At 39.5% G+C, this 1,153,433-nt stretch overlaps 1 non-coding gene and 1 pseudogene across 1 annotated transcript; one reads left to right on the plus strand and one right to left on the minus strand.

Annotated features, from left to right (window-relative positions):
* Nucleotides 1-115,587: 115,587 nt before the first annotated feature.
* Nucleotides 115,588-115,660, minus strand: TRNAG-GCC (transfer RNA glycine (anticodon GCC)). Its single transcript has one exon. It is a non-coding gene; the product is annotated as a tRNA-Gly (tRNA).
* An 869,242-nt stretch (nt 115,661-984,902) lies between these two features.
* On the plus strand, nt 984,903-985,071 carry LOC131749946 (small ribosomal subunit protein uS14-like; annotated as a pseudogene).
* The last annotated feature ends 168,362 nt before the right edge of the window (nt 985,072-1,153,433 follow it).

A 1,153,433-nucleotide genomic window follows, 5' to 3' on the forward strand; every position in this document is an offset into this window, starting at 1 on the left:
TTACTATTAGTTTCAAGCTACCAGTTACATCTGTTTTAATCTGGAGGATGCTTTGGTAATGAAGTGAGTGTGTGAATCTCAATAATGCAAAGTTAATGTTGTTAGTATTTGTGGCCATGCTTAACTTCACTTTTGTCCAACAGGGAGCTTTTATTTTTTAATCCTTCTTCAGAGCTGTAACAGGATGGAGATATTCTTGTTCGCTGTTATTTTTGAGAACTGTAAGTGATTGTTGGCCCTTTTGCCCCTTAAATCCATAGCAACAAACCTATTCCTTTTAAAACCTAATTTCAAAACGGTGGCTAGACCTAGAAATCTATCCTTTTAAGCTCATATGTGGCATGGCACAGGTTATATCTTCACTCCTGTAATTTCCTCTGGGGAACGACTAGACCTTCACTAACAAAGTATTGGTTAAATTTCACCCACTGGGGAAAAAAAAAACTGACAAAAATATGTCACATTGCCTGGGTGCAGGGCTGCAGATTATTTTTTTCCCCAGTAGCTGGTAAAGATATGAAGATGTTACTTGATCCTTTGCCTTTCCCAGAGTAAAGGGGTGGTTAATGTATTTATCTGGATAATTAGGCGAATGTGAGAAATAAAGGCAAAAACAAACAGAAAACATTTTGTCTGAGCTCTCTGAGGCTTTTCTTGACATAAGATGAAGGGGGAAAGGTGAGATGGAATTATTCAGATAATTGCCTCAATTCTCTAGTTTATTTGTACAGGGGAATGGTCTCAACCCCAGAGGTCCAGCCTTTCTTTGGGGTTGGCTCTTTTCATGCTATCATCAGAATAAGCCTTTTGAGAATATTGCCTATAAAACCATGTAGTTGTCTTCCAAAGTACGCCATGGAGAGTCCATTTGATGAATAAGTCCTTGTAAATACATTATAGGAATAATCTTGCATCTTAGGGGCTACTGGCTGACTTGATACTTGGTAGTTTTTTTTTTAATATCCTTGCATCTGATTCTGCCAGAAGAAATATTCTTTTGAAAAATATGTTGATTATTAAACATTCCATTAAATATTTTATGGCTGAATGACTTTTTTTTAACCAGTTAGCATCGGATGGCATCAGATGTCCTATATCAAGAGAAATTTTTGGAAAAATTTACCATCATTTCTATATTTCAACCTTGAGTAAGGTGAGGAGCATCTCACAAACGTTAGTTTTCAGATGCTTATCTTACTTTTTTTGTCTATACTTTACGATGAGAGTCTACCTACGGATATGGGTGTGTGTGTGTGTGTGTGTGTGTGTGTGTGTGTGTGCACATGTGTGCGTAGAAATAGAGAGGATGTGTCCAGATTACCTGTGCTCAGCAAACCCTGATGGTCAGAGAGAGGTAAAGATTCCTGTCCCCTCTGCCCTCGCATATCTGGTGTGTCCTTGGGGCTGATGTGCAGAGCTGCTGCCGTTGCCAGCTCTCAGGCTCAGGGGCTGCCCAAGTGCCTTCTTCAGTAGGCATTCCTCCCTTGCCCCAGCATCACCTAGTGGCTGAAAGTCAGATTGGCAGTGGGGAGTGGGGAAGGCATTAGCAGGGAGGCAGCAACCATGGGGTGGTTGATGGGGATCTCTTCCAAGGGAGATGATGGATACCACTGTACTGAGTAGATAAGCATGTGTCATATAAATGGGCCAAAGATGACCTCTGGATATTGGCCCCTAGGTTGTTTATTTCTTTACTGCAGGCCGAGACCACTTAGCTCAAAAGCCTACCTGTGCCAAACTCAAATTTCTGTATACCCAATTATTTTAAAAATAGCCCAAACAAGCCTAATTTTAGTCACTTAGGGCCTGCCTGCATTGTGTACCATGAGAAACGTCCCACCACATCTGCTGGCCATTGATAGAGCCTGAGGGTTATAGGACCCCAAGCTGTGAGGGCCTTCTGGAGTTCTCTGACTTAGAGACTCCCTGACATCCTGCTACACCTAGACATCACTGAGACATACCAGCCACCTCTCCAGTTCACTGTCTCCCAGAAATTCCCTGATTCCCTTCCCCTTCTGAGCAGCAGCCTCCTGTGGACAGTCTCATGCTGTGAGGGATGTCCCTTCTCATGCAGCCTTTTCCAGGTTCTTCCCAATGAAGCTTGCATGTCACTGCCTTTCAGGATTATATCTTTTTCCTTGATCGGCCTCATTCCTCAAACCCTCTACGGTGTGTTACAATCCAGGCCCTGTAGCTCTCGGCTGTCAGTCGTACTCTTATCTCTGAAGCGAAAGGCTGCCCACAGAGAGCATATGTTTGACCGCACTGTTTAATTTTTTCACCTCTTCTCTAATTGGAAGAATGCCCAATTTTGCAGAGTTTGTCCATTCTGAAACATGCACAGAAATAAATGATCTCACCTACTAGGAGGCAACCATTGACTGGGAATGTTTGTATTGCTTAAGTAGAATGGAAAGTAGGTAGATGTTTATGTTATTATTGTTCTGTAAACTGAAGTTATTTTTCAACCTTTTTTATGATGTATGTAATAACAAAAAATAAAAAAAGAGTCAAGTTTATTTTTATTTTTTTTGTAACAGAAGAGACAAGGGAAAGTGTCAGGCTTGTGGTGGAGAAAAAAATGAGAAGTAGAAATAAAATTCGCATCTGATTGTTTCATGTCTTTTGCCAATTTTCTCTCTATAACTAGATTACAGACATTCTGAGAGCATGAATGAATGTCTTATTCCTTTACCATTTGTGTCCTAGTACCATGCTGGATCATTATTTGTTCTTAATGAATATTGCTGATGAATGAAAAGGTAGAGAAGAGGAAGATGACTGGGGGACAAGAGATAGAGGAAGTAAGAGGTCAAGGGCTTAGACAGGAAGAGAGAAAACTATAGAAGGAAGCTTAGCCATGTGACCTCAAGCCAGTCTTTGAGCTTTAAGTTCCTAACTTGCAGAATGGGAATAAGATGGCAGCTATGACTAGATATGGAAAGTCCTGTGGAAATGGAAGGGCTTTTATTGGAGCAGAGGTACATTTATGTATTTTATCTTCTCCTCTGCCAAAAAACCATGAAGGGAGCCCTCAGGAAAGCAGAGGTGGTACATGGGCCACCTGGAATCACTTAGAAAGTCTCAGAGAGTTAGGAGGAAGGTCTCTGGAGCCCAGTTTAGGAGATAGAAGAGCAGCCTCTTTGCTTGGGGGAGATGTGGTCTAGTTAGGTTCTTTATATTTTTACGGTTCAGAAGGCCAAGCCCAGACCTCCGGGCATGGATCCTAGGGGAGGAGAGGGGCCCTGGGACTCTGCTCTCTGGGCCCAAGTGTTAGCAGGATGTGGCCACGTTAATGAAGCAAAGCACCGAGAGCTAAACCTTGTATGCCAACACGGATGCTCCCTCAGAGGAGCTGAGCCCTGAGGAACTGGGTGACGCTCCTGGGAAGAGCTGTGTTCACCTGCATGGTGTCGCCATCTTGGAGGAATGTTCTCAGCCAGTTTGGAGTCTCAAAAGAGAGACTCCCTGCTAATAAGGCATGTGGGGAATTGAGGGATTGATCAGAAAAACAACAGATAATTGCACTTGATACTTGTAGAGCAGTTCCTATCATTTATATTATGATTAAACTTGCTGCATGCCTCCCATGGATGATGAACCGAATACATTCATCCAGGGCAAGACAAGAACAACTATAAAAAAGATTTAGGAGGTTGCCAAGGTTATTGATTGGAAACATCTCTTGTTCTGAGTTATGTGGCATTGCCTGGGTTTGTTCCCTGATGAAGTCATATTACAGACTATCACTTTCATACTGATTTCTACAGCATGTGGGCAAAACCAGAGGGTTTAAAAAGTCTTCATAGTTGCAAATCAGGGATGGAACCCCATGCAACTGGTTTCAAAAAGTCAGAAAAAAAAAGAGAACTTGAGAACTTCTCACAACTGTTTTAGATTTCAGTGCTCCTAGGATTAATAGCTCACCTTTGGCTGCACATGGGAAGAACTAGAAGTTTCTGGAAGGTTGTGAGGACTCTTCCAAGGTAATTATGTCACCTTGGCCTGAATGGGGTGTGGGGGTCAGGGTTACATCTACCTCTGGAGACCTTCCTCTTCAGCAGTATTTATTCAGATAAAAACTTTATCCCAGGAATCAACATATATTGTATAATTTTCTAAGTCCCTTTTCTTTTAAAAAAAAGAAAAAAAAAATCTCTTCTAATATTGGTACAAGAAACCTGGACAAACTATTTTTCAATTTTTTTAAACAAAGTCTCCCCCCTGACCTTTTTTCAATTAGAAAATTGAAAAAAGTGGTGAAGAGTAGAAGGAATAAAAAAGTCTCCCATAATTCTACCATTCTGAGACAGTCAGGCTACATTTTGGTATATATACATACATACATAATACATACATATGTGTATATGCATGTATAACATATATATTTGTTAAATTGTTTACATAATTGGGGTCATACGGAACTGAACATGTGAATACTTTTTTGCTTTTTGGCTTATTAGTATTTGACATAAGCAGTTACCCATATTACCAAAAACTCTTTATAAACATTTAAAATAAGTGAACAACGTTTTGGTTTGAACGCACTATAATTTACTTATCCAGTCTCCCATTCTGAGGCATTTCAGTTGTTTCCATCCTCTTTGTTATTATAAATAGTACTGAATTCAGCTTCTCTGTGCATGATTCTTTTTTTCTTGTTTTTAGGCTGGATGGCTTGACTGATAGGAATATTTTTCAAGCTCTTCATACACATTGCCAAAACACTTATCAAAAAGATTATACCACTTACAATCCACCCAGCAGTCAGTTTCCTTTTCATTCTACCTCATCAGCACTGGGTAATCCTATTTTTAAGAAAATGACTAATTTTAGAGCTAAAAAGCTGCAGCTTATTACTTGAATCGTTGCCTATTTTTCCTTGTTGGCTTGCCATTCTATTTTTGCTTGTAACTTTTCCAAGTACTTTTTCTATTTATCTCTTTATCTATTCACCAGTACCCTGCATATCTATATCTATATATCTGTCTCATAATTTCTGCATGGTATTTACTGTACATATCTTTTGTCCTATTTATTTTTAAATTCATAAACTGTAAATTTATTGACTGTTTCCTTTTATTTTTTTCATTCCTTTTAGACATTTAGAGATTAGATACTGTTCACTTTTATGTTCTTATAGTTTTGCTTTAATCATTTAACTTCTTATTTTTAACTTTTTAATTTATCTAGAATTTACTTTGAAATATTTCTTTTAAAAAATATTTATTTATTGGGCTGCACTGGGTCTTAGTTGCAGCACGTGGGATCTTCGTTGCAGCATGCAGAATCTTTAGTTGCGGCATGTGGGATCTCGTTCCCTGACCAGGGATCAAACCCCGGCCCACCTCATTGGGAGCACAGAGTCTTAGCCACTGGACCACCAGGGACGTCCCATGAAATATTTCTGAGATAATGTTTTTAAATGAACTTTCTTCCCTAAATGGGGAGATTGTCACAGCTTTATTGACCTAATGGATCTTCATTTCTCTACTGATTTGTGATGACTCTTTAATAGGTACTGAAAATTTACATATATTAATGTTTGGCTCAAGGCTAAATATGTGTGTTGTTTTATTGATTGTTTTAAAACATGGTAGAGCTAGTATCCTCTCATGACTTTCTTTTTTAAAAAATGTTCTTGATTATTCTCAGATGTTCATCCTTAAAGATGAACTTTAGAATTATTTTGCCAAGGTAAAAAAAAAAGTTTTGTTGGAATTTGTTTGATATTATTGTGGAAATAAAAAGACCAACCAAATGAGAACAAACAAAAGCTATTTATTCAGAGTTTTTTATAGCATGTGAATCAGCCATCATCACTTACATTTTGTCAGACACTCAAAGACAGGGAGAGGAGTATGAAAGCTTCATAGTGGAAAAAGAGAGAGGCTTCAGGTGTGCCCTGATGGGAGGCTGTTGGCATGGAGAAGCCAGAGGTGGATGAGCTAGAAATGGGGCATCCTGTGTGATTGGTTAGGGGTACATATTTAGCTTTCTGTGGTTGGTCCTAAGTTGTAAGTGGGGACAACCATCAGGGAAGCTGTCAGTTATTAATCAAGTCCTGGCCATTTTGGGCTGATTGTTACAGAAGTTATTATTTAACTTCTTGGATTATTACTGGAGGTAATAGTCTGATTTCCTACAAGTCTAACGTATAGCAGGCTGGCTTCCTGGGCTGTTTTTGTAGATAGGGGTATGGGTTTCCTAGGCAGGTTTGCTGTAGGTTGAGTCAGAGTTTGCTTTTACACAGGGTCTGGCCATTGTCTATTTTGTATATTCAGTCTCTCATTACATTAAAACTATAAATTAACTCAAGAATTGGTAGCTTAATACTTATTCAGTATTCTCATCCAAGAAATGCCTCAAGTTTTTCATATACTCAAGAGAATTTTGAATTCTTATGGATCACTCATGTTGCTTTTAAAAGTTATTTCTAGATATTGTGTAGTTTTTGTGGCTTTTGTGCATGGTCTATTTCATTGTTCTGTATTTTTAATTACTGACAGATGGTGCAAAGCAAAGCTAATTACTTCTTAAAATATTTTTCTGAAATTCAGATAATTTACCAAACTTGAATTTTCTAAGCACGTAAGTTTCTCCTCCTTTTAAAAATATGAATACTTCTTATTTTTATTTCAGATTTTATTGCATCACGAAGAGTTTCTAGACAGTGTTAATTATAGTGGTTTTGTGGGAATTCTTATTTCAGTCTCAATTTTAAATGAGGATGGCTTTAGGAACTATATTTTACTGTTTTGTATTTTGATGGTGATGTTTGAGGATATTCTTCATTATATTCAGGATAAAGGAAACTCTCAATAAAATATCTTCTTATTTTTAGTTTAAACTATTTTTTTGGATTTAATGTTAAATTTTATTGAAAGTCTTTTCTGATAACATCATATGTTTGAAAACTTAACTGCATTGATATGAGCTACTATATTACTAGATTCTTTTCTTTCTATTACTAGATTTTTAATACTCATTTTACTAAACTAAAACTTGGCTTTGGAAAATTATTATTTTAACATTCAGTAGTACCTTCGTTAGAATTGTTAACGCCTGCACAGAAGGGCTATTGCCTGTTGCGTTGACCGTCCTCCGGTTTGTTGATTGGTGAGGAGGACTCCTAAGACTCTGCATGTGTCTAGTCACACTCATGCTATGATTTATTACAGTGAAAGAATACAGAGTAAAATCAGCAAAGGGAAAAGCATATGGGGCGAAGTCCGGGAAAAAACAGGCACAAGCTTCAGGAGTCATCTCCCGATGGAGTCACATGGGATGTACTTAGTTACTCCAGCAGTGAGTGTCCCAATGCATGTGAAATGATGTCCAACAAGGAAACTCATTAGATTCAGCGTCTAGGGTTTTCACTGGAGGCTGATCATGAAGGCAGTCTCTGCCAGGCACGTACCAAAATTCCAGACTGCCAGAGGGAAAGCTGGTGTTCAGCGTAAAACGTATTATTTGCATAAACAGTTTAGGCACGGTCAGCCACTTTTATCAATCAGCGGGGTGGGAACCTCCAGAACTCCAAGTTTTCGGAGGTCAGCGAAGGACCAGTTTTGTAAGTAGACCTTTCTAAAAGCAGCCTTCGGCCTGCTGTGTTAGTGTTTCTCTGCACACCTGTATTTGTGTGTATATGTATGTGGGTTCATGTACTGTTTCGTCAGTTTGGTACCCCAGTTAGGATAACTTTATGAAATAAGTTGGGCAATTCCTTTTTTCCTTGTTTTGTGTAATGGAACGGCTTATACGGTATGGAATTTTCTGCTCTTTGAAGATTTATAAGAGCTTACTATAAAATTACATGGCTCCAGAATTTTTATGGGGGATAATTAAAAATTAACTTACTTCTTGAGTCGGTTTGTTATCCCTCACCCATTCCTGCCCCAGCCAGAGCTGTACACTTCATTGAGATTTGCTAATTTATTTACATATCTGGTAAATTTTTCACTTATAATTTAAAAATCTTTTCCGTATCTATCTCTCTATCATCTTTCATTACTAAATGTATTTATTTTTGATTTTACTTTTTTATTGATTAGCTTATCCAGAGGTTTGTTTGTTTTATTGAATTTTCAAAGAACCAGTTCTTGGTATCATCTATCAATTTTGCTTTTCTATTTTTAAATTCATTTGTATATTTATTTATCTTCATTATTGTCTTTCCTTGCTTGAGTTACATTTTGTCATTTTTTTCCTTAGTTTCTTGAGTTGAAAAAACGTTATTATCTTACTTTCTTTTGAAATAGTACCATATATTTGAGGCTGCATATTACAAAAAAGTACAGCTTTAGCCATATCCTGTAAATGTATGTGTACATAATTATTTGCTGTTGTACTTTTTATTTCTACCTTGACCTTATCATTATTGAGGAAAGACAGTTTTCTTCTTAATTCCCAAGGGTTTAGAAATGTTTCTCTTTGGTTGTATTTATTTGAACATTTGTTATTAACTTCTGTTTTTATTGTACTGTATTAAGAGAATGTGGCCTAAATAATTTTTAGTTTTTAGAATGTATTAAGGACTTTTCAGTAAAATGCTTAAAAAGAAGGCATGTTCTCTGTAAGGAATATATATAAATATTTTAATATATGCCAATTTAACCTTGTAAATTCAAAAACAATTCTTATGTTTTTTGATTACTTGATCTGTCATAGATCGATAATGGTGTGATAAAGTCTTACACTGTAAGTATGTGTGAAAGGCAGCATGATGTATTAAGAATTTGGAGTCAGAAAGACCTGTTTTCAAATCTCAGATCCATAACTCTTTGGCAATGTAACTGTCTTAGATTGAGTTTTCCAGAAACAGAGCCTGAGACAAGGATTTGAATATAAGTAGAATATTTGGGAGGTGTCAGAAATACTGGTAAGGGAGTAAAGAAATGAATCAGAGGAGGGAAGACAGAAATAGTTTAGTAAAAATAGATTCCTGTAGTACTTGCTATCTATCATCTATCTATCTACCTACTTACTTCCTCTCTTTTAAACTGAAGTATTATGCATAATGAAAACTATAGATCTTAAATATACAGTTTGATAAATTTTTATAAATGTGTACATCCATGTAACTTGCATCCCAATTAAAGCATAAAACATTTCCATCACCCCAGAAAATCCCTTCCCAATCAAACCCATCCTTGTCCATAGGCAATCATTGTTCTGACTACTATCCCCATTGATTAGCCTCACCCAGTCTACAACTTTATATAAATCAAATCATATATACATGGAAAAGTATAAAGGATGTACTCTTTTGTATCCAGCTTCTTTCACTCAGCATAATGTCAGTGAGATTCATCCATTATTTTACATATATCAGTAGTTCCTTTTGATTTCACAGTAGTGTTCTTTTGTATGAATATACTACAATTTGCTTATCCGTTATTCCATGGATGGCCATTTGAGTTGGTTCCTGGAGAATATGAATAAAGCTACTGTGAACCTTCTTGGACATGTGTCTTTATTTGCCTTGAGGAAATAGCTAGAGGTGGCATTGCTGGAACATAGGGCAGATGTATGTTTCACCTTATGAGAAACTACCAAACGGCTTTTCAAAATGGCTGTGCTATGTTCCACTCCTACCAGCAACAGGTGAAAGTTCCAGTTGTTCCACATCCTTGCCAACATTCAGTGGTGTTAGTGTTTTTAATTCCAGCTGTCTGAGAGGATGTGAAATGATATCTCACTGTCGTTTTTCATTTGCATTTCTCTGAGGATTAATGAAATTGAGCACTGTTCATGTGCTAATTGGCCATCTTTATATCTTTCTTTATAGAATGTTTATTTGAGACTCAGGTTATATACCTTTTTATTATTAAGTTGTAGGAGTTCCTTTCTTTTTTTAAACATCTTTATTGGAGTATAATTGCTTTACATTGTTGTGTTAGTTTCTGCTGTATAATAAAGTGAATCAGCTATACATATACATATATCCCCATATCCCCTCCTTCTTGCATCTCCCTCCCAACCCTCCCTATCCCAACCCTCTAGGTGGACACAAAGCACCGAGCCAGTCTCCCTGTGCTATGCAGCTGCTTCCCACTAGCTATCTGTTTTACATTTGGTAGTGTATATATGTCCATGCCACTCTCTCACTTCGTCCCAGCTTATCCTTCTCCCTCCCTGTGTCCTCAAGTGCATTCTCTACCTCTGTGTCTTTATTCCTGTCCTGCCCCTAGGTTCTTCAGAACCATTTAAAAATTTTAGATTCCATATATATGTGTTAGCCTACGGTATTTGTTTTTCTCTTTCTGACTGACTTCACTCTGTATGACAGACTCGAGGTCCATCCACCTCACTACAAATAACTCAATTTCGTTTCTTTTTATGGCTGAGTAATATTCCATTGTATGTATGTGCCACATCTTCTTTATCCATTCACCTGTCAATGGACACTTAGGTTGCTTCCATGTCCTGGCTATTGCAAATAGTGCTGCAATGAACATTGTGGTACATGACTCTTTTTGAATTATGGTTTTCTCAGTGTATATGCTGGGTCATATGGTAGTTCTATTTTTATTTTTTTAAGGAACCTCCATACTGTTCTCCATAGTGGCTGTATCAGTTTACATTCCCACCTGTACGAGTTCTTTACACACTCTTCATACTAAGTAGCTTTGGGATTACTAGCAATATTTGTTAAAATGTATATTCCTGAGCCAAACGTCAGACCTCCTGTAAAGATTCTTGGTCAGGGTGGGCCCTGGGAATTGGTATTTTATGCCAGCACTCCTGATGATTTTGACACACAGTCAGGTTTAGAAACTACTGTAGTAGAAGCAGCACTGGATTGGGCATTGAATGACCCAGTGATGACCCCAGTCCATTCACTAACTCAGCTCCTCCCTCTGGGGCTGTGTCGCCATCTTTCTAATGAGGGAGTCTACTAGTTGGCAGTGAAGCCCTGTCTGTGTTCGAGCACTGAGAGCAGAAAGTGCAGCTCCAGCCTGGGAGCAGTCTCCGAAGGACCTGATGGAACAGCAGTTGGCTGGGAGTTGTCGAGTAGCAGCTGGCTGGGTCTATGAGCTTCTTGCAGCTGTTTGTGATATGTCAAATGAATTTTTGTTTTTATGTGTTCATGTACTCTGAGATATTTTACAGTGTGTTTGACATTTTACAGTATATTAAAGTGTGTACATGCCTAATTAAAACAGATGTTCATTTGATAAAATAATTACTGGATACATTGAAGAAAAATGGCTAATTATATGTACAGCATAAACACCTAAACATATGCTATAAATATGTACTTGAAAAGGACTGGAAAGTAGGTATAATTGGCTGGATTCTCTTTTTATGCCCAGACTTAGAGTCATTCCTTAGGCTTTCCTGGTTTTGGGATCCACTGACATCAGAATTTTCTGCCTAATTTTTTATCCTCCTCGCCCCATCTTACCCTTCTTTCCTTTTCTGGAATGAGGTGAGGAGAAATTCTCTCTCCACTGAACAGAGGTGGAGTGAATTCAACAAAAACATGAAGAATGATAATTGCATTACTATGTGCTAGGCACTGTGTTAGACACAATGTATTATCTCCTTTAATTGTCACACTGGTTCTCTGAGGCAGCTGCTTATTCTCTATTTATTTATTCATTTTTTTGCTTTTTATACCACGTTATTCCAACCTGAGCACCTCAGTATAAAACTAAACACTGGTGAATTGTTTTCCTTACTAATTCTGAATTACTGTAAATGTACAAGTTCTGCTAGCAGTTCAACACTTAATAGATTAAATCATCTCCGACTCATGGTAGATTTCGTATAATGAAAACACCTAAAACAATTAGTGCAATATATTGAACTGATCAAAATAAAATGAACTTCGGAAAACAAGTCTGCGAGATTATTACTGACATATCCAGTACTTTCCCTTTTACAGATGGGGAAACTGAAGCTCACTGAGGTTGATTAACAACTTGCCCAGGACCTCTAAGCTTGGAAAAGGTTTAAGCTGAGGTCTGACTGTAGAGCCCGCTCTCTTTAACCACTGCCCTAGACGGACTGCCTCTGTAAGAATGTCTTTGTGGCCAGCCACTTCCGGGCTCCCAGACGGGGAATATGGCTGGCGTGGGGAACTCAGCTCAGACATCTCTGCTGCCACGTTATACATTTCAGAGCATCCCAGACCAGACTCCTTCCACAGGAAGTCTGTACGCCCTCTTTCTCTAGGTGCGTGGGCTGGGCTTGATGTGCAAGTGAGTGGAAGGTCTGCTCCGGATCCCCCACGGACCCCGGGGGGCTGCTGGTGCCCGGGGCACCGGCTGTGGGATGCTGTTAGCTGGGTCACTGTGTCGATGTTAGGCTTTCAAAGGCAGAGTTGGTTGCTCTCGCCCGCTGGAGGTGTTAGGGTAAAAAGCGTTTTGCAGGCAATGTAAATACACGCAGAAAATAGTGAAAAGTCCTTTAAATACCAAACAAGGGGTTTGTTTTCTCAAGGTTATGTCATGTGGACTTGGCTTTTCGGTAGACAATCCAGCTTGCTTGGAGCTTGGAGGACTGCAACACTTAGTCTATCAGACCCTACTCACGGGAAGACAGCTGCAATCTGTTTTTTTTTTCACATTTTGGGGAAATGGGTTATTCTGGCTCTCCATAACCACATACGATCTGCAGGGATCCTAAAAGTAATTTATATAGTGATGATTCAGGATGTGCCTAGGGTCATGACAGGAGTATCCAGTGTCAGTGTTTGTAGAATGTAGAATGTATGGCCAAAGGCATGGGCTCTTCCATCCACTTGCTGTGTGACCTCCAGCCGGTGGCTTAGACGTGCTGCAGTTTCTTCATCTCTATCCTGGGAATAATGAGTACGCACCTCATAGGATTGTTGTGAGGTTTAAGTAAATCATCAATGAAAGGCAGTCAGCACTGTGTCTGGCAACAGTAAGCATACAACAAATATTACATTATTATTATTATTAGTAGTAGTATTGGTTTGGTAACGTATAGCTATTTATTTTGGGAGATAAAAGAAGGAAGTTGCACTAAATCCATTTCAGGCCACCAGATTCATCTTGAGGGTGAGCCACACCTCCTCTTTCTTGGCCATAGTGTTTTCATCTGTAAAATAAAATGGTCGGCTTAGAGGACCTTTTAGGTCACTCTGGCACTTAGAGTCTGAGACTTGGTGTTACACATTTCCTGGCTTCCGTCTGCTTTCTGACTTTATTTCTAAGCTTGTGGGAACCGTGAGTGCTTAGAAGGAGCCCAGGTGGAGGGAAGGACTCTCGTGTATGGTCAACGAGTGCTGAGGGGAGCCGCCGTGGAGCAGTCTTATTGGAAGTGTCATGTTCTGAGCTGTTTTCCTCTCTCTCCTTTAAATGATTTCTACCTGATATTTGCACTTGGCAGTCAGGGAGAGTGGAGGTGGGACATCCCAGACATCTATGTCCCTGGGCTCCGTGACAAGCAAAGCCTAGCTAAGCAGGAGAAGGCCTGAGCTTTGTGAGCCTCCAGGATTTGGAGGGCTTGCTGTACAGTCAATGGGCGCATCAGCAAGTGCTTACTGGCAGCACCTTGATGTAAGAGCTGTCCCAGAGTGGCCTGGACACAGCCCTGCTCTATTGGTTGGGGGAGGTGGTGAGGGGGAGGGCAGCTGTTGGTGCATGTGGGCTGAAGAATTCCAAGGCTCTGGCCCACCCTTGGAGTGCCCCAGGCTGTGGCCCTCTGTGCATGGAGATGGGGTGAAGGGGAGTTCTTCCCACCTCCCCGCGTTGTATACCCACAGGTGGACTTACTGCTAAGGGGAATAACCATGCTGTGGACCTATTTAAAAAATGATGTTGTGAAAACATTACTAATGACACGGCTTAAATAATTACCATGTGTAGTAGATTTTTTTTTTTACAAAAGGCAAAATCAGTACTTCTGCTTGTTAAGATGGTCCTGTGAGATGCAGGGGTGCTGTTTGCAGATTTCCTCATTCTCTCTGCTGTTCATCACGTTGTGAACTTGCCTATGAGCAGACCAAGGCTTTGAGTCACAGCGGGATCCACCTGCAGAAACGGATTGGCCTAGGTTTTTCTTCCTCCTCTGACTGCAGAGATTAAGGGAGTAAAGGTTGGCATAGGACTGGGGTCTTGGAATATATTGGGGGTAGCAGTGAGGGCAGCTATTTGGGATAAAAGATCTTGGGGCTGGATATAGAGACGGATTACGGCATAGGACTTCCATGAGAAAATAGAGCAGCCGTAATTGTGTTTATAAATCTTTCTGAATTTTGCAACTGATTAGATGACTTAGATTTCCACGAAAGGACTAAGTGATTGGTGTCAAGCAAAATGCTTTGGGGAATCAATCCTAGTTGGAGTAATTAACACCTAAGTGTGTGAAATACCATGATGTTCTCATTTGATACCCAATCTGTTTCTTGGCCAAATCTCAGGCACTTAAATTTATATTTGGATTTAATGTGGCACATCTTACACTAGAAAATATGCTTGTTAAAGAAATAAGTCAAATATTAAATATCTATGGAAATGGAATATTCTCCTTATCCTAAAGATGGAAACTAAAATCTAGTGTTTTGCAGATGTAATTGCCATCACCCATGGTTTACAGAAGAGGATGGATCCTTCCAGTGTCCCTGAAAGAAAGACTGTTTCATTTCATCCATGGTCATACTTATATACCTGCAGAGTCAAAATGTAGGCTGGCCAACTAAATTCCTACTGTCCAACCTGATACGTGTACAGATTAAGGTTACAGAAGAATGATGCAAATGAATGGATCTCAGCTATAAATAGATTTTTGCCTCATTTCTTTTTTTTCTTTTGCTCTTCTGATGAAAAAAAGTAGATTATTGTAAAAGTTACTTTCAGAGAGACTTTCGGCTTTTGAAAAGAAGATCCAATTTATTGAGCTTGATTCTCCAACTTAAAGGCTGGAGAGCAGATGTCTGAGTATACAGTTGGAACAAAGATGGAAAATTGGGAGGAGACACTCTCAGGCTTTATGCCAGTTTCTAGTAGAGGATTTGGAAGTGTTATAGAGATAAGTTTTCTAAGACTTTTTAAATTTCAGAACTGTTAGTGGTGGAGAGGATAATTGTGTAGACTGATTTTATTCTTTTCCTAAGTAAAGGGGTGACATTTTTTGATGTCCTGAATATGAGTAATTTACTGTACTTTAAGTAGATGGAAAGCTACATCTCATCTGAAAAAAAAAAAAAAAACAACCTTGACAAATGATTAGGAGTTGAACACATTTTCTACCAAAACAACGTTCTTGCTCATAAAAAAATATATCCCTGGTGGGTGTTTTGAATCCTACCTAAAAATAATAAGATGAAGAGAAAATTGAATGCTGTAAGAGACTAACGACATGTGTGGCGTAGCTTAACATTTGGTTATTTTTGAGAAGCAAATTGAATGTTCTGAAGCCTTCAGATCTCAGATGGCCATCTGACAGCTAGTGATATACCATGTGGGGGTGGCTGATGGAGAAGGAGCTGCTGTATCATTTCCAGATCTTTCCATTTGTGAGATGAGTGTTTTTCTCCCCCCCCCCCCCCTTCCCAAGGAAGAAAAGGCAGATAATTAATCTGGCCGTTAACTCTTCAACTTTAGTTTTGAAAGATTTTTCTATCAAGGGTGGATTTTTTTGAGGTGTGTATCTTTTCTAGGTGTGGACTTACCTTGAGACAGTCATTCCAGAATCTGCCTAGCTTTGGATTTACAAGTGGCTATGTCCAGGGAGAAAACGTTTGATCCTTCTGATTCTATTATTAGGAATATACCACACGAAACCTAGGTAATCAGAATTGATCTGTCAAGCACATGAAGAGGTGTTCAATGACATGAGTCACTAGAGAAATACAAATGAAAACTGCAAAGTGAGATCCCACTCTGCACCCACCAGAGCATCTAAAGTTAAAAAGACTAACCCTACCGTGTATTGATGAGGATGTAGAACACCTGGAATTCTCATATGCTGCTGGTGGGAATGCAAAATATTACAGCCTCTTTGGAAAAAAGTTTGGCAACTTATTATAAAGTCAAATATACACTTATACCATATGACCTAGCAACTCCACTCCTAAGAATTTACCCGAGAGAACAGAAAACATATGTCCATGCAAAGACTTGTGCTTGTGTATCCGTAGCTATTTTATTTATACTGTTCAAAACTGAAAATAATCCAAATACCCATCAATTGTGGTACATCCACACAATGGAATACTACTAAAAAATAAATGAACAGTTGATAAACACTTCGACTGAAAAAAGGCACAACCTAAAAGTTGAGAGTTATGTTTTATTTGGAGGACAAAACTGAGGACTTATGCCTGGGACCAGACAGCATCTCAGATAATTCTGAGAAACTGTTTCAAAGATGCAAGGGGTGGGGGGGGAGGATATATAGGACTTTTTGCAACAAAAGACCAGGTATTAGGCACATCAAAAGATTACTGTCAAAAAACGAAAGCCAGATATCTCAAATTAAGGAATTTAGTGCTTTTCTACGCATGGGAAGATGTGAGAGTCTGGGCTCACTGAAATAACTCCTTTGATGTGCACCTCAGCTATCTGGGGCTAGTATCCTGTGTTTTCTCATCCTGAGTTCCCTCAGGGCTTACCATCCAGGCTGCGGTAAAGTGATGGCTTGATGGCTGGATGGCTGCAACATCCTTTGTTTACTGATATGGCAGGCAATATTTTAGTTCTCATACACAACAACATGAATAAATCTTAAATACATTATGATGAGGGAAAGATGCCTGACACAAAAGACTACCTACTGTATGATTCAACTTACATGAAATTCTAGAAAAGGTAAAATAATAGTGATAGACAGTGGTTTCCTGGGACCAGGGAGTAGGGAGATAAAGTTGACAGCAAAGGAACAGGAAAAAACTTTTTGGATAATGGCAGTTTTCTGTATCTTGATTGTAACAATGATTGTAAATATTTGTTAAAATCATCTAATTGTACTCTTAAAATTAGTGAATTTTGTTTTACGTAAATTACAGCTCTGTAAAGCTGATTTAATAAAAAATGGCTCAATGTGACACTTTTGTTAGGTGCTGTGGAATGAAGATTGGGTCCTTGTTAGAAAAGGAGAAACTTGTCATCTTATTGAGGGAAAAAGGCTTTCCCCTCATGTTCCATTAGAGAATGAGACCATATGTTAAAACATACTTTACACATTCATAAATTCATTTATCTAAAACATGTATTAAGACACTACTCAGGCTTACCTCTAACCGAAAGATAAAGTGATGGCTGAAAATATAATCGGTGCTCAAAAAATATTGAATTGAAAATGTGGATGTTTCTTGAGAATATATGCAAGTTTCTGTAAAGTATGTAGATCCTTCTTGAATTCAGTGGCAATGTTGGGTTAAAACCAGTGGGTTTTGGCTGTCTGTGTAATGAGAAAACACTGGCACTGACTGAACTCTTGATTCAAGTTCAAGTCTGGAGCCAGAGAAATGGAATTCTCCCCTGATTGCATTTCTCTCTGGGCTTTGAAGATGGTGGGCCCTCCCTGTAGGAGAGCCATTCTGATTAGCAAGAGGATGAGTGGAGGTATTTGCACTCTGTGGATATTCTTAGAACTTTATGGTTGGTTTTCAATGTGGCTGTATAATCTCCATGCAAATGCCATCTGCCATGTTTGGCACTTATGATAAAATATTTGAGACATTTTATTCATTTTGCTTGAAAAACAGATTTTGAGAAATCAGATCGCTCCCTTCCTGAGAACACAGCTCTGGAGAGCCTGTGTATGATTTCTTCCATGCATGACTCTGATTTCTATTTTCGTCCATGGCTTGGGCTATAAACTTGGTTTAAAAGTTAAGTTTTTGTTTGCCATTTTGAAACCATAAATTTAAAAATCAACTTTAAGCTTTGCCTGCTTTTTGTTTTCTCTTTGGTATGCATTTTTTACTGTTCTTTTCCAAGGCAGTTTGCACTTTTAGAATGATGCAGTGAAGGCTAACTTCCAGATATGGGTAATCAAAATCTCCAAAAAACAAGACCCAAACCTATTATTATCTGGATAAAGAAGAGCCTGGTTTTCTCTAACACAGTCAGTCCCTGATTCATAAGCACTCAATTAAAAAACAACCAATATATGTAAATTATTGATCCAAGCATTCAAACAGTTGCTGCCTATCCCTACCCCCATTCTACATTCTTCTTTCCATTCCTGGATTCTTCAGGAGAAAAATCAATAAACAATAACAGAATTTGAATATTCTGGAGAAGCCATGGGTTCACAAGTAGAGGAAGAAATAAACAAGTTTAACCTGTTGAGGAACGGGATCCAGGAGAGCTACTAGTCCAGGCTGACTTTTCTGTGTGGTGGGTTCTTTAAATAAAAACATTGCTTTTTTCTACATTTTCCAGAAAATTTTACTTCCCTTTCCCCCCCTACTTCTTGTAATTTTACCAATCAGGACAATTATGAATTCTAATGACTAATCAGGGTTCTACTTAAAACTTTTAAGTAACTTTGGGAGAATTGGGAGGTTGTTAGCCAATCAGATATTAGTGTTAAAAGCTCAGTTCACCTTTTACCTAATTCCTACCCTTGGCCAACGGGAGGTGTTTTATTTTTAACTTCAACATATTGTCATGAACATTTCCAAATATACAGAAAAGTTGGAAGAATTGTGAATAGCCATGTATCTATGTATGAGTTTCCTATTGCTGCTATAACAAATGACAAACTTAGTGGCTTAAAAGAACACAAATGTATCATATTATTAGTTCTGGTGATCAGAGGTCTGAAGTGAGTCTTATAAGACTAAAATCAAGGTGCCAGCAGGGTTGTGTTCCTTCTGGAAGTTCTAGGGCAGGATCTATTCCTTGCTTTTTCCAACTTCTAGAGGATGCACTGATTAGTTGGTTTGTGGCCACACTGCCCTGACCTCTGCCTCTGTGGTCACATCACCTTTTCTGCCTCTGGCCTTCCTGACTCCCTCTTCAAGGACTCTGTGATTACATTGGGCCCACTTGGATAGTCCAGGCTAATCTTTTCATGTCAAGATTCTTAATGACACCTGCAAAGTTCCTTTGGCCACATAACATAATGTATTCTCAAGTTCCGTGGAAATAGGATGTGGACTTTTTTTTGGAGGGGGAGCATTATTCACCCTGCCGCAAACTACCACCTGTATTCTAAAATTAGCATTTTGTTTTATCATGCATCTGTCCATCTGTTCATTTTTTTAAACCATGCATCAGTTCATCTCTCTCTCTCTCTCTCTCTCTCTTTTTTTTTTTGCATGCATTTTGAAATAAGTTGAAGGCACCAGTACACTTTCTGCTATATACCTCAACATGGATCACTCTAGTCACTAACTAGAACCAAATATTTGTTTATGTTACAATATATTATTTGTTTATGGTAAATTTTTATATAGTGAAATGCACAAATCCTAAGCATGCCATCAATGACTTATGACAAATGCATACACCTGTGTAGTACAAACTCCTATTAAGATACATAACATTACCATCTCTGAAGGAAGTTCATTTATTCCCTTCCTCAGTCAAACCTTGTCCAGTCTCAGTTTTTCCTTTTATTTTTACTAGAGGTAAATTTAGTCTCTTCTAGAATTTCACTCAGATAATGTTTCTGAGGTTCATCCACATTGCACGTATCAGAAGTTCTTTCCAAGAACTACTACTTGGTAGTATCGTATGTATCCATTGTCTGAATAGACCACAGGTTGCTCAGCCATTGTCTGAATAGACCACAGGTTGCTCAGCCATTGCTCTGTTAATGTACACCTGGGCTATTTCCAATTTTTGGCTGTTATGAATAAAACTGCTGTGAACATTTTTATAGTATTCTCTCTGTGAAATTATGCTCTTATTTTACTTTTTTGAATAGGTATGAATACCAACTTCTACTTTTTTGTGTGTGTGTGTGTGTGTGGCTCTTCTAGGGATTTATAATATATATCCTCAACTTTTCACAGCCTATTTATATGGCATTAAAATAGTACTATTTTGCAAAAAAATATAAGCATCTTGCAGATTTTTGGTCTATTTACCCATACCCTCCATTCTTTATGCTATAGTTGTCATATGTATTACATCTTCATGTTATAAACCCCACAATAAATAGGATACCATAATTTTTGCTTTAGTTAAATGTATTTTAAATAAATTAAGAAGGAAATATAATTTTTACCCATATATTTATCAGTTATGGCATTACTAATTCCTTCCTGAAGATGTAAGTTTCATTTTGGTGTCATCCTTTCAGTCTGAGTAATTTCCTTTAACATTCTTGTAGTGCAGACGTGATGACAATGAATTCTCTGTTTTCATGTATCTGAAAAGTGTCTTTATTTTCTCTTCATTTTTGCCGGATATTTTTGTTATATAGATTCTGAGTAAACATATCTTTCTCTTTCTGAACTTTAAAGAAGTTGTTTCACTGTCTTGTCATCTTTTGTCATCCTTTTTTTTTTTTTCTGATTGGAAGTAACAGTAATTCATATTATTGTTCCCCTGTATGTTATGTGTTGTTTTTCCCTGGCTACACTCAAGATTTTTTTCTTTACCTTTGGTTTCAGCAGTTTGACTATAATGTGCCTAGCTGTGTTTTTCTTGAGTTCACTGAGCTTCTTGAATCTGCAAATTTATATCTTTCCCTAAATTTGTGAAATTTTGGTCATTATGGTTTCAAATATTTTTTTCCTACCCCATTTCTCCTTTCCTTCTGGAACTCTAATGACATGTATGTTAGACCTTTTGATATTGGCCATTATTTCCAATCATTTTTTTCCCTCTGATTTTCATATTGGATTATTTCTATTGATATATCTTCAAGTTCACTGGCTCTTTATCCTACAGTCTGTAGTCTTTTGTTAAACCCATCTAGTCAATTTTTAAATTTCAGATGTTATGTTTTTCAGTACTAGAGTAGTAGTTTCTATTTCTCTACTGAAGTTACCTATTTGTTCCTTCATTATAAACCATTTTCCTTTTTATCTATGAGCATAGTTATAGAAACTGCTTTAGCATCCTTGTTTACTAATTCTAGCATCTGGGTCATCTTAGGGTCAGTCTCTCTTGATTGCCATTTCTTTTGAGTATAGGTTATATTTTCCTATATCATGACATGACTAGTAATTTCAGATTGTGTTCTGAACACATTTTATAGGTAATATGTTATAGAGGCTCTGAATTCTGTTATGTTCTTCTGAAGAGTATCCATTTTTTTGTGTTAGTAGCATTAGCTGGACTCAGACTCCAAACTCTCTCTCCCTTGAAGTTGGCAGGAGCGGAAACTTCTGTAGTTCTTTTAGCCTTAGCCGGGCTCCCAGGAGCCTGCCCTGTATACATGCAATTCAGTGGTGAGCAGAGATTTGGACAGAGTGTGAAAAATTCGGGGCTCTTTCTTTGGCTCCCTCCTTCCCAGGATTTCCCCTGCCTCTATCCAGCTGCTGTGGTCCCTCAAGCTCTGTCTACTTATTCTTCAGGCGAGTAGACTGCCGATTTTCTCTCCCAGTTTTAGCTGGGAGAGAAAGTCCTGGTCCCACTCTGACTGGGTCCTGAGGCAGAAAGCTATCAGCACTCAGGACTCTTCTAAGTGAGACTCCCCCCACTATCCTTCCTTTTCTTACAGCTCTCGTTGCTCTCCAGTGCCTTATGGTTAATTTTTATATTTTGTCAAGTGTTTATAGTTCTTAACTATGGGAGGGTTAGTCTGATAGGATATTTTCCCCTGGTCCCAGTGGAGCTCTGATTTAAGCAGGTACGGGTGAGTTTTTAGCCCTTGGTGGGGAGGGGTTAGGCCTGAGTGTTAACTTGGGCAAGTATTGGGAGTGTATTAGTTCAGAAAACGACATAGAGGAATGTCCAACGTAAATGCTTACTTTTTCAGAATTTTGCTTCAGGCCAACATCTCTCTCTCTCCCTCTCCCTCCTCTTCCTCCCTCTGCCTTCTTCTCTTCCTCCTTTCCCTGTTGTTATATCACATGCCCCCTCCCTCATCCCAGGACGCAGACTTGAGCAGAGCTAGTACCTGTGCTTCTCTTCAAGGGCATTTAGGATTAAATAAATGCTTGTAGGCTGTCTAGGGAACGTAACCACCACCTGTGAAATTGTGAGTTTTGAACATTTAGGAGTCTGCCTCTGAGTGAAGACTGCCCATACTTCCATACTTTTTTTTTTTTTTTTTTTTTTGTGGTATGCGGGCCTCTCACTGTTGTGGCCTCTCCCGTTGTGGAGCACAGGCTCCGGACGCGCAGGCTCAGCGGCCATGGCTCATGGGCCCAGCCGCTCCGCGGCATGTGGGATCTTCCCGGACCGGGGCACGAACCCGTATCCCTGCATCGGCAGGCGGATTCTCAACCACTGCGCCACCAGGGAAGCCCAGCCCATACTTTAAAATGCATCTTCTCCTGAGTTTTAGCCTCATGGCTGGAGTTGATTTTGTATTCCATCCCCTCGTTTTACCAGTTGTTCCTGAGAGGTTACCTCTGTTAGGCCCTGAGGCCATAACAGCTGTAGCTGGCTGCTAACTTGTAGAATAAATTACTTTTTATTTATTTATTTATTTTTAAAAGTAAATCCATTTATTTATTTATTTATATTTGGCTGTGTCGAGTCTTTGTTGCTGTGCACGGGCTTTCTCTATTTACGGCGAGTGGGGGCTACTCTTCATTGTGGTGCTCAGACTTTGCATTGCGGTAGCTTGTCTTGTTGCAGAGCATGGGCTCTAGGCACGCGGGCTTCAGTAGCTGTGGCACGTGGGCTCAGTAGTTGTGGCTCGCGGGCTGTAGAGCGCAGGCTCAATAGTTGTGGTGCACGGGCTTAGTTGCTCCGCGGCCTGTGGGATCTTCCCGGACCAGGGCTGGAACTCGTGTCCCCTGCATTGGCAGGCGGATTCTTAACCACTGTGCCACCAGGGAAGCTCTTAATTATCTTTCTGAAGGAACATTCTGTTCTAAAGTTCTGTGCCTCTGTCTATTTTTCCATCTACAGTACAACCAACTAGAGCATTTTCAGCTCATTTAGGTTTTTCTTGTGTTACTAACCATGGAGCTCAGAACAATCAGTTGAGTTCGGGATGGTTCATGCTGTTATTTTAGCCAACCAGATCACTTCAGCCTCTCAGCAGACAGCCAGCCTATCTGCCACAATGATGGAAAATTGATTATAAAAAGACCATTTAGGTAGGATGGAGAGATGTGGTCTTAAATTCTGTTAGATTCAGACTTTCCTTTCAGAGGAAGAAATGACTCAGAGTTTACAACTGGAAAATTGGGAGAAGAAAAAACTTAAAACTTCTTTATCATTATTATTATTATGTCAGAAGGCAGACCCTGGAAGCTTATGACTTCTATTCAGAACACTTATTTTCTTAAATCTTCTCGGACATACACACTCTTTGGGATATGCATTGGAAACAGATTCAGTGTACTGTAAGAAGACCAGCTCTGCAATTGCCACGCCTAACTCACAAAACAGCTATATTAAGAGCTTAGTGTTCACAGTGCTAAAGGGTTATTTGTTTTACAAAAAGGTTCTCTGAAGTGTTCCCTAAAAATACCAAGTTCCTGAGTGCCTTTAAAATGAGAATCACATTACAAAAATCCTATTTAACAGAGCATTTTGGGAACATACAAGGTTTGATTGTAAAAGATTACGGCTGATTTTACGAAAAACTCCAGAACTTACAAATAATTCAGAGGAGTGGCATTCCCTTCAAAGTCATCACCGTGGCTGGATCTCAGGCTCCCGGTTCGCAGGCCGGTGCTGCTGCTCACAGCAACTGCTGCTGTGGGACCGAAGACGAGCCAGCGGTCAGGCCGTCCAGCACCTTCCTGATGTTGAATTTCCTCATGATCTTGGCGTGGTCCTGCTCAGCCTGGGAGGGGAGCCGTGTGGATTAAAGGCTCTTGGTGCTCCAGCCAGGCATCAGAGCTGTGTCTGAGGTGGGAGAACAAACTTCAGGACACTGGTCCACAAGAGACCTCCCAGCCCCATGTAATATCAAATGGCGAAAATCTCCCAGAGATCTCCATCTCAACACCAAGACCCAGTGTCACTCAATGACCAGCAAGCTACAGTGCTGGACACCCTATGCACAACAACTAGCAAGACAGGACTATAGCCCCATCCATTAGCAGAGAGGCTGCCTAAAATCATCATAAGGCTACAGACACCACAAAACACACCACCAGACATGGACCTGCCCACCAGAAAGACAAGATCCAGCCTCATCCACCAGAACACAGGCACTAGTGCCCCCAACCAGGAAACCTACTCAACCCACTGAACAAACCTTAGCCACTGGGGGCAGACACCAAAAACAACGGGAACTATGAACCTGCAGCCTGCAAAAAGGAGACCCCATACACAGTAAGATAAGCAAAATGAGAAGACAGAAAAACACACAGCAGATGAAGGAGCAAGGTAAAAACCCACCAGACCTAACAAATGAAGAGGAAACAGGCAGTCTACCTGAAAAAGAATTCATAATAATGATAGTAAAGATGATCCAAAATCTTGGAAATAGAATAGACAAAATGCAAGAAACATTTAACAAGGACCAAGAAGAAATAAAGAGGAAGCAAGCAGCGATGAGCAACACAATAAATGAAATGAAAAATACTCTAGATGGGATCAATAGCAGAATAACTGAGGCAGAAGAATGGATAAGTGACCTGGAAGATAAAATAGTGGAAATAGCTACTGCAGAGCAGAATAAAGAAAAAAGAATGAAAAGAACTGAGGATAGTCTCAGAGACCTCTGGGACAACATTAAATGCACCAACATTCAAATTATAGGGGTCCCAGAAGAAGAAGAGAAAAAGAAAGGAACTGAGAAAATATTTGAAGAGATTATAGTTGAAAACTTCCCTAATATGGGAAATGAAATAGCTAATCAAGTCCAGGAAGCACAGAGAGTCCCATACAGGATAAATCCAAGGAGAAACACTCCAAGACACATATTAATCAAACTATCAAAAATTAAATACAAAGGAAACATATTAAAAGCAACAAGGGAAAAACAACAAATAAGACACAAGGGAACCCCCATAAGGTTAACATCTGATCTTTCAGCAGAAACTCTGCAAGCCAGAAGGGAGTGGCAGGACATATTTAAAGTGATGAAGGGGAAAAACCTACAACCAAGATTACTCTACCCAGTAAGGATCTCATTCAGATTCGATGGAGAAATTGAAACCTTCACAGACAAGCAAAAGCTGAGAGTACAGCACCATCAAACCAGCTTTACAACAAATGCTAAAGGAACTTCTCTAGGCAAGAAACACAAGAGAAGGAAAAGACCTACAAGAACAAACTTGAAACAATTAAGCAAATGGTAATAGGAACATACATATCGATAATTACCTTAAATGTAAATGGATTAAATGCTCCCACCAAAAGACACAGACTGGCTGAATGGATACAAAAACAAGACCCATATATATGCTGCCTACAAGAGACCCACTTCAGACCTAGGGACACATTCAGACTGAAAGTGAGGGGATGGAAAAAGATATTCCATGCAAATGGAAATCAGAAGAAAGCTGGAGTAGCAATTCTCATATCAGACAAAATAGACTTTAAAATGAAGACTGTTACAAGAGACAAAGAAGGACACCCAACATAGGAGCACCTCAATACATGAGGCAAATACTAACAGCCATAAAAGGGGAAATCGACAGTAATACAATCATAGTAGGGGACTTTAACACCCCACTTTCACTAATGGACAGATCATCCAAAATGAAAATAAATAAGGAAACACAAGTTTTAAATGATACATTAAACAAGATGGACTTATTTGATATTTATAGGACATTCCATCCAAAAACAACAGAATACACATTTTTCTCAAGTGCTCCTGGAACATTCTCCAGGATAAATCATATCTTGGGTCACAAATCTAGCCTTGGTAAATTTAAGAAAATTGAAATCGTATCAAGTGTCTTTTCTGACCACCACGCTATGAGACTAGATGTCAATTACAGGAAAAGATCTGTAAAAAATACAAACACATGGAGGCTAAACAATACACTACTTAATAACGAAGTGATCACTGAAGAAATCAAAAAATACTTAGAAACAAATGACAATGGAGACACGCCGACCCAAAACCTATGGGGTGCAGCAAAAGCAGTTCTAAGAGGGAAGTTTATAGCAATACAATCCTACCTTAAGAAACAGGAAACATCTCAAATAAACAACCTAACTCTGTACCTAAAGCAATTAGAGAAAGAAGAACAAAACCCCCCAAATTTAGCAGAAGGAAAGAAATCATAAAGATCAGATCAGAAATAAATGAAAAATAAATGAAGGAAACAATAGCAAAGATCAATAAAACTAAAAGCTGGTTCTTTGAGAAGATAAACAAAATTGACAAACCATTAGCCAGACTCATCAAGAAGAAAATGGAGAAGACACAAATCAATAGAATTAGAAATGAAAAAGGAGAAGTAACAACGGACACTGCAGAAATACAAAAGATTATTAGAGATTACTACAAGCAACTGTATGCCAATAAAATGGACAACCTGGAAAAAATGGACAAATTCTTAGAAATGCACAACCTGCCGAGACTGAACCAGGAAGAAATGGAAAATATAAACAGACCAATCACAAGCACTGAAATTGAAACTGCGATTAAAAATCTTGCAACAAACAAAAGCCCAGGACCAGATGGCTTCACAGTCGAATTCTGTCAAACATTTAGAGAAGAGCTAACACCTATCCTTCTCAAACTCTTCCAAAAGATAGCAGAGGGAGGAACACACCCAAACTCATTCTATGAGGCCACCATAACCCTGATACAAAAACCAGACAAAAACGTCACAAAGAAAGAAAACTACAGGCCAATATCACTGATGAACATAGATGCAAAAATCCTCAACAAAATACTATCAAACAGAATCCAACAGCACATTAAAAGGATCTTACACCTTGATCAAGTGGGGTGTATTCCAGGAATGCAAGGATTCTTCAATATATGCAAATCAATCAACGTGATACACCATATCAACAAACTGAAGGAGAAAAACCATATGATCATCTCAATAGATGCAGAGAAAGCTTTTGACAAAATTCAACACCCATGTATGATCAAAACCCTGCAGAAAGTACGCATAGAGGGAACTTTCCTCAACATAATATATGCCAACATATATTTGCCATATATGACAAACCCACAGCCAATCGTTCTCAATGGTGAAAAACAAACCATTTCCACTAAGTTCAGGAACAAGACAAGGTTGTCCACTCTCACCACTCTTATTCAACATAGTTTTGGAAGTTCTAACCACAGCAATCAGAGAAGAAAAAGAAATAAAAGGAATCCAAATTGGAAAAGACGAAGTAAAGCTGTCACTGTTTGCAGATGACATGATACTATACACAGAGAATCCTAAGGATGCTACCAGAAAACTACTAGGGCTAATCAATGAATTTGGTAAAGTAACAGGATACAAAATTAATGCACAGAAATCTCTGGCATTCCTATACACTAATGATGAAAAATCTGAGAGTGAATTTAAGAAAACACTCCCATTTACCATTGCAACAAAAAGAATAAAATATCTAGGAATAAACCTACCTAAGGAGACAAAAGACCTGTACACAGAAAATTATAAGACACTGATGAAAGAAATTAAAGATGATACAAATAGATGGAGAGATATACCATGTTCTTGGATTGGAAGAATCAACGTTGTGAAAATGACTCTACTACCCGAAGCAATCTACAGATTCAGTGCAACCCCTATCAAACTACCACTGGCATTTTTTACAGAACTAGAACAAAAAATTTCACAATTTGTATGGAAAAACAAAAGACCCTGAATAGCCAAAGCAATCTTGAGAACGAAAAATGGAGCTGGAGGAATCAGGCTCCCTGACTTCAGACTATACTACAAAGCTACAGTAATTAAGATGATATGGTACTGGCACAAAAACAGAAACATAGATCAATGGAACAAGATAGAAAGCCCAGAGATAAACCCACACACATATGGTCACCTCATCTTTGATAAAGGAGGCAAGAATATACAGTGGAGAAAAGATAGCCTCTTCAATAAGTGGTGCTGGGAAAACTGGACTGGTACATGTAAAAGTATGAAATTAGAACATTCTCTAACACCATACACAAAAATAAACTCAAAATGGGTTAAAGACCTAAATGTAAGGCCAGACACTATCAAACTCTTAGAGGAAAACATAGGCAGAACACTCTATGACATAAATCACAGCAAGATCCTTTTTGACCCATCTCCTAGAGAAATGGAAATAAAAACAAAAATAAACAAATGGGACCTAATGAAACGTAAAAGCTTTTGCACAGCAAAGGATACCATAAAGAAGACCAAAAGACAACCCTCAGAATGGGAGAAAATAGTTGCAAATGAAGCAAATGACAAAGGATTAATCTCCAAAATTTATAAGCAACTCATGCAGCTCAATAACAAAAAAACAGCCCAATCCAAAAATGGGCAGAAGACCTAAATAGACATTTCTCCAAAGAAGATATACAGATTGCCAACAAACACATGAAAGAATGCTCAGCATCATTAATCATTAGAGAAATGCAAATCAAAACTACAATGAGATATCATCTCACACTGGTTAGAATGGCTATCATCAAAAAATCTACAAAAAATAAATACTGGAGAGGGTGTGGAGAAAAGGGGACCCTCTTGCACTGCTCGTGGGAATGTAAATTGATAAAACCACTATGGAGAACAGTATGGAGGTTCCTTAAAAAACTACAAATAGAACTACCATACGACCTAGCAATCCCACTACTGGGCATATACCCTGAGAAAACCATGATTCAAAAAGAGTCATGTACCACAATGTTCATTGCAGCTCTATTTACAATAGCCAGGACATGGAAGCAACCTAAGTGTCCATTGACAGATGAATGGATAAAGAAGATGTGGCACATACATACAATGGAATATTACTCAGCCATAGAAAGAAACGAAATTGAGTTACTTGTAGTGAGGTTGGATGGATGTGGAGTCTGTCATACAGAGTGAAGTAAGTCAGAAGGAGAAAAACAAATACTGTATGCTAACACATATATATGGAATCTAAGAAAAAAAATGTCATGAAGAGACTAGGGGTAGGACAGGAATAAAACACAGAGCTACTAGAGCATGGACTTGAGGATATGGGGAGGGGGAAGGGTAAGCTCTGACTAAGTGAGAGAGTGGCATGGATGTATATACACTACCAAACGTAGGGTGGATAGCTAGTGGGAAGCAGCCGCATGGCACAGGGAGATCAGCTAGGTGGCTTGTGACCACCTAGAGGGGTGGGATAGGGAGGGTGGGAGGGAGGGAGACGCAAAAGGGAAGAGATATGGGGACATATGTGTATGTATAACTGATTCACTTTGTTGTAGAGCAGAAACTAACACACCATTGTAAAGCAGTTATACTCCAATAAAGATGTTAAATTAAAAAAAAGTCATTACCATGTAGGTCTTTACACTTAACACATCTGGAATGGAGATGACAGTGTCTTCCTCACAGTGTTGCTGGGAGGGTTAAATGAGATAACTAAGAAAAGTACGTGGGTGCAGTATGTGCTCAAAAAATAGTTTTTGTCTTCAATTCCAAAGAGGCCACAATTACTCAAATATTTATTGCTAAACTTAAGCATGAATGCTTTTCTCTAAGCCTCAGTGATGGTTTTTGTTTGGTTTGTGGGGTGAATTTGGAGTTAATTGTGGAGTAAGATGGCTGATGGCGTTGTGTGTGTGTGTGTGTGCGCGTGTTTGGGTGCTTGTGGGTACTGTGATTTGTTTACTTATATTTATTAGCCCCTTAAATTACTAATCTCACAGAACTCATATATATGTGTATGTGTGTCTCTATATATGTATGTATACACATACATATAATATAGATAACATGATAATAATGTATGTACTATTTATGTACTTATTTTGGCACGGTGGAGGGACAAAGATAAACAAGTGCTGTATTTCTGTAGCTGGGGATGTAAACTCAAATGCCTACAGCAGTGATTCTTAATCTTTGCTCGATACTTAGTCACCCAGTGAACTTTAAAATAGCATGATAGTCAGCCACAGCCCATACCAATTCAGTCAGAACCTACAGGAAAGACATTAGCAGTTTTTAAAGCCCCTCCCTCCCCAGGTGGTATCGATGTGCAGCCGAGCCTGAGAACTGCACCTCTGGGCTGGTGGACCTCGGTTCTGGGTGAGAGTCACCTGGGAGCTCTCAGAGATTCTGACTCAGTTATCTGGGGAGGAGCCTGGGTACGGGGTGTTTTTGAGAGCTCTGCCATTGGTTTCAAAGTGCAGCCCAGTTTGGAAATCAGCTACCTCGGACCCCAGCTGGTCAGGTAGGTGGGTCGAGTGTGGGAGGAGGTGCCCACACAAAGCTGGAGAGTGTCTGCCCTGTCGGAAGGGGCCAGCTGCTCTGTGGATCCCTGTGGGAATGTGGGCCCAGTGGTACCAGATCTTCTGTTTTCCAGAAGACACTGGAAGGCTGGATATTTATGTGCACACTTCTAATTTTTTCACTGTGGTGAAATGTACATAACAAAATTTATCATTTTAACCACTTTTCAGTGTGTGGTTCGGTGGCATTAAGTGCATTCATGTCACCGTGCAGCCAGCACTGCTGTCCAGCCACAGAGCTTTTTGCATCTTCCCAAATGGAAACTCTGTACCCATTAAACAGTAACTCCCCATTTCCCTGTCTCCCCAGCCCTGGGTAGCCACCATTCAACTTTCTGTCTCTGTGAATTTGACTACTCTAGGGACCTCATGTAAGTGGAGTCATACGATATTGGTCCTCTTCTGACTGGCTTATTTCACTTAGCATAACGTCTTCAAGTTTTGTCCATGTTGTAGCATGTGTCAGAATTTCCTTTCTTTTTACGGCTGAAGAGTATACCATTGAATGTATATAGCACATTTTGTTTGTCCATTCAATCTGCTGAGGGACACTTGGGTTGCTTCTACCTTTTGGCTACTGTGAGTAATGGTCCTATGAAATTGGGTGTACAAATATCTGTTGGGCTTGTTTTTAGTTCTTTTGGGTATCCTCTAGGGGAAGTGCACTACTGCTTTCCTTTATTCTCACACTGTAACCACACACACAATACTTCACTTTTGACGTAAGTCGTGTGGGTCCCCCCCTGCACAACAAGCAATTCTTTGTGACACCAGCTAGGTTCCTATGATTCAGTTCACTCTGACACTAACTGGAGTTAGTGCAGGCCCCACAGGTTAAATGCTCAGCCCCGTAAGACTGTCCCCTGCACCTCAGACACAGTCACAAGCCCCCACATTGTCACCTGTACTTTTGATTAACCAGGTATAAGTCAGAGGTTTGTAGGAACCCCTCCTTGGGTTTGATTATTTGCTTCAAGAGCTCACAGAACTTAGGGAAACACTTACTTAGATTGACTGTTTTTTTTTTTAAATGATTATTTTATTTATTTTTGGCTGCATTGGGTCTTTGTTGCTGCATGTGGGCTTTCTCTAGTTGTGGTGAGCGGGGGCTACTCTTAGTTGCGGTGCGTGGGCTTCTCATTGTGGTGACTTCTCTTGTTGTGGAGCATGGGCTCTAGGTGTGTGGGCTTCAGTAGTTGTAGCACATGGACTCAGAAGTTGCGACACGCGGGCTCGGTAGTTGTGGCACACGGACTCAGTAGTTGTGGCTCACGGGCTCTAGAGTGCAGGCTCAGTAGTTGTGGTGCATGGGCTTAGTTGCTCCATGGCATGTGGCATCTTCCTGGGCCAGGGCTTGAACCCGTGTCCCCTGCATTGGCTGGAGGATTCTTAACCACTGCACCACCTGTGAAGTCCCTGACTGGTTTTTTTATATGAAAAAGGATGCAGATGAACAGGCAGATGAAGAGGCATAGGGCAAGGTCCAGAAGGGTCCCCAGCACAGGAGTTTCTGTCCCCATGGAGTTGGGGGCACCACCCTCCCGGTATGTGCATCTGTTCACCAACTCAAAACCCCACACTTTGGGGATTTTTGGAGGCTTTCATGAACAATCATTATTTCAGTTCTTCCCAGAGGATAGGGAGTGAAGTGGAAAGTTCCAAGTTTCTAATCATGACTTGGTCTTTCTGGTGACCAGCCCCTGCCCTGAAGCTATGGCAAAGTCCACTAAGAGTCGCCTCATTAGTAAGAAGACACTCCTAATCATCCAGGAAGTTCCAAGGGATTTAGGAGCTCTGTGTCAGGAACTGGGACCAGAGACCAAATATTAGAAAAATGTGCCTAGTGCTCTTATCACCTAGGAAATTACAAGGGTTTTAGGAGCTCTGAGCCAGGAGCCAGGGACAGACACCAATATATATATGTTCTGTTTCACAGGTATATGCCCAGAAGTGGAATTGCTGGGCCATACGGTAATTCTGTGTTTAGGAACTGCCATCCCGAACCTCCTAATTTTAAAATGTTTGCAGCCAATTCCTATTTAAAACAACAACAACAACAAACACAGAACTCCTGCTGGATTGGCACCTTGTGGGCTCAAGACCCTGGTGTAATGCAGCCCCTTTTCTTGCTTGGTTCATAAGGCCACAAGTCACTTCTCTCTAGGCCTCGGTGTCCTCATGTCCAAAATGAGGACATTGGGTTGAACCATCCCTGGTTCTGTTTTGCTCGAACAGTCTGTGATGTTGGGAGTCAGTATGATTCCAATATGATCATGGTTCCTTTTCTTGCTTGTAGATCTTGAACACTCCAAGACCAGTGTTCTGCACCAGTGTTCCTGGCACTCAAAGCACAACAGCCCACGTGAGCTGGCGGTCTAGATAAGATAGGAGGAATCAGAGCAGGCACTTGTTTGGGTCCAGTCGAACACAAGTAGAGTCTACATTAGCCAAGATAAAACCTGTGTGCTCTAGCCACAAAGCAGTCGGTTTGCCCTTTTAAGGAAAGAATAATCTATTTTCCAGTCCCAGCAAATTCCAACCACATTTGAATAGAAAAGATCACATTTCCAAGCTGTAGGTAAAAGACTCCTGTGGTAGTAACATGAGTCTTTGTATGTTTGTGACAATCTCTTAGCAGAAGCTCCTTGTTGGCTTTTTAGAGGAAGATGTAGGTCCAGTGTTTTGAAAGTTTGTTTACTTATTTTTATGAGCCTCTGAAATGACTAATCTCACAGGACTAAGGCACAGAGCAGACAGCTGTTCCCAGAATCCTTTGGGTCCTGCCAACTCATGGACAGCGTTTGCCTCTCCCTCTTTGTTTGTGTCCCTAAAGGACTTCAGCTTGTGCCTTAATACTATTTAAACAGGTATACAGCATCTCTAGACTCCCGTTTTTCTCTCCTTTCCTACTTTTCACTCGAATCTGATTTTTTTCATAAAATTCTCACTGAAAGGAAACAGATTTTCAAAAAAATGCATCAACAACTTATTAGTCATATCAGGATCTTATGCTTTCAAGATTCATGCTGGCAAATGTACTGGTTTCTGTTGATTGGGGGGAGGCGATTCTGGGGGGCTGGAAGCGTGACATGTGTGGCCAGGCTGATCTAGGTCCACCGGCCAGCTCTGCTATTTCCTTGCTCTCTGATTGTGGACAAATGGGGCCTTTGATTTGGCATTTAAAAAATGGAGACTATTTATCTTCTAGGGTGGTATCGAAGACTAAGTTAACAATGTATGCATAGTATTAGGCCAGGGGACATGGCACAGGACAAGTCCTCAATCAATGGAAATCATTATTAATCATCTTTAACTCCTTCCGGGGCATTGAGACAGAAACGCAGGGCGCTGGGAACTGGGAGAGTTGAATTGATTCTGTTACTAATTAGCTGTGTGATCTTGGGCAAGTGACAAACTCCCTGGGTGTCAAATTCTACATCATTTATTTAACAAACACATATTCGTTGCCTACCAGTTGGCAGGTTCTATCCTAGGAGGTGAGAATAGAAAGTTGAGTGGGACCTGCCCAGCTCTTAGGAGCTCACCAGCTAGTTGAAGAGGACAGATACCCCAAGATTGCGGTATATGAATTTACAAGGGCTCCATGAGGGACTTCCCTGGTGGCGCAGTGGATAAGACTCCACACTCCTAATGCAGGGGGCCCGGGTTCAATCCTCGGTTGGGGAACTAGTACCACATTCATGCTGCAACTAAGAGTTTGCATGCTGCAACTAAGGAGCCCACGTGCTGCAATTAAGGAGCTGGCGAGCTGCAACTAAGGAATCCGCCTGCTGCAACTAAGACCCAGCACAACCAAAAAAAAAAAAAAAAGAAGGGCTCCATGAACATTTAGGTGGGAGCATCCAGGGACCAGCAATGGGAACTTGCGTTAACATTTGCCTCGAGTTACAGCAGTTTTAGGCAGAGGCAGTTATGGGCTCTGACGTGCTTTCAGGGCTTTGGTTACCTTTTTCTAATTGGCATCACCTTCTGTGTGTAGGCAGTGCTCTCCTAACCCCTCTTTTTAGGCAGAGGTCCCCGCTCCCTGGGCATCAAGGTAGAAAATACGGTTTTGTACAAACTGTTATATATGAACTTCTCGTTGGCTGGCACCCATAGGAACACCAGAGTCAGCCCCCAATGCTCTGTTATTCGCCTTGTAGCAATTTTGCCACCAAGAGTGACTGGCAGGGTGTCTGTGTTTCATTTCTACTCCTCCTTGAAAGAAAGTCATTCTTCATTAGTCGTTGTATTGTATTTAAATTGTGCAACATTCCGTTTGAGGAAGAGTTTCAAGGCAGAAATGGCCTTGAGGTCTTGTTCTCTTGTTTTTTAATTTGGAATGAAGGAAACTACCCCCCCCCCCCCAATTCCCTGAGAGCCTGCAGGCATTGGCATTCTAAACGGCCTGCACACAAGAAAACAGATCATATTTAAAAAGGGTCTTCTTTCTTTCACTCCATTTACCTCTGTACCATTCAGGGGAATGTGAAAAAAAAAAAAAGGGACTCTTCTATTTTTAAAAAAATGCCTTAACAAAAAACATCGAAACATCAGTCTTTGCCATTTCCCATTGCCTGGGGAATTGGCACGTGTCTTCAGTGCTAAAAGAATGTTCTCTTCGTGTTGCTTTGCATTGCAAATGAGCTTCATTCTTGGAAGACTTAGCAGAGCAGGGTGGCACCTTCACCATTTTGGTTTCCTGCTACCCAAAGGGATATGGCCATTCACGGAGTCCAGAATGGCGGCTTGATAGGATGCTTGGCCTAGAAAGTGATGGCGCTGGTCTGTCCTGCCCCCCTGAAGACCACGTTGCTCACCACACTTACAGGAAACGAGGATCCGGGACTAGTGTAGGGACAGGGACCACCCCCTCTAGGTGTAAGCATGGAAATGAAAAGGCTGGCAAGTTTCCACCAGAGAGAGAGACAAAACAATTTGAAATCATCGATAGCAATGGAAATACCCAAGAAATACATTTGTTTCTTGCAGCATTTTAAAGTTATTTAGTTCCCAAATGCCACTGCACTGAGCCTTTTCTGACTTCCGGCTGCCGCTCTCCCACTCTCTTGGAAGAACTTTCACGTTCCAAGTCCTGGAACACTGGCTCTTCCTTTGCGGTTCTGACCCCCACCTTGAGAGGAGTAGCCAGGCCCTAGGGTCCCGGTGGGGAGCTGGGCTGGGGTACAGGATGCCCTGCCGTTGGGTTGGTGAACCCGATGGGCGGCCTGTAGCCTTTCAGTGTCTTTGTACACATCTCCAGGTCTTGCTTTCCCATTCCTCCCTTTACACCGTTTCCCCCCTTGAGAGTCCTAGCAACTGTCATGTCTACATATTAACGTCGGAAGAATGTTGAAAAGGCATCATCACTCTTGGAGGCAGCGCTTCAGCTCCCCTGCTTCTGCTTCCTCTGACTTACGTTGCAGCGATTAGTTGCTCGTCCAATTCCCCACCCTCTGGCTCAGCTGCCTCTCAGCATGCCCCCAACCCCATCCCTCCCCACCATGTGTTCTGTGGTCCTGTCTGGCTACCCCATTAGATTTTTGGCATCTTGAGCAAAGTGGCCGTGCCTTTTAGCTACGTGGTCTTGGCACCTGCAGACACAGTGAAGTGTACCTAGTAGGCATTCAGTCAGCGCTTGTTGCGGGGGGTTGCACATATGGTTCACATTTTCCAGGAATGTCTGTTTATTCTGATTATCTGCCAGCCAAGTGTACTCTTGGGTGGAGAAAGGGAAATGGACTAAAAGATACGGTTCAAGGAGTAGTCAATAGCCTGCTCATAATTACTAGTGGGAATGGAATAAGCGTAAACTTCCTTGCATAGCTAATCAATATCTTAATATATCTCCATTAGTGAGGGTGTATTTTATGTTATTGATATTAAATATCTATCTATTGTGTCAAAAAGGTTTCAGGGTAATTGTTATTGATGGTTAAAATCTTGTCGGCTGCTGAACGTAGACTTCTTTTTAAATGGATGATGATTGGCCGAGATTTATTCTTCTTGTATTGCTATAAGCCAGATTCTCCATTAAGCTATAAAATATTATGGTACACTTGAAGCAATGTAATGTGACCCAAACACACAGTTATAACTCATCTCATTATTAGTCACATGTGCCCAGACATTAGCGTAACAGTTAACCAGTCCTGGGATACATGTGGTGCTTAGGAATATTTTTTAACAACCCAATTGCATCAGTGCCAGTTATAGTTTAATTATCTAGTGGTTATAATCACACGCTGAATGATAATTGGGCAGTGGAATGCCTCGCTGACATGGATTTTTGAGGCAGAACCTCTGTTTTAGTCCTAAATTTAAAAATCCAGTCTACAGAACAGTGTGAGATCTGCCATCATTTGGTAGATTTCAGTTGTTAGATGAGGCTCCAGGCTCTGTGGTTAGTAGTACCTGAGTTGTAGCCATCTAGAGATGGATTTCTCAGCAGTCCAAATACTCTGTGCTCTTCTCATATTTCCCTGAACTACCTCAGAGGTATGAAACCACAGGAGCCAGGCTGCCACATGTCGTTCAGAGATCCTTTTGCTTTAGGCACTTACCGCTTCCTCCATGGAATGCTGCTGTGGTACATTGCATGAATGGCCCCAATTCTTCACCCTCCCAATGGCCACATCCTTTACAACCTGACTTGGCAGTTCCTGCCACTACAGAGGAGTGATATTTCCCTGCCTTTGACTTTGGGTGTGGCCATGTGACTTGCTTTGGTCACTGAGATGTTTGAAGGTCAGGTGGCTGACTGCCCTTCCCTTCCCTGAGTTCCAGCTGTGCTGAAGTCTCTGAGTTCCCAGAATGCATCGTGCACTCTTGCATTAAATAGTCCTTAGTTCTAAAATATTCTCTCTTGCATACACACCCCACCATAGCTCTAGGAGTCCTTCTCTTTCTGGGCAAGACTGACTCATTCTTCAGTCAACAGTCAAGAATCATCCTCTCCAGGGAGTTCCCTGCACTCCCACCTCCCATGTTCCCTACCAACCTTCAGGGCAACCCTCTCTTGCTGCACTTGTTGCCTTGTCTTCTAATTGTTGGCTTCTTTTCCCTATGAGTCCCTGGAGGACAGGGACATATTTCTCTCTTTGTATTCCCAGCGCCCAGCACACTTCTTGTCTCATAAGAGGCAAACGAGCCAGTTTCATCCTTTTTCCCTTTGGTCGTCACCTGTTTCATTCCCAAACAGGGTTTGAGTCATACTAAAGAAATTGAAAATGCAGGATAAAGATTTAGTAGATGAAGAAATTGGGAGGGAAAGGAAATCAGGGAAAGAACAGAAGACAAAACGAAGATTTAGGTTGGAGTCCTCAAAGGCCAGGAGGTCCTGTATAGTTGTTATATTTCACCCTCTAAGCTAAGTTGTTATACTGAACTCTAAGCATCTAAGTAGTCAAAGCTAATAGGAAGATAGGAAGAGTTATTAATGTTCACAGTTTTAGATATTTCACAAAAGAAAATGTATGAATGGCTGATAAGCACGCTGAAAGATGCTGGACATCATTAGTCATCAGGGAAATGCAAATCCAAACCACAGTAAGATATCACATCCTACCCACTAGATGGATTTATTTTTTTAATTGAAGCATAGTTGATTTACAATATTATGTTAGTTTCTGGTGTATGGTGAAGTGATATATACATATATGTGTGTGTGCATATATACATATATATATAAAATTTTCATATTCTTTTCCATTATAGTTTATTACAAGATATTGTATATAGTTCCCTGTGCTCTACAGTAGGACCTTGCTGTTTATTTTTTAATGTAGTAGTTTGTATCTGCTCACCCAAAACTCCTAATTTATCCCTCCCCACCCCACCCCCTGCCACTAGATTGATTTAAAATAAAAAGACTGACAATATCAAGTGCTAGTGAGGATGTAAGGAAGCTGGAACTCTCATATATCACTGTCAGAAATTCTGGCAGTTTCTTAACAAAGTTAAGTGTTCACTACCGTATGACCTAGCAGTCCCACTAAGTATTTGGCTGAGAGACTTGTACCTGACTTGTACATAAAAGACTCGTACATGAATGATAGCAGCAACCTTTTTCATAATGGCTAAGAATTGGAAGCAACTTAATTGTTTGTCAGTGGGTGAATGGATAAACAAATTGTGGTATATTCATACAGTGAAATACTATTCAGCAATAAACGTGAACAAATTGCTGATGTCTGCCACAATCGGGGTATGTTTCAGGGACATTATATTGAGAGATAGAAGCCAGATAAAAAGGATATATGTCTCTCTCTCTGTCCTTTGGGACATATGTGTGTGTGTGTGTGTGTATCATATTGAATATATAATCATATATATGAAGGATATCACATATATAAAATATGATTTCATTTATATGAAGTTCTAGAACAGGTAAATTTAATCTATGATGATAGAAATCAGATCAGTGGGTCCCTGGAATGGGTTTAGAGTGTGGAGAATTTACTTTTGCAATGGGACATGAGAAAATTTCTGGTGTGATGGCAATGTGCTAAGCCAGAGATCAGCAAACTTTTTCTAAGAGTCAGCTAGTAAATATTTTAGGCTTTTCCCATCATATGGTCTGGGTTACAGCTACTCAGCTTGGTCATTGTAGCACAAAAGCAGCCATAGATAATATGTAAATGAATGAGCATGGCTGTGTTCCAGTAAAATTTTATTTGTGGACATTGAAATCTGAATTTCATATGTATTTCGCATGTCAAGAAATACTATTCTTAAAAAAATTTTTTTTCAACCATGTGAAAATATAAAAACCATTGTTAGCTTGTAGCTCTGCAAAAACAGGCAGCAGGCCAGATTTGGCCCGCTGGTCATAGTTTTCCAAATCCGGTTCTAAATCGCAATTGGTGTAGTGGTTACATGGGTATATCCCTATGTGAAACTCATCACACTACCGTTTAAATCTTTGCCTTTATTTTATACTTAATTTTCAGTATAATGTAAATTACATTTAAGAAAAGCTTCACAGTTTCCGTAAGATAAAAAGACGTATCTCTCCGTCAGTTGAAACTCAGCTTTTCAGGATAGAAATTTCTCCTCTGGGTTCTAAATAAGGCGACAGGTAGATGGTTGTTACTATGTGGCCTCTGGTGGGCTGGATCTTGCCTGCAGATAGGTTTTGCTTGGCTTACAGAGTGTTAAAAACACGTACTTGACTTTTGACTAGCCCTTGCCAGGCAACACTCTCCAGTTCCACAGACCCCACGATTCCCTGAGGTCTTCACTGGGCCCCTTTGCCTCCCTTTACTTTCAACTTCTTATTACTCTTATATTTAAATTGTTTCCCCTATAAGCAGTATACATTTGGATCTCTTACCCATTTTTATTCCTTTGTATTGTTACTTATGTTTCAGCACCTTTAAATCATTTGTAGAATAACACATGAGGACGGGGATCTTGTCTGTTTTGCTCACCACTGTTTCCCCAGAGCCTGGCATGGTGTCTGCATAGTAGGACCTGAGTGAATGAGTAAGTCCATAGATAAATAAATGTCCTTCAGACAACCCTCCTGATGCTCATCCTTTCAAGGAAGATGTGATAAGAATTGAGAAGCAATGAGTCTGAGATTCTATTTTCTGGCAGGAAATTAGCATGATAAAATAATTAGTCATGGACTTCCCTGGTGGCGCAGTGGTTAAGAATCCGCCTGCCGATGCAGGGGACACGGGTTCGAGCCCTGGTCCGGGAAGATCCCACATGCCACAGAGCAACCAAGCCCGTGTGCCACAACTACTGATCCCGCGCTCTAAAGCCCGCAAACCGCAACTCCTGAGCCCTCATGCCACAACTGCTGAAGCCCGCACGCCTGGAGCCAGTGCTCCGCAACAAGAGAAGCCACTGCAATGAGAAGCCTGCTCACCGCAACGAAGAGTAGCCCCTGCTCACTGCAACTAGAGAAAAGCCCGCACGCAGCAACAAAGGCCCAACGCAGCCAAAAAAAAAAAAAAAAATAGCTATACTCTTCCTGGGTGTAGATGATGGAAAGCATAGACAGTAGCACGTGAGGTTCCCATGTGACTACTTAAGTTTAAATTAACTCAAAACAAAATTTACAAATTGAGTTCCTCAGTTTCACCAGCCACATTTCAAGTGCTCAGCACCACATGTGGCTAGTGGCTCCTCTATGAGATGGCACAGAGAAGGTTTACATCATCACAGAAACTTCTACTGGACAGTAGTTGTCCAGAATCTAGACATGTGTCTATGTGTCCATGACCTAGACACATGCCATTTTTCTGAAAAACTACAGAGAACAACAACAACAAAATAAACAAATAATTTTTATAACTTCAATACCGGATATTAGTGTATGATAAGGATTGGAAAACTATGGCCCCAAATCCAGCCTGTTTTTGTAAATAAAGTTTTATTGGGACACAACCATGCTCATTTGTTTACATATTATCTGGCTGCTTTTGAAATGCAGTATCAGAATTGAGTTGTGACAGAGACAATATAACCCACAAAGCCTAGCATATTTACTAGTTGGTCCTTTACAGAAAAAAATTGCTGGCTTCTGATATATAGCATGAGATGGATTTATATTTATGGTGTTTATATTTGTTTTAAGTGTCTTTTGGCATAAACTCTACCTGTATAGTGAAAAGCAAGTGGAAGAAAATAAAATTCTTATTTTCAACTCAGAGATATTCACTGTTAACCTGATGGTGTATAACCTTCTGGTCTTTTTTTTTTTTTTTCCCCTACGCTTATATTTTTTAATGCTGTAAAATATGTAGTGTGTAAAATGTTATGTTTTTCAAAATTGGGGTTACAGGACACAAACTTTTTGAAATTTCTCCTCTACTTCCAATACTTTGCATTTTCTTTCTCAAGATGAAATGTTCTATGATGTGATTTTTTAAATGGCTTTATTTTATTCTCTTATATGGTTCTATAATAATAATTTATTTAATCCATATCCTGTGGATAGGTATTTGGATTGCTGACAGTAATTTCTGAATGCTAAGTTTTCATTGTTTTATCTTTTCCAGGTATGTATCCTCTTTCACATTCTATAAGTGAGTAATTTTAAGTTCCTAAAAAACATTCTTTAAACCGTGTTTCTTTAATTGTAAAAATCCAGCCAAACCAGTATCTTTGAATCACTCTTAAATAAGATTCGAAATTCAGCACAGTTTTACTTTCTCCTCCCTTTCTTCTCCAAATTTGCTTATGTTACCTGAGTTTTAAATCCCGATAATTGTAATCCACTGTTTTTACATTATATAGTTTTGCATTCAAGGATAAAATTTGATGTTCGTATTTGGCTTATGAGGAGATTTACAGTTACTTAGATTTATCTCTATGGTTAACTTATTTCAGTGTGCATCGTTAGTTCTTTTATATCTTGGCTTCTTCATTCTTAAAATCTTAATTTTGTTTAATCACTCGGTTAATTACATGAAGTAACTTTCTTTAGAGGAAAGATAGGTGAGTAATAAATATATATATAGATCCTTTGTGTATGAGAATAATTTTGTGTTATATTTACACAAAAAAGGTAAATGGGCTTTTCCCTTTAGAACTTTATATATCCGATTTAATTATTTTTCAGTTAGAGTTACAGAAGGGAAGTCTGAGGAGACTCAATTATTTTTTCTTTTATAGGCAACCTATTATTTCCTATTTGAATGTTTGAAGGATGTTTTCTTCACTCATATACTTTTTAAAAATTGCAAAAATTAATGTAAGTGAAAGATCCCTTTTCATTGATTTTTTTTTTCTAGTTCATGATGAATCCTTTCAGATGGAGGATAGCATATCTATATTTCTTCAGCCTAAGGTAGTTTCCTTTATCTTTTATTATTGCTTTTGTGTTACTTATTCTAGTATTTCCTTCAGAAACACTACCTCTATTTTTTACTTTTCATTCTTTATTTTTCCTGTTCCATTTTTTCTTTTATATTAACTCTCATTGTTTTCCCCTCTGTTCCACTGCATTCTGACAAAGCATTTCAAGTTAATCCTGCTATTATTCGTTGACTTTAAATTTTATTATTTCTGCTCTTTATCACTATCATTGTGAGCGTATTATTGATTTTGTTTTCCTGCAGTTTTTCCTTATCTTACCATCTTTCTCTTCATATCATTCTGCTGTCTTCTTTGCATGTTGTCTTTCTAACAGAGGCGTTATCTTGTATCCTTTTGAGTTTCATCTGTTTTTTTCTTCTCTGTCCCTAGACAAAATATTTTCAGAAGTACACTCCATCTTTTAGTCTTCAAGATGTTTTCCCCTTTTTCTTGTTTGGCTGCATTTGCCCATAGACCTTACGATATGTATTGTCCTTCCTCTTTGAATGAGGCAAGATCTATATAGACTCAGAGTTTGCCAAGTGACGGTCTTACCACTTTACCTGCCCTTGGCCCTTTTCTCTGTCCACTTGGTAGATGGTTAATCCTCCTCATTTCTTCAGAGAGGGGCATACTGAAGGGTACAACTCTAGCGCAAATCCCCTTATCTAGTAGGCATCTCAGCTCCGGAGATTCTGAGTTCATTGTTCAGCTCATTGGTACTTTTTAACAGTGGAATGCACAGAGAAAACTACAATTCCCAGAATGCCCCATGAGGGTTCCTCTTGTCTCTGTCTTCTCCCACAAAGCACTGATTCCCTGTGGAAACAACACTTCCCAGGATGCAGTGCTCCACAGGTACCTCTTCTGTATTATTTTTTGGGAAGGGAAAACGATAGAAAGTCACTTTTTTTGAAGAGGATATAGAAAGTCAGTGTTTCTGAAGGGAATATAGAAAGTTGTGGGAAGGCTGCACTGTGGCTCCATGAAGGAGCAGCATCTATACAGTTTTCTCGTTGATATGTACCCTTGATTTCCAGATTTGAGGTCAGGGGAGAAGTAAAAAGTATAGTCCTATACCTTTTTTGGTCAATCCCTCCCTTCTAATTCTCTGAAGTCTCTTGTTTCGTAGAGGTGGGTCCTGCGGATGGCGCAAAGTGAAATTTGGGTATCGAGTCTCATATAATACATAGTGGAGCTTCTTTCTGGATTCTGGAATTAGATCGACTTTCATGTTGGTTTTTGCTTTTGAGAATGTTGATGTTTCCCAGTGCCATTATAGTCTTTTAGTTGGAAGTTAGGAGAGGCTGCACTGGGTGGGTGATTACTAGCTCAATAGTATTTTCAGCTGAATGCTTGACTTATTTCTTCTAAATCAGGATTTCTCAGGCGGCTACTTGTTTATCACTTGATCACTCCTCCTTCCAATACCAGCAATGCTATTGCTGAGATGCTCCATGATTTCAGCTTTCCTTTTAATGGGGTACTGCCGACGCTTGCCACTCAAGGGGCCATCCCTTTCTCTTCTCTCTGCACAGTTCAAACCACATTTGAAAAGAACATTCAAAAACAGGGTTATATAGTGATTTTGTCAAATCTACAGTTCTTGGTGAGAAAGCATGAAAGAAACCTCTGATAGCAAGTAAAAAAGTGAATCCTTTTCCTTGTATGCTTCGGCTTGACAAAGGGATTACAAAGCTATTGTTGGACCACAGGCAGCTCAAAACTAAGAATTTCCTGTTTGTCCTGCTGAAGTTTTGAAGGGCTTTCTGAATCAAAAAGGTCAGTTTTGCATTGAGGCCTTGCTATAATTACACAGTGTGGTGACATCTTGACTCAAGAGACCTGGGTGGGTATAACCAGTTTTGACCAAAGTGGGAGATCAGCAAAGGAGAAAAAAAAATGATGTGAAGGCTGAATTTAAGCTACAGCCTCTACTTCATCACTGTGGAGCACTTACTAGGAAATAATTTCTTATTGAGAATTAATGTTGACATACAAATGCCAAGAGAGGGGTGCCAGTGAGGCTTGGTAGTTATGGAAACATATATCATTAATGAGAAGCGTAAAGTTATTCATAGATACGTACACACAGCACTGCTTACTAAAAAGCTTGAATGGTGCCATGATACTTTACTTCAAAGTTGGCAAGGTAGGTCTAATCAGTGGATCTCTCTCTGTTTTTACTTTACCCACGGGTTTTTATTTTGTAGTTGTGACAGAAACAGCGAGGGATTAAATTTGAGTTTCACTCCAGCTCACATCATCTCTCTGAGCCTTTTCTCCTCATCTGTAGAGAAAGGAGACCTCGATGGCTCCTTCAGCTGACATTGTCTGATTCTCTGTAAAATGCACTTTGGACACACAAGGTGGCTTTTTCACGAGGTGGAAAGGCTTGCTGTTGTGTGGTCCACCATGTTAAATAGCCCACGAGCAGCGGGGATCTAGAGTTATTTGCTGTGCTTGTTCTCTGGGGCATGCTAATGAGCTCTGGCACACTGGAGCTGTTGAATCTTTCAGGCAAGTCCTGTTCCCCCTGTAATATGTTCTGAGATAGCACATTACAGAAATGAAGATGTATTTTCATGGACTTTATGCTATAAAATATTTATGCCCCGGCTTTGGTTATAGAAAGTATTTTGCAGTGTAGGTCATCTTCTCAGAAAAATGTTCCACTATGAGAACAGCTTCTAGAGCCCCTGTGGATCCTTAGGGCAGGTGCCTCAGATGGCCCTACAGAACCAGACAGTGTCAGGGCAAATGCCTGAATATAAATGGATCATGCATGACTTAACCCTAAAAGAAGGTTTGGCGTGAATAGAATTTCCAAGATGTATAATTAACTCTTTCATATTAATGAGAAATATAACCTCCAACGATGTTAGCCGTCTCAGGGTAGTCTACTAAAATTTAACTCTTTCCTTCCTCCACATGGAGCACTGTTCCACTGTTCGAATCTGTCAAGGTGCACAGGGGAAGGAATGATCAGACCTGCTGCTCCCTCTGTCTTGTTCCTCTCCCTTCTCTGTGTGCTCTTCTGGGACAGTTGATGTCATAACTATTATTGGGTCTCTACACTCACATTCCGGCCATGCTGCAGGAAGTCTGCAAAAATGTATAACCTGATTTCTGCCCACAGAAGACTGATCATTCAGTCGGAGAGTTAAGACATGTCTTAAAGAAAGAAACAAAGCAGCATACAATGAGACGTGTTGTGTACAATATGATTGGATACTAATGTATATGATGTTGATAACGAGTATGATTGTGATGACAAAGAGTAAGAATTAAGGCCAGGCTGGGGAAGTTAAGGAAAGATTTTTGGGCAGGTGGGATTTTAGCTGGCGTGTGAAAGATGGCAAGGTTTGGGGCAAGTAGGAAAAGGGAAGAACTTATGTGACTAACTGGGTGAGATTTACCAGCTGCTAGAAGTAGAAGAAAGGCTCTTGACAGCCATGCTAGCCAGGATAGACTAGGTAATGCTGCAGTAACAAACATGCCCAATTCTTAGTGGCAAATCACACATGTGTGTTCAAGGGGGAAGTACATTTCTCCTGTGCATCTGGAAGGAGGAGAATAGGCAGTGTCAGTGAGCAGCCTCTGAGAACACCAGCTGCATGCTGAGGACGGGAGAGGCCGTGGAGAGCGGTGAATAGCACAGGGACATTGCAGACATGTGCCGAGATTCGAAAGTTCTATCACTGACCAGCTGGGTGACCTTTGGCAAGAGACTGTGTCTACAGAATGAGATGAATTATTCTGGTCTAGCCAGGTTGTTGTGAGGACTACACGTGCGGGTTAAATACTGATTTATCTAGTTATTACCTCCCCCTCTTGACAGCTTTCTATTTTCTGTTCTAATTCCACATGATGTCTACTGTACCTCTTGCTCTTGAGTCCCAAGAAATAAACCCGTAACCTTGCAATAAATTTCCATTCTTTGCTTAAGCTAGCCCAAGTGGATTTCAGCCAAGGCCTCTGCTGGTCCACGGGGTGCCTTTGCAAAGTAGAAAAAGATATCTCCTCTTCAGTGGGGCTGCATGGGTTCATGGGCATTCAGTCACATTATGTGAATTAAGACAAGATCTCCAGTCCTTTTGATAGCCCTATGCCACGATGTATGATTTGGTAGCAGAACATGGGCCAGATTTCAGCCCCACTTCTCTTTGGTGGGTGCCTTTGTACAGTGAACACCTTGTACAACCATATGTGGTAGCCTTGGCTTTAGCTCCTTTTAACAGATTCCTGAGAAAGACAAGTAGTCCATTTATGGTCCATCTTCCCTTCACAAGAGAAGAGAGAACTTTTAACCAGTGTGTCATCCATTCTTGGGAAGGTACACTGCATATAGATTCCCAGTATATGAATTCCCAAGAAAATGACTAAGAAGCATTAGGCTCTGACGATCTTAGAATATCCTCACTTATCTGCTATGTTTGGAATCAGTAGTATAGTTATTTATAAGCAATTCCCACTGATCTTAATGAGTTTAATGAATAAAGAATGAGCGTAATAAGTGAGCTTAACTTCACCAAGAAATAATTTCTTATACAAAAGAAGTTTGATAATAAACTACCACCAAATATAATATAATTAAATCACATTAATTCTCTTAGGGATAACGCAGTTGCCTGTGCGGTGCATAGATAAGAAGCCGAAAGCAAATTTCTGGTATGCCTTTGAGTAGAATCTGTGTAACTTTAAAAATAACTTGGGAAAACAAGGCCAATATTGAGAGGATTTTCTAAGGTATAGGAGTTATTTTCATTTGCATTACTTCCTAGAGCAGTGTCTGATTTACTGGTCACGATGCATAGGATAAGGTTAGAGAGGTGAAGTTGGGAAAATATTGGCCTCCGCTTTCTCCTTGGTCTGTGGAGGGAGGAGAGGAAGGAGAGTGACACTTTTCGTGTGGACACAGGTCCATATGCCAAGTGGTGGCATCTTCTCTTTGGATGCACTGACCCTGTGAAAGCCTGGGAGTGTGGTAGGCTGAATAAGAGACCCCCAACATGTCTACATCCTAATCCCAAGAACCTGTGGATATGTTGCTTTACAGGGCAAAAGGCACTTTGCAGATGGGATTAAGTCATGGCTTTTGAGATGGAGAGATTATCTTGGATTATGCAGTGGGGCCCAATGTAGTCATAAAGGTCATAAGAGGCAGGAGGGTCAGAGTCAGAGAAGGAGATGTGACAACGGGAGAGAAGTTGGAGTGATGTGGCCACAGATGCCGCAGCCTCTGGAAGTCAGAAGAAACGAGGAGAGGATTTTCCCCTGGACCCTTCAGAGGGAACCATACCTACTGACACGTTGATTTTAGCCCCGTGAGAATCGTGTTCCACTTCTGACGCCCGGAACTATAAGAGGATACAGTTGTGTTGTGTTAAACCACTGCATTTCTGGTGATTTGTTACAGCAGCGTAGGAGGCTGTTACCGGGAGCAAGGATGGGGCTTTTTGAGGAATGAGCTGTAGGGAGGGTGGGTGTGCAGACACAGTGTTCTTGGATCAGTTCAGTAGCCCAGGAGTCAGAAAAAACTATGGCCTGTGGGTGAAGTCCAGCCTGCACCTTGTTTTTGTACAGCCCTGAGCTAAGAATTGTTTATAAATTTTTCAACTGTTGAAAAAAATTAAAGAAAAATCATATTTTTGTGACGTGAAAACGGCATTAAATTCAAAGTTCAGTGTCTATAAACGAAGTCTTACTGGAACACAGCCGTGCTCATTCACGTACGTATTGTCTGTGGCTGCTTTCCGCTCTGCAGGGGCAGAGTTGAGTAATTGTGACAGAGACAGGATGGCCCGTAAAGCTTAAAATATTTATTATCTGGATTTTTTCAGAAAAGGTTTGCTGATCTCTGTACTAGAGTCAGGACATCAGCTTCGAGCTTGGGGTCTTACTGTTTTTCTGTGTCTTTCATGAGACTGAGTTCCTCCTCGCCCCTCACTGCCCACCCGTTTGCTTGGGCAAGCCCTACCCTTTACTTGATGCTTCTCTGACTCAAAGTCTACCTCCTTTATGGGGCCTGCTTGCCATGTGGAGAGCTTACTGTGTTCCATACACTGCGATACATGTTGGACATGTAAAGGGCACTAAGATACGATTTGTTCCCTCAAAGACTATACACCCACACACCACAACCAACAAGAAACTCTATTGTATATCAAATGCATTCAACCACGGTTAACACTCCTAATAATTATTTGAGGTGAATATTACTGGATCAGCTTTCCAGAGGACAAAGTGAGGCTCAGAGATGCTAAATAACTACCCATAGTTAGTTAAGCAATTCTGTTTAATGCCTAAAGCCAATCTCTTTCTACAATATCAACGGTGTTCCCAGAATCTCCTGGTCCTGTCCCCATTCCTGCCACCTGCTCCCATCAGCTGAAAGCTATTGTGACCTCTTCTCTCCATAGCTCAAAATCTATACCTGTTTATGGGATTCACAGTTTCCAGGCATTTGGTAGAGTTTGGGAAGACCCCTCAGAGTTTTGTTATCAAAAAGTCCCAAGAGCCAACAAATTGGGAGGTTGAGAGCAAATATTAGATTAAAACTTAAAACTGTAGGCATGGTGGCCCCCAGTGTTACTGGGTGAGTCGCTGGGCAATGGAGCAGATACGTTTTTGCTCATGTGCTGTGAGTCCTGCACGGCAGAGATGTGCCTACTATTTTGACTTTCTTAGATCTCCTTTGGTGTTAGACCCTTGAGTGACCATCTGTGTATCTAGTGCAGAGAGGGCAGGGAACTATATATTGGTTGTTTTGGTTCCTCTCTAAGCCTAGGTGGTAACATCAAATACTGGCCACCTTCTTATGCCCAAGTATGGAGGCAGAAAGGACAAAGGACTAAGGGTTAGTTCAGGTACCATGAAAGAAAATCAGTTTTTTGACTTATTTTTGACCCAAGTGCTTCGCCTACCCTTTCTCATAGGGTTGTGGTGATCAATTAATGAAAGTGTGCATGTGAACTATTTTTATGTCAGAAAATGTTTTACCAATAAGATTATACCAAACAGCAGGGCGTATTCTTATTTTCAACAAAATTTATTTTGTACTTTGTGTTCTTAGCTCTGTTCCATGGATTCCTAGAGGGCTATTAAGAGGCATTGGCAGGTACTACAAATTCTCTTTCTTTGTTTTCCTTGTGTGGCAGAAAAATTATATTTTATGTCTCTTTGACCCAACTTCACTGCTGTCCACTGTGGTTCATACATTTATGAAATGTAATCTAGTAAAGGGAAAAAGCAGACATTTTTCTTCCTGGAAAGTCCCTTAGGTTTGTCACATTGCTCTGAGCAACAGTGGTAGAATTTCCAAATTCCTATCAGTGAGGGCCAACTTATTCTTGGTGGGAGGAGAGAGACTAGAGGGAGGAAACCTTGGTTTATATATGAAAATATACAAGAAAAGAGACAAAACATAGAATACTAATTCTGGAGGTCTTTCTTTACAGCCCTGCTAATTTGTGCTTGTGAGTGGAGTAGTAGAAGGATTGTGTGTAGGGAGATTGCTTTAGTAACCCAGGTTCAAATCCCAACAAATAAGGTCATCCACCCAAAGCAGTGGTGTTGGGCTTGGCCCAGGAACTGAGGCATATAAAAATAGTTATGGGGAAGTTTTAAAGAAGAAAACAGATGGAGTTTTGAAATTGGGATGGGATCTATTTTGCCAGTGACTGTTTATATGGGTGTAGTCAAATCAGACATGCTTGAAAGGTTTGCTTTTTATAATTCACCACAACGTTTTACAAATGGGCAGGGTTGCACCAGTATGGGCGTGGCTTGCTTTAAGAAAATCCAATATTTATAACAGCACAAATTTATAAACAGATGAACTAGGGGATGGGTATTTCCATTGTAAAAGGATTCACTTATGGGGTTCTCTTCCAGGATATTTAAAATATGACTTGATTTACAAATATGGTTTGCCCATGTGTTTTCAGAAATGCATCTGAGAAAAGTATGAACACACACACATGCTCTCTGCTGGGTGTAGAGTCTTCATTAAAGTAGGTAGATGGCACATTATGTCTCAAGATAACTATATCTGCTACAGGCTTGTTCTTACTGCAAATAGCTCACTTGACGGTCAAGAACTAGTTATCTTCGGGAAAGACAATCTGCCATGGGCTCTGAATGTCCCTGTACTTTGGCGGGATATGCAAATCTCTGACTGTTCTTCACCTGGACCTTTTCTCAGGGTGGTATTTACTGTGAGCACAGTTAAGGGACATGGTAATGTCTCTCTTTGGGATAAAGAACAACTTTGCTTACCTCTTACCAGCGAGCAGCATGGTCCCTAAGCTCAGTGTTCCTCACCTATGTTGCAAATCCACTGTGTACACAGCATCCATCTGGGCGCCCAGCTTTACTCCAAAGGGACTTGAGGGCGAGGGGAACTGACACACATGCTGATGCTTAAGCTCGTTGCTGGGTCATGCATAATAAAGCCTTTTGTCTGTAACCCAGAAGTCCCACGTCTTCTGCCAGCACCCATGAAACAGTAACCAGCTAACTTATTAGCTTGTATGTAAGGTAAAATAAAACCCCAGACTTGACAGTTATTTCAGTTTGATTTGATCTATTTTGATCAATTTGATCCAATTGATCAAATTTCAGTTTGATCTATACCTGTGGATTTTAGATTATCTGGGCACTTTGTTGACTTGATATAAAAGGCATCTCTTATTTTATCTTCCCATCCTTTATTTACTTAGGACTGCATGCTAAAATAATAGTTATTTTATTGTCATAGGTCTCAGACATAGCAGCTGGTGTTTGGCTTAGATTTTTATTGTTGTTTTCTTGTATACTTAGAAAGGGAAATTTTTTGGTGCTATTGAATTGACATCATATTCTCCAAGTGAAACTCTCAATTATACACGGAAGGGAGAAACTCACAATTATTAAGGAAACTGCACATTGGACTGAGCGTGTATGTGGGATTTATGAACTGATTGCATATGTAGGAAGTGTATTTAAAAGGTATCTTTAAAATGCTCCATATGTGGTTACCTGTGCTGTGTGTGCGCTACTAGGATGTACATATCTACCTGGACCACATGACAGATGGTGCTTTGGGCTCTGAGAATTAGAATTCAGCCTCCAGGGATAGGTTTCTCTTTTATTCCCTGAGTTGGGGTCAAGTGCCTCATTGCTTAGATGGATTTCTACCAGAATATTTGGTAGAAGTAAAAGACACTACTTTGGGGTTAGAATACATGTATGGGTGAATTTGTAGATCTGACTTGTTGCACATATTTGTGAACGGACACGGCAGTGAGCTGAATTTGTTTTAAGAGAACTCTAGAAATGATCCAAGTGAATGTCGTCCCCTTCAAATTAGCTCCTTGGGAATCTGTGTGTTATTCCCAAATTATTGCCGATATTATGACTCAAACTTTCCTGTAACTTTTTATGGGGGTGTGTTTAGAGTCTGAGGTTCAGTAGTGATCAACCTTTGTGCTTTCCTTTCCCATCCTCTTACATTTAGCTTCATGACTGAACCATCCTGGCATGTCAATACTGACAGGACTCCGTGTGGGATGTTGCCAACTGCACACTTGATTAGAATTGGTCCCAACCAGCTGATCTTTATTATTTAATTCATTGCTGCAAGCTCTGTGAAAAGCCAGGTCTTTTAATACAGGTGAGGCTGTTTTAATGACTGATGACGTGTTGGTAGAATTCTGCCGTGTTTCTGGAGACGTGTCCTTTTTTTTTTTTTTTTTTTAAACAAGTTCATGATTTTAGAGCAGGTGCAGGGAACTTGGACATCATTTGGTGCAGTGTTTCCCAAATTTTGGTCATTATGTGTCATGATTTTGCAATATATATGAGCAACTGTGTTATTATTTACTTATTTTCTTAAAAATTTTAACTCACTTGGAAAAATTATAAATTTATTTAAAAAGGAGACTCTGTATTACTGCTAGAAACTATAATCCATTTGACATGAATACAAGATAGCCATAAATAAATATGCTAAAAGTAAAATAATGTTATTAAATTCTAACTATATACCGATTCTTTGAACCTGAGCTCTAGTTTTTGTTTGCTAACAAGGAGATTAGCAAGTGCTGGCTAGATGTTAAAGTCATATTAAGCCTGTGATGGATTATTGCATCTGAACTCCTTTATGCCTCCCTGTATCTACACCCTTGGGTAGGCCCCTCCCACAGTGACTCTGGTTTTGGCCATGTGGTTCGCTTTGGCCGTTGGACAATAGCAAATGTTATGCTAGCAGTGACTTGAAAAGTGCTTACACATTGGCGTTTTCCCTCTGTTGCCGTTCTTGGAACTTTGACCAGCACATGAACAAGCCCAGGCTAGCCTTCTGGATGATGAGAGTCACATGTCCCAGTCACCCCATCGCCCAGCCAACAGCTGATCAGTGACAGGCTAATGCTACTCAGTCTGCTGGCACTAAATGCAAAGTGAGCTCAGTCAAGATCAGCCGAGCCTGGCTCAGGTCAGCAGAACCAGTAGACCCATAGATGTGAGAGCACTAATAAATGATTGTTGTGCCACCAAAACATGTCAGGGTGGTTTTTTATTCAGCGAAAGTTGACTTAGACCCCAGACTGTGGTGCAGCAGAGCAAGTCGCTCAGGCAGGATCTTTCCCACAGTTCATAAGATATGTAGAAGTTCAGTCTTTGTGGGTAGTTAACATTCACCAAAGTATTCTCTGTAAGTTCATTTTATTGGGGGTGTGATGCATGTCTCTATCTTCTGTCAGTGAAACCATCTTCTAGGAATGCAGAGAGATACATCCAGAGTTGAGATTCCCTCCCTTCTTCCTCCTCATTGTACTATGATCCTAATGCTGGTTTTCCTCTGCAGGGGTGAGTGACACTGGCGCTCAGTGAATTACGGCCTTCTGCCCTTTCAGCAGTCAGAGCAGCACTTCCTTTTCTTGGTTGTGTTAGTCATTATCCATTCACAGTCATTTGCATTTTGAAATCCTTATCCTTTTGCTGCATCAGAGTATTAATGGGGGATGCAGGGAAGCTCCACCAAGGAAATTTGTGTGGCTTCTGGAAACCTCCTCCAGATAATCCCCCCAGATCTGTCACTGTGGGGACCCCAATTTGTCTGATTACCTTTTTCCAACAGGTGATAGAGTCACATCCTTAGACTTCTATTTTTGTTGCTTTCCTTTGGTTAATTCTATTAGTGGCTTACTCCGGACATGAAAGTCGTTTGCTGCTAAAAACAAATGTCATCTCAAAAGAAAAATCCCAAGGCTGCCTTTCCTTCTGGTCTCTGCAGCAGCAGCAGCCGTCTGGATGTTCAAATCAAAAGTGCTGCTTTGCATTAATTGTCTTCTGCCAACCTGAAACTCTTTGGGAAGTAATGCCTCAGACTGAAGAAGAAAAAGAGATCGTGATCAACTTTGGGGATTGGATGAATTTGAAGCTGTCCCTTGGACTGTATCTGGATGGCACAACCAAACATGATGCCAACTCTGAAAATCTGGTTGGTGAGTGACTCCCAGCTGCCTTGGAATAACATTTCACTCTTTCTTCCTCAAGTGCTAATTTGTTGAAGCCACCAACGTGCTCATCTACGAAACCACATTTCCCAGTATCCCTGGAGCTAGGTGGCCATGTGGCACAGTTCTGGCCAATGATATGTGAGTAGCAATCTCCTGGGGATTTCTAGGAAAATTTTTGCTTTCTCAATATAGGCATTGTTTTTCCCTTCCTCTAGCCCCATTTTTTTCCCCCCTCCTGCCTGGAATGCCTGTGAAATGTCTGCAGCTGGAGCAGCCATCTTGTGACCATAAGGGAAAGAGCAAGAGAATTGCAGAAACTTTTCTCTGATGCACTTTGCCACCAAACCAATGCCAGGAACCTTCTACCTCTGGACTTCTTTCATGAGGAAAAATAATCTCCCATTTATACACAGTACTGTTAAGTGGGCTTTTTATGTGCAGCTAACTTGATCTCTGGGTGATACAGTGTGCTGCCGTGTCTTGGGCTAAAGAGTTATCTGGAGCTGGATGGCACTGTGAGCCAGGGCAGGGGAGGGAAGAGAGCAGAGAAGAGAGCAGGCACGGCAGAGAGCCCTGTCATTCCTGTGCTTGTGTCGGACTGGGCCTCTTCTCATATTCTCCCATGACTTAGCGATTTACTGGTGTTCTGGATAACATGTCAGAGGGATTCCCTGGGTTTCTGTGCCCTTTTGGGGAATTGCATTTAATGAACATCTGCTTTATTCATTTCCTAGTTTTCCATTTCTTGAGAGAAAAAGGAGGCTCTGAATAAGATAATGATATCCTAGTGCCTATTAGGAGAGAACTATGTAAGTTGGGGAGGGGGAAGGATACATTTTTTGTGAGTTGAATATGTCATTTTGTACACAAGGAGTCATTCCGAGTGAGGACAGATACACTCCAAAACCTAGAAATGTGGCTGGATGGAAGGATCTCTTTTCCTGATGTACTTAAAAAAAAATTTGTTTCAGAATGTTCAAGTTACTACTTCCCACTGCACTCTGGAGCTTGAGACAGTCTACTGTGGTCTCTTGAAATAGTCCTGTCTAGATATGGGTGTCAGAGCGTCAGTGGGGGGGTACTTGTACTACAGCATGGTGGGGAGCTCCTGGCTTTGGGGAGGCCCTTTGTGGAATCCCCTCATGTCCTTGGGTCCAGATTTAGAGAAAGACAGCTGGTGTGGGCAGGACCCCAGGGGATGCAGAGGGACCAGCCTCCTCATGAGGAGAGCAGAGGACCCCTCTCTGGATTCGTTCTAGCATCTCTCAGGCTAGACCCAGAGATTTCTTGTTTACTCGCAATGGCTTTGGCTCTTCTGTTCACACAGCTTGACACAAAATGCACCTCCTTAGACAGTGAATAGGAAGCAGGATAGTATAACAATAGAGAACCTAGTTTTTTGATTTCTCTGGAAGATCTGGGTTTTGCCCTATTTCTGCCATTTATATGCTGGCTAACCTCAGGTAAGTTACTTAGCCTTGGTTTCCAAGAGGAACTTTGGTTTCCCCATCTATACAATTAATTATTCATAGTATCTGCTGTTGCTGCATAATAAACACAATCTCAGGGGCAGTCAACAGTAAGCATTTAATTCTTCCTCACATATGGCTGGTCAGCCGGGGCAGGGCTTCAGATTGCTAAGGAGTGATCCTCGGACCCAGGTTGTGGGACTGCTCCATGTGAATTTTTCTGGGGCCCAGGCTGGGGGACAGGGGCTACCAGAAGCGTGTTCTTCCCATGGTGGAGTTCCGAAGCTTCCAGAGTGATGATCAGGAGCCTGTGATCCTCCTTAGGCTTACAACTCAGGCGCTGTCCCTTCTCCCATCATTCCATGGGCCGAAGTCAGTTACGTGGCCGAGCCTCACGTCTCTGGAGTGGGAAATATGTTTCTGCTGTAAAGGGAGGTGGAAATGAATATTGACGGAATAATACCCTAGTTACCACTCCCAGCTGAAACAGATGTTTAGAGACTTAGTGAGCTGACGGTTAGAGGCATTTGGCATGGAGCCGTGCACATAGTAGGTACTCATTAAATGCTACTGCTGTTGTTACCATGATGTCTGTTACTGCTGCACTCCTGTCCTCAGCATGGAGAGATGGGGACTCTTGAGAGGAATGCATCGAATAGGCTGTGTGCTGTTCAAGACCTTGCTGGCACGAGAATCAAAGCATCATTTCCTTCTTTCCAGCATGCGGCGTTTTCCGCTTTGACCTCAGATGGGCCCATGGAAGCTTCTGAAAACTTCAGGGGGTTGTGATATGTGGTTACTTTTGTGCGTCGTGTTCCACGTAAAGCGTGTTCCTGCCCATTCTCGCTTGACCCTCTCAGTTATCCTGTGGAGTAAACTGAGAAGCCATTGCCACTGTCATCTTATGGAGAAGGGTACAGGTTGGGTTGAACCCAAGTCCCTTTGGCCTTTAAACTAGTGATTGGATACAAAGTGTCATTTCCACGACAAGAGCATTAGTCAAGGTGTATAGGAATCAACCGTAAAGATTTGGAACTTCAGCTTTTCTTTCTTTATTCATTCACTCACTCATTTAACAAGTGGACATTTATGGAGCCCCCCCCCCATCGTGTGCTCTATAAGCTTTGTGGTGAGTGCCTTAGATACATCCTGTAAGGAGTGGAGGGTAGCTCCAGGCCCATTTGGGGTTCAGAGACTGGCAGGGAGTTGGGGGTGAGGGCCAGAGTCAGGAAGCCCGAGCTTGCTCGTCAGTCCTGTGTCACTCATCACTGTGTGTCCCTCGTGCACCATATGCAGTCTCCTCCCGCATCTCCTTAGAGTGCACACTAGGTCCAACTAAACCACTCCTTCAGGAGGTGTTGGCGCAGTTCAGGGTCCCCAGAGGGGTCCCCGACATCTCCTGTTCCCCAGGACCACACAGTGACCTGCTTGGAGATGCACATAGCCTGTCACTCTAATAAGCACCAGAGATGATGGGTACCAAGGTCTGCGGCCCAGAGTTGGGGGTCAGGGGTCTGGGTTGCTACACTGACCCTGGGGCCAGCTGGCAGCTTGGGAGGCTGTCTGGCCACACCCCTCCCCACTTCCTTTCCATTTTACTGTCTCTGAGATGGGATTTGTGATACACTGGGTGGAGAGGTGCTTGATTAATTAATTCCTTACTCTCAAACCTTAGCTACAGCTCACAACAGTTTTAGCCTCAGGGGTTTCTAGGGACTATTTATCCCATTTTACAGGGGAAGAAATAGGCTCAGGGTAAGTGGGTAAGTGGCTGGTCCACTGTTCTGCTAGAATCCCCGCTGACCCCACAGATCCTTTCTAGTCTTCAGATTCTGTGATGGGTTTCAGTTCACAGACACTCACTACGTGTTTTTCCTTGCAGCGCCCCGAGCTTGTCAGTAGTTTTGGGAAGAGACCTGGCGTGGAGGGGCAGACAAGGAGTGGGAGTCTTCCCTTCTTTCTCCCAGAGAATCCTGATCATTTATCATGACTTCTTGGGCTCTTTACCACTCCCACCACCCTGGATTTTGTGGGGGAAGGAAGGTCCAATTTAGGACATGAGCTCATTGGAAGCAGTCATGACCTGGGTTGAGCTGGAATCAACAGGCATGGCCGCTCTGCTCCGGGTGGCCACCCTTACATCTTCACCCGTCCTGGCCCTTTGGTCTTTGGTCATCTGGCCTTGGCCTGCTATGGACCTGAGATCTCCTGCTGGCTTTGTCAGTCTCTCTCCTACCCTCTTGTTGAAGGTCTTGACTTCAGAACTTCAGGACTTTTTGCAAATAATAAAGGTATCTGGGCTCTCTGGAATGTGTCCTCTATGCCAGCACTTTACTAAATGCTTTACAGGTGCTGTTTGCTCTAAGTGAATTTAATCGCCCCTCCTGAGATAGAGGTTGTGTTCTCTTCATTTTACAGGCAAGGAAACTGTGAAGCTCAGAAACTGTGAAGCTCAGGTTATTGGTCTTTCTTAGGATTACACAGCTGGTAAACAAAGCTTCCTCTTTCCATCATGTAATTCTAGTCTTGTCCGTAATAGCTGCTGATATGGGTCAGGCATTTCTGATATGTTATTTGCAACCCTCGTAACAACTTGCCTTCTTATCCCCTTTGTTTGCCAGGTGATAGAATTGAGGCACAGAGAGGTTAAGTAACTTGCTGTAGTTCACACAGTGAGTAAGTTACAGTTATAAGGTTCAAGCCTGAGGCTCCCTGACTCCCACACTCCTTTTTATTTTCTTTCTTGCCGAGAAAGCTCTCTTGGACTTCCCCATGATCTTGCTGAGCTCTTCTCAAACACCCATGTGTGGTAGAAACTAATTAAAATGTCGTCAAGAAAGAGGTGATGGGGGAAACAGGTCTCATTTAAAGGGGGTGCATGTGTGTGTGGTATGTGGAGGGAAATAGATGGTGGGAAGAGAAAGCTCATCCCCTGTTGTGGTGATTGGTGGACTGATTGGAAGACCCTCACGCCTTCTTCTTGAGCATCTCCTGTTGGCACCGCCTCCTTTTCTAGCCTTTGACTTCCTGAGTCTCTGGTCAGCAGCCGTCACTCTGAGGACTGGCTCTCCTCTGGCTGAGCCCCTCTGACCTATGCCCCCAACCCCAAACCATTTGGGGTCTGCCTTAGCAAGGTAAACCTGGCATACACAATAAAAGAATAACAACAGCACACATGGCTTCTAGCACCAGGAAGTGATTCAGAGTCTTGCCTGGACCCCAGCCCAAGCCCCGAATGTGCAGCAAAAGGAGATCATGGGAAAGGGTATTAACTCATGGCAACCTTTAGCAGCACTGCTGTTGTTTTCCTCCTGCCTTGGGAAAAACTGCCTGATTTTTCTGACTCCTCCGTATCTCTCCCGCATAAACCCAGATGCTCAGGGCCAAAATCTGTCGGGGCAGAACACACCCAGCTCGCCCTGTGCTGTGAGAACCACTAGACTCTGTGCTTCTGCTAATCTGATTACATTTCCAGTCCAACCCATCTCCATTTCTCACCTCCTAATTGATTTCCCTGCTTCCACTCCTACAATTTATTCTTTACTCAGCAGCTGCCCAGATCCTTCTAAATTGTGAGTCTGGTCATGTCATTCCTCTGCCCCAAGCTCCCTAATGGCTTCTCGTGTTCCTCCGAGAAAAGCCAAGTCCTCGATCACAGTGGCCTCTGTGACTGAGGGCGAGCGCCAGCACGCTTTTTCTGGAAAGGGCCAGATAGTAAATACTTTTGGCTTTTGTGGGTCACCGTCGCTGTGGCAACTACTCAACTCTGCTGTGGCAGGAAAGCAACACGGACAATATGTAAATGAATGGGCAGGGTTGTGTCCCAACAAAACTTTATTTAAAACGGACAGTGTGCTGGATATGGCCTGTGGGCTCCAGCGCACTTAGCTGTGCTCCAGCTGATTGGGCTTCTGGTATGTCTTGGTCCTCATTACTTTCTGTTCTTGCCCTCTGATTCAGCTCCAGTGAGCTCTACAAACGCTCCAAGCCTCTGCTCGGGCCCTTGCAGCGGCTGTTCTACTGAGAACATTCTTCCTCAATATGTACAAACGGCTCCATTTATCACTTTCTTCAGGTTTCAGCTTAAATGTCATTCCCAGGGAACCCTCCCTGACAACTCGATCTGAAATAGCAACGCTTCTCATTTTCTGAGCCACTCCCCCCGCCCCCCCCTCGCCGATCCCCTTTACTCTGCTTTATTTTCTTTGCTAGACCTTGCCGCCAGCTGGCATATTTATTTATTTATTGAATGATTTAATGATTTCTTCAGCAGTTATTACCAAGTGCCTCCTTAATGTGCCAGGCAGGTGCCAGAATTCCATCAAGAACAAAACAAAGGCCTTCACTATCACTGGACTTGAAGTCTAGCTGGGAAAGACAGACAATAGGAGTAGTGAAAATAAATATAAATGTGGCAGGTGGAGATAAGTGCTACGGAGGAAATTAGGCTGGACCAGGGGACAGGTAGTGGGGCTTGCCTCTGGTCTTCTCTGTCAGAATTTGCGACCTGGCATCATCACTAGGGTTTCCCAAGTTACAGCTTCAGTGACATTAACTCCCTTTGCTCTGCTTAGAGCCTGTTGCCAAGCTGGAGCGTCTGCTGGAGCCAATAGGGGGCGCCACAGACTGTGCAGAACTGGCTGTGCAACGAGGTATGATGGGGACGGGGCAGCCAAGCTTCTGCACAGGAGGGAAAGGGAGGTGAAGATGCAGCGGAGGGATGGGGAAGTTGGAAGCTGTGGGATGTAACAGGATCTGAACACAACCTCTTGCACCGCGAGTGTTTTTCATGGAGCACTGCCTACACTCTGAGGCATTACGGAACAATGCACTTCTAAGTCGGCATGCTTAATAAATCAGCCAGGCGTGCGTTATTATGCCGCAGCGGAGCCCTTGTTGTGTCTTAATGCTCAATTATACAGCACAGAAGCTGGGTCGGGCTTTCTATCATCTTGGACGTGTGGCAGCGATGGCCTGGCTCTAATTGCTCTACGTGGGGGTGGGTTCGTTTGTGTCTTGGCAGAGTGACTCTCTCTGACTGACGTTTAGATGGAAGGGGTCTTTCCCTGGAATCACGGGCTCAGAGAACTCTAGACCTTGAAAGAGACCTTAGAGGTGATCCTAGTCCAGTCTGCTCGTGCTACAGATGGGAAAATTGAGACTCACAGAGAAGAAGTTACTTGCCCAAGGTCATAAGGTAAATAGCAGTTGAGGCTTCAAGTCAGGCTACTGATACTGAGTCAGATACACACTTTACCACCCCAGACAGAGTGTCAGGACAGCCACTGCCTCCCTCCCCATCTTTGTCTATGTTTGCAGCAAATGCCATGGACTGACATCCCCCTGCCATCTGATTCTGAAGCCAAACACCAACCAGAAGAAGCGGCGCCTCATTTACTTGAATAAAAATGGACAACCAGTTTAAAAACCACAGACTTCCGTATTTTATGGATCCCTAGGGACTCAGTGAACTCATGCTCCCAGATTAAAGGAAGGAGGAAAACCGTACCCTTCTTGCTGAACTCTGCTGCCTGCTGGTTCCCCAGTGCCCCAGCAGTCTCCGAGATGGAGATAGTCAAATATGACAGCTGGAGAGCATTATCACTTGAAGGTTTTCATTGTGGCTTTTATATTTGATTTACATTGATCTGCATACAGTATGCTCTGGGCATTGTTTTCTGTTTCATTCCATTTTCACAGCCACCCTTCTTCAAGCTCAGTTGCTATTTTGGCTTCCTCAGCTCTGCTGGGTGAGATGAGTGCTTGGCCAGAGTTTGATCTGGAGAAACATCTGAAAGTTCCATCTCACGGGAGGGGCTCTGGGGCAGAGAGTGTCTGCTGAGTCAGCGATGTGTTATTTGGCCATCAGTTCCCTTAAGGTTCCACTGTAAAAATCTGTTTATTGCAGTCCTCATTTGTCTCTCATACCTAGGGCCATCTGTATGTGTAAATGCCCAGAGGGTAGCCTGTGTAATCAGAGAGACTCTCTGTGTCAGGGGCAAAGTGGCACCTTCCAGATGCCCTGGAGAGATGACCACCTTTTGGGCACTTAGATCAGCCCTAGATGGGAAATAGTGTTGTACAGTAAAGTACACAAAAGCACAACCACTTGTAGAGGATGCATGCGTGTGTCAATGTACACCAGACACGTGAACTAACTTACGTGATTGGACATGGGAACTCAACGTTTGCATCTTTGAAAGTTTGCAACTTGAAGGTTCATATGTAGGGGACTCACTGTAGTCATAGGTGAGAAATGCAAATTAAAACCACAATGAGATATTACTACCCACCCACTAGGATGGCTAAAATTAAAAGGACTGATAATACCAAGAGCTGACAAGGATGTGGGTCAAGTAGAACTCTCATGCAGAGCTACTAGGAGTGTAAACTGGTACAATCACATCAAAACATCACTTGACAAACCTTCTAGAGGTAAACATTTGCCTGTCCTGTGACCAAGCCATTCCATTCCCAGATCTTTCACCAAGAGAAATGAGTGCACATGTCTACCAAACACACGTACAGAAATGCTCTAGCAGCTTCATTCATAACAGCAAAATATTGCAAACTACCCAGATGGATAAAAGTAAGTTGGATATGCTCATACTGTGGAATAGTGCATGGCAGCCAGAAAGAATAAAGTACTTATACGCAACAACACTGATGAGTCTCACCCATATAATATGCAGCCAAAGAAAACAGACATAGGAGTCTATGCTGTAGGATTCCATTTACACGAAGTTCAAGAACAGCAAAGCTAGCTGATGGTGATAGAAGTCAGAATTATGGCTACTTTTGGGGAAGGGAGGTAGACAAGGAAAGGGCCTGGGGAAGCCTTCTGGGGTGTTGGGAATGTTACCTATGTGAAAATTAATTCACTCCCTTAACTTTTGTGCACTCTACAGTGTGTCTATTATACCTCAATGAAACTGAAGGAGGGGAAAAACGGTCTCAGGAGAGAAGGTCTCCAGGGCCATTCGAGTAATGTCACAGGCCTCTTCCTTCCAGGACTTGGCCTATTTCTAGAATATTGATTCCGCTTTGCTTTGTGGATTATGCTCTTCAGCATTTCCTGATACCAGCTTTGCCACCTGCCTAAAGGCTTGATGTTCAAACATGCCCCAAGCCTGCCACCAGCCTCTGTGTTTGCACAGTATACACACACTTTCAGGTTTGCCCAACTTCAAGTTGAGCAGAGGGTATCAGAGTTTGCCTGCAGCAAAATTGCTCTTCTGTGGCCTGCTTTCCCCACGCCCCAGCCCCCTAACCCCACACTTACTAGTCAGGGTGAGATGGGAACTCCCCACACCAGGTCCTCCATAAACGTACCCACAGCTGCCGCAGTTTCTAAGGGGCATCTGAAGAGGGAACACTCCAGGTCATGTGTACTGTCTCAGGAGCTGAGTAATAAACCGTGGGTAGTCCCAGTGAGCTGGACCGAGTAGACCTATCCAGACTCCTTTGGGCTAAGCTAGTGGCCCGCTAAAGGCCTAGGATAAAAACCGATTCTCCTCTCCTTGGGCCCTCTCCTCTGGGCCAGGGATGGCAAATCCTTCATGTGTGGGCCAATCCATCCTCCCCTGGCTCCTTCCTACCCCGCGGCAGAAGTTAATAATCAATTACGGCACTTTTCTAATAAGCCTGGACGGAAAAGCACTCCTAGGAGACACAAGAGACAAAGTGCATGCTCAAGTTTCTGGAGAGGAGCTGCCTACTTGAGTCCTAGCCAGGGCAGCATCTCCTCTCAAGCAAAAGGCCACCCTAGGCCTCTCTTCCCACACCAGCTGCAGACAAGAGAGATGCAAGTTCTAGGTTCTTAGAAGTAGAAGCTGAAAGAAGGATTTGCCTGTGAGAGACTTATGAAGGAAGTGCTCCTGGGTTACCGAAGGGGATGAAGGCAAGTAAGGGTGCAGTCTTAGGCACAAGGTCCCCGGAGGTGGCTTCACTGTGATTGGCAGGGGCATTCTGGAGTGTACGTTACTCTGGGAATTGTCCAAGGGAGCTGGGCTCGCACATCTTCTCACCCGCTGTCAGTCAAGGGCCTCTGGGAGAGAGAGGTTCCCAGGTACTCCTGGCCGTCTGTGTGCAGGCTGTCCTCTGAAGATGAACCTTGGGGTGGGTGTGGGATGCAGCCAAACTGGGGCACGCAGGAACAGCAGAACACAAACACTCCCTGCTACCGAAGACAAGTCAAAAAGACAGAACAAATGAGAAAGGCCTCGTGCCGAGCAGCATGGTCTCTAATCTTTCCCGACGCTGGGCAAGAGTCCTGACCCCCACCGCAGTTGTCCCTAATGGATGAACAAGGTTGGAAGGGGCAGGGACACTGCTTCTGGATCCCCCCATTACAAAGACACGAAGGGATCTCCTGGGGAGAGGCTTCTGGCTCCTAACCCTCGTGCAAAATCCACGTGAATCGTGATCACTCCTGTTTTCACAGCAACATGCAGTTTCAGTGCTTTCATGCTCAGGACTGTATGTTCATACTCTGCGAGTTGGCAGGGGCTTTTATTTCCATCAGTCAAGTAATATAAAGGATCGGTGCTCTTTCCAGTCTACTTCTATGCGCTTCTTCTCCAATTAGTTTGTATTTTTGTCTAGAGCTGACCCTGGCCTTACATATCCACAGCTGAACTGGGGGGCAGGGCTGGTGTCATTTCCCCACCTTTAAATAGTCCTTTCTCTACTCTAAGTAATAGAATGATGTTTTTTTTCTTTTGTGCAAAAAAGACGGGGACTCTGGACATCTGGTCCTAGTGTCGGCTCAGCCCACCTGATGGCTGTTAAAATTCTTTAACCTCTCTGGGCCTCAGTTTCCTCATTTGTAGTGTAAAGAGGTTGGCCTAGATTACAACTCCAGTCCTGTTCTGAAATTGTGTGCGCACATGGCTCCTGGTTATGGGAATTGTGTCTCTTTGTTCATTAGGAACAAAGAGCGAGACTCAGACTGTAAAGGTTGCTACCATTTTTTGGTTTCGATACCTTAATTTTTAGGTAACATTTTTCTTTAAGAGGAGGGAGCTGACGATTGTAAGGGAACCTGTTTTTTCTTTTCTTTTTTCTTTTAGACATTAAAGCCCCTGTCTTCAGGGAAGAAGAGGCTGTTGGATGTGTTCTGAATGTTTCAAATCAAAGCCTGCCAAGGGATAGAGAGCTATAGGTTTCAATAAGCACCTTCTTTCAGTAATTTTAAGAATTTCACTTATGAGGATAATGAAAACTTCAGAAACCCTAGGAGACATACCAGAAAAAAATATGGTTCATCAGTGGAATTTTCCTAAATATTCTCTCTCCCTACTCCGTTTGTCCATCAGGAGGGTCTCCTCTGCAGATTCTGATGTTTTCTACACGTTATTTGGATCTTTGGAAGCTTGAGACCTTGAGAGCTTGAGTCCCCTCCCCCGCTTGCAGCTCCCCGCCTCCCCCGCCCCCTCCCCGCAGTATCCAGGCCCACTGTTGACCACCCTGGCTCCTGGGACCCGAGTTGCCCTCTGCTTGCGGCAAATGTTTCCACCAGAAGCCCAGGCCTTCCATAGCAAATGTTTGTTGCTTTGCCTCCTGCTTCTCTCAGTGTTGCTTTAATAAAAACAAAGGTGCGAATGCAGTCTTTCTGTGACCAGGTGTGCGGATTTCTTTTAGCTGTAGAATCTGCACCCACTCTGGGGTTTGTGGGCCTCAGTTAGGCGATAAGTGCCCTGAGGGCGGTCTGTACATGCAGGCCCTGCCATACAGAGTGTGCCCTGCTCGTCGTTGGGAGAGAAATGGGTATAGAGCTGACTTCTTCCCTTTGATAGGTTTTCTTGAGCTTTTGCCAAAATTCATTCCTAGCTATTTAAAGATTAAGAAAAGAAGTACATTTTTGAGAACTTAATTTGATGTAATTTCAGGCAAAAAAAAATGCATACATTTAGAAAAGGCAATGTGAAATCCTTAAAGACCCAGTTGAAAGGATGAGTTGATGTTTAATTAAAAGCAGTGGGCATGGATGGATTCTGTACATTTTTCAAGGATCAAGTTACCTGGAAAGAAAGAAAAATTGTGGGATGGGTATAATGTAAACAAAAAGGAGAGTTCAAATTAGGACTTTAAGACATTAAAATCAAAAGAAACTCTTCAAAAAGAGTGTCCGTCTTGGGTATTAACCTCCAACATTGAAATGAAAACAATTTTGAAAAGCTTTAAAACAAAAGGCAACCCACATTTGGGCATCCTTCAGATCTCTTGGCCTCCAGCTTTCTGTGGGAAGCTATGGTTTCCCATCATTTGCTTGCTGGGTCTAACATGTATTCTCTGCCATGTGCACCTAGAATTTCTTACCGAAGCCATGCTGATTTGAAAGAGGGTATTTTATGGCTCTTGTACAGTGTGTGTGTGAATCCAGTGTAATGGCTGGAAAACACAGAGCAGAAGCCAGGAAACTTAGTTTCTTGGTCCTCTTTCTGTTTCTCACTGAGTGAATTGGGGGAAATTACTTTCTTCCTCTGAGACTCAGTTCTCTCGCTATAAAACGAGACCCTTTTCAGCGCCGTCCAACAGGACTTTCTGTGACAAGGGAAGTGTTCTATAGAACATCCAGTAGAGTAGCTGCAAGACACATGTGCTATGGAGCCCTAGAAACGGTGCTAGTGTGTGTGTCTGAGGAATACACATTTTAATTTTATTTAACTTCAGCTAATTTAAATTGCCACACGTAGCTGGAGGCTAACATATTGGATGGAGCAGTTTTAGATGGTCGCTGAAATCCCCTCCGGTTGTAAAATTCTGCAATTCCATCCTTGGTGTTCATTGCTAATCAATCAAACAATCCTCAAACCATAATTTGGGGCCTTGCCTGATCCAGGTGCAATTTTAATTCCTAGGGAAACAAAGATGATAAGGCAGCGTCCTTGTTCCTTAAGAGCTCACAGTCTTGTGGGAAAGAATCATAAACTTCTAGAAACCCTAGGCCGTTAAGGCTTGGGACTCCTGGGAAAACAGAGTAAGTAGGGCCAGCCTTTTGTCGATATTCATTACATATAGGTCTTTCACGTTGGCTGAGCAGGGATGCAGTTAGGCAGTTGGTGCCATCTAGGTCTGGCTTACTTTTCCTCCCTAACTTTAGATGCTAAAAGTAAACCTGGATATTCGCCAGCTGCTGAGTCAAAACTTGGTTATTTTTAGTGTCCAGAGCCTTGAAACCTAGTTAGGGTAAACGACCTAAAAGGATGGACCGAGAGATTCATTCTTTCATTCAGCGAATAAGTACTGTGCACATTTTGAGTGTCGGGTGATGGGCTAGACATGGGGATACGGCCACACAGGAGACAGAAACGTGCCTTCCTCTTGCGGAGCAGTCCTGGCTTTCTAGGGGAGGCGGCAGACCTCGCACCAGCAAAGAGAGATGATGATTTTAGATGGCGTTAAGAAGAGGTTGGCAACTAATAAAAATCATAATTAAAAAAAATCATTTATGTGCTTCCCTGGTGGCGCAGTGGTTGAGAGTCCGCCTGCCGATGCAGGGGGCGCGGGTTCGTGCCCCGGTCCGGGAAGATCCCACATGCGGCGGAGCGGCTGGGCCCGTGAGCCATGGCCGCTGAGCCTGTGCGTCCGGAGCCTGAGCTCCGCAACGGGAGAGGCCACAACAGTGAGAGGCCCGCGTAACGCAAAAGAAAATTATTTAGGACAACCCAACTAAATCTGCTGGCCTCTAGCTTATGGTCTCTGGGTAGATGTTGGTGTAGGGATTTTGGTCTTAGAGTAAAAAAAAAAAAAAAAAAAGGAGTTCCAGGCCTGGTGTGCTGCTCACTTTGATGGAAATTTGGGGAAGTACAAGCTTGTTCTGGGGATGGAATAATACACTGTGTGTGAAAGGGCTTCATAACCAGTTAAGCACTCCACAATGGGAAGGGTCCATTATTACTGCGTAGGTTCTAAAATCTTCCTGTAGATAGTAATGACTAGTTGAGGATCTCTGGCTCAGCACACAGGAAGGGGAGACCCGGGAGAGGGACAGAGAACATCTTGAGGAACATCTAAGGGATGCTGCAGGTCAGGGGTCTTCAAACAGTGATCTCCAGAGCCCTTGGCTTCTATGGAAGGGCTTCTGCTTCTGTACAGCGTACAGGCTGAGAGGCCAGCCCAGTGGGTCTGACCCTACTCTAGCTAGAACTACCCAATCTTAACTATCCTATATGCAGGATGTATGTGTCAAGTCTTAGTTAAAGTATCTTTTGGCAAGAACATTTGTTTGGAACTGGTTGGGTGTCTGCCGAGAGTGGGAGGGGTCACCAAAGACTGGAGCACTGGAGGAGCTCAGGCCAACTTCCCTCCACGGGGAACAAAATGGGTGTGACCAGTAGGAGACTGGGAGGACCCTTGGGACAGAACGAGAAAGGAGCAGATGACTTCTCCAGCCATTGAGCCTTATTTACAGAGCAACTGCGAGTTGCACTATTTGTCCACGTTGTGCAATTCACGTTGTGTCCAAAACAAATAACTGGAAACACGAAGTAAGCGGTTAATATATATTGAACGTGTGCTCGGGGCGCTGTGCCTCGCTGCCTCATCCATCTCTTCCGTTTGCCTCTGCAGATTCGCTCTCCACTCTTCTCTGCCCTGCTCCGTGCCCCACGTGGAATGTCTTAAGGGGCTCCGCTGCCCTCTGGTTTCTTTTGGTTTCAGCCAGTGGGAGGAATGGAGGGAGGAGAGTGAGGTCAGTGCATTTATTCGCGTGGCTCTTTCCCTGTGGGGCTGCTACCAGCTGGCTGCCTCCCTGCCTTGAGGTCATAACTCATATCAGGTGCCCTCTTCACAGAGATCTCACTTGCTTTGGGTATAGCTACCCAAGTTTGTCCTGGTGCCCCTTCACACCTAGGCGTGATAATGGCACCCACTGTTGTTATCCTGGGGACACTGCACCCCTCTTGCGGTTTTGCTACATTTTTTCACACTCTTGTGTAAATTGGTCTTTTATTAAACCTTCCTTGGATTATCCCGATTTGAGGGCACTGTTTCCTCCTGGGGCTCTGACGGATGCATAGCCCAGCAGCCCTGTGAAGTATGGACAGTTATTACCCCATCTTGCAGATGAGGAAATGGAGAAACAGAAAGGTTAGGATATGCGTCCAAGCTCACACAGCTACTCAGTGAGCCCAGAGGATAAAAAACCCAGGCAGTGTGCCTTGAGCAATGCATTATAGCACCTCTTCAAGCAGGGGAGGTGGGTGGGTAGATGCGGGCAAGGCCTAGAGCTTGACTTCCATCACAGGGAGCTTCCTGCTTGCTGCCCCAAATTCCTTTGAGATCCGGCCTTTCTCATTAGCCCCTCTTGACTGTCAGCCCAGCCGGGGCCATTAAGTGCTCACAGGCGGGCAGCCTGTAAGAGGTGGCAGTGAGGTGAGGTCCGGGGAAGAGTAGACGACAGTCTGTTTCTGTGATTGCAAAAAACACCACCACCCAAACCAAGACAGCCCCTAATGAGATAAACAAGCAGAAAATAGCCTTCCAGATGTGGCAGGGGCTGACAGCTTCCCCTCCATGATTTCATTTGGTGGTGAAGGTTTTGTCAATACAACATGCTGCCCGGAACCACACACAGTGTCTGATTCTGTCTGAGAACATTTTTTTTTTTTTCCCTTCTGACTTGCACAGGCTCTGGCTGGGAGTGACAGAAGCCAGCCTCTAAGTTCTCTGACCTACTTCCCGGCTGCTTCTCCAGCCAGCAGCCTACGCAGCATCCATTTTAACCAGCTTTTCCAGGTCGGGACCGTTCAAGCAGAGGCTGGCTTTTGCTTGACACAAAGCCAGGTACCATCAATTTTCCTGTTTGCTAAATTTTCAGTGTTCCCTTTCTTTAGCTGAAAAAGTATGGATTGGGCTCCTGTTTAGGACAGATAACAAATGCAGTTGCTTTGAGCCAAAATTGGCCACTTGCTCTATACTTCAGGTGCTTTAAAAGGCAGTTTTTCCACTATTGTGGAGAACCTGGGCCAGACCAAATGCAAACAGTGAGGATTTAGGCTGTCCCAATAGACAGTCATCTTCCTCTTTTTCTTGTGACGCAGACAAACGTATGCTCCACATAAACACAATGTCTTATTTTTCACTTTTATGAAAGGATCACATGAAACCAGCTCTTCACAGATAAAAAGCAAGTGCTTTGTGTATCTATTACTGTACCTTTCATCTCCCAAGGCTTTGTGAGAAACTTCCAGCTGGAGCTACATTCTTTTCTGGTTTGATAAAGATAAATTGTATTCAGTGGGAGAGAAAGGGGAAACCTTTTCTTGATTATCCTCTAAATAAAAAGTCAGGGGAAATGTGCCTTTTTTTCCCAGTCCTCAAAGAAGTTATTCCCCTTCAAAATGACCCCAAATTTTCTGTGCTGCTCAGCATACTAAAACTGTTTGATCTTTAAGAGAAGCTTGTTATATATTGGGTCCTGGGAACTCATTAGAGAATAAAGAGGACAGATTGCTTTCTTGACTAATATCTGTTAATGGTCAACACTCAGGTTCAGGCCGTATGGTGTAGTGGTTTATGGCATAGGCTCTGGAGTTAAAATCTTGGCTTTTCCCCTTGCTGATTTGGTAATTTGCCTGTGCCTCAGTTTCCTCATCTGGGGTGTTAGATATAATATTAGGTCTCTCATAAGATGTTGTGAGAGGTAAATGGAGTAAACCATGGAAGGTGTTCTAAATAGTGCTTGGCACATACATTCTAATAAATGTTCACAATCATTATCTACCACAGGAGAGATAGAAAGGCGGGAAGAAACCCAGTCCAGTGTGTGTATGTGTGCATGTGTGCGCATGTGCGTGTGCATAAGCAAGTGTGGAATTTAGTTGCTGGGAGAAGGGAGCTCAAAGAAACAGGGAGCAAAGCAAGAGGAGGGTAGTGGGGATTCTAGAAAGGGCTAAGTGGGATCCAGGTGTCCTCAAAGCTGATTCTCTTTCTTTGTTAGTTTTCAACACAAGAAGGAAGACGAGAAACAGCCAACTGCCTATCAGGTTGCTGTCCTTGCCTGAGCAGGACTATCAGGAGCTCTGAGCTTTGCTTTTAGTGGAGCTACAAGTGTTGGGGCTTGCAGTCTCCTGAGGTGGTGGGAAAGCGGCACAGGGGGGTTGACTCGGTACCTGGTATGCTGCAATGACCTTGTGACCTCCAAGAAGTCTTCTTTCCCCAGGCCTGGGGCCACTCACAGACCAGGAAACGGCTGGAATGGACACAGCAGGTGCCTGTGACCTCATGGTTTTGGGGTCCAGCATATTTTGACCTTGCCATTTTATTCCCAGGGCATTGTGAATATGACTTTTAATAGAATTGTACCAATATTAACTGTTTTTTGCTGGAAACGTATTTTTCTAAGGAACCCCATTAATTCAGTTTAATTTCTTGATTAATATTCTAGCCAGAACAGTAAATACCTTTGGATATTTTCTATTTTTAATGAAATTATTTTCATTTGGATCCAATTCAGAGAGAAACAGAGAAAAGAGAGAAAGGAAAACGGGATCGAGAAAGGGAGACAGAGAGGAAGGCAGAGAGAGCGGGAGCCGAGAAACAGAGAGGAATGTCTACACAAGCACATTTACACAAAGATGCAAAGAAAAATACAGAGACAAAGATGCAGAGTTAGAGAAACTGGGGGATTTACAGAGGCAGTCGTACAAAGAGAGCAGGAGACAGTGAAACACAGAAACAAAAACACCACACACAGACAAGGAGAGAGAGAGCAACATGTAACAAATGTTCAGGTATGCACACGCCTTTACACACACCACACATGCACAGTCACAAAGCAAGAGAGTCAGAGGGAAGATACACACACATACCCAACACAAACACACACCACAACCAAGGAGACGACAGCTGTTCTGGTGGATTGATTGCCAAATTTTTGGATATAGCAGGATCAGAATATGGTTAGGATCAAACAGTGAGATTGAATTTATCTTCATGATCAAAATGGCAGAATTCAGATCAGGTATATAAAGTTCTTCACAGAATGCTTGATAAATAGAAGTTATTAATTTTTTAAGAATACATTTATTCTATTATTTATTTATTTTGGCTGCGTTGGGTCCTTTGTTGCTGCACATGGGCTTTCTCTAGTTGTGGTGAGCGGGGGCCACTCTTCGTTGCAGTGCACGGGCCTCTCATTGCGGTGGCTTCTCTTGTTGTGGAGCACGGGCTCTAGGCACGCGGGCCTCACTAGTTGTGGCACATGGGCTCCAGAGCACAGGCTCAGTAGTTGTGGCGGCGCACGGGCTTAGTTGCTCCGCAGCGTGTGGGATCTTCCTGGACCAGGGCTCGAACCCATGTCCCCTGCATTGGCAGGCGGATTCTTAACCACTGCACCACCAGGGAAGCCCAGAAGTTATTAATTTTAATAGAATCTTAGCCTGATACTTGCAGCAGAAACCCCTTTCCTGGTTGGAAGACCACTTTCAGGTGACCTCACAGATTTTTTTCTTCCAGGGGTGGGAGCATCCTGGTCTGGATCCTACTCCTCATCCATTGACACATTCCCCACTCCCCTCTATTGTGCTCCTGACATGCGTGGCAGGCAGACAGAATATAGCTATTACTTGATTCTCTTTAGGAAGGTGGCAAAACTTGCAAGGACTGGCGGGATGGGGGCTGGTGGGCAGTGAAATTTGGTAGGAGAACCAAAAAATAAAATGAAATAAAATGTCTGTGACTGGGGGCACCAAATACCGTGAGATTCATTCTAAGCAGTGTTTTTTTATGGCTGTTTCAAGATCTCAAAATCCTTATGGTTTCTTAAATCCCAAGGAAATGGGCCCGAAGACACAGAGAATGTAAACTAGATCTGTGAAATTCCCTCCGGTTATTCTCTGGAAACTTATTTCTGCAGAAGTGCCTTCTGATTGACAAAAGCTCACTTTTATATTCACAATCTCACCCTGTGAAGGTCTAGTCTAAAATCACTCTCAGAGAGTATGGTGTAGTAACTTCTAAAAAGCCCCAGTCCTCTCAATTTATGCATTTAATTTGTTGTTTTTCTCTTTCAGAGCTTTCTTTTGTATATAACCAAATCTCAATTCGGAGTGCCTGTCTCACACCCCTAAGCCATGATGTTGGAAGGTATTTTTAAAATTTAGAGCTTGAAATTCCCTTCATTTACTTTCAAGTCCCTGGTCCTTTGGAAATTTATATAAGATTTCCCATCCCTCCCAATCTCCTACTTTATGCTCCCTTTGGAAGCAGTTAATTAATTTCATTTCTCAAAGATGCTTTGTTTCCTTAAGTAGTTCAGTCTGGCTAGCCTTCCATTGGGTATCACTTTTCGCCAGCACTTTACACAGATTCATTCCGAAATGGCTTATTGTGGGCCAGTTGTCTGGGTTTGTTGGGACAATTGCCTATGAGGTCAGGGTCTGTATGCATCACTCAGTCATTCAACAGTCATTCTTGAGTCCCTGATATGGGCCATGCACTGAGGATAAAAAAAACCTGACCTTTGTGAATCCCTGTCCCCAGCTCATAAAGGCCCCAGTGACTGACCTGGGTGGGGTCCTCACAGGCCCTTAGGGGGATTTTATACTGAAAGTAGAAGACATGAGAGCTGGTGAGTGAGGCCACACCAGTGCCTTTGACAGGGAGTTGAGAGACCAGGAGAATACATGCATCTTTCAAGCCAACAGGACTATAAATGGGAGGTAGAACCAAGAGTCAGTAACCAGACAAACAGCAGATTAGAAGGGCGTTACGGTGAGTTGGTTCCAGGATGACCGCCATGAGCTCTGTTTGGGGTGTTGACAGCTCAGACTGATGGTGCTGAACGTACACAGCACGTGGGTGTTTCTGGCTCTGGATTAAAGGTACAGGCTCTGGAGGGGCTCTGTCCACCATCCACCATCCCTCAGGCCTTCCGTGCAGTGCGGTTTGGAAGAGGGCAGCCCCCATTTCCCTCAGTGAGAGAACAGAGGGATATTCTGAGATGTTCACACCAAAGGCCTGATTACTTTAACTTCTCCTCTGGGTCATCTCCTTCGCGTGGTTCTAGGTACTGGAGCTGGAAAAGGTGATAATCTTGTGTTTCTTTAATTGCCTTCTTGGGCTTCCTGTCTTGAGCTAGAGGCCAGGATGAGGAAGTGTGGGGAAAGCACGGGTGTAGACAGGTCAGGTTAGCAGGGGGCAATGGTAAATAAGGTGAGTGCACAGAGATGGTGTAGCCTGGGGCAAAGGTCAACATGGTCACTTGCATGACTTAAGATGAGTCTAAGAAGTGCCTGTGAGTTTGGGGGAGGGGCAGATGGTAAAGACAGAGACATAGAGGATGAGTGGACAGAGGTCCAGTGTAGGAGTTGATCATTTTGGTGAGTGTTCTTATTACTGTCAGAATTACGTTGTGGCCTTAGAAGGGTGGCAGCTCCATTATAAATATAAAATTATGGTTTTTCAAGGAGTTTTCAGGACTGAGAGTGGTGGAGCTTACCCTTAGGGGGTGTTATATTGGGGAGAATTGTGCTGGATTCCACATTGTGCATGGAAGCAGAGAACTCTCTGCTTCTACTCACTCTTCCTGCCCCTTGCCAATCCCAAGCCCTGGGGTAAAAGTCAACATGGCCACTTGTTTGACTTAGGGTAAGTCTAGGCTTCCCCCATGGTATTTGAATCAAGATGTTTAGGTTTTTGGGTAGAAGAGACCCACTTACACTCAGTTTATTTAAGACATTCCCAGAATGTCTCAAGCCATGCCAGACATGACTGGGCATAAGCAACCTCTGCCCTTCACACTAAATTACCTTAATTAATTCCACCAGTGGCTGGACTGAGGCACCAATTTCTGGGCACAGAAGTTCTTGGAGCAGGATGTTTTATAGTATACAATAGCCTTGTATTGATGGATTGATAAATCTGCTTAGCAGTTTGAATGTGAAGCATTAAAAATAATTTCATCTCATCTGAAGGTCCAGAAGTAGGAAGGCTGACATTCTGACACAGGCCAACATGGGGCACAAATTACATGGTCATAGATGACGGATGAGGAATGAGGTGCCTTGCCAGTAGAATGGGACAGAAATGACAGAGCTGGGCCTAAGCTTTAAAAAGGCGAGTTCATTTCCCCTTGTGCTTTGGGGAGTCCTGAGTTGCCATGTAATAGGAGAGGCACGGCAGCTGGGATTTAGACTTTTGTGGATTCCAGCTGAGTCCAGCTTTCTGGTCAACCCTGCCAAGGTGCCAGACAGATGATTGAGCCATCTTGAACGTTCCAGCCAGTTGATACCCCAGATGCCTGCAGATGCAGCCATTATCACATGGAGCAGAAGAATCACCCATCTGAACCCAATCGATGGACAGAATCTTTGGAGATAATAAAATAATTGCTGTTCTAAGCCACTGAGATTTGGGGTGGTATGCTGTGCAGCCATAGGTAACCAAAACAGGAGACATATCCTTCATAGTTTTATTTATTAGTGAAGTTAGATATTATGACTCAGAGACCAAATCTGGCCCACTATCTATTTTTATAAGTATATTTTTATTGGAACATAGCTCTGTCTATTTGTCTAAGTATTGCCTATGACTGCTTTCATAGAGTTGAGTAGTTGCAGCAGAGAACTTATAGCCTGAAAAGCTAAAAAAGATTTACTTTCAGATCCTTTATAGACAGTGTTTGGTTTGCTTGCCCATGATATGTTACATTAATCTAGAAAAAAGGTGAAAGAAAAGCAGAAATGATCTCTTTTAAAACAGTATGCAAAACCCTGTTGTTCAGAAACCAGTGGTATATGGGAAATTCCTTGTCTTTCATGGTCAGAGGTTTTAAATGCACTTGTGTGGTTTGGCTCCACTTCTTTAGTCCATGCTGTCTGCCATGAGAAAAACATGCTCCTCATAGCTGTAGCTGATTTTGCTTGGGTCTCAGAATGAGTGACACATAGAGCAGAACTAAACCCGACCTGCTGTCTTGATGGTAAGCTGGTCCAAATCCAGCTGAGTCCAGCAGAGCCCAGCAAACCCTGCAGACCTGTGAAACATAAATAAATGTTTCTTTTTCCCCCCTTTTTCTCTGTAATTGAAAATAACAGTCCTGCTGTTGTTAGTCATGCAAGTTTTGGAATTGTTTGTTACATAGTATCTTTGCAGCTATGCCTATCTAATACAAAGCTCAAGAAGCATAGAAAGAAAGGGGATTTTCTTTACGTTGAGCTGCTACTAGTCCATACAGCACCACTGTGAAAATTAGAAAAAGGTGGTTCTCTGTCAAGATACTTTATTTCCCATCTGCCAGAAAGTTGCCATGTTATGACTCTGCTGTAACAAGACACTTGATTGCTAACATCAGATGTATTATACTGGATAAGTGAAGCTATGAGATCCATGATGTGAAGGTCACCCAATCAGATGTGTCACCTGTGTGCGGTGTACACGTACAAACCCAAAAGTTATGACTCTATATTGAGAGAACTCAATGAGTTGGGTCTTCCTGCATTAACCTGTGCTGTGTTAGAGGCAGATGCAAGGGTATTGTTGAAGACATTAGCTTGCTGCATAATGTTATGTTGCAGTGGCAGAAGCTATAAATTATTTTGCATGTGTCTTTGCATCCTTTCATGGACAAATTCTATTCTCTCTCCTTGTGGATGCTGGCAAAGGTAGATCAGGGCAAAGGTAGTGTACCAAGAGAGAGAAAGAATAAAAGCCCATTAAAAATGTTAAAATATTACCACGATTACACATGCTGGTTCCATCTTGGCAAATGCAAGAAAAAAGCCTCTCCTTTGTCCTCTTTCTCCTTTATGCCTCTGTAGGGTGGAGAGGGATAGGTTGACCCTAGTTTACTGGCAAGTCAGGACTGAACTGGGTGTGATTGGATTAGTTTTTCTGTGTGACTTATCTAAATTAGTTCAGGTTGAGGTGTGTAACTTTGCAAACTGCTTCTGTTATCTAACTTAAGTTCGTGTATCCAAAGCCCTGGTAGCCACACCATATACGGTAATGGAGAAAACCGAAGTTGTATAGGAAAAAAAAAAGATGTGCTTTGAATTTGGGCCCCTCAATTTATTAGTGACCTGAGTTTCAGTTTTCTCATTTATAAAATGGTGAAACCAATTGCTGCGTCAAAGGGTTGTTATGAGGATTAAATGAGATATTGCATAAGAATAATCTAGAAGAGTGTGCTACAGAGTCAGTATTTGCTGTTGGTATCCATTCCATTTCTCTTCAGGCCGAAAGGGAATAAAAGCAAAGTGGAAAGCATGTGTCTTTGGTGTCTCCATATCTCTCTTCTTCTTATGTTTGGTGTCCTTTTCTCTGTCATTTCTCTATCTCTGACTTTCCTGCTCCCATTTTGTGAGCATCCAGGTTTACATTTTTGTTTATGTAAAGTTGCAGAAGCAAGTACATGATTGTAGCATGTGCGGTCTTGCTCAGTTAGATCCAGGCAAGCCTCAGGCATGTCTGAATCTGTTACCGAACTCAGGTTTGGCTGCTCGCTGCTTGAAAGCCAGTACTCGAGAGACAAGTGCTGATACGTTGCTTTATTCAGGAAGCTGGCAACCTGGGGAGGAGGCGGACTCGTGTCCAAAAGCCAACTGTGAAGATTCTGCTTGACCATGAAAGTTTTTAAAGGGAGAATCATTTGGGGAGGGGGTCAGAGTCTTTATTATCTTCCAGTGTGTGCAGACTTTCTTCTGATTGGTTGAAGTAACAGGGTGGTGTTCCAGGTATCTTGTGTTCAGCCTGAAGTCACCATCCTTCACCTGGAAGGTGACTTTAGTTCCTGCAGAAAAACTCAAAGGTATTGTCTGTATTCCTTGAGGAGGAGCCAGGATCCTGCTTTAATCACCGTACTATTGGTTCTTGACTGCTCCTCCTTTGTTTCTGCATTCCCTCTATTCCTTGGTAAGTAACTGTTTGAATCTGCCCTTTGGAACTCAGGGAAGGTCAGGGAGGCTGAATGAAGCCTATTTCCTACAAACAAGAAACGGGAGACACAGAAAGGATTTGTACCTGGGAGGGCCCCATAGGGTCCTGCTCCGTTCCACATCTCTTACTAGATTGTAAACTCTCTGAAGACAGGGGTTTGTGAATCTTATTCACATGGTATGCACAGGGCCCTGCCAGCATCAAGCACACTGTGAGCTAAGCAGTGATGCTTATTGAATTAAAATTGTATTGTATAATAAGTGAAAGTGCTCTATGTCACATTGTGAAAATTCTTTCATCTATTCGTTTAATATTTATCACTTGTTCACTGTCTGTGTGTCTGAATTTTATGGCTGTGGGTATAAATGATGATATTGTTGGAGATTTAACTTTGAAAGGAAATGCTTCCTAGTGCTTCTTTTTGAGCTTCTGGGTCAGTTTAAGACATCCTTGGAAAAAACATGAAGAAATATAAATTGTACACCAATACTGGAATAAGACCGCAACTACGCTCTAAAAACTTCTTACTTTAATATTTTGTTACTTAAAAGAAACTTTCAGAAACCTTATTGATTGAATTTCCAATAAGTAAGTGTTATATAAATTTGAATTTATAAAAATCAGTACTAACAGCATTTGGCTTTTTATCTGTTTTGTATGTAGGTTGGGGATCCTGATAAGATTTGATTTGAGAAAACAGCACAACTGCTGAGAAAGCTGCTCTGGAGTGGAGGTTGGCAAACTTTTTTGGCAAAGGGCCAGATATTGCATGTTTTCCGCTTTGCAGACTCCATGCAAAGTCTCTGTTGCAATTACTCAGCTAGGCTGTTGCAGCTTGAAAGCAGCCACAGAGATAAATAAAGGAATGGGTGCGGCTGTGTTCCAATGATACTTTATTTACATAAGCAGGCAGTGGGTGAGGTGTGGCCCTGTAGTTTTCCAACCCCTGCTCTTGAGGAGAGAGGATGATGGGCTTTATAAGTCATAGACTTGTTCTGGGGGTCACTTATTCTCTCTCATCATCAGCACATCTGTAAAAAAGGGCAAATGAAACCTACCATACTGAGTGCTGAAAAGGTTAAACAAGATAGGATATAAAAACACCCAGCATAGCCGTCATTTTCTTTCTTGATTTTCTTTCCTCCCTCTCTTCTTGCCCCGATCAGAACAATTGCATTTCTTTGGTGCAACTACTTGAGCTAGTCATTGCTGGGATTTGATACTCACAAAAAAGACAGCTAAGGCTTAACACTCCCAAGGGAATTTGTGTTAGAAACAAGAACTTAACCAGCTGAACTGGCACTCTAGAGAGAAGATTCTGGAGCCAGGGCCCTCTCTCCATTCTCCCTTCATATCCTTATTTTGGATGTGAGTTATTTCTTCACCTTTGATCACTACCTCCACACCTCCGCCACAATTCATTCGTCCTCCAAATAGTAAAACGTAGACTCAGATTTGCTTTGTGCCTGGCCGAGTCTAACAGTAGTCACACACTCTTGTCTACAGAGCAGGGAGTTTTGCACACAGGGCCTCAGCGGGCATACTTTTGGGGCTCAGTTGAAAAAGAGCTTGGATTGGCACAGCTAGGCAGTTTTGGAGGTAGACAGACCTGGGATTGAATTGACTCCTGTCCTAATAAGTGATGTGATCTTGAGCAAAAGAATTAACTTCTCTGAGCTTTCATTCCTTTATAGTAATTAAAGTGATAATCATACCTACCTCACAGGGTTTTTGAAGTGAACTATATGAAATGTGTAGAAAAAAAAATCTTGGACTGGCAGGTGGAGAAAGCTAGGATTATTTCTGATACATAAATACTGTTGAAAATCAATATCATCACTATGATTTTTATCATGACACATATGGTAACTGAGATATTAATCTCTGTCCTCACCACCATTTACTATTGTCTTCAGTCTCTCCCTTTTATATTAACAGCATCGCTAGAAACAAGGTATACATCATTGAAAACAATGCATTGCCATTAAAAAAAAATTTTTTTTTATACAGCAGGTTCTTATTAGTCATCCATTTTATACACATCAGTGTATACATGTCAATCCCAATCTCCCAGTTCATCACCGCCCCCCCCCCACTGCTTTCCCCCCTTGGTGTCTGTACGTTTGTTCTCTACATCTGTGTCTCAATTTCTGCCCTGCAAACCGGTTCATCACCATTTTTCTAGGTTCCACATATATGTGTTAATATACATTTGTTTTTCTCTTTCTGACTTACTTCACTCTGTATGACAGTCTCTAGATCCATCCATGTCTCTACAAATGACCCAATCACGTTCCTTTTTATGGCTTAGTAATACTCCATTGTATATATGTACCACATCTTCTTTATCCATTCATCTGTCGATGGGCACTGAGGTTGCTTCTATGACCTGGCTGTTGTAAATAGAGCTGCAGTGAACACTATGGTACATGACTCTTTTTGAATTATGGTTTTCTCTGGGTATATGCCCAGGAGTGGGATTGCTGGGTCATATGGTAGTTCTATTTGTAGTTTTTTAAGGAACCTCCATACTGTTCTCCATAGTGGCTGTATCAATTTACATTCCCACCAACAGTGCAAGAGGGTTCCCTTTTGTCCACACCCTCTCCAGCATTTGTTGTTTGTAGATTTTCTGATGATGCCCATTCTAACTGGTGTGAGGTGATACCTCATTGTAGTTTTGATTTTCATTTCTCTAATAATTAGTGATGTTGAACAGCTTTTCATGTGCTTCTTGGCCATCTGTATGACTTCTTTGGAGAAAAGTCTGCTTAGGTCTTCTGCCCATTTTTGCATTGGGCTGTTCATTTTTTTAATATTGAGCTGCATAAGCTGTTTATGTATTTTGGAGGTTAATCCTTTGTACATTGATTCGTTTGTAAATATTTTCTCCCATTCTGAGGGTTGTCTTTTCGTCTTGTTTGTAGTTTCCTTGGCTGTGCAAAAGCCTTTAAGTTTCATTAGGTCCCACTGGTTTATTTTTGTTTTTATTTCCATTTCTCTAGGAGGTGGGTCAAAAAAGATCTTGCTGTGATTTATGTCAAAGAGTGTTCTTCCTGTGTTTTCCTCTAAGAGTTTTATGGTGCCTGGGCTTACATTTAGGTCTCTAATCCATTTTGAGTTTATTTTTGTGTATGGTATTAGGGAGTGTTCTAATTTCATTCTTTTACATGTAGCTGTCCAGTTTTCCCAGCACCACTTATGGAAGAGACTGTCTTTTCTGCATTGTATATCCTTGCCTCCTTCGTCATAGATTAGTTGACCATAGGTGCGTTGGTTTATCTCTGGGCTTTCTATCCTGTTCCATTGATTTATATTTCTGTTTTTGTGCCAGTACCATATTGTCTTGATTACTATACCTTTGTAGTATAATACGAAGTCAGGGAGTCTGATTCCTCCAGCTCCGTTTTTTTCCCTCAAGACTGCTTTGGCTATTCGGGGTCTTTTGTGTATCCATACAGATTTTAAGATTTTTTGTTCTAGGTCTGTGAAAAATGGCATTGGTAATTTGATAGGTATTGCATTGAATCTGTAGATTGCTTTGGGTAGTATAGTCATTTTCACAATATTGATTCTACCAATGCAAGAACATGGTATACCTCTCCATCTGCTGGTATTATCTTTAATTTCTTTCATCAGTGTCTTATAGTTTTCTGCATACAGGTCTTTTGTCTCCCTAGGTAGATTTAGTCCTAGGTATTTTATTCTTTTTGTTGCAGTGGTAAATGGGAGTGTTTCCTTAATTTCTCTTTCAGATTTTTCATCCTTAGTATATAGGAATGCAAGAGATTTCTATGCATTAATTTTGTATCCTGCAACACTACCAAATTCATTGATTAGCTCTAGTAGTTGTCTGGTGGCATCTTTAGGATTCTCTATGTATAGTACCATGTCATCTGCAGACAGTGACAGTTTTACTTCTTCCTTTCCAATTTGTATTCCTTTTATTTCTTTTTCTTCTCTGATTGCTGTGGCTAGGACTTCCAAAACTATGTTGAATAATAGTGGAAAGAGTGGACATCCTTGTCTTTTTCCTGATCTTAGAGGAAATGCTTTCAGTTTTTTACCATTGAGAATGATGTTTGCCGTGGGTTTGTCATATATGGCCTTTATTATGTTGATGTAGGCTTCCTCTATGCCCACTTTCTGGAGAACTTTTATCATAAATGGGTGTTGAATTTTGTCAAAAGCTTTTTCTGCATCTATTAAGATGATCGTATGGTTTCTATTCTTTAGTTTGTTAATATGATATATCACATTGATTGATTTGCATATACTGAAGAATCCTTGCATCTCTGGGATAAATCCCACTTGATCACAGTGTATGATCCTTTTTACGTGCTGTTGAATTCTGTTTGCTAGTATTTTGTTGAGGATTTTTGCATCTGTATTCATCAGTGATATTGGTCTGTAATTTTCTTTTTTTGTAGTATCTTTGTCTGGTTTTGGTATCAGGGTGATGGTGGCCTCATAGAATGAATTTGGGAGTGTTCCTTCTTCTGCAGTTTTTTGGAAGAGTTTGAGAAGGATGGGTGTTAGCTCTTCTCTGAATGTTTGATATAATTCACCTGTGAAGCCATCTGGTCCTGGACTTTTGTTTGTTGGAAGATTTTTGATCACAGTTTCAATTTCATTACTTGTCATTGGTCTGTTCCTATTTTCTACTTCTTCCTGGTTCAGTCTTGGAAGGTTATACCTTTCTAAGAATTTGTCCATTTCTTCCAGGTTGTCCATTTTATTGGTATAGAGTTGCTTGTAGTATTCTCTTACGATGCTTTGTATTTCTGCAGTGTCTGTTGTAACTTCTCCTTTTTCATTTCTAATTTTATTGATTTGAGTCCTCTCCTTCTTTTTCTTGATGAGTCTGGCTAATGGTTTATCAATTTTGTTTATCTTCTCAATGAACCAGCTTTTAGTTTTATTGATCTTTGCTATTGTTTTCTTTGTTTCTATTTCATCTATTTCTGCTCTGGTCTTTATGACTTCTTTCCTTCTGCCAACTTTGGGTTTTGTTTGTTCTTCTTTCTCTAGTTCCTTTAGGTGTAAGGTTAGATTGTTTATTTGAGATTTTTCTTGTTTCTTGAGGTAGGCTTGTATAGCTGTAAACTTCTCTCTTAGAACTGCTTTTACTGCATTCCATAAGTTTTGGATCGTCATGTTTTCATTGTCATTTGTCTCTAGGTATTTTTTGATTTCCTCTTTGATTTCTTTAGTGATCTCTTGGTTATTTAGTAATGTATTGTTTAGCTTCCATGGGTTTGTGTTTTTTACGTTTTCTTCCCTGTAATTCATTTCTAATCTCATAGCGTTGTGGTAAGAAAAGTTGCTTGATATGATTTCAATTTTCTTAAATTTACTGAGGCTTGATTTGTGACCCAAGATGTGATCTATCCTGGAGAATATTCCATGCACACTTGAGAAGAAAGTGTAATCTGCTGTTTTTGGATGGAATATCCTATAAATGTCAATTAAATCTGTCTGGTCTATTGTGTTATTTAAAGCTTGTGTTTCCTTATTAATTTTCTGTTTGGATGATCTGTCCATTGGTGTAAGTGAGGTGTTAAAGTCCCCCACTATTATTGTGTTACTGTCTATTTCCTCTTTTAGAGCTGTTAGCAGTTGCCTTATGTTTTGAGGTACTCCTATGTTGGATGCATATATATTTATAATTGTTATATCTTTTTCTTGGATTGATCCCTTGATCATTATGTAGTGTCCTTCCTTGTCTCTTGTAACATTCTGTATTTTAAAGTCTATTTTATCTGATATGAGTATCGCTACTCCAGCTTTCTTTTGTTTTCCATTTGCATGGAATATCTTTTTCCATCCCCTCACTTTCAGTCTGAATGTGTCCCTAGGTCTGAAGTGGGTCTCTTGTAGACAGCATATATATGGGTCTTGTTTTTGTATCCATTCAGCAAGCCTGTGTCTTTTGGTTGGAGCATTTAATCCATTCACGTTAAGGTAATTATCGATATGTATGTTCCTATGACCATTTTCTTAATTGTTTTGGGTTTGTTTTTGTAGGTCTTTTCCTTCTCTTGTGTTTCTTGCCTAGAGAAGTTCCTTTGGCATTTGTTGTAAAGCTGGTTTGTTGGTGCTGAATTCTCTTAGCTTTTGCTTGTCTGTAAAGCTTTTGATTTCTCCATCGAATCTGAATGAGATCCTTGCCAGGTAGAGTAATCTTGGTTGTAGGTTCTTCCCTTTCATCACTTTAAGTATATCATGCCACTCCCTTCTGGCTTGTAGAGTTTCTACTGAGAAATCAGCTGTTAATCTTATGGGTGTTTCTTTGTATGTTATTTGTCATTTTTCCCTTGCTGCTTTCAACAATTTTTCGTTGTCTTTAATTTTTGCCCATTTGATTACTATGTGTCTCCGCGTGTTTTTTCTTGGGTTTATTCTGTATGGGACTCTCTGTGCTTCCTGGTCTTGGGTGGCTCTTTCCTTTCCCATATTAGGGAAGTTTTCGAGTATAATATCTTCAAATATCCTCTTGGGTCCTTTCTCCCTCTCTTCTCCTTCTGGGACCCCTATAATGCGAATGTTGTTGTGTTTAACGTTGTCCTCTTAGGCTGTCTTCATTTCTTTTCATTCTTTTTCTTTATTCTGTTCTGCAACAGTGAATTCCACCGTTCTGTCTTCTGGGTCACTTATCCGTTCTTCTGCCTCAGTTATTCTGCTATTGATTCCTTCTAGTGTATTTTTCATTTCAGTTATTGTATTGTTCATCTCTGTTTGTTTGTTCTTTAATTCTTCTTGATCTTTATTAAACATTTCTTGCATCTTGTCGATCTTTGCCTGCATTCTTTTTCCAAGGTCCTGGATCATCTTCACTATCATTATTCTGAATTCTTTTTCTGGAAGGTTGCCTATCTCCACTTCATTTAGTTGTTTTTCTGGGGATTTATCTTGTTCCTTCATCTGGTACATAGCCCTCTGCCTTTTCATCTCATATATCTTTCTGTGAATGTGGTTTTTGTTCCACAGGCTGCAGGATTGTAGTTCTTCTTGATTCTGCTGTCTGCCCTCTAGTGGATGAGCCTATCTAAGAGACTTGTGCAAGTTTCCTGATGGGAGGGACTCGTGAGGGTAGAGCTGGGTGTTGCTCTGGTGGGCAGAGTTCAGTAAAACTTTAATCAGCTTGTCTGCTGATGTGTGGGACTGGGTTCCCTCCCTGTTGGTTGTTTGGCCTGAGGTGACCCAACACTGGAGCCTACCCAGGCTCTTTGCTGGGGATAATGGCAGACTCTGGGAGGGCTCACACCAAGGAGTACTTCCCAGAACTTCTGCTGCCAATGTCCTTGTCCTCACAGTGAGACAGAGCCACACCCCACCTCTGCAGGAGACCCTCCAACCCTAGCAGGTAGGTCTGATTCAGTCTCCTATGGGGTCACTGCTCCTTCCCCTGCATCCCAATGTGCACACTACTTTGTGGGTGTCCTCCAAGAGTGGACTGTCTGTTTCCCCCAGTCCCTTTGAAGTCCTGCAATCAAATCTAGCTAGCCTTCAAAGTCTGATTCTCTGGGAATTCCTCCTCCCATTGCTGGACCCCCAGGTTGAGAAGCCTGATGTTGGGGCTCAGAACCTTCACTCCAGTGGGTGGACTTCTGTGGTATGAGTGTTCTCCAGTTTGTGAGTCACCCACCCAGCAGTTATGGGATTTGATTTTATTGTGATTGCACCCCTCCTACCGTCTCACTGCAGCTTCTCCTTTGTCTTTGGATGTGAGGTATCTTTTTTGGTGAGTTCCAGTGTCTTCCTGTTGATGATTGTTCAGCAGTTAGTTGTGATTCTGGTGTTCTTGCAAGAGGGAGTGAGAGCATGTCCTTCTACTCTGCCATCTTGACCAATCTCTGCATTGCCATTTTGAATCCCAGTTACAAATCTTGGGATAGTCAGACTGTGTGAAGCTGAGGTATTTGGGAGTCACTGAGCCCTGAGCTTAAATGCCTCTTCCTTTCTTTAGCTGCCAGTGTGTAAACTCTTATAGACCAAATGAAATGGGGTTAATAAATAAATAAATAGTGGCTTAATAAAAATAAGTAGTCAACCCCTTCTCAATCTCCTCTAGGCAAAATATAGAAACTAGGCTAAGTATCTTTGGTGGCCCCAGAAACACTCTCTCATCTTACGAACTATGTCTCCTTGAATTCCTCAGAGTGTAACTCCCATTGTTCATCCACACCAGGTGTGAAGGGCTGTTGACAACTTCAAGTGTGTTCACTCTGGGATGGGGTGGATGGGGCAGTGGTGGTAATTGTAACATGTGTTTAGGCCATTATTGCAAACTCATATGGCTACAGAGACCACACAGGAAACTCAAACTAGTGATGCAGGCTGGATGCTCACTTCCAGTTTCTTAAAACACGTCATCCTCTGAGGTCATCTTTTATTTTTCTGATTTTGACTTGGAAATGAACGTGGAGAAATATTTCATACTATAGTGGTTCTCAGATGTGAGCAGTGGACCTCTGGGAGTCCCTGAGATAATTTCAGGAGGTTCATGAGGTCTAAACTATTTTTATAAAGTACAAGACATTACTTGCCTTTTCCACTGTATTGATATTTGTTCTGATGATACAAAAGCAATAGTGATTCAACAGGAATCAAGTCATTGGCACCGGACTTTTCTAGTAGTTATTGTATTCTCCACTGCCATGCACTCACATTTTTAAAAAAATGACAATTTCACTTGTCCTTGGTGAAATAGTAAAAATTATTAATTTTTATTACATCTCAACCCTTGTTGAGTACACATCTTTTTTCATATTATGTGACAGTATTGGAAGTATACATAAAGCATTTCTGCACAATGAAGTATGGTGGCTGTCTCACTTATGCAATTGCTTGAGTTGCAAGCTGAACTAGCCACTTTTTTTTTTCATGGAACACCATTTTTCAAACTATGGTTATTCAAACTTGGGCATCTGGCATTCATTCAAAAATGAATGAAGTTAGCTTGTCATTTCAAGGGAAACATCCATCAGAATTTGTTGCCAGTGGTGAAGTTGGAGCTTTCAAACAACAATATTTGGGAAAACTTGTGTCCACAACTATGAGCTTGATAGCATGCTAATACTTTCAAAACTTTTTCCAAGATAACATTAAAAACAAATGTGATATTTTTGATGTTATACAATGGAATGTGTCAACATTTGGAAGATCTGCATAACTTATTGAACCAGTATTTTCCAAATGACCAATGCATGACATTATAAAATCTTGCATGTGTAGAAGATACAATGTAAGACCAATGGATTTTAATGTAACAGTATGAGCTTCTTGGAAAGGTTGCAGATTCCACATTGCAACTAACCTTTAAGAAGTTACCACTTGTTGAGTTTTAATATAGTATCGAAGAATCATATTCACAATTATATGAAAAGGCTATGAAAACATGTGTCCATTTTCCAACTTCTTAACACAATTGTGCGAGGCCGGTTTTCTTCATTTGCTTTAACCAAAACAACATATCACAATTGATTAAATACATAAACAGATATGAGAATCCAGCTGATTCTATTAAGACAGATGTTCAAGAGATTTTCAAAAATATAAAAACAATGCCATTCTTCTCGTAATCTTTTTTGTTTTGGAAAAATAATTTTTCATAAAAATATGTTATTGGTGTTAATAGGAAATATCTTTATATTTTAACACTTTCTCAGTTTTAATTTTTAATATAGTAAATATTTATAGATCTAACATACAAAACAGAAACTCTTTGAGTGCTTAATGATTTTGAAGAGTATAGAAGTGTCCCAAGACCAAATATTCGAGAGTCCCTACTCTACTACAAGAAGTGCAAGAGCTTAAGAATGGTGGTAAGTGGCAGCAAAAGCTTGGCTTTGCTGTTGGGGAGGATGGAGCCTGCGGCAGCCTGTAAATGCTTGCTCTGTCTAGTGGGGCAGCTTATTTCTCAGTGCCTGCTGATTGTTGTTGTGAGGGGAAAGTAGGTCCAGAATTGCCAGATGTTCTGCTTTTTAAAGAAAAGGCAGAATTCCACACCTCAATGTGAGATCTCTCTCACTTTTAATATTGGCAGTACATTCAAGAAAAGTTTAACACCCTGTGTGGGCGGCAGAAAATCTACCTGGATACAGGACGCTGCCTCTGGGACAGCCTGTGGCCCAGGCTTGTATGTCGACAAAGCTCTGTACCGGGTTGGGTGGGTGGGTGGGGGTAATATATGACTGTGATGATAATGTAGTCAAGATTGAATAATAGTAAGGATTTAAAGAATTAGGAAGGATTTTAGAATTCTGTGTGTATGATAAAAAATTCTTTTAAAAATCACAAAAAGCACAAATTCCTAGAAACTTACCAGATGATTGTGTTCTACATGGTAGACATTGTGTTCAATCCATTGGGGAGCCTAGGAGAAGAAATGAGGGCTTTTCCTTTCTTCCTTTTAATTCCTTTTCTGAAAATGAGTGCTTTTTGTCTCTACCCATCATGGTAAAGAAAACCAACTTCAGACAACATAATAGCTCTTTGTTTTATTATAGTGTGGCTAGGTACTTCTGTTCTCAACTGTTTGCCTCCTTATAAATTGGCAAAAAAAAAGGTAGCGATGCTGGATTCCTTAAAGGTCAGCAGCTTGTAACTCCATTTGTAAGAAAAATGAACAACAACTCAAAAGCAGCACAATCGGAAAATTTGTCAGGATTGGCTGAATGAAAATGCTTTAAATTTAACGTAACAGACTAATTTCAAGAGCAAACCAATTCATGTAAAATGTGCTTTTATGTTTCTAAATCAGATAATTCTAGATTTGTAAAGGGTATGACATAACACGAATTGCATATATTTAAATTTACTTCAACAATTTTGACTTTACTTAAACATATAAACAAACCCATCAATTATTATTTTACTCATGGCAGCCTTTTATTTTAAAGCACTGAAATAACGCATCTTTTTCATTTGTGAGAACAAAATCAATTTTTGAGGTTCGTGGTATAAGGAAAAGAAGTAGAATGGGGTCAGATATTCATGGATTTGAATTTTCCCTCTATCATTCATACTAGCTGTGCGATAAGATTTTGAGCAAATTTTGAAGCTCTGTTAAACCTATTTTGTCCTTTTGCAACATGAGAGTGATGAGGCTGGTTATGCGAACTCAATGAGGCGCTAGCAATCAACACAGCTTGGCAGGTGGGCATAACCACTACAAGAATATAATAAGAGCTAACTTTTACAGAGAGTTTATCACCACGTGCTAGGTATTGATCTAAACGTTCCATATGAATTAACTCACTTAATACAGTGGCTTCATGAGAGAGGTGTTATAATTATTCCCAGAGGTTAAGTAATTTACCCAAGGTGACACAGCTAGAAAATTGAGGGGCCAGGATTTGAACCCTGGCAGTAGCAGCTTACTAAGTTCTCCCTTCTTTCTTTTCTTGTGCTTCTCTGCTTTAAACAGTCCCACGGTAAGACTGCTGGGTCTGTGCTGCTTATGAGTAACAAAAATAGAACAGAGAGCTGGGGGGATGGAGTGTGTCTGTGACCAGGCAGCACCGTGTGGCCCTGTCAAGAGCACCGAGGGTCGGTTGGTACCGAGAGCCCCACTCACTAAATCAGACTCAAACGCCATGATGATTATCGCTCTGCGTTTCATAAACCTTTTAGAAATCAATTTTCAGGGTCTCGCTATAAGAAAGAGAATACAAATTTTGCTCAAAGCTGAAGAGTTATTTAAAATGAGAGAAGAAGTCAGCTGATAAATATCACAAACGCTACAAACTGCAGAAAAAAATCATGTATGTCTTCATATATCAATGATTTTATAAGATCATTTTCCATAATAAGAATGTAAAGATCATTCAGTTTGTTGGCAGTTAAAAAATATGTAAATAGTTTAGAAGAGTTCCTTTGAACTTCGTGATTTGTTCTTGGTAATGTCATTTACATTCAGGTTGACTGTCAGATATGAGAAAACCTCTAGTGAGTTTCATTTGTAATTGAGCTGTTACAGATGAGGTACTCAGTTTGTGGTACTGCTCTGGGTTTTCCCCAATAGATCCAGAGATTCTGATAAATTTATTTCACATGTTTCCCATCAAAAAGAAAAAAAAAAATCAATGGTACATTTATAATTGTAAAATGCTGCATTATTGAGTATACTTCCTCAATAAGAAAGAACTTCTGTTCTTATTAGGCATTAATGAGAACCAAATCTTCTGCTTACAGTTTTAAACCTCTGATGATTGGAAGAATTTTCCACAGGCTGGCTTCTGGTTCCACACATTTCAAATTATATTTCTCATCCATACCCACATACTTGCATGCTGGGTACCATAGAACCTGTGAGTATTTCCATATGACCTCTGGCCCTGGTCCTGGTGCCAGATGAATTGGCACAGTGGGCTGTAAGAGTGTTCCTAAGAGCTGTTCCTGTCCCAGGACAGCTAACAATGACTTCACTATGCACAGAAGTGACTGTGAGCCACTGAAATATCTCCCACTGAATTCAAACTAAATGCACCCGAGCTCAACCTGCCCTCAGCCAGATCTCTTGAATGCCTATGACCCCTCCAAACCACCTCCAAAACATCAAGGGGAAAGCTTGATGAAGAATAAGTTAGAACGAAGAGGCATGGTGATCTTAACACACTGCAGTTAAAATATCTTACTTTTGTACATTTTCCAAAAATGGTTGACCATATGAAATATTGCTTGGACTCCTCAACTCAGCTTTGTGGTAAACCCACCAGGTAATTGGAGAAAGATAAGGTCACTGCATGGCAGAGAACAGTTTGAGAAAGACATTATCTTGACATGACCTTGATTAATGCTAGATAATCACCTAACTCAACCGGTAAAATTTAAAAAGGAGGCAAAATATTGAATACAATTTAGTAATTAATCCTGAGTTTTTGGCCTCATAATTACAAGTGTTGGATGCCACTTTAAGCCAGCCTTTTAAAGACTATCTGAAAAAGCAATAGGTTGTTCAGGCTTGCCATAGGTAATGTACATGGGGAGGATCTTGAGTCCCTATTCACTTGAAGAGTGGGTCAAATCCTTTGATGATTCATGTCGGTTTTGGAAGCCTTTGAGAGACTACTAACCATTTTAAAAAGAAGGCAACACATCTTTGGAATGGTTATTTCTCATTTTGAAATGCCATACTTATAAGAAATTGTTAATTGGTTCATGAGTTGGTCATTAGGTTCATGTAGTATTTTGGGGGGTTTTCTGTGGTAAAATATACATAACATAAAATTTTTATGGGTACAAAAAAAAAAAGCAATAGACATTACATTATAGGAATTGACATGAATGACAAATACTAAAACAAAAACCCAAACCTGTTGTACTGTTATGAGTCTGGGTACTTGTGTATTGGGATGAAATTTTTGGTATAAAATTGGACAATCAATTCCTCACACAACTTAGATGTAAATGAAGATGCGGTGCTCTGGAGAACTGTACAACATTAAGAAGCTGCTGTCCAGTTTATCTGTGAACATTTAATACGATGGTTTCGGGAAGTGTGAGAATGGAGAAAGCAATGTGTTCATGTATTATTTTATATAAGTCTCTTAAGTATATGTTCATAACTAAATTAATAAATGAAATATTATAACTAGAGTGGATGATTTCAACCATCTGCCCATATAACAAGAAGCCATAAAATCTCAGTGGGTTAAACAACGAGCATGTACTTACCACCCCAGCATGTGCAGGCTGCCTGGGATTGAGCTGAGCTAATCCCAGCTCTCTAGGCTGAGTTCCAGGCTGCAGGCTGTGTTCAAGTTGGTGCCTGGGGCTCATTCTTTTGAGACCAGCAGGCTGCCCAGGGCATGTTCTCCCATGGCAATGACAGAAGCACAGGAGGACAAGCCCAACCTTGCAAGCTCATCTCAAGCCTCTGCTTGCATTGTATCCACTAACATGCCATTGGCCAAAGCAAGTCACATGATTGAGCCCAACGTCAAGGGACAGAACAGTACTTTCCATTCACCTAGCGTTGCCAGGCAGTCTCTTGGCCAAGCCCTGCATCGATAGGCAGCAACATGTTCCCTTCTCATTGAAGTGAAGGGGAGGAAATGAATAGATGCTGAATTAGCATGGCTGCTGTCATAAATGACTGGCTGCTGTCATAAATGACTACAAACTTGGTGGCTTAGAACAACAGAAATTTATACTCTCACAGTTATGGAGGTCAGAAGTTCAAAATCAGTATCACTGATAGGTGCTGATGGGGCTGTGCTCTCTCCAGAGGCTCTAAAGGAGAATCCGTTCTTGACTCTTCCAGGTTCTGGTGGCTGCTGGCATTCCGTGGCTTGTGGCCACATCATCATCGCAATCTTCAAGGCCAGCATCTTCAAATCTCTCTCTGCTCCTTCATCACATTGCCTTCTTTGCATATATGTCAAATGCCCATCTGCTTCTCTCTTATATGAACACTTGGGAGGGCATTTAAGGACCACCTAGATAATACAAATAATCATCCCCATGTCAAGATCCTTAACTTAATCATATCTGCAAAATCTTCACCATGTAATGTAATATTTATAGTTTTAAGGGATTAGGATCTGGCATCTTTGGTAGCCATTGTCTTCTTACTACCACTGCAATTCCTACAAATGTATATACTCATGTTGACTAAGAAATTTTTTTTTTTTTTTTTTTTTTTTTTTTTTTTTTTTTCAGTACGCGGGCTTCTCACTGTTGTGGCCTCTCCCCGTTGCAGAGCACAGGCTCCGGACGCCCAGGCTCAGCGGTCATGGCTCACGGGCCCAGCCGCTCCGCGGCATGTTGGGTCTTCCCGGACCGGGGCACGAACCCGTGTCCCCTGCATCGGCAGGTGGACTCTCAACCACTGTGCCACCAGGGAAGCCCTTGACTAAGAATTTTTTTTAAATCTTTTTTTTTGGAAAAATAGTGGATTGCTGTATATTTGGAGTGACTTCATATTTGGTAATTTAGTTGGATATTTCGGACTAGAAGGATTGGGAATTAGGGCTAATACTTGCATTTAGGTGTTCAAGTCTGAAATTCACATCCTTTAACAGCTCACCTGCTATCTTAGGCAACTCAGGCTGCTATAGAAAAATACCATAGACTGGGTAGCTTAAATGACAGAAATTAATTTCTCACAGTTCTGGAGGCTGGAAAGACCAAGATCAGATGCCAGATGATTTGGTTCTTGGTGAGTGCCCTCTTGCTGGTTTGCAGATGGCCACCTTTTTTGTGTGTGTCCTTACATGGTGGGAGGGGAGAGAGAGAGAGGGAGCTCTGGTCTCTTCCTCTTCTCATAAGGGCACTAATCCCATCATGGGGGCTCCTCCCTCATGACCTCATCTAAACCTCATTACCTCCCAAAGGCCCCACCTCCTAAAACCATCACATTGGGGATTAGAACTTCAATGTGAAAGTTTTGGGGACACATATTCAGTCCATACAACCTGCACAGGTCAATACCCCCCCCCTCCCACCCCCAGCTACCTTTAAATCCCTGCCTCCTTGAACTTTGACATTTCCTTTCTGAAAAGATAGAGAAAAAGGGACAATGAGAGATTAATTTCAGGATAGCTACTTGGGGCAACCAGATAGACAAAGAGACAATAAAAAATATATTTTATTGGTATCAGGCTAGAATCCTGCTTGGTTAGCTCAGCCTCTGGGGAGGAGGCCAGGTGACACATTGGGAATGATAAATACACTGTGGCTTTCTAAGAGGAGCCCCTAGTGCTACAGAATCCAGCTACCACTCTTCTGGCCTTAATGCTGTCTGAATGAAGAAGGCATTGGAATGTCCCCAAAGGTGAGAGGCTCTTGTGACTGATTTGATAATAATTTTTGGAGGCCTCCTTTGGAGGAGGGGAGCTGTGTAACTTAAGAGTTTTCAAGCACATGGCAGCTGAAGGAGGTGCCGCCTAAGAGGATGACCTGTGTTTTTTATTAAATATAAAGGAATCTTAAGGATGGAAGGAATAGGGTAAGTGTAATCTATTTGCTTAATCTTATAAATGAAGAAACTGAAGCCCCAATTGATTAAGCTTTGCCAAGTTCATATAATTAGCTCCAGAGCAGGGACTAGAACCAAGTCTTCTGAGACACCAGGCTCAGGGTTTTCCCACTGCAGCAACATAATAGACACTTTTTGGTTGGGCTTCCAGGCTTACAAGAATTTCTCTTTCTCCGGGGCCTGTTTGGGATATATGAGTATTGTCCTTATGGGTCATGGTTGTGTCGCATGGCCCTGTCTGTGACCAGGAGAGTGGGCGGGAGAGTCTCTCATGAACGTGGAATCTGAAACAGTGACACATGGAGAATGGCAGTTGATGGTGCTGGGTCACCTGGTGGCCATGCTCTAGAAAGAAGACAGCATGTAGGAGTATCGTGGAGTCTTGACTGTGCTACTTATTAGCATTGGGACTTTGGGCAAGTTATTTGACTTCTCTTTCCCTAGCTTCCTTACCTTTAAAATGGAGATAGTGGTACCTACCTCATGACATTGTTTTGAGGACTAAGTGAGAAAACACCTTTAAAATACATAGAACAGTTCCAGACACACAGTAAGTGTTCAACATATATCAGTTACTTATCTCTTGCTGAGGGCCAGGAGATGCCCTGGGCTCCTTTGCTTTCTGAGTCTGGTTATTCGGTTCTCCTTTTGATTCTAGGTGATAACCTGGGATCCTTTCAATAAATGTCTTTCTCCCCTCCTTTATTTAAGCAAATCAATCAGCTTCTGTTTCTTGAAACAGAAATAACTGAAACAATATTGATGTTCATGCATTACGGCTCCTACATTATTAGGAAAGTTACATATAGTGTGATGACTCTCAGCTAGGGTGTGTGTGTGTGTGTGTGTGTGTGTGTGTGTGTGTGTGTGTGTATGTGTACCCTGACAGTACAAAATGAGAGCACACATTCTGTTTGACAAAAAAATTAAAAATCAATATTTGAGGGAAGTAGTACTAAAAAGTAATTTGTACTGATGGTACTTTATATCTGTGCATGGAAGTGGAGCCAGTTAGATCTATATAAAGAGGGGATAGACAAATTGATCCAGATCATGATGTGTAGTGAAATGGATCATCATTAATATATTCAAGAGGTGGTTAGTAAGGCTTAAATTACCAAAATATTGACTTAAGCAACTTTATCTGACGATGCTAGTTGAGAAAATTGTTGCATTCCACCATATTTATTGGACTACATAGATCTTAATACATATAATATGCAACCATAAATAAAATTCAGCTGTTACATTTAGGAGAGAAAGATAATTTGATATCCTATATTCCATAACATTAAAGGGAGTGATTCCTAATATGCACCAAATACACTTTTGTTTAACAGCTTGCTGTCTTTGTACTTTACATAAATTAGATATATAGCAGCAGGTTCAATTAACTGTACAGAATAAAAATAGTAATTTCTAAAAGCAACTTCAGGACATTGCTGTGTATAATTCCACAAGATGCCTTCATGCCATTCAATGAATGTAATAAAGATGCTGGTAAAAATAGCGTTTGCATTGAATGTGGAGTAGAAAATAGAATCAGTGGGGATATTAATAAATACTAATCTACAAATGAATCTTCAAGTCTATTAAGAGTTTTAATGCTGCATTTGAAGCTCATAACTCCAGGCAATTCCCTGTCTAACTTAGCTTTGGCAAATGTTTATTTTGAGAAATGCTCAGTCATCTGTTTTACAAGCTGATTCTCTTTACACCTGAAACTTTCCATAAGAAAGTCGGCATAAAAATTGACTCCATTTTTAGGAAGGGTTGAGCCCATCTGCTTTAGGGTTAGGAACATACGCACAAAGAATATTGACTATTTGAACTGGAAGGAACCTGAGAGGCAATGGTACCTAGTCGTTCATTTATAGATTGTATTATAAATTGAGGCCCAGGGGCTTCCCTGGTGGCACAGTGGTTAAGAATCCGCCTGCCAATGCAGGGGACACAGGTTCGAGCCCTGGTCCAGGAGGATCCCATATGCCGTGGAGCAACTAAGCCCGTGTGCCACAACTACTGAGCCTGCGCTCTAGAGCCCGTGAGCCACAACTACTGAGCCCATGTGCCACAACTACTGAAGCCCACATGCCTAGAGCCCATGCTCTGCAACAAGAGAAGCCACCACAATGAGAAGCCCGTGTGCCACAATGAAGAGTAACCCCCGCTCACTGCATCTAGAGAAAGTCTGTGCACGGCAACGAAGACCCAACACAGCCAAAAATAAAAATAAATAAATTTATTTAAAAAAATAAATTGAGTCCCAGAGTGGTGGAGTACTTGTGTAAGATCACACAGGACTTTGGCAGAGCCGAGGTCATGTCTAGTCCCAGTCTAAGACTCTTTCTGCTACATCCATGTTAATTATCATTTTACCCATGAAGAGGTTGGACCTTGCAGAGGTTAAGTGACTTACCAAGAAGGTCAAATGGCTAGTTAATGGATGATGGTGACCAGCAGGCCTCCTGATGCTTTTCTGCTGGTTTTGATCAAAGTCTCTAACGATTTGATCCAGTGGGCCCTGAAAAACGTTCTGTGATTGAGAGATTATTTCTGTTATGTCCATCCAGGTATTTGAAATTTTATCTTAATGAAGAAGAAACTCCTTTTGCGCATAATTAGACATTAGGCTGAAAATAAAAATATCCTTGGGAAAAGGATTGGCTCAGATTTGTGCCAGAGTACCCTGGATTAGCCCAGGGCTCACCAGCCAGTGGGTACAAATAAAATCCCAGTAACATTAGGATCTCTGTGTTTTGGGCTCGTGGTTCCCCCTGGCATAGACAGAAGCAGGCTGGGACTCTTAGTTTAGGCTCTAAAATACCTGGCCACATAGGGGTGTAAATGATGACTAGGAATAGGAAGCAAAGGCACTAGAATCAAACTCTGCCTGTCATACCATGTTCCCTTTAGACAGTCCAGCTTACACCCAGGGGAGTTTCAACAACCTGGCAATTGCTTGATTTAATTCTGTTGCTCATTAGTATTAATGACTAATTTTTCTTTGTCTATGGAACTTGTCATTTCTCTCCTCCAGTTCATTCATTCAACAAATTTTTACTGGCCTCTGACCTACTGTGTTCCAGGAATTGGAGAAACGACAATGAACAGACAGATGTGGTTCCTGGCCTCATGGAGCTTGTGTTCTGGAGGGAGACACAGGCGATAAATACATACACAAACAAACATACCAAAGGTTTACAGATTATAATAAGTGCTAGGTAGGCAGTGCAAGGTGCTATATAAAGAATAATGGTGGGTGTGAGAGCAAGCATATTTTATGTGGGGTGCTCAGGAAGGTGTCTGGGGATAATGACTTTTTAACTGAGACCTGACAGATGGGGAGGGGCCAGTAGGACTGGCTGATGTGGGGATTCAAAAGCTGGGGTCCTTGACTCAATTTGGGACAACTTTCAAAGACCATTTCTGCTCCCTGTAGGATTAGCTGAGGTTTCTGTCCCACCCCACATTTCTTGCTCTTTTTACAGGCTTATCTCCTGTAGCCACAACCCAATCAACCTTCAGCATGCAACTCTCAAGCTTAGAGATTATTTTTAGGTAACTGAACCTAATATAGTTAGTACTGGGTGTGGTTCCAGAAAGCTGACTCTTAAATGGGATTTTAGATATGAATTACCGCGTACAGCTGGCAACATCCAGCACAAGTGGAAGATCCTCTAGCAGCCTGAGGCAGTGTAGTTGTGAAAACTTTCATTAGTGAGGAAAATGGTGACTTTCGGAACTGTGGAGTTGGGTGGCTCTTGCGAGTGCCATTAATTCCTTGAAAGAGCAACAGTGAGAGGCTTAGGTGATTAATCACCATTTCAAGGCAAAATGTGAAAGCCAGAGGGCCTCCTTGACAGTATTTAAGGAAACTCTAATCTCCTACAGTTGGAGAGCAGACCAAGTGGAGAACTTACTCTTAAGAGTAGCAGAGCTTCAGAGGGGGTTGAATTCTCCCCCTTGGTTGGTCTCCTGATCCAAGGCTGAGGACCTAACAGGGAAGGAGAGGGACCTGTCATTGAAATTGGGATATCTGGGTGGATGCATTTTAGAACTTTGAACCCCCATATTCTTCCAAACCTGCTTGATCTGCAGAAGTGGCCCACCCACCCTGTTAGAAAATAACAAGTTACATACCGACTCGTCGGTCCCCTTCTCTTAGTAGGAGAGCATGCAGAGGACTCAAATCAGGCAGGTGACTTACAAGACAGTGCTTGCTCTCTCTCAGATCTATGCCTCCCTCCCCTTTTTACCATTCTATCAATAACTAGGGTCAAGTTACATTATTAGCAGGCTGGGAAGAGCTAGACCTGCTAAGGGAAGTGAGAAACTAATACCCCAAAGGAGCTGCAGGATCTAGTCAGCATGGGGGTACATGAGAGCTGGGAGAGGGTACACGGGACTGGATCCTGAGGGATGTGGGGAACATGAGTTTTCCAATATGGAATTCTGTGATACATAATTCAACATATTAGCGGGAATTCTAGGGAATGGGACTAATATACAGCTCAGCTCTCAGGAGCTTGGCCAAAGTGAAGGCCTGCCTATACTAAGTGAAGTAGATGATGTGATAGACGCTGGAAAAAGGAATCAGAAGGGGCAGAGAAGCGGGCATGTTATAATGGATATACTATATAAGACTCGCCTGCTAAGTTCCATAGGAAACCCCAGAGGAGCTACAGCATTTATAAGAATCCCAGTGGAGACTTCTGGGATTCTTATAAATGCTGTAGCCAGGAATGTTGGTAGGAAATGCTTTCATAGAACAGGGCTCCCTGATAGCAGTTGGGGTGTTAGGATACTGAAAGGATAGAGGCCAGGTGCCTGAATCAAGGTGGCTAAAATGATAACAATGAGTAGTTGAAGCCCTAAAAGCAGCCGGGGTTGCAGGGGCAGCCTGTAGAGAAATGAGGAGTTTGTTAGCAGAACATGGAACACAATAGTCCTAGATGCAAGTTGGAAGGGAAACCAACAAGGGTATTGCTTACTTACACAAATCAAAAGAAATCACAAATGAATAATTAAGAGGCTTAGGGTCATCATCCCAATAATCATTTGTGATCTCTTGTCTGGTTTCTAGGCATTATTTTTCAGACCCAGAATCCACTGACCAACATAGCAGCAAGTATATTCAGTAGTAATTCCCCCAGTTCTTCCCCCAAAGGACCTATTTCCTCAACTGTGCGTTGGGGAAAGGGAAATACCAGGCCCTTTTGAGTAATGGTTAGACACAAAGTCTGTATTGATAGTGATAGCAGGGACCCAAAGGACAACTGTAGTCCCACTTTTAAAGTGAAGGTGTGCAGGGGGCCAGGTAATAAGGAAAGCCTGGCACAGGCCTAGATCACAGTGGGACCTCCGGATCCAGACCCACCTGATAATCATTTCCCTAGTCCCCAGGTGTGTAATTGGAACAAGCTTACCTGGGACTTCTCAGAACCCTCCTCACCTGAAGGGTAAGAGCTATCATTGTGGGGAAAGCCAAGTAGAAGTCTCTGGCACTGCCCCTCCCCCTTTCCCCCAAGAGAGTGAATCAAAACCAATACTGTCTGCCAGACATCAAAGACTTAAAGAAGGCAGGGATGGCAGTCCCTATCATATCCCCATTTCATTCTCCAGTATAACCTCTAAAAATCAGATGGATCATGGCAGATGACAGTGGATGACTACAGACTTTACCAACTACCTACCCCAGTGGTAGCTATGAGCCAGAGGTGAGTCTCTTTGCTGGAGCAAATGAACACAGCCTCGGGCTGTGCTATATGGTCATTAATCTTGCAAATAAGTTATTTTCCATCTTTATTAGAAAGGATTGTCAGAAACAATTTGCATTCAATGTAACAGACAAAAGTAACCATTTTTTTACTTTGTTCCACAGCCATACTAACTCTGTCCCTGCCCTGTATCATATTCTAGTCCAAAGGGACAAGAGCCATCTGGACATTCCTTAGAACATTACGATAGTCTGCTATATCGATGATGCTGTGTAAATCAGGTTAGATTACAAGAAATGGCAGGTATGTTGGAGGTTTTGGTAAAGCACACACACTCCAGATGGCAGGAAATAAACCCAGTGAAGATTGAGGGGCCTGTCACGTTAATGAAGTTTTTTAGAGTCCAGCGGCCTGGACCATGTTGGGAGATCTATAAGTAAAGGAAAACTCATTGCAACTTTCATCTCCCATTACCAAGAAAGAAGCACAATGCTTCAGATTCTGGAGACAACGTATTTTGTATTTTGGAGTGCTGTTCCTACCCATTAACAGGGCGTCATGGAAGGCTGTTTGCTTTGAGACAGGCCCAAAGAAGGAAAGGCCCAGGCTGTGATGGAAGCAGCTCTGCTGTCTGGGTCACATGGCTTGGCACCCCCTGTGGCACTAAAGGCATTGGTGGTAGAAAAAAAGCACTGTGTGATATTTATGGGAAGCACTGATAGGAAAATCTCAACATGGACTTCTAGGATTCCAGAGCTAGGCCATTCCATCTGTGGCAGAGAATTATACGTCATTCAAAAAAAAGTATCTGGCACATCTTTGGACCCTGGAAAAGACTGAGCAACTGACCATGGTACATCAAGGGGCCATGCACCCAGACCTGCCCATCATGAGCAGGCTGGGTCAGATCCTCTGAGTCACTGGCATGGTGGACCCACCAGCGCTCCATTGTAAAATGGCAGTGGAACACTCAAGATCAGGCTCCCACAGGACCAGAGGGTACAAATAAGCTGTAGGAGCAGATACTGCAGACTCCATAACACCCACCATTGTTGTACCAGCCTTTCTCCTACACTCATGTCTATGTCCAATCAGCAGTCCTTCATAACCAACCAGCTGACAGAGAAGGAAAATGCCTGAGTTAGGATTGGTCAGCTTGGTATATGGCTACAAGCCAAAGACAGAGAGTAGCTGCCCTCTAGATTCACTTGGCTATCTCTGAAAGGAAGGGGAAAGTACTCCAGTGGGAAGAGTTCCAGGTAGTGCACTGGGCCATCCAATTTGTGTGGAAAGTGAAGGGGTCCTATGCAGGAATGTATATAGACTCATGGCCTTGATGCTTGGTTAGAGGCTTGGGAGGAGAAAGACTGGAAGATCAGAGATAAGAAGGTCTAGATGGATCTATGGAAATGGGCATGAATTTTGTATTTCGTGTAAATGATCACAGGAGTTTATCTATCACAAAAGAGGTACAAAACAGCAAAGGTGTAAAATGACTCAGCCAGGTGACCTCAGCCCATCTGGCTTGGACCATCTCAGTGCTGGCACAATGAGTAAAAGAAAAGGATAGCCATGGTGTCGGGATCAGGGCAATTCATCAAGGTGGATCTAACTACATCCACTGCCTACTGTCCAACTGGCCAGCCACAGAGACCAATGCCGAGCCTTTTATATGGCACCATCTATTGAGGAGACCAACCAGCCACTTGGTAGCAAGTTGACTACATTGGATACCTTCTACCTTGAAACACGCAGCAATTCATCTTGACGAGTTGACACATACTCTGATTCTGAGTTTGCCTTATTGCTTGCAGGCCCTCAGCAAGCATTCATAACCTGCAGAGCATTTAATCTAGTTTCATGAGACCCTATATAGCATTGCTTTAGACCAAGGGACCCACTTTACAGCAAAAGGACATGTGACAATGGGCACATGGCCATGGGATCCGTTGGTCTTATCATTTACTGCACTACCCAGAAGCCACAAGAATGATAGAGTGGTGGAATGATCTTTTAAAGAATTTGCTTAAATGCCAGCTTGAAGATGATATACTGCAAAGATGGGACATCATCCTCCATTTAGGGTATGTGCCTTAAAGACCATTCTGTGGTATTCTCTAATAGGTGGAATACAGGAGTCTGGAAATCAAGGAAGTAAGAGGTAGGAGTGACGCCTTACCCAATCACTCACTTGGGGAATTGCTACTTCCCTTTCCCATAACTCTGAGTTCTGGGAATCTAAAGATCCTGGTCCCAGAGGAAAAATGCTTACTGTGTCCTTGGGGACACAGTAAGTGTCCCATTGAACTGTGGCTGCCACTTGGCTCATTTTGTGTTTCTTGTCTCAGACCAGCAGTCAAGGAAAGGAATTACATACTGTTATGAGTAATTCACCCTCATTATTAGGAAGACGTAGGGCTACTGCTACACAAAGAGAGCAGGAAGATGTTTGACTTCCAGGTGATGCACTGGGACACCTTTCCCAGTTTTAACAGAAAATAGGAAAGTACAACCGCTCTTGCCTGAAACTGACATGGGAACCAGGAGCTCCGAGATGAAAGTCTGGGTCATCCTACCTGATATGCCTACTGTTAGCAGGCAGCTTTCCATCTCAGAGTCTGTTTCCAAAGATCTCAATTTAAGACACTATCCAACTGGAAACATAAACCAGTTCTTTGATGCTTGAGCTGTTTGCATCTGGAGCACAGGCCTCTGTTGGGGGTTTAAATTCGTGAGCAATCATAATTATATGCCTAAGGGAAAATGTGTTGGTTTGGGGAACAAGGGAGGTCAGAGCTGGGGAATGTACAGAGAACTTGAACTGAGCCTTGTTGTGAGGGGGAATATGTGCAGTTTGTAACGTGGTGCCATGGTGTAAGGAACTCAGAGCAAAAGAGAGGGAGAGAGAGGAAGAGGGGTTCCCTGTCAAAGACATCCTGTCCTGCCTTTATTTTTGGCTTCATCTTTAACAAAGGGTTTTACCCTATATATTCAGGTAGCTGAATAGTTGTTGGAGAAGTACATCTGGGGCAAGGACCCCTTCCTGAGTATCATAAATCACACTCTCCTTTCCTTCTGAGCTATAAGGTGTGGCGACTCCGCTTTCTATCAGCTCTGATGGGAGGGTAACCTTTCTCACCTCATTCACCAGACTCTCCTGACTGTGGTCAAGTTGGATAAACAAAGGCCTCTGGGGGTGGGCAGTATTGGGGAGTATTCAGGGCACCCTTAGTAAACTCACTTGTGAGCTCTTGGTGGGGGAAGGAGGCTTGTGTGCGAGGAGGAGCCTTGGTGTTGGTGCCGCTTCTAGAGAGGTTATGCGTGGTCAGATGCCATCATCCGGGGCTGGAACTGCAGCCAGGTCCTCTCGTGAGCTTCATTCCAGCCCTCCTGGGTGGTACTCTGCCCCTAAGACCATGAGGACCACTCCAGGTTGTGCAAAAGTGGGTTCCCTGCTCAAGTCTGTAGATGGATTTCCAGGCAGAAAAATGTGGTCTGCAGCAGGGTCTGCCAGCTGCAGCTTGTGGGCTGGGGGAGTCGGGTGGAGAGAGGCCTGCTGGGTAGGCAGGGATTGTCATTTTTAGACCATGACTAAAAAGGAATCTGGATTTTCTCAGTTGTAAAAACTCTTCCCACTCTTCCCTTTCCCTCTCTGCAAGGTAACTGCAAAAGAATAAAATAACTCTGGAGTTATTTTATGTTCTCTTTTGATGGCCTAAAGTGAATTAGAAGCTGGAAACATTGTACATGGGAAACACTATATGTGTATTGTGTATTATATCTTAAGCTAAATGTTATATGAGAACAAATGGTTTAAGGGAATTTGAGCACATAAAAGAGGTTGACAATCATTTTAAGCCCAACATTTGGCCCAAATTAGCAATTTTCAAATATTCATGTTTATATTTAAATACAAAGATTTCTTATTTCAAACCAATTGCTGCTGATCAGTAGCATAACTTCAAATTTGTTACAGCCTACAGGAATGGGGAGGAGGGGAGGGCCAGAGGAAAATGGAAATTTTGAACTTGAAGTTAGAAGACCTTTGGTCTCAGCTTTTCCATGTACTAGCTGTATGACCTTGGGCAACTCACTTCTCTGTTTACTTGTCGATAAAATTAGAGTAATAATTTTTACCGTATAGGGATATGGGGAGGATCAAGAGAGATTATGAACGTGAAAGTGTTTAGAGAACCATAAGTTCTACACAGATGCTAATTCTTATTAGTGGGAATGTGTATGGAGGTGGTGCATGAGCTTTAGTAGGATTCAGGTGGCTTTGGGGAAAGCATCAGATATGAGTCACAAACAGGAATATGTATAATTCTGGAAAACATGGCTGTCATTGAATCCAGTTCCTAGTTCCACTGACTATTTTTCCATGAGTCCTATATCTCAACAAAAGCACATCTTTTTTCCCCACATTCTATGATTGTTATGTAGTTATTCACCTCTAACCTGCTGGCATTGAACAAGAAAGACTTCTGTTCCATCGTCTACTTCCCTTCCCTTGGAGATCATTACTGTCCCTTCTAGATTTATCCCTTAGGACTTTTTCAGCCTCTGGGACTCAAGCCAGGCCAATATTTTGCTGAAGAAACCCCAAGAAGATTCACCCCTAATTCTACAACACACTGGTTTCACAGAATACTCCACTGAAGCCATCAAATGTTGAGTATACAGGCATACCTTGTTTTATTGTACTTTGCATTTTTTACACATTGAAGGTTTGTGGCAGCTCTGCATCGAGCAAGTCTAATCAGTGCCACTTTTTCAAAAGATTTGCTTACTTTGTGTCTCTGTCTCACATTTTGGTAATCTGCACAACATTTCAAACTTTTTCATCATTATTACATTTGTTATGGTGATCAGTGATCTTTGATGTTACTATTGTAATTGTTTGAGGGTGCCGTGAACTGTGCCCATGTAAGACAGCGAGCTTAATCAATAAATTGAGTGTGCTCTGACTGCTTCACCGACAGGCCGTTCCCCCACCTTTCTTTGTCTTTTGGGCCTCTATTTCTCAAGACACAACAATATTGAAATTAGGCCAATTAATAACCCTACGATGGTCTCTAAGTGTTCAAGTGAAAGGAAGAGTCATACATCTCTCACTTTGAATCAAGAGCTAGAAATGATGAACCTTAGTGAGGGAGGCATGTTGAAAACCAAGTCAGGCTGAAAGCTAGGCCTCTCATGTGAAGCAGTTAGCCAAGCTGTGAATGCAAAGGACGAATTCTTGAAGGAAATTAAAAGTCCTATCCCAGTGAACAAATAAATGATAAGAAAGCAAAACAGCCTTATTGCTGATATGGAGAATGTTTTAGTGGTCTGGATAGAAGATCAAACCAGCCACAACATTCCCTTAAGCCAAACCTAATCCAGAGCAAGGATTCAATGCTGTGAAGGCTAAGAGAGGTGAAGAAGCTGCTGAAGAGGAATCTGAAGCCGGTAGAGGTTGGTTCATGAGGTTTAAGGAAAGAAGCCGTCTCCATAACAAAAAAGTGCAGGGTGAAACAGCAAGTGTTGATGTAGAAGCTGTGGCAAGTTATCCCAAAGATCTAGCTATGATAATTAATGAAGGGGACTACACTAAACAACAGAGTTTCAATGTAGATGAGATAACTTTTTGTTGGAAGAAGATGCCATGTAGTTCTTTCATAGCTGGAGAGGAGAAGTCAGTGCCTGGCTTCAAAGCTTCCAAGCACAGGTTGACTCTCTTGTTAGGGGCTAATGTAGCTGGTGACTTTAAGTTGAATGCAATGCTCATTTACCATTCCAAAAATCCTAGGGCCCTTAAGAATTATGCTAAATCTACTCTGCCTGTGCTCCTTCAATGGAAAAACAAAGCCTGAACGACAGTACATGTGTTTACAACATGGTTTACCAAATATTTTAAGCCCCCTGTTGAGAGCTACTGCTAAGAGAAAAAGATTCCTTTCAAAATATTACTGTTCATTGACAATGCACCTGGTCACCCAAGAGCTTTGATGGAGATGTACAATGAGATTCATGTTGTTTGCATGCCTGCTAACACAACATTCATTCTGTAGCCCATGGATCAAGGAGTAATTTTGACTTTCAAGTCTTAACATCTAAGAAATACGTTTTGTAATGCTACCTATAGTGTGATTCGTCTAATGTATCTGGGCAAAGACAATTGAAAACCTTCTGGAAAGGATTCACCATTCTAGATGCCATTAAAGATGTTTGTGATCCATTGGAAAAGGTAAAAATATCAACATTATCAGGAGTTTGGAAGAAGTTGATTCCTACCCTCATGGATGACTTTGAGAGATTCAAGACTTCAGTGGAGGAAGTAAATGCAGGTATTGTGGAAATAGCAAGAGAAGTAGAAAGCTTGATGGAGACTTATGACATAACTTTCTTGTTTCCTTTTCACTTAACTATACAGAAGAAAAGTAGAGCGGTGAGAAAACATGGCTGAAAGTTGTGAGAAGTTATATCAAAATTAAATTGTAAAGGAGGAAAATCACAATTTCCTAAGCTGAAACAACCACAGCTGGCAGTTGGGAAAAGCAATATAGGTTTTTGATTCTAAGTTGGCTTACAGTCCAAATCAATCGCAAGGAGGCTTTGGCTTGCAATGATTGTATATCTGGGTGATTTGGGAAAGAATGCTAAACAAATTCCAAGAGTAAGCCTACATTTTAAAAAAGTTATGATTGGTAAAATAAATGTTATTTACTCTTTTTATGTGTACTTAAATGTGGCTTATATAAAAGCTTGATCCATAAAAATCGCTGACCTTATTGGTTTCTATTGTTTAGGGGGAGAATAATGTTATACTTTTATTTTTTTAAAAAAATTTATTTATTTATTTATTTATTTTGGTGGTACGCGGGCCTCTCACTGTTGTGGCCTCTCCCGTTGCGGAGCACAGGCTCCGGATGCGCAGGCTCAGCGGCCATGGCTCACGGGCCCAGCCGCTCTGCGGCATGTGGGATCTTCCCGGACCGGGGCACGAGTGTCCCCTGCATTGGCAGGCAGATTCTCAACCACTGTGCCACCAGGGAAGCCCCAATACTTTTAAAAAACAATTTGGTAGAAGGATCCCAAATGTAATAGCATCTGAGAGGTAAAGACCCTTCCGTCTGGTACTGGTACAGCAATTCTACAACTGGGAAGTGAGGCAGGCATCCTAGGGGTGGGGTGATACCGCAGGCTTCTCCATTTCTTTTGGTGTTTTTGTCTCTTGATTTGGGTCTCTGATGCTTTTGCAGCACAGGTGATCTGCTTCTAGTTAAGAAGGGTCACCTCCCCACCAATACTCCCTGCCCTGGCTCGATCTCTGTGTGCTTATGGCTAATCTGCTTTGCCGAAGATGATGTCCATTAAACGGTAAACCATTTATTTTCACCTCCCATCACAGTTACTCCATAAATTGTCCATTTATTAACTTATTGGGAAAGGCCCTGGGATCTCTCTACCCAACACATGTCATTCTAGGCAAGGTTGTTTTCCCACTTAACCTCATTTCGTTTCTGTCTCTAAGACACATCTCTTTCCAGGACCTGTTGTTTTGAGCTACTCTTATCACACCTTGTCATGAGGCCCTGCTGATGAAACTCCTCAAGAAAACACATGGGACAGTCAGATTCAGCCATGGGCTAGCAGAGGAGGTGGCCATTTCTATGGCATATTTTGAGGGTCCCCAAAGGACTTGGTGCCGCCAGAACTATCAGGTGGTTCTCAGATTTTAATGTTGCAGATAAACTCTAGCAGTCCCTAAGCAGGGTCCCAGTGAAATTTTTCAAATGCATGCTTGTATTCTAAGACACAGAGTCCTATTCCTAACCAGTTATTGACTAAATAAAGTGTCCCGCCAGTGCTACAAGCTATGGGGTGGAGAGTGCTGGGGAAATGGTCATAGATCAGGACAAGATTGTGGGGATCCATGGCCAGCCTTGGGCCAGCCAGTTGAAGATGCCACATGCAAGGGAGGGGAGCAGCCACATGAGTGTTAGTAAGGTGACACTAAAGAGGAATGTGGCTGAATTTAAGTTTTGCTAGTAATGGCCTGCAGGGCTGTGTCTTGTTGTGGGTATTTAGACACAGGCTCTATAGGTCTTTAGAGAGGCATACTGATGGAGGCTGAACATTTTTTGTCTGTCTCCTAATGATGGTATAGGGATTTGTACCTTAGTTCACTTTCTTATTCTCAGTGATTTCTCTGTTGGGCAGATTTCACATCAGTTTAATGTGAGGTTTTCTCATGGAGGTTGTTTGTACCACAACCCAGCTCTTCCATACGTTCTAAATATCAGTACTCTCTTTGGTGGGTCTTTTACTTTTGATAATGATAGTAATAGTATCATTTATTGATTTTCTTCTGTTTTGTGTGGAGTGTACTTTCTATGTCCGTGTATACCTACATCTTTTTAACCAGCACAAAAACCCTACAAGATATTATTATTCCCATTTTATGAGTGAGGGAGTTGAGGCTTAGAGACTTGAGTAAGATCACACAGTGAATGGTGGAGGCGGAAGTGAACCCAGATCTCTGATTCTCCAAAGCCCCCATCTACCCCATGCACCATGCCATCCCTCCTAAACCATGAGCAAAAAGAGCCTTTGATTCTTTGCAGCCCCCCTCCAAGGTGACTTAAAGGATAGTGGCTGATGATTATGTAAATTGGTCCTTCACATTTTAAGGATTCCCACGTAACCTCATAAATGGCTCATAAATTTGATTTATTTTCATGGAAGACTCTTCTGATTCTATCACTTTAAGACACCGACATTTCTGTTTGAGAAATATTATTTCCCTCAGCCTTATGGCTGAGAGGCAGTCAAATCAACATATCCTAAATTCTGTTTTAAAGTAGTGATTAGATCCGACCCTGTATAGAACAAAAGGAAGTGAATTTAGAGTTGGAATTGATGGGTACCATATGGCCTGAAAAGAAAAAAAAAAAAAAAAAAAACTTTCAGCAGGAGAAAGTTAAGCTTGAGTGTCATCTAAAGTTGTACAAACTAAAATTTCAGTGTTGACCACTGCTCTGCTGCAGTTTTCTCTCTTCCTCCTACCCTGTAATTAATTAGGGTTTGGGCTAAGACAATGAGGAGGGAGGTATCAATGGAGTAGAACAGATGAAGGGTTGGGTAGAAGCCTTGTTGAGGTTTGAGTGAAAATTTGGCTCGAAGTTTCTTTACATTGTTTGTGTTTTGTTTCAGACTTCATGGTACTGGAATTAAAAAATCTGTCTGTGTGTGGTGTTAATGTATTTAACAGCATGATTGATTTAACAGAGACTCAATGAGGCTGACCAGAGGACCACTCAATAGCAGAATGTCACACTCGAGGAGCGCGTTCCATTTTCTAGTAGCCAGTGTGTGTGGGTAAAACAACGGCTTCCTGGCCTTGCTCCTGTCCCCGCGCCCCTCCCCATTTGCTGATGAGCTGTGTCTGATGCCTGGCAACGGCGCCATCACGAGAGGGGGGTGGCCGGAGAACCGGCAGCACCGTTACACCTATTACTCTAAATTGAAATATTGGAAATATAAATAAAAGATTGTCATGGCTTTCTTGGTTTGAGAAGAAAAAACTTTTCAACAGCAGTGTTATTCAATTCAGCTCCTGCTTTCTTTGGCAGCAGCTCGTGGAGGAGAATGGGATGTGAAAGGGGGTGGAGTGATAGTGGTGCCTCCAGTGTGGGCTCCTTAGTCAGCAGCTGGAATCATCTGGGGTCAATCTGTGGCCTCCCCCCACCATGTCTCCACTGCAGCAGGAATACTCGAGGCCCCCAAATGCATATTGAACCCTCAGATATATCCAGAGGAATGACTTGAAGAGCCAGTTTCCAACGCACAGAAAAAGTCTTTTCACTCCCTTGGTGCAAAGGTGATGTTTCTTTGGTTCAGGAGGACCCATGGGTATAGCTCCCCACCTTGGAAGTGAGACCATTAGACTCATTCCGCTAACTCTCCTGAAATCTAAAATATATTTCTTTATGCATTGGCAGGGAGGAACAATCCTCAGTCCTATAGTGCACTCACCCTCCACTTGGCTTTGCTCCACACCCGTCTGGAGTGTCCTGGCCGGTGTGGTCGGAAGCTGGGCTGGGACCGAGTGTTTGGCATCGGGCTGGATGTCGTAGGAAGAGCTGATAGCGTGCAGTGGTCCGAGCCAGTCTCTGCCTTACCAGCTGGCAGGGAGACTGAAGTCGTCATCCGCGCTATTGGCAGAGCTGGGCCCACCAGTAAATCTTGGGAAGGGAAAGCTAGAAAGGACTTTGGAGTCATTTGAGTTCATTCTTTTCATTTTATAGTCAGGGAAGCAGGCCAGGGAGGATGAGTGACCAGTCTAAGACCGCAGAGCCCTTGGTGCAGACCTGGGGACTGGCGTCTGCTCTCCTGGTCTCGGTTCCTTGGCCTGGCTCACCGCACCACTTCTCCTGGAGGCCTGACTGGGCCGGCTCCTTGGGATTTGCTGAATCCTGGTTGTGCCATAGCAGGGACTGGCTGAGGGCGGGGAGTCCTCAGGAAGCAGCTGCCTTGGAGGGACTCCCCATCCCCTGCCCCACCACTTTGAACCGCGGACATGCCTGTTTAGCACCTTCTAGGAGGTAAAAGAGAATGAAGCCAATTATGCATCCGGAATACTGGAACCTTCTTTTCCACACACGATTCTCTGGTCTCCCATGGTGTATGAGTTGCTTGTTGAATTAATGTTTGCCTGTCTGGAGTGCCAGAGGAATAGACATTATAGGCCAATTAGAGAGAAAAATCAAACCAACCAGAGTTGTCCTTTTAAAAATTAAGAGTCCTTTTTATGTGCTGTGGAGGTGTCGGCATTATCATAAAGACTAATTAGGACATTTTACAACATCCTGGTAACGGAGGAAACAATCTTGTTGGTAACTTTAAAGATTATTAAGCATCTTGAGCACTCGAGGTCAGATATTTAAGACGCTTTCTGTGCTCACCTGCTGTTGCTGCAGGAAGTATTTTATTGTCCCATAAGAAGAAAGGAACATTTTGAAGGCATAAATGCCTAGTTGTAATGGACGGTCCTGCACTTTGCAAAGCCCTAAAACAGGGTCTCTAGGAAAAGCTGGCTGTGACTTGAGATGAGATTTGTCACATTGTGTTCCATCGGTCTGCACTGAAGTCAGTTTCCATCTTGTCCTCCTGGAGAAAAGAAAGCTCCTCGAAGGCAGACATTATGAGGAGGGTGTGTTCTGGCGTTGGCAGCAGAAACAAGGAAAGCAGACAGTGCATCTTCCTATTAAAAATGCTGTTTTTCACTTATGGGCAGATGCTTCTCCTATACTCCAGCAAACACGTCCAAAAGCACCGAAGGAAGTAAGGGTGGAGAGGACACGGGGGTCCACGGAGAGTTTATGGGGAGAGCATGTGTATGATTTGCCCATTCCTCCTAGAAATCACATTGTTCCTAGAAATGAATTGGAACACACTTTTGGAACTTGATTGAAGACAAAAGGTGCGTGGCGGATGCAGGTTGGATGCTTCAGTTGCGTGCCATTGTCATTTAAAAAACTGCGTATTGTCTTGAAATTCAAATGTCCTTTAACAAACAGGGAATTGGTATCAAGGTCAGACAAAGCAGAAGGGTAATTTTAAATGTCACAGATGTATCTAATGCTCGTAAGATCTCCGTGCAGAGATTTCCAGAAAACTAAAGGAAATCTTAAAGAATTCCTGATCGAAGGCTGTGTGTTTAAAGTGTCATTTATCTGTGAGTCTGTTGGAAAGCCTTTCACATTTTCAGCAACTTTAATTGAGACTAAAACCACACAATTAGGCTCTGCTTAGTTATCAGTGAGAACACTAGCTATTTACTTTGTAGTCTTAATGATATAACAAGTGTCAAGAAAACACAGGGCAGAGTTAAGACTTAAGTCTCGGCATTGTGCTCTGGGATTTTGCCACGTGAACTATTCACATTTATTGGGGTTTTTATAGTAAAATTTCAGAATATGGTTCTGAAACTACCATTTCCTGCTGACCAGTCTGCCACACTGCAGCTTTCAAACAACAGTTTCTCTTTTTAAAAGGTTATTTCTCACTGTAAATATAATGCAGTCTTATTAAACAGAATCTGAAAAAAAATCACCAACATACACCACACACACAAACATTGTTCCTGTCTTTGTGGATTTCTTTTAACCTTTTCCCTGTTATTAATCAGTTTATTTACGATTTGTGTCATTGTAACTACAGTATTTATGCAATTTTATATCCTGCCTTTTTCACCGAATATAGTGTAACCTTTATCCATGTTATTTTATGGTATTTGTAAACATAATGTTTAATGGCCTCATAATCCCTTTATTAAGTGAATATATTATAGTTTGCTGAATCAGTCCTCTTTAAGACCCATTTGTTGCTTCCAGTTTTTTTGGAGAGGTTACGCAGCTGCCAGAGGAGGAACCCTTCTCTCAATTCTGGCTTGAAACCCTTCTCTAAATTTGTGTTTTTCTGCCATTCCAGACTGCAGATATGCAGTGTATGAGTGTGTTTTATACACTCCAGCCACCAGGAGTCTTGCTTCCTATTTGAAAAGCCTCGACTAATTTGATAGATCACAAATGGGATTTTAGATTAACTTGCATTTCTTTTGATTACTACTCAGACTCTTTTTTCCTTTTCATATTTTGTCAACTAGTTGTACTTGCTTAATTATGCAAATTTATTTCTCAGTTTACGTCTTTATTTCAGTTATTTTACCTTATTATATACAGAAGCTTAAAATTTGTATGTAGTTTAATCTATGCAGTTTCTCTTTTTGGCTTTTTCTAAGCTTTTAAGCTTAGGAATTTCTTTTCACTCTAGGAGTTTGACAGATATTCAGTTTGGTTGCCTTTTAGTTTCCTTCTATGGCTTAATCCTTTTATATTTTACTCTTTAGTGCATCTGGCATGTGTTTTGGTGTATGGTGTGAGAAACGGATATGAATTGTTCTTGTTCCCAAATTGTGAATCTATTTTGTTTATTGAATCCCTCTTCTTTTCTGAATTGTGATGTCTTCTTTATTATATATCAAAATTTTTAAATTGCATGTTTTCATAAGAAATATACCGAAAGCTATTGGGATTACTTTTATTTATGTATTTTTTTTGGTATTGTGGCAGGTTATTTCAACTAGACAGTTATGTGACTTGCTTTGTAGTAAAAGAAATTGGATAATTGTAGACAACAGCCTGAAGTATGTAGGGAGCCCCAGGAATGTCTAGAGAGTGCAAAATCTGGAGCACCCTGTCTAAATTAGGGGTGCTTATCAGAATCATCTATGGAACTTAAAAAAATATATAATCTTGGATTCTGCCCCCAGAACTTTTCATTCTGTAGGTTTTAGGAGATGTCTGAGCATCCCTGTTTTTTTTGTTTGTTTGTTTGTTTTGTGGTATGCAGGCCTCTCACTGCCGTGGCCTCTCCCGTTGCGGAGCACAGGCTCCAGATGCCCAGGCTCAGCGGCCATGGCTCACGGGCCCAGCCGCTCCGCTGCATGTGGGATCCTCCCGGACTAGGGCACGAACCCGTGTCCCCTGCAACGGCAGGCGGATTCTCAACCACTGCGCCACCAGGGAAGCCCATCCCTGTTTTTAAAAAGCTGCACAGATGGTTCTGATGTGTATCTCAATTGAGAACTATGGTCTAGAACAGGGGTTAGTAGACTATGGACCACATACCAAATCCAGCCTGCCGTATGTTTTTATACGGCCCATGAACCAACCATTTACATTTTTAAATGGTTGAAAAAATTTTTTAAAGACTATTTCATGGCATATGAAATTCAAACTCCAGTGTCCAAAAATGAAGTTTTTTGGAATCCACCCATGCTCATGAGTTTATGTATTATCTGTAACTGTTTTCCCACTACAGTGGCAAAGTTGAGCAATTATAACAGACTTTAGGGCCCACAAAGCCAAAAATATTTACCATCTGGCATGTTACAGGAAAAGTTTGTGACCCCTGGCCTAGAGTAGTGAAATGAGACTCAGAATTCCTTGGTTCTAAGGTATTACTGAAGTGCTGTCCCAGAATGATTTGCTTTCCATTTCAGAAGCAAAATTACTATAGTTATATCAAGGTTCTAAAGAGAAGAAACAGAGCTGAAAGAGATTATAAACTGTAGATCTTCCATTTATGGCAATAAGGTGAATTCTATATCCTGAAATCCTGCTACAATATAGCCCAAATTGCTGTGTGGAATAGAAATAAACCACTCTTTAAATGCATGGCTGAACTGGAAAGAAAGTAAGGGTAAATTTCAGATGCATCAAACAAAGAAGAAAAGCAAACTATATATATGTATAACTGAGTCACTTTGCTGTACAGAAGAAATTAACACAACATTGTAGATCAACTATACTTCAATAAAATTTTTAAAAAAATTTAAAAAGAAGGAGAAGGAGAAGAAAACAAACCCAGCTAGTCGAGAGTGCTCTGAAGCTGGCAGCTGCCTTAAGGGAATCTTCGGATCTCTGGCAACTACTGGGCGGGGGTGGGGGTGGGAGATAGGACACAAAGCCTTGGGCCAAGGCAAAGTAGAGAGTTGAATTGTACTGTCCCCCATACCCCTTACCTCCCATGACACTGGGACTCTTGAGGATAACATCGTTACTGACCTAGAAAAACAAGGCACGCAAAGGAAGACAACAAAGAAACATGCTGTCTCAGTCTTTGGTTCAGGGTAAGGAAAAAAATTCTCCACTGCAGATTCATAACGCAAATCCAGCTCCCATGCAGATTTGGGGCCTGGATTCACACAATGTGCAAGGTATGAAGATTCCAAGAGTTTATTTTCAAGTTGGTCGTGCCCCAGGGACCTGGCAGCAGCAAATCTCTATCTTCTCTGGAAGAAGAAACGCTCACCACGTGCCTCCTATAACTACCACATATAAAGTTCCAAAAGACATGAACTCACACAACAATAGATATACAAATACCAAAACACATGAGGGACTAAGGCACCATGAGTGAGAGTCAGAACAAACAACAAATAGCAGAAGGGGTCCCCGAAAGACTTCGGATAAAGGAACTACTGGATACAGAATGTAAAGTAGCCATGTTTGATCAGTTTAAAGAATTAAAAGAGTAAGTCACAAGTCTGAGTAAGGAGCAAGAGATCATTCAAAATGACCAACAGACTGGGAGAAGAATGAGGTAGAACTTCTAGAAATAAAAAACCATAATACTTAAAATAGTATACCATGTCAATTTAATCCACTGTCCCACCTTTCAGGAGAACAGTCAACTACGACTACCCGACATGGGTGGTGTAGGTAGAGATAAGATAGAGCTGGAATGAACTATAGAGTGCTCTGAAAGACAGGCTGAAGAGTTCGGAACTTATTCTGTGTGCCGTGAAGAACCACTGACATTTTTTGGGCAGGAATGGTGGCGGTGGTCATGGGGGGATTCAGGGTCCCATCCTATTTAACCCCAAGCCTACCATCTTTCAGAACACACAAATATGACCCTTCTTAAGAGACTCAGGGACCTTAAATATTGCAGCTAAATTTCAGGGTGAAAATAGGTGGCCATGTGGGGCAAGTGGCAGGTCTAGCCTATCACCAAAGTGACAAAATAGAAATTAATGGATGTAAGCATGGCCATGAAGAGGCAGGAAAAGGAAGAGCAGAAACCCAAGGGAAAGACACAATGGGCTAAGAGAGTAGAGAAGTTTTGTAGGCAGAGGTGGATTGTGGCAAGGTGAATAGGGAGGTCAGTTAATAATGGTTGAAGGTGAAAGTGGGAAAATAGTAGAGTGAATATGTAGGTAAGTGGTTGCTGACTGAACTTAAGGACATGTAGTATCAGCACCAGGGACTTACCAGTAAAGCAATGTTTTGTGGCTCTGGGAACTTAAGTGGCTGGGAGGGGAGAGAGTTTCTCATTCGTTCTCTTCATTCTGAAGATCAAAGCCTTGATTTTATGATCATTCTAAACTTTGTTAGTATCATTTCTCTAACATTTCTTATTTTTTTTTTTTTTTTTTTTTTTGCGGTATGCGGGCCTCTCACTGCTGTGGCCTCTCCCGTTGCGGAGCACAGGCTCCGGACGCGCAGGCCCAGCGGCCATGGCTCACAGGCCCAGCCACTCCGTGGCATGTGGGATCTTCCCGGACCAGGGCACGAACCCGTGTCTCCTGCATCGGCAGGCGGATTCTCAACCACTGCGCCACCAGGGAAGCCCCAACATTTCTTATTTTTGAAAGTCCCTCATGAACCTCTTTTTTGTACATTCATTGCTCTAATTGATGTTGTTACAATTATGACGCTACAGCTCCCCTGCCCCTACGTTTCTGCCCCCACCTTCTGAAGGCTAATTTTTAAAAAATTTGCCCAGGCAGCTCCAGAGAGGTTCTCTGATTCTTCTTACATCCTGTGTTTTCTGCCTGATCTTTGTAGGTTAATTTCACTGTGAGATCGCATGCAATTAATGAGACCTATTATGTTAATGAGCACAGAAGTTATTTAGTAATTATGTTAGCAATGAAAACAGTTATGGGTTGTTACATTTACTATTAAAATAACAAGCTGAGGGTTGAATTTATGTCTATAGTTCAATTAAAAAGAAATTTAAACATAGAATTGTGAGCAAGTGACTGGTATGTAGAAGACAAAAAATGTGTTTATACGTGTAAAAGTTAACAGGTATCAACCTCACCAGTAAATGTGGTACAAAAAAGATTTTGACCCAAAGAGACTTTGTACAGGGTGATCTTAGGTATTTTTTTTTTTTTTTTAATTATTTATTTATTTGGCTGTGGCAGGTCTTAGTTGCAGCACATGGGATAATAAATTGCGGCGTGTGGGATCTAGTTCCCCGACCAGGGACTGAACCTGGGCCCCCTGCATTGGCAGTGCAGAGTCCCAGCCACTGGACCACCAGGGAAATCCCTTAGGTATTTTTTAAGAAAAGCAAAACTGTGAAAAAAACACTCCAGTTTGGAAGGACACCAGTGGATAAGATATTGGGACCTTATGATAGACTCTTAACGTCAAGGTCAAGAAAATATCAAATATCAACATAGAACAAAAGCCATAACCAGATCAGGTGACTTGCCTTCTTGGTCACTGGATAGCCATTGACTTTTTTCTTTTTTTGCCGTATGCGGGCCTCTCACTGTTGTGGCCTCTCCCGTTGTGGAGCACAGGCTCCAGACGCGCAGGCTCAGCGGCCATGGCTCACGGGCCCAGCCGCTCCGCGGCACGTGGGATCTTCCCAGACCGGGGCACGAACCCGTGTCCCCTGCAACGGCAGGTGGACTCGCAGCCACTGCGCCACCAGGGAAGCCCAGCCACTGACTTTTGACAGTTCGTTTTACCCTCTTAGTATCTCAGTTTCCTAATCTATCAAAAGAGGCTTTAAGGTCTATGGAAATGAATATTTGTAGAGGCCTTGACAACCACACACCAAAGCAACCAAGGCTATTCTCTAGAGTTGGTCTAAGTATCAATGAAGTGTGTGTGTGTGTGTGTATATGTGTATGCATGCTTGCTCATAGACGCATGCAGACATGAGACTAGGCAAAATTCTATAATTAGTCTTGTTTGCAATGAGAAATCTTTGTCTGTAAATGATTTGTCTTAAAATCTCCTTCTGAAGACATTTGCATTGTGCCTTGCAAAAACTATCTGTTGTTAATGGCAGAGCAGGCTATGAGGGCATGTCTGAGTTCTGGGAAAGAGCGTCATGATCAATAAGCCATGTCTGCCGTGGCCAGCCCTTTACAATCACTTCTGATTTCTTGCATTTTCTTTATTATTATTATTTTAAAATTTGGTCTAAAAACTTTTTTGGACACATATCCATTTTACATCAGTTTTCTTCTCTTTGTTTTGCTTGGACTCACCGACTTTTGACCTGGGAGGGACCCTAGAGCTCATCTAATCCAACTGTATCATTTTACAGATGACAAAGCTGAGGACCAGAGAGGGGAATGTATTTGTCCAAACTTACAGGGGCGATTTGTAGCAGATTTGGAACTAGAATTCCAGTCTTTGACTCCTCGTAAAATGGTTTCTCTGCCCTAAGCTTTCCAGGACTCATCGTAAGGTATGTCATAATAGTGTATCGTTTTATCCTGGTAAAGCATTTTACAACGTTTGAAGCACTTTCATATATATCATTTCACTGGACCCTTATAACATCCAATAAGATACACTCAGGCAGTTTTTTCTATATGTTAGCTAGGTGAGAATCCTGAAATTCCCTTGTTCGAGGTCACATGATGAGTAAAAGTTAGCAGTGCTATTAGAAGCCAGTCTTTCCAGTTCTGGCTTACTGCTCTTGCATTGCTCCATGATATAGGACAAATGGGATGAGATGATTGGGATTTATTTCAAAAACTCAAAAGCTGCTTTAAATTTACCCTGTAAGTATTTTTTCAAAATACCAATTCATCACATCTAAGAATTTCCCTTCGGCATATTTTGCACGGACCCTACACAATCTCTGCAGTAGCAGGAAGAAGCAGACTAACACTTGGGCTGTAAACAGCCCCACTCTATAAGAACTGTTTCGTGCACTGTTCATGGATCAGAAATCTCAGCCTTGTGATACTGAGCAATGCCACGAATGAAGCCTTAAGATCTGTAGAGGTCGTAAAAGGCCTGTAGAGGTATTAAAATAAAGGTAAGAATTAGGGAGAATAAAAATGGAGCAAGTGACCCAGGACGCAGAGGTAAAAACAGAGGACCCCAAGGTACAGATGTTTGTGCCACCAGCCAGTGCCTCACGGGCTCATGGAGTGTGGGGCTGGGAGGTAACTGGTGTCAGAGGCTCAGAGTTGACATGTAGAATTACTCTTTTTCCCAGGTCTTTATTGACTGATTTCCTGCTCTGTTTGATATGGCCGAGGGTAGTAGCCAAAATGAATGAACCACTAAAACAGCTAACAGGTACTAAGATTAGCTTATAATGACAAAGCTAACATTTATTGAGCTAATAGTTATTAAAATTGCTTTTATATAATGATAAGTAGCAGGTATTGAACGTTTATTAAGTGCCAGACATGTTCTAAATACTCTGGGGGTATTAACACAATGGAATTCTCACAATTCTATGAGTAGTTCCCTTTGACAGTTGAGAAAATTGATGTGCAAAGAGGTGACCTATCTTGCTCAAGGTCATACAGCTAGTAAGTGGTACAGTTAGGATTCAAAGCACAGTCCTTGGGATTAATTACCAGGCTGCACAAGTAAATGTCAAGTAAATAGTGATACCAGAAAGGATTGATTACTTGGGCCCTCTAATGCCATCCTTGCTTGGTAGGCATGCAGTTGCTTGAGGTGCAAACGGTGTGCCCAAGTGCAAAGTCAGCCACCAAGGGTGACTGTGCAGACTGGCCATTCCACACCCAATATGTCAGTTTCCTGTACAACTGTGAGAACCACTTAGCTGAGAGGTGTCCCAATCACAGCCTCACCAGTGAGTGGTTCTCTGAGAGAATTGGAATATACCAGTCTCAACAGAAGTGTGCAGAAAAGTGTGGGTGTGGCATTTTCAAGCCCTCCTTCACTGCTAGCTTCCACCTTTATACATTATCATGCCCTTTCAAAGGGAGAGGGAGAATTAGTCATGATAGGTGTTAGAATCAGGTCATGGTTATTGGCAGCTTGCTGTGAGGGAGGAAAAAGGGATTAGGAACTAGGGTAATTCTCTGTCTTCATTGATTTCAGAGACTGTTTACTTGCAAGTGTTTTCTACAACTTTCCTTCTCCTTTTCGACAAATTCATAGTGCAGGGAAGAGATTTGCTCAATGGTGGCTCTCAGAGAGTCCTGCAGAGCTTAGAGCTGCCAAGGTCAGGAAATGAAACACATGCTTTTTGCCAAGGCAGTTTTTTTTTCTCATCAGATTAGTGGTCATGCAGGGAAAAGGGCGATTGATAGGTCCAGAGGCAAGTATAGTGGGGAAGAAATAGCCACAAGCCTGTGTTATAGCTTAGGATGAGAGCAGCTTAAAATTGTCTATTTAGATAAAACAGGGGCCTACCTTGGAGTGTTGGCTTCTGAGTGCCTGGCTTGAGGAAGGTCAGGTAGAATCTATGCCATTGCTTCTGTTGCACCTTTTGGAAGCCATCAGAGGAATCATGAATTCAGTTAAAGCAGAGCCATAGGATTCAAAATAAGCAGAAATGATCTGCTTTCAGGGTGAGGACATGCAAGATTTCCTTTGTTCTCCCAAGATAATTTGCTATTTTATAGATTACAGATCTGTGATGAGGCTGAGTATTGTTTGAACCTGTCTAGCTGCCCGACTCTTTTAGGAGACAGCTGAGGAGGAAATACTCTTTTATTCATCCCTGTGAACCATTTCCTAATTAAAAACCAAACAAGCAAACAAACAACCCAATAAACCTACATTTAAAGAATCTGAACCTCTGTATGAGCAAAATCCCAATATGTAGGAGCATGAGTTTGGAAATACAGTTGTCCCTCAGTATCTTCGGGGGGTTGGTTCCAGGATCTCCCCCTGCACCGGGTGGATACGAATATCTACAGATGCTAAGTCCCTTATATAAAATAGCTTAGCATTTGCATGTAAACTATGCACATCCTCCCATGTACTTTAAAATCTCTAGATTACTTATAATACTGAAGACAATGTAAATGCTATGTAAATAGCTGTAAATATTATGTAAATATTTGCCAGCAAATTCAAGTTTTGTTTTTTGGAACTTTCTGGAATTTTTTTTCCCGACTATATCTGATCCCAGGTTGGTTGAATCTGAGGGTGTGGAACCCATGGACAGAGGGCCGGCTGTACTTGTTTTTCAAATCCAAAGAGAGTAGAAGGTGTGAATATTATCTGGCAAATCCAGGGCATTGTTATTAGCTGTAAATATGAAAAACATTTAATAAGTTAACTTTCCCCTTTGAGTACAGCTAGGCATAAAGGGGCAGAGCAGCTGCCCCCAGGGTGCTGTTTATGAGTAACTTCAGCAAAGGAGGGGCTCCTTGCTGCTATAGCCTAATGGGGTGCTGGGGAGAGGGTTTGCTCTGCTGCTTTCAAGTCAGCGCGACATAAGGACATAACGCAGCTGGATGGCAGCTCACGTGTGTGGTTGGGTCTCCACTCAGTCATAGCCCCTGGCTCTTCCTTTGAAGTGTCTCCTTTGGGAAGTGCTAATAAGAGCTGTTACAACCACTGTGGTGCAGAGGAGCATGTGACAATCTAAGTATCTATGTGGTAGCTCAGTGCTTAAAAAGAATTGGAAACATAACTGACCCTGGACAAGGACCAGTAATCCTTGCTGACTTTTGGGACTCCAGAGTGAGATGTGTTTCTGTTTGAATAAAGTGCTCTGCTGCAGCCTAAAGGTAGCTATCTCTCTCCACTAGAGGAAGAGGAGGAGTCTGCAGGGTACACTGCTTGTGATAGAGCCAGTGCAAGGGGAGTTTCTCCAGGTGGTTTGTGGAACAGAATGTCTTGAAGTTATTGCTATTTGGAGAGTGTCTCCATGGAGACGTTGGCTTTCTGTAACATTGGATGCTTGAGTCTTGTTCAGGGACAGCTGGGCACCAGAATGGCTTTTGTCTGCTCTGACAAGGATAAGGCATAAAGCCTTGGCTGACACTGCATATGGTTTAAGATCTGGGAGGACTTGAGTCTCCTAGGCATTCTCCAAGTGGAAACTCACAGATTGGTAGTGTCATGCTGATGTAAGCCTGAGCATAAATGGGTAGGAATTTGTGTTCTCTCCCAACTCTGGTGGAGGGAGAAGCTGGGGCAGAGTCTCTGCACCTGCTCCTGGGCCAGGAAGCCTTCTTGCTGCCTCCTCTGCATCCTTGGTTACATAGTATGGAAAACTATAGCTGTGCATGGATGTGGCCTCTTATCGCCATTTGTAGTGCTGCAAATAATTTCTCCATTTTACTCTGTTTAAAGTGTGTGTGTGTGTGTGTGTGTGTGTGTGTGTGTGTGTGTGTGTATGTGGTGGGTGGGGGAGGAGGCTTAAATTAAACCAAATATAGAAATTAAGAGTACTAAATTTTCCAAAATTTGAGTTTGACTGAAGTGTTACATAATGACTAAACTGAAAATGAACCACATTAAAAAAATCTGATGAATTAATTTGAATCAAAATGAAAGTAGTACTGTTTTTAACTTTTTATTTTTTTACGTTATTTCAGACTTATAGCAAAATTGCAAGACTAGTACCAAGGCTTTGCAGATACCTTTCATCTAGATTCCCCCAACATTAACATTTTACCATTTGTGTTTCATCTGTCTCTCTCACTTTTTGACTATTTAAGAAAAAAGTTGCGGACATGATGCCTCTTTGCCTATAAATTCTTCAGAGTGTGTTTTCTAAAAATAAGGAAACTCCCTTACATAACCAGAGTATAGTTTCCAAAATCAGAAAGTTAATATTAACACAATACCATTATTTGATCTATAAACCTCACTCAGATTTCGGCAGTTGTCCTAATAATGTCCTTTACAGCAGAATAAACCCCCAAATCATGAGTTGCATTCAGTTGTCATGTCTTCTTAGTGCCCTTAATTTTGGAACTGATTCCTAGTCTTTCTTCAAAGCAATATATATTTTAAAGTATCTAGACTAGATTAAAGGAGGGAATCAAAATATTGTGGAGCCTGCCAATTTTCCTTTAATCTTTGTAATGGAATTACAGTCATAGAATTTTTTAGTTGGATACATGATCACCCACTTAAAGACTACATTTCCCAGATGATGTCTAGTTGTGACCCTGTGACTAAAATCTTGGGCAAAAGGAAGTGAGTAGTAGTAATGTGTACAACTTCTAGATCAAGCCCTTTATTAAAGGGGAAAATGTGTCTTATTTATTTATTATTTTTGCAAAGTGGGATAAAGATGTGATGGTGATAGTAGGACGGCTCTCTTGGACCATGAGGCTCATCAACAAGCTGATAATTATGAAGCAGCCATACCAGCTGTCTAGGTGATTACCCCCACCCTGCCATTCCTCCAAAAAATTTGAAGACTTAGAAAATACCCCGCCATTCTATTTTGTATGAGTCATTATTATTTTGGGTCTCTTTCTTATAGTATTTGTACCAGTATGCAATTGTCTAAACCACTATTTATGGAATTGTTCAAACCTCTGGAATATTTCTGCCAAAGGAGGGAAAAAAACCCGCAAAATTTTACACTGTAACAGTGTAAAATGAGGTGAACTTGTGTAGAAAATTTTTTATTGGTAATTTTATCAAGACTAGAAAATGATGCCCCTTATGCTTTTATTAATTCTTTTAGTAATTACATTTTCTCATTTGCATTGGCGTCAGTCAAAACTGTATTCTCGGGCTTCCCTGGTGGCGCAGTGATTGAGAGTCTGCCTGCCAATGCAGGGGATATGGGTTCGTGCCCCGGTCCAGGAGGATCCCACGTGCCGCGGAGCGGCTGGGCCCGTGAGCTGTGGCTGCTGAGCCTGCGTGTCCGGAGCCTGTGCTCCTCAACGGGAGAGGCCACAACAGTGAGAGACCCGTGTAATGCAAAAACAAACAAACAAACAAACTGTATTCTCTGTGAACTTACAAAACTCTTTGTTATGCAAATTTAAAGTCTTACACTTAGAGGAATCTTGGGTTGAATGATCTGCCCCTGCAATTTCCGTACGTTGGCATCAGGTGGCAGTAGAGTTACATTTGTTCTGAGCAGCTTAGTGTAACAGGACTTTCACTGATGATGTCAGCATGAGTTCCTGAGCTAAAACATTGGATAAAGTACGATCTATTGATTTTAAAAAATGCAATACAAACTGAAGAAAGTTATTTCATAGAAAATACAAACAAATCTCACATACATTTTTCATGTGTTCTTTAGCATAACCAAGCTAAAACATGGTCTTGATAGTAAACCTGCAAAAGGCCTTATTTCCCATTTTCTATTTCTCATAGAACCACTATTATGAACACCCCTTTCTCTTAATTGCTCTTTCAAGGAAGGTAGTTCTATCTCATAATCTAGACAGAAGGGTAGCCTTTCTGATCAACTAAAAGGGTCTACAATTAAACTTTTCTCTTTAGCTTCTTGCTAAAACCTTCTCTTATTCCTACAAATTTAGGAAGAGGGAGGAAATTGTAAATGGTAGCTCTTTAAGCCTATTAAAATCTTGTGTTCATCATGGGTTAAACTACATATGGTATTTAAAAAAATTTTATTTATTTTTGGCTACATTGGGCCTTCATTGCTGCGTGTGAGCTTTCTCTAGTTGCAGCGAGTGGGGGCTACTCTTCGTTGCGGTGCACGGGCTACTCATTGTGGTGGCTTCTCTTGTTGTGGAGCACAGGCTCTAGGCACGTGGGCTTCAGTAGTTGTGGCGTGAGAGCTCAGCAGTTGTGGCTCGTGGGCTCTAGAGAACAGGCTCAGTAGTTGTGGCACACGGGCTTAGTTGCTCCGCAGTATGTGGGATCTTCCTGTACCAGGGCTCGAAAACCATGTCCCCTGCATTGGAAGGCAGATTCTTAACCACTTAGCCACCAGGGAAGCCCCTACATATGGTATTTTGCCATTTAGAATTCTTTCCAAAATTTTCCCTGCCAAGTTAACATACCTTGGAAACCTACTTGACCTAAAATGCATACAATGGTTTCTTTGTTTTTAAACTTAATTAACAGCCTTGTGTGGTACTTGGGTTACCAAGGTAACACTCAGAAGATAAAAGGAGAGTTGAACCAAAGTGAACAATATTTGGACTATTTTAATCTCAGGTGTGGGCTTCCCTGGTGGTGTAGTGGTTGAGAGTCCACCTGCTGATGCAGGGGACATGGGTTCGTGCCCCGGTCCCGGAAGATCCCACATGCTGCGGAACAGCTGGGCCCATGAGCCATGGCTGCTGAGCCTGCGCTTCCAGAGCCTGTGCTCCGCAACGGGAGAAGCCACAACAGTGAGAGGCCCGTGTACCACAAAAATAATAATAATAATAATAATAATCTCAGGTGATTTCCTCTTTCCCACCAACAGGGGCTATAGGAGAGAACGGGAAAGGATTTTTCTGTGTCTCCAAGCAAAGATGTGAAGAAGCCAGAAGTAGTCTTGGTCATAAGGGAGGGTAAGTCTCGTTTAATGATGTCACTTGATCTCTGTCCTGTGGCTGTTACGTCATTGTAGATGGGTTTGGGGCATCTGCTCCCGGATGCATTTTATTTGGAATTATCAGTGTCAATTGGACTAGAAATATTATAAATGTTAGGTGCACAATTCATAAGTTTGGGTTCTGAAATCATTGCAGGAAATTAGAAAATAAAATATGCAGCTCTTTGTCCTACCCAGGGGCAAAAACATCCCTGAAAAGTTGCTTCCTTTTGTAGATGGATTTGGCCTACAGCTCTGTCCAGTCTCAATTATGATGCTTTTTATTTAAAACATCTTTATTGGAGTATAATTGTTTTACAATGGTGTGTTAGTTTCTTCTGTATAACAAAGTGAATCAGCTATACATATACATATATCGCCATATCCCCTCCCTCTTGCGTCTCCCTCCCACCCTCCCTATCCCAACCCTCTAGGTGGTCACCGAGCTGATCTCCCTGTCCTATAAGGCTGCTTCCCACTAGCTATCTATTTTACATTTGGTAGTGTATAAATGTCCATGCTACTCTCTCACTTAATCACAGCTTACCCTTTTCCCTCCCCATGTCCATTCTCTACATCTGTGTCTTCAGAACCATTTTTTTTTTGGATTCCATATGTATGTGTTAGCATACGGTATTTGTTTTTCTCTTTCTGACTTACTTCACTCTGTATGACACTCTCTAGGTCCATCCACCTCACTACAAATAACTCAATTTTGTTTCATTTTATGGCTGTATAATAGTCCATTGTATATATGTGCCACATCTTCTTTATCCATTCACCTGTCAATGGACACTTAGGTTGCTTCCATGTCCTGGCTATTGTAAATAGAGCTGCAATGAACATTGTGGTACATGTCTCTTTTTGAATTATAGTTTTCTCAGGGTATATGCCCAGTAGTGGGATTGCTGGGTCATATGGTAGTTCTATTTGTAGTTTTTTAAGGAACCTCCATACTGTTCTCCATAGTGGCTGTATCAATTTACATTCCCACCAACAATGCAAGAGGGTTCCCTTTTGTCCACACCCTCTCCAGCATTTATTGTTTGTAGATTTTTTGATGATGGCCATTCTGACTGGTGTGAGCTGATACCTCATTGTAATTTTGATTTGCATTTCTCTAATGATTAGTGATGTTGAGCATCCTTTCATGTGTTTGTTGGCAATCTATATATCTTCTTTGGAGAAATGTCTGTTTAGGTCTTCTGCCCACTTTTGCATTGGGTTGTTTGTTTTTTTGATATTGAGCTGCATGAGCTGCTTGTATATTTTAGAGATTAATCCTTTGGCAGTTCCTTCATTTGCAAGTATTTTCTCCCATTCTGAGGGTTGTCTTTTCATCTTGTTTATGGTTTCCTTTGCTGTGCAAAGCTTTTAAGTTTCATTAGGTCCCATTTGTTTATTTTTGTTTTTATTTCCATTTCTCTAGGAGGTGGGTCAAAAAGCATCTTGCTGTGATTTATGTCGTAGAGTGTTCTGCCTGTGTTTTCCTCTAAGAGTTTTATACTGTCTGGACTTACATGTAGGTCTTTAATTCATTCTGAGTTTATTTTTGTGTATGGTGTTAGGGAGTGTTCTAACTTTATTCTTTTACATGTAGCTGCACATTTTTCCCAGCACCACTTATTGAAGAGACTATCTTTTCTCCATTGTATATTCTTGCCTCCTTTATCAAAGATAAGGTGACCGTATGTGCATGGATTTATATCTGGACTTTCTATCCTGTTCCAGTGATCTATATTTTTGTTTTTGTGCCAGTGCCATACTGCGTTGATTACTGTAGCTTTGTAGTATAGTCTGAAGTCAGGGAGCCTGATTCCTCCAGCTCCGTTTTTCTTTATCAAGATTGCTTTGGCTATTCAGGGTCTTTTGTGTTTCCATACAAATTGTGAAATTTTTTATTATAGTTCTGTGAAAAATGCCATTGGTAATTTGATAGGGATTGCATTGAATCTGTAGATTGCTTTGGGTAGTATAGTCATTTTCACAATGTTGATTCTTCCAATCCAAGAACATGGTATATCTCTCCATTTGTTTGTATCATCTTTAATTTCTTTCATCAGTGTCTTATAGTTTTCTACATACAGGTCTTTTGTCTCCTTAGGTAGATTTATTCCTGTGTATTTTATTCTTTTTTTTTTAAGAAGATGTTAGGGGTAGGAGTTTATTAGTTAATTTTTATTTATTTTTGCTGTGTTGCGTCTTCATTTCTGTGTGAGGGCTTTCTCTAGTTGTGGCGAGCGGGGGCCACTCTTCATCGTGGTGCGTGGGCCTCTCACTATCATGGCCTCTCTTGTTGTGGAACACAGGCTCCAGACATGCAGGCTCAGTAGTTGTGGCTCACGGGCCTAGTTGCTCTGTGGCATGTGGGATCCTCCCAGACCAGGGCTCAAACCCGTGTCCCCTGCATTAGCAGGCAGATTCTCAACCACTGCGCCACCAGGGAAGCCCTGTTTTATTCTTTTTGTTGCAAAAATGGTAAATGGGAGTGTTTCCTTAATTCCTCTTTCAGATTTTTCATCATTAGTGTGTAGGAATGCAAGGGATTTCTGTGCATTAATTTTGTATCCTGCTACTTTATATGGTCCCTTTTGAGTCTTTTTCTTTCTTTCTTTATAGACTTCTATAAAATGGAAAAGAATTAACACACACACACACACGTGTGTATATATGCATCAGTGTAATTCATAGCCTCATTTATATCAAGGAACTCTATTAAAAATATGAGCCAAAATAAAATGAGCTATTCATTCATGAAACATTTATGGAACACCTACTATGTGTCTGACACTATATTAGGTGATGTGACATCAAAGATAAAAAAGATACGGTTTTTACTTCCACAGCGTCCTCCATGCAATACTTCAAAAAAAATGTAGAAAGTAATCTAATGAGAGACTCAAAATATTATTGATGTGTCAGTTTTCCTTTAATTCGTATTTTTTAAAGATATGAATCACTGAGCTATATAGCAACTGCTTAGTCTTTGTTAGAGTTTCCCTTTAATACAAAAATGTTAAGGGAAAAACTTTTAAAGCATGGGACTGAGCTACCATGTGGCTCAGACCCCAAAGTGGGCAACATTCTGGAAGTGGTAAATCCACTATAATAGGAAGCAGTTTTGCTGGGACATTTTTGCCACTGGGGAGGACAAATTTGGCAGAATTTCCCCACTGTCTGTTTTTCTAAATTCTTTTCTTTATATTGAATACATTTAGAACTCACAACAAAGCTAGGAAGTATTATTTCTGTCCTCATTTTATAAATGAGAAAACTGGTGCATAGCATGGATTAGTAACTTGTCCCAAGGTTATATAGTTAGAGTGTGTCAGCCAGGATCCAAACACAGACAGCCAGGCTCTAGGATCTGCACTTTTAACAACTTCTCTATACATTTTATGATCTTAAGTGAGGGGGGAAGGGAGTCCATAACAAGAAATACATCCCCCATTTTGGAATTTTGTTTCCATTCAACTGTCAAGAAATCAACATAACCAGTCAGTGGCTTAGGCAGCAGGGACCCAGAATTCTCAAGAACTTACTATGAAGCAGGGGAGATGGGCATATCTGCAGATAGGTACGGCGAAAGGCAGAAAGCAACCAGTGCTGTAAGAGGCTGAGAGAATACTCGGTCAGCACAAAGGAGGAAGCAACAGAGGAAGCAACCTGTCCTGATTTCAGTGCTTGGAAAATCTCACCTGGAGATAATTGTTTGTTCTGTGTTAAGTAGAACTTTGTTGCCTCTCTTATTTGGAATGGGCAATTCTTGGTTCTTTGCTTGTTGGATAGATTTTCTTTTTTGCCTCATTTTTGGGGCTAATGTCTATCAACAATCAGCAAATTCATAGACATGTGCACAGGTTGATGTTTCTGTCCTCAACCTAAAGGCCACCACCTTAGTCAACTGTCTTCATTCAACTCACAGTCTCAGGGCACTCATCTCATTGTTGGGTAACTGTGAACTGGTTTATTTGGCTTAACCACTGAGCTTGAGCTCTTTTGGGGTAGAGGGAGAGCGTTTAGGCCAGTGACCTTAAACCTAGCCTGGAGCCAGGCACTCACATACTGAAAAACAAATGTATATGAAATGAATGAAATGCAAACAATTGATCCTGGGAAAGAGGGAAAAAACCCCACCACCTATTTATCACATTGCCCCATCCAATACACTTTTGACCCTCTTACTGAGGATAGAAGCTATTCATTAAATAAATTAACAAGTAAGTTGAGAACACGAGTGTCAGTATAGACACAGGCTGTTAATTTGTTGGTCACTGATGCATCCAGTGCTCAGAGGACCTCAGCCACTGCACGTCCTTTAAACAGCAGGTGACTGAAACATGGCTGAAAGGGACAAGGCCAACACAGAGCTCACACAATTTGATAGAATTATCCGAAATGAGATCCTCTTTCCCTTTGAAAAATGGATGCTCCTTGGCATCAAACTTTGAAACTATCTAAGTGATTAGGCCTATCCGTTCCCTTTTAACTGTTTTATTTCCATTTTAAAATAGATGGTACCATTTCTTACTTGTAATTTGGCCTAATGTTGCCTTGAAATAAGAGGGTGATAAAGAAAGGGAGAAGAGATCTTTGATCATTCGTCATACTGTGGAAGATCTGACAGTGGCTTCAATTAACAGATGGGACCCCAGAGAATATCTCAGGCTGATCATCCCCCAACACTCTGTCTAATTGAGTAGAGGAAAACAGCCTTGGCAGGGACCTGGAGAGCTGCCCAATGAAGCCATTGCCATTTCAGGGAGGCTAAAATCTCTGTCATACTCTGGGCTTTTTAAAAATTTTGCATGCTGATCTGGCAGGCTGCTGAAGCATAGTGGTCAAAGGATGATGGCGTTAGTGAGATGCGGTGGAAAAAGGACTGGAATGGAACCTGGGAGACTCAACCAGCCTTGAGATCTTAGAGGGGCTCCTTCCCCTGTCTGGCCTCAGTTTCCACGTTTGTAGCATGCATTGGTTGGAGTAGATGATCTCCGGGGTCTTCCTCTATTCTGACATTTAGTAAGTCCTTCTTGCCTTTTCTCCAAAAGGAGCTTAAGAGGATAGGTTTGGAAAATCCTTGCTTGGGGCACACACAACTCTTATCCTATAAATGGAATTTTTATAAGTGTGTTTGGCAAATATGAAGGCAGGGTGAGACCAGTGGGGAGGATGGAATATGAAGATGTCTTTGCAAATGCAGTTGGAAAACTCCTCATCTTCCTTCCCCTTCCCATGCCTATCCATCCCCCACACAACTGCTGAAGGGATCTACCTAAAACACTAAGTCATTAATGCAGTTGTTTTTCTTCTGAATCATACATGCAACAAGGGCAGGCACCATGTTTGTCCTATACAGTGATGTGTCCCTAGCTCTATCCTAGCACAATGCCTTGCCCAGGATAGATACTCCATTAATGTTTGTTGAATGAATAGAATTGCATACATGTTTAAAACTTTTCAATGATTAACCATAGATTTTAGTTTCCAGGTTAAAACTTAATACTTTAATTCACGAATTCCTTCCTTATCTATCCCTCTTTTATACAGCCCTCCTGGATATATTCTTCCCTCCAAGTATACTGTAATCTCTGCAGTTCTCCCAGGATATCACAACGTTTAACATTTCTGTGCCTTGATATGTTACGTTTGCCATGGATGCTTTTCTGCTAGTGTTCTGAAAATTAACTAATTCATCAAAACTCACATCACATCCCAATTACTCTGGAAAGCCTTTTCTGATCTCCCTCCTCCATTATGATTTATGATATCTCTTCCTAGGTTCCCATGGCATCCAATGCATGCCTGTATCTGACTATTTATTATGCTATTCTGTAGTTACTATCATCCTTAGCACAGTGTCTGGAATATGGTAAATGCTCATTTAATGTTTTTTAAGTGAATAATTCAGTGAGTTAAGCTCTCAGCCCCCATTTCAGGCTCATATCACATCCGTGTTTTCTCCTTTTCTGTTATTCTTGAGGTCTCAGAGCATCAGCCTGCTTCCTTGTCTTGGGGTTCTTCCACCCCTCAAAACTTGGCTAAGGCAGAGAAGTCCATTTTCTCAACTTTTTGTTGTCTCAGGTAAAAGTCCACAGACCCTTTTTGTTTCATGGTTGATCACTTCATGGAAGTACATGGTAAAATAACAAGCTGATTCTAGAAGCTTACGAAGTTCTTACAGTCGCTTTCTCCCACTGCTCTCTCCATCCTTCTCTGTGATGATAACTAGAATCTCAGCTAGACTTTTGCCCTCTGATTTATGCCCAGAGTTGGAGATCCCCAGTCCTTTTAGCTCCTTTGACCTCATCTTCAGATACCTTACGGACCCTATATTTTATGATTGAACCCTCTTGGGTCTGAGGATATGGTTAAGGCAGCTGAAAATAACGAACATCTATTATCTCACACACTTTCTGAGGGTTATGAATCCAGAAGTGGCTTGGTTATGTGGTTTTGGTTCAGAGTATCTCATGGCTGTCAAGCCTTGGCTGGGCTGTAGTCTCAGGGGCTTGAAGGCTTGACCGAAGGAGGGTCCTCTTCGAGCTCATTCACATGGTTCTTGGAAAGCCTCAGTTCTTTGCAGACTCCTATGCTGAGGTTCTCGTTTCCTCGCTGGCTGTTGGCTGGAGGCCTCCCTCAGTCCCCTGCCATGTGGGCCTCTCCATAGGGCAGCTTATAACATGGCAGCTAGCTTCCTCAGAAGCGACAAATCATCACTTCTGCCGTATGCTATTGGCCATGCAGACCCAGTCCTGGTAGAACGTGGGAGGGGGGACTACATAAGGGTATGAATACCAGGAGATGGGGGAGTCATTGGGAGCCATCTTGGAGGCTGGCTGCCACAGGCAGAATTGGGGCTTTTTGTCTGTAATGGAAAATAGCAGTTTTGAGAACTTCCAAGCTGGCTGGGGCTCAGTCCAGATGGCCTCTGGTGTATTTGGGAATGATTTTCTCACTGCATTTCTTTATTGATGTTTTGGAATTTTGATCCAAACACTTTTTACAGTTTTAGATACATCATTTCAGCTGATGTAGCTTTTGACTATTTTGAAGAAAGATGAGCATCCCATAGAATTAGGAGTGTAGAATGCAATCTTGGCCTTAAGCCATCATATTTCCCAGGCTCCAAGTGGCGAATTAGAATAAAAGTTTCTAATTTTTGCTTTATAAGCATGGCATTATTTTCAGCACATTGAAGGTGGGTGTCAGGAGGGCAGAGAAGTGCCTAAGGCATGCTGAAATGATTCATTTTTTTTTTTTAATCACCTACTTTGTGGTTATTTCTGCTGCTTATAAATTATACTTATGTATTATTCATATAAGTGAGTTTCTAATTAGTTAGAAGTCATCAAGCAAAGATGGTCAATGCTGTTGTTCTCAGAACTTAGTAGATAAATTGACATGACAGAAACATTTCCAAGGGACTATATTTTGGGGTCAAAGGGTCAGATTACGTTGTCATGCGGTGAGCATACAAACATGCAAGGTCTCCTGGTCCACTCAGTCCTGCACTTTCCACAGCTCAGCTACTGGACAGTGGTTGGGGGTGAGTAGGGGGAGATGGTGATGGTTAAAGCTGGCGCTGCACAGGGAAGTTTCCAACCCCTCCTTTCTTCCCTTTCTGCAAGCAGAGTAGCTCTGTAATTTTTTTTTTTTTAAACATTGGATTCCACATAACTACAATTTCATTTTGAGAAAAGATTTAGCAGCTTCAAAAAGAAAGGAAGCTGCAAACCTGCAGCCTGGAAGACAGTAATTGAAACATCCCGGGAGTCATCTCTGAGCAGGAGCGACTTTTTTGGTGACCAAGAGAGTGAGCAGAGAACAAATGGGTGGCTCCTCTTTAAAATTCTCCTTTGGGGAAACTGAATCTTTTTCTTATGATGTTGCTTCTATTCAAACTGCTGGAACAGCAAAGGAAACCATAAACAAAACTAAAAGACAACCTACAGAATGGGGGAAGATATTTGCAAACGATGTGACCGACAAGGGCTTAATTTCCAAAGTATACAAACAGCTCATACAACTCAACAACAGCAAAACAAACCACCCAACTGAAAAATGGGCAAAAGACCTAAACAGACATTTCTCCAAAGAAGACATGCAGATGGCCAATAGGCACATGAAAAGATGCTCAACATCACTAATTATTAGAGAAATGCAAATCAAAACTGCAATGAGGTATCACCTCACACCAGTCAGAATGGGCATCATTAAAAAGTTTACAAATAACAGGGCTTCCCTGGTGGCGCAGTGGTTGAGAATCCGCCTGCCGATGCAGGAGACACGGGTTCGTGCCCTGGTCCGGGAAGATCCCACATGCCGCGGAGCGACTAAGCCCGTGAGCCATGGCCGCTAGGCCTGCGCGTCCGGAGCCTGTGCTCCGCAACGGGAGAGGCCACAACAGTGAGAGGCCCGCATACCGCAAAAAAAAAAAAAAAAAAAAAAAAAAAAAGTTTACAAATAACAAATGCTGGAGAGGGTGTGGAGAAAAAGGGAACCCTCCTACACTGCTGGTGGGAATGTAAGTTGGTGAAGCCACTATGAAAAACAGTGTGGAGGTTCCTCAAAAACCTAAAAATAGAACTACTATATGCTCCAGCATTCCCACTCCTGGACATATATCCAGACAGAACTGGATATATGTCCAGTTCAAATAGATACATGCGCCCCTAGGTTCACAGCAGTACTATTCATGATAGCAAAGACATGGAAACAACCTATAAGTCCGTTGACAGATGAATAGATAAAGATGTGGTACATATATACAATGGAATACTACTCAGCCATAAAAAGGAACGAAATAGTGCCATTTGCAGCAACTAGATGCAACTAGAGAGTATCATACTACGTGAAGTAAGTCAGAAAGAGAAAGATAAATACCATATGATATCGCTTATATGTGGAATCTAAAATACGACATAAATGAACCTATCTACAAAACAGAAACAGACCCACAGAGTTAGAGAACAGACTTATGGTTGCCAAGGGGGAGAGGAGGTGGGGGAGGGACAGACTGGGAGTCTGAGGTTAGTAGATGCAAACTATTACATATAGAATGGATGGACAACAAGGTCCTACTGTATAGCACAGGGAACTGTGTTCAATGTTTTGGGATAAACCATAATAGAAATGTAAAAAAGAATGTGTACATGTATATGTGTATATATATATGTGTGTGTATGTGTATATATATATATATATATATATATACATATATATATATATATATATACATATATATATATATATATATATACATAACTCAGTCACTTTGCTGTACAACAGAAATTAACACAACATTGTAAATCAGCTATACTTCAGTTAAAAAATGTTCTGTTAACAGTTAAATTTGCTATCAAAAGGCTCAGGAGGGCTTCCCTGGTGGCGCAGTTGTTGAGAATCCGCCTGCCGATGCAGGGGACACGGGTTCTTGCCCCGGTCTGGGAAGATCCCACATGCCGCGGAGCGGCTGGGCCCGTGAGCCATGGCCGCTGAGCCTGCGTGTCCGGAGCCTGTGCTCCGCAACGGAAGAGGCCACAACAGTGAGGCCCGCGTACCACAAAAAAAATAAAAATAAAAAATAAAAAATAAAAAAATAAAAGGCTCAGGATATTCTTCCGGATGACACCTCAGTCTTCCGAGGGAGCCTTTGGCATCCTGAAGTCACTCAGGGCTTTAGTCAGTGCAGGGTTTCTCGATGGAGGCACTGTTGACATTTTTGGCTGCATAATTCTTTGCTGGGGGGGCCGCCCTGTGCATTGTAGAGTGTTTAGCAGCATTGCTGGCCTCTACCCACAGGATCCCAATAGCACCTTCCTTTCCCCAGTTATACAATCAAATATGTCTCCAGACATTGGCTAATGTCCCCAGGGAAGGGGGGCAATATCACCCCCAGTTGAGAACCACTGATCTGGTGAGTACTATGAATGATCAAGGTGACCCTGCCAGTTTTGGTCCCCAATTGAGGTTGAGTGTGAAGCACTGTCACTGCTTTTCATGTGGTTGGTTCAGAAATGGACTCCGAAGGCATTCTCCCAAGAGAAGTGCCAAGGTATTTGGAATCAAGTTCTGGTAACACTGGAAGAAGTCTTTCATCTCCTAACGTAATTTCTTGGAAGGTAGCAGACTCATTCAGTTCTACCAGTTCTGGTATGTTTGTTATAAACCTGGCCTGGTTCATTACAGGTTTGTCTTGTTCTCAATCCAGGTGGATCTCTCACCCAGAAAGAAACCGCAATGGAAAAAAAAAAAGTGTAGTGCTATCTGCCTAGTAGTTCTTTTAGTAAAAGTTGATAGGAAAAGTGGGGGAGGAACTCGGTTTTGAAGTCAGGCATTGGAGATCCTATCACATGTTTGTGATGCAGCAGATTCCTCCCTCAAGCTTCCTCCTGGACGTTCCAAGGATGTCTCTTCTAGATATCAGTGCACTCTCTTACTGTCAGTTAATCATCAAATATATTTTATTTGATTACCTGACAGTTAAAAAAATTTGCATTTCTCCCTGCCTGTCTCTAGGTACGGTAAGAGCAACAAAAACAATAACAAAACAAAAGCTTTCTTTGAAAAGAATTTATCCCTAATCTATTGCAGCTGTAACAGCCAACGCCCCCAGTGAAAAAGCCTGGCCTTTGGCTCTGCCCACAGGAAGCAGCCACGTGTTGACCTATGATCAGTCACCTTGGGGGCACTGAGCGGGTCGAGGGGCATCTGTTTGAAATTTCCTGTCACAACAGTGCCATTTGCAGAAACGGCCAGGGAGCAAACAAGGATGGCGTGGGCTTTCTTCATCAGATACCTCCTCTGATCGTTTTTGCAGAGGGCTTGTAGGAAAGGAGGTGATTGCAGGCATCCAGATGGCATGTGCTTCTGGGGCTGGGCTGTCCTTGGAGGGGAGGCCTGTGTTTCCTCCGTGGGGACCAAAGGCAAGAGCAGAAACTCCAACAGAAAAATGCAGGTTAAGACACCTACTGGAGCCCCCAGTTGTACTGGGGTGACAAATAAATAGAAAAGTAGAATTTGTATTAGTTGGATGCTGCCAGTGGAAAGGGCTGTATAAATGTCTAGAAGAATAAACTGAAATTTATTTTCAGGCAACCTTTGTTATGGGTTAATGTCTTCAAATACTAGGGTTGGTAATTATGGAAACTGTATGCCTGATAGGAAACAGAACGAGGCAACATATGCAAGTAACCAGAGTTTGGCACCCGATAAATGGTGGATAAAATGATAAAAATAATGATCATCATTATCATTAATTGCACGGGGACTGTTACATACCCCTATACAGATCCAAAGTAAAGGAGAGAACCAAGGTAAAGATGGAGATAATTTAGGCTTTCAAGCTAATTGTGGCCTCAGTTCCTATTACCAAAGGCAAGCTTTTGATTATCTGGGTAATTCTCTGCCCTTGTATCAGTTTCTTTTGGCTGCTGTAACAGAGCACCACAAACTGAGTGGCTTAGAACAACAGAAATTTATTTTCTCAATTCTGGAGGCCAGAAGTCAAAAATCAAGGTGTCAGCAAGGGCCATGCTCCCTCCCATTTGCCCCCAGAGCAAATCCTGTTGCAACAGCCTGTGTCCTCTAGGGCAGAAGAGAGGGCTGGTGGAGGTAGGGAAGCCTGGGGCTAGGGTGGTGATACTGGGAGAGATGTCCTAACGACAGCATTGCCTTGTAGTTGGTGAGACTTAAAAAAAATCCTTCCCCGTGGAAGAGAAGGGGTGAATTGAGAGGCTCTGAGTGGGGACGATGGGGCTTGGTCACAGATCATATACAGGGGTTGAAGGCCAGAGAAGGGCTGGTGATGACTGATTTCTCGCTTGAGAGACCTGTGGTGTGACTGACAGACGTGAGGAGGTTGGGAAGGTAACCCATGCTGGGAAGGCAGCTGTTGAGTTAGCTTTTTGTTTTGCAGTATGCGGGCCTCTCACTGTTGTGGCCTCTCCTGTTGCGGAGCACAGGCTCCGGACACGTGGGCTCAGCAGCCAGGGCTCATGGGCCCAGCCGCTCCGCGGCATGTGGGATCTTCCCGGACCAGGGCACAAACCTGTGTCCCTTGCATCGGCAGGCGGACTCTCAACCACTGCGCCACCAGGGAAGCCCTGAGTTTGCTTTTAAAGAGTAGATTCTGGCCTCATTCAAGTGCAGAAAGCTCCTCCCTCATCTATAGAGTCACCATGACTTACCACTATCAAGGCCAATTTTACATGTGGCTTTACTATGACATTGTGTGTGTGTGTGTGTGTGTGTGTGTGTGTGTGTGTGTGTGTGTGTGTGTAGGTGGGTGATGTGTCAGAGTTTCATGTCTCTAGGATGTCAGTAGTTAGAAAAGCTCCTTGTAGGCTGTTTTTGATGGGTCTGCAGAGCAGTTTGTACCAACCATTTAGAGTGATGTGTGGAGCTTCGAATGATTTATTATTTTCAAAGCTAGGAAAATATACAACTTCTTACGCTTAGTCAATAATTAGTGAATAATCAACTCCACCAGATAACTTCTGTAATTTTTCAAGTACCAAATGTTTTACTTCTCAAATATCTGTTTTTCTCAGTCACTGACTGCTGTTCAACCATTTAACTGGTTAATATGAGCACCCAAGATAAATAAATGAAGACCTTTTAACCCATAGACTTCGAGTGACAGCTTGGACTAAACCATCAGTCTTCCACCCAAAGAAAACACAAAAACGACCCTTAACGAAGTTAGACACAGACATGTTTTAAAGGTCAGGTAATTTATTTTTTTGAGGGAGAGGAAGGGTAAAGAATTAAATTTTATTAATTATGTGTATACTTTCAGTCCCTTTTAGTTTTGTGATACTGAAGAATTGCGTAGAATGACTCAAATTATTATAAATTATAGAAGAGGTCTGGATATTGTGAGTTTTCTAAATTCAAGTTGTTTCTATGTCCTGGGTCTTTAAGTTCTGTCACGAAAATGCTTTCCTCTACAATGATTTTGTACAATTTCACTATTTCTGATCACATGTAAACACCTAAAAAATGTATATAGCTTTTTCCTTCTCTTAGCATAATTTGGAAACCCTGTCATGTGAATTCATGGTTTTCACAGTCCAGGAAAATGAAATATTGGAATAGCCTCGTGGAAGTTCAGTTTTACAGACTATAAACTCTCTCTCCTGCACACATGTGTACGCACACACACACGGGTACATCCATGATATCTGAGAGAGAAAATTCCAGCTGGAAGGTGGAAGAGTAGAAGTGGAATCAAAACGACAGGAGAGGGCTTCCCTGGTGGCGCAGTGGTTGAGAGTCCGCCTGCCGATGCAGGGGACACGGGTTCGTGCCCCGGTCTGGGAAGATCCCACATGCCGCGGAGCGGCTGGGCCCGTGAGCCATGGCCGCTGGGCCTGCGCGTCCGGAGCCTGTGCTCCGCAACGGGAGAGGCCACAGCAGTGAGAGGCCCGCGTACCGCAAAAAGAAGAAAAAAAAAAAACAAAAAAAAAACGACAGGAGAGCTGAAGAAAGCTCCCAGGGGCAGGTTGCCTCATCAGTGAGATGCTTTCTTGTCATTTCCTCCGTTCAGTATTGAATTGCTCCACTGTTCTCATGAAATTGATTGAATAGATACTTTGGTTGGAAATATTTCTCCCCCCGCCCCAGTTGTGATGTTTTGCTTTCTCTCTGTGTCACCATTCCTCCCTTTCCCAAAGTGAGTCATGAGAAATGTTGGGTACGAGTCCACCCTTGGTTGTGTGGAAGTCAGTCATGAAGGGACGTGAAGGGCTCTTCGTCCTGAGAGGAGATGCATTTCTGGGTGGGAAAGAGGACAGATGGGTTAAAATAAGGAGGTGTGCCTGGTTTGCATTTGCCCCCTGACGTCACCTCAAAATAGGATATCACAGGGAAGAGCCCAATGAAGGGACAGGCCCGCTGGGTGATTTATGCTCAGAGTGTTTAAGACATCACCAGAAAAATTGGAAACTGCGGCCCAGTTAACTCAGGCCATCGTGAGGAACCAGAGGAGCAGACTGTGTCCCCAAATGGAACTTGGAGAATAAAACACCTCCTTCCAATGCTTCCTCTACCCCACTAAATAGATACTATACTCAATATCAGTCTGAAGTGATTCCAGACTGTTGGGCTGCCTGGTATGCTTACATGTCTGGGTACCACTCTGGCCACGGCCACTCCGTGTGTTCACCTGCTTCTCTGACCACTGCCCGTCACAGGCCATAGCAGCCCAAGTGTTTCTAGAGCAGGAGGTGTGGCAGGGAAGCACTTCTTGCTTATGCCCCAAATGAACCCTTAGCCCTGGCCCCCATCTCCCAGAAATGTCAATCCAGTCTATTTAAAATTATTTTCCCATTAACTAGCAATGACTGATACCATTATTTTCTTCAAATCTGTTTCATTGTTTCTGCCTGGAATAACTGACCATCATTTCCTGCTTTCCATAGTCATGTTCCGTGTTCGTGATCCTGGCCTCGCCCCCAGCTTCCCTCTCAACATCTCTCTTAACTCCATCCTTCCATCCTCCCACCCGGCCCTCCCACCTCTCCATCCTCCAGACATCCTCACTGCACTGCATCACCAGCTTCCACCTATGCCCCAGACGTGCAGAGGATGAGCTCAGCTGTGGAGTGGAGCTTGGCTGGCAGGCTTTAATCAGGGTTGCATTTTAAAAGGACTATATCCAGACCTTGATAAGAAGCTGCTAGAGAAAAAGTGTGAGTTGTAAATTTTTATCTCTTTGGCTGTTGAGCTCTATGGAATTTTATATAAACTATGAACAGATATTTTCATTATAAAAGAAACTTAGAAATAGTCTCAAATTGGTCACAGTAAGAAAAACGAGATGCATTATGCGTGATTATAGAACCCTTGCTAAATTCCAGGTAAGTTTGACCTGCTTTAGAAAACTTGAAAGGGCCTGCCATCCACTGAGTGAGGTCTCTGTCCCAGATCTCTGCCTCTCTCAGCTTCAAGTTAGGTTTCAAAGCCAGCGTCACATCCTAGATCAGAGTGATTTAAAGATGCAAATGGTCAGAACCCTCCCCAAAATATTACGTGATAATAATAAGCTTAAGGGTTAGCCCCAGTCTGTACATTTGAATATTTCTGGAAAACTCTTGCAGGTGTGTAGCAGACCCATGAATGGAAAGGAATTAACCATTATTGAGCTATTATGACTCAGGAGTTTTTACATGTATTACAAATATCGTATATGAACGCATATATGTGGAATTTAGCAAAATGGTACAGATGAACCTATTTGCAAAGCAGAAATAGAGACACAGACATAGAGAACAAACATATGGACACCAAGGGGGAATGGGGGCTGGGATGGACTGGGAAATTGGGACTAACATATGTACACTACTGTGTATGAAGTAGATGGCTGGTGAGGGCCTGCTGTATAGCACAGGGAAAGAAAAAAAGGAGATACAGTCTGTTTGCAGGACATATATTAAGTTAACCTTGAAAATGCATTCCAATGCACATTAGGTGCAAATATTGTTTGATTCCACTTATACAAGGTACCTAGAATAGTCAAATTCATAGAGTCAGAAAGTACGTTGGTGGATGCCGGGGGGCCAGGGTGGGTGAGGTGGGGAGGGGGAGGGAGAGTCAGGGTTTAATGGGGACAGAGTTTCCATTTAGCAAGGTGAGAAATTCGGGAGATGGATGATAGTGAGTTGCACAACAATGTGAATGTATTTAGTGCCACTGAACTGGACAGTTAAATAGGGTTAAAATAGTATGTTTGATATTATGTGACTTTACCACAATAAAGAAATGTTAAAAAAAAAAAAGCGGTTAAAAAACAAAGCCTATGTACATGGGCAAGTATCAGTATCAGTGTTAAACTGCTGTAGCAAATAAACCCCCAAATGTAAGTGACTTAACACGACAGATTATCTTTCCTTTACAAGAACGGTCCAGTTTGGCTCCAGGACAATGGTATCAAGGATGAGGGTGAGTGAAGGGGGTGGGGCTTCTGCTCCACGCAGAGACTAGGGAACCCAGGCTGATGGAAGCTCTGCCTTCTACGACGTGGGGCTTCTAAGTTTTCCTTTAATGTCAACCTTCAGAGGGAGGGAGTGAACAGAGTATGAAGAGTGTGTGTGTGTGGGGGGGGTTATGATTTTGGCTTAGAAGTCACACATGATCATTCCTGTACCCATTTCATTGACTAAGACTGAGTCTCAGGGACATCCTTGACTTCAAGGTTAGCTGGCAAATGTAGCCTAGCTGAGCACCCAGGAAGAATGCTCCAGGGAGCATTTGATGACTAGCTGGTGATCTTTGTCACATGCACTAAATGGTAGAAATGGTTATCCCGATTTTACAGGTGAGGAAGCTTTAACTTATCCCAGATAATTCAGCTAGTAAGTGACTGAGAAAGGATTTGGGGGTTCGGGGTATTCTGGCACCTCCAAAAATTCCTGATTAAAGCACTGCAGTAATTATAGTTGCCACCTATTGAGACTTTCCCTTCACCATGATACTAAGATAGAGATTTTATTACCCCATAATAAGTGACAGGCCAGGTAGCTGAGGCTCAGAGCTGTTCTGTAACATGTTCAACTAGAGCAAGGTAGAACTGAGATGCAGACTCCTTTCTTTCAGACTCCATATCCTATCTCTGGCCATACCCTTATAATACTTCCTACCTTGACCCCTTAGAGAATCGGCCCTGGATTCATAATGGCCACCTGATGGAGGCTGGGTCAACTAAGTTAGCTATAAACTTTCCTTGAGTACATTTTGCCTTCTACTAAGCACGACTTTGCTCTACTCCTGCTGTTTTCACAATCAATTTTTCCATTTATTCACGCATATTTGCTTGGGAATCGAAATGGCGAAACAGGACTTTACATTGAGTACAATTTACAGTACTACTTCCCCCCACATATTCACAGATATTTTTCTGCAGAAAAAGGAGGGATGGGGATTATCGTCATAAACAAATGTTTATTGAGTACATTATTACAGGGGAACTCGTGATGCTGGGAAATGGGGAAATATACTATGGGGTCCCTGTCCTCCCTGGGCTTACAGAAGAGTTGGGGAGATGGTAAATGGCTATATAAAAAGATAAATGACAACATACAGTGGAGTTTGCTGGGAGCCACAGGACCAGTGCCAATAATAAGTGCTACAGGATGGCTGGGAGATGGTTTTTGAGCAGTGGCTAAGGTGCTGGCCCCAGTCCTGGGTGATTTCATATGTTATCGCATTAATTCTACAGGAATTCAATGGTAGGAGTAATCACTGAGGACTAGGATGGTCAGAAAGTCTTGAGAGAGGAGGTAAGACTTGAGCTGGGTTGAATTATATGGTGATATTTCTCAACAGTAATGAAAGCTGGCTGAGCTGAAACCTAGAGCATACTTTCTCACTGGCTGGCTGCTCTAGATAGTAATAGCTTCAGTGCCCTTCACAGTGGAATTTTTCTGAGCCTATGAAGATGTGTGAGGTGTGCCCGGCAGGTAACCATTCTTCCATTTACCTTCCACCCATTGCTTTAATAAATATGCTGTTCTTCTCTTGGTTAGCTCTTCAGAGCCTCCAAAAGTTCTGGAACGTCGCTGTAGCAGCTGAAATGGAAATTATGCAGAGAGGGGAAAAATGTCTCCCCCTACCCTCAGTTTTATTGAGAAATAATGAACATACCTCACTGTATAAGTTAAAGGTGGACAGCATGATGGTTTGAAATGATATATTTTGAAATGATGACCGCAGTAGGTTCAGCTAACATCCATCTCCTCATATAGATACAATAAAAACAGAAAGGAAAAACAAAAATATTTTTTCCTTGTGATTAGGACTTTTAGGATTCACTCTCTTAACAACTTTCTTATATATCATACGGCAGTGGTAGCTGTAGTCATCGTCTTGTACGTTACGTCCCTACTACTTATTTATCTCGTAACTGGAAGTTTGTACCTTTTTATCACCTTGCTCCAACTCCCCTTCTTCCTCCCTCTGCCTCTGCTAACCACAAGTCTGATCTCTTTTTCTATGAGTTTGGTTTTTTTGTTTGTTTTAGATTCCACGTGTAAGTGAGATCATACAGTATTTGGCTTTCTCTGTCTGACTTACCTCACTTAGCATACTGCCTTCAAAGTCCATCCATACTATTGCAAATGGTGAGATTTCCTTGTTTTTTTATGGCTGAATAGTATTCCTTTATATGTATATATACACGACAATTTCTTTATCCATTCAACCATCTATGGACACTTAGGTTGCTTCCATGTCTTGGCTATTGTAAACAATACTGCTATGAACGTGGAGGTGCCGATATACTTAAAGTTATAAGATATATATAAAGTTATATATGTAAAGTTAGTGCTTTCCTTTCCTTTGGATATATTCCCAGAAGTAGAATTTCTGGGTTGTATGGTAGTTCTATTTTTAATTTTTTGAGGATCATCCATAAATTTTTCCTTAGTGGCTTTACCAGTTTACAAGAGCTCCCTCTTCTCCACATCCACACCAGCATTTGTTACCTCTTGTCTTTTTGATGATGGCCATTCTAACAGGCATGAGATGATATTTCATTCAGGTGGGTTTATGGCAGGAGGCACCCAGATTTACGCTATTCCTCTAGGAGTTAAGAAACATAGTCAACATTTATTGAGAGCTTACTGTAAGTTTAAACCCTCCGTATGGATTATTCTACTTAATCCTTACAATAATGCAGGTCCATTTTACAGATGAGGAAACTGAGGCTTAGAGAGGTTAAACAAGTTGCTCAAGACTATAGAGCTAGTAAGAGGTATATAGAGAGATTGGAACCCTTGATCTTTTTAAACTTTTTAAAAAGTAACAGCTTTATTGAGATATAGTTCACATACCTTATAATTTACCCATTTAAAGTGTACAATTCAGTGGTTTTTACTTTATTCAGATGTGCAACCATCACTACTATTGATTTTAGAACATTTTCACTTCTTGACAAATAAACCCTATACCCTTTAGCAGTCACTCCCCATTTCTTCCCAAGCCCTTTCTCCCCCAAGCCCTCGGCAACTACTAATCTACTTTCTGTCTCTGTAGATTTGCCTGTTTCATATGAATGGGATCATGTACCATGTAGTCTTTTGTGACTGTCTTCTTTCACTTAGCATAATGTTTTCAAGGGTCATCCATGTTGCAGCATCTGTCAGGGCTTCATTCCTTTTCATGGCTGAATAATGTTCTGTTGTGTGGATATACCATATTTTATTTATTGATTCATCAATTGATAGACATTTGGGTTATTTCCACTTTTCAGCTATTGTGAATGCTGCTGCTATGAATACTTATGTACAAGTTTCTGTGTTGGCATATGATATACCTAGGAGGGGAATTGCTGGATCACGTGGTAACTCTATGGTTGACCTTTTGAAGAACTGCTAGACTATTTTCCAAAGTGATGCACCATTTTACATTTCTACCAGCATGAAGTCCTCAGTCCTCAGTTAACTACTAACAAGATAATTTATACCTTGGTCACTTATTTGCACAAAAAGTATCCATACAACTTAGTAAAGCTCTAACGAACCAATTAGAAACCAGAGAATTTTCTTAATGAGAAATCTTAAAGCCAAACTCCAGGTTTGGAAGCTTTGGTGCTTTTTGATTGGAAGACATCAATTAAGCCAACTGCTGAAGAGGTAAATGATGAGAACTGCCATATTTGTATTCTCCTTTATTCCCTGAGGCATTACGGGGATTTTTCTCCTTGTTTCTAAGACTGAGTGGTTTCTAGCAATACATGTGCAGGTGCTGCAATAGCCCGGGATTGTCTATTGTTTTGAAAAGCCACTGACATTTACTGAAAGACAGCACACAAAAGAAGACATGCTTAATATCTACACATATGTCATGCTGGTCTCTTGAGAAGCTGGGTGCTCTGGGCATCCAGTTCACTGCCACTTGATTGTGAGTGACATAAACCTCAAGGCTATTTTAAAAAAAAAGTAGAAAAAAAGAGAAATACAGAAAGCAATTCTCTTTTTTTTCCTTCTGCTTGCAACAGATTTTTGAAAGGGGCCCCAAAGGTGATTTTCAACAAGGTCTATACTTGAATGAGTCTTGAGGCTTGCTATCTGGGAATGGAAGAGCCTTTGTCGAGTGCTTATTCTGAGTGAACTGGGTGGATATGAGAAGAGCATAAGCCATAGTCTCTGCCCTCTGGGAGTTTCTATCCTGTGTTATTACAGAATAACTCAAGGCTAAACTGTGACCATAAGTGCTATGGGGTGGAAAGGAAGGAGAGGTGGCCTGTGCTGGAGCGGAGGCTGAGAGAGCTTATGCAGGACGTGGAAACAGCCCCGAGGGAAGCCAAGCCAGGACTTAGTTAAACTGGAAAAAAAAGGCATGGCTATTCTGGCTGGGGGCAGTGGCATCAACATGAGACAGATGAATTTAGGGGTCAGTGGGCAGATGGGCCCGGTTGGAGGACAAGGTGTACATGAAAGCTGGCGGGGAGAAAAGGTTAGACAGTAGCAGAGCATCATGGGAGGAACCTTGAACATGGATTCTGCTTCCCCTTCTGCCACTAACTAGCTTTTGTCACTGGTTCTATGATTTAGCAAGTCGGGGCTTCTGTTTCATAATCTCTAGACTATGGAAGTTGGACTGGTTCTGGTTCTCAAACTTGGTTTCACATTACAAGGTCCCGTGTATCTATTTAAAATACAGATTCCAGGACCCTACCCCCTGGAGATTGTGTTTCCATAGGGATGAGGTGTAGCCCAGGAGGAGTGGTTCTCTTAGTTGCGTGTTGGAATTGTCTGAGTTTTTAAAACTGGTGATCCCTTGGTCCACCTACAGAGTTTCTGATTCAGTGGGTCTTGGGTGCAGCCAGGCTTTGGGAGTTTTCAGAGTCCCCCAGGCAATTCTAATGGGCAGCTAGGCTGAGAACCACGATCTCTGGTCGATTCTGAAGTACTGGAGGGCTGGCTAGAGACTCCACTGGAATAGAAGGACTCTAAATCCTTCCTAACTCTCAAGGACTTTGTTCCTGTGAAAAGTATGTTGGGATCAGGTCGTAGAGGGCCTTAAATGCTGGATGGAGGGATTTGTGCTTTGTTTTATAGGTGGCAGGAGACATGTTAGATGTTCTAGCAGAGGAATAATTTAAGACCTCTGACCTGTGCACATTTCATTGCTTTGGAGCATGGTATCCACCATCGGGAAAAGAAAGGAAAAGAGCAAACTGCCTCTTCATTCATGCTTTTAGCTGGAAAGGGGTGACCATTACCAAGTCTCCTGTGACAGGGTCTAGTGTCTTTGGGTAGCACAAACAGAAACAGCCAAAAAGGAGAAGTGGCAAGAGTGAGAACATGGCCTGGGGCAGCAGAGCAGTGGAGCATGGCCTTAACCAAAGTGTAGGCATCCTTGGCCAAAGAACGAGCCCAGCCGGTGGACCAGAGACAGTGACAGGTAGGGTGGATTTTCAATTATCTTTTATATTACCACCCCTCCCTACTTCCAGCTCTCCTTTTAATCCTCAGTTGAATTAGGTTGCCTCTCAGTCGAACAGCAGTACAGCTGTAACAGTCTTCTGACCCTTGCCAATCTCTCCTTTTGACAAAGAGAGAGCAGGCTCCAGGCTTAGAGTCCTAGGCAGGTGATGTTTCTAGCTAGACTTTAGAAGAGCGTCCCTCCTTATCTAAATCCACCCTGTCCCTCAGTTTCAGTGAGTTCAGACAAGGAGGGTTGGGATCTTCCATTTACAGTACCAAGTCGAAGTTTCCTTCTTGAGTAAATTTCAGTAAAAACAGGAGCTGATTAAAAGAGAAATGTTAATAACAGCATGGACGGCAAGGTGAGGCAGAAAGGAGATAAAATTCTGAAGGATTATACAAGTCACTGACCTTCAGGAAACACTGGTGGGTTCTTTCCAGAACCTGGACTGGGAAGAGGAAGCCCTAGTCTGGGTTCTTAGTGCTGGCTGGTTCCTCCTGTCTCTAGTCTGTAACTGTTGAGGACTCCACTGGATAATCTTTGAAGTTCTTTCCAGGTCCGGAACGCTATGTTTCCATGACAGTATTTCTAAGTACAGCCCCTTGCCCAGGAAACGGATCCTGCCTGGCGATTCGCCAGTGGTCGTGGCACCATTCCGTGTCCTCTTGGGTTCTGAGAGCTTGTGGGCAGCTCCCTGGCATGAGACATCATTCCCGTGGGACCACCAGCTCCAGATTGCCTTGGAAATTGCAGGGCAAGAACATTTTAAGGAATGTGGGTGCTACAAATGAAAACATCAAAATCTCTCAAGAGGAGAATAATCAAATCAAAACAAACAACGAATGAAAACAAATCAAGTAACCTTATAGTGAACAACTGAATTTCCCTCCACTTTCAATGTTTTGGGGGATGGGTGTGTTTCTTTTCTTTTCCTAAAAATGTCTTGTCAGGGAACAGACGATGAATCCTTTTTCTTTCTCTTTTTTAAAAAATTAATTAATTACTTAATTTTTGGTTGTGTTGGGTCTTCGTTGCTGCGCGCGGGCTTTCTCTAGTTGCGCTGAGCAGGGGCTACTCTTCGTTGTGGTGCGTGGGCTTCTCATTGCAGTGGCTTCTCTTGCTGCGGAGCATGGCGCTTTAGGCGCGTGGGCTTCAGTAGTTGTGGCTCGCGGGCTCTAGAGCGCGGGCTCTAGAGCGCAGGCTCAGTAGTTGTGGCGCACGGGCTTAGTTGCTCCACGGCATGTGGGGTCTTCCGGGACCAGGGCTCGAACCCATGTCCCCTGCATTGGCAGGTGGATTTCTGACCACTGTGCCACCAGGGAAGTCCCGTGAATCCTTTTTCGAATGTGCTTTTTGCCACTACATCTATGCTTCATTGGACCAACATGGAAGAATATCCCTCCAATTCCCCCTCCACCCCCCCAAATTCAGTGCCAACAGATTATTGTTTCATAGATCATTTGAGAGCAGTTTTGTGGTTCTTAAATATTAGTGTATGTAAGAATCACCTGGGGAGCTTACCGAACCTGCAGGTTTTTGGGCCCCAGCCTCAGCCATCTGACTAAGCAGATGTGGGCTAGGGCCCCAGCGCAAGGATCTTTAACAAGCTTCCCAGATGATTTTGACACTGATGGTCTGCAGAGCACCCGGCCAGAAGTCTGGTGTTAAGGAAAGGTAACAGTGTATGCAGCGATCTTAGCATTGTGGTGTGAACCTACACTTCTCTCAGCCCTCCTCCTTTTTTACACAGCCTTTAAGTGAATATCAAGGGCAACCGTGATGTGATCAATATCTCAACAACAGGGGAAGGATAATGTAATGGTATAAGGGCGTAAGTTCAGGCGTTTCAAAATCTGCCTTCAAATCCTTACTTTCTAGCTTTGTGATCTTGGGCAGGTTGCTAACCCTCCAGTCTCAATTTCTTCCTTATTAAAATGGGGATCACAACAAGGTTAATTGAGTTAACCCATATAAAGCCCCTGGCACGAGGTAAGCATTCAGTGAAGGTTAGCTGTTATTAGTATGGTAGGAGCTGGGAGAAAACAAAAGGAAAGGGGCCAGAAGGGTAGGATATGGGAGGTGTGAAAGTGGACCTTGGATCCCCAGGATTGACCAGGACCAGGGAGAAAGGTAGAGTTCCTTCTAGTGAGGGCTGTGCATGTGTAGCATCTCATCCCGTCCCAGGCCAGCCTCTGTGTCTCCCTGGTGCCCCAGGTGGCAGCGACAACCAAGTGTGACGTGAAGACGGAGTCCAGAGCGTGGAGCCTGGAGCTGGAGGGAGCTCGAGCTGTCTCCAGGATGACACACGGTGGTGGCTCTCTGCTTGGCATTCACACCACAGAGAGGACTCCATGGCAAGTTTCTGGGCATTAGAGGGTACTCGGTGGCATCATGGAGCTCACAGCCAAGTGCCCCATCAAGCCCAAGTCTCCCATGACTGTGTCCTGGGCTGTTCTCCATGCACCATCTCCTGGGCAGCCTCCAGTACTCTGGGCGTGTTGGCCAGTGCCTCCTAGAAATGGCTTTATAGGAATGACTCAGCAAATAAGAGGTTATTTGCCCCCAGAAAGCTGGCAGAGCACTTGCTCAGGGTGCCGACACACACCCCCTCTGGTTTATTTTTCAGGTGCCTACCAAAAGTTTGTGCACAAATAGTGCAGGTGTGAGGGTGTGAAACAAATTCCCCTTATCCGTTTCTGGTATGCCAAAGTACGGTACCTTTGGCAGAGAATGCAAACTTTGCTCCCGGAGCCTGGATTGAGCCTGTTTGAGCGCTTACAATGTTTTGTTTGAGTGGTAACTCTGCTGACAAGGAAATATGGATACATTTAAAGGGTAAAATGAGGGGAATTTCATACACAGAGGATAGAAGATTCAAGGTAGCCAGTCCAGCTGCTGACGCCTCTTGGTTTTGGTGACAGCAAGGAGGGAAAAAGCTGGCTCTCTAAACCTGCCTACCCTCCCTTTCTCTGCACCTTTTTTTTCCTTTTTTCTTTTCTCCAACCACTCAGTTCCAGGAAAGGATAAGGAGGAAGAGGGCAAACACAAGAGCAGAGCAAGGAGTTGCCATTGTGGTGTAAACCTCTGATTTTTATCACGTTTGGAATTTCTAAATCACCTTCCAGTCTTGGAATCCAACTTTAGGAATATCTCCTGAATAGTAAGGAATCAATTAATCTGACTTTCAAAGTGGGATGTTAATTTACATACCAGGAATAATGAGTTTTGCTGATGGTACAATTTTTTAAAAAATTTATTCAAGGTACAAGTTGTTAATACATGCAGATAAACCAGAAGGTACCACCTTCAGAAGTCCTGAGCCACGGCCCCCCTCCCTTTGCCGCTTTCCTGTCTGGCCACCAGGATCCACTCTTTCCCTGCCTGCAGCAGCTCCAGAGGTTTTCCTCCCACTGTCAGCCCAATATGAATCCAATCAGGGGCCTCCCTCTGTGTCGCCAAACAAACCCCAAACTCCTGATGCGGGGGAAAGATGCAGAGCCCTGACCCCAGCCAATGATAACAATGTTATAACATGTTCTAGATTTGCCTCTTAGGCGCTCAGCTTGCTTTTCCCACCTGCCTTTAATTTTTGCCCTTACCACAAGCCGATAGAGATATGCATCAAAGACTTATCAGATGCGTGTGCTCCACAGAACTGAAATGCTCAGTCCGTCTAATCTGGCAAATTCTAAATAGCTACCTTCAACAAAGTTCAAAGAACATAGCAAGGTATGAAAATAATAAAGGAAAATACAAGAAAATTGGAAGTTAACAGAACATTTTCAAGCGGTAATTTAAGTTTGCTCAAAGGCTCAGGGTTGGTCTGTATTCTGATGTCACTGAAATATCCCCAATTTAAACATGAGTACTTTAATAACTAGTTAGGGAAAGAAAAATTTTCTTTCCCAGGCAAGTGGCAAGAGAAACCTTTCTGTTAGATTCCTTTGATTACAATAGTCCTTTGTTAACAGATTGTAACTTTGCCCAAGGACTGGTGATAAGCTCCTAAAATCCAGAAGACCTGTCTGTCTTTCCTGTGAAGGGACGGGTTCACCTTGAAGATGGATTGAAAAGAAAATAAACGTCTAGCGTTTAAACTTTATACTTATTTGTCTTCACGAGTCTCTTTGCCTGAGAAGTCTGACAAAGTCAACATTAGTGTGGAAATAATGTAAAGCCAAAGCCCACGGACCGGAGAAGATTATTCACACTTGTTGCTTGGAAACCCTTCTCAAATTAGAAAGTATCGTCATCTTTAGGTATGTCCCTGCTGCTCGAAGCAGAAGTTAGGCAATTATTGGATTTGTTTTATAAGTAGGCTATCAAGAGAAAAAAATATCCACTTTGGAAGGTCTAGATTATCTCTGTTGATTTTACAATGGTTAGTCAGTAAACAATAACCAGATCAGTAATTAGATGGAGGAGGGTAGCCAAGAGTCTGTGGGTCTCACCTAAGAGAGAGCCACTTCATCAGAGAGTGGACCAATTATTTTGTAATATTATTATTATTATTTTATAATACTAATTATTTGGTAATACTGTTTCCAGCTGCAGAAACTCGAGGGTTCAAAAATGAGAAGGAGGGCTTCCCTGGTGTCGCAGTGGTTGAGAGTCCGCCTGCCGATGCAGGGGACACGGGTTCGTGCCCCGGTCCGGGAGGATCCCACGTGCCGCGGAGCGGCTGGGCCCGTGAGCCGTGGCCGCTGGCCCTGCGTGTCCGGAGCCTGTGCTCCGCAACGGGAGAGGCCACAACAGTGAGAGGCCTGCGTACCGAAAAAAAAAAAAAGAGAGAGAGAGAAGGAACTTGAAAGATGGTTCTGTTGTCTCCCATTTTATAGTCAAAGAAATAGAGGCTCAAGGTCACACGCCTGCTTGGTCAGGATTAGAATCCAGAGCTACTCATTCCTAGGCCAGTGGATTTTCTGTCCCCTCCTACTGCCCTGTGATTTGATTAGCAGAGTCTTTCACTGGAGGAGCAAAGGAACGAGATGCCACATAACCTGATCTTGTGCATTTTATTCTCACTCCTCTGGGTTCCTTTCTATGTATGTCTCCTTCCAGTCCATTAATTATGGTGGTCAGAGGAAGAAGAGCATAGAGGAAGGAAGACAGGCAGACAGAGAAGGATTAAGAAAGGCTGGGCCAAAAAGCTAGGGAAGGACCCCAGGGCAATGGCCAAGTCAGATGGGCTGGGTTCCACTTCACCCAAAACAAGGGAGGAGGGTCTCGGCTCCCCTTCCTCTTTTTCCACACCAGCGTTGCTTGCTGCGCGTTTCTTCCACACTTCATCTCCATTTCCCCCTACAGTGGATGAGTGTTTTCATTCCTGTTATGCCTGAGTAAGTTCCAAAAATACACAGAGAAAGTCTGGTTATATGGTATTTAGAGTTGGCCCCAGAACAGAAACTGGTACTTTGAGAAGGAGCTTGTGTGTAGTGTCTGTTTGTTTGCCAGGATCCAGCCTCATTGTGTAGGCTCGGAGTTTGAAATAAGCACTTGCATATTTGTGTTTCGTTCCAGAAAATCTCAAGCTTTTGAGTTTTTCTCATTGCCTAGGCCTGTTTTAATAACACTGCAATTAAGAGTCCAGGACGTTTCAAACAGGAGTTGAGTCCTGGCTGGACGCGTATTTAACCCTGGGCAAATTTCGTAATCACTGTGTAGGCCCTGGTCTTCTCACCGGCTATGGGAATAATAATAATATATACCTCTGGGTTAATGAGCAGTAAATAAGAGAATGTTAATGCGGAACTGCCGCAGCGTGTGGAGTGGAGTCAAAGCCCAGGAAGTGGTGAATGGCATCATCATTGTCACCAGTTGTAGCCTTGCACCAGGGCTTGACATGTATCTGTGTTTAATAAAATGTTAACCTGAATCAGAGGCTTTCATAGGATAATCTAGAATATTCTCTCTGTTTTGTTGAGGGTATAGCTATAAGTATCAGGTGAAGTTTAATTTCCCTTAGATGCATATTTTTGAAGGATTTGGGCAGAAACAGGGTCTGGGGGCATGCCGGAACTGTCCCTGCTGGGAATGAACAAGCTTCAGGTTTGATCCATCATCTGAGAGGCAGGGTAGTAGGTGTGGGAAGAGGGGTGGGTCAGTCACTGGGTTCACACAGAGGTTCTGAGATCTGTTCTGGGCAAAGACAGAACCCGGAGGTCTGTGGAGCCTGGTGGCGATTGGAAAAGGAGGTCCTCATCCCCTGTGACAGGGACCACTCCAAGTGCAAAACTGCTTCTGTATGGTGAATCGTTAAAATCTTGCCTCCTGACACCCATGCTTTGCATAACTATAAAGTTCATGAGTCTTTCTTACTGCTCATAACTCTCAACTCTAGTATGATGTATGCAGAGAATGTAACTTCCCAAGTGTTGTCATAACGGAGTTCGGGGAATGTTTACTTCACCACGCCTGTGATAAAACCTGGATTATACCCTGTTTGGGGTTCACATCCTGGTGCTACAACGAACTAACTGTGGACGTTGGCAGGGTACTTCATCTCCTTGGGTTCCGAGGAGAATGCTTTAGTGGGAGTTGATTTATTAGGATATTTGACCATCTGCGGGCTGGCTGAAGAGGTGGGTGGGAGGGCGTAATCAGATGCTCTTGATAGGTATTGACGGTGTTGGGTTGACATTGGGTAGGCAAGGGACCCAAAGGCAGGAGAAGGGCACAGTCAGGAGAGCTGCTCAGGATCTCTAGTGTTGCAAGAAAGCCAGAGCCAGGCAGGTCTTCTAGTAGCTCTTCAAAAGAGTCACAGGTGGGACCCAAATGCAGGCTGGGCTACATATCTGGGTCTGTGAGTCATTAGGACATGGAACAAATTCTCTGATCCTCAGTTTTCTTGTGCATAAAAGGGGGCCGATGACTCCTTCTCTGCTTGCCTTGCAGCATGTGTGAGACTCAAGGTCACTGAGTGAAAGTGCTTTGTAAAGCTGATAGGCAACTGAAACACATCCATGATTTTCTCTGACTGAGTAATGATATCTCACTTCCTTCTACCCCCCTTTTTAATACCCCTCCTTTTATTTTCTTGATCTCCGCTTGCTTGAGCAGGAGGCATTGTGATCCTCCGTGCAGTGTAAGAAAATGAGTTGAAATGGTCCGATCTTTAGAGGACGCATCAGCATGCAAGGAAAAAAACGGTTCTTATCTTAATTATATTAGACAAAGGTAAATAAATGGTTGAGTTTTGACATTTGCGGTCTGAAGAGGGTTTTACTCTTTCCTAATAACCTTGATACAAAAAGACTTGGAAAAAAATTACCCGATTTCATAAGTTATAGGACAGATTTGGGGGTTAGGGAGTGGGGTGATGATGGAGAGTTGGAACTGGAAAAATCATCTAGAGAAATCCAAGTCTGGAAAATGCCTAGAGAACCTATTCAGTTCTGCAAAGGAAATTTCCATATCAGAAATGCTCACCTGACCACATGCCTTATAGCTCCGCCTGCCCCTGGTTTTAACTTTTATTAGGTTATTCCATCTGGCTCCTGATCACCCTCAGAAAGTGTTATATGTGAGGAATCTCGGCAGCGTGAGGTTTTAGTTCACGGAGAATTTTGATACTTGCACTTATCTTTATTGGGCGGCTTGTAAAGAGATTGAAGCTCTTTACCCAAACACTGTCTCTGAAGTCCATAGGGAGAGAGGATGATGGGAAAGTGATTAAGTTGTTACAATGGAGAAGATGCAGGATCCATTAATGGTCAGCGGGGTGACATTGGGTCGGGTGGCACACTGAGCTATTTGGCTGCTTGTTGGGGCTACTTAATGAGTGTGGGGTGTGTGCGCGCGCGCGCGTGTGTGTGTGCGCGTGTGCGCGTGCACAACCGTGTACCGTATCCACCTTGGGTAAAATTGTGATGGAGGCTAAGATAGTTCTTGTCATTCCTCCCTCTTCTTTTCTTTGTGTTTGTTCTCACTCTTTCTCCCTACTGGCCCTTAATAATAATAATGCCTTATTATTGTCTCCTTCTCTGCTTTAACCTTTCTCTGCAAAGTCTGCGGTAGGGGCTCTGCTCTCCTATATCCCAAGGGTAATTGATCATTAACAGCTTAGAGTGGTATTAAAGGGGTGTGGGAGACATTTGCTTTTTCAAGTTTGTGCTTCAAAGAAACTCTTGGGCTGGAAAAGGGTGGAAATGTTGACCAGGATATCAGGGGCAGGGGTCTAGTGCTTAGAAAAATCACTTCACCCAAGGACCTGGTGATATTTTACCTGGAGGAGATTTGAGAAGGAACAGTGAGAGCTGTTCTGGAAAACAGTAGCAGGACCGGGGTGGGGGGGAGACTTTGGTCCTGGTTCATTGCAGCACGTAGGACTGGGGGCGGTGGCTGCATCTCTAAGGAGGGCGATTTCATCTCAGCTCTTGGGGTGGGGTCCATTGATGGGAGAGAGTGAGCTCCCGGCCCCTGGAGGGCTGGAGGGCATTCTTGCAGTGACCGGGAGGCAGGGAGGTGACACGCTAAGGCCCCTCCAACTCTAAGTACTATGATTCTGCTGTGACCTTTGACTGGTTCTGAGGGGAGGTCAGCCCCATGGTTAATGTCAACCTGTAGTTTCACTGGGAAATGCAATTTTCATTCTTCTCTTTTGTATTAGGAAAGCAATAGCAGGCTTTTAAGAGAGTGTGGCCTGTGTCCCCTTTTCTAGCCAAATGTTAGTCTTTGCTTCTTCCTCAGTGTTTAGTTCTGTATTTTTCAAGGGTGCTAGGGTAGCTCAAGTTTGCTAATTTAGACTTTCACAATTTCCTGGAGGCTGAATACATTCCTGCCTTGTGGTTCTCAAGTACAAGGTCGCTCAGATGACATGAGATACAGCGGAAAATGGCATTATTCTCGTTTTCAATAAATATCTCTGATTAGTATTCATTTGAGATATTAACAGCCCTGAGAGTAAACACCAGGGTTTTATCCCCTCATCTAAGTGGGCATTAACTCAAGGTATGTCCCTTCTGTTTTGTCATGATTCGTATATCACCCGCCTGTAAAAATCAAAGGCTGAGAATATTTGGTTACCTGTGGCCATGATGGACTTTCTATCAATGACATTTGCTTTCCTGCCCTGGGTTCTTCTTAAGTACCGGAGCCTTTCTCCCTCCACCTTTGACCTGGACTTCCTGTCCCAGCATAAACATCTCCTCTCTTTTATTCTGACAGATGCCTATAGAAGCGCAGTGAAACGTTACGCGACTTGGGTTTGTTTGTGTTTATTTGGTTCCTCCGCAAAGTGGTCTGGCTGGATGTAATCAATGTGGTCCCTCTGCTTTGTTCAGTGGACTTCAGTAATGATGTGCAGATGCCAAATGTGATGTGTTTGGGCACAAGGTAGTTTAACTCTAGTCTTATTTGCACATGATGACTTGATGTCACTGGAGGCTTTGTCTTCAAGAAGCCAGCTCCGATATTGAAGCGGCCGCTGAAAATGTGAACACATACTATAAAAAGGCTGCAGTGCTCACTTTGCTACAGGTTCCGAGGAGGAGCATTTAAGAACTGAGCTAAACCACTGTGGCCTTTCTTTCCTTTATTTTTTGTTTCTTTTCTTAAATGACAGTTATGAGTCTGTCCCTCAATCACACCATTTGATGTCGGGAGTTTAGAAGGCTGGGTCATTTAAGAAGTCCATTTCAAAGGATCTTGAGGTTGGGAGCTTGGCCTGAAGCTCGGCCTGTAAATACCTTGTTAAAATTCCTGTGATGGAGTCTGATGAGTGGGAGGTCGATATGTTCCTCCCTTGGTGACTTCCTGACATTAACTGCCATTCCTACAAACAAAAGTCTTCAGATGTTCCACACTGGAAATGAATCCTGATGGAATTATTCGTATCAATCAATTTTTAAAAATTGTGGCAAAATATACATAACATAAAATTTACATTTTAACCATTTTTAAGTATGCAGTTCTGTGGCATTAAGTACATTCTCATTGTTCTGCAGCCATTACCACCATCCATCTCTAGAACTTCTTCATCCCCCCAGGCAGAAACTTTGTACCCATTAAACATTAACTCCCCATCCCCTCTTCCCTGCAGCCCTTGGTAAGCACTGTCTACTTTCTGACCCTATGAAGTTGACTCTTCTAGGGACCTCTTAGAAGGAGACCATGAACTTGACCATGACTCTTCTAGGAGACCATGAACACTTGCCTCTCACCCCCGTGTAATCACCACTTATCTCCCTAGAGATGTCCTCTGCCAGTAGTGTGACGCTTTCTTCTGTTTCCTTTCTCTGTATTTACATGCTTACACACTTCCACATACACCTTTCTTTAAAAATATCATTGGGTATACAGTATTCGAACTGTTCTGCAACTTGCTCTTTTCATGTAACAACACGTCTTGGAAATCATTAGGGTTTAATTCTTTGTTTTACTGGCTTCATAGTATTCCAGAATATGAATCTATGGCAACTTAATTTACATTGCTTCCTAACTGATGAACATTTGTTTCCAGTTTTTCACTATCATCCATGATAAATAGCTATACACAACGTTTAACATCCTCCTTTTGTGCATACGAGCAAGTATTTTTTAAAGCATGATTCCTGGAAGTGGAATTGCTCAGTCCAAAGGCATGTGTGCTTACAACGTTTATAGGTGCTGCCAAATTGTTTTTCAGAAAGGCATTTCTAAGTTACACACTCCCTAACTGGACGATGGCATTGCGTTTCCTGGCATCCCCCTCCAGCACTTTATAGTATTAGTTTTTCAGAAAGGCATCCCTAAGTTACAGACTCCGTAACTGAACGATGGCATTGCGTTTCCTGGCATCCCCCTCCAGCATTTTATAGTATTAGTTTTTTTTTTTTTTTTTTTTTTTTTTTGCGCGGTACGCGGGCCTCTCACTGCTGTGGCCTCTCCCGTTGCGGAGCACAGGCTCCGGACGCGCAGGCTCAGCGGCTGTGGCTCACGGGCCCAGCCGCTCCGCGGCATGTGGAATCTTCCCGGACCGGGGCACGAACCCGTGTCCCCTGCATCAGCAGGCGGACTCTCAACCACTGCGCCACCAGGGAAGCCCTACAGTATTAGTTTTTTAAACTTCTGCCAATCTGACCAAAAAAAAAGAAATCTTAAAATTTGCTCTTTGCATTGATCTACTATGATAAGAGAATCTGCTCTTTGCATTGATCTACTATGATAAGAGAATCTGCTCTTTGCATTGATCTACTATGATAAGAGAATCTGCTCTTTGCATCGATCTACTATGATAAGAGAATCTGCTCTTTGCATCGATCTACTATGATAAGAGAAGGACCTAAAGAAGGAATAAGGAAGAGCAGAGGGTCAGGTAAGAGAAGGGAAGGGAAGGTGAGAGGATTTGTCCCGGAGGTGCTGGTGCTCTTTTTAGGGATGCGCAGGGGCTGGATTAAGGCCATGAAGAACAGATGTTCCCCAAGACATTTGGCAGACTCTCTTCTGCTGCATCCGCAAGCCACGTGGCCTCTTGCTGTGGCCGGAAGGGGCTGGTGACCCAAGACTGTCGGCCCCCTGTGAGTTGGCCACAGTTGCCTCTGTCCTTGGCGGAGGCCAACACTCGCGTGGTCTCCGAAGCAGCAAAGCTGTAGCTGTCCCGAGACTCATCTTGATTCCGCCTCCCCCGCGGGGCTCCCTCTGCCTGGAGCGCTCTCTCCCCAGCTCCTCTGGCCAACCTGCTCATCTTTAAGTCAATTTGACCATCACTTCCTCAGAAAGATCTTCCTGAGGTCCCTCCAGTCCAGTACTTTCCCTTCAAAGCCCTTGTAACAATTGTAGTGAAATGTTTCTGTGGTGGTTGTCACTGACTGTGGATGATTGTTGATAAAGCCTATGTCTCCCCCTAAAGTATAAGCTCAGTGAGGGTCGGAAGTGGGTACTTTATAGTCACCATTGTATCCTGTCACCGAGTAGGCGCTCAATAAAGATTTGTGGATGAATCAAGGAAAGCCAGGCACCTGCAGTGTAGAGCACTGTTACTTTTCATTCACAAATGAGAACACTGAGGTCTGCAGAGGTTCAAGCACTTACACACATAGAACCATCCTTGTGTGCCTGGCAGGTTTTCAGCACTCTGATTAGTGCTCAGAATAGTATCTGGTGCTTGCTTGAATCATTTCACCTCAAAGGCACCCTAGGAGATGGTTTTTATCTTTATCCCCATTTTACAGATGGGAACATCAAGACCTGGAGCTCTTCCTGGGAGGGAAATGAGGCTGATTTACTTCACTGTAGCTGTAGGGCTGGCCTTTGACAACTTTGTAAAAGAAGCGGGAGAAGGCCAGTTCCTCTTCTGCTCCCTGCTCTGGGAAGGTGTTCCCCACTCTGAACTTGCTTGTCTTGGTTTACTTCCTTTAAGGCTGGGAGGTGATTGCCTCACTGCGCATGAGTAAACCAAATAAGCCAAGGTGTTAATGCTCTAATTAATACCTACTAGGGTCCTATGCATTTTAAAAGAGGATTCCTGCAGGAAACAGCTTGACTATAAGGAATGGCTCTCGTCTGGTGGAGATTGCAGGCTGGGGAAAGATCTGCAATGTTTCCTCACCCTTCCTGACAGCACATCAAAGAGGGCTCCGTCCCAGCTCTCCTGGGTGAAAACGTCTGGCCTTGCGCGTGGCTGTATTTGTGTCACTCCCTGTCTAAGCTAAAAATGCTCTTACAGGGGAAATTCGATTGCTTCATGGAGCTGGATGAAAGGCCTTAGGACTTTTCTTTTCTCTCTCCTGAGCTCCAGAAGACATTTAGGAATCATATTCCCAGTCTCAAAATGGAGACCCAAACCTACTTTGATTCATTTAATTTACTTATTTATACCTCAGATTTTCCACAAAGGGAGTCAGCCAAAACTATTCTTGACAGCTTTGAGGCAGCATGGGAGGATGCAAAGGGCATGCACTCTGAGATCAGACTGGCTGGAGTTTGAGCCCCAGCTTTGCTGCTTATTAATTGTGTTTTTAAGTTTCCTGATCTGAAATGTTCCTTTCTGGGAAATGGGAGTGATGATGTCTACTCTGTGTGATGATTGGGAGAGTTTGTCAAGCACCTAACAGAGAGCAGATCTTGGGCAAACATCATTTTATAGCTATAATTTTCAGATTTAAAGGAATTTACAAAGTCAAGTTTTCGGGCCAGTAGAATCTCCTAGATCCTGCCCTAATTAAATTTATTAGGTTTTTCAGGACTTTTAGAAGCATTGGTATGTGTATGCTATTCGTGCTTTCTTTCTACGTCCTCTTAATTCAGTTTATATTAAGATGTTATGAAAAAATGTGTGATCCGTCTCTTAGTCGTACTAGTCCTAGGGAATGATTTTTAAAATTAGTATGTATCTGTCAATTATTTATATATCTTAAAATCCTTACCTGAAATTTCTCTCTTTAGCTACCCATAAAACCATAAAGAATTTATTGAGTTATTTCCCTGGGACCCTAAGCAGGATATATCTCTGAAAGCATGACATTCTCCTTTTAAACTTTTAATGATGTAGAATGATTTTTATTCCTAACATTACGATTTTCAAATAATGTGTGTGTGTAAACAGCGATGCTACATAAGTATCACACAGTTGGAAAAAATCTCAGTGGCTGTTCATACTCGGGCCAAAGTAGATTGAAGATTGAATACGATAGGAACAGGGAATATGGTTCAGTTAGAGAACTCTGCCTGCAGAGGGGTTGGCTTGACACTTGCCTATCTTATTATTCTCTGTGTTCTCAGGATCTAGCACACAGTAGTTGCTGAATAAGTGTTTATCGTGTGAACACATGAGTAGGTAGGAATCATTTCCATATCTGCAAGTCACATTGACCTGTGTGGTTACCATAAATCTGAGGGCCTTTGCTAAACTTTTGATTCATTCTGCAAAATTATTGAATGTCTACTTACTTTATGCCAAGCACTGAGCAGAACCAGGCACAATTCTCCCCTGCTCTCTTGGAGCTGACATCCTTAGGAGGGCAAGACATCACCTAGCTAAAAATAAAATCACAACTGCTGAGAGATGGGTGCAGTCTAATAATGGAGGAAACCAAAGTGGCTGGAGGGTAGAGGTAAGTTAGTGACCTGTGAAGCTTCTGGAGAGGTGAGCAGAGAACAGGCCAAGCAAGGCCATTGTTCCCCCCAAATTTATATTGGAAACCCTAACCCCCAATGTGACAATATTTGGAAATAGTGCCTTTAGGGAGATAACTAAGATTAAATGAGGTCATAAAGGTGGGGCCCTGGTCCAATACAACTGGTGTCCTTATAAAAAGAGAGACACTAGGGATGCACTTTCACAGAGGAAAGGCCATGTGAGGACACATGGAGAGATCAGTTGTCTGCAAGCCAAGGTGAAAATGACCTTGTTGTCACCTTGATCTTAGACATCCAGCCTCCAGAACTGTGAGAAAATAAATTTCTTTTGTTTATGCCACCCAGTCTGTAGTATTTTCTTATGGCATCCCAAGCAGACTCATATAGCCATAAAGCTGTATTAGGGAATCTGGTTGTTACTCCAAAAGTAATGAAAAGCAGTGGAAGGTTTTAAAACAGGGGTCAGCTTTGTGTTTTGGAAAGATTATTCTGACTGCAATGAGAAAACAGAATGGGGGGAAATACAAGTAGATGTGGATTCCTTTGGGAAAAAAAATCTCAGCAGCCATGGCTTAGAGTATAATTCTCTTTCCATGATGCTTTTCAGAGTTGGTCTCAAACAGCTTTCCATCCAGGGAGGATACTGGAAAGAATATCATAAAGCTCCATAGTTAGGTCACCAATAACGGCTGTTACAGTTGATAGAAAGCTCTTCTTTGACTGTCTGAAACCAGCTGAGCAGAAAGTGTCCTGCAGGAAGACAGGGGACGAGGGTGGGAACCTGATTCATGTGCCGTGCTCTTCTTCAGTCTGGTTCCTTTCTCTCTGCTGCTAAGGTTATTTTTGGTTGAATACACAGGCTGATGAAAGAAGGGGAGGAAAGTCAATGAACTTCAAACTGGAATGCTGCAAATTACCTTTCCTGTCCAGCCCTCCTACCCTCTTCCAGATTGCCTCAGTGTTTGTTTCAGCCCGGAACCAACTAAGAGCAACTCTGATGAAAATAAAAAACAGAAAACTTGGGAAACTATTGTAATCACCAGTCAAGATAAATAGAAATTTGATGAGAACGTTTAAGTGGTAGTTTTAAACAGCAACCATTTCTTTTTCTAGCTCACAATTCTGCATGTTTGCCATCTGGGCTGGGCTCAGCTGGATGGTTCTGTTGATCTAGGCATGGGGATTGGCCAGCCTGGTCTGGGGCTCAAGTCATGTGCCTGCCATCAGCAGCTGGTCAGCTTAGGGGCTGGCTGACCATGAGCTGGTTGTCTTGTTCTACTTCGTGGGGTGTCTCATCTTTTAGCAGGGTGGCCCGGACAAGAGGGCGAGCCCCCGTGAGCATGCACTTTTGAAGCTTCTGCTTATGGCATACTGGCTAATATTGCATTGGCCAAAGCAAAACCCAAGGCCAGCCAGATCCAAGGGGTAGAGAAACAGACTCTACCTCTTGATGGGACGCACTCTATAGGGATGTGGCAAGAGGGAGGGAAAGAATTTGGGGCCAGTTTTATAAGCAACCTCCCTTCTGATTTCAGTCATTCGCTGTACAGTGCTTACAACTTTGCAATGTTCACCTACCATTCTTGTTAACTTTCTTTAACTCAACTTAAACAAAATACTTATTTTAGCCTCCTCCTAAGCAGTCTTATCTTTGAAATCGCAGACTTAATGTGTTGGTTCTTGTTATGGGTTGAATTGTGTCTCTCCAGAATTTACACGTTAAAGTCCTAACCCCTAGTCCCTCAGAATGTGGCCTTATTTAGAAATAGGGTCACTGTAGATGTAATTAGTTAAGATGAAGTGATACTGGTGTGGGGTGGGTCACTAATCCAGTATGGCTTTGTCCTTATAAGAAGATGGCCATGTGAAGATGGGGACACTAGGAAGCACCATGCGATGTCAAGGAATGCGGAAGATCGCCAGCAAAGGCCAGAAGCTAGGAAGAAAGGAAGGCTTCCCCTAGGGTTTCAGGGGGTTCATGGCCCTGCTGATGCAATTTCGAATTTCTAGAGTCCAGAACTGTGAGACAATATGTTTTTGTTACTTTAAGCCAGCCAGTTTGTGGTATTTTGCTGTGACAGCCCAAGGAAACTAATACAGTTATTAAAAAAAAAAAATAATAAGATAATAGCTTAAACCATATGAAATTGCCACCTTTGTATTTTTCAGATACAAAATGGCAGAATAACAGCAATTTCACATTAAATAAATATCTGGCTATTGAGAAAAGTTTGTGGGCTACCTAAAATTATTGGTATGTAATCTTTGGTACATTGCTGCACTTTTGAAGACATCAATTTAAAAATGGTCTATTAAAAAATAAGGCATTTAAATTTCAGTGGGAAGGTCAGGCTCAGTTAGTGTTTCTCCCTTGCAATATTATCTTTCCTGCTTCTACATCCTTGCAGAGGCATTAGAATGAAAAGCTGCCTAATTAATTTGCAAATTCTCTAAAAAGTTTTTTAGTACTGAACTTGACTTTTTAATCCATAGTCTCTGACCTTGGGATAGTAAAAAAATCAAGGAATGGATTTTCTAGACCAGACAAAATGTGCCTTTTGGCTTCTAAATAAGAAATGTGGATTGAATCAAGTTTCCTTCATCGAGACAGTACAAATTAATTTGTAACTCTTTCAGTAGAATTAAATTTCAGTTACTTTTGCATGGAAATAATAATAATAATAAAGTAATGAAATCTAAAATTTCTGAATGTTGCAAATACTAGCTAATTAAGAGACTATCTGTCATGATTATTTTGAGCAACTGATTATTTCCATCAATCAACCAACGAACCCTGATAAGCCAATCATTTTTTAATCGATGTTGAGCCGCTGAAAAGTTACCATAGATACCAAATTCTACAGCCATCACAACAGAAAGTCAGGTTAGAATTGGAAGTGACAGGTGTATTCATCACATAGTTAACCAGTCTTTGAAGGGAAAGAGAGAGTTTGTCAGAGTCCTTAGGCTAGGTATAAAAGGTTGCAGAGAACACTGAAACAATTCCCAAAGAGCACTTCAAAAGCAAGGGAAAGGATCCGTTTTTCATTAGAAATGCAGGAAGATGTTTGCTTGAAATTCAAGCTCTAAGTAACAAGTTCCTTGAAGTTTTGCTTGGCTGTCATTTACCAGGGGTCACCAGTAAGTTATCTTAAGAAGAGAGTTTCCTTTTTTTTTTTTTCTTTTTCTTTTTTTCTTCCTCAGAAGTAATAAGGAATGGTTGAGAACATGGGGCCATGATTACTGTAAAAAGCAGTCCTGATTGCACTGTTTATACATGTGGAAATGTGAATGTATATGCCTTTATATATACATGTATATATATTTACCTGTGGTCAAAGCTGTCAGAATAAAAGTGTAGAACCAAGAAATACATTTTGAGAGCCATTGGACATAAGCCAGTGTCTATTACTCCTAAGAATATTGAAGGCTCAGAACTTTAGACAGTAGGTGAAAAAAAAAAGAAACAAAACCAGAAGGTTTGGGGTGAAATCAATGAATACATTTCAAAGGTATAGCACACACCTTCCAGTTTTTGGGGGCAGCTGAGGCAAACCCAGTTCCACGTCCCGATGCCGATGAGCTGGTCCTCCTCATTCATGCACATCAGCCGTTGGACTGGGTGAGGACGTAATGCCCAGTGCAGGCCCTGGAACGAGCACTGGGAAGGGAGTCAGGAGAGTGCGGTCCTACGCGGCTCTGTCATTTACTTGGTGTGAACACGGGGCTCTCCAGGACTGTAGGGCCTGGGAGGGAGCAGGGTCTGCCTCAATTGCTAAAATTTCATCAGGTGCTAACATTCTTTGAGTGTTGGGGGTTATTTGTGTCTACAGCCAGCGGTGGCTTCTAGGGACTTGTCCACCCTGCCTAATCGTCAGCTCTCCTCTGCCCCCTCATGTGTATCACGTGGAGCCCGGTGGCACCCTTTCGATTTCATGCTCGCTTTGGGAATCATATAAGCACACTGGTTGAAAGAGTTTGATAAGTAAAGGAAAGGGGGTGTGAGGAAGTTCCTGAGGCTCAGAGGCAAGGGTGGGAGCTCGAGTCTGTGTGTCACCACCCAGGGAGGACTCTGCTCATCTTGAAGGAGAGCAGCTTCCCTGGGCACCAGAATCTTGACTTCAGTGCCCAGCTGGTCCAAGCACTTTGTATCTCTCTCCTTTACAGTACTCTAAGGGGGAGCTTTATCACGACAACCAAAAAGGTCAGTGGAGAAGATCTGAATCCACATCAGAGAATACACAATTTACTAGACAGTAGTAATATGATCTGTTGCATCTACATTTATATCTGTCAGTGAAAAATAATAACCCAATGTGGGTCTGATATTAGGTACCTCTAACTTCCCCTCTTTTTTTTCCCCCCTATATCTTAGTTCATGTCTGTGATTATGATTGGTCCACGGTGGCTTCTTTCTTGTTTGCTTGTGTGTATGAATGTAGTTCCTTTTATTCCAGCATCTAAATCCCTTGCCTTCCTCAACATAGTCAATGATTTTAATGCTGTGCAAAAGGCATGAATGCCTTCTATGTCTATATTTCTCATCTATGTAAATGGAATTTTGTTATAGATCTCATTCTGTTTCTTTTACTTTTTTTCAAGAAACATTATACTTTTTAGATCCATCCCTATTACTCTGTCCTCATCTCTTTAATTTGGTATTCATTCAGCAAAATATTCACTGAGAGCAAATTATGTGCCAGGAACTGTTGTTGGCTGGAAGATACAGTGACGAAGTCTGCAAACATGACCTTTGCTCTCTTGGAACCTACATTTTACTGGGAAACAATAGACTATAAATAAGTAAGCACATAAATAAACAAGATAACTTGGGGACGCGATCAGCACTGTAAAAAGAATAAAATGGGGAGAAGTGGTGGTGCCTGGAGGTCAACTGTACATAGAGGGCTGGTCAAAGTCGTTCTAAGTGGTGAGATTTGAGTTGTGACCTTGGGGGAGATCATTCCAGGCAGCGGGGACAGCAAGGTAATGCCTGTAAAAGACTTACCTGTTCCGAAGCAGAACTATGTAACCCATCGAGTGACGGGTGAATCATTTAGGCAGACCTGAGTAAGGACGCTTGGATGCACTTTCAGCTTCTTCAGTCCTTTGTCTCCCTTCCTGTGCCTCATTCTCCTCCCTGATCCAGGGCAGGGTGGTGAGTGGACAGAAGTAATCTGCCATGGGACACAGTCACTGAGTTCCCACATGCTCTTTCTTGACAACGGTGAACTCTTCCTTCCTCCTTCCTTCCCTCCCTCCCAGGAAATATTTATTGCGTAACTACAATGTGCTAAGCACTAGAGGGGACACTGGTAAGCAGGATCTTTACACTCACAGAGCTTATACTCTGAGCATTTTTCCTTTTGTGTTGCATCTGAGGATGTCCTTCTTCCTCCCTGATCTCTCCAAAAAGTGTAATGCTAGTCGGAGAAATGGCTGACTCCCTTCTTCTGTTTCCCATCAGGGCAACTTCCCCATCGCTACCTTCTCCTCTCCTGGTCACTTCTCATTTTGCAATCTGTCAAAGGTGATTAGGAAGGATTTTATTTAGTTTTTTTTTTTTTTTACTAGAGCAGTCAGAAATAAATCAATTAATACAATTATATTTGCTAAAAACAAAGTTGAAAATCCAGCTGTGTTTCGTGACATTAAGATGTGCCAGTCATGATGCCAATAAACAAAAGTGTTTGTTGGAAGAAATATGTGTTTTGTTGGCATAGAGGATGTATGCAAACAGTACCTTCTCTGAGAATGGGCTGCTGCAAAACACTGGTTAACCCATGATATACTTGATAAGTTGTCCAAGTCATCTAGGTGTGCTATAAAATCTAACCAGCCCTTAACACCGTCAAAGGCATTCACCCCTCTGTGTTCTGACAGCCATTGTTCTGGTTCAGTCTCTCGTCTCTCTGTGAATCATCCCAATCACTTCTTCCTTGGTCGGCTTTCTCTGTGCCCGTGTTTGTCATCCATATTGCAAGGATAAGATTTCTAAAATGCAAATCCGCTTGTAGCCCTCCCCTGTGAGCCAGCAGTGGTTCCACTGCCTGCAGAATAGAGACCGGACTCCTAATCGGAAGGCCAAGGCTCACATGGCCTCCCTCTCCCTTACCTTTGAGCTCACCTCTCAGTGGCTCCCTCCTGGAGCTCCCCAAATGCACCTTGCTGCCTCAGGTCTTCGTCTTTTTGCTCATTGGCTCCTCTGCTTGGATGTCTTCCCTCTCCTTGTCTACTTGGGAAATTCCTCCTTCTTTTTCAGGATTTAGAGCAGGAGTTCTCTCTTCCCTGATCATTCTCTTCTCAGCCTTGGGAATCATCTACCCCTCTTCTATAACATAATATCACACGGTTTTGTAATTATTGGTTTACATGTTTCTCCCATTGGATGCTGAAAAGGTGGTCGACAGGTATTTAGGTAAACGAGTGTTTAGAGCCTCAAGGCTGGGACAGGATGTAAGGGCTATAGGAACAGGGCTCTTCACACCCATCTCAGGGACGAAGACCTGAGGCGGGCTGTGAGGCGAGGGACATGGTGCTGACTTAGGATGGGCTGGGTTCCAAGTGGTCAGTCATATGTGTGTGTATGTTAGCTCTTGTCAGCTGAACCATAGGGTTCGTGTAGGGCAGTGAAGGGAAATAAGCGTGGAAAGTCAGGTTAAGACCTTGAATGCCAAATGAAGGCATTTTTATTGCTTTCTCTGCAATAGGAAATGCCAAGTTTATTTGAACTTGGAAATGACATAATCCAAAAGGTGCTTTGGAACACTCATTAGCCTGTTGTGGCTGGGCTGATTTGGGAGAGAGTGTAGCTGGAGAGACCAGTTTGAGGATGACTGGGATAAATGGGGTGTGAGCAGATAGGAATCAGCAGAAATGTCAGTAGGAATGGAAGACGAGATCCGAAAAAGTTTGTCCTGGTTATCAGACTATATTTAATATTGACTCTGTAAGACATTTGACACCGTGAAATATTTTACTAGTGACCCATCTCCTTGGCCTGCTTTAGAGCTCTTCTGGGGTGAGTCTGTGACTGCTGGCTCTCCAAAGCCAAGAAGAGTCACATGTGAGGAGGATGGAGCTGAAGTTTGTACCAGAACATGCCATTATCCACCTGAGGATGGTGGGCTTGACTTACAGACTTCCTTTGCTCACGTGTGTATGGTATGTCACATGTGAGACTCTGATGTCATCTCCTGCCCTTGATTGGGTGGTTCTTGGGGCTCACCTCTCAACCCGATGACCCCAGAATCTTGATGATATGTTGACATCAGATTTACACCCAAAGGTGGAATAGGGGCAACCTGATATTGGGGACTCTGAGAGGCCTCCATTACCTGCTAAATATGGGGATGGCCAAAAAGTTCGTTCGGGTTCTTCCATAAAATGTTACGGAAGAACCCGAACGAACTTTTTGGCCAGCCCAGTACATTCAAGACCTGATTGCTGATGGATATTTTGACCTCAATAATCAAGAAAAAAGGCAAAAGTGTTTGGGAGAAGTAACATGTTGGCTTACATTTCCACTGAGATGTGCAAAACGGTATTGGGCCCCTCTCCTGCCCCTGGCTCTCATCCTCTCTTCCTACCTTGTGTTTCTGTGGCACGAGCTTCATGCAGGTGTGCCCCACAGGATCTTGCCCAGGTATACTGTGTATTCCTCACTTGCTTCTTTGAAAATGTGGGATGCCAAAGGAGCCCGGCCGGCATGCAGGAACATGTTGCCTGGAACTGCAGCAAGTTATTGTCTGCTGTGGTCTGAATGCTTGTGTTCCTCCCAAATTCATACGTTGAAATCCTAATGCCCTAGGTGATAGTATTAGGAGGTGGGGACTTTGGTAGGTGATGAGGTCATGAGGTGGAGCCCTCCTGAATGGGATTAGTGCCCTTATAAAGGAGGCCCCAGAGAAATCCCTTGCCTCTTTGGCCATAGGAGGACACAACAAAAAGTTGTCTATGAACCAGGAAGTTGGCCCTCAACAGACACTGAGTTTGCTGGAGCCTTGATCTTGTACTTTCCAGCCTCCAGAACTGCGAGAAATAAATTTCTGTTGTTTATAAGCTACCCTGTCAGCATTCTGCTATGGCAGCCTGAACAGACTAAAGCAGGGTCCAATGGGGGAGGTCCTTGCCAGTGGGGGACAGGAGCTGGTGGGTTAACCCTATCCTCTTCTGTCCCTTGGGTAGACAACTCCTTAGAGTTCTACACAGTGACCCCCAGTTTCCGCAGTGGTGCCCAACTCAAGAATATGCCCTTGTATTGTCTCTTCTCCCTCCCCCCCCCGCTTCCTTCCTTCCTTCCTTCCTTCCTTCCTGGTTTCACTCTTCAATCCCTTTCTCCTATTCTCTGGGGATCCCTTCTAAAAATAAACTACTAGTATGAGATCTTGTATCTCAGGTTCTTGTTTGTAAGGGGTGGGGAACCAGGTTGACACCAGGACTAAGGGGGTTATCCTTCCTATAAATGGGTTTACTAGAGGTGAAAGGTAGAAAAGCAACATCAGGACTGAGTGTGTCTCACCTACATGTCGTGTCCTAGGCTCAGCCGTGTCTGTGAATGTGTCTTCATGATGTGTTCAGAGGAACTGAGCAAGAAACTGTGCTTTCCATGTCTTTGTGCACAAAGCCTTTCAATCAAGCTGAAATATCACTCCCCCTACAGCCCTTACTGGACAGTAATCATGTCAGTGTGCTTGACTTACAACCAGAGTCAGTGATGAGGGTGGGACATGGAGAGGCTGTTGGGCTTTGGCCTTTAGCTCAGGTGGGCTATTTAAAATCTAATTGATGGTTTTGATGCCTGTTGTCACTGTACAATTGTCATATTATGCTATAGTAGATTTTCCCTCAATAAGTGCATCTGAATATAAAAAAAATTGGGTTTTCTGGTACATATTTTATTTTTGTAATTTTCCTTCTCTTCTCCCATTCCTCCTCCTTTTGTTTTTCCTCATCTTCTTCCTTCTCCTTCCTCTGGCTAGGAGCTTAGTGCCTTGGGTATCTCTGACCCTCAGACAGAGTTAGTGCCTGACCTCATATCATGGAGTTGTGATACCTGGTACATCCCCTACCACCTTCCACCACCTTCACTTTATACTCTGTCATTCCCTCTGGCTTCTTTGTCCTGAGTGTCCTCAACCCCCTACCACTTCCAATCTCTAGTGGTAGCAGTAAGACAGATATAAAAATCCTCGTGCTCTCTACTACCATGAAAAATTTGTTTACCTTTCACCTTCCCATTCTGGGTTCCTGGCTTCCAGCTGAGTATATCTTCCTTAAGAGGAAATTTCTCAAACAGTTCAAAGAAGAAAGTAAAAAGGGATATGAATCCACCTATGCAAGAGTTAAGAACAATCTTTCTGAAGAAGTCTCAGGAGAAGTCCAACTCCTATCTATACCAGACTGCATCTTTAACACCTTTCTCTGGGTCCCCAACTGGAGGATCAGCACCCAGGACCGGTTCCCTTCATTAGCTCAGAAGAGGACTCTAATTCTGGCCTCCTATCTTCCTCTCCAAACCCCAGGTCCATCCTGCCAACTTGTACCTGGAATCCTCTTCCCAGTCGAGCTCTTTTGGATGGTGAATCACTCAATGAATGTGACACTCTTACCGGCAGAGATACACCCTCTCAGAGAACACTTCTGTGCTGGTGGCTGCTGTCTTCCCTGGGCCTGGCTGCCAAGTGGATGAAGAAGCACGTGGAGATGGGGAGTGGGAAGAAGAATTGAACTATCAGCTTTGCAGCTCTTACCACTGTCTCCAGGGATACTCTTGAGGTGCCTGTTGAAGCCAGAGGCTTTCCCCAGGTACCACTGAACTTGCTCTGACCTAGGTGGACATTGGACCCTGGCTCAGATGGGGCAGATGTTCAGTCTACTCTAGGAGAAAGAATCACACAGATGGGGTGAACTGGACCTCAAGTGATTAGGAAGAGGACCTAGCTCCAATGGCTGGACTATTTTTAGTTACCAGTGCAGAGGTTAACCTCACTGTGGAAGAAGACAGGGCTAGTAATCTCTAGTGGTGGAGACAAGACAGATATATAAATCATTTATGGTCAAGCAGGTGAAGATTTCACAAGTAAGAGGTCCCAGGCCTCCACCGAACCAAAGCCTCCTCATCTACTGCCCAAGGGCCATGCCTCCAGCATCAGGATTTTTTCCCATGCCATCTTCTAACTCAAAGGCCATTACTTTTGAACACGAGAATTCTAGAATCCATCCTGTTCATTGGCTCAGGTTGAAGACCTTCAGTACTGACACTGGTAGTGGCAAGGACAGGTGGAGATATTGATTCCCTTTGTCCTTCTTTTATTAACTCCTTAAGGAGTATCCAATGTGTTTTTGGATTGTTACTGTTGTCTTTCTTTCTAATTATGCCCCTGGTTGGGACATAGGTTGGCTAGACCGTTTCTCAGGTGTCTTTGACTTAGTTTCCAGAGGCTGAGTGGGCCCACCGGGGTTAAGTCTTCTGACTCTACAACCTAATCATTTCCCATTTTACCTGTTTATAGCATTGTGCAGTGTTCATCGAGCATGATGTTCTCTGGAGGTGAAGCTCTTTCCTTTGGCTCACCCAAAAATGGGGAAGGCAGTCAACAGAGCCCAACCCAGAGAGTCTCTGCTGGTCCCTAGACACACCTGGGTCTTGAATCCTGAAAGTTCCCCATAGCAATAGGTCTGACTTGGCCAGAGTTGAGTTGATCTTCTTCTGGGAGAAGATCAAGGGTAGAGAAGAAGATGAATTGTGTGAAAAGTGCTCACATTATCATGAACCAAACAGACAGAATGGTTCAAGTGTGGGCCCCGGGCCATGAGCGTGAGCATCACCTAGGAATGTATTAGAAATGGAGCTTGGGGCCTCACCCCATAGCTACTTAGTTAGAAACTCTGGGGGTGAGATCCAGCAGTCGTGTTGTTCCAAGTCCTCCAGGTGGTTCTGATACATGGTCAAGTTTAAGAACCACTGCATTAGAGGGACTAGAGCAGTGATTCTCAAAGTCAGCTGCTCCGTTGAAATATCTTGAGAGGGGTTGGTTTTTAGGACTCCCAATGCCCAGGTGACACTCCATAACAGTTGGACCAAAATCTCCAAGGGTGGGATCCAGGTATCAGTATTTTTTTAAAGCTCCCAGTGTGATTCCACTGTGCAGCCCAAGTTGAGCATCACTGGGCTAAGCCCCAGGCAAAAGGAGATTAATGAACTAAAGTGTCTGTCCCTGACCACATTCTTTCCCCTTCCTCATCTTCCTCCATCTCTCCAAACTCAGGGATTGCTGAAAAGAACTTTAAAAATGCCCCCACTGTTGAGTCATGTATTTCCTGTATATCTGTTTTGTCACAGTCTAAATATGCGTACGTTAAAACTTGTTATAACTTCTTTTCTGGAAGTGTATGTTTCTGGCTACTAGGCATAGGCTGGCTGGGGCATTTCTCAACTAACGCTAGTCTGGCTCTTAGAAGCTGATCAGGTACTGGAGGGGCTTTTGGATTTAAGTGCCTCCATCCTGTAAACTAAGGAATTCCCCACCCACATCCTTTGCCAGGGCGCTTGGAAGTTCTCTGAAAATATCTTTGGACTTAATCCAAGATGGTCCTGGGAGTTACTTTATAAAATTGGGTTCTGCCCAGGAGAGTATCACTATATGATGTGGCCCTCATTTGAACCCTTCTCAATCGTGTAACTGGGTATATAGACAAAGAAACGGGGAGAATTTAAAACTGTTTTTGTTTTTAAATTTGAAAATCACTAGGTCATGAGCACATGTTCTAGAAGGGTCTCCCCCTGAGGAAACTATCAAAATCAGCCTGTTGGTGCATACAGGGGCCTTGAGAGCATCCTTTCAAATGCCTTCATTTCAGAGATCTGGCAACCCAGGCCCAAGGCGAGTTAATACTGGCCCCAAATCACATGGCAAATTAGCGGCAGAATTAATACTAGAAACCAGATCACTTCACTCCCACTTGGTTGTCCCCACCCTGCTATATCATGCTGACTCTTATATTTAAAATTTTTTCGGCCAACATGGGCTTCCTTCCATTCCACCCTCACCTCAAGGATTTTTATTAAGGAAATATCTGTTTTATTTTTAAGTGGCTGATAGAACTCATCAATTAGATCATTGAGATGGTTTTGAGGATGCATTAAGTCATTTTTATATGTGCTGGACAATGAGTCTGTGAAAGTATAATGCAGGGAAATGAGATGTCAAAAGTCATGGAAATAAGAGGATCTGAGTATAATTGCAAAGACTCTGAAATAGGCTTTGGAATTTTCCAGGGTTTCTGGAGCCCTTTCATTGTTTATGTTTTATTGGTTATATAGTAGTTGACATGAAAAACCCAAATAGTCTCATTTTTCCACTTGGGCCCATGACTCAGAACACCGAAGATCTTTTTCAAGCATTTTAACCATTTACCACACCTTTAATAGGGAAATAAATGTTCAGAAATTCCTTTATTTACTTTTTCACATGCTTTATATTTTCTGGATTTCTTAGTGGCAGCTGTAAAAAGGGCTTTTCATGTGATCATTTCATTCAGTAATTTGTCTAAACTGAGGCCTTTTCCCTCTTTTCTAATGCCTGCCCAGCTGTCACTGTTGCCTGCTAAAGTGATTTTTCTCTATTATGTTGTCACTTTACACTCCCACAGGGTCCAATCCTGCAGGCCTTACATGCATGGAACTCACTTTAAAGTCATTGGAAGTTTTAACGTGTAAGAATGTGGGTTTGGGGCCCAGAGAAAGAGCCTATTTTGAAACCTCAGGCTCTGGAGTATGGATCCACATTGCACTTAAAATTTGAGGACTCTGCCTTATCTCTGATCTCGCTGGATTGTTGATACACAACTGACTGATACGGTCAATTGTTGGAGGCATTTGGGGGCAGAAATTCATCTATCCACAGATTAGGCTTTTGAGAGTTTTATATTCCAAAGCATCTTGTCTCCACGTCGACTCTACCATTCAAAGATGGTACAAAAGCAGGGAAATATCACGGGGGGATGTTTCACAAGGACGATGAGAATATCTTACATCAGATTTAGTGTCTTCTTTGGTGCTTTCCTAGAGGAGAGGTCTTGCCTAGGGAGAAAATAGAATCAACAAATATGAGGAGAAACTGAACTGTACTTAGAGAAGGAAAATACCCTGGGCGAGGTGGAAGAAAGCTGGTCAGAATGTTAAGCATCCAACTCAAATCAAGAGAATTAGAAATGAAAGAGAAGTAACAACTAACACTGCAGAAATACAAAGGCTCATGAGAGATTAATACAAGCAACTATATGCCAATAAAATGGACAACCTAGAAGAAATGGACAAATTCTTAGAAAAGCACAACCTTCCAAGACTGAAGTTGAAACTGTGATTAAAAATATTCCAACAGACAAAAGCCCAGGACCAGATGGCTTCACAGGCAAATTCTATCAAACATTTAGAGAGGAGCTAACACCCATCCTTCTCAAACTCTTCCAAAATATAGCAGAGGGAGGAGCACTCCCAAACTCATTCTATGAGGCCACCATCACCCTGATACCAAAACCAGACAAAGATGTCACAACGAAAGAAAACTACAGGCCAATATCACTGATGAACATAGATGCAAAAGTCCTCAACAAAATGCTAGCAAACAGAATCCAACAGCACATTAAAAGGATCATACACCATGATCAAATGGGGTTTATCCCAGGAATGCAAGGATTCTTCAATATACACAAAGCGATCAATGTGGTACACCATATTAACCAATTGAAGGAGAAAAACCATCTGATCATCTCAATAGATGCAGAAAAAGCTTTCGACAAAATTCAACACCCATTTATGATAAAAACCGTCCAGAAAGTAGGCATAGAGGGAACTTACCTCAACATAATAAAGGCCATATATGACAAACCCACAGCCAACATCATCCTCAATGGTGGAAAACTGAAACCATTTCCACTAAGATCAGGAACAAGACAAGGTTACCTGCTCTCACCACTGTTATTCAATGTTGTTTTGGAAGTTTTAGCCACAGCAATCAGAGAAGAAAAAGAAATAAAAGGAATCCAAATCAGAAAAGAAGAAGTAAAGCTGTCACTGTTTGCAGATGACATGATACTATACATAGAGAATCCTAAAGATGCTACCAGAAAACTACTAGAGCTAATCAATGAGTTTGGTAAAGTAGCAGGATACAAAATTAATGCACAGAAATCTCTTGCATTCCTATACACTAATGATGAAAAATCTGAAAGTGAAATTAAGGAAACACTCCCATTTACCATTGCAACAAAAAGAATAAAATACCTAGGAATAAACCTACCTAAGGAGACAAAAGATCTGTATGCAGAAAACTATAAGACATTGATGAAAGAAATTAAAGATGATACAAATAGATGGAGAGATATACCATGTTCTTGGATTGGAAGAATCAACATTGTAAAAATGACTGTATTACCCAAAGCAATCTACAGATTCAGTCCAATCCCTATCAAACTACCACTGGCATTTTTCACAGAACTAGAACAAAAAATCTTAAAATTTGTATGGAGACACAAAAGACCCTGAATAGCCAAAGCAAACTTGAGAAAGAAAAATGGAGCTGGAGGAATCAGGCTCCCTGACTTCAGACTATATTACAAAGCTACAGTAATCAAGACAGTATGGTACTGGCACAAAAACAGAAATATAGATTAATGGAACAGGATAAAAGGCCCAGAGGTAAACCCACGCACATATGGTTACCTTATTTTGGGCAAAGGAGGCAAGAATATGCAATGGAGAAAAGACAGCCTCTTCAATAAGCGGTGCTGGGAAAACTGGACAACTACATGTAAAAGAATGAAATTAGAACACTCCCTAGCACCATGCACAAAAATAAACTCAAAATGGATTAAAGACCTACATGTAAGTCCAGACAGTATAAAACTCTTAGAGGAAAACACAGGCAGAACACTCTATGACATAAATCACAGCAAGATGCTTTTTGACCCATCTCCGAGAGAAATGGAAATAAAAACAAAAATAAACAAATGGGACCTAATGAAACCTAAAAGCTTTGCACAGCAAAGGAAACCATAAACAAGATGAAAAGACAACCCTCAGAATGGGAGAAAATACTTGCAAACGAAGGAACTGCCAAAGGATTAATCTCCAAAATATACAAGCAGCTCATGCAGCTCAATATCAAAAAAACAACCCAGTCCAAAACTGGGCAGAAGACCTAAACAGACATTTCTCCAAAGAAGATATACAGATTGCCAACAAACACGTTAAAGGATGCTCAACATCACTAATCATTTGAGAAATGCAAATCAAAATTACAATGAGGTATCAGCTCACACCAGTCAGAATGACCATCATCAAAAAAATCTCAACCAATAAATGCTGGAGAGGGTGTGGACAAAAGGGAACCCTCTTGCACTGTTGGTGGGAATGTAAAATGATACCGTCACTATGGAGAACAGTATGGAGGTTCCTTAAAAAACTAAAAATAGAACTACCATACGACCTAGCAATCCCACTACTGGGCCTATACCCTGAGAAAACCGTAATTCAAAAAGACACATGTACCACAATGTTCATTGCATCTCTATTTACAGTAGCCAGGATATGGAAGCAACCTAACTGTCCATCGACAGGTGAATGGATAAAGAAGATGTGGCACATATATACAATGGAATATTACTCAGCCATAAAAAGAAATGAAACTGAGTTATTTGTAGTGAGGTGGATGGACCTAGAGAGTGTTATACAGAGTGAAGTAAGTCAGAAAGAGAAAAACAAATACCGTATGCTAACACATATACGTGGAATCTAAAAAAAATAAACAAAGGTCATGAAGACCCTAGGGGCAGAATGGGAATAAAGATGCAGACCTACTAGAGAATGGACTTGAGGACACTGGGAGGGGGAAGGGTAAGCTGGGACAAAGTGAGAGAGTGGCATGGACATACATACACTACCGAATATAAAACCGATAGCTAGTGGGAAGCAGCTGCATAGCACAGGGAGATCAGCTCAGTGCTTTGTGACCACCTAGATGGGTGGGATAGGGAGGGTGGGAGGGAGGGAGACGCAAGAGGGAAGAGATATGGGAGTATATGTACATGTATAGCTGATTCACTTTGTTATAAAGCAGAAACTAACACACCATTGTAAAGCAATTATACTCCAATGAAGATGTTAAAAAAAAAAAGAAAAAAAAAGAATGTTAAGGGTCCAATAGTTAAGTTTTGTTTTGTTTTTTCTTCTGAATTGTATGGGAGATGGCTTTAGGGTATGGGTGTCATTTATCTCCTGTGATCAGGTTCAAGCGATTCTTGGGCCTGAGATGTTCTATTTTATCTTTTCATGTGAGTCTTACTTCTTTAGGAATCAAAGGTGCTACCTCCTAACAAATGCACACTGCTATACATAAAAAAGAGAAACAGGGACCTACTGTAGAGCAAAGGGAACTGTATTCAATAGCTTATAATCACCTATAATGGAAGAATCTGAAACTGAATCACTTTGCTGTACAACTGAAACATTTTAAGTCAACTATACTTCAATTAAAAACAGCAGTAGTACCTCCTCCAGGAAGCCCTCCAGGAATCTTGCAGACCTCCCTATCTTGGCTTTCTTCCACTTTTCGGAGCATGTATGATGAGAAGGGGTGGCTTCACCTGACCCACTTCTGGTTGTAGATCTGGTGGCTCAGCGATGCTTGCGAGTGTCCACTGACATGTGTTATCGTTGGGATAGTGGTGGGGGGGACGTTGGGCTGAAAGGGGAGGGAGGAATTTTCTCATCGATAGGGAATTCTCTGAGAGGTGAGAGGACTGACTATCTCTCTACCTAGCCTGAATTTTGGGTGGGAAAGCTGGATTCCTGAAGACTTTATGAGACCCTGGGCACACACAGGGTCAATTTAGGACCCGGGTGACAGAGACACAGCACTGGGGAACACGGCTCCTTTCTCCCAGCCCCTCTCAGGTCTCCATGAGGCTTGATACTGAGGGTCCCCGAGTGGACACCACGTAGGCCCCTGGGGAGGTGGCTGAGCCCAGCAGGACTTCACTGAGGGTCCTGGACCACAGCGGGAAGCCTGAACCCTGCCTAGGGGCTGGAGGACAGGAGACTCCACAGACTTATGTAGGAGCATGGCGGACACTCACGGGCTCCCTGAAGTCACCAAGGGAGGTTTTGAGGGGAGGCTGCAGTGCTGTGAGAACAGATGTGGGCTCAGAGCTCCACTCATTAGACCTTAATACGAACAGGGACGACATTTGCACCATACTCCCTTTAGAGAGAGGGCCAGAGGAACATGGTTTTCCTAGAATGAAGGGAGGGAAGACCTAGGAAGGATGAGGAGCCCAAAAGGAAGACCCCCCCCCCCGACCCACGCACACACACCTACTCTCACCCTGCAATCAGATTGTTTCGCAAGGTCCCTCCTGGGATGGACCCTATCCCTACACCCTCCTGCACGCTTCTAATGGATGCTAATTAAGCACTTTCCCACAGGGAAGATTTCTCTGTTATTTTAAATATTTATCCGTGTTTCCAGAGCTAGTGACCATGAACTTCCTGCTCCCGGGGAATCTATACCAGTGTGAGGTTTGTTTGCATGCAGTTTTGTTTAGACATTTTGTTGTGGGCTGTCCAAAGACAGCATGGAACTAGGCTACCCGTGTAGTTAGGTACCATGCCTCATTTAGACGAGCCACAGGATAAGTTTTTGAGTATGTCTTGAGTTAGTACCTGAAACATGGAGAATCATGGAGAAAAGAGTCATTGGTCATGAAGTCAGAAAACCAAGTTTAATGGCCCTGCCATTTCTAGCTATATGTCTTGGGCAAGTCACTTAGACTGAATCTCAGTTTCATCCATCTGCCTCCCAGAGTTTATGTGAAGGTCAAGTATTTTATATACATATATAGTATTATATACATATACATATTATATACATTATATACATTATTTATATACATATATAGTATATATACATATAGTATTATATACATATATATGTAGTATATACATATTTAGTATATATAGTATATAGTATACGTGTATATTATATAGTATATCACATAATATGTATATATACTTATATACATGTATATATGTTAAAATCTTATATATATCAATTTTGGAAAAGCACTGAATTACACGTGTACTTGGGATTCTTATTTTTGAAATAATGCGGTTCTCATACCTCCTGTTATGTTTAGTTCTGCTGGAGCAGGTTTCCAGTGACGTTTAAATTTTAAACAAGAAGCACTGTGATATAATAGCTCAGTTGTTTTAAATGGACTGTCCCTTCTCCTCTTGGGGAAAATGAAAGCAACATCAGAAAATCATCTAGTATGCTCCTCTTGTTTCCAACTGCAATTTACTACGGAGGCAAGGCGCAAAGAGAAGGGTAAGGCGATCAGCTGTGAAGGGAACGGTGACCTTCATTCATTTTTACTCTCTTTTTCTGTGTGACTGAGGGACAATAATAATAAATTCTCTTCCCTTGCCTATTTCAAGACAGATTTTAGGGGTGTTTTATGACTTCAGCTTGTCTCAAGCCAATCCGCTCCACTAGTGGTGAAGAAATAGCCCTTGACGCCCATTAGCATAAGTGAATGTTACTTTGTTAAGTCTGATGGGGTCCTAATCCACGCTGATTCTCCCGTTGGCATAGCCTTCGGGAGGGTGCAGCCAGGTGCTCTCCCAGATGTGAAAGGGAGAGAGCCCTGCCTGCCTCCCTACCCTCCACCACCACCCCAGAACCTTCAGCTGCATACTAGTTCACGCCTGACTGAAAACCACTCAAGTGTTTCTTGAGCCATGCTCCCTGCTGCATCTAATAAACCCTCTCCCTCCCCCAGCCCAGCTCTAGGAAAACAGACACGACTCGGAGTTGGGAGAACAGAAGAGGCTGGCGATCATGTCCCCTGGCATCTCTGCCGAGAGAGCAGGTCCTGCAGCCAGGGGTCCGTCACCATCGACAAAGCTCAGTGGTTCCATCCTCTTCTCCTCTCCCTACAGAGGGGGTCCTTGTGCCGTGTAGCTTGGCCCTCTCCCTGCAGGGTGTGGGCTACTGATTGAATATGTTTGCCAGTGTGTCTGAGGATGTTGGGTGGGGACAGGAGGAAAGAGACATAAAGACTCGAGATGCCAAGCCACGGAGAGAGAAGAACCACCATGCGTCCGCGCTTAGTTCTCCAGGGGACCACGTGGGGTGGAAAAGCAGCGTCTAGGAGTTAGAAGACCTGAGGTGCAACTCAACCGGAGTGTCCCCTGGGCATTCCTTAGCCTTAGCCTTTCTTGTCTCAGAGTCTTGATCTGTAGAAAGGAAAATGATGCTTGTCCTCCATCCCTTCCAGGATTCTTGGAAGCTTTCAGTGGCAGCTTGCCTTTGTATGGAATTGCTTCATAATTTAAAAAAGGCATTTAGTGGTAACAAGTGAGCTGTAGTGGCTTTCAAAGCATAGGCCACCAATCCCCTGAGTCAGAATTCCCCACAAGGCTCCTCTAACAGACCCTGAGCTTGGGCATGTGACTCAAGGTAAGGCAACAAGACTCCCTGTCCTGGAGTTTCCACTGGTCCATGAGCCATGTGAGGGCAGATTGCAGTGAGACCCTGGGTGTCCCCATGGATCTGCCCCATAGAGACCGTCCTTGAGCTCCCCTTCTCCCCATAGCCTGGGGCTCCGCTCCCTTCAGTTCTGAAAATCTCTCCGTATTCTTCTAATAAATGCCCTGTTTGGCTTGAGTTAGTCCCCAATTCCAAATGATAGAACTTCCAAGCGTGCTCAGCTAGAATAACTCTCTACTCTGAGGGCCTTGTGATTTGGCCTGAGTGGGGGAAACTTTCCCTGTGACCCTGGATTTGGTCTCACTTTGGGCTTGAGACGAGTGATGCCTCCCAGTCTGGGCAAAAGAGAGGAGACACAGCGGCAGTATCTGGGGGGAGTCCTTAGTATCAGGGTGTAACATTTCTGGGACGTCACTTAGAAGAGTCAAATAACGATGCAGCTGCCATCTTTCAGCTTCTTGACCAACAGGACAAAGAAGCGGTTGAGATTTTGGGTTCTGGAACCCATTTACTTGGCTTCACATGCTGACTCTGTTGCTTGCTAGCTGTGGGACCTCTGAGGCCACTGTGTCTCAGTTTCTCTGTCCGTAAAATGGGGACACTTGTAGTGCTACCACATAAGCTGTTACAAAGATGAAGTGAGTAAAGACACATAACATGCTCAGAAGGGTGCTTGGCACAAGGTAATTGTTAGTAGTATTATTATTTTCCTGAGACTGTTTACTCTTCAGTTATTACCAAGGAAGCAAACCCACAGGAGAAAACCTAAAGCTGGGTTTACAGAAAAATAAAAGCCTTTTTTAAAAAACCAAAGAATGAAAAGAAGGAACTGCTACTTGCTGGTGCCTAGAGAGATGAAAGGACTTCTTCATAATATTGACTCCAATCTGGACTCTTCCATCCAACGGAGGAGAAGTTTCTAGCCAAGCTTTCCTTCAGCTGTTAGGGAAGCAGCTACGATGGAGCTAATATGGCCGGACGCAGAGATCGCAACATGGGATTTTGCAGAACAGGCTTTGAGCACATGGGACTCTCCTTTTTTGGGAGAGAAGTGGGCTAACTAACTCTGTGGGCTTCAGGACACCCTGGAGGGCTTGGGGATTGATGACAAACGGCGTGCGTGCACCACAGCATCTGTGTAAAACATGTCTGCTTTTGCCCAGCAATGACAAACTGCTCACCTTGGCAAAACAGGCATGATATTCATTTGGAAGGTTGCTTCTAAGAAAGATAAATCCCGCTGTCTTTGCACAAAGAGATAAGAAAGACTGGATGACAGTTTTTCATTGATAAAAGATTCTGTCTGTATTTGAAAAGAATTTACTTTTTTCCCCTCTACTGATACCCACATGAGTTAAGGCAGAGATACGCTATCTTTCATGTTTTTGTCAGAATGTGTTATTACTGCGGGTGGCAGTGACTCAATTGCTTCATTTAGTGATCGGACACCAGTGGAATGTTGCCTGTGCAGGAGCTGCAGGACCCAAACGAAGTACAACCCCCAGAATTAAGAAGCAAGCTCGGAAGCATTCCTGGTTAGAAGGGAAATTTATAAGAGTTAACCTAACATGGGAGAGGTTAACTGTGTGTGAAAATCTTCCCTAAGAGAAGTTTAAAAAATTTGCTGCTGACTAAGGTATTTCTGAGAACCTCATTGGGGAGACACTGTTGCACAGTAATTAATATAAGATAAGTAGTAATCTAATTAATTGCCACATGAGATGATGTTGCAACGACATGGTTGAAAGAAAAGAAGGGAAGGAGAGAGTATCCATTTGTCAATGTCCTGGATGGGGCAACGATGAAAGTCTTGTTTCTCTTGGTTGGTCTAAATCTGTGTGAGTAGGCATGGTGCTTACAGGTAAGCCTAAGCAAGGAAACTTCTGATCTTACTTTGGTTTCCCAGGTAGACTTTTCTATTGGGAAGAGAATGTACTGAGCAGTTGCCATGAATATTCCAGTCTGCTTATCACTTTTACTTATAAACCACAGGCAATGCTCATAACAACCTAAAGACATAGGAGCTTCTGTAAACCCCATTTTATTTTTAAATTTATTTTTCTTGAAGTATAGTTGATTTACAATGTTCTGTTAGTTTCAGGTGTACAGCGAAGTGACTCATTTATGTATATATATATATATATATATATATATGTATATGTTCTTTTTCAAATTCCTTTCCCTTGTAGGTTATTACAAAATATTGAGTATAGTTCCCTGTTCTTACAGTAGGTCCTTGTTAGTTATCTATTTTATATTTAATAGTGTGTATATATTAATCCCCAACTCCTAATTTATTCCTCTCCCTGCCCCACTTTCCCCTTTGGTAACGTAAGTTTGTTTTCTGTCTGTGAGTCTATTTCTGTTTTGTATATAAGTTCATTTGTATCTTTTTTTTTTTAAGATTCCGCATATAAACCCCATTTTAAAGATTAGGAAACTAAGGCACCCAACTCAGGCTTATCTTTATAGCCTGCTAGAGTAAAAGATTTCATTGTCTCTATCTGACAGATGAAAGCACTGCATCTCAGCACACAGGGGATAAGAACTGGGCTCTGGAGTGAAAGTCTGGAATCCAAAGCTCCGTCTCTGACAGCCTAGTGACCTTAGGAAGGTATGTGGCAGATTGCATTGTCTGATAATAGCCACGACGATATTTCTGGTCTCATGTGCTCTTCTAGGATCTTGTCATTGCCTATGAAGGGGTGGAATCTATTTTCCCCCTCTTGAGCCTGGGTAAGACTTTAGGACTGCCTCTGTGACTCCAGTGTGGTGGGAGTGATACTTCCTGGCTTCTGATGGTGGGCTGTAAAGAGGACTCAGCTTGCACCTGCCCCCCTTCCCTGGGGACCCTTCCCCTGAGAACCCGGCCACCGTGCTGTAAGGAAGTTCTCAGGGGGAGACCTCACGGAGAAGCCCCCGTGGAGGGGAACCAATGCTCCCGGTTGACAGCCAGCATCAGACCATTCCAGCCCCCAGCCTCCGAGTCTTCCAGCGGAGGCACCAGACCCTGTGGGGCAGAGACAAACAGTCCTTGCTGTGTTCTGTCTGAATCTCTGAGCAACAGAATCCGCAGGCTAAAAAATGGCTTCTTTACATCGCGCGGCTGGAGTAATTTTCTACGAAGCCACAGTAACCAGAGCAGCGCTTTAACCCTCCAAATGTTAATTTCCTCATCTGCAAAATGCGAGTCATAGCAGTACCTATTTCGTGGGTGATTGTGAGGACTTATCAGGTGTGAATTGCTCAGCGTACTTTCTGGAACAAAATAATAGCTAATGCTTACATGACACTGTGGGGCTAGACACTGTTCTAGGCTAACTTTACCTGTATCAACATTAAATCCTTATTACAACCTCATGACGCAGGTACTACTTCAAAAGAAAATTTATTTTATTGAGGTAGGATAGACATAGCATAAAATTGATCATCTTAAAGTGAACAATTTAATGGCATTGAGCGTATTCACAATGCTGTACAACCTCTTTCTAGTTCCAAAACATTTTCCTCACCCCAAAAGGAAACGTGGGCACTACCTTTAAATCCATTTTACAGGTGAGGAAACTCAGGCAGAGAGCGGTCACGTAACTTACCTGTGTTCAGACGGATAGTAATGGCAGATCTGGGTTTAGGACACACCTGACGTCCAGGGTACGTGGTCTTTGCTGCCACTCCACACTGCCTAGAACTCATGAATGTGAACCGCTCCAATGAAGTGACGAAGTGTCCTGCCCGAAGTGACACAACTATCGGGTGGCTTAGCCCCAACTGCTGTGCTTGTCAAGCTTGTGATTTTTTTCTGCTGAGATAAAACGTACATTGAGCTTGTCAGTCAAGTTCCACAAATAGTCTCCATATGGACACATGGAGTCAACATTCAGAGCCTGATCACCCTATAAACTCATCGTGCTGAGGGGTCAGACCCCGGCCTTCCTACGTGACCCCCTCGCCCCCACAAGATGTAGACGTCCTTGAAGCAGGCCTATCTGCTCAACATCTTAATTGCAGCATTGATCTATCTGAAGTGGAAAGTATGTGCTACCACCCTGCAGGAAAACGCCTGTTTGGCAGAGAAAAGAATCTCCTGTCCCAAACTCATAATTCTTTTACTCTGCGGCGTACCAAAATATTTGGGTAATCGCTTGGGCTAGGGCCATCCAACTGAGGCGTCCCAAGTCTCTGTGGTTTTTCTGTAGCTGCACTCACCCTGCATGCATAGAGAGAGATTTATGATTCTTGGCCCTGGAAGCTGAGAAGTGTGCTGTCCTAATAAGAACAGAGTTATATGCTCTGCAGGCTCGGTGTCGATCTGATGCCTCTCCTTTCTTTCACCGTGTCTGCACTCTAGAACAGCCCAGAATTCTGTACGCAGCTGCCGCAGGAGTAGGGGCTCGGGTGTTGGGAGCTGTGAAACGCTATGGGTGCAGTAGACGGACCCAGTGAGGAGACAGAAGGCATACCAGTTATAGAACAGATATGAGAGTCAATTCTGCCTGGTATGGGCAGGGTGGGTGGAGGCTGTTTACACAGACCTGGGAACCCACTAAAGCCCTCCAAGAAATGAAGGGGCCATTGCAACTGGGGACTGACGTTAAGTGTCAGCTAATGGAAGACAATGGATTTTCCCAACATTGGGGCCTGATGGGATAGCGGAGTGGAAGCTGTGCCTCTTTGTAACCTTGGGCCTTGAACCTGGACTGTCTATACCCCACGTGACAGGGAGAAGGACGTCTGGGGCCCTAAGGGCAGGCACTCTGTGTGCTAAGAATAACCATGATGTATGATCTGCAGGGAGACGCCACTGTTCATCAATCACCCGCAAAGCATGTGCTCTGAGTGGCTTTGCTTTTGCCGGCAGTTGTGGATTACACTGTGCCAGTCAACACTCGCTCGACTCAGAGGAAGGAACAGAGATTTGGGATTCATTCAGCTCCTGGTTTGAGTCCTGGCCGTGTCGCTTATTAGTTGTGTTACTAGGTCACAGTCTTCCTGAGTCTGGTCTCGATTTCCTCATACTGTATCCCGGGGCTCGTGACACCGAGCATGACTGTTTTGGAAACTGACGCATTAAATGCCTGTGAAGTGCACGGCCTGTAGTAGGTGCTCAGCATGTGTCAGCATGGCCTGCACGTGCTGGGAAGCGGAGACTCCTTGACCATGAGCTGAGCAAATTGATTAGGTCACACACTGAACGTTACTCTTGGCCTTTACAGCACTTTGCTGTAACCATCTAAGCGAGGCATAGGCCTACCGGGGATGCCACGGTGCTGGGTTGATACACACTTTTGGTTCAGAGATGTGAGTCGACATCAGTGTTCTATTTTGGTGGCAGTTTGGAATTTTGTAGTCACTTTGTAGATCCCGTTTGCATTTGCCATTTGGAGACGGGGCTGGCGTCACCAGGCTTTATTCCTGCCGGTAACCCTTGCAGTCACCCAGTGGAGCAGCAATTTAGTAATGGAAAAGTGTTTCACTTTAACTATGAAATTTAACACAAAGAATACAGCTGCTCAGCCTGGCAGTGACAGTGTATGTTAATTTGATTTATATATGTGCGATGTACCATGCCTAATGGTGAACGCTGGAAGACTCCAGCGAGGCTGGCACCAGCATCGTAAATGAGGGACGTCCACGATGGGCTGCCTTCGCGTGTGTCCGCAAATAAAGCTGTGGGAGCCGGTCTGTGCAAGAGAAGCAGGAGGGAGTGTCCTCCTGCAGGGCATGGGGGAGGGCCCAGCTTTCCCAACCAAAGGGTGTGGCTTTTCTGGAGGCATCCATCAGGATTCTCCCCATGCGTGTGATCCATTGGCAGGTGCAGGGTGTTGCTCTCAAGGAAACCAAGAGCCTGTGGAGTGGGGACCGGTTTCAGGCTCCCATACGGCTCATGGGGTGCTCTGCTGGGTAAGCACACTTCAGTTTCCCGTGAGGGCGAGGGAGAGAGCTTCCCCGGTTCCCCGGCTCACTGGAACCCCGAGAGCAAACGCTTTCCAAGACTGACACACAGTGAAATGCACGTGGAGATAAAAGCATATGAGCTTGCCTTTGTGTGTGGTGTGTGATATGTGGTGTGTCAGTGTGGGTTGTGTGTGTGTGCTGTATGTGTGTGTGTTGCGTGCATAGTATGTATGCGTTCTGTGTTCATGGTGTGTGTTCATGGTGTGCGTATGGTGTATATGGTATGTGTGGGGGGGCTGTGTGTAGGGTGTATGTGGTATGTATGTGTGTTGTGTGCATAGTATGTGTGTGTTATGTGCGTATGATGTGTGTTGTGTGTGCATTGTGTGTGTGATGTATACGGTATGCATGTGTGTTGAGTGTGTGTGTGTGTGTGTGGGGGGGTCCGGTTCTCACACTCACTTTGGACACTGTGTCGTCACCCAGGTTCATCCCAGGCATCTCAGGTCACAGCCAGACCGCTTTCCTTCCTCACCTTTCTGCATCATGAAGAAACCAGTCTATCGACCAATAGGAAATGTAGAAAGCAGAGGGGGAGTCACCCATAATCCCACAACCCCCTAACGCTGCTATTTTGAGATCTTCTCTTCTAGTGTTTATCCACCTGAATAAAGGGCACATTGGTGATCAGCACTGATGTTGCATAATATGATCACTTTCCATGTTGCTAGTTAGTCTTCGCAACAATCATGATTAATGGATGTATGATACTCCGTCCTGTGCTGGACCGCTACTTAGATACACATGGCTTTCAAGCTTTCGGTATAACAAACAGCACCATCCTGCATGTTCTCCATTCCATCGGGCCTGGCCCCCGTCACCACCTTTAACTCTGACCTTAGCTGTGGCTGGAGCGGCTCATCTCTCAGCGCCGACCGGCTCTGCAGGGATAAGAGGACGTTCAGCACACCCAGCACATCTTCACCAGGCCTCTGCTGGGGCCGGGGGAGGACAGCAACAGGATGGGTCCCCAGCCACCTTCGTGGCCTCCCGAAAAGTGCGCAGCCGTGCCCACCCCGCCCCACAGCCCACTGGCACTCCTGCTGGGTCCTTCCAGGCAAGCATGCTCTGTTGCTGTGTTTACCTTTTGTTTCCTTCTTTTCCCATCATCACAGATTCCCAGAGGCATGTTTCCTTTTTATCCGGAGATGGGCAGGACTTCCCAGAGCTGTGAGAGCCAGCTGAAATGATGTGTTTTTCAGGCCGAGCAGCGAGGGTGGACTTCTAAAGGGTTGTCTCACAATCTGTGTTTGGGGCCTGGGCCCCCTGTGGACCCCTGGTTCTCAGGAGTGTGTGCAGGCTTCTGTACCGCTGGAACCTTGCTGCCGCAGCCTTCTGCTGGGTCTGCACGTGTGTGCTGCATTTTCCCTGAGACTTCCGACTGCATCCTTTGTACCTCCCAGGAAGCCTCGCTTCCACGTTACTTTTCTAGGGCTAGTCTCTCTGACAATCCTGCAACCTGCCCTGACCCCGACTTTGCACCTCATCACCCACGTCCCCTGTGTTCCTTCTCTGCATCCTTATTCCAAGGTCATTGGTCTCCAAAATCATCTGATTGTGGGGCTATTAAACTACTTTACAGGGTGGGCTCCTGTACACTGGAGCAAGAGAAAACTTTAGGACGAGGGAGATTGTGAAACTGACACCTTCCTACCACTTCCAGTGTCTTGCCAGGCTCTCAACAGCACGATCAGGAGGAGTTGCCTGGACTGGGAAGGCTGACCTTCCTCTCCCTCTGGTCTTCTTCCCCATTCCTCTTTGGGCTCATATAGCTCTGGCTCCTTTTCATTGGCTCAGGAAGTACATGACTCTTGGATTTACTCTCTCATCATCTTCTTTCTCGACCTTCTCTCCTCTCTAACTGGTCTCTTCCAACACCCAGTGCCTGTTCCTCTAGGCAAAGCCGCCCTCAGGAATGAGTAGAGCAGTAGTCCGTACCCTACTTAAAGGGTTAAGGGGGTGCTGCCCTGGTGGCGCAGTGGTTGAGAGTCCGCCTGCCGATGCAGGGGACACGGGTTCGTGCCCCGGTCCGGGAAGATCCCACATGCCGCGGAGTGGCTGGACCCGTGAGCCATGGCCGCTGAGCCTATGCATCCAGAGCCTGTGCTCCACAACGGGAGAGGCCACAACAGTGAGAGGCCCGCGTACTGCAAAAAAAAAAAAAAAAAAAAAAAAAAAAAATGGTTAAGGGGTGTTGTTGTTACCCTTCCTTGTGCAGGCAGCGGTTGTCTGGTCACCTAGAGCTGAGTTCAAATCCTTACTCTGCAGTGCACTTGTTGTCTGGCTTTACTTTTCTGAACCTTACTTTTCTCATCTGTAACATGGGAATAATACATACCTCCAATGACATAAGGCATGTAAATATTTAGCAAAGTTCTTTACATCTAACTACTATTTATTGATATGGATTATTTTATTTGTACCTTAGCACTATTGGGGGGAAGAAAATATTTAAAGGGATTTTAAGCTTCAGCAGCAGAATCTGAAGTGTGTGTGTGTATGTACGTGTTTGCACATGGATGCATGCATGGGTAGTACTTTAGGGGAGGCTGGAGAATCTCTGAAATCATACAAAGGAAGGAGTCTCCTTCTCTTAGTATGAATCTCGTTCTACCCATTTCATGTGGCTGCCTGTTCCGATTGTGTCTTCTTTTTGTCTTTAGCCAGCTAGTTGTATATTTCTTCTAAGCAGGATCCTCTCCATGACCTGACATCTTGCTTTCCCCATGTCCGTGTCCCTGCTTCAAAATGCCCCCCGCCCTCCAGGCAGAGCACATTAGGCTGTGCATCTCCAGGGAACCCGGGGTACAGAGTCCTGCTTAGCAAACAAGTACAAAGCTGCTGTCAGGGCAAGAACACTTTAGAGAAAGAAGCCTTTTGGAAGACAATTTGGTCATAACTACAGAAATTAAAAATATATTCACCTGATTCTTCCAGCTCTAGGAATCTGCCCTAAAGAAGACTTGCATACTTTGCATAAAGAAGGATACCTAAAAATGCCACCGCAGCACTTTTGTCAGGGTAGAAAACTAGATATAACTTAGATGTTCGCCAGTATGGAAGTGGTTAAATAAATCTCACGTGTGATGGAATTCTATGTACCATGAAAAAGAAGGAGGTTGGTTTATATGTGTTGCCACAGACTTCTCACTGAGATGATCATGTTTAGGGAAAAAGGAGGAAAAAAGTAGAGATGTGCGTGGGTATGTATCTTTGTATAGAGAAAGGACAGAAGCATAGCACACTGTTGACAGCTGTGTCAGCCAGTTAATCAGGGAAGCAGAAAGAGGAAGAAGCTGGGAATAAGGAATTTATTATAGGAATGAGTCCTGACACAGCTGTGGGAGAAGCTGAGTAAGAAAGGGTCTGTAAAGGGGAGGTGAAGGATCTGGAAGCCAGCATATCCAGCTGCTGGAGCGGGGTTGCAAAAGGGGCTCGTGGCAGGTTGTGGAGTGTGCGTGCCTCCATCTCTGAGTTTGCAGTGAAGCGGCTGGAGGTTACCTGGAGTCACTGCTGCTCAGCAGGCTGGTGGTTGGAAGGTGAGCTGGAGATGGAGAAGGAAAGAACAGTGACAAACTGGACCCGGCCAGCGCCTCTGCCTGGTCACCTCTCATCACCTTTGACCAACACGACCTTCAGAGCACGATGGCTGCTGCTTCACTTTTGCCTCCCAAATCTCATACAACTTTGCTTTTGGCGAACCCTAACCCAGAACCATACAGGGAAGGAGGATTCTGGGATTTAGCATCCCTAGAATAACCCAGCTGACAATAGAATAACCCAGCACACTCGTGTTTCCCTGGGAGGAAGGGAGCAGAAGCTAGGAGATCAGAGGTTATGTGTCTCTTACGCTCTGTATATAACATACTGTCCTGAATCTTTCACACCAAAAATGTGCACGGAGTGCTTGTGTATGAAAACAAAGCGAGGGGCTTCCTGAGAGTCCGCCTGCCGATGCAGGGGACACGGGTTCGTGCCCCGGTCCGCGAAGATCCCACATGCCGCGGCGCGGCTGGGCCCGTGAGCCATGGCCGCTGAGCCTGCGCGTCCGGAGCCTGTGCTCCGCAACGGGAGAGGCCACAGCAGTGAGAGGCCCGCGTACCGCAAAAAAAAAAAAAAAAAAAAAAAAAAAAAAGAGAGAAACGAACAACAAAAAAATGGAAAGGAAACCAGAGGCTCTTAATTTTGTTGGAAACCCTAAGGGGCTGTCCTTTCATACAGTTCCTTTCTGCTGCCCTCATTGTTAATTTCCCTCTGCCATGAGACTGCCAATGATTTCACTTGTTAAAAAGAGAAACCAAGAAGGTGCATGTCTGTGCAAAATGTTTGTGTGTGCAAGTGTGTGAGTGTGCCTGGGTGTGCAGATGTATCTGAGCAGTGTGTGTGCGTGTGTGTGCCTGTGTGTGTTGGGTGTGTGTGAACCCCCGTCTGACTTAACTCCTGCTCCCTTTCCCTGTAACGATGGGCCCCAGATTATGCCAAAGACACTCAGGGGATGGGAGAGTCCAGAAGGAGGACTTGGGAAGAGAACTTGGAGACAAAAGCTCCCCGGGAGAGGAAGCTCTTGCAGCGCACAGGGGGCTTTTGTTCCATTAATTTTTATTGGGAGAGGCACATCCCCCGCTGCTTTAGACTCTGCCTCTCCCATGGGCACAAAGCCAACCGTGTGTGCTCCTGCAGCCGCCTCTTTTGCAAATAACTTGGCAAAGAAAGAGGCAAGGTTGATATGGCTGCATCCGGTATGCAAGTGAGAGCCCAAGACCCCGGGCTTGCTCCTGGGGGTCTAGGAGAGTGGGGAGTAATGAGGGGCCCAGGGTCTGAGCCTCTGGAACCCCATTAATGAGAAGCACAGGCCCTTCAGATCCTGGCTGGGGGTGTGTAGGAGCGCGTGGACTGGAGTCGTGAAGGTAAGCTTGGTGTGATGGCCTCTCGTTCTTCTTGAGCCTGACCCTTCGGCATTCGTGTTTTAGAAGGCTGAGCATCACCAAAGAACGGGGGAGGACTGAGGTGAACGTCCTCTTTTCTTACTGGGTTGCCGGGGGCGTCCCGTGTGCAGGAGGACTCACCATGTTCTGGTGGTGGTGGGGAAGGGGGCATCGGCACAAGACTCTGATGCCTGGCCAATCTCTGTGTGAAAGAAGAACTCAGTCACAGACTGCTGCCCTCCTCATTCCTTCTGAGCTAGTCTTAATGCGGCCAAGGATTTGGTCAAGCTCTCTCAGAGCCCCCTTGCCCCTTCTTCTTGCAGCACTGTCCCCTGGAAGGTGAGCAGCTCCTGGCGGCAAGGACCGAGTTTCTGGCTGTGGCTCCTCAGTGCCTGGCACAATGCCTGGCATGGAAGAGAGCCCCCTCCAAGTTTTTCAAGTGCCCCAGTCCACCCTCCAACCCTCGGACCGCACTTCCTATTTTCTACTCCTTTTCCGTTGCTCACCCTGCTGCAGCCACCATGTTCTCCTGCTTGTGGGTGTTTGAACCCGTGGGCCAGCCCGAGGGCCTTTGCAGTGGCCATTTCCTAGGCTCGGAATGCTCTTCCCCCGCAGCTGTACGGCTGACCGCTCACCTCTGCCCACGTCTCACTTCTCAACCAGGCTGCCCCCTTGAAACAGCAGATTGACCCCCACCCTGCACTCACACCGACACCATGTCCTTTACTTGCCTTTTCTTCCACAGCATTTATTAGCTTCTAGCATTCTGTGCAGCTTATTTTTTTATTAGGTTTTCTGTTTGTTTATAGTTTATACCACCACCACCCCGCCACCATTTTAAAGACAGGCCTTTTGAGAGCAGGGATCCTGGTCTGTTTTGTTCACTGATGCATCCCAGAGGTACATAGAAGGTTCAGAGAAGCATTTATTGCCATTTGTTGGAACTGATGGATAGTCTTTTGCAAAGAAATCACTTGGAAGATATCTCACATTTTTGGTGAAATTAAGCAGAGAGAACTTCTGGTCAAGTTAGCATTGAAATGAAAGTAGGCTGGTCTTTGAGCATTTCCTGAGACTCCTGCGGTGGGTGTGTTAACACAGAGATGGGGCACCGTGGTAACAACAGTCCTCATAGATCACAGTAAGCCTTTGGTGCCTGACCATTGTACAGTGCCCTACAGATGTCACAGGGCTTGTATTTGAGCTTCACAATGATGCATTGAGAAAGGCAAGGCAAAGAGTGTTACTCTCATTTTGCACTTGAGTAAACAGCCTCAGAAAACTTAAGTGATGTGCTCTAGGTCACACAGCTAGTGAACGACGTAGGTGGAGCTCCAAGCTGGGTATTCTGATCGCTAGCCTCTTCTTTGTTTTTTTTTTTTTTTCCTCTTTTACAAGGACTGACTTCCACATACAGCCTGTTCTTGGGAGCCACTTGGGAGGTTCCAGCCAGAGTGGCTGGAGCAAGGAGTAGAGGCTGGGAACATAAGATTGACCTTGTAGCATGGGTTCACCCAAGGCCAGGCTATCAGCTGGAGCTTTCAATATCTAGATGCAGGATTTCAGAATGCAGCATTGTGGAGTTGCCTGTAGAGGTTCTGTTAGTTTTTAAATTGCTTAAACAGCATAATTCATGCTGGGAGTGTTGACTGAAGCATCAGTGTGGAGGGCGGGCAATGTTCCCTTCAGCCGGCCTGGTTTTTCTGGGACCTTTTGTGAGCAGACTATTCTTTGAGTGATTTGAAGTGGGGGACATTTGGGGGACATTTGGGAATGTATGGAAGCATTTTTGATTGTCACACCTATGCAGGGGGTGTCACTGGCATCTTGTGGGTAGAGGTCAGGGTTGCTGTTAAACATCCCACAATGCACAGGGCAGCCCCACAACAGAGAATTATCCAGCCATCAATATCAACGGTGCCAAGGTTGAGAAATTCTGCTTTAGAGTGAGGTGGGAATGACTGTCCCTGGTCCCCATGTTGCTCTTGTTTTCCTGACTCTCTAAACCTTTTCCCCCAGAAGGAGTGAGGTGCGGTCTGGAAATCTTTCTTCAGAATGACTCCTCCTTGACTACGTGAAGTAAGTCAGAGAGACAAATACCATGTGATATCACTTATACGTGGAATTTAAAAAATGACACAAATGAACTTATTTACACAACAGAAACAAACTCATAGACCAAGGAAACCAACTTATGGTTCCCAAAGGGGAAAGGTGGTGGGGGAGAGATAAATTAGGAGTTTGGGATGAGCAGATACAAACTACTAGATATAAAATAGATAAGCAACAAGGTCCTGCTGTAGAGCACAGGGAATTATCTTCAATGTCCTGTAATAAACTCTAGTGGAAAAGAATATGAAAAAGAACATATTTATGTAAAACGGAATCACTTTGCTGTACAGCAGAAATTAACACAACATTGTAAATCAACTACAATTAAAAGAAAGATTCCTCCTTGGCAATTACTTGGCAGAGGGAACAAGGAGTTACAACCTCCCACGGCCTCCGGCTCGCCATCTGCTGTGGCATCCATCCCGTTCTGCCTACGCCATGCTGGAAGGCGAGGAGCTATCATGTTGGACCGTTGGTGTGCGTCTGTAGTCTTCACTCGCACTCCGGGAACCAGGATGAGCCAATGAAAAACTGGGTGGGAGGGTAAGTGCTCTGTGTTGTCAGTTGTCTAGAAGCTCAGGGCATTGCGTAACCCAGATGAACTCGCAGGCTTGATCTGGGGCTCTGACAGTTTTCTGGTATTGCTAGAATGCCTGGGGATATTTGTTGGTATTGAAATACTTTCCAACTGAAGGATAACGCTGTCAGCTGCTACTCTGGAAATTAGCAAGAGCCAACCAATGTTTACTTCCCTTACCAATAAAGTCAAGTTACCATCTCTCTCCTTTACACAGTGCTTTCCATTTCTTGGAGAACAAGCTTGGGTAACGGATTGTTACATACACGCACATATTCACATATATAATTTTTAATAGAACATTATGGCTGATAAAGAAAAAACAACTTTAAAAATTACTTATTCCAACACTATTACTTAACAGAGATCCAGATGACAAAACAGAGATCCTTCCAATGTAAATTATTTTCTGAGACTCCTGAATTAATTAGTAGCAGACCAGGACTGGAACCATGTTCTGGCAAATTCCGAGCTGTGCACTATCTCTGCTAGTTGTTGAAGATTAAATAGACTACTAGAGTTACTAGAAAAGATGTACCCCTTGTTTGGATGAAGCTCGTTTTGCAGACTCGGTTTACAGATCTGAGCCAGCCGAGCACCATTCATGTCACAGAGACATGAGGCTCGGCCACTCCTCTTGCTCGAGGGTGCCATGTCTTTGACTTAAGGACTCGAGACTCTCTGCTTTCCTCTTAGATTTAGGGAACCTGCTCTTTAGTTTCCTTTGCAGGCTCTTCTCCCTTTGGCAGTCCTTAAGTCCTGGAGTTCCTTGGGTTAGTTTGTATGTCCTCCCCTTTGCAGTTTACATGTTCTCTATAGATGATGTCAGCCCCTCCTTGCCATCAGTTGCTGCCCAGTCCATGTCTCTTTGATGATGTGTGATCATTCTATCTCCAGCCCAAGGTGTGTGTGTGGGGGGGTGAGTCCAAGCTCTGTTGGGAAAGGCAAGAATGTTAGGAGAGGCAGGGATGGGGCTCTCTGGGTTGGATGTCTCATTGGGTGAGGGTCTGATCTCCCTCACCAGACCCTGAGCTCCACCAGACTCTTCATTTCCCCAGAGTCTAGCACAGTGCCAACTACTTTATACATACTTAATAAATGAATGAGTGAATGCAGAAGAATTCAGAGTTGCTGAGTGATGGGAAGAACTTTCAGTACTAGTAGACTAGAAATGTGCTTACCTCTTCTAATTATTTACCACCCAGTGAAGGAGCTCTCAGTCTTGGTTACATATCAGAAAACTCTAGAGGAATTTTTTTTTGCAGCTGAAGATACTATCTTAGTCTGTTTGGGCTGCTGTAACAAAAATACCATAGACTGAGTGGCTTATAAAGAATGGAAATTTATTTCTCACAGTACTGAAGGCTGGGAAATCCAAGATCAAGGTGCTGGCAGACTCAATGTCTGGTGAGGGCCCACCTCCCTATTCACAGATGGCCATGTTTTCACTGTATCCTCACATGGTGGAAGGGATGAGGAAGTTCTCTGGAGTCGCTTTTATAAGGGCACTAATACCATTCATGAAGGTTCCATCTTCATGACCTAATAACCTCCCAAAGGCCCTGTCTCCAGATACCATCACATTGGGGGTTAGGTTTCAACATAAGAATTTTCAAGGAACACAAACATTCAGTCTATAGAAGACACCAAGGCCTCACTTCAGACCTCCTGAATCAGAATCTTGGGATGTGGAGTCGGGACATTTGTGGTTGTAGGAAGGTCTGCTGATGATTTTGTTGTCTGTTTGGGTCAAGAACCAACAACTCACACATTATGTACTGGGAGGAAAATAGGAGGCTCTTTGTGGTCATTATTCCTGCAACACATCTGTGGTAGGATCTGCTTTATGACCAAGTGTAATCATCCTTTACCCAAGTGATATAAACTCTTGCTACCCTTGTAAGTATGTGTCTGAGTGTTGCATTTTTGCTGATCCACTCATGTATGGGAGTCTTGGATATACAACTTATTCATTATTAAAGGTAGAAGATTAATTTATTTCACATATGTTAAATATCTCTGCCCTCACAGAAATTACATTCCTTGAGGGAGACAGTCAATAAACAGGATAATAAAATAAGGCATATAAAATATGGTTAGATGGTGATAAGGGCTGTATTAGCCATCTATTGCTGTGTAACAAATTACCCCAATACCTAGAGGCTTAAAACAACAAAACTTATTTTCTCAAAGTTTTTGTGGGTCAGGAACTTGGGAGCAGCTTTGCTGGGTGTTTCTGGCCAAAGGTTTTTCATGAGATTACAGTCAAGATGTTGGCCAGCGCTGTAGTAAGTTGAAGGCTTGACTGAGGCTGAAGGATCCACTTCCATGATGGTTCAGTCCTCAGGCTGTTGGCAGGAGGTCTTAGTTTCTCTCCATGTGGGCCTCTCCACAGAGGTGCTTGAGTGTCCTGTCAACATGGCAGCTGACTTCCAAACCCAGGGCAAGTGAACTGAGAGTGCGGGAGAGGGTGTGTAGGGAGAAAGCCACAAACCTGGTCTTAGAAACAGCATCCTGTCACTTCCTCCACATTCTATTTGTCAAAAGTGTCATTAAGCAAAGCCCAGACTCAAGAATTAGCCTCCACCTTTTGAAGGGATGAATATCAAAGAATTTGTGGATATATCTTAAAATTCCCACAAAGTCTAAGGGAAAAAAATAAAGTAGAGAAGGAAGATGTGGAGTGCTGGTGTAGGGAGTTGTCATTTTAGGTGGGATGACTAGGGAAGGGCTCACTGAGAAGGGGAGACTTGAGTCAATGTCTGGAGGAGGCCGAGGGGTTGGAGCAGAGTGTGCAGGAGAGGGAATCGCAGGAGCCAAAGCCAGGGAGGTAATGGGGTGTGGTGGGGCAGATGGGGGAGGGCTTTTAGACAAAGTGAAGGCCTTGGCTTTCACTTTGAGTGAAATGAGGAGTTAATGGAAGCTTTTGAGGGTGATGATTTTTCTGTTCTATGGAGGATATGGTGTAGCTGCTCTTGCAGTGATCCGGATGAGAGAGGATGCTGGCTTGGCCTGGAAGGGGCTTGTGTGTGAGGAGGACTTAGCAGAAGATGTGATGAGGAGTGGCTGCATTCTGGATATATTCTGCAGGTAGTGCCTCAAGATTTGCTGATAGATTGGCTGTGGGGTGTGAGTGAAATAAACAACAAAATTAAGACTCACTGCAAGGGTTTTGGCTGATGTAACTGAAAGAATGGAGTTGGCTGATGTGAAGATGTTAAGGAATTAACATGTGTCTTGACAAGCTTGATGCACAAAACTGATTCAAACTTCTGTAAGGAATATGGACATTCTTCCTTTAGCATTTTAAAACCAGCACAAAGACTGCAAAACAAACAATGGTTATTGGATCCTCTGGTATCTATTTTTCAAATTAATATCCAAAGAGTTTAGAAAAGAATATAGACTTGGTTTTTATTAACCTTCATTATTGGTAATCCAAAAGAATAGAGAAGATGGTTATTAACAGTGTCTACAAATGCTCAAAGTCCCTGACGTTGGTAAGTGTAACTTCAGTGATGGACTAAAAGAAAAAGTCATCAGGGTAGATGAGAGAAAGAAGCTAACACAAGAGACTGCTCCATATGCAGCACCAACCAGAAAACTCTTACTCATTCAGTTAAACATTCTCACTTTAACTATTTGAAAATTCATTTATTCATTTACCCATCCTATGAACGAATATTTGTGGATTGTCTAGGATGCATTAGGTGCTGTTCAAGGTTCCGACCTAAGGCAGAAAGAAGTATTAGGTTGAACCATTGGAAGCTGCCGATATTTGACCGTTTTTGCTCTACCAAAATAACAATTTCATATTGTTCCAGATGATGTTTTCTGAAAAAATTTTGATCTACAGGCTGATTGCTGGAAGAATCAACATGTCACTCTGCCATGTATCTGTATGTTGACATTCACTATTGTAATGTCCATTTCTTTTGCACTCTCCTTATACCACCTAATAATGTTTCCCTTTGTTAATAACTTAGTTGTCCTCGTTTCTGTCTTTTTACACCTGTCACACCTGCCTGTTGTAATTTAAACTTCACTCCCTCTTTTCCTGTCCTCTCTGTAAATGGGGCACAGCTGTTTCCTGTCACCTGTGTGTCCAGTGTCCTTTCATGTACTTGAACCTATCTGTAAGGCCATATCATGAGCTATTATCAGGCCTGAGGATGTACTTTAGAACTAAGCACATCACATCTCAACCATTTTTAGCATCTGTTTAGAGTGTTAAAGACCGGTCTCAGCCAGTTATAGCCTGACTCTGAGCCCCAGCTGTGTGGATCTTGCACGGTGATGCTGTCTTGGATGTGACATTTGTGACAGGGTTAAGCTGCTGGTAATAGTGTCCCAGCCTTGAGGGTGGGTTAAGCCATGGCTGGTTAATGCTGATGATCATCCATTGATAATATTCATTTCTTATTTCAGAGCTGAATGTCTGTGAACCATACCAGAACTGTCACTAGGTACACAGGCAGCTTTAGTTAAGATTACAATAAGAAGTGGTTGTGCTCTTCAGTTCCCTTGGGTTCACCTGCGTTTTTTATTCCAATACAACATATGCTCAGCTCTGCACATTGCAGAAGTCCATCTTATCACTCTATTGGGAAGGTCCTCTTTTCCGATTATGTGGCTTTGCTGGTGCTTTCTAAAACTTCATTTTGCATTGCCTCTTACTAGAAAACAGCATTCTCTCTGCGTTAAGTAATACAATTACATTGGAATAGCTGCAGGATGTGTCCAGACTGGGACGGGATGATTGTACTATGTGAAACGGGGAGGCCATTATTTTTGCCTGTCTTCCTTAATTATTATTACACACAGCACGACTTGAGTCCTATCCATACCCAGTTTATTGGAGAGTAACACCATGAGGTGGAAAGAATGTCTGTAGATATTGAGAAAAGGAATTTTTTTTGTGGTCCATAAACTGCTGGATGAATGGAGAGAGCATTACCCAGCACCTGCATTCTCAGAGACTCATTTGATTTCCCTGAAACTCATTATACTGTTTTTCTCCCCCTTTTTTTAAAATCACATTTGGCTACAAGCACAGTGGCTGTCATTACTACGTCTGTTGTTTGATTGCATCCGTAGCCTTTAAAAATCCAGGTCTGAGAGCCCAGCTTTGACTTCAGATGGAATTGGTGCAGAGGGATGGAGAGTGGAGACAAGCAGAGCCTTGCCAGGCACGGAATAATGACTCCATTCCAATCACATTTCCCTTTAATGAGGGTCCTGATGCGGCTCTCTTCCCTCCGCGAGTGCCATGCTGCATCCGGTGTAATGGCTGCACTTGATGGATAATTTATGCTAACAAAACACAAACAAGAAGTCATTAAGCCACCCAACGAGGGTCCTTGACTTTGCAAAACCAAACAGTTATTCTGATCCTGATGAGTTTAATTTTACTTTTGGTTGAGTACTGATGAATACATTATATTTAAAATAAATATTATATTATCAGTATTCATGATCAAACTGAATGTCATCTGGTGTTTCATATTCTTTTTTTAAATAGTGATATACAGAGCTTGATTTTCATCAAGTCACAAAGTGTTCCTTTAATCCTATCTTAAGTCTGTTTTTAATGGACTCCAACAGAGCTAGAGGTAAAAAGGAGGGGAATCTATTATTTGGGTATTTGTAAACTCTTTTACTTCTCATTTAAATAGTTCTTGTTTTGTATTTGCAGCTCTGGAATGTATGTAAATGTGAATTCGAGAATTTGACACAAAGAAATGGTAAACCACTGGACAACATAAAGGAAATTGGTATTGAATATGATTTGGCTACCTAGTGATTAAAATCCACTTATAAGGAAATTAAAATAAAAAAATAAGGCTTTAGCATGCATCATGCCTTTGTTGTAACTCAAGGGCCACGTAGGTGTACAATATTTGAATGTCAGTTTACATAATGTATTGTGTTCTCGGTGCTTTCCAGATGCCCAGCGGTTTATTTTAGTAATTTTAATTTTATTAGAGCAGTGTCCTGTGACTTGGTTGCTGCGTGTTGTTTCTGGGAGCGCTCACATGAAGATCATTAAAGCTTAAATGGTCCTGGCAGGTAATCTCACTGTCTTTTCATCTTTCATCTCTAGGACGGTGGCCCCTGTAGATTGTGTAAAGGAAAAGAAGTACTGTTACACCAGGCACAAGTAACAATGCTGCACCAGATCCCTCCCCTATGGAGGGGAAGAAAGGGAGGCTGTAAATCTTGGAGTGGAATCCTGCAGGCTTTATTAACTGTGGGGGAACCTGGGAGAATATTCACCTCCCAGGAGCAGATACAACATGTCACCCACCCTCGGGGCCCTTCAGCCACAGTTAACCCCAAAGGGGACAGAGCCCCCAGCACCTGTGATGGGCAGGGCTCCCAGACCTACAGCTGGGGCTGCTGTCTATGACAGCCACTTGCTCTGCCATCTCAGAGTAACATGGGAAACAAGAGGATCTGGCAGCTTGGGGGCCCCCAGCTTCAGGGAAGGGGTTCTCCAGGGGAGTTCAGTGTGAGGCCAAAATGAGAGAGAATTGGGGAGAATTGCAGTGGAGAAGGGAAACAAGCTTTTCCCCAGGGAAGGGGAAAAGAATACTAGAAATACATAATCCAGAGATGGAACAGATCCCAAGGAATCCAAGTTCTAGGCAGTGGAGAGGCCCTCTTGTGGATGGTCAGACGGAGCAAAACACCCTTGGCAGCTATTATAGATGACATGTGTCATTAAAAACTATCACTAGCCCACCTGGGAAGGAGTACTGATTGACACATCTTGAATTTCTTGTTGACGTCAAAGATTTCCTTGTCCAGGAACTCTTAATTTTCAAATATCTTGGAGACTCTACCCAAAATGCAATGTTCAAGTTCTATCTCTATCTCTCCTTCTATGGGTCTAGTGTAGGGTCTTGAGTTTAGATCCTTAACAAGAGTCTTAGAGTGGTTCTGATGTAGATAGCCAGGACCATGGTTTGGGAGTCATTGTCTTAGACTCTGAGGTCAGGGATCCTGAAGCTACAGAACTATCTCCAATCTATAACTTTGAAGTCCTCTTCACTTAACTTACAGGCCTCTGAGGAGAACTAACTTTCCTGGGCCTCCCTCCTTGGTAATTTGTTTTTCCTCTCAAGGTCTTAAACCTTCACGTAAGAGTTGGTGTGATCTGGATAGGAGATTGCTTTTATCTTGGCTTCAGTGCAAACTTCCATCGAGACTTCTATATACTAATCTCTGCCCCTTGTCCATGAGTCTAAAGTAAAGAGACTCAGATATGAAAAAAGATCTTTTCCCACTCCGTTTGGGAGAGGAGAGATATTTTTGTATATTAATAGGAGTAAGTTAATGGATTAAGTAGAAAAAATTAGGCATATCCTTAGGATATGGATGTAGCCTTTTAGTTTTACCTTATGTCCTGAAATCATATCTATGTGTATCTCTTATGTATCTACATATTATTTTGTCTGTGCTTGTCATTGTTTACAATTCTGCAACTAGGTTTCTCAGGCTGTCTTGCTGACTGGATTCCGAGTAGGTTTGGTCAATGGAGACACTTGCAGAGGACTAGAGGTGGGGGGATGGGAAGCCAGGGTATTTCTCCCTCTCTGTGCCTTCATGCTTCATCACTGGTTGCATTTCTTCCATGGTTGTAGCTCCCCACAGTTTCCTCCATAGTCCTTTACAGCTCTTGCCAGGTAGCCTCAGAAATGGTTCTGGGGACATTACCTCCTCCCTGTGTTCTTTCAGTTCAAGGATGATAGCAACTTTCTGTTGTTACTAATCCCTGGGTTGCTTCATCTGTTTTGCTTCTTAGCTGTTTAGTTATCTGTGTAACTAATTCCCTGATTAAATTTAAAATACCTAGAGAAGGGAGGTTCCTGCCTCCTGGCTGGATCCTGAATGATTCATTGACCAAAGATAGACATCCCCTTGCGTAGAGCTTGCTAGAATTTAAGGAAGATGGTGTGGTGTAGTCTAATGGATCTAGACTCAGAATACTGGGGTTCAGGTTTTGACCATAGGCAAATAATTTCATCTATTTGAACCTTTGTTTCTTTGGCTGTGAAATCCCCATGGGTGGACTCCAAACGTCTCTTTTGTCTTTACAGTGACTCTCCCACAGAGGGAATAGGATTTAGACTTTAATAGGCTTATTGAGAGCCATAGAAATATCATGTATGATCTGCCTCATGTTATAACTTATTATAATTACTCATTATAAATGCTCACTATACATAAATACTCATTATAAATAAGTATAAGCGCTCTTTTATGCTGAGCCCAGGCATAGCTTTGCCGATGCTTTTCAACATAATCATCCTGGAAAAGGATACGATTTGGCAAGCAAGTTGAAACCCATTTTCCACCCATGATTCCAAGTCTTTAATTTTTATTTAGAGTCAGAGACTGAGGTGAAGAGAGGCTAAATGCATGTCAGATGCAAGGGAAAGTGCATTTTTACTTTAAAATTATCTTGACATGTTAGCATAGCTTATATATATATATATACACACACATGTATTTAGGTATAGACACAAATGTATTTTAAATATACAGTGTATATGTATGTGTATATGTGTATTTAACATCATAGAATTTGTTTGAATGGGGAAGGCAGGTGGGAGACCACCTAATCCATCACATATTTTATGGATGAGGAAAATGAAACTCACTCTCTGGAAGCAGAGACATGTATATAAGTTCTTTGGGGAAACTGAAGGAAAACAGTTCAAATGGGAGGTATTTGTTTTTCATTTTCAGCAGTCAGTAGATCCTTTTCTGGTTGGTGAGTGGCCCCTCCACTGTTAGATGTGCTACAATTTTCGTACCTTTATTTTGATGATTAACACACATAGCAACTTTGTTATTTTTCACTTTCAGAATTTAGGGAATGGAAGAGTTCATCTACCAATTATCACAGAAAATAGAGGGAATGAGAAACTCACAAATGGCTTTCAATTTCTCATAAATTTGCCATATCTCAAGTCTGGTGAAGTCAGCTTGTGTTAAGTTCCATCAGAGTTCTACCCTGGGGCTTCCCTGGTGGCGCAGTGGTTGCGAGTCCGCGTGCCGATGCAGGGGACGCGGGTTCGTGCCCCGGTCCGGGAGGATCCCACATGCCGCGGAGCGGCTGGGCCCGTGAGCCATGGCCGCGGAGCCTGCGCGTCCGGAGCCTGTGCTCCGCGACGGGAGAGGCCACAGCAGTGAGAAGCCCGTTTACCGGGAAAAAAAAAAAAAAAAAAAAGTTCCATCCTTGTTGTCCAACAGAGGGGTTAAAAAACAAAAGGTGGCAGACAAAAATATAAAACTTCTGGGATTTATTTTAGCAGCTCATTTTTGGCAGAGATGAGATTGCAGAATATACGAGCCTCTGTTTTATTTTCTATAATCTACTTGCTGATTTTTTTAATCGTAAATGGTATAATAGTGATTGCCGGAGATTCCCCATTCATTGTAAAAATGAAAGTGCTTGAAATAAGGAGCAGAGCAGTTGATTTGTGTGGTTGCGTCTCGTAGGGACAGTCCATTCCTGGTGTATGTGCTGCAGATGTCGGTGGGCAATAAGGTAGAGCTCTCCAGAATCCCGAGGTCAAGATTTTTCCTTGGAGTTTTGTCCAGTTCATTATTTGTGTGCCATATGTTCTCTCGAATTCACCCTTCTCCTATATCGATTGAAACCTTTTACATTTTACTGTTATTGTGATTGTTTTTATCTCGAAGCATTTTCATTTGAATGTTTATCGTTCACGGTGAACAGCTCCTGAGCCATACCCACCGGAGGGAGGTCGGAGAAACAGGACATCAATCTTACCAGCTGGGTTTACAGCTTCATTGTCGGGTCTGATTTTATGAGAAGAAAGCACACGGGGGTGGAAAAGAGAAATTGCTGTGGGGTAAACGTGTCCTTTGAAATGCCACTCTTGGCTTCCTGGCAAAGTAGAAAGAAGAAAACCTATGGTGGATTTGTTAAAATACAGTGATGAAGAAGAAGCCAGGGCAGACTTTCTGGCAGGGAGCTGAATTTTCCCTTCTCACAGAGAGGTCAACTTTCACAGAGGACGCATCTAACACAGGAGAGGCAAGGAGCATCACTGAGTATCTGCTCAGCCAAATAGAGAGTTTGGTAATCAGTGGTGCCACCTCAAAGAGGATTAGCCAGACCGCAGGGGAAGCTGGAGAAGCTCAGGGGCTTCTGTAGGGTCTCATGGGCCAAGTGGCTTGATTCATTATCAGCTCTGCATCCTGAATATTAGGCCAAATTCAAGTGCCCAGCTGGCCCTCTGTTTATTGAGAATGGTGTCAACCACCAGCCAGCTCTGTACTCACTTGCTTAAGGAGGAAGGGTCCGTACCGTGTGGTTAAGGAAGATGCACTCTGGATTCAGGGTGCCTGTGTTCGAATGTTCCCTCTGTCGTCGACCAGCTCTATGAATTGAGCAGCTTTCTTCATTTCTTTAAACCTAGTTTTCCCATCTGTGAAGTGGAGACAAAAATGGCACTTCAAGAAGCTCATTTATCTACAGAGATTTGCACAGTGTTCGACCCATATCGAATACTCAGTAAATGTTGGCTTTTATTATTTTAAGAGAGATTTTGCCATGCATTAACAGCATTAGCAATGCACCAAAGACGTGACCAGGCAACTCAGACCATCCCTCAACTTCCCGGCCTGAGGGAGGTTATACCGTGAAGACGGAGGGGAAATCTCTGGTGGGATGCCAGAGGTTTGCTGTTTCTTGATGTCCTGACTCTCTTCTGAAACAGGAAGTGTGCGTCCCCTATTCACAATGGTGAAAGGGGGTCTGGGGTCTTCTGCTTGAGAGACACCTTCGGCTCTGGAAGGCTAAGCAAGCCCAGGTATAAGGAGACACAGAGAAGTGCTTAGGGCTGGTTTTGACTGCGTCTGAGGGGTGAAGGGGATGAACGGGACCCTGAGGTTTCTGTACCACCCGGTCTGTCTCAGCTGGGCATTGCAGGCAGGCAGTGAAGTAGGAGCCCAGTCAGTGGGAATAGCACGTGTTCGTTCATTCATTCATGCATTTAATACATATTTACTGCACAAGTGACGTGCGTTGTGAAGTGCCACAGGCAGTGGGGTATGCAGCTGTAAGCCTGACTTTGACCTCCCAGCCTAATAATCTCCTCACAGGCCAGCTCTGTGTGATGGCTTGTCTGCAAGATAACTGCATCAGTGCCTTCCCTCCCTTTCCTCGGGTGTCAATGCTTTCTCCAGTAGAATATGTGTTTTCAGGCAAGCCCAAGTCTTTTCTGCAGTTGGGACTAGGTGTGTGAAGTTTTTTCTCTAGAACTCTTCTCTCTTCTCCAAGACCCACTTGCTTCCAAAGAGTATCTGAAGTCTCCCTCCTCCATCCCGTGTCACCTGACGGAAGCCCCCTTCTCCAGCCCATCCAGGGGAAGCCCTTTCCTTGGCTGAGCTCGCAAAGCACTTGGTTGCTCTCTCTGGCGGTGGTCTCTGGGCTGTGCGTTGCAGATATCTGAGCACAGTCCTGGACCGACCTGCTAGCAGACGAACCTCCCCAAGCATTGGGGGCTCTGTGCACAAGGAGAGCTGTGTCAGCATCCCGGAGGTTGAACCACTTGAGTTCAGTTGAAGCTCAGACAATCTGTTGGTCAAGATGGGTCAAATCTCTCCTAACAGATCTTTTCTCTTCTGCCATCTTCCATCTCCTCTCTCTATGTCCCCAGGAGCCCAGCCCTCCATGCATACCTTGGGTTGCATACACTTCTCTGCCTGCCTTCTAAGGCAGTGAACCTGGCTCCTAAGCCTTCCCTTCTCCTTTGCTTCCCCCAAACTTACCTGTCCTGGGAGCTTCCCCCTCATGGTCTTACTCCATATAGGAGCTAATCTTATAAACTAGTGTGAGTGGAGGTGAACATCAATAGAAACAGAACCATAAGGGATTTACCATTTGTTGGAGGGATGACTGACTGGTAATGGGTTTAGGGATTTTGTTTTTTCCCCCTGGCCTATCCCAGTTCAGGCTCTCACCGTGCTCTCCCATCTATGTCACTATCCCCAGGTCCCAGTGGGTTGTCTCCTTTTGCTGACTCTCTTGGCCCTGTAGTCCGGTCTTTTTTTGCTCATCTGGAACCTGTATGACCCTCCACTGGCTATAGGTTGCATTTCAAACTTTTCCATCTATTTCAAGTCTTTCATATTCAGACTCCCAGCTACCCTTGCTTCCTCTGTCTCATGATATGTTGTGCCTCTTGTGTAACCCCTTGGCTTTGGTCAGACTCACCCCCACAATCATGGGCTCCACCCCTGCGTCACCCCCAAATATGCTCAGAGGTTTCCTGGTTCCATGATTTGGGTCATGCTCCATTCTCCTCCGGGCGTGCCCCTCTGCTCCTCCCTGCTTGTCAAAAGCCATCCCGTCCTTGGTGCAGAGCCCCGTGTCTGCTTGAAGCAGTCCTGGATCCTTCCCCCCAACAGCCATCTCTCTGGCCTTTGGATGGCTCTGATCTTTCTCTGCATCGCTATTTGGCAATTAATCACACATTGGCTTGTGGCATTTCTTATACAGCATTGAGCTGTTATTTATCTCTTACATATTCTGTCACTTTCCTCTCATTTGTGTCTTATCTCTTCAAGTTCCCTGAGAGCACAGAGCATTATCGTTGGCATTCTTTTTTATCCTCCTCAGTGCCTTGCTTGCTTGTCATAGCTGCTCTGTAAATATTTCTGGAATATCAAGGTTTAACCTTCTTTAGGTGAGTCCTACCTTTCTTTTCTAACAGTGATCTCTGAGACCTTAAGCCAGATAGTAACTATTGTGAGACTTTCTCTGACTAGTGGGGAGGTCATAGGGGATATTTTTTTGGCACCTGGGGACCTTTGGATGCCTTTTAAGTCATCCTGTAATAAGAATGACTGACTCATCCTGAGGGCCACCCATGCCAGGCTCTGTGCTAAGCCTCTAATACATTATTTTATTTAATCCTTACAGTAGTCCTATGGGTGTAATTATTATTATGATTCCAGTTTCACATATTAAGAAATTGAGGTGCAGAGAAATAACTTTCCCAACTTTCAAAGGTTGTGTGTGTGCTGTGCCAAGATTTCAAGCCCTGTGGTCTGACTTCGGAGTGTGCAATTTAGCCACTGGTCATAGCACACTCTGGCTACATATGCAAAAACAAATAAACAACCCCCCCACCAACCCCCCCCCCAAAACAGCCCTTATATTTGTACATGTTACCCCATTTACAAACTATCGATATTTTCATACATAGAGTCTTATCTAATTGGCTCAATAGCCCTATGAAGAAATTGGGGCACTCCTATTTTATCCCATTTTTATTATTTATGTTTTGTATCTCATCTTTGTAATCTCAGGCATTTTATGCTGCTGATAATTCCTCTTATCTCTTGTAAAATCAACTTCTCTAGCTTGACTCTGGTTAGTACATCATAGGCAGTTGTGTTGATTAGGAATGCTGTTTCGCTGTTAGTAACAAAAACTCACCTCACAGTGGCTTAAACTGATAGGGTTTATATTTCTCAATAAACAAGAATTTTGAAGGTAGGCAGCTGCTGCATTGGTTAGTAACTCAACAACATCTGACCTGGCCTCTCATACTTGACACCTCATGTTGGCAAGATGGCTGCTGTGGTTCCAGCCAGCCTATCCCTTTAAGACAGGGAGAGGAAGTATCACCTCCTCTCTCCCCTCCACAGCACTTCCACTTGTGTCTCATTGGCCAGAATGTATCCCCTATTGGCCATTTGGAGCTGCAAAAATGTGGCAAAAGCAGATGTTCAGCTTGGAACGTGGTGTCTCTGAAAATCAGGTTCACATGTACAAGGAGGAAGCAGGGATGGATAGTGCAGAAGCAACTAACTTTCTGTCACAGCACTTGTTGAATCTTAGGGGAATAATTAAATCAACAAATGAATGAATCAACTTACGCTTATTTTTAAGTTATGTAAGTAATATGTAAATGCATTCTTATTGCTAAAAAATAATAATCTAGAGTGCCAAAGAGCACAAGATAAAGAGAAAATTCCCCTCTTTAGTCCATCACAACCATACTCCCCTCCCTGGAGATAAATACTGTTATCAGTACGATGGGCATCCCTTTAGACAAATCTCTAAGCAGGGAGAGGTATGTATATATACCAACACACACACATTCATGTATTTGCATTTATTTATTTATTTAGCCACACTGCACGGCTTGTGGGATCTTAGTTCCCTGACCAGGGATGACCAGGGATCGAACCTGGGCCTTTGGCAGTGAGAGTGTGGAGCCCTAACCACTGGACCGCCAGGGAATTCCCTATTTGCATATATTTAGACATAAACTTGTGATGAGTTTATAGTTTACTTTTCTACATGGAATAAGATGCTTTTTCTATAAAATGGGAATATCTTGCAGGTTTTGGTTCTGTGATTTGCTCTTTTTCTTTTTACAGTGTGTCTGTGTGTCTTGGAAACCTTTCTACATCAGCACCAATAGTCTCTCTCTCATTCTTTATCCTGAAACCAGAGTATTTCCTATATTGGATATGCCATGGCTCACTTAATTTTTCCCCTGCTTTTGAAAGTTTGGGTTGTCTGATGTGGACTAATAACCCCATTTTTGGATGAGAAGAGTGCAGCTCGATAGAGATTCAGTGACTTTCATTGGTCACACACCCGCTCAGGTGGAGCAGATCAGAGCCAGGTGTCGGGATTCTCCCACTGTGTCCATTTCTCCACGGCTGCCACGTGGCTGAGAAGGGCTGTGGCTGGAGCCGCTCTGCGGGGCTCCACGAGGAACCCGAAGTTGGCAGAAATGATCCCTCTGGAGATACTGATTGGTGTTAAGATCACACATCAAAAGGCTTCTAACCAAATAGCTGCCAGGGACATAAATGTAGTTTTATCCAAAAAAACTACTTCAGAAGTTTTTTTCTTCCTGAAATGATGTATTACAAGAATCCATGATTTCTCAGAAGGAAGTGATTCCGATTCTGTTCTGGCATCTGTTTCCTAGGTAAAAGGGTGACAACAAAGCTGAATTTCTTGAGCTTTCCGTCCTTCTGAAGATCATAGTGCAGATGACCATGCCATATTAGGGCAGTTCTGGAGAATCGTCAAAGTCTTTCTTCCCTCTTGTCTTGGGGAGTGGGGGTAGATTTGCAGAAGTGCTCATATTTGAAAGTGTAACACATATGTTAACACGTGTAAGAGGCAATGCAATCACAGAAGGCTTCTGGAAGTCTTCTAGATCATTTAAGCTTCCGGAAGAGCAAATAAAAGCTCGTCCTGTCTGTATTTTCTGGGGGTTGGCAGGGAAAGAGCCAGTTTGTGGAAGTTTCCACTATGTATCTGCTTAGAATGAATGCAGAAGTCTTGATGCCTTGCACAGAAAGGCTCTCTGAGTGCCTTTAGGAATGAAGTCAGACTTGGATGGCAGAAGCATGGTTTGTCAGCTGTTCCAGATATTAATCAAGGTCAAGGGAGGTGAGTGTTGGAAGGCAGGAGAAGATTTTCTCCTGACCTCAGCTGATGCGGACAAACCAGAAGGAGGAAGCTCCATTGCAGGAAAGGCAAAACATCATTTTCCCTTCTGTTTCTTTCAAAGGCAATGCTTATTTACATAGACTGAAATGTTAATTTTCTCAGAAATCAAAGCCACTGGCAAGACTATTAAGTAAGATTCACGTGTGTATCATTAATATTGAATGCCCTCTTGCTCTAGTAGAACCTTATTGTTTTCAACAAACATACGGAATTCATTCATGCTTGTATTACAAGTACCTGTGTGTTCATATAGCTGTTCGACTCTGTGTTCAGTGAAATGTCATAATTTCTTTTACAACAGATTCAGAAGAGAAGATACCGCTTAGAGAAGAACCTTATAAATGGGAAAGGAAATAAAAGTGTGTGTGAGTGTGTGATCCTGTGTATCAAAGAAGCAATTTTTGTGTGGGATAGAAAATTTCGATAAAAACTGGAAGGCAAGGAGCAAATTTTAGAAATGGGATTTGACCATTGATTATGTGACGTTCTCTGGATTTGGTCTGCCATTTGAAGTCCTGTCGATGAATGTTTGCTTTCATATCAGCATTTAATAAGGGAGTTTCATGTGTGCTTGGGAGCTACTGTCCTTGTTAATTCACTGGCTTGCAGACGTAATCACAGTGAGTTTGTTTTGGGGAGTCACAAAGAACAGTTCCGCCATTGCTCCCAGCAGAAAAAAAAAAAATAGAGCCCTCTTAAGGATGATTCTCAATGGATAATTTTAGGAAATGACATAAAGAGTACCAGAATTTTCAGAGATTTAATTATTTTCATGATACATGCCCTTATATTGAAAATAAATAAAATCATACCTACTCTTAGGGAATTCTGTGGTTATACAGAGTGTGTGATTATGTGATTCAGGCAATGAAGCTTTCTTATTACCTCAGTAAAAACATCTGATATTGGAGTAATTCAGTGACCACTGGTAGTGAACTTCCCTGGTAGTTCAGACAGTTACAGCTGTACTGCGTCTGGGCTTTGCCGGGCAGTGCTGCGCAGATGGGCAACTGGGGCCGTGAGAACAGGCAGTGTTCTGAGAAGTGAGAGCAGGCTTCCTCTTCCTCCTGGTCTTCATGTTGCTAAAATCAACGCCCACCAGTGGTTCTCGCTTTTCTCGTCACTCCTTCTCTATCTCTTTCGTTGATTCCTTCCCAGGTTTCTGACCTCTGAATATTGGAGGGCCCCATGCATCGTTCCTGGACCATTTCTCTTTTCCACTCACATCCACTGCCTAGAGGATCTTCTCCAGTCACATGGCTTTAATTCCATCTGTCTGCTGATGGCTTCCAAATATATCCTCCAGCTTGGACCTCTCCCTTGCACTACACACTCACATGGCCAACTGCCTACTTGATAACTCCAGTTGGTCCACTGAACGTCTCAAACTTGACATTTCTGTACCTGAGCTTCTAATAATGTCCTGTAACCAGCTCTACCGGAAACTTCCTCATCTTGGTTAGTGCAACCTCATTCTTCTAAAATCTTGGCAGTATCCTCGACTCTCTTTTTCTTGCACACCTTTCATCCAGATCATCAGCACATCCCGAAGGCTCCTTCCCCTCACCTGCCACCACATTTATCCCAACCATCACCATCTTTTGCCTCCTAACTGGCCTTCTCCTCTACAGTCCGTTCTCACCCCGGCAGCCTGGATGATCCTGTTGAAACATGTCACTTGGTTTTCCACCTTATTCAGAGTAAAAGCCAAAGTCCGTATTGGACTATAGCTCAATGTGATCTTGCTGCGTGTCACCTCTCAAACTTCATCTCCTACCACTCTCCTTCTTGCCATTCTCTTCACTCCGGCCACACTGACCTCCTTGGATTTCTAGAACATACCAGGCACGCTTTTGTTCCAGGGAATTTGTACTTACTGTACCCTCTTCCCAGAGTGCTCTGCCCTAAATAACCACGTGGCTTGGCTTGAGGTCTTCTAGTCCCTTATCTAGAATTTTACCCCTCCTCTTATCAGACTGTCAGTTTGAATCTTTGCCCCTCCAGTTACTAGCTGTATGACCTTTAGCAATCAAGTAAGACGCCTTGATTTCCCCCTCTCTTAAAAGGTAATAACAATAGCAGTGCAACCTAATGGTTGAACCATGAGATTTCCATGACTGTAGGTCAAAATGGTAGCGTATTGGTAAATTTCTTATGGTTCAACCTCATACCTACAGTTACTAGCTGTATGACCTTTAGCAATCAAGTAAGACGCCTTGATTTCCCCCTCTCTTAAAAGGTGATAACAATAGCAGTGCAACCTAATGGTTGAACCATGAGATTTCCATGACTGTAGGTCAAAATGGTAGCGTATTGGTAAATTTCTTATGGTTCAACCTCATACCTACCTCATGAGGATCTGATAAGGGTCAGGTAAAGTAATGCATGTGAAGTGCATTGTGCAGGGCCTGGCCTGTTGTAAACCTTAAAAACTGTAGGCTATTAATATTGCTAAATAAAGTCCCCAGTGGGCCACAGAAGGCCTTCCAAAATCTGGCCCCTGCAGCTTGTTTGCCCTCACATTCTTTTGTGCTTCATACCTCACATATCATACTTTGACTGTGGAGAACTTATTAATACTTCGATTTCGTAAATCCAGCTGACTCTTTCGTGTCCTTTTGGCTTTGACTGTACAGCCTCTCTTTCTGGGGTCTCTGTGTCCTCCCTTCTGGTCCTTAGGATCTAGCACATTCACCCCCTTCACCTCTGTGCAGATGTCTCTGTTCCTTCCAGTTTTACCTTGCTCCTTGCTATTTCTGAGCTTTGAACAAGCTCATTGCATGCATTACAATGATTGATTTACAGGTCTGTCTCCTCTACTTGACCCTGACTTCCTCAAATACAAGGATGGCATCTTATTTGTGTCTTCAGCGTCTTACACAGTCTGATACCCAATAGTTCTCAATAAATGTTTGGTGAATGAATGAATGAATGGACAAGCTGAGAACATGGAGACCATGTTTTAAGACGGCTCTCACATACCAGAGGTCAAGGATAAGCTAACAGTTAAGAAGACATGTAAACGTGAAGGCATGATGAAACAAACACATTTCAAAAATCAAGGTAAATAGGACTGAGGAATATAACAGGGCAGGGAGAGAGCGCAGAGTTGGGAAGCAGAGACACTGAAATGAAATTGATCTGAGAGGATGGATGCTTGCCTTTTGGCCCCTTTATGGTTCCTGGTGGTGTGGCTGGCTTTTGTCCCATGGATGCCTGTAGGAAGCAATTTCCTGCCAGAGGGTGAGCTGGAGGCCTGCGGGGCTGTACCCTCATTCTGAATAATGTGCCACAGAAGCCCTAGCATGGCAAGCAGGTTCTTACAGCTGTCCTTTTAGAGGCCCCAGGCTACACTGGCTTAGGAACAGAACCTCAGATGATTTTTAATTCAATGAAACGTTGGAGGAAAATTCCCCAGCACAACAGAACATTCTGGCCTGGCATCAATGCCCTCAGATCTCCACACACACCTGGCTTTTCAGACAAATAGAGGCTGGTGGCTTCGGGCTGAAGGTAAGCAGAAGGGCCTACTAGGGCTTGTTGGAATGATACAACCTGAGTCCTTTATTTGTGGGCCACTGACCTTCTATTTGGATATGAAAAGCGCTAGTTTGGAGATAAACCAGCTTGCATGATAGCTGCATTTTCCTCCAGGGCCTAGGAAAGAAGTGAAGTGATAATTATAGGGAACATAAAGTTAAATGATACTCATATCCTGCTCAGTTAGATTCTTTACCCTGCTAGGATGTTTCATCACCATAGTGCATAGGTTTAGATTAGACTGTGTTGTACAGTGCGTACCCTACATACAAACCTTCAAGTTGTGAACTTTCAAAGATACGAACGTGCGTTCACACGTCCCGTCACGTAAATTAGCTCACTGTCTGGAGTACTTTTCAAGTACTGTACTGTGAGATTAAAAATGTTTTCTTTACTTTTTGTGTTTGTTTTTCATGTATTATTTTTGTGAAAAGTATTATAAACCTATTACAGTACAGTACTATATAGCCGACTGTGTTAGTTGGATACCTAGGCTAACACTCTTGGACTTAGGAACAAATTGGATTTATGAACACGCTCTCAGAATGGAACTCATTTGTATGTAGGGGACTAACTGTACATCTATATTTCTTCTGGTGCCCAGGAGAGCACCTTGCAAATGGATAGTATGCACTGAATTATGCTACTAAAGCTGGGTCTTTCCAACTACAGAACTGGCCAAGAGTGAGGAATTCAGCTGGTCCTATTTGCTGGGATTCATCTAGGATAACAAGACTGAAAGGGCAGGATCCCTTATAATTTTGTTTTATAGCTTGTCTGTGGAAGATGGGACCACCCAAGATTTTCCAGTCTGGTCTGATTTGGTGGCTCTTAAAATATGTGTTGTCACTAGCAAGGGGATTAGAGTGACTTTGCAGCAAATTGGCAGTTAAGGGAAATGGTTAAGTGCATGGATTTTTGGAGTCAGATTCCTTGCCTTCAAATCTTGTCTCTGATACATGGTGGGCAAATAATATGGAGTTCTCTTTTGAGCCTCTGTTCTTTGTTTGTTACGTGCGAATAGTAGTGGTACCTGTTTTTCAAGAAAAAGGTTATTCTGATTCTTGTTCACATGGTAACGTTTATTCAAGACTATCGCAAGAAGGGTCTGGCAGTAGGGGAGAGAGATGGGGCTCAACTCTGAATATAAATCCCCAACAAAGATAACTGGGGATTTATAGCCAAAGAGCAGAGTGAGGGGGTCAGTGGATAGAATATTACTAAGGGGACACTTGGAAGGTAGGGGGATCCTTGCTAAGCCAACTTAATAGGTTTCTTGTTGAAGGCAAGCCAGGGTGATCAGATATCAAGGATGGGAGATGAGGCATTTGATCAGGTATCAAGGGTGATCAGATACCAAGGGTGGGGAATCCTCTCTAACCTGACTTAGGAGGAGTCTTGCTAAAACTGGACTCTGCAAAGCTGGACATGGGAGCTCAAGGGGTGGATACATGGTCGAGAAGAAGGCTGAGAGGAGCCTGACTAACGTTTGGTCAAGGGGAGAGTATTTGTCAATACGTCTTTGGATTAAATAGTTAACCTATGTGAAGTGCTTGGCACAGTACAGGGCGATGAATGAATGTTAACTAATAAAACTGGGCTTGCTTTCTGTGGAACATAAAACGTGCACTGTTAGCATGAGACCCCTTTTGTCTAGGCACCTCCGAGGCCTCCAGTGGGTCAAGCTCTAAGAAGAAAATCCGAGTGTGGCTCCTGATTGGGAGCAACGAGCCAGGAATCAGTGGTCTTTTGTCTGAGTCCGACCTCTAAGATGGCACGTGTTGAGCAGTTTGCTGTTGGGGAGTGGGGAGGGGACGGGGGGTGGTGGTGGCAGGACTTTTCCTTCTCTAGAGAGTCTGCTGGTCTTCGGGGGGATGTGCTTGACCTTTTTTGAGTACCCGTGACAAAGATGTCCTTATATATACAGGACCCTACAACTTTCAAACAACCCTGTGTGATGAGCTTCCCAAAGTGGCATTTGGCTCCCCCTTGCCCAGGGAGGAAGGGGACCTTCACCCCAAAAGAAAAGGGAAGGAAGTGAGTGCTCTAGGAACCTGGGAGACACGGGGGGTGGGAATCCCCTTGAGGTTTAAGTCTGGGGTCCAGCCTTGCCGTGGAATCCCTAAACCCTGATTACCACAGGGGCTGTCCACTGAAAGGTCTGCCCATGCATCGTGTCTGCAGCCAAAGTCATTTCCCAGGGAAAAACAATGAAAAAAGTCTACAGGGAGAAAAAAGTTGAGGTCCCCCATATCAGTGTTGATGTTCAACCCTTGGCTTCTGTTGTAACAGATTCCTGGGACTTCAGCTTCGTGTTTCTGAATCCAGCTACTCCTTTGGATGGGTTTTTCCATCGGGGCCCCAGGTATGCCTGGAGAATAGAGATGGGAAGAGGGGAGTTCATCCAGGCCCACCCTGTCACAGTCTAAAAGGGGTGGGAGTGAGGAGAAAGAGGACAATGTGCGGGGGCCTGAGCTGGCGTCTAGGGGAGGAGCTGCAGGTGGCGGAAGCCCATCACGAGTGACTGGGAGAGGTCTCGCCACTAACTTTCAATCCCACGAAAAAGAATCGAGGGTATCAGTAAGGCTCACAAAATATTATTATTTATTGGAGTGACCTTTGTTTCTAAGTAACAGCATGATTTTCAGACTGTATTAAAAATTATAATTGGCATGAGCTTAAAATAATGCGCAACAGCATTGGAGACATTAAGCCACATGGCGGGGATGTAAATTAGCCAGAAAGGTTCACGGGGGGTGGGGATCAGTGCAGTTGTCAGGTAACGCTGAACCAAGTCAAATTAATTTCTAATAATTTGTAGAAGGTAGGCAGCCGAGAACCACCAAGCCCTTGGGATCTGTAGGAACCGCAAAGGTTGAGTGTCAGGCTAGAAATATGGGGCCTCACCCCTGCCAAAAAGCATTAAAACCAGTAGTTGGGATTCAAGGAATGACATTTTCTAAATTCAGACTTAATCTCATTACAACTCCTATTTTCTGGACTTTGCTGAGCAGAAAATTCAGTAATAACGAAGGGCCAGTGAGCGTCTCGTACCCCCAGGCTGCCGGCCTAAAGGCTGTCCCTGAATTTTAACCAGAGTTAGAACACATTCAAGTGTCAGCAACAGGTTAAGTGCTGAGCAGATCATTAAGGTAGACGCAATTCCTTCTCAGCAGGCTGAAAATCTAAATAAGTGAGGTAGGCAGAACACCAGGTAAATTAAGATACATCTTATCCTTTCTCCCCACTGTGAAATGGAATCTTAAAGGACAGAGGCCCTCATGGGGAGAGAAGGAAACTCTGGCTGTGGAGCCGGAGCTGGGGGGCGCTCATGGGAAGCAGGAACGGGAGCTGGGTTGGGTGGACGTGGCTGTTGCTCAGGATGCAGACACTGTGAAGTTATCACTGGGATGCCTACTGGTTAATCCTTGTGAACTCTTGAAACTAGGAGAGGCAAAACAGAGAGAATTTTGTGACTGGGGCCTCTTTGAGATGTTTTAATGTCTTGTTTTGTAATATGTGGCCCATGGCAACCGGAGACTAGCATCTCCATGGGGTTAGTTTGTAACGGTGCTGGGGACAGAATAGGGGAGGTAAGCAGAGGCTAAACGGGTCCATCGCTGGACCATTCTACTTGCTTCTTCTGCCACCAAGGGATGAGCTCCGGGACTGAGGACTCAGAGGAAGAGCCACCTTTCTGTCTGTGGCACAAATGGCTAAGGCTCACGGATATCCGTCCTTTTCTTGGGCACATAGGCAGACCACATTTTCTAGCATCAGGAAGCAGCATCTCACACCGCTGAAGGGAGCTACACCATAGGCTGATGTTCTTGTGGTAGGATTTTGAGCAGCATTAAAGCCCAAGGGGAGAAATTATTATTAGAGACTGATAAGTACTGCTGATTTATGATTCTGTGACTTTCTCATATAAGCCTGGCCTATCTCGCATCTAATTCATAAGCTCCAAGAGACTGGGTTTTTGGTTAGACACATCTGTGTTCACACTGCAGTCTGCCACTTAGTCAGCTATTTCATCTTGGGCAAGTTACTTCAATTCTCTGGGCTTCAATGTCTTCCTGTATAAGATAAAGGTAGTCATAGACTTGTCCCAGAGTTTGTTGTGAGATAAGATGAGTATACAAGCCAGCTGCTCAGCGCTGGGCATGGAGCTAGTGCTCAATGAATCTTTTTCTGTATACTCGTTATTATTCATAATGGGCATCCTTTGAGCGGACGCTGAGATCAGCAACCGCCTCGTTCTACAGATGAGGATTTGATGACCAAACACCAGCCCAGGACTTGTTCTTTTGTGCTCTCTGGGAATTCTCAGTCTTTACTGTTAGCTCAGGACGTCCAAGGGATGCTTGAGAAGTGTCTGCAGGAGTACAGTTCTTTAGAGTCATGATGATCAAGAAGAGACTGGTCTGAAGGACAGGGCTCCTGGGAGTGCAGCAGCCCCTACTAGGGACATGACCCAGCTCCTTGGAATAGCACTGACTTTGGAATCAGACAATCTGGTTCAAATCTTGGCTCTGTCACTTAGCAGCAGTGTGACCTTGTGAGCCAAAGTCTATATCTCTCTATAGAAGGATGTGAAGACTCTTTGTCACAGGATTATTATGGAGATACATTATAAGACAAACAAACCTGACTTTGAGCAATCCTGAGAATATCCAACATCTAATCTGATATCAATACAGGAATGGATGATTTTTTTCTTCTTATTTTTTCTTATATCGAGTGTTAGCTAGAGTCAAGGATTTCTAACATTTTGTTCTTCAGAATTTCTAAGGATTTAAGAAAATCTGCTTTAAGTCAATATACATATTTTCCAGGTTTATAATGATAACGTGTTCTTTATAGAACATTTGGAAAACAGAGAAACAGACAAGGAAGAAAATGGAAACAACAACAAACTAATTCTCCAACCCAGAAATAATACCTAGAGATGCTGACATTTCTGTGTCTTTCCTTCCAGCTTTTCTTTGTTTCAAGCATGTTTAGAATCATACTGTCTGTGTAGTTCTTCTTTTCTTTTTAAAAATTTTGCTGTGCATTTTTATGATATGAGCATACTCTCTGTTGTCAGTATTCTTTGAGAACAAAAATGATTTTTAATGCTGTACAAATATTCTTTTGTTTGTAGGAACCATATATATTTAACTATTCTCCAAATGTTGAGCAGGTAGATTGGTTTTTAATTACACATATCACTTGGAAGATATTTTTCATTTGACCCTTTCCTTACCTTTCCCAACCTGCTTTCTGCTCTGGGAGGCTCAGATTTATGGTTAATCCAACTGTCCTTTTGTGTTCTGACTTCTGCTTGGTTTGGGCCAATATGGGACCCAGGTAATTGGATTATCTACTTCCCTAACTCACTCCCTGCTTGGATGGAAGGTCACAGCACCTCTCAAGCTGGGTTCTCTCCAGGTTTTGCCTCTTCTCCAAGCCCCTTCACCCTAGGAATGTAACAACCCCCCTGTTAACTAGTTCCCTTTTGAGTTTGCTGTCTAATTCCTGATAGACCCCTGATTGATGTGACATTTTTAAGTGTTGTAAACACAGTTGTATCTTGTAGCAATCGTTGTATATGTCTGATCTTTCTTTCTAGCAAATTTCTACAAGCCAGCTTAAAATTTCTGATCCTTAGTTTCCTAACCTGTAAAGTGTGATTAATAATAATAATACTCAAACTCACAAAGTTGGTGAGAGGATAAATGTGATAATGTATGAAAATTCTTTACAACCTATAAATTGCTTTAAACATATAAGACACAGGTTATTATCACCACCTACTTAACCCTGAGGGAGCCCTGAAGGGCTTTGGTCTGGTTCCAGGCTTAGGTTTAGCAATATTCATCTCTGAAATGTTTCAAAAACCCAAAAGGAGCTGTGGCTAACAGGTTCCTTTGCTTTGCCACCATAAACTTCTCATCCTTGGCTTCTCTACTCCAAGCAGTGACCTTAGGAATTTTGTCCACACACTTGGCAGCCCATTATTTCTGTGTGGAGTTTAACAAGGAGTTGTAGGCGATGGACTCCTTTGGGTGGCATATCCAAGGTGTGGTTTGAAGTACAGCTGACCCAGGAGAATTCACTCACCTCCTCAAAATGAGCAGTCTCTTTTGAGCTCCTGAGCTGATCTAGTTCACTGCATTCACCACGGATCTGTTTTTTAAAAAATCCATTCAAACACGTAAGGTAAAAATTGCCTTATTGGCTTTTTGTCTGAAATTTTGGCAGGGTATAAACAGATTTCAGCGTTTATTGCCCTTTGAGTGATTTCCAGCTTTGTTCCAGGAAAAATACAATTAATCTTGTAGCAGCCGCTATATCAATCCATATGAGGGGTGAGTTGTTTCAGCTATCACGTGGAGTCTCTCACTTCTTTGGTTGTGCTCATCTTTTCTGGCTGCAGGTGTGTGTAACGCACACCAGGGGAAGCCTCTTGCTTCCATATGGGTACTTGTCTGCAAAGTCCCAAGGCTTGTAACTGGTGGGGCCTGTGAGCATCCAGCCGTGCTCCCTCAGCCTGGCTAACACATCTGGGGAAGCAGTGCAAGGGCCCCCATGAGTGCATAAGGAGGGTATGTGTTCTGAGAGAATGGGAGCCAGGTCCAGTTGACTTGCATTTGTCCTGGACATGTTGCTTTTTGGCTCTTGGCTGGAGGGAAGGAGGAGAGCTGGAGTCCTAATATCTTGAGACAGTGCCATTGGCTCCCTTCTTTGTGTGATCTTTGTTCTCCTAGTGGTGTGCTCTAGCACGAAGCTTTATCAGGTCCAGGCTAGCCTAGTGCCTGTGGGCCACTGAACGCATTTCCTTTCCTTCCAACAGCTTTGCAGAACCTGGTATTGGCTTGACTGTGAACCTGGCCGCAGCTGGTGTAATTTCCTCACTTTGATTATCACCCATAGTGACCCAGGGGCAGAGAATATGCCAGCTCTGTCCCTGTCATTGAACTAATATGTGACCTTCAACAAGCCGCTTAACATCTCTGGGTCAGGGCTTCCTCATCTGTATAAGAAGCTGGCTAGATCACAATTTCTCCAACTTTTTACTGCAAAGACACCTCTGATTATTTCTCCCACCCATCGCCCTGCTCTCCTGCCAAACTGAATACAGTATTCCCCCTTATCCGTGGTTTCACTTTCTGCGGTTTCAGTTACTTGCGGTCGATTGTGGTCCGAAAATACTAAATGGAAAATTCCAGAAATAAACAATTCATGTTTAAATTGTGCACCATTCTGAGTAGCTTGATGAAATCCCATGCCTGCCCTCTCTGTCCTGCTTGGGATGTGAATCATCCTTTTTTCCAGCACATTCTACCGCTCAGTCACTTAGTAGCGGTCTCAGTTATCAGATCGACTGTCTCGGTACCACAGTGCTGTGTTCAAGTCACCCTTAATTTACTTACTAATGTCTCCAAGCACAAGGGTAGTGATGCTGGCAATTTGGAGCTGCCAAAGAGAAGCCACAGTGTTTCCTTTTAGTGGAAAGATGACAGTTTTTGACTTAATAAAGAAAGAAAAAAAATCATAGGCTAAGGTTGCTAAGATCTATGGTAAGAATGAATCTTCTCTCCGTGAAATTGTGAAGAAGGAAAAAGAAATTCGTGCTAGTTTTGCTGTTGCACCTCAACTGTAAAAGTAATGACCGCAGCGCATGTTAAGTGCTTAGTTAAGACGGAAAAGGCATTAAGCTGGTACAATACAATATTTTGAGAGAGAGAGAGAGATCAAATTCACATAACTTCTCTTATACTACATGGCTATAATTGTTCTATTTCATTATTCATTATTGTTGTTAATCTCTTCCTGTGCCTGATTTGTAAATTAAACTTTATCATTGGCACATATGTGTAGGAAAAACATATTAGGGTTCAGTACTGTCTGAGGTTTCAGACATCCCCTGGGGGTCTTGGACTGTATCACCCGCAGCATATAAGTGATTATGATTTTTTTGTTTCCCAATAAAAATCTAATTCATCCCTTGTTAATTTTATCCACTGAAATGTCCATTTCTCCCTACCTCCTCGGCCACCGCCATGGCCAAGCTACATGAGCTCCCTCAATAGCCTCCTACTTATCTCCTGGTCTCTACTTGCTCCCACCCTGCAGATGGAGTGCTCTTGTCAACTCCCCTCTCTGCTTGGCTTACGACCCTTTAACGCCTGTCCGTTGCTTATGTGATAAAGTCCAAAACGTAAAATGGAGGACCCACAGGCATTGATCTGCCTCTTCAGTGTCACATCATGCCCCCCCAATCTTCCCTCATTCTCTGGGATGGCCACCTTGGCCTTAGTCTAGTAGGACCTCCATACAAGCTGTTTCCTCTGCCTCGTCTTTGTATCTCATGGGTCAGTTTTCCAGATGGGTTCAGATTCCTGTGCTATAGGCTCTATAGCTGAGTTCACTTGCTTCATAGCATCATTTCAGGAGGTCATCATGTTGGATCTTCCCACAGACCACGAGCTGCCCCTTGGCATAGCATCCCTTGTATTTAGCACCTGACCTGGCACACAGTAGGTAACACCTAGACAAACAGTAAAGGAAGAAAGGGAAGAAAGGAGAGAGAGAGGGATGCCCAAGAGCTTGGTTATTCTGAATAAAGGTCGAGTTTCCATTTGGACCTTTGAAATAGTGAACATAACACAAAATGCCCCATTTCCAGGGTATTTGTAGTCAGGTTGGAACCAGCATTGGCCACTCTGTGGGTGTGGGCAGAGGAGGAGAGACATCTTCAGCTGCTTCCTCTGGTACCTTCCCTTTTATCCCTGCTGTGGGTGGAGGGAAGTGATGCTGGTGCCAGTGGCGGCCTATAATCTATCCCTCTGATTGACGGGCACTGGTAGGGGTCGGGCAGAGCAACATACAGAGTAGAAATCGACACAGGAAGCATTAGTTCCGGCAGCAGACGTTAACGAAGAGGATAACGGGTTTTCTTTGTTCCCTGCTGCAGAGGAGCTTAGACATCACCCGTCCCAGCGCTTCCCCAGTCTCCCCATCTGTCCGCCTCTCTTGGGAAGTGTGCTAAAATACATATTCCCAGGTCCAGTGCACAAATTCTCATTCTGTTGGTGTATGGCAATTCTGATTCAGTAGGTCTACACGGTGAGGGTTTAGAGCCCTGTTTTATTAACTAGGGATCCTCAGGGGTTCAGATGCTCAGCCAGCTTTGGGAAGCACTGACTTAGAGTCCAATCCCTGTATTTTGTTGCATCTTCATTACAACAGCTTTGAACCCTATCAACAGGGAACTACAAGTTTTTGTTTTGTTTTGTTTTCTCTCACTAAGGAAGGTTACCTCTTTTATTTTCATACCACATTTAGATTTTCAAAGTGTTCTCACTGCTCTTATCTCCTTTGATTCTCATAAAAGCCCTTTAAAGCCGGTGACACTGGCACCACTGGCTACACCCTCTGTAGCCGGCATGGATACCAAGGGTCCAGGCTGCCGGAAGTGGCACCACTGGTTCTACAGTCTTGACCCTTTCATTCCTCTCTGCGAGATGCCCACGTGTAATTCTAGAATGCCACACACCTTATGTCCTATTTTGTGATATTTAATTTCTGTATTAAACCTTTGCAGTTCACCTTAAAAGAAATGATTGATGGCCTTTCCTCATTTTTAAAAAGGGTGCTTTCCAAATGCATAAAGGTAAGACAACTGTTAGGGGAGGTTTTATGGCAGGTGTTCTTGGCAGCAAACCCTTTCCTTTTTACGGCAGTCTGGAAATTTTCCTGGGTAATAACTTTCTTTTCTTTTAACAGGCATAAAGTAAAGAGGTTCTAGATAGTTGGATCATTATCAAGTGATTTTCCAAAGACAAAATCAAGTGATTTTCCAACACTTGTCAACACCGTTTAGGCAAAAACAAGAGTTGTCCACATCTGGAAATCGAATGCATAAATGTTTGAGCTTTCCCTTTTTATTGGGAATGATATTTGGCTCCTCAGACTGTGATTCCTTAAGTGGCAATTAGACTGGGGAGCTGGGCGAAAGAAGTTTGAGGAAAGGTATTCATGGGACTTCCGCAAATGGTAATATTTCTCTTGTGAACAGAGAAATGTACATTTGTTCTTCCTCTCCCTGAAGATTGAGAACAAAGCAGCCTTCAGTATGGGCTGAAGAGGCAGAACATTTTAGCTGTGAAAATTAACACTGGGAGAAGTGGAAGGGCTGAAAACAAAGCAAGCTACTCGTGTTCATTAATTCACTCAAGCAATATTTTGAACCTCAGTTATGTGATTATATGCTTGGCTTTCTTCGTGCGAGGCACTGGAAATTCAGATGGTCAAGAAGAAATTGGGCTTCCCTGGTGGCGCAGTGGTTAAGAATCCGCCTGCCAATGCAGGGGACACGGGCTCGATCCCTGGTCCGGGAAGATCCCACGTGCCGCGGAGCAACTAAGCCCGTGCGCCGCCACAACTACCGAGTCTGCGCTCCAGAGCTCATGAGCCACAACTACTGAAGCCCGCGAGCCTAGAGGCCCTGCTCCGCCGCAAGAGAAGACACCGCAATGAGAAGCCCGCGCACCACAACGAAGAGTAGCCCCCGCTCACCGCAACTAGAGAAAGCCCAGGCGCAGCAACAAAGACCCAACGCAGCCAAAAATAAATAAATTTATTAAAAAATAAAAATAAAAAATAAATTAGCAATGATGATTTTCATAATGATTTTTTTTTACATCGTACAATACCAGGTGTCTATCTAATATCATTCTCCTATTAGGCTGTAATTCACAATTTCTTCTTTTTAAAAAAAAAAAATTATTTATTTAATTTATTTATTTTTGGCTGCGTTGGGTCTTTGTTGCTGTGCCTGGGCCTTCTCTAGTTATGGTGAGCGGGGGCTACTCTTCGTTGTGGTGCGCGGGCTTCTCATTGCGGTGGCTTCTCTTGTGGCGGAGCACAGACTCTATCTAGGCTGGCGGGCTTCAGTAGTTGTGGCTCGAGGGCTCTGGAGCGCAGGCTCGGTGTTTGTGGCTCACGGGCTTAGTTGCTCTGCAGCATGAGCGATCTTCCAGGACCAGGGATCGAGCCCGTGTCCCCTGCATTGGCAGGTGGATTCTTAACCACTGTGCCACCAGGGAAGCCCATCGTTGCTAATTTATTGAGTGCTTACTTTATGCCAGGCACTGCGCTTTATCAACATTAACTCACCCCTTACAACAGCCCTGAGTTGTAGACACAGTTATTGATTTCATTTGATCACTGAGGCAAGTGAGACAGAGGGAGGCTAAGTGACTTTCTCAAGGTCACACAGACAGTCAGCAGTAGCATTGGGACTTACATCCATCAGTCCAACTCCTAAACCCCTGCTTTCATCAAGGTAGACCCTCCCTCAAGAAACACTTACTGCCTGAGTGAATGAGTGCATGAATGAAATAATTGCAAGTATGATGAGACTTGTCAAAGGGGAAGCACAATATAGCAGAGGAGTTTAAAGTAGTCCATGTCTGGGGGTCTGAGAGTGGCATTTCAGCTGAGTCCTAGGATAGATCAAGTGGATGGACAGTGGGCGGAAGCGGTAGGATGTGAAGGTCAGCAAGTCCGTGGAGATCTTGACACAGAAGAAACCTTAACGACCATCAGGCACAGTCCTCTAATTTTGTAGATGAGAATATGGAGGTACAGGTTGGGAGTGTAGAGAGCTGGGATGACTAATCAGATTTCTCTGGCTTCAGGAAACATCCAGAAGTGGTTCACGCTAGTAAAAGTAGAGTTTTTCTTAAAGACCACTTGCTCTGTTACACCATTAGGCTGTAGCAGGGCTTCCTAACCTTTTTCCCATCATGACATGCATAGAAAATAATATTTGGATGGTAAAAGTAGGTTAAATGGAGGCAGCTTCCAGAACTTTGGGTGCTTCAGGCCCCACCTGGACTGGTGAGTACATCTGTGACCATCCAGCACTTAGCTTTTGGGAGAAGACCTGGCTCCAAGACCCACCATGGAGGTGTGTGAATGGCTCCCCCTGGAACTACCCATTCCATGCTGCCCTCTCAGACTGTGTTGTCCCCTCCCCTCCCAGTCCCATCCCTTGTCCCTTCAGTGTATAGGTCTACACAGGTTCAACTTCACAGATGCCTCAAAGTCTGGAGTCCATACTTGGAAGTCCCCTCTCCCCCCTGCCCCCAGCATTGGCCAGAACTCCAAACTGACCCTTTTCACCAACCCAACCAAATGACCAGTCTTTCACCATAAACATTTTCTGTTGGACAGAAGTAATCTAATTAAACTCATATTTAGTTGTGAATGACTACTATGCTGTCTATTCTCCTAAGAGGACAGAGGATTTACCTTGAAAAAGGAGAGTTAATTAACTAAAAGAAGTGAATTCTATAGATCCAAGAGCAACAGGGACATTGCCTGGGAAGGAGCCAGCCTCCCTCCACCAGTGACATGAGAATACCGGGAGAACAGAGCCCCTTTCTCCAGCAATGTCAGCAACACATTGCCTCTCCTTTCAGCTCCAATGTGGATGCATTTCCATCAACCCAGACTAGGTAAACATCCCAGGATTATGGCTTGTGTTTTCTATCTGGGAATCTGGGTGCTGTTAGTGGCAACTAGGTTCTCTTAGTTGTTGGATTGTTGCATAGGGAATGCTTGATGTGACAAGGGGAAAAGATGTTGACAATGTGAAACTGATATGGTACCCAAGGTCTAGTTGCATACGGATGAGTGTCTGATTGCAGGCGTAGCAGTTGCAGACGGAGCAGAATGTTAGAGAGGTACCTTCATATCCTGGGCCGGGCACCCTTTGCCACACCTACCTCAAACTTCTCATCTCTCCCAATTCACTACCTTGCTGTCTTGGTGCCAGTTTCTGATTGATAAAGTCACGTCTGACCTTGTCTCTGTCTGTGCTTGATTTGTCAGATGGGGCACACACAACTCTTCCTGATGGAGCTTTCTCTAGGCAATTAAATGTTCAGGTGACAGCCACTTAGCAGAAGTACGATTTCTCTTAGTAGGGTGGACCTGGCCAACAGTTATCTCATCAGCAGTTTGGGTGGTAAGGCCTTAGGTGGAGGGCAGGGCAGGTTAGTAATTAGTCAGCGATCCAGCCTGACTGCACTTGCATAATGTAAAGTGTGAGAAGTCCCAGGTGTGCCTATCACACCTGAGCAAGGAAGGCACCGCAGCGGAGGCCTCCGTAATTCGCTGGGCTGCATTCTGAGGCTGTTACTCACATTTTGGGAGAGGAATCCTATGGGAGGTTTCTCAGCTATTGTTCCTTTAAGCAGACTTCCATGAGAGCCCGGAAGGAACGAATAAATTGGGCTTCATTTAGCATATGTCACTGTTTTAGTTTCTAGGGTACCACTTTGTGGGGACATTCCGATACTTCTTTAGTCGATATCTTCTCAGGCAAATTAATTGTTTGGATTATTTAAAATATGTCATCTCCATCAATTTTAACAAATGCCTCAGTTATCTGCCTGGATATGTATATTTAGTCACTGCTTTAACATGCATCCTTTTAAGTCATACAATGACCTGTAGAAGGAGGGTTTTCTCTCTCTTCTTTCTCTGTCCCCTCCTTCCCTCCCTCCCTCCCTCCCTCCCTCCCTTCCTTCCTCCCTTCCTTCCTTCCTTCCTTTGTCTTTCTATTTCTTTCATCTTTCAATGTATCATACCATAATTCTTTGTGTTCAGCTGTGTGAGTTTCCTAGAATAAGAAACTTATGGGCATTTGATTCTTGTAGTGCCTGGAAGACTGCAACAGCTAGTACTAGTCCTCATTTACAAATGTGAGAAGTAAAGCAGTGATAGGGAAATGTCTTCCTTATCACTCAAAATATGTTAGTATGAAACCTCTTGCTTGTTGAATTTCGGAGCAAATCTAGTATATCTTCTGGCTATTGCTGTGTAATAAGCCATCCTAAAACTCGGGATAAAACAAAAAGCTATATAAGAATAGCATAATAGTTCTTATTATAGCTATAATATATGAGAGTTATTATTACTATAGTATTATTATTATTCAAAGCCTTATGGATTAGCTAGTGGGTCAGTTCCTCTTGGCTGGGCTTCACTGGGTGGCTCTGCTGATATTGGCTGGCTTGCTTGGTTGATCTGAGATGGGCTTGACCAGACTTGTTTTGCCGTATGTAACCCTCATCCTCCTCTTGGATGAGCAGTCTTCACGGGGTGGCAGCAGAAGTGCAAGAGGGCAAGCAGAAACTTATAAGACGTCTCAAGGTTTAGGCTTGGAACTGGCACACTTTCATGTCTACTTCATTCTACTGGGCAACTGGTCACATGGCTGAACATAAATCAAGGATTCAAGGAGGTGGGAAGAATTGGGTTAATAATGCGACTCACCAGGTCTAGTGGACAACAAATTCACAAACTGAAGTTCATTTTCTTCTTGGTAAGATGGTAAGGAATAAATATGGGGGGTGCAGGGCAGGGACATAAGCAAAAGAGATGTGATTCCAAGGCCTGAATTGCACCTCCTTTTGTGTACAACACACACACACACACACACACACACACACACACACGCACAGTGTTAAATAAAAAGGAGATACAAACATTTAAAAAAGCAAATAAATAAGTCTTTCTACGCTTTTACTGGACACCCCTATCCTCCATTCTCCCACATATTGTCTTTACTTTTTATGCTTTCATTCTTACCCTCACTTATTTACTCAATTAAAAAAGAGCTTCAACCATGGAAAACTCTATCACTCATCATTTGATAAGACTTGCTCTGGGAAGGGGTGCATATAATTTGGCAGGCTCATTAACCATTTGTTTTTTAAAATTGCGTACCCTCGATACCCTTGGTTTATGTAAATGTTTCTCTGTTGTTAATGGTGACCTTGTTTGTCACCTCCTAGGCTAAAAGAAACTACTGCTTATGAAAAAATGAGAAGACAGGTCACCTCTGCCTCAAGAGGTTTTCAGAAAGGTTTGTCACTAGATGAACTAGAAAGGTATGATTCAATACCAACTGGTCTTTTTAGGTTGTGGAAGGAACGTTTATTTAAATAAGTGTTTGCAGGGATAGACCTTTACTCTAAATGCAACGATGTAAGTATTAACTTACAGGCAAATTTGAAAAAAAAACAAGTCTACTGAGGGGAGAATTAAGTGAAATTCCTTAAACAGATTTTTAAGACTGCTGTGAACTCCTTTTGTCTGTCTTGAGTAAGTGTGTTACTCTTTAATGAGATTATTTTGATGTTTTCACCAGGTTTGAGTGCAATGTCTAACAAAGCTTTCTTTCTATTCCTCTTCCCCCCAAGGAAATGTAGTTCTGTTGGGCTAACAGTTGATAGCCAGATTATTATACCCAGTTGTTCTGATTTATATTTTCCAGGTCTGCCCATAGGATTTTATATTCTGACTGCCTCTGGGCTATGTCGACACTAGGTAACCAGATCGACCACCTTTTTTCTTTTCCATCTCTAGCAAGTCAGTTGTGTTAACTCTGCTGTGACTTGACATCTTTCCTTGACACGTGCGCCACTCTTGTCACTGAGATGTAGTAAAAATGCCCATTGGGCTCCAGAGAAAGTGTTCCTAGTTCTGGCTCCCCAAGGAATAGCCTATGATCTTGGGAGGAGGAATTTCACTCCCATAGTCCCAGTTTTCTTACTGCAAAACAAGAGTTAGGTGAGATCATCTGTTTTCCAGCTCCAGCACCCTTGGATTGTGAGTCTCTGCTCTGACCCAGTGATGCCAGTTGAGTGTTTCAGGAAAGTGTGGAGACTTGCCAAGTATCCAAAGCTGGTTGGAAGCAATGTAGGGGTGCTCTCTGCACCTCTACAGTCTGGAGCCCCTCCACCCTCTCACCCTGCCTCCAGTCCAGGGCCCCCCTCCTCCACAAACCCTTCCCTCTGCTAGATCCCCAGTTAACGAGATGTCTGTCCCACGCACTACAGCACACTTCTCCTTTCTTAACTTCAGACATCATTTCCTGAAGTGCATGCGAGTTCCTTGCAGGTGGGAGGATGGCTTCCCTTCTTATTTTCACCCAACAGTAATTTATTCAACACTGAGGGCCGACCATGTGCCAGGCACTGTGCTGTGTACTGGGGACCCAACGGTGATCGGGAAAGACCCAGAACTGTGTCGCAGCATAAGCTGGAAGAACGTTTGATTTCGAGAATAGGCAAAAGCTTTGCCTTCGACCTGGTTTAATGTTACTTTTGCTTTGATTTCCTTTTGAACAGACACATTCGAATAGAAGATATAAATGAGACAAAGATAGAGGTTGGTGATGACACTCCCCATGTCTCTCATGTTATGATATGGACAAGTGTCTGAGCATTGGTGGTCTTGGCAATCTATGTGAAGGGAGTGCTCTTTGTGTTTTATAACTTCAGCTACTTTAACATCCACAAACTAGTTATCTATATCTGTGTCTATATCTATATGTATGAATATATGTATACACGTATACAGCGGACCCTTGAACTATGTGGCTGGCGGTTAGGGGTGCCGACCCTCCATTCAGTAAAAAATCCACATATAACTTATATCCGGCTCTCCATATTGTATCCTCAGTTCCTCTGTGTCCACGGTTCTGCATCTGCAGATTCAACCAACTGTGGATGGTGTAGTATGGTAGTATTTACTATTAAAAAAAAAAATCCATGTATATGTGGACCTTTGCAGTTCAATCCCATGTTGTTTAAGGGTCAACTCTACGTATATACATCCATGTCTATGTACATGTATATATATATATATATATATATATATCAATAATTTTGACACTCAATGAAGCCTGCCATCCAGGCCTAATACATAAAGCCCAGATTCTAAGCCTGGAAAAATCTTGCTGAGGCAGCACTAAGACAGTCTCTCCAATCTCAGACTGATGTCAAGGTCAAAGTTGTTTTCATTTATATCCTCAAAGAATGTTTCCATAGTTCCTGCCCTCAGGGAGCTCCCATTTTCAGTGATCCGTGAGCCCTTGGTGGACTGATTCACGATGACTACAAGAAAACCCCAAGATTCCCAATTAATCATTTGTTGCTGTTTCTCTCTAAATGACTATTTTAACATCCTCTGGATAATTTACTGATATTACTTAGTCTTATTCTCTCTGTTTTTTTCTACAATTTGGCCAAATTCTAGCTGAAAGCCAGCATTCTTTGCCATGTCGTCAACATCCTACTACACACAGGTGGGTTTTCTCACTACAGGCGGTCCTTGACTTTGCTCCTATTTGAGATCATTTTCTCTGTGTTGTTTCTACTTCCTGTGTGGATTTATGGAAGGCTGTAGGGTTTGCTTTCTTTTGTTTGTAGTTGAGGATTTTATAGTTAATTAGATAATGTAACTGTTATTTTTTAATCTCTAAAATAAATATTAACAGTCCCAGTGGCATAGGACTCTCACAAACATTTAGTGAAATGATGCCTTGAAGGAATTTAGCTCTACACAAGAGACATAATGGATGCCTTATCTGATGTCATGTCAAATGTTTGTCACATCTGATTTAATTATAAAGACATTAAAAGATTTCCCATACAAAGATGGAAAAATCTAATAGTCCCATTCCCTCATATGACTCACATTTTCACAGTAATGGCTTTAGTACCAAAGACTTGGAGGTCAAAATACCTGAGCTCTGTCACTTACTAATTGGACAGTTTATTTTAGCTCTTTGTGGCTTGGTTTCCTCATCCGTAAAATGGAGCTCATAATACTCCTTATCTCCTAAGATGGTTGTGAGCATGCTTTAATTTGTATAAAACACTCAGAACAGTACTGGAGTGCAGTGAGCATGCAGTGTTAGCTGTTCTTACTCCTTTTAAGTTTTTGTCCACTTCCAGATGCATGTTTGTTTCACTGTAATCTTAATGTCTGTACAGTCTTGTCTCCTGAGACTTTAATTTAAACAAATTTGCATAGAAGTTAATTTTAATTAGTTTTAATGATTTTATAAGTGTCAGTCAAACTGATACACTGTCTTCTGCTATTGGACATTTAGGTTGCCCCCACCTTTTTTAAAAAAAACAATATATATATACTTACAATGTACAAGTCAGTACATTTGATTTTCTTTTTTCTCTATTGAATGATAGTCTTACAATAAATTCTCAGAAGTGGATTACTACCTTAAGGGATATAAGTGTCCTATGGATCATTATCTATTGCTATATTGCTTTCCAAATGGATGGTACCAGTAGATATGGATGTTTAAAGGTTTGCCAGTGTAGAGAAGGGTTTTGGCAATTCAGCTACCAGTTCTGGTCTTTTAAGCAATCACCTTGAGAAAGTAGGAAATTACAGTGTGGTCTGCTTCATCCCTTTCTTTACTGGCTGCTCACCCACCCACTACCACACTGCAGAAGACAGAGGTGAGACAGGTGTTGGTGGGTGACTGCCCCAGACTCAGGTATTGGCCAGCTTTCTTCCCACTGGTCGTTCTGTAGCTCCCTCTGACTTGCTCACTCTCCGGTTGTTCTTCATTATCTGCCCAGGCTGTTCCCGTGCCTTGAAGACCTGTTTCTGGATTTTGTGTCCTGGTTTCCTGATCTGACTCTTTTCACCCCACCCCTCCCATTCTTTTTCTCTGATCAAACCCTCACTTGTCTCCAGGAGGCTCCTGAAGCCCAGGATAGACTATACTTTCAGCTCTGAGGACTCCTACCAGCTTTTCAGTGGAGTGCATGGTCTTTTGACTTGATGCTGGCTTTGTGCACCTGCCCAGCAGGTAATAAAAACGGTCTCCCCTGAGCACAAAGGGCAAATGCAGAGAAGGGAGCTTTTCTAGGTCCAAGAATCAGTTTCTTAGACCCCACAGAATCTGGCCTCCACAAATGAACTGCTGTTTCTCTAGAGTAGCAACGTCTTTAAAAACACACGCAGAAGACAAAAACCATTTAGAAATATCTATTAAAGTTGAATATATGCATATGCTATGACCTAGCACTTCCACTCCTAGGTATAAATTCAGTGGAGAAGAGTGTATACGTGAAGCAAAAGACATGTGCTAGGATGTTTACAGCAACGTTATTCATATTACTGCAAACGAAAGAGATGTTCAGGTAGGGAGAATGGATAAATAAAGTGTAAAATATTCATCCAAAGCAGTACTCTTCAGAAATGAGAATGAACAAATTGAAATGACATGCAACCACACTGATGAATCTCACAGCTTCAATGATGAGTGAAAGAAGCCAATCAAGAGTGTCTATCGGATAAATCCATACAGGGTTCACCACCAGGTTAGTGGTTCCCAGTGATGGAGAGTGGTTGAGAAGGAGCAGGGGAGGGCTGCTGGTGTTTTGACAATGTTCTATTTCTTGATCTGGGTGCTGGATGTGAAAATTCATTGACCTCTACTCTTAATGATTGTTGTAGTACTCTGCAGTACTCTGCAAATGTCATTGCCAAAGAGCATTCTTTTTTTTTTTTTTTAACATCTTTATTGGGGTATAATTGCTTTATAATGGTGTGTGAGTTTCTGCTTTATAACAAAGTGAATCAGCTATATGTATACATATATCCCCATATCTCCTCCCTTTTGCATCTCCCTCCCACCCTCCCTATCCCACCCCTCTAGGTGGTCACAAAGCACCGAGCTGATCTCCCTGTGCTATGTGGTTGCTTCCCACTAGCTAGCTATTTTACATTTGTTAGTGTATATGTGTCCTTGCCACTCTCTCACTTCGTCCCAGCTTACCCTTCCCCCTCCCCATGTCCTCAAGTCCATTCTCTACGTCTGTGTCTTTATTCCTGTCCTGCCCCTAGGTTCTTCAGAACCTTTTTTTTTTTTTTTTTTTTTTTTAGATTCCATATGTATGTGTTAGCATATGGTATTTATTTTACTCTTTCTGACTTACTTCACTCTGTATGACAGTCTCTAGATCCATCCACGTCTCTACAAATGACTCAATTTCGTTCCTTTTTATGGCTGAGTAATATTCCATTGTATATATGTGCCACATCTTTATCCATTCATCTGTCAATGGGCATTTAGGTTGCTTCCATGTCCTGACTATTGTAAATAGTGCTGCGATGAACACTGGGGTGCATGTGTCTTTTTGAATTCTGGTTTTCTCTGGGTATATGTCCAGGAGTGGGATTGCTGGGTCATAGGGTAATTCTATTTTTAGTTTTTTAAGGAACCTCCATACTGTTCTCCATAGTGGCTGCATCAATTTACATTCCCACCAACAGTGCAGGAGGGTTCCCTTTTCTCCACACCCTCTCCAGCATTTACTGTTTGTAGATTTTTTGATGACGGCCATTCTGACTGGTGGGAGGTGATACCTCATTGTGGTTTTGATGTGTGTTTCTCTAATGGTTAGTGATGTTGAGCGTCCTTTCATGTGTTTGTTGGCCATCTGTATATCTTCTTGCCAAGGAGCATTCTAAAACCCAACGTAAGTGGTACCTTTATTACCTATTATTTAGAATTGTTTTAAGGCACTGGTGTCACCATTGCTTGCTGGTTAAAATGGAAGGCGGTGAGGAGCAGTGGCATCTCTGTGACTCCTCTGGCTTTGGCGTCACCTCTTCGTAGGAAGAACATTGTGTCTTATGCATCTCTACCTCCAGTGCTTAGCATGTAGACATTGATAGATGTGTTTAGACAAACTATTTGCTGAAGAGGTCAAAAAGCCTTCCCTAGATTTAAGTAACTAAGGATTTATTCAAATAACTATTAGCAAAGTTATTAGCAAAAAAAATCAGAAATTGCTTCGCAATCTGGTGAGTATTGAGCAGCCCTGGGAGAGTTGGTTCTCTGGAAGCAGAGCAACTGTTTTCACAACAGTTGTCATGAGGATGAGTAAATCTGAAGGGCCAAGCCCCTTGGTCATGCCTGTCAGGCTGCGAGGGTGTGAGCCTGAGCCTGGGAAGTTGCAAGGAAGGGAACTTGGAACTTGGTTGTTTGAAGGGGCTGAGCTTGGCCATGGGGATTCAGTGCTGGCAGGGCGGCCACAGCCAGCGGTGAAGAGTCTGGATATCACTTGCCGGGGCCACTGCACAGCACGGGAATTGGAAGATTGAAACATGGCATCAGTGAAGACTTGGAGGTGAATATAAGTAGGGGTTTGAAATCCAGAGAGTCAAAGAGCTCCAATGTGACATTAATATGTAAAATTCTGAAACGTCTGATTATCAGGGGTGATTTATTAAATATTTTACTATGCCAGGCACTGTGCTAAGTAATGTTAAATACCTAATCTCATTTAATCCCCATAATAACCTAATGAGGTAAATATTATTGTACCCATTTTAAGGGCAAAGTACAATTTATTCAAGATCACACAGGAAGTGAAAGAATCTGCGTTTAACTTGGCCTCTTCTGACTCAGAAGGGTTGGTTCTTAACCACCAAGTTTTGCTTCCCAGATTCAAGTGCAGAATTCCAGTTTTTAGGTGGAAATAAGGAGGGAGGTCAGGCCTGCGTGGCAGGGCCCTAGTTTGGTAGGGATTAGAATATTTGGACAGGTTTTTAGGGCAGCAGTGGCAACACCGGCAAAGAAGACAGGATCCTGTGCTGAAAGTGCATCAACCGGAGGCAGTTCCTAAGCACCTCTGCAGCAGGTCCTGTGCCAGGCACCAGGGATGCCGAGAGGATGGATGCTTGGTCCCTGAGACTCAGGTCTTCAGCACCAATGCATAGCCTGGTTATGAGTCAGGTACAAGGGCTGAATGGGACTCGAGGCAAGGCTGAATTAGTACTGATTTTCTGAGCTGTTGGACTGGGCCTCTTTCAAAGCATAGGGCAAAGTTAGCCTTCAGGTGGGTTATTAAGTGGCTTTAGCCATGGAAAAAGTACACTTTGGAATATGGGAGGAATAAAGGCTAGGGCAGGGCTATTCTGCTTGCCCAGAGTCCACTCTCTGTTCTAGAAATAGCACCTGGGTTTGGGAAAACTGCGTTTCCTCTGTTGGAGACAATCTTGGTGAGTCTGTCACTCAGTGTATCCCACCCTTACCTGGTAAGGGAGTGGGTATGTGATACAATATAAGCTAATTAAAATCCAAAGTGATGTGACAAAGACTGAAAACAGAGAACATTCACTTAGAATGCAGGAACCTGAAAGCTTGCTATATTTTTTCTTACAATCTAGAAGCTCGTGAAGGATTGGGCTCCTGTCCTTTCTGAGGCTTGTTTTTTTGCCCTGTTCCTAGATTAGGTGAGCTGCCCCTCAGCTGTCCTAAGATTTCCCTATTTGTAAGCAAGCTAAAGAAGGTTTCTATTGCTTACAACTCAAAAACCCTGACTGATACAAAGGTAATACCTATGAAATTAGAGAAGTTTCTTTACTAGATTGTGAGTCCCTTGCAAGAAGGAACATTTTCTTCTTCATCTTTGAATTCAGAGGTCTTAGGTCAATGCTTTGCATATGGTAAGGGCTCACTAAATGTTGGTTGACTGAATGAATGAATGCAAAGATCATCTTACATCATTCAGCCCACCAAGGTCATGTAGACATGGCTTAGAACTGGTGACAAATCAGTTGGTGGGGCAGCATTTGCAAGCCTTCATGCCAATCATTTTAATCCAGCCAAGAATCCTTCCTGTTATGAAAGTAAAACAAAGGACATCTTCATTTTAGCAGCAGCCACCACTTCTCTTGAGAGAAATGGGGTTATTGCAATTCCAGCTTAGTTGAAATATGTAAGGCTTACTCATCCTGTGCATAAAATTGATAACTTGTACATCTGGGACCGACTCTTTCTTTCCCATTATTCCATTTTAGACTTTCATAAGTCCACTGAGCCTTCAGCCTTTGAAAAGTCATTTTGGAAAATTATTTTGCATAAGTACTAGTAAATACTGGCACGTGTACTTGGCAGATGATGGAAATGTTTCACTTAGTCTCTGGTGGCCCCTTGAGTAGAAAGAGTGGCTGCAGAGTTGGCTGGGTTGGATGGCAGCAAAATGTGCTGGTTAGTTCTACTTTCTGAGTTTCTTTCCACCCAAATGAGGATGATTTATTTTAAAACTTCACAGAAGAGGACCAGGCAGACTAAAGAAATGCACGCATACATCAATAACCAGAATAACTAGTATGGGGAAGGTTGTTGATTTTCTTCTTTGGGTTCCTGTATGTGGCCAATTGGGAGATTCAAATGATGTCATTAAGTTTGTGTTTGTGGACCATAAGCATGGCTAAGCTGGTAATGTTTTTATAAACCGTAAGCAACAGGATTTTTACAGTTAGAAGATGACATAGCTCTTGGCAGCTTCAGTGAGTGATTGTATCATTGACTATCTCTCTGTGTTGAAGGAATGGAAATTGTGGCTCTTTAGAAAGTGTCTGGCTTTTACAGACTCGAGAGATACTCAAATCTTTCGAAACTTAGCAGGCACTACTGTTTAGAAAGAGGGTGGTGAGCTAATAGATTAGCTGTGTTTGCTTCTGTATGTGGATCTGGTTTTAGACCAGGTTTATACCAACATGGTAAATGGAGGATTAATACAGTTAATCCAATAAATAAAGTTTAAAAAATTGCCTTCAGATATTCTGTGGCTAAGACTTATATTAGATACAAAATTTTTAAACTTGCTACAGCTTCTGTTTATGTTTTTGTTAATATAAACCTGAACTAATTTATTTGATCTTTGAAGAAATTCCATAATTTTTTCTCATAATTGGCTTCTCATCCAGTCTAAATTATTTTATTTACTGCCCTGCTATAATTTTTGCTACTTCTCAAAATGAGTTTGAGAAACCATGATAAATATATATGGTTGCCTAAAGCCGTATGAGAATTGCATGAGGCAGGGGTTACCATTTTTAACATCATGAACATAATCCTAATTTGAAATGTATAAAAAAGCGAACTAGAAAATTTTGCTTTCTGAAAAGGAATGCTCTAGTAGTTGGATTGTGCCAGGCCCGGCAGGTGGTAGAATCCAGTTTTGGATCTGGTAAAGGGAAATCTAAGGAGACCTCCAGAGGTGGTGAAGCAGGCAGGGGCTGGACCTGGGGGTGGGCTTAGGCACGGTGGCTATCACAGAGCTAGGAGGGACCTGGTGCTGGGAGCAGGTCTGGGTTATTCTGTGAAACCACAAGTCTTAGCCTCAAAGTCTGGGTAGTCAGACAAATGCTACAAGATCAATACGTTTTTCAAGTGGAGCACAGTAAATAGAAGTCAGATTTGTCAGCCAAGAACAGCAACACAGAAGGGAGAGACTGGTAACAGAGCATTACAGTCTTGGGGAAGGGGTTTGGAACCAGCAAGCCAAAATCAAGGCAAGGAGGCTGTGCCCTCGATGAAGAAAGGGTTTGAGGTTAAAGTCTTGTCATGTGCTAAATTGTGTCCCCCAAAATATATGTTGAAGTCTTAACCCCCAGAACTTGTGTGACCTTATTTGGAAATGGAGTGTTTGCTGATGTAATCAGGTTAGGATGAGGTCATTCGGGTGCATCCTAATCCTGTATGACTGATGTCCTTACAAGAAGAGGAAAATGCTTTGTGAAGACGGAGACACATGGAGAAGTCCAGGTGACCACAGAGGTAGATGTTGGAACGAGGCCAATGCAAGTCAAAGGATGCCAGGGGTGGACGGCCACCACTGGAAGCTAGGAGGAGGAATGGAAGGGTCTACCCAGAGTCTCAGAGGGAGCATGCCCCCCCACCCGCCAGCCCTAAAATCTTGACTTCGGATTTCTAGCTTCCAGAACTGTGAGAGAATGAATTCCTGTTGTTTTAAGCCAAACAACTTATGGTACTTCATTATGGCAGCCCAAGGAAACTCATGCAAATCTTCTTGTATATTTCCTATTGTACTGGTCTTAAACCATGGATAGCTCTTGTTCCCCAGATGGCGGCAAGTTGGGGCCCCTGACAGAAGTGAGAAACGGGGAGACGGGTGAAGAGCAAGGCAGTTCTTGTCCACATTAAGTGACCCAAACCTCAGGATTGATGCATTTTTCCTCTGCCGTGTAGTGACTCTCGGGTGAGCACAGCACTCCTCTTCTCAGAGCTTGAATAGGAGCGGCACAGTGTGATAGCTGATGTGCAAATCAGCTCTGTCTTCCCCACGTTAAGTGCTTGCCCTTATCACGTTATGTTATCCATATGGCAAAGGAGAGAGTCAGAGAGCTCAGAATTTGAGCTGAGAAACACAATGGGATGTTCCTAGAACTCAATGCCAAGACCAGTGGGAGTCCACATGGCCCCAGAGAAATCCACAGACTCCAACCTTGATTGTCTGGTTGAGGAAGCAAAAAAAATAGGGATTGAAGCTGACTGGGCACAGGGTTAGAAGGATTGGGGGCAGTGGTAAATTGGAAAGTATTCAAGTAGGATCTTTCTCTTTAAATACGACTTCATCCTCCCATTTTTCCTCCCTCCTTTCTCTCTCTCTCTCTCTCTCTCTGTCCCCGTCTCTCTGTCTCTCTGTCTCTCTGTCCCCATCTCTCTGTCTCTCTGTCTCTCTGTCTCTCTCTCTCTCACACGCACACTCCTGCTGGCTAAATTCTGTGAGACCATCACTGTCCTGATGCAGATATTCTGGGAGGACTCTGGACCAAGGTCATCTCTTGGTTCCTAAATGTTCATCCATTGCAGCACTGGGGGAAGCCCTAGTGTTCCTATTCCTCTCAGAGGACCCCATGACTATGCTGAGCTGTCCCCAGACTGGAAGCACCAGAGCTGTCCCCAGACTGACAGGGGCCGGGCAGAGGTGTCTGTCAGGTCACCCCAAGGGGCCTCACCTTCAGTCCTGGCCACGTCCTCCTGGGTACGTTCTTCCTCCTCAAGAATCTGGAGGCCTCCTGCTTGCTTCTCTTCTCCACAGCTGCCAACTTGTACTTGTCCTTCTGGGCTCTCGTTTTTCCAGACCAGCTGCAGAAAGGAATGGGCACACTGGGTTCCCTCCTTCCTTGCTGCTTCACGAGCTCTTACCTCCATTCCACATTCAGGAAGTTTCTTTTTCTCTCCATTTTTCCATCACTGGGGAAGGACAAGGCTACAAAGGTAAAACTCATAAACAAAGTTCTAAAAACTCACGAAAAACGGTGGGACTAAGAATTCTTATTCCTTTTGGTCCCTTCCCACAGTGACAGTGACTGCAGTTCCTGACTTTCTAGGTGGTTCTGTAAGATGACTTGGGCCAGTTGCTAACCTTCCATCCTTAAGAGTGGAGTTTATTAATCCTTCCTCCCATATTTTCTTTAATGATGGAAAGGCCAAATAGTATCATCTTGGTAATTTGATAAAATGTTGCAGATTCATTAGCACTGTTACTACTGAATGTAGAAACCAGGTGTTGAGAAACATAGCCTTTTGAAAGTGTCACCTGTGGGTCATGCTGCAGGACTATAACGTCATTGCGGACACTGGCGAATGTCCCTCATTTAGAAGGAAAGTCAAGTGTACCAAGAATGTGGGATGACATAAGGACGAATACTGTATGATTTCACTTATATGAGGCACTTGAGCAGTCAAAAAAATTTTTTTAGTAGTTAAATTTATAGAGACAAAAAGTAGAACAGTGATTACCAGGGACTGGGGGGAGAAGTTATGGGGAGTTATTTTTTAATGGGTACAGAGTTTCAGTTTGGGATGACGAAAAAGTTCTGGAGATGGATAGTGGTGATGGATGCATAGCAATGTGAATGTACTTAATGCCAATGAACTGTGCACCTAAAAATGCTTTAAATGGTAAATTGTATGTTATATATATTTACACACACACAGAATGTGAACCGCATCCCCTAAAGTAAAAGTGAAAGGCAGAGAGGACGGTCCTGCAAGGTCCTGCAAGCTCCTGGACCTGGTATTGGCAGCCATCCTCTCTCACTGAAGTCATCTGAAAAACAGACGACTCCAGGATAGTGTGTCTTGGTGAAAGTGATATTCCACAGACCACTTAACGAGTGTCCTGCAGCTGCGAATCTGCACTGTGAAGCCTGTGGGTTTCTCATATTAAAAGAAAAAAAAAAAATGGTAACACAATACCACTCACCAAATAATGCAAAACGAACATTCTTGTTTTAGCTGGCTTCTCAGAGCCAGCCCAAAGGTTCTTTATTTGTAATGCAAATACAAGAAAACAGAGAGTATTCTTGAGTCCCATTTGAAATTTTCTTTTGAAACTAACATTTTCCTGGAGAGATTTATTAAATTCTGAGAAACTGCTAAGCAGCTACTTCTTGTATAATAGAATTTTGCCTCAATGAAGGTTCTTAAATACTTTGGCTTTCAAGAATTATCTGTGAAAAAAATATGAATATACTTTCTCCCATTAACAGTGAGGTCCATGTCACATGAAAGTACTTTCTGAGAATATTAACATTATAATATCATCCTGAAGTTTTTCATTAAGAAAAAGTCATTCTTCATATACCTACAGCAATTAATTGTTCAACACTACAATAAGCTATTCCAATATTATTCAAATAAGCTCTGAAAACACCAACCTAATGTTAACTTATTCTGGAAAGAGTTCCCTGGGATTTCAGAGAATGTGTAGCTTCTTTAAGAATCATGTTTAGAAAGTTAGACATGGTTAGCACTGGACAGAATTGGTTTACAATCTGGTCCTGTGACTTAGCTTATATAACCTTGGCCAAATGACCCTGAACTTAATTTTCCTGAGCCTCAGTTTTCAAATTTATAAAATGGGACAGATGATAATTCACATATAACAGCATTGGTAAAATAGTTAAATAAGATATGAAACTCTGAAGAGGAGGAAGTGGCTGGGTGCCTACCACTGTTTCTTTTTGCTTTTTGTTTATGATTTGTTGTCTGGGTCATATATAGTGTTTCCTGTTAGGTTTTGCCTGAACAAAAAATGAGAATTTTGAACATCACTGGGATAATGTATGAAAAGTTCTAAGTATAGTGCTTGGCATATATAAGAGTACCTGCTGTGGTATATTCATTCATTCATAGCCAATTCATCCATCCATCCATTCATTTATTCATTCATTAAAACAAACATTTATTGAAAACCTTCTCTATGTCAGGAGCCCTTCTAGTGGCTATGAATGAGATAGACAAAGGTTTTGCCGCCATGGAGCTCCCATCCTAGTCAAGGGAGATAGATAGTAAAGAGGGAAACCGAAAATTCAGTGAGTTATCAGTGCTAGGAAGAAAATAATCATGGCAATGGATAGGGGATAATGGAGGGAGAAGTGAGGCTTATTCTTCAGTGGTTCTTCAGAGTGGGTGGAGGATTCCTCTCTGAGGACTTGACATTTGAGTGGAGACCAGAGCAGTGCAAAGTCAGGCATGTAAAGCTGTGGGAGAATAGTGTTCCAGGTCCTTAAAAATCCAACCAAAATTAATTTGGAAATCCAGAATTTTAGGGAGAACTTTATGATTTAAAGCTGTGGCGAATTCTGCCCACCTAGTTTTTTAGGCTCTAGGGCCCCAGGCCTGACTCAAAGGCTGCAGGTGCTGGGTGGGGGCTGTGTGCTCATGAGCCCACCATCCCTTAAGTATCTACCAAGTTGCTTGCTCCTGGCTCAGCTCTTGTACCCACAGAAGGCTCTATGGTAGCATCCGTTTTGGTGGCAGCTGGAATTCATCCTTGAGTTTTAGGAGGTATGTAGATATGGCTCTTGAAATAAAAACACAAATGATACTGTGGTTGATGTCAGCAGAGAGAGCCCTGCTTTTTCTATATCTCCTTCCAGCCACATAGGATGCTGAGGCTTTGGTACACCAGAAACAACAATAAGGGTAGGGGCCAAAATCAATGAATGAGTAGACTGTTTTGGCAAAGCCAAGGCAGAATGGCAGGATTTGTGCAGCAGATCAGAACAGGAAAAGTAGGTAACAACTGGGGTTCAAAGCTGCGATGGGGGGAGGTTAAGGGGCTGGATGAATTCTCTGAGCCACAATGACATTACCATACATCTTCTAAATAGGGCGTCTGTGGCCTTGGTCTTGGTCTTGGATGGGGAAGCTGCTGGTTCAGTCGCTGAATGGAGCTGCTTGTATGGGAAGTCTTGGGTCTCTACCAAGCTAGATGCTGAATCATCACAGGGAAGAAAGAGGATGGGGTGAAAGTGTTTACTTGTTGGGTGTGTGAAAGCTCTTGGGAATAGTCCAAGTAATTCAGAGAGTATTAAGTGAATGTGTATTACTTGCTCCAGATTACAGTAGACATTATGTGGGACACATTTTAGGGTCCTCTATAGAAATAATGGAATCTCCTAATTTCAGGCATCTAGAAGGGCTTGTGATCTAACCAGTTCTTAGAATCCCTCTCTACAAGGTTTCTAGGCTAGGTTCTACCACTTGCTTGTAATGGAAACAATGAGGCTATTACTCGACTCCTTAGAAATGATTTCTTCCTCTGAAAATTAGGAATAATCCCTGCCCTGTGTGGTAATGTGTGTGTAAGTACCTTATAAACCATCAAAGACTCTACAAATGCAAGGCTTTGTTTCTTGTGGTTAAGAGAGGAGCAAAAGACACCATGGGAGTAATGGGCAGGGGTGGATGGTACAGCATGAATGTGGCCATGAGAGCAATGTCTTCACAGATAACAGGACCTTGATGAGGTTGAATCCTCACTCATATTTGGAAATTTGGAATCCTCAGATTTGGGGGTCTTCAGATTGAGTTCAGAATGATCAGGCCCTGGAAGATTGACCCATGGTACTCAAATTCTAAAGAGCCTGGTGTAACCGCACCACCAATGGTTTATTCAAATGCCACCCCTCCCCCACTCCCCAGCATTAACATGCTAAGATCCTTTGATCCTGTGATAATCTTCACCCTGTGATCTAATGTATTTTACCTATAGCCTAGTTTTGGATTAAAACATGTGACTCATCTTTTGCACTTTCTGAGCTTGGGAACTTAAGCTCAATCCCTCTTTTTGGTGAAGGAGAAAAGAGATAAACAACAGGTTAAACGACTCCTCGTAGGTTGTATAAGTTTTCAGGGATGTGGAGGAGAGAGCAGGGTGAGACCTCCCATGTGCTCAAGTTTTACCACTTCTTGGGGAGGCCTGGTATAAGAAACTAATTTTAGAACTCTTTTACTAGTCATTGTTCTCCCATTAAGTGGCTTCAAAAAAATACCCTTACATAGGCTTGATTCAGACATTTATAAGGTGTTAGTACATTTTTTTAAGAATACAATTGGAGGAATAAATTTGGCTTGCCTGTTAATACTAATATGAGACTCTTGGCATACTAATTTTTATAAACTCCGTCACGTATCTGCATTGCCATTTGGATGCCTCCCTGCCCGCCACACTCACATTTCTCTATCGATCAAGAGGGAAAAATAAAATCCTAAAAATTTACCAATTACCACTTTACTGTAGAAAATGTGTATTGGAATCCCCAGAGAAAAAGAAATGAATGACTAAAGTGTTATAAACGTGAAGCTAGATTTTCCTTCATTTGCCCCAGGAAACACAAGGGACTCCTTCATGTGCTAATTTAATAATATGCCAGGGGTCTGCATCTCTATGCATAGCCAAAAAGACTCATTGCATTTTCAGAGGGTGTCTCCAGCTAAACTGGTTTTTTGATAAGACATTTTAAGGGACTATTGGGGATCAGAAGAATGACCTTTACAGATCTCTTCAAACCAGGAATACCATCCCCAGCGGGGTTTGAAGGATCAGGTTGCGAATGTGAGTCCCCCTAAAGCTGCTTTGCTGACCACCCAACACTGCACTCTTTTACACCATAATTAATCATTAATAATAACAACTATGTTGTATGGCACTAATTGTCTATAATAGTCTACAAAACACCCGCACATTTTAAAAGAATCGTATTGAATTCCTTGAAGACTCTGGAAAGTAGAAATGATCATCACCGTCCCTTCATTAGTGAGAAAACAGGTCCAGAGAGGTTCAGCAAGGTTTCTAAGGTTACCTGGCAGGTCAGAAAAAGAGCTGGACTAAGACCCAGTTCTTGTGATCATGGACCTTCCTTTTTTGATTACATCTCATCTGTTGGGGGAGGTAAAAGCACACTTTTTTTTTTTTTTTTTTTTTGCCATACACGGGCCTCTCACTGTTGTGGCCCCTCCCGTTGCGGAGCACAGGCTCCGGACGCGCAGGCGCAGCGGCCATGGCTCACGGGCCCAGGTGCTCCGCGGCACGTGGGATCTTCCCGGACCGGAGCACGAACCCGTATCCCCTGCATCGGCAGGCGGACCCTCAACCACTGCGCCACCCGGGAAGCCCCACACTTCTTAATGTAACATGCTGAAAGAAAACCTAATCCAAATTCACAGATAATTCACTTTATAAAAAGATGCACAACAGAGTTCTTTGAATTATCAAGTTCTCCAATGTACTTAAAATCTGATCTAATTTACAAGCCACTGTTCATATTACTTTAGGAGAAACAACTCCAGCATGAATATCTGTTCATACAAGGGGGATGAGGATGGGAAGGGAAGCCATTTTTGTTTTCTTTAATGGTGGAAAAACTGGCAGATCTCTAAATAACCTTTGGGTGGTGCCATTTGACCAATCCCCTTCTTGTGAGAGTGTGGTCTATGTTCAAGACAAAATATTTCATTGCTCAGAGGCTGAGAACTTCAATACTCCAAGAGTTGTTTATCTTGTTTTAGGAATGATGCAAAAATTCAGTAAAAATTTGAGTCTTTTATTGCTGCTGTTACTAATGCTACCTTTTGAATGCTGATGAAAGAAGGCATTTCAATTGCTCAAGTTGGACTGGATCAGAGAAGACATTTAAAAAATCAGACAAAATAATTCTGTTAACAAGATTAGTCCAGAGGCTGATGACTAAAGAAAACAGAGCAAACCTTAAAAAAAAAGACCAAAAGAACCTTCATTAGAGTAAAGCCCATCTTATTAAAAACTCAACCTTGTGGTCTTACTTATACAGTCACGTCAGTGAAATTGGCTGCTTGCAGGGTGTGATTAAATCTATGTCTATACAATAGCAAAATGCCAAGTTGAAAAGTGAAGGATTCAATAAATAAACTGTTTTGTTTTTTCCCCTCAAAGATGCTGAACAACTGGTTTTGTAGCATTTTCCTCATTAAACTGACAGAAGCAACCAGTGGGTCTGGTATCACAGGGATAGGTCCATGAAATCTTTTAAGGTTTCTTCCATTTGCAGACTTCTTTTTTCTTCCTGGCCTTTTCCTGGGGTTCTACAGCAATCCCTGTGACTTAGGAGAACATTATCTCAAAGTTTTTCATGGATTTCAGGGCAGCTGAATTAAACATATCCCAAGTGTCCTGAAAGAAATAACTTTATTCAGTGATTATCACAATTTCTTCATTTCCCAATTTTTGCTTAAACTGATCCCATCTGTGTTTGAGGATCAGTTTAGGTGGGAAATGCAATTCCATCAATATTTTATTTTCAGAAAAATAGCAGCCAGGAGGGTCCACGGAGACCCATTACATTTTTCGGAGTTCAGTACAATTGAATGCTGTTAAATAAACCATTGGCATACAATCAACTGCCACTTATTTTAGTTCAGAATGATCTGTTACAGTGGATAGAAACCATTCAATGCCATCGACAACGAGATAGTTCTTAGCCTTAAATTAGTTAGCCTATTTTTGTAATGAATAGAGACTTAATTCGAGTTTCCTCATCCTGGGAACATGAAACAAAATTATATCATACAGTGAGTAACGGTTTGAAAAAAATTTAATTTAGTTTGGCAACGCGCGTTCTTCTAATTACTGCTGACTCTTCACACAGCAGAGACAGTGACCCCGAGCCCAGGAGCAAAACAGCTGCTTCTCACCTGCAGACTCATTATCGAACTAATTATTCTTCAAATAGTTTTGTAATATTCATGCTGAACCTCATTCTGAACCTATAAATACAGGCTGAAGTCATTTACGGTGTGCTGCCCTGCTCATTCCCGCGCCCCTCCCCCACCGCGCCATGTTGGAGACTGCGCATGCCCCAACCTCCTGGGAGGGGAATGTTTTCGGTTTTGAAGAAAGGTTGTCTTGGTTTGAAGTAGCTTTGTGAATTCATGTTTCCAAACCCAGTGTGGCCAGTTTTCGCTTCTGGGCCAAAGAGTATTTATTAAAACCTTCAGTTAGTTGTCAACATTTGGAAATTGGAGATTTAACGTAAGAATCAGCATTCCTGACTTTTCCTAGAGCTTGGACACTCTGGCAGAGCTGAACTCCCTTTTCCGAGAGACTCCGATTAGCTAGGGCTAAGTCACAAGTTCCCCTTTCGGAAAGGGCATGTGCTTGCTACAGCTCTAGAGCCAATGTGGGGACCAGGCATCAGTTACTGATCATCATTCTATACCTGTCTCCATTCATTTTATTTCCTAGCTGGTTCTAAGGATTTTAATTTCATGGGTTCTAAGCATTCTTACTTTTAGAGGTCCCATTTCACATCATGTTAAATATATTTAATCCACGTTCTACGTTAAATAGAGATTTTGGGGGGGGATGGAGGCAAAAAGGATTTGTTAAGGATTTTATAGTTTTTCTTTTGAAAAGAATTTCAGTTTTTCCATTTTCATATTTTGGAGTATGTATCTATATTTAGATATAGCTATAAAATATATAATACACATATGTATGTATACATGTATTATGTACACATATGTATAATATGTGTATTTAATAAATATATAATACAAATAATACAATTAAATATACAATAATATAACCCCCCCCAAATTTTCAGACACTATCATAGGCCCTTTAAAAGTACATCAGCCTGAGACACTTCCTGAATTGCTTCAGAAATCAAAGGATCCTACAGATGCCCATAGGAATTTGAGATTGTGACCTCTGGCTAGGCACAAATTGGCATTTTAGAGAGATTAGAGGAGCCTGGACAGTGTCCCAATGGATGAGGGAGGCAGAGTCCACTGACACTGAGGTGGGAGGAAGAGTGTGGCTTTCCAGATCTTGTTGAGGTTTTGAGTTTGGAGGTTTCATTCAAAGACAGTCCTGGCCCTCGCTTGCACACTGCTTCCTGGCTTGCAGTGGGATAGTGCTGGCATGGGGGTTGGTTCTGGCTACCAGAGACATTTTAAGACCTTCTTATCCTTGAGCACGTTCACTTTGGAGGTATCATTACATTCAATCTAATTCATTTATTTTAACTTACAGTTGCATTTTACATTTGTAGACTTTTAATTGAACTATGCATTAATTTTAGATTTTGTAGCTTTCTTTTTGTGGCTTGGAGCCAATGTGTTTATTTTCTTCAGCACCCCAACTCTTTAATTTGTCCTTGACATTCTCTTAGGCCTGAAGCATGTGCCTTTGTTGACTTATGATGATGGCACATCCTCGGTGCCATATATTTCATTTTAGGTATTTAAAAACATTCTTCTGAGAAGGTGTCCATAGACTGCCAAAGGGTTCGATGTCACAAACAAAGTGCCCAAGGCTGGACTGGAGCTGAGACCTGGCTGATAAGCAGATCCAGCCTTCAGTGATCAGGAGGAAGAAGATTCCAGGCTGAGGGAGGAGCTGGAGCAAGAGCCCTTGGGTGGGAAAAGACCCGGGGATTTTAAGATAAGAAAGAAGCCAGGGAGGTTAGAAGCAGGGGGTATGGCAAAAGTGGAAGTAGATGGGGTTGGTGAAGTAAAGTGGGTCAGGACAGGAGTGTGGATTTTACTCTGTGTTATTGAAAGCAGTTGGAGGGTTTTGGAATGGAATGATATGATTAGGCTGCGGAGTAGAAAGGTTTTTGTGAGGAAAGGTGTTTTTAAGTGAAAAAACATCCCACAAATTTTAGGCATCAGTGGAATTGCAAAAGATAAAAATATTAGAATACAGTTATCAGAATATATCTTAAAACTGTTATATAAAATACATGTGTTTTATTAACACATTAAATAACAAGATCCAGGGTAGATGTAACAATTAACAATGGTGTAGCAAGAATAGAAACAGAAAGTAGGAGAAGAAAGTTAGAAGATTCACACTTTCTAACTTCAAAAGTTACCACAAGGCTACCGTAGTGAAGACAGTGTGGTTCTGGAACAAGGGTAGACGTATAGATTAGTGAACAGAATTTACAGTCCAGAAATAAACTCTTATGTTTTTGTCAACTGTTTTTCAACAAGGGTGCCAAAAATAATTTAATGGGGAAAGAACATCCATTTTAACAAATGATGCAGAGACAATGGCGTATCTATATGTTAAAAAAAAAAGAAAGAAAAAGAAGGTGGATCCCTTCCTCATACCATACACAAAAATTAACTGGAGATGGATCATAGACCTAAACAGAGGAGCTAAAACTATAAAAGCTATTAGAAGGAAGTGTAGTGACTTTTAATTAGGCAATGATTTCTTAAATATGATACCCAAAGCACGTGACAAAAGAAAATAATAGATACCTTAGATTTCATCAAAATTAAAAACTTTTATGCTACAAAAGACGCCGTCAAGAACGTGAAAGGCAACCTACAGAATGGAGGAAGATATCTGCAAATCATATATCTGATAAGGGGTGAGCATCCATATATAGAAAGAACTCTTACAACTCAATATCAAAACAACAAACAATGCAATTAAAAAATAGGCAAAGGATTTGAATAGCTATTTCTCCAAAGAAGGTATACAAATGACCAATAAGCACATGAAAAGATGCTCAACCTCACTAGCCATAAGGAAAATGCACATCAAAATCACAATAAGAAAAAAAAAAAATCACAATAAGATACCACATCACACTAGGATGGCTGTAATCAAAATGACAGAGAATAACACGTGTCAGTGAGAATGTGGAGAAACGGGAATCCCCCATACGGTGCTGATTGGGAATGCAAAATGGCGTGGCCACTTGGGGAAAAGTGTGGCAGTTTCTCAAAATGTTAAACAGAGTTGCCATAAGAGCTAGCAATTCGACTTCCAGGTATCTAATTAAGATACATGAAAGCATATGTCTATACAAAATGTTGTATTCCGCTGTTCATAGCAGCATTATTCATAACGGCCCCAAAGTGGAAACAACCCAAATGTCCATCACCTTCTGAATTGCAAAAGAAAATGTGGCACATCCATATCATTGAATGCCACTGGACAGTAAAAAGGAATGAAATACTGATGCAAACTACAACTTGAATGAACCTCAAAAACAGTATGCTGTGTTTAAGAATCCAGTCATGAAATAGCACATATTGTATGATTCCACAAGTAGGCGAAGGCAGAACATAGACTAGGGGTTACCTGGGGCTGGGAAGGTAGGATTAAAATGGGGAAGTGACTGCTAATGAGTATAGGGGTTCCTATAAGGTAATGAAAATTTTCTAAAATTAGACTGTGGTGATGGTTGCAGAACTCTGTGAATATACTAAATACTACTGAGTTTTACACTTTAAATGGGTGAATTTTATGGAATGTAAACTAAATCTCGATAAAGCTGTTAAAAAGAGAAAGAATAGAACCAGAGAAACCATAGTTAGAAGTTTCTATAATAGTCCAGGAGAGAGGTGGCAATGGCTTGGATTGGAGGGCAGTTATGGAGATGGAGAGAAGTGAATAGATTTGGGACCTCTATGTTTTGGTAGTAGAACTGTTAAGACTTGCTGGTGGAGTGGACAGGGATAGTAGGAGAAAGAGAAATCTTAGAGGTGGAGCAGGTGTGCATCTCCTTGCGTGGTCCTGTCCCGTTCTATACGTCTGTCATTCTACAGCTGAGTGGTCTATGAGCATATCCAACTGGGTTATTTGGGGTCTTGCTGGCTGGCTCATGGGGAACTTATGAGACCAAACTACAGTTATATGCCTGATGATTGATGACGTAGTATTTATTTGTTAGAAAACAGAGGGAAGTGTCCAGGATTCAGTGAGAATGTCTGAATTTTCTCTTCAATTCTGGAAAAACTGGCTATTTGCAGGGCTCTTGAAGAGTAATAACCATTTTAGCCCAAAATGTTCCTATATAGGTCAAAATCATCTTTCTTCCTCATAAGCATTTCCTCTGAGTGTTGAGGGTCTGCTTTCAAGTTTAAAGCAGCTTTTTAGTGGTATCATCTCTTTTAAAACTGGATCAGAAGGTGAATGTTCTGGAGAGACTAAAATCACCTGGGTAACCATTATAAAAGAGACATGCACATTTAAAGTCCACAGCGCTACTGAGATATGAAAGTTTCGGTGTAAATTCAGCCTAAGCTGAGAACATTTATTTCCCTCCCCCGCTGCTTTTCCTCATGAGAAATAAGAACAGATACTTGAATGGGGGGGGTGGATTTCATATCCAGAGTGATTTTTTTCATCAGAATCCAGCTTGAACATTATCCCCAAGAGACTTATGAAATGCATGGCCACCTGAAAGAAGAAGTGACAAATCGCCACCCAGCATCCTTGTTTTATTTCTGAAAACGTATGAGCGCTGTGTGTAGTCAGGGGACCTGGAGATGGAATGAACTGCAGGTTCATGCACTAGAAAGTGAAGCTGCCTGGGCTACTGGGACCTTTTTACTCCCAAGATAGAGAACCACTGGCAAAGCATGAGAGTAAAATTCCTTTGTAGATGGACTGTTACCTGGATGGAATGCAGTATTTGACTCATGTGAGGTAGGCTAGAAGGGAGAAAGAAAAGCACAGTCTCCCCTTATAGACCTGGATGCCCAGAAGGCAATGTAGGGTCATGGTCATGAGCACTAGCTCTTTGACCAGACTGCCTGGATTTAAATATCAAATCCTTTGTTTGTGATCTGCATGTCAGTAGGCAAATTACATAACTGTCCTGTGCTATCAATTATGTATCTTATAATGCAGACAGTACTACCTAACTTATAGTGTTGCTTTGAGGATTAAATGAGTTTGTGCCTGGGAAATGCTTAGAACCGTGCCTTGGCACACAGTACATGTTTAATAAATATTAGCTATTATCATTTATTGGGTGTCTCTTATGTGCCAGCAAATGTACTAGACTCTGGGGATGCAGTAGTAGACAGGATAGAAAAGATCCTTGTACTTAACAGAGCTTATAGATGATCGCTGTATTATTTGCACAAACATCCTCATGGCATATTTGGTCCAGAGGCAAGAGATACTGTTCAGAACTGCCCAGCTACCACTTCTTCTGTGATGATAGGGAGTTTATTTATGACGAGGATGTGGAGCCTGGATGCACGCACATAAAAGTCAAAAAGTGATTCTCAAAAGTGGGCAGAATCCTGGCTGCTTGAATGAATCACTGTTACTGATGGGAGTCATTAGGGGTGGAAATAAGTCTGTAAATCACTGGCTCCGACCTCAGGAGGTGCTGAGTGTGCGAAGATCTTTGTTCCTGGTTTGGGAGTGGCTGTCTGAGGAAAGGGAAGGAGTGAGTTGAGAGGCAGGTTTTCCAAAGGGAATCATAGTTGTGGCAGTTGGGGGTTTTCTCTTTCCTTTCAGTCCCATTGTTTCTTTTTTGTTTAACCCCTACTGGGAATGGAGAGCTAGCGTCACGATGCATTATTGGTATCTGTCATGAGAGGGGATCAGTATTATCAACGAGAGGGAAGTTTAACGATTGGGAAAACCAGGACGACCTAAGTCTTCTCCTTGGAAGGGCAGAGTTACTACCAGTGATGACGAATCCATCATCACCCTCCCAGGATGGAGCCTGGACTGAGTTTCCATGATCCTGACCAATAAATAGCCCTCTGGTAGAGGGACTGAAAGATCATTCAATAGAAAAAGTCATTATTTTCTGTCATCCTCTAGACTCTGTGTGTATTCGTCATCAACTACCTGTAGGATTACTTTCTTTAGGATAATATTCTCTATCTTCTCACCCTGTTATGTTGGGGGAAGGATAGAAAGGTGAATTCAAGTCTTACTTGAAATGCTGCTGGCGACATCCTATTGTCTTCTGCGAGTCCCAATCCAGAGAGGCTGAGTCAACTACCTATGATTATTCTCAATTCCCTAAGGAAATAGAATCTGCCGTGTGATGAGTAATTAAAAAAACCAACAACAAGCCCATGTCTGGTATAAGTTATGCATTAATTATGAAATACTCCAATGTATGTGTATATGGGAGTCCCTGCATTGTTTCTCTAGCTAGTGAAAACTCAACTCTCTGATAAATCAATTTATCCTATCACATAATGGGGACTAGAAGATCATTAAGTTCAGCAGTCAGGAAACATAGTCTATTGCCTTCTAAGTCTCAGTTTCCTCATCTGAAAAATGGGAATTCTAATACCTAACTCATGGAATTTTTGTGAGAATCATCAGATGTGTTTAAAATTACTTAGGAAACTTGGAAGGGCCACACAAATGTAAGGGATCGTTAATAATGTGCCCTCACAGTTTTTTTTTTTTTTTTTTTTTTTTTGCGGTACTTGGGCCTCTCACCGCTGTGGCCTCTCCCGCTGCGGAGCGCAGGCTCCGGACGCGCAGGCTCAGCGGCCACGGCTCACGGGCCCAGCAGCTCCGCGGCACGTGGGATCTTCCCGGACCGGGGCACGAACCCGCGTCCCCTGCATCGGCAGGCGGACTCTCAACAACTGCGCCACCAGGGAAGCCCTGCCCTCACAGTTTTGCATCCCTCTTATGTGGTTGCCACCCAGAGACTTGATGCTGCTAGGTTGAATTGAATTGCTAGAATGATCTGGCTCAAGTCATGTTTTCTGTTTCTTTCCTCTGTCTTATCTTTTTGTAGAGCCACCACTGACTGCAACAGTGTGGCCTAAGTGATCCATCTGAATTATAAGTTGTAAATGTGACCATGCTGTTCCATTCTTTAAAAATCATCAATTACTCCTAACTGTACATTGAAGGGAATTCAACCCCTTAGCTGCCTTCTGTCTCTGACTGCCTTTCCTAACCTTTGGCCTCACACCTAAGGTCTGGTGATACCCTCTTCCAGTCCATTCCTACCCCTCTTTCCCCACCCTGACACCAACCCCAGAAACACAGGGCATTTGATTTAATGCTTTGGTGTGGTTACTCGTGCTCTTCCCTCTGTCTGAAAGCTCTTTCCGGCATCTTTCACCCGGCTAACTCCCATCCCTCAATGTTCAGCTCAGCCATCGTCTCCTCTAGGAAGGCTTCCCCAAGCCCCAGATCCAGCTAAGTAAGGAGCCAGACCCAGTGTTTCCAGAGCCCCAGGGCCTCAGCCCTGTTACAATGCTTGCCATGTAATCTTGATCTAGTCACTATAATCAGACCTCCTCGGAGGCAGACATGATGTCTTCTGCATCATAGTCTCCCTGGCGTGTAGCGCGGTGCTTGGGACAGGAGGTGCTCAATGTAAACCGAACTGAATTCTCCTTGCAAACTCCCCGAATCAATTAGTGTTCAACCAAAAGCAGCAGACACTACTCTCATTACTGAAAAAGAGGCGTTCTAGTATAGCAAATTCTTTGCAGAGAGGATGGCAGGGCTGACACGCTGAACCGGGAACAATGAGGCAAATCAGAGAGTAGCAACAGCAGGAGTTGCTACCGCCCTAGGGGGAGGTGGGGCTGCCAGGGCCACAGGGTTGGGGCCTCTAGGTAGAAGCTGGAGCCGAGGAGGAGGAGGGTCACCTAGAGAGAGCCGTAACCTCTACTGCCGGAGATGACACCCAAAGCAGAGATGGGGAGAGAAACGCCATGGTTCCTCCCCACCCTCTGGCCTAGGCTCTGCTGCCATTTGCTCTCATTGGCTGCATCCAGATGGCGGTCAGCCTAGTGGTGTGATCCTTGGTGGGCAGCCTCACTGTGATACAGAGAAGAGCAGGGAAGGGTGACGATAGAACCTGAGGGTGAACAGGCCTATGGGACCGGCTCACTCTGGGAAGAAGTGAGAGGTAGAAGGAAAAACTACCTGAAGTACCATGTATGTAATCCTTCCTTCCTTTGATCAGGATTTACTTGGTGTAGCTGCTCATGACTGTTTCTCAGCTGTGCCACACGCATAAGATGACGGTGACTTGCTGATCACGTCCCCATGAATGTCCTGGGCGTGCCCATTGCCAGTGCCTACCTTCTTCTGTGTACCTCTTCTCCTTCCCCTTCTGTCCTTCTCCCATGACTCAAGAAGGACACTAGTATCACAGGAGTGAGAGTGGCATTGTTATGGGAGACAGAAAAGAGTAAGTCTCTACAGGTAAATTACCTATGACAGAGATGCATTGCATAACTAACCCAATAGTCCCAGTTTCCCACCACAAAGGGACTGAGAACCACAAGCCATTGTTAGAACATTCTTACTTCCTGTATAAGCGAAGCAAGCTGATGTCTAATATTAGAGTGGAAAACTGAAGGAGGATTCCAGAGAATTCATGTGAGAAGGACTTTTGCCTCACCTATTTATGTGTTTCTGCTCAAAGGATTATTTTTTATGGGCAATTACCTTAAATATGAACTTCAACATATCTGTATAGACATCATCTATATTGTATTACAGACATAAAACATTTCAAGAGAACAAAATGTGTGCACACTGTATGTTCCATGAATGGTTCAACCTACATGGATATAGTGTGTTATTCCTGTGATTCTGATGTGTCCTCGCACTAATTTTTTTCACATTACAACTAAACTAGTTTTTAAAAATACATAGAATGGGGCTTCCCTGGTGGCGCAGTGGTTAAGAATCCACCTGCCAATGCAGGGGACACGGGTTCGATCCCTGGTCCCGGAAGATCCCACATGCCGTGGAGCAACTAAGCCCGTGTGCCACAACTACTGAGCCTGCACTCTAGAGCCCACGAGCCACAACTACTGAGCCCATGTGCCACAACTACTGAAGCCCACGCGCATAAAGCCCATGTGCCGCAACAAGAGAAGCCACCACAACGAGAAGCCCACGCACTGCAACGAAGAGCAGCCCCTGCTCACCGCAACTAGAGAAAGCCCGTGTGCAGCACCAAAGACCCAAAGCAGCCAGAAATAAATTTTTAAAAATATGTATGTATATATAGAATGATCCCTGTTTTTTTTTTTTTTTCTTTTCTTTTTAGCATCAGTAAATCCATTTGTTTTGTTTTGTTTTTTTGGTTACTCTGGGCTATTGTGGAATGCCACAATCATTATTTTAAAGGAGTTAAATCTTTTAAATGATCAAATTATGATCAAAACCCATCCCTCTTCAGAATTGGTATTGTATTTTTTTAAATTAGGGGAAATGAAATAATAACAGTATAAAAGTACAGAGTGAAGTAAGTCAGAAAGAGAAAAACAAATACCGTATGCTAACACGTATATGGAATCTAAAAAAGAAAAAATGGTTCTGAAGAACCTAGGGGCAGGACAGGAATAAAAACGCAGACGTAGAGAATGAACTTGAAGACACGGGGAGGGGGAAGGCTAAGCTGGGACGAAGTGAGAGAGTGGCATGGACATATATACACTACCAAACGTAAAATAGCTAGCTAGTGGGAAGCAGCCGCATAGTACAGGGAGATCAGCTCGGTGCCTTGTGACCACCTAGAGGGGTGGGATAGGGAGGGTGGGAGGGAGATGCAAGAGGGGGGGTATATGGGGATGTATGTATATGTATAGCCGATTCACTTTGTTATACAGCAGAAACTCACACACCATTGTAAAGCGATTATACTCCAATAAAGATGTTAAAAAAAATAAGTAAACAGAATCTTGATTATGTTGGTGATTCTTTAATCACATGGATGCTGAATACATAAAATATCTCCCATTGTTAAAATCTCTGTTTGCCACTTAAAAATACATAGATTCAAGAGCGCTCTATTTTGTCTTCCGCATGCTACGCGTCTGAACTTATAAAAGGATTTATTTATTTGCTTACACGTTTGTTGTCCTTGTTGTCATTCTCCACCCCCAGCAGTGGGGGTCCTTTTGTCTCATTCTTTGCTCTGTACTTGTGCCTGGCGCACAGAAGTGGCTCAATAGATACGTATTGGTGACGCATCACCACATTCCTTTTGCATGAATGAAATATGAGAAAGGTGAAGAGATTGACCTTATTGGCAAACACTTTCCTGGGAAAGTGTTTTCTAGACCTTGCTCCACTCCACTGGTCCTAACCTTGAACAACCACTTGTGTGTGCAGGCCCTCCAAGAAGAGGGAGCCTGTTAATTGCAAGCTGTTTCCCAGTGTTGCTGAAAGGTCACCACTATCAGTTATGACATATATTTGAAGAAAAGGAAGTCCTGTCTATACGGCAATATATTCCATGTTGTCTAATTTGTTTGCTGTAATAAGGCCAGGCTCAGTTATTTATGGATCAGTCATCTGTGTCTTGTATGCTGAGGACACCACCTAAGTCCCTCTCTCAAGATAATGGTATTGCATACGGAGGTTGGTGCTGGGCTGTATATTATTAAACTCCATAAACATGTTGAACATTAATTGCTACTGCTATGTAAGAAAACATTTTTCTTTTCCTTTTTGTGGTGGAGAGTTAAGTAATTTATACAGGATGACTCAAGCCGTGTCTCTAGGCAGTCAGTGAAATGCTGCTAAATCAATCCATATGGACTTGTCTGCGAGAGAATCAATTGTATGACCTGCATGGGTGAATGATACAGGGCGTCTGAGCCGTGCTGAGTCCTTTCTTGCTGTAAATGGACGAGCCCTGCAGGTTATGTCTCTACATATCTCATGGGGAAAAAAGTAGAAACAATTACAAGGTCAATTTAAACAAAAAATAAATGCTCATCTCAATTAATTCACATGAAGAGAACTTTTCCTAGATTTTCTTTTTTGTGTGTGTTCTTCCTCCCTGTATCAGATAATGGTCTTAATGCTCCATTCCACTTTTCTGGCACCAAATTAGGCTCGGTTCAGAGGAAATAAACAGCTTCTTAGAAAGACAGGGAGTGAGGCCTGAGGCCAGGCCTGGAACAGGGGATCTGAGCTGTGAGTTCCCTGGAGAACCAGTATACCAAGTCGATGATGTCGTTTGATTATTTTCTGTGTCTTAGGGTCTTGCTTTAACTCTTTGATGTTATTTTTATTATAGTCTTACAACTCATTCATTACCTTTAAAATTGTTTCAAAGAGCAGCCTGTGAAGAATGTGATCAAGGAAAGCAACTGCTTTCACACTTTCTGTCTTCCCAAACCTGGGCGTTACTTCCAGCTTGGTTCATTTGTACTGCATTGGGGAATGAGAGCACTTGCTTAATTATAAGGGCTCACTTACATTTTCTAAACAAAAAGACGCCTGATAAATGGTAGATTCAGAGTTTTGCTTTCCCTAAGTAGAGTGGTAGACTAAAGAATAATCTTATTTACATCGATTTATCAAAATTTGGTAACTCTTAGTTCTCAACAGAAGCCTAATTGGACAATATCTTGGATTTTCTTTAATGGGTGGTGAAGAAAATGGATTCATACAAAATGCAGTACAAGCTCAAACCACAGGAATTTATTTTTAAATTATTAAAAAATTTTTTTTAACATCTTTATTGGAGTATAACTGTTTTACAATGGTGTGTTAGTTTCTGCTTTACAACAAAGTGAATCAGTTATACATATACTCATGTTCCCATATCTCTTCCCTCTTGCGTCTCCCTCCCTCCCACCCTCCCTATCCCACCCCTCTAGGTGGTCACAAAGCACTGAGCTGATCTCCCTGTGCTATACACGGCTGCTTCCCACTAGCTACCTGTTTTACATTTGGTAGTGTATATATGTCCATGCCACTCTCTCACTTCATCACACCTTACCCTTTCCCCTCCCCGAGTCCTCAAGTCCATGCTCTAGTAGGTCTGAGTTTTATTCCCATCCTACCCCTAGTCTCTTCATGACATTTTTTTTTTCTTAGATTCCATATATATGTGTTAGCATACAGTATTTGTTTTTCTCCTTCTGACTTACTTCACTCTGTATGACAGATTCCAGGTCTATCCACCTCATTACAAATGACTCAGTTTCATTTCTTTTTATGGCTGAGTAATATTCCATTTTATATATGTGCCACAAAATGCAGTGCAAGCTCAAACCACAGGAATTTTTTTTTTTTTTTTTTTTTTTTTTTTGTGATACGCGGGCCTCTCACTGCTGTGGCCTCTCCCGTTTGCGGAGCACAGGCTCCGGACGCGCAGGCTCAGCGGCCATGGCCCACAGACCCAGCCGCTCGGCGGCATGTGGGATCTTCCCGGACCGGGGCACGAACCCGTGTCCCCTGCATCGGCAGGCGGATTCTCAACCACTGCGCCACCAGGGAAGCCCCACAGGAATTTTTTGATCCTTGATTTTCCATTGGCAAGCGTGAATTGGAAAATCTGGGAGACCCATGTTCTAGCTGTGTTTTGGAGAGGATACTTGTTTTCCTCTGAATTCCTTCATCCAACCCTAATTTAGTGGGAGGGCAGGGGGAGTTTCCCTTACACCATTTTATTTGATTCTGGTTGGGAAGACCACTGCACTAACCACAGAGGCATAGAAGTGGCATAGAGGTGGTCATGTGACCTAGATCTGATTAATCATAGTACCCCATCCTCTTGGTTAGGGTTAGGGTTAGGGTTAAGGTTATGGTGATCGGCCCAGGGATGGGTTTGAGACTCAAACCAAGTCAACGAGAATCTTTGCATGGAGTTTTCTACATGGACACGCTCTTTATATCCTCTTAGGTTGCTAGTTGAGATGGTATAAGCCTGGAGTTGTCTAATTGCCTTCCCCAGCACTCCGTTGGCCCATCCTCACTCAGGGAGAAAATGTACTGTTAAGGAGGGAATGATGGCAACACATAATGAGAAGAAGAGGTGGGATGGGAGCGAGAGACAGAGAGGGAGGGAGAGAGAGAGAAACAGCGAAAGGGACAGACAGAGAGTGCAAGCGTGAAAGTGAGCTCATGAACGTGTGTAAGTGCCCATGTTCCATCATTCCCTGAAGCCAGCTTCTCTTCTGGACTCCCCTTGTTATGTGTGCCCATTCATGTTTCATCTGGCTTTAAGTCAGTTTTCTGTCCCTTTTAGCCAGAAAGGTTCAGACTAACAGATAACAGCCGATATTAAGCACCAATCACTGCTTTATTTTCCTATGGATTGCCATAAAGTCCTGGATTCTTAGGAGAGCCAGGACTCAGAGAAAATAGAATGACTCTGGGGTTTAGCCTGCCTGTGAACAATTCCAGGCAGCTCTGAAGCAGACAGTGAAGAGAAGGTGGCAGGAAGTTGCATTTACACCTCAACCCTAGATACAAGTAACTCCTCATCTCAGCTGACACCCTGATATTCTTCTGTTATCCCCTCAATCTTTTAGGATATGACTTTTCTTTCCCTCAATTCCTTTATATTTCTCTTTTTTCATATACAACTGTCAATAGTTGCTTCTTTATTTTCTTGCTCATGTCTCTTATTTCTGTGTCCTATATTTTGAGAGATATATGCACGAATGGTAATTATTATCAAGCCATGGAGACTATTAGTTTTGAGATACTGGGTAAAGAGCAGGGAAAAATATATTTTCCCCTGACTCTCTAGGAATGAGGGAAGCTACTCAGCTGTGATCATTTGATAATTTAGTGATCAGAATATTTGTTTTTGCCCCTGATCTCTGACTTCTCCAGATTTATGACTATGCTTTGGGAAGATGAGCTGCCTTCTCTGCAGAAGGCTCCAGGTCTGACCTTAGGCTTGTGATGTGGCCTTGGAAATGTGAGTCATGGCTGGGAGGACTCAAGAGGTGAGGAGGTGGGTAGTGTCCCTCTGTTCACTTCCTCAAACTCTATCATCATCTTTCAGATGGTTCAAGGTCCTGCCGTGTTGTGTGCTGGCTCATTTCTTGGTTATGGAGCCATTTTTGATAGCTAGCGAGGAGGAATGCAGAGGAGAGAGCCCTTCAAGGTGATTTGAAACCTGAGTTCTCCTACCTATGACCCTTGTTGCCAGAAGCACAGTTTCATCATAACATTTACTTAGGAGGGGAGTGGGGGGTGGTGGTGGAAGGAGAGCTGGACTCCAAGTCAGAGAGACTGGGATGGAACACCAGCTTTGCTCTAATTAACTCTGAGGCCCTGGGCATGTTCCTTATGTTTTCCTTAAACTCGTGGATTAAGCTTTTTTGTAATGAAGGAGATGGCAGTACCTGTTTCGTGGGGTCATTGTGTGAATTGAAATAAAGATGAGGTAATAAATATGAAAGTAGTCTGTGGGTGGAAGCGAGTGGTTCAAACACAAGGCCCTGTTCTTATTAAGATGCCGTACTTTAGAAATAGCACTTTCTAGGAGTGCGACACAAAACCAAAATCGACTCTGCTCGGTGGAAGACGTTTATTTCGAAAAAACATTTTACGAGGAAACTAGGAGGTAGGAAATGCTGCCTTCAACACCTTTGCATAGTTTTAAAACGAAAAACTACGTCTATACAAGTGGGACAGGTGAAAACTGTAGACTGAGCTAACTTGCACATTCACTGTAAGAAGTAATTTCTCTACTAAAAATTTATCGACGTGCATCCACTAGTTTTGTTCATTCTGAATTGTTGAGTCAGATTACATAATTTCAGAAAACTCAGTGTTGACATGTAGACACTTGCAGTTCTGTTGGTCAGTGTGGCCACTGATAAGTTTTCTCTAGGGAGAAATTGGGATATCAGGGTTTTTTGCAACATGTGGACCTTTATACCACACATAAGTGCTCACATAACACACATGCACACACACATGCACACAGTTGACAAAGGACTGGAGTATTGACGTTTCTGTGATATAAGTTAGGGTCATTATGAATCATCTCATAATCTGCATACATACCCTGGAGATTGACATTTCCTGGACTGTGAAAATTGCCACTGCCCTTGGCCATTAGGTCAGATGATGTTGCCTGTCGAGGGTGTTATAAGTAGACATATCCAAACCCCCAGGGATGATGAGGTGAGGAAAGTATTGTAATGTTTAGGTTCAAAACCTCACGTGACAAAGGCGTGTTGTCTCTCACAGTCCTACGGGCCTATCACAGAACTGCTCAGATGTCATGGACACGTGATGAAATGACCACTGTGATGTACTACTATTCTCTGCTTTTTTTTTCATGAATGATTTTGAAAAACAGCCCAGAGCAGTTAATTAAAAATAAAAAATTCATGCCAGAAGAGTTCTGGAAGCGAAAATAATGTCCTTTTTACTCAGTTTCCTTTCCAGGTAAGCCAAAAACCAAGAGATAACTATCCGACAGCAGATGATACGGGGCAGTCAGAAGATATTTTAGAAACAGAGTTCACCAATCTTTTCACATGTGTAAACAGTACTTCTGTCAATACAGGAAGGCCCGGATATTTACTAATGCAGAAGAATTTTAACTAACCAATTCCTGAGAATTCTGTGGAATTATTTGGCAGAAATAAGCAGATGGATACAGGGCAGACAACAACAAATAATTAAATGTGCACAACATCAGGTGATCCTTTAAGAACTTCTCCAAGAAAGGAAAACAGCAAAAGGAACGTACCATCCACTAGCTGAATCTGGTTAAGAAGCAATACACAAGGGAATTCCATGGAAGGCCAACGTTCCTGTTGCAAATGATTTTGTTTTCTAAGCGTTTAATGTCACCTGGGCTCAAAACACTGGCTTGGAGGAGAAAAGGGAAGGAGGAAGGGGCAACAGGAAGAAGGCCTAGAGAAAATGCAGTAGAAGGAGAGGAAGAAAGAAGAAAAGGGGAAAAGGTGAAGGGGATACTGAGGAGATGGGAGAGGGGGTGCTGGAAGCTGCAGGAGCCTAACTGAGGAGGATGGGGCCGCGCAGGGGGCCCCAAGGGAACCTGTGTTTCACCCCAGATAAAATGCAAAACCCTCTCTTTGGGGGCTGGGATTGTTGGGAATTTGATGTCCCAATGGGCTTAGCATGTTTCCTCTCAGAGTATCCATCTCCCTCTTAAGATTCCAAGAGAAGCCCAGGTCTCAGGTGGGAATGCGTAGACTTCCCTCTCATAGCTGCCTTGCACCCATCAGGATGTTTTTGCTCAGGGAGAATCCCCCCTTTCTGATGTTGAAGATGGGGAGACTCTGAAGGGCAGAGTCTGTCTGGTATGAATCACTTTGGAACTTGTTCTGTGAGCAAGAAAATCCGGAGCTCCAGATTACAGGTCTGAGCCCAGTAGAAATCTAGAGTAGATGCAGAAATACAATTTTTATCATGAAGATCTTGCTGTAAAGCACACTGGAGATGTGTCATACTAGAAGACGCATATGTAGATGTCTAGACTCTCCATGCAATTCCATTAATTGTTGACCATCTGTCTTAGTCAAGAATGATTAGCCTGTGTTGGGGAAACAAACCAACCCTAAGGTCTTGGTAGCTGAATACAGCAAAAGTTTATTTCCTCCTTATGCAACTGGTTGGAGCAACTCTCCAGAGAAGCTGTCCTGTTTTCTTTTTGTGGTTCTGCCATCTCAACATGAAGCCTCCACGGTCAACAAAGCAGAGATGAGAAAGACAAGACCTTTTCATTGTCTCAGCCTATTAGTGACCCATGTCAACTTTGTTCATTTTATTGGCAGGACCTACTCACATGGCCCTGCCTACCTGCAAAGGGCTAAGTGACCTGCCCAAGCCCAGTCTTTGCACAGGTCTCTTGACTCTCTGCCAAGTGCTTCCTCGGCGACACCATCGTCTGTTCCACAGTGATGTTCAGGTGCCTAAGACTCGGCACTTTGCGATGCTCACCCACCACGCCCCCCATACTCCATCTCTGCTCTGTCTTGGTGTTCGGTATGGGTCTCAGATGGGTTGCCCATTTGGAACCCCTTAGTGTTCTCTGAGAGGACATACTGTGAACAGCAGGTTCCTAAGGGATTTGGGAAAATGAGTTGAGCCAACTTCTACATGAACCCAAAGAGTTAAGGTCTAGCTGCAAGGCAGGTGTTGAGGTCACTGGTGGTGTCCACAGGCAGGTGGCTGCAGAGGGGAGCTCTAGATAGCCCAGAGGGACCACAGAGCTGGGGGGCTAGTTCTGTGCCTGTGGGAGTGGGATGGTTCCTAAAAGTCATATAACTTTACTAGCAATCTGGAGGAATGTTCCACGCAGAGACGGAAAACTTGGAAAGGAGCCTAATCAAAGGCTTGAAATTAAGCCTGGAGGAACCTGGAGCAGCTGCAGCTGTCTTGAACTCCCACGGTATTCAAACTTCCAGGCAGAGGGTGGACGAGAGCTTTTGAGCCTTCATCTGCAGGGTCCCCAACATGCACAAAGCTTCTGGAGCTGCTCAGTGACCACAGGCAGCAACACCGTGGCTGCCAGCCAGTCAAAGAGCCATGATTCCTCCTCAGCCTGGCCTGGCCAGTGTTCTCTTTTGTTTGAGAGGTAGCTTTTCAGCTAGAACCATGATTTTAGTTGAGCAAGGAAGAACACGCCTTACCCGTCTCATTTAAAAGGTCCTGGGAAATCAGAGATAGAGAAAGAAGTTACTTTATGGAAACCATCATAATATTTCCTTGGAAGATTACATAGGGAGACTAGAATTGTCATCTTTTGGATATCACCCTAGGTCACTCACTGTCACTAGCATGGGAGCAGGGGTCTGTCTTAGTCTCCTGCAGCATCTTACGTGCTGTGTTCTCCTTCCCTCTCTCCTGTCGGGCTCTGCAGAGGAACAGATACTTGCTTCCAGTCATCTCAGTTTCACTGAGGACACTGGTCTATGGCCTCAGGACCACAGGTTGGCCCTTTACCAGCATTCTACTTGAGTGCTTCCACCTTAGTTATTGAGTCTGAGTTCCTCCCTCCTCAACACATGCTCATTCTTAGAGATAACATTTTTCACTGGCCATTGGCTAGCACTTCTGCCATTCCCTTTATTCTTAGCTTTTTTCTTGAAGAAAATATTAAAGTTAGCTATTGTCCCCAGAAACAGAGTCCTCCTGCTTCTTTGGGGATTTTCTCATTCCAGGATGTGTTAATATCCAGCTGAAGGTCCAGAACATGAGAGGGGTACTTCCTAACAATTCCCATTAACTACCCATGAACAGACTGGGATGGGAAGTCTAGGACTCAGGGTCTCCTGTTTACAGTCTCAGCCTGTTTACATGTAGACTGTTACCTTTCATTCTGAGTGGGTAGTTTGCCTGGAACTATGCCTTGGGGGTTTCTTCTCCTCACCTCCTTCTCCTCTCTTCTTCAATAACCCTTCATAAGGCCCTTCCTTGTGTATGTCTCTTGATGAAATAAGAACAGTTCTCTGAAACCTGAAGTTGGCTCCTGAGGTGTCCCAGACACATTCCATGAGTCAATTCTATTTCAAGTTTACTGTTCTTCACAGACTGGGGTGTTTGAGGACAAGAAAAGTCAGGAAGAGTGGGGTCTGTTTAATTAGTAGGTTAAACAGAGGCCACTGCAGGTATTTTAAACAGGAGGGCATTCAATAGAGGGAATAATGTGCTTATAAAGTCCCCTGAGCAGGTACTACTAGGCTGGATTCTTAGGGTTGACTCCCAGAAAAATATGGAATTGACCCAGCAGAGAGGCCTCATTTCTGTAGCTACCACTCTTGGTGTATTCAAGAGCACATCCCCAATTTATGATCCAGGAATCGGGAAGCTGGAATCAAGAAGCTGCCATCACTCCTGCCACTTTGTAACTGCCTCCTGATGATGCCCAGGAAGCTGGACTCTGGATGCCGCTGTTGCAGGAAAGCCTCACGTACCCTGGACCATGCTTGCAAGGAGGAAAGCAGCCAAAAGGAGCAGGCAGGTGGTCACCACCTCCCTCCTGCCTTTGAGACCTTATAAGAATGCATCTACGCTTCTTGCAGATCCCTCACTGCAGGAGAGTCAGGGAAAATAGCTTTCAGTTTTCATCCTCTCTCACTTCTAAGATGGTGCGTAGAGGTCTAGGGAACAAATTCATAGCATACACCTCGACTGTTGATGGGCTACAGAGACATATATTACAGAAAGAGACTTTGACAAGGGTATATGTAACCATCTCATTTGACAGGTGGACAAACTGAGGTGCAGAGAAGTAAAGTGACTCCTCTGAAAGCTACATAGCTCATTTCTGGCAGAGTCAGGGCAATAATGCCAGATTCTTTGTTCTAGGTTGTCTCCAATTCATTGCTTTGCACATGAGAATCCATGGGCCTGCAGAGAGCACACCAGGTTATGCTAGGACTACAATAAATTATGACAATATGATGGTAACTTAGTGTTAATTTTACTCGGAGATTATGGAAGGAAGGGGATTATTTGTACTAAAACAAAGAGCTATGCTATATGCACACATTTTTGCTATAAACATGGGATTCACTGCAAGGGTGAGATGGAGGCAGGCAGCTTCAGGATTTTCTTCCAGTGCCTCCTGATTCTCTCTGCTGTTGGCAACCATTCTGGGAAAGAGTTTGGGGGAGCTCTACAGCACCCCATGCTGCCTTTCTTCTTTCAGATATCACCCTAATATACTTTTGTTGAGTAACATGTAAAAATCAGCTTCACTTTCAATCAAATACTACTTCTTCCGTTAAATCTTCTCTTAAAACCCCTGTTGTAATTAATTGCTCCTTTATCTGCACTCTCAAAGCCTCGTATTTATTGCTGGATTAGAGCAGGAATCACAGTGTGCTTTGCTTTATGGTAAACGATCATTCCTGTCTCCTCTATCAGTTTGTGAGCCTTTCATGGGCAGGGACTGGGTCTAGTGTATCCTTGAATCCCAGCACCCAGCATAGTGCCTTTGCATATGGGATGATACGGCAGTGCTCCTTCTGGTTTCTCTTCCTCCTTGGGTAGCTTAAGATGAGATTTCTCTGCCCCTTACAGGTAGGCAGGGTCATGTGACTGGGTCTTGCTGATGAAATGAACAGAAGTGACCCAGATCTTGAAAAGGTCTTATCTTTTTCTTTTCTGCTTTGTTGATTCTGGAGGCTTCATGTTGAGATGGCAGAGACACAAGAAGAAAACAGGACCGCTGCCCTCTCTGAAGAGTTGCTCCAACCAGTTGCATAAAGAAATAAACTTTTGCTGTATTCAGCCACCGAGACTTAAGGGATTGTTTGTTTTCCCAAGACAGGCTGATCATTCTTTTTTTTTTTTTTTTAATTGGGGTATCATTGCTTTACAACGTTGTGTTAGTTTCTGCTGTACAGGCTGATCATTCTTGACTAAGCCAGAAGGTCAGTAATTCATAGAATTGCATGGAGAGTCTAAATATCTACAGATGCATCTTCTAGTATGATACAAGTTATTTGTACCTTCCATTTTCTTTCTTGATATAACCTCACATAGACCTTGAGAATTCTGAAGGAGAAAGTGTAACAAGTTGTTTAAGCTCTATAGGGAACGTGGAAACAATTGGGCGGAAGTTATCACCCGACTCAATATTTCTGTTACCTAGCCTAGAAAGGACTAAGGCCATCTGGAAAGTAATGAATATCCCTAACAGATTGGAAGGTACCATATCTCACCCAGAGTTGCTGTCCTTTTGATACCTTAGGGAAATTTACAACCCCAGTGGCTCACCTTCTCCACCTTGGCACTTGCTAATTTTACTTAATCAGGCTCTATAGGCTCTAAGGAGTACAGGCATACCTTAGAGACACTGAAGGTTTGGTTCCAGATCACTGCAATAAAGTGAATATCATAATAAAGTGAGTCACATGAAGTTTTTGGTTTCCCAGTGCATATAAAAGTTACGTTTACACTGTACTGTAGTCTATTAGGTATGCAATAGCATTATGTCTAAAAAGCAATGTACATACCTTACTTAAAAAATACTGATTGCTACAAAAAATGCTAACCATCTTCTGAGTCATCAGTGAGTTGTAATTTTTTTGCACTAGTCACATCAAAAATCACGGATCACAGATCACAATAACAAATATAATAATAACGAGAAAGTTTGAAATGTTGCGAGAATTACCAAATGTGACACAGTTACATAAAGTGAAAAAATATGTTGGGAAAATGACGTTGATAGACTTGCTGGGAGCAGGGTTGCCACAAACCTGCAATTTGTAAAAAATCACACTATCTGGGAATATTATAAATAATATTATAAATATTATAATAAAATAGATAACTATCAGAACCAAAAAAACAAAGTATGCCTGTACAGGAGACGCTAGTTTACTTACTAACTTTTCACTCCCTATGCACCCGTTTTACTTTGTTTATGTGTGATTAGCAGCCTGATGCATTTAAAAAATTTATCTTATTGAAGTATAGTTGATTTACAATTGTGTGGTGATTTCTGTTGTATAGAAAAGTGGTTCGGTTATACATATATATATTCTTTTTCCTTCTCTTTTCCATTATGGTTTATTACAGGATCCTGAATATAGTTCCCGTGCTATGCAGTAGAACCTTGTTGTTCATCCATTCTCTATATAATGGTTTGCATCTGCTAATCCCAAACTCCCAATCCATCGGCAACCACAGTCTGTTCTCTATGTCTGTGAGTCTGTTTCTGTTTCATAGACGAAGTTCATTTGTGTCATATTTTAGATTTCACATATAAGTGATATCATATGGTATTTGTCTTTCTCTTTCTGGCTTACTTCACTTAGTATGATAATCTCTAAGTCCATCCGTGTTGCTGCAAGTGGCATTATTCCGTTCTTTTTTTATGGCTGAGTAGTATTCCAGTGTGTGTGTGTGTGTGTGTGTGTGTGTGTGTGTGTGTGTGTGTGTACACACCACATCTTCATTATCCATTCATCTGTCAATGAACATTTAAGTTATCTCCATGTACTGGCTATTGTGAATAGTGGGCAGCTTAATGTATTTATTAAAGACATGCATTTATTTTGTACATACACGTTATGATCACATATATGCAACATTTGCAGATTATTTCCAGGAACTTTAAAATCAAGTGGAAGACAATAGGTATTTCTAACCGAATTTATCTTTTGCTGGTTTAATCTCTGAGAATATTTTGCCATCACTAACAGGGACTTTCACTCCAGCTAAATGTCAGGCAAGATATTTCTTCTCTCTGCACATCCACTTTTTTCTCTGGAAAGTGGGGATAATATTTACTCTTCAGGTTGTGTGGGGATTGGAGAAAATGTTTGTAGATGATCTAACTCATGGATTGGAAATTTGTAGGTATTTAATAAACAATAATTGATAAAAAATATGTACTACACTCACATAGAACTTTACTGTTTAAAAATATTTTATATTTAAAAATTTTAATTCACCCCACAATGGTTTTTTGGAGTAAGTTTTATTATCTCCACTTTGTAGCAGAAGAAAGTAAGACTCAGAGAGGGCACTGTGACTTGTGCAAGGTCACAGACTAGAAAGTGGCAGAGCTAGGACTGAAAACTAGGTTCCTGACTCTCGTCCTGGTGCTGTAACTTGGGGTGGGGTTCCCTTGAAACAGTGGTAAAGAGGAGAGGTGGGAGAAAAAGTCTGGGGCCAATAGCGCAGTTCTTGGCAGAAAGTAGGAGTTCAGCATGTGGCCACTATTGTTGTATTATAGGCACCAATGACCAGTAATTATGTCTCCAAGTTTATCTATTTCAAAGTGAGCCATCAGAGACCCTTAGCCACATCCAAGTGACTTCTGTAAATAAGGCTGTTACGTTGTTTGGATTACATTATGTAAACCGCTATGGATAATCAAAGTATTGGAGCAAGAGAACAAATTACTGAAAATTATCCTGTTGTATATGCTTTATTTGTGTATAGTCATCCACTGGACCAGAAGGCCATTCTTTTTATACTAAAATGTTAGAAGTAAAATACGGGCTTTCTCTGGGGTGTAATAAGAGAACTAGAGTTTTGTTCCTTGAAATTAAGATGCATCACATCTCATAAGCCTCTGTTCCTCTAACATGCCAGAGAGCCAAGATGCTGGCTTAGTTCAGGATGGAGAATAATTGTGCATGTCAATATTTATCCTGTCCCAAGACTCAGATTTGTTCCTCTAATAATCAAGCTGAAAAACACACCCTCCTTGTAGCCCGCTCTCCTGCATACAGCATTCTTCTGATATAGTTATTCATTTCAATTAATGCAAAAGCAGAGGGGTTTGAGCTGCCCATCCATTTGGCAAGGGATTTGGGAATAGGATCAAAGTTGGTTTTATTTCAATAGGGTCCCTAGTGAGCTGTTAATTACTTGGGTTTCAAATCAGATGGCATTTGAAATAGGATATTGAATTACACCTGTGTTTGGGGGTCAGTTTATCTTCTGATATGAAGGTAGATTTGTGGCAGGAAGGAGCAGGAGGAAATGAAGTTAGTTTTCTTCCTGTGTTTGATGGGGAAGGGCCTTTGTTGCTGAAATATTCCTCAGGGCTTTGCATAGTAGGTTAAACCAATAGGGAAAATTATACTTCTGGAACCCAAGCAAGAGCAGACCTCCAATTATTCCTCAAGCAGATTTAAAAATGTCATCTTAGACTTGTTAATATGAAATATGACTTGCATATATATATATATATATATATATATATATATATATATATTTGTTTTTGAGTACTTAAGGTGAATTGAAAACCAGTTTGGTGGAAAACTAAGTAGTGGAATTAATGTTTCTGACCTCAGTATTCTGATATTTATCTCAAACACTTAGATTTTAATTGCATTTGAAATAAATATTTTGTGTTAACTTATGACTATCAATAGATGATTTTCAAAATCCAAGACATAAATTTATAATAATAATTACAGGTATTTTAAAGTAAGATAAAAATATACAATTGTTATACATTAATTTTGATAAATCCGACATGAATATAATAGACTATCATTGCCCTGATTAGGTTATGATATATGGCTTCAAAAGAGATCATCCAGGTGGGCCCAAGCTAACAATAAATTTTAAAAATCTGCATGAAGGAGTCAGAGGAATTCTGAGATTCAATGTATTATGAAGAGTCACTGTATCATTTTTAGCTTAAAAATGGAGAGGGCCACATGGCGAATAATTCAGGTGGCCTCTAGGAACTGACAGCCAAGAAGGGAATAGGAATCTCTGTCGTACACTCACAAAAGAGGGCTTCTGTCAACAAGACTGAAGATGGAAGTAGGATTTTCTCAAAAGTCTTTAGATGAGAATTCAGCTCAGCCAATACCTTGATTCTAGACTTGTGATACTTTGAGTAGAGAATCCAGCCATATTGTATCTTCAACTTAATAAATGAGTGTTGTTTTAAGCTGCTAAAAAACAACAAAACCAACATTTTGTTTGTTAACCAATTTATACTCGTCAGAGGACGATATTTTATTTTGGAATATTTCACTTGCTCACTAATCTTCAAAGACGCCCACCTGCTTCCTGTTCCTCAAGCCTCCACGCCCTTCCCTGCCACAGGATGCTTGCTCTCTCTACAGCATCTGTCTGTGGTGCTCCTTCCCAGCTCTGTGTGTCTTATTACCCTTCAGGTTTCAACTCCAATTTTACTTCCTCTCAGAGGCTTTCCCTCCCATTGACTCTGTCACCCTCACTATCCCTTCAAAGCATTCATCACAGTTGGCATGTATTTTATTGATTTGTTTGTCACACATATATGGTCTTCTTGCCCATGAGAACCCAGGCAGGGACTGGGGTCATCCCACATACCTCCGTGTCTTCAGTATTTAGCGCTGTCGCTGGCATATCATGGGCTGAGCATCTCATTTATTTAGTGAATGAATGAATGAACAAATAGATGATTGAACAAAATGTGGCCAAACCTTTCCTTTACACAGAGCACTGATCAAACCCTTAAGAGAGTATGATATTCATGTTCAGTCCTTATAATTCAAAATATAATTTTTTTTTTTTTTTTTTTTTTGCGGTACGCGGGCCTCTCACTGTTGTGGCCTCTCCCGTTGCGGAGCACAGGCTCCGGACGCGCAGGCTCAGCGGCCATGGCTCACGGGCCCAGCGGCTCCGAGGCACGTGGGATCCTCCTGGACCGGGGCATGAACCCGTGTCCCCTGCATCGGCAGGCGGATTCTCAACTACTGCGCCACCAGGGAAGCCCCAAAATATAATTTTATGAAACTGGTCAGGAACTGAAAAACTAACAAAGCTGTGTGTATAGATTCCACCACTCTGGATGAAAAACATTTTGACAACACCGTGCATTTGGGAGATGAGATGTTAATGCAATAAAAGTGTTGTAGCTTCTCTCTTGGTTTCACTCACTGTGGATCTTTGTTTCTACCTCCTTGGGAATCTCTCCTCTTATCTTCTGTTTCCCTCTTTTTTGTATCCTGCTTTTTGCTTTTATTTTTGTCTCACAAAAGCTGCTGACAATTTTCTCGTGGGTTAGCTAAGAAATAAATACACTCTATCTTTCTTTTATCAAATTCATAATGGCTATCACTAGTAAAACTGATGGCAACAAAATAGATCTGACAGCAGCAAAAACAGCTCATGGTTGAATTTGTTCTTGGCTAAAAAATTGATAGCAAAATTAAACCTTCCTGACAAAATTTAGATGTGCAAAATTTGATCTGGGAAAATTGAACTTCGTGGAAATAGAGAAAACTCAAAATGGCAGAAGCCATAACTGTTAAAATTGGATATGGTTTAAAAAAACTGATTTAAAACTATTTTTATAAAATTTCTAAGGAAAAAGATCGATGCTGACCCAATATCAGTGAAATAAAAACAACAAGACAAAAGCATTTACATTATTTAATCTAGGGAAGATATGGCTGGGAAACTCAATAAATCTTAAAGTACAGGAAAGGTGATTTATTGTACCGAAGAATGGACAGCTGTTCTCTTTTTCCACTGGTATAAAAGAAAGGTTTGAGAATGCAGCAGGGAGTTTGGAAAGAACTTCCTGTCCAAAATGGACTTGGAGTTCCTGGAATGCATTACCAGGAGGCAGGGTGCTGAGGGAGAGGGGGTTGGGAGGGTAGAGTGTAGGGGTGCGTGTGTGTATGTGTGTGTGTGTGTGTGTGTGTGTGTGTGTGTGTGTGTGTGTGTGTGTTGGGGGGGCTGCTCAGGAGCCCTCTCAAGTTTCTGGAAGAAGAAGGTGTAGTAGAGAGCTATAATTCTGAGGTGGTTTAAGTACACTCCTTTCTGACCGAAGATATGAAGATGAATTAGGAGATTTTGCTCTCTGGAATATTCCTTTAGGTGCATATTTCTATGATTCTATGACTTTCAAAAATTCTATTTTTCTCTTTGGTGAGAAAGTGAAACTATGCTATTTAGGAAATGGAACAATAAGGCCTTGTTGAGAAGTCACTTTTTATATCTCAGTTTTCAAACTTTTAGTTTTGTTTAAATGTTTTTAAAATTGTCATGTTCTCGGACTTCCCTGGTGGTGCAGTGGGTGGGACTCCATGCTTCCAGTGCGGGGGGCATGGGTTCAATCCCTGGTTGAGGAAGTTCCTCATGCAGTGAGGTGTGGCCAAAAAAAAAAAAAAAAAATTGTCACATTCTTCTGACCTAGGTTTTGTAGCTCTACTATCTTTCAGCAATTAGTTTTATGTATGTGGAATTCTGTGAATAAATGGTCACTGTAATGACTATTAAGGATCGTTGAATCCTTATTAAATTTGGAATAATAGAAGTTTTACTCCTAAGGAGAAAGAATCTAAGGATTAAGGAAGTAAAAACGATATGTGATGGCAAAAATGTAACTCTTGGTTTTATGAGAGAAAACATACAGGCTATGCAGGTGAAGAATTTTGATGAGAGCCTTATACATAGTGAAAGAAAGATGGAAATTATATGACTTGCTGTCACACTGATTGCTAGCGCTACAAGTCTGTAATAAAGAGTTGTACCATAAAGGTAGGGTGGGAGACTGGGCGGTAACGAAGTTCCCTTGGAGCACTGTAGAGGACGAGAAGTGGCTCTCATCGGGACAGGAAAAGTCTTTAGTGTGAATGGAGACAAGATGGCAGCTGTCAACAATAGGCCAAGATTGCCTACCCTTGCTGAGTGGGAGAAGTACTCCAACGACTTCTCTGCTCCGAGTGTGTGTGCACTGTGTGAGACGCAGTAACTGTAAGGGAGGGACCGTGGCATCCAAGAAGAAAGAAGCAAAGAGATCTAGTAAGTGGAAGGAAGCTGTAGATTAAAGAGGACTTGAAAGGGAATTCTAGGTTGTTCCCAAGTCATTGAGTTAATTGAAATGCTGGGAAATGCTGAGAGAGTGAATATAGCACTGAGTGCACCCTAAGCAAACCTCTCAGAAAGGTAATAATAGGCCATCTTGGCTGTGGGTGATATTAATGGCTTTTTCACACCGAAGTACCAAAAATTCTAATGTTAGGTACAGATGATATATTTCTTCACTATAACTTTGTGGTAAGAGTATTTGTCTTATATTTCAAATCCAAGGAATGCAACAGAATGGAATATATGCCACCTGTTGATATTCTGTGAAACAGACTACTTGGGGAAATCATGGACCTTTGCACATGTTGTGGTACCATACCAGTAAGGTAATGAATATTCTTCTCTTTGCGTAACTTAGAAAATATTCACATATCTTACTTTAAAAATACCAACTATTGTGATGACGATGCTGGAGACAAGGAAATTTACCAGGATTGGATTAAGCTATTAGTTCTATTTGTTGAGAATTAGGAATTACTAAAAATGCCATAAGAATGTGTGTGTGTATGTATATATAATTTTTTTTGTTTCCACATGATTCTATTGAGTTTCGTATAATAATTAGCAATGAAATGAGTATTTTTCTGTTTTTAAAAATAAAGGATGGTGATAGTGATTTTATTTTTAAAGACAAAATTGAATAGAGTAGACTTTTTATTTGCTAAAAGTGCTATTTAGACCTCAAGGTCATAACCATGACCTTATCTATCTGGCGCTGATACCTTTATTTCAGGCAAAGTGCCAGCATTGCAAATCCAAATTTCTAATTTGACAGTTTATGCTATGGCATCTCTTTTCTTCAGTAATCTTTGCTAATTAGAGTTTGATCTGGTGGAAAAAATAGAGAATTGACCTTAAACAAGGTGATTTAGTACGATATATTCTTGTAATTACGCATCTAGCAGAGGCCTGGCACATTAATCTAGTTTTGCACGTTTGGAAGATGGGCTGCTGAAAGGTTAGTTTATTATGGACACCTAAACTAGAGGTGAACTTCCAAGGTATTTAGATTGGTCAGATTAAATTGCCTTATCTGTGCTTCTTGCTGAATAGACTTTTTTCTTATTGTCATCTGTAAATAGTTTGAAGATAGGGGGTTTTTGCATATGAAAAACAACGTTGAAAGTCAGTCTAATAGGATTATGGCCTCTGAATATTTTTGACAACTAAGTAGCCTTATATGGATTTCCTGTTGTCTCCTGAAACACTACTCTTGGGATATTTCAGCACGAAGGCAAGTTTTACCACCAATTTTGCTCCTGAAACATAAGAAAAGATGAACAGACGTCTGCTGCATTAAAAAAGGACATAGGCATGCATTAAGTCCCTTATGTCTTACTTTTTAATGATGCAATTGTGAATTATGTTCTTGTTGCATTTGTAATTAGAGGCTGCAGCAGATGGTGAAGACTTATTTTAAAGTGATGTGCCTATTAAAATAAGCCACACTGCCGAATGATTGTTCACTGTAACAGCATCTTTACGCCCCTAAAACACTCCGATTCTTTGTTGATGTGCAGTTGATTACCACAGCTGATTACATATGTGCACATATTTGTTTGGAAATGTATCAGGGATATTTTATATGTGCAATACTTTATTTGAAAGTGTGTGTTATCACAATTATAAATAAGGAAGCTTTCAATGAATTATTCAGTCACCATCTACAAAGGGAATGTATTGATTTCCTTTTTCAATAAAATTAGGCATGAATCTTTCTAAACTGTTGAGGCTAATTCTCTCTACACAGCGGGAGAAGCCTTGAATGGGGAGTTTCTGAGTATTGAAAGATTCTCTATGAGCATTCGTATAAAAAGCAGTTTTATTTAGGGTGAACTCAGTCCATGGATAGTGGTGGTATCTCAGGCTAGGAGTGGGAATGGAGAGAGATAAGTACAGGGTGAGAGCCAGGTGGAAATGGAATAGAGTAGGTAATAAGTTGGATGGTATGTATTAGAGTAGGTTAGGCTGTGATAACAAGCAAACCTAAATCTAACTGGCTGACAATAACAAAGATTCATTTCTCTTTCTGGCTATGTGTCTATCATGGATCATAAAAGGGACTGTACTTATCAGAGTCCATAAGGACCAGGCTGATGGAGGCTACATCTCAACACAGGCTTCCACAATCACCTCACTAAGGGAAAAGGATGTGGTGGCTCACACACTAGCTTTTAAAACTTCTTTCTGGAAGAGTCGCATGATACTTCCACTCATATTTAATTGTCCAGAGCAAGTCATAAGTCTAAACCTAACATTAAGAGAACAGATAAGTGAAATCCTACTATGTGCCTGAAATATTTGTTCAACAACAGTCATGACCACCTTCTGGTGTAAGTTTCTGTATGGCTGTGTGCCCCTGAGATAGCTCCTCTACCCGGCTACTGTGACTACTCCATTCTTCATTGTGGTCCAGAAATATCATCAGTTTGACTCTTTTATGTTCAATAATGTGCATAAAGACTTTTAGAAAAGGGTGTGTGTTACCTGGAGGGGCAGAGAAGCCCTCCAGTTTAATATTTCTAACCTGTGTTCTCTTGTGAGATGTTAATGCAGAAATAAGCATTCCGTGGTCAATTGAGTCAGGAAATTTTGAGGTAAGTTATATAGATTTCTTTACTTCTCAGAGCCTTTCATATGTTAATGTGAATATCTGTGAGGCCAATACAGGGTACAGTATTTCTCAGTTCTACAGAATCTCTTTTTTATGGAGCTTCCCATGGGATGGTATTTTGTGGGAACACATCTTGGGTGATGTTGCTCAGGTATCTCCCATTGGTACTGGGTATTATGTTTGGTCATCATTTTAGCTTCTGGGTTGGTGAACACATCAAGGTGTTGGGAGGGTGGAGCACCTAGAAAGGGCGTGGAAGGTCCACATCACCCCCACTCCCATACCTTGCTCTACTCAATTCTTCCATTTGACTATCTGTAACTTGTACCCTTTATAATATGCCGGCAAACATAAGTAAGGTATTTTCCTCAGTTTTCTAAGCTGTTACAGCAGATTATCAAATCCGAGGAGGGGGTTGTGGGAACCCTCAATTTATAGCAATTGGTCCAAAGTATGGGTGGTCCAGGACTTGTGACTGGCACCTGAAGTGGGGGCAGTCCTGTGGAAGTGAGCTCCTTTAACCCATGGGCTCTGATGTTAACTCTAGGAAGATAGTGTCAGAATTGATTAAATTGTAGGACGCCTGGTTGATGTCTGGAGAATCAGAGAATTAGTTGCTGGTGTTGGAAAACACTGCAGAATTGTTGGTGGTTATCACCGAGAAGGTACAGAGAGCTGCAATAGTCACACCGCCTCCCCTAGTCCTTACCCTCTTCTTAGCCTGGAAAGAAAGGAATGTGATTTTGATGGACCTAGGGCAGAGGGGAAATTTTGTGATAGGAGAATACATGTCTCACATGAGAACATGAATCAGCATGAGAGGACTGAGCTAAGACTGGCAGTTCTAGGGTAAGGAGACCTCTGTGCCATGATTCCATACCCAAGAGACAATTATCATCTTTTTCTGCCATTAAGTTTTATATATATATTACATTTATTTTATATATATATATATATATATATATAAACTGAAATACATATATACATATATATTGTGGTACATATACTATCTAGAACAAGGTGCATAGTTTGTTTTTATTATTATTAAGCTATTACAATAATAACAATGATTAAAATAGCCAACAGTTTTGAATACTTTATAAGTATTTCTAAGTACTGCATTAGGTTTATGGCATGGATCTTTCTCATTTTGTTTTTAAAAAACCCTATGCGAAGTGGTTACTATAATTATTCCCATTTTATAGGTGAAGGTAATCAGATTCAGATAGAGTAACATATTTGTCCAAAGGCATACAGCTAATAAGAAGCAAAGCTAGGACTAGGTTAACCCATGTTAAGCAGTTTGACCATGTTCTCAACCATTCAGCCACTATAACAATTATTCCTTACATTTGTTAGTGTTTTATGGTATTTAAAGCCCTTTTGTGTAGACTATACCATTTGTCTTCTACACCAACATTGTTAGTCAGATGCCATATCCTCCATTTTTAGAGATAAGGAAATTGAGTCTCAAAGAGTTAGTTGAATCTTGTATTAGAAACAGGACCAATTCTGGTCTATACTTTTCCTATTATATGTCTTGTTTCTTCCCCCTTTTATTTTCTCTAGCTCTATTCCTTTTGCTCAGATTTTCTTCTCCCTTCTCCCTTTACCCTACAATATGGATTTGCAGCATGTGAACAACCAGGAAATAATTTCTGGGGATAGTCATAAAAAAGTCCAGAGAAGTATTAATATAAACTGGAAATGATGTATCTGGTCACCTTAGCCCAAAGTAAATGAATGCAAATCCCACTGCATTCCATTAAGTTTAATAAACCTTCACCCAATACATTGTGTCATGTCTTTGAGGCAGTCAAAGAATGTCCAACACACACACACACACACACACACACACACACACACCCCACACACACACACCAATATATTTGAAAAATCCAGGTGACACAAGCCCTGTCCAGTGAGCATTACTGGGGGCTTGAACAGCCATGCTCACTGTACCCGTGTAGCCTCTGTTGTCCTTCATAACTTCCCATTCATCACTCCTTTTTCAAGAAATAAAAACAGAGAGGCAGATGGGGCTACGGGGAAATGGGACTGGGAGAAGGAAACCATGGAAAAGTGTGAAAAGAATGGGTTGTTGACATGCAGGACCACGGTTCATGGAGTGGAAGTTTAGCTCGCTCTCACCAATGCAGGCCAAATGCTATTGCACGCTTGGAGGGAACCGCATAGAGCCAAGGATAATGGGTGTCTTGAGTGTAACAGTGAGCAGCTGTCTTTTTGCTCAAATAACGACATGAAAGGGAGAGCTGTGGAATTTCAGCATTTACCACCAACGTTTAATGTAGGGTTAAGTGGCAGCTGTTCCTTGTCCAGCCTCAGGAAATGTGTGTGAGGGGCAGGGCAGCACCGGTGAGCACCGAAAAGCTGGAACATTCAAGAAACTGAAGAGCCTGAATGCCTTACAGCTATGGTTCTTCAGAGTTCCAACTTTTTACTTAAGTAATGAAGTTGTCCTTTTATAATAAACTGAATTACCTAAAGGTTGAAAAATTATCTTCGAAATGCTGTACCCAGGGTCATAAACCATCAGGTAATTGTGAAGATGTGTTTTGTCTGAGTTGATCAATATTTGTAAAAAATTGATTTTGAATGCCTAATTTAGTATGCATGCATCCTCTAGGTAGTTTCTTTGTCCTGGAGACACTTGGGGTAAGCTGATGGCTCTCTAGAAGTTTGTGAGGGTTTTCTCGGTGGTGGGGGGAGCTCCACAGGTGGGTTCTTTCATAATATTAGTATTTAGAAAAATAATTAATCTGCTTATGTTTGTGGCAGAAATGAATAACTTCACATATTAAAGACACCTGTACCTTCACGAATAGAAACTGTCAAACTGCTAATCTAACTGGGAATATTGAGGTTGGTGGGATTTTTATAAGACTGAGGTAGCCGTCCGCCAGCCTATGTTCTTCAAGACAATAGCCACTGTATTTTCCCTAGAGATGATTTGCCAGGATGGCTTGTCAGCTAATAGGAAGAAGGTAACCGGATATAGCTGAATATATATGTTGAGTCTGGAGATCTTTATTTTAATTTTGGCTTTGCCAATAACACTATGTCACCTTGTGAAAATTGCTGATGATCTCTGATTTTGGTTCCTCATCTGGAAAATGTGGAAGTTGGTAAGATGATCTCCAATGCCCTATCTAGCTTTAAAATTCTCTGATGTCAGCAATACGGTTTGCCCATCAGTGAAAAGTCTCTGACCTTGGAAACTGCTTTATGCCAATCTCTTTCCTCCCTTTCGTGGAAAATGATCAGAAAAATGGTTTCGTATTGTAAATCATGAATATGTCTCCTTGGAACCTCTCCTCTACTACCTCATAAAAACCAGATGGTCTAAATCCACTGTGTCTGAGACAAGTGTTAAAAAACAAATACTTCCATAAAGTTAACTCTTGAGATGGAGGTTGCTGTGTAAGTAACCTGTTTGGTAACTTATTTCCAAGAGGCTGACGAGCATGGAGAAGAGGTGGGTTTGAGAACCTTTTTCACTTTTGTGATGGTTTTCAAAGCAGTCCTATTGGGGAGTCACATTGATCAGCACAAAAAAGGATCCACTTTGGCTCTTCTTGTATTGTAAAGCCCCCAGTGGTATTCTGGCATCTGTGAGGCTGAGAGCCTCTAGTGGGGCCCAACCTCTGTCTCAGTTATCCGTAATGTCTTTTTGCCCCCATCTCCAACACCTCCCCTCATCCCCTTTGCTTATTTCTCATTCACTGAAGCTCTGAACTTGTTTCTTGGTTGTCCCCTTAGCTGGCTCTGGTCCACTATCAGACAGTCAGACAGTCTCAAGCCTCCTTGGTGTTCTGGTTAGTTTTGATGGTGTGCCAGGAATTCGTTCCAAAAGACTCATGCACTTTCGTGTTTTTCTTCTGTGGCAAAGGGGTTGGGTCAGCGACTCAGAATAAACAAATCTATGAGTGCCTCATTTGCTAATCCCAGAATCCTATTTCCCACTCACTGGGCATATTTTCTAGATGACCATAACACTGAAAGGATTACTGGAATTAGAGAGGATTTCTTTGCTTTACCTGTGGTGATCACATGCTTTTGATTTTCCTATATTCTCAAATTAATACACTTTTTATTCTCGCCTGGAAAGATGATCGGTGATTTGCTTAATGTAAAAATAAAGAGGACTTCATTTGATGTCATTGGGATACTTCTAGTGTCAAATAGGAAAAATTCCCCTGTTAGGCTATGCCACTGCATTCTGGTTTGAGAGACTGGGGGTTCCTATGATTACAGGCCTATATCTTGACAGCACAGAGAGAAGATTCAAGTGGAGTTTTAAAAGAATCAGGAAGTGGTGTGGTAGGACGACGCGGTCTATCGCTCTCCATGGGAGCCAAACCAAGCACCACAGCAAAAACTCGTCCGTTGGGTTCTCTCCATACGTGTGGATTCGTGGCTGAAATTAGATGATGAGCTTGATTGTGTTGAGCTTGTTATTAATCGGATTAGCTTGTCTCTGGGTGTCCCTGATAGACCCACTTAGCCCCAGACAGACCAGCCAGTACTATATAGGTTTATAGCCTCACAGTAAAGAGCCCTCAGTGGGGTGTGTGGGGGGGGGACAGCCCGTGATGCGGCACATGATACTCACTCATAAAGACACAGTGAAACAACCCAACCCGACCCAGAGTCAGATGAATGGGCGGCCGCTCAGGGGAGCTGGTTAAAGTTACTGTAGTAGAGTCAGGTAGAAATTTCTGGAAAGGCTTCTCTGTAGAGGTGAACCCGAGACAGACTTTGGAAGACAAAGGCTGTCTGGCAGAGCCGTGGGAGTGGTTTCAGGCAAAGAACAGGGAAGCCCAGGCAGGACCAACTGGCTTGGAGTAGCTAAGTGGAGAATGGGAACTTGAATTCTGAAGGAGGTGAGGGCATTCAGGCTTGGAAGGGCAGAGGAGGGGGACGAAATCCTGTGAGGGAGACGTCCTTGAGGAGTCGAAGTTTAAGATCAAGTTAAGGACTAACTAAATTACTTGGCTGAAGAGATGGAGGAAGAGAGGGGAGGATGGGTGAAATATCTCCTACCCCAGAGGAAAGTCAGGCACACCTGATAAAATTGGATGCACATTAGTACTTTACCTTGGCTTGCTTCTAGGGATGCTTTTTTTAGCATCCAGTCATACTGTCCTATACCAAAATCCTAACTCTTCTTTTCTTTCCTCACTTCCTTTACTAAACCCTGCTTAGGGATTAGAACCTGCAGCCAGAGGTCAGTCCTCACAATGTGGAATTAGCGGCAGGTCAGGAGTTGTGGTGCTGAGTTCTCCCTGGCCCTTTCATCTTGGTGTGAGGACTCTCAGGCTTTGGCACACAGATTAGCCCGAAGCCAACTGCCTGTTCCCAGGGGCACGCACATCTGCCTGCAGGGACGTGCTCCAGAAGACTCCTCTGGAGTCAACACACCAGTTCCATACCTGAACCCAGTCACCTGACCCTGCCCAAGAGGGCGTGTTTCCCTTGTACTGATACAGAGAATGTGATTCTTGTCCTTCTGAGTAAACAGCTCTGCACAGTAGAGGGTGGGGACAGATTAAAACCGAAAGCCTGGGATTAGGTTGTTTGTCTAACACCTGCCTCCTCACAGCTCTTAATGACACCCTTTCAGCCCAGTCTGGCCCACCTTCTTCGGAACCCTGGTAATGCCTGACATCCTCTCTGCTCTGTTGCAGCTTGGAATTCACCTTTTTTCATGCCAGTTAGAATCAGATGGAATCTCTTTAAGATCCCCAGATAAAACGTGTAAATCTGTCAGTCATTTTCATTTCTAATTAGACCTGTTTGTTGGAGGACAGATAAAACCAACTCCTTAATTCTGTGGGAGCTAGTGGCAAGGTAGACTCTATTTTCTACTTTATAGTTACTTTTAACATTCAAACTATAAATGTGAATTACTTTTCTGCCTGACTCCTCTGGTGTAGGTTATTGTTATGTTAATTCAGGTGTGTGTCTTCCCAGACCTTATAAGTATATAAATCTTGTGTTCTTTTGAACAAATTGCGTGGTTAATCCTTTAATCAGTTATTGAGAGATTGCTACAAGCACAGAGCAAAGGCCAGAGCTCTAAGCTCAGCAGTTTGAAGGTCATCATTGTTATGCATTTGGTGTTTCTCCTTTGTTTTTCCTTTTTTCTTCTATTAAATAGGAAAGTTAGCCTAATCCTACAGCAAGCACTTTCCTTTAAAGTCGAAAGATGGAACCAGGGGAGGAGGAGGAGATTCCAATGATTCAAACAATAGGTAATGCTGCTGATGGGAACAGTCTCTCATCCTCCCTTTTTCAGCTCCCAGCCTCGCATCCCTTTTCTCTTAGGTATTTTCTGCGAATGGGTATCTATCTCAGCAGGCTGGCTGTATTTGTCATCTAGCTTTTCCGTTTTCTTAGCAAAGTATTTATATGTATTCTGTGGATAAACTTTTGTTAGCATAAGCAAGACGTTTTTCCTTGATCTGTCTCTGAAAATTAGTTGAGACTCCATTAATTGCTGAGAAATAATAGTTTAAATTCAAACACATCATCCATTGACAGCTGTTTTTGACTGCAACGGGGGAAGGAGTAAATCTGTGTGAATAATTAATGTTGGCAATAGAAGCATAAGGAGATGATTTACCATCAGATTTTTTGTGTGTGGAGGTCCTGGCTTGAACCCTGGGTTACTTGGATTGATATGGACCTATGGCCAGTCATGCCCCGGACACTTGTCCTATCTCCTTTCCATAGGATGCATTCTGAATTAATTTATATTTATAAGGACTCAGTCCACCTTTTTGCTCCTTCAGTTGGCCAAGGTGATGCTGAAGGTGACCTTGACAGTTGTTAGGATGGTCCCTGTTCCATTCTCCACTCCCACCTTGGAGTTCCTCTGCTGGGATGGTGGACCAGGTGTGACTGGGGCTCAGCCTTTCCAGGCAAGGGTCCCAGGTGATCTGGCCTCTAAAGGAATTCTCCAAACCCTGCTGTCTTGAAAGAGGCTGGCATGGAGAAAACCTCAGAGCATCCGATTGAGCCAGGGGACCTCTGTGGGGCCATCCCCAAGTCAGCCCCTCATTGGGCACCCAGTTTGATGCTGAAACTTGGCCTCTGTGTACCACTGCTGAATTGAATCTTGGAGACAGAGTTTTAGGTGAAGTAGAAAAGAACAGCTTTATTGCTTTGCCAGGTAGAGGGGAACACAGTGGGCTCATGCCCTCAAAACTGTGTGCCCCAACCTGGAGGGATTTGGTGAGGAGTTTTATAGCAATGGTTCAAGGGTGGGGTTGCTGATAAGGATCAGGGTGCATGCAGGGCCTGCATTCCTTTAATCTGGCCTCAGGTGTTCACCTGATGAGCTTCTATGGTTCTCAAGGTTATCAAACTGTGACCTTCTCTCTGGAAAGAAGAATGCTTCATCAAGTAGTTAACATTTTCCATTTGTTGGGGGTTTTAGTTCTGCAGAAGACTTAAAAGATATTGTAATATGTATCCCTTGAAGTGGAACCAGGACCCTGCCCCAAGGCTGCACTATTGTTTCTTGACTGCTCCTCCCTTGTCTCTGCATCCCCTCCCTTCCCTGATTAACAGCTGTTTGAACCTGCCCTTTGGAACTCAGGGAAGGTCATGGAGGCTGAAGCCTATTCCCTAGAAACGAGAAACGAGGGACACAGAAAGGCTTCCATGCCCAGGAGTCCCACAGGGTCCTGCTAGGTTTCAAAGGCACATCATTTTATAGCCTCTCCTCTACCCAAGCCTCATTCAGTAGGGCCCAGGGAGGGCCTTTTGGGGGATGCTCATCCATTGAAAGCCCCATGTGGAAATGGGTGTGGGCTGACCAGGTTCCACCCAGACAAATGAAAGCAAGATGGAAGGAGTGATAGAGGTGGAAGGAGTAATAGAAATCCAGATCCTGGCCTCAAAGCAGAAAAAATTCTTTGCAAACCTTCTTCCTTGGAGTAGGGTCAGGATTCAAATCAGAATTGGAAGCATGTATAGAATTACACACAAATTATGTTTTAAATCTTTCTGGTCCTGAGGGTTTCAAATTTTTCTTATTTTTAAAACGTCATTATCTAAAAATCTGTCTGAAATCTAACCTGCCTTGCTTGGTGTCTTCCAGTGGCTCTTGTTACACACTGGGCCAACTGGTGTGATAGTAGCTCTTCCTTTTGAGGATGGATGTACCTTGAACAGATACAGGTGTTTATAGGGTTGGGCTTCACATATGTATAACCGAGGAAGACTGTTTAGAAAACACAAATAGAAGTTCCTCATGTTGAAAAATGAAGTCAGTTCCATTTGGAATACAGATCCATAATGGTGATGATAACCAAAATTACCCATTAGTGAGCGTTCACTGACCATACTAGTACAAACTGGGCATTACTATCTGCTGCGTTACGGACAACACCGAGACTCACCTCAGTAAAGCAAGCTAGTAACAGTGGAGTGGGGATTTAAGTCTAGGTTTGTTGCCCATAGTGATTGATTCAGAGGTGGTCACATGACCCAAGTCAGGCCAATGGAAAGTTTTAAAAATAATTTCAGAATCCTGAAAAGTTAACTTTAAGCCTTAACGTTCTGTGATAAACCCCTAAAGGGAACTTGCCTAAGAATGAAGCTAAATCAGAGGGAAGCACAAGAAATGGAGAAAATTGGATCTCTGAGGACAGGATTTCAGCTCCTGCAGATAGCTATACCTGAGGCCAACTACCCCTGGATTGTTTAGTTACAAGAAACAATAGATTCCTTTTTTTGGTTTAAGCCTCTTTCTTGGGGAAGGTCATCTCAAGCACTCAAGTAGGCAGTCTTTTGACCTCCACTTGACTATATAAGAATGGGCTGTGAGCTCGGAACATTTCCTTGCCAAGAGAGAGAGGGTCCTCACAGCCTGTGCCGGGCTTATCCCTTGTGTGGGAATATCTTTCCCTGTTTCAGATTCCACGTGTGCTCCTTTGTTCAGCTTAAGCATGTGTGTGGCGGCACCAGGCCAAGCCTACTATGATATCCTTCCTCTTAGGGGAGGGGACTGAGTCCTTTTACTGCAGCACAAGGAGGATACATGCAGGACAATTGCCCTGCATCTGCTGCTGAGAGGGACCTGCTAGCCATGAGGGACCGATGCCTACCCTTGGAGCTGATCTTGCTCTTTCCCGTCTGTGTGAGTGAAGTGTTGTCCCATCCAGTGCCTGACTGAGTTGTGTTTTTCTGGTGATTTTGATCCAAGATGCAGTGGACAGAAGTGTTTGAACTTCTGCTCCTGATGACATGCAACAGATGTCGCTTGCTTGTCACTCTTTGAAATAGTTTCCTGCCTTGAAACTGAAAACTGGAAGGCTCTTGACTATTCTATCTCCGTTGCCAAACTTTCTCTGAATTTCCTAGTTAAACCCAGTAATTTTTTCTATCCTTCCCTCACACCTGTATCTGCCACCATTATTGTTCCATCACAGTGGATGATGGTTGCTTTTTTTACATATCGGTCTTTCAGTAGATTGTAAAATCTTGCAGGGCAGAGACAATGCCTGTGTGTGTGTGCGTGTGTGTGTATATTTAATTCACACACATTTAATTCTTGCCTCTAGGCCCAAACTGCCTCTCCAAATGCAAAGCGATCTTTAAGTTTTCATCAGAAAATTCTTCAGGTAACCTTAAATAATAAGATGCAGATTCTCCAACTCCTCCCCAAGATAATAACCCTTCCCATGATTCTCAAACTTTAACATGCAAACAAATCATGTGAGGGTCTTGTCAAAATGTAGATTCTATTTCAGAAGGTCTGGGATGAGACCAGAGAGTCTCATTCTTAATAAGCCCTTTGGTACTTTGAGAAGCAAAATATTGGGTATGTGTCATTAGTTCTCTCCAGGAGGATGTCAGGTCAGAACATGTAGGAAAATTCTGATAAATCTCTAACTTGAGCTAAATAAATTCCAACTTTATTCCAACAGAGATTAACTTAATAAAAAAAAAACTTGAGGCACAGAGAACCATTATTTTCTTAGGTAACCAAAAAGTACTTTTTTAGCACTGATTTAAGTCTAGCTCTCAGCTAAATATAATGACATACAAAAGGAATATGAGACTAGTTCAGTGGATCCCATTTTAGTCTTGGAGAGGAATGAGAGCTGCTGATTTTAGGGGTGTTACCAAAGTCTGTCTTACCCCCAACTACCTTTACTTTCCCCATTGCTTTGACAATTTTTTACTTGACATTATAGAACCAGAACAAGAAAAGATTCTGGAACTCATCATCCATTCACACCTTGACATGAATTAGTTTACTCTGCGTTCCTTTCTCTTACCCCAAAGAGATCCACCAAATAAGGGAATGGGGGTTTTGTTCTGGTGGCCAAGCCAATCCTAGAGCAAAGGGATAATTCTAGAGGAGGGCAATGGGGATTCCTGTAGGGTGGCGTTCTCATTGCTAGAGTTTCCTAAAAGGCTGCTGCGTATGACCCAAACCCAACTGTATTGCTCAGGAGAAATGGCACCAGAGATAAGATGAAGTCTACTTATTCTGAAATTTTATATCTGGACCATAAGAATCACTGAACATTTGTGACTTCAGCGAACTGAGTGATTGCTTGGTCCAATCTTATCACTTCATAAAGCAGGAAACCATCATCCCTAGTGGAGTTTGGCTTGCCCAGACACACTTCTAGTGCAGTGTGGGGCCCATTCCTCCCAGTTGGAGTTCTTTTTATAGCATGAGGGGCAGTGAGCAGGGGAAGCTCAGAGCCCAGGCTCTTCTCTGTAGTCAGGCTGTTGGGGTTTAACTCCTACTTCTTCAGTTACTAGTGGACTTGGAGTGAGTTTTTTAGTCTGTGTCTCAGTTTCCTCATTTATAAGATGGTGATAATGATAGTAACTACCTCAATAGGCTGTTGTGAAGATTAAGTGAGTTGATACAGGTAAAGTGATAAGAACAGTGTGTGTCCATAGCAAGTGTCCAGTAAGTACAAGCGACTATTATTATCCTCATCACTACTTTGTCTTCCATGGTGTGCTTTCAAGCCTACCAATAAGGAACCCTCTTCTACAGGGCTCTCCAACCCCCAGGCCACAGACTGGAACCGGTCCATGGCCTGTTAGGAACTGGGCCGCACAGCAGGAGGTGAGTGGCAGGTGAGTGAGCTAAGCTTCATCTGTATTTACAGCCGCTCCCCATCACTCGCATTATCTCCTGAGCTCCGCCTCCTGTCAGATCAGTGGCAGCATTAGACTCTCATAGGAGCGCAAACCCTTCTGTGAACTGTGCGTGCGGGAGATCTAGGTTGCACGCTCCTTATGAGAATCTAATGCCTGATGGTCTGAGGTGGAGCTGAGGCAGTGATGCTAATGCTGGGAGTGGCTGCAAATACAGATGATCATTAGCAGAGAGGTGTGACTGCACAGAGACCATAATAAGTCAATTGCTTGCAGACTCACATCAAAACCCTATCAGTGAGTGGCAGGTGAAAACAAGCTCAGGGCTCGCACTGATTCCGCATTATGGTGAGTTGTGTAATTAGTTCATTATATATTACAAGGTAATAATAATAGAAATAAAGTGTGCAATAAATGTAATGCACATTTATTGCATGAATCATCCCCAAACCATCCCCCCACCAACCCGGTCTGTGGAAAAATTGTCCTCCACAAAACGGGTCCCTGGTGCCACAAAACCAGTCCCTGGTGCCAAAAAGGTTGGAGATCGCCACTCTGCTACATTCTAGCCCTAAACCCTAGACCTTCCCCTACCTACTTGCCATGGCCTCATACTTTATTATATAAATATTATATTATACTTATATTACTTATAATGTAATATTTCCCCCCCCTGCCCCCCAAAAAAGGACTCACATTGCACAGTTGACCGTGTGACTTAAAATGCCAATATCCCTGAGAGAGGAACAATGATAATTTACTTCCATCCTACATCTGGAAGAACCAACATTCAATCATTTCCAGGAACAGGTTTGCAAGGAAGAAAGACCATGAGGCTTTGGGACCCTGGAGTGTCAGGATGGGCGGGAATAGGTGGAGGGGGATTGAGGCTACAGAAGGCGGTTTGTCCAAAGCCAAGCTTCTTAGCATCTCTGGTATTTGTGACATATTCTCCATCTTGTCCTCCCTAATTCTTTCTCTGTTACCCCTCACAGGGGGATAACTGAGCATCTGGTCTTTGATGCCATTAGCCCATACAACTCTGAAAGGCTGTTGAAAATATTTCCCCGTTGCGAAGGGGGAAATGTAGCTGAGGATTGCCGGGCCCAGAGCATCCCAGGGAATGACTGGCGTAGGTCAGAGTTTCTCAACTTTGGTGCCGTTGACATTTGGGGCTGGATAATTATTATTGCACTGTCCTGTGGGATGTTTAGCAGCATCCTTGGCCTCTACTCACTAGAGGCCAGTAATATTCTTCCCCAGCAGGTTGTGACGATGCAAGAATGTCTCCAAACATTGCCAAATGTTTCCTGGGAGCAAAATTGGTCCCAGCTGAGAATGCATGGTTTAGGTCTTCCTAAGGCCTGCTGATTTCATTCTTTCTTGATCAGGGCCAGCCTGGACCCCAGTCCCTGGGATCAAGGACTTATTGACTTCCACTCTCCACATGGAGATTCTCTTTTACTGCCCCCACCTTGTTCTGGACAAAATCCACTTGGGCCTCAGTTTACCTGCTGTAGTTACCCCCTTGTAATAGGAGAAGGGCGTTTTCTCCCGGGTAGAGGTGACTGGCTGAGGTCCCAGCAGGCTATCCAAAGTTGGAGGACAGGCTGACCTTTTAAGTCCACTACCCTAGCTGTCAGCTAGAGGCACTCAGATTTTGACAACCAGATAGGATCCCCTCAAACTCCTACTTTGCCAGACAGGGGAAGTCCTCTTCCCACAAATGTCTGCTCCCCACGCCACCCTGTATTTCTGCAACTCCTCAGACGCTTCATCTTTGCTCTGGGGTCCAATGTCCAAGAAGGCTTTCCCCAGGCTGCACAGACCAGGTCACAAAAGTTAGCATCTTTTTTGATTTCCTGCTAAAGAATTCACTTGTATGACAGCATTAGTTTCTGAAGCTTTCTCAAGGAAGATAGAGGAGTGGTTTATATAACAAATCCCCCCCCCCAAAAAAAAACACCTTAAAAATGTCAATCAGGTATATGCCTTCTCCAAACTCCCTCAGCTTTTCTACCACTTGCTGGGGGGGAGGGTGGGAGTGGGTGGGTATGTTTTCACTTAGGACCTTCCCCCAGATTCTGTGAGTCTTGACTGTCCCAGATTTCTCTCTCAAATAGATTGTTTTTCTTTTGTTGCTTTAAAGTAACAATTCTCAAAGTGTGGTCTTAGAGACACCCTAGTGCCTAAGATCCCTTCATGGGGTCTGTGAGGTCAGACCTTAATAATACTAAGTGACTACTTTCTTTTTTCGCTCCCTTTCTCTCACAAGCGTACGGTGGAGTATCCCAGGAGTTATGACGTGTGATGACATTCTGTAATGAAATGTGTCAACATTCATTTGAACCAATATTTTCCAAGTGACCAATGCATGATGTTACAAAATCATGCCTAAATGAAAGAACCATTCAGGGTGCAAAAGAGACTTCAAGAAGTAAGTTTATTTATATAGTTTTAAATTCTTCATTGCAACAGACCTCTAAAATACTACCACTTGTAGAGCTTTGGTGCTGCATTAAAGAAGACTATCCACAATTATATGAAAAGGCTAATAATGCTTCCCTCCCTTTCCAGCTACACATCTCTGTGAGGCTGGATTTTCTTCACATACGTTAATGAAAATGACGTAACACAACTGATCAAATGAGAAGCAGATATGAGAATCCAGCTGATTCTTTAAAGGGAGATAATAAAGAAGTTTGTAAAAAATGTAAAACAATGTCACTTTCTCACTAAATTTGGAAAGTATAGTTATTTTTCATAAAAATGTTATGCAAACATATACTGAGTGTATTATTATTTTTAAGTGTTTAGAAATATTTCAGAGTGTTTCTCAGTTTTAATTTCTACTGTGGCAAATGTTGACAGATACAATTTACATAAGCAAAGGCTCTTTGGGGCTCTTAATCAAGGGGTCCTGGAACCCAAACTTTTGAGAACTGTTGTTTTTGAGCAACTCATCTCTTTGATTCCTATCTCCGATCTGCTGCACAAATACATGAAGTTGCTGAGCTACTGGCCAAATTCCAGGCACTTTGTTAAGTAATTTACATGGAGCTTAATTATTGTTAACCCTGTGAGGTAGGTATAGTTATTATTAACATTTACAGTCAAGGAAACTGAGGTTTAGAGAGGATTAGAAAATTTCCCAGCATCACACAGCTAAAAAGTAGTAGAGGAAAAATTTTAATTTTTTTTTTTTTTTTTTGCGGTATGCGGGCCTCTCACTGTTGCGGCCTCTCCCTTTGCAGAGCACAGGCTCCGGACGCGCAGGCTCAGCAGCCATGGCTCACGGGCCCAGCTGCTCCGCGGCACGTGGGATCCTCCTGGACCGGGGCACGAACCCGTGTCCCCTGCCTCCGCAGGCGTACTCCCAACCACTGCGCCACCAGGGAAGCCCAAAAATTTAAATTTAAGTGTCTGACTCCAGAAGTCTCCAACTTAACAACTTTACAACCTAACTCAGCTGAAAAAAAAAAAAAATAGAATTCCTTTTCATGAACAAGCTCCACTTTGCTTAGAGAGCAGTGGGTGTTACAGGTTCTTTTGACAAACGTTGTTGTTTTGGTTACACTCTTTTCTGCACTCACTCCGTCCACCTCTGGGAGCTGAAGTTGACCCCAGCCACCGGAGCTGTCATTTGGGAAATGAAGACCCCAAGTGAGCCTTAGTCCTCAATCTACGGCACGGATCGGCTTTCTTCCTAATTGTCTGGCAGCCTCTCTCTTGGCTCCTGTTAAAGTACAGTCTCCAAGTGTCTCCCAAATGTGGATTTCTCCGTTCTCCAGGGGATGCTCACCTATCACTCAATGGCTGAGCCTGAATAAGCACCTGGTGTGCGGGGGTTTGCTCGAGTGCACATTTAAAGTCAAAGTCAGGTTCCCAGTGGGCTCGTGACACGGTACCGCTCACAGCCCAGAAACTTAGACAGGAGGCCGTCTATCTGGGCCTCTCCAGACCCCACAGTCATGCTCACATGAGCACCTGGAACAGGAGTCCCTAGCGTCACGTGATAATCAGTGATCACCTCATCACAACTGTTTTAGGTCGCAAAAATGAAGTCTGAGATGACTTCACTGGGGGGGTCTCAGTTGGTGTGAAGGCAATCAGCGTTTCAAGATGCACCATCTGGAAAAGTCTCTCATAATATGAATATTGTAAATATTTATTTAAGCTTCCTCCATCCTCCACTGGCATTTCAGAAGCAAGAAAATTGTTCAGACTTTGACACATAGTATTCATAAAATATACTACGGGCAGTGAGAGTGTAAACGCCTCTGCCCTGCCATTAAAGTCTCTGCAGAAACTTCTTTGTGACTGATGGCATTTCAGATTGGAAACGGAGAGTTACGGTATTTAACTAATTTGCCCAAAGGCACGCAGTTAGTAAATGACTTGGGAATCAGATGGAACGGAACTTGGTTTAAACCTCAACCCTGATAGTCATGCAATTTCAGCATGTTGTTTAATGTCTCTAAGCCTTGATTTATCTATCTGTAGCATGAGGACAGGGTACTGAGATGATTAAATAAGCAGTTCCAAGTTCTGAGCAGAGTGTCTGGCATGGGTTCAATAAATTCAGCTCTGATGGTAATTATACTGTTACTTAGATAGTTGTTTTACAACTCTTATCTGTTTTCACAACCACTCCTTCACTTCCTGGCGCCAATGGACAGTAGCTGTGTATGTCCACTCAGTACCTAGCACAATACTTGATATTTGTTGTATTGGATAAGTGTTTGAATGAATGAATGAATGAATGAATGACAAATGAAAAAAATGATGAGATCATGACACAGGAGATTTTTATTGATTAGTGAATTTCTAAATTGAAATGCTGGGAAAGCTCATTGAAAAAAAATCAGAGTCTCAGAAGTGACCACTGAGAGTAAACAGTGATGAACTAGGTAGAAGAAGGTCCTTGGGCAGGAGGGCAGCCGGAGAGCAGAGTCTCTAACTGACCTATGTGGGCACCCATACACAAGTGACTGAAGGAGAGCAAGCTCTTGCTGGAGGTCTATCGAAATGGTTCTGTATGTAGGTAACTTCTAAATAGGTGATTTGCAGGGAATTGGAAAGTCTCTTCCACCCTCCAAAATCTGTCATTAAGGAATGATTCCTTTGGATTAAGTAGTGTTTAGGGTAGTATGATTACAGTTAAAAATTAAAAAGAGAGAGAGACCCAAATATGTATTTAACCACATTGGGAGGGCATGTATGTGCACATGGGGTGGCCCTATTCCATGAGGTCATTCAGGAACCCAGGTTAGTGGAGGTTTGTCAGATCACGCTGGAGATTGTCTCCCTCGCAGTCAGCTGAATGAGGAAAAGTTCGTGGAGAAGAGCTGTCTGGGAGGTGTTCATGGGCCAGACTTCAGGTAGCACTTATCATTTCTGTCTCTATTTCATTGGCCAGAACTCATGCACATGGCCACACCTGACCAAGGTGTGTCTGGGAGTCTGGGAAACAGAGTGCCTGGCTGGCCAACAACTTTCCAGAAACAACTGTGCAGTAAGAGGAACAAACATTTGGTGAACTGTGGACCGTCTTTGCCATACCTTGTAAGGAGCCAATATCTCTGGGAAGGGCAGTTTCGTGTAAATAAAGTTGTCCCCACCAGAGGAGTGTCTCCACCTCAATAGGAAGGCTTTACCCCAGAAAAGGTGAGGGAGAAAGGTTCAGAGCTATAAAGCTGAGTGGTGCAGGCTGTGGGAAAGATACCTGGGACCAATCTGCGGTCCTAGTGTCTTAGGCTCTGGGTGTGAGAAGTGGGGCTTTAGGAGAGGATGGGAGAAGTGTAAGATAGAGACAACGAGGTGCTGAAGTCACAGATTTGTGGAGGCTAAAACATGACTGCCCTACAGAGAGGCAACATGGTACTTGTGGGCGGTCTTTACAGTAAAGCATTTACGAGCCATTTGGAGGCTTCTCTCAGGTGCCCCAAGCTGTGAAGGGAGAATAAGGATCTACTTCCCCCCTCACAGCTTTTCCTCCTCCAAGAAGGCGAGTCAGGCTCCTTATGTCTCTAGGTGGATTTTATAGTTCTGGGTTTGAGACTAAAAGTTGCGTGTGGCTTTCAAATACTTATTTTATCACACTCCACGATTACTTCCATTATGTGTGGCTAACATTTGAGTCTTTTCAGATTTAGGAGGGATATGAAAGGTTTAAATAAATCCAATATCAGATGTGTCTGGGATTCCATTTCTTGCATGCACACTGTAAATAAATGCTGATGAAAAATATTTTAGTTCCAAATTCTGCCATCCCAAATCCTACAAATATGCACATTAAAGTCCCATAATCCCATAAAAGCCTTTTTACTTGTAAATAACACTATCTTGTTTTCCATCTCAAATTTCTTCTCCTGTAATTACACAATATTTGGTTTCCCCTTTTTAGTCAATTCAAATGAAAACTTATTTCATTTCGTAATTACAAACATTCATTTTGAGTAAAGACTAATCTGATGGGAATTTGGTTCCAGTGATATTGTAACCCAGACTTGCAATAGCAAGGCAATCCATCTCCTGACTAATGTCTTGGAATCTCCAGATAAACATTTGCATTTGGAAAGTTTTATCCTTTTCCCTTAAATAATAATGCTTCATTAAGAGCACTGTGTGATTTTATTTTTTTTTTTAAATAATGATTTAAATCAAAGACCTCAAGGTATAAAGAATTTAAAGGGTGAGGCATTTCACCCTCTTACTTTTGGGTGATTTTATAACTCCCATGAGTTCTGGAGTAGAGCGTTGCTTGGAAAATGTTCATTATTAAGTTCGTTTTTAACCATTTCCTGAAAAAGGAGAAAGAAAATATTCTTTGTCTGGGTATCATGATAGGTGGTAATTTTGAAATATTAGATAAAGTATATGTTATTACTATTCCCAGTATGGATAGAGGGAAAAAAAAGAGCATGCTGACTGCACATTTAGGAATGGTTAGGTAATATCTAAGGAAACACAGTGATTATTAACTAAAAAACACATTGAGGAAAAGCCAGTTGGAGTGCGTGCGTGACCACTGTTTATGCATTGCAGTGTGAAAACCAGTCCAAAATGTATTGATTTACAATGGTGACTTATCATGGTCTCGCACGGTTCTGCGGGTTGATGGGTCCAGACCGGCAGTTTTTGCTTGTTGGGGTCTTTCATGTGAGTGCAGTCGGAGGCGGAGGCTGGGGGCGTCTGAAGGCCTCATGGCCCACAGGTCCGGCCCTGAGGCTGGACCACCTGAGGGCGGGTTGGGCATCTCTCTCTCCAGCAGCTTCAACACGTGGCTTCTACACAGTGTGATGGTCTCAGCGTAGTCAGACTTCTTATCTGGCAGCTGATTCCCCCCCACAGCGAGTGCTCCAATAGACCCAAGCAGAGTTTGCAAAGGCTTTTTCTTTTTTTTTTTTTTGTGGTATGCGGGCCTCTCACTGTTGTGGCCTCTCCCGTTGCGGGGCACAGGCTCCGGACGCGCAGGCCCAGCGGCCACGGCTCACGGGCCCAGCCGCTCCGCGGCATGCGGGATCCCCCCGGACCGGGGCACGAACCCGTATCCCCTGCATCGGCAGGCGGACTCCCAACCACTGCGCCACCAGGGAAGCCCTGCAAAGGCTTTTTCTAATTTGACTTTCAAAGTCCTTTGGGGTCAGTTCTGGCTCATTCTGTGGGTTGTGAGTGAGTCACCGGACAGCCAAGTTCAATGGGAGGTGATTACCTAAGTTTGTGAAGAGAAGAGGGTGTGGTTGACTACGGGTCATCTTTGTGGAGCTCCTACCACCATCACCAAGCTGTTGATGAGCTTGCCTGCTCAGCTCTTTTAATTGGTGAAATCATGAGTATTTGTATTCGGAAAGGGTTGAGTTGGTAAGAGGTAGGAGGGAAGGGGGCAGATGGAGGCTCTTAGTTAGGACCACCTCACACTGTTTGAATGGCGCGCGCGCGCGCGTGTGTGTGTGTGTGTGTGTGTGTGTGTGTGTTTGGCTGGTATTTTGGATTACTCTTATTACCCCTGCAGTTTGATTTAGGCTGGGGTCAGGACGAGAGCGATATTAAGTGCCCACTCTGTGCCAGGTTCTGTACTACACACTTTAAACATTTAATATCATTGTTATGAGGCTATTAATGGAAAGGTCATATTCAAATCCTTGGTGGCTTTGCCACTTGCAGGCCACAGGACTTGGAACAGGGTAAGTTTCTTAACTTCCCTGGACATCAGTTTTCTCATGTGTGGTATATTTGAGGGACTTTTGTTCATGGAGGGAAACAGTTCTTTTTACACTTTTGTAGTGCTCAATTTATTAACCTTATGAATTTATTAATCAATGAGTATTTAAAAATATATAAAAGCTTAAACATTTCTCTCTTTTATGTACTATTTGTACAACGAATACATACAAATTCATGAATTTAACAAGTGATGTTTTTGAAAACATGTAAACAGTGATTACTGATTAAATCTAAGATTTCTAAATATTTAATTAAAATTGTAAGTCTAATTTATCATATTCTTGTAAATGTTTTAAACATTTAGAAGACAAGACAATACTCATACAATATTAACATGTTTGCAGTACTTATCAGGACCCTCACACCAAAACCTGGTATAAAAATGGTAATATACCTGTTTGTTTCTTCATTATCTCTAGTCTTATTCTGTTTATTTTTTTCTGTGGCAGAGTGCCGTTCCCCAAGCTGTTGAGGTTGCAGATAGAGGTTGACATTTTTTTGCTCCCCGCCCCCTCCCCGCTCAGAGCTCCTAATTCCCTACCCCTGCTTTAATTTTCTGCATAGCACTTTTCATTAACTGATATGCCTATTGTACTTATTTGTTTATATGCATTTGTACTTATTTGTTTGTCTCTACATCCATGCATATATTTTTTGCCTGCTTTGTTCACTGCTGTAATCTCCGTGTCCAGAACGGTACCTGGCACATAGGAGTTGCTCACAAAGATTTCTTAAATGAACAGATGATGGATTCTGGATCAGGATGTCAATTAGCTTATGAGATGCGGGTGTCTCTTCCATAGAGATTTGGATTGACTGCTCCGTTGCGCAGGCTATGATCTAAGTCAGATACCATCCATTTTATGGTGAACTGTTCAAATTATGGGTTTTGACCAGGGTGATAGTTTCTCTTCTTCTCGAACCAGCCTTTCTCCTGAATCACATGGATCTGTATCTTATAATTAAGGAATCTTATTTTAGAGTTGCTTGCTCTGAACGGGAACTAGTTTATGTCAGTCACGTCTAAAACTTTGGGTCAGTTTGGTGCCCTGAAATGGCAAGTGTCTTTCTCATTGAACATTATGACCTATAATATTAAAACCTACATCACAGGGTTGAAAGGATTAAATGGGACAATCGACATAAGGTGAATAGAACCATGCCTGGCACGTGTTAAACTCTCAGTGTTATTATTTTTATTAATAAGGCTATTTTCAGTTATTCTTGCTAAAAAGAGCCATTTTTTTTTCTTATAGGTGTTTATGAGGAATTCCTTTGTCCCAGTTTGAATGACAGGGTAGGTGCATTGTATATTTGCACCTATAGAACCAAGCCCCATGCCTCTCACAACTGATGCTAAGCAACTATAAGAAAATGACAGGTGAATGAATCCTAGAGCAATAAGGAGGTGTCTGTTCCCAGCTTTCCCTTCCCCTCTGCACAGCTCCTTGACCTACAGATTACAGGAGCACAAATGCAGAAAGGACTAACATTTGTTGGTACATAGCATGTGCCATGAATTTTGCTGGGTGATATAGAATCGTTACTTATTTATTCCAACCAACAGTCAACTGAGATCTGAGGGATTTAAAATAAAATCAGTTTTTTACATGCATTTTATGGTTATGAAACTGAGGCTTAGAAAGGTAAAGTCACATAGCTGGCAAGTATCAGAACAAGAATTAGAATCACATATGACAGACTCCAGACTGATTTTTTTTTTCCCATTATACTTTTTTGAAAGGAGAGGACAACATGAAGAACATGATAATAGCTTCTTATGGTTCTTATGGTTTTGTCAGTTGAATTATCTTTTTAATCCCATTCCATAAGAGTTTATTACTGAGCCTCTACTCAATTCTTATTGGGTAAATTTTCCAAATGAAAACTTGCATCCAGTATGGCCAGTTACCTAATGTCAATCAAATACATGGGTGCTAATGACATTTACTTGTGGAATTGACAGTAAAGTTATTTAAATATAATAATAGTCTCTTATGCTAACACATAATTTTATTAGTATTTCAAGAAGATAAAGTCCTAGAAATGGAAGTCATAAGTACACATTTTAAATTTAAATGGATATTGTAAAATTACCCTCAAAAATGATTTGAATAATTTACACCTCAAAGTGATTTGCTTATATAGATGTCCCCAGCTTTTAATGTTCCTACCAATATTTTCGGCAAATACTGCTTTAATGTGCATTAATTTGTTAATGAGGTTGGGTCCTATTTTTATTTGTTTAGTAGCTGTACAATTTCATGTGTTCCATGAATTCTTGTTCATATTTTTTTTGCCCGTTTTTATATTGAGTTTTTTAATTAATTATTTGTAGTTTTTTTGTATAGAGATATTAACCCTGATCATTATCTGTGTTACAAATATTTTTTGCATATTCTGTCATTTGCCTCTCAACTTTGACCACAGAATCCATTTTCCTAGCAAAATTATTTTGTAAATGTCATCTCAAAAGAGAATGTAACACTACCAAATGTAAAATAGATAGCTAGTGGGAAGTAGCCACATAGCACAGGGAGATCAGCTCGGTGCTTTGTGACCTCCTAGAGGTGTGGTATAGGGAGGGTGGGAGGGAGACGCAAGAGGGAGGAGATATGGGGATATATGTATATGTATAGCTGATTCACTTTGTTATAAAGCAGAAACTAACACATTATTGTAAAGCAATTACACTCCAAAAAAGATGTTAAAAAAAAGAGAGAATGTAATCTGTTATGAATGTTCATTGGATAATAACAGTATTAAATAAATATGTTTAATGTGTAAAGTAATAGTCACAGAACTAAATTATCTTCTGGAACAAATACCTAATTCAGTATATTAGGAGTGCTCAACGTGGAAGACATAACAATGTAATTTTTCATCTGCCAAAAATATAGCACTATATTATAAACAGCAAAATAATTTGTGGAGAAATACACCTCAAAATAGAATGAAGACAGAACTACTTTAGATGGTAATAAAATATGCTTAGCTTCTAGAATTGATATATAAGGGGAAAAATAGAGTACAAAGGAAAATCCTCCCTTAGTGGCCCAAAAAAACCCATTCCAAGAAAATCTTCCCTGCTGCCAAACAAACCTATAGGACAATCTCCTTTTACGTGGGCATGAGTCCTTCCACCCTGTCTTTTGTCATCATGGGCCCAAGGAGGATAATTACTAAGCAATGTGATTGAGGTGGCAGTAGTGGGATAACAGGAATAGTCTTGGCTCTATCATTTATTATCTGTATAGACTTTAACAGTTAACTCCTCAGCCTCAGTTTTCCTCCCTGTAAAATGGGAATAAGAATGCCTACTCACAGGGTGATTGTGAAGATTAACATGGGATAAGATATATAAAAGTGTTTTAAAACTCAGACATTGCTATAAATCATAAGTTATTTGATCTGATAATTCATTTTTAATATCATTTTCCAATAATGAATCAATCAATCAATTCAGGTACCTTTTACTGAGGAAACGAGATATGGGAAGAAAAGAAGACATGAGTTCTGCTTTAATCAGCCTTCAAATCTAATAATTATACTTTACATTTATATAACACCTCAGAGTTTACAAAGTGCTTTCACTCACTGTATTATTTATCTATTCATCCATTCAATCATAGAACTGGAGGATGGAGTCCTTGACCTCATGGTTAGAGAAAAAAACGAATACACAGAAGAGTGAACGAAATGTGTACAAGTTATAATACTTGCTGTGGAGGAACTGAGCATAGGGCAGGATGGAGAATGACAGGTATGGTGTGGGCATGACATATATCTTAGGAGGGTGGATGGAGAACGTCTCTCTGAGGCAGTTGCAGGCAAGGCATGCTAAGGTCCTGGAGCAGGAAAGAGTTTAGCACTTTCCAAGAGCAGAACAAACCGGGGAGGTGTGTCCCAGAGACAGAAAGTGCCTTGAGCTTTAGGACAGAGAGACAGCATGTATAATAGCTGGATCCTGGAGGGCTCTCTAGGCTACCCTGAGAGGTTTGGACTTTATTCTGAGTGCAGTGCAAAACCACTGGAGGCTTGTAAACCGAGAACTTCCAAATGTTGAGAAGATCACTTTACTGAGAGTGGATTGGAGCGGGTAAGAATGGAGGTGGGGAAACCACTAAGGAGGCTGTTGGATTAATCAGGGGAGAAGGAATCTACACTTAATTATGACCAATGGAATTTATTAGACTAGAGCAGACACATAAACTCTTCACCAGCCTAACTTCATCTTGTCTGTTCAGAGGAGGAGATGTGATTTCACCCAATTCCAGGACAATGGTGCTCTTTTTTTCAGTGGCTTTGAGAGTTGAATGTAAATGACCATGGCAGGCCAAGTGATTGTATTGCAGATTTATTTCAACTGAACTGCCTTAGATTTATCCGTATCGAACATCTACAGTTTTGGATTCTGTATTAATTTGCTGGGGTTACCATAGCCAAGTACCATAGACTGGGTGGCTTAAACAACAGAGATTCACTTACTTACAACTCTGGAAGCTGGAAGTCTGAGATCAAAATATTAGCAGGAACACATATATATGGACTCTAAGGGAAAAAAATGTCATGAAGAGGTTAGTGGTAGGACGGGAATAAAACACAGACTTACTCGAGCATGGACTTGAGGATATGGGGAGGGGGAGGGGTGGGCTGTGACGAAGTGGGGGAGTGGCAGGGACATATATACACTATCAAATGTAAATTAGATAGCTGGTGGGAAGCTGCTGCATAGCACAGGGAGATCACCTCTGTGCTTTGTGACCGCCTGGGGGGGTGGGATAGGGAGGGTGGGAGAGAGGGTGATGCAAGAGGGAGGAGATGTGGGAGCATGTGTGTATGTATAACTGATTTAGTTTGTTGTAGAGGGAAAACTAACACACTATTGTAAAACAATTATACTCCAATAAAGATGTTAAAAAAAATAAATAAATAAATAAAGAAGAGCACAACCAAAAAAAAAAAAAAAACAAAATATTAGCAGGTAGCTGTCATCTGAGGCCTCTCTCCTTGGCTTTTATTTTTTATTTATTTATTTATTTATTTTTGTGGTACGCGGGCCTCTCACTGCTGTGGCTTCTCCCGTTGCGGGGCACAGGCTCCGGACGCGCAGGCCCAGCGGCCATGGCTCACGGGCCCAGCCGCTCCGCGGCACGTGGGATCCTCCCCGGGGCACGAACCCATATCCCCCGCACCGGCAGGCGGACTCTCAACCACTGCGCCACCAGGGAAGCCCTCTCCTTGGCTTTTAGATGGCCATCTCCTCCCTGCATCTTCGCATGGTCTCCCCTCTACCTGCGCCTGTGTCCTGATATCCTCTTTTTATAAGGAGACCAGTCATAAGGGATTACGTCCACCCTAATGACCTCATTTTTATGTATTTACCTCTTTAAAGACCCTATCTCCAAGTACAGTCACATTCTGAGGTACTGGGGGTTGGGACTTCAACATATACATTTTGGAGGGGGCATAATTGAGCCCATAACAGATTCTAAGATGACATCTGTGTTGGGGGAATCAGTCATGGTAATGAAAATCAGGATCTAGTTAACTTTTTTCTGGCATGTGCTGAAATGGTTGCATTTCTCCGAAGTCTTAAAGAAAAAGACGCGGTTTCCTTTTATAATTAGTGCCAACTGTGATGACTTAAATACCTCCTCAAAGGATTGTTTAGCACATTCACTAAGTCTTAGTTAGACCACCAGGTTACCTCTTGTTAATATTCATGTGATCTGTGCTCTTTCTTTAAGAATAATATTTTAACTTCTCTTCACCTAGGTAAATTTTCAGGAAAAATGCAATGAAAACAAACATGAGCTATTGTTGATACTCTGAATTTGACAGTTGCATGCTTTCCCCACTCTCTCTGCGATGTCTAATTGTGAGAGTCAATTTCCACGCACACTTGTAGCTACGGCGCTCGGAGGCACCACTTCCTTGGCTGAAGCAACCAGAGGCCAAGCTGCAAGTTGTTCAGACGGGATGAGCACTGCTGTCCCTGGACACAGCTTAAGCTCATGAAAAGATGAAACGGTGGGGAAGAGGTGGTCAGTGTGAGAAGTGGCTCTGGTTGGTGAAGGATAGGGAAAGCTCCGTAGTCTTCCTGCGGAAGACTTCCTGCGGGTACTGTCTGGCCCCATGGCTACACGCTCATTCATCGGCAGCAGTTTGAGCTTTTCTTACCCTTGCTTAAGGAGAGAGGTTTATTGCTGTATGGAGTTCAGTTGATACTTTGATATTAAAGCGTCTCATGCAAATTGTTCATGAGCTTGTTACAAAGCTTTGAGACTAACAAGGTACGTGAATGTTTTCCATTCTATGATATTGAATCCCAACCCATGAAAAAGCTCTCTGTCTCTCATGTGAATTACCATGATCAGAACCAGGAATGGCTATTGGCAACTTCAGGAATCAAATTCTGAAGCCAGAGGGTTCTTTTCAAGTTTTGGTGTCGGACCAAGACCTGTGGTGTTGGAAAGATGCATAGATGAAATGGTCTTACCTTTTCATCAGAGAATTTCATCTGTTTACTTATGAAGTCCTTGGGGACTTTGGCTAAGCAGAAAGAAAACTAGCTTTGGACTCAGTCATGGGCTGGATCACTATTAATTGTGTGACCTCTCTGAGCCTCATTTTCATACTTGAAAATAGGAATAATAACTCTTCTATGGCTTGGGTCATAGAAGAGCTTAATAAATACTTGTGGGCAGAATGACTGTTTTCTTTCTTACTGCAGATCAGCCTACCTCTATCCCTTTATCATTTTGTCTTTATGAAAAGCACTTCTGCTTTCATAACCTCCAAACTGTTGAGCTTAACAGGTTGTCCTTGACACATTCCATATCATACCTACCGGTCTTCCTGTCCCTGTGGTCTACACTGTCACTTAACTTTTGGACATAGCTTGGTCATTGTATTTAGACAAGAACTCTATTCACATGCTGGCTCTGCTATTACAAGCTGTGTGAACTTGGACAAGTTCCTAAACTTCTCTGAGCCTCAGGTTTCTCATCTGTAAAATAAAAATAATCAGTAAATGACAACATTGCAGAAGTATTGGATGAAGTAAAAAGAATATGTTTAGAGCACTTAACACTTAGAGTTCTGGGCATATATTAGTGCTCAATTAATGCTAGTTATTATTATTGTTGTTATTAATATTGATTCTAATGTAGTGTAAATAAAAGCCCCTAAGATAATAGCTAGCGTAGAGTAATGCTCAGTAAGTGGTAGTAATGGCTGTTATTTTTATTATTTTTGTTGGTACAGGAACCCTTCAAAACTTAACCTAAATCTTCCACCTATGCTGCCTATACCTTTAAAGGAGCCTGACTTAACCCAGCCTGAGTAGCTGACACCCAATAAAAATGAGCCTTTAACCCACAGCTCCAATGTCAGCAGTTGCCATGTACTCAGTTTCATCTTCCACTTTGCTCCTGCATATCTGCTCTGGACCTTGTCTTCTGGATTCTGGTTTCTTGGTTTGGCCTTGCTCACCCAGCTCTGTACTCATCCCTAAGACCTGGTGGCCTACCGATCCTGCTGTCTTAACTTGGGGACTCTCTGAACACGGCTCACCTCATCTTGTGCCAGCCCCCGATTTCTGCTTTTCCCTGGCTTCTGCTGGGCTCTGGGATTCCCATGGGGGCCTTGGACAAAATCTACCATGATCTAGGTTTGGTCATTAGGAAGTCCTTGATCAAATTGCCTTCTTATTATCTCAAAATGTCTATTTGGCATGAAATTCCATCTTGGATCCTAAAATCTGCTCCATAGGTAATGGCCCTTCTTTTGGCTTGTGAGACGATTCTAAGATTAATTCACCTTTTTCCCCAGGGTGAGAAATCTTCCAGCAGCCTCCTGTTCTCATAATATTGGCAATATTTTGTCCATTCTGACCCTGTCACTCTCTGGCCCCTATTTTTAGGAAGGTCGCTTTGCAGGGCCTGGCCTAACGATTAGGAGGATCATTAGTCCACTGGGTAGGGCACACTGAAACATGTTTGGTAGAGCTGCTCTGGGTCTGTGCCAAAATGTCTAGGAGGAGAGACCACGGTTCTTGCCAAAACCCCGAGTTCCACTGCTGGCCCATGAATTCCCCTAGTTAAAGGGTTTAGCCAGCCCTAATTTTAATTAGAAAGTTTGATCATACAGTTGCTTGTTGCCTAAGCTATGTCTTACCAGAATTCAACAGACTTCCAAAACCTACTGCTAAGGCCTATTTAATATACACACTTCAGCCAGTTCTTATCAAAATATGCTCAATAACTAAACAGGCAGCTTTAGCTTTCTAAACTGTGACCTTCCTCTCCTACAGAGGCTTCCTGAAAACAATTAGTAAACTGTGGTCATGCTGTTTGTGCCTCATGGGATCTGATTTTTATTCCGTACAGAGAAGTGGACACGTAGAAAGCTTAAAAAGAAAGCACACACACATTTCAGTAAAAACAACCCATCATTTATTTCAGGGTTGTTTCACCAGGTAAAAAGGCTGCCTTTTAGCTGCTTCGATGCTTTCTGAAACCTTTCAAGATATAAGGAGAGTGATTCTGGTTTGTGTGGCTAAAACGCGAGAGAGGATGATTGATTTCATTAGCCGGGGAGGAGTGCTAATACGCTGCAATACTTCTCCAGTTATTGGGCACTTTATATTAATAACTGATGATGGCTGGAGTGTTTAGGTGTATATTTCAAACTCAGTGTAAAATACAATGCCATTAAGAATTTAAACACATTCTAACTTAATTATGACCAAGAGCTGGTTCCAAGTGATCCCATGGTTTTGTTGGCTAATTTCAACGTTGCAAGTTTCAAATATGGAAAGAGTTATGTTTTTTTACTCTTTGCTCCTTTTATTCTGGATTGTTAAAAAACCGTAGTCATTCTACAGAGCACACATTTGGAAAATGAAGTGCAATTGAAGTTATGGAAAATTCTAGTTTTCTTCAGTAGTATTTTGTTTTCCATTTTGAAATGTGCCAATTTTTTTCTTGCCCATGACATATTGATTACTCATAAGTTCTTTTTACCTCCTTTTTGTCCTTAAATGACTTTTCCATTTCTCAAATACCTAAAACCTTGTCATATAATTTTTCTATCATGGCCTAAAATGGAGACATCCAAGTCAACTTGGAATATGACAAATAGAGATGACTTCTTGAGTCCTGTTTTTTTGGGGCGTCCCTGTGCAGTGATTTAGCCAGGCAACTACAAGGGAGGGGGAAGGAGTTAGCACAGGACAACTGGTAATGAATAGTATTTGGGCTCATGGGATAAACTCAATCACATAAGACTATTTCTACCCTGTCCTACAGCTCCAGTGTTCTTCCACATATTCGTTAAGCTAATGCCTTTGGGTGGCCTTTGTTAATCAATTTAAGTAGACCTAGATAAGCTACTATTTTAAAAAATAAGGTGGCAGCACTACTTACAATAGCCAAGACATGGAAACAACCTAAATGTCCATTGACAGATGAATGGTTAAAGAAGAGGTGGTATATATATATATATATATATACAATAGAATATTATTCAGCCATAAAAAAGAATGGAATAATGCCACTTGTGGCAACATGGATGGACCCAGAGATTATCATACTGAGGGAAGTAAGTCAGAAAGAGAAAGACAAGTACCATATGATATCACTTATATGTGGAATCTAAATATGACACAAATGAGCTTATCTATGAAACAGAAACAGACTCACAGACATAGAGAACAGACTTGTGGTTGCCTAGGGGGAGGTTGCCAAGGTGTTGGGGGGGATGGATTGGGAGTTTGGGACTAGAAGGTGCAAACTATTATACATAGAATGGATAAACAACAAGGTCTTATTGTATAGCACAGGGAACTATATTCAGCATCTTGTAATAAACCATAATGGAAAAGAATAAATAAAAATAAGGTGGAGGAGATGAGGCTCCTCACTGAGTGATTTTCCTGGAATCTGAATGCTCTGAATCTGTTGGCCACGACTCTTCAACTTTTAGGAATGAGCTTAATTATCAGTGACCTCTGGGGAGCTGGTGGAATGTTTGAATCTAACGCCTGTGCCCAGCTTATAGACTTGACAGCTCCCTTTAGAGCCAATTGTCATTGGATCCCCTGCCATCTCCAGCCATGGGGACCTTGAAATCTCCCGATATGGTAGACTGTAGTCTCCCTAATTTTAAATCTGGGGTCTCTGAGTCCTCTAAAACTTTCAATTGGTAGACAACAACAGATTCATAGACTCCTTTCCCCCAGGGTGTGTCCTAATGATTTTCTGTTATAAAATTTAATTTAGAAAAATATTTACTATTTAATTTGGAAAAGGAACAAGTGCACCAATCCATTTTTCTTATATAAATTACAAAATGAAAAACAAAATTGGTTGGGATAAGATGATGAAAGAATCCAAAGGATTCAGATATCGTTTTAGGGGGACAGTAGAATTAGCTTTTTGGATTTATAATTTTAAAAAAATATATATGTCAAAAGATGCAGGGTTTGGGGGAATCTTTCTTGCTTTGATGGTTTTGAGTGGCAAGGAATCATTTTCAGGAAGTATTTAACCAAAAGGACTGTCCGTTAGGAAAGGAGGATTCCTGTCTTTAGTCCTTTGCTGCCCTCTCATTTCAGATGTTCCCCTCTGTCTTGCCTGCCCTAGGGGATGAGGGCTGGACACTGCACACGTGGCAGGCCGCCTAGGACTGCTGAAAAGGCCTGTAATATTTTTGCCAAATTATTTTTCCAAAATCCACAAATAATAAGATAAAAATACTAAGTTTATATTTAAGACTTACTTATTGGTATGTCTCCCTACCCCATTAGGCTGTGAGAGCCCTTCAAAGACAGAGGTTATGAGCTAGTGCCTGACTTGCAGCAAGCTCACAGTCAATATTGAATAATTGAATTAATAAATGACTTGGATTTAAATGAGAGATACTTGAACCATATGAAACTGCCCACACATGAAGTTACAATGCTGGTGGAGAGGTCAGTACCTGTGAGTCATGCAAGGTAGAACTAGACCAGGTGTATTTCTATAGGATGCTACCCATTACTCGTCTGTATTTTAGCTATTTGTGTTGTTAATGTATATGATATTTTATCTTCTGACTTTTTCCTGGTTAACCACTTATTATAAATATTTTTATAATAAGTGGTTATGGCTTCAAAGCCCTCATGTTTTATTTTTAATAGATGAGTACTATTCCATTGGCTTGTTATAGGATTCTTTTCTTAAACTTTATGTCCTATTGAATTACTGGTGTGAGATTATTGACTAAAGGGAAATGGACATTGTGGTGACTTTTGCTATTAATTGTCTTATTGTGATAAAAACAAAAAAGCTAGCACAAATTTACATGGCCATCAGTGTAGAGAAGTGAATGAATTTCCAATGTGAGTCTACCGGCAACCTCTCCCAGACCCACTTTGAAAATACAACCTCCCACATTGTACACTCCCCTCACCACAAACACCCACAGCCATTTCCTGAGGCTTGCCTCTATAGGACACCAAAAAATTCAGGGGGAAGGAAAAATGCTCCAAATGGTTCCCACATGTCTGAATGTGTGGCATAATTGGGCATTGAAACGATTGAGTTTTCATTTTCCAATGAGATATTTTGGTAACAAGCAAACCCAATCTTAATACAGTAAGTTTCTCCCTGCCACCCCCAATAGACTTAAATTCATAAAGTATTTAATGAACACATACTACATGCCAGGTACACTAGTGGGGATTCTGGAGCCGATATGAAGAAGTATAGGCTTTGATGAAGGGTAGAATAAGGATGCATTTTTCCGTTTGGGCAAAGGTCTTATAGCAGTTACTTATGCTTTCAATGGAGGAGATTGTATTTCTCACACAACTCTTTAATTTTCAAATTTAGTATAATAATTACACTCTGGACAATATGTCACTTGTCTACCAAGATGGTTTTCACAAGTCAGAGGAGAGAAAATGGAGACACAGACGGGTACACCTAAGCGCCTCAGGAGAGGGTGAGACAGGATGTGCTGCCCTTTCCCAGGACCCCATCCTTCATCCTTTGGACTGAGAGAATAGAGAGACTCTTGTCCTGCTGGTGTGGACTCAGGTGGAAGAGATACAGATGAAAACCATACCCACAGAATCGCCCAGTTGGTGTGGTCCTTAAGAAGTGTGATTGTTTCAATCACATAATCTCAGTGGTAGGGGCAGACCTAGGATGAGTTAATCAATTAATTTTCAGTGCTACTCTGAAAGAGGCATGGTTGCAGGTGCTAGGGGATACACGTGTCTGTACCTCCCACACAATGCTTTAGGTAGGTGACTGCTTGGAAAGGTCCGCAGGGAAGGATCTGATTTGAATATAGGACCTCCAAGTGATAAGATGCTTTAAGATTAAGTAGTCTATTATACTTCTTTTCAGGATGAAAAGTCAGTGAGTGACTCAAAGGAGGAAAGTGATATGCTCAAAGTGACACAGTTCGTTGATGTCAGGAAAACAAGGAAAACACAGTCCTTCCTGCTTTTGGTCTCCTAGGCTCCTGTTTTCTTCTCCACGATCCAATATTCCATGTTCATTTCCTAGGGAGGCAAAGGCAGTGAATATAGAAAAAGACGTGTATGATTATCTGGAGCTCATTCATGACTGAGTAACCACTCTTTCCCAGATTCCACTCCTGTAGTAGGCTGTAGAAATGGCCACACCTCCTCATCCCTTCCTGTATCCATACTATTTACTATGCAACTTCACAGCTCCTCTTAGTAAGAGGTGGGGTCCATTTCCACACTCCTTGAATTTGGGCTGGTCCCATGACTGGCTTTGGCTAATAGAGGCGGGCTGAGTCTCAAAGTGCCAGTACTGAACTTAAGCCTCAAAGGTTTATGTGCTTCTCTTCTTTCTTGGAAACATCTTGAAAATTGGCCTGGGCTAGCTGTGGAAGATGGAAACTGCATGGCCCAGTCACCCCCATCATCCCTGGTGACAACTAGACAACTCTCAGCCCTGTGACCAATGCTATCCTAGACTAGTGCCCCTCTCCCACCCCCAATACACACACACCCGCCACCTGGCCGCAGACATATGAACAAGCCCAGAAGAAGTCAGCCACCACATCTGCCCCAGGTCAGCTAAATTGCCCAGCTGGGCAAAGATAAATGCTCAGATTTATGCCAACGAGTTTGGGGTGGTTTGTTACTCAACGATAATAATGATACAACTGTAATGGTATCTAGTCATGTGATCCTGCCTTTGCTCTGGAATTCTAAGCTGTGTGTTGTTTCCCAAGTCTCTGCCGCCCGAGTTCCAGGAAGTGTCTGGAACACTTTCATCCTGGCTCAGCCAGTCTAGATTTACGCTGAGCCCAGAGCAAGCTCTCAAATGCACAAAACCTGTGGCACCAACAGGGGTATTGCCCTGGTGAGGCCCCCTCAGAGGGAGCTTGTAGGAGGATGAGGTTAGTGGCGCTGGAGACTAGGAGGGAGCCAGGGGGTGTGGAGTCTCTGGTGCTGTGATTCACCGAACCCTTGCCTGGGGCATCCCCCGTGGACACCAAAGGTCTGGCTTACTTAATGCTAGAGACGAAGCTTGCTATGGACTGAATTGTGTCCCCTCAAAATTCATCCGTTGAAGGCCTAATCCCCTGTATGATGGTATTTGGAGCTGGGGTCTTTGGAAGGTAATCAGGTTTAGATGAGGTCATGAGGGTAGGGTCCTCATAGTAGGATCAGTGCTCCTATAAGAGACAACAGACAGCCGCATCTCGCTAGCTCTCTCTGTTTTCCTCCCTCCCTGCAACGTGAAGATACAGCGAGAAGGCTGCCATCTGCAAGTCGGGAAGAGAGCTCTCATCAGAACCCAGCCCTGCTGGCGCCCTGATCTAGGATTTCCAGCCTCTAGAACTATGAGATAATACACTTCTGTTGTTTAAGCCACCCAGTCTAGGGTATTTGGGATGGCAGCCCCAAAGTAATACACAGCTGTTGCTAGTTAGACAGATGTTTGGCATTGCTTCAGGGGAAAATAATCGGAATGATTAAATGAATTTTTCATTCCAGATGTTTTGGCAATGTGAAGATGTGGCCAATGTGTGCTTGTGGGATGACCCCGTGGCCATCCTGGGGAGTAGCTTCATGGACCAAGTGGGAAGTTCTGGGAGGGGCCAGGGGAAGCTGCCTTCTCTTCCGTATCAGGGAAGCACATGTTCGTTTTCGGAAAGAGAGCACCAGAACTCCATATGCGAGCTTTTTGTCCGTGGAGCTTTATGAAATATATCCAGCCCCCTCCCTTTAGCTACAAACAGACTACATTAAACAAGGCTGCCTGCTGATTTGCCATCGTCCTCCTCTTCTGTTCACTTCGTTGGTAGCCACTACTGAATTTGTGGCTGAAAATTGTTAAGAAGCAAATTCTGGGCAAGGTCAAATAAGTGAGCAAAAGAATGTCAAAAGGTGAAAGTAGGTGACTAGTGCTTGTACTGAAAAGGACCCCCAGTACCGATTGTACAATGATAAAAGGCATGTCTTAATGAATAAATGTTAAATAAATGCATAAATGTAAATTGAGCTCCCCAAACCAAAAATTCTGTTAATAACGATTCTAACGTTCTCACCTGTGACTCAGAGAATCAGGTTTGCTGACCACTTAGTGGGGAATTCTCTAGTGCAGGTGGGCAGACTTTCTATAAACACTAGATAGTACGTATTTCTGGTTTTGCCAGCCACAAGTGCTGCAACTACTGAACGTTGCTGTTGTCCCATGAAAGCAGCCATAGACAACACTTAAAAGAATGTGTTTATTTATCCAAAGAGGTGACTGACCAGATTTGGCTCACGGACCATGGTTTGCCAATGTTTACTCTTCTGGGTTCAATGAATCAATGTTTCTAAGGTGCTTTAAGCAGTGCCTGGAATATGATAATGACTTTGAAATTGGCAGCAGGAGCTAAGCACTGAGAGGAAATGGGTTCGTGTATAGAGAATATGAGAGTCAGTCAAATGAAAATAAGGATGGAGGTCAGTTGAGGGGATGTACACACAGCCCCAGCACGTGGCAGAGAATTGCCTTGGAGAGTGTGTGTCTTACCCAGTTCAGGCTGCTATGACAAAGTACCATAGACTGGGTGGCTTATGAACAGTAGAATTTTTTTTTTCTCACAGTTCGGGAGGCTGAAAGTCTGAGACTGGGGTGCCAGCAAGATCAGGGAGGGAACCTCTTCCAGGTTGCAGATGGCCAAATTCTCTCTTTGTCCTTACATGGCAGAAAGAGGGCTAGCGAACTGTCTGGGATCCCTTTTATAAGAGCACTAATCCCACTTATGAGGTCTCTACCCTCATAACCAAAGGCTTCACCTCTTAATACCATTCCATTAAGAGTTAGGATTTCAGCATCTGAATTTCAGGGGGATGCAAACACTCAGTCCATTGTTGTGATTTTCTTGCTGTGCCAGGAAATTAACATGCCATGTTCCATCATGGAGTAGGCCCTGCTACCTTTCCCTTCTACATCAACTTTATGAACCAACAGTCTATAGATATTCTGCCTGCGTAAGCTACCTTGATATCCTGTACCCCACAGTATCCAGCAGAATATGAGGTTATCGCTGTGACAAGACAAAGCAAACGATACTCTGAACCCCAAGGCAATGTGTCATCTTGCATGATCCAGACTAAGTGCCCATGCTAAGAACATTCCTACATGACTTACAGATCTTTTCACTCAATGCTGGTTGCATTGGCTTTTCCATTGCTGTATTAGCTTAGTGCAGGTGTGTGGAAAGATTTGAGCATGATGAATCGTTTCTCTAAGAGCCAAAAAGGTAAATGATGAAAGTATTGGATAGAAAACATGTTAACAAGGTATTTTATATTAGCTCCAAGGAGCTAGATCAATTACTATGATGTGTTACATGTTCAGAAGTCAGGAAATTCTAAATTATGGTTCCCAGTATGAACGTAACTCAGACCCTTTGCACATGCAATATTTTATATGACTGTATATGGTGTTAACTTTAATGCTTTAACATTTATGCTTAATGTGGCAACTATAAATTTGAATTTCTTGACTTCAGAGGTTATAACATTTAACCATACAGCTGCATTGACGTACTTATTGCATTCAAATATTTTTTGGTATAATATTATGACAGATCAACCCCCCATATGGATGGGTCTGGTCTTTTTTGTTATCATGCAAAAAAAAAAAAGAGTGTTGCCTGCCACTGTTTAGCTCTGTGGCCTCTCTAGGTTATTTGAACTAAGTGGAATGTGACTGAACAATTTTTACCTTCTGGTGGTTTCTACACCGAATCACATCTTGAGGAAGGATTTTCTGAACATTGTTGTGCCATTTATTTCAAGAGGTTTGGTTACCCTAGAGATGGTGTGGGAAATGTAAGAAAAGCTCAGAGTTTACTTCCAGGCTGTAATTCACATTGTAATAACTGTACACGGAATCCCCTTGAGTTTAAAATCTAACGTGAGAGTCTGATAGGAGATTTATAAATGAAAAATTCCGCATTCCTGGGAGTGACCAATTTTGCCTGTTAAGAAACTGGTGTCAGAACCACTTGCTCCTTCTAGATATTTCTTTGCTCCTGCATGCACATCGTTTCAGGCAAGCGGGTTGCATCTGTCTCCCCTCCCCCCATCCCCATACCACTCAGGGCTACAACTTTCTCAGGTTTTAGCAAATAGGCTGTGAAGCAGCTGTCCTGTCCGTTGCCAGGAGGGAGTCTGTGCTCTTAACCACTTTGCTATTATAATTAGTCCCAAGTTCCTTGTTCTTGGGCTAGGCACTCACCCTCCACACACACCTGCATGTAGGTACAGTGAGTATGGGTCTTATTTCATAAGCTCAGGTGTGCAGGAAATGTACCTCTTTAAACATTTTCTTTAAATTGACTTAATTTTAACTCCTGGCACCCATCCTACCGGGCTGTATTATATGCTGTTTGTAAGAGTCGTACTTAACATAGTATAAGGACACTGAGAGGTTGAAAGTAAAATATTGGAAGAAAACATACTATACGAGTACTAACCAAAAGTAAGCTGATATATCTCTACGAATAACAGGCAAAATAGATGTTAAGGTAAGAAGTATTACTAGAGATAAATGGGAACATTTAATAATGTTTAAGGGAATAATTCAACAGACATAATAATAACCTAATCACATAAACTTTAAAAATATAAGGCAAAATATTGCTGAAGTGAAAGTAGATGTTGACAAATCTACAATTAATTTGAGTTGGTGTAATAAGCAGCCAGCTCGGTTAGAATACGCAGTTATTCTAATGCAGTTCACTCCAACACAACTGTGAGAATCTGCAGACAAAAATAATGTTGGCCAACATTATCTACCAATTTGACCTAACTGAAATTTATAAAACTCTACACTCAACAACTGCGTAACAAAAATTCCTTTCAACTATACATGGAACATTTGTTTATTAATATTGACCCATAAGCCAGATCATAAAGCAAGTCTCAAAAATTTCAAAAGACTGAAACCATGTGCAGTATATTCTCCAACCACAGTGAAATTGAGCTAGAGATAAATGCAAAAAGATAACTAGAAAACCCTCAAATGTTTGGAAATTAAGCAATACATTTCGAAATAACCCATAGGTCAAAGAAGAAATAGCAATAAAAATTTAAAACATTTTTTCATTGAATGCTGCTGAAAATACAACATAATAAAACTTGTGAGATAAAACTAAAGAAGTGCTTTGAGGAAAATATATGGCCTTACTTGAACATGTCTGAAAAGAGGAAAGGCTGATAATCAAAAGTCTTATCTTACTTCTCAGGAAGCTAAAAAAAGATGAGCAAATTAAAAGGAAAGACAGAAGGAAGGAAATAAAGATAAGATCAGAAATGAATGCAATACAAAACAAACACACAAGAGAATCAACAAACCCCAAGTTGGTTCTTTGAATATACTAATGAAATTGAAAAACTCCTAAAAGGGTGTTTTTTTCCTCTGGATATGCTGTGTGTTAATATCTGAATTAGCTAGAGAAAGCAGCTGATTCTTCATGTGAAGAGACAAAGTATACAGTGACTGCTATGATCCCTTATGGAACCCCAAACTCTTACCAAGGGATCTCAACTTGGAGTGAATCTTCCTGGATGAGGTTTATTATACGGTCACCACTGTTAGTTCATTGGGATCATGTAATGTGCAAAAGCAAATAACAATAAAACCTGTGTACTCCAACAGGCAAATGTGTGACCCCAATGACGAGTCTCAGGGAATTTGAGAGATGTTCACTGTGGGTTGGAGAAGACTTCATAAAAGAGAGGGACCTTGGCCAGGGACCTAAAGCAAAGGCATCTTAGTTCATTAGTGGTAATGTCAGCTCTTTCTAGCATGCACCTCAAGACTGTTGCAGCCTGTACCCATTACTCAGTTCCAAAACCAATTCCACATTTCCAGGTATTTGTTACAACAGCACCCCAGTTCTCTGAAGCAATTTCTGTCTTAGTCAGTTTGAACTACTAAAACAAAAATACCACAGACTGGGTGGCTTATAAACAACAGAAATTTGTGTCTCACAGTTCTGGAGGCTGGGAAGTCCAAGATCAAGGTGCCAGCCGATTTACTGTCTGGTGAGTTCCTACTTCCTGGTCCATACATGGCCAGCTTCACCCTGTGTCCTTACATGATGGAAGGGGAAAACTCAGGTTTCTCCAGCCCCTTATAAGGCACTCATTCCGTTCATGAGGGCTCCACCCTTATGACCTAATCGCCTCCCAAAGGGCCCATTTCCACACACCATGACACTGCGGATTATATTCAACATATGAATTTTGGAGGAACATACATTCAGTCTGTAGGAAAAGGTAAGCCTTAGTTAAGAGGAGAGAGGGGAGGGCATGACCATTAGAGGTAGCATCAGGGAGAAAGAGGCAGGGGAGAGGAGTATGGAGGACCCAAGTTTGCTATTAGGTGCCGCCAGCCGCGGCGGGTCCTCAAAGTGCAGCAACAATCGACGAGAGGGGGTAGGGAACTGAACGCACCAAGGTATGGGATCAGAAGGGCACAAGTTGCAAGGCAAGTTTAATAATAAAGCATAGCCGTATATATACCCCTAAAGCAGGGAATTTGCTTAGTCATTCCTTATCGGCATCAGCTGGTTAATTGGCTTCTCAGCTTAGTCACGCCTTATTGGCATCAGCTGGTTGATTGGCTTCTCGGCTTCTCCCTCAAAGGCACCAATTTCCCCTCCAGGGTTGCTTTTCCTAGCTTTAGGGAACAACCAGGGACTCCCAGTAACTGAGCAGGTCCCTGGAGCGATTTGGCCAAAGGCCATCTCCTTTTTTACGTTCATACCATAAAGTCCAGGATGCAGACCAAGGAGAGTACAATCGGGCCCTGAGGCTTATGAGGGTCTGAATGGCGCCTTCCTCAGAGGGCAATGCTCGCCACATTTCCCCCTCTTTTATTTTTTAAAGCTTGATAATGCAATTTCAACCCATACACCTCCTGACGAAGAGCAGCGAGACGGCCAACAATAAAGCGTAATAAACAAGGTAAGGCAATTAACATCAACAATACACATGACCCCACGGTAATCAGTCCTGTGAGTCCATTTTGAAACCAATGCATTGGGTTTAACCATTGAAGCTGATCCAAGAGTCCTTGAATTAATTGTTGGGGCCCGTCTTCTTGTAGATGAGCTTCTTGAATTGCTTGTATTTCCGCATTAAGTTTTTGTATGTCCAAACTAATGTGTCCATCAGTCCATACACTTAAAAAGTGCGTTTTTACTTTGTTCCAATCCCAGTCAGTTTCATTATAAGCGTGTTGAGTCACACAAATCCAAGTATATTTAGAATGGCAAACGCATTTTCAATTTTAAAGCCATAATTTGGTCTCCTAAACCTATGAGAGCATTTTTTTTAAACTCATCAACCTCAGTTTTTAGTTGAGTATCAATGACTTTGTAATGCTAATGCAATACTGGTATTTTTAGACAATTGATTAACATAACGTGCTTGTTGTACAGTTTTACTTAATGCTAAACCGGCGGTAGCGGCTGTGGCTGTTAAAGCGGCTAAGGCTAATATGCTACATATTAATATTCCAAGGAATCGTTTAGGTCTTTTTAAAACTTCAGATAATTCTAGCCAAGCTTGCATGCTAGTACTATGATACCATGGTTCAGAAATATTTACAGGCAGCATTACATAGGAAGGTTGTTTTAACATCATAACAGAAAAAGTTCCTTTCATAGGCAGAATGCAAGTACTAAAAATACAATTCTGACAAGTTATATTATATCCTAAGGAACCAGAAGTTAGCTCAATCTGTAAATCTCCTATTAGCAAGGCATATGAGGGTGTAACACAAGTAATAACCGGTTGATAAGAATAAGACAATGCAAACTTCCCAAAATCCCAATGCTTATAAAAAAACCAAACTATTATTAGTAACAGAAACTGAAGAAATTAAAATGGTACCATTATTATAATTTAAGGTGCACCAGATTTGAGAATTCAAAATCAGATTGGGGAAAATCAAAAGGAAAAGAGGAGGGAAACGTCAAACTTGTAACAGCTTTAACTACCTTTAAACTATGGCCGGCCAGTAAAGTCCCTTGTCCTCCTACATATACTTCAACACAAAAATAGTATCTTTGACTTTGCAGCCTCTATTAGAGCTCCACTTTCAGCTTTATGATTAGACCCATCTTTGTTGCTGTAATTACCAGTCTCATTCTTTCCATTTTTGTTATTGTTGCCCTGTGAAATCATTTTTTCTAGAACAGCAAGAAGATGTAAAGCTTTCTCAGCTTGGCAGGTTAATATATACAGGTCTACGAACAAAAAACACACTGCTTGGGCAAATTTTTCTTCAAAAGGTTCTATGAACTGATAAAGTTTTTCACCAATGGATATGGCTTCTGTATACTGTCGGACATGATACAGGATGACTGCTTGATTGTAATACAACATACTGTTTTCAAGATCATGTAGTCCATCCATTTCTTCAACAGCCGAGTGCACCTGATTCTTCAACTGGTTAAGTGTCTGTCTTAAACTATCTTGTTATCTGGTTACTTTTGAAAAACTCAGCTACTGCCGTATTCAAAATTATTTTATAATCGTCTTTGTTTACATCTTGTAGGCAGGCAAGATGTTGCAGACAGACATCATAATTTCCAGCTGTGAAAGCCTGGAAAGCACTGGTGGACAACTCCTTCTCTAGATCAGTGATCTCAGGTCGCTTCTTGGATACTTTTTGTCCCATATTTTTTTTACTTCTGACTATTGCCCCGAGTTACTATCAACTTTACTATGTGGCCACACTTTCACTCTTCACTCCGGGGATTCACCTACCGAGATTCAGATGTCCTTCTTGTCAAGTCCCTGTTCGGGCGCCACTTGCCGCCAGCTGCGGCGGGTCCTCAAAGTGCAGCAACAATCGACGAGAGCGGGTAGGGAACTGAACGCACCAAGGTATGGGATCAGAAGGGCACAAGCAACTGATGGTTGCAAGGCAAGTTTAATAATAAAGCATAGCCGTATATATACCCCTAAAGCAGGGAATTTGCTTAGTCACCATCTTATCGGCATAGCTGGTTGATTGGCTTCTCGGCTTCTCCCTCAAAGGCACCGATTTCCCCTCCAGGGTTGCTTTTCCTAGCTTTAGGGAACAACCAGGGACTCCCAGTAACTGAGCAGGTCCCTGGAGCGATTTGGCCAAAGGCCATCTCCTTTTTTACGTTCATACCATAAAGTCCAGGATGCATACCAAGGAGAGTCCAATCGGGCCCTGAGGCTTATGAGGGTCTTAATGGCGCCTTCCTCAGAGGGCAATGCTCGCCACAATTAGGCACCTCTTGAGGTGCCTGTTCAGTTGCCCCAATTCTGTCTTCTTTTCAAATTGCCTTTGGAACACAGGAGTGGGTCCCCAATAATGATGTCTGTAGTACATGGCCCTGACCCTCTGTCCAGGGCTGATTAACCCACTCTGGGTCTTAAAGAGTTAGAGTGGAAAACTGAGAATCACATAAATGGGAAATGCAGAGCTGGGTCTCCATACTGATAGATGTATTAATGCTAGAGCAATGTTTCTCCACCTTTTAAGGAGCTTTTTTAGACATTTCCCCCAATGACTCCCACCGCCATGAAATTTTAATACCACAGATAAAATGTATATATCTGAGGGTATTATATATATAACTGTGCTTTATACATAAAAGAGTAAGATTTTTTGCTCCTTCCTCCAGGAATCAAATTTCACCCCCTTGAGGGCAATATCACCCACACTGAGAATAACTTTTTTAGAGAGAAAACTTCCTGAACTTTTCTGTATGGTCCCTATAATATTGATGTTTCCTGACTTTTCTTAGTCTTGTTTGTTCAACTCTTCCGTGAAATTCTTGAGACATTGTTTCATCTTTTAAGAGCATTCACTTTCTGTTACTTGCAACCGAGATGACCTAAAAAGAAAAGCAAAAAAATCCAATAATAAATACTTTATGGAAAGGCTATAAGGTTTAAAACATCCAGAGGGCTACCTCAGGGACTTTTTGCCATGACACTCCTTATCAGATATGTTTTCATATCGGTACCTCTTTTTTGTATGGAAAAAAAGGCAGGTACTAGTTTTTAATTCAAATTGAAGACAACTCTGAATATCACATTTAAATCTACATGTTATAGAAAAGGCAACAGGAAATTGCTTTGAATAATGGAAAATACATGTGTCTGAATAATGTAAAGATACTGAACCTATTTTCATTTGCATTTTACACATGTATACCGGCCATCCCACAAAAAGCTGAACAAGTAGGAGAATTGATAGCTGAATTTAATTTTGCACAGGAATTTAAAAGTTGGTAGAAATAGAGGATTAGAAGAAGGATCTCATCTCATCTCATGCACTATTACACCATCAAATCAAATCTGAAATTAGTGTGTGATTTGTTGTTTCTTTCAAGAAACTTATTTTAAAGGTATATATTTTTTCTCAAAAATTTATTTTAAGTTCTCCTCGATAGGACTTAAGTTACAATGTTTATATTAAATTTTTATTTCTGACATTTGGTGGGTATTTTTTGTTTTCCTAATAGTGAAAATTAAAGACTATTTTTTATCATCTTTATACTTTGCTAATCTGGTTCTTATTTATTTATTTATTTATGGTGCGTTGGGTTTTCATTGCTGTGCGTGGGCTTTCTCTAGTTGCAGTGAGCGGGGGCTACTCTTCGTTGTGGTGCACGGGCTTCTTATTGCGGTGGCTTCTCTTGTTGCCGAGCATGGGCTCTAGGCTCGTGGGCTTCAGTAGTTGTGGCTCGTGGGCTCTAGAGTGCAGGGTCAGTAGTTGTGGCGCACGGGCTTAGTTGCTCCGTGGCACGTGGGATCTTCCCGGACGAGGGCTCGAACCTGTGTCCCCTGCATTGGCAGGTGGATTCTTAATCACTGCGCCACCAGGGAAGTCCAACTAATCTGGTTCTTGATGGTTTAAATCTTGTTCTCTTTATGTTGTGATTCTCCTAGATTTGATGAATCTTTATTGCACTTTTGAATTCCTTTACCTTATGCATAAAAATGGGCATGTATATTTTTCATTACTTCCATATTTTCAATGATATCCTCTTGAAATTTTTTTTTTTTTTTTTTTTTTTCTTGCGGTACGCGGGCCTCTCACTGTTGTGGCCTCTCCCATTGCGGAGCACAGGCTCCGGACGCACAGGCTCAGCAGCCATGGCTCACGGGCCCAGCCGCTCCGCGGCACGTGGGATCTTCCTGGACCGGGGCACGAACCCGCGTCCCCTGCATCAGCAGGCGGATTCTCAACCACTGCGCCACCAGGGAAGCCCTGAAATTTTTTTTTATAGGTTTTAAAATTTGTTTTATTTTTGGCTGCATCGGGTCTTTGTTGCTGCACGTGGGCTTTCTCCAGTTGCGATGAGCAGGGGCTACTCTCGTTGTGGTGTGCGGGCTTCTCACTACGGTGGTTCTCTTATTGCAGAGCACAGGCTCTAGGCTCGCAGGCTTCAGTAGTTGTGGCTCGTGGGCTCTAGAGCACAGGCTCAGTAGTTGTGGCACACGGGCTTAGCTGCTCCATGACATGTGAGATCTTCTGGGACCAGGGATCAAGCCCATGTGCCCTGCATTGGCAGGCAGATTCTTAACCCCTGCACCAACAGGGAAGTCCATCCTCTAGAAATCTTTAAATTATTTCCCCATTATTCTTGCTTTTAAGGATTTTTTTTCCCTCAGTGTCAAGTGCTTCTTTATGTTACATTGTATTGTTTTCTCTAATATGTAATTGTTAACAATCATAAAATAGAAAGTAGAATCAAACATTTTTCCTGGGCATGCCTTGTGTTACATAGCTTCTATTGAAACTTCACAAGTATTCTGCCTTCAGTGAAACAGGTGAATACTAATACTTTATTAACATATACATTTAAAGAAAATATGGCTGATTCTTCCTTTCTGGGCATGGGAATCTAATTTAAAAAATAATGTTTAGTAATGTAATAGATTAAACTCAAAGCCTCTATAGATTGAGTACTTCCCTGGGTATGAAGCACTGTGTAGGCTTTTTACAAAAGATCTGGTTAATCTCAGGAGAATGCGAAGATGTAAAGTTATAATTCTGCCACCTCACAGGACTGCTTAAAGAAACTGAACCTTACAGAGGATGGCAGAGAATAAATGTCATAGGACTGGAGAATGGTTGGAAAAAAACCCCCCAACACTCAAACTGAAATAAAATATAAGCCTATATAATCCCAAGGCATAAGCTGTTTCCATCCCGGTAAACATTTTTGGAAAGTTTAAAAATATTAACTTAAAGGATTATGGATTCATGCAGATTTATTAAAGAACTTGGGGTGTTTAGTGGATAGACATGTGCCTGGAGCATTCTAGTTACTCGCTCCTTGTTTGTTTTTGAATGATTGATGAATTAATTAATGAATCAATGATTTTGAAGATAAACTGTTTCTTCCAAGAAACCAGGTAACTGGTTCTGTTTTGAACCAGGTAACTAGTCAGGTGGCTTCTTTTTCTGATGCACTTTGCCATACAACTGTTACTAGAGAGGTGTTTCGGTTGAGTGAGGCAATTCATGGTTTGTGCAGACGACCGTAACTTGACTGAAGACCCGTTTTGCCCCCTCTTTCCATGTGTCTGGCTTTGGCTCCCGTTCCAAGAGTGCTAATGACCAGGGCATCTGCAGTCTGCAGGCTCAGCAATTGCTTTGGGGGCTTCCAGCAGCTGTCAGCTGAGGGTCCAGGGGGTTTCTCTCCACTGGTGATCAGCTGGTCTCATCACAAGGAGGGTATTGAGACTCTGTCTACTTCCTGGACAAAAAGAAAAGCTCTCTTCTGGTTAGGATGTAATCAGGCACCCTCTTCTAATCAGATTGTTCACGGGTTTTTCCAGTTACTGAGCTGATGTCTCTGCATCCATCAGCACATTCACTGGCTGTAGGCCCAAAGGGAAGGGGCCTGCGTTTCCCATCGAAGAGAGAGGAATTGGCTTCTATGAGGCATAGAGACAGTTTGCATTTTTATTCCACAGACCAAACTACAAGATTCTGCAGCAACGGGGAGGGCTGGCTGGAGAAGTCAGGAGGGAGGCCTGCACATATGTAGGTATTTGAGCAAGTATTGTGGGTCAGAGAGGCAAGTTCTTGTTTATGGAGATTAGCACGGTGCCAGCCAGGTTTATAGTAAGGGCTCGATACATTCTAGCTGTTTTTCATGTTAATGGCTAGAGTGTCAGTTAGGGTTGATTTTATTTGGAGGTGAAATCGATGGATTAAGGGAAAATCTGGAATCTACTCCCAGCTCTGCCACTAGTAAGATGTGTTGTTTGGGGCAAGTCAGTTCTCTTCTCTGGATCTCCAATTCTCATTTACAGAAGAAGGTAGTTGGAGAAGATGGTCTCTGAGACTGCATCCAGCTTCTTCAGTTTGGGGTGGAGTTGCAAAATCACATGCTAACAGGGGCCAGCAGGTAATAGTAACAAGCCAAGTAAGCTAAGTGGATTTGATCTGACCTTAAGACTCTGGAGACAAAGGAGAAGGGTGGAGACAGTAAACTGAGTGCTTCTGCAGCCTTGAGGAATATGCCTAGTGGTACTATCCTGAATTTTTCAGAGAAGCCAGGACTCCACATTTTCTATGAATTCTCATAATTTTTGAAAACTGGCAACTGATTCAATTTTTTTGTTGATTTATTTTAGACGTTGTTTGGTCCACTGCTTCATGAAGCAAACCAAGTATATTTGTGAGCCACTGGTTTGCTGCTTCTGGGTCTAGGAAGATAAGAAGAAACCAAGATCTGAAAAATGAGAGTCTTCAGGGCATTTTAGCAAAAGCAGAATCACTGCTGACCCTGGGATATACTGGCTTGCCCTCTGCAATGCTTATAAAATTTCTAGGGATGCCCACGAACCCAGAACATGACCTGCATGTAGTCAGAGGACTGAAACAGAATCCTGTTCCTAATTGGGTCAGAAATCCTGAGATCCTCCCTTTAATATTTCCAGCTGCATTCAAAATGGTTTTAGTTGCTTAAGAGTGTTGAGCATGGTTTAGGACTCCTCAGAAGGAACTGAAGCTAAGACGTATCCAGGTGACTGTTTTCAGTTAAAGTCAACTGTAAATGGGGGATTCTCAATCTGGGAAGGGGGATGACCTCTCAGAATTTCAATCTTGGCAGAAGGTGTAGCATGAAGATGTCTCTACCTGCTGAGGTTTTGATATGCCTTTTGCAGGATGGAAGCAGGAGCCCTGCGATTTCCCCTCATTGCTGAGAGTCACAGTTGTGGGTTTGAGGTCTTGGGAGAGACAGAAAATATCACTGACTCCATCAGTCCAGACTGGGTCAATCAAGGATTGCTGGTCCAGTAAGAATATCCTTCTGGAAGAGTGGTGGTCAATTTCTACAGATGGAGAACTCATGTTGATTCAACTGACTGGCTTCACGTAGGCCTCAGTGAGAGTCTAACTGAGCATGATGTGGTCTTTTGATCATCCAGCAGCTGACCAAATCAATTGATTTTTTGTAACTGCAGCTTTTCATTTAACATTATAAAGACACAACCTAAATAAAGCATTAGCCTCTAGAATGTGTTTAAATTGAATTTCTGGATACTTTGGCATGTGTCCAGTTTTAAATACATTCTGATTTAACTGTATCTAATCTCTAATCAAAGGATCCTAGTATATGGAACATTCCCATTAATAATGATACCTTAGACATCCATTAAGTCTGGACGTTAATTTTATGGAAATTCTCCAATACGTCTCCATTAGAATTTTTTCTGGGAAAAATTAGTAATAAAAGCTTTTAATAAACTTCATAAATATCTATATGCAATCAGACTATTACCCAAATTAAAGCCAGACCAAAACAGAAAATTGTTACTTCTGCTAAAAGTCATGACCTTCAGAAGACATTTTGAAGAAAGAAATTATGTACTCTGTTATTACTTAAAATGTATTTGCTATAAAGAATAATTAGCTAGTGGGAGCAAATTAGCAGCTATTTGACTACTGTGTGGATTCCCTAGTTTTACACAATTAGTGGCTCCTGCAATAAACTGTAAGATCTATCCACATTGTGAGAACAGGTTTTGCAGCTAAGAATGTCAAGGTAGGAGTCCTGTACCCTTTTATGACTAGTTCAGAGATCCTGAGCAAGTTAGTTACATTTCTTGAGTCTTGCTTTCATCATCTTTGAAATGGGTTAATCATACCTAGTAGGCTTGGTGAGAATCAAATGAAATGTTTTGTATGGAGAGCATTTAGTACCACGCTTGACCCATAGGGGGCGCTAAAGAAATGCAAGCCATTATTATAAATATGGTGGTGGTGGGGTAGGTGTACCGAGGGTGGAAAAGAAGGGTAGTAAGGATGAGTGCTGGCTTTTATTTTCATCAATATATCTAAGCAAATAAAGACCCTTTCCTGCCCATCTTTGGCACTTTCTTCCCAGTACTCTTGGTAATTAACTAAATGAGAAGTGATAGTGGGATGGAAATATGTATGTGCTCCAGTCCTTTTCTCTTTCAAGTTTTGGGGGTATACTTACAATCTAGTATTTGCCCCATTTGACCTGGTCTATATAACCACAATAAAGCAAATCCAGCACTTAAGAAACATGGGTAGTAGGAGTTTACCTGGAAAAGTGGATAGACAGGCTGTAGAACCAGATTCACTGGCTTCCTAGCTTCTGAATGGGTACTTACTTGCTTTTGTCCTGTGTTATGTGGCCAACACCTTTGTCCTCAAGCTTCAGGCATCTGGTCCCTAAGTCTTTTGTTTCTGAATTTTGGCTACCACCTGAGGTCCTTCTAGGTAGATGGTTATAGTTGGGCAATGAGTTAGAAGTCATCTAGTCAAGGGATTTTCAAATTGTTTTATAAAGACAGTGGAACCCTTTCTTTAAATGAAATCTTATGATTAAATGTAAATGAATAAAAGAGATAAAACTTATAATCACTCCAGAAGGGGTGAGGATTTTTCCATTTATCCCTTGCTTTATCCCCCTGTTTTTGCCAAGAATAATAGTTAGAAAAGCATTAATTCTAGTTAGATCTTCTCCGAAAATAAATTCTGAGAGTTTAATTGATCTGCTCAAGGTCACATAGTTAATTAATGGAATAGCAAGTCTAGGGCACAGGTGTAGTTACTTGAGGTGCTGCATGAAGGTCATATTATTGGCAGGGCTTTTGTTGGACTATAACATCAGACAAATCTTTCCCCTTTATCCTTTGTGGCCCTGTTTACCATGTCCCTGACAGAATCTCAGGTCAATGCTTTTGATGCAACAGAAGGTACGGTTTACATGTGTAAATGCAGAAGTGGAGAATGAATGCTAATATCAAAAATGACATGACATAGAATAAATAGGCTTTTATTGAGAGACCCCTTTATTTTAGATGCCTCTATCTAACTACTCAATTTCTATCTGCACTCAACTCAGGATTAAAAAAAATTATTTTAGCCTTTTTGATTATCCAGATCCTCTCCAGCCTTTCTCTGGCTACTGCTTGCTTATGTCTGGCTTAAATGTAGCTCATGGACCCCTGAGAACAAGGAAAGCTCTACCTCTTACCTGACTGTTCAGGTTCAACAACCAACTGGCTCATCTGTGGGCAGGCCAGGCAGAGTCCTAACTGAACCTGTTCATTCCATGTTGCAATGTAAAACCAACAAACTCTACAGACAAACAAATGAGACTGGAGTTGGCCAATTACAAAGTAGAAAATGGTGGAAAATTTAGAATATAAAGGTAAGCAAATGGAAAAAAGTAAAAATTACTCATAATTTACTATTACTCAAAACTTTTAACATTTTGGTATGTTCCTTCTCTCTTTTCTTTTTCTTCCTTTAAAAAAAACCCCAATATAGGTTTGATTTATTAAAAGAGATTCCTACTGTAAAACAATTAGATTTTCACACTTTTTGTCCTGTTATAAACAATGCTGTTACAAGCACCCAAGTAGCTGAGTCTTGGCCCATATCCTTTGGAGGTACTCCTGGGTGTTTGCTATCGGGGTCTTGGAAATATGCAGTTTTAAGGCTTTTGAGATCTATTGTCTATGGCATAGTTTGATCTTTCTCTTGAAAGGTATGGTTCATTCAATCTATTCTATTAGAGACTCTTTTTAACCTATTGCAAATGCTCTAAGTAATCCTTCTGTCTTATAAACTCCTGTTCTGATCATAGCTTTAAAAAGTCAAGTGACAGGGCTTCCCTGGTGGCGCAGTGGTTGAGAATCCGCCTGCCGATGCAGGAGACACGGGTTCGTGCCCTGGTCCGGGAAGATCCCACATGCCGCGGAGCAACTAAGCCCGTGAGCCATGGCCGCTAGGCCTGCGCGTCCGGAGCCTGTGCTCCGCAATGGGAGAGGCCACAACAGTGAGAGGCCCGCATACCGCAAAAAAAAAAAAAAAAGTCAAGTGACATATTGTTTCAATATGATCATAAAGATGTCTTTCAAGCATAGGCAATGGAAAAGTTAAAACAATTTGAATTTTAAAACTCTCAGGCTGCTTGCATCATTCTTGCTGTTGTTGTTTTGTTTTTGTTCTTAGTGTTATTATGGGTTGCAGTTATGGAACACTTGCTCTGTAAGTGGGCCCTTGACTGAATACTCCACAGTCATTATTTGATTTAATCCTCGACATAACTAAAAATTCCCTTTTGATGGATAAAGAAACTGAGGTCCACCAAGATTGCACCTTGCCAAATGTCATATAACTAATGTGGCTGGCAGGATAGTGACCCCCAAAGATGCCCAGGTCCTGATCTCTATGAATATATGTCAAAGGGAATTTAGCAGATATGATTAGATTACGAATCTTGAGGTGGGGCGATTGTTTTGGATTATCTGGGTGGGCCTAATGTAATCACAAAGGTGTTTATAAGTAAAAGAGGGGTGCGGGCAAGAGGATCAGGGTAAGAGAAGGAGATAAGATGACAGTAGCAGAGGTCAGAGTGATATGATTACATAAGCCAAGGAATACAGGTGGCCTCTAGAAGCTGGAAAAAGCAAGGAAACAGATTCTCCTTTGCAACCTCCGGGAGGAGAAGTCAAGTTAACTTTCCCAGGATCACATAACTAGTGCAACTGTCACCCAGATGGCCCCAAAGCCTGTGTCCTTTTTATTTTTAACATGCTGCCTTCCTAGACATTTTCAACTATTTATGGAGAACCAAGAATGATTTTAGCCAACGCTGCTGCCTAAAACAAAGTTCTCAACTCTGGGTTGGGTGAAACTGGTTTGGAGCGAAAAACTTTGCTACCCACACCTGTCGAGGTTGATCTGTTCCCTAGAAATGTGTTTAATTGTCAACGAGAGCGGGTGCACAACTGTCAAGCTCACTTGCTGAAGTGACAAGTGGGTAAGATTGGCATTCTGTGCCTTCCTGGCTGATTTTAATTGTTCTTTTGGTTGGAGTGAGCACAACTTTAGTTCTAAAGTTGATAACGAGAGCCTGCCATTCATTGCCCCTTTCATTTCCATGAGAGATATATCTACATTTTTTAGTCTATTACATATACATTTGTGGTTACTCTCTTATTTTTCTAAATGTAATTATCCAGCTAGGCTAAATTATGGAAAAGAAATTATAAAAATCTTTTCCTGGCAACAGTCTTAATCTGGCCAGCACATTCTTGGTGGTTTGAATGTTGGGTATAGTTTCTCTCCATTCTTTCTTCTCCCGGGCCCCTGCCCCCAGAACCCTTTTAAACTCCAACATGCTTTTGAGTGGAACTGACATTTCTTTTTTTTTTTTTTCGGTATGCGGGCCTCACACTGTTGTGGCCTCTCCCGTTGCGGAGCGCAGGCTCCGGACGCGCAGGCTCAGCGGCCATGGCTCACGGGCCCAGCCGCTCCGCGGCATGTGGGATCCTCCCGGACCGGGGCACGAACCCGTGTCCCCTGCATTGTCAGGCGGACTCTCAACCACTGCGCCACCAAGGAAACCCGGAACTGACATTTCTTAAGGTGGTCCCTTGAGCAGGGCGCTACTGCCAAATGGTGTGTTTGTCTATACTTTGTAGGGATAGGTCTATTTTAACTTTTGTATTCATTTTGAGTTATTGTTATATAGAAAACAAAAATACACATGGTAGCTTTTATACAGTATGAGTTATACACAGAATGAAGTCATGTGGAAAATCATAACTGGGATTTGGAATGTGGTATTAACTAGCCGATGTAATACCTAATCAATCTATTTTTAGTAAGAATAAAAATAATTGCAACATTTCTCAAGAAAGTTGGCTTAAGCTAAAAGAGAATCAGGTAGGACCATGGCAATTAAAGAATAAGAGACTCTAAGTTATTTTTAGTTATTCATTTTTGCTTGGTCACTGAGCCTGTACAGCACTGTTCATACTCAGGCACCATTGTTAGGAGCGTAAACTGGTCTAGCGTTCCTGCAGAGTAAACTGTCAATGATTAGTAAACTTAACTGTATGATTACCTTACACCTCGGAAGTTTCACTCCTGATTGGACCCCCCCCAGAAACTCTTGCAAAACTTCACAGGAGGTAGGCACAAGGATTCTTCCTGTTTGCTATCTGCGGTAGCAAGAGCTAGAAGTAATCTGCATCTCCATCACTGGAGGAATGGCTTTGGAAACTATTTTATGCTTATATCATGCAAACGGGAAGGGGAGAGCCTCAAAACACTGAAGAGTAGATATGGACCCTGTTAACCAGACTCTATTAACTAGGGTCATTTGGTATAAGATTCTACAGACTTTGGGTTTGTCACTAACTAGCAAGGTATTAAAGCAACTTTGTTAGCAACTTTCCTTTGATTATGGGGATAAGTTTAATGCTGAGCGGAATACCCAACTACAAATTGACTTTTACCAGCTGGCTGGAACGCATGGTGAAACATTTCTTTGGATGTCAGAGAAAATAGCAGCCGCCCATTTCTGCATCCTGGCTGCGTCCACGCCCCTGGTTCTCTGAAGTCAAAGCTTGTTTGTCACCGGGACTTGGCTCCCAGGTGTCTGGTACCCAAGGAAAGCACGTAAACCGTGTGAGCAAAGGTGGGTGAATGCTTGGGAGGGCCCAGAAAAACTGAAAAAACAGTTTCGTAATCTTGGACTCTGTCTCTTATACCCCAGAGGAGGTTTTGCGGGTCTTGATCAGTTGTAGTCCGAGATTGAAATTATTTCTACTCGGGTGCAGAGAGACTTAGCGGGATCCCCCCAGCCCTACATTTTCTCTCAGAGTGTTCTCTTTTTTTAGGTTTGGTGAGAAAGAGTCACTCAACCCTGCTCCACCCGCATGACTGACTATGGCATCCTGCACAAACACATTTTAGCAGCAAATGGGCCTCTTCTCAAGCTGCAGAGGGTCCTTTTATCTTCTCCTTAGTTCTTGGGAGTGGCTGGCTCTGCAAAGTCATTGGGGATTGGTTTGGCTCCATTCTGACCAAGTCTTAGTAATGAAATGTTTACTGACCTTAGTTTTTTAATTTGTTTTTTTTTTTTTTTTTTTTCCTTTAGTGGTTCTCAGGCTTGAATTATCTGGGGAGCTTTTAAAGGTATTGATGTCAGGGTCCACTAGCAGAGATTTTGGTTTAAAGGCTTTGGTGCAGGGCCTGCCATCAGGATCATTAACAGCCTTCTGGTGGTTCTAACATGCAGCAAAGTGTGAGAACCACTGCCTGAAACAGTGACCTGTGTGAGCTTCTCAGTGGAGGTGACCATGGTCATGGTGTCACATCCCAATTTAAAAAGGAATGCAACCTTGGATACAGGTCATGCAGTATAAGCAAGCATCCTCCAAGAGCCCCACATTAACCCTCTGAGCTCCTTCAAACTTTGGCAATTTTCACAAAGTTCAATATTCCCATCACCGGGGAGACAGGATGAAATCTTGGGGTTCCTTTTGAGGTACAAATAAAAGTGGAACCTGAATCCTAAGAAAATCTAGCTGGTCCATAATTGCATGATTTGTTCTTTCCACTAAGACTGTTCAGAAAAGGTCTTATGGACGTTTTTTCTGAGAAGAGAAAATATTCTTTCTTTTGTTGTTGTTAACAGATAAATATTACAATGGGTATAAGATTATAAACACACACACACACACACACACACACACACACACACACACACACACACACACACACACACACACACACACACACACACACACACACACACACACACACACACCCCCTAAAGCAGAGACCAGGAACAAAGACCTGAAGGCTGAAATGGGTGGGGGCCGAGTTCATTTCTATTTACTCTGTCTGGTACCTATTTTCAAGAAGCAAGGCTTTTTGGTTCTTGTTTGTTTGTTTGTTTTTGTTTTATAAAAGAGGGCATTACAGGATCTTTTGGAGTTGTGGAGGTTGATAAAAAACCTCCTGTGTGATCCACATAGATTCTGATGAACTGTTGCAGGAAGTTCAGTTCATGTAGATTTCATTTAGCAAATTGCATTTCTTTTATTGTTTTTATTTTCCTGGTTTGGTATATTCAAATACTGCTTCATCTGCCAAAGGTCATGGATCCACCCAGGAATCAGCAAGACTTCCCCTAGAGGAACCAAGTTATTGATGTCCTCTGTAGGGGATGCCCTGCCTCTGACACTGCAAAGTCAATTACTGGCACTAACACCAGAATCACTATTTTATCATCCTGCAGCCCATGAATACTGCAGTAACTTCCAGAAATTGGTTTGGGGCCTTCTCAGATCCTGGTAGCCCTGTCTGTGATATAATACCCATCCTGTTCTGAGTGTGCACCCCAGGAAATCCCGAGATGTAGCGTCCTGTGCGCCTCACATGTGCTGTTTAAACACTTCACTACTATCCAAAATCCTGTCGCACAGATGCTTACCAGAATGTGTAACCAATTAACCATTATGGACTGTAGATTTTAGCATCACTAAATAGATCTGCATTGGCAAGATAAGGTTTTTGATATAGGGACATTTAAAAAACAAAAACAAAAACATGAGTACATGCTCTAGTATGAGCCGATACACCATCTGAGAAATGGGACTTACTCTCCGAAACCAGAAAGGTTCCATACAATCTGGAATGCATGTTCTTCCCACATGTATAAGCCTATTTCCTGCTAAATATTATTCTATACTTTTGATCTTTCAAAGAGTAAATGGTAGTTCCTCTGATCCATGCATAGATGATAGAGAAATTGAAGAAAGCACATCATCTAGTGGCTTAATTCCATTTTTAATAAAATTAACAATAAAATGGACCAACAGTTATTTTAAACACAAATCAGTTTTGTGTTTAAGATAAAATACCATTTGGAACAAGGTTTCATAAAATTATAGAGCTGGGAAATACTTGAGATATTACTATGCCTGGCCTAGCTTAGTTTCTTTAAAAATCTGCCCTAGCAATGAACTCTGAAGGCCTGTGCATAAAAAGGAGTAGCCCTGTGGAAGCTGTGCATTCTAGGAGTTAGTTCCAGGACTATCTTGTGTCACCTGCTCGTTAAGTCTTTGTCTTTTTTTTTTCCCAGGTCAATACCTTTTACTTGTTTTCTGGCTCCTTTTCCTAGAATTTTGCCTTATGGATTGACTCTGCCTTTCAATAGCTGCCAACCTGGGGCCTCCTTTTCTTGCTTCTGAGCTAATCACTTATCCCTGGAGTTAATTATTTTCTTCATGGTGAGAAGGAAAAGTGTAGCCCCTGACTGCTGTCAGCTTGAAGCTGTCTGGCTCTAACAGCTAGACCATGGAGTTCTGTTGGACATAAACAATTTCACAGAATGTCAATATCAGACAATACCACTCTCTGATCATGGATGGAGCAAGACAAAAACAAAACCACTGTGTAAACTTGTCTGCACACAGTCATAAACAAGAGCCGTATCCAAGCCAAAATGGCCAACCTTCCCCTTTCTGGGCTGACATGAGTGCCTGCGGCTGCTTTACCAATTATAGCTTTAGTCTCACTCCATTCCTCCTGTCTACTAGAGAAAAATTATTAACATACTACCCAATGATAGAATTGCTTCTGCTTTGTGACAGTACCCAATTCAAAACAAAACCATGTTTCCTTGAGCCATCCTTAACATTACCTATAAGTTCAAATCTTAATACAAGCTCATCATAAAACCTTTTCATCAGATGCTTGTCCCATGGTTCTCTTTAGGGTGGTGTCTCCCTCACTGCAATGAGCCAATAAACCTAACTCTGTTGAATATAGGTGTATTCCGGTGGTTTTGGGCTGGAGGGCGTGGGCAATGGACCGTGAAAAATTCATTCTCCATGAAACATTCACTGGATGATAACAACCCTTTTTTTTTTTTTTTTTTTTCGGTACGCGGGCCTCTCACCGTCGTGGCCTCTCCCGCTGCGGAGCACAGGCTCCGGACGCGCAGGCTCAGTGGCCACGGCTCACGGGCCCAGCCGCTCCGTGGCACGTGGGATCTTCCCGGACCGGGGCACGAACCCGTGTCCCCTGCATCGGCAGGCGGATTCTCAACCACTGTGCCACCAGGGAAGCCCGATAACAATCCTTTTTGGCATGATCTACAACCCCAGGATGGCTCTGGCCTATAAGCAGACCTGGGCAATCTAACCTAATTCCATCAATTTTCGGGTAAAAAAAATTAAAAAACAAAAACAAGGACAAGCAAACTTGTGATTTTTCCTCTCTAAAGCCATCAGGTAGTTAGTAGCAGAGCCATGATTAGCACCCAGTTTTCTCATACCTGTTTAGTGTCTTTCCTGCTCTACCATGCTGACTTTTTAAAGAAATACAACTCCAAGTATAATGTACCTTTGAACGCTAAATTCAATTTGCTATCCACCTCTACTTAATTGAGTTTGGTTTCCATTCTCTCCCTAGAAACACTTTAACCTTCAAATGCTGGGCACTGTCCAATGCATGGCTACCCACAAGTCACTTTTAGGTTTAAGTTTGAAAGCTCCTGTGGGTACTTTTGGTGTGGGCATTAATTTCTTAGGTGTGAGAAGCTTGTCAAAGCTGCTGTTTTCTTTTCTGCTAATATTTGGCAGTTAGCTCCATAGAATAACAAGCCAAAGAGAGTTTTTGGCTTTTTGGGTTTTTTGTTTGTTTATTTGCTTGTTTTTTGTTTTGTTTTGTTTTGTCTCTCACTTCATAGTTTAAAAAGAGAAATTTTCAGAAAGGAAAAACTGAAACAAAATTTGACAATTCTCTCACCTGGATTCCCCATGTTACTCTACTCTTTGCTGAAGAAATGGTTATTGGTGAGACGGATTTCTCCCAGAAGCTATTCCTCACCGTAGCCTTTTAATTTCCTTTTATTTTTTAATCTCTAAATTGTCTGCATGGAAGAGAATTCTTTAAATACATTGTAATTTTACCATCTGGATTTATATCAGAGCCACACTGACTCTTGAAAAGACTTTCTTAAAACATACACATTTGAAGAGACAGAATAGCTTGTTTGTTTGTTACAATCACAAAAATAAAATCAAGGAGTTTTAAGGAAGAAAAAATGGAGCCCCACTATCAGAATAAAACTAGTTTTATTATTTTCGTATTGCAAGCATTTTCAACATATTTGTGACAGCGGGTGGGTACTAAAAATTCTTATCTTATTTTTCCATTTAACATTGCACGGTGAACATAGCCCCGTGTTTTCAGATGGTTTGCATTGTATGTAATTTCAAAGAAGCAGAATATTATACTATGTTAATGGATCATAAACCTATTTTGGACATGTAGCTGTTTCCAGTTTTTGAGTTTTTTTGTTGTTTGGTTTGATGGAATAGACAAGACTTCAGTAAATATCTTTGTGCACATAGCTATTTGCTTTTCCTGAATTCCCTTTTTAGGTTAATTATCAGAACTTGGATGGTAGTGTTGCTGTTCAGAGACTGGGGACATCTCTATGGCTCTGGTTATGTATCACCATATTGCTTACCGAAATGCTGTAGGCCAGCAGCAGAGAGTATACTAGCATCACTGAAACCTCATTAGAATTGCATATTATCATCAAAGATATTTACCCCTTGTTTTTGGAACTGTAAAGTAACACCTCTGTTTTACTTTATTTTGTATATTTTCCATTATAAGGGGAAATTATCTTTTGTCATGTGTTTGCTATTTTTTTACAATATTAATTTTGAATTTTCATGCTGACCTAAGGTAAATAGGTTATTTATTTTTTTCTCTATGTCCAGAGTTGAGTACTATAGTAAAATTAGTAGACTTATTCCCAGGCTGGAAAGAAGGCAGACTTCTCTGAAATTTGGGAAAAATTTGAGGGGTGTGAAGCAGAGATGGTGTAGTATTTGCCTAGAAAAGGAAAGGGGCCCTCTAATATACTTCTTTGTGTCCGAAATAGTAATTTTACGACCTATTCTGTTCTCCTTGCTTTTACAGACATTTTAATTTTTGATCCTAATAGTAATTTTCTCCCTTTCTAGTTTTATTTGGCTGTGATATTCATATTGGGCGCTTGCCTTCCCTTCTTAAGTTGGGAATATTGTATATGTAGTGAAGCAGATTTTCTTTTTATTTGAAAGGGGGCCAAAAGAAAAACTGTCCTTCTCCAAAGCAAGTAGGAGTAACATTTTTTTTGGAAAAGAAGTTTCACTTACTGAGAGAAGCCTACATTATATTTTCTACATATTTAGCAATGTTTCCTTCTAGTTGAGAAGAACATGATGATTATTTTCTTTAAAAAATTAACCATTTCTGAAGTGGTGATGTTCTCTGGATAATACTCTTCATTTTCCAAATGACAATCAAGATTACGTGGACAATGGAAGGCTATTTGTCATTAATACTTGCTGCCTCAGAAAATCTAGATACACTGTCGCTGTAACTCTGGGCTATCTACATGTAGTGTTTCAACTAGATATATGAAAAAATGTAACTTTATTTTCCATAGTTAGTCTCATTCTCCATTTCATTGATGGTGGAATGGGGAATCTTAATCTCATCAGTTAAAGATGACTCAATTTATGGCGTTTCTAATTGTTTCTTTCAAATAGCTATCTGAACGTTCAAACGCCCAATCAGAGGCATTTATCTTCCCTGTAAGATATCTCCTGTTCCCCTCCTTCTTCCCAGGGGCACAGAGTGCTGCTGGGTCCTTGCTTGACTCCTCTGAGAGGTCCTTTATTCCCTCTGATCACTGGCATCCTGTTCTAGTGCCTCCAGGGTGTGACTTGACTTACCTGGTTTTGAGGTATCACATTGGCTCCTGTTGATGAAGATAACAGTCCATGCCATGGCTCGTGGACGCTCTCAGTAATCTCATGCTGGCCCAACAGCCCCCTCGCAGGCCTCCCCACCGGACTTGCTGAGATCTCTGGGCTCCCAGATGCCACACCCAGTCATAGACAACTACGTGGATACCCACCTCGTCTGTATGGCTTCATGCACATATCTTATCTTCTCCAAGAAGCTAGTCTTTTTATAGAGTGTTTGAAAAACAGGGAGCAGGCCCCCTCCCCTGTGAGGATCCCCAGATCCAGTCTAGGAGCTTCCAGCACTTCTAGCCACCGAAGGTGTGGGGAGGAGCAAACCCTTTACCTGAGTCTGACCTCTTCCTTCTCCCTTCCTCCCTCTCCTATCAGGGTTCTTCTCCTCAGCGTTGAAAGAGCTTTATATTTTCCCTTCTCATCTGACAAGAGCTGCCCCTATATCATAGCCTCCACTTTTGCTGGGGGTTTACACCCTCCTCTTTCTTTAGGCAATAACAATGAAATAGTTGTAAGGAGGGGGGAATCAGATTATGGAAAAGGCAAATATATCAGAAGACATGCTCAAAATATCATCCCTACTTTAGAATTTTAGAATAAGAGGGGAACATAGAAGACCTAGGTAAAGATTAGAATGAAGGGGGGAAATGAAGAGATGAATTGCATGGTGCACATTTTGGAGAAAACTGAAAACTGCCTACAGTATTTAAAAAGACACTTGAAGGCTGCTTTTATAGTTGTCTATAGGCCCAGTTTGTTTGTTACTTATTTATTAAACTGATGGATAATTGACATATAAGGTTATATTTGTTTCATGTGTATAACATAATGATGCAATATTTGTATACATTGCAAAATGGTAACCACAATAAGTCCAGTTAACATCTGTCACCTTACATAGTTACAGTCTTTTTGAACTTTTAAGATCTACTCTTTTAGCAACTTTCAAATATGCAATACAGTATTGTTAACTATGGTCACCATGCTGTACAGTACATCCCCATAACTTATTTATTTCATAACTAGAAGTTTGTACGTTTTGATCCTCTGAACCCATTTTGCCCCCTCCTTATCCCCATGCCTCTGGCAACCACCAGTCTGCTGTCTGTATCTGTGAGGTTGGTTTTTTGTTTTTGTTTTAAATTCCACATATACGTAAGATCACATGGTATTTGTCTTGGTCTGACTTATCTCACTTAGCATAATGCCCTCATGGTCCATCCATGTTATTGCAAATGGAAAGATTTCATTCTTTTTTTTGTGGCTGAGTAATACCTCATTGTATTTACATACCACATTTTCTTTATCCATTTATCCATTGATGAGCACTTAGGTTGTTTCCATATCTAGGCTGTTGTAAATAATGCTGCAACAAACATGGTAAATATATCTTTTCAAATTAGTGTGTTCATTTTCTTCTGATAACCTCCCAGAAGTGGGATTACTGGATCAGATGGTAGCTCTCTTTTTAACTTTCTGAGGAAACTCCATGCCTTTTTCCCATTGTGCCTACACTGGTTTACATTCCCACCAACGGTGCGCAAGGGTTCCCTTTTCTTCACATTCTCGCCAAGATTTCTTTTTGATAATGGCCATTCTGACAGGTGTGAGGTGATATCTCATGTGGTTTTGATGTGCACTTCCCTGATGATGAGTGATGTTGAGCATCTTTTTATGTGTCTGTTTGGCTATCTGTATGTCGTCTTTGGAAAAATGTCTATTCAGATCTTCTGCTCATTTTAAAATTGATTTTTTTTACAATTGAGTTGTATGAGTTATTTATATATTTTTTGAATATTAACGCCTTCTTAGGTATATGATTTGCAAATATGTTGTCCCATTCAGTTGATTGCCTTTTCATTTTGCTGATGATTTCCTTTGCTGTGCAGAAGTTTTTAGTTTGATATAGTCTCATTTGCTTTTTATTCTTTGTTTTTGTTTTAGCTTTTGTTGCCTTTGCTTTTGGTGTCAAATCCAAAAAATCATATCTGAGACTGATGTCAAGGATCTTAGTGCCTATGTTTTTTCCTAGGAGTTTTATGATTTTCGGTCTTACATTAAGTCATTTTTTTAAACATCTTTATTGGAGTAGAATTGCTTTAAAATGGTGTGTTAGTTTCTGTTGTATAACAAAGTGAATCAGCTATACATATACATATATCCCCATATCTCCTCCCTCTTGCATCTCCCTCCCACCCTCCCTATCCCACCCCTCTAGGTGGTCACAATGCACTGAGCTGATCTCCCTGTGCTATGCGGCTGCTTCCCACTAGCTAGCTATTTTACATTTGGTAGTGTATATATGTCCATGCCACTCTCTCACTTTGTCCCAGCTTACCCTTCCCACTCTCCTTGTCCTCAAGTCCATTCTCTACATCTGCATCTTTATTCCTGTCCTGCCCCTAGGTTCTTCAGAACCTTTTTTTTTTTTTTTAGATTCTATATATATGTGTTAGCATGCAGTATTTGCTTTTCTTTTTCTGACTTACTTTACTCTGCAGGACAGACTCTAGGTCCATCCATCTCACTACAAATAACTCAATTTCATTTCTTTTTATGACTGAGTAATATTCCACTGTATATATTACATTAAGTCTTTAATTCACTTTGAGTTACTTTTTATGTATGGTGTAAGATAATGATCTAGTTTCACTTTTTTGCATGTGGCTATCCAGTTTTCCCAACACCATTTACTGAAGAGACTGTCCTTTCCCCGTTGTACATTCTTGGCTTCTTTGTTGTATATTAATTGATCATATATTTATGGGTTTATTTCTGGGCTGTCTATTCTATTCCATTGATCTATGTGCCTGTTTTTGTGCCAGTACCATACTGGTTTGATTACTATAGCTGATAGTTTGAAATCAGGGAGTGAGATGTTTCTAGCTCTGTTTTTCTTTCTCAGGATTGCTTTGGCTATTTGGGGTCTTTTTTGGTTTCATACAAATTTTAGGATTGTTTGTTCTGTTTCTGTGAAAATTGCCATTGGGATTTTGATAGGATTGCATTGAATCTGTAGATTGCTTTGGGTGGTATGGACATTTTAACAACATTAATTCTTCCAATCCATGAGCAGGAAATATTTTTCCATTTATTTCTGTCTTCTTCAATTTCTTTCATCAGTATCTTATAGTTTTCAATGCACAGGTCTTTCACCTCTTTGATTAAATTTATTTCTACGTATTTTATTCTTTTTTATTCAATTGTTTTCTTAATTTCTATTTCTGATAGTTCATTATTAGTATATAGAAACACAACAGATTTTTGTATATTGATTTTGTATCTTGCAACTTTACTGAATTTCTTTTTTCTTTTTTTTTTTTTTTTTTTGCCGTATGCGGGCCTCTCACTGTTGTGGCCTCTCCCGTTGCAGAGCGCAGGTTCCAGATGCACAGGCTCAGCGGCCATGGCTCACAAGCCTAGCCGCTCCGCGGTATGTGGGATCTTCCCGGACTGGGGCACGAACCTGTGTCCCCTGCATCGGCAGGCGGACTCTCAACCACTGCGCCACCAGGGAAGCCCCTTACTGAGAGTTTTTATCATAAATCGATGCTGATTTTTGTCAAATACTTTTCCTGTAACTACTGAGATGATCATATGATTTTTATCCTTCATTTTGTTAATGTGGCAAATCACATTTATTGAGGCTAAACCATCCTGGAATAAATTCCACTTGATCATGGTGTGTGATCATTTTAATGTATTGCTGAATTTGGTTTTCTAATAATTTGAAAGGATTTTTGCATCTGTGTTCATCAGGGATATTGGTATAGGCCTAACTGTACCATAGTTGGCACTCACACACACACGCACAAACATATACACACATGGCATATACCATTCTATAAAACTAGAAGGGCATGGCGGCATTGTTTTTATAACCAGGGAGATGAGCATCATTCTAAGTTTTTAAAAATTGGTAATTACATACTTTCTCCGTGTTTCAAGTTATCATTTAACTGATTTTCCCATTCTCTCCTGGCTTGTTAGTAATTTGAAAAGCAATTTTATGACATATTTGGGTAGACTACTGATATTACCACTACCATTATTACTTACATGATGCTTCCGATGTAGCAGGCAGTTCTAAACCCTGTAATTTATTGCCCCATGTATCTTCCCAATAACCTTATGGGGTAGAGCTATGGTCCGAATACTTGTGTTCTCTAGCAAATTCACATATTGAAATCCTAATTCCCAGAGGTAATGGTATTAGTAGGTGTGGTCTTTGGGGTGATTAGGTCATGAGGGTTGAGCCCTCATGAATGGGATTAGTGCCCTTATAAAAGAGACAACACAGAGCTCTCTCACCCCTTCCACCTTGTGAGGACACAGCTAGAAGGCCCTGGCTATGTACCAAGAAGAGAGACTTCACCAGAACAAAATCATGTTTGCACCTTGATCTTGGACTTCCCAGCCTCCAGAACTCTGAGGAATAAATGTCTATTGTTTATTAGCTACCTAGACAGTGGCATTTTGTTAGAGCAGAATGAACTAAGACAGGTACATAATCGTCAGTGGCCAGAGATGATTTGAGTGGTAGTTTTTTAGTTCTTCAGAAACGCTGTGAGTCTGGCACAGGCTAAGAACATAGAGCAGTCTACAGGAAGGGGAGCCATAGACCTTTACATCAGCTACCATGAGGACATCGGCTCTGAGCTCCCTTTTGCCTGCCCCAGAACACATACAGGAGGTGCAAGGCAGGGCTGACACCTCTTCATATTGGGTCTCATCTCACCGTTGCAGACTCTTCCTGCTATAATGAGTGTTCCTTTTGATGAATAATACAGGGATTCTTGTTTAAGTGACAGATATTTAGGATTGCTACTTTTGTTTATGGCAAATCCTTGAGTTTGGAAAAGAACCGTATGTGGTTTGAGAGGGATAATGGGAATGTAGACTAACTCCTTAGTCCTCCATCACTATGATACCAAGTTAGATCCATTCTGCAACCATGTGTTATCCTTTAGACGCCAAGTCTCAGGATGACCAAAATGTTTTTTCTTGGTTCTCACTCAGATGGCCTTCTTCCCCAACTTAAAATGTAAACTATTCCTAAGAATGGACTATGGCATATTAAGGGGTGATTTCTTCACAGTGCTCAGCACTGGGCAGCACTCAAAATATCTGTTGAATAAAAGAATTAAAAAATCCTTTCCCCTAATGCTAGAATGCATTGCTCTGAGCTTTCATACTGATTCCTTTTGTACTGTTTTCCACCATGATTTCTAAGAGTTTAGGTTATGTGTCTGAATTTTCTGAATAATTGAGTTTCTTGAGGACAGGGACCTGTGTCTTATTAATTTCTGTCCTTATTCACTCAAGTCCAGCACTTCGTCTAGTGCCAAGCACAGAGCAGAGCCACCCAATGTAAGTCTTTGAAATGAGATAAAACAAAGGCATACCTATTGGATACTTTGGCTGGCTTTCAGAGAAATCATCCAGTGTAGGAAGAGAAAAAATAAATAAAGGGTGCAAGGGTTACACTCCCTAAAAGCGATAAACTGAGAAGTAAACTCTAAGTCTGAATTACATTTCAAAGCAAATTGGCAAGACATATGGGCCACAAGCACATTCTCAAGGTCTGTGTTGTTCCTGGGTGAAATTTTCAGAGGCTGCCCTAACCTAGAGTGGTCCCTTCCTTCCCTGAATGCCTATTCTCATATTAACTTATTTTGTTTCATATTGGTTTCCTGTCCTATGCTATTAAATGTATCTTCAAATGTTTATGTTTTACCCTTCCAACTTAATCAGGAACTCTTTGAGGGGGATTATTTCTTAGGCTTTCTTTGTCTTCCTTTCATGCAGAACTGGGAGCTAGCTTAGCCAGTTTACTTAACATCTCTCTCTCATTCTGGGGTGAGGCTGTAGGTGCTTTACAGCAAGCCCCAGGGAGACTCCTCATCCTCCAGCTCTCCTTCCCCATCATTTTGTTTAGGGCCTCTGGCTTCTATATTGTTACTCTCTGGTTTCTTCCTGTCTTTTCTGCTTTTCTCAGGCTGAAAATTTGGTGTCATAGCCTGTTTACTCCTAGTCTCCAGCCTTGCCCTGGAGTCCTTTGGATTCCTTTCTTCTAAAACTCTTGTCACAGACCAGTCCTGCTCCTTCCCTGTTTCTCCATCCAGTCCAACTCTGATGGCTTTGTCTAGCTCCTCGGGGCCTGGCTTGTCCTGGAGGAGAATTTGCACAAAGCGAAGTACTGAGTAAATATTTGTTAACTGATGAAATATCCTCTCCATGGCTCTTTTTTCTATTAAAAGAGCTGTTACTATTATTATTATTATTTTGATCACAGAAATGTCATAATTATCCTTAAAAATATTTGGAGAATATGGGTTACTAATGTTTATACATGGGTGCCATATTTTGTTGCCTCTTTATTGAACATGACTTGGAAAAATAAATGTATGAAGTCAGCTGGATGATGCTGACTGTTATCTTGGACAAGTCATTTATCTCTCTGAGCTTAATTCCTTTCTGTAAGATGAGAATAGAAACAGAGGTTGTAGGTATGGCATAGAAGTTTTGAGAGGCTCAATTGATTTAACAGTTGTGAAAAAATAAGCAAAGTATTATGCAAGTATAAATTATAGCATTATTATATAACATGTGACTTCAACTGTAGCCAAGTGCTCTAGAAGGAAAATTCACTACTTGTTTAAAAGATATCAAAATTGAATGCAGTGCTTTTTTACAACTACCTAAAACTGTTAAAAAACCATCAACCTGAATAATTTCCTTATGCTAGTCCTTCCTGAACCTATCCGAAAACTCTTTACCCATGAAAAGTAGGTCCTGTTTGAACAATCGTGTAAATGGCACAGATATATGGACTCATTCAACACTGCCCAGAGAGCGAGTTTAACATAACCACTATTAACATCTTTGCTAGAATTTAAAACCACCTGACTTTTAACCTCTCTGCTAATTTGGTACATTTCTTCACTGGTGTATGTTCTCTTGCCTTTAATTAAATAGGCTTGTGTTTTAAAATATATATATATATTTTTATTATTATTTTTTAATTTCAGTGGACTTTAATTCTTTGACAGTAATATTTACCCTTTCCTGTCCTCACCTCTTTAGTTAGCATTAGTTGTGGGTTTCATCTTGATTTTACATGCTCACCATCTAATTAAGTGCTTCTAGACCAATCTCAAGTCCCATTTTTTCCCATGATTCTAAGGTGATTCATGTCCAGGGATTTCCCCCTCTGTTGAATTCCTTTCACAGAAATTGTTGGTAAAGCTCATTTGCCATCCTCTGATGGCCCTTCCTTCCTCCTGACAGCACCTCAGTGCCATTTTGGGAGATTGCTTATTGGGTAGGGTCACAGAAGAATGATAAAGGGATCTGCCCTCCTACATGAGAGGCTGAGAGGTCCTTAGGGGCTTCTTACACTTTTATCCTTCCTATTATTACTTCAGTACAGCCAAGGGGACAGTATTATACTATGCTCAGCCAACTGGGCTCTCTCTACTGGGACTTTGAACCTTGAACAGAATTACAGAAAGAAAGAAATGGTTGGCAATTGTTCATTCATTCCAGCAATGGTGGCTGGGCTAAGCTTCAAAGAAGCTCCTTTCACTAAGGCACTTTGGGGCTTGCTGCTTCTGCAACCTTCTTTCCTATTCTCAGGCTCTCCCTGTCCTTGCATTATATATCTTTTCCGCTTCAGTCACTCTTGCGGACAATCAAAGAACCTTAAATGATACATCATTTCTCCCACTCAGTTACACCTGCCATTTAATGCAATGTGTTGGGGTTTAAGTGTTTCCTGGGTGTTTGTCTTGTCTTATGTCCTCAACTAGATTCTTCCACAAGGACAGAGACCATATCTTATTTTCTTTTGCACACCTTTCACTGTCAAGTCATAGATGGTGCTCAAACTCTGTGAACTTTTATTGCTTGGTGGATTGTAGAGAGTTGGTGATTCTCAATGCCAGACTTGCTCATCTAAACCCTTTGAGCCATATGTTCTCAAGAGCCGTGGAGAGGAAACTGGATCCACTGCTGCTGCACCTTTGTGTGCCTCTGGGCAAATCATTAGATGTTTTCCTTTAATTTGCCTTTGCTTCCTCCAAGGGGAAAATGAGGTGAATAAATGGTCTCCCTCAACCACACAGGGGTAGTTTGGTGCAAAAATTAATGTGCTAACTTTGGTGTTGCTTTGAGCTTCTTAGAGGTGTGTGCCCTATAATACTGTATGAGAGTAACCAGGAACATTTCTTATTAATCTTATGGGGATTTATTTTAGAAGGAAATATACCTTTATCCCCTTCATAAACCTTCATCAAAGCATATACTTACTAATCTTCCCTGAGGATATGTTTCAATGAGAAGAGTGAAGCTGTAGTTTGTTACAGCCCCTATTTCCTCTCTCTCTCTTTCACGTGCCGCATTTGTCCTCACCACATACAGACACGTTATCTAATAAAGTCTATTTATCCACCCAGCATCTCTTTACTGAGTATCTACTCTGTGTGAGGGACTGTACCAGACCCTGAGAACACAGTGAATAAAAATTGTGTCCCTGGTCCCTAGGGGAGACACACATGCATTCATTCATTAATTCAACAAATATGTGTAAAGTTGATTAAGTACTGGGCACTCTTCTAGATTCTGGGATCTAGTGGTGAATAAATAATATAAACAAGTATTTTTATTCCTGGGGACTGATGCTGCCATACAAGCATGTGCAGGTTTCAGTGAGAATGATTTCCCACGGGAGCAGTGCTGGGACTGAGTCTCAAAGGGCATACATGACAGGAAATAATAGAAGTGGAGGAGAACACAGACAAACTTGGGTGGGTCATGGGGACGGGGGTTCCATATAATTCCAAAAGAGCAGAGAGATGTGAAAAGGAACAGATTAAAGACCAGGAGTCTGCTAGCAGGATGGATTGATTATTTTATGAATATGAAACACATCCCTGATAATCTGAAAAAAAACAAACAAACCCCAAAACAGTTATCTGGTTGAACCTTTGTACTCAGAGATTCAACCCACTGTTGGGTGTAAGAAAATTTTACCTGCTTGGTTTGTTAGAGGCTTTGGATGTTTCTTATCCAGTGTTTCTGTGTGAGCAACCATTACAGGATTGGAAACTCTTCGCATTAAAAGCAGCAGCTGTATGGCGTGGTATGCCTGCCTTTCTCTCATAGGCAGAGGGCGTTTTATTACTTCAAGATGCACGCCAAGTAGAATCAGAAGGCACAGGAACTGGGGAGTTACCAAAACTTCAGATGAGTCAGAAGCAAGCTGTTATAGACTGTGACATTTTGATTTAACACTCCCCTGGCTAAGAAACAAACATAGGAATTTTAAAAAACTGTGCCCATGACTGTGTCAGGGTTACTTTTAAGCCATTTGTGTGTAATTTAGGATTTACTGAATTTTTTGGAACATTCACATGTAATTCCAGGCTTAACAGTTGCTCTATAAATAATCAAATATTTATATTGTTTTTTTCAAATGTATTTATTATTTACTGTACAGTCTATGAAATATTTACACTGATTTTTAAGAAAAGATATACATTATTTACAGTTCCTTGAGTTCCTCTTGATGCAGGTAAAGTGACAACACAGAAGGCTGAACGATTCTCGGGTTTGTCAGTAATCACATGGAGGCTCTGTCTCTCAGGAAAACACCTGGAAATAGAATTATGTAATTAAACCCTATGCTGGGAACCACCCAGATTTCCTTGGATCCCCAACTTCCTTGACAGGAGGAAAAGTTGGAACGGTTCCTACCAAAGTGTCCCTTCATTCTCCCAGGGTTCCAGGTGCCTTTCTCTGTAGGATGGGCAGCACCTTGATTTTCACTTTGGGACCCAGAACATCCCCAGCTGCAGAAGGAATGATTCTTTTCTAGGAAAACTGAGTAGAGTTGAGGTCCTCAGATCCAACGAATCCTCAAGTTCAACTTGGCAATGTTGTTAATAATGCTCATTCTCAGCCTCCACCTTATTCCGGGAGATTCTGCATAAGTAAGTCTGAGATGCTGCCTGGTAATCTGTATTCTTAAAAATGTCCTTGTTGATTCAGATTATCAGCAAAATGTGGGAACCTTTAGAGGTTCAAATGATAAGGCCTTATCATTGGAAACTTGGATGCTCCTCAGTCATCTGGCTGTCTACCCTCGCTTACCTTGTTTGCAAATATCTGATATCCACGTACTAAGTCTGGGTATATGACTTCTCATCCCCATTCAAGATTGGCTTTTGATAAGTTTGGACATTTCCAAGCTAACTGTTAGCACATAATTCAGCAGAACAAAGTGGATTTTTCTCTGGGTTATATAAAATGCTCTACTTTCTCTATAAATAGTCATGCCATTTTTTTTTTTTTTTTCCCAGGAGAGCCATGATCTCTTTGGGCCAAATGAAATTATTTTGTAGGAATCTGAATGGCAACAGAAATATCATCAGAAGAACAAGCAAATAGTCATTTTCATGGGCAGATGTCCTCATGACTAACTGATTTCATGAAATTATGTCTTAATCTTATCCTTAAAACCACTCCTAACTCTTCTTTTCTGATAATAAGATCTTAAGACTATGCTTCTCTGAGTCACATGACCTACAATCAGCCTTATTTACAGCTGCTAAACCTGGTTTCTGAGATGTTTTCATCTGCTGCTCTTAGGGTCTACCGTGAAAGAAATCTGATTATTGGCTTTAGGGTCCTACTCGAGTATGTTGTTGGTTTTTTTTTTTTTTTGGATGACTAGTTTAACACATTTCCACTGTAATGACTAGAAATTAATGTCAGGGAGCGTTCTCCATTTGGATCTCAGCTGTAATATTGAAACTATTAGCTTGGCCCAAGTTAAGTAGAAGATGCTTACTGAGTTCTGTGACTGGTGCAGAGAAGGGTAAGACCTTGCTCCCTCTCCTTAAAGAGTTTACATTCTAGTCAAGATGATAAAACTGTCATATATCTATATGTCTATATCTGTATCTATATCAGAATAGCTGCAGTAGCAAATAACCTCCCTTCCCAGACTCAGAAACTTAAAACAAGATTTCTCATTAAACTACAGACACAGCATAGATGTCAGGGGATTCTACTCAGTGTAGTCACTCAGTGAGGCCTTATTTCAACAGATGCTTCCAGGACCAATGACTAGGGCTGAAGCAAAGAGCTCTAGAGGGTCTCTCACCAGCAATTAAATGCCCTAGCCTGAAAGTGATATGTTGCTTCCACTCACAACTCATTGGCCAGAACTACTCACGTGGGTTCCCCCCATCCAGGACAGCAAGGGGGTGGGAATGTGTAATCCTCCTCTGTGCCTGGAAGGAGTACTGAGTATTGGCATGTACTATAGTATGAAGAGTGCTAAATATCCTAATTTATACTTGTTTCTTCATATTATTTTATTTTATATTATATATCATTATATTTTATTATTTATATATTTATCACATATTATATATTTTATTTATTTTATAATTTTTAATATTTATGTTATAATCTATATAATGCATGTGGTACATGCATATATATATATATGTTATGTAGTATATGTAATCATGTGTTATATATATTATATATCATCATGAACCATAGTATGAAGAGTGCTTACCATAGTAGAAACATATGAAGAATGAAACCCACACAAGAGAGAGAACAGTGAATGGAGACACTATCTGGGAGAGATATAGGGTGAACTGGGCATTTAATGATGGGTAGGATAGGCCCTGACAACAGCAACATCTATTTGTCATGAAGTATGTGCCCTGTAATGCCCGAAATTGGGCTAAAATTAAATCATTGTCTAATTTATTATAACAACTCTGTGAGATGGATACAATTTTTATCCCCATTTTATAGATGAGGAAATTGAGGTTCAGGGAAAGTGAAGTAAATTTCCCAAGGTTTCCGAGCTAATGAGCAGCAGAGCTAGGATTTGAACTAAGAGAGTAGTAGGTTGTTATAGAGGAAGGAGAAAGTGTGAGTCAAAGCAAGAAGATGGAAATGAGCCCGGCATATTTGTGGCGACTGCCCTGCCTCACGCACCAGGGTGGTCTGTAATTAGTTGAGTGCTAAAGTTAACTTTATTTCCAGTTCTACTTACAATCCAAGCAAATCTCCAAGACCTTTAGGGAAATCAGCATGTTTGTGGTCTTAAAAGAAATAAAATAAGATTTCTGCCCTTGGAAAATAACGTTTGACTTTTGGAGATTTGACCTTTAGTTTTTAACATGCTTTAAGGCATTGCTGACCTATGGGGTCATGTAGAATTTACTTCCGTCACCAAATTATAAACCTCCCCTTCCCTTGCTGAACCTTGATGCGAGTGAGAACAACTAAAACTGATGTATTTTGAAGTTTAGATTCATGGTTCCTTTCTTTCAAGAAGAACATCATGAAACTTATTTGTGAATGGAAACAGATTTGAGTGACAGACACATACGGTAATTTGAAATAGTGAAAATAGCCACGTCCATCAATTTTTGAAATATTTACAGAGGATGATGTCTGCTGATGTGGTTCTAAATTGGAGTCCCTGCTGACTCAACATGTGCGTGAGTCACCCAGCCCTGAATTACTGGGCACCTGAATTACTGGTTATTTCTTTTCACACAGAGAGGAGAAAAATTGAGGAAAGGATCAGCATAATTCAGATAAAAGAGTAACACGACACAACGTGATCCTCAAAAGGAGGCCAAAAAAAAAATTCCCCACCAAGAACAAACACCAAATAATTCTGAAGATTTAACTCATGACAAATGTACGTGTTAGAAGTCAAAGGATGGATTTCCTTTTAATTATTTAATTAATAATAATACCTAACATTCATTTAATTCTTATTACATGTTAGGAACTTGGCTAAGACACTTTCTAGGCATTTCCTTATTTAATTGTCACACATTATGCCCATTGTGAAGGTGAGGAAATTAGGACTTTGATGGAAAAGTCACTTGCTCAAGGTAACAAAGCAAAGAAATAATTAGGCTAATTTTATATGTTTCAGTTTTTCCCTTTCAAGGTCAACCTTTCAAGATCATTCACTTATTCAACCCATGTTTATTAAGCTCTTAGTATGTGCCAGTGTCTTTGCAGGGCTTCAGGATAGGTAGATGAATAAGACACAGTCTCATACTTCAAGGGCCTCACAGTGCTTCAGGGAAACACATGAATAAATAGGAGGAGATAATAAATTAACCCAACTAGAAAGAGACCCAGATGCAAAGCATTATGGGAGCAAAGAGAAGGAGAGGAAGTCTTTTGGAAGGGCAAGAATTACAGGATTAGATGCTAGCCAGGGGGAAGGTGGGGAAGGGAGGGAAGGGAGTTCTAGGCAGATGGGCGAACCTAAGCAAAGGTCCAGGAGCGAAAACCACTTGGAGTGTGTGGGGTCCTCGAAGAGCTTACTTCCGCTTTAGTGAACAAAGAGTCAAGGAGTGACAAGAAACACAGGGCTGAGCCTGGGGCACAGATGACTTCCTGTGCCATGTGAAGGCCCTTTGCATTTATCCTGGGGGTGAGGGAGCTTTGAGGGACTTCAAACAGGGCTAACATGAGGATGACCTCAGTATTCAAGGGCTACAGAGTTTGGGTTGATGAGAGACAATATTTGGAATTTCCTGATTGGTGTCTTCAACAATCTGTCCTTATTCATGTTCTCTGATGTTTGAACAATATCAACATTGACACTCCCTCCCTTCCTTACTCAAAAACAGGGTGTGTGTCATCTTCCCTTTGTGCTTTCTTGCCACAGCCCATGAGAAGATGACTGTGGGAAAACACTGCATTTGCTTATAATGCAACGTTCTGATCCAGGCGGGTAAGCTGAGCAGCTAAGGGGCAGGGTGAGGAAGGAGGAAGCTTGGTTGTGGTGATGTCATCCTAACTAGCAATCCCCTCCTTTTCCTCATAGCAAGGTGTGCATTGTCTATGGCACAATGACATTCAACAAAGGATTAACAACAGGATGGATGAGAAGGGGCCATTTCTCAAGCAAAATACATTCTGCAAAGTCACACATATATGTCATGATGAAAAATAAGTGTAGTAACACTTTTATCAGGATTCAAAGGCCATAGTGGACCACATGTCCAAGAAAGAGGACATGTTGATATGTTTAATAGCATTATCTGAAGTAGGACCTCATATCTTTTCCAGGAGAGGACATAGTTTTTAATCCCTAAATGAACTCTTTTTTTTTTGGTACAAGTATAATAAAAGGTTTAATGAGTTTGCAAAGAAAAATCATTGTCCTACACTTGCTTCCACAAGGTCACACAAACCATCTCTGGAAATTGGTCCTGAATGAACTTAGGATAATCAACTGCAAATTTGCTAGAATGTAGACCAGCCTCACATAATAAAAATATACAGCAAAGCTGTCCAGAAGGAGTAAATTCAACAAACCAGAAAGAGATGTCAGACCCACAGTCATGAGATTTGTGGGCACTTCAGATTTTACCTGGCACAAAATTCCAGTGTAAATACTGTGATGCTGAGGTGAAATTCTATTTTTCAAGCTCACACATTTGCAACTGCAGAAAGTCATCATTTAGTCAAGCATTGGATACAAGGTCTTGTAAATGATCATAAAATGAATAATTTCCTGTTTAGTGCATGGAAAGCATGCGCTTGCACGCGCGCGCACACACACACACACACACACACATCCTCTTCTTCCTTTCTCTTCATACAAAGTCAGTTGTTCTAGTAATCATGCTGTGTGCTATTTACAGAGCAAACGCCTGTCCTATTGTCCTTGCGTGCTGAGTTGGTCCACGTTCTCCTGAGTGCAGTGGTCGTGTGAAGGGAAACAGAGGCTGTGTGCTGAAAAGCTGGACTCTGAATACAGGAGAGAGACTGCCTGGCTGACCCACCAGTTTGCATTTTAAGGCCATGAATCTACTACTCTAAATTAGGAGTCACAAAATTGTTGATAGCAATCACCACCCCGGCCACATATTCTTGAGGAGGCTTAAAAATTGTGCTGCTATGGCACTGGTGCCATATGTTTCTTCCTGCTCTGCTGCCTTGGAGTATGGAGAGAGTTCAAGGGCAATCATTTAATTTAATCAAACCGCAGCAGTAATGACTTAACAGAGGCAAAATGAAACCAACAAAGATGAACACACACACACACACACACACACACACACATTTTAAGTGAAAATATATCATAGAAAGTAAAAAATTGTAAATTAGTTTATCTATGCTGCAAAAGCATTCATTTGTGTGACATGTAGAGCTAGCTTGTGTCTGTGGAACATATATATGTTTCTCAGAAATTGTGCTCTTTACAAATGTTGTTACCTTGTTGCATGAAGTTTGCGGTTAGAGAGGATTTAATTCATACCTTAGCCTTTTACCGAATATGTGAGTCTGGATAAATTGCATAATCTCTTGAAGCCCCTCAGTTTTCCCATTTGCAAAATGGGAGAAATAATAATAGCAATGTCCTGGAGTTGTGAGGACTAAATGAGATAATGCATGTCTAGGGCCTAGCACATAGCATAGACTGAGGGATGCATTGATACTGTCTGTATATCCACTGATATTATAAAATATATCCCAATTGTTAATGAGTAACAGCTGGTTTGAAAATGCTTTAAATGCTTATAAAAAAAAGTAACCAGTTGTGGTTCCTTTTATAAAGATCAGTCAATTTTTTTTTTAATTGGAGTATAGTTGCTTTACAATGTTGTGTTAGTTTCTGCTGTACAACGAAGTGAATCAGCTATATGTATACACATATCCCCTCCCTCTTGGACCTCCCTCCCCCACCCCCATCCCACCCATCTAGGTCACTACAGAGCACCAAGCTGAGCTCCCTGTGCTATACAGCAGGTTCCCACTAGCTATCTATTTTACACGTGGTAGTGTATTTATGTCGAACCTAATCTCCCAATTCGTCCCACCCTCCCCTTCCCTACCTGTGTCCATGTGTCCATTCTCTATGTCTACGTCTCTATTCCTGTCTTATGAATAGGTTCATCTGTACCATTTTTCTAGATTCTACATATATGCTTTAATATACAATATTTGTTTTTCTCTTTCTGGCTTACTTCAATCTGTATGACAGACTCTAGGTCCATCCACGTCTCTACAAATGACCCAATTTCGTTCCTTTTTGTGGCTGAGTAATATTCCATTGTGTATATGTACCACACCTTCTTTATCCATTCATCTATCATTGGACATTTAGGTTGTTTCCATGTCCTGGCTATTGTAAATAGTGCTGCAATGAATATTGGGGTACATGTGTCCTTTTGAGTTCTGGTTTTCTCAGGGTATATGCCCAGTAGTGGGATTGCTGTGTCATATGGTAGTTCTATTTTTAGTTTTTAAAGGAACCTCCATACTGTTCTCCATAGTGGCTGTATCAATTTACATTCCCACCAGCAGTGCAAGAGGATTCCCTTTTCTCCACACCCTCTCCAGCATTTATTGTTTGTAGATTTTTTGATGATGGCCATTCTAACTGGTGGGAGGTAATACCTCATTGTAGCTTTGATTTTCATTGCTCTAATGATTAGTGATGTTGAGCATCTTTTCACGTGCCTCTTGGCTATCTGTATATCTTCTTTCGTGAAATAGCTATTTAGGTCTTCCACCCATTTTGACCAACTAATTATAAGGTAAGAATCCACCTATTTCTAGTATGTTCTTCCCTCACTAGACTATAAAGTCCATGACAGCTCTTAGCTCACCTCTAAATTCCCAAAGTTGGTACTCAATAAAAATATATAGATTTATCTATTTTTATTATATTGACCATTTTTCTCTGAGATAAATGTTTCCCCATAAGTTTATAAAGGCTTTTAAAGTATTAAACATATGAACCCCTTTGACTGTCATATTGTTACAGATGCTTCTTCACTTTTTTATTGTCTTTTTTTTTTTTTTTTTTTTTTTTTTGCGGTATGCGGGCCTCTCACTGTTGTGGCCTCTCCCGTTGCGGAGCACAGGCTCCGGACACGCAGGCCTAGCGGCCATGGCTCACGGGCTTAGTTGCTCCGCGGCATGTGGGATCTTCCCGGACCAGGGCACGAACCCGTGTCTCCTGCATCGGCAGGCGGATTCTCAACCACTGCGCCACCAGGGAAGCCCCCTGTCTTTTATAATATTTAGAAAATCCTTCACCAACTGAATATCAATTGAATATTTCTTTACAGTTTTTTTCTAGTTTTGTTTTAATTTTTATATTTATATTTTATCCTTCTGGAATTTATTTTTTATATGAGGTGAGATATCTAACTTGGTGTTTTTTCTTAATGGCAAAATTTATTGGCTAATTCATTGTTCATTCCTTTGGTTTGTGATGCTTCCTTAATTATACACACGTGTCTATTAAACTCTTAAGAAATGTGTATTTATATAATTATATGTATACATATGCATATATATGTGAATATACATATGCATTTTCTTGAACTAGTTTTATTTTATTTTTGTCAAAGTCCTAATGAATTGTACAAAAAGAAGTAAAAAATTATACCTCTTCAACTCTATAACCCCAGGCTTTAACCCAAAAAGAAATATCTCTATTAATACTTTCTTCTGCAAAATTGCAAATGTTTCCCTACCTAAACAAGTATTTATGTTTGCATTGAGAGAATGTGTGCGTTTACTGAACATCTTTTTTATTTACATAAGTGGAAAAACCTTGTGTACTCTATTTGACACCTCGCTGTTTTTCCTTGACTACATACCTTGGAGGTTGTTTCCCCAAAAGCTCTATCTCATTCTTTAAATAATTGTACACTATTCAATTATGTGGCTATTTTTTAAAGTTTCACCAATTCCCTTTTGATAGTCATCTATTTTTTGTCTTTTGCTATTACAAACTACATTTCTGATATTTTTATTTTTAATTCTCATTTGTTTATTTCTTTTACATCCCTTATTGCTTGGCCTGTACTGTTTTTATTTCATTTTTAATGTTGATTTTCTTAAGTTGTTGACCTAAGAATATTCTATAACTTTAAAAAATTATTTATCACCTTTAAATATTATTTATTTTCTATAACTGAGAAAAATTTAATATTAATAATTCTTCCCATCTTTCTTCCTTCCTTTCCACCACCCAATTTGCATTGTTTATATGATTATTCTTAGTTTCTCTAGAGGTTATTTTGTGCTTTAACATATTACACTTAAACCTGTATTTAATCTGCCTTGAATTGCATCTTCTGACTCCCTAACTCTGAAAGAAGAGGAGATCAGCATGTTTACACTATTTTCCTGCCTCCTCCTTTCTTTATCTCTCAATTATTTTTAGGCATAATATCTCTACACTGCTGTAGTTTATAACATTTATACACTCTGCTCAAAGTTATTTAGCCTTGATTCTATATTTAAACTTATTCAATGATCAGAATCTGTCTTTTTACTGTGGTTTCTTCATTCATGTCTTAATTGGCTGAGACTCACTTTTAAGTCATTATTGTCCCCAAGCAGTGTCCATGGTTCCTATATTACCCAAACTTTGGAATATATGAGGATGTATACCTTTGATCTTCCTAGTTTCATGATACCTTGGCCAAGTATAAAATTACTGAATCGCACTTCCTTTCTCTCAGAACTTTGTAGGCAGTTTACCACTGTCTTCTAGCACTGAGTGTGGCTGTAGGAAAACCAGAGGTCAACCTGATAATTTTTTATGCTCATAGTTGATTTGATGTTCTTGACCTAATGCCCACAAGAGTCTGATAACTTAATTGGGACTTGTCTGCATTGTTAATTTAGTATCATCCCTCCTTGAGCATCATGTAGTATTTTAATCTATAGATTTTGGTCCGGTTTTATTTCAGGAATATTTTCTTCTCTTAGACCATTGAAAAACATTATTTCAGTTTCAGATTTTCTAATCTCTTCAAACACCAATTATATATATGCTGGATCTTTGACTGTCTTCCAAATTCATCATTTTCTGTCTAATTCCAGTTTAATAATCCCCATTTTTTTCCATTTCATTTTTGCTCCATTTTTCTTATTTCCTCATTGATTGTCCTCCATGTTCTTACTCTTTTTAGCAGGATTCCTTGAAAGCTTGAAGGAATTTGCTTGAAAACTATTTTGCCTTGAATAGTCACTGTAGTTTGGTGTCTACTGAGTACCATGTGAATCTATTAAAGTGGGGAGAAAACACTGAAATGCTTGGCTCTGCTATTTACTCCATTTAGAGTTTATTCTTTTACAAATACCTCTGCTTTCCATGTAGCATCTGTTAAATTTCTGCAAAAATCTTAAATCTTCATGAAAATGGTCAGTAATTCCTTTCTCTGTACCCTAGGATATAGAAAATTTCTTTTCATTTAATATTAATGAAAGGAGATATACATTCTGTCTATTCTAAATGATTAAACATTGATTTAAAATGACCAATTTAACAGTGCAGGTTCTCATTTACTCTTCAATAGATAACATGAGGGGAGGTAGGTCCTCCTGACATTGCTTTTGTATGTCATTTACTAGAACTAACAAAGACTCAGTCCCTATGAAAGCTGTCATTTTTAGTTATATTTAGCATTTCTTGTCCTTGTGTATACTATCAACTGAAAGAAAACCCACAAATTTTTCTTAGAAATGATTGGTTATTTCTTTTTTAAAAAAATTCTTAAAAATAAACATTCTCAAGAATGCTTAAGTTGATCTAGGTGGCAGATTTCACATATAGCTTTTGATTTAAGAAGTGGTATTTAGAGTATCAGCATAATTTTTTTTCACTATTAGTGTAGCTAAGCCAATCAACAAATGATCACTGAATGACCACTGTAGAATATTCTGTATCATGCAGAATAACTGAAACTTGTTTTCCAGGAGGTATCATCTCTATCCCTGAAAGGGGTCATCAGCTTATTTTCAAACAATTGTGTGTGCTTGACCTGATTTAGTCAATAAGACAACAGAAAAGTCAAGCAATGACAACTGAATGAATCAGACATACAAAGGCTCAGACAATCTCCCCCAGACTCTAGCTAAGTTTTGCTATTTCTTGGATTGCTTTCTTTTTGTTTGGATTAATTTTAGAACTAGGCTTCTAGCCTTACTTCTTCCATCTCTCCCTTCCTTTCTTCCTTCCTTGCTTTTATCTGGTATGCATATAATTCTAGGTTGTGTGTTATGATGTTTTTGCATTAGTAAAATACATAAATAAATACTATAGTTCAATAAGATGAATGAGTTAATTTTGCTAACTGGAAAAATATTAATGTAGGTGTGCTTTTTATTTAATGGGATTATGATCTTTATCTGGCCTTTCTCTGCTGAACTTCACACCTGTCAAGTATATTTTATCAAGTTATTTTCAATGGGGAGCTGGGAGTCAGGTGACCATATAACTATTGAAAATATTGTTGAATATATTGGACTTTTGAATATATTGAATATATTCTGGACTAGTAAATATATTCTGCCTTGAGTTTGAATTCTGTGGGTGTGGTTTGATACTGCCAAATTCTGAAGACATTGGTGTCAGATATAGCATTCTGGTCAGTTTTAAGGTCTTTCTTGAGACTTAGGTTTTGGCCTAATGTTCCCAGGGTTATACCAAGGCCACTGGTGGAGTCAAACCCTCAGGATCACTCTATGAGTGGCTCAGTTGTATTTAACCAGGAATGTCTTGGAATATGGAGAAAACTCTAAGAATGGCTACTGCTGATAGTAACACTCCTCCTGGGATCCAAGATGGAACCTCTCTTAATAAAACCAAATTTTTGGATGTGACCAAATCACGTACATAGGCTACATTAAGCTTCCCCAAACTGAGTCTGCCTTTGCATTCCTTCTGGATCATATCGAAGAAGGTACTTATTACACAGATACAAATTAAATATGAACCATAAATAGACATAGAGATGAGATTGAAACCAAGCAATGATATAAGGCAATAGAAGCTGGTCTTTTATTCATCTCTCTTACCTTTGCTGTATTCTTTATTTATCCTTTTGTTCTCCTTCTCCCTTTCATGAAATACTCTTTGTTAGTCAAGTCTATTTTCAATAAATTGATAAAAAGGTAAAAGTTATTTATAAGACTATGAATGCAAACTGGTGTATTATTGCTCTCCTTTTACACTATAAAATAAATTTTGACATTAGCAAGTAACATTTACTTGTTTTATAAGAAAAGTTTCTCTTCTCCTTCGTATCTCCAGAAATCACTCAATTTTGGCAGGTCTGCCTCTAACCACATTCTGCAGATAATATATCCTCTCAAATCTCTAGATGCGTAATACACATCATATCAGCAAGTATTTCTTGCATGTTAACTCTATAGGAGGTACTGTAACAAGTGTTTTGTGTTTATTATTTCATTTAATCTTAGCAACTGTGAGATACAGGTACTATTATTATCCCTATGTAATAGATGAAGAAACCAAGATGCAGAGAGCTTAGGTAACTTGACCAAGGTCACACAGCTAGTAAGTGGTAGAGGTTAAATTGAACGTGAGCCATTTAATAGGAGATCTGTACTCTTAACTACCACTATTCCTCTCTCATTGCAAACCCACTACATATTAACAATGGCCCCTAACCACTTCCTAGGAAAGAGGACGTACATTTGAGAAGAATGATAGAGTCTGAAGGTCAGAGTGGAAAAGACCTCAGTGATTATCTAGTCCATTCCCTTTATATTATTCGAGAAGCAAAAGAGGATCAGGAATGCTCATTTATCTGTTCAAGTCCACCCAGGCTTCATGGGTGACTAGACCCTGTTCCTGCAAGTCTCTCTCTACTATAAGAGTTATAGGGATGAAGGCTCATTAAAGATTCATGTTCTATAGATAAATTTCCCTGCAGTCCTTTATTTAATTTGGCCTAGTGCATCTAGGGAATTGACTAATGTCACTGTAAACATTAGAAATCTTAGGACTCTAATTACGGGAAAGAAGGAAAGCATTACTTATGAGAAGTTGGAAAAACTGAGCCCCGAATTGCATAGTGACACCCCAATGTCTCCAACTTCTATATTTCAGCTGAATTTGTGATATTCTTTCAAAGCAAAGGCATTCTGGATGAAGGTGCAGATTTCCTGAGTTGAGTTATAGGAGCAGTTAATATCCTAGATGCCAGAATACAGCTACCTATGTGAATACTGCAGTTCACTTGAGCCCCAGAGGCCTGCCTCTTCTCTGAGATCTCTTGTGTTACAGAGACGTGGGCTTGCTTTTTTCCTTTCCTCCCCAAAGGCTCTTATGATGGGCATTTTTAATTAGGACACTTCTGATGAACAAACGGGATCTACCCCTGACAGCTTCCTTCTCAACACATGTTTTCCCTCTCATTCATCCATCTTACTTGTCAGCCTCCTTTTCCCTCTGTGACTATGTTTGAAATGCTGTCCCACACATCCTTCCATTACAGAAAGGAAATTTGACACCAGGGGAGGCAATATTTCCTCTTACTCTCTAACTGTGCAGAAGGCATGCTGGCTATTTCTCAAAATAGCACAGTCAGCAGTATCGAGAACATTAGTGCTTTGTAGAGGAAACCAAGGAATTCTTTTCTTTCTGATGAGATGCAAATTGTACATTCTATATCTCCCATCAGTGAGAACATCATTTTGCCTTGAATAGTTACGCAAGCACCTTCGAATCAATTAAGGGGCTGTGATGATACTGCTTTGAAATCCCATTAGCCCTTGCCTTTAGTTATGTGTCTATTAACAGCAGAAATAAAAGTGATTTTGCCAGTCAGAGGTAGAATTTCAAATATCCTGGTGTTCCAAGTCAGATAAAGAAGCATGAATTTAGCTGCTCTGTTTGCTCCACAGATGTTTGTCTTAACAGCTAATATTGGGTTAAATGTTGAGTTCTGTGAGGGCAGGAAGCATATCTTAGTCATTACTGTGACACCATGGTGCCTAGCGCAACATCCTGTTCATGGTAGAATCAGAGATTAAATACTGTTCAATTGTTTATTCGTGTGGACACCAAATATATAATGAGTGGTTGTGACACATGGGCCCTGTGCTCTTCTAACTGAGGAGGACTTTGGGGTTTATCTACCGTAACTCTTCACCATGGAACTATTTGTTCAGCAAAAATTCATGGAGCACTTACTATTTTCTGTGCACTGCTGTGGGCAGAGATCAAAAAGACATGGTTTCTGGTTTCAAGGGGCTTCTAGTCTAGTAGAAGAAACTGAGTTCCAGAAGTGTCCAGTGTCATGTCTAAAGTTACATCATTTGGGTCTCCTCACTCAAATACTTAGTGCTCATTTGAAACTTAGCATTATAGAGACATGGGGCTACAGGCTCATCGCGCTCATCTGGGATTCAAACTCTTCAACAATTGATGTAATACTTATTTGTCAAATTGAATATTCATGGTGTATTGGACAAGGGCTAGAGTGGTTCAGTTTATGCCTATAAACATTTATCAGATAAATTGCTCTTAATTTTCTGCTTACTAAAGAGAATCGGACCTATTTTAGTGTGGTTTAAGTATAGGAGAGCTTTTAAGTAATGGCAAAATCAGATGGTTTATGTGGTGTGATTTGAGAGCTATGGAAAGGTCCTCTGAGTCTGAAAAAAAAATCTCCATAGTACTATACCAGTGTGCCTAAAACTCTACCATTAATGTACTGCTTTGGTTGTCAGCTTGAGGAGGACAGGGCTGAACATAAGTCTTAATGTAGGGGAATAGGTAGGGAAAAGACAGTAGAGAAAGGGTAAACACTGCTCACATTTAGAACATAGTAGGCACTCAATGATTGATGTCCAAGTGATTGAGTATTTTAAGTGTAAGTCAAGGTACAATCAAAGAACTACAGAAGCACGAAAGAGTAAGGACTTCTTACTGGAGATGAAGAGAGGTCATTAAAAAGTGACACTTTGAATAGTGACGGATGGATTGAGTTTTAATAAGAAGAAATTAAGGGGGGTAGGGGAGAGCACTCTAAAGAGAAGAAATGTCACAAGCTTAGGGTGAATAGGTATAAAAGCAAGATGAAATTTACTTAAAGCAGTGGTTCTCAAAGTGTGGTCCCAGGACCCTGGGGTTCCCACAATCTTTTCATGATAATGTTAAAGTGATATTTGCCCGTTTCACTTTCATTCTCTCATGAACATGCAATGGAGTTTTCTGGAAGCTATATGTAATGTGATATTTCAAGAGATTAGATGTGAATGCACATATGAGAATCTACCTGTCCTCTATTCAACTATTAGAGAGATTTGTAAAAATGTGAAACAATACCACGCTTTTCACTAGTATATTTTTATTTCAGAAAATATAGGATTTTAAATAATGTTATTTATATTAGTACATTTATTTTTATGTAAAAATTAATGTTATAATATTTTAAAATTCTCCATTTAATTTTTTTTCTTATTAGTCATCCATTTTATACACATCAGTGTATACGTGTCAATCCCAATCTCCCAATTCATCACACCCACACCAAAGCCCCACCCGCCACTGCTTTTCCCCCTTGGCGTCCATAGGTTTGTTCTCTACTTTTGTGTCTCAATTTCTGCTCTGCAAACCAGTTCATGTGTACCATTTTCTAGGTTCCACATATATGTGTTAATAAACGATATTTGTTTTTCTCTTTCTGACTTACTTCACTCTGTATGACAGTCTCTAGATGCATCCGTGTCTCTACAGATGACCCAATTTCATTACTTTTTATAGCTGAGTAATATTCCATTGTATATATGTACCACATCTTCTTTATCCATTCACCTGTCGATGGGCATTTAGGTTGCTTCTATGGCCTGGCTATTGTAAATAGTGCTGCAGTGAACATTGGGGTGCATGTGTCTTTTTGAATTATGGTTTTCTCTGGGTATATGCCCAGTAGTGGGATTGCTGGGTCATATGGTAGTTCTATTTTTAGTTCTTTAAGGAACCTTCATACTGTTCTCCATAGTGGCGTAATCAATTTACATTCCCACCAACAGTGCAAGAGGGTTCCCTTTTCTCCACACCCTCTCTAGCATTTGTTGTTTGTAGATTTTCTGATGATGTCCATTCTAACTGGTTTGAGGTGATACCTCATTGTAATTTCAATCTGCATTTCTCTAATAATTAGTGATGTTGAGCAGCTTTTCATGTGCTTCTTGGCCATCTGTATGTCTTCTATGGAGAAATGTCTATTTAGGTCTTCTGCCCATTTTTGGATTGGTTTGTTTGTTTTTTTAATATTGAGCTGCATGAGCTGTTTATATATTTTGGAGATTAATCCTTTGTCCGATGATTCGTTTGTAAATATTTTCTCCCATTCTGAGTGTTGTCTTTTTGTCTTGTTTATCGTTTCCTTTGCTGTGCAAAAGCTTTGAAGTTTCATTAGGGCCCATTTGTTTATTTTGTTTTAATTTCCATTACTCTAGGAGGTGGATCAAAAAAGATCTTGCTGTGATTTATGTCAAAGAGTGTTCTTCCTATGTTTTCCTCTAAGAGTTTTATAGTGCCCAGTCTTACATTTAGGTCTCTAATCCATTTTGAGTTTATTTTTGTGTATGGTGTTAGGGAGTGTTCTAATTTCATTCTTTTGCATGTAGCTGTCCAGTGTTCCCAGCATCACTTATTGAAGAGACTGTCTTCTCTCCATTGTATATCCTTGCCTCCTTTGTCACGGATTAGTTGACCATAAGTGTGTGGGTTTATCTCTGGGCTTTCTATCCTGTTCCATTGATGTATGTTTCTGTTTTTGTGCCAGGACCATATTGTCTTGATGACTGTAGCTTTGTAGTATAATCTGAAGTCAGGGAGTCTGATTCCTCCAGCTCCATGTTTTTCCCTGAAGACTGCTTTGGCTATTCAGAGTCTTTTGTGTCTCCATACAAATTTTAAGATTTTTTGTTCTAGGTCTGTAAAAAATACCATTGGTAATTTGATAGGGATTGCATTGAATCTGTAGATTGCTTTGGGCAGTATAGTCATCTTCACAATATTGATTCTTCCAGTTCAAGAACATGGTATATCTCTCCAGCTGTTGGTATCTCCTTTAATTTCTTTCATCAGTGTCTTATAGTTTTCTGCATACAGGTCTTTTGTCTCCCTAGGTAAGTTTATTCCTAGGTATTTTATTCTTTTTGTTGCAATGGTAAATGGGAGTGTTTCCTCAATTTCTCTTTCAGATTTTTCATCCTTAGTGAGAGATTTCTGTGCATTAATTTTGTATCCTGAAACTTTACCAAATTCATTTAGCTCTAGTAGTTTTCTGGTGGCATCTTTAGGATTCTCTGTGTATAGTATCATGTCATCTGCAAACAGTGACAGTTATACTTCTTCTTTTCCAGTTTGTATTCCTTTTATTTCTTTTTCTTTTCTGATTGCTGTGGCTAGGACTTCCAAAACTATGTTGAATAACCATGGTGAGAGTGCATATCCTTGTCTTGTTCCTGATCTTAGAGGAAATGCTTTCAGTTTTTCACCATTGAGAATGATGTTTGCTGTGGGTTTGTTGTATATGGCCTTTATTATGTTGAGGTAGGTTCCCTCTATGCCCACTTTCTGGAGAGTTTTTTTTTTATCATAAATTGGTGTTGAATTTTGTCAAAAGCTTTTTCTGCGTCTATTGAGATGATCATATGGTTTTGATTCTTCAATTTCTTAATATGGTGTATCACATTGATTGATTTGTGTATATTGCAGAACCCTTGCATCTCTGGGATAAATCTCATTTGATCATGGTGTATGATACTTTTAATGTGTTGTTGGGTTCTGTTTGCTAGTATTTTGTTGAGGATTTCTGCATCTATATTCATGAGGGATATTGGTCTGTAATTTTCTTTTTGGTAGTATCTTTGTCTGGTTTTGGTATCGGGGTGATGGTGGCCTCATAGAATGAGTTTGGGAGTTTTCCTTCCTCTGCAATTTTTTGAAAGAGTTTGAGAAAGATGGGTGTAAGCTGTTCTCTAAATGTTTGATAGAATTCACCTGTGAAGCCATCTGGTCCTGGACTTTTGTTTGTTGGAAGAATTTTAATCACAGTTTCAATTTCATTACCTGTGATTAGTCTATTTATATTTTCTATTTCTTCCTGGTTCAGTCCTGGAAGGTTATACCTTTCTAATAATTTGTCCATTTCTTCCAGGTTGTCCATTTTATTGGCATAGAGTTGCTTGTAATAGTCTCTTAGGACGCTTTGTATTTCTGTGGTGTCTGTTGTAACTTCTCCTTTTCCATTTCTAATTTTATTGATTTGAGTCCTCTCCCTCTTTTTCTTGATGAGTCTGGCTAATGGTTTATCAATTTTGTTTATCTCCTCAAAGAACCAACTTTTAGTTTTATTGATCTTTGCTATTGTTTTCTTTGTTTCTATTTCATTTATTTCTGCTCTGATCTTTATGATTTCTTGTGTTCTGCTAACTTTGGGTTTTGTTTGTTCTTCTTTCTCTAGTTCCTTTAGGTTTAAGGTTACATTGTTTATTTGTGATTTTTCTTGTTTCTTGAGGTAGGCTTGTACAGCTATAAACTTCCCTCTTAGAACTGCCTTTGCTGCATCCCATAGGTTTTGGATCGTCATGTTTTCATTGTCATTTGTCTCTAGGTATTTTTTGATTTCCTCTTTGATTTCCATAATGATCTCTTGGTTATTTAGTAACGTATTGTTTAGCCTCCATGTGTTTGTGTTTTTTACGTTTCTTTTTCCCTGTAATTGATTTCTAATCTCATAGCATTGTGGTAAGAAAAGTTGCTTGGCATGATTGCAATTTTCTTAAATTTACTGTGGCTTGATTTGTGACCCAAGATGTGATCTATCCTGGAGAATGTTCCGTGTACACTTGAGAAGAAAGTGTAATCTGCTGGTTTTGGATGGAATGTCCTATAAATATTAAATCTATCTGGTCTATTGTATCATTTAAAGCTTCTGTTTCCTTATTTATTTTCATTTTGTCTGATCCGTCCATTGGTGTAAGTGAGATGTTAAAGTCCCCCACTATTATTGTGTTACTGTCAATTTCCTCTTTTATAGCTGTTAGCAGTTGCCTTATGTATTGAGGTGCTCCTATGTTGGGTGCATATATATTTATAATTGTTATATCTTCCTCTTGGATTGATCCCTTGATCATTATGTAGTGTCCTTCCTTGTCTCTTGTAACATTCTTTATTTTAAAGTCTATTTTATCTGATATGAGTATTGCTACTCCAGCTTTCTTTTGATTTCCATTTGCTTGTGATATCTTTTTCCATCCCCTCACTTTCAGTCCGTATGTGTCCCTAGGTCTGAAGTGGGTGTCTTGTAGACAGCATATATATGGGTCTTATTTTTTATCCATTCAGCAAGCCTGTGTCTTTTGGTTGGAGCATTTAATCCATTCATGTTTAAGGTAATTATTGATATGTATGTTCCTATGACCATTTTCTTAATTGTTTTGGATTTGTTTTTGTAAGTCCTTTTCTTCTCTTGTGTTTCACACTTACAGAAGTTCCTTTAGCATTTGTTGTAGAGCTGGTTTGGTGGTGCTGAATTCTCTTAGCTTTTGCTTGTCTATAAAGCTTTTGATTTCTCCATTGAATCTGAATGAGATCCCTGCCAGGAAGAGTAATCTTTGTTGTAGGTCCTTCCCTTTCATCACTGTAAGTATATCATGCCACTCCCTTCTGGCTTGTAGTGTTTCTGCTGAGAAATCAGCTGTTAACCTAATGGGAGTTCCCTTGTATGTTATTTGTCATTTTTCCCTTGCTGCTTTCAATAATTTTTCTTTGTCTTTAATTTTTGCCAATTTGATTCCTATGTGTCTCTGTGTGTTTCTCCTTGGGTTTATCCTGTATGGGACTCTCTGTGCTTCCTGGACTTGGGTGGCTATTTCCTTTCTCATGTTAGGGAAGTTTTTGATTATAATATCTTCAAATATTTTCTCAGGTCCTTTCTCTCTCTCTTCTCCTTCTGGGACCCCTGTAATGCGAATGTTGTTGCACTTAATGTTTTCCCAGAGGTCTCTTAGGCTGTGTTCATTTCTTTTCATTCTTTTTTCTTTACTCTGTTCTGCAACAGTGAATTCCACCATTCTGTCTTGCAGGTCACTTACCCGTTCTTCTGCCTCAGTTATTCTGCTATTGATTCCTTCTAGTGTAGTTTTCATTTCAGTTATTGTATTGTTCATCTCTGTTTTTTTGTTCTTTAATTCTTCTAGATCTTTGTTAAACATTTCTTGCATCTCTTGATATTTGCCTCCATTCTTTTTCCGAGGTTCTGGATTATCTTCACTATCATTATTCTGAATTCTTTTTCTGGAGGCTTGCCTATCTCCATTTCATTTAGTTGTTTTTCTGGGGTTTTATCTTGTTCCTTCATCTGGTACATAGTCCTCTGCCTTTTCATTTTGTCTATCTTTCTGTGAATGTGGTTTTTGTTCCACAGGCTGCAGGATTGTACTTCTTCTTGCTTCTGCTCAGAACTTTGTTTCTGATGCTCTTTAGAGAAATGGCTGATTCCTCACAAAGCTTCTTTTACTGCTACCGTTTAAAGGTTAGTTCTGATCCAGGAGCCTGTCAATTTGAACATCAATTGCATCCTTCTAGTGTTGGAGGGTCTCCTGCAGAGGCCAGGGGTGGCTCTGTCTCACTGTGAGGACAAGGACACTGGCAACAGAAGTTCTGGGAAGTACTCCTTGGCATGAGCCCTCCCAGAGTCCGCCATTAGCCCCACCAAACCTGTTTAATTTTTAATGTGGTAAATACTGATAGATATAATCCACTCTATTACTCACTCTGGGGAGGGTATGCTGGCTATTTCTCAAAATGGCACTGTCAACATTATTGACAACAGTGTGCTTTGTAAAGGAAAGCAAGAATTTGGGGGTCTTCAATAGTTTTTATATGTCTAAAAGGGGGCCTGAGACAAAAATGTTTGAGAATCAGTTATCTATTCTGAGTGTAGGGTATGGTGTGTAGTGTGAGAGGTAGGTTGGGGTCTTGAATGCCATTAACAAAGTGTTTATTTTTTAAGCAAAGAGGATCTGTAGAAGGTTTTTGTGTGGAAGAGTTTGGCATGATCAGAGTTGTGCTTTGGAGGACAATTCTGGCAAGAGTATGAAGAATGGATTGGAGGAGGGAAGGAAATGAAAACAAAAAGTACCCAACAAGAAGCTATGGCAGTGTCCAGATAAAGACCTGACCTGGGGCAGGAGCAGTGGGGATGTAAAGAAGGTAAAAGAACTATCCAAGGCATTAGGGAATGTGGTGATTACTTGAATATAAGGCTGGATGAGGGACCAAAGATGACTCCAGATTTTCTTGCTATATCAACAAAATTATCAAACCCATTATTTGAGGTCTTAAGGACAAAACACTGGGCTAGGTGCTGTTTTTAAACTGCCAGCCTGCCTGATGTAAAACCCCAGCTCCAGTAGTCCCCAGCTGTGTTGGGCAAGTCACCTCTCTTCACCTGTAACATGGTGATGATATTAGTACCTACGTTATAAGGTTGATGTGAAGAGCATCGTCACTAATCAAGTGCTTGGAAAGGTGCCTGGACACCTTGTAAAAGACAGTAATTCTTTTATAAATATCTGTGAAGGAAAAGATGAGGTGTAGGAGAAAGGAAGATACAGAACTGAGCATGAGAGGAGTCCTGCCTGGATGTGGGAGCACAGGAAGGTAAGTGATGTTTACCAAGTTGTATCATTAAGCATGGGTGGGGCCCCATACACCAATCTCCAGCTCCCCTACTTAGTTTATCTGACAGAGGGTGGGGCTGGAGAGAGTGGCTGTTGGAAATCTTAGTTAAATCTTCCAGAAGAAGTTTGTTTTTGTTGATTTACGTTTTTGCTGGCAGTTTAGCCAGGTGCTTTGATTGACCTAAAATTTCAAAGAGCAGAGGAGTGTGCTCATTCGTGGCCTTGGGAGCACGTGGGAGGCCGTGGGGAGTGGTAGGAAGTATAGAGGGTACTGAATGGTGGCTTACTTAAAGTGGTCTTATGTTCTATCTTCAAATTTATATGAATTTTGCATTTTATTCTGTAATATAATACGAGTTTATTTTGGTATGTATCGAGGTTTTAAATGACAGATCATTAAGGAAAAAGATGCTTCAGAAGGAGGCTGCATGTTTATTGAGTGCCCCCAGCACACTGCCACATACCCTCAGCAGTACACTGATTTGAGCAGCACTGATTTAACCCAATTATGCAGCCCAGTAGGGAAAAAAAAAAAAAAATTCAACTCTGTGTATGTTTTAGTTCTTTGCAGGAGAAACAATGAATCATAAAGATTAATCGTGTCTTTTCTTGTGAGTTTAATAAATAATATCAGTTTACAGGAAGGATGAAAAGTTGATAATTAATGCTGAGTGAAAAATGCTACAGTCAAAGATTTGTACAAAATGCTGTCTTTTAAAATATATGGAGGGGGTGCTTTTATTTTAAAATTCATGAAGACTTGAATTTAAGCTAAGCAACAGTTTCTGCAAAGGTAACTGAAGACACCTCTGCCCTCAATGCAGTCACCTTCCCTCCATAGGGAAAGGAATAAAGAAGTTCTACAAATAAACTAGCTTTTTGAATACTGTACAGTCCCAGGGAAAGGAATTTAAGTTGGATTTCAATTATAAATACATTTTCAAAAATTTGCTTGAATGAGTTCCTGCTCATACAAAGGGGAAAATGCACCAATGTATAACAGACAGATCAGGTGGTGACAATCTTGACCTTGTGGTTGATTGTGGCACTCCAAATGGTGGAGGTACTGACACATGTGCCTCCTGATAGGATGCAATCAGAAAACATATTTCACCTTAATCTAACCAAATTTTTAAGCCTAACTTCTAGTTTCCAGGATATACGGGAACTGGAAGAACAAGTTAAATGATACTATAAGGAAACAAGCACTCAAATCCAGAATATAGAACATTCTACAAAACAATTGAATTGGTTCTTCAAGACCTTAACTGTGTGTGTGTGTGTGTGTGTGTCTGTGTGTGTTGGGAAATGTTTCCAGAATCTTGATTAGATACTGGTTAATAAAAATAAAAGAGCTTTAAATATCAGATGGGGAAACTTGAAGATGGTCTAGATATTGAAAGAGAGTAGGGAATTATTGTTTGTTGTATCAGGCTGGCTAATGGTATTGAGGTTATATATGACATATACCTTATTTTTAGGAGATGTGTGCTGAAATATTTAAGCAATAAGGTATCATGACATTAACCACTTACTTTCAAATGATTTAGCAATAGAACTAGAGAGACAAATGAAAGAGTGAGAGAGAGAGAGAGAGATCTTGCAAAAAATGGCAAAAATATTAACAATTGAACTTAAGTAATGTGGGTTGTATATGGTACAATTTTTAATTCTTTTATATGTTTGGGTTTGCACATCAATTATGTGTTAATCACTGTGTCAAATGTTGGGGAGATAATGGTGACAAGAACAAATAGGACCTCCTTGTTCTTGTGGAATTTCAAATTGGGTGAGAACACTTCGATAGTGAGACATGCAAGCAAATGAAGTCATGTGTTGCAATATGTCGCAAAGGAAAAAAAAAAGAGTAAAATGTAGAGAGAGAGAGCCAGAGACAGAGAGAGGGACAGAGGGAGAGAGAGTGATAGGGGACATAATTTGGATGAGGTTGGGGTAAATGACTGGACAGTCCTTTCTAGAGAAGGAGGTTCTTTCAGAGAGGCTCCTTGGGACCCTTTGGACCTTAACAACCTCTCTGATCCACACGCAACTCTGTTTCAACACTGTTCCTTCAGCACTTCCTGGGGAAGCCTGGTAGCGTGTCACTTCCCTTGCATTAATCTTGTCATGTCACTTAGATGGTAAACAATCTGAGGGCAGGCCTTTGATTTATTCATCTCCGCATTCCTCAAAGCCTCACATGACACAGAAGTTCAATGTTTATTTAAAAAACAAACAAAATAATATTTGGGCAGCTCTCCATATCTTTGAAATTTCTTTCCTATGTGTGAATTCATTTGATGTGAACTTTAAAGTAGTTCTGTGATGGTTAAATTTTATGTGTCAACTTGGCTAAGTTATGGTACCCAGTTGTTTAGTCAATCACTGTCTAGATGTTGCTGTGAAGGTACTTGTGGATAGAATTAATTTATAATCAGTTGACTTTAAGTAAAGCAGATTACTTTCCATAATCTGGGTGGGCCTCATCCAATCAGCTGAAGGTCTTAAGAGCACATTTGCCAGAGGTTTTCCCAAAAAGTAATTCTCCCTTAAGACCACAACATAGACATTCATCCTAAGTTTCCAGCTTGTTGCAGTGTGGAATTTGGACCCCAAACTGAAACATCAACTCTCACCTGAATTTCTAGACTTGCCCTACACATTTCGGACTTGCCAATCCCCACAACTGTGTGAGCCAATTCCTTAATCTCTCTCTCTGTAGGTAGGTGATAGATAGATAGATAGATAGATAGATAGATAGATAGATAGATAGATCTCCTTATCCTACTAGTTTTATTTTTCCAAGAACCCTGGCAAACATAAACCTTGAGAGATAAAGACAGCCACTATTCCCACTTTACAGACAGTTAAAGAGAGGCACAGAGGTTATGCCATTAGTCCTAGGCCTCATAGTGAGTGTGTAAGACTAGAAGAAAGCCAAGTCCCTGGCCTTCTAACTCAGGGCCTTTAAAATGGAAGCAGTTTCCTGGTAAACGTTCATTCAGTAGTCAAGAGCTCAAACGTCTGGGAGTGATAGTTTAACAACATTTCCTCTCTCTGGCGCTGTATTGGATCTGGACGCTAAGCCGGGTGACACTGAAAGGCTTCAGAGATCCACACAAGCACTGTTATATATTTAACAAGCACTGTTTTGATGGGCTTGCTTTAGAGGAGATATAAGCCTTCATCTGAACAAAGGAGTCACCTCACTGTAAATGTGTACGGGGACACCAAGCCATCAGCAAACGGAGAGATTTTTATCCTTTGCAATCAGTAGTGAAAGCCTGGAAAGGGTTTCTCTTGAGATGTTCCGTTTTTGATGGATTTTCTTTGTTTACAATGAACCTGGGACTTAAATTTTGCAGCCTATCCTTCCTCACTGAAATAACTGAGCCACAATATCTGGAACAATAACTTGGGTGTTATTTGAAGTATGTTGGTCAGAACCTTGACTCTGTTCACATGAGGTGGAAAATTAAAGAAGAAACAATTACAGCCTCGTGACTCCCTTTATGGGGGGCGGTTTGAAATCTCACAGGAACTGGTGGGATTTTGCTCCACCAAGCCCTTGGGTGGGAAAGCCCACTCACTGTAGGTGGTTTGGAGAAAGACTTGGTCTTCTCCTGTTTCTCTCTGATGCCCGGGCTGAGCTGTCCCCTCCTGCCAAGTGTAGAGTTAGGCCCCACAACACGGGAGTAAGTTTAGGTGTAACTGCATCATTTTTCTGCTCATTTATCAAAAAATCATGGGAGTTTGAAATTCCCTAGAGAAGCTGCTACCTACAAGGGAGATAGACAGCATATGAATAGCAAAGTTGATGTGGTCTTGTACAAGCTACTTTACAGTCTATGCCTCATTTTGCTCATCTGCGAAATGGGAATAACACTCTCTTCCCAGGATTGTTAAGAGGATTAAAGGACACAATACTATTCATTGACATTTACTGAATTCGAAACTTGAGTCAGCACCGGGTCCACCATTTGACATTCCTTATCTAACTAAAATGTCACAACAGTTCCACTCAGGGAGGTGCAGTTTTGGGTCCTGTTTTAAAGATGAGGACTTTGGTTTTCAGCTCAGCTGGTTAAGCACCTTTCCTTTCTCACTTAGTCAGATGTCATCAGACAGTACCCTACGCTCAATCACTGACTCAGGAGAAGCTTGCCAGCCACTGGGTGCTCAGGACAAGCTGGTTTTCTCCTCCTTGCCTTTGGTCCCCACCCTTTTCCTTTTTTTGCTCTGCTTAGGGTCTTTTACGTGAAATTCCAAACGGAAGTAGCAGAAGGGGTGCAGTGTTTTTGCTCCAGCTAATGGGCCCTTCCTGAGGTTGGCTTGAAAGCAGCTGAGGACACTTCCATGCCAGATATGGGGGGAAGATATGTCTAATGCAAAGTGAAATACAATCTTGGAGGTCTGCAAGTGCCACCCTTGTTCTGTGTTCCTAAGAAATTATATATTCCTAAGCAATTATGTATCTGCTAGAGGTAACGAAGCAGGTCTGTTAGCTTGCGGGAGACTCTGGGTATTTATGTTAAACAAATAATTTTTGATGAGGAAGTTGCCATTTCCTCTGACAATAATCTGCTCTGTTCATTGCTTGTCTCATTGTCCAACTCAGCTTGTAGGGCTTTGTCAGTTCTCATGAAAAGCTGTCTTTCCAGGCAGTGAGCAAGTTTAAGGTCAGAAGAAGGACACAGTGCTGAGAATGTAAAAGCTCACGGGATTCGTTGAGTGATGAGACCCTCTCTAGCAGTTAGAAAAATAAAAAGCTCTTTCTTGCCTTCAAACTTAGAATTTATGGAGATGAGTGGAAAACAAACACGGGAAAAATTATTCTGAAAGCATTATGCTTTCAGACTTCCCATTCCTTTGAAAAAAACATTCTCCATCAGTAAGGGGCAGAAAATGAATTCTGTAGTGAATGGGATAGGAAAGAAGGAACCACCTGGCATAGGTAGGAGAGGATTGAATCAGAATGTTAACTGAAGGCACTAGGTATTGCTGTTGTCCTTGTTAAACCCACTGTGCTGAAGAGGTGGCGCTAAAGCTTTCAGCCAATGAATAGCGAGTGTCTACATAACGAACAGCCACCACTACTCGGTATCTAGACATCACATATGTGTAGTAACAGCTTCCCAAGGGCATGGCTGGCTAATTGTCTGGAGCCTGGATGAAGAGAGAGGATTATATTACATGCTCCGGCATATTACATTAAGCTGAGTCCTGATTCAGGGCCAATATTTTTGTTCAGTGATGCTTGTTGCCTTAGATCTCTCCCTGGTGGACTTTATCTCCCTGAGGAAACATGGTGATAGCTCTAAAGAGCAGCCCATAGACTATTAATCAAAACACTGGAGGACTTTTCTGCCTCAGGATAGAGATGTCTTCTAGGAAAAGGAGCATTGGACTGAGTCATTTATGCTGTACTATAGACCTGGCACTGCCATTGGACAGGTGTTTGATTGAGGGTAAATCACTTGTACTCACAGATTACCACTGTGAGTTGTACTCACAGAATGGCCACTTTCTAATCCATAAACTGAGAGACAGTGAAGGCTTTCTTCAAATTATAACCAAGCAGAAAACCTCATATGTACAACAGATAAATTCAGAGCAGCTGAGGGACCAAGGACCCGTCACTTACCTTATCCTCTGCCCCTTCCCACTTCCTCTTCAAGTGGCTTCACCAAATCTTTAAGCATCCATAGTTCCCAAAATAGCCTCTCATGCTAAGCCTCCTAGAGATCACATAGCAGAAATGTCAGGCTTTTATTACTGTGGTTTTAGACCTGTGTGTGTTCTAAAATTTCAGTAGGAGAATGACCCTGAGGTGATTTTACAAAGAAGATAGAAACATAGAAGAGGATGTCTGTGTTCTGCAATGCTCAAGTTTAAAAAATAAATTCAGTCCTTCTCTATTGTGTGGAAATCTGTATTGATTTTTTTTCCAATTAAACTACTTTGGGGGCTTTCCTGGTGGTGCAGTGGGTAGGACTCCACGATCCCAATGCACGGGGTCCGGGTTCTATCCCTGGTAGGGGAGCTGGATCCCACATGCATGCCGCAACTGGGAGTTCGCATGCCGTGACTAAGGAGCCCACGTGCCACAACTAAGACTTGGTGCAACTAAATAATATTAAACAAAAAATGTCAAACTACATTGGTACTATGCTATTATGTGGGTTATGGTTGTATATTGTCGTTGGTTAAAAAAAAAAAATCCCCATGTTGGTCAGTCTTAAAAAGGACAGCGTATGATGACAAAGGCTTATCTGGTAGATGTTTTGTCCTGACTAGGAGAAGGACAGGGGCAGTAGGAAAAGAATTAAAAAGCAGAGGTTTATGGAAGGAGTTGTGTAATCTCTGGTTCTTGAGTTAAGGCTCTCACTAGACCAAACTGTCAGGTGTAAAAAATAGGAAGCAGAGAGACAGGCACATTTGAACTGCTGGTTTTTTGGTTTAAAGAATGTGTCTTAAGTTAGGAAGAGATTTTATAGAATCATAACGTATTGAAATTTTAAAGCTGGAAGAGATCAGAATGACTTTATCCCAAAAGAGGCTTTAGTTTTTGAGAGGAGCTTTTCTTTCTCTTTAAATGAATGTTCATATATAAGCAAAGGATTTTGGTCTTTTGCATAGCCACTTAGGGAATGTTCTTCTTTGCAATATACATTAGGTTTTGGAATGACTGGCAAAGCCTTTCTGGGAAAGAAAATGTAATAGTACGTTGGGTAAATTGAGAAACTGAAATAATTACCGTAAGTTTATCAAGATAATTTCATTAATACTAGTATTATCAAAAATTGTTGAGATCACTAAAACAGTCCTCTGTTGAACTGGAATCAGTTAGTTATGTGCTTTAGTGATGGTATTTTTATTACCTTTTTATTTAAAAAACAATGCAATCAATTAAGTCACGTGTCTGGGAGAAAAAGGTCACGTTTTAGCAATTATTTTAACATAAAGAAGTGCTACATATAGAGTCATTGTCAATTACTAGAAATAATTACATATTTTCTTGGGTAATTTCTTGGTAATTAAAGTGTCACTGAAGCATAAGATGCTTTGCTAATGAAAAGATTAAAAAACCCCACAAGAGTTTATCATATTTTGTTGAAATGTGGTTCAATGTTTATTATCATAATTTCTGATTGTTATTGCATAACCTTGAATGGTATTAATGCACAAATCATGAGTGTAATCCAAATAATAGCTCACGAAGTAAAAAGTACATCACATGAGGTGGTTCAATAGCAATCAAAATTATGATAATAAACATTAAACCGTGTTTCAACAAAGGAAGAAGAAAAACACTCTTAAAATATTTTTTCTCTTGATTTTGAAAGAATCCACGACATTAATTACAAAAAAATTACTGGAGAGGAAAAAAATCAAATATTGCACTATTTGTTTCCAAACATTCTATACTGAATAGCATAAACATGCAAAACTATAAACAGAATTTTTATGAATAAAAGGATTTCCAAAATGTCCAAAAAGACTTTTTGAGTGAATTTTTCACGTGATGTACTATAGAAAAGACAACACACTGTTTTCTGTTTTGAACCTAATAATGTTAACCGAACCCTTAGCTAGGCAAGGGTTTTTACTTGTTACTTTAGAAGAGATGGATTTAAATGGATTCGCTCTTTTATTTTCCATCCTTCTTGTGACCAGTAAAAATGTGAAATGAGAGGGTAAATAGATCAGTGTGCCCTTCTTGTTTCCAGATGTTTCCCGGGAGGAGCAGGAGAAACTCAGGAAATCTCACAGGAACACAGGCAAGTTGATTGGGATGCTCCAGGAGTCTGAACCTAAGAAGATAAAGCATAAAATGGATACATTTCAGAGATGGAAAAATTAGGAGCTGGTGCAATGGCGTGCTAGAACTGGCTCTTAGAGTAGACTTTGCAAGAGTAGATTTTGTGCATATCTTTTCAACTCTCCTTTCGGTGACTTTACTTTTGGAAGCTTAAAATCAGCCATGGTAGGAGTATTTACACCATGGAAATTGGCAAATGCTACCAATCAGAGCATTTGTTTTTTTTTTTCAGAGAGCCAGTTTTTCAGCATGCTGTTGATGGGAAGAGAGATGGACTGTGCATTTGAAAGTCACATCAATCAAAATAGTGACCACTATAGAAGTCAATTAGATCATGTCATGTAGAGACAAAGAGTTACATTTATTCACCTTGTTAAAAATGACCCCTAGTCTGATCTATAAGCCTGAATAAATTTGGAAAATCTGGTCCAGTGCTTCTGATCTCTTTACCATTCACATAAAGCTTCCAATAATCATATGACGTTAGTTCCCCTCTCCCTCAACAGACTCCCATTAATCTTTTCTTCAAAGAGCCAAATGAAATGGAGGCTCTACTAAGGGACTTTTGTAGGACAGGACCTGTGTTTATTGCAATCTGACAGTCCTGTGATTTTCCAAGGAGTCCTCACCACTTAGTGAAAGCTCAAGCACTTGGTGACATATCAGACACCCCACAGTCTGGACCTCCAGGTTCTCTTTGCATTCCTACTCTCAAGTCTCCTCCCACTCCTTTCTCACTCTCTTGTGCAAGTGGATTGTGTGCATATCTAAGTGCCTTTGCCAAGAGTGCTCTTTCTCTTGTTCACCATCTGTCTAATCCTCCAACTCAACTAGCATCACAGAAAACCCTTTTCCTGCAATAGCTCCTCTTATCCACAATATTCATTGCATATTGTATGGCCAAGCACAGGGGCCCTTTATTTTGTGGTCATTCAGTAAATATTTTGGAACAGTTTGGAAAGTGCAGTTCCAAGTGCACCCCACAGCCTGTAGGCAAGGGTTCCCATGAACCTTGGGACAAGTCTGGGGAGTTACTGTTTTCATAAGTGAAGGGGTGAGGGGGAAAGTGAAGAGGAAAGGGCATCTATTCAGGATCAGGTTGTACTTGAAGTTCTTGGAACTCATAACTTTGGGATTAATATTTGTGCCTAGATTAGTTGACCCTAGAGCTTTCTGCTGTAGAGATACAGGTCTAAGATCATTCACACATTTTATGGTTTTTAGCCAAGAATTGGAGCTTGGAGAGCCAGATTTACTTTTTGTCTAATTGTCAAGGGATGGAAGGCTAACAGGACCAGCTGGGGGCATGTGTCAAGAGCATGTAATATATTTGCAATCCTAGTTCTTTATTTTCAAGCCTTCCTGTTTTTCATCTTCCTGTGACTACATTATGATTTATTAATAAACATTTACATTTTCCAAGTGCAGATATTTATTATTTATTTATTTTTAACATCTTTATTGGAGTATAATTGCTTTACAATTGTGTGTTAGTTTCTGCTTTACAACAAAGTGGATCAGATATACATATACATATGTTCCCATATCTCTTCCCTCTTGCGTCTCCCTCCCTCCCACCCTCCGTATCCCACCCCTCTAGGTGGTCACAAAGCACCGAGCTGATCTCCCTGTGCTGTGCAGCTGCTTCCCGCTAGCTATCAGTTTTACATGTAGTAGTGTATATATGTCCATAATTGCTTTACGGTGGTGTGTTAGTTTCTGCTGTATAACAAAGTGAATCAGCTATACAGATACATATGTCCCCAAGTGGGGATATTTAAATAAAACTTTCACTGAGATATCATTTTTATAAAATTGTCTGTTTTGTTAAATTTTTTTTCTTGAGAAGTTAACTGATTTTGTTGTTGTTGTTGTTACTGTTACTTCAACTTTTAAAATAAAATTATCTCATTCTGGACAGGGTTTTAGAGAGATTTACATCAGGTTCTGAAGTTGCTAGGGCCACATCTGAACATCGAATCACTTCCCTCTCATCTCCTTGTGTTGTCAAACTTTTCCAAAAGCCTATTTGTATCCCTGGATAAAGTCTTGTTTTCATTTTGCTGGGGGCTGGGGGTGGGAGAAGCATGGTTTTAAACATTTCTGTCTCCTCATTTTGCTCAAATGTGTTTCTCCTGGCAGGAATCCTAACTTGGCTGGATTCACTTTGGTGTGGGTGTGACCCCAGTTTTCCTCCAGCCAATATTTTGCATGGCCATGCCAGTCTGGAGAGCCAAACCCTCTCTCCTGACCGAAGATCATAAAAAGCCAAAGACAAGTGCTCAAGGTGCTTTCCTGAGATGATGATTTAAATTATCATGCTCTCCTGGGGTCCTTGAGAAATAGGCCACTCTCTGATCATTTTTGAGCACTTGCCAGCATGCCTGAAATATGAGGAGAGGGAAAAGATGTGTCTGCTTTTCTAATTAGTTTTTTCCTCCACTAAGTCATATCCCTTTCCTTTTAAGTGACGGAAAACATTACAGTTCTTAAGAGATGTCTATTTTCCACTGGGATTTACATCATCGTTTTATCTAATTATTTCCCAATTATGAATAATAATTAAACCAAATGGTGATGCAAACTGGCACAGTAACAATCTATCTTTTTAGAAGAGCTCCCCAAAGGAGTTATAGAACACCAGGGTTGAACATTCTTTGTTCAGTCTCAAAATTCAGTCTTGACGAATGCAGAAGTTACAAGTCTTGGTTTTTAAACTAGGTCTGATGCCCCTTGTCCCTGACCTGGGACAGAAGACCGACGAATTCAGTCTTCAACTGTTCTTGACACCTCAAAAGTGTTTCCATAGTTGCAATAAACACAAGCATGCTACAGAAGGAGAATTTGTTAAGTGAGTCATTATTAATGGAAAATATCCAAGGATGATTCTTAACCTGGAGTCTGGAGACTTGAATCTAGAGTGATTATGTGTCTGAGTTTGCCAGAAACAACCCTGGTGGATGCCTCTTGTCTTGAAATTATAGTGGCTGGTGACCCCTTCCACTGTCAGAGGTGTCGTACTTCAAATTCTTTTACAACTTGCTAGGTGGACAAACAAAATGAGATTCGACTTAGCCATTCTTTATTGATATCTAATAGCAAGATTCTAAAATCAAGTTGTGCAGGTGCTATTACTCAACCTCTAACACCTTGTTTACGATCATATAAGAAGCTCATAGATGAAATTATACACTTTTCATGATAGCCCGTTGTGTGCAAGCTAAATTTGTAAAGCTTCTAGAAGAAAGAAGAGAATATCTTTAAGATCTTGTATAGGCAAAGATTTTTAAAATGAGACTTCATACAAATTAAAAAACTTTCTGCTCTTCAAAGACACTATTAAAAAACTGAAAAGCCACAGACAGGGAGAAAATATTCACAATACATATAGCTTAAGAAGGGACTCTTATTCGGAATATATAAAGAACTCTTAGAAACCAATGACAAAAATACAAATCACCCAATTAAAAAAATGGGCAAAAACTTGAACACTCCAAAAAAAAAGATATTAGATTGGCAAATATGTATATGAAAAGGTGTTTAACGTCAAAGAAGTGTAGATTAAAACCAGAAGATATTTTGAACCCATTAAAATTGTTAAAATTTAAAATACTGACACCACTAAATGCTGATGAATGACTGAAACTCTCATACTTAGCTGGTGGAACTATAAAAGCGTACATTGATTGACAGTGTATTGTAAAGTTATATATGCACTTACACTTTAACCTAGCAATTCCACTGAAAGTATTTATCCAAGAGAAAAGAAAACAGATGACCACAAAGGGTCTTGAACACAAATATTGACAGCAGCTTTACTCATAGGAGCTCCAAGCTGGAAACAGCTCCATAGATTGTCAACAGGTGAATGGATAAACAAATTGTGACCTACTCACAATGGAAACCTATGCAGCAATGAAAAAATTAACTTCAATTATATGTAACAACATGGATGAATCTCATAGATAATGTGTTGAGAGGAAGAATCTGGACACAAAAGAGTACATACTAGAGTACATACATTTATATGAAGCTCTAGAATAGGTGAAAATGGTCAATGGTGATAGAAATCAGATCAGTGGTTACTGGGGTGGGTTTGTGTGTGTGAAAGGGGGGCTACTGAGTGGAGAGTGGACTGAAGGAAATTTCTGGGTGAAGGAAATGTTTGCTCTCTTTATCTGAGTGGTATATGCATGGGTGTATGCATATATCAAAATCACTGAGTGTACACCTGAGGTGTGTTCATGTCCTTTATGCAAATTATACCTCAATACAATACTGTAAAGATAAGTTACACTACTTCTCAGTTTATCAAGCACATTCTTACACCATAGTGTTTTTCAAATATTTCTAAGCATCACAATTATTTCTTCAAACAAACTTTTACATGGAATTCCAACATACAAAATAGCAAAAACAGAATTTCTGGGGTTGAAACGAGGAGGGGGTTCTGAAGTCCTATATGCCTGCTGTTTACTGCCCACCTTTTTACCCTGGCTCTGCACCCCATTCTTTTAACAACTCTATGATATAATAAAAAAAAAAATCAACTATACAGATGAAGAGAGTGAGGTTCAGAGAAGTTATGACTTTCCTAATTTTACATGGTTAATAATAATACAACAAGGACTTGAAAGTCATGACTTCTGAACCATGACCTGTGCATTGCGTCCCACTGAATGCCTGTGAAGTTTAAAGCAGTGTCTCAAACACTGTGAGGGATATAAAGTAATCAGAAGTGTTCCCAGTTGCCAATGAGTTTACAGTCCATTGGGAGAGGTGAGATGTATATGCACACCTCTAGTGAACAGAGATGCATGGGGTCAGGCACTCAGCATCCTGTTCCAATCTCATCTAGCTGGAGGCATCATGTCTGATCAATGGGAAATAACTATAGGTGAGAAACCACCACTCGTCGGCACACAGGTGACATTTCTGGTCATTTCATTAACTCCAACAACCAGATTGGTGCTGTCTTTTGTTCTGCTGATGGTTGATTTTTGTGGATTCGTAGTAGGAGATGGAAATGGGTGAGAGGTGGTCGAGATTATCCTACATTTCTTTTTGCTGTCTGTTTTGGTAAATCATCTACACAAAGTTTTAAGTTTTCATTTTGATGTGGCCATCACTCACTATTACTGAAAAACCCCTTATTTCCCCGTTTAAGGAGGGCTACATCGAACACACTGGCTTGGATGTTTTCAGATCAGTTAATGCTGTGGTTTCCTTTCTCATAAACGTCCTACTCATACATCTTTGCATTTCCCATCCTATAGCAGCTGGTTTGATTCATTTATTTATTTTCAAGTTCAGTTTGTGATACAGTTAGAAGAGACTGTCAGCAAGGGAGAGTCAAATGGAAAGTTTATTTTTTTTCCCCAGCGGGTAAGTGGTGGACAAGAAGCGGGAATCCTGGCAGGGGGCTTATTGGATTTATTTGGTTTACTTTTTTCTAAAAGTCCTTCCCTCTGAGAGGACAAAGTTCTTCTTTTCTCTTTAAGTGCAAAGCCCAAAGTGGGAAAATTTGAAATTTGATTTAAATTTTTTTGATGTGGAACAGACTAAAGAAAACAGTGATGCTGTGAATTTTCTTTAATTTAAATAGAAAAGAGATTGGAATTCTCATGAGGGGGCTGATTGTTGAGATTCATATTTTTTTTTCTTATTAATCTATCACTGGGGAAATGCTGATTTTGATGGAGAAAACTCAGGATGAGGAGCTCGAAAAACATGTGTGGTACAGGGCCGTGAAAGGAGGAGACGCTGAAGCCAGTGATAGTTCCACCAACAGAGTGAGGATGGCTCGTGAGGCCACGTGCAAATCCCCTGCCTCGCCCTTACTGGGCCTCTGTTGGGCTTTATATTTTCTCCATTAGAAATATGTCCTGATTTGGATATGAGTTATGCAAAAACAAAAAGAAACAATAAAACCCTGAACCAAAAAGCAATTAAGGAAAACTCCTGTGGTTGAAAAAGCTTGGGAAAACTGGAATAAACAAAGGAAACTGATGTCTTTATTGTAGGATTTCCCTGGACCTGTACTATTCTCGTGTACATTATGAATCTCCAAGAAGAGCTATAGAATTAGCCACATAAGGAGGCCTAACTTTAGATGAGAGGAAAATTTTACCCATTTACCCCCACCAACATCTTAGGAGGCTGACCTCGAAATAATAAAGCTTTGATGAAAGCATTGAAAAATGCTGGTTAAAACGCAAATCAGAACAGGGACGTGATAATATTTGAAACCGTTATTAACCAGCCTAACTCCTCAGTTTAAATTAGTTTATCAAATTAACTGCAAGCGCCTTGTAAAACTCCTGTGGGAAGGAGATTGGACTGAAATAAAACATGACAGGGGCCAGAGAGTATCAGTGATCTAACCAGGAGGCCTGGAAGAGATGGCAGATTGATAAAAGAGACAACATTTCTGGTTTTGTTTTAGTTTTTTTTGGTCATGCCACGTGGTGCAGCTTATGGGATTTTATTTCCCTGACCAGGGGTGGAACTGGGGCCCCGGCAGTGAGATCACTGAGTCCTAACCACTTGACCACCAGGGAATTCCCAAATATTTAGTAAACTTTTTTGGGGGGATGTGCCACGCGGCTTGCGCGATCGCAGTTTCCCGACCAGGGACTGAACCCAGGCCACAGCAGTGAAAGACTGGAGCCCTAGCCACTGGGCCACCAGGGAGCTCAGATTTACATTTCTGAATTTTAAATATTTACTCCACCAGCTTTACTCCATGTAGCATGTATCAGCCTAGAACCAAATAAGAGAAAAGAGATGTTCAATTTACTTAAACACAAGAAGAATCATACAAATCAGATTCTAACATTTCTATATTAACTGAAAGCATCAAATCAAATAAATGATTGCCAGCAACAAGTGGAGATGTTTAAAGTTTTCTCAGCACGCAAATGTGTTTTTTGGTGTATGGAGAACTGACATTGAAACTCAAGGTTTAGCTGGTTTATGTTGACACTACCAGGGGCACCAAACTTATTTCCTTTCATTTCTTTACACACAGTTAAGTGAGATTTCCCTGTCTCTCCTCTGGCTAAGTGAATCCACCTGATTGACTTCTGGCCAGTGCAACAAGGGCAGAAGTGATAAACTCTGCCTCCATCCTGGTGTGTATACAGCAAGTTCTGCATGGTCCTCATTTTCTCTACCCTCCCATCTGCCAGGTTTATGCCACCAGGGCAACAAGAAGGCAGAGCCATGTGATTGAAGCAACCTGGGTTCCTGTGTCACTGTCTGGAGGATAGTCACACACGCGTTCATACTAGACTTTGTATAGGTTAGAAATATTTTTATTTTATTAAGTCACTGATATTTTGATTTTGTTTTTGTCATCACATTTCATGTTAATTGCCCTGGCCAACACAAATTCAGAGAATAAAGGCATGTTTAATTGTGGAAGCTGAATCTAGAGTAAGTTACTGGTCATAACTCATTCTTTTCATGTTGACTGTAACAGGATGCACCTTGTGTTACTCCCGCCTTATCCCATGGAAACTGCTTTAAAATCGGATTATGTAAGATTAGCTTTAAAGTGTTCCAACTTTCTAATATCTCCCACTGGTATCCGGTTCTTCTCTCCCATCTGCCGCATTGAAAGGGACCACCCTAAACTCAAGTACTCCAGTTCCACTGTGGTGTGTTTTGGGTCATATATAGAATATGTGGCTCTGGGTGTCAGTTTCCCCAGCCATGAAGTGTGGAACCACCCCTCAGAGGATGCAGCCCAAGCAGAACCCAGCCAGGATCTGCTGACCTGGTAACCTTTGTATTTACACACATTGGCCTTTAGCCTAGCCCTTCACAGCTGGCCGAAACAGTCCTCAATACTTCAGGAACTCCTCCCAAGAGAATTTCATGAAAGTAGGAGCTGGTCAGAGAAAGATGAAATTAATGTAAACCTTGCTTAGGAATTAAGTGAATTTTCTGGAAGAGGAACTTCAACAATCATGATAGGATTCAATCTCTTAACAGTCAGAATGAAGAGGTTAGGGAATATTTGTGTACAGGTTTACATCTGGTGAAAGTCTCATTTGATAAGAATATATGTATTTATTTGAGTCTAAGTGTGCATGGCTCCTTTGGGGAAGTAAATACTGTAGTTACTACCCAGAGGAACTCATAAATCCACGTCCCTTTTTATAGCCAAAGACGAATTTCAATCAAGTGAGCTATTTTGAAGTCTGGAAGATGTGACCCTATAAACAGGGATAGATCTAGGTTTTGTGAGCCTGGAATGTTATACAATTTTTAAGACCTTCTTTAAAAAGTGAATACAAAATTAGGTATGAAAGTAAATATTTCTTTAGATTGAGAAATGAAATCACAGTGAGTTGCAAATTTTTAAAGTTGACTGCCATAGAAGTCACAAAATCCAGGAACACTGTAGATCTATTCGTAGACTTGCTAACATACTTCTATAGTACTTTTTTAGTTGCATACTCTGGTCATCTTGTTATATGATAATGAATTTGTAATATTTTCTGTATAGAAAATAAAATGGTAACTCAGTCTCTTTTTTAGCAAGTTTAGTGTTAATGGTTTAGAAGTTTCTTTGGTCTCGCACATTTTTATAGGTAATTTTATGTGAATTATTAAGATCACTAAATTGGGAAAAATTTCTCTATCCATATTCCTTTCATACATGAGCTGTTATGATTGTAATTTTTTTCCATAGACTAACTTCTGGCTCCCTACTTTTGAACCTTGCTTCTTGCCACTACCGGCTATCCACATTCTCCTAGTGCAAGTGTCACATCATGGTATGACCTCTGGCCCTGCACCTTTGTATCAGCGTGCTGGGTGAGTTAGCATAGTGGGTAGTATTCCTGGAAGCCATTTTTGCATTGAGATGGCTAGCAATAATTTGATTACCTATGGAAATAATGGCAAACCAAATAAATATATTTCAACAAACCCTAACTAAATGTATCCTGTAAGTCAACATCCCTTAAAATACATATTGAAAACTCTGTGGCTAGTATTACCCTTGAACCCAGTGAGCCAGGCTGCCACACTGGATGCTGTGCCTCAGGAGGCCATGCATTTTGGAGTGCCTTCCTTAAAATTATCCAATTTCTTTGAGATTGGCTGGGACAGGCAGTGCCATCTGGATGGGGCACCTTAACCCTGGACCTGGGCCTGTATGGATGCTGGTCCTCCTCTCAACTATTGGGATGCTCTCTGACCTTCTACCTCATGTATGGGGTTGACCAGATGCCCCAATGATCTATGGGACTCAGATTTAGTGTCTTGGTGAGTGAATTACACTCATTAGCCAATGCAGCATTTCTTTCATGGCATCTTGTGATACTTGGCCACCAGAATAGTGCTAACAGGCTGATTTAGGGTGATTTCCACTCACATCTGACACAGGATGAGTTTGGAGCTCTGAGCTAATGATGGTCCACTGTTAACCCTTAGGCTTAAGCGAGGGTGTGGTGGGGGGTGTAGATCTATGTATTGGCTCTCATTAGGCCTTGTTCTAACTGTTCTAAGCATATCTCACATAGACCCTTGACTTTTCTAATATATTTTTAATAAAATTGTTTATATAAATGGAGGCCCAACAAAAATATTTTGCTGGGGGCCCTGCATATCCTATAGGTAGCCCTGCCTATGGCCACTTCTGCACAACCTAACAAAGGAAAAATGTGAAAGAGGGGAACTTTGATGGAAAGAGATGACAGTCTAAGCCGATTGAGGGAAACAATTTTTTTTGTCCGTTTTACAAAAACATGTAGCCATCGAATACCATGTTGAGTCCCCTCCCAGTGCTTTGGGTGGGGCTCATGCAAGTGAGGGGCCCTGCAGGTTCACTGTAAATCTGCTTCTGCTAATGGACTTGATTTTGCAAAATGGTGGTATTCTCCTAAATTATTAATGATGCCTCATAGTGACAATGGGCTTAGGGTTTATTTAAAAATGAAACCATTTAAAGAACTTTTGTTTTTGCTTAATCTTCTCTGCTGCATCCTACTCTAAACCCTGCAGAGAGTGGCTTTTTTCCCACACAATTGACCCTAATAGCAAATACAGCGGAATTTGATTAATTCCGCTTCATCTTATATGTCCATAATTAATGTAAAAGGAACAACAATCTCTCAAATCTCTTCACAGAAAATATCTAATAATGAAGTTCAAGTGCAGTTTAATATGACCTAATTTTAAGAAATATAATAGCTGGAGAATTTCTTTGAAAAGTTAGAAGTGCTATGCAAATATAAAGTATCCTCATTATTATTGCTATTATTAATCAAGTATGTATAAGCTAACGTTCAGTTATTTGCTGCATTACAAAATTAAAAAGTAAAATAGTCTCTTGACATCTGTCTCTCTGGGCTCCTTGAAAGATCATATTGGTCTTGTTAACTGTAGTGTCTCTTGCGCCTCACCCTGTTCTAGTACTTGGCACTCATAAGTATTTATTGAATGAATAAATAAATAATTTCTAATTGTATGTTTAGGTTATTTTGTTTTTTCCTAATTTTATGCTATAAATAAGCAGTTCTTCGAATACTAAATTTTACTTGAAGTATTTTTAAGGATAAACTTCCAGAGGTTAAATTTCTAGGCCATCAGCTTTACACATTTTTAAAGCTTTTGATACACATTGCCAAACTGCCTTCTAGAAATGTTTTTTTCATTCAACAAGTATTTATTAAGTGCTGATTAAGGGCCAGGAACCGTTCTAAGTATTGGGGATACAGTAATAGGTAAGACATCCAGTCCTCATGGAGCTTATATTATAGCTTAATCAAGAAGATAGAAGATAAAAGGTAACCAAATAAATATATGATGTAATTTCAGGTAATGATGAGGGTGATGAAGAAAAATAAAGAAGACAAGAGAGTTTGGTAAGCTTGTGTTATTGTTTTCAAACACTCACTTAACTCTTCCATTTACCAAAGTGACTTATGGGAAAGGAGGTGGAAAGAGGGAAATACTCATAAAATAGGGGATTGATAGATACTGTCTCTAAATTGATGCTAACTCCTGGGGGACCCAAAACCATTCTATAGTCAGCCAGTCAATTGGGAGCTTGTGGTCTCAAGCAATAAATGAAATTTTGGCCCAAGTCTTTTCCACAATTGGGCCCACTGGGTCAATGATACCTCCTATGATTATTTCTCCAGTTACCTAAAATATAATTGGAATAGAGAAACTCAGTCACATGGGCCCAGTCACCTGTGAAGTAAGCTCCATGATGGTAGGAAGGGAGATTGCCGATATTAGCAACACCATCAAAGACATCACATACTCTACCACTCAGAAGCAACTGACCTGCTAGAATGTTATAATGACCAACTGAAAACTGAGTTAATTTTTCAGTGAGGAGACAACACCTTGGGGTTCTATCTCAGGGGGTAAAAATCAGTGATGAGTTTATGGTGCTGTTTCTACCCAAGCCAAAATACATGGGTCCTAGAATCAAGGATAGAAGCAGGAATGGTTCTTCTATTATTTTTGATAAACTTCTTGCAGAAATTTCACTTTCAGTCCCCAGGCTCTTGAGGTCTGCAGTCCTGATGGCCTTGGTTCTCAAGGGAGGCATGCTTCCACAGGGGGATGCAGCGTTGGTTTCATTGAATTGGAAGTTGAGACTGGCCATTTGGGGGTATCCTATTGGCGGGGGAAATTGATCCCAATTACCAAGGGAAACTGGGTTGCTGCTATATGATGGAGGCAGGGAACAACAGACTGGAACCCAAAGGATTCCTCTGGGCACCTTTTGGTCTTTCCACGTCCTCTAGTAAAATTGTAAGGAAAACTAGAGCAGCCAATACAAAGGTGGAACCACGGAAAGACAGGCCCTTTAAGAATGAGGGTTTGGGTCACGCCACCAAGGAAAGAACCCAACCACCTGTGGTGCTGGCCGAGGGCAAAGGAACAGGGAAGGGATAATAAAAGAAGGAAATAATAAATACCAACTCTAAGCCTGTGACCAATTTCAGAAATGAAGACTGTAGCACATCTTCCAGATTCTTGGGGTGCACGCATCAGCTGGGCAGAACCCTCTCTTTTCTGAGGTAGCCTCTCCTCTTCCAAGCTTCTAATTTCTTTTAATTAACTTCTTCCCTTTGTTCTCCAACCTAGGGATGGTAGATGCTTATTGCAGCTACTATTTCTTGTTACCTCAGCGTTCTCTTTCCGGTTTTTTAGTCTTCAAGAATTATTTTAACATCACAATTCATTATATTGACTTGTCTCTTCTGAAAAACCGAATGTGGTTTCTGTTTTCCACATGGGATCCTGACTGTTACATAAAGTATACATCCTCATCCATAGCCATGTGGTTTGCTGGGCCTCCTTGTGGGCAGACGTATTTCGTTGCCTGTTCATATGATTCACAATGGTCAATGGAATGTGATTAGATGTGATTTGTGCCACATCTGATAAGGCAGGTACTTTAAAAAAACTACACTTTTATTTTTCAGATGAGTGTAGGTTCATATGCAGTTGCGAGAAATAATACAGAGTGATCCCATGGCCCTTTTATCCAGCTTCCCCCAATGGTAACATCTTGCAAAAAAAATATCATCTAATATACAACCAGGACACTGACACTGATAAAATCCAGCACTCTTGCTCAGATTTCCCTAGTTTGGGACAGAAACTTTTACAATGATCACGAGGTTTAGCTAAGACTCTTGTTCTTCTCCTCTGTCATGTGAGCAAGGCCTGTGGGCCAGAACCACAGACCTGAGCAGAGGCATAGCAGCCTGCAGCCAACCAGGAGCCTACACACCATATGAGCAAGAGAAATCCTTAGTTGTTGGAAACACTGAGAATTTGAGGCTTGGGTTACCTCAGCATGACTGATTAATAGAGAGAGAGGTGAAGGAGGGGGATTATTATAGCTAGAAGGGTCAGTGACGCCCTCAGAAGAAGGGACATTTGAGCAGGGACCTGCTTGGAGTGAGGATGCCACTCAGGGAAATGGCTAGGGATGGTCATTCACACTGAGGTGGCAGCAGGTGTGAAACCCCTCGGTGGGGTGAGCTTGGTACACATGTCAGAGAAAGAGCAGAGCTAGAATGATGGGAGGAGGATGCAGTGAACAAGGAAGAGGATGGGCAGAGATGCAGAAGCTTGGTATCACCTAGGCCATGGTCAAAGAATGGATTTGATTCTCAATGCAGTTTTGATACTAATTTTCAGAACTGCATATTTAATACCATGGATAGTTCTCTTAAGGACTTCCTCCTTAAATGAAGTCGAAATCTGCCTCTTGGACACATCTCCCTTTTTATACTATTTCTGTCTTCCGTTTTCTGTAGACAGTTAGTCCCTTCTCCTGTGACCAGGCTCACATGTTTGAGAATGGCAGTGATGCCTTCCCAAGTCTCTTTACTTTGCGCTAAATGGTTCCATTATTTAAATTAGTTAGATAGCTTTGCGTTTCACATAGTTTTTTAAGAGAACATTTTAGACTTAATTCTGGTAATTGGTTATTCATATAATAGTTATATCAGTGGTTCATAAGGTGAGAATATCTAGAATAGTAAAGGTACCACATGTACTTATGGGAGTATGTCATTTGTGTATGTCTGTCTCATTCACCACATTATTCTGAAGATATGGCTCCAAGGATAGGTAATTGTAAGTGGGTGTTTGACTGACCCAACATGAATTTCCTATTTAATGAAGAAATGGAAGGGAGTAAATTGTTGTTAAGCCAAAGAAGGAAATCCTTTAAAGCAGTGATAGTTACCCAGACTTTAATGTGTATAGGAAACACTTGGGGATCTTGTTAAAATTCATATTCTTAGTCAGTAGATCTGGGGCAGGACCCACAAGACTAGATTTCAGTGGATGCTGCTAGTATGTGGAACATTGTTTTGAGTAGCAAGGTTCTAAAGAACTCAACTCAGTAGAGAATTACTGTGACTGCCAAGGCAGATGTAGTCTGTCTCATCAATCCATTGGAAGTTTAATATAAGTGGAGCTCTTCAATCATTTCAGGCTGTTCCCATATGCCAGCAGAACCATAAGGACACCTCAGAAAAATTGCTTTTCAGCCATTTCTAGACTGAGACTTTAAAGACAGAGACTTTAAAGAAAGTGATTGACTCTCAAACCGCTCTTGTTCAATTTCCTGTGTAACTGCATGAGTGTCTCCATGGGAGAGTGTTGTGATTGATGGTAAGAGGCCAGTAGACACAGTTATAGAATATAATGTTTCTTTAATAGCAAAGGATATGGAAACTGAAGATCGTTACAAAAGCAGAAGACAATAAGCTGTGCTCCCAGATGAAGGCGTCCCAGGTCTCTAGGTCTCTGTAGGAATGTATAGCAGCTGCTGATACTACCTACATGGAGTTAGACTTCTTGCGTTGGTGATAACGACCCCTGTTCCATTATTGGGGTGCAGTTGTATTTTCATGTACTTTCCTGATGGTATGGAGACAGCCTACTTGTGTGCCAGCTCAGGGTACAAACACAAGCTGGGAACCTTCCTGAGTGTTCTCTGTAAGACCAACTGAATCAAAGATCAGTTTCTCACGTGTAGCATCTCTTAGCAGGTCCACACATCCGGTCTGCCTAAGGTTCATTCCTGCACTTCACATGAGGACAAACATGGGTAGATCATAGTGTAAGATGAAAAATATCTTCTCCTAAGATAGCAAAGACAGCAAAGTCAGTACCTTATGTTTACCCTTTATTCCATCACATTTTCCCTTCTAAGTTATGGATAAGGCAACTGCTGCAAATTAATTATGCTTTATTAGAAAAATTCAGGTATATGAAAATATTTCCTTAGGAACATTCTTCCACTGAGAAATGTTAATAAAATTGAATGAATTCATAAGATCATAGATTTCCAGAACTGGAGGTTAACTTACAGATGTTCTAATTCATCAAGTTTATGATGAAATCATTATGGCTTATGATTATTCTGAAGACAGAATATAAAGATTGGTCTCTGTAGGCTTTACCTATAGCCATTTCTAAGCCAAAATACTGTGGTGGACGAACTGGTTAACTCTTGAAATATTGTTCCATCCCAGATGACTCTCAGTTTATGTCATTATTTGGTGGTGGCTGTTTTTGGTCTAGAGTTGGGTCTGAGTCCTAAGTTGGTCCAGTTAGCCTGGATGGAGGTTTATATTATAATGAATGTTGAGAGCCAAGTTTTCTCTCTCTTCTCTTTTTCCAAATACAAACAAGGACAACTTGTATCCACAGATGAACCTGTCTTAGGGCGAAACCAACAATGCATATGGCAGAACAGATAGATCAAAAGAACTTGGGTCCTTTTGAATTAAAAATATTGATCACTGATTATACCACCCTTGGGTCTTAGTCTACCTCTGGACTTCCAATGTTTTTCTTTATTGTTTAAGGCAACTGGAGTTAAGTTTTCAGAGAATATAGTGGTTATAGCGTGGACTCTGGAACCAGACTCTGCCTGGGTCCAAATCCTGACTCTGCAACCATAGTCATGTCGTCTTGGGCAACTTACGTAAAAACTTTGTGTCTCAGTTTTCTTATCTGTAAAATGGAGGTGAAAACATTACCCAATGTCCTAGGGTCACTTTAAGATTAAATGAGTTAATACACATAAAGTGCTTGGAACAGTGCCTGGCTAATACATGCACTAAAAAAGTGTTGGTTATTAATACTATTACTGCTACTACTACTAATATTTGCTGATAACCATCTAAAACTTTTCATCCATTTTACTCATTCATTAGTTATATATTGAGTGACCACAGTATACATGGTTGTTGGATTGAGTTGAGATTTGGATACATGTTTATGCCCACCATTTAAGCATTTAAATTCCCTTCCTTCCTTCCTTCCTTCCTCCTCCTCTTCTTCCTCCTTGTTCTTCTTCCTCCTCCCCTCCCTCTACTCCTTCTTCCTCCCCCATCCTCCTCCCCCATCCTCCTCCCCCTTCCTTTTTCTTCTTCCTCCTCCTCTGCCTCCTCCCCTCCCCCTTCTTCTTCTTCTTCTCTCTCTGTTTCTCTCTCATTCTCTGTCTCTCTCACATTCTCTGTTTCTTTACTTTGGGATTATGATGTAGAAATAATTTTTTTGGCAATCAATATATGAAAACATTGTAGGAACTTTATGACTGAGTTTAGCTTTTGTTTTTTTTATTTTCCAGAAGCATGTTTTTCTGGGCCAAATAGTTTTTTTCTAGTCTGGATTAATAAGGACCTAGATAATGTAATTCACTCCCAAACTGGTCATATGAAAATGCATTCTTTACCATGTAGAGCAGTTTGGATATGAAATTATTAGGTAAAGCTTCAAGAATGAAAAAGCAGACTGTCTGGGTCTAGAGAACCTTAAAATGAACAGCACAGGGAATTTTGGTTAATGAAACACCTTTTGTGCTGATGTAGTATGTTATAAATGAAGATAAGTTTACTGTCTTTTCTTTTTCTTCTGTTGGTAGGTGTTCTTACTCCAAAATGTACTTCCCAGTAGAGAATCCCACAAAGCATGGTGGTTCTGTGGATCTGTTGCATCATCAAAATATTTACTCTTTGGTGGTCTGGTGATTGACTCTCAGAAGAAGCAGAGAAACTCCACAAAGTGGGGTCCCAAGAATCATTAACATGAAACTTGTCCCTCCAGGAAATTAAAGCATTTTAACGTACGTGGTGCTAGATAGCTTACCTTCAATCCCTATCAGATCACATGCCAAATTTCCCTGGATTTAGAGAAATAATATGAGTTTTGTGAAGAAACTTCCTCTGGATTCCCATAGGAAATGTGGAAAGCCATTCTTGGACTGAGATATTTTGACTGTAGGTGTGTTTCTTTTTTATGGCTGTGGTAAAGCCATATGAGTCCAGCATACATGGCTTACACACCCACTGCCTTTGTGAACAAGCCATTTGAATTAGATTTTCTAATGCTGTAGCAGTAAGAAAATGTTACTTTGACGGTGGGAAAGTACTGAGTTAGGAAATCTTGATCTCCTAAGCTCTGAATTCAGCATTTTCCATTATTCCTAGATGTCTGCTCAGAGGCACTAAAGTAGATCTGGCAAAGGTTGGAGCTGTAGTGTTTGAATTTCTCCTTTATTTCTCATGGTGCTGAAGCCATGGGAACTCTATTGAGTGTCTAAATGAGATACCGTATGGCACAGTGGCTAGTACTGTGCAATGGGGACTCAATAATAAGAACCAACAAATCCTCACTTTTTAATTTCTACTTATCTAGGAATTTCTTATCTTGGAATATAAAAATCTCAGATGTAATTTTTTCATATTATAATAGACATGTCAGACATGTCTATTATAATTATTTCTATGGACATTCCTTTTTCCTTGGGGACACACACATACACACACACACACACACACACACACACACACACATATTCCATTTCCCACCTTCCATAAAAATGGTTGAAATTGACCTCTAGGAAAACATGTAACTGTTGTGGTCCTTTACTCCCTGATATTCCTTGGAAGCACAGAGAATGTTTAGTACTAATCATAATTTTTGTTGGTGGTGTTTCTTTGCCTGTGTGTAACATGAAAGCCTTAAAAATGGCTTGGAGGAATCAGGGAATAATGCTGTAACTCATTAAATAATTCAGTTGATAGGAGACCAAGTTTAGTATCTTCTATTTACATCCTGGAGACCAAAAAAACCATAAAATAATATTTTTATGTGACTATTTAATTCTTCCCATTTTTCCTTCACTGTACTAACCTTCTAATATATAATATTTGATTCATGCCTCAAATGACTATATGAGTTTTACTATTATTAACTCTTATTACTACCATTATTATTAACATGTTAGAGATGAGGGAACTGAGATCTTGTGAGACTGCACAGCTCAGCCGACTCTCACAGCTAATAAATGCAGGAGCCAGAATTTCCAAAGCCTGTGATGTTCTTAAGCAGTATGACACACTGCTTCCCAATTATGCAGACATAATTGGTAATTTCTCTACCCAAAGTAAAAATCACTAAGGAAATGAACATATATAGCACTTTTCCATTAGTTGGTTGGTTTCTTCATTACACTATTTGAAGCTTGTTCTTTTTTTGAGTGACTTAAGAAAAGGGAATCGTTAGCACGTCTCCAAATGGGAATGTGACAAATTAATAACTTTTACATTATTAGGTCTATCTGCTTTGAAAATTTCAATCTGCCCAATGAATGTTTTGGAGATAAGCTTAGTCTCATTCTTTTAAAAGTAACTCTGAGTCAGTCAGGTAGGGTTTCAATCATACAATCAGCACATTTTATCTGCAGCTAAAGCAGATGTTTAAAGTATAGCAGAGAATAGTTGAAATGGAGGTGAGGAGAGTGGTTGTAGCTTTGAATTTGTTACAGGAGTGCGCGGGGGTGTAAGAAAGCATTAAGTAATGGTGGAAGAGAAAAAAATCAGACTGGCTTCAAATCATGACCTCAACTTTCTCACAGTATGTGGGCATGTCTCCTGGACTCTGTAAATCTTCATGTCTTTATCTAGAAAGGCAATAATGGTAATTACTCGATAGGATTATTGTGAGTACTAAATGAGATGTCATGTGGCACAGTGGCTAGGACTGAGCAATTGGGGCTGAATAAATAAAATTGAAATCTGCACTCTGGCACTTTTATAACGTTGTGGAAATGTAAATGATAACTCTTCTTCTTGAAAGACCATTTGTAGTTATTGCATTAACTTTGCTTATTTTTGTACTGAGATAGAGATGAAACATGAAGTAGGTAAAAGATGGTCTTGGTAGTTGCTTGTATTAAATTCACATTCCAGAAAATAATTCTTGGTTGGACAGAATGCTTAACAACAACAATAGCAACAACAATAATAATAGGGCCTAGAGGGACAAGTTTTGGCAGCCTGATAGTCTGTTCTTATGATTTGTGGCAGAACACAGTTTTCTCAGAGTAACAAACTGCATGTATCAGACACCAGCAGAATCCTCTGAAAAATCTGTAGTCAAAGGGAGCTAATTTTGCATGAGTTAAGAAGATGAGGAGGACAGGGCACTGTGTCTGTGGAATTCTCTTTGCATAATTCTCCATTCCATTAGATGCCTAGTGGATGCTTGGTGATGATGGTAGACAAGTTGTCCCTTTGCATGTGAGACATCAATGGAGAGAGAGGAGCCCTACCTGCCACTTTCAAAGTTCACCGTGTGTCATGGCTGATCAGGGCTGGTCTGTTTTCTTTACAGAAGAGGGAGATACTGTTTTTTTCTCTTTTTTGGGGGTGGGTGGGTGGGTACGCGGGTCTCACTGTTGTGGCCTCTCCCGTTTGCGGAGCACAGGCTCTGGACGCACAGGCTCAGCGGCCATGGCTCACGGGCCCAGCCGCTCCGCGGCATGTGGGATCTTCCCGGACCGGGGCATGAACCCGTGTCCCCTGCATCAGCAGGCGGACTCTCAACCACTGCGCCACCAGGGAAGGCCGATACTGTTTTTTTAAAAAACTTTTTTCCCTTGAAAATTGGACTGGAAGGTTACACCTCAGGAAATTGAATTTGATTCATTCCAGAATAAAAAAAAATTAAAAAACAAATCCTGTTGGGCTAAAAATATTTCATTAATTCAACAAAAGCTGAATTCCCTTAACTCAGGGCTTAAGTCTGTATTCCAGCATTGAGAGACCAGTTCGTTGTCAGCATGCTCGTATATCCTTCACTCACAACCCAGTGGATTACTTTGGAGTCCACAAATTGAAACTTCCAATTTCCTTAATTAAATGAGATGCATATAAAAGCACTCAGCATGGGCTTGGGATAGAGCAGAGCAAATGAACTGTTAGTCTCCTTTTTTTTCATTTTTCCCTCCATTCTTCTTTGCCTTTCACCATAATGTAAAACTTCTATGTTAATATGCAACTAGTTTCTAAGATGATGTTTTAAAACAATTTGAACAAACATGGAAGCAAAAACAATAGTTTCTTTCACTCTGTGAGCCATTTTTGTAAACCCACAAGATGCCTTGGGTCAATTATGGCTTCCTGGTGAGTTCTTCTTAATTGGATTTCAATGAGGTTCCCTTTTGTTCAATCAACACCTTAGAGAGAAAATTATTTGTATCAATTTGTGGCTTATTTTTGCTGTTTGTTTTGATAATCATAAGCTATTTGCAATTTAAAAATGTATCATTGATTGATGGAGAACATTCATAAAAAGCTAAAATTTAATTATACAACACAACAAAATATTCTGGCAGAATATTTTAGAATGATATAATAGAAAGTGCTACCTGAAAATTGATTCAAATTTCTCTCTTTCCTTCCCTCCTTCCCTTCCTTCATTTGTGCCTTCCTTCCTTCCCTCCACCTGGCTTACTGTGAACCTGGTATAAAAAAGTTAAAAAAAAAATAAATAAATAAATAAAAAAATCCATATTAACTACTCTTAATATATTGGCAAAGACAAGGCAAGTTCCCAATATATCAATGATTAAAGAATGAATGTGTTAAAGGCCATAATGAAGGAACAGCAGGACTAATTGTTAAAGATTTAGTGAGTGCTGCTGTGTTCCAGACAAATTATCTTGGGCATTAAATACATAAAAAAATTGTAATTTAATCCTTCCAACAACCTTATGGTGTAAACCTCTTTCCCTACATTTTGTAGATAAGAAAACTGAGGTACAAAAATGTTATAACCAAAACAAAAACCAAAAACATGTTCATATCACATTTTTAGTCAGTGGCAGACCTGGGAGGTAAATTCAGGTATATTTACGTCAGATATGCTCTTTCTACCACAGTATGATGCCTCTTGTATTTGTTTCTTATTGCTGCTATACATACACTTAATGTCATAGGACAACACAAATTTATTATCTTTTTAAGTGAAATACAGTTGATTTATAATATGTAAGTTTCAGGTGTACAACACAGTGATTCACAGTTTTTAAAGGTTATACTCTATTTATAGTTATTATAAAATATTGGCTATATTCCCCATGCTGTGCAATATATCTTTGTAGCTTATGCATTTTATACATAATAGTTTGTATCTCTTAATCCCCTACAAATTTATTATCTTATAATTCTGAAGGTCAGAAGTCCAAAATGGGTGTCACTGGGCTAAAATCAAGGTGTCAGCAAAGCTGTGTTCCTTTGCAGAGGCTCAAGGGAGAATCTGTTTTCTTGTTTTTTCCATCTTCCAGACGCTGCCTGCAGTCCTTGGCTAGTGGCCCCCTTCCAGCTTCAAAGCCAGCAATGACTGATCAGGTTTTTCTCATATTGCATTGCTCTGACACTGACTTTCCTTCCTCCCTCTTCCACATCTAAAGACTCTTGTGATTACACTGGGCCCAACAAATAACCCACGATAATCTCCTTATCTTAAGGTCAGCTGGTTAGCAACCTATAATTTCATCTGCAACCTTAATTCCCCCTTGCCATATAACATAACATATTCCCAGGTTCTGGGGATTAGAATGTGAGTGTCTTTGTAGGGGGAGCATTATTCCACCTACTGCACCTCCCTAAACAAATGAGGGAATATGAGAATTTAGAGGAAAGAGATGTTTAGGGCTAGGAGCCAGGGAAGGGTTCATGGAGAAAATGACATTGAGCTCAATCTTGAAACAACAGATAGAGGAAGGAGGATTCCCAAGGGATCATATAGGTAAAGGAAGCCATAGAAACAAATATATGCAGGTGGATACTGCAGAGCCTGGTGGGAGCAAGGTTTCCTAAAGGAGCAGAGAGACCAGGGTCCTAGGAAGGCAGAATATGGACAGACTTAATGACGTTGAATGCCTGACTAGGCGGTCCGGGCTTTATTCCACAGTGAGTGTGGACCGTCTGGAGGATTTTTAGGGCACACCAGTATGATCAGAGTAATATAGCAGCAAGGTGGAAGAAGCTGCAAAGGAGAGAGATGGGACATAAAGGGGTTTGCTGGGTCGGTATCGAAACGGTATTAGCCAGAGACAAGAGAAGCCCTCCATTAGGTTGTTGACAGTGGATGTGGAAGGAAAAGGAGGACCCAAAGATATTCTGGAGGAAAAGTCACAGTTTCATACAGAAGATGGGAGAGTATCAAGAGTAAATGACCAGGTGAATTTTAAGCATATACTGCTGAAGCTGTTGTTGGCTCTGAGAGACAGGAAGTCAGAAGGAGTTAATCTCAGTTTTGTGAAGCTTGAGTTTGAAATACCAGCCAGGTGAATATTAATAAGCAGAGGAATAACTGAATTTTTCATCATCATCCTGAGGTTTAAGTGAAGGCTTTGGGGAGTGAAAGGAGTGGGCCCAAAACCTATACACTGGTGGTGGGGCTGTAAGATGGTCCAGATCTTCTGGAGGGCAGCTCAGCAATGCATCTTAAGAGCTTTGGACTTTTGCCAGCTCCATGATACTCTAATTCCACATGACTATTTATAAAAACTTGTCATAAGTGCGAATGATGGAATATTATGCACACATTTAAAAGTTATGTTTTAGGGCTTCCCTGGTGGCGCAGTGGTTGAGAATCTGCCTGCCGATGCAGGGGACACAGGTTCGTGCCCCGATCCGGGAAGATCCCACATGCCACGGAGCGGCTGGGCCCGTGAGCCATGGCCGCTGAGCCTGTGCGTCCGGAGCCTGTGCTCCGCAACGGGAGAGGCCACAACAGTGAGAGGCCCGCATACCGAAAAAAAAAAAAAAAAAGTTATGTTTTAGAATAGCATTTATTAATATGGATAGATGATCACTATATGTAACATCCAAAAAGGGAGGCTACCTACAGAGCAGTGGCTCTCACTTGGAGAATAATAATAATAGAAAAAAAATCCCACAATATTCACTGAGTCTCTTCTGTGTGGCAGGCCTTGTACTGGACATGTTTTATGAATATTCATTTAATTCTCACAGTAAGCTCACCAGATAGACAATCTTATTAGCTATTCTAATGATGAGGAAACAGACTTAGATATTAACTGTCTTGGTCAAGATCACACCAATGTAACAGGGTTAGATTTGAACTCAGGAAGTCTAACCTGGACCCTCAGCCACTAGGCCACATTTCCACATTTTACATTGTTGTCCTGCTTCAAATTTGAGGAATGGATGTAATTACTTGGGAGTTGTGAATAAACTAAGGGCTATTTTTTGCATGTTGCAGCTCAGTTGTCCAAATCTGCATAAGCCCATAGGAATATCTTACATGTGAAAGTGTGTGTCACAGAGGGAAATGATAAATGTCAAAATCATGGGCCAAATGAAATAAAAATGTGAAGAGTGGGTATCTTTAAGTGATAGGGTTTGGGGTACTTTTTATTCTATTTTTTTACTTACCTGAATTTTCTAAATTCTCTAAATAAATTTTCTTAAACCCTTAGTAAATACATGTTACCTTTTAAATAAGAGAATAGTTACTAGAAATAAACACTAGCAAAGGTTAAGAAGAGCATCTACGGAATGGAGTTGTGTCTATATGATGAGAAATGTCCACTAACTCTAAAATGTCATCCTTGTGATAGGTACTTCAGTTGAGGGCCCATCATCTCCTATATCAATTAGAGTTTTAAGACCATGTAGACAGTGGCTGAAATAAATTGTAATTCAATAAGGAGATAAATGCCTAAGAGTTGAGAACAAGTCCAAAAAATGTTTACTCTTGTCCAGGTGATGGGCTAATTTCCAATTTGGGAATCTGAAAAGCATTGCTGAAGTAGAGCTCTTATAGACAGAATCAATTAGAAGGGATATGGGAGGTCATGAACCATATCCTCTGCTTAACAGGGGCCCCAGCCAAAAGGGATTATTGAGTTTTCAGAGTTTTACAGAGCAGATTCCCGTATTATCCGCTCAAATCCTATTTTAACTTTGACTGTCCCAAGCATGGTCCTTACTTACACCGTTGTGCAGTGTATAGACCCATTTAAAAGAATTTCCACTCTAAATAAATGGAAAATAGCTGGCTACCTCCAGCTGAAGGTAGCTGAAACACCCCAGTTTACTTCATTTATTCAATTGAGGTCTTACCTTTTAACCCTGTTTGTTCTGTGCCTCTCCCTCAGCGGTCTTCTAAAATCTTCATGCTTCCTCCAAAACTGAGAAAAAATTTAATGAATTTTAGCCTCTAGTAAAATATATTTTATGATCAAAAATGATCTGGGGCTTCCCTGGTGGCGCAGTGGTTGGGAGTCCGCCTGCCGATGCAGGGGACACGGGTTCGTGCCCCGGTCCGGGAAGATCCCGCGTGCCGCGGAGCGGCTGGGCCCGTGAGCCATGGGTGCTGAGCCTGTGCTCCGCAACGGGAGAGGCCACAACAGTGAGAGGTCCGTGTACCACAAAAACCAAAAAAAAAAAAAAAAAAAAAAGAAAAAATGATCTGGTGGAAAGACAGGATAATGATGCCTATATTTACATATCTCAGCATCACAGGGTCTGGCCCTGAGTAGGTGCTTGATTATGGAATCAATAAATGAGTGGTTTCTTTTAAAATTGAAGCACAGTTATTGGACCATGGTCATCATATCTTCAAATCTGATTCTTATAGCACCTTTTAGGTGCTGTGCTATTTTAAGACAGGGAGGTCCTCGATCCTTTGTGTTTTTTCAGTCGGTTGCTCACATTGTTTCTCTCCAGTGACACTCTCCTTCATTTATCCTTTTCATGTTCAATTCTCTTTATTTCTAAACACTCTTCAAATATATAAGGGCATTTAATCTTCCAATGCAAAATGCCAGCCACTCTAGATTTGTGTCACCTGCAAAGCTTAACGTTGTACTAACTATTCCATCATGCAGATCACTGGCAGAAACATGGAATACCAATACTGTCAAGTCCAAGTCAAGAAGAAATCCACTAGTGATGGTCCCCCTCTCCTCCTCAGGCTGACACCAATCTATTGATTATCCTTCTGAGTGCAGCCTCTGTAATAACACAGTGGATGACTCCTGCTATCTATCAAGATTTGTGGTCTCCCAAGGAGCCACAGATGATGTATTAAAATAGTTTATTGGCATAGAACATCTTTGGTCTCAGAAGAACAAGACATTTTACACAATAAGTGGGAAGTAAATCACATTTTTGAAAATGGAATTATTTTTAAATGCTCTTAGGTACTATTTAGAAGAGACCTATAATAAAACCCATTGTCAAAAGAAAAATCCCTAAGAAAAGTTAATAATTATCCCCTAATGTATTTCTTCAAGATTGGCTGTTTTACAGCAGATTTTCTCAGAGGAGATCGCCTGTACTCATTTTCCGCTCATAAGCTTTATAAAATCTGTAAGGCCTAATAGCTCTTGGAGCTGTATGTGACTTATTTGAGGATTAATGACTCAACCTCAGTGCTCCTTTGCCGGTGTCCTGGGCTCCCCTCTTAGACTTCACAGCCTCAAATGCCTTGAAGAAAAATGGCTCATCTACCCAAATCATCCATTACCAAGGCTGGAGCTTTCCTGTTGGCTTACCTTTCTCATGTTGAGACTTTGTTTAAATAATAGCACGGCTGGAGAAGTTGCTGGTAGAATTAGTTCTAATTCTGTGCACAACTACTGGAAAACAGAAACTGACTGGATATGTTCCAGTGAAGTAGGGTGGAAGCATGATGAATTTGTGATTTCTCATTTAACACTAATTTAAAGCAGACACCTCTGTGGACATTATTCAGCCCATAGATAAACTATTGGAGATGTAGGAAATTGTATGTAACATTTTGTGTATCTGTGCCCCACCCAGCAGTTTTCATCAAATCCAGGTGTTCACAACCCAAATAACATTAAGAACTATTACAAGTATCTTTAGTCTTCAGCCCCTTACTCCTAGACTCTATTAAATGGACATTTTAAAATAAAATATCCTTTTTTTTTTCTTTTTTGTGGTACGCGGGCCTCTCACTGCTGTGGCCTCTCCCGTTGCGGAGCACAGGCTCCGGACGCGCAGGCTCAGCGGCCACGGCTCACGGGCCCAGCCGCTCCACGGCACGTGGGATCTTCCCAGACCGGGGCACGAACCCATGTCCCCTGCATCGGCAGGCGGACTCTCAACCGCTGAGCCACCAGGGAAGCCCTAAAATAAAATATGTTTTAAAAGTTTAAACTTTATTACAATTAAAGAAATGTAAATATATTTATGAGATATTACATTTTAGTTATCATGCCATGGAAAACCACAAGAATGAAACTTAGTGTGGGTAAAGATGTAGGAAAACACACACTCTCATTCTCTGCTGGTGGGAGTTTATACTCTGGCCAGAAATTTGGCAAAAGTCGTAGAATATATATATGATTGGATCAGCAATTCTCTTTTGAGGAATTTATCCTAAGACAAAGAATTGGACAGGTATACAGAGATATTTATCTCAAGATGTCTATTATAGTCTTGTTTACAATAGTGAGAAGTTTATAACTGCATTAACGGGGTTAATTTAAGCCAGTTATGGTACACTCATCAAATGGATTTCCACAAAATAATATAGCTGTACATTTATCAATATGGAACGATACTTGTATTACGTTAAGTAAAAATGCTGGTTACAAAATAATAGATATAGTATTGAATAGACACTATATTTTTAAGGCCCAAATGGAAAATGAATATACACTGAAAAGATAGTCACAAAAATAATATTTGTGTTTACACTTAATTAGATTTTAGATTGTTTTTCTTCTTGCCTGCATTTATTCTGTCAACAAATATACATAATATAAAATTTAAACATAAACACAATAAAATAATAAAAGTTTGTAAAATCTTCGGGGAAAAACGTATGTTTTGGGAACAGACAAGAATTTTTCTACAATGATCTAATGGATAAATTTCGTCGTCTCATCATAGACACTAATCATCCACTTATTTAGCTACTGAGTTGTAGAAAGAAGAATATTGCTTTCTGAAGAGATTAGAAATAATTTGTGTTTGGGTGTAGAAATATCACCTGCTATGTGCTCCGTGTAGGGTCACCAAATGTTTCACTAAAGGAGAGAAGGATGACAGGAGCTTCTTATTTCTTATAGAAAATCCTCTTTTCTTCCCATAACCCCCAGCACAAGGGGGCTCCCTGAATTGGTGTTTGGTTGGCCTGTGCAAATACTAAGAACTGAAAATTTACTTATTTCTTCATCAAAACTTTTTTATTACTTACTAGGTTCCAGGCCCTATTATAAGAACTTTGCAAATATGAACTTAATCCTCTAAGCCACCCTAGGAGTTAAGGGTTATTATTCTTCCCATTTTATAGATGGAGGAACAGATGACTTTAAAGATAGTTCAAGTAACTTGTCTGAGATCAAGCAGCTGATGGATGTGAATGATCATTTATCCTCAAACTGGTAATTACAGTAATGTATATGATATAAGGAATGGAAATAACTTGATTGTCTTACAGTAGGGAAGGATTATACAAACGATGACAAATTTTTATATTGGAATCTTATGTAGTCACCAAAATAATTTTGATAATTTTTATTAGGGTGGGAAATGATTCCAATAAAATATACATCAAGTAATTCAGATATATAACTCAAACATAGCGATATCATAAGTTTGTGCAAAAATGTACAAATACATAAAATAAGGGGGACAAAAAGACAAGTAAATATAACCAGATGTTGATGACAGCTACATCAGGAGTGAGACTATGGGTGATTTTAATTTTTTAAAATCACTTTCTAATTTTCCAAAACGAGTAGAGTGAATAGTGTTACTTTAAAATGAGTTAATTCTTCTCCTTTAAGTTACTGGCCAGCAAGAAAAGTAACACATCTAAGGAGAAATGGCACTAAAATTAAAAATCTGCAAACATGGTGTTTGATTTAATGGTGGTACCAATATGTGTGACCCTGAGCAGATATCTTAGGGACACTGACTGTTAGTGAATTTATGGATGGTCACCAAGTCCTGCCAGAACTCCACTCTCGGGCTTCCCTGGTGGAGCAGTGGTTGGGAGTCCGCCTGCCAATGCAGGGGACACGGGTTCGTGCCCCGGTCCGGGAGGATCCCACATGCTGCAGAGCGGCTGGGCCCGTGAGCCATGGCCGCTGAGCCTGCGTGTCCTGAGCCTGTGATCCGCAACTGGAGAGGCCACAACAGTGAGAGGCCCGCGTAGGGCAAAAAAACAAAAAAAACCCTCCACTCTCTGGGGAACATAGGTCATTTCTTTCCTGCAGTATTAAAATTCTCTGCTAGGCTTCTAACTTAGTAGAAGTGCAAAACTTGAAAAGTGCAAAGTAAGAATGAAAACGGCTGGAGTAAACAGCAGATGATCAGCTAAGTAGAGGGCTTTAAGGTTTGCTGGGAAAACATCTATGAAAGAATAGAGTGTACGATTCATCTATTAAATATTAATTTGTATGGTTGCTTTTTTTCCTTTTCTGTTCTAGCCAAAGTTCTGATGCATACAACTAAACCACAGTAATATTTTAGGAGGAAGTTTTCAGCAAATTCCCAGTATGGAACTGGATCTATTTTTCTCTAGCCGGAAGCACAGAGAGCTGAAAATAGCAAAAATGAGAATCAGTCTTTTGCCTGAAAGAAAATCCTCCTTCCCAGACAGGAATGGGAGTCCTCTTGGGGACTGAGATCCGGGGAACTTGCTCTGCTCTAGGGCCAGGATGAGGATGTTGGGAGATGTATTTTAGGCATGTAGTGTAGCTGGAAGACCCAGCTAAGAGTGTGGGTGTGTATGAGTGAGCATATGATTAAAGCATAGTAACACCAGGGATACTGGGTCCAGGGGAAGAATGGAACTTTGACAGTTAATTGCATCAACGGCTCTGCAGGGAAGGGAGATTACCTTTTCATCCTTGGGTGAAGAGAACACTAACTGCAGGACTGTGGCAGTGGGCCTTGGACTATAAACACATCTATTTTCTAGAGAGGGGTGGACCAGCTTACTGGGTTAGCTGGAAGGTTTCACTGATAATGCATAAACACACCCATAATTCATCAGTGTGTGGAGGCCATTCCACCATGTTCGATGGCAGCACTGTAAGGCATCTATCTCCCTTGTCCTGCTCGAATCTTTTTTTAATCCCATCTACATCAATTTGTCTTGCCTTCTTTCTTTCACTTAATTAATCCAGGCAAACTGGATTAATCTTCAGACATGAACCCTTTAATAATTCTGTCCCTTTGAAGTTCAAAGGTAATTCGGCTTCTTGGATGGCTAAGCAGTTGTCGTTTGGGGTTTTGTTTTGTTTCGTCTTACATTCTCTTCCCAAAACACGAGTATCCACTACCGATCCCCTGGACTGAGTAGACATTCCTCAAAGTCTTGGAGTCACCATGCAAGGAAGACTCTAGAGAAGAAGGAACAAGGACATTTCTAGAATCACGTGGCATTAGAGCTTTCAAAAGGAAGTGGCGCCATTTGGTACTTTAGATTCTTGAAGAGGTGCCAGCTACCAAGGAGAGGAAATTGTGTACCACCCCTCTACTGCTTTCCTCTGGACCCCTAATTCATACTGGTTGACACTTTGGAATGATTCTGCTGTTGTGTCAAAAATCTGTTTTCCCTTTTCCCCCTCTCTTTTCCTTGGAGAACTTACCCAAATTTATAGCCTCAGCTGGGCTCTCCAATCTTGACTTTGGTCCCAAGATTCAACACTCGATCCCAAAGCCCTGATATTTACTCATAGATGTTCTGCTAACTTCAAATTAATAATACTCATTATGTAGTCTGACAATCCCATCCCACCTCCATCAAATGTTCTCAACCCCATTTTGTGGTTTATTCTCCAAGACACCAGACGCAAAAACTCAGAATTGCTTTTGTATCCTCTCTTCTCTTCTTCCTGTAATTAGAGTTCCTAGGCCTCTTATGTTCTTCCTTTGATCTACTTCTTTGCTGAGTTAATGTAACGTTTTCTATCTAAACTAACAGTTAGTGTACTTGCAAGAGCCCTTGTTTTATTAATTTTCATTTAGAAACAGCAGAATTTTGATATTGTGTGCCACTTAGATATGCCACATAATATCATATCTAATAGCATAATAGCATATTAGCATTAGATATAGCAGAAGCTACATTAACTAAGCCCCATTTACACAACTTACTGGTCTTACTGTTTTTCGTTCCTTCTTGCAAACATTTGCATTGATATCTGTGGTCTGCTGAATGTTCAATGTTTATTTCTGTTTTCCAAGAGCCAGTTGTGTTTCTTCAAAAAACCTATTTATGCCCCTTAAAACTTACTATTATAATCGTGTGGACCAACGAGGTATGAGCCCCCATCAAAAAAATGACTTGGTTTTTGGAAAACTAAGTGGAATGGTTTGGAAAGACTTGAAAAAAGTGAGTTGCTAAAAAATGCTATTTTAACTTTAAATAACTTCATAGAATAAATGTAGGTATATATTTCTCTTTTGAATGACTTACTGCTTTACCTAACTTTTTCAATTAATTAAACAACTACTGAACCTGACCCTATAGCTCTGAGGGTTTCGGTTTGTGCCTTGAGGGATTACAGCACAGTGATTCCTGGCATGGGCTCTGAGACCTGTCTGGGTTTAGATCCTGTCTCTATTTCTAACTAGTTGTACTTGATTTTCCTCATCTGTAAATAAGGGTAATACCAATTTCTATCTCCTATGAGGATCAAATGAGTTAATTCACTTTAAATAGTGTCTGGCATATAACAAGCTCTCAATAAATACCATTTATAGGTAAAAGTGGGAAATGAGGAAAGTCAAGATGGAGAAATGATCTAGAAGAAAATCTAAGCAATGCCCTTGATGTCGACATGATTCACAAAGTGAGGAGCTATTTCAGCCACTTTTTTGAGAAAATATGATCGAGAAGATAATTCTAGCTGCTGTAATTAATAATAACACTGACAATATAAATAATAATACCAGCATTTTCGTGGCACAATAGTAACTCTTGAGTGTTTGTGTGACTTTTTGATCTCTCAGAATAAACATGGAAATTAGAATCAGGTCCCCAGTTCTAATCCTAGTTTTGCCACAAGCTACTTGAGTGACTTCTGGTCAGCTACATTCCGTTTCTGAACTAAAGGTTCCTCTTTGGGTAGTTGGAGTTTATAGTGTTTGCCTGCCAACTTCATCAAGTATAGAGTAGCAAGGGTACAGAGAGGTAGGTAGGAAAGAATGAATTAGGGAGAGTTTGGGGGCTTAGAGTAAGAATTAAGTCATGACATGACAGCTGTAAAAGAGTGTTTCATCTGAGGGCTTTTGGGTGGCTGAAATTTAAACTGTATCCATTGTTTTTTGTAGGCCATATACCCGTTCGTGACTTTAGTTCTGTGTTCTGTGATTCACATTTATTGTATGAAAGGGAATGATTTGAGGCTTAAGTGACAGGATATGGAGCAGAAAAAAATACGGGGGAGTGGTCAGCATGGGATCTGGACTCGTTCTGCATCTCTCTGTGGAAAATCTATGCAGAGAATAGCTTTTCTGCCATCTTGGGCTGGAATTGCTTTGGTTTTAAAGGTGTTGAGAAGCTTGGCTGCCTGTTGTTCAAATAAGGTATATGTTAGTGATGTCAACACAGCATGTTAAGGAAATGTTACATCTGTCTGCAATTGGCTACCTTTCGATAGAAGAAACACCACTGGAAGCCTGGAGACCAGATGTTGCTTTCAATCACACAGGGGTCAAACAGCTTTAGATGAAGAATGTCTGCACCTCCCCATCCCTGGCCCTAACAGAAATACGCAAGGCGATTTTGGTGGAATCATAATTGTTTTAGCTCATGTTCCCATGTTTCTTAGTGTATGACATCGCAGCCACTAAAATAGAGCAATCAAATTGGTGGCCCTTGGTCCAAGGGCTGTGAAGAAGACATCAGAGCAGAAAGATTCCTGTTCATGGGGTCACATCACTTACATTCCAACCTGGGTTTTGCCGTTGCAGATGTTGAAGGAGTCTGAAAATATCACTAGTTTTTAATCTAGACTTCAGTTTTTTAAACTGAGCAAAAATGACCGCATTATCCTAGATGGTTTGTGTTATCCTTCCCAGTTTAACATTTTGCAATTATGCAGATATGAGGGAAGCCTGGTCTTGGCTAAGCCTTGAGCCAGCCACCTGGAAAATCAGTACAGCAGTGTTTCCAGGATGAAAGCCTCTTCTGGTATTTCCTACTAGTACACGTGGGAAAAACCAGTTAAAACAGCTGGTTGGAAACATGTCCTGAGCCAGAGTGAGAAATGACTGATTGTGAACTTAATTTTAAAGAACTCTCTAACTAAACCTCTTAGAGTCATAAAATATCTCATCCCTTGACTAACCCTGTGTGCTAGGGGGAGTTAGGAATTAATATACCTTTCAGGAGAGTTTGCTTCTTTCACATTTGTGAAGGTTTTCTGTTAGGGTGACAGTAAAACAGAAAAGGAAAAACATACAGGTTTCTTTCCAATTCAGTTTCATGCCAAAAACTACTTATATATGGAGCATCCATTAAGTGAGAAATTTTTGGCTAGGTGCTGCTAGTGATGTATAGGACACCGTGACCGGAGAAATGGTTTGCCCCCACTCCTCATGGTTTCCATGACCTCATATAGCTCCTGTTTTCTCTCTACGCTGTAACTCACTCCCCATCAGTGAATGTAGGGGACTTATTGATTAGTAAATTTGGGAAGAATAACTGACTTGATTCTGCCCTTCTACCTAGAAGTCCACCCCCCTGCATCGCACATTTGCTTTAGGTTGCATTGTCCTGCATGGGTCTTCTGCTCCTAAGTGGCAGATAGGAGGAGTGATGCTGCAGTTTTCAGGTAATAATTTTAAAATCTTCCAATATTTTTTTTCATTGATGAGTGGTACTAAGAAATTAAAACCAAAGAGGGAAGCAAATTATACACGTGGCAAGGCTTTGGGTGGTCAAGATGTATGGTTTTTGGCCATAGACTTGGTGTGAGGGAAGAGTCTTTTGACATGGGTGATTTGAGGTTCATATTAGCCCAGGTGAGTTTTTGTAGTTATACAGTTGGCATTTAACTACTGTGACCCAGATGAGAGTCTTTAAGATAGGCACATAGTATTTTGACCTTGGTGAATGAGGAAGGTTTTTGGAAGTTTGTCCACAGGCAAGAGGCTATTTTTATAGGGAGAGTTACATGTGTGAGTCACTTCAACTGGCCCATGTGGGTGCTAGAAAATTGACACCTTGGGCCCTTGCATGGTCTGGCTGAGGGGGACAAAGCTGAGACAAATAAGCAGTTAAAGACAAAGGAGACTCTCTACCAGCCTTCTAGGCATTGATGGGCGGGCAGAACAATACTAGCTGCTTTAAAGGACAAGGCAACTGAGTCCCATGCATGCTATGAAGCACTGGTGTGGTTCTAGCTTCAAATTGTTAATGTCAGGTCAGAGAAACAGTGTTGAGATGGCCATTTTGAATCCCATTCTGCATTCATGAGCAAAGAGGAAACTGTGGAGAGGTTAATTCTAAGTTCATGTGAGTAGCCCACAAGTTTAAGAGTGGAAAATATTCAAAGAACTCCTGGGTGAGTTTCAAGGTGATTCAGATTTTATAGGTGGACATGCATCTTGAAAGATCATGCCAGAGCATGTATGGAACTCAAGTCAGAGGGAGCCAGTGTTTTGAGGAACACTTGGGAGAAAGCATCTGGACTCCACTAGGTGCCTGAATATCCAGGCACAAAAGTAGCAATAGAGCTTTAGAACTCAAGAAAGGTAGATGTAATGTATCAGGGGAAGGAATGGTGGTGAAAGAAAGGAAGATAGGAATGATCAGAGCCATTTAAAGCTGAGGAATCAAGACACACCTCACAGAGCAGTTGGTGTTTAAGATGGATCTTGACAATACAACAGAGATATTTAGGCTTCTTGTTCCAGAAGGGCCGTGGCTAAGTCTAATGAAGAGGAGATTTGGAGCTTCTAGTACCATTTCTGGTTACCAGTTTCCTTCTCAACCAGTGTGGATTCACTTAAATGATACAATTATGAGAGGTGGGCTTTTAAAACAATCCCATTAAGGGTAAACAGCAGCCATAAAAGGAAACATGGTAGAACTCTTCCCTTGTATTTGTTCTTTCCCTATCTTCCTGCTATACGCTTAGGAATTTGGAACTTTTCAGGTGTGAGTTCCATCTCAAGATGCAATGAAAGTGAGCTCTTCTTGGGTAGATTGAGATTCTTGGCTTATTTCCCTCATTTGTCAAAAGAATGGTTAGGTCTCAGCGTATGGGTCTTGGATCAACAGAGAAAACCCCTCTTCAATGGCCCAACCATCTGGCATGGACAAAATTTTTATATCCTCAGTATTCTGATTTCTGATGCCAGAGACGGGGACATGTGTAAATCCTGTGATGTTTTAATCCCTGGAATATCTTTGTTCTTGTCAGGATTAGCTGAGAAATTCCCCTATCACGAGTTACCCTTAATATAGATCCTTGGGCTTTTGTTATGTTTGCCTATAATGGGACTTTGAACACATTGCTTGATATAGAACACCTAGGGTATTTTGATATGTAATGGTTAATTTACACACATGCTACCTGGTGTGCTTAAATACGAAATATCTTAGATCCCATGAATAATACATACTAGTAGATATCTACCAATAGTAAGGGATAAAAGAGAAGGTCATCTTGCTCAATTACATAGAGATTTAAAGGATGATAGGAGGAAAAGGGGGCTCCATAAGCAAAGGAAAGCATGTTTGGGAAACAGTGGAAAATCAACTTTGGCTAAAGAGTTGGTTCTGAGTAGATGAGAAATAGAGATAAAACTGCAAAGGTGCTAAGAATAGAATTTTGAGCTGGAAGAGTCCTTTGTGGTCATCTCGTCAGGTCTTAAAGTGGAATTGGGATACCTTTGTTCAAACAAAATCAATGGAATTAGTAGGTATGTAACTTTATTCAAGTCAACATCATTTGCCTACAGTTTGCTCATTATTAAAGTGAGGTTTAAATAAAGTGAATAATGTAATATGGGGAAATGCCTAGTGAAGTTCAAATACATATTAGGTGTTCAATGAATAATCCTTAAATATGTTGAATCCAAATATATTCCCTCTTCTAATTTAATACATGAAGTACCTGGGGCTCAAAGAAATTAACTTATTTGTTTAAGTTTCCAGAGTTAATAGTGGCAGAGAAGCGATCCAAATCTACTTTCCTCTTTTCCCCTTGTCTAGTGGGCTTTCGACTGCATCATGTTTAAAGTGGCATGATTATTTCAGTAAAAGCCTTAGAGATAGCGAGTTAGATTAAGATCTCACCAGGGCCCTTGAAAGATAAGGAAAAGAATTGTGCTGCGTTTGTCAAATCACTGATGATTTTGGAGCTGAGGGGCATATGTGAGCCTGGTGATCTGCAGGATGTATTAGGGAAAGGAAGCCTTCTGGAAGACATGAATTTCTGTTCCATTGTCAGCTCCAAGAATATGGGGGGCTAGGCTGTTCCGTTCTCTGGTTTATGATCAGCTTCAAGCAGTGTCTGGTTCATAGATACTAAACAAACAAACAAATAAATAAATATATATATATATATATATATATATATATATATAGAGAGAGAGAGAGAGAGAGAGAGAGTGAGAATGAATACAAAATAGGAAAGAATTAATTAAACATATCAATTGAGTAAATAAATAAATGAAATACATGCATGAGTGAATGAAATGGTATTTTCGTTACAAACTGGCCTTCACTTCCTTTTCCTAGTTGAACAGTAGAGTATTCAAGTTAGGGCCTGAAAAACTCATAAGGATATGGTCAATGTCTTCTGGGTTATTACTGTTAGAAATGCACTAATGGATCTTTGGCCAAGATCCATTCTTTCTTGGGAGTAGATAATGAGAATCTGGTCTGGTTAGGAGTATTAGATTCAGAGTCAGACAGAATTGGATTTGAGTCATGGCTTGGCTCTACCACTTTTTAGCTGTACAATTTTCAGTGAGGACTTGAGGGGAGGAAGCAGAGCAGAAGAGGGGAAAAAATGGCCGGCATAAGATGATTGATAGGGATTACAAAAAAAAAAAAATTTGCCAACCCATGGGAATTCCCAGAAATGCATACCATCCGAATACTCTGCTCTGGGTTGGGCTTTATTTTAGCTGATGAGAAGAGAACCAGTAAAATACAAATTGTTCATCAATACAGAGCTATTGTCATGTGAATGTGACAAAATATTTATTTGTCCACATCCACTGAGAAGCAGGAATATAGTCAGTTCCATGCTTTTCATTTGTGTATTATTCATTTACTTTGCCTTACCTTTACACCTTCCATTTGTGGAACTGAAGCAGAAACCACACCCAAACAGAGTTCAGTTGTCTATTTATTACAAAGTTCTGGAAAAAAAGTGTTCAGCAAAGAGGGGTGCTCTCTCCTTTGTCTGAATTCTCAGAGCACGTTGCACCTCCCTTGTCATGCTACATTTTCTACCTGGTGGTGCAGTTGTCTGCTTGCGTTTTATTCTTGTTTTAACCTCAGTCTTTTCTCCTTCGTACTGCCCAGATCATAGGTATTCAAATCAGTTCCATAGCTGATTTGGAGGAGAGCCTTCAAAAGGCTCCATTTAACTAAAAATTGTTTCTATTTACATCTTTTTAATTTATTATTATAGACAATGAAGAATACATGGTATTTGCTTGGCATACCTAAATTTCTCCTTCTGCTGGAGGATTTAAGCATTTAAATATGGGACTTTGGGGCCAGAGCCAACTGAAAGCTTTTTGTAGGTCAAAGTCAAGGTCCACCAGGAAGATGAGGCACCCTTTCTGCTCAGCACTTGGGGGACTGCATGGGAGAGTCTACCAAGCATGGGGTAGGAAAAGGGCTGAGCTAGGCTTCTGGATATTGGGTGGCTTCTCCTCTCTTGGAAATGTCCCAAGTAACTTTAGGTGAGGGGGTTCCTTAGATTCAGAACAGTACCATAATCCCCATTCACAGAACTTCTTTCTGAATAGGATGTAGGGGGTGGGAAATTTTCCTATAGCTGAAGTCATCAGGGACTATAATTCTTCCTCACTGTCAGAATTTTGTGCTATTTCAGCCATGCAAAATCTTGGGTTACCAAGTAATAGCTATTGTAGCTTAAGTCAAGCACATCTACCCCAAAGAGGCAGGGCCTCTATGCTTCAGTCCACACATCCCACTAGCTGAATTAACTAGCTGAACAAGAAGAGAGTAGGAAAGGACCTGGGCAGGGGCATCCGTCTCTTCTCTATGCCATAAACATTATGGGGAAATAAAGGGAAAACTCTTCAAGTATGCCATGCTGCCTAATGCATTTATTTCAAACTCTAGATAAGACTTTTCCAGATATGGTCCTTGTCTCATTTTCTTGACTTTTTCCCATAGAACTTCTCCCCTATTGCATCATAAGCATATTAAACTACTGATCATTTCCCTAATTCTTCCTGCTTTTTCATACACAGTGCCTTGCATGCATGTTTTCCCTGTCTGACATCCCCTTTGGGCAACTTACTTTTCTGAGCCCATTTCATTACCTGTTAGATAAAGAAAAAACAAATCTACCTCATTGGGGCTGTCATGTGGATCAAATAAGATAATCCACATGATCCATGGAAAAGGCTCAGCACAATTGCTGGCACATGCAAGCTTGATAGGTTTTTTTCCATGTATTTTGATTATTTATTTATTTCCTTATATCCCTACCTATTTCCAACAAGGTTGGGATATCCCGGGGGCAGGGAGACTTTAGATAAAAGTACAGTAGTAACAGTAATTGCAACAGCTACCATGTCACTGCTTGCTCTGTGCCAGACTGACCCTCCAACTCCATGACAATGAGTATGTACCATTATTATTCCCACTTAATCACGAGGGAACTGAATCTTAGAGAGTTTAAGTAACTTTCTTTCCCACAAGCTTGATAGTTGTTTGTTTGATAGTTGTCTTTTTTTTTTTTTTTTCGGTACGCGGGCCTCTCACTGTTGTGGCCTCTCCCGTTGCAGAGCACAGACTCTGGATGCGCAGGCTCAGCGGCCGTGGCTCACGGGCCCAGCCGCTCTGTGGCATGTGGGATCTTCCCGGACCGGGGCACGAACCCGTAACCCCTGCATTGGCAGGCGGACTCTCAACTACTGCACCACCAGGGAAACCCCAACTTGGCATCTTTGTTTCTTCCTTTGTCTGTTTGGTGCATTTATACTCATACCCCCAAGAACCATCTCAAGTGTACTTTTTGCTTTGAAACCTCCCCTGTCTCTTCAGGCAAGTCATTGCTTTTTCTTTTATGCTTCCATATGATTCTGTACGTATTTACATTAACTCAGCTGAAATTTATTTAGCTGTCTGTCTTTCCCAAAGGACTGTGACCTTCTGAAGATGGGCACTGTGTCTTGGTCATTTTATTTTTTCAACATCTAACACATTTCCTCTTCAAATAAAAACTTAATATTTGATGGATGAATTTTTGAGAGAACAAGCAAGTGAGTCAGTGAGCAAATGAAGAAATGAAAGAAAGGTTCTTAAAAAGATGGACGATGGTGGAATAAATTCTTCCTGAAAGTGTGAGTGAGAGACAGTAGATTTTGACTAACTAGTTGGTATTTCATTTTGTTGAGAAAAGTCCAGGTCACACAAGCCTTTGTTTTTATGAGAATATAAATGGAGTGAGTTTAGAGAGTTTACTGAGTTAAGCTCACTTTTCTAGGTAAGCGATGGAGGAGATGCAGTAGGAGAATCTAAGCACCTTTGTGGGGAAAAGAAGAGTAGAGAAAGTAAACAGAAAAAAGGAGACCATAAAGGGAGATCTGGGGGAGTTTGGGGAGAGAGAGAATTGGGACAGCTGCTGAAAAAAGAAGAGATTTGGGAGAAAGTGAGGAACAATTTGAAGAGCATTTTTGGAAACTTTAAGGCAGCTCTCTTACCTGTCTTTCGAAAGCAAACCCCAATTTCCCTGTTCCTGAGATTAATAATAAATATTTTTCTGTCATTTTCTCTAAAAGCCCCCAGCTCAGAGACTGGGAATCGCAGTCTTCTGTCATTTGTGTCCCAGCTGTCCTGGGTTCGGACTCTGGAAATTTCTGTTGTTGCAGGAAGGGAGACTCCTTCCAGGGCCTGAGAGTGGGCACTTGTCTAACACTTGGAAATGAATTGTTTGAGGACACACACGTGCTGACAAAGCGAAAGACTTTATTGGGAAGAGGCGCCTGGGAGGAAAGCAATACGGTGAGGGAACCCAGAACTGCTCTGCCGTGTGGCTCACAGTCTCAGGTTTTTACGGTAATGGGGTTGGTTTCCCGCCTCTAGCCAATCTTTCTGACTCAGGGTCCCTCCTGCTGGCCGGCGCATCTCTCAGACAAGATGGATTCCACCGTGAGGGTTTCTGGGAGGTCGGCAGGACATATTGTCTCCTCCTTCCATTTTTTGGCCCCTCCCGAATTCTTCCAGGTTAGTTTTACAAGACATACTATGGGCTGGCGTGCCCTTTATTCTTTCAACCCCTCCAGAACTCTCCCGGTTAGTTTTTGGCAGCACCGAGTTCTTTATAGGGACCTCCTGTTGTGAGACAACTCAGACAAGCGGTTATCATCAGGCCTGGCCAAGGTGGGCGGTTTCAGTCAATGTTTCCCTAACATTTTCAGCCCTCTGCATGGATCTCCCTGGCGTACAACTAGGTTTTCATCTGACCCTGCTAAATGCCTCCACCCACAGCTTCTGAGAATGTGTCCTTCCCAAATACCTTCGGAGAGGACTTGCTCACTGATGTGAGTCTGTGTTGAACTTCAGCTTAACCATGTGCTTTCAGAACTGGTCCCTGCCTGAGAAGAGGAACCAACTCTTCTTCTTTTTTTTTTTAAAGCACAGATTTCTGGACCCTGACCCCAGGGGTCCTCTAATTAAGGATTTCTGAGGTGGGTCATTTAGAATATGCTCCTCAGGTGGTTCTTTTTTTTTTTTTTAATATAAGTTTATTTATTTATTTTTGGCTGCCTTGTGTCTTCGTTGCTGCACGCGGACTTTCTCTAGTTGCAGCGCGCAGGGCCTACTCTTTGTTGCGGTGCGCGGGCTTCTCATTGCGGTGGCTTCTCTTGTTGTGGAGCACGGGCTCTAGGTGCGCGGGTTTCAGTAGTTGTGGCTCACGGGCTCAGTAGTTGTGGCTTGCAGGCTCTAGAGTGCAGGCTCAGTAGTTGTGGTGCACAGGCTTAGTTGCTTTGCGGCATGTGGGATCTTCCCGGACCAGGGCTCGAACCCGTGTCCCCTGCATTGGCAGGCAGATTCTTAAGCACTGTGCCACCAGGGAAACCCCAGAACCAACTCTTCTGCTCTGCATTTGCCACACTCCATGTGATCCACCTCTAATCCCACACTGGTATTCACCAAGTGTGCTGGGTAGTTGGGAGCGTGGTGCATGACATTTGGTCACTGCCTTCTTGGAAACATTTCAAATTATTAACATAAGCCAGCCTCTCACCTAAAGCAATAAGGTAAATATCTCTTTATTTCTAGCCTATTTGTGCTTCATGACATAGGAAGTTTAAAAAAAAAGAAAAAAAATGTTATTTTCTCCTTATGTATCATCCTATTATGTTGAAAGTAAGTGAGCTTTGAAGGGAAAAACTAAAATATGATGCCCTTGGTTAGTAGCTAATTCTGTCAGTTGATCATGTGGCAGTAAGCACAATAAAATGGGTGATTTTCCCATAAGTAGAAGGAGAATCACTACAGAAATATCAAAGGGCAAACAGAGACAGAGGATTAACAGCCATAAACTCTCAAAAACTGAGTGTTTCAGAGCATGGATTTTTGCAGGGAGCTGGGACAGGATCCCTGATTTAGTAGATTACTTTATAAAATGTACAAAACCAGACTGGTCTCATGCTGAGCTATTTACAAGCTAATGTTTATGGACAAAATGTAGACTATAGGGATGAAAATACAAAAATGAATTCATCATATTGTTTTTGTACCCTACTGTATGATTTCCCAAGGCGGTCTCAACACATGACATGCATTTTCAGTAGAGGAAAAATTTGGTGTGCTGGTGGATTTGTCTTGGGTCCAGTTCCTGGTGGCATAGTAAATAGGGCTTCCTGTCCTACTTAGTATGATTCCAGGGGCAGTGAAGAGGAAGATCCTTCTTGTGATACTTAAAGTACTAATGATTCACCCCTTTGGAGTTAAGCATTGATCTCATTATGTGACCATCCCTGAAAAGGCAACAATTCCTTTGTCCCTTACTTGGTAAGAGATTTTTGTTCCTAATACTAGGGCTTAAAGGTTTTATGTGTGTGGTAGTAAAGATGAAAAGGGCAGAAAATTGAATAAATAAATTGAAATTTTATCTTAATAGAAGTTATTTTGGAAATGGATTCCTAAAACTGACATTTGAACTGTCAGCCCCAATCATTCAGGATATGTTTGTTTAATTTGATCTCATGAAACTGCTGGAGACAATATGAAATCAAAGATGCTTTTGAGCTCAAAACAAAAGATGGGCCCCACAATAAGACAGGACTGATCAGCAGGGTCCTTAGTGGGCTCTTTAATATCTTTTTGCCCTTGGGCAAGACACTTCTCTGTAAATGAAACGCTGAACTTTACCTGGAAATTGAAGTTGGGTAGGGAAAGAAAGGGGGTTGGCTTAGGAGATCTTGGGTCATGTAAAATGACAGCTACTCCCACATGTCTGGCTCCAAGAGGCCTGATTTGACACTCAGCTGAAACATCTGCAGAAAATATGAAGAAAACACACCCACATACCACTCAAAACAGGACCCTTCACATGTGGCTGTTGGAATCATTAACCAAAGAGTCAAAGCAAGTCATAGGCCAAGAGTTCACTGTAAACACAGGATCACAGAACTAACTGAGGCCTGGTCTCATAGCAATCCATGATTTGTGTCAGTGCTAAATAATCCCCGTAACTAATAAAAATAGCAACTTATTCTTTCTGGTACTTTAGAATTTACAAAGCACTCATCCTTTCAGGGAAGTAAAGCTATGAATTACTCTCCTCATTTTACAGATGTAGAAACTGTGGCTTCATGAAGCTTTGTCCTTTTTCAAAATCATACAGGAGAGCCCATGCTTATATGCAAATGTTGTGATCACAGACTCTAGCTAATCACACTAATTTTAGAACCCAACTAAACATTCTCACGATATGTCGCCTTTTTGAAAATTATATCCTAGAGATATTTTCCAAAGGTTCTTTTAGAGGAGATCAAAACTGATTAACTAATCTAAGTACTATTGGGATCAGTTTAAAAAATAAACCAGCCTTGCCCTCTCCATTTGTCAATTCCAAATAGAGAAACTGGAATGAATGGGGCTGGGGCTTTAATGTCCATCTGGAAGATATCTACTTTGCAACATTGCTGTACATCAACATATGGGTCAGAGAACCAGACTCATCATCTATATAAATATTGTTAAATTATTTCTCATTGTGAAAGTTTGAGCCTCATTGGACCTAGAATAGAAAGAACACCATTAGCTCAGTGTTTACAGCTAACTACTGTTTTCCATTTTAGATTTAGAGCAATAAATTTAGCAAACGACATTGAAAACAGCTCTTACTTGCTTGAAAGATATAATTGCATTGCTTTATAGCATTAAAATATTACAACTGGATACAAACTTTATCTATTACCGTTTGTTTTCATTTAAAAGCTTCTGGTTTGGAGGACCCAATGGGTACAGCTTGGAAAGTAGAAGGAATGAAATCATTAAGTGTGCCAATGACAGGAATGAAATCATTGTGTGCCAATGACGGTGATTTTGTTGTTGTTGTTGTTTGTTTGTGCTTTTAAAAAGCGAGTTACAAGGGGTTGAAGAATTTGAGAAAATTGCAAGTGAACTTGTGAAGTCAGTTTTAAAAGGCCAGCCTCTGCCACTTGTAATATTTACGCTGTGACTGGGCACCAGGTTTAATACGCTGGAGGTCTGTTGATTGCACAAGCAATGGACCACTTGCATTTGCAATTAGCCACTCACACCCTTGTTTTTCCTCACAACCCAAGAGGTTGATTATGTGATTGTTGGTAAGCAATTAGTACACATGAAAAGAAAAACTCAGCAGAAGCCTCCTAAGAGTGTTTTTTCATTGAAAGCCTCAAATATGAACTAATTAGGTTAGAAGGCACAGAAGATGGTCCCCAACATGTATTCTTATTGTGTGATAGAAATTGTTCCCCCACCAGTCCTACGTGGGGATGCTTCTCTGTTCCAGCACAGAGCAGGGGAAAAGTGATATAAAGGGAGTGAGAAGCCTTCCTACTCTCTACTCTCAGATACATCTTCCTTGCTGTAAGCTGACACTGGAAATTTTAAAATACCTAGACAAAGGATAACCCAGAGGAATATACCGAAACCTACCCATCTTTCAGAATGTCTTTTTTCTTTTCCTTCCTCCCTCCCTCCCTCTTTCCTTCCTTCCTTCCTTCCTTCCTTCCTTCCTTCCTTCCTTCCTTCCTTCCTTCCTTCCTTCCTTCCTTCCTTCCTTCCTTCCTTCCTTCTTTCCTTCCTTCCTTCCTTCCTTCCTTCTTTCCTTCCTCCCTTCCTCCTCACCTTCATTTCTTCCCTTCAGTTGCATTCTGGTTCTGGAAATATGGCAAATTAACCAAACAAATACACAAATAAACCTTGAAAAACCTTTTGGTACAACCACTTAGAAAAGTTAGATAAAATATTTTAAAATATTACAAATATGTAGTTGAATTTACAAGGAAGAAAGGGGAAGTTTCATTTACTTGCCAGCAGTAATAAATTGTTAGCTATATGAACCAATTCAGATGCTTGAGGTTGGTATATAGACTGAAAGTCAGTAGAATTACAAGTAAAATTTGACAAATGCCTTAACACATAAGATTTTAATACATTTTAAAAAATCCAGGACTAATATGTTTAGCAAGTACCATTTAGGAAAAATACAGAATTTTCAAACAATGTAATTAACAATCTTGATGTAATGGGCAATACATATGGAACTTGCCATTCTGTATTTAAGAATCTTCATTCTTCAGAAGTACATATGGAACTTTTTAAAAAATTGACCACATACCAGGCCACAAATATAAAAAAAATAATTTTATAGACTATTTTCTCTGACAACATGAAATAAAAATAGAACTAAAGAGAGAAAATCAATCCTCTTTCTTCTGTATTTGGAAACAAGAAAAGCAACACATTTCTAAATATTTTGTGAGCAAAAAATAAACTTAGAGATCAGAAAATGGGAAAATATTGAGAACCGAATGGCAGTGAAAAGACTCACATAAAAGCTAGTGGGATGCAGCTAAAGCATCACTCAGAGTTAAATGTGCAGCATTAAATGCCCATATTAGACAAGAACAAAGACAAAAAACTAATGATCTAATTCCAAAAAAAAGAGTTAGAGGAAAAACAAAACCAGAATAAACACAAAGAAAGTAGAATGAAGGGAACTTTAACCTTAGAATAGGAAATAATACATTAGAGCAAAGGCATGTAAAAGAATGCCAATAAAACCAAAAGTTGGTTCTTTGAAGGACTAACAAGAGACAAGAATAACAATAAGCAAAACTAATATGAAAAAACAAATATTTATTACATATTACATTAATAACTAATAATGAAAATAAAGATATAACTAGAGATTAAAGTAATCATAAGAAAATAATATAGAATGACTCTATAATAATAAATTAGAAAATGTAGACCAAATGGAGAATTTCTTAGGAGAATACAAATTTCCATAATTAACTAAAGAAAAAAATGGGGAGCTTAATAAATCTGTAAGTATTAAAGATATCAAATTGGTATTAAAACTTCTAGAACCAAATTTAATTAGGCCTAAGTGATTTTTAGCAAAATGTCAAGAAAAGTAATAATTACATAAACTCTTACAGAAAACAGAAAAGGAGGGAAAAACTCCACAATTAATTTAAGAGGCTAATATTACCTTATTACAAAATGAGTCAAAAACAACACAAGAAAAAATATAAACCGAATCTTACTTAAAAATATAAATACAAAAATAACAAAATCTGGTGAATTAAATTCAGCAGTACATGTCAAAAATTAATCACCACGACAGAGAAGGTTTTATCCAATGAATATAACAAGGTTTTAACCTCAACAAATCTATCATTATACTACAGCACAATAACACTCTAAAGGAGAAAAAGTGAATGATCATTCCAATGAATTAATAAAAAAGCATTTGATAAAATTCAGCCTGTGTTTATTAGAAAATCCTCTTAGTATACCATGAATAGGCATGAAATTTCTTAACTTGGTAAAGGACACTTATCAAAAATCTTTAGAAAATATCCTTGTTAATGGTGAACTTTTGGTTATATCCTATTAAAGTCAAGAGAAGAAAGGTATGCTTATTCTTAATAGTTTTACTCTGCATTGGCCAATCGGCCCTAGGTAGTGTGGTAAGATATGAAAAGTAAAACATAAATTTTGGAAAGGAATAAACAGTTACTTATTCACTTGTATTATTGTATAGGAGACAAAATGATTTTACAAACTACTTGAACTGATGAGAGTTCAACAAGGTTGCTGGTTATATGACCAGTACGCAAAAAGCAATGGTATTCTAGGTATGAACAACAAATTTGTAGAAAATGTAAATTTAAAAGAAGGTGCCATTAAGAACAGCAACAACAGTACAAAAAAAAATGTGCCTATAATTAAATCTAACAAAAGATGCAGAAAATTATGAACCTAAAGTCTTATAGTTGAAGGAAATAAAAGAAAAACTGAGTAAATGGAAAAAAGTATACCTTGTTTATTTAGAGATAGAATCAATACTGTAATGATAGGATTTCTCTCCCACATTGATCTGTAATTACAATGATTCTCCAACCAAATTGACAATAGGATTTCAAAAACTCATCATAAAATGTTTCTTTGGAAAAGCAAAGAGCCAAAATAGCCATCAGAATCTTAAGAAGAAAAGGAGGGAAAAATTTGACTTATTTGACACAAAGCTTACATTAAAGCCTAGAAATGTAAGAAATGTGGTAATGGCACAGAAACAGACAAACAGATCAGGAACAGAAAAAGAAGACGCAGTAACAGGCTTACTTATACATGGGATAAGGTATACAACACAGGTGGCATTGCAGATCAGTGGAGGCAGGATAGACTACTCAAAAAAAAGATACAGCCCATCTAGAAAAAATAAAGTTAGATCCCTTTCCAACATACAGAAATAAATTCCAGATGGATGCAACACCAAAATGTGAGAAGAAAAACTGCTAAGCATTTAGAAGGAAATACAGGAAAGCATTTTTAAAAATATTTTGATAGGGAAGGATTTCTTAAGATTCAAAAAACGTAAGCCATAGACAAAATGATTATATTCTAACCAATATTTCTAATAAATGACAATATAAGCAAGGACCAAAGACCCTGGTTTAGTAGTGATGGTGGATGCCTAGTTATCTATTACTTAATGTTCTGTATATGTTAAATGTTTGAAAAGACTCATCGTTAAGAATTAAAAACAATAAAGACTAAAAAATATTTTGGAAAATGTAGAATAAAGCATAGGGCAATAGAGCTGGAGATGATAAGCATGTTTTTCAACCTTCTGGTCCCTCTCTCTCCTCCACCCTCCACCCCGCTGCAGTATTATTTATACTACTTGTAAGCACTTGCCTCTGGTCTCTTTCCAGTTCAGTTCAGGACACAATGCTTTAATGTTGCTGAGAGTATTGGAGGCTGACTATCGACAGAATTATGAGTAAGAGGTTCTGCTCCAAGTCCCTGGAGACATTTTTTCTCTGACATACCAAGAAGTGTTTATTGGGTTTGTGACAAAATATTTCTTCAGGGGCAGGTGGATACCCGTTTCCATAAGATGACAGCCATTCACACACAGCAGGCCAATCCGTTTATGAATGTTGCAAATGCCCATTGAGTGGTAATCCAGCTTGTGAATTTGCACAGACAATTCCCAGAAGGGTTTGGTTGCAACTTACTTGCTGTGATCCTCCTACTTGGCCTCATCCTATTCTGCAATTGCCCAAAGCTGCCAGCCCACACAGTTCTGTATAAGTGGGGATGGTACGTGGGGATGGGACCTCATTCTACCAATTCATTTTTATTATCTGAGGTCCTTTTCCTAGCACATTGGATTTCATAGAGAGGGTTTATCCTTTACACAGACTGAGTTTGTATTCTACTAGAGTCCTGGGCTCCTGATGCCATGAAAAAGCTGAGTTTACTGTAACTTGTGAAGGATATTGAAGCCAGTCTGACCCGAGCTGCCCTCTTGACATGTGAGTGCCCACGGAGGCAGGGAGATGGTGCTATTGGTTTACCGCTCTGTCACTGGGAAATAGTCCCAAAGTACAAAGACAAGTGGAACACCAAGGTTAGTTCAGGATGTAGTTGGACAACTACTGGCTTGATAAATGAAATGAAATCACATTCAGTTGTATGTACAAAAGAGCCAAGCAAAGCAATTCTTCATTTATTACTTATTTGTTTGGCTTAGTTGCTCCGTAGCATGTAGGATCTTCCCACACCAGGGCTCAAACCCATGTCCCCAGCATTGGCAAGTGGATTCTTAACCACTGCGCCAACAGGGAAGTCCCAAGCAAAGCAATTCTCAACAGCTATTCAGCCCACGAAGGTTTCCCAGCAAGACTAGATGAATTCAGTAACTGTTTAACGTCTATTTCCATAGTTGAATCGGGGAGCTTTGGGCAAGTACAGATATTAAAAGGACTTTCAACTCTAAATGCTAATTTCTGAAATTATAAACTCATGCCATAAGCCCAAGGATTTGATCACTACTGAAATGAAATGACCCATCAACTCCTCCAGGTCTGTGTGGTGGACATTGCTGGTGCTCTGCCCTGGCTGCCTGTGGTCACTTTAACCCTTCGTGTGCTTCCCTCCCCTGGCTTTGATGTGTTTTTGTTGCAGTGGCCCAAACCTGCAGAGAGCTGGAACTGCTGGGCTTTTAGGGCTTACTCCCACCCTACTCCCAGGTGGCCCTTAGTGGATGACGGCGGGGGGATATGACTTTCAAAGGCCAACTCCCAGCTTCCAACAGGATTGGGATGATTCTAACTTACTAACTTACTCTCCAGAATTCCTCCACGGGATCAGACTTTTTCTTCATCCACAGCTTACCTCCCTCACTCTTTCAGTGGCTTCTCCTGGGAGTACTTCCTTAATAGGACACATGCGTGGACATCTTTATCTCAGCCTTGGCTTCTGGGGAACCCAGTGGAATACATGGATGGTTTATTAGAGCTTTTCAGAGATAGGGAAGAAAATTGAGGGGTCCTGAGTTGTTGAGATGGCCGAGACTGAATCTCCGAGGGAAGGGGGAGCAGCATGGGAGAGAGAGGAAGGTCCTCATTAGATAGCCCAAATGTCCAAAGGAAATATGAAGCAAGTTCACAGGTTTGCCTCTGGACAACCTTTATCTAAGTCATTGGATGGTGTCCTCAGTTCTTTGGATTTATTTTGCTGGTGAAGACAGTTGTGGTGTTCCTTGCCTGAAGCTATGCCCTTCCACGCCTCTGCCCTACCTCAGAATGATCTTCATATGTGACAGACTTTTCAATCCCCAGCTTGGTAGGCTACTTGGAAACATGTCTCAGAAATCATCTGGTTTCGGGAAACATCCATGTTTTATAAGGATGTAAACTCTCTCCCAGTTAGGAATCTAGTCATCCGAAGGGCACATTATGGGCTTTGGCCCACTTGAAGAATTCTGTCTTTGTTTATGGATACACATATAATAAAACCGAAAAGCATGACTGGAAATGATAAACACCAAGCCAAGATGGTGGTTACTTCTTGGTGGGATGGAGGGGAAGAAATGTGGCTGGAGAAAGGTTCACAGAGTTTCAGTTATACATGTATGTTCAATTGAAGCTGCCTGATAGGAACATAAGGGTTTAAAAAAAGAAGTTTCCTCCAAATATTTTCTTTTTTAAAAAAATTTTATTGGATTATAGTTGATTTATAATGTTGTGTTAGTTTCAGATGTATAGCAAAGTGATTCAGTTATACATATACTAATTCTTTTTTAGATTCTTTTCTCATATAGGTTATCACAGAATATTGAGTAGAGTTCCCCGTGCTATACAGTAGGTCTTTGCTGGTTATTTATCTTATATATAGTAGTGTGTATATGTTAATCCCAAGTTCCTTATTTATCCTGCCCCTCCATGTTTCCCCTTTGGTAACCATAAGTTTGTTTTCTGTGTCTGTAAGTCTGTTTCTGTTTTGTAAGTAAGCTCATTTGTATCATTTTTTAAAAATTAGATTCCACATATGAGTGATATCAAATAATATTTTTCTTTCTGTCTGACTTGCTTCACTTAGTATAATAATCCCTAGGTCCATCCATATTGCTGCAAATGGCATTATTTCTTTCTTCTTTTCATGGCTGAGTTATATTCCATTCTATATATATACACCAAATCTTCTTTATCCATTCTTCTGACGATGGCCACCATGTCTTGGTTATTGTGAATTGTGCTGCAATGAACATTGGGGTGCATGTATCTTTTCTAATTATGGTTTTCTCTGGATACATGCCCAGGAGTGGGATTGCTGGATCATATGGTAGGGGTGCAGAATGAAGGAGAATGGAGAATGCCTTTCCCTTAAAAAGCATAGTCAGCTGGTAGGGAAGTAATAGTTGTTCTGACTACGTAGTCTCTGTAGCAACACTGTCCAATGGAAATTTCTGCATTGATGGAAATGTTCTATATCTGTGCTGTCTGGTATGGTCATCACAAACTTCAGAGGACCATATAATTTAAATAAATTAAAAATTTAAAAGATAGAAATTTTAGTTCTACTGTTGCACCAACCACATTTCAAGTGTTCAAGAGCTGTTTGGGGCAACACAGCTCTGCAATGGAGCCTCAAAGGACAGATTTCACAGAACCACAGATAGGAACAATGAGGTTCAAATTTTTTTTATACAGATGAGAGAATTACATGATTAAGTTCAGTTAATGAGGAGATCAAGGCCTAGTTTTCTGATTCCCAGTTAATGTTTTAGCCTCTAGTGCCCACCACTTCAGCTGGAGAGGGGAAAGGAAGGTGAATAGGGTGGGGAGGGGGTAGAAATTGTTGCTTTTCTGTTTCTGCATGAGAAAGACTCTAGGCGGAAGGGGTATCTCCCCTTTGCCCTTCAGGTACTCTGTCTACCTTTCTCCATCAACAGACTCCCTTGCCCTCTGGCTTCTGGTTAGGTTTATGGAGAACAGTGGCAGAATTTGGGTTGAAAGGAGGAGCAAAAGAGTAGGGCATGTGTTTCCCCAATTCCTTCTCTGAGGACCTCTGCAGACCCAACTCTTGTAGGTCCAACATCTCCAAATATCCTCCTTGAATCAGGCAGGGCCCCACAGGAGACACTAAGCACTCTCCAACTGGGTGATTTGAAGACAGTTTAATAAGGGGCTATTTACAAGTGACAGCAGGGAGCTGACAGCACCTGGTCCCAGAAGGGAGAGGTTAGAGAGGTTTTGCAACAGAGACAGAATCCCATTTCCCCCTCTCTGCTTCCAAGATACATGTGTGTTTTGTGGGTGATAAGAAAATTCTACCTGAGTCAGGGATAGAGGAGAGGGTTTATATTTTCCTCTAGCTTCCAAATTTGTCTTTCTACAATGTGTAGTCACTCAGAGTTAAATCAGTTGTTACTGGGCATCTACAATTGAGAAGGTAGTATATTAGTCATCTTCGGGATATGGAATAGAATAAGGACTTGTCTCTGCTTCTGAGGCCCTTGCCATCTATCTGGATATGTTAGACACACATGTATGAAATCATCAGACTATAAACGAGTCTCAGATGAAATGTATAACTCATATGTATAAAATATATTTGCACATTATGTGTATATAATATGACACTTTCTAGCTGTATTGTCTTTGGACAGGTTGTTTTATTCCTCTGAGCTTTTATTCACCCAAAACAGTAGGGTTACTTTTAGGGTTATTAAATCATCGTAATTAGCAAAATTAAATGATAATTTTGTAAAGTGTATCCACTTGCCTAGTGTACCTCTCTACTTAGATGAACATCTCTAATAGGAAGCTTAACTCAAGTTTAACATTTTCCAACTGAATTCCTAATTCACTCTGGAAATCTACTTCCTATCTGAGTAAATGGGGACTTCATTGAGTCAAAAGCCTCACCTCCCTACTTTTTCTTACATCCCACGTTCCAGTCATCTGAAAATATTCTTGGGTTTCGCTTCCAGTATATCTCAAGTCCACCCACGTTTTACCATGTGCACTGTGATCACCATGGTCCAAGCAATCATCATCTCTGGTCTGGATCATTGGAAAGTTTCCTAACTGGTCAACATGTTTCTATCTAAATCTCTTAGCATATGGCGTGGCCGTCTCTTTTCTTAATATTATTTAGATGATTTAGAATTGTTGAGACTTAGATTCCAGAACCGTAACAACATTTTTCTTTAGGTGATCATTTCTTGTTGAGAACCCTTTTTTGGCCATTTTTCCTAGTTTGTGACTTTTATACTTTTTGGTAAGGAAAACATACACCCTTACTAGATATCATGAAGAACTCACTGAGCTCTAAATGTTTAAAGTAACATTTAATGCTCATGTGAATTTGGGCAGGTAGATGCTCTATCCCCATTTTACTGAGAAATCTCTAAGGAATGTTTCCCAACAAAATTCAGAAATTTGCTTAATGGTCTCTGGTTTGAAGCATTCTTTTTCCTTACAAATAAGAATGGTTGAAAGTCCTCTGTCACCAAGAGATTCTGAACCAAAACTTAGCCATGGTACATCAATCAAACAAATCCTTATTCACCTTTGGACTACATGTACAATGTATGTGATAAGCATTCACTGAGGACAATCTTTATTCAAGGTGCACAGATACATGCTGAGTTAATTCAGAGAAGAATATATTTGACCTTGTCCTCAAAAAACTTATGTTCCAGTGGCAGAGACAGAAATGTACTGCATAAAGATATGATCCATGTGTTTAGGTCATAACAGAAGACTAAGCAGCTATTAATGTCCACAGTATGGAAAAATAATTAGCAAAATGATTCTAAATCAGAGTTCATTTACACTTTCATTGTGAAACAGAGTCATTTGCCAATTTAAGTAAAATGTTGTGATTTGATAACAGGTGTTGAAACAGAAAACTGTTAATAGGATCTGGGTCCTTGCCATAAAATGTAGAGGTTATGGAAATTCAAACACAGTTTACATTTTCTCCATGACACTAAAACATTTTTGAAGGCAGGGAAGTCCTTTCCCTTAAAACAACTAGTCATTTGCCTAAAGAAATGACATGAAAACAAAATCCTTATTCTAAGCTCATTTTCTCTGTGTAGATATGAATGTGGACATTCATATCTAAGCTGTGACATGTGTATCTCTGTCCTGCAGGTCGGCATTTCCTTCCCTTTCTTTATTCTTCCTGTTTTAATATATGTTCTCGCATTAATCCCATGTTTCATTTTATCTGTTTAAGGAACTTTTGAGCCCAAGATAATGCCTTCAATTATACTGGTCTGTTTCTCACGTCCCTTCCATAGGCACATTTCAGACAGTCGCATGCTCTCCTCCTCCACTCCATTTCAACCTAGAATTTCTCAAGTCTCCCCTGGAGCTCAGGTCTTTCCTGGGATCAATATGTAGTAAACTTACCTTTGGGATTTGCTGATCCATTCCCACCAAGCCCACCGATAAATGCTGCTTTAAATCTTGCTTTCAGCTCTAGATAAAGAGAATGAGTTCAATTAGTTATTTCCAAAGTGAGAGTTGATATCGATGTATGTATAATTTCATGTTATGAGGATGGTTTGTAATAAGTCCTGAGTCTTTGGAAGCCATTCATCGGAATTATCAATGCTCTCATTAATTTTATGGTTTGCCTCTCTCTGCGCCAAAAAGCTCACTGGAGGTATATTTAAAAGGAATTTGAAAAAAAATATAAACCACAAAATCCAAGAGAAGTATCTATTAGAAAAATAATAATTTTTGTGAACTATATGTACATTTACATCAGTTTCTCATAAATAACAATAGTTTAATAGCAAATTAAAAACTAGATTTCATAGATACACATTGGTAATGTTTAAAGTAATGACATTGACTCCCAACACAATATATCCTGTTGAAGGAGATTATGGATTAGGGCTTTTTCAGCCCTCTAATCACAGATGGAAAAAGTTCTCTGGTAGTGACAATAATGTTCACCAAATATTTGATTGCTCCCCTGCATGTCCTAGCCTCTCTTGTAGTTTCTGTGGCACCATATGACCAGTTCTAGTCAATGTCCTGTGAATAAAAGTGATCCTTGCAGATTTCAGGAACTGAGGGTGGCTGTGAGCTCTCTGTGCTCTCTTCCCCTGATATGGCAATCCTGAATGTCATGTGTCGGCATGGTGATGTTATAAGATGGTAGGATATCATCAAACCAGTGCCCTCAGTGGTGATTGTGGAACGATGCCTCCTGTTGACTTATGTTGGATGCGCAGTGTAAGCATGAGGTGTAGTCAGCTTGGGCTGCTATAACAAACGCCGCAGACTGGGTGGCTTAAACAACAAACATTTATTTCTCATAGTTCTGGAAGCTGGTACATTTAAGATCAAGATGCCAGCAGATTCAGTGTCTGGTGAGGAACCTATTCTTAGTTTACAGATGACCATCTTCTTGCTGTATCCTCACTTGGTTGAGAGAGAGATCATCTCTCTTGTGTCTCTACTTGTAAGGGCAGTAATCCCATTCATGAGAGCTCCATCCTCATGATCTAATTTCCTCCCAAAGACCTCACACCACATTGGGGAATAGGTCTTCAATATATGAATTTTGGAGGAACACAAACATTCATAGCAGTAACATATAAACCTTTACAGTGTAGAGTCACTGAGATTTGGGGTCAATTTGTTACTCAGCATGACCTTGCCTGATACAAGTATCTTCTGAAGAGAAATAATGCTTATTTCCTGGCTTCTTTTAACGTACTACATAAAGATAAATGTGGATATTTACCATAGAATCAGGGCGCATATCCTTTTGCATGGAAAAAGGAGGGAACCATGACATCTAAACTTACAAATAATGTCACTGCCAAAAAAAAGTGCCCTCATCTGCATTGCTTATAATAATGAAATTAATAAGAAATAACCTAAAATAAGGGATATAATGAATATGACATATTTTCTATCTGATTTTTCTTCCTTTCTAAATATACTACACAGATGTAAAGACACCTGGATGTGCTAGGACTCAAAATTGGGACTGTCTAATGTGGAAATTCAGCATATTAACATGTAGAAATGCAATAAGATCCGTTTCCCTGCAGCTGTTTCTAATGCACAGTTCATTGTCTATCTCAATTAGAAACTCATCTTTTGAAATACCATTTCCTTCTCTGTGGTTGATTTGATCAAACATCCTATTGTTTAGGCCAAAAACATAGCTTTACCAAATCAGCCATAGTATTGTTCAAAACTCATTATTCATTACATTGTTCTTCATCAATGCTTATGGTACTAATATCTGCAAAAAATGAAATGAATCTTAAATGAAGCTTTTCAAATCCACTTGACTAGAAGTAGTCTGTGAACAGAGAGTGTTCCTCCTTTGTGTTTTTTTTAAAGGAAAGCAAAAATGATTCAGTCTTGTATGGATCATGACAATACCAAACAGATGCAAATAAATATTAAAGTAATATATTTTAGTGTTGGATCACAGCCCAAATTCTTTGCCCCAGAAAATTACATAAATGCTCTAGTGCGCATGTGGTTTATATTTAAGGTGTAATGAGCTGTTCAAATAGAGAAGGGCAGGCAACCATATTAAAAACAAACATCAAATTTTAACAAAGACACATCCACTTAGTTTGCAAATAGCCCTAATGGTTTCTGTTTATTGCAACTAGTCCAGCCTACAACATCTTTGGTTGAAACCCAATTTCCAATTTCAAAGTCTTCCAGTAAATATGGAAAGGTTGCTGTGTATAATTCTTTTACGGAAAAATTGTTCAATTGTGATCACATTGCCAGAGTGAGAGCAGTCTGTGATGAGAGGGTAGAAATCAGAGTAAAATAGGGTGGCAGTGGTATATGAGTACTTAAGACTGTCTCACCAAGGCCACTGGATCAGAAGTCAGCCTCAATCTATGTATGATGTGCATCATAATGGCACTTTTCTGACTAGTGCTGGGGCACCTCCATCTGGGTTCTGATACCAGCATGTTACACAGTACTATTTACAAAGCCTTAGGGGAAACAGTAGGTACACTCCTCCCTGATTATTTTAGGTTTAAAACACATGCAAGTAATATTTCAAGTGCTTACAACACACACACACACACACACACACACACACACACACACACACACAAAAGCACACATACACACACGCACATACCGCTTAGATTTGCTGTCTTCTCTGCTTATGATGGCAAACCTACCCTGCTTTTTGCCTCAGTAAGTGGGTCTTTGTAACCAGGGAAGTGATCCTGATTCTCAGCCCAGAGAAATGCTGGGATGCTGTCTTTGCAAAAGATCAAAAGTGAGATCTATGGTTCCAATAAATCCCTATGTTCTAGTTTTAGTTTATAAACCATAAAATGTTAACTCTCCTTGGGGTCTTCCAAGTTTCAACCGAAAAAATGCCAACCAATCTTGAAATAAAACAGCTAATCTCAGAGTTTCACATTGCTGAGGATTGACAGCTTCGTCTCCCTTTTCTCTTGCTAGAGACTAGGATGCGGGGAGCAATTGTATCACCCACTTGGACTTGATTTATGAATAAGTAGCCAAAGACTATTTTGTGTGGCAGGTTTCCAAGTTTGCAGAAACAATATGATGAACCTAAACAAAAAAACTAGTTGGAACTATACTCTCTAGGTCATCTAACACCAGTTGTGCATTGACTAGATTTTCAAATTGGTTGACGATGCCAATATTTCTTTCTGTCGGTATGATCATTAAGCTAAGCCCACATTTCCTATAATATCAAAATGATTTCAAATCCCTTCTTAGAGTCATATATTTCTTGTATAGATTTTTCTTTCTAAAAATCAGATGGTACTTTTCACCTACCCATTGAGTGAGACTTTTCCCTACTATCTGAAACTTCTCTGGTTTCCAAAAACTACAATGAAAAAACTCATGAAAACAGATTTCAAAAAAAAGATAACATGGAAACATGGAATAAAGTTTAGTCTGTCACCGAAGATGAATTTAACATCTGGAATTTGCTTGGACCCACCTTCTGCAGGCTAGGTCATGGAAGGATTTTACAGAGGAATGGAATTGACCATCCCAGGGTTATTTCATGGCATACCTGACTCTCAGATGTCCTGAAAGTAATTGCATTATCTTAGGCAGGAAATTCCATTATTTACCCCCCAACAGGGGGAGGAGCCCACAACCTTCTGAACTTTTTGCATTTTACAAAGAGTTGGAAGCTGTGGGAGCTTTATAAAGTACTGGCTGAATGCAGAGTGGGGCCACCAGGCAGATGGTTGGAAAAAAATCGGAAAGAGGACAGCTTAAGGTAGAGGTGGGAAAATATAAAAATAAGAATCTCTCTAGAAATTTTACAGTTTTATTGGAAAACATTTATATTGGAGAGAATGGGAGAAACCTACCTGGTTATTAGTGGGAAGAGGAAAAAATGTTTTCATCCACTGGGTAATTATTAAAATTCTCTTGTTGCTTATTGTGTTAAATGTCTGTTTTTTAAATGATTAAAGTAATATGTGTGTTAGAAATTTCCAACAATACATACGTATATGGAGTTAAACAATATAGCTCTTCTTCTGTCTTCTACTTTTCAATTTTAACCTTTACTTCTCTTCCTCATTTTAATTGTCAAAATCAAAGAAAGTACATCTCTTATAAACTTGCTACTCAAAGCATTGTCCACAAACCAGCAGCACTGGCATCCTGAGAACTTGGTAGTAATGCAGAATTTCAGGTCACATTTTGGACCTATTGAATCAGAATCTGCATTTTAATAAGATCCCTAATGATTCTTATGCCTATGTATTAAAGTTAAGATGCATTGTCTTACAACACTGAACTCCCACTTGCTGGAATCTATTCTACAGAAATATTAGCACATATGCATAAAGATTACATATGTATATATGCTTGTGATAGATATATAAGTATGTTTATATTTAAAATATACAAAATATTATATATCTGTTTGTAACAGCAAAAAATTAGAAACAACCAAAACATCCATTATTAGGGAGCAAATCAATCGTAATGCAGTCCTAAGGTGGAACACAATATAGACTGATGTCTTTCTTTGAGTCTCATCCATTTATCATCGAGCTGATGCTTCGGGGCTTTTCTTTTCATAGCCAAAAGGCCCCAAAATACGTTTTTCTAAATGGATGAAGATCTACTGATATGTTATTCATATCTTGCAGATATAGAAGCATCTAGAGTCAAGTTTTCCTGTAACTTTTTTTCAAATTGTATATTGTACAACTATACATAATAATTTTCAGATTATATAACACATAATGATCTATTAAGTAATGAATTCAGAAGGCTAAATTAGCACTTAGCATTTACAGGAAATTCAGTATCTCTCTTGGGTCTCTTTCTTCCTCTCCTCATCCCAGTCTCAGCCGCTTAGTTGACCAAGCACCATGGGGTTTGCTTAGTTCGAAAGGAGTCAGATCTACTCCCAAATGACAAGTTGAGAAAGAACCAGAGCATGTGATCAGTCCCCTGGTAGAACCCTGTTTTCTCTCATCCTTGTTTCAGTTGTTGCTTGGTGGAGTCATTGTTGAACCTGGTGCAGCCTAGCCAATCTCGATCATAATTGTAAGGCTGCCCCTCCAGGGCCCACATCTTGCCTGGGCCACAGGGATATTTGCAGGGCAAGTGACCCCTCTCCCAATGTTACCCACCCATACATGGGTTCTGCAGGTTTCCCTTCACAGACCATCCACTGTTCCTGAAGCAAAGGTACTGTGTCTGAGTGACTGAGGTTAGGAAGCGTTTCCTGCCTAACTGCATGATGTGTCGTGGCTGTGTATTTGCAAATCAAACTTCTACAAGAGAGAAAAACCGCAAGACAGATATTTTAACTCATTGGTCCTCCACCCTGGATAACCTGGGGAGCTTTATATAGTGCTGCTACCCAGGCCCTGCTTCTGGGGATGGAGATCTACTTAGGTTACGTGTGAAAACATCTCAAGGTGACTTCATTTAATCACTGCAATAACTGGAGAGGGGCAAGGATGAAGAACTGAAATCTTACAAGCCCCAGAATGAACAACCAGGGCTCCAGCCTAGAGGCCTCTTACTTTCATCCTGCTCACTCTTTTTTTTTTTGTTTTGCAGTGAGGCTTGAAGTTCAAGCATTAGAACGTCACTAAGTTCCACCTCCCCAGTATGGATTTGGCCATCTGAATGCATCTGTTGTGGAATCAGGCTCCAAAGTACAAGTGACACACAATACACCTTATGAGCTGCCAGGGTCTGGATTCTCCATTCAGAGCACAATCTGAGAGCATCAGACTCTCCTGCTGGGAAAGAAGGAAAAGACTGCAGCATTCGATATTTTTTCTTAAAAGGTAAAGTTAATGGAGCAGCCTGACTAATATAATGTATTTATTTTGATTTATAACATACCGTTTGATATGTTAGAATGAATTTTAAATTAGCTACAGTAAACAACAAAGAAATATACGAAGATCATTCTAGGAAAGGCTTTTAAAAAAAATAACCAGAATAATTTTTCAATTTGATATGGAATTCAGATATCAAAGGAGCTATTGTTGGATGGTTTGGATGTATGAACAGATGCTTTTTTGGACAGGATCTGTGTGCTCTGGAGGTGGATTACTAAGCCATTTCCAATTCATTACTGCATTATAGGTATTCATACCCTTCCATTTTTATCACAGCGCAAGGCCAAGAAGTTTTTAAAAAGGTCATTTAGCTTTCAGAAAACTATGAATTATGGTGAAAGCATTGTTCTTTCTCTGACTTAAACGTGCTCATTTAGAGAAAAGTTACAGGAACATACTTTTGCTTAAGCCCTGGATCTGACCCTCCTGCATTCCCTCACATCAAATAACTTGTCATTAATGATTTCTTGTATTCTCTGTGCTCATTGCAGATTACGTAAATATTTTCTTAAGCTACGATAGCATCCAGAGTAAAAGCATGTTTGTCATTTTTAGAATTAGAATCAAATTGTGAAAACTCAGGTACTGACTCACCAGACAATTTAAGATTGCTTTGGAATTCTTTTTTTTTTCTTTTTTTTGGTATGCGGGCCTCTCACTGCTGTGGCCTCTCCCGTTGCGGAGCACAGGCTCCGGACGCGCAGGCCCAGCGGCCATGGCTCACGGGCCCAGTCGCTCCGCGGCATGTGGGATCCTCCCGGACCAGGGCACGAACCCGCGTCCCCTGCATCGGCAGGCGGACTCCCAACCACTGCGCCACCAGGGAAGCCCTGGAATTCTTGAATCAATCAGAGAGGGCAGGGAGAATCTCAACTGGTAAGTGTCAAGCATAGAAAATGAAGCTATTTTGTTTTTATAATAAGAATGAAATAAAATGTCAACCTATTGTCTCATTGGGTGACTTTTGAGGGATACCTAAGGTATCCTAATGAACAATATAATTTAATAGTAGTATAAGAAAACACTTTAAAAATGTAAAGAATTTGAGCACAACACCTCTCTAATTAGCTGCTAAATGTTTTTTCCCCTTTTTCAATTCCATTCCTTAAGAAATGAAAGCAGGGACTGAGATTTAACATGGGAGGGGTTTGAAGATGCATTGAGTTGACCAACATTCAACTTTATTTCAACATTTTGGAACAACCTTGTTCTTAGTAGTCATTACAGAATTATTTGGTTGCCATTATGTGTAATTCTAGAATTTGTATGAATATCATAATCATGATCACATTAAAGAGAAGATTAATAAAGAGAGGTTGACAGCATAATTTTTATTGGAAATTGAGTCCAAGTCAGGATCTTCTGGTCAAATGATTATTTAGGCAGGAGTTATGATCTGCATTCATCTTGGCCTAAGACTGTTATATTTTATAAAATGAATATCTAAGAATATTTTGCTTATGATGGACACTTACACTGAAATATATATTATGGAAAACATTTTTTGCATCATAAATCCATAATGAAATTGCTTACTTCCCATTGATCTGTGGCTAAAGGGAAAGTGGGCCAGAGCTGGAGATATGAACACAGAAGGACCTTGATGCTTTTCATGTTCCACAGCTGGCAATTCACATAGAATGGTTTCTGTGAACTAGCTCCCTCCCTTTATGGGAGTTCCTATATCCCTGGAAGTGTGAGATGAGCTCTAAGAAAGCATATGCTCTTATAATTTTTTAATATCCAAGGTCAATAAAGTCAACAGACTCTACTGAAGGAGAACAGTAAATCTTAACTGAGTTTCTATTAATTAATAATGAAGAATGATTAATAAACTCTCAGGTGTCTGGTTTGTGAATATTTTAGAATTAAATTTTTCTTTTCAAAACATCTTATGGTAAGTAAGAAAGAATAGTTCCTTTGAAAAATCTATTAACAACATGAAAGAAAACTAAAAATCAGCAAAGGAAGGCAACCACGATGACAATGTTCCAGTAGAATTCCATGAAGAGGCAAGACAAGCTGAATACCTATATGATCAGATAACTACTGAATAAGAGAAACCACAGAAAACACCACCCCCAAACCTATAGTCCCTAAAGACTCAATCTCCAAAATTTACTTTGCAGGACTACAGCTGGTCTGTAGGGGGCACAGCACAAGCCTTGGCCCCAGGCAGAGATGCAGAGATTTAAATCCTGCCTTAGGCTAGTCAACACTCTTAAGTCTTAGTTTCCACTCTTGGAAAAGTGAGGATGATAGTGAAATTAAAATAATGTACAGTTGACTCTCATTATTTGTGGATTCTGTATTAGCAAATTCACCGACTTGCTAAAATTTATTTGTAATCCCCACGCCAATACTCAGCAGCATATTAACGGGGGGCATTTGTGGATGTGGACACTCACTGAGTGGCAAAAAGTTTTAGTGTCCAGACCTGCATATTCCCAGCGGATACTTAACAAGGAGAGAAGACACTTCTTACTCAATTCTCATACTGTAGACAAGAATCCTTTCAGAGCGTATTTATTGCCGTGTTTTCCTCATTTTGTGCTTTGCAGTGATGCTGTTGCTTTTTAAAATAGCCCAAGCATAGTGCTGAAGTGCTATCTAAGTGTTCCTAAGGTTGACCTTAAAACAATAAAACAGCCGATTATTTTATCAGCAAAATGGGTGTATCTGGGGACAGCAGTGAATTGCAATTTGGAACAGGCAGTCTATGGAAAACCACAGAAAAGCCTGGAGAACAAAGGGGAAGAATGTTCTTTTATGAAGAAGAGGGAGTTGGGAGGGCATGTTATAAACAGAGTCCATTGGAGGAAACTGGGAGTTTGAAGTGTAATGGTTTTTCATTGGCTGGGCTGTTGCCGGGCAAAGATAAATTCTTCCTTCCTCCTGCTTGGTAGTATAGTAGTAACCTTCTTGTTGGAGATGGAAAGGTACATCTCTTCCTGTTGGGTCTACACCTGGCATCCAGTGGTAGGGCATGATAGCTCCCCCTTCTGGCATTCTGGCTCCATTTCAAATGAGGTTGCTGTTTAGTATTAATTTTCAAGCTTAGCACAGGAAGGCTGTGATGTATTCTAATGAAGAAAATATATGTGTTAGGTAAACTTTGTTCAGGAATGCGCTAAAGAGCTGTTGACCATGAGTTTAAGGTTAATGAACCAACAATATACATTAATAATGTCTCTTTAAGCAGAAACACACCTACAACAAGTTTATGTGTTGGCTGGTTGATGAAAACATTGTTACCAGAGGCTCCCAGGTATCTAATCCTGTATTTCCCTTAGAAGCAATGGTTTAGTACTATTTTATGCATTTTTAATATAAGCATTTATTTGGCATTTAAAAGAAGATTTTAAAAACCTGCCTAAAGGTCTCTGTTATATTATTCTCAATACCTGGTGCTCACATTATGGCCCCAGCTTCTCTTGTTAGGAACAATGGTTCAGTATTCCTAGTGACTTTACAAAACATAATTACTGTGAATTATCAGCTGTATATGAAGTGTCTGTACACTTTGAATTTAAGCCTATTTTCAAAACTTTGATTCCTTACATCTCACTTGGTAGACCTGGAATATGGTTGTGTGAACCTGGCTTCTCTCCATTTCTCAACCTCCATCTTTTAGCCTTTTTCACACAGTGGAGTGGTTCATACTTTTTTAAAAAGCATATTTATTAAGTACAGAATGTATACCAGGCACTTTGCTGAGAAATAGATGCCCTAAAGTTGCTTGGAGATTTGTTGAGAAGATGGAGACATAAATATCAATTCAGAATAACACATGGCCAGGGCTATGACGGATTAGGGACAAAATTCAGTAGCAGCACAGGTGACAGAACAAGCTGAATCTCTGGAAGGGAGGGGAACAGAGGAGTCAGGGAGCGCTTAACAGGAGATGTGGCATTTGGCCTGAGCTTTAATGAATGTGATAATATTCACCAAGCAAAAAAAAAACAAAGAAAACAATTCAAGCAGAGAGAATTTCATGTGCAAAGACACAAAGCACAAAGGTGTAAAAGAGCATCCTTTGGTCAGTGAAGCTGGAAGGTAGAATGTAAGGTGAGGGAGGGTAGGAGGAATGGGGGAGGGGCAGGAAGTGCCTAGAGGTGAGGCTGGAAAGAGAAGCTGGTGCCGTATTGTGAGGACCAAATACCCAGAATAATATAATAGAGACTTTTAGGCAGGTTTTTAAAAATCTTTTTTTAAAAAGTGAAATAAACACCTATATTAAAAGGCATAAAATGTAAATGTATAGGTTTAAAATATTCTTTTGAAGTGAATACTCACATAACTACCACCTGGTTCAGGAGAATGAAAATTTCCAGCCCCTAGAAGCCTGTTTCTGCGTGCATTCTTTCTAATCACAATCCCTTTCTCCCACGTAGAGGTAAACTCTTTTGACTTTCATAGTCATCACTTCCTGGGCTTCTTTATGATTTTACCACAGGGTGGTGGGGGCATGGGCAGAATAATACCCTCCCCTATCCCACCCCACCTCCCAGTTTGGATGTCTATGTCCTAATCTCCAGAACCTGTAAACCTGTTACAATACTTGAATACTTAGAAGGTAAAGAAGAATTTGCAGATATGATTAAGGTAAGGATCCTGAGATGGAGAGATTATCCTGGATTATCTGGGTGGGTCCACATTCTCACAAGAGCCCTTTTAAGTGAAAGAGGGAGGCAGAAGAGTCAGACAAAGAGATGTGATGATAGAAGCAGAGGTTGGAGTGGTCTGACGGCTGGAAGGGATCAGATCAGAGGAGTATAGGTGGTCTCCCAAAGCTGGAAAAAGCAAAGAATGGATTCTCCCCTTGAGTCTCCAGAAGAAACACAGCTCTGCTGACACCTTAATTTTAACCCCTAAAAATCGATTTCTGGCTTCTGACCTCCAGAACTATAAGATAATAAACTTGCGTTGTTTTAAGCCACGAAGTTTCTGGTAATTTGTTTCAGCAGCAATAGGATGCAAATGCACCACCTACGTGTGCTTCCCTAGACACTGCCTATTTTTTTGACGTTCTGTAAGTAGAATCCTTGAGGATGTTCTTTCTTGTCTGGCTTCTTCTGAACTCTCTTTTGCTGAATTTAGGCCATTTTTAAAGCCGGAAAGTGCCATGACTAGATCTACATTTTAAAAGTTTACCTCGACATCAGTGTTCTGTCAGTAGCCTGGGAAGCTGAGAGGCTGGGGGTGGCAAGAGCACACAACAGGCTTGGCAAGAAATGGCTGGAACCTAAATTGACAGTGGAAACAGAGAATGGGAAAGATGGCTCAGAACTAATAGGAGTTTGTAACAGAATTGTTAAGAATTAATGTCCAGGGAATTCCCTGGAGGTCCAGTGGTTAAGATTTGGTGCTTTCACTGCTGAGGGCCTGGGTTCAATCCCTGGTCAGGGAACTAAGATCCCACAAGCCGTTGGTGAGGCCAAAAAAAAGAAAAAAAGAAAATTAACGTTCAAATACAGGCATACCTCGTTTCATTGCGATTCGCAGATATTACACTTTTTACAAGTTGAAGGTCTATGGCAACCCTGCATTGAACAAGTCTATTGGCACCTTTTCCAACAGCGTTTGCTCACTTTGTGTCTCTATACCAAATTTTGGTAATTCTTGCAATATTGCAAACTTTATTATTATTATTATATTTGTTATGGAGATTTGTGGTCAGTAACCTTTGATGTGGCCATGGCAAAAAGATTACTACTCGCCAAAGGCTCCAATGACGGTTAGCATTTTTCAGCAATAAAATACTTTTTAATGAAGGTATGTACATTGTTGTTTTAGACATAATGCTATTGCACACTTAATAGACTACAGTATAGTGTAAACATAACTTTTATATGCGCTGGGAAACCAAACAAATTGTGTGACTTGTTTTATTGCAATATTTGCTTTATTGTGGTGGTCTGGAACCCAATCTGCTATATCTTCGAGGTATGCCCGCAGGTGTAAGGAATGAGAGAGTAGCTGATAATAATTCCAAGCAGTCTAGTTGGACAGCTGTTTGGGTGAAGGTGGTGAGCACAGGAGGAATAGCCAGGATGAGGAGAAAGATAACAACTTGAAGTTGACACATTTGGAGCTTAGGCTAGTGTGTTTCCAGGTGTCAGAAAGTTTCTCCTGTGGATAACATTCTGGCTGCTGGGTTGACCTTCTTTTTTAGGTCATGTAGGTGTAGAGGGAGCAACAGAAACACTGATGAATGAATCCACTCTTAAAATAGAATGGAGATGTCCTACCTTATCTTCAATGATGGGTAATTACTTTGTTGTTCAATGGAAGTTAATTTCTACTCCCCCGTTTTCTACTCCTATCACATAATAGGCGCAATTATATCTCACACTCAGGGTGATATAATTAAATATCAGCCTTTGTACAGGTGCATTTCCAGAGAGACTTCTTAGGCAGCTGATTTAGGCACTTGTCAGGTTTATCTCACAGTAGATAAATGTTTTTGTCAGGTAGCTTAATATAACAGGGTATCTGCCTCCGAATGGGAGTGTTTCTAGATAGTCCAGGCAAACAGTCTGTTTATTGCATCTGACAGCTTTATTGCTTTATCAGTTATTTGCTTAGGCAGGATTTTATTATATGTAAAAGACTGACATAAATTATGGGGAGGAGAATTGATTTTTTATATAGGTTTGATTCATTTTTCATTGTTTGTATGTGACAAGTTGGATATCGCACATTTTCTCCTAGTGTATTGATTTAGTTTACAAGTTATTTCCCTGGTTCTACAAATACTGGTATTCAGTTCTCAAGTCTTTTATTTTGGGGACTGCTCATGTCCTCAAACTAAGCCACCTATAGAGTTAGTAAATAAAAAACACTGACATACACGTATATAGATAAAATATATAACTAATAAAAATAAATAGATTGACTCAAAAAAAGTTCTGGATAATTCTTAGAATTCTGCCCTTAAAAATTAAGAGAGATGTGATGTCATTTTCCCTTCTGCCAGTTGGGAGAAAAGCAAGGCTAGAACTTGGCTGGGGTAAGCCATGTCGGTGATCAAGGTTGGGGAGACCCATGGGTTTACAAAATGGAAGGCAGCCTGGGAATCATGCTCATGGTGACTGGCATGTAGAGGTCTGGGTCTGGAGGACACACCCTGTCTCTCAAGACAAGCAGAGATAGGCATAGGCAAAATATAGTCATTTGGTAGGTTCGGATAGGCAAATACTGAGCAAGGAAAGTTAGGGACAGATTGCACCGATTCAGTCATCGGAAGTTGTAGCCGGCACTATTGTTGGCCTGTCAAAGCCCCTCAAATCTCCTCTACCAGTTTTGTGGACCCATACTTTCCTTCCTAAACCTTCAGAGGATTGCCTTTAGGCTCCTGGAGTTGCTTCATCCTGATGGAGATCCTAAAGTTCTCGGAAGTTACACCACCTAGGGGCAGTGACAAATCCCCCCCTGTACCTTAACCAGTGTCAACAGGTGTAGGGGTACAAAAAGCCCAGCAACTTTGCCTTGAGATGGGACAAAACTCCGAGGTACACTTTACATTCTACAACTCCTTCTGAGATCAGACCGAAGCTGGACTGCAACTAAGATTGCACCGTCCCTTGACTTATTTCCCTGTCTTACCCTGCTCCCCTAACTCCTGCATTGGTTTCTCCTAGGAATAGTCCCTTAATAAGGCCCTTGCATTCAAAACTTTAGCTCAGAGTCTGCTTCTGGGAGAATCTGCCCTAAAACAGCTAATAAACCAACAGCCAAGACAACAGGGCTACAAGGACAAGTCTAATAATTATTGTGATAATAATAGCTAATCTTGACTGATTATTACTCTTTTCCAGGAATGGTTCTAATTGTTTTATATACAGTTTTGTCACTGGATTCTTTTGAGTCAAATGGGTTCAAGTTATTATTCCCACTTTACAGCTTAAAAAATTGAGACTGGGAATTCCCTGGCAGTCCAGTGGTTAGGACTCCGAGTTTTCACTGCCGAAGGCCTGGGTTCAATCCCTGGTCAGGGAATGAAGATCCCACAAGCCATGTGGCATGGCCAAAAAAAAAAAAAAAAAAAGGACACAGAGACATTAAGCAACTTGTTCACGATTTTATGGCTAAAAAATAGGAAAGAAGGTTTCAGAGAGAGGTCAGCAGGACCATTATGGCATATCAAGTGTTGAATGTTAGATTTTAGGACTACTCTTCTGTTCCACCCCAGAACCTCTGCTGCATTCAGAATATGTCTGGCTCTGAGCCTACATGTGGAGTGATGCAGATTTATCTGTTGAATAGATGAACTCTTGGGATAGGAAGCAAGGCTGATCATTTCAGTGATTCTAGTCAGCAGTCTTGCAAATTAATCATCTTGTGGTTATTAGGTAGCTTAATAAGAGAGTCTGGATGGTTTGAGATAAATCCAATACTACTGTTAGAATAAAACAATAGAAATGTTGCTTGGTACCTAGTAGGTAGATGTTAATTGTATTGAATGACTGTATTGAATGACCATTTTGAAAGTGTCATTACTTTCAGGTGATTGATACAGGTAATGTGTACAGTAAATAGAGAATGAGAAAGATGGTGTATGTGTGCGGAGCAGTGTCCAGATAGATATCTTGGATTTTTTAACTAGCATTGACTACTTGTCTCTGTAGGTGGCCCAGATGCCTGCCTAGGGCATTGGAGCACTCAGAGTCTGGAAGGGTCATAACCAGGAGTTTTTTTCATTATGTAAAAGTTTTTGAATTTTTATATACCTAATGGAAGGATAATAAATTGAGTTAAAAAGCTTAAACCATTTTATAGAGAACATCAAGATGTTTTCTTATCCAAAGGAATGTTGTGTGGTCAAAGAATGCCAGACTGAGTCATAGTATTTAGTTTCTAGTCCACTCTGCTACCAAACAGATTGTTGGCATTGAGGAAGCCAGTTTTTATTCTCTCCAGGACCGGGATTCTGAGGTTTTCTTCTGTAAAACAAAATTAATAGGTGGCATTTGGAAAAGGTGCCTCATCCCCTGTGACCCTTAACTTTTTTCCTTGATGAGAATTATATGTGTTTTGATGTCAATATATATATCTGATATAGTACCATCAGTTAAAATGAATGTAAGCTTATCACTAACTTGTATAATTCACTGATGTGTGAAATAATAGTGGGAAGTGCAGAAATCATAAGAAAACAGTTCAATGAATATTCACAAAATAAACACGCCTATGGAAGAAGCACTGAGACTAAGAAATAGAACTTACTAGCATCCCAGAAGTGCTTCCACACCCTTTTTAGTCACTAGCAAATCCCTCTCCTCGAGTAAAAACTACCCTGACTTCTAACATCATATTAGGACTGCTGATTTTATACATAATAAAATGGAATCAAACTATATGTAATTTTTTTTTTTTTTTTTTGCGGTACGCGGACCTCTCACTGTTGTGGCCTCTGCCATTGCGGGGCACAGGCTCCGGACGCGCAGGCTCAGCGGCCATGGCTCACGAGCCCAGCCGCTCCATGGCATGTGGGATCTTCCCGGACCGGGGCACGAACCCGTGTCCCCTGCATCGGCAGGCGGACTCTCAACCACTGTGCCACCAGGGAAGCCACAATATGTAATCTTTTATGCCAGGCTTCTTTTACTCAATATTGTTTGTGAGATTTATCCGCACTGTGTGTAATTTTAGTTTGTTCATTCTCTTTGCTATCTAATAATTCCATTGGGTGAACATAGCTCAATTTATCCATTCCACTGTAGGGAAACATTTGGTTCATTCCCTGTTATTTTTTTGGTTTGTTTGTTTGTTTGTTTGTCTTTGGATATTACCAAGAGTGTAACTACGAACATTCTTTCTTATTTCTTTAGTGGAACATGTGTGAGCATTTGTGATGGGTATATGCCTCTGAGTTGAAAGGCTAGGTACTAATGCATGCAAATATTTAGCTTTGCATATACTGCCAAATAGTTTTCCAAAGTGACTGTAGAGGAATAATGCACTTTACCATATAAAAGAAGGAACAGAAAGTCCCTGGGAACATCAGAACATCACTTGATTGGTAAATTGGTGGGTTTGAACCAGGGGTGATTAGGACCTATTAAGCTAGAGGGAAAAGCCAGGTAACAGAAATGAGAAAATTATGCTTAATAGTAAAAAGGAATAGTTTCTGTGGGAAGACAGGTGGTCTGCCAGACTAAGGACCTGAAAGAGGGGCAGCCTCCTATAAGTAACCAAGAATGAAGCTATACACCAGGGAGGCCATTATCTAGTTTGCATGGGCATCCAGGAATCTAGATCTCTGTGTTAGCATTGAATACCTGACTAGGAGCCTTGCCTTCCCTTGGGAAGGAGAAATGGCTGGAACTGGCTAGTGAGCATTACAAAAGCAAGCCCAGGCAGGGGTAGACAGGTGGTTTAGGCCAAGGATTGTACATTAAGGATCTTGAGTTGGCCATAATCCATTTGGTCTGAGAATCAGAGATGTGGTTAATAAACAATTTGTAACAAGGAGTAGATAAAACCACCGTAGTTGTAATTGTTTGAGAATGTTCCTTATACTTAATTTTTCCCATAATTGGCCTTAATTAATGTCTTTAAACACATGAACAACTTTTTGTATGGTTTCTGCAGTATAGACTTTAGAGTGAGTAATTTGCAGACAAAGCCAAGGTAATCACTGGGAGATACTGGTCACAAAGAATCTTGGTGCACCTTTGTCAATCCTGCGGATCTAGGACTTTGAAGACAAGAAGAAAGGGGCAAATTACAGAGAGAAAACATTAGCAAATAGCAGGAGTTAGGCAGAGAGAAGGGTGGGACCTTAAATAACATTTCGTGGGCTCTCTCCTGACCCTACTCTGTTCAAATTTATAACTCCTAGTGTATATTATTATGCATTTGTAATGGACTTTTTTCATTTTGACCTTCTAGTAAATCCAATAGTATCAATGAGTTCCCACTGATCAGTGACAGACATTACAGTTGACAATTGCTGTGTGTTTATAAAACCTATAAAACTAGGACAAATTCAAAGAGAGGAGGGCTGCTGTGTGTTGGGTATAATGAGATGAGAAACTAAGTTGTTGATAGGTGGTGTTACTGAGAAAGGGCAGAGAAAGTGATTCAGTTTACTCCTTGGTCTTAAGCCTGTCTCCAGCCCAGGCAGAAGGATTCTCCTGCCTTGGTTCTCAGCACTGGGTTTAGAGCTCAACTAAGACCCCAAAGTCACAGGGTGTACATTTCCCTTATCTTGTCTTCTATACATATAGATTTCTTAGGGCCTTGACGTGGGAAAGGGAGATTACGGAAGGACAGTGTGATGGTTAATTTTACTTGTCAATTTGCCTGGGCCACTTAATGTCCAGACATTTGGACAAACATTATTCTGGGTGTATTTGTGAGGCTGTTTCTGAATGAGATTAACATTTGAATCAGTAGACTGAGTAAAGCATTTTGCCCTCCCTAAAGGTGGTAGGCCTCATGCAATCAATTGAAGACCTAAGTGGAACAAAAAGGCTGAGTAAAAGGGAACTCCTCTAACCTGACTGTATGAGCTGGGACATTGGTCTTTTCTAGTGTTCAGATTTAGACTGAAACAGTGGTTTTTTTTGGTGTTGAGACTGCAAGCTTTTGGACTAGAATTTATACCACTGGTTCTCCTGATTCTCAGGTCTTTGGACTTGGTCAGGAGCAATGTATCAGCTCTCCTGGGTCTCCAGCTTGCTGACTGCAGATATTGGAAGTTTTTAGACTCTGTAATTGATAAACCAATTCCATGTAATAATATATATATAAATATAAAAATATATATCCATATATGTATGTGTATATATATATATATATATCCATCCTCCCATTGGTTCTCTCTCTCTGGAGGATCCTTAAGTGATACAGACAGGATTCCTCATTCTGACTTCCTGCTATCTCCCACTTGCTCAATGAAAATATGACTCCCTCTCAAAGCATTTTAAAAATAATATATATTTTTAGAGCAGTTTTAGATTCATAGCAAAATTGAGTGGAAAGTGCAGAGAGTTCTCATATACACTTTGCTCCCATACATGCACAGCTTCCCCTATTATCACTATCCCACACCAGAGTGGTACATTTGTTATAATCAATGAATCTACATGGGCATGTCACTATTATAAAAGTCCATACTTCATATTAGGGTTTACTCTTGGTGTTGTACGTTCCATGGATTTTGACAAATGTATTATGAGATGTATCCACCATTATCATTTCATACAGAATAGTTTCACTGTCTTAAAAATCCTCTGTGCTCTAGCTTCATCCTTCTCCCCATCCCTAAACCTTGGCAACTACTGATCTTTTTATTGTCTCCATAGTTATGTTTTTTCCAGAATGTCATATAGTTGGAATCATGCAGTATGATTCCCTTTCAGATTGGCTTCTTTAGTAATATGCATTTAAGTTCCCTCTGTGTCTTTTCATGGCTTGATAGCTCATTTCTTTTTAGTGCTAAATAACATTCCATTGTCTGGATGTACCAGTTTATTAATCTATTCACTTACTGAAGGACATCTTGATCGCTACGAAGTTTTGGCAATTACGAATTATGAATAAAGCTTAAGACATTCATGTGTGTGTTTTGGTATGGACATAGATTTTCAACTCCCTTGGGTAAATACCAAAGAGTGTGATTTTTGGATTTTATGGCAAGAGTATGTTTAGTTTTGTAAGAAACTATCAAACTGTCTTCCAAAGTGGCTGTACTGTTTCACTTCCCCACCAGCAAGGAATGAGAGTTACTGTTTCTCCTCATCTTCATCAGCATTTGGTGTTGTCAGTGTTTCAGAGTTTGGCCATTTCAATAGTGTGTAGTGGTATCTTATTGTTGTTTCAATTTACATTTCCTTAATAACATATGATGTAGAGTATCTTTTCATGTGTTTATTTGCCATCTGTATATTTTCTTTGGTAAAGTGACTATCCAAGTTTTTGGCCTGCTTTTCTTTTTTTGGAGGGGCTATGGGGAATTGTTTATTTTCTTCATATTGAAGTGTTTGTTTGTTTGTTTTTAATGGATACAAGTCCTTTATCAAGTGTATGCTTTTCAAATGTTTTTCTTATCTTATGGCTTACATATGTATTTTCTAATAGTGTATTTTGAAGTACATAATTTTTAAATTTTGTTGAAGTTTAATTTATCAATTTTTTCTTTTATGGGTCATGCTTTTGGGGTTGAACCTAAGGAGTCTTTGCCTTTATAATCTTTGCCAAGATTATAAAGATTTTCTACTGTTTTCTTCTAGAAGGTTTACTGTTTTAGGCTTCACATTCAGTCTAGAATCCATTTTGATTCTAGACTGAATTTTTATATTTTTATATATGGTGTGAGGTACTGATTAATTATGGTGTGAGGTTTTTTTCTTTTTCTTTAAACTTTTTTTGTTTTTTGATGTGGACCATTTTTAAAATCTTTATTGAATTTGTGACAATATTGCTTCTGTTTTATGTTTTGGTTTTTTTGGACCCAAGGCTTGTGGGATCTTAGCTCCCCAACCAGGGATTGAACCTGCACACCCTGCACTGGAAGTGAAATCTTAACCACTGGACTGCCAGGGAAGTCCCTAACGTTCTTTTTTTGCATATGTTTATCCAATTATTTCAGCTCTATTTGTTGAAAAGACTATCCTTTCTCCACTGAATTGACTTTGCACCTTTGTTGAAAATTAGTTGTGTATATAAAAGTGGATTTATTATTTTATATTATTTTTATTATTTATTTATTTATTTATTTTTACAGTAGGTCCTTGTTGGTTATCTATTTTAAATGTAGCAGTTTGTACATGTCAATCCCAAACTCCCAATTTCTCCCCCACCCTTCCCCCCCTGGTAACCGTAAGTTCATTCTCTAAGTCTGTGAGTCTGTTTTGTAAAGAAGTTCATTTGTATCATTTTTGTATAAAGATTCTGCATATAAGCAATACCATGATATTTGTCTTTCTCTGTCTGACTTACTTCACTTAGTATCATGATCTCGAGGTCCATCCATGTTGCTGCAAATGACATTATTTCATTCTTTTGAATGGCTGGCTGAGTAATCTTCCATTGTATATATGTACCACATCTTCTTAACCCATTCATCTGTCAATGAACATTTAGGTTGCTTCCATGTCTTGGCTATTGTAAATTTTGGAACATCTATTGTTTCTCTTCTCTATATTCTGTTACTTCTCTATCTTTATGCCAGTGCCACATTATCTTGATTATAGTAGCTTTGAAATAAGTCTTGAAATCAGGAAGTGTCAGCTCTTTAACTTTTCTCATCTCTTTCAGATTTGTTTTTGTTATTATATAGGTCCTTAGCATTTCCATTTGGATTTTAAAATCAAAATGTCAAGAGCTGCAGAAAACCTGCTAAAATGTTAATTGAGATTGCATTGAATCTATGGATCAAACTGAGGGGACTCAGTATCTTATATTGACTCTTTTGACTCCTGAAGATGGAATATTTTTCTATTTATTTAGATTTTTCTTTACTTTTACTTAGCAATGTCTTATAGTTTTCAGTACATAGATCTTGCACAACTTTTGTCAGATTTGTCCCTAACTATTTAATATTTTTGAAGGTATTGTAAATGCCATGTTTTGTTTATTTCAATTTCTGATTTTTGGTGTTAGCATAAAGGAATACTATTAACTTTCTATATTTATTGAATAACTTGTAATCTTGTTATACTCAATTATTAGTTCTAATAGCTTTTTAGTGAATTACATCAGATTTCCTATATAGATGATCATGTCGCCTGTGAATAAAGATCATTTTACTTATGTCTTTTCTATCTGGATACTGTTCATTTCTTTTCCTTGCCTGGTTGGACTGGTTAAAGTTTCCCATACAATGTTGAAAGGAAGTGATGGAAGCAGACATCCTTGCCTTATTCCTGATCTTAAGGAGAAAATATTCAATATTTCACCATTAAGTATGAATATTGAATTTTTAAATGCTCTTTCTGTATCTATAGAGATAATATACTTTTGTTTCATTGGTTTTAGTTTATTAATCTGGTGGATTATATTAACTGATTTTTAAATGTTAAAACAATCTTTCATTCCTGGGAAAATTTCACTTGGTCATAATATGTTATCCATTATATATTATTGGTGTAAATTTGCTAAAATCTTGCTTAGAATTTTTGTGTCTATGTTTATTAGTGATATCAGTCTGTAGTTATCTTTTCTTTAATGCCTTTGTCTAGTTTTAATATCAGGATAAGGTTGTTTTAATATCAGGGTAAGGTTGTTCATAGAATGAGTTGGGAAGAATTGCCTTTGCTATAGTTGTATGGAAGAATGTATAGAATTGATATTACTTCTTCATTAAAGGTTTAGTAGAACTCACCAGTGAAGCCATATGAACCTGAGGTTTTCTATGTGGAAAGGTTTTTAACTATATGTTTCATTTAAAAAAGAGATATAGGGCTACTCATGCTATTTCTCCTTATTTGAGCTTTGATAATTTGTATCTTTTAAGGAATGTGTCCATTTTATTGTGTCAAATTTATTTTCATAGAGTTGTTCATAACATTCCCTTATAATCCTCTCAATATCAATAGAGCCTATAATAATGGTCATTTCTCTTATTCCTGATTTTTTTCATGATTAGTTTATCTAGAAGTTTATCAATTTTGTTAACCTTCTAAAAGTACCAGCTTTAGGTTTTGTTGATTTTCTCTCTTGTGTTTTCTTGTTTTCTATTTCATTGATAACCTTTCTGATCCATATTATTTTTTCTTTTCTGCTTACTTTGGCTTTAATTTGCTCTTTTTTCCTAGTGTTTTATGTTAAACTGAAGTTTTGATTTATTAGAGGCCTTTCTTTTTTTCTAATATAGGTGTTTTGTGCTGTAAAATTTCCTCCATGTACTACTTCAGCATAATCTGACAAATTTTGAATGTTATATTTTCATTCTTTTCACTTCAAAATACTAACTTTGCTTTTTATTTCTTCTTTGACCCATAGGTTGTTAGAAGTATGTTATTCTATTTCAAAATGTTTGGGAAATTTTCCAGGTATATTTCTGTTATTAATTTCTGAGTTTAATTTTATCATGGTCAGAAAGCATATTTTGTATGACTTGAATCTTCTTAAACTTATTGAGCCTTGTTTTATGACCCAGAATACAGTCTACCTTGGTAAATGTCCCATGCACACTCAAAAAGAATGCATTATGCTGCTGTTGGGTGAAGTAGTCTATAAATATCAGTTAGGTCAAGATAGTAGTTTTGTTCAAGTCTTCTATATCTTTTCTGATTTCTGTGTACTTGTTATTGAAAGAATGGTATAGAAATCTTCTATTATACGTGTGGATTTGTTTGTATATTATTTCAGATTTCAGTTTTTGCTTCATGTATTTTGAAGCTTCATTACTAGCAGTGTAAACTTTTGAAGTTGTTACGTCCTCCTGATGAATTGATTCCTTATCATTATCAAATGATCATCTTTATCCATAATCATCTACTTTATTCTGAAATCTCCTTTGTCTGTACTAACATAGATACTCCAGCTTTCCTTTGATTCATGTAAACAACTGTTTCCATCCTTTTACTTTTAAGTTTTTTATCACTTTATGTCGTATGTGTGTTTTTTATGTTTAGTGGGGTCTGTTTAGCAGGCAGTGTTTAATAGGGTCTTGCTTTTCTATCCAATCTGACAGTCTCTTCCTTTTAATTGGTGCCTTTAGATAATTTACACTTAATGTGATTTTTGATATGGTAAGTGTTAAGTCTATTATCCCTGTTTTGTTTTTCATTTGTATTGTCTGTTCTTTGTTTCTCTTTTCCTCTTTTTCTGCCTTCTTTTGAATTATTGAGATTTTTATGATTCTATTTCATCTTAGCTATAATTATTACATGTAATCCTTGTTTAGTTATTTTAGTGGTTTATATAACGTTTATGATATACAGCTTATCACAGTCTACCTCCAAGTAATATTATACCATTTCACATATAGTATAATGACATTACATTAATGTATGTTAATTCTTATTTGTATTTATGCTTTTGTTGTCACATATTTTTTAAAAATATGTTATACTACATTCCTATAATTTTTGTTTAAAGAGCCAGTTAGCTTCTAAAGAGATTTAAAGTATAAGAAAACATTTCTTTTGTATTTATCCATATGTTTACCATTTCCATTGCTCTTTCTTTGTGTAGATTCATATTTCCACGAGGTATATTTTCATTCTGTCTGGAAGACTTCCTTTATTATTTTTTATATTGAGGGTCCGCTATAGATGAATTCTTTCAGCTTCTGTATGTCTGGAATATTTTTATTTCACCTTCATTTTTGAAAAATGTTATTGTTGGATATAGAATTCTGGATTGACAGGTTTTTTTTCCTTCAGAACTTTAAAGATGTTGCTCCATTGTCTTCTCACATTATGCTTGATAAGAAACTATCATCCTTATCTTTGTTCCTTTGTATGGAATGTCTTTTTTCCCTAGCTGCTTTTAAGATTTCTTTATCACTCATTTTGAGTAAATATTAAATATTATGTGCCTTGGATAGTTTTCTTCATATTTTTCTTACTTAGAGTTCATTCAGCTTCTTGGATCTGTGGGTTTGCTGTTTTCATATTTGGGAAAAGTTTGGCCCATTACTTATTCAAACATTTTTTCTGTTCCTGTGTCTCTCTTTTCTCCTTCAGTGAGTCCAGTTTTACAGTGTTAGATGGCTTGAAATTGTCCCAAGCTCTCTGACTCTCTGTTCATTTTTAAAATTGTTTTTGTTTTATTTAAACATTTTTTCTATTGCTAAGTCTTCAAATTCAGTAAGCTCTTCTGCAATGTCTAATCTGCCATTAATCTCATTCAGTATGTTTTTCATCTCAGATATTGTAATTTTCATCTCTAGAAGTTAAATTTCAGTCTTTAAAAAATATATTTCTCTTTCTACTTATGTCCTAGAACATAAGCCATATTGTTATAACAGCTGTTTTTATTTTATTTTATTTTTTTATTTTTGGCTTCACTGGGTCTTTTTTGCTGCATGTGGGCTTTCTCTAATTGTGGTGAGTGGAGGTGACTCTTTGCTATGGTGTGTGGGTTTCTCATTGTGGTGGCTTCTCTTGTTGTGGAGCATGGGCTCTGTGTGCGAGCTTCGGTGGTTGCAGCATGCGGGGCCCAGTGCATGCGGGCTTCAGTAGTTGTGGCGCATAGCTCAGCAGTTGTGGCTCACAGGCTCTAGAGTGTGGCTCAGGAGTTGTGGTGCATGGGCTTAGTTGCCCAGTGGCATGTGGGATTTTCCTGGACCAGGGATCAAATCCATGTCCCTTGCATTGGCAGGCAGATTCTTAACCACTGGACCACCAGGGAAGTCCATGACAACTGTTTCAATGTCCTTGTCTGCTAATTCTAATGCCCACATAAATGTTGAGTTTGTTTTGATTGAATGATTTTTCTCTTATCATGGGTCTTATATTCTGCTTCTTTGCATGCCTGGTATTTTTTTTATTGGATGATGATATGTGACTTTTACTCTATTGGGTGCTAGATGTTTTCTTATACCTATAATTATTTTTGAACTTTATTATGGGGCACCATTAAGTTAGTTGGTAACAGTCTGATTCTTACGAGTCTTGCTTTTTAGACTTGTTAGGTGCTACCAGTGTATTATTTAGCCTAGGGCTGATTATTCCCCACTAATGAGGCAAAAAACTTCTGGGTACTCTACCCAAAGTTCTGTGAATTATGAGGTTTACAGTCTGGCTGGTAGGACCAGACTCTGTTCCCACACTTTATGAGCACACAAGGCACTGTTACTTCTAATTATTTCAAGTGGTTCTTCCCCTAGCCTTGGGTAGCTTTTCACATACATACACTGATCATTACTTTTCTGAATACTTAAGGAGAGTCCTCTGCAGATCTCCAGAGTTTTGTCTCTGCGATTCTCTCCTCTCCAGTACTTCACATGTGAATTCTGGCTGCCTTGGTCTCCCCAAACTCTCAGCTCTGTTTCCTCAATGCAGTCTGCTGGGCTCCACCCACATTCTTCTCTATACTACAGCCTGGAAACTCTTCACGACAGTAAGCGGGGGCAATCAGAGGGCTCATCTCATTTACATCCTCTTTCTAGGGGATCACTATCCTTCCTTGACTAATACTCAATGTCTTGAAAACCATTGTTTCATATATTTTGTTCAGTTTTCTTAGTTGTTTTGGGTGGGAAGGTAAATTTAGTCCCTGTTATTCCATTTTGTCTGGAAATAGAAGTTCTCTACAGACTTTTGTTTGAATATAATCACTATTAACTCTGAGCTTTTGTCTCTTGGAAAGAGTTTGCCAGCTGCCTGATATTGACTTCAAAGACCTAATTTAGTGGGACCCTCTCACTTCTTATTTTGTCTCAGTCCCACTTGGCTTTTGTGTTGAACATATCCTATACTGAAGTGAAATACAGCAGAAGTTTTTCTATACTAGCCACAGGAGAGGAGACAGAAGACTTCTTAAGGAAGATGAGAATAATTGCCCCTTTGCTCTATCCAACAGAGTTTTCCATCCAAGGAGATGTTCTTACTGTGTGTCCTCCACATGTCCTTGAGGAATGTCAGTGTTTTCCCCTGAATTAGAGTTGAAAGGGGCTAGGGTAGGAAGGAGAATGTGGGGAAGAAAACTAAGGAGTATCTGACAAGGTTCATCTGACTTTATATTCATCTCTGTGGGAAGAAAGATGTTAGAAATGCTGGCTTCTCCACGTGAGAGACTGTCTCAAAAGCTGTGGGAAAATGGGCATGAATAGATTATTCAGTTATACTTATGTGATAAATACACAAAGTGATTTCTTGATATTCTGAGCATGTTTTGAAAATGGATTTGTACAGCCAAATAATGATAAAATATATGTCCTAAATATGTCATGAGCTTAATGTTGAAAAAGTATTTTTCCCCACAGAACACAGTTCTTATCTCTACAGTCAATATTTGATGCATGCTCACTGCTACTTCCTCATACTCAGTCAGAGGGAAATAGGTGGATCCATCTCTAATTGTTTGATCATCACAGCTTTACTCTGCAACATTAGCAGAAAGATAAATTATGGGAGAATGCACACTTTAAACAGCCATTCTATTGGCCTCCCAATGCAGTCAGAAGGATCAAAGCTAAGTTTTCAGAAGACCGATTGTTTCTTCAGGAGTGTTGAGAATGATTGACACACCTTGCAAAAAATAAAAACACTGCTAGTTACTCTGAAAAACTAAAGAGAGGGTAAAAAGTAGCTTCTTATTTGTCTTTGTAAAGGAATTCTAATGAGAAAGTCCATTTTAGTTTTATGGAGGGGTGTGTTTATTGACTGAGCTGGAAATTTCATAAATTATAGTAGCCACTATATAGACAGATTAGAGTGAAAACATATGGGCTGTGATTAATGGCAGGTAAGAAAAAACAGGTGTTTTGGCAGAAATAAGACTTGGAGGAGGTTTCCACCAAGGCCACAGTAGTTTCTCACAAGAAGCACTTGCTGGCATCGGTGTTAACATATACTGGCTATGTGTGATGTGCTGAGCTAGGAGATATCTAAGGAAACATGAGACATTCCTGCTGTCAAGAGACTGCAGTCCAGTTGGGGATACTGGCCAGAACGTGAAAAGGGTTAGTGACCTTAAATGTGAGCCTGAGGCATTCTGAGAGATTATAATTAAAGAGCTGATTCTAGAAGAAAGAATAATGTTTGGGCTTCCCTGGTGGCGCAGTGGTTGAGAGTCCGCCTGCCGATGCAGGGGACGCGGGTTCGTGCCCCGGTCCGGGAGGATCCCACGTGCCGCGGAGCGGCTGGGCCCGTGAGCCGTGGCCACTGAGCCTGCACGTCCGGAGCCTGTGCTCCGCAACGGGAGAGGCCACAGCACTGAGAGGCCCGTATACCACACACACACACACACACACACACAAAAAGAATAGTGTTTGTGTTCTTACTATGGCTCAAAATGTTGAGGATGAACTGGATCTACCGACAGCTATTTATTGAGATACCACCACATGTTAAGTCATGTTCTAGTATCTGGCAACACAGCAATTAAAATGAAATTTAATTCTAGTGGAATTAATTGAACAGCTAGAAACTTAAATTCTAAAGGCAGAATCAAGCAGAATAAGTTTTGAAAACAGAGTCAGACAAAATGTACATCTTCAAGAAAACACTTTCTCACAGATTAAAGACTAATTCAGTACTCTGAACATAGTTGGTGTTTATAGACAAGATACTTTGTGCTCATCATGTCCCTTCCTCCTGAAACGTATCCCTTCCTCTCACTTGCAAGTGAGAAAAGAGATGTTTAGTCAAATTATGTTGTTTAGCTAAGGTGGGAAGCCCTGGACTTAAATCTAAATCTATTTGACACCAATGTCTGTGTTCTCAGGACACTGTGCTGCCTCTGGAATTGGGATCCTTGCTTTGTTGGGTCATGTTCCATGGGTGTTTCAGCCGGTTTGTTGCAGGAAAGAAAGTGGGTGCAAGAAGATGGTCATATACCATGTCTCAGGCAAGTCCTTGGGACTCCCACTGAGTGTGGGTTCTGGGCTTTGTGCAGAATTCAAGAGTGAGCCATAGTAAAGTGAAACATTTTTAGGGAGAAACACCCTCCACAGACAGAGTGTGGGCCATCTCAGAAGGCTAGAGAGGCACCAGGGTACGGGGTTGTCAGTTTTTATAGGGGTGGGTCATTTCATAGGCTAATGAGTGGGAGGAGTATTCTGGCTATTTCAGGAAGGGGCGGGGATTTCCAGGAATTGGGCCACTGCCCACTTTTTGATCCTTATTTGGTTGGCCTTGGATCTGTCATGGTGCCCATGGGTGTGTCATTTAGATGCTAATGTATTATAAAGAGTGTATACGGAGGCTCAAGGTCTAGTGCAAGTCAATCAATGGCCATCTTGAACCTAGTTGTTTCTAACCAGTTTATGTTGTGTCCTCGATGGCTGTGTCATTCTTTTTTTTGTGTGATATGCGGGCCTCTCACTGTTGTGGCCTCTCCCGTTGCGAAGCACAGGCTCTGGACGCGCAGCTCAGCGGCCACGGCTCACGGGCCCAGCCGCTCCGCGGCATGTGGGATCTTTCCGGACCGGGGCACGAACCCGTGTCCCCTGCATCGGCAGGCGGATTCTCAACCACTGCGCCACCAGGGAAGCCCCGTGTGTCATTCTTTTTAAAGATTGTGCCCTCCTCCCTTCTTATTTAAGTCCACCTTCAGTTCAATTCACGGTGCCTGTGAGAGTCTTCTTTCTTACTCTGGCTCCTTCAAAAAGGCATCACGGTTCTTCAGTTGTGATCTCCTTGCACCGTGGGCCAAAGGGTTTAAAACAGGAGACTAAGGAAACACAGGAGAAAGATGACCAAAGCATGTCCTCAAATCATCTACGGAGCAAGGGTGTACTTTCCTCTTCCAGTGATGTGACTGATTATGGATGCGAAGTACTGAGAGAACTTGGCCTTGATTCTTTTGAATCAAGGTAGGCCCTGCGGGGTCGGCTTGAATGATTCATCAGGAAGTGAAGCTCCCTCCTGCCAGTGGTTTGTGGAGCATCCAGGGATGATTGGAACCTTGCCGATGACTTCCAGAATGAGAGAAGTTACTGTGCTCATATTAAAAACCCAAATCTAGGGCATGGGTCAGGGCATATTTTAAGCTTGCTCTCTAACCAGAGTGCTTGCTGTATGATAGAGATTTGATTTCAGGGACCTCATGCCTGCTTAGGATGTGTTTAACCATGCATACAACTTTGATGAGGGTTGATGTTTTCCTGAAAGCTGGTGACAACTTTTCAGTAATAGATTGATAGGTTCTGTAAGGAAGGTAGAAGAGACTCCATGGTAGGATGCTGGGTGGGGGGGTCCTTTCAATTCCGAGCAGTCCATGTCTCTCTACTCTAAACTCCATTCCATGTGGCTCCAGGTCGGCTTTCAAGAAGCCATGCTTCAAAGCACCCAGGAGGCTCCTCAAACTGAAGGGGGTCCCATGACCAGTAGGAATCTCTTTAAGAAACTGTAAATGTGTGACCTTGAGGAAAAGGTGCACTTTCATGAAGAAGAGAAAAAAGCCCCCGTGGTAGCTGGCAGGACACTGAAACCAGGAGAGTCTGATGGTGGCATCAAGCTGCGCTGTAAATCCCAGACATTCACAAGCCCCTGGCTGTAGAATGTCTCGCAAGTTTTGCTTTTGTTTCCCATCAATGGTGTTAACAGCTCTGCCAGTGTTCAGCAATTGTGCGAGGAGGACAATACTCAGACAGAAAAATCAGTACAGTATCGTCTTATTTTTATGCCATATCCAGACAGAAAGATCTCATCTATTCATTGTAATACATTTGTCATTTTAGTGGGAAAAAATGCAAGGCTACGAGAAAATGCTGATACTAGTTGTCAGAGAAAACTATTTACAGTGGTCCCTCCCTTTCTTTCTTTAGGCATTTTCATTATAATCTTTTCAGCTTCACAGAGAGATGAACAAAACTCATGCATGGATTATAAAGTGGACGGCTGAACTGCATTGATTGTGACCTTCACTTTTAAGGTTAACAGTGGGGGGAAAAAAAAACAAACTGTTGACCTCAGTAGTTCCGTTACTGTTTTCTGGAAGAGGAGGTACTCATTTCTTTCCTCTTATCAGATCTCACAGGCTGGGTTCCTATATGAAGACCTTAAGTTCATTTGTTCATTCATTCATTCACTCATTCACTACTTATGCATGCCAACTATGGGCTAGACACTGGATTAATCCCTGGAGATAAGGTGGTGAACATGACCTCTGAGGTCCTAGAGGCTTGAGAGCCTAGTGAGGGAGATGGCTTTGTAGGGAAATAGGAAATCCTGTTATCAAATCAGGGTCTTTCAAAGCAAAAGAACAGACATCTATCAGGCTGTAGTTCTCTATCAGACAGTTTCATACATCTCTCCATCAAGTGTCCAGTGAGCTTAAAATAAACCTCTGGCTTTTGACCTTCCATTTCCAGCCAAAATACACTTATTTTTGTAAGTTTCAGAGTGAGTCATTTTAAATGGAATGTATAGAAGGGAGGGAGTCAAATATTGTGAAGTCCTTTTTTACTTAATTTTGCTGAACACTTTTTTTTTCTTTTTTTAGGATAAAGGAAACTGATATGCTTAGTTAATAACAAGTATTAAAAGACACCCTACAAAGAATCCTTCAAACATCAGACAATGTTTTCTTGAGGGCTTAATACTGATTTTATTTATGTATCTCTTTTTTTTCTGATATCTTTATTATTGCGCTGAAGACTTACCTCAGTCCTTTGTGTGGTTTTTGACACAAATCCCTGCTAAACCAGCATTTTCCAAACTTCAGTCATTTCTGCAAAACCGTAACAATTTTTTCCACATACGCATACTATGACTGTTCTTCTTTAATTATTTTATCCTATCTGGGTATCATGTCTGTTACTACTTATATAATATTCTACTTAAATTCACTTCCTTTTTTTTAACTTAAGCTAGTTCTTTAAAAAAGAAACTTCATATGACAACCATAAATGAAATGCCAGTTTTGCTTCCAAGAAATAGCAGGTAATTGCAATAACAAATAAAATGTAAACTGATATTCCTAAATTCTATCCAGGTACTGGTAGATGTTCAAAGTGTTCTCTTAAAAAGGAAGATGAGTGCATGATGGGTAGTGTTAAAGAAATACTCAGACCAGCTGAGACTTACCCTTAGATATAGGAAGAAAGACTGAAAATAAAAATAATGCTTTCCTCTGTATGTGACTCAAAGTGTATAATGCCATGTCTGGGTATCTCCTAAGGTCATTTCCTGAACTGTTGGGGGCATCTCAAAGGGTCACAAGATGGCCACACTCCATGCTCTGGTGGGAAATTCTTTGGCAGGTTTGGGAATGGGTTTCCTTCCCTATTGCCAAGGGGGTTCTGTAGTAAATAAGGGAAGTGCTGATTTCAAATAACTGTTTCTTTTCCCAAGATCTATAATAATTGACTTCACTCAACTATTCAGAGATATGGGAGAATTTAAGGGAATCCATGTATCTTCTCGATAGACTTCAACACCTCCAGCTGGTGACATCTGTCGCCACCTTTCCATGCATGCTTCCTGTTTTCATTATTCTTCTCTTTAATTAACAGTTTAATTCTTAAAAATAAACTTTACAGTATGTGGTTATGAGTGATTGTTTCTAGTCAGCATAACAGAAGGCAATAACACTAGATCACGGCTGAACTCCATCCAATAATAGACTGCCCGGCAATAATGGCAACAGGAAGTCATTTATCAGGCCTAGGTTTCTCCCATTTCATCTAGAAATATAAATATCTGATTTTTAATAGAGAGAAAGATGAGCTGAGAAGATGAGGATGGATCAAGTGGGTGACACTGTGGACCAGCCAAAGCTTTTAAACATGACATTTTTCAAATCACAGGAGAAAAGAAGAGCCGAGGGAGGAAGAGGAAAGAATATCAAACTACATTTTAAAAAAATACAGGCCAGGCTGCAATAATTGTGCATCACGTTCTTCCCTGAGTCTAAGAGCAAATCCCAAGTTTCTTCAGGTCTATCCATTCCTTGATATTGTCACATTGCAGAGAAATTGACTTAGAATCAGAAATGATCGTGAACAGTGAAGGGAAATAGTCAATTCCTTACCTTATCAAGTGGTATCTTTACAGAAGAGCTTTTTGTTTCAGGAAAATAATAAGTGCAGAGAAAGAGATTGCTAGGAATGACCCAGGTCAAGAAAAAGAAAGACTTTACCGGCGTATGCTAGTAAAATATGGGGAACAGGTCCTGAACCGAATATTCCAAACTATAATAGATGATGGAGTGCCGATGCTTCTCTGTAAGTGTACACTGAGATGGAGTTTGGGATCATAGCTTAAAAAATAGAATCACTTAATAAAAAGTATTTTCCTAAAGAATGAATGCTCTGAGAAGTGTGAATTGGGAAGAGAGAAGTTTGGAGCTGGACTAATGTTTAACCTTTTTTTTTTTTTTTCCCCTTAAAGAATAAATATCCCTGTGGATAGAGCAATATCTTTCTAAGTGTCTCAGCTTTTTCCTTTTCCAGTATTCTTGTACTTAAAACATAACAAACAAGCAAACAAAAGATGAAAAATTACTATGAGATCCCCTGAGAATAATCAAAGGACAACGTTTTAGGAATTGATTTCATTCCACCATTTGCCATATTGTATCTATTCCTAGTTTGCAAATAACAGAACCACTGCAGAAGCTGATGCTTAACAGTTCTCAGTGGTCTGCAGACTCACCAAGCTGTCAAAGATAAAGGAAGAGGGACAACCAGTTTATAGGAAATCTTCATTTATAGGAAGGGGTGGGGACTGCTGCTAAATTGTCTACTGATTTTTTTAAAAAGATGTTATGCAATGCTTTTGGTCAGAAAAACAGCCTCTAGCAACCAATGCGTTTTACATAGAGGAAACCTTCTCAGGAAGGATGACTATGAATTTAATTATAAGCTCTTCTCTTTGCATAAATTTGGTTCAGTCTAAATAAGACTTGAAACATGGAACAATGTCCATGGAGTACAATTCACCAATTGTTACTTTTAATTATGTTCACATGCATAATTCATAAATACACTGCATGGACAAGAGGAAAGAAAAGATAAGAAGGAACAAAAGAAATGAATTTTCCATCAAACAATTACTATATAGACAACATATTTAATACATTAGTTAGCAAAGTGATTCTTTGTTCTTACCAGTCCGGGGCTTAAAAGTGTTAAAAGAATTCCCAAACATAACATTGTTACATTTTGCTAATGACTCTCTTAAATGAAAGAAATAGGGTTATCATTCTTCACAAAAATAAAATAAAATAAATTCCTCCCCAAATGTGGAGATATAGATATGGTTGACATAGGATAATATTATACGATGTAATATTGTAATAGATTCTAGTAGGAAGCAAAGAATATAATAGATTCTTAATACAGCAACATTTAAGAATGGCATTATTTCCTCCTTAGGGGAAAAAGAGTCTTTCTTTTTTTAGTGACAGGTTTGTCATTTCATGCAGCTGCAATGTGTTTATTTTGTTTCATCTTCTTAACAGTACATGCATCTTCCTAGAAAAGAAAGTAGTACAAACAGGAGCGAATGTGTTGCCGGAGAGTCCAATTTCCTCAATGATATAATTTTTATGAAAGCATTTAAAGTCATAGATTCAACGATAGTCTCATTCTTGAGAGGAACAAAGATTATATAAAATATTGCCAAACAAAAGTGTATGTTAAACAAAGAATTAAAGCTTTGAACGAAAGTGTAAATTTGCATGCTTATTGCAAATTCTTTTATGTAGAAACATCTTTTGTTTTACCGTGCAGGTTTTGAGAGCCCAATAAGTAGCCCCATTCTTTCATGATTTCAGAACCATTGAGAGCTAGACAAGGAGGCAGGCACACAGCGACCAAAATGTCAGTTTCCCCTCCCGTAGTGCTGTTGAAATCTTGGTTGGAGTAGATGTGGCAACAGTGTGCTACTTCATACTGAACTTCAAAATTAGACAGGTTTCCCCACCCAGTCACGAGCAGTGCTCTCACTGTGGGCTCTCCCCTAGCTCATCAACTGGGACCACTCTGTTAAAATGAGGCGCTGGAGGAGCTGAGCAAAATGTGTCCAGCTTGCAAGCACTGGATTAGGAAAAGGAAGAGGAAGGCGCCAAGTCACACATGCTCAGATCCAATTAGACACGTCACTCTTCTTATGTGGGAGCAAGGGTGGGTGGTGAGGGATGAGACCGAGTGATAATCTGATAGAATGCGTGCCACACAGAGATGATAGTCAAGCATCTGTAGGCTGACAGAAGGCTGATAGCCTTATCTTACAGGCTGTTAAATTTTTTAAGTATCCTGCCTACATTCATGTGGAAGGAACAATGTAAGTATGGAATAATTGTTTAAATAAGGGAAGGAATATTTAATCCCAGTTATCTTATGAAAATCCAAATCTATTTAAACTACAAATCAGTCTATGTACTACATCCATGAGAGGAAACTTTTTGCATAAAAATTTTTTTGGCTTTTTATATCATCAGTGTTTGGTGCCTAACTTTCTTCTACTGTAAAACAGTGATAATAAGAGTGCATATCTCATTTGAGTATAAGTGTTAAATAAGTAACATGTATCGGTGCTTTGAAGGGTGTATGGTATACGGAACTCAAGAAATGTTAGCTGTTATTGTTATTAATATTATCATCACCATCATCAGCATAATAACCCACATCATCATCACCATCCAGAACCACCGCCACCATCATCCTCATCAACACCATTATCACCATCGTCGTCTCTACATCATTATCATCACCATGACCCTCATCATCATCACCACCACCGGCCCCATCAGAGCCATCATAATCGTCATCATCACTACCATCATCACCATCACCACCATCACCATCATCCTCATCATCACCATTACCATCATCGGTGTTACCACATCACCATCATCATCGCCACCATGACCCTCATCACCACCACCACCACCATCATTGTTGTCACCACATCACCATCACCACCATGACCCTCCTCCTCATTGTTATTATCATCACTATCATCATTTTGCAGCTCAGGTGAAGACCTGTGGATAAGTGACCAGGACTTGGTGACAGGTGCACAATCCATTGGAAGAATGATTTCCATTCATTATTTGGTCAATAAACAATTATTCAGGGCCCATGACATGCCTACTGTTTTTGTGAGTTAATGATACCTCTCTCTTCAGAGCTTACAATCTACATAATCACATGAGTATTTCAGCCAGTACTCAACAGAGTTCAGAAACTAGAGCTTTACATGAGCCCAAGCATTGAGGACATTCTAAAGGAAGCAGACTTTCCATCTGACCTTGAAAGTCAGGTAGGAGGTGTCCTGCAAGAATCCTCATGAGTAAAGGCAAGGGCTTAAAAAAGAATGTGGGTGTTTAGAGGCTAACAAGGAGAGGGGGTTGATTGGAAATTGTTGTTTTAAGGCCTGGACAGAATTCCAAAACCAAAGTTTGTACTGGGGAATGCAAGAGGGAAAATACTGTATCTATCTAATGCACTGTCCTCATATGGGGTCTCGTCGGCTCAGCTCCCTGAGTCTACACTGTTCGGAGCATATCGCTCTGGGCAACCCCCCCCTGGGGCACCCCTCCCCCCCCGGAAGCCTGTGCTCACGCTCTTCCCCAGCCCACTCCCTTCGTTTCTGCTCTTTGAAACTCTCGCTCTCCTTCAAGGCCTGGATTTTGTCGTTTGGGGTTATTGCTTCCTTTTTTTTTTTTTTTTTTTTGGCGGTACGCGGGCCTCTCACTGCTGTGGCCTCTCCCATTGCGGAGCACAGGCTCCGGACGCGCAGGCTCAGCAGCCATGGCTCACGGGCCCAGCCACTCCGTGGCATGTGGTATCTTCCCGGACCGGGGCACGAACCTGTGTCCCCTGCATCGGCAGGCGGACTCTCAACCACTGCGCCACCAGGGTAGCCCCTTTTTTGTTTTTATAAACTTACTTATTCAACAAAACTTTTTGACCCTACTGTGTTACATAATCATTTCTCTCTCTCCTGAACTCATAAACTCATCTGTTTCTTCATTATTTGACGATATATCCTGTAAAGCAGTCTGGTATACTGGTAAGAACGTAAGATCTCAGTTCTGGACCAGACTATCTGGCCATCTTTTTAGCCACAGGCAAAACGCTTAACCTCTTTTGGCCTTAGTTTCCTCAACTACAAAATGAAAGGATTGGTTTGAATGATCTTTAATTGCTTACCCAACTTTGTTGATTTTTGTCCTAGGATTTTTCTATTGCCTTTTCCATGTCATTTTTATTCAGTTTTATGGTAAATCTGTATTATTTGGGCCATAGGATTAAAAATCCATCCAACGTAGGGAATTTGATACCTGCCCATCACCTAATCCCACCTGATCACTGTTTTGTGATTGTTGTCATTAACTAAATACCTGGTGAAATTTACTGCTACTGATTCCTACCTACCTGTGAAGTGTGAACTGAATCTCCCTGCTTCTTCCACTGCTCCCCAAAATGTCCTCGGTCTCTGGTTTCCGCATTAGTCAAACAGCAAATATTTCATATTGACTTTTAGTGAGCATTGGTATTTGTATTTCATAAACAATGAGAATTAATTAGCTATAACAAAGGCAAGCCTCAAGATGAGGAGCTGCCAAGGTGAGTCTGTCATTTGCCCTCATTCAGCAAGTATGACACTGCTCTGTGAAACAGTGCAAGATAAGTAAATCTCTTCATATCTAAGTAAGACCTCAAAAGCCCACCTTCTATCATAGCTGATGTGTTTATTTCCACAGTGTTTCTGCATGGGGAGCTGCCTTACCCTTTGGGCACCAAACACTGTCAGTTCCAGAGAGTTTTGTTTTTAATGCCTTATCCTTTTTATGGCAATTAGAGATAATCTCCTTGGGCTCTTAAGTAATTTGTCTGTGTAATCTCAGGCACACTGAAAAGAATCACAAATCCTTTGCGGATTGGAAGGCATGGTGGAAACTCCTCAGGCACAGTTAGAAATTAGTCAAAACTTTTAAGTCAATATGATGTCTTTTTTTCCTCCATTTTTTTATCAGATAAAGAAAGCTTCCCACACAGATTAATGCACAAATTAATTTGTTCATGGGGATTTTTCTTTAAGCTTGTAAAACATACACACACACACACACACACACACACACACACACACACACTGCCAATAACTGAACAGTCTTGATGAATCTAAGAATTAGGAATTTTTCCCAAGGAAACAAAATGCTTTGGTTGAATTTTGAGAGGTTTTCACTTTTTCATGGCTCTTTATTATCTGAGATATTTAGAAGGATTACTGGCCGAGGGTTTAGTAGAAACTCTCTTTACTGCATTGGGCTGTAGACTTCTGTAGAAGGAGCAGAACAGAGTGGCTTAATTAATTCCTGATTGATTATAATAATTACATCTTTTCACTCCACGTTTGTTTATTATTTTAAAACACTTGACAATGATCATATTGCCATTTAAGTAGTAACCTTCACATAGAGGAATATCATTTTATGTTAATGAATTACCAGTTTTAACTGTCTAAGGCCAGTTTGATATCGTAGTCCTAAGCATAAGAGAAAGAGGGTGAGCTGTGATCTAAGTGACACTCAGTACCTGCCCCATTGCTGCTGTGGCCATGTTGAAGAGCTTTACCCTGTTTCCTAGTAACCACCAGTCAGAACACATATTTTTGGCAGATTTGTTTGAGTTGAACTTGATTCAAAATGTGAATTTATCTTGCCTTTGAGTCCTGAATTGAAGTATGTCACCACCTAAAATCCCAATTCTGTCAACTGCACCAGACAGAATTCATGAATTAATGCCCTAGTTTGATCAGTTGAGCATTCCTTTGCCTTTTATGGAAATATCTTCCCCTTCCTCGCTCTTTTCTGTAAATTTAAAACTAGTGCTTTCATGCATATGATATGGATAATTTTTCTCATGTATTCCAATTCTACTTTGTAGTTTGTATTTATTCCTTTAACAAGCATTAATTGAGAATTTATTATCTGACACACACTCAAAATGTAAATATGCAATGGAAGACATGCAGAAACAGAGAGTCAAAAATATTATTCAACTTTTCTTTTTCTCTGTCTATGCACACACACAGACCAAGGAAGCTCTCCAACCATCTCTGACATTACATTTCCTTTGCCTCTGTCTTCTCTTGCATTTGTTTTTTTGGTCCCCATGAAAGATTCTTGTTCTCATCTTGCAAAAATGTGGGCTTGACTGAAAGCTGTTAGGACTGGAGAGTTTAGTAAGAAATTCATAGTATATAAAAAATAAAAGCTTTCCAATGCACCAAACATAACTAGTCTAGAAAATGGAAAGATCAGATTCCAATCACAAGAAAAAAATTTTTTTAATGCTTAGACATTTTTTTAAACCTAGACACATATTTCTAAGTGGAAAGACTGAATATTTTAAGTACACAAAATTCTTCCAGATGTAATTGTAGAATTGTTGCAATTCTTGTTCATTGTGTGGGACTATATTTGATTCGTGTTGGAACTTGACAAAGTGATTTGTCTATTCACCTCTTTTAGAAAGAAAAGACTGGAAGGAAAGTCACCAACATCTTGAAAATGATGCTCTTTTAATATTTGTAAGTCTCAAAGTAAACATGTTTGCCTATTATTTGTTGTTTTCTGATTACCAAAGCATTTTTGAAGGGATTGAATGTAATTATCTACCTACTTTCCAGATTTTGAATTTCTGCAACAGTAGCATGATGTAATGAAAGTGCTGATGTATCTTGGTTGGCGTTATAGAGAGGGTACTGGGCAGGTGACCTTCTGAAGAGTGTGCAGAGTGATTTGGAGGCAATGAATAGAGAAAACAGATATTTTCAGATCAACATATGAAGGAATGAAAATCAGCAGAAGACAAGAGAAGTCAACAAGGTCAGAGGAGAGACATAAATCACGGAAAACTTCTCTAGGAGATATGCAGTGATATTAACAGGGACGCGCAATCTGTTGCTTTTCCCCAAACTGATTTGCATAGGTTTTTAACCTCTGGACAACCCTTGTAGAATAGGAACTAAATCGCTGAAGAGACAGCAGATCACCTTCCACTCATGCTGCTCTTTCTTGTAGAAAGAGGACAGGTGTGCGGAGGGCAGGATGAGGTGTGAAGGGACTGCGGTGTTCAGGCATGGGAAAAAGCAGGGAGAATCTGTCTATCTTTATCTGGAGGTCTTTTCACCACGAGATTTTCAGGCAGAACTTTTTTAGATTGCCAGAACTGCAACTGTTTGTTCCATGTACAGACAGTGCTGTGATTATTTTCAATCTTAAATGTCATTTTAAAAAGAACTTATCTAAGTAATAAAAAATTCAGCAGCAATTAATTAAAGGGAGAAAAATGGTCTGTTCTGCCATGTTCCACTCAAGAGAGCATATCACTAATATTATTTTGAAAGACAAAAGGTGCATCAGTTTTTCTTTCCAAACAAACTAAACAAAAACAATTTCACTCATGAGCTGAGATGCTAACTGCCAGCTCCCCACATAAAGGTAGGTTATACCAGCAATGATGTCATTTCTGAGAACTGAGGCTCAAAACAGAAAGACTCCCAGAACTTCAAATGTCTCCAGCCCAAGCCATCTCCTCTTATATTTCATGTACGAATTTGCAGGCCATCTGAAAGAATCAGAAATTTCGTTCATTTCTTTCTCTTCAGGTTCCCAGGAGACCATTCAGTTTTATGTAATGCAAGAACACTTCAGTTTGGGGTGGGAAGTTTTCACAGCTCAAACAGGCTGCCTCTTTGGGATCTGTAGCACTGTTTGAGATTTGAGCTTCCTGCTTCACATTTCTGCTCTGGTTTCCTGATGTTTCACCATAACACCAAAGGGCCTTTCAGATTGGAGTTCTATTTAAGTACCCTCTTTTATTGAATGCGGTGCATTTAGTACGGCTGGATTACATTACATAAAACTATGTTGGCAAATTAATTGCTAAGCATCATCTTGTCATGGCAAACTTACATGTGCACACATACAAATGCAATAAATCATTGGTGTGGAGTAAATGAGTTGCTGTAAAACATGGATTTCTATAGTCATGGGAGTTGTAATTACTTTTTCATCATAGAACTCTTAGGTCTCCCAAATAGTACACAGCTGTCTGGACAGCCAAAAAAAGCAGACAATCAAACAGTTATGTTGATATACACAAAACAAAAAGATCAGGTTGAATTATTCTCCACCCACCGTCTCAAACCCATCAGGTCCACTTTTGTCATAGAAGTAACAGAGGGATGATGTTGGATATTCTTTGCATTAAGCTTTCCTGAATGACAGGCATCGTTTTTATAAGACAATAACTTTTCTGAATTTATAATCACTTTTCAAATAAGGTCATGATTTTTATGCTTATTATTTTATAATACTTTGTTTTCATGATTTACAGAAACTAAAAATAATCATACACGTTTTGCAAATGACACACTAATAATAATTACTTGTTAATATGTTTAAAATGGCGATTCAAACGGTACGCATTTCTAAGTAACACAGATTAGCTGAAGTCACTTAACAAAGTTAACTAAGTATTAATTCCTGTGAAATTTTACCTGATTAATTACTTCTAACAGCCCCTGCTTGATGGAATTTTTCAGATGAGGACAATGAGATACAGTAAGATTAAATAAATCACCTGGGCCACATAGTGAGTGAGTGATGAGGCCAGAATGAACTCGTAGTGGGTCTGCCTGCAAAACCTGCACTTCGCCACTGTGCTGGGCTCTCCCATGAATCTGGTCCTCCCTCATCCTAACCCTTTTCACACTGCTTTCATTGTTTAGCTGAGTTCCCACCATTTTACAAGCTCTGGATTCAGGGGTTTATACTGTGCACAGTTGTGAGTCCAGCCCTGGAACTGGGCCAGGCAGCCAGCAGGTTCTTAATAAGTGTCAGATGAACAAATGAATGATTGTGACTTAAAACAATTTTTTAAATTGAAGTATAGTTGACTTACAATATTGTGTTAGTTTCAGGTGTACAGCAAAGTGATTCAGTTATATAAATATATTATATATACTTACTTTTTTCCAGATGATTTTCCATTATAGGTTATTATAAGGTATCAAATACTGTTCCCTATGCTACACAGTAAGTCCTTGTTGCTTATCTATTTTATATACAGTAGTTTGTATCTGTTAATCCCATACTCCTAACTTACCGTTGTGTCTCTAGTTCAAATTGTCTTCAGGATGCTTCTTGCCATGAATCTGTGCCTGAGGCCTGCAAAGAGAGATAAATGTGGGAAAAGCAGAAGGAAACTGAGACCTGGGGAGCCTGGGGGAGTACTCCTTGGAGTCCTTTGATGTAATCATGAGTGACATCAAAGTGGGGAAAGGGGATAGAGGGCACAGCCAGCCTCTTGAATACCATGTTTACTATGGTACCTATGGTACTGGAGGAGCTCAGGACCACAGTGCTGGTACCAGGAGCAAGGGAAACAATGTCACCTTCTTAGGAAAGTCCCCAGCCTATCAGATTAAATTCCAGTGTTGTTGCAAAATGGTGTCAAGACATCACTGGCGTGGGTGACATGACACTAAGGCATGGCTTTGGCACTGTGGTCCTTTCCAGTATTCCTGGAGTGAGGTGGCACTTTCATTGTACATTATGGGTCTGGAGAGTTTGTTGGGGGATATTAGTGCAGGAAGATGGAACTGGAGGAGGCACAGTGTAGATTCCAAGTTCTAGTAGAGTGGGATCTCTTTGATATCACATATAATATATCTCCCAAGTACTCTCAGAAAAGTTTTGAGGGATGAAGAGACTGGAGGGCCTGTTTTAATAGGTCAAAGCAGAGTTAGACAAATACTAACCTCATTTTTACCCAGACTGGTGTCACCTGAGGATATAAAGACTATACCTGATTATGTTCATAGACAGATGGGAATAACAAGCCAGCCTATCAATTTACATGGTTGTGTAGGGTCAGTGTGCAGAGGTGAAAAGGCCACAAAATAAAAAGAAAATGTTTGTCCCCATAATGAAACCCAAAGAGCCTTGGGTCTTGGAAATTTGTTCTTGTGTTACATGCCTCTGTGTGGTGTGCCGGAAGCATGGCGGCAGCCAAAGAAGATGACAGTGGACAAGGAAAACACTGTACATCATTGCTGCTCTTCATAAAGAGATTGTGGCTAATTTGTGAATGTCTGTTGGTTCTGGTCCCTTGAGGCTCCTAGGAGTCTCTATCATGGGTCCTAGAGTATGTGACTTACGGGCCACACAAACAAGTAGCCTGCAATAAAGGAGAATTAAATTGACACAACTAAAGTTCTGGGAAATACATCAGGTTTATCTTTTAATAAGAATTGAGAAATTGCTTTCCCCTGAGTGAGGAGAGAGTACATAGGAAATTAAACAAAAGTGTTGGATCGTGGGGGTGGTGGTGTGGATTCCAGAGCCTGTCAGGACCGCCGTTTCTCTGGGCTTCCTACTTGGGCTCTTTAAAAATGCTTGGTAGACAAAGACTGTTTGGACAGTCTCCTTCCTGGCAAAGTTTTCCTCAGATTTGAGGCTGATCCGTAGTCAAGAACTTTATTTAGCTGGGTAACTGTGTTTGTGGAAGTCAGGAATGTTTTTGTTCCAAGCACAGGGGGATAGAGTCAGGAAAGAAGATAAAGATTTCAAAGGTATTGTACTTCACTGGGCAAAAGAAATCTTTATGCAGGCATTCTGAACCTCAAGGAGCAGGAGTCAGTTCCCCCAACTTTCTGGCTCCAACCCTGTCTGATGTGACTTTCTACAGAACTACCAATTCCATTCTTGATGTTGGACCAGCCCTTGGTGAGATCCTCCTTAATCAGGTAGTTGCACAAAACTCTTTCTTCTCTATTGCTACTCCTTTGGCTGTTCTGGGTTTCTAATCTCTGTTGCTGACACCCTGCAGGGCTGCCTGCAGCCCTGCTCTTGCCCTCCAGTCCTCCCTATGCTTCTTCCCCATGCTGGTCCACAAGGATCTAGGGAAGTGTCTGGTTGGTAGAACTGGTTGGAGGTGAGGAATGAGAGGAAGGGGGCCCTGCTGTCTCTCCTTTGTTATCACTACCTTGCCCCCATGCTTGGTACCCTTGGTAGCTTTCCCAGTCCCAACCCATCAGTTCATCCCTTCTGCTCATATTGTAGACCCCTATCCCTGACCCTCCTAGCATCTGGCTTTGACTTCTATGATTATATACCTGGAGTAGCTAAGACTGAGACTGCCTTTTTTTTTTTTTTTTTTTCATACAATGAGAAAAACCTCATTCTTTGTAATATACCCTACCCAGGACCTCTGTGCACAAAAAAGAACCTTTCCATTACAATCCTTTTCCTTTGCAAGTACCATCATAGCCATGATTAAAAATTGCAAAGACTGCTATTATGCTGGAAATGTGAGGAAAAGAAAGGGGCTGGGATAATATATCATGTCTCCCACTGGTCATAGAAGGAAGAGGGACCAGGCTGGAAGTAGCACATGACCAGGAGAAAGAGACAGACTGCATTCTGGGACTTTCTTAAGGAAGAGAAGGACTCCTAGAGAGTTGAGCTTGGACTGAGGCAAGTGTGGGAAGTCCTCACTCACCCCCTTGCTCTTTACTCTGTTTTCTTCCCCGCCTTAATCTGGAGTTGCTGCTGACACTGACCTGGGGCTGGAGGGGTTGCAATGCCCTCTTTCCAGTGGACGTGAGGCCCTGGGAGGTCTCTGGGGACCTGGAAGCCATGGATTCTGTTAGAAACATTCTGGACATCCCAGAGCAGAGGAATTCTCATATATTGTGATAATAGCAAGTTGTTAATGTAGAGTTTGCATTCTATATGTTTATGGAATACATATTGTGGAATAAACAAACTTCTTGAGGGCTGCCCTGAGAAACTGAATATATAGCAGTTGCACTGTCCTGAGTTCTAAACAGCTGGCTTCCCAGAGAAGAACCGTTTCTAAATCAGAGGCTGCCTGTGACAAGCAAAATAATACCTTTAAAAAAGATAATACGAATGATTATTTTTTTTGGATACATTTTCTTTGTATTTCTGCTTTTTCTTTTAAATAGTATTTTTCTTTTAAAATTACTTTAATATTTTATTTAATATTTATTTTTAAATGACTTTTATGATTTATGATATTTTTATGATTTATGAAACATTTATGACTATGCTACAAATTTGCCTATTTTGAAAAAAACATTAATGGACATACTCCAGCTAATCAAGAGTTGAATTAAAACCAGAGACACATTTACTGTGAAGCAATTAAAGCTTTAGCTTTGAAGCCTCATCCAAGTCCCTGGGAGTGTTAAGTGTGTGCAGGATATTTAACTCTAACTGGTTAAGGCCACTGTCTCTGTCCACTCTGGCATCTACTTGTGACCAGTGAGTCTAGGGTGGCCCTGAGCCTTTTTCTCTAAATATATATTCACATTCATACTGAATTTTGTATTTACAGTTTGATATCCTTTTTCTTAAAGAGTTTCCCAAATTTTCTGTAAGATTCACATTCCTCAAAATCTGGATCTTCTCTAATTAAAATAAAAAACTAGGAAGTTTTTAATATTAAAGACATTGTAAAAGTTCCTATGAACAAAGATACAGTTAAAACTAAATAGTTCTTTGAAATACGCTGAAAACCTTAGCAGAGATGTATAGATACTTCTTGAAGGAGGTTTCACACCATGTAAGAATATTTTATGTCATGCAGTGGAGCAGACAGAATGTAGTCTTCTTCAGGATAAGTTGCCAGTTAAGACCTACTTTCAAAATTCTTCTCTTCCTCCTAATCCATTCCGAAGTCATTCAGTCTGCAAGACAGCGGGGCTACAACTGCACCTTTACACAACCTAACAGGTTGTGCACTTAGAATATACTGAAGGTTTTTCTTTAAATCTTTGCTACTCAAAGTATGGTCCATGAATCAGCAGCATCTCCTGGGAGCTTTTTCGAAATTCATAATCTTCTAACCCCAGATCTATCGAATCAGAATCTGCATTATAACAATATCCATGTGTTTCTTATACACCTTAAGCATTGCTCTAAATGCCTGCTGCAGTTTTGGGTGACCAAGAGTATTCGGAAATTGATTATTTCTTTGAATTTAGATAAATACAGTGATCTTACTGTTGGAACACAGCATAAAATTTATCCTAGTGGTCTGAGCCTGTTACGGTTTATTATACTAAATTCAAAACTTTGCAAACTCTGGCTAATTTTCTTTCCCCTTGAAATTCTGGTCTACTTTCTCCCCAGTTTTTAGCTTGAAGAAGGAGGTGTCTTGGTGTCAGTATTTCAAAGAATTTTCCTTACAGATGAATAACAAGGGAATCCAATGGAAGGCATATACTGTATCTGATCCTTCTCCCTGTGGCTCCAGCAATTGCCAATGGTTTCCATGGCTTCTCTAGTGTTTTCTCTTTTGTTCTTGAAATGGACAATGGAACTTTTAAAAGCTGACGTTTTCAGATCATAGAGAGTGTGGCAGTGAGGTAAGGACTGGGAGTAAATTTGACATCTGACTGGTTCTTAAACACCCATCCTTGCTTGCTCTGTGCTCCCACACCATATTGCTTATTCCTCTATTAGTAGTGCTTATTTCCTTCTGTCTTTTATAATAGTCATTATACGCCTGCCTCTCCAACTGGACTATAAACTCCTTGGGGGCAGAAAGAATCTGTATTCATTTTTATTCCCTCCATCACATCTACATTTAGTATGAAACCTTATAGTACCACATGCTTAGTAAATTCACGTGTCAGAAATTTACTATATACATATCTATGTATGTATTGCCAATATCTCACTTTTTTTTGTGTGTGTGTGGTACACGGGCCTCTCACTGTTGTGGCCTCTCCCGTTGCGGAGCACAGGCTCCGGACGTGCAGGCTCAGCGGCCATGGCTCACGGGCCCAGCCGCTCCGCGGCACGTGGGATCTTCCCGGACCGGGGCACGAACCCGTGTCCCCTGCATTGGCAGGCGGATTTTCAACCACTGCGCCACCAGGGAAGCCCAATATCTCACTTTTAAAAATTAGATTTGTTGTCGCGGAGACATCAGTGATGATGACTTGTAGATTAGAGATAGGAATTGAGCAATAAGTCTTGGTTATTGACTAGCAGAACATAAAAGTTATTATTTCCACAGCCCCAGTTATAGCAGATGGACTATAGCACTCTAAAATTTGATCTAGTAGCATTCATTAAAATCTGTAAATGAACCAGATGGTAAAGTGTTGTACTGGGGAGAGTGGACTTTAGATGTGATAAAACAATAATTTTTTGATAACTTTTTTTCTTTCCAAATTTTATGACCTTGCAGAGAATTTCTCCCATCCTTTGCTTCACTATTTCACATCGTCTATAAATAATGAAGAGACAAAATGGCCTCCGCGGTTTGAATCTTGGCTCTGTTGCTTACTAGCCCTGAAGCCACTCTGTGTTTCCATGCATTTTTTGTAAAATTTTTAAAAAACAGTGATTAATTGAACCACAGAACAGTATTGGACACATAAGAGGTGATACACAATGTGTTTGATGCTATTATCCTTCAATAAAGAGAATAAACATAACAAGCCTGTTGTTCAGCTTAGAAGTGCAAACACCTGCATATTTTGAATATCCATTATGCTTTGGTAAAGCCTGAGGGTACACACTGACAGATGATACCATCCATTCAGTCAGAACTTTATCCAGTGAGCTGAACACTATTTTTCACAGATCTGAAGCTTCTCCACAAGGCTATGCGTTCTAGTGTGTTTTGGTTTTGGTTCCTGTTCTTGCAGTCCTCCAGTTGGCATAGATGGTGGACAGACCCTAAGGGACATCCAGTAAGCCCCCACCTCCTAGTGTCCACACTTTAGTGTCATTCCCCTTTCCTGAGCGTGTGTGGGACATGGGACTTTTTCCTAACCAACAGAGTATGCAAAGGTGATAGAAGGTCACAGCTGTGATTCCATCGTGCTATGTGACTCCTTCTTAGCAGACTGCAGAGTTCTCCTGGCTGGGCTGATGGAGTAAGCAGTCGTGTTGAAGAAGCCACATGGCAAGGAGGGGTGGGCTTCCCTGTAAGACTCGAGGCAGCCTTCTGCAATGTCAAGCCTCCAGAAGAAAAATAGCCCAGTGACATCTTGATTGTAAACCTGTGAGACCCTGAGCAGAGGACCCACCTAAGCCATGCCTGGATTCCTGACCCATGAAAACTGTAACCCAATAAATGTGGGTACTTTTCAGTCACTAAGTTTGTAGTAATTTGTTACACAGTCATAGAAAACTACCATAGTACAGTTACCAGCTCATAAGTGGGGCTCACATTTGGCAATGGGTCCAGCAGTCTACAACTATTGCTGTGTCCTAGCAGTTATTTTGTGGTGGTTGGGAGCCTTTAAGGGTGGGCTTGCATGAGCTGATTCAAACTATTTTTAGGCCAATTCCACTTTTCAGTAAGCAGTCAGGTTGGAGTTGTGTTGGGGCTAAAAATAATTGTTTCTTAATCAGATTATTCTTTCAGTTCCTATTTCCTTTTTAAAAAAATCAAGACTTTTTTTTCTTTTTTCTTTTTTTAGAATAGTTTCAGATCTACACAGGAACTGAAGATAGTATGGAGTAATCCCATAACCACCCCTTACCCCAGTTTCCTATATTGCTAACGTCTTGCATTAATGTGGTACATATGTTATAATTAATGTCTGCATTGATATCTTAGTAAGTATTTATTAACTAAAGCATAACATTTATATCCACCATTATAGTATCTTAAAGAGTAGTTTCACCACCATAGAAATCCTGTGTTCCACCTATTCATCCCTCCTCTCCCCCCGCATCAAAGTCCATGACTACCACTGATCTTTTTATTATCTGTATAGTTTTACCTTTTTCCATAATGTCATATGATTAGAATAACACTATATGTAGCCTTTTCAGACTGGCTTCATTCACTTACAGTATACATTTAAGATTCCTCCATGTTTCTTTTTTGTTTTTTATGATTTAAGAGGTTTTTTAAAAAGTTTAATTTTATTTATTTTTTTATACAGCAGGTTCTTATTAGTCAATCATTTTATATACATCAGTGTATACATGTCAATCCCAATCTCCCAATTCATCACACCCACACCCCCACCCCCTGCCGCTTTCCCCCTTTGGTGTCCATACGTTTGTTCTCTACTTCTGTGTCTCAATTTCCGCTCTGCAAACCGGTTCATCTGTACCATTTTTCTAGGTTCCACATATATGTGTTAGTATATGATATTTGTTTTTCTCTTTCTGACTTACTTCACTCTGTATGATAGTCTCTAGATCCATCCATGTCTCTACAAATGACCCAATTTCATTCCTTTTTATGGCTGAGTAATATTCTGTTGTATATATGCACCACATCTTTTTCCATTCATCTGTTGTTGGGCATTTAGGTTGCTTCCATGTCCTGGCTATTGTAAATAGTGCTGCAAGGAACATTGGGGTGCATGTGTCTTTTTTTTTTTTTTTTTTTTTTTTTTGCGGTACACGGGCCTCTCACTGTCGTGTCCTCTCCCATTGCAGAGCACAGGCTCTGGATGCGCAGGCTCAGTGGCCATGGCTCACAGGCCCAGCCACTCCGTGACATGTGGGATCTTCCCAGACCGGGGTACGAACCTGTGTCCCCTGCATCGGCAGGCAGACTCTCAACCACTGCGCCACCAGGGAAGCCTGAATATGTCTTTTTGAATTATGGTTTTCTCTGGGTATATGCCCAGTAGTGGGATTGCTGGATCATATGGTAATTCTATTTTTGGTTTTTTAAGGAACCTCCATACTGTTCTCCACAGTGGCTGTATCAATTTACATTCCCACCAACAGTGCAACAGGATTCCCTTTTCTCCACACCCTCTCCAACATCTGTTGTTTATAGATTTTCTGATTATGTCCATTCTAACTGGTTTGAGGTGATACCTCATTATACTTTTGATTTGCATTTCTCTAATAATTAGTGATGTGAGCAGCTTTTCATGTGCTTCTTGGCCATCTGTATGTCTTCTTTGGACAAATGTCTATTTAGGTGTCCTGCCCATTTTGGATTGGGTTGTCAGTTTTGTTAATATTGAGCTGCATGAGCTGTTTATATATTTTGGAGATTAATCCTTTGTCCGTTGATTTGTTTGCAAATATTTTCTCCTATTCTGAGGATTGTCTTTTCATGTTGTTTATGGTTTCCTTTGCTGCGCAAAAGCTTTGAAGTTTCATTAGGTCCCATTTGTTTAGTTATGTTTTTATTTCCATTTCTCTAGGAGGTGGATCAAAAAGCATCTTGCTGTGATTTATGTCATAGAGTGTTCTGCCTGTGTTTTCCTCTAAGAGTTTTAGAGTGTCTGGCCTTACATTTAGGTCTTTAATCCATTTTGAGTTTATTTTTGTGTATGGTGTTAGGGAGTGTTCTAATTTCATTATTTTTACATTTAGCTGTCCAGTTTTCCCAGCACCAGTTATTGAAGAGACTGTCTTTTCACCATTGTATATCCTTGCCTCCTTTGTCATAGATTAGTTGACCATAGGTGTGTGGGTTTATCTCTGGGCTTTCTATCTTGTTCCATTGATCTATGTTTCTGTTTTTGTGCCAGTAACATATTGTCTTGATAACTGTAGCTTTGTAGTATAGTCTGAAGTCAGGGAGTCTGATTCCTCCAGCTCCGTTTTTTTCCCTCAATACTGCTTTGGCTATTCAGGGGCTATTTTGTCTCCATACAAATTTTAAGATTTTTTTTTGTTCTAGTTCTGTAATAAATGCCATTGGTAATTTGATAGGGATTGCGTCGAATCTGTAGATTGTTTTGGTAGTATAGTCATTTTCACAATGTTGATTCTTCCAATCCAAGAACATGGCATGTCTCTCCATCTGTTGGTATCACCTTTAATTTCTTTCATCAGTGTCTTATAGTTTTCTGCATACAGGTCTTTTGTCTCCTTATGTAGGTTTATCCCTAGGTATTGTATTCTTTTTGTTGCAATCGTAAATGGGAGTGCTTCCTTAATATCTCTTTCAGATTTTTCATCATTAGTGTATAGGAATGCAAGAGATTTCTGTGCATTAATTTTGTATCCTGCAACTTTACCAAATTCATTGATAAGCTCTAGTAGTTTTCTGGTGGCTTCTTTAGGATTCTCTACGTATAGTATCATGACATCTGCAAACAGTGGCAGTTTTACTTCTTCTTTTCCAATTTGTATTCCTTTTATTTCTTTTACTTCTCTGATTGATGTGGCTAGGACTTCCGAAACTATGTTGAATAATAGTGGTGAGAGTGGACATCCTTGTCTTGTTCCTAATCTTAGAGGAAATGCTTTCAGTTTTTCACCATTGAGAATGATGTTTGCTGTGGGTTTGTTGTATATGACCTTTATTATGTTGAGGTAGGTTGCCTCTATGCCCACTTTCTGGAGAGTTTTTATCATAAATGGGTGTTGAATTTTGTCAAAAGCTTTCTCTGCATCTATTAAGATGATCATATGGTTTTGATTCTTCAATTTGTTAATATGCTCTATCACATTGATTGATTTAAGTATATTGAAGAATCCTTGCATCCCTGGGATAAATCCCACTTGATCTTGGTGTATGATCCTTTTAATGTGTTGCTAGATTCTATTTGCTAGTATTTTGTTGAAGATTTTTGCATCTATAATCATCAGTGATTTTGGTCTGTAATTTTCTTTTTTGGTAGTATCTTTGTCTGGTTTTGGTATCAGGGTGATGGTGGCCTCATAGAATGAGTTTGGGAGTATCCCTTCCTCTGCAATTTTTTTGAAGAGTTTGAGATGGATGGGTGTAAGCTGTTCTCTAAATGTTTGATAGAATTCACTTGTGAAGCCATCTGGACCTGGACTTTTGTTTATTGGAAGAATTTTAATCGCAGTTTCAATTTCCTTACTTGTGATTGATCTGTTCATATTTTCTATTTCTTCCTGGTTCAGTCTTGGAAGGTTATACCTTTCTAAGAATTTGTCCATTTCTTCCAGGTTGTCCATTTTATTGGCATAGAGTTGCTTGTAGAAGTCTTTTAGGACGCTTTGTATTTCTGCAGTGTCTGTTGTAACTTCCCCTTTTTCATTTCTAATTTTATTGATTTGAGTCCTCTCCCTCTTTTTCTTCATGAGTCTGGCTAACAGTTTATCAATTTTGTTTATCTCCTCAAAGAAACAGCTTTTAGTTTTATTGATCTTTGCTATTGTTTTCTTTGTTTCTATTTCATTTATTTCTGCTCTGATCTTTATGATTTCTTTCCTTCTGCTAACTTTGGGTTTTGTTTTGTTCTTCTTTCTCTAGTTCTTTTAGGTGTAAGGTTAGATTGTTTATTTGAGATTTTTCTTGTTTCTTGAGGTAAGCTTGTACAGCTATAAACTTCCCTCTTAGAACTGCCTTTGCTGCATCCCATAGGTTTTGGATCATCATGTTTTCATTGTCATTTGTCTCTAGGTATTTTCTGATTTCCTCTTCGATTTCTTTAGTGATCTCTTGGTTATTTAGTAATGAATTGTTTAGCCTCCATGTGTTGGTGTTTTTTTACGTTTTTTTTCCATGTAATTCATTTCTAATCTCAGCATTGTGGTCAGAAAAGATGCTTGATATGATTTTAATTTTCTTAAGTTTACTGTGGCTTGATTTGTGACCCAAGATGTGATCTATCCTGGAGAATGTTCCGTGTGCACTTGAGAAGAAAGTGTAATGTGCTATTTTTGGATGGAATGTTCTATAAATATCAGTTAAATCTATCTGGTCTATTGTGTCGTTTAAAGCTTCTGTTTCCTTATTTATTTTCATTTTGGATGATCTGTCCATTGGTGTAAGTGAGTTGTTAAGGTCCCCTACTATTACTGTGTTACTGCTGATTTCCTCTTTTATAGCTGTTAGCAGTTGCCTAATGTATTGAGGTGCTCCTGTGTTGGGTGCATATATATTTATAATTGTTATATCTTCCTCTTGGATTGATCCCTTGATCATTATGTAGTATCCCTCCTTGTCTCTTGTAACGTTCTTTATTTTAAAGTCTATTTTGTCTGATATGAGTATTGCTACTCCAGCTTTCTTTTGATTTCCATTTGCTTGCGATATCTTTTTCCATCCCCTCACTTTCAGTCCGTATGTGTCCCTAGGTCTGAAGTGGGTGTCTTGTAGACAGCCTATATATGGTCTTGTTTTCTATCCATTCAGCAAGCCTGTGTCTTTTGGTTGGAGCATTTAATCCGTTCATTTTTAAGGTAATTATTGATATGTATGTTCCTATGACCATTTTCTTAACTGTTTGGGGTTTGTTTTTGTAGGTCCTTTTCTTCTCTTGTCTTTCCCACTTAGAAAAGTTCCTTTAGCATTTGTTGTAGAGCTGGTTTGGTGGTGCTTTTTTTTTTTTTTTTTTTTTTTTCTTAGCTTTTGCTTGTCTGTAAAGCTTTTGATTTCTCCATTGAATCTGAATGAGATCCTTGCCAGGAAGAGTAATCTTTGTTGTAGGTCCTTCCCTTTCATCACTGTAAGTATATCATGCCACTCCCTTCTGGCTTGTAGAGTTTCTACTGAGAAATCAGCTGTTAACCTTATGGGAGTTCCCTTGTATGTTATTTGTCGTTTTTCCCTTGTTGCTTTCAAAAAGTTTTCTTTGTCTTTAATTTTTGCCTCTTTGATTACTATGTGTCTCGGTGTGTTTCTCCTTGGGTTTATCCTGTATGGGACTCTCTGTGCTTCCTGGACTTGGGTGGCTATTTCCTTTCCCATGTTAGGGAAGTTTTGGACTATAATCTGTTCAAATATTTTCTCAGTCCTTTCCTTCTCTCTCTTCTCCTCTGGGACCCCTATAATGTGAATTTTGTTGAGTTTAATGTTGTCCCAGAGGTCTCTTAGGCTGTCTTCATTTCTTTTCATTCTTTTTTCTTTATTCTGTTCTGCAGCAGTGAATTCCACCATTCTGTCTTCCAGGTCACTTATCTGTTCTTCTGCCTCAGTTATTCTGCTATTGATTCCTTCTAGTGTAGTTTTCATTTCAGTTATTGTATTGTTCATCTCTGTTTTCTTGTTCTTTAAATCTTCTAGGTCTTTGTTAAACATTTCTTGTATCTTCTCGATCTTTGCCTCCATTCTTTTTCTGAGGTCCTGGCTCATCTTCACTATCATTATTCTGAATTCTTTTTCTGGAAGGTTGCCTATCTCCACTTCATTAAGTTGTTTTTCTGTGGTTTTATCTTGTTCCTTCATCTGGTACATAGCCCTCTGCCTTTTCATCTTGTCTATCTTCCTATGAATGTGGTTTTTGTTCCACAGGCTGCAGGATTGTAGTTCTTCTTGCTTCTGCTCTCTGCCCTCTCCTCCATGTTTCTTAATGGCTTAGTAGTTCATTTATTTTTATTTCTGAATAATATTCCAGTGTAAGGATGTACCACAGTTTGTATATCCGATTATCTGATGAAAGACATCTTGTTTGCCTCCATTTGGGTAATTATGAACAAATCTGCTAAACTCACTCACATGCAAGTTTCTCTGTGGACATAGATTTTCAACTCAGTTGGGTAAATATCTAGGAATTTGATTGCTTGGTCATATAAAACTATTTTAGCTTTGTAAGAAACTGCTAACTTTGTTCCAAAGCAATTGTATCATTTCACATTCCAACTGGCAGTGAAAGAGAGTTCCTGTTACTTCACATCCTTGTCAGCATTTGATATTGTCAGTTTTTTGAATTTTGGCCATTCTGTATGTATATAGTGGTATCTCATTATTGTTTTAATTTGCAGAAATAATGGCATATAATGCTGAACACCTTTTCATATGCTTACTTGTCATCTGTAAGTGTGGTGCCTTTTCAGATCTTTTGCACCATTTAAAAACTGAGTTCATTTTCTTACTGTTGAGTTTTAACTGTTCTTTGTATATTTTGGCTAATAGTCCTTTATCAGATGTGTCTTTTGCAAGTATATTCTCACAGTCTGTGGATTGTATTTAATTATCTTAACGGTGTCTTTTGCAGAGCCAAAATTTTAAAATTTTGATTAGATGTCATCTGTTTTCCAGTGTCATGATTGGATTGGGATAATCCTTAGATAAAGTTCCTGGCCTTGAGGGCTCTGGGAAAAAGTTAGCTACCCATTTGCTACCCATACTTGGTCCTGTTGGTCTGCTTTAGAAACCTGTATTATATTTTTAAGTACATGGAAGAACAGAAGGTTTTGTTAAAAACTTACATTTGAAACTCAGCATGACAAATATGTAAGTCCCCAAATGGAAGATAGATAAGTGGCAGTTAATTTTATGGCCTTTCATGGGAATTTTTTTTCCAATAATTCAACTGTAATATGATCATCTAAAGTAAAACCACAGATAATTTCATTTGTGTTCTCAAGATTTAAATCAGTTTGGCTTTTAAAGTAGTTATTAGAGGGGAACTAAGTAATTCACTCTAGAATCTTTTCTTTTAGGACAGTTATAAAGAAATAAGTAACATTAGGCTCTAGGAATTGTTTGGACTTTAGGTTTTGTTTTTTGTTTTTAACTAAAGAAAATTGCTGTAAGTTTCACCATGCAACCACTTTACATAAGTCCCAAATTCTTTTTATGGCAAAAAAAGATTTTCACTATTTGGCTCTACCTTGCTTTCCCAGCATTATTCACTCCATTTTCACTCTTCTCACACATATTTGGTAATACCCAAAGTTTTCAGTTGAACTCTGGACTTTTCCATGTACCGTTTTTGCTGCCTGAAATGCCCTTTCCACTCTAAATTTTTCTTTCCTTGGTAAATCCTACTTATCCTTCAAGGCCCACTTCAATGAGCACTTCTGGCCAGAGTAGGCTTTTAACCTTATATCTATTAGCTCTGATAACTTTTGATGGTAATTGCTTACCTGTCAATATTTTCTCCTGAAGAGGCAGCTCCTAAAAGGAGGGGGGCATTATTTTATTTTTTTTCATTTTCTGTCTCTCCAGTATCTAGTATGATGTTTCACTCATGGTAATTGCTCAACAAATGTGTGTTGGAATATTATGGATAGTAGATATATTTCTTGCAGTCCGTACCTATTGCTAGAGGAACATCTGGTTGTCCATTGGCTCATGAAGACTTCATGAGGACCAATCACAGCAGAAACAAAATTCTTTCCAATGGTCATTTACTACTTTTATATGATTGAAGAAAAGAGGATGGATTATTTTTCTCTTTCCTCCAATTGTTCAACAGATTTAATCAGGTTGCACACTGATGCCAAGTTACATGCAAGATATACCCGTTGTTTATTGTAAGATAACTTTAAAAGGCAAAATAAGAAGCTGTAAATGATGACTTTCTCTAGAGATCTTTATACTGGTGACATGAAGCTATAAGATTCAATAAATTTAAAAAAAATCTTTGGGAAAAAGTAGGTGGAAGATTCATTCTTGATGAATTCTCTTAATTGTTAACAGATGTCCTTCAAAGTACAATGATGACCATATGCTTTATTATAATGTAGTGAAAATACACATGACTCTAATTCTGGCTGCCTCATGGTATAGTGCTTGGTACATTAGAAATAATCATAGCTACTCAATCGGTAATTATTGAGTCAATAGGGACAAATTAATGAATTTAAGAGAGTTCTTCACATCCTACATCCATGCTAAATAAGTGCTGCAAAACTATTTTTTAGATTCTCCCTCTTTTCAAGGTTTTCATGTGAGTTCAGAGTATTTGGATAAGAAGAGAATCATGAACAGGCTTATCTCTCTTGCATATACAGCCATGCTTTGTGGATTGATTAACTTTCATGTAGAGCTATGGGGTTGTATCTGCAAGGACTGCTGGATTGGCTGTGCTCATCATGGAGTATGTGTTCAGTTCTATGTCCAGTCTTATGATGTGTACTCTGAGGGGTCCAGAAGGTTGACACATGGTCATTACTCATCAGAGATAATCATTTAGTCACAGTGAACATAAAATGACTTTGGAACAAGTAGAAAACCATTGCAGGAAAGAGCTGGAGGTGGAAAGTATGGAAAGTAGTTTGATTGGCACTCTCCCAATCCTACACATTGTCCATCTGACCCAAGTTCATTGCTGGTCATTTAAACTCGTTTATTTATTTACTCATGTTCATTCATTAAACAAATATGAATTGACCACTACTATATTTCAAGTATCTTGCTAGATGCAGAGGATATAACAGTGAGTAAAAACAGAGGCCATTCCTGGTAATAAACAAAGAACAATATAATAAATGCAAAATTACAGTTATGGTAAGAGCTGCAGAGGGAGAAGCAGCAATGAGTCTAAAGACTCTGGCATATTGATCACTGACTCCAGTGTCTTGAATGTTGCCTGGTGCTTAGTAGGTACCTAAAATATTTTAGGAATATGAATTAGAATACATTTTTGAGGTAGTGAGAGAAAATTCCATTTGCTTTGCCCTGTACCTACCCACCCATGTTCTTTGAGTGATCGTTCACTACCCTGATTGTAAATGAATATCTCCCTAATTTTTTTAAGAGCCTTTAATTAATTATGAGATCATAACATTTAAGTCTAGTCAAAGTCATTTAGGTTTGCCCGATATCAGAACTTTAACTCAAATCTTCATTTCTGGCTCCTTGACCACTTCGACTTTCCATAAAACCATGACATGTTAGAGGCAATGTGTTGTGGGGAGGGAAGAAAGTGGGACACACAATTCTGCCTGACAATTTGCTAACTTCTGAGACCTTGGAATAATAATGCCTTGTCACTTACTATTAAGAGACTCATTTGAGACTATGTAATACAAACATAGATATAATTACATTAAACGTTAATAGTCATTCCCTAAGCACAGCTGTGCATAGGGCAGGGAAAGCTAGACTAATAGAATCACAGCTAAAAGGAAGTGTGTTGATTTTTTTATTCATTGTATTATTTTAAGTTATATATGCAAATAGTTTACAGTCAAATAGTTCTACAAAATTTATTTTGGAAAACAGCACAATCCTATCTATTTCTTCACATTTTCCCTGCCTTGGAGGTAACTACGTTCAACTCTTTTCGATGATTATTTTGGTATTTACCTTCTTCATGTTTCAAGTAACTTTATTGAATTGGTATTTTTAAACGTCAATTTCAGTCATTTTATATTTACTCCCCACTCTGCAAATTAATTAATTTAAAAAGTTCCTTCACTGTCCCTTTTACCCATGCATGACTTCTCATTCTACCATTTCCCTAAAATAGTGTGCTTGCTTAGAGCAATATGCAGGTTTTACATATTTATGACTGAGTAAATGTTATTTATAGCAGAGCCTCATAGCAAATTATAATAACTCTTTTACTGTAAAACTCCTTTCTTATAGTTAAGAATCATCTTGCTTTAATATATGCTAGTTTTCTCTTTATTGATCTGGAATTTAACCTCAAAATCTTTGCCGATTGTCTAACTCTCTTCTCAAGAACTCAGACTCATTAGATACCCAGAAACTCAGCTTCTTCTTCCTAAAGATGTATTTCCTGGAGCCTTCTGACTTGCTCCCGTGTGGACAGGGTGCCCTATATGCATGTCACCTAACTATCATCCCAAGATATCCTTGACTATTATCCTGGGAACTGAAGTCATCTCTTTCCTATGGTGAATTATTTCCCCCTTTGTGTCATTTCAGTCTAGTACCAAAATATGAGTAGCTACACATGACAAAAGTTGTTTACCTCTTGTATAAAGTTCTCTGCAGGTCTGGATAACTCTGGATGACTTTCCAGGATGGCTCTGTTGCAGGAAGGGAGACCCCTTGTCTGACACTCGGAAATGAATTGTCGGAGGAGACACACGTACTGACAAAGCAAGAGACTTTATTGGGAAGGGGCACCGGGTGGAGAGCAGCAGGGTAAGGGAACCCAGGAGAACTGCTCTGCCATGTGGCTCGCAGTCTCAGGTTTTATGGTAGTGGTGCTTGTTAGTTTCCGGTCATCTCTGGCCAATCATCTTGCTTGGCCCATATTTGGTCTGACTCAGGGTCCTTCCTGGTGGTGGGGGCATCTCACAGCCAAGGTGGATTCCAGCAACAAATATTCTGGAAGGTTGGTAGGACATCTGGACTGGTGTCTCCCCTTTTGGCCCCTCCTGAATTCTCCTGGTTAGCTATGGGTGGCAGCACCGTGTTCCTTATCGGGACCTCTTGTGAGACAACTCATGCAAGTGGTGATCATCGTGCCTGGTCAAGGCAGGCAGTTCTGGTCAACAGATCCCTAACAGCTCTACTCTCCGTTGGACCAGCATCCCAGGTGACTTTGATATTGTGGTGAATCCACATTGATGTTCACGCCCGTGATGGCAGAGGACGGGAACCAGAGCATGGAGTACTGTGCACCGGCTCTTAAGTGCTCCCATCTGGAAGTTTCATTGTGCCTTATGGTCATATTTCATCGACCACGCCAAGTCACCTGGCCATGCTAACTGCAAGGGTGTGGAGAAATGCGTGTTTGGAAGGAGAGGATAACTGGAAATACAAATGTGTAGCTTAATGTTCCCACATCCGTTCTGCACACTTCAGATTCTCTTGACTGTCTCATCATCACCTCTTTCTTAATCCAGCCACATTGTGACAATCAGTGCTGTGAGTACACCAAGCAGCTTCAGGAAGGAGCAACACAGAGCAGCTCAGCTTGGACCCGCACTGATGTTTCTGGCTTCTGGTTCTGAGCTTCTCTGACAACTGGAGCCACTTGGTGCTCATGCATGTGCCCCTAAAAGAGCTTATAACCAAGCAGGACCCTATGGGGTCTTTTGGGACAGACTCCTGCCCCATATCCTCTTCCTTAGCTCCTCTCTGAAGTACCTAGTTAATAGTATCTGATGCACATTTCCTGAGTTGTGTTACAGATGCTAACGCCCCCCACCAAATGGAAGACATTATCTACCTGATGAACATGAGCACATAGCCACCAGACCTACTGGAGCCTGAGGATTGATAACGTTAACCCCTGTGACATTGCCCTGTTACTTCACCATAAACCAATTAGAAAATTGTGTGTGAGCTAATCACACACTGTGAGACTCCCCTCCCTTACCTTGCCTTTAAAAATACTTTGCTGAAACCCATCAGGGAGTTTGAGCTCTTTGAGTATTAGCTGTCCCGGACTCCTTGTATGGCACTTTACAATAAATGCTGTACTTCCTTCATGGCAAGCTGGTGTCAGTAGATTGGCTTTATTGCACATGGGTGAGTGGACCCAAGTTTTGGTTCAGTAACAAGCTGAAGACTTGGCACCCTCAGGAGAAACTTGGACCAACATTGGACAGGAACTAAATGACAAATTATTCCCCATTTCTTCCCAGGAGGAATCTCCTGAAAAATATATTCTGTTTTCCCTAATTTTCTCTCCACACCTCTCACTCCTGCTCCTAGGATCAAACTTCCTAATAAAACACTACTTGCCCCAGGCTTGGTGTTCTGACCAAACTGGGCTAAGATAGCATGTCTTTTACTTTCTTGGTTTTCTATCCTGTTTTGTTGGAGGAAAGGGGCTTCCTAAGACAGGGTACATGGGGGTAAATTTTTTGTAACCTTGATGTCTGAAAATACTTTAACAGCAATTGATGAGAATTTTGCCTTTGTATGGAGCTCAAAGTTGGAAACAATTTTGCTTTGGAATCCTGAATGTATGGTTCTCTACCTTCTAGCTTCCAGCTATTGAGACATCTAAAATCTACTTTGGAACCTCTTATGTAACTTGATTTTTATGTTTACATTTTCTGGAGGCTTTTTGGATCATCTCTGTATCTCAGTCTGAAATATATGACTCTATGCTTTGGTAGAAATTCAATACTCTTGGGTTATTTTATTGCTAATTTTTTTTTCATCCCTGTTTTCTTTGTGTTCTTTTTCTGCAAATCTTACCATTCAGTTATTGAATATTCTAAACTTGCCTTCGAATTTTTTTATTACTGTGTGTCTTTTTACTTTGTTCTACATTCTGGGAGATTTCTTCAAATTTACCTTTCAAATCTTCTATTGGCTTTCATTTCTGCTCTCAAATTTTATATTTCTCCAAAACCTCTGTTTTTCTTGAATTAAAAAAAAAATCCCTGTTCTTGTTTAAAGTTAGCAATATTTTTTCATATCTCTGCCAGCATTCTGGGGGTTGAGTGGGATTGCGATATAGAGTTGTGGGTAAGGTCTCAGCATCCTATATGCATCTGTCCCCTTAACTTCTCAGTTCTCAGTTCGGAATTTGCTGCCTGATCATGATCTAGTTTGTCCCACTCCAGAGAACATTTGCTTTCTTTTGCAAGGTGGGTGTGAAACTGTGACCATTTGTACCATTTGAGGGAGGTGATCTGAGCCTCTGATTGTTCCTTTAACCAATTTTGACCAGTCCTCTGTACTTTTGGCATTAGCTGCAGCACTCCTTCCAGAGGAGATTGTTTTGCCAATTCCCAATTCCCAATGCTTTGGAGACTTCTTTGGTGAAAATCTGGTTGGTTCTCAGTTTTCTTACTGCTAGGATTCAGTTTCCTAGGTCTGCTAGCATTTACCACTGTCCTGTTTTCTCCCCAGCTTCCAAAGTGTTGCCAATATCCCTGACGTCATTCTCATTCTTGTAGGGTTATAACTACATAAAGATCTTTTTACTGTCATATTAGTTGGCCTTTGAGAGTGTTTTAAAATAGATGATTGTATTCAATCAGCCATCTTTACACAGAAGTCTTTAGATGGTATCTTTTATGGATTATATTTGCATAACACAATAATATCAAGCATATAGCCTGCAAATTTACTTTTTGGAAGAAACAAATATTTTGAAAATTTTAGTCAGTGTTCAGCTCATTGGTATAATAACATATTAAAATGGCATTGAAATTGTACATTTCATGAAGTTATGTAACGGGACCATGCAAATTTCATTACATAGAGGATTTGCGATGGGACTATTTCTCAGTTCCAGCACTACTGACATTTTGAGCTGAATAATTAATTCTTTGTTGTGGAGGATTGTTCTTCATTGTAGGATGTTTAGCAGCATCTGTGGCCTTGACGTATTAAGATGCCAGTAGCACCCCGACGTCAAAACAATTTTAGCGATGTCTCCAGACATTGCCAAATGTCTCCGTGAGGGCAAAATGGCCTCTGATTGAGAACCAGTATGGTATGATACAGTACAGAAGTAGGCAAACATTTTTCGTAAAGGGTCAGGTAGTAAATATTTTCAGCTTTGTGGGTGATATTCTTTCTGTCACGGCTGCTCTACCCTGCTATTACAGAGTGAAAGCAGCCACAGATAATATGAAAATGAATGGGCGTGGCTGTGTTCCAATAAAACTTTATTTATAAAACCAGGCAACAGGCCATATTTTCCCTATGGGTGACAGTTTGCCAACGCGTGGAATTGCACAGAGAGCAAAGATTTTGGAGATAGAGTTGGATTTAAGCCACTCACTGGCAACATGGTGTCAGGTAAACTTAATAGAAATAATAGTGCCTATTTCTTGGTGTTGTAGTGAGGAAACTTAAATGAGAATATTTCTAAGATATAGTAACACTCTTCACCTTTTCTGGTCCTTGTCAAAAGGTTCATAAATAAAACAGTATCCCCCTTTTATAATACAATGTACCTTCTCCCTGCACCAGATGGTGAGCTTCTAGAAGTCAGCAAATGAGTCTTCTTATGTCTTTGATCCACTCAGTGGCTGGCACAGTGTTGTTGGTTATGAAATGTTTGATGAAGAAACAAGTAATTTGGTGTATTCTGTGCACTCAATGCAGTTTTATTTCATATTTATATTTGTACTGTTTCTCATAAAGAAACACATCGTCAATGACTCTAAAAACAAACCTCTACTTCCAACACCAATAGACATAAGATATTTTGCCTGACAATTTGTAGATTAAATGGTTTCACAAATACTTGTAAGAAACATGCTGTTCTTTGCCACAGACTCCAAAATAGCTGGGATGAAGCATTTTTCTATTAAGTGTATGCTATTAGGAGCACAAAAAGATAGTGATATGATTTTATTATATTAGATATTAGAATTGATTATCTTTTAAGCATATTAACACTAAATCATGTACTTCCTACTGTTTCTACCTAAATTACAAAAACTGACCCTGCTTCTAGGGACTAACAATTTACTGCAAGTATTTGTAGCGCTTTTTTTCCTGATGAAATATCTACAACAGAATAAATTATATTTCTTCAGAATAATTGAGATATTGAGACAGACTTAACATTCTGCTTCCTATGGTGTAACTGAATGAGTAAAAAATAATGGAACTGAGTCAAGAGATAGAAGACTTTGGGATTCCAGGACCATGGCTAGATTTTGATCTTTACATATTCCCTTATGTCCAATGAAGTTGTGGAATGCGGACAATTTAAGATATTGCCAAACCTTGGAAGGAATGAGTGACTTTACCCTGAAACAACTTTGGAGAAGGGTTTTGGAGGTAGTCTGCAAATTCTAAGAAGTATTAAGGGAGCTGTGTCCTGTCTTGGGAAGGAAGGAAAGACATTGAATGCTTCAAAGAAACTCTGATACCTCTTAATTCCTAAATTCAGAAACAAGTTATGATATTGCTCACTTTTACTGGTTGCTTTCTTGAGGTCTGTGGAAAAGAAAAGAGTAAGCAACACTAGGTATGAGTGATGTATGGCATCAGAAGCTAAACTCAAAACAGAAAAACACCACTGTGTGCAGAGGACCCAGATCCAGGTTAGGGTTGGGTAAGCAAGGCAGCTGCTAAAGGCACTGATCTCCAAGTCACAGTACAATATTATTGTAAGAAAATCAGCACTATGATGCCATATTTCCTCATGATAATCTATACAGAGATAGTGGTGTGACCTATAGCAAATTTAAATTACCTCCTCTCTCTGTTTCTTTCTTCTGTAGCAAAATTCCCATGACCATCTTTGGGGTCTGGATTTGGCAGTTGACTCCTTAAGAAAGAGTAGAAGTCATTTACATTCCCTTTCCTAGAAGAATGCATAGGCCTTTGTCATCCTAATGCCTAGGACCATCAAATGTTTCCTATAAAGCAGAAGGCTCTATTATAGTAAAGAACAGTGGAATGCGCATGTTTTTGGGAAATGGGGTAAGAAAAGTGGATTGGCCCATGATGTAGACTGACAGATACAGTGAAGCCCTCATTCCCACCCCAGGACCAAGGCTGCTGACTGAAAACAATTGATTCACTCTCCAGGAATGACCCTGACTAAGCAACGCTGCTTCTTTCAAGGTTACACTTCTTTTGGGGGGCAGCCTGCATCTGATACGTGGTCAACGTGGGGGTACGAAGGTCTGACTCCTGTGTCTCAATTAGGGTAACTCTTCAGTTCTAGAAGCTCCTATTGTAACTACATCACGGTTCATCTTCCTCCTCCGCTCCATTTTTCTCCTCATTCCTCAACAGGTGTGGTTGCCAAGTGCACTTCTCAGTAGACATCCCACAGGCAAATCTTAGGGTTTCATAACCTTTTTTTTCCTGTTGAACTGACCTATGGCAGTTGACAACAGAAGTGTTCCTAAGAAGACTGTAAAATGGGATTTGGGGGCTTGGTCACCTACCAGCAGGAGCAATTGCATTTGTGAGGTTTAAAGGAAATAGTAATTATTGGGACTACATTTTTGGGTGACTGTTGCTGGGCTCCACTGATGCACTAGAGAAAGGTGCTAAAAGGTTAAAAATGATTAATAGCAAATAGAAGGTGTTGTGTGAAAGGCAGGGGGCCTCTGTATTAGTTTACTAGAGCTACTATAACAAAGCACTAAAGACTGGGTGGCTTAAACAACAGAAACATATTTTCTCACAGTTCTGGAGGGTAGAAGTTCAAACTCAAGGTTTCAACAGTGTTGATTCCTTCTGCAAGGGAAGGATCTGTTCCAGGCCTCTCTTCTTGACATGTAGATGGCCTTCTTCATGCTCACATGACATTCTCCCTCTATACATGTTTGTGTCCACATTTCCTCCTCTTATAAGAGCAGCTGTCATATTGGATTAGGGCCCACTCTAATTATTATCATTTTAACTTAATTATCTCTTTAAAGAATCTATCTCCAAATACAGCCACATTCTGAGGTACTAGGGGTTAGGATTTCATCACATGAATTTTGAGAGGACATAATTCAGCCCATAATCATCTCCTTGGCAACACAAAAAGATTTTCATCTCATCTATAGCCAAGGGAATAGCTCCAAAGAATGTTGGGTTCTCAGTCATGACTGATCTTTTGTGTCAGTAGCAGGGCTCCAATTTGCAAGAGTGGGGACCTGTGACTTGGGATGAATACATCTAACTTGATGCACTGAAAAATCCCTGGCTTCACTATGGAGAACAGTATGGAGGTTCCTTAAAAAACTAAAAATAGAATTACCATATTACTCAGCAATCTCACAACTGGGCATATACCCAGAAAAAAACCATAATTCTAAAAGACACATGCATCCCAATGTTCATTGCAGCACTATTTACAATATCCAGGTCATGGAAGCAACCTAAATGCCCACTGACAGACAAATGGATAAAGAAGATGTGGTACATATATAGAATGGAATATTACTCAGCCATAAAAAGGAACAAAATTGGGTGATTTGTAGAGACGTGGATAGACCTAGAGACTGTCATACAGAGTGAAGTAAGTCAGAAAGAGGAAAACAAATATCGTATATTAACGCATATATGTGAAATCTAGAAAAATGGTACAGATGAACCACTTTGCAAGGCAGAAATAGAGACACAGATGTAGAGAATGAACGTATGGACACTAAGCAGGGGGATGCAGGGCGGGAGGGTGGTGGTGGTGAGATGAACTGGGAGATTGGGATTGACATATATATACTAATACGTATAAAATAGATAACTAATAAGAACCTGTTGTATAAAAATAAATTAATTTAATTTAATTTTTAAAAAAATCCCTGGCTTCATAGAGCACTGTGGGCCTGTAGGAGTGGGTCACTCCTCCTTGGCAAAGTCTGGTTCTTCCCACCTGCTTGAATATGTTACAGAGAATTTTGCCTGCAAGACAGCAAGGAACCCTCATTCTACTTTCATCTACTCTTCTGTCTATCATTCTGACAAGCACATAAGCTAGCTGGGAATGTGCTGAGCCTGCCAAAGGAGGAAAGGGTCTATACCCCAAAAAGCTGCAAGAACTAATCAACATATACTGGCAGGACCAGGAGAGAAGGCACAGCACTGGATTGGAGGAGAAGGCGGGTGTAAAGGAAACTCTATTTTTCTCCTCTACACTCAAAACTTCTGACTTCAGATGTACGGGCTTTTTTCCCATGCCAAGAAGTCTCCAATTCTCAATGGACACTGACTGGGTGTCCTACAAACTAAACTCAATTCTGACAGTAACTCTCTGGAGTTCATGCAGACCCCACAGGTCAAGGGCTCAATCCCACAAGACTGTCCCTGTTTCAGACGCCAATCACAAGTGCCAACCATCTCCTGCATGTCTGACCTAGCAGCTCTGTATCAGAGGTTACAACCTCCTCCTTGCGTTCAGTAATTTTCTATAATGGCTCACAGAACTCAGAGAAACATTTTCTTACATTTACTAATTTATTATAAAAAATTAGAATGCAGGAGCAGCCAGGTGGAAGAGGTGTATAGGGCAAGGTATTGGTCGAAGGGGGTGCTTGCATTTTTCATGCCCTTTCTGGGCACAATCTCCTAGCACCTTGATGTGTTTTCTAACTCGGAAGCTCATTGTTCAAGAGTTTTTTAGAGAGCTTAATCTCTAAACCCCACAATCCTTCCTCTTCTCAGAAGCCGGTGGGTGAGGCTGGAAGACCAATCTAATCACTCGGTCTTTCTGGTGAATAGCCCCATCCTGAGGCTATCTAGGGGCCCCACCCTAAGTCACCACATAAAAATAAATTCAGGTGTGTTCAAAAAGTTCTTCTTATGAAGAACAAAAGATACTTCTCTCACTCAAGAAATTACCAGGATTTCTGGAGCCCTGTGCCAGGAAGCAAGGACAGAGACCAAATATAATTCTTATTATACCACAGCAGAACAGAACATAAATTTGGGTGATAGTTACTGATATGGTAGCACTTTCTCAAACGCAGTATTTAATCCTTGGGCAAGAACCCAGTGTTATGGACTAAATGTTTGTGGCCTCCATGAAATCCATATTTTGAAGCCCTAACACCACCCAATGTGACTGTACTTAGAGATAGGGCCTATGAAGAGGTGATAAAAATTAAGTGAGGTCATAAGGATTGGGCCCTACTCTGATGGGGTGGTGACCTTATAAAAAAGGTAAGAACACCAGAGCTCTCTATCTTGACCACATGAGGATACAGTGAGAAGGAGGCCATCTGTAAGCAGGAAAGATAGCTGTCACCTGGAACTGAATTTACTGGCACCTGATCTTGAACTTCCAAGCCTTCAGAACTGTGAGGAAATAAATTTCTATTGTTTAAGCCACCCGGTCTATGGAATTTTGTTATGGCCGCCCAAGCTAAGATGCCCAGGGAGGGTGTGAACACACTGCTTGGAAGAACATATACAGGACTGGATCTTGAGGGTAATAGAACAGGAAAGAAAGAAATTAAAAGTTAGATACAGGGAGATCACCTCTGTGCTTTGTGACCACCTAGAGGGGTGGGATAGGGAGGGTGGGAGAGAGGGTGATGCAAGAGGGAAGAGATATGGGAACATATGTATATGTATAACTGATTCACTTTGTTGTAAAGGAAAAACTAACACACTATTGTAAAACAGTTATACTCCAATAAAGATGTTTTAAAAAAAAAAGTTAGATAAAAGACAGTTTATTACTATGGGAACGCTCTCCTGTGATACAGGATTTAATATTGGCAAGATCCCAGGGGATGTTATTAATCTAACACTGGGTTGACCCTTGAAAATATGGAAAAGTGTTGGATCACATTAAATGAAGTAGAAATGCCAGAACTTTTGTGTAGAGGAAAAGATCAAAAGTCTCAAGGAATTGAGCCTGCTATAATGGATTTACAACATATGGCCAGAAAACCTACTAATTGTCTATGTTCAGTGGGAGGGTCTGAGGATACTTCCTTTACCAAATGCTAATGAGAAGGTGCCAGCATTCTTAAGAACAAAGGGAGCTGTCCTTTGTAGGTCGGCACTGATTTAGAGAGATGCTGTCATGCAGTTGGGCTCCCTGATAGCAATTTTGATGATATGATTCTGTTAAAATAGATGCCAGCTTATGGTGCTTAACTGACAGAAACAAAGTGGGTGCATTTATTATAAGGAGGAGCAAGGTCCAAGTGGAACTAGGGGACCTGTCCTAAAAAGAGCTATGGGTATGTGGTGAAGAGAGCATGATATTCCCTGGGGCAAGATAAATTGTCAGCCAACAAGGGTATTGCTCAGTTGTGTACAGCAGAAGAAAAGAAGGGTGACACTCAGCAGATAGCAGGCAATTGTTCCAATCACAAGTCATCATCTCTTGACCAGTTTCCAAAACTGGGCCAGTGTTCAGAGCCAAGACTCACTGAAAACAGGGAGGTGATGAGTCCTTACAAGGAAGAACACTGTGAAACCATGGCAAGTATATTCAGTCATGATTATGCCAAGACTTCCTCAAAGGCAACTGTACTGTCTTACTCAAATCCTCATATAATGAGAACAGAAGAACATCAAGACATTTTAAGGACTTTTGGACATAGGATCTGGTTGATAAGGTGGGGACATATGAGGACCAAGTAAAAAAGAGAATTTTGGCTCAGGTCTTATGGCTCACAGGTCTTCTGAGTCCATGACCGGGGAACCATCTGTCTTCAGTCCCTGAATGGATGCTTGGCATGGATATACTTGGTAGTTTGAAGAACTCCTGCACTGATTCCTTATCATGTGCCCTGACTGACCAAGTGACATAAAAAGCTACCAGCTTTGAGTGTGACACAGAGCAGTCAGGACAGGGCTCTGCAGCAGGTTCAGCCTGTGATCAAAGTATACCTTTCAGCAGACCTAATAGAATTAGAGGTATATGCAGTGGGGAAAGGCTCTTGTCGTGCTTTTCTGGTTGATCAAGAGAGGGAAGGGGAAATATTAGGGGTAGGTGATCTGGGGAGGAAGACCATTCCTTGAGGAAACCAACTAGCCACTTGGTAAGAATTTGATTATATTGAACCTCTTCTAACCTGAAAATGGCCGATATTTATTTTGATAGCAATATTTTGGGTATGAGTTTACTTTTCCTGCCCACAGGGATTTAGCCAGCACCATTGAGGACCAAACAATTTGATCTAGGGGCATGAGATCTTACATAACCTTGTATCAAGCCAAAAGACCTGTTCTATAGTAAAGAAGATGTGGCAGTAAACACATCACCATGGAATCTACTGTTATATAAACCATACCACCCCAAAACTGATGGCCTGATAGAGTGATGGAATGATTCTTTGAAGGTTAAGATAAGGTACTGGATTAGAGACTATTCTCTGAAGGCATGGGGAGGCCTTCCCTAGACCGCAGTATATGCTCTAAATCGTCGACTATTATATGGTGCTGTGTCCCAAACAGGAGGAATATTTGGTCCAGGAACTAAAGGGTAGAAGTAGGAGTGACCCTGCTATCGTCACAACCAATGATCCCTTGGGGGAATTTGTTGCTCTCATAACTCTAGGCTCTGTAGGTTTTAAAATTCCTGAGTCACAGAGGGGGAGCATTTCCACCATGGGACAGTGAGCGTCCCATTAAACTTTACACTATGGCTGCGAATCTATCACTTTTATCCCTGCACCGAAAGACAAGCAGGGAAGGCACAGAATCATCAGCCTGGTGGGGATAACTGACCCTGATCATTCAGAAAGGTAAAACTGCTGTTACACAGTGAGGGCAGGGGAGAATTTGCTTGGAACTGGATGATCCACTGGGGCATGCCCTGTCATACCCTCACCACTCTAGATGGTACTTGGACAAATGCCCGGGCATGAGACGGGCATGTTAAGAGGAGCCCAGACCCCTCAAAGATGAGAGTCTTGCTTACCCAACTAAGTAAATTACCAAGAGCAAAAGAGGTACTAATCAAGGATAAGAGGAATCTAAAATAGGTGGTAGAGGAGGGAAAAAGAGGAGTGCCAGCTGCAGTTTAAAAACTAGCTGCAGTGCTGGGGGCTGTAGTTTGTCCCATTAACCTTCCTCTTGTAAGTTTCTCTAGGAAAAGAGATCACTCCAATCTGGGAACAGCTATTTTTGTATAGGATTAGCTCTTTATCAGAGGCAAATGGCACACAAAGGATAGAAAGTAGTGGATGCTGTGTTATGCCACCTGGCTTCCCCACTGGGACTGAGGACTCATGGGCCAGCTGGCAGGAAGGTTGGCCACTGATGGCCCATAGCTGAGTCCCTCTTTGGAGAATTGTCCTCCATTTGAGGGAAGTTGCTTTGTCCAAGGTTACATTTCCTCTGCGGAGGCAGCCCACACCCATAGACTGATTGATTTGGGGGATACAAAACGAGGACCTTTGCATAGATGGAACCAGTCCAAAGGGCCAGTCCACCTCTGGGGCTCCTCATGCAACTGGCTGCAGTGGCTCCTGCAACTGCAGCACATTTCAGCTCTTCCCTCTGCTGGGTCCTTCTTCCCTCACCTCTCAACAGTGCTCTTCATGAGTGTGCCCCCCAATAAAGCTTCTACCCGCAAATCTCAGACTCTCTTTCCCAGGGAACGCAGCCTATGAAGGCTAGCAAAAGGAACTCTTAAATGTATTTGGAAGAAGTCTTTGGACGTATACCCATGTTAGTTACCGCTAACCTACGTGAGTGTGAGTGACGAATCCCACCCAGTTAAAGGAAAAACTGGATAAAGTGAAGGAAAAACTGTGACATGAAATAGAATTCCAAATACATTTATAACGATCTGTTACTTTCAGGAAAATACCTTCATTTGATCATAAAAAAATATAATGTTTAGGAATGGAAAACCAGCACTCTTCTTCAAAAGTACAAGTAGAATAACTATTAAAGAACCCTACCCTCTAGGAGTGAGCTCTAGAGGAGGGGGACTCAAGGGGCTCTGCTGGTAGATGTGTGGCCCCAAGGTACCCAGAGCTTGGTCAGCTCTGTCCCTTTCCCCTAATACCTAGATTTTTCCATGAGAAGTTATTCCCCTTCCACTGGATGTTTGTTCTATAGGAAGGAGAGATTCCCAGCACCTACCTCCAAGCGCTCTCAGCATCAGGTGGTAGGTCCTTCTGCAGGAGAGGAGAGGATAGCCCTTAGATGTTTTGTTGAGGCTGTAATCCATGATAGAGAAGAACATATACATATCAGAAGGTTATAGTTTCCCATGCTTACCTACGTGGACCTCCAGATTTCAAAGACTTAGAAAATCAACCCTTGAATTGTTCTGCATATATTGAATCTGAGGTCTATATGAACCTGAGGTCCAGGACTCTAAACACAGACTCATCCTGGAACAATAAAGAACCCAGAAGACTTAGACGATGAGGCTCAATTGCCGTAGAGCCTTAGGCAATCTCTGGACGTTGAATACATCCCTGATGATGTTTACTTGTCATTCGTCTCTTTCTCAAAAAAGAATGCAAACCATGCAAAATGCTTTTGGTTTCTGGTTTTGTAATTGTTTGCAAGCCAGCTAGACGGTAATTTACTGTGTTTTATTTTCTGTTTGAAGATGCTACAACTTCTCTAAAACATTTTCTACATTTTTCTTCATTTGTTGTCTCATACTAGGAAATAATGCACATACCCGAGCCTGAATTTTCATCACCTTAGGGACCAGTAGAAGATTCTATTTCCTAAAGAAGGAAGCAAGGATGGGGAGTAGGCGGAATGTGCTAAAAAACATGTTCCAGAGTTTGTTTCACCCACACAAATGGGGGGACTAAACGCTCTGTACCACAGAAGCAGCTAGCATGGTTTTATCTTGATCCATTCCACCTCTGTGCTTCGAAGTTCCACAACTGAGAAAATGGGCTGTGTAGTCTTTTTTAACATGGATCATGTAGAGCCAGGTTATTTTTAAATTCGATGAAGACATCTGGCCCAGAGACCTTAGACAGCAATATTGTCAAATGACTTCCCTCCTTCTTTGGTTTTTACATTTAGCATCCATCATAAGTAAGCCAGGGATACATATAGTAAATAACCATCTAGGTAATTCCACATAGATTCCACTTCATGTAAGTGTCAGAGGTACTGTGTGGAAGCTGCTTCACCTTTCTGAATATCATAGGGGCAACGGTGATCTCACAGGACCAAGACTATTTTTAAAAATTGATTTAAAAATGATACTTCTGCCTTCTTGGGGTTCACTTATGTCCTGTGATGAACAGGATCATTCTGTGTCTCTCATGATTAAATTTTGGCATTAGATGCTCTAATTGGTCTATGTGTCTGATTTTTCTTATCCCTAAGCCAGAAAGTATAGTTATATACACCCTGTAGCTGGAACCAGAGTCCCTGTAGCTTTCCACAGGGGAACAGGTATGCCTTACATACAAAGGGTTTCTAAAGCTCCATCCTTTTACCTTTGAGAAGGAAGACTGGCTCTCGAGCATAATATCACTGCTAGAACAAGTGCCAAACAGATAGAGGGACTGTCTTGATCAGAGAGAGAGAGGAATTAGGTTTTCCTCTTACTCTTCATGAATTTTATTAGCCTAGTTAAGTAGGGTAATCTGGGCATTTTATTAGGATACTGCTTTATAGATGAAATATGACTAAATCTCAACTTATAAATAAAGTGGAAGTGGGCCTCCTAGAGTGATGCTAGGTTGGGGTGCTCAGAGCCCCCCATTGCAACTCTCCATCTTCTTCCCCTTCCCAGGTTGTTTCTGACATTACTGCTCAAGATTCTTGAGCACTGCAGAACCATGGATACCCTGGAAAACTGGAAAATTCTGCTCTAATTAAATAATAATTTCATACGGTTGTGGTCCTAATAGTTCCACCATGTGACAAATTCAGACAGCTGGAGCCTCCTGGGAGGTATGACTTGAGACATGCCAGTGATTTTCTGCCTTTTGGGACCCTGCTAGTCATCCTTCTTCCATCACTATTTGGCATTTCTGTATTGGAATCACTTCTTTGGGTTAAGACACTATTACTATTATGGGTCCCTGTTGAAAAACAAAACAAAACAAAACTTTATTTAAAAGTATCACCATATTCCACTGGAATCCATCATTAAATGCAGAATGGAGATTTTTTCCATGATGATACAGAGCTCAGATAATCCAGTCCCACCAGCAAAACCGAGTGTAAGTTAGAGGCCCGTTTTAGGTTATGACCTTGTGAAGTCAGCCAGTGGACAGAGAGATGGTGATGTGGAGAGACGCATGAGGAAGTGGCTTAGACAGGAGACACTGCTCAATACAGCTGATTCTGCAGCTACGATGGGCCACCCTGTGTAACCATATGGCAAAGAAAGAACTGGGTGTTTTTACTAGTGAATAAGTGAAAGACAAATGCCATAAAGAAAAGGAAGATGGTGGCACATAACCCAGGCTTTGTGTTACTATTTTGCCCAGGACTGGCTGGTTGGCATTTCCAAGTGCCCAGTGGAATTAATGGACGTTAGTGAACTAATTTGTTACTGGTCCCTGAACAGTATGGTATTGTTTGTGGGACGAGGGCAAGTGTGGATGAAAGGAAGCTCTCTTAAATATGCCGAAGAAGGTTGGATGACATGACAGCTAGTTAATCAAAAATTTCAAGATGTGGGTTTATTAGGTTTGGGGTAAGTGCACTTCTTTTGAATCCTGTTTTAATATTCTATCTTTATTCCTTAAAAACAGTTATCAAATTTGTTTCCTTGTGTCTGCCTTTATTGATTACAAATGTTCCCAAATGTCAGGACCATGGAAAATGACAACAAGCTATCAGTTCCTTACGTTAACAAGCACCACGTTTACTCCAAAAGATTGCAAAGAATAGGGAAAAGAGAATCACCACACAGATGATTTAAATCATGTCGTTTATAAAGATGTAGAGAAACAGACTTTGGTTGGGGTGCAAGCTGCTTGGATTTGAATTTAAAGATGGACGGTTTTTCTACAGGGTTGGCATTTTGTCTTCCTGAAGCCAGAATAGATTCCATCCAGATGCTTTATGTTTTTGCCCTGAGAACAAACATTTATATGGGAACTGAGCTGAAGGAACTGAACAAAGCAACCTTATAAATTCTAAACTTGGGTGATTGCATCACTGAAGTCCTAAATATACTACAGGTCAAATCCAGCTTTTATTTTTATTGAGCATTTGCAACTAATTCCCACTGATCAAAGACAATTTAGTCTCTCTCTCTCTCTCTCTGTTTCAGTCTTTCTCTTTGGCAAATAAATTGTATTCTGGAAGAATGACATGGGAATCACGGGTCTTCCCAACAGCTGCCTGATTCCACTGCTGCAATGGGAACGTGGAATGGGGGAAGTTAGTGCATTTGGGAAATTCATTAAGCAACTGTGTTCTTTAAATGTTGGGAGGAAATAATTTAGACCTTTTTTTGTTAATATAATAACTTACAATGGTGTCATGATTACAGTTTGCTTTAGTCTGGGACAAAATTTAATATTTATATAAAATGAAAATTACCTACTACTTATATGATAAAATATGAGTCTTAGTTGTAGTTATTGGTAAGATGTGGGGTTCCAGAATCTCCACTTTTTTCTTTGCTAATTAGCTTGCACTGTCTGGGGTATGGCCAGAGGAGGGAGAGGGGACCCAAGGTGGAGATGGTGCCTGTGTAAGGCAGGCAGCTTATGTAGAAGGTTAAGCTTGAGGCTGGAACTAAGATGCTCAGGTCTTATTCTTGATCATCTCAGGTATTTCATTTCTTTAGCTGTAAAATAAGGAAGACACTATCCTTATGGTCAGTCCAGGGACAGATCTATATTTTTGAAGGTCCAGAACTTACACATTCTGAGAGATCCTCTTTAAGAAGAAAGAATATAAATATTATAAGTTCTAAGTTGGATATAAGGCATTGGAATGGGCCATTACAATTAAAGGGCCCTGAAACTTACGCTTTATTAACTTCATGGTAAATCCACGTCTGGTTGTGCTGATGAAACTGAGGGAGGGATTGAAGACTCTCAGAAGTTACCCCACATCGTCCAACAAAGACCTGCCACTTGTGCTGATGGGGCTGCCTTTCCGAGGGGGGCAGTAAGGTCTTCTCTAGAACTGGAAAGGGCAGAGCCGGAGACTGCTGTTTGCTGACAACTGAAGGTTGTTCACAGGAGTTTTAGGGTGGTGTCCCATCATGAGTCTCCACTGATAAGGCGACCTCTGTGTTATAAACATGATTACTCACAGGTACAATTTTCCTAGGTGGGAAAGTTGTTTGAACTCCTATGTTTCAGGCCTTCATAGGCTAGATCATTCCATTCTTACAGCTGCCCAAGGAGTATTTCCAACCTCATTTTGTAGGCTTTGACCTGATCAGCGTCGCAAAATCAGTGAGGGAACGTGGAGTTAAGCTTAGATGTGCCCAGCCCTGAAGTCCATGCTCCTCTCACCCACCCCTTAATGCTGAGGGGCTGCAGCCTGGGGGAGTTTCTGTAGGCGGTTTGAGCCCTCTGTGTGATCACACTGGCAAGCTCTTCAGCCAGCCAAAGGGACATCCCACCTCTTGGGAAGGTGACCCAGACACACCTCCACCAGGAGGCTTGTGCCCTCCCTTTTGGTGTGACAGCTGGTCACTGGAATAAAAACGTTTCCAGCTTTGGGCTTAGCTGAGTCCTGACCTGGAAAGATGAAAACTTCAGAAGAAATAACTTTGCATTCCTGGGAGTAGCAAATAACCATGAAGTGGCTACCATCACTTTTCTTGCTGGTATATATTCTAGAGTATACTCTCATTTGGATGCTGTTTATTTTGAAAATCCATTTTGTGGATTTTCAAACAGGCCAGATTCTCTGTGGAATTATTATTAGTCCTGGGCCTCACCAGACATGGGAATTGTGTGGGGAGGAGAAGGATTTCTAAAAAGAGAGACAAAAGATTCTATCTCAGATCAGGGCTCTTTTGCAGAGAAATTCTCCTCTACAGACACTGTGACTTTTTCTTCTCTGCTGTGCCTCAACCCCTTCTGCTATCAAACACACACACACACACACACACACACATGCACGCACGCACGCACATTCCTCATAGGTAGTAATAAAAAAATTCACTAGGATCCAGTAGCATTTGGATGCTTAAGTCTCTCAAAATCCTCCTCAAATCCCTGGGCAAGAAGGCAGTTCTCTTTCTCCCAGATTCATCTCAACCAGTTTCGTATTTAGAAATGTGATCTGTTGAGACCAGCATGGATCCGTTATGCTCTGGATCCACAGTGACTGAATAGGTATTTCGTTTTTGAAACCATTAAAAACCATGTGGTTACTTCCCCCAAAGGTGGGGCATTTCTAAAGACGATTAAGTGGAGGCTTTTGATTTGAAGGCTTATGTAAAGGGAAAAGCTCTGGGCTCTCTCAAAGCTTTCCAGCCTGGTAATCAAACCAGACTCACTGCCATTCTGGTGACTGCTCCTAGAAGCTTAGAAACACTAACTGTGCTGGTGAAGGCTTAGAATACATTGAAATAGGCCTGTCAAGTGTCAGTTTATACAGGAGGCGATGGAGTATGTGCTGACATCACGTAATCAAAAGGAAAAAAAATTACCCCGTGTGTCTTGCCTGGGAAAACTAGACTGCAGCTTAGCAAGTTGTATTTCATGCTCCGTGAACAGAGCTGCAATATCTTCCTGTATTTATTCATTGAGCGCCTATTTAACTACATGGTGGTAGTTTACAAATAAAGTGTGGGGCTGTCTTGTGTGCTTTTAAAGACATCAGCTCTGGTGGATCAGATCAAATCCAACCCACTTCAGCAGGTACTTACTTGTTTCAGAAAACCAGCTGTCAACAGGAAAGCGTTGTCAACAGGCTCAGATAGTTCACCAAGTTAATCATTCCTTTGGTAGGCCCTGGGAAATTCGCTGCTTGATTTTTCAGTGACATGTTGGACAAATGCAGAAAGGCAGCACCTTCCATCAGTTGGGAATCAATTATGAAGCTGATTGAGGTGTTTGTCTTTTAAATGACCCAAGTAGATGGAGATTCAGGAAATGGCAGATACCTTAAGGTCTTAGCTAAAGGAGCACATGGTGTACGGATAAGGGGAAAGGAGTTCACAGCAGGCAAAGGCCTGGTAAACGTGGCTTCTCTCCTTCTAGACTGCAGACTGAACAGCGTCCCCTCCTCACCTGCCTCCCTGGAGACATTCATCTTCTGGTGGCTTTCATTGAGTTTTCTCCCGGGGGTTACCGGGTAGGGTCACAAGCAAAGCTACTACAGAAATCTACTCCTTGCCCTTGCCCTCCCCTGGAACTTCCAGCCTCTCCTGGAAAAACCATTCATGAATTACTATTAATTTCAGACGTGCAATGCAAATGCCAAATGCATACCCCATAAGATGGTTCTGATGTTGTTTCTAAACATTTTTCACCCACGTTGGTATTCACAAGGAATTTGTTCTGTAAACCCCCAATATTATCAGCTTGGTGTCCAATTGCCTAAGAGTCAACATTTTCCTGGAAGGAATTTTGAAAGAATACCCCCTTGGTCAGCCCCAAGGGTTAGTTTTGTTCTACTGATATATTTTTAAACAGTTTACTTGTGAAATATAACATACCCACTAAAAAATGAGTCAGGCATTGCCATAGATATTTTCTTAGTTAATTCAGGAAGCTTTCTGGCACGAAGATGAAATAGAATCATAATCAATGTACCAACCAAGGGCTAGTTTGCATTTTGTTTTAGTTAGTGGAGGCAGAAATTGGTGGAAAGGGTCCAGGGGAAGATATCATTTTGACTCTGCTGATCTGCTCTGTCACTGAAAATCAGGTCCTTCTCAAGCATGATATATCTCAAATTTGCGGGGTGTTGCTTAGTAAGAAAATCAGGATGACAGGTTTTTTTTTATCTAAGAAGAGAACTAGACCAAAGTTATAACCAAACACAGCACCCAGACAAGACACCTCTCACTGCACAGTTTTCATGCAAAATGCTGGCTTGAATGGGAGGTTTATTAGATCAAAGAGAAGTTACAGGGAATGAGAAACAAGGTGCATATGTTATAGTTCAAAAGGTTTGCATAAACAAAGTTAAATAAGAATGCTTAGTGAGATGCAGTCATAATGTGTCTTTTAAGGGCATATATTTCTGGGTCAGAGTGCTTGATTTAGAGATGCAGTCCTACCACTTTTCTAGCTGCATGACACTGGGTGATTTGTCTATTATCCAAGCCATAGTTTCCTTAGTTGTCTAATGAGGGTGGTAATACACATATCACATAAGGAACGATACCTGTAGGGACCCCATGTAATATCTTAGCACAGTGGCTGGCACTTAGTAAGAACTCAGTAATTGTAAGTTGCTGCTATTAGTACTAGTACTACTAGTACTAGTACTGCTGCTACTGTGGGGCTTCTCAGAGCCCCCAGTATGCTAATGAATGTCCTGAATTTGCAGAAGAAGCCTGTGGAGCTCAGCCTGTCCAAGACTTACTTAAACCACTAACTCTTTTTCCATAGAACATCTTGCTGGATTCATGTTTTCTGGAATACTGTTTAGGAAATATTGTGACAGACATATCTCCATGGGATCCTGACTCATAGTCTTTAACATTTGATGGAGAAATTCCTCTCACTTCTCTCAACCTACTCAAATTCTCTGCATTTTGTTCAGCTCAACTCCTGCCTTCTCTCCAAGAGCCAGCTTTCACCTCCCTGGCCAGCACTCAGCTCCTTTCTCTCAATTCAGTTAGCCCATGTCACTTGCATTGTATTGTCACTTGGACTTTTTGTCTTGGTATTGCCATCGCTTTGATGGATTTCTTGTCACACTCAACTTGTCTTCTTTGATTTTATTTTACGTAGTAAGTCTTCAGCTTAGCAACCCTTCACTGACTAGTCTTAGATCCGCTGTGTTCGCTCAAGACCTAATTGAGTGCAGTTGAAACCTTGCATTTGAAGTTGATTTCCCCTGCAGTTAAGTCTGAAGCCTCACTCATCACCTGACCCAACTTCTTCCAGAGCCAGTGTTCTTAGTCTTTAGTCCAGTTGTGGTCAGTTATCTCTCCTTCTGATGTCTTTCCTAACCCACAGGACCGTGTCTGTTACCAAACTCAGGTTTGGCTGCTCACTGCTCAAAAGCCAATAATTGAGAAGCAAATGTTGTAAGAAAGGAAAGTTGCTTTAGTCAGAAAGCCAGCAATCTGGGGAGAAGGTGGGCTCATGTCCCAAGAACAACTCCAAGATTCTGCTCAGCCATGATGATTTTTAAAGGGAAAAGGGGGAAATAATCTCAGTTAAATATTAAAGAGGTCATATTTGTCATCTTTGCATTGAGTGCAGACCTGCTGGCTTCTCCTGATCTTCCTTTGGATGCTCTCCTGCCCGTGTGGTCCGCCTGCAAGTTTACCAAGGGGAAGCTAGGGGTAAATAGTCGTTCTTTAACTACTTAATTCTTCATTGTTACTCCTCTAATCCAGGAAAGGAATCAACAGGTTAGGCAAGGCATTGTGTACATTCAGTAAAGCAAAAATCAGGAGTTAGGCTAAATGCTACCTAGTGATATCATTTTTATGATTAAGGTCTGAGAAAAACAGAAATGAACAAACAGAAAAGGGACAAAAGTGTGGCTTACATATCTACTGTACAAAAGCCTAGATTTCTGAGAAGACCGTATTTCCCTTTTTATTACAAATCTTTTCTCTGCAGTCAATATGTCATTCTGTTTCTTGGTAATATGTATTTTCTCTCCCTTTAACTAATTCTATTCTTTATATTTCCTAGTGAGGCTTTGGTTTAACCATATTTAATGGACCATTATTCGACTTACTGTGCCTAAAAATTGTGCTGATGGAGGAGAGCTGATTACAAGAATAGATGTAATACAAGTTCATTAAAGAGATTCAGAACACAGGCTCTTGATCTAAGATAATGTGGGGTGAGCTCCATCATTTACTAGCTGTGTGACCTTAGGCAAGTTAATTAAACTCTCTCTACTATAGTTTTCCCATGTGTAAAATGGGCCACCTCATAAGGTTGCTGTCAGCATTAAGCAAGACAATGAAAGTCTATCTTTTAGCACAGCACTGTGCACCCAGTAAAGTTCATAGTCATGGCCCAGATTTAAGACACATTCTCTGCTCTCTTGAATCTCGCCATCTGAAGCAGAAGCAGAGGGGGCTTGAGAAGGAGGAAGGATGTGAGCAGGAATTGCAGACGTATAAGGGAGAATTGAAAAGACTGGTTCCGCTGGGCACAGGGTGAGAGATGAGGTTGGCATCATAGATTGGAGACACATAGTAGAGGGTTTTGACTCCCAAATTTGGAATTTTATAGACAATGGATTAAACATTTTTAAACAAAATAGTAATACGTTCAGCTCTGTGTTTCAGGAAGCTAACTTTGGGAATACTAAGGAGGAGGAATTGGAGCGGAGAGATCAATTAAGAGATTAAGATCCACCATTCAGATTTTTTTTTCTATTTCCCCTGGTTCAGTTCCTTTTTACGTAATGGGAATAAGTTTTCCATGCAACTTCCATTGATAATCCTTGATGAGACTCTCCTTGGACTTTTTAATCTTTCTCTATCTGACTAGGTCTATTTGGTTCACCTGACTCCTAGGAATGTATCCAGAAACAAAACAGATCATACGTTTTCCATTTTATTTATAACCCTTGACTCCCATAGCTGCTGCCCAATACCATAATATTGCCTCAGAGGATCATTGACCATGGTTTCTTCCACTTTGTGCTATGTGCTCTCGGTTGAGTGCTCAATTCCAAGGGTAAATGCTTTATTTATACTTAAAACAGAAAGTACATAACAAGAAAGTTATCGATAACTGTCAGTGCCTTGATTACAATAGATGCTTAACCCCGGGGAAGCAGGGCTGGCATTCTGTTCCGAAACCCTCTGAAACAAAAAACCTATTTACACCAGCATGCAGTTGCCCGGTGCAAACTTTCAATCCAGTTAGATGCACAGGAGTGTCTACTGATGAACTTTCAGCTGCTTGTCAGCACCTTCCTATTAAACTCTAAGTCTGCTTGAAATAGGGCACCAATACCTCTGGGCACCTCACTTTTTGAAAAACAAACGAAACCATCAGATAAGACCTTGGAGACTTGAGATTTATCTAATGCTACACACTCTTTTTAAAATTGATTCACTTTTCTGCCAACCCCAAATGTCCATGAAATAGCCTAGCTGCTCTGCTACAAGAACAATTATTATACCGCCTGAGGTGACTTGTACGGTCTCAAGGCCTTGCAAACATCCATTTATACTGAGATGGATTGGAGATAAAGCAGACATGAGTTGGCACTTCGGGCAGACAATGATTGTCAGACATGCCACATTGTGGCAGCGGGAGCACAGCCCCACGGCCTGACGGGAGAACACACTTCCGTATTTCCCGCAGATCAGTATGCATGCAAACGTGCTCAATTTTGTCCAAAGACAAATACCGTAAGGGTCCAAAAGCCCTGCAAATCGGAATTGTCTGAATTTTCAAACAGACAGACTTGAAGTCTGTGAGCAAACATGGAAGTCCCCGTGGAAACTTCAATTCACCTGTGCTGTATCTTTCCCTATAATCTAATGCCAAGTTGCAATTAACTGTAATTCAAGATATACATAATTGAAACTCATCCAGAAGAGATTATTTTTTGAGTGCTTCAAAATGAGAAAATATGCATATTCCTTTACAGGTTTCATTGAAAGAAAGTTGATTTAAATAAATCCACAGGCATATATACTGTAGGGATTGACTTACCCCAAACAAAATGTACTATTGACATCTGTAGAAATGTATATAGTAATTTATTTCTCAGATTAATATTATCTCATTAGTGATGTCATTAACTAAAAGTAGAAATATCATTTCAGTCGCCTTTTTGTAATTTCTATATAAAATTCCAGTTCATGTTTGGACTTATAAGACAAAATGAGTTTTTAAGTCTGAACTAGATTTATTTGTATTGTCTAGTTACAAATTAGTTCCCAATGATTCATGAGGTCATCGCAGGAAAATGTGAGAGATTCCCTTTGGGGCATCATAATACACCTCCTAACAGGGAAATAAGTATTAACATCTGAAGCCATAAGAGCAGGAACATCTATATTTCAAGGAAAAACTGACACTGGAAATTTCAATCCTATCATAAAAATGCGTTGCAAAAAAATTACACTCCAGAGTGACCACTCAAAACATTAAAGACAAGGGTGGATCCTATTCAGTCAAAATGTTTATTCTCTTTATTAGTCAAACTGAACACTTCTGTGGAATAAAAATAGTGTAAAAGTTTGAACTGAATTCCAATTCAGTCAGAATAATCAATCTTTAAGCTTATGTTTTATATGTAGGAGTTTGGGTAAAAAAGGTAAGGACAAAATTACATCAAGTCTTTGACTTTGGTTTCAGTGAGTCATGCAAATCACCCTTTGTCACAAAATGGAAAGTCATAAGTTCAGCACAGATCAATGATTTCAGAGCAGTAAATACTCATCCTGCCTGAACCACTCAGTTCCCAGATTATCTGGAGTCTTGACATTACCTCTGAGGGTTTACTTGGGTCTTGAGAGAGGGGACAGGCTTCCCACTACAGTGAAAAATAAACCAAGTCATTTGGTTCAGATTCAGGTCTTAAAAATCCAAAGGCCTTCTGTGGTGCTTAGGGAATCCCCAGTTCATTCTAGATTTGAACATTCCAAATGTCCAAGGGACTTCTGGTGGATGGGAGCCATGGGAACCTACAGCCAAATGCTACTGGGAAGTACCCTAGAAAAGGCCCAAATTTGGTTTTCGTCAATCTGAATCTCAGTGACCTGCCTTCTACTTTTAGCATTGAAAGCTGACCAATTTAGAATGTTATTACTAGCAATCAGAGCAGCTTTTTTTAAAAATTGCACTTTGGACTTCAGCTTCTGCCAAGGATTAGATGCTGAATTGGAATTAACCTCTCCCTTGCCCATAATCCGAGTGTACTTTGTTTCTACAGTTTATGAACTACTCATTACCGTCTGCATTCATTAGCTTAGAAACACAGATCTGCCCATATAATTCTTCTTCACACCTTCAGTATTTCTTGGCTTGGTATTTAATACACTTCCTTCAATATGTCTTGGCTTCGTATTGAATACACTTCTTAATCAGGCCTTGTCCTGTACCTTTACCATCTCTTTTCAGTTTTCTCAAAGCAAACTTGATTTCTCAGCCATATCAGGTTTTCTGTTTCCAAACTTGACATCATTTGATGCCTTTGCTTTTGCTGTTCCCTCTGCTATAGTCCATCTTATCACTGATATTCATCTTTCGAAGTTTATCACAAATGTTAGCTACTCCCATACACACTTTCTCAACTCCCGGAGACAAAATTAATGAACCCCCTAGCATTGTTACCATATAATAACTAGTGAGATAGGAGAGCTTATTGTTTCCTGTGCTGAAGCTTGTACTCTTTGAGGTCTGATAACATTTCCCTGGGTAGGTGGTGATTCAGAATCTGAGAGATCGGGACGTTTGCAGGTTCCTTCATGTTCATGATGAGTCATGAAAATAATGATAGTAAGTGAGGTGCAGAGGAAGACAGAGCTAGGGGCTAAAGTTTCCTATGAACAAGGAGAGTGACCAGGAGGTTGGCAGATGACTATACCACTTAGAGTACAAGAGTGACATATTTGCACGGTGTGAGTTTCAAGAGAGCCGTGGTTTTGGCAGGAAGTGTGGGGTGGTGTTGCTCTGACACATGAGTGAGGAAATAAAAGCCTTCTCCCTGGGAGCAGTCTTCAAAGCAGTACTTAGAGGACACTTGGGTTTTACTTAAGACAAGAAGTGAGGAGAATCTTCTGAGAAAGGATGGAGGGTAGAGAGGAATTTCAGTTGACTGCGGTTTGAGAGGGAGGGGAAAGGAGAGGGAGGGAGGGGGTCAGACTGAGTGCACAGACAAGGATAAAGACGGAGTCAGGGTGGGGAGGGTGGATTTTAAAAGGCAATCAAGAGGATGGTAGTGTGAGGCATAGCACATTGGTCTTGATGGTCTCTGCTATGTGCCTGGACAACTGGACCAATTAGCACGGTCTCAAAATCTTCCCTCTGATGCAATGGCTCGCGGAACGAGGACTCTCTGTGACTTCTTGGAGGTTGATGGTTCATGTGGTCTAGAACTTAATCCTGGCTCTGTCTTGGGGTGTGTACAAATGCAGCCCATAGGTGCACCTCACCAGACTTCTATCCCCTTGCATATAATTCAAGAAGATTAGATCCAATAATCCTGGATATTGACTCTAGCTATTATTCTATGAAAAGTTTTGTTTATCTTTTCATTGAGTTTAGGCAGTCCATGTTTCTTGAGTTATTTTGCCAGTTGCAAGAGGGCTACTTCCCAAAGACTAAAAGAAAAATATATTATTTTCTTCACCTTCATGCAAGAAGAATTTATTGAGCACCTACTTTGGGGTCTCACTTGATGTGTCATAGAAGAAATGGATAAATTCTGTTCTCTCTAAGATCTTTCAAACTATTTGTAGTGGTGACATATGCCCAGGAATAAATGGTGAATGTTGAAGACATGTATCTTCATGCAAACATTTAAATGAGACTCCCCTCACCCCGGTCCACTTCTTGCTTAGACTGTTGACTAAAAGATATTTCACAACCTAAAGTTGAGAGTTATGTTTTATTCAGCGGGAATTTTTAGGATTTCAAGCCCGGGAGGCAGCATCTCAAGTAACCCTGAGAGGACTGCTCCAAGGAGGTGAGGGGGGAGCTAGGATGAACAGGAGTTTTGCAACAAAGGGCAGGTAGTCAGAATCAAAGATTACTGTTAATTAAAGAAAACCAGAGATCCTAAATTAAGGAATTTAGTGCTTTTCTATGTATGGGAAGATGCAAGGGTCTGAGCTCACTGAAATCATTCCTTTGATATGCAACTCAGCTATCTGAAGACAGTATCCTGTGTTTTCACATCCTGAATTTCCTCAGGGCTCAACTTAGGCAATGCCTGCAGGCTGGTGGCTGCTAGATGGCAGGTATTCTTTCTTTCCTGAGTTCCCTCAGGGCTCTCCAGCTCACCAGGTCACCTTACGTGGTGGCTGCATGGCTGCAGGCACTGATCACTCTGATATCCTTTGTTTACTGATATGGAAGGCAATAATGCCATTTATGAGACCAATCCCTTAACATTCACCATTTTTATTTGGCCCTCAATATCTTATAGGGACTAATTGGGAAGTTCAGGCTTTACGTCTAAAGTTCTTGAAGATTCTAGTGGTAGGGTCAGATTTAAAGTGTCTTGGCCTCAAGATGATACAATTTTAATGTCAGAGACAGAGCTGGAGAAATATGCACATAGCTTCCTCCTCTCCTTTCCTTTGACCAGTTTATTTTCCTCTGAGAAAGTTCGAAAGTGAGAAGATATTTCTTGGTCCCTGTTCATAGGAGGGGGAAAAAAATCCAGGGAACTTGCAGCTGACTGATCCTAAGAATTGTTGCTTAGGTGATCAGGCACCTTCTTAACTATGTAATCATAGCAGAGAAGCCCAAGACAGAGGTCAGGAGACTTTTGCTTTAAAGGTTTGCTCAGATGTTAATCCATTGCGTGACTTATTAAAAATCATTTCTTGACACTAGGCTTTCCTCCTTGGGAAAATGAGAGGTTTGGATAAGAGAGTCTATACTATGACCCCTTTCAGCTGGAACATCTGTGGTTCCCAAAGTCTACCTTTGAAGTGCTGGGATTAGTGGGAAACTGACTTTTAGGTCTTTAGATGCCTTGGTGTTCTCCAAGCAATTGATACATTGGATCTTTCTATCCACATTCAAAATTCATTTTTAAATTGTAAAACATTGTTCAAAAAATTTTTGGAATGATTTTTGTCCCTATGCTTAGACAAATGTGTCTAGAAAGGGAGAGAGGTGAGAAAGGGGGTAAGATACAGAATTCAACAATACCGATAATTTATGCATAAGGTTGTTTTATTTTATTGAAAGCACATCTTTGAATCTCTGGAAACCTGAGGAAGAAAATATGATATGTGTTTCAGAACTGGCTCCAGATGAATTCATGAGCAGCCGGCTATGAGGAAGTATGTGTCAGCATTTTTTGTTGTTGTTGTTTTTGTTTTTGTTTGGTATGCAGGCCTCTCACTGTTGTGGCCTCTCCCGTTGCGGAGCACAGGCTCCGGACGCGCAGGCTCAGTGGCCATGGCTCACGGGCCCAGACGCTCCGCGGCACGTGGGATCCTCCCGGACCGGGGCACGAACCCGTGTCCCCTGCATCGGCAGGCGGACCCCCAACCACTGCGCCACCAAGGAAGCCCTGGTGGGGCTTAATTAATTTTTATTGGAGTATACTTGATGTACAATGTTGTGTTAGTTTCTGCTGTACAGCAAAGGAATCACTTACACATATACATATATCCACTCTTTTTTAGATTCTTTTCCCGTATAGGTCATTATAGAGTCTTGAGTAAATTCCCCCGTCCTGTGCCCTCCATCACCTTGTGGTTTGCCATATCCCACAGGCCACCAACTGGTCATCCCTGGTTAGGAAAACACTGCTAGTGAATGAGGTTGTCTATTGGGTCACTAAGAAAGAGGCCATGCCACAATCTGGACGTCTCTAATGAATAGTCATTTAAGTTTATTTACTTTATAGTTTCAGCCGTTCACACAGTTATTTGTCTGTGTCACTTTAGGGAAGTTATTTAATTGTTTAGAGCAGGGGTCCCCAATCCCCGGGCCGCGGACTGCTACAGGTCCATGGCCTGTTAAGAACTGGGCTGCACAGCAGGAAGTGAGTGGCGGGCGAGAGAGCCAAGCTTCACCTGCCCCTCCCCATTGCTTGCATAATTGCTTGAATCATCTCTCACATTACCTCCGGAACCATCCCCCTCTTCCAATGTCTTCCGCGAAAGTGGTCCCTGGTGCCAAAAAGGTTGGGGAACTGCTGGTTGAGAGCTTCCATGCCTTCATCTGTTCAAGGAAGCACATCAGCTTCACGGGGTTGTTGTGAGAGCTTTATGAGATGATGCTTGTGAAAACATATTTTAAACTCTTAAACACCATAGACATGTGGGTTATTATATCCCATTGGACAAATAAGGGCCAAGAAATTTATTTTTCTTTCCTAAAACCTCAAAGACAATAATTTCATCTACACCATATTTTTTTCTCATCATTGTCTTGTGAAGTGTAATCGACTCCATCTACTTTTAGTAAATTTGCCAATTTGGTAGCTTTGGATCAGATTGGACACATTTTCTGTAAGTCCAGTCTGAGCAGGACTCTGTTATCGTTGGAATCCCAGATCATTAATTGATGCTCGCAGCTGCCAAGATTTTACCGCAGTTGAGGAAATAACCGTGGAAATCAGACTCACACCTGAATTCCTTTCGATTTGTTCATTTAAATCCGATCCTCAAGGTATTTGTTTTACTCATTATTCTGGCTAATTTGCCAAAAATAAATCAGGAACGAGTCAGCACTCAAATCCTGGGGTAATTGGAGTTTTCGATGTCAGCAGTAGCATTCACATCTATTCCATCACGAGTGCCTGCTAATTCTGCTAGAGTGTGTGTGTGTGTTGGAAATATGAACTCAGAGGGTTCATTTGCCTGCAATTACAAGTATTATTTGGGGATATTTTTAGTTCATCTGTAAATGGATATAAAATGCTGCTATCTAATAGAAATAAAAGGCTATTTGTTTTCCGATATCAATCTTACCTGAAGAAGACAGGATGAGAAATGGACTGGAGGAATATATCCTAATTTATCACCATAGAAGTATGGGTAGCATCTTTCAAAACTAAATGCTTTTGATGCAGCAATCTTGGGGGACAAATAAGCATATGGATATAGCCCTCAGAATAATGATAGAGTAACATGGATTCTGACATTAGTTAATTAATGATGCTTTACAAGAGCATGGAAAGGAACAATGATATGACGGAGGACAGATTTCTTTGTGTTGACTTGATAGCCAGCAATGGTACCCTGTGTGCTTGAAATCTGTGCAGGATTTTGTTATGAATAACCGTCAGGAAACAAGATAAGAGGTGGGGATTCAGGCGAGTACAACTTTCCTTTACTCGGTAAAAATTGTTTAGGTGTTGGAGGTTAGGGAGCCTGCTTCTTATTCAGGGTCTGAGCAGACAGAACCCCACACAGAGGATGGTAGGCAAGGGACCAGCTCACTTTCTGCCCTGTACTTTGGGAACTGGTTCCGTACTGGTGGCTTCTCCTCGCTCATCCATTGACTCACCAGCAGAGATGACAGAACGGCACAGAAGCTGGGGGGCTGGCGAAAGATTCTGTACCCCACTTCTGACTTGTGGCTTTTTCCCTTGCACCACTAAAGAATTCTCAGATACCAGCTGTGTGTCCTATAATTCAACTCAGCTCTCACCTGTCTACCCAGAGACACCATCGGATGCCACAGGTTAAAGGCTCAGTCTCCCAAGACTGTCCTCCGCTTCAGATGCCGTCCACAAATCCAAGTTGTTATCTGTATTTCTGACCTACTGGGTATAAATCTGAGGTTCCCATGACCCCCTCCTTGGGTTCAATTAATTTGCTAGAGTGGCTCACAGACTCAGGAAACCAGTTTGCTCGCTAGGTCACCCATTTATTACAAAGGATATCAATCAACCCCCAGATAAAGAGATACTTAGGGCGAGGTCCCCAAAAAAGGAGCTTCTGTCCTTGTGGAGATTGAGGCCCAATGCAGTGGCGCCTGGAAACATTCTGTTTCCCCAACCTGGAAGCTCTCAGAACCCACTTTTTTTTTTGGTTTTAATGAAGGTCTCATTACGCAGGCCTGATTGATTATTATTGATGATTATTATTGGCTATTGGTAATAATTCAATTTCTATCCCTTTCCCTTTCCCCAGACCTCAGGGGGTGAGACTGAAAGCTCCAACTCTCTAATCACAGCTTGGTTCCTTTGTTGACCAGCCCCACCTTTAGGTGGAGTCCAAAAGTTACCTCATTCACACAACAAAAGACACCTTTATGATGCTCATCACTTAGGAAGTCTGAAAGGTTTCAGGAGCTCTGTGCCAGAACTGGGGCAGTGATCAAATACATATTTCACAGCAGCACACTGGCCCTGGGACCTCGGGCGTGTCATAGGTGGACAGAAAGCAGAGGAGAGGGGCCCTGTGGAGAACGGACCTTGAACACCAGTAAAGTGTCTCAGCTGTGGTCAGGACAACACCAGTAAGATCAGCTACTTCTCCCTGGGGGAAGAAAGAGCAGCGTGGAGAGCCAGAGACAGGGCCTAGGCTCAGATCAGTGCCCGCTATGGGGTGGAGGAGAGATGGCAGTCCCCTCCATCCCCGCCAGATTCCAGGGATGAACGCTCTGGAAGAGACAGAGATACTCAAGAATAGGTTCCTGCCTTAAAGAAGCTAATCAACCTGTGAAAGCAGACACCACATGTTGATTTTTATTTTTTGCACAGAATTAAGACCAAAAAAATTTCTGTGCCTTCTAAAAAATAGGATCCCCCAAAAATGTCTGTGGCATTTACATGTCTATTTAAAAATGTCTGTGGCTTTAGATCAAAGTCTTTAAGAGGGATTGGAGGAAATTCTAAGTGGACAGGTTGGCTTTTTGGGGGAAATATGAATATGTGTTCCTGTGGTCTCTTTGGCTCCATTTTGGTTCCAAGATAAGAAGGACAATATTTTCTGTGCCAAAATCAAAAGATTCATTCTGATAATGAGACATAATATTTGAAATGAGGAGAGACCTAAATATTGCAACCTGGTTCACCTCTTTTTTCTGTAGGCCCCGACCTGTAGCAGCTGAGCCAGTACCCTGCCCTTGCCCAGCTGTTACTTCCAGTTATTTGTTCCAACAGGTTAATGCAGAGAACTGTTGCCCTATTATTAGAAATGGGATGGTGATCTTTAACAGAAGGTCTTAATTGACACCTAAACTTAGATAACACAATGTTAAATGCTGTGGTCTTTTATAACAAGTGATTACTATGGTTCTGTAAGGAAAATATCCACAAGATTTTCTGAATCCTTTCGTTTTCATCCAAATATCTGGTTGTCAAATTGATATTGGGTGCAACGTAATTAAATGGCAGTGCTGTGTGCTGCTTTCTACAGGGAGTCTGTTGCTTAGAATATACTAGAATTGCCAGGCAGCACAATGTTTCCGCCAAATGGGGGGAGAGCAGATGACTCAGACAGAGGCTCTTCATGCTACTAGAGTTTAAAGTCTGTCCCCTGCCAAGTGCCCTGTCCCCTCAGCTTTCTACTCTATGTAGGGGATGCTGAACCCCCCAGACCTGAGTGATAAAAATCCCCTAGATGATTCGACAGAGGGCTGCAGCCTCACACACCTGTAATGAGCAGGGCATACGGAAAGGAATTAAGAGTTTCTGCAGAAACTCTCTGAGGCAAAATCATTTTTCGAAGATTGTTTGGAGACACTGTGACCTTAAAGTAATAGACTTCCCGAAGGAAGAAGAAGCCCAGGACATGAGGCAAAAACAGGGACTCTGGAGAGCAGACAGAACCAGAAAAAGATTAGTTAGGGATGATTACCACTAAAACTAGTAAGAAAGAACCAGAGATTAGTGTCAAAATCCACTGCGTACTCTTTAATTATGTGAAACTTTATTTCTCACTGAGTATGGATTTTGTCATTATCAACAAAAACTTTTGATTAAAGACCAAGTTAAAAACCCCTTCCATTGTGAGTAAAAAGGGACGCTTTTCCCAAGATCCGTGTCCTTTAGAGCCAAGAGCACTGTGCCTAGAGTTGGCAAAGCCAGATGAGCAGTTCCCTTAGAGAATTCTGACCTAATGAGGTTTCCAGAAATATGGGTAGAACAGGCGTCAGCAAGCTATGGCCCATGGGCCAAATATGTCTTAAACGAAGTTTAACTGGACCACATCTACTCATTTATTTTTGTATTATCTATGGCTGCCTTTGTGCTGCAATGGCCAAGTTGAATAGGTGTGACAGAGACCATATGACCCACAAAGCTGAAAATAGTCCTATCTGGCTCTTTCTAGAAAAAGTTTGCAAACCCCTGGGATCGACTCACATGAAACACCACTTGTCACAAAGCAGCAGCCAAGCACCTAGGCATGCATCCATTCATTCATTCTTTTTTGTTCATTTACAAACATTCATTGGGCACCTACTATGTGCCAGGCACTATTCTGGGATGCTTAAGTGAACAAAAAAGGCAAAAATTCCTTTCTTCATGGAGCTTACTTTCTTGTGGGGAGAGACAGACTGTAAATAATAAACAAAATAAGTGTGACATTCTGTAGAAAACGCTAAGTGCTGAGGCAAAAAATAGAGCAGGTGTACATGGATGGGAGCCCTTGGAAAGGGCTGCAAGTTGTGGGAGACTATTTAGGGGGTGACATCTGAATGAAGATGTGAAGGAGCTTGAGCTCTGCAGATCTAGGGGAAGAGTGTTTCAGACCAGGGAACAGCCAGTGCAAAGGCCCTGGGTGACCTCTACAGGATCCTGCCTTATAGCCATTAGCTCAGAAACACAGGTTGGCTTTCCAGATGCATGAAATTAATCTCCAAATTCCACCCCCCTAGACCCAGGCAATTATTTTTTTAATCTTATTTATTTATTTAGGCTATGCCGGGTCTTAGTTGCGGCATGTGGGATCTAGTTCCCTGACCAGGGATCAAACCCGTGCCCCCTGCATTGGGAGCGTGGAGTCTTAGCCACTGGACCACCAGGGAAGTCCCGACCCAGGCGAATTTTAACAACTCCTGAAGATCTTGATACAGTAAGTCTGGGGAGGGGACCGGAAATTTGTATTCTGTGAAATGGGGGACCGTTTTCATTTTCTCAGGTGTCTCTTTCTGGGAACAACTGATCTAAATCAAAATGAGAGTGCCCTCCAAATACGCTGAGAGTCATTCAGGCTCTGCTTAAACATTTCCAGTAATGGGAAGCTATCAACTCTTTTAGACAGTTCACTCCATAGAATATTTATAACATTTAATTAATTCATTCATTCATTCAACAAAAGATGTGTAGCCTTCCTACTGTGACTCAGGTACTGGGGATGTGAGAACACATATTCTGTGCCTTCATTGCTTTTTACTTGTTTGTTTCTGATCACAAAATGTATATGGTATTTTAATTTTAGACAGATTGGAAAAAACCCAGTAAAAAGCATAAGAAGAAAGTTGCTTTTTATCTTATAAGTAGCAATGTTACTATTTCGGCCTCTTACATTTAATTTTTTTCTCTCTTTCTAGGTTTAAAAGTTTGAGCTCTCTTTTTCAACTAATAATGTGCTATGAATATTTCTGATTGTACAAATTTTTTCTGCTATGTGCTTTAAAAATAACAGCTTATTATTCCATTTTATATGTATATGTATACATATATATTCCCTATGTATACACATGTGGAATATATCTACATATATATATATATATATATATATATAGCTATTTAGGTTATCTCAAAATGTACACTAGTACAAGAAACTCTTTAATTAATTTTCTTTTAAGCCTTTTCCAGCATTTCTAATTATGCAGGTAAATGTCTATGAGTGGAATTTCTGAATTAAAGGATGTAGGCTTTTAAATCTTTTGAATACATTGCCAAATTGCCTCTCCAGAAAGAATGATCCAATTTCCACCCCCATTTCAATTATATAAAAATATTCATGTTTTCATACCCTTGGCAATACTTCTATTTCATTCTTTTTTATTAAAAAGCTATAATTACTACAAAGTTCTTTTTTGTGCTGAGCTCAATTTTGCCTATTAAAATCCTCGATCTATTGATCTGACTTTTGTCTTGTGGAGCTTTGTGGAGTAATTTCAATTCCCCTTCTTTAAAATGGAATCTCAAATATTTGAAAATAATGATCATGTCTCTACTGTACTCTGTCTCCAGTTAGATAATTACTCCTTTAACCCACTTTCTAGACTCTCCACAGTTCTGGTCTCACTGTTCTAGATAAGCTTTCGTTAATCAAAGTCTTTCTCATAAAATGTGGTGACAAGGATTAACTGAGGACTCTCACTGCAAAAACACTGGCTTCTTTGTTTTGAACAGGATTCTTCTAACTGGTGCAGGCTAGGCAGGCGTTAGCTTTTCTTGGCAACCTCACCATCCTATTGGCTCATACAGAGACTGATATCAACCAAAATTCCCAAGCATTTTTTAAAACAATCTCGTGGTTATATCAGGCATATCTGCTGCACTTCACTGCTGCAGTTGTTTTCTGAGATTCACATGAAGGACTTTAATAAAAATCAGCACAACCATTAATTCTAACTTGTCAAGTTCTTTTGAGAACTGATTTCATCACCAGATGTGTATCTTATACAAACTCGATGGGGATATCTCTTGATTTATAATTAAGAAAAATACAAGATCATGTCTATTGCAGAGTCCTGCCACACCTCATTAGTCTCTTATTGATCCATTAATCAAACAGACTCTAGGTACAACGCTGAGTCCAATCATGCTACTTGCAGCTTATCCAGAGTGTGCGTGTGTGTGTGTGTGTCATATTCCTGTTGCTAAGGATACGGAGGGAAACTTTGTAAAACAAACTACAAACAAAATATTTTAAACTTGCTGAAATCAATATATGTTCTTTGCATAGTCTTTCCTTGACCCTCCTGACTATGATTCCTTTTTTTTTTTTAAAATTAAAATGGATATTGGTTTTTTGGCATAACTAGTCAGTTGTCCATGTTGGGTTCTTGGTTTCAGCTTTATTCCAGAATGGTTGGGTCAACTTCAAGCTAAGATTGATGCAGTTTCTAGTTTATAACTTCATTTCTCTATTTTGAAACATTGGGGTATTTGTCCATATCTCATCCACTGGAACATTTTGCTTTTGTAGGAAATTAAGTATTATTTTTTGTTATTGTTTTATTTTTCAGCTAGCTTGGTGTATAGCTTATTTGGATCTGAGGATTTTTATTCATTTCAAGCAGAGTTTTGTTTTTTGTTTTTTTCTTTTCTTCTAGATCTTCTAGCATCTTTAACTCCAGTTTTCTGATAACTGTGCTAGGTACATACAGTTTCCAATTTGAAAGTGATTCTGCAAGATGTAGAAGATGATTTTAAGTAAAAGTTGAGCACATGTGCTTTTGTATTATTTCTTAATAATGTGTTATTTATCTCCACTTGTAGATTTAAGCCTTCCTCATTTTAATATTATAGACATAATTTTAATGATCCAATTCATTGCTCTTGACACTTTTGCCACATCTATGTGAAATGCATTGCCCTTATCATAGCTGATCTGTACATGCCAAGCAATTCAGATTACTGAAAAAATAGTTTAGCTCTGGTGGTATTTATATGTGAACAGGTTGGTAGTTAACACAGGCTTGCTTTCTTACATGTGTGCTGCTTTTAAATAGTTTCAAAACATTTTGTACTTTTCATCTTAAAAACTAGACCCAGTTATAAAATTAGATGGATCATAAGTCTAAGTTACTTGCTGGCCTATGCAATAAGAGGTGGTGATGAATAAGGTAGAGATAATTGCATTTTCTTAAGAATAAGAAATATGTGTAGGTATATGTATGTATATATATATATATATATATATATATATCCATTCTCTGTGCTCCTTATTTGGGAGTTTCCATAGTTTCTACAGAACTTAAAATAATATAGAACAAAACTAATTGGCTTCTAACTAAATATAGGAAAGGAAATTCAACTATTTCAATGTGAGAGTCATCTTAAAATAAAACAAGTTAATGTTTGATTATAGTCTTTTTTCCAGGGTGATCCACCATCCCCAGTTGCCTGTGACTGGGTGGTTTCCCAAGATGCAGAGCTTTCAGTGCCCAAATAGAGAAAGTTCTGGGCAAACTGGGATGATTCAGTCATCTTATCTTTATCCTAATTCTTCCCATATGGCCCTCCCCACCTTTTTTTCAACCTAAAATGGTTGACTACTTTCCAATTCTAATATGACCAGTTTTTATTTGGCCAATTCCTTTTTTTTTTTAAATGAATTTCAGATGCTATTGCTGGCTAGTCTATAAACTACTCTTTCTTTCTTAAAACTTTCTTTCCGTCCTCTTTCTCTTTTCCTCACCCCTCTTCCATGCTTTCTTCCTCCATAAGAGAGCATCCAGAGCACAGAGTTCACCTTTAATACACTCATTTCAGCGTTCAGTGACCATGAAATGATCGTTAATGCCTCCAGATAACTTGCACCTCTATTTTCATTGGGAAATTCATGTTATTTCTATACCAACGACCCATATTCCAAATTGAAGCAAAAAAGAGGAACATACGTTTCATGAAGTACTTTTAAAGGCCAGAAATAACCAGCACACCAGAACTCCTTGGAAGTAGTACCATGATCTTGATGTTTCTGTCCCCAGATGCCAACAAAATGGCAGACCCTTTATTGTGTTGACGGAACCAAGGTTCACCCACGACCCACTTAATGTGTTGACTCCATCCATTCTGACTTACATGCCATTGAATATAGTAATCAAGGGTTGCAAACTGGGGGCTTGTGTGTCAAAAGGAGTCCGTGATCATCATCCTGCAAAACGTTTACAGCCTGGAAGAGACGTTTGAAATGATAAAGTAGAACTTCCTCATTTCTCACTTGAAGAAACTGAGATCTAGAGAGATTAAAGAAATTTCCTGATATCAAAAATCTAATTAGTGGCCGAGCTGGGATCTCCATCGCCCAGGATCCCGACCCTAAACTGTCAAAAGAAAGGAGAGGAGACAAAGTAATAGATGTGAGATTGTTCATGATCCAGCCTCCTCACAGCCATTTCTGGTGGAAACAGGCTTAAACCAACTTTGCAAAATATCCCCTTCCACCTTTATCCTCTTTAGCCACTTTGCAGCCTGAGGAGCTTACCAGTGCCCAGCATTGGGGTCACTGGTTTCCATGTTTTTATTCTTGCTCATTATTGCCCAGAATTGTCCCCCTAATAAGTGACTTTCTCATCCCATAGTCATTCCCTTGAACATAAATTTTTAATTTATGGAACTCCCACCTAATCTAGGCTTAATGGCTGCCTAGAGAATTTGCCCAATTGACCACTGAAAAGCAGAACATAGCTAATGTGGAGCCGTCATCCTGAAATGCCTGTTACCTTTATCTATTGCTTTTATCCTTGCTTACCGTGTACCTCATTGCCTCTGTTTATCATAAAGCCTCTACGGAACATAACTACTAGTCTTGTTGAATACAATATGCTTCTGAAGCCCATCCCCTCTAGGTCTGCATTTTCTCCCCCATTTTCATAATACCACAGAAAATTACATATCTTCTTTAAAATATTCATTGAAAAAAATTGATGCTCTAATATCATTTTAATAAGATAAAATTGTAACCCACAATTATTTTTAAATTAACTTTTTATTTTGGAATAACTATAAATTATCAGAAAATTTGCAAAAAGAGCACAGTGAGTTCCCCAATACTCTTTATACCATTTTCCTCTAATATGAGGATCTTCTATAACCATAGTGCATTTGTCAAAACTAAGAGATGAATGTCAGTGCATCACTGATAACTGAACTGCACACTTTATTTGGATTTCACCATTTTTTCCCACTGATGTCCTTTTTCCTCTCCAGGATCCAATCCGTGGTTCCACATTGCATTGTGTCAAGACATCTTCTTAGTCTCCTTTGATCTGTGACAATTCTAAAGTCTACCCTTGTTTATCATGATCTTGATGGGTTTGAAGAGGACTGGTCAAGGATTTTGTAGGATGTCCCTCAATTTGGGTTTACCTGATACTTTTCTTGTGATCCAACTGTGTTGTGGGTTTAGAGGAAACTATCACAGAGGCAAAGTGCCCTTCTCATCACATCATATCAGGGCTGCATGCCATCTACATGTTTTATTACAGGTGCCATTGACCTTCATCACCTGGTTAAGGTTGTGTTTGCCAGGTTTCTCCACTGGAAATTTACTGTTTTTCCCTTTCCATGCTCTTTTCCTTGGAAGTGAGTCACAAAGTCCAGCCCACATTCAGGGGGAGGAAGAATTATGCTATCACCTCCAATCTTTTAATCTATTTCATTTCTGCCCATTAAGTTGCCTCATTTGGGGGTCTAAGCATCTCCACCACTAGGTGGACCACATTTATTCTAAAAGTTTCTTACTCCTTTTCTAAACACTTTCCTCCTTCCCTTGTTTTGTGACCAGCTCCATTTCCATACATTCTTTCTCTCTTCTCTGCAGCAAATCTCTCTGCTTTTAATTGTCTTCATCTGAAACTTAGCATAGCGTACCGTGGCTACTTTCCCTGGTTTCCCAGAGTTTGAGTTGAAAGATGAGGTGTGTTGGGTTAGGAAGTTATTCATGAAGAAAAAAAGTAGCTAAATGTAGACTTAATAGATAAAGAGTTAAAGTAACTCTCTTCACAAGTTAACAACTGATGAGACAGCTACTCAGTAAGTGTTGTGATATAAGAATTTCAAGGAGTGTCTGGGGGATGCAGAGATCCTTGGGGAAGGAGGCCCTCTTTATTCATCTTCTTACCTTTTTCTCCTAACACATTAAAAGGCACCAAGTAAATACCCAATACATCTTTGTTGTTTATAGAAATATGCAGATGTGGATTGATATAAACTCTCACCAACTTCTATGCGACAAACACATGTAGAAAAAGCAAAGCTCTAGGAAAACCAATGCACTGCTTTTGTAGCAAGATCTCCCAGCAGATATGGTGATTCAATGTCTAGATTTAAATACCATCTCAGCCACTTACTAGCTTTGTGATTACGGACAAGTTATTTACACTCTCTGTGCTGAGCTATAAAATGGATATATTATTAGCACTTATGATACAGAGAGGTTGTGAAAATAAGTGAATTAATCCACGTAAAGTACTTAGCAGAGTGCCTGGCACATAACAAACATTCAGTCAATATGAATTATTGTTACTGTTATTATTCCTGAAGTTTTAGGCATAGATCAAGCCATGAGTTTATTTCTGTATAGACTTTTAAAGTAGATTCAGGTTCATCGCTAAATTGAGAGGCAAGTACAGAGATATCTCATGTACTCACTGCCCACACACATGCACAACCTCCCCCATCATTAACATCTCCCACCAGAGGGGAACATTTGTTACCACTGATGAACCTACACTGACACATAATAACCACCCAAAGTCCACTGTTTATCTTAGGTTTCAGTCTTGGTGTCATACATTCTATGGTTTGGACAAATGCATATTGACATATATCCATCATTATAATATCATACAAAGTATTTTTAGTGCCCTAAAAAATCCTCTATGCTCTGCCTATTCATCCTTCCCCAAAACAAGTTGTTTTTTTAAAGTAAAATCATTTCACAATAAAAACACCAGAGAAAGTTACCCAGTGAATTAACTGCAAAATGTTAAATTGTTCCTATGTAGTAAATAACCCCGTTTCTCTCTTTAAAACAAAGTTATCAGTTTAATCCTACCTATCTTTTATGCTAGACGTTTTCCTGCAGTTTGAGTTCCATCATTAAAAATATTTTAAATAAAATGGGTCAGCAATCACTAAATATAAATACAAGATTATGGCCAAAAGTTTTGGCTTTCTTTTCCTTGATTTAGGATACCGCCAGGCAGAAGCTGCTTCCTGATCTAGGTGTCCGGGCTCTGGCCATCTAGAGCAAGGCAGAGGCCCAGACTCTGAGTTTAGATTATTTGGATACCTCAGCAGTGTATAAATCTTTATCAATGGTGATCTTTATCTACGCATAATTTGGAATTTTCCAAAAGACAGATTAATTAAACCATACATCTTCACCAGTTAGGCCTCTTCTTCATTGGTAAATATAGTCATGAATTATTTGTAGACATAGTTTTGAGATTAGCTACAAACAACTCTTTCACAAAGTAATTTAGTTAATGAATTAAAAATATTGTGTGCAACTACAAGTATCTGATCCCAAAGAACTGCTGAATTGGGTTGCCATGTATTAGGTTCATTATGCAAATAGACATCCCTAGAGAGCCATCCCAAAGACAATTAGCCTCTTTCACCTTTAATAACCTAAGATCTCGGGTTCATGATGTGTGCAGATGAAAATATGTTCCGCCTGTGGGTAAGGGTGATATTAATGCATAATTCTTTAGCTTCCTTCTCCCTACACTCGAATTCTATTTTGGCAGACCTCTTGGGTTCGGTTGTCAGAGACAGAAAATCTGTGAGTGCTGCAGTAGAATCCTGAGTGAATCTTGGTAAATTTAGAGGGTCAGATTACTCTTTGTTAGACTGCTGTCCTTATCTGTGAATAAAACGACATCTCCCCTACCCGGTTGTACTACTGATCGTGTTGCAAGGGCTCTAACTGGCTCTCCCTGGGTTGGAAACCTTTTAGATGGACCCTTCATCAAAAGAGCCAGTTGCATTTCAGATGCAGCCTTGGGTGCCGGAACAGCTGATTCATAGGTAACGTTAGTCTTAAGCAGATCGTGCCTTTCTCTGGAAGAAAGTCAGCCAGGGCCCTAGGCAGGCTCAGAGAGAATATTACTGTTTGGTGGCTGGAATGGTCACTTCCAAAAATAAAATGCAATCTTACAGCCTTTTGGAAAGGTATTTGCTGGATGTGGGCATCTGCTGACATTGAGAAGGTGTGATAGTTCACAGGTCTGAAATAGTAACCATGGGTGTTCCCAGAAGTGAATCATCAGTAGCTTCAACCTTGGAAAAGTTCAAGAACGCTATCAGTGTAAGTGACTGTTAATCCCAATGGGCAAGATTTTCCAGCTTTGCTGATATCATAGGTCAATTAGTTAGTGACTTATAAAAAAGTACATTAAAAAATGTTGTTTTTTTCTCCATCCTTTTTACCCCCAGAGTTCTGCTAGGAATTCCCTGTCACAAAGGAGGATTTGGGGATACAAAGGCAGACTGCGTTTCTTGGAAGGACCCAATATAGAGAGCCTTGGTGTTAACCTTTACATTAGTGCATTTGGAAATTCTTGGCAACTTGATTCATCTCCTGTTGGTGGCAATATGTGACGGGGCAGTGACTGGAAGGTGTGCTGTATGTGTGTCCCAGGTAATTAAAACCATGTCAAAAGGCCAAGGAAAAAACTGTATTAAAAATTCATCCAGCATTTTGAGAAAGACGTGATTCAATTTTTTTATTATCTACTTTAAATAATTTGTTGTATTTCATCCAAAGGTTTCCTTATCTTTTCTTGTTCCTGTATATGCTACATCATTTCCTTCTCCACCTCTCTCCAGGGATCTGCCCTTATAAACTGCTGTGGTCAACATTCTTCAGATAGTAAAGAATATGGTACTTTCACATTCTCCTCTCTTCCTCTGTGCTGAGGTCTGGCTTTCCTTTGACTGACTCTTTTCGTGGCACTTTGCTTTTTCTTTTCCTTTACTTATGCTCTTCTTATTCTCCTCTTTGTGGTTCTGCCTTCCAATAAGACCTGTTTATTTGTTTGTTTACTTTTGATTCTCAGCCTTTAAGGCTCATTCCTTCCTTCTTCTGATGTCTTTCATGCCCTGAAATACGTTCAGCCAAACCTGGTCACAGAACAAGTTTCTTATCAACTATCATATCATAACTGTCTTCAGGGTTTCATATCAACATGATCTCTTTAACCAGATGAGAAACTGAGACCCTGATCGATCAATTTCCCTGAAATCAGACTGTGGATTCCTGGAAGAGTGAGAATTGTAATGTAGGTTTTCTGACTTCCAAGAGAAGTGACTAGCCAAGTGAACTCTCACTATTGAATATGTGGCCCCTGGACCAGCTGCACGGGGAACATCTGGAAACTGGTTAAAAATACAGATTCTCAGGCTCAGCTCCAGACCTACTGAATCAGCATCTGCATTTTATCAAGATTCCAGGTGATTCATATACACATTAAAGTTTGAGCAATTTTGAAGTAGACTCCTCTGTACTGAAGGACAGTGCTCTGAAACAAACTGCATAGCACTGGTAAGTTTGCTTTATATTTGTGAAGTTTCTTCTGAGTCCTGGCTGCCCGGATCAAAGTCTGAGAAGGCAGAAACAAGTCTTGGTCTTGGTTTCAGTTATCTGTCTGATCTCGGTTCTGGAATTTGGATTTCGGATAAGCTGCATTTGTAGAGTTTCAAGTAGCTAATGACAAAGCAAGTGAAATTCTTTTCTAGGCAATTAGTTTTCTCTGTGCTTATTTATTTGTGGTTCACCGATTCAATTTAGTATCTGCAAACATGTTGGTGACAACGGAGGCCTCTTTAACTGTCTTCATCTGTTTCTTTGAATATATTGTCTGCTGTTTTCCAAGCACAGAGTGAAAAATACTCAAGTGCTTCATGGGATATTTCAATATCCAGAATGATTTTTATTGTTTTCCCAAACTGTAATAAAAGAGGTATTATCTCCTTTATTCCCCTGAGTGGATTTTAAATTTAGAGGAAGACCGGCACATGCATTTGGCAAGCAGAGGTATACAGTAAAATCTATTTGATACCAGAATTGAAATGAGTCACTGGCATAGGAAACAGTGATGCATATTTTCTTGTGGAGAGTAAGTGTTGTCAGATTTCACCACTATCATATCAGTTCATGTATAAGGGACACATTCCGGCTTACGACTTTCGATGATAAGCGCTGAGTAATCGTGAAAAAAGGGGTGTTCAAGCAATTTCCGGGTAGAAAAGAATAAAGAAAATGAAAATGAATCTTGAGGGAATCAGAAAAAACTTTTGAATATGCTTCTGTCTTTTTTTTTTCATTTTTCATTTCCAAATAAACATCCTTTTGATTTCAAAGACTAGAAGGGATTGTTAATGGGAGGCAAGTCAGAATCCTGAACATCCATACATCTATCAGTAGTTTGAGATTGAATTTATTTCATGTTACTGAATGTTTGAGCCAACTGAGAGCAGACCCTCAGAATGTACATTTTTCAAGAGGATATGAGACAAGTCAGGGACGGTCTACAGACTGGCAACCTCTGCCCACCATGATTTGAACCTGGAATCAGTGTTTTTGCTCAGTGTCACCAGCAGGCCTCAGCAAGCCAAGTTCCAGAAGCTCATCTTCTGTGATTCTTCTAATTCTAAATGCCTAAAAATTAGGGTAAATGGCAAAATTACATCCACTTCCCCCTAAGATTCACCAAACCTGCCACTTCTATCTCTGATACAGTGGAGAGCTTGAATGTGACTAAGACCTTCAGACAAAGGTCACAAACATGAGGCTTTAACGTTCAGAAATATGCAGAAAAGACATCGCCCCAAACTTGACAAAATATTTCTCCTTAGTCACCCGCAAGTTTAACCGACTTCACTAACTCATAACTGATTAGGATGTAGGCGAGGAAAATAAACAACCCAGCAACACCGTGCCTGGCAGGATGGGGACAAGAAATGATGGTTGATGTGACCCTCACCCCCCCCCACCACCTCCTCATTGAATGTTTCTCACGTGTCCACAAAGAAGAAGGTCATAATCATTCAGAAATGGTTTTAGACTCTGGTCATCAGCTAGGCTGACAGCTGTCTTCATGCACATTCTTACTTTTGTGACCTTCTGGAGGGGGACCTTCTACTTCCCCCTATCTTTTCCTTCCACCACTGAAGATTTATTGTCCGAGTCTGCTAAAATTCTTTAGCAGTTATCCGTGATGATAACCTTACAGTTACAGAAAGTGATACCACTTCTGGAAGGCAAGATAAAAATGCATCTTATTTCCACTTTGCTATGTTGATGCATTTAACTTACCTTCAGTTTTGAAATTCCTAAACCATGAGCAAAAGGATGTTCTTTCACATTTGTGGTGATGCTATTGTTAACTCAGCCTTTATTGTTCAGGAGGTGCAAATTGATGCTACTTGAGAGAAACATTTAAAATTTCCTGGCGGGCTTCCCCGGTGGCGCAGCGGTTGAGAGTCCGCCTGCCGATGCGGGGGACGCGGGTTCACACCCCGGTCCGGGAAGATCCCACGTGCCGCGGAGCGGCTGGGACCGTGAGCCACGGCCGCTGAGCCTGCGCGTCCGGAGCCTGCGCTCTGCAACGGGAGAGGCCACAACAGTGAAAGGCCCGCGTAGCACAAAAAAAAAAAAAAAAAAAAAAAAAAAAAAAAGTAAATAAAATTCCCTGGCTTTCTTGCTAAATATGTGTATATATATATATATATATATATATATATATATATATATACACACACACACACACACACAACTTCACATTTGAAGAAAGAGGATTGTCTTAGTACCTGAAAGGGTATTTCTGTTGAAAATCTAAGTCAAAAATTCACAGTGATTCCCAGCAGCATACAAATGATAAGCCTTCTATATATTTTAATTTGGGGAGAGCCTAGAATATGTTTATGCTACTCTAATTTCCTTCTTTCTTAGAATTACCTGCTACTGACTCTTAAAAACTGAAGAAAAAAAGTATGCTTAGAATCATGGCTGCATTGCAAAACAGTTCAGGTGTACTTTTAAGGCACCCCAAGGAAGATACATTTTAGAAGGCTTCAGATTTATATCTTTCATATATCATTTTCCCTTTTGAAGACTTTCATATACCTTTGAAATCTCTTCCTTGAAAGAGAATAAATGAAAAATGATAACATTCTTAAATATGAATGATTCATTGACATTAAGCATAGGACTTTAGCTCTTGGGTGTATCTGTAAAGCAGATACTTGGAAAGTGGCTCATGTCCCTCCCACCTGCTCTGCCATTACTGGAGTTCTTCTAACGCTGGTCCTGAGCAAGTGCCACATTTATACTAGCACCTCAAATTTCCTGGCTTCCCATGAGAGAAATATTTCATGTTCCGTTAAGGTCCAACTTGGTGGAAATGTTTAAATAATGAATTCAAGTAAGAATCATAGAGTATACACACAAGAATTATTCATGCTAAGCCACAGTTGAGTATCAGTGGCTTATTTCATTCATTCATTTATTCACTCATTTATTCATTCTTCAACAAATATTGAGTGCCCGTGTATTCATATATATTCATTTTTCTAGGCTTGAGAATAGAGCACTGAATAAGAAAAATAATCCCTGCCTTTACAAGGCTTACTTTCTCATATGGGAATCAGAGAATGAGCAAATAGAAGTAGTGATATAGAAAAATCAAAGCAAGGCAAGAGAGAGAGGACAGAAACTATTTTAGATAGTGTGGTTAAAGAAAGGCTATTCGATATCACATGATGTTTGTCTCTCTCTGTCTGACTTACTTCACTTAATATGATAATCTCCAGGTCCATCTGTGTTGCTGCAAATGGGATTATTTCATTCTTTTTTATGGCTGAGTAATATTCCATTGTATATACGTACCACATCTTCTTTATCTATTCATCTGTCAGTGGACATTTAGGTTGCTTCCATGGCTTGACTATTGTAAATAGTGTTGCAATGAACATTGGGGTGCATGTATCTTTTCAAGTTAGAGTTTTCTCTGGATATATGCCTAGGAGTGGGATTGCAGGATCATATATGTAGAAACTAAAAAAATGATACAAATGAACTTATTTACAAAACAGAAATAGATTCAGAGACATAGAAAACAAAACTTATGGTTGCCAAAGAGGATAGCAGGGGAGGGGGTAGAGATAAATTAGGAGTTTGGGATTAACAGATACACACTACTATATATAGAATAGTTAAACAACAAGGAACTACTGTATAGCACAAGGAACTATACTCAATATCTTGTAATAAACTATAATGGAAAAGAACCTGATAAATAATATATATATGTATATATATCTGATATATGAATATATATATACATATATATCAGGATATATATGTATATATATCTGAATCACTTTTCTGTACACTTGAAACCAATACATCATTGTAAATTAACTGTACTTCAATAAGAAAAAGAATGGGAAAAAAAGTAAAGAAAGGCTATTGAGTAGCTGATATTTGAGCAGAGATATGAATAAAAATTACAAATGAATGATAATGAACCATGTAAAGATGTGGGTCTAGAAGAGAATTCTAGATGGAGGGAAACAACCAGTATAAAGACCCTGGAGACAGGACTGAGTTTGATGCCTTAGAGCAGCTCTGTAAAATAGAAATAAAATGACAGCCACAAATGTAATTTAAAAATTTTTAGGAAGCACAATAAAAAAGGAAAAATACAATTAAAAAGTAAAAACAAACAAGTAAATTTGATTTTAGTTATATATTTTATAATTTAAACATGTAATCAATGTAGGCATTTGAATGTAATATTTTACATTTTTTCATTTCATATAATTTTTGCCAAATCTGGTGGGTATTTTATATATAAAGCATGTCTTAACTCAGAAGCTAAATTTGTACTGGAAGTAATTGATATGCATTTTGATTTCATAAAATTTATAATTGATAAAGTAGGTTTATATATCCATGTTGTCTGGACATACCTCAGGGTTTTCTGATCATTAAATTAGTACCTAGTTTTAAATTTAAATTTACTAAAAATTAAAATAAGAAATTCAGTTCCTTAGTCTCCCTAGCCACATTTCAAGTGCTCAATAGGAACATATGGCAAGTGGCTACTGTACTGGAAAGTAAGAAAGTCAGAGTGGCTGAAAAAGAACAAAGCAGTTGGAGAACTAGATAAAGGCCAGGAGACAGAGAGCTTAGGGGTCTTGGAGGGAAATTTTTGGATTTCGTTTGGCTTGTGCTAGGAAGTCTTTGAAAGTATGTGAATGGATGAGTGACATGCTCTGATTTGTGCCTAAGGAGATCCACTCTGGCTTCAGTAGGGGAGAGAGTAGAAGCATGGAGACCAGGTAGGAGATCATTAGGTAGGTAAGTAAGGATGAAGATGGCATGGTCCAGGACTCTCATGGTGCAGGAGGGAGAAGTTGTTGGTTTCAGGGTATATCCTGAAGGTAGAGTTGAAAGTACTTGCTACTGGATTGTTTGCAGGGTATGCAGCATGGAAGAGTCCAAGGTGACTCCTAGGATTTTGGCTTGAGCAACCCTATGAATGGTGGTGCTGCTGTTGAGATACATATGACCAAGGTAGAAGGGAATTGGAGGGAGGGCATAATGTGGACAAATTAATTGAGATTGGCCTAATTAGCCTTTCAAGTGGACAGCTAAGTTTGGAATTTATTGGGAAAGTTTAGGGCTGGAGACCTCTATTTGACTTTCACCACATAGATGGTATTTAATGTCATCTGAATGAGATCATACAGGAACTGAGGGTACACAGGAAAAAGAACAAGTCTGAGAAGTGAGTCCAAGGGTACTGTAAGATTTAGATGTTGTGAAGTTGAGATGAAGCCAGCAAAGGATAGTAGGATGGGGTGAACAATGACATAGGAGGAAAACTAGGAGAATGTGAACTCTTAAAGCCAAGTTTAGCAGTCATTTTTGGCAAGAAAGAGGTGGTGTGCTCAAGTAGAGTATTTGAAGAGAGCTTAATTAAGGGGACTTTTTACAATGGTGTGATCAGGGTGTAGAAGAAGCCCAAGGAAATAATCCAGTTACCTGAAGGGTAGACTTGTGGTTACCACAGCTAGGCCTGAAGGGACAAGAAGAGAAAGAGAACAAGAGAGCGAGAAATTGCGAGAGAGAGAGAGAAAGAGACAGACAGGCAGACAGACAGACAGAGAGACAGAGGGAGACAGAGACAGAATCAAACAGAGAGAACTGTGGAGGAATAACCAATAGGAATTGCAGCATTAGGTTGAAGGGTACCAGTCTATGGCACACTTCAGGGAATGAGTAAGGAAATTGATAATCCAACCTCTCTTTTCTTGTCTTCCAATGTTCTGCCATTGGCTGAATTCATCCAGAAGGGAACTGTTGGCTTAGTCTACGCCTCCACCTTCCAGTGCATAGTGCAGGATGGACAAAGATAAGGTGTGAGTCTGGAAGGGACATACGAGATAGCCAGCTTGCCAAGCGAAGAAAGCTGATAGCAGGATTATAAATGAGGATTATATGAAACAGAATCTGCCTCTAAGTTTGTTTTTTACTTATATCCTTACTGAAAGATGCTTAACAAGAGACACCAGATGGCAGAATCTGGAGATTTTGAATCATTGTCCTTGTGTGCCTTATTTCTTCCTTCCATCTTTTCCATTTCCTTCTTCCTTACACATTCCACTTAGCTTTTCATTTTTCTTTTATTCACTTCCCTCTTTTTCTTTTTTCTCTTCTTTCTACTTTCATTCGCCCTCTTTTTTCCCTCTCTTCTTCTCATTCAGTCCTACACACTCTAGCCTCTACCCCTTGTTTATTAGTCAAGTTGGTGCACGGAAGCTTCTGAGAACAGCTTAAAAACAAAACAATGTTTAAATATCACTCATACCAACTTAGCATACAGAGAAAAAGCATCAGTATCCAAAAATTATATATGGATCAGGAGTAGACCTAATATATTTGCATTTTAAAATAATAATTTCTCCTTCATCGATGAGTGGATGACTGATTTGAGCACGTATAATTGGAAGAATCTAAATTTACTAGGTTATAGAAAAGATGATCTACAGCATAGTTTCTCAAACTTGAGCAGGCATCAGAATCACCTAGGAGGTTATTAAAAGACAGATTTCTTGGTCCTAGTCCCAGAGTTTCTGATTCAGTAGATCTGGGGTGGGGACCAAGAATTTCCATTTCTAACAACTTCCAGGGTAAAGCTGCTGCTGCCACTGGTCTGAGGAGAACCACTGATATATAAAGACAGAGAATGGCAGTAGACCCTTCCATGGGGTTGGCAATGGGGAAGGTAAACAGAGGATGAATCACTAGATGCTTTAAGAGGGAAATGGGAGGGTGGTGCTCTGACTCGTGATAAATTCTGTGACATTCAGAGGCAGCCTAGTGACTGGCTAAGAAATGTGGGATGAACAGTGATACAGACAGAAAAGAATGGCCAGGGTCCTGTCGATTTCAGTAGGATGAATACATCCCAAACAACTGGCATCTCAAGGGAGATAATCGCATCAAGGCAAATTAACTTTGAACACCTATTATGTGCTCAGATGATCCCCTGTCTACTAGACATCTCCACTAGGATGTCTCACAAACTCAATCTGTCATAAAGTCTTGTTATCACCTCCCCTTCATCCTCTAACCTCTTCTCCTTCCTGTACTTGCCACCTACATCAGTGACCCCACTAACAGTGTCACCATGCCAGGAATCTAAGAGTTGCTCCCAGATCCAATATTCCTTTCAATTTGTCTTCCTGTATAACTTGCAAACCTATCTTGTATTTTCCCCATCCCCTACTAACACTGTCTTAGGTGAAACTCTCAACACTCCTCACCTAGAGATAGACTCCTACATCTAATTTTTCCTCCTCAAATTTTTCAACCATGCTTTCAGGAGAGTTATGTTCTAAAATACAGATCTGATCTCCTTGCCCCTTTTCCTCCCTCTCCTATGAGGCTTCACATGGTACACACAGCCTTCACGACAGGACACCTGGCTAGCCTCCTCATGCCTTTCTGATCTCCCTGTTCCTTTATGCTTCCCCCTCAAATTTATTTTCCAGCAATAACAGATCATGCATATTTCCCCCATCACACCACATTTCTGCAAGCCTGTGTGATTTTCTTGGACTGTCTAGCTTCTGCACTCATTTCCACAGCCATCTTCTTTCTCTTCCAAGCTCTGTGAATTTCACCTCCTTGAAGGAATTTGACCCCCTGGACGAAAGCAAACCTCTTCTGATGGGCTCCTTCTGCTTCTTGGGCGAATTTTAATTTTTGCCCTTTAGTATATGATGTGGTTATTGTTATGGGTTTATACACCTCTGTTCACTTTCTAAGAAGTCTGTTGCTTGAGGGGTGAAGCTATGGCTTCTTCACCTTTGTATCGTCAGAGCTTAGCAACCTGATAAAATTTGAGCTACAGAATTATTTCAGGACACTGGGAAAACTTGTTCCAGATTTGGATTAAAGTAAGATGAACTGAGAACTAAGAAGAAAAAGAATGCTCAGTGTGCCAAGCTGAACCGAAGGGAATTCTGGGTGAGGGATGCTCTTGAACATCTCATCAGATTTTGCTCAACTTTCATCTTGTTGTGTAGCATCAACTACAAGTGCTTTACTTGAACCTGGTAAGTCTACCAGCTGTCTTCTCCATGCAGTTGGTGATGTATTTATGTTGTTTTAAACACCATTTCCCAAGCACTGTACTAAACACTTGGCTTGTATCACCTCATTCAGTATTTCTAGTAACCAAACCATTACCCACAGAGGCAGCAAACCTCTCTGATTAAAACCAGAAACTCTAGTTAGGTTGCCAGGTCCTGGAGCAAGTTATTTAACCTCTTTGGGCCTCAGTTTTTGCATCTCTAAAATGGGACCATTAATAGGACTTACCTACACAATTGTTATATGCATGGGTTTGTCAATATTGTAAAGTACCTGAGACTGCCTGGAACATATCAAGTGCTGTGTAAGTGATTGTTAAAGAAATCGTACCATTTTCTTCTCCCTAATTTCTCCATTTTCCTTCCACCAAACCAAGTGTTTCTTCTCACAGCTTCTCTCATGAGTGATGTTTTTTTCAAAGGTTATGTGGTTTGTCTGAAAATATGGGATTAGATACCAGGAGGACTGGAATCTATTTCAGAGTCCGCTACTGGTGCCTGTGTCACCTTTAGCACCTCATTAACCCCTCAGGTCCTCAGATCCTTCATAATGAGGTTGATATGAGTACTACTGTCTTTGAAGACCCTGGGAAGGTCTAATGAGAATATATATATTATACATTAATATGTATATATACACACATATATATGTGTATGTACATATATATATATACACACACACACACACAAATTATAAGCTATAAGACGCTATAACAATGTTAGAATAGTGATAACAATAATTATAACTGTGGCATCCACACCTGGCCCAGTCTTCAAGTCACTCAAGTAACTGCCATTTTGTAGGGAGCCCATTCCCACCACCATTGTCTGACTCTTCTGGGTTAAGGTGACCCTATAGCCGTATCTCACATTCCCTCCTTTACCAAATATGGAGAAATATAGACAGTGAAGGTCTGGAATCCATTTAAGGTCTGGAATTCTTCAATCATCTCCCTTTCATGATTAAACACATTCAAGTATTATATGACACACAAACTAGTAAGACCACATGTTCAATCATGGCTTTCGTCCCTGTTGACTCCTGGGAGCTTATTAATTCCAACACAGCTCCCCTCTTCTTCCTTCTGTCCCACCCACACCAATCATTCCTCCTTCTCCTTGATCAAAATAGCATTTCAGGACTATAAATGACTCTGCATTTTACCTCCTTGGAGTTCTTCTTTCCCTTTTGCTAATCCTAGGTCGTGCACAAAGAAATTATGAAAACAATTGCATCAGTTTAATCTTATCCAAAAAATGCCTCGTACTCATTTAAAAAATTTACTCCTCCTTTATGATTTTGAGCTTGCTAGTCCCATCATTTTATTGGGACTTTAAAAAATTTCAATAATAATATGAAATTTGAAAACTGCTATCTTGACATTCTTGAAAATTTCTTTGGACAATAGGAGGTAGGGCTTAATTTTATTTGTCAAGTTAGACTTTGACTTTAAAGATCACTCTGAGCTTTTTTTGAAGCCCTGTGCAATCTGTGGTGAATCTTTCCATTTAGATTATGTTGCAGTAGAAAGAGAAAGGTCAGAGAGCAGAACAACAGGGAAATATCATTTAAGATAATTTTCAGACAGATCTTCTACAGAGTTAACAGGCTTTAATTCTGAATAGACTCAACAGTGAGTTTTCCAAAAAAAGTCTGTCACCCATTTTGATGACTATGATATACTTACAAAAAAATCACAGTTGAATTCATAGACCCAAATTATTTATTGTAAAGAAATGAACATGACAATATGCTTTCTATGCCTTTCCAACTAAAGTTGAGATCAATTTATCTTTGTGAAGATAGTGCCTGGTTGAATTTTTTAAAATATATTTTGACATGTTATTGGAGCCAACGAGCTGGAACACAAGGTTCCCGAGACTCAACATTCATTATTTATCCATTTATACTAATAAACCTTTATATCCCACATATCCCCTGCTGAGATTTGAAGAGGGCCTCAGAAGCACAAACCTGCTTTAAATTTATGACACAACAGCAATTGCTTATGACAAAGAAGAATGACATAAAATCGCATCTATTTTCCCCCACAGGAAGACAAATGATAAGATTTCTTTTTGAGATGGCATTCCCCTCCCTTCTTAGAAGAAAAATTAGTCTAAGAAAAAGAAACGCAAAGAGCATAAACCAGAAAAGTGAAAGAAAAATTGATTTGGGGATGCAGGATGGGATTGAGTCATAATATTGAAGTTGTTGGTCCTTTCCTAAGCAGAAGGCAGAACGAATTGATTTATGAATCACAACTCTAAGCTTGCTTTCCTTCTACTCCTTCTTCTTTCCCCTCCCTCTCCCCCTCTGGGAAGGGAATGTAGGTACTAGGTGGCATGTCTTTTGATTTGCCACACTATGTCTTAATTATCAGTGCTGGAAGATGAGGTACTGGTATTTTCTAACTTCAAAAGCTTCAACAGCCTTTCAACAGCATGAGGGAGATCAGCTGAGCCAGGATGTAGAGTGACAACAATATGGTGTCTTCATATTTTCGGAGTGTCAGCTCATTTTTTATTTGTGGCACATCGAAGTGAAAATGAGGACACGAGGAGGGTTTTACTCTTTGTTATTCTCTTCTTAAGTGACAGCAATGTCTTCTGATTCAATGGCTAGGCCAGAGTACTTAAAGAACAATGCTCCTGGTTTTAATATGCCTCCTACTTACAGAACTTGGAAAAAATAGCTATGGATGATAACGCTGGAACAGAAAAGCATAGTGCTTATAAGGAAACATGATTAGAGATTCCAAGAGGATGTCTGGAGTGATTTAAGCATTGCTAGGTATTCGTGAGTAAGAAGAAAGTAACAGTAATGACAATAATGATAGTAGCAGTAGTTGCAGTGAGCAGCTAATATTTATTGTTTGCAAGTTGTCAGACACCATGTTAATCACTTTTATACGTGATAGACCTGAGGCTTGGAGAGGTTAAATAATTTGCCTCACGTTATACAGTATGGCATGGAGTTAGGATTCTAAACCAGTCCATCGGACTCAGAGCCCACGCTTGTGATTACTAACAGTTTAGTGGAGGCTTATCTTTAAATAGGATGTAGGTTCTGAATTCAGTACATGGGGGAAACATCGTAATAGTCAAAACTACTCTCATGGTCTGTTAAATTGGTCACAAAATACAACAAACCTTTTAATTACTGGGGGGGTGTGCGCAACTTCCCATGAATGCTTATAGGAATATTTAATAAATGGAACAACACAATAGCGAGATGCAATTTTAGATTAATTTTAAGGTACAAGAAACAGAGTGAACATATACAGCTGATTTACATGTACACTATCGATGTATAACATGACTTCAGTGTAATTTGAAATGATGGTACTGGATGTGGGTTTCTCTATTTGAAAGGAGGCTACACAATACATAGGTTATAATAATTGCATTTGAATGGATTTATGCCCTCTTTTTCCAAGGAAATGCACTTTCCACACTAGTCCAGTGAATGGTGTAACCAGGGTATGTGAAGGTTGGCTGTGACTCAGAAGCGAGGGCTTCAGGTGATACAAATACTCTAGTCTGCTTGACTCCCACTCCTTAGCACCTTAGTGAATCTCCCAGCAGCTCTGTGTACTTAGAAATATTTCAAAAGATTTTTAAGTAAATGGACATTTAAGGATGTTAAGTAGCTCATCTAAAGTCACACAGGCACTAAGTTTTAAGGATTTGCTCGGAAATCCTCAGAAAATCTTACTTCTGCTGTCCTTGTGTCATGTGGCAACCATTCCTTCGTCATCTGTGAGAAAGACAAGCTTGATAAATTGCTCCCGGGAGAGGCGCCACCAGGATTGGCCTCTGATTCTCTGGGGATACCCTCTATGTATCAGCAAGGGGAGGGGATAAAGGCAAGGCACGTTCAGCCAAAAGTTTCTGTCTTGTCCTACGTCGTGATAAATTATGCATGCTGGCTGCATTGAATATTTCTGTTTGGGAAGAGAGGACACCCACCTCTCAGCATCTATATTGAGAAAAGAATCGTTGTTCTTAGATGTCATCACTGCCAATCACCCCTGAAATAAAAGAGGGAGTCCGTTTCTACAGACCCCCAGGGAAGTGGTGAACAGGCTGGTCCACAGAACTTGACAGGTTTCTCTTTCTCCTAATTGAGGGCAAGGGAAGGCTTCACTACCGCTTTTGAAACAGAAAGAAAGAAACCTCACAAGCAGAGGGCTGAGAAACCTATGTAGATAATATCTGATTACTTCTTAACACACTCTTAGAACATCAAAAGGACTCTGTAGAAAAATCCTCATGGTTGATAGCTGCCCACTGGAGTTTTGAATACTTCACTCATGACCTGATAAGAAGAGCCACTTAAGTATTTTCAACAAAAAGGAGGATATTGCCCATGAAGTGTCTGGCTTCTGGCTTCTGGTCCATTGGATTTTCCTTGTGCTAATCTGTCTCCCATAGACTCTTGGAGGATTGCATAGTGGATTGCAACTGGCTCCCCTTTTCCTGGCATGCCATTGTGGATGGAGCTCATCTTTGAAAGGAGCCATAGTCACCAAGGTAGCTTTGTGCATAGATAACTTTCAGAACCTATGCATTAGCATTAGGACATCTTGGGTGACACATTTCTACGAGGGCACGGATGGGTGTTTGTGTTTTTAACACAAACACACAATTTCGTTTTCTAAATCAGTTGAATTTTGGTCTTTGTTGTTAACCTCCTTTACCCGGAGTAAAATCAATCATATCACCCTCAGTTCATGGCTCCTTATCATCCTTGGTCCAAGCAAGACTCTTTTCCTGTTTTATTTATTTTTTCTCTCCATACCCTTACCTATTTACCTCACCATAGCCATCCATTCTAATGTGTTATCATCAAATAGGTAATGCATTTTGCTTACTTGTATTTTTGACTTTTACAAATGGCATTAGATTATAGATCTTATTCTGTTTTTCACTTAATCCTAATCCTGAGTTTAGGACTCCAGCCACAAGTTCCTGCTTTGCTTTTCCTGGGGCACCTTTTTTTTTTTTTTTTTTTTTTGCGGTATGCGGGCCTCTCACTGTTGTGGCCTCTCCCGTTGCGGAGCACAGGCTCCGGACGCGCAGGCTCAGTGGCCATGGCTCACGGGCTTAGTTGCTCCGCGGCATGTGGGATCTTCCCGGACCAGGGCACGAACCCGCGTCCCCTGCATCGGCAGGCGGACTCTCAACCACTGCGCCACCAGGGAAGCCCCCTGGGGCACCTTTTAAAATAACTGCTTAGAGTTGAGTCCAGGAAAAGCCAGTGAGCACAGCCCCAATCATCCCCATAAGTAATAGGTTCTTGCTACCCTGCTCTGTAACTCCTGCTCACTTGTGACCTGGGATGGAGGACTGCCCTTTCTCCAGCTCATTGCACCCCTGCCTCCCCACACCTATTTTCGGGATTGGTAACTAATTCATTTGGTGATTTCACTTCCTTTGTGTGAGTGTATTGAAACTGTGCCTTCAGTCAAAACGGCCCTGGGGTTTTCACCTCCCCAGGGTAGGAGCTCAGATACTGAGGGAGCTCCGTGCCAACACTGTGTGGGCGGCTTGTGCCTCCTCATTCAGCAGGACATAATCTGTATATTCTTAATACACCAAGTAAAGTACCTCCAACATGGCAGGTTCTTCCTGATTTCCTTGCAGCCAAAGGGCCCAAGGTGACCCAGTTCTGGACAATGACATATAAGCAAATCTTTTGCTTTTCCAGTAAAGGGATGGAGTTCATTGGTGGATCCTCCTTGCCTTCTTGCTCCTTAGAACCTGGTTAATGATTGTCCATAGGCAACTCAATACCATTTTCTCCCTTTTTCTGTACTGCAGGGGCTGGAAGCCTGGGAACTACTTTTCTCAGATTTCCTGCCATCAGAGTTTCAGTTTACAGCCAGCACTTACAATGAGATCTGGGAAGTAGAAGAGAAGCAGAAGCCCTTTCATTGGTCCTTTGACGCAGTGAACAGATCCATGGACTTCAGCAGAGGAGAGATTTTTGCAGTGGTTTCTGGTCATTTTCTTTAGAATCCCTTGCTTTGATTCTGAGCAGTGCGATCATGATCAGTTGTTTTCCGTGGTTCCTGCAGCTTCCTAATCCCAGAAGCTAGCTGCAAACTCGGAGCCAGCAATGACCTATGCAGACCTCCATTCTTCCAGACCACATTCTCAACAATTCCATAAGCACTGAAATCCCTTTTCCGTTTAAAATACCCACAGAAGTTTCTGTTTTCCCAAACAGCCTTGACTGATACAAGCAGAAAATGTGATGGTAAGCCCTGTAACTGCCATCTCTTAAACAACCCTGCAGCAATATTCCAACATGCTGAGATGCTGAGACAGAAAGATAGTACATTCTTGATGATATTAAACCAATGTACCAGCTCCAGACTGCTTTATGTGTTCACTGCTTTTCTATGTGAAGAAAAAGAAAATATATTTGTGTCAGCCATATTAGTCGTGTTCTTGTATTTTTAAACAAAGCATTCCTAATGTTTCTTATTCCTCAGTTTCTCATCTGTAAAATGGGGCCACAGTGAAGTTCAGTATGTACAAAAAATGTGGGGTGCTTAGCATATCATAACCACTTAAATGTTGGTGATTAATATTGCATCATTTTCCTAGTCCTCCTTTGAGTGGAATTTTCAGGAAGAAGAATTCATGTATATAGAATATGCTTTTCTAAATGTGAGCCTGGACAATCAGTGCCATTAGTGAATGCCAAGTGTAATATTTTTGGATGGATACTTTTTATTGCATTGACAAATAGATTTAGCAGGAGTGTTACATAGAGATCCATGTATGAATTGCACACTTTATCTTCAAAACGGAAGGAAAAGATTACGCTTGAGATAGCCCTATGCAGTGTACAGAAAAACAAACTTTAATGTTATGGGTATAACCTTCTCTCCTAATGGAATGTTCTATAAATATTTCTCATTTCATAAGAACTTATTTAAAATAGGGTGACCATTTATAAATGCTCTGCTGGAGACCAAAAACAAAAAAAAGAAAGAAAATGTGAAAATGTTGATTATATCTTGTCAACAGAGGATAACGGAGAGGTCATTATGCTCCTTACGGTTTTATGAAACCAAGACTATAATCAGCCCTTTGGTCAGAAAAATCTATTTTCCTCACCCAGTGGTTTTACAGACATAGCGTGTTTAATATGGAAAGGCATTTGGCTTGTCCAACTTCTCTAGCTGTGTTCATAAATCAAGATATACAGTATCAGCAGAACAAACAAGAGAAAAATATTATGATAAAACATAAGTGAGATGTGAACGAATATTTTCAAAGGTACAATACTAATGAAAAACATAAAACCATTATTTTTTTCCAGAGCAATTTATCTGCTCGTAAAGAATCTCTTCAAATTTGTTCCACTCTCAGAATACTCAAGGATGTATTAGTATTTTGGCGTTGGACTCTTAAAGTTACTTATATTTTCCAATCGAGTTTTACCTTGTTTGAGGTCTGTAAAAATGAAATTGTTTTATTAAGTGCCAGGGCTTCATAATTATCTTTGCATGGTTGCTGTAGAGTTAGCTATCATTTCTTCAAGAAGTTGAGGCTTTTTAAAATGTAATTTAAATATCTGCTAATGGCAATAATAAAATGCCTTGAAGTGGCTCTCTTTTTGATTTTAACCACCGTGAGCAATATTCTGGTCTCAGTGGACAGACACCAAATCGACAAACCACAGCAAAATTATTCACACACTGAACCTGGGAGAGAAAACGGCTGAGTGACAGGTGGGACTAATCACTTCGTAGGTCAAAATCAAGATTGGATTTGATGAGGGGATTTCTTGGTCCGCGGTGCATTCAATCCTCTTTTCAATATACTGAAAAGCCATTTTTTTTGGCCAAGTTTGATTTTCATTATTCCCCAACCCTAGGTCTGTCAATGTTCTCCAAGGGATTCCTCCTCACTGGCTTTCCCTGATTCTACATCCAACCAAATGGCCCGAGGGGAAGATTCAGAGTTAACAAAAGGGTAGGGAGAAAATTAAATGCCTGGGCTCCTGTGAAATCTGGTGTTGAAGACCTGCTGCTAGTTATGGCAGCGGTTAGTTGCAAATATTACAAAATAAATAAATAAATAAAAGCAAGGTGTCACCGAGCCAGGTACTTTCAGCTGGTGACAGACTTACCTCTTCTTCAGACCAGTTCTTGTCTGATCACCAACAGTGGTCAAGAAAGGTGACCATTTTAACACCCAAACTAAGTTTATCATATTGTCAGAAATGCTTCACAGATAACATTTCCTTTATTCTCCTGTAGATCAGAAGTTCTTTTTAAAAAATGTTTATCTTATTGGAGTATAGTTGATTTACAATGTTGTGTTAATTTCTACTGTACAGCAAAGTGATTCGGGTATACATACATATATACATATATATGTGTGTATAGATAGATAGATATACATTCTTTTTCCCATTCTTTTCCATTATGGTTTAGCACAGGATATTGAATTCCCTGTGCTCTACAGTAGGACCTTGTTGTTTATCCACTCTATATATAATAGTTTGCACCTGCTAATCCCAAACTCCCAATCCATCCCTCCGCCACAGAAGTTCTTAACAAAAGGGTGTTTCCAGGTCTCTGGAGGGAGCATTTCCTGAATAACAGAGTGAATTCTTTCTCTGTCTCTTTAAGGGGTTCTGATAAGTAAAGTGCATTTTGATAAAAAGAAAACCCTGCAATATCTTGATGCTCAACTCTTTCTCCTCGTCTTCTCTCTTCAGTATGAATCTTGCAGGGTTTCAGTGGGTTGCTGTGTGTTATGGGGCTGACACTCATATGTAGAATTTCTAACCCCCAGTACCTCAGAATGTTACTATATTTGGAGATACGACCTTTAAAGAGGTAACTGAGGTAAAACAAGAGCCCATATGGGTGGGCCCTAATCCAATATGGCTGGTGTCTTTATAAGAAAAAGAGACAAACACAGAGGAAAGACCACATGAAGACACAGGAAGAAGGTGGCCTTCTTCAAGCCAAGGTGAGAGGCCTCAGGAGAAATCAACCCTGCTGAAACTTTGGCCTCAGACTTCCAGCCTCCAGGACTGTGTAGAAAACAAATTTCAGTTATTTAGGACACCCAGTCTGTGGTACTTTGTTATGGTAAGCCCAGCTCACTGAGGCACTTTGGGCAGCTACCCTGGTGGTTGAGGTGCAGAGAGCTTCATTGGTGATTGGAAACACTAAGGTGGGTAGGCAAGTGGGGAAAGATCCACGTGATGTTGCCTCTATAGGTGTGTGGGGGGGAGGGAAGGGTGGGCTGCGTGCCTCCTGGATTCAGGGCAGCGTGAGGAGTTGAAGACAAGAACATCCGGGCATTTTTGACACAAAGTCCGGACTTTAAGGCTGCCAAGAATTCATCCTCCTGCGTTTACAAGGTTAATTTATTTTAAACAAGCAACTAACAATTGTTTTTTTTAAGAGTCTAACAGGAGAATGCTTGTGATAAAAACAGCCGTCCCCTGGTCCCCCTCTCCCTCCCTCCCAGTAGCAACCACCTTCAACTCTTCTGGCTGTGTCCTCTACTATTAACTTCATATTTTAAATAATATGCTTATATTCTTATTTTATTCACTCAATGAATATTTAATGAGGTGCAGTCCTAGTTGCAGGTACCCAGCAGTGAACAAAATAGTTAAAATTCACCCTCCCCACAGAGCTGATATCTCCTTGGGGGAGGAACGCGACGAGCAAAATAAATAGATAAATTGTGTAAGATGCAATCATGCTACAGTGAAAACATGTAATATAAGAATGTGATATTTGAATAAAAAAACACAGCCCCCAAACTGGAGTTGGGCAAGGGAGCAGCTCATAAGTACATTTGAGGGTGAAGACTGCAGGTAGAGAAAACACAAGATACAAAGTCCCTTAGATGAGAGTGCTTACGGCATGTTCTAGAAAGAAGAGCAGTGAGGAAGTGGAGTGAGCAGGGGTGAGCGGTGATGATGTGGTGGGAGAGGACAGGGGCAGGCATGGGGACAGATGATGGAGAGTCTTGAGTGCATCAAGGTCTTCAGCTCTTGCTCTGAGAGATGGGAGACATGGGGGGTGGTTTGAGCAGGGGAGTGACAAGATACAGATCAGGCAGACTTACAAAGAGCTTCCCTGGCTGCTGGAATGAGATGAGACGGAAGAGAGGATGAGCTGGAAGGAGGTAGTAACCAGGTTTCTGCAGCCACATGGCTGAGAGGTGAGGAATGGGGGAGGTTGGGTCATATTTTGGAGGTAGAGTTGGTTGGCTTAGCTGATACGTTGGACGTGGGGGGCGTTGGGAAGAGGAGAGTCAAGGATGACTCCAAGCTTTTTGGCTTGAGGAACTGAAGGACGAGGTTTCCACTAACATCGTTGGGTAAACTTTGAGAGAAAGCAAATTTAAGAGGGAACTACGTGTTAGTGGGCTAGGATGGTTTTAGTTTATCCTGTTGTCATGATGGAATAATCAGCAGCTTCCTTTCACTCTCAGAAGACCCCTGTTAGGCTGATACATTATGGTCACCAGGTTGTTAAGTGGGGATGTCAAGGAGGCAAAAGAGTGTGGGATTGGGGGAGAGGCTGTGCTGGGTACAGACCATCAGACCCTTCAACACCTCTATAATTTGCCCATCAAAATATGTTTAAAATTCTTTTTTTTTTAAATTAATTTAAAATTTTTAAACATCTTTATTTGAGTATGATTGTTTTACAATGGTATGTTTGTTTCGGCTGTATAACAAAGTGAATCAGCTATACATATACAGACATCCTCATATCTCCTCCCTCTTGTGTCTCCCTCCCACCCTCTGTATCCCACCCCTCTAGGTGGTCACAAAGCACCGAGCTGATCTCCCTGTACTATGCGGCTGCTTCCCACTAGCTATCTATTTTACATTTGGTAGTGTATATATGTCCATGCCACTCTCTCACTTTGTCCCAACTTACCCTTCCCCCTCCCCAAAGTTTAAAATTCTTAAACCCATCGCTTCCAATTTCCACTAGAGATTTCACTCCCAGGTGTATGCCATTTATTTACGTAGTTAACAAACACAGTGAGCACATTATGTGCCAGGCATTGTTCTAGTTTGTAAATATTTACAAACTAGTTTTTGTTCTAGGTTGTAAATATTTACTCACTTTATCATCATAACAATTTTATAGAGGAGAAAAGTGGATACAGAAACTTATGTTGGAAAAAATGTATAGTTTCATGAATTTCAAAAGCCTTTCCCCATTGTCTTTCAGATCCCAGATTTCACTGTTGTTGAAAAATCATTTTCATTCTTTTTTTTTTTTTTCTTTTTTTGCAGTACACGAGCCTCTCACTGTTGTGGCCTGTCCCTTTGCGGAGCACAGGCTCCGGACGTGCAGGCCCAGCGGCCATGGCTCACGGGCCCAGCCCCTCCGCGACATGTGGGATCTTCCCGGACCAGGGCACGAACCCGCGTCCGCTGCATCAGCAGGCGGACTCTCAACCACTGCGCCACCAGGGAAGCCCCATTTTCATTCTTAATACACGGTATGTGATCTGCTTTTTTAAAAAAAACTTCTTGTCCCTAGTTTTCTAACATTTCATGAGATATGCCTCAGTGCAAGGCTTCTTAGTCATTGCATTGTGTCCTTACAATTTGGAGACATATCTTTCAGTCTGGGAAATTTGTATTAGTTCTTTGATAATTTCTTCCTCAGAATGTGTTCTTTATTTTTTTTTTCTTTCTGTATGGAATGCCTTTTATTGGGTTTCTCTTTTTAACTTTTGTTTTCTATCTTTTGCTCTAATTTCTGAAAATTTTCTTAACTTCTAACTCTTCTCTCAAACATTTTCTTTTGGCTATTTTATTTTTTCTCTCAAGAACTGTTACTTCTTCTCTGATTGGCCTCTTTTCTTAGCAATTTGTTTGTGTTTCATTGGTACAATATTTTCTCATATGTCTCTGGGGATGTTTGTTTATTTTTGCGGTTCCTTCAGCTTCCTGAACTGCCGCCAGCCGCGGTGGGTCCTCAAAGTGCAGCAACAATCGACGAGAGGGGGTGGGGAACTGAACGCACCAAGGTATGGGATCAGAAGGGCACAAGCAACTGATGGTTGCAAGGCAAGTTTAATAACAAAGCATAGCCGTATATATACCCCTAAAGCAGGGAATTTGCTTAGTCATCATCTTATTGGCATCAGCTGGTTGATTGGCTTCTCGGCTTAGTCACGCCTTATCGGCATCAGCTGGTTGATTGGCTTCTCGGCTTAGTCACGCCTTATCAGCATCAGCTGGTTGATTGGCTTCTCGGCTTCTCCCTCAAAGGCACCAATTTCCCCTCCAGGATTGCTCTTCCTAGCTTTAGAGAACAACCAGGGACTCCCAGTAACTGAGCAGGTCCCTGGAGCGATTTGGCCAAAGGCCATCTCCTTTTTTACGTTCATACCATAAAGTCCAGGATGCATACCAAGCAGAGTCCAATCGGGCCCTGAGGCTTATGAGGGTCTTAATGGCGCCTTCCTCAGAGGGCAATGCTCGCCACATTTCCCCCTCTTTTATTTCTTAAAGCTTGATAATGCAATTTCAACCCATACACCTCCTGACGAAGATCAGCGAGACGGCCAACAAAGCGTAATAAACAAGGTAAGGCGATTAACATCAACAATACACATGACCCCACGGTAATCAATCCTGTGAGTCCATTTTGAAACCAATGCGTTGGGTTTAACCGTTGAAGCTGATCCAAGAGTCCTTGAATTAATTGTTGGGGCCCGTCTTCTTGTAGATGAGCTTCTTGAATTGCTTGTATTTCCGCATTAAGTTTCTGTATGTCCAAACTAATGTGTCCATCAGTCCATACACTTAAAAATTGCATTTTTACTTTGTTCTAATCCCAGTCAGTTTCATTATAAGCGTGTTGAGTCACACAAATCCAAGTATATTTAGCATGGCAAATCAAACGCATTTTCAATTTTAAAGCCATAATTTGGTCTCCTAAACCTATGAGAGCATTTTTTAACTCATCAACCTCAGTTTTTAGTTGAGTATCAATATGACTTTGTAATGCTAATGCAATACTGGTATTTTTAGACAATTGATTAACATAACGTGCTTGTTGTACAGTTTTACTTAATGCTAAACCGGCGGTAGCGGCTGTGGCTGTTAAAGCGGCTAAGGCTAATATGCTACATATTAATATTCCAATGAATCGTTTAGGTCTTTTTAAAACTTCAGATAATTCTAGCCAAGCTTGCATGCTAGTACTATGATACCATGGTTCAGAAATATTTACAGGCAGCATTACATAGGAAGGTTGTTTTAACATCATAACAGAAAAAGTTCCTTTCATAGGCAGAATGCAAGTACTAAAAATACAATTCTGACAAGTTATATTATATCCTAAGGAACCAGAAGTAAACTCAATCTGTAAATCTCCTATTAGCAAGGCATATGAGGGTGTAACACAAGTAATAACCGGTTGATAAGAATAAGACAATGCAAACTTCCCAAAATCCCAATGCTTATAAAAAACCAAACTATTATTAGTAACAGAAACTGAAGAAATTAAAATGGTACCATTATTATAATTTAAGGTGCACCAGATTTGAGAATTCAAAATCAGATTGGGGAAAATCAGAAGGAAAAAAGGAGGGAAACGTCAAACTTGTAACAGCTTTAACTAGCTTTAAACTATGGCCGGCCAGTAAAGTCCCTTGTCCTCCTACACATACTTCAACACAAAAATAGTATCTTTGACTTTGCAGCTTCTATTAGAGCTCCACTTTCAGCTTTATGATTAGACCCATCTTTGTTGCTGTCATTACCAGTCTCATTCTTTCCATTTTTGTTATTGTTGCCCTGTGAAATCATTTTTTCTAGAACAGCAAGAAGATGTAAAGCTTTCTCAGCTTGGTAGGTTAATATATACAGGTCTATGAGCAAAATACACACTGCTTGGGCAAATTTTTCTTCAAAAGGTTCTGAAATGAACTGATAAAGTTTTTCACCAACGGATATGGCTTCTGTATACTGTCGGACATGATACAGGATGACTGCTTGATTGTAATACAACATACTATTTTCAAGATCATCTAGTCCATCCATTTCTTCAACAGCCGAGTGCACCTGATTCTTCAATTGGTTAAGTGTCTGTCTTAAACTATCTGTTGTTGTCTGGTTACTTTTGAAAAACTCAGCTACTGCCGTCTTCAAAATTATTTTATAATCGTCTTTGTTTATATCTTGTAGGCAGGCAAGATGTTGCAGACAGACATCATAATTTCTAGCTGTGAAAGCCTGGAAAGCACTGGTGGACAACTCCTTCTCTTGATCAGTGATCTCAGGTCGCTTCTTGGATACTTTTTGTCCCATATTTTTTTTACTTCTGACTATTGCCCTGAGTTACTATCAACTTTACTATGTGGCCACACTTTCACTCTTCACTCCGGGGATTCACCTACCGAGATTCAGATGTCCCTCTTGTCAGGTCCCTGTTCGGGCGCCACTTGCCTCCAGCCGCGGCGGGTCCTAAAAGTGCAGCAACAATCGACGAGAGGGGGGTCGGGAACTGAACGCACCAAGGTATGGGATCAGAAGGGCAAAAGCAACTGATGGTTGCAGGGCAAGTTTAATAACGAAGCATAGCCGTCTATATACCCCTAAAGCAGGGAATTTGCTTAGTCATCATCTTATCGGCATCAGCTGGTTGATTGGCTTCTCGGCTTCTCCCTCAAAGGCACCAATTTCCCCTCCAGGGTTGCTCTTCCTAGCTTTAGGGAACAACCAGGGACTCCCAGTGACTGAGCAGGTCCCTGGAGCGATTTGGCCAAAGGCCATCTCCTTTTTTACGTTCATACCATAAAGTCCAGGATGCATACCAAGGAGAGTCCAATCGGGCCCTGAGGCTTATGAGGGTCTTAATGGTGCCTTCCTCAGAGGGCAATGCTCGCCACACTGAACCATTTTGGCTTCTTTCAGTAGTGCCATGTGCTTCGGGCATATACTTTTGGATTTGATTTAGTCTCTCTATTTTAGGATGGAGACTTTTCACAAATGTCTGATGGCCCTTGGTTTTCTAGTCATATCAAAATATGAGGCTAAAAGTTTGCAGAGAGCTCTCTATGCCTTTTGGAGCTTGTCCTCCGCTGGAGGGCTGGAGGATGATTTTGCAGTGAGGTACCACCCCAGCCCACACTTGACAAGTTCTTGGAGATCTTTGTCAAGGGATGCTTCCATTTCTTCAGAGAAAAATTCTGCCTGAGTGATATTGGACTGGAGGATGGGGCTGGCTTCCTACCTTCCAGTGTAGATTTTCATTTTGTTTCCTGTTTTAACCTGAATCCTACCCTCCACTCCAGCCTAACCTCACCGTGCTTGGTGCATCTAATCCTGAGCCTCTCAGTCTCTTTTTTTTTTTCTACCATAATTAAATTGCTGGGATGTGGTAGGGACCTGGCTTCATGGACCAGGAGGGGAGTCCCATGGTTCCAAACTCATATGTGGACTTTCAACCCGTCTCCCTGATGTGAGCCCCTGGCTGAAATCTCAAGCCCTTAGCAGGCTGAATGGACCTGCTGTTCTTCTGAGTTCTCTTTTCCAAACAACCGTTACCTCTGCTGGATCTGCTTTTGCTCTTCCAAACTTTTAATACAGTCTCTCATCTATTGCTGTCATCTTTCCTGTTCTTTTTGTCTTTTTGGATTTGATTGCTTTTTAAAAAAAGTTTATGTCAGGTTTTTGGAGTTTGGGAAGGTACAAGAAATAGATGCATGTTTGCCATGCAGCTAATTGACCTTTGATCTAAAACCTACCCACAAAAAGAAAAAAGAAAATTCTATTTTGGATGCATCTTTGGATTAGATAAAAACTGCATTTTGAGTTACCAATCAAATTTATGCCTCTGCGTCTTATAAGTTTCAACTTTCCCCTTGAGAAAAAAACAAATACATAAGTCAGGTCGATATCTTCAGAGTCCATTTGGGAATGCATTGAAAGAAAAAAATAAAGTACTAGTTTAATTTTTCTTTGTCTCGGAAACATCAATAATTCATGAACCTTGTTTCATTATTTTAGGCGTAGCTAGTCCCTCTGAATGTTGTTGGGAGACTGGTCTTTCTCTGCCTTGTTAACAGTGTTTTCTTTACTCTTGTTCAGACTTCCTCCGTGACAATGGAGCATGTTGAGAGCAGTTTTCTCTGAACAGCTCCTGGTGTTTCACCAGAAGTAGAGTCAAGTCTTATGATGCATTTATTCCTGCACATTTGCACTCAGATGATGGGATGGTCTGTCTCTTGAGAGAGCTGACAGGGCTTCTAGAGGGTCAGATCAAAGGTTTAGGGGTCATTCATATCACAATGATTAAACACAGGGCTAAAGCAGTCTTCCTGGGTCTCAATCCAGTCTCCCACATTTATTATCTGTCATTATGCAGTAAACATAACACTTTGGTAATGATCACCCCTTCTATAAAATGAGTATAATGATAGCACCTACCTCATGGTGTTGTGTGATTGTAACTGAGCAGGACCCTATGAGGCCTTCCTTGGACAGACTCCCTCCATGTCCTCTGCCTGCCTCTTGGCTGTAGAAAAACTTTAGCCTCCTAGGCTTTCCTTGAGTTCCAAAGAATAAATTTAATCCAAGAAGTGAGAAAATGTAGAAATAAAGGAAAAGAGCCAAGCAAAACAAAACAAAATAATAATAGTTTAGCTATTAAACAAAGTCAGGGACCTTTTGTTCCTCTTCAAGGGCTACAGATAATATTCTGAGCCATATCCTTTGAGCTATTTTGCAGATACTGAAACCCCCACCAGGTGGAAGAAGTTAACTGCCTGCTGCCCAAAAGCACACAGACCCCACAGCAGAAACAGAAGGTTGATGATGTTGACTCTGGGTTACCTCACCACCAACCAATCAGAAGAATGTCCACGACTTGATCACGTACCCCACAACTCTCTCTTTCTCACCCTGTCCTTAAAAACCCTTCCCTAAAAGCCATTGGAGAGTTTGGGCCTTTTGAACATTAGCTGCCTAGACTCCTTGCTTGGCGCCCTGCAGTAAATGCTGTACTTCCCTTCACTACAGCCTAATGTCAGTAGATTGGCTTTACTGAATACAGGAAAGGGGACCCAAGTTTGGTTTGGTAACATGATGATTAAATGAATTAAAATATGCAAAACATTTAGAAGAGTGCCTGGCTTATAATAAGGATTCAGTACATGCTAGCTACTGTTATTATTCTATTTTATTCTTTTTTCTTTTTATAATTGTATTGATCACTAATTATATGGATGATCTCTTTGACAATCAGCTCTAATCACTCCCTCAGATACAAAGACAATGATGAATTTAGTATATATCCTTTTAGCTCTTAGAATAATTATATACAGTATATAAAATATACTAGATGTAATAAATATAGTATATAGTACTGTATATAAATATATATTTTACATGTTGTTATATATATTGAGATGTATATGTCTAAAACAAAAGCTGAAATTTAGCCAGTTGGCTTATTCCCAGACTACTAGGAAAGAATAGATTTTTCTAAGATATTTATCCACTTTTCCCTTAGAATCCCTCTAAGTATTTCTTGAGAGAATTCAAACTGATAGGCACAAAAGGCACTTTTTCATGGTTTTACATGTATATATTTGCATACATAGGAAATAGAATAGTTTTCATGTGTGTACACTTGAATTTTTTTACACAAATGGTATCATACTTTATGAGACTGATGTGCTACCTAATGCGCTAATGAGGCACCTACGGTATCATAGTATATGTGTCATTTTGCAAGTTGTATTTTCACTCAACTGTTTGTTTGGGGGATTTTTCCATGTTGATTCATGTAAACTTAATTTATTGCTTTTAACTCCTGAATACCATTCCAGTGAATAAAAATGCCACATTTTATGTATTGGCAAGTATCCTAGATCCTCCAAGTTGTCCCTCAACTTGTGCAGCCTACAGAAGGATGTCTGAGTCACAGACTAAGAGAGGCTACTCACTGAAACTGAGCTTTCCGGTCCTTTCAGCAAGTTCTCCATTCTCTGCTGGACCAGGTGTGTCTCCTCCTTTGCCAGAACAGAGGCACCTGGACAGGCGCCCTTAGACTGCCATTATTAATTATTAATTGATGGGATTAGCAGGCAGTCAAAGCAGAGATCTTATGCATCCATGTCTTGCAAATGCCCATGGGTACTCAGGTGCCCACTGCTAACATTGTGGCAGGTCAGGGTAGTCTTAGAAGGGAGTGGGACGCACTGCTGCAGATGGGCCCCTGCCCTTGCTCACTGCCTCCAGTTGAGCTAGTGTGAAATCAGACACTAAGACATTGTTCAGGGTATGTTTTGAACAAGTTAATGCAGTCATAAAATATAGATAACCGTCATTTGAATTGCTAGAATGATTGTGAGCAATTCTTAATTAAGTAGATTGTACAGCACTTTTTATTTGCAAAGGGCCCCATCAGAGAGATGATGGAGGCTTAGAGGCTGGTATCAGGTCAACACGTATCTCCTTCTCAGGAAAACAGACTCCATCTTGCAATTCATGATGCTATGAAATTTCTAATTTGAGGATTTGTGAAAAGATGCACAATCTGTTGCTTCATACAGTCCATGGCTGGATATGATTGGGCCCATCTGCTCATTGGAGAATGATTTGGGTATGCCTTCTCTTTAGTATTTTAATTTCAGGTGTAGGTGTTTAGGAAAGGCAGTTACTAAAATTAATTGTGTCGAGACAAGATATGTAAACTTATAAAGTGAAGCCACATGTTTGGGCAATGCTAAACAGTAGTTCTATCCAGTTATCTCTGCAGAGAGTTCTGATGGGCACAGATATTTAAGACATAGCTCCAGGGCCTGCCTTACTACTGGCCAAAGGGTGGAATGGGTCTGACTGGGCCCATAGCTCTAGGGGCTGTCTAGGGTGGAGAAAGTTCTTCTTTGGGTTTCTTTGATCTATCTCTGACCTTGTATTTGTGGCTTCTTGTACACACTGAAAGACTGCACACCACAAAACAAGTGCTTTTGTGCACAGCAGTTTGAACTTTGCTAGCAAACATCTAGTGATTATGTAAGGATAAAAAAGGTTAACTCTCTCGGGAATATTTTTTCCTAGTTTTGTGGGACTATGTCAAACAGCTATATTTCGCCTTGTTGTTATTGTATGAAAAATTATAGAGAAGCATATAAAGCAATTTTACCTGAAGCTTATTATTGTATTTTTATTTACTTTTATATATTAACCACCTTGCTATTAAGGGAGGACACGTTTTTAAAAGTATTTTATAATTAGCTCAGAATTTGGTGAAGAGAATTTTAACAGTGGTGGTGAGCATTTTGAGGTTGAGAGGGGGTTTTAGTTATTTAATTAACAAATGGTTTTTGTTTGCCTCCTTGATGTCAGACCTTGAATCAAATGCAGGGTTAGGAAAAACAAACATGGTCTTTGCCTTTCTGGAACTTTCAGTCTCCTGGGAGGCTCAAAAAGAAATAATCATGCTAATGCATATGTAATTTCAATCCTGGAAGTGCTATGGGCGGCTATGTGATATGTCACAGTGAGGAATGACCTAGCCTGGGAATCAGGAGGGCAAGACGCCTACTTTGTCTTGAGATCTGAGGAGTGAACAGAATTTAGATGGGCCAGAGGAGGTGGACAAGCCTGTAGGTGTGAAGAGCTTTACCTGAAAGGGGACAACACTTTTAAAGGCCTTTTTGTAAAGCTGGGTTAGGGGTTGGGGTACAGAAAGCCCTTGTCACCTGTCCCTGGAAGGCAGAGAGAACAGGCAGGTGGGAAGAGAGGACGTGTGGAATGTAAGGAGGGGCTGAAGGCATAGGGCTTGGAGGCTGCCCTGAAGTTATGCTGAAGGCAAAGGGAAACCATTGAAGTATTTGAATAAGAACATTCTGGTTGCAGAGTAAACAAGGAGAGGAGAGAGGGTGGGAGCCAAGGCAGCTGCATTTGTCTAGGTGAGAGTTATTATATAAGACAGGCTACACACCCATACTTTTGAGGAGAGAGAGAGAGAGTGAAAACAAGAGAGACACAGAGACACGTGTGTGTGTATATGTGTGTGTGTGAAAGGGAGACAGAGAGAGAGAACTGAGTTAAAAGCTTGAGGGGCTTGGATTGTAAAGTTGGAGCTAATGATACAATTCTGAGACAATTATAATGTAACATTTAAACCGTGTCCTTCTTTCTTGATATCAGGGTGGTTAATATAAAAACCCACAAAGAGAAGTACGATGATGAGCTTCAGCTGCTATTGTTTATACACTTTCCTACCCTTTTTCATACAAGAACAGCAAAACCAAAAGATGAAATTCACCTCTGCTATGTTACAACCATGTGAATTTGAGCAGTTTCTTAAAGCTCTGAGCCTTAGTTTATTCATTTCTGTTAACTAGTGCTAACGATATTCCATGAGAGTTGAACAACCAGGCAACGTACATAACACGTGTGTCTGTGTGTGTCTCTGTGTGTGTGTATCTGTGTATGTCTGGGTCTGTCCGTGTGTGTCTGTGTGTCTATGTGTCTGTATGTGTACGTGTGTGTGTGTGTGTCTGTGTGTGTGCATCTATGTGTCTGTATGTGTATGTGTGTGTGTGTCTGTCTGTCTGTGTACGTGTGTCTGTCTGTGTGTGTCTATGTGTCTGTATGTGTACGTGTGTCTGTGTGTTTGTGTGTATCTGTGTCTGTGCATCTATGTGTCTTTATGTGTATGTGTGACTGGGTGTGTGTATCTGTGTATGTGCGTGTGTAAACTGGTTTTCCTTCTCTCAGGCATCGCACACCAGGCTTTCCCCAACTGACTCTCAGTGTGGAGCCCATTCTGTCTTCCTTGATGACTTAGTTCAGGCCCACACCTTCTCTTGTTGCCTTCAGGCAGTGGCTCCTCAAGGAGACCTGCCTCTGGAGTGAAAGCCTGAACTCAGACCTGCTTTTTCAAGTGTCTGTGAGTACCTTTCTTGCAATGTGTAACTAATACTTTAAACTCAAGTAGGTCTATATAGAGATTCTGTAGGAAAAACTCAGACTTTGGACAAGGAGGCCCAAGTAGCTTTGGGCAAGGGCTTAAGTCTGTTGGGCCTCATTTTCTTTAGCTCTCAGGACACAGGAAACTTGGGCTCGGAGCAGGGTCAACCCCTGCCTGGTTTGTAGATAAAGTCTAACTGGAACACAGCCACGTCCATTTGTTTACTTAGTGCTGAATAGTTACTACAGAGACCAATCCTCAAATATTTACTATCCGGCCCTTCACTGACAAAGTTTGCCAACTGCTGAATTAGATCCTTGGTTCACAAACTTCCTTTTCTTCCTCTCTGTCCTTCGTTTTTTCCTTCCTTCCCTTCCCACTTCCTTCCTTCTTCTATTTCTTTCTCTCTCTCTTTTCATCTGACTCCTTTCTACAAACAATATATTACATAGAAGACCCATACAAGACAGATAAAAGTGGACCTCATCTATTTCAAAGGTTTGGATGTGGGGAAAGTTTTCAGTTATTTCAATTTGAAAATCACTGGACTGAATCATGTTTTAAGTTCTATTCTAGAATTTAAATCTTGAATCCTGAGAGCTCCTTATAGACTTTAGAAAAATAGTCAAGTGATACAGTGTGACTTGCTGCCTCCCCTGACCCCATCCCCTCTCTCCCACCGTGGAAATCCTTTCCTTTATTCGTTTTCATCTTCCGTTCTCCACCTGTTTCTCGTCACCCCTGCGTCAGTCTGAGGTCCCCAGTGCCCCTGCTGCCCTCTCCCTGACCAGGAACCATACCTGGGGCACACACTTGACCTTGCCCCTTGCAGCAGCGTCTGGAGTTCCAAACTTTTCTGGATCTCTTCTCTAAAGAAGAAACTTCATGTTCTCCCCTCAGTATCTATGCTTCCTACTGAGTGACAGCTGGCTAATCAGATACATTCAGGCTGTTAATTTTATAAAGACGGTTAATTTTTACTAATGGCTTAATGAATGTATTCCTCCCAGGTAACACATTTGTATTTTAATCAGGGCTTTCTGGAGATGGTGCGTTAGTTACGCCAAGGGAACAGCATTAGTGGAGGGAATGCAGGCCACATTCTGAGAGTTTAAGAGATAGTTAGAGTAAGAAAAGCTTCTGGACGCTGCTCAAATTGCTTTATAAAAATGGCCATCCTCTTGTACTTTCCACTGATTCAGACCGGTATTTCATGGCCACTTTGCTCAGATGAATAGGAAGCCTCATGCGTTGTGTCATGTCTCTTCCACTTACAAGCTGTGTGACCATGGGCACGTGACACCGCATTTCTGGGGCTCGGACTCTCCCCAGGGATTGCAGGGATACGGAGAGATCAAGGTGTAAAAAGTCTTCTGCATATTAAGGTCTCAGTAAACGTTCCTTATTTTCCCATCAAAGTGCAACCCAGACCTCTTATGTTTAGGATAAGAAATTTTCGTCTTGGTCTTATGCAGAACACATTCATTTATTTAGAAGATAAGACTTTACTTTATTCTCCATAAATTAGCTCAAAGAGACAATAATTGGAATCAGAGGAGTCAATGATATAAGGGACATTAGAAAATATTGAACTTACTTCTTTTATTTCGCAGACACATGCCGAGGGTAACTCGTTTATTTAGGGTTGCCAGAGGTCTAGTTAGTGGCAGATCTAGAGTTAGGAAGCAAGCCTTCAAATACCCAGTCTCTGCAAGTCAAAAAACAAACAAACAAATAGCACATTTCCTCCACTGAAACTTCTATACCAAAGAAAATGCTGAATCAAAACCCCACATTTGGAACAACATATGTAGAGATTTGCTCAGGATACCCCCAAGACTGGTAAGGTTGCATATTTCATCCTATTTGGACCAGGAAAATGGTCAAGCTCTCAAATCCACTTAACGAAGCAAGAAAGTAGGTCATAGTACCGTTCCCATCATTTAGCGTCTGTTTTTTAAGTCTGCTTCTGTAACTAGCAATGAAACCTGCCTTCATCACATTTATTATGGGATGAAAACTGAGCTTCTCTGTGTTGATGGCATAGCTCCGGGGAGTCACCCTGCCCACTTGAACTTTAAATAGACCTCTTACAGCTTATGCTGTATTCATTCCTCCATGCAAAGCACTCTCTCCTCATTGCTGGAGAGCCTAACAAGAAAGTCGCCAGGCACAACTGCTTCAAGTAGCTCTAGTACTGGGGGTAATAACAACCTAGCCGGCTGCAGGTCTCTCCCCCCCACGCCTCTTTTCAATCCCCATGCAACTGTTTGAGTCTCTCCTTGCACCAGCTTCCCACCCTCCCTTTCAAAAATTACTTTCAGTAATTACTCCGGCTCAAGGATGCTGTCCAATCTAAAAGAGCTAATGAGAACCAGTCCTTCAATCTAAACTGTAATCAGCTTATAGCAAGCTCCCTTTTCCTGTGCTTCATTACTGTGACACAATCTATTTTTCATACCTCAAAATGATAAGGCAGAGTTGGGGGAGAAGGATCTCTCTCTATCACCAAGCTTGCATGAAAGGGAGATGGGCTTAAGCATGCAGAATTGATTTATTTGCATTCTTCTATTGCTTTGGTGGTTGCATCTTTGAAAGAAGTTATATTGTATTTTTGATTTGGCCCTAAGAACAGCAGGGCCTGACAATCAAGCATGTTTATTACAGCCATGAAGGGAAAAAAAAAAGAGCCCAGGGGAGCTCAAGTGTATCCTGATTTATTTGGACATGTGTAGACTTGGAGCAGAAAGTATTTTAAATTCTGTTGGGGCATCTGTCAATGCTGTCTTTCTCTGAGTGTTTGTTCTCCCTGACTGTGTATGATTGTTACCTATAACCCTATTAGCTACTTAGTTTTTAGCCTTAGTTTTTATGTGCCTGTGTAAACTCTCCATTGTTCATTTCCGAAGAAAGAACATGGAGGGTGCCATCCACAGGGGTTCTCACTAGGAGTTTGGGAAATCTGCTTGGCTAATATTGTAGAATCTGTTGATAAACACCCAGACTATTTTAATCTCCTTTCCAAGTTTATCCTCCTGAGTTCATTTCCAAACTGTCATGCTTTGCCTTGTGTGATTAAAGCTCGGGCCCGTCGAAGGGGCTGCATTCTCCTGGCGTGATTTCCTAGGCACAGAGGCTGTGGCAGAGCAAGCCTATTAATCCCACCCTAATGATTAAAGAGGCTGAGGGGCTGCAACATCTGATGGGTTAATACCGGTAGCCAAGGCCTTGGGTTTAATCCAACTCAGGCATCACTTTGAATGAGACAGTTTGATGAGCTTCAGTAAGGCTGGGTCTGCTGTCATTGTCCATTTTAGACTCCAAGTACCAGGAGAAGATAAAAGCCAGTCTCAAACAGCTAAACAGCTCCTAAGAGTATGGATGTCAATAACATAAAGATATCAAATGCAGATTGGAGTATTTTTGTTAAATTACTGTTAACAGGCAGAGAAACCTCACAAAGAACCCCCCTGCACTATTCTACTAGTGTCCCTGCCCAAAACAGAAAAAAATTAGAATCCATTAGCCAGTTTTTAAAAGTTGTTTTTCACTGCTTTGTCTAAAAATGTGTAAAAGATGAGGTTAAATTAGAAAATCTTTTACCCCATCCCTTCATTTGTAGAAAATAAATGCACACAACTCATTTAAAGTGGGAGGCTCACAAATTTACTCATTAGCCACAATAACCAGTAAGCTGGTATCTCCACTCAAGTGGAATCTTGATCAGACAATCAGGGAAGGTGGTTCTCGGCTGCCTCTCCATCTTCAAGAGCTCCGGGATCCAACTTGCTTTTAAAATTGTGAGGCTGTCAGAGGACTCAGACTGAGCATCTGCACTTCAGGCGAGTCCATAAATTAACTTCTCATACTTATGGCATTCTGAAAGAATGAAGCTTTCATTGGAATTCACGGTTCGTCTGTTTCAGGAATGTTATGTAACCGTGCATGTTATACAGGGAGAATGCTCTACCTCCAGTGTTTGCAGGAGGGAATTTTTCTTGCCAAAACAAGACTTTATATTATCATCCTCTCCCTCTCCCTCTCCCTCTCTCCCTCCCTCCCTCCCTCCCTCCCTCTCTCCCTCGCTCTGCTCTTTCTTTTTGATGGTGACCATCTGAGAACATGTAAAGTGGAATGCCTTTACAACTTGGTGCTAGGGGACAGAATTCACAGCCTCCTCCAGACTGTTCAATCAGTCCTTTCCTGTTTGAGTGTTAGATTTAAAGGAATTTGAGTTAGCTGGCAGAATATCTGAATTTATACATCACTGTATTATTTTTTAAGTGGTGTTGATTTCCAGTATACAAAGCCCTTCCCATACTTTGTCCACCTGCTGATGAGTGTCACAATTTTGAATTGTACTGCAAGTAAAATCCCCAGTTTGCTCTCATGCATATAGGTCTTTGCTAAAGATGAAAATGAAAGCACCAGATTATTTCAGAAATAATATAAACTTATAATCCTGTATAGTTACTTTTATCTTAGCTAACACATACACAATACAACATGCAGTAAATCTTTAACTAAGAACATTTATGGACACCTTCTGTATGCTAAACAAGGAGGCTAGTCATTGAAGATATCAGGCATGGTCATGCTCAGTCCGAAAGCTCACAGTCTCATCCTTGGAATCGAAATAAAGAAAGGGGAAATAATAGTAAAAAAACCTACTTTTAAAGGGGTGCTTAAAAATAATATTCAGATTATATTTGGGGGAGTTACATTTCTATTGGTGATATTAATGAAACTAGTCAGTTTATCAATGACTAAGTGTTTAAAGATGTTTGCATTATTTGATGATTAATTTAGGATTACAATTAAATGATTCTCAAAATAAGCCAGAGAATATGTAAATGATTTTAAAAACCTACTAGCTGCAATACAGTTTCTTAGGGTGTAAAGATGCATGAAATGTCCTTATTGTCAAGGACCTTAAAATCTAGTAGAAGAAATAGAAACACTGAGATCAAAACTTAAATATGGTCCATATACTGTATTTTTAAATACAGTTTAAAATGATGCTAATACATTTTTCAAAGGTTTTTAAATTTTAAAAAAAGTTCAAAAAGTTACTTGGCAAATTATATCGATTAGAAATATTTTTGAGTAAACTGGTCTTGAGTTGTGGCAAAAAATGAATTTTGTGGTTACATTATGTTGAGAGCCACATAGAAGGTGGGGAATAAAATCAAGATAAATGCCTGGAGATCCATGTGCTTGGATTTTAGAGCTAATGCCCCATTGTGTTGTGTTTTTTTTTTTAACATCTTTATTGGAGTATAATTGCTTTACAATGGTGCGTTAGTTTCTTCTGTATACCAAAGTGAATCAACTATGCATATACCTATATCCCCATATCTCTTCCCTCTTGTGTCTCCCTTTGTGTTTTATTTTATTTTCCTTTCTCCCATCTTTCCTCCCTCTTCTACCCACCTCCCTCCAAACTTGGGCGTATCATGTAACTAATCTGTGCCTTTTTCTCTTTAAAATTTCACTTTTCTAGAAGAATATTATTCAAACAAATACTTTTTGTTGTAGAAACCAATCTGAGTTCTTAAAAAAGAGTTTCATAAAATATAATTTTATCATGGTAACCTTATCATTAAGAACATGATGTAACCTTATTTTTGTTAATAAGAGAAGCTGAAATATCTCCTTACATTGTCATTCAGTGTTTTTAATATGAAACAATTGTGGGTTAATATTTCAGGTAATAGCTTAAGGACAATGGAATTTTACTTTTGAAAAATATAGAATTTTTATAATTATAAATGGGTTCTAGTTAGCAAGCTTGCATCATCTGGATGGAATTTTAAAATAACCCTCTGCAGGTTCATTAACCTGACACCCAAGTGTTAGTTACAGATTTTCTCTTCAGAGTCCATTAGATCCGTTGACAAAAATCAGATTTTAGCCTGGTCTGCGACTGAAAATGGTGACTCTGAAAAGGCAGAGAGAAAGGACATTAATGAAACATTACTTGTTGCTAAGATTTCTAATCTGGGCAATAAATTCACCTGGAGATTAGAAAGGGCAATGCACCATTGTTTTAGGCCTGGGCAGGGGCACCTAGGCATGTCATATTTTGCTTTCCCACTTGGCACTGCAGGGGTCAGAGTGCACCTCAAATGTGGGAGGCAGGAGATGGTGCAAGATGGATGGACATGCAGGAGGAAGAAGTGGGAAGACCCCAAGTACCTTGGCTAGTTTTAGAATTCTGCTTCAGGGCAATCAAACCAGAGGTCCACATGGGTAATAGTAGTGTTAGTGATGCTAGCTCTCACGTGTTTCTTGGTTCTGGTCAAGGGGTGCTTGGGAAGACTTCAGAGAACTGGTGGCCCGTAAGCTGAGAAATCAAAGAACAAAATTTGAAAATTGGGAGACAGAATAAGAACATTCAAGAAAGAATGTACAGTGCATAAAGAAGAAATGCTTCTGAGGAGTAGTCAATTTACAAATTGCAGAAGCCATCTAAACTCGCTTTATGCAGCTACAATTGACCAATGTGTCAAGGATGCTGTTTCATTTAGGAAAAAACATTAGTACAAAGGAGCATATTAGGGTACCTATAAGATTATTCATACTTACTTTCCACTGTGGAGCTCAATCTGTATATATAGTATTATTGCTGAATATGATATGTAAGGAAAATAGTTGCTAATTATGCTATGGACTGGAGGGTGTCAGTACAAATAACAAAATCATGAAAGTTTGCTGAGTTCACCGTAATTATTCAATTGGGGAAAAAATACATGAAAACAATCCACATAGAATCACTGATTGTTAATTTAAAATAATAATTAAAAAAAAATCCTCATGAGTCAGCCAGAAACATCACAGTCTTTCAGATTTTCTCTTTTTAGACCAAAGTAAATCCGTCTCTAAGAGGACATTCTCTGTCTGAGTCACACTGATAAAACATGCTGAACAGAGACAGGAAGATGACACCGGAACAGTTTCTATCCCCTGGGTATGTTCAGAATGGTGAAGGAAAAAAAATCATGTTTTTAAATGTCTAGTCTTGTTTTTGAGTTAAAATAAACCTGGAAAGCTGTCTTTGACAGGAGAAGCGTGTTTTCTCATCATGCAAAGGCTTTTAACCACGTTTCACTCATTAAATCTGAAATGTGTTTAAGCACGGTTTTGGTTTGGAGTAATTTTTGCATCCCACAGTTGTTCATGGTGAGAAGTGTTATCGTCTGGTGATTAACACATATTTATTGAAATGCTTTCTATGAGCAAAGCACTGCGTTGGATGTCATGAGCATTACAGCAATTTATTTCACTTTGAAAATATCTCTCCTAGACTTCTAGGGCTGCAGGATCTTCTGTGCATTGGGAAGTTGATGAGTTCTTGCATAAACTCTGTTGAAGGAAGCTGGTGTAACAAGTGCTATGAGAGCAGGAGGTCAGGATTCCTTGGTTCTGGCTCCAAGGATCTGAGATGGCTTCTTTGGAGGAGGCCTATTTACTTGTTGAGGGTGTTATGCTCAAAATGGTTCATTCGCCTTAGCCTTGCCTTTGACTTTTTGTAGAGCCAGAGTTTGGCCCCAGAATTTCTGTACTTTTCATTTTCTGGGTAGACGGGAGTGGCTGCTGCTTCTTTTTAACAATACGTACTAAAAATATCTTTTTTTTGGTATGCGGGCCTCTCACTGCTGTGGCCTCTCCCGTTGCGGAGCACAGGCTCCGGACGCGCAGGCTCAGCGGCCATGGCTCACGGGCCCAGCAGCTCCGCGGCCTGTGGGATCTTCCCGGACCGGGGCACGAACCCGTGTCCCCTGCATCGGCAGGCGGATTCTCAACCACTGCGCCACCAGGGAAGCCCTAAAAATATCTTAATTTTGTTGCAAGTACTTGTCAGCCAGACCTATACTTTGCAACTGAAGAAAGGCACACAGAAATTTTAGCACAGTCATTTGAAAGCATAATGAATTCCTCTAGTCTCTCCTTTTCTCTTTTCCTTCATCTCAGCTTCCATGTCTTTCATTTCATTTCTCACCTGCCCACCTGCCATTTTCAGGATGCTTTGGAGAGTAACTACCCATTCACTAAGTTTAAATGTCTCAAGTTTGCTGCTCATAACTTTAAAAAGAAATTATTTGTGATTCAGCTTTCTGTCACATAAATATTACAGATTCCAGATTAGTTGAATCTCTTTCCTGGGCTGCTTAAACTTAGCGCTGAATCCTTCCGGGGAGACAATATTGAAGAGTGACTACAAATGTAGACTCTTGCGACCCCAGCTTTGTGATCACCTTTGCCACATGTGACCTCTGTCTTTTGACCTCAGAGGAGCTACCTAACAGCTCAGATCCTTAGTTACCTTATTTCCATTTCACAAAATGAAGAGGTTGCAAAGGTGAAATGAGATCATCTGCTTAAAATCTTTAGTGTAGCATCTGATAGTAAGTCTTCAGTTGAGTTGAATATTCTGCATCACCATCATCATCATCATTGTCAAGGTGCCAAGTGGTAGAGTGCATCTTTTGGGAACATCAGTTGTACTTGAGGATTTAAGGGAAAGAGTTAACTGATTTTACTCATAAATAATTAAAAGTATCATTTCTACATTAAAACAAATGCAGCCTTATTACAGAATAGAACACAGGTCACATGGATTTCCCAAGAGAAAGTACTTAACAGAATTTTGTACTTGTAGCAGAAAGCCCCTGAAGGAGTCCATTTACTTTCTTCTGCCACTTGGGGTATTCTATTCCAGGGGAGATTTGGAGACGTGCAGTTATTGGTTAACACAACAGGATAAAAAAGAGCCCCGGTCCTTTCAACTAAGTGTCATAGCTCACTCTCTCAAATTGCTCATCTGTCGATGTGTTTTACTCAGGAATACATAAATTTTCACATATACATGGAAAAAAAATATATATATATGCATATATATACACGTACACAGTGGCAACTGTGGTGGATTTGTAACGTGTCAAGTTCATGCTACATTTCCAACAGTTTCTTTCCTTGTATAGTTCTGAGTGAGTATGCATTATTGGAGACACTTCTGGGGAGATGTGGATGGTGGATGGTGGATGTGGAGTGATCATACTCCTTTCCCCTGGAGAGATCAGGGCTAATCATGAGGTCCCATTACTGTTCGTTCGCACATGTTGTCATCTACCTGCTGGTTCATCTGGTTGGCACTGGGCAACAGCTGGACCCTCAGTGTCTCCTGCTGGATCTTCTGCTTCTCTTTCTCCAGCTCCAGGTTCATGATGAGAGGCACCAGCCTCTATAGCAGGTACAACTGGATAAATAATTTCTGAGACCCAACAGTACAATGAAAATATGGAGCCTCTTGGTCAAATATTATTAAGAATTTCAAGATGGCAACAGCAGAGCATTAAACCAAGCATGAGATCCTCCTAAGCCGGGGACTCTGAGTGACTGTCCAGGTCACATGCCCATGAAGCCAACTCTTCCTTCAGGACAGGACACTGCCATCCTCAAGGTATGAGGCTTGGAAATATTGAAAGATCAATGTGATTTCCAGGTCAGTCTGGTAATTCTACCTTAACCTTTCTTCCCCCACTTCATTTCCATTACCCCAGCTGACTGCCTGGAATACTGACTCAAGATACACTGATAACAACCTTGCATGGATTGGATAAATAGTTCCCGCAACTGCCTAAGGTCACATCCCTTGGGGTCATTGAGAAAATAATCTGTAATGCACTTTCTGGGTTTTGTGGTTCAGATGAGGAATCCCCATTGAGAAAGCCTGGAAAGAAGTAGACATTAAAGAGATAATCACGCAACTATTGCTGTTATCACCATTGTTGGTCATCATTGTGAAAGAAGGATCCAGGGCACTCAGATTTCCTCCCTGTTTTATATGAGTGTTATTTCTGGATTAGACCTGGAAATGGTTTCTAGGCACATCTCATGGGTAGAAGCCACAGGAGAAGACACCTCTCCAGACTTACTCTTATACTTAGCAGAGTAGGGGATTAGTTAGAGGCAATCAATCATTGATTTCAAGTTTTGAATAAACTTTGATATCAGTATTTCTAAGAATCTTGATTTGTTCTCTGTAGACTTCCTTAGAGTCTGGAAGTCCCTAACTTTCCTTGAATAACCATAGGAATGATGAGGTCTCTATACCACGAAGCCATCCATTCTTTCATAATATTATTTCAATGGCACCAGTGGAGTTTCTCTATTTTCTCTCATCCCTTCATTGAGTTTTATTTTTTTAATAGTGGGAATAATATTTCAATATCATTAGAAAATCCGAGACTTACAATGAGAAAACCAGTGAAGATGATGAGATGCATGTCAGTTCCTCCTTTCCAGGGGGAAACTGGAGGAGGTAGAGCAATGTGCTTTTAGATAGATGTAAAGGCTACCGACAGAATAGGGGTGGAATCAGAGCAGATGTCACCACACTTTTCCTGCAAGGGGTCAGAGAATATATATTTTAGGCTTTGTGGGTCATATGTTCTCTGTTACAACTACTCAGCTCTGGTGTTGTAGCATGAAAGCAGCCATACACAATACATAAATGAAAGAGTATGGGTCCGTTCCAACAGAACATTATTTATGGACACTAAACATTGAATTTCATATCATTTTCATGTGCCACAAAATATTATTGATTTTTTTCAGCCATCTAAAAATGCAAAAACCATTCCTAGCTTTCAGGCTGCACAAAAACAAGCAGTAGATTAGAGTCTGCCAATCTCTTTTCTAGAGGCTAACTTCCCTTATTGTAAGTTTGACTAAAGCTGGCCAGAGTTTATGGTGAGTCACAAGGCAATGGGATCACTGGGGAGCTTTCACAATGCAGAATCCTGAACCAGTACTCCAGGTCAACCTTATGATCAATAAAGTTTTAAAACTATATATGTAGAATTTAAGTAGTCTTTTCTCTGATTCCCCCTCTTTGCATATGAGGAGAGAAAATTTGAACACCAGATAATTCTAAAGGCTGAGACAAAACTACAGACATAAATATATCTGGAGACATATTTACACATTCATGTTTGCATAATATCCATCTAGGTGCACTAACGTGTGTGCATAATGACATACGTACACTACATCCTATATTTCTATCTATGAACATGTATGACTATGGACATGCCCATGCCATGCAACATGTACAAAATCTTGTTTGGAAGCTCTTTATTAATGGTGATGAAAACCCCAATGATCATTTGAGAATAATAACTGCTTCCATACCATGCGCATGTTTTGACATAGAACGAAGAAATTATCATATGACACTATCACCTCTGCTGAAGTAGGAGATAGGGGAAGCAAATGTTATTTGTTCCAGGCTTCAAGCCTCATTAATATGTGTTGATGAAGTCCTTCGTCACATCAAAGAAGTACCATCTTTTAGAGACGGTTGCTTGGAATAAAAGGTTTAAACGTGGGTACACAGTAAAATTCCTTAAAATATATAAATGAACAAACATGTTCAACTATTAATGAAACTATTACTCACTCATGGACTTTATAGTGATCTGATTAATTTGAAATGATTTTCAGATGAAGGACAAGATCATTTAATCTCCTCTAAGTGCCATTCTTTGATTTTAGCCTACCTCTTTTACTCCTTTAATTTGTATAGTTTCGCTTTAAACTTGACTTTTCCTTTCCCATTTAGAGAGATGTTCCAAAACACAAGACTAATTCCTGCGGTGCTGTTGCTCATCAGGGGCACTTCCAGCAAGAGAGGTGAATGGTGCAGCAAATATCTCTTCATTTCCAATGTACCAAATCATCTGTCAAGACAACTTTCTAGCCAATTGTTTAACTGTGTATCAGGTTTAGGTAACAGAACTTGCATATGACATGACAAAGGGGCTTAGGAAGAGCTATCCGTCTTCCTTCCCTTTAGAACAGCCAAATCTTCAATAAAGACATCTGTTAAGTTTTTATTTCCTAAGGCATACAGATCCAGCCTTCTCACCTTTCAATTAGTAATGGTGGAACTTCAGAAAGTAAGGTTTCATTTTCATTTTTGCTGTTGCTCGCAGGTTTCAGATACTTGGAGAGTTTAATGGATTCCATCCCCTCCTCTTCTCTGTGTTTTTGTTGTTGTTGTTCATACCCTCAGGATGACTCCTATTATTTAGAAGTTCATTGGTTTTCTTTCCTTATTTGCATGCATTTAATTATTTTTGAGATATTGGCCAGGAGAGAAAGAAAAGAAAATCTTTTTGCAGAGATTATTTTTCTTCTTTTCTTAAAAAAAATAATGACCATCTTTTAGAGCTGTTGAACGAATTATAAGAGCTACAACTTCACCCATCATCACTTGCAAATAAATCCTTCTCAAACGTAGCTTCCTACAATTTTCATAAAATTTAGAATGTGCCCAAGATTTTAAAAGGGTCTTTCTGTTTTAATCCTATTTTTAAGGTTTGATCTATTTTTGGATCCTCCTCTTTTTTATAGGTTGTAAATTTGTTTGTCTCAAACTAGAGGTTAAGATTTCCGAATTGATCTTAATATGAGCATATCTGGAGACCTGAACCATGGTGCTGGGTGTAAATAATGTGTTGGAATCTCCCCTCCTTAATGTATTTGCTCTTCTATTTCTACTTTGTGCGAGAAGAAACAAAGCCTTATTTTTAGTTTAACCTCAACCTGACCCTAATGATGCCTCTACACTAAATCACTCACCCATTCATCCAACCATTTAATATGTACTACTAGGTACCCACTCTATGCCTTACACTTGGCTAGTTGATGGAGAAATAATGGTGGGGATAAAATTCAGACATAGTCTCTTCCTCAGAGAACTTAGAGTCTAGTGAGGAGGAAGATGCTAATTTTTGATAATCACACAAATAATTGTATGTTTTCAATGGAGGAGATGTACATGGGACCATGAGAACTTTTAATAGGGCAAGTTGACCTGGTTAGGACAGACACGGAAGGCCACCTTGAGGCAATGAGGACAGAGCTGAGGAACGGAGGGGGAGGAAGAGGAGGAGGATGAGAAGGGTTCACCAGGAAAAAAAAAAAGATAGAAGAACAGAAACTAGAGAGGCAACAAACTAACCCTTCCCCCTACCCCAAATCTCACATTAAAACAAAAGCGCTCTATTTTTATATCACGTATGACTAGGATGGATTTACACATGCTTTGAATAGCGGTGATGGAAAGGTGGGTCTTTCGTGAGGATCATGAAGGTTTTGAGTCCTAACTAGAAGGCAATACGGAATAAAAACATCTGAGGATCTATTACCTTGGAAAAAGTGTGCCTCTTCATAAAACATTTGCAGGTGGGCTTCTATTTCTCCTGCCAGCCTATCAGTCTTTTCCATGTGGATTACCTGCAGGAGCAATGTTTGACCACATTTATTCTTAAACAATTAGGTAAAAATATTCCCACATCAAACCTTACATTATATCTCATCAACTCCTGTTGTTCTAGTTTTGGGAGAGTCAGGAAGTGGCTTGCCTAAGATGTCAGGTAGGATCTGTACCACATACATGAGTTTATGACACAGGACATGAGCTTGAGTTAGAACCTGCCTTACAATCCAAGTGTAGCCATTTCTCCCTCAATGTTCTTCCCATAATGTCAATGTAATGTGTCGTCAACATATTTATTTTTTAAGGGAAGAAAAGTCTTACCTTCTCACAGCATTTTTAATTTTAGAAAGACAAAAGGCAGGAAGGTCCAGAAATGGGGATTTTTCTTCTCCCATAATTTTCTCTCTTCCATTTTATCTTATTTCCCAACCTCTATTATAGTTCCGTTTTAAAATTTCCTCTAGCCAGCCTTTCTTCTCACCTGCCCAGGGCTCGCACAGTATGCGACCACTCTCTTTGCCTGCTGACCCTTCACCATTTAGCATTTTGCACTGTCAACTCTCCCTGCTGAGCCAGGAAGCCTGGACCAGATTGGGAAGGAATACGTGTGAGCAATTGTCCTTTGTTCTTCTCTTGGCTGTTTGCTCTGGCCATGTGTTCTAGGCAGGACTTCCAATTAGGGCGCCTGAAAGAAATGAGCAGATTGGAGGTGCCGTGTCCTCCTCCGCCACCAGCAGGGCTGGGGGTGGCATAATACGCCGCCCAAAACTCATCCGGAAAGACTTGCTTCCAAGGAAGGAAAACGTGGCATTTCAGCCCCCAGGTAAAGAATGGGAGGAACACATGGAAAGTGTGGCAAATCTGGGGCAGAGTGTAGATAAATCAGTGTATCCATATTTTTATAATAAGATGAATATGTCCCAAAGCTGAGGATAATCTTTGCTTGTAACTGTTGCATATGTTGAAGTGCTTGTCTTTAAGTGAGCTGTAAGGGAGTTAAGCCTTCTTTTACCTTTCTTATACTCACCATAGATACTATATATTTAACACATGTAGGCCAGAATATAAGTGTCATAAATACAGGGACTTGGGATTTTGTTCACTGCTATATCCTAGTGTCAGAATGGAATTTAACATATGTTAAGTACCAGCATGATATTTAGAATATTTAACTACCGGTTCAGCATGGGTAGCAATGAATCTGAAGACTTGAAACAATGAGTCTGCTGGGGCGGCTATCAGTCCTGATAAGCCTTCAATGAATGTTGGTTGAATGACTTAATGAGACATACTGTTCCCACGTAAGTGCTGAATATATAGTTTTGAATTGATTTTTGTGAACTTAACCTGCTTAAAGTAGTCTTAAGGAATTCACATACACATATCAAAATGTGTACATGAATATACCTATATGTACATAAAAAATTGTCAGCCTGTCTAATAATCAAAGACATACAAATTTAACATAACTCTGTTGTTGTTTCTCTGAACTTCCAAAACGAAGACAAATAATGTTTCTTGCACAGACATGAACGTGATGAGTATGCAGCTCCAGACTCAGTTATTCTGCAGGTTACTCTCTCTAGACTGGAAGACAGTTTCATTCACATTGACCTGTAACAGGGTAAACTGATAAAATATTACCAGATTGCAATATAATTGCCATCTGGTCATATTCCACAAACCTTTGAAATGTTTGAGTATTTAGTTGAATAATTATCCTTGTAAATTTTTATTCTAAAAAATCACTTTATAAATGCACATGATTTTATATATATATATACATATACACTTATATTCATCACAGCCTTGTTAATAATTGTAAAATATTAAGAGCTGCTTCAAATGTTCAACAACGGGGAATTGGTAAGGTTCATCATCTTCCATCCATTCTAGGTTATCCTGTGCCAGCCGATAAATATTCATGCAGCACCTCGTAGATGGGACCTTGTACATTACGATAACACGCAAAAGTTATACAAACTGATATTTATTCACCAAAGTGCTGTAACAAAGGTGATGTCTAGCTACCAAAAGACTACATTCTGTTCAGAATTTATTAAGCAGAAAAAGAGCATCCCACCCACAAAGCAGTATTTATAATCTTTCCATTTTTTGTTTGAAAAATACATACCTATATAGAATATGTGAGAGTTAAGAGATCAGATGGCACTAACTATAGAGTATTTATACTCTATATCTGTAGAATAGTGTAGATATTACAGCCATATCTATATACCTCTATATAGATACAGAGGTAAGAAAAATCTGAAGGACTAGATCTCAGTATGTTCATGGCAGTAATTTACTGGGAAATTAGGTAATTATTTTTATTTCTCTTTTTATCTTTGTTAATCTGTATTTTCTAACTTTTCTATGATTACCATGTGTTTCCTGTGAAGTTAAAAACAAGTAATAATAAATGGATAGAAAGTAGCCCCTGGGATGTTTGCAAGAGCTGGCAACGCTGCCTAAGGCAAATGGCATGGGCTTTGGACCTGGAAAGACCCTCTTTGATTTCTCAGTCCTTTCTGTGTGACCCCAACTAAACCACTTAAAACACTGGGGTAACGCCTGAATTGCAGGACTAGTTTAAGGATGAGGGACCCTGTGTGTAAATGTCCTGACAGGCTACCAGCACATGATAGACCCTTGGTCACTTGTTATTTATTCTTACTGTTATCTGGAGACAACCATTTTAAGTTTGAGGGCAGGTGTGAACTTTTGGCCTCTCTCTTTAAGATCCATCTCCATGTGCCCCAAGTGGAAACCTATTCATTAGGAAACCGACTATTGTCATGGGTGCTAGTCACACAATGACACCTTGAGACAGGAGCCATGTGACGAAAAGGAACCACTTAACTGGAACAGTTAAGGAGGTAGTGTAGGGTTTTGAGTTTCCATCCCTAGGTTTGTGTTTTAGTATCCATATCTGCTCAAGCAGCCTACATTGTATTTGGAGAGTAATAACCCCTCTTTGATACACACATACATATACACATATCATAAAACAGAGATCAATGCATTTGTAGAACTAAGAGGTAGTTTGTGTGTTCGGTTCTTCCTTTAAAACTAAAATAATTAGCAAATGCACAGACACAAACAGAGAACTATATACATATACACATGCTTACAACCAACTGTTTCCACCAGGCTTTGTTTTCTACTCTCACCACTAAGACAGCTGATGATAAAAAAGGTTATGCCCTCATCTTCTCTTCTTCCCATTCTTTGCCATGTTTCCTTGTCTCCTAAGAATCAAGATGATATTCCAGGAATACTTTCTAGGGACTAAGTGCATAATCCAGGAAGAAGAAGAGGCTTCCGGGAGTGGCCCTGCGGATGTGAACTTGAAATTATTCTAACAAGGTGTACTGGGGGTGTGGTGGGAGGGCCCTCAGCCATCCTCGCTTTCTCATCTCTTGCCCTGTGGCCACTTAACAGCCCCTCACACCAGGCTGTTTATAATCTGCTGCTACAGAGCGGAGTTGGCTTTGCTGCAGATTACTTGGTGCTTACCTTTTAAATTTATAGCTAGTTAAACTAACCAACTTAATTAAAATAGAAAAGACCAAACATTTCTCCAGATTTAGAAAGAGTGCTGTGATATAGGCAAGAATATTGTGTAGACTGCAGATTTGCAACTATTTATGGTTACACATCTTTTTAAAACAATGTCTAAAAAGATATGTTGATAGCAAAGGGGGAGGAGTCCTGTCAATTTTCTAGGCACAGTACATTTAATTCTGTACTGGAACTTAACACTTCCAACAAAGACCTGTGTGAAATCTACTTTTCATGGAACTGTTATTAAAAGTTAAGTATCATTTGAGGAAATGACTGTCAGTGTTTAGCTCTTTTCATAAAAAAAGTCCTCCTCCTTTATGACATGTATTTTTGGCTTCTGCAAAAAACAGTAAATGTCAAGACAGGTAAAGGTAAAATTCCTAGAACCCCCCCAAAATATATTTTTTGGGAGGGGGAGCCTTTTATGATTGATTTGGGCTTCAGATATTTGTTTCTACACGTGAGCTAGTTTGGGATATTATGGTTGAATCCCAGAAAACAAATCCAATACATTTTTCCTGTACTTTTGTGTGTATAAGCAGGCCTGGCTCACAAAAATATTGGTAAGTAGTTAAAGCTTATAGTTCATGACTAAATCTATCTGAACCCTTTCTTTATCCCCGGTGTTCCCAACACGTATTCCATTCCCAGTTGCTCTAGTCCTTAGGTAATTAGGACAGTTCCCAATGACAAGAAACTCTTTACTCTCAGAGAAATTTCTTTAGGAGGAGAAGGGACTAGGGAATTAGAAGGCTTGGGTTCAAGGTTCAACCCTGCCAGTTGTCTGCTATAAAACCACTGGTAAATAAACCACACTTTCTGAGTCTGAATTTCTCATCTTAATAGAGCTGTATACCTTTATCAGAGGACTGCTATGAAGAATAATTTAGGTAACATATCAAAACTGTAGAGCATTATGTAATGTAAGGGCTGGTTATAATTTGGTAAAGATTGGCCAGTTGCATAGATTACATAGTTAACTTGATCAATTCTGCAGCTAATTGAATCAATATAGATAACAAGCCATATAATCAAATCCTCAAAGAATTACCCAGAGTTGGGTAATTAAGAGTCCCCGTGGATAAAGTACATTTTACCTTTCTAGACTGTTTCCTCATTTGAGAAAATAAATCATTGCATTTGAAGATTGAAGGACTTTCCCAGCGCTGAGTTCTATGATGATAGAAACGATTTTTTTAAGTTATTGTCATTTTAAAGTAAGACATTTTTCACAGTATTAATTCCTGTCATTTGATCCTTTTTGCAATGGAACAAAAATCTGCCACTGAGATCTGTTGTGTTGGCATCACAGCGTCAAAAGATACTCAATAACAGATAGATACAAAATGAAAACAAAAAGATCAGAGTGTCATTTGGGAAGCTCGCAGACAGCATGGTGCCAACCAGCTCTCAATTACAGGCTGATCTGGAGGTTCAAATGTGTTGGTTCCATTTCAGTCAGTGCGGGGCTGGTACCTACCACTGTTTCCTAAACTAGTTCCTCTGTGTCATCCAGAATTTCATGCTTAATACTGAGGTGGTCCAAGCCAGCTTCGCCAGCTGACTCTGGGCTGTAACTGGACTTCCAACCCCCAAGGTTTGTGTGTCACAACACTGCCCCACTGGGTGACTACAGAATTTTCACACTGCTACTTCATGGTGAAACAGGGTAGCTGGAAATTAGATCAAGGGGATAAGAATGCTGTTATGGACTGATGGGGAGTCCCTGCAAACTGTCCTCTAGGAATCCCGGTCAAATAACATCATTAGGATATATGACTAAAAAATTCTATAAAATGAAGAGTTGGACAGTGTAGCTAAGATTTATTGAGCACTTACTATGCATCAGGCATTATCCTGTATATTACATGCATCATTTGATTTGATCCTCTCAACATCTGTTTAAGGAAGGCACGGTTAGCTCCATTCCATCAACAGATGAAGGAACTGAGGCATTGAGAGGTTAAATAACTTGCCCAGAGCCACACACATCCAGGCAACTTCCCCCAGCTTGAATAAAGAGGCGGAAAAGCAGCTAACTGCAGACTTGAACCAAAGCACAGTGTTATGGGTGCTGAGCTACCTACAGCATTCTCACCATTATCTATACACCTGTGTGAATCATAACACCTTTAATATCCTTACATCCCTGCACAGAGGACACCATACACCTCCATAGCAGATTTCAGCCAGCACCTGTGAGCTATTATTTTTTTTCTTCCACAGAAAAAAACCAAGAATGACCATCTCTAGTTAATTTCATCTAAAGGGACATGATAAAAGATGATTGATTCTTTCAGTTTCATGTCCTTTGGTACCATTTCAAAATGTAATACATTGATTACAGCACCCTTTGATAGTTCAACCATTTTTCCCTATGAAGAGTGTGTGTGTGTGTGTGTGTGTGTGTGTGTGTGTGTGAGAGAGAGAGAGAGAGAGAGAGAGAGAGAGAGAATGAAAAATGTATGAGTGTAAGCATGTGTCTATGGACTATGAGGTTATTTCGGGGGAGACTCCACTTTTAAAAAAATGCAAAGACCAAATAGAATAAATAGATTTCTAAGAATGTCTCAGAAGTTTTGCAGTTATATTAAGATTGCTATTTATTGCAGAAAAGTGGGGCAGTATCATATTATGCTCAACATTTCTATGCAGAGTAGAGATGACTGATAACAGGACTTAATCAGAGCAATGACTTTGTATCAAGGAAAATGATGTCAGGGTAGCTTGTACGAGGTATGTTTGAATGGGATTTAATCCTTAGGGCAGCAATAGCTGCAGTATCACCTAAGTGAAAATCTAAACAAGTTCACTCTGGGACATATTAACTCTCTAAAGCATTATTTCAAGCTTTATCTAAAATAAAAGCTCTATGAGAAGTTACTTTAAGTGTCAGCACACTAATGTGTTTTCACCTTGGTGGGGATTAGGATCTAAGTTTAGAATGGAGAATAACCTCAACGGAAACCTTTTAGCATTGGTGTTGTCGGAGGCGGGTCTATGGGATACAAGTGTGCATCATTGCAAGAGGCAGATTCTCACTCCCGTCCTGGTGGCAGTTCTCCTACAACCCCAGGGGGCACCACTCACAGAATGCATCTCCTTTAACTGCACAATGTGGTAGCTTGGCAAGATGGGGAGTGGGGGAGATGAGAAGAAAGGACTGTAGCAGAAAGGAAAAATAATCATAGTGACATTTTAAATGACAATAGACATTGTAAAATTCTGCCTTTACAACTGTGGCCAGTCTATAAAAATTGAATATCCACTTGCCCAAGGACTAGAAGATGCCATACCAATAGAAACATTCATTGGGTCAAATGAAAGGATTGTGGACAATTTTTATTTGGATTTACCTCTTCAGTTTAATATTGTTACTTAAGTAAAATAATATTATTTTGAAACAATCACAGCCTCCAAATGACTCCACACACTTAGTGAGATGAAATTTACACTTCACATTTCAACTCAAGAGAACAAGCATGCAGTTGGGCTCCATCATTTGACAGAGGAAGCAATGAGGTCCGCAGGACTGGGTGGACTTGGTTAGGTCCATATAAGCAGTGGCAAAGTGGGATTTAAACTCATGGAGCTCTTTCCCCTACACCAGAGTGCCTTCCTGACGTCACTCACCACTGTCAGTTCATCTCCTTCCTTCCTGAACTTTCATACCCTCATGACTTCTATCGAAGGCTGAATATTGGCCACACAAACGTATCAGGTTCTAATCCCTGAAAGCTATAAAGCTACTTTATTTGGAAAAAAGGTCTCTGCAGATGTGATTAAGTTTCAAATATTATGATGAGGAGGTAATCCTGATTATTTTCATGGGCCTTAAATGTCATCACAGGTGTCCTTATAAGAAGAGACAGAGGGAGATTGAACACACACATAGAGGAGGAGGTGGAAAGATGGAGATTGCAGTGATGCACCCACAAGCCAAGGGATGCCAGCAGTCGCCAGAAGCTGAACAAATAATTCTCCCCTAGCACCTCCAGAGGGAGCGATGCTCTGTCCGTGATTTTGGAATTTTGGCCTCCAGGTCTGTGAGAGAATACATTTCTGTTGTTGTACATTTCTGTTGTTTTAAGCCACACGTTTGTGGTACTTTGTTACGGCAGCCATAGCGAACTAATACAACTTCCGAATTTATTTAATTTCAATTTCCAAATCCCTACTAGCTTGCTTCTCTCCTCCCCTCAACATGCTTCCTAGCTCAGGTAATCTGTCACAAATTCCTAATCATGCTGGATTTTATCACTTTTCTCTTGTTTCCAACTAATCTGATTAGTTACAAAATCCTGGTGATGCTATTTTTTTTTTTTTTTTTTTTTTTTTTTTTTTTTTTTGCGGTACGCGGGCCTCTCACTGCTGTGGCCTCTCCCGCTGCGGAGCACAGGCTCCGGATGCGCAGGCTCAGCAGCCGTGGCTCACGGGCCCAGCCGCTCCGCGGCACGTGGGATCCTCCCGGACCAGGGCACGAACCCATGTCCCCTGCATCGGCAGACGGACTCCCAACCACTGTGCCACCAGGGAAGCCCGGCGATGCTATCTTGAAAACAGGTTTCTTGGATCATCACCCACACCCTATTCCCTGCGCTACTAGTCTTGGACAGATCCTTATCACCATGTCTCATTTTAGATTTCCGCCATGCTCTGTCGTCTCCCTGATTTGCTCTCTATTCTACCAACAGAATCACCTTTCTAAAATGGAAAATATGATATATATCCCTGTGCTCAAGAATATCTATAAAATTAAATTCACTCTCAGAGCATCACTAAAACAGTGACTGAGTGCAGGCTCTTGAGATGGGACCTCCTGGGTTCCACTCAGGCCTCTGCTACTTACTAGCTATGTGACCTTAGGCAGGTTATTTCTCAGTGCCTCATTTCTGCTCTGGATATTGAGGGCAATAATAGTGCCTCTTTCATAAAGAAGTATTCAGAAATAAATGAGTTGAGACCTACAAAGCACACAGAAGTGTATCTTGGCCACCCAAGAAATAAGCAGAAAAATTATGGCTTGTCAATAATAACAGCTACAATATTTAAAAGAAGTATGAGCTGTTTTTAATATGTATAGAACAACCTGAAGATTCTTTATATTCTGGTCATGTTTACTGTTACAACCTTATCTTCTGCCATCCTTTTTATTAGTCAGGGTTCTCTGGAGAACAGAAGCAATAGAATGTGTGTGTGTGTGTGTGTGTGTGTGTGTGTGTGTGTGTGTGTGTGCGCGTGTGCGTGTGTGTGAGATAGAGATAGAGATAGATAGAGATAGGCATAGATAGGTATAGCTATAGTACAGCTATGCAGTTATAGATAGGTATAGATATAGATATAGCTGTAGTACAGCTATCTATAGATAGATAGATAAAGATATAGATACAGATATATTGATAGAAAAAGATTTATTATAAGGAATTAGCTCATGATTATGGAGGCTGACCAGTCCCCAGACCTGCAGTTGGTAAGCGCTGGAGAGCTGATAGTACAGTTCTAGTCTGAATGCTGGCAGCCTTGCAATCCAGGAAGATCCAAGGCTTCAGTCTGAGGCCAGAGGCAGGAAAAGACCAGTGTTCCAGCCTGAAGGCAGGCAGGCAGGAGAAGTTCTCTCTCACTCGAGGGCAGGTCAGCCATTTTGTTCTACTCAGGCCTTCAACTACTTAGGTGAGGGCCCCCCACATTAGAGAGGGCAATCTGCTTTATTCAGTCTACCAATTTAAATGTCTATCTCATCCACTCTCACGGAAACACTCAGAATAATATTTGACCCAATATCTGGGCTCCTCATGGCCCAGTCAGGTAATTAACCATCACACTTTCCTAACCGCTATCCATGCCATCTCAGCAGATGTTTGGTGATTTCCTGGAGAAGCTCGTACCGTCTGTCTGTCTGTTTGTTTTCTTAGATCTTCCTTTATGTTTCAACTATATCCTTCCTCCACTCTTGCCTGGAGAAGCCTTACATATTCTTCACAAATGTGTTCAAACATTACCTCCCTCTCTATTTGACAACTCAGTTCCTTCCCTTCTCACAGTGAGATTGAACTCTTTGTGCCCTGTGCCACCCAATAGCACTCAATTTGCAGAACTGATCACACAGGTTACAACTGGATATGCAGCATCCACTCAAAGTCAGACCTTATGGAGGACAGGAACAGAGCTTCACATCTTATGCTTCTTAGTATTCTAGTGCCTGGTGCAGTACATGGCACATTATAGGTGTTCAATAAATGCTTGTTTAATTAATTCTTTGTTCTTTGGGGAGACAGAAAAGATGAGCCTTGCTAATAAGCAATGAAACATCATTAAATAGGAATTCTAGTTAACCCCAGTTTTGCCACTCCTTAACTGAAGTTTTTCGCAAAAGGCATTCTGCTGTCCATGGCCTGTGGAGGGAATCTGGGGACTGCCAGCCGACTGCCCTGGCTGAGTGAATCCCTGTGATGCTGCCTATGGAGAGACGCAATCTTTAAAGCACCCAAGCGGTAACATTTATTTAATTGGCAACATGGAAATCAGTGACACATATGGCATTGAACAATTTTAGATTCTGGATTAGTTTGCAGTGATATCTGTTGATAAAAAGAAATAGATTCAAATAATCTTCAAACCATTTCTTTTCAGGAAAAAAACCCAGTGCATTTTTTATATTTCTTAATAGAAATTCAGTTATTTAAACTTGCGTGCAGAAGAAAAATAAGCAATTGCATAAATAGTTATCTAAAAAGGTGTGTACACTAAATAAAGCACATAGACTGTGAAACATGGCTGACTGTCCCCCTATATTTTTCTTGCCTGGCCAAGAGATATGTCTATTATTACCTATTATTCTCTTCTAAACTTTAAAAAATCTTAAAGGTAGACAAAATATTTGTGCACACAAATCAAGGGGCTGAGAAAAAAACCTCTCCAAACCAAAATAGATTATTTGTGTTAGTAACACTGTACATCATTCTGAGTTCAGTAAATGAAACAGAAACCATTTTAGCGGTGGATAAATAAACTGTGGTACATCCGGACAATGGGATGTTTACCAGAGCTAAAAAGAAATGAGCTATCAGGCCATGAAAAGACATCGAGGACTCTTGAATGCATATTACTAAGTGAGCAAAACCAATCTGCAAAGGCTACCTACCGTATGATTCCAGCCGTACTACATTGTGGAAAAGGCAAAACTATGGAGACGATAAAAAGATCAGTCGTTTCCAAGGTTAGAGGGGGAAGGGTAGCAAGAATAATAGGATCACAGAGGTTTTTGGGGGGCATTGAAACTATGCTGTTTGATACTATAATGGTGAATACATGTCATTACATATTATTTGCCCAAACCAATAGAAGGTAAAACACAAGAGTGAACCCTACTGTAAACTATGGGCTCTGGGTGATGATGTGTCAATGGAGGCCCATCAGTTGTAACAAATGTACCACTCTGGTGAGTAATGGTGATAATGGGAGAGGCTATGCATCAGTGGGGGCAGGGCAGGTATAGGAAATCTTTGTATCTTTTGCTTAATTTTGCTATGAACCTAAAACTACTCTAAAAAATTAAGTCTATTTTATTAAAGGCCAACCTCTGGCATTTGTGTACTTTGTTACAAACTTAGAAGAGGAACTTACAGATCTAGTCCAAATACTATATGTGAAAAATTAAGAAACTGACACCTTGTACTGTCTGAGAATATTTTAGCTGGAAAAGTAGCTGAGCTGACACAAAGGATCAGATTGTCAAATTAGATTTTCACAAGTAAGGATCTTTCCCAGAGTCGATCTTTACTAATAATTTTTGAGACAAGCAACCGAAGAACAGCAGAGGTATGGAACACTGAATGCAGCCCCCCTAGGTTCTCACTTTCCCCCATACCCACACACTCTGACCCTCATTAGATGAGGTCCAACCGAGGTACCCATTACCTCACACAGCAGAGAGCATCTGGGTTGTGAAATGTCTCAATTTTGTACCCCAGATGGTCACCTAACTTATGTGACTTTTCCTAGGCATCCATGTCTTATAAATCCATAGTTCCTAGGTGAGTTTACCTTAAACAGACCTAAACTAGTCACATCCTGCTAAGAATATTCCATAGTTATGGATGCTCTTCCTAGGAAATAGCAGCAGTACATTTATCAGGAGTTTCAGTTATCACCATGTACATACGGAGATAAGACCAGCTCACCCACAGTTTTCCTTTCCCTGGGATTGTATCCCTTAGTCATGGAAAGAGAAATGGACCACAGGCCAGCTTCTCTAAGTCCTTTCTCCCTAGTATCAAGCCTACAGAAAAGTTGAAAGAATAGTAAAATAAACTCACCTAGACTCGCTACAGGTAACATTTTATGTCATCCCCGCTCTCTCTCTCTTTCTCTCTCTCTGTGATCTATATATCTTAGATTGGATGCCCCTAAAACTGATCCCGAGATGAGAATTTCTGTGAAAGTGATTTATTAAAAATGTGCTCACCTGGGAAAAAGGAAAGAAAGTTGAGGGGAGCAGGTAGAAGTTAAGTAAGGGTGTGATTTCAGGCAACATTTAAGTCTCACTCTAATCCTACATGGATTTCTTGAAACCACAAAGCCTTAAGGGTGGAATGTTAGAAGAAAAAAGAAAAGTTGGTAGATGAACACACAGAAATAGTAAAAGGGATCCAAGGGGATCTGGGCAGAGCAACAATGTCACAAATTGTGTGTGTGTGTGTGTGTGTGTGTGTGTGTGTGTGTGTACATATTCCTGAACATACACACAATTTTTTGGTGAATCACTTGAAAGAAAGTTGCAGACATCTTTGACACTTCACTTGTAAACACTTCAGCATTTATCTCCTAAATAAACAACATAACCATGATACTGTTACCACATTCAAAAAATTTAACACTGATCTAATGTTAATCTAATATAGAGTCCATATTCAAATTATCCTAATAATGTTTTTGTTAATTGTTTGATTTATTTTTCTGATTCAGAATCTACTGAAGGATCACACATTCCTGTAATCATCATATCTCTTTAGATTCCTCTAATCTATATTAGTTCCACCAACTTTTTTGACTTTAATGAAATTAATATTTTTGAAAAACCCAGGTTTTATAGAAGGTCCAACAGTTTGTCTGTTTCCTCACAATCTGATACAGGTTGAATAACTTTGGAAAAATACAAATAGGTGATATTTTGTTTTCTCAGAGTATCATATCAGGAGACATATAATGTCTGCCACCCCACTACTGGTGGTATTAACTCTTGTCACTTAATTGAGATGTCTACCAGATTAACATCCTAAAAGTGTGATATGACTTAATCTATCTTAAAATGAATGACTTGCTCTACACCACAGTTCTTCCCAAGCTCTCACTGACAATGTCTTTATCAATTTCTAATTCTCCAACCATATAGTTTTTGGTTTTTTTTTTATACATCTTTATTTGAGTATAACTGTTTTACAATAGTGTGTTAGTTTCTCCTTTACAACAAAGTGAATCAGCTATACATACACATATGTTCCCATATCTCTTCCCTCTTGCGTCACCCTCCCTTCCACCCTCCCTATCCCACCCCTCTAGGTGGTCACAAAGCACAGAGGTGAACTCCCTGTGCTATGTGGCAGCTTCCCACTAGCTATCTAATTTACTTTTGGTAGTGTGTATATGTCCCTGCCACAGACCTACTAGAGCATGGACTTGAGGATATGGGGAGGGGGAAGGGTAAGCTGTGACGATGTGAGAGAGTGGCAGGGACATATACACACTTCCAACCATATAGTTTTGAAGTCATCAACAAACAAAACAAAATTCTTTTCATCCAAACCTACATATTGATGATCCATTCTCTTGCCAATTTTCAAGTCTCTTCCTTTATGCTGTTTCTCAGGTATATTCCCTTAGCTCCAATATGCAACCTTATTCCTAATTTATTCCTTAAAATTTTGTTCTGTGAACTCTTGGAACAGACGTTTAGTCAACTCTTTTATCATTTACATTTTGTATTTCCATTCTGGATCTATTCAGTAATAAAGTTGACTTTTTTGAATATGGTAGTTGTATGAAATTTATCTGTCATTTCCTTTCTCTTAAGTTTAGTTGATATGAAAATTGGTTTTCAAATAAAACTAAAAATTTAATTATGAGATTTAATGTTATTCATCAATTTCACCCACTACCTCCAACTAAAATTTTAATTTACTGCAGATCCAAAAGACAAATATATTATTTAGATTTTGCTCAATGCTTTCCTACTTCACTATGACTTTTTTCTATTCATAGAATTTTTTAAATCTTTATTTGTTAATTATCCTTGGATCCTATATTAGTTTATTGGGGCCTCTGTAATAAAGTACTACAGACTGGGGCCTGAAATAACAGAAATTTATTGTCTCACAGTTTGGAGGCTAGAAATCTGAGATCGAGGTGTCCGCAGGGTTGAATCTGTTCCATGCCTCTCCCTTAGCTTTCGTGCTTTGCTGGCAATCTTTGTATTCCTTGGCTTGTAGAAGCATCACTCCATCTCTGCCTTCATCTTTACATGGCATTCTTCCTGCATGTGTCTGTGTCCAAATTTTCCCTCTTTTTATAAGGACACTAGTCATATTGGATTAGAACCCCACCATATTCCAGTATGACCTCATCTTAATTTAAGTGATTAGATCTGCAACAGCCTTATTTACATGCAACAACACAATCTGAGGTCCTGGGGGTTAGGATGTCAAATATGAACTCTGGAAGGACACAGTCAGTTCATAACAAACCCTTATATAAACTCATGTATGCCAGGATATGAACTATTACTTTATAAATATTTGATCTAGTGAGAGCATCATTTATAATGTCTTGCCTGAAGTCTTTCTTACTTAATTCTAATCCAGTTATTTTCATTTAGAATATTCCATTAAAATTTCCTTTATACTTACCATCTGCTATAGTAAAATCAGATCCTTATTAATGTCTATAAACATTGATTGTGCTTATGTACTAATCGGTTACCATTCATTATCCAGTGAAAGGAACCCATTTCATGTAATCCCTGGTGGGGCTGGATCCAGGGCCACAAATGATGGTATGAGGATATTGTCCGGGTTTCTTGCATTTAACTTCTTCCTGCTTTGACTGCATTTTCAGACTGAATTTTTCTCCATGGCAGCCATTTTGACATGGCCAGTTCCATATTGATTCCTAACTTCCTGAGCAACCCTACTGGAATAAGATGCATATTCCTTTCCAAAAGAGCTCTTGCAGACTCCTGATTCTGCATCTCACTGACAAGCGTGGCCCATATGTTTGTCCTCGAACTGATCACTACAGCAATCTAATTGGTTATGCTCTGGAGCTGCAGGCAAGGTGTGGAGTGAGGACGAATTTTATTCAAAGGAAATCCAGGCTTTTTTTTTTTTTTTTTTTTTCAAAAGAAAGTAATGGATGCTGATGATATAAAACAAACAAACAAAAACCAAATAACTCACCATATGTTCACTATAGCTTCTCTTTTTGCTTCTCTTATATTTTGATTGGCACTTTTAATAAAAGAAAATGTGTGCATTTACACAAATATATCCGAGTTTCATAATTTCTGCAGCAACTGTGGTGCTGTAGAAAATAAAGTGGATGTAAATCTTCAAATCTTGATTAAGAGAGTTTTCAGGAACACGCCTCTCTGGGGCAAGGTGCAGCATGCTTTTATATTGTAGGGATAACATGTGGATTAACCAGTACTTTGACTATAAAAAGTACAATGTAATGTATCCTTTAATTATGCTTTTGAAAATAATATCTGTGTTCCCTATTACGAATAACATCAGGTAACAGAAGTAAAATGAATGAAAGAGACTGAAATTAGTCATGCTGGGACCAAATAAAAGATTCAAGCAAAATAGCTATGCAGAGACTCTTTCTTCCTGGATTCAAAACCAAATCCAAACATGAGTTCAACTTGCTAAAAAATAAATCACATCCACTTTCTTCACAAGCTTCTTTATGTATTGCAAAAAATGACCTTTAAACTACCTTGAGAGATAGCAACTGACTAGAAAATTATAGTTATTAGCAGTATAACCAGAGATTAGAGTATTGTTAAAAAAAATACTAAGAGACAGATGTTAACAATTTGCAACCTCAAAAGACAGCTACCATAAAACCCTATTCTAAAGGATGACTGGGGGATTCATGATAATATACTGTACCTAGAAATCTGAATGTGGTTAAGTAACATTACCTTTTTTTTTCAGAAATTTATCGTAAAAGTTTGACTTGTAAAAGCAATAGAAAATGACTAATTATATTTATCAAGTAGTCACCTCCATTCCAAACATTTTTAAGTATAATGTTTTCCTTTTTCATAAATAACTAAAATGCAAACATTTTTTGAAAGACATTTTTTAAATAAAGACTACTTAATGATTATAGTCTGGTCAGTGTTAACCCTTTGGTAGAAGGGCTATATGAACCTAAACTGGGTGTTAGCAATCATGCGTTAGAGACATCATGGTTAATTTCCATTCGATCTGGGACCAATCATTCAATAATCATATTTCTTTACTTCTCAGAGGGAGGCTCCAGCAATTTTTCTTCTGGGCAAAAGTGGGAGGAAACAGGAGCGCTGGCAGGAGGTGGATTTGAGTTTCCACAACACTATGCCACTGAAGTCTTCAGAGACCATGTCAGGTGATGGTTAAGCTCGAGGACCCCAGCACCAGCCTGATTGGGTTCAAGTCCTGGCTCTGACTCTTGCTTGCTGTATGACCTTGCTCTAATGACTTAATTTTCTATGCCAGGGTTTCCTCATTCCTCAGATGTCACTGGAGTTATGAGAAGTAAAATGTTTAATATTTGTAAAGGGCCTGAAACATTGCCTGGGGCGGGATTTGCTGTTACCTGCTATTTGAAAGCTCTTAGATAACCAAACCCCATTGCCTCTTCAGTGAAACAGAATTGGGACGATGTAGTGAGATATAGTTTATAAAATACCTAAATGCTTAGAGTAGCCACCCAGTGAATGATAGTTGCTTTCCAACTGATGAGAATTTTCCATGATGATAGCTGAACGTGGCTCCAGGAGACCGTCTATAAAATGGCATGGTTGTCTGCCTTGGTAACAACTTCAAATTTTAGTGTTGTTTCTAGGACATTCTCTTTCCACCACTGTTACCATATACTTTTAATGTTTATTATAAATTCAGTAAACATTTAGTAACTTACCTTGTGTGTGACTCTACCAGGTACTTAATTGGGAGGCAGAGGTAAAGAGAAAAACACTTATTTGACATTGCTACTGGGAATCATGTTTTGCCCCCATCCAAAGCTTAATCCTTATCTACTCCTTGCTTTAGTCAATGCACCACCATTGCCCTGGTTCTTGAATTCCTCTCCCTTCCTCTCCTCTGCCGTCTATGTACAGCCAACAGCCAAGCCTTGTCAAGTCTCTGCTTAGGGCCTCTACCCCCCACTGCCACTGTCTCAGGCGAGGTCCTCATTTTCCTTTGCTTACACTCTTGTTGCAGCTTGATGGAACCCCCAACACACACAAGCGCCTTCCTGTTTTGTCTACCTCTTCTGAGAGTCCAGATTAACAACAGGATACTGTCCAGATTCCTCAGATTTACTTTTTCTCTCTCTCCTTTTTTTTAAAGATTTATTATTTATTTATTTATTTATTTATTTAATTTATTTTTGGCTGTGTCAGGTCTTAGTCACTGCATGCGAGATCATTGTTGAGGCATGCGGGATCCTTCGTTGCGGTGCGCGGGCTTCTCTATAGTTGTCACCTGTGGGTTTTCTCTTCTCTAGTTGTGATGCGTGGACTCCAGGGCATGTGGGCTCTGTAGTTTGTGGCATGTGAGCTCAGTAGTTGTGGTGCACAGGCTTAGTTTCCCCGAGTCATGTGGGATCTTAGTTCCCTGACCAGGGATTGAGCCTGCATCCCCTGCATTGTAAGGTGGCTTCTTTACCCCTGGACCACCAGGGAAGTCCCTACTTTTTCTCTTTATGCATCACATGGTCCTCTTGAACCTACCTTTCTATTCTTCCTGTTCATGTCTTTACTCAAGCTGTTTTCCTTACTTGGGGGAATGTGCATACCCACACATCCAAATCCTACCCATCCTCAGAGGACAATTTCAAAACGTGTCTTGTTCCATGAAGTCTTCTCTGGTTTTCTCTTCTTCCTCTCTGCCCACTCCCTCTCTCACTATTAAAATGATTTGCATCTTCTTGGTTTGTTTTGTTGAACACTCACAAAGAGCAGGGGTTTTTTTGTTTGTTTGTTTTGGGGTTTTTTTGGCCACATGGCATGTGGGATCTTAGTTCCCGGACCAGGGATCGAACCTGTCTCCCTGCAGTGGAAGTGCAGAGTCTTAACCACTGGACCACCAGAGGAGTGATGAGCATCTTCTTGGAACTCTCAACACATTTCATCTTTACCTCTCTTACATCACGTATGTTTGTCTTGTATCATATTTATTTTCTGCCTGTCTTTTATTTCCTACACTGTAAATTCTTGGAGATATAGTCTGATTTATCTCAATATCACCACTGAGTGAATATGAACACTCAAAAATACTTATTTAAAAACTGAAGAAATAAATGGGAAAAAAGAGTCATGGCATTTACCCTCCAGGAGCTCAGCAGCTAGTGGAGATTATCTATCCGTCTATCTAACTACACACCTACACAAACACGCAACCTAATATGCAAAGCTGACTTCAAAAAGGCAAAAAAAGTGTACAAGCACCTTGTTAAGCAAGCATAAGCAAAGGAATACTTCACTCTGACTGGTAAATTTGAAGGCAGTGGGGCTTCTCAGGGGAGGGAGAATTTTAGCTGAACATGGAAGGCAAGGTAGAAGACACAAGCAGATTGGAATCAGACACTTTACCCTGGGAAGAATTGTCTCCCTTAGGAGAGATGCCTGGTTCAGCACTGTGGACCTAAGTTGGTTCCTGCTTCTTCAGGGTCAAGATGACCTGCCTCCCTCCTTAGGACATAAAATGACTGACAAAGATGAAACCAAATTTGAACTTTTCCGTTCTTAATTGTGGTGCTGCGAGTTTGGCTTCCTCATTTAATGGATAATAGTACAGAATCACAAGCTTGCAAAATTTCTCATAATATAGAGCAAGATTTAAAGTGTTTACAGACCATTTCATGCATCTGTTCACTCTTCCACTCTTCCAGAAGATAATACATATGTATTATCTTCTGGAATTGGAATGGCCCAGGACCTGCTGTATTAACCTCAAAGGATATCAGTGGCATTTTATCAGCCTGTCTTTTCCTAGAAGGAAGAATTTCCCTTGGCAAATAACCAAGAAGACCACTGCATATTGAGGAAAACCTAGAGTCCCATCTAATATTTGTAATGTTGGATACTAACATTTTATATCAAGACTGGTACTTATTGAATCTACACATTAGTCAGTTGACTATGTTGAAGGATTGTGAAAGCAGTGAAAATTAATTACAAACCTAAGGAATCATTATCTTGACCTATAAAAACTGATATGATCTATATTATTGTTCCAAATAATGCTCTTTAATACTTTATTTCTGCCTAAGACCTACTTGAGCAATGCAGGTCCATTCTTTCATGTGTCATAAAGATATGACTAAGCATTTATATCATTTATATTTTCTTATATTATAAATGTGCCACTTGTTACTTCACACTTATCTAAAGTTGAAGAAATATTACTTAGGTATTATACAATAAAGAAAAGAAGCAGGGTCTTATTTCCATGTCCTTTAAGTCAAGATAGTTATAGTTGTAAATCTCTGTAATCCAGTATTGTACCTAAAATTGAATTTTTAAAATAAGACCAAAAAATGTTACTTTAGACTGAGCTAATAGTTTGAGCCAAGACCTGGAGGCAGGTGAGGGCAGGGCCATGTTCAGGAAACAGTGTGCAGACTGGTCTCATTAGATGTGTTATCCATAAATTTATCCAGGTCTTATGACGGTGACAGTCACAGATATATTCCCTCGGGTTGGGTTTTTCTTCTCAACACAGTCTAAGGTGACTTAATGTGATAGAATCATTTTCTTAATATTATGTAGGGACCACTCCATTATTGAATACTACATATTTTTTGAACTATGGACCTTTCCCTTTACTGAATGCAATTGACAGTTACTAAAAATCGTAGGAAGAGATGTGCTCATTCAACTACTTGCCATTTTGTTTCATGATGACAGAGTGAGCTGCGAATCAAACTTAATATGTATCAGTATTATTTTTTAGTGGTACACCAAATTTAATTTTAAAAGAGTTAATTCATTTAAGGGTGATGATCGGATATGTAGATTGACAAGAAGGAAAAGTTTAGTGGTGAAATACCCTGCACATAAAAATGGTGCTTAATAAATAATGGCTAAATTGAAATGGTATAGAGGTTACCTTTGACACTGTCTATGCAGTATATTCCCCCTTACACATCCACATGGCTGCAATGGGAGACACCATGTTTCTAGATGACACACAGACAGGCACCGTCTTGGTTTTGAGTTTCATGATACACTCTATTATTTAAAAATAAAGAAATTCCCTCTATTTTGTTGAACTCTTTTTCAGTTGTGTTTTGGTATTTTTCTACCCAAAGATTTAGAACAAATATACTTCATCACAACTTTCTTACTTATATATGATTATCCTGAGATTAAAAAAGAGTTTCTATATGCCATTAAAATTGCCCCCAAATTAAAATTTTACTATAGTAATGATTTGCAACTTGTCACAGGCTTCTGAGACTCTATGTATCCTAGCTATAGGGTGATTATTGTATTTTAAGATATTTAAAATTAGAAAAAATTATTTCATATTGAAGTATAGTTGATCTACGGTGTTGTGTTAGTTTCTGCTGTACAGCAAAGTGATTTAGTTATACATACACACATATCTATTCTTTTTCAGATTCTTTCCTCATATAGGTTATTACAGAGTATTGAGTAGAGTTCCCTGTGCTATAAGTAGGTCCTAGTTGATTACCTATTTTATATATAGTAGTTTGTATATGTTAATCCCAACCTCCTAATTTCTCCCTCCCCCCATCTTTCCCCTTTGGTAACCATAAGTTTGTTTTCTGAGTCTGTGAGTTTGTTTCTATGTTGTAAATAAGTTCATTTGTATCATTTTTTTAGATTCCACATATAAGTGATATCATGATATTTGTCTTTCTCTGTCTAACTTACTTGACTTAGTATGGTAATCTCTAGGTCCACCCATGTTGCTGAAAATGACACTATTTCATTTGTTTTTATGGCTGAGTAATATTCCATTGTATATATGTACCACATCTTCTTTATCCATTCATCTGTTGATGGACATTTGGTTTGCTTCCATGTCTTGGCTATTGTAAATAGTGCTGCAGTGAACATTGTGGCGCCCCAATCATCCCAATGATTATTTGTTTTATAAACCAAGTATTAGAAGGTAAAGACTTTTTCTCTAGAGAATAGAAAGGTTCCTCAAATGGCTACGCAAGTTTGGCTGACTGCAAGGGATGCTCCCAATATTTTTTCTAGAGGTAAAACACTAGTCCTTAATATCTAAATTTTGTTGTAGGGTGAAAAGACATTTACAATATGTCTTCCAACATTTCCCTTTTATCCTGGGTACTCTTCTACAAAACCAAACCTCATAGCTAGAATGGAATCTGGTTTCATCAAAGAATCTTTTCATAAGGATTTCTAAATCTGGGATCCATGGGGTTGAAACGAATCTCATTTAGTGGCAGAAGCCATAAGCTATAAAGTTCAGGTGCTGTGTGCTGCCACATTCCCTCTAAAATGGAGAAATTTTGAGAGACAGAATGAACTTCACATCCAGAACAATCGGAAAAAAGAGATGGAAAAGAGGTGGCCTTAAAATACCGGGTCACGGTTGTCTTAGGGTCCTGCTACATCTATGTCTTTCCACTGGTTGGGGTTCTACCTTTGTTTTTTGTTTTTTTAATTTAAAAAATTTAATTATGGTAAGAACACTTAACATGAGATCTAGCCTTTTAAATTTTGAAGCAATTTTTAAGTCCACCTTACTGCTCGAAGGCAGGTACTAGGAAAGAGTCCCCCGTGTAGGAAGGAGGGATCTATTCTCAAATGCCTATGGCTTTGTCCAAGGGTGAGAAGGGAACATGAAGATCCTGAGCCAGTTCTGATGATTAAGGATTGACTCCAATTCAGAGCTATCTTTACAGTGATGCACAAAAGGGGAGGAATAAATAAATGGAGTTTATGGTTTGTTAAATAATAGAAAAGAGCAATAGGTCCTTCTTCCTCTCATACCTGGGGAATGAATCAACATCACCCACTGTTAGTAGGTCCTTATGGCCCTGAACGTTGTTAACAAAGATGAAATTGTAAGAGAGCCAAGTAGTGTTCTATGCTATTTTAGTGATACCATTGACATTCCTTTACAATATTGATATTTCAGAATATGTTTACGTGAAAGAGAGAATTTGGACAAAATCGTCCCAGATCAGAATATAGAAGTCGTGTAATCTGAAGTAGATGCTTGACCCAAGTTCGAGAAGTTCAAATACCAGTCATTGTAGGCTTCTCAGGTCCAGCTGGACACTTAGTTTTTGATGCTGGCCTCAAAGCAGATAAACGTGTCAGAGGGCAGAGTTATGTGCCATATGTGTTTCAGGAAAGTAAAGCTGCTCTGTTGCACAATCAACTGACAAGGAATTATGAAACACCTTATGATTTAGTTCAGTGAAAACTGCCAGAAACCTCTCTCCTAAAATTCCCATCTTACCTTGAGAGATGAGGCAATACAAAGTTTTTGCGAATGACATGCCTTAACTTTCCACATTAGGTTACTACTAGGCTATAAATCAAGACTATTTTTCATTCTTCCCTCTGGTGGGCACCCCTCTGTCTGGCTACATCCTGGGGTGGAAGGCCTTTCCTCTTCCCCAGATGTTTTTGGAATGCAGTAATTCTCTCACTCTCCTCTGTCACAAATTGCCTTGTCTCTTAAAGCAGGGAATTGCGAGTTGAGTGCACAGGAGGATGTGACTGTGAGGTTTTATTAAATCAGGGCCAGTCAGGTTAGAAGCTGTGGCATAACTTATGTGTGACCCTGAACTAGCTTGCCCAGATTCCTGAACCTGAACTCACTTTACGGTTCATTGCATTAATTATGGCTGTATAAAAATTTTAAAAAAGAGAAACAAAAATCTTTTAAATATTTGACCCAAAGAAGGGTTTGAGAACTTTACTGGGTTTCCCTGGTTTAGTTTGTGTTCTAATGGTGAAGCATTCAATTTGTCCACTTTCTCTGGTCACCCCATGGCTCCCTTATCAAAAGAAACATCACTTTCCCACAATACTTAGAGTCTTCCTTCTCATAATATATTCAGGTTAAGGACATACTAATTTAAAATAAGTGGTCATTTAAATTCCTTCACATTTATATCAGATTAGCACACAAAGCCCAACACATGCATTACTCATAACTGCCCTGTGTGGTCAGAATTAGCTGGCAAGGTGAACAGGCCTGCTTTATCATGGTGGTCTCAGACAGAGATTACAAGAGTTATACTCATCCTAAATTCCTTTCTTGGGAGGGAGGTGCATGATAGGGCTTAAAATACAAATAATACAAATACAATAATAAATAAATAAATAATAAAACACAAATAATACAAATAAACATGAGGCAAATTTGAAAGCCATAAGCCTTCCTTCTACATAGGGAACTCTATGTTATGCAGATGAAGGGATTGCATTTCTGCTTCTATTAATCACAAAGGAGGCATGAGCTTAGCCTGATGAAGTGGATTTATCAGTGAATATACATTTTTGGTGCCCAGGTTTACAGTGTGAATTCTAAACGTGTATTATGTTCTCTCTACTTATGGCTATTCAGAGTGATTGAGCTAAACCCAATGTTCATGAATTCACCAAATAACCCAATTAGCTGAAGAGGAGAATGATGCTACTCTCTCTGAATGGGTCTGTAGGATGCAACACACTTCCAATGAAAAACAGAAAACCAAAATAGCAAATGTTTTCTGAAGATCTGATCTTCTTATACCACTAAGTGTTGATTAGGTCCATGGGATTTTTCACTCCTCTGCTGGGTGTTACCTTGTTTTGTCCTAATACTGTGTAGACAAAGTAGTAGGATTGTAGTTCTGAGCCCCCAGAGATATACTTGATCTTACCCAGAATTCCTCTAGAGATACACATGATGAATGATGAGACCTGCTTGCCTGTCATAAATCCCAGCAAATAGAGGAGGAGACCAGGCTGACATATTACCTCTGAGGACTGAGTTACAGACTCCCAGCTGATTTATCTGCCCATTTCTCCTCATTATGAAAGATGGAAATCATTTAGCTCAAACATTTTACAGAAATATTTGGTCAGGGTGAACCTGTTTCAAGAGGGACAGACACCTGTTTTCATCCTATTGACTGTTCTCCAAAAGCCATTGTTCTTTAATCTAGATAGGCCACTACCAGGTCTCCATCAACAGATTTCTTTTTCTTAGAAATAAAAATATAATGCTGGAACTTGCTAAGCCTTGCTTTTTTTTTTTTTCAGAAGTAACTTGGATACCAGAAGCTCAACCTTTCCTGATGCCAAGCGATGGTGAAAGTGAGTAATGATGAGGAATCAGGCAGATGTGTTATAAAGTTGTATCAGCCACTTTCCAGCTGTGTGACATTATTAACTTCTGTAAAATATTAATAATTATTAACATTATTAAATATATATAATACATAAATAATATAATACTAATATATATTATATATTTACATATAATGTCATATATTATTAACATTATTAAATAATGGACATTAACTTCTGAGACTCAGTTCTTCATCTGCTAAATGGCATTCATCATAATGACTATCTCCTATAGTTAAATAACACTTGTCACATAGTAAGTGCTAAATAAATAATTGCTTTCACACATCAGCATCATCCTCTGCATTCCCACAGCATGAACACCAACACTACTTAAGAAAGGAAACTTCATGATTTTCAGCCTTGATGTCTCTCTTCCATCAGATCCTGTTGCTTCAGTACCCAGGAAACTGGAAATGGTCTCCTTGGCTTGGGTTTGTGTAGACTTAGTCTAGCATTAAATGTTGTAATCATCTCTATCCACCTACAGAACGAAGTCCAGTCATCTCAGCCTCACTTATACATATGTAGCACCCTCATCCTTGACCTGATTTCCTGTGCACTTTTTCAGCAATCTGAATATTTCCCATGAGATTATCAAATTGCTACATTTTATTGAAATTATATGCATATAAATCTATTTTCCCCACTAGACCAGAAGCTCCCCAAGGGCAGAGATTGTCATTCCAGTGCCTGACACAAAGAGGTGCTTGCTCCAAACATGATTTTAAGGGTGTTTTAAGCTTAATGTTGGGATGAGAAGGGCTATACGAATCACTTTCTTCATGTATATGAATACAGGAAAAGTAAATGACTAATATAGTTACAGATGGTTCTCTATAGAAATATTTATAGATATGTGTATATACACAGATTAATATATACACATATATTTCTTTGCTCTGTCAACTAAGGAGGCATAAAGAAAGAACAGCCCATATCAATGAGCACACCTATCACCCAGATGTTGGTTTTCTAATATCATTCTCTAGCAAAAGGAACCAGGGATCCTTGGAAAAATGACTGATTCTAGGATTGAGGCAGAATAGGTACAAGATAAGCCTAAAGCTTCTTGTAGAGCCTGCAAATATGGAAGTGCTAAAACACACACACACACACACACACACACACACACACACACACACACACAATGAGAGTATATCAGAGGGGCACAAGAACCAACTAAAACTCCCAGTGGCCAGAATCTGGAATAATTTGACCAAAAATATCCTTAAGATGGTATTAGATTATAATTCCAACAATAAATAAATATTCATGAGTCTATACTGATATAAATAAATAATTGAATAAATTAATAAGTGGGAGAGAAGAGACAAATGTCCTGAGCACAAGAATTTATGCAGGCACTTCACTCTAATGGAGTAGGGTGGCATAACTCATAATTCTTATAGTGTGGGTTGTGTATAGAGACTTTCTTCCAAAGAGTAGAGTATGAAAAGGGAGGAAAAAATATAGAGTAACTTTGTAGTGGAGAGATCTGACCAACACTATCTTCAGCCAGGTGATCAAGGTCAACACCAATAGTGATAAGCCATTTTGATAGTGTGTAACCTTGATATGATAGGATGAAAATGGCACTTCTTCTCTCCTATCTTCCTCTCTAAATCTCATAACCCCAGTCTAACCATGAGAAAAACATCAGATAAATTCCAATAGAGGGGCATCCCACAATGTACATGATCAGTACTCCCCAAAACTGTCAAGGTCATCAGAAACAAGGAAAAGTCAGAGAAACTTTCATATCCAAGAGGAGTCTAAGAAGACATGAAGATTAAATGTAATATGCTGTCCTGGATGAGATAGGAGGAATAGGAATAGGAATGGGACATTAGGAAAAAACTAAGGTAATTTGAATAAAGCATGGACTTTAGTTAAAAATAATGAGTCATTATCAGTTCATTAATTGTAACAAGTGCACCATACTGTCGTAAGGTGTTAATAATAGGGACAAATGAGTGTGGGGATAGATCAGAACCTTCTGAACGATCTTCTTAATTTTTTTGTAAATCTAAAACTGCTATAAAAATAAAGTCTGTTAAAAATGCCTAAATAAAAAAATAAAAAAGCAAATGAGGAATAAAATCAGGATTATCTGACTAATATAGAAGAGATACTACTTCTTTCTTAACACAGATGCCCTTTTTCCTGCCATATCTGGATAGTTCAGGTGAATTAATTTAGGACACAAAAGTAACTCAATCATTGCCTCTGTTTTCTGCTTTATTATGTGTATGTGGATACGAATGGAATGAAGATACTTCACATGGAATGTGAAGTATGGAATCTTCACATGGAATCTCTCTTACAATAATAATAATATGTTACAACACCAGTGAGATTTTTTAAAATCAGAAGCTTCATGACTTAATACACATTCACTCTAGTCCTTGCTTTGTCCAGACTGGTGTACTGGTCATGAAGATGAATTCCCAATACTCTGTAAGAGCTGACTCAGCATTTAACAAATACTCTTAGTCAGAAGTGTTGAAGGAATTAGAATAGCCTTTAATATTTTGGGAAATATTAATGTTGGTGAGAGACGTCTGAGCACCAGCCTGCTTTCAGTGCATTTAGGCAGGGAAAGGTATTTCCCTGGACTCACATCAATAAGAAGAAACATAGATGCCGGTGCTCCGAAACCATAGTGTTCCATCTAAGAAGCTCTACTCTGCTCTGTCGCTGTGCCCACAGCTAGTGACTTATTTCCTGGACAAAAAAATGTTTTGGTTTAAGCAGCAATTGTTGAAGTTAGCCCTCTTCACCAACTTGATAAAGAAGCCAAAAGTTAGCTTGCATCTCTCAGGTGACCCGGCTCCTAGACTCGTGCTTAATTTTAGATACGTGGTTCAGTGCCCTTTCTCAAAGATAGCTTCATCTAAGTCCTTTTGATAAACAGTGGTGAGGGAGAAAGGCAGAGGATGTCTGCATGACAGGGTGGCCGAGGTCAGCAAATTAATGTTCCTCCTTGGGGCCAGAGCTGGCCAGGAGAAGGATTGGCTCTGACCTTGAGGGTTTTACACCGGAGTCCTGCAGAGGTGGTCCAACAGAGAGAAACCTAGGGGCAGGACAGGAATAAAGACGCAGACATATAGAATGGACTTGAAGACACGGGGAGGGGGAAGGGTAAGATGGGACAAAGTGAGAGAGTGGCATGGACTTATATACACTACCAAATGTAAAACTGATAGCTAGTGGGAAGCAGCCACATAGCACAGGGAGATCAGCTCAGTGCTTTGTGACCAGCTAGAAGGGTGGGAGGGAGGGAGACGCAAGAGGGAAGAGATATGGGAGTATATGTATATGTATAACTGATTCACTTTGTTGTAAAGCAGAAACTAACACACCATTGTAAAGCAATTATACTCCAATAAAGATGTTAAAAAAAAAAGAGAGAGGGAAGCATAGAGATTTTTATAGAATTATTGATTGGCTGCATCCACTTCCCTGTTGCAACCATCCAAGTGATTGGCTGAACGTCTTTAATTTTCAAACTTTTGTAGAGATGTCAGATAAACACATCCTGAAGTGCAGGAACCTTTGGTTAAGACTTCAATCATAATTCCTTATACCTATGCAGTGCCTTCAACTTTCCAAACTGCTTATGCAAACCTGCAGTCACCCTCTGGCCCCAGCCAGTACCTTTTCCCCTTTTCCTTCAGGAAAAAATTAACAACATATTAGATGGTGTTAAACTGCCTTGGAAACTCAAGTCTCCTCCGTTTTATAAGTGGATGGGAGTCGGTGGCCGTGAGAACGCAGTGAGGTACAGTAAGTAGTACAGGGTCTCATCGGCACCAGCCGCATAAACGGTGAGGCCCCAGGCAAAATGAAAATGCAAGCTTGTTGCCGAAAAACTATTAAAAGCTTTGAGACGTTGACAGTAGACTCTTAAACCAAGCCTGCCTTCTGTGAATGCCCCAGCCACACACCCAAGGGTCTGGAGTAACCCAAAATGGGCCCTAAGGCTGGCTCTGCCTTTTCCCAATTGTGTAACTTTGGGCAAATTTCTCACACTCGTTGACTCAAGGATCTCCATCCGTAAAATGGTAATAAGTGTATCTACCTTGGCGTAGACACAGCAGTGTCGGGGGAGCTGGGGCCTGTCCTCAGGGCCGCACACACGCCTCAGCTGGCTGCCAGTTGCCGGCTCCCACCTGCAGGCCTCAGAAGAGACCATCTGGAACTGACATTTGACAGCACAGAGAGGACCAGAGAGCGAGGTCAGGAAACTGCTCCAGCAGCGGTCTGGTCCCCTCCTTGACAAGCGCATGTGTTTCCATTTACAACAAGCTTGTCCCTCTAGAATCCCCGTCCCTCACCAGGCTTGGAAATTTCCCGAGGGCCTCGCGCTTGACCTCCACACCTGGGGCTGCCATTCTGGCTTCCTGCTGTGGCCAGCTGCCCTCCGGCCTGCCCGCCCACCCCCTTGTTGACCTCCCGTGGGCCAGACCACATAGCGTGTGTGCCCTGTGGCCTCCTTGTCTCTACACTCTCTCTGACCTGACACCATGACGTCTGTGTTTGCCCTCGCGCTGCCTGCTGACTCTTTTAGCCCTTTGCAGCAGTGGAACACCCTCCAGTTTTTGGCCGTTTGCCCAGAACAGTGACCCTGAGATGTCTGGGGCCCGTCCACCGTTGCCCAATAGCACATTGGCAAGACGGAGTCCACTGACCTGCCCAGCCTAGTCCTGCTTTCTCAGAGGTCTCATTAAGACACAGAACAACGTCTAGTGGAAACTTCTCCACCTGCCTTGATCTGGGTGGTACCCAAGCATGCAATTCCTTCGGTCTAAACACCGGCAGCGTCAGTCACTAAGGACACTGAAGAGAGCTGTTCTCCCTCTAATGAGTCCTCCTCCCTTTTCCACGATTGTGGGAAGGCAGAATGGTTGGGGCATTCTTTCCTTTGGGGTCAGCAAGAGTTCTCCATGAACATGCCTCTTTGTTCTTTGTGGTTTGATTATATTCTTAAAAAAAAAAAAGTCAAGTAGGCTTAGTGCAGAGTTAACCCTTTGGGGTTATACATTGGTTGACAGTCCTTAATACCAAACCATTTATTTTTCATTTGGTAGGTATCGTGGCAGTGAGCCAACTGCAGCAGAAAGATGAATGTCAATCTACCCAGGCTTTTACTGGGCTGAATATTGTGCTGTATAAGCTGCTCTCACTCACCAAGAGGTGCTTACAATCTAGCTGAGGTGACCCAATGTGCTTCAAAATGTGTGTCTTTGGATACTGGAAAATGATTCCGAGGCAAAAGGCTTTTCTGACAAGATAAGTGGTAGTTACAGTGGGGTGTCATAGTTCACAGGTATCTCTGAGCAGTGTACAATCTCAGAGGCCCTCAAAAATGTGATCATTTTAAATTAATGTCATTTCACTTATCACCAGCGTTTGTCACGATGATACCTCTCTCCTTCTTGAAACACTTTCCTCACCCGCTGGAACATCCCTATCTTGATTCTCCTTCAAGCTCACAGGCTCATTTGTTCTGTCTCCTTGTTTTTCCTCCTCATATTCCAGACTGCCACCTTTGGGATGTCTCTCAGTTTTGTGTGTGGGGAAAATCTTCCATTTACCCCTTTGGGTTCTCCCTCCATTTCCCACTTCAACCAGCTCTGTGCTCTGGGAGGCTGACTTTGTAAATTGCATCATGACTTCTGTGCCTCCTAAGAGTTGAATTGCATCCCGCCAAATTCATATGTGGCAATCCTGACCCCCGGTATCTCACAATGTGACCTTACTTGGAAATAGGATCACTGCAGATGTGAATAGTTAAAATGAAGTCATACTAGGGTAGAGTGGTCCCCTAATCCAGTGTGACCGATGCCCTTATAAAGAGGGAAAATTTAGACACAGATATACACAGGGAGAATGCCATGTGAATAGTTAGGCAGAGATCAGGGTGATGCATCGGTAAGGCAAAGCACACAAAATTGTCATCAACCTCCAGAAGCTAGGTTGAGGAGTGTGGATCAGATTCTCTCTCAGTCCTGTTTAAGTTGCCCGGTTTGTGGTACTTTGGTATAGCGACCCTGGCAAACTGATACAGTGCCTCTTGTTTCTGATTGGATTTGGCTATTGGGGATCTGGCAGGAGACTGGAGGGAAGAAGGAGGGTGGATCAGGCTATGCAGTCCCTTGGATCCTCCCCTGTGAGTTTGCTTTGGATTCGTTGTATCTCGGTGCTCCTCTCCCTATGGGCTGCTCTGCACGACTCTGCTGTGGATTCTGACCACTTCTGTCTTCCCTCATGCCTTCAAGCAAGAGGCTGTATTGTGGGTCTCCATACCAGCCTTTCAAGGGGTATAGTGGCTGAGCTGCTGCTGGCCCTGAGTGCCACGACATCCCTTGTGATTGCCCGACACTTCCCACCTTTGAAATCTATTCCTTTGTAAATAAACCTTGAATGCATCCTAAATTTGAGCATGCCGTATGTTTGGTGTTGGGGCACTGACTCGTACAGACCTTCTCTCTTTTCTACACATACTCATTCCCTTGATCATCTCCTCCCCGTTCGTGACTACAAATACTGCCTCTAGTCTTGACCTCTCCATTGAATTCCAGACTTCTCTAACTGCCCACTTGTTATTTTCCCTTAGTTGTTTAATAGGCATCGTAAACCCCTATATATTCAAAATCAAATTTTTGTTATTGTCCTCCAAACTTGCTCTTCTTACAGTGTTTCCCATCTCACAAAGTGGAACCCACAATTCTTCTAGTGGCTCGTAACTCCAGGTTTATACCTCTAACATCTCACATTCAATAGATTAGGAAATCCTCTTGAGTCTAAAGTAAAAAAAAAATCCAATGTGGCAAAACTGGAACACTTGTATAGTATTGGTGGGTATGTAAAATATTGCAACTCTTGTGAAAAATACTTTGGTGGTTTCTCAAAAGGTTAAATATAGAACTACCATATGATGTAGCAATTCTACTCCTAGGTATATATCAAAAAGAATTGAAATCAGGGACTTGAACAGACATTTGTACAACAATGTTCATAGCATCATTATTCACAATAGCCAGAAGGTACAAACAACCTAAGTGTTCATCAACAACAACAACAAAATAGATAAACAAATGTGGTATATACATACAATGGAATATTATTCAGCCTTAAAAAAGAATGCAGTTAAAAAAATTTTTTTATTGGAGTATAGTTGATTTACAATGTTGTGTTACTTTCTGCTGTACAGCAAACTGAATCAGTTGTACATATACATATATCCAATCTTTTTTAGATTCTTTTCCCATATACATCATTACAGAGTATTGAGTAGAGTTCCCTGTGCTATACAGTAGGTTCTTATTAGTTATCTATTTTATATATTGTAGTGTGTATATGTCTGTCCCAATCTCCCATTTATTCCTCCTTCCCTTACCCTCTGGTAACCATAAGATTGTTAAGAATGCAGTTTTGATGCATGCTACAACATGTATGGACCTGAAAAATACTACACTTAGTAAAATAAACCAGAGACAGAGGACGAGTATGATTCTGCTTATATGAAGTTCTTAGAAAAGACAAAAAAAGTAGAAAGATGGTTTCCAGGGCCTGGGAGGAGGGGGAAAGGGAGAATTATTGTTTAATGGGTCCAGAGTTTTGTTTGGGATAATGAAAAAGTTTTGGGCATAGATAGTGATGATGGGTACACAATTGTTAATGTATGTAATGCCACTCAATTGTATACTGATGAATTAAATAATTAAAATGATAAATAATATGGTGTGTATATTTTACAACAGTAAAAATAAATACAATACACATATCCAGGATTTGACCCCTTCTTACCACTTCTACCAATACCATCTCTGTCCCAGCTACCATGGCATCTCAAGGGGATTATTGCAGTAATCTCCTCACGGGTCTCTCTGCTTGTACAGTTGTTTCCCTATGCTGTATTCTCCACACAGCAGCCAGAGTGATCCTGTTGACATCAAGATAATTTAGATTATGGCCTTCTTCTGTTTAATACCTTCCAGGAGCTTCCTGTCTCTTTCAGTGTAAAAGTCAACATCCTACCACCAGCTGACAAGGCCCTTGTGGTTGGACCTCAGGCACCTCCAGGTCTTACCTCCTTCCATCCTCCCCTCCTTGCTCTGCCCTAGCCATGCCAGATTCCTTGCTGCTCCCAGAACACACCTACTATGCACCCTCCTAGAGGTCCCTGCTCACCCCTCATCTTATCACCAAGGCCTTCCCTGACACCCTCCATGAAATAGTAATCACATTCTACCCCAGCATGCCCTGTCCTCATCTCCTGCTGTATTTTTCTTCATGGAAATAAGCCTACAGAACATATAGTATCGCCTACTTGTTTATTGTCTGCATTTCTCTCCCCACCACCATCTTTGAAGGTAAACACCTTGTTCACCGGAGTCTCCTCTCCACCTAAAATGATGCTTGGCCCATGATAGGTACTTGGTAAATATTTGTTAAATGATGAATGAAGGCAAAACCTATGCTTCTTCAGTTCCTGACCAGGATAAATAATTAATATAATTAATGAAAATTTAGATACTTTCCCATTGTCTTCTATTTCTGCCATTTAGTCTATCATTTTTTATCAGTTTTTTTTTCCTTCTTTTCTTTCCATGGGAAGTAGGAACACACAGAGGAGGTAAGACACAGAACCTTGAGGCGAGCTATGTCTCATTCTACCTGGTCTGTCCTTCTTAAATCTCCAGCCTCACAGCTTGATTTTCCTCCAGTCATCATTCTAGACCCCAGCAGGACTGGACTATACTTGAACTTCCTCCATCTGATGTGCTGAACTCTCCTCAGCCCCTGGTCCTTTACTCAGTGTATTACTCAGCATTCTCCAGAGAAACAGAATGTGTGTGTGTGTGTGTGTGTGTGTAAACTGATCGATTATAAGGAATGGACTCACATGATCATGGGGTTGAGAAATCCCAATATCCACAATTGGCAAGCTAGAGACCCACGAACGCCAATAATTTAAGTTTGAGGCTGAAAGCTGTAGGCTTGAGACCCAAGAAGAGTCCAAAAGCACGAAAAGACTGATGCCTCAGCTCAAACAGTCAGGGAGGAGGAATTCTCTCTCACTGGCAGTACGGGCAGGCTTTTTGTTCTAGTCAAGCCTTCAATGGATTGAGTGAGGCCATTCACATAGGGAGGGCAATCAGCTTTACTCAGTCTACTGATTCGATTGTTAATCTAATCCAAAGACACTCTTGAAGTCACATCCAGAATAATATTTGATCAGATATTTGGGTACCCCTAGTCCAGCCAAGTTGACACATAAAAATTAACTATCACATTCAATTTTAGCTTCCTCTTCACCAATCTCTTATTCCTAGGTCTCAGTTGGGATGTCCCTTTCAGAAAATGGGCTCTAACCACCTCTGGTCATGATTAACTCTTTATCTAAGGTACTCATAAAGCAAACTCTTTCTTCCTATAATATTTTGCACCTCTGGATTGCAATCTCAAGTTGATTTAGGGAGCAGGTTTTTCTGCTTATGACTGTATTCTAGAGCTTGGCAAAATGCCTGGAGCAGAGGAGGTGCTCCAGAATTTTTTTGTCCAACTGTGCAAATGAACAATGGTCCACTGAGGGCCCAGAATCCCAAATTTCTTTCAGCTGGGAGCATGAGTGAAGGATGCTGAGTCAAGGAAAAGAAAGGAGGTGGTAAAGCTGCCTAATGTGATAGGATCTTGGAAACTCTAAGGCAAAATGGAACAGAGAGTTTGAATTACGTGGCAGATTTGAGCAACCATGACACAATTCATAGTTTTAGGAAAACTTCAAAGAACCCAACTTCAGATGGGGTTCTCAGGGCCCTAATATTTTAATTCTGGCTCCACTCTTCCATTTGAATGGTGAAAATGGGCTGGCAGCTTCAAAATCACAGGAGCTCTGCTAGAAATACAGAATCCTGGGACCCACCTCAGAACTACTGAATTAAAATATGCATTTTACTATGATTCCCAGGTGACAGGAGAAGCTTGAGAAACTCTGAGCTATGCTACTAACCGCTTGCATCAACTGGGGGAAGTTACTTAACTTCTAAACCAAAACATCTCTTTGCAAAGTAGGAACAGGGATGCTTACGGTTGTTGTAACAACCAAATGAGATCCCTACTGCTAGTTGCAGTGCCTGGAATAGAGTATAAATTCAATAGGTTTGAGTTGTTTTTCATCATGGAAGCTATGGGTAAATGGCAGTGGGCAAAATGGATCTGAGTTTGCCTCTCTAGATGCTGTCACAGAATTGTGCTCACCATAGTACTGATGTTCTTGGGCTTCTAAGCTTGCTTTTGTTAAGTTCCCAGTGAACTATATGCAGAGAACATGGTCAGCCCCACACAGTTTGCCAATGCTATCTATAGTTTCTTTACTCTGATATTGCTTTCTTTTACCTTCTGGCGTCTACTTTGTATATTTACCAATATTTAGATATTTAGATATTTACCAATATTTATAGGATACTAATTATATGTAAAGCTCTGTGCTCTTGTAGATTTAGAAGATTTAAAAAAGCAGATTCTGTCCTGGATGAATTTATAATATATTAGAGGAGTATAAACACATAAATTAAGTCAGAAGTTGAGACGTGTCAGTCAAGGTGCTAAGAAAGTTCGAGAATGGAAACATTTCTTATTAGTATAGATTTTATGTTTCTATAGTAGCTGTTGTCTCAATGTGTTTCTCATTATTGAAATAAATATTTGATGAAAGATACCTTGGCTCATCCTACAGAATTAATATTCCCTTTCTTACTGTGCCTTTGTTTTGAGCGAGATTTATTCTCTTCCATGTTTAAAAAAAATTGGAATTAATACACTCTTTCCGAACAGTTCAATTTAATTACTACTTTAAAATTCAACGAGAAATATCATTAAATATTAATAGCCAATCTGCAAAAACAAATTTCACTGCAGGTTTGGCTTAGGTAAATGGGAATTTGAGAAAGTATGACAGAGCTTAAGAAGTAATAGAACTAAGAAGAAGTTTGCATTTTTCTAGACCTTCATTTACTTATTTATAAAGATCTGAATCTTAGGATTATGATTCCTAACAATTCTACAGGTCTATGCTGGTGGTCGTAAAGAAAAAGGGCTGCAAAAGCCCCGCAGGTGGTTTTAGAGAGGTGGTCTGGTATGGTATTTTAGAAGGGAGTGGTGAGGATTGTAGCAAACTGTAGAGAGCTGCTTGGTGTAAAAGGACAGACATCATGAGAGACCTGTTGATTGTGCCATGCAAGGTTTCTAGTATGGCTTTTTTCAGAGGAAATTAGAAACATATTTTATGTGCTATGTCTTATTTTTTAAAAAAAATATTGTTTTGATTTTAAGCATAACACATGCCAAACTAAGCATGCTTACATTCTAAATAAAGCCTCAGGCTTCAAGTTTGCAACTTCTCACCTCTCCTGAGGGTCCATGAGCAGCCACTCGGTCATCAACTGCAACTGACTGATAGTCAATCACCACCCAGTGGTTCCCAGCCCAGCCAAAGCATTAGGCTCATTTGGAACACATTTTACAAACAGCAGGGCCTGCATTCCACCTGCAGAGATTCTGATTCAATCAGTCTTGGGGTGGTGTCTGGCATTAGTAGGTTTTAAAACTCCACAGGTGATCCTAATGTGCAGCTAGTTTGAAAACTGCTGTCTCAAGGAAACATTTCCATTTCCTGCATGGACGTCACCACCTCACCTGGCTGCCATGACTCCTGGGGTCCCCAGGGCTGTGTGAAGCCTTCTTCATGCAACACTTGCCTTTGTCATCATTCTGGAGCCTTTATTCTTGACCAGAGACTACGAAGAAGTCACAAATCTTCTTTTTTCAAGAATGTCATTGACTTTGGCTCAACAGCAGTTCACAGCAAAGCTGCTTCCAACCTCATTCCATACTCCATTGTTTCAGGTTCACATTTTTCTACCAGCTGCAGAGAGGGAAGGAGAGAATCAGGAAAGATATCCTCCCGCTATTTTTCAATTTTATGCTGCCTAAACAATATTCATAACAAGCCCGGTGGTAAATCTCTCATCTACTGTCACAGTTTTTCTACTGTTTTGGTGCACTTTTTATATTCTTACTCCCTCTAAGAATTGAAAACAAATTAAAATCAGCAAAATAGAAGATCCAGGGAATACAGAAAATAATTATTCCTGCCAAGCACGAGTATTTAGTACCTGCATGTTTGGGAAACAATCAAGTTGGTTTGCTTTGTATATGCTGTAAAAGGGCTCCCTGGAGCTGAGGAAATCTATTTTGGATTTGCTTGTTGTTTATGTATTATTTGATTTTGCAAATGTAGGCAACAGGCGAATTAGGTTAGGTTGCAAGGTCTCTGGGTGCAGCCGTGAGAGTTTAGAATGTCTCATTTGGTCTGGATCTTATATTGGAGTCAGGCTTGGGTTATTAATCTGCAGACCCAAGTCCGGATGGATTATATTAAAGTAAGACTTTGTACACTTTCATATAACTCATTTTTGTCATGCAGCATTATGTTTCTCAGTGGCTTAAGGTTCACAAATGGCTCATAAATATTTTGTGAATGAAGGTTTGGGGATGATAGTTTGTCATAGCCAGGATGAATTGATGTGAGAGATAGAGGAAAATAAAAGTGAGCTGCAGACTTTTCATTGCTCCTACATATCTTGGAGACCTGATTTAGAGGCCCGTGTAGCTTCTCTTTAATTACTTCAGAGATGGTTTTGGAAAATGCAACTCTCAATGGAGTGCAGGATGATTTATGGCACTATTTTATGAGATGGAATTGAAAATTCAAACCCGAATATGGAACTGTGGCAGGCATGCGTCTACTCATTAAGCAGCAGTGAACACTGTCATTCATTTGACGGCACCTGCTCGGGGAGAAACACGCTGGTACCTGCCCATTTGACTGGGCTCAGCAGGATGCAATGAGAGATTCCCAGATCAGTGATTGGAGAGAAATTCTTTGTGAGGAATTGGGAGACACTCCCCACTTTCTGTAGTGAGAACAGCCGGCAACTTACACTGTGCAGCAGGGTCTGGGGATTCCAGGCTATCTAGAATCCAGACACACAGCCCTGAAACTTTAGAGCCTGTGGCTCAGCTTTATCTGTCAAATGGGGCTGGGTAACAATCACAGGCTGTTCTGTAAGGATGAAATAAAGTCATATTTGAAGAAGCCTCTGGTGAACTAGATAATGGAATATAAATGTAAATTATACTGTGTGATTCTAAACTCCCCAAAGAAGCTGTCTCAAGAACCTTTCATGCATTGTTAGCATGAAGCAGTTAATAGCTGCTACGCAAGTTGGTGGTATACCCAGAGGGTGTGCCAGGGACCAAGAAGAAACCGACTTTGTGAAAATTCTCTAGATTTTGCCCACTAGCATCCATTAACCCTTCGTGGGGCTCTGGCTGTGTGCACTGATTATTTTGTTGGACTTGTACTCACAGTGTATTCAGATGTGCAGAGAAGATGCACTTTCTTCATCACATCTATATGATCCTTATGATCACCCTCCTGCTGAGTAGTGGGGACAGAGCAACTTAGTAACCTTCAGTCTGATACAGGGATTGAAACTATCCTGTTAGGTTTCTCAGCCTATAGGCAAAAATGCTAAGTCTCCCAATTTTCAAAATTTGCTCCCCAACACCCATCAAAAATGGCTTATGTGAGGGGCTTCCCTGGTGGCGCAGTGGTTGAGAGTCCGCCTGCCGATGCAGGGGACGCGGGTTCGTGCCCCGGTCCGGGAAGATCCCACATGCCGTGGAACGGCTAGGCGCGTGAGCCATGGCCGCTGAGCCTGCGCGTCCGGAGCCTGTGCTCCGCAACGGGAGAGGCCACAACAGTGAGACGCCCGCGTACCGCAAAAAAAAAAAAAAAAAAAAAAAAAAAAAAGTCTTATGTGATCTCGAGAGAGCAGAATGATGGGGTTCTAAGGTCCAGGAAGAACCCGTGGCTCCTTTGCTCTCTGAAGGATGTCGTTCTGTGTCTGGTCCCTCCCAGCATTCCTGGTTGGCCTATACCTCACCAGAACCAGAAGAGGCCCAAGAAACTTACACACTGGCCATTCCTCTGATTACCATGTGGGGGTTATCAATTATCTTTGATGTCACCACCTCTTCTCATCCACTTCTCATCAGTTGGTGCAGTGAAAATATGTAATAGAATCTTTTCTAGAGTTCTTCGCTCTTGGTTTTTAAAAAATTTATTTACCTAAAATACATTCTCATCTCTGAGTTCAAGTTTGGAGGGAGGAGATTGGACCCTCCTGCTTCATTACTGCCTCAGTTCTGGGAACTGCAAGAGGCTGGTTGGGCTTGTCTTTGCTCTGTAGCACATTCTCCTCTGATTCTAGCAAACGAGTCTGTAGCCTGGTTGTCATGGATGGAAGGGTCATCTTAGATATGCTCTGTAAGACAGCTCAAGGTCTGAGTGTGTCCTCTAGGTTTGGTTCTTGATTTGCAAAAGTGCTTTAACCTTTAGAGAAATACTTCTCAACAAAGCCTGGCTTCAGATCCTGTTGTCTTGTTGCAAAATCTTATTTTAAATGCCAGAAACAGAAAATTAGTTATTCCTTTCTCTTTCGATTATGCCAATTCAAATATGACCCCCCCCCCCTTCCCGGCTATGTATCAGATACTGTTCTAAGTGCTAAGGATGACGTTTTAGAGGAAATAGATAGAATTCCTGCTTCCAAGGGGCTGTCATTCTAGTGGGAAGTGACAGATAATAAACCAAATGAATAAGTAAAATAAATATATAAGGTGATGATATGTGATGTGAAGCCAAATAAAGCAAGAGAGGATGATAGCAAGGGCTGGAGGTAGAGTGCTGGGCTTCACTTTAAAAGTGACATTTGACCAAGACTGAGAGAAGCTAGAGAGCAAATCACATGGATTAACAGGGAGAAGGACATGCTAGAGAAGGTCATATAAAAATTAGAAGTAGAAATGCATGTTAATATTTTTCAAAATATCCCTGTTACTTTGTCATCACTGATTCTGAAAAAATGATGCTTCATTTTAGGCAGAAATACCCAGTCTGACTATTATTAACAAATTATGCTCCCTAAAGTATCACAAAGATAATGACACAACCATGTTAGAAAATTTTGGGGGAATCTTCATTACTTATATGACAAAGCCATTCATTTATTCACGCAGAATATAATAAGTACTGGGGATAAAAAATGAATGTGTTGTTGTCCCTGCTTCCAAGAAGCTCTTGATCAATTTGGGAGGATGGATTTAATTATAAAAGCATGTAATGAGATCAATGCCAGAAACATACATGCCAGAAAGAAGAGGCATTAGATGTCTCTTCTTTTGGAAACAGATGAGACATTTAATATGCCCTGGGTTGGAGTGGAAGGTTAGGAGAGGCTCCTTAGAGAAAGCAATTCCTGAGCCGAATCTTAAGGGTTAGTAGATGCCATGGAAGAGGGTGATCTGAGAAGGGGCAACATCAGTTAATTCATGCAGGTGGGAACATGCAGGTGAGCTAAAAGTAGCTCAAAGTTGCTGGGAGTAAGGTGCGGGGCATGCAATGGAAAGAAAGGAGGCTAGAGATGTGGACAGATCAAGGAGACTCATATTAGATCCAATTGCATTCACAGGCACATTTTCTGACCAGGGACATCTCCAGCAGTTCAGTCACTCCAGCCTCAGCTCTACTTAAGCTATACCGTGTGTCAGCAGCGTCCATTCCTACAAAATTCATCTCTTAAATCCTGATTACAGCCTGCCATTGCCAGGCAGCTCGCCTGGCAGCTTAGCTGTCTAGGGCGATCCAACAAATAGTTGCCATATACCCTTAGTTTCCACTCATTTTAGTTCAGTCACTGCTGCCTCTTGTCATTTAAATGTCTCATGTATGTCTATTTTCATTTCACAGATTATAAATTTGAGACCAACAACAGCCTTCTGGTCCTCCTACATGGTCCAACACGGTGCTCTGTGTGTAGTAGATGTCAAAAAAGTCCTTGCTGAAAAACGCATTTTATGACTTCAGAACTGTGCTGTCCGATACGGTAGTTATCAGCCACAGGTGGCTATCTAAATTTAAATTAATTAAAATGAAATAAGATTAAAAATTCAGTTTCTCAAACTCATTAGTCACAATTCAAGCGCTTAATAGCCCAAGTGTGGCTAGAGGCTACTGTATTGGGCAACACAGAAAACACTTCCAATCGTTATAGGAAGTCCTATTTGCCATCACTGCCTTCTCTAGAATACTTTTGAAGGAATTTCCAGATGAGAATCACTTCAGGCCACTTTGGAATTATATCTATAAATTGTCAAAAGAGCACCATTGAATTCTATTGCTCATCATGCTAAAGCCATTGATAAAACGTTAAAATTTGACTCCAGATAATATATTTTTACAACCTTAGCAATACACAGGATGTCAATATTTGTCAAAGTAATAAAAATGGTAGTGTTTCATTGATATCTACTGTGTCCAAGTATTATGCTAATGCTAATACGCTATATATATTTTATGCTATATATTTTTTAAAATTTTATTCTTCTTTAGAAAAACCCTTTGAAACGTATATTATTAAAGAAGAAGGAACTGAACTCATTCTGCTGAAATAAGTTGCTTAGGATACACAGCCAGGAAGAGGTAGAGCCAATGTACCTACCCAGGACCTGCTAACCCTAAAACCTGTCCAGAGAATATTTCATATATATACATATATATGTATATATATGTATATATATATGTATATATATGTGTGTGTGTATAAATATATATTCAATATCAGCCACTAGATCTAAGAAATGTACAGTTTCCTGTATTTGTTTCTTTTTATAAAATAAAGATCTACAGATTTTTTTTTACCATCTTTATTGGAGTAAAATTGCTTTACAATGGTGTATTAGTTTCTGCTTTACAACAAAGTGAGTCAGTTATACATATACATAGGTTCCCATATCTCTTCCCTCTTGCGTCTCCCTCCCTCTCACCCTCCCTATCCCACCCCTCTAGGTGGTCACAAAGTAACGAGCTGATCCCCCTGTGCCATGCGGCTGCTTCCCACTAGCTATCCACCCTACGTTTGGTAGTGTATATATATCCATGACACTCTCTCACTTCGTCACAGCTTACCCTTCCCCCTCCCTGTATCCTTAAGGCCATGCTCTAGTAGGTCTGTGTTTTATTCCCAGCCTACCCCTTGGCTCTTCATGACATTTTTTTTCTTAGATTCCATATATATGTGTTAGCATACGGTATTTGTTTTTCTCATTCTGGCTTACTTCACTCTGTATGACAGACTCCAGGTCCATCCACCTCACTACAAATAACTCAGTTTCATTTCTTTTTATGGCTGAGTAATATTCCATTGTATATATGTGCCACATCTTCTTTATCCATTCATCTGTTGATGGACACTTAGGTTGCTTCCATGTCCTGGCTATTGTAAATAGAGCAGCAATGAACATTGTGGTACATGACTCTTTTTGAATTATGGTTTTCTCAGGGTGTATGCCCAGTAGTGGGATTGCTGGGTCGTATGGTAGTTCTATTTGTAGTTTTTTAAGGAACCTCCATACTGTTCTCCATAGTGGCTGTATCAATTTATATTCCCACCAACAGTGCAAGAGTGTTCCCTTTTCTCCACACCCTCTCCAGCATTTATTGTTTCTAGATTTTTTGATGATGGCCATTCTGACCAGTGTGAGATGATATCTCATTGTAGTTTTGATTTGCATTTCTCTAATGATTAATGATGTTGAGCATTCTTTCATGTGTGTATTGGCAATCTGTATATCTTCTTTGGAGAAATGTCTATGTAGGTCTTCTGCCCATTTTTGGACTGGGTTGTTTGTTTTTTTCTTATTGAGCTACATGAGTTCTTTATAAATTTTGGAGATTAATCCTTTGTCAGTTGCTTCATTTGCAACTATTTTCTCCCATTCTGAGGGTTGTCTTTTGGTCTTCTTTATGGTATCCTTTGCTGTACAAAAGCTTTTAAGTTTCATTAGGTTCCATTTGTTTATTTTTGTTTTTATTTCCATTTCTCTAGGAGGTGGGTCAAAAAGGATCTTGCTCTGATTTATGTCATAGAGTGTTCTGTCTATGTTTTCCTCTAAGAGTTTGCTAGTGTTTGGCTTTACATTTAGGTCTATAATCAATTTTGAGTTTAGTTTTTTGTATGGTGTTAGGGAGTGTTCTAATTTCATACTTTTACATGTAGCTGTCCAGTTTTCCCAGCACCACTTATTGAAGAGGCTTTCTTTTCTCCACTGTATATTCTTGCCTCCTTTATCAAAGATAAGGGGACCGTATATGTGTGGGTTTATCTCTGGGCTTTCTATCCTGTTCCATTGATCTATATTTCTGTTTTTGTGCTAGTACCATACTGTTTTGATTACTGTAGCTTTGTAGTATAGTCTGAAGTCAGGGAGCCTGATTCCTCCAGCTCCATTTTTCGTTCTCAAGATTGCTTTGGCTATTCAGGGTCTTTTGTGTTTCCATACAAATTGTGAATTTTTTGTTCTAGTTCTGTAAAAAATGCCAGTGGTAGTTTGATAGGGATTGCATTGAATCTGTAGATTGCTTTGGGTAGTAGAGTCATTTTCACAATGTTGATTCTTCCAATCCAAGAACATGGTATATCTCTCCATCTATTTGTATCATCTTTAATTTCTTTCATCAGTGTCTTATAATTTTCTGTGTACAGGTCTTTTGTCTCCTTAGGTAGGTTTATTCGTTGATATTTTATTCTTTTTGTTGCAATGGTAAATGGGAGTGTTTTCTTAATTTCACTCTCAGATTTTTCATCATTAGTGTATAAGAACGCTAGAGATTTCTGTGCATTAATTTTGTATCCTGCTACTTTACCAAATTCATTGATTAGCTCTAGTAGTTTTCTGGTAGCATCCTTAGGATTCTCTGTGTATAGTATCATGTCATCTGCAAACAGTGACAGCTTTACTTCTTCTTTTCCTATTTGGATTCCTTTTATTTCTTTTTTTTCTCTGATTGCTGTGGCTAGAACTTCCAAAACTATGTTGAATAAGAGTGGTGAGAGTGGGCAACCTTGTCTTGTTCTTGATCTTAGTGGAAATGGTTTCAGTTTTTCACCATTGAGGACGATGTTGGCTGTGGGTTTGTTATAAATGGCCTTTATTATGTTGAGGAAAGTTCCCTCTTTGCCTACGTTCTGCAGGGTTTTTATCATAAATGGGTGTTGAATTTTGTCAAAAGTTTTCTCTGCATCTATTGAGATGATCATATGGTTTTTCTCCTTCAGTTTGTTGATATGGTGTATCACGTTGAGTGATTTACATATACTGAAAAATGCTTGCATTCCTGGAATAAACTCCACTTAATCATAGTGTATGATCCTTTTAATGTGCTGTTGGATTCTGTTTGCTAGTATTTTGTTGAGGATTTTTGCATCTATGTTCATCAGTGATATTGGCCTGTAGTTTTCTTTCTTTGTGATGTCTTTGTCTGGTTTTGGTATCAGGGTGATGGTGGCCTCATAGAATGAGTTTGGGAGTGTTCCTCCCTCTGCTATATTTTGGAAGAGTTTGAGAAGGATAGGTGTTAGCTCTTCTCTAAATGTTTGATAGAATTCGCCTGTGAAGCCATCTGGTCCTGGGCTTTTGTTTGTTGGAAGATTTTTAATCACAGTTTCAATTTCAGTGCTTGTGATTGGTCTGTTCATATTTTCTATTTCTTCCTGGTTCAGTCTTTGCAGCTTATGCATTTCTAAGAATTTGTCCATTTCTTCCAGGTTGTCCATTTTATTGGCATAGAGTTGCTTGTAGTAATCTCTCATAATCTTTTGTATTTCTGCAGTGTCAGTTGTTACTTCTTTTTCATTTCTAATCCTATTGATTTGAGTCTTCTCCCTTTTTTTCTTGATGAGTCTGGCTAATGGTTTATCAATTTTGTTTATCTTCTCAAAGAACCAGCTTTTAGTTTTATTGATCTTTGCTGTTGTTTCCTTCATTTCTTTTTCATTTATTTCTGATCTGATCTTTATGATTTCTTTCCTTCTGCTAAATTTGGGTTTTTTTGTTCTTCTTTCTCTAATTGCTGTAGGTGCCAGGTTAGGTTGTTTATTCGAGATGTTTCCTGTTTTTTAAGGTGTGATTGTATTGCTATAAACTTCCCTCTTAGAACCGCTTTTGCTGTGTCCCATTGGTTTTGGGTTGTCGTGTCTCCATTGTCATTTGTTTCTAAGTATTTTTTGATTTCCTCTTTGATTTCTTCAGTGATCACTTCGTTATTAAGTAGTGTATTGTTTAGCCTCCATGTGTTTCTATTTTTTACAGATCTTTTCCTGTAGTTGATATCTAGTCTCATAGCATTGTGGTCAGAAAAGATACTTGATACGATTTCAATTTTCTTAAATTTGCCAAGGCTAGATTTGTGACCCAAGATATGATCTATCCTGGAGAATGTTCCATGAGCACTTGAGAAAAATGTGTATTCTGTTGTTTTTGGATGGAATGTCCTATAAATATCAATTAAGTCCATCTTGTTTAATGTATCATTTAAAACTTGTGTTTCCTTATTTATTTTCATTTTGGATGATCTGTCCATTGGTGAAAGTGGGGTGTTAAAGTCCCCTACTATGATTGTGTTACTGTCGATTTCCTCTTTTATGGCTGTTAGTATTTGCCTCATGTATTGAGGTGCTCCTATGTTGGGTGCATAAATATTTACAATTGTTATATCTTCTTCATGGATTGATCCCTTGATCATTATGTAGTGTCCTTCTTTGTCTCATGTAATAGTCTTTATTTTAAAGTCTATTTTTTCTGATATGAGAATTGCTACTCCAGCTTTCTTTTGATTTCCATTTGCATGGAATATCTTTTTCCATCCCCTCACTTTCAGTCTGTATGTGTCCCTAAGTCTGAAGTGGGTCTCTTGTAGACGGCATATATGTGGCTCTTGTTTTTGTATCCATTCAGCCAGTCTGTGTCTTTTGGTGGGAGCATTTAATCCATTTACATTTAAGGTAATTATCAATATTTATGTTCCTATTCCCATTTACTTAATTGTTTCGGGTTTTTTATTGTAGGTCTTTTCCTTCTCTTTTGTTTCTTGTCTAGAGAAGTTCCTTTAGCATTTGTTGTAAAGCTGGTTTGGTGGTGCTGAACTCTCTCAGCTTTTGCCTGTCTGTAAAGGTTTTAATTTCTCCATCAAATCTGAATGAGATGCTTGCTGGGTAGAGTAATCTTGGTTGTAGGTTTTTCTCCTTCATCACTTTAAATATGTCCTGCCACTCCCTTCTGGCTTGCAAAGTTTCTGCTGAAAGATCAGTTGTTAACCTTATGGGAATTCCCTTGTGTGTTATTTGTTGTTTTTCCCTTGCTGCTTTTAATATTTTTTCTTTGTATTTAATTTTTGATAGTTTGATTAATATGTGTCTTGGCGTGTTTCTCCTTGGATTTATCCTGTATGGGACTTTCTGTTCTTCCTGGACTTGATTAACTATTTCCTTTCCCATATTAGGGAAGTTTTCAACTATAGTCTCTTCAAATATTTTCTCAGCCCCTTTCTTTTTCTCTTCTTCTTCTGGGATCCCTATAATTCGAATGTTGGTGCGTTTAATGTTGTCCCAGAGGTCTCTGAGACTGTCCTCAGTTCTTTTCATTCTTTTTTCTTTATTCTGCTCTTCAGTAGTTATTTCCACTATTTTATCTTCCAGGTCACTTATCCGTTCCTCTGCCTCAGTTATTCTGCTATTGATCCCATCTAGAGTGTTTTTAATTTCATTTATTGTGTTGTTCATCATTGCTTGCTTCCTCTTTAGTTCTTCTAGGTCCTTGTTAAATGTTTCTTGCATTTTGTCTATTCTATTTCCAAGATTTTGGATCATCTTTACTATCATTATTCTGAATTCTTTTTCAGGTAGACTGCCAATTTCCTCTTCATTTGTTACGTCTGGTGGGTTTTTACCTTGCTCCTTCATCTGCTGTGTGTTTTTCTGTCTTTTCATTTTGCTTATCTTACTGTGTTTGGGTTCTCCTTTTCGCAGGCTGCAGGTTTGTAGTTCCCATTGTTTTTGGTGTCTGTCCCCAGTGGCTAAGGTTGGTTCAGTGTGTTGAGTAGGTTTCCTGGTTGAGGGGACTAGCGCCTGTGTCCTGGTGGATGAGGCTGAATCTTGTCTTTCTGGTGGCCAGTTCCACTTCTGGTGGTGTGTTTTGGGGTGTTTGTGGACTTATTATGATTTTAGGCAGCCTGTCTGCTAATGGATGGGGCTGTGTTCCTGTCTTGCTAGTTGTTTAGCACAGGGTGTCCAGCACTGTAGCTTGCTGGTCATTGAGTGAAGCTGGGTCTTGGTGTTGAGATGGCTATCTCTGGGAGATTTTTGCTGTTTGATATTACGTGAAGCTGGGAGATATCTTGTGGACCAGTGTCCTGAAGTTGGTTCTTCCACCTCAGAGACACAGCCCTGACACCTGGCTGGAGCACCAAGAGCCTTTAATCCACATGGCTCAGAACAAAAAGGAGAAAAAATAGAAAGAAAGAAAGAGAGAGAGAGAGAGAGAGAAAGAAAGAAAGAAAGAAAAAAGAAAGAAAGAAGGAAGGAAGGAAGGAAGGAAAGGAAGGAAGGAAGGGGATAAAATAAAGTAGGATAAAATAAAATAGTTATTAAAATAAAAATATTTATTAAGAATAAAAATTTTTTAAAGTAAAAATTAAAAAAAAATTTAAAAAAACAAAACAGTACCATCAGAACCCTCAGACAAATGGTGAAAGCAATACTATACAGACAAAATCTCACACAGAGGCATACACATACACACTCACAAAAAGAGAAAAAGGGGAAAAAAATAATATATCTTGCTCCCAAAGCCCACCTCCTCAATTTGGGATGATTCGTTGTCTATTCAGATATTCCACAGATGCAGGGTACATCAACTTGATTGTGGAGCTTTAATCCACTGCTTCTGAGGCTGCTGGGAGAGATTTCCCTTTCTCTTCTTTGTTCGCACAGCTCCTGGGGTTCAGCTTTGGATTTGGTCCCGCCTCTGCATGTAGGTCGCCTGAAGGCGTCTGTTCTTTGCTCAGACAGGACAGGGTTAAAGGAGCAACTGATTTGGGGGCTCTGACTCACTCAGGCCGGGGGGAAGGAGGGGCATGGATGCAGGGCGAGCCTGCGGCGGCAGAGGCCAGCGTGACGTTGCACCAGCCTGAGGCGCGCATGCGTTCTCCCGGGGAAGTTGCCCCTGGGTCACGGGACCCTGGCAGTGGCGGGCTGCACAGGCTCCGGGAGGGGAGGTGTGAACAGTGACCTGTGCTCGCACACAGGTTTCTTGTTGGTGGCAGCAGTGGCCTTAGCATCTCATGCCCGTCTCTAATGTCCGTGCTGATAGCCACGGCTTGCTCCCGTTTCTGGAGCTCCTTTAAGCGGCCCGCTTAATCCCCTCTCCTCGCACCCCAGGAAGCAAAGAGGAAGAAAAAGTCTCTTGTCTCTTTGGCAGTTCCAGACTTTCCCTGGACTCCCTCCCGGCCAGCCGTGGCGCACTAGCCCCTTCAGGTTGTGTTCATGCCGTCAACCCCAGTCCTCTCCCTGGGATCCGACCAAAGCCCGAGCCTCAGCCCCCAGCCCCTGCCCGACGGCGGGTGAGCAGACAGGCCTCTTGGGCTAGTGAGTGCTGGTCGGCACCAACCCTCTGTGTGGGAATCTCTCCGCTTTGCCCTCTGCACCCTGTTACTGAGCTCTCCTCAGCGGCTCTGAATCTTCCCCCCTCTGCCACCCACAGTCTCCACCCGTGAAGGGGCTTCTAGTGTGTGGGAACATTTCTTCCTTCACGGCTCCCTCCCACTGGTGCAGGTCCCATCCCTATTCTTTTGTCTCTGTTTATTCTTTTTTCTTTTGCCCTACCCAGGTACGTGGGGGAGTTTCTTGCCTTTTGGGAGATCTGAGTTCTTCTGCCAGCGTTCGGTGGGTGTTCTATAGGAGAAGTTCCACGTGTAGGTGTATTTCTGAGGTATCTGTGGGGAGGAAGGTGATCTCCGTGTCTTACTCTTCCACCATCTTCTCTGTCTCCGAGCCCCTTGCTTCAGATCTACAGATTTAAAGCCATATTCAATCCATTCCAAATTCCATTCTTCTTTCTCCCTTCTGCAAGTATAACTACTATCCTGCAGTTCTCATATGTATTTCCATCCATGTCTTGGTATTTTTATATGTATACATGTACCTAAAAATAGTATATAGTAATTTTTTATTTAACAGTTCTTTTTATTTTCAGTGTATAGTATTGTTTTGAATACCTTTAATTTTAAAAAAAAGGAATGTAGTGTTCTGCAATTTACATGCCATTCAATATTTTGCTTCAAGATTAATACCATTTGATATGTGTAGCTTTGGTTTGTTTATCTCCACTGTTGTGTATTTTTCTATTGTGTGAATGTAGTATTGTTTATTTATCCATAGACTATCCTCACTTTTCTCTATTATTACATATTATGCTGTAGAGAAGAGCTTTCCTTAAGCATATTGCAAACATTTCTCTAGGAAATATATCTCAGAAGGGAGTGGCTGTACACAGAGTTCTTGGTTATATGTATCCACATATTAGTAAATATAAGTAAATTGTTCTCAAAATGGCAATATCAATTTATATTCCCACTGATGGTGCTTGAAATTTCCTATTTTCACACATTCCTGCAGTACTTAGAATTTTCAGGCTTTTTAATTTTGCCATTCTAATGAGTATGAAATGGTATTTCATTTTTGTTTTAACTTTAATTTTCTTGGTCATAGTCAGGTTGAGTCTATTTTACTATATCTAGTGGCCATTCATATTTTCTCTTCTGTGACTTGCCAGCCCATAAATATTGCCCTATATTTCCATTTGGCTATTGATTTAGTTTTCATTTTGATTTGTGAGAGTTCTTTATATGTTCTGTTTACTAATCATTTGTTATTTATGTGGGCTGCAAATAACTCTAAGGGTTGTCTTTTCTTTGTCTTTTCAATTTGTTAGTAGCAGTTTTTAACTACATGTAGTCAGATATATAATTTCCTTCTCCAGGATTTGAACTCTTGGTGTCTTACTTTAGATATTTTTTTTCATATTTCTGCATCGTAAAGATAATCTCTTATGTTTTCTTCTAAAAGTTTTAAAGCTTTACTTTTTACATTTAGGACCTTGGTCAATTTTGATTTTATTTTTGTGTATGATGCAAAACAGGTACTCAGTTTTTTTTCATATAGTTAACCAATTTGACTAAGTTTAGAACAGTCACCCCCATCACTATGTAGAGAATCACCTCTGTCATTTATCAAGTCCCCATATATGTGTGGGCCTGGGCCTGTGCTTGGTCTCTCTTTTCTGTCATTGGTCTTTTTGTTTATCCCACTGTTTACAATCTGGTAATTTCTTTTTTATCTTTCTTTGTTTTTTTTGCATTACACGGGCCTCTCCCATTGCGGAGCACAGGCTCCGGATGTGCAGGCTCAGTGGCCATGGCTCACGGGCCCAGCCGCTCTGCGGCATGTGGGATCTTCCCAGACCGGGGCACAAACCCGCGTCCCCTGTATTAGCAGGTGGACTCTCAAACACTGCGCCACCAGGGAAGCCCCTGGTAATTTCTTATAATGCATTTTTTGCCTTCTTTATTGTTGGCTTGGCTAGTCTTGGTCTTTTCTTTTTCCTTCTCAGTTTTTGAAGCAACCTGACATGTTTTAGTCTATGCTTCTTTTATTCTGCCAAACTACCTTTATTTTGAGTCCCAAGTTGGTAGTAACAAATTTGAAAAATTCATTTTATGCTGTCTCCTAAAGATAAAAGTACATCTCAGGAAAGATGGTGAGCTAAAATCAGAAGGTTAAATGCATTGTCCATCTAAGCAGGGTCAGACCCACCATACACAGGATAATGAACTGACATCTAAGCAGGAGAACTGAGCAGGATATTGTGATGCCCAGGATCTACAATTGCTTGGATAGCTTGCAGCGGGTGGGGGAGGGATGTTAGTAACTCCCAAGAAAAAATGAATTCATATAAGGTCATTGTAACTGGAGGTAGCATTGCTCTAGGTACCAGCCATTCCCCAGACAGCTTCTCTCATTGTAATGAGACAGTGTGGCACAATGGTGTACGCAGGTCTGCCAACTCCAAAAGTGTGGCTTTCAGCTCACACCATCATGAGGAGTTGAAAGACCTTGGGTGAGGTTCTAGGTCCTCTCTAAGCCTCTATAAAATGAAGATGATCCTAATTTCTACCTCACAAGTGAGAAAAGCACCAAGCAAAGTGCTTGGCAAACAGTAAGTGCTCAGGTAATATCATTTTATTCTCTTAAAAACAACCACGGTCTATCAAAAGTCCCCAAATACCAGAAACTGTGTTCTCATCCATCCAGTATCCTCCTTATCCTCTTCATTTGGGGAATTCACATCATTCTGGTACAAGTGTATTTCCATTTCCTGCAAACAGTGGCTAACAGCAGCTCATCATTGCATTGGGGACCGTGCCTACAGACTCCTCATATCTCACGTATATCCTTTCTCTTCCAAGTCTTAACGTGGGCTCAAAACCTGACCACTCTTAACTTCCTGTCTTGGGAAAATGCCTTTACTTCTCCCTGCATCAGTTTTATCATCTGTAAATGAGGCAAACCATAGACAGGGTTACTAATATAATTTGATGAGAGAAGATGTAAAAGTGCATATTAGAGTGTTCAACACGTAGAAGTCCTTTATAAACACTGGTTAAATAAAAATGAATAAACGTCCTGTACTAGACAGTGCAGATTGTCTTGGTCAACTCTAGGCCTTGCCACTTTTAGATGCATGGCTTTGGAAAAGTCACTTAAAGTTACTTAACTTCTCTCAGACTCAGGTCCTTCCTTGTTAACTAGAAATATACTGTCCTTCTCAGAGGGTCATTCTGAGGATTAGTGGGAATGATGTATGTGAACTGCCTGGCACATTGGAACTGCTCAACAAATATGAGCTTTTATTATCACTACACTCAGCATAGGGTCACTTGCTCAAGGCTTTGTTAACTTGGGAGTAATATTTGGGTCAAGGATGAGGGTGATGGCCAGACTAATTTAATGGAAATTCTATATTTAATGAATGTGAGGGGCAAAGCTGGTTTATGGGGATCTGGGAGAACCTCTCCTTCCTCTTTTATACTATCCAAACTTCTGAAGACATAACCCATCACATCCAAACTTAGTGTGGCCACGTGGTGGTATGGGAATGGGGAATGATCTGAAGCTTTCTTAGTTTATGACCAAAGGCTGCTTGACTTTCTTAACAGTGTCACTTCCCCTCATTTAACTTTGCCATGAGGAGGAGAGAAAGTGTTTTCTTTCCATCTTGAGTTGCTACAGGCTGACACAGAAGCATCTGGTTTTTCCTCTTTCTCTCTATACATTTCAGGATGGGCATCCCAAGCTCCTTCCCAGATGCGACAGTGAAGGCTGAATGGATTGAAATCATGGCTGTGCTGGCCACTAAACGAGGTCTGAAAGTTGAGAAAAACAACTTGATAAAAATGGAAAAGAGTGAGAGTTTGAAATTATTTTAATTTTGAAATAGTTAGATGTAATTACAAAATAAAACTTCAATATCACAGCTGTGGTTATCCACCCAAATACAATCTTCACAGTTTGTGAATTCAGCTTTCTATTCATTAGTGGCCATCCCCCAGTTAGTGATATGTTCTAATCATAAATGAATTCTTAATAGCTTCAAACCAAAGGAATTATAGCACAAAGGTCACTGTTTATCTTTTAAATGGCTTTTTGTAATGTAATACTAAATATCTATGATAAGAAAATTTACTCCTTCTGGAACTGGTTGAGGATAAAGGGACCATTTGCCTCAAAGCTCCAGTCAGCTCCACTGTCACATTATAGACAGTGCAGTAAATGGAGGCCCCAAGAGTAGCCTATACCCACATGCTTATAATCACAAGCTTTTGTTTCAGGAAAAGCAATCTGTAGCTCAGCCTCTGAGGGCTGTATTAGCTGGGATATAAGATTGGATACTGTAAGAAAGACCAAATTAACAGTGACTTAAGTAGGATAAAAATTACTTTATTGTTCTCCTTAAAATCCAGGCTGATGTGAAAATTCTGTTGTAGTACATAGTCCTCAGAAGTCCAAGTTCCTTCATGATATTCCTCGTCCTTGGTCAGCACTTAACTAGATTTCAGCCATTATACAGAGGAAAGGAGAAGAGGAGGGCACACACCTTGATTTTAAGGTCATAACCCAGAAGTCCTACACTTCATTCATGCTCACATGCCATTGGTCCAAACAAGTCACATGACATACATTCTGCAAGGGAAGCTGGGATATGTAGTCCTTGTTCTGTGTATCCAAGTTCTCAATTAAACATCTAATGGCCACAGAGGTTATGTGAAAGATCACTTGAGAGGTCAGACAGATTTCATGTTCATGGGACCTGAAGACTTTGACTTGGGTACATCACAGGGCCTAGGAGAGGTTCACATGCTGAGCCAGCCATTGAAGCCTTAATCCAGCCCAGTAGAGATAGCCACCCCATCTGTTCCCAGAAGTTTATGCTTTAGCAATAGGATTTTCATACCGTGCCCATAATTTGGACGCTTTTATGTATTTAGTTTAGTAGAGAAGATAAGAGCTAAGTTAGTAATGTTACAAGAAAAAGTTATCCATGCCATAAGAGAGATTCTAAACAAGTGTTAGGAAATTCAGGTGAAGGGACACTTCCCCATACAAATGACACCACTTCCATGATCTGCTCATTTGCTACTCCTTCTCCAATCATAAAGGCCAAGGACATTAGTATTGGGCTTTAAATGACCAGCAAAGATGGCAGTGAAGGAAATGATACTCTAAGCTGAGCAAACAAAAGTGTGGACATTTCACTTTGGCTAGGACATAAGCAGCTGAAGCTAAGAAATGGAGAATAAGACTGAAAAGGAAGGCAAGGAAACCAGAGGTGAGATCTTACCAAAGATATTGGTATGTGTCTTCCCAGGAAGCTGTTGCTGACATTGGACAAATATATGGAATTTGACTTCCTAAAGTCACTCACTGACTAGGGAGAAAATGAAATGTACCATGTCCTATATGTAGATATACATACACATTCTCCAAAATCAGTTGGAGCTTAACAATATTTTGTTTGGAGGGTCATATAGATGGTAAGACTGTACTACTAGCAAATCACCTAAAATTCAGGATAACGGTCACCGCTGGGGAGTACTTTGGAAAATGTGATCAAGGAGGGACACACAGGGGACCATTTGGTAACTGAGGTGGTGAGTACACGGATGTTCATTTTATTATTATTCTTTTAAATATACAGAAAAGATTTATACACTGCTTTGTAAATGTGGATACTTCACAATGGAAATCAAGAGCCTAAAATAGGGAACCAGGAGACCTAAACTCTAGGTCAGGCAGTTCAGCTAAGCACATGCACAATCTTTGGCAAGTTGCTTTATTTCTCTGAGTCTCAGATTCCTGATCTGCAATAATAGATTCTCTTGGATTCAGATTCTACATATTTTAATTAAATTTTTATATATGTTTGTTCTTGGACCGTGTTTTTGCAGCAGTCATAAGATTCTCTGAACATTTGACTAATGTTTAGGGTGATAGAGTGTAAAGAGTTTTTCTTTCCCTAGTTTTAGAGGAGAGCTTTTCGTACATGATGGAAGAGAAAGTAGAGAATAGGACATAATGAAAAACAATTTGAATAAGGGAGTTCAGGAAGCTGAATGAAGTTACTACAACATCAGAAACAGATGTGGTTAAAGGTATAAGTGACTTCTTTTTCATGTATTGGATCTAAAAGATGTTAACAATGCCTCTGGGAGGGTTTCTTTTTTGTTTCTTTGGTCTTTTGGTTTGTTTGTTATTTTGTTTTTCTTGGGGAAACTGATTTTGTTAATTGTGCATGTGACACATTAATCTAGAAAATTGTTTATTTAGTCTCTCTAAACTGCAGTTTCCTTTTCTGTAAATGGGGAATAATACTACTTACAACATAGGATTATTGTCAAGATTAAATGGGATAATGCAAGTGTAGTGCTAAGCGCAGTGCCTTGCACCTGGTGAGCATCCAGTATATGTTAGAGGTAATGATGATGATGATGATGATGATGATGATGATGATAGTGATGGAGGAGGAGGAGGAGAGGAAAATGATGATGGTAAAATGGAGTCCCCTACAGATTTTTCTCTTTTTTTTGGCCGCTCTGTGCGGCATGAGGGACCTTAGTTCCCTGACCAGGTATCGAACCCCAGTCCCCTGCTTTGGGAGCTCAGAGTTTTAAACACTGGACTGCCAGGGAAATTTGGGCCTTCTACATTGCAAACAAGGGAATATTTTCCAGTGAAAACGCTGGTGTTTTTAAAGAGTTGTATTTGTGTCAATGTTAATAGATCAGAATAAAAACTTTTGGTCCCTCTGAAGTAAAGCACTTATTCCCCGACTGCCAGGAGAGCTAAAAATGCCCCCATCAGGCAAATGGATGCTGAGTCTTAGTCTCTCACAAGAGATTTTTCAATATCCATTTTTTCTATTGATAAGGGTCTATTTTTGAGGCATGCTTCTGAATGTTGATTAGATAAATTGGTAATAGATCAACAATTCCACTTCCTCCTTATTATGTACCCCCCTCCTCCCCCTTGTCGTCCTCATCCTCCTTCCCCATCACCTCCTCCTCTCCCTCCTCCTTCCTCTCCTCCTTCTTTCTTCTTCTTCTTTTAATTCTATTCCTTCTCCTCCACTTCTTTATCATCATAATAATCAACAATAGTAAACAGCTTTTCTTCTCTTCAGTATCCCTTTCTTCTTTTTCTGGATCCTTATTTCCTCCATTTATATAGTTCAGGGGACCATGATGCTTTCTTCCCTTCTTGCCCCAGCCCTGAGACACACACAGAAACCTGGCCAGCAAGATTACCCAGCTCCCTGGACATAGGAATCTGTGTAGAAGTTGTCATCTACCCCAGGCAAAGCTATTTAGAGACTTGTCAGATGCTTGAGACTTGACATATAGAAGTTATGAAAGAGGTAAGTTCTCTTCATGTATGATTAAAAAAAAAGTATGCACAGGTTACCTATGGCTTTTTTGCCCATTGTCACTTGGAAGAATTTGTTTGAAGGGGAGAAAGAAGTCTAAGACAAAAATGGAAGAACTGAAAGAAGGAGGAAGAGAGACAGAGAAAGGCTGAGGGGGAGAATTAGGGAGTGATTTAAGAACAATTTTTGATACTGGATTCAAAAATTTTCAAGCCATATCTGCATAAATATTTAATTACATGAAAAAAATCATTTTTTAAAATTTAAAAATTTTTTTGGAAATTGAATATTTGAGTTGGGTTCCTCTCATTTATACCCCAATATTTATTGAGTAAAAATGTGAGGGAATGAATTCGCTTATTAAGATTCAAGGAATAAGTACTAGCACTTAAATTTTTAATTAAAAAAAGACATGCAACATAAAATATATATGTCTTTTTCAGAGCACTCCTATTAGACATGGGTAGTTAGATCAACTAAATTTGGGGGGCTGGTCTGAATAAGTCACATTCAATTGACAACTCAATTTGAGATAAAATTTCCTATTTAAAAGAAGGCTTCCTTCTTATTCTCTGGTTTGAAATGCGTACAGTGGTATGTTTATATTTGTGTATAAAATTTGTATGGTTTACAAACAGCAGCATAAGTAAAACATTTATGATGAATAGCATGAGTGACTTGGAATACAGATCATGTTTGAAGAAATTGCAATAGTGGTTCCCCCTTATTCATTTTCACTTTCTTCAGTTTCACTTACCTGTGGTCAACTATGGTCTGCAAATATTAAATGGAAAATTCCAGAAATAAGCAACTCGTAAGTTTTAAAGTGCGTGCTGTTCTGAATGATGTGATGCAACTTCGTGCCATCCTGCTCCTTCTTGCCCTGGACTGTGAGTCATCCTTTTGTCCAGCATATCCACGCTGTATACGCTACCCTCCCATTAGAACAGGAAAACACACAAGTGGGGTTGGTACTATCTGTGGTTTCAGGAAATCACTGAGGCTCTTGGAACGTAGCCCCTGGGGATAAGGGGGGGACAGCTGTAAAGAAAATCAACAAAATCTGTTATTTTTCATTTGCTTTTGGCTTCATATTTAAATAAAACAAAGCGAATATGGTAAATATTTCACATATGTAAATACTGGTGTCACATTTCTATTAATTGTGTAGTGCAACATTTGATATTCTCAATTAAAACCCTTAATTTGCCTGCTATACTGCCTGCAGACCCTAGAGTAATTGCTCTCTTATTTTCCGGGATAACTTATTTAGGGAAAAATAAAATAATGAAATGATCTTAAAATGAAAAGGCCTGAAAATAGTGCTCTTATTTAAATGACAATACTTCACACTCATCTGAGATTTCTTCATCCCTGCAATAACGCAGCTGTTTTCCTCAGGGTGTTCTCACAAGTTCATAAAGAAAAAAATTGTTATGAGCCTTCCGAAACCCCAAGGAAAGCAGCTGTGTTTTTGATAAACTGGGCTACGGTGTCAACACTTCAAGCTATAGAGAAATTTACACAGGAATTTTCTGCATTATATATCCATGAGCAATATATTTTCAACAGTAACGACGTACACTGTATTTAGTCAGAGTTTACACAGCGAAGCGGTCAGGCTGAACACTGTGAAATTAAAAACCTGACCTTCAGCAGAAGCCACTGCCCTAAACATACAGAATGTCGCTCACCCTGACCTGTAGAAAAGCACAAGGGAAATCAGGGATGGGTGAAGAGATGCTTGGGGTGAACTCCTGCATCAGATGCCCAAGCGTCACATTTTTCTCCACATTCAGTAGAGGGCATCCATCATAAATCAGTGCATTTTCCAAGGGTTTTAGTAAAGAAAAAGGGCTTGAGTGATTGAAGAGTTGGGACTCTGCCAATCCAAAATTCTCTTGGCTCCTGAGGCTGTGCTGCCTCTCCCTTGCTCTCTCCCCTTTGCTGTCAAAGTGCTTATCCTTATGATTTTGGACAAGGAAAGAAACATTCCCAGACTGAACATATTTGAAAGTTTTCTGGGTACGTTTTGTAAGAAGTGACCTAGGTTGTGTCTACCCAATTGCAAGAAAATGTGCGGGGAAAATACTAATCAGTGTGTTCAGTTGTGGAAAGTACTTCCTTTTCGCCAACCTGCCCTCCTCCCTTTTAGTTGCCTTTGTCTCACTTGGAACAACCTCTTGGATCATTCCTTCAGGCCGAGTCATTGTTCTTTGTCAGATCTGCTCTCTATCAAGCCAGCTCTCATTTATTCAGTGCTGGTTCCTTCCTTCCTGCATCATTTATCCTGCTGACTTTACTTCCTTCTCCCTCTTGGGCTTCTACACTATGGCCATTACAATAGACTGTTAAAAAACAAAAACAAAAACACTATACTTCAACTTATTCTGTAAGCTGTGTCTCTTTTCAGAGCTCTGCTGTCTATTGTTGTTATCATTTGTTTGCTTGTTCTAAGGGGTAACAACACTGTTATTGCAAATATCCCCCAAGCTCATTTATTTAGTGCCTATAATTTTTGAGCTCTTATTGTGGGTTATGCATATGTGTTTTCTGATGAAGGGGACAGAGAGACAGACAAGGAAACAAATAACTGTAATACATTGTGATGTACAGAATCAGAGAAGTATGTAACACCTACCGATTTAGAACTAAGGGCATTCTGTGGGGTGAAATAAGCAGTTTAAACATCCCTAAGCATAGATTATCACGTAAGTAGCTAGCATGCTGAGAGCTTCAAGTGAGTCGTGTCATTGAATCTGCTGTCTCATGTTAGACTCCATAAGTAAGGCTCTGAGAGGTAAAATAATTTTCCAAAAGTCATAGGACTAGTAAATAATAGAGGCAGGGTTCACGGGGGTGTCTGTTTCCAAAGCCCATCTTGTATCTTGACACCAAGAGACAGCTTTCCTCTCTTTTTCATAAGCCTGGATTTATATCTCTGTCATATAGTACTGGAATCAAGGATACAAGCTCATATTTGTTGCATATTAAGAATAATGGTCATAGAAAACAAACTTACGGTTACCAAAGGGGAAATTGGGGGGTAGGGGATAAACTAGGAGTTTGGGATTAACTGATACACACTGCTATATACAAGTACATAAATAACAAGGATCTACTGTATAGCACCGGGAACTATATTCAATATGTTGTAATAACCTATAATGGAAAAGAATCTGAAAAAGAATATATATATTACTGAATCACTTTGCTGTACACTTGAAACTAACACAACATTGTAAATCAACTATATTTCAATAAAAAAAGAATAATAGTCACCTACAAATATAGGTGAAAATAAATTTGTTGATATGATTAACTTACCATGTTAATACTTTCACTAATCCCTTCACTAAGGCTGAGGTAGACAATAATATCACATACATCAAAACAACTCTGTTTGACTCATGGTAGACACCACTAATCAAGCACCATCCTCTGGTCGGCTAATTCCAGGCATAAGCAGGGAGGCCGTCTACACACAGTACTCCAGGCAGACACACCAACAAATCAGCCAGTCTTGGCAAGTGTTATGGGTTGAATTGTGTGCCCCCAAGTCCTAAACCCCAGTGTCTCAGAATGCAAGCTTATTTGGAGATAATGGTAATCAGGTAAAAGTAGGTCATTATGGCGGGCTCTAATCCAATATGACTGGTTTCCTTATAAAAAGGGAGAGTTTGGAGACAGTCATGAACACAGAGAGATGCCATGTGATGATGAAGATGAAGTCAGAAATCAACAAGTCAAGGAATATAGAAGATTTCCAGCAAAACGCCAGAAGCTAAGAGAGAAGGATGGAACGTACCTTCTCCCACAGCCCTCAGAAGGAACCAAGCCTGCTAATACTTTGATTTCAGATTTCTAGCCTCCAGAACTCTGAGACAATAAATTGCTGTTGCTTAAGCCACACAGTTTGTGGCACTTTGTCATGGCAGCCGTGGCAAACTGATACAGCGGGTAAGACAAAAGCTATTTCCCATAGCTGTTCTGGGAAGGTGGGCACAAAATAAAGAAGAAAGAAATTAATTCCTCCTCTCTCCCCTGCCATGATGATAGCCTCTGCTGTTAAAATAGATTGTTCTTATCCAAATTCAGTTTTCTCATTGGAGTCACATGGCAGAATAAATTAGCAATTGATAACACTGGATCAAATGTCCCTTAGGCTAAGCAAGGTTAACACCTCATGGAACAAATCATAGCCCCACTAGTATGCAGAGAACTAATTATGTTTATTGGAAGTGTGTATCTGGGAGCAGTGGAAGTCCTCTGTTGACCAATATTTCTCAACTCCTGTCCAAATTGTGCCACTAAGAAATGGTACCTGCTCATGCCAGAGGGAAGTACACCATGCCAGTAACCTCAATGTCACTGTGATTCTTATGCGTGCCGTTTCAACAAATGATTATTATCGCAAAATAGAAGGATAACAGTCAAAATGTGTGCAGGTGGGGACTTCCCTAGTCATCCAGTGGCAAAGAATCCACTTTCCAATGCCGGGGACATGGGTTTGATCCCAGGTCGGGGAACTAAGATCCCACATGCTGCAGGGCAGCCAGGCCCATGCACCACAACTACTGAGTCTTTGTGCCTCAACTAGAGAGCCATGTGCCACAAACTACAGAGCCCACACACTCTGGAGCCTGTGCACCACAACGAGAGTGAGATAACTTGCACACCACAACTAGAGAGAAGCCCGCACACTGCAACAGAAGATCCCGCATGCCACAAATAAGACCTGATGCAGTCAAAAAAACAAACAAACAAAAAAAAAACGATGTGCAGGTAAATGTATCTGTGTATTTATGTTTAATGCTATTTGAATACTGGACTATCTTATATGCTATTGTTAAATGAATGAAATAATGAATAATGCATGGCATGGTGCCAAAGAAAGGGCATGGGCTTTAGAATGAGGCAGAACTGGGTTACAAGGATTGAGAGAGAGAGCATTTGGAAAAGCAGTGACACAGAAATGTTACTTTCTTTTACCCTCCTTTCTTTCATTACCACCCTTCTTCAAGGACTGTAGGCCCTCTACCATTGAACATCTTGGCTTTCATTGTCCTAGTTCCAGTTTTATCTAAGATGTTGATGAACTCAGTTGAGTAAGTCCCACTTCAGGTACAATGATAATTTCTTCCTCTTTTAGGAAACAATGACTCTCTTCAAAAGCCAATCTTTTATAAATGAAGGTTTTATTAATCAATTATCATCTTGGAACAGATGAGTGCATCGGCAGAAACCAAGCACCATGTATTGCTTTAGTGATCAAAGAGTGTATGGGAATGACACGCACATTCCTTTATGTCTCTCAAGGTGCACATTACTGTCATAGCCCCATATTTCCAACTTATCTGTGCTGGATGTCACCCATTTTGTTCCTCGCTCTTCTAAATTGCCCTATTAACCAGCTGGCCCTGAAGACACATTCAGCAGTTAGGGAACTTTGGATAACGTAGCTAATTATTGCTTGTGCCATATGGATTCCCTCTGTGTGACACTGGGGTTCTCACTGGTGTCATACTTGGGTCTTTCTGGCTACTGAAGGACATGAATAGAGCCAGAGAATTAAAGAAATGTCCCTTGTCTTCCTCTACAACCTCAGAATATAGTGAGGCACTCAGTGTTTTACCAGAAGGAGGCACAGGGTCAGGATTACTTTGACACAAGGATGTGACTTTCACCAAACTGTATTTGTTGTCTTAGCTGCCATTGCCTTGCCAGCCTTATAGGTAACAATGCCCTAAAAAAAGTTCCCTCTGTTTGAAAAGTCCTTCCAATGTTTGCTCCTAGATCCTGCTTCTAAACCCTCTGCTCCTGAAACTGGAGCTCTATTTTAATCCTAGTGAGAATAAGTATGTTCATGCAATATTTGAGACACATACTAAAAATTATTTCTTGATTTTCTGAAACACAAAGTTAACTGGCTACCTTTTATTTTTTAAAATTTATTTTATTGAGGTACAGTTGATTTATAATGTGTTAATTTCTGCTGTACAGCAGTGATTCAGTTATACGTATATATACATATTCTTTTTCATGTTCTTTTCTATTATGGTTAATCAGAGGATATTGAACATAGCTCCCTTTGCTACACAGTAGGACCTTGTTGTTCACCCATTCAATGTATAATAGTTTGCATGGTCATCCTGTATTTTTATTTGCCAAATCTGGCGACACTTAAATACATGGAACTTTCAAAGTAATGTACCTCCCTCTCCAGAAGAAACTGGCATCAATATAAATATATCTTGTGATTACAGTTTTGTATATATATTCACCTTATTAATGAAAGTAAATGAATGGGAAAAACAGTTGAGAAGTATTGCACCATGGAGTTAGCTTATTTTTTTACTCTCAACTTTCTCTCTTAAAGAGTCAAGGAACTTTTGTTAGAAGCTTGGACTCTCCAAACTACAGTCTCTTCTTCTCAGCATTGGGCAAAGTAATGTAAAAGGAACATTGTGGTTTTTAAAGATCCTTATGTATAAGAAAAAAATTATAAATCTGAAAATATAAATAACTAAGCCAGTGTTATACTTTTTTTGAGGTTTTTATCTAAAGATGCTGTAAGAAGATAGCACTGCTTTTCCAAAAATGAAGAGAATGTCTTGATATACTAATTTATCAGCACTGTCTCTGCACAGGCTGAAATGGCAGACAAAGCCCTTGGTTCATGTTGAAATGAGATGTGGACCTAACTCCCTTGGAAAGAGCTCAAGTATGGAATCACACATCACAGCTACACATGACAAATTTCCCTGCTCTATAACAAGTGCACCAATTGGAAGCCTATCTGGATATCTGCTGCACAGCATCCTGAGGAAATCATAGGGTAAAGTTTATAGTTTACAAAAACTGTTTTTTGTTTGTTTGTTTATACAATTCCCTTGTCTCAATGAGATTACCATGTAGAGAGAGAGAATGACTAGGAAAAAGATTGTTTTAATTGTCTTATTAGAAGGCAATTCAAGGCACAAACTAATAAAACTAGATATGCTGGTCAAGAACAAGGATTTGAATTTGAGGATAAAGAGTTTAGGATTTCTTCTGTCTTCCATCCTTTGCAATGTATTTTTATAAGATGGCATAACATATGGTGAGGGAAACTGAAAAGGGCTAAATGGCAAAACAAACACAATATTTTTTTCTTTTTCTTTCTGATTTATATGATAAATTGCTAAAAGAAATAGGATACAGTGACTTTTAACCTTAAATATAAGGAAGATATCCTTTCTGACACATAATGACTGACATTGGATACATATAAGGAGAATTTTTAATGGTGTATGCATTTAGTTAAGGATACAAACACCATTTCCTAGTGGTTTGGAACATACTCAGAATACAAATTGTCAAGCCAAGAACTTTATAAATACAGCAAACTCATCTATTCTCAGATAAACTGTAAAAATAAATGAAGTCATCAATAATATCAAGTGTAATTTAATATTTTTTCATTCAACATCTAATAGTTTCCAGGTGGCTGGATATTTCTCCAAAATTTAAATGGTATATACATATATGAAATAAAAGCAAATAGTTAATTATTTTCTAGGAAAAGAAGCAAAGATCTGATAAAGCATGCAATTTAAATTTATCAATTACATTTAACAAGAATCACAGATATCATATAGAGGAATATTTTATCTAGATATTTATTCAATTTGCTTCTGAAATTTTACCTCATTCAGGAAATATTCATTTTTTTCTCTACTTGATTTTCTCCCTTCCATTCATGTTTTTATATGTGTACAATTTTTTTGTTTTACATTGTTAGTTGTTAGTTTAAAAATCTCATTTTTATTTTTCTTCTTTAACACAAGTTCACAAATGGCTTTATGTAACTATATTTAGAATGTGTTTGTCATTCTACTAAACGCTGTAGCGTTGGTAATGTAAGTGTGATCGTTGGAACTGACTTGTATCTGTATTTTTTTCTGTGAAGTTATTTCTTGTAATGAAAATAATATGAGTTTAGAGTTAGAACAGGTTTTTGTGACCTAACAGCTTTGTAACCTTGAGCAGGAGACTATCAGAAGCTCAAGTTTTCTTTACATCCAAATTAGACTAATAATAGGCTTGCTGTGAAAAATAAGATAATGGTGAAGCACATATGTCTAGCAATTTCTCAACTAAAATTAGTCAATAGCTTCTTCTCTCCTCTTCTTTCCTTTTCCTGATTCTCCTGAGACTATAGACTGTTCATTTTTTGTTGTTGTTGTCTTTGATACCTAAGAATGGTGGAAGTTTAGGAGAATACACTTGGGAAGAAATAGAAGTTTATGATTTATTTGATAAGCCTGCATGAGTTGATGCCATATAAAGTGATGGCTAAAGCCTCTGCTATGCAGGAATGTTACCAATGTAATAGAAAATGATTCTGGAAAGAAATCAGGTCAATTTACCAGACATTGAATGCCCCCTGAATCATGTAGAAACACATATGCTATGTGTGCTTGGAGACATAAATATGAACGGGTCATAGTCCTTGCCCTGAAGGTGCAACTGATTTCATGGAGATATAAAATAAGTTATAAAGTGTCCATAAAACAGATCAAAATAAAAGGAATGCTAGATTGAGGTATAAACAGTGTGCTGTGATATGGGAGAAAGGAAAACTTTGTTTTGATATGAATTTCTGTGAGAGATATTCCAAACGATTAGAGAAACAAAAAGGCGCCAAAAAAAAAAAAAGGCTGAATTTTTCCCATTGTTCCATATTCTCATTTCACAACTTTGGAGTTTAACTACAGTATGCATATTATATAATGTGTCAAGTTTTAGTCTACTGATGGTACTGTGAAAAACAAACAAAAAAACATATCTCTATCCAAAAATATGTTATTGCATTGGTAAGAGTCATGTAGATCAGCTGGCTTATTGGTCCATAGGTTTGTTAATTTATTTAAGGAAATCTGTGCCAAAGTGATTTATAGGTGATTTACAATGTCCAATATAGTAGAGTAAAAGCAGAAGTAACAGTAGTAGCAGCAGCAGTAGGAATAGTAGTAGAGCGTTACTTCATAAGTAAATCACTGCATTTGTTGTTCTGTTCGGTTGGCTATATTACTGATCTGTTTTATTTATATTTATTGAGTTCCAGCATATGCTTTTTTGCATTACATTTTTATTGAGATATAACATACATACAACAAGATGCACAGATATTGTGTGCTGTTCAATGCACTTTTAAAAACGTTATTATTTTAGAGCAGTTCTAGGTTCACAACAAAAGGGAGAGGAGGGTAATCAAAGCACTTTGACAAATGCATATATCTGTGTAACTTATATTTATATGAAGAATAGCATATTTTCATCATCCCAGAAAGTTCCTGAACCAACTCTGGAGACAATCAGTGCTCTAATTTTATAACTATAGATTAGTGTTTCCTGCTCTGGAGCTTCTATGAATACCATATGAATAAAATTTGTACTCTTCTATGTCTGGTTTTATTTACTCAGAATAATGCTTTTGATATTTAACCATGTTGTTAGGATACTAGGAGTTTGTTACTTTTTATTTTTGAGTTGTGTTCAGTGATGTGTTGATAAATGTTTAAACTGGATTTTAAATAAAAAACAAAACCCGAAACCCAAAACCAAACCCAAACAAAAAATTCCGAATGGTAGCATTTGCCAGTTTCCAGGATATAAACACTCTGAAAGTAGAAAATTTCAAGTTACTAACATGTCATCAGTTATTTTGAAAAATTCCTGAAGATTGCACCATGAGATCTCATGACCTAACATGAGCCAGCTTCGGCTCCCATTGGTCACCTGCCATTGTATGAATAGCCCATCTACTTATCAATTCTACTCTTGATGTGAGCATGTGTGTTGTTTCTATTTCTGCACAATTATGTCTACAGCTCCTATAAACATTCTTATACAAGTCTTTGGGTGAACACGTTTTCATTACTCCTGTGTAAATATCCAAAGTAGAATTGCTTAGTCGTGGGGTAAGTGTACCTTTAACTTTATGAAAAACATTGCCAAACAATTGTTCAAAGATGTTGTACCATTTTATACTTCCAGCAACAAAATATAGTTGCTCCATATTTTTTGACAATATTTGGTATTATCAGTCTTTTTAACTTTAGACACTTTGATGGGAGTCATGTCTTGTTGTTTTTTTTTTTTTCCCTCCTATGACTGATAGTGATGATCAGTACTTCACATGCTTTTTGGCCATCTGTACATCTTCCTTTGTGAAGTGTCTAAGTTTTTCGACCATTTTTGGTTTTGTCTATTATTGGGTTGTAGGGTTCTTTACATACTATTGACATGAGTCCTTTTTCATATATATGTAAACATACATATATCTATGTATATATAAACATTACATATATAATATATTACATATAAATATATAAATATTTTCCTAAGTTGTGACTTGATCATTCGTTTTACATGGTGCCATTTTTAAAAATTAATAAACAATAGTTTTTAGGGTAGTTTTATGTTCACACCAAAAGTGAATGAAAAGTACAGAAATTTACCATATAACCCCTGTCTCCACACACACACACACACACACACACACACACACATAAAACACACAACCTCCCCATCTATTGACATCTCACATATGGTGTCTTTTCCTAAAAAAAGTTTTTGAAAAAGCTTTATTTATAATATTTTTCGAGTAGTGCTTTCTGTGTCCTAAGAAATCTTTACCGATTCTGAATTAGCAAAGATATTTTATTATATTATCTATAGAAGTTTTATTTAATATCTTCAATTTTTGTCTATTAATTATTTCAATTTAATGATTGTGTAGGGTGAGAATGAGGGGTCAAAATACAATTTTTTTCCATTTAGAAATCCAATTGTTCCAGCATTATATGTAAAAAATTCCTTTGCCCCATTGAATTGCTTCGGCACCTTTGCTGAAAAACAATTGACCACATAAGTCTAGGTCTAATTCTGGACACTTTATTCTGTTCAGTTAACTAGTCCATCCTTACAGCAATATCTAGTTCCCTTCATTTTTATAGATTTTATAGATTTCAAGTAGTCTTAAAGTCAGATATTATATATGCTCCAACTTCTAAAATTTTTTTTCAAAAATTTTGGCCATTTGATGTTCTTTATCCTTTGAATCTTTATATTTTATACATTTTAAAATCAGGTAGTCCATTTCTATGAAATGATACACTGTAATTATGATTGGGATATGTTCCTTATTTTTACTTAGGTCTTTAATTTCTCTTAGCAATTTCTCTTAGTTTTGTAGTTTTTAGTATATAGATTATCTATAAGTTTTGTCAAATTTTCTCTAAATATTTTTGTTTTATAATGCTATTATAAATAACATTGTTTAAAATTTATTTTCCAATTGTTAATGACTATTATATAGATTTACAATTAATTGATCTTATATTAATTATACAATTATTAATTGATCTTATATTCTTTGATCTATCTAAAGTGACTTATTAGTTTAGTAATTTTTAAAAGATTCTTTAGGATTTTCTACATCAAAAATCATATTGTGAATAAAGGTTACTTTTTCTTTTCCAATGCTTATGCCTTTTTATTTTGCTTTTGTCTTTAGCACAATGTATAAGTGGTGAGAGCCTTGCTTTGTTCTCCGTCTTAAGAGGAAGGGGTCCAATATATTTTTTTCTTATAAAAAACCGGTGAGGAATTCTCTCAGCATTTGGTTATCTGAGCAAGTCTCTAGTTTGCCTTCATTTTTCAGGGAATTTTTTTTAAATATAAAATTTAAGTTTGATAGTTTTTGATATTTTTTTCAGCACTTAAATGATGTTTTTCATTGTTTTTTGGCTTTCATTATTTCTGATGAGAAATTAGTTATATATTATAATATTTTTCCTGTATATAATATCTTTTTCTTTTTTTCTTGCTGGTTTTAAGAATTTTTCCTTAGCTTTGGCTTTTAGAGATTTTCTGATGACACATAGCTGTGGTTTTCTTTGTGTTTCTTTTGCTCAGTGTTTGTTGAGATTCTCAGATTTGTGGTTTGCTACTTTTTTTTTCCAATTTGGGAAAACTGTGGCCTAATATTATTTTATCAAATATTTTTTTCTGCTTCTCTCTCTCTCTCTTATTTAATTCTAGTATGCCAGTTATAAAAATGTCAGATTAGTTGATATTTTCCTATATCTTCATAAGGCCTAGTTTCTTCTTCTTCCTTTTTTTTTTTCTCCTTTATTTTTCTCTCCTGCCTAAGAGTGGAGACTTCCTACTGTTCCATCTCCAAGTCTACTGATCCTTTTTTTTTGTTAGAGTTTTTAATCTGCTATCCAGCACATTTATTGAATTTAAGTGTAATTATTTATTTCTAGTTCTAGAATAATCATGTGGTTCTCTTGGTTATTTCTTGGCTAAGATTGTCTCTGTTCACTCATTTTGATCATTATTTTCCTTAAATCTTTGACCATGTGCATACATGTGCACACTGTATTGATCATGTGTTTTTTAAAACAAAAATTCTGTTTTGGGGGGACTTACTGACTCTGAAAAGGAATGGCCTTCCCAGGGCTAGTCAGTTCCTACAGATGGTAATCCATTTGCCTGTGAGTGTGCCTTTCATATGCAGACCAATCAGTCCAGAGCCCACACCCCAACCACCTCTTTTTTGGGGCTCTCCATACTCTGGTCCACTATCCACCTGCCCTAATCACTCCAGGTATCAGGCAAATAGGGACAGCCCCTATGCCCCAGCCCATTAAAGTTATTCAAACTAGCAAACTCTAAGCCTATTTATACCATATATAATCCTAAACCTGGCTTGTCTATGCCTTCAAATGGAAATCACAATAGAGATTCTTGGTCACATTTCCCCTTGATTCTGCCTTCTGATCAGCCTTGGTGGTTTTCCAGTGTGATGGGATGCACCCTTCTCTTGGGATCTGTAAGTGTAACAAACTATCTTTTCAATGGCAGTTGTCTCCAGATCTGTTGGTCCTGACATAACTAACTAATAATAAAACTTACATTTTAAAGCACGTACACACAATACATACATACACACATATACATATTAACATATTAACATAACATATATTAACATTAACATCCAGGCAATTTTTTCCAGGTGTGGGTCACATTTTCATGCTTCTTTACATGTTTAGTATTTTTTATTTTAATTGAATGTTAGAGATTGTTGGTGACATTTCATGGCAATTATGAACTTTGTTTTCTTTAGACCGTGTTCAATTTTATTTTGTCAGTCAGGTAATTTACTGTACAATCAGCTTGATCCTATCAAGGCGTGGTTTTAGACTTTGTTAGGTTGGGTTTAATGGAACCCTTACTGCAGGGCATGGATTTTACTCCTATGGCATGTTCTTTCTAGTGTATTAGCTGAACATCTGTAGTATTCATAAGGCTGCCTAACTCTGGCTGGCTGAACTCTAATATTTCCCTGTACCATGTACGCACTAAAATGTCTCTTTTGCTCACAGCCCTTAGTAGGTTTCATAGTTTCTCACACACTGTATGTACAGCACACATACAGTGTTATATACATACATACATACTTTGAACTAGTAATTGGTCAGGGTAGAAGGGGAAACCTATACCTGGATACTTGGAGCCTCCTGTCTGCATAGTTTTTCCTCTCTGATATTCTGCTCCATAAATTCCAACTGCCTCAATAACCTTGAAACTGTAGTCTTGGCCTTCTCGGAGCAAGGAGACTACTGCTACCTGTTTGGCTTCACTTCCTTGTACCACAGTTTGGAACATGGTCCCTGACAAAAAGTTCAGATGTTGTGATGCTCATCTTCTATGTATATTTTCTCTCAAGGATTACAGACCTGCGTTCTCTGTTTTTCAATGCATAGAAACAATTGCTTCATATATTTTTGCTCAATGTTGTAAGTATTTATACTGGAAGTTCAAATGTGATACTCTCTCCTTTGTCAAAGCCAGAACCAGAAATATGACAATATATGCTTTTTTAGGAAAGATATTTTTATGGTTATTTTTTGAGAGAAGAAAAATGTAAAAATTTCTTATCTTTTCCCTGTTATTCATTCTGACAGAGCTTTAGGATTGTCTTTCAATATTATGCTGACTTCAAGTGACATCTGTGAATTTTTTGTTCTCTTCCTTATTTCAAATCTTCCATATATGCCTTAATTCTGCCACAAATTGCTCTTTTACACAATGAATTTCTCTGTGAACTTGACTGGTCTTATGCATTCAGGTTTTTGAGAACTGAATTGTTCAGTCTATTATGATGAGTACTTTAGGGACAAGGTGGAGAACTCATTATGATTTTAGTGCTTTCACAGAAGAATTATGATGATAAAAACTTGCAGGGAAAAGTAGCTTAATAAAGTATATTTTACAATTTCCAATTTTATGATGGCTATAATAGGATTTATTGTAAAGTTCCATAGAATATGATTAATTTTAGTCTGCACAGACCCAATCATTATTTTGAGATAGATTTAGTTGATTTCTTAACAATTAATTGGTTCAGCATAGGATCTGTTAGATTTAGTTGCTAATAGAGTCTAAAACAATTTGACCATATTTCAGAATAAGGAGATAAAGTTCAGATATGATCCCAATTCATAGATCAGTGAATTAAGAAATAACTGCTCTAGTGTTTCAGGCCATCTTAATAGTTAATTTGGGTCACTGTGTTGTCAGTTCCACTGAATGATGGTTGCTCAGTAAACATGAATTGAACTCATACCCCACAAAGAGATTGAACTCAAGAAAACAAGGAAATCAAGGTTAAACTTAATATCTTTTTATTAATTTTCTATGGCTGCCATAATAAAATACTATAGAGTGTTTAACACAACAGAATTTTGCTATTCGCAGTTTTGGAGGCTGGAAGTCCAAGATCAATGTGTCAGCAGGTTTGGTTTCTCCCAAGGCCTCTCCCCTTGGCTTGCAGCCATCTTGCTGTGTCCTCACATGACCTTTCCTCTACGCATACACACCCCTGGCATCTCTCTCTCTTCTTATAAGGACACCAGCCATATTGGATTAAGTCCCTGGGCTTATGACCTCAGTTTGCCTTAATTACCTCCTTAAAGGCCCTATCTCCAAATATAGTCAAATGTGGGTTAGGACTTCTACATAGGCATTTTGGAGGAACACGGTTTGGTCCATAACAGTCTCCATGTTACAGTAATATTCATATATAAGAGTATAGATTAAATAAGAAAAATACTAAGCTATGAAATTTCTGCTCTTAAGTTTTATAAACAAGATGGAAGGTATTTTTGTAAACAGGACATTAAAATCTCATGATTCAGTGATAAAGATTTGAGGAAATGAGGTAAAATAGAAAATATGTGAACATGCTTTGGAATTTAGAAAACATGATAGAAGCATAAGGTGTTTATTGTTATATGCATTAACATTCAGGCCTCCTAAGCTTTCTTTTAACTTCCTTTCTGGTGATGTGCGCTTGGGCAAAGACTTTACACCTTAGTGTGGATCTAACTCCACATTCTTTTTCTCCCTTAAAGATGATTTCTTAATCAAATTACTAATTATAAACCTTTGCCATCTGGTAATGGGTTTTGAGGGCAGGAAAACTTCTAAGTCCACATAAATTTATTTTGCCTGTAAGATAAGTTTAGTCCCTGTAGCAGAGATTTCAAGGGCAGGATGTGTGTCCTAGACCCCAAAGGAGCTGAGAAAGGGAACCTAGGTATGCAGAGGCCATGGCTGTTAGAAAGTGGTCAGAAAATGTAATGAAAATTTAGGCCAAAAAAGAGCAATATGGCATACAAGTATAGATTTTTGGAATCTTATTCTTGAAAAGAACAGTAAAATCTATTTCAGCCACTCAACTAATGCCTGAATATTCTCTCATCTAGATTTTGATCTTTTGCAAAGTATATAAATCTATCAACTGTTGTTACAATCTGGCCCACATCATGCATATGTGTACCACCCAGAGTTTTAAATTCCTTTGATTTTTCTCCTTCACATTTTTTTAATTTGGGAAATTTACTGTATAAACTTGGATATCTAGCTTCTCTTGAAAATTTGAGAATATCTGTCCATATCACAGGCTCAAGAATCTGGAACTGAGCAGAAGTTACATCTTAAAAAGGCGTACACTCTCCTGTTCATCATAGTCTCAATACCTTTTTTCACCTGTGCATGTTATCTACTCAGACCCAATGGCCATTAGAATTTATAATCCTTTGATATCTCAGTGATAGGGAATTTCCACATCTGAAGACAGCCTGATTTTTCTTTGAACCATTCTCCTGATATGTCTTCCCTCCAATGATTCTAAACATTCCATTCCTTTGTACCAAAGAGGAGAAGTTATTGGCAACTTTCCCCAGCTTGACCTAACTATTAAAATATATTTCTTATTTGGGAGAATTTATGCAAATGAAGTATGTTGCATAGGGAGAAAGGATTGTGTCAGTTTTTCTCAGAGCCAAGCCCATTGTCATTTGTTATTTGCATATAACAAGATCTTGGAAACTTTACCATGGTCTAGAGTACCTGACCTCATATGGTCTTTGCTAGTATCACCATTGGATCTGACATAAGGTCCACCCTAGCTTTTCTCTAGCTGGAGATTTCACCACTGTGTAAGGGGTCTTCTGGGTCAAGGAGGCATGACTATCCACAGCCCAGACATCCTCCCTAGTCCCCCTATTCTAGACCATGCCCCTAGAATCCCTTGCCCCAGTGCCTAGAGTCACTTTCCAGGCCTATGAGGGCCTACTCTCTGGTTTGTCCTTTGAGGGCCGACTGAGCCCCACTGTGCATACTCCTAGGCCTGAGGGGTTCCAAACGTTAAATATTTGAAAGGGGGATGTGAACATGTGTTCTGGGGCATCCACACATATGAGTAAGGTCTTTTGTGGAGTGGGACAGAAAAGAAAAAGGGAGGATCTGGTTGGGGCCAAGAATTTCCAGTTTTAGGCTTTTCCTGGACCCACAAATGTTAAGGATGGCCTCGAACTCACCTACCACTCCAACTTCCACTCCTGCCTCCCTGCCTCCACTCAGCTCTATTTGGACACATGGGACCCTCAAGCAGATCAAACTTGCTGCCTTTGTATATTTTGTTTCTTTTGCTTGGGTTATACCTTCTCTGATTATTTCTGTGGCTGGCTTCTTTGAGTTATTCAAATCTGAGCTTAAAAATCATCTTTTCTTCTAGACTTTCCTCCCTACTCTGAGTCATTTTCCTTATAGGTCATTTTATAATCTGAAATGATCTTTTTTTTAAAAAAATAAATTTATTTATTTTATTTTTATTTTTAGCTGTGTTGGGTCTTCATTGCTGCGCGTGGGCTTCCGCTAGTTGCGGCAAGCGGGCGCTACTCTTCGTTGCGGTGCACAGCTCCTCATTGCGGTGGCTTCTTTTTTTGTGGAGCACGGGCTCTAGGTGCACGGGCTTCAGTAGTTGTGGCATGAGGGCTCAGTAGTAGTGGCACACGGGCTTAGTTGTTTCGTGGCATGTGGGATCTTCCCCGACTAGGGCTCGAACCCATGTACCCTGCATTGGCAGACGGACTCTCAACCACTGGGCCACCAGGGAAGCCCCTGAAATGATCTTTTAAAGTCATTTACCTATGTATTGTTCACCTCTTCCTACTAGAATATAAACTCCATGAGAGCAGAGTATTGGTCCTGCCTACCATGATCTCCCCAGGACCTAGCACAGAGTAATGCTCCATAATATTTGATTAATAAATGATTGAATGGGCAACTGAGCAAATAAATATTTTTTATCTCTGCAGAGTATGAAGACTACTACATGTAAAGTTAAAAATAAAGTTTCATTGTCAGCATTAATCAGGATAGTCTAGGTTAAGCTGTAATAACTCTCAGGTTTAAAACAGCTTTTACTTCTCATTCCCCCTATTTCACCATTGTGGGTTAACTAGGGGCTTGATCCTGTCTTGTTCGTATTCTGGGACCCAGATTGGCAGATTCTTCCTTATCTGGAACAACACTGATTACCATGGCACAAGGAAAGAGGGAAGGTAGCAGAGCATTGGCTGGCTCTTAAAAATCTACCTGGAAGTAACCCACAGGGTTTTGCTTAGATTTTATTGGTCAAAGCAATACATGACTGTGCCTGACTCTAAAGGGGGTGCCTTGAAGGAGATTGAGAAACATGTGGTGAACAGTCCCAATAATGACCACGTGTCTACTCGACAGATCTACCCCCACAATTTTTATAGTATATATAGGATATTATATTTATAGGATATTTTTCTTAGCATAGACACAGCTTAAGCTTGTGATACAAGTCATCTCATTTGTAAATGGTCATTAGTACTACAAAAATATATATTTTTAACAAAGCTGAATCTCATTAAAAGGAAAGGCTGTTTTCCTACACATTTATTTTGCCCTATTTTAGTTTAAAAAGATTTTTAAGTCTTTCAAATTGGTAATAACTTTGCATCTGATTCTTTTACTCTTTTACGTGTGATTGCTCCCACTGATATGGTTAAACTAAAATGATAGAAAATCAAGTGTGTTATTCCCCTGCATACATATGGTTCCATAATGGAAGTATTCCTGCTATGAAGAATAAGTTTGCATTTTGTGGCTGATCACAACTGGTGAAAACAGAGGGTCTATACGTCTTTAATGGAGCATATTTCTCAAACTTTTGACAAGTGTGGTGTCTCTCACTTTCTCCTACAATTAAGTCAGAAATCCTTGATTTCAAGCTTTCATTCTGCAGACAGAAACAGCATCTTGCAGGTTGCCTTTTAATTTGTTATCTCTTGTGTCTCCTTTTTCTCTGCCTGTCTCTTCCTAACTTCCAGTTATCTGTTCATCAGACTCTGTGTAAACAATTTGGGTGTATGTAAGGGATTTAGATAACTTTCATTAAAATCCCTGCATATTTTGCAAAAAAAAAAAAAATTGAATCAGCACTTAAAGATTGTCCATTTGAGATCTTTACTTTCTCATCTTTGTATTTTTAAATTTAGGAAATAGCTTACTTGTTTTTAGTTATTACAAGCTTTTGGGTCCAAGAGAACAAGAAAGAATTTCTTGGAAGAAGAGTCCTGCAATACTCCTCTGTTTGATCAGAGGACTAGTTGGCTCTACATGACTAGCTGCCAGATGGTTCCAAGAAGCATCTAAGCTATCATTTTTGGTCAAACAATTGGATGTGGCCTATTTTTATAAGTAATATCCAGTAGACACCAGAACTAGGCTGCCGCCTGCCGCGGCGGGTCCTCAAAGTGCAGCAACAATCGACGAGAGGGGTTAGGGAACGGAAAGCACCAAGGTATGGGATCAGAAGGGCACAAGCAACTGATGGTTGCAAGGCAAATTTAATAACAAAGCATAGCCGTATATATACCCCTAAAGCCCCTAAAGCGGGGACTTTGTATAGTCATTGTTCTATAGAACTAGTCTTTCATCTAGGCTTAATCACCACCATATCTGCATCAGTGGGTTTATTGCTTGTTCCACAAAGTCACCGATTTCCCCTCCAGGATTGCTTTTCCTAGCTTTAGGGAACAACCAGGGACTCTTATTATCTGAGCAGGTCCCTGGAGTGAGATGGCCAAAGGCCATCTCCTTTTTTATGTTCAAACCATAAAGTCCAGGATGCATACCAAGGAGAGTACAATCGGGCCCTGAGGCTTATGAGGGTCTTAATGGTGCATTCCTCAGAGGGCAATGCTCGCCACACTAGGCTTATTCTAAATAAGAATTGGAGAAATAGGCCATAATGAAAGAGTTGTCATACATTGTTTAAAGACAGGTAATTCCTTGTAATATTCTTAGGAATACTTGCTGTCCATGGCAAATCAAGTATTTATAAGTATGCCTTACAGGTTTCCATGGAAAACTTTCCCATTTTTATAGAAAAACAAAGAGGAAAGGGTGATTAAAATCTATTGAGCCTCCATATGTGCTAATCACTATAGTATATGCTTTACCTAATTCATCTCATTTAATCCCTCCCTCAACAACCTATGAAACATGGATTATGGTCATTTATCTTTTCTGTTTTATCCAAAGAGTAAGTGTATCTATCACAGAACTTTGCAGAGTAAGAAGCCAAAGGGGACCATCTAGCAGTCTTAGACTTAAGAAGAAGGAAGGTGTCCCTGGTGGTGTCTAAACAGTTAGGACATCCATGCATGTGCCATTGTTATTAAGTCTTGTCCTAGAATATTAGATTAACCAAGGATTTCTGATATAGCTCTATTATTTTATCATGTATAAGTTCCATAATAGTTGTGTAAAATTATAGCCAGGTAGAGACAAATATTTGTTGTTTTATTATTGAATTTGTTGCTTTGTATTGGTAATACTTTATAGTATTTAATTTAAAATATTTAAAATACAACCAAAACAGTATCAATTATGACCCTGCCACTAAAAAAGAACTAATTTTTGCACATTGAAGTATTTGCTTCCAGTTTAATTTTGTGTATAGTATATAATATTGACATTATATACATTTCAGTTTCTACAAAATGCAGATTTCACCATTCATGCAGTTTTGTACTCTCCTTTCTTCATTTAAATTTCATAATGAGCATTTTTGCTTGACATTAATAATCAAATATATAATTTTAATAGTGGGTTTTTCCATTTATGAATATACAATACTAAATATAGCATTTTCTCCATCGTTTCAGAGATGCTGCTCTTTGTGTGTGTGTGTGTGTGTGTGTGTGTGTGTGTGTGTGTGTGTGTGTGTGTAGGAGAGAGAGTTAAACAAAGGTACATGTTCTTTACCTATTCCTTTAGATATTCTCAGTTTCATTCCTGTAATAAGTCAGATTTCCAAACCATATATTTTAATTTCCCATGAAGGTGTCATTCCTGAATCATGCTTTAGTATTTTTTCTGCAATGATGATTAGGACTCTACATTAAAAAAAATAGCAACATGAAAAACATTGTTGTCTTCAATAAAACCATCACATCAAGGAATTATTCACTGTATGGCTAAGATCTGTGAAGTATATTCCTCTTAGATATTGGGAATGAAGAAGAGACTGCTTCTCCTGAATAACAAGGGTATTTTCTTTGACTTGCTAGTTTTGCTCATTGCATCTTCTTCTTCCCTTAGGGTAATGGGAAGCAGACCTGGACTGAGTGCACAACAATAGCAAATATTTGTAGTCTAGATCTGCATGGTAGTCATTAACCACATGTGACTATTTGAATTTAAATTAAGATTAAATAAAATTAAAAATGCGTTTCCTCAGTCACACTAGCCATATTTCAATTGCTCAATAGTCATGTGTCTCTGTTGTCTGCTATATTGAAAACCACAGATATAGAATTTTTCCATCATTATAGAAAGTTCTATTGAACAGCACTCATCTACATTATGGATCAAATTATAAATTTCTAGCATCCTATACTTTTTTACATGTTATGTTAATTTAAACTATCTAACTGATTAGTTACTTCTTATTGCATGCTACCTTCTATTGCTTTTAGAATTAGGTTGTATATAAATTGCAAATATGTGATTAAGTCTATCCTTTCATAATTTATTACCATCCTATCATAAGTTTTTCCTTTTTTTTTTTTTTTTTTTTTGGTACACGGGCCTCTCACTGCTGTGGCCTCTCCCGTTGCAGAGCACAGGCTCAGCGGCCATGGCTCATGGGCCCAGCAGCTCTGCGGCACGTGGGATCTTCCCGGACCGGGGCACAAACCCGTGTCCCCTGAATCAGCAGGCAGACTCTCAACCACTGCACCACCAGGGAAGCCCCTCATAAGTTTTTATAACATTGACATCCAACCATTAGGATATGGGTTACTAGGTTTACCAAAGAGATTAAAAATTTTATTATATCTAGAATTTGTAGATTTACATGGTCACATTTGTATGGGCTCCGTCTACCTATATTATTATGACCCTCCCATCCTCACTACCTCCCACCACACGTCAATCCAGTCTCATTTTCTACACTGTTAGTAATAAATGTGACTAAGTACAGACCTTATTCAGGATCATTACAGTAGTGCCAGAAATTATGAAGGTGCAATGATTCTGTGCTTCCTCTTCTGCCATGCTACCTGTGTCATGCTTACCAATAGACATAACCGCAGGTGGGTGAATACCAGAGAGAGCTCCAGAGAAAAGCAGTGTCAGTTTTGGCTGGATAACATGGGATATTTTTATGCCATTTGGGACATTTAGGCTCAGATTGAAAATCTGAAAGCCACATTCATCTTTTAGAATTTTAAAGCACTTACATCTATAGTTTCTACTGATTTGAGAAGGATTTGAATTAAATAACTCAATAGTACATCTGCTTTAGGGCTGGTGATGGCATTTTCAAAAAGCTTGTGTATAAATAAAGCAAACATACATTTCCTAGGTCTAACTGTACAGTCATAGAATGCTTAGCCATAAATCAGTGTGGACCACTTTAATTTCATTCCTTGCCTACATAATCAAAACATGAAGCTCCCTTTTCTTTAACACATAATTCTTCTCAATCATTACATAAATTGCCATATTTCTTTATAACAAAGTAAATGCCTAGGTTCAGCTACGATTACAGATTGTGTAAATTATTAGCCATATGGTTGTTATATGCCATTCTGCTTACAAAATATGTGTTTTAAGTAAATACATCTATGACTACGAGAGAGGGTTATTCATTACTATTTAGATGTTTTAAATATCTTCTCTATAGCAAGGGCAAGCACTTCCAGCTGGGTTGTATCTTTTGTCCCCAATACTTTTTTTCTTCATGGTTTTATCATTCCGGCCTACAAAAGTGCATAAGGATGGGCCTTCATAAGGATAGCTTCATACCATAGCTATTATTTACTATGAACATATGTATTTTTGAGGCCATTTATTTATTTGGCTGAAATTTTCATTCGTTATATCTCCTGGGTGCTGAGATGTCATTGACTGTTTGATGTACCTCCGATTTAATAATAACCTTTATGGGGGGGTAATTTCAATAAAAGTAACATAGATTCATAATGAGATGGCAAATACTTCATTTTTTTGAAAGAGAGAGTTGTTTTGGTTGGTAAACAACTTTGTTGACAACTTAGAGTTGCTGCCCAACAATCTAGCTTACATGGGTCTTCAAAGGCATTGAATCTTTTAAAGGTATGTGTGTGTTTGTGTGTGTGTGTGTGTGTGTGTGTGTGTGTGTGTGTGTGTTGAGGGCTGGATATGGAGGGGTGATGAAGCTCTGCATACGACGATTTGGAGCTTGAGAGGGGAAACCTTAGAGACAGTGAAAAAGTAAGAAGAGATGCTGAGCAGGGCATACAAGAAGAGAGTAGTCCAAACCCTTCCAATTTTACTCTCTCATATCTCCCTCAAATCTTCAGCAAATTCTGCATGTTCTCAAAAGTCCTAGTGGGAGAATAAACTTTGTGGAAATTGATGGAAAAGCCAGAGATTTTTATAGACATCGATAGACTTGGGGTACCACTAAATAGTACCTTGAGATAAAATGCCAGAGTTAGGACAACTATGGAGTATAACCCCAAGAATCAGTGCCTGTTGATACCTGTAGACCTATCCATTCATTGCATGAACGCATCAATCAGTTCAGTTATCTATGCCCTTATCGAGGAAATTTAGTTCTTGCTAGTATTTTTCCAGTAAAATCAATGCTACAAAGAATCCCTATATATGTCTCCTTGAGCACACAAAACTTCTCTAAAGAATGTACCTAGCAGTGCCATTTTCAGTTCATGAGAAATTTATGAGGCATTTTCAAATTGTCCTCCAAAATAACAGTATATGGTGTGTTCCAAAACATAGTATAAATGTATGCTTTGATTTTTAGCACATGAAAGTTCTTATTTACTCTCATTTTTGTGAACAAATGACATTATCATTCTGACTGGGTATGGAGTGCTATCTTATTGTTTTAGTTTGTGTTTTACTGAGTGCTAGTGAGAGGGAAACTTTTCTTATATGTATTGACCATTAAGTTTCCCTATTCTGTGTATTGCCTCAATTTTTCTGTGGCATACACTGTTAATCATCTCCCTCCTAGCCATTCTTCACTTTTTTTTTTTTTTTTTTTTTTTTGCTGTACGCGGGCCTCTCACTGTTGTGGCCTCTCCCGTTGCGGAGCACAGGCTCCGGACGCGCAGGCTCAGCGGCCATGGCTCACGGGCCCAGCCGCTCTGCGGCATGTGGGATCTTCCCAGACCGGGGCACGAACCCGCGTCCCCTGCATCAGCAGGTGGACTCCCAACCACTGCACCACCAGGGAAGCCCCATTCTTCACTTCTTTACCAACAGATTTTTATTTTATTTGAGATCTCAATACACCCAGTTAAACTTATTTCCTATTTTCCCTTTTGGCTGGAGTTGGTCACATGACCCAACTCTGGCCAATGGGAAGTAAGTGTAAGTCACTGGGAATTTCAGACAAGCTCTTTAAAAGATGTGTATTTTGCTTTTAGCCCCTGGAACTTCCCTTCTGTTTTTTTTTTTTTTCTTTTTTTTTTCTGGAACACAGACTTAATGCCTGGAGAAAGGGAAGTAGTCTGTGATAATGTAAGAAGAAAGTCTACTGAACAGGGGAGAAGCTGAGTCCTTGATAATCTCTTCAGGTGGCTGTACTTGCCGGAATGGCCTCCTTTCTGACCTCTGGTTTTGTGAGGAAAACCAACCCATTTTGGCTTAAGCCTCTCTCATTAAATTTCTGAGGTAGCAGAATTCCATCTGAACTATTAAAATATCTTGTACCCAGTTTAAATGAGCTTGTTTTTTTTCTTATTGATATCCTAGAGTTCTTTATATGTTCCAGATGGAAATCTTTTGCCAGTTATATTTTCTACAAATAGCTTCTCCCCTAGACAGGGATTTTTGTTATGGCTTTTTTGCTAATTTCACCATGGCTTCTGGGAAAATCACCTTCCCTTTCTAGGTCATGGGCCCATCGTCTGTAAAATGAAAGGCAGAGAGTCTCTAAGGTCTGATCTAGCCCTATATTCCATAAGACCATGAATTTGTGGTTAATAAACACATCTCTGAACAGCAGGGCAGAGCAGTGTGGTTCCTACAGCCCTTCATCTTGATAAAGCTCTTTCTGCCCTGCCAGACAGATCACACAATCCGGACTGATTCCTTAAGGTGCTATTTACAAACCATTCTTGCTAGCTTTAGAGTGATCCATCTTTTTGAGCATGTATAGAAATAGCCTTGAAGACATGGAGTTGAAAATTTTCTTGTGTTACCCAAGAGAAAAAAAATGGGAAAACTAAAAAAGAAATACTATCACCTTTCAGTACATCTCCATTAAACTAAATGGACATAAACTGTCAACAGAACTTGAAGAGAGCATATTCAATTGATATGTAATAAGAGGAAATGGTAATTCTTGATAGATTTCATCAATATTCATTGTTATTATAAAAAGGAAATCTATTGAAGTAAATTAGTTTGCTAGCTGTCAAGTTTGGATTTGCTTTCAACATGGATTGTGGAGAAATCATAAAAGACAGACAAAAACAAACCAAATAACAAAACAGCAGATAGATCATCTTGAATGTTCTTTCAAGATGGCTTGTTTTCCATTATTACTGTGAAGAGAAAATGTTGATTTTTAAACTGTGGAAGACATCCCTCTACATTTCATTTTTTCCTTTGTGTTTGCATAAAAGCTCAGGCAGAAAGGATCATGACAAACATCTGGGATGAAACTGGGAAAATATCTCTTCTAGAGTCAACACCATTCTGGACATTAGCCGGCAAATGCCAGCTTTTACATGATTATTAGTTCTGCTGAAGGGCTCTACACTAACTACTGTTTCTTTATTACTGTGCTCTGAAAGGGAGGAGCCTGCCAAGCTATTTAGAGCTGCAACTCTGAGGTTGGTAACAGGTATGTGAGGATCCACTGCATAAATCTACTAACCTCATTCAAGAAAATGATATGTGTGACTAAGTGAAATCTTAAATTCATTGAGGAAAGTAAAACAACAAAACAGAGCTTGTTCATCATTCTTGCTCTTCCCTTATTCTGCCTGTGGAAAATCTTCTATGAGGTGTCTGCTTTATCTTACGCTTCATTCCTTGATTCATTACTTTTCTTTATTTTAACTCAAAGGCCCTCTGGGCCCTAAAATTTTCTAGAGCCTAATTAAGGAGTCACTAATTTTGCCACTGAGTGAAAGGGATGAGAAGTCCTTGATCTTCAAATGGCAGGGCTGGGTCTTTCCTCTTCCATTTCCTCCTTGTAATTTATAGAGGAGGGCCACTGGGCTTCTTTCTTGGCTAGCTGCAGGCTCCTGCTCCTTCCTTCTCCCTCCTTGCAGCAACACTGACTCACCTCACACCATACACAAACTTGGCTTCACTCCTTCAGGGCCACCCATACAAAGCAGACCTACTCAGGAGACCCATACCCCAAGACCCTCGTGGGGCATCTTGTCTCTCCACTGTGGCTACTTGGAGCTACTCACCCATTCCCCTTGATTCTGAATTTCATATGCTTAAGATTTTCTCTTGCTATTAGGGAAATGGCTTTCTTTATCTAGTCATACTGTTTGATTAGGCTGGAAACATCAGGCTGGAGACACCTGATGTTAATTTATTTGTATTCCTGATAATGCAGTTAAATCCACAGCCCCTGGTCTAGCCTCAGGATAGTTGCACCTAGACCTGGAGCAACCCCTCCTTACAAGTCTCAGGCTCCAGTGCTACTCTGGCCCTCATCCCAGGCTTCTTCCTCACTGATGAAGAGGGCAGTCTCAGTATATCCCCACCCACTGCATCTCATCTGTATTTCATCTTCTCCCCTTTCTCCCCTTGCTTCCTGTTGTCTATCAAATATAAATATATTTATCTGAACTACAATTGTGGCCAGAGTTCAATAATTTCTTTTCTGTGTGTGTTTTTGTTTGTCTAGTAGGGTAGTAATGATTTCCAAGCTGTTTCATAAGAGCTCTTTGCATGAGTTTGTTGAGTATATTGATTCTTTTTTCTCTTGGAATGGTGTAGTAGACTGTTTACACCCCGTCCTATACTTTTGTACCACCTGAGCTTATCAGGAGTACTGGTGGAGTGTTTCCAGTCCATTAGAACTTTTTTGATGTCCGTTCTGAGATGTACGTCTAACTTGATAAAAAAACAAAGCAACACCCCCACACAAAAAATACTTGGTTTACTTTGTCAAGATAATTTGTTGAGTAAATTAATCCTTTCATTCCTTCCCCATAAGTTAACATCTCATAGATGCCATATTTGGTTTCCATGCTATCTAGTCTTATGCTAAAAGCAAGACAAAAACTTGGAATGTGTACTATGTGAACAAACAAATGAAGATTTTTGTCCACATGGAAAGTTTATTCTCCTCCATTTTCCATCATTCTAATTGTGCACCAAATGTACATGTTTTCCAATACAGTAGTTTTATAGTCAGCTTTTATATCTGGTAAGGCATTCACAATCTTAATCTTTTTTCAAATGATTCTAAATCATTCTTACCTATGAATTTGTAAAACATGCATTTAGAATAATTTTGCTTTCAGAACCATCACATCAAGGTATTAGTGAGAACTAAGTGAAGCCCATTGCATTAGAAAGAGTGATCACTCGTAAAATTTCATCTTTACATTCTGTTAAACATAGGTATTTATCTCTATTTATTGAAGGGTTTTACTCAAGTGTTTTATTCAGAGTTCTTCATAGAAACAGAACCAACAGAATGTGTATATATGTAGAAAGAGGTTTATTATAAGGAATTGGCACACAGGATTATGGAGACTGGCAAGTCTAAATATGCAGTGTGGGCTGGCGTGTTGGAGATCCAGGAAGAGCCCATGTTCCAGTTCCAGTATGAAAGCCAGCAGTCTAGATACCAAGGAGAGCCAATGGTGTAGATAAAGTCTGAAGGCGGTCTGCTGGAGAATTCTCTCTTGCTTAAGGAGGCTGATCTTTTTGTTCTATTCAAGTCTTCAACTGATTGGATGAGGCCCATCTACATGATAAAGGGCAATCTTCTATTCAGAGTTTACCAGTTTAAATGTTAATCTCACTCCAAAACACCCTCCAAGCTGACACACAAAATGAACTACCACAGTTAAACGTTTTTAGTTTTCATCAAATATTGTGAATATTTTAAAAGTTTATTCCTTATTATTTTATATTTTTGTTTGCTAATATAAGTTAAGATTTCTTTCTCATATTGTGTTTTTTAAATAGAACATTCTGGCATAAGTAATATAAATAATATATATATAACTTGTAACAGAATGCTTGCCACATGGAAGTTCTTAGTGAATGCTTTTGATATGTGTGTTTATTTTGCATCTGCACCTTAATACTTCTGTTATAGTTAAAAAATTTTTTGGTTAAATCTTTTATGTTTATAAATATTGTAATCTGTAAATAATTTTACTCTTCACTTATCCTTTCAATGGGTGCATTATTCCCATTTCTTATTGCATTGGCTGGATTCTAAAAAAAACCCCAAATTTTAGTAATATTAATGAGGGAAGTCATCTTGGTCTGATTCTAAAGAATAAGGGGCTGTAAATTCTTTTCTCCTAAATTATCTTGGTTTCCTTTAGCTGCAATTTTTCTCTTTGTTTATCCTGGCCAGTTTTCCATTTCAACTTTTTCCCATTGTCAGCTGATCCTTAGTTCTCTAATTTTTAGGTATGTGATGATATAAAGCTCCTTGGCAACTCTGTATATGGGTGGGGCTTTGTGATGGGTGGACTTTATTGTACAGTGATTGGGATGGGAAATTTTCCTGACACTGTGGGGTCCTCAGATGTCAGAAATTAGGACCTTTCGATTTCTCTGGCTTTCAGATCTTTTTGATCATTTTATTTAGAGGTATTAGGCAGACTTCCAGGAGTTTTGCACACAGGGTATGTGTGAAATTAAGTGTACAAGCTTTCAGTTACTCCCTCATTGTCAGTCTCAGGACTTGTTCCTTCCCTACATTGCACCTAATGTTTCTGAATCTCAAATCTTCCTGAGATTCTGAAGGGTAGAATGACAGTTCCTCACTGTATCGTTCTATTAAAGTATTTTCATCTTTTAGTCCCTTTCCTTGCTTCATAGATGCCATTTCTCCATCTCCATGCTTTCATTACTCAAGAAATTAATAAATTTCTAGGAAAACCTCTTTGTGAGCTTGAATTTTATAGTAAAAATTATTTTCATTTCAATGTGGTCTCAGGAAGTAAGACGATAAACCACATTGAACCAGAACTATCATTTTAATTGTTGATTTTTTAAAATTAAGAATACTCTTAGCTGCCTATTTAAGATAGAATCTTTTAAGATGTGAAAACATTCTTTTATTCTTAATTTCTAAAAGTTTTTAAAATTAAGAATTTCAAATCTTTTGGAAAATCTTTCAGATTATCTTATTGTTTTATTATTTGTCTTACTAATGTGACATATCAAATTGGTAGATTTTCTCCCCTATTTTCTTAATTCTTCAGAACTAATTAAGTATCTACTATTATCTAGATACTTCTTAGGGAAGACAAAAATATGAGAAAGACACCCTGGATCATCACATAGCTCTTAATATAATTGAGAACCTGTTCAAACAACAAAGTATAATGAAATGAGTACAAAATAGATCTACAAGGAAAATCGAATCAGATGAAGAAGCAATTAATTACAACTAAGAATAATAGGAAAAGTTTCACAAGAGTTGTTGCCATTTGAGTTGAAATTTGAAGGATGAGAATGTACTTTTCATGGTAGTAATGGAGAACAGTGATGGGTTTACAATGATATTCTAGGCTAAAGGAACAGGTGACAAAATCCAGAAGCGTGAAAAAAAGAAGTGGGATACATGGAAAATGGCAAATAACCTTCTCTGTTGTTCTCTAAGATGTATGGAAGAGGAGCTATATTACAAAGCTGAACTGGGTTCAGATTAATGAAAGCCTTGAAGGATTTTTGTCTTTATACCATGGGCAAGGACATTTGGACTTGTCAAACAGTTTTAAAAATAGTAACATGATCAAAATGCTGCTTTACAAAGATAAATCCGGGGAAAGTGTAAAGGATGGGTTGGCAAAGTGAGATCAGAGGTAGGCATCCTGTTAAAAAGCCATTGCAAGAGTTCAGAAAGAGATCAAAGGAGTCCATACTAAGACATCGGACATAGTAATTGGAAGAAATGAATGAATAGGGGAGCCACTTTAAATATATAATTGATAGACATCGTAAATAATTGGAAATAAGGATTGAGAAAAATACATAAATAAGGAGTACATCAAATTTTCTAGCCTGAGTAACTGGGAGAGGGCTTCAGAGTTTTTTTCTGGGAAAGCACAGAAATGGGATAGGTAACACGGTGTTAATAGCAAATACAGGATCAGGAAGCGCCACTCAAAACTTCTCTGCTCACAGAAAGGAAAACATGTCCTATTCTTTGAAATAGCCAAATTTTCCCATGAAATGAAGAGTTCTAGCTTCATTATATTGGTGTTATACTTAAGAAATTCTAGAATTTGCTGAAGAATAGCTGGGAGATTGACCTATGCTACAATGAGAAACCATATCCCAGATACTTGAAAACAGTGGCTCTCCAACAAAGATGGTGAAGCCTGAATATAAGGTTTGCATACATACCCACACACACTTGTAGTAGGCCACATATGATGGAAAAACTGAATTAATAAGAATCTGGATGTTCTTCAACCTGGGACTGAAAGACATGGCATTGGTTTTGTCTTGGAAGCACCACTGCTTTAAAAATCAGATTGAGATGCAACTGTGCCTGATTATGCAGTTTAAGTTTGTGCTAAGAAAAGGTAACCCCATGCTTCTTTCTTCCATCCATTCCCACCGAGAAGAGACACCTACCACATTTCTGTGGATGCTTTAGCAATGATCGTGGATCAGTACACTGTTCTGACTGCCTCTGGGACAGCGTAGAGTGACCGTCCCAGCCGGAATGCTGCTTTGTCTAATCAATGGCTCGTTCCCCCTGGAGGCATAGGTGTCTGGTAAGATAGGGGGCAGTGCTACTCCTCTTGTGACGGATATTTTTGTAGGAAATTCTTGTAGAAGTTAAGCTTCGTTACTCTGATTCCTAAGAGAAAACACTTTCTGAATGCAGTAATGTGGCTCCTAGAGAAAATAAACAAGGGCAGAAATGCATTCTTTCCACCAAGAAGCATTTCTAACTCTGTACCAATTTAAGCATCTGTTTTCACCAGATGATCTGTTCACCCTATCTGGATTGAGTTACTATAACTGCAGCAACGATTTGGCAATTTTCCTTTATTTTTTAAATTTTCATTTATTTGTTTTTATTTTTGCCTCTGTTGGGTCTTCATTGCTGCGTGCAGGCTTTCTCTAGTTGCGGTGAGCGAGGGCTACTCTTCGTTGCAGTGAGCGGACTTCTCATTGTCGTGGCTTCTCTTGTTTCAGAGCACGGGCTCTAGGCGTGCAGGCTCAGTACTTGTGGCTCGCGGGCTTTAGAACACAGGCTCAGTAGTTGTGGCACACGGGCTTAGTTGCTCCGCGGCACGCGGGATCGTCCTGGGCCAGCGCTCGAACCCGTGTCCCCTGCATTGGCAGGCGGATTCTTAATCACTGCGCCACCAGGGAAGCCCAATTTCCCTTTATGGAATTCCTGATCATAGTGGCCATCCCCCTGTCCCTGAAAACCCTCAAGCCACATGCTGTTCTTTGGACATATCAATATTCCCTTCTTCTACCTTCCATCTACTACTCTTCTTGAAAATTTCAATCCCTAATTAGATTACTTAATCAAGAATTTCCTTGATGTTAATTGTATAACCACACTATGATTTTGTTAAAGAGTTCTTGTGCAATATATTTTCCCCAGGTCCTACAGTGGCCTGGGTAAGACCCTGGAATGAAGAGATTCTGCGTGAGGATAACAACAGAACTTTGCCAGTCAGTCCAAAGACTTATGGATGAGAAGCCTCAAGAAATTTCTGTGGTTACCCCTGGTGGTTTTAGGCAAAACCTGTGTTCTCAGAGCTCTCTGATTTTTGGATGGTGGGCTGTTAGGGCCGGGCAGATGTTACACAGCCACTTGGTGCTGAAGCGAGGGTTTTGATGAGGCTCACTTTGAGTAAGCTTCATCACTCACATAAGTCCTCAACAGACTTTAGATTAAGGTTCAGAGAACTGGTATCCTAGTTGGTATGGCACCATGAGAAAACAATATGCTTGCTATGAAACAGACTGCAGAGTTACCTTAATGATACCCAATTTTATTTTTACCAGAGAGTAGTTTATATACTTGAAGAATTAGTCACTGCAATCTTTTGTAATCCTCTACTTTTGTGTATTACTTCTCAGTTTATAAATCTCCGTACATACCTGATCTTGTTTAATCCTCCCATGACCCTAGGCAGTAGGTTTTGTTAACATCAGTTTGCAGATGTGAAGGCTCAGAACCACGGAGATTAAAACAACTTCCCCAGGACTTCTTCTTCTCATCAAGTACTTTGTTTAATAAACCACAACTACCACATGATCAAGGACCTAGATAGTTGGTGTAAGTCTCAAGTCTGGCTTCGAAAAAAACCTTATGCACAGACAGGGGCTCTTAATGATTTTTTTAGAATTAGACTGTATGTTCCTTGGCCATGACGTTCCTACTGTCATGAATGCATATGTTCTCCCTTCTCTCCTTAGTTAGAAACTACTTACCCCTCTAGTCTCAACTGGGTTTTTGGTGCCTCTCGGAAGCTTTCTCTGGCTTCACTGACCCCAATCCAATCCATGCTCCCCTAGTATGATGGACTTCTGTGTGATTATATGATTAATGTTTACATTCCCTTGGAAGCGAGCAAGGGAAATGTGTTTTTCCTCATTGTTATATCCCAGTGTCCAGCAGTTTCTAGCCCATAGTGAGGGCTCAATATATATTTGTTGGATGGATGAATGAATAATTAAATCTTACTAGAATAAGTTGACCTATTTGTGAGAAAAGCAATAATTTTATAATCCAGTCTGGAAATGTCTTTAAAGAATTTTTCCCATACTAAGCACATTTTCTTATTGTGAAATAGACCATGAATCCAACTCCCCTGGTACTTACAGTATTTCATGGAAGTAAATGGAACTACATAAAATTAGTTAAGTCAAGCAGAGGTGTCTTTAAGAAGTTTCTGTTTGAGCAAATAAAACTATGTAGTTTCATCCAGAATGAATTAATGAATCTATCAAAGATGTCAAGATTTTTTTTTTTTCAGGAAGTTTAGCCAAAGAATCTCATACCAGGTGGATCAAATTCATTTCTAAGTATACATTTCAGCTCAAGTTAAGAGTAAATGTATCTCAGCTGGCCCAAAACATAAATGTCAACTTGTGAGGCATTTATATGACATGCATAAACTTTTCTCAGGAGGATGCTAAATTATGAACTGACGATCTGATTTTTCCATTTTGCCTTTGATGCTAATGCTATAACAGAAACGCAGACATCTATTGTTATTTACAGGAAATCTATCATAGAGTAGTTGGAGTGGTGAGAGTGAATTTCTTATCTTGGTCCGTGCTAGATAACGCTAACAGACCATTCAATTAGAGCTTGTTCTATTCCCACTGTACAAACAGTGTAAATGAGGTAGAGCACATTGATGAATTAGATAAGCCAGAAGAAAAATGCCTTTTGTGAAATGACTTTCTTGCATTGACCTGTGTTAGGCTTTTCTGTGAAATTTTCTCCTCATAAAAACGTGGATTTGCAGTGACAGATTCCTTGTGGAATCAATGAAGAGCTATAGGAAGCTACACTGAGATGCTGCGTGAGAACCCCTATTGCTCTGATGTAAGCAGCCTCACAGGAAGGGGAGAAAGTAGAAGTTGGGAGACCTGGGTTCCAGTTCTGGTTTACAGCAATTTCCTGTATGCTCACTGGCAAATCACTTTACTACTCTGGGTTTCAATGTTTATATCTGTAAAATGAAGAGAATAAATGATGACTGATTCCAAATGTGGATTTACTTCTGCGTTGAATTGGAATGACTGGGGACTCTCTAAAATGCAGGTTCCTGGCTCTCATCCAAGACTTCACAAGTCAGAACTTTTGGGAGAGGAGTCAGAACTTGGGAACCCATATTTTTAACAGTTCCATAGATGATTCCTATAAATTAATGAAATACAGATGGAATACTTCCAGCCACAGACTATAAGCTTTGACTCCCACATTCAACAAAATAATCACAATCTATGTCCCTAGGGCAGCAATGGGGACTGCTGGAGGTATCTCTGGGATTGACACAACACAACTGCTCATCAGGGCACACTGCCTGGTTTTCTAGGCAATATATGGTTTGAAGGAGACTGAGATACACTGTTATTAGTCTTTTCAAGGTCCACAAGTGCCACAAAATAGAGATGGGACATACGTCATACTTCTGCCAATAAGAGAGACTCATGGAAATCTTTTGAGGTGAGGACCACCATAAGCAACTTGCCTATTAGCAAATCACACCTTAGGAACTGCATCTCTTGCAGCAGGCTGGTGGACCATCTGGAGGAAAGAGAGACCAGGGGCTACTCTGGTAATAAGCACCAGAACTAGGGCAGTGACCTACTATGTAAACTGAGCCAGAGGCTGTTAAACCAAAATCACGGTCATCTAGATTGAACGGTGGCGCTTCAGAAGTACCATTTGCTTTTCTATAAATTTAAATATTCTTCTGTACCACTGGGCTTCTTATTCATAGTTTTCAGAACATCTGTGCTCTCTCAGTATACCTAGATGTGGTGTGTGTCTGTGCATAGATTTAAGCAAGCAGTTTTTGTGGTATTTTGGGAAGAAGTAATCAGAACTGCTAGGAATTCTAATGTGAATTTGGAAAAATGACACTTTGAAGACTTTTATTCTTTCCATTTAAACAACTGGTTTGTGGTTAAGACATGCTTTTCAGCATACTGTGTATAATTGGCTTTGTTTCCTATGACAAGCTTTAATTTTAGAAGCAAGATAATGCTTTTTAGTTAAGACCTTTAGGCACAGCCTTTAAAACATCAAAATGATAATTTTCAGTGTTAAAATCTTTACATTTGCAGAGGAGTAGGAGCTATATATTGAGACTAGAACTTTAGAAAGACAATTCATGTTTGGATATTTAGCTCATTTTGGCTTTTTTCCTTTTTGTACTCCTAATGGATCGCTTATTCTGATAAAAATAATAGTTTTATGGGTTTAGGCTAATCTGTGTAGTTTCATCTCAGTTTAACCTCTCAAAAATCCTGTTTTAAAGAAATCTGTGAGTTATGGAAATCTCTGTAAGATGGCTTTGGTCTAACCGACTTGGTCACCAAGATGCCGGTTCAAGACCTGATGAGAACTGATATTTGTGATCGCACTTTTTTTCAGGCAGTAGAATGCCAGCCGTGGTTCCTTGAAGGTGTTCCAAGGGGTAGACTTTTAGGCAGTATTTCTCACTCTGTTAGAATGTCAACCAAAGAAGCTCCTGGCTTACCCTTTGGTTCTGCTGTCATTTATTGAGATACCATTGTGAGCTCATTGCTATACCCAGTGCTTTCAGACAAAGATCTGTGAGCTGCTTGGAAACACAAAGCCAAGAGCAGGCCTCATTTGAAATTCCCTAGTTGAAATATGTGGTGTATTAAAGTTCACATTGAAGGTCGTGAGCATTTGGAGCGCCGACACCATGACCTCGCTGCATGGAAGAGAGCTGCGACAGGAAGGAAACTTACAAATGAGCAGCATGGATTCCACATTCTGCTAAAATCAAATAGGACCTTTCCCCTTTGTTGGATGCCTTAATACACGAGAAATAAGCCAGCAGGATACCCATATGTATCCTTTTCACCCAGCTCAAAGAGAGCCAGTTCTCATCACTTTTATTCAGCACGAAAAATTTCACCACAAGGCAGCTCATTTTCGAAGAGAAAGTGAGATCTTATATAATTTGAGACTAAAAAGTGAAGGTTTTTTGCATTTTAATGAAGGATTTCTATTAAAAGAACCTATGCTTTTCACCAGAAGCTGCCCCAGTAGAGAAATAATATGGACTTTGGCATCAACAAAGCCTGTTTTAATTCCAAATCCACCACTTACTAGCTTTTGACTGTTCACATTACTTATGCTCTGACCTTCAATTTCTTCATCTATGAAATAGGGATAAGGATACAATCTCACAAGACTGTCTGGACGTTTAGTATGCTTGAGTTGTGTAATCCCCAAACAAATCCCCAAATTGTCTCAGAAACTGATGTGTGTGCATGTGTGTGTGTTTGCGTCTGCACATGAACTTTTTGTCATAAGTATGGGCTGGGCAGTTGGAGACCTGGTGTCAGGTTGTCTCCACCTCTTTATAGTCAGATGACTTTCAGCAGAATTCTTACTCTCATTCTCTCTCTCTAAGCCTCAGTTTCCTTATCACTAAAATGGACAAAATACTTCTTACTCCAGATGGATGTTATGGTGAATAGTTGAGATAATCTATGTGAGGACCTGGAACATTCCTTCTTCTCCCTTTACACCTTTGACAAGAGAGGAAAAAGGAGAGCAGGAGAAGATTAAATGTAGTATATTTCATGCTTGCAAAATTATTTCCTGATCATACCAATGATGATTGTATTGACTTTCTATTGATTACTTTGTCTGAATAGTTCAAAGTACTTATATGCATTATCTCATGAATCCTCACTCCAGCCTTTTGAGCATATTGTTATTACCCCTGTTTTTATAGATAGTGAGGCTCAGCGATTACTCACCTGAGATCAAACATGGGTCTCCCAGATTCCAAAGCCAGTGTGTTCAACCATTCACTTTTCTACTTCCCTAACCATGTTTATCTGTTCTTTAATCATGAGTGCCATGAATTTTGTTGTTGTTGTTTGTCTATTTTTTTGTTTCTGTTTTTGTTTTTACCAATATTTGGATATAGATCAAGAGGACTATTGCTTTAAAAATTATAGACTGGCCTAACCAAGCTGCCTTTAGACTTGCTCCAGTCAAGCAGGTATCTTTTTTCAGCCTGAGTATTTGATTGTTTCTTTTATAAGTACATAACTGAGATGCACTTAGGAAAAAGAGATAGGATTGTACTTTCTCATTTGCTTTGCAACAAAGGTATATGGCTTGAAGAAGCCTTGCCTTTAAATGATTAGACAGCTTGTGTGACATAAAATTATTGTCCCTGAAGGAAAGTGGAACATTTTACGAATACAAGAGCACTCAATTAGAGTTTTAAATTAGAATGTAGTTATGTGTTTTTGTTTTCTTTTTCTTTTTTTTAGGAAGAAAAGGAGAGGGATTTTAATCCTTTAGGTTGCCTCATTTTGTTGAAAAGACAATTTTAGGAAGTGTTTAAATTTAAGACACTGCTCTGCATCTTGCTTAATTGTGGACCTAGTCCAATCCCTAAAGAACTAGAAACAGATAAGTTTGCTTATATCTGGCTTTTAAAAATACTGCATTCCATAATTCAAAACAGGGATGATCTGTTGATATGGATTACTGCACTCCGTATAATGAAATTGTCGATATGCTTAGAGATTCATGGCATGTAATCCAGCACTAGGGAAACAGCCCATTCAACCTCTGAAACAAAGGATTTGCATTTGAGACCATGACTATACCAAAGAAACCATGCTCTTTATTTAGGAAATAAACTGGAATATGGATAGTTTTCTTAATGTGGAACCAAGTGTACCCTTTGTCCTCAAACACTTTCCTTTGCAGAGAAGACAACATGGATGTTGAAGACGGATGGAATTTATCTGTGAATCTATTGGATCCAAAGTCCTCCATTTATTTACCACCTGAACTGGCATAAAAACAACTACTTGGGCTTCAGATCTTGTGAATGATAATGTAACTCTAAGCAAATTTCAACAACAATGTAGTCTGAAGAGGACGTACATCGCCATTTGATTAACTTGGACCAGTTCTCTCCTTTGGGTAAGTCTCTATTCCTGTGATGTGGATTCCCTGCAGATTCTGTTCTATCCTTTGACTTTAGATGCTCTCTGATAAGGACACTGGTAAAAGCTGTCAATTGGGCTCTGCAGTGTGCAGGGAATGGTTGCAGATGCTTTACATTGCTCTCAATATTATGAGAGTAGGTCTTATTTCTCTGTACTATGATTGACGAGATAAAGTGAATTTTAGACCCCATAGCTATCATGTTATCGGAGCAGGACTTACCCGCCTGCACTCTTAATCATACAGTGTATTCGTCAAGGTTTACTCTTAATTGTATAGGTTCATTCACACATCAAGGAAGAGGTGGAGCCTGCCATACTCTGTCAGTGTTCCTTGCAGTCAGATCCATTGTCAGTCTCTAGCTGTTCTTTTTAAAAACATCTGGCAACATGCATTTGGTTAGAATAAGTTTCCTAGGATCCTGCAAACTCAGAGTTTGAAAAAAAAAAAAAAAATACTAGGGTTCACCCAAGAACCAATTCTCTAAATGTACTTATGAGCAACCAAGGACTAGGAAAGCAAACAAACAAACGTACCACCACCAACAAAAATCTTTTCCCAGATTCACTCAGAGGGTTAGTAGCGAACTAAAACTAATGTTCTTTCTGCTATGGTTGAATCATTCTGCCTCCATTATGCAAATGACATATTTGCATCTTTACTTGTTTCTAAGGACACATTACAGAATTTTTTCAGACAGGGAAAGAAAAATTACATTTCAAATGCTGGGTTTTTTTTCCTTTAAAAACTATATTGGGATTGAAAAAAAATCCTTGTTGAGAAAATAATTATAGATGAAAACACAAATAACTGGAATGCTATTTAGAGACATCTGAAACCATAGTAGGAGGCTGAAAGTAACAGAATTAACAAGTCACTGAATATAGGACCTGAAAATGGTATTAGAAATCATGCTGTTTAATGTTTCCCAAAGAATAACACACATAAAGCTCAGTTAGTGGGATGACGTTTGGCGACATAAACAAAATTTTAATATTTATTTTAATGATATTAACATACATATACATACATATTTGTGTAGATGTAAGTATTTACCTATGCACATTTATGTTTATATATATGTTGAGGTCTTGTGTACCAGGTACTGTCCTGTGAAATAAGAGTGAACAGTATGAACGAAGATCCCTGCCCTCCTGCAGATGATGTGGACCCATGAAGCTTGTCCATACAACCCAAGGGTGGTTTTAAATTTGAAATCTTTGGGCCCGGACTACACTGGCCCTTCTCACTGTTGCCCTTACCTATAAAAGCCAGGCTCTCCCTGCAGGCATGGGTGGATATAGTCCTTGGCTGGGAAGAGAGAAAAAGTCTTTCAGCACAGTCCAGGTTCTATCACAATAGATGGGCTTCATTACCCATTCTCAGCTTCATAGATAATGCAGTCATAGATGGCATCATTTGGTCTAGTGAAGAATTGCCCAGGAGATTGTGTTGACATCTGAGATTTATTTTAATCTTTTTTTTGCAGATTTTATAATGAGCATTTAACAGAGTACACCAACGAATCATTACATATCTTATAAAATCTTAATAATACAAAAATTAGAAACGTTTTTTATGCAAATGTTCAATTTGTTCAGAGTCCACAGATTTCACTTTGCTGATTAGCACACAGTGCCCTTCGAGGGGACACTGTCTTTAAGAGGTCACAATTCCTGAATTGCTATACTTTTTGTGGTTATGAATATTGTTTATATATACAGGCTCTTACCATCATATTTTGCAGTTTGGACGAAGAAGATGTAGAATGAATGTACATATACCTGTGCACAAGGTTTTTTTTCTCACTTATTCACTAAACCTTTATTGATCGCCTACCTCAAAAATTGTAACGAGTATAAAAAAAAGGTGAACAAACAAGGCTTTAGAGATGAGGAAACACTTCCAGTGTGGGTATTCATCTGGAAAAGTAAATGCTTCTCACAAGGACAGGGAGTGAGGGGTATAGCCATAGCATAAATACAAGATCAAGGTTAGATGCACACCTTATTCTTTTTCTGGGTTCATCACTGAATTGCTATGTGATCCTGGGTGCTAGAGACTGAATGTTTGTGTCCCTTCAAAATTAATGTGTTGAAAATTAATCCCCACTATGATGGTATTTGGAGGTGGGCCTTTGGGAATTGATTAGGTCATGAGAGCGGTGCCCTCATGAACTAGATTAGCGTTCTTATAAATGAAACCTCAGGGAGCTCTTACACCTCTTCTTTCATGTAAAGACCCAGCTAAGAGATGGCAATCTGTGAACCAGGGAGCAAGACTTCAGTAGATACCAAATCTGCTGGCACCTTGATCTTGGACTTCCCAACCTCTGGAACTGTGAGAAATAAGTTTCTGTTGTTTATAAGCCACCCAGTCTATGGTATTCTGTTATAGCAGCTCCAATGGACTAAGACAATGTGCAAGGTGTTCAGTTTTTCTGAGACTGGTTCCTCATCTAGAAAATAACATGAATGCCACCTACTTTGTTGTGCTATTGTGAAGATAAAAGGGAATATTCTGTGCAAGCGTACCTATCACAGAGAAGATATCCAATAAAGGTTTTGTTTTTTCCCTTCTGTTATTTAGTTGTAAGCTCTTAAACAACTCAATGATTCTCACAGATCAGTTCATTTTAATACATCTCCTCCATGAAATGCTTCATGGACCTGACATGACATCTCATACAATGTTCTTCTTTTCTACTCCCCACTTCCAACCCAGATCAAGTTTCTTTTCTGTTCTTTACCCAGATTTCTGTTTTCTTGGCCCTCCAGGCTTCCTTTTCACTCAAGAATCTGTTTGCTTCCCTATCTTTTCCACGGTTTTCTCTTGCTCCATTTCTTAAATGTTCCATTCCACCCGAGGCCTGTCACAGACAATACTTCCAAGCTCCCTATTTTCCTTGCACCAACAGAAGTGCTCTAGGTCCATCCACATCTCTACAAGACTGTCATACAGTGTGAAGTAAGTCAGAAAGAGAAAACAAATATCATATATTAACGCATATATGTGGAATCTGAAAACATTGATATAGACTATCTTACTTACAAACCAGAAATAGAAGCGCACACATAGAGAACAAACGAATGGATACCAAGGGGGAAAGGGGTGGTGGTGGGATGAATTGGGAGATTAGGATTGACGTATATACACTATTGATACTATGTATAAAATAAATAGCTGATGAGAACCTACTGTATAGCACAGGGAACTCTACTCAGTGCTCTGTGGTGACCTAAATGGGAAGGAAATCCAAAAAAGAGGGGATATATCTATACATAGAGCTGATTCACCTTGCTGTACAGTGGAAACTAACACAGCATTGTAAAGCAACTATACTCCAATAAAAATTAAAAAAAAAAAACAAATAGAAGTACTCAAGTGGTTTTTAATTAAGTGACATTCCTGATAGCACGAACTGTAAACAATGTTGACAATACTCTAGAATCTCCCCCCAATTCTTCTTATGGTTGTATTGAGACTTCATTGCCCTAACAGATCTTATTCTCACTGTACTTTTACCATCACCTGTCTCCATTCAGTCTAAGGGGATAACCAGGCTTTTGGCCCATGAGCTGTTGTTGGAAAACTTGCCTGTAAGCCCTTTCCACCAACCACCGTGACCACCCTGCCCAAACCTTGCCCTCCTTCACACATGCAGGATTTTTGTTTCTTGAAATTAAAGTCACTGAGGCTATATAATAAGGGAAGTGACTGAGACAAATACCTTAGGAACATGAGGATGCAAAGTGAACTGGAAGCACAGTGAGTGAGAAGAAAAAGTTGTAGAACTGCACTTTCTAATAGGATAGCCATAGCCACATGTGACTATCAGACACTTAAAATGTAGCTAATCTGAATTGAGATTAGTTGTAAACATAAAATACACAGTAGATTTTAGAGGTTGTATGAAAAGAGGAATATAAAATATCTCCTGTGTAATTTTGTGTGTGTGTGTGTGGTACGCGGGTCTCTCACTGTTGTGGCCTCTCCCGTTGTGGAGCACAGGCTCCGGACGCGCAGGCTCAGTGGCCATGGCTCACGGGCCCAGCCGCTCCACGACACGTGGGATCTTGCCGGACCGGGGCACGAACCCGCGTCCCCTGCATCGGCAGGCGGATTCTCAACCACTGCGCCACCAGGGAAGCCCTCTCCTGTGTAATTTTTAATTGAAAAGATAACACAGTCATTTTGGTATCCATAGGGGATTGGTTCCAGGACCCCTGAGGATACCAAAATCCTGGGATGCTCAAGTCCCTAATATGAAATGGCCTAGGATTTGCATATGACCTATCCACATCCCCCCATATACTTTAAATCATCTCTAGATTACTTATAATAGCTAATACAATGTAAATGCTATGTAAATAGTTGTAAATACAATGTAAATGCTATGTAAACAGTTGCCAGCATACAGAAAATTTAAGTTTTGCTTTTTGGAGACCTCTGGAACTTTTCTTCCCCAAATATTTTTCATCTGTGGTTGGCTGAATCTGCATTTACAGAACCTGAAGATATGGAGGGTTGACTGTATTTTGGATACACTGTGTCAAATGAAATATATTACTAAAATTAATTTCATCTGTTTCTTTTCATTTTTTAAAAAATGTGGCTACAAGAAAATTTAAGATTGCACTTTCCTGTGGTTCACATTATATTCTACTGGAAGCACTATTGTGGTTGAGATATAAAAGGTGATAGAAAGTCCATTTTCTAATGCTTTGGAGCCCATTGTAAGGACATTTGCACTTGCTATAAGTAAGAGGAAAGCCACTGGGGGTTTTGAGCAGAAAATGGCCATAATTTGCCATTTTTATAACAAGATCACTCTGGCTGTTCTTTTATAGGACATAGGAGGACAAGGATGAAATCAAGGAGATCCCTTGAAGGTCATTGCAATAATCCAGGCTAGAGATCTTGCTGGTCTGGGTAGCAGATAGATGGTGAGAAGTGGTCAAATACCAGAGGATATTTTAATGTATTCTAAGTGGAGTGTGAGAGAAAGAGAGGGACTGAGAATTACTACTAAAGTGTTGGTCTTGAGAATCTGTAAGGATTCAACTGTCATTCACTGAGGTGGACACGATGAGGAAGAGTTCATTTAGATAGAAGCTCAGGAATTTAGCTCTGTATGTGCCAAGTTTGAGACTATTATTGAGCATCCAAGTGGAAGTTTAAGAAGGCAGTTTGATGTGAGTCGAGGAGAGGTCTTGGGAGAAGATCAGCTTTGGAGGTTCTTCAACGTAGAATTGGTGTTTAGTACTACGAGACTGGATGGTGTCATTAAGGGAGTGAGTAGAGATGGAGAAGAGAAGAGGCTGAAGGATGAGCCTGGGGCCACTCAGAGAGTTCATGAGCAGAGTCCCTGCTACAGCTACACTGCAATGCACCCTCTAGCAGACTCAGAAGGAGAAACACCATTCATTATTAATTTAAAAAATCCTGTGTGTTCTGGGCTGGGTAGTTACGGCAGGAAGTATGCTAATCAGTGTGATAAAAGTCATCTTTAAAGTGTATTCCATCATCTATAGATATAGTTATTTAAATAGACAAATTGTATTGCAACCAATTCTTAAAGAAGTTCTAATTTTTTTTATTTTTTAATTTTTTTGCGGTACGCGGGCCTCTCACTGTTGTGGCCTCTCCCGTTGCGGAGCACAGGCTCCGGACGCGCAGGCTCAGCGGCCATGGATCACGGGCCCAGCCGCTCCGCGGCATGTGGGATCCTCCCGGACCGGGGCACGAACCCGTGTCCCCTGCATTGGCAGGCGGACTCTCAACCACTGCGCCACCAGGGAAGCCCAGAAGTTCTAATTTTAATAAGTAGTTTGAAATTCCAGGGATCCCAATATCATAGAGTGCCATCAATGATCTCAATAGGTGACTTTACCCCCAGTTTCTTAGTAAAATTTTTAATTTTTAAATGACTTTAATTGTTTAATGCTACACAGTACTCTGAAATGAGCACTTGCAAAATTCAAATAAAAGTGATAGTATCTTGAAACTCTAAAATAGTGAAAATCATTGTGACATAGAATTTCTAAACGCACACTATAAAAACATTTTCAGGGGCTCTTGACCTTGTCTTCTAGGAAATATGCTCCTTATGTGTCCACTTACTGATGCATTATGAATCATCACCTCTGAGATTTCTGAGTTTCTTTTCCACTTCAAACCTGATCAACACGTCCATTTCTTAAAAGTAAGGATTACACAAAGGGATAGAAAGTAGAGGCTGAGTGACCAAAAGCAGAATAATATTATTCTACTGCAGGATGCCTAGGATGTAATGTGGAAAATCAGCTGCTTCTTCTAGATGTAGAAGCTGTATATTTTTATTACTATTTATGTGTCTAGAGTGTGTGTGTGTGTGTGTGTGTGTGTGTGTGTGTGTGTGTGAGAGATGGTGGGGGTAAGAATCAGTCTCTGGAGCTGTACTACCTGAGTTCAAAACCTCAGGTTCTTCTATTCAACAGTCATGTCAACTTAAGCAAAATTTTAATCTTCTTTGTGCTTCAGATTTATTATCTGTACAACAAGGGTAATATTAGTACCTACCTCATAAGGGTGTTGAAAAGATTAAAATGAGTTACTACTTGTTAAACACTTTTAATCGTGCCTAGCTAAGCACTCTATAAATGTTAACTATTTAATCTATCATCTATCTCTATCTATCTATCTAATCTCTCTATCATCTATCATGCTTTGTATTCTGAAAATGTTATCCTCAAGAAGCATGTGTTCTTATTTTGCACAGAGAGACCTATTTTAGACTGTGGGCCCTCATTCTTCTGGGATTCCAGGAAATTGACGATTCCTTAAACCCCAGATTTTGCAAAATTCTCCCCACTGCCCACGCTCCTTAGGCCATTAGTTATGACTAATGTATATGAGTTTAATTTAAAACCATTCTTTATCATGGCTCTTTCGATTCCTTTATATCCCCAACTTCTGATGCTTTTGTGCTATGTACCACACTGCCATTCCTTCTGGGGGCTTCCATGTCCTCCAGGCACAATAAGAGACATAATTCAATAGCTCAGGATGGAGTAACAGAGATCAAATTTACCCTCTGGCATGGAACAACCAACAGAAGGATACAATATAGGACACAATGCTTTGTGGGACACTGGACATCAGGCAACGAAGTTCAGTGGTCTCTTAGAAACAGGAAGCAATGTGAGTCCTATGATTGCCCCTGCTTATTGTCAGGAGAGAGTTTCTAGTTCACAGTGTAGGGAAGGGGAGTCCAGGAAGAGTATGATTCCCTGAGTTGGGGGAGATGCATTTGAGTCTGTGGAAACCAAAGCAGCTAGAGTTAACAGGACAGAGTACTGGAGAGGAGAGAACTGCACACAGAAAGAAGACCAGGGAGCTGCAGATGGTTCTGCTCTAGCATTCATCTGAGTACTGATATGCACATGAATATGAAGAAACGACCCCAAAATGGGAAAAGAACCACGTAACAGGACTGGAAGTGACAGTGCTCTGCACTCAAACAAAGCTGGGACTAGTATTTTTTCCCATCAACCAGACTAGAAAACCTCAAGATTCATAGGCTCTGGGTAGAGTGTTTAAGGAGATCTTGCCTCAGCAGTGGGAAAAATTAGTCCTAGACTGAGTACTGCTCTGATCCCATATAATAAATCTTACATGCAGACTCAAAAGGATCAAACTACTTTCAAATAACTGCCTCCTGGAACAAAGCTCTAGTCTATTTATAATAATACAAACTCATCTGGCTCCAACAAGATAATATTCACAATATTTGGCATCCAATCAAAAATGACTGACCATGAAAGAAGCAGGAATATCAATCAACCAAAACAACCCAGCACTGACACAGGTGCTAGAAGTAGCAGGTAAGGACATAAAGAAAGTTGTCATATCTGTATTTAATATTTTCAAAAAATCAAGACATGGCAAATACAATAAAGATCCAAATATTAAAACTTATACAGCTGAAAACTATAATATCTGAGTTGAAAAATATTCTGGATGGTATTAATGGCAGATTAGACATTGTAGGGGAAAGATCAGTGAGCTTGAAGGCATAGCAATAGGAACTATGCCAAATGAAACAGAAAAATAAGAACAAAAGAAAAAAGAAAAAGAGCCTCAGTGAGTTATTGGGCAACTTCCAGTGGCCTAATATGTATGTAATCAGAGTCTCTGAAGTTGAGTGGGGGCAGAAAATACATGTGAAGAAATAATGACAGAATTTTCCAAATTTGGTAAAAACTACAAACCCATAGATCTAAGAAAGTCAGTGGATTCCTAGCACAAGAAATGTGAATAAAGGCTACATCAAGGCACATAACAATCAAACTGCACAACATCAATGATAAAGAGAAAAATCTTATAAGTAGCCAGAGGAAAAAAGACACATAATATACAGAGGAACAAAGGATAAGGATTACAGAAGATTTCTCATCAGAAACAATGTAAGAAAGGAAATTGTGGAACAACATCTTTAAAGTATTAAAAGGAAATAAAATACTGTCAATCTAGAATTCTAGACTGAGTGAAAATATCTTCAAAAACAAAACTGACATAAGATTTCTTTTTCATATATAAATGGTTAAAAATAATTATCACCAGCAGAATTGCAGTAAAAGAAATGTTAAAAGAAGTCCATAAGGTAGAAAGAACATTCTACCAGATACGGAAATATGGATCTATGCAAAGAAGTGGAAAGCATCAAAACCAGTAACTACACAGGAAAAAATATAATAGAAGTTTCATATTATTTAAATCTCTTTAAAGATAATTAATGCTTTAAGGAATAGTAATAATGTAATGTCAGTTGATAACATGTGAAAGTAAAATATATGACAACAATAACACAAAGGTCAGAAGGGAGAAATGGAATTATGCTTTTGTAAGGTTCTTATACAAATGTGAAGTGATGTAATATCACATGAAGCTAGACTGTGACAAGTTAAAATATATACTATTAATCTAAAGCAGTCATTAAGTTAAACAGTTATATCTAACAACCCAACAAAGGAGATAAAACAGAATCATAAAGAAAAGTACACTGTCCAATGTATGTTTTGCTTTAAATAAGTATATTCTGGAAATTTTTTTTTTTTTTTTTTTTTTTTTTTGATAACAGAAGAGTTCATTTTGAATGAAGAATAGAAGCTCAGTCTCCCACTGATCACAGGGTATGTCAATCATCTTTGTACTACAAATAACCTGAAAATAAGAAGCTTGCCACAAGAGCATTACAGAAATTAGTTGAAATTTCAATAGGAAGTATAAGACTTGAATCAGGAAGCAACCCACTCCCTTAACTGTACAGATTTGCAGATTGCAAACAAGTGTTGGGACTCATTTCCAACATGCAGCATTTACATGAAGGCCTGTAGAGTCTACAGGATACTGACTTACAGAGGAGGTCCTACCTTAAGCAGAATCAGCCTTATAACCAGTCTGTGCACATTAAAGTCAGTATAAATTTTATGAAAAAAGGTCAATGATAGAAACAAAAAGTGGATACCATCTACCTACAGATTTCAACCAGTTCTTGGAAGATGAAACATAGATGAAAGAATATTTCATGAGAATTAGAGTGGAAGAACATCAGCTTGTAGCATCAACACTGAGATTGCTGTGGTCGGGAGAGGAAATTGACCAGCCTGTCAGAGAACCAGGACCAGCAGACACAAGTGAGAAGTAGGACAGAAATCAGCAGTAATTAATTATAGAACTGCGTGTGTAATAGTTGACAGCCCTCTTTCTTATCTCTGTTTGAAAAATACCTGATGCTAAGTGTCTATGCCCCAGCCAAAACAAAGTGTAAAATATATTTTGTTTTCCTCTGTGGAACTGGAAGGTATTGTTAGAGGAAAATAGTGGAAATAGTGTGAATGCCAGTCACCTAGAGAAAAACTCTCCACATTATAGCATTTAAAGGAGGGTTCCTCCAGTGCAATGGTGACCTCATGCCCATTTATGCTAAATTAAAGCTTCCAGCAAGTAAAATCCACCCAAACCTACAGAGTCCTCAGGAAGCATTGCTGTTTCTTGATTTTTAAATGTGAAAAGATATCCAAGGATCACCAAGCTTTTGAGGAAATAATACACACAAATAGAAGAATTCATCAAAAGGGAAATGAGGAGAACATAAAAATGTCTGGTCACTACTTATAAAATCTCAAGGACATTTTACATCTGTAAAATAAAATACGGATGCTATTAACAAGAAGTCATCAGAAAGCAAAGAAAGAGCTCTTGGACATTTAAAATATATTTGCCAAAACTGAAAGAAGTCAACAGAAAGACTGGAAGAAAATGTTTAAAAACAAAGTCCCAAAATATAGAATAAAAAAGGTAAGGAGTCAGAAAATATGAGAGAAAAAGTGAGACGTGTATTGAAGATTAATTGAGCAAAGAACGAAGAAAAGGAAAACCGGGAAAACTGTCAATGTGCCTGGAAGTACTTGGCAAATATCTGAAGAATGGGGAAAATCAGCAGAATCTTGGCTGGTTTTGAGCAATGTGAGGTTGAGCGAGTTCCTTGTGTGGTCTATAGTTTGCAAATTATTTTGCATTTATTATAACTGCCTTTTTAAATTCAAGGATTGTTATAAAATAGGATATAATATACTATGGAGTATTATCATTGCTATAATAATTAGTATTAATTTTTAAAACTATAGGCCACTGATAAAAATCCTCTTTTATCCATCATCTATTCAAGCTGTTTGAAGGGAGTACTTTTGAAGGGAGAATGCTGTATTACTTCACAAGTTTTAAAAAATGCTTCATGAAAAGGGCCTTTCTGAAATTTCATAAGCTAGGCTACTCATGCCACATAAAATTAGACAGAGTTTGTTTATGGTTGAAATTCTCCTCGTTTCTTATCAATCATTCCCTTCTGCTACTTCTCTTCTGGGCTGATTTAGAAACAAATTGAATTTACTCTATAACAAGCTGCTGAATTTTAGGTAACTGCAACTGGAGTACAATATAATTCATCTGTGATGATAAATTCATGAATAAATTCATATAATTAGTTTAATAAAGCCTATATTACATTTTATTTTTTTTCAATTTTGAATACAAGCTGATTGAAGGCAGGATCAAATAACAACATCCAACAAGCTTTTTCCAAAAGCAAATATTTTTGTTGCTAGGAGATACTTGGAGATCACATAATGTGATTCAACATTGTCATTTTAGAGGTCAGGAAATTAACTAAGTCCCAGATTGACATCCATTCCCAATGGTAGAGCCAAGATTGGAGCCAACTTTTCTAAACACGTCCAAGAGTGTTCTTCCTCATAATTTTTTTAAAAAAATCGGTGAGTGTCTTATGTGTTTTAAAAGAAAAAAACATAAATTCATAATGAAAAATGGGTACTTCAGGAGAAATACAGTCTCGGGCGGTGAACTCATGTGTACAGAAAGTATCAAGTTCAGAGTAAGAGCAATTAACAACATTGAAATGTATCCTTCAGTTATTTAAATCAGATTTAGGTTCTTACATGATAAGATTCCACTGGATTTTCTAATCTTGTTATAGCATCACTAAAGGGTATTTTATTTTCCGTCTTACTTTCTACTTTTCTTCATTTAGTAATCCTTTAAGAGGAAAAAAAAAAATCTTGCTAAAATTGAAGTGAATACATTTAATGTAGCATAATCAGCTTCTAAATCTACTTAACTGGAGCCCCATCATGCCTTTAGTACATTGAATGAATGGCCCAAATGGGAAGCGTATTATAATAAGGACTGGGTGAATTTCATGAGACCTAAACTTCACTTTCCTGAAATGTTTTTGAGCATCTGATTTTGTAGTCAAGTACAGCCCCATTTGCATACTTCTTTATTTGCATTTGACCTAGACACCTGCATTATTTTTTGGAGAATTATACTTTTATGGTGCTTTTGAACACTTCACTGCCACCCCACTATGACAAAATGCATTTTGCTCGCTGGGGCTCTTTGAGGGGTGCACAGCGTGATTATTTTTAACCTTTTATGTGTTTTCATTTAAGTTAGAACAAGTTGTTTATATTATAAGGGTGCTTTATTTTTCATAGCTTTACTTTCTCATCCAATTTTTTAAAACTACATGCAGTTACGGAGACATGGGCATTTTCTGAAAATAGAAGGCAAATGATACCTATTGATCTCATAATTGTTCATGTTCACATAAAGAGTTCCCCACTTCTCGTGTACTAATATTAGATCACAACCTTTTCTGTCTACTTTGTGTTTGGGTTTCAGGTAAAATTTCATATGGACAAAGGGGCTGTAGCAGAACGGGTCCAATGGGGGCTGCAGCAGAATGACTGAAAGTAAAATAAAATAGTGCCCCCCCCCTTAATGATGTCCAGTTAATTGGCTAATGTTCGGGGCTCTCAGTTCTGATGTATGTGTTTATCAAAAGACACACCACCTCTTGACCTTGTATCTTGCAGTCATCCCTGGATTTCTAGTTCTCTGTGTCTGAGTGTCTATCGTCACTTTCTTCTTAGTCTTCTATTCTTGGGATGGAGGTCCTGTTCTGCTGTCTCTGCATTCCTCTCCTGGATCTTACCCCTAAACTCCAGCTCAAGATCTGGCATGTCCCCCTCAACATCTGGCATTGCCCCTCACCGGAGGACTTCCTGGAGCTAGACTTTCTGCCTACCAGCCTGGGTTTCTGAGATCCACTGCTCTGGCTTTTCCCGCACTTTCTATCCCTTCAGCAGGGACCACCTTCTCAGCAGTGCCTACCCCAGTGCAGTGGAAGCTGTTATGTTCCAAAGGAAAGAGTTCAGGCTTGGGCGTTAGCTCTGGCTGCTCCACTGCAGGGTTGTTATGAGGAATGAATAGAAGAACTATTTAAAACCCCAAACATCAAAGTGCTTAACACAATCCCTAGCACAGAGCAAGCACTCAAGTCACGTTAGTTTCTTTTTGCTCTAAAGGGCAGTTCCCAGTCCCATTCTGAGCCTCTGGGAGCTGGTCCCATCTTTTGGTAATTACCCAGACCATAGCCAGTATATAAGTATAACACTGTAAAAATAACAACAATGACAAGGATGGCTGCTGTTTATTGAGCTTTTATTATTTTCCAGGAATTTCTAAGCATGAACTCATTCCAACACTGAAACAGACTTTTAGAGAAATGCATCAACACCTTTGAATAAATGAGGAAATTGAAGCTCAGAGAAGTTAAGTCACACAGTTGCTAAATAATGGAGCTGGGATTCCAGGCCATGTGTCATGATTCTGCTGTTTATGCTTTTAGCTGGAGGTGCCTCCTAAGATACAACATCAAGTGTTGATCAGCAATTTTGTCTCTGAGGAAGTGCTCCGGCCTCACATTGTGAGCTTCTGTGAAAAGTCCTAAGCTCTGGTGTTTCAAAATGTTACTTGCGAATAATGATATTTATTACTCTCAATATGATATCATAAAGATTAATTAGTGGATGTTGGTAAAGTGCTTTGGAGCAGAGTGATTTAGACATAATCACAAGTCTTGTCTCTCATTGATGTCTAGCATCCTTTTTATTTAGTATCGACCTGATATTATTGACCAGCTGGATGGCCATTAATCAGACTGGCTCAGGTTTTACCATTTCCAAATACACTTCTGCAAATTGGTGGTGTTAGTTATTTTCATCACAAGGCACTCACACTTCCAACTGTCATTTATATTGAAAATTTGAAAGGCTAAATTAATTCAACCTTCAATGACACTTGTTTCATACTTGTATTATAGCCATTAATACACGGTATAATAATTTATTTCATATTTGTCATCCTAGGTTTCTTGCTTTGAACTCTTTAGAGCAACAATTATAATTTCTTAGTTATCCTTGAAAGAAATGACTCCAGTAACATCTACCTGGGCTAACCATTAGTTGAATGTAAGAGATTGTGTAAAAGAGTTTGGTGTACTCTGAGTGGACTTTGTTTGGTTTGGGGGATGCTACTTAAAGACCATTATAAGCAATCTTGTAGTTTTTAAGGGGTTAAATCACTCAATTTCTTTTCCCTTTTTACCTGCTATATACTTTACTAGTTTAATAGCCATAATGGCTGTTCTTGCAATTACCCAAAATTTCAACATCTCTGCTTTTAGGTTAGCCCTACATAGCCACAGCATGAGAGAAGGATTTTGAAACAGTTGCTCTTTCTTTCTAGGAAGGAAGAAGTGCTGCTAAGAATCAAGTACACATTACAGGCAGACTAGTGCTAGTTATCTTCATAATTGTACAGAGCAATTATTTGGGAAGTTCATATTGCCCCAAATTTGCAGGTGGGGACACTGAGGTTCACAAAGATTACGTACCTTGCTTATGGCACATAGCTGGTAAATAGAAGATCCTGGATTTGAAACCATGTTTTGAGTGGCTCCAACTCTTACGGGTTTCAGTCACAGCATAACTCCAAGTTTGGTAATCAATCATCCCTTCCCCTGCTAACATTATTGGGATCACTTGAGTAACACTACGACTTAATTGCATTTTATTTTACAACTTTGTCATCCACCAAAATAGAGAGGGTGGAGGGTTGCTGTGTTGGTGCTGAGAGGGGGACTACTAATGGGCAGCGGGGATGAAATGGAAGCTGATGCTGATTGGTTCAGCAGGGCAGGCACATCTGCATGTTTAGGGGAAATGATAAGAAAGAATGGGTCAATCCCAGAAAGAATCATAGAGGAGATGGAACTTAGCTCAAGTCTCAAAGAAAGAGACATGGGTTCTCCCTCTTGTACAGTGCACTGTTGAAGTGAAGCCCTGGGAACTAACTTGATAGTAAATAAAACGTTGGAGGAGCCCCATCCCACAGTGATGAGCAGAGACAAGGATGTGAGCATTTCCCTGTGAATATAATCACCATATCTTATACTTGGGAGCCTGTGGTCTTCTGAGAAAAACTTGCTCATTTTTCTCCTTCCCCTTTTCATCCCTCTGTTGCCTTCCACTCCTGCTCACCTCACCATCCCTTCTTGCCTACAGTTGCCTGCAAGTGAAGTAGAATCACATAACATGCTCTCTATAGAGTCCTGAGATCCGAGGAGCCCAATCCATGATTCTTCAGGTGAGGGGACTGAGGGATGTTGAGTTGCTAAATATCATACATTCAATGTTGGGGTCATTAATTCACCCTTCGATTTTTTCATGCATCATATGTTGTTAAGTACCTATTTCATACCAAGAACTGCATTCTATACAATGCATGAGATGTTGAGCAACACAGATTCAGTCTTGCCCTCCAGGAGTTTACACTCCAATGGAAAGAAAAAAGCCAAGACTTGAGTTGCCAACTCAACTCCTCCACCTTGGTACTCAGCATTAAGCAAGACTTGACTTGATTCTCCTCTTGGTAGATGCCTCTGACCTCACATCTCCACAGAGAAGCTCAAAGAGACTTTCCACTTTCTTAATTAAGATTTATGAATTGAGAGGGAGAGAGAGAGAATATGTACATTCTTTTTTCACAGTGGGATGGACTCCAGGAGAGTATTTCTGCAGCAGCCTGAATCCTTCTGGTCCCCATTTGTCCTGCAGCACTCACTAGAGATGTGTTCAGCAGGTCAGCCAATCACTCCACTGCCTGGTCCTGCACCTCCTGGGTTAGCCCAGCACCCCAGCACTGCCTCTCCTTGTCCCACAGCTGGTAACTATTTCTTTAGATTTGTAACTGTGGCTAATGAAACTATAGTTAGTCATCATTCCAGTGGACCTGGGAGCAATTCTGTCTCTTCTTCTTATGATCTCATATGACAAGTTCAACTTTACTGAAACTTCTAGAATTTTTTAAAAAATTATGTCTGTAATACTATGTAAAAAGAGATATCAACCCATGACAAATTCTTCCCATACTCATAGAGGTATGTCTAAGACCTACATGGAAAATTTCCCCTCCTTAGGCTTTAAAAAAAACATACATCTAATGATCCACCCTCGGTTACAAATTCTTGAGAGGTTCTATGACCACAGTGTCCCCCTACCCCCTTAAAGGAGGAAGTCAAAATTGGGTAGAGGAAGAAAGGGTGAATGAAACTGGAGAGCTCTTCGCTCCCTAGCTCCAAAATGACCCCCAAGAAGGTGGCAATGTCTTGCCATCTCTTTATGTTGCTATATAAGAAAATGCAAATATGAATGGCAATGATACATTTTTGAAGCTCCTGCAATTTTACATAAGCTTAAAGTGGCCTAAGTGGTACCATCATGTCTTGGACTCTAAAATGATAATCCAAACTGATGGTAGTCTTAAAATTATTTGGAATAAAGATTTACTTTAAACCACTGCCAAGTAGATTATAACATAGACATTACTTTCCTCTTTCTGTTTTTCATGACTTGAACTGTTACAAATGTACCCCATCCGGCTCTGTAATTGCCTAGCAGATTGTTAAAGGGTGGTTTCAGATTGCTGCAGATGGTGCCACCTACAGCCAGTTCCTCAGTCCTTGTTTACTCTGCCAGCGGCCTTGGTCACGATCTTTTAATAGCTCGTTCAGGAGAGAAGAGGGAACCATGGAGCCTTTCTGTTTACAGTTCACGCACATTCAGCAGCCAATGTCATATTGCCATGGATACAATGGTGCATGGGTGTGGGTAACTACTGATTATACCAACCCCAATTTCAAACTGTTATTCAGGATATATTGTGAAGAGTGGAGATATCCCGTATATGTGGCCAAAAAAACCTGTTAGAATGATCACAACAATATGTTTCTCAGATATTCAGGGTTGCAATAATTATTGATGTATGGCCTTGTTTAATACTATAGAAAAACTTGTTAAGATAATGCCAAAGCTGAATTCAATTGTAAGTTGTAAAAGTGTCTGTTATGTTTCTAGCTAGTGTAATCCCCATATAAGCTATGAACGAACTATCAGATATTCCATCACTTTTACTTTACCCTTTTATATGACACGTAAATCTCAAAAATTTCTTGGAGGGTCCATGGGTACTCTGTTTGAAAGCCCTTTAAATAAAATCAAGAGTTATTCAAATACTCTTCATGATCATAATGATTGTAATTTTTCTCCTCTTCCTCCTCTCCCATCCTTCTTCTTGAGATTTAGGAGCATATTTTGTAAGAATCATAGGGAAACACCAGCAAAGAAACTATTCGTTGTAACCAAAAAATCGTTTGATATCCTAGGGAAAAAAAAAAACAAAAACAGAAATGTCTGATTGTTTAGGTATTAAGTATGACTAAAGCATGGGTCTCTGTCAAATTGTAGGTTGTACTCTTTGCCTGTCTACATTAGCTACATAGTGGAAATTTTATACAATTGCTCAGATGATTTAAGCTTCTGTCTGATTTTTTCCAGATAATTGGAGAAAATACATAGGCAATACGATATAATTACTGGATAATTATGGATGCTTTGGCGCATCTTTTCATCATGAGAACACTATCCTAGTTTACATTTCAACCATAAACTCTATTAGATGGTTCTAAAATTATTGAGAGAAATTGAGAGGATGAAAATAAGAAAGGGAAAGAGAGGAGGGGAGGGAGAGGAGAGGAGGAGAGAAGGGAAGAGAAAGAGGTGGGGGGGAGAGAAAAGAAAGAGAGAGAGAGGGAGAGAGGCAGAGAGAGAGAGAGAGAGAAAGACAGACAGACAGACACACCCCCAGGAAAATCTTATAAGAACGATAGAAACAAATGCACTACCATCTTTTTGTTTCCCTTTGAGATACCACCAAAGAAACTATAATGATTTGACTCAGAGTTTAATTGATGTTATTATCAGAAATATACTCCTTATGAAAGTTCTGTTCACGACAAAGAGAATACCTAGGAAACTCATTAACCACCTGGAATATAGTCTCTCTTGGAACCAAACAGGGGGTAAAAACAAAGAGGGATTTCATAAAAACAAAGAGCTAACTAGGGTTAAAATATTTTAGATGGAGATACTGACTATTATATTTAAGATTCAGTTAATTTGAAGTTAAATACTTAATGCCTAGAACAGAAAATTGAATAAGTATCTAAAATTAATATTTAATAAATCAATGTAACACATAGAAGAAATATCTAAGAGAAAATATATTTATTAAGTTCACTGAAGTATTAAAATTATGATATCATACAAAGAAATCTCTATGATACTGAGAAATTTAGATTACTTTTTAAACCACACTGTCCAAATTCTAAAGCAATTCTGGCATTTGTGGCTGACAAATCGTTAAAGTTTATCAGAGAAATAAATTTAGGCCAAAATTTTGTCCATCAAATAAAATGTCTGTGACATTTTAACATATGACCATGAAGCTGGCCAAGTCTGAATTTTTTTTCATATTTTTTTCTTGTCTTGGAAGAAGTTTCTAGAATCTTTGTCCAAGTTTGTTTTTTGAAAAATGATATTTATTTGGAAAAAAACAAAATGAAAACTATTCTATATTTAAAGGATGTAAATCAATCAATTCCAAATAATTTGTAAGGTTAAAAGAGAAAAGAGGAATTATGGGCTACACTCATCCCCCCCAAACTTTTTATGTGGTATGTTTTATGTTTATACTATTTCTGCCAAAGGTAAAGTTAGAGAAATGACAATGACAACTGTAGGTCACGATAAGGGGGAGGTCAATTGCTTGTCTAGACACTGTCTTTGATAACAATAAGCATTTTCAGATTGCCAGGGAAAGCATATCCCTTTCAGAAAGGTAACAGGATAGGTGATGAGTTCTTACATTACCAATAATTGGCCCTAGAATTAAAAGTAGAAAAAAATTTCCCTTCCCTAACTGGCTTATGCATCAAACTAGATATCACCTGCTCTTTCATAAATGAAATTCAGGGAAAGGAGAATAATTCTGGCTTCTATGAAGATGATGCATTGTTAGAAACTATATGAATATGTTTCAGATTCATTACCATATAACGTGTGAATTTTTATAATAACCTCTTTTACATTACATGACTCTATATGGATTAAACAGTATTTATTCACACTCAGTTTTATTTCTTGGTCCTTAACATCCTCCTTTCATTCTTGATTATTCTGATTTCTTATGGAATTTGCTGTCGTTTATTTGTTTCTATTTACACTTTTACGATCAAGGATGTATACATGTATATATACATTAAAAAAAAACTATTTCTCTCCCTTTCAGTTGCTCCTTATTGCAAGGGTGAACTTTACTGGTAGTGAGTAGAATTCAGCCTGCAACAGCATGCTGGAGCTGGCTGAATTTAAACTTCATCAGGTTACAATGCAAAAATATCATGACAAAAGAGTGTGTTTCATCTTGTCTTTTGATGAGCACAGCACAAAGTAGAAATGTTCCCTTTTAACACTGACTGCCAAATTTCTAAAGTGGCGCCCTAATTACACCCTTGCAACATGAAGCCTTGTCCATTTGCACATCAGTGGAGATACTGTAGCACACTGGACGATGGGTGCTGTCAAATGAACTAGAGAGTAGGTAAATGGTTCTTTTCCTTTTAATGTTTTTTTCTCCAACATTTTATTATAAAAAAAAATTTTAAACATACAGAAAAGTTTGAAAGAATTTTTCAGTGAACACCTGAATACCATCCACCTAGATTCTACCATTACCATTTTACTACATTTTCTTTATCACATATCTATCCCTCTATGTATTTCTCTATCTATACATCAATCCATCTTATTTTTGTGATGCGTTTCAAAGTGAATTGCAGTCCTCTTCCCCGAAATACTTCAGCTGCTATAATGGTTTAATGGCTTAATGCTATAATGGTGATGAAGAAAATGGATACATTTCTCCCAACCAAGTTGGAAAGCGCAATTTTAGAGAGAGGAAAAAAGATAGAGGAAGTTATTTTCCAGGAACAAAGATATGAAGAAAAATAAGTTTGGAGACAGCACGCAGTGTCATTTTATAGAATGCTGTCCCAGTCCTGCTGGAATTTAAATCAAGATGCCTTTTTTTTGCCCTCAGTAGCAAGAAAGAATTGTTCATCATCAGATATATGTGACACTCTTTAGAATCAACAGCACATTGGTATTAACTTGATACCAAGTGATGCTTAAAATATGAGAATTGCTAGTGGATTTTGTTTTTATACCACTAAGCAGTTATAGGACAATTTTGTTCATACATGTTGTTGAAACCAAATAGTATAGACAGGATGACCTGAGCTTAGAATGAGATAAAAGTCATCTTTTCATTAGACCATTGGTTTGCTAAAATGAGGAGCATTAAACATGGAACAAAGTCACTGAGAAATTGGCTCGTCTCTGTATATTACTATGTTGCTCTTAAGCTGTGTAATGACTTAACCTTACTTGGTATGAGATGGTTATGAAAGTTATCAAGGAAGGTTGGAATGTGGAAGGGAGTGAAAGGAGTTCTGAACAGGAGATGCTAGAATAACACATGTAACAGGAATCCTTAAATTGAAAACAAAACCAAATTATATGGAGCTGTCCTCAATCTGCCATATACATGGAATGGGAGATGATTTAACTTTAGGATGCTTCATGTTTCAGTGATGGAGGAATTGATACCACAGGGCAGGATAGTGCATAATGTAAAATGATTGTAATGTGCAACCTCTGTAGCAAAGTGAAGTAGACACACTCCTATTACCTGGAGGTGGAGGATGATTGCAGCAACCATGGACACATCAGAGAGGTTGATCCAAGGGTGAGTTAAAGGAGGAAGACTCACAATTCCACCAAGGTAAGACAAAAAGCAAGAAGATTTCAGAAGGTAATAAAGAAGGGAAAAGTGATTGTGATAGCTGAAGGTAGGCAGGGAAAAAAGACTGCTGAGAGAGGAGATGGAAAGGGTGAGAGATATGCACCCTTTTACCATGAAACACCATGCGATTTGGTCTGCATTATTGTAGACTCCGATCCTTTCTTTTGACCAGAAATTTCCACATGTACCTATTTATTGCTGAATAGATCAGATCTCATATCCTCCAGTCAATGGTCCTTAGTTCCTCCATCCATATAAATCTTGTTGGGTCTAGTGATAAACTACATCCCACCACATCCCAGCAGGGGAAGCTCAAACAGAGGGCCATCTGGAGAGAAGAGAAAGGGCAGTGCTAATCTATTATGCACTATTTTGGTTAAACAGAGAAACATCACAAAAGGAGAGATCAAGAGGAGTGTCACTCTTCTAATTCTATAGAAAGACTGATTCACCGAAGTTCACAAAGCAGATTAATTGAAATATATATATTATATATGTAATATTCCTTTTTATGGGCAAACTACATTATATATAATATGCTTTTATTTTCCAAGCTAATCCAAAGACTTGATTTGTAATTACTGTAGATGTCCTTGGTTAACCAACATTTTCATTTAAAAAAATCCCAAGATTTCAAAATATCCATAAATTCTAGTACCATACCTTTACTTTCCCCGTATTGTTTCAGTTTCAAGCATTCTACAGTCCTCCTGATGACAAACCGCAGCAGAGGAGAAGCCTGCCCACTCAGTACACTCAGGTTGTAAGATGTTGATGGCAATTAGCAGAGAGTGATACTAGACAAATACATTCAGTCCCTTCTGCCCTCTCTCTTTCTCTTTTCAATATAGTAGTACACATATAACTTTTTAATAGAGACAATTTAGAGAATTAAGGAATTAGTTAATTTTGGTAAGTTTCCTCAAAATTTCTGTGAGAGGGAAAAGACTTGTCACTTGGGAATTTCTGGAAGTTTCCTCAGGGATCCCTAACATAATAAGTTCTGTTTTGCCACCCAAGGACCACCGCCCCAGCCTCTCAACTGCCTTGTGTTCCTCTTTTTCTACTCTCCCCAACACATGTTAACTCCTTGCTTATCAAATATTTTCTACTTTTTATTAAGAAAAGGTTTTAATTTTATTACATGAGAATGTACTTCTTCTCCTTTGTTCTTTTTCCCAAAACAAAAGTCAAACAAAAGTCCCCAAACAAAAGTATAAGGTAATCTACTTTATAGTCACCTTTGCTGGAACCTATCTATTGTCTACTTGATATTGGAAGAAATCTGAAGTTTAGCAAAAGCATAGTTTAAAATAGGTACAATCAATACATAGTAAATGTAGCCCCCAGAGATTCTGAGAACAAAAAAATTTCCTACATTATGCATGCTAAAAGAAAATAAAAAAGATTCCCTTGAATACCCAGAGAAAGGGATTGATGAGGTAAATTAGATTCAGAAGTTTTCTACTGGGTCTTTGCCAAAAGAGGGTCACCCATATAAATGTATTTATTTTCCAGTCATAAATGGGATTTTCAGATTTATGTTAACAAAGGTCACAGCATTGTGTAAAAGGTAAAGACGCAGGGCTTCCCTGGTGGCGCTGTGGGTGAGAGTCGGCCTGCCGATGCAGGGGACACGGGTTCCTGCCCCGGTCCGGGAAGATCCCACAGGCCGCGGAGCGGCTGGGCCCATAAACCATGGCTGCTGAGCCTGCGCGTCCGGAGCCTGTGCGCCGCAAAGGGAGAGGCCACAGCAGTGATAGGCCCGCGTACCGCAAAAAAAAAAAAAAAAAAAAAAGGTAAAGACGCCATAAGGTAAATTATAGGATACATTTTAAGAAATACTAAATGATTGGTAAACACAGATTTTTTCCTTTGCTCTGTGTTTTTCATAGTTTTTACATAATTTATTCATTCATCCACCCTTCCATTCATCTGTCCATCTGTCCGTCTGGCCATTCATCCATTCATTTGCCTAATATATAATAAAGCTGAGGCAATGCGAATATTATAAAGAGGAATGAGACATCCCCTACCCTGATTCCATAGTGTAATAAAATTCCCTATCTCTCAACTTAGGGTTCATTCACAGGGCTTATATAGGGAGGTCCCGAAAGCCAGAGGAAAACATGGCTCTTTCCGGGGCTTCAATTTCTCTCTAAGGCTAAGCTTATCAGGAAAATTAATTTATAGGTCATTTAAATATTTTATATATAAAACAAATATAGATATTTTAATGAAATGGAGACAAATTTTGTGCAGATTTAAAAACATTTGTATCAAGAAAGAACCTGACACGTTATGATTCTGGAGAAGGAATGGCAGTTCGGGTCAAACTCGCAGAAGGAAACAGAAGGTACAGGTGCAGTGGAGAAGGTTGTGGCGAATGATGCTCCCTAGGCAGGTGAAGGCAGCCTGGGAAGGGCCACAAATGCTATGCTGATGACTTTGAACTTTATCCCCAAGGCTCCAGGAAGTCACTACTAGGTAGTGAAACTCCCAGAAGAGTTTCGCTCTTCTGGTAAGCTGATATCAGGCATTGTCTGAAGCTTGCTAAGGCAGCAGACTAAACGAAATATTGTGCTATAGTCTGTGAGTCAGAAAACCTCCCTTCTGTTCCCACTAACCACTAACCATGTGAGTGCACTGGTGCAAACACCTTGGCCTGCCTGAGACTCGGTCCTCTATATACTACAGTGGGAGAAACCACTTGCCCTTCTGTCCCCACAGAGTCGTTTTGTGTCCCAGGGGGAATGTGCCCATGAAAACCCCGGGTAAATAGTGATGCACTGAACAATACATGGAACGTTTATTAAAATGAGTCACCTCGACTGTGGAGTAAAATCGCTCAATAAATATTTTGGTTAACTTCTTAAAAGTGAGTTTGCAAATCCTGCTTTATTTTAAAACTCACATAGCAGTCCTCAGTCAGAGGATTAAGGGTTCATGTCGCTTCGAGGTTGTTCTTTTTCTCTGCTTTTACAGCATCTAAGCACAGTCTCTCGTGCAATAATTCAGTTGGAGCTCAATGAACATCTCTTGCATTACTCTGTTCCTATGGCTACGTGCTCCACATCTAACCCTGTTCATTTCCTACCCAAACAAGTACAACCACCTTCCCTCCCTTTTTCTTGTTTCTCCATGTCCAAAATGATACTTTGATCCTTAGCCCACTCTTTGGACTTGAGACTATTTAGATGTCTAGATTTTTCTACAAAGCCATTTTTTTGGGGGGGTTCCTGGCCACTGTTCTCTTAGTATCGTTTCACCCCATCCCCTGATCTCACAGCAGGTAAATTCAACTCAAGTTTCTTTCCTTTTATCATTATTTGTTCATTCATTTATTCAGACACCAAGCATTAAACGTGTTCTTACATTGTAGAGCACTAGACTCTGGGAACATAATAGGAAATTAAAACTTTTTGTCCCTGACTTGAAGGAGCTCCTGAAGGGGTGGAATAAACAAACCTGTAGGATATTATGTGTAAAATGATGCAGGAGGACTCGAATAAAGATATAAACAAAGAGTTTTAGAAATTCCAAGCAGGCATTGAGTGACTCTGCCTGGAAGTATCTGGTCTGGCTTCACAACAGAGGAGGCATTAAAGAATCTTAAAGAATAAAACTTGTTTGTTTATTTATTCATCTAGTTATTTGTACTCCATTCCCAAAACGATTTCAGATGGATCTCAAAGTTATAGGCAATCCTTAAAACAGTTAGTGAGGAAATCAGGATATTGAAAAAATAGAAGAAGAAAATAAAATGAAAGCATGTGAGATTAGTCCACAAAAAGAGTAAAGTCCTTGCACTTAGGGTCATAGATTTGGCTCTGAGATAAATCAGAGAAGAGACATCTTGTGAAATGAATCAGAGTGTGATTAAGACAAATACAAACCAGCTCTCGGGAGACCTCATCAATCGCTGGTACTGGGAGACATTCCCTTGGTGCCCACATGAAGGGAATCCTCGTGAAACATGACAAAGAAGACTTTTGAACAACATTGCTACAGTCAACAGAATAGCAAGCTTCATGGGTTTGATCTCACAACATTTCTTAATGGGGGTCTATGGCGTAATATCCATGCCAAGTTCAGTAAAAGCAATTCCATGTGGTCAAGTATACAACTGAGGACAATCACTGCAATTTTGCCAGGTGGGATTGGCATGTGGAGCTGAAGAAACAGGACGAACAATAGCAGAAAATTGTGAAAGTGCCTGGAGTGGCCGTGGAACTATGCAGAGATTGGCATGGCTGTAGCACAGGGTGTGTCTGGGAGCTTCACTTTCCATTAGGATGAAATCCAAACTCCTTAGCACGGCAGACAGGGACCTTGATGAGCTGGTTGCCTGCCTGCATTTCTGGACAAGCATTGCCATGCCTCATCTCCACCCTTGAACCGTAAGAGTCAATCATTCTGAGCTTTTGTTATCTTCCATTTCCTAAATATCCCAATGCTCTTTCCTGTCTACATACCTTTGTTCAGGTGATGCCCTCAGCCTGGAAGGCTATAACCCACCACACACCAATCTCTATCTACCAAGTCTCTTTCTCTTCCTTTTTCAAAGCTCAGCATCTCCCATCAGCTCTGCAAAAAACCACCCAGGCTGAGCCCATCACTCCTCTTCTGGACTCCATGATGCCTATTGTCTCCCTCCTTCATGCCCCTCGTTAGCTTTGTAATTCTATTTGGATATCTTTGCTGGTCAGCAACAAAATGATAAAATTCTCTCCTGTTCATTTTTATTTCTCCACCACCTAGCAGAGCGCCTACCTAAATAGGCATTCAATAAATATTTATTGAAGGAAAGAAGGAAGGTGACTGGGGTGAAAGGCAGGAGATGATACTGGAGTAATTGGCTGGGAAAAGTTTCAAAAGACCTCACATCCATGCTAATGATTGTGGACTTGATTTTATAAGAACTGGAGAACCGTTGAAGGTATTCACATGAAGGAGTTAATGTGGCAAGTCCTTCATGTATGCAGCAACATTTAGGAAGGATAACCGGTAGCATTGTGTGGGTAGATCTGGGGAGACAGACAGACCAGTTGATGCTTATTTCACTTGTCCTGGAAGTGAATTAATATAACTCAGAGCTGAGACAGGGCAATGAGTATGAGGAAACAACGGAGGTTAAATCATCAAGACTGTGGCCAGTTTTTTTTTTTTTCCTGAAACTACTTTAAAGACACTGCTTGACATATACTTCATCAGTTCACCAAGTTCTTTCCTGGTCATTGGTTATTATTTTTAAATTGGGATATAATATACATAAAGAGCATCAATATTAAGTATACAATTCCAGAAATTTTATATATTTATGTAACTATCGCTCTGATCCAGAAATAGTACATTTCTAACATATCAGAGGGCTGTTCATGTCCTCTCATAACACTCCCCAAAGGTAGCTGCTATTTTGATTTTTATCACCACTGATTAATTTTGTCTGTTAGTTAACTTTACTTAAATGGAATTTACAGTGTTTACTCCTTTGTGTCTACGCTCTATGTTGCTACATGTGATTATAGACCATTCTTTTTCATTGATGCTTAGTATTCCATTTTATTAATACATCAACTTTTTTTTTTTTTATTTTTTTTTATTTTTAACATCTTTATTGGAGTATAATTGTTTTACAATAGTGTGTTAGTTTTCCCTCTACAACAAACTAAATCAGTTATACATACACACATGCTCCCACATCTCCTCCCTCTTGCATCACCCTCTCTCCCACCCTCCCTATCCCACCCCCCCAGGCGGTCACAAAGCACAGAGGTGATCTCCCTGTGCTATGCAGCAGCTTCCCACCAGCTATCTAATTTACATTTGATAGTGTATATATGTCCCTGCCACTCCCCCACTTCGTCACAGCCCACCCCTCCCCCTCCCCATATCCTCAAGTCCATGCTCCAGTAAGTCTGAATACATCAACATTTTTAATCCAACCTGTTGATGGATATTTGGGCTATTTCCAGTTTGGAGCTGTTATGCATGAAGTTTCATCATTTTGATACCTTAAATTGTTCCATGGGACCTACTTTGACGCAAAAATTCAGTTATATTGCAAAAAGTCTGGGACTTGGAGTCCAGCCCTGGCTATGACAGCAATTAAGCTTTAAAATGTTGGCAATTTATTTCACAGCTCTGTCTCAGTATTATTTTCTGTAGTCTTGGGGTAACCCTCTGAATTCAGTCAATCTTGAAAACCAAGTTGCGCCAGACCTCCTAGTAAGTGGGATGGATATTTGCACAGATATCAGGAGGTGAATCTGATTCACTCACTGCTATGGCTGTAAAGCCTGGTAGGCATTAAAAACCCCCAATTGTTGAATAAGCAAATGTTAGCAAATAATAGTTGGCAATTTCACCCTTAATCTTCCCTGTCTAAACAATAAGCCTTTCTAGAAGACTTTTTAGTCAGATACCAAGCTATTATGGGACTCATGGGTAAGTAATTAAAATAATCATAGTATATCATCTTGTTTTAGAGGTTCCTACATTTCTTTTAGTTGAAATATGCATTGTGGACATTTCCCAGTTTTTACTGTTTTCTTGGTCATGATTTCCTTAACGTGACATCCTGCAAATGGAAGAACTGTTGTTTGACCAGGTTTTGTGTCCTTTGAAGGACGACTCATGACTGACTCATGATTGAGAGCAGATGTCACTTCTCCTTGCCTTTGCCCTTAAAGACCACTTTAATCTCCATTCTACCAAATGCATTTAGCTCTTCTTATTCCCTGTAAATGCTAGTAATATTTACCTAATATGTAGATTGCTTTGATATTAGTCAATTTGTCATCATATCCTCTAGAAGAACACTGTTACTGTTATCTTTGCTTAGAAGATTCTGGGTAGGGACCCTATTATTTGTCATCTGTTCAATGCCAAAACAACTATTGTCTGAGGGAAAAATGAAATCAGCCAGTTGACTGTCTGATACCAAAACAACTGGTTTGACTCCTGTAAAAATATTGACAGTTTCTGTTTTGTTTGTTTGTTTTAGAGGGAAGCTCACTATGAAGGCAACAAATTTTTCCACATTATGTTAGATAAAGGGGGAATATGATGATGAACAATGAAAATTTGTTAAATTGGTTAAATCTGGATACCTTTTCCTATATCCCTTAATTTTAGGCTCTAATCTGACTTCTAAGAAATAAAGTCAAACGAATTGTGAGGCTAAGGAAGTCATTCAGCTCTCTCTACTGAACAACAGACTCTTCTCTCCAAATGCCAACTGGACATCTACACTTGGATATACTCTAGGACATAAAAATTCAACTGCTCAAAAACAAGTTCTTCTTTTTTTTCTAAACTCATCCTATCTCTGTTAACCCCTTCTTGGTGACTAACAATAGTCAGTCGTATAAACTAAAGAGTCCTCTCTGCCACACCCTCTCCAGCCACGTCACCATTTTGAATCCATCACTCAGTTCCATGGTCCTGACTCTCTTTTCTGCTCTCTTGTCTCTACTTCCTCTTCTACTGTCATAACTCAGGCCCTTAGTATTATTCTCCTGGATTATCTCATTTTGCTTCCTTTATTTCCAACATTCACCCTGTCCTACTCTCTCCACCCTTTTTCTCAAAGTAATTTTTAAAAAATTCACATTTAACAATGGCATTTCCTCTTTAAAATTGTTCACTGTCTTCCTGAAGCTTTCAGGGAGCATGGAATTCTCCTTTGTTTGCATGTAAGACCTCAATGCATGAGGTAGCCCTAGCTTGGGCTTCCAGGTTCAGCCTCACCTCTTCCTGACAGGTGTTTGTCACTTCAATAATAACTTCCTCAAAGGCATCATGTAGTTGCTCTTTGTGTGATTGTGTTTTATTTTCCCTTTTAATACTTATACAACTTATATATGAATGCATTCCATTATGCAAGATCCGAGCATACTAAACTAAGGCAAAGCATAATACATGAAGTCCTACTTCTTTCCACTCCTTTTCCCCAATGCCATTTTGTTTCAAATCTCTGCCTTTAAACCTACTATCCTCTTTCTCAACGAGACCATGCTCCCATATTTTCTAGAAAATTCCATCTCATTCTTCAATTCTCAGGTAGAACATTGACTGCTCTGAGAAGCCTCCTCTGATCCTTTTCTCTAAAATAGATACACCTCTTTGGGCTTGCATTTTAACCTGTGTAATCCTGATTAGATGCATTTGCACTTATCCTGTAATTATTGATCTCCTTGTCCTTCTCCCCAGCTAGAGGGTAGGCTCCTTAAAAAAGGGAAAGTGGGCTTCCCTGGTGGCGCAGTGGTTGAGAGTCCGCCTGCCAGTGCAGGGGACACGGGTTCGTGCCCCGGTCCGGAAGGATCCCACATGCCGCAGAGAGGCTGAGCCCGTCAGCCATGGCCGCTGAGCCTGCGTGTCCGGAGACTGTGCTAAAGGAAAGTTGTCTTACCTGACTTTGTGCCATCAAATAATGCTCAGTAAATATTTGTTGAAAGAATGAATGAGCAAACTTTTTAACTTGTCATAGGGTCCATTTGAAGTATGAGGCAGGAAGTAGCCACAGAGGAAAGGACTTCTGAGTAATGGAAGACAATCTTTTCTGCACTGGTAAGCTCAGAACATTCTCTTTCTAACACAAAGTCATAATGGTATAAAAACCTCTCCCACTGCAGAACAGAAGGCATTCACAGGGATTTAAAGAATCCCAGGCAACTGTGGCTCTTCTGTGTGGATTAATGAACTAACGATTTGGAAAAGGATTAGGAAAAATAGATTCTTTCATTACAGGTGTGATGACTTCTATGTAGCCCATATATCAAGGTTTAAACTCCAAGGCTTATATATGAAGAGTCTGAGGTATCTCTACACTGAATCACATTAAATAGCAGATGCTATCAGTCTGGCTTGGACTGTCCTGGGACACTGAGGATCAGAGTCATCAGGAGATGAAAAGGAAAGAATATCTAGGGGCAGGTTGAAATGGCATCCTGAGAACTGTCTATGGGTTTTAACATCACCCTTAAATCACTATGCAACCAGTGCAATCAGGACATGATCACTTCTGAATAGTCTTCGTAAACAGCTCTACTTATTTATCTTTAAGTTGACTTAGTTTTATGTGTAGAATTTATTCCAGAGTGTGAAGTTATTCTTTTCAAATAATACTTTGGTTGTTCTGTAAGGTCTTAAATTGATGAAATCCTAGGTGTTATTGGAGTGGTACCTGAAGCACATATGTACGAATCATATTGTCTTGCGTTGCTGGTAACCTGATCAGGTAAGAGCAAACCAAATGGTCCCATTATAGGCCTGTTCCGTGCCTACACAGTATATGGTTACAATTTTTAAATTATATTAATAAAATGCTCTCTATATTACTAAATGACAACAAGAAATGGTCTTTTATTTTCAAGATGTATTATTTTCCTAACTGAACTAAATAAGCTAATGGTATGTAATATATTCGTATATTATAATAGCATTAAAAAGAAAAAGAAAACAGTGCAGAAACCAAAAGGTCTGGGAAGAGGTGATGAAAATTGTATGGATTGCATTAAAACTGGGGCCAGGACTGGAGGGTCATCAAGCAAGACTTGAGCACGGTGACAATGATATTTTGTGAACAAGTTAGACCCACAAAAGTTTCCATAGAGTCATAAATATAGAATAATGACTATTAAGGAACGATAAATATCAAGAGGTCAATGACAGTGAGAGAATTTAAAGAAGGAATTTGGGTCTTGCACCCATATACTTGGTTTCTCTGAGGTTGCTAGTAAAAAAAAAAACAAACTAATGCACTGAAAAGTAAATAAAAGTTAATCAACTGCAATACAAATATATTAAAAAGATGAAATTATTGACATGAAATACAGATAATGTAGTTGATTAACCTATGTTAATGCAAAACCTTGTGAAAATGGAGGTCTTTAAAACTGCCTTGGGTTTTCTGAGTGAAAGAAGTAGTCTCTGTTTACCTTCTCTATTTCCTTCCCTTTTAGCCTGAGCTTAAATTGCCACCATATTCCTTTGATTTCAACAGGCCCAGGGAAATGATTTTCCTCAGATTCATCAGGGACCCCTCTCTCCTTATCACTTGGCCTCTCTGGGGTTTTTGACACAGCTGACCATTTTCAACTTGAATATTTCTCTTCACTTGACTTATCTGAGGTCACTCCTTGGTGGTTTTCTTCATAGCTCTCAGACTATGTATTTCCAGGCTCTCTTACCCACTTCTTTGCCTCAGAGTAGCCCTTTTATATTTTTTATGTCTCCTACGGTCCTTTTCAGCTCTCTTCCACTGCCTCCTGCAAGTTGTCTGAGACTTAGCCACTGCCAAGAGTAACCATTGATTTTCCTCTTTTCTATTCTAGCATGCTCTTCTGCCTACATATCAGATTCTCTACATTGCCTTCTTGAAATGAAAACATTTTCTCCAGCCCCAATCCTTCTCTTTCTCATTTATTTCCTATCAGAAATAGTTCCACAGTCCACACAGTTGATCAAGGAAGCCAACTCGTGGTCAACTTTGCTTCTTCCTTTTCTTTCACCTGCCAAAAAAAACAGTCACCTAGTTCTGTCAGCACCACATTCTAAGGTTTTGTTTTAAAATAGGTCTCCTCCCCTTTATCTCCCTTTCTAATGTTTTAGCTCAGACTTGCATTCTCTCTCACCTGCACTAGTTTCTGCAGGTCCGTCAGAATCACCACCTCCTTTGCGATTTTCTTGTCTTCTGTTCCTCCTCTATCCATTCATCCTCCATGTTTTTTCCAGAGTAATTTTGCAGAAATGCAACTCGATCCTGTCACTCCCCAGATTAAAAAACTTAAATGGTTCCCAGTCACTTTGTGTGTTAAAATCCTAATCATTCAGTTGAGCAAAAACGAAAACCAAGAACAACAACCACCATTCACCTTTAATTTTCCCCATATGCCCACCTTACTGCACAGGTGACCCCTTCCTCTCCCACCCCCACTGCCTCAGCATATGCTTTGTCTTGTATTTCCCTCTCTGTCTTCTTGCTTTTCCACCCATTCTGTGGCTGGTGAGGTCTCCCTCTTCCTCTAAGATACAATTCAAGTGTTTTCCCCTTTAAGAAAACTTTCCTGTGGGTTACTCTTATCTTGGCTGTCTCATGATCTTGTGCACATGCTCCTACCATCACAGCACTTACAAGACAGATGGTATTGTGACCATCTGTTTATCCACCCATTTTTCCCATTAGGCAGAGATCTTAACATTTTTTTCAGATGTGACACATTTCACAGATGACATTCAATAGTGCAACACATTTCCACCGGTATTCCCAATGAGGTGGCTATAACTCCACCATGTTTTTCTTCTCCCAGTCAAGAAAGAATATTATAATAGAGTGAAAGTGGCAGATGATACTGACCTTGGGTCTGTGTGTACACACATTATATATGAATTTATTTATATTTCAAAAGACATTTAGAACTCTCAAACTCGAGTTAGACTGTCCAGGTTTGAATCCTGTTTGTTTCACTTACTGCCCAAAGCCCAAAATGAATTATTTAACCCTTATAAGACCCAGTTTCTTTCTCTGTAAAACAAGAATTATAATAGTAAAAAGGACTTTGGGGTAGATTTTAAAAAGCCCTAAATGACCTAATTCATGTAATTCCCTTAGTATGGTAGTGGGTACCTAAAGTGTTCCTAGTAAATCTTAGATATTTTTATTATTATTGTTACTACCATTTGATACGAATTGATTGATTTCTCCTCCAGTGGAACATAGTAACTCACTCTTATTTTCTTGCCACAGAATCTGACTTCACATGAGTACTTTTGTGAAGAGACAGAAATAGTTATCCTGAGACTTCTGTGAACTTCAGTTACCCATGAAATTGGAAAAATAATGCCTATAGTATTGGGCAAAATAGAAAAAATAACATCAAATACATATTGTTCATTAGTAGGCACTCAAATGTTCCTTCCTTTCCTCTGGCCAAACCTGCCATTCAGGTGTAAAGGAGAGGGCAGAGCTCTTCAAATTTTCTGAGGCCGAACTGTGTATGGAGAAGGATGATATTAGCCTTGTTCAGTTAAATAAAGAGAAAACCACTTCACCAGGAGAGGGTCCATCAGCTTGAACATTGAAGAGAAAGAAACAAGCCTGATGATTGGAAAGGAAATTCTTTAAGTGTGAATTGCTTTGAGTACAATATAAACCTTGTCAGTTATGGGATTCCAGCTGTTGTTTTATTGCCTTTAATTTCCCATTAGTGGTTCAATGTCTGGAAAAGGTATCCGGCCTCCAGGAAGGGAAGTTAAGGTCAGAACTGTTGTTCCTGTCTCTGCCAACGTTTTGAATGGTGTTTAAATGAAGCCATTCAAAAGATCCTCTTCTACCTAATTCTTATAAGGAGTGTTTGTGACTAAAATAAGCTCTTTTGATTCTCTCTTTCCCTCTCCTATCTCTCTTCCTCTACTCTCCTCCTACAACCACCAGGAAAAGAGATGCTGGTATAATATAAAAGAGTCCTTATAATGTAGTACATTGAATGTAGCTGTTCCTTACCTGGATGGGGAATGGCATGGAGTGTGTTAGCAGTGGAGGGTGGGCTTGATCATCTGATCTTACCTCTACTGCTCCATGAATTAGACGCCTTATGAGTGTGCTTTGCCAAAAAGGAGAATGTTCCAGTTGGGTGCACCCTAGTTCTACCACTTACCCAGCAGATTACTGTGTATCTTGCTGGTGGAATTCAGTTATTTATACTGTAACAGGAGAGTAAGATATTCCTTGATTGATTATTATGAAGACTACCGGTGTCTAGACTCATTCTAGCTGTAGTCAGGAGGATAATGAAAACTAGCACCTAAGCTAAGCTAGATATTTTTGGACTCACAGTTAAATACCCTTAATTTATCTCATCACACTAATTCTCAGAGTACCAATGTAAGGCTTGTCATATTATTTCCATTTGTTATCAGGATTCAAAGATTTTGAGAAGTGGAGAGCATATAAACTTCAAGTGGAAGAGAAAGAACTCGAACCCACATTTAATTAAATTTTTAAAATTCTGTGCTTTTGTCTTCATTTAACTTTTCCAAAAAGAGGAAGGTAGAAGTTCTTGTTTTTTTGAACCTAAGAATTTGCACTGCTGAGAAACTTGAGGCAGTAAGAGAAAAAGTTACGCCCTGTCACTTCTTACGGGGCTAGGTCTTCAAATCTGAATTTACCACTACTTAGTGTGTGTGTCCAGAGGCAGTCATCCCTGGAGCCTTGCAGGGACTGAGCATGGGTTCCTTCTTATTTGTACCTTCTAACAAAGACAGTGAGATTTCTATAGAAAAGACCAAGAATACGACTCTCTTCCTCATGTGCCTGATTTTCAAATCTTCCTGTGGGGTTTCTGGGGTCAGGTAATGAAATACAGGTACATTCATTCCTCTGACCACCAGATTGTGAAGTTTACAAACATTTGGTTAGAATGTTCAGCACTTATAAATGCTAACCTTGTAATAGCAGCATTCTTATTATTCCAAACGCTGGAGTCAGGATTTCCTGGTCCCGAGTACTAACACAAGTCATATTTTTTTCTGTTTAACCACAGACACAATGATCACCTTAAAAGGCCCAAGGGTTAAATCAATTGCAGTAGAATGATAGAATGTATACGTGAAAACACACAATAGCAGTTAATACCTGAAAGGCCAACTGAATTCCATGGAAAATTTGTTTGAAGCTGTGGTTACAGAAGAGTCACTCATCAGCTTCTGCGCATGGTCTGTATTTAGGAAAAGCAATCAACAACTGCTAGTTGGATCATATTGTTTTCTATTAAGCAATATACAAATATCGTTGATTCTGTATATACTGCTCACACTTACTTTGCGCTACACATTTCAACTATTTCCAGTTAATGGATTGATGACTATGGTGTTTTGTTTTTAATCTTGCAATTTATACTAATAACATTCTCATTATAAACTCATTCCCCAGCTGGGTTTTTTAAAAAAAATAATATACAAACAGTTACATTTTGGGCAATATTTTCTCCATACCATTACATAGCAGATATGAAAAGTCAAAATACTGCAGTTTTTCAGAGATTACTGTCACGTATGGCTCCCATAGCAGGGTCGAGGCAGATGGTGGTACAGAAGGGGTGGGAGAACTCGCTTCCCATGTTCTCAAAAAATAGAGCAAAGCAGGCATTATTCTGCCAAAGCCTTGTAATATTTGGCCCCAGATAAAGTTGGACCTTGTCCTTCTGTTTCTCCATCTTTTCCCCGCCTTCTGTGTGGAGATCATGTCTGTCTCAGTCACAATGCTGTTATACAAACTCTGCCAATACAGGCACGTGTGCACGGCCCAGATCATCAAATCAAGGCATGGGAGGAACCAATATGGCGTTCTCTCTCTCCAAGCCAGAGCGGAAGTCAGCACCCCAACATTGTGGCTTAAACATTTTTTCCCAAGATGGGCATTCTAAAATTCTCTTTATCAAAAATCTTGGCTGATTGATGATCTCTCTGAAAATTTTCCCTTATGTCTAACTGAAGGTCATGTCTACATGGTAGGTAATTGTTTAGTTATATAAATTTTAATTGATTAATCCAAGTAGTTGGCTCTTGTGGGCTAACCATCCCAAGAGATGGAATTTTAAGGGCATGATAAAACTGTTATCAGCTCTAAGCACGGATTTGCTTAAAATAAAATCTTCTGTCTTAATTATAGTCACTGATAGTTTCATACTTATAATCAAGGCATAGCCTTTCATGGAAGCAAACCTCATTGTGATCCTTACAATAGAAGTATGAATAGAAACTTTAATTTATAAATGTTTTAGTGACATTGTCCTTGACACAGATATTAGCCTCTGTTTTGACTTTTGTTGACTTGTATGATTTTGCTTCTTTTAAAGGACTCTAAAATATAACTTAAGGAAAAGTGATAGTTTGACATATTTCCACCAATTCTGTCATTTTAGAGAGCAAATTTGGGTAAGATGTGCAGGTTTTTATTCCTTTGAATAGAATTACAGAGTGATGGTGAAGAGAAAAAAAAAACATGTTTAACCCTTGCTTGGCAAAATGTTGAAGTAGTGAAAAGTGCCTGATCCCAATGTGTTTCCTTACCGAGTCCCTTTCCTTCTACATTTTTTCCCCTCTCCCCTTCAGTGATGTCATGCTTATTATGTATTTCATCCCTATCAAAAATTCCTCTTAAGATGGTATCCACATCAAACTGGAGTTATACATTTTCCACTCAGCTTATTTTAAATCAAAGTCAATGTATCACCTCTCTTGAAAGAATTGCATTTTGTTCCTTATCTATAAATACTAAGAGAGAAGCTTTGAAAATTGATATAGCATCAGCAAACGAAGAGCTGTAATGAACTTTTAAAATGTCTGGTACGTTCTTAAAATCCATCCATTCATTTGTTTTCTCATTTTTTTAAAAAATATTTTTTAATGTCTCTGTGCTCTGGGTGTTAATGTAGGTGTTAGGAATCAATAAGATATAGTTCTCCCTGAAAGTGACTTACCATAACAATCTAGTAAAGGAAGAAGAAAAAGAAATAATGTATTTGAAGTGAATAATGATAGGTGCAATTGTATTGCCTTTACAGGGTGCAATGCAGATCAAAAAAGAGAGGAATCTAGCATATCTGATGAAACAAGTCAGGCAAAGCTTCATGAAGGAAGTTCTATTTGAGCAGAGTGTTGAAAGAATTGTACATGCCTGCCAGGAAAGCAGAGTGGATAAGAGCATTCAAGGCAAAGGGTTGAGGGGATGGGGGAGAAAAGGATTTTAGACAGAGAAGAGACATGACCAGAATTGTTTTGTCGATAGCAAGGTGAAAATAGATTGGATATAACAGGATTGGGAGCACAGAACATCAATGGTATATACTTGAAACATCCTACACAACAGAGGCTGAAGATAGTAACAGTGAGAAAGCTATGGGAGATTTGAGTAGATATAATCAACTGGATTTGGTCCTCAGTTGAATGTGGGGAATGAAAAGTGGGGAATGAAGAAGCAGATTGGGAGAAATTCCATGTTTCTGATGAGGATGGTTGACATTTCATTGAGACAGGGAACACAGTAGAGAGATAAAGTCTGTGGGAAAAAATGACCTAGCTGAGGGCATGTTGAATTAGGGGTATGAGTGAGATATCCAGGGGAATTGCTTTGTAGACGTTTGATTATATCCAGTGCTCAGGAGAAAGGCTGAGGCCAGCGGTACAAATGTGGGTCACCAAATGGTTAAGTTACTCCATCAGAGCGACTACCCAGAAAGCATTTGGAGAGTGAAAAGAGAAGAGTGCCAATGTTGGAACACTGCTGAATGCAGGCATTTAAGGAGGGAGAAGAGTTATCATTAGAGAAGACCAAGAAGAAATAGTCAGAGGTATGGAAGGAAAACTAAGGGTGGGGACAGGGAGAGGAATTATGGAAGATAACAGAGAGAGACTGTAACTTTTGAAATTGTTAAATAAGAGTTGCAATGACACCAGGAAATACTTATGTGGAAAGAGAGAAAGGGAAGGTGGAGAGAGAAAAAAGGAGAAGAAGGAGGAGGAGGAGGGAGAAGAAACACAGCAAAAAGGTTTTCTTCTTTATTGGCTTTTTTCAGTGAAAAATCAGGCTGGATGTGTATGTTGAAGTGACAATGACAGGAAACGGCTGCATGAGCAAGGATAGAGAGACTGGAAGGAACACATTCACATTTGGATTTGGGACCTGATGTGTGTGAAAGAGTGTCAGAAGATGAAATCAGCATCCAGGCCATGCTTAGGAGCTTGAACTTTATCTCAAAGGCAACATCAAAGCATTTTAAGCAGGGCAGAGATAATTTCAGGGTTGTGTTTTTGAAAGAATGTTCTGACAGCTGTGTGGAGGAAGATTGGACAAAAGCCAGCCTATGGAAGGAGGTCAGTCAAATGGTTGGTGAAATCCTGGCCAGGGAGGATGAGAACTTTCATGAGGGTATGTAAAGTGGGCACCAACCCCATGACCGCTCTCAGCCATTTTGTTATCTGCCTTTGAGAGAGTGTTGTTCTTCTGTGGATCCTGGTGTTCCCAAAATAGGCATCATTGTGAGCAACCAGCCACTTGTCTAAGTTAGCTCAGAAGGTGGATACACTCTGTTGCAACTTTGTATGTTACCCTTGGCCTTCAACAGGACAGTGTTTCTAGTCTCCCCTTCCCCATGGCCACAGCCCCAGTCTTGAAGGAGGACTGTGGTTTCAGAGCCAGTAGTTTGTTCCCCAGGGGGTGCTTCTCACCTGAGCCCTGTGAATGACACTCCCTGGAAGTCTGCAGCACACAGCCTCCAGACCATACAAGGAGGTTCTGTCCTAACAGTGTCCTGCATTCTCCTTCTGTCATCTCACGTTCATATTGTTGACCTATATTTTAAAGCAGAGGTTCTCAACCAGGGCAGTGCTCTCCACTTGAGGACATTTGACAATTTGGTTTTCACAACCAGTAGTTTGCTACTGGCATTTATGGATAGAGTCCAGGGATACTGCTAAATATCCTACAGTATCCCCTAAAACAAAGAATTATCAGACTCCAAATGTCAAAAGTGCTGAGGTTAAGAAATTCTGCTTTAAGTACTAGTATATTCATTTTCTTATGATAAGTTTTTTTTTTTTTAATTTCATCACTTATTGTAAAAGTGTACTTTTTGGGTTATGTATTTCCAGGCTTTTATGTATCTACTCTAAAGTGAAATGGAGAATTGAATAAATTGTTTGTCTAGGTCAAACAAAAATTCTAAAAGAATTTTTACTCAATTATTAAGTAGTACACTATTTTTTTTTTAAAAAAATTAATGGTTCAAACCATAACTATAGCTGCCAAAATCTCCACTTATTTGCATCTTGGGCCATGAGTGGATAAACAGAAACTGAACCATGCAGGTAGGTTATTTTATCAGATTTTGGCTGAAAATATTTTCAAGTGCCATGTAAACTTTTCATCCATATATTCAAGCTCTGGGGATCCATAGAGGATAAATATTCTACGTTGGAATAAGATCCAAAAAGCAAATGCTGTAACATTTTTCTGTGTGCATTGAGATTTAAGGACACATGTATAGGACACTGACCATATTGAAAAATAGCCATTATTCAACAACTTCTCTCTAGACTATTATCTTCACTTCCTTTTATTTGCTGAGGAAAGAAATTGTATGTTACAATCCTCTCTTCCAGAATATTTTGAGGAAAGAACAAATTCTGGTGGAATGCAATAGATCAATGCCTTTATAAAACAGGAGACAATTCACATATCCCACAATTACTAAAAATGGACTAGATTTTTATTTGAAATATAACCTGTCTTCTTAGCAAAGCTTCACTTAATTTTTGCCTCATTCTGACTGTTTTTTTTTTTGGAGCCATTATTTATGATGTTCAAAAACAAAATTCAAACAAAACACTGCTTTTATCATCAACTAAAGCATATGTCAACAAGGCAGCTATATAAGCATTCAACAATTCAAGTAAATTGTCAAAACAGGATGCTCTGAGAGAATTAGGTATTTACACCAAAACAAACCAACTCCTTGGAATTAATATGGAGACCAACCAGTCCCATAGGAAATCTGAGAAGTATTCCGGGTTGGAGTCTGAGCCTGCTATGTTTTTCATCTTGGTAGGGTGCTGACCAGAACTCTTTTTTCTAAGTTGCTTTGAATATACTTTTAAACGTCATCTTGGAATTTCTAGAAGGGCAAACTGGCACCATATTTTTCCTTTTGACTTTGAGTAGAATTACCAATGAGAGGCACATTCTAGAAAGTACTAAAACTCAATTATGCTAGGGTTAAAATTTTTAAAAACAAAAATCCAATATGATTGTAGAGGAACCAGTTGCTGTTGTTTGTTTTAGAATACACTTTTAATCTTTATATGGTTATATGACTTCAAAATAAGGGGAGTCTGGCTGTTGAGATAGTAGTTTGCATTGTTAAGTACCCTCTTCTCTGAGTTACTGTAATCATGCATATATCTGTCATTGCATTTATCATATTAACATTGAATTATCTCTTATGTGGATCTCTTCCCTATTAGACTGTAGGACCTTGAGCTAAGGACTATATATTAACTCATATTTTCATTCCTAGTGTCTAGTTCAACTATAAAAATGAATAAAGGAAAAGAGAGTCAAAGAGATGGAGATGGAACACCTAGTAACTTTTCCAGAAATAATATTCAGTGAAACATCTTTTGGAAAATACTAACTTACACCTAGGGGTCTTCAATACACTACCTTTAAGAGGAAGTTCACAGCTATTGGTGAGAAAAAAAGGAAAAAAAATAGAAACATGGGAGGTGAGATTTTGGAATCTAAACTCTCAGAGTGAGTAGGATGGATTTGGGAAAAAGATAATATTCTTAGAGAACAGTGAAATGGGTTGAGCTCAAGTCCACAGCAAGGAGAAAAAAATAAGAATGTATAAAGATTTAGAGTAGACTTTCTAAGCTAAACCAGTGGCAAAGATAACCAAGTCTACTGGTTTTTCACATTTTTACTTCTTCAGAGTCGTATGTGAAAGTGGACTTAACTACATTTTGTGTTGCCTAATCAATACCCATAGTAAGGTATCTGCCCTCCCAACCACTACCTCTGTGCTGTCATCTCCTAAGGCTCTTGGCCCCTCTTTTTCCACTCTCTTTGTTGATTACATTTTTTATACATAGTAGTGTGTATAAATTAATCCCAGGCTTCTAATTTATCCCTCCCCCAACCTTTCCCCTTTGTGACCATAAGTGTGTTTTCGAAGTCTGTGAGTCTATTTCTATTTCGTAAATAAGTTCATTTGTGTCATTTTTTAGATTCCACATATAAGTGATATCATATGATATTTGCATTTCTCTGTCTGACTTACTTCACTTAGTATATGATAATCTCTAGGTCCATCCATATTGCTGCAAATGGCATTATTTCATTCATTTTTATGGCTGAGTGATATTCCATTGTATATATGTACCACATCTCCTTTAACCATTCCTCTGTCAGTGGACATTTTAGGTTGATTCCATGTCTTGGCTATTGTAAATAGGTAAGACTATACAGTGGAGAAAATAATTTCTTCAATAAGTGGTCCTGGGAAAACTGGACAGGTACATGTAAAGGAATGAAATTAGAACATTCTCTAACACCATACACAAAAATAAACTCAAAATGGATTAAATACCTAAATGTAAGACTGGATACAATGAAATTCTTAAAGGAAAACATAGGAAGAACACTCTTTAACATAAATTGCAGCAATATCTTTTTGGATCCACCTCCTAGAGTAATGAAAATAAAAGCAGAAATAAGCAAATGGGACCTAATTAAACTTAAATGCTTTTTGCACAGCAAAAAACAAAACCACGAACAAAATGAAAAGACAGCCCACAGAATGGGAGAAAATATTTTCAAATGAAGCAACTGATGAAATACATAAACAGCTCATGCAGCTCAGATTCAAAAAAACAACCTAATCAAAAATGGGCAGAAGATCTAAATGGACATTTCTCCAAAGAAGACATACAGATGGTCAAAAATCACATGAAAATTTGCTCACCACCGCTAATTATTAGAGAAATGCAAATCAAAACTACAATGAGGTATAAAAGCACACCAGTCAGAATGGCCATCATCAAAAAATCTACAAACAATAAATGGTGGAAAAAGTATGAGAAAAGGGAACCCTCTTACACTGTTGGTGGGAATGTAAATTGGTACAACCACTATGGAGTTTCCTTCAAAAACTAAAAATAGAACTACCTACCATACGATCCAGCAATATCATTCCTGGGCTTATATCCAGAGAAAACCATAGTTCGAAAAGGTACGTGTACCCCAATGTTCATTGCATCACTACTCTCTTAATCTTCTTTATTATCTTAACTTTCTTATGTATCTGTGTATTTTTTTTTCTTCACTGGAGCATAAACTTAATAAGGCACTGGGTCAGATGTTAGGGATACAGTGATAAATAAAGTAGAGATGGTCCTTGCCCTCATGGGGCTTTCAGACTCAGATGAACCTAGGTCTCTGTCCTCTGCTCCCTCAAGGAGAGTCCTTAGCATCTTTGACAAAGGAAGAAAACCAAGAAGAATGTGGTAATACTAAATTTTCTACAAATTTGCCAAAGGTATGAGAAAATCCTGGTCATAGAACTTCTTCATGATGTTATTGCAAGTAAAATGCAATGATGTTCATACACCAGCTCTTAGTGAAAGGAAAAATGTTGTAAAATCACATATTATTATTATTAGTGTTTAACCAGTGCTTACTTTTCATTTAAGCTGATATTTCTGAGCTAAATTAATAAAAAAGGATCCAGCTTTCAAATGAACAAATAGTCCCAGGCATAAATTTGGTGCATTCACAAACATATTAGCAATTTCGGGCTCACCAACTTCTAGAATTCTAATGCCAGAAGGGACCTCAGAGATCACCTAGCACAACCCCCTCATTTTCGTATTTATGCTACAGCACTAATTATTACTATCAACTGCAATGAGCAGTGGTCGAGAGGCATTAGCAGACCCAGAGGAGTATTCTAGGTACTTGGCCTCTAATTGGTGGTTACAACTCAATCTTGGCATAAGAGAAGGAATTTCTTTTTTCCTTGCTGTAAACAGATAACCTTAGCCTACATAGTGTTTCTTTTCATGTGGAAGAGTGAAACAGGAAGGAGAGATTCTGCATTAGAAATGATTTGATTGAGCTTGTCTTTCTTTGTGGAAATAAATTTTATTGTTTGGAGGAAAAAAAATCTGGACTGAAAATTGTTCATTCCAATGAACTGAACCATTCTAATATCAATATTCTGGTGTCAAAATTCAATGAACTTCATGATCTAATCGAACATTCAAACAGCGTAGTGCAGTGACCAAACCTGAGAAATGTGGATGTGTCCTTTTATTAAAATACATTTTGAGAACTGGAGTGCAGTCTTCCTTGATGAACAACTTTAAAAGTCAACTTGTAGAAATGAGTGTAGGCATTTGTTAGTGTTGCTAATGTCTTTAGAAATCTTTATGCTGTCCTTATAAATCCACTAAAAATTAAAAAAAACCCAACACTTTGTCATAAACTGCAAATGTAATTAAGAAGTCATTTTGTTTTTAAAAATTCTTTTGAGGGAGTGTAGGGTTAAGGAGGAGGCATTATCCCACTTTCAAACCTTTTTATTCTTGATCAGAGTATTTTCATTAATTAAATTCAAGGTGATGGAAATCCTCTTTCAGCCAAAATTATTACACAAAATTTACAGGTTTGACCTACATTTTAAAATTGTAATTGGTTTACAATTTTTTGAAATGTATCGGCAAGAGCAGGATTAATAAATTGAACATAAAAGGAATAGCAAAATAATACTTTTTACTTGGATATAAACTATATTATGTTTTATAGTTAATATATATTTAAATATCCTATACACTTAAAACAACTTTCAAAAAATTGTACTGTATTTAAATGGTGTTTAAATTCTACAATACATAACATCTGGTTTAGCTAACTCTTTTACATGGGTTCACTCATCGCCTTGGGATGGTGGACATGGCCTAGACAATTTACCAAATGGATTTTCAGGCAAAGCTCCACAGTTAAAATTGAACACGGATAACAGCACTGATGAATTGTACAAGCATATGACTAACAACTCAAAGCAATAAACTGCCTTAGATATAGATCTGTGTTTAGTAATGAAAATGTAATCTTAAAAGTGTAACTCATGCTGGAGTTTCTATCTGCCAAGCTAAGTCACCATCAACAAACATGTTAATGCCTGACAGTATATTCAGCAACTTAATTTCAGAAAATAAGGAAATGCCAAATTTATTCAGAACTTGATAGATTCCATCTACTTAGGCATCTCCCAACTTACGGGTTGAATGTAATTTTAAAATTATGATTGCTCAATAACTAATATCTTTTAGAGATCAAGTGTCTTATTCAAGAGGCAAGTAGTAATTTGTAGTAAAGGTGGATTTTAAATGAAATGTTTCATGGTTTTTAATACACTGTGACTATTTCAAGGATATTTTATGACAGAATTATTCTTTTCTTTCTCACCCCCTGTGTAGTACCTTATCCTACTTGTCAAGACAGATGTTTCTTATCATCAAGACTACTTTATACATATATTTTTACAATTTATTTTCAGGCATTCAATCCAAAAATGCTTACTTTGTTCCTTTTCTAGTTCAGGCAACACTGTATTAGGTGCAAAGGATACAAAACTGAATAAAACATAATTCCTCACCACTAGGGGTACAAAGGGTAGCAGGGTGGACATTCATGTAAATAGATACCCACAATACATTTTTATAAATAATGTAATCATGTTATGAACAAAAATAGTGGAAGCTCAGGTAATGGGGCAACTCAGGGCAGAGAGAGAAAGTCCTGTAAAGAGAAGGAGACATTAACTTTAAATCTAGAGAAAAAATGAAAACGTTCCAGAAAATAGAGAAGTCTACTCTAGTTATAGAGAAAAGCATGACAAAGGCCCAGAGTGCCTTGTGATGGGACATTTATGTCTAAGGAATGGTGAGAAGTTGAGTGGACCTGAACTGGAGAGGCCAGCTAGGAGTGATGCAGAGGGAAAATAGGCAGGCGATATTTTAAAGAGCCTTATATAGGCTATGCCATGGAATCTGGATTTTATCCCAATAAAATAAAACATCACATGGTATTAAAATACTAATTTAAACTTATAAGAGCCTTTTTTGTTTTTACACCCATCTGTTAAACTCAACAGTTTGGTTGGCTTCACTTACATTGACTATGTTCCCAAGAATTGCTCTAACACCAGAACTGTACGGCTCTGGAGAACATTCTGAGCACAAGACTACAGTGTAAAGGCACAACTTTACCCTGAATGGCAGCAACCTAGGGACCCACACAAAGTCCTGAATATTAGATTCCCCAAAGAGATCAATGTCTGGATCAAGTTTGGAGGCTCAGTTATGGAACTTCAGGACCAAGCCATTAGACATATCTCTATGGCTAGGGCCATAGTTCTACACATGAGTAGACAGGTAGATGGCTGCATACTGAAACTTAAGGCACATTAAAAGAAACAAATGTCCTAAGATATCTAACATCTACCATTGGATCCATTCCATTGGGCAAGGCATTGTCCACTGAAATCTCTATTAAAACACAAGCATCATGCCCAGGAATTATCCCCTGAGCATATTAACAGCAATAGTCCCGGCCCCCTAAAAGACACCAACTGTTCAATGACATCTTTATTTGAAGGAATGGTAAATAAATGTGAATCTGAGGTATTGTCTACCTTACACTGGCTAAAATAAGGGCATGGAGAAAAGTCAGAAGGAGGCAGAGCAAGAGATTTCACGGGACTAGGGGGAAGTATGGAAAGGCTTTGGCTTCTCTTGACATAATGAGACCTATATTTATTCTGGAGCTTTAGAAGCCTGTCTCACTAAAAGCATGGAAATTGAAAGGAAAAAAAAAAAAAAAAACTAAGGAAAACACTTGGGGCTAAATAAGTTATAGCTGTTTGTGTAATCCCAGTGATAGATTTGAATTTTTTCCTCTTCCAAGATTGAAAGGCTCCTCAACCCTCTCTAGATTCTTATCATTTAGCTTGGGTGCCATCAGGTTTCTGGCATTGCCTTGGTTCTACTTGTGCCCCTGGAGTGAAAGCATCTTTCTTATATGAACCTAATATTATATGTCCCTGAATTTAGACCAACTTTGCAGTTGCGTCCTTCTCCACTGTTCTACAGAATTCCAGTGTTCATGGCAGAGTCTGACCAGTCAGTGGCATCCTTTATTATGTGCTGGTCATGTACCTGGCACCTGGCACTAGCCAGCTTCAGGCTGAATATTCCTAGCATCCCGTGATCCACTTTAGGGGGGACCTCTTCTTACCTTGACTCTTCTGTGCAGTGTTGTATGTCTGTAATTGCTTAAGATAGGGTCCTCTTCTTCTACATCAAAGTCGCATGTGCCCTTCTTTCCACCCAGTAAGCTACTGCCTCTTGCTCTAGCTGCATGTACAGAGGATTGAGGACTGAACTCACTAACTGATCAAGCATTTGGCCCCAGTGACTCATTCCGTTAATTTCCCTGCCATGTGTGTGAGGGGGCGTCGGGTGGGAGGGAGTTTCAGTAGCAGGGTTTCAGAGCCCCATTATCACTTGGTGTATTAACATACATGACACGTGCTAGAATAGTTGTTATTGTATGTAGGTGATATTTATTGAATGTTTACTGTGTGCCAAGGATGTGTCTGTGTTTTACATAATTTTTAAATTTGAGCTTTAAACATAGCACCACACCACCCTTAGAATAAGTGAGAGGCCAGTTCTCCACATCTGCAGAGCATCACTCCCGGAGTTCCTTTGCTGGTTTCCACAGTAGATATCATCTCTGTCTCTTTGGGCTCAAAGTAGAAACATTGTCCCTCCTTTAAACACACACATGCACAAGTTTTCAATTTCCTTCTGCACAGTGCTTCTTCTGGGCTGAGGCTATTTCAGCTCCCCTGCAGAAATGCCGTGTTAACATCCTAAACATTCTAATGCTCACGGGTCAGTGAATCAAGCATAACCTATTTTCAAGTAAATTGGGAGTTTTAAAAGTGTATTCACAATACAACAAAAAAAGTCCCTAAAATATTGTGACCCAGAGAATGAAGCTTTTGAGCAATGCCATAAATAAGCATTTTTCTTCAGCATCTCTCACTTAAAAGAACAAAGTTGGAATATAAAGACAAATTTCTTAAGCCTCCTAGAAAGCCTATGATCTAAAGAAAGTGAAAAGAAACATAGATCCAACCTGCACTTTAAAGATAACAAACCAGATATTGTTCCACACCCCCGCTTCCCCAAAAAACTACTCTGCAAGGGATTCTTCATTATTATTTTCATAATTTGTCAACACCCTATTTTCAGTTCTCCCAAGGAGAAGGAATTTCTGTCTGATAGAACAGAATATAAAAAAGCTATCTGGATAGAATTCTATGAAATATCCATGATTTCATAATAAAACACTCATTTAAAAAAATCACTTCTCTAGAGCCAAGGTATGTTCTCCCAAAACTCAACAAAGTCTCTTTCCTCTTTCACAGGTAAGTGCCACATCTTCAACAGCTTGCTTTGATAAATTCAGAGTATTTCCTAAGTGACAGGACATCAAATTTGTAGTATGTAATCTTGCCAAACTCGCGTTTTGGTTTGTCCTCAGAACGCAAATTATATTTTAGATCAATGTTGGCAAGCGCATTACTACAGATCTCTGAAGAGTTAAAAAGATCATATAATATTACAGATAAAATGGGCATATTTTTCTTGTGTATATATTTAACTGTGTTTCAACAAATTAACCACAGATTTAAGGCTTTTGAGCTTTACTAATTTCCTGTATTGAGAAGCAATTAAAATATTATTACCTTGATATTCTTTTATTTTTGAGGGCTTTAAAAAAAATCTCAAATACCATAAAATGTTCAGGTTTATAAATAATTAAGACTTCAAAGAGTTATTGCTCTATAACTCTGTCATTATTATAATAATATTTACTTGTATTACCTGAGGAGTTTAAATTTAAGCTCCACCCTTCCACAAACTTGTCTTTTTTTTTTTTCCTGAACCATTTTGTTCAATTGAATGGATTGAATGCACACCGCATTCTTAGCGAGACCTTTAATCTGAGACCCCTTCATTCTTTCAGTGAATTTAATAATTGGAATGATGGCTGTACCCTCAAATTTACCTTTGTGGAAATAATATATTTGATTAGCCTTTGCTGCCCTAAGATTTTTCAGTTTTATCTTTTGCCGTTAAGAAATTTTAGAAAGTTGTTACTTTAAATCCTAAACATTCTATAATTCGTGGACACCCTCAATTTCCTTTCATATGATGGCAAATTTGTCAGCTGTTTCTTGAGCTCATCCCTTTCTTTTAATACACCTTGCCAAATGTTACGAACAGCAAGCAGCACACACCAACAGTTTTCCAGTCTTTTCCCTTAGAGCTACAAATGTGTTAAATACATAATCTGCTGCCCAAGTTACTGCAGTTTTGGAGACAATTTTCCTAGTTTCCACTGCTGCATTACCTTGTCATCGTCTTCTTGCTTTCAGTAACAGCTTCCTTGTCACTCACAGCTTGAACAGTTGCCACTTCCATATAATTCAGGGTTTTGTTTTCAAATACTTCACCTCACTTTTCCATTTTCGGTATTGGTCCAGGATGGCTGAGTTATGCTGTGGTAAGAATCAATTCCCCCAAATCTCAGTGGCTTAGAACAATAAATGTTTATTTCTCACTCATTCTACATGTCCATCTTGAAGTCACAGGAGACTATGCTCAAATATATTTTTCATCCAGAGACCTAAGCTATGGAGCCTTCACCATCTACTGTATAACCAGTCCTCAAGGAAGAGGGAAAGGGATGTAGAATCAAGAACTGGCTTTTAAAGTCTCTGGCCCAGAAGTGGCCCCTATCATTTTGAAACATAATCCATTGTCCAAATAAAAACACATGGAGATGCTGAATTTCAGATGGCGCAGGGAAATGCAGAGTCCTACCTAAGTACTCCATGAATCCTTGAGTACAGTACTAACCTGCCCTGCATCTCTGAGCATTTGTTCATGCTGCTCCCTCTTCCTGGAATAGCCTTTCCCTTATCTCCTCTTCCTTGTAAAGACTTCATTCAAAACCCAGTTCACATGTCCCTATGCTGTGAAACATTCCTCAATATGTCAGTGAAGAATAAACCAAATTCTCCAGTGTTCTTACAGAAGTTTGCTCCAGCACTTGCAAAATTGCACTCTAGTTATGCATTCACTAGATTCCCCCACTAGACTTTGAACTCTTTGAGATTATGACTGGCATTTTATTTTCAGTTTTCAGCACCTATACAGGGCCTGGCACATAGTAGGTGTTAAAGAAATTATTACGGAGTGAATCTGGTTTGAGAAATTGATTATAAAATATACAGTTGATTTTCTTCTTCAGATTGAGGTTTTAATTACACATTTTGACATAATAATTTTGAATAAAGGATTTGGTCTTGTAATTATTATTATTTGAAATGGTTTTTTCTTTCTTGCCTCTCCATTAGTCTTTTATTATCATAGTCTAGGCTTTCAAAGCAACATGCTTGGAGAATTTCAACAACTTCTTAGTTAATGTTCTTAGTTTTGCTCCTTCTCATCCACTTTAAAGACAAGATAATCACTTCAAACAGTTATCATCATCAGTTATCATTTTGACCATACCATGCCCAAGAACCCACAATGTTTTTCTAAAATTTGTCAGTTGTGACTCTTAAAATACTATCTAATGGAACCCATTTTCCATCTCATAACTTATTTCATGTTGTCTTCATCTGTTCCCTGTTAAAGCCCCTTCTCCCTTCTAGTCTCAAATGACATCTAATTGATTTCAGGATAAAGTCAAAACAATTGTACATGTTTTGAGAAACACTTATAACTGGGTCCTTTCTTTCTCTCAAGTCTCTTTATCCAGCCCTCTCCTTCCACACTCTACCAGAACCATGTCTAACTTACCTAAATTCTTCAGGTTCATTACGTTCTCTCTCCTTTCTAGACCTTTGGTCACACAGCTTGACAATGATTTTATTTCCCCTTCTTTTGAACAGGTTAACTTTTATTTGATGGTTCTGTTACTGAACCAAGCTTGGATCCATTCACCTGATGCTCAGCAAAGCCAATCTATTGACAACAGGTTGTGGTGTAGGAAAATACAGCATTTATCACAGGATGCCAAGTAAGGAGAATGGGCAGCTCATACTCAAAAGACCTGAACTCCCTGATGGCTTTTAGGGAAGGGTTTTTTAAAGACAAAGTGAGGGAGAGGGTACATGATCAGCTGGTGCACAATTTTCTGATTGGTGGGTGGTAAGTTAACCAGGTGAGGTCACAGGGATCAGCATTATCAATCCTTGGGTACCAGCTGGCCTGGGTGCTACATGCTCATAGTCATCATGCAGTTAGCTTCTTCCACCTGGTGGGGGTTTTAGCATCTGCAAAACTCAAGGATATGGCTAGTATCTATAGCCCTTGAGGAGGAACTAAAGGTCCTTGACTTTGTTGCTTTATTGCTTTCCTTTGTTTCTGCATTTTTTCACTTCTCTGAATAAATTTGCTCTTTGGAACTTGGGGAAACCCTAGGAGGCTAAAGTTTTTCTACAAACAAGAGGCAAGGGACATAGGGGAGAGTGGGGAGGTCTGTCCCTGGGAAAGACCTGCAGGGTCCTTCTCAGTTTCACTTCCATCAGAATGTGACCCTTTCTGACACTCTTTGGACTTGGCCATGGGTTCCCTTAGCAGGTTCTTCTTTCACATTATAGTACTTGTGACAATTTATTATTCTCATCCATTTAATGGTCTAGGACTGAGGGATGGGCCATATTGAATGTCTACACTAATAACCGTAATGATTAACATTTATTAAGTATTTTTATGTCAGACATTTTGATAGGGATTTTATGTATTCCTGCAGAGACTGGTTTAGTAGCTCACTAAATCATTTTCCTCTACCTCCTGGGCCCTCATCTAGACTACATTTCCCAGGTTCCTGTGTAGTTAGGTGGGACCATTGGACCACATCCTAGCCAATGATACGTGAGTGGAAGTGATAAACATTACTGCAGGATCATGTGTTTGTCTCCCACACAAGATCATCTGTGCTCTTTTCTCTTCCCTTGAAGAGAAAAGCCTGAATAATCTTGTAAAAAGTTACCAGCCCAACTGGGTGGTAAAAGAGGAGGAGGGATAAATTGGGAGATTGGGATTAACATATACACACTACTATATATAAAATACAGCACTAATAAGGACCTACTGTATAGCACAGGGAACTCTACTCAATACTCTGTAGTGACATATATGAGAAAATAATCTAAGAAAGAGTGGATATATGTATATGTATAACTGATTCACTTTGCTGTACAGTGGAAAGTAACACAACATTGTTACCCAACTATACTCCAATAAAAATTAAAAAGAAAGAAAGTTACCAGCCCAAACAGAATACCCACTGGACTTCATAAGAACGAGAAATAACCTTTGACTATATTAAGCCATGTAAGTTTTTGGTTAATTTTTTATAGCATCTATCATTCTTAACTAATGCAAACACATTTTTATTAAATTCTATGCTGTAAATATTATCATTATTATTTTGTAGATTATTAAACTGACATTGGAAGAGGTTAAGTAGCTGGGTATCAGTAACACAATAAGTGATACAGCTTAGATTCAAATTGAGACGGGTTGACCTCTGACCCCAAATTTTAATCACCATAGTGCCCTTCTCTCTTCTACATGTTAAAACAACAACAAAAAGTCCAAACTGAACCATATTTTAAAGCTAAGGTAACTGGAAGAGTGAAAGAAAGAGATTAAGGGAATAAAATCATGAAGCCCAGAATCAGTGACATTTATTTATAATCATTTAGCCCATGATAATGATAGCATTTCAAATAAGCAGTGAAAGCTACATGTTCCATACTTTATGCTGATGGACATTACAGATCTCTTAAAACATCAAAGATAAAAAAAAATTTAAATCATAATAAAATAGAGAAGGATGTTTATTTGATCTTATTTCTAACTCCTAACATAATAGCACTCGGTTAATGTTTAATAAGTTGTGTTGTATTAATGTTACTTTAAGACTACTTATCATCTGATTCCAGGTCTCTATTTCATCCCTGTTTCAAACAAATATGCTTAGGGGCATATTTTGGGTATGTATGGAGAGAGGAAACATCTCTAAAATATCTTTAATAGTAATAGAGTTTTCAGGCTCTCGGAGATTTTATGTTAGAGGGGACATTTTAATTTAACTTAGAAGTATTAAACAGAGTCTTATTAAATAGTGTGAATAGGGAAAAAATATTTGAAGAAAAATATCAAAACTGGCATCTTACATTTCTAAGGACAGAGGTCAGTTCATAACTACTGTTTCATTGCCATGTTAACTTTATTTGTAGGATTTTTACTGTTAACATGATGAATTGAGGCATTTGATCAATATAATGAATCCGTTAGCAAAGATAATGATTTTGTCTATTTTTTAAAAAATTTTCTCTTTATTTAGGCCCCATACCCCTCAAAATCAAAACTTGGAAAAATTCACTTAAAGTTAACTAAGCAACAAAATTATACTTATCCATAAAGTATGACACTATCGTTAAATTCCCCAATTCAGAAAATTTCTAGTGACCATAGAATTTTGATGAGGAAAGTCCAGAGGTGTAAGTCAATATTTGTGTTTTTTAGACAAAGATTATACATTTTATCATATATCAATTTTTATTTCAAGTAAAGAGCTAGTCTGAGAATACCTGAAATATTTCCATGACTTTTCTCGATCTATACCTAATTGTTTTAGCAGAGCATGGGTGACTAAGTATTTGCCACTCCTCCCATGGGCTGGTGGGGTTTTGTCTCCACCCCCCTTGAATATGGGCAACCTGACTATATAGTAGAATGCAGCAGAAGTCATATCGTGTAACTTGGAGACCAGGCCTTAAGAAATCTGCAGCTTCTACTTCTGCTCTTCTTTGAATGCTGCTTCTTGAAAGCAACCCACCATGTAAGAAGTCTGTGGTGTCAGTCACCAAAGGTATCCCTTTAGGCCGTGGGCCATCTCTTCCAATATTCATGTCTGTGTGGCGTTCCCTTTGCTAGAATCGGGACTGGCTCTGTAACTTGCTCTTGACCAATAGAAAGTGGCCGAAGCGATGCTCTATAACTGTCATAAAAAGCTTAACAACCTTTTGTCTGGGCCTCTTGGAACTCTCACTCTGGGATTCTCCCTCTGAGAACCAAGCTCTCATGATGTGTGAAACTAACATCCCACAGATAGGCCACATATACGTACTCCAGTTGACAATTACAGCTGAGCTCTAATGACCAACTGCCAGTCACGGGCCTGAGCTTTTGGGCATCCAGCTCAGTCAAACCTTAGGATAACCACACCCCATCTGATATTTGATGGCAGCCTTATGAGAGACCCCTATAATGAGAAATAGTTATAAATTATGGTCTTGTTGCATAGCAGTGAAAAGCTAGAACAGAGTTCAACTACTCTGAGATCTTCATGCAGTGAAGAAGCCCATGTAGCCTCATAGAGAGAGAGAAGCCAGGAAGAGAAGCCAGAAAGGGAAGCCATGTGCAGAAACACAAAAAATAGACTTGCAAGTGAGGCCTTTTTGGACTGGCCACTTGGCTTAGCCTCCAGCTGAAAGCAGATGCATGAATGCCCTTGGCTGTTACAGTGGGAAGCAGAGGAACTGTCCCACTGAAGCCTGCCTGAGTTTCTGACACCCAGACTCATGAGAAAATAAATGACTGTTATTCTAAACCACAATGTTTTGGGGTCATTTTAATGCACCATGAGATAACCATAAATAGTCTGTAATTAGACCCATAATTAGGTCAGTATATTTGCAGCTAATTTTTTAAAAGCTGTGAGATTGACATACACATACACACATACAGGAGAAATAAATAGCAGAAATCTGAGTATGCTTTAGGATAAGTTTCTGCGTGCAATGGAAAGAAATTAGGTTATGTAAGTATTTATGGCTAAAGAGCTGGATAGGAATGGTGATGAAAATGGGCAGAGGAAGAGACTTGGCTTAACTTCATGGGTGGAGAATGCGAGGGGGAGGCTATTTAAAAGGATGCAGGACTCAGGTTGCTCAAGTCTTCTAGCTATCTGTCCACAGCACATAGAGAGTGCGTTCATGGACTGCTTCTCACACACACCTCCTTCCCTTTGACACATTGCTTTCTTCACTTTTGCATCTCCCTATAAACCCAGCATATTCTTACTCCTTACTGCAGTGTTACAAGCATGGCCATTGACCAACAGCACTTGAGTAGTTAGGAGAAAACCAAAGAGTACAACCAATGCATGAATCTCCCTGTGACTGATAATTCTCTCTCTGGTTGCCTTTTACAACTCCAGCTCCTCCTCTAGCTAGACATCTCTTCTCCAGCTAGACAACAGACTCACTAGGTGCTGCCAGGATCAGGGCATCTGCTCACCCACAGTCCCCTACACTAGATCCATTTGCAGTTCATATGTTTAGCAGGAGGGAAACGAGTTGATGATATTAGTTACTCCCCCTAAATCATGCACCTGTCACTTCTTTTCACATTATTCTCTTGATTCAAAACCCAGTACTTTCCAGAAAGCTCCAGCCTCAGGGTTGTTTATTTATAAACAACATATTCTTGGACCCCAAAATCCTGTTGGCAGTTTGATCTGAACAACTGTTAATAGAACAGTGTAATTGTGACAGATTACACAGCAGCAGACTCTGCCACTATGAAAGGTGACAACATGACTGTCCCAGAGGTGCAGTTGTATTTGCTGAGAATCTTACCCTCCCGGAGCACTGAAACTGTCCCCTTTAGCCCAACCTTACAAGCAAGAGTGCTTTTGCAGCACGTTTGCTTGTCTCCATCCATGTTCGGGTCAACTCTGCAGAGCATGGCCTGCGATTTTTCATTTCTTCCATTAAAAAATAAATCTAAAGTATGCAAATGCTTAGCCCAGAGGAAGAGGTGGCACTTTCATCTTCCAGGAAGTAAAGGAAATGGTGGTGAGAACTGCTAGTCTGGATTTAATTCTAACCTACAAGGAAGGACATATGGGGTGGGGGGGAACTGAATAATGGGAAACTTAGAAGAAGGAGGTGACCTCATCTTAAGAGTTGTTAATTATCAAATAATATTATGAATATATCAGATTCAGACCCAGACTTTTATACAAGCAGATTTCAAAAGTTTCCAAGAAAATATATAAATATATGTCTCAATTGGATAGAGATTGTAAAATATGGGGGATGGAAATTCTTAAAGTAAGCAAACCAGGAACAATGGAACAGAACAGGACACGACATTACTACAACTGCAAATATTTTCAATGATGGAGAAATCTGGAGTAATCTGGAGAGGAGGGTGATGTAAAAAGTGTGATCAATGTGGCCGTATGGGAAACTTTTGACCTACTCAGATTTTAAGACACCACACAACAAAGTTGGAAGGAAGAATATGTGGCTTAAAACAAATTTATAAAAAATGAGTGACATCTCAGCAAGGATAGTGGCAAGGAAGTTAATGTTTTAGAGTAAATGAAGCCTTGTAGAAATGCTCATAACAATTAAAAAGCCTTTGGATGGATTTGGATAAAAAAGACTAGGGAAGACCCTTAGGAGGATCATTAACCAATGACAGAGAACAAAATAACAGAAGTAATAACAGATGCTTTGCATCAAGAATTCCTATAAGTAAAAAAGAATCCAAATGTTAAGGACCTAACAAACTGTATTTAAATCAAATTGGTATCTGAATCAGATGAAAAGGCTCTGACAGCCAGAAACTGCTTCTTCCTCTGAGCCCAGACAGAGTACCATATGGGAAGAGAAACATGGCCAATCTGGGGAAAGGTGGAGAAGAAGAGATTTAGGGCTTCACTACCAGAAGTGTCCTCTGCAGACCAGCAGCATGAACAGCCCCTGGGATCGGATGGAAATACAGACTCACAGGCTCCATCTGTGACCTACAGAATCTGCGTTTTAACCAAATATCCTGTAACCCGCATACACATTAAGGTTTGAAAAGCTCTGCTCCCGAAAAATGTAGATGGGCAAATAATTTGATTTTCAACACATGTCGATTCTGTGTACTAAAGCGTTCTGAGTTTTGACACTAATCTCTGCAGAACTGAAAAAGGAATTATTCAAGAGATGGTTTATGCACATACTGAAGGGCTTCAGTAACCCCAAGGACTGGCAGACGTCCATGAAGAACAAAGCACACAAACTCAACCCTTTAAAAAGCTAAAAAGCTAAATTTGGGGCAAGATAGCAAGAAATGCCATGTACCCTTCCTTTCTTTTTCTTTTCTTTCTTTTTTTTTTTTTTTTTGTAAGCTGCAGCACAGCATAAGGGTTAAGAATAAAGGCTCTGATAACAGTTTACTGGGTTCAGATCATAGTTTTGCCACTTACTGTGTGATTTAACCAATCACTTAACTTCTCTGTGTCTGCTTCCTCACCTGTCAAACGGGGAAAATGATGGTGCCCATCTTACAGGTAACTGTGAGAATGAAATGAGTCAGCAAAAATAAAGCACTTCTAAATGCAATGTGGAAGCTGGTTTGGATCCTGGAACAGAAAGAGGATGTTGGTGAGAAAACTGGTGAATTCCAAATAAAGACTGTAGTCTAGTCAATAGTGATGTGCCAACCTTATTTTCTTAGTTTTGTAGACTAACGGTTATATAAGATGGTAACATTAGAGGGAATCAGTGAAGGGTATAGAAAACCCTTTGTACTATTTTTGTCACTTTTCTATAAATCTAAAATTATTGCCAAATAAAGTATATTTAAAAAATCATAACATAGTGCTTTACATAAAATACTCAATAAATGTGAGCTCTTATAACTGTTTAAAAATTTTATTTATAGTCAGAATATAAAAATCTAAAGAGTCAAATATGGGCATACGAATCCTGATCTAGCAATATACCCTGGGTGAAGATTTACAAGATATCATGTTTTGAGATAGCACAAAACTCACAAAACTGGGAGAGAGTTAATTTATTTAAAGCTTGTATCCACCAGTTTCCTTAAGCAAAAGATGCTAACTCTAGCTTTGGTGCAATTTACAAAATCAGAAGAGACATGGAATCATGGGCCTCAGAAAGGACGGGGTCAAGGAACCTCTAGAGGTCTGAGCAGCAGGAAAGAATGGGCAGTCTAATCAGTGTGCAGCTCAGTGATGTGTAACCTACAGTAGTTTTCACCTTTGGGCCCTTTCAAGACTCATATTCCAGGGAGCAAGAACAACAAATTAGTCCAGCCTGGGCTATGTGGCTCCTCTGGGGTCCAACATGTGAGCAGAGAGGGGAGGAGGGCCCTTTAACCAGAAGAAAGGGCCATAAGCACAAGGCAGGCAAAAGGAACAGAAATCCAATGCAACCATAAACACAGTTTTGAAAAGATCTTAAACTAGAGAAGGAGTCTGATGGAATAATTTCTGGCTTAAAGGTTAAGGGTGTTTTATAAATGGACAAAAATAAGCTAAGAGGCTCTAATTACCTGGAAGCAGAGTGTAAACTTATTTGTCACTGAGCCACCCAAACACCAAAATATGAGGAGACTGGAGTGTCAAAACATGGGGTAAAGGTCCTCCTGATCTCAGGACTAATTAGAAGGACTTTGTGTTCTAGTTTTGGTTCTTTATTTTAGTGGGATATTTCCAATCTGAGATAAATATGATAATGTCCTTGAAAGTTCTATAACTGTGTCCAAAGTGGGATCTGTGCATTCCAAGGAGGCAAAATAATACTTTGGGGTCAAGGTAAAATCTTAGAGCTTCTATTAATATTCACATTTTAGGTAGAGCAAGAAATTTATTAAACTGAAGTGATATTTATTCTACAGATTACCACTGGTATGCTCCCTGGGACCAGAAATTAGGTGGACACATACCGTGTATCATCCATGGAGTTAGAGCATGGGTTTCAACCCGGTGGCCATACTCTCACATCCTTTCAGTAGGCTGTGACATACTTCAGTTTAAATGGGCTCAGGTAAATGGGTTTGGGAAGTAATGTGCCTTTGGGAAGTAATGTGAGAAAACACTCTGAAAGAGGAGCCAGATCAAAAGTAGAACTTGAAATGGTAGACAAAGAAACCAAAACAAAATGGAAGGGTGTGTACTCCTGTCCCCACCACAAACTCCTTATTAGCTATCTTAAAACATAAAAGCAATCATGACCTAAATAAATCTGCAAGCAGCTGGCCAACAAGTTCAGAATTGTCAGAAGAATGTCTGAATTATGGACTTACATCTATAACACTGAATGAGAAACTTAGCCCTAAATCAGTAGTTCTTAATGGGGAGCGACTTTGCTGCTAAGGGGACATTTGGAACGTCTGGAGACATTTTAGATTGTCAAAACTGAAAGATGCCATTGGCGTCTAGTGGGTAGAGGCCAGGGATGCTGCTGCTAGCCCCCCTTACCGTGTATAGGAGAGTCCCCTCCAGCAAAAATTTCTCTGACCCAGAATATCGAAAGTTCCAAGATTGAGAAACTCTGAAATGAATGTGCATTAAGATATTAACAAATAATAGTTACACCTATAAAATTTATAAAGTAACAAATATGTTATATGTATACAAATAAAGTTACATATGTACATTATATATGTATAAAGTAACATATATATGGCAATATATACTCCAAATATTTTTGTGATGGAGATTGTGAATCAAAAAAAGAGTTTGGACACCATTAGAACAGCATATAATAGATGCTTGATAAAGGTTATTGTTTGCCTTTATTTAAAGACTACAGTGTTTGAAACCATGCCACAGAAATTACTGAAGGATCTGTGATTGTGGAATTTGAAACAGAAGATGAAGGAATTATGTTAGCTGTCTTGAAAAATCTAAGAGTATGTCTTAGCGGTGTTTCTCCAGAGGGCAAAACTAAGATCACTGAAATCAAACACCAAAAGGACTGTTTTGATACAATAGAAAGAAGATTTTTCTAACAATTTTAGTGGTTAGGCAATGAAATGAGCTGATATACTCAGGAAATTCGGATTTGGGATGGGACATTGGCCAAGATGATCTATGTGGGCCTCAGTTCAGCAATTCTAAAATTAAATAAATGAATAGCTTTTCAAGCCACTTATGTTGTACTCCAATGGGTCACACTAGGTGTTTAAAGGGGAGGTTGCAAACTCGTGGTTCTCAGAAGTGTGTTGTGTTTTCCAAAACATTTAAAAATCAATACTCAACATTTTAAAAGCAAGTGACTTCACATAAACAAAACAGGATTCAGGTTTCTTTTGCAATTTGGGAAGAAAACACACCACATTCATGTTCCTACAGGGCAACAATAAGCTGAGATTCTCCACTTGGCTCATTTCTATGACCTTACATGGGCCATAGAGAGCTGGAGTCTCAGAGCTGAGTAGTACTTAATGAAGTTGACTCCAGTGCAACAGGACTTGGCTGCAAGTCCCTCTGGCATCATTTACTAGTGGTGCAAACTTGGGAAAATTCCTTAACATTCTCTTTGCTTTACTTTTTCCATCTCTGATCTGATGATAGCAATGATACCCACCTCATAAATGTGTCTGAAGGTGGATTGAATTCACTACATCCAAAGTCCTAGGAGGAGTTCCTGGCACATAGCAAGTGCTTTGTGAGTATCTGTCATTGTTATTTGAGTTTGTGGCTCCTCGTAGAAAGGCAGCCTGCATTCCCTTCTTGTGCAATTCTCAGCAAAGTGTTTAAGTCAATACTGTTTCCTGGATCTGACATTACCATCTAAATACATGTTATGCAAGAGACACAAGTCATGTTTCCATCTAGGTTTTGAAGCAATAGTTCTAACTCTTTTAATATGTCAGATCCCATGACTGGTTAAAATGAAATAAAGGTGTGGTTGGGGGAGATGGGAAAGGACTACTTAGTTGTACCTTTTTATAAGACTTTGATAATTAACTTCATAGTGGCAACATGAATCTACAAAATTACAACATTGGGGGAGCCATAGACACCGTTATTACAGTTTAGCCCAATGACCCTGGAGGGTAGCAGGAGGGAACCCCAAAAAAGCTTTAGAGTGGATGAAAAGGATAATACTTTAAAAATGTCTATTAGAGCACAGAAGAATAACTTCAGTCCTCAGTCCCAGGGACTACCGAACCACCATTTCATAATCCAGAATATTGCAATCAGTTGATCTAAAATGAAGCTTGAGTTAAAACTTCATTATCATCTTGCCTAACTGGAATCATTTTTATTATTTTTTTTGCAGTTTTATAGAAAAACTGAAAAATAAGGAGCATCCATTAGGACATATGTTAGATATAGTGAATTTTTATCCAGTGAACAAAAACTGGCTTTGAAATTGGTTATATAACCTTCTTATTTGGAGACCAGCTGAACAGAGATGGCACACACACCTTTCGACATTGGTTGCTATTCAGAACAAAGCCACAATGCCCAGAAATTGCAGGTTTGTTCACTCTCCAGTGCTTAACAATCTCCCAAGGAAGGCAGATGCATTTTCCAAGATAGTGGTTTCATCAAAGAATAGCCGATAATGACAGATAAAGAGCTGCCTGGTGGCTTTTTCAAGGATTTACTGAATATTAATAGGACACAGCTTCTGTCTGAGAAGAACCCTTTGTGGCCAGTGATTCCCTTGTGTCATTAAACCTGGCCACCAATTGTTTTGTCCCATAGGATCTACTTTACCAAACCATGGAAGAAAAGAATATTTAGACATGTATTTTTCATCACAGAAAGAAGCTGAATTTTGAAGTATGAACATGTTTACACAATAATGAGAAAGCTTTGTGTGTATGATGAGTAATTTCCATTTTGTTACTGTTAAGTCACACAAGGTATATGTGGGAGACAGAATGAAGTGACCTGGAATCATATCCGGTAAAGGAGCCTGAAACACCACCTGGCTTTCTATAAGGATATTTTAATGGGCAATCTTGTTCACATACCTCCTGAACTACACAATTAAGCTTTCTATGTTGTACGGAAATATATGTTAATATATGTTAACATATACATTAATATATGCTGCCTTATGTTTTTCTCTCATTATTTATAATATATTGCTCTTGCCTCCCCAACTATAACATGTAATCCACGAGGTCATGGACCTTTCTAATACGTCTTCTCTTCCTCTGTGTTGTTTCTAACAGTGAACTGGGCACATATCATAGGTTCAAAAATACATGTTGATTGATTGAATGGCAAAGATCTTGGATGCAGAAAGTGATCGGAAGAAAGATTACAAGGTTCCAACAGAAGCTGCATCTTTGAAGGATTAAATGGTGACTTACTTAGAAAGTAATTTAATTGAGGGGAAAAATAAAACACTGAGAGGTGGCTTGTCCCAACTCTGTTGAGACAAGAGCTTCAAAAGAGAAATGGATAATTTTGAATGAAGAAGAGAAATGTTTAGTTATACCACATAGATGTAGTCTTTGAACCATGTTCAATTTCCTTAAAACACTATGGATTAAGATAATGTAGGACCAGATTAAGTGTCTCAGTTCTTTGAAACATTTATAGACAGAGTTTTTCCCCTCACTTTGCACAGTTTTTAACCACCATCATTGTTGGTTATATATAAAAACCTTATTTAAAAAACACATAGTGATAGTGGCATATGGTTGTCTTATTTACTGTCATTAGTCATAGAAAGTATGTTAACTAATCTAAAATTGTTGCTCTCACACCCATTCACTTGCCGTATCAGAGAAATATATTGGGGAATTTGTCTGGAAGCCGAATTCCCAGAATTTCAGTATGACATCTTAATTTGTTATAAGTCAAATATCTGGACTGAGGTCATGAACAGCCAAGAAGTCTAGATGTACTGTCAGCACTTTTTCTGAAGATGTCTAAAGAAAAGAAAATGTCATGTCCACCGTTCCATGACTTGTACAAAGGCCACAGTGACTTTTATGTAAATACCAGCATCTTTGGTACTTTGATTAATCTTCGAATGAGTGGAAATGTTATTTCCTTTGCAATAGATCAGTGATGGACTTGCAATGTATCAGGGCATACTCAGGCCCTCCTGTGTTTGAGTAGCTGTTATAAAATCAGTGCACCATTGAAGTCTTTCCTGGAGAATTTAAATTAAGGGAAGCAACTACCCTGTGAATCACCACTTCAATAAATTGTGAGCAGGTCACAAGATATGGATCCTCTACTTTTATATTTACCTCAGAAGGGGTCAAACTTTTCACAGGTCCCCCCCCCCACCTCTGGGCTCTAGAGGGCAGGCTCAGTAGTTGTGGCACATGGGCTTAGTTGCTCCGTGGCACGTGGGATCTGCCTGGACCAGGGCTTGAACTGGTGTCCCCTGCATTGGCAGGCGGACTCTTAACCACTGTGTCACCAGGGAAGTCTCTCTCATGTCCTTTTAATAGTTTTTTTCCCTTTTATTAAAATTTTATTTTTTTTTATACAACAGGTTCTTATTAGTTAGCTATATTATACATATTAGTGTATATACGTCGGTCCCAATCTCCCAATTCATCCCACCCCACCTCTTTCTCTCTCGGCGTCCATACATTTGTTCTCTACATCTGTGTCTCTATTTCTGCCTTGCAAACAGGTTCATCTGTACCATTTTTCTAGATTCCACATATATGCGTTAATGTATGGTATTTGTTTTCCTCTTTCTGACTTACTTTACTCTGTATGACAGTCACTAGGTCCACCCATGTCTCTACCTACAAATGACCCAATTTTGTTATTTTTATGGCTGAGTAATATTCCATTGTATATATGTACCACATCTTCTCTATCCATTCATCTGCTGATGGACATTTAGGTTGCTTCCATGGCCTGGCTATTGTAAATAGCATTGCAGTGAACATTGGGGTACATGTGTCTTTTTGAATTATGGTTTTTCTCTGGGTATATGTCCAGTACTGGGATTGCTGGGTCATATGATAATTCTATTTTTAGTTTTTTAAGGAACCCCTATACTGTTCTCCATAGAGGCTGTATCAATTTAAATTCACACCAACAGTGCAAGAGGGTTCCCTTTTCTCCACCCCCTCTCCAGCATTTGTAGATTTCTGATGATGCCCATTCTAACATGGGTGAGGTGATACCTCATGGTAGTTTTGATTTGCGTTTCTCTAATCATTAGTGATGTTGAGCAGCTTTTCATGTGCCTCTTGGCCATCTGTATGTCTTCTTTGGAGAAATGTCTATTTAGGTCTTTTGCTCATTCTTGGATTGGGTGTTTTTTTTTTTTAAACATTGAGCTGCAAGAGCTGTTTATATATTGGGAGATTAATCCTTTGTCCATTGATTCATTTGCAAATATTTTCTCCCATCCTGAGGGTTGTCTTTTCAATTTGTTTATAGTTTCCTTTGCTGTGCAAAAGCTTTTAAGTTTCAATAGGTCCCATTTGTTTTTATTTCCATTACTATAGGAGGTGTGTCAAAAAAGATCTTGCTATGATTTATGTCAAAGAGTGTTCTTCCTATGTTTCCCTCTAAGAGTTTTATAGTCTCCAGTCTTACATTTAGGTCTTTAATCCATTTTGAGTTTATTTTTCTGTATGGTGTTAGGGAGTATTCTAATTTCATTCTTTTACATGTAGCTGTCCAGTTTTCCCAGCACAACTTAATGAAGAGACTGTCTTTTCCCCATTGTATATCCTTGTCTCCTTTGTCATAGATTAGTTGACCATAGGTGTGTGGGTTTATCTCTGGGCTTTCTATCCTGTTTCATTGATCTATATTTCTGTTTTTGTGCCAGCACCCTATTGTCTTGATGACTATAGCTTTGTAGTATAGTCTAAAGTCAGGGAGTCTGATTCCTCCAGCTCTGTTTTTTACCCCTCAAGATTGCTTTGGCTATTTAGGGTCGTTTGTGTCTCCATACAAATGTTAAGATATTTTGTTCTAGTTCTATAAAACATGCCACTGGTAATTTGATAGGGATTGCATTGAATCTGTAGATTCCTTTAGGTAGTATAGTCCTTTTCATAATATTGATTCTTCCAGCCCAAGAACATGGTATATCTCTCCATCTATTTGTGTCATCTTTGATTTCTTTCATCAGTGTCTTATAGTTTTCTGAGTACAGGTCTTTTATGTCCTTAGGTAGGTTTATTCCTAGGTATTGTTGTAATGGTGAATGGGTTGTTTCCTTAATTTCTCTTTCTGATCTTTCATTGTTAGTGTATAGGAATGTAAGAGATTTCTGTGCATTAATTTTGTATCCTGCAACTTTACCAATTTCATTGATTAGCTCTAGTAGCTTTCTGGTGACATCTTTAGGATTATCTATGTATAGACAACACCTTTAGGATTATCTATGTATAGTGTCATGTCATCTGCAAACAGTGACAAGTTTACATCTTCCTTTCCTATTTGTGTTACATTTATTTCTTTTTCTTTTCTGATTGCCATGGCTAGGACTTCCAAAACTATGTTGAGTAATAGTGGTGAGAGTGGACATCCTTGTCTTGTTCCTGATCTTAGAGGAAATGCTTTCAGTTTTTCACCATTGGGAATGATGTTTGCTGTGGGTTTGTTGTATATGGCCTTTATTATGTTGAGGTAGGTTCCCTCTATGCCCACTTTCTGGAGAGTTTTTAATCATAAATTGGTGTTGAATTTTGTCAAAAGCTTTTTCTGCATCTATGGAGGTGATCATATGGTTTTTATTCTTCAACTTGTTAATATGGTGTGTCACATTTTGATTTGTGTATATTGAAGAATCCTTGCATCCCTGGGATAAATCTCACTTGATCATGGTGTATGATCCTTTTAATATGTTGTTGGATTCTGTTTGCTAGTATTTTGTTGAGAATATTTACATCTATGTTCATCAGTGACATTGGTCTGTAATTTTCTTTTTTTGTAGTATCTTTGTCTGGTTTTGGTATCAGGGTGATGGTGGCCACATAGAATAAGTTTGGGAGTGTTCCTTTCTCTGCAATTTTTTGGAAGAGTTTGAGAAGGATGGGTGTTAGCTCTTCTCTAAACGGTTGATAGAATTCACCAGGGAAGCCATCTGGTCCTGGACTTTTGTTTGTGGGAAGATTTTTAATCACTATTTCAATTTCATTACTTGTGATTGGTCTGTTCATATTTTCTATTTCTTCTTAGTTCAGTCTTGGAGGGTCATACCTTTTCTAAGAATTTATCTGTTTCTTCCAGGTTGTCCATTTTATTGGCATAGAGTTGCTAGTAGTAGTCTCTTATGATGTTTTGTATTTCTGCTGTGTCCATTGTAACTTCTCCTTTTTCATTTCTAATTTTATTGATTTGAGTCCTCTCCCTCTTTTTCTTGATGAGTCTGGCTAAAGGTTTATCAATTTGGTTTATCTTCTCAAAGAACCAGCTTTTAGTTTTATTGATCTTTGCTACTGTTTTCTTTGTTTCTATTTCATTTATTTCTGCTTTGATATTTATGATATCCTTCCTTCCACTAACTTTGGGTTTCATTTGTTCTTCTTTCTCTAGTTCCTTTAGGTATAAGGTTAGGTCATTTATTTGAGATGTTTCTTGTGTCTTGAGGTAGGATTGTATTGCTATAAACTTCCCTCTTACAACTGCTTTTGCTGTATCCTGTAAGTTTTAAATTGTCGTGTTTTCATTGTCATTTGTCTCTAAGTATTTTGTGATTTCCTCTTTGATTTCTTCAGTAATCTCTTGGTTAGTTAGTAACATATTGTTTAATCTACATGTGTTTGTATTTTTTATGTTTTTTCCCCTGTAATTGATTTCTAATCTCATATCATTGTGGTTGGAAAAGGTGCTTGATATGACTTCAATTTTCTTAAATTTACTGAGTCTTGATTTGTGACCCAAGATGTGAGTTATCTTGGAGAATGTTCCATGTGCCCTTGACAAGTGTAATCTGCTGTTTTTGGTTAAATGTCCTATAAATACCAATTAAATCTATCTGGTCTATTGTGTCATTTAAAGCTTGTGCTTCCTTATTAATTTTCTGTCTGGATCATCTTTCCATTGGTGTAAATGAGGTGTTAAATTCCCCCACTATTATTGTGATACCATCGATTTCCTCTTTTATAGCTGTTAGCAGTTGCCTTATGTATTGAGGTGCTCCTATGTTGGTTGCATGTATATTTATAATTGTTTTATCTTCTTCTTGGATTGATCCCTTGATCATTATGTATTGCCCTTCTTTGTCTCTTGTAACATTCTGTATGTTAAAGTCTATTTTATCTGATATGAGTATTGCTACTTTGGCTTTCTTTTGATTTGCGTTTGCATGGAATATCTTTTCTATCCCCTCACTTTCAGTCTGTATGTGTCCCTACGTGTGAAGTGGATCTCTTGTAGACAGCATATAGATGGGTCTTGTTTTTGTATCCACTCAGCAAGCTTGTGTCTTTTGGTTGGAGCATTTAATCCATTCACACTTAAGGTAATTATTGATATGTATGTGCTTATTACCATTTTCTTAATTGTTTTGGGTTTGTTTTTGTAGGTCTTTTCTTCTCTTGTGTTTCCCACTTAGAGAAGTTCCTTCAGCATTTTTTGTAGAGCTGGTTTGGTGATGCTGAATTCTCTTAGATTTTGCTTGTCTGTAAAGCTTTTGATTTCTCATCAAATCTGAATGAGATCCTTACTGAGTAGCATAATCTTGGTTATAGGTTCTTCCCTTCTATCTCTTTAAATATATCATGCCACTCCCTTCTGGCTTGTAGAGTTTTTGCTGAGAAATCAGCTGTTAACCTTATGGGAATTCCTTTGTATGTTATTTGTCATTTTTCCCTTGTTGCTTTTAATAATTTTTCTTGTCTTTAATTTTTGTCAATTTGATTACTATGTGTCTCGGCATGTTTCTCCTTGTGTCTATCCTGTATGAGACTCTCTGTGCTTCCTGGACTTGGGTGGTTATTTCCTTTCCCATGTTAGGGAAGTTTTTGACTATAATATCTTCAAATATTCTCTTGGGTCCTTTCTCTCTCTCTTCCCCTTCTGGGACCCCTATAATGTGAATGTTGGTGCATTTAATGTTGTCCCAGAGGTCTCTTAGGCTGTCTTCATTTCTTTTCATTCTTTTTTCTTTATTCTATTCCATGGCAGTGAATACCACCATTCTGTCTTCCAGGTCACTTATCCGTCCTTGTGCCCCAGTTATTCTGCTATTGATTCCTTCTAGTGTATTTTTTTAATTTCAGTTATTGTATTGTTCATCTCTGTTCTTTAATTCTTCTAGGTGTTTGTTCTGTAATTTTTCTAGGTCTTTGTTAGGCATTTCTTGCATCTTCTCAATCTTTGCCTCGATTCTTTTTCCAAGGTCCTGGATCATCTTCACTATCTTTATTCTGAATTATTTTTCTGGAAGATTGCCTATCTCTGCTTCATTCAGTTGTTTTTCTGGGGTTTTATCTTGTTCCTTCATCTGGTACCTAGTCCTCAGCCTTTTCATTTTGTCTATCTTTCTGTGAATGTGGTTTTTGTTCCACAGGCTACAGGATTGTAGTTCTTCTTGCTTCTGCTGTCCGCTCTCTGGTGGATGAGGCCCTCTAAGTGGGTTGTGCAAGCTTCCTGATGGGAGGGACTGGAGGTGAGTAGAGCTGGGTGTTGTTCTGGTGGGCAGAGCTCAATCTGTATAGGGTTTTAACAACATTATATCGTGGGCTCCTCAACAACACTCTGAGTTAAGTGTGGCTATTTTCATTTGTGAGAGAAGAAAATAAAGCACAGAGAGGTTAAGTAACTTGCTCAAGGTACACAGAGCTTGTGAATATGAGAGATAGAATTTGAATCCAAATCTATTTTAAAGCAGAGCCTATGATGTTTATCTTTCTTCATCTCCCATTAAAAATACAGCTTTTCAATTTTCTGTAATTCTACCACCCTAATTACATCAGCTTTTTATATTTGTATAATTAACATTTATCCTGACTATATTCCATACCTTCATGTGTTATGTGCTTGAGATTTATTCTTTTTTCATCCTCATAACAACCCTGCAAATTATGTATGATTATTATAGTTCCTATATCATAAATGTAGAAACTGAGGCATAGGAATGCTATCTAAATTGCTTAAGATCATGTCACTAATAAGTGACAAACCAAGATTTGAACCAAGCAATGTGGCTCCAGGGTGTATCATTGTAATCCCTATCCTCAACCAGTATACTCTGTGTGCATTAAGCACAGACTTAGATTTGATCTTGAGGTGTGCAGTTTAGTATATTGATATGCAACTATCTAATAGAGACTCAAAATAGAGCTTCTTTGGGTGTTTCACTTCAAAACGGTTTATGCACTACCTGAATTAGACTGAAAAATAACATTTTACTCCACCACGAGTTTTATATGTTTAAGAGTCCATTCTTCCTATATAATAAAGGTGTTTCTCTGAAAGACCAATTTTTATCTATTCTATTATAAACACAGGTGATTCTTCAATAGAAATATAATACATGTGATGTGGGCCTACCAAATTATGCTTTCTGTTCAATAGAAATTAATTACAGATGGTGTATGGGTCATAATAGGTTGCAATACATCGAAGATTTCACATTATTTTAGATAGAGGACTCAAAGTAACATCTTCATATTGCTTTGAGTTTTAAAATAAAATAAATGGGTGTCCTGCTTGCCTTTGAAGATCCTTTTGCTAATCTCAGATTGCCATCTGAAATTTTAATTACTGATTTAGAATGTGCTTACACAAAGAACCTTGTCCAAGCTGTCTGTTTCTGCCAAATTAAACTATTAAACTAAGTAACCTAATTAAAATCCTTTTAGCTTTTAATCAATATTTTATTTACATGCATATTTCCCAGGAAGGTTGATGAGTTTTCTGGATGTGATAGTTATTTCTCCCCCATTTATCAAAGGCTGTGTTTAGAGAGGAAAGTCTCTCCTCCAAGGCCATGGAGGCAGGAGTAAGCAAGTGAGGACACATTTGGTGCAGCCCCTCTTCCCTCCAGCAGCCTTGGGTGCACAGGGCAGCTGGAGGGTGCACCTGCAATTTCAGGAATAGGCCCAGGCTGCTGCTCTAGGAGACGACGAGTCGTGTGATTGTACTTTACAAGCCAATCCCTCCACCCTTCCCTCACAGAGACCTTGGCCACATACATGACAGTGATTGCGGAAACTGGAGACCACAATGTGCTGTCCAAGCCAAAAACTATGCTCCCTAATTCCTTATTCGTAATAGTTTTATTCAAATAGTTTTATAAGACTTGTGAAAATCACATCTTTTTTGTTCCCCTGTCACCATTCTCCATGCCTACTTCCATTGGAAACAGAATGCCCTTTTCCCAGAGACAACCACTCCCAGCATTTTTTATAAATTTATGTATCAATATCTCTAAAAAGTATGCTTACAACATCTTGATTTTTAAAATATTAGACATACCTATCAATTTCCTACTATAGAGGATAATGATTTAGTTCTCTTTAATCCTCCTGCCGTCGCAGTGCCTACCCAGGTACACCAGCACATTCTAACCACACACACCCTTCTCCCAATAGACTTACAACCAATTTTGTTTATATAAGTATTTAATGTTGACATTTTCTTGAACTTATAAACACTATTCTCAATGAAATCATGTAGTACAGCATGACGACTTTTCCTTTCTTGCAAAACTCTTTCTTTTCCTTGAATATGACTGTCTTATTTCTTTGTTTACTTAGTTTTCTATGTGCCCATCTATTTTAGTTTCAAATTTGCCCCTAATTGATTAAATTTCCCTTAATACAATAAAACATATTGCACTGTAAAATTTGTATTTGTGGAGCCATCACTCCCAGAGCCTTCTGCCCTGCTCTGATCTCAGCTGGTTGGTCTTTCTTTGTGGCACACAACTGCCATTCTGAGATCACGCTTCACCATCATGGGAGCTCTGCATCTCTGTGGAGTCAGGTCCCTGCTTTCCAGGATTTCACTCAGTGTCTTGGTTGGTTACTCTCATGTCTTGGGAAAACACATTTTCCTATAGCTTCTGAAAATGAACACATGGAAGGAAAACTGTCTGACTCCAACATGTCTGAAAACTGTCTTCATTCAACCCTTGCACTTAATTAACAGTGTCTTTGGGTATGGAATTTTGGATAAATGTAGCAGGTAGTATCTCCCCAAATAACCAAAACATCCCATTTTGCAAGTTCTTAGAGTGTGACTCTGACATTCCTCTCACACGGGTCACTGTTCCCTGTCCTTGAATCTGGACAGACTTATAACTATGGGGGAAGTGACTCTGTGACCTTCAACACACCAGTTACAAAGGTTTCACTTGGCTTTTTGTTTTGTTTTGTCTTCCCTTGGTTACACTTGGCTCTTGGAACCCAGCCAGCATGCTATGAGGACACACAAACCACAACATGGAGACACCCACATAGAGAGGAATCTGTACCCAGCACCAACTCACCAACCATGTGGGTGAGCTCACTTGGAACCAGGTCCTCCTGATCTGTCCAGCCACCCCAAGACGCAGACAAGCCACTCCTGCTGAGCTTTATCCAAATTGCGTGTTTGTGAGCAAAACATATAACTTGAGGTTTTGGGATGGTTTATCATAAAGCAATAGATAGATGAGATAGTTGGGGGAATAAGTCACTAGGAATTTTGAAGATACTAGTCCTCTGTCTCTTAGCTTCCCGTATTGCCATGACAAGCATGAAAGCATTCTAATTTCTGATTCATATTATATATTTCTAATAAAACATTTTTAGATTTTTATGGAAGTTTTTAGAATTTACTCTTTGAAGAAATTTCATGATGTTGGGTACTAATGTGAATCCTTTTTCTTCCATTGTGCTGAGCACCCACTCAGTGGGCCCCTTAATCATAGAAAATGATCTTATATTGGTTCTTTGATGATTTCTTCTCTTAGCTCTATTCTTTCTTTCTGGATGTCTACTGCAATATTGAATTGCCGGAGCTGATTCTCCAAATCTCCTATCTCGTATTTCATTATCTTTTCTTTCCTCTTTTCTATCTTTCATGGTTTGTTCTACTTCCTGACATTTTTCCAATACTTTGTCATTCAATTATTCTATTAAGATTTTAAATTTCTTTTAGCATAGTTTGAATGCTCTAACATTTGCTTTGTTCTCTGATTTTTATCTGTCATGCTTTTGATTTTTTTTTTATCAGTGTACTGTCTTTACTAACCTCTAAGATGGAATTAATGATAAATAAAGTTTTTTCAGAAAATTTTTCCTTGTGTTCTTATATGGCCTTCTTAAGTCTTCTGGGGAATAAGTTCTAGAAAAAATAAGCACATGTATAAATACGCTCTTTTTACTTTTGATTCTATAGACTAAAAACTAACAAACAAACAAAACAGAAAAACAACCTCCCTGCATAGTCTGCCTCATCAGGTCTTTTTTAAAATTCTTTTTTGTCCTTGTGTTAGAGAATTTCTTTGGAAATCTAATGTTCATTCCCAGAAAAATTGTCTTATACCCTGAAAAAATGAATCTAAGAGTATATCATACACTATCAAACGTCATTTATAGATAAACTTTAAAGAAACTATTCACCTCAAACCTAGTTTGTTATAGCAACAATAGGAAACTAATATTTACTTCTCAGTCTCTTTAACTCAGCTATGATATCCACCTTAGGATTTTTGCCACGTCTGCATAACACTTCTATTATTATTTTCTTCAAAAAATTTGATGAAGTTTTGAAGAATCATATCCTCATTATAAGCACTTTATGGAGTCAAGAGGTATGCTAGCTTTTTCCTCCCAAAACACATAAAATAAATATGATCATTAAGAAAAGTGTTTGTTAATATAATATGAGGGAGGTATATAGTATAACAGTGCTTCTCACTTTCTTTCACCATGTTGTTCTTTCTACATGGACATTAATTCATTCTTTAGTTCATTCAATAAATAAGCATGTGTGAACAGAAAGGATGAGGCCCTTGCCCTTGTAGAGCTTATATTCTAATGCAGAACACAGATAAAAATCACATTTTAAAAAGCAAATAGTATAATTACAGGTTCTGATAAAGGAAAAAAAGTGTTGTTCTAGAAAATACCTGGGAATTGTGAGGTGGAAAAGGTCTGGGACATCGGCTATGTTAGCATCTCACAATATTAGTTCCCTGAAAAGAGGTGATTTATACTCACATATTCTAAGTGTTTCTACATGGAAATCTTGTTCCATGCTTCTATGTAGACGTCTTCCAGCTTCCTGATCAAAATTAAATAAGAGATTCCTTGTTCTTTACCTTTCCAATCCATCACTAAATACTATTGATCACTGTTTGTACACCTTGGATCACTTATTTCTTTCCATTCTCAATTTCCTACCCAGGCTAAGATTATTACAACCATACCAAGTGATTTTTAATTTCTTCTGCCCCAATAGCCTGGGTGGATGTAATAGCCTTCCATCCACACTTTAGCACACTTTCCAGTTATTGAGAGATGAGGTCTGAAGATGAGTGTCAGGATCAGAAGTCCAACAGGAGATTCTACAAGGCAGAAGTAGCCATACTTTAGTGGCTCTGTCACTTTGAGGAGTGGTACCTCATACCTATTTTAGAACCACACAAGTGTGCCTCTTCCAGAGAAGCAACTGTGTGCAGGAGGAATTTAAATAGAATCTATGGGTCTACTTTTCCAGTTCCTCATGCCCTTCCTGATCCAAATCTCCTCCACGGTGCCAACCAGGAGCATGCTTGAGAAGTGTCAAGCTTGGCCAAGAGAAAGAGTAAGCAATCTCCCTGACTTCTTGAAACTGCCAATCCATGAAGGTGAAGAGCATCAAGTTTATATCTGCCTTAGTCTTATCGTGTTCCCTTTCCAACCAAGTGTTGTCCCTGACCAGTTGTGTTGGTGTTTATGTGGGTGCTCATCTGCTTTACATCACACCATGATGTGTTTTAGAGTCCAAATATATTTTAGAGATTATTTAATCCAAACCCAACATTTTAAGAGATAAAGTCTAGACACATCATGTGACTTGTTCCAAATCACATAGCAAGTCAGTGACAAATTTAGGATTTAAATTTGGGATTCCTGACTCATATTCCAAGTCTAAACAACCATATTGATCTTCATGCCAAGAAAAAAAAATGGTTTAGGACAAATAGTTGCTTTAAAGTTTATCTATCAATATAAATGATGTTTGATATTATACGATATACTCTTAGATTTCTTTTACTTTTTCAGGGTGTAAGAAAATTTTTCTGATAGCAACTGCCTATAATACATTCCATGATATTTTTGGCTGGGTTATTTCTTTGTTAACTTGTGTGTCTTTGATTGTCAAGAATTCATTATATTTTCACTGTCTCTATGTCCAGGGCAATTTTACAACACATGCTTTGTAAATGTTTTTTGTTTCCTCTGCAACAATTTTCAGTGTCCTCATTACTTACAGACTAGAAAAAAATAGCAACACTTCAGAGCTATCCTCAAAACCTCCCTAGGAACTTCACCCCCCTGTAAATTACAGCATTCTTTTTATTTGGTATTTAACTTTAAATGTAGACCTTCCAAGAATAAATTGCATGGGGGTCTTCTCTGGTTAGCTGCTCTCAGAAACATTCTTAGAATTATCCTTCTTTGGTAGTTCCCAAAGATTGCAGGAAATCATTAGACGACAACCACTTCCTTTATACTTCCCTTGTCTAACCAGTGCAAGGTGGTCACCAATACATTTTATTTGTCTTGTTCTGACTTTCCAAAACACCTTTCAAACTCCCTTGAAACAAACCACCCACCATATTCACAGGAAAATAGAACACACAAAGCTAACCAAAGTGTATTATACTCTGTATAGTGTCATGAACAAAATTAAACTATAGTATTCATAACCAATCTCTTTTGGTTGCTTTCATTTTGAGTTACATCAGGCCTGACAAAGAAGGGTGTATGTCCTATTTCTCTCACTTCTTGAACCAGGGAAGACATAACTAATCAATCACAGAATCTTATTGTAAAGACTTAGAATCTTTCCTAACACAGACTCTAGGTAGGCCCTACCAAACAATCATATCATATATGTTAATTTAAAACCCATTCAGTTAATCTATACTTTAACTATTCTGTGTATCTTTAAAAAAAAGCACAGACATGAATTTTCAAACATAAACTAGGAGACTATTATTATTATATAATATTATTATGTTTTTCCTTTCTTTTGCCTGTTGAATTTTTTAGTTAACAAAGATTTCCCAGATATTTCTGTTCCCTTAGTGTAAAAAACCTTTCAGAACCTTCATATTCTCGCTGGTAAAATAAAGGAGTGAACTGGATTAAGTTTCTCGGTTTTAAAAATAAGTGGGTCTATTCTTTGTGTCAAAGAGCATTAGCTAAGAAAACACATCTAATAGTCACAGAAAGTTAACTTTTAAGTTGGAAGAGAAACTTCCAGTTAAAAAATTTCCACCAAAGAAAAGTCTCTGAAACTATTATGTCTATATAAAGTAATAAGTATAATTACAGTTTCAAGTTATATAATTATATTAACAAATAGCATTTAAGTTGAATTAGTGCATCACCCATATGTCTGTCATTAGTGAAATAGGACGCTTTTGGATGGAATTAGTGCCATCACGTAACACGTTTGTGAAAATAACTTGTTTACTCAAAGAGTAACTAGATTAAACAGATAAACAAAAAACAAAACTAGAAAAAAATCTTGACTAAAGATGGCAAGTAAAAGGAAAACATTTGAGTATTGGAGTCAGGAAACATAAGACATTCTTCTTAGAATTATGCTTCTGATTTTCCTCCACCCCAGATAGGTTCTTCTCTGCTCTTACTTGATCAGCAGTGAAGGGAATGCATTTTCTTTGGGAGGAAATGAAGATCCACTGAAGTTTACAGATCACAATTTGTAGAGAATCTGTCATATTGAGAAGAGGTGGAGATTAGGTTGACCATCCCCAGCAGTTTCTTAGATAAGAGGAAAAAAATTTAAATAACTCAGTGTAGGCCAGCTCGTAGTGACTACTGTACAATACCCCAGGAAGTCTAACACTAACAGGAACTCAAAAGGAGAGAAAGTGAGATGATTAAACCAGAGCCTCCAGGCAGAAATTAGCTTTAGAAAGCTCCTAGCCCGATCTGTTTGTGATGGGCTGGGTATCACCCCAGGTTCAGTAACAATCAAGAGAGCCTCAGAGATAAATTGAACCATGTAAAATGAATGAGGATAAGTTTCTCCTACAGATACAGTTCAGGCACACCTCTTTTATGAAATAGTCATGTTCCTAATTTTTTAAAATTCATTTTTTGTACCAATTTTATAGTAAATATTGGTGCTATCTCACTCAGAGACTCATACATAAGACACAAGACAATTACATTTAGATAGTTTTTATGATGAAAATTTAGCTAAAATTTTTTTTCTTAGGTTTATTAAGACTTTACTTACTAATGGTAGATACATAACGTGTGGCGATCTTTAGGGATGTTACCAGTATTTAAATTGTTCTGGTGGGACTGCAAATCTCTTATGCCATGTAACTTGCTTCGGTCACTGTAATGTGATGCAGAAAGCAAGTTAGGAGTGAGGTGTTTCCTTCTGGGCAGAAGCTTTGCTGAGATTATGTGGTGGGCCATGTGCCTTCCTCCATGCCACAGTGACATCACAGATGTGGAGCTTCTCTCATCTTACCCAGAGTGAGAGAGACGTGGGGCAGAACTGCTGCCAATCTAAGAGACTGATAGAGCAACAGTGAGAGATACATTTTTGTTGTTTTAAGTCACTCAGATTCGAGAGAATTGTTTGTTACTGTAGCATCATGTAGCTTATTCTGGAGGATACGAAGGGAAGACTTTCTCCAGCGTTTAGGGCAGTAACAGAATTGTGTGATGCAGAACTAACAGCAACTTAGCTGAAGAGAATATTGGATTGAAAAATCACTTGACTCTAACATTACCTGTTCTCTGCACTCTACAGTCAGATAAGGGCAAATCTCTCTAGTGGTTGAAGCTCTCTTTCCAGCACTTTGTGGATGCTCCCAAGTCTTAGAAATGAACACATTGATCTGGGGTCCAGTGGGGGAAAAGAATAAGATTCAGTGATTCAATGTGGAAGACTAAATGGAAGGAGGGGTCACGCTTACTGGAATACATGTTAGAAAAAAACAAACAGTTCTATAAAGTGAGTTGTAAGGATTTCTAAATCATTTCTGAGGTTTGACAATTCAGTAAGTTGGAATTTCTATATATTGAGGATCTATTGTAAAGTAAAACTGTAAGACCTACAAAGAATCAAATTGTGTGAACAAAAAGACCACCCTAGCCAAACTCTCCTAATTATCAAGTCACATTAGGTAAGTTCTTCACAAAGTCATTTCTGTGAAATTTCTCAGATATCTTGCCAAATTAACCCTAAAAACCTCAAATATGGACAAATCCCATAAAAATGACACCTTTGTGTTAAAGCTGCACACTAATTATTTTTTATATTATTATAGCTACTCTTATAACCTTTAAAATTCCTTTATTTTGGGAGTTCACAGTTTAGCTTAGTAATTAAGGTGATCTGGCATGTGCTTAGAAAGCATCGGATTTTATTCAGATCCTAGTAATCACGTTGGAAGCATCAGTGCTTCTTTAGCTCTGCATATTATATACATTGTGATTCATTCTTAAATGGTCATGCTTTCCAATTTTTTTACATCCATTTTTCCTTAGTAGTTTTTTGATAATTTCTTAAATTTGACGCTCACCTTTGTAGACATTGTTTTTGTTCAAACTGTATATTTATACTCCTTGGTTCTAGAAACATTTGTAGAGTCCTTTCCTACTTTTCCTTAGCCTAGAAAACAGTCATAAAATCAAGGAAAAGTTGGTTAAGTGGATGGAATACAGAAGCTGTAAAGTGACATCTTCTCCTAAATCAAGTAAATGAGACTTGATCATTCTGTATCATGTCAATGCCTCTGTTTCAGGTATGTACATATTAAATACAAATATGAAAATACTGGCACAGACATCTTGGGATCTATTGCTTAGTTATCCATACTTTTGATTTCCAATGTCAACTTCAAAATTCTACACACTCCTTACCATAAAGAATGCATGGCTTTCTTGTCTGGGACCTTACAGAAATTTTTTCATAACTCTACTTATCAACTGTTTGACTGCATCATACACGTGTGTGGTTTGTGTTCCCATGAGATTGTGAGCTTATTAAAGTCAGTGACAGTATCTGGTCTTCTTTGCTTTCCAAGTGCCTGGTACTAAACTTGACTCAGGGGAGGTGCTCAATAACTGAGCCCTGAATGAAAGAATGAACGCATGGATGAGTATTACATCTCCCTAACTATATTATTTCTTAAGTTCAAGAATAGTATCTTACACTTCATTGAATCTCTTCTTTAAGTATTATTTAAGAATGTCAAAATAGTTCATAAAGAACATGAGAGGATGAGGAAAGAAAGTCATACCCAGGGTTTTTGTAGGGTTGTACTTAGATAGATAAATCTTAGTTATCCTTTTTCTTTGTCAATGGCTGGGGGCAAAAACTTAGAATAATACAATGTAGAAACCAAGGTTTTATTTATTAGAGTATGTGGAAGGAAATCAATTTGACTTCTGGGTCAGGTTTACAAAAAATGGCCACAAAGTTCTTTGAGACATCTCCAATAGAGAGGTAACATCAATGTCCATTTTCCTAGAATCTGGGTGAGCTTATAATTGCTTCAACCACTAGAGGATACAGCAGAATGCATGCTATGGAACGTTCAAGCCTAGACCAGGAAAGGCTTCTGCCTTGTTCACTGCAAAACTTGTTGGTGGCATACTGAACTGCCATGTATGAAGTCTGACTAGCCTGAGACTGTCACATTGAAGAAGCCAAACAGAGAAGCTTCAATACACAGTGCCCGCTGACTCTCAGCCGGGAGTCCATGAAGCATCTCCAAGCAACCCAAAAGGTGAGACTCACCATAGCCTCAGTCAACATAAAATCTGACTACAATCACATGAGAGACCCCAGATGAAGAGTTCCCAGGTTCACTCTTCCCAAATTCCTGACTCACAAAATTGTGAACAAAATAAATTGGCAAATCTCTGAATCCTGGGGTGTTTGTAACATAAAAATAGATAACTAAAACAGATTTCACTGGACTTTTTCCATTGTTAATGTTCTTTATGGACTTAGCCTTCCAATACACTGGCCATTCAAGGTTCAAACAACTCTTGCCAGTTCAGAGGATAAGTCAGCAGTAAAAATGCATTTTGTCAATATGGGAGCAGTACTACAAAGCGAGAAGAATTCTTAGGTGCAAACCTGAAGATCAGCATCTGTCACTTAACTTACAGTGTGACTTACTCAAGTCTTTTCAACTCCTTGGCCTCAGTCTCTTCATCTGCAAAAATTGTTTTAAAATAGAAGTTAAATGAATATTTGAATTAGATTTTGGTAAGGTTCCTTACATACCATAATATTATGGTAAATGTTTATCAACTGTTTTTATGAGAAAAAAAGTCCTAATTTGTAGAGGTTGCCAATTTCTGTGGTGTAAATACTCTCAACATGGACAGTTTCATGCTGTTAATGTAAAATCACTGAGCAGAGTTGGGAAAAGTTGCTGATGATTAGCTTATTTAAGCTGGTACAGGTAGCTTCAGCACATTATGCTACATCTTTACTATTGCAATCCTTGAAAACAGATGTTTACCGAGACCTTCATGAATTATTCTAATTCCCAGAATTCTGACCCTTTTCTAAATTTTTAGAATTTATTATCTATGCTGTTCATTTGACTTTTAAGTGCATCTTTATCTTAGGCATGTTTCATATTTATATCTCATTTTTTAAATTTAAAGATTATTCTGTAATTGTTTGATATTTATAGGTCTTATTTTACAAGGTAGAGCATAAGTTATGGGAGAGGAAGTTTTTCAGGCTCTGGACGCACAGGCTCAGCGGCCATGGCTCACGGGCCCAGCCACTCAGCGGCATGTGGGATCTTCCCGGACCGGGACACGAACCCGTGTCTTCTGCATCGGCAGGCGGACTCTCAACCACTGTGCCACCAGGGAAGCCCAAGAGGAAGTTTTTGTATTGTGCCTCTCAGTGTCTCTACCACATCGTGACCTTTTTCAGTAGGTGCCTTTTAAATAGTTTTTCAGTGTGCAAGTAATGTTTAAACATTTCCCTCACTTTCTTGTGCTGAATAAATTTAGTTTAATATTTTTATTTACATTCATAGCTGGCAAACAATAAGCCTATTTGGCTATTTTTTATTGTAAGGTGCTACTTTTCCAAATGACATATGTCAGTTTTATTTGCAGTCTACTAGGCAACATCCAAATATTTCATCTACTCAAGGCGGCTTTATGAAAAATTTTCTCCAAGTTGATTTTCAAAAGCGTTCACATGTCACACAAAGCATAAGCCATATTTAAGGAGGAAAAAATACCCCAAATATTTAAAGTGGATTTTTAAAAAGTTTTTTTGGAGATGAAACATTCACAATAATCAGATTTTTAGTTGGGTTGATATTGTCATCTTACTAAATATTCTTCTTAACACCTCAATTTGATGAAAATGAGGAACAGGTTATTTTTCAAAAATGACTTTGCCCATTCAAACAAATCTTTTCATTTTAGAGAGAGAAAACAAGAGAAACAAGGGACCTTGAGAAATGGTAGTGAAGTATTTGCTCTTTGGCCAAAGCACCAAGTCGTATTTTGGCCTCATTCTAGATACAAAACCATGTCATCAAGCCATTGACAGGGCTGATATGCTATACTGTACCTCTTACTAGCTGGCCTCATGTGAACAGAAATCAATCTAAATTGATCATCCCTGTCTATTTGATCTAACTTGATTGATCAATATAAGTGGCCTAGTAAAAGACCATCAGGGTTATTTCAGTAAGAAATCAGTTGTGATTGATCAAGTTTATCAGCTGGTAAGCTTAGGGATTAGTTGACTAAATCTTATTTCTTTATTCAGGCTTTATAGAACTAAGTTTTGATTTTCACCCTCTTGCTCAGTGAGAGAAACATGATCAAAAACATGCTAAAAGGCAGTCAGTGGTATGCTGAGGATGTTTGTTACTGGTAACTTGAATGTATTCACGTTCTGAAAATTTATTGAGCTTTACACTTATGATGTGTGCAGTTTTCTGAGTGTATGTTATACTGAGATTTTTTAAAAAGGTTAAAAAAAGTCAATATCCTCTTAGATGTATTCATGTGATTTTTATCCCAAGGTGATGAAATTGATTACAAATGACATTTTGATGCCTCTTCTATCATTATTTTCTGACTTGTGCCCAAAGCGAAGACTTTTTCCAACTAAAAGATTTGTTATTGAGTACAATTGTCCTCTCCTCTGTACAGTTTTACACTCATAGCCTCTTGAAATAATTTTCTTTAGCTTTGTCAAATTAATAGATGAGTTGCTCTTTGTCATTACCTTGATTACTTTGATTTGTGTGTTTAATTTCTAATTCATAAAGACTTAGCCCCCATCCTTGAAAATGATTGTTTTCCAGGTAAACACAAAAGAGAGCAAATGCAAGGAGATCTCAACCAAATGAACATTTTCCACAATTTAAAATACCACTTTATGTAGAAAGTTTGGCTCATAAGTTGTGAAATGTTTAAAACAAATTTGTGATGAATAAAAACTTTCCACAGGATCAATTTTTTTTCCCATAAATTCTGATACTCATAAGAAATTCTTTTTTTCCCCAAATTCTATGAATCCTGAGACTTCTTCCCCAGAAATATGTGCATACTATGGGAATCTTTCATTTAGTGTAGTAGTTTTTTTACCTTAAAAAGATAACTAACTCCTGTGTTTTCATCTTCCCTCAAAGGACCCAAATAGTCTAAAATTGTGCTGCACAAAAAGATGAAGAGAAGGAATAGTATGCATGACAATATTAATTTGATCCATCATTACCATCAGTGTTACCACAATGGCTATGTTTATTGATTTCTCTGCCAAGCAAGATTCTAAGTGTTTCATCTATATTCACTGTCATTATATTAACAACACTATTAAGTGATCACTGCTATTATATTCATTTTACAAGTTAGGAAACAACAACAATAACAGCAAACTTGAGACCTTAAGGTAATGATAGCCAGCAAATTAAGGAGAAAGTAACTTCTTGGAGGAGGGAGAAGAGGGACTGGGGCAGGGAACATAGGGACTTCACAGATCATGTTTTCCTCCTCCCACTAGGTTGATAGTGGGTGCACGAATGGATGCTGTATCACTTTCATACCTTTCGATTATGTGTAAGCATTAATATTATTTTTTGTCTACTCACTTTTTTTTTTTTAAAGCAGAACCTAAGGCACAGAGGGGTGCAGAAGTCTGCCATACCATACAGCCTCTCACACTCATTTTTGTGTGTCTATAATTTAAATGTGTACAAGTTTAGTTACTTTAATGTAGGAAGGGTAATGTGTTATAAACATGGCATTTTTACAATATGCCCCAATATCAAAACAGTGTAGTAATTTTAGTTTAGTAGAATCTGGAAGCCAGAAAGAACACATCTAGTTCTTAGGATGCTGAGGTTAAGAAATCTAGGTGGTCTAGACCAAATTAAAAGAATTCAGTTGGACTGAAACAGACAAAAAAAAAAATAAAAAATAAAAAAAAAAAGCTTTTTCAGGGAGCCAGGTCTAGGATTCTAGATGGAGAAAAGATTAGAATTGGATGGGGATAGGGAAGGCGGGAAGATGAAGGGAGTTATCCAAGGTGAAATATTTTAACTAAATTCCTAAATTCTTCAGAATTTAAAAATACTTAACCGACTAGAAGGGGGATAAAATAGGGGAACTTCAAGCAACTTTTTGATTGGCCTCTGCCTCCAATCATTTTGAAAAAAAAAATGGTTAAATGAATAAGACATTAAATCTCTCCTAGCTAATGTTTAATATTGATTTGAACACATATGAGTAACACTGCAAAAAATTCAAAGGCACATTAATTAATGAGAGGAAAATGAAACTCCAGTTTGTTGACCTATTTGGTACATGATTCAAAAGAATTATAAGGACTTATCAAAAATTTACCTAAGCTTACTTATTGTTAACCATGCAGGAAAATGAGGGCATATTCATTATTTAATGTCAGCAAGTGTCCCATCTGGGAACGGTTGAATTAAATGCAAACTTTTAGCCTTTATGCTGGGAGGAAGCAGAGAGAGACTGAAGATATAACCGCTCTGTTCAGATTTACCATGATGCCAGAGGGGGAAAAAAAAAAAAAACACAACTTTTGCTGAGAGTATATCAAGTAAGTTAACCTGTAATTACAGCTGTGATCAGTATTCCCACTGCAGAATGAATAGGGGTCCAAAAAACCCATTCCAAACTCCATGCTTACCTCTTTCTTACCCCCAATCTCTGCTCAAGATATTTCAGAATTTTTATTTTAATTAAAAATGTTTATAGCTTGGGGAATGGAAGGTCTTTTTTAATCATTTAAACAGATGTCATTAAAAGTGTTTACAGTACTAGAAAAAAATGCTATAGGATATTTCAGAACTTAACAGTCATTTCAGAAATTTTTCATCTGATTTGATTGGAGAAATTGTTTTTATTGACTGGAATGGTTTCCAGTAAGTCAGAAGAGTAAAGAAAAGTTGGTTGAAATAAGCCAAACTTAATTCTTACTCAACAGTGGAAAAACAACACCCAAAACAATGATGTGCTATTCACTATACAGATTCTGTCTGTGAAATGTGATATAGAATTTCTCTTGCATTTTAATTAAGTTTAATATTTCAATCAGATTAGGAGAATAGCAGTGTATAAACTGTAGTCTATAGTCCTGGGATCAAAATTGCCTAATGAACCTGTATACTGCTCCAAAATATTCTTACTTCTTTTCCACTTACAGAAGACCTGTCAACATTTCTTTTGGGGTAGGTTTAGTATTGATAAACTCTTTTAAGATTTTGCATGTCTGAAAACTTCTTTATCTCTCCTTCAGTTCTGAATGATAATCTTGCTGGATAGAGTATTCTAGATTGCAGGTTTTTCCCTTTCAGTACTTTCAGCGTATAATGCCACTCCCTTCTGGCTTACAATATTTATGCCAAAAATTCAGTTGATAGACTTATGTGGGTTCCCTTACATATGATTGTATATGACTCTCTGTTTTTCTTTTGCTGTCTTTAGAATTCTCTCTTTATCTTTAACTTTTGCCATTTTAACTATGATATGTCTTGGTGTGGGCCTATTTGTGTTCATCTTTTTGGGGGACCCTCTGTGTTTCCTCTACCTGGATGCCTGTTTCCTTCTTCAGCCTTGGGAAGTTTTCAGCCATAATTTCATTAAATACATTTTGACTCTCTTCTCTCTCTCTCTTCTCCTTCTGGGAACCCTATAAATGCAAATGTTGGTATGTTTGATGTTATCCCAAAGATCTCTTGTACTGTTCTTATTTTTTAAAATTTGTTTTCTTTTTGCTATTCTGATTGAGTGATTTCCATTATTCTATCTTCCAGATCACTTATGTGTTCTCCTATAAAAGTGTGGTGGAAATTTGATTTTCTGCCAATAGATGTTAAAAACAGTAGATTTGTTCTTTTTAAAAACATGTTTTGAGTAGTCTCCACTTGATTGGTATCTCGAATTCTGGGCAAAGCACTATTAGAGATTGCAAATCCAGCAATAAAGGTAGCAATTGAACCGCATTAGGAACAACTAATGTTAAATGCCCTGAGGGAAGAATGTGTGTGTTGTGTTCTAGGAACAGGAAAAAAGAATAGTGTGCCTAGATTATAATGGAGAGTAGAGAGAATGGTACCAGAGGAGGTAGATCACTGAGGTGGGCCAGATCGTATAGGGCTTTGGAAGCCACAGCAGGTGTTTGGATTTTATTCCAAATAAGATGGGAAGTCTTTAAGGATTTTTAAGACAGCCAATGCATCCGAGTGTATGCTTATATCTTGGTCAATTTTTTATAACATAATTTAATAATAATTCAGCAGTTTGATTTTGATGCCCTTAAAATTTTATAAGACTATATAAAATTTTCTATGCTATTCAACATTCAATAGTACTAATACATGCCTTTATTTACTTATTTATTGAGTTGAACCTATTTAATAACACAACAAACAATTTTAACACAAGTTGTTTGTTACTACCTATTGAAATTATTGAAAGTACACACACACACACACACACACACATACACACACACGCATATATGTACGCATATGGTTTTCTAGAATTCTTTAGATGTTCCCCTTAAACATTTAACAAGCCAGTTGTAGCAGCCTAGTGTTGTAAAAACTGGTGTTAAGAGCTCCATCATCAAAATTGTTGTTAACCTTATAATATTCTTATAGAAATATCCCTCTCACTTTTGGGCTAACATATCAATATACCAATAAATATTCATTTTATATTGCAAACTTGGAAAACTTAATTGGGCAAACATTTTAATAGGCCTGTACTTATTCAGATGGAATAAGAAATTGCCTATGTGTTATGAACGGTGGGTCACAAGGATATTTGGCTCCTTCAAATATCCTTAATTTGGAGCAGTCAGGGAGCTAGTGTGCACCTTAAAGTTTATTTTTGCACTATAATAGAATAGAGAATGAATTGCTTATGGTTACTTAAGTTATTAAGATATCTTTTTCTAGGAGAGCACCAGATCCTGAGACACTAGGAAAATTATGTTTTGTAGGGAGAGACTTTTGAAATATGAGATTATAGGTACAAGAGTAAAAGGAAGGGAAGGGTATGCAGGGGATTCTGCCGACCTCACATTTTGCCAAATTTGGCCTTACCTTTTGCAATATTTAGGAGTCATTTAAGTTTTTAGTTACCAGTTACCTTCATGGATTTGAGTGCCTTGATGAGGTTCAAGTTCTTCTTAACAATATTATCAGTATTACAAAACATTTTTATGTACATTTCATGGCTATCCATCAGCAACATACTACTTATTTCAAAAGTAACACTATATTTTTATGTGAATTATAGTTGGTGACACCTCAAACTAGTTTTGAAGATTCAATTAAAGTAATCAAGATTATAGAAAAATTTCCCAACTATTTTGTAAATCAGAAAGGTATTTCAAGATATTAGTAAGAATAGTTATGTTAATTTAGAGATAATACTAAGTATTTTGGTTTGGAAATCCAAGGTTATGAGATCAGAACAAAAGGTTATAGTCTTTTTCTGTCATTGTTAGGTAACATCTGTTGTTTATTTTCAAAATAGAGACTAAGATTATGTGGAAAGTATGTTAACTATTTCTTAAAGGGAACTTATTAAAGGTGATTAATTTGAATATAATTCTAAGATCGAAGCGTGAGGAATATTTTTTGTTTGTTATCTTTTCCCCTCACTTGATATCACATGATTAAATACAGGACTGAAACTGGAACCAATAAATATATTTTTTGGATTTTATGACTTCATATCGTTAGATTTGTGACTGATACAATAAATTAGCATCAATACCAATTTTGCCTTCAATTTCAAATAATGTAAGTATTCTTTTTGATAGGAAAATGTTGACTTTTTCTATGTAAGATGGAACAAAAGAGAATTCATTTATTAATTATCTCTGTCATTAGCATTTCAAAGAATGTTAACCACTAGTAATAAATGAATACACTTAACTGTGTGAAGGTGAGTTTCCTTCTCTTTTCTAGACAGTAGAGCATCACAAGGTCAAGTGGCAGATGGTTTGAGAATTCTGTCACAGACATGTTACACAGCAACTATGAATGAAAATTGCTGCGCAAAGAAAATTACCCCAAAACTCAGCTTTAAGCAAGGGACGTTTATTATATCACACAGTTTCTAAGGGTAAGGGAACTGGAAGCAGCTTAGTTGGGTAGTTCTGCCTCGGGGGCGTCTCGTAGGGTTGCATTGAATATGTTAGCCAGGGCTATAGACATCTGAAGGGTTGACTGGGTCTGGGCATCCAGTTCTAGGAAGATTAACTCACATGGAAGTTGTCTGGAGACCTTTGTTTCTTGTCATGGGCTTCTCCATAGGGCTGCCTAAGGGTCCTTAAGACATTGCAGCTGGTTTCCCCCATCTCTCTCAAAGAAAGCAAGGCAGAAGCTATAGCCTCTTTCCTAACTTTGTCTGAGAAGCACCGTCTTATCCCTTATGCCATGTTCTATTTGTCACCCAGACTAACCCTGAAACAATATGGGAAGAAACTACACTGGGACAAGAATATCAGGAGGCAGAGATCATTGGGTGTCATATTGGAGGCTAAGCACCACAAAACTGAAAGATAAATTGTGGGGAGATTAGTTTGGAATCCATTTCCTTCTCATCCCTCTCCTTCTCTTCCTCCTCCTCCTCCTCCTCCTCCTCCTCTTTCTTCAGTATTAAGATGCACAAACATTAAGGTCAGTCATACATTAGCCACTAACCTAGGGACACATATGCACTCATGCCCATATACAAAAATGAGCTAATAGACAAATGGACTTATTCACCTGCAATGTAGCATATAAAATTTTCCCAAGTGCAAAACAATTAAAAAATAAAAAAACTGTGATCCAGACCCTAAAAAGAATCCACAACTAAGCAAACATCACGTACTATTTTACTAGAAAACAATCAGGCTGGCAATCATTATTAAATTAATAGTGACAGTTTTCTTAACTAATTTTTGTTTGCTTGGTTAGCTTAAGAGTCTCTGAACATTATAAAACATTTAGAAATTTATTTTAAGGAAATAATGATTCTCCATTTGAGCAAGATTTTTCTGCTAATTTGCATATGGGTAAGCTCCTAGTTGGTGATGAATAAATAAATGATCATATGAAGTCTCCATATAGAAACTTCCATACATGTATGTTTTTGAATGATGCACAGCAAAATGGTCTCTTAAAGAATTTTTCACTGTGATTCATGAATCTCCAACATCAGAATCACTAGCAAAGCTTATAAAAAATGTGGATACTTGGGTCCCACTCAAATTCTACTGAATCAGAATCTCAGGAGTTGGGCTGGGAATCCACATCTCAGGTGGTATTTGTGCCTATTAATGTAGTCAAGCTGTTGATTTTTGCAATATATTTTCCAGATTTAGCAAAAGCCTCCTCCTCTTATTTGCTCGAGCCATGGCCCTTCGAGGACAAGATTTCTTTGCCTGGGCTTGGGCTCCATTTTACTATGTAACTATAACTCAGAATCATACTGTAGAGAAGGGTGTGTTCCTCTCCTGGGCAGAATCACGGGCCTATGTGGCCCATTTGAGCCCCTGCAGTCTCCCTCACTTGCGGTGGGAGGAGAAGGATCTGAAAGCTAGGACTCTGAGCATGCTTAACAAGTCAACTCAAGGCTCAATACCGTGTGTTCTTTTTAAATGCTTTTAAATTTTTAAAGTTTTCCATTTTTCTTTAGTGGAAATATTAAAGTGCCTTTGAATAAACAGTTTCCTCTCTTTCAGAAAGTTGTGTATTTATCTCAGTGTGGCCAATCAATGAAACCCAAAAGGTTTATATATATATATATTTACTCCTATGGGGCAATCAAAGGCTAAATTCTAAAGGATTTGGAAATGTCAACTTGTAATACAAACTGGGTTGGCCTCAGCGCCTGAGATTAGAACCATAACTCACTGTGTTTACAAATTATTTCATTTGGTCTGGTGTGCTAGCTGTAAACTCACCGATAATTATAGTAGAGAATGAATTACAGTCAGCCTTTTTCCTTTTTTTCCTAGTGTCTGAACTGTCATGACATATGGATTCTTCATCAGCCCTCAAATCACACAGAGGGCTTCCCTAGAAGCTAGTCTTAAAATCAATAGGCAGCTAGGCTTTTAGATGAAATATGGAATTACTATAGGCTTTTTAAGAGGGAGAGAAAATGATTTCACTAAATGAATCCCCTGTGTTATTCCAGCCAGACATACACACATCTGTGATCTTTAATAGAAAGGATAAAAATATATGTTTCTGTTCGGTAACGTATACATTTGGAAAGTCACTTTTTTCCTTCAGCTATTTGTTTTCCCTTTGTTGTTCCTTCCCAATCAATTCTTCCCCTTTGTGTTCAAAAATGCACTATTGTGTATCATTCTGAGGACAGAAAGGTGATACTTTGTTTTTCTGTCAATTGCCTCACGTTCCCTCTTTATTCACTTTCGCGTCTTCTCTTCCATCTGTCACTCCTCTCTCCCCCAATAATTTAGCGTCCAGAGATGTGATATCTTTTTAATTTGGTCTAAACAAGAGATGCTTCCTTTAAGACTGTGCAAGCAAGAGGAAGGTAAGTTGCTTGTGGGTCTTCTAGGCTGGCTGCTTCCCATTGCCAAGGTGTACAGTCTAAGGAATGCACAAGTCCCCAGCTGTCATGCATTACCATTGAATTTGTGGTCAAATGTGTAGTGATCTTGATTACTTTTCAAGAGAGTAAAGAAACATCCATTATCTGCTAATTGACAAAAAGCTCAGAATATGCAGTAGATTTATTTTTAGAACATTGCATTGTCTCTGTATTATATTGATATAAATACAGATACAGATATAAGTACCTTCATTTTTGGAAGGCTTAATAAAAGTGTCAGAAAGAGGAGTAAGAATAAAATATGATGTATTTTACTATAATAAATATGTTAGCTGACATGTCAGGAAGCATTATGCTTGTGTGTTTGTGTCCACCTGTAAAGCATGTGCTTTTCTACCAATACATGGTTGAGAATTATCAGCCACCATTTTTTCTGAATATCTGCCATGGATCTATACCAGACATTGTGGGCAAGGTACAGTTACAGATTGCAAATCCAGTAGAGGAAGAGGCCAACAAGATGGGGGACAAGAAGAGATGATCTGAAGACAAATGTTATACATTTTTAGTAGAAATAATGATACTGTTAAAAAGTTCTTGCAAAATAATATATTTTTATATCATACTCAATATTGAGGGAATGGGGAAAGAAGTTATTGCAGGGCAATAAGTTTTATCATCCTCCAATTCCAAAATGCTGTGGACTAACTCATCAATTGGCAAGACTGGGCAGAGCCATCCAGATAAGGGATGTTTCTTTACTCTCTTGAAGTGATCAAGATCACTACACTTTTGAGCACAAATTCAATGGTAATGTCTGACAGCTGGGGACTTGTGCATTCCTTAGACTGTACATCTTGGCAATGGTGAGGGCAGCCATTTTCAGAAGCTAGCAAGTTGGATTTCCCAGCGTTCCCTCTGTCTCCATCCAGGGGCCACAGGACCTAAAGGCTTTGCAGAGACCCAGAGAAGCAGCCTGATAGGTACAGAACAGCTCCTTCCATGTGTTTCTTTGGGTCTCAAATTCATAGTCAGTTCCCAAACGTTCAATATATGCCAAGGCCAAGGACTGAGCTCTGTTCCCTCCCTTCCATGCATGCATTTTAAAATTTATTTTCTTCTTCAGGGGTCAATCTAGTGTTCATTATAATTTGATATAATGGATAAAAATTGTGATTTTTTCCTTGTCCCCAAACCCTTTCCAAAAGTATAGTAATTGCCCTGTCCTATGTCAATAGTGTAATAACAGGGACTTCATCATATTTTATTGTGTCATTTATTTATGTGATGGGTAATGCTGGTATGTGTTTTTAAAATAATTTATCTCAAGGCTACCTTCTGGTGAATTTTCTTTCTCAGGTCGAAACTATTTCTTATTTGGTTATCAGCTTGGTTTTTAAAATACCCTAAATCTCCCTAAACTCAATATTGCTCTATTACTTTGACTTCCTAGTTTTAAATCTATAGAAATAAAAAATGAGATAGCAGTGCTCTACCAGAACATTCTATGAATATTGATATTTCTCAAAAGTATGCTCTTATTCTTCAGGCCTACTGTAATGAAAATATGGAAAGAGCTTCTTGTTTCCTTGAAAAAAATCAATGAAAATATCAAGACAAGGCATAATGTCAAGTAAGTTCAATAATCAGACCACAGCTAACGGCGAAAAAAACCATGAGGTGGCAAGAATGAAGTTTTATGTCTGCTCAGGTTACTAAACAAAGGGCTGACTGATCTTCAACCAAAGTGAAATAATCAAGAATTTATAGTAAAACCCATAAGGCTTTCTGAAAGGTCATCTAATGAACATTTTGCATTTACTCTACTCTTCACCTTGACCCCCAAACACCAAAAATATGCTGTAGCCTATTTTACCAGGAATTCGTAGTGATTGTGAATACAAATAAACAGAAAGCTAGAAAACACTGCAAGGAGGGAGAGCTCTTCCTTTACATTGGGGACATGAGAAGAGAAGGACATTGAGAAGACAGCTGGACATGAAGGTGAGGACAGGATGGAAGCTGTGGAGTGATCCATACTCCTTGATACAAAGGCAAGGTCATTCCAGAATTCTTAAATAGAGATCATCAGAGACCCAGAGCTAGACTGCTCTCAGGACAGAGAAAATCCTGAGGCGTGATTTTATTAAATCACCTTAGGCCTATTTGTAGAATTGGCTGCACAAATAAATTGGAGAAGATGCTTATATTAGAAAATACAGATACCAAGTGAAATATGTTTCCTATTCTGCTTATCACGGTGGTCCAAATTCCATCACGATTGATTACTCCCTGAAATGCTGAGTTGTTGCAAATAGTAAGGTGCTGGGGAGTACAGAAGGGACAATATACATAAAAGGTTGACTAAAAATTCAATGAACTATTTAATAAGCACCTACCACTTCAGCGTGTTTGTGTTGGATGTGGGGTGAGGGATACCAGGTTGAATTTAATTTTTTTTAATCAAATGAAATTTACTGAGTACCCCCTATGCACACCATACATTGTGTTAACAGATAGAAGGATCAAATGACAAAATAAAACTCCAGCCCTAGACAAGCTTTAACTTTTAAGACTCTTCCTTAATTTCCATATTCAAGTGACCAATGAGCAGAGTCTAAAATATTCATTTATTATTGTCTTCAATCTTAGCATAAATATGTTGTCTTTTGCCCCTACCCAATAACATCTCTCACATATATACCATTTGTGTCTGAACTCCTTTAAGCCTTTTATCAAGGTTTTCTTCTAAGGTCTGTATCTATCTTTATTATTAACAGAAGGATAGGGATTGAATAGAGATAGGACTCATTAGCACTGCCAATTCTCTCCTTCAGGACCTTCTCCCTATGGATTGCTGAATCCTAGCCCTTCTGCCTCTGTTTTGTTTTTGTTTTTAAGACTTCATATTTGGGACTCCCCTGGTGGTCCAGTGGTTAAGACTCTGTGCTTCCACTGCAGGGAGCACAGGTTTGATCCCTGGTTGGGGAACTAGGATCCCACATACCTCTCAACCAAAAAAAAAAAAAAAAAAAGACTTCATTTTTTTAGAGCAATTTTAGGTTTAAAACAAAATTAAAAGGGAGGTACAGAGATTTCCCATATATTCCCTGCCCCTGCACATGCATAACTTCCCCTATAATGAACATCACTCAGCAAAAGGATACTTCTTTTTTTTAAACCAAGGATGAACCTACATTGACACATCATAATCACCCAAAGTCTGCAGTTTACATTGAGATTCACTCTTGGTGTTGTACGTTCTATGGGTTTGGACGAAAGTATAACAGCAAAAATCCATCATTATAATATCATACAGAGTATTTCCACTGCCCTAAAAATCCTCTGTGTTCTGCCTATTCATCTCTACATGCTCCCTAACCCCTGGCAACCACTGATCTTTTTACTCCCTCCATAGTTTTGACTTTTCCAGAATATCATACAATTGGAATCATATAGTATATAGGTTTATCACATCGTCTTCTTTCATTTAGTGATATGTATTTAAGTTTCTTCCATGTATTTTCATGGCTTGAAAGCTCATTTCTTTTTAGTGCAGAATAATATTCCATTGTCTGGATGTAACACAGTTTATCCATTCACCTACTGAAAGACATTTGGTTACTTCCAAATTTTGACAATTATGAAAAACTGCTTATAAACACCCTTGTGCAAGTTTTTGCATTTTCAGTTCCTTTTGGTGAATACCAAGGGGTGTGATTGCTGAGTCATTTGATAAGAGTCTGGTTAGTTTTGTGAGAAATGCTACACTGTATTCCAAAGTGGCTATATTGTTTTGTATCCCACCAGCAATGTATGAGAATTCCAGTTGTTCCATATCCTCTAGCATTTGGTGTTGTCAGTGTCCTGGATTTGGGCCATTCTAACTGATATGCAGTTGTATCTCGTTGTTGTGTAAATGCCCCTCTTTTTATAACTGCTTTAAAAGTAGAAGAAACTTCACAGAAGAGAAGGTGTTCTGAGCAGTGTCTGTCTTCTAACCATTTAGAAAATAGAATTATCATGCCTTCATATTCCAATGCACACAATGTACAACCTAGGTAACAATTTTGCTGAAAGTTGCTTGAAGTTCTGTAGGAGGGAAAAGCTAATGACAGCAACCAAAAACAAGTTGCTAGTGTCCCAGATAGAAAGTAGAAAGTTATGTGCCTTATTGGAGATAACAAAAGTGTTGATTTCAGGGTCTAAACATGGCGAATTGATCGGCAATTATTTCATAAATAATCATCCTATTTTCTTTTATTCTTCTCTTCTCTCACTTCTCATAAACCTCTACCAGGGAGAGGATGGCTCATAATATAGACACAAGCTACAAATCAGCTATGGGTATCTAAGATAATAAAAGTGCTTTGTAAATTGTAAAATAGTACCAAAATGTTAACATGATTATTATATTCACAAATGGGACAGGGGAGAGAGGAAGAATTTTGACCCTGCAGAGGAGAGACATAACCACTTCAGAGCTATGGCAAGATGAATTCAGATATGTAGTTGTTCTTTTCTAAATAATAGAATACAGAGTTGGAGACACAACATAACCAATTCAATTTAAAAAATAAAGATCAATGAAAAGCAAGCTCCATGTGCCACCTTGTTATTCAGTCTGAGCTAGTCTCCACTCCTTAGGCTGAAGGGTTTTAAACCCAATTAAAATTAAGAATCACCAGAGAAATTTTAACTCCTCTACTCATTAGCAGTAAGTTATTCTGAATGTGAATGGAGAATCTAAAAAGGTTAACTGCAAGGCAAAGGGGATGGAAGGATCACAATGGGGTCAATACAGCATCCTTGGCTCTAGGAAGGAGGGTCAATGTGAATGATGCAGAAGGGTGGTCCTTGTTCTTTGCCAGTTTTCCTCAGATCAGTGCAGGGCATCTATGTGTAGGGACAGTATGTTCAGGCTTATATAGGAATGTGCACAGCGATATCTGGGGCCTTAAAAATTCAGGAGAAAGTGTTAAGATTTAAAAGGTACTGAGGGACATAGAAGATAGGACAATTGTGCATTGAAAAAACACTCCCTTAAGAATGTAAGTCTAGAAAAATTGGATGCATGATATTTTATATTTTCACTTTATTATCTTCTGAATGTGAGTGAGCAAGGAATACTTGAGAAAATTGAAATACTTGGTCAATGAATATTAGCATTTATATAATTTCTTGGTCCCTTAAGATTTTCTGGACCTGTGTCAAGTATATTGGCAAATTTCTTAATTGGTTCTTTTCTAGTTTTAATTTTTGTAGCTGGCAAGTGTTTTTGCAAACTCCCTGTGGTAAAAACAGCCAGCTGCCCTGGAGATCTCCCCTTCCTAGTGAAGAGCTGTTGCCAGGAGATGGCTGTCCTACCAGAATCTACATGTCCAAGTCTCATTCCTAGCATTTAAGAAATAAGGTCAAGTTCCTAGCATTTAAGAAGTAAGGTCAAGTGTCTGAGTTCTGGTCAGTGAAGTATGGGCAGAATTGATGATCACTACTTATAATTCTGGCCATGTAAAACAAAACCATGTGTACAATCCTCTACTCTTTTTTCATGCCAGCTGGATGCTGCCTCCCAAGATAACCTCTGGAACCATGTGTGGAAGGTTTGATCAGTCTGGAGCCCTCTGTCCTGAATTCCAGCTCTGGATTGGACTTCCGGTGAGCAAAAATATTTCTCTATTTAAAGTCATTTGTGTCCTGCTTATGATATGGCTGTATCTTTTCTTATATAATCAGGTATCCTTTTGGTTCACAGTAGAATCCACTTCTATTCCTTTTCTGTTTTGGGGTGATGGGAGGGAAATCTTCAGCGTGTAAGTCTTCTCTCCCCAAGCATTCAACCCAAATCTTAGGGCTCCAAAGAGCTAACACGTTGCATCTGTGTCTGTAAATAGCATGTAGTCAATGGTGTGGAACCAGCCTCAGATTCTTTAACAGATTTCTGATAGCCTTTGTAAGACAATCCTAACAAACTTAGCAATCATGTGAGGAGACTCTCTCCCCCCAATTCATCAACAAAGAATAGGGATTCAACTTCAAGAAGTTCCTGACTACACAGTAGTTGTTCTCTAAGGGTCATTCACAGAAGGTAGTGGTAGCCATTATACAATTTTAATGAGACTCTAAAACACACAAATAAAGCAAGGAGGTTTTTGGATTTTTAGTTTTCTGTTTTGTTTTTTAGGTAACATATTTTTCCTCGTAAGCTTTAGAGAAGTGATAGAGCAAGGGCAAAATTGGCTTATACTTGTTATCCAAATGTACTCTATTCTGAAAAGATATGAAAAGAAAAGGTTTTACTCAAACAAGTATCTACAGCAAAAGGAAAAACTAACAACAAATAATTCTGCCAGCCACAGCCTATGTTCCAATCACAAATCATGAGACATATTTAACAGAAGATATCTAAATGATTAACTTCACAGTGAGTGAATGACAATGTTCAGTCAAATAGAATAAACTTAAACTAAGGGACAGAGAAAATGCTCAAATCAAGAAGTAATTGCAAAAGCCACTGCTGTGGATCTATTTTTGCAGGATAATTAAACCAATTTAAGGAAATGATGGGATTAAAAGACAGAAATTGAGAGGTCATCTAATCCACCAGTTTTTCAAAAGCCAATGCTCTGATCTGTGCTGGTCTGAGATTGTGTTTTCACAGTGAATGACCAAACGAAAGAAATTAGGAAAATGAATGAGCTCTTTCATAAACTATTCAGCATTAATTATTGCTCTTTATCCTACAATTATGTGCTTCCTAATTTTTATGCTAAAATGTTCTTTCTTTAAAGGAATTTTCATCATGATATTTTTATTGATTGTTGGTTTTGTTTCTTAGTGTCTTTGACCAGTAAATAAAGTAATCCTTTGTTCCTTCATTTAAAAAAAAAATTATACTGTTTTCTGAAATTCTAGAAGCCATTCATCAAATTCATTCTCTGCGTTTAAGAAGGACTAATTTAAACTTGAAAACATAGAATCCTACATCATATTTTTTCAGAAATGGAGGAAATTTTAAAACATCCCTGGATAATACATGTCTTTGTTAAAGACATTCCACTATTAAAAATCCTTTTTTTTCACCTCTAATATTAATCCCTCAAAGGAGGATTAAATTACAAAAAAAAAAAAAAAATTTTTTTTCCTGCCCAATATCATAGAAGTTTAGAGCTGAATAAGACACTTAAAAACATCTACTTGAACTGCTTCCTTTGATGTAGAGATGGAAATGGAGGCACCCAACAGTGAAGACTGAATCTGTATTATATGATTGGGTAATTATGCAAGCACGTTCTTTTAAGTCTCATCCACACTCTTTCCCATATAACATATGGGCTCCTTCCTTCAGTAGCAGATTCCACTTGCCAGGCAAAACCTTTCCAAATTTTGGCAAGCTTTGGTTTAATCTGAGTTTTATCTAGACCGTGTCTCTATTATAAAAATAATAATGCTTAATAGAAATTGCATGTCATTGGAATATTAAATTAACCGTATACTCTTATACGTATCCCATGTAGAGAAAGCCTTCATGTGGGTAACTGCTTGCCAACAGGGCGATGAGGATGCCAGTGAAGGAAGCTATCACTGTGACAGCTGGACTTACTTCAAGTGTAGAGAAAGGAGGAGAGCCAAGCTAAAAACATTTTTTTTCTTAAAATAGCTTACACGTTGGAAAACAGCAATTTCTATTTACAACTGATACACAAATTAGAACAAGATATGGAGGAAAACAATTGTATACAATTTTTAAACAAACTGCACTCTTCCACATTTCATATTATGATAAAATTTCAAGATTTTACAGAAAATCGAGTTCTTCTAAAACATGATCCAACTGAGATCTGTGTCACTGGCAGTTCTGAGTCTTTAAAAGATAGATATTTTTTACTGAAGACTTCTGGAATCTGATTTCCTTTCAACTGTATATGTAAACACAGAACTGTTATAGGAATATTAACCTAACACAGTTGATGTTTACAAATTAGAGAGGGGACATAAGTGGAAAATATGAAGCAGGAGAGATAAAAGTGGCACAGAAAATAAAATGGGAATTTGCTGTAACATTTTTCTCCTCAGCTGCTCATCTGTGAGGGCAGCGAGGGGGCCTGGGGAGAACACTAGCTATATCCCATGTGGATGTCAACATTGTGCTTTGCCTACTTTGAAAATTGGTGCATAGACTTCTGGTAGACCACCAGTTGACACTGCTGACATTTATAAAACTTGCTTCAATGGAGCATCCTATTAGCATGAAGCAAGTGTTAAAGAAATGAAAACCTTTATCATGCTACCCTTTACACGTACATTGGTATACAAATGTATAAAGAATATATGTATGTTTGTTCATGTAGCTCATCTGTAAACCATGTCTTTAACTGAATACACCTTTGCTCTTTTTCACTATCTTATTATGCACACCCACACAAGTGTGTTAGGGATAATTTGTAACACTGGTCTATCCACTCCTGTCCCACTTATTTCAACTTCCTTGCAACAAAGTCTGAGCTCACCCCACCTCACCTCTTGCCAATGTGCCCCTTCCTCTGGGTACTCACTGCCATCAACAGTGTTTCCTGATGTATGAAACTTAACTCCTTGCTTCCTGCCTGGCCATCCAGGCTCAAAATGTCTAGTTCTGTCTGTAACGCTTACCTTTCCAACTCAATCTCTTATCAGAGTTGAGATTTTTCTCTTTTGCTCAATAACTATCCCCAATCTTCTGTCCACATCAACTGTTATGTTCTTATGGAGATAAGACTAATTGTTTTGCCTTTTTTTACTTTTAAAAATCTTTATATTAAACAAAAGTATGCAATTTGGGCAGATAAGTATGTGTAGATTATTATTCTGGACAGAATTTTGTTCACAGTTGGCTATTTAATTAAGAATTTCTCCGTAAAATGTTAACTAAGATTTAAGTAGGAGCTGCATACAAATACAATTACATGGAAACGAAAATAATGATCCGCAGCCTTGGCACTGTTTTTTGTTTTGGAACTGAAAATGTCTGCTCTCGGCTGACTCATTTGCTAAGCAAGGTAAAAATATTGAGTGGTTTTTGTTTTGTTTCGTTTAGCAGATCGTCTTTTTGTGGACAAATACATTCTGACTTAATGGGGGGAAGGTTAGAATTGTTTCAGTTCCTAGTTCAATCTCTGCATTCCCTCTGCATGGCCACTAGCAAATGTTTAGTAAATAGCTAATTCTAGGAAGTTTGAAAGGCATGCTTTTTATAGTAACATTCAATATATTTAAGGGCAAAAATACATCAGTTGCCAAAATTAACTTATAAAGAAGTAAATATTATTCAGACCCACACTGCATCTCTTTACATGTAGACATCAGCATCTGTTATAATGTTTTCCAGTTTCTGTTTAAAATCGACTGCTTGGAAGCCATGATTTCATAGAGTTGACATCACTAGGCTATTCAGTGAATTGCGGCCAGGAATGGTGGTCATGCGTGTATGTTTTCTGGCATTTGTAACCACATTTTAGAAGTGTGACAGCATGTTTCTTATCAGTCAATGGGCTGAGGGAATTCTCTTGCTCTTCTGAAATGTCTCAGGCAAACGGTTGAGCACATGCATGCATGGTTCATCGTATTCAAGTTGACCTGACTCACACATGAAGATGGCTGATTACGAGATGCAATGAGACAGGCTCCACAAAATCCATTGGCCAATTTCTCCTCTCTTTGCTTCTTACCCTAATGAAAAAGGCACGGACAAGGTACCAGCCTATGGAATAAGGCAGCAAAACACAGTGGTTAAAGCATGAACTCCAGAGCAGGATTACTGAGTCCAAAGTTCAGCTCCATAACATAGCAGATGTGTGGCTTTGATCATATACCTAATGTCTCTGAGCTTCAATTTCTCATGTCATGAGGAATATAATAGTACTTGATTATTGCTGTGAGATAAATATGTCAATGTATACAAGTATTTAGAATAGTGCTATCACATAGTCTGTACCAATGTAGTTATTACTGAATGTTTTTCTGGAGAGAGAAAACCAAGATATCCCGATGAATTCCATTGGTCTAGTCCACTTCTGTTTCTCAATGTTAGAATTAAAGATTCATTTCTTTAAAATAAGGGGTTTTGTATTCAGGATTTGTCATGGAAAGGTCATTGCACTTATTTATATGGCCCAAATCCCTATTAGCTGCAAATATCTTTAAGCATGTTATTTTTTTTCCAGGTGTATGATATGAATTATTTCATTTAATCACCAAATAATGCTCTGAACTATGTATCATTATTAGTTCAATGTCCAGATGAGGAAACTGTTAAGAAGTTAGAGATATTATATATCTTATCCAAAGCTGCAAAAAAGTAAATTGGCCAAGGTGACTCCAGACCTTATTAACCAGCCATTCTTACTCCAAAATTTATAGCCCTAATTCTATGAACTTGTGTCTCATGACCTGGCATAGTTTTTTTCTTTTTGTAAATTTATTTATGTAATTAAAAACATCAACTTTATATATATGTGTGTGTGTATGTGTGTGTGTGTGTGTATATATATATATATATATATATATATATATATATATATACACACACACACACACAATTGCTTTTATTTAAAGGAATAACATTAAACGTAAAACAGGTAATACAGCCTATGCTGGAAAATATGGTCTGTGATAAATACCTAGGTACCCAATAAATATTTATTGAAGAAGTGAATGATACCTTCATCTTTATCATCATCACCACTGACATTTCTGAAATGTTTATTATGTGTCATGTACTGTTCTAAACTCTGCATTTTCTCTTTTAATTCTCAGAACAAGCCTTCTGTTTTATATAACATATGTGGAAATTGAGGCACAAAGAAATTTAGTAACTTTCCCAAGTTCATAAAATTAGCAAGTGGTGGAGATGGGGCAAAAAGCCAGGTAGCTCTGCAAACATTGTTTTTAACCAGTATAAAAGAAGAGCTTATGTCAGGACTCTTTTGGTGAAGAAATATCCCTAAGTATTGATTTCAACACCATTAAGCACAATTTGACATTTGTTTTTGCTTCATTATTTAGGTTTGCTATTTCAGCACCTCCACCCCCCTGCCGTCTTAGCTGCTGTTCCAAAAATGGGTGCAAGATATAAGAATTCAATCTTACTTTCTGGCTTTCCTTAATCATGAATATTTTACTCTTCTTTAAAAATTTTTAGTGAAAACAGAACTATTTAGAAAAATAGATCAAGTAAACATATAACAAGGGTTTTTAAAGGCCGTTTGGAAAGCCTTTCAAAGACAAAATAAATACAGTTTAATTTTGTGCTTTTCCCAGTAGCACTCTCCATTTCCTTTACTAGTTTACCCTAAATCCCTCCCAGAATGAAGTTCAATTCAATGAAAAGTTTTCTCTCAGTAACTGGGTTCTCTGCATTTTTAGAAAATTTTAGAAAAAATTCACCTATGTCTTTTGAGTTGACCTTTCTAGTTATAACATCCTGAGAAAGTCTATTTCCTTCTTCAAAGAGATTTTGATTCTTTGAGGGTAAGAGAGTCATCTTATTTCTCTTTATATCCCCTGCATTTCTTACCCTCAAACATATACAAAATAGATAACCAACAAGGACCTACTGTATAGCACAAGGAACTGTATTCAGGATTTTTTTTTTTTTTTTTTTTTTGCGGTACGCAGGCCTCTCACTGCTGTGGCCTCTCCCGTGGCGGAGCACAGGCTCCGGATGCGCAGGCTCAGCGGCCATGGCTCACGGGCCCAGCCGCTCCGCGGCATGTGGGATCCTCCCGGACCGGGGCATGAACCCGTGTCCCCTGCAAAGGCAGGCGGACTGTCAACCACTGCGCCACCAGGGAAGGCCTATATTCAGTATTTTTTAATAACCTCTGAAGATAAAGAATCTGAAATACTATATATATATATATATATATATATATATATATATATATATATATATATATATGAATCACTTTTCTGTACACCTGAAACTAACACAACATTGGAAATCAACTATACTTCAATTAAAAAAAAGTTTTTAAAAAGCCAAACTGTTCAACAAAGCCCTGTTTAAGGAATGAATGAAGGAAGTCCGTAATAGGGTTATCACAAGCATTGATAAATGTTAAGCTAAAATTTAAAAAGTTAGAAAGCTACATATAATATTGTACCCTCATTTTCCTACTCCACTACAACTAGTTTTTACTAACGACAACTCTTCAACTTTCTTCTTTTTGACTTCTCCCCTCTACTCTTAATATCTTTTAAACTTGGCAAGGTGACAAAATGTCAGCATTGAACCCATCCTTTCTTCTCCAATTATCTCTTTCTGTCGGTTCTCCATGGTCAAATATTTCTTTGAAATCATTTTCTCAGTCACTGTTCCTAACCAAAACAAAATATTCTAAATAAAATGGAAACATGGCTATTGAACAGATGTTTAGTTCAATGTCATGATATCTAGAACAAATTGAAGGAAAACAACACCTTGATGAGAAAGCTTAAGCATGACGTAACTTCCGGTAATCACAATTCCAGAAACAAGAATTTTTGGCAAGTGAAAATGCAGGTGTGTTTATCGTGATGTCTGTGGATGTGAAAAAAAAATATATATATATATATACATATTAATAGGTAGCATAATAAGAATTAATACCTTGCTTAAAATAAAATATTATTAGCACTAAATGAAAAACCAAAACAGATTTGGGTTCTGAAAGCTCTATATTCTTTATAGAGAAAAATAAAATATTTTACAAGTTATTTGCTAATTTATTGACACAAGACTTGTCCAAAATTTGGACTCTCCCAGGAGTCCTGTAACATATGTGACTTAGAGATGGGAAGTATTTTAAATGGACCCCTCCACGTTCTCCAAAACAATTTTGCCTCAGCTCTGCATTTCCTTATTAAACTCATGTCAGTTTTGTGGGTGCCCAGACACGAAAGGAGCAAATTCCTGACAAGTTTGTGACCATGTGTGGTGGACTTTGTGAGACAGTAAAAAGGTTAAAGTCCCCAGCTGGTATAGGTCTACTAGTGAACCTCAAAAGTAGGGTCACTGACCTGAGAGAGAGTCTTAATTTTATGTAGTTTAGAAAAAAAGGTAGGGAATGAAAGGTGGATCGTAGGGACATGGTAAAATCTGGAATAATAGGCTCACAGGTGTGGAGAAGGATGGAAACCAGTGTCTTGCTGGCCTCTTAAATAAAAAAGGGAGAAAGCAATAAGCAATAGAAGATTCTTAATGATGGGACTAGGCCAACAGATGCCTGAGGCTGGGCCTATTTCAGGCCAGTAATGAGTTTTTGGGCTTGTGGAGTCATTTACTTGACACAGCAGCCTGGAGCCCAGGACCTGTTCATTAGGAAGCAGGAACTTCACCTAATGGTTGCTTGTGTTGGTCTTTCTTGCTGGAACGAATTGTTCATTAGCATCTGAGAGAAAACCACCCTCTCCATATTATAGATAAATGGTTTCAAATAAAACTTATTGATTGGGGTTGGGGTGGGCAAAAGGAAGAGGTTGCTAAACCCCTTGGATGACAGTTGAAAGGGACAAATAAATCTGTGCAGCATACATTAATTCCAATCAGTAGGAGACTAACCTGATTTTACCATTAAAATGGCAAATTAACTTGGCCCTGTTTGGTCCAGCTCTTTGGTTTGACTTAAGGATGTAATTGGATAAACCAAGTGGTCATCCACTTGCTAATGCAAGCTATGGACTGTTAGTCCTATTGTATAATCATGGCACCTAACCACCACCATCAACCACCCCAAGGATTTTCTTGCATTATGGAAACACTGAGGGTTGAATAAGAGGATGGATGGTTCTAGAATTTGGAATTCCAAAGGCTTGGTGGATATTCGAGCTGGGTAAGGCCTTCTATTTTGTCCCATGTGATGTTATAGTAAAGAGAACTCTTGCTTTTTAGGGAAGCATTTGGGTTTAATATCATTTTAGGAGTGATAGTTTTCTTTCTTTCTGGAAACTTTGTAGTGGTATGAAAATGTTAACATGTTTCTTTGTTTCTTCTTTTACTGAAATTCCTCAGAAAGTAATTCAGAGCATTGAAAATATATGTTGCCTAGACACTATAAGAAGATAATTTTTAAAAATAAAATGAAATGAAATAAAATAACCAAAAATAAACTTTCTTTCCAGATGGAGATTTCCATAGCTTGGAACGAAGTACGCAGAAAGGTTTATATAACTGTTTAGTGACAGGAAGGCTCAGAAACAAATCTCGAGCTACATGAAGTTTGCTGTCAGTGACATGGGTGATTCAAATTTGACTAACACTCTCACAAAGCGTAGAAGCAATTGACTGTCGAAAATCAGAAAACCAACATTGCCCTGGAGGTTCCTTTAAACTGAGGTTAACTGCTATGTTGCCTTAATTACCAAGTGTTTCCCTAGTACTCCGAGCAAATTTTACACTAGTCCTGACTTTGTCAATATCCATTGAACTGTCCTAAAATTACCAATGGCTGAAAGAGGGGGTAACACATTAAGAGGGTCCCTTAAAGATTGGATTAGTTCTTGTGAGGGCCCACTGCTAATGATTTCTCAGCAAATTGCACTGAGTGATTTGAGCAGAACATTTCTTTTTCCCAATGTATCTGGACATGGAGATATACAGATGCTTTCACAACCTAACATGGCAAATTAATAACCGTTTAGAGGTGCCCTCTTTTTCTCACCTCCTGATGATTTATTGTTCCTTCCTTTTTTTATTAAAAAAACTCTCTCACCACCAAATCTGCCAGGACCAAGAATCTCAAACCTTTAAACTATTTCTAATCCTAACAGTATTTGGAATCACTAAGCAATCAGGAATGCCAACGTGAATATTCACTGTACCCGTCAGCTGCATGAACATATTTTTCGGGAGTATCTTTTGCTCCTGGTTTTGATGTTAATGTATTTCCAGTGCCTTGCTTCAAGTGAAAATCCCTTATTTCTCTCTGCCTTAGGTCCATATGAATATATCCCAGTGAACAATATAACTATTATAACTCTTGGGAAGTGTGATATTTTGTGAACATACCATAGTAAATTATTTTTCATCAATTTAGCTATCCTCAGTCTGTTTTACTTGGTTTCAAAGAAACTAAACTACCAGTGCCAAGCTTAGCAATTGGAGCAGACCACCTACAGAATCAAATTAAAGAAATGAGAAAATGATAGGCATTTTCTCCAAAGCAAATGTTTACCACTTGCCCACAACAGAAAATAAAGTTATGAATCAGCAAAATTTACTTTATTATTTAACCTTGTAACTATTTCCAAGGACATATTTCCTCGACCGTGTCACACCTTTCTGATATTGGTAATTTGTGATTTTCATTTGGGACTTTTGTTATGAAAAACAATATTTAGATCATTTGAAGGAGTTACAGACTGAAGATTCAAATTGATTTCTTTTCACCAGGGGCATTTTCTTGGAACACTAATTTCTCGACTACTTCATGTAGTCTCTGGATAACTGCCATTTATTGATTTCATACCATGTTTTCAAAACCTTCAAGTTTAGTTGTGAATTAATAAGGAATCTCCATAAGAAATTGAACAAGTATGAGTATTTAGGAATAAGTATTGAATTGAAAACTGCTTTTTCTATGATTGTTGAAATGATGGTGTTTTCTACTTTTAAGTCTTTTAATGTATGAATTGCACTAATATAATGCCATGTAATGTCATTTTTCTATTTTTTGAATAGTTCCTATGTGATCATAATACATTATGCTTTTACAAATTGTTGCATTTGGTTTCCTAATTTATTATTATTATTTATTCTTAATTTATTATTTATCTATGTTTACAATGATATTAGTTTATATTTTTATGCTTGTACAATCTGCACCAGATTTAGGTATCAAAGATTAAACTAGACTCATGCTTTGGAAAGGATGGATATCCCTCTTTATTTCTTCTTTGAGCCATTTCAAATAAGACAGAAATCATGTGTTCCTTGAAAGTTCAGTGAAACTTGCCAATAAAAAAGTCTGAAACTGGTGTTTATTTGTAGTGTGTGTGTGTAGAAAAGATATGTATAATGTGGGTGGTGACAATTTACTATAAGTTCAATTCTCTGTTATCATTTGTCTAATCAATTTAGATATATATTATATAATAAACTATAACTAATTATAATTTTATAGGTAAATCTGTACATTTACCTATATTTGCAAATTTATTGACATTAGTTTTTTCATAGAATTATCTTTGGAATTAAATCTCTACTGTATTTGAAATCATGGCACTTTTATAATATTAGTATTGCTTCTCTGTGTCAGCTCTTTTCTCTTTTATATTATTTTTCCTACAGCTTTGTATATATTTTATTTGTTTATTTATTTATTTATTTATTTTATTTTTTATTTTTTAAACACCTTTATTGGAGTATAATTCCTTTACAATGGTGTGTTAGTTTCTACTTGATAACAAAGTGAATCAATTATACATATACATATGTCCCCATATCTCTTCCCTCTTGCATCTCCCTCCCTCCCACCCTCCCTATCCCACCTTTCTAGGTGATCACAAAGCACCGAGCTGATCTCCCTGTGCTATGTGGCCGCTTCCCACTAGCTATCTATTTTACGTTTTGTAGTGTATATATGTCCATTCCACTCTCTCACTTTGTCCCAGCTTACCCTTCCCCCTCCCCATATACTCAAGTCCATTCTCTAGGAGGTCTGTGTCTTTGTTCCCATCTTGCCCCTAGGTTCTTCATGACCTTTTTTTTTTTTTTTTTTTTAGATTCCATATATATGTGTTAGCATATGGTATTTGTTTTTCTCTTTCTAACTTACTTTAAACTGTATGACAGACTCTAAGTCCATCCACCTCACTACAAATAACTCAGTTTCATTTCTTTTTATGGCTGAGTAATATTCCATTGTATATATGTGCCACATCTTCTTTATCCATTCATCTGTTGATGGACACTTAGGTTGCTTCCATGTCCTGGCTATTGTAAATAGAGCAGCAATGAACATTGTGGTACATGACTCTTTTTGAATTATGGTTTTCTCAGGGTATATGCCCAGTAGTGCAATTGCTGTGTTGTATGGTAGCTCTATTTTTACTTTTTTAAGGAACCTCCATACTGTTCTCCATAGTGACTGTATCAATTATGGTTTCCTTTGCTGTGCAAAAGCTTTTAAGTTTCATTAGGTCCCATTTGTTTATTTTTGTTTTTATTTCGATTTCTCTAGGAGGTGGGTCAAAAAGGATCTTGCTGTGATTTATGTCATAGAGTGTTCTGCCTATGTTTTCCTCTAAGAGTTTGATAGTGTCTGGCCTTACATTTAGGTCTTTAACCCATTTTGAGTTTAGTTTTGTCTATGGTGTTAGGGAGTGTTCTAATTTCATTCTTTTACATGTACCTGTCCAGTTTTCCCAGCACCACTTATTGAAGAGGCTGCCTTTTGTCCACTGTATATTCTTGCCTCCTTTATCAAAGATAAGGGGGCCATATGTGCTTCGGTTTATCTCTGGGCTTTCTATCTTGTTCTATTGATCTATATTTCTGTTTTTGTGCCAGTACCATACTCTCTTGATTATTGTCACTTTGTAGTATAGTCTGAAGTCAGGGAACCTGATTCCTCCAGCTCCATTTTTCATTCTCAGGATTGCTTTGGCTATTCAGGGTCTTTTGTATTTCCATACAAATTGTGAAATTTTTTTGTTCTAGCTCTGTGAAAAATGCCATTGGTAATTTGATAGGGATTGCATTGAATCTGTAGATTGCTTTGGGTAGTAGAGTCATTTTCACAATGTTGATTCTTCCAATCCAAGAGCATGGTATATCTCCCCATCTATTTGTATCATTCTTAATTTCTTTCATCAGTGTCTTATAATTTTTTGCATACAGGTCTTTTGTCTCCTTAGGTAGGTTTATTCCTAGATATTTTATTCTTTTTGTTGCAATGGTAAACGGGAGTGTTTCCTTAATTTCACTCTCAGATTTTTTCATCATTAGTGTCCAGGAATGCATGAGATTTCTCTGCATTAATTTTGTATCCTGCTACTTTACCAAATTCATTGATTAGCTCTAGTAGTTTTCTGGTAGCATCTTTAGGATTCTGTATGTATAGTATCATGTCATCTGCAAACAGTGACAGCTTTACTTCTTCTTTTCTAATTTGGATTCCTTTTATTTCTTTTTCTTCTCTGATTACTATGGCTAAAACTTCCAAAACTATGTTGAATAATAGTGGTGAGAGTGGGCAACCTTGTCTTGTTCCTGATCTTAGTGGAAATGGTTTCAGTTTTTCACCATTGAGAACGATGCTAGCTGTGGGTTTGTCATATATGGTCTTTATTATGTTGAGGAAAGTTCCCTCTTTGACTACTTTCTGTAGGGTTTTTATCATAAATGGGTGTTGAATGTTGTTGAAAGCTTTCTCTGCATCTATTGAGATGATCATATGGTTTTTCTCCTTCAATTTGTTAATATGGTGTATCACATTGATTGCTTTGCATATATTGAAGAATCCTGGCATTCCTGGGATAACCCCATTTGATCATGGTGTATGATCCTTTTAATGTGCTGTTGGATTCTGTTTGCTAGTATTTTGTTGAGGATTTTTGCATCTATGTTCATCAGTATATTGGCCTGTAGTAGTTTTCTTTCTTTGTGATATCTTTGTCTTGTTTTTGTATCAGAGTGATGGTGGCCTCGAAGAATGAGTTTGGGTGTGTTCCTCCCTCTGCTATCTTTTGGAAGAGTTTGAGAAGGCTAGGTGTTAGCTCTTCTCTAAATGTTTGATAGAATTCGCCTGTGAAGCCATCTGGTCCTGGGCTTTTGTTTGTTGGAAGGTTTTTAATCACAGTTTCAATTTCAGTGCTTGTGATTGGTCTGTTCATATTTTCTATTTCTTCCTGGTTCAGTCTCAGATGGCTGTGCATTTCTATGAATTTGTCCATTTCTTCCAGGTTGTCCATTTTATTGGCATAGAGTTGCTTGTAGTAATCTCTCATGATCCTTTGTATTTCTACAGTGTCAGTTATTACTTCTCCTTTTTCATTTCTAATTCTATTGATTTGAGTCTTCTCCCTTTTTTTGACGATGAGTCTGGCTAATGGTTTATCAATTTTGTTTATTTTCTCAAAGAACCAGCTTTTAGTTTCATAGATCTTTGCTATCGTTTCCTTAGTTTCTTTTTCATTTCTGATCTGATCTTTATGATTTCTTTCCTTCTGCTAACTTTGGGGTATTTTTGTTCTTCTTTCTCTAATTGCTTTAGGTGTAAGGTTAGGTTGTCTATTTGAGATGTTTCTTGTTTCTTAAGGTAGGATTGTATTGCTATAAACTTCCCTCGTAGAACTGTTTTTGCTGCATCCTATAGGTTTTTGGGTATCGTGTTTTCATTATCATTTGTTTCTAGGTATTTTTGATTTCCTCTTTGATTTCTTCGGTGATATCTTGGTTATTAAGTAGTGTGTTGTTTAGCCTCCATGTGTTTGTATTTTTTACAGATTTTTTCCTGTAATTGATACCTGGTCTCATAGCATTGTGGCTGGAAAAGGTATTTGATATGATTTCAATTTTCTTAAATTTACCAAGGCTTGATATGTGAACCAAGATATGATTTATGCTGGAGAATATTCCATGAACACTTGAGAAGAATGTGTATTCTGTTGTTTTTGGATGGAATGTCTTATAAATATCATTTAAGTCCATCTTGTTTAATGTATCATTTAAAGCTTGTGTTTCCTTATTTATTTTCATTTTGGATGATCTGTCCATTGGTGAAGGTGGGGTGTTAAAGTCCCCTACTATGATTGTGTTACTGTCGATTTCCCCTTTTATGGCTGTTAGTATCTGCCTTCTGAATTGAGGTGCTCCTATGTCAGGTGCCTAAATATTTACAATAGTTATATCTTCTTCTTGGATTGATCCCGTGATCATTATGTAGCGTCCTTCTTTGTCGCTTGTAATAGTCTTTGTTTTAAAGTCCATTTTGTCTGATATGAGAATTGCTACTCCAGCTTTCTTTTGATTACCATTTACATGGAATATCTTTTTCCAAACCCTCACTTTCAGTCTGTATGTGTCCCTTGGTCTGAGGTGGGTCTCTTGTAGACAGCATATATATGGGTCTTGTTTTCGTATCCATTCTGCCAGTCTATGACTTTTGATTGGAGCATTTAATCTATTTACATTTAAGGTAATTATTGATATGTATGTTCCTATTACCATTTTCTTAATTTTGGGGGGGATTATTATTGTAAGTCTTTTCCTCCTCTTGTGTTTGCTGTCTAGGGAAGTTCCTTTAGCATTTGTTGTGAAGCTGTTTTGGTGTGCTGAATTCTCTTAGCTTTTGCTTGTCTGTAAAAGTTTTAATTTCTCCATCAAATCTGAATGAGATCCTTGCTGGGTAGAGTAATCTTGGTTGTAGGTTTTTCTCCTTCATCACTTTAAATATATCCTGCCACTCCCTTCTGACTTGCAGAGTTTCTGCTGAAAGATCAGCTTTTAACCTTATGGGGATTCCCTTGTGTGTTATTTTTCCCTTGCTGCTTTTAAAATTTTTTCTTTGTATTTAATTTTTGATAGTTTAATTAATATGTGTCTTGGCATGTTTCTCCTTGGATTTACCCTGTATGGGACTCTCTGTGCTTCCTGGACTTGATTAACTATTTCCTTTCCCATATTAGGGAAGTTTTCAACTATAATCTCTTCAAATATTTTCTCAGTCCCTTTCTTTTCCTCTTCTTCTTCTGGGACCCCTATAATTCGAATGTCTGTGTGTTTAATGTTGTCCCAGCAGTCTCTGAGACTGTCCTCAATTCTTCTCATTCTTTTTTCTTTATTCTGCTCTGCAGTACTTATTTCCACTCTTTTATATTCCAGGTCACTTATCCATTCTTCTGCCTCAGTTATTCTGCTATTGATCCCTTCTAGAGAATTTCTAATTTCATTTATTGTGTTGTTCATCACTGTTTGTTTGCTCTTTAGCTCTTCCAGGTCCTTGTTAAACGCTTCTTGTATTTTCTCCATTTTATTTCCATGATTTTGGATCATCTTTACTATCATTATTCTGAATTCTTTTTCAGGTAGACTGCCTGTTTCCCCTTCATTTATTAGGTCTGATGGGTTTTTGCCTGGCTCTTTCATCTTCTGTGTGTTTCCATGTCTTCTCATTTTGCTTAACTTACTGTGTTTGGGGTCTCCTTTTCCCAGGCTGCAGGTTTGTAGTTCCCGTTGTTTTTGGTTTCTGTCCCCAGTGGCTAAGGTTGGTTCAGTGGGTTGTGTAGGCTTCCTGGTGGAGGGGACTAGTGCCTGTGTTCTGTTAGATGAGGCTGGATCTTGTCTTTTTGGTGGGCAGGTCCATGTCTGGTGGTGTGTTTTTGGGTGTCTGTGGCCTTATTATGGGTTTAGGCAGCCTCTGTGCTCATGGATGAGGATGTGTTCCTGTCTTGCCAGTTGTTTGGCATAGGGTGTCCAGCACTGGAGCTTGCTGGTCGTTGAGTGGAGCTGGGTCTTGGTGTTGAGATGCAGATCTCTGGGAGATGTTCGCCATTTGATATTATGCAGTGCTGAGAGGTCTCTTGTGGACCAGTGTCCTGAACTTGGCTCTCCCACCTCAGAGACACAGCCCTGACACCTGGCTGGAACACCAATAGCCTGTCATCCACACAGCTCAGAATAAAAGGGAGAAAAAGAAAGAAAGAAAGAAAGAAGAAGATAAAATAAAATAAAATAAAGTTATTAAAATAAAAAATAATTATTAATTTTTTTTAAAGTAATAAAAAAAAAGAAAGAAGAGAGCAACCAAACCAAAAAACAAATCCATCAATGATAACAAGTACTAAAATCTATACTTAAAACAAACAAATAAACAAAAAAAACCTGGACAGACAGAACCCTAGTACAAATGGTAAAAGCACAGCTATACAGACAAAATCACACACAGAAGCATACACATACATAGTCACAAAAAGAGAAAAAGGGGAAAAAATATATATATCATTGCTCCCAAAGTCCACCTCCTCAATTTGGGATGATTCGTTCTCTATTCAGGTGTTGCACAGATGCAGGGTACATCTAGTTGATTGTGGAGATTTAATCCGCTGCTTCTGAGGCTGCTGGGAGAGATTTCCCTTTCTCTTCTTTGTTCGCACAGCTCCCGGGATTCAGCTTTGGATTTGGACCCCCCTCTGCGTGTAGGTCGCCTGAGGGTGTCTGTTCTTCACTCAGACAGGACGGGGTTAAAGAGCAGCTGATTCGGGGGCTCTGGCTCACTAAGGCCGGGGGAACAGAGGGGCACGGATGCGGGGTGAACTTGGGGCGGCAGAAGCTGGCGTGATGTTGCACCGGCCTGAGGCGCACCGTGCGTTCTCCTGGGGGAAGTTGTCCCTGGATCCCGGGACCCTGGCAGTGGCGGGCTGCACAGGCTCCAGGGAGGGGAGGTGTGGAGAGTGACCTGTGCACACACACAGGCTTCTTGAGGGCGGCAGCAGTGGCCTTAGCATCCCATGCCCGTCTCTAGGGCCCACGCTGATAGCTGCGGCTCGCACCTATTTCTGGAGCTCCTTTAAGCGGTGCACTCAATCCCCTCTCCTCACACCCCAGGAAGCAAAGAAGGAGGAAAAAGTCTCTTGTCTCTTCGGCAGCTCCACGCCCGTCTCTGGAGCTCCTTTAAGCAGCGCACTTAATCCCGTCTCCTCATGCACCAGGAAACAAAGAGGCAAGAAAAAGTCTCTTGTCCCTTCGGCAGCTCCAGACTAACCCGGACTCCCTCCCGGCCAGCCGTGGCGCACTAGCACCTTCAGGCTGTGATCACGCAGCCAACCCCAGTCCTCTCCCTGGGATCCGACCGAAGCCCGAGCCTCAGCTCCCAGCCCCGTCCGCCCCGGTGGGTGAGTAGACAAGCCTCTCGGGCTGGTGAGTGCCGGTCGGCACCGATCTTCTGTGCGGGAACCTCTCTGCTTTGCCCTCTGCACCCGTGTTGCTGCGCTCTCCTCCGCGGCTCCGAAGCTTCCCCCATGCCACTCACAATCTCCGCCTGTGAAGGGGCTTCTAGTGTGTGGAAGCCTTTCCTCCTTCACGGCTCCCTCCCACTGGTGCAGGTCCCGTCCCTATTCCTTTGCCCTTGTTTTTTTCTTTTTTCTTTCACCCTACCCAGGTACGTGGGGAGTTTCTTGCCTTTCGGGAGGTCTGAGGTCTTCTGCCAGCATTCAGTAGGTGTTCTGTAGGAGTTGTTCCACCTGTAGATGTATTTCTGATGTATTTGTGGGGAGGAAGGTGATCTCCCTGTCTTACTCTTCTGCCATCTTGACGTTGCCCGCTCAAACTCTATACTTTAAAGCATTATTTTTGGGTTCGCTTTTTAAGAATCACTTTTGATTTCTGTGATGCCTGTTAATTTGTGTGTGTGTGTGTGATTTGTACTATCTATATTATTTCCTTTTCTCTACTAGAGCTATAAGTTGTTCTGCTACTATCATTATTTTGGTGCATAAATTATTTCAGATTTGGCAAGTGAGATCCTCTTCAGGCTAGCTCCCATGTCTTTTTGACATGTCCCCATCATTCTTTTAGCATATCTTTGTTTTCTGGAATGAGATATTTCTCCAAGGATCCTTAGTTGTATTAATGGACAATGGTATTTAGTAGCCAAAAATCAGAGTCCTTGGAGTACTCATTACTATTGGAGTGTTGCTGCTGTGGGGCAGAGCTATAACAAATACATATATAGAGAGATAGATGTAAGTATATATATATGATATATTGTGTACATATTTATGGCATACATATATATATATTGCACACACATTTATATACGCATATATAAACATCTATATTTATTTATATAAATTGAAAACCACATGTTCAAAACAATGCTTCTAATTCCAGACCAGTAGCACAAAACTCATTCTGGTTTTCTTCTTTTCTGTACCTATAACTCCTATCTCCCAAAGTGAGAAAACTACCTCCTACTCTTCTTAATATATTTATTTATTGAATCAGTCCCCTTGTTTATAACCAGTCTCATAACTGCTCCTGTACTGTCCACTGAGCAGAAACTCTCCTCACTCTTCTCAGGCTCTGATGTCCTGTGCCAGGCCACTCCCACTGCTACTATTTTGGTGCACTCTCTTCACTCTGATGAGGCTCCAACCCCCAATGCTGGATGCCCCACTGAGAAAGGACCCTTCTCATCCTGCCCATGCTCTGAAACCCCACTTGGAACCACCCCTTTGTATGGACACTCTTTTCAGCCTCATGACCCCATCCTGGGATTCTCCTTCTACGTAGAGGCCCTCCACACTTGCTTGGGTTCAACACTCAATGCTAGGCTGCTCACACACGCAGACACCCTCTCAATCACTTGTGTTCCACTCCTCAGACTGAACACTCCCCCCTGCACTGGCATTCTCCTCACTACACTTGAGCTCTGACACTGGCTCACGTTTCAACACCCATTGCCACATCACTCTCACTCCCCCAGCCCCATGTGGACAACCTCCTAAGTCTGCTCAGCACCTCACACCAGGCCAACCTCCTGCATGGACATCCCTCCTCATCCTACCCTTGCCAGGCAGCCGTCATCCATGTATGTCCTCATCACCTTCTTTGGGTTCCAATTTTCACTCTAGGTCACTGTGGCTGCCTTGACTCCAGCATAGACATTTACCTTTCTCTATTCCATCTCACTGCTTTAGGCTTTTATTGTTCACCAAAGGAAGGGAAGGGAATTTAAAAAGAGGACATTTTTAGTTAAACTTCAATATAAACACTTAAATTTTTAACGTATATATTTAAGAAACTCTAAAGTTAATTTATGTCATTATACTTCTTTCAGACAAATCAAGAACCATAGAAATTTTTTCTCCAAACACCCCTTTCCTCCTTCATTTACTTTGGCTTATATTTTAGTTCCACCTTATTATTAAATCTCATGACAACCATTGTTTTGTCATTATTATTATTATAATGATTTTTACAGTCAATATTTATTGAGTTTACATGGTAATCCATTTCTTCAGTCACAGTTTTTTTATTACATCCTCTTTCATTCTTCTGAATTCTAAAATTTTCACTGAGTTTTAGTTCTTTTAATAAGGATTGTCTATGTGTAAGAAAATTTGTCAGCCTTAGTAGATTTCTTATTTTTTTATATCCCATTCCTTTCTTCTGGGTTTAATTTTTTTTCTTCCTGACATTTATATTTTAGTTTATCTTATTGTGTCAGTCTATCAATAGTAGACTTTGTTAACCTTTGTGGGTCTCAAAATCTTTTTATTGTCTCTTACCTTGAATGATACTTTATCTGCACATAGATTTCTAGGTTGGCACTTATATTGCTCCAGCATATTAAAGATACCATCCTTACCGTGTGTCTGTGCTGTTGTTTTTGATGCATTTTTCTGTTAATTATAAATGACATATAAATGCTGAGGAATGACATGTGAGAACCATCTTTAGCATCTCTGGCTTACACTTTCATAGTTATTTTCTTTTCAGTGGAAACTTTGTTTCCCCTTGTGTTCAAGAGTCCCTTCCCTCTTCCGTTTCAAAATATGAGAGGTCATGGGAGGCTTCCATGATCTTGTTTATGGTTATGGTAGATGAATGATGGGGGTTAAAGCAATGATTTTTCCCTAAGGATATTTACAGTTTAGATGAAACAAAGGAAGTCAGGATAGAAGGATGAATCTGAGTGGTAAAATTTCCAACCCAGCAACGTAATAGGGCATTTGTGGTCTCAGGCCTATCTTGATAACATTCCTAAAATCATGTTATACAGATGATTAATTCTGACCAAAGGCCAGCTCTGCTACTATAAGAAACAGTACATGTGTCTTGGAGTTACTAGTCCAGTTTGAGAATATCATTAAATATCGTTAAAATGTACAATAAGTATATTTAAATAATTATTTTGGAATTTCTCAAATTTAGATTCATTGCATTTGCTTTAATTGATAAGCTTCTTTAGTATAAGCTTAAAATATAGCAAAAGTATGATGGGTTTATTATAACTTCATTGTACATCTTCTAAGTAATCAAGTATGTAACAAGGATACATAAATACTGAATTCTATGATGAGATTATATGCCAGAGATTCTACTAGAGATTCTTAAATTTTGTTGAGTTTCTTTGATAAGAAATTGGTAAGATATTTATAATTTTCCCAGAAAAAAATACATAAAATTTGGAGGCTACGCTAACCCTAAATCCCAAATCAGAACTCAGGTCATAATCTCTGATTTTAGAACATCCAGTTGTTTGTAGCGTACAGGTAAAACTGATCCTGAATCATCCCAGAAATAGGACTGTTAACTTTCCTTTTAAGGTGACAGTATCTTGTGTTTTCCAATCTTTCCATGTTTTCTGAAATCAAGCATGTAAGGTCAGTGATATCAATTTAAATTCTTGGCCCCTAGGCAAAACAAACAAACAGAAATAACAGATGTCTTCCTTATGCAAAACACAAAATTGCTGATTTATAGTGGAGAGACACTCTTTTCTTCCCAGGCTTCCTCACCCTCATGTCCCTCACCTACATTCTTTTGCTACCCACTTGGGACAGATGATGTTTTTCCCAAGGGTTAGATACAGTATTCTATAAGATTTTTTCTAAATCCCTTTTCCTCTACTAGATTCATGCAATTTTAGCATGAAATAGACCTCAGGGACACAAAGTCCTCTGTGAGATGAAATTTAAATCTATTTCTGGTTACTATGTTGTGACCCTCAACTTAAGCATCCCTAATTTCCTTCACTTCCTACTTCCTAACACACACACACACACACACACACATGCACACACACACACACACACACACACACCCCACACACTCACAGCCCTATTTGGTATATTCTTATTTTTCAAAGTTAATAAGGTGAGTGTATGACTGGATTTTTTGTTCGTTTTATTTTGTTTTGTTTTAAAGAGTATTTGGAAAGAGTTTCTTGGAAGCTTTTAAAATAATTAAGATAGCTCACGGGTGTTGAGAATCACTATTTTTCATATGTATATATTCTTATTGAACCAACTCCTCTGGAACGTTGCTTATTGTGAATTAATGCCATTTAGCACTCTTCTAATGCTTTCAGAATGGTATGGCATTTTACAAAATCAGAATAACTCATCTCAGTGTAGTAGATAATGTATTTTATCGATTAAAAAGTGTCTGTTAGTTTAAAAGAGATGCTCATTATAATGTAAACAAATCATTTGAATTTTTATAGATGACATTTATTCAAACAAATATCAGAAATGAAAAAGCAAAATTTGAAGTTTCCAAACAAAACTTTATTTTACTTAACAAATACTGGAACATTAACATCATTATTCATGAGACTTCTTGAAGGCAATTATCATTAAAGGCTATACTAAACTTCATGAGTTTCAGTTTAGGAGGGAAAAAGCTCTAATTTTCATATAAATATCTTGATACTCATTAGGAATAATCATTGAAATGATTTTCTAAATTGAAGGATTGTGTTATAGTCAATGAAGCTTGTATTCAACAGTACATCATTAAAGGTAAATTTTCCCACATAAAATTTCCTAGGTTGTTAAAAGATGTAGCATTGGTTGTACTGCTGTGGATGTGTGCTAAACAGTGGACCCTGGCTCCACCTAGGGCCATTGTGTAATGTGTAGGATTTATATCTAATGATGTTAGTGCAGGTTCTAGAAGATGGTGGAAAGTTCCTTTTGGGGGATCTCAGTAAACTGAGACTGAGCTCAAATTTTGAGTTAGGCAAAATAAACAGCATATAGTCCATTCTTTCATATATGTAAAATATGCCTAATTGTGCCACGGAGCACCCTAGTTTCTCCATTTTCTATGAAATGTGTGTATTTGTGTGCCTGTGTGTGTCATCTCTTTTATGATCAGTTGTGCACTCATGACTGATCTTCTTTTCTGAAGTATGGAAGGCGTTATCTCTGCTGCAGTGAATCTCATAGCCTCACTGTAATTGAACTCCAGGGTCCTGACAGCAGTTCTGCTGCTTACTACCTGTGTGATCTTGGACAAATTTCCTAAATTCTCTAAGTCTCAGTTTCCTCCTATTTTGTTGGTAGGGTGACCAAAAATCCCAGTTTGCCTGGGACTGAGGGGGTGCCCTAGATGCAGATCTTTCAATAGTAAAACTAGGAAAGCCCCAGACAAACTGAGATGAATTTGTCACCCTAACAAAGAGGGAATTAAAAGTATCTTCTATTTGTATCATTTTTTTAGCTATCATATTATATTTGCCTTTCTCCGTCTGACTTACTTCACTTAGTATGATAATCTCTAAGTCTATCCATGTTGCTGCAAATAGCATTATTTCATTCTTTTCATGGCTGAGTAATATTCCATTGTATATATGTACCATATTTTCTTTATCCATTCCTCTGTTGATGGATATTTAGGTTGCTTCCATGTCTTGGCTATTGTAAATAGTGCTGCAATGAACTTATTTACAAAACAGAAACAAACTCACAGACTTTGAAATCAAATTTATGGTTACCAAAGGGAAAATGTTGGGGCTGGGGATAAATTAGGAGTTTGGGATTAACAAATATACACTACTATATATAAAATAGATAATCAACAAGGGCCTACTGTATAGCACAGGGAGCTCTACTCAATATTCTGTAATAATCTTTATGGGAAAAGAATTTGTAAAAGAATGGATATATGTATATGTATAAATGAATCACTTTGCTGTATACCTGAAAATAACACATTATAAATCAACTATACTCTAGTATAAAATAAAATTTTTAAAAAAGTACCTTCCACCTGTGGTGTGCTAGAATTAGCTTCTACTTGTGATGAGAGCTAATTGTTATAGTTAGGAATTTTGTGGGCCAATTGTTATATATTCAGAAATTTTGTGAGCTGTTGATGGCTTGAAATCATTCATGCTGGGACTGTTTCTATCATGGCAATCAGCAAGTGCTACAAATCAGGGCAAATTTTTTTTCTTCCTAGAGAGCCAGTTAACTAACATACCACTGCCTACCAAACAACAAATTTGATGAAATTACTAATTGAAATAATCCATGTAAAATGCTTAGTGGAATGCATGATACAAAGTAAATGCTAATTCAGCATTGCTGATTAGTCATTTATTATTATCTTTATTAATTTTGCATTGACAGTCAATAAATATGTTAAACTGAACTGAACTCTGCCTGAAGACACTCCTTATAAGTTATTTCAATAGATTTTTTGTTGTTGTTAAAGCACATCCAGAACATAGACTAAGTATATGTTGTAGGTCTGCAAACTGGTAGTTTTTGCTTTCTCCCTTTCTTATGAATTCCCTGTCTGTGAACCTAGAAAGATCTATCGTTTCCCCGCTGCACTATGGCCAGTCCTCAGACACTGCATGTCAGGCTTTGGGCATTGACTCTAGCTCCAGGAGTGCACGAAGAATTATGCATTGGTGCTGTGCATGGAGCATGGTAAATTGGATTATGCTAATTAGGTCTATTCTGCGAGGTGGCCTCCTGTGTTGTGACTGAGACCACCATGACATGGCTTGCCTTGCCCACTGTCCAAGTTTTCCCTGTATTTCTCTGGTCTCCAATAGTGCTAGAAATTCCTGCCTACAATCTTTGAGTTATAGTTTGACACCTCTTTTTTTAAAAAAAAAAATTATTTTATTTATTTTTATTTTTATTTTTTTGGCTGCGTTGGGTCTTCGTTGCTGTGTGCAGGCTTTCTCTAGTTGTGGTGAGTGTGGGCTACTCTTCGTTGTGGTGCCTAGGCTTCTCAAGCAAATCCATTACTTGGGAAAGGTAACACATTAGGTCATCAACAGAGTACAAATTATTTTATCAAGTTAGCTTTAGCAAATATCCTTGCTTTAAGGAAACTGATCCAGAAGGTGATGAGGGGAAAGTTCTGAAGTTTGGGAGATTATAGGAGAGGGCAGGTGGGAGTGAGGAAAGGGATGTTGACAACAAGTAGCCAACACTGGGGAGTGTTGGTTCCTTGGATGGAGGAGTGTAAAGGAAGGAGGGCAGAGCTAGTGCAAGAATGCAGATGAGGGGAAATAAATAAAACGCAAATACACGTCTCTCTTGATTCTTGAGAACTAAGAAATCTCCTGAATTTTCAGATTGTAGAAAGACGTTGAAGTCAGAAGAGTTAAAATGCCACCAAACCTCTGACAGTTTCGTTGGGGGCTAGCCTAGATCTTCAAACATAAAACTGTATGCTTAAGAGTAACTATGTCTAAATCATTCTATCTCTGGTTCATTAAGAAATCTGAGGTACACAAAATGAAAACACTCTGCCTGGACTAATGGAAGATGAAAGCATCCTAATTCCACCGTATTAGATCATCATTTGAGGGTTTTGTCCTCACTCAGGCTCTGTCCAGCTGAAGCCAGCAGGCATTCCCTCCTCAAGAAGAACAGATCAATCTCTTAGGATTGGCATGTTAATTCATGCTGAAGAGCCCTACTGGTCACCCAGCAAGACATTTCAAGGAGCAGTGTATGAGCCCCTCAGTTCCTGCTCAGTGTTGGGGGATTTCCAGCTGATGTCTTTGATTGCTCTCATATTGATAATGTAACATCATAAAAGGGGAGTTTCTGTAGCAGCTTACTTGTCAGGAAAGGCTGCCTGTGGCTTCCCAGCATTCACTGATGTGAAAGCTTGTTTGAGAGTTCTATGCAGTTTAAGAGAGAAAGGGAAGGGAGGACTGAGCGGGGGGGGATATACAGACTTAGGTCTTCGAAAATGCTGGACTAGAAAGAGGGAGCAACTGGAAACAGCATTCCCAATACACAGACATTCATTAGACCCCCCACCCCTTGTGATTTTTTTTTTTTTAAGATTCATTCTCTATATTGAACCAGATGTTCTTTCCTGTATCCATTCTCTCTCTCTCTCTTCAATGGTCCCTTGGCTTTTAAAACTATTGACCGAAAGCTTTTTCCTTCCTCAGGTCAATTCATTTCAGAAAGTATCTACTCATGTGTACCCAGTAGCATACCCATCCACACCATGGACCAAAGAGAAAGAGACCCCAAACTCGGTCTACGTGCTTCAGGAACTTACATTAGAAGCAAGTATCCACGGTACATTAAAAAAAAAAAAAAGTTAATTGTTAAGTAATGTTATAAAGTCTTATGTGACTTCACCAAGGAAAGAGCTCATAGGGGGTAAAGAATTGAGACAGATGTTCTGGCCCTTTGTGGGAATGGTATTAATCATAAGATAAAAGATCATGAAATTAGAACAAAATTTTAGGCAAGGCAAACCAGTCCATCGAAAGCACAGAGTTTGGAATAAACAGCATGTTGTGTTTGTCTGGTGTTTGTTCTTTTATACAATAAATATTTACCAAGTCCCTACCAGGGACCCAGACCTTTTCCAGGGAGCTGGGGATTCATCCTTGAAAATAAATCATTGTTCTCCTAGGAGTTGATATTCTCTTGGAGCCAATAAGCAAATGAATGATTAAACAAAATAGCTTCAATTAGAGATTAATAGAATGAAGAAAATATTTAAGGAGAAAGTGCTCATGGAGTAAGGATGGACAGGGAAGGCCTCTCTGAGAAGGTTACAATTTTGCTGTGACCTGCAGAATAATAAAGAACAAGACATGTGAAACAGGGAAGAGACCTTTCCAGACAGAGAGACCAAGTAAGTACCTAATAACAGGAAACATCTTGGCAGATTAAAGTCAACCCTGATTGTACGTTAGAATTACCAGGGGAGCTTTTTAAAAAATGCATATAATTGGGCCTCACCTCCAGAGAACTTGGTTTAATAGGTTTGGGGTGGTGCCCAGACATGAATATCTTTAAAAAACCTCCTCAGGTTATTCAGATGTCAGCCAAGGCTGAGAACAGGTGGATTGGAGAGCAGTGGGTATCGAAGTTTAGCGTGCAACAGAATCACTTGGGAAGCTTGTTAAATCCAGAAGGCTGAGGCCCACCCGCAGGGCTTGGGATTCCGTCTGTCTGTGACGGGACACAAGAATGTGCATTTGCAGCAAGTTTCCAGCAGGGGCTACTGCAGCTGCCCTGGTATCCAAACTTGAAAAGCACTGGGTTCAAGAACGAAAACGGAAGCTGGTATTGAAAGAGGAAGAGAGTGATATGAAGGAAGCTAGGAGAGTGGAGTTGGAACTTCTGTCCTGGAAAAGAAGAAATGCAGAGCAGAGCCACAGACACAGAAATGATGAGGGCAAATGTGATACTGGGAGGAGCATTCTGGATGTCCAAGAAGAGATGTAGAGCAGAAGTCCGGTCAGAGATGGTAGGGCAGTTGAGGATCCCGGAGAGCTGTTCTGGAGAAGAAGAGATGATGACCGTTCTGAATGAGCAGAGTTTGGACAAAGAATGTCACCTGCCATATCAGTAAACAATGGATGTTTTGGCCATCAGTCACTGCAGCTGCCCTGACTGTGCACCCTGAGGGGATTTAGGATGGAAGAAAAACACAGGATACTGGCCCTAGATAGCCATCGCTAAGACGCATATCAGAAGAATGATTTCAATGGGCCCAGACTCTTGCATCTTTCCATATATAGAAAAGTGCTAAATTCATTAACTTGAGATGGTTGGTTTTTGTTTAATTAAGGGTAATCTTTTGAGGTTCTGACTGCCTGGTTTACGTTGCAAAAATTCCTACATATCCTGGCGCCTCCCTTACTTCTTCGGAGCAGTCCTTGAGTTCTCTGAGAGGCTGTCTCCCGGGCTTATGTCCTCAGTTTGTATGCTGAATAAAACATAATTCTCAACTTTTAGGTTGCGCATTTGTTTTTCAGTTGATAAGAGTAAGACTTGGTTGAGGAGGGACAGATGTACAGAGAAGAGGAACAGACACAAAAATGGCCAAGTAAAGAGGAACAACTCAGAGGAGACTAGTCTGGAGTTTGAGAGAGTGGCCAGTTTTACAGTCATCAGTTTATAGATGATGTTTCAGCCACAGGAGTGGACGACATCTTGGAGGGAAAATTTAGGTAAAGTGAAGCTAAAAGCAAAGCTTCCTTGTGTTGGGAATAATGCGAGGAAAGCTGAATAGGTAGAGGGAAATCAGAAGAAAGCCCTTAAATCCACTATCAGTTTGCTTAATTTAGGGAGCAGGAAGGTGATGAAAATCAGTTAAGAGTTGGGTGTGAGGACCAGGAACAAGCAAGCTCTGTCTACATAGGTGGTAAAGACTTGACTCCATGTGACTGCAGCCAATCAGAATTATACATTGCTTTTCTGTGCTACTGTAGATGCCAATGTATGTCATCCCTGGAGATGGGCTTCAACTCGTTTTTAAACGTGTGCATTAAATCTATTGTGTTTGTGGGCTACTTTGTAACCCTAGGACTAATTATCTGTGATGCTTTGCATCTCTAAATCTTCATCGTGTGAGTAAAGGAGTGGAGAGGTGTCCCCTGGAAGTGCCAATGTTAAAAAAAATGGAGAAAGAGGATTCGAGCTGACACAGATGAGCTGACTTATGTAAGCATAATGGTAATCAACAGTACTTGCTACCAGGCTGCCTTAACGAAAGTATACAACTGTTCTTGGCATGAGTTCAGATCACACTTATGGGACTCCACTCAGATTGGCACATTTAATATCAAAAATGATAAGGATATATTTGAGGGCATTCAGAGAAAAATGATCAAGAAGGTCAGGTTCTTCTTTTGCCCAGGTCTAAAGAGGAATGATGGAAAGAATTGGGGATAATTTGCTTGAGAGAGTGACTGCTCAATCAGTGTAACAGCTTCAAATTTTAAAGAATGTCATTAGGAAGAGAAGTGTAATTTATTCTAACTAGCAATGGGTGGAAGCTTTGTGATCAAATTTTCACCCAATTTAATAAACACCTTTCCATAGTCAAAACCATCCAAGATGGGGTGGACAGACCCCAGGTGGTAGAGAGCACCCCATTTTCAGAGGTGACCTTGCACAAAGTGTATGACAGCTGGGTTGACAGTGTATTGAAGGTATTCAAACAAGCAAAGGATTTTTGGTAAGATGATCATTTATAGCCTGGAAGTATATATTTTATTATTTTATGTTTTCTTGCAAGTGGACAAACACTTGGAGGACTTTTGTGAAGTAAAACAAATTACGTGCATCAAGGGACCTGTGGGTCCGATCTGTAACCATCAGTTCCCTGGAAAACTCAGTAAACCACAAGGCATGAGTGACTGCAATTTTGGGTTCTGTTCAATCCAAACACACTCCCAGATTCTGTAACACATTTGCAACATCAAAGGATAGGAGTGGGAGAGGTAATCAAATGTAACACCTGAATAACCTAGTTCAAATCCTCCTACTCTTTACTACTTATTGTAAGCATGAATTAAGCCCTTACCAGCTACTAATTTCTGTATTAAAACTTTCCTCTTTGATTTTGTCCTTTTAACAATGTAATGGGATCGCTACACTTTCAACACCTACTTAGCAAGGAACGTTAAGATCCCAAGTCAGAGCCAGAAAATGAACTTTGAATAAGTCATTTAGTTCCTGTGAAATTTAATTTTGTATTTCTAAAACAAAGATACTATTTTTAGCTTGGAAGTTTGTTGTGAGGCTTATCATTAAATGAGCATCTCCATGTGAACTTCTTGGTAAGCTGTTAAATGCAGCGATCACTATAAAAACTTGGGTGAATCCATGAAATAGACCCTCACTATATTTCTCTATAGTTACCTATAGAGATAACTATAGAGAGGTAGAGAAGTAGAAGAAGGTATATTGTGATCATGGACTTTTTGAGTTGAGAGTGATTTAAAATCCTTTATAGTTCTATACTATGCACTGGAAATAATGAAAAGAAGGATTAAAAGGACAATCTGCTATGCAGGCAGATTTCAATATTTAAAAATCAAGCCTATAATGGGATAAGAAATTGTCTCTATATGAGACCTCACAATTTAAATGCTAAAAGTGTAAAAGCAGAGAATAATATTTACATTTCAAAGCAACAGTCAACCAAATGGTCCTCAATCTTTAAAACACCGGAGGAACCTGATTTTTAAAATATAAAAATACAAATATACTACATATCTCATTTCTTCTAAAAAGAGTGGTTATGTACTAGCGTTAACACACAAATTCATCTTAATTAAAATTGACCAACTATTCACCAGGTCTTTACTGAGCCTGTGTTTCATTGAAATAAAGTCATACTTTCTTTTCTAGATACATGCATCCTTTCACCAAGCTCCCTAGAAAATGAGCTCCTATTTTATTGTATTTCCATATAAACCAGAACAGTTACTCAAAGAAGTATTTGAATATTTAGCTGACAATGGTAAATAAAATCGGTGGGGTTTTCCTAATGTTCTTATTATGTTTTGAAAGATAACTTAGCCATTAGAAACTGTTTATTTATAGATTATTAACATATTTTAGGATACTCTTGATGCATTTAGCAAACACTTTCTTATGAGATATGCTGCTTCTTATGTTTGCTGCACCATTATATATTTTATTTCTTTCCATCTTCAATTCTCCTTTCTAGCCTATTCATGGGTTAATTCCAGCCATATTCCTTCCATGAATCCTGCATCAAATACTGGAGTTTGATTCCTTTCCTATTTTTATAATGATTAGTGTCTATATTATCTACTAAAACACTTACTGTAAAAGAGTGGAAGTCAATTGTGTTTTCCTCCTGCAGTTAGTGAAAAAAGAAGCTTTAAATGAATGCCTAATATGTAAAGCAGGGAAGAGTTTAGCAGTCTTTCTGTTAGAATTCATTAGGCCTGACTTATTAACTCCTGTGACCTGATTGGCTTAGACCCTCATCAGAACTCCTAAGATTCCACAAAACATAATTTGAGAACCACTAGGGAAGATGTTGAAAACACCAATTTCTACAGGGGTAGGGCAGGTAATATCAAAGAGGGAAATGGACTGGTGGGGACTGGGCTGCACAGAGGTATATGCTTAGAAAAAAAGGGCTGCTATATCTCACCCCAGTCTACTGATCTCAGGTGGATCTAAAGGCTTAGTCTTTCCAGATCTACAATATAATCCTCAAGAGAAGCCAGACTGCCAGACTGCCTTTAATATAATACTCTCAACCTTTGAATATTGGCAATGAATTTACGCAATCATAATACAATGTTCAGAACAATTAAAGCACATATACTGCCCAAATCTGGCCTGCAAACTGCCAGAAAATGACCTCTGCATCCTCAAATGTGAACCCTAGGAAGAAAGAGGTTATGGTGGTTTATATTTATTATTTTATCTTCAGCGTCAGGCACAATATCTAGTAGAGAGCAGGTATGAAAATTTGTTTAATGAAAGAATAAATGATGAATCAATAGATGAAATGGACCAGTATCATAATGTCTGCAGAAGTTTCATTGTTTCCTGAATTAAATAAAGGCAACGTGGTATAATAAAACGAGGACCTGTCTAGGAGGAAGGGGATGCGGGTCATGGTTTTAAATCTGCCTACTACCCTGTATGCAGTCTCAGACAATTCACTTTACTTTCTTGACTTAGTTTCCACATCTATGAAATGCTGAGATTGGATTATAGTGTTGGGTTTTCAAATGTTTCAAGGAGCCTTTTGAATGTTGGAGGGAGATGATTCAAGTGGATTTGGAAGGGATGAGATGGGTGCCTAATACAGAGGAGGTCTTCAGGACTTAGAGATTCAAAATAAGATTATATTGACTTTTTGGTAAATCATGGCAGAGTAGACATAATTATTTGTCTGATCTTTTCCAGAACTTTAAAATGACAAGAAAAGCATTTTTTAAGGCACAAAACCACGCAGACCAACAGAATAAAGAACAATAAAATAGCAAAAAGAAATTAGACACTAAGGATTTAGCAGACTCAAGAAGGCTTAATTCTAAGTCAGCTTGCCATTTTTACACTAATCCTTATAGGACTATTTGAACCTTTAGACTATGTCCATGTACAGCTTTTAAAATATATTTTTTAAAGGATACATTTGAAGAAAAAGTTCTAATGTTAAAAAGTATTATAAGCCCCTTGACTAGAAGAAAGCCCTTCTTGTGTTACTGTTCTATGATTATCCTCTGTAGAGCAGGCTGTATTGTACAGAGTTGTGGGTATTGTACATTCCCGCAAGTCCTGACACAGTGTGCTAAATGGGTACACAGCAAAAATCCACAAATGCTTCCTGTCAAGACCACATTTTTCTGGATTCTTTACTCACAAAAATTAGGCGTGGAGTCTGGGGAAAGAAACCAATACCCTCTCTGGTAATGAGTACCATGAAATTTCATGTTCATCAAGTCCACTGTCAAATCTTCCATTTATGAAATGTGCATAAGAATCGGAGACCCAAGTCATTTGTTATACTAATTCATTAATTGGCGTTTCAGAGCCAAGACAGCTAGTATGGCCACAGAATCATTTCTGATGAGATCAGCAATAGCAAAACTGAAACCATCTCATTTTAGTAAATATCTAAGTAGGTCTCACTCATCAGTGTGTTTCAGATTCTTTCACAGCTTCAAATCTAATGGGCAGAGGCTGGGTTTCCTTGAGACAGCATTTCAGTGAAACACTTTTAAATTCATTTTATACAGCTCTTATTAGATTTGTAAGGAGATACACACTGTATAAGCACTCTGTGGTCACTTGAGAGGAGAGTCGTTATGTGACTCATTTAGCAGGCAATTACCTGTTTAAAAAAGAGACAAATATCCTGTGTCTGTCAGAGGCTATGTCTGTATGACATGAACCAAATGTTGAGACTGTTAAAAAAAAAAAACCCTACACTGAGGTTGATTCTGAGCTCTTTTACAAAATTCACTGATCTTAGACTAGTTAAAAATGGACGCTTGATAGAACCATTCTGTATCTTGACATCTTGACTGTGGTGATGGTTTCACAAATCTACACAAAATAAAAATGTATAAAAATACACGCATGCGCACACACACTCATAAGTGTATGAAAAAATGGGGAAATCTGAATAAAGTTGGTGGATTGCATCATTGTTGATATCCTGGCCGGGATATTATACTATAGATTTTAAAGATGTTACCATTGGGGAAACTGGGTGAAGGGTATACAGTATCTTTCTGTATTATTTCTTACAGCTGCATGTGAATCTACAATTATCTCAAAATAAAAAGTCAATAAATAAAAAGCGAATAAATAAATAAATAAAAATAAAAAGTGAAAAAAAAAGTGGCTGCATGTATTGATTTGAGTAATATCACCAACTCAGCCTGATGACTTACTGTCATCATTCCCATTATATATACTGTGAGATAAGGATAGGTAGGTGAGCTTCACTTAGAAGAGCACCTTCCTAAACGTTGGTGTATTTCAAGACTGTTGTTGCTGGTGGCAGAACTTGGGTTAAGATGTAATTCTCTTTTCCTCCATCTCTTATGCATGGCTTGGAATTAGAAATCAAAAGATTTGGAATGGCATGCAGCATTTCATTCCTAGGAGTAAACCACAGTGTAATATGTTGGTGGTTTTGTTCAGCTCTGGATCAGGTTGATGGAGATATTGGACAGATGGGCCATTTACTCTTCTCCTGAGAGCATCCTTGCAGTTGATTGTATTAATGGTCTTTATCCATGCACTTTGCCAGGTAATTCTGTAGACTACCTTATGTGAATGGAGCTTTGTTCCTATTCTTTGACTCTAGGTTTGGCCATGTGGCTTGCTTTGGGCAATGGGTTGTTATAGACACAAGCAAGGAGAGACTTGAAAAGCACTTGTGTGCTTGAGCTTGCTCTCTTGTGCTTAGGCCATTACGAGGTCAAGGCCATGCCCAGACTAGTCCACTGATCCTGGGAGGGGAATGAGAGAAATGTGGAGCAGAGCTGCCCAATTAAAATGTTCTAGCCAAACCCATCCTGAAGTGGAGTTCCTGGCTGACCTACAGACCCATGACTAGACCCAGCCCAAAGCAGCTGTACCAGGATGTGTTTGTTCTAATAATGATTGTTGTTTGAAACCATGATTTCTGAGATGGTTTTACATGCAGCAATAGTTATTAACCACTAGAACTGTGATGGATGATCTATTTGATTTCAGATAGGTGGCTGGTATCTGGAAGATTGGGATAGAGAGGCAGTAGGAGGGGGAGATTTTAATATTCCAGACTTGTTAGAATTAGAATACAGAGTAGCAACTTGGTTACAGAAAATGGACAGATGTTAATTATTAAAGTTGAAGGAATAAGGTCTGTTAAAGTCATGTTTGAGGTCATGTTTGAGGGCCTATTTGAGGTCATGAAGATAACCTGATGTTAATACACTTAAGTTTTTCAACGAAATTCATTTGACAGAAGACCAGGTGAGGCTGAGCCAGCAGGAAGGGATTAAGTGGCCTTAGCCATAAACTCTATGGAGACAGGAGTCGAGAAGGTAGTATTCCTTCTTTCTAGATCAGGGAGTGGCACTTTTTTTTTTTTCTCTAAAGGACCATATAGCGAATATTTTAGGCTTTATGGCCCATGCATTCTCTGTCACAATTATTCAATATGTTGGCTGCAGCACAAAACAGCCATAGGCAACATGTAAACAAATGAGCATGATTGTGTTCCAATAAAACTTTATTTACAAGAACAGGTAGTGGCAGAAATTGGCCCTCTAGCTATAGCTGGCGTCCCTCTGATCTGGTAATTGGAATATATTATTGAATAAAACATTTAAAATTAATTCTCTCTGAAAAATTTAAGAGAAAGATCACAAATATATGACATGTATACCTGAAGTTTCCCCTTAAGCCAAAAATAAACATTTAATAATTAGTCCTGGAACGCTTTCCCCCAGTTTGGGAATGTCCTCTGAATTCTTCACATCACAACAATACAGGCAGCCATTATCAATGTATCATTGCTTGTAAGCTACTTAAAAGGAACATAGTAAGAAATATACTCTAACCTTAATTCAAAGGTTTCTGTTTCAGCACCCATGGAAAAAATATTACAAATTTAAAAAGTGATTGTGAATTTAAGAGCAACTCTTCTGATAATAAATTGGAGGTCACTGTAGTAATATTAATTTGTAAGAATTGTTTCAATTTAGATTATGTCAGAACATTTGCTTTCAATATGAACGTATTTGCTTTTGAAATTATGAGACTTGGATTGAGGAGACAGTAGGGGACATGAAGACCCACACTAGGGTCTATCTGGCTAAGGTAACACCTGGAGTCCAGAACTGTAAAATGGAGAGGTGATGGGGAAGGAGGGATTGTTTGTAAAATCAGGTAGGTTCCATGTGGGATACCCCATGCATTTAGCTATACCGTGTGCCTGTGGACAAGGAGACATGATGATGAGACAAATTGGATATGAATCCTTGGAACTCAGTCTCTAAGCTCAACAGAGGTGAATATTATCTTTGCCACAGAGTTGTGATGGCTGCAGGTGGAAGAAGGTTTAAGGGAAAACTGCCGACATGGGAAGCTATTTTGAGAAAGTCTTTCAAAATTGCAAAGTATATTCTCTTTATGGTTCAACAAATCCAATGTGTATTATTGATCACAGTTTTTGGTAGTTTCACTAGCACATTGAACCTGAATTATCAGGCATGTTCTGGCTCCTGAGCCAAATGGTTTAATTTCTCTATCAATTCCAAGGTACCAGAGCTTCTAGTCAAGGTCTCTTGCAAATGGAGCCCAAATGAGCTGCATCTGGCATAACCAATAAGATGTGACACTGGCCTTCTGGACTAACAATGGGATTTCTTCATAGCAGTCATTCTTTATGGCACCATCATCCCTTTGTAATGGCTTGCGAACAGCTTGATCCCTGCAGACAGTTCTCTAGCAACCTCTCCCTCCACAATCCAAAGAAAGCCAGCCTGGAAAGTTACAATTAGTCACATGATTTGATCAGTCTGCAGCCTAGGCTGGGGAATTCTGATACTGCCCTTTGAGAACAGGTGGTAGTGCTGGGTATAATCTTCTGGCAGGTGGTTCAGGCATCAGCAGCTCAGAGTGATTTAATGGCACAAAACCTGAGCAAACCCTGAGCAAAAGTTTGGGGGACTGTAAGTGAGGTGAAATAATTAAATGTGCAGGGTTATTCTTGGCAAAGAGTTCCCCCAAAAGGCTTGAAAGAAGTAAAAAGTGTAGAGGTATGACTTTTGAATGAGTCCATGGAAATTTCTCAGTAACAGAAAGGGTTTTAAAACATCAAGTTGGGCGAGGTTCCTTTTGTAGGAAGGAGTTATTGTGAGGCCTTAGAATCACGTGGGGCTTGGTGGCTAGGGCAGCTGTGACTTGAACTGTGTCTCCCCAACTCATGGCTAACTGAAAAATTGAGACTTGGGAAGCAATTGCTGCTAATTGCCTTGAACAAGGATTAACTGGCTTTCCATTTACTTCCACTCTTTGATACCCCTTTCTCATTGCCACCTTACCCACCATGACTCCCCTGATGCATAGCTTTGAGCATGAGGGTAGGAAAAGGAGAAAGGACCCCTCCTCCCTTATCTTGTCTTCTGTTCCAAACCCTGGTCACCATGTCCCAAATGGCAGGTCAGACCAGTCACAAGTGAAGTTGAATCTACCAGGGACAGCTGTCTATACATTACTCTGTTGTCCACTAAGTCTTAAAATATTTTAAGCAGAAAAGTACGTTTGGTATTACCATATACACACTACTATATACAAAATTAATAATCAACAAGGACCTACTGTATAGCAAGGGAACTCTACTCAGTCTTCTGTAATAACCTAAATGGGAAAAGAATCTGGAAAAGAATAGCTATATGAATATGTATAACTGAATCACTTTTCTGTACACCTGAAACTAATGCAACACTGTAAATCAATTATACTCCAATATAAAATTTTTTTAAAAGTACATATCTCCCCAGTTTATTAGAACCTGAAGTTTCTAGACAGAACTTGGAGGGGTCTACAGGACAAACACTCTGTTCATCCAGTCTCTCAGTTCCTTTACTTCTAATATTCTTCTCCCTATTCTGAACAAAGCAGAGAGGACAGTACAGGGATATGGGACCAAGAGTTAGGAGAAGAATAAAAAAAAGGCTGAAGACCACGCATATGAAAGGCTTCTGGAGGAGTCTTTGCAGGTGAGAGCTGGATTTTATTTATCATTGAAGGCTTTCAGTAATTATGTTTCTCATATGACTCAGGCACTTGTAGTCTGGCCAGCTAACAGAACATCTGTTTACAGAAAAGTGGTGAAATATGCAAAGCACTTCTGTTAATCGTGTTTCTACTCAACACTTTCCATCTTCTTTCCAGACTGGAAGCTCAGGAACCTTCCTGGTTCTTTAATTAAGAAGAAAATGACCAGCAGGGGAAAGATGTGATATTCACTGAGTCTGAATGAAATGCAAGAAATGATTACTGTGAAATAGTCTACCTAATTGATAATATTGTTAAATTGAACTTCAGTGTCTAGTTGACCATTGACTCAATATAACCTAAATACAAAACAATAAAGCTTGTCTAGGGAAACTCATGTTAAAGTTTATTAATGCTATTTTCCTCAGCCTGTATGCCTGCTGGTAAATCATTTATTTTAATGATAGAGCCAGTATAGACTGAATATCCTACATTATGGTCCTTCTGTGTTATTGTAGGAGTGGGACACAGTATATCTCCATCTGGCTATATGTGGTTTGACTGGCTAGATAGGACAACCACTTTCTTTATAATGAAGTTTACTGTATAGAAATTTACAGGGAAAGTATTCTGTAAACTTTAAAATGCCAAGTATTTACATCCTTACTAATGATCATATGGTCTTTCTCTCTTTCAAATCCTATAATTGTATATTTTAACATAGTTGTAAACACAGTGTGTAAATATGGTTTTGTGTTTTGCCTTCCCCACTTAACATTGAATGTGTATTTCCATAATAGAATACAGAATACAATTTTAAAGCCCACAGATGGTTCAACATATTGATGTATTTAGTGAATATTTTAATACTTCTCACTGCTCTGAAGCTAATATCCCAACATCTGCCAATTGAAAGTAATTTTTAACTGAATTAAATATGTATGTACTTGTTTCCCAGGACATACAAGCCTGAAAGATGCAAAATACAGTGTTTATACTTCCCACTAGGAAGTGCCATAGGCTCTGGGTGCCACCACTATAATTCTGGATCCCAAACCCCAAGTCCCTCCCTTGTGATGGCAGAGTCCCTTTGATGGTTCACATGTATTCTTGGAAAGTCATTAATAGTTTCCCTCTTTGCCCCCACGTGGCTCTCTGTCTACTACACACTGAGCATACTTAGTAAGTTTCTGTAGTGCCTTCACTGTCCTTGCAACTTTTTGGATGTTGGTATTTTTTTCCTTGCTGTGGTCATAGCTGTATTACCACGTGGGTAGTTATTGTCCTAAAGATGGGGAAGGAATCTCTTTCCATCGTTGATAAAATTATTTTGTTGGTCCTCAGCACAGGACAGACTTTTATCCACTCACTCATTTATTCAAATGGTAATAAGCACTCCTGATGGCGTTGGTCCCATGCAAGGTACTGGGGATGCAATGGTGGCCATGTAGACATAGTCTCCCCCTCATGGGCCTTACCGTCTTGCAATTGTCATCTATTAATTCACACTAGTAGGGTTGTTCTTTTCATCTGACTTATTTTTTTCACTTTAGTATGACCCCACCCCCACCAACCCACCTTCCCCAAACACAGTGAACTTCTCTGAGAATGATTGTACCCACACCACGGATATTCAATCAATATCCCGTGGGCAACATAGTACACTTTCTCTCCTATCAAATGAAATCTTTCCTCCTCTAACATTTTCGTTGAGAGTTTAAGGATGTCTTCAGCACTGCCTCTGAGCCTCATGTTTGAAAGGATCAATGCAGTGTGTCCATTTCCTGTCTTGCCCATAGATGAACAATGAGTGTCTATGGACATGCCCAGAATTCAGACCTTTGTCTGGAAACTCATTATCCATATATAAATCTTTGTGCCTAAAACAGTATGTAAGGTATCTCAATTTGAATATAAGTAATGTAGAGCCATGTGTTTCCTAAGTTAATATGTATGCAAAATGCAAAAATGGCTAAAAAGAAGTGCTATAGAAATAAAATAGCTGTTCATATTCAGGACTTCTGAGGCAGGTGACAGTATCCCAGCAACCACCACCTATTACGTGAATCATCTAAGTTGCATGTTGATTACTCAGTGAGGAGGTACACGGAGGTGGAGAAGAAGACAACATGGTAAATCAACCATTGAGAACCCTCAGGAGGAAAGCCTTCCCATAAATGTCAAGGGGGTAGGGCTTCCCTGGTGGCGCAGTGGTTGAGAGTCCGCTTGCCGATGCAGGGGACACGGGTTCGTGCCCTGGTCTGGGAAGATCCCACATGCCCTGGAGCGGCTGGGCCCGTGAGCCATGGCCGCTGAGCCTGCGCGTCCGGAGCCTGTGCTCCGCAACGGGAGAGACCACAACAGTGAGAGGCCCGCGTACCGCAAAAAAAAAAAAAAAAAATCTCAGGGGGGTAAAACAGGAGAGGACTTGGTGAAGTTCTTTCACTCTATTAGTCTCCCTCAACATTTTGTATTTTATATAATCTCCTGAGGACAAAGAGGAAAGCTCAGATTCCTGTCCTCCTTCAAAGAGCTCTTCATTCCTTCGTGTTTACTCAGTATATACTCAATATACCCAGTGCACTAGCTACTGTGGGAATACGACAATTTTCTGGAGTAAGTCAGATGGGGCTTGATTTCTGGCTTTGTCCTGGGCAGATGATTAACTTCAGTTTCTTCCACAGTGAAGAGTAACAGAATATGTTACCCCAAAATATGACTGTAGGAGTTCAGGACTTGCCATACCATAATGGGCCATTTTGGTATATTGATTATTTTGAGCTAGGAATACAGGAAATGCAGGGAGAGGTTGTCTCTGAATTTTCCTTACCTTTCTAAAGACAGATCCTCCAAAAGAAATTCAGCTGTCATAAATCCCTTCCCCATAACCAAGGAAGATTGACCCTTGTCAGGGAGAAGAGTCTAGAAGTCAATACCACATCCAGACAAACTTTGTCACCAACTATCATATTTCCCATCTATTCTTCTAAGGACACATTTATCTTTCCTAAAAACCATTCACTCTCTGCTAAGAAGCATAAATCCCACCTCCCTTTCCCTATGAAAATGGTAATTAAGTCTAAATTTTAAGCCACATTGAGGAGCTACTTAGTTTTCCCTGGGTATCTCCCGTGGATACATGAGGTATACATGTGAATAAACTTCTGTTTGTTTTTCTCCTGTTAATCTGTCTTTTATTACAGGGTCTCCAGCTAAGAACTCAGAATGGCAAAGGGAAAATTATTTTTCTTCCTCTGTGACAGTTACAAGAGATAAAATTATGACCTTTCAGGTTATTGAGAACATATTTAAGTGTCCTGAATATTGTCTTAGCATATGGATAACCAACAAATATAAGTTGATTCCTTCCTTCTTGGTTCTCTGACTTATTCCCTCTTTCTCTCCATCTTTCCCTACAAGCCTTTATTTCTCCCTTTTTTTATTAAGGAGCTGATAATCTATTCCCTGACATCAAAACTAATTTTAATGATAAACAGATTTTCTATCCCAACATCAAATTAAAAATATATATATTTACTTATGATTTCATAAAACAACCTAACTTTTCAGAATCTGATAGAGAAATAAGCCACATTAGCCACATACATTAATTCCTTTTAGCTTATTTCACAAACCTTTACAAATGATGTCACTTGTTTTGTTCCATCTCAAACTGCCTTCAGGTAGGAAGGGGCCTCCAAGTGAAGGAGGCCACATATTAAAAGAATATTCTTCAGAGATCGTGAAAATGAGTTCAATTTATATGAAATGATAGAAAATGAAACCATCCAAACATCAGTACTCTCATTCTTCTCTGAAGCATAAAATACCACACTTTAATAGGAAAGTTACAAATGAGATACAAGGGAAAAAAGAAGAAAATCTTTTCACACAGAGCAAGCTTTTTCTCTATTGTTACCCTGATAAAATTATAATCTATCAAGAAAAATTACCATCATCACAAATTCTGATCATCTATATTACAACCAGTGATGAGAAAGTAATGGCTAAGGACAAAGTTAAAAGATTTGCCTCAAATTATTAACACCACAACTGCATTTTAATATACAAATATGAAATGACAATTACTCAGCAATCATTTCTGTAAGTTCTAAATTGTACCAAATAGTACATGTTCTCAAATACACTGAAGAAACAGGAAAGAATTCTATTAATAAGTGCCTCTATCTACATGCTGGCCAATATCTCTTCTTGCCCATCATGTTATAACGTATCTAGAAAATCTCCATTGTAACTGCTAGACACATATCTCTCTATGTGATGGAGTATTTTTCATTTCTCACATATTTGTTTTATTTTATACATGGACTTGCCTTGTCAGATAACTGTATTTATGTGAAAATTATATTTACATATACATATACATGTGTACATACACATACACACCCAAATTTTCAAAGGGTTTCAAATAATTTAGGAAACATGGATACAGTTAGCACAGGTCAGTTAAAGTAATGAGATTGAAAGTATTCGATGAGGAACAATAATTGTCCCAGAAAGATGGGATAAGATATTTTAAATATTCTGATAGTCCAGCAGCCTGAGCAGAAAGGATGATGTTTTGCATCATTCTTTTAGTTCTCACTGATAAAAAGGAAGTAAAATACTCCAATAAATATGTTAAAAAAAATAAAAATAAAAGACAAACGTGTCCTGACCCTTAGTCAACACAGGTATTCATTGAGTTGTATCTTATAGAAAGACATTGATATTGTGGTTAAAAAGAGTCCTACCATGCTGAGGAGAAGATCTTAGTATAGAGTGTATAGAAACATATATCTATTTCATTTATAGTCTCTGGTAAAAGTCAAAGCACTAAGCTGGCAACATGCACGTGTTGAATACCTTCATGAGGGTAACTTGAAACTTCTCTGAGAGGTCAAACGAGGAGGACCCAGTAACTTAGCGAACTAGGGAAGCACCTTCTGTTTCCATTTGCCTTCATGTGTTTTTACTCTCCTGACACCCAGTCAAATTCTCTTCCCTTCTACACGTTGAAACCTATTCCCAGGGGACACTTGACAATTACCTGAGTCTGTATTTCTGGATTCTGTGGTACTTGCATTTTAAAGTTTGCCTCCAACATGAAAAGAGAGGATTTTGCCTTTGTAGTTCAGTCTCGGAGGAAGAGGAAGTGATTCATCTGGGGTCAGGGTGAGAAGGCTTCACGATGGCTGCCTGTTTCTCAATTTGTCTTTCCACCTCAAGGTAACAACCTCAGTGATGTCAAGAATGTCAGGAAGAATGTGAACCAGTGATGTGAAGACAAGCAAGGAAGGTAGGTGCCCCTTCCCCACTGATTATGTACCTTTCTCAGAAATGGTTTTGAAATTATATTTAGTAAAATGGCTGAGTACAATTTCTATAATATGGTTTTGGAATGTTGCACAAACGTTCAAAGATGTTGCACAAGTGTTCAAAGCCAGAGTGGAATCAAAATCATGAACCATTTCTAGTAGGTTTTCTTAGCTGAAGATATTTGACTTAATGTCTGTAGATACCGTAAGAAACAGAGTTTAACTGCGTCAACAATTATCTTGGTGCCGGCAGATGGACCACAGTGTGGTTACAAAAATGGGCATTGGAACAGGTGGCCCTGAGGTTCATGTCCACTTGGTGTCAATTACCATCTCTATGACCATAGGCAAGTAAACCTTAGCCTCGGTTCCGTAATCTGTAAGCTGCAGTGAAGCTTTCCCTTCTTTATGAGACTGCTGTGATAGACTTTAGATAATGTAATTGAAGTGATTATTGCTATGCCTTGAGCATATTACCTGCTCCAAGAAAATATTAATTACCACCATCACCCTACTATGACTACATCTGTTATTATTTCATACACTTGCTCAAAAATACAGTAGAAATGTAGGCATGTGAACTTTCTGATGTGCAGCAGAATAGGTAAAAATTAGCATAAATATTTCCATTTTCATGAGCTTTGCATAGTGATCATCTGCTAATGAATGTAGAAAAATTTTTTTAAAATGAGTTAAAAGTTATATGCAGAATTGAGATTATTTTCATGTTCTCTGACAGTTAGAAACAATAAGAACATTAAAAAAATTATTTTTATCTTGGAGAACTCAGTTAAATCAAAAGGCTTTGAAATATTTTGTTTTTAAAAAATGCTAATTTGGAGATCTTAAAAAAGAACAAGATCTAAAAGCTATCAGATGGCAGACCAAAAGAAAACTGGGCATAGTCTTCAGAAAAAATATTTTATACCTCATCCTTCATTTTCATCTATTTTTGGTTAAGTTTCCATGGAATTCTATCCTTGTGGGGTAATTGGACTATGCCGATGTCTGAGAAGCAAGAAAGTAGTCTAGGAAACTAAATCTGAAAGCTACTGAAACTGTCTTTCCTGAAGCATTCAAGAAAGGCTGGGCTTCTCAAATTGATATTCAAGGATTGTCTGAATAATCGCCTGGGACACTTGTTAAAATGCATATTTCTAAACCCTAAGGAGGCCCCACTAAATCAGAATAGTGTCCCAATAATGTGCATTTTAATAGTCTCCTTATATTATTTAAAAACGATTGTGGTAAATGTTGGATAAATAAATGCCTTCTTTGGATATTTTAGAGGAAGGCACTCACTTCTTTTACTAGTATTATTTTTAGAAGAAATAAAATAATGGCCAAGTTGTTTTATCATTATCATTCACTTTTGGCTTTTACCATATTCTTGAATATGGTCCTGATACCTGATAACACCCAAGCAATAAAAACGAGTCATCACAGCTTTAAATGTTGAGTGCAATGAACTGTAAACTCACGTAGAAGCAGGTTTCTTGTGCAGGTTCTGTGTGGCTGTTTGTCGGTTCATTCTCGTGTCCGTTTACAGTTCCTGGACATATCTAGTTAACTGAAATCTATTTAACTCAACCTCTAGAATACATGAAATCAGGACTGGGGGTATGTGGGAATCTCAGATAATAGGAGGATTGAGATGGGGAGAACATTAACTCTCTCTTTGCTCAATATTTAAATGAATTATTAAATGATATATTAAAACTAGCCTTCAAAGAGAGAAATCTTTTTCATACTCCCCATAGGCTGTTTCTCTTTTGCAATAGACGTATTCATGCAAATCGGAAAACATATTCTATGAAATCTGTGAGTAGCCTTTACAAAGGTGGTGTTAGAAGAATCATTGAAAGAAGAGAAAGAGAGACTAGATTTCGGAAAAATAAAGAAAAATACACAGTAAAAGTGGCCTAATAAAATTTAAGTTTCTAAAATATGATTTTACACATTTTCATCTGGGTCTAATTTTAATAGATCACCACTGAGATGTAGTTGGGATTTCTGTCAAATTGCTCTAATTTCTTTGCAACGGAAATAATACAAGCTGAGAAGAGAGGGAGGGAGGGAGTGTGTGTGTGTGTGTGTGTGTGTGTGTGTGTGTGCACGTGCAAAACAGTCAATGTTATAAACTCTCCTTTGAGGTAACTTAATTCTACTTGAAATTCTCTAATATGATAATGAAATATCAGACCTGAAAGATGGCTTGAAAATGAAAAAAATGGCTGGGAAGTGAGATAAGTTTACGCCTATCAATATTTTTGAGCCCTGCCATTAAAAAAAAAAAGGAAGTATTCAGAGCACCATGTTTTAAATCAATAACATAGCCAAACAAAACAAAACAAAACCCTGCACACACACACACACACACACACACACACACACACACATCGCTTTCTACTAAAGTGTATCTATTTTCCAAGAAAAAAAAAGACAAGAGTTTCAGGGGATTGGAGACAGCTTTCTCTTATTCAAATCTCTCATATTATGCTTCTCCGTTAAAGTGCCAGAAGTTTCTTTGCCTAATATTCCTTGATTTCTCTCCTTCTTAGTATTTCTTTCTGGCCTTTGGACAGTCATTTGGGTGGAAGCCAGTCAACACGTTATAAGTAAGGAAGTTTGAAAATGACTGGAAATCACAATTACTCCTTGTCACTAGAACAGTGGAAACACTTGTGATTGGGTCTGCATTGCCATAGCTGTCTACCCAAAGCTTGATGTTTAAGGAATATTTTCTCTAGGCCTCAAAACTGGATTTGTGGTTTGCCTAATTAATCCAAAGCCATGAGACCAACAGTTTAATCGTGATAAATAATTTTTTTGTTTTATATACAGCAACATAGAAATTAGCGATCAATGATTATCATTTTCTTATTTCTATCCCCCAATCTTTTGGCATGTTAGATTAAGGTCTATTTTGGTTAGGTTCAGTTGTGAAACACTGACATTGAGAATGGACTTCTTTCTTAATCCATCATGGCTTTCTGGTAAAGAGTAAACTCCTCTAAAATTTCTGAGATGGGGCCTTTCATCAATCCAATGCATCACCTAATTTTATCCCAGCGACAGTTCTGGACCTTCTGATCCTCTCTGTACCACTACTTTTTAGAAGATTCCATCTTTAGTTCAATATTAGATCTTTCTAATTTTCGTTCTAGATCTCAGTACGCCTTGGCAACCAACCTTAAGATCCTTTCCATTATCTTGGAGATATGGAGGTCTGGCTGATGTTTCATCCTCAATGTTCAAATGAGGACCTCATTTCTGCTAAGTTCTACACTTGCCTGAATATTACATAGTTCCACCCATTGCAAATCACCAAACATCTCCTAGACTTGGAACCATTAAGCTAACCCATTCTTCTCTTCTCACTGCTTGTGCTGAGGGGTTAGCTTGTCTGAGTCTTCTCTCTTATACAATATCTCCAGTATCTTCAGGTTCCCATCAAGCACCACAGTCAAGCCTTCAGAAGTCCACACCCACCTCCAAATCCTTCCTACCCTCCCACAGTGTCACCTTTAAATCCCATCTGCATCATCTGAACTGATTGAATACAGGTAAAACTCTACCACAAACCTTCTCTAGGATGTCATGGATATATAAGAATGTGAGAGAATCCATAGAGAAGTAGATCACTTCTTAACACAAACAAAAACCAAACACAACAACTTTTAGGTGGTGAGTATAGATAATGGTTTCTCATTAGTGAAAAGTTAATGTTCTCTTGGACACACTGGGTTTCCTATTACTACCACCACCACCATCATAGTGGAGCTTTATATTTGGGTAGTGCTTTCTTACATTCGAAAATTCTCTCACCCCTTTTGTTCATTTAACCTCACAACCACTCATTAGCTTTGACATTTACTAGAGTGCAGTCATTCCTTAAATGGGATTGCATGTATAATCAGCACTCAGGCAAAAATTGTGTAGAGTCAAAATTGTCCTTAGAAAATATCTTTAAAAGTTCATGAAAATAGCATAAATTATTTTGTGTTTATTTCACCTTCCTCATGATGCCAATCCAACCAGTTTTTCCTGCTACATTGAAAAAGATCACTATTTCTTTGGTTGAATACCTGATGATGTAATTTATAATCATTTGAGATTTTCTTTTAGAAAAACTATTATTATTGGGTTGTCCAAAAAGTTTGTTTGGGGAAGAACCCAATATTATTGTTCTTCTTATTTTCTGAATATATACAGTTGAATTTGCACAAGTTGAATTGCACATATGACATAATGCCACTGAGGTATTTCCATTTAAAGACAAGAAACATAGGCCAAGTGAGATTAAGCAATTTGCCTAAAGTCACAACTAGATACTGAAAGAAATGAGTTTATAACTCAGGTCTCCTCCTACTATATCAGGTTCTTTTTCTATTAGATGGAAGTTGGCTAATTACTTCCTCCTATGGGAACTGATTGACTGCTAGAATTTGCCTGGTTACATGTATCAAGTAGAATTCTGAAGCTGAGTCTAGGCTCAACAAGAAAGACCACAATAATCATAGGTCTGCCATGGGCAAGGGTAAACAGAAATAACATGCTTGCCTCATATTAAGAATCAGGAATAGTTCTTTCCTTTCTCAACCTATCAGTACAATCACATGAAGATTTTAAATCCAAGAATTAATCATATCTTTCCCATATGGTCTCAGTTAGATTAGAAGGCTGAAAAAAACAGGAGGAAACATTAACAGAAGACGTAATTGGTTGACTAACTTTTAAGTGTATTTTTACAATGGACATATTCTTAAAGTATTCATTAACTAATGGAATTATGGCAGTGTGTGATTGCTGTCTCTACAGAATAGGTTAAAACGTACACGGTCAGGGCTTCCCTGGTGGCGCAGTGGTTGAGAATCCGCCTGCCGATGCAGGGGTCACGGGTTCGTGCCCTGGTCCGGGAAGATCCCACATGCCGCGGAGCAACTAAGCCCGTGAGCCATGGCCGCTGAGCCTGCGCGTCCGGAGCCTGTGCTCCGCAACGGGAGAGGCCACAGCAGTGAGAGGCCCGCGTACCGAAAAAAAAAAAAAAAAAAAAAAAAAAGTACACGGTCATAATAGCCCCTTGTCTTTCAAAGAGCTGGGAGGCGGCTCCAGCCCACTTGCCTCCACTTGCCTTCAGGATCAAGGGTCTTATTGATATTCATCTTTCTGTTCACCTAAGCTTCAAGAAGCTGCTTCACTTATGAGCTGCCCTAGAGGATGAGGGGAAGAGAGAGAAGAAAATGCTGCCACTGCATGAGGGAAGCAGCCATTTAGACACAGTGTAGAATTAGGTTCATGATTCCTGGGGGACTTATCTTGACAAAATTCTTTCACCCATCTTCCTTCAAGGCTGCCAAAGACCAAGACCTGTCAGCTCCCCAAGCTTTCCTGGTGTATGCCCTGCATGGTGGCCCCTGGGTAGGCAATGTGAGGGGACAGCATGAGGATAACCTTGTATGCTGCCTCCTAGGAGTCTCCTTCAGAGAACTACCTAGCAGCATTGCACTCCCCGTTCACTCTGATATAAGAGGTCGTTTTTGCTCCAGTCTGATGGAAAAGGAGGGCATCTGTGTCTGTAATACAGAAGAACACACCTGACTCCATACTGGATCTATTCCTTTAGCTTTAACCCTTGTGCTCTGCTGCCTGTGCTTAGTCATGCCAACTCTGCACCTTTTGTAAAACAAATTTTCCTCTAGCCTGAAATGTACATGATGGCCCATTCTCAAGGCTCTGACCTTTAAAGGTATAATGCTTTTCCATTTCATATAGAGATAAAAAGTTACAAAACAGAAAATAATATTTGTCTTGTTGGAGGTTTACAAGAACATCATGACCAGACCTACCTGGACAGCTGCAAGAACAAAAGATTCTGGCACCAAGAAGTTTGCAACAACCAGCCCCACCCCCTCCTCTTTTAATATACAAGAAGCTTGAATTCTAACTCAGGCAAGATGGTTCTTTGGGACACTAGTCCACCATCTTCTTGTTCTGCTGGCTTTCCGAATAAAGTTACTATTCCTTGCCCCAACAACTTATCTCTCAATTTATTGGCTTGTCGTGCATTGAGGGTGAGCAGTACCAGCTTGGACTGGGTAACATGTCTACCCTGGATTAGACCACAGAGCAGCCTGATCTTCTGCCACTACCAGGTCCCTGATTTTCACTCAGCTCTGGGACATTATTTTCCTCAACATTTTTACCCTTGTCAAGTATGCTACCCATTCTCCTTCACACTGGAGGGAAAACTCTAACTTTCTAAGGTGCATGACTAATTTTACTAAAGGTTTGGGTGTCACCAGTGGTGGCAGGGTGCAGCAAGGAAACTTTCTGGTTCTTCAGAATTGGAGACCACTTAGTCATGAATAATAGATGTTAACTCTCCTAAAATATTCCTTGGTTATTCTGGTCACCTGGATTTTCTCTCTGCCCATTTTCCCCCTTAGTGGCCAGTGCCTCCTTCATGGCCCTCTCTTCTTAGCCTCAGACATGTCACACACAGCCCTTAAAATGATACTTTGTAAGTGAACACTTACTTTATTTACAGGTACATTCTGTCTGGAAATAAAATATTAAAAATATGTAAGAAGAGTGAGTTTTTGATACTGTGAGTAAACCCACCAAGGGCCATCCCAGTAGCTATGCACCTGCATAGGGGAATTTTTCCCTGTTTGGTAAAGAGATACATTTTTCTTCACAGATGTGGCTGGATATAGACTTAGCCTGGCAGAGACTGTCTAAAACCCAGTCAGTTCTCCCATCCACTGATGTACTGCCTCCCAATTTCTTCATATTAATGGCTCCAACAGTCTCCCAATCATCAAATGTTCACTTCATCTTTAAGGATTCCTTCCACTTCACCTAACACAACATATTGAGTAGTGTGCCAGAGACTGCTTGAATAAGAACATATAAGGTCATCATTCCATAACACTTCCATAAGAATATACACTTAAGCTTCCATGCTTTCCTCCCCTATGGACACTAACCTAGTCTAGGCTGAACAATGGTGATCATCTTCTTGCTCATCTTACAGCCCACCCCCTCTCCATTCTTCTTGCTCATAAAATCATGCAGTTCTGAACTGGTTACTCTCCTGATTAGAAGTCTAAATTATTCCCCACTTTCTACCCTGAGAAAACTTAAATCTAGATGTCGTTACTAAGGCTCCCCATTATGTACTTCTTATCATCTTATCATCTTCTCTGGATTTTTTACAATTTGAAATTTATATGAAATTCTTAAAACTTCCACAAAGTGTAAGATACTCCTGCATAGTAGCAAAGACTCAGCCTAAACAAAATTAAACACTGCAGATGTAGGAAGAACCATTCCTCTCTACATCCTTTGTTTCTTTTCATGCAAAGGGTATTTGATTAGCAAAATACACTTGGGATGATAGAGTGGTTAGTGGGTCAGAAAATCTGGGAATGTTGAGTTCAGTTTCTCTGCCCTCCCTCTTGGGCCTGATGGCAGAAAGTGCAAGTTTGTTTCTGCATCTCTGTGCTGCTGTTACCTTTGACAAGGTGGTTGAATTTGCCTAATTCTAGAATCCATTTAGTGTTTCCAAGCTATATTCTTGAGTTTAGTCTTCATTAATAATGCAGTGTTTTGCTATATAAATGGAATCACACAGTATGTAAACTTTGTGTATGGCTTTTTTAGCATAAATCCTTTGAAATCTCTGGTAGACAGAATAATGTTCCTTCCACCTTGAAAGGTGTCCATATCCTAATCTTTTGAACCTATCAATGTGTACCTCACATAACAAAAGGGACTTCATTGATGTGATTAAATTAAGGATCTTTGATGAGAAGATTATCCTGGATAACCCAAATGGGCCCAATCTAATTCCAAGGGCCCTTAAAAGTGAGAGGTGAGAAGGTCAAAGAGGAGTAGTATATGTGAAAATGGAAGCAAGTGATTGGAGTAAAACAAGGAAGGGGTCATGAGCCAACAAATGCAGGCAGTTTCTGGAAGCTGAAAAAGACAAGATAATGGGTTCTCCCTGAAGCCTCCAGAAGGAATGTGGCCTAGCTAACATCTTGGTTTTAGACATCAGATTACCAGAACTATAAAAGAATAAATTTGTGTTGTTTTAAGCCACTAAGTGTGTGGCAATTTGTTATAGAAGCAATAGATAATTAATACAAGATACATCTTTATTGTGCATATATCAATTGTTCCTTTTTATTGATGAGTAGTATTCCAAGGTGTGAGGTGCCACACAGATTTTTAATCATTTACCTGTTGAAGGACATCTGGGTCATTTCCAGTTTTTAGTGATTATGAATAAATGTTCTATGGACACTTGTATACAGGATTTTGAGTGAACATACATTTTCATTTCTCAGGAATAAAGACTCCAATGTGTAATTGTTAGGTCATATGATAAGTACATGTTAGCTTTGGAAAACGCTGCCAAATATTACCCCTACTAATTTTTTTGAGGTAACCAAATTAAAAGATACTGCAAAACTGGACTAAAAATGCCTCTGACTATTTGAACTTTAACATAAACCTTGAGCCTCAAAGTTGCATAAGCAAGAAGCAGGATCCAATCTCTATATAGTCTTACTGATTATACACTTGCTAAGCATTTCAGATATAGTATAGAAGATGATGGACAAAAAGGAATCTCTAATAGTGCTAAGGACAAGATGGTTCCTTCTAAAGAACAGAACTGGGTTCTAACCAAGGAACTACTCCACTGTAGGGCAGAGAGACCTCATAATACCTGCCCAGAGTGATTTGATCATTGCTTTGAAGAAGTGACTGGTATTTGCCTTTATTTTCCCTTTTCTGAATGCACTCGTTCATTGCTGTTATACTATCCTATCTCATTCCTCCATGGTGACACTGGAGGTGGAAGTGGAAGGGAGCATATGAGTTGTCTTTTTAATTCACAAATCACTTCATGACAAAGAGCCACATCCAGACCTAAAGCAGAGGAATTCCTGTCTCCTGGAATCCTGACTTTGAACTGAATTTTCCCCAAGATAGGGCTTTGGTTTCTTTCTCCTGGGGGAAAGATAAGTATGTGTGGTGTGTGAGAACAATGGAATCACTTGTTTTCTTTTTAATTTATTTATTTTGGCCAGGCCACGCAGCATGCAGGATCTTAGTTCCCTGACCATGTATAGAACCCGTGCCATCTTTGGTGGAAGCGCAGGGTTTTAACCACTGGACCGCCAGGGACTTCCTTGGCATAGACTTTTGGTCACTAGTAAAGGAAGAATCTTGGCAACTGCTAGATGTTGTGAAAATACATTTTCTCCCACCCCTGGCATTTTCTTCCAGATATTCTAAATTTCCCAACCTCTTTTAGTTAGGTGTGGTAATGTGACCTTTCAGCCAAAGTAGTGTGGGCAGACACCACTTCGGGAACCTCCATAGAAAGTTCTCGTACATGATCTTCCATTCTCCTCCTACTTCTGCCGGGGAAAATGCCAAAGACCTAAAGGCTGACAGAGTCTCAAAACGGAAAGAACCTCAACATGGAAAAAGCTCTTAATAGCCAAATAGAGATCCACTCAATCCTGCACAACTCCATTGATCTGTGATATATTTGAAGAATAAACTTTCACTATGTTAAAATTCTGATAATCTGGGATTTATCTGTTAACAGCTGTGAGCATTGCCCGGCCTGATACACTTATCTTATCCATAAATAATTCAAATATTTCCTCAATATTATCTTTTCTAGGGTTTGCATAGAAGCTACTCTTCTTCAGGTTAAGGAAATTTCTTTCTATTTCTGGTTTTCTAAGGGTTCTTAACATAAATGTGTTGAATTTTTTCAAAATGCAGAAGACTTTTTTTCTGTAGCAATTAATATAATTATATTTCTCCTTCTATCCTACACTACAGTGAATTGTATTCACAAATTTTCCATTGTTAAGTTACCCTCATATCCTTAAATAAAGCTTATTTGTTTTATATCCATTGCTGGATTTGGTTTTTATTTGTGATTTTTGTGTCTATATTCATAGTCTCTGTAGATGCTTTCAATGTGATTAGTCCACATGGATGTCAAGTCAGATATAGGCTTATGGAGAAACTCATCCATAAGTAACACCCTCTTCTGCATTCTTTGCTCCCTTGTCCCTGGGCTCTTCCAAGTCTTGGCTTATTTCTTGCTTTGATGAACCTATTTTGTTCTACCTTTTTCAACTTACCAAGCTTACTCTGCTCAGTTTTATGTTCAATGGCATGTGTTCAACACGCTCTTGGTTCCAAATAAGACATAGCCTTACATCTAGACTCTATCCTGCAAAGTTCACAAACTTGAGACAAACGGAGGGACTAATGTTGTCATCAAGTAAGACTACTTGATGTTTGCCTAATCCTCTTTTCTTATCACTGTCTTTTGTACTTTGCATGTATTGTTCCCTCTACCTAGAATAGCCTCCTTTCTCATTTCTGCATTTCTAAATTCTATTGCTTCTCAAGATTTCTCACTCCAATGCTATCTCCTCCATGAAACATTTCCTCATAACCTTCACGATATTTTGAATTTTTCTTGGTAGAGTGTGTGCTTATCCTTTAGTTATCTATTGCTACAAAACATTATCTCAAAACTTACTGATTTAAAATGACACAAAACGTTTATCATCTCACAGTTTCTATGGGTCAAGAATTCAGGAATGGCTAAAGGGGTTTTTTTCCTGGGGTTTCTCATGGAGTTGCCATCAAGAAGTGGGCTTGACTGGACTTGGAGGATTGGTTTCCACACTGGCTCCCTCATATGGCTGTCAGGTCCGTGCTACTAGTAGCAGGAGCCTCAGTTTCTCTCTACATGACCTTTATATAGGGCTGCTTGAATGTCTTCACAACATGCAGCTGGCTTCCTCCACAGCAAGTGGTCCAAGAGCAAGGCAGAACTGCAGTGCCCTTTATGACTAAGCCTCAGAAGTCACTTGCTGTTACTTCCTCCGTATCTCATTGGTAACACATACAGCCACTATTCAGTATAGGACAGCACTAGAGAAGGGTGTGAAAACCAGGAGGTGGAGAGCATTGGAGGCCATTTTGAAAGTGAGAACTATACAGTTGTGTGTTATGAATGTTTTTGTTTATATCCTATCAGCCCTAGGGGGAAATTTATATTTGAGCTCTGTTTTTCATCTTTTTATCTTTTACATACAATAGATACAAAATTCATGTTGAATGAGAGAACAAATAAATAAAAAATGATGGTAGGAAACTTAGGAGGACATCATAGAGATTACTCGTACTCCCATTGAATAGTATCATCCAGACAGACATACCTTAGTCATAGTTCTTGGAACAGGAACAACAGTGCCTGTCTGAAAATGACTGTAACTGCAAAAACAAAGTAACCGATCTTTGGTATTTCACTTCTCCTTAATGAGTTTCATATGTACCATTCAAAAAATATGTGTAATAGGGGAGGGCACTCAGTCCTTGAAATATATCATGCTTAGAAATGTTTCTGTCATTTAGAGGTATCTACCATCATAAAGTAAAATACTTTCCTTTATGGAAAAGATTGATGTCAATTTAGTTTAATATGTCACATTTTAATTTTGCACCAATTTTATTCTAGTTTTTATGTTTGGTGCTAAAATTTTAAAAAACCCTAAAATTAAATTATTAAGTCATTCTTTCTGTAAAGGAATTCACTATACATTGCAGTACCTATAAAATGAAAATGATGCAGAATTTATAGAGTTAAGACATAGAAGAAAAGTACTGACGTTTTAACATTTTCAATTATCCAGAAAAGCAAATCCAGTTTGGTTTTGTTAATAGCACTGAAATTTGCATGGCATTCTTTTAATTAAAACAGTTGAGAACACATGTTGTTCGCTTCATGTCTATATATTTCCTCTGGGAGCAAGTCAAGCTTTATGATAAAGCATAATGAAAATAATTTATATGTAAAACAATAAATCCAATTCTCTAACCTCGAATTTTTCAAATGAGGCATTTTCAGATCTCAGAGTCTCTCTGGGAAAGAGAGTGGTACTTGTTAAATTGTTAATTACTAGGACTCACTTCAAACCTAAAAATGAATTTCCTTAGAGGGAGGCCAGAACATTTTTCATAAACTACTCAGGTAATATTTATACACACTAACTTTGGAAACCAGTTCTCCAACAGTAGAAGTCAGTGTACAATAAGTGATGGGGGCAAACATCTAGATTTATGTACAGAACCCACAGGTTAGAAAAAACTTTTCTCTGTGACCTTCCAAGTACCTGGAGAGTGTGAAAACTTTCAATACACTTCCCTCTAGACATTGTCAAATGAATATTCTCCTCATCTAGAAGTCATGGCCTGAAAAGAGAATAATAATGCCTACAGCCACAAAATGAGTCAGAACATTTCTACCTAGTCCAGGACAAGAAAAGGGGGAGTTTTGAGGGTTTTGTTTTTCCTCTGTAGCTTTACAAAACTGCCGTCGAAACAGGTGTGTGTTTGGAGCTGAGTCCAATGGTTTCCTCTATTGAAGAAATCGTATCTCTCCTTTTCATTTTCTTTAGAGAGCTAGAAAGGAGATAGAGTAGTGAAAAGATAAAAAGGAGAAAAAGAAAAGGAAAAGAAAAGACAAGGCAAGCAATGCTGTGGAGCAATTTGCACCCACTTCCTCACAAACATAACGTTGAAGCTGACCAAATTTCTGCAGGTCTCTTTCCCATACCACATGCATTCTATTCCATTCTGGGAGCCATTCTGGGAAGTGGTAGAGGAGAATCGAAGAGACCACGGACATCCACTCTCTCACCCAGTAAGTCTCCCTTATAAGAAGAGGTACATTCATAAAAGAGTTTTCAAACATGCTTTCTCCTAAAAATGAAAAGAATGCTCTAGATTGTCAAAGCAGCACCTTATTTCATTTCACTGAGCCATTGATATATGTGAACACAGGTTATAAAGATGCTAGAAACAAACTTAAGAGAGGGAAAAAAACCACTTTACTTGTTTTTCAATTAATTTATATTGAATTTTCTACCATCTTCCTCTTAGTTTCATTTCCATGACCACAAAAGTGCTTATATCCTGGTCAGGATAATCCATTGAAAAAAATAACACCCTCAAATCTCAGTGATGTAACAAAGATTTGATTTTCTTGTATCACAGGCCACACAGGGGTACAAGTCTAGTGTGATTCTATTTCCAGGTTAGAAATAGAAGATCAAGGCAGGAAAAGAGAACAAGAAGAAACAGGTACTGTTTCTTCAAGTGTCCAGCCAGAAGTGAAATGTATTTCATTGACCAAAGGGTCACCTGACTTCAAGAGGGAGGGTAGTACAATACAACTATGTTCCAGAAGGAAGAACGTGGAGGTGATTGATAACAGCACTAATGATTACAACAGCCCTCCCCAATCAAACTTAACATACTCCTTTACCAAGAGACTGGATTCCCACCACGAAGCACTTTTATTTTCCTCTTTCCTATTTTTAATTTTCCTTACATAATGAGCTGCTGACAGGCATTTATTCAATTTTAGTTAATATATACTCAGACATCTTATTATTCTTTTTGTATGTGATTCTCCATTCATATGGGAATGCATATCAATAGCTCCTATTACCACTGTGGTTCTGTTAAATATTCCTTACATTTCTTTATCATGTTTGTGTGAAATATATATATTTCATAGTTATTATAGCCTTTTTTAATGGTCCATGCCCTCATAGGTAGAGCAGGAGTTATTCATGTGAAGACAGAAGACAGGTGGGTAGAGTAACGGGGTGAATCCTAGACGTAGGAAAAATCGGCATTCATGCAGATTGACTACAAACATGGGGTTTATACCAAGAATTACAAGTGATAGCTCTCTGCCTGATGGGTGATAGTATTGGACAAAGAATGGTGAGAAACCAGACTAGAGGTTTAGGTAGGAGCTGGGTCATAGTGTACCTTTTATGTCTTTCTTATTCCTGAGATGATTATGATGCTGAAGAAGAAAATTAAATGTAATAACCCTCAACAAAAATGTTGGAAAAATGACATGATCATTAAAGTCATCTTGAATTGAAAGAAAGCAAAGAACATGTTCAACCAAAATGACTTTCATCGCAGTTATGGAGCCACTGATATTACAGAAATTACTATTGGCATGCGGTTATGTTACCCTAGAAGCACTAAACAGCATGATCTGGGGGAAAGACTGGGCACATAAAAATTTATGCCCTATTCCTGCTTTTGGTCATTAAGTAGTTCTATAGCTTTAGATAGCTCAGATAACCTTTGTGTCTCAGTTTCTCCATAAATAAGATTGATATTTTTATAGTTTTTAATTGAATGAATAAGGTTATGACATAATGGGTGTGTAAAGGTCCCATGAAAAATAAAATTAAAATTAGCATAAATAATCAAGGTATTCTTGATCTCCATGGTAAACAATTCATAAGGACATGCCATCAATATTCAATCTAATAAAAATCTGACATTTAGTTCAGGCCGTCAGTACTGATGAAATACTCTGTTAGATTTTTTTTTTACAGTAAACTCCACCAAGACTATAATCACTTCCTTAATAAAAAAATGTAATATTTGAAGATCAAGCCTCTCAAAAGTTAAACGAATGTAAACTGGACCAAATTTTAAATAGTTCTTTTATATATACATATGTACATATGATTTATATAAAAGTGTCTCATCATTACTGGTTGCTTAGGCTTTTATTTAAAATCTCATCAAAATAAGCAGGATGATCACTTTTGATTCTGGAATACGTCATTTTATAAACTAGAGTAATTTTCTATTAATTATAACTGTTGACCCCTTGACCAATCAGAACATTTTCTATCCGTTTAATTATTCCTCAAGAATCCCATTTACTCTGTCAATAATCAAGATAAATGCCATCAGTGATGAAATTTTATGTGCCATTTAATGAAGGTTGTGTTAATTTGAAAGTTAAACCACTTCTACATGTCCATTTTGAATTTTGTCCTCATGATGCTCAGTGGTATGTCTAGAGCTAAGAGAATCTTGGGAACCAAAAGTACCAAGAAGTGTGGGTCATCTAAATAAACCCTAAAGAGGTGGAATCATCAGATCTCTCTACAAAATCCAATGCACTGGTAAGGATAAGGTTTTGCGTTCCTTTTTAAACAAAATACACTCAACATGTATGTATTGAGTACTTAATATATACCCAGTACTGTAATCACTCTAGGAATTTCAGAGGAAAAGTAAGGTAGCCAATATCTCTGACCACAAGATGTGTATAGTTTTTCTTTTAAACTAAGGTAAAATTTACATATAGTAAAATGCCCAGAATATTGCATGAATATTGACAAATGTGTTCACCAGTATAAACAAGAACCCAGTCAGGGTACAAATCATTTCTATCATCACACTAAGTTTCTGCATGTCTCCTTCCAATCAATCTACCATCCCTCACAGGCAACCACTGTCCTAATTTTGAGTAACATAGACTAGATTTGGCTGTCTTAGAACTTCATAGAGGTGGACTCCTATAATTCTGTTCAGTCTGGTATCTTTTGTTTTCATTTAGTGTAATGCTCTCAAGATTCATCAATATAGTTTTATGTATCAATAGTCCATGGTTTTTCATTACTCAGATGATACTCCATTGTGTGAATATGTCACATTCGTGGTCTCTGTTTTTGAACATTTGAGTTATTTTCTGTTTTAGCTATCATTAATAATGCTCCTGTAAACATTCTATAAAGGACTTTTTGTGGATGTATATGTATATTTCCCTTGGGTAAATATCTAGGAGAGAATGGCTGGATTGTATGGTGGGAGTATGTTTAACTTTAAAGGAAATTTCTAAATAGTTTTCCAAGGTGGTTGTAGCATTTTGCATTTCAACTAGAAACGTTTCATTTTTCTAGTTGCTCCATATACCCTCACAACATTCGTGCTGTAAGTGAAGTGGCATCTCCTTGTGTTGTGGTTTTAACTTACATTTTCCTTTTCCTGTGCTTATTAGCCATTTCTATATCTTCTTTTGTGACACTTTGGTTCAAGGTTTATTTATGACTTTAAAAATTGGTTTGTTGCGTTAATACTGAGTTTTAGGAGTTTATAAAATATATTCTGAATGTAAGCCCTTTGTTAGATATGTGTATTGCAAATAGTTCTCTCAGTACGGGGATTGTCTTTTACATTTTCTTAATACTGCTGTTATTTCTTTGATGAGGATAATTATTTAATTTTGGCAAAGTCTGGTTTATAATCTTTAATTTTTTTATAGTTAGTAATTTTTCTGTCTTCCTCTAAAATTATTTTCTTAATATAAGATTGTAAAGGCAGATATTAACTTTTACATTTAAGTCTGTGATACACCTTGAAAAAATTTTGTTTGCTGTGAGGTAGAGATCGGTGTTCACACTTGTCCTTTCATTTATCTAGTCATTCCACTATTATTTGATGAAAAAATATTTTGCACGTTAAACTGCCCTGAAACCTTGTTGAAAATCGGTTGACTTTGTATTTATGAATTTATTTCTGGACTCTATTCTCCATTGGTCTACTGGTCTATCCACATGCCAAAACCAACTGTCACTGTAACTTTATGGTAAACCTTGAAATAGGGTAGTGTAAGTCTTCCATTTCCCCCCCTTCTTTTCCCAGACTATTTTGACTTTTCTACATTCATTGTATTTCCATATAAGTTTAATAATTTACTTGCCAAATTCAACAAAAATTCCTGCTGGGGTTTTGATTGAGGTTGCATTAAATCTACAGATCAATTTGACGAGAATTGGTATTTAACTCAACAATACTGAGTCTCCTAATCCAAGTACACATTTGTTGGGCCAGACCTTCACGGTCTTCCAGTCCTACATACATTTTTGCATCTCCGTTAAAGCTCTCCGTCCTACAGTAAACACTCTCTATTTGGCCTTGTGGATTTATTCCCTATCTGTGTAGGCACAGCCCACCTCTCAGCCAAGAACCCACTGGAAACTGCCATGCAGACCCTGGGTCATACCGTTTCCTTAGCTCTTTCCCCTCTGGCACCATGCTCCGCCATTTCCATCCCCTTCAGCAACACTGTACCACGGTCCCAGCTGTCTCAGCTCGGCTGGAGTCCACCTCTGTGTGCAGCAGTTTGGAATGTATTTCCAGGAAGAAAGCCCGGGCAAACAAATATGGTACTAACCTTGTGTGTTTTTTTTTTTTTTTTCTTTTTCTGAAAGATCACAATCCTATGTTGCCTGTTGTCTAATACATGGAAACAGCTGCCTCAGAATTTGTCCAATTTTATGATTGTTTTTGGTGAGAAGGCTAGTCTGGTATCAGTTACATCATCATGGCAAGTAGCAGAATTATAGCAATTTATAGTTTTAGTCAGACAAACATTGAACAGGAAATTTCTGAATTTCAAAAGGAAATACTGTACACCTTGTAGCAGGCAGTTGGGTAAATCTCCATAGTTTAGAGGTTCAAAGAAGGCCTCCTGTAGCAATTGATTTTAAGTACAGACCTGAAAATTGAAGTGGAGTCAGACAATAAAAAGAGTGGGAGAGAATTAAAGTGCTCTGTTTTTTAAGTATGAAGCGTGAAGTCTATGATCAGATGCTACTGCCAAGGAATCAGTGGGCAAGGCTCAAGCATGTATGAAAACACCATTATATTCCTTGAATATTCTTCTCTCTAGGGGACCATCACTTGCTTCTGGAAGGAGACATGCTTCAGACCGCTAGGACTCCCAGGAACTGAAATTTAAATAGGATTTCTATTTATGGATACTTTCTATCTCAAAATGTTTTGTGCCAAATTATCTAGATAATTCAGTATCCTTTTTTATGAAGTTATATTTTTTCCAGATAATGGAATAAAAAATGTAATTTTAAACTAGAATTAACTGAGAGGACTTTCTATGTTCCAAATTTCTCAGAGGACTTCCATGTTTAATTTGTTTGAGGAACACAGAAATCTCATGTTAATTTTCACCTCTACTCAAAGAGAAAATTTTAAAATATATTCATAAATTAAACTGCACCCATCCCCCTATTTCATAAAAGAAAATACAGTATCCTGTTGTATAAATGACAAATGAACTGGTTGATAATCTCTGTCTTAGTTTGTCCACTGGAGGCTGGCCCAAGAGAAGCAGAGGAAATCCCTTCTCTATCATGTGGATTTCAGTTAAGTATTGTTGTAGCTCCCTAAGAATATTAAAAACTTGTACATGGTATACTTGGGGTTTACTTTTTTCTTATGTTTAGTAACATAAAAGATTAGTACAATTTTTCTGATATGCTCACTCCTCTATTGAGAATTTAAATCACATTAGGAATTCCTTGTATTCAATTAAATTTCATTCCGTATGCCCTTTGAACACCAGGAGAGAAAGTGTCAGACAAAAGGAAAAGTTATTAGCCAAGAATGTAATCTCAATGTGTCTCATTATTCCATAGTTTTTAGTGTCTTTCTCCTCTTTTGCGCCTTAGAGACTGTAGTCAAGCTACATTCATACTTGCAATCTTATGGTCTATTTTAGATTTGTAGTTAGACCAGGTTTATAAAATGCTGTGTTCACTGTGCAGTCATATATATTCATAGTGCTCTGAAGGCTAACTCTTACTGGAGGCATTAAACCTATAGACCCAGGTCATACTCCAGACCATGTTGTCTGAGGCTCAGAATATACAAAAATATCTGGTCATTTTGGTTTTTTTTTTGAACATATACTCAACTCACTGGGTGAAATCTCAGCAAACCTGATGTCAAGTCAAAAGATAAAAAATGGGATTGATTCTCTCCCTATGTAAGTTCATATACCCATTCTTGAGAAATTTTAATGAAACTGCCAGGGTTGGAAATTTGACAAAAAGCAAGTTTAGTTATTTAGATAATTTTAATGTAATTTTCAAATCTAAAGTCCTTTTTAATTTTTTAAATAAAAACTTTAAGTCCGTGTCTTTATTCCTGTCCTTCCCCTAGGTTCTTCATAACCTTTTTCTTCTTTCGATTCCATATATATGTATTAGCATACAGTATTTGTTTTTCTCTTTCTCACTTACTTCACTCTGTATGACAAACTTGAGGACACGGGGAGGGGGAAGAGTAAGCTGGGATGAAGTGAGAGAGTGGCATAGACTTATATATACTACCAAATGTAAAACAGATAGCTAGTGGGAAGCAGCTGCATAGCACAGGGAGATCAGCTCAGTGCTTTGTGTCCACCTAGAGGGGTGGGATAGGGAGGGTGGGAGGGAGACGCAAGAGGGAGGAGATATGTACATGTATAGCTGATTCACTTTGTTATACAGCAGAAACACACCATTGTATAGCAATTATACTCCAATAAAGATGTTAAAAAAAAAGAAAACAAACAAAATTTTATTTTAGAATAGATTTAGATTTACAGAAAAGTTGCAAAAATTGTAGAGTTCATATATCTCATACCCACTTTCCCCTATTATTAACATATTGCATCAGTAGGGTAAGTTTGTCACAATGAACCAATATGTATACACCATTATTAATTAGAGTTTGTACTTTATGTAGACTTCCTTAGATTTTACCTATTGTCCTTTTTCTGTTCCAGGATCCCACAGAGGATGCCATCTTCCTTTAGCCATCATGTTTTCTTAGGCTTCTCTTGGCAGTGACAGTTTCTCAGATTTCCCTTGTTTTAGGTGACCTTGGCAATTTTGAGGGGTACTTGTCAGATATTTTGAAGACCGCCCCTCAGTTGCTTTTGTCTGATGCTTTTCTCATGGTTAGGCTGTTCTGATGGGTTTTTGGAAGGAAGACCACAGAGCTTAAGTGTCATTCTCATCACATCAGATCAAGCGTATGTACTAGACTACCAAAGTGAGTTATCACTACTGATGTAGATCTTGATCACCTGGCTCTGGTATGTCAGGTTTCTCCACTTTAAAGTCGCTTTCATTCCCTTTCTTTCCACTCTGTCCTCTTTGGAAGGATGCCACTATGTCCAACTCATGGGCAGAGTGCCTACATAATTTGAAATTCTTCTCCATTGAAGATTTGTCTAGTCTTTCCCAGTTGTTTATTCAGTAATTTATATCAGTACAGACTCACGAATACTTACTTATACCTGGGTTATAATCAAATACTACTTTATTTCGTTGCTCAAATTGTTCTAGCTTTGTCCACTGGGAATTCTTTAAGTGGGCTCCTGTGTACCCTTGACATATCCCAGTCATTGAGATGTTGTTTTTCATTTTTGTTGTTGTTGTTGAAATGCAACAGAGAAAAGAAATGTTAGGAAAAAAATTCAAGTTCATAAAGATTTTGGAAAAACATATGTATGGGTGAATATTTTTTTCTGGATATGGGAGTTTCATTATGAAACCAACAGTAGATTGCCCCTGTAATGGGTCTAACAATAGGAAAAATGACATTTCTAGGAAGTGCAGGTTTTAAAAAATATTGGTAAATGATGGAGTCAGGAATGACTCCTGGTTTCTGACCATTGAGCTGACTCTCTGAACCTCTTCACTTTATAGTCACATGTGCCGTGTGTGTTGATAAGATGTTCATTAAGCTGATCTCTATGAGATTTGATATAATAAAGGACTTTATATACAAAGTGTTATGCGAGCTCTGAGAGGAGGTGATATTGTTACTTCTTGAAGGTAGTTTCAAACTTCAGCTGTATGTAAATAGCACTTGCTTGGGAATAGAGGCACAAGACTGCCTGGGGTGTTTAACCAATAGCAGGAATTTGTTTACAGAATGGAGAAGGGCTCTTTCCAGTGAAGGGTACCTTTTTTTTTTTTTTTAATCAGCACCAACAGCTTAAGAAGAGGAAGTCATCTTCATGATCCTTAGTACCTTGCACTGTGAAAAGTGCCTCTATTCTTCTCCAAGCATATTGAAATGCATAGTTTTTCCACCCTAATGGAGGAGATGAGCAACAAGGATTATTTAAAACAGTGACTAATTCCATTTCCCTCTCCAATTAGTTTGAGTTTAAGGAAGTGGAGAGAGAGAAATGCAATGATTCCCAAAGAATTGGCACTGTTTCAAGTGCTTTGAGAGATAGGAAAGGAATATGAAATACGTTCCAGGTATGACATTAACTGTTTGCCAATTGGAAGGGCAAGATTAATACAATTGAAAGGAAAATTAACAGCTAAATTGTGTGGCACTTCCCACCTGTCCACTGTCCTAGATAATTCATCATGGATTTCTTTTTGAATATGCTTTTGACTCAGAATAGGAAAGTGATAACAATTGAAAAGAACACAAACTACTTTCTTTGCTTGAGAATAAGAGGCTGATTTCTGAATCATTGTTTGCATTTTCCCCTCAGCATGGTCATTATATATATGAACTGTACACAGTGTGGGGTAGTTCTAGACATGTTTTCTAAACAAAGGCTTCAAACCAGTTGATAGTCTTGAATATTTATTATATATATATATATATATATATATATATATATATATAAACACACACACACAGTGGAGTACTACTCAGCCATATAAAAAAGGATGAAATAATGCCATTTGCAGCAACATGGATGGACCTAGAGATTATCGTACTAAGTGAAGTAAGTCAGACAGAGACAGACAAATATCATATGATGCCACTTGTGTGTGGAATCTGAAATATGATACAAATGAACTTATTTACAAAACTGAAACAGACTCACAGACATAGAAGACAAACTTATGGTTACCAAAGGGGAAGGTGGGGCAGGGATAAATTAGAAGTTTAGGATTAGCCGATACAAACTACTAGATATAAAACAGATAAACAGTAAGGTCCTACTGTATAGCACAAGGAACTATATTCAATATCTTATGATAAACCATTATGGAAAAGAATCTGAAAAAGAATACATATCTACCCATACATATGTATTAATATATATACATATATATGTATATGTATAACTGAATCACTTTGCGGTACACCAGAAACTAACACAACATTGTAAATCAATTTAAAAAATAATTGATATGAAAATATGGCACCTGATACAATGTAGCCATTTGGTAGCAGCTCAATAAATATACATTGCATTTCATGCCTTCCAGGTGTGATGAAAGATAAACTGGTTCCCTTAAAATCACAGAGGTAGGGCTTCCCTGGTGGCGCAGTGGTTGAGAGTCCGCCTGCCGATGCAGGGGACACGGGTTCGTGCTCCGGTTCGGGAAGATCCCACATGCTGCGGAGCGGCTGGGCCCGTGAGCCATGGCTGCTGAGCCTGCGCGTCGGGAGCCCGTGCTCCGCAAAGGGAGAGGCCTCAATGGTGAGAAGCCCGCGTACCACAAAAATAAAAATAATAATAATAAAATAAAAATCACAGAAGTAGAAGAGCAATGGTGAGTCAGCAGAGCTCCCTACCCCAGCTGCTAAGAAGGTGCCTCCTTGAAGACCTAGTATCCTGGGTTTCTCTGCACCCCTTTCACTAGTTCCTGGCAAGGCACTTTTCTCCATTTCTCAGAATAAGCATGACAACCTTCTCAAGTCTCACTAGTTGCCTTTGGTTCCACCCACCAGCCAACTCTCCATAGAAGAGAGAAACTAGCGCTGCCTGTTCCAGCAGCCTCACATTTCCACCTCTAACTATAAAGGTTCTTGCAGTCCTACTCACCGTTTCCTTCTCTGAACATTTTCTCAATGGAAAGTTCACCTGCCCTCCATCCAAAGTTAGTGTCTCTGCTGGTGTCCCTATACGCTTATAATGAGTAATGAGTAATCCCACTCCATAGAATTCTCTTTCCTCGTGGTCCATGTAGTGAACTCAGGTCAAGTCTTGCCACTTCTATGAAGTGTGCCTCCGCATACCCCTCAAAGGAATGCAGACCCGTGACTGCCTTTTCATTTCCCCATAATGTGACGTTGGTTTCCTCATTGGACTGTTAGGTCCTCAAATGAGGAAACATATCTCGTTTGCTAGATGAATGTTTCTCTGAAACTTTTATATTTATTTTAATACTTTTTCATGAGTGTAATAAACTTTATTGTTTAGAAAACAGAAACACAAATAAAGAAGAACATACAAACAACTGTCAATACTCCACTTAACAGTAGTAATGGCTCTTCTATTTTATAAATTTCCTTGTGGTCATTTTCCTTTACCAAATGTATAGAAATAACGTCCTATTTTCACTTTAGTAAAATATATATAATTTTATATTCTCCTCTCTTGGACTGACTTTATATCATAATCCGTTCTTTATAGCATTAAAAAGCCTTCAAATATATACTATTTCTTTCTATAACTGAACGTTTCTAGAATTTTTACATATATATAAAGATATGGTAAACATCCTCATATATAAATATTGTCCACATCTTTTAGGAGGTATTCCCTATAGTAGCAATACTGGCTCAAAGATACATACCTCAGAGTACACTGTTAAATATTTATGATTCTTAACTATATTTTGACACATAGATTTCTAGGAATTAGTACCAATTCATACTTTCACTCTATCACAGGAAAATATCAATGTCAGTGGCTACTTGTTAGTATTAATCACTATTTATGAAATCTTTGCTAATATGATTGGAAAAAATTAGTATCTGACTTTTAAGTTAATAATAAACTGCAAGGGGCTTCCCTGGTGGTGCAGTGCTTGAGAATCCTCCTGCCGATGCAGGGGACACGGGTTCATGCCCTGGTCCGGGAAGATCCCACATGCCGCAGAACGGCTAGGCCCGTGAGCCATGGCCGCTGAGCCTGTGCGAATGGAGCCTGTGCTCCACAACGGGAGAGGCCATAGCAGTGAGAGGCCCACGTACCACAAAAAAAAAAAAAAAAAAAAAGCTGAAAGTTTGTCATATACTTTTTAGTTATTTATATATCTGCTTCTGAATTATCTATGCTAGGTTTTTTGGTTTTTGTATATATATTTTTTGATTACTTGTCTATCAGGATCTTGGTAATGGACTCTTTCTAAATTAAAGACATAAACATTTATTGTTTGTATTTTTTAAAGTTTATGACATTTTTTATGTAATTAAATTTTTTCTCTTTTGGTTTACAGAAATTCATTTTCTTTTATATTTATCAAATACTTCTTTATCTCAATGAAATAAACACATAGTTATATGTGAGATTTGTATGGTTTAATTATTTGAATTTATCTAGAATTTTCTTTAGAGAATGGTGTTAGAATTCTAAATAGAGTTTCTATTTTCATATGGCTTAATGCTCATAGCATCTATTAAGTAGATCATTTTTTAAGAATGTTTGGTATTTTGCTATTATATCTTTACCATAAAACTTATTTGTGCTTTTAAAAAATTATTTGTATCTATATGCACACGTCTATAAATTATAACTATAAATATCACTATACATATGAAATGCATGTTTAATATATAGGTATTATATAATAATATGTGCTTGCTGTACATTTACATATTCACAGTTGTGTGTGAATGTGTGTGTGTGTGTGTGTGTGTGTGTGTGTGTGTTTTCTGGACTGTCCATTCAATTTCATTGATCTGTTGATCAAGTTTTCCCATAGTAACAGATTGCTTTAATTACTGTAGTTTTTAAATATCTGGTTAAAGAAAACAAGGCCTCTATTCTTCTTTCCCAATTTTATAGCAATTGCCTATCTTTTTATATAAAACTTGAGCCTAGTTTTATTATGTTACCTCTGCTACCCTCTTGCTATCTACCATCAGTCTCCTTTAAATTCACTTGAAATTTTATTTATTTCATATATTATTTGAAAAGAATTATATTGTTCATAGTATCCACTTTTTGTCTTTGAGGATATGATAAATTCTTCAATTCTTCATAACTTCTTTAAAATATATTTTTAAAATTTTATAGTTCACACAGGTGTAGTCTAATGTGAGGCTAATAATGGATTTTCCCTATTTTATTTTCTAATTGGTTATTTATGACATACAGAAATTTATACATTTATCTTATTGGCAATCTGACTTTTTGATTTTTTATTAATTGAAAGTTTTTGCAGATGATTTTTGTTTATTATGAAAAATTGCAAACAGGAAATTTTATATAATTTATATAATAAATATCCTCTTTAAGGACAGAAGTTATAGATTCCCATTTTATTAATTATCTCTTAAAAGTGCTATGTAACATTATTTATTATGTATTGGAGTATGTTTAATACCTTCTTAAAAATATAGATGGATCAACTGTGATTTTGAGAATAGCTAAACACAAGCTTTGGTGTATATAATAAAAGAATTAAGAAAATATTTAAACTTTTAAATGAATCATTATTGCTGTATAAATTAGTAAGATCTTGGAAAGACACCTCAGGGTGAGAAGATAGGTTTTATCTCTTATGTCAGCTGCACATGACTTTTAGTAGCTGCTTGAAGCACTTTCTTGAGAAAGATACTGAGTCAAACTAGACTCAGTGAAAACTAAATAGTGCAGTTGATAAACTAATGTCTGCCATGGATGCAGGATGAGGAAATAATGGCATCTATGTCATTATTTGACGTTATATTTGACGTCTGTGAGCCAAATGTTTACTTGATGAAGTGAAGTTCTTGTGACATTCAAGCAGAGTCAGCTTTTTTATACCAGTGATATCCAAATTTTTCACTTTGGGGGATCTATTTTTTTTAAATAATAAGTGTTGTGGACTTCACAGCAGTGTTATAGCATTAGATATTTTCTCAGCACAGTGGGGGGGTAGTGGTGGGATGAACTGAGAGATTGGGATTGACATATATACACTAATATGTATAAAATGGATAACTAATAAGAACCTGGTGTATAAAAAAATAAATAAAATTTTAAAAAATATATATTTTCTCAGCAATGGATGTTAAAAGTATAACTATTAGATACTCATCTAACATGTTTAAATTGATTTTTATCTTATTGATTAAAACTGCATCTGTATGCACTTGAAAAAAGTATATTTATTAAATACATGATTTTATTTTTTCAGTGTATTGATAATACCAAAGTGCACAAAGAATCTCAAATCCCCTTGCAGTAAAATGCTAAAATGACCAAAATCACCGTAATAATAATACTTATTCACTAGCCAAAACAAATAAAAACAAGGAAAAACCTGTTTTAGTAAAATAATTAAAAAATTTAAAATTACGCTTATTTGTAGGGTTTTCTTTTATTGTTTGCTGTCCAGCACTAGCTAAATTTTTTATATTTATCATTTCATTTGGTTATCATGACCATGCTATGAGTACATATTATGATTCTTGTCTAACTCTGAGTCTGAGACACAAATACTATATAGAGAGTTACACACAGCAAGAAACATTGTGTGTTTAGGTTCTAGGGTTAGTTCTGTTTGGCTCTAATTCCTGTGCTATTACCACCCACTTCTTGTCCTTCTAAATGTTATGTTAGTCTAAGGAGCTCTTCTTTGGGTTTGGAATGCACTATATAAGTGTATTTTTATTTCAGGTTTATATTCTAATTATGGTCCTCAAGCTGGGGACCACTTGAGGTAACCCGGAAAAAAAGTAGGTGGTAGGAAAAATTCAGATAGAGATTAAATCATTGCTATGGGTAACTGGAAACTGGGATGTTTTACGTGCAAGAACTGACACATTGCTCTAAGCATAGATTTTGGTTCAGTCCTACATAAGGGGAGATGACAAGAAGCAATCAAGCTCAAGGTTTAAAATTTATGAGTTGTAGGAATAAGGTTAGAAAACATAGAAGTAGAGAAAAAAATTAGGTGCATTAAGATAAAAGAAGAGGGTAATTTTTTATTTTACTTTTACACTGTGAAGTTACTCCAACCTCTTGTCTATGTCATATATTTATTTAAATATATACGTGTGTGTATATTTTTTTAATGTTTGAACACAATTTGAAACTGTTAAGTTTCAGTTTTTCTTAACAGCAGCCATATTTCCTGTCCTCCTGGATAATATTGTATTCCTTATGAGAATTGCAGTTTCTTTTATTTTTTTGAAAATTTGGCTCAAGTGCACCTGTTCTATTGGCCTTTGTAACTATAAAAGGGATATTTTTCATAAACACTTTTCTTTGCCAGTATTGTAGGAAATGCAAATGTACCACATGGCATCTGCTTTGCAATTAATTGGTGATTAAAAGAAGCAAAAGCTTTATTATTATTTCTCCACTACTATTTCCTAAGACAAGACATGCTACTTTACTTTCTATTTTGAGAATAATCCTCCATTGAGCACTCTGACACTAGAAGAATTAAGAAAGCCAACATTTAAATTCCCCCTCTCTGCCCGTTAAAGGAAAACAGAATCCATTATATCACACATAGTCTATCACTTCTCTAGCCTATGAGTCAGGTCTCAAGGTGAAATATTATAGAATGACATCTGAAATTATTACGACACAGCATGAATCCTTACAAAGATATACTTAAATATGTAGCCATTATTGTTATAAAAAAAGTTTAAATACAAACTAACTGTTACGCCACATTCCTTGTTTGGGTTGACTTGGGTTGATACACAGTAAGAACGATTCAGATTTAACTTTGAGATTGCTTTAGCTGCCTTCAATTGGTGAAAATTGAGAAAAGTCAAATCAAAAGATTTACTTTCTGCGTTGGTCCATCAAGACGGTCTTATATCATATGAACCTTCTATGTGACGAAAGGAAATCACTTGTTGGACTAAAAATATGCTATGTGGGATGAATGAAAATGAGGGGAGGCAAAATCCTCTAGACTCTTAGCACTTTGTAAACACAAAAGTGCATTCACACAAAAATGTTTGCTGTTTACTGAGCAAAGACTACCTCTTGGCCAATAAATTATGTACTGTAGCTTTATTTCCTTTTGTGTAAAATCAGCTAAGAGTTTATGGAAAATACATGACTTTACCTAAAATATTATGTTTACTATTATGAAGATAATTAAAATATAAATATGAAGACCACCAATTTCTTGTTTCTTATATTTTTATATCTTTTATTTGGTGAACTCTCTAGTCTTACTCCTTAATATGATACTTTTTGTCATCTCATCATATTCAATAACTTTACATTGACTTGACAAGAGAATTTTTAAGAGCTTTCTACAAGTTATTAATGGGAAGAGAATGTCAAAACCACTAACAGAAGAACATGTTTTAAATGTTTTATTCCAATCTGTTACACCCCTACTTTTTCACAAGTTTCTATTTTGTGTTTAAAAATTACACCGTCTTCTGAAACTTGACATTCAGGTTACCAGGCTGTAAGAATTTTTGAGACAACAGTTTAAGTAATCTGTTAGGTAATATGAGTTTTATTCTTTAGTCAAATGTCATTGGTATATTTAGAATGATTTATTTCCCTTTAGCACTAGAGAAGTTGAAAATAATATGCTCTGGCAGCCACATTCTGTGATAAATCCGAGTAAATTTACACAACATTTCATAATTTCCTAATGGGGGAAGGGAGTTTACAAAAGAATTAAAGGTCCTTAGAAAGAAGGTGCTACGTAGTTCAAATGATCGTATAAATTAGGTTTCTGTAATAATCATGTTTGAGAAAGATTTAATTGAACTTTGGGGGAGGGAGTCAGTGCAGAAGGATGGAGGGACTGTGGAATTTAGCACTTCATTTGTACTCAGCTCAGAAGCAAAATTTAAAACTGCAACAAAAATCATGACATGGTAGCTGTTTCTATATTCCTTGTTCTTTATGACATTTTAGATGATATTTAGACATCCAATTTACTAGCAAAGAGTGACCTGTGCTTGTCTATATAAGTGAATCTCGGGATTAGTGATGCCAGCACCTGTATCAAAAGTTCAAAGTAATGAAATTCACAAGGACTGATGACAGAGCAGGACGTTTGGATGTGGCTCATCTGACACTGTAGGTATTCCTGGGGTTTTCCTTCCAGATCTCCACCTGACCCCTGATCTCAACCAAATCCCTGAGCTTGACTGTACCCCTAAGTCTCACCCTTCACACTCACCTCAGTCCCAATGCCTACCTTTTCTTCACTCTCTTATATCTTTACCTTCTCCTTTATTCTTACCCCCTGTGAAATATACTCCTTTCCTGCTTCATTCCAGGGTTGAAGGATCAGGGATAGGGGTCAGGCACAAAGGTAGGATAAATAGTACAATATATTGTACTTGATCAATAAAACCCACACAAGTACAATACATTGTACTTGATAAAAGAAAAGGGCAATAGTTGCTGTTTTAAGCCTTACATGAACTGGGTGTGGGAGTCAAAATGCCCCTCATATTAAAGGACTGGTATCAAAATGCCATACACTCTCTGTAGACATGTTGACTGGGTCAACGTCTTGGCTTTGGGAGCTGAGTAATAAATGCATCATGGATTCTGACTGTTGTAGCCAAACTGATCTCACCTGACATCCAGGGAGTCATTGGTGCCTTATGTGATTGCCACATTGCTAGTTTGACACTAAAGAAACCTAGCTCTAAATTCATCAGATATTCTTCTACCCAAATGTAGTGTATATAGAATATGTCTATGACTTTTATAAAGCCAGCATCATTCTACGACCATGTAGACAATCCTTTCATAAACAGACCATAGCTTTTCTTTATCATTTTAACGTCACTACTGTAGGGTCCTAAATTGCATAAACTGAAGTCATCATTTGATTCATTCTTTTTTATCTTTTCAGGTAAGTATGCCTGAGGTTGAATGGCATACACAGAGAGAAGACTTCTGACACTACTCAGTGTTTCTCATCACCACTTCCCCCTATCATGTAGCTGATGGATTTGGAAAAGACATGAATGTTGAGGAGTTGTAGCTGGTCAACAGAATTAGGGCAAAGAGACATGCTGAGAGCTGTTTATTCTGGGTCTATAATCTCTTCTTTCTCCCTTGCAAAAATCTGGTCATTTTATATATTTCTCTGGGCACCCACTATATCATGAAACATCAGGTTTTGAAATAGTGTCTCACATCACACTAAGATTTGGAAATAAATTAGACATTAAAAGGGAGAGTGGAAAGTAAAGCTTGGGTGAAGAAGAGAGGCAGGGTAGGGGTAGAGGAGAGTGTCTGTAGAGCTGCAAGACAGAAATATGTCTGTTCTTAGGTGGCATTTTTCCAAAGTGTGGCTGAGTTCCCCAATGTTCTCCTTTCCCGTCTCTCTGCTCTGGGAATTTTTAGCATTAGCTACTTGCAGAAGACCTTATATTCTTAATCATGTTATTTAATGCTCCAGTTACCTTGTGTAGTATTTGAACTGTCCTTCAGATGCATCTTGATCAACACACACAGCATTTCGTCAAAAATCAAAAGGGGTCTGGGCAGCTCTGGAGAGACAGTGTATGGTCTATAGGACAGCAATCCAGCATGGCCCCAACACCTTCCTGTTATAAATCACCAGGCTTCTTAAAACACACATTTCCCTAAAATGTTCTACTTCATGGTGCTACATTTTATATTCACAAATCTGTACTCAAGTGTAAGTAAACGAATGAGGATGTTTATTCCTGAACCAACTCAAGCTCACCTCAAGAAACAAGAAAAATTTCAATCTAACATTGCACCTAAAGGAACTAGAGAAAGAAGAAAAAATAAAAGCCAAAGTTAGCAGAAGGAAAGAAATCATAAAGATCAGAGCAGAAATAAATGAAATAGAAACAAAGAAAACAATAGCAGAGATCAACAAGACTAAAAGCTGGTTCTTTGAGAAGATAAACAAAATTGATAAAGCATTAGCCAGACTCATCAGAAAAAGAGGGAGCAGACTTAAATCATTAAAATTAGAAATGAAAAAGGAGAAGTTACAATGGACACTGCAGAAATACAAAGAATCCTAAGAGACTGCTACAAGCAACTCTGTGCCAATAAAATGGACAACCTGGAAGAAATAGACAAATTCTTAGAAAGGTATAACCTTCCAAGACTGAACCAGGAAGATATAGAAATCATGAACAGACCAATCACAAGTATTGACATTGAAACTGTGATTTAAAATCTTCCAACAGACAAAAGTCCAGGACAGGTGAATTCTATGAAATATTTAGAGAAGAGTTAACATCCATCCTTCTCAAATTGTTCCAAAAAATTGCAGAGGAAGGAACAATCTCAAACTCATTCTACGAGGCCACCATCACACTGATACCAAAACCAGAGAAAGATACTACAAAAAAAGAAAATTTGGACCAATATCACTCATGAATATAGATGCAAAAATCCTCAGCAAAATACTAGTAAGCAGAATCCAACAACATATTAAAAGGATCATACACCATAATCAAGTGGGATTTATCCCAGGGATGCAAGGATTCTTCAATATATGCAAATCAATCAATGTGATACACCCTATTAACAAATTGAAGAATAAAAACCATAGGATCATCTCAATAGACACAGAAAAAGCTTTTGACAAAATTCAACACTGATTTATGATAAAAACTCACCAGAAAGTGGGCACAGAGGGAACCTACCTCAACATAATAAAGGCCATATATGACAAACACACAGCAAACATCATTCTCAATGGTGAAAAACTGAAGGAATTTCCTCTAAGATCAGGAACAAGACAAGGATGTCCAGTTTCACCACTATTATTCAACATAGTTTCAGAAGTCCTAGCCACAGCAATCAGAGAAGAAAAAGAAATAAAAGGAATACAAATTGGAAAAGAAGAAGTAGAACTGTCACTGTTTGCAGATGACATGATACTATACATAGAGAATCCTAAAGATGCCACCAGAAAACTATTAGATAATTTGGTAAAGTTGCAGGAAACAAAATTAATGCACAGAAATCTCTTGCATTCCTATATATTAATGATGAAAAATCTGAAAGAGAAATTAAGGAAACACTCCAATTTACCATTGCAACAAAAAGAATAAAATACCTCAGAATAAACCTACCTAGGGAGACAAAAGACCTGTATGCAGAAAACTATAAGACACTGATGAAAGAAATTACAGATGATATCAACAGATGTAGAGATATACCATGTTCTTGGATTGGAAGAATCAATATTGTGAAAATGACTATACTACCCAAAGCAATCTACAGATTCAGTGCAATCCCTATCCAATTACCAATGGAATTTTTTACAGAACTAGAACAAAATATCTTAAAATATGTATGGAGACACAAAAGACCCCGAATAGCCAAAGTAGTCTTGAGGGAAAAAAGTGGAGCTGGAGGAATCAGGCTCCCTGACTTCAGACTATACTACAAAGCTACAGTAATGAAGACAATATGGTACTGGCACAAAAACAGAAATATAGATCAATGGAACAGGATAGAAATCCCAGAGATAAACCAACGCACCTATGGTCAACTAGTCTTTAACAAAGGAGGCAAGGATATACAATGGAGAAAAGACAGTCTCTGCAATAAGTTGTGCTGGGAAAACTGGACAGCTACATGTAAAATAATGAAATTAGAACACTCCCTAACACCATACACAAAAATAAACTCAAAATGGATTAGAGATGTAAATTTAAGACCTGACACTATAAAACTCTTAGAGGAAAACATAGGAAGAACACTCTTTGAGATAAATCACAGCAAGGTCTTTTTTGATCCACCTCCTAGAGTAATGGAAATAAAAACAAAAATAAACAAATGGGACCTAATGAAACTTCAAAGCTTTTGCACCCAAAGGAAACCATAAACAAGATGAAAAGACAACCCTCAGAATGGGAGAAAACATTTGCAAATGAATCAGTAGACAAAGGATTAATCTCCAAAATATATAAACCGTTCATGCAGCTCAATATTAAAAAAACAAACAACCCAATCCAAAAATGGTCAGAAGACCTAAATAAACATTTCTCCAAAGAAGATGTATAGATGGCCAAGAAGCACATGAAAATCTGCTCAACATCACTAATTATTAAAGAAATGCAAATCAAAACTAAATTGAGGTATCACCTCACACCAGTTAGAATGGGCATCATCAAAAAATTTACAAATATCAAATGCTGGAGAGGGTGTGGAGAAAAGGAAACCCTCTTGCACTGTTGGTGGGAATGTAAATTGATACAGCCACTATGGAGAACAGTATGCAGGTACCTTAAAAAACTAAAAATAGAACTACCATCCGACCCAGCAATCCAGCTACTGGGCATATACCCAGAAAAAACCATAATTCAAAAAGACTGATTCACCTCAATGTTCATTGCAGCACTATTTACAATAGCCAGGTCATGGAAGCAACCTAAATGCCCATCGAGAGATGAATGGATAAAGAAGATGTGGTACATATATACAATGGAATATTACTCAGCCATAAAAAGGAACAAACTGGGTCATTTGTAGAGACGTGGATAGACCTAGAGATTGTCATACAGAGTGAAGTAAGTCAGAAAGAGAAAAACAAATATATTAACACACATACGTGGAACCTAGAAAAATGGTACAGATGAACCAGTGTGCAGGGCAGAAATTGATACACAGATGTAGAGAACAAACATATGGACACCAAGTGGGGAAATCGGTGGTGTGTGGGGGTGGTGGTGTGATGAATTGGGGGATTGGGATTGACATGTATATATTAATGTGTATAAAATGGATGACTAATATGAACCTGCTGTGTAAAAAAATAAATAAAATAAAATTCAAAAAAAAAAAAAAATAGAGACATGTACCACAATGTTCATTGCAGCTCTATTTACAATAGCCAGTACATGGAAGCAACCTATGTGTCCATCAACAGATGAATGGATAAAGAAGATGTGGCAACATATATACAATGTAATATTACTCAACCATAAATAGAAGTGAAATTGAGTTATTTATAGTGAGGTGGATGGACCTAGAGTCTCATACAGAATGAAATAAATCAGAAAAAGAAAATTAAATACCATATGCCTGCACATATATATGGAATCTAAAAAAAAAAGGTTCTGATGAACATAGGGGAGGGACAGGAATAAAGAGACAGACTAGAGAATTGACTTAAGGAAAGGCAGAGGGGGAAGTGTAAGCTGGGACAAAGTGAGAGAGTTGCATGTATTTATATATACACTACCAAATGTAAAATAGATAGCTAGTGGGAAGCAGCAGCATAGCACAGGGAGATCAGATTTGTGCTTTGTTACTGCCTAGAGGTGTGGGATAGGGAAGGTGTGAGGGAGACAGAAGAGGGAGGGGATATGGAGACATATGTATACGTACAGCTGATTCACTTTATTATACAGCAGAAACCAACACACCATTATAAAGTAATTATACTCCAATAAAGATGTTAAAAAAAAGAAAATATTGATAGTTAATAATAAAGACATAAAACATTTTGGAGAGAGGTATAACATGAATGCAACTTTAAATGCAATATAAAAATTGAAAAATTTTTGCAACATACATGATCAGAAAGTGTTCATGGTCTTACCATATAAAAGGCTCTTATATATATCATAAGAAATATTGATGTAGATAATTAAAAATAAACATAAATGACAAAAACGTGAATGCTTAGCTTTACTAGAAATCAGATGACTACAAATTGAAAATTATATGGATTTTTCAAATCCCAAGTGAGGCTAGATGATATTTTTAAAGATATTTTTAAAGTTGAAAGGCAAGAGAAACTCTGAAATATGGAAAATAAATTATTTTACAAAGTTTTAGAAGGTGATTTTGCAATTTAAAAACTCACATCATTGGTCTTCCCTGGTGACACAGTGGTTGAGAGTCTGCCTGCCGATGCAGGGGACACGGGTTCGTGCCCCGGTCCGGGAAGATCCCACAAGCTGCGGAGCAGCTAGGCCCGTGAGCCATGGCCACTGAGCTTGCGCGTCTGGAGCCTGTGCTCTGCAACGGGAGAGGCCACAACAGTGAGAGGCCCGCATACCGCAAAAAAAAAAAAAAAAAAGACAAAAAACTCACATCTAGTTATTCTGCTTCTAGAAATTTAACTCAGGGAAATTGGGTTCAAGTTCACAACCTTTCTGTAAAACAGTGCTCATTGAAGACTTTTGTAATATTAAAAATAACAAAACCTACTAAATGGGGCAACAAAAGAGGACTAGAGACATTACAGTGTATTTATATGTTGGAATATATTAAAAATTATGTCCTCATAATTATTAATGTTTACTAAATGTAAGTTTAAAAGTACTTCACATATACAACTTATTCAAAAAATTTTGTTTGTTGAAAACTGAAATATGCATTACTTAATACAATTTCTTTTAGACTCTGTAATATGTGTTATATATGTGTGTGCATATATGTATTTATATACATGATTGTACATGCACACACACACAGATGGATATATATCCATCTATATGTGAGCACCTCTCACTGTTAATGATAATTAGTTCTAGGTGCAGTAATGCATAAAAATATTGTTTACTTACATAATTAAGCCAAAAAAGTTATTAAATAAATAAATGTTTTCCCTTTCTTTCCCCTATCACTCTCATTCACCTATACTGAATACTGTGACTCTAGTCAGTGTTCCAGATACCAGGAGGTATCTGGTATCTGAACACTCTAGTCAGTGTTCCAGGAGGCTATGATGGTACTGAGACAAAGTAATATATTATGGCTGATATTTAGCTCAGTTTAATTTCAGAGATAGGTTGCTACTCCCCCTGGCATCTAGGAAACATGTAGCCCACACCCTCTTCTAGTGCCTTTATTGCTCTTTTGCTGGTACCTTCTCTACTTTGACATCCCTGCAAATGCTCCAGATAGCTATGTCCAAAAAACCCAGTTCCTTCACTATGCTGGTTTTTTTTGAAACAGGAAATATTTTTAGTGTATTCATTTATTTATTTATTTAAATTTTTACAGTTAATTTACAATGTTGTGTTAGTTTCTGCTCTACAGCAAAGTGAATCAGTTGTAAGTATACATATATCTACTCCTTTTTAGATTCTTTTCCCATATATGTCATTACGGAGTATTGAGTAGAGTTCCCTGTGCTATACAGTAGGTCCTTATTAGTTATCTATTTTACATATAGTAGTGTGTCTATGTCAATCCCAATCTCCCAATTTATACCTCCCCCCTTCCCCCTATAACCATAAATTTGTTTTTTATATCTGTGACTTTATTTCTGTTTTGTAAATAAGTTCATTTGTACCATTTTTTTAGATTCCACATATAAGTGATGTATGATATTTGTTTTTGTCTGACTTACTTCACTCAGTATGACAATCTCTAGGTCCACCCATGTTGCTTCAACTGGCATTATTCCATTTGAATAATTCCATTATTATTCTTTTTTATGGCTGAGTAATATTCCATTGTATATGTGTACCACATCTTCTTTATCCATTTCTCTGTCGATGGACATTTAGGTTTCTTCCATGTCCTGGCTACTGTAAATAGTGCTGCGATGAACATTGGGGTGCATATATCTTTTCAAATTATGGTTTTTCTTCTTAAATTAACACCAGTCTTTTTATCTATCTATAATATCTTTCCTCCAACATGGCTTTTCATAAATAGTTTAATCAGGAGAAAAACAACTTCAGTTCATCTGGCAAGACAAGTTGCTTCATGGTTGGTATTCACTCCCTGAAAATAAACAACCTTTCATGGGAAGGAAGAGAAAGAAGGAGAGGAGGGAGAGGAGAAAAAGGAAGAAAGATGTAGTTATGCCTCAGTCTAAGTGAAAATGGCTTTAAGAGTTTCAAAATACTGATGTGGTAGAGGAAAGCTAATTTATCCTATATAATTTAAAATTTTAAATAAGATTTTCAGACTGAATCAATTGGCTAAATAGTCAGGTAGCTAAATTCAGTTAGATACTATAATAGGAATACCTCCCCCAAAATGAGAAAGGAAGAACAAACTACTCATAGCTACTTCTGTAAAACTCACAGGAGACATTCTTATGGTCCAGACAGAGCAGTGAACATGTAGTTCACTGTAGAGAGGAACTTCCTGGAAAGGCAAAATGCTGCAAAAGACAATGACAAATGATTTGCAGGACATGTTTGAAAATGTAGCCAGAATAACAGTTCTAGCTTTAAAAAAAAAATCATCACGACTAAACATATTTCTACCACACCTATATTTTTAGCATGGTCTACTCTTTATTTTATGTTTTCTCTTTAGAGCAACAGCAGATATCTATTTTTATAATAGGAACCAATGGAAGATTCAATGCATTCTCCCTCTAACTGCTTGACCATACCTTTTGTGGCATGTAGGCAAAAGAGTTGGACATGAGTATTGTTAAGAGGAAGGGTTTTCAAAAAATAGAATAATCATAGAAGTTCAAATGCATTTAAGCCTGAAAGCTGTAGTTTAAACATAAGGTGATCTTTAACAGTTAGTTAAAACAGTATAAAATTATCAGGAAAGCATTCGTTTTAGTTTACATTTCAACTTCCAGAAGAAAAATAATCTTAAAATAGCTCCAAACATTTGGAGTACTTCTGAATTTGGATTCTTTGAAGCATGAAGATAAATTGATTCCAGGATGATTCCACAAAGGCACCCAAAAAGTCATAAAGCTGCTGAGTGCATACAACTGTTGAATGTTTAGTCTATGAGCTCAACACATTTTCTAGGCCCGAGATGATGGAGATTTTATTGCAAATGGACAAGATGGTTTAAGTTAGAGTAAGGCTGTCATTTTGATATACTTGTGAGGCTTAATGTCTCTAATCTTTGAGAAATCCTTAAAATGCAAATGTCAACCACACCTAATTGGTTCTGAAGTTTTCATTCATTGTAAAAGATTTACAAAGAGTAAATGTTTCTTACCTAGCGTTCTGCATTAACTGCGTTAAGTCAGTTGTGTATAAGCATTTGTTAAATCTAGTGTAATATAATTTTATTAAACAACTTGAAAATCTCAGAAGCATAATGTATTATCTGATAGAGCAATTCCTTGATGTACCTTTTCAGGCATTGTCCTTTTTTTTCACTTTAAGAATTTGGTTTTGAAGGAAGGAAAGAAAACAGTACAATAAACTATTAACAGTTACCCAGGATCAGTACTTCAAACACTTTAAATAGTCAAAATGCTAATTTGGAGTCACATTTTACCATGATAGCTATTAGGTATTATATCTTTATCCAGAAATCTAAAACAAACTTGGGACTCAACTATGGAGAATCTTGGTCCACGTTTCTGTTCCAAAGAAGTTGTTCATGTTTAATTGCATTCTGGGACCACATGTGAGTTCCTGCTTATTTACAAGTCTCCTCTCTCCACCTCCCCTGATTCCTTTATCAATCTTCCATTTATCCTTTTAATCTCAGGGCTCAGTGCCCTCTTTTCAACAGAGAAAACAGAACAGCTTGCGTACCTCCCACGATTCTTTACAAGATCTCATTTCTTAATGGTTGTATGATAGCCTATTAAGCTGCTCTCATGGAGGGTATGAGATGCTGAAGAAGAGGTGAGGAGACTGAAAAGAAACATGATTATGCATGGGTCCCATGGGCATGTATATCTCTGGACATCAGCTATGTTAGAGAAAAAGAAAGAGAATTCACTCTCTGTCCCTGTGAGCTCCGTCTTCTCCATTTTGGAAGAACAAGTTTTATGTCTGCCTTGATAGTGCAGAATAATGAATAGGGACTTGGAGCCAGATGGGTCTGAACTGTGACTCAAATCTTAGCTTTGCTGTACTTGGTTATTATGGCATGGAGAGAGTTGCTTGAATTCTCTAAGCTACAATTTCCTTAACTATGAAATGTGGATAAAAGTTGTAAAGTTATAAAACTTATAAAGTTTTGTTGAATATGAAACAATATAAATAATGTAATTGCATATTTCATAGAATTCAATAACTGGTAGCTATTACTATTGTTGTTATTATTATTATTGTACTCAGTGGTTCAGAAATCGGTCCAGTACCTGTTTGCACACATACCGACTGTTTATGTAACCCTGAGGCCAAGAATAGCTTCAGTTAACTTTCAAGAATGACCCAATTTCATTGGCTCAAGTCCAGAAAATACACCTCAATAGGATGATTTCAGTGATCTGATGCTACTTTTTCCTGTGCAAAAATGCTGACTACCATGTATCAAAACTTTTTTATGGGGGGGAAAAAACAACCAAAATTGAAAGGAAAAGCACAAACCTGAAACTCCCTTAGATTGTTTGATTTCAATTTTTGGTTTCAAAATATCCAATGTGTTCAGAGAATTCAACATACCCACTACTCATTGGCACCATCTTAGCCTTGTGTTTCCCAATTGCACTTGGTTCTTTCTGCCATTGTCTTTAATATGGAAAACATACTTGCTCTAAAAAGAAAGTTTACCCCATGTTTTCTAAGGTGTTCATTCAAAATTGATGCCTAAAGGGGCTTCCTCCATATATAGACTGAAGAAAAGAAAGTATACAGAAAAAAAAAAAAAATGAAGAGAAGGTGAACATCACGCTTGAGTCATCAGTGTCCACAACAAATATTTTGGAATTTGTTCACATTCAGAAATCTCTAAAGCCCCTCTCCCCACATCACATTTGCCATTGTGCCATGGGCTGTGACCTCACTATGAGCATTGTCCAAAGAAACTTAAACTTTGTGGATGAGGGAGCTATACCTGCAGATATTTCTGGCCTGACAGTTGCTGCTGCCTAGCAGACTCAAGCATCATCTTCTTCAGAGACTCATCAACTAAAACCCAACAAAAAATCACATATTTGGAAATCCTTCAGATTTTGGATTTTGAAGCTGTTATCCCAGAGTTTCCTAATCTCTGCTGTCTCTTGATAGAAAATGATCCTTGGTCTTTTCTTCTTTCCTCAAATTCAGTTTCTTGGGCAAGACTCCTGGTTTCAGGGGCTGAGAAAGGTAAAGGAGCTGTCACTACAACTTAATTCCATCATCTTGGAAGGGACCTAATCCCTTGGCCAAAACTTGTTACATGACCCCAACCTAAGTATGAAGAAAGGGAAAATATAGAAAAGCACATGAATATTTGATGAGTGTTAACTTTATGCATATACTTAAATACATATACACATTCATAGGCATAAAAATGCATTGCTACTACAAAAGTTTCACAGCCTATCATTAACTAGTAACTATGGGGAGGTAAGTGGGATTGAGTGGTGAATGGGGATTTTTAAGATTTATTTTATCTGTTTTGTAATTTTTTCCAAAAGCATATTCCATGCATTATTTTTTTAATTTTCAATTTTAAAGAGTAGTACTCATTTACCTTTTTCAATTCCTCATCTTCCACTTACTTATTAACTTCCTGAAACCCAACTCTGTCCCACAATTCCATAGAAACAACACACACAAATGTCATCAGTGACCTGCTAATTGTTAAATTCATCTACACCACTTGAATTTTGTTTGTACATGACCTCCTGTAACATTTGACACCGTTAAGCATGGTCCCTCTTTGAAACTGTTGCCTTGTGTGTCCTCGCACTTGCACTCTCTTGCCTTCACTCCCTACTTATCCTTCATGCTCTTTAATGTAATCTTCCTCGTTGGTTCTTTTATTGAAAGAATCCACACAAGTTCTCAAGGCATATTCTCTTTCTGAGCAATTTTAACAATACTTAGAGATTTAACTTTCATGCTTCTGAGCAGAAGACTCGGAAATGAGCATCCTAGTCTCTCATGGTTTTCTGCACTGAATTTCTAATTATATGCTGGAGCCCTTCAAATCAATCTACAATGTATAACTTAAGCACTACATGTAAAACACTAATCATAAAACTGCTCTCCTCACAGCTTTCTCCCCATCCTAGGTTTCATATCTCACTTATATCATCTCCCAGGGGATGAGCTCACATGATCTTCAGTCAAATGAGTCTGAAATGTAATTCCCAAAATTCACCAGCTGTGTCTTCGGGAGCTTGCTAAAATTCTCAGAATCTTAGATTCATCATCTAAAAGGGAAATATTAGTAATAGTAAGTTCTTCTAATGGTTGATGTGAGGAAATTATATATATATATAATTTATAATTATAATTTATAATTATATATAAAGAGAGACACAGCAAGGTGCAAAAAGATTTTTATTATAGTTCTACTAAACATTGATACTGGAAACCTTATGCAAGAATTTCTTTCTTTCTCTTCTCATGATTAGTCTCTCCATGTCATACATTTAAAAGTTTATTAGAGCCTATCAATTTTTCTGCTAAATTGTCTTCTTACTTCATGCTCCTCCTTCAAGGACCTCATCTTTTCTAAGTTGGATGATAACAATACCCATCATTGGTCGTCCTTGCTCCACATCTCAATGGCATTTATTAGCTCCCAATGGCATCAGAATAATTTCCATGAACGCTGTGGTCAAGGACTTCTACAATTAGGATCATATCTCTCCTAGCCTGATTCCTCACCACCAACTCTATGCTCTGGTCATTTCAAACAACATGTTTCTTCTTTTAAATCTTCTGTACCTTTATTTATATCTGTCCCTTTGGCTAATCACCGATTCCTTCCCTCTTCTTTTTCTATTGAAACACTTCTGTAAAGTTCATCTCAGAAGCATCCCCCACCATTAGACAATTTCTGGTGACCTCTCATTCCATAAAGAATTCATCATCTCCTCATTTTCATCTCTACTGTCATTGACATCTACTTCTCTGCTATCTTTACATCATGACTTCTTGTATCCATTCTCTCATTCATTCATTCAACCAATCCTTACAGAGTGGATCTGCTCTGTTGGGTGCTGTGAGTTACTCTCGTGACACGAAGATGAGACTCCTGTGCTCAGCTGTCTTTCTCACAGTCTTTAAGTTCCTGGAAGGCACTTCTGAGTTTTCTCAGCTGGCCCTCTTCCTACAGCCCAGCTCATTCTCTGCATAGAATAGATGGTTATCAAATGTTCATTGATCAAAGCAGGCTAGCATTTACAACTTTCTGCAGAGCCTACCTCCAGAAATAGAATGTCAATACTTTCTTCAGAAGGCTAGCTTACCTATTTGTAATCCAATTCTCTGTGTACATCAAAAGTAAGAACTAAGTTTCCTTTTCTCAGGGAGTCCTAACTCTCCCTCGTTGACTCCTATTTCTGCCATAGCTATGAGGACATATTGATTGAAAGGATGCCTACGATCAGGTGTCTCCATGATATTAGATGTTACCAGACTTGGAATTTTCAAAGTACTCCACCAAATAGTCCCCTGGCTATATGCTCACTGAGCCACTGTGGAAATACTTAAGCTACCTTGGGATCTCCAGGAAAGGTTAACAACCCATATCCCCAGTCCTAGATGAAGTTAGCCTTGACTTTTGAAACCTGAATGGCTAAAGTCTTGCCTTAATCTTTATTAAATCTTTTGAAGGAGGGTGAGAAAAGGAAAAGAGAGAAAGGGAAGAGTGATGCCAGTGAAGTCAGAGGGTGAGGGGTAGAGGAGGCCGGAGGACAGCAGAGAGCTTGGAATCCTTGTTCTAACTCAGCAGAGCCCGAAGAGGAAGGAGGTTTAGTGGCAATCTGTGTTTCACAGCCTGTAAATCATGTCTGCACTCCGCCAGGTCAAGATGTCTTTCAGTATTTCTTTTAGTATCACCTTGTATCTCACACTCATCTTTTCCATGCAAAATGTTTAAAGTGTGGGTTTTTTTCTGTTTATACACATCTGTATATCTAAAAATCCCCCCAATTGAATTTTTTGAAAAAACGTCCTGCACAGATATTTAAAAATTGCTTTATAGGGCTTCCCTGGTGGCGCAGTGGTTGAGAATCCGCCTGCCGATGCAGGGGACACGGGTTCGTGCCCCGGTCCGGGAGGATCCCACATGCCGCGGAGCGGCTGGGCCCGTGAGCCATGGCCGCTGAGCCTGCGCGTCCGGAGCCTGTGCTCCGCAACGGGAGAGGCCACAACAGTGAGGCCCTCATACCACAAAAAAAAAAAAAAAAAAAAAAAAAAAAAAATTGCTTTATATTCAAATATTTGATCTGTTTCGGAACCCTTCTAATATGTAATTTCATACACTATAATAATTCATTACCTTGTAACTTTATAAGAGGAAAATGAGCAAATGCTTTAAAAAAATAATGATAGCCTTTCTTTTTCAAAGTCAAGTGCTGATTTTCTTAGAAGAGGCAGATAAAATCGTTTAAATAACTAGATTTTTTTTTTTTTTGGTCTATGTCATTCTACTAGTTGGTGGTATGAGTTTTTTATACTTACTATTCTTACATATATGAAATAAATGAAAGGGCGTATTTTAAATTGAGAACAGAGAAATAACTATGAATCTATAATCTCCAGATAAAGGAAACAACTATAAAACTGCAATAACAAACATGCATGTAAAAGAATTTCTGGACAAAAATGTGTTAACATTGAAACAAGATCATCAAGATTTCCAAATCTAATGGAATGGATGTTAGTTTCATAGCAAAAACATCTGAAAATAAAATTTGATAATAAGGGAAAAATTAGATTAATTTTTGGCAATTGTATATAGTTATTTTAATGTTTGCCATGTGAATAATTACTTCAAGTTATTAAAGTGAGATCAGAATTATCTTCAAAGAAATTTTATAATTTTGTGAAAATGTCTTGTCTAGATGACCTAAAACAAAAAGACCAGGTAAGGAAGGAAGGAAGGGAGGGAAGGGGGGAAGGAGAGAGAAAGGGTGAGGTGTGTGTGAGAGAGAGAGAGAAAGAGAGAGAATAAAAAAAACCAAAACACCACTAAGGAATTTCAGAGTGATGAGAGGACCCTTGTAAAAACATTGCAATAGCTCCTTAGGCAGCATGTTTTACTGAATACAGGTCTATGGTTTGACCTATAAATTACAAAGTATTTGAACTAAGCAATATAAAGTCTGGAAATGGTACTTAATTCCCAAATGGCTAGGTGTTCTCTGTTTAAGAAACTGGTTTCTTAAAACATTTGTATAAAATGACAGTAGTTAACATTTATTAAACACTTATCATATGCCAAGCCTTGTTTTACGTTGTTAACTGTATTGCTTTCTTTAAATAAATCACTTAAGGACTCTATGAGGCGGTTATTATTAATATCCCTATTTCATGGGTGAGAAAACGAAGCACTGGGAAATTAAGTGACTTGCACAGATTCGTGTGATTAGGACATGGTGGCCGCTGGTATTTAAACCATGTGTTCTGATTCCCAAACCCACATCCTTAACCACTGTCTTTGTGCATATGAAAGAGCATATTCCTTTCAGGAACAGTGGTTGCTAACTGTCTTTTAGTTTTGGAAGACCGAGGTTGTCTTCCTCTCCTGCTGCAGTGATTCAAGAGATGCCTGGAATAGACATAGTCATATTCCCAGATAAACACAGTCTTATTTTCCCGCTACTTCCTCTCAAATCTTTTAAATCACCATTTAAATAAACTCCATGTCAGTAGATTACCTGGAAAATTGTCGTTAAGGTATAACTTTGGACAAAAGCTTTGTGTGCAGGAAGATAAAGTTATTCCTACGGTTACTTCTCTCTCCCATGCCTACCAGTTACGTTTCTGAAGTTCAGGTGCATCCCTACCCAATGTATTAATTTAAGTTTCAAACATGTAAGTGTTTACTCCAGGGAAGTAAAATATTGGTGATCTGGAAGAACTGTATTTTTGAACTGTATTTTGTTTCTCCTTTATGTTGTAAGCGAAATTATTTTGGCTTCCCAAAGTGACCGAGCTCATTGCAAAGTAGTGCAGGGATCCAAATGCTCTTTTAATATTTTTGCTGTGCCAAGAAGCCTTTTAGCAATGCTTCCTTTACGTTCATTCTTAATGCTGGAAACATTTTAAAGATTTTATGAAATTCCCCACTAAGGAGAATAAAATGCTGCCTTTAGACAGTCCACATTTTAATGATTGAATAGGCACTCAGAACATTGTAGTTGCTCAATAAAGGCTTGTTGAAAGGAATTAAGTTTTATCAAAGGCTCAGTTCCAAGAAAAATATCTGTTAGGATGATGCAAGTTCAAATTCAGGTGCTCCTGTGTGGCATATTAAGGTCAGATGTTGAGTAAAGGGACCTTAAACCAAAACGTTAAAAAGAAGAAAGAGGAGAGCATTTTAAAGCTAACTCAATCGTGGTGATACCTACTTTTTATCATAGTTTTCTGTCATCCTGGGAAGTGGGCAGAAAACATTGCCTCCGTTCTACAAGGTAAAACAATGGAGACTTGGGACAGTAAGAGTGACATGGACAAGATCAGCCAGTTGGCACAGGATCCAAACTAGACCAGAGTGGGGGAGATTTGACTCCAGGGGACCACATGGCACTGCCACTCAGAAGAAAGCTCGGCTGAAACCAGAAAGCCTTGTTCCTGTGCCAGATCTAGTCACCTACACCCAAGGTTTCCCTCCCGCTAGACTTAATTACTCATGGCCGGTACTGCGCACATTCAAGACCCATGTGTGTGGTATTCATTAAAAGAGAAATACAACATAGACTAGCTCAGAGATGTATCTGCTTCCTCCAGGAAGGGGGAAAGGACTCCCACAGACAGTGGGACCTTCGGGTGCAGAGGATGGAAGCCAGGGAGGAGGGAGGAGGGGCAGGCAGGAGCCCCAGCGGCTGGAGTGGATGTCTACTTGAGATCCACGCCTCACTCCATCAACTTTATTACTCACTGGCGTGCAAAAATTATGCCTCCCTCCCTGATATTTCCCTTGGACCAGTAAGCTCATTGTGCTGTTAACATTTATAAGCTTTTTGGGACCTGAGTGCCCTGAAGCTTAGATAGATTTTTGTTAGAAAGGGATTCACCTTGCATAGTTTGACAATGCAAATTAAACATAACTTTGAGTATGGTGGCTGAAAACTTTAACTGCTGGGTGGTGGCTGGTCTGATGTGAAGAACTCTGAATTTAGTGTGTGCTCAGCCATGTCGAGGTTTTGCAGCATCTGCCTCAATGCCTAAATTGTTTGCGGCTCCGCTACGGAACAATCCCAGAATCTGACCCCCAATATACAAAAATCTGGATTCTTCATTTTCCAAAATGTGTTGGGCCTTCATTTAGAAGGCGAGAAGGCAAGGTAGGAACCTTAAAATCTAGGGCTTGGGCTGCATCTGTAAATAAGGAACATTGAAAACGAAGTTGCGTCTTAAAGAATATCCAATCTGTTTCGGATATCTAAATCAATGGAACAAAAATAATTTATTGACTTACAGAATTCTGGAGACGTTCAAGTTTAAGGAGCACATATGATAATTATTACACTTTCTCATGTAAGCCTCTACCAGTTAACAGGGAGTCTAAAACCTCACTGCCATAGGAACAGACCCACATTCTAGGAATTGGACCTATATTCCAGGATGCAAAGAAATGATATCAGCCCTAAATAGCCTGGTTGAGTCTAGAAACACTTTGGTCTTTAACTCTTCTTCGGCTTCCTTCCACGTTATAGCAACAACACTCTTTCCGAGGGCAAAAACATAATTTTGTAGGTGAAATAACTATGTAATGAAAACATTGTAATCGCAAGCCCTGCATCTCTGGGCTCTGAGTAAGTGAGTGGAACGGTGTGGAAAGATAGTTAGTCAATGATTGGGGTTTCAGCTGAAGCCCTATATTAGGCTGGCTTTAAATATCTTTTCAAAGAATAGGTTTCAAGGAGTGCTGTTTTAACTGCCAATCAAACCAGCCTGGGTCACTCTGACCATTGGTCACTAGGAAGGAAGTCAAAATGGAGCCACAGGCTAGAGGGTAGAGGAGGGTTAGGGAAAAGTGACCTGGTTCGTCTGGGTGAAATAATGCTTACTCATTTTTCTTCAGTACAACATATGCATATTGAGCACCTACTAATAATACAAGGTGTAAGTCTAGCCACGTCAGCACTTCAACCTAGACATATATTTTACGCTCTCTGGATATAATATATACTCATAAATACTCCTAATGAATGGCAGAAAGTCATACATTTCATAAAAGTATAATAACAAATGTGCTATGTCAGCTCAAAAGAGTTTAAAATCACTCCCAATAAGCTGAGCACGGGAAGGCTTTTAAGCCAGAATTAAAGAAATGTAGAACACATGAAAGTTCAGGCTACTCCAGACAAAAGGACTATTATATTAACAAATACATTATATTATAAAACAAATAATATTAATAAAGTCACGGAATTGAGAAAGCATAAAATGGGCATATGAAACTGCCTACTTGGCTAAAGGGATATAGTGAGGAATCGAGATGAAATTTATGTAAGGCCAAATTGTTTAAAATTCTTTCTTTAGGTAATTAGTTGAGGTTTTATGTATCAAACAGGAGAGTTATACAGGGACTGTACACAGTATTTTAAATTAATATGGCAGTTGAGTATATAGTACATTGGTGAGGAAACCTATCTTCATATACCATTGCTATTGTTTAAATTAGAGGTAACAGGGTGAAGTCCTGCTTCGTGGTCCTAGGCAAAGGCAAGAGACAATGACACCAAGCATTTGGGGCAAGTTTTCAGAGAAGATGGTGGCACCATTAGCAGAATCGGAAAATCAGGAAAAGGGGAAGTTTTGCAAGGGAAAATGAATGAGCTCGGCCTCAGATAATGCCTTAGAGATCACAACTGGGATAATCTAACTCTAACAGGAATTAGAAATCCAATCTTGAAACCCAAGACAGAGACCAAGATGGTAAATATAGATTTGAGAGCATCCACTGCCTAGATACAATCACTGAAACTGACTGATTAGATGAGAGTGTTAAAGGCGTGATTGCAAAAGGAAAAAGGCAAGTCAAAGACAAAGACCCTCATGTCTTTCTTTTGGGAGTAAAGATGTTGGATTTCTAAATAATCACCGCTCCTCCAACTGCATTTTTAAAATTTTCAAAATGTATTAGGACTGTTTGCAGCATTCTTAAGAGAGAAGTTCTCAATTTGTTGCTTTGTAGTAATTAGCATTTTATTTCTCTAGAGATCTGAGCTTCTAGCATAGCCCTAGTATGCTGTGTATGACAATGGTGATGGGGTTGATGGTGGTGGTTGTACATCTGTGTGGGTGTGTTTTTTGAGCGGAAGCAAAAGTCATATTTTCCTTATCAGAAGTACTAAACAGAGAAACGTATATAGGAATTTCCACCATAACGTTAACAGTATAATTATAAGTATTAGTTGTTAAGTACTATGCATTAGCATTTACCCTTACAACAATGTTTTAAGGTAAGAATTATTACTATCTACACTTACCATGAGGTCAGTGCCTCTCCCAACATCACAAAACTATTAAGTAGCAGAAAAAGATTCTAATGACTGACTCTGAAACTGAGGTCTTAATCATATTTTTCTGTCTTGAGGTTATTTCTGAATCAATGATACATCATGGTCTGATAATTTATCTTAATATCATTAGTTATTTATTCATTTATATCTTGCTTGATTTAATTTCATTTTAAAATTAATATACAGTAAAATTGATTTAACTGGTGTATAGTTCTGTGAATGTTAGCACATGTATAAACTCATGTAACACTAACCATAATCAGGATACAGAACCATTCCATCACTTCAAAAGCTCCGTGGTGCTCTTCCTTTATAGTCCAATGTCCCCCACTCCCAAGCCCCTAACAACCACTGATCTTTTCTCCATCACTATGACTGTCTTTTTTTGAGAGCATTTAATCTAAATGGAATCATAAGGTATATAATCTTTTGAGACCAGCTTCAATGAATTCATCCAAATTGTTGTGTATATCACTCATTTATTGATTAATTTTCCATTGTATAGAATCCAGTTAGTTTATCCATTCATCAGTAGATGTACATTTTGTGTTTTTCCCAGTTTTTGGTGTTATGAATAGAACTACTATAAACATTCCTATACATGTTATTATATGAACATAAATTCTCATTTTTCTAGAGTAAATACCCAGAAGTGGGATTACTGGGTCATGTGCTAAATGTAATTATATTATTATTATTTATTTTAATCATTTGAGGTGAGGGCAACCTATTACAACAGCAACAGCAAGCCATCTTAGTTGTATGTGAAGGAACTCTTTCCAAAATATGCTGCAAGTGAAGGAGAGTGGCCCACTAATTTAGCTAATATAACTGCTGTGGCAGACAGCATCCGGGAAAGAGTCAAGTGAATATCAAGATATACACAGAAATCTAGACCATTGTCCACAATGTACAGGGAAGACAACTGAGGCCCCCAATCCACTGTGACTGGTCACATGGTGAGTTTTTACATGACTGAGCCCAAAACTAAGCTCGTCCACGCCGAGGCCATGGGAAAAACTACCCTGGAAAGAAAACTAAAACTCTGCTCTCAGGGAAAACCACAACCTTAATGAAAGTAAAGGTAATAATTGCACTGAATGTCTTAAAGATGATCTGTTTGGGACTTTAAGGATTTTTTTCAATGGCATACACGTGTATGTTTACCAAAAATTTCTCTATTTCAATCTTCTGAAGTTATAAACACTAATTTAAAGTCTTCTATAAATATTTAAATATGAGTGATATCCTTTTGTAAATATAATGTCATGTAAAGTAGATGTGAAGAGTTGGTTCCATTCTGGGAATTTTGAGGTCATTATATGTAAAACAAATGTTGAATGCTAACCAAATATCCCACTGTTAATGATTATGTCTCAAGTTACACTAAACAACTTGAACTATAATAGCTCATGAAGTCTGTATGTTTAAGAGCAATGTTCATCTGCTGTCCGTAGTGCAATTATTATAACATATTGGCCCATGAATTGAATTCTCCATGAAATGCTTTAAGTTTTGCTGAGCCTGGCAGATTAAAAAATACTAAAAATTCTAGTTTTTTCCCACTGAAAAAGAGAAACGTAAAAGAATGCAGTGGTTGATGAAGGTATATTTAAAGATGAAGTTCATTCCTACCTCAAAGATAATTTCAATGAAGAGAAATGTTAATGTAGTGAGAAAGAGGATAGCAGAAAAAGGCAGAAAAGAGACCACTTTCTGTTTTACCTGAAGATTACTGCTTAAGTACACAGCAACTGTGCACTTCCTGTTTCAGCTTCCACATGTAAAGAGCTTGGACATCACCACTTGTCCTAACAACTGGTAAATCGTTGAACAGACGGACAAATCAACAACTCTTCTTGGATCCCTAAGTGAGGGGCGGACATGGGGGAAACCATTGCCCCCAAGATTAGAAAGATAGAAAGGGGACTACAGGAGGCAATCCTTCCTGGAGCAGAGACTGAGGAGAAGAGGAGACAGCAGCAAGAACCAGTGTTAGGAAGGAAAACTGGAGCTGGCACCAACAAATTCCTGGAGGCCCAGTGGGCACAATTCTGAGAGTTACAAACTCCAGGGGTACACAATCATAAGAGTGCTCCACCCCTGCAGTATTGTAAGATTTACCTCCAGAAAACAACTGTGACCAAGAAGACCAAAACAGGTTTGTGACATCTGAGGAGCTCCTGTGCTTTTAGGGCATGGCCCAGTGTCTAATGCTCTGTCTAGCTAGTGAGAATAAAGGAGACAGCTCAACTCTGAGGTGATGACAGATGATGTTCTACCTAGATGACTTCTTCTTCCATGATAAGTAAAAATAAGTTGTTGTTTATAAAAAGAGAAGAGAAACGTGAAACACCAGCTTACAGAAAAGACCAGAGAAGTGATCCAGTGTGAAAAGTAGAGACACCAATGAAAAGGAGAGGAAGGCATGGTACCCGGAGCCCAAGATGGTGCCCTGGGAATATCCAGGTCTCCATACTCTCTCTGGTGGCAAGTGGCAATCTTGATTTTTCTTGAGAGACTAATTCTTTGCAGATTTCTTGATATTCATGTGCAGTCTACCGATTTAATGTTTAATGTTGTTTTATTACAGATGAAATACATGTTTTTAATGGCCTGAGGGACCTCTCAGTGATCGCTTATCTATTCTGTAAATTTCAGAGTCTTTTTCAGGTCCTGGGAAATGAGTCCACTGAGGACTAAGAGTCTGGTCATTCTGAGCACCTATGACTTAGCCTTCTAGTGACCTCTGTCCACGGTTCACTTGGGCAGGCAGAAATTGGAAAGATCCTTTTATTAAACAAGAAAGGAGGGACTTCCCTGGTGGCACAATAGTTAAGAATCCACCTGCCAATGCAGGGGACACGGTTTCGAGCCCTGGTCCAGGAAGATTCCACATGCCACGGAGCAACTAAGCCCGTGCACCACAACTACTGAGCCTGTGCTCTAGAGCCCGCGAACCACAACTACTGAAGCCCACGTACCACAACTACTGAAGCCCACGTACCTAGAGTCCGTGCTCTGCAACAAGAGAAACCACCGCAATGAGAAGCCTGCACACCACAATGAAGAGTAGCCCCTGCTCACCACAACTAGACAAAGCCTGCATGCAGCAACGAAGACCCAACGTAGCCAAAAATAAATAAATATATAAATTTATTTTTTTTAAAAAAAAACAACAAGAAGAGAACATTCACAGAATGAGATTGGGAGATGATAATACAGAGAAAAATATTTTAGGGCAGGGAAGTGGAAGGGAAGTAAAGCAGGAGTAAGAGTGGGTAATTCAGGGGTTCAAGACAAAGTGATGGGGTTCTGGAGTTGTGAGTTGATCTTTTGGCTCTACCATTCATAAGCTAGTTGCTTTCCCAGTGTTGGAAAACCTCGCCTAATTTTCTCAAAACGAGAAACGTGTGAAGACCAGTGGACCCAGCCCAGAGTGGAGGTATGAAGGAGTGTTGAACACTGGAAGAAGAACCTGGAAGGTTACAAATCTGAAGGGATCAGAGTAAAAATCAAATTTGGGATTCCAGAGCAAGTATACATTAGCTGAGAGCTAATAGCAGATATTAGTATTTATATTGTTTTAAATAATAATAGATTGAGATATTTTTTCTCTTTTTTAAAAAAAAATTAATAAATTTATTTATTTATTTTTGGCTGTGTTGGGTCTTCATTCTGTGCGAGGGCTCTCTCCAGTTGCGGCGAGCGGGGGCCACTCTTCATCGCGGTGCGCGGGCCTCTCCCTATCGCGGCCTCTCTTGTTGCGGAGCACAGGCTCCAGACGCGCAGGCTCAGTAGTTGTGGCTCGTGGGCCCAGCTGGTCCGCGGCATGTGGGATCCTCCCAGACCAGGGCTTGAACCCGTGTCCCCTGCATCGGCAGGCCGACTCTCAACCACTGAGCCACCAGGGAAGCCCTTTTTCTCCATCTTGCCTCAATTATAACATTCTCTTTAAGCCAGATGTTGTAGGAATGGATGCCTGGTTTTAATTCACTGATTAACAGAGGGTTGACATTTGTTAACACTATTAGGGCAGAATTCCATATATGTGCTGGGAGAGCAAGGAGTAGCAAATTGTGGGACAAACCAGTCCCTCGACCCTCTGGAAACACTGTGCCATAGAGATCAGAGTGGTCAGTGTGAAAGTCTAGGCTTTTCTGAGAACTATACATTCACACCAGACCTGCTAACTGGATAACTGTCTGCCACGTGACTCCCACTCTTCTCAAGGGCCTTATTTCTCATTGCTGGAGGGAGTTTACTGGTCTTAAGAAATATACTACTTCATTCACAGTGAAATACACATGAAAACAGCCATAACGGCAACATACATGTATATTACCTTCCATTTATCCTGCACACACATACCAGTGTGAGTACGGTAAGTACAGCTGTACTTAGAACCAGATGTAACCTTTATGAATGCTGTTTTACAACAGATAATTATGTTTTTCATTTTTGGAATTGAGCTGAAAAAGGAAATAGTGTTTTAAATCTATTACCCCTGTCCATTTTTCCTGATCCTCTTTAAATGAAGGAGCTAAACTCAAACTCCCACATTTCTGGAAGCAACCATTTAAGTTTTCTAAAATAAATTGTGATGTACCAATAATACTAAAGAAAATTCAGATATAAAAATCTCAGCATTCCTGAGCCCTCAAAAATACCAGATATATTTCTTCATCATTGTCCAAGTGAATACATATTTTCATAGCTACTCCATCTTATATTTTACTTCTTCCCATCATAGTCTTTTACTATGTTTTTATATAATTTTCAGATTTATAATTTTAATGGCTAATTAATGGTTTAGAACTTAAAATGTCTCCCTACCTGTTTTAAGACAAAGAGTGTGTGACATTTATTTACAGATAAATAATAATTCAGAGAATAAATACAGCTATAATATAGCTATACAGGTCCATTGCTAAGGCCATATTGAAATAACTGAGATTCTTAGCTATCTCATTGTAACCAAGGATAAGTCCTTGATTTGGCAACCCAAATAGTTAAGATAGATTTGCCAGCCAAGTAGTTTAAAATTTATTTATTTATTTATTTTTTGGTGCTAGCTATCGAATTTAGGCATAACTTTCTGGTACATAGTTAATAATGTTAGATGAATTTATAATGATGTGAAAATCCATAAGTGATCATCCATTTTGTTAAATATAAGAAGGAGGGCTTCCCTGGTGGCGCAGTGGCTGAGAGTCCGCCTGCCGATGCAGGGGACACGTGTTCGTGCCCCGGTCCGGGAAGATCCCACATGCCGCGGAGCGGCTGGGCCCGTGAGCCATGGCCGCTGAGCCTGCGCGTCCGGAGCCTGTGCTCCGCAACGGGAGAGGCCACAACAGTGAGAGGCCCGCGTACTGCAAAAAAAAAAAAAAAAAAAAAAGGAAAAATGTACCTAAATATGTTTGTGGTTCACCCATCCCTAATCTCTTTAACACTGAGTGGTGAGACTCCTATGAGTGCCTGGAGGAATGTTTTGAGAATCAGTAGCCCTTTGTACTTAATTCTTCAGCTAACTCTCTGGGTCGATGACAGCTGCTCTTGCAATTAGCCTTTCCTCTGACCTCATGATCAACCACAATAGCCTTAGAGATTTGGGGAAGGAAAACTACTACTTTTAAGGTATCTGGACAAGAACTGCATGTGTGCAAATTAATAGGGGAACTGTTTTCTGTGCTTTATTCCCCTTTTTCTCTCTTGGTTACAAATTGTCCCCGTCCATATGTGACAGGCACATCTGGATACCTACTCTAATGGGTGAAGAAATGGATATAACAGGAAGGGGAAGCCACATAATACTCCCCAGGAATGTCTACAAGAGGATTCCTCGGTCTTTCTTGGAAATCAAGGGTCTTAAGGGGATATCCTAGGCTGAAGGATAAGTTGCTTGCTCGACTTACCTCTCTTGGTTCAGAAGGTAGAAATATGTAGAATAAGTCAATATTTACTAGGATGGGTCAGGAGTGTCATAACACAAGAAATACAGTTTTAAACAGATGACAATGATAGGTTTGGAAGGAGCTAAATTGGCTTCCGTCTCCTTATTATTCTCCAATCTCCCCATTTCATGGAAGGGTTGCCAGCCATGAACCTCTCTCCCTTCAAGTCTCTGTCTGCTGAAGCCAGAAGACAGACTGTGGTTAAGACTCCAGTTTGGAGGAATTTTGGAGGTGGCGTAAGCCCCAGCTCTCTCTATCCTTCATGCTGTTTTTGGATTTCAGTCAGAGTGTTCTACAAGCTGTGAGAAATAGAGTTGAATTGAAGCAGGTCAATTCAATGACCCATGAATGACCCAATCATTCAATGCCCCATGTCTGTATAAGCCCGACATGTAAGAAACTTAAAGAGTGAAGAGCAGAAACAATAAGAAAATAGTGGCTGAGAAAGGAGGTGCTAAGAGCAGAGTAGATGGAGATCTGGTGCTAAGAATTGTGGGAGAAAGGGTGCGGAGAGACGGAAAGCAGAGCTGTGGTACAGGTGAGTGGTGAGCTCTTGGCAGAGCTGATAGGGGCAGCCATGATGGTGGAGGCTTAGCTACTCTAGGTCAGAATACCATCGTAAAGCATTTTTCTGAGCCCTTTCAAGTGGTGACATGTGTAAACTTGCCTCAACAAGTCAAGGAGGATCGGAGTGACAACGCTAAATGATAGTCTCCAAGGAAGTGGAAAAATGAATTCTCACTATTTTCCTAAAGACCTGTGAAAACAACATTCCTGAAATGCTGTTCACTCTCTTCCTGGTCATACTCTCAGAATCTCTCATAATGAAGAGGATACAAAAAATACCTTTGCCAAATATATTTTGTATCATGACAACCCTGTCTAAATTACTTTCTAGAAAAAGGTGAATAAACATCAGGAAAGTTGAATTGATAAAATAAGGACATTTTTATAAAGCACTGGACAAATAATACAATAACATAATCAACTGATCATGGCAAAAATATTCTTTGGGATTATAGCTTTCATTGACTTCTAGCCATCATTGTTGTTCTATTGTACATGACAATTCTTTAAAATGTAGAAAATGCTTTTCATATTTACTCTTCTTTGAGCGTCTTTAGTTTCCAGGGCACATATAAAAACCCATAACAAGAAGAGCACGACATTATCTGATTAACTAAGTACTCACATGACAAGGCACTTAGTGTGACAATGGGAGTTACCATATTACATAGGAAACACTCCATCAACGTTTGTCAAATTAACAAGGCAAGAAATAAAGGGAGTTGCAACAAGTATTTAAATAACACAAACAAATGTCAAATAAGTGAAAACACTTAAAGATAGTTCTAAGGGGAGAAAAATGCCCTCCCCTCAGGTATACAATGTGGACACCCAAGTACAGACAAGGAGTAAGTGATTAATGACAGGGGTCATTCCAGAAAATCTTGATGAAGTTAGCGTTTTCAAATATTTTCAGTAGAACTAAAATTTAAATCCTCCTGTGAAACATCATTTGGCAATAGGCTGAGTGGTCATTATCCGTGGAGGTCAGAGAGTGTTCTCCAGAAGACAAGAAGAATAGTTTATCTATCTATCTCAGTTCTCTTACGCATACTGCCAAGCCTTCAGCAGCTGTCTCTATTTAAGCTGCATCAGAGCAGCGCCTAAGAGATTTTGGATTAGCCTGAATTTGCCTCTTTGACTGTATTAATGTTATTAAACCAAGAAGTACATGGATTATTCAAATTGGTGTCCTTGAATGAGCTCAAGACCTTTTAGCAGGTAACTTCTAAGTGCCAAGAAATTTGACTTAATTAATGCTAATGGCATTGATCTTTAATGAGAATATTTTGTAAAAACGTTAATTCTGAGTTTCTTTAAGATGGAGCTGTAACAGGTAAGCCAATGGTGCTCACCAGGAGTCAATTTTGCCCCCTGATCCCAGGGGACGTGTGGCAATGTCTGGAGACATTTTTGTTTGTCACAGCTGGGGAGGGGGTGCTACTGGCATCTAGTGGGGAGAGACCAGGGATGCTGCTAGACATCCTGTCATGCACAGAAGAGCTCGTGCCCACACAAGGTATGTCCGAAGTGTCTTCAGTGCCACTGTAGAGAAACCCTGATATACCAGCATAAAGATAAATCATCGTGCAATTTGAGAGAGTACACAAGTGACTAAAGACACTTTGAAATTTTGATTTATGGTCATGAAAAATCCTGACATAATCCATTTGTCCTGTGCCTAAACTACTCCCTATAATAAATTAGGCTTCTTTTGACGCTGCATTAACTGTTTAAAATCGCTAGGGAGCTATTCAGTATGTGGCCACTTTGGTGTATTAAATACAGCCTTGGGGTATTTAAAAAGTTAACGGAACTTTCACAAGTACCTAATTTACAACTGAGCATTAAGAGGACCAACACATGTGAAAAAGACATAGATGCACTTGAAAAGAAACACATAAGCCAGCTTAAATGTTCAGAGGACACAGCGTGATCTAAGTTAGTTGTGTATGTGTGTTGAAGGGAGGAGGGTCATTAGGAGTGGCCAGAGGTGAGTTTGGATCTGGGTTTAAAGAAAAAGTAAAGTGTAGATTTGTGAGGGCATTCTAATTATTTAGTAGACCTTGTTAATGCAAAACAGAAAGTGGTTAATTGCTAATCCAATTTCCTGAGGTTTTTCAACAGATAGGAGTTGAAGAAAGTCGTTAGTGTCTACTGAGTGAAAATAGTTTAAAATTAAGTCATATTTTCATATATTTCAATGAATTTTTTATGATAATGTTTATAATGTTCTGGATTCCTAGAATATGGTTGATTACCTTAAGGTAAATCTGCTAATTTAAAAAACATTTTTTGTAACATTTTTAAACTCAAATCTACGTTGGTAGTCTTTATTGAAAAGAATGGACAAATTTTAAAGGTGGTCATTTTAACCATGGGGGTTTAAATACAATGAGGATGATTTTTGTTTTTGCTTTCCACGGGTATTTCTGGATAAAAGGAGAAAATATAGCTCTGGTTTTTAGATCTTTTCCCTTTCCTGAACATCCAGTGAAGCACTTTTTACACATGCAAAGAGAGATGGGAGGCAAAATCAGAGAAGTTTGTGAAAACCAGGAGATGTATCACTAACAAAATAATATAGTTAGGGGCTTCCCTGGTGGCGCAGTGGTTGAGAATCCGCCTGCCGATGCAGGAGACACGGGTTCGTGCCCTGGTCCGGGAAGATCCCACATGCTGCGGAGCAACTAAGCCCGTGAGCCATGGCCGCTGAGCCTGTGCGTCCGGAGCCTGTGCTCCGCAACGGGAGAGGCCACAACAGTGAGAGGCCCGCATACCACAAAAAAAAAAAAAAAAAAAAAAAAAAAAAAAAAAAAAATAATATAGTTAGGAGAAGATATTTTCTTTTCTGTTGTAAGTATACTTCATACATTAACTTTGGTAGAAATAATATTTCATCTTGTATTAATGTGAAATTTATTATTCAACATTTTATTTAATGTTCAGGCCATTGGGGCTTTCTAATTTCTTAGTTCTACTTACTTCCAAATAGACCTTGAATTATCTCAAATTTTTAAAGAAAGACTTTATTTTTGACTAAGTATATGGTTAAATTTTATAAATGTTTTATGTGCTCACGAAAAGATTTCAATCATATATACAGGAATTAGGTCAACTATTTAAATTTTCTGATCCTTGTTCATTATTGAGATCTTCTATATCCTTACACATTTTAAAGCCTCCTGTTCTGTTAGCAAGTGAAAATGGTGTGCTAAAGTTCTTCACCATTTTTGTAGATTCTTCTACTATCTTTTTGGTTCTGCAAGTTCCATGTTATGTATTTAGAAGCTCTGGCATTGGGTATATTCAAATTAGGTTTATGCTATATTCAAAATATCCCTTTTTACCTCTGGTAATTATGAAATATCTCTATTATTTATTCTTGCCTTAAAACATACTTTTAGCTACATTAGTATAGGTTTTATAGTTCTATAACAGCAGAGATAATGTCTGATTTTGCTCTGCATCATATCTTCAAGCACTATTACAGTAACTGGTACATGGAAAGATTTACCAAATATTTGTGAGAGGAAGGAGGAGAGTGTGAAGAAGGGAGTATATGGATTCCCTGCAATCTGTATCTGTGATCTTGTATTAGTCAGGATTCCCCAGAGAATTTCTTCCTAGAAATGAATGTGTTCAAGACATTTACACTAAAAACTCAAAGCCTTGTTGAAGGAATTTTAAAAGACTTAAATAAACAGAGGATATGGTATATTCATGAATTGGAAGACAATATTGTAAAGAATTTAATTCTTTCTAAATTAATATATAGATTCAATACAATCTTAATAAAAAAAATGTAAACTTGTTTAAAATGCACATGGAAATGAAAAGGACTGAGAATAGCCAAAGCAATATAAAACTACAAAGTTGGGAGACTTACAGGAAGATATATCAAGACATAATCAAGGTATAATCAATAAGGCAGTTCCATATTGGTTCAAGGAAAGATAAATTGACTAAGGGTGCAGAATAGAGTCCAGATATCAGTCCACACATACCAACACCTGATTTATACCCAAAGGATGCTAGAGTACAGTAGAAAAGCTGATCTTTTCAATAAACAATGCTGGGTCAATTTTTTATCCATATGGACTAAAAATGTATTCCTTGGCCCCTGCTTCAATCCATACACAAAACACAATTCCAGATGGATTGCAGATCTAAATGTAAAAGGAGAAACAATAAAGCTTTTAGAGAAAAACAGAAGGACATCCTTGTGACCCTGGCATTGGCAGAGATTTCTTAAACAGGACACAGAAGTACCCAACTAAAAACAAGGAGAATAAAGATAATTTTTTTAAAAAATTAAGAACTCATGTTCACCAAAAGATACCATTAAGAGAGTAAAAATACAACACGAAAATGGTAGAAGTTATTCTCAATCCATATACTTGCCAATGAGTCATATCCAAAATATATAAACCACTCCAACAAATTAATAAGGAAAAGACAGACTGCCCACTATGAAAAAAAGTAAAAGACTTGAACAGACCCTTGAAAACAGAGGATATTATGTGGCTAATGAACATATGAAAAGCTGCTCATAGCTATTATTCATCAGGAAAATACCTATTAAAACCACAATGTGACAAAACTACACATACACCAGAGTAGCCAAAATAAAAAAGACATTCAGTATCAAGTGTTGACAAGGACATGAAGCAACCAGAACTCTTGTAGACTATTCATGGGAATGTAGTGGTTATCCTCTCTGGAAACTGTTTGACAGTATTTTCTATAGAAAATAGATCCTATGATGCATCAATTCCACTCCTAAGTGTATGTGAAGAAGAAAAGAGTCCATATGTTTACCAGGCCCAAAGTGAAAACTACTCAAGTTCCCATCAATATTAGAATGGATGAGGAAATTCTCATATATTCACACAATGGAGTTACACATCAGAGAACCTGAAGAATGTACACCTCTTTGGAAAATAGAAATGAATCTAAGAAATATGTTGAACAGCTACAACGAAAAGCCAAACAAGAAGAGCATATACTATCATACTATACATATTCATTTATTTAAAGAGCACAAAACAGCAAAGGTAATGTACTGGTAGAAGGCATATCAAGATAGCGCTTAGGGCTTCCCTGGTGGCGCAGTGGTTGAGAATCCGCCTGCCGATGCAGGAGACACGGGTTCATGCCCTGGTCCGGGAATATCCCACATGCCGCGGAGCAACTAAGCCCGTGAGCCATGGCCGCTGGGCCTGCGCGTCTGGAGCCTGTGCTCCGCAACGGGAGAGGCCACAGCAGTGAGAGGCCCGCATACCGCAAAAAAAAAAAAAAAAAAAAAAAAAAAAAAAAAAAAAAAAAAAAAAAGATAGCGCTTAAGCATGGATAGCATTTAAGCATAGGTAGCAAAAGGATAGGGACTTAAAGGGAGTACCAGGGGTACTTTGAGGGTGCCGATAATGTTATATTTCTCTAATCGAGTGTTGCTTACATATGTGGGTTCAGTTTGTGAAAAATTCTCAAACTGTGCACTTGTTATGTATCTGCTTTTTGTGTATATGGGTGGTCTTCTGTATCTGAGGGTTCTGCCTCCACAGATTCAACCGAACACAGACTGAAAACCTTAAAAAAAAAAAAAAATTATAAAGTTCCCAAAAGCAAAACTTGAATGTACCGTGCTCTGGCAATTATTTACACAGTATTTACATTTACATCGTATTAGGTATTATAAGTAATCTAGAGGTGATTTAAAGTGTATGGGAGGAGGTGTGCAGGTGATATTGCAAATAGTACACCATTTTATAAAAGGGACTTGTGCATCCTCAGATTTTGGAATCAGCGGTGTGGTGGGAAGTGATGGGGTGGGAACCAACCCCCCTAGGCTACTGAGGGATGATTGTATTATTCTTCAATTTAAAAAATAAAGAAAGAAAGAAGGCAAAGTGATTGGATTGAGTTCATGGCTCCCTCACTTCGTAGCTAAGTAAACTCGGGCAGGTTACTTACCTGTATTCTGCCTGTTTCTTCATATGGAAAACAGCCATGAAAGAGTACCTAGTTTCCAAGAGTCATTGCGAGGATTAACTGACTGAATGCATTTAAAACACGCAGGGCTTCCCTGGTGGTGCAGTGGTTGAGAATCCGCCTGCCGATGCAGGGAACGTAGGTTCGTGCCCCGGTCCGGGAAGATCTCACATGCCGCAGAGCGGCTGCGCCCGTGAGCCATGGCCGCTGAGCCTGCGCGTCCGGAGCCTGTGCTCCACAACGGGAGAGGCCAGAGCAGTGAGAGGCCCGCGTACGGAAAAAAATAAAAATAAAACACATAAAACCCTGAACAAAGGAGCCACTCAATTCATGTTTGTTAAAGAATGGCTCATAGACACATTTAGCTAGAACTCACTGACGTTTACTTGCATAAAAAGGAGCTCAGTCATTTATAGATTGTCTCTCAGAAAAGTGTAGTTTAAAAAGGCAAAATCCACATATGGTCTATGAAACAGAATCTTATTTTATTTTACCCTAGGGTAAGCGGACTGACTAAAAATATTAAGGACGAGTTTCCCTTGAGCAGACTGGAAGAGTCACCAGGGAGAAAGTATATTTGTGAGTTTTCTAAGAATCCTGTGTCTTTGGGTGCAAGGCTGGTATGGTCCTTACATGGCTTCACCTTAATCTGAATCTGCAGCATCTCTCCCATATGATTCTCAAACTCATTTTCTGGGCAACTTCTGCTTCCAGAGGGACTAAGTTGAATAGGTTTCATCAGCTAGATATCACCTCAGAATAATGGCTGAACAGTATATGGAAGCACCTGCAAATCAGATAGTAGAGAGAGGCAAGAAATATGAGGACCATCAGAGTATCATATGAAGCATTTAGAACTTACTTTATCTCCAGTCCTCTTACTTGGCCTCAGCCTAACCAAAAGAATAGGTCCAAGGAGCAGTCTGGCTGACCTTTCATAACCAGGAGACCTTTTATCTAAATTGGTAAATTGATTGTTTTACTTTTCATGAATTACTTTATCGGATGAAGTGAGATATTTTAGTAATTGCAAAGACTCCACCTTCATGGCCAGTAAATAGTTGAGGACAAGTCTATTGCTTAGAACTCCTTCCATGGATTAATGTATGCTGGTTTATTAGGCCTCTAACACTTGTGCTGTTTCATTTGCTATCTGGGCCATAGTCAGGAATAAACTGCAGAACACATAGTTTATTTTGGGAATTCCTAGACAAGGTATAACTTTGTACAAACCAGTGCATCAATGACTCAGGTCCCCTTCTAATAAATGAACATAGATTTATTTCAATAAAATACAAGCGGCCTGGAAGTTTGCATGGAAAATGGGTCAGATGGTCATATGTAAAGCACTGGTCTAATTCCGACATGATGAACACAGGGGGCATCCAATTTCATAGGAAGAATAGCCTTATGGGTACAAAATGAGAGGATATGAATATGTTGTTTATGGGACCGGAACTGGTACAAATTATTATCTGTACTTCACTGGTCTCATTACAGAGGACTAAAACTTTAGGAGGAGTTAAATCATGTAATCATTTCTATGTAGTGATAGGAGAAAATAATTTAACCATAGGTCCGTTAAGACACATAGACACGCTGGGATTAATGGTATTTATTCTTCTATTTAACTGAACAGTCAATGTGATTATTACTGTGTGCTACATTTGGGCTTATTAGAGGGTTCTGGTGCCAGATGACAAATCCAACCACACTGGAAATTGCTGCAAATCTTTCAGAAAGGACAATTAGCGAGCTCAGGGGTTTATAAGAAATAAGACAGATGAGAAAGGGCAAAAGGAGTACATGGTCACTTTAGTTATCTAATATATTGAACCAACACAAAAGAAATAATATAGTAAGCAACCAGAGAAATAAAATAAGAAGTTATAAGAATGTTCTCCTGGTCATAGGTTTTAATTGAAAGGTTAATGTATGATATGAACAACCATTATGTCATTGATCTGGAGATATTTGAGACAACGGTCCACCTCTAGACTGAAACTACTGAGGCATTTTAATACATTTTAGCCTCAGAGCTAGATCTTCAGTGGGAATGGATATCCAGATTGTAAGACCCGTAGCACATTTCTACTGGGAATTATGGATCCTTGGAAAGCATGCTCTAGAGTTGAAGGAACCATTAAAGTAACAAAAATGATCCTTCACAATGACTTTGTTTTGTGTCTTTTTCTATAAATCTAATTTCCTGGTTGTGTTTCATATAGCAGTGTGTCCAGTTATGTCCCTTTTAGAATAGCAGCTTACACCTATGAGGCATAAGGTTGTGTATGTGATAATCATTTTTTATAATACCTAACAGAATCAGAATAAAACAAGGTTGACTCAGACAAGAAGTTCTTAGATTGCTACAGCTGTTAGAGAAAAAAATCCAATTTACTCTACACAAACCTTTAATTCCTTTTCCTCTCATTTTCAAATGGGAGTAGGAACTCATTTTTCCAGAAGCTTGCCTTCAGTATGAATTTCATCCTTGTGACCAAGGCAATACCTACTTAAATACTTACTTCACAATCATAGAACAATGGCTATAAAACTATTGTCACGGAAAGTATATTTTTCTGTCCCTGCATTTGTGCATCACTGCATTTCAACTCAAAGTTCAGCGTGAGAGCATTGGAGTGGCTGAAAGTAGATTTTGCATTTGTGTTTTAGATGCCAGGGATCTGGGAAAGTTGGAGATGCAAGAGAATATTCCACAACTACCAGAGAAGTTTCAGATTCTTGAATGAGTAAGATGACAGATTTCCACTACACAACCTACAATATGATTTTATGTAATAAATAGATAGATACATAGATATATGTATATATTCCTACATACATACAAAGGAAAAAATATCTTCTAGGCTTTTGGAAAAGAGCCTGGGAAGGGATATATTGTCCTTTTATTTACCTAGGCTTACATCTTTTATGCTTCTTGTCTCTTTTATAAGTTTACCTTGACATATAGTCCTTACAACATTGTAAGTTCTATAGGGAAGAGAATATATCTTATAAATCTAACATCTTCTAAAACTCCAAGAAGAAAATGTTATACAGAATATGCCCCTGAAGTAACTATTGATTTTATTGGTTCTTTCTGTCAATGTCTCCTTGAATGCTAATTGATTCATGAGCAAAAAGAAAGGCTGGGCTGTGAGAAGTAACCCACAGCTATGAAGAAAACTATGGATATCAAGCCGTGGCTAAGTTCAAAGAGTGTGGCATTGAATCCAGTAGGTATCAAAAAGACTCATGGGCTTCCTTTTTTGAAGTCCAAGGAAAAGGTAAATGGAAATCATTATCATTAAAGACTGAGAATTTTACCTACATGTTTCATTTCTTTAAAAACATACTCGATGTGACTACGATATCTACTCATTATAATATCATACTTAACTATCTTAATAACATGCAATGTTTTTTCCTCCCCAAGAGCATATGTAAAGGAAAAAGATGCTATTTTATCCCAGGCTAAAAATAGATTCACCTGCTGTTAGATATATATAAGTTGAACTTGTAAATCTAGACAGAAAAATATCTAAAATAATCCTGTAAAGTACCTTGTATTGGCTTACTTCATGGCATCCATTTTCATGCTTACCATTTTGTACTAATAAGTATTGGCCAACAAAATTATACAGGTTACATTGACCCTAAATTATATGTTTTACCCACTACTAGGGTAAAACAATGGCAAGTCATTTCAGTAGCAGGCTCAGTTATATTTTTCAAGCAAATTCTGAGGGGGCAAATTCTTACAAAGAAATATATTGAACTCTTAAAAGCCCAAGAACATTTCTTAATTAAAATGTCATTGCTGAAAAATTCAATTATGCTTTAATGTTTACTCAGCTGGCTATATTGACATATAGAGATGTATTTCAACATGATGGCAATGTTGAATGGTCTACAATTTTAATATGCAGAACTTATTAGTGATCATGGAAAATAATTATGAGGCAGATCAGCAAAGGTCTAAGTAACCTAGGTCATGGGTAAAGAAATTTAAGTGAGAAAATGTGAAGACAGAAAATTTATCTGAGGTCCTTATCTTACTATTACTGAAAAGGAAAAAAATGGATAAGGCATGGATAAGTAAGCATGATAATATTTGTACCTACTGAAATAAATTTGTACATGCATACAAAGATGTCGGAAAACTAAACGTGGTGTGGGGAGGTGAGGTGTGCATTAAAGGAGAAGAGCTAGGCTGTTAACAACATGGTAACCGCAGCAACCTTGTGTCTTCAGGAAGAACGTGGCTGGGTTACCCACCAGGGAAGCATGTCATGGATTAGAGACATGGGAATGGTTTCTTGGTCAGTTGTGATGGAGACGATCAGGACCAGATATCCATATGTTGATCCTGATTCCTATACTAGATCCCTGGAGGATAGATGCACAGAAAAAACTACAAGGAAATAGGACATTGTCTATCATGAGATAGCATTTTGTGCTCAAATCCCTCTAGAACCTCCTACCTATGAGCTGCTGGAACGAATCTACTTAGCCACAAGGCTCTCCTAGCCTCGTTACTGAAAGTTCTGGTCCAGAGGCAGATTTAAGTGGCCTTTGTCATTGCTTCTTTTACCCAGGTCAACACCTGGCTATTGACTCTTTGGATGTCTGCATACTGCGAGAAGAGACACACAAAAGGGAGGAGGAAGAGCTCTTTAACTCACACGTGAAGAAGATGTTGCCCTATTCGCTGATCCTTTTCCCATAAACCTTGCAGACCATGTTTTCCACATGGCCTTCCAGAATTGGAGAGGCCAAATTGTCTAGGCCACTGGCTTTCAAATTTGGCAGTACATTGAAATCAGATGCCTGGGCCCCGCCTCCAAAGATTCCAATTTAATTGGTCTGGGTTAATGTCCTGAGCATCAGTTAAAAACTCCTCAGGTGATTTCTAATAGACAGTCAAAGGTGGGGACAAGTGATTTAGGCCAGGAGTAATACAATAGCTGCAAACTATAGAGTGACGGACAAGAGCACATGCAGCCTGGAAAGAGAGTCAAGAGGCAGACAAGAAAACATGATGCGGTAAATGACAGTAAACCAAGGGAAAGAGCTCTTTTATTTCCTTGCTGTGCCACAGAGGCCCACTTCCTACTAGTTCCAGTTGCCCAATTTATTTTTGAACTCTGATTTGAAGTGGAAAATAAATGATTCCACCACAATCAGATTTCTCTAGGTGTATGAGTGTTTGCTTATTGGACTTTTTGCTTTTATTCAAAGATACAAACTTAGATTAATATATTATTAGCACTCTCTTCAACAAAATTAGGGTCTGGTTAATATAAATGAAAAGAGAAAAACTTAGCCCTTGAAAGAGGATCTTTAACAATCACTGGACGTTGTCAATATTCTTCAGAACAAAAAAAAATTTTTAACACGTTTACTAGCATATCAAACAGGATGTGGCCTTTATGATCAAGAGATAGCTACGTAAGTCAGGAAACATGATGAGAGGAAAGAACTCTACACATGTTAATATCCTTGGGTGGCAGAAAACACAATTCAAAACAGTCCTAAATGGTATAGATATATTAGTTTATATAAAATGGAAAATCTAGGGGTAAAGGGAGATTGTAGTTACAGTTTGCTCAGGATCCCAACTCAATTTCTGTGCATTCGACTCACTTCTGTCTCTTTTTCTGTACTGACCTTGAACTCAGCCCAGCTGGACAAGATAATCTTGTTTCTAAGATCCTGTTCAAACCTCAAGTTTCTTAAGTTTGCATGTCTATGATATCTTGTGCCTTGAGTTGCTGGTTTTCAGCCCTATTTTTTTTTTGAGAAACATTTAAAGGAATAGTTCTGATTTATGGAGCTAAGCAAAACTGTCAAAGGAAATTAAAGAATGTTTTCACTTGTCTTTGGCAGCACGAGCACTTCTGGTCTTTATAGCATCTACTGATGGAGGCAACTCCTTGTTTCTCTTCTACTGTTTCCCTGGGTGCCTGATAAATCAGAGCAATTGCTCTGACTTGTATAAGAATGGATTTTCCTATTACTTGTTTTAAGACTTCCTAGAATGATTCACTTTGCTATCACAGTTCTGTTGCATTTTCAAAATGTTATGTGACACTGCTAAGGTAAATTTATTGAGGCTTTCGATTTTAATTAGCTTTCTTTTCATATTTTCTCTGAAAAGTTAATCCTCTTTTAATGAAATTGTAAAATATAAGCAAATCTTACATGACACTTTTATCACCTGCTCATCTGAGATCAAAAGTCTAACTGTACTGCCTTCTAAAATTATACCAAATTTTAAGTGCATATTAAAATGGTAATTTTAATCTCAGATCAATGGTTGAGCTTTAATTTATTTGAGCAAAATAAAACAATGCAGATAATGGCTTAGTGCTGCATTTAAACATGTTTTATAGTACTAAGATATTATTATAGTGATTTTATCACTGTTTGAAGTAGAGTTGGAAGCAGATTCTTAACTTGAAAACTTAATAGGTCTAAACTTTCTGACAGAAAAGAATCTGCTAAATAGCTTGCCCGTAATGAAAAAGGGAGACACTCTCATATCTCCCCCAAGTTTTACAATGTAAAATAATACCCGCTGTTGCATTTTGATGATTATAAAAATCTAGCACATGTGTGAGTTTGCCAGGTTAATAGTGTTATTACTTTAGCTCAGTGATAAAGAAAATATTTGTACTCTAATCTCTCTTCCAAATTTTCCAATCTTATCTCTTACATTGAAGACCTGAATGTCATTTTTGGATCAATGAACAGTACGGTTGTATCCTCTATTTTATTTGGGCACCCCAGTTCATAATGTTTTAGCTTTCTTCTGTATTTATGATCAAAGTATAGGCTCAATTTGTAGCATTATACTGACAATTTACAACCAGCTCATAAATGCCCCGTACCTTGTGATTTATGGTGGGCCCCCTACTTCCTGTCCCTGACTTCTTTCTCCTGGTCCCTATTCATTGCTCATCTCAGGCAACCAGTTGAAATTCATTAGCCTTATGTACCTGCTGATAAAGGAAAACCAGCATTTAAATAATGTCTACGTTATCTTCAGGCTCTTGATGCCAGCATGCCAAAGGATTGGAGGAGAACTATCTGTACTAGTTTGGCCTGACAACTGCTTTGAACATCCCTGAACTTTGTTGACAATTTTAGGTAACACTCACCAGAGGAAAAATAAAAAGCAAAATGAGTTTTGGTAATGAAATTAATTGAGAAAAAGCCAGTCTAATTGTCAAAAGAGAAGAACCTTGAGAAGAAAGGCAGCTTCTAAAGGTCAATACTCAGCGTGCTGTAATCTTTACCATCTGTGTTCAGGCTGGTGAGATTCTGAGACTGTCATATGCAGTCTTTTTTTTTCTGAAAATAACACACAAGGGGAAAAAAGGCTTGCCCAACAGGGAGCCTGGATGTACTTAGCTGGATAGAAAATGAAAACACTATATGGGATAAACTTAGGATGACCTTAATTTTCCTTCCCCTTGACCTACATGGGTCCACAGATAGTTTCAGAAAAGTAGTGCCATGGCGAATTGAAATAATTCCATCACCAATGAAATGTAATGTTATATTTACTAGGTGGAACACTAGGCATCTCGACAATGTAAACATTCTCCATCATCTGACTCTGTACTTTGATGAAGGTTAGCCAAGGCTTTATTTTTTTCTAATAGAAAATTTTTAAAAAATAAGTAGAAAATGGACTTGGTTTCTCTTTACATAAAGCTCTGACAGATCTATTAGAAATCTTGAATGTTGTGACTCTATATATAGTGATATGAGTTTCTCCTGTTAGAACAAAATTTAGAGGTCTGATACAGAATTTTGAGAAGATTTACACCAAATATACCAAATGTCATTGATAATTCCATACACTCTCATGTCTATGAACATGCAGTGTTTTTGCACAAACAAGAAACCATTGAAAAAGAAAAAATTAAATTGTATATAATATTTACACATATGGATATATAGTGTTTATATGTATTTACTTATATGGATATATGTGTTTATATATATGTATGTGTGTGGAAATATTATTATATATTGTTATTTTTATTAGATATATTATTTATGTAAGTGACGTGACTTTACTGATATTTTGTGTATTCTGATTAATTAAAGTGTGAAATACTTTCTCTCCCACCATTATATATAAAATTAAATGTTTTCAATATTGTTCTTGGAATATCAATTTTCAATTTTTTTCTAAAAATCTGATCCTTTAGAGATTTTCAGCTCTAACTTTTCCCAGGGTACTACCTCTATTTATTGCCTCATCTAAAGAGATCGTTTTTAATGCATATTCCTTCATTTATCCTCACAACATCCAGGATTCGTGAATGATCCCCATGTACTGTCACATAAGAAAACATCGTCCTTATGTTCATTGGGGTTATTTTAACCACAATGGGGGTGGCAGATTTTACAAAATATGCTGATATCTAAACTTCATAGACAAATCCAAAGGTTAACTGATTTGCCTTTCTCTTCTGTGAATGCCTTGCTTTGTTTTACAAACACAAAATAAGAGGTTAGCAGTCCCTGCAACATTTGGCACTGCCTCCACAGTCTTCCAGAAAAATAAGATCCATTAAAATCTTAGACATAAAAAAGAATAACACTCTCCAAATGCTAGTTAATAAAATGCTCCACCTGTTTAGGAGAAAGAGATATTTTATTTGTATTCATTAGGGTGACCTAACCACTCACTTGTATGCTTTATTATATCTCTCCTCTGTGATGTAATAGCTTGAACACATGAAAATAAAGCATGCAGATCATACCATTTTCTCTCTCCACATATTTAAAACACAGGTATCCTTTGTTTCTCCTTTTTCCCCACTGTCTTTTTTGGTTTCCTCTTCTTCCCCTTCCTGTTTTTCTCCCTTCTCTTCCTCCTTCTTGTTCTACCCACCAAGGACACCCCTCGAGAGCCATTCACTTTTATATTCTGGAGGCAATCTTGCTAGTTAAAACTCCCCAGAGATTACACAAGTGGATTAGGTTTATTTTCTTGTTGTTGCTTTGACATTATGAGTTACATGTTATTCTCCTCAACTGGTTTATGTTGACTTAAAGACCTCTTCTTTTTGGAAGAGTGCATTGTTTTGTAACTAATAAGTTATGAAGAAATAATCTCAGTTAATGAAAATATAACAATAGACTGAAAACCTGGTTCTAGGAAAAGAGAAATAGAGAAAGAAGAAGCAGTTCACATATAGGCTGCTAAATAAATGTCTCTTTCCTTTAGTTTTGGGGTAAGGGATCTCACCATTAACAAACGATACTGCTCTGAGCCCATTATGTTGAATATGTCACTGTCAATCACTTTTGCAATCCACAGGGCAATAATTCTCCATAATAACTGCCAACTCTAGTCAATATATTTGCATCATTTTACTTTAGAGGCTTATGAAATGCAAATTCTAATAATAATGCTTCTTATTTAATTAGTTTTGCCTGATGGATATTCTCTTTCTTCAGCAAAGTTTTAAAAATAAGAATTCCAATTCCAAGCTTGATATGACCATTTGCCCATTATTTGTATTGCCGGCCTGATGGCTGGAAGTTTCTGAACAAGGAAATGGGAGCCATGACATGAGAATGAGACCCTTACTTGAAAGAGGTTGTATTCTACAGAAATCTTTTATTCACCATATTATTTTAAATCCAGAGAAAAGTATCATACCCACATCTTTTTGGCTAATTATAAACATCTTTGGGAAAAGGATATTGTGCTTCTGTCAGAGGTCAGAGCCAACTACGACGAATGTGCTGCTCTGTTACTGTACTGAGTGTGTGTGCATGTCTTCCCAGCATCCCTCATTTGGGAAAAATACAGCTCTCCCTCACTCTATAGTAATTCTACTTCTACAAATGGCGGATAAGCAATGCACTCCTGGCCAGTCACGATACTCCATTACCTTGAACACAGTTAGGGATAGAGGCTGCCTAGCTAGTTGCTTATGGAGCCCAGAATCTGTCCTGACCTGTGGGAGGATACTCTTGCTCACCAGCTTTCTATGATTTTTCCCCAGTCGTTCATTCTATGGAGCATGAACTCAGATGAGGATTGCCAAGGAGGCATGGCAGTTGGACTGTACTTCAGAACCATGAGGCTTAAACCACAAGGATGGTGCTCTCACCAACAATTGGAAACAATATGTGTCACACACACGTGATATTAAGAGCCTTTTATAAGACATCCCAACCTGTCTTTATCACTGATATAGCACAGTCTTAAAACTGATTTATTTCTTTAGGTTAAGGCAGTGGTATTCTTTCTTTTTTCTTTTTCTTTTATAACCCCTTTATAACTACAAATCTGACATGAATCCAAAAGTGTATTTTGCAAAGAAGTGAAGCTGCTCTGGTAGAGCAAACCAGAACTCTTTTTACAAATTAATTAGTTAATTAATTTTGGTTTGTATTTTTTGCTGATCTCCGCATCTGAACTCTATATGAGTCTCAGGATTATTCTGTGGAATCATAAGTCGCCCCAGAAACAAAAGGCTTGAAATTACAAAGTTAAGATGTTGAATTATTGAATATATAAGTATCATCTCTTCAAGCTCAATCATTCCATGTAATATACTCCTAGGGCATCAACACCGTAGTTGTTAGTAATTTCATTAATAGGAATATATAGAAAGGGAAGGGTGAGAATGAGGATGGATGGTTGGCTGAAGACACATAAGTATTGATGAAGGAAAGAATGGGATAGATCATTCTGGAATACTGAGTAGAGTTGATGGCGATGCCAAAATTAAGGGGAGCCCTGATATGCCAGCAATATTACAGTGGGTCCCTAAAAAAAGAGGTTGGTTTAAGATAAAAGTAAGAATAACAGATATGGAGTCAGAGATAAATTTTATCTACTTCCCAACTTTGCTGAAGGATGGATCTGTTACAACCAATTTCTTCCTTGACTCGGTATTACATTGATAACAGTCATTGCTGAAAATAAGGGTGGACCCATTTGGGGTATTAAGAAACTGCCACCCACACCCATATGTGCTAATTTGTTTCCTGCCAAAACATGGCTTTTAAATCATGTAGGCTTGTGCTAAGGGAAAAATCAGGCAGCATGTTCAATGGGATGTAGAGAAGTATTCATGAACTCATGGGTCTATGACTTCCCACAGGAAGTTTCGGTTTCTGCTTTCCAATTAACCTGTCCAGGTGCTGCTCAGAGGCTTATAGATTATGGAGATCAATCCAAAATACTCACAGTAATTGTTTTTGTAGTTAAGATTCTGAATTTCTATTAGAAAATTCCTAAATTGTTAGTGGAACAATAAGCAGAAAATATATATATATATATCTCAGTGCTCAAAATATTTACTGGACACAGGGGTCTAGGTAGGTTGTTCCAGTGTCAGGGAGGGATAAACAAAGCTTAAACAAAACCTGTAGATTATACATAAACCCTCAGGGTAAATATGAACAAAGAATAGACTATATTTTTCTAAGGCATCTGGGTGTAAACCACTTTTCCCCCCTTTGCCAGAAACCATAGTGTTTATAGGCATGTTTTACTGGAAATCTGCTGCTTCTCACAATGTTTCCTGCACAACTGTCTTAGTAAAACTACATCTGGAAATGACAAGCACACAGTTGTAAATCTGGAAGTCAGTGTGCTGTTATAATAGCTTGCAGCTACAATATGGCTGTCTTGCTGAATGCCAAAGAGCGTTACAAAGACAGAGGCCAGCTGCAGCTACTGAAATGAATGCTATTTTTCTGAGAGGATAGAATGAGTTTTAGAAGGGCTATAATATCTCTTTCCAAGCTACCAGATGAACCAGAGCTGCAGTGAACTTATTGTTTCTTGGACACACCAATTATTTTAGACACCTTGACAAACAGATTGGGTTGACCAAGCATGATTTGTTGGATGGTATGAAAACAGGTAGAAATCCATCTAATTGTAGCTTCCTGGACTCAGACTGGTCTTAGGGGCCATCTTATTCAGATGTCTGCCTGGATAATGAAACTCCCTTCTCAAGAGCCACAAGATGTCATCCTCAATTTCTCAGCAGTTCTTGGTCCTGGATAACTGATGAAATCAGTACAGGTCCCAAACAAAGCATCTTGTGTGGTAAGCCTAAAACTTACCCCATGAGTGTTTCTTTGAGTCTTTTAAATTAACCTGGGGAATCAAAGAATGATTTGTCACTATGGGAGGCTCATCAAGTTCCATTTTGATATAAAAACCACCAGTAAGAATGGCAGTAATGAGTTCAGTAAACACTATTTAATAATAAACAAAAGTAAAAAAAAGTATGTAAATTCTCATTTGTTCATTATTCATTTCATAATTGAATACTGGTAAACTTAGACACTGTGGGCTTTGATTGTAATGTATGTAGCAGAATATTGTTTATCTTTTAATGTGGCTTACACTTTCAGTAATGTCTCTAAGCCTGTGTTTAACAGGTGTATATTTGAAATGTCTACAGTGTTCTGTCTTTTCTTTATTTCTATTCTGTTTCCAGTATGTTCTCTCTTCCTTACTTCTGTCTCAGAGGAAGAGCAGACCATCTCTCTTTCTAAGTCCAACTCCCTTTTCTTATTTCCTGCATTCCACTTCTAAACGGACTTTTGTTTTTCATTATTTATTTTTTCTCTTGCATCTTCAATGTTTGAATTTCCTTTCTAGGTGTTTTATCCTTGCTTTCAGTCATACACAAATCTCTCCTATATGAAAGTGAAGGTGGTCAAATGGTAAAAGCTTCCAGTTTATAAGATGAATAAGTTCTTGGGGATGTAAAGTCCAGGGTAATGACTATATTTAACAATACTGTATATTTTAAAGTTCCTAAGAGAGTAGATCTTAAAGATTCTCATCACAAGAAAAAAAAATTCTAACTATGTGAGGTGATGGATGTTGACTAAACTTATTGTGGTAATCATTTTGCAATATATATTTATATCAAATCAGATGTACACCTTAAACTTATACAATGTTATATATCAGTTATATCTCTATAAAGCTGCAAAACAATTTAATGAACTATATAGCTTACTGCATCTACCAGAATGAGAAAAAAAAAAAGCCTTTTCAAACAGGGGCTTTTTTAAGGTCCATGAGGATAGAGACAATGTCTGTGGTTTATTGGTATTCCCAGCATCTAAAAGAATGCTCAATAAATATTTGTCAAATAAATGAATGAAATAAATAAATGAGTAAATAGATAATAAATGTATGTATGCTAGTTGCCTCAACTCCCTCACAATTTACTGGTTGTTTTTCTTTGACCCATGCCAGATTTCTGAAGAATCACCTTTGTCTGCTAGATGCCAAGTTGTTTTCCAATCTTCATTTCCCCATCCTTACTATACATTTGACACTGTGCACTTCCCCACTCTCACCAGCTTCACCCCCTCAACACACACACACACACTAAACACACACACACAATTTTAATAAGTTTTCTTTCTTAGTTTTGATGATGGAACATCAATTGATTCTCATTCAAATTCTGTTTATGCATCTCCTTCACGGACTCTGACTTTTCCCAGAAACTCTTTCCCCCTGCTTCCAACTCCTCTTGTTATGGGACTTGGACTTGTCTGCCTTCCTGTCTTGGTGATCTAATGACCTCTCCTTCCTGAGAAGGAGGAGAGGGTGAGGAGAAAAGGAGAGAGAGAAGAATGAGAAGGTTAAGTAGGAGTTTGTAGTTGGACAATACTTTTCTAAGCGACCCTGATACCTGCCCCTCTTCTACCTTCACTCTCTGCTTGTTTCTCAAATAGTAGCCTTTGTACAACCTGCATCAGAATTTTAAAAATATTGATTTCCAGGCCCTACCTTAGTCCACTGGTCCTACTACAACAGAACTGCAAGGATGGGGTCTCCAGAACCCATATTAAAAACCAAAAACTCCTTGGATGACTCTGATTTGCAGCCAGGTCAATATAACTATATAACACTATACAGAAGCAGATACTTTTTTTTTAAATGAGGGATGAAAACTTAACCATTTAAAGGCTGTGGTACCTGGATCATTCATCATGATCTACATTTTCTGCAGCACTCCCCTCTCCTAATTTAGCAAGAGTCCTGTGTTGAATTTAGTTATCTTCAGCATGTTAAAGATTATTGATCAAGTTCTTACCTTCACAAAGAACTGATACCTTATTCTGTATGAGAGGACTACCAAATAGATTTCTCTCAAGTTAGTAGAAATATGATTATGGCTTTTTAGGGGAGTTTACTCGAGTGCAACACAGCACAGATCCAAATTATATGATTTGCTAAGACTCTGATAATTCTACTTCATTCAAAATTCTATAACTTTCTGCCTCTATTTTATCTTTACTTTTTATCTTTATACTACAGTTTTACATTTCAAACACAAATCGATTTCAATATTTCTGCTTTTCAAAATGGAAATATTTTGTTTATAATATTAAACATATTACCAACAAACACACAATTGCTCCTAAATTTAGGGGAGGAGATCATTATGAATATGTGATAAGAGGAAGAACATGGTTTACTTACAAAGCTTATACATATAATAATGGGAACAGTTTATGCCACCCACAAATTTAATGACATTTCTATACATAACTACACATGTAGAGTAGAAAGAGAGAGAAAGAGAAAGAGAAATATTGATTAACAACCAATGCTGTGCCCATTAATATTTGTTTTATTGATACACACATAATTTTACTCTATGAGACTCCTGAGGAAAGGTTAGTATATTCCTTGGTTACAGTCCTGCCTACTCCCCAGTTCTTCTCCTCTTCAACATTTAGCAGTGGAGTTCTCCTTGGAGACCATGCCATGGCATATCTCCTATGCATGGAGAGAGGAAATACTACTCCCAGATGTGGGTAAAGCTAATGCTTTCCAAAGGACAACTTGATCAAGACCCCACAGATTTCTCATCAGATCTTTAAGTTAGAGGAAGGAACACAGCAAGTTTTAAATAATAACTGTGCCCACTCATTCCTATTTTGTATTCTTCATTCTTTGATTTGTTTTTCTGTTGTTCCTCTTTCTAAGCTACTCTTCTTTGAGAGGCTCCTCATTGATATTTGACCTGAGACATCAGAAAATAAAAGTGTGAAGTCATAGAGGTATTAGACGCTGGCTATACTGTAACCTTGACATTTCTAGTATCTGATTCAATCTCGACCACATATGAGTTGTTTGCAATCCAGCAATCTCTGAAATTTAGGAGTTGTTACCTATCTGGATATAACGACCTCCCTCTTTCCACCTGCAAAAAGCTGTATTCTCGTTACCATCTTTACCTCTTTTTCTCTATCTTCTTTTACTAGTTTGTTGATGTTGCTCTTCTTAAATATAATATTTGGAAAAATATAGAAAATTCTAATAAAAATAATGGCTCACAATATCATACTAATCTTAATAAAGTTGCCCAAAGGTACCCACTGTTAACATTTTTAATACTTTTACCCAACTCTTTTCCTTCTCTATCTTTTAAGCTTTAAAATCATAATGTGTATTTTTTTTCTATGTTGCTTTACTTTCTTCAGTCTTTTATTATAAGTATTTCCCATTTAATTAAAAACTCTGAATAAATACTATTTTAACAGCTGTATGGTAGTCTACCTAATGACAATATAATTTATTTGAACATTTTCGTAATTGGGGATATTTTGACTATTTCCAAGAGTATGAATTGCACATATTTGACAGAGAACATGAAGGAACCTCAAAGTGTGTGTGTATATATATATATATATATAATTTATTTATTTATTTTTTTCCAGTACGCGGGCCTCTCACTGCCGTGGCCTCTCCCGTTGCAGAGCACAGGCTCCGGATGCGCAGGCTCAGCGGCCATGGCTCACGGGCCCAGTCGCTCCGCGGCACGTGGGATCCTCCCGGACCGGGGCACGAGCCCGTGTCCCCTGCATCGGCAGGTGGACTCTCAACCACTGTGCCACCGGGGAAGCCCAAAAGTGTATATATTTTTAACTGATTTCCTTTCCTAGAACAGAATCATGGATGTAGAATCAGTGGATCAAAAAGTATATTTTTACGGCTCTTGTTACATATGACTCACCCGCATTTTCAAAGATAATCGAAAGACTTTTACTTAGTTCCAAATTATTGTGACTAGGTGTAGTCAATATTTATTTATGAGCATTTTTAACTAAAGGTAATGGAAAGTAATTGAAGGGAAATTTTAAAGGAGAAGAATAATATTCTAGAAATGACTACTTTGAGGAGTTAGTTTTTCCTTGATTAAATCATGTGTGTATAACTTTTAATTTTACTTATCTGACCAGAGCAAACAAACCAGCCTTTTGTGTTGGTATAGAAATACTCTCCAATATCCTTCTTGCCTATGTCCCCTTGTACTTCTAAAGTGAGTTTAGATCTCACTCCCATTGTTCTGTTGCAAACATCCATGTGGTCTGAGCAAAGGAGAAGTATTCTTCTTTCTTCCTTTCCTACTATTTGGTTTCTTTCATCTATTTTCTAAACATTTGTGTGCCCTCGATTCTGTCCTTCAGTATCTGTTTTTTTGCCCATCCTAATTCTCCCAGCTTATTCGCTCATAGACACTTCTGGAGGATACTTGTGGGTTCATCCTTATCTAAACTGGGGGCTGAGAATGATATACTCAGAGGACCGTCCAACGTCTCCATTACACAATCAACAGTTAAATTCCCTTAAGCTGTACTATAATATTGTTCACATTGTTCAGTCTGACAAAATTCTCTCTCTTTACTCCTTTGTGAAATGGAGCTGAGTTCTTCAGCTGAAGTCCTGTCTTGGAGCAGAACACCTCTTCTAGAGGCAGAGATGTAGAGACTCTGGAACAGCACTAACATTGTAATGGTGACTTCCTCTAAGAAGCAGCTGCTGAAAAGTGACCAGGAAGATGGGTAACCATGGCTACTGTTAACATTTTGTAATAGGGAAGAACAAATCTGATTTCATATTGGATCTGTTTCTTTCAGTTTAACCTTTGTATTCTGTTGCTCTTGCTACAAGTTAAAAATGTTGCCTGTAGCCTGAAATATACAGGATTGCCAGGTTCTCAAGGCTCTAACCCTTAAAGGTATAACACTTTTCCATTCACATAGAGATAAAAAGTTGCAGAACAGAGAATTTGTCTTGTTGGAGGTCTACAAGAACATCATGACCTGGCCTACAAGGACAGCTGCAAGCACAAAGGATTCTGACACCAAGAAGTTTGTAACAACCAACCATACCCCGTCCCCTTTTTGTATAAAAGGAACCTGAATTCTAACTCCGGGAGGATGGTTCTTTGGTGCACTAGTCCACCACCTCCTCTGTCTGCTGGCTTTCTGAATAAAGTTGCTATTCCTTGCCCCAGCAACTTGCCTCTCAATTTACCAGCCTGCCTTGCAATGAGCAGTACAAGCTTGGACTTAGTAACAGTTTGGGTTTTATGTGTCTCTGTGTGAGCAACTGATGGCAGTGAGATGGGTAGGGGCCTAAGAAACTACTTTTGTTTTCAAATTGAGAAAAATACCACTTTACTAATGCAATTCTGCATCTAGCAATATTTCTTAGGTAAGTTAGGAATTTTATAGCATGAGTCACTGGTGTTCTGCTGGAGGACTTCACCTGTCTTCCTGTAAATGACAGACTGCTGTAATGTAAAGCATTTGGTGTTTTACAAATGCTTTCACTTGGAGTGGAAGCTGTGATCTATGTTTCAGGTCAAAGGCAAGAACACGCTTTCCCTTGCTTTCCCCTATCTGTTTCCTGTCTCCAAGTGATCAATCATGTATTTCCCAAGGGAACTGTAGTTCTTGGGCATGTGGCCTGTTTTCCATTGGCTTCTATTATCATTTGCTAATTAGATTACAACCTAGTATTTACCTTACTCTGTGGCTTTGAGACCTTCCCCTGCAGTGTTTTTCTGTTAGCTTTACAAATGCTGCGGATCATGACTTCTCTTGGCCTATTGCGTTAAACCAGGCAAAGTGGGGAACTTTAGATTCACACATGACTTTTTCCGTTGAAGGGGAGAGGTAAAACATTAAAATTAAGTTAATCCTCCTTTATGTTCAGATATGACTCAACTTTAAGAATATGCACTTAGGATATTTTAGAGATTTTGTCATCCCTACACTACTGCAAGTTTTAAAATATAACTCTTAGCTTGAATTTATATTTTGCTTATACTGAATGAAAATTTATTCTTTGACATTGAATAATATATCCACTGTGATGGTTAATTTTATGTGTCAACTTGATAGTCTACGGTTGCCAGTTATTTAGTCAAACACTAGCCTAGATATTGCTGTGAAGTTATTCTCTAAATGTGATTAAGATTTAAATCAGTTGACTTTAAGGAAACTAGATTATTCTCCATAATGTGGGTGGGCCTCATCTAATCAGTTAAAGGTCTTAAAATACAGAGGTCTTAAAATACAAAGGTCTTGCCAGAATTCTGCCTCCAGTTTGCCTCATAGAAATTTTACCTGAGTTTCCAGCCTTCGGACTCAAGACTGCAACTTTAACGTTTGCTGAATTTCCAGACTCTCCTGCAGATTTTGGACTAGTGAGCCCCACAGTCAATTTAAGTCAATTCCTTAAAATAAATCAATCTCGTGCTTCCCTGGTGGCGCAGTGGTTGAGAGACCGCCTACCGGTGCAGGGGACATGGGTTCGTGTCCCGGTCCAGGAGGATCCCACATGCCATGGAGCGGCTGGGCCTGTGAGCTATGGCCGCTGAGCCTGCGCGTCTGGAGCCTGTGCTCCACAACGGGAGAGGCCACAGCAGGGAGAGGCCCGCGTACCGCAAAGAAAAAAAAAAAAAAAAATCAATCTCTCTCTCTCTTTTTATATATATATAAATAAATATTATATATAAAAAATATATAAAATATATAAATATATATTATATATAATATAATATCTATAAATATATTTATATAATAATAATGTATAATATATAATATATAAAAATATATTTATATATATTTATATATATATAAATATATATATATAAACATATATCCTATTGGTTCTGTTTCTGAGAAGAACCCTAATACACCCACTCAGCCCTATTTACCTCTAATCATTTCTAAATTTTCTCCTGAGATCCTATTAATCAAGAAACTTTCCTCTAAAAACCCTTTATTAATCCAAGGACCAATGTATGTTAGTTTCTATTCTGACCTCATATGGAGAGATCGCTTTATTTTTTGTAAATTAAAAACTCTGAGTGCCCTTAAGGACAGTAAGCATCACAAGGGAATAAAAAGTAGCCCAGCTGCTAAAGGCAAGAAGCATTTCTCTATGGCTCAAGGGAAACATTTATTACAAAGGAATTACTGGCTATAAACTGTCTAAAACATATTTTCAAAGTGGATGTAATTTTGTTTACCCAAACGCTTGCGTATTAGAGATAGCATTTTATAAGTTGGCTCTAGAGGTTCACTGTGGGGATGGGGGATGGTGTGCGACATGTATCAGACTGTCTTGTGACGTTTTTGTGAACATTTTCCTCAATTCTAGAAAAAGACCTTGCTGGGTGCATCTCTGCTTATGTCGCTTGCACAAATTCCCAGGATTTACTCAGAAGTCCTGTCGTTCTATACCCCTCCCCCAATTGTCTTCCACCGCAATTTGACTACCGCTGGGCTCTTAGGAAGGACAGAACAGACAGGAAAGAGGGAGCTTTAGGGCCTAGAGAACCCAGAGAAAATTTCCACCTGAAAAGCCAGCCCACGTTTCTTTTAGCACGTCCAAAATACTCTGGATTCCCCAAACTAGGACTGATTTCAGAAGATTGGTTGCAAATTCTTACCAGGAGCCCGACCAGGATTGGCTATTTCTAACTCCCTAACACGCCAAGGTTTTCCTATCACAGCCTAACTATGGGGTGGAAGACTTGTGGAACAGACAAGCGGAATTCCCGTTAAATTTTGGTAGCAAAACTATAAACTCAGATTTTCTGTGCCAAGATTCTTTCCCTACGTGTTGTACATTAAAAAAAAAGCATGGGAGAGGGGAAGCCACAATTTGGACTTCAAGTCATCTTTCCAGGTGGTCACTGGCTTGTCAGTCACATTCTGGGGTTCCATCTAGGTGACTGCTGGAATGACCCTCATTCTTTTCTAACAAACCATTGTGTGGCCAGTGTCTCTCTCATTCAGCTATGTCTCTGCCTCTCTTGGGGACTTACATTCTGTGGCTTCCATGACTCATGGGGGCATAGCAACTTCTGCCAGTTGGTCTAGGGTTTCCATCATCTCAATTCACCTTGCAGCTGCCTCTTTCAAGGGGTCTGTTGCATCTGTGATGATCTGTACCCCCAAATAGTGGAGACAGGGTCCATTCGCTGGGGCTCACTAAATGTTCACACATTCTTTGCACACCCACTATCTAGTCCAGGGCTTCTCAAACTATCCGTAATGAAGCCTCATTCTCTCAGCCCCCTGCTTTGTCATGGTTTGATACTTTTATATACAAAAATGAAATAAAAGTTAAATTTAAAAAAGTCAAGCCCATTTGCTTTATTATATGAGTCGAGCCATAAAAATACTGTCAAGTTGTTATAAATATCAATATTTCTCAATGCATCCTCTCAACATCTGTGCTTATCTCATTGAAGACTATTTATATGCATGGGCCTCAATCCAGAGTATACACCTCAACTGGCACAAATCAGCTCTCCATTTCTGGCCTGGAGTTATCTTTCCTGGTTGGGAATAGAGTGAAAAAGAAATCATGTAAACTATCAAGATGAAAATAGTGTATCAAGATAACCTGCCACATAGTGTTAAAGTTCTGCTTCTCTGAGCACTGCACTCCCTCCAGAAATAGGAAACTATTTTGAAATTATAAACTTGGCAAATACTGAAATCTTTGAGAGCCTCACTCACTTCATCTATAAAACGTAATTAAACATTCTGTCTGGGAGGATCCATAGGTACATGAAGATCTCATAAGGAGATGTCTGTAGGACAGGTGCCATGTTGTAGGTGATTGGGAATGGTGGCCATTACTATTATCATGAAGACACAGGCTCAAGGGAAAACAAAGTTAAGGGCAAAAGGATACTGAAATCCATTTTAGGAAGTAGGTTTACAAAAACAAGAAGGATTCAGCCTACTTGGTATGTCTTTGGGTCTTCATCATGGAGCTCTAAGTTCTTGCTAAGTGTAATCTAATTAATCTTGCCCATACTTGTGGAGGTGTCCTGGACTAAAGCAGAGCGTAAGCTATTGGATCACTAACTACCAAGAGCCTCACCACTCCTGTGACTCAGACACATATCTCCTCGACTACTTTACCACTTGAAAGTTAAACGAGTCCCCTATATTTATGTTTTTTAAAAGCACTTTTGGATGCTGGAGGATTAAATGCATTGTAAGAATGTCTAGATTGCAATAATAATATGATAGCTTCTTCCTGCAATGTTAAATACCCCAACGTACAGAATATTCAACATAATCTAATACAAACAAATATTTAAGCTACCTTTCTTGTTAACTAAAAATGACACAAATTTAAATTAATAACTGATATAGCAATAAAGCTGCTAAAAGATAGAATTCATTGTGCATTAAGCTCCAAATTCTTTATTTAGCCTGGAAGTGATTATGTGATAATAGGATACATGCTTTGCTAAGTGTATAAAAACTAAAATACTCTGCATATCACAGAGGCATATTACATTTGTAGGGCATTAATTTACCTCATTGTGCAATAAATTTTTTTCTTTTTAGGTGAACTCTCAAGGAGAAATCACTTTGCTGAATGGAACTCAGAATATGGTAATCTTGGAAAAGAATCAGCATTTGGCATAAGTTCCACGTCATCCACACGGTTTTCTCTTGACCTTTAAAAAGAAGAAAGGATTCTAGAGAAATCCAAGCACATCTTGGCAAAAAGTCAAGTATTCTATTCTACTGACTCAAAATTTTTTCTTAGGAAGAATAATGCCTAATCCATAGCATCCTGAAGTGATGAATTAATCACTATTTTGGACACAGGTACTGCTGTGAGTCAAAATAGTGTATTGTTATATTGAGAGAGTTCTTCAGATTAAACAGTTACAATTTAGTAATGACTACAAAGTTAGTGATTAAACACACAAACAAAAAAACGTGTGGTTCTGTTTGGGTCAATATATTCCACTTTCACATTGTGAACAATAGAGAAGATACTTCTGGTTCCATTGTGATAGCCTCTGTCTATATAGCCGTGAAAGTAACCAGAGACATAGTGTAGTGCAATAGGTTGTTTAATTCCAAAGCTAAAGAGTTAGCTCATCCCTCTCTTTCTTTCTGTCATTCTCCCCACATCTAATCCATTACTTCATTCTGCCAGTTCAACTATCAAACCATCAGTATATCTAAAACCCATCAATTTTCCTCTATCTTTACCAAAATCTCAATCAAAACCATCATCGTCTGTTGCCTAAACTCTGCAATTGCTTCTCAATTCGGCTCTCAGCTCTCTCTCTGGTCCCATTACTGTCTATTCTCCAGGTAACAGCCAGAGGAATATTTAAAGAATACAAATCCTATCCTCCCTCCTCAGGGATCAGGCCTCCAGTGACATTCTAGTACATTGAAATAAAACTCACATCATAATTTGCATCTATTCTGTTTCTCTGCTCAGGTCTCATACCACTCTTCTCTCTTTTCACTATGATCTATCCGTGTTGGACTGCTCTCTTTTCTTCAGATACTCCAAAATTGTTCCCATTTTCAGGCCTCCATACATGTTATTCACTCTGGTGGAATGTTTCTCCTACCTTCTTTCAAGGCTGGCTCCTTCTAAATCATGTCTAACCTTCTCAGAAATATCTTCCTCAACCACCCTATATGTCATGACCATTCCCAGTTACTTGCTATTCTATTATCATTTTTGTATTACTTATTCTCTGAAATAGCTAGTACCTAAGTTGATTTGTTTATGATCTATTTCCCTGGACCAGAGTCTCCATGGGAGTAGTCATAGGGTTTGCCTTGGCGCTGTTGTATCTCAGAGCTAGCACCGTGCCTGACACTCATGAGGCCCTCAATAAGTCTCTAGTGGATGTATTCATTGACTAGTGTCTGTAGATTCTGATAAACACAGTGCTGGTTGGAGAAAGGGCTTTCTGACCTGCCCAAAATAGAAACATAAAAGGACGAATATCTAAACTATTTGCAGCGTCTTAACAAGCCTTCATCAAAGACCATTTTCAAACAAGCAAATTCACTTAGAAATGATTGGGTAGGGAAGCCCTTTGAACCATCTCTAAGGGGCTTATAATTGACTGGTGACATTTCCTCCTGTACCTTTCCACAAGATTTCTGAATGTTACTACATTCTCTCGTGGACTATTTCAGAATGTGGTACTATTTGCCATTTTTATTTTCACCCTGTAAAATACATAAATCAAAAAAGATGTTGCCATCATGGATGATAGACATTTTATCAATTCTTGCCACCAGAATTAAAAATAATGTTTGGACTGTTCCCCCAGGAGCATATTTAATTATCTTGATAAATTAATGACTGGCCTTAGCTTCTGACAGAATAAATGAAACTCTTCTTAATCTATGCAATTAATGAAATGGGCTCCTTGGTATGCTTGTTCAGGATGCTTATAACACAGGCAGTACATGGCCAGAAACATAGATTCCAATAGAGGAAGTAACATGAATTAATTACAGGAAAATACACTCAATTTACCTTAAAATATTTAAATAAAGCTGAAGTGAAACTTCTCATATCAAGAAGGAGGTGGAGGAAAGTATCGCCTCAAGGAAAAAATGACCGAGAGAAAATGAAAAAAGCAAAACACAAAAAGACAAATACATCCCAGTTTGAAGTTTTCAAGAGGATGAAGTAAGAGAGAATATATTTTGTATCAGTGTACACATTTCAATTTTCCTTAATTGGGAATCCCCTTGAGATATTATCTAGGTTTCAGTTAGCGTTTTTTCCTGTCCCTTTAAAAATGTTTCTATTCCTTCCTTTGGAAGGACATACCTCCAAAGTTCAGCCTTCTCACCAGAATGATGCACAAACTTTTTAAATGTCAGGGATCAATGGCTGAGGGTGGGAGGAGGCAGAGGAAGGATATGGGCACACCTGGGGCTCGTCAGCTTGGCAGGGGTGTGGAAGGATCTGGAAAGCAAGCTCGAGGAGGTGGGTGAGGGAGGTGAAAGGTGCAGAATCCAGGCATGGCAGCTTCAGGGGTCAGAGGAAGCCATGGTCTGACCTAGAGCCAGGTGGGGCATGTCCTTTATGACTGAAGGAGATCAAGGCTGGTTGAGATGTAGATTTCACATATGAAAACTGCAGCACCAGCATGTGAGGCAGCAAACACAGCTTTCGTAGAGAAATGGAACAGGCCTGGAGATTTTTCTCTCAAGGTATATTCAGAGTGTATTTATTTCTAAGGCAGGAGACAGAGGAAGGGAAGATAATGAGGTCAGGATATTTATCCCACCAGCTCCTTCCTGAAATAGTCACCTCTGGCTGGCTCATCCTCAGCCAAAGTTCAAGGTTTCCTTACACCAGCCTTCTCCATATGACTCTTGTCTTTAGAGTCCCAGTAACCACTCTCTACCCTGCCTCGTAATAATATCTTAATGAAAGTATCCTTGCATAGATGTACTTTGGGTGCACCATCTGTTTCCTACACTTGTCAGTCATTTATTTTCATCTTAGTACCCAGCAGGGTGTTGAGGTCCCTGGGATGAAGCAGAAGGGAAGGAAAGAAGCCTTCAGTGGTCTGCCTCAGGGTGTGGACTTGTTCAAGATGATCAATGTGTGGCACTGCACACGTTAATAAGCCTGTGGGATCTTTTGGAATAGCATATGTCTTCTTCTGTTATCCTAGTTTGATTTACATTAAAGTTCAGGAGGCAAAGGAAGAACAATTTATCCCACTCTATTTAGCTCTTTTCATTTGACAAATATTTATTAAGCAACTATTATGGCGGGAGCTTAATAAATATTTAAACAAGTGAAGATTACATCCCAGATGGTGACGAGTGCTCTGGAGGAAAATTAATTTGAGGGGCAGGGGAAGCAGAGTGCAGAGAGGCAGATTGCCCACTTGAGACCCACTGTTCATGGGCAGCTTCACAGGAAGGGTGCCATCTGAGCCAAGACCTGAAGGCAGTGAGGAGGACTTATGTGAAAAGCTGGACTAAGAACACCGTAAACTACAGGGCTCTCAACCTACATTGGTATTCCTCCACCCAGGGCGCCATTTGCAATTGTGTGGGAGTGTGTTGGTTGTCACAGTGATTGTATGGCGGGCGACTAGAAGAGGAGGCACTATTGTGGGTAATTAGTTGATGGAACCAAGGAAGCGCCATGTACTGCCATGCACAGGACAGCCACGGACAATGAAGATGGGCCCAACAAAATGCCAGTAGCATCCTTGTTGAGAAACACTGTGTGCAAATAACAAGTGCAAAAACCTTGAGGCTGTAGTACCCCAAGCATGCACACACAGACACATTTTTCTTAAAGCAAGACTACTGTGATCCTCACATCTTCACATCTTTCCCAGCTGCCCCGCAGCACAGTGGCTCTGGCACAGGTTGTGCTGTGTGTCTGGCCCTCCATGATGTATGCATTTTTATCCTAGGGCTGGGGATAGAGCAGAGCACAAGAGTCCAGTGACGAGAGTGTTCATGGTTGTCCTTCAGACTTGAAGGTGAATTTCCTTGTGGTGACTGATTCAGTCAGAAAAGACCAGCAGGAGGCCAAGGAGCCTGCCCATCCAGTGCACATATGCAAAAATTGCTCTTTGCCTGAAGAGTTATTTAAAAAAAAAAAATAGATGAAGTTCTATAACATAAAACACTCCCCCAAATTTCACTCACTTGGCTGGAAACTCTAGCAGAAATTAGCAGACACTTTTCATTGGTAATTTAGACTTGCATTGATCAATTTATGGGCTGTGTTTGTGGGGAAATGATGCATTTTGTATATTCCCTCCACATATATATGTTCATGATTTCTCTGGAAATGAATTCATCTGGCATAGTTGGTATGCACTTCAGATATACACTATAAATTTGTTTTTTCTCATTTTAGTATAAAGGTCCAAAATAGTAGGATAAAATTACTAGGCTATACTGTGATAAATTTAACTTAAAAAAATAAACTTCCTGTGGCTTTAAATCCATTTCGTGTAATCCTTCTGTATGTTTGAGTTATTCTTCTGCCTCTTAATGAAGATTTACATGCTTGCTAATAATTCTGTTGTTTTACCACTGATGAAGATAAACAGTCTAGACAGATAAGCAGCACATTTTAATTCTACATTTTATTTTGTTGAACAGAATCCTTGAAGAGACATAAAAAAAATGACCTTCAACTAAGGCTCAGAGCTCACTGCTTCTTAAGGGCCTCTAGCTAGCAAGCTATGCTATGAACTAACTCTAGCAAGGGGTTGGTTCCAGGAAACAGAGCTACTTTGGTTGACTGTACCCATGCACTTTTACCAAGATGAGATAGCTTGTTGTAAATCAGGGAACAAGGCCAGAGTGAAGGCATAAATTGAAAGTGGATCCTGACAGCTCATCTCTGATCACTTCCTCACTTGTCAAAATCAAGACGTTTTCTCTCCTCTGGTAACTCTTTAGTAAATAGCACTCTGATAACGCTTGCAGAACTGGTTTATCAGAACCATCCTCCATTTCATTTCCTTCTCCCTGTCTGAAAGGACATAATAGTACATCTTCTGTGGCAGTGAAGAAGGGACAGTCTCGCTTTTGCTCTTTGCATATTTAACTTGAGCTTGTGATCATTTCCTGAGAGGGAATAGTTAACACTAATAGCCTGGGAAACAACCTTTATTCACATTTTTCAGCAGACTCTAGGGAGACCCCTGTAAATATGCCAGTAAATGATGTGGAGGCACTTTGGGTCTGGAAATCTAAACTACGACTTAGCTTTTCTTCTTCATGTTGGTTACAGTGACATGGACATACTCCTCAGGGCAAAAATCTATTCAAGAATCTAAACTTTCCTATGAGAGAGAAAGAGAAAAATTAGTGTCTTTATTTGGTGAAGAACCTGATTCTTTTACCTGTGGGCTTTCATACATCCCTGGGATAAAATCCTTGGTGGTTTGCACTGGAATGAGTAAATCCATAGCATAGAGAAGCTCTTTCTACAGTGGCTTTGCATCATCCAACCTAGGGCATGTTTCCAGATTCTAGGTGATGTCCAATATTTCCATGGGAAAACTGCTAAGACCTGATATTGCCATTATCCTAAACATTGAGGGAAAACAGCTTCAATGAGGTCAGAAGTTCTTCAATAATACCCCATAATTATCTCTACTTTTGAAGTTTCATTACAATTAACTCATACTTTTATTAACTCATAACTTGTTACAGTGCTCATTTCATTCTTCCTTAATACTAAGGTTACTTTTATGCCTGATCTTCACTAGTGGATTATAAATCCTTTGAGTTTTTCCATGACACCTGCCATAGGAGAAAACTACTATAGGTGCCCATGAAATATGGGTTTAATAAATGAATTAAAAGATAGTCATGTACTTGTCCAGCATTATCACTATTTCAAGAATCTTGAAGAGTGATTGTTACTAATAACTGAAGGTAGAGGAGTTGTAGGTAGAATAGCTTGCTTTAGTGAATATAAACTTTCACTGAGTTAATCAGTGTTTAAGTGAAAGGTAGTACAAAATATTTTCAGAACCAAGGAGACTTTTTTCCCAAGATGCTCACAATAATCCATAAACATTATCCATTATCAAAAGAAATGTATCCATGGCCCCAGCTAGAAATGAATCTTATTAGGGCAGGTATTGTATCACCTTCAGCTAAAGATTAAATGCATACATAATGTTTGTATCTCAGTGCTTCACACGTGGTAAGCACCCAGTAAATGTTAAATTTATTTTTAGAACTTTTTATATTTTGGCTCTAAAATATATGAACCATTTCTTTAATTCTCTTCCTCTCTCAATAGAATAAATTCAGACTTTGGGGTCCAGTGCCTTTAAAGGGGTAAGTGAAACCACATTATCCAGGTGTTACATGCCATCTGTGTGGAAAGAAAATAACCAATAACTTGTGGTCCTGATAGAAGTCTGCCTCTTCCCCAGTCTTGGGGTCTGAGTGTCGTGGTTAATACAAGCTCACCTGCGAGACCAGCTGGAGCATCATAGCAACCTGGCAAAGAGGAGGTGAGTGGCAAGGTCAGGGCTAAGAGAACTGGCCTCATAGTAGGTATGGCCCCTGGGGAGAAGACACAATGATCCCAATCTCTCTGTCCAAGATCTAAGATATGACTTGACCCCATCTGACCAGGTAGGCTTGATCTGACATGTAGGCAGGGATCTGGCAACAGGAATCTTTGGACACCAAAGAGAGTCCTTCTGCAATTGCAGAGATTGTCAGAGGTCCATTTGGGCTGAAATAGGGCCTTGATCTGGGGTCTGGAATCCACAGTGCATATGCAGGTCTTAGGAGGGGGATTGCTAGTAACAGCTAGCACTAACCAAAGGTTACTTGGCATTGAGAATAGTACAAAAGTACAACTGAAGAGGATGGATACATGCCCAAAGATGGAGGTTAGTAGGGGAAGCTACAAATCAATGACACAAAGCTATAGAGAATTAACTCCTAATACATCTCAAGTTAGACTTTGATTGGCTACAGGACTAGATCTACACTGAGAATGTAGGTCTTAGTGCTTAAGTATAAATAGCCTAGTGACAGTGGCAGGAAAAACGTACTCATTTCTGTATCTCTAAACTCTGATCGTATTTCAATTCCTAGTGTTTCATCTCAGCATTGGTCTCTCATCCTTAAACCAATTCTTGATCAGCCATCAGTATACTACTTCTAGATCACCATGCCCATCTAAAATAATTTATCTCAACAGTTAGCTTCTGAGCTGGCTGGTCTCCTACAGTCTCCTAAGGGGTCTTGGCTACTGAATACTGATAGGTCAACCTTGTCATAGATAAGGTCATTTTCATGACATATGTAAGAAATTGACACAGAAATGACATGTGACTTGCCACAGAGAAATTAATCGCAAGGCTGGGAATACACTAGGGCCTCTAATACTTTCTATCATGCAGTGTTATTTTCTTTTCCATTTCCAAAATGATCTTTCACTTTACCATGTTTGACAAACACTCATTCTAAACAAGGTTCTCTAATTTCTTTATTTGCTGACTCTAAACAAACTCTATCTGTAGCCAGCTCCACGTTAAGTTTCCTTGTAAAAGAGTAAAAGGAAGTAATCACAATATTGGGATTTTTAATGAAAGAATCACAAAGCCAACCTAATTAAAGAAGGTCAATTAAACATAGCATTAAACCATCTGAAGTACAAAGAGCAATTTTCTATTTAAGAACTCAGGATACAGCAATTACCTGGTTAATTTGACACGTAACCAGGATACAGATTCCCAAAGCACAATCCTGTTTCTTAGACTTGTAAGCATTACTTTACAATTTTCACAAGCATTCATTCATAGGATAAAATTTCTTTCAAAGGTTGCTTTGGAAATCACATAGTTAAGTCATAATTCAAAAGTCAGTTCAATACAGTCTGCTACCAACCTGTTATTACCTTACCAAACCCAGCTTGTGGTTAATTCTTGATTAACCACAAGAACTGTGGTTAATCAAGAATTAATCAACTGGGAAAACATCTAACTAATGTTCTTTGGAAGAAAGCAGCCAATTATCATCATTCTCCATAAATCCAGAAAACTTTTATTTCCTAATGAAGTGGTTTGCAAAATTTAGGGTTAAAAAAATCAGCTGGAGATATAATAAAAATATCAATTCCCAAGCTTTCCAGAAATTCACTTGGTCAGATGTGTGGTCCAAGAGTCTTCATTTTAATAAACACACACGAGCAATTTTTTTGCATGAATCCACAGACTATTTGAATATTTGTCCCTTATAAAACTAATGAAATATTAAGCACCCCCCAAACTATCTCCATGCCCCTACGGCCTCAATTTATGATATTAACATAGGCTTGATGGTCTCGTGTAATGTAGATTCAAAGGACCAGAAGACTTTCAGTTCTACCTACTACTTTGTGATTTATCTTACAGAGTTAAAAAAAAAAGCCCCAACATCTTGAAAATACATCACCTTAAGTTTATTCCTCCCTACTCAAAGTCCAGAACCTGTATGTTTGAAACCTAATGTGCTTAATCCTGTGCTTCTCTTGACTTAAGGTTTTTATTTACTACTTTTCTATGTCCCTATAGAACTGATTACTGGGTGAACCATTTCGGGCTATCTCTGAAAGTTTATTTCTATGTGCTGTATAGAGTTGGACAGGCCCATCAGGAGTTCCAAAGATACAGGTGGCTGACTAACAGAGTTAACAGGGACATGAGAGAAAGTCCCACAGGGTACACAAGCTTTCTTTTTTCAAAAATAGAGTACTGATGTAAACAGACCATTAGCAAAGCTTCTGTTGTTCAGCAAAATCTCTTTTCCAAAAAAAAGGAGATTTTTAGGTTGAGGTTTTCTGCCTCTTGAACTTGCAACAATACATGAAAAATAAACCGATTCATTTTTAAGGCCCCAAAATAGTCAGGGTGACGAATTGACTTAAATATTGCCCCAAAGAGTATTTTGCAGCCTATCAATCACCTCACTTCCTGGTGAAAGTGCCTGCCCTCAAAGCAAAACCCTGGGTATCTCTTCACAAAGTGGCATGAGCTCCAGGCCCATCTCCTTGGCAGAGGCCAGGCCTGATTCACTGAATCTGAAACTCAGGCCCATGGAGATACATAGATAATCCCTGCAACAGGGTCCGTGATAACTCTGCTTTAGACCCAAACAGCACCCAGTTCTGGAGTGGTTCCACACCTACTGTAGGTGCAAGGTAGTCTGGGGCTCCCTAAGGCAAGAGGTCATGGCTCCAAGGGAATTGCTCTACCACAGTATCTGTGCATCTCCAAAACAAGTCACAAATCCAAAGAGCCCACAGAATTACCCTTTGTACAAGGATCTCTGGATTCGGAGCTCTTCTGAGTAACCCCAACAGAGTCCCCTTGAACCCAAAGTGGAGTCTCGGGATGGACAAGACCTCAGAATCTTCACCTCTGTACTAATGTGTCCCCTTCCCAAAAGTGCTATCTGAAAACCATCCATGTGCTATTTTCATTGCCCATCACCCAAAACTGCAGACCTGTGAGACCTTCAGAGAATACTAGATCCAAGAAAATCCACTGCTTCTCAAACTGGATTATGCTTATCTCCAGAACTAACTGGTAGTGTGCCAGGAGGCTCTATGAATCTACAGGATTTAAGTATGGTATGGTTTTATGCAACACCAAGTTTGCCTGAAACATGTGAAGGAAAAATATATTTTTTTTATTAGCACCCAAATATTACGGGGTAGGTCACACATTTGGCTGGATTCTGCAAGGAAAATAAGATTCCAAAGAAAAATCTTGCTTGCATTGGCCTCTTGGAGCTCTGCCTCTTAAACATTCTGTTCTGTCAGAACATTCTGTTCTGTTAGAACAGTTAGAACAGGGTATATGTTTAGAAAAATTTGGGAACATTATGCCAATCTCATCATTTTGCAGATGAGGAAACTGAGGCCTGAGAGAGTATATCATTTGTTCAAAGTCAAAGATCATCTAGTATCAGACTTGCTATATCCTACTGCATAGGCTCTGTTTTGCTATCACTTTTCCTGTCTCCCTTATCACCCCTATCTTAAACTGCACAAAAGTCGATTCTTCAGCCTCTTTTAAGACTTAAAATGCAAATAATCCCAATAAAGATATAAGATTGATAGCTTGGCCCTAAAATGATTGACATGTCTTATCCTTTTCTTCTACATTTTTATAGGAAAAAGGAGAGGGAGAATGCAATGGTTCTTTGGGCATGAACATCTTTGCTTTTGCGTGTGTGTGTGTGCATGTACATGCACAGTTCGAGTGTGTTTATATATATAAAATGTTTATGGGTCTAGGTTTCTGAGTTTGTCGGTAGACATACAGCAGGGTGGGAGAAATACAGCCCAAAATAGGGGAAGAATCAAAGCATACATTTCCCTTTCTACAGTTCTGCACAGTATAATAGTAGTTGATATAACCCAAGTGTTGCCTACCTAACCTCAGCCTTTTCCTTGAAAAAAATCATGCCTTCTTGAGCATTTCCATCACTCATGTGAAAATACAGCTAAACATCTTTTCACTTGCAGCTGCTTGAAGTAATGGATTATGCCTTTGAACTTGCCAGTAAACTTCACGCTCCTAGTATAAATATCAAACCTGTCAAACGTGCTTTCCAAGGAAGCCCTATAATGCAAAGCTTATCTGTTTGGGGGGTAAGTTAATGCCTCAACTTGGCCCCAAAGCCAGAGCCTGAGAAAATTTTAGTTGTAGAGGACTTCCTGCTAGCTATCAGGGGTCATCTCTGGCAAGGCCCGAAGGCGGCTTTCACTGAAGTTTGGACTGAACCAGTCTCCTGCTGCCACAAAGCCAGGCATGTTTCCCCTCCCCGTGAGCTCAGCGCCTTCTTCTAGCTTTCCCCCTTCCCTCTGAGTCAGCACATCAGAGGATCAAAGGGGGTCTGCAGAGATACCACCAAAAGAAGAGAAAGAATTCAGCGAGGGTGTGATGGGGTTTCAGCCAGGGACCTGTGAGGCACCTAATAATCTCAGGCTAAGACTGGAACAAATAATACTCGGCCTGCTCATTACCAAGGCCCAGGTGGCAGCCAGTTGGCTCAAGGGAAGTTTCTCTGACTCTGGATTGTAATGGAACAGCTAGCAGTTTTTCTACTTTCTGAGAAATCTAGATAACAAGAGAGAAAACCCCCTAAAGAAAGGCTCTGCCTTCTAACAACAAAACCATTTCTCAGTGTCAGATTTTAGAGAGTCAAAGAATATGTTTTTAAAGAGGAATTAGAACAGAAATGTTATTATAAATAGTAAGAAGAATGGCTTTAAAGCAATCGCCACACAGATCTAATCCTTGCAAACATTTATGTCTAAACCATGTTTTCATAAGAAAATGTTCCCTCCATCCTCACCTGGGCTGTTGAATTCTTAGCAATCCCCACAAGGTGCTGGCTGTTCGGGCCACATCAAAGTTCCTCTGGGGGAAAGGCTGAGGCTTTTTGTTTTCTCCTTAGGTAGTCGAGGAATGATTGCTAATGAGAACCTTCTGGCTTTCTTTAGATGTGAAAGGTGGTTCCACAGTATGCCCTAGAGACTTCCTCTGTGGTACCAGACAAAAGGAGAAACTCAGTGAACAGTCACTGATTAGCAGCCCGGCCCCTCTGAACAAACGTTTCTACCTGGCACCACTAAAAAAGATACCAAACCTGTTGTTTCTTTTTCTTTCTTCCTTCCTCTCCTCCTTTTTTTTTTTTTTTCCAACCACTTCTATATCTGTGGCCAGCTGTATTGTAGTTAAATTTCAAAATACTCATTTGCCAGCTTCGTACAGTGGTACTATAATGTTTATAAAGCCCCCGATACTAGTTTGAAGGTGACATGCACAGATAGACACTTTAAAGGGGGCATAAAATGAACAAAATGCATTTCCAAATGCAATACTCAGTATTAACCACATTCATATGAGTTTCGTATTTGATCCAATAAACCGGTGGTGCCAGATGTAAAATTAGCTTGTAAAACTTTCCTTCCACTTTCACCATCCACTGTTACTACTCTCAAATACCAGTGTACAAAGGTGGCAATCTTACTTTTTAAAAACTGAGTTAAAAACTGTATATAATACATACCACATATATTCAATATATACCGTATGTTAATATACATATCATATATATAATCCACTATATTGATATGTGTGTATCTATGTAAAATAGTTACAATAGTTCCAACTATTGAGGAAACTGAGTGAGGTTCTCTCATTCAAGGTGAGACTTACCTCACGTCAGAATGTACATAGAAGCCAGGTAACTTGGTCTCCACCATCCACAGTCATTTGGTCAGGGACGGACATATGAAGCAAACTACATCTACATGTGAGATAGAGTAGTATAGGCCTTCACTAGAATCTTTAGGAGGAGAAGACATCTGCCTCATTAAACTTGCATTTGTGAGGATGCTTGCCTATTGCTGATGAGTGACACCTTCAGAGGAGAGGTCACCCGAGAATGGAGCGGACTCAGACGAAAGCAGAGTTAAAAAAACAGACAGAAGCTAATCCCTGAGGACGTTATTTGAGCAGCTGGGTCCAGGTGTACCTGAAGGCAGGTCTTCCTTGGACTTTTCAGGAAAGTGAGTTGATAAATCCCTTTCTTTTCCTAAGCCACTTGGAGTTAGATTTTCTCTTCCAACTGAAAGTGTCCTGACAAACACATCTTTACTTAGTAGGTTCCACTTAATTTTATCATGATAAGATGAGATAAATATTGTCTTCATTTAACAGATTAAAATTTTCAGACTCAGAGGAAAAACTAAGTTAACTAACTGGCCCAAGAGCACACAGTAAGTAAGTTAAAGGAGCAAGCTCTAAGTCTAAAACCTAATTTTTAATATAAACACAGGGTTTTTAATGTAAGTGTCTTTAAAAGTAAATATATTTGGATGGAAAAATAACTTAAGCAAATTATAAATAATTTAAATTTCAATAAATGAAAGCCCTAAATATATTTTTTAGTGGGAGAATCAAAAGTGAACTTCAAAGGAAGAAGGATCTGAAAGAAGTCTGAATGTCTGTCTGGACCGATGAGAAACATTGGGAGAAAGCAAAGGGTAAGAGCTGACATTCATTGAAGGCACATGAATGAACTGATTTCATTCTCCCCCAAACATTATTAGGTGGATACTATTATTATCCCCATTGTATAGATGAGAAAACAGAAGCACAGAGAGATGTAACACCATGTCCAAAATTAAACAGCTTCTCGGTGTAGGCAGCCTTCCACATTTGATTGTCTTCTTGTATATGGAAAAATAGGAAATGAGTTCTTAAATAGAATATTAAGTATAACAAATACTTAACTGTTTTGGCAGAAATATTCCTCTAGAATCCTACAGTTTCTAGAAGGTGATTTGATAAAATATGTGATCAAACAAGAAACTTCATCTATGAGACTTTAATTTTAAGAAAAATTTGCTAGTGTATAGAAATGTATATATATATATATATATATGTGTGTGTGTATATATATATATATATATATTTATATATTTTTTTCTGTCCATGCCGTGAAGCATGCAGGATCTTAGTTTCCTGACCAGGAATCGACCTGTGTCCCCTGCAGTGGAAGTGCGGAGCCCTAACAACTGTACCACCAGGGAATTCCCTAGAAATGTACTATAAACAATTATTTTCCACTGAGATATTCAGATGGGCAGAATATATAATATATAATAGTTCTCATCACTAAGAAGTTTATTTAGCAGTGTCTGAAGTCCTAGGATATTCATATTTTAGGAAAGAAGGGAAAAAACTATCATACCTTTCTTGTAGCCTAACTGTCAAAGATGTTCCTGGAAGTTGTTTGATAATTACAGACTTAGTGCTACAGAATCTGAGGTGCTCGCTAATATTTTCTCTAATTTTTTAACATGGCACTTGAGAATTTAGATATGTTCTGAAAATATAAGGGAAAAACAGAATATGGGAAAAAAGCATTCAGAGTTGACAAACCTGAATTAGTAATCTCTAAAACTTCAGAGTGTTTATTGTTAAGGGAAGTAGTAAAGGTCATCTAAAATCCTTTTTTTTAAGCAATATGGATTTGAGTGGTCCTATTCTGGGTACATTACCAATGGACTATGGCTTATAGGCAGTTATGAAAAGAGCTTTGTCTGAGCAAGTCTTTAGATGGTCTTGTATGACCTTACCTTAATTTCCCAGAAAACCTGGGCTGGCTTTTCCTTTGTGGGGAAGGTCAGGCAGGGAACACCTTAAAAGAGTTTAAAACAGGTGCTGAAGAAATGAGGGAATGTAATTCTTTCAAGTACTTGCCATAAAGCTACCTCCATGTGCTAAGAATAATATCATATAGATGCCTGCTACTTTCAGGTCTTTTAAGTAAAAATAGTAACTTTAGAGGAGCTTATATAATGTCATTTTAACCTGCTGTCCTTCATTCAGGCCCTGGCTCTCTGACCATGGTAGCTTTCCTGGACATGATCAAAAAACCAGACTGGTTTTGTGAAAATGTTTATAACTGCATTTTTAATGGACCCTTCTGCTTATGAGGGATGTGTAGGCAAGGCATGAAGAAACATTGACTAAGACCTTTTAAAATGTCCCATTTAATTATTCTGTGATAAGTTAGAGTCAGTCTCCCAAAAGAAGAATTATTACTTTCAGAAATGAGAATAGACTTCTCTAGAAGACCCTTCTAAAAATTTGGAAGGAAAATCTACCTTGCCATATAATTTTTTTTCACCCTGAGAGATTATTCAAATATGAGGAAACACACTTAAAAGTTCACAATTTATTTCTCCTTTTCATTAAGAATGGCCAAGATTTAAAAAAAAAAGAAAATGAGCAAAGTTGTGACTAATCGAATCCAATAAAAGCACTGTTCTGTAAAACAGTGCACTTAAATAAGCCTTAACAGATCTAAAACATAATTTTATTCTTATAAATACAGTTTTCATGTCACTTACAAGAAAAATATCTTACTATGTCAAGTGGATACCAGGTATTACTTAAATCAAATTTTATTGGGTTTTTTTGTTTTTCTTTTTTATTTTTCCTTCCAAATGGAAGTACTCACTGCCTGTGTAGGAAAACTATTTGCCTTCAAACCTTGGTATTTGGTAGATACCTACCTAATGCAAATACTTCACAAACTGTAACATAGAATGGAACTCCGAAACAAGAAGAAAAACAATAGCCATTACTATCCTATACTACTACACTGTACCTGTGTAAGTTTGGGCGTTATCCATATTTTGTCTCTTCTTCACTGGTGTGGGTAATGGAAGATAGATTATAATTGTATTCAATTCAGTGATGCTGAATTCAATCTTAAGTCCTAGGTCATTAGCTGACCATTACTTATAAATGCTTTCTACTCTGACAATGGGTGTTCTTAGATTTTCTGGAAGCTAGAATTCTATTAATTTGTTTTAAGAATTCATCTAATACACTTAGAAAATCAAGATTAATAAAATTTGCCACTGCAAAAGATAAATCAAGCATAACTAATTATATTCATTTTAATAATTTGCCTTTATAATAGCATTCCATAAAATAAATCAAAAGTACTTAGATTTGATTACTAATAGGTACCTCTACCTAATATATTGCAGATACTGAAAGGCAATTTTCTTAAAATATATGTGTATATATTAATGTGAAACAATCCTGGAATATCAAAGCAAATAATATGACAAAAGACCAATATTCTTGGAATATTTCTTGGCACCTATATTTTGGTTAGGAAGTTTTCTGTGATTTTCTTTTTAATATTTTTTCATTGTACAAAAGGCATATTTAAGACTAATTGTCTTCAACTATAAAATGAATCAATTATTTAATAACAATTTTTCTAGAATAAAGAAATCTTATATTGAATACCCACTTTTTTACCATAATAACAAATATTTATGCTTATTTTTACATAACCTGTTTTCTTTTGTATTACAAAATTTGAGTTTAATCATATTTCATATTCAAAATATTAATATTTGTTGAATCATTTGGGGTTTTGTCATTATGCATAGGTTCAAAATAACACTTTTTACCCTTAATGCATGCTAGCCATTTTCATGTTTTTAGCATTCTTAAAGTTAAAAGTATAATTTCAAAAATATAAAAAATATTAAGATATATATGTATATATATATATAGTTTGCACTTCTAGTTCATAAACTGTATTAGAATTTTAGATTTTTTGTGTTCTCATTCGAATTACCTGCTTTTAGAAATTATACAAGGTCTCTTAAAAGTCAGCCAGAAGATATTAACAGATGTTCAGCTCCTGTAACCTTTTAAAATTCAAGAACAGATCATATTAACTTCTCCTAGCTTTGATCATTCTATGATCTTGTCTAAGAGTTTTGGCAATTTCTACTGCCTGTAATTGCAGGGAACCTTCTGTATACACAATGTCTTTTCTGATCTATAGCATAACATGGTTTTAAAAAGAGATCTTGTTTGAAAAATTAATTTATAAACTTTAATGAAAATCAACTGCAAGTGGAGCCACTAGTGCCAAAAATCTAATTAATCTGACGAGAAAGGAAGTCACCTCTACTCACATATGTGCAGTCAAAGGTCACTGCTTCACAACCAATCCCTGCCTAGCACTGAGAGTTACATGCCACTAATAGTAAAGTTAAAACCAACAAACAACAAAAACCTGTACCTTAGGTTCAATTATTTCTGCTTGCTGAAATGCTGTTAAATCCTCATATTTCGTTTTCAAAATTCGACAAACTTTTCAAGACCTTTATATCCTCTGGCAGAAATATCCCTCTCTTCTACAACCTCCTCTAGTACATTTTATTTCATGGTTATTTATGCATCTGTCTTACTTATCCTGCTAGATTATAATTGTTGATGTGTACATGGAGGATTGTGTTTCCCCAGCCACATTTAGTCTGGCTTTCCGTGTCAACACATTCCTGCATAGCTCCAAGAGATTCGTTAAAATTCATTCAGTGCAAAGGTATAGATAATAACATAGGCTACTCTTTATTGAACTAGCCATCATATGGAGTTATCAAACACAGGAATTAATGTGAGTTCTTGTAATCATCAACCCCCTCCACTGTGTATCCAGGAGGTAATCCATCTTCCTACCTTCCAACATAATTCCAGTAAGATGTTCTGCATGCCAAAAATGTCTGTTTTAGGAATTGAAGACAGGTTATGAAGAAGAGCAATGGCCATCATTCTCTTTACAGTAGCTCACAGCAAATGCTTGATTTAGTATCTGCTGAATGAGTGGATATATAAATTACAATATGTATGTATTAGTTATCTAGTGCTGCATAACACATTATCCCAAAATTTAGCAGATTAAAACAGCCAACATTATTAACTCACAGCTCCTTTGGGTAAGGAAACTAGATCGATGCTTAGCTAGGTTCTTCTGTTTCAAGGTTCCCAGTGATGTTGCAATCCAGCTGTCTTCTGAGGCTGCAGTAATCTCAAGACTCAAATGAGGCTGAAGGATCCCCTTCAAGCTCACTCATGTGGTTATTAACAAGCTTCAGTTGGACTTGGGACCTCAATGTCTCATCGTGCCATGTAGGACAGCTCACTTCCCTCAACATGAGTGACCCAGAGAGAAAGAAAAGAGAGCCAGAGGAAGTGTGGGGGAGAGAGGGAGGGAAGATCAGGAGGAGCCACAGTCTTTTTATAACCTCTTATCAGAAGTAACTTCCCCTCACTTCTGCCATATTTTATTTCTGAGCAGGATGCAATAAGTCCAGCTCATACTCAAGGAGAGAGGATTACACAGGGTATAAATAAAAGAAGGAAGCGATCCTTGAGTATCTTCTCAGTCTGCCTACTACGGAGTATGTGAGACAAAATATTGCTCTATCACTCTTCTCTTTCCAGTGCATTTTACTTAGGAATTAGATTTGTTACAAATCCAATTATCCATATGTAGACTATTTTTAAGTTATTCATTAAATTTCTTGTCTAAGGTGACTTCACTCACACGTTTCGTTTTTGGAGTTGGCTGACACCTATTGTTTCTAGGGAGTGTTAGCTGCTATAGCTCATCTCTGCTCCTCATGGCTTTTTACCTACTGGTAGGCTAGACTGAACTTCTTCCTGTGCTAGTCTCAGGTCAGTGTTCCACCCAGGTGAGAGTAGAAACCACAAGACCTCTTGAGATCTATGCTTGGGACTCTCACAGTGCCACTTTTGCAGCATCCTACTGGTCAAATCAAATCATGTGGCCAACATTTTAAGGAGTGGAGAAAAAGTCTCCATCTTGATTGAAATGGGTGTGCAAATGGTGATGAGCAGAACTTCTGGCCATGAAATGATCTATTGCGCTCTTTTCTCTAGTCACAACATTTCATATTTCTTCCACATACAAAACATATTCACCCTTTTTCAAGACCTCCCCAAATCTCATACCATGGTAACATTAGGCTTGAAGTCCACAATTTTGCTAACTGCCTCAAGTCTGGCTGCCTCTGAGGTTCCTTGAGTACAACTCCTAAGGCGTGGTCGCTCTTAATACAAAGATTTACAAACTAAAGAGACAAATTATCTGCCACCCACACAGCCAACATACCTACTGAGACAGTGACAGACAAAGCACAATAAACACTTGTCCCAAAAGGGGAGGAACAGAAGGACGTGAGCCTGGATCATCCAAGACAGCCTCATTGCCATGCTTGGCAGTTGGGGCTGGTTGTTGGTTGAGCCACTATCTCCAAGTGGCCTCTGTTTCTGAAGGAAGCTAATTGGGCTTCTTCACACCATGATTGCAGGATGCCAAGAGGACAAGAGAGAAAACCACAAGGTTTCTTGAGGTCTGCATTTCAAAGCCACATACTACCATTTCTGCCACATCCTTTTGGTCAATGCAAGTCACAGAGTAAATCTAAATTTAAGGAAATGGAAATATTTTGGAAGATCATTGCAGCCATCTTTGCAAATCACTGACCAAAGGAAGCTACTGGCCATCTCTGCCACAGTTTCATGCCTACAAATGAAATGAAAATTTAAAGGTTTTACTTTAGGTATTCCTAGCAATTAACCAATACGTATCTTCATAGTATTTCTACCTGTGTATTAGCCCACTTCTCTTCTCTGCTGGGAAGTTGGCACAGTCACATGCACAAAGGAAGGGATACAAGCATTTCAGAACATATAGCAAAAAGAGAGTGTTGGAAGTGAATATTTTCCCGACCTCGCCATTTCATCTAACCATGACCTTGTCGATGGGTTTTAGGCAGCAATGCCAGATACAGCTTTAGACTCAGAAATGTGGGAATAGAAGAAATCAGTTGTTTTCTGATTGTAATAGTCCACCATAAATGGCTGACTGTAATTTGAAGGTCAAAAGAAACAAAGGGGAAGTGGCTTAGCACCCCAAATCTGAAAGGCCTATCACGTATGATAACTAGTTTCCCATCTCAGTTGACCAACCAGAGCCTGTGTTTGTTCAGATTTATCATTGATTGTTGTTGAAGACAAAAATTTGACAACTAAGATATTATATTGATAGTATCAATGTTAATGACTTTTGCTTATATTTTTTAAATCCATTACATGATGATTTAGTAAAAATCTCAAATATCCAGTGATACTCAGCAAGATGAATAGAAGATACTCTAGTGTTGCAGTTATTTGCAGTTATTAATTATAAGGAATCGTTTGATTCAGTACCTTAAAAAAATCAAGAAACAAAGAGAACTATTACCTTCTTTTTATACTACAGTTTTTTTCTTCACATTTTTAAACAATTCCTTGAGTGCAGCTAACTGTAAGAGAGAAAAAAGAACTTTCTAGTTAGATTGTGCCATTTGCTTTTATTAAATGAAATGTCAATACAATAGAAATAACTATAATATTCTTATAGTTGCCACATTTCTTGATATCTTGGAAATACCCACTGTGCATTCAGGTCTGAAAACAGCTTGTAAAGAGAATACGTAAGAATACAGAAGAGCTAATGGAATGTGTGGAAATTAGTCTTCCTAAGATTAGAAAGCCTAGAACTAATTGGGGAGGGGCAAATTCAAATAACTTGGAAGGTTCACCCTCCCCACCCCCCATCCTCACCCTCTCAGCAGTACATTTTTTTCTGGGAGAGAATGGAAAAAAATCTTCAGCAACAGCTCTAAGCCATAACCTAAAAAGGGAGTGGGCACGTAGAAACACAAAGCAGCACAGATCACAGGCATAGAGCATTGAGCCTAGTAAAGACCTAAGCGATTACTCAGAACATGGACTCCATCTCACATGAGAAAAAAAAAAAAAGACAGCCAGAGCGTTTTTTAAGGTCACATGCAAGTTAGTGTTGAAGCAGCCAACTAGAAGAAACCCCTTCACTTTCCAGTATTCCCTGCAGTGTGCTGCAGTCAAAAGCTACCCAAATTCTCCAGCTGTCTGGATATCTGGTTGCTCTTCTAACAGCCTCTCACACCTTCCCAGATCCGAGTCAGGAAATCTCCAGCAGGCAGTCCCCTGGGTCAGTTCCACCCTACCCTGCTTATGCTTTTACCTCTGCCAACCTCTCAAGACCTGAGAATTTATGAACTTGATGACAAAGTAATTCCTTTAAAAAATGCAGACATTGAGCATGCATAGATTTATACCCTCTGTCTTTCCAGCGGGCAGAAACATGTAGGTAATGATTGACAGCCTCTCATTGAATCTGCAGATTGCTCTAAGAGATAGCCAGACTGATGAGAGACATTTGGGAAAGGAGAGGGCATTTCCGGTTCCCTCTTCACAGCAGGCTGCTGACTCTTTGCTTACTTTCTCCTCTTCCTTCTCTTCTTTTTTCTCTATTTTTCTTTCTTTCTATTCATTTGATATTGAACGATCACCTACCATGCTTACCAGGAAGGAAAGATTCTGGTTCATTTGGTTTGGAACTCACGCTTCATGGAGATAATATAGCTGGGTCTGCAAAAGCTCTGGACCCAGGGTATACTGGTTCAAATCCAGGCTAAGCCTCCTATCACTTTGCATATAATAATAGTACTACCTCAGTGGGCTGTTGTGAGGACTGAACAAATATGTAGAAGCTTTTAACAGGGTCTGTTAAGAGTTAGCTATTTTAATTGGAACTATTACTGCAAATCCTCCTCCAAATTTAGACAATCCCTAAGGCTGGCGCTGGACACAGACCTAAGCTGAGTAGATCACTGGCTGAGATTATAACATTGAATAGCAAACTAATCATTACTTTGGCTGACTTTACCTAGAAGTGAAGAAATGGCATTTTCTCTTCTTAGATAGAATTTGTACCAGAGGTAGAAATTAAAGTGAGTAGTAAGAACCTGTTTTTTTTTTTTTTTTTTTTTGCGGTACGCGGGCCTCTCACTGTTGGGGCCTCTCCCGTTGCGGAGCACAGGCTCCGGACGCGCAGGCTCAGCGGCCATGGCTCACGGGCCCAGCCGCTCCGCGGCATGTGGGATCTTCCCGGACCGGGGCACGAACCCGCGTCCCCTGCCTCGGCAGGCGGACTCTCAACCGCTGCGCCACCAGGGAAGCCCCAGAACTTGTTTTAAAATTAGAGTGTTGTTATCTGAGTGTGTGAATTGTGAACTATTATACCCACTTCCCATATAATCATAATAGAGTGTATGAAGACTTTAATGGGGGATGGGGTAAGAGGTTCTTAGGAGAGAACACTTCTTTGCGGAAGTTATGTTTTTGTTGAAACCAAACAAGACTCAGGAGAGATGCGTGGCAGGTCATCAACGTACAGGGGATGTCTTTTGCTCAGGGCAAGAAATCCCCAAATGGACATACTTAGGCAAGGCTGGAAGCCATACCTGGAAGGAGGCCTGCCAAGGAGCTAAGATTGAACAAGGTAAGGAGAGGCCAGATCAGAAAGGAACTTGTAAAACCATGTTATAGAGTTGGGACTTAATTGAGACAGCAATGTCTCCATTGTCTTTAAGGGTCAAGCAGGAGATTTATAAAGTTATTTTAGCTTTAAAATATCTAATTTTTACTTTTTACCATTTCCTTTTCCTGATGGACAATTTATCTCTTTATTTTATTTTATCTTCCTTTTTTTTTTTTTTTTTGGTAGAGAGTGTATGGGGGAGGTATAAAATTAGAGAAAGGAAGAGACATCCATAGCTAGTAAAGAGATATTTCTGTTTTGTTTTGTTTTTTTAATGAAAAGAACACAACCCTGTTTTTAAAATTTCCCCCTTTGCTCAACCAGTGATTTATGTAGGAAATTGAGCATCCTTTGCTTTTTTTTTTTTTTTTTTCCAGAAACAACTCCTAGGGAGCCATTGCCAGAAAGAATTGACAGAAAGAGCTCAAGACCTCAGTAAAAGAAAGGAAGGTAGAGAGAGAGGAGGAAGCACTCTGCCTGTGCCCCCATGAAACCTTCTCTTCCAGCTCTAACTCGTCTTGCATACTCTTATCCTTCTTCCCCAGCATGCACATATATATAATTTTTTAAAAACGAAGCAGCTGTAAAACATTTGGTTACTGGGAGATTCGAACACATTGAGTCAAGTGATTGCCAAGCAGCTTTATTTTTGCTCTCATGCTGTATCAGAAGACCTTGTGATCATTCTGGGATGATGAAGGAAAACAGAAGGAACGAGGACCCAAAATGAAGCTGTCTCTTAATCCTCCAGCCATTTCTTACTTTACTTTTGAAATATGCTGGTAAAGAGATGCAAATCGATCCCTTTAGGAAAGGCTAGAGTGATTGTGGCAGATAATATAAGGAGGTGGAAATGGATATTCAAAACATAGCTGTTTGGGCTTCCCTGGTGGCGCAGTGGTTGAGAGTCCGCCTGCCGATGCAGGGGACACGGGTTCGTGCCCCAGTCCGGGAGGATCCCACATGCCGCGGAGCGGCTGGGCCCGTGAGCCATGGCCGCTGAGCCTGCGCGTCCGGAGCCTGTGCTCCGCAACGGGAGAGGCCACAACAGTGAGAGGCCCGCGTACCGCCAAAAAAAAAAAAAAAAAAACATAGCTGTTTAGTTTAAGTTTCCTGTGCTTTTCAAAAGGACAGAAAAAAAATCCTTTGAAAGGGGGTAGAGCATTCATACATGGTCAATGGTCATACAATGTTATTATCAAAATTGGATGTCTAAGACAGTGTCGAAACCCATGGACTGGAAGAGGAGGGGACCAAGAGTCTCCTTTTCTGGGCGGCAAAACTCCCCTCCTTGTCTTCACTCCAGATCACCTCCAGAGCAGCCAGGAATACTCATTGCGTCAAGACAAAGACCCATGAAAATCAACTGTGTTACATTTAATACTCATTTAAAACTCATTTAAAATGGAAAGAATGTCATTGCTATTATCTTAATGTTCTTTGTTTTTAAATTTGGATTTGGAGTATAAAAATTATCTCTCCTCTCTACTTATCCATCTATTTATCTGTTTACCAATTTTCAAAGTTTCCGGTTTAACCAAACTCTCCCAAACCTAATTTGTCCATAAAATCTGACAGTACTCATCCTTAGATCTCCAATCATAGTTGTTATGAGGTGTCTAACTTACTCTACACTGCTTTGAAAATACTCCCAAGGGTTTCAAAGCTGTTCCAATGAACCAGATTACAATTTAAGTATGTTAGAACTGAAGAGACTTGTCTAGTTTTCAACTTTTTTTCTCCCTTCTTCCCCCCCACCCCACACGATATTACATGGAATATCAATACAACCGGTGTCTCAACAGATGAATGCACCATTGCTTTTTCTGTACCAGGAAAAAAGGACTAAAACCCTGCCCATTCAGCCTTGACATCCTCCTCCTCTTTTATCAAGGACTTCCTTGCAGTCTAAGGCAATTCTGAGGGTACCTGGGACCCCTTGGGAAGCACTAACCTGTTTCAACCCACTCATTTCACCAATGAGGAATCAGATCCAAGGAAGAAAGCTGATTTGTGTAACATCACAGAGATAGTGACCACCAAAACCAAGACTTTGACTCAAGGGTTCTAATACTGAATCCTGGCTCTTTTTAGTATAAGGTCCTGGATGTAAAAACTATGTGTTTTATTCACTTTTGGTTCACTTTCCCCCCTAAATCAAGTTGTGAGTCTGATATCAGCTATTTACTAATTAGCTGGGTGTATCTAGCAAGTCAGAGCAGGGCTCAGTGAACCAGTAGAGTATCAGGGATTTAGGATTTAAAGAAAACAACAAAGGTACAGGGAGATGAAATGGGAAGATTGAACCTAAAGTGAGAAGATGGGCTGGTTGCAAAGATAGTCTATCAATACTTCTCTGAATAGTACTAGTATCGCCTAGATTCATGCTGATGCATTAAACTTAAAATAAAATAGTTTCTGAAATATTATATTTCTTATTCTGAGCTACTTCTTTGTAATATGACTTAATTATCCTCTCTGGAATAATGAGAATGCCAAAAACTTCAGACATACCCATATCCAAAAATAAATAGAAAACACTGCTATGTCAAGTATACATGCCTTTTGGATTATTTGCTCTTTGGGGGTTATTCTCACATTGTTTGTCCTCATTAGCACTAATGTTCAAAGACTAATGGTGGAATTAGCTGAAGGGAGATCATCACATGTCAAAATAAATTCTTTCCATCTTTTGTAACAAAAAGCACACTTGAATGTTAACTTATTGAAAAGTAGGAATTATAGAAAGCTACAATTACATTTCACCAAAAAAGGAATGTAAATACTCATGTTTTGCATATCTAAGTCCAAGTGCTTTAAAAAAAATCATACATAAATATATTGTAAAAATTCAATTTTAAACATAGCAATAAAAATTTTGCTGCAAATAATTGTTTTTATCTAACCTTTTCACGTGTCATAATTGTAAATGTTTTGCGTTCACCATGGTACCATTTAGAAATCAACTTGGATTATTACTATCAGGGCCACGTGTTTGGATCTTGAAGAAGAGTTCTGACATTTAGGGCAGTCCTAATTGCTGATGTCCTGTCCTGTTACTAGAGCATGTGTTCCATGAATTTTCATAATTTTTTGATAGGGAAAATATTCCCTAAGATCCCAGTTAAGCTGTTCTGATAATAGGTCACCATTCCTGTTTTTCCATCTTGGAAGTCCACCCAAGCAGAGTTTCTTCCAAAGCTCAGATGCTTCCCCTCAGGACGGCAGGTGGGCAACCTGAAAATTCCAATCTGTGTGGGGAGAATATGAGGCATTCATTTCAATCTGTAACAACCTCAAAGACTCAGAATTCCGCAGGGTAAGAAGAGCAGACTCAGAGCCATTTTCAAACCAAAGTTTGCCCTTGTCCAAAGGTAAGTTGTCAGTACAGCTTTGGTCTTTCGCTGACCCAAATCCCTGGGATGGTGCTAGAAATCATTTGGGTCCCCCTAGGGGACGCTTATTAGTGCTTTCCTCCCTCCCCTCTCTTACTTAAGTTGCATACAAATGCTGTAGATTCCAGACTCTGGTGTGATGAATGTAGTACAGATGGAAAACATAAGAGAGGTCAGAGCTGGTTGCCATTGGACTAAGGCTGTCCTATTCTCGTGCAAGCAAAAAAGATGACTCAGAAAAATACAAAACTTTTGTTCATGCGGAACCAATGTTAAACTAACAAAACTTCTTTAATAAATAACAGAACTTAGTGGTAAGAGTCTCATCCAGCAGTTCACATGACTTTAAATACATTCGGCCACCCACAGCATAAGCACTATCAGTAGATGTGAAAAATTGTGGCATCTGTTTTTCTTAATAAGTATGTGTGTGTGTGTGTGTGTGTGTGTGTGTCACTGTCTTTAGTCCATTTAGAAACTAACAAGTATACATTTACTATAAGTAAATGAATTAAAATGTATGATTTTTATTATTATTTAAATTTATTTATTTGTGTACTCCACGTAACAATGTGGTAGGAATCAACAATTCCAGAATTTAAATGGTTACTTGATTTGGAGTATTTTTCAGTTGTTTAAAATCTGATTTGGCCTTGATGTTTATCATGTAGTGGCAATGTCACTGGCTGGGCTCCTGGTGACTAAATAGTTACTTCCTCCATGAGTTAGACATCCTCAAAGGTGCTCTAACTGCTATGGAATCTTCAAGTACCTACTTGAAAACCTTTCATAAGTGTTCTCATGATCAAAAAGCCTTAGGACCCCATAAACAGGATTTATCTTGGACTGTGGCTTTGCAGCTGGTTACACAGCTGGGAAACCGGACGAAACAACAGTCAATCAATTCATTTTGGCCATTTCCATGATTACCAGTAATTACTCCAGCTGCACGGATGTGCAGTGATCAATATTCATTGTAAAGATGGCAAAAATGGACAGCATGGATGCCCCTTTGTCTTTTCACTTTACACATGTTGACCTGGCCACACGGAATAATTCATTCAACCGACAGCACCTAGTTTCTAAAACTCCCATTGCAGAGTGCCACCAGAGAAATGGCTGTTAAAAACAAAGCGAAACAAAACCCTCTAGCAATCGAGTGCCTTAATTAGTGCAAAGAATAGTTTGGGGTGAATAGTTAGACGGAGAGGATGGCAAAATGCCAGTGCTTCCACATCTGCAGTATCTAGATGCTCAAAGTTGTATCCTAGCAGGGTCAGTTGTCCTTGAATTTACCCAAAAAGGGAAAGTTGGAACTCTAAGAGGATAACTAAGAAAGTAAGCTCCAATGGGGAGCCCAAGGAACGCCAAACACTATAGGACAATAATAGATGCCACTTTGCCTTTATCCTTGGCTTCAGTCAAGCTACACTCCTGAGGAGCCACTGTCCCCTTTCTGTGTTCCTTTTGTCCATACTGAACACATTCCGCGGAGTCGACCCTCTAGAGTCTATGTGAGATGCCAGCCTCTAAAATTTGGAAGTCTACTGAGACCATTGCCAGACCGCTCAGAGATTTTAGATTTTTTTTTTTTTTATCAGAAAGGAAGAAAAACTCCTCCTTGGCATCCTTGAAATCTCTTGAAACTTGAGCACAATTTATCCTCCCTTTGAGAAAACCAGCGAGTTCTTTAAACACAACTCCTTGTCTCTTCTCTTTGGCATGTTGAATGGAAGACTGAATTTCTAATAGATTTTTAAAAGTTAGATGAATGAGAGAATAAATGATTGATAGCCGTGAGTATAACAGAGGGTGTGTCTCTCTATAAGAAGAAATACAACAAAATATTCCTTTTAAAAATAAAACATAGATTTCAGTTAAAGGTTCTGCCAAGCTAGCTTTCTTTTTTATCTAAATTGCCTTCAGTTTCCAACATTCAGCTGCTAATATGCTTTTTTTCCCCCTAACTAAATAGAGACCCCCATCAGCATTAGGATTGGGTTTTAGCTTTGACCTGGACTTAGTGTATGTTCTAAAACAATCACTTTATCACCCTAGGCTTCAGTTATTTCATTCATAACAAAGGTTAAGTTTGGTCTTCTCCAGATACTGGGAGTTCTTAGACCAAAAATCACTTATAAGGTGGGGGAGGGTAATTCATTCTGTGCTAAGAGCTCTTGGGACATGACTCTTTTCTGCTCCCTCTCTCCTCTTCATCATGGAAATTTTCTTCTACCATAGAATGGAGGCTGTTTAACCCCAAGTATTCTCTGCAAATGACTGTCCGATTCAGTTTAACAAGGATCCGTTGATTATAGGAGAAATGCGTAATATTCATCCTCATTATTACATAAAAATTTCTTAGAACTTGCTTTCACATACATTATCAGGTTTTCATTCTCACAGAACCTTATAACCTAGCTTATTAAATAATGTCCTGTGATTCTTGCCCTGAGTTTTCAGACTTTCAGCGACAAATCTGGCCCAGGTGCTGCCTGTTGCATTTTTCTTAGGTTAGTGTTTTCAGAAGAGCTGGCGTTTGGCTCCAGTCCAAAACTCAAAGAGAAGCACTAGAGCCCAAGCCAAGGGCAGAGGACACCGGGCGTTGGAGCCGGGAAAGCATCTGAATTCTAGCCCCAGCACTACTTGGGAATCCTTGGAATCCATGTCACTCCAGCTGGGGTAATAAAGGGAAAATCAGGGAGTACGGCTGGGTGTGCCTGGTTAAGAAAAGATCTTTTGGTTGGAAAAATCTCATTACTGTTAATTGGGGGTGAGGTGGGATGGCACTTACTCTGTGTGAAACATAATGTTAAGGATTTCATCTACTGTACCTCATTTAATTTTTCAGATAAGTATCTGATGTGCTCATTAATATTTCCATTTTACATAAAGGGAAACAGATTCAGAGAATTTAGATTACTTGACAAAAGCCACATTGCTAATGAGCGATGGATCTAGGGTTCAAACTTATGTGTGACTGATTCCAAAGTCAGTGTTCTTCATGATCACCTAATACTGCCTACTAAGAAACTGAATGGCACACACAGGCACGTGTGCGCACGCGCACGCGTGCACACACACACACACACACAAATGCATGACACAGAAAAATGTGTGCATTATTATTTTCTTAGCATAAAAGTAAATAAATGCTTGATCAAGAAATGGATTGCGTAGATGCATGCAAGTGACAGTGTTCCTACAGGTGATTGGGTCCCACACTAGTTCCAAAGTGTCTGAACCAACTTTTATGAACAAGAACTTGGCCTCCAGCTGCCAATGAGTCATTCCAGGTCAGCTTTGTTGACAAAATGAAAAACTTCTGATTAGCTGCCAATGTCAAGTTTCCTCCCTGGGTTATTTTTTTCACACTCTTTCCTCCATGTACAAATACAGAGGTGAGAAATGCATTTAGTCCATTTTTGAAAATGACTGCCATTCATAGAAACCAGCATAATGTAGAATGACGGTCATAACATGAAAAGTGTCACTTTGAGAGGGTTGCTTGCAGTTGGTAACAGATTTTATTTACAACCAGGTGACTTCATTCAAATAGATGCTCCTTTTCCAAAGAAGGCTCCCTACCTGTTCAGTAGAAAAGGGAATTTTCTTTAGAACAGTACTTCTGCACAAATACTATCATCACACAGATCCCCAGCCCAAGAGTTGATTACTCGGCTAACTAGAGAAGGGCAGTCAGACTGCCTTTAACAGTGTATGCATTGCACTGAAATTCCCTTAGAATACATTTCCTATACTGAAGAGTTATAAGCCGTAGACTGGCCAGAAACATACCTATCTTTCTGTCTCATGACATGGCTACCATTTCTTCTCTTTAAGAACAAAGCTTAGTTTCATTTGGAAGTTATTATCCCTTAAATGACCAACCGAATCCTGCCCCAAGATGCCTACCTAATATTTACTTTGCTTTGAAGCATAATAGTTAAAGTTATTTCCCCATCTGCATGATTTCTTTTAAACTTCTTAAACTCTGTCCAGTTACGACAGAGACCAAGATTCCACAATGTAAATGTGCCTCATTAATCAATTCTATTATTTGGGAGAGTAATGAATATTTTACTATTTGACATCTGGTAGTGATTTACAGTAACAGAAACAGGAATTCCTAGTTTACAAAAGTGCACATGTATAATTTGATTTCTTTTGGAATATATATATATATATCCCCTGCTGCTTTCCTTGGCCAAAAAAAAAAAAAAATTGTTGGGAGCAGGGGAGCTATCTGGGTGGAGTTAGACTGTAAACTCCATGTAGTTTTATAACTAACTAACCAGCTTAGAGAAAAATGTTGTGTGAGCTATGTAATGTGTAAAATCTGGTGTTTATGTAGCTCTCAGGCTGGCTCAATACCAGTTACTAGTGAGTGATATCTAAACATAAAATAATTTCTACATAAACTGTGGGTTTGTAAAAATGTAAGCACTATATTTTTGTGTAGTCTGAAAGAAGGTGTTCTTTGAAATAGATTATTAGTGTAGGGCATGATTCCACCCACTGTATTTTTGTGAGTTTTTTTTTTTTTTTTCTTTCTTGGAAGACTGATTAGGGACTTGGGTCTTTCCCAAAAGCCAACATGTACTTATAGAAATCTTGATATGCGATACAGTGACTAAAATGAAGTTTATGATTTACTTCAGGTTGACTTTGCTACTGTGCAATGAAAGCTTTCAATGAATATACAATCATTAGGAATGTGTAGCCTCCAACTAAGCCATTAGCATCCAGGCGGGCTTCTTGGTGAGATCACCTTACAAACAACACTGATGCTATGTTAATGATTAAATATAGATGAAAAAAATGACTCGGCTGGAGATGGAAAGAAAAATGGGATTAGAAAAGATTTTCAAATCATGGGAATTAAGCATTAATGAGTGGTTGTTTAGATTTCAGAAATGCAATACTCTCTTCTACAGTGGGCTATGGAATTAGGTATTTATCCCTTTTAATAAATTCCACATGTAATGAATGGACGTGTCAGCGGTGCAGTTATGATGCTCTTATGAAGAGTACTTTCAAGACTCTCTTGTATATTCAGACCTCTTCACAATCCTCTTGTCAGTCACTTCTGGTTATTCAAAGAGATCTTTGATAGCCAGAGAAAGGCCAGATGAAACCCTATTAAGTAGGGATGGGTGGCTCAGTGGTGGTGGTGAAAAAAGTTGCCACCCAGAGATGACCCAGAATTTGAGTCTAAATCCAGTGGGTTTTCTCTAGTTCTTATTCCCATCCTACTAAAGGAAGCTCAAGCTGGCATAACACTTTTGGGTGGTCAGTGTTCTAGAAAGAGAACGGTTTCCTGCTATATCCGTTGTGACTCTTTTCTGTTGCAAATGACAGAATACCATCTAAAAAATGGCTTAAGAAAAGAAAGACAGTATATTATCTCACCAAATGCAAATTCCAGGTGTATAGCTGGCCTCAGGTGCCGTGGGATTTAGAGTTCATACATTTTCATCATGGATCAGTTTCTTGCCATCCATTCCCTCTGCCTTCCTCTGAGTTGGCTTTAGCTTCAAGCTTCACATAAAGATTCTCAGGCTCACATGGAATATATGCCTTAGACGCAGGCAAGCTGGGATCCTGTCCTGCATGCGTGCTTTTGTGGACCTATATATCACAGACACAAAAAATCTTAACTTCATTAAAGGCACAGGGATGCTTCTGTCACTTGTAGTTCTTAACTTAGCTCTGCCACAGTGCAACCTATAACCTAAACTTCCGCTCTTGTGACTAATTCTCTTTTCTTCTCTTCAAGGAAATGCTTCCTCCCATCACCTCAAAACTATTAGCGGTTGCTTCCAAAGTCTGTGAGGTGTGTAAGTTGCCAGGGGGCTGCTGGCATAGGAAGTGAGCAGTGCCTTGGAGGGCAGGGACTATTTGAGCAGCGGAAGGACTTGGTAAGAGAAAAGAAAAAATTCATTAACTTGTCAGATCCTCTCAGAAGACAGGCATGCGGGCTTCCTTGGTGGTGCAGTCGTTGAGAGTCCGCCTGACGATGCAGAGGACACGGGTTCGTGCCCTGGTCCGGGAAGATCCCACATGCCGCGGAGCGGCTGGGCCCGCGAGCCATGGCCGCTGAGCCTGTGCGTCCGGAGCCTATGCTCCGCAACGGGAGAGGCCACAGCAGTGAGAGGCCCGCGTACCGCAAAAAACAAAACAACAAAAAAAGCGGTGTCCTTTTCAGGTGGTGCTGAGTGTCCATTTTCTTGCTTCTCTTTGTATCCCAATCCATGGTTCCAGAAGAATACATGAATTACAATATTTATGATAGTTGGACATAGTGACTGACAAATATTTTTGCAATATTAAGCAATTCAATTATTCTTAAATTTGTACCTACTTAGGTTGAGATAAAACATGAATAAAGCATGATATAAACTTTTTACTTTGGCAACTGGATGGACATTGAATGCTAGAATAGTAGTTTTATTTTTATAAAAATATTTAATAAGATTTAATTATTTCAAAATTAGTTAAAAGTTAGCTTCATTTAAATACACCCAGTGATAAATTGTGTACAAGTTAATTACAATTCATTTGTTAACCCTAGTATTGATAGATATTTTGAAATTTTAGAAAAAAAACTTTGGAAAATATAATAAAATTATTTAACTTTCTAATTTGAAATTATACTTTATATTTTCGATGAAAATATACTCAGTAAAGTATATAAAATACCTTTAATATATTTTGATTAAAGTATACTTTGATTACAGATACATTTTATTCCTAACCTTTTAAATGATTGAGAATAAGTTGAAACAATATTTTATTTTCCAGTCATATAAAACCAGCAGTGCTAAATGTATTTTTAAATGTTATTATGAAAGTATGTTAGTCAAGATAGGTGGCTAGAGCATATTTCATTTAACCATTTATGTTAAAATATAACTTTAAAATATGTCTGAAGTGTTCATCTCCATTGGTGTTCTTAGCCCAGGCTCTGCAGGTGTTCAGGGAGGGTCTGCTCACACAATTGTAAAACCAAGTCCAGCAGAAGAAAGGACCCCAGAAAGGAAAAGAAGAAGTTTTGTTCAAACATAAAGTCTTGGAATTGAGTTTTATTTGTACTATTGGCCTGATGTAGTCCAATCTCTTTTACTGAATACCTACTGAAGACGTGATTAATGCTGCAGTGAGAGAGTAGGTGAACCAGTCATTTTAGAGATCTTTAAGTTTTATAGACTGAGGCAAATGTAGAAGTTTCTAACACATGATTTTAGAAAAAAATAAATTTGGCTGAAAGGCCATGATATAGACAATAAACTTTGCTTTCAGGCACCACTTGTAACTATTTATTTTCAGTTAAAGAAGGTTTCTTTTTTGTTATACAAAAGTAGAAATAGAGGTTAAGAACAAAGAAACTAGAAACGTTTCCTGCATCCTAATGGTTTCATTCACAGCTTTCTCTGTAGTTCATTTTCTATCCCAAAGATGGTCTCTCTTTGCGTGGACACAAAACCAAGAGCTAGATGTTTACATTATTGCACATATAATCAGATTATCTTTAAATATAAAAATGGATAATCATTTAGAAATAAAATCCTGCAAGATCTTATCTTAAATAGTACACAATTAAAATAGTTTCATAGGACCCCAAATCAAGTAGAAACTTACTAATGATAATAATAGCATATTACACTTTTGCAGTTTCATATATTTTTGTCAAAATGTCCTTATATCCATCATCTCATTTGATGACTAATTTGGATAGTGTGGTCAACCACACTGACTCATTTTCCTTTTCAATTAAAAGATAATGTCCAAAGCAAGATGGAGGGGAGTTTCCTTAGTTTGTTCTACAGTATGGTAGTTTTTACCTTTGTGAATGTTTGATGAGTGTAATATACACAGATATATGGAAAGAGTTGAAGTAGTTTTAGCAACAATGTTATGTTATTTTTCTCAGATATATAGATATAGATCTAAAACAAGCCATACCCTTCTTCAATTAAGAGATAAATATTAGTACCTAAAGAAACATGCTGAGCCATAAATAAAGGGAAATAATAATTAGTTTCCCTACTAAACCAAGGTTTCCTAATTTTATATTCCAAGAAGAAATCATTTCCATTACACAGAATTGGTAAGAAATTGATCAAAATTGATCATTTTGATTCATGACATCAAAATGACTGCTTGTATTAAGTCTTTCTTGTTCCTCTCTAGAGTCCCTGAAGAATAACTAGATAACTAGAATAACTAGAGGTTGCCAGTATTTAATGTCACCAATGATTTGTCATCACCATGACTAACATCAGTCATCAAGAGAAATAAACAAATTGAGCTCTTTGGCTTCCAAATCTCCCAAGGGACATAGTTACTCCCAATAAGCAGAGGTGGTTATAACAATAATATAACTGGGTCCTATGGATATTTTCTCCTTGAGATTGAAATCAGCTTCTACATTTATTAAAGCTTGCTTCTTTGAAGGACAATGGATTCATTCATTCATTTACTCATTCTCCCTAGAAATCTTTATTGAGCAGCATCCCCTTCAGTGAAGACTACCTTTTCTCAAGTAAGACATACAGGCTAAAGCTAGATCAAGAGAGAGCCATTCCATCCTTTAGGCATCTTACTTGCCCATATCCAAAACCTTAGCCTTGAGAAGAAAGCAAAGACTGGCTGAGACATAACGTTCTGTTGAAGATGAAACTGACTTGGGGGGTTTTAGTTCACACTACTCTCATAGAGGCTTTTATCAACTCCTCTTCCACCTCCCTTTTGATCATTCCAAAAAGAGTGTCCTGGGGATGCTTCCAAATCTCACACTGAGGACGTACTGTCAACCACCTTGTCCTACTATGCAGTTAGCCAACTACCAACATGATTTTTGGGTGAAAGGAAATTTTTAAAATTAATTTTTATTGGAGTATAGTTGATTTACAATTCTGTGTTAGTTTCTGCTGTACAGCAAAGTGAATCAATTATACACATACATATATCCACTCTTTTTTTGCATTCTTTTCCCATATAGGTAATTACAGAGTACTGAGTAGAGTTCCCTGTGCTATACAATAGGTTCTTTATTATTATTATTATTGGTGTATAATTGCTTTACGGTGTTGTGTTAGTTTCTACTGCACAGAGAAGTGAATCAGCCATATGCATACACACATCCCCTCTCTCTTGGACCCCCCTCATCCCACCCAACTAGGTCATCACAGAGCAATGAGCAGAGCTCCCTGTGCTACACAGTAGGTTCCCACTAGCTGTCTATTTTCCATGTGGTAGTGGATTTATGTCAAATCTAATGTCCCAATTCATCCCACCCTCCCCTCCCCCGCCATGTCCACAGGTCCATTCTTTACATCTGCCTTTTTATTCCTGCCCTGAAATTCATCTGTGACATTTTTCTAGATTCCACATATATGTGCTAATATATGATATTTGTTTTCTCTTTCTGCCTTACTCTACTCTATATGACAGACTTCAGGTCCATCCACACCTCTACAAATGACCCAATTTCATTCCTTTTTATGGCTGAGTAATATTCCATTATATATATGTACCACATCTTCTTTATCCATTCATCTGTCCATGGATATTTAGGTAGTTTCCATGTCCTGGCTATTGTAAATAGTGCTCTGATGAACATTGGGGTACATGTGTCTTTTTGAATTATGGTTTTCTCAGAGTATATGCCCAGTAGTGGGATTGTTGGGTCATATGGTAAAAGAAAATTACAGACCAATATCACTGATGGACATAGATGCAATCCTCAACAAAATACTAGCAAACAGAACCCAACAACACATTAAAAAGATCATACAACATGATAAAGTGGGATTTATCCCAGTGATGCAAGGATTCTTCAATATATGCAAAACAATCAATGTGATATGCCATATTAACAAATAAAATAATAAAAACCATATGATCATCTCAATAGATGCAGAAAAAGCTTTTGACAAAATTCAACACATATTTATGATAAAAACTCTCCAGAAAGTAGGCATAGAGGGAATCTACCTCAACATAATAAAGGCCATATATGACAGATTCACAGAAGACATCATTCTCAATGGTGAAAAACTGAAAGCATTTCCTCTAAGATCAGGAGCAAGACAAGGATGTCCACTCTTGCCACTTTTACTCAACATAGTATTGGAAGTTCTAGCCATGCAATCAGAGAAGAAAAAGAAATAAAAGGAATACAAATTAGAAAAGAAGAAGTAAAACTGTCACTGTTTGCAGATGACATGATACTATACATAGAAAATCCTAAAAATGCCACCAGAATACTACTAGAACTAATGAGTGAATTTGGTAAGGTTGCAGGATACAAAATTAATGCACAGAAATCATTTGCATTCCTATACACTAACAATGAAAGATCAGAAAGAGAAATTAAAGAAACAATCCCATTTACCATTGCAACAAAAAGAATAAAATACCTAGGAATAAACCTACCTAAGGATGCAAAAGAACTATTCTCAGAAAACTATAAAATACTGTTGAAAGAAGTCAAAGATGACATAAACAAATGGAGAGATATACCATGCTTCTGGATTGGAAGAATAAATATTAGAAAATGACTATACTACCCAAAGCAATCTACAGGTTCAAAGCAATCCCTATCAAATTGCCAATGGCATTTTTTCACAGAATTAGAACAAAAAATTATACAATTTGTATGGAAACACCAAAAAACCCTGAAGAGCCAAAGCAATCTTGAGAAAGAAAAATGGAGCTGGAGGAAGCAGACTCCCTAACTTCAGACTATACTACAAAGCTACTGTAATCAAGACAGTATGGTACTAGCACAAAAACAGACATATAGATCAATGGTACAGGATAGAAAGCCCAGAGATAAACCCACACACCTATGGTCACCTAATCTATGACAAAGGAGGCAAAAATATATAATGGAGAAAAGACAGTCTCTTCAATAAATGGTGCTGTGAAAACTGTGCAACTACATGTAAAAGAATGAAATTAGAACAATCCCTAACACCATACACAAAAATAAACTCAAAATGGACTAGAGACCTAAATGTGAGACTGGACACTATAAAACTCCTAGAAGAAAACATAGGAAAAACACTCTTTGATATAAATCACAGACCACACACTATGAGATTAGAAATCAATTACAGGAAAAAAAAAAACACAAACACATGGAGGCTAAACAGTGCACTGCTAAATAACCAAGAGATCACTGAAGAAATAAAAGAAGAAATTTTTTAAAAAACCTAGAAACAAATGACAATGAAAACACAACAATCCAAAACCTATGAGATGCAGCAAAAGCAGTTTTAAGAGTGAAGTTTATAGCAACTCAAGCTCACCTCAAGAAACAAGAAAAATCTCAAATAAACAATTTAACATTACACCTAAAGCAACTAGGAAAAGAAGAACAAGGAAAACCCAGAGTTAGTAGAAGGAAAGAAATCATAAAGATCAGAGCAGAAACAAATGAAATAGAAATGAAGAAAACAATAGGAAAGATCAATAAAACTAAAAGTTGGTTCTTTGAGAAGATAAACCAAATTGATAAACCTTTAGCCAGACTCATCAAGAAAAAAATGGGAGAGGACTCAAATCAATAAAATTAGAAATGGAAAAGGAGCAATTACAACTGACACCACAGAAATACAAAGGATCATAAGGGACTACTATGAGCAACTATATGCCAATAAAATAGACAACCTGGAAGAAATGGACAAATTCTTGGAAAGGTACAACTTTCCAAGACTGAACCAGGAAGAAATTAGAAAATATAAACATAACAATCACAGCTAATGAAATTGAAATCATAATTTAAAATCTTACAACAAACAAAAGTCCAAGACTAGATGGATTCACAGGTAGTCAAACATCAGACATTTGGTGGTCTTCTCTATCAAACATACAGAGAAGAACTAAAACCGATCCTTCTCAAACTCTTCCAAAAAATTGTAGAGGGAGGAACACTCCCAAACTCAATCTATGAGGCCAACATCACCCTATTCCAAAACCATACAATAGGTCCTTATTAGTTATCTGTTTTATATATAGTAGTGTGTATATGTCAATCCCAATCTCCCAAAGAAATATTTTTAAAAAAATTGTCCTTAGGCTTCAAATATCTTTTACTGTTTAAAATAAAATATTATATTTAATATGCTAAAAACTCAATGAAGATAAGCTCTTTAGACAATTTATTTATTTTTTATTAATTTTCTTGATCTGTTATATTTTCTGCTGGTTAAGGAAACAAAAGCTTCTCTGGTAGCTCTCAATTTTTTGATATAATTGCTTTAAAGGTAAGTACCAGAATGATTACCTATTCCATACTCATCACTCTACTTGAACCAGATATGGAAGTTTGTCATTGTACTCTGTAATGGAAACTAAGTGTTCATTATTAAACCTCAAAAGTGTTTATTAAAAGGATAGGTGATATGACAAGTATAAGCCTCAAAAGGGGTGTTTATAAAGTAGGTGACCTCACACCAAGGTACTTCATTTCTCAGATCTTTCTGAGCTACTTTCTTCACAGCTACTGCCAGCCTCCTGCACTCCCGTGTCTGGAGGCGTGGAGGGTTTGAGATGCGTGTGGGCTCCAGGCTCATCACAACAGAAGCTGGTAGACACTGACTGGCTGGGCACCTGCCTGAGAGCTGGGACAGCCTGGATAGAATGTCCTGAAGGGTGGATGCTGTCAGTTTGCCAGGGTTTCCCTGAAGCACTTCCAAGACGCTTCTAATGTGTGTAAAGATGACCTTCTTCCATCAAGAAAATTTTAGAGTGAAATTCTCCCATTAATTACTTCAATTTATCTCACAATGTAAGAATGGGATGGTGCTGAGTCAATGTTCACCAGCTGCAGTCTCCCACTTATAACACAAAAGCCTCCAGCACTTTGTCTTGTCCACAACAGCTCTTCAATAAATGACTGTTGCCATCCTATTGTTATGGGAGGAGGAGACACACTGTGGGATGTTTTCACTGGTTCCAGGGAATTGGGCGGGTACTGACTCACAAAAATTGGGTGGAATGGGGGAAAAAGGGTAATCTATTTTGGCTTCAATAAATTCCTATTTGTATGGTAGACCTAGGTTTATTTTTGTGGTCTCCATCTTTCTTTATTCCAGACAATCCATTTGCCCCCCACCCCTACATCCATTCCATAACACACACACACACACAGTGTCACACACACACATATACACACCCACCACCACAACCAACAACCACCTACCTGGCTAAACTCCATCAGCTTCTACCTCATGTATCCCCCTTAACTGTCCTTGCAGCCAGAACATGTCCCTTGGACCCAAAGTTGCACGTATCCCCAAGGGTTGCACAACCTCACCCTTGCACACTCTCTCTGGTAATCCCACTGACCCATGCATGCCAGAATGACACAGAGCAAGTTTAGATCAATGTACTAGATCTTCAACCAGATATACACAACTTTGTTGAAAACAAAAACCCTTTCTTTAGTATCAGTAGACACATAACTAGGGAATTGTTTTCTCAGGAGTGTGAACCTCTGACCTATTTAGGCAGGAGGTAAGTAAACAGATGATGAAAGAAATGTCTGCAGTGCCTCTCCAGGCCTGGGGGATAGCCCCAGAGCTAGAAGCTTCTTTGAAGAGCAGAAGATTTGTGTGTGCAGGAGGTGGGGGAGGGGAAGTGGGAACGTTGGGGGTGGGGGCTTTCTCTCTTGTACTCAGTGCTGGAGTCCTGGCATTGGCTTTGACTTTGCCCTGAAGCCTTGGGCCCAATTCATCCTAGCTTCCATCAGCTGTGGATCAATTTCTAAATTGTTCTGGGAAAGCCATATAATGAAAACTTGTCAGTGAAGAAAAATGAGTAGTGTCCGTGGTAGCCTGACTCATGACCAGTTACTAGTGAGGGTTTAATGTTCACTGGGTCTCCCTTAGTGGAATACTATATACGACACCTTCCTAATGTGCATGGTGGTGTGAATTAGCTTTTTGAAACTGCAGGAGAGCTTATAATTTAGGGACTCAGGGCCATAATCACAGCAAAGGAAAGGATTAAGGTCAAAAATAGAATTGTTCAGAAATACCATTGGAAGCATTTTTAGGTAGTGTGAAGCTTTTGCCAAAAGAAAGAGCAGGCAGTATGCTCTTCATGCCTCTTTAGGGAATGTTAAATTCAGAAGTACGATTTTGGATTTGTCGATATGATACATAAAACCCAACATTCTACAGCTGTAATTAAATCACTTTAAAACCTCAATCTAAAGCACAATAACACTTTCTTCAAATAACGTTGTTCTGTGCAAAGCATATGAACACTTCAAGGACAGATATTTGGAAGTTCTGAGTTTGAGATCATTGGTAAGTTCTGCTGGTAGATAGGTAAATTTTTTAAAGGTGAAATTCATTGTATGCAAATGAAGTTATTTCTAACTCCTAAATAGGTGACTAGAAAATGTTGAAAGAGTTTATATGAATTAGGTGGCGATGTGTTCCATGCATCTGCTCTCGTTATTACTAAAACATTATGAAAATCAAATCAGTTGTTTGCATGTTTCCCTGATGGCAGAAACAGAAGGCAGGGCTGGAAGATCCAAGTGCGTTCTTGCATAAGAAACAGCCATAAATCTAGGGTCTCTTACTGAAGGCGAAGAATTATTAAAAGGTTATAAATTCTATCTTAAGCTAAATAGAAAAAAATATAAGATGCTCTAGGTAATGTTAGACATTGAGGCCTTGGATTTCCTGATGTTTTTGGATATGGTTATGCCTAGTGAATACATCATATTAAATTCACTGTTTATTGAAATTCTTATTTAGAAATTAAGCCACACTATGAATTGCAGTAGCCTACTAACTGGCTATCCAGAATTCCCTCTTGCTCCTGTACAGCAAGAAAGTATTTTCTTCCACATAAAAATAAATCAGATCATACCTTTCTACTGATCAACACCATCCAGCTTCCTTACCTTGCCCTTGTAGTGCCTGATCTGGCCCCTGCCATCATCTCCAAGCTAATCTCCCATCCCACTCCTCCTCAATCCCTGGGCTTCAGCCATCCTTGCCCTTGAGTTGTCCCTAACAGATGGCAAGCTGTTCTGCGTTTGCTTTTCCTCGACCTGAAATGCTATTCCTCAAGCACTTTCTCATGCCTTCTTTTACTTCATCTAAGTCCTGGCCCGGTTGTTATTTTTTGAGACATTTTACTTGACCTCCTGTAGAAAGAGCCATGCTACACCCCACTTCACTCTCTAACAGCTTATCTGTTTTTTCTTTCTTTACAGCGCTTATCAGTACTAGACATTAAGTAATAAATGTATGTGCCATTCAATATTGTCTTTATTTCCATTAGAATGTCAAGTTCTGGGAGGAGGAATGTCAAGGTCTTTTTTTTTAACTCACTGGTATGTTTTCATTACCTAGAATGGTAGTGGATCAATAGATATTTCTTGAAATTGAGAAATGTCCATAAAGGGTGGAGGAAGGAGAACTCTGAAAGAAAGAGGTACATGCAGAAATAGTCATAGGAAAAATCTCTTAAACGTAGGACCTCTGAAATTCACCAGATCATAATAATCATTTTAAATGCTGAAAACATGCACACACACCCACACATACACCCTCACACACAGATTCTTGGGACTCATCTCAGACTTAGTAATTAGGAACTTCGGAGGAAAGACCCTGTCTTACTTTGCTCACGTTGCCATAGCAAAATGCCACAGGCTGGGTATCTTAAACAACAGACATTTATTTACTCACTTTCTGGGGGCTAGAAGTCCCTGATGAAGATGCCTGCACATTCAGTTTCTGGTGAAGGCATTCTTCCCGGCATGCAGAAGGCTGCCTCCTTGCTGTGTCCTCACATGACCTCTCCTTTCGCCTGTGGAGAAAGAGAGATCACTGGTGTCTCTTCCTCTTCTTACATGGACATCAGTCCTACCCTATTATGGCCCCACCCTTATGTCCTCATTTAACTTTAATTACCTCCCTAAATGCCCCATCTTCAAATACGATCACATTGTGGGTTAGAGCTTCAACATATGAATTTTGAGGGGACGATGTTCCGTCCATAACACCTCCAGGAACTATGTTTTTAACAACACCCAAAGTTCCTATCTAATTCTGAAGGCCAGGAAAGTCAGTACTTAAGAATGAAACTGACTCTCTGGCTGTATAAAGGACACTGCCATTCTTGGTGGTTGAATCTGTCTAATAATATGGGGACAAATCCTTAAGCAAGGATTTTGATAGTAAGCTAAGATTTTGAGCATGTTGAAAGAGAAGCTACAAGATATGGAGGAAAGTAACCAAATCCTAAGCAAGCATTTTTTTAAAATTTAAAAGCTTCTGTGGAGAATCACATTTACTCTTTAGTTTGATGGAGACTGAACTTATTGGACAGCAGGGGCAAATGGTGGGTGAAGAGGAATGGTATTAATGCTTTCTTCCATTTTTGTCTTCAAACATGTCCTGTCAAATCTCCCTTTGCTAATCTCTATGCCAGAGCTCAGAGATTGCTAGTAAAGTCCAGGTATTAAGGAAGCTGGTCAAGTCTAGGCCAGCTTCAAATTTGAATTGCAAATTCAATTTGGGACCTACCTCTTCATGGCCTCTGGATTTGGAGTGGGAAGGGGCTGTAGTTGCCCTTCCCCTGCTTCTTGCTCTCTTACTTTTTAGCTCCTCGGGGTTAGAAAGAGTGGTGGAAAAGATTAAAAAGACAAAAGTATTTTTCATTAAGTGGATGTTGTGGTCTTCCTGTGGCTATCAATGCCCCTCTGGGTGACAATAACCTATGCACCTGCTGTCTGTTTTGGGGGAACATAAGTGAATTCTGTAAGAGACCCCTTGGGTGACGTCTCTATTTTGAAGTTCTCTGCTGGAGAGGTGTTCTGTTTTTATTTCTTTTTAAATCCTCTCAGCTTCCTCACCCAGTAGAAACACTCTAGTCCTCTCGTTTTTAGGATTCTTTTGCCCATCTTTCACAGCATCTCAATGATTGATGGAAAACTCATGCAAAACATAGGGCAAATGTTGGGAATGCAGGATGTTTCACTTACGAATTTTCTCTCTCTCTCTTTCTCTCATTTCCTTTTTACCTGCTCAAATAGACAAAAATGTAAACCAGCAAATGTGCTGCTCAAATTGAAGTCTGAACAGGAAATGAAATGCCAGCCTCCATCAGTTGCAAATATTCCTCATCACCTAAGTAGTCCTCCTGAGGGCTACCACTCTTGTTTTCATCTAGGGAAAATTCTCAGGACACTCCTCTGGGCCAACCACTCATAAAACAGTCTTGGAATTCCTTCTCTCCCCTGCTTTATTTAATTATGTGGTGGTGGGAAGGGAGGAGGACCATAGTAGAGATGATTGGTCACATCTTCATAGGTCCATAGGCCTGGGATAGGCTTATGGAGGTAGGAAGAGTGTAATTTTTACCTTAAACCTTTAGCTGCAATTCGAAATAATGGAGGAAGTTCCATTCATATCCATTTTTGAAAACTCTAATGAGATGAATGGTTGCAAGTTTCTGCCAAAGCAAATTGTACATAATGGGTCCTGTGTCACTACATACTTCTGGAAGCTTATGATGGACCTTCTAATGACAGATTGTGTTTCTTCTTCACAGAGTAAAGAAATCCATTTAGTAGATTGAATTTTAAAATTCATTATTACTTCTCCCAGATTTTTCAGGTTTTTTCCCCCTAATTATCCCTCCCTGTGAAATTTTAATACCACAGAAATACTGTATAACTTTTTATGTAATATCTAAGATTTTGTCCACCCCTTCCTCCCAAACTGATTTTCATCCTCTTGTGGGTAATATTGGACCTATTGGGAAGACATGACATAAAGTAGCAGCTTTAAAACAGCAGGTTTCAGAGTATTCTTAAATATAATATTGCTTTGTAAAGTTCAAACACCATAAATTTTATTCAACATCATTGTTAAAATAATTGAAATAAGTACTCCAGGTCTGTTCCATAACATTCTTAAAAATTGCACAACAGAGTTCTCAGCTTGGAAAAAATAAGTCAGAAAACTGGATCCCTTAAGACAGACATTACCTGGGTGAGCTCTCTAATAGATTTTTCCCCTCAACTTCCATTTTTAGCACTCTCAAAAAATTTCCAATAACTGTAAGTCCTTGCTTTCAGCAGATGGCCTCTTTATATACATTGGACTTCATTCAATTTTAACCTTTGAGGATGACGCCAGCTCTGTGTTTCTTTTGATATTTAAGCATTACCCTTTGTCAAAGACTAGTTTTCACTTCAGTCTGGAGTCTGTTATGTCAGAGTGGGACATAATGTGTGATTTTCTGCTTTCACCTTAACCGCAAATGCTAACTTCAAATTTCAATTGAAGTAATAGTCTATAAACCACCACATAAAAATGTACAATGTTCATTCCCAATACTTAGTTTTATTCTTTCTCATTAGAGAGCCATATTGAACAATGGGGCTTTGCTTGCACATGTTAATGAAAGTGCCATGCCTGAAAAAAGCCATAAAATGGGAGCCCAAAACAAAAGACTTGAGAAATTTATATAAAGACTTTGGTTTTTATTGTAATCCCCCTGAAATAATGCTATACACAGTACCTTTTAAATCTGTGCCATGACTATGGAGAGGAAAATTGGGAAAGAGACCTTTTCTTTATTCACACTCTCTTTAGTTCCCTGAACCCTGGTACCTCCCAACCTCATCAGCTAAGAATTAAATTGTAACAATAATTACAATATTAGGAATTAGAATTTGGAATTTTATAGAGTAGTTATATTTTCTATAAAAAGAATTCCACAGGAATGAAATACAAAAAGCTGAATAAAAGTTAGTAATAGAAAATTAAGAGTGAGGGGAAAAATGTCAGATAGTAATCTACACATCTTTATAATGGATTGCATTTAACTACAAAGAACAGAAAACTCTAATAGCTTAAGTAAAGGAAAATCCTGGAGATGCAGCATGGTATGATGCATGGCTCAATAATGTCCTGAAGGACTCAGGTTCCTTCCAGCTCCCTGTTCAGCCATTTGTCCTCAGAGGCTACTTTCCTCATGGTTATAAAATGGCTGCTTCATTTCCAAGCATCCCATCCAGATCTATGGAAGAAAGGTAAGGTCAGATTTTTTATTGTATTTTTTTTTAATCAGTCAGGAAAACTTTTTCTAGAAGACCCCTATCCAGTTTCTCTTTATCTCTCTCTGGCTAGATTAGTATGCATGCCTGGAACAGTAATTAGCCAAAGGAAATAAGACCACCATGAGTGTGTTAGAAAATTTCCCTGGGGGCTGCCAATGGAGCCAACTTCCTAATGAAACCAAAGGTTGAGCAGAGGAGGATGGAAAACTAAATAATTTTAGGGAGCTACCAGTATAAAAGAGGCAGGTAGGGTAAGGAATAGCATTTGGATTTGAGGTCACTAGTGTCTGTTCCATATTTCTCACTATATTTAACAGAAATAAATTCCATTTTTCTTTTGAAAGATTTTGAGCTATAAAGAGTTCAACTTCTGGAACTGTTTTGTCCATTTTTATTGAAAACTATAAAGGTGAAGTCCCAATTCACTTGCTAGTGAAGTTCAATGCCTACTGTCAGTATCTTGGTAGAGGTTGAAGAAGTAATTTCAATTTAGTTCTTCTAGCCAAATCCAGCTATTTTGTTCCAGACCTAAAGCAAACCTCCTTGACCTCCATAACATTTTCACTGCTGATCTCTCCCACAGCCATTTCCTTCAATCTTCTTGAAATTCTTCCTTCTCTTAGCATTTGTGACCATTCTTTTCCATTCTCCCTTTTTTCTCTCTTTGGTTTCACTTCACCAATCTATGATCATCTCTTCCTGATATCCAAGCCTTTAGATCAGGTCCTTCTGTCTCTGTTTTTGCTCCTTTGGAAATTGAATCTACTTTCAGGATGTGAATGCTCACCTCTATATAGCATAGCTCAGAAATAGCTACTCCTGTATTTTATATTTCCTTAGGGAAATTCTCTTAATTTCAACATAGCCAAAAAATTATCACCAACTCTTTCTCTCCACACTGGTTGGCTCTCTGAACTTAATAGCGTCATCATTGTGGCAGAACTCAGACTCAAAACTTTGAATCACAATTAACTAGTTTTTACATTAGCTTTTGAATTATCGAGCAAGTCCTTCTGTTTTAATGTTTTCTACTGAGAGGTCACTCACATCAGCCTCTTAAATTAGGTAGTGTATGTAAAATACTTAACAACAATGCCAGCCACAAAGTGAGAAATCAATACAAATTGTTTCCTATTGTTGTTGTTACAATTATACAGAATATCACAGTTGGATTACTGGAAAATTCTTCTTCTTTTTTTTTTTTTTTTTTTTTTTTGCGGTACGCGGGCCTCTCACTGTTGTGGCCTCTCCCGTTGCGGAGTACAGGCTCCGGACGCACAGGCCTAGTGGCCATGGCTCACGGGCTTAGTTGCTCCGCGGCATGTGGGATCTTCCCGGACCGGGGCACGAACCCGTGTCCCCTGCATCGGCAGGCGGATTTTCAACCACTGCGCCACCAGGGAAGCCCTGGAAAATTCTTCTAAGTGTTCTTATTCACACTTCACATCTCCTTCTACCAACATTTGCATCATATTACCTTACTTATGATTTTTGATTCTCTAATTCCTGTCTGATTTTGCACTAACATCAACAAGGCTCTACATAATCTTATATCCCAAGGTTTTCCCATTGACTTCTCAGTGCAAATCTTTCCTTCCATAGCATCAATCAACTTTTCATTTCTTCCTTTCTTGCTCATCTTGCCTCACTAACTCTACATGCAGAGTTTAGTGTAAACAGAAAGTGTTTAATAAAACTCTGTCAGTATATTGATGTGAAAACTAATCACCACAGATTTGTCCAGAGTCAAGTGATCACTGAGCCTGGGCTCAAACCCTGATGCTTTGTCTCCTTATTCAAAACTCTTTGTAATTCAACAAATTTATTAATTCAGCACAACAGTGCTGCAGACTCATATTAAATTCATGATCAACTAACCCTTCTGTTTACTTTTTCCATAACTGAGTGTAAACTCATTCTTACTGATGTCCTTAAACTTTTGATTCAAAATAGGGAATATTAACTTAGCCTCAATAAAGTTTTTTAGTTCTTTACAGCTCAGTGTTCTGGTCAACCAAGATCACATCCTTATCACCATTCTTTATATTTTACTGCTATTTGAACCAAAATGCTATGGTAGACAATAGTTCTAGGCATGAGTAAGATTCATTAACTGCCTGTCACCCGGATGACCCCTCACCCAGAGCACAGGTTAAGGTGCCCCACCTTCATTAGCCATAAATGATATAATTTTGTCTCGCTTATGTTTAAACTAAACCAGTGAATCTGGCCTCATATAACTTAGTGTAATTTTTATCTGACCCCAGGGTCAGAATTGTGTATATTGTGGCATATCGTCATATAAGCAGTCCCAAAGACATTTTTACAATGACCCTATTTTATAAACTGGGGAAAGAGAAGAGGGGTTGAGAAACAATAAAATCTAAAAACTTAACCTGCAAGCTAAGATTTGCTTATCCATAGCTTCATGTTCATAATGGATGCTTCAATAGCTTTGGCCTTTGGCTTCCCGAAATGATACAAAGACTAATAATTAGGTCCCTGTTATCTGAATCTGTATGTTCCTATCAACCTTGTCATTTATGTCATTGTCTTTCCATTCAAAAAAAAAAAGGTGGTGGTCAGTTTAGCTCTCAGAGCCAGAGAAAAAGAGAGAAAGGGACATGAGCTAATGGAACTGGCAGGAAGAGCATGCATGATTTTTCTTTTAAAAGGTTTTATGTTGTAGAACATCTAGATGAATTCAGAACTTATACATGACCCTATGTCAGATCCTAATACCTTCTAACAGGAGACAGGAAATATAAGCTATCCAGAATGTAGTCAATATACAATAAAATCTGTCCAAGAGAAAATAAAAGTAGAAACAAGAGCAGGAAGACATAAATGAAACAATATCTCTATTTTCAGTTCCCTTTGACAATGTCTACACCACAAAACTCTTCCTCAGCAGTCTCTCATAGTCATGCATAGATGCTAATGTTGGGTACATTCATGGAGATCAGAGTCACAGTGGCCTTGGTGGACCATCAAGAGATGAACAGGCCAGCTGTGATCAGCGGTATGGATACAGTTGCCCTAGAATGATGCCAAGTGCAAAACTGGTTTGCAGAAGAAAACTTGGTTATTCTTAAACCATGAAGAGAATACAAATTAGCCATTAACTCGCATCTGATTTCATAGTACTGTTCTGCTGGTGTACTCAGTAGCATATGGGCAAGATTTTGATATCCTTGTTTAAGCACTCATACATATACTTGGCTTCATTCTTCCTTAATTTGTTTAGGAATATTTGGCTATTAATGAAAAAGAACGGTCTTTTTTAAAAACTTTTTAAAAAACATCTTTATTGCAGTATAATAGCTTTACAATGTTGCATTAGTTTCTGCTGTATAGCACAGTGAATCAGCTATATGTATACATATATACTCATATGCCCTCCATCATGTGTCTCCCTCTCATCCTCCCTATACTACCCCTCTAGGTGGTCACAAATCACCGACCTGATCTCCCTGTGTTATGCGGCTGCTTCCCACCAGCTAGCTACTTTACATTTGGTAGTATATATACGTCCATGCCACTCGCTCACTTCATCCCAGCTTACACTTCCACCTCCCAGTGTCCTCAAGTCCATTCTCTACATCTGCATCTTTATTCCTGTCCTGACCCTAGGTTCATCAAAACCATTGTTATTATTATTATTTTTAGATTCTATATATATGTGTTAGCATATGGTATTTGTTTTCCTCTTTCTGACTTACTTCACTCTGTATGACAGACTTAGGTACATCTACCTCATTACAAATAACTCAATTTCATTTCTTTTTATGACTGAGTAGTATTCCATTGTATATATGTGCCACATCTTCTTTATTCATTCATCTGATGATGGACACTTAGGTTGCCTCCATGTCCTGGCTATTGAAAATAGTTTTGCAAGAAACATTGTGGTACATGACTCTCCTTGAATTATGGTTTTCTCAGGGTATACGCCCAGTATAGGTACTGCTGGGTCGTATGTAGATCTATTTTTAGTTTTTTAAGGAACCGCCATACTGTTCTCCATAGTGGCTGTATCAATTTACATTCCCACCAACAGTGCAAGAGGGTTCCTGTTTCTCCACATGCTCTCCAGCATTTATTTTTTGTAGACTTTTTGATGATGGCCATTCTAATCTGAGTGAGGTGATACCTCATTGTAGTTTTCATTTGCTTTTCTCTAATGATTAGTGATGTTGAGCATCCTTTTATGTGTTTGTTGGCAATCTGTATATCTTCTTTGGGGAAATGTCTATTTAGGTGTTCTGCCCATTTTTGGATTGGGTTGTTTGTTTCTTTGATATTGAGCTCCATAAACTTCTTGTATATTTTGGAGATTAATTCTTTGTCAGTTGCTTTGTTTACAAATATTTTCTACCATTCTGAGGGTTGTCTTTTCATCTTGTTTATGGTTTCCTTTGCTGTGCAAAAGACTTTATGTTTCAATAGGTCTCATTTGTTTATTTTTCTTTTTATTTCCATTTCTCTAGGAGGAGGGTCAAAGATCGTGCTGTGATTTATGTCAAAGACTGTTCTTCCTATGTTTTCCTGTAAGAGTTTTACAGTATCTGGCCTTACATTTAGGTCTTTAATCCATTTTGAGTATATTTTTGTATATGGTGTTAGGAAGTATTTGAATATCATTCTTTTAAATGTAGCTGTCCAGTTTTCCCAGCACCACTTATGGAAGAGGCTTTCTTTTCTCCATTGTATATACTTGCATTCTTTATCAAATATGTTGACCATATGTGCATGGGTTTACCTCTAGGCTTTCTACCCTGTTCCATTGATCTATATTTCTGTTTTTGTGTGAGTAACATACTGTCTTGATTACTGTAGATTTGTAGTATAGTCTGAAGTCAGGGAGTATGACTCCTCCAGCTCCATTTTTTTTCTCAAGGTTGCTTTGGCGTGTGTTTGTATTTTTTAGTGTTTTTCCTGTAATTGATGTCTTGTCTCATAACATTGTGGTTGAAAAGATACTTGATAAAATTTCAATTTTCTTAAATTCACCAAGGCTTGATTTGTGACCCAAGACATTGTCTATCCTGGAGAATGATCCATGAGCAATTAAGAAAGTGTATTCTGTTGTTTTTGGTGGAATGTCCTGTAAATATCATTTAAGTCCCCCTTGTTTAATGTGTCATTTAAAGCTTGTGTTTCCTTAGTCATTTTCATTTGGGATTATCTGTCCATTGGTGAAAGTGGGGTGTTAAAGTCCCTTACTATTATTGTGTTACTGTCAATTTCCCCTTTTATGGCTGTTAGCATTTGCCTTATTTATTGAAGTGCTCCTATGTTGGGCTCATAAATATTTACAACTGTTATATCTTCTTCTTGGATTGACCCCTTTATCATTATGTAGTGTCCTTCTTTGTCTCTTGTAATAGTCTTTAAAGACTATTTTGTGTGATATGAGAATTGCTACTCCAGCTTTCTTTTGATTTCCATTTGCATGACATATCTTTTTCCATCCCCTCACTTTCAGTCTGTGTGTGTCCCTAAGTCTGAAGTGGGTCTCTTGTCGACAGCATATATACGGGTCTTGTTTTTGTATCCATTCATCCAGTCTATGTCTTTTGGTTGGAGCATTTAATCCATTTACATTTAAGGTAATTTTCAATATGTATGTTCCTATTACCTTTTTCTTAATTGTTTTTGGTTTGTTATTGTAGGTCTTTTCCTTCTCTTGTGTTTCCTGCCTAGAGAAGTTCCTTTAGCATTTGTTGTAAAGCTGGTTTGGTGTTGCTGAATTCTCTTAAATTTTTGCTTGTCTGTAAAGGTTTTAATTTCTCTGTCGAATCTGAATGAGATCCTTGCTGGGTAGAGTAATCTTGGTGGTGGGTTCTTCCCTTTCATCACTTTAAATATATCGTTCCACTCCCTTCTGGCTTGCTGAGTTTCTGCTGAAAGTTCAGCTGTTAACCTTATGGGGATTCCTTTGTATGTTATTTATTTCTTTTCCCTTGCTGCTTTTAATATTGTTTTTTGTATTTAATTTTTGATAGTTTGATTAATATGTGTCTTGGCGTGTTTCTCCTTGGATTTATCCTGTATGGGACTCTCTGTCTTTCCTGGACTTGATTGCCTATTTCCTTTCCCATGTTAGGGAAGTTCTCAACTATAATCTCTTCAAATATTTTCTCAGACACTTTCATTTTCTCTTCTTCTTCTGGGACCCCTATAATTCGAATGTTGGTGCATTTAATATTGTCCCAGAAGTCTCTGAGACTGTCCTCAATTTGCTTCATTCTTTTTTCTTTATTCTGCTCTGCAGTACTTATTTCCAGATTTTAACTTCCAGGTCACTTATCCACTCTTCTGCCTCAGTTATTCTGCTCTTGATTCCTTCTAGAGAATTTTTAATTTCATTTATTTTGTTGTTCTTCATTGTTTGTTTCCTATTCAGTTCTGCTAGGTCCTTGTTAAATGTGTCTTGTATTTTCTCTATTCTTTTTCCAAGATTTGGATCTTCTTTACTATCATTACTCTGAATTATTTTAATGGTAGACTGCCTATTTCCTCTTCATTTGTTTTGTCTGGTTGATTTTTATCTTGCTCCTTCATCTGCTGCATATTTCTCTATCTTCCCATTTTGTTTAACTTACTGTATTTGGGGTCTCCTTTTCGCAGGCTTCAGGTTCGTAATTCCCGTTGTTTTTGGTGTCTGCCCCCAGTGAGTGAGTTTGGTTCAGTGGGTTGTGTAGGCTTCCTGATGGAGGGGACTAGTGCCTTTGTTCTGGTGGGTCAGACTGGATCTTGTCTTTCTGGTGGGCAGGGCCACACCTGGTGGTGTTTTTAGGGGTGACTGTGAACTTAGTATGATTTTAGGCAGCCTCTCTGCTAATGGATGGGGTTGTGTTCCTGCCTTGCTAGTTGTTAGGCATGGAGTGTCCAGCACTGGAACGTGCTGCCCATTGAGTGGAGCTGGGTCTTAGTTTTCAGATGGAGTTCTCTGGTAGAGCTTTTGCCATTTGATATTACATGGAGCCAGGTGATCTCTGGTGGACCAATGTCCTGAACTCAGCTCTCCCACCTCAGAGGCTCAGGCCTGACACCAAGATGGAGCACCAAGACCCTGTCAGATACATGGCTCAGAAGAAAAGGGAGAAAATGAGAAAGAAAAAAAATATCAAATTTTAAAAAATTGTTTTAAATTATTAAATTAAAAATATTTTAAAATAAAAATAATTAAAAAAAGAGAGCAACCAAACCAATAAACAAATTCACCAGTGATAACAAGCACTAAAACCTAAACTAAGATAATATAAAAATCAGAAGCAAATCAGTTGCAGATAGCAAACCCCAAGTCTATGGTTGTTTCCAAAGTCCACTGTCTCAATTTTGGGACAATTCGTTGTCTATTCAGGTATTCCACAGATGCAGGGTACAGCAAGTTTTTTGTGGGTATTTAATCCACTGCTCCTGAGGCTGCATGGAGAAATTTCCCTTTCTCTCCTTTGTTCGCATAGCTCCTGGGGTTCAGTTTGTTTTTGGCCCAAGTCTGTGTGTAGGTTGCCCTCAGTCATCTGTTCCCCGCCCAGACAGGAGGGGGTTAAAGCAGTGGCTGATTAGGGGCTCTTGCTCATTCAGGCCAGGTGGAGGGTGGGGTACGGTAGTATAATTAGAATGTGGGGAGAGCCTGTGGTGGCAGAGGCTGGTGTGACATTGCAACAGCCTGAGGCATGCCATGTGTTCTTCCGGGAAAGTTGTCCCTGGATCATGGAAACCTGGCAATGGTAGGCTGCACAGGCTCCTGCGGGGCAGTGTAGATAGTGACCTGCACTTGCCCACAGATTTCTTGGTGGCTGCAGCAGCATCATTAGTGTTTCATGCCCCTCGTTAGGGTCTGAGCTGATAGCCACAGCTTGCGCCCATCTCTAAAGCTCATTTAGGTGGTGCTCTGCCTTCTGTGGATAGACTGGGAAGCAATCCCCTCTCCTTGCACCCCAAAACAACGGTCTCTTGCTTCTTAGGCAGGTCCAGACTTTTCCCAGACTCCCTCCTGGCTAGCTGTGGTGCATTAGCCTCCTCAAGCTGTCTTCACACAGCCAACTCCAGTCCTCTCCCTGGGATCTGAACTCCAAACCCTAAGCCTCAACTCCCAGCCCCCACTCACCCCAGCGGGTAAGCAGACAAGCCTGTCAGGATGGTGAGTGATAGTTGACACTGATCCTCTTTGTGGGAATCTCTCTGCTTTGCCCTCTGCACCCCTGTTGCTGTGCTCTCCTCCATGGCTCCAAAGCTTCCCCCTCCACCTATCCCCTGTCTCTACCAGTGAAGGGGCTTCCTAGTGTGTGGAAACTTTTCCTCCTTCACAGCTCCCTTTCAGAGGTGCAAGTCCCATCCCTATTCTTTTGTCTCTGTTTTTTCCTTTTTCTTTTGCCCTACCCAAGTACATTGGGATTTTCTTGCCTTTTGGGAAGTGTGAGGTCTTCTGCCAGCGTTCAGTAGGTGTTCGGTAGGAGTTGTTCCACAGGTAGATGTATTTTTGATGTATTTGTGGGGAGGAAGGTGATCTCCGCATTTTAATCCTCTGCCATCTTGAAGGTTTCCCCTCCCCAAAAAACTGTCTCTTGAGACAGAAATTGTTTTCAAACAGTCTCTAAGCTGACTGAATTTTTGTAACTGCCTCTTTTGTTATTCATATCTCTGACCTATTTTGTTTAAGTGCATCATTGCCCCAAGGGAATTATTCTCTCTTATTATGACATGAGACTGAATTATCCAATGAGTTAGTATCACCCAGGAGATAATATATATGTTTGTCCCCTTGAATATAACTTTAGAGAGAATGAGTTAGTTTTCTCCTGAAAGAATCCAGTCGGATTCTCTTATAAAAGCAATAATTCATAGCATAATTTCTCATTCAAATTGTACCTTGATGAGTCATTTTTTCATTTAGTACAATGCAGTTATTGATCATATATCAATGTGATTAAAAGCATTTTAAGTTCCCCAAATTTAGTAATAAACCACTAAAAATGCTTTTGTTTTACCTTTTATAGTTCCTATACTCTCTAAATATAGACGATCAATTACTTTAGAATAAGTTCAACAGAAAAGATCTATTTCAGTCATGCTGTCCAAGGTTGCAATATTTATATCCCACCCCTGAGAAAGTAGAATCATTCTGATGATTTCAATTCCAATAAAAATCTAATTTCTCACTAGACTAACTGAAAAACCATGCATCCAATTGTCTTATTTAGTTTGAACTCTGCCCTTCTTCTCTTTTTTTAAAATTAATTTTTAGTGGAGTATAGTTGATTTACAATGTTGTGTTAGTTTCTGCTGGACAGCAAAGTGAATTAGTTATACATATGCATATATCCACTCTTTTTTAGATTCTATTCTCATATAGGTCATTACAAAGTATTGAGTAGTGTGTCCTGTGCTATACATTAATTTCCTATGAATTATCTATTTTAAATATAGTAGTATGTATATATGTCAATCCTGATCTCCCAATTTATCCCTCCCCCAATTTTCTCCTTGGTAACATAAGGTTTTGTTCTACATTTCTTATTAATTTCCATCCCAAGATCATCTCCACTAACTCAAAAATTATTTGGTTGTAAAATAATATATATTTGAGAAGTTAAGAATGCCTTGACGAGTACATGTGAAATGGTGACCAAAAGGAGAGAAGAATGGAAATTGAAAAGATGGAAGAAGATGATTATTCTATGATGAAGGTTCTTGGGAGCAGTGGTTACTTAAATTCATCTTTTAAGTTGCTACCTTCCTTAGGATCTTTTGCCCTGTTTCAATCTCCTTGAATCTAGAGAGTAGCTACTTAAGATCTCTGTCACTTTGCAGTCCAGCACCATAGTTAATGGGAAGTAAACATTTATGATTTGCTTGCAACTTGTTCCTGTGAATAGATTGAAGTCAGTGAGGTTCTAAAACAAAAATGCTTTCTTTTTCTCACTGCTTTCACATTTTCTCTGTCAGATCTTCTTTCCTGAAATCTGACAATACTTGCAGTTGGTCCCACAGCTTTCTGGTGACTTTCAGTTATTAAAAATTCTAGGCCAGGTTACTCCAGTTAAAAACTAAAATCTCACATCTAGTTTATATTTATTTCCTTGCCTCTCCCAAGCCCCAACCAGTACTGAAATTGATGAACTGAGAAGTGAGGATATGGTCCAATCTTCTTCACTTCTCTCCTTCTGCTACTTTTAGCTCTTCTGGTTTGGGGCTCTGGGAGAAAGGAACAGAGTCGTTTTAAATTAAAATGAGATCACATTTTAATAATGTCTTGGGTGTACATACTTTCTGGCCAGTGTTGACTGGTAGTTGGCAGTCTATAAGGATATGGATCTCTAGTGAGGTGTGTATATGTGTTTTGGGGTGTATAAGGGGACAATAACAGGGAACAGAGGTCTCTTGAATAATTCTCTGATTTCAGACTTTCCAGTCCACTACCACTGTACAAGGTACCTCCTCTTGCTGCTGGGACTCTCATGTAGCAGGCAACCATTTCTGTTTAGTATAGGTACACATGCAGATTGACATATAAAAAATCATGCATATAACAAAAATGGATGCAAAAGCTCTGTTCTTAGCACCCGCTCTTGACCCTGCCATGTCTCCCTACTTCCTCTTTACTTCTATGCAAATTGGTAAGAGGCAGTTACAAAATTCTAATGGGGCATGAGAGGTCAGTATTCCCTTCTTGCAATCTTTCTCAAGTCTCTGTGAAAGTGATTCTTTGGGAGTCCTCTCCATTTGACTTTTGCATGAAGAAGTAACTGCTTCCCCTCCACCACAGAGAAGTGAAGGAAAGGTCAAGTACTCTTCAGTTGGCTTATGACTAACAACTCTATGATTCTTTTCTCCCTCTTTCTTTCTTCCTTGTTTCCTCTTCTTTAAAAAGTGAAGAAAGAGAAGGAATAAAATGGTTGCAGACAACAGGACCTGTTTGGTAACCTCTTAGTCATTGCACAAGGAAATATCACGTCCCCAATTACTAATTTTCTTTAAATGTGGGATGTTTGGTGTCTACTTGTCTTCAGCTCTATACTTACTCACTCCAGAGCAGTAGTAGAAATTCTACTCAATATGCTGATATACTTGTTTGTTTGTTTTTTATTTTATTTTAAATTTTATTGAAATATAGTTGATTTACAATGTTGTGTTAGTTTCAAGTGTAAACAAAGTGGTTCAATTATATATATATATATATTTATATATATATGTGTGTGTGTATACATATATACTCTTTTTTAGATTCTTTTCCATTATAGGTTATTACAAGGATGTTGAGTATAGTTCCCTGTGCTTTACAGTAGGTCCTTGTTGATTATCTATTTTATATATAGTAGTGTGTATATTTTAATCCTAAACAACTAATTTATCCCTCCCCCAACTTTGGTAACCATAAGTTTGTTTTCTATGTCCATGAGTTTATTTCTGTTTTTTAAATAAGTTTATTTGTATCATTTTTTTAGATTCCACATATAAGTGATTTCATATATTTGTCTTTCTCCTTCTGACTCACTTCATTTAGTACGATAATCTCTAGGTCCATCCATGTTGCTGCAAGTGTCATTATTTCATTTTTTTCGTGGCTGAGTAATATTCCATTGTGTATATATACCACATCTTCTTTATCCATTCATCTTTTGATGGACATTTAGGTTGTTTCCATGTCTTGGCTATTGTAAATAGTGTTGCTATGAATATTTAGTGCATGTATCTTTCTGAATTATAGTTTATTAACTATTTTAAATTTTCCATTAAGTTTTGTGAGCTTGAATTTCTCTCTTATCACTGTATAAAAAACGTGTTTGAGTGTCAAAGCATTTTAGTGTAGGTTTTGAACAAATCTGATACTAAGAAAAGAAGGTGCAAGTAATCTAAATTGGCTCAACTTAATTGCATTTATAACTTAAAGACAATTGATTGTTAATTCCATTTCCAAAGCATCTTTTGTGAGTAGTAAGAAAATATCCATTGAATTTAGTTCACTTATTTTTTTCAAAATACGTGTAGTAAGAGGTTATGATCCCTGGAAGATTCTAGAACAAGGAAGGCTCACAACATGGTTGAGTGTTGTGTGTTAGAAACATAATGTGAGCCATTTAGGCAATTTAAATTTTCTAATAACCATGTTAAAAAAAGAAGCAGATGATGTTAATTTTATATATTTTATTGAACCCATTATATTAAAAATATTATTTCAACATGTAAAAATATAAAATAGTATTATGAGATAGTCTATTCTACTTTTCATGCTAAATCTTCAAAATCTGGTGTGTATTTTATACTTACAGCATATCGTAATGGCCGCATGTGGCAACTGGGTATCATGATAGACAGCACAGCTCTGTCTTAATGTGTTGCTCATTTCACATTGAACAATTCACTTCAAAATATGACTGACATCACCTCTTTTGAATTCCCTGTTCACATTCCTTCACTGACACAATTTCTGCAAGAACAAATCTCAAACAATTTTTAGTTTAGGCTTTTACATTGATACAGCAGGACAATGATAGACCTCAGTAAACAAAGGCCAATGATTAGAAAGAAATGTGCTCTAGCCTCATCATGGAGGAATTCCATATCTATCCTACCAAGTTAGATAATGCATACAAAATCTGAGGTGCACTTGTGGACATTTACATAGGTTAGATGTCATATAACAACTGAACAGGCACATTAAATTCAAAGATGGATAGGAACAGACTCTGAACATGAGGAGCAGCTATTGTAGCAGATAGATTGTGGGAGGTGCCTGGCATACGGTAAGCACTCAATAAACATCTAAATTAAAATAAAGTACTTAATTGTCTTCATTGAAGGGAGAAATTGGTTCACCTTAGGTTTATCAAGGTAAACTTCACAGAGGAGAGAAGGAACTCAGTGTCAGAAAAACTATATGTAGAATTAGACTGTTATTAATTATATAATGGTGATTTAATTCTGTTTAAGATTTATTCCAGTGGGGGAGTTCACCAAGATGACAACTTGGGAGGTTTCTGAGCTCTCCTCCTCCCGTGGATGGATGGAATGTATAGCTACACACAGAGCAATTTCTCTAAAAGAGATCCAGAAACTAGCTGAGCACCTCCAATACATTGGACAAGTGAGATAACACACACATTGAAATGAAAGGCACTAGGGGCTGGCTGAGATCCTCCCAGAGACCAGGGAAGACAGAGGACACCACTGCCTTCTCCTTACAACCTACTCCAAACCACCAACATCTCCCTGGAAAGAGGTTGTACACATGTCTGTGCCCCAGATTTTATGGCTGCTGTCCCAGAAGTGGATCCCCAGATGGCCTGGCTCTGATAGGCAAAGGGGATTGTATTCATGAGTCCCATAGGACTGTAGCAAACAAAGAAGCAATTCTTAACCAGCTCTCCCCACCCCAGGGCTCAGTGGACAGTGAGCAAGCAAAATCACCCATCTTCCAGTATTTTCCTGAAAGAGGTTTATCTGTATACTTTAAAAGCTGCTGCTGAGGGCCAGGCTTCTAATTTAGCAAGCATCTCTTGGCAAGGTGTGATCTTGCTAATGAACAGGGAAGCTGGTGGACATCTCTCATACGTTCTCCCTCTAGCCTGCTCCAGTAATAAAACCAAAATCACCAGTATCTCCCTGAAGGAACTTGTACACCCATCTGGCAACTCAGCTTTTGCAGCAACCATCCAAAAGTGGGTTCCTGATGTAGTCCGGCTCTAATAGCCAATGGATATTGCAATCACTGTAGCAAACAAAGAAATAGTTCTTAACAGATGTAAGAGCACCTCCCCCCACCGCCACCATGGCAAAAAGTGCCCTTTTCCAGTTTATCCCAGGAAAGGGCTTAACTACATACTTTCCCAGCTGTGACCTTATAGTTCAACTTCTAGTCAACCTGCATCTAGATGCTGACTGCAATCCTCCATTTTGGGACATTGTCTCTTTGGGGCAATCCTGTCCCAATGTTCTTTGGGACATTGATGTGTCTTAGCACACTCTCAGCTACTGGGAATCACTGGGAACAAAGAAGGAGGCTTGGACAATACAAGAGTTTGAGGGACAACTAGGAGCTTGGCTAATAAACAATGTTCATCATCTCCTACCCAAGACCATTCTGTCAAGACTGGGAAAGATGTGTGTTTTACATAATGTGCAGAAACCAATATAGAGTTTCAATGAAAATGAAGAAACAGAGGAATATGTTTCGAGCAAAAGAACAAGATAAATATCCAAAAAAAGATCTTAATAAAATAGAGATAAGTGCTTTACCTAATGCTTCAGAATAATGGACATAAAGATGTTTACATAGGTTGTAAGAGCAGTGCATGAAGAAAATGAGTATTGCAACAAATAAATAGAAAACATTAAACCAAACGAAAATCACAGAGCTGAAAAATACAATCACTGAACTGAAGATTCAATAGAGGGGTTCAACAACAGACGAGATCAAGTGGAGTGATGGGTCAGCAAACTCAAAGACAGGGCAGTGGAATTTGTCCAACAAGAGGAGCAAAAAGAAGAAACTATTGAAATAAAAACAGTTAATAAGAGACTCATGGGACACCATCAAATGGTCCTGTATATGCATTACAATGGTCCCAGAGGGATAAGAGAGAAAGAGAATGGGGCAGAAAACTTATTCAAAGAAATAATGGCTGAAAACTTCTCTAATCTGGGGAAAGAAATAGACATCCAGATCCACAAAGCCCATAAAGCTCCAAAAAGGAAGACTCCAAAGGATCCACACTGAGAAATATTATAATGAAATTGTCAAAGAGAGAATCTTAAGCACATCAGGAGTAAAACAATGTTATTTACATGGGAACCACCATAAGACTATGAGCAGATTTTTCAGCAGACTTTGCAAACCAGAAGGGAGTGGAACAATATATTTCAAATATGGAAAGAAAAAACGACCAACGAAGAATAGTCTAGCTGGCAAAATTTCCTTAAGAATTAAAGGAAAGATAAAGAATTTTTCAGACAAACAAAAGCTGAAGGAATACATTACCACTAGACAAGCCCTACAAATATGTTAAAGGAAGTTCTTCAAGCTGAAACAAAATGGCACTAATTCGTAACAGGAAAATACATGAAAGTATCAAACTCACTGGTAAAGATAAATTAATAGTTAAATTCAGAATACTCTACTGTTGTAATGGTTGTGGATAAATCACTTATAACTCTAGTATGAAGATTTTAAAAGTATATATATATTTCAAAAAACTGATACAACTCAATAGCAAAAAAAATCCAATTAAAAAATGGGAAAAGGACCTGAACAGACATTTTTTCCAAAGAAAACCTACAACAGGTCAACAGGTACATGAAAAAGTGCTCAACATCACTAATAATAAGGGAAGTACAAATCAAAAGCACAATAATACATCACTTCACACCTGTTAACATTGCTATTGTCAAAAAGACTAGAGATAACAGTGCTGGAGAGGATCTGGTGAAAGGAGAACACTAGTCCACTGTTGGTGGGAATTTAACTGGACAGCCACAGTTGAAAATAGTATGGAGGTTCCCCAAGAATTTAAAAACAGAACTACTATATGACTCAGCAATCCTACTTCTGGGTATATATTCAAAAGAAATGAAGTGATCTCAAAGAGATATCTGTACTCCCATGTTCATAGCAGCATTATTTATGATAGCCAAGGAATGGAAACAATGTGTGTCAATTGACAGATAAATGGATAGAGGAAATGTGATATATATGTATATATATGATATGCATATATATACACATATATATATTGGGTTCGCCAAAAATTCATTTTACATATATATATAATGCAGCATTATTTAGCCTTAAAAGGGAAGGAAATCCTGTCATTTGTAAGATCATGGATTAATGTGGAAGATATTATGCTAAACTAAATTAGCGAGACAGAGAAAGACAGATACGGCATGGTATCACTTATTTGTGGAATCTAAAAAATTTTTGTTTAAAAGTCAAACTCATTAAAAACAGAGAGTAGAAAAGTGTTTGTGAAGGTGGGGATGGTGGGGGAAGTAGGGAGAGTTTGTTAAAAAGGTAAAATATTTCAGTGAAAGATGAATAAAGTCTGAAGATCTATTTATAACATGGTGACTATAGTTGATAGCACTGTATTGTATAATTGAAATTTGCTAAGAGAGTAGTAATTAAATGTTCTCACCAAAAAAATAAAATGGTAAATATGAGTAGTGATGGAAGTATTAAGTATTAATTAACTCAATGGTAGGAATTATTTCTATATATATATAAATAATATCACATTGCATATTTAAAATATCTTACAATTTTATCTATAAGTATTCCCCAGTAAAGCTGGGAATAAAACTTATTTCTCATCTCTTCTACTGTTTGAATGATTTGCAGTTGTTAACATTATGGCCTCTCTCAGAGTACATGTGTCTCTGCATAAAGCGTGAATTAGGGTCCCTATGATGTGATGAATTTAAATGGGTTCCTCTCTTTCTGCATGTGCTCCAGGGCATTCACCATGCTCTGGGCATTAGCAAGTGAAAAAAGTTGTTCCTTCTATTTATGAGGCTAAGGAACGGACCTAGCATTAAATCCAAACAAAGTTTGGTTTCTTGGGCTTTAGATATCTATTTATTGCTCTCTCTCTATATTTTTTCTTTAATTGGAGTATAGTTGCTTTACAATGTTGTGTTAGTTTCTACTGTACAGCAAAGTGAATCAGCTATACATATACATACATCCTCTCTTTTTTGGATTTCCTTCCCTTTTAGGTCACCACAGAACATTGAGTAAAGTTCCCTGCATTATACAGTAGGTTCTTGTTAGTTATCTATTTTATACATATTAGTTTATATATATCAAACCCAATCTCCCAATTCATCAGACTCCCCTTTTCTCCCCTTGGTGTCCATACATTTGTTCTCTACATCTGTGTCTCTCTTTCTGCCTTGCAAACGGGTTCATCTGTACCATTTTTCTAAATTCCACATATATGTGTTAATGTATGGTATTTGTTTTTCTCTTTCTGACTTATTTCACTCTGTATGACAGTCTCTAGGTCCATCCATGTCTCTACAAATGACCCAATTTCATTCCTTTTAATGGCTGAGTAATATTCCATTGTATATATGCACCACATCTTCTTTAACCATTCCTCTGCTCTCATGAAATTTACTGAGTTCTCAAAATCATGGATTAGCTCAGCAGGACTGAAATTTTGGTAAGCTTCAATTATGAGGTCTCCAAAAGCTATGTAGCTTGCACTATATTGTAATTCAGAGATTGCCTGATTTTGTTGATTGGTGAGTACAAATGTTTTTATTTATATTCATATATATATTTTAACACAAATACTTGCTAAACTCATTGACTTGTGCCTATTCTGTTTTTTATACAATATTTTATTACTTTTATAATACCAATATGAAATAAGAATTTATATTCTCACATTACAAATGAGAAAATTGCTCATTCTATTTTGTCCTCAGGTATGCTATAAAACACAATGTCACACTCATGCTTCCAATGGGCATGAATTTCTGATAACTTGTTGAAACCATAGTTCTTCAAGATGGCTTTTGGATTGAACTACTCTGGCCAAAAAAACATTTATTTTGGCAGACCTTCAAGATGGCGGAAGAGTAGGACATGGAGATCACCTTCCTCCCCACAAATATATCAGAAATACATCTACATGTGGAACAACTCCTACAGAACACCTACTGAATGCTGGCAGAAAAACCCAGACCTCCCAAAAGGCAAGGAATCTCCACGTACCTGGGTAGGGAAAAAGAAAAAAACAGAGACAAAAGAAAAGGGATGGGACCTGCACCAGTGGGAGGGAGCTCTGAAGGAGGAAAAGTTTCCACACACTAGGAAGCTGCTTCACTGGCAGAGACGGGGGTGGGGGGTGTTGCGGGGGGAAGCTTTGGAGCCACGGAGGAGAGCGCAGCAACAGGGGTGCAGAGGGAAAGTGGAGAGATTCTCGCACAGAGGATCAGTGCTGACCAGCACTCAACAGCCCGAGAGGCTTGTCTGCTCACCCACCAGGACAGGTGGGGGCTGGGAGCTGAGGCTTGGGCTTTGGAGGTCAGACCCCAGGGATAGGACTGGGGTTGGCTGCGTGAACACAGCCTGAAGGGGGTTAGTGCACCATAGCTAGCCAGGAGAGAGTCCGGGAAAAAGTCTGGACCTGCTGAAGAAGCAAGAGACTTTTTCTTGCCTCTTTGTTTCATGGTGCACATGGAGAGGGCATTCAGAGCACCGCCAAACAGAGCTCCAGAGAAGGCTGGAGCCGTAGCTATCAGCTTCAACACCAGAGATGGGCATGAGACGCTAAGGCTGCTGCTGCAGCCACCAAGAAGCCTGTGTGTAAGCACAGGTCACTATCCACACCTCCCCTCCCAGGAGCCTGTGCAGCCTGCCACTGCCAGAGTCCCGTGATCCAGGTACAACTTCCCTGGGAGAACACACGGTGAGCCTCAGGCTGGTGCAACATCATGCCAGCCTCTGCCAACTCAGGCTTGCCCTGCATTCCGTACCCCTCCCTCCCCCAGGCCTGAGTGAGCCAGAGCCCCCTAACCAGCTGCTACTTTAACCCCGTCCTGTCTGAGTGAAGAACAGATGCCCTCAGGTGACCTACATGCAGAGGCGGGTCCAAATCCAAAGCTGAACCCCAGGAGCTGTGCGAACAAAGAAGAGAAAGGGAAATTTCTCCCAGCAGGCTCAGGAGCAGCAAATTAAATCTCCGCACTCAAGTTGATGTACCCTGCATCTGTGGAATACCTAAATAGACAATGAATCATTCCAAATGAGGCAGTGGACTTTGGGAGCAACAATACATATATATTTTTTTCCTTTTTCTCTTTTTGGGAGTGTGTATGTGTATGCTTCTGTGTGGGATTTTCTCTGTATAGTTTATGTTTACCATTTGTCCTAGGGTTCTGACTGTCCACTTTTTATTTCTTTTCTATTCTTTTAGCATAGTTTTTAGGGCTTATTATCATTGGTGGATTTCTTTTTTGGTTTGGATGCTCTCTTCTTTCTTTATTTCTTTTTTATTACTTTAAAAAATTTTAATAATTATTTTTTATTTTAATAATTTTATTTTATATATTTATTTGTTTTTTTCTTTCTTTACTTCTTTTTTTCTCCCTTTTATTTTGAACCGTGTGGAAGACAGGGTCTTGGTGCTCCAGCCAGGGGTCAGGTCTGTGCATCTGAGGTGGGAGAGCCAAGTTCAGGACATTGGTCCACCAGAGACCTCCCAGCTCTGTGTAATATCAAAGGTGAAAATCTCCCAGAGATCTCCATCTCAATGCCCAGACCCAGCTCCACTCAATGACCAGCAAGCTACAGTGCTGGACATCCCATGCCAAACAAGTAGCAAGACAGCAACACAACACAAGCCACGAGCAGAAAGGCTGCCTAAAACCATAATAAAGTCACAGACACCCCAAAGCACACCACTGGAAGCAGCCCGGCCCACCAGAAAGACAAGATCCAGCCTCATCCACCAGAACACAGGCACTAGTTCCCTCCACCAGGAAGCCTACACAACCCACTGAACCAAACTTAGCCACTGGGGGTCGACACCAAAATCAATGGGAACTACGAACCTGTAGACTGCGAAGAGGAGACCCTAAACACAGCAAGTTAAGCAAAATGAGAAGACTGAGAAACAAACAGCAAATGAAGGAGCAAGGTAAAAACCCACCAGACCACACAAATGAAGAGGAAATAGGCAGTCTACCAGAAAAAGAATTCAGAATAATGATAGGAAACATGAACCAAAATCTTAGAAATACAATGGAAAAATACAAGAAACATTTAACAGGGACCTAGAAGAACTAAAGAGCAAACAATGATGAACAGCACAATAAATGATAATAAAAGTTCTCTAGAAGGAATCAAGAGCAGAATAACTGAGGCAGAAGAACAGATAAGTGACCTGGAAGATAAAAAAGTGGAAAAAAGTACTGCAGAGCAGAATAAAGAAAAAAGAATGAAACGAATTGAGGACAGTCTCAGAGACCTCTGGGACAACATTAAATGCACCAACATTTGAATTATAGGGATCCCAGAAGAAGAAGAAAGGGACTGAGAAAATATTTGAAGAGATTATAGTTGAAAACTTCCCGAGTATGGGAAAAGAAATAGTTAATCAAATCCAGGAAGTGCAGAGAGACCCATACAGGATAAATCCAAGGCGAAACATGCCAAGACACATATTAATCAAACTCTCAAAAATTAAATACAAAGAAAAAATATTAAAAGCAATAAGGGAAAAGCAGCAAACAAAATACAAGGGAATCCTCATAAGGTTAACAGATGATCTTTCAGCAGAAACTCTGCCATCCAGAAGGGAGTGACAGCACATATTTAAAGTAATGAAAGAGTAAAACCCACAAACAAGATTACTCTACCCAGCAAGGATCTCATTCAGATTTGATGGAGAAATTAAAATCTTTACAGACAAGCAAAAACTATGAGAATTCAGCACCACCAAACCAGCTTTACAAAAAAATGCTAAAGGAACTTCTCTAGTCAGGAAACACAAGAGAAGCAAAAGACCTACAAAAACAAACCCAAACCAATTTAAAAAATGGTAATAGGAACATACATATCAATATTACCTTAGTTCTTAATGGACTAAATGCTCCAACCAAAAGGTACAGAGTGGCTGAATGGATACAAAAACAAGACCCATATATATATACTGTTTACAAGAGATCCACTTCAAACCTAGGGACACATACAGACTGCAAGTGAGGGGATGGAAAAAGATATTCCATGCAAATGGAAATCAAAGAAATCTGGAGTAGCAATTATCATATCAAACAAAATAGACTTTAAAATAATGACTCTTACAAGAGACAAAGATGGACACAATATAATGATCAAGGGATCAAACCAAGAAGAAGATATAACAATTATAAATATTTATGCACCCAACATAGGAGCACCTCAATACATAAGGCAAATTCTAGCAGCCATAAAAGGGGAAATCGACAGTAACACAATCATAGTAGCAGACTTTAACACCCCACTTTCACCAATGGACAGCTCATCCAAACTGAAAATAAATAAGGAAACACAAGCTTTAAATGATACATTAAACAAGATGGACTTAAGTGATATTTATAGGACATTCCATCCAAAAACAACACGATACACTTTCTTTTCAAGTGCTCATGGAATATTCTCCAAGATAGATCATATCTTGGATCAAAAATCAAGCCTTGGTAAATTTAAGAAAATTGAAATCATAGCAAGTATCTTTTCCGACCTCAATGCTATGAGACTAAATATCTATTACAGAAAAAAAATGTGTAAAAAGTACAAACACATGGAGGCTAAACAATACACTACTTAATAACCAAGAGATCACTGAAGAAATCTAAGAGGAAATCACAAAATACCTAGAAACAAATGACAATGAAATCATGATGACCCAAAACCTATGAGATGTATCAAAAGCAGTTCTAAAAGGGAAGTGTATAGCAGTACAATTCTACCTCAAGAAACAAGAAACATCTCAAATAAACAAACTCACCTTACACCTAAAGTAATTAGAGAAAGAAGAACAAAACAACCCCAAAGTTAGCAGAATGAAAGAACTCATAAAGATCAGATCAGAAATAAATGAAAAATAAATGAAGGAAACAATAGCAAAGATCAATAAAACTAAAAGCTGGTTCTTTGAGAAGATAAACAAAATTGATAAACCATTAGCCATACTTATCAAGAAAAAAAAAGGGAGAAGACTCAAATCAATAGAATTAGAAATGAAAAAGGTGAAGTAACAACTGACACTGCAGAAATACAAAGGATCATGAGAGATTACTACAAGCAACTATATGCCAATAAAATGGACAACCTGGAAGAAATGGACAAATTTTTAGAAAAGCACAGCCTTCCAAGAATGAACCAGGAAGAAATAGAAAATATAAACGACCAATCACAAACACTGTAATTGAGACTTTGATTAACAAATCTTCCAACAAACAAAAGCCCAGGACCAGATGGCTTCACAGGCGAACTCTATCGAACATTTAGAGAAGAGCTAACACCTATCCTTCTCAGAGTGTTCCAAAATATAGCAGAGGGAGGAACACTCCCAAACTCATTCTATGAGGCCACCATCACCCTATACCAAAACCAGACAATGTTGTCACAAAGAAAGAAAACAACAGGTCAATATCACTGATGAACATAGATGCAAAAATCCTCAACAACATACTAGCAAACAGAATCTAACAGTACATTAAAAGGATCATACACCATGATCAAGTGGGGTTTATCTCAGGAATGCAAGGATTCTTCAATTTATGCAAATCAATCAATGTGATACACCATATTAACTAATTGAAGAATAAAAACCATATGATCATCTCAATAGATGCAGAAAAAGCTTTTGACAAAATTCAACACCCATTTATGATAAAAACCCTCCAGAAAGTAGACATAGAGGGAACTTACCTCAACATAATAAAGGCCATATATGAAAAACCCATAGCCAACATCGTCCTCAATAGTGAAAAACTGAAACCATTTCTACTAAATCAGGAACAAAAAAAGTTTGCTCACCCTCACACTATTATTCAACATTGTTTTGGAAGTTTTAGCTATAGCAGTCAGTGAAGAAAAAGAAATAAAAGTAATCCAAGTCAGAAAAGAAGTAAAGGTGTCACTGCTTGCAGATGACATGATACTATACATAGAGAATTCTAAAAATGCTACCAGAAAACTTCTAGAGCTAATCAATGAATTTGGTAAAGTAGCAGGATACAAAATTAATGCACAGAAATCTCTGGTATTCCTGTACACTAATGATGAAAAATCTGAAAGATAAATTAAGGAACACTCCCATTTACCATTGCAACAAAAATAATAAAATACCTAGGAATAAACCTGTCTAAGGAGACAAAAGAACTGTATGCAGAAAACTATAAGACACTGATGAAAGAAATTAAAGATGATACAAACAGATGGAGAGATATACCATGTTCTTGGATTGGAAGAATCAATATTGTGAAAATGACTCTACTACCCAAAGCAATCTACAGATTCAATGCAATCCCTATCAAACTACCACTAGCATTTTTCACAGAACTAGTACAAAAAATTTCACAATTTTGTATGGAAACACAAAAGACCCTGAAAAGCCAAAGCAATCTTGAGAATGAAAAACAGAACAGGAGGAATCAGACTCCCTGACTTCAGAGAATACTACAAATCGACTGTAATCAAGACAGTATGGTAGTGGCACAAACACAGAAATATAGATCAATGGGACAGGATAGAAAGCCCAGAGACAAACCCACGTACATATGGCCACCTTATTTTTGATATAGGAGGCAAGAATATACAACAGAGAAAAGACAGCCTCTTCAGTAAGTGCTGCTGGGAAAACTGGACAGTTACATGTCAAAGAATGAAATTAGAACACTCCCTAACACCATACACAAAAATAAACTCAAAATGGATTAAAGACCTAAATGTAAGACCAGACACTATAAAACTCTTAGAGGAAAACATAGTCAGAACACTGTATGACATAAATCACAGCAAGATCCTTTTTGAACCACCTCCTAGAGAAATGGAAATAAAAACCAAAATAAACAAATGGGACCTAATGAAACTCAAAAGCTTTAGCACAGCAAAGGAAACCATAAACAAGATGAAAAGACAACCCTCAGAATGGGAGAAAATATTTGCAAATGAAGCAACTGACAAAGAATTAATATCCAAAATTTACAAGCAGCTCATGCAGCTCAATATCAAAAAACAAAAAATCCAATCCAAAAATGGGCAGAAGACTTACATAGACATTTCTCCAAAGAAGATATACAGATTGCCAACAAACACATGAAAGGATGCTCAACATCACCAGTCATTAGAGAAATGCAAATCAAAACTACAGTGAGGTATCTCCTCACACCTGTCAGAATGGCCATCATCAAAAAGTCTACAAACAATAAATGCTGGAGAGGGTGTGGAGAAAAGGGAACCCTCTTGCACTGTTGGTGGGAATGTAAAGTGATACAGCCACTATGGAGAACAGTATGCAGGTTCCTTAAAAAACTAAAAATAGAGCTACCGTATGACCCAGCAATCCCACTACTGGGCATATACCCTGGGAAAACTGTAATTCAAAAAGAGTCATGTATCACAATGTTCATTGCAGATCTATATACAATAGCCAGGACATGGAAACAACCTAAGTGTCCATTGACAGATGAATGAATAAAGAATGTGTGGCACATATATACAAAGGAATATTACTCAGACATAAAAAGAAATGAAATTGAGTTATTTGTAGTGAGGTGGATGGACCCAGAGTCTGTCATACAGAGTGAAGTAAGTCAGAAAGAGAAAAACAAATACAGAATGCTAACACATAAATATGGAATCTAAAAATGAAAAAAAAATGATCATGAAGAACCTAGGGGCAGGATGCGAATAAAGGTGCAGACCTATTAGGGAATGGACTTGAGGACAGGAGGAGGGGGAAGGGTAAGCTGGGACAAAGTGAGAAAGTGGCATGGACATATATACACTACCAAATGTAAAACCAAGAGCTAGTGGAAAGCAGCCACATAGCACAGGGAGATCAGCTCTGTGCTTTGTGAACACCTAGAGGGGTGGGATGGGGAGGGTGGGAGGGAGACGCAAGAAGGAAGAGATATGGGGATATATGTATATGTATAGCTGATTCCCTTTGTTATACAGCAGAAACTAACACACCATTGTAAAGCAATTTTACTCCATAAAGATGTCTAAAAAAAAAAAAAGCATTTATATCTCCCCATTAACACTGCCATCCTTTGGGACAAGAACTCGATGATTATATATATTGTGTAAATTAATGGATGATTATATTTTCTTAAACAGAAGCACATTAAAAAACAGCAAACAGGGCTTCCCTGGTGGCGCAGTGGTTGAGAATCCGCCTGCCGATGCAGGGGTCACGGGTTCGTGCCCTGGTCCGGGAAGATCCCACATGCCGCGGAGCAACTAAGCCCGTGAGCCATGGCCGCTAGGCCTGCGCGTCCGGAGCCTGTGCTCCGCAATGGGAGAGGCCACAACAGTGAGAGGCCCGCATACCACAAAAAAAAAAACAAACAAAAAAAAACAGCAGGGCTTCCCTGGTGGCGCAGTGGTTGAGAATCCGCCTGCCGATGCAGGGGACACGGGTTCGTGCCCCGGTCTGGGAAGATCCCACATGCCGCAGAGCAGCTGGGCCCGTGAGCCATGGCCGCTGAGCCTGAGCGTCCGGAGCCTGTGTTCCGCAACGGGAGAGGCCACAACAGTGAGGCCCGCATACCACAAAAAAAAAAAAAAAAAAAAAAAAAAAAAAAAAAAAAAAAAAAAACAAAAAAAAAAACAGCAAACAAAATCAATCTGCCTTTAAACCCTACAGTTAGGACCAACAAAACAAGCTGGGAAATCTATGGTTAACGTTTCTTTTGATTTCACAAATATAACCCCCCCATAGCAAAATCTTTCTCCATGGCTCCAACGGGCTAAGAATCTATAGCTAAAATTGCTTCAGCCTCTATAGAAACCATCCTCTCCTAAGGGCACCCCAAGATTGCCGGGCCTCTTACAATATAAGTTCTCCTTTCCAATGCAAATAAGAGCACAAGCAAATAACTAAACGTGAAGCATCAGTGCATGGCTTCTTCTTACACAAAACATGCATTTCCAGAGCTCTTTGGAACACACTGATATCTCCTATTAACACTTTCAGAGTAAATAGATTTTCATTCATAACTAAAAAATTATAAGCCCAAATGCACTACTAGGAGGTAAACTGAGGTAAATCTTGTGTTGCATATTCATTTTTTTAGCTTGTATTTTACTTTAAGAAGCTGAAGATGTATTATTTTCATATGCAAGCACATTAATCCCTTCTAAGGAATGAACGATATGCATGATGACCAAACAATCCACAAAACGTGGAGAATCTAGTTTTTAAGCAAATGTATTGACCTTAAGAACAGTATTTTCAAAGAGATACAGAGTTGCTTCTCAGACACTTTGGGCAACAATCTACTAAAATTTTAGCCCATTTCAATGAAAAAAGATGGAGCAGCAATATAAAAACAATAGCACCATTAAAGTTAAATAGTTCTGAGCCTCACATTCTTACAATAATAATATTGGCCTTTTGTCTCTGTTATAGCAAGTGTATTAAATATCCATGCTGATATTTATTTTCTAAATGTAAAATAGAATTAGGATAACAAATAAAGTCTACCATCTGGTGATAATATTGGCTATATATTATTTTTTTTTCATGGGCTTTTACATGTTTGATTCAAGGTAGCTTACTGAATAATGCATAAACATCTTTAAAAATGCATTTCAATAGTTGAGGTTATAGTTGGTTGCCAGGTTCTCATCTTGAGCTGAAAATGTGATGACTTTCTTACTATGTAAAACAAAACTATGAAGAAGATAGCCTTTAAAAACCTAATTGGTGTTGAGTCAAAATATTTTTCTGATATAGATCTTCTATCAGTGAGCTCACTTTTTAGAAAGAAACCACAATATTGTCTACAAATGCTAGGTTTCCTGAAGGATCTTCTTAGGAGAGCTTGTTGTTTGTTTGTTTGAAAGTAATCTAGAAATAATCTAAAGGTATAAGAAATAGGATATATTTATAAAATGTAAAATAACAGAGTTATATAAAGTTATGGAAGACAACATATTTTTTGCTATAGTTCTGCCTTTTTGAATGGATCATTCCTGTCCCTCTATTCATCATAAGCTAGTGGTACATATATTTATACTTTACTTTGAGGCTAAATAGATACTAAAGTTTTAGCTTCTTTACATAAGGCTTTCTAAGTAGTAACTGTCCATATTATGGGTATATTACGCTGCCACATTCTGAGTGCTGATTCTCAGTTCTGAAAGTTCAGAAACAATTGTGTAAACCTACCTTGTGATTTGTCATATTTGGTGGCAAACCACCTTTAATTAAACAAATTCACTGAAGACTGATTGAGAATATAAAATTCCATTTTATTAATTTTCAGTGAGAAACATAACCCCAAATTAGACCCAGGACCAGCTACATAATCAGTGGGGCCCGCTGCAAAATGAAAATGCAAGGCTTTGTTTTCAAAACGATTAAGAATTTCAAGATAGCAGCAGTACAGCATAAAACCAAGCTCAGGGCCCACATAAGAGTGAGGGCCTTGCATAACTGCACAGGTCACAAGCCCATGAAGCTGGTCCTGATTAAACTCATATATCTGCCAAAGATTGCTTACAAATAGAGGATTAGAGAAAGGGATATGGACACGCACCTGTATTCCTGCAAATGTTGGTTGAATTTCTCTTTCCAACTTTAACAAAGTATGTGGAAACTCATTAGCACTTCCTGCTGCCGCCTCACCTTTATTGAGCTCACTTCTCTTCTGTTGGAGGAAAGCAGGAGCTTTCTTCAACATGTTACAATCCGGTTGCTCTGCTAACAGGTTTTTCCAAAACACCCTGTCTTCTTCATTGGATTCAGTAGGTGACCTAATCTCATCAATTAGACTTTCAAAAAATATCTTAGTGTGTGTTGTATTTTACACATAACAGGCTGGTTTTTAGTAGTTTCCATTTCAGAGGATGGCCTTTCTCAGTACTATTCCTAGACTCTGAAGAAATTTATAACAATCATCTCTGCACTGACTAGGTTTCATTCATTCATTTGACACAGCTTTACTGAGTACCACTCATTTAGGTATTAGGTGCTATATTATTTAGCACATATTTTTCAACATATGGTGAAAAATCATATATATTCAACATGTTATTCAATATATGTTATTCTGAGAATCAATATGTATGTTTGTCTGTAATATTGGACATATGTCTTACTCAAGACAGGTTTGTTTGTATTAATAAAACCCAACTCAATCTATCCTAAAAGATAGATAGATACATACATACATACAAACATACTTATAGTGGTTTCAAGTTACTGCATTCAGAAATACAAAACATGTCATCAGAACATCTCTCTTTCTCTCCTCCTCTTCCTTCTCTCCTCTCTCTCTCTCTTTCTCTCCACTGTCCCATTTACTATGAGTTGGTGTTACTGTCAATCAGGATCCCTCCATGTGGTTGCCAAAATTGACTCAACTACCTCCATGTTCACATGCCAGAAGGAGAGAGTATCTCCCTTGTTTGAACACCCAAAATGATTATGTCAAAAGACTGGTCTTACTCAGGTCACACACCTACCCTGAACCAACAATTGTGTCCTGGGTCTGGGATACTGTTATTAGTCATCCATGAGACCATGATTGACAGTTACACTGGAAAGTGGTGGAGCAATTTACAAAAGGAAAAGGGAGAGGAAAGAAAGAAAGAAGAAAGAGATCAAAGAAAGAAGAGATTCTGTGTGGGTAGAAACAGTACGTATCTCCACCAGCACAATAGGAGCCTACAGTTGAAAGTAAAGAGAGATTAAGATTTGAATTCTGAAGAAAGGTATTATGTGCCACTAAATCTGTTGCCTATAGGAATGTGGTGAAATCACTGTAGCCAGAAGAGCTACTCTTTTCTTTTGATTCTCAACGAAAAGCATGAAGCAAATAGACCTACTTGTTCCAGAGTTCTCAGAGGAAACTCTAAAAAGTTGAAAACTCAGAAGAATCAAGCTATCAATTCTGTCCAGTTTTTTTTTTTTGCATATATATAGAGAGATGCTATTTAATTTTTTGAGCTCAGTCAAATTGTTTAACCTTTAGGACCTAGAGTTCCAGGTATATTAAGTGGTCTATTAAGTACTCCTATTGTGTAGCCAATCATCCAAGACAGGACGACAGAGGCTGGCAATCCCAGGGTTACAACTATGTCTTGATTGTCAATATGTCCAAGAGCTGCATTAATTCTTATACCTCTCAGATACTTTCTATTATACATCTCAAAGGAACCAAGCTTTCTCCACTTCTGACTCCCTATGAGGAATACCTAAAAGCATTTGCACAGTTCCATACCCATTATATCTAACATTTTGCAGACTTAATATTTCAAAGTACTTTTAAATTTTTAAAATTTATCCTCACAGTAAACTTTGGAGAAAGGTAATAGTATTATTATATAATGCTGTGTCTGTTGACTAGAGATAAACAGCTCCTGAATGGACTCTCACACAGTATTATGATAATCTTGTCATCATTCCAATTCTGCTTCACTTCACATAACACAAGAATACAGAACCACATAGAAAGCTGCTGTGCTCCACACGGAGAAAAGATGTGCTCCTTCGCCCTCAACTACCACCCTTCCACCCACACCCACACTCCAGGAGTTTGACAGTGTACACTCTGAGTCATATGACAACTCACTGGAAAAATGTTCGTGTGTCTATTCTTTATCAGTGGGGTGATGGGACCGTCAAACTTGTCTCCAAAGCCCCTCACTTTCATCAGGGGACACTTCTGGGTAACATGATGACAGCTGATGATTATTCCATCCAAGCAGAGAATGGGGGCCATTCTTCCTTCTGCAGCTTTGCAGGGATGCTTAAGCAGGTTTATGAGACCTGTTTATGAGACCAAGCCCCACTGGGTATTTATAATTTTAAGGAGGTGTTACAGTCAAGGAAACCCTGAAATCAATGAATCGCTGAACCAATGGGAAATACTAGTTGTGGCGAGCATTGCCCTCTGAGGAAGGCGCCATTAAGACCCTCATAAGCCTCAGGGCCCGATTGGACTCTCCTTGGTATGCATCCTGGACTTTATGGTATGAACGTAAAAAAGGAGATGGCCTTTGGCCAAATCGCTCCAGGGACCTGCTCAGTTACTGGGAGTCCCTGGTTGTTCCCTAAAGCTAGGAAAAGCAACCCTGGAGGGGAAATTGGTGCCTTTGAGGGAGAAGCCGAGAAGCCAATTAACCAGCTGATGCCGATAAGATGGTGACTAAGCAAATTCCCTGCTTTAGGGGGATATATACGGCTATGCTTTGTTATTAAACTTTCCTTGCAACCATCAGTTTCTTGTGCCCTTCTGATCCCGTACCTTGGTGCGTTCAGTTCCCTACCCCCTCTCGTCGATTGTTGCTGCACTTTGAGGACCCGCCGCGGCTGGCGGCAAGTGGCGCCCGAACAGGGACTTGACAAGAGGGACATCTGAATCTCGGTAGGTGAATCCCCGGAGTGAAGAGTGAAAGTGTGGCCACATAGTAAAGTTGATAGTAACTCGGGGCAACAGTCAGAAGTAAAAAAAATATGGGACAAAAAGTATCCAAGAAGCGACCTGAGATCACTGATCAAGAGAAGGAGTTGTCCACCAGTGCTTTCCAGGCTTTCATAGCTAGAAATTATGATGTCTGTCTGCAACACCTTGCCTGCCTACAAGATATAAACAAAGACGATTATAAAATAATTTTGAATACGGCAGTAGCTGAGTTTTTCAAAAGTAACCAGACAACAACAGATAGTTTAAGACAGACACTTAACCAGTTGAAGAATCAGGTGCACTCAGCTGTTGAAGAAATGGATGGACTAGATGATCTTGAAAATAGTATGTTGTATTACAATCAGGCAGTCATCCTGTATCATGTCCGACAGTATACAGAAGCCATATCCGTTGGTGAAAAACTTTATCAGTTCATAGAACCTTTTGAAGAAAAATTTGCCCAAGCAGTGTGTTTTTTGCTCATAGACCTGTATATATTAACCTACCAAGCTGAGAAAGCTTTACATCTTCTTGCTGTTCTAGAAAAAATGATTTCACAGGGCAACAATAACAAAAATGGAAAGAATGAGACTGGTAATTACAGCAACAAAGATGGGTCTAATCATAAAGCTGAAAGTGGAGCTCTAATAGAAGCTGCAAAGTCAAAGATACTATTTTTGTGTTGAAGTATATGTAGGAGGACAAGGGACTTTACTGGCCGGCCATAGTTTAAAGGTAGTTAAAGCTGTTATAAGTTTGAAGTTTCCCTCCTTTTTTCCTTCTGATTTTCCCCAATCTGATTTTGAATTCTCAAATCTGGTGCACCTTAAACTATAATAATGGTACCATTTTAATTTCTTCAGTTTCTGTTACTAATAATAGTTTGGTTTTTTTATAAGCATTGGGATTTTGGGAAGTTTGCATTGTCTTATTCTTATCAACCAGTTATTACTTGTGTTACACCCTCATATGCCTTGCTAACAGGAGATTTACAGATTGAGTTTATTTCTGGTTCCTTAGGATATAATATAACTTGTCAGAATTGTATTTTTAGTACTTGCATTCTGCCTATGAAAGGAACTTTTTCTGTTATGATGTTAAAACAACCTTCCTATGTAATGCTGCCTGTAAATATTTCTGAACCATGGTATCATAGTACTAGCATGCAAGCTTGGCTAGAATTATCTGAAGCTTTAAAAAGACCTAAACGATTCATTGGAATATTAATATGTAGCATATTAGCCTTAGCCGCTTTAACAGCCACAGCCGCTACCGCCGGTTTAGCATTAAGTAAAACTGTACAACAAGCACGTTATGTTAATCAATTGTCTAAAAATACCAGTATTGCATTAGCATTACAAAGTCATATTGATACTCAACTAAAAACTGAGGTTGATGAGTTTAAAAAATGCTCTCATAGGTTTAGGAGACCAAATTATGGCTTTAAAATTGAAAATGAGTTTGATTTGCCATGCTAAATAGACTTGGATTTGTGTGACTCAACACGCTTATAATGAAACTGACTGGGATTGGAACAAAGTAAAAATGCACTTTTTAAGTGTATGGACTGATGGACACATTAGTTTGGACATACAGAAACTTAATGCAGAAATACAAGCAATTCAAGAAGCTCATCTACAAGAAGACGGGCCCCAACAATTAATTCAAGGACTCTTGGATCAGCTTCAATGGTTAAACCCAATGCATTGGTTTCAAAATGGACTCACCGGATTGATTACTGTGGGGTCATGTGTATTGTTGATGTTAATTGCCTTACCTTGTTTATTACGCTTTGTTGTTGGCCGTCTCTCTGCTCTTCGTCAGGAGGTGTACGGGTTGAAATTGCATTATCAAGCTTTAAAAAATAAAAGAGGGGGAAATGTGGCGAGCATTGCCCTCTGAGGAAGGCGCCATTAAGACCCTCATAAGCCTCAGGGACCGATTGTACTCTCCTTGGTATGCATCCTGGACTTTATCGTATGAACGTAAAAAAGGAGATGGCCTTTAGCCAAATCGCTCCAGGGACCTGCTCAGTTACTGGGAGTCTCTGGTTGTTCCCTAAAGCTAGGAAAAGCAACCCTGGAGGGGAAATCGGTGCCTTTGAGGGAGAAGCCGAGAAGCCAATCAACCAGCTGATGCCGATAAGATGGTGACTAAGCAAATTCCCTGCTTTAGGGGGATATATACGGCTATGCTTTGTTATTAAACTTTCCTTGCAACCATCAGTTTCTTGTGCCCTTCTGATCCCATACCTTGGTGCGTTCAGTTCCCTACCCCCTCTCGTCGATTGTTGCTGCACTTTGAGGACCCCCCGCGGCTGGCGGCAACTAGTAAAGACAACAACAACACAATCAGCTCCTGAAAAGCCTGTGGTCACTTTAGCGTTTCCTAAATATTATTGTCTTAGTGTGGATTCTCAGCCAAAGATGTTCTCAGAGAGCTGGGCTTCTGAATCAAAGGGACAGTGGTGCCATCCGACTGATGATAAAGGCTGTTTGGGGAACCAGGAGGCAGCAGCAGGTCCTCAGTGGATAACAAAGACGTTCTTGGAACATGGATTTGTAACAGGCATGACACCAAGGTGAAAGAAGAGAGAGAGAAATTGTATGCCTTTTTTTTTTTTTTTTACTACAGGAGGAGGACGGGGAGCCAAGGAAAGTTAAATAAATGATACGGACTCAAGTTCCAGGAACCAACTAAGGAAAACTAAAAATAGCCAGCTCCCTAAATAGCGTGTAAAAGCTGTCTGCAGTGTGGGATTCTGGACACTACCTCTCTCAGGGAATCTAGCAATGCTCTAAGAAGTCTTTTGTTTTCTCCCTTAATGGATCCTGTCAGCACTTTAATATCCTCAAAGATCTCCAATGGCAACAACATCCCCAAAAGACCTGTTGGCAGGTGTCCATGGGGCAATCCTGTTTTCAGAATGGCATGGTTCTTCCTGTGGCCTGGTCCTCAGCCTCCTGAGACCAACAGGGATATACTTTCGGCCCCCAAAGAAGGAACAAACCATAATTCTATTTCAGATTTTTTTTTTTTTTTTTTGCCTCAAGTGGTCAAAACAGCCCAATATAAATTCATAAAATTTCATGAAAAGAACTTTGTTTGCATTAAGTAATGACAAGAGAAATAGCATAGTATCTAATACTGGTTTCAGGCTTAATTAAATCCATTAAAAAAAAATCTTTTACTACTTCCTCATACTCACCAACACATTTTTCTTTTTAATTTTCGGACTTGTCAAACCTGAAAATGCTTCAGTCAAATCTTTCTACCCTGCAAGTTCAGGCACTGGCTTCCATTAATATTTTTTTCTCTCCTTATTCATTCAAAGCTGCCTTAAGGCAAAATCATGAAGTTTGTGGCATTTGCCAACAGTGCCCCTTTCTTCCTCTTTCATCCCTTCTCCTCTACTCTTTAAAGAGCCCTTGCCTTCCCTTCCCTCCAATGTCTGATTTTCTTGAAGTTTCCGGCCCTTAAGAAGCCTCTTCAATAGTGAGAATCCCTTCATTAACCTACAGCCAGGGGAGCTGCCCCAGTAGTCATGGGGGGCAGGGACTGGAGGAGAAACCTAGATGGGAAACTAGTCACAAGTTTTGAAACTCTGGATACCTCAGTTGCCCTGAGCCTTACTTTTCCCATCTGTAATATGGAATAATAGTTGCTTCAAAATGCTCCCTTGTACCTGGAGCCCTCCACACGCAGCCCCTCCCAGCTTACCCTCACCTCTTTGCCTCATCAGCTCTGCTCTAGCCTCATCAGCTCTGTTCTTCATCGTCTCAGCTGAAAGTTTACTTCAGAGAGATCATCCCAGACCAGCCTACCTAAGAAGCCACTCCCCTCCTACTGTAAACACCCTTTTATTTCACTACCACAATTTAAGATTATCCTACGTCATTTCATCCCTTTACCTCTTCTTTCTTTGTGTGTGTATAGAAGTCTTGTCTCTCCTACTAGACTGTAAGCTCCATTCATGAGGGCAGGAACTATTTCTAGTTCTTTCATCATTGCTGCTCCAGACCTTAGTACAGCACAGTGTATTTAGCACCTAAAAGTTTATCAATAAATATTTTGTTTGCCTTTGACCAGCCTGTGTAGAAATAAACTAAGACCACCCAAATTAGAACAAACAGAGGCTATTTTTTCAGAGTGTGCTATAGCTGGGGAGTCAGCCATCACTTGTGTTTGGGAAAGACTCAGAGGCTTTTGCGGGGAGTGGGAAAGTTTAATAGTGAAAAAATGGGAAGACTTTAATATGCTCTAATTGGAGGTTGTTGGCATGGGGCAGCTAGACATGCGTTGTCTAGAAGCAGGACATTTATGTGATTGGTTTGGGAGGCGTATTTGGCTTCCTTGGGCTAGTCCTGAATTAGTAGTGGTGAATAAAGAGAAGTTGGCATTCACTGACCAAGTTCTGACTCTCTGGGCTGATTGCAGAGGTTGTAGGTCAGCATTTTATTGTTATGCATGGCTTGGCCATTGTGTGTTTGTTAAGTCTCTCACATGATTTCTTCCTTTTTCTTCCTGTACCTCGGGCATAACCTATACTCTAAAATATGGAGGGAACATATTAATTAGCTTAAACTAAGCTGCTATTTTATGACAATATCTTGAGGTAGACCCATTTCAAGGAGAATTGGCATTTATTAGAGCAAATGAGGACTCTAACAAATGGATGGTTAAGAAATGATAAAGACCAGCAAGGGGGGCGATATCTGGGGGCAAAGTATTGCTTTGGTTATTCTATTCAAATTACACTGTGGAAACACCTCTGCTTAGTTTTTCTCTTTAAAATACACAAATTACAAAAGGTTAAAATTTTCAAAGATATTAAACTCATTTAAAGGAGATCAAAAAAGAGACTTCTGATGCCTATGCATTGATTCCTGGACACACCAGGTACATTCGTGCCTCTGCAGTGCCTTCATCTGGGATGCTTCACCCTCCTCCTCCCTTATCTGAGGCTCTGACCTTCAAGACAAGCTCTAGGAGCCATCCTCCCCCATGCAGTCATTGCCAGCAATAGGCTCACAACTCTTCTGTTGTCTAAATTCCTAAATCTCTTATCTGTGTTACTCAACACTTAATGGCATTTTGCAGTGGGCTATTTCTTATGTTCATGTTCTTTCTTATCAACTAAACTGGAAGTTCTTGTGACTTTTATGTATCCACCACAGAAACTATAATATATACACACTCAATCCATTTGACTGTATAAATGCTTTAATTCTCCATTAATAACAATAGGAAATTGATAGATTAAAATCCAAAGGAAAAAATATGAGTATTTTACCCTGTGTATATGGGTATAATGCTACATGGTACTTAATGACATGGCTCTGGGGCAAGCTGTGTGGTTCAGGCCCAGGCTTAATTGCATCACATATATACATTTTTAGGTATGTTTTAAAAATATCCCTAAACTTTGGGTTCCTCCTTTATAAACGGAAGTTGAGAATATATGTCCTATACAGAACACGTTGTATGTAAGTTTCAGGGAACCAGTAAGTGATCCATAAACATTAGTTCATATTATGTTATTTGAAAACTAACTAAAATCATATGTTAAAATTTGTTAGAAAGAATCTATTTTTAAAAATATATATATATCTAAAAGCTGAGTAGTTATGAATGTGTTTGGGTTGTTTCTGAAGGTGTTTTAATTGACATGAAGATTAAATATATTAAGTATGTAGAACACATATTAGTAATATAATTATCTACTATGTTTGAGTGCCAAACTAGAAGAGTCATGGTCCAATTAAAAAAATAGATAGACATGTAGATAGATATAGATAGATATAGATATGTACGTGTGTGTATTCTATTAGTACACATCAACTACAGTGACAGTGGAGAGGTATCCTTTTCTTTTATGAGCCTCTCAGGCAATATACTCACCCACTGATCAGATATTAGTTTAGTAAAAGAATAAGAGTCACTATAATATGGTTTAAAGAGCCCTGAACTTGGAATCAGAACTCAAGATCCAAGATTTACCATTCTCTAACCGTGAAATAATGGATAAACCACATATATTTATTCCATCTTTTACCTCATTTGTAAAATGGATGTAATGACACAACTCAAGATTAATAAAACACAAATGTGAAGAGACTTCTGATTCTGGCTATGATCAATGTGCTTATAGCGGATGAATATAGCACACAGAATAACTGGAAAAGTCAGATAGAATAAATGTAAATATAATTTGTGCAAAAGCATTGGAAAATTGCTTAGGCAGCCAGAATTTGAGGGTGAAGATCCCAGGAAAAAAATGACAATTGTTAAGATAAGCTCAATTTATACCTGCTTCTTTTTTCAGAGAATGTGTTAATTTCTTATATTAGTAAGAGATTTTAAAACCAGGTGGAAGATTAATGCAGAAGGACCAGCAGAGTTTTTGAAAATATCATAGGGCTGGAAGACAAAAACTAGAGTCCAGGTCAACTAGACATCAAGGATTTGAGGGACCAAGAGCACGGAAAATAAAGAGGCACAGAGAAGTAAGTCTGATATTCTTTGTACTCACCATAAGTCATGTCCCAATTCCTTATTGAACAGTGTTGGAGGTTAAGAAGCTAAGTAAAAAGCAGCTGAAAAAGAGAAGAGAGTTTTTGGCAATCTCACAGCACTGGGTAAACAAAAATTGGAATTCAAACTGCCAAGGAGAAGAATTCCTAGAAAACTCTCTCTCTTTCAATGGGGACCCTTGGCAAGCTTCACTCCAGAAATTGGAAGTGAAAAGTAGACCAGGACTTTAAAAGACTGCAAACTAGTGTTGGGTCACATCAAAACCTGATTGGATTGAGGTGAACTCCCCCCCACTCAGCTGCAGCATAGGGTGAATCCTCACTGTAGGAAGAACATCATCTAAAAATCTACCTTCGTTGACATTGACCCTGCCTGGCATTCAATCAAAATTACTATGCATAACAATGAACAGCACCCCAAAATCTAAAGACAATGGAGTTGCAAGTGTACTGGTTACTAGTGTTTTTAGAAGTAGCCCTTAAATTGATTTAAATTAACAACTTCAATTAACGCATATATGTGGCATCTAGAAAAATGGTACAGGTGAATTGGTTTGCAGTGCAGAAACAGAGACACAGATGTAGAGAACAAACATATGGACACCAAGGGGGAAAAGGCAGTTGGTTATGAATTGGGAGATTGCGATTGACATATATATACTAATATGTATAAAATAGATAACTAACAAGAACCTGCTATATAGCACAGGGAACTCTATTTAATGCTCTGTAGTGACCTAAATGGGAAGGAAATCCAAAAAAGAGAGGATATATGTATGCATATAGCTGATTCACTTTCCTGTACAGCAGGAACTAACACAACATTGTAAAGGAACTATACCCCAATAAAAAAAAAAAATAGATGGCAAAATGAAATTTCAAGAGATCAGAGAGCTATGTCCAACATTCCATCAAGAAAGTCCAGGCCTACCAAGAGATAGGATAATGTGACTAAAACCAAGGGAAAAAGGGACAAGAGAAACAGGCACAGGTAATGCAGATCTTAGAGTCAGCAGACAAGGACAATAAATAACTATTAATATTATCAAGGAAATTGAGAAAAAGATGGACAAAATAGATAAAATAAGAATTTCAACATAGCAGTTGCATAAAAAAGAATATTTGGTATTTCATATGAGATTATCTTCTCTAGAATGGGTTCATACTCTCTTCTACCAGTCATAAAAAGTGGGGCTTATCACTTATTTCCAATCAATGTATACAGTTGAGGCCATCTTTGTAAAGTTAAGTCTTGGTCTACCTCTGGTTCTTTCCTATTGTTGGAACATAGCCCTCCAGATCATTTGACTGAGACCCAGGGCATTCCCCAGGGCCCAGTCCCTGGTAGGGTTTGCACTTTAATCTTAGTCTACTCAACAGTATGGGATTGAGTGACATTCTGCTTTACTTTTCAGATGTTTCCAATTTGGCTTTTTAATTCCCCATCTCACACAGCTTCGGAATTCAGCCAATGTGTTGAAGGAAAAAAATATCTGTGTGTTAGAAGCCCTTAAAGTTCCCATTTTTTGTCTTTTCAGCTTTATAGAACTAAGAACTACAAAAAGTTCTGCTTGCTTGTCATTTCCTAGTTCTCTTCCCAGAACAGATCCTGGATTCTCAGCCTGTTGCCCACACCAAGAATCTGCAAAATACCCCAGGAATGAAAACAGTTACGCATCATAAACTCACATTTCCTCACTTCTCCCTTCTCTGGAATCTTGGTCCTTCTGGTTCCTGTTGTTTCAGCGGCTCTTTGATGCCTTTAAACAAATAATGTTTTATTTTATGTAGGTTTTGGGCTGATCTCAACAGAAGAATTTGTCTTCCTTCAGCTACGCCTTCCTGCTTGATAAGGCTAACAGTGCCGAGTATTGGGAAGAAGGTCAAGCTTTTGTGACTTTCATGCACTGCAACTGAGTTTAAATTGGTACAACCATTTCTGAAAACTGGCATTAATATGTATATCTAATGACATAGCAATTTTACTAACCTAAGAAATGCATTCATATGTTCACCAAAGAACATGCACAAGACCCTCAAAGTGGAAACATCCCAAATATCCATCCACAGCAGAACAGATATAGAAATTGTATTAAAGTCCTTTAAAAGAACAAAACCACAACTGCATACAAAACAATGAATTTCACAATGTTTACTGAGCAAAAATATCTAGATAAAATAACACTTGAAATTTGAAAAAGCGTTGCAAACAGTAAAGCTCACACACGTAAGGGATTATCAGTGCTGAAAATACACTAAAAAGTATAGAATGTTGCTATGCTCTGGAAATTTTATTCCAGGTAAATTTAACTTCTAATATTCTATGTAAGTTTGGTGAAAATCCATGCACGGAGATAAAAAAAATAATGCAAGATGAAAACAAAAATATATTGGTTTTAAAATAAACTTAGAATCAAGACACTGCTAACAACAGCACAAATTGCTTTTCATTCTTCTAAACTATGGAAAGCTGCCAATGTGTTTGACATTCCATGGTTTTTATCTCCACTGCTCAAATGCCTAGCTGCATTTTTGCCTGCTTTGGCTTAATATATGTTTCTCAATTTTGTCACTTATATTTGAAAGTGTCAAATTCTAATTTGGACTGCTAGTTCTTAAATCTGATATTTGTGGAGGTTCAGGAATGTCATGGGTACATCACATGGCTTGTCTCAATGTTTTGACAATGACGGGTACCTTTTCCAGTGACCAGATGCTCCTGATCTCATTCTGTGGTTAGGCATCTGAATACTGCAGTTTTCCCCTGCACAATATCACTTTCAAAGGGAATATTTTGAGAAAGATCTGAGTCATAAAGACCTTGACTGAAGTTAAACAATGCCAGTGTTTACCAGTAGAAAAAGCTTACTCTAAAAGACTACCTATATTGAGCAAGTCTCATAAATAAAATAAATTATATATGAGGCTGGTTTGTCTCAAAAATACAAATTCTTGAGTTTAGAATGTCAGCATGCTTGGTAAAAGCAACTTGTCTAAACCTCAGTTGGGGACAATTACACAGCAGAAGATAAATAATTTTGCACCCAGACATTGAACTTACTGCTTGACACATCTGGAATATCACTTCTTAGTGCAAACAATTCTATTGATGTTTTTAAGAAAAAAAAAAAATGTCTTCATGTTGGGTGACATTAAAATCTAGAACTAAAAGGTACCTCCATATTTTGACACAATTTCAAACTGAAAGAAAAGTTGCAAGAATAGTACAAGGAATTACTATATATCCATATTTACCAATTATTTATAATACAGTTAACCCCCTTGTTTTACCATATTCTCTCTCATTTCCTCTCCTGTCTCTTTCCATATATACATATATATTAAAAAAAATTTTTTTTCCCCTGAATCATTTGAGAATAATTTGAAGATAATATGCCGCTTACCCTTCATCCAAAAATACCTCAATGGGTATTTTCTAAGAAAAAGAAGTGCATCAGCCCTTTTTGTCCTTCTTGACCTTGGTATTTTTAAGTATTAAAAGCCAACTCATTTGCAGGATATCCATCAATTTGGATTTGCCTGTTGTTCTTTCATGATTTGATTCAGGTTATGCATCAAAAATTCAGGAACACAGAAGTAATGTGTCTTTAGGGTATCATATCTGGAACAACACAATGTTGATTTGCTGCTGACATTAAACTTGATCATTTGCTTAAAATATCCAGGTTTCTCCTTAAACTTTTACACATTAGTTTTACTACCTATTGAAGATTTTCTAACTTCATCATCCCTTCTAAATTGGCTGATTGGCCTTTTGCTGTAAGAAAGGGCTTTCATTTCTCTTCTGTTAATATATTCATTTATTAATTTATTTTATTACATTATTATGGACTCATGAATTCTTATTCTAATCAATTGGTTATAATATACTTTGTATCATTATATATTTATATGCTCAAATTGTCCAAGATCTGGTGTCTTCAAACTGGCTCCTGTGTTTGTGTGTATGTTTATATATTCCCATCATTCTTTGAGCATGTCCTTACTTCAGGGTCATAAAATAGTTCCAAGTTCATTTTTCCCAGTTTGTAAATGAATCTTTTCTCGAAGGACCCCTGATTTCTTTTAGTGGAGAGTGTCATTTTCTGATATGCTATTTCTTCTAAGTATCCTCAGCAGACAGAATTGGAAAAATATGCCTCTATATTTTTAAGTATATCTACATTTCATCTTTAGCTATAAAAAAGCAGTTCATATTGATACTTTCAATTTGAATCCAATATGACAGTGTATATTCTAGCCTTCTATCCTTTCATATTTGTAACTCCTACTCCATATTGAGTGAATATGCTTTTCTTTTTCTTTCTTGCCAGTTTCTCCTCCCCTCTGTCTTCTTTTCCTCCCTTCTAATGTATTTTTCTTTTAAAATATATTAATTATAATATTTCAAAAGTTTGAAAATGTTAACTCAGTGTTAAGGAGCACCAGAAAATGTTGTGTTCTAAACACATTTCCATAAAATTAGTGACTCCAATATTAAACACCGTTTTGCTTATACATATGTTTTCTCTACCTATTGTATTGTAGGTTACTCTGAAATTTGTACAAAGGAAATTTTTTGTTGGAAAATCAAGGTTATATAGGGGTAAAAAAAAGGTAATTCATTTGGGAAATGTTTTCATTAAGTGGTAGGTGCCAAATGAATATTACTCTGATTTTGTAAAAGTTTGATGAGGAAGGATGTCCATTCCTGAAATTGTCAAGCAGTATTTATTGAATGTCCATGGCATGCAAGCTTCAACATTGTACTCTTTGCATCCATCAGAGCTGGCAGGAATGACATTGATTATTTTTCCAGAGTGATAACCTTCCATTGACTTTCTTTCTATTTCTTTCAAAATATTTTAAGTTATCAAATAAAAAATTTCAGCTGGCAGGTAAAAGTGAGGTATATTGCTCTACAGTTGGGAGAAGAGGAAAGTGTCTGATAGATGAGGGAGGAAATAGCTGAATAACCATCAGAATGAAAAACTTATAAATAAGAAAAACAATAAATACAAACATAGGGAAAATAAACTGATTTTTTGAGGGTCTGCCTTTCAAATAACACCTGACTAGGAAGTAATTCCTTCTTACCCATAAATGAGATAAAACTGTCCCTCTGAGCATGCAGGGATAAAAAGTGACATTGGGAATGGAGAGAAAGAAAAGAACAGAATGATTTCCTGGATCTCTGTTTCAGAATGGAATAGAGAAATGTCATGATGAACATTGGGTCTGAAGCCAGAATTTCATGGTAGCTGTTGAACAGCAAGTGCTAAATAAGTTTTTAGCCATCCAAGTCACTCAGACATGAGCAAAGATGCTTAGAAGTCCAGGAAGCCTGAAGTCAAAGTTTAGCAACACCAGAGAGAGAACCATTGACTCAAGAGGTAGATGGAAGAAAGATTCATGAGTTAATGCAGTTCCAGAAATCAGAGCCTCTCAGAGTTTAACAAATCCCATCAGCCCACAAAGTGCCAAACGTTAAAATAAGGGTCATGTCTCTTACTGTCATGGCTGGACTTCACTTGTTCTTGGTTTTGTATTTTTGTTTCTTAATTAGGTAGAGAATATTATTATATATTCTGTATACTGCTGTGCAGGAATGTGTAAATGCCAACAGGTGAGAAGGAGAAAAACTGAGAGACTAACAACAGCAGAACAGCTGCAGCTGCAGGAAAGCTTCAGGTGTTAGTTACCACGAAAGTCCCACCTGAGAACTCTGGAGAGCTGGACACCGAGCTCTGGTGCAGGATGCCACCCACCAGGACACATCATGAGGATGATGCAAAGGGCAACTGGACTAGTGATTTAATCTATTTTTATTTTAACATCTTCATTGGCATATAATTGCTTTACAATCATGTGTTAGTTTCTGCTTTATAACAAAGTGAATCAGCTATACATATACATGTATCCCCATATCTCCTCCCTCTTGCATCTCCCTCCCACCCTCCCTATCTCACCCCTCTAGGTGGTCTCAAAGCAGCAAGCTGATCTCCCTGTGCTATGCGGCTGCTTCCCACTAGCTCTCTGTTTTACATTTGGTAGTGTATATATGTCCATGCCACTCTCTCACTTCGTCCCAGCTTATGCTTACCCCTCCCTGTGTCCTCAAGCCCATTCTCTATGTCTGCATCTTTATTCCTGTCCTGCCCCTAGGTTCTTCAGAACCCTTTTCTTTATTTATTTTTTAGATTCCATATATATGTGTTAGCATATGGTATTTGTTTTTCTCTTTCTGAGTTACTTCACTCTGTATGACAGACTCCAGGTCCATCCACCTTACTACAAATAATTAAATTTCGTTTCCTTTTATGGTTGAGTAATATTCCATTGCATATATGTGCCACATCTTCTTTATCCATTCATCTGTCGATGGACACTTAGGTTGCGTCTATGTCCTGGCTATTGTGTATAGAGCTGTAAAGAATATTGTGGTACATGACTCGTTTTGAATTATGGTTTTCTCAGGGTATATGCCCAGTAGTGAGATTGCTGGATCGTACAGTAGTTCTATTTTTAGTTTTTTAAGGAACCTCCATACTGTTCTCCATAGTGGCTGTATCACTTTACATTCCCACCAACGGTGCAAGAGGGTTCCCTTTTCTCCACACCCTCTCCAGAATTTATTGTTTGTAGATTTTTTGATGATGGCCATTCTGACTGGTGTGAGGTGATACCTCATTGTAGTTTTGATTTGCATTTCTCTAATGATTAGTGATGTTGAGCATTCTTTCATGTGTTTGTTGACAATCTGTATATCTTCTTTGGAGAAATGTCTATTTAGATATTCTACCTATTTGGGGATTGGATTTTTTGTTTTTTGATATTGAGCTGCATGAGATGCTTGTAAATTTATGGGGTTAGTCCTTTGTTAGTTGCTTCATTGGAAAATATTTTCTCCCATTCCAAGGGTTGTCTTTTCATCTTGTTTATGGTTTCCTTTGCTGTGCTAAAGCTTTTGAGTTTCATTAGGTCCCATTTGTTTATTTTGGTTTTTATTTCCATTTCTCTAGGAGGTGGTTCAAAAAGGATCTTGCTGTGATTTATGTCATACAGTGTTCTGACTATGTTTTCCTCTAAGAGTTTTATAGTGTCTGGTCTTACATTTAGGTCTTTAACCCATTTTGAGTTTATTTTTGTGTTTGGTGTTAGGGAGTGATCTAAATTCATTCTTTGACATGTAGCTGTCCAGTTTTCCCAGCACCACTTATTGAAGAGGTCGTCTTTTCTCCATTGTATATTCTTACATTCTTTATCAAAATAAGGTGACCATATGTGTGTGGGTTTGTCTCTGGGCTTTCTTTCCTGTTCCATTGATCTATATTACTGTGTTTGTGCCAGAACCATACTGTCTTGATTATTGTAGCTCTGTAGTATAGTCTGAAGTCAGGGAACCTGATTCCTCCAGCTCCGATTTTCATTCACAAGATTGTTTTGGCTATTCTGGGTCTTTTGTGTTTCCATACAAATTGTGCAATTTTTGGTTCTAGTTCTGTGAAAAATGCCAGTGGTAGTTTCATAGGTATTGCATTGAATCTGTATATTGCTTTGGGTAGTAGTCATTTCCCCAATGTTGATTTTCCCTATCCAAGAACATGATATATCTCTTCATCTGTTTCTATCATCTTTAATTTCTTCCATCAATGTATTATAGTTTTCTGCATACAGGTCTTTTGTCTCCTTAGGTAGGTTTATTCCTACATATTTTATTCTTTTGGTTGCAATGGTAAATGGGAGCATTTCCTTAAATTCTCTTTCAGATTTTTCATCATTAGTGTATAGGAATGCAAGAGATTTCTGTGCATTACTTTTGTATCCTACTACTTTACCAAATTCATTGATTAGCTCTAGAAGTTTTCTGGTAGCATTTTTAGGATTCTCTCTATATAGTATCCTGCCACCTGCAAACAGTGACAGCTTTACTTCTTTTCCAATTTGGAGTCCACTTATTCTTTTTTCTTCTTTGATTGCTGTGGCTAAAACTTCCAAAACTATGTTGAAAAGTAGTAGTGATAGTGGACAACCTTATCTTGTTCCTGATCTTAGTGGAAAAGGTTTCAGCTTTTCACCATTGAGAACTATGTTGGCTGTGGGTTTGCCATATATGGTCTTTATTATGTTGAGGTAAGTTCCTTCTATGCCAACTTCCTGGAGGTTTTTATCGTAAGTGGGTGTTGAATTTTGTCAAAAGCTTTTTCTGCATCTATTGAGATGATCATATGGCTTTTCTCCTTCAATTTGTTAATATGGTTTATCGCATTGATTGATTTGCGTATACTGAAGAATCCTTGCATTCCTGGGATAAACCCCATTTGATCATGGTGTATGATCCTTTTAATGTGCTGTTGGAGTCTGTTTGCTAGTATTCTGTTGAGGATATTTGCATCTATGTTCATCAGTGATATTGACCTGTAGTTTTCTTTCTTTGTGACATCTTTATCTGGTTTTGGTATCAGGGTGATGGTAGCCTTGTAGAATGCATTTGGGAGTGTTCCTCCCTCTGCTATATTTTGGAACAGCTTGAGAAGTATAGGTGTTAACTCTTCTCTAAATGTTTGATAGAGTTCGCCTGTGAACCATCTGGTCCTGGGCTTTTGTTTGTTGGAAGATTCTTAATTACAGTTTCAATTTCAGTGCTTGTGATTGGTTTGTTTATATTTTCTATTTCTTCCTGTTTCAGTCTCAGACTGTTGTGCTTTTCTAAGAATTTGTCCATTTCTTCCAGGTTGTGCATTCTATTGGTATATAGTTGCTTGTAGTAATCTCTCATGATCCTTTGTAATTCTGCAGTGTCAGTTGTTACTTCTCCTTTTTCATTTCTAATTCTATTGATTTGAGTCTTCTCCCCCTTTTTTTTTCTTGGTAAGTCTAGCTAATGGTTTATCAATTTTGTTTATCTTCTCAAAGAACCAGCTTTTAGTTTTATTGATCTTTGCTATTGTTTCCTTCATTTCTTTTTCATTTATTACTGATCTGATCTTTATGATTTCATTCCATCTGTTAACTTAAGTGTTTTTTGTTCTTCTTTCTCTAATTATTTTAGGTGTAAGGTAAGGTTGTTTATTTGAGATGTTTCTTGTTTCTTGAGGTAGGATTGTATTGCTATAAACTTTCCTCTTAGAACTGCTTTCGCTGCATCCCATAGGTTTTGGGTCATTGTGTTTTCATTGCCATTTATTTCTATGTATTTTATGACTTCCTCGTTGATTTCTAAAGTGATCTCTTGGTTATTTAATAGTGTATTGTTTAGCCTCCATGTGTTTGAAGTTTTTACAGATTTTTTCCAGTAATTGATATCTAGTCTCATAGCATTGTGGTCAGAAAAGATACTTGATACGATTTCAATTTTCTTAAATTTACCAAGGCTTGATTTCTGACCCAAGATATGATCCCTCCTGGAGAATGTTCAGTGAGCACTTGAGAAGAAAGTGTATTCTGTTGTTTTTGGATGGAATGTCCTATAAATATCACTTAAGTCCATCTTGTTTAATGTATCATTTAAAGCTTGTGTTTCCTTATTTATTTTCAGTTTGGATGATCTGTCCATTGGTGAAAGTGGGGTGTTAAAGTCTGCTACTATGATTGTGTTACTGTCAATTTCCCCTTTTATGGCTGCTAGAATTTGCCTTATGTATTGAGGTGCTCCTATGTTGGGTGCATAAATATTTATAATTGTTATATCTTCTTCTTGTTTTGATCCCTTGATCATTATATAGTGTCCCTCTTTGTCTCTTGTAAGAGTCATTATTTTAAAGTCTATTTTGTCTGATATGAGAATTGCTACTCCAGCTTTCTTCTGATTTCCATTTGCATGGAATATCTTTTTCTATCCCCTCACTTGCAGTCTGTACGTGTCCCTAGGTCTGAATTGGGTCATTCAGCCAGTCTATGTCTTTTGGTAGGAGATTTTAATGCATTTACATTTAAGGTAATTATCGATATGTATGTTCCTACCATTTTTTTAATTGGTTTGGGTTTGTTTTTGTAGGTCTTTTCCTTCTCTTGTGTTTTCTGCTAGAGAAGTTCCTTTAGCATTTGTTGTAAAGCTGGTTTGGTGGTGCTGAATCCTCTTAGCTCTTGCTTGTCTATAAAGATTTTAATTTCTCTGTTGAATCTGAATGAGATCCTTGCTGGGTAGAGTAATCTTAGTTGTAGGTTTCCTTTCATCACTTTAAATATGTCCTGCCAGTCCCTTCTGGCTTGCAGAGTTTCTGCTGAAAGATCAGCTGTTAACCTTATGGGGATTCTTATGTATGTATTTAATATTCTTTCTTTGTATTTAATTTTTGAGGGTTTGATTAATATGTGCCTTGGCATGTTTCACCTTGCATTTATCCTGTATGGGACTCTCTGCACTTCCTGGACTTGATTGACTGTTTCCTTTGGCATATGAGGGAAGTTTTTGACTCTAATTGCTTCAAATATTTTCTCAGACCCTTTCTTTTTCTCTTCTTCTTCTGGGACACCTATAATTCAAATGTTGGTGCATTTAATGTTGTCCCAGAGGTCTCTAAGACTGTCCTCAATTCTTTTCATTCTTTTTTCTTTATTCTGCTCTGCAGTAGTTATTTCCACTATTTTATCTTCCAGGTCACTTTTCCATTCTTCTGCCTCAGTTATTCTGCTATTGATTCCTTCTAGAGAATTTTTGATTTTATTTATTGTGATTTTCATCTTTGTTTATTTGCTATTTAATTCTTCTAGGTCTTTGTTAAACGTTTCTTGTATACTGTCCATTTTATTTCCAAGATTTTGGATCATCTTTACTATCGTTACTCTGAATTCTCTTTCATGTAGACTGCCTATTTCCTCATCATTTATTTGGTCTAGTGGGTTTTTACCTTGCTTCTTCCTCTGTTGTGTGTTTCTCTGTCTTCTCATTTTGCTTAAGTTACTGTTTGGTGTCTCCTTTTCACATGCTGCAGGTTCGTAGTTCGTGTTGTTTTTTGTGTCTGCTCTCAGTGGCTAAGTTTGGTTCAGTGGGCTGTGTAGGCTTCCTGGTGGAGGTGACTGGTACCTATGTTCTGACGAATGAGGCTGGATCTTGTTTTTCTGGTGGGCAAGACCATGTCCGGTGGTGTGTTTGTGGATGTCTGTGACCTTATGATTTTAGGCAGCTCTCTGTTAATGGTTGGGGTTGTGTTTCTGTCTTGCTAATTTTTTGGCATGGGGGGTCCAGCACTGTAGCTTGCTGGTCATTGAGTGGAGCTGGGTCTTGGCATTGAGATTGAGATCTCTGGGATAGCTTTTGCTGTTTGATATTACATGGAGCCGGGAGGTCTCTGGTGGACCAATGTCCTGATCTTGGCCCTCTCACCTCAGAGGCACAGGTCTGACACCTGGCTGGAGCACCAAGACCCTGTCATCCACACGGCTCAGAAGAGAAGGGAGAAAAAAAGAAAGAAACAAAACATGAAAGAAAGGAAGAAAGAAAGAAAGAAAGAAAATGAAATAAAGTTAATAAAATAAAAAATAATTATTAATAATTTAAAAAATAAAATTAATAAAAAGCAAAAGAAAGAAAGAAAGAAGAGAGCAACCAAACCAAAACCCACCAATGATAACAAGTGCTAAAAACTATACTATAAAAAGCCAAAAACCAGGGCTTCCCTGGTGGCGCAGTGGTTGAGAATCCGCCTGCCGATGCAGGGAACACGGGTTCGTGCCCCGGTCCGGGAAGATCTCACATACCGTGGAGCAGTTGGGTCCATGAGCCCTGGCTGCTGAGCCTGGGCTCAGCCTGTGCTCAGCCTGAGCCTGTGCGTCTGGAGCCTGTGCTCCGCAATGGGAGAGGCCACAAGAGGCCCGCGTACCGCAAAAAAAAAAAAAAAAAAAAAAAAACCGGACAGACAGAACCCTAGGACAGATGGTAAAAGCAAATCTATACAGACAAAATCACACAGAGAAGCATACACATACACACTCACAAAAAGAGAGAAAAAGGAAATATATATATATATATCTATATATTTTTAAAAAGGAGGAAGAGAGAAACCAGATCAATAAACAAGTCTACCAATGATAATTAAACTCTATATACTAAACAAAGATAAGCAAAAAACCAGGAACAAATTTGACACAGAAAGCAAACTCCAAGTCTATAGCTGCTCTCCAAGTCCACCTCCTCAATTTTCGGATGATTTGTTGTGCATTCAGGTTTTCCACAGATGCAGGTACATCAGGTTTGTTGTGGAGATTTAATCTGCTGCTCCTGAGGCTGCTGGGAGAGATTTCCCTTTCTCTACTTTGTTCGCACAGCTCCTGGGGTTCAGCTTTGGATTTGGCCCCGCCTCTGCGTGTAGGTCGTCCGAGGGCGTCTGCTCTTCACTCAGACAGGACGGGGTTAAAGGAGCAGCTGATTCGTGGTCTCTGGCTCACTCAGGCCGGGGGGAAGGAGGGGCACGGAATGCGTGGCGATCCTGCGGCGGCAGAGGCCGGCGTGACTTTGCACCGGCCTGAGGTGCGCCGTGCGTTCTCCTGGGGAAGTTGTCCCTGGATCACGGGACCCTGGCAGTGATGGGCTGCCCGGAGGAGAGGTGTGAACAGTGACCTGTGCTCGCACACAGGCTTCTTGGTGGCTGCAGCAGCAGCCTTAGCGTCTCATGCCCGTCTCGGGGGTCCGCGCTGATAGCCGTGGCTCGCTCCAGTCTCTGGAGGTCGTTGAGGAAGCTCTCTTAATCCCCTTTCCTCATGCACCCCGAAACAATGCTCTCTTGCCTCTTCAGCAGTTCCAGACTTTTTCCCGGACTCCCTCCCGGCTAGTCGTGACGCACTAGCCCCCTTCAGGCTATGTTCGTGCCACCAACCCCAGTCCTCTCCCTGGGATTCGACCTCTGAAGCCCGAGCCTCAGCTCCCAGCCCCCGCCCACCCTGGCGGGTGAGCAGACAAGCCTCTCGGGCTGGTGAGTGCCAGTTGGCACCCATCCTCTGTGCGGGAATCTCTCGCTTTGCCCTCTGCACCCCTGTTGCTGTGCTCTCCTCTGCTGTTCTGAAGCTTCCCCCCAGCCACTCCCCATCTCTGCCAGTGAAGGGGCTTCCTAGTGTGTGGAAACTCTTCCTCCTTCACAGCTCCCTCCCTGAGGTGCAGGTCCCATCCCTCTTCTTTTGTCTCTGTTTTTTCTTTTTTCTTTTTCCCTCCCTGAGGTGCAGGTCCCATCCCTCTTCTTTTGTCTCTGTTTTTTCTTTTTTCTTTTGCCCTACCAGGTACATGGGGATTTTCTTGACTTTGGGGAAGTCTGAGGTCTTCTGCCAGCGTTCAGTAGGTGTTGTGTAGGAGTTTTTCCACATGTAGTTGTGTTTCTGTTGTATTTGTGGGAAGGAAGGTGATCTCTATGTCTTACTCCTCCTCCATGTTGCAGGTCTCCTAGTGATCTAATCTTAAACCCCTCAACATCGCTTCTGTCGTTGGACACCTGCTAGGTGCTAGGCTCTTCATTTTATCTTCAAACAAGCCCAGGTACCAGAAGAAATTAACTTCCATTTTACAAATGAGGAAATTAAAGTTACTGCAGTCGTGACTTGCCAATCACAGGCCTGGTGGGCTTTCCACTGAGCTATGTTGCTTTGTTTTGTGCTTATAAATGTTTATCGTAAATTTCTTTGGGCATGGAGCAATTAAATGAGACTATAGCTATTGAATGGCATCTGGCAGAGGCAGTCTTATATAACTTATTCTAAAACACAGAGGTTTCTATGTTGCTAAGGAAAGTATTATTAAAACAATAGGTGACCATAATTCCTTGGTGGTCCAGTGATTAGGACTTGGTGCTTTCACTGCTGAGGGCTCAGACTCAGTCCCTGGTTGGGGAGCTAAGTCCCCACAAGTGGCACAGCCCCCCCAAAAAAGCTGACCTTTATTTATAGCCCCTTCTGTGACTAATCTACGAGTTTTATACATATTAGTACATTTAGTCATTCCAATAGCCCTCAAAGGCAGGTATTATTATCATCATTCCCATCCTACAGGTAAGAAAATTGAGGCATAGAAATGTCTGAGGTTACTCAGTATACTGGCTTTAGAGGGCTGCTGTAACAAAGTACCACAAATTGAATGGCTTAAACAACAGAGATTCATTGTCTCACAGTTCTGGAAGCTGGAAGTCTAAAATCAAGTTATCAGCAAGGTTGGTTCCTTCTGAGGGAAGTATCTGGTCCAGACCTTTTTGCGGGGCTTGTAAGTGGCTATCTTCTCTCTACATCTCCCTACATTGTCTTCCTTCTAAGTGTGTCTGTGTCCAAATTTCCTCTTGTAAGTATACAAGTCAGATTAGGGAGTGCAATGGACTGAATTGTGTCCCCCCAAAATGTATATATTGAAGCCCAAACCCCCATTGCGATTGTATTTGGAGATATGGCTTTTAGGAGGTAATTAAAGGTAATTGAGGTCATAAGGGTGACCCTAATCCGGTAGTATTGGTGGCTTTATGAGAAGAGGAAGAAATATCTCTTTCTGTCTCCATGCATGTGAACCAAGAAAAGGCCATGTAAAGACACAGCAGGAAGGTAGCTGTCTGCAAGCCAGGAAGAGAGCCCTCAACAGAACCTGACCATGCTGGCACCCTGATCTTGGATTCCCAGCCTCCAGAACTGTGAGAAAATAAATGACAATTGTTTAAGTCACCCAGTCTGTGGTATTTTGTTACGTCAGCCTAAGCTGATTATGCTAGGGGCCAATCCTACTCCAGTATGACCTTCTTTTAACTAGTTACCTCTACAGCAATGCTATTTCTAATAAGATCACACTCTGAGGTCATGGGGGTTCAACATGAATTTTGGAATTTTGGAGGTACAATTAAACCCATAACCCTCAGCTTATAAATTGCAATCAAGTCTCAAACCCCTTTGGGCTCACTTGAGAATCCTCACTATTAACCACTCTGTTATATAGCACACTGAGTCAACAGTATCCTAATGCAACAACTATTTATTAAGCACCTGGTGTATACCTCCCTTTCCTCTGTCCCTAGAGCTCTTTTCCTTTTCCTGGGAGACTGATTTCTCTGTTTATCGTCTCTGTTTCTGATAAAGTGAGGCCTTTTATTCCCTATCATTGATGACATTTTTCTTCTTGTTTTCAATCAAGCAGTGGTTTAGTGAAAATTTACTAGGTAACCATCACAGAAGATGCTTAAGTCATGATCTTTTCACTTTCAAATAAATCCTTAGCAAATCCTTGCTAGTCTTCTGCTGTGTTCCCCTAATATTCATATATTGAAGTCCTAATCCTTAGTTGGATGGTATTTGGAGGTGTGGTCTTTGGAAAATTACTAGGTTTGGATGAGATCATGAGAGTGAAGCCCCCATGATGGCAGTGGTGTCCTTTAAACAGATGAAGAGCCCAGAGCTCGCTCTCTCCAGCTGTGAGGGCACAGCCAGAAGACAGCCACCTATGAATCAGGAAACAGGTTCTCACCAGACACCTAATCTGCCAAGCCCTTGATCTTGGACTTCCCAGCCTCCAGAACTGTGATATATAAATGTCTTTTGTTCATAGCCACCCAGTCTATGATCCTCTCTTACAGCAGTCTGAACAGACTAAGACATCTCCTTTCCTACCACAGGACCTCTGCACATGCTGTCCTCCCTTACCATTGCATTCTTGGTGCCTGGCACATAGTTGAAACTCAGTAGGCATTTGCTGAATATTACTATTTCAAATGAATTTAAAATGCAGACTTGTCATAGCCCGTGGTTGCAAGTTATCTGTTTTAAATGGACCTTACCAGGCAAACCTACAAATACCCTCTCCAATTAGTATTAACAGACTCCTTATTCTATACAGTGAAACTGTCTCTGGACGCAGTTAAATAGCCCTTCTGTTTTCATAAATGCATACATGACACAAAAATAATGAATTAAAATAACCCATGGGAAACGCCTGCCTTTTTAAGCTACACCTCAAAGAATGGCAGGATAGTACTTGACTACAAAATGTACAAATTTATGTGGTAAATGATGTGTTCTGCTGTGGACTTGTGAACGCACATTTACTATAGTTTATATAAATGAAAGCAGTGTGTAACTGACTTGAAATTAAATTAAAATTCTACAGAAATCATGTTCTCCCACCAGTCTTACTGAGACTGCGTCTGAGTTGCCCTCCTTCCTGCTTCTAATCTCCTTTTTCTCAGTCAGCCTTTTACACTGCTCGCAAAGACAGCTTCATGAAACAGAGCCGACTTTGTCACTCGTCTACTTCAAAATGATGGCACCAGCTGCCGAATGCAGCACAAAGTATTTTTTTCCAACTTATCTTTTTAGCCTTTATCTGACTCATCCTGATATTCTCATCCCATGCTTCTATTGAGCTGATAGGAGCCTTTGCTGCACCCTCTTGCTCTGAACCCCTTTGTGCCCTGGGTCACTGCCTGGAATAAATGCCATCCACCCTCCTTTTTCCAGCCCATCCCTATTAATCCATTTGAGGCCCATTTGAGACATCACTTTCTCTGTGAAGCCTTTTTTGACCTTCATCTCCTATTGGAACAACCACTCCTTCATCCTCATTCTTCTGGAATGTTGTTCCTCTACACCTCTATCCACTATTTCTCCACTACAATGTAAACAACTTGAGGGCAGGTACCATATCTTTTCCCCATTTTCTGCATCCCATTAGGTGTGAGCAAACAAATGCCCACATAGTAAGTGCTCGGTAAACATATGTGGAAAGGCAGGAGGAAGGAAATAAGAAGGAACATCAGGAAGAAAGGTAGGAAGCATGGATACCTTAACATACTTTAAAGAAAAATCACACTTACCCACCCAATACAACCATCTATGGGATGAACAAAAGAGAGTAGAGAGTTGTTTGCTTTTTCTTCCATAGATGAAGATGGAGACCAAAAGATGAGAAAAGCTAACTTGGATTAGGTATGAATGAATACCTACTTAACTAGAGGTAACCAGGCAAACAAGTTTAAAAATAAGGAGATGGATTTGCCAAGACCTGGAAATTATTCCAGCTTCAGAATCCACTCAGTTTTTGTACATAACCAAGGTTAAACATCCAGGTGGAAAATTTTTTAAAAAATCCCTCACAAAATGCATTCCAATATCCAGATGTTTGGCATGGTGATAGACGAAACATCTAGATTCAATTTTTTTATTGGCCACTTATGTGCTTTAACACAACCAGTGAGTGATGTTATGAGTCTGGAGCTGTATCAATACATAAAAGCCCCTGCATGTATCTATCCTATAATTTATACAGTAAGACATTTACCAGTAAAGAGAGAATGCCAGTGTAGTTAAGCAGAAGGAAATATAAACATGATTTCCTTTGAGTAGAGGATATTTAATGTCAGTTCTGATTACTAATATGAGAATGTGTTAAGTTTCCACTGGCCACATCTAATAACCACAGAAGAGTTTTTTCAGTCCAAAGGCACACCTAATTTTCCAATATGGTTACTGAAGGGCAAGCCAGGCAGACCTCTTCAAATTGCTTGTGTCAGCCCACAATTTGGGCAGGGACTGGTTATATGGCTCTACCAAAAAGAGTTTAATTAAGATTCCAGACTACCCTCAAGGTAAATTGTATTTTCCAAAGGTGGCTACAGTATTATCCCCATCCCTCAAGTTTTTCTCACAGTGGGACTCACACTTCTCTTAAAAAGAAGCTGGGTTACATTCCCTTGAATAAAAGTGACCTTGTAATTATGGCAGAAGTAAAGCTATGTGACTCCCAAGTCTAGATCATATGCGATATGATACATGATATCGCTTCTGACTGTTTTTTGTTGAGCCTCTTGCTCTTGAGACCCACCCCACCTTGCATGAAGAAAGCCCAACAGCCTGTGGAGAAACCCACATGGAGAGAAACTGAGGCCTCCAGCCCCAAATCCTGATCAAACTCCCAGCCAAGAGCCAGAATCAATGTTCCTGACTTGTTAGTAAGCCTTGCTGGAAGCAGAACACCCGAGCCTCTGTAGTTACTGCTGTTATTTGGCGGTTATTTGTTATACAGCAATCAATAACTGAAAAAATCCAAGGAAGAAACAACGTATGTTCTGGCTTCCAGCTTCATACCATCAGAAAGTACGTTCTTAAGTTGTGTGGTACGCAGAATAATCTCTCCCCGCAAAGATGTTCACTTTCTAATCTCTGCAACCTGCGAATATGTTACCTTACATGGGAAATGGACTTTGCAGTTAAGAAATCTTGACGTGGGAAGATTATACTGGTTTATTCAGTTGGACACCGCGTGTAACCACAGAGGTCCTTATAAATAAAGGAAGAGGCAGAAGGGTTAGAGTCAAACAGAGTTGAAGATTCTCCACTGCTGGCTTTGAAGAAGGAGGAAATGGCCATGAGCCAAGGAAAGCAGGTGGCTTCTAGAAGCTGGAAAAGGCAAGAAAGCAAATTCGCTCTAGAGTCTCTAGAAGGAATACAGCCCTTGATTTTAGCCCAATGAGTATGATTTCAGATATTGACTTCCAGAGCTGAAAAATAATAAATTTGTGCTTTTTTAAGGCACAACATTTGTGGTAATTTGCTATAGAAGCAATAAGGAACTAATAAAAGTATTTATATCTGTAGCTTAGTAATCTCTCCCTTTCCTTGAACTGATCCTGGGACCAGGACAAGCCCTAAGCAAAACCTCATCATAGGTTCATGCAATAATATATTTTAGGTCTGAATTAGAAAGGGCTCTGGGACTAGAGCATCCAGCACTGGTGGTAGTGATGAGTTCCAGAAAGAACTAGTGGCTTGTTCAGAGTCAGGAGAAGGTCGGTGACTGAGCAGGGAGGGGAACACAGCTGGAAATAACTCTAAGGCCAGAGTTTTTCTCCTCAGATGCTTGTCTTCAGTATGTCTTTATTCTGGCTTTCTGACACCTGAGGGTCTCTTTCTCTCAGTTTTCCTGTGTTCTACTGTCTCTAATTGAACAATAATGAGCTCTAGCCTAGAGCTCTGTTCAAGCTGCCTCCCTTTAAGTATCAATGGTCCCTTTCTCTTCATTAAATTGTTTCCTTTCCCCCTGTCCCCACTTACTATCCCCTTTGATAACCATGAGTTTGTTTTCTGTGTCTGTGAGTCTATTTCTATTTTGTAAATAAGTTCATTTGTATCATTGTGTGATATTTGTGTGATATTTGTCTTTCTGTCTGACTTACTTTACTTAGTGTGATAATCTCTAGGTCCATCCATGTTGCTTCAAATGGCATTATTTCATTCTTTTTTATACAGCTGAGTAGTATTCCATTGTGTGTGTGTGTGTGTGTGTGTGTGTGTGTGTGTGTGTGTGTATACACACCACATCTTCTTTATCCATTCATCTGTCTATGGACATTCAGGTTGCTTCCACATCTTGGCTATTGTAAATATTGCTGCAATAAACATTGGGGTGCATGTATCTTTTCGAATTATGTTTTTCTCTGAACATATGCCCAGGAGTGGGATTGCAGGATCATATTGTAACTCTATTTTTATTTCTTACGGAAACTCCATACTGTTCTCCATAGTGGCTGCATCAATTTACATTCCTACCAACAGTGTAGGAGGGTTCCTTTTTATCTCCATCCTCTCAGCATTTATTATTTGTAGACTTTTTAATGACGGCCATTCTGACTGGCATGAGGTGATACCTCATTGTTGTTTTGATTTGTGTTTCTCTAATAATGATATTGATCTTCATTAAATTTTTAATTCTTTATCTCGTTTGTGTTTTCAAAGACTCACAGTTTATCTCAATGTGGACACAGTAATTTGCCATTATTTTAAGTTAATATCTATACAAACGCCACCTTCAATTATTGAAGAAAGATTTTAAGCACCGTGGTAGGCCAGTGGGAGAAAAGGTCTTGGTTAGACAAGTTTAGCTACTTCTCAAGTCTTATCATCTGGTTGATTTAGACTAGCTAAACCATTGGTGGAAATGTGAATTTGTTCAGCTATTTTGCAGGTCAGTTTGGCATCTTCCATCAAAAATTTAAATGCACAAGTCTTCTAACCCAGCAGCTTTATATCCAGTTAAATATGTATGTACTACAATATGTGTAAAAGGATGATATTTATAAGACCAAACATTAAAAAAAGACTTAAGTGTCTGTCAATTAGAAAGTAGTTAATTTATGAAATGATATACCGTACTATGATAAGCTATGGAGCAATTAAGAAAAGATAAGCTAGAGTTCATTTATACTGAAATGGGAACTTGTCTAACATGTATTCAGAAAAAAAGAATATAAGTCGTTGATCAGCTTATAGTATGGTCCATTTGTATTTCAAAAAAAACATATTTTATATACATATTCAGAGTATATATATATAAACTTAATTCAGAAAATATATATAGATTAACTCAGAGTCAACTTATTTATTTATTCATTGAAATAATATTTACAGGTTGACTATTTTGAGTATATATAATAAAGCCGAGTATATATAATATTAAATAAAACACTTATGGTACAAGTGTTCAAGAAGCTGTAGTCTACTGAAGGGTATTGACAATAATCTTTTAAAGTAAAAAAGTAAACGAAACATAATTAAAATATTGATAAAACTTTTGAAAAAATGCAAGATGCTGTGAGACAGAATGAGAGGATGCTTTTATATACAAGATGGTTTGTGAAGCTTTCTAGAAGAGATGACATTTCAACCTGAGGAGCTCTGAGGAGAATAATGGTATAATTCTTGATCTAAAGGACATGCAGAGTGCTTTAGCCCCATCCTACTCATTCACTAGTGAGGAGCATGAGAGATGATGTCATTGACATAACAGGGATTAGACCACAGGTTTACAAACTCCCATTCTGGGAGCACCAAAGGAGAGAAAGTTTGGAGTGTTCCAAGAGAAAGGGTAGCAGAGAAAAGCCGAGTGTAGAATAGACCCTAAATCCAATGACCTTACCTTATAAGAGAAGAAAAGGAGAAGCAGGTATATAGAGACACAGGAGAAGAGAAGGCCATGGGAAGACAGAGGCTGAAATTGGAGTGACGGGTCTATAAGCCAAGGAACACTAAGACCTGCTGGCAGCCACCAGAAGCTAGTAGAGAAGCAAAATCCCTTAGAGCCTCTAGAAGGAACCCACTGTGCCACCACCTTGATTTCAGACATTTGGCTTTCAAAACTGTGAGAGAATAAATGTCTGTTGTTCTATGCTACCAAGTTTGTGGTGGTTTGTTATGGTGACCTTAAGAAATTAATACACATGACAATATAAAGATAACAGTTTTATGAAAAATAATTTTCTAAAACTAAAATAAATGAAAGAAAAGAATGATGTATATTTTGGAAATATTTTGGAAATAATGCAGATCTTTCAAACGTTGACTCATTTCATTGTATATTATCAAGGAAAATCACATTTATTAAAATCATCACTGATGTTATCAGAAAAGTTTTTAAGTATTGAGAAGCTGTCAAACTTATGGTGGTAGACGAAGATTTCCAAAATTTTGCTGCTTGTTTGAAAGTTTGAATTTAACATTGGCAACAAATGTTGTCAATTGCTTTCCTTGAATGACAAACTCATCCAAATCTGAATAAGCATAATTTATCTATTTTTCAAATAAAAATGGTATTACATGAAAAAATGAGGTTAGTTCAGCTCACAATGCAAACAATTGTTCACGTGTTTTATGTGTATCTCCCATCTCATTACATAGAATATTAAAAAGACATGGTCAAGAGTTGTGATTTAACAAAATAAATAATTTTAATTTTTAGTACTTCATCATGGATATTCTTATGTGAAACTGCCCCTTTTTTCTTTAATTCCTAATGTCTGGCAGAGAAAAATGCAATGGCTACTTGTATAGCTTGGTGCCACAGACTTGATGCATACTAGGTGCCAGAAATTTTAAAACACATTGCCTCTGTACCATACATGAAAATGTTAGAGTGAAAAGGAAAAAATTTAGTAGTATTTAGTAGACATTTTAGTAGTATTATAAAATTAGCTTGGGTCAAACTGACCCCTCAAGTCCAGGGAGCTACAGGTATCTGCAGATCATTGAGAACTGCTGACACAGAACAATGTCTTAACAAACAAAGAGGAGTTGAATTTTATTCCAAGTACACTGCATAAGATTTTAGCCAGGGAGAGATATGAATTTCTAAAAGATGTCAGAAAGGTTTCTTAATTGAGAGAGTGTTTGATGGTGCCATTTACAAAGAGGTGGGGAAGACTGTAGGAGGATGTGAACAAGGAAATATTAAGAGTAGTTTGAGACAAGTTAAATTTGAATTGTCTATGAGACATCCAATAGAAGAGTTTAGTAAGAAATGTTACTTGTAAGTCTGGAGTTTAGAAGTGAGTTCTAGCCTGGCTTTATGTATTTCAGAGTCAGTAACATACAGAGAGAATTCAAAATTAAGGCAATAGATAATATCATATAAGAAGAGAGTATAGAAAAGGAAGAGAAATCTGAACCAAACTCTGAACAACTCAAATATTTAGTAATATTTACATATTTTAAAATTGTTAATCTATTGGGAGTGGATTTGGGGACACTGGAATATGAAGAGAAAGGGGAAATTACCCTTATATGCTGTTTGAAAAATTTCCTATGTACTTTTGACACTTCATGTTATTTAAAATGCACAATTTGATGGTTTTGTCACACATATATAACAGTGAAACGTTCACCACAATCAAGAAGATGAGCAAATCAAAAAGTTTCCTTGTTATCCATTGTAACTCACACTTCTCTCCCCACATTCCCCAGGCAACTACCAGTCTGCTAATATATAATTTTATTCAAAAATAAATCAATCTAATCAAACATTGTTTTACATGAAAATAAAGCCATGAGAAAAGAACTGGCTTTCCTAGAGTGATGTAGCTTTTTAGGGACAAAAAGAGGGTTAGAATCCCATTTTCATGACTTTCATTTCTGAGACCTGTTCATTATACAAAACCTCCTTCACTCTTTGACCTACTGTCCTGATCATGTATCTTTTTTACTTGACTTCTCTTAGACAGTATCCCTTTTGAAAATATTTGAGGAAGAATTTCTTCTCTGTAGGTTGTAGCCACTACTTGATATGTTAAGACACAAAGCCTTCAGTTCTGACAAGTACTGGAGGCTGCCTTGGAATAGGTTTTTTAGGCTTGAGAAACATACCAAAGATAGCTCAATCTCCTCTTCTATCAAGAATTCCCCATTGCATTTCACTTTCTTTGTCATAAAATAATTCAACAAACTTTGTGTAAACCTGAAGTTTTCAAACCTGCCGGTCTTAGAGCAAAACACTCTGTTTCAATGGGGAAAACACTAAGAAGGAGAACAAGACAGTGAATTTTCATATTATTGAAATAATATTACTTCACAAATTATCCTATGTTGGGTTCCCCCAGAAGTAGATTCTGAATCAAAAATTTGAATATAAGTAAGTGTAATATGAAGGTGATTCCAGGCAGTTTTGGGAGAGGATTGAAAAGTGAGACAAGAAAGGATGCAAGTCAATAAACTGTATTTTATCATGCACGTTATCACTTTAGGCAACTGAGGCTTAGTCTTGCTGGTGAACTCTAGAAGTCATGTCGATTACATTTCAGAGATATTCTATCTGAAGTGTGAGGAAGCGGAAATATTTATCTTCCAACCCCATCAGTCATTGGCTGAGTGCATCTCCAAGAAGCATGAACCTCCTGGAATTTCCTGCCTGCTCTCCACACATGTGAGGGCCATAAAAAAGCCTTCAGGCTGTGCTGGTGTCCACTTCATTTGAAAGGGAATCTCAACTCTCAGAGGATCATGGGATTTTCTTTTCTACCTGTAATTTCAGTAATGAAGCTGTAAGCAGGTTATAATCATAACCTGTAAGCCTCCTGAGAACAGGATCCACATCGTGTTCATCACTTTATCCTCAAAGGGACTGATCATAAGTGCTCAACACAGTTAACATGATTTTGTAATCAATAAATTGAAATACTTTTCTGTGAGCTACAGTCAGATTAGCCATGGCACTGTATGTTGCAGTGATAAGGAGCACATACAGTTAAGTCCCTTACTTACAAATGAGTTCCGTTCCCGAGTGTGTGTTCATAAGTCCAATTTGCTCATAAGTCCAACAAAGTTAGCCTAGGTACCCAACTAACACAATCGGTTATATAGTACTTATACTGTGATAGGTTTACAATACCTATCACCGTTGCTTTTACACTTGCTTCCAGACATCCTGGGCTTGAAATAAAAATATTGTACTACTGTACTCTATACAGTACTGTACAGTAAAGTACACAAAAGCACAACCACTTGTAGAGAGTGCATGCACGTGACAATGTATGCCAGACAAGTGAACTAACTTACATGATTGGACATGCAAATGCACGTTCCCATCTTTGAAAGTTCGCTACTTGAAGGTTCAGATGTAGGGCACTTACTGTACTTGAATCAGACTGTTTAGATTGTAGCTCGACCCCATCCCTTATTAACTATGTGACTTTGGGCAAATTTCTTAACCTCTCTTATTTTGTTTCTCTTATCTAGTACACAGATATAATCATAATTTCTATATGTAATTGTGTTGCTGTAAGGATTTAATGAGATAATTCGTGGAAAATAATTATCATAATATCTAAAACTTGTTAAATGCATAAGACCTATTAGCTATTGATATCACTAATCACTTGAGAAATGGCCATTAAGATTGCTCAACACTTAAAGTGACCATATTATGGTTGGTGAAATCAAACTTCACACATATGTATGGTTGTTATAAATGGGTGTTATCTTGTCCGAGGCCGACTTGTCAAAACTGATCACTTTTCCGGTAAGAGGTAGACATAACTTTACCTTGCTCTTTTCACTCTTTAACACTGTATTTTCAAATGTTTAACTTTTCTGGGGAAGTAGCCCTGTGTTTTGAGGTAGGTAGATATATCAACACGAACCATTTAAGTAGACAGTTTAAGGTAGGAATTCAAATATTATTTTCCAACTTTACAGAGAGTAGATTTTATTATGTACCTAAATACCAATTGTGCTGTCTCTTGGATTTTATTTATGTAGTTTCCATTTCTGTCAATGGCTCATTTATCTTAGAATTCAAGGTTAGATTTACCTTTTACTTTAAACTGTTTGTTTAATCCCTACTACATAAGAAACATTGTGCTGGATGCTCGAGGTGACTTAGGCCATTTTCTGCCTTCATGTACAATACTGAACATATCCTAGGTAGAAAGAAATTTACTCTAGAAGGAATTTTCACAACATTCTCAAGAAAATATTGCCATAATAAATAAATTTCAGTATGTGGCACACAGCTTAAGCACCTTTTCTCTTCTTCCATCCCCAGTGGAAATAAAAAAGCAACAACCTTTATGAAAATACTTGAAAATCATCATTGATTATCTTTATTTTGTCTGCGCCAGATAGTCTGTTGTCTTTTAATCTTTTCAAGGAAGCTGCTAAAGGTTGTAGAAATATTATTTAACAAGGGCTAAGAAAATCCAATCTGGTCTTGGCTTTGCCTCTAAACCTTTGATTCAGTGATATCATAGACACTGTTAATAATACTTTCATTCAATGATATAACATTGTGGATCAGATCAGGAGTTTGGATGCATCTGAAAGAATAACTAGGTAAAGTCTGGAATATAGATTTAGAAATATAACCACCACCTAATTATTATACAGACAAGGATCTGAAGTAATAATCTAAGGTGGGCAGGGAAGGACTAAGTAGCATTCTTCTATATAGTGTCCAAGATCTGAGGTTTTGATTCAAGCAAAGTTGGGCATATATTTTAGCAAATGAACACAGCAAGTAGTTAATGAAAATCCTATCTTCTTAAGGATGGTCCAGTAGGAGGAAAAAGGAGTCCAGGACTTCAACTTGGTGTCTGGGATTCAAGGGAGAAGACAAACGCAGAAAAAAAAAAAAAAGGAAGATGAACTATGTAGTACAAAGAATGTGTCATCCAGAGACAAAATGGTGACAGAGGGTGAAGATTTAGTAAAAGGAGATTGAGAAAACTTCTTTATAGGTCTCCAGGAGCAAAACTGGTCTCATAAATCGGGGAGGGATGGGGAAATGATGGTGTATATTAGTTACCTATTGCTGTGTAACAAATTACCACAAAATTTACCAGCTTAAAACAATACACACATATTATTTTCATAATTTCAACGTGCCAGAAATATAAGCAAAGGGCTTTGAGCATCTTAGAGCGTCTCAACCGAGATTGCAATGAAGGTGGTACTCAAAGTTGGGATCTTATCTTAATGCTCAAATGGTAATGACCTGCTACCAAACACTATGGTGTTGGAAGGATTCAGTTCCTAGAAGGCTGTTGCATTGAGGGCCTCCATTCCTTGCTGCCTGTTGACTGGGGGCCACCCTCAATTCTCTGTCCTGTGTGCCTCTCCACTGAGCAGCTCAGAATATGGCAGCTTGCTTCCTCAAAGCCAGCAAGGAAAAGTGTCTGCTAGCACAATGCAAGCCAAAATCTTGTGCAATTTTTAATGGAAGTGGATTTCATCACTCTTACTGAATTCTGTTTGTTAGAAGCTATCATGGGTCTAGCCCACACTGAAGGAGGGAGGGGGTTACATAGGTCATGTATACTAGGAAATGGAGATAATTGGGGGTCATCTTAGAGTCTGTCCACTACAGGAAGCTAACATTTTATTGAGCATCTACTATGGCAAGGTTTGACACTCGAATTGTTATGTACAATACTCATTTACTTGGAGGTCCAGCTCTCAAGTTGTGTGGACTTCAGAAGCATGGAAACAGGAAGGATAAAACTGTAACTGTAATAAAACTTTCCCCCTTTTTCACCTCAGTTTTTTTCAGCTGTAAGAGAACAGGGTCTGGACTAATGACTCATCCAGTTCTTTAGTTTAATCCTTTCAGGGCTTTCCATATGCCTGTCATTGACACCTTTCCCAGTTTTCCAGATTCCTTTTTAATTGTGAAAGCCAACATTATACTCACTTTTTATAAAGGTTTGGCTTGAGTGTGACAACATTATAAAGAGTTACTATAGTCTCCAAAATGTACCTCAGCACAACATTTCTGAAAAAGAGAACATAAGCCACATTTTTGTACATCAAACAATTTTTCCATTAATTATGAAAATTTCCCATAAAATAAGCCTATTCAAAAAAATTTAAAAAGAAAGGAACGATATAAGCAAGAAAGAAGGGATGAGGGAGAAGTGATAAGAGGTAAGGTGGAAGCAACTGATATTTACGGAACAGTACTGTGTACAGGTCAGGATGTTAAGGGACATTAGACCTTGTAACTTTATTTTGAAATTTGAGCACTTATTTTTTTCAAAGCCTTTCTCATATATTTTATATGTGTCTATTGTCTTCAAAAACTCTGTCCCTGTGTGTTCCTTGCATTTTCTCCAAATTGTCAATTGCCATCTCATATCACCCCACTCCCCCTCTCAATCCCTTGAGATTAATTTTATAGAAAACATATAGCATATGCCTTTGATAGCAAGCTCAACTTGTTCATATTTCTGCTCCCCTTAGTAGGAGAAAACATTCCCTCCCAGGATCCCCATGATAACTGGATTTCAAATGTAATCATGAAAACCAGCAATGAAGCTACTGGTTTGCTATCTACCTGCTAATGCTGGTTGGAGCTAGAACTGAAATTCAGGTGATGGAGATTGTGATTCTTATCTTTCATGAATCAGTGAAGGTTCCAATTTGTGTTAGAACAGCCCTTCTCCACTGGGTCAGCAGCCTGTCTGGATTCAATCACAGTTTCTAGCCTGGGTTTCACTCGGTAGCTCAGTATAGACACACTTCAATGCATGGTCTTTTACTGCTCTAAGGCCAGTTTTCAAATAAATAACTGGCTAAATGATTTCCAGATGCTAAAATAAAAACTATACAGATGCAAATATATTACATTTAATTTCAAGGCTGTTTAGGGTTTTCACTGTGCCTAGAGAAGACAGCTATAAAAAATGCACATCACTTTAGCAGAGCATACTTCATCAATTACACCATTAACAATAACAATGTGGGAAATAAAGGGTGAAATTGAGTATAATAAAGCAATGAAGAAAATGAATATAAACAAGAAATGGAAATCACCAAGCAATGAATTAATATTGAATCATAGCTACCCAGCATACTGTTCTGGTCTTTCTTGAAAATATGATGGTTCTGACTACCGATCAACAGGATTTTTAATCACTTTTCTCATAAGGAAGTTTTAGGACTTGTGCAACCATGCTCCTTTTGCCCTGTTCTCCTTATGACCTACACTCCTACACTCTTCCAAGATGGCTCTATGAGGGGTAGTTCATGGAATAAGGAGCTCTCCTGTCAATCAACCCCCAAACATTGGGTTCATTAGCACCACTCAGACTGTATCTCAGCACTCGTATAATGCTAGGTGAGAATGGATTAGTCATCTCCAAGGTTACATGACTGAATGTACAAGTGGGCACAAAAAAGGGGGGAAGTTAAGGTACAGATCTGTCCTCACTGTAGCTGGAAATGACATCTAATCAGAAATTGCCCACTGTATTTTAAAACATGTAAATCAACACTCAGACTAGGTGGCATTGGAGGAAGGTCTCTAGATATACAACATCCCAGAAAGAAATTAAAAGGAGAGTTTCACAAAAATCAGATTGATAATTTGTTTATGGAAGCCATGATGTTACAAATGACATGATCTCATTATATGTAAGGTTTTAAACTATGAATTCATGATGTTTCTTGGGAAGGTAGAAAGGAGAACTATGTCATTGAATGGGTCTATAAAATTTTTTAAAAATAGGACATTTAAATTAATTCAAAAATCATTTTAGAGGAGAAGAGTAGATCATAAAGAAGAGAAAAATAATCTAGCTTCATGTGAATTCATTTGATAAAGCTAAGAATGCTGAGTCAACTGTCTTTTTATAGTAATTCTTGTAAAGTCATGAATAATAATGGAAACCCTTTGGTTCCAACCACATCATTTGGCCAATAGGCTAAAATAATCATGAAGAGAGAAATCCACAAAGTTTAGTGAGGAGAGTGGGAGTGAATACAAATTTGATTCCATCAGAGCTGAAGCAGAGAGAATCTCTTAACAGTCGTGTCAGTATAATAGTCTGGACGAGGTACTTCTCCACACATACCTAAGACGGGAGGAGCTAGATACAAAGGTGCTGCAGCTGTCCTTTCATCCTTGTAGGTTTTAACTTGAACTTGAAGCTTTCTCTCTCATTAGATTTCCATGTCATTGCTTCTGTATCTGTATGTTCCCTGTCAGCCTGGCTTCAGGTTGACAATTTATGGTCTTGTTTTTTTAACTCAGTAACTTCCCTTTAGTCTCCAGGTCTACCCATCTCCTTCAACCCTTCTTGTTAAAGCCCAGAGACCAGTGAACTCTGCCTCAGTATCCAGTACTGCCTCCTGATCCTGACTTCAACACCCCAGTCCTCAGTTTGTCTAAATGGAGAGACTGTATATATTCCTGCAGAACCAATTTGTGAGACTAAAGCAAGATGTCTCAGATACAGCATATTCTCTGAAGATTCCACTGGTACATGTCTCTTTGTATTGTGCCTCGTTGCATGTGAGAAAGTAAGATGGGTCATCAACAGCTCTACTGGAGCCACCAGAGAAAATTCAACAGGGGTTCTTGCCCATGCCACATCTGCTCAAACTGGCATGTATAATCCAGAGATACTGCTTCAATATGTGTAGCCAGTGTTTCCTCAGTACGTAAAGGATGTAGGTTTCATTAAGATGGACTAAGCAAACTCCCTTGAATAGACCATCCAAGACATCTACCTTACTGAAGAAATAATGTTAGCTCCTTGTACTTTTTTTTTTTAAACTTCAAATCCTACAGCCACTGTTTATTATCAAGGTGATCCTTGATCCTCATGATGGGCTCATCAGTAGGATTTCTGGTAGTGATCACAGGCACCAGGACCTACAAACATTTTGGATTCATAGTGATGAGGGACAGCTACCAGCAGGGCCTACTCATACAGGGTGAGGACGTCTTTGATCTCCATCTTGGAAGACTCATCCAGGTATTTCTGGTAATAGGCCACCAGGGCTTTGGTGAGGGACTGGTAGATTGTATAAATCTGGGCCATGTGACCACCACCCTTCACTGAGACTCAGATGTCCACCCCAGAAAATCACTCCTTGCCAAGAAGCAGAACAGCCTTCAGTAGCTTATATTGCAGTGTGCATGGCTTGATCATCTCCAGGGGTGCCGTTCACCCTGATGAGGCCATTGTTCCATTTGCAGTGTACCATGGCTATGGCCATCTTCTTGCTTGCATCTGAAGATCTGCACCAACTTCAGAGGGCCCTTGGATCACAGGGCTGCTGGTGTAGACAAGAGCTCCTCACCTCAAAGGGCTGTAACCAGAAAAGTGTTACATGTACACATCTTTTGCTTGCATACTTTCTATCCTGCACTTGCTCTCCAACTTTGCCTTATATCTTCCAGACTCCAAGAAAGAATTCAACTGTTGAGGTTGAGGGGAAGCCAGGAAGCATGGTATAAAAAACACTGGGCAACAAGTGAGGCGACCTGGTTTCTAGACCTACAGATGCCACAAACTAGCTGTGTGACCTTGAGAAAGACACCTAGGTCAGGTGACTCACTTACAAAATCAACAAGTTAGTCTCAGTCAACAAGGCTCTCCATACAGCTCTATCTTCCAATGGGTTTTATCAGAGAAGACCTAGTATTTTGCTGTATTTAAGAATCTGTGTTTTCCAAATTCTACCTGGATGGATAAAAAGTGACAGGAACTTAGCTGAAGTTCTAGTGAAAGAATCTTTGCATCTTTGCCTGTAGTTTTCTCTCCCTAACTTTGTTCCCACCACAAAACTAAAGAAAAATAAAATATCAGTGGTTTATTTTCACATCTATGAAAAAGAAGCTTCCAAGAGACTTTCCATTCGTGCATTCAGATTTATTACACTGAGAACCAGTGGGCTCCCACTGCATTTATTTAAACTTCTGTCACTATAATTGTGAATATAGCCAGAGGTCCCCTGTGGGCTGTGAGATGAAATGCTGAATGGCAACAAAAGTAAACAAAGCAACATCTTACTTTCTATTCTCCTGGCTGCACCATTGGTTTTTAATGACATGAGAAATACCCAGAAGCTACAGTTGAGTTAAGCATGAACATAAATAAAGTGACAATGCAGCAAGCTAAAATGCTCATATTCTAAATTCTAAAATCAGATTCCTTTCTCTCCAGGCATCCTTCAGGCTGAAGTTATATTTCTTCCCCCCTTACAAAATTTACTTCACCAGATTTCTTTTCTAAAATGGAAACTGTAGCTCAGGAAGCAGAGTGGACCTTGGGTGAAGTTCGTCTTATGTCCACTCCCTTCCATCTCTTCTGTGCCCTTTGGTCCTGAAAGAGGCTCTTTTCTCATCCTCCCCAGGAACAGAGTATCTTCAGGATCTCTCATGTCCCAAAGTAAGGCCAGTAACTAAGGATTACAACAGTCCTAATTATGGAATAATTTAAACGGTTACTCTCTTTTTGGTATATGTAGCTTATCAATAGAGTGATCAGGGAAGTGACCAGTTCTAACTACTCTATCTGGCAGTTTATCACAGTTAGAGCCAGGGCTGTCCAAAGTCTAGGGAAGGTGGTAGGAGCTGTAGTGAATAGGTATCTCTAAGTTACCCTGGCAACACACACACAGTGCATCAGGTGAGACATGAGTTGGGGCAGGTCACCTGAGGTTCAGGTAAACAATTGTTATGAAGAACTGGATCAGATTGGCATCAATGAGATTCTGAATGAAGATGCCACCGGCATATGAAGAAGAGGATTAGGATCAGGGAACTAGACTTCTAACCACATCTCCAGCACTGATTAACTTTTTGGCCATAGGAGAAAAATTTCATTTTTTCTGAATCTGTTTTCTCTTCTGAAAATATATTCATTTGCTCATTTATCCAACAGGAAAGTTCCATTTAATATTTTTTTAAAGAGTGAATAGTTGTAATTTACAGGTAAAGGGAAGAACAAGAGAAAAGAAACATGGAAATCTGAAAACACTCAGCAATTTAAAAACCAGAAAATAATATGACCAAACTGCATGAACTTAAGAGTGAGGCGATGAAGCTGGAACTATTTGTTGACAGAGTTGTGAAGAAGCTTTTGCGTCATATTGTGGTGTCAGAATCATGTAGACTAGGCAATGGAGACACACTGACTGCTTTTAAGTAGGGAAATGGCATGATCAGGGGCATGGTTTGCTTTATTGCTTGGAGCATGAATAATGCTATGTCTCTCTTTTTTTGTGTGTGTGCGGTACTTGGGCCTCTCACTGCTGTGGCCTCTCCCATTGCGGAGCACAGGTTCCGGAAGCACAGGCTCAGCGGCCATGGTTCCCGGGCCCAGCCGCTCCGCGGCATGTGGGATCTTCCCGGACCGGGGCATGAACCCGTGTCCCCTGCATCGGCAGGTGGACTCTCAACCACTGCGCCACCAGGGAAGCCTGCTATGTCTCTTTTTAATATTGACGTTTATTTACTAAATAAACTAAAGCCTCCATTTCTAAGATAAGCAGGGACTCCAACCTTTATCTCTAGACCTCCACCAATAGTCTAAGACTAGTCTAAGAATCATATAACTAATTCCAAAGAGAATAATCATGATCCTAAACAATGCACTACAGGTCAAGGGGGGGGGGGAATGAGAAGATCTGTTTTCTGCTGCCTCTGCTTCTGTCAATGATGTTGTTGAAAAGTGGCTTTCTCATTTAGAGAAGTGGCTTCTTTATTGTTTTTTAAATTTATTTATTTATTTTTGGCTGCGTTGGGTCTTTGTTGCTGCTTGCAGGCTCTCTATTCTTCTTTGCAGTGCGTGGGCTTCTCATTGTGGTGGCTCCTCTGCTTGTGGAGCACTGGCTCTAGGGGGCATGGGCTCAGTAGTTGTGGCTCGTGGGCTCTAGAGTGCAAGCTCAGTAGTTGTGGCACACTAACTTAGTTGCTCCACAGCATGTGGGATCTTCCTGGACCAGGGCTCGAACCCGTGTCCCCTGCACTGGCAGGTGGATTATTAACCACTGCACCACCAGGGAAGTCCCATAAGTGGCTTCTTTAAATCTGATGTTTTCCCTGCTCACTGCTGCAAGGATCACATTGCTTGATCTAAAATGTTGTTTTTTTTTTTAAGTGGAGAGAAAGTGGAGGTTTCTGTCCAAGTTATGGTGACCTCATCTAACTTTACATGTAGACAGGGAGCTCTACACCACCATTATCCTGATCTTTCAAATCCAATTATTTTTATTTGTTTACACAGTCACTTCCCCAGATCTCCCAGGAAAGTTGTATCAGAACAAGTTTTGGTATCTACACTAGACCCAGAAATTCCCTTTGACCTTCCTGTTTTGTCTTTTGAGTCTCAAAGTTCCTTCTCATATTCATTCCAAGTCCATACTTATTTTCTATTACAGAAAGAGAGACATTTCTTTGTGGAGAAAAATCATGCTGTGTTACCACTGTATTTTAGATAACAGCCTGGAACAATTTCTCAAAGTGAAAGCAACCTGCACAAAGATTACATGGGGATTACTAATCAAAGAAATATAGATTGCTTAGATTACTGGGTCACTTCTAGACCCAATAAATGGGACTAAAAATGGGCTAGAAATCTGCATTTTTCAACACATCCTTCCAATGGTTTTTATGCACAGTAAAGTATGAGAACCACTCGCAGAGATGTTGAGGATAAATACACCAGAAGGACACCAGAAGTGGGAGACAGATTAAGAAGTTATTGTAATCATATAGACAAGCAATTATGAGGGTTATTACTGTGGTAGGGATTGTGGTAAAGGAGGAGAGGGAGGCATGCATGATAATCATTTCAGATGTAGATTTCAGAAATGCATTTCATCCATTGGTAGCATTCAGATTGGAATCAAGTTGATCCAGCTTGTAAGTGTGCATGAGGTCACCACTCTTATGAATGGTTCTCCCTGCAAATTCCCTCAGCTACTTTGCTTCCCGACTGGGCACAATGCACCTGCGTCCAACTGATCCAGCATTTCTACAGAATGGGGGCTCGGAGGCAGTTTTGGTTACACTTTTCATCATGCTTCAGCTACTTTATTTTACACTCATAAGCACTAACACAAGCAGCTGGGATCTAAAAGGAAGGCATCAAGGTGGATGGATGTTAGACAGACGCTATGCTGGGCTAGCCAACAGGAGCAAGACAGCCACTGTCCACTTGAGATGTGAACACACATTTTGCAATTCATTCTGTTACCACGTGACCCTGCCAGGTCCCGAGGGCAGCTTCCTGAAAACTCAGAAATCCTAAGTGTATTGCCATGAGTCCTCTTGTGCTTTTGAATCTTCAGTCTAAAACCACCAGAATATATACAAGAGATCAGCAGGAATGAAGACATGACAGAACAGAAAATCAAATGTCCCACATTAAAGCAGTAATGCCCACACTCTGTTTTAAGGGACACTACCTTTCAGGGGTTCAGTAGGTTTGTCTCAGCAGCAAACACAATAAAGTAAATTGGCCAAATACAGACTTGAACAATGTTATCCAACTCTCTCTACCTCACAACTTCCTAGAACCGCTAATACAATAATGTGCACAGAAGCTGTAGGGTAACACTTAAGAACACACACCCTGGAGCAGGAATGCTGAGGTTCAGGTCCTAATTGGGCCACTTACAAGGGTATCAGTCCTCTTTGTGCTTCAGTTTCCCCTGTCTGTAAATGACAAGGAATAATCATACCTGCCTCACAGAATTGTCAGGAAAATTAAATGAGATAATGAATGAAAGGTCTAGGGCAATGCTTGGCACGTGGTAAGTACTCCATAAAACAAGCTTAAAAAACAAACAAACAAGCACTTTGTGAACTGACTTGGCCTAGAATGATTTAGGGAGTGATACAGGATGATTATATTTTGGGCTACCATTTGAACTCCACAGATATGACCATATTTCTTGGAGTCTTGGAAGTTGATCAGGGAGAGAAAAACATCAAAATGCTCTTCATTAATATATATTTTTCTTCTGGACAACTTATTTTTCTGATTTCTAAGTCAGAGATTGTGGTTTGAACAAGATTGGGATGTCTATAGGTAAACTTGACTGTCTATAGTTTTTTTCTCTACTGAGATCATAAGAAAAAGAATAAAGTCTATTCCTCTGTATTTCTAACACTGGGCATTAGTGCCTCGACTATTGGAAAATTAAATAAATGCTTACTGAATAAATGTTCTTATAGATATCTCCTTAAGCAGTTTGGGTAATGAGAGAAAAAATTGCTGTTCAGTTTATTTGCATAAAAATAAACTGAAACTCCTAGGTGAATGGCTCACAAACCATGATCTATGGACCACTGGCAATCCAAAGTGAATTCCTTGCTTGGGTGACAACTTGAGAGGTCTCAGAGTAAACCAGATTGTCAAACAATGTTGCTTACAGTAACTTGACATAAAAATGTGTGATTCCTATTAAATATCAGCCTTCTGTCTCTATTGGAAAACCCGTTGCAGGAAAATATATTGTGACAAAACAACTTTTTAATCAATGTATGGATACTCAATTATTAGGAATCTCTGGATGTCTGTAGCATAGGTAAAGTTATGTTAATTTATGTGAAGCAGTAGTTTTCAACTCTGTCTACATTTTAGAATCACAAGGATGGGGAGATGGGGGAAAGGCTTTAAAATGTAATCATACTCCAATAAAGATGTTAAAAAAAAAAAAGCAATCATAGGGTCCCAAACTCAGAGATTCTAGTTTCGTTTGTTATAATTATATTAAATAACTTGTTTGTGTCATGTTTCACAGAATATTCAAAGGTAAGTAGCCATTTTCTCTAAAGGAAAGATTGACAGAGACTATCCAGGAGAATTTTAATAGAAAAGTTTGTAAGAAGAACATGAGAATACTTATGAACACCCAGTGGATGGACTGCAAGTAGCACTTCTAGAGGTGGGGACAAGAATGAAAACTGGGAGGTAGAGGCATAGAAAACACATTCTTCCTATGTCTCTTTTTTGCCAAAGGCAGTTAAGGGTGTTCCTGGCAATGAGCCCTGATAGAAGAGCAATGATGATGATGAGAGATATAACGAGGAGAGTTAACAATTATCAAGTTCCCTCTATATAGTGGGAACTGGAGTTTTTCTTATTCAATTCTTACAAAATTTCTAAGAAACAGATATCAAATGAGCATATCCAGTTTCCAGTACATACTAGTCACTATAAGTTTTCTCCTCTCCCTTCTAGAAACAATTTGGGATACTTTGATCTTTAATAACTGTTGAAACCAGGAGTCAACAAGATGAAAAATTAATGGACTTTCTTGGGAAATTAAAAGCTGGTTCAATTATAAAAATTATTTTTCGAACTACATTTCCTTGATGTTCCAGAAGACATGACTGATAGATACACACACACACACACACACACACACACACACACACACCCCTCTCTTGTGAACTATTGACATTGCTATTTATGAAAGCCCTCAGGAAGAAGTCAAAGAATTCTTATTCTAGCTGCCTGGATTCCAGGTGCTCTCAAAATTAGAAAGATGTTCAGCTACACCAAGCATGCGAGGCACTGACCCGATATCATGTGGAAGCCGGTGGTCAACCAGAACACCTGAAATGAGGTTTGAATCCAGATGTCAAGGACTATGGACAGAATGATTCACTTTAGGGAAAGGCATTCTGGCTTATGTCTAATTGTTAATGTCTTTATATAGTTATCATAGTAGTTAAAAATTCTCAATTATTTTCTGAAAACTTTGTGTGAAGGGAGCAATGCCTGAAAGTTTGTTCATTTTGCCTCTGAATCACACAGAACTTCCAGACAATCCATTTAGGAAATCTTTCTTAATTTTCTCACTTATCACTTTTGAATAATATAAAATAAATCTGTGCTCAGCTTTTGCCAAGACAATGCACTGAGGGCTACCAGTGTTCCCTGGGAATCATTACTTTGTTTTGGTTTGCTTGGGTTCAGACCCCTTGAGATGGCCCTTGAGTTTCAGGTTCATTTAAACTGCTGAGTTGGGCCTGGTTTCCATCTGCAACCATAAAATTTATTTGAATTTCTCCAAACTCAGCCCAGGTTTACTGAAAACTCATCGAAGAGTTGGCTAGGGTTCATCGAGAGGTTTGCAGATCTACTTGATTATTTAGCTGTTCAGAACCCCAATTTTCAAATTGCCAGGTGAGAGCTTTACCTGCTCGGAAATACTGTCATCTGGAAGCACTTGCTTGCTATTCAAGCCCAAGTCTAAAAGCTGCCTTTTTTTAAGTGTTAAGATATCTGAAAGGCAAATACATGTCTCCAAATCTCAGAATGCTTCTTGAATTTTTCCCCAAATGAATGGTAAAAACATACATTTATTAAACCCTTCTTGTATAGAGCATGTGCCTTTATTCCCTGCTAGGGTCTCCTTTTTCATTGGAAATTACTGAGATATGCTTTCCAACTGACTCGTGTGAATTACAATTTAGCAAACGTGAACGAAGTGGAAAATGTTCTGATTTCAAAATCATTTAGAGGCTAAAGAGTGGGTGGAGACAGTGGTACATGTGGAAGTATATGTGTGCCAGTATGGGTGGAGGGATGCAGCTTTATGATTAAAGGCAGAAGAATGGATAATAGAATACATTTTTGAGTTAGGGAGGGACATGCAGGGCAGTTTCTAGTGAAGTGTCATGTCATAGATGAAAAAAAATTAGTTCCAAAATTTCAGAAGATTTAATACAATTTAAAAATGTGTCTTTTCAAATAAATTTTAGGAACAGTGGCTGATTTTATTTTTTCTCCCCCTCCTTCCTCCAACAAGCCTTGCTAAATCTAACTTAAACTCAGATACTTCAGAATGATTTGTATCCAAGACATTGTCATCATTATTTTAAAACCTGTTCTTCACTTGTAATAACTTTTGGAATACTACTAATCAGCTACTGTTTCTCCATATCCAGAGCGATACATATGGCTAAAATGAAAACTATAATTAAGATTTTAAATTAGTTTGAAATGATTATGGCTAACATTTTAAAAGATCATTTTGATGGATCTCTAGTAAAATTCAGGTTTGATGGTGCCAATATCTAATTTTACTTTGTCACTAAAAATTCCAATTAGGTATCATTGCTATAAATTTCACAGTTCAATAATAATTGTATGAAAAAAATTAGAAAATAAGACAAAAATTAGAAGGCAAGGTAATGAGTTACATGGATAATAGATTATTTTATTTAATTATTTTCCGGTGCAGAGAAACCATTTCTCTAAATGTGCTTATAACACAAACCTGGCATATATACACATTGTTACAATTTTACACAGTCCATCCTGGTGAATATTCCAAGTACAGTTAGAGGCACCTTTTAGAAGTTTCATAATTCTGCTAATTTTTATCTTCTCTATGAAACTTTAAAATGTTTCCTACTTACAAACTGCATATTAGTCCCAATGATTCACACATAAAAATTCACTATTAAATCAGGGCATACTCAATGAAGCCTGTCTTCAATGGTAGTTCTGATTCTAGAGAAAAGGTATTTTTCGTGGCATAATTATTTTCATCTATTTGGCCTCACTATCCACAGTTGGTGGAAGCATCCATGGCTAGATTCCATGCCTTTGCCGGAGACCAGAACAATCCACTGGTTTCCTTGGGCACTTTGGAAATTAATGGCGTTGTCTAACATTTTCATTCCTGATCTGGTTCGTAATCATTGCCCTCCTGGTTTGTGTGATGCTCCCCAAATGAATGCAGACCTCAGGCCATTTAACCCTTTCCCAGCTTAGCCACCTCTGGACGCTTGCCACCCACAGTCTACCCACCAAGACAGGGACCTACAGTGCTCCATGTTTTAAGCTAGTTTAAATGTAAACTCACTTGCACCAAAAGAGATTAGGAAGGAGATGTCTGAGATTAAAAATGTCAAAGGTGTTATCTTTGTCTCAAAACGTGCATAACTGCTAAAGGGCCTAGTTGGAAAGCATTTAAGCAAAGAGGAAAACAATCCACAATATTTGTGTCTGGTCCTTTAATCTTATCTTTATCATTCCAGGAAAAAAAATAAATAAGAATTATATTTTAAGAAATCTGTGTGTAAAATTCAGGGTTACTGAATATGCTTATCTCATAAAGATACTTCTAGAAGTTCTAAACAGAGAAGTAGATGTTTCCTGTGAAACAAAAGTTTTAATTTACAAGTTTTTTAAGGTTATAAAAATTTATTTGCATATTAAAAAGCCTCTAGTTTGGCTGACCTTTTAAGGAGTTGTATACATTCTGTATTCATCAAACATCTATTCACTCCATCCATGATTTAGTCAATGTTGTGGGTTGAATTATGTGTGTCCCCCCTGCCACCCCACTCAAAATTCATGTGTTGAATGTCCTAACTCCCACTTCCTCAGAATGTGACTGTATTTGGAGACAGACTTTTTACAGAAGTAACTAAATTGATATGAGGTTGTTAGGGTGGACCTTATTCTAATCTGAGTGGTGTCCTTATAATAAGAAGAGGAAATACGGACGCAGACATTCATAGTAGGACGATGGTGTGAAGAGACACAGGAAGAAGATGGCCGTCTATAAGCCAGGAAGAGAGGTCTGGAACATGTCTTCCCTCACAGCCCTCAGAAGGAACCAAACCTGCCACCGTGGTCTCAGACTTCTGGCCTCTAGAACTGTGAGAAAATCAATTTCTGTTATTTAAGCCACTCAGTCCACAGTACTTTGTATAGCAGCCCTCGCAAGTTAATACAATCAATGAAACTGCATTGAGCAATCAACCACATGGAAGGTGTACTAGGTCAAGTTGTAAAAAGAATGCCAAGAAGGTTTTAAGATACCAAACACTGATACACAAAAATGAGATAGATAGTGAAGAGGAAAATGATGTGGTGGGGAATGGAAGGGAAGCAACATTTGTGGAATGACTGTAGATGGCAGCCCTCTGTTAATTGTTTGACATGGGTAACCCAATATAGAACGTACCAACGACCCAAGGAGGCTAAATGGTCCTAATGATAGTGGTAAATACAGAAGGTCTCTTGGCCAACCCCACACAGAAATACAGGAATTCTTTTAAAATCTCTCTCTTTCATTTCCTTAAGGAGGAAAGAAGATCCAGGGTGAGGAGGGAGCAGCTGACTCAAATTTGCCTTTTCGGTCCTCGTGATTTCTGTACAGGAGCATCTTCCAAGTTGATGGAAGGGCTGGGTGGCCTTGAAGATTCTCTCGTTTTTTATGATGTACAGGGTGTGTCCAGAGATGATTTCTTTCTTTTTCTTTTTTTTTTTTTTTTTTTTTTTTTTTTGTGGTACGCGGGCCTCTCAACTGTTGTGGCCTCTCCCGTTGCGGAGCACAGGTTCCAGACGCGCAGGCTCAGCAGCCATGGCTCACGGGCCCAGCCGCTCCGCGGCATGTGGGATCTTCCCGGACCGGGGCACGATCCCGTGTCCCCTGCGTTGGCAGGCGGACTCTCAACCACTGCGCCACCAGGGAAGCCCTGATTTCTTTTTTAATAATTAAGTAATAATGTTTTCCTTTGGCCACAGAGTTTCCTCCTTTTACTGCTACATTTGCCCCCAAAGGCCATTTCAGCAAAGAAGGGAGGTGACATCTTTCATCACCTGCATGGATGAGGTGTTCTCCTGACAAATCCACTGATAGTATGGATGCCATCTGGCCTCTTCTCTAGTACCCTCAGCAGTCTTAAGTTGTCTTATTTAATTCTCCCTACAGCCTTCTAAAAATTGTTCAGTATCTTTTATAGGCAAGATTAAGAACATATTTTAAGTAAATAGCAGAATCTGGATTTGAACTCAGAACTCTGTGAATTCCTAACACCGTATCCTCTGTCCACTCCCTGCAGTGGTGGAAAGTGGGTAGACTTCTGGCCATTTAAATGAGCATAAGGCTATTGGTCCCACAACAATATTTTAATCTAATAGGATTCAACTTCACTGTGCATTAGAATCACCTGAAGAACTTTTAAAAGCACAGCTGGGGGGCTTCCCTGGTGGCGCAGTGGTTGAGAGTCCGCCTGCCGATGCAGGGGACACGGGTTCGTGCCCCGGTCCGGGAAGATTCCACATGCCGCAGAGCGGCTGGGCCCGTGAGCCATGGCTGCTGCGCCTGCGCGTCTGGAGCCTGTGCTCCGCAACGGGAGAGGCCACAACAGTGAGAGGCCCACTTGCCGGGAAAAAAAAAAAAAAAAAAAAAGCATAGATGGCCAGGACCACATCCCCAAAGATTTGGTTTCAGCTGGTTTGACGTGAGCCAAGTAACAACACTTTTAGAGGTTCCTAGAAAATTCTAATAAACATTCAGTGTTGAGAACTTCTACCATAAACAGAAACTCTACACTATTGGGGGAAGATAGGAAATTTCCTTAAAATTTGAAAGCAAATGAAATCTGTTAAATAGAACTTTTATAATTAGCTGAAGAGTTTCGACTGATTTAAAAGAAATATACAAGGAAGGGACTTCCCTGGTAGCGCAATGGTTAAGAACCTGCCTGCCAATGCAGGGGACATGGCTTCAAGCCCCCCGGGAAGATCCCATATGCCACGGAGCAGCTAAATCTGTGCGCCACAACTACTGAAGCCCATACACCACAACTACTGAAGCCAGCCTGTGCACCACAACTACTGAAGCCCGTGCACCACAACTACTGAAGCCCATGCACCACAACTACTGAAGCCCGTGCACCACAACTACTGAAGCCCGTGCACCACAACTACTGAAGCCCGTGCACCACAACTACTGAAGCCCGTGCACTGCAACTACTGAAGCCCGCGGGTCTAAACCCGTGCTCCACAAGAGAAGCCACCGCAGTGAGAGGCCTGTGCACCTCAACAAAGATTAGGAGCCGCTCGCCGCAGCTAGAAGAAGCCCACGCACAGCAACAAAGACCCAACGCAGCCAAAAATAAATTAAAAAAAAAAAAAAAAAAAAAAAAAAATATATATATATATATACACAAGGAAGTAAAAGACAGAAATCAACACACAATTGGACATTTTTCTCAGAATATTCAATTTGTAGACGTTACTAATCATTGTTATTAATTTTTAAAAATATTTATATCTTTGTCAAACCCGAGGAAAAAATACTTAGAAAATCAAAACCCAGATATGTGTGAACCGTAACTAAAATATATGTCTTTATTCCTATAAATTGTACTTCTTCAGAAATAATTAAAAACCTCTTGCTGAGAATTTTTTACAGCCTATCTTGAGGTCCCGTTCTTTCTCACGTTCCAGATCCAGACTATTCATCTAATGCTTCGCTGAGAACTAAATGTTTGCTTTCTTCCCTAGGCTTCAAAATTGAAGTCATGGTTTCACTATTTGAAAAATGCCAAATTCAAGCTGAACATGGACTTTAGTTCCACTGCCATGTTTAAACATTTTTTGATAGAAAAAGCTTCATTGCCACTGATTCAAAGCCACAAACATGCTTTGAATCCAATTCAATATACTTCTTATTTGTTTCTGATTTTCTTTTTTTTCCCCTTTTAATTATTATTAGAAGGTATAAATTTCCAGAAGAGCTTGGTCCTGACAAGGCTCCATTATTTGCACATGACAAGGTTTATCAAAAACAGTTGGATTTTTCTAAGAAGCCTTTTATGTTTCCTCCATAAAATATAAATAAATGAAAAGGATTAGACTGAGGAAACGGAATAATTCATCACCAATGTGAAACAGTCAACCGGTTGCAGATGGATAAACTGAAGAACTTGGGACACTGCTCCAGGCAAGAAAATGCTCTTCCCTGTGCCAATAAGACATCTTTAACTTCAGTAAAGTAACAGGGCCTGTTTTGTGGTTTGGGATGTCATTTTAATTTATTAGCCTTCTTTTGTTTTTTAGCATTTAGTATATACGTCTAAAGCTGGTTTTGACTCTTTAAAATCTATCATATTCTAACGTTGATTCAAAGCTATAGTAGTTTCCTCTCTCTCCCCTGCCCCTTTTTTCCCTCCTCTCCTTCCCACCTCCCAAAAAAGGAAAAAATAAAACAATACAAAACACTGGCCACTGCAAAGGCAGTGGTTCTGAGCTGCCTAAAACACCATGTTTAGCAGATTTTGCATTTGAAAACCAATCATTACTAATTTAAGAAAACATTCACTTTTATGTGCATAAATGCTATTTCTCCCTACCCAGACCAAAATCACATATTTTAGGTAGTTTAACCTAAAATATAATATAATTACTTTGGTTTATAGATCTGCCTGTAATATTGTCTGCACTGCTCACCATGCAGCCTCATTCTTGGTGAAATAGAGATTCATGGCACAATTTCCCCTTAAAATCTGTCTGAACTTTCGGAAATAAGAGACTTTTCAAGTCCTATATTCTTTCCCTGCACTTCCATTCGTATCTAATAATAATAGAGTGCTTTATAGTATATAAATCATATTTCTGTTTAAAAGTGACCTTCTCCATGACCTTTTTGTCTCTGCCTGTCAGCACGTATTCTTCTAGTAATAATAAGCTCTAGCCAGGAACGAGGACTCAAAATTAGGCTGATTCCAGGAACCACCCTTATGAAGGCTGGGATATGGCTTATTTTGAAGTTAAATAACTTACCAATTTTTCCCCAAAGTAGACCTGAACAGGATGAGTCATTTTAAAAAGAGAAAAGTTTACTGATAGTTATGAAAAGGAGAAAAAAAAGCCAATAGTTTGCAGTTTGACAGAGCCCTCTGAAAATGACAAAGTACGTTTACGTCATTTTTTGTTACAACCAAATTGGGAATCTATTCTTTCCTTTTAATTCTAGCACAGTTCTTAGAAGCCATAAGACATTAGAACCTTAGTCGGCTATCTTTTCACCTGGAATTCTTTTGATCCTAGAATTCTTCAAAATTTAAAATACTATACTATAAGGATTCATTTTAGCAGTACACATTATATACTGAACTGGCACTTTTTCAAGGTGTATTAACATTCAGTTACAAGCTTAATACAAACACCCTAGGCACACAAGTTTCTAATTTTAATATCTTCCCAATAAAAAGGTTCTCCTTATGGCTGTCACACCTATATTATTTAGAGAAAAAGGATACAAGGCTGAGCTCTTAGAAGCTAGACCCCCAGAAACATTTGAAACTGACTATCTGATTATAGATTGAGAGACCTTTTTTTTTCCCTTTCAAGTAAATGATTTCATTTTAAATCACTGATGTAAATTTTACACAAACTTTATTTTGGAGTGAATCATAATTTTAAAATGCAGCTTTCTTCCATTAGGTTAAGTTATATTTCAACCTATTCTACATTCAAGGTTGGCTTGTAACTGTGAGTTAATTGGTTTTACCTAATTACAGTTAGGAAGGCATGGGAGACCAGGGGTGCAGTGCCCCAGAATATAAAGGACCTCCCCACCACTGAAGCTCTTTACAACAGTTCTATCAAGGAAGAAATAAAGGAGGAATATGGGTTGCCTCCAAGAATCAAGAAGTGATCTTGCAGACCATCCACAAGAGCATCCCTCACCTTGAACCAGGAGATGCGGCTTTGTCTACCACAGTGAGGGGCAACCTTGGTCAAGGATCTGGGGAGATCCAAAAAGCTGTGTCTTCTCTTAGATATTCACCTTCCAAACTGACACGTAATAAACACTGAAATGTTTTGAAGGAAAGTAGCCCATTTACCTGTCTTGAATCCCATGTTGTCCCCACTCAATTGAACGTGAAAAGCTTTATACATGGTGAACCCTCACATCTTTACCTTGTATTAACACTTACTTTCCTACAACAGTGTTTGATGGGACACTAATTTGAAATTCATCATTTTAAGAATAATGGAATAAAGTCCAGAAAAATTAAATATTAGCCCCAAGTCTCACAGGGAGCAACTTTATAACCCCAGTTTCATAACTTTCACATACCTTTAATGAACACTTTCAACAAAGAGACTAATTTATATACTACCTGTACACAGGTAAGTTCATTGCTTGTGATCTTCCCATATTCTCATTTTGACTGATTGATACTTCCTCATGAGAGGCAGTTTATCTGGGTACCCATGGACTCTGGGCTCCATGAATGGTCATGGCAATTGTCAAAACATGAGCCTTTTAATAACATCCTATCCTATCACACACAAAGACACATGGCTATACTCACTGGTAAGCTGAGTGCAATAGAAGATAAAAGACCCAAACTCATATGCTTAGACCCTGCCTTTAATAAATATCATCTTAACATCTGGTTCATTGGCTGAGTTCCCCTGGGTATCTTCAAGTTGACCCGGCATCTCGTTTTCTTTCCCTGGACTTAAGATGGTTTGGGAAGCAGAGACTGTGGGGAAGTTTCTTTCTTCTTCTCTTACTCACATCTGTGTATAACTTTGATTTCTCTCAAATAATAGTGAATGAGCTCACAAGTCAACCCCATTGCTCAAAGTGCTGTAGAGTACTGAGATCTAGAGATACTAACTACTCTGGCATGGGATTTGTCTGTGAGCCCAAGATCAAAAGGAGCCCTTGATGGGTTAGAAGAACCCTTAATGGTAAGCAGAAAGAAGGTGCCAACAATTGCCAGGCCATGACACTCATCACTGTCCTGACTGCCCCTATCAACAACTTTCATCCTAGTCCTTTGAATGTCCACCAGGGGCCAGGTGGGAGAGAGTCAGGATCTGTGGAATCTTCAGGGTTGAGTTTAGAAGGAGGATCAGTTGGAAGGTGGCAGTTGAATTATTGAGCTGTGCTCTCTTGTTTGTGTCAGCAGCAAGCTATTCTTCTTTGTCTCTGTCTCAGAGACAAACTGCAGGCCCCAGACCTATCAAAAACAGTGACGTAGAACCACAAAGAACTCTGTGGAGGAAAGAGAAATGGTGCTTCTTTTTCTTATGGAAGTGATTGTTGATCACATCACCATGTTTAAATACGAAGGCAAAACAACACAGATGCAAAAACATCTATGGATCCTTAATCATTTGTGGTGCTGTTTCTCTTCAATGCCAACTGTAAATTTCTGCAGGATGTGTTCTTTTTCTTTATTATTTTCCTTTTAAGTCAAAACTTTAGCGCGGTGTTTCTCAGAGTTTAATGTGCATAGTAACCACATGGGGATCTTGGTAAAATGAAGATCCTGATTCAAGAGGCCTGGGCTGGGGCCCGAAAGATACATTTCTAGCAAGCTCCCATGTGGTGCTGATGCTGCTTTTCCACCACACATTTGAAGCATCAAGTTTCCAGTATATTATAACCATGGCTGAGTTGCTACTACTGTTAGGGTTACATACTTGTAAGCCAATCATGGAACAGCAGATTGACTTCACAAATAGTTGTTTTGAGTTGGTATTAAAAGTAGGGAAGTTTACTCTTCTAAAGTAGGAAGGATCTTATTGAGAATAAATGAATGAAATGAGGACATTTCAACTCAATTCCTTTCATTTATCATATTAGCTCATGAGCTTCAAAACTTTTCAGTTAAAAATGAATTGTAAAGAACCACCATCGCAGGCAAGTTTCAAGTGCCAATTGCCTGAACTTTTGCTCTCCTCTAAAAACCAATACTGATATTATACCCCAAGGGCACCTCAGAATTCTCTTTTTGTCAACGTCACCTTTGCCAGACGGGATCATATATCAGAAGGGCAAATATCAGGAGGGCAATTAAGTCAATATTCCAATGAGTTTTGTATATTTTTGAAATCTGTTCCATTTTTATTCACTTCAGACAATATAAAGGTTAGACTCTGCACTTGAAAAATATAGTTGAATCATGATTACCTATCCCAGCCAGTCATCCTGTAGATGTATTCTAAGGTGCTCACTCAACCTCTTCATTTTGAACAGGTAAGCACAGTTTTCAGAAACCAAACAATACTTCTGGCTAATTAAGTCACTGAATTAGTCAGACGTTTTTTAACTTTTGCAAGAAAGAATAGGAATGGTGATGGAAAACTTCAGAACTTCTAAGGATTACTGATAAATATGGCCTTAGTCATTAGTAAGAAGTAGCATAAGACCCAAGGCCTCTTTCACATGTGCCAATGCAAACATAATGATCCCAATCCAAGATAACTTTCAAAACCTATTTTCATAATGTTCCCGATCAGCCTGGGTGGCATCAATCTTGCCTTCCCACTATTACAGCATTTAAAAAAAATTATTTAATTAATTTATTTATTTTTGGCTGTGTTGGGTCTTTTTTGCTATGCGCGGGCTTTCTCCAGTTGCAGTGAGTGGGGGCTACTCTGCGTTGCAGTGTGCGGGCTTCAGGAGCGCAGGCTTCAGTAGTTGTGGCACACAGGCTCAGTACTTGTGGCTCGTGGGCTCTAGTACAGGCTCAGTAGTTGTGGCGCATGGGCTTAGTTGCTCCGCGGCATGTGGGATCTGCCCGGACCAGGGCTTGAACCCGTATCCCCTGCATTGGCAGGTGGGTTCTTAACCACTGCGCCACCAGGGAAGCCCATATTACAGCATTTTTAAGTTGAGTTGTTATGAATATTTCTGCCTCTTTTTCTAGACTATAAGTTGTTCAAGGTCAGTAAATTAATCCTCTTAATCTAGGCATCTCTCAGAGAACCTAGAATGAAATCTTAACATAAAGAAAGGGCTCCATAAATGTTTACTGAATTGAAGCTTATCCCAAAAGATATTTTAAAAATAATCTTTCTGATTTGTTATAAGGAGAAATGAGTTTGAGTTAAACTAAATACAAAGCAAGATAAATCTGCAACTGTATTCTTTACATAGAATTCTATTTCTTCTCACTTTGGAAAGATCTTGGGAAAACTTTTGGTCAGGACAAAACACTTCCCAAACTGACCTGAAGTGACTGAGACACCATTAAATAGGGGATTGAAGGAAGAGAATCTTCCTAGGGAAGGAGAGCAGGGATAGGACTTCGAATTTGTTGAGAGGTGTTGAGTACTTAAAACTAGACCAATGAAATTAAACGAAGCTATATCAACAAGACAATATCTTCTATGTATCTAATTAGAAGGTATGGTGGTTTTATTTTTTATTTTCATTGGCATTTTTATTAGAATGCCAAATACATAGTGAGAAAATGTAAAAATGCCCGTGTGACTTTGTTTTCCTTGTTACTTTTCAATTGCAATCCAAATAGAAGAGTCTTACTGTTATCAATGTGAGCTCTGTTTAAAAATCAAAATGTGTTCAAATACAAAATTGCATGGTGAGTATTGGGTTCCAACAGTAGGGTACAGTAGGGTGTGTTAATTTATTTTAATCAAAAAGTAACAATCACATTGAGGGTATTTTAAACATAAATGTTTAAGTCCTTCCCTCTTCTTCTCTTGTACGCTCTGCTACCATAAACGACCAGTTCCCCACCTGCTCCTCTTCACTTTGATCACCCCCTGAGTCCCTTCCCTACTCCCTCCTTTCTTCTCCCACTCCTTCCTTCTTTCTCTTTATCAAATAGAGATACTCTTCCATCATCTCCTTTTTTATTTCAGGAGAGACCTCTCAATGGGACATTTGATCAATTGGGGATTCTTTACAAGGGAGCCTTCTTAGGAGTCCCATTGTAGAAACATAAATTGTAATGAGATAGAAGAAAGATTTAGATAAAAGTGATGATTAATAAACTGAGAAGCACAAAATGCTTAACTTTATTATCATGAGCATTTTAAAAAATGCATTGTACTTTTTGTGTTTGAATTTGTAGAACACTGTTGGAAAAAGGGGCCAATGTTATTTTTTTGTTGATAGATTCATTGCAGTTTATCAAAACACATATATACAGAGAGGATCCAATAGTTTAAATAGCATGCTCCTCGCGTGTTTATGCTAGATGCAAACTCTGTTCTTCACGTATCTGGAGACTAGAGTTTATTATATTTCTTCAATCTCAAGCTTTGTTGACTACCTTCCCTAATTCTATTGCTGGTTTAATGAAGGATTAATCTGTTATATGCATATAATTTCTTTAATTCACTACTAAAATAGAGCAGTTTTCTTAAAATAGTTTTTTGAAACTAGAACATAACTTGTCTTTAATTTTCCTCATACTTTTGACATCACTGGGGTGTTTGACATGGATAGAGAAACAAAGTGGCATGAATTATTTCAAATGTCCTAAAAAAATTAAAACAAGCAAACCTTTAATAATCCACAAGTCAGATATCATAAGGAAACTTGCTTCTTGGTAAAGGTATGACCTCAGAGCTATAAACCCTTAGCTTCCAAGGATGTAAAACAAATTATAAAAGGACTAGGCCTAAATTCTAAAGGGGTTAAAACAAGTTTATGTCCAAAATCGATTTTATTTCTGCAATGAGTCATTAATGCAGCCTTGTTTTACCTACTGAGATAGTTCCTCAGTATGAATTGTTTAATGACATCATCATTAACTTGGTTTTCATTTAGTCTTTTCAGTATGTTAGTTTTTATAGAGTAAAAGTTATGTTCAGAAACTTGTTAATGTCAAAATCCACTGATATTCTTTTTTGGACAAACCTCATGGTAAATTTTTCTTTCTATTGGGAGAATTGCATTCCTCTTTTTACTTTACCTTTTCCCTCTAAGTCTGGAGAGAAGAAACAGCTGTCATTTCCACAAATTTGTAATATTAAAGTCTATGAAACATGCCTTGTAAGTAAATTCATTGAAAAATCTTTGAGGATCAGTAAAGCTTTGCTCTGATTCTTGAGTCTAAACCAAGAAACTGGATGATTTACAGCTGACCTCAGTTGAAAGCCACTGCAGTTTTGTTGTTTTTCTCTTTCAATCATTTTGTAAAGCTCATATTCATATTCAGAGTTGAATAACAAAGCTTGTTAAGATCTTTACATGTCTATTTCCCTAGCAGTTGTACTGAATAACTAAGTCACTGCCATATTTATTGCACCACTGAAAACCTGGCATTTGTAAATATTTCTTATTTTTATGGGGTGATTATAAGGTGCTATGCCTTACACAAAATTCTCTTACAAGATTTTTCTATTCGTTGGCTAACACGTAAAGTATTTGGCATCCTCATTTTTTTTCAAAATTCAAAAGATCAAAATTAAATTAAAAAGGAACACAAGGACATTTCCAAACTAATAATACATTAAAAATGAAAGTTGCTGTGCTCTTTTAATACTAAAGTTGACTAAATTCTCTTAAAACTGTCCAGATCTCTAGTCCCTCTCAATTGAGAAACAAATCTACAAAATAGTTCAAATTTACCCAAGTTAAAATTCAGTCACATCATAAAGAATTACATACGATCTACTGCAAAATGCTGCCTGGAATTTCAATAGCTACAGACACAACCAGAGCCTTGACCTCATCTCAAAGACAAAGTTTCTAAAAGCATGATCTTCAAACTGAAAGACATGTCCTAAATAACCAGCATTAATAATATCTTTAGCAATTTAAGATATTCTATCTTATGGACCAAGCACAGATCAAGCTAAAATGCATTTATAACATGTTGCATTTATTTTTTAAAATATTTTTTATCTTTTAAAAATATTTATCTTTTAAAAATATTTTTCTGGTTATTTTTTAACACATCTTTTTCCTTCTGAGATAATAGTCATAAAATATTCTTTCCTTGTAGTTTATATATTCACAAGTATGCATTCATTTTAACTTGTTCAGTTATATTGATTGTGCTATACTTATTTATTTTTATATAAATAAACTTATTTATTTTTATATAAAATTATTTATTAAAATTTTTTTAAAATTTATTTTAAAAAATTTTTAAACTTTTATTGGAGTACAGTTAATTTAAAATGTGTTAATTTCTGCCATACAGCAATGTTAATCAGTTACACGTACACATTATAACCACTCTTTTTTAGATTCTTTTCCCATATAGGTCATTACAGAGTATTGAGAAGAGTTCCCTGTGCTATACAGTAGGTCCTTATTAGTTATTTACTTTATATATAGTAGTGTGTATATTGGGATTGACATATACAAACTTATTTATTTTTGATATTTACACTACATGTATTATGTATGTGTGTATACTGGACATTTTTCAGGCTCAGTGTGAAGAGAAAGTACCAAGTCAGGATTGGAAGGTGAAATCAAAAAGGGCTAAATGAAAATTACTCTACAAACAGGAATCAGATTATGTACAGAAAGCAAAACACCTGTAATTAGATTTCATTTTTAAATAAATTTACACCATAACTCTTTGTTTACCTTCCCTTCATCCTCAGCTTCCCTGTTATCTGCCTTTCTTGAAGAAATGATACACTTCTCAAGTCCTCGTATCTTTAATATGGCTTCTCAATGGTGAATGATAATAATAATTAAAAAGAAAATGCTCATGATAAATCAAGTTAGTGTATCAGCCAAGTTATTATATCAGTCAGTGTTCCACAGGGAAACAGCTCAGTCAAATGGGCCAACTGAAGAATAGTTTCTTAATGAAGGAAATGTTTATGAACGTGCGGGCTGGGTTCAAAGACCCCAAAAGGGAGGGTGAAACTAAAACCAGGAAGCAACTACCACATGGCAGAGACCTAAAGAGGGAAGGGAAGGAGAGAACGGGTACGAGATCTGCAGAGATAATTTAGCTGGACAAGAGGCATCTGGAACAGAAGTCTTGGCTCTGGATAGAAAAACACAGCCATGGTCAGTGTGACCACGTCCGGGAAGGCAAGAAGCTAAGGAAATAAATGCTTCTCCTATTCTCCAAAGTTTGTGCAGTGCTTCTTGAGAACCACAGCCAAGCAGAAGCCAGAGGGGAGGGGCACTCCATGAGTGTAGTCCATGGACGTTCATTTCCTGAGGTCCAGAGCTGAATAGAGAAGAGTGAAGAATGGATCTTGAAAGGCAAAGACTATTCAGCACAGTTAGATTAAAAATAGTAGTTAGGGGCTTCCCTGGTAGCGCAGTGGTTGAGAATCTGCCTGCCAATGCAGGGGACACGGGTTCGAGCCCTGGTCTGGGAGGATCTCACATGCCGCAGAGCAACTAGGCTCGTGAGCCACAACCGCTGAGCCTGCGCATCTGGAGCCTGTCCTCTGCAACAAGAGAGGCCGCGATAGTGAGAGGCCCACGCACCGTGATGAAGAGTGGCCCCCGCTTGCCACAACTAGAGAAAGCCCTCGCACAGAAACGAAGACCCAACACAGCCAAAAATTAATTATTTAATTAATTAACTCCTACCCCCAACATCTTAAAAAAAAAAAAAGTAGTTATTAATAAATAAGTCCTGGGATATAATGTATAGCTTGGTGACTACAGTGAATAATGCTATCTCATATATTTGAATGTTACTTAGCAGCTCTTAAACATTCTCATCACAAGGGAAAAAACTGTAACATGTGTGTGGTGATGGATATTATTAGACTTATTGTGGTGATCATTTTGCAATATATACAAATATTGTATCACTATGTTGTACACCTGAAACTAATATAAGGTTATATGTCAATTGTGTCTCAATTAAAAAAAAAAAAAAAAAAGAATAGTCCCTATCCACAGCAGGCAAATCTATAGAGAAAGCAAGCAGATAAGTAGTTACCAGAGTTTGGGGGAAGGGACAATGGGCAGTAACAGCTTAATGGTGTTTTCTTTGGGGATAATACTAATGTTCTGGAAATAGATAGCAGTTCCAGTGATGATTGCAAAATATTGTACATATTGAACTCGTTAAAATGGTAAGTTTTATGTGTATTTTGAAATAAAAGAAAATAATAATTCCTATAGGACAATTTGCAAAAAACAAAATGAGTCTTTCTACCTCAAATATAAGACAATTCTATTTTGTATTTGTCTTGAAAATTGAAAATTAGGATTTTCTATTTTAAGTGGATCAAGCAAATCCAATTAAAAACTGCTGCTTAAATTGACACAAACCCCAAAACAATCTCATTGACCTGGTTAAAAACATTTGTATATTTGTGCACTCTTTACAAAAAGTTCATGTGCACATTTCAAGCTTAGAGATTTTAAGAAGATAGCTCTTCATCATAATCAGTACTTTCTTTACTGATTTTCACTGGTAGTAAAAACAATCATATCACTGAAGTGCCCTTTTAAAAGCCTTAGAATTCAGTAGCTGGTTCCAGCATGGGAATAGAGAGATTAAACATATTTGAGAGCTAAGCTCCAATTTACATGAACTCAATTGTGGTTAAAGCAACTAAATAAAAGTACCCAAGTATAAGACTTTTTATGGCTCACATGAGGAAACGATTCCAAACCACTGTTTTCTCTAACAAGGAATTCCCTTAGTGTATTTTGGAAACAATTCTATAAATGTCAGTATGTTTTATGCTAATTCTTCATATACAATGCATTAATTTTATAGGGATTTAAATCACCAGGTTTTATTATTCCTTTTACACTGTGTGTTTCTTTGAGAATAAAAATGACTCCTTGATTTATCTTTATACCATGCTTTAATTATTGAATGGTATAGGGCTTTTAATAATGGGTCAGGTTCCTTCAGAATCGAGTTTGCTGATAACTTTTGTAGAGGTGTCAAAACTCAGAGCTCCAAGTGTGTATGCCTTCATTAGATGAATAGTTTCCTCTCGATTGGGAGATGGTTGTAAATGGCTTTAAGTTCCCTTCCAGGGCTAACATTCTATTTTTTACTTATAACTTTACATTTTTAATGCATACAGACATACACACACCATCTCATTGGATATTGAATCCTTGAAACACTCCTACCGGCGGGGCAAGTGTTTTCCCTGATTTGCATTTGAGGAAAACAAGGTTTGGAGGGATGATGTAACTTGATCAAGATGAAGGCAGGACTCAAGTTTCCTTCTGATTCTAAAACTAACACACCATCAAATCTAGAATTGTATCCTGTAGGGATAGATAAACATTCTCTACCTGTATTCCAGGGCAGATAAGCCTATCATATATAAAAGTTTCCTTTTAAGCTTTTTGGATCAACAAGTTAATTTAATCTAACTTATTGGACTAAATTAAAGGAGACTAATAAATGTGATTTTCATTTTGCCAGCATCTTTCCCTTACAGATGAACAAATATTAACTTCAGTGAATTATGGAAGCTACTATCTTCTAACAGTCTTTATACTAAAATGATTTATTGTTTGTTAATAACTGCAAAAACAAAACTTTATGACTGCTTAGATTTTAGTGTATGTCCTTTGAATGTTGTATCATTTTCCTTTTTACAAAATGTAGAATTTTGTTTTCACAGAAGAAATATATTGTGAACATTTCCCTTAGACAATATATATTCTAGTGATGTAGTTTATAATATATATATTTTATATTGTTTCATTTCAAAAGTGTGGTGTAATTTTCTTAGCCAATTTCTTCTTGCTTAGCCTTTCAGATGTTTTCTTTATTTTTTTTTTCAGAGAAACAAATTCTGTTATCAAAATCTTCATATGGTTTAGATAACTTCCTTAAGCTACAGTCCTACAAAGGAAATTACTGGTGAAAGACTGGTGTAATTTTTAAGACTTTTAAAAGACTTTGGGGCTTCCCTGGTGGCACAGTGGTTGAGAGTCCACCTGCCGATGCAGGGGACGCGGGTTCGTGCCCCGGTCCGGGAAGATCCCACATGCCACGGAGCGACTGGGCCCGTGAGCCATGGCCGCTGAGCCTGCGCGTCCGGAGCCTGTGCTCCGCAACGGGAGAGGCCACAACAGTGAGAGGTCCGCGTACCGCAAAAAAAAAAAAAAAAAAAAAAGACTTTGGTCATGTTTTTCCCCAGAAGTGCTATGAAAATTTATACTCTGAAATACAGGGCCTGAGGTCTCTTAATTCCCAATCTCTTTGTCAATATTTTTGAATTTTTAATACTTGCCTATTTGATAGTTGAAAATGGTTTGTTTTTATTGGCATAATTTTGAGTGACTGTGATAACGAACATTTTCCCTCTACTTATATTTTTCCTAGTTTTATATATGTATATTTATATATGTATATCTGTATATGGTATATATTATATATGTGTATATATATTATATATGTGTATGCTGGTTGTGTTTGTTTTTTGGGTATATATTTATTTCATTTTCTTTGTGAAAAATTTGGTTTTATGTTTAGAAAGGGCTTCCCTAGTCAATATTATATAAATATTTATGTACATTTCTTTTAGTTCTATGATTTTAATTTGATGTACATATAATTTTAATACTGATGGAATACACGTTGTATGATATAGTTCTCATTTTTCTTTCTTTTTAAATGTATTTTATAGATTGCAATGCCAGCATCATTTATTAAAAAAACCATTTCCCCAGAATTCAAACTGCTAAATTTATCATATATTAAATACTTATAAGTAATTTGTTTGAGTGGATATCTATCCTTTCCCATTAATCTCATTTATAATTCTGGACCTACTTCCACACTCTTTATAGTTGCTTTATAATATATTTTCTTCCTAATGGTTAAAGTCTTGCAACATTATTTTGCTTTTTAATCACATTTAGCTTTATTTTCATATGAAATTCAAAACCATTTTGTCAAGTTTCTAAAAAGCTCCTTTGGGATATTAGTCTGAACGGTATTAAAGTTAAAATTTGATTTGAGAAGCTTGATAATCCCCTAGTTAATTAGTACTAACTTACTCATATTATTTGTTCATTTATTCATCTATTCATTCAACAAATATTAATTGACTTTTTTTCTATTCTTCCAGGACTATATCTGACATCAAAAGAGGCAGCAGCCTGGGAACACAGTCTAGTCAGCCAAGAACTGTAGGATAGCTCCTCGCACCCATCAGTCGTCCTCAAAACTCTGTGGGCACCGATCCCTTAAGGAACTTGATAAAAACACCAGTGCCGGGGCTGGTTCAGTTTCCATGAGCTTGGACCTCTCCGTTATTTTAGCTCTCTGGGTGATTCTTAATCATACCCAGGTTTAGAACTTCTGCCTTAAACAATCTCTCAAATAAATTTCAGGTGGTTTTAAGTTAGTTTCAGGTATCTTAATAAGGGTGATAATTAATAATATTTATTAAGCATTTTTATAAGTGCTTTTTCAGAAAATAAATAATTTAATTCTCACAACCAAATTATGTGGTGGCCACTATTATTGTCCCTATTTTACAGGTGAGCGCCGGGAGGCTCAGCAAGGTGAATGCCTGGGGCATTTGGCTGGGGAATATCACATGCAGGGTGGAAACCCATGTCACCTCATTCACCTTAATCTCTCTGCTATCCCATATCATCTCTACACTTCTTCACTTAAAGTTTTATATGAATACACTTTTTAGAGTTTAAATACACTTATTTGTATAAAAAGCTTTATATCACTTTCCAAATACAGAAAGTGCTTGTAAAAATAAATTCCACACATGAAGCAATGATTCTTAATGTAGCTTGATGCTATTGTTTGGACTCTGAGCCCAAGGCCTCCAGTTTGTTTTTTAAAGGAGATTAACATGTGTGTAAAAAGTTTCAACGACTCACTAACCTCAGTCTTAGACTTTCTCCTTGATTTAATTGCACGGTTTAAAAGAAAACTAAAAGAATAAATGTATCCCTATATTGTTCGGGAAATTTAACTGTGTACCTGTATCTGAAATTATATTTATATGTGATATATGAACCACACCGCATGATAACAATGGATCAGTGAGCTAACTAAAAAAGTCACAAAATAGAAAATACGGTGAATATTTGTCTAACATTGGATCAAGCAAGGACTTTATAAACATGAAAACAATAAAACTAATCATAGAGGGAAAAAAAGTCAGTCTTATGATTACAAAAAGTTTTAAATAGTATGTACCAAAAATAAAAGTAAATAAGCTGGTAGCACAATTAGAAAATATTTGCAAAACATATAACAGATAAAGTGTTGGCAACTTCTAACGGAATGACCTCAAACAAATAATTTCAAAAGTACTAAATAAATGGAGAAATGAGTAAATCAAAATGTCAACAGTGCTTTTTCTCTGGATCATGTCTGATTTATTTTTCTTTTGCTATATTTCTACATTTTCCAGCTTATTATCTGTTAGCCTGTATTGTATCTATATTCTGGAAAAAAAAAAAAACTTCTCTAATAAACAGAATTTTTAAGAGAGTAGAAATATAAACTAGTTTATAAATAGAAAACCACAGAAATAAGATTTATCTTATTTGTCTTATCTGAGCACAAGGTGCTCAGACTAGCAGGAAAAACACGTATCACATATTAAATCTATCAAGTATGGTTTTAAAATATCCATTAAGAGTATTTTGTTCTACATGAAAAATAAGGCAAATCCACAGAAAAGAAATAACATCCAAATTGATAAATCACTCTCCCTGTCTCTCTGTGTCTCTGTGTCTGTCACACACACACACACGCACACACACACACACTCTGCACTACTCTTATAGAGCACCACTTGGGTCACTAAAGCAATTTAACAGAGCTGAAAGGCCTAGCATTGAAAGCTGACATAACACATGTATATACCTCACTTGAGCCTCCTAAAAACCCTGAGAAATTGGTTAGGGGGTAATTAACATCATCCTATTTTGCAGAAGAGAATTCAGCATCAGCAACTTGACCTAGTGTTGTGTTTCTCAAACTGAGTGTGCATCTAGAATTGCCTCCGTTGGGGGTGTGTGTGGGGGGGTGCTTGAACAAAGCAGCCCAAACATCACCAATTAATTCAACATCCTGGGAGGGTGCCCAGGGAACTGATATGTCTTAACAGTGTCTCAGATGATTCGAATGTGCAGCCAGGATTATAAGTAAAATCCAAATTTTGAAACATGGCTTTGTGACTTTGGTTTCTGTGCTAATTTTACTGCACCTGTCCACAATGGCTATACACATATACAAGTCTTAAAGCATGTAGTTTTTTATAGGTATCTGATATTTGTCATCTTTAAGATATTTTCTCATGTCTGTAGTGGTACAGGTTTAAGAACTTATGCTTCTTTTTTTTTTTTTTTTTTTTTTTTTTTGCGGTACGCGGGCCTCTCACTGTTGTGGCCTCTCCCGTTGCGGAGCGCAGGCTCCGGACGCGCAGGCTCACGCGGCCATGGCTCACGGGCCCAGCCGCTCCGCGGCATGTGGGATCCTCCTGGACCGGGGCACGAACCCGCGTCCCCCACATCGGCAGGCGGACTCTCAACCACTGCGCCACCAGGGAAGCCCTTATGCTTCTTTTTATTATGAATCTCTTAAGAAAGTACCTGTTCATCTATAAGGCCAATAAAGGGGTAAGTCTAGTATCTCTAATTTATGTAACAGATATAAAAACTGATCAAGAATTTTCATTGTAGCTCTTCTGTCCAGACTCAGAAAATCAAAAATTTTGACAATTTAGGAACTAAGAGAAATAAAAATATTTGCTAAAGCTTACTTAAATATGTTGCTTTAATATGCTTTATGTATTCCTTACTCAATTTGAAAACATTTATTACTTCAAAGCAAAAATATTTGATGATTGTTTACTAACCTGCCTTAGGGTTAAATTTTCAAAAATTTCAATAGCTTTCAGATGTTAATTTTTAATAAGTATATTAACAATGAGTTAATGCCATGTTTAATAATTAATATATTTAATTATACATTCAAGCAAGTTTCTTTATACATTTATTGGCCAAGTAATAGTAATATTCACATTATCTTAACATATGTCTTGCCTGTCTAAATTCATGAAGCCCATTTCTGAGTCATTTGGAAGCTTTCTGTGGAAGAGTTGATGTTTGCCCATGGTGCTTCATTTCGTTAAATGTTCTGTAGTACCAATTGACTAGCCTCAGAGGGTAGAGACCATAGAATTTATTATAGATGATTGGAAGACTTTCATTTCATAGCAAAATATTAACGATGTAACCCATGCCTTGTTTATGTTGATAAAAATGTTTAATATGTACTGGTACTTGCAACAGAATTTTGTGTAGTGAAAAGATGAGTTAAAAATACATAGATGGGGCTTCCCTGGTGGCGCAGTGGTTGAGAGTCCGCCTGCCGATGCAGGAGACACGGGTTCGTGCCCCGGTCCGGGAAGATCCCACATGCCGCGGAGCAACTAAGCCCGTGAGCCATGGCCGCTGGGCCTGCGCGTCCGGAGCCTGTGCTCCGCAACGGGAGAGGCCACAACAGTGAGAGGCCCGCATACCACAAAAAAAAAAAAAAAAAAAAAAAAATACATAGATGATTCACTTTGTTATAAAGCAGAAACTAATACACCATTGTAAAGCAATTATACTCCAATAAAGATGTTAAAAATAAATAAACAACTATTTAGTGTTATGTAATACTTTACATAACAGATATTGGTGGAAAATGTAATCTCAGTACAAAAGTTTAACAATATTAAATTGAGGGCTTCCCTGGTGGCGCAGTGGTTGAGAGTCCACCTGCCGATGCAGGGTACACCGGTTCGTGCACAGGTATGGGAAGATCCCACATGCCGCGGAGCGGCTGAGCCCCTGAGCCATGGCCGCTGAGCCTGCACGTCCGGAGCCTGTGCTCTGCAATGCAAGAGGCCACAACAGTGAGAGGCCCGCGTACCGCAAAAACAAAACAAAACAATATTAAATTGATATACTACCAAATAGAATTTTTTCTTTTATTTTTTCTATTAAAAATATAATCTCATATCCAAATTTCACAAAGAACCACTATAATACAGGGAGGATTCCTAAGAGAAGGAGGGAATTTTGCTTGGTGGAAAGTATCTGGATTCTGAGGTGAGCAAGAGCTAAGTTCAAATCTGAATCAAATGTTTGGTAGGTGAGGGACGTTTAACCAAGTTTCTTCAAGGCTCTAGACTTCAGTTCCTTAGTTGCCAAATGAAGATAAAAATATCGACTTTATGTGTTTGTTGAGGATTACAAGAGATGACAAATTTAGAGCAACTAATATAGGGCTCAAAGCATGATGCCACTAAATCGTGTAGAACTTAGATGGAATCTGAATATAGTCACTAATCACCTTGCATTATATGTTACTTATTTCCCATTTTTCTAAATATGTTGAGAGCAGAGGCCATGTTTTAATATATTTTTAGTGTATAACACAATAAATATGATAAACAATACTGAGCTAATAAAGAGGTGAATATACTTAGTGATGTATTTATGTAAAGGATTCTCTGTATGATATTATTGAGGGCAATACAGTGGAAATAAGTTTTAAACTGTAGTAAAATGTTGAACTTATTAGGAAACTATAATATGAATTTTGACTTCAAATGGAGAGACTTTTTTGCATCTATACACTGTTTTCGTTTTTTATTGAAGTATAGTCGATTTACAATGTTGTGTTAGTTTCAGGTGTACAGCAAAGTGATTCAGTTGTGCATATATATATATGTGTATATATATATATATATATTTAGATTGTTGTGCATTATAGGTTATTACAAGATATTGAATATAGTTCCCTGTGCTATATAGTGGGTCCTCATTGTTTATTTGTTTTATATGTATGCATCTCTACCCTCTTAATTAGATTCTTAGCTTTGGATAGTGATAGCCATTGATCCAATTAACTCTAAGTAGATGGGAGAGACATATTTAACTGTTGCTTCCAGGGACCCATTCTCATGGACGGGAGCCATGCTGTTATGGTAGATTGCAATGCTAGCCCAGTTTCTTTCCTTGTTCCCATACCCACACCCTGTGACAAGCAACTTTGCTGTACAACCTTTTTTACCAGGGTCAACCACATATATGACTTGCTTTGGCTAACGCAATATTAACAGATAGGATCCAAGCAAAAGCTTGAAGTGTACTTGCATTCAGGCTTGCTCTCTTGTGCCTCTGCCATTGCCATGAAGACATGTCAGAGCCGGCTAGAAGAAGGATAAGAGAAATGTGGAGCAGTAGCCCCAGATGCCTGAGTTGACAGCTGACTGACACCCAAACATCTGAGAAAGCCCAGCTAGATCAGCATTGCCACCCAACCAATCTTCAGCTTTCCCAGACATGTGACACAAATTAACTGTTGTCTGCCATTGATGTTTTGTGGCTTTTAAAATATGTGTCATTATTATGGCAACAGGTAACTGTGATAGTCATCCTTAGAAATATTTTTTTTAAAAAAACATGATGTGTAATCTACAAAGTAATGTGTTATATGCCTGCTGTTTTTTTTTTTTTTTACAAAAGCTTATAAAATAAGTATAATAATGCCATATTTTAGTTTACAGTTATTTCAGTAGAGGTGTAGAAGGATGGCTCCTGGGAGGAACATCCATCCGATGTGCAAGGTTAATTATCTCCACCTGGAACCAGAGCAAGATGCTCCCCCATGCCCCAATAATCTCACGGTCGTAAGATGAGCCTTTGTGTAAGAGCTGAATAAATATTTTCAAAGGATTAAGTCACATACAGTTAAACTTATGGACATGAAACTCTTGAACAGATACCGATGCCAAAGGCATTTTTCTTTTACCCGACTTTTGTAGGTTTAAGTCTCCTTTTCTAAAAATAGCAACATATCAATCCATTAACATTCACATTCTCTCATTACTTTAAATACCTCCATTCCCCACAAACTGCAAGTCCTGACCACTGTCTTGAACACCAGACAAATATATTCTACTGCCTGTTAGACATTTCCAACTAAAGGTCTGTCGGGCACCTCCTACTCAACATATCCAAAGAGAAATCCACTATTTTTCACTGAAAACTGACACTTGGATTTCCTGTGTCTCTGAATGACTCCACCCATCATGAAGCCCAGACTTGAGAGTCATACTTCTTCCTTTCTTTTCCTTCAGCTCCCCTCCCCCAAACCTTATAATGGCTAAAGTTGTCGACACATTCCCAAAAACTATCCATCACAATTTGCTTGGCCTGCAGGAGCCCTGCTATTTGTATTTTAGTAATCCATATTGATCACTAAAATATCAGAATTATTCATTTTCCACAATAAGCTGGCTGGGGTTACAACACAGTCCCAAGGTAGAAAAATGTGGGGTCCTATTTTTGAACAGTAATGCCAAAGCCATTGTTTGTTTTAATGTTTCTGCAGCCACGTAGGGTTTTGAGGAGAGCCTTCCAGAGAACCCCAAGAAAGAAAGATTTCCCATCTTCTCTAACAACTGATCAATCCTTTCGAAAATCAAGTTTCTCAATGCAAGGGTTAAGGGGAAGAAAAGGGCTTTAAAAGTTAAAACACACCAGCAGTTATCTGGCACGAGACTCTTGAAGAAATTGTTAATGCCTAAATGTTCCATGCTTTTCAGTGGCCTGGTGCCTGAACTTAAACAGAACTTCAATAAAAGTCATACAGAAAAAATAAATGGAATGGAATCTAAGGAGCTCAGCAATTATGTTAGAAATGTTTATCTAAGGAGAAAAAGCTAAACATCAATTTTTAAATCCTTTTTTATTATAAAATATAAAGGGACTGAAAATGTATCCCTAGATTTTGCACTGGGCAAATGAAATTCATATGTGTTAAATATATACAAATTTTTCCCAAATAATGAATCTGCCATGTGGGTTTATTCAACTCTGCTCGTGGTGTGAAATCTTGAGTGCACAGTCTGTATAGCCTTGAAGAACCCAGGAAGCTGAGCATGATGGTCTTGAGAGTGATATACCTTTTGCCAAACAGGTACCCGTCTGCACACGAAAAAGAAACTTGAAGAAGCAACTAATAGAACTAACATACTTAGTCTAACTGATTTACTTTGGGTTTATAATGAGCATCGAGCATTCAAACAGAACATCCTGATCTGGGGGGTGGGTGTGTGGGTGTGTGTGTGTTGGGGGGTTACATAATGAATGATGACATGACCATTATTGGTATGTGGGAAGAGGAATCTAATTTTAGCCTGCATGCTAATCAAGAAGGTGAAGTTTGTACACATCAAACCCTGTGGCTCCATCATCAGCAATGCACAGAGGATGAAGAACAGAAATAGTCAAAACCTTGCAGAGACATAACAACAATAAAAGGAACTTGCCCCCAAAAATAAGTGATCTGAAGCAACAGATATTTGTGCAGAAGATATTACAAAAAGTAAGCTGTAGATTCTCTATCTAAAGTACAATGTGCATTCATAAAAGCAAAGACTGATCATTTTCTTAATGTGATATTGGTCCTAGTAAAAATAAGAGAAATATCAAGGCAGTGTGGGACCACCAAGAAGACCTTCAGCAAGTTGGTTAATACAGGGAAACCAAGAATCCAGGTAAGATCTGAGTAAAGAGATCTCTAGGAAGAGCTAAACAATTGATGTGATAACTGAAATTAAACATCAAAACATGATTATTAAATATAATTTGATGAATATAGTTGTGACTAAAAATGGCCCTCCCCAAAGTTATGAGGCTTAAGTGTTAATATTTAATATTGAATGTGGAAAGAACTCAGTATAGTGATTGATTGGCATATAGTAAATACTGTTCAGTTAATGGTAAATATTAAATACACACCTTTTATTTTAACATGGGAAATCAGTGATTCTCAATAAACCCTTCGAGTGCTTAATTAAACCTTGAGATTAGTATGAGTTATTTCCTTGGGTAACCCAAGGTTACCTTCACTGCAAAATTATACAAAAAAATCAGTGGCTTAAAACAATAATATTTATTATATCATAATTTCTGTAGATCAGGAGTTTGAACATAGCTTAACTGGGGCCCAGACTCAGGGTGTCTCACAAGGCTGTAATCAAGGTGTTGGTTCGGGCTGCTATAATAAGTACCATAGACTGGGAGATTTATAAACAGCAAAAATTTATTTCTCAAAGTTCTGGAGTCTGGAAGTCCAAGATCAGGTGTCAGCATGGTGGAGTTGTGGCAAGAGCCCTCTTCTGGGTTGCTGATGACTGACTTCTTATTGTATCCTCACATGGCAGAAAAAGTGAGAGAGCTCTCTGAGGTCTCTACTTACATGAATGGCACTAATCCCATTCATGAGGGCTGCACCCTTATGATCTAATTACCTCCTAATACCATCTTATAGAGGATTAGGAGGTCAACATATGAACTTTGGGAGGACACAAACATTCAGTCCATTATACATCTTAAGGCCTGGATGGAGAAGAATCCACATCCAAGCTCACTTATACAGTTATTGGCAGGATTCAATTCCTTGTTGGGTGGTTGGAGGAAGCACATCAGTTCCTCACTGGCCATTGGCTGGAGGCTGCCCTGTGTTCTTGCCACATGGGCTTGCCATGTGGGCTTCCTCATAGGGTGCTTACAGCATGACAGCTCATTCTATCAAGCAAGCAAGTAAGAACTGCCAGTCAGGAAGAGTGCAAACAAAATTGCAGACATGGTCTTTTTTTAAATCTAAGTTTGGAAGTGACATCCTCCCACTGTTGCATAGTCGAATCATTAGATGGAAAGCCTGGTCCAGCCCATGCTCAAGGGAAGGGGATTACACAAGGTTGGGAACACCAGGGATTGAGGACCATTGGGAACCATCTTAGAAGCCGTGGGCCACAGGGCAAGTTGAGAAAACACTACACCAACAGACTGAAGATCTTGACTTCACTTCAGAACCTACCACCACCAAACTGTTCCATTTAAACAAGCTGCTTGACAGAGCTGTCGTGTTGTAGTCCAGAGTATGGGCTTTGGGGTAGACCACTTGGGTTTGAATCAGACTTCGCATGCTGTGTGACCTCAGAAATTTACCTGACCTGAAGTTCCTTGTATGTAAAAATTATATTTTTATAATACATAATTCACATAGTTTTTGTGAGATTTAAGTGAATTGATATGCATAAATCACTTTGAAGACTGCTGGGTAATAATACTAATAATATTATTTGGCTAGTAAGATTGTTGAGAGGATTAAATGAGATGATGGATGGAAGGTCTTAGCACAATCACCACATTCAACACATGGTGTCCACTATCATCAGTGTCTTCATCCCCATCCCTAGAGAGAGAAGCCTCCTCCTGCTGTAAGTACTATTCCCCCTTCTGCTCTGTAAGGAGGTCAACAGCACAACCTAAGGTATCCCCAGTGTTCACAGCAGTCAGACTGTCTCAGTATGGCTTCTGTGCCACCTGGCCAAGTGCTAATGAGAAAGTTGGACAGACATGTCAGCCTCCCACTGCAGGTAGAGGAAAGAAGTCCACTATCCCTCTGGCAGATTGGAGGGGGTGGGGAGGACTTGGGTATCGGGCATGAACATGACACCAGCCAGGGAGCTCTAGCCCACTTGGGCCTCTCAAGGGGCGTTGACCCTTCGAGCACAGTGGGGTGAAACCCATCTCTAAAGCCCTGGGATGAATGGGAACATTTTGCAAGATTTTGTTTAGGAACACAAGTTTCAGTAGACTCCTGTTGAGTTCCCACTGGGACATAGTGTTTCTGAGAAGTACGAATGGAAACAAAACAGTGGCATTTTTAGGGAGGGAAAATAAACTTGGGCTGTTTCTTAAACCCAAAGGCTAGAATAAATATTAGAATATAGGGTCCTTTTAAAGTTGTTTCGAAGTTGCAGAAAGGAACACAATAAAAGTTGAGTAAGGATTTATGTTATATAGTCATTCACACAAGCAAGTTGACTGGTAAATGTAGTATACTGTGATTATTATAATGTGGGTCACAGACAGTACAAGTATAGGGAATTTCCTGCATTAGGGAACTAGGCCTCTTACATTAAGTGAGGCACATTGGATATTTCATATGGTTTTTACAAGCAAAACAGAGGTCTGTAAATGGAAGGTCCTGGGATGAGAGGGGCGGGGGAAGTTCCACCTGGCATTGAATTCCAGGGGAAGGTATATTTTATGCTTTCTTTTATGGAACAAAAACATCTTTTCTCTCATCTTCCCTAACTCAAACCACTCCCACGAACTTACTGGCAACCTTTGGTTTTAGTGGCCTGGCATCAAAGATAATAAAGACAGATGAGAACTAAAGGACAGCCAACTGTAAAGCCAACTTTTCAATATGACCTGTTGAACAAACAAACGTGGATAAAGCAGAAAAACCCATAAAATAAAGCTCTTTGGGAAAAAATTATATATACATTTATATATACACCCACACACATACATATATATATATACATATATACACACATATACCTCATATATACATGGTACTAGCTCTGAAAGAATAATAATATATATTTTTAAATTTTAACATTAAAAGACAATGATATATGATATTATAACAGAGAAAACTATAGGCAGCCCACAGTGACATTTCAGAATAACAATGATATCCTTTGACCACCTGAGCTTCCAAAGTTCAGAAATTTGGATTTTTCCAACAATTAAGTGGAAAGCATTACCAAGTCATGAGAATAGGAGTTTTTAAACAAGAATCACTTCTCAGAAGGAATGACTAATAATCCCGAGTATTTTTAGAGAATTATGGTTTTTCCTGTACAGTGGGTAGACATGTGACTTAAACAAAGCCATGGAGGGAATCCTGCGAAGTGTTTTGCGAGTGGAGAATATCTGGCCCCTGTATGTTTGCATGATAGAATTTACTTAGCAGTGCTCTTGCGAATCACAACAGACCCTCCAGCCTGATCTGGGGTCTGAGAAGAAGTCAGGGCAGGCCAGGGCCAGCAGTGTGATGCCAGGAATGGGGGCAGTGGGGTGTGGGTTGAGGAGGATCACATTACAGGCCAGATAGGGGTTTAACCTTGAGGCTGGAAGTCAGTGGACATGGATCCTAATTTCACTGCATGCTTTTAAATAGCAGTGGAACTTCTGAAAATTTAACTAACCTTGACACACTTCCTCTCTCTCATCCTTCAAAGTGGATAATGAGACAGAGCAGATTTCTTATATGAGAATTAAATGAGATAATATATGTGAAACACTCAAGGCAGTATACAGCCTATTTGAAGACCTTTATCAGGAATAGCCACTATTATCATGACCCTTGCATTTTAGATTTGGAAACACTTTGTATAATATCCCTATTTATAGGCCCTAACAATGGAAAAGGAAAATATTGGAGAGAATAGCTTCATAATGAATTGAATATATCAAGATTCACTTTAAGTACAGCAGAGTGGGTAAGAGCTTGGGCTAATTTTGAAGAGGTCCGGGTTCAAGGGCCAGTTATGAAAAACAGCCTTGTGAACTTCCACGACTTGGAACTTCCCTAAGGCTTTTTTCCTTCCTCTGTGAAATGAGAATGCTAATAATAATCCCTTACTTATGGGATGGTTGGGTGGAATAAATGCCTGTAAAGTACTTGACATGGCGATTAGTATATAGCAAGTCCTCAATAAATATTAGTGGTTAAGAAAATTAATAAAATAATTGCACATATTAAAGAATTTAAAAAGTGTTTACTGATTTTAAAATAACATTTTACATTTTTGGTAGTAGTCCTATACCAAAGATATAAAGCAACAAAATGAAAACATGCAACAGACAGGTGTTGTCACAGGTGTGACACCTGTCACAGCACCTGACTGTTGCATGTTTCACAAGGAGGGGACCTGTCAAGGAAGAGAGGTGAGACAAGATGCCTACTTTGGAGGAGTCTTAGACTGGAGGAATTAAACGTAGAGCCAGAAGCACAGTCTTACCTCCAGAACTTCTAGACCCTGAGGAATAACTCTAACTCTTACTGCCTCAGGGAGGTCCTGGGTATTTACTCACAACATGACTCTCTTTCCTTGAGTACATTTTTTCTAGTCATCTCTGTGAGCTAGATGTAGTTGTCTATGAAAATAAATCTCCATTCAAGATAAATAAGGCCAATTTTTTTTCTTGTAAAACCTGCATCATCATTAATGTTTCAGCATTCAAGTAAAATTGGTCACATTGTATTGCTTTCTTTAAATGATAAACGAGGTGATTATTTTACTTTTTTGTGGAAATTCATTTAAATGAGTTCATTTAGCTTAATGTAATCTATTTTTAAAAAAGCTTTATGAGGGGAAGTCAATTAAAAGTAAATGAAATCATCTCTTCATAAAAAATAAAAGAAAACAATTCCATTGTATTACCTGAAGCCAGCAGAAAATAAAGGTAGAAAGAAAAATGACATAGTCCTATATGTCTCTGATAAATATGGAGAGCAATTTTTAGATGAAAAACTTCTTCCTAATTTAATTTTATTTTATTCACATATCCTCAAAATTATTATGCCATATTTGTGCCTAGCTGGAATCATTCATTCATATAGCCAGTCATTCATTTATTAAATATTTTTGAGCATCAACTAGTGATTAACAGGACAGAGCTAGTTCTTGCTCATACGGAGTTTGTTGTCTGGTGGGTGTAATAAAATATAAACAAACCAAAAATACATATTTTTTTTCAATATGGGAACCAGGATGAGAGCCATGATGAAGTACAGGGTTCCACAAATGCATTTAGCAGGAAACCTAATTTTGACAGTGGGATTAGGCAGGGATTTTCTGAGAAACTAACATCTAAGCTGGGAAACAAGAGTGAGCAGGAGGTAGCTGAAGGCTGAGGCAACTGTAAGTATGTAGTCTCCGATGTGGGAAGATGGTAAGGTCAGCTTTCCAGGCAACAAGATACAACATGTGAGCCTCAGGAAGAAATACTAGATGAAGCTAAAAAAGCAGAGAGGATTCAGAAACAATGGTGGCTTGGCTGCTGGTGGTAGATCTGGAAAGAAGTTGATGGATCAAGAAATATTTGAAAATCAAAACTACAATGAGATATCATCTCACACTGGTCAGAACGGCCATCATCAAAAAATCTAGAAACAATAAATGCTGGAGAGGGTGTGGAGGAAAGGGAACACTCTTGCACTATTGGTGGGAATGTAAATTGATACAGCCACTATGGAGAACAGTATGGAGGTTCCTCAAAAATCTACAAATAGAACTACCATACGACCCAGCAATCCCACTACTGGGCATATACCCTGAGAAAACCACAATTCAAAAAGAGTCATGTACCAAAATGTTCATTGCAGCACTATTTACAATAGGCAGGATATGGAAGCAACCTAAGTGTCCATCATGGGATGAATGGATAAAGAAGATGTGGCACATATATACAATGGAATATTACTCAGACATAAAAAGAAATGAAATTGAGTTATTTGTAGTGAGGTGGATGGATGTGGAGTCTGTCATACAGAGTGAAGTAAGTCAGAAAGAGAAAAACAAATACTGTATGCTAACCCATGTATATGGAATCTAAGGGGAAAAAAAAAGGTCATGAAGAACCTAGGAGTTAGACAGGAATGGAGACACAGACCTACTAGAGAATGGACTTGAGGATATGGGGAGGGGAAGGGTAGGCTGTGACCAAAGTGAGAGGGTGACATGGACATACATACACTACCAAACGTAGAATAGATAGCTAGTGGGAAGCAGCCGCATAGCACAGGGAGATCAGCTCAGTGCTTTGAGACCACCTAGAGGGGTGGGATAGGGAGGGTGGGAGGGAGGGAGACACAAGAAGGAAGAGATATGGGAACACGTGTATATGTATAACTGATTTACTTTGTTATAAAGCAGAAACTAACACACCATTGTAAAGCAATTATACTCCAATAAAGATGTTAAAAAAAAAAAAAGAAATATTTGAGAGACAGAATCCACAAAACTGGGTGATTGAGACTCTGGGGCAAGATGGTGAGAGAAAGATGTCAAGGATAACTAAGAAAATGACAAAGTCCTAGTGAACAGTTGGATAGAGGATGATTCTCTTTGCTGACAGGGGGTGCCTAGAAGAGCAGATGTATGGTGGGGAAGGTGAGGGGTGTGGCAGTGATGGTGGAACTGAGTTAAATATTAAGCGAAAATATAAAGAAAATGCACAACATTTTTTTTTTTTTTTTTTTTCAGTACGCGGGCCTCTCACTGTTGTGGCCTCTCCCGTGGCAGAGCACAGACTCCGGACACGCAGGCTCAGCGGCCATGGGTCAGGGGCGCAGCCGCTCTGCGGCATGTGGGATCTTCCCGGACCGGGGCACGAACCCGTGTCCCCTGCATGGGCAGGCGGACTCTAAACCACTGTGCCACCAGGGAAGCCCCAACAAAGATTTTTTTTTAAGCAACAAAATGTAAGATGCAATAGTTAAATGGAAGAGTTAGGAAAAGAGCATGACAAAGCATTACTTACTGAAAGCACCAATGACTTTAGAGGGAGATGGGGTCTGTTAATATCATAACGTAGTTGAAGTTTTCTAAAGAGAAAGCACTTTCTTAAGAGCAAGCACAAAGCTTCCGAGTTATTTTTAGAAATACTGGGCAACAGTGCTCCCCATAGACCAAAACAAATGAAACCAGTAGTACTAAGAATGCCCACTGAATGTCAGTTACCGAGGAAGCTACTTTCACATATTATCTAACGCAATCCCCATGATAACCTCAAGAGGTAAATCTATTTTGCAGATGTGGAAATGGAAGCTCAGAAAGGACCCATCGCGCAGATAGTAAGTAGCAAATTCAAGTGGTTCTGACTCCAATGCCCGTGCTCTTTCTCCTTTATTACTTTACCTCTTTTTGCAGCAGGCCTCCTAAGAGATTTCCAGAGGCTCCTATGCCACTGTCTTCAGTAAATGCATGGTGATTCTTGGCTAATACTTACGCTTGCCTAGTAAACAGTTCCTCATCTTTCTCCGATAGCACCCTTATTTCTAGTTGGGTAAATTCCCCTCTAACCTGAGATGGAAAGGTTCAAGTGCTTTGTGCTCCTTATGATAAGGAAGTAGGAGGGCTGGTGGCTCAGAATAAACCAATATAAAGCTTTCTTCCTGGAACTGAAAATAGGAGCAAGGTGAGGCAAAGTCTGAAAACAGTGGGAGCTGGACCATCATCAAGCAGGCTGTTAAGCAGTTCCTGCTGCCTCGGTTCCTGTGTTTCCAAGCATGTTCCTTGGGCGGCCCCATGATCGTGTTAGGCAACCCACTTTTTTCCCCAAGAATTTCCCTTTTGGCTTACATTAGGTAGATCCAGTTTCTGCTATTTTCAGCCCCAAAGTGTCCACTGCAACAGTAAGCCCATTTCATGTAGAAGATCAAAGAGCTGTGTAGAAGGAGCTATCCCAGCCCTGCGGCTCTGGCCACAGTGTGTTCTGTTCTGGGGTGAAAAGGGAGAAGCAAGGAGGAATCATGTTCATTAACTCATATGGGGAGCAGGAGAAGGGGTGTTTAATAAAGTTCCACGGGAGTGGTTCCGGGCAGCGGCTAGCCTCTCTCCAACCCAGTGAATAAAGAGAAGTTTTCAGAGCGAAAGTTGGATTTGAGCAGAGTTTGGAATGAAGTGGTAGAAGGGAATCAGTAGATGACTGGTGGGAAGTTGCCTTTTAAGCACAGAATTGTATGAAATTTCTATGTCAGAGATGTACTTTTACTAGGTACAAAGGCAGTCACTCAAATGAACCCATGTCTAATGATTGCTAACCTGCCCTGGATTCAAACCAGATGCTTCATAGCAAAATATTTTATATGTTTGCATTTCCCATAAGCCATTGGCTTTTTGAAAACTAGTTTCCCCTTAAAAAAGGTATGGTTCTTCAAATAACTTCATACCCTTCTATAATGAATTATATCAACCTCAATCCATGAGATAAGGTATTTTTCTGAGTTAATATCCAGTCTTATAGGGAAGACCATTCTATAATTCCTAGTTTTTGAAATAAGGAACCACTGCAGATTATGTTTAAAAAATAAAACAAAAGCTCTAAAGATGCTCCATTTAGCTCTGCCTAAGGACAAAAATTCCTTTTGCTGCTGGTGGGTTGATACTGGTGGGCCATTTGGGGAATTGGGACAAAAAGTAGTGACCTCTGTGAAAAGAATACTTCAGAGTGCAAAGAGAGAGGGCAATTAATGGAAAAATTAATTACCTATTATTAATTATGTTTTCATAATTGCACATGATTTGTGTATGGCACGGGTGTATGATTACATTGCAAGAATGTGCTACATTTGGAATCTTATATGCATCGTTAATCTTATATGCATCGTAAATTTCTACACAAATCTACTAGAAGCTAACTTTTTTTTTTTTTAACATCTTTATTGGAGTATAATTAGAAGCTAACTTTTGATCAATGTTTTGAATCACTTCTATGTATAAAACACTCTTCCAGTCCCACTTGAGGGGATACCAAGGTCCCAGGTCAGTAAGAAATGAATCTTGCTCTCCAGAATCATACAGTCCAATTATATACCTAACCAGCAATGGGAAGGAATGGTATATGGTAAATGACTGAAATTATATAAAATAGGGAGAAAGTCGTTACTTCTAGAGTTGGAGATCAAAGAAAGCTTTATGGGGAAGTTGGCATCTGAGCTGTTCCCTCCAGCTCCTTACACATTCCCTGTACCTCCTATGAGGAAAAAAGTCAACTGCTATGGAATGAGTGACCCTTAGAGAAATATCTGAGGAAGAAGGATGGGTGAGCCCAAGAGGACAGAAAGAGAACATGTGGGACTTTTGCATGTTTGGAACCAACACCCTCCAAGGAAAGGGAATGTAAGGCTGCACCTTGGGCACATTCTCTCTGCCTTTGCAGAAGGAGGTACAATGATTGCCCGCGAGGCTGACAGTGTGGGAGAAGCTGACACCCAACATGGCTGCCAAAAACACCTGAGGTTCCTGCTGAGAAATGGGCTCACACTGTTTCTGAGTTGAAAAGTAGGCACTTCCTTTTCTCCTCTCTACTCATCTTTCAGGTTGAAATGGTCTTTTTGTGACTTCTTTTCCTTTCAAGAGTGTTGTTAAAAGGTAGACATTGACCTACTTTCATTTTACAAAAGTATTTCAGAAAGTGGGAAATGCAACATTCTCAACCTGTGTTAGGGATGCTCTATTCAGAAGAGCCTGAAAAGTACACACACAAAATAGAAGCACAAAGGAAGATGACATTTGCACTTTAGCCTGGTTCTGGGGCACAATGCTGTGGGCATCTGTGGCAAAAGCAGAATTTTCACATGGCTTCTATGGGTATCCCTGAAAATGCTGGGAACTGCCACCATGTCTGAGGACCTAATATTAGCCAACTCTGATGACTCACATCCAGACCCTAATATGGCACCATCACTTAAGGGGACCAGCTGCCAATACATAGCAGAAGATAAGGAACTATACTGAGCCCTTTCCATCAAGCCGAGGACAGCAATGTGTCCTCCTTGGAGGAGAGTCAGACCTTTGCACACACCGACCTCTAAGGAAACTCCGGATCTATTTCATAACAGCTAACTGTATTCTATGCAGCCAGGACTTGTGTAGGTCTGGTCTTGTCTTTACCTTTGGAGGGTCCACAACCAGTTGGTCTCAGAGAGGGTGGAATGGTCTACTGAATTAAGTTTTGCGCCAACCGGATATTCTTGTTTGTGGAATGATTTGTTTGGAACCACCATATCAGTGATTCATCTGTGCCAAATACAAGGAACTAGAAACCAAGAGATGGAGTTAATAGGGAGACCAAGGCAAAGTCCATCCAGAGAATGAACAGAAAATGGAATCATGGGTCAGCCTAGGCTGATTGATTCCTGAACAGTGATACCAGATCTTGTGAAGGAAAAAATAGAAGGCAGAAGTACGTACAGAAAACTTGAGACATACTTATATTAAATTTTTTTCATTGTTTATTTGAATTTCAAATTTAATGGGACATCCTACATTTTATCTGGCAACCTTATCTGTGAGACAAGGGCTATAGTGGAGGAGAGAGTGATTTTATAGAAAGCAAGCTGATGCCAAGCAACTCAGACAAGAACAAGTTTCATTTGGGGAAAAAAGTCTTCTTCATCAAATATGAGTGGCTGAGGCAGATCTGACTCCAAGAAATTTGTCCCCCGAAGACTACATTCAGAATCCCTACCATAACCTCTTGGTTAGTAATTTTGGCCCATTTTCCACTTCTCCCCCCCCCCACACACACTCCATTCTCCACAATGCTTGAGTCCTCATTGCAGATGGAGTCTGTTAGTTTTCTTCTGAGGGATCCTGTTGGATTGGAGGAACTAGCAGGGCATCCTTTCCTGTCTCTTCCCACCACAGATATTATTATTTCCTGTTTTCCTAAACTCAACATTAGCTGGATCCTGTCCTCCATGGAAGGGATCCAAAAGTAAGTCATAGTCAGAGCACTTTGGGGAGGAAGAAAAGGAGACTGGAAGGGCTGCAATGATCTCATACAACAAACCCAGCCCAGAGGTGGAGGGCGGGAGGGAGAGAAGAAGGGACACTTTCTTCCTCCCCACTGTGGCTGTCTCAAATTCAGCGAGTATCTACTCTGTCAGGAATGGTGTTTGGAGGGAAGATAAAGCTTTGACACGATATCAAGGTTTCTGTTACCCAAATGGAGTAACAATGACTTTATAGTCAATCAGTCCCGAGAAATTTTACCCTCACCTCAAAAGGGAAGAGATAAAGAGGAACAGTGGCAAGACAAACTAAGTGTTGAAGGATGTACAGGGCTAGAATTTACTCATTCAAGAAATATTAGTTGAAGAAATACTGCAGGGCTATTTTTATTATTTAGGCAGTATAAGCCCACTCTCCTGTACCTGGAGAACATTCAAGAGCTAAGAAAATATCTGAGACCAGAAAAAATATATATTCATTGGCTCTAAGATGTAGGGGAAAACTAAAAACAGTAATATTCAATGTCGTATCAAATATCTAAAAATATAATGTTATGTCAGTTACACAATTCAACTTGTGTCATTACATGAAAAATTTAAATCAAAAGAGCCAACTCGATAATTTCTTCTTTTAAATTCCCCAAATGGTAACAAGTTAAAATCTTTTCCATTTTTTTCCAGTAGAAATATATTTAATATGGAATGCAACTGTGGTAAGACAAAGAGTATTTTTTGAAGTTATTGATTGTCCTTTGTATATTTTGTATTGATGCCCCAAGTTTTCAGTTATGTCTCCTCTTTAATTTTCTCAAATATGGGAATTAAGTCATATTTTCCCTTTTGTATATTCATTATATATGGAGTCTATGCCATCTGTAGTCCTTTGTTATTGTTATTAAGTTATTCACTGATAGATAATTTCCATTTTAGATTCTCAATTTTAAAATATATTTCATAAGCATTTAGAGTTACCATAACTACAATTAGTTCTGAAGGGTCTTTGAAAAATTGTCTGGTACAATCTCTTCATTTTACAGATGAGAAAATTGGGCCCCCAAATGATTGAGCTGACCTAGGTCACACACTGCATAAATGGCAGATACGGGACTCCAAACTGGGTTTTCTGGTTCCACTTCCAGAGTTCACTTCACCCCAGCACACTAACTTTGAAACATTTCTCAGACACTTTTCCCTCTTTTGCAAAATAAAAAAAGCTGATGTTACATGCAAACTGGTGTTGGTTCATCCTATTAAGATATAATAGCAATATTACTCTCACCCTTAATTCTTCTGCCCGTGCACACAAGTAGCTGTCCCAACTAACCTGAAAGACAATTATCCATGATAGGGTGAAGATAATCTCAGTGTTTATCTGCAAATCCTTCTCATTTTCATTCTAAGTTTAGAGTCATGACAAATGAATTTGGACATAAATGTATTTATTACTTCAGTTTGAAATTATTTGAAATTATAAAAGCAGATACTGAAATAAAAGTCCTTTGGGGGGTGACTTATCCTTTGCTTCTGAATTTTCTTACACAGAAATCTATTTGTCTAAGAATTTCTATAGAGCCTATAACCAGAGTAATTAAGAACCCTAAAAGGAGGGCAAGATTAGCACAATAATAGCTTTCTTCTCTCTATAAGACTATTTTAATGTAGATAAAAAGAGCGCATATTAGAACCAGAATTATACAGCAGAATTTTTTTTCGTCTGAGTTTCAGGTAGGCCTGTTTCCACTTAGAGTCTTTAAAATCTTAAAATAGTAAATATAAATATCTTATTGAAAATACATCCTACATCTTTTTTAGTCTGACACTGGGATTGTTTCTTTCCAGGTTTAAATTTAAACCACCTTGATTTCTTTTTGTGCTTCATTAACTGTTTTAGTTTCTTTCCAGGTTTAAATTTAAACTACTTTGATTTCTTTGTGTGCTTTGTTAACTGTTTTAGTTACCTAAAAAAATATGTGTTTGTGTTCTTTTTTATATTAATTAATCAGAAAGATCACATTCTTATTCATAGAAATATGTATTTTAAGACTTTAAACTTTTAAAAAATCTTTCAAAATCATGATTTAGTCTTGTTGTTTTTAATATACAAGGATAAATATGAAACCTTAATTTAGAAAAATCTCTATTTCCGATCTTAGTGACATTTCAAATTCAAAGTAGTTTAAGAACATTATTAGAATAGGCCTTTGGTATAATATTTGACAGATGGTTGTGACTCAGGGGAAGCTACCTTTGGAACTCTTCCACTAATGACTGTCATAAAAGAAATATCAGCCCCCTATTCTTCATCTTGACTCCATTCCTTAAAATTTGCCTCTCATTTGTATCAGATTGTTAAATTTCCTCATTTAGTCCTTCTCTTAGGCCTCATTACCCCAATCTGTGTTTTCAATATTTAGAAAGTTCAGGAAGTTCTTTTGTAGGGTTGCAGGAAAGCCTTTAGGAGAACAAACACGTGCATGCAAAGAAGATACTTTTGTTTCTTAATGAAGTCAGCAGATCCTTATGATGCAAAGATGTTTGGAGAATTAGGAAGCACCTTGGGAATCAGTAAAATGATTTGTGTCTGACTAGTATGTTGGGGAGGAATGACGACCAGCTTTCTTGTCCAAACATCTTTCAATTCGTGATGGATCTTCCGTCTAACAGAGGGACCAAGTTCATACACTTCTGCCTCTTCAGAAGATGAATAAATAATGATTCTTAATGCCACCTAGGCCTGATCTAGTTTCCAATCTCTTCCTCCTTCTCGTCCATTTTGCTCTCCCTTGTCCTATGCTGCTTTGTCAAAATATGTAAATTTACAGTGTGACCTGCTGGAGCAAACGCATTTTCTCTTTGCTATATTCTCTTTCTAAAGCCTGAATCCTCCCAAACCTTATAAATGGAGATGGGGAGTGTCTTGGTGTGAGGCAGTTTCCAAGTAGGGTTTTCCAAACTTTGCTTTGCAGAGGGCTAAAGTTTTCTCAGCATCCCCCCAGGGGTCACAAGGTATATAATGAAGGTAAGCAGGTGGGACTCTGTGTGTATGTGTGTGTGTGTGTGTGTGTGTGTGTGTGTGTGTGTGTGTGTGTGTGTGTGTGTGTTTGTGTTGGGGGAAATCGTTAAACACTGCTCCATTCAAGGGATTATCAGTATTACCAATTAGAGTTCCTTACATTAATTTGTTTAAACAATGAATCCATTTTTTAAATTAAGATAGTAATATAATGTTTGGAAGCCAATGGTCTAAGGGGATAAAATCATTCATGAAAGCACTTTGAGAAGCAGGTTAAGTTTTAGCTCTAATCTTAATTAGATCTCAGACCTTGGGTAAGTCACTTGATGCTCTTAATCCTCAGTATACTCACCTACAAAGTAAGGAGGCTAGAGAAATTATCTCTAAGTTCCTTCTTGGTCCAGCACTAAACAATTACATGAGCAGTTCAGTATTTTGTCCTTCCAATAACTCATCTTGTCAGGCTGCTATTATTATTATTTTTTTTGAATTTTATTTTATTTATTTTTTTATACACCAGGTCCTTATTAGTCATCCATTTTATACACATCAGTGTATACATGTCAATCCCAATCTCCCAATTCATCACACCACCACCACCACCCCCCGCCGCTTCCCCCCGCTTGGTGTCCATATGTTTGATTTCTACATCTGTGCAGGCTGCGATTATTTAAAGTTATAATCTTTATGAAGGTGCTTCTCAAATCTAGGACCAAGTCTTCTCATTTGTAGAATTGTTGTCTAGATTTAATGATTTCCTTCTCAGTCCTTCTCAGATCCTACATTCTAAGATTTTACTGTCTTTTTATATGTTATTACAAGTCTACAGGGATACAAATGATAAAAGTAAAGTATTTGCAGTCTATGCCTTTCCTCTGCATAATACTATAATAGGAGAATTTTATCTTTACTCTCTCATGCTCGTTTCCTTCTTTATTCTTCTAGAAAGTTCTTGCATTTGTAACTAAAACATATGTGGCGACAGGACCCTCAGGAGGCTGTTAGGTAAAGCACAAAAGGAGTTTTTCTAGAAACAGGTCATTTGGAGCAAGATGCACAGGGATAGCTGTGGTGTGTGGGAACAGTGGACCAGAAAGGAAAAATAAAGATATTTTTAAGACATTTCTGGGATCTATATAGAAATGTCTCGAGATATTTTGAAAGGATTTCTTTGCAAGGGTTAATATTCTTTTTACTGAGGTACACCTTCAGGATTAAACTACAGGATTCAAAGCTTCATATGTGTTCTAGAAGGCAATATTGTTTAGTGAAATAAAGATTAGGCCAGAGTCTAAACTGTAAAATTATTAAAAACATTTGGGGGCAGACATAGTGAATGGACTTGAGGATACGGGCAGAGGGAAGGGTAAGCTGGGACGAAGTGAGAGAGTGGCATGGACATATATACACTACCAAACGTAGGGTGGATAGCTAGTGGAAAGCAGCCGCATAGCACAGGGAGATCAGCTCGGTGCTTTGTGACCACCTAGAGGGGTGGGATAGGGAGGGTGGGAGGGAGGGAGACGCAAGAGGGAAGAGATATGGGAACATATGTATATGTATAACTGAGTCACTTTGTTACACAGCAGAAACTAACACACCATTGTACAGCAATTACACTTCAATAAAGATGTTAAAAAAAAAAAAAAATTGGAGGGTTCCAAAACTCGTGACAGTAGTCCTGCTATTCTGTGCACTGCTCCTACCTACCTCCCCATCCACAGAGAAGGCCATGCCAGATTTAGCTCTGAGTCCATAAGGAACTGAACCATTACTCTCACAGTCTCTGCCTCCCCATCTCTCATCTCTCTATCTCTCTCCCTCTCCCTCTCCTTCTCTGTAATCTATCTCTGCTACTCTCTGAATATCTAATTCACTCTTCTGTCTCTGCCAAACTGCTTTCTCTGGGTCCATTTGGATACAATTTTCTCATAGCTCCTGTGTTTATATACCCTTAGTTCCAGACATCAGCAAAGATTAACCAATTTATTTCAGTTCCAATTCCAAATCTGTAGCAGAGAGAAGTTGGCCAGCCCTGCTTTATCCAGGTGTCCACACCTGTGTCAGCCTTGGCCAGGTGGTAAGTGTACAAAAGAGCCTCCTTGACCACGAAGCTCCAGACAAACACAGGGCACTATTAGTAGTCTTCAATCCCGCAAAAGTCTCCTATTTCTAAAATTCTAGGACCCTGTGATCTTGCCACACACACATTGAAAATGTCCTGTTTTTCCACTGTCCTCCAATTTGCCACGTCGTTAAGAATGACACATAGCCCATTACCCCACAAGCAAACAAATGAATGTGCTGTAATGGGAAGAATTTGGACACTGAATCATGCATTCTCTCACTGCTGTAGCCCAACTCCACTGACACAGGTTACAAGACATTATAATGTAGGCTTCTGTTTCTAAAAGTAGGAATTCTCTAGTGGCCACGAGATTCATCATTGCTCATGTTTCCCCTCTGGTGTCCTGAGTGTTTTCTGCCTGTCTCCAGGTGTTTTGTCAGTAACAAAGGTGTTTTATCAGTAACAATGTCAAAAAAAGCATTGACAGTTTCTGAGCAAGCTATGAATGCCAACTAATAATCCTGCCCAAAGAGAGCTGACTAACAGGTCTCACTGTCACAGAGGTAATGAAGACATCTTGTCCAGAAAAAATGAGGTGTCACCTTACTTGCACAAGCAGCTTTCAACAGATCTTGCCTTATTTAGTCAGTGACTGATATGGACTGAATTGTGTCCGCCCAGAACCCCTATGTTGAAGCCCTAACCCCCAATGTGACTGTATTCCGAGACAGGACCTTTAGGGAGGTAATTAAAGTTAAATGAAGTCACAAGAGTGGGGCCTTAATCCGATAGGACTGGTATCCTTATCTGACAAAGAAGAAACACAGAGATGTCTCTCTTTCCACTGCGCTGTATGTGAAGTCACAGGGCAGAAGGCAGCTGTACACAAATCAAAGAGAGAGCTCTCACCAGAAACTACCCCTGATGGTAAATTGATCTGGAACTTCCAGCTTCCAGAACTGTGAGAAGATACATTCCTGTTGTTTAAGCCACCCTGTCTGTGGAATTCTGTGATGCCAGCCCAAGCAGAGTAGCACAGTGACACTTTTGACAAATGCTTGCAAACAAGAGAACGGATATTCATTTTTGGCCCTTGCTACCGCCAGCGGGGACAATCAGTTTCTCTCCCTAGGTCGATTGCTCTGGTTGCATTAACATCTGATTTCCACTTCATTGATCTGATCAACTCTGTCCCGATCTGAACTGGTCACCAAGACAAGTGAAAGCCCTGAATCGACCCTGCCACTGTCTGCTGTTTTTCAGTTGTCTAGACATAGTCATAAATAGCTGGATGACTGCCCACTATAAATTTTTAATGAGAGATTTTGAAATTAGAAAAGGAGGGAAGCAATTGCAATTTATGGCCTGGAGTGACTCAGTAAGCAGGGACCCACCTGAAAAGCCAACACCGGACATCCATCAGGTCCCCTACATCATCTGCATGCTTGGTTATGCAAGCTCAGAGCATCAATCCTATTTTTACTTCCCCTGTAACCCTGGACTCTTCCCAGAAAAATCCCATGATACTTCCTCCTGATTTTTAGCTTAGGGAATGAGAATTTTTAAATCAAATGGAAATGATTTGGGAATTTTCTGCCTAAGTAGTTTCTAAAGCAGTTTGGATCAATGAACGATCTTTGAAAATATGAGGCAGATAGGCAGATATCGACCTTCTCCCCAGAGAATATCTATGTATTGCAAAGAATTTTGGGAAGTGCACAGGCATCTGGAAGCCTGTTCATGCACCTGTGCATGGTAGGTTAGTACCTCTACAATGTAACCTGTGTTGCAGCTCTCTTTTCTGCTGTGGATCTGGGTTTTCTGAGCTGTTTCTCTATAAATTTGGGTATTCAGAAAACAATATACCTGGACTATATTCTGTTAAAATGTGCTTACTGAATTAGCCTATACAACTGTGCAGTCAAAGAAAGATAAAACATATTTCAATCTACATGCAGAACGTATGTGTGCATGATTGTTTGTATGTGTGTCATTTTCTTTTTGTTACAAAACTGTAGTAGAAGACATTGTTCTTGATATTACCTGATGTGTCTTTTATGTAATGATCCTGGTGATTAAACATTTTTTTCCCCTGGTTTTTCCCCACTGAGCTTCCTCTTAGAGGCGATAAAAATTATACTACTCAACATGTTTACCTTTTTTCTTGGCTCCCAGAAATCTTATAACTAAATCTTACCGCCAACAGCAAATTTCTTTTAAGTTCCTGGAAATCTTAAAATTTTTAAATTTTATTTAATTATTTTTAACTAATTTAACCCACAAAACATCTTTCTTTTTGGAATAGGCAGGTCATAAATGATAAAACAGAAAAAGTTAAGCCAGCAGACAATTACTCTAGGCAGCAAGATAAATGACAGTTTTTAGAAGAAAAAAGTTACTATTACTTCTAATATTGAGTCAGAAAAGTGAATGATGCCTTCTCTTGGTGCATGGTTGATCTGAGATGTTTCACTATCAGTGGGATATCCTTTTATTCTTCCAGCTAACATGTCCTTGGAATACAACTTGATGCCAAAGAGTCTGCTAGATGGGCATTGACTTATATACATCAAGCAAGATAAAGTTCTGCCTTTAAGAGCTGGGCCATTCATAACTTGGGAGATAGCCAAATAAATAGACAAATAAAGCAGTGCAAAAATGCTATGTTGGGGTACACACAGGAGCAACTTTTTTATGTGATTCTTTTTTTCAGTAACTGAGCAGATATGCAACCCCTCTATTAAAATCTCAATAGCACAACCAGTCCTTCATTTTGTTACAAAGTCAGTCTTCCTAAAACCTTGCTTTCCCACTTAGCTTCTTTGATCGAGAGGTAGAGGTTCAACTTTGCATTTGATAAGAAGAAATATAAATGACCAATAAAAATATTAAAAAGGTTAACGTCATTAAAAAGAAAAGAATTTCAAGTATCATTAGTTAGATACTTTTTCTTTGGCTACTTATTTTATGAAATGAATATGATTAAACATTGATTAAAGTGTGGGGGGGAAAGCACTACCATCTACTGTCAACAGAAGGCAAATTGTCAATAGATTTCCAAAGCCTCAACCATGTAAATAACTTTTGAGTCAACATCTTTCTATAAATTTATTGTAAAGAATTCATTATATATGAGATATATGTCAACAGTGTTATTTATATAGGTAAAAAAATCTAACCAACTCTAATACATAAAATACAATAGCTATTGAAAAAGGTACTGTAGAAGCATATTCTTTATCATGCAAAAACTTGCATGAAATTACTGGGTGAAAACAAAGCAGGTTATAAAAAAGAACATCCAGTACATATCATGTATGGGTATAAGGTAAGTAGATATATTGGCTGATATACAGCTAGATAGATATACATAAAGGTATACTGATACAAAAGTCTCCAGGATATATATTGAAACATTGTCTCTAAAACAGTGCTCCTCACATGTTTTTTGTGGCCCATTAGTTTAACAATCCAGCCTACATTTTGTTAAAGTGTAGATTACGGGGTCCCAACCCCATCCTCTGAATCAGAACATTGGGAGTGAGGACAAGGATTATATTTTAACAACCCCCTCAGGGGATTATTATACTGTAGAAAAGTGTAATCTATGATTTAAAAGAAATAATATTAAGGCCAATTTCCAGTAAAAATTGCTTCCTGATACAGGAGCCAACCCAAAGGACCTCCCAATGACCAGAGTGGAACAATTAGAGAAACAATATAAATAATGAGATCATTGGATTCTAACCCACTGAATAGAGGATGAATATCCATAAGTCCATATTGATAAAGTTAAAGAACAGAATGAATTCCTCCTTACAAAACAATTCCAAATGATAAATGTAGAGAGAAAGAGAAAAATAGAAAAATCACCATTAGGCAAATACTACAGTAATTATTGCAGATAAGATCAACTAATGGAGTTAAAATTGATGGATCAAAGTTTTTTGGGGGGGATGTTTGTATTGTCTCAAAGTAGGTCCCATAAGATATTTATGAATTATGAAGGGAAAGATTATAACTTTGGAAAGAAAACAGTGGATCCTACCTTACCCAAGGAATCAAGGTTAACATCATCAAGAATAAGAAAATTCAGCATCATGAACCCCGTGATATGATGCACTAAGAAGGACACAACATCACTTTTGCCAAAAGAAACTATAACCTCATTATAATGCAAGAACACATCAGACAGATCCAAATTTAGGAACAAAGTAAGTGACCAGTACTCTTCTAATGTGTTGAGATTATGAAAGAAAAGACTGAGGAATATTAGAGAATGAAGGAGTCTAAGGAAAAGTAAAGAAATTTGGGACCCTGGAAACAGTCCTAGAAAAGAAAAAAGTACATTAGTGGAAAAACTATGGAAATAAGATGAAGTTTAGTTAGTAGTACTGACCAAGTTTAAGTTCCTGGTGTTGATTATTGTATGATGGTTATGTAGGATGTTAACATTAGTGGAAGCTGGATGAGGGATACGAGTGAACGCCATACTATTCTTTGCAGCTTTTCTGTAATTCTAAAATGCATTCAAACAAAAAGTAACAAAAATGGCTAAGCAGTCCTTTGATTCAGCACCTTTCAATTCTCACTATCATATTTATAAATCACAAAGGCCAAAATAAAACCACCAAAAACTCTAGGAGTGCCATATTCTCAAAGGGATTCCCTCTAAATCAGGCTGATGATGCTAAATGGAGAAACTCAGCTGGTACCTAACAAATGTATACACACTAAAAGACAGTGAATAAACCAGTAGGACTAAAAGAAAGGAGGAAGACCCATTATCGTTTTCCCCACTGTCTGCACCTGGCTCAGAAACTCAAGGTCTGTTTGAATGAGAAAGCTGGACAGCTATATCTCCATGAGGGTGTAGCTTTCTGAGGCAGCAGGAGACATTGACTTGGGTGTATGTCTCTTGGGTCCTCCACTATCTGCCTGAAGGCAAGGAGGCTTTGGCATACTGAAGGCTTCAGAGCCATGGCTGAACCTGTGATGGTGGTGTCCCCAGCTCATCAGACTTTTAGGGCAAAGCCCTCAGGGTAGAAATGAAGCATCTTCTAATGCAGGCAGCCAAACCTCTATAGACAACTTCAGCAGCCAACATCGCTGAAGGAGCCTGGAACAGGAGAGGAAAAGCTTGGCAAAAATACCAGCTCGTCTGTGACCATACGTGAGACATCTTGGAGGATTTCTGGAAGTTACTAATGATACTGAATGGCAACTGCTGGTGACAACCACAGGAATATAGTTTATGGCTGTGCTCCTGGCATATAGGAAAGACTCGGTTAAGTATTAACTATTATTTTTATTGTTATCCCATTTGCACCCACTGGCTAGAGAAATCTGATCAAGCACTGCTTGAAGTCGGTCTAAGTAAATAAGAACTGTTTTCCAGGTGCTGTGTGAGCTGAAGGCAGTTGAGGGGCAAACATGAATAGGGGTCCACATCAGGGTGTTGGTTCCAGATCTGCATTAACTTGGACCAGCAGTTGCTCTTATTTGAGTTTCTTATCTCTTCTATAAATAACCCCCAAGATTCTTTTCAGTCATAGAGTCCTTTAACTCTGCATTCTTTAAATTCTTTCATTTCTCTAATTCCTGAACAAGATTGCACATGTTTTTGACCCTCTGCTAAATATCAATAGAAGATAGACTGAACTCATTAGAAATGCAGATTCTCAAAGCTCACTCCAGAGCTGCTGAATCAGAACCTCCAGGTGATTCTGATGCTGGATAAAGTAGTTTGAGAACCACAGAGCTCTTGACTCTCCTCTCTTTTTTCAGGGAAGAAAACTGATGTCCTTTATAAAAAGAGGTGTGACGTGCTCCAGGTCTAGAAAACATGCCCCCATTGGGGCAAGACCTGAATCCAGATATACTTATTACCCTAAATAGTAACAATAATAGTAATAGCTAATATTGAATAAGCCCTTCTTTTATGTCAGACACTGTGCTGAAGATTGAACACAAATACCACATTTACTCCTCACAAGAACTTTATTAGGTAAATATTATTGGATTTTTTTCTATTCAGATCTGTAAACCAAGGTTTATACACAGAGGTTAAGGAGCTCTCCAGAAACGAGCTACAGAGCTGACAATGTGGAACCCAGACTGAGCTCAGTTAGTGAGAGTCTAGAGCCTCCATGTTGACCTTTTTTATAACAGTGGCTATAAATGTCTTTTTTTTTTTTTTTACTACAGTGGTGATTCTTACACTGGCTACACTCACTCCAAAAGAAAAACAAAACGAGAGGACAAGAATGAGCTTTCTTTGAGTATTAATTTTTCTTAAAGTTAATTTAAGGACATTTATTTCCTTTAATAAAATATTAATATTTCCTTGATTATTTTTTTCTTAAGGATGTTAAGGAAATTTTTTCCATAAAATAAGCATTATGCTTAACAAGTAAAACTTACATAGCATTTTAATATAAAACACAAAACTTTAAATCGCATCTAACATGCGGGTAACTGCTTCAGCTCACCTAACAGCCAAATAGCGTTAAGTAGCCAATCTTCTCTACATATGGAAATTCTACTTGGAAAACGTTTGAGAACGAAGCACCATATCACTAAGACCATGTTATTTCTATAATCAAGCAGGGACACTTAATGAAGCATAGAATATATTTAGTAAGTTTCTGCCCTTGCATATTTTTAATTGTTAGCAGAAAACACTGCAATGCTTGGCATACAGAGCAGGGGTTGAATAAATATCTGTTGCCTCTTTCCTCAAAAGCTCTCACCTGTTAGTTCACCTATTATCTTGCACTCTGTCCCTAGCTACTCAAAGTATGATCTGCAGACCAGCAGCAGCATGAGGTCAATTATGATACATACAGAAAATCTCAGACCTCACTCTCTTTCTACTGAATCAAATTCTGCTTTTTATCAAAGCTTAGATGATTGATATGCATATTAAAATTTGAGAAGGATTACTCATCTCTCCTACCTACTCCCAAAGTTAACACTGTAATCTACAACCTTGGTTCTTAAAGTGTGTCCTCTGGACCACCAGCAGTAACATCATCTAACACCAACTAAACCTAATAAATCAGAAACTCTGGAGGTAGCGCCAGAAATCATGCCTTAACAAACCCTCTAGATGATTTTTAAATTTTGCTTTATGTTGAACATAAACAACATTTTCCCAGAATCCTCCCTCTGGAAGGAGAGAGGATTCTGGGAAAAATGGTAGAATAAGTAGTAATCACCAGGAATCTATCTCCTCACCTAGACAACAATTGCACTGGCAGAATCTATCTGATATAACTGTTTTGGAACTCTGGAATCTATTGAAGCCTGACGATGTCTAGGGGAAGACTTGGAGGGTATGTCGAGGCTTATTTTGATCAATTTCACCTCTTAGCACTGTAGCAGCTACCTGTCCCCCACCTCAGCCACATGGCAGGCAGTTGTTCACGGTTTCTGGAGCAGCTTACACACAGCTTACAGGAGCCAGGATGGGCAAAAAAGGACCTTATCTTCCAAATATCAAGAATCTGTGCTCTGATTGCTGATTGCTGCTTTTGATCACAGACATGCAGATGAAGAGACAGGTGGCCGATTTTGTTGCAAACCCCTCTCTCACAGGTTGAAGTGAGTTCTAAGGGATTTAAAAGGCCAGTGCCTTTTATCCTCCCTTCATTTTTCTCTTTTCCCCTTTTGGGAATCAAACATTAAAAACTAGGACATTTAAAAACAATTGCATAGGGCTTCCCTGGTGATGCAGTGGTTGAGAATCCGCCTGCCGATGCAGGGGACATGGGTTCATGCCCCGGTCCGGGAAGATCCCACATGCCACCGAGCGGCTGGGCCCGTGAGCCATGGCCACTGAGCCTGTGCATCCGGAGCCTGTGCTCCACAATGGGAGAGGCCACAACAGTGAGAGGCCTGTGTACCACAAAAAAACAAACAAACAAACAAAAACAAAAACAAAAAAAAACAATTGCATAAACGAGGAAACTTAGAAAATGACTGTCCTTGTCCAGAAAAAAGACTCGGAAAATACCTGAGAAGACCTTAAGTTTACCCCTCAAGATGATCCTCAGCACAGAGACAGCCTACAACAATCAAAAAACCAAAAAACAATATCAAAAAAACAGAAAACCTTGGGGAAGGGAGGTACTCTGACTTCCAGAGTTACCATATTATTAGATTCTATTGTTCACTTTTGAACAAAAATCACAAAGCATACAAAGAAACAGGAGAGTATGGCCCATTGAAAGGAGAAAAATAAGACATCAGGAACTGTTCCTGTAAGAGATCTGATGTCACATAAACTAGACAAAGACTTTAAAACAACTGTCTTATAAATGCTCAAAGAACTAAAGGAAGATGTGAAGAAAGTAAAGAAAATGATGTATAAATAAAATAGACATAGCAATAAAAAATCAATAACCTAAAAAAAATTAGAGCTGAAAATGTAAATAACTGAAATTTAAAATTCACTAGAGGGATTCGGATGCAGATTTTAGCAGGCAGAAAGAATCAGCAAACTTGAAGATAGGACAATGAAAATTACTGAATCTGAGGAACAAAAGAAGAAGGAGAATAAGAAATATTTTAAAAGCCTAAGTGACCTGTGAGACATTATCAAGTGGATCAGCGCACACATTTTGGGAGTCCCAGAAAAGGAAGATAAAAAGAAAGGGGCAGAGAGAATACTTGTCAAAATAATGGCTGAAAACTTCCCAAATTTAATGAAACACATGAATGTAAATAACCAAGAAGCTCAACAAACTTGGGAATAAGATGAACTCAAAGATACACACACTGAGACATATTATAATCAAAATCTCAAAAGGCAAAGACAAAGAGAGAATCTTGAAAGCAGAAAGAGAGAAGCAAGTTGTCACATGCAAGTGTTCCTCAATAAGATTATTAGTAGATTTCTGATCAGAAACTTCGGTGGCCGGAAGAGAATGTGTTTATATAGTCAAAGTGTGAAAAGGAAAAAAAAAAAAAAAATAACAAAGCTGTCAACCAAAAATCCTACATATGGCAAAACTGTCCTTCAAAAACAAGGGTGAGGGCTTCCCTGGTGGCGCAGTGGTTGGGGGTCCGCCTGCCGATGCGGGGGGCGCGGGTTTGTGCCCCGGTCTGGGAGGGTCCCGCGTGCTGCGGGGCGGCTGGGCCCGTGGGCCGTGGCCGCTGGGCCTGCGCGTCCGGAGCCTGTGCTCCGCGGCGGGGGAGGCCGCAGCAGTGAGAGGCCCGCAAAAAAAAAAAAAAAAAAAAAAAACAAGGGTGAAATTGAGAGGTTCCCAGATAAACAAAACTAAGGAAGTGTGTGACAGTTAGACCTAACTATAAGAAATGCTCCAGGGAGGCCAGAAGGGTAAAATAAAAAGGAACTTGAAGCCATATGGAGATTGAAGATCTCAATAAACGTAAATTATGGCAATTATAAAATCTAGTATTATTGTAACAATTGTTTATAACTGCACTTTATTTTCTACACAATTCAAGAGACTAATACACTTAAAGAAAAAAAAATACAATTACTAGTCTAAAAGCTAATATTATTGTAACTTTGGTTTGTAACTCCAAATTTTGTTTTCTATATAATTTAAAAGGCCAATAGATTTTAAAGAATTAACTTACATTTGGGGGCACATAATGTATATAAGTGTAATTTTATGGTATCACCAACAGAAAGGGATGGGGATAGAGCTGTAAAGCAGCAGAATTTTTGGATATTATTGAAGTTAAGATGGTATAGATTCAAATTACAGTGTTATAACTTTAAGATGTTAAATGTAACTTCCATGGTAACCAAAAAGAAATAGCTGTAGAATAAACACAAAGGGAAATGAGAAAGAAATTTAAACGTTTCATAACCAAAAAAGCAATGAAACATGAAAGGAGACAGCAATGCAGGAAATGAGAGACAAAAAAGCTATAAGCCATATAGAAAACAAATAACAAAGTGACAGAAATCAGTCCCTCCTTATCAGTAATTATTGTAAATGTAAGTGGATTAAATTATCCAGTCAAAAAATAGAGATTGGCAGAATGGATAAAACACATCATCCAACTATATGCTGCCTACAAGAGGCTCACTTTAGATCCAAAGACACAAACAGACTGACAGTGAAAGGATAGAAAAAGATATTCTATGCAGATATCTCCTTTTTAAGTTATGTGTATTTTCCTACAATTAAAACCATTGAAAAAATAATTCTAGAAGACATTTCTAAAGTCCTAATGCTTAGGACTTGCTTCATACCAATTAAAATATAATCCCTAGACCAGTGGTCCTCAGCTCTGGATGCACATTAGTGTCACCTGGGAAGCTTTTGAAACATATCAATGTCTGAGCTCCACCTCCCCCAAATTACCATTTAATTAACAGCAGCAAAGCCTGGATTTGGTGTTTTTTTTAAAAAAAAATCTCCCCGGTACTACTTTGTTATTATCCATAGGTGTACCACTTCCAAAATCTTAATTAACCTATTCTACTCTCTATTTTCTCCTATATTTTCAGCTCGCTCCTCCTAGTACTCACGACACCAGATTCACTAGAATCTGAGATCCATTGATACCTCTCATCACAGTGGTACCTCCACAATATCACACACACACACACACACACACACACACACCACACTCCTCCTCACATTCTTCCCTGTCTAGCTGAGATTTCATAGACCATTATTATAAATGCTCCCTTACATTCATAATCTATTCCCTTGCCCTTCTCTTCTTTCTTCTTCTGTGCCTAGAAAAGCTCCAACCCTGATTAAAGCCAATTCCTTTCAGATTCTACAACTGTACTCAAATAGCTGGATTTCACTGGAGGAAAACACTAGCCATGTTGACTAGTGATTGACCTCACTTTGCATTTATGATAGCAGATCTCCAGTGGACCCTTAGCACTGGCAGGCAGACCTACAGTTGATTTACTCTCCCATCTCCCATAGGGCCAAGTAACATGTTTTCCTCACCCCTCAAATCTCAAACACCCCTTCACTCTTAGTTGATGACTTGGCTTCTCATTTCACTGAAAAATAGAAGCATTCAAAAGGGAATGTTTTTCCCTCCTCACCACCAACATTTCACATGGGCTGCCTCTGTACCCTTGTGCTCTGCCTTTCTTCCTGTTATGCTGGATGAATGGTCTGGGCTCCAGTCTAAGACCAATATTCCACTTGTCTGGATCTCTTCCTATCCTCTCACTCCAAGACCTTGCTCTTACAATTTTCTCCTTTCTCTACAGCATTGTCAATTTTCCTCTTCTTTTTTTTTTTTTTTTTTTTTGCGGTATGCGGGCCTCTCACTATTGTGGCCTCTCCCATTGCGGAGCGCAGGCTCTGGATGCGCAGGCTCAGTTGCCATGGCTCACGTGCCCAGCCGCTGCACGGCATGTGGGATCTTCCCGGACCGGGGGATGAACCCGTGTCCCCTGCATCGGCAGGCGGATTCTCAACCACTGCGCCACCAGGGAAGCCCTTTCCTCTTCTTTTGATCATTACAATTGATACACAAATACACTGTAATATTTTTGCTAAAAATCTGTCTTTTGAACCCACATCTCTCTACACTCTTGAATCATTTCTCAGCTCTGCTATAAGACAAAACTTGAAAGTGTTGTCTATATTCGCTTTCTCCATTGTCCTATCACGCATTCTCTCTCAAAATCACTCGTATGAAGCTCCATCCCAACACCCTGACTATTCTCCTCCTCCTACTGAGACTCTGTCAAGGTAACCAATGACCCTTATGTCAGCAAATTCAATGGCCAATTTTCAGTCTGTATCTTTCTTGACTTCTGAACAGCATTTAGCAAACTGACCATTCTCCCCCTTGAAACACTTTCTTCTCTTGGCTTCCGGGAAAACAAAATTCTCTTTCTTTATTTTTACTTTTCTTCTCATATCCTTTTCTGGATTCTTCTATCTTCTAACTTCTAAATTTTGGAAGGCCCCAAGATTTAATTTTCCTCATGTATCTTCTCTAGATACACTTATTCCATCAGTATTTCATCTAATGCCATGGCATTAAATACCATTTACAAGATTGATGACTCCCACATTTGTTTCTATAACCCCAGTATCTTTCCTACATTCCAGACTGCATCTCTAGCCGCCTTTCTGTGTTGCCCCGTGGCTATTTAAGAGGCATCTCAAACCCAGCATATTCAAAGTCAAATGCTTAACGTTTCATAAATATGTTCTTTCCTAATACTTTCCAACTTACTCTATGCCCAAACCACTAGCTCAGATACTCAGATAAAATTCATGGTGACATCACTGACACTTCTCTTTCTCTTGTCCAGATCTAATCCATGAGCAAACACTGCTCATTCTAGTTTCAAAATATATTTCAAAGTTCTTACCAGACAGTCTTATCTTCAAGCCCTGTTCTCGTTCAAAACAACCCCACTACCCCATTAGTCCTTCATCTTGAGCAGTACAGATGTGGGCTTGGCATCAGTCCTGACTTTGCCGCTTCTGGGTGTTTTACCTAAGGCAAGCCACATCGTATGTGGAGTTTAATTTCCAGAAGTTGAATATGTATATGTATGTTTGTATGTATGAATATGTATATACATATGTGTATATATCTATGTGTGTATGAAAGATAGATTGGTCCCAAATATAACATCTCACCACCTCTACCATTTTCCATCCCATTCAGTTCATCACCATCTTTTGTCTGGGTACTTGACAGATGCTTCCAAATTTGTCTCCCTGCTTCCTCTCTTGTCCATCCCCACCCCCATATTCTGTTCACTAGCAGTCTGAGTGATCCTTTTCAAACATAAGTCACATTATGCCAAGCCCCTGTTCAAACTCCTCTAGTCACTTCCCATCACAGTTTGAATAACATCCAAAGACCTCAAGATGGTCTACACAGCACTTCATGATCTTGGCCTCACCTACCTTTCCCACTCACTTTTCTCCAGCTACCCTGGCTTCCTTGATGTTCTGCTAACTCATCAGGCATGGCCATGCTTCAAGGCTTTGCAATGGCTGTTTCTTCTGTGTGAATACTATTCTCCCATAGATTTGCATTGTTCAGTGCCTCCCTTTATTTGAGGTTTCCTCTCAAATGTTATCTCTTCATAGAAGCCTTCTCCATCCACCAGTGGTAGGCTGGAGACAGATTGTATGAGCTTGCAAGGGACAACTGTGAGCTTTTCTTCCCATCTTTGAATTCAGTAATGGCATGATGGTAGCCCAAATTGGCCAGAGCAGGAGTGTTTACACCATGGAATCAGAAAGGCTATAAATCAGATCCCCCATCTTTTTTTTCCAGGACATAAAATCCTATCTAAAATAGCACATCTCTTACCTTATTACTTGGTTTTATTTTTCTTCATGACACTGTCACTATCTAATACTAGATTAAAATGTATAATATAGTAATAAATATAATATAATAAAAATAATAAATAATATAATAAATAAATATTCATTGTTTATTTCTCCCATTAGACTGTAAGTTTCATGGAGGTAGGGACTTTGTCAATTTTGTCCATCATTGTATCTCGTGTCTAGAACAATGCATGACACCATAAATACTCAATATTTATTGATTAAACAAATGAATGAACAGAGATGAACAAAATCCCTGTACTTAAAAGGTTGATATTTGCAAGTTGTTTTCAGTTATATTATCAACTCGTTTCTTCATTTCTTTTCTTTTCCTTTCAACCTTTCTAGTTTCCTCAGGTCTCCCACTCCCAGGATGGCATTCATTTTCTTCTCTTCCAAAGATTCAAACTTCTTTAAATGTCAAATACTGCTGAGAATTCTCAAGGCCAGCCCCCTTATCTCTTTAACCAAAAGCTTGGGATCTTTGTAACCTCTAATATGATCATGCCACTTGGTTTTCTGACCTATCTCTTTGACACCTGAACTCCAGAATTGAATCCAATCACATAATTCTTTCAATTTATAATGTGATACAACTCAGAATCATTCCTTCCTGCCTTCGTGACATAATTCTTTCAATTTCTATTCTGATATAATTCTTAACCACAAGTTTATGTCTCATGAAACCAAGAAAATGGACCTGTGAAGAGATAGAAGCAAGGAGGACTAGAGCTGATGAAAAATACATTATGGAATTGAAAAGATGAGCCTGCCCAATTTTTTCTTTTGGATGGGGTTCTATAATTAAACCAATTTTGTTCCCCTCAGTTTTCAATGTATGCCTCCCATTGTCAACTTTCTGTACCATTTATCCAGCTTAGAAAAGTCCTTCTGCAGTAGGAACTCCATGTTTTAAAAGCCATTGACCTAAAACTGATGCTGTTGAGTGGTTTCTGTTAATGGACTTGATGCATACAGGGAACGACATTCATGTTACTGGGGTTGATCCCTTTGTTTCACTACAGGGGCTTGTAGACAATCAATACGGAGTCAGACTAAGATGTATTAAAGTGAATAACAAAGCATGTTTGGATTTCCTTGTATTGTGTCAGCAGAGTCTGTGATGGCTGAGCTTTTCTGCAATGAACACCTATCCATGAATGACCACATGGGGTCACAAAAATTTGATTGTCAGAGGCTAAACCACAGAGAATGGTTCAAAAAAGTGAATTATTTCCTCCTGTCTTCCTGCTTTGTTCCAAAATGGTGACATGTAAAAAAATTATCTATTGCATTTGGTGTAATTTTATAAGTTTAAAGGGAAAGACTTGTATTAATTTTTTAATAATAATTTGACAGGAAATACAGGGGATTAGTTTCCTCAAAACTGAATTGTGAGATGACTCATAAATTGTACTGTCATTTCTTTCTCCAGCCTATAATCTCTCATATGTCAGGAATGTTCTCACGATTGAACAGGTGTTTTAATGATAGACTGGGAGACTTCCCTGGTGGCACAGTGGTTAAGAATCTGCCTGCCAATGCAGGGGACACTGGTTTGAGCCCTGGTCTAGGAAGATCCCACATGCCACAGAGCAACTAAGCCTGTGCACCACAGCTACTGAGCCTGTGCTTTAGAGCTGGAGAGCCACAACTACTGAGCCCATGCGCCTAAAGCCCGTGCTCCACAACAAGAGAAGACACGGCAATGAGAAGCCCGCGCACCTCAATGAAGAGTAACCCCTGCTTTTCACAACTAGAGAAAGCCCACGTGCAGCAACAAAGACCCAATGCAGCCAAAAATAAATAAATAAATAAAATAATAATAATAGACTGGAATTTGCTTTAAAATATATCCCTGAAATGCCTTTTTGAGGGGCTTAAAGTTAACATCCACATTATAAGGACATCAAACTGAAAACCTACGCATCTAGAGAAGGCCTCTCTTTGGGCATAGGTAGAACAGGTGACAGCCAGGCGCTTGACCTCAGGAGTGTGGAGAAAGCTCTCCTGTCCCCAATCCCCCCCCACCTGGCTGTAAACCTCAAATTGTCTCAAATTTATTAATAGGAGATCCTCCTTTGGCTTAATACTTTTTAAATATCCCTAGCCAGATAATTTTCATTCATTATGTATTTTTGTGTGTATGTTTGTGTCTATGTGCCTATGTGCCTGTGTGTGTGTGTTTTGTGTATGTGTATTTTCTTAAGTTTCCATTTTTAATATGAATGGCCCTTATTCCTAAGACAGCACACACTAAATGAAATAAAAATATTGTAATCAGTGGCTATACATAAATTCAGGAGTTTTCCTTTAAAATGTTTTCTTCGTATTAATTGGCATTTCATACGAGAGTCCCTTCCTGACCATCCCACCTAAAACAGCCACCTTCACTCCCTTTCCTTCACCCTGCTACACTTTTCAGTTTCCATCATCACCACTTGATATATGTTTTTCTGTTTGATTGTATGTTGGGAGTCTCTGCCCACAAGATATGAGCTCCTTGGGGAAATCTGGAGTTAGGAGGAGTCAGGAAGAACCCTCCTGGGACACCCAGTTATTCCAACTTTCTTGCCCAGTCCCTAGGTACGTGGCAAGTCCCAGGGCTGTGCATCTGGACTTGCAGGCATAATCAAAGAAAGAGAGGTGGTCCTGGCTACCCATGGACCCTCTGATGTTGGACTCCTACGATAGTTCCAGGGTAGCTAGTTCAAGGGTCAGGGAGTCCAAGAGGTTTTGCAGGAGCAAGAGGAAGACAGAACCTGAGAACATCCCAGGACACGCTTGCCCTTTGGGATCTGGAGGAGAAACTTGAGAGACTGAGGCATAGAATAACCTACCTATTTTATGGTGGGTTCTGCAGTCAGGCCTTCTGGAATTTAATACTGATGCTTACGGACTATGTGACTTTGAACAGGGTTCTTAAGTTCTCGGCTCTTCAATTTTCGCCTCTGTAAAATTATGTACAATCTGTAACAACAGCAACAATAAACATGCTTATTTGTCTGTTCTTATTAAAGTTATATATCATCATGTACATATGCCTAGTATAGGGTTTGGCATTTATAAGCCCTCAATAAATGAGTTGTTATTGTCATTATTATGAATATCACTGCTCAAATTTGTACTCTTCATCCTGCTGCTACTTTCATTCTACCCCACGGGCTTCTTGGATCTGGAGAAATTATTAGCTTTTGAAATCAATTTGTGAAACGTATTGAGGCTCTACTGTGTACAAGGTACAGTGCTAAATGCCATGGAAAAATTGGACATGAAGGAAATGTTGCCTGACATCCTTTGATGATCCAGTAGGGAATGTAAGAAATACAAACCAAACCAAAGCAAGGCAATATTTGATAAATATTATGGGAGAGATGTAAACCAAGGGTTATGAGCCCTGTGAAAACAGGGCACTTCAGCTGGGGATCGGTTTACTCATGCAGGCTCCGATCAGGATAGTGAAAGGGCAGCAAAGAGGGGAATGGAAAAGTCATTTCAGACCTAGAGTCACAGATCCATCGCACAGGAGGATACAGGAAACGTTGAGGACATCTCCTGTGCCGTGAGCCTGGAAATCTAGGTGAAGATTAACAGAAAGAAATGAATGAATGAATAAATAAACAACAAAGCAGGAAAAACTTGTTTGGGAAGAAAAATGATGGGCACTGAACCAAACATCACGAGGACCCTCTAAACTGAACTTTTGCCTTCGTTGAGTTCTCCCCTGTAAGACCATGTAAGTGTAGGATCGTATTTGTTTCCTTTTCACCTCAGCTTCAGTGTCTACTCAGCATGTGTATGCTGTTCTTTTTTTCTATTCTTATAATATTGCCCTTGGGAATGGTCATCCATGAGCATATTTCCTCACTGTGTGAACTACCCCTGCTCTGTAAATGAAAAAGCACATTCTCCCCATTTCTCCCCCAGCCAGACTCAAAGCCATCAGTAACCTCACCAAACCCAAGGCAGCACATGAGGCTTTTCAGAACCAGCTGAATAATGCTTGCTATCGATCATTCCTACTACTGGGTAATAGATAATTGCTATGGCTGTGATCTACTTGGGAGAAATTCGTTCTCAGTGGCTCTGGTATTTTTTTTAAAAAACTTGCTTTTTAATTTATTTATTTATATATTTTGGGCTATTCTGGGACTTTGTTTCTGTGCGAGGGCTTTCTCTAGTTGCGGCAAGCGGGGGGCCACTCTTCATTGTGGTGTGCGGGCCTCTCATGCTGCAGAGCACAGGCTCCAGATGCTCAGGCTCAGTAGTTGTGGCTCACGGGTAGTTGCTCCGCGGCATGTGGGATCTTCCCAGACCGGGGCTCGAACCCGTGTGCCCTGCATCGGCAGGCGGATTCTCAACCACTGCGCCACCAGGGAAGCCCTGGCTCTGGTATTTCTACCTCCAACTGCGTTGTGTGCTATTGTTAGTGTCTTGGACAGGAATAGAAAATACATTGTAGAAATACCAGCTAGCTCCTGTGTAAGACATTCAAGTTAATTTTTCTTCAGAAACTGTGTTCCTTTGTTCACCTGGACTAATTATTTTTCTGTTCAAAACAGAACAAAGAGCATATGTTGCAGAAAAGAGAAGTCATCCATGTTCTGCACAAGCCTTTTGGGCTATGGTTAAAGAAAATTGGGGTTCCTGGGAGAACTCAGACCTGGTGTACTAGGCATAATCCCATAATTTATAGATGGGAAAATGGGATGGAATGGTGAAATGACTAGCACAAGTTATCATTATTATAAGTGAGTTAGAGGAAGCGTCACAACTAGAATCAAGATTTCTTGCACTGGGGAAATCCTAATTTTAAAAGAAAGAGAGAAACATGCAGAGAAGAGAAAGCCATGGAGGGTAGGGAGGAAAAAGGGAGCCAATTGTTTGGAAATATCTGTACTTAGATATACTTATAGTCAAATCCTTGTGGCTGAGATAAGATGGTAACCCCAGACCACTGGCGACCTCAGGACCCATCAGCATGTGCTAGGAAAGGAAATCCCACCAGAATCCTCTGATAGACAAATGGTTTATCTTTTTGTGGAGCAAGAAATGTAGGTTAGGAAAACTGGCTGAGTAACGGAACAGTTTCTCTACCAAATTTTACAGCAATCCATGTCCTTCCTGAACTTGCTTTTCTAAATGTACAGAATTGCTGACGGCCTCTGTTCTCTCTGCAGTTTCACTGTGTTTTTTAAAATTGAGGTAGCAGGTTGGAAGTTCTTGGAGTATCTCTTAAGACCTTCACTAGCCCTGATTTAATGGATCTGAGAGAAGTCAAGTCAGGACTCTCTGTCCTTCTCCCTTAGGTGATTAATGCAGAGGTACACGCCCATCTGGGCAATCAGAATTCACCCCTTATTCTTATTCTCCCCTTCCCTGACCTGTTTGAATTTGGTCTCCAGCATCAGCTTCTAGGGCCTCACGTTTTTCTCGGCAGAGTGTTGTTATGAAATCAGGAAAGTTATGGGAAAAAGGAGGCCAAGAAGTCCAAATGTAAGTTTCCTGGGCATCCCAATTTTTTTCCCTGGGACCTTCCCATTCACCTTCAAATGATCATGGACAAATAAAAACCATGTGCAAAGGTATATTGACCATCTTTGGGGCACACAAGCAACATAACAGAACACAGCTGTTAAGTATCATTATCTGTAAATCTAACTATTTAGGTATTTGGGGGGTTGGCTATAACCGGCAGTGGCTCTTTCTTTCCGATTAATGTCTCCTAATTCCCAGTCTACTTCAGTGTAATGCGCAGGAGATTTTCCAGGATAAATAATTTCTAAAGCCATTAACCTACCCTAACATCTCTCCTTGTGATAAAAATGAAACGGCCTATATCTTGACAATGATGGCCTTTTGTTTGAAGCAGGTCTGAGTAATTCGCTTGGATACGGATTTTAGTTCTGTTTAATGGAAAAAAACAGACTAGCTCCTTAATTCAACATCAAGGAAACAATAAAACTGGTTTGTTCTCTTTCAGTGGAAGCAATGTCCTATTTATACCTGTGATTATTCTGGCTGGTCTGCTTAATTACTTTCAGGGATAACAGAAGAAGCAAAGGGCAGGTTTGCAGCATCGGCGAGCCCTCTTAATTAAAGATTAAATCAACCTGTTACTATATTCAGGGTGTAAGGGTTTTATACACTTACCTTTTCTTTCCCATGTTTCTTAAGTCAGAATTCAGTGTTGTTTTGGGGCCCTCTTGTACTACCTGCTGGGATTGTATGTATCCTTCAGATACCAAATTTCCCTCATGGTGGATTAACAAAGGCCACAAATTCTTTCCACTTCTCTCATAGGAAGTGAAGTCCATTCTCCTGCCTTTGGATCTGGGCGCACCTTCAGACTTGCTTTGACCAATAGTATGAGTAACTATCAACATTATTTTTGGAAATAGCTTTCACCAGATCCATGATTTCATCACCTACCTTTTCTTCCAAGCCTCCAAAGGCAACAGTTTCACTATTTTCTACCAGGACCTAACTTGGGTCCTCTTTTCTCCAACTTTCCAAAACAATGTTCTTGCTGTACTTTTCACCTTCACCGGCAGTCTCCTCGAGGCCTTTCCAGCTTCTACTTGCCACCGGCCGCAAAGCCAATGCAAACTTTATTCTTCGTCATGGCAGCACCTTAAGTCCAGTACAAATTCTGGTTCAATTATTTTTTGCCGTGGAAAACCAGCCTAAAACTCAGCTTGCTTAAAACAGCAACTTTTCAGATTCTCTCTCACAAACCGTGGGTTGACTAGATTCAGCTGGATAGTTCTTTTGATCCACATGATCTCATGTGGAGCTTGATTGGGCTGGAAACTCCAAGATGGCCCCCCTAGAGCTGGTAGGTGCTGTGGTTGTCAGGCAGGAGCTCAGCTGGGACTGTCTGCTAGGGCACCCAAGGTGGCCTCTCCATATGGCTTGGGATTCTTACAGCCTGCTGGCTGGGTTCCATGAGGAAGTAACCCAAGAATGAGTGTTCTAAGAGGGAGAAAGTGGAAGATTACAATGCTCTTAACCCTCTAGATCCACAACTATCATACCATTTCTTCCACCACGTTCTATAGGATAAGGCTTAAATGTCCACATTTCCAGGGTACAGAAAATAAATTCCACTTATTGGTGGAGAATTTGTGGCCTTCTTTTATACTCTAACCTACAAACATTATTTTCCTTTAGATTGCTTTTTCTAGTTTTACCAAGCCCTTTCCTTCTATGCATGCTCTCATTTTCTACAGTAGCAATCCAGACATTCCCTACCCCACCCTTATGTTCTTAGATCAGCTGGAAAAATTATATCCTCTGGATACATTGTCAGTCACTAATTTTATAAATATAAGATTACAATAAAATACATGTAGGATATCGATAAAGCAAATCTGTCATTAGTTGATAGTTGTTGAAGCCAGGTGATGGGTACATGAGGGTCTGCTATACTGGCTCTTGTACTTTTGTATATTATAAATTTTCCATAGTAAAAAGTAAAAAAGGGAGGTAATAGTAGAGATTGGGATATATCCTTATATAATAATCTTGTAGCAGCCCCTAGATGACTAGCAACACTCTTAACTACTTAATAACGTTTTAAACAAGTTTTCAGACTCCCAGAATACATAGAATATAAACAAAGTCACAGGGAGCCTAATTAAATGCATGAATTTACCTGGTTTTGATGATATAGGAGGAGGACACACTTCTTAAAATATGTAATTGCCAAAACTTAGGAGGAATATCTGTGCAGTTACAGATAGAAGCATAAATACTTGCAGTAAACAGAAATGGTCTTGATGAAGACTATTATGAAAGCTAAACTTTGAGCTATTTTATACAGAGATTTAGAATGCCCTTCATACTATGCGAGATCTAATATGTGTTATTTATCTAACATGGTTAATAATACTTCTCAGGATACCATAAGCACTACAATAGCATTATTTATTGTTTTTAGCAGCAGCAGCAGCAAGAAATGACCTGGCTGACACTGGCCAGTGTGACTCAGTGTAGAATCCTAACTATTTTTGGTTGCAGTAGTGGAGTAACAGGGGTCAAGTCACAGGAACAAAGTCTTGGTAGATGATCCCAGATGCCACTTCTGTGATGTCTACTTGCCAGTTGCAGTCTGCTTAGCTGATCAAGCTTATAAAATCAACAGGAGAATTCATTAAAAAGAGTCACAGCAATGTGGAGAGGCATGGACCTGAATCTCCTAAGAGCCTGTGTCCTTAGGCCTCTTATTGCACCATGATGTCACCATTACCCTTGGAATTTTTTTTTCTCTTTTGACTTTTTCATCCCAGTTAGTGACTTGATGGAGAACTGGAGCCTAGAAAATTGCAGTTATTTTCTTTAATGTATTTGTTTAATGTTTCTCTCCTCTATTAGAATACAAGTTCCTTGAGGTCAGGGCCAATGTCTGTCTTATTTTCCATTAAACCTCCAGTACTTAGAACAGTGTCTGACATATTTCCTGAATGACTATGTGTAATGACTTAAAATTTACAAATGTTCTGACTTCAGGGAAATTTTGGGGTAACAGGTTCCCAGATGGCTGGATAGAATCTATATTTATTCACCATCTTGGCTTCCAAAGTTGATAATAGAGGTCATCTTCCAAGATACTACCGGAATAGGAACCATTTCTGTTTGGATACTCTTCACAAATGGTCAAGTTGAGGGTCATCAGTTCAATAGTTTCTTAATATATTCTGGCATGAGTTTTGCTTATTTTGCAAGAAAATAGAATTTTAAGATATATATGTATATATATTTATATATACATATATATCTTAATATAGACATCTATTTGTATATCTGTGTCTATCTAACTACATACATACAAACACACTTAATACTCCTCTCCCCTTCCACCTCTGTTCCCACAAAATAATAACTGGTTTTTGAAGTGACTAAATAATCAATAATCAATTTAGGTCTAAAAGGAGACAGAGTTATGAATATTGTTTGGAAAATTCTATCAAAAATCCAAAGCATGACATAACCCCTTAACAATATGCTGGCGATAAAGTTTTATATAATACAGTCATTGCCATTATTTTAATCTGTCCACAGCTGTTAATACTAACTACTGGAATATTTTTATAGTACTTTATTGTTTGAAAAGTACTTTCATACAGTAATTACCCATTTGGTCTCACAAAAACTCCACACCTAACTTACTGTTTCTGTTCCAATAAAACCACACTTATGGTATTATTGTTTCTGTTTTTCAGATGAAAACAGCTGAGGATGGAGTTTCTTGATTCACTTGCCCTGGATCATTAAGCTATTAGAATTCTTGTATATTTAAATGTAAGGGATTCCAAGGGGTCTTAATTACATGCAAAGCACATCCTGAAAGCATCTATTTGTGCTATGACCAGACCCTCTCTCTATCAAGAGAGACAAGGTGATTTCTAAGGTCACTTGGACAAAACAGGGTCAAACACGACTTACTGTTTAGAAGCTATAGAAGAACGAAGATCTCTTTTGACTTAGTTTTCTTCTTTCTGAACTAGCCTTTAAGAATTCCACCCTCTAGAATTCACATCTGTTCATGATGTAATGCTGTGGGTCTGCCTGGGTTCTGTCAAAATGAAGCCGATATTACCAAATTCCAAATTACAGTATGTTTTACTAACCGGTTTTATAGACTAGACATTTCACTCAGGCAGAAAGGAATTCCCACTGCACTTGAGGGGTAGCAGAGCCACCAGAACAGGCTACTGGTTCTGCCTGACTCTGCCCTGCCCACCATCTCCAGGCACCCCAAAGATAAAGGCACAGGAGAAATTGGGTGACGGATGAAATTACGAAACCAGCCTTCTGAATTTTAATTTAGCCTCTTCATGGGGAACATCAAGTGGATGGCATGACCTTATAATCAGTTATAGCAATGAATGCAATTCTCGGTCATAGTTTTTTACAGAAAACGAAAGTCCTGACAGTTAAAAGAGTGAGAAAGCACATTGGAAGAGAAGTCACGTTTCTGTTTGTTTAAGACTGTTGCTCCAAAAAAAATTCTGCAGAATTAATATAAATATTCTATGCAGCTTAAATTTTACCTCTTCCCTGGCTTTACTTAGCAAAAATCACATCAAATATGCTATTTTATTTCTTAGTCAACCCCATCAGCTTAGTCACCATTCTGGGGAGAAAGGAGAATCAGTAAATGAAGCAGAAGGAAATTAAGGGGAGATGCAAGACTAGTAACGTGATACGAAATGCAGGGCATGGTCTGAGGTCTTTTACAGACATTTTTATTCACACATTAAAAAAATTGCAGGTGGATCTTTTACTGAACATATGTTTATGTTTGTGTAATGAGGGTCCCAGAATTATGGTCTCAGATCTGCTCCTGCTATAATTTTGTTTGCTCACTTATTTATTTCTTGACACAACTAATAAATAGTTACTGCATGGCTAGGATGTGCCAGGCACTATTCTAGGCACAGGGATGCAGCAGAGAACAAAAGAAAAAAATATCCCACCATCCAGCTCCTTGTATTGTAGTGAGGGAAACAGAAAATTAATAAGCAAACAAACACATGTGACATCATTTAAGGTAGAAATAAGAAAAGTAAAGCAGGATCAGAATTTAGAAAGTGAGCAGAGAGGGGTGCTGTTTTAGGTCAAGTAAGAAAAGTTTATATGAGCAGGTGGCACTTGAGCAGAGGGTAGAGACTTGGTCTATTCACTAGAGAACATCAGAGAACTTCATGGAAGGTCAATGAATGAACACAAGGCACTGCTGTTGACAGCCAGTCCCTAGGGCTGGATGTCTTAATCACCAGGACCTCTCTGGGTACCTGCTCTGGGAGAAGGGATTAATGATGAGAAGTAAACCCCAAGGGAAGACACTCAGAACATAGGCAGCAGCAATTAGGGTGTGATTGTCGAGTCCAGCATGATGTAGTCCTTACACTCGACAGGTTGTCCTTGAGCTCAGCCCAGGGACTCATTTATGCCAGAGCCCTTGGGAGATGCACTCCAGATGAAGAGCTATAATATCCATGTCTCCAAAAATTCCTCTTTCACTTCTACAACTAGTCAAAGAAAGTAACACTTGTATTGGGAAAGGACATTTTATTTCATTTTCGTTTGGCACCTGGAATAACTAACTCACTTCAGAAGATAGTAACATGGTTGTGGAAACAAGTTTGGTGTCTCTGATACCCTCTTTCCCTCCTTCTTCTATTAATAGGACCCCTTTTTCCTGGAGGGAACCCATCAGTATGGATCAGGGGGAGCTAAACCCACTCCCTGTAATAGCAGCAATTGTTTGACCCAGTCAGAATCTATACACCTCAATAGACGATGGGCATGTGATACAAACCAGACTTGTTAGAATCCTCAGCAGAATGGTTTTTTTAGGAGACATTAGAAAATTCTACTTAAAGCTGAAGAGATGAGTATAGAGCCTTCCATTACCACTTGTGATGGCCTTTGAAGAGAAAAGTATTAAAGAAGGAGAAAGAGACAGAATCCTTGATAACATTTGTGAGCCCCTGGATCCAGCTACACCTGAAGACATTTCTTTTCATATATGTCCCAGTATAAGGATCAATTAATTCCTGGGTTGTTTAAACAAGTTTGAGTTGGGTTACTGCCATGAACAGTTGAAAAAGATATGCATAATGAGAATCAGGGAAACAGAGAAAATATGAGCAATGACAATAAAGATACCAGGAGCATACGTTGCTGACAGAAGTCAACAAAAAGGACCATGCTGGAGAACAAAGAAAATGCTATAAGAAGAAAGAGAGCTGTGGTTGCCTGCAGTTACACATCAGACTCCCTAGGAATGTCATGAAAATGGCAAGAAATGGTGAGTGGCATTCCATGTATTCTGCCAAGAGTCCAGTGCAAAGGGTTGCTGTAGTTTTATCATCCCTCTGAGATTATATGTCTCAGATTGGTGTGACCTAGACAACTTGAGTTTATTATTTTTGAATAAAAACCCTTTCTTTGATAGTTAACATTTGCAGAGAGGGCCAGCAGTGAGCCATGGGGTATGGCTTTCATTCAGCACACATGTGAGTGACAATTTTTGCTAAGCTTATGTCAGGTAGCCATTGGAAAGACAACAATACCATAGTTGGTGTCCGTTAAAGTCAACCAAAGTGGCTGTCAATATAGCACACTCGTTTTTCCCCCTGAAAAATTATAAAGGTAAAATCTGGGGGCCAGGAGGTTTCCAGGGAATAAGAAAACAAAACATCAAATGTTTCCTGAAGAATGCATATGAAAGCAATAAGGTAACTTTGGTTAATTTCAGCTGACTTGTGTGTAGGTGTATCATGGAGTATTTTCAGCATGAGCTGGGGGCATCAACTGTTTACCTCTCTCTCTCTCTGAACCCTGTACTGTCTCACTTTGCATCCACCTGCCACTTGGCCTCGCAAAATGGTGGCACAGGGCAGGACCCGTGCAGGAATTCTGTGAATTCCATTCCTCTCCATCCTGTGGGGACAGTTCTCTTTCCTTGCTGGAGAGGTTGCTCTAAAACATCTTACATTAAAAGACTTTCCCTTAACATAAGAATGCTAATAATATATACTAGTACACATGCTTTACGTGATGACACATGAACGCTTAGATGTGGAGTAGCGCAAGTCATGGGAGACGCTCTTTTTTTAAAATTGGAGTATAGTTGCTTAACAATGTTGTGTTACTTTCTGCTGTACAATGAAGTGAATCAGCTATGTGTATACCTATATCCCCTCCCTCTTGGACTTCTCTCCTAGCCCCCCATCCCACCCATCTAGGTTGTCACAGAGCACCGAGCTGAGCTCCCCGGGCTATACAGCAGTTTCCCATCAGCTATCTATTTTACACGTGGTAGTGTATATATGTCAAATCTAATCTCCCAATTCATCCCACCCACCCTTTCCCTACCTGCATCCACGTGTCCATTCTCTATGTCTACGTCTCTATTCCTGCCCTACAAATAGGTTCATCTGTACCATTTTTCTAGATTCCACATATATGTTTTAATATACAATATTTGTTTTTCTCTTTCTGGCTTACTTCACTCTGTATGACAGACTCTAGGTCCATCCTCATCTCTACAAATGACCCAATTTCATTCCTTTTTATGGCTGAGTAATATTCCATATGTACATATTCCATATGTACCACATCTTCTTTATCTATTCATCTGTTGATGTACATTTAGGTTGTTTCCAAGTCCTGGCTACTATAAACAGTTCTGCAATGAACATTGGGGCACATGTGTCTTTTTGAATTATGGTTTTTCTCAGGGTATATACGCAGTTGTGGGATTGATGGGTCATATGTAAACCTCCCTCCAGTTCTTTCCTTTCCCTTACCTTCAGATATGCTACCTGGAGCTACTATCCTGCCTTGAGTATGTAGGGATTTGAGGTAGAAAGTGCACCTGGCCAAGGTTTACAAAGCAAAGCAGAAGGTGGGGCTGGGCTGGGCAAGATGTGGCTACTCCTTTGGGGACAAAACAATGACGATTCTGAAGGAAATGTCTGGGGTCAAGAGGTTAGTTCTGTGAGGTAGAGTAGCACATAAAAATGGTACAGGATTCCTACAAAAGGGGTATGAATAACCCATCTTCGTCTGGGTCTGATTCGTCTAACTCTGTCCCTGTCTCCCCCTTTCACCCACAATCTTGCCCTTTTTCACAATGCACTGCAACGTTCAAGAGAATTAATTTTGCTGCCCCCATTGCACCCAGGAATGAGGTCCTTTGGGTAGCTTTGGGCCTGTGACCAGCCACCTCAGGGGATGCAGGAGGGCTCCCTTTTCTCTGTATATGCAAAATATGAAAGAAGGCAAAGGTCTGAATGTCACTGAGTCCTCTCACAAGGGGACAAAGAACAGAGCTTCTCAGAGTCTCCTGCAGACATGCACACAGTTCATTTAAACACATTCAAATGAACAGACTGTGTTGACTGAAGGGTGCATTTCTCTCTGTTTTGGATAAAAACTAATTTGAATGTGGTGGTACCAGGCTGTGAGCACATTACGAAGTAAACAAATGTTATTGCCTTCACTTAGACAGTCTTGCCCAGTCAGGTTGATTATAGTGATCACGGCGATGTCTCCTGAATGCATAAGAACGTAGTAACGCTCAGATTTGTTATATAATATTTATAGACTCTGTGGTAAAGCTTCAGGCAAATTAAAGTATACAATCGTATATTTCCATGGACCAGGGGAATGGGATTCACATGTTTGCCAAAAGCAGGAGACACAGCCAACAAATTCCCTGACGTTTACATTTATAAGACCTCTGAGAAATTGTAAACTCCTGCTGTAAACTGCTATTTTAAACAACAGAGAAACAGCTCATCTCTGTCACCTGGTAGTTTAACCCCAAATGACGATTCGCTCTTTGCTTGACTTTAGAAACTGTCTCTATCCTTTTCTCCTAAGTGAATCAATTTAAGAAAGCATACTCCATAAGAAAATAACCGATGTTACTTCCTATTCAGTCTGATTGTTTTATTATCAGACCCAAAGTGTTACTAGTGAGCAGATTTACTTAGATATCACCAGGATTAAATATGGGCTTTACCATGTTTCTGTGACTGGTAAGAGGTGTGTCAAGGTCACTAAAAAAAAAAAAAAAAAAAAAAAAAAAAAAGAAAAGAAAGAAACACAATTTTTAAAACAGCTGCTCATTTTACCAGTAGAATTTGTTTGTGTTATAACTGAATTGATGAGAAAGCATGCATAATAAAAGGGCAGTGCTGATGCACGGTGAAATTTTGGATGAAGAATTTAAACCCCCTGGGCGCCCGTTTCCTCATGTGAAATGATAGTCATCATAGCTGACCTCATAGGTTTTTGCAGTCCTCACAATCTGTGGTATTTGATTGTTAGCACACTGATGCTGTGGGTGATAGCCAGATTGGGGGGACCAAGTCTGAGAAGGCTAAGCTGTGACAAACAGTATTTCAGTATGACAGCCATTTGTGGTTATTTGAGAACAAGAGTAGGGAGTCTTCAAGGACAGGGACACAGGCAAGATTGGAGGAGCTGTAAATGAATGAAATGGAGATACACACACACACACTCATGCACACACACACATACATAGAGTTTGGAAGGAAATACTTGCTGTTCAAGTAAACTTTTGTTGCAGCTTTTTTGCATAATATGTGTCTTAGGGGAGACAGCTCATTGTTTAGGGAAAAATGAGCCTCTTCGGGTATAAAAACTAAACCTGGTTGTGGAATAGAAGAGAGTCAAACTCTCTTGATCCCAACTCCACGCATGTCCCTCTCATCTAAAAATGTGAGCAAGTAACCAGTATCAAGAGAGACTGTTTCCTGACCAGCTTTGCAAATCTGATTTCTGTGCTGTCTCCTTCACTTTCTAGCTGTGTGAACTGGGGCAAATGCTTCAGCTTTTCTGAACCTCGGCTTCAGAAAGTGATGGCTGTGTCTATTATCAGTGTTTATGAAATGTTGGTGACAATGCCTACCTGGTCTTTCACTTGACTTAACTGTGATGTTGGAAAGATTCACCTGTGTGGACTGAGGAGCATCCAGGCTGAGATCACAGATGAAGCCAGACCATGGAATGTCCTTTGGTTTCTAAAGAAGGTAGAACACACAAAGAGGTAGAATATGAAAACCCACCAACTTAAATAGCATTCAGCTTAGTTACCAGACATCCCTTTTGTTCATGGCATCCCTCATTGATCTGTTGTCTTTCATTCCTAACCTGAAGTTGGATGGCTGAGAGATTGTATGGTTTTGATGTTGGTATCAATACAGTTAGTTTGTTCAGTTTTTCCTTCCTTCATTCAATAATCATCTACAAGTGGCCAGACATTCTGGAGACCTTTCATAGAGATTTTGATTGAGTAGGGTAGATAGGAGCAATTTTTTTTTTTTATCATGCTTTCTAGATAACTGCTGCAGGTGATGTGAAGAATCCATCTTCAGAAACCCGGACTTAGAATTTCTGTGGCTGAAGTCCACCTGCTTCCCTGGAACCAGTTTTCCAGTCCTTTCCCAGGCTCGCCTTTATTCTGCTCAGGCTCTTGCCTGAAGCAGCTCTGCTGCTTCGTCTCTGCGCACATCCCTCAATCTGCCTACAGGCTGGCCCTGAACATTAGCACGAAATTACACAAAGAATAAATGATATGTGGATGTAGCTACTCACCGAGATGAAATAAATTACACAACTTTGGGGGAATAAATGCAACTGAAGCTGTGACTCATCACAGCACACAGTGAAGTGGAAATTGGGTAGCAAACTGATGAATTTCATCAGGATAGACAGTTCACTTAGGTAAGGCAAATCCCAGTGTGTTTCAGAGAACTTTCTAGACTTGAGCAGACGTTTACAATAATGAAACCACCACTACTTGCTGTCATTTTGTAGGTGACTTTGCATGTAAAGGCACAATTAGTATTTAATTGGGAGCCACTAGTTCACGATGATATAGATCATGTAGAATAACAGAGAGATTAGATTCTACCAGTTTAATAATAAACTATCATGCCTAAATGTTTCATGGTATATAAGAAATTTTTTAAAAATACTCAGCTAGTGAAGCTAGGATTAACAGTGGCTGATGAGGTTAATCAGATTGAGGCCAGATTTTGAATCAAAATAATCAATAAATCAATTAATCAGTGTATCTACAAATCTGTATTGAGGATATGCACAGGGGTTCCTATCTGTATGTACCTAAGAAAACTATTCCATGCATAGAAAAGCACAGCTGGAAAATAAATTGGAAAAAAAATTTCTGATCTTTGAGTATTTTGTTTGATTCATTCCTTTCCATAATTGTAAAATGCACATGGGAGTGAAATTTATGATCCCCCTGCATTAGAGAAGCATAATCTTAACTTAGGGAAACGAAGGGACCAACTGCTGGTTTCTAAAATGTGGTTAGGATGTGTATTTAAAAAGGACTCTATCAGGCCTTTATTCTATAAAATAGCTAGACAAATAAATCTGAGGCATCTGAGGGTAATGGCATCTTGAGAGATAATGGATATTCAATCTGGGAGATGAGAAGGAGATAAAGCTTTGGCTGAGGTATGTTTAAAAAAAAAAATCAGACTGCCTGTTAAACTGCTGGATAGACTAGTCCCTATAAATTTTCAAAGGAGTGTCCTGGGTTTCATCCAAGAGGCTATTGCAAATGAGATACTCAGTGCTAAAATTCTCCACAGCTCTTCAGAAAGTTTAGGGCCAGTTCATGTAACATATACCTTATGCCTGGGGTTAATCACCAGTAGTTCTTGGCAGAATGAAATCTTTAATACTCTTAAAGCTAACCCATGAAAAAGTGGAAAAAACTCCACTAGATTTGTGTGTGTGTGTGTGTGTGTGTGTGTGTGTGTGTGTGTGTGTGGTACGCGGGCCTCTCACTGTTGTGGCCTCTCCCGTTGCGGAGCACAGGCTCCAGACGCACAAGCTCAGTGACCATGGCTCACAGGCCCAGCCACTCTGTGGCACGTGGGATCCTCCTGGACGGGGGCACGAACCCGTGTCCCCTGCATCGGCAGGCGGACTCTCAACCACTGCACCACCAGGGAAGCCCCTCCACTAGATTTTAATTCAAAGATGAGGTAGATCCCTAATCTTATCCACTATCAGATATGTTCCAAATGTTAAAAGGAAATTTAGGAGTAATTCTTACTAGTATTTTTGCTTGTTTGTTTCCAGGAAGATTGAACTTCAACTATTTCATTTACTGAAAGCATTCATTGTCAACCCATAGGACACAGGGTTTCAGTGTGATGCATTAAATGACTTCTAGGACATTCGTCATCAATAACATTATCGTTTGGACAGCTTCTCACATTACAGAAAAAGCAATTTTTCATAAATACTTTCGCCCCATAACAATTTTTGTTAGTGATGGAAGGATGGAAGGGGCGTTGTAAATATGTTCTTCTCCACTTTTAGTTGATAAAGTGCAAAAAGTCTTCCCTCCCCCCTGTGTTCATGCTCTTTATATCAACATGACTTGGCTCTTTCTCCCCTTAAGGGGTGGAATCTATTTCCCCATTCCTTGATTCTGGGCTTGACTTGTGAATGCTTTGGCCCAAAGGGATGTGATTGAAATAACAGTGTGACAGTTTGGAGCCTAGGACTCTTAAGGCTTTGGAGACTTCTTCTCCTCCTCTTGGTCCCCTGATTCTGCCATTAGATTAACCGGGTTGATGAGTCAAGAATGGGAGACCAAATCGAGATGTCAACTACCCCAACCAACATCTTCCCAGACAAACCTATAGGCAGCTGACCTCCAAAGATGTCAGAAAGCTCAGCCACAATCAACAGAGACGCTATCTGACCTGTAGCCAATCACAAACACACTAGTATGTCTAGCTGAGTCCAAAGGAACCAGCCAGTTGACGAGTAGACTCATGGGCAGTAATAAATGCTGATTGTTTTAGGCCACAAAGTTTTAGGGTTTTTGTTAAGTAATAGGTCATGAATATAGTTGGTTGCATTAAAAAATAAGAAAGTAAAGGGAAAGAATCAAAATATGATTTTTCTCTTCTTAAGAAGCAAAATTATCTGTTTTGTTTTCAGACTTCACATCATATTTGATGAGTGCCTGTGCCTGTGTTCTCTTAGCTTTGGATGTGGGAAGTATGCATGGTGGTGATGACAATGGCATTGAGAAATTACAAGCTAAAAAAAAAATCTCAAAGAAATGTGGGTGGGGCCAATGTAGATGGGAGAAAATTTTGCATGCCTAATGATATTTTCTAAAAGGACTTCCAATCTGCACCATACATTCAGGCCATGCATCTCATCATGCCATACATTTCATTAGGCTATAGGCTTCATTAGCCACTTGAATCAAGAATCTCATTACACACTCCAGGCACACATCTCCTTATGTCATGCATCTCATTAAGCTCCCAGACAGGAACAGATGTAAAATAGAAAAATTTCATCAAGGCTTTGATTCCAACCCACATGGCATTCTCATCAACAGCAGAGCAAGAGTGGACCAACAATTGGGTGATTTTTGAATGACGCTTGACAGAGAGGAACAAGTTCAAGCAGGCACTGTTAAATGGCCGAGGAGGAAAAAATAGCTTGGTGTCAAATTCCACTTTGCTGTCCATTCTAGGAATGTGTTCCAACTGTCCATCAAGAATCACCTATCAGCGAAGAGCCAGAGATGGGGTAGAAGAGGGCATGTGTCTGTAACATTGCAATCATCTGTCATGAGGCAGACGTTCAACAAAGGGTAGCATCAATGTCACCTTGAGTTTGGCTTTAGCAATTGTATCTGTTCTGTGTCCCCAGCTCTAATCAGTTGTTTGGCATCTTCATGAATGTTTCCCCTGATGATGTCCTTGGTTAAGCAATACTTCTTTAATCACCAATGATAAAAACCCAAACTCACACAAATTTAAGATTAAAAAGTATTGAGGAGTCCAGGTACGTGGCTGATTTCAAGCCCAGCCACATCTAAAGTCTGAAGCAACATCCTTAGGACGTAAATGCCTTCCTGTAAGTTTTGCTTTGCTATGTGTTGGCTTCATGCTTAGCACCTTTTCCTCATGAGAGGGTTGCAAGTGGCTCTGAGCTCTCATCGTCCTCATAGCTATCAATTCCAGCAAAAATAGTGTCCTTAGAAAGAGACAACTAAACCTGGGAGATGACTCTCATTGCTCAGCTTGGGTCAAATAACCATTCAGAAACTAATACCAATCACTTTGTATCAGGAAAATGAAATAATCTGAGTGCCCATTCCTGGGTCATATACCCTCCCCTAAATATAGCCATAGATTGAAAATGGAAGAAGAGCTGGACACCAAGGGAATGTTAGGTAGACAAAAATAATTCATGTCTACTTTGCCTGATCTGTCCTGGGGATACTCATAGGTCCGGTAAGAATTCTATACTATATATGCATTCTGAAAACTGGGGTGGGGGGGTTCTGTCTGTGGTCACATGGAAAATATTTGTCACTAATATTCAAATAAGGGACATCTCATAAGCAATCCAGGGGCTAAGTAAATACCACAGATGTTTCTTAGGCTCTTGTGATACCACAAAATGTAAATAATCAATATTCTGGGAAATTTAGGCTAAAGTGAATAAGCCATCTATAGATAGCATGATTTCCATATGCCATCAAGTCTTCAGTTTTGGAGGCTAAAACATTTCTTCTAACTACCGGCCCACGTATAAATGTCTTTAGTAAAGGTTGAATTAGGGAAAAAAAAATACAGAAAACAAACAAAACAGAGGGGAGAAAGTAGAGTTGACTTAATTTCACACCCAGGGCAAAATACTTCCACTTCATGGTTTGCCTAGGGATGTCCCCAGGTGGCACTCTGCAACTTTGAATGTATACACATTTTCTCTAATCTGAAATGATAATGATTCTGGTAGATAGCACTATGGAGTGATGTCCAACCAGAACCAGCTATTAAAGAATATTTTCACTGGATTTTCTAGACAGTCTTACTCTGAAAAAAGACTGGCTATCCATCCAGTCTTAATCTTCTAGGTCCTTGGGACGCTCCTTGCCTGTGAAAACATTACAGTTTAAACATTCCCTTTACATTCCTTTGAGATGAAGTGCTATATCACCAATTGTCCAAAGTAGGCAAAGCAGTTTCCTTTTCCAACTTAGCAGATTTTTTGTCTAAAAAAAAAATCATTTAGCTGGAAGATATTAGAGCAAGAGAGAGGCTGGAGTAACTGCTATTGGTCAAATTCTAACGTCATGTAGTAATAGACTCCCTCTGGTACCACATTTCACTGAAACCAAAGGAATGAACTATGTCTAATTTGCAGTTGATTTTTACCCCAAGAACACCCTAGAACTAGAGGAATTTGATACATTCATGTTAAGGAAAGCACTTTTCACATACTTAAAAAAAAACCTCTGGTCAGGTCTTATTTATTAAAAAATAATAAAGCACACATGCTATCATTTTAAAATGATGCTTTCCCCCCTTTTGTTTGATAGGACTTGTTTTTGAGCTTCTTTGTTTGCACTCTTTCAATTAACTGCTTGGGTCCATCACACCATTCTTGAAGGCAAAGGGCAATTGGTAAATGTTTAGCTTCTCCAATCTTTCTTGGCTTTTGGAAACACATCCTCATTCTTTGGTCCACTCTCCATCTGCAGGTGATTAAGAGAGAGAGCTTGTGTGTACTTAAAAATAAAGAATACATAACTCTCATAGACACTTGATCTCACATTCGGAAACAGAAGCAAGCTATCTTCCCCTCTTTGTCTCATGAGTTCAATTTTGAAACCACAGACTGAGATTGTAATTACGGGATAAAATGTAAGTCAATATGTTTCCCTGTGAGACTTGCCCTCTATAGTCCTGAATACAAGGATACATGATTATGAAAGTCTAGGCATCCCAGCCCTCCTCCTTACATCCAACTTTCTGAACAATACGGTACATGGGCTTTGCAATGGATGTTAATGATAGTGATACCAAGCAGGACCCTTTGGGGCTCCCGGGCACAAAAGCCTTTCTGTGTCCCCCATTTCTTGATTACAGGAAATACACTTCATTCAGCTTCAGTGACCTTCCCTGAGTTCCAACAGGTAAGTTCAAACAGTTGTTAATTAGGGAAGGGAGGGGATGTGGAGACAAGGGAGGAACAGTCAAGAAACAATAGCACAGCCTTGGGGCAGGGTCCTGGTTCCCCTCAAGGGATACACATAACAATATCTTTGAGCTGTTTTGCAGATACTGAAACCCCCACTAGGTGGGAGAAGTTAACAGTACACTGCCCACAAGCAAGTAGACCCCAGACCAGTTGAAACCAGAAGGTTGATGACGCTGACTCCCACTACCTCACCACCAACCAATCAGAAGAATGTCCGTGAGCTGATCACACCCTCTTTGAACCATTACAATAAAACTTCTCACTACCCCCTCTTGGTTGGGACACAGTTTTGAGGGCATTAGCCCACCGTGGCCCCCTTTGCCTGGCAAAGCAATAAAGCTATTCTTTTCTGCTTCATCCAAAACTCTGTCTCTGAGAATTAATTCAGTGTCAGGGTATAGGAGCCGGAATTTGCTTCAATAGTAACAAGACAACTCCTGACCCCATTTCCAAATAATGCTTAGGAGATGATTTAATTTTTTTTTAATTGTCATAAGGACATTTAACATGAGCTCTATCCCTATAAATTTTTATGTGTACAATACATTACTATTCACCATAGATATAATGTCATAAGGGAAAATTAGGGACTCTTCAGCCAGTCAATTTCAAGACTATAGTGAGAGAAATAAAGGGTCTTGGTGTCTGGTTGTCAATTTCATGCTTTTCAGGAGAGGCTATTAGCCCAGAACACAGTCCCCTGGTGGTCCATGTGGCTCAAAAAAAGAGATGTGAGCCTTTAACAGATAACACCTACTTCAGGGTTTGGGGTCCTGTAACTCTGCAATGTCTTTTCTCGTCATAACAGGCCCAGGGTAACACATTCCTGTTTCCATTTTGTTGTGAAACTCTTGGCACTTGGATTTCATTTTACGTACACTATTAAATAATATTTAGATATTCAAAGCTAAAAGGGTTTGCTCACTTGGTTCAGGTGGGAGCATATGTATGTAGACTTTCAGAAAAAGGGGTTCTGACCTTAAGGTGAACAGTAGAACTTAAAATGCTATTGTTACAATGTGGCATGGGGAAAGCATGATTTAAATGTAAATCTTTTATCTCCAAAGCCATAAAAGACTATGCCTTGGAGGTATGAGAAAATGCAAGCTCTACTGTGGAGCATATAAAAAAAAATTAAAACATTTAATGCTGCACCAGATCTGCTTTTCTGAACTGCATTTTGCTCATAAAATGCTTAGAGTCTATAGTATTGTATTTATATTTCAAATGAGCGGTTCTTTAACCGTTTACTCTTCGGCTCCTGGACTTCGAGTTCTAAACCTCAGGACAACTCACTCCCAGTGAACCCCGCCTTTCTCCTCCCCCTAGCCCCCAAACTCCAGATGTGCCTTTCATCCTGCAGAGCGAATGTCTTCATGGGCAGATCTACCCCCTGGAAACTCTCCAGCCTGGCTGCCACCTCCCTGAACTGCACAGATAGACAAGGAAGAACGATGTCAGTGCGGAAGGTCTTTTCTCCATTTTTATTTACGTGACCTGCTCCGTGGCTTTGAGAGAGAAGAAGTACAATCCTGCAATTTGGACAAAGCCATAGGTAGGACTGGGTTTATGACAGGTTTGTATATGGGTTACAGATTGGGCACAGTTGGAAGAGAGGATCCTGCCCAGATGCTGCTCACCGTTTTCCATATGGCTCTGTTGGTGCTAATTGTATCACTACAAGCCCAAGTATATGCTCCCTTTTAGGAATATCCTGCCATTCCCTCGTGTTTTCACCGCCTGCTGGCTTATCTACTCCTGGCACCAGTCTCCTAGACTATTTTCTGTGATACCACGTGCCGACCAGGCAGAAGTCTTCTCTCCTTGCCACCAAAAGAAATGAATGTCTGTGCAGCCCCGACGGAGGTATTTCACTTGGGTCCAAGTTCTGGGAGCAATTTTAACTAGAAACCATGTCTTTTGTGTTCTCAGAACTGACACATAACAGACACTTGATAAGTTTGTTCAGCGAATAAATGAGTGCATTTCACATCCTTCTGAATTTTAAACTTTAATCCTTTGTATAACCTGAAGTGTGTGTAACATACTTTCAGAATATTTCCTGTTTCTTCTACCAGGAATCGTCTAGGATGCTATGTCTTCTTCCAGCTTCCCCCACACCCCAGGTTAGAACTGGTCCCTTCTTAGGCTCTTAGTACATCCAGTGTGTTCCTTCTTAGCCCTAGTGCAACTAATTAAGTGATTATGTCTGTAATTGAACATGTATTGTGCTCCCAGCTAGACTATAAACCCATGAGAACAAAGGATCACATGTATCTTGTTTCTCACTGTATTTACAACACCAAGATGATGTATAATAGTATAAAAGGCATACTATTATATTTGTCAGATGAAAGAAAATCAATCAATGATTTTCAAAGTGTATATGTATTTGCTTGGCTTCCTGGTTTGTCTAAGATATCTTGAGTTACTTCTTCAAAATCTTCTTTAATTTTCCCCCAAAATCTCCACTCTCAGATTTGAATGTCTTTCTCTGCTCAGTGTTCTCTCCTTTAGAGCCCTTTACTGGGATGCTATAACATTCAGGCATATAGATTCAGGATGATCTCAATATATTCCCCACATATATTCTTATGCACCATAAAACTTTCCCCTGCATTCTATTCTCATGACAATTAAACATAGCCCAGATGTGTTTCCTTATCCGTAGGATATTATATCACAATTACTCTTTCACTTCACACTGTAAGACCATTAACCCTGTGAGACAGGCAGTGCCATCCCATTCTTCAGTTATGGAATCTCAAGTTCCTGCATACACAGCAGAGGAGTCATTGATTCACTCTGTACTCTCTGGCAGGTCTCTGTACAACAACATAATTTCTTCCTATAGTACTTTCTTTTTTTCCGTTCAAGTAATCACAACCCTCAGCTAGATGCTGATTATTTCCAGCTGAGACTAAGAAACTTTTTCAATTCTAGAATTTTTTTTTAGATCTGTCGTTTTCATTTCTTCTATTATTGTATCTAAATATTAGAGCTTTAAAGAGTTCCCATGGTAATGCTATGAGGACTTTAAAGAAGGAATTCTCCAAAGGCAAACAGCTCAGCAAAATTATTTATTATCATATATGATTAATAGATAATAATACCCTTAATATATAAAGAATGTATAAGATAAATATGAAAATTCTGAAGTTTATAGTTGAAAAAAGGGAAAAGACTACAATTATCTAATAAAAGGAAGAACACGGTAGGCCAGTAAACACAAAGAAAAATATTTCTAATCTCTAACAATCAGAGAAAGTAAAATAAAATAAGAGAATGTGAAGTTTTGTTTTGTTTTTTAATGATTGTAGTTAATGTTCATCATGTCTCATGAGTACTTTCCTAGATTTTTGGTCAGATGACCGCCACTTTCAGCAACTTATATCAACTGTCATAAAAATGTCCATGTCTTATAGCCTCATAACCCTCCTTTTAAGAATCTACTGTAGGGCTTCCCTGGTGGCTCAGTGGTTAAGAATCCACCTGCCAATGCAGGGGACACAGGTTCGAGCTCTGGTCTGGGAAGATCCCACATGCTGTGGAGCAACCAAGCCCGTGCACCACAACTACTGAGCCTGAGCTCTAGAGCCCGTGAGCCACAACTACTGACCCCACGTGCCACAACTACTGAAGCCCGCGCGCCTGTGCTCCGCAACAAGAGAAGCCACCACAATGAAAAGCCTACGCACTGCAACGAAGACTGGCCCTGCTCGCGGCAAGTAGAGAAAGCCTGCGTGCGGCAACAAAGACCCAACACAGCCAAAAATAAATAAATAAAATCTAAAAAAAAATCTAGTGTAAAGAGATCATTATAAATTTAAATAAAGTTTCACACATAAAAATGTTCTTCATTATGGTGGATTAGATCCTAGACTGGAAAAAAAAAGAATTTGAAAATGGACTGTGGATTAGACAATGGTATGATATTATCATGAATTTGAAAATGGACTGTGAATTAGACAATGGTATGATATTATCATTAAAGTTTCAACTTTTAAAAATTTTTCTGTGTTTATGTAGGAGAAAGTTCTTATTTTTAAGAACTGCACACTGAAGGGTTTTGGGGTGAAGGGATAGTTTATACTCAAATAGTTCAGAAAAAAGGTATGCATGTTTGAATACATATGTGTGTGTGAGAGAGAGAGAGACACACACACAGAGAGAGAGAGAGAGAGAGAGAGAGAGAGAGAGAGGGATGTCAATGATAAAGCTAGGTAAAATTATATGGGAGTTCCTTGTAATATGCTTGCAACTTTTTTTCTCCAAGTTTGAAATTCTATCAAAACAAAAAGTAACAATACATGCTCTTCACTGTGTTATTTATACAAGTGAGAAAAAAATAGAAACAACCTACATGTTAAAAAATAGGAGAAAGTCGAATTAAATTATGATACAGCTACATGATGCAAAATAAAGAAGCTATTAAAATTGCTTACAAAAAAATTGTTAAGAAAATGGAAGAACACTTACAGCATGCAGCAAAATGAAAAGATTTGAATAAAAAACACAAATACAACATGCTATTAGCTATACAAAAACAACATAAATTATTGACTGTCGGTAGGATTTCTAGTGAGTTTTAATTTTGGGTTATACTGTTCCTTGTTTCCATATATTTAAAATGATAAGCATTAATTTTATTTAAAAAAGGAAAATATTTCAATTTCTAGTCTTCATTTTCCTTTTTCATTATTTATTTATTTGCTAGGAAAGAAGAAATTGGTCACCTTCTCCCATAAAATCTTTCACTGGGAAAGCAAGATTGGGGTCCAATGATGTAACAAAATCCTATGTCTGGACGATGTCAGTCTGCTTTTTAGATGCTTATCCACATTTATGCTCTCTCTTTACATTGAAAACTGCCAATGTGGGAAAATACACATTCGTTTCTATTTTCTAATAGCTCCGCCTCACATGGACTATGTTGCTTCTTGATAACGGTGCTGTTTTCCATTCTGGACCCTTGGTGTGTAGAATATTGGAGCACTGGCTTGGAGGCTAGGAAAACCTGTTTGAAACTTGACTGCTAACTAACCATATGACATTGAGGAAATTTTTAAGTCTCTCTGAGCTTTCGTTTCCTCACCCATAAAATTGGAACATCCGTACTTACCTTTTAGGGTAGCTGTAAAGATTAAATGGGATAACATATGTAGGGAAATTTGCCTAGTGCATCCCCAACTTTTGAGATATTAACATGGCTGTTGACATCATCTCTTAATTTTTTATAACCCGGGAGGTTGACAGGGAATTCTTCTTCGAATTCTCTAGAGCAGATAAAGAAGAAACTGAAGCTCCAAGACCTGCACCTATGTCTTGTCTCTTGACTCTTGAGTTTTCAGTCACTAAAGACTAAAGAGAACACAAATTAGAATATCATCATATTAATCCTCTTCAGAGTTCAGTAAGTCATGTTTCTCCTCGAACTTCAAAACCACTCACCTACTTCTAAAGGAAGAGTGAGAGTCCCATGCCTTTCTTAAAGATCAGGCAGTAAAGAAATGCTACAGAACTGAAGTATTTCTCTTTTTTTCCCTTCTTTCTAATGCCACTCACAGAGGAGTTACTTGCTGAAAATCTCATCCTTTCAGACTTTCGAGTTTTCACGGCACGTAATCGTTTCCTCCAGAGGATTATATCCGAGTCCACCAAGTTTTCCTGCTGAAGCAGCACAGCCTTGCTCCCAAATAAGCCAGGATTTAGTGGGCAGAGGCCAGGGGACCATTGTTCCCTCCCAGGCAGCATTAAGCTGTTCCTTTTGCAAAGGTCACCTGGGTGAGGCTGAAAGGATTTAGAAAGGATAAGAATTTAAGGACCAAACATATAAAAAGTGTAAGCCCTTTAACTTATCTTCATTTCTCTCTGCAAAAGAATGAAAGCAATGCATAATGTTTCTTAAATAAGAAATAGTATAACCATTCAGCCTGCATGAAGGCATAAGGGATATTTAGACTCCTAAGGGAAGATAAGGTCCCTTATTAATTCTTTCTTATTGCCATATCCTGAAAAGAAAATGTCTTTCGTGAACTTTCTGTTAAGGAGATCACCTTAGTGCAGACCCATTCAAAATCAGGTCTGGAAATCAAATTGCTCTGTGACAGAAGCAGAACTCCTGAATAGGTTCAGTGGCCAGGACAGTGATAAAAATGGGATTCCTAAGTACAGACCATTTTCCCAGCTCCCAGGGCCCTCCTGCCTCACCAGAAACTCTGAGTTCTTTCCTGGCATCCTTGGCTCAACCCACAACCCATCCTCTTGCAGAGCTCAGCTGACAGTCTGTAAATCCCCTGTAAATATTAGCTAACAATGAAGATGTGCTCTCCTTCTCCCCAAGGGCATTTGCATCTAAGAATAAATAAGCTTTCATATTCCCAGAAAATGAAGCTGTGATGATGGAATAATCAACACTGAGTTTGAGATTTCATATTAGTGTTCATTCATTCCATGAACTCCATCTAGGTGTACACGTAGGGTACAATCTCAAAGAACTTACAGTCTAGTGAGAAAAAGCTCACTGTCCAGTCAGCCAGTCTAGTGATAAAATACCCTATAACCCAGCTTCAGAAGAGCTCTGCACAGGGTTACACGTAGCACAGAGAAAGGTTATCTGCATAGGGAGATCAAGAATGCCCAAGAATTCCACATATAAGCGATATCATACAATATTTGTCTTTCTCTGTCTGGCTTACTTAGTATGATAATCTCTAGGTCCATCCATGTTGCTGCAAATGGCATTATTTCATTCTTTTTTATGGCTGAGTAATATTCTATTGTGTGTATACATATATATGTATGTATATATATATATACCACTGTTTCTTTATCCATTTATCTTTCAATGGACATTTAGGTTGCTTCCATGTCTTGGCTATTGTAAATAGTGCTGCAGTGAACATTGGGATGCATGTATCTTTTTGAATTAGAGTTTTCTCCAGATATATGCCCAGGAGTGGGATTGCAGGATCATATGGTACCTTTATTTTTAGTTTTTTATAAAAAATTTTTTTTAAAAGAAAAAAAATTTTGATTAAAAGAAACAAACAAACAAAAAGAATGCCTAAGAATGATGAGAGAGCGCTTTCCCTTACGAGGCAATTTCATATCCCCTATAAGCATTAATAGAAGCCTGAGTCAGGGGTTCTGTTCGTTTCACACGTGAGTATGCCAAATTACACAGAAGTTCATTGGCCTGGCCAGGGCAAAACAGACAGTAATGGTGGAGCCAGACCTGTCCCTACTCAGTCAGAGCTCGTTTTCCAGGACCTTGTGTGCTCAGACACACCTCCTTTCAAACCTGCCTACATGTTTATCTGTTAATGATAGAATTCAGTCTTCTTAGGAGCAGGACCAATCAACTTGGCTTAAGGGACTCAGAAGTTTCAGGGCAAATCTAAATGCAATCACCATAATGTAAAACATGGACTAAGCCCTCCTTCATCCCCTCCAGCAAAGTGAGGGAAGTGAGGTGGGGACCAGATACTGCTTTAACCAGGAAGTCAGGCAATTCAGAAAGAACACTGGATGGCTTAACTCCCCAACCCAGCCCTCACTGGTGAGAAACCAACCACTGACTTCCTGAAAAAATCCATGATATAGTAGAGATGTTTAAAAAAATATAAATAAAAGCAATGTTTTTTCATTATTTTCACTGTAAAGAAAAATATCATTCTTACAAAGTTAGGTGGAGAAGAGTCTGATTTTACCAAAGCCCATGGAGTGAAATCTTGATGGTACCTTAATTCTTTAAAGCCCGCAAGAGTCCATTCATGTATTCATTCAACAAATGCTTGAAGCCTACAATAATCAGACACAGTCATAGGCCACCTGTGATGCAAAGATTAATGACACAAGGGTCCTGATTTCAAATACCTCAAATCCTGGTGGAGAGAGAGCCAGGGAAACGAGCAGCTCGAGTTCAGTGTGGTTAAGTTCTATCGGGAACATGGCGGGTCACCTAATCCAGGGATGGGAAAACGAAGCAAAGTGGGCTGCCCAGGCAAGGACATGAGCTGATGGTGGTGTAATGCAGGTGTAGCAGGTAGCCAGGTGCAAAGAGAGCCAAGAGTCTTCCGGGCACAAGGAGCAGCAGGGGTAGGCAGGAGGGTTTTTGAGGAATTGCAAGTGATTGTGGGGAGGGATGGGTAGAGGTGGGGCATGAAGGGAAAACTGAGGCCAGTAAGATAAGCTGCAAATTTTATGGGGAGCCACTGGAAAGTTCAGAGCAGATAATGTGACATATCAAATTTTTACTTTAGACGGATTCCATTGCAGGATCTGGGAGGATAATAAACAATGACGCAGCTGACTATAAAAACACACACAACCATTTTGGGGGAGAGAACGTGTAAAAGAAGAAAGGAGGCTGAATTCCACCAGATAAAACAAGACTTCATTAATTTATACCCTGCTATTAAGAAAATTGGTCTAAGTCAACGTCGGTTGAACTAAAATTTACCTTTGCATTGTTGTAAAAACAAACAGAATAATACTATTGTCAAGCAAGATAATACTGTGTAAATGAGACTTCTGTGAGATGGTTTTTAAAGAACAAACTCTTTTCCTGGTTTTGTTGCACTAGTAGAGTATACACTTACTTACCAGAAGTGTCCCTGGATGATTCCCAATGAGAATTATTTATGCATTAATGCAGACATGGTAGTTCAGTGATCTTAAAATTACAAAACTTCGTTAAAAATTAAAAAAATAACTAAACTTCAGTAATTTAGACTGGCGTCTCTCCAATATAAGGATTTACTCTCCCAGGTTTAACTGATTTGCCCAGGAGGTTAGCAAGCAATTTTGGAACTGTGTAATCAAAATCCAAATGGATCTTAATAGCCCCCCAAAATTAATATGTCTGTTACAACGTGAGCAATTTATTCCCTTCACACCAGTAGATTCTGGTTCAGTGATTATTAAATTCTGGATTATTTGTAAGAAAAACATTCTATGAACAAAGTCATCTTTTAGATTTGCCTGTTTTGTTTGATTTTGTTTATTTTCTTTGGGTCTCTTCCATCTATAGAAAGTCATTCATTTCTCAAATACATGGCACAGCTATGTACCCACACTGTGCTATTCATTGCAAGGTCCTGGATGACAAGGGCTCCATCTCTGCCTTCAAAGGGATCAGAATCTGGTGAGGGATATTGTGACATAAACAAACCTCTATTAAATGATGCAATAGATCCCACAGTGGGAGTTTACTTCGGGGGTGATGGGAATACAGAAGAGCAAGAACTCAATTGTCCAGAGGGTAAGTTTAGGGAAGGTTCCCTGGGTGAGGTGACTAAGTAGCTTGAAGAAAAGTTTGAGCAGATTTCTTCTGCATTTTAGGTAGAAGGAGCGAAGACATGAAACTACATTGATTGTGTGTAAGAAAGAGTGACTAGTTGAGAATGGACAGAAATGTTTTATGGGGAAAAGATATGGGGGAAGGATAAGAATGTAAGTGAGGCATCTAGAATGGTGTTTCTCGCTCCAGGCTGAGTGTCTTACAGGCAGCTGTTAAAGCATCTCTACACAAATTTCACGCTGACCACTCATTTCTCTAGCCATGGAAAGCTATTTACTTCTGTCCCATCATTCCCAGGAGGTGTTGACCTCCTGATCAAATGATGGGGAAGTGATAGATTCTGGGATCCCCAGAAGTGAAGCCTGATGTCTTTCCTCACATAGTTTACAGGTTAATAAAATTATGTTCAGCTTATCTGCTTTCATTACTTTTATAGTCCCCTCCATGGACACTCAGATAAGATTTTTAAAAGGCAATGAAAATTAAGTACCAGTCATTTTGATCACACACACACACACACACACACAGTGAGCCAAAATAATTTTAAAATATGAGGAAACATGGTGGGAAAATCTATCCAAAATTGTGTGTGTGCCTGCATGTATGCACATATGTGTTTGTGTTTACTTTCTTTTACCCCCATCCATTTAGGCAGAAGTAGGTTTTTGAGATGTCCTACCCTTGGAGGAAGCAGTTTCAAAAACTTGATTTAAATATCAAGAGCAAATACGGGAAGACTCAGAGCAAAGCATTTATGTCATAAATCTCCGTGTGGGGAAGAATCCAGGGTGATGCAAGAGTTGTTTTTTCCAGCCAGCCTATGAGGGGATTTGAATCTTCTTGTGGAGGAGAGAGGGAGGGAGAGATAAAGCAGAAAAGAAAGACTAATGTGGGGTACCTGGGGTGGGATTCCTGTTTGAGGGCATGTCCAAAGGGAATCAAAGAAGCCCCAGAATATATCTGTGGGATTGCAGAATAAAATTTAGCCAGAGAAAGAGAATTTTTCCTAGAAAAGTCACTCCCTTCTTAGAAGAGCCAAGCCCTTCTCCTGTAGTGGGAGAGAGAAACTGACAGGGCAGGCCTACCTAAAGGAGGGCCTGACAGTTCCTGGCCACGGAGCAGCAGACCAAAGCTTTCTGCGCCTCCAGGAGGGATCCAGAAGAATACGGAAGACCCAGAAGTAGTTGACCCTGGTGTTGAGACCAGAAGGGGACAGTGCTTCAACTCAACACACGCAGCTACAGCAGGAGGAGTAGTGACTAGGTGAAGCCACACAAGTAAAGGGTGATGACAGGACCTGCAGGACTGGTTACCTGCCCAGAGGGCTGGCAGGTTGGAAGACGCTCAAGGACCGATACAAGCCTGCCTTCAAACTAGAAGCAAAAGGTCTAGGGGGAAGAGATACTGAATTGATTGGGCAGCTACTCTAGAGTGAGTGACTTTTATTTTTTTTTAATTTATTTATTATTTTATTTATGACTGCGTTGGGTCTTCGTTTCTGTGCGCAGGCTTTCTCTAGTTGCGGCGAGCGGGGGCCTCTCTTCATCGCGGTGTGCGGGCCTCTCACTATGGCGGCCTCTCTTGCTGCGGAGCACAGGCTCCAGATGCGCAGGCTCAGCAGCCATGACTCACGGGCCCAGTTGCTCCGTGGCACGTGGGATCTTCCCAGACCAGGACTCGAACCCGTGTCCCCTGCACTGGCAGGCAGATTCTCAACCACTGTGCCACCAGGGAAGCCCCAGAGTGAGTGACTTTTAAACCCCAAATGATTGAGTGACCTTGATTTGGCAAAACTATGTTCTCTGACACAGCAGAAATGGGATCTTGTGAGCTTGGTAGACCTCAGTAATTTAGAAATAAATTCTATTTTCTACACCTGGATTCATCAGTGCACAATTTCTCTTCATGGCACACATATTCCATCTTAAAGGAGGCAAGTGGAACACCCCAAAAGGTCTCTTCTAAGCTATGAAACATCAAGGAGCTTAGTTGGTGGATATAAAATCAATGCAGAGAGCTTTGCATTGGTGGTCAATCGTGAAATACGGAGAAATGAATCGGTCCGTATTGGAATCAACTCAACAGGCTTGAGTTTATTGGCATAATTCTCTTCAAACTGGCTTAGCATGTAGGGTGGAAACATAAAACAGGGATCTTAAGCCTCTTGAGGAAAGCTGATTCCCCTCCAATCCTGTCTTCCAAATGGCAGAAAACTGGGGGAGCTGGAGCAAATGGCCACTGGGTTCTATGTGTCGCCCTGGGGGACCTGTATAGGACATTCTTTTCCCCAGCTGTGCGAGGAGTCCTCTGTAGATATGACTTCCTAAAGGCCACATCCACGGTGCCTCTCATTACAAAACCTGATGAGACACTCATGAGAAGAGGCTGGGGGTCAGTCCTGACTTAAAGGACAAGTAAAATATACAGTGCTCCTAGAAGTCCTTTAAGAAGCCCAGCTATCAACACCCTTTTGGGGGATACAAACTAGGCTTGTTACCCAGCTTCCAATGTGCCATACAGGAAAATTCTATCCCACACTCTAAATACCTGAGGTGTAAACTTATTGCCAGGGAAGAAAAAAAAGTGTCAGAAAACCTCACATTACCCCCAAACTACACTATATAAAGAAACCAGGTCAAATAGTTGGCTCTAGAAAGATGGGGTTTTTTCCGTGTAGTCATTGTGTTTAACTGGAGAAAGCAAAATGGATCTCTACAAGTCATGACCTAGAAACAAGTGTGTAATTACTAATTATACACTTAGGGGTTTATTCTCCCCTAGATACACATGCCCAACTCCCACCAAAATTAATCTGCGTTGCTTTCAAGTGTGGAGGGGAAAATAGGCTCCCTGGCTGTAACTGCAGAAGTCACGAAATTCCCTCATAAGCCCATGTTGCCCCTTAATAATACTCCAATATTGAAGCTCGTTTGTTAAATAGCAAAGACTCACTACAACTATTCACTGTGAAGCCTTTCCAGGAAAAGACCCCAGTGTGTATTGACTATTTTAGTATTTTCTTAGAAATGATTAGTTTTTTTATTTACTTTAAGCAGAGGGAAAACAAGCCTTTCAAAATTATTCAGGGGAGGGGTAATTTATAACCATTTGGATTTGAAGGTAGAGCTGGGGCATGGGTAGAAACAGGATTTTACCAAGTCCTTCATTTTTCCCTTTACTTTTCAAGCACGTTGAACCACATGTTTCTTAATGAATGAAATAGTGAAATAACATACAGCAAAGAGTAGGGAGTGAAACTGTTGCTTGCCATTATTTATAATGGACAGTTGGAGGGCAAAAACGATGGAAAGGAAGAGACTTAAGCTGTACTTTTAAAAAAATAGAAACTTAAATTGCCACTTACTGTACTTAAGCATATTTTTTGACCTTAATTATTTTCTGCTTGTAGTTTAATACTCATTGGAGAGAAATTAGAAAATACAAGGAAAGAAATAAAACTCACTCTTAAACACCATCACCCAGACACTATCATGTTCATAGTTTCTGGTTTTTGACTATTTTCATTGACATACTTGATTTTTATGAAATTAAAATTCAGAATCTATACAGTCATGTGTTGCTCTTTTATGACATTTCACGTGCATTTTAAAATTTTATTTAAAAATCTGTGAAAACATTATTTTAACCAATTTGATCATTGGAAGCATAATCTTAACCTCCCTCCCCTTTTGTGCTATACAGACAATAGAACGAGACCTATCCTTTTGTATTAACTCTGTATCAATTATCTGAGTAAATTCCTATCTGTGAGGCCATCTTTGTAGGTTTTCCCATATTGTTTTTACTGTTTTTAACAAGTAATTCAAGGGCCTGGTGAGACAGAAGTAAAAACCAGGAACACAGTGGAAAGTCAGTCTCCTTTCCCATCTTTTGTCCCCGAGTTGTGTTCCTCAGAGACAGCTCCATTACCAGTTTCTTCTGTGCATTTTCAGAAAGACTGTGCCCTGAAACTCTGTTTTAAAGATTTTTGGTACATGTTCATCGACTATTTTTCCAGCACATCTCTTGCTATCAGTGGTACCAAGAATGAGGTGCTGGTGGGTGCAGAATTGAATGGTGATGTTTAGCAGTGGCTACTGATTCTGTTTCCCTTTCTCTTTCCTCTTCTTGGAGGAGACAAGAAAAGGCCAAGGACAAAAGCTAGGCCAACCGTAGTAAGCCACCCCCAACCTAACACTGAAATTGTTCCAAGGATCATCACACGACCCGAGGGCCATGAGGGACCTTGATGGCTTTTATATATTGTGATGGAGACAGTGAACCTGGCTACTGGCTGGCACTCCTCCCCTGCAGTGCCGCATCCCTGGTACAGCTTGTGGAAAGAATGAAGCCAAGTCACAAGCAGCAGATCTCAGAAAGAGAAGATGGCACTGAGTGCCACCATGTGAACACCTACCTCTACCAGGTGTGATGGTCAGTTACTAAAATCAGCAAATCCATTTGTCTTTTTTAAAACTAGTCTGAGGCAGGGTTTCATCACTTGTAATTGGAAGAAACCGATTCCTACAAGAAGAGATGTCCTTTTCATGTGTAAATACAACCTGCCAGCAGTAAAAAGAACCCATATAGCACCCCTGATGCCAGGGAAAAATACAGCTAGAGAGAAGCTCCCAGGAGGGCAGCCTCTGTGAAACAACATATAGGCGCTCACCCGACTTGAGAAACGGAGGCAAAATATACCACAAACGCTATGCAGTGCATCTGGGGTGTGCAGGCGTTTGTACAGAATGGAAGATGGGAGAGCCCTTGCAGACACCTGCCCTGGTGCAGCCTGCAGGGTAAAACTATGCAGCTTCTGTGCATTCGAGTTAGTTGCGTCTGGATTATTATTTCATGAGTGTTGAGGTTTTTATCACTTTACCTGAATTAGAGAAAGAACATAGAGTAACTACTTAGCAAGCCTGAGCTCCAAAAACACAGATTTAAATATAATTCAAACCAGGCCTGCATTACCAGGTGGGGAGTACCCATCTCTAGCATCTAAACGAGTCCTTTCTGAAATTTACACTTAGAAGACCCAGAACCAACATAACACTCATTCATGTATGGATGAGGTGGAAAGCCCTTGTCCTTGGACCGGACTGTAATGGGCTGAGTAGAGAGAATCAATCCAGCTTCACAAAGATTTAACATATCTGCATGCACAAGCATACTCACACACTCATGCACACCTCTGCACACATATACACACATACACAGTTGCACTTATAAATGTTCCAGGCTCGATAAGTCTGTAAGTCGCCGTTGTGAAAACAGCGCTCGCGGTGGGAGAGGAAGAAAAAACAGCAATCCAGCCTTAAGCTTCCAATGTTTCATCTGAACTCGAGTTTACACTACCAAAGAAGGAAAACGAAAAATGTGCTGGAATTTTGTCATTTAGTGACGATCATTATTTGTAACAAATCTCCAGGGAATTTGGACTCATTAATGCTCCGATGCCGGTCGTCTATTTGCTCTCTTTAGCCGAGCTATTGAGGCTTGGAAGATCTAAAAATGCTCCCCACCCTCCCACACCTCTGCCTTCTGTCTTTTTGATATGAATCGTAGGAGCAAAGTAAACAGAGAGCTCTGTTAGAATTTCCCTTTTTACAAATGAGCCATAAAATTGTCCATTAATCAGTCCTGGCTCCCAGGGGCCAGTTTGCATTGTGAAGGTTTCCTTTTCCTTTTCTGATCCCCATTTTGTTGAAGAGATTACAGAAAAGAAAAAAAAAAAAAATCACATAGCAATAAGCCCCAAAGAATAGGCTTAGGAAAGCCAGCTTTTTTCTTAGAGTAAGCAGCCTCTGGCCTGAGCCAGATTCTCATCTTTTTTCAGCACGATTCAAAACTTTCAGATTTACCCTGCTCACTTTAGACTACCTTTAAAATATAAAATCTTCTTCTCCCCTTCCCAGAGGATATGTTCTCCCATTTACTCCAACAGATACTACGTGTAAGTCTTTAGCTCCATAAAAAGACCTCTTTGGATGTCTGGGGCAAGAATCCATGAGCACACAAATAAAGAAATCCTGGAAGAATTCACTCCGAGTTTGGCATCTCATGGCTTCCCCAGACTTAACTGCTACAGGAGGTGTCAGTTCTGGCGGTTCTTGCGTTTATGTTGAGGGTGTTTCCTTTAGCAGACAGAGGAGGAACTATCAAGTCGGGAGCTGTCAGAGAGGAAAGGCAGCAGGAGGTAGACCTTTTGGCTGCAGCATCCTCATTGGACAGTCGCTTGCCCAGACCAACCCGCCCACCTGCATTTTTCCCGTGAACAAGATTTCTTACCTTCAGCAAGACTCCCGCGCCACAAATACAGACACTACACAAGCATCGTCAATACACAGGCTGTTTTAAAATATATATTTGCCATCAGTTTTAAGTATAATAACAAAAGAAAAAGATTGTGCAAAAACGGACTTTAATGGGACTGGAACAAAAGAGCTTTCTTTGTTTGGTTTGGGGCTGCTGGCTTTTGTTAGCCTCTGAGCCCTCACTGCCCCTCTCCCTCTATTTCTCCATTTGTATCTTGTCCTTTATTTACACTAAGCATGAAACTTCCACAAGCTGCCTTAAGGGCTTTTTTTTTTACTTTTCTTTACCTTTTTTTCAAGCTGAACTGTTTGTCTAACCTAGGGGGTTTAGGAGGGAACAAAATAGCCAGCCAAGATTTTTACGTCTAAAGGAGAGTCACCCTGAGGTTAACTTGGAAGCCAAACAGTATTAAAAGTTTATCTCCCAAATGTTGAAGTTAAAGGCTGGAATGTGGGGTGCCCTGTGTAAAATAGAGCTATTTCTCTTAGAGAAACCCCTTGTTCATCGGGGAGGTGGCATCTCAGCTCTTTAGATGAGCTGAGTGTGACTCACCAGGAATCCGCCTTCTTTGGTCATTAATGTTGTTTGTGTATCACCCATGGTAAATTAAATACATTGGTCTGAATTGATTAATTGTTCCATAAATCTTCTTCTGAGAAAGTGGGTGGGCCTCATCATTCTTCTTTGTGAGAACTCCTCCACTAACATCGCACTTATGCACATAAAATTCTGGAAAGTCTGGACTTGTCTTTGGAGTGACTCACTCACACCTATCGAAACATTCCTCCCCTTCAGAGACAACAGAAGTGTGAGTTCTTTGAATCACTGATTTCCTTCACACAAACATGTTGGATTTTGCTAACATACCTTATGACTGTATTAGCCTACCTTATTTTATATGTCCTACAGGCTTCGGCGGTTTTGCACATTTAATTGAAATGCATTGGCTTCCATAAAAAGAACTTGCTTAAATCAGAGAGGAATCTCTCATAATCTCTCCGATGTTAACACTTGGACATTTGACGGTACCTGCTGCATCCTGCGGCGTCGCGTTTACGCAGCTTGGGTCTGATTTAGTGTCTGTTTCAGTCTCGCTGCAGGATATCTCTTGGCTGTCGTGCAGATGGGGAGGAAGGTCAGGTGGGATGGGGGCAGGATGATGAGTCCAGACTAGAAGCCAAGAGTGACCTTCACTATGCATACTTTCATTGGCACCTGTGTCACCCAGGAAAACTATCCTGGAAAGGGAGTAGATGACAGGTCAGCTCTTGTGCCAAGTTGCTTGGTCCATCTGCCCTGACCCCACTGACTTTTGTGGGTTACAGTGTTAAGTAACTTAACCCCTCTTTACCTCTGGGCCAGCCAACTACTGCTGAGATCCTCCGCGAGGCAAATCACAATCCCCTTCTCTGAAACAGACGCATTCATTACAGGAGGAACACGTGCAGCCCTGGCCTCATTCTCTGGCATGACCCTGGAAGGCAGAAGCCATTCCTGCTAGGATAAGGTGGCCAGTTAGGAGTAGGTGAAAATCTCAGATGGTCCGCATTCCCCATGTAGCTGTTCTACTAATTCTTTCCTTATTGACCTCCATGGGGAGTGGTAAGGTTGTTCTTGGACAGTGAGGCAGGATTGCAAGCTTACTCACACTTCACTCGGATGGAGAAAGGAAATGAGTGCCTTCACGCCTCACTTGGGTCACTAATCTCTCACAAAGCCATCCATACACATGGAGAAGTTGGAAAGAGCACCTTAGATGTAGTGCAAGTCAGCAATTTACACTGTTTCTTGAAGCACTGGGTAAATGTTCAGTTTTTCAAGTTTTTTTTTTAACATCTTTATTGGAGTATAATTGCTTTACAATGGTGTGTTAGTTTCTGCTGTATAACAAAGTGAATCAGCTATACGTATACATATATCTCCATATCTCCTCCCTCTTGGGTCTCCCTCCCGCCCTCCCTATCCCACCCCTCTAGGTGGACACAAAGCACCAAGCTGATCTCCCCGTGCTATGTGGCTGCTTCCCACTAGCTATCTATTTTACGTTTGGTAGTGTATATATGTCCATGCCACTCTCTCAGTTTGTCCCAGCTTACCCTTCCCCCTCCCCGTATCCTCAAGTCCATTCTCTATTAGGTCTGCATCTTTATTCCCATGGTCAAGTTTCTTTTCATCCCCGAAGTCCTCTCCAAGATGGGAGCTGGGGTTTGGGGAAGGGGGCTGGGTATGGTCACGTGGGGCAGGGACTGGTGCTGGTAAATGGCAGAGGAACACATGAGCTGGTCCGGGTTCTCTCGTCTAAGGTCTGAGGACCATCAGCCACCAGCCCTGGATGACTGGATCCCACTTGAGTGCTACCTAGTGCCATGGTCTCCAAGGTGAGTCTGTGAGTCCCACACCATCCTTGGACCAGGTGGTCTGCACTGAGGGCCTCAGCCACTTCTCCCCACCACAGCCCCCTCATTGGCAAGCTCATCAGTCAACACCCAGAGAACACAGGAACTTCTGGATACCTTCCTCACTTCACTAAAGACACAGAAGACTCTGAGAGCACAACTCAATCCCTGCTTCCCTCTAATCTTGTGGATTCTGATGAAGCTGCCTCAGGACAAGATGGTGACAGAGGCAGATCTGGGTTTTGAAGCATTGATTTTTTTTTTTTTTAGCAGCCACAGTTTATTTCTACTTAGATGATACTCAAGGAACTTTCAGACAGTTAAAAGACCCAAAGACATCTTTGGGTTTAATATAATAATATAACCAGGTGCTGGCTTTTGCTGCCTCTGTTTTGAAATCCTCAGGGTGACCCTGAGCAATTCAATGGCTCACTGATTCTTTTGGTTCAAGAGTGGAGTTTTCTGAGTTTCAGTGTGATCCATACATGCCCATATTTCCATTAAGGAGGACAAAAACAATGCTGGAAGCAATGATTGTCATTGAGAGGAAGAAAGGTCAACGACCAGACAAGAAAGCTATCACAGCAGTTATGAGGAGCAAACATTTTAATCCGGTTTAGAAAAAACAGATGTGCTTATGGAATCTGTGTGAAAACACTTCTTGTTTTATTCCTTGAAACCAGGTGCACTGACCACCAGCTTGAGTAGCTGGGATCATGAGGAGTCTTTTATGATTAAATGAATCTCCTTAACAACAAGCAAACACCTTTCAAGATGTAGTATATACACATATATATGTGTGTGTGTGTATATATATGGAATACTACTCGGGAGCAAAAAAAGAATGAAATAATGCCATTTGCAGCCACATGGATGGACCTAGAGATTATCGTACTAAGTGAAGTAAGCCAGGCAGAACAAGACCAATAGCATGATATCACTTATACATAGAATCTAAAAAAAGGATACGAATGAACTTATTTACAAAACAGAAATAGACTCACAGACATAGAAAACAAACCTATGGTTACAAAAGGGGAGGGGGAGGCGGGAGAAAGATAAATTAGGAGTTTGGGATTAAAATATACACACTACTATATAAAATGGATAACCAACAAGGACTTACTGTATAGCACAGGGGACTATACTCAGTCTTTTGTAATAACTTATAATGGAAGAAAATATAAAAAAAGAATATATATACTTATATATAGGTATAAATGAATCACTTTACCATATACCTGAAACTAACATATTTTAAATCAACTATATTTCAATAAAAATTTTTCCAAAAGACAAAACGTCTGAAGCATAGACAATTTTAAGGGCTTTTTTTAAGGAAAATAAAAGGGTGGGGGAGATGGATGCAGTATTATCAGTATAAAATCAGGTACAAAGGTTAATATTAATTTGTGAAAAATAAAATAAAGTATAAAATTTTTAATGGTGGAAATTAACACGAACATTATAAAAACCAAGAAAAATATTATAATATTTTTGTTACATTGCTGTCTGGTGCACATCTATAAGACTTTCCCCTATAACTTTGGTTGTATTTTTTTTATTGCTTCTTCATAAGGCAATCATTTTTATTATGTTTCATAGAGAGAATAAAAATAATATGTAGTTGGATCTACTATGGTTGACCAAAATTTGTCTGTAGTATTCTTAGTTTAAAAAGTGAAATTCATCTCTAAAACATTTCATTGAGAACGTCTTATAAGTTTGTAGGATTACATATTGCCAAATTTCTTTCATGTATGAAAGCTTAACATTCCAGGGTATTTCAAATTGTCTTACTCAATGACAAGTCTTAAATACTCTTTAACTGATAACACTGACTAACCCATTTGCTGTTGATTTCAGGCAGTAGTGGAATATCTGAACTTTAAGTTATCCTTATCCATGTCAGTATTTTATATCACATCAGTAAGAAATTTAAATTTTTTCCAATGTGTTTATATAATTTATTTCTCATCGTTAATTGAATTATCAAACAATCCACAGTCTATTAATTATTGCAATAGGAAATTCCTCTCTTTATTTTATATGGCTTGAAAAAAAATATGTATTACAGCTTGCTTTTTGGTAGTGGAATAATTTCTATTGAAGTCATAAAAAATATGAAAATAATTGCATTGTATGGCTCATTTATAATTATATATGGTGCATTATTGAGTGAATTCCTGTCAGGATAGAATTTTTATTTTTGAGCAGGTGTCAGTAAAGATTGAATTCTCGGGCTTCCCTGGTGGCGCAGTGGTCGAGAATCCGCCTGTCAATTCAGGAGACACGGGTTCGTGCCCCGGTCCGGGAGGATCCCACATGCTGCGGATGCGGCTGGGCCCGTGAGCCATGGCCGCTGAGCCTGCGCGTCCGGAGCCTGTGCTCCGCAAAGGGAGAGACCACAACAGTGAGAGGCCCGCCTACCACAAAAAAAAAAAAAAAAAAAAAAGATTGAATTCTCCATTAAAATGTTACATACATGATGATAGGGAATTTTTTTTTTTTTTTTACAGACTAACTTCTGGTCCTGTACCCTTCACATACTGTTTTCCCTTTAGGGTCCCTACTGAGAACCAGGGTATGAGAATTTTCTGTCACTAGATTATGGCATCACAATAGCAGGTGAGTCAGTAAACTATAACCCTGGCTATTACAATGCAGGGCATTTGCATAAACATGCCTACACAAGAAATGACTATGAATTTCTAAATATATTCCACTAACACCAAACTGACACTCCCCCAAATCAGCTTCCCCTCAGCCATATCCCTACATTGTCTATTGAGACCTGATAGGAAGAGAAGGTGTTGTTAATACAGTTTACTTTTCTCTTTTTTTTGCCCCTTCCAGGCCCTGCAGCGTAAGTTTCATTGACTTCACCATAAATTCAGCTTTTGGTAGAGCCTGCAAGGTGAATCCTTACAAACAACAGTGTTCCAAAGGTGTAGGGGCAGTGGGGGCAATCTTTGTCAGAGTGTTAAATATACGAGGGAGGATTTTAAAACCGTGGACATATACACACTCCCGAACGTAAAATAGATAGCTAGTGGGAAGCAGCCGCATAGCACGGGGAGATCAGTTCGGTGCTTTGTGACCGCCTAGAGGGGTGGGATAGGGAGGGTGGGAGGGAGATGCAAGAGGGAGGAGATATGGGGATATATGTATACGTATAGCTGATTCACTTTGTTATAAAGCAGAAACTAACACACCATTGTAAAGCAATTATACTCCAATAAAGATGTTAAAAAAAAAAAACAACATAATAAGACTGAACAAAAGATAGTCTGCTCTTAATTGTTACTGTGAACCAGCAATTCTAAACAATGTCAATGATTAAAATATTTTGTTGTTCTAAGTCCAAAACAATTGGTGCAATAATTATTGGTTTTTAGTAATACATATGTAAAGTTCAAATTAGTACATTTTTATTATGTATCTTTTCACAAACTTGGAAGTTTATTTGGAGGATTATCAATTATACAGTGAGTCCCCAAAACAGACTCAGCTACAAATACTCTTACTAGACATCTCCTCTTAGAGGTTTAATAAACATTTTAAACCCAAGAATTTCAAATATAAACACCATATCTTCACCCCAAAATCTGGTCCCTCCACAGCTTTCCTCATCTCACTTGATGGCGACTCCATCTTTCCAATGGCTCCAGTCAAAAGTCTTGAATGGATTCTTGGTTCTTCTCTTTTTTTACATCCCATAGCCAACCAGCAGATCCTGATGGCTTTACATGTTAAAATATATCCAGAATCTAACCTTCTCTGACTCACCGCACCGACTCCTGGACAAAGGCCCATCACGTCTCACCTCGACTACTCTAGTAGACTCTGTCCGGGTCTTCCACCACTGGATCTGCCATTGGACCCCATGGTTAGCCAGAGTGATCTTTTAAAATCATATATTTACTGGCTCTCTGGCACAATGGATAGCACATTGGACTTCCAAAATCATATACCAGATCATATCTCATTTCTGCTCAGAACTTTTCAGTGGCTCTCCACTTCTCTCAAAGTAAAAATAAAAATATTTACAATGATTTACAAACAGGTACAGCCTGCTCCTCCTAAAGCTTTGCATAAATTAAAGTTCACAAATTGGAAAAATGACACCTAAGACCTTTGTTCCACTAATAATCTTTCTAATAATGTATCCTAAGGACATAATCATAAATCAAAGCTAAAATTTGGATTTTATTTCTCACAGCATTGTTTATAACAACCACAATAATAACCACAATAGATGACATTGATGGAGTGCTTATTACATGCCTTTTTCTAAATGCTTTTTACAAATCAACTTAGTCCTCACAAATCAATTTAGTCCTCACAAAGCTTCATGAAATATGTATTATCATTATCCCCATTTTATAGGTAAGGAAACCGAGGCATTGACAACTAAATCGATTAACCAAGGTCATACAGCCTGGAATCTAAACTCAGGCAGCCTATCTGCAGAAATCATGCTCTTAACTATTTTGCCAAAAGAACAAATGGACTAGAAACCAGGTAAACATCCAACTCTACAGGTTTGGTAAATAAAATAAGGGGTAACTATAGAATCATTAAATACAATATTTTCTAAATCTTTAATGATATGAGAAAATATTTGTAATGTTAAGTGAAAAATGAGATCATTAATAATCTGAATTTAACAAGTACACATACATAGATGCATACATGTATGCAGACATACACACATATACATATTTGTGTATAAAAAACCAAATATCAGAAGGACATTTTAATAAAGATGATTTCACAGAGGCCCAATTACTAGACGATTTTTATTTTCTTCAACATACTTCCTCTTGTTTTATACATTTTCTTCTGCAGTTGTCTTTATTTTACAACCATGAAAAAAAATCACTTAAAAAAAGGTAAAAACTTTTATGTCAAAATTGCCAATTAAATGACTATATGATAAGTTCGTAATAAAGTCATGAAGATTATGGCAATATGTACTAATGGTATAACAGAAGTTTCCAAACTTCTTTCTTACCAAGGAGGATTTACAATTTTCCCCATCTAAATCCCAAAGTTTGGAAGATCCTATTTACTTGAAAAGAATACCTTTAATTACTTTTACTCATTTAAGAAATACTCAAAGACATAGAATTGCAAGATTCATACCTTTATGATCAAACCGAGGCAACCTACTTCGCTAGAATTCCTAACAAAAGCAAAAATATAGATTCTTAGTTCAGTTAAGTCAAACATAATAATATCACTAGGCTTTTATAAATGTTAAAAATTACTTGAAGACTCTCATTTCCACCCTACAGAGAACTTTAAATTTGGAGGCACCTCTGTAAGTGACGGTGATAAACTCTTAAATGAAAAGGCAGAATAGAAAATAGTTATTGCACTTGAATTTCTCTATCAGTTTGGAATGCATTTGGCTTTGAGGAACAGAAAACTCACCAAGCAGAGCTGGGCACTACCAGGCATACCTGTACAGACATGTACTAACTCATTTCATCCTCACCACAAACCCAGGAGGGGATGGCACTCTTACAGATGGAGAAAAAGAGGAACACGGTGGTTAAGAAATATATCCAAAAACATATAGCGAAGAAACAGCAGATATGGGATTCAAGCCCAGGTGTTGGACTCTAGAATCACTTCCTTCTTAACCCACATCATCCTGACGACAGAAAAAGGAGGGACTCCCCACGTTACCCAGAAAAGCATTCATTGTGACTTGGGTCTCTTCCGTGGTTCCTGTACATAGGGAGCTTGTGGGAAGCATAAGGAGCCCAGAAGTCGGCGTATTTTTGTAATTCAAAATGGAAGCCATTTGGGACTTGTGCTAATGCAGCACGTTCTCTACCTTTCTGTCTCCAGTAAAATTGAATGAAATGCCTTCCTCCTCACAGGAAAGAACCCACAAATGAAACCAAGAGACACAGTTTCTCTCTTCGGTGAGCTGTTTGAAGGGCAGACAATTCTTAGCCCATCCATTACCATGTAAATAATTAAACAACCTGAGCCTTCAGCCAAGGTTGGGAGGTCTGTGGAGGAATTTGCTGTAAACATGAGTGAGTGCAAACTTGCCCAGTCATTAGCTCCTCTTAGTGGCTCTCTGGTCTTCATCCAGAAGGCAGCTGAGGTGTTGCTGTCCTTGAGGAACAGAAGCCCTGAGGGAGGAGTAGCCTGAAGTTTCCTCTGAAGTGACAAGCCCGTTCTTCACCTCTTGGGTCACAGGACCTCACCACTCAGTGTGAGTTGCTCCAGCCCTAAGCTTGGAAACTGAATTGGTCAACCGACTGCATTTGCTAAACCAGGACAGAGCATGGTATAGTCTTTGTATGTGGCATTCATGACAGATGGTCAGGTGATCCTTTATGTATCATGCTATTAAGTGAGTCCAAACACAATTATTTTCTTTGCTGAAGATAAGTAGAGACATGAATAATCCAGAAAGACAAATAATATATTAATGATTTACATTTGACGTTTAATTATATTTTGCCCTTACATGTGAATGAAGGCATAGCTGCCACTCTTTAGTTAATCACTTCAAGTAGTATAATAAGGCCACACCTGTCAAAAAAAAAAAAAAAAAGAGAGAGAGAGAGAGAGAGAAAACACAACTGTCTGGGAAGCTGTCCAGTTTCCCCAGCTTGCGCTCCTCCTCAAGTCCAATGTGGAAATTCTTCTACATTATAAATCAACAGGTCACTCTCAGACTGATGCAAGGGTTCACCCTGCTCGAGACCTTCCTGGATTAGGTGAAGACGAGCAGTGTTTGAGTCTCAAGGGGCATCGGGCAATAAACTAAACAGAGGAGCTGAGATGTCAACAGAGCCCTCCTTGTAGAGTGGGCATCATTAATAAATTTGAGAGCCACTTGAATAAACTTGAAATCCACACGAAAATAATCTACCCACAGATAATCAGGGTACTGGCAGTAGGCAAATCCAAACAATATTGAAAAACATAATTAAGGAAAACTCTATTCTATTAGAGTGCAAGTATAATCAAATGGAAAGACATTGCAGCTACCAATATTGCTACCGTGAGTCCAGTCACATTGTCTGATACGTGATTCATGATCTACTGCACACTGGGTAAATAAATGTACTGTCAATTTTATTATTGAATCAGTAGGTATTAAAATTCCACCTCTTTTCTTTCACAGGAAGGGAACATAGTTGAGACGGCAAAGTTATTCCAAATATTTGTCCCATTTACCCACCCAGCATTGTTTAGAAATAGAAGAACACACACGTATTTGCCCATATGTGCATTTGCAAACACATACCTGCACACACTGACCTAGGGCAGCTTTAGAACTGTAAGAATAACTTGTGCCATCTCAGATGACTTAGAAAATCAGCAGCTACACTGGAAAATCTTTAATAAGGAGGGTGGTATCTAGAAAGAAACTATAGGCTCTGGAGTCAGAAATAAATCTGGGTTAGTATCCTTGCTCTACCCTTGAACACTGTTCCCCCTTAAGCAAACTGATGACATCTGTAAGCTCCAGTCTAAAAGAACACCACAAATGCCTAATTCACAAATCTGCCTGTGGGAAAGAACTGATCCCATATACAAACTGCTTAACCGTGCCTGGCACAAAGTAGGGATTCAAAATGATTAGTGTCCTGCTATTTCCTCTTCTTGACAAGTTCTTGTTCGGGAGGATTTCCAAGGAGGTAGGTCAAAGTGGACACACTCCTGAGAATACTAAGGTCTCTGGAATATTCTTTCCCTTCTGATAGTACTGTTGACGGATTTGGGACCTCCTAGTAAGATTTTATTAAATCACATTTAGTAGTATTCTTCATTTCGTAGATCAGTATTTTCCCAGGGTCCACCTGACATACCCCCAGTCTGTCTTCAACATTCAGCCCATGCTTTTTTTGAAATCTGTGAATCTTTCCTAAGTTTCGCTGTATGTCCTTATTCACTCACCCATTCATTCAATGAATAGCATGTGCTAATCTTATATTGGGAATATATGGCGGCTAAGACAGGCTTGGTTCCCCTTCTTAAAGATCATGTCTTGGAGGAGGAGACAGACAGAAAAGAGATACCCAGGCACATAGTGGTTTAATTATTACTTAGGACATTGTGGTAAGTGTTGTGATGGGGACTCCAGGAGAGAATGGAGGTGGAAGTGTTGGGGTGCTGGTTGCCATCCTAGAAAGGATGGTCAAGGAGGCCTCCAGGAAGAGGGGGTTATTAGGGCAAAGTAGCGATGGACTTCCTGGCAGAGGAACAGCTTGTGCAAAGGCCTCGAGCAGGAAGAAAACTAGAGTAGCTGCTCCAGGGGAACTTCGAAAAGGAAACAATTGGGGTTACAATACATTGTCAGATTCTCTTTTCTAGATTCTACTCCACTTTGACAATCCTGAGCTCCTTCCTGAGGACTTATTTGCATAACCTTCTCAGGATAGCTTTCTGTGGCTTTGTCCCTATTTATTTATTTAAAATGTTCTCTTTGTTATGGTAAGAGGTCAATTAACTAAGCTAGATTCTTTTTCTCTTAACTGGAAAAATCAGATATAAGTGTTGCCCGGATTCCTACTGCCTTGGAACAGTGTTCTACTTTTTAATCTATGAAGGATTTGTGTAACTTTTTTGGTCTTATTAATGCTCCCATGGGAAAAAAAAAGCATGGGCCATGTGCATGGCTTCCCACCTCCCTACAGGAAGCCCATAGCCCACTACCCTCCTGTTGATACAGTGAATAGAGTCCCAAGGTGGCCTCCTGTGTCCTCCCCACACTTATACCCTAGGGAACCTTCCTTCACACTCTGCGGGGTACACAGTGCTTCCAGAGGCAGAAGCTCCCCTGGCTCTACAGTCTACAAAGGTCAGCTCTGGGGGAAAGGCTGTGGGGCTGCTGGTGACCGCATGTTTTGAGCAGGAGTCTTCAGCCAGCCTTCCCTCCCCCAGGGCGGCACTGAGTTTCCTTCCAGCCGATGCTCTGAAAGGCAGCTCAAGCTCTTTGTGGACCACATTCCACCTTCCTCTCCTCTCCTCCTCTTATTCCCTCCCTCTCCCTCCCACCCCACATAGAATCTGTGCTGATTGACTTATGGCCAGGCACACGTACCAGGGAATCAATCAAAAGGTCCCTTCCCGCCCAGAGCAGCTCTCTCCTCTCCTCCACAAGTCTGCTTCCTCTGGCATTTCCTGCACGCCCAGATTCAGCCTGTTTGGAAGACTTCCACCTCCTCCTGTCAATTTGGACTCAGGCAGGCATCTGGGCGCTCAGGGCTCCAGCAGCTGCTGCGTGGAGTCCTGACACTCTTCCACATCAACCCTGGTCTGGCCCATTTTCCTTAGCACTCACCCGCTGGACCCACAATTCCCCTGTTGGCTCTCTCTCTCCCTGTGTGACAGGGCTCCCTGATGCCTTAGTGTCTAGCGGTGCACCCCTTGCAGCCTTCTGGCTAAGGGATATTGGATTAGCTCAAAGCCTTGGTTCACAAAGAGAAATCAGTTCAATGCAGACTTTACACCCTCAAACAGCTTTTCTTGCAGATTGTACCTGCTGGCCTTGGCTCTGTGTATCTTCTTTGATTTTCCTGACTGTCTTACCTCCTTTCTGCGAAAGTAGAATTGGCTCAAGGACCTGAGGGAATTCATGCATGTATTTCATTTGGACTTGGTTACAACTTTTATAAGCCAAATTCTTCCCCTTCTGTCTAGAAAGAAAAAGAATCCCTCTCTCACTGTCTCTTTCCCCACACTGATACCCTCTTCTTTCTTTTCTGAAAAGAGGTGGCAGTCCCGTGATAACAAGGCTGCTTCTTATACAGCATATCTCAACTAATTCCCACGTGTTGACTAATTGGGAAACAAAGAAAACCAAAAAGAAGTAAATTTAAAAGTCATCTATCTTTAAAGAGCAGGAGATCATACCTATTCACATGCCAGGGTGCACTGTCTTCTCTGCATTAGGCACACAAAGAATAAACATATACACACAGGTGATCTTTTTTTAATATAAATACTTAAAAGTGGTATTACTTTACCCAGCAATTTTCTTTGACCAGGAATTTTACCTCTAGAATGGACAAGAACATCAGACTGTGTGTATAAGGGTATTCATTACTACCATCACCATATTAGCCCCAAATTAGAGACAATTTTAATTCCCAACCATATTGGACCTGTTAAATATAGAGTGGGATAACTGTTTAATGTAATACTACAAGAATATTAAAAATAGTGACATAAATACATATGAATTAATATACAAACATGCTCATGGAATATTGAGTATGTGTAGTATGATAAACTTGTGCATATATATTACCTTTTTTTTTTTTTTTTTTGCCATACGCGGGCTTCTCACTGTTGTGGCCTCTCCCGTTGCGGAGCACAGGCTCCGGACGCGCAGGCTCAGCGGCCATGGCTCACGGGCCCAGCCGCTCCGCGGCATGTGGGATCTTCCCAGACCAGGGCACGAACCCGTGTCCCCTGCATCGGCAGGCGGGCTCTCAACCACTGCGCCACCAGGGAAGCCCTATATTACCTTTTGAAACAATATCCAAGATATTAAAAATGCTTCTCTCTGGGTGGGTATTTTGTAAGTAATATACGTTTTTAGCTTGTCTGATTACATTAGTATTTTTACAATTAACACTTATGCTCATGTAAAAAGTTAATAGGAGAAAATATATAAGGGATAATATTTTCCATATCATTATTTTTCTCAAAAATAACAGTTAATGGCACTAGATACCACAGTGTAGTTAACTATTTCTCTATCTCAACTCCTTTGCTTTATGGGAGGTGGAGGAAGTGAGGGTGGCTATTCAAGAAGTACTTGACTAACTTATGGACAAGTCTGGATTAGAATCTAGGTCCTCTGTGGCTTTGCAGGTGTTACAAATCCAGGAAATTTTATGATAGATTTTAAGAGTGCAATGTGTATGTGTGTGCGTTTGTGTATGTGTGCGTGTAACATATGGGCACAAGATGTCACATTATTATTTTAAAAAGAGCAGTTTGAGGTTGGCTTATAAAATAATTAGTTATACTTTTTTATACTTTTTTTTTTTTTTTTTTTTTTTTTTTGCGGTACGCGGGCCTCTAACTGCTGTGGCCTCTCCCGTTGCGGAGCGCAGGCTCAGTGGCCACGGCTCACGGGCCCAGCCGCTAAGCGGCATGTGGGATCTTCCCGGACCGGGGCACGAACCCGCGTCCCCTGTGTCGGCAGACGGACTCTCAACCACTGTGCCACCAGGGAAGCCCGGTTATACTTTTTTAGACCCCTATTGTCATCCCAGTTTTGAACCTGAAAACCATTTCCCACTCTAACCTCATCTCAATGTTCTCTATACCAGTGTTTCCTCAACTGTGGTCTCCAGCTGGTAGCATCAGCATGAAGTATCAACTTGTAAGAAATGCCAATTCTCTAGGCCTTACTCTAGACACACAGAATCAGAAAGTTGGAGGTGACGGGGGAGGGGGGACTTGTGTTTCAGCAAGTCCTCTGGGTGATTCTGAGGCCTGCTCAAGTTTGAGAACCTCTGCTCTATGTACATCACACCAGCGAGGTCAACAGGCAAAACCAAGACAAGACAAAAACCAACCAGCAGAAAAACTAGAGTGGTCATTATTTCTCATTAGTATTTTCCTTCCTCAAATTGCCTTTCTTTCTGCCTAAACTGCCTCCTCTTCCCACAAATAATAATAAGTAATTGTAAATAATGTGGATTCTAGCATCAGATTGCCTAGCCTTCAATCTCAGTTGTATCACATATTAGCTTCAAGACTTTATGCAAATTACTTAGCATTTTGTGTCCCTTTCCTCATCTATAAAATGGTTTGAAAATCATAGCACCTACCACCTGGCACTATTATAGATGCAGATTTGAATGTCAGGCTGTGGCAAGCATATATAAGTGTGTAATAGCTATCTCTATTATTCTGCCCAATACCCAAACTCTATGCTGTGTTTTGGGTCTATCCCATCAGAAGCCCTGTGTGCTCTGAGTACCCACCATCCCCATTCACACTTTCAGGTCCTGTGTTCAGTCACCTAGATTTTCTAGATTGGTAATATAATTTTCTTATATTCCACTCTGTATTAATGATTACCAGTTTTTTGGGGTTGAGTTGTGTCCCCCTAAACATATGTTCAAGTCCTAATCCCCAATACCTGTGAATGACACCTTGTTGGAAGTATTGCCTTTGCAGATTTAATTAAGTTAAGATGAGGTCATACTGGATTAGAGTGTATCTTAGTCCAATAACTTGTCCTTTAAAGATGAGGAAAATCTGGACACACACACACACAGGAAGAAGAACATTGGAGGATGCTGCCTTCAGCCAAGTAAAGTCAAGGTCATCAGGAACCACCAGAAGCTAGGAAAGGGCAAGGAAGGAGCTTCCCCCAGGGCCTACAGAGGGAGCATGGCCCTGCCAACACCTTGATTTTGGACTCCTGGGCTCCAAAACAATAAGACAATAGATCTTTGTCATTTTAAGTTGCCAGGTTTGTGGTAATTTGTTACAGCAGCCCTAGGAAACTAGGATATTAATGGTTCCATATATGGGCCCTGTAATACACATACTTTAGTATCCTACTTATCTAGAAAACATGTTTTCACCCTTTTCAAGAGTACAGAGAATAGTCATGAGCCCGGGACTTGCAGTCAAAATCCCTGGATCTAAATCACAACCTTAATACTTTCTAGCTATGCAAATTTTTATAAATTCCTAAACTCTCTAAAATTATTATTTTTAACATGTAAGTTTGCCAGATAAAATACAGAACATCCAGTTACATGTGACTTTCTGATCAATAACAAATAATTTTTAGTGTAATTATGTCCCACGCAAGTATGTCCCAGGGAACACACTTATAGCAAAAAATAAATATTTGTTTATTTATGTGAAGCTTAACATTAACTGGGAGTTCTGAATTATTTTTTGGTTAAATCGGAAAACGCTACTCACATGAAAGTATGGTTAATAATATCTAATTTGTACTCTTTTTGCACAAATCACAGGGAAAATTGTATGTGAAAATGCCTTTATAAGTACTTGATAAATGCAAATAATGATAAACCAGCAGAAATAATCTTTGAGAGACTCAAGCAGAGAACATAAGTTATTTCATGAAGGAGCTCTCAGGCCATCATTCAGATTCTACTCATATCTAATTTTCATAAGCATGATTTCTCTGGTTTAATTAGAAGAGAGAGGTTGAATGTAGCTAGGGGTAAGATTGTGGCAGAGGTCACAGAGACAAACACGCAGATACACACAATATATATATTTGCATTACATATATAATTATATATTTGTGTCTGCATTTTATAATTGTTCTTTACAAGTATTTATACTTGGCAGTAAAGGATGGAAAGAACAATTATAGAAAGCGGACACAAATACTTGGAAAGCCATAGTTTGGCGTCAGTTAGTATAGGGGGAAAAGCAACCTTACGCAGCAAGAAATCTCAAGCATATCATGGTTTCATTAATCATAGTACAGTGATTAATGACAATAATTACAACTCTGTGTCATTGGATAAAGTTGACTTGTGTTTGTTATGCTGTCTTTGTGACAGCAAGGCTGCATGTAGCATTTCAGAAATATTTCTCTCTAAAACAAAAATCTAAATATGTGTAGGCACCAAAGAGTGATCTTCACTCAACTAGACATTGTGCTCCTCAGTAGATAAAACATTAGCATATTTTAAGAGTGGTCTTCTGGGGATATAGGGCCTTAATCCCAACGTTTAATGTGCTGGTGGAAATTTCCAGCATTTTGGATCCTTGGGGAGCCCCTCAACTGACAAGGAAAGGTTAGTTACTTATTTTCCTCCACAGATAGCTGGTCTGCAAAGACTGTTTTTAGATGACTAAGTCAAAACAGAAATACTGAGTAACTAATTAACTAATGGTTAGCATAGAGAAGTGAAAACAATATAAGGCAAAAAAGAAAAGTTTGTTGAATAAAAGTCTAATGGAGTCATATTTTTCCCATCTTTAAATGACAGAATTCAATTCCAAACACAGTGCCAATTTTTATGAACCTAAATTTGCAGACATCTTCAATGGTTAACTATTGAATAAAAATACAATGGAAAACTATAGTCTTTCAACTCAAGAGCTTAGTAAGATAGAAAATAGGCATCCATGAGGCCATCACAGACTATTTGCCCTATAATAATGAAATTTTGTAATTTAAGCCTGAAATTTCCAAACCTGTTTGACAGTAGAAACCTTTTATTTTCAATTTCAAGGAATCTCTACTAACATTCAGTGGAAAACACTGAACTGCAGGATACCCATCACTATTGTCTAATCCCTGCCCAGCTTTTTTGCATCCTCTCTGGCCTCTGCTTCCCAAACCTTTTGAATTTGAGCCATGTTGGAATATTCACTGTCAAATTTTGGAAGCAACAATTCTACAAAGTGGGATGGGTATAACATAGGGAATACATTACAATTTATTGGGTATTGAAAAACCTAAGAATTTCTGTTTCTGTTTAATCTAAAAATGAAAATACAATAAATTTTGTAGCTATCTAATGTATAAACTAACATTATTACATATACATAACTTATAAATTACATGTATATAATGAGGGTCTATGCTCAAAGTATTTTTCCTGAAAGGGGTGTGCAATTAAAAATAAAGGGACCACTGCTCTAAAGATTCTGGGGTGTCTTTTCTCATACTATTTCTATTCCCATTGCCTTTTTCTGTTTATGGGTAAGTCTATTCCACCAGACTACAAGTTCCTTAAAAGATCTTTGTAGGCCCCTCAGCCATTATAGCACTAAGGATTCTATAAAGATTTTTTGAATAAACGGACAAGTGTGAAAATGAATTCCCAAGCTTGGACGCATTGTTTAAATCACACACAAAGAAAACCTGGAATAGCAAATCACCTTTCTGCCAATTTAGTTTCCTTCTTGTCACATTCATACACTACCCAGCCAAACATTCTTTACCTTGCATTTGTTTTTCAGAGAGGATCACTAGGAAATTTTCTCTTTATATCCATTTCTGTCTGGTCTTCAAAGCTTAGATAGATGAGAATGCAAAAGATAATCCCAGCTAGAAATTAGAAGCTATGGGAACATGTAAAAATTGTAGTTATTTATGGTGGAAAAGATAATTAGCTGACAGATGCCTTGCCCTAATTATAACACGCTGTCAATTACTTGGCCCCATTTATCAAGATCTCCAACTTCTCCAGATCATTTTGCCGCTCAAATTAGTATGTGTAGGGATCTTTTTTTCCCACTCCCTTCATTAGGCTAATGTGCTTATCCTCTTGGAAGTTTAGAAATGATTGTAGACTCTTGTTCCACTTCATAACACTTCCCCAGGCACTTTCTCATGTAAGAGAAAGGCTTGAGACATCTTTCAAGATTATCCATGTCTGTATAGATCCAGATTGTTCCCTATATACCTTAATTATATTGAGTTTAAGAAATATAAAATAAAGATCATGTCCAATTGTTCAAAGTAAAGACTGAAGAAAAAGAAAGGCCAGCAGGAGGGATTTGTGTTAGAGAAAGACTAGCTATTATTACCAAGACCTATGGAGTATTAAAAAATAACAAGTGCCACACACATTGGTTTAGGGCCTGCAGGATAGGATAAAGAAGTCCAATATTTTTTCATCTTTAAATTTACCTGTAGGAAAAAGTCAATAAATTTTCAAGTTTCTTTCAAACTGTTCAGGGATAGGAACAATGGCTATGTGTGAAGAGTGTCAAGGATAAAGAAGAGACATGGTGGTGATTTATACGTTTGTTTGCATTTTGTATTATACCACAGAGTGAAGAGAGGAGGGCTAGTTCTGTCTTGCATTATGACTTAGAGAAGGTATCGAGTTGTGGGTTGGTGAAATCACACCTAGAATACCACGGTCAAGTTGGGACATCACAGCTGCAGAAAGAAGGCAGTAGATAATTTGGAGGGAGTTCAGAGACAAGCAAGGAGAGTGATAAAGGTGTTGGAAGACATGACTTACATGGCACGATTGATGCCCCAGACTATCCATAAGTATAGCTTGCCAGAGGGATGAGTAAGGTGATGATGACATGATAATACTTGAAAAGCATAAACAACCAAGGAGCAGGAAGATGACTGGGGTTGGAGATGCTCATAACATACAGAGATGAATAATTAATGTTTCCAAGGGCTGGAAGGAAGGGTTTGTCTGAATATCAGGGAACAACTGTGCTCTCAAAGTACTTAATTAAACTGATCAGGATTTTTTTGTTTTGTTTTGTTTTACCAGAATTACTTGGTCGTGCTTCAATTATGTGATATACTAGAGAAAGAAGGAAAGAAACAGAGTTCTGGGTAGTGAAGGATAAACCTACAATTACTATGCCTACTAGGGACCACAGAGTTAGGGAGAAAAAGTCCTTCAGCCACGATTGGACTGATAGAAATTTATGAAAAGGAATGGTGATGCTTTTGGTGGTGACAAGAAAAATATATCATCAACCTGGGGCCTCTGTAACTTACCAATTACTCTTATTTCATAGAAATAATTTGGTAGGTTTCCCAAAAAGAAAGAACAAGGAGGATAACACATGTGAATGTCCTCTGCCTACTCTATGCTTTTCTTTATCTGTGTTTCCCTAAAAGAAAAACAAAATTCCTCTTTCTGTGCCACAAAAGAGGAATAGGAAATATCAATTCTTTCACAGCCACTGAGACCTTCATTTTGACTGTCTAACCATACAGATATCCTTTCTAGTTGTACAATCAGTGGACAGGGCACTGGCATTTCCCTTTACTTCTGAGTCACTAAGATATGGATGAAATGTTACTAAAATATGAAAATTAAAGCTACTAAGTGCTTTAGATTCATTATTAGAATTAATTAGGCATTGCTGTAAATCAGAATGTCTATCAAAATGGCCAGTTTGGAGCACTACAAAAATAAGCCACAGTCTCAAAGACCATCCAAGCTCAAATGGTCATCTCAATGGAATGACTTTTTAAAAATTGATACCTCCAGTTCAGATGGTGATTCAGGTATGGCAGCCGAACTGTGTATTTGATTTTGTCTAATAGAGAAAGTGATGGCTTTTGTTTCTGCTGCTTTCAATTCACTTGAGTAAAAAAGTCATACAAGTGAACACAAGTTTATCTTTGCAACTAAATAGAAATTATTTTCCCTTTAAGCTTTACAGGGTTTAGTAAAAATAAATTGGGACTTCACAACTGCAACTTTTGCTCAGATTTATAGAACAGTTTTATGTTTTTCAATGTCTTTTAATAGGTTTACGGCATCAAAGCTGCCAATGTTTAATAAAGCTAATAAATAAGTGCATTATAATTTTGAATGTTTATGTTGCCAAAAGGTAACAAATTCACCCTTGGTGGAGGAAATATTTTAGAGCACATGCATGAAAGAATAAAGGAGAAGAAAATCAACTACATTTTAACAGTTGTAAGGCCAGCTGAATTACTACCATTTTCGAAATCACAAGAAGCAATAAGAATTTATAATAAAAGAATATTGCCTCTGTGAAACAGATTGCAGATTTTGATCACTGCCTCTAGTTTAACTGCATATTCCATACAACTACAGATAGCATGCAGCAAAATGAGAAAATAGTATTGATTCTGGAGAAAATGCATACTAATTTTGATAAATTTATATGGGTTACAAAATAAAATTTGATCAGTTTCCAAATATCTAGGAAAATAAATTGGAAAATACATAAACATGAAGATACACTGAAGTTTAAGAACAAGTGGGACTGGTTGATTCAAAGGATGATGCATTAAAACAGTGACACAACAAGAAGGTGCCTAGGAGAGTAGGGATGGAGAAAGAACAAAATACATGAAAAGAGGATTGACCATGAATCTTTTTATGTCCTGGTCCACTTCTAGATGCTCAGGGCCAGGACTGGAAAATATTGTAAAAATGAAGCCTTAGTTTAATGTTAATGTTTAAGATCATAGTCTTGGGAGCCTGGATCCAAACCCAAGCTCTGCTATTCACCTGCTGTGTGTCCTTGGGAAAGTTACTTAACCTCTCTGTGCCTTAATTTCATCATCTGTAAATAGAAGGAGTGCCTACCACCCATAAAATGATAATGAGGAGTTACTGAGTTACTATTATTAAAATACGAAAAACAGTACCTGACTGGGTGTAAAAGCTAAATAAATATATGATAGTGAAATAAAATTTATCTTTTTTGACCCTTTATTTTCTCTTCTCTGTTCATCAGCGAAGTCTCCTAATACTCACAGCAGTTCTTCTGCCCACCTTGAATCCCTCCACAGGCAAGTCCATCCCTATCTTCTTCCATCATCCATTCAATAACTCCTTCCCTTTCATCTTACCAAATCTTGCTTTTCCTACAGCAGCTTGCTAAATTTGATAGGCTACTCATGGCTAACATCTTTGAAGCATGAAGTCTTTCCATACAGCATCTCATTTAATTTAATTTAAATCTGTGGGGTAAGGACTCTTCATCATCTTAGACCTAAGGAAAGCGACGCTCACAGAGTGAATAAATTACACAGGATCAGAAAACCAGCACCTGGCAGGATCTGAATAAAGGTCAAGGACCTGGGCTGGCCCAAGCCACCACAGTGCATCCACACACTCCCCTTACTGAAAATCAAACCTGGGCCAATGTGGAAACTCATTGTTCTGGTTCTGCATGTGCATTTTAACAAATGCCTCTGCCGATCACCGCTCAACCCCAAATTCCAGGTCCCAACAAAGTAATGGAGAAGTGTTGGAGGGAAAAATGGAGTTACGGACACTGCCCAAAGCATTCCTTCTTATGACACTCTGCTCATCATTCCCTTGGAAGAGCTTGTAGACTATAGAGTTAAGGTAAATTTGTCATGGAGCAGGAACCACGGAGCGTGTTTTTGTTTCTTTCTTAATGGAAACAAAGACCTCACCCTGACCTAAATCACATAAGTACTTTGACTGGATAGCTCAGCGTGGAATTGTAAGTCACGAAGTGTGTGCATGTGGAGGGGGTCAGGGAGCGGGGTTAAGGGAATCATTCTAGTAAGGAAAGAACTGCAGGTTTGGAAAGAAATGGGGAGTGATTTTGCCCCTCCCTCCCTCTATCGCACGCCCATCCTCACCATTGGAACATGCCTTTGGCATATAAAGAAATATTGACTTATCACAGTTACCTCCTCAGATAGTTAACAATGTATTTCTTCATTGAACATTTTCCTGAAAATTATTTATCTTCATCAGATGAAAAAAAACCCTACTTATTTATCGATCCTTCTATACCATTTGATCATCTACACAAGGAGAATACATGTCCTACTTTTGAGGCAGGAAAGTAGCCAGTTGTTGAAAGTAAGAGGGACTAGCCCTAGCAAAGATGGATGAGTGAATAAGTTTAGGAAATCGAGTGACTGACTAAGTCCACAGTCTTGCTGTGTGATCATTTGTCTAATCTTTGCATTTCCAGAATTTGAAGTGTTAGTTCCTTAAGTCTTCTCTGTGTCATTGTATGCTGCAAAACCCTACAACTCATGAGTTCTGTTTAAATTTGGAAATGACATCTCAGACATGAGCCTTGACACAGGTAAAGTCAAAAAACAAAATTAAGATGTGTATATTACTCTCCTCCTCCAACAGAGATGCTGACCTGCATAGACCACTCGGTAGAAGCCACCTTATACCTATGCACCCACCAGCCCAGTTTTCTTTTTCTACATTCCTAATCATTCGTTTGCCTATAATTCATCATAGTGTGTTTAATTTTAAAATTAATTCCCCAGCTAATTTTAAGATTTATGGCCCAGTCTTTGTCTCAAATGCTGACTGCATTAAAAAAAAATTAAAATTCAATTGAAAAATAATCTGGCGTTTTAAACTGTCCTCACATTGAGTTGCTATGAGTGCATCATCAGTCCAATAAACCAGGTCTCACTTTTTAATAAATTAAAAGAAAATAAAAGATAGGCAATCAGATTACATTTCCAGCAGGTCAGATTCTCAAGAGGCCAAACATGCCTTTAATTCTGAAGAAAAATTGCCTGTCCCAAGAAGAACCTGAAGAGAGGAATGGCCATGATTTAGATGTCTCCAATGTGTAGTCCCTGGGAAAGGTATTGTCAAGTATATCTGATGGGGAGATGAGGAAATTGAGGCACGGAGCCATTACACAACCTGCCTGAGGACTACACACCTGTAGAGACCCACCATTCCCATTCCCTCCTTCCTCCTGCTCTACCTCCAGCTCATAGGCCCATTTTGGGGGGTTCCAGGAACAGGCTAAGATTTTTTTCTGACTTGAGACTTTTTGCACTGTTCCCTCCTCTTACCAAGCCCTTCTCCTGGCTCCGTCTCATACTTCAGTCTCAGCTTAAATCTCTTGAGACCTTCTACAACTACTCTATCTGAAAGTAGATCCCATTTCCTGTTTGTTCACAGCATGCTGTTTGTTTCCTTCATAACAGTTGATTTTTAAAAATATGGATTTGCTCGGTTGTTTTCAGCTTCCTTTTTCATCCACCCACTAAGATAAAAACTTCAAAAGGGCAAGACCCTTGGTCCCTTTCAATAAACCCCATTGTACACAAAGCACTGGCACAGCATCCAATGCATTAAAGGCTTCCAGTAAGTTTTTTTTTTTTTTAATGGATAAAGGCAAAAAATAAACAGAAGGAGGAAAGGTGGGAGTGTTGAATGGGAAGGAGAGACTGAGCCCGAATTCTGTCTGACTGTAGGATGCTGGTTTGAACACCTTTGTATCCTAGGTAGAGAGCAGCTAGGATCATTTGCGGCAGATAGGAAAGTTGGACATTAGGAGTGAGAGATGTGTGGTCTTGAGAGTAGTATAAACCATTGGCAAGAGTAGAAAGGCAAGGTCTAAGGAACTTGCTGTCAGCCAATGATTAATCTGCACAACTGCTCTCCACGCAGGGGAACATGCCCCACCAACAGGGACAGGGAATGTAGCCCATTGGTCATGTGTGGCCCACTCCATCCAACGGACTGTTTACCTTGCAGGGGAGGTATGCAGTTTTCACCTTTGCATTCTTTCTTTTCCTTGAACGGTTTTCTTTCTTGATTTTCTTTTTTTCTTCTCTTTATTGCTGAATTTTTAAGATGTTTATATTTACTAATTATCTTATTCTAATTATTTTAATCTTGGTGTAATTTTAGTCTATCATGCTTTATTATTCTTTCTGATATTCTGATTGGTATTTTTCTATTAAAATATTCATAAGCTTTATTTTGTCTCTTTAAGATAATCATTTGTATTAACTTGGGCTGCCATAACGAAATAGCTTAGACTGAGTGGTTTAAGTAACAGAAATTTGTTTCTCACAGTTCTGGACACTGGAAGTTCAAGATCAGGGTATCAGCATGGTCAGCATCGTCGGGTATGGTGAGAGCTCTCTTTCTGGCTTGCAGACAGCAGCCTTCTTGCTCTGACCTCCTTTGCCTGGTGGAGAGACAGAGCAAGTTCTCTGGCATCTATCCTTATAAGGACACTAATCCCATCATGAGTGTCTCACCCTCATGACCTCATCTAAACCTAAATATCTCCCAAAGTCCCTGTCTCCAAATACTATCACACTGAGGGTTAGTGCAGCAACATAGGAATGTGAGGTAACACAATTCAGTCCATAGCACTGTTTAATTATTTTATGGCCATTTTCTTTTCTTTTCTTTTTCTCTTTGATTCCTTTAATCTCTCCTTTCACTTTACATTATTTATTTATTAATACAGAACTCCATTTAAAACTTCAAATCATAATTTTTATTTTCCATGCTTTGTTTCAAGGGCTATAAATGGAGCTCAAGACAACATATTTATTTGTTAAAATATTGTTGAGCAGGAAGATCTAGTGACCAATCCAAGTGAGGATCCTCAGGGCATGGAGGTCCACACAGATCACCTAAATAATGTTCCTCATGTGAGGTCTTTGGCCAAAGGGAAGCAAAGTCAGGGCAGGAGGAGAGGGGACATTCAGGGATGAAAAGGACATATGGTGTTTTTTTCACCTACACATCAGAAGGCATGAAACCAGCAGACACCAGGAAGCAAAGGGAAATATGAGTTCTAATAACACCTACTGTAAGTTTTTCCAGTTACCATATTTTTAAATGTACTTTTCAGGTATTTTTCAAAAAAATCTCTGGATAGGCCTTTCAAATGTTTTTGTTTGTTTGTTTTTGTTTTTGTTTTCATGACTCAGTTATATTCCTTTTATAATTAGAAAAAATATAACTATTTACTCTTCCATTTTTATGCCACCACAAATGTGTATTTCACCATTTCCTTCTACCCCCTTCACTCCCATCCCCATCTCATAGGATGTTACTTGCCAGCTACCAGTTGGTATTAAGGGGTTATTATCAGAGGGAACTCAGTCAACTTTTCTAAGGCTTTTTAGATATTTGAAGACCAGAATGCTTACATATAAATTGAGAAATACATTTCTCTGTTACTTTTCCAGGTCATCCTGTATGGCCACCACTATATTTGAACAATAAAAGTGTAAGAAGAAGAAAGAAAAATAACTAGACTAGATAAATTCTCTGGCCCTTTACACTGTTCTTTTTTCCATGAAAATGTTACCAGAAATTTTAGGCATTCTGTGTTTGAAAAAAGCAACAGTTATTACCCACCCACCCACCCCGCCAGTAGCATCCATCTATAGATTATAATGTTAACTGAATAATGAATGAGTAGATTCAAAGTTTCCTGATTATTCAATATAAAGTAAGTTTTTTTTTCAAGGTAAGAACAGCAACAAAATCCAGACTAACAAGGTGTCTTGCATTTAATAAGAACTCGACATAAACATGGGATTGATTGCATACTGTCTTAAGCCACTTAAACAACCAAATATAAACAACCATGAAAGCAATATAATTTTTCTTGTTAAAAAATAAATAGCTCCATTAATGTGGCTAAAAACATGAAACATTAATTCTATGGGGTGTTGTATTTATGAAGAGGCACAGATCACATATGGGCAGAATATACCTTACTGTATTTTGTTCTTGTCTTACATATACTTCATCATTAAATATTTTTATAAACATAATAGAAATGGTTAAATATAATAGAAATGGTTAAACATAATTTTGTCAACAACTAAAAAAATAAGACAAGCTTTATTAGTTATTAATGCACCATACCAATGATTTACCATGTTAAATAAAAGTGAGTTTTATTTTTCTCTCTCAAGCACACAATTGGATAAAAGTGAAAATTTAATTCAACTGGGATTGGGGCTCTGTGCAGCTTTAAATAAACATCTGGATTTTCTTTTAACCAAATGCATTAGTAGCTTTTAAACCATGTACAATGGATAGATTTAAATAATTTTTAAGAATATAAGAAACAGAAGAATGTTTTTGTATAAAGATGATTAGAAAGAAATGAAACTGACTTTTTTTGTTGCTTGCTCTATAAGCATACTCTGAAAGCAATTAAAACAATTTAAATATATATATATTTAGTATCCATGGAACATATGTATGTCAGGGTTCAAATTTCAGCCTCTGGCCAAAAATTGCCCCATGATCTTAGGAAAGTAACAAACTCTCTAGGCTTCAGATCCCCCATCTATAAAGTGAAGATAATAGTAGTATCTCCCATAAAGCTTTACAAAGATTTAAAAGATAACAGATGTAGAAAGTTTGGTGCCCTACATATTGTAAGTACATGGTACCTTCTAGCAGTTATCAGTGTTATTATTCTTATCATTATCATTGTCATCTTCCACCTTTCTGTCAGGCTTGTTAAAAAAATCAACATTTTTACTTGAATTCATGCAACTTCTGATCTTACTTTTTTAATAGCATGATGGTAGTTGATAATGCATTTTAAGAAAGATAAATCGAATACTTAGCCATAAAGAAATCTTGGGCAGGCAGGAGGGGCCCTGCAGTTCTGAAGGAGAGGGAGAGGAGTGGAGGGCATTTGCCCCGCCCACTCATACCCGGGAAGCCTTTTGAGACCCCAGGTGGGGTCTCCCACCCTCTGAGACCAGAGGCACGAGGCATGCCTGGGCTCCTTCTGTTCCGTTGAGCGTAAGCCCCACCCCCCACCCCCCAGGACCTTTTCCAGCCTTGTGGATCCTAAGTATAGGTCCCGCCCAACACCCAAACACCGCCCCTGCTTAGGCCCTGCTCTCCACAGCCAAGGCCTTTTCCACCTTTTTTTGTTTTTTCTTCTCCTCTTTTTTACTATTCTGGTTTTGTTTTACCTTCCAGTTGTTGTTTCACCTATATTTTTATTTTTACATTCTTTCCAACATATCTGTTAGTTTCCTAGTCTAATTTTATTTTTTACTCTTTGTTATTGTTCTCCATTTTTTTTTTTTTTTTTTTTTTTTTTTTTTTTTTGCTGCCCCACATGGCTTGAGAGATCTTGGTTCATGAGCCGGGGGGGTCAGGCTGAAGTTCCTGCAGGGAACTCCAAGTCTAAACCAGTGGACTAACAGAGAACCTCAGACTCCAGGGAATATTCATTGGAGTGAGATCTCCCAGAGGGCCTCATCTCGGCACCAAGACCCAGCTCTACCCAATAGCCTACAAACTCCAGTGTTGGAAGCCTCAGGCCAAACAACCAGTAAGACAGGAACACAATCCCACCCATCAAAAACAAAAAAAATGAGATGGCAAAAAAATGTGTCACAGATGAAGGAGGAAGGTAAAAACCTACAGACCAAATAAATGAAGAGGAAATAGGCAATCTACCTGAAGAAGAATTCAGAGTAATGATAGTAAACATGATCCAGAATCTCGGAAATAGAATGGAGGTAAGCAGTGAGAAAATACAAGAAATGTTTAACAAAGATCTAAAAAACCTAAAGAACAGAGATGAATAACACAATAACTGAAATGAAAAATACACTAGAAGGAATCAATAGCAGAATAACTGAGGCAGAAGAAGGAATAAGTGAACTGGAAGACAAAATGGTAGAAATAACTGCTGAGGAGGAAAATAAAGAAAAAAGAATGAAAAGAATTGAAGACAATCTCAGAGACTTCTGGGACAACACTAAACTCACCAACATTCGAATTATAGGGGTCCCAGAAGAACAAGAGAAAAAGAAAGGGACTGAGAAAATATTTGAAGAGATTATAGGGGAAAACTTCCCTAACATGGGAAAGGAAATAGTCACCCAAGTCCAGGACGTGCAGAGAGTACCATACAGGATAAACCCTAGGAGAAACACACCAAGACACATATTAATCAAACTAACAAAAATTAAATTCAAAGAAAAAATATTAAAAGCAGCAAGGGAAAAACAAAAAATAACATACAAAAGAATCCCCATAAGGTTATTAGCTGATGTTTCAGCAGAAACTCTGCAGACCACAAGGGAGTGGGAGGATATAAGGATTAAGTCTTTCATCACTTAAAGTGATGAAAGAGAAAAACCTACAACAAAGATTACTCTACCCAGCAAGGATCTCATTCAGATTTGATGGAGAAATCAGAAGCAAAAGCTAAGAGAATTCAGCACCACTAAACCAGCTTTACAACAAATGCTAAAGAAACTTCTCTACTCAGGAAACACAAGAGAAAGAAAAGACCTACAATAACAAACATAAAACAATTAAGAAAATGGTAATAGGAACATACATATGGATAATTACCTTAAATGTAAATGGATTAAATGTTCCAACCAAAAGATATAGACTGGCTGAATGGATACAAAAACAAGACCCTTATATATGCTGTTCTCAAGAGACCCACTTTAGACCTAGGGAGACACACAGACTGAAAGTGAAGGCATGGAAAAAGATATTCCATGCAAATGGAAATCAAAAGAAAGCTGGAGTAGCAGTACTCGTATCAGATAAAATAGACTTTAAAATAAAGACTGTTACAAGAGATAAGGAAGGACACTACATAATGATCAAGGAATCAATCCAAGAAGAAGATATAATAATTATAAATGTTCATGCACCCAACATAGGAGCACCTCAATACATAAGGCAAATACTAACAACCATGAAAGGGGAAATCGACAGTAGCACAATAATAGTAGGGGTCTTTAACATCCCATTTACACCAATGGACAGATCATCCAAACAGAAAATAAATAAGGAAACATAAGTTTTAAATGACACAATAGACCAGATAGATTTGATATTTATAGAACATTCCACCCAAAAGTGGCAGAATACACTTTCTTCTCAAGTGTACATGTAACATTCTCCAGAATAAATCACATCTTGGGTCACAAATCAAGCATAGGAAAAATTTAAGAAAATTGAAATCATATCAAGCATCTTTTCTGACCACAACACTATGAGATTGGAAATCAATTATAGGAAAAAGACTGTAAAAAACACAAATACATGGAGGCTAAACAGTGCACTACTAAATAACCAAGAGATCACTGGTGAAATCAAAGAAGAAATTAAAAAACACATAGAAACAAATGACAATGAAAACATGACAACCTAAAACCTATGGGATGCAGCAAAAGGAGTTCTAAGAGAGAAGCTTATAGCAATACAATCCTACCTCAGAAAACAAGAAAAATCTCAAATAAACAACCTAACCTTACACCTAAAGCAATTAGAGAAAGAACAACAACAACAAAAAAAAACCCCAAAGTTAGCAGAAGGAAAAAAATCATAAAGATCAGGTCAGAAATAAATGAGAAAGAAATGAAGGAAACAATAGCAAAGATCAATAAAACTAAAAGCTGGTTCTTTGAGAAGATAAACAAAATTGAGAAACCATTAGCCAGACTCATCAAGAAAAAAAGGGAGAAGACTTAAATCAACAGAATTGGAAATGAAAAAGAGAAGTAACAACTGACATTGCAGGAATACAAAGGATCATGAGAGATTAATACAAGCAACTATATGCCAATAAATTGGACAACCAAGAAGAAATGGACAAGTTCTTAGAAAGTTACAATTTTCCAAGACTGAACTGGGAAGAATTAGAAAATACAAACAGACCTATCACAAGTAATGAAATTGAAACTGTAATTAAAAATCTTCCAACAAACAAAAGTCCAGGACCAGATGGATTCGCAGGCAAATTCTATCAAACATCTAGAGAAGAGCTAACACTGATCCTTCTCAAACTCATCCAAAAATTGCAGAGGGAGGAACACTCCCAAATTCATTCTATGAAGCCACCATCACTCTGTTACCAAAACCAGAAAAAGATATCACAAAAAAAGAAAGTTATACACCAACATTGCTGATGAACATAGATGCAAAAATCCTGAACAAAATACTAGCAAACAGAATCCAACAACATATTAAAAAGATCATACACCATGATAAAGTGGGATTTATCCCAGGGATACAAGGATTCTTCAGTATATGCAAATCAATCAATGTGATACACTGCATTAACAGATTATGGAATCAAAAGCATATGAACATCTCAATAGATGTAGAAAAAGCTTTTGACAAAATTCAACGTCCATTTATGATAAAAACTCTCCAGAAAATGGGCATAGAGGGAACCTACCTCAACATAATAAAGGCCATATATGACAAACCCATAGCAAACATCATTCTCAATGGTGAAAAACTGAAAGCATTTCCACTAAGATCAGGAACAGACACGGATGTCCACTCTCACCACTCTTATTCAACATAGTTTTGGAAGTCCTAGCCATGGAAATCAGAGAAGAAAAAGAAATAAAATGAATACAAATTGGGAAAGAAGTAAAACTGTCACTGTTTGCAGATGACATGATACTATACATAGAAAATCCTAAAGATGCCACCAGAAAACTACTAGAACTAATCAATGAATTTAGCAAGGTTGAAGAATACAAAATTAATGCACAGAAATCTCTGGCATTCCTATACACTAACAACAAAAAATCAGAAAGAGAAATTAAGGAAAAAATCCCATTTACCATCACAACAAAAAGAATAAAATACCTAGGAATAAATCTACCTAAGGAGGCCAGAGACTTATACTCAGAAAACTATAAAACACTGATGAAGGAAATCAAAGATGACATAAACAGATGGAGAGATATACCCTGTTCTTGGATTGGAAGAATCAATATTTTGAAAGTGACTATACTACCCAAAGCAATCTCCAGGTTCAATGCAATCCCTATCAAACTACCAATGGCATTCTTCACAGAATTAGAACAAAAAATTTTACAATTCGTATGGAAACACGAAAGACCCCGAATAGCCAAAGCAATCTTGAGAAAGAAAAACTGAGCTGGAGGAATCAGGCTCCTTGACTTCAAACTATACTACAAAGCTACAGTAATCAAGACAGAATGGTACTGGCACAAAAACAGAAATATAGGTCAATGGAACAGGATAGAAAGCCCAGAGTTAAACCCATGCACATATAGTCACCTAATTTATGACAAAGGAGGCAAGAACATACAATGGAGAAAAGACAGCCTCTTCGATAAGTGGTGCTTGGAAAACTGGACAGCTACATGTAAAAGGATGAAATTAGAACACTACCTAACACCATACATAAAAATAAACTGCAAATGGTTTGAAGACCTAAATGTAACACCAGACACTATAAGACTCTTAGAGGAAAACATAGGGAAAACACTCTTTGACAGAAACCACAGCAAGATCTTTTTTGACCCACCTCCTAGAGTATTGAAAATAAAAACAAAAATAAACAAATGGACCTAATTAAATGTAAAAGCTTTTGCACAACAAAGGAAACCATAAACAAGATGAAAAGACAACCCTCAGAATGGGAGAAAATATTTGCAAATGAAACAAAGGACAAAGGAATAATCTTAAAATATACAAACAGCTCATGGAGCTCAATATCAAAAAACAAAACAAAACCCAATTTAAAAATGGGCAGAAGACATAAGTAGACATTTCACCAAAGAAGAAATACAGATGGCCAAGAGGAACATGAAAAGATGCTCAACATCACTAATCATTAGAGAAATGCAAATCGAAACTTCAATGAGGTACTACCTCACACCAGTCAGAATGGCCTTTATCAAAATATCTAGAAATAATAAATGCTAGAAAGGGTGTGATGAAAAAGGAACAGTCCTGCACTGTTGGTGGGAATGTTAATTGATACAACCAATATGAAGAACTGTATGGAGGTCCCTTAAAAAACTAAAAGTAGAAGTACCATATGACCCAGCAGTACCACTACTGGGCATATACCCTGAGAAAACCATAATTCAAAAAGAGTCATGTACCACAAGTTTCACTGTAGCACTGTTTATAATAACCAGGACATGGAAGCAACCTAAGGGTCCATCGACAGATGAATGGATAAAGAAGATGTGGCACATATATACAATGGAATGTTACTCAGCCATAAAAAGAAACGAAATTGACTTATTTGTAGTGAGGTGGATGGACCTAGAGACTGTCATACAGAGTGAAGTAAGTCAGAAAGAGAAACAAAGGTACCATATGCTAACACATATATATGGAATCTAAAAAAATAAAATGGTACTGATGAACCTAGTGGGAGGGTAGGAATAAAGACGTAGACATAGAGAATGGACTTGAGGACACAGGGGTGCGAGGCAGAGGGGGAAGCTGGGGCGAAGTGAGAGTAGCATTGACATATACACACTACCAAATGTAAAATAGATAGCTAGTAGGAAGCAGCTGCATAGCACAGGGAGATCAGCTCGGTGCTTTGCAAAGACCTAGAGGGGTGGGATAGGGAGAGTGGGAAAGAGGTTCAAGAGGGAGGGGATATGGGGATATATGTATGCATATGGCTGATTCACTTCGTTGTATAATAGAAACTAATACAGTATTGTGAAGCAATCATACTCCAATAAAGATGTATTAGAAAAAAAAAGAAATCTTGAATGCTACTCCTATATGCAGATAAAAGTATTTAGAAGAGGGAAAATACATGGGCAACATGAGAAAAACAATGATGAGATTTGTTAGTAATTTCATAACAAATAAGGAAGCCACACTGTAAACATTCATGTTTGTGAATTGATGTGGTGTCTGCAGGCACTGCAGATATTTTTATGCTCAGCATCTTGGACTTTCTTTTTCTATTTGTGAAGAAGGAAAGACAAAAGAATAAACGGTACAATGGACTTGTTCCTGATGGGGACACATTAAGTCCTCAAGAAGAGCCTGCAAGAGGCCTTTGAATCCTTACTCAGTTGTGCTGGTTTGTAAGTCCCTAGGGATTAGCTGCTCATTGACAACTAAGCCTGGGAAACACATTCAGTATTGGTTCTTTTTAATAAATGTTAAAATAATTGTCTAGAAAATTCAGTGCTGATTAGATACAAATCTTGAGCAAACCAAAATCCAATTCTAAAAAGAGCTTTCAAGTTTGGGAGGTTTTCTATCTGTTTCGTGAAAGCACAAGGAGAAGCATTAATTGCAAAGCACATTTAAATGTAAAAACTCCAAGGAGCATTCAGTACTTCCTTATGTGAATTTTCAGCAGGAAAAAAATAGGTCTTTCACGGAAAACAATCTTCAACTACTCCATTCCACTCAGAATTCATAATTGCGCTTAATCTGCTACTCCTTTTGGCTCCTTTACAGGTCCTGTTGGCAGGTAGTGAATGCAAAATCATTTTAATGGGGGGGTCCCCTGGAAAGGGAGCAAAAGTTCTGAGCATTTACCGGTGGTTCACAATGGAATATGGCCAGCTGTTGGGCACCCTGAATGCCCGGACCACAGTTCCCTCAAAGCTGCCATTTGCAGGGGTACCTTCAGGTCAGCAACCTGGAAAGGAAGAGGCCACCTGTGAGAGCGGGAAACAAGCCATTGAATGGACTGCCTGTGACAAAGCCAGCCAGGAAAGTCCCCGCGTGATGGGGCAATGCCCAGGTGGGTGCACTCCTGTCTGCTTTCCTTTTGGCTGAGGGCTGCCCCAAGGGGCAAACGTTAATGAGAATAAGCCTCCCGAAGATGGGAGATGCTTGGCTGCATCAAAGGGCCCATTCAAAGCTGCAGTGTCCCCACCACCCACTCAGGAGCTGCCAGACTGGCTCAAGTTACTATCCTCTCTGCATACCTTAAAGGTATGATTACTAGCAGACCGACCAGACAGCCTGGGAATAAAAGAGAAAGCATTTCTAATTGTGTGTGTTAGATATCAACATTTTGTGGCATGTATTTTATTTGTGTGTGTGTGTGTGTGTGTGTGTGTGTGTGTGCATTTTACTTTGTATTGAAAGTAAATTTGAAAGAATGTTTCCCATTTCAAAGAAAGTTCTTTGTTTTTCTGTCAAAATCATTCACTCATTCATTCACTCATTTAAATAAATAATCTTGAGTGGTTAAGACATTAGATTATAAATCCCCTGTGCACTTTAAAAAATAAAACTGTTGGGCTTCCCTGGTGGCGCAATGGTTGAGAGTCTGCCTGCCGATGCAGGGGACATGGGTTCCTGCCCCGGTCCGGGAAGATCCCACAGGCCGCGGAGCGGCTGGGCCCGTGAGCCGTGGCCGCTGAGCCTGCGCGTCCGGAGCCTGCGCTCCGCAACGGGAGAGGCCACAACTGTGAGAGGCCCGCATACTGCAAAAAAATAAAAATTAAAATAAAATTAAACTGTTATCAAAAAGAAGTTTCTTTAGCTATTTTTTTGAAAAGACCCTCATTCTCAAGCTCCCAGCATTTTACAGAGGCACTCCATGTTTTGCTTTTTTCTTTCTTTTCGGGAAAAGATTTTTACAAACATAATGTATTATGTTTTTACTCCTGATTTCTGCAGTCCTTTAATCTTATATATAACATATATGTGTATATATATATATATATATATACACACATACACATATGTTTATTCATGAATAAAATTATTAAGCACTTATTATGTGCTGAGCTCTGGACTAAATGCTGGGTGTAGGAAGAGGAGTAGGACACAGCTCAGACATCCTGAAACTCCCAGAAAATAGGAAAACATGCCTGTCAACATGCTTGGTGCTTGGTGCTAGGAGCTATTAAAGGCTCCAAAAGTAATGTGTATTAGTTACCGCAAGAGTCTGAAAGAAAAAGTACCTTTTGCTCCAGGAAAAGTGTTAGTTAGAAAAAGATGCCTGGCTTGGATTCCACTGTTGTGCTTTAGTTTTAATCAAAAATACCAATAACAATGTGTTTCTAAATTTCTACCCAGCATCTCTATTTTATTTTGAGCTAGCCCTGTAATTAAGTCATGACCAGGGCTCACAGTAACCACATGTTGATTGTGGGCCAGAGCTCTGTACCATTCAGACAGGGAGGCCAGAAACTCTAATATGTGCGTCCATACACGGAAAGCTTGAGGCCTTTGCAGTGAGAAGGAAGATGTCAGAGGTTATTTGCTTGGGTCCTTAACACCTTTAGATTCTAGAGAGACCCAAGTAGTTCAATATTCAATTAAAAAGAGAAGAAGAAAACACCTGATCATGAGAGCTGATCTTTTTTTAATTTTTAAATTTTTGTAACAATTTTTAAAAATTACACTTCTTTTACAGTTATTACAAAATATTGGCTATATTCCCCATGTTGTACAGTACATTTCTATAGCCTGTCTTATACCCAATAGTTGGTACCTCTCTCCCCCTAACCCTTATACTGCCCCTCCCCGTCCCCCTGATAACCACCAGTTTGTTCTCTGTATCTGTGAGTCTGCTTCATTTACGTTATACATGCTAGTTTGTTGTATCTTTTAGATTCCACATATAAGTGATATGATACAGTATTTGTCTCTCTCTTTCTGACTTATTTCACTTAGCATAATACCCTCCAAGCCCATCCATGTTGTCACAAATGGCAAGATTTTGTTCTTTTTTCTGGCTGAGTAGTATTCCTGTGTGTGTGTGTGTGTGTGTGTGTGTGTGTGTGTGTGTGTGTGTGTGTACACCACATCTTCTTTATCCATTCATCTGTCTATGGATACTTGGGTTGCTTCCATATCTTGCTATTGTAAATAAGGCTGCTATGAACATCTTTCCAAATTAGTGTTTTTATTTTTTTCTGATATATATCCAGGAGTGGAATTGCTGGGTCATATGGTAGTCCTGTTCTTAGTTTTTTGAGAAACCTCCATACTGTTTTCTACAGCACCTGCACCAATTTGCATTGTACGAAGCAGTGTACAAGGGTTCCCTTTTCTCCACATCTCGCCAACATTTGTTGTGTTCTTTTTGATGATAGCCATTATCATGGGTGTGAGGTGATAGTTCATTGTGGTTTTGATTTACATTTCCCTGATGATTAGTAATGCAGAGCATCTTTTCATGTGCCCATTGGCCATCTGCATTTCCTCTTTGGAAAAAATGCCTATTTAGCGCTTCTGCCCATTTTTTAACCAGTTTGTTTGTTTTTTTGATGTTGAGTCATATGACCTGTTTGTATGTGTTGGATATTAATCCCTTATCCCTGGAAAACTTACAGAAAACCAAATTGAAAAGACAGTATAATTCTACATTTTTAATTATAGGAAATGTTTATTAAAACATTTTAGGGTCTAGCATTTTTTGTAATAATAGCTGACTAGAAGATGTGTAATACATAAACACACTGACACCAACACACAGACACAGACACAAATGCAAAAATTTCTAACCAATGGCAGTTAAGTGTTAACATCAGAGAATCTAGGTGAACAGTGCTAATCTTAAAATGTTTCTGTAGGCCTCAAAGTGTGTAAAAATAAAAAGTTAAAAAAAGAAAGAGTTCCTCTCTGGCTACCCAGTCACCTTTCATATCCTTCACCTATTTCAATTCTCTGTATTCCACCTGTTGATATGATTTGATACGATTCCTGGCTTTTAATGTAATTCGTTTATCTCTAGATTTCTTGCCTTCCCCACAAGAATGTGAGGTTACGAGGGCAAGGAACTTACATCTTACCTTTGGTATAAACTATAGCTATAACACTCTATTTCTGACTCATAGTTTCCTTAACTGTCTCATTCCATTTGTCACTGCCATTCTAAGCTAAGCCAACCTCATGCCTTGGAAGGAAAAATTTGAGGACTTTCTAAATGAGCTACTTCCATTCTTACTCTGGCGTAGATTACTTACCAATTAGCAGCAATAGTAATCACATACAAATATAAATCAGATTTTAATAATTCCATTAAAATACGATAGCTTCCCTTTAGATTCAGAATAAAATTCAAAGTCCTCACCATGGTTTGTGAGGCCACTGGCCTCCTCTTAGACTTTCTGTTTGCCAATCTCCCCTACCTTGCACAGCATCACCTAAAGTGTGGTTTCCTATGCCTCGAACATGTTTTTCCCACATTGTCCCCCAACTGTTCACATCTCTGCTCAAATGTCACCTCTACCACTCTCCTTGATCTATTTTAAAGGGCCTTCATACAGAGTGAAGTAAGTCAGAGAAAGAAAAACAAATATATAATATCGCTTATATGTGGAATCTAGAAAAATGGTAGAGATGAACTTATTTGCAAAGCAGAAATAGAGTCACAGAGGTAGAGAACAAGCTTATGGTTACCAGGGGAGAAGGGGAGGCGGGATGAATTGGGAGATTGGGACTGACATATACACACTACTATATATAAGATAGATAACTAATGAGAACCTACTGTAGAGCACACGGAGCTCTACTCAGTGCTCTGTGGTGACCTAGATGGGAAGGAAATCTTAAAAAGAGGGGATATATGTACACATATGACTGATTCACTTTGCTGTACAGTGAGAAATTAACACAACATTGTAAAGCAAATATATTCCAATAAAAATTAATTTTTTAAAAAGGGTCTTCTCCTCTCTACCCCACTAGTTCTTGTCCTTAATCTGAATCCTTTGAAAGTAAATTGCCCTTTTAACTCTGAATATCAATACTTTCTCTCTCATTATTACCTAAAATTATTTAACTTGTATTTATATGCCTGTTTGTCTCCCTATAAGAAGGTAAGTGTGGTTTTGTCAGGATATTCATCACTTTACCCCCAGCCTAGTCACTCAGTAGGGGATCCATTAGTTTGTAAGATATGAATCAACATTTAATGCTTAGTGTAAATGGTAACTATAATAAGAGAAGGTTTATAAATGGATATAATGTCTTTTTTTAGTAAAACAATTTTTGTATCCATCAAAGTTGGGTCCAGTTTTTTTATTAGTAGGCTATACATTTATTAATGGTAATCACAACTGCTTTATGAGAGCATCCCTGCAGGGTCACATGGCTAGGCTGGCAGGCTTTGAAGGACCCATAGATACCCCACAACCAGAATCCCCAACCTGTGTTGAGTCAACCTGGGCTCCAGCCAAGAAATGGCCCAACTGCTGCCACCACAATACCATGGTTTCCACAAATGCCCCAACATCTCTCAGAATGTTCTGGGCATCCTGAGAGAGGTTCATTATTTTGTCTTCATGGTTGGGGGCAGGCAGAAATAGCTTCTGAGGAAAGCGTCACAGTGATATAACTTTCCTAGAAAACAAAAGATTATTTTCTCTATAGCTATCCTCAATTCCTCTTTCAGAAACTTCCCACATTGTTGGGAGTAAGACAAAAACATCTGTGCTTAATATTCAAAAGCCATGGCTTACGTTCAAACTGCTGCAATCCTGGTGGGAGTGTCCCACAAGGGAAACTGGTAGTACCTCAAATCCCTTAACTCCTCAGGCCCCCATTACTTCATTTTATGTGCAAATATATATCAAGCTCTCACGGTCCTGTGGATGATCAGACAATAGACAAATCTCTCAGTAGTCACGATGGCATATTGGAAAGAGCACAATTTTCAAGTCAGGCAGATTTCGTTTCTAACCTTAATTCTACTACTGACTTTGACTAACAAGTGACTTGGGATAAGTGACTTAATCTCATTGGCCTTTTGATTTTTCAGGGGCTTTCACTTCTGCCTCAGAAGGATTTAGGGAGTATTAAAAGAGGAAACAGATGTATGCCACCCAGCCTGGAGTCTGATACACAGTCAATGCCCATTGCTTAAACATGCCTATCGTGTCAGCCTGGCACAGAGTAGGAACTCAATAATAATAATTTGTGGATGGTTGGGTGAATGAATGCCTGCAAAATGTGAGCTCCATGTCCCTTCCCCTCGCCACCAGTTTCAGACTCATTCCATCTACAAAATTTTCACAATAGTAACAATAATGTGCACTAAATTTCATGAATGTGAATGATTTAAAATCGTATCGGGGGACTTCCCTGGCGGTCCAGTGGTTAAGACTCTGCTCTTCCACTGCAGAGGCATGAGTTGGATCCCTGGTCAGGGAACTAAGATCCTATATGCCACACCCCAGCAAGAAAAAAAAGAAGATTCATCTGTGCTACCACCATAGAAAAACATCTAAAATTTATTAACTGGAAAAAAAGCAACATGCAAAACAATATGTAAAATTATATCATGAAGGTTTGAGAGATGGATTGGTTTTCAGAGATAAAACAAAAAACAAACTAAGAGAAAAGAAAACAACTTTTTTCTGTTAGCAAAAGCCTCAGTTGGAAAGCCAAGCTTCCTAGCAGATGGTACTTCCTAGTGGGGGGAGGAAAAAAAAGCAAACTAATCCACCATTAAATTAAAATGAGATCTTCAATTAATATATAAACCTAGGACCATCTATCACAGTCACTCATTTTACTGAGTGGTTTGATATGTGAAGACATGTTGCATAAACTGAACTGATGTGGCAGGTCATTATACCAACTAACAGGGACAATCATTCTTCCCAATCCCACTGTTTATGGCAGAGACTTATGGATATTCCCCCAAATCTATATTCTCTTATTATACAGGGCACACAGCTAGGCTACATTTTCCAGTCTACTTTGCAGCTAGCTGTAACTGTCGCGTAAGCTCCAGCCAATGGAAAAGTGAGCAGAAATGAAGTATAGGTATACCTTGTTTTACTGTTTACTTATTGTGCTTTGCAGATCTTTTTTTTTTTTGACAAACTGAAGGTTTATGGCAACCCTGCATTGTCAGATGACAGTTACCATTTTGGGCAATAAAGTATTTTTTAATTAAGTTATGTATTTTGTTAGACATAATGCTGTTATTGTACACTTAGTAGACTACAGTAGAGTAATTAGAGTATGTAGTAGACTACAGTAAGTAAACATAGCTATTATATGCACTGGGAAACCAAAACATATGCGTGACTTGCCTTATCGCAGTGGTTGCTTTCCTGTTGGGGATCTGGAACAGAACGTGCAACATCTGTGAGGTGTGTCTGGGCACCACTTTCAGCTGGTCCACTGACACAGGCCACTAACCACCTTCCATGTTTATCACCTTCTCTCTCCAAGAATGGAGTCAGCCTCAGGGTGACCTTAGAAACTACATGTTGAAGATAGCTACACCTCTCTAAACCTGGGGCCCTGAATGACTTCATGGAGATAAGCCATTTCACTAACCCATTCATCTGCCCTGTTACATGAGCAAGAACTAACCTATTGTGTTGAGTCGCTTTACATTTGGGAGTCAATTTGTTATAGAAGTTATCCTGCTCAATCAGTACCCTGCAAAGAAATAATCTTTCCCCATCATTCATCCCCTATAAAAATAAAAGAATTGTAAAATCAACCAATGTCAGAGCGGGTAACATACAGATAATCCTTAAATTGTCTTTATCTTAGAATTCCTTATCCTTAAAACATTTTAAGACCAATTACGGGAGTTTTCCATCAGTATTTGTTTTGGTTTCTCACATCTCATGGGCCTCAATCCATCCTGCACTCAGCATTACTTTAGCTAATACTGAAACAAATGATTTTTACATTCATTTCCACATTTTTATTATCAACTCAATTACTAAACAGAGTTACTTCTTAACAAATTTTACCTCCAATACAGATTTCAAAAATCTGCAATTTCTTCCTTCATTACATGTGACGAATTACTCAAGGGCAGGGCCAAAGTCTCGTATTTATGAACTTCCAGGTCACAGTACAATGCCTACATACAGAGGGCACTTGGTAAATATCAAGCTTCTTGCAATCCGAGAAACACAGTTGTCACAGGAAATACATTTTTGTTAACTCAGTTTCTACACTTTGGTCAATCAATGATGTATATTGTGACTCTAATATTTGACAGCAACTAAGTAGGCTGTTTAAGAAATGGGGCAGGGCTTCCCTGGTGGCGCAGTGGTGGAGAGTTCGCCTGCCGATGCAGGGGACACGGGTTCGTGCCCCGGTACGAGAAGATCCCACATGCCGCGGAGCGGCTGGGCCCGTTGACCCTGCACGTCCGGAGCCCGTGCTCCCCAAAGGGAGAGGCAAGAAATGGGACAAATGGTAAAGAAACAAAAGAAATGGCCTCTGCTTTGATGAGTTCCAGGAAAGGCACACACAACACAACAGCACTACTGAGTTGGAGGATGTGACCCCAAGAAACGGCTTGTCCTGAAATGAGGAAGACTTCACTCCTCTGGTTTTGGGCCCGATGCATTTGTCCGTCTTGCTAGGCCTGAGGCTGTTCTTAAAGCCTATTTTAAGACTCAGCAGCCTATGTCGGGTTTTTTTTTTTTTTTTTTTTTTTTTTAAGAAGCTTTCCTAAGCCTTTTTGTTACACAAAGAAAAAGCTGTTTCTCCAAAAATAAAGAGTTGCTGAAAGCCAGCAGCTTTTGATTTAATAGAAAACTCCAAACTCATCGATTTTAATCAACGTTAAATTGGGAGATTTCAGGATCTTAGATTTTGTGTATTTCTTAACATCCAGTGTTTTAGAGAATATTTAATTAAATCAGCTAACCTGCAAAAAAAAAAAAAATAGAGAGTCAAGGAGAAAATACAGAGAAATGTCTTAAGGCTTACATAGAGGATTCTTTTATTCATCGTGAAAGCTGTAGTTTCATGGGACTATAATCCGAGAAAAATTAGTTCATTCATCTTTAACCATATGCATAGATGGGCCTCTCATATTTTTACCTGCCTGCACTAATCTATAACTGTCAATCAACTTTTGAAACCTCGATTATGGTTGATGATCTTGGTGAGGTTAGCAGGCCATGTTATAAAATCCTCCTCGAAATCATTATATTTCCTTCAGTGTCAATGTTCTCCACCTAAAAGGAATCTTCTTTCCAAAATTGTATACCCTTACTTGCTACAAGTCAATATGAGGGGATTTGTAATAATTATGAACATAATATTCACTTAACTATAACATGAAAACCATTGGCTAAAAGAATCAGCCAATTTTAATCAGTAACAGGATTAAATTTGTTTGTAAGTTTTCTCATCCTTCTTGGCAGTTTTAGTAATTGTGTTTCCTTCTCTAGTATGGCAGAAAAATTATTTACTAACATTTGAAATTCCTTAAATATTCTGAATATTGTTCAGGAGTCCAAAATTGACTACAAAAGACTTGCAGATCTACCCATTGTGTGACTTGGTAACCGCATGAGGGTATGACTATGTGTTCAGTCAGCTTTTGAAAACAAAGGTGATCACACATGAACTTTCATATATATATATATATATATATGAAAGTTTTTATTTTGTGTGTGAAGAGTTTTAAATTTTATTTATTTATTGAGTAAAGAATATCATTGCATAATTTAAAAATTTTAAATGGTTTAAGAGTTTCAAAATGAACCATTTCATTTTCTTCCTTTTTCTAATCCATTGTCCACACATTATACCCACTATTATTCATTTCTTGCATATTCTTCCAGAGTTTCTCTATGCCTATACAAACAAATACAAAATACTTATTACAGTTTCTGCATTTTTGACACAGGTGGTCCCAGGAGCTACACCCTGCCCTATGTCCTCATTCTTATCCTTATCAAAAGAAATACTGTAAATATTACTCATGCTGTCTGAAAAAGTCTCCTCCAGATATTTTTAATAGGAATATTACTTAGAGAAGAAGAAAAAAGTGAAAAGCTGAACATGTAATAAAGGGCAAAAACTAAAATGAAAAAATTCTAATTGCAGAGCACAGTAGAAAAACATTGGCAAGCCAGGTACCTCGGTGACAATGAACCTCTTCCAAGAGCTGCTGACTAACCTTGAATGGGTCTCTTAGATTCATTTATAAAATTAAGATACAAACAAGAAGCATATTTTTTTTTAAGTTATTCAACAGACATTGAACTTATACGAGTCCACTGCTGAGGACAGATGAGATGGAAAAGTTCCTCTTCTCCTGGAGTTTATATTCTAGTGGGAGGGGGTGAGTTACTTGAGATGGGTGCTGAGGCAAAGTCTCTGTGTAGAGACCAAGTTTTAGAGGGTTCATGAGGAGACCTGTGGGCAGGGAACGTCTGGTGAGGAGAGCCGTGAATATTAAAACAAATGAAATTGGCAGAAATACTCAAGAGATTTTCCAAGTCTGGTAGGGCCCTGTGGTTTGTGGCAAGGAGCTGGAGTCTTCTACGAGTGTGATGGGAAGCCACTGAACTTTTTTTTTTTTTTTTTTTTTTTTTTTTTTTGAGAAGGAAACAACATGTTCTTTTTTCCTCCAGGATAATGTTTAAGTGAATCCCTTCGACCTCTTTTGGTGACTGAATGTTCATGTGGCAGATTTTGAGATAGACAAGTGAATCCAACCTCCATCCCCTCGAAGGTGGGGGTCCCTCTGCTTGCTTTATAAAGCACTGTAATCAAATAATGTCTGAATCTTAGCATCTACTCTGATCAGTCTGTTTAACTATCAAAGTAACTCTTTAGCCTTAAGTCTTTTCACATAGGGGAAATTCAAGAGTAAAAGGATAGATCAAAAATAAATGTCTTAAAAGTTTGTGTCTTATTTCCTAGGGAAATAGATATATTTGTGGTCATAAGAAATGTTAGTAATTCTCTAAGACTTGAGTCGTATTATTGAACAAGTTCTCTTTAGAAAATCTAAACGTTTCTATTTTACTACGTATCTCAGCAGAGAAAAGGTTTCCATGAAATAAAATGCAGGTGTTTAATATACTTTGTGGCTAGGAAAGGATGATTTTCGGTTTGTTGATAAGATATATGTTACTGGATTATGCCTATCATGTTGATAACGAATATTTGGTTTCATACATTGATCCAGAGTTATAGAATGTGATAACACCCAGAGCAAAAGAAACTGGAGGCATGAATTTCCCAAAACAACAAAAGAAAATCCAAAGCATTTTCTAATAAAGGGAGGTTTAATTTATTGTCTGTGAATTTCTATTAACTTGATAATGATAGCATTCCTTTCTGCCAACAGATTAGTAGCTAGAAACATTGAAATGACACACACACAGATACTTTAAAAAGATTTAACATACATACATATATTTGTGTATATATGTGTGTATATATATATATATATATATATATGTAAAACCGTGTATATTGTTCAGAATATAAGGTTATGTCTTTAGGTAGAAGATCAAATTGAATACAATGCTTCATTTATATGGAATATGACACTGTAGATGCAGAAACCAATAATTCCCAGTCCCTGACATCTGGAAGGCTGGGTATGTGTTTGTTAATTGAAGCCAATATTTACTGAGCACCTAGTGTAACTTGTGCACTGTAATAGGCACTGGGACACAAGCAGTGAATAACACAGACAAGGCCCCTACTATCATGCAGCTTACATTCTAGCAAAGCCACATAATGAAACGTATTGCTCATGTGACCCACATTTGTGCATTTGTCCTTTATTTCTTTGTATTCCATATTTTATTTTATTTTATTTATTTATTTTGGGGTGCATTGGGTCTGTTGCTGCATGTGGGTTTTCTCTAGTTGAGGCGAGCAGGGGCTACTCTTTGTTGTGGTGCATGGGCTTCTCATTGTGGTGACTTCTCTTGTTGTGCAGCATGGGCTCTACGTGCTCGGGCTTCAGTAGTTGTAGCTCGTGGCCTCAGTAGTTGTGGCTTGTGGGCTCAAGAGCGCAGGCTCAGTAGTTGTGACACATGGGTTTAGTTGCTTCACGGCATGGGGGATCTTCCCGGACCAGGGCTCGAACCTGTGTCCCCTGCATTGGCAGGCGGATTCTTAACCACTGTGCCACCAGGGAAGCCCTGTATTCTGTATTTTAAATGAACATATTTCCAAAAAAATTAGTAGTCACCATTCTATCCAACTTTAATTGATGGACTCAAATCTTTTAATGGCAAAACTTGTGTGGGCATGTAATAGTTTAGAATATCTTTTTATGGAATATGTTAAATCTTTTAAAAGTATCTAAAAATGTCCATGCAACAAGTTCAGTAAATTTAAAATATCTTACTTTATTCTCCCTGCTCCTCCATTTGTGTTTTTTAAAGAATTCTTTATATACAAGTATATATAGAACAAGATAATGACTATTTTTATATCAGGTATGAAAAGTATAAAATTGAATCTCTAAAGACAAGCTCTGTTTTCATGATTTGTTACAGTTCTCGAATCACGTTCAAAAGTTGTTGTTGTTTTTTAATCTCTTTGTACCTACTGTTCTTTCTTATTGTCATCCTTTTTCCAGTGGTGGGGTAGGAAGAAAGAAGAGATACAAAAGTTTTTTTTGTTTGTTTTACTTTAAGAAAAAATTATTCATCTTTTCCCATGATGAATCTCTGGCCTCAGTCTAGACTACCCTACAAACAAAACGGTCAGCTGATTATAATTGCAGAAAATTTTCTCTTGGGCCCCTGGGTCAGATCTCTATGTCACCTTCTCGAAACTTCCCAAACAATCATTGACCTATAATAGGTGGTTGCCCCAGGTCACCACTGCCCTCAAGCTCAATGCCATTCTGCATCTTACCCATGTCCCTATGAGAAGTGCAGAGTCTGAGAGTCCAATTCCCAGTTCTTATGCACCTGATGTTGTATTGAGGATATATAAAAATATAGGTGCAAAGGCAGGCTGACTTTTCTTCAGAACAGTTGGAGCAGCTGTACCATAAATAGTACTCTTACTGGTACCATGAACAGTAACATGACTGGTACTGGTACCATAAATAGTAACATGACTTGAGGCTTCTCCTACACTCCAACCAGAAATGGAATGCTTAATCAGAGGCATGTCTTAATTTGAGGACTTTTTTGGAGGACCTCCAAGTGGTCTGTGAATTACTAAAGAGAGGTCCTTCTTTGTAATGCAGTGGAGTCACATATTAACAGATTTAAGAGAACAAGGACAGAGTGAGACATTAGAAGCTACAACAGCATACACAATCAAACCATTAGGTGTAAGTAACTATAAACTATTCACATGTAACATTTCTTTCCTCTCCCTGCATCCAGTCTAGAAAAACAATTCTTCCCATTCATAAAAATATATCTTTTAATCCAATCATAAGCTTGAGATTTTGCTCTGTAACTCAAAAAGGAGAGGGAAGGTTCTGGTGATAAAGAATAATGAGGGGGCTTCCCTGGTGGCGCAGTGGTTGAGAGTCCGCCTGCCAATGCAGGGGACACGGGTTCGAGCCCTGGTCTGGGAAGATCCCACATGCCGTGGAGCGGCTGGGCCCGTGAGCCATGGCCGCTGAGCCTGCGTGTCTGGAGCCTGTGCTCCACAACGGGAGAGGCCACAGCAGTGAGAGGCCCGCGTACTGCAAAAAAAAAAAAAAAAAAAGAAGAATGAGGGGAAAGAAGAGTTGCAGACTCTGTCCCTCACTGTGTCCAGCTGAATCATTTTGACTGCCTGAAGTGAGGGAGAGTTAGAGGCCAAAGTTGATAAAGTATTTCAAAGAGATTTTGTGTGGAGCAAGGTATAAGGTGGGCTTCGTCAGAGTGGAGAGGAGCATAAACCTCTCCCAACCCGGCATATGGCCTCTGATAATTGAGTACCTGGAATTTGGGAAGCTTTGGAGACATCCCAAGACTTTGGAGTTTCATGAGCCACGGCAGTGGGGAGAGTTGTCTATGTAGTTTGGACGGGAGATGGACACGTGAGAGCCTGAGTCGGAGAAATCACCACGGTCAAGTCTGCTACAACTCCTACTAACAGACCACCTGCCGATTCATGGGGGCATTCCTTTAAGTGCTCTTCAAAATAACAGGTGTGGGCTTTGCATTTGGGGTGGGCCTGAAGTCTACTACTAGGAAGTTTGGTCTAGCAAGCCAGTAGATATTTGGGCTAAGAGGTGGTACACACAGGGTACTGTGAACTACCACAAAAGAATTTGAATTTAATGAATATCAGGTAATATTTTGAGAGTTAACTATAAAACTCACCCAATTGGATCATAATGGACATGTGAAAGATCATTTGAAAGAAATTAAACAATTCTTAGACATGCAACCCTTGTTTATAGGTTTTAATGTATCTAATAAAAGAAAGTATCCGTGAGAAAGGGGATTTTCAGTCAAGGGGTGTATTAGTATCCTATTGTTGCTGTAACAAATTACCACAAAGAAAATGTATTACTTCACATTTCGGGAGTCAGGAGTCTAAAATGGGTCTGGAGGGATGTGTTCCTTCTGGAGGCTCTAGGCAAAAATCCATTTCCTTGCTTTTTAGAGCTTCTAAAGGCTGCCCACTTTCCTTAGCTCATGGTCCCCACCTAGCGATAGAATCAGTCCAACCTGTTACGATCTTCACAGCTCTTGTTCTCCGCTTCTGCCCTCATGTGACCTTCCCTGACTCTGACCTTCCTGCTTCCTCTAATAGGCACCCTTGTGAATATATGACACCCACTTGGATGATCCAGGAGAATCTCTCCATATCAAAAGTCTTGTCTTAAATCTGCAAAGTCCCTTTTTCCAGGTTAAGTAAAGTTTTCACAGGTTCTGGGGATCAGGACATGGACATCTTTGGGGGACCATTATTCAGTTTACCACAGGGGGACTAAAAAAGAAAGACACTGGCAGAGCTCAGTGAAGTAAGATCAGTTCAGGTGGAAATCCAGTCAGTCCAGAGGGCTTGACCTGACTATGGGAACAAACGTATGAAGCTGTTTTGTCCTCATGCCATTAATCTCCTCTAGCTCTTCCTCCAAGCTTACCAAGCAATCTCCTGTGGACGACGGCGACCCACGGGATTTTCCTACTTGGAGTGAAGGCAGTCGTCAGGCTGATACATGAGTGGGCACATCCGACAGCTGCAGTTCTCATTGTGAATGAACATATTTGGCATCTGGCTGTCCCCCCAGAGCTTTCTTAGCTTCTTATTGGTAAGAATAATACCATTCACCATCATGTACTAGACATACCTGCTGTGGGCTATACGAGGCACATATAGTTTTGTTTATTTAATTTTCAAACTAATCCTGGAGATACTTTAATTTTGCCACAACTTTTCTTTCAAAATTTAATTCACGTACTACCCAAATATTAGCCCAGATAACAGATACTGAGTCCATATCAAGACAGGTCACTTTATGGACCTCACTGAGATTTCTCCACTGTATACATCTGTTGGACTCACAAAAGTAGAAGACGATGGCATATGAAGAGGTTGAAGGAATCAACACTTGAGTAATTAGGAAGGAAGAATTCTAGCATGAGAGGTGACTTGGACAATTTCATAACTCGAGGTAGATTTAAAACTTAAGATGCCAAGTCTCATTCTTCCTTATTTTGTCATGTTGCCTTCTAATCTGATCTAAGTTTAGAATCAGATTTCTTCTCTTTTCAGCAAAACTCAAGTTTCCCCAACTGGAGCATTTTTGCTTAGCTGTTAGATGGAAATCTGATGTAAGGATTTTATTTTTATATACTGGCTTGTGACATTAAATATGGTCATCAAAGGCAAATACAAACTTTCAAAATTGATATTGGAGACTGCGGAAAGTCAGTTAAGAGAGGAAGAAAACTTGAGAGAAACGTGGCATGAAATTTACCTAAGAAATGAGGCTCAGTGGAGACATTACAATAATAACAGGGAAAAAAGTTTGATTAAATCTAATTAAATCCCTCAATTAATGTTCAAAGTGGTGCTACAAGATAATCCCCAGTGGAAAGAGCCCTGGGTAACTAAACTTGCATTTGACCTCAACCTTTTTCATATTCTCAGAGAATGGTGTCCAAAGGTGTTTTTTTGTTTGTTTTGTTTTGTTTTTTATATTGGCAAACATTATTTTGGAAGACAAAATTATATAAGGGAAGAGACATGAACTTTGGAGGCAAACAGCCCTGTACCTTGTTCTGCTACTTCAGAGCAATATGACTTAGGTTAAATTTCTCTATTCATAAAAAGGAGATAACACTTCCCCAAGACCACCCCTAGAACAGCACCAGGGAGCTTCATTCTTGGAGCCAAAGACTTGGGCAGTGTACAGCCTACATCTGATATGGCAAGTACAGTAGTATGTCTCAGCAATGACAGGATTACATGTTCTATGCTCATATAGCATCTGGGACCAGGTGGGTGCTCAGTAAGCTTTAATCACTTTCTCCTCTTACAATGATTGAAATAAGAAATATAAGCTCCGTGGTGGCAGGAAGCTTTTTTATTTTTTCATTCCCTTAGCCCTAATATCTACAGTGTCTAGATCGGTATTTAGCATACAGGAGCTCAGAACATGGGATCTTGTTATATTACGGTTTAATGAATGAAAACATGAGAGCACACAAGTGTTACAAGGAAAACTATCTGCACATAGTTGGCAAGATATGGTCTGCCTGAATTTTTAATATTGGACATGACAGCATAAAGTAGACAATATATGAAACTCTTCTTCCCCATCAACAGAAATAGCTCTAAAATCACTGGCATAGGTCCTTAGAACTGGTTCTTTTTCCTAGACTGGGGTCTGCAAACTATGGCCCACTGTCTGTTTTTGTACAGCTCAAGGGATAGTTTTTCACATTTTTAAATGGTCAAAAAGTCAAAAGAAGAACAGTATGTGAAAATTATGTGGAATTCAAGTATCAGTCTCCATAGATAAAGTTTTATTGGAGCACAGCCATACCCACTTGTTAGGTGTGATCAATGGCTGCTTTCATGCTGCAATGGCAGAGCTGAGTAGTTGGGTCAAAAACAGCATGGTCTGGTAAGACTAAGATATTTGGTCTTTTCCTGAACTAGTTTGTCACCTGCATCCTAGACAGTATATTTGCAGTATTAGCGGTGGCCCAACCGACATGTGATGATTCTTTTGTTGTGGAGTCATATAAGACAGATGGTATTAGTGAAAGGGAGGTCAGTATGCCTTATATATACTAACAGCACTTCTCTAATAGCTGTGTAATATCACACTCTAATTATCTCTACCATGTAGCAACATGGAAGAATACTATTTGATGCAGGCTTTTTAAAAAACAGGATATCAAAAGAAGAAACAGATGTTTTGACACCAAGCCCATAGTCCTTAATCTTTCTTTGGATTATTTATCTTTCCGAGATGAGAATTATAAGCTCTTTGTTATGGATTGAACTGTGGCCCCCCAAAATTCATATGTCGAAGCCCTAACCACCAGTACCTCGGAATGTGAATGCATTTGGAGACAGGTTCTTTAAAGAGGGAATTAAGGTTATGCGGCCATATGGGTGGGAGCTAATCAAATTCGACTGACATCTTTCTCCGAAGAGGAAATTTGGACACACAAAGAGATAGCAAGTATACGTGCACGGAGAGAAAAGACCACGTGAAAAGGAAGCAAGAAGGTACTTGTCTGTAGACCAAGGAGAGAGGCATCAGAGGAAAGCAACCTTGTCCACACCTTGAACTTGGACCTCCAGCCACCCAAACTGTGGGAATGTAAATTTCTGCCGTTGAAGCCACTCAGGTTATGGTATTTTGTTATGGCAGACCTCATCCCACACACAAAATTATGCACATGATTTTTAGTGGGGGGCTTGGGGGCTAGGCTTCTTGGGAGACCACACTGTCCATGGGCTCCCAGTTTAAGAACTTCTGTGAGAACAATTATTTGTTGTCATTATTTGATATTAACCTTGCTTAACTTGGAGTTGCAAACTATTTCTTGAACAGTTCCTTATAAGTTCTCATAAAGGAGGTCTGTAGCTTATAAAAACTTGTCTGAAAAACAAATGCCTGTGATTCTTTCCTTGAGCAGCCTCAGGAAGGCTGTGCCTGAAGAAGCAGCTTAACCAGCTAGGTCCATCCAATGAACCCTGGGACCAATGAATGACAGACAGATGTCGCAGCCAGAGCACCCTTATAGACGGAGTTCTTTCTGGAGTCACAAAAAAATTCTCCTTCTTCCATCCGACCAACTCCACCAGCTTTTAATTAATTCCCTAAACTTATCCTCAAAAAGGCTGGAAGTCCTTTAGGTCTGCTATGGCCCAAAATAAAATCTACCTCATTCTTCAGCTAGATCTTTGACATTCTGATTTTTCTTTCTCTGTAGTTAAGTTTTTACATTTGTATCCTTGTTTTGTTTGTCTTGTAAACTCCCTTAAAAAGAACAAGGTGCTCAAATGCCTGCTGTTTCTCAGGGCCTCTCATTTGCTATCAGAATCTGAGCATCTCTTATTTATGCTTGGCAGCCATGCAACTGGTACTTTACTTGTTTCTTTATTTCCCCCTCTCCCTCTTCCTTTTTGATCAACAACAACCTGTGGTCCTTTACTATTTTCTGAATATTTTATTGCTAGCTTTGATCAAAGCTCTTTTGGTGTAGATTTTTATAATGTAATCTATCCTTGGTTTATTGTATGTTTTCATGTCATTTGGAAAGAAGTCTTTGTAATGTAGTGCTTTACAGTAGCCACCCTCTTCATTTTATTATTGATTTTTAACTCACAAATGTAGTGTTAGAGGTGTTATCTCTGTTCTGAAGAGCCTAATCAGAGAGGAGTTGGCAAATACTTTTACTATACCATATTTCAATTTAAATTTCAGGAAATTTCCAGATCTCACAGACTTTCAGATCTTTAAAGAGAATTCAGTATCATTTCTTTCTATGCTTAAGATATTCAAGTTGAGGAGGAGTAAAGCTTGGTGGTTAAAAACATGTAGTCTGGAAGCAAACCGTATGGGCTCAAATCACAGTTCCCTGGGACATGTGACCTTGGGTAAGTTCCTTAAATACTCATTGCCTCAGTTTCCTCATCTGGATAATCCAGAGAATATTTGGGTCTACCTCATAAAGTTGTTGTGAGCCTTATATTAAATGACATATGAATTAAAAGATAGCATGTCACAGAGTAAATGCCATGGAAGGGTCTGCTGTGACCAAATCTTATGTGTATTTTTGCTTATACAGAAGAGTCATTTAACATCCCTATAATTCAAAATTGGCATCCTTGCCATGCAATTCCTGTTATTGGGGAGATAGATATTAGCTACATTTGCTCACGTGGTTCTATATTCCTGAATCTGATGGAATCAAAGATAAAACTATTCCTTTCTGAACTGTGAACCATAATGAATTACATTTAAAAAGTTCTAGTGTATTGGGGGGATCCTGTTCCAGGACATTCAAATTACATGAAAGTTATACAAATCTAAGATGTTATCTTCCTTTTTATCAATTTTTCAAAGACTGACAACTAGACTCCATTGCCTATTGGTGCAAATCAGTTGGAAAGTCTTATGTGTTAGGTTCTTCTTGTGCAATTTAAGATGCTTAATCAATAGGTTTATAGATCTCTGAGAAGGGAGTATATATATCCAGCAACATTTTGAAAAGGGGGCAAAAATGGGCAATAAACTTAAAATAAGATTCCTCCCCAGCTGCATTAATTAGGGGGTGGTGAGCAATGCATCCTCTTCTTTGGATACATTTCTCCAAAGTGGTAATTTTTTTTGGATAAAGTAACAAGAGTGGTTCCCCAGTATTCACAAATATTTTCTAGATAACCCAAAGATGAGAACCAAATTGGGTTTTCAGAGACAATGAAATGAAAACTTAAGATGAATTTCTGAATTCATAGTGAACTCATAGTCTGAAAAATGTATAAAGCTTTTTAAGACTGGGTGAAATTTCACAATTGAAATATAAGCCCCAAATATTTCCACTAGATTATTAAACTTTTATGTTGCACATTCATTAAGCTGTATTCATGCCTCCATTTTACAAGTGAAAAGAAAGAGGTGGTTTTAAGGGAACACATATTTGTTATACAATGTAAATACTTTGTCAGGAAGATTTTGTCATTGAGTCTAGCTATTGTCTTGGTGTTGTTTTGAAGAGGATGAAGTAGAATTGTGGTCAAGTTCAGATATATTCGTGGTGAGACAGATTGTGTTTGAATGCCATCCCCACCTGCCAATAGCCTTAGGTTAGTTATGCAATCTCTCTTAAAACTCAGTTTCCTCATCTGCAAAATGGGAATTAAAAATAGCTCCCTCACAGTGTTGTTAAATGATTAGTAAGTGACACAGGTAGAATCCTTACCACCACCAATGGCTCATGGCAAGTGTTTAGTAAAATAGTCTCTTCTAGGATGAGGAGTGTCAGTCAGCCTCCAACGCTTTAGTATCTGGTAAGTATCTCCTCAAGAATCTGGTTTATTCCCAATGTCTTCAATCAGATTTTGTTTTTTGTCTCCTTTAGAAGTTTACTTGCTTGAACAACAGGTGAAGCTCTATGTAGAAACCTTGTAATTTAGTCTCTAAATGAAAATATCATGATATTAGAACTGGTGGGGCAAAACAGCAGTATCACAAGGAGATTACCTAAGGAGTACATTGCATAAAACTGTACACATACTCATCAAGAGAAAGCCAGATAGCTTGGCACCAACTTTCCTGCCTGCTGTCTGTTCCCATCTACCATCTAATCCCAGCTCCCTCTGGCTCGATTGTACACTTGGTAATATTTCGCAGTAAACTCAGAAATCTTCTTCCTCATTGCTTGTGTCACTATCCTTTCCTGCAATGCCCACTTCCCTTCCACACCTGGCTGACTGCTGCCAACCTTATCTAGGCATCAGAACTGGAAGAATAGACACTGGTAACTACCCCCTCTACTCTTCGGCTGCCTATTTGCCCTCTTTGATCTCAGAGAGCCTATAAAAAACCACATGCCTGTGCTCTTCACACTAAGCAATGTGACAGCCCAGTGGTTCTGCATGGGGACCCCGGAATTCGACCTCTTGGATACAAATCTCAGCTCTACAACTTACTTGCGTGATCAGTTTATTTAACTTCTTTCAAAAATATTTATTTTTAAAAAATATTTTTACCTAACTTTTTGTTTCAAAGTCTCCTCATCTAGAAAGCAAAGATAAAAATTATGCTGCATGTAAAACATGCATAAGATGCATCTGCTTCTTGTGAGGTCAGTAACAATGTAGTAATTTATATTTGTCTTCCTAGTGCCTAGCACAGAGTCTAGCAAATAGTGTACACACACACACACACACACACACACACACACACACACACACACTTGTTGAAACTGAGCCAGATATAAATGCCAATCTCAACAGTAGAATCCTTCTCAAAGGTATTAAACTTTTTGTTTTGCACCATGGACCCCTTTGGCAGTCTGGCAAACTCTGAATTCCTTCTCAGAAGAGTGTTTTTAAATACATGAAATGAAATGTGTTTAGGATTAATTACAAAAATTCCAATTATATTGAATTACAACTGCTAAAAATATTTTAAAATAAATTTGTGACATAGTAATATTGTGCTTCTTTCTTATTAAATAACAAAATGGAGTGACAGATCTAACTACTGTAATTTCAAAGTGGTAAAATTTGACCAATATGGTGAGACTGCTGCAGCAATGGTAATACAATATGAAAATAACCAAGGCTGCTTTGGCACCAAATTCAAAGGCACTGCTGATACTACGGTGATGTGTTTCTTTGATTTATTTTTGAAGAAAATGCTACATTTCCATAATGCTAGTGAAAATATAGATGTAATGGTTTCCTATCTAAGTTCCAAGATCCTCTTCATCTGAGGTTAAGGTCTTCCAGTTTGAAGCTTAATTCATAAAAATCCATGAAGTCTTTTAACAGAGACTTCAATCATAACTGTATGAAATCGTTGATTGTACCTGTCTTGTTCATGAGCTTTACAGGCAAAACCAGCTTCCACAGGAGTGAGGGGTAATGACTGTTCAGTGGGGTTGATATGGATGAACAGGCTGTGATGTTTCAGAAACAAAATGGCCTTTCCTCACCTTTCCTTCAAACATGGTCCAATTTAGAAACCTCCTACTTAATGGCTTAATTATTGCATTCAGAAAAAGTAAATATGATACCTTGGCTTTAGTTAGAGGGGAAGTATGTCCCATTTACAATGCTGGCACCGTATCGAAGTGTGAGGCAATTTGCACTAGAGAAAGCTCTCTCTCCTTTGGGCTGGAGCCAGGAGTCTTGATAATGCTCCCTTTTATCTGAGTGAATCCTGGGCCAATGCTCTGCTAATATATTCAACCTCTTTTAATTCTAATTCTGCCTTTTTAATATAATACTTAAATCAAATAGGAGAGCCTGCATTCTCAGTTCCCATCTTTTAGATGTCATGAATTTGCACTGTTTTTGCGTAGGGAAAAGACCCCGGGAAAGTGCAAGAGACATTCAGTAATCAAATCAATTGAATGTCTTCGATGGAGAATTAGAAATCATCTGGATAATTCTAAATTTATATTTTTCTTTAGATCGTTGGAGTGAAAATAGTGAGTTTATTTGATCTAACATGGTAACAAAGCATGAAAAAAAGCAGACTTGGATGAGTCCCTTCCTGGCTGGGTGACCTTGAATAAGTTTGTTGCACTATCTGTGAAAACGAGGGTAGTGCAGCATTCCTCACCAAGCTGTTGGGAGGAGTCCACTGGATATTTGGTAAACTACAAAGCACCATGAAAATAGTAGCCCTCATTACCGTAATATCCACATTATTTCCTCAGTTTCGCTTTGTCAAGAACTATTGTATGTAACGATAAAAAGTATGTAACACTTAGACGGTATAAAAATAATTTTGTTTAGTGGAAATGAAATAAGCAAATTTCGGAAAACCAGTATCTTTTTGATAGCTTGGGAACTATAAACACCTCCCCCCCAAAAAAATATTTTATCTAAAGAATATTTGAATTGCTAACATTTTAAGATATGTATTTAAATGCTAATATAAAAGCTGTAATGATCCAAGAACTGACCAACTCTGTGAAGATCGGCATAGATACTTCCAACCATCTACTAAAGCAGAACAGATTGTCAAGTGTAAAGTTTTACAGGACATATTTCGTGTTTGAGGATTGATATCATATGCTTGGTGAAAAGAGGGAAAGCTATTTTAACTCAGATGCTGTTTTTTTTTTTTTCAAACATATGAAATATCAAACTGAATTGAGCCATTGTTTAAGGTATTATTAAGGTCAGTTTTCTCAATACTCAAAGGCTGTAGGATCCATGGGGCAGTGCAGAAAAAATGCTATACAGCGGGATTGTGTATTTACAAAATATGTGACCCATAAAATCCTGGACTCAAAACAAAAAGAAGTTCCAAGTTCCCCAAATGATGAAAGGTAGAAATTTGTCCTTAATTATAGTATAAATCTTAGTAAAGACATCTCTATTTAAATGGCCTGATGCTCTCACCATTCTGTTTATTAACTCTTCATTCTATGTGATGTTTTGGACTATTAATTCTGCTCAATAAGAACAGTTCAATAATTAGTTTTGCAGTGTTATTTATCTTGTGGAGTTTTTCTTTTTCTTACTCAAAAGAGTGGGGCATTTATGAATAAACAATAACAAGCTTAATCAAACTTAAAGATGTGAGAGATTTTTAAGCAGAAACAAGAAACCTAAATGACATTCATAATTCTATATGATTTCCAAAGTCTTCTTTTCCAATTATGTAGTATTATTAAAACTTAAAATACAAATATGTCATGACAATACCCTATAAATTTCATCCTAAAAATTACAATTGGGGATTGTACTAAGGCAAAATAGATATCTAAGGCTATGATATACAATTATTTTTAAGTGATAAAACTTCACAGTCTCTAAAAGGGAATCCTGCAATCTCAAGTTGACATATTTTTTAAGAAAATTAGGTTTCATTTCGGAAGAACAGTTTGAGGCATACACTTAAAAAAATTAGGTTATTTCCCCTTAAAATGTGGACTATCTGATTTGTCACAGCTCATCTTCAGGGCCAAGTCATGAGGCCAGAAGCTGAATGCAGGGCTTTTTCTGAACCAGGTGGACCTTATTTTCACAGTCTCACATCCAGTTTGCTGTCTGTCATCACATAGACTTAATGTCGGGAACTGACAGGTTTCAAATATTGATGGGCAAATGCTGGTAGATTCAGAAACTTGGAACTTGCCCAAAATATCCAAATCTCGCATGTCTGTAAAATCAGCCAGGAAAACAGGCTGTTTTGTGAAATGTCCACAGCCTCTTATTTTCACATGAGATTAAAAAAAAAAATACCACAGGAGAAAACTGCCCTTTTGATATTTTAACCCATGAAGTTTTGAAGTTTCACCACCTGGCTTTAGAACCTAGTTTCAAATATGTACTACACCTCGGCTAGAGAGACAGAATAAATTTCTTCAAATGTATTTGGCACTTTAAAAATTTACTTGAGAGTATTTTTTATTCATTTTGTTTCCTTTAATGCTTTTTTTTTCTATTTTTCTACATCCATGATGTTCAAGAGGGAATATGAAATTCGCTTTCTACTTCAGAGAGTGTCATGACCTCTCAAATAAGCCCCCTGTCTGTGTGGCCTTGTCTCCTTTTGTGACAAGTACACTACTAGAGTCATGTATGTTTCAAAGAAATCTGCATTGCTTTTTTCATTTTGTTGCCTACTGCAACAAAGTATTCTCTTCTATGAACTGAGGGAGGAAAGTTACAACTGTGCTGGTTCTGTGTATAAAGGGTGTGAAAGCTCTCACCTGGATCTAACCTAGAGGACTTATTTAATTTTCTTAATTACTCCATGCTGATGAGCTGCCCATTTTTTGTAACTAGTACTGGAGAATAGTGGAATGCATAAGAACATGAACATTCCACACTATCTTTTAAAAGTTCTACTTTGTGTGTGTGTGTGTGTGTGTGTGTGTGTGTGTGTGTGTGTGTGTATTTAAGATACAGATAAAGAACCAGGGTGTGTCTACTTGAAATTCTAATGCTGAAGGAGAGAGCCGATTTCAGGATTTGAATAATTTCTTTTAGTCAATAAAGGGAAAAATCATTCTGCAACAGCTGTTTTTCCTTGACTCGACTTTGGATTAGAGATTCAGTCCATCTCAGAGAAGCACTTATGCAAATATGGGCGTTAGTGGTGTGGCTGATCACATTAGAGCTACGGGTTACCGTATTACCTGGGCGGCTGTGATGAAAAGATCAGTGCGTTTTCATGCTGAGATGCAATGATGCAACACAGTGTCTCATGTCATCAGCAAATGTCATTTTAATAGGACTACAAATCATTGTGACATCAACAACCTGAAACAAATCTTCCGTATATTTAAATACACTGATTCTTCCCTGGAGGCCAATGAAAGATGTAAAAAGAAACTCAAAAAGAACGACTCAGTCATAAAGTAGCAACATCTAGACAGTGGAATTTTCCATTTATTTTAAGCTGTAAACTAACCTATATGGCCAGAGGACAAGTGATGCTGTGACTTTTATAAGACTGCGGATGATTAATTCCCAAACAACTTACAATCAACTTTCAACTTGTGTGCTGGAGGCATGGAGAACAGTAATGCAGATTTTTTTTTAATGGCAGAATAATCAGAAAAAATTCCAGGTACGCTGTTTATCCCTCCTATTCCTGGAAATGGAAAGAAAGAAATAGCTCCAGGCAGTGAGGAATACTGCCAGCAATAGTGACTTATCAGACAACCTAGACTTCTGTAATGCATAGATAATCAAATCTGGCATTTTCTCATATTAGAAATACCCAGAAATGCCTGTGATCCCACACAATAGTTTACTGATCACAATATCCTATGATCCTTCTAGAAAAAAAAAAAAAGTACAGGCCCCAAATTGTTTTTACACAAGTTTGAATCAACCAACAGAACTAGATGAGTGCCCAGGTTTGTTCTAGAACGCTATGGTAACTAGATAATAATTGTGACTTTTTTTTTTTTTAATTATTTTTTTGGGGGGGTACACGGGCCTCCCACTGTTGTGGCCTCTCGCGTTGCGGAGCACAGGCTCCGGACGCGCAGGCTCAGCAGCCACTGCTCACGGGCCCAGCAGCTCCGCGGCATGTGGGATCTTCCCGGATCGGGGCATGAACCCGTGTCCCCTGCATCGGCAGGCGGACTCAACCACTGCGCCACCAGGGAAGCCCTGTGACTTCTTTTTTTAAACATCCAGCTCCTCCTATACGACACACACGTGAAAAATGAAGATATAAAAAATAGTGCATTTAAAACATTATAATGGTGATTGAGATGTGCTTTTATCACTTTACTTCAAATTATTGGAGACTTAGAAGAGAAAGAGGAAGTGATAGAGAAAAAAATCAATTTAATGTGTCTTCTGGGTACCCTTTAAAGAAGTCAATTTGGGCCAGCCTTGCAAACAGTTACTGTCTAAGGAATACCATTCTATTACCTTCTTAAAAGTACAGAAAAAGGCAGATATGAAGCCACAAATGCATTGGCTAGAACAACAGGAAACTTCAGTAAAGCCAAGAAAAAGAATGTTGGAAATGTCTCTGAGATTTCAGTTGAACTGCCCTGGCTGGAAATTCAGTTGATGGGCTACTGAAGATGACCAGCGACATTATTCACCTAAGAGTAGTCCAAGTTTCTCTTATTTGGAGATTTTCAGAACATAAACGTGTTTATGATGTGTTCTGTCTGCAAATAAGCATCTCTGGTCACACTTTAAGCTATTTTGAGTGCAGAAGTATTTCAGATTTAATAAGACAATGCCATGTAGAATGGCAAAAGATTACTTAAAGCATAATTTTGCAAAGATTGAGGAAGAAATGAAAATAGCTTATTTTTTCTACCATCGTGGGTTCTCCAACCTCCCTCACTTTGCAGCCTAATCATTGGTGTTTGCACCCACAAAAATAAAATATTCCCCCTGAAATAATTACAAATGGAGTATCTATGGTTTTTTTCCTTGAGAAAACACCAGAATGTTCTCCTTTACCTACTGCTTGTTTAAAAATATACTAATGTTGGGCTTCCCTGGTGGCGCAGTGTTTGAGAATCCGCCTGCCGATGCAGGGGACACGGGTTCGTGCCCCGGTCCAGGAAGATCCCACATGCCGTGAAGCGGCTGGGCCCGTGAGCCATGGCCGCTGAGCCTGTGCGTCTGGAGCCTGTGCTCCGCAACGGGAGAGGCCACAACAGTGAGAGGCCCACATACCACACACACACACACACACACACACACACACACACAAAATTTATATATATATCCTAATGTCTATGGGAGAACACTTTTTGGCTTATCTCCTATCTTCCCTTTCAAAATGATGGTCAGCTACTTTCTCCCATTGATAAAGATTGATATCATATTATACTGTGGAAATAACAGCATAGTTTGATCACCTCTTTTTAAATCTTCAAGACTAATGCAAGTTCTCTACTGACAATTGATTTTATTGTCTAACCAACTCTTACGAATTGTTTAATGCATAAGTTATTCCTAATATTTTATTCTTGAAATTGTCCCAGTTTATATATATATATATATATATATTTTTTTTTCTTCAGATAGAGAACCTCTTGGTGGGGTACCATGGGCGGAGTCAATTACTTAACAGAAATGCACATTTACCCTAACTACCAATACGATAATAACACAACAAGTTTGTAAATCCTAACTAAAAAACAACAAAAAAAATTTCATTTTTAACCATATCATTGTTAAGAATGAGCTCTAAATTGTGTGAGTTTAAGAGATTGGAATTACCTAGATGGGCAAGGCTGTACTCTTAGTAATGATTCAGCACATGAAATGTAGCCATAGACCCTAGTGGAGGTGTGAATTCTCAAGGACAATCTTATTGAAGAAGGTGCTTCCCCAGGCTTTCCTTGGGATTCTCAGAGTCAAGAGGAAAGTAGGAACAATGTCTGGATTTCCCGCTGCTGTGAATTAATAAGATAAAGCTTGCTCCGGATGCCATCTAGGGTAACTCAGGCTTTGGAATTTTGAGGACTAAAAAAATCTTTTCTATTGTATGGACCTATTGCCAACTTTTAATTTAAGGCATTAAAGACATTGCTCTTAAAAACCACATCTACCAACATTATCATTTCTAAATAGTTCAGAATCAAGGACATGCCTTTAAAGTCATCTAAGTTTCTCTTTAAATCATGTTGCTAAAACCCAGTGAAAACTTCATTGTGGAATCGCATCTGCCAGCGTTTGTGAACCATTTAGGTGAATGCACTCAGGCTTTGCATTCATACACCTGGATAATTCACTCATTTATTTCTTCACTCTAAAACTATTCATTTAGACTCCTTCTACCTGCCAGTCCCTGAGCTAGACACTGACAAGGCCTGAAGAGCAAGAACAGACACTATCTCTACCCTAGTTCACTGGTTAGTGGAACACAGCACTACCTCCTTTTAGCTGTATGACCTTGTGCTAATTACTTAAAAAAAAAAAAGAACCTGAGTGGGTGCCCTTTTAGGTAAAAATGAGGATAAGCTTGCCCCCTTTGCAGAACTGAGAGGCTAATTGACACCCAAATGGCATTCAACTGATGAAAGCTAGTCTCATCAAAGAACATTAAATGTTAAGTTATTGGAACAAGATTTTCTCTAGAAGGAAAAGGAGGTGGAGAAGTAACAGATTGTCCTTAAGACATTGTCAATCTCCCAGACCCTCAGGGCACAAAGACAGATGTAGAAGAGATGGCTATGGTACCAGCATAGACAGATACTTCCCAGTGGCACCAACATCAGATTAGATGCCCACAAATATGTTAAACATGTCTTATGAATAATTTTGCCAGTTATGGGTGGAAGTGCATAAAAGCACCTCTTAGAACTAAAATGCACAATTTGTCACAGGGAAATAGCCCAAAGAATTGAGATACAATCTAAATGGTATCATAATTGGGCTCTGGAATTACATTTTTTTAAGGACTGTACAGCTTAGAAGAATCTAATAAAACATCTGACAAAAGCAATAGATTCTGGCTGACAGCATGGCCTAGAGGCATGCACTCCCACTGACTAGGAAGTTAAGATGTCACCAAGTCCTCAACCCTTCCCTTCACTTTAGCCTCTAAGAATTTGTTGTGAAGTGGAATAAAGACACTGTCAAGTTTAACTTTTAAATAGATACATATGGAACCACCAGGGTTTTCTTAGGAAAATTTTGGACTCACTTCCCATGAAAACCACAATCAAGAAACTAACACAGCCTTTCCACGAATGGTGTTAGGGCCCTTTTGATGCCAGCTGTATTTTCACCTCCACACAAAGCACCATCTTGAAGAAACTTTAATTCCCACTGAAGTGAGATTCTAAATGCTTCCCAATGGGATTAGATAGGAAGGCATTTTGCAGTCTCTCTCCTGGGTCCTCCTCAGACTCTCCATTATGATGCTGTACACAGGCACAGAGCACGCCCTCAAAAATCTACTTCTGCTTGTATGAATCTTACTCTCGTATCCTTTATTTTTTACTAAAGTATAATGGTCTTTATTGGTTCATTTGCTTTATGCAGGATTGCATAAGGAAGCTAGGTACCAAGGCCCAAAGGGTAAGAATCACATGGACAGATTGGGATGGAAATTTAATGACAGTTACTCCATAGACAGGTTTTCTTTCTAGGCACAGCCCAAACTCTTCCTTTAAGATTGATCCCATGTGTGTACACTGCTCCCCAGGATTCCCAATGCCCTGACGGCCCATCTAGCGGGTCGGATAGAGAAACCAACTCACCTTGACGTTGCAGGAGAAAAGGAAGGGGAAGGTCAACTCTGAATGTGTTGGTAAGAGAGGCGCATTTCCTGTGAAATTTTCAGTCTTCTTCCTACTATAGATTTCATTGACTACAGGTAAGGAGATACTTCAACAGAGCAAAAGACTGTAAAATAGAAGACCATCCCTAGATCCCGCCATTTTTCCTTCGTTCCACCAACATGCAGTTGGTTCTATTTTAACACAGGCTATGGCTTGTGACCTCAAAGCTTCACAGAAGTCTGAAACCACTTGTTTCAGGGCATACTGCACCTTGGTGGCTGCCCCTGCATGACATGCTGTACATCTCAGGACCACATCATCCCGAACACACTTCCTTTAGAGCATCCCTCACACAGGTCCTCCTTCTCATCCCACTTTTGCAATTCCTTACAGCTTCACAATTGGGTGGCTTCTATGGGTTCAAATTAGGTTCCCTGCCACCACACACACACACACACACACACACACACACACACACACACCCTAATTCCACCACCACCATCACCACCATCAACCCAGTACCGTAGACCACACTCGAGAAACAGGCAGCAGCTTCCTAAATACTCTTTTAACATCTTACTCCCTTCTCAAAAAAATTGCCTGACTCTCACCTATGGACTTAACAAAATCCAAATTAGCTTAACAACAAAGATCCTTAGTTACAAACTTACCTGTCACTCTTCCCTGCAAAAATCTCTACTATTTCTCTTACAAAACTCCCATGTTCCTTCTATTCTGGTCAGCTCAGCATTTCAGAACAGGCATCATGCTCCACCCACCTTATGTTATATAAATTATTACCAATTTCTCTATATGAAATTCTTCCTCTACAACCCCTCTAACAGTTAAAAACATTGATTCCCTTTAAGTCCTAGTCTACTACCAGACTCACCAGCCTGAGGAAAGGACGTAGCCAGGGATATCACTCTTCCTAATGCTTTCCAATAGTCACTTCAGATATGCAAAGTATTCTTCAAAAGAATTACAAAAATACCATAATTTATTTTTATTCAGAATCTGGTGTTATGATATTTTAGGGAGTTCCATGCCTCCCTGATTTCTTAGACCATTAAGATTTAATTTTTGTTTTAACTAATGTTGCTAAACATTAGGCTGCAAAAAAAGGTTAAAAGAAAACTAGAATGTGGTAGAGGAAACATAAAAACTCTACTGCTCTCAAATAATTACATAGTTACCTATCAGCTACCTCCCTAGGATAGTGGGGAGCAAGGAAAAACAAAGAAATGACCCCTAGCTCTTTGACCCAATATCTCTTCTATAAAGAATGGTGGAAGAGATTTGGAATTATCATGGCCATTGAGAATCAAGAAGCCAGGATAGGAACAGAAATCCTCTCAATGTGAAGGCCACACAGCAGGATGATTATGCGGTGCTGTAAAACTGTCAAACCCGTGCCCCGTTTCATGAACTATCAGAGGCTGTTGTGAATAAATTCAGGTTTTTCAGTGAAGCAGACTGGATTCCAATTTGATGGACAACCAATGGATGAAAAAGGCATTTCTAAACAATTAGAAATGGAAGAGGAAGATATCATTGAATCCTTTCATTCTTTGGTTAGTTTCTGAAGCTACAATAAAGACTAAAATAGGCACAGTTCCTGCTGTCAGGGATATTTAAGGTCTAGAAGTTGATGTATTACAGCTGAGACAGGAGGTGAGGTGTGCTCTTTTAAAAAAATCTGGTAGTTAATTCCAGACATGGGCCACATAGGAAAAAAAAAAAAAAGAAAAAGCCCCCGAAACAAAAACCTTGCCACATGTCCTTATTACTGCAAAATGTAATACTGTCTATTAATTGATTCTTCTACTCTACCCACTATATCTCATTATTTTACTGTTTTAATAATGCACACCCAGATGAAACGTATAGGGCGATTCGGAAAATAAATGAAGAGGGAAAACTGGTTGTGTGAAAATTACCCCTTTGCCTTGAGTAATAGCATAGTCACTGAATGTGCATCTTTATGGTACAGTTTTTTGCTCTTTCCATGAAACAAAAATCATTCTAAAAATCTTTGCAAACTTTGATATATAATCTTAATGGAAGATTTATAAATATTTGGACATAGTTACTGCACACACGTACATGCTTGTACAAACTCGTACAACCATGTGTGTTTATATATGTGTATATATACATACACACAAACACGTTTATAAATGTACACATACTAAGGTATGCATAGCTTTTGCACATACAACTGGCATCTTCAAGGAGAAAAAACAGTCTAAATATACTATTCCTAGGTCATTTTCTTTTTAAGTCAAGTTTTTTTGTTTCATTACCTTTAAGGACTACTATATTTAATAAAGATTTTAAAGAGAGATAATATTTATATCAACAAGGAGGTAGGGAAATGGGTACTCTCACATACTGCTGGCAAAAATAAAACTGGTGAAAACTTTCTGGAGAACAATTTAGCAATGCAAATCCAAAACCTTAAAATGTCTATGTCGTCTGATGCATTAGTTCCACTGATAGATATTTATTAAAAGGAGTATCAACATACAAAAAAGTATTTTAAGGATATTCATTATAATGAGCTATAGTAAAAAAAGCTAGACTCCATCTAGTTATGCTAAAGTACACTGTGATAGTCATAAAATGCATTTAATTCTACATACATTCAAAATGAAGATGTAAATGTATATCCATTGGCATGGAAAGATGTTCATGGTATATTGTTAAATAAAAAAGGGATTCTAAGCAAAGTAATACTAATCGTTGATATTTACATAGTGCTTAATGTGAGAAAGGCACATGTCCTGATATACAGCATACACACACACACACACACACACACACACTTTAAGGTGAGGAACCAAGCCTAGAGACCTGAAGTGATTCACCAAAGATAAAACAGTTAGTTAAGTGATAGATGTGATCTTTGAGTTAGTCTGGCTGCCAGAGACCACACTCTCAATCTCTTCAACATAATACCTATCTTTTTATAGATACCTGTGGGCTTTTGCTCATACATTCACTTCTGTATGTACACAGGCAGAGAAAAAAATATAGGATAACATTCATCAAGATTTAACATGGTTATCCTTAAATGACTGAAATATTATTTTAATTTTTGTGTGGCTGTATTTTCTTTAGTGAGCAATATATACCTTGTATGCATTTTATAGGGGGGTAAGGGCAAGGACTACAAATATACTCTGCTCAGCTGTAGCCTGGGTGCATTCCATGGGGCAGTCCTCTCTTCCTGGCCCAGCTAAAGGGCATAGTGAATGAGGAGCTCCCTTGGGCCACAAATAATGCAATATACAGAAAAGCTGCTTTTGAGTGATTGAACATCAAATAAATTTTATTTTCTCAGCTTCTGTGAAAGTGAGACATCTTGGAATATTGAATTATTCTTTCTGGCCACTGAATTATTTTTTGCTTACAAAATGCTAAATGATGCTACTGTGATCTAAAAGCTAATGTGACCTCCAAAAAAGCCTGACTCTCATTACCAGAGTCCCAGGCAGCTTTAGAAACTAGTCGTTGTGACACTGGGTCCACCCAAAAGTGAGAATATTTGCTTGGAATTTACATAAAAGAGGTTGCAAAACACCTTGTCACAGTTTAGATTTTCTTTTCTTTTCAAATTTAACCGTTATGTTTGTTTGCTACCATTTTTAATCCAGTAAGCCTTAAGGAATGCTGAAGACAACTGAGAAAAACATCATCTTTGAGTTAATTTTTCTGGATGGAATTAATCCAGGCTTACTGCATGTTTCAGAAAGGACTTCTTTTGCTTCTGGTAGGGTACACCAGTAATGACTTGCAGTTTTATTAAAGGAGTACATTTTTTGTATTATAAACTAATACAATTTTCTGTTTATGTCCAAAAAGGCAAACTTGAAAATCTGTACTATGGCTGAGTGAACAACTATAGATAGATTTTCCTCCTTCCCTTCCTCTCTTCCTTCCTTCCTCTCTCTCTTCTTCCTCCTCCTTCTCTCTCTCTCTCTCCCTCCCTTCTGCCTCCTTTCTTTCTTTCTAAATAACTATGCTTTAGTTTTTCTGCTATCTTACAAGAACTGTCCTACATGTAGATTATACAATCTGAGCACAGTTCCCTTCAAGTAAGTCTGTAACCCTACACTACACGTGCTATCAGGAAAAACTATGTTTTCAGGGACTGAAACTTTAGCCACCACTGCATGCTGCTCTTGTCTGAGCTCTGCGATTGCTTCGTTATTTCTCCCCTGAGGATTCAATGGATTTGGTTCAAGCACCGTTGAACGTGATGCTGTATTAATTGCCATGGAGGGTAGCGAGGCCTTTGAACTGTGGCTGTGAGGGATATTTTGCTGTAAGACATGTGTCAGCACTTGGCTGGTTAACTCTGGGGCTGGACTGTGCAGTATGCTGGGACCAAGGATCTGGAAAACTACTTTGCATCCTAATCTGAACATCTGTTTTCCATCACGCGGCGAGATTGACTGGCCATTCTAACAAGGAAGAATCATTCTGCAATAGCCAGAGTCTAAGTACAAATATTGTACTGTCAAAGAATATTAAGAATTTTCCATCATTTTTTCAGGTTCTCCCAAACAGCTGGCACACACAGGTGAATGGGTGATGCAATGGATTAATTACGTGACCTTTCACTCCAAGAGGAATTGTCTGTGTGTAAGTTATGTGTCAGCGTTATGGCACTGAAACTTAAATTGAAGATGATTCCTCATCTTTCAATGAAAATAAAACCTCATTTTTCATTGGCCTAATTTTGAACCCATTTTAGGTTCTACATGCCACTCAGAGCTTATTCATACTCAGTTTAAACGTAGAGTTACATCTCAAATACAATCAACACCTTTCTTTCAAAGAACACAGACTAGTTGATTCACCTGGAATGGTTTCTTCTTTCTTCCAACCTTCCTGAGTAGTAAACTGTCATTCCCATTGTTACAGACGGGGACAACTAAGAAAGTTTACAATCGCATGGTAAGTCAAATAATTCTAGATTGTAGTTGTGGAGCTGTAATTATATTCCTAGACTTCTGAATAGCAGATTAATTTTGTTTCCTCTGGATGCTACAGCCTCTCAAACAATATTGGTCTTCTTACTTATGTCATTGAATCCCAGGTTTACGATGGTTACAGATCTACTTCATAAATGCATATCATGGAGTTGGGAAGAATAGGGCAAATACTAAATGTCTATGTCAATTTTAAGAGAGTCATTTATTCTCAAAGCTCTGTGATTAAAAATAACAAAACAAAACTGTAAAAGTAAACAGTGACTGTCTTCCCAGATGCCTCTTTAGAACTTGATCCCCTAAAATGTCTACACATCTCCTGCTTTGTGAAGAAAGGGGGAAGATGAGAGAAAACAAGGCCTGGTAAGAGCATTTCCATAGTGTATGCAGTGGAAGAAAAGTGAATGTGTGTCAGTAAAGTGTTTTGTTTGGAAACATCAAGTAGTGTAGTATTATGCTTTTCCTTGTTTTAATTTTTATTTTGAATTGATTGATGGGTTGACAGATTGAGTTGTGGAAATGCCTCCGTATTTACGGTGGCAGCAAAATTGACAGAATGTGTTGAAACTGTGCTGCTTTCCTTTATTTATTTATTTATCTTTATTTCAGGTTGGGTTGAGCAAAGTCTTGGCAATCTGGGATCTTGCTCAGAAAGACTATGTGTACTCAAGACTGAGCCTGGGATAGATAGTAATGGAGAATAGGCCAGTGGACAGTTTTTAAGTCTTTGACACAGGAAGTAGGCCAATGCCTTTAGAGCCTTGGGTCTGTGGGTCATCTTCTTCCTGACCTTTTTGGGTTTTTTTTTTTCTCAATTTTAGGGCAAACTTTTCATTTTTTTGGTGTTAGTAGTCAGTTATTATGACTGTCAGCATGGATGCATGACTTCGTAAAGGCATAGATTTGATTTCTGGCTGTACCATTGCTGGGGTAAGTCACTTGTCTTTTCTGAGCCTAAGCCCCTTTGTATATGAGAACAAATATGACTTATACTATAAGTTATTGTAATTATTAAATGATATGATGTTTATAGAAGGTCCATCAAAAATAGTCCTCAATAGATGTTTTCTATCATTTTCTTATAATTATTGTAATTACTATTACTATTGTTACATGTTACTGTTATAATCAAAACCCATTATTTATAGCTATAACTTCTTTTTAGAAATCAAGAACAAGTCGACATTATGGCTAGATTTACCATGATTAAACCACTTGTTTTCTATTTTCAGCAAGTGTGACTTTTTATGAAAACATAAAAGCTTTTATAAAGAAAAAATATGTACAACATGGAATGTCTGACAAATAATTCTGCTTTTACAAAATATTTAAGTGTGAAGTAATAAAAATATTTTACAATATTTGAAAGACTAAAATTTAGCATACTGTTCAGCTTTTTTCTGCCTTCAGTTAATAGTTCGTTATTTTGTTCCTATAACAATTGCAGTACCAAGTTGAAATTATATGGTGTAGGCAATGAATTCTTGGGGCAAATTAAATACATGTTAAATCAAATACAAATTTACTTGTTAAATATATGTAAAATATAAAAATACATTTTAAATTAAATATATCTCTCTCTCCCTAGATAGATAGATAGATAGATAGATAGATAGATAGATAGATAGATAGATAGAT

The sequence above is a fragment of the Kogia breviceps genome, chromosome 2, assembly GCF_026419965.1.
Source record: "Kogia breviceps isolate mKogBre1 chromosome 2, mKogBre1 haplotype 1, whole genome shotgun sequence".
NCBI lineage: Eukaryota > Metazoa > Chordata > Mammalia > Artiodactyla > Physeteridae > Kogia > Kogia breviceps.